The sequence below is a fragment of the Argiope bruennichi genome, chromosome 2, assembly GCF_947563725.1.
Source record: "Argiope bruennichi chromosome 2, qqArgBrue1.1, whole genome shotgun sequence".
In the NCBI taxonomy this organism is placed as follows: domain Eukaryota; kingdom Metazoa; phylum Arthropoda; class Arachnida; order Araneae; family Araneidae; genus Argiope; species Argiope bruennichi.
In genome coordinates, this window is record NC_079152.1 from 121,224,455 (window position 1) to 122,377,887 (window position 1,153,433).

Genomic DNA, 1,153,433 nt, shown 5'->3' on the forward strand with positions numbered 1-1,153,433 from the left:
AAAATAAAGTATTGTAACCGTAACAAAATTCGAACACGAGATTTTGACGAATCTCCACTCTTTAGCCCTATTTAAATCCAAAAAACACTTTTTTTTAAATTTCATCTAGTAGTCTGCTAATAGGATAACTCAAAAATGCCTTGAACCAGACGTCTGAAATATTTTATGTGATCTTTATCCCAAATTTATAGATTTCCATCAAATTTTTGTCGATCAAATCATATTTTTTTTTTTTTTTTTTTTTTCCATTCTCTAGAAATTTTTTTTTTTTCCCTTCGAGTTCTAGTGAATACGATTAAAATAAATTGTAAAGAATTAAATGAAATTTGTCGAACAGTTTCAGCATCTAAAATGTAGATTAATATCACATTTCGAATAAAACCTGATAAAGGGTTGGGCATATGTAGGCATATACATCGGAATGCAAGTAAACATGTTAACTCAAAAACGAAATGACTTGACAAATGAAATTTTGTATGCGATCTTGTGAGTGAAATTGTAGAATTATGTCAAATTTTGACTTCAATTGACGGAAAGAAAGATGTCCCAAATACATATCCGATTTTCTATACTACGAAGCATAAAATGCTCATGTATGGAATTTTGAAAATATATATCTGGGTATTTAAAGTGTTCACAGTTTTGCCAAAAGTATACAATTTTAAGCGGGGTGGGAAATTTACGATCCTATTTTCCCTCTTTTTTTTTAATTGTGATTTGTTTCTATAAGCCTTACCTACTCTTAAAGTTTGTCTAAAGATTTTAGAATCATTCCGTATAACGCAACTATGACAATTGATGTTCTATGTAAAAAAAATATATAATAATAATTGTATTTTTTTTATATCAATTTCTATCAAAAGAATAGGAAACAAAAAATATTGCAGCTATAGAATTTTGATCGTACAACAAAATTTATTTCTCATCTATGGGTTTTTTCCCCCTTCATTATAAAGTGTTTACAATTTGTCAATTTTCGGAACTTGGCATACGGCCACTCCTCCACTGCTGCAGCTAATGATTTTCCATTTCGTAGTTGTCTGATCAAATGCGACGCAGTCTTTGTCATCAGAATAAGAATTAGGTTCTCTATTATCCCAGTTGGTGTAATCCAGAGTTGATCCATCAGTCCAAATGAAAGAATCTAGGATGATAAAGGAAAGAATATTATAATTTTGTAAATTTTGATTTGAGTCTGAATATATATGCTAAAACACAAAGCATTGTTGGGATGATAGAGATAAGCTATAAATGAGGCGAAAAAAAGAAGCGTACTTTCTTCGAGTTGCTTGTATATTTTTACAAAAAAAAATCACTCCTAATAAAAATTATAGTACCTGATTATTATACAACCAAACATTCACGTATATTCTTATTTATATTGGCTTCGAAATAATACCTTAAAACCATTTAGAAAGTGCTTTATGCATCGACAATTAATACATTGTTATAATTTCGATTTCGTCATTATGATATTTTTCGGAATCTTTAGTCCGAAACACCAAAGCATAATGAAAACTATAGGCTTGATTTTTTTTTTAACAGTAATACATATACAAAAACATTTATTTAAAATCGTCATACAAGTGTATGAATATAAATCTTATAATAATAAAATATTGGTGTTCAATGGATAACTTGTTTTTGAATTTTAAAGTTAATATTTTTTGAAAAACAATATGCTGTGAAGTTAAAATTTTGAATAATTTTTAATTAATCAAAATTTTGATAGTATATTTGTTTTTGGGAAAACCCTTCTTAGTGAGCGTTTACTAAGAAGGGTAGTAAACGCTCACTAAGAAGGACGTACATGTGGATAATGATAGATACCATAATGATACACGTGGATATTATTCAAATATCAACATATATATAATATCCACATGTACCATATTATATATATCGCATCATCGATGACGCATTTTACAAATTTATTTCGGCCTATAAACATCACTATGTTAAAAACATCCTATTTTTAGCGTCATTTTAAAATTCTAAAAAGTATCTACTAATTGCCGTCAGCTTAATTGGTTTGTTCTGTTTTTTATTTTTAAAAGTTTGACTTTAATCATAACCATGATAATAGACGCACAAAACAGTCTTTATATTTTAATTATTTAATAAAATATAAAAAAATAGATAAATGATGGTGACAAATGAACGCAATCACTGAAAAAACGCATTTAAAATTTTCTTTGGGTTTATATAGCAATATGGAAGTTGTTTGTTTAGTTATATATTTTCAAATTAATTTTTATTTATTTATTCATTTACTAATTTTAACATTTCCTCAAAAAGTGTCCGCTTCTCTTGATAGATTTGGCCAAAGATTTAATGCAAATTTATAATTTTGGTATAAATGCATGGTAAATTTCAGCCATTCTGCGTCCCTGTTTATATTTTTGCGGTATTCGCACGCGCATGGTTAGAAAGACAGATAAATACAAATATAATTCCAATTTCAAACGGTCTGAAATATAAACATTCATAAAAATCTTAATACCAAATTTTTTCACACTCACAGAATATTCTTTCTACACAATTTGTACGTTAAAATTTTGTGATTTTCATTTTGCTCAGATTGTACACTCGATTATTTCAGCTCATAATATTTTTACTCTTTTTTAATAAGATTTTATCTTTTGAAAATTTCAAAAAAAAAAAAAAAAAAAAAATTAAATACCAACCAGATTGCGAATTTTTAAACAGATATGTTCTGGATTCCAATATCCTTTTTTTTTTTCTAAAATAAGATTTCTTTCTTAAAATTCTTTGCATCATTGATTTTATGTGCCATTTGAATGTACACTCAGGTTCATAAATTAAGGATAATTCAGAATCACACGGAAATCAAACTCTAAAGTAAAAATTTCATCTGTAGAATTATCACACACATCTTCAAGAAAAATATGTAAATCATAGGATGCCACTATATGACACTGACAGTACGTCACAATGACGAGAGTGTAAGAGAGGGATATATAAGGCAGGATGGCAACGAAGTAAAATTGTTCACAGGCATTCTATGAACCGTTCAGTGCCATACCTGAATAGTTATGACACAAGTGACACATACGGAAGATTTTTTTACGTGGACAGAATTATCAGCCGTCTGGAATATACGCGTACTCCGAGGAACTTGGAATCGCCCAAAATGTCATCTCTAGGCTTTGGAAACGATTCCAAGATGATGGAAATGTCACTAGACGTTGCAAAGATCCTCGTCGAGTTACAAAGCCGAATGACGACCGGTATTTAGTAGTAATTGCCAAAGGAAGTAGATGGAGCGCAGCATCAGATCTGTCTCATCAGCTGTCTTCAGCCACAGATATGATAGTTTCAAGGTAAACCGTGTATAGAGGTTTGGAATATATTGGTTTATATGCTCGCAGGCCTGTCAGATGTATTCTCCTCACAACAACTCACTGACGTCAGAAGTTAGCTTGGAGTACAGAACATGCAATGTGGACATCGTCACAGTGGGCATGCTTTTCGGCAAGTCTAGTTATAGCTTGCAGTCTTATTCACGTCGGACTTTCATATGGAGAACTCCAGGTACCCGTTACTACCAAGAGAACGTCATTGACGACATTGTCACACGGTAGTGTGGAATTGCTCGTTTGGAGTGAAATTATACTGGGCTCTAGAACAGATCTGCATGTTCAAATTGGAACTATGACAGGCCAAATTTTGGAATAACATGTACGTTTGTTTAGGGGTGCCATGTGAGCAGAATTTGTGTTTATGGATGACAATGCCCAACCTCACATTGCAAACATTGTAAACAAATTCATTCAATCTGAGGATATCGGCCATATGAAATAGCCAGTATTCTCACGTGACACGAATGGGATAGAGCATGTGTGGGACATACTACGTGTGTATCGGAACTTCAGAGAACATTTCTTGCTGAGTGGAGTAATCTTCCCTGAGATTAGCTCGATAATTTGATACTTAGCATGCCTAGGCGTTGTACGGACTTTATTTCATTGTCTGGGAGACATACAATGTATTAATCATCATAACAACCATGCAAAGTTAAGTTTTTGAAAGGGAGATATTTTTTTACAATTGCTCCAGGGAACAAAAATCGTAGTTTTTATGAATGGTATCATACATATCTTTTTTTCTTTATCGTTTGCTTAAAAAAATGGGCTTTACGAATAAGTCACGTTGGTTTTGATTGCGGACTTTAATTTGCCGGAACGTATTATCCTTAACTTATGGACATGAGTATATTTTAAAAATAATATGGTCAGAATTGTCAATTGTTTTTTGCGATAATTTATTTCTGGATATTATAGCTATATGTAATTTATTATACATCAATGAAGGATTGACTCATTAACACCAATTCCCAATGAAAGTAACATCTCTTTTATTTCCCCTATCGAGGAAAATAAGAATCGTCTCTCTTCAAAAGACATTCGAATCCTCGGGGTGTAACGCTTCCAAGATTTATCTTATTTCTAATCTTCATCTGATCTTTAATCTGCGGTTAATTAACATATATGGTTTCAATTATTTTATAGCTGTTTATATCCCTGCTCCCATCCAAAAAAAATATGGGTTTGAAATTAGATATGATTTTCCTCTAGTTGTCAGAATAAGACAAATCAAAAGTAGTTCTGTGGGTTGTGAAAATAGTTTTCAAAATATTATTCAGCTTCGAATTTCTATTTTGGAATTGAATTCATTGAAAGTGAACTGAAAGGTGCGAAAACACGTTTATTCGAGATAGGCGAAGTTTTAAAAAAAGGCACTATACATACCCAATGGCAGATATAAGCATTATGCGATCTTATGCAGTGTTTTTCTTTTGTGTAAATTTAGTTTTACATTTCTATCCTTTTTTAACTTATTCAACATTTTATTTACTTTTTAAGTTTAATGTCTTGCTTCAATAACTTTGTAAAAATTTTTTATGTTATTTTTTTTATTTTATTATGAATTATAACCGCTTGACATTCAAATTTGTACCCAATATTATTTAACCAGATGCTAGATGTTTATAAATATTGAAACAACAAAGTGACCTTATTGAAATAAATAAAAACCAAACCAATAAACTCTAAAAAGTACAAGTATCATATATGTTTTATAATTAATCAAATTTTTATTTTTTATAATGTATTTTGCAACTAAGCTAATAAGAATTTTTTTAATCGAGTTGCCTACGGCTTTCCATCAGCCCCCAGGTAGTTGCTTAGTCTGAAATTAGCCACTCATCATATTTGTCCAAGAGCTTTTGAAATGTGAATAACAATCTTGTAACTGCCAAAGTTTTACTTAATGCTATATTTCAAAATGTCACTACTTTCGATAGTATTAAATCGAGCATCGGTTAAATGTCATCGAAGAATTAAAATTAACTCCAGTGCCAAATGTTTAGGTTTTACTGTTAATTAATTTAATAAATACAAATGTGATTGATATTAAATGTGATGTGATCTTAAAGATTTTACAGAAGAAGAAATTACTACAAAGAATTATTGCAGTTTAGAATTAATTTCTGCAAAATGGAAAAGGAATAAAAAAAGAATACGATTGGCGGGAATATTAAAAAATTACAGCTGGAATCGAAAGTGATTGAGAACTAAAAACAATTCCGCTTCTAAGATTGTTTCTAAAAGGCAAAAGTTATTAAAGTTGATGCTTCACTATAATGCCGTTCATAATTAAATATTTATAAATTTACTGAAGAGACAGATCTGTCGAAGTGATATTCCTAAAGAATATTTGGCAACTCATTTATTCGCATGACTCCTGTTAGAAATTGTAAACACTGTTGCGAAATAATCTGATCCAGACTCTATTTACCGATGAGCCATAAAAACACTACAGTGTTCTCAAATTCTTTAAAACACTAGACAAGCGTTATATGTCAATATTCATCTTATATATACTCGTCGACTGATGGATCGTTGCTGGCTGAATTGTATTCCAGCATGTATTGCAGAAACTGCAAATAGCAAAAACAAATTCACACCTTTTTAATTTAGTATGTTCTTGCACTGATCTGCTCATTTTCCACCTCAAGCCCAATTGTACAAGAAATTCAAGTCATTCTGCTTCGCCAACCTTCTATTAAGTTAGGATGGGTAAAAGCACATGTAAGCCACAACGGAAACGAGGCCACAGATTCCTTAGCCAAACGGGACATTTCTACAGGTACGCCAATTCAATATCCAGCTCCTAGAAGTCACTTTAAAAGTTTTCTAAATAAATTGAACCTACGTCGATGGCAAGAAGAATGGGACAACGGCTCAACTGGCAAAAATAACTATCAAATCTTCTCCAAAGTCTCCTTTAACCCATCATCTTGGAACAGGCTTGACATTTTCTCTACAACTGGCCATGGCCCTTTCCCTTCGTATTTCAAGCGATTCAGTATTAAAGGATCGGATCAATGCGGCTGTGGTGAAAATAGGCGATCCCATTCATTATGCCACTAGTTGCCCTCTCACCACATCTTTCCATCTCAAAAATCCCACCCACGACCTAGAAAATATCTGGTGGATCAACGTTATGGAAAACAAGATGTACACGTTCAAAATTAGAAATCTTGTGCGGTTCTTACAAGACAACGAGGAATTGATCTCCCTAGACCCAAGCCCTGTATAAATTTTCGTCTCATATCTCAACCAAACTCTTCTCCAGAATATATTAACTTCAATAGATTTCCTCTACTCATACTCTCCACCGACCACCCCCTTCACCATCATAATATTATAGATAGTTACTTTCTCTGTGGACCGTATGTAAAATAAATATGTCCACGTATATCCTTTATATACGTGGGACAACAGGGAATCCTAGAGATTCCAAGTTCGGGGATATGCTGTGGCGAAAGAAAGAATGATCATGCATTCGGACAGGCAAACTTCCTCAAAATAAATTTCATTTAAAAATCAGCAGACATCTACAAATATGATGTGAAGACCACATAACAAAATTGATCCATCTAGCTAAAGAGGTTTTGAGTTATCATGTTCAAGCTCAAACAAGCATAACCCAAAAAATGAATTTTTCGAACTTCGGGAAGGCGTGAAACGTAAAAATTCGTAAAAATATCAAGGTCGATTTTTTTTTAACGATTACAATATTGTCTCTTTGTATGTTTGAAAAAATAAAAATAATACATAATTATTGAAATTAAAAAAACATATTAAATATTGAAATATTTATCTAATAATTTTTTTAATCGAACTAAACTCATTCCTTTCATTTCGATCTTTGGTTCTAACTCTTAAGACTGCTACAAATCGAAGGATTTAAGTCGAAGGAAAACAAAATTTTAAGTAGCAAATTACAAGTAGAGTTAAATTCATTATTTCGGAATTAAATATTTTACAAGGCCGCGGTGGCCTGATGGTAAGGTCTCGGCTCGTCAGCCGTAGGGTTTCAGGCTCGAGACCCGATTCCATTGAAGAACCGTCGTGTGAGGTGGTCGGTTGCATGTGAAATCCGTCAGGGCCAAACGTTCTCCGGAAACGGTGTGGTGCGGTGTGGAGAAGGGGGTGCCTGATCAGGTGTCGTCCCCGTCATCTGAACGCGTTCCAAAATTACGAGGTGCGTCCCGAAATAATCCTAGTGTTGCTTTACAACGGGACGTTAATATAATTAAACCAAACGAAACTCAATATTTTACAATATGAGATAGTATTATTTTTGTGGAATATTTTCTTGAACTAATTGTACGTGAATTTATTTATTTCAATCAGTTAAAATGAAATTTTAGTCCATTACAAAAATAAAGCTTGTTATGCAGTTAAAACTGTAAAATCTATTTCCAGAAAAAAAATTATAAATATTTTATTGTCACGTTACTAGATTTTGCAAGCATTTATTTTTCATATTTTATAAAATGAAATTCTTGTTTATTGCCTTTTAGATATTTTGGAATATTTATTAAGTCATTATTTGATAAATTATTCTGAAGATTTTTAATACCTAAATCTGATGGCTGAAAGTAAATTTAAGCCTATTTTGATCAAACTGATGATAGAACAAATCAAGATATAAAACTTATCGTTGTACGGTAGCTTCAGGGCTTACATTGAAAGTTGCTTTACAGATGATGAAAGCCTATTATCGCTTTTTCTTAAGGCTGACTTTAAATTTCAAAGTAGCTTAAAGTTATTTCCATTTCTATTTTCTTATGAAATTAATGGCAAAAATAAGGAGGTAGGCGTGTTTTATCTGTGTACATATAAACGTTATTGTATATGTAAATGTATACAAAAGGAAAATGTATCTTTATTAATTCCATTTAAAAGCAGATAAACTGTTTGAATAATAAGATTTTTATTTACCAGAATTCTTTATCTGGTTTTTTAAATGCAATTTTCTTAATATAAGATATAGGAATTTATGAAAAAAAATTATATAAATAACTTAAAGTTTTCAATAAATAATAGTTTAAAATAAAATATATCCTTTTCACTTTCTCTCTATTATATAATTTTTTTTTGTAAAAATTGCATTTTATTTGTCTTCTGATAGGTAGATAACGAGTCAACTGACCCATAACATTTCAAGTTTGTTTTACCAGTATTTTTTGAAATGTTTAATGAAAATTATTATTACGTTCGTTGTAAGTATTTATATTGAACTTGACGGTGAAATAGAGTTAAAAAAAGAAAAGTAAAGTAAAGTTTTAATTAACACCAAATTATCAGCAAATGATTTTAAAACAATATTATTTGTTAATTCCACTTTTAGGCGCACCATTTGTGGCAATATTAATAAATAGCTTTTCGGTTTGTTTACCTTTTTCGAGTAACGGAAATATTTCATCTCCAGACACATAGATGATATTTTGCATATAAAAATTTTGGCAACATAATTACAAATCTATCAAAATTGGGACCAAATCCATAAATAGATTTATCTATTCATGTGAATATGAATTCAAAAGTGCAATAAGCTAAATAAATGAAATTTGGTATGTTGTATTTACAATAAAATAACAAATCTGCACTGAATTTTGAACAAAGCCAGTCAAAAGGGAGAGGTCCAAAACGCGGGGGGGGGACCTTTCCGATGGTTATGTTGCTTAAAAAGTTGCAAATAAAAGTAGCTTTCTTATTATTTGCTTTCCATATATTTTTTTATTCTTTTTTCGAAAAGAACACAATCAAAACGCTCCTAATTTGGAAAAAAAAATTAAAGGAAATATTTAAAATGGAAGAATGAATTATTTGAACTTATTAGCGACATCAGTTGATGGCAGTTTCCGAGAAAGGGAGGAAAATCTTTAATGAACCAATTTATCAAATGAGACTAATTAAATTCGTTGTGCATCAAAATTGCCATCGGGATTGGTAAAATCAAAATTCTAATTTTAAAGATTAGAAATTAGAACGAAAATGACTAAAAATAACTTACTAAAAATAACAACTTTGTAAAACTGTCAGAAAAAAATATTCTTAATTTTGAGATTTTCTTTTGAGCGATATTTAAATTAGAACTCGACAAAGAGCATTCTCCAAATTGCTTCAAGTGTAATATGTTCTTTAGAGAAGCTAATCATAGAAGTACTAAGTACTTCTATTACAAGGGGGAAAAGGATATTAAATGGGCAGACAAAAATATACCATAGGACATAAAGTTAATCAGATGGATGATTAACGTATCCCGCTGCTATTTCAAAGTTAATTATTTCTCGTAGAAATCTATATAAAAAACCCATTGAATAATCTGATTTGAAAATTTCTTTTTAATTATCTTACTGGAAAATGATTCAGCTGATTGTAAAAATAAATTAGATAGATAGATATTCAAGACTAGTTTTCCAAACTCAAATTTCTCTCAAAAGGCCATTTTTTCCCATCTTATAAAAATAGCTTCTCTAAGCAATATCGCAGGAAGATTAGAATGAATTTCGTAAACAAAATAGTAATATTTCAGCTAATCAGACAACTCTTTTGAAATCTTTCATTAAATAATTTCAAATTTTCATTTTTTACTTCCTCGTATACGAAATACACAAAGAGAAGGTATTTTGATATTAAAATATTTCGACTCGGTATGTTGATAATTGTTCACATTTCCGAAACTTTTAGAATAAGGCCTGTCTGTCTGTATGAACACGATAATTCAAAATTCTTTTTTTTGAACGGTTTTTATTTGGCATGTAGTCTTAAAATTAAATTCAAGTCTGTCTTTCTGTTAAAATATAAACAGGCATGATAATTGCGAAATATAAGGAGCTACATGGATGAAATTCGGTACTCAGTTTTATCATTTAAAGTACTAAGCCGCATCAAATTTTGACTCAAATCTCTCTGCGGATTGGCTGGCTATCGGTGACTGCGGATTGCATGCTAAAATGGCAGTTAAAAAATGCACTGATTTAGAGTAATAAAACTTGGAACGTAATTTTGTTATTAAAATTGTAATTGTGTTATCAAATTTTGGTTTAATTCGATCGAAAAAAAATAAAATAAAAAAGGTATCCAAAATGCGTACCCGATTTTCTTCACTATATTAGGAAATGACGCATAACTCTCATTTTCGGGAGTGTGAAAATAAAAATCTGACCATTCGTGGCCTTACCTTCAAATAAAGTTTCCATTTATAATGGAATGATGGTGGATTAGCATCTTTATTAAGGAGCAGGTGAGAAAGTTTTGTGGAGACTACGCCCAATGTTTTAACCCTTTGACTGCATAATTTTTAAAAATCACCATTTAGATGCAATGTTTGCAAATAAGTTCAAATACTTTTCAAACAAAGTGAACTGATACTATATGTTACATGATAATAATATGATATCATAAAAATCTGTTATCGTAAAAATAAGCACTCAGAACTGCGAAAAATGTGGGGTGCAATCGAAAATGGACTGATTGCCTACCCATGGTAATCGCGGGAGAGCAGCTGAAGGGTTTACTTTAGAGTTAAGTATTATCAACTTTTGCTTTCATTATAGCAAAGGTAAATGTCTTACGCGGCATAGCATTATTTTTTTACAGGCCCTGATTATGTCAAACTTTAAATAGTGACATTATAGTTCTACCATTTTGACTTTGTAGTGCCACCAAGATCTGTAAGAGGCATTTGCATTCCTCTTTCAGACCGCCGTTGCATAATTGCATCAAATATTAATTCATCTTATTTCGAGAAATAATTATGCCATATTTTATGATAAAATCCATTATAACAAACGAAGCTCATTGTTTTCGAGATATAAATTAATGTAAAATGCTGATTAAATAACATAAGCAAATCGGCAGACTTTACAAATAAAAATATATTGCAAATATTCTTGATGTGAAAGTTGGGAAAAATCCTGCATAACATCCTCAAAAATAAATCTGTTTTGGAATATACTTAATTAATCTCCATAGAATTCATCGAAAATAATTTCAAATTTGCAATGAAGTGCTGAAACTACCACCGTACAATTCCTAGGCCAATAAGCTAAAAAAAAAAAAAAAAACTTGGCTTACTGCGGATTAGTATTTGAGAATTTAGAACTCGAAGGAAGGAGAAGAATTATCAGTACATCCGAATTAAATTTGGTCATTGAATATTTAAGACTTATTACTGTTTAGACCATGAATAAGCTATGATGAGCAAAACGATTTTCATCCGAAAATTCATTCAAAATAGAAAATCTAAAACTTAACAATTTAAAATAAAAGACATCGAGCAAATAAAATCATACTTACATCTTAATTCCTTTATATAGATTTATATGACAAATTTCCTTCACTTAGTTAATTGATTTTTTTTCTGAATTAACGCTTCGTATACAAATAGACGGACATACATACAAACATTACTTTTCGAATTCATGGCGGGCTAAATCATCAAAATTCGTTCGATATTTCGAGTTAGAATCGTTTAGCTTTTCATATGTTATACATTTCATATATTATAAAGTAAAATAAATAAATAAAGTGAAATATATTTGAATTAAACGATAGCAAAAGTTTCTGACGCCATAAAGAAGCACATCAAAACTTGGAAAAATTATAGAAAAACAAGTTATCTGATTTCAATTTTCCGTTTATGACGATTTTTAAATGAAAGTCAGAATTATAGCGATTACTGTAATAATCGATTGTAGTCGATTATTCTTAACATTTTCTTTCCTTTTCTTACAGCCGAAGTAGAACCAGTTCACGCAAGGCTTGTTTATAGCCAGAATATTATCTCCGTACCCATCTTTAAAGGAAAATAACTAGATTCTGTAAATATTTATGTCGCATAATATTTCTAAAAGAAGGTCATACAGGATTTCTTTTACAAAACACTTTTTTTTGTCGCAGCAAACAAATTTTCATGAATATTTTTTGCGGTTTTTGCAAAATTACAATGAGAATAAGTCACGTCATTTATGAGGAAAAAAATGTTAATCGATAAAAATTTATTTTAGTTAAAAAAAAATCAATAAACCCAGTTTTTGTCCATTAAATTAAAACAGCTATCATATATTTGGCAATCATTTATATTCAAAGAATCAACAGTAGAATTTAAAGAAAATAAAAATTAAGGAAACTTTACTTTTTTGTACAATGAATTCTTTGACCAGTGTAGAAATTTAAAAAATTTTTAAACTACTTATTATAATTTTTTTTGTTCACTCAAAAAATACAATAACGATTTTTTTTGTTTTCATTCTATGAAATTAAAAATAAAAGTTAATTAGATAGGCAATTAAATTATAAAGAGAAAGAAACGACATTATTTAAAAGCCATATTTAAAGGCGATGCCACTTTCAAAAATGAAGTCAATTCGCTTTCTTGGTTCATGACAAGCATAATTGCAGATGCCATCTGATATGTATCTTAACCTTGCTTTACACTGTGTTGTAACAAGACACGTTTCCCCACTTGCAATTGAAATAAATATTAAATTCATGCAGTATATTTCATATATATTTGCATCACAGGAACATGAACTAATCCCATTTTTATAATTATACTTAAAATTCAAGTAAAAGAATCGTAAATTTCTTAAAGCAAATAAAAGGTTGATCTGCGTGAATTAGTTTAAAGAAACAGATTTTTCATGAGGATTCTATATGAGGATATAAAATCAAATGAATGGAGGCTGACGACCTCTAATCTAACGAGCAGGGGATGATGACATTGTTACAATATTCTTCATCAGTCCGCATAATAGTAATTAAAATCAGAATAACTTTTCAATAAATTCTGCTTTTGTTATTGAGATCAATATTAAGGTTGTGACTGCGAGGAAAAGGCGATGTTTTTTTGCAAAAATTAGAATTTTTTAAAATTTAATATCCTTAATGCTTGAATGTATTTCTTTATTAGAAGAATTTGTTTCTAGAATTTTGTTTCTAAGTCTATTTTTTGAAAAGTTACATAAATTTTCATATTTGCCTTTACATACGTTTTGATGCAATTTTACACTTTTAGATGCTGTTTTCTCAAATTCTAATCTTTGATGGAATTTTCTAAAGAAAAACCTCATAAGTTAGAATTTAAAGCATATGTTTTTTGATCAAATTTGATCATTTCTTAATATTTTCTGAAGTTACTGAACTAGAGAATAAGTAATCTATTCATTTAAAAATATTTTATACTTGTTTTAATGTTTTATAGTGTGAAAAAAAATTGAACATTTCGTCTTATTTATCAGTCAAACTCCGATATAGAAATTCAGCTATTTTTTTAGTTCAGAAACTAAATAATGTATTTATTAAGCTATATGTAAATTTTTAAGCAAATAATTTGATACACCTAAAAACTAGAAGATTTTTGTTTTATACCTCTTTTTAGCCCTCTCCCCCCCAAAAAAAACATGCCTTTTCCCAATTTTTTTAAAACAATTGTCACTTACCTGATATATTTTTGTTTCTTAAATGTTTTTTTATGGGAATATTTAAAAATATAGCTTTTTTTCGAATGTTTTTCAAAAAATTCATTCCTAGCGTAGTCACATACCTTAAGTGTGGAGAATCGGTACAAAGAAATGATTAAGGAATACAAAAGGAAAAAAATTATTAATCTTACTTGAAACAATATGATGATAAGTCTAAGTAGAATCCTTTTACAACTATAATATATAATTTTACATTTAATTGCTTATGAATATTGCTAAAAAGAAGTGTTATTATTTGTATATGCAAATGTTCTTTATTTTGTTTTATTAAACTAACTTTTATAGTAAAAATCGAATCATTTTCCATCACAAATATTTCAAAAATTGTATTTTATTCACTTAGTTTCAGCAAAGTAATAGTTTCTGTATTTTAAATACATTATCAATGCATGAAGATTAAAAATATTTACGCATCTGAGCGCTGTATAATATTAATTAATATATTTAAAATAACTGCTTGTCAAAATTTTTTTTTTGACAAGTAGGAAAAAAAAAAAAAAATTCATCTATAAAATAAATTATTGTTTATAAAATAAATCTATAAAATACACTGTCTATAAAATAAATCTATAAAATACACTGTCTATAAAATAAATCTATAAAATGCACTGTCTATAAAATAAATCTATAAAATACATTGTCTATAAAATAAATGTTTTACTAAGATTTGATAGCTATTGATTTATACTTACTTTTATCAAAAGCTCTTATGAGCCCTAAGTGAACGTTATAGGATTCTCTCCATAAATACGCAACTAATGACTTCATTTGGTGATCAGAATTCACTCTAATCATCTTCATACCTGTTTAAAAAAATAAAAACTATACATTTTTTATACTTAAACGAACATCAAGCTTATTATACAGTACGAGAGATTTAATAAAGGTTATTTTAAAGCAATTTCTATTCTGGTAACTGTACTGGAAGTAAGTTATAACATAAGTGTTAATTTAAGTTTTGCACACTTATATGTATATCATTTAATCAACCAAAATACTGAGAAAAATATGATACTATATTCTTTTTTAAGTCGTTGTAAACTTTGAACGGATGGTACCTCCATCATCCGCGATATCTATTAGCCGTGTCCCTACTGCTTAGCTGCAGGTTGATTGGATTAGCAAACGAATTTCCTTTTGAACCTTCACTTCCCTCTCACGACTAATGCGGGAAAGTATTTTCATTAAGCACATAATTTTGACATTTATTGATTAAATATGGATTTATATCTGAATTGACTGTAATTATATTTATTTTTATGAATTATAAAGGCCAACAAGTTATTATGTATTTTTAAAAGTTATCAAACCAAAGTCTTCACCCACAGGATTATAAGAAATAAAAATGGTGAATTCTGATAGGTTACTAACTAATAATATTTATAATAGCAGCTTAAGCAGATGAGTAAAATAAGCTTTGATAACGAAGTCAATGTATTACTTGAGCAGGCAAAATCTAATTTATTTGAAATTCATATGCCTATCTAACTTGCAGAATTAAGTCTCAGAAAATATTTGAATACAGCTCCATCCTTACCAAAAAATTCCTGTTTTTTAATCATTTACGGATTAGTTCTATGCCTGATTAGAAATCAAAATAGTCTCCAAACAATATGTAAAACAAGATAATGCGTGATCAAAAAGAATTTGTGCACAAGTGGAAGGACGTAAATTCTTTTTGATCACGCAACAATTAACAATTTATAGATATAATCGACAAGAAACTTGTAACAATAAACTTTCATTATAAACTGTTCACAGTTTATAATGAATTTTCTAAATGCTAATTGCAGGATATCAGTTCAATGGCGGATAAGTAATATAACTCAAAGTTTGAGAATAGACCTTAATCCGCATTTGAGTGAGATATAGTATGTTATTGTTCTTTAATTTTTTTATATTTTCATAATTGTGGAGACATATAATAATACTGTAAAAGCGAAATGATGCCTGTGTTTTCATGAAATTTATTCAGCTGTGCAAACGCTATGAATTTCAGACTGGAGTGCTAGAAAAATATAGCATGCTCATAGACATCTAGCAACGTAAAGAAAGGCAGGCAGATAGAGCATTTATGAGAATTTTGAAAAAAATAAATTTTGTATGTTTCGTTTTATTACTGTGAAATGTTTGGTTATATAACTAAGCGTAATAAAGACAATTTTGCTTAATTAACTTGCGAACCTGAACTATTTTTTTTCTTTTGATTATACGGATATTGATAAATATGGACATATACAAATATTTAGGAACTTCATGAAACAATTTTTTTTTTCTGTTGAGTTAAAGCAACAAAAATTATTTTTTACCTTATACTTGTGTAACTTTTAACCTCGACCAGAAAACCCATGTCGACAAGCCCTCAGATTCTATTATTTTCTTAAAAATATGAACAAAATTTTATAAGATCTTTATATTGCCAATATCTTTTATCCCCAACAAACACAAAGCCTACAGCGATGAATAAAGTAATAGTGGATAGTTTTTTCCCCAACTTCTGTCACTGCATACTTAGTTTATATTGTCACGTAGATGAAGTGAATGTAGTAAGTCCAATAGAACTCAAGATCAACTGAAGAGTTTTATACCAATCTAACAGATTGGGAAACTACTTATATACAGTTCAAGAACCTTCTAGAATTTGAAGGTCCGCAGAAAAGAAGTCCCGCAGAAAATTAGGAATTTACATAAATAACATTAGAATAATTAACATAAATTTGCATATTTAACATAAGTCTGACATAAAGCAAATTGAAATTAAAAATCAATTTTTAACTGTTCGCCTCGCTTGTATTTGAACCCGAAACGTTCCGCTCCGCTATGAAATACGTCGTTCAGCCGACTGAGCCATCGGCGCTTGGTCGGAAAGAGCAATTTTCGCTACAATATTTAAAATGCAAGTTATAAGAAGTACTTATTTATATATAAATTTCAGTTATGAGAAACATGATATACATGATAGAAACATAAAAACTTAGCTTAATTCAAGTGATATCTGTTGAGAAACTCAAGTGATCATGCTATATCCAACTACTTTCTCTTTATATATTTGTCATAGGTTATAATCATATAATAGATTTCTTTTATCAGGCATAGTATCTGAAATCATGCCAGATAAAAAAAAGTAAGAGACGTTACATTCTTCTAATACAACTTTTTCATGAGACATCAAATGTAATGGTAATTTTATATCAATTACAGAGAATGACAAACTGAAAATTCAAAATTATTACATTCTGCCAACAGATGTCATATACAAAGATGGAATGTGAATTATATAAACAGTCTTACCAGTAAATTGTCTTTAATTTTATTTGTTCATTTTATCAAGTAAATACAAGAAAAGACTTGATAATTTTTCGGAGAAGTGTGAAAATTTTGCAAGAATTTATTGGTTAGTATATGTTATGATATGCTAATTTTTTATCATATTATCGGCACTCTTTTAAGAATTTATTTGTTTACTGAAGTGACTCTACAGTATTTTATAACTCGTGGGAAAATGTAACAAATTTCATATTTATTCACGTTTAACACATTCAATATTTTTTTATGTGTTTGACTAAAAACTTTATAAACTCTTGCTCCATTACGTATCTAACTTTTTTTAGTAACATTTATTTTAAAATTGACCCTTCTATTGTATAGACCTTTAATATATAGTGTCCCAGTAACTAATTCCAGTTCTTTCACATTTGATTTATCCGCATTTCATAAAATCTCGAACAATAAGATTTCCAGTGTAGGTGAAGAGTTCTTGGCCGCAGTTTCATCAAATATCTCATTTCATTCTTATCATCTGTGAGTTTCGGTTTGTGGTATTATGATATCACAAAACTGATTATTATGCATGAAGTTATCTTTCTGAATAAGAGATAGTGATAAGTAATTTTGTTAGGGATAAATTGCTTTAAAAGACTCAAATTTAATAAAACGAATACGTATCTAGACTGTTTTCTTTTAATGAATTTCAGAAGTAAATATTTTCCAACTGAACTTTTACCAATTAACATAACCGTCAGAAGAAAAGAAAAATGTATCAAAGTAATTCCAATTTTCGGTAGTAAAGTAAACCAGTTTTTAAAAGTGAAATTACTCGAATCAAATAAATAGCATTTGAAAGATTTATTTTTGATTTTAGATTTTATTCTGATTTTATGACAGTATTAGCCCCAAGTTGAAAGCAAATTAAAAATGTAATTTTGCATTTATTTATAGCGAAATCTAAAGCTATTCATCGTGATAATCTACAAAATGGGAAAAAATTTCACTGCGATGCTTTGAGCTCTTTTCATGCAGCTAAATAGGATAAAAGTGGGTTTAAATGAAGACAGATATAATTACATTTCCAATATATTTTTATTTTTTATTTTTTGCCGTTTTCCTACGAAAGAAAGAGTCAACAAAACAAAGTTGATAATCCGTATGAATATACCATGTACTGAAGCATCAAACTTACCTCTGGTGAGGCAATATCGCGAAGTTGCGTCCCAACTGAGTATGTGATTACGATTCTGGGCAACATGATAACAGAATTTATCTCCTATGTCAATCCAGGAAGATTCGCTGCTGGGACAGCTACCGATCGCTTCAGGAAATTTTGGAATGTTTTCTGGAAAACAAATCTTTTAAGAACTTGCAAGAGATGTTAAAGCTGATTTTTATTTTATTTTTTTAAATACTACCTATAATTGACAAAATGATGATGTCAATTATATGTTACTTTGATGTTAATTGAATTATAATCTGCAGATTTACTGTTTAAAAGTAAAAGAAAAATTCTAGACTATTTAAAAAAATTATTATTAAAGGTATATTTTTAAGATTCTTGAATACAAAAAAAAAATGACTTAATCCTTCTCGACTCGATTATTTATTATTTGTAATTAAAAATGTAAATACTGAAAAAAGAAATATTTCGTAAGAATTTTTTCGTTTATTACAGATTAATTATTTTCTTAATCAATTAATTAATCATTCAGTAATTATTAATATTCCTCTCGTGTTGCAATCCAAGCTTCAATAAACCTTTTCAGCACCATTAAGCAGAAACATACAGAAAAGCCCCTTACCTCGATGATACCAAACTAGCCCCCTTTGGCGTCCAGTTTGTTCGCATAGATTATTGATTCTTTAGGCTGTTAAATTATTAATGTGGGTGCATTTCTTTAAAAAAGTATTCCACTTTGAAAATTGACACTACTAAAACATGCGAATTCGATTAAAACAGCTTACTAAGGATTGAATGATTGGCAAAAATACGCGCTTGAATGTTTTCCATCCCGTAAAACATTGTTTCAGATAGTACATCAAATTGAATTAAAAATATTATTAAAGTAAAATCAAAATAAAATTGATGTAATTAAAAAAAGTAGTGTTTTTTAGTCTTAAGATAATACAAAAAGCATGCATGTTGTGACTTATGACACTTTTTAAGCCCTCTGACAGTTATCTGTCACCGATTTAAGCTGAGTGAGCGTCTGTTGTTTTTTCAGTAGAGCCAACTAGAGACAAGAGTACGGCTTAGCTACTTCACCGTTCACATTCGCTTGCACAACCACTTTTTACAGAGGGGCACATTCACACACCTCTCAGAGAGAACACAGAAGAAGAAGTACCATGCCCGAACCGGGACTCAAATCCGGAAAACCCAGATCACGGGGAAGACCCGCTACCCCTATGCCAGGTCGCCTGCTCACAAAAAACATTTTTATTAAATAATTTTTAAAAAAAAGATATGGGTATCATTTTCCATAGGCAAGTCATAACGATTACGGCTGGATGTAAGATTAATATACGTGTGCCAAAACTGAAATATTTTGGAGCGATTACACTCCAAATATAAATGTGACAATATTTTTATTGGAACTTTAAAAGCCTTTTGTTAGCATTTTTGGTATATACCCAGGACTGTAGACTTTTAGAGAGTTTTTGGATGATTGACACGATTTCCACACGCTTCGCGAGAAACGGTACGTTAATCTTAAGTCTTACCACGATTACTTATCTGGCAGCGGTTAAGCCTACTTTTACACTTCATTGAATTCTTTGTTTCAAGCCTATTTCTTGATTGCTTTTACGTTTTCTTTCCTCTGACTGAATGTCCTCTTTGATGATATGACGAACTATTCCCAGAACACTTCTAATAATATTTTGCAACTCCATTGATTAGCTAAATCAAGCGTTTGATTCAGTACAACTGTAAAAAAGTTCAGTGAATAAAGAAGTCTGAACTTGGTATGATGTTTTGTTTATATTTGGATGTTACCATTCGACAATTAGTAATAAGTTCGATTTCTGTGCCATATACGTTAGCGTTATATATATATATAGATGGTATTACAAGCTCGGTCTTAAAATAATAATAATTATAATTATAATTTTGGCTTTAAAGTTGGTTAATTGTGAAATATAACTAAAATGTGATTTGAAAAAATACATATGACAGGATGCACAGATAAAATATATTTAAAACGAACATAATGTTATTTACTACATAACCATTACCGATTTATGCATGAGTATGCCAATTTTAAATTAAATTTGGCGTGAGACTAAATGTTATGCTGATGTTTAAAATTTCAGTTTTCAACATTTACACTTTTGCACGGGTAAGAAATTGAAACTGCGTACGGCTAACAAGATTAGAAATAATGAGAGAAAAAGTCTTACAGGCGTATAAAATATCCATGCAATGGAGTGAATTTATTTTACATAATCACAGTGACAAAATTATTATAAGTGGATATGCCATCCAACATTTAACTAACCGTTTTCTTAGTTTGAGATATTGATATCACATTGTTCTTTCGTCTTGCAAGATCCGCTATGGATTCTAAAATATAATTGGGGTGACGCATTTATATCATTTAAGCTTGTATAACCTCACTTTATTTTGAAGAATTGAATGCTCTTGAAATAAATGAAAGTAAATTACAGCTAAACTGTAGAAGGCTGCTATTTTTTTAAAGATGATTTTCATGTAATTAGAAAAGGCAATGTATATTATTGACGTATTGCTGCGGCTTATTTTTATTTAATCTATCAACATGCCATTACATTTTGTGGATAATTTTCCTAAGTACGAATAATGCACGTATTTTATTATTTTTTAAATTTCAACATTATTTCTTACAGAAGAGAGAGCAAAATCTTTTCCTTATGATACAAAGTATTAAACATTTTCAAATAAGTATTCATACAGCATTTTTTTTAAAAAAAATCTAATAATGTTCGTACCGTTTGTTATTTCGCAAACAAAAGGCAGATTTCTTGAGCAGGATGTGGCATTCCATTTCAAATCGTCTGTTACATCCATTGATACACATAATTCCTGTTCCTGTGTCAACTGAGGTTGATTGTCCGCCCAGTTTGAATAATACAATGGTTGTTTATCAGTCCAGCTCAAATATCTGGTGCCCTAAATAAAAATATAGGAGTCAAAATATCAAAAAAAAAAAAAAAAAGGCTAGAAAATGTTTGAATTCCATTAACTAGAAATTTAAATACAAACCTGAGTAGTTTTCAACCCATTCCATACTGCTTTAAACTTCTTCTCGACGAAATTAAACAAGAAGGATTGTTCAAAACTGTCAACAATTGATACCAAGTGACCTCCAAGATTCTGACAAGTTTTGTCTGCATTTTGATGATTTTCAGGTTCTGAGATGAATTTGTAACATGAGTTTCTATAGCCCACAAAACCCTCACCGCATTTAGAAGGCTTCGGTGGTGGGACAGGGATTTCAGGATCTAGGGAGGTAAAATTGTGTCTATAAATACATAAAACAGTGATCATAGAAAAGGATTTCATATTTCAGATCAGAAATTAATTTCATTTGTATCAGTAGAAATGAGTTTCGTTTATTTCAAATTAGCGATTAAATCCATCAAATGTTTCTTTTTTTTCGCTTAAAATCTCTTAAATATAATATTTATAGTCAAAAGGTTAATAAAGGCTTTATTTTCTTTCTACAATTTTGTTTAAAAAAATTTTCAATTTTTATTCAACTAAAAACCATTTAAGAACAAAGACTTGTTTATAAGTTATGAAGCTATTTTGGATAATGTGCTGCTATAATAATAAATCCCTATTATATGTGTTGGTTTCCGTGTTTTGTATTTGTATCCCGTTTTTCGTTATTTTTTTATCTCAACTTTAAAATCCATTTTTTTAAATTAAAAAGTAGTTATATATATGTGTGTATATATAGTATGTAAGAAATCGGCAATACTTTAAATTAGAATTGATTCACGTTTATCAAACTCGCTCCTTATTTTCTTAATTTCTTCCCTTTCCTTTCGGCTTTTTTTGATGTAACTAATTTTTTTCCCAAGTTCACATTCTTCCACATATAAATTGCTTTATCAACAAAAATAGTTGCAAAATAATTCATCAAAAGTTCTTACTTTTCTTGGAAAGTCTGTCATCAAATTCTTTTTTTTTTTTAATAAATGAAAAACTATTGAAGAACAATTTAATTTAGTTATATTTCCTCAAAGCATTCTTTATGCAACCCAATTTAAACAAGCTCACAATGAAAGTTTTTGCTTTATCAATTTTCATTATTTGCTTTAATTAAGGGACCTTTGTATGCACTAATTTAAAGTTAGATATAGTTCCCTATTTTGCTTTAATTACCAAATATGAAAATTTTAAATTTCGTAAATAATTTAATTCTACTCTTGATTTCAAATTAAGAAAATAAATAACATTTTCTTTTACTGTTATTACTTCTATTTTTTTCTCGCAATAAATAAAAATACTTTATTTCTTCATTCTTATTCATTTTTTTAGTCAAATAAGTCAATTTAGTCAAATAAGTCAATTTAGACCAATAAATCAAAATAAGTCAATTCAATCTTATAATATTTTTTAAATAAAAAAACACTTTCAAATCAATTCTTTTTTTACATCAAATGAGTTTTTTTATCAATGCACATTTAAATAACACTTCAGTTTAAAACTTATCAAATTTCAGCAGCGCTTTTAAATTTCTCTATGTCAGCAGAAATCTAGAATTAAATAATATGCCATTGAGAATAACAAGATATTACAAAACCATGGCAAACAAAATGGTTAGTGTAGGCTCATGGAGTTTTTCAAATAGGATCAGTACATTTTGCCAGCGAAAAATGTTTGTACGATCGACATTTGAAATAAAATGAAAAAATTTTCATGAAATATGAAAAATGAAAGCTATGAACAGATCAATTACTATCTTTATATAACATCTCAGCTCGTCTTCAAAAAACTACATTTTGTGATTTCACTCAATACAAAGACAATCTGTACTTTAACCCTTTCTGCCGACTAGTATAAAATTACTGCGCGTTTATCCTGTTGTCGAAATCCGTTGGACTTTCTTGTTTTATCGTATCTATTTCACTCAGTGTCTCATCGTTTTATTCTAGATATTTGTTTCCTAAATTTTTGAATATTGTGAACTACTTTTCAGAAGCTGAATTTTTCATCTTTGATCCAGTGAAAGAAAAAGTACATGTCCTTTCTGAAAGAAATTTTATTCTAAAAAAAAAGTCTTTTAAGAAAAAGAAGAAAAAACCTTCTGTTATTAAAATTTAATAAATGTTGACATAAATGACAACGAACTGCTTCTTCGAAATTAATGCATGTGAAAAATGAACTGAATGTTCATAGCAAAAGGATTTTCTGACTAAGCGAGAGAGGTCTAAGCTGACTAAGGTTGGCTGATATTGTATAAATCTGATGTTTTATACTAGATAAGCAAAAGTATCAGATACATTAAACTGATACAGATTAAATTGTTGAGTAACAGCTTCTGGATTCAATTAAAACTCATTCATTTTCGATCGGATAATATTATATCAATCTGATGCAAAGTGTTAGATCGATATCGCTTAGTTTAGGCTCTGTCTAGTCGAAACTATTAGTATGCATGTTTTTTTAACTATATGCAATATATTTCAACCCCAGGCGCATTTAAAGGTGCACATGCCATTGTAAAATTCTCGCCTGCACCTGCATTAACTATATGAACAAAGCTCTCCTTTTCCTCTTCTCACCCACCCGTCAATCACTTCCAAAACTAGTCACTCGCTCAAATGCAGCGAACCAATACACACCAAATATCCAGTTTCGTTCCGACGGAAAAGAATCGGCTACCGGCAATATCAGGCACAATCAATTATCAGTATAAACCTGCCCTAATAAGCAAAACCGAGTATCAATTAAGCCCTAATGTAGGGTTTGCACTCCGCCAGCCATAATCCATCCAGTATAACTACGCATGCACAGAAACTGAACAGAAGGAAGTGCTTGTCCAAGCGAAATAAGAACTTGCTACTATCCGCTCTTTCAGCGCATGCGCAATCTTTCTTCTGCGCATGCGTGACTTACTAAAATCTTATAACTGGATAAGCCCACTTTAAAACTTACATGAGTTATTTGCGTAATATGCTGTTTTTTGCCGTGTTGCAACCATGTGGTTTAATGCAAGATTTTAAATCCACGGTAATTTTTCAAATTGTGGGGAAATGCATTAAAATCAAGAGTTTACCACGATTCACCAGTAAAAGATTCACAATTCACTAATGAATCGCGACTCACAGTTTCGGGGCCTTCTATACTCAAAAAAATTCAACGTTTTATCGCGCGGAATAATGCTGCAAGAATTGAAGAGTCACATTTATTTGTGAGCACCGTATATTTGATGCATCAGATTTACGTCAATAAAATAAAAATAATTGACATGAAAAAACATTTTCAGCAGCAACAACAAAAACAATTGCTTTTAGAGCTAATCCTGAATTGGAGCGTAATATTAAATTACTCCACCCGATATTACATATGACATCAATCATTGCTTGGGAAGGGAAAACTTCCTATTTCTAATTATGCTATCTCTTTCTAACTAAGCCTTGAATCAATTGATAGGCAGGCGTTGTCCACATTACTTTATTCCAGTCAAACAGGTAGTATACAAAAACAATTCGAATCTAATGTCCAGTCTCCCTAAAGTCAAATTCAACTAAAGGAAAAGGTTCAATATATTACAGGCAAAATGCAAAATTATTGCCAACGTATTGATTGAAAAAAAAATCAATTGACTATTAGTTTGTGAGCTTACTTTTTCTACACTAGCTTTCAGATAATTAACTATAATTTAATTTAAAAATAATAATATTTACCTAAATGGTGTATAAAATATTTTAATAAGTTAAAAAAATTTTAGGTTTATAAAATACTTTAGCATATTAATATAATAGTAGGATAGATGAAATAGTTTAGTATAGATTTCTTTTACAAATTATCTTTTCGTTTCCCCTGAAAAAATAACAAAAGTGACATTTCCATTCCATGGTTAATGATCTTAAAGATTACGCCTTTTTTCACCATTTTACTATTGAATGCAAACATATTCTAAATATTTTATTTTGTGCAATTATAATAAAAAAAAATCGCCCAAGCAGAATTATACAATAAAATGGAAATATTCCGCCTGAATTTTTAAAATATTCTTCCTATTGTTAGAGAATAATAAGGACTGACGTAGAGAAATATTGTCACATTTCATCTATTTTAAGAATAAAGAAAGATGCAGATTACATTTCAGTCAAACAAATCGGAAAGACACGCCCATGTCCATTCTTAAAATAGCCACTCGTTTTACGAAGAACTCGTTCCTGAATTACTCTATTTCTCTCGCTTGACAGAAAAACAAATTAAATATATAAGCAAAACTACCTTAAAAATGAAACTATAAAATTTGTTTCCTTTAAATTGAGAAGATCAATGCAGCTGTAATGCTTTTGAATAAAAAGGGACGTATTTTTAACTTAATAAAGTATATACTTTTATCATTTAAAGAGGGATATATTTTTAGAATAAAAGAAAAAGCTTTTTTTAGTTTTAGTTAATGAGAAATAGGTTATATTTATATTTTAGTGAATTATAATGAAGGAAATAGTTTTAGCTAATGAATAAAAAGGCTATATTTATATTTCAGTCAATTATATTTTTTCATTTAATGAAATACATATTTTTAAAATTAAAGGGACAGTTTTTTTAATGCGTTTTATGTATTAGTTTTTTTTTTAAATTTTAGATTTTATGTATTCAGATATTATTTATTTTAGATTTTATGTATTTAGATATTATTTATTTTTTATGTATTTAGTATTTATGTATTTAGATATATTTACTTTCATGAAAGCGAAATATAGAGAAAGTATTGAAACAAAGATTTGACACAAAACTGCACTTATAATCAAAAACTCCCATACTAAATTTGATGAATTTAAGTCATTGGGTTTTTTAATTCTCGCATTTACATGTTTTTGAAAGCACAGACAGACAGACAGTCAACCTTTTATTGGTTTTGGCTTAAAATTTTGCAAGTGTCTACACTATATATGTTAAATATGTGTACCGAATATTATCTATCTACTCTTTCCGCGTTGTAGTTATCGTGTTAACTTATATTTGAACAGACAGACAGACGGAAATTCTCTCAGCAGATTTTATTCAAAATTTTGAGAAATTTGAAAATTTGGTGTAAAGATCGTTTATAAAATTTCAGCTATCTATCCCAAAGTGTTTTTGAATTATCTTTGTCACAAACAAGTAGACAGACGGACATTTTTCACAAATGTGTTTTTGGATACAGGGAGGTCTAAAAGTAGAGATTCGTCAAAATCTCGACTTCGAATTTTTTGACGATTAATGTCCTTTCTCTATATACGTATACGAGAAATAATAATGAGTTTTTGAGTGACTCCCATTTTCATGCAACTATTTCTTCGCTGTTTAGAAAATCCATTTTAGTCAAACATAAGTTTTAAGAATGCCTTTTATAATTTTCATATTAAAGCTATTTAATTGTTTTACCAATCGTGCACTTTTGTCACTTTTAAAATTTCTTTCTTAGAAATTTCCACTTTTATTTAGCAGAATAAGCATCTTTCACTATGTACGAACAGTAAGTTCTCCTTAAACATTACTTTGCAAAATTGCAATTTCTTTTATTAATAAATTCAAATTTATTTCAAATTTTAATACTTTCAAAATCTTAATGCGGCCAGTTTTGTATCAAATGCATTTTTAATGATTTGCTTTGATGAGATTTCGATTTACTTGATGGGTTTATCAGTTTTTTTTCATTGTTTTAAAATTTATAGCATTAGATTCGTTGTTACATTTTTTTGAAGCATAGCAATATATTTAGCATTGCATTTTTTTTAACTAAAGATTTCTTGTCTCTTTATCTTAGTGATATCCCATTTTCTTTCCTTTTAATCTTTCAGGTTACAGTATCAAAGCTCAAAATCACCAAGTTTAAAACTTATCCCAAAACCATGCATATGTTTCATATTCTAGAATAGAAACTCCAAAAAATTCATTCGTATATGCGCCAAACGGTGAGGTAAAACATGTCATTTATCCAAAAGCAAAGAATTTAATAACTCAAGATTTTTACGGTGGGAAACTATATGCGGTTTGCTTTTCCTTTCATGCTTTTTTGCCCTTTTCGGTATAGTTTGTACAGACTAGTCTTTACTATAATACATACTATACTATAAATAGTATAACTCATATGTATATAATATCATATGCTTGATTCTGTCATCGTCGGAGCGATAATTTATAAAAGCAAAATTTTTAAGTTCAACCACCCGAGTCTTTCAAACCTCCACGTTTTCCTTTTATGTCTGCTCCTTTATTTATTCATTGCTCCATTCATTTATTTTATTTGTATTTATTTTTGGGATGCTGTCTTTAGCTTTCTTTGCAGCTAATATATAAAAAGTTTTTTTAAGTGGCTAGTCCTTTGAAGCTACTAAATTATATGTATATATTTTATTTTTTACTAGCCGCTTAAACCAACCGGTTCGTCAGTATTAATGCCAGCCAAAAGGTTCAATTAATATTTTATATAACTTTGTCTCATAATAGGTTTTTCAGCAAAATATTTTTAAGCTTCAAATTTTGATAGTCATATAATTCACTTATATTATTATTTAAGACTTAACCCGTTCTGTTCATTGTATTACCCATCTCTCTCAAATTTTATATTACCCATCTCTCTCTAATTTTATATCAGCGCTCGTAAAATTCTATTTTAAATTAAAGTGGAAATGATGAAATTGCAATTTATATAAAAACTTTTTTACGGAATCTAAGCATGTCTTTTTTTAAAAAATATGAGAACTGAAAGCAGAGTCGTTAAGGCACTGAAGTCTTATGTGGATTACAGAATAATTTTCATAATTTTTAATATCTCAAAGAATTATTCAACAAAAATTTCATGAATTGTTCGTAAAATTAATTTTTAGCTTTATTTTTGAAAGTATATAAATGTTGCCAATAACAATATTATATTTTTTCGATTTATAAATATACTTCAAAAAATTATGAAGTTTAAATTTTAGACAGTCCTTTGGTTTTATAGATTCTTATTCTGCAAACTATTCTTGATACTCCAACTTCTAAATAAGTAAATAAACGTTTCTATCTTCTGTGATCAAATTTGACAAATTTATAAAGCAATATATTGCAATTTTAGAACAATCAACATTTTCATAATCTATGCCAACTCACTCTTGAGAAATCATAGGAGATGACTGAATTCCTTGAGAGGTCGTTGAAATAATCTAAAATCTCCCGTTTTTATTGAATAGTGAAATTCAAATATTCATAAATCAGTCAGTTTTAGAGGTTGATTTAGTTTATAGGAGTGAAACACCTTTTATTTATAATATTGGTGTCTCAAGAATATTTTGTTAAATATGATTCACAGAGCAGAGGATATAGATAAAGATTAAACAATTATTAGAGTATTTATAGTTTCAAGTTATATATAATTTAATTATTTACTTCATTCAGACCATTTTACTAAATATACTCCTATTATTAGAAGTTTACAATTTAGCCGTTGAGCCATGAATTGAAAAAAATATATCTTAAACCATATTTAATTTATTTATTAAATTAATAATATAAATATTGTAAAAGATCATGGAAATCTTTTCTTTGCATATACTTTTTATAAAATATCGTATTTCATATTTATTTCATTTCATACAGACACGTGCTGAAAATTACATCACAATATATGTTTGTTGTTGTTGTTTCTTATGGCACTTGCCATGAACAAGCCCGCTGTTCGAAGACAGCCGATTTAAGCCTGAGGGGGGAGCGCCTCTTGTTTCTATAGTAGCGCCATCTAGGGCCAAGAGAACGCCTTAGCTGCACACACGTCACAACCCTTTTTACGGGGCGGACTTCATTCACGCATTTCATTCACTCAACCACAGATCGTAATTTAGACCTGAATCAGAGAACGATCACCCCTGATCCAGTACCCCCAGTGGCATTACTCTCGACATGAAGGACTTTATGGCCACGACAGATTTAACGCGCATCAGCCACCAAGCACGCACGGCCGGTGGGGTTCGAACTCGCAACCTAAGGGACACGAATCCGACGCTCTACCAACCAGGCTATCCCAGCCAGCCAAAAAAATATATTTAATTTGCAATAACAGTTGATTTATTTTTTAATTTGAGCTTTTGTCATTACAATGGCAACACGTTGATAAAAGCTAATAATTAGATAATTTTTTCCCATGCCGCGTAACGTGCTCGGGCAAGTTAAATTTTATTTTTATTTTGTACGAAATAAGTTGATAAAAAATATGATTAACTTATTTTTTTAAAAATTCATTTGAGATAGAAATTTAATTTGTTGGCTAAAACATTAGTGTCCTTAAAAAGATAATTTTTTTATCTTCAATATGATGAAAAAATCAATTTTATACTGTAATATTTTCAGAAGTTATAAAGGAAAAACTTTAGTCAAAATTTCGCTTAATTTTTAATTAATTGAAATTCTAAGTAGCTGTGGGTCGAACGGTCTGGTTTGTAAAGCGCCAACACACACACACACACACACACACACACACACACACACACACACACACACACACACACACACACACACACACACACACATTGAGCTTTATTATAAGTATAGATGAGCTCTTTATCAATAAAACACCACTTTTGGCACACACCTAATCATCATCAGAATACTATAATACAGAAAATATATGTATGTCTATCACTAGAACTCCTTCAAAGCATTAGACGGTCGCAAGAAAAGATTGTACGCTTCTTTCTAGGGTTTTTTTGCAGGTAAGGTGTGATAGAGTTTATTAAAGTAAATATATATGAATGAAAAAGAGTATCAATCTATTCCCAGTAAAATTGGGCATTAAATTCGTATAAGAAAATAAGAAAAGATGGCTCAAAAAACTACAACAATAAAAACAAGTGGAACTTCATTAAATGTCCAGAGAAAATATTTAAAAAAAAACTGAAGTCAGTAACAATTCAAAATTATTTTATAAGGGAGTTACGATTGATGAATCATAGTAATATGACATAATGTGTGTCTCTACGTATCTTAGAATTCAATTAAATGAATTTTCTCTACGGAATTTCCTATTACAGAATATTTAAAAAAAATTTGCTACTTTAAATATATCACATGTTTGTGATGATTCTTTTTTTATGTGGACGCTGAGATACACTCCGCAGTTTTCATTTTACTGTCAACTTCAATTGTCATTGACGACAGATAAAGGAAATATGTTGCCTAACCCACAACAACCCATTTTAATTAATAAGGTAATTGCTACAAAAATTAGTAAGAAAAACTAAGAACGAATATATCGGTAGCAAAAATGTAAGTACTGGGATTCTTAAATGAGACACAGTTCGTCTTTTTTTTAATTAAAAATTAACGTTCTGACAGATTTGGTTTAATTTATTTGATATCTTGTTTATTTACGCCATTTAAAATATTTTTCCAATTAGAAGTGAGTCAAATCTAATAATTTAAAAAGCAGTGATTGTAGCAAAATTATAAACTGTATCAAACAATTTTCCAAAAGTTTTTAAAAAATCATTTTTTTCAGTAAGTCATTGATAATTTTTAAATAATAATATAAAATTTAGTTTAACTTTATGAATGATAGTTTAAATATCGTTTGGAACTTCAGTGCTACATGGAATGAGAAAGCCCTGGTTTTGAGCAGGGAGTTTTAATATCCATAAACTGTTAAAAAAACAAATAATCAACTTTTGAACTCATTTTTTTAATTTGTAGGAAGCCTCAAAACAATTTTCAAATAAAAAAAAATATTAAGCTAAAGTAAATTTTATTTAAATGTTTATTTCTCTTACTTCTACTGTGGCCAAAGCCGTTTTAGATACTTTTGGACAGATCTAATCCTATTGCACTACTGGACAAGACAACAACAACATTTCTCTCATTTTCTGGCTACTTTAAATGTAGTTTATTAAAAATATCTTGGACACCGTCATGTTGTTTTATTATGCAATATTGCGCATGCGCAAAGAAAACAAGGTTTTTAATCAACAAGACATTATCATTTAATTAATTGTTCACTAAACGTCCACTAACATCTTTCTCATTCTTCATATCAGTTGCGAACGAAATGTGACGAAAAATTAATCACTAGTTTGAATTTCTATTGGTAACAAAAATTTAAGCACTTTCGTTTTATTTACATAAATAACGAAATCCCTCAGTACTCACGTGATGTGCATCAAGTGCATCTCTCTAATTAATTAATTTTTGAAATCCATTACCCATATTATATTTGCTACTTATAATATTATATCGCATCATAGCGTCAAACGAAATGTAGTTAGATAACATGAGAAGGATGTCATAAAATCAGATTACATGTGCTCCATGCCTTAATGCATTCAACCACGCGAGTTCACAACATTGAGTTTAGTTTCAAATGTAAAAAAGCGTTTTAATAAATAAATAGAGATCACTAGAATTATTAGGAAATTGTCTCATTTAATGTTATAAAAAATCATATTAAGTAACGATAAGAGATAATAAAGTTGTCAGTCTAATTTTTTATCACGTACATGTTACTAAAATATAAATGAAAAAAAATTTTCAAGTGTCAATGCTAAGCAATTTCAGGTTAAAGGTCCATGGAAAAGAAGAAGAAATAAAATTTCGATAGAGATAATTAAAATACCAGGTGGAAACTTTTCCTTTCTTTCTTTCAGAATTAAATAATTGTAAAACTGTATTGGCTTTTAGATAAAACGAATTTGAAATTTAATGTTATCAAACCAAGAATATTTTATGACCACAAAAATAGTTTTGAGTAAAACGTGACGCTACCTGTAGGTCGTTGACAGATATATCCTTTTTTGTCGATTTCGCAATAATCGGCAACCCACTCGCCTTTTGCAACTCCTTCGTAGTTCAAACAAGCGCAATATTTCTGAAATTGATTTAAAAATAGTCAAATTATTATCAAACACGTGACATGATAAAATTGAAATATGCATAAGAGGAAGAAGATATTTTCCGTAGCATCGGAAAAAAAAAAAAAAAAAAAAAAACTATAGACGAAAATTGTTTTTGTACATTATCATGAAGATACATTTGTTATTCTTATTTAATCTAAAAATAATTTAATTTAAAAAATTGTTATTGAAATATAATGAAAGTAAACATTGCTTTAAAATGAAGTCAAATAATATATATATTACCAACAAGCAATTTTTGAATCATTATAGAAAAAAATAATTAGATAAAAAAAATCGAATATTTGGTTGAAAAAATTAATTATTGTTTTTTAGAATGCACTAAATTAACTATTAAAATTAATTCTACATAAAAGAGTTAAATTTCGAAAAAATACGAATTGCAATAATTCGAGCTATCGAATTTGAGATTTGGTCACATGCTTCAAAAATAAATAAATAAATAAAAAGTTTCAAATAATACACAGAAACAGATGAACATATAATTTCATATATTCATTAAATATAACTAATAATAATGTCAATTTATATACAGACAAACTGTGAAGAAAAAAATTGAAATAAGAATATTTTTAATTAATAATAAAATTCTAAGGAAAAAATAATAAAGTTAAAAGTTTTGCACGATTTATTTTTGATATGCACGTGAACTAAATCAGATGTATTTGCATTTTTCCCTGCGTTTCAAGGAAAACCTACAATAATTTTCGCTATTCACTCTGGTTGCCTTTAACTAGGGAGCTATGCGAATGCCTTTAAAACACCGAATCAGCAATTTCTCAATATCGCAATCGTAATTAAAAATATCTCCAATTTTTGAAGTTATCCAAAGTTTGACAATTAATTTGATGCTCTCTTTCTATGATGTTTACAGTTTTTATGCAGATTTTCGTTATAATTCTTTCTCAAAATAATAATGGTCCGGAATCATAAAAATTCTAGATAATTAAACTGAAAGAAAGAAGAGTTTAAATCTCTTGTTTAAAACATCGTATATGAAAAAATTTGAGGCTTGTCTTCAACTAACTTGCGATCTTGCATAATGATTTTTACACTTCATAATTTACAGAATCAATCTAAAAACACGATAATTAAAAAAGATTTTTTATTGAAAATTTTGAATGAAAATTTTAAAAGAGGATTCAAAAGAGGTAAATAAAAAAATTGTAATGTTCATTTTTGATTTGTCACAAAACAGTTATTAGAATATTCCCATTGTTGTTACCGTTGCACGAAGTCCTTATATCCAGAAAATATACAATAAATTGACCAAAGAAGCGCATCATTGTGACCCATAATTTTCGTACATGAATATGAAATAGAAATAGTATATCATCGTATCGTATAAGGCAAAAATTTTTTAATATCGTATAAGGCAAATATTTTTTTATAAAAAAAACTGAGCTGCGATGATACAGTATTTACGTAGTAAGAGCTCAAAATTATCACTACATGTATCATAGGCGGCCGAACAAAGATCAACTGCGCGCGTACTATAGTGATATGTTTACGTAAGTGACCACTGTATATAGATAAGCGCTCATCTTCCAGTAGTAATTGGACATCAGAATTAAATTTCTTTTAGATGCTGCAATAGGAAAAACAGTACAAAAATCAGACGAGACAGAGACGGAGACAGAACAGATAAACATAGTGATCGTATAACTGAACTGTTACTATATTTCTATGATTCTAATAAATTTCATTTTCTTTGCCTCAAAATGTCTTTCTTTTTTCTATATTATTTTTTTAGAAGATAATATATTGCAGAGGCATAGTTAATTACATATTTTTTATTAACTAAGAACGAGGATTCTTACTTGCAATCTATACGAACGACACACGAAATGTTATTTTTGAATTGGTAACAAATAAAGTCACTGACACTTTCAGTTAGAAAATTCATCAGATTTAGCATCTTTTTTTAAAAGCATATTTAAAATGTAATTTTTTATACTTTTTGTGACACTTTATTCGACCCAATACGGAATTTTTTTATGATATTTAAATTTTACAAGAATTGATGAAGAAATTTTAACTCGCACCATATAATACGTGCACTTCTTTCTTTTTTTTAAAGTTCGGAACAATTTAATTTTTTTTTCCACTCATTTCCGCTGGTTGAATATAGATCCACAAATTGGAGGCATTTATTTAATTGCGAATCAATAATCATTTTATGATTTTTAGATTAGATACCGTTAACTATAATTAAACGTTTGTAGTTTGACATGTCAAATTAAACACAAATAAAGCCGGATTAGCTAAAATACAATGATTAATTTTTAAAAAAAATGCAATATTTCAATTTTTTTGTAATGTCTCAGGAAAACGGCTGCATCTCTAAATGTGTATTTGAGAAACGGTTCTTTATGACAAAATTACTTGCCAATTCAACTGTAAATTACTGTCACTATTAAACTGTAAATTATCTGGCTATCTCTAAATTGATTTAATTCCGAGAAAGAACAATAACTCCGATGAGACAAAAGAATAAGATAAATTTAACTTTTCGAATGAAAGCGCCGGTAAAATAAATGAGGAACTAGATTCACTGCTTAATCAGACACGTGCGTCATTCGATAATGGAAAAATGATTCTGTTAATCAGAAAAAAATGCATTTTAAAGTGGCAATGAATTCAAAATGAAATGAGTTCTTATGTTCGTGCGACACGGTCAGAACAGAAATGACAATTTACGACTGAAATTCTAATTAATACAGTAAATGAAATGAATCGAATATTTTGTTATTTGAGAGGAAATCGAACACGAATAATGAGTTTCTGCTGATTTAATCTTTTTCGAGTCGCAATTTTAAGAAAGATTTTTTTTTTTTTGTTGTTTGAGTGAAATAAAATATTTAAAGATTTATCCTGCGAATGAGAAGTTTATCTGATAATAATTAATATTGAACAATCCAGTTCGACTTGTAAAATTTTGTTTATTAAATAAAGAAAAAAAATGAGTCCAAGAAAAAAATATGTACCCAAACCTGAAAAATTTTGATGCAGCTCTGAATTTTAATTCGTCATGCCAAACGAAAACACTATGCAAAATTCTTGTTTTCATAAAAACATCAAGTGCAAAGTGAACTTGCTCAATCACTTGCAAACGATTTGCAAGCCAGTTTCGTTTTTAGCAATGGCTGCTCTTTTAAAATGATAATTTTATTACTTTTTCTGTTTAATGACGTTTTTAATAATTTGAGATTTTTTTTTGTTTAATGATGTAGATATGTAAAATAAGTAATGTTGAAAGATAAATTTTTTACGATATAATGAATATCTTTTTTTGTTTAATGATAAAAAATATTTTTAATGATTAATTATATAATCATTTAATATTTTTTATTTATTTACTTATATTTTATATTTTTTATTTAGATTTTAAAATTTTTAAAAAATTCCTTTTTTTGTTGATAAACAGAGACAGAATAGGTTTAGGAGCCAAAATTCAGAATCATTGGGAGTTTATTAGTTGATTTCAAAAACACAGCTAGATTAATTAAATTTATTATGAACCAGTTTAAAGATTAATTCAGAAAAAACTAGTTTTCATAATACAGGTTTTTTTTTTTTTTACCTTGAATATCAAATTGTTGAATGTCAGATTAAATTAATTGAAAGGGAGGGAAAAAAAGCAAAGTTCAAGAAAAAAGTTTATTTTCTTCGGAATAGTATAATATTTCCAGCATATCATTATCAAATCCTTAAATTTATTATTCCTAAAGAAAAATAGATACTTTTTTTGTAATAGGTTTCGTTATGAAAACATAAGTTACTTTTTAAATATAAATAGTATGCAGATGAGTTAGTATTTCCCCTACACGCAGACAGTTTCAAAATTTTTAAAAAGCAAATTCTCCAATTACCGTCTGATAGACAGTTACATAGGACATGCAAGAATAAATTGCATAAATGTCTAGAAACAAATTTTGCAAGTGCGTGTCTGATATTATCCCAATTATCATCTTTGAGTGCACTGAACCTCCTCAATTAATTATGAACTCTATTCACGCGAAGTCATTCATGTGTTGAACTACGTCTGATACGTTTCCAAAATAGAGTTTAAATAATTTATTCTGTCATTTATTAAAAGACAACTATAATTTTTGAACGATAGCCTTTCGCAATTTGTTTTGAGCTAGGTTTAAAACAGATCCCATCGAAATAAATTTCAACACATTTAATTATTTTTTAAATCATAAAACGACTATTAACTGATATATTTACAAATAAAAGCTACATATATTGTTTTTGAAATGTGGTCGTTTGAAGTCTGCTGAATCAAATTTTTTCATTTTTATGCTATGAATATAAGTTAAAAGCTTTCTTTCCTTTTTTCTAATTTTGGAATGTCTGCTTTCAGAAATCGCGTTCTAAAATTGAATTAATTATTTAATATCTCAATCTAACAATATAACAAAATTTCAGAATGAATTTAAAAAAAAATTTTTTCGTTTCAATTATTTTAATTTATAATGATGTCAAGCTGAGCTCATACCAAACTACGGAATGAAAACAATCCCTTACATTCGAAACTTTTCAATTTTTTTTTTCAGTTTCTGCTTTTATTACACTGAATCGATTTTTTTGATAATTGTTTTTGAATCAGAATCGACAAAACTAGAGTGAGAGAAGTTTAAGCAGGATATTATGATAAGAAGGTAAAACATCGAATTTTAAAATGAAAGTTTTAAATGTCTACTTGCTTAAGAATTTCAAATTAAAATGAGATTTAAAATAGTGAGAAAACTATTTACACTTGCAATAACATAGCCGATCTAAAATGCAAACAAATTATTATTTTTATTTTTAAATATTTTTATTTAATTTGACTAATTTTGTGAAGATGGAGTTTTATCATTGATTTTTTACTGACTTTCTGACTTGATATTTGTATTTTTATTTGCAAATTTTGCATGCTAGTATTTTTTCGATAAACAATATAGATATTTTAAGACCTTAATTATCAATTAATCTAACAATCAAATTAAAATCTTTTACCGTAACAAGAGTTTCACTTAATAATGGATTTGAGAAATTAGTTCGAAAGTCAAAAGAAAAGAATTTTAAAAAATTCCGCCCTTTAGTACACCAATAAAAATATGTTTTAAAAAGTTGTTTTTAATCAAATTTATTTCTCTATGTCACAGAAAATTTTACTCGAGATAACTCTATAAAAGTTTGTAGGATTGGATAATGGCTTTTTTGTATTTTATCGGCGCTAGAGCCAAATTGGTTACAAAAATTCAAATATAGGTTAATGTGCAAAATATTTTTGTTAGGATCTTTTAATAACTGACAGCACACGTTGGCAGCGCATATAAAACTGCAAACGATCGCATCATCAGTGATTATAATATGTTTTTACGCTTCTAAAACCTGTAAAAAAAGATTTTCATAAAAACTGAACTGTATTCTGCTCAAATGCAAAGTTTCTTTACTGAGAACATTAACCCAAAATATTTAAATTTTGGTCTGTTTAACTTGACACAATAATGAGGGTTTAATTTCAAATGTGCAATAGCAAATAATTTTCGCTTAAAAAGGCTAATAACATTAAATTATAAGTCATGCAGCACTAAGGCAGTTCAATCTTAACTAATATTTGGGGATGTTATTGATATTTGAGCCAAAACAATTGCATCATTAATTTATTAGTTGTGCTTTAACTTTTTTTCCTATTTATAATCCGAAAAGGAGTTTCTGTTACACAGCTGGCGACGTTTCAGTTCACTTGCATAACAAAAATAAATCGTATAGAGCTCTTAATTTTATTGTTTGTTACTTAGAACTTTATTATTCGTTAAAAATATTTTTATTTCAGTTCAATTTTTTCATCATTCTCTGTAAATAAATTGCTATTATTATTATTTATATTACATTAAAACAGTTTTCGTGTATCTCAAGAATCTACGTACAATTTATGTCTATAAATAACTGTAATCTTTTTTTTTTTAGAAATTTCAATTTTTTTATATAGCCTTTTTATTCTTAGGAAAAAAACTGAGCTTTCTTCTACCTTACATGTTCACCAGTAACAAAAGTATTTTAGAATACAATAGAATCTACGAAAATATTCTTCCTTAGATTTTCTCGTAAACTTCCCCACTTTCACTCTGTAAATTTCCTCACTGTGACAAATCATTCTAGAGAATTTAGTTCAGTTATATTTGCATTCTGTTGTAAAGAAATGAGAGTTAATTGGTGATAATTCTCATAAATTTTGGAAAGTTGTCAGATAAAGATGGCGTCACCTGATCCGGAAAAATTCTTTTCAAGTTTCTGCGCCACATTAGCGAGAGATTAAGTACATAAACATGTACAAAATTTCATTTATAAAGTTAATTGCGTTTATAAATTCTTACATTCACAAATACATATGAATAGATAGATGGATAGACATAGTATTTATTTCTATAATTCTATAGATAAAACTATTTACCAGATTTAATTTGTGTTAAGATTTGAATCATCATGTTCACATTTATCAGAAAATAGATTTGTCTCTGACAAATTTCACCCAAAATTTATACAGATTTGCTGAAAATGCACATGCCAAAATGGATTCAACGATTTGTTCTATATTTAATTATCGTATCTATGAGGTAATTTTCAATACTGTATTTATGAACTAGGAAATCTAAAACTTTATGATTTATCAAAATCTCGAAGGAGAATTTTTTGATAAGTTTTGTACTTATTATCTCCTTTTATATTTCGTATGCAAGAAAAATAAGAAGATAAGTCTATAAATATTAAAATGAAATCTACGATCGCAAATTTCAAGTTATCATGTGAGAACATTATTATTTTTTAAGTCATTATTTGTCTTAATTAATTTAAGTCATTAACCATGATAATTCTATCTTAGGATTGTTTGAAAAATATTATATCATCAGCATATTTTCTTAAATTCTTTCAGCATAATATACCCAATGACAAAATCAAAACATCCGATATCGAATTGTTAGCCACACATGGTGTTCGAAAGAATGTAAGCTATCGTAGGTAATCGATATCCTTGCTATTTATCATTCAGCGTCTGAAACTGACCAGGGTGATTTATTTTGCTTATTTGTATTTATTCAATAATTTGTTTTAGTGAGGAATGCGGAACGTGTTTTATAGATTAGTTAAATAATTGAATGAAATCATACGAAAGATTCCGTAATCAATCTTGTTGCAATGAAAAGGTACTTGGAATCTCAAAATAAATAAATAATGTAGTATTAAAAAAAACAAGCAAATAAATTAAAATATAGGTGAAGGAATAAAATTTTAGTTATCCTGTTCAGTTTACTATAGAGAAAAAACTAGTGGCGCTAAGTATACGAAATCACGATGGAGACTTCAGAATATAGAGAAAAGAATGACGCTAGAAACGAACTGTAGAAGAAAAAATGGGATCGATTCTAAATTAAACAGGATACTACCCCTTTTGTGTAAGAATTTTCGATTATTAATTTCTAGTAGAGTTAGTTAATTTCAATTAAATCTCTTAAATGTAATTTCGTATCTCTGATTCCGTTAAACTATCTAACGTTAAAACCTTGTCATTTTAATTATCTTACATATGATCTGTTTATAGTATACACGAGCTTTCCTAATGGAAACTAGTCCCATGATATTGCAGCGCTGCTAAAATTGCAATTCACGGTTCATCTCTCTTCTAACTTTTCCGCTATTGCTTATTAACTTTTTATTCGTGTTCTAAACTACATAGCTATTAAACAGAATTCTTTTTCTTTAGCTTTTGTCAATGGAAGGAAATCGCATGCTAAAATATTTGATTGAACATGGAAAGGACTGTTTTGGAACGGACCTCATAATTTTGAGTCGTGGTTAGATGACGAGGATGATACCTGAGCTGGCAAGACCCCCCCCCCTTTCAAACTTCCGCACCATACCAGAGGGAGGACATTTGCCCCGACGGATTTAATGTGCAGCAGATCTGCTTATACGACGGTTCTTCGGTAGAATCAGGCCTCGGACTTGAAACCCGTCTATCTCAAAGCTATCTCTACTATCAGGCCATCGCGGCCTTTGACTCTTTCAGAAAACATTGACTTGTTAAATTATTTGCATACAGTGACGTGTCTGATTGGTGCATCTAATTGAGGAATCTTAACTCTTTAAATCTATAGATAAAATAGCATTTAATTTAAAACACAAAAATTCCTCAAAGCACATAATGCATCTCAGTTGTCTCGTCTTTTTTGGCCGAAAGTAACAATAAATTGCTTGTAAGAGATGTGTTATCTGTTGGAAAGACAAATAAAATTATAGGGTTAATAATTTTATAATTAAAATTCCATATGAAAAAATCCAAATAAAATTCCATACGGTTTTTTAGGTTAATTATTAGAGATTAATATAAATAAACCATGTTATATTAATACAGCCTTGCATTTAAATCAAAAGTATTTAGACTTGGTCATGAACAATATAGTATTATATCTGCATCTGAACAGCGAGTGAAAAGAAACCAATATAGGAGGGTTAAATTTTCCATTTTGAAACTACACATATAGTTTAGTTTAGTTATAATAACGTCCTGTTTTAAAGCAACACTAGGGCTATTTTGGGACGGACCTCGTCATTTTGAACCATGGTCAGATGACGAGGACGACACCTGAGCTGGCACCCCCTTCTCCACACTACACCAGCGGGAAGAAGTTTGGCCCGGACGAATTTAGCATGCACCAGACCCGCTTACACGGCGGTTCTTCGGTGGAATCGTGTCTCGAAGCTGAAACCCTCCGGTTCCAAAGCCGAGACCTTACTACCAGACCACCGCGGCCTAACTGTACGAATAAAAATGATGATGAAGTAAAAAATCATGAATTGTGCTCAGATGATGAGGACGACAATCTAATCAGCAGCTCATTCTCCATACTTCTGTTGGCTAAAGTGACTTTGGAACTTCTAGGTAACAGTCTAATTCATTACCGACATATGAGGATAGATTACCATTCAAATGAAGTTGGCAGCAGTAATTTCTTGCAATCAGCCTGACCGCTGCAAACAATCCGTTTCTAAAACGCACATCTGTCTTCCAGTTTTTCGAAAAAAAATAATGCTACTTAAAAACTCAACCGAAAAACATAATTCATAATCTCTGATGTGTTTTCCTCAAACATACTATGCGCATTACATTGTTGATTCTTCATTTAGTAAACTATATAATACAAAACATGTATAAATGTATTATTCATAATTTTTATTTCATAAAAATAAAAGAATAGAACTTATCTAATAGATACAAATGCATTTATATGAATACTAATGCTATCTGTCTCACCCATGTGCCGGGAGGCGGATGCCCTCTTGCCCAATAGGTGAAATCTGTTCGGGATTGGTCCATCCATCCGAATACAAGATCATGCCCGATTTCATCCGATTGTATTTGATGCATTCCGATCCATGCCGAAGTACCGAGGTCGTATAGATGTTGTGTCAAGAAAGCTGTGTGAAAATAAGAAATTGAAGTTTTCTAATTAAAATAAATCTTCAGGCAACTGAAAAACAGTAAAACCTATTAGCACATTTTAAAAAATTTCACCGTATCAAAGGATAAATATTTATTGTGGTAACAAATTTAAGTTTATTTATTAGCCAGATTTCATCTTTTATGATGAAATCGTGGAAAAAAAAGATTTTTTTTTATTTAGGAATTATTGATTATTACGAATTAATATTTAATATTATTAATCATTTTTTATTAGGAATGACCATTCAATTGAGCAACATCAGAATTCTACAAAAGTAATGTTTTAGTCCTTTATATGGCTGCCTTTTTTTCTTTATGAATGCGAAGATTTTGGAAAGGAATCATATAAAGCCTTCAGATTCTGAGAAGCAATTTTGCTCCATGCTTTTTATATGGCTTCAATTAAACCATTGCGACTGTAATATGGCTTTCGTCGCAGTAAACCTCACGAAGCAAAAAATCAAAACATGTTCTATTATACTGAAGTCCGCAGAGAGAGGGGGGAACATTAAAACTTGAAAATGTGTGCAAGCAAACTATCGTTTCACGACAAAAGAAGTATTTTTTGGATAAAAGGAGATTGAAATTTCGGTTATATATTTTGTACATATAATATCAATGATACATTTTCTATTAAAAAGATTATATCGAGGATGCCACAGGTTGTAATTTTATCCCCCTTCCATACCATGAGAGGTAATACATGAATAACAATGTTATGGAATTCCTTCTTGCTTCCTTACATCATGGTATTAATAAGAAAACCTGTCCTGTCTTGTCCTGTCCATCCACATTGAATTCTTTTCATATGTGAAAATTGTATTTTTCCTCTCAGAAATTCAAAGCTTAAGTTATTTTGTGAAAAGAAACTACTGCTTCTTATGATGAAGCTGAAAATACAATTTGCATTTTATTTTCAATGGTTTAATCATTTTACAATTCTTATTCATTTTTCCTGTCAAACAAAGTTGTAACTTTAATCCTTTTGTTTGGTAAATACGAACGATTTCTTCCTTGTTAAAGCGAAATGCACTGCAATGCAATTAAATAAAAGAATGAACCAAACTTAATTTTAACTTATTCATAAATAACCACATAATTAAGTAAAAAATTTCTGCTTGAAATTTCTAGATCTACTGAATTTAAATTTGCGAGATTATTAATGTAACATGGTTTTTATTGCGTCATTTCATAAAACTGAAAAATGTGATTAAGATAAGTAAAGGGAAAATATTATTATCTTCATAAAAAATTCGAATTCGAGATTTTAACGAGTCCCCATGTTTTAGACTTTCCAGAATTCTCAAATTTGTAAAAGGGATAATTTATTGGTATGTGTATTCGCTTGAATGTGAAAAAGATAATTAAAAAAAGCAAAGACTTAGACAATTAAAAAATTTATGCTGTTTATTTTACTTGTATCAAATTTTGAATCCGTTTGGAGGAAAAGAAGTCAAAACCATTATATAGGTGAAATTTGGTATCCAGATTTACTATCAAAATTGTAAATATGTATTAAGTTTTAGACCAAAGCTGTCCAATGAGTGACCATTTGTTGATCAGTCTGTTCATATGTATATGAAGATGGCCACTCAAAAACACCACACCATACTTGAATAAAATTTACTACGGGACCGTTTGGTTAAAATTATATATCTGTGTCAAATTTTAGATCCGATCAAAATGTGTTTAAAGAAGAAGTGGTCCAGAATATATACTCAGTTTTCTCATTCAATTATGAAGGGTAAAAAGCATTATACTGTATCACTATATGGGGAAGTTGAGAAATACTCCAGCCTGCGGACTATTTTGATCTTCGAGGGTTTGCCGTCTTTCTCTCAATGTTATTTCATTACCTTCGCCATATGTTATAGGGCCGTAGAAGATAATATAAGGAAAATCTAATAAAACGCACTTGATTGTCTAAGCGTATTAGAAAGTTTACGGGAAAACATTTCCGTGAGCTTTCTTCTGCAAGCGTCAAGAAATTTGTCGGTTCCCTTGAACAGATAATTTCTATAAGTTATTAAGAGTAGTAAGTATCCCTGTGATTTTGTACTCCAAATTACCCAGTTACACCACAATCACCCATAGACATCTATCACAACTATAGATGATTGCGGTTGCACACAATTCAGAACTGCAATCCATTTCGGGCGCATAGCTGAAATTTAGGGGTGGAAGGTAATTCACGAACAAACGTTCGTATGAAAAGGATTATTCCATTCTGCTTTCTTGCACAAAAAAATTACCTCTCGTTTTGAGGCATTTCAACCCTCATACACACGTCTGCTCACAGATTAAAAGCCATTGTTCACACGAAGCCAACTATTGTTAGCAATGGTAGATAACGCCTACCTCAGGAATATCATGTGACCACAATGGAACAATGGCAAATAGCTGTCCCGATGAGATAACTATTTGCCATTGTCCCATTGTGGTCACGTGATATTTCTGAGGTAGGCGTTATCTACCATTGCTCGCAATAATTGGTCTCGTGTGAACGCTGCTTTAAATCTGTAGGTTGGGGTGAGAGGTCGTCAAATGCACTTACTTTGATGTGACATGAAAGTTTTGAAAGAAGGGTTTGTGGCTGAAAAATATTGCATCTAACTCAATATAGTGAATTGCTTTAGATCTCACACACACGTCTACATTTGCTAAGAGAGAGAAAATTGCGAAATAGAGCCAGGTCACTCAAAAATAATAAATATATAATGAACACGATTGTGTTAATGTCTCCTCAATATATACTAACTGATATCATGTGATGCTTATTTTGCAACCGTCTTCACTTGAGATACTGTAAGCGAGTCATACTGTCCTCATCATCTGATTATAGTTTAAAATTACCACATCCATCCGAAAAAAATTCGCATGTAGCATTAAATAGGGGATGTTATTCTTTATTTTAAAAAACTCTTTCTTTTATTCACAAAAGACAAAGTTTCAAGATGCGCATATTAGAAAAGAAACATACAGCAAATTTAAAATTTGATGCATGGTAATGTGTAATGTATAATTTTTTAGTGTACTCCCTTCAGTTTTTGAAGAAGAAAATCTCAACTGGCATTTCGTAAAATAATGTTTCGAAATAATACAGTTGAACTGTATTGTCACTATACTATTTAAATTTTACAAATACCATTTGTCATGAGGTCGAAAAATTCTTTGGTGAATCTAGAGTGATACGAAAACAAAACAAACTACGCTGTCTATTTTATGCCGTGTTATATATACAATATTCAGTTTCCATTCAGCAATATTCTTTGCGATTTTCTTTTATTATTTTTCTGTTTTTGATAAATTTCTGAACATCGTTCGATGAGGAGAATTTTTCCTTACCTTGTTCTTCCTTGCTGTGAATGGATACTAGGTCATGGTTTTCTCCGAGAGCCCAGCAGGCGTTTCGAGCTTGTTTGTACAGCAGTCTATCGGACTCGGCAGAACCAAAGTATCGGTAGCACTTTTCACCTGGTGGGAAAAAACAGAATGCATAAAAAGTGGAACATTGAGCGCAGTGTAAACATTACATGATAGGAATGGTATCAGGGAATGACAGTATTGTTTTGCGTCGCTTTTAGACAAATTATTATTTGAACAGATAGTGTCATTAAAGTTGGTTTATCATAAACAAATTTTACCCTCAGCTGCTCATCCGCGATTTCCGCGGATTGGTTATCAGTCCATTTTCTATAACATCCCACTTTTCCGCAGTTTTAGAGTGCTTATTTTTACGATTACAGATTTTTATATCATATTATTATCATGTACCATATAGTATCATTTCACTTTGTTTGAAAAATATTTGAATTTACTTGCAAACATCGTATCTAAATAGTGATTTTTAAAAAAATCACGCAGTCAGAGGGTTAATAAAATAAAGTTCATTGATAAAAGGGAGGAGGGCATTTCAAATAGAAAAAAAAATCTTTTAATAATTTTATTTAAATAAACACATTAAATATAAATTAGATAAGATCGTATCTCAAAGAGAAGTATCAATGAACAGGAAAAATCGTTACAATTTTATCAGTTCGCATAATGTATACCTTTTTCATGTAAAAGTTTATATTAACTTCTTGATCTACGAATTTACTTAACTTCCTAATTAGATGACACATCCTATATGGAGCATTCATATTTATTTAAAATCCTATGATGATTTAAGGGGCATTTGAGATATTGGAGCCTTCTTAAGCAGTATTTGACTTTTAAATTACTTAATACTTTCACTTCATTGCACATTTAAAATTAAAAATTCAGTAATCTGATACATATGTCAGGCACATTATTGCATATGTGGATGTTCATGTTAGAAGATTTGATGCTCCAGTTGCTAGAAAGAAACAGCTTATTAGTAAACTGAAGCAAAAGAAACGATTGAAATTTGCTTGATGTTATTTAAAAAAAGAATTTTGGGAGGCTGTGATTCTTATTGACGAAAGTAAAATAAATGTTTTGGTTCAAATTAAAAAAAAAAGTATGGAGTTATATCTAATTTTGAGCTTTAAACAAACAAAAAAATTTTTTTTTAGTTGAATAGGGCAGTGGTAGCCTACTTGTTTGAAATTGCATGAATGGTTTTGCAACAGGAAACCCAAAATTATTTAACAATATGCTTACTCAGAATATTTTTTTAAAGTATATGACAAAATGAATAAAAAAAAACGAATTTTGTCTAATTTTAAACTTTGCCAAAACACTGATCAAAAGCATAGTTCTATATTTTTAGATTATGGACTCTCAATCATTGCCCTATGATAAAAAAAATGCCAATCCAATGTTCCGATTTATTAATCTTATAGAGTATTAATGGGATAATGTGCGACAACTTTTGTATGGAAGTAATATTACAAGCAAAAATATTCCAAAAGAAAAACTAATTGAACCATGAGGAAATATTAAAATCCCAATATAAGTAAACAAATTAATTAGTTCAATGCCAAATATATTGAAAGAAGTAATAAAGAACAAGGATTGGCAATTAAAAAGCTAAAGTAATGATTTCAAGCCCTAAAAGTAAATTTATTAAATTTTATAGGTGTCCGAATACTTTTTAGACAGAAAATCTACTGTAGAAGTATTATAGCATTAATTATACTTTCAGAAAACTATTTCAGTTGCATATACGTTTTCATACCTTGTAGGATTTCAAGACAAAATTCGTTTTGCAATATATATATATATATATATATATTTACTTTACGAATAAAATGTTATCCATATTGATATCGGAATAATTTTTCGGATGAATGTACATTTTATAAGATAATATAGTTTTAATTCTTTGGCACGAAATTTTTACACTGTTATTTTTTATGTAATACTTGGTACTACTGACACGTGAGTCGTTTTTTATGAACACACAGACTACATAGAATACTGTTCATGTACATAGAATAATGTTACTGACATAGAATAATGTTCTATTACTGACATAGAATAATGTTCACGTGTTTCTCACTTATGCCTTTTTCCCACATATTTTTTATTTTGTTCTTCTCAATTATTCCTAAACATTTGAACAATAGAATATTTTATCTAACTCTTCAATAATAATAAAAAAAATAGTTAAATTTTGCAATGCGAGAAGTGTTATCATCTAAAAAGGTTTATTCACCCTGGATTTAAATGAGTTTTTTAGGTATTTAATAATGCTGTTTTTTTTTAATGTTATGCTTCTATTTCTGTTTGGACTTTAAAATGTTCCGATATGATCTAAAAAAAATTACATATCAAATGTTTAAAATATATTTTATTTAAATATTTATTCTAATTTAAAATTGAATAGGAATTTTTTTGGTTTACCACTTACGAAAAATAAAAAAAAAAATTGCTCAGATTTTTTTCTGGAATTCTTAAAAAAAAGTAAATCGGAAATTAAAATTCCTCATTGAAATAAATTTCATTATCTACTTATTTAACAAGCAGATTGTCACGTGACTTATTCGTGGTTTACGTCTAATATTTAATTATATGAACTCTTTAAAACATTTAAAATAAAACAAAATAAAAGGCATTTAATTAATGATCCAAATCACAAGCGAACGTATTAAGTAATTATGTCTATCCAGACCGTAAAACGAGAGAAAAAGTCCACATTTCTTTTAAGATAAAGGTCGTATTTCTTTCAAATCGCTGTTTTCTAATCAATTTAGGCTTAGGTCTCTTTTAACCCAAGAACAAAAGAAGGAAAAAATTGTTGAAACAATTTAATCTATTTATTTTAAAGCTACATAATAAAAAAATAATGTAAAAAGAATAAGTTAATGAAATAATGTTTAAATAACGTATTCTCGGAATATCGTTTTTAGTATTTTATTTTTCTATTAAATACGTAGAAAGATTTAAAATTCTCGCCAGTAACTGGAATTTAAGTTGCGTGTCTTTTTGTGAATCACAGAAATATTTACGAAATATATTCGAAAATAAATACTGAGTATTATAAAAAGCATAACTTTTAATTGTTTTATTATTACACGAAGGATCATACCTGCAACTACTTTTTTTCTTACTTGGTTTTTATTATTATTAATACTTAGAATATATTCTTAGCACTCATAATACATACTTAGAATATCTACTTTACATACTTAAAGCTTTTTTTTTTTTGTCAAAAGACGATTCTACGAGTGAGGATACCATCTGTTATACATTATTTATTTATTTTTAACCAAATAGTACCAACAGAAGAGATACGGGTCTCTAACATTATACCAGAATTCGAACGGTCGTCTGAGATATCAAACAGAAGACAGCCATCTTCATAGAAAAATTATATCCACTCTCTTCTAAAAGAAATGAGAATTTTATTGAATCACTTGATGTTGAATGCCGAAATTCTCACTACTTTGAATTATTGTTATATTCTTAGAAAATGAGATAAGGAAAAAAAAAAAAGATGAATATGTATGTTCTGTTCAATCTACAATATTATTCGACAGCTTTCTATTGGTCAAATCTGCAGTCTGATAAAGTAATCTGGCAGCGAACAATCAAGCCTTTCACATTACTATAGCTCTGACTTGGCGTCGAATGACAACTATTTGTAGTATTTTTTATAGCACCGGCATTATGAAGATACGTAAAAAATGCTTTATAATATTTTCGTCCAACTTTCAGTTTCTTATCTTATGTAAATTTAATCGAGTAACATTTAATAGTCAATCATCATATTACAGAACCAGATTCCTTGTACATGCCTGCACGGATTTGGTTATCTTTCAATAATTGATTGTAATCATTGTGTTAACTTATATTCGAACAGCCGGATAGACAGACTTCCTCTGAATGGAGTTTTCTCAAAATTTGATAAAAATCTACACATTTGGTATAAAGACCGCATACCAAATTTCAACCGTCTAGCTCAAAGCGTTTTTGAGTTATCTTTGTCACAGACAAATAGACAGCGATTTTCCAAAAATGTATTTTTTTTTAACTTAGGGAGGTCTAAAACGTGGAAATTCGTCAAAATCTAGAGTTAGAATTTTTTCGACAATTTCTGTACTTTCTCTATACTACGTATACCAGAAAGTAAAAATTATTTATCAGTCTCTCTCTCTCTCTTTACTTACATATCAGTCTCTCATATATATGCTTACTGGTGAGCAATCTGACTCTAAGATAAAATTATGGATAGTTTGGTTTGGTTATATTAACGTCCCGTTTGAAGCAACACTAGGGCTATTTTGAGACGGACCTCGTCATTTTGAACCACGGTCAGATGACGAGGACGGCACCTGAGCTGGCACCCCCCTCTCCACACCACACTAGCGGGAGGACGTTTGGTCATGACGGTTTTAACGTGCAACAGACCCCCTTACACGACGTTTCTTCGGTGGGATCGGGTCACGAACCTGAAATCCTCCGGTTCCGAAGCCGAGACCTTACCACCAGGCCACCGCGGCCCATAAAATTATGAGTAAAGTTAGTCATAGATGATGTTCTTGAAAATCACTCATAAGGCTAAACCCGATGTAGTATATGTGTTACCGCTAAAGTGCAGAAATCAGCTAATTTGCGCATTAACTGGGGTGATCAATTAAATTGCAGAAAAGTGTTTCACTTCTCAATTTACCTAGATAAATCATACATACCTACTAGGCACTCGTTAAAATGGAAATAATATCTATACTACTTTCTGAAAGCTTAAATTAAATGGTGTTTATTTATTTAAAAAAATTAATTAAAAGGCACTTCTTTTTCTAATTAAAAAAATTGTACAATCAACAAATTAGATGATGGAATCAATCATCAATGAATTTAAAAACCATACTACAAAGAATCAAATGGTATAACATATTATTACAATTATGGAAATGAATTTGCGAAACATAGGATAAAATAATGCTTATTTATTACTGCAATCTGAATATCGGTGATACTTTGAATTGCAGAGCAACGGGTTTTTGAGACAAGCACGTCTAATTGTGGTACATTTAGAATTGCAGTCACCTTTTTTGAGATCTTGCCCGGTACCGAGGGATTGTTTTATTGCCGTTTGACATAAAGATATTTCTACAGCACGGGCATCTTCTTTTGTTAAAAATTTCTCTTTACAACTACTGTATTCAGATCTCGTAGACAATTGTTTTAAAATATCCTTTTTAGCAACAAGTTTATAAAACCCATCCTTACCAACATTACCTAGTGAAACAAACTTTTGAACTCTAACGATATGGAAGCCGCTAATGTGCACATTACCAATTTAAAATGCAGAAGCCTCCTGATTTCGCACTTTATGAAAGCAAATCAGTTAATCTGTAGATTAGTTAGCTAATCTGTGCATTAATGGATTTCGAGCTTTAACAATAACATATATTTTACCGTACCAGGAATATTCATATAAAGCTAATTTAAAATAGATCTTTGACAATACCGCAGCAGAATTTTCATATCGTGAACATGTATAACACAGTTCACAATACTCTGACACAAATGAAAATTTCCTGCCCATATTTTTATCAGGTGAAAGCAGAATAACAGTGAATAAGATCTATATTTTCAAAATTTTATTCGAAACCTTTTAAATCTTGTACCGATTTAAAGTTAAAACAATGCGTATTTATCTCTTCATTGGTCAGCAAGCAAGATTAAACTAATTTTGTATGCATTTACTGATTTTTGAAATGTTTTATGAAAATTTGAGAACGTTATTTGGTTGTTTTGTTGAAAAAATATGTACGAACATAAGGAATAGTTTCTTGAATAGATGACATACCAAACTGAATCCAATTCTTGGGGCAGTTACCAACTTTAGGAGAAGGCGTTGTTACAGGTGGTACTGGAGTTGGAATGGCATTCTCAGATCTCTTGCACAATGGTGCATAGTGAAGAGAGCAGTCCTCTGGCCTCCATCCTCCTGCAATAGTAACACAGAAATATCTCAATTCGAAACTTCCTAATTTTTATTTTGTTTTAAAATTTTATAGAAGTTAATAAAAAGTTGTTCAGCTGTTAAAATTAATAGCTTCTCAGAAGAAAAAAAAACTGAACCATTTTTCTCCAACGAATAAACAATGAAAATCAATATGCACATCTTAAAAGAAAATTTTTCAGTGGAATTTATTTTTGAGAGTTTTTTTCTGTTAAGAAATATTATCATTTGTTAAAATACCGATTAGATCTCCTTTTTCTTTTCCGTAAACACTCGGAACCTTTAGAGCATTTTAAACTGCTCCTTGTAAGCATTTCACTAATATGACAATACGGATTTGGACTTTTTCTAGCAGCTGTGACAACTAAAATTTTACCGACCTGTAGTTCTGTGAGAGTCGCACCACGAGATATTTTAAGACATTTTTGGACTTCAATAAATAAAAAAAATTGTAACGTCTGAACAGAATATATAACATACAAATAATAAGCCGCATATCATTTCCAGTGAAAACTCAAACCACAAAACTTTTAATTAACCCAGAAAAAAGAAAAGAAAAATTTAGTTTGAAATTAATACTGTTGAGAAAAGTCGTTTGCATTTTTTTTTAATTACGATTTTATCATGTAGAATTTTCTTTATTGTGAAATGAAGAAAAATAGCTAATGACACTTTTAATTAGCTTATTTATCATAAAACCCATTTGTGAAAATAAAACATTGTACAAAATAGGGTCTCATACCTTAGAATTTTTATTTTTAACAAATATTTTATCGTTTGAAGCTTTCGTTATGAAAAAAATAATAGTTACTATTAAAAAATCTGTTCAGTTTTGTGACATTAAAATTATCTTAATCGGACGAAAAAATATTACGATTTAGAATTTTATGCCTTTGACTGTATAGTAAAATGATAAAGTAATTATAAATTTTTTTTAAGTTGTACATTTTTTACCATGTTTAATTTTAATTTTTATTTATTTATTGAGCCATACTAAATTTAGAAGAACATTTCTAACTATTCATATTTTTTCTTATAAAACAAAAATTACGCTAAATTAAATTATGATTAAAATATAATGAAAATTTTATGAGCTCATAATTTTATCCAGCAATGTATAAAGAAGCTCAAAAAAATATTTACGAAATTTTTTTCAAAAACTAAATTAAGTGGTAAGCTATTTGATTTTTAATAGAATTACTTATTTATTTCAAGAAAGAAATTATATATTTTCTGCATAATTATATAATTAATGGAATAACTTACTACGAAATGAAAAATTCTATTAATAGACGTTTTAATCATTTTTTCCACCCATTTCTAAATTCTAATACAACTAAAGAACTTTTTCTAGAACTTTTCTCTGATTACTAAAATTATTTGGACGACTTTTTATTTAAAACCAAACGCATTTCCTTAAGTGCTAGATAATCTAGCTATATCGCCCTATATTTGGTAAATTACATTATGGAATTAGCTATGAGAAAATTATTTAATCTTAAAAAAAGATTCTTGAATTAAAAAAATATTGACTAGCCTTGTTCTCCATTTTACCATTTTTCATTTTAATTTTAATTTCAAAAAATTCATAAAGCAATTAATATTAAAAGCATACAGAATTTTATCATTGATGTTGTAAGATATTTCAAAATAAAAGGTAAAAATATACAAATAGAAATATGAATAAACTTAAGTGAACTCAGGATTTTACCAAGTATTTAAAACTAGCAAAAGATTTATAACGGAAACTCTGCAATCCTTGTGATTGAGATAATTTAATATCTCTGGAACAAATTTTTATATTTATTATACATCAAAATACTCTTTTAATATTTAAAGTTAAGATTAAAACTTTTAAATTCAACAAATTGAACGAATCATTGTCGCCTGAAAATTAAAAAATAAATAAATAAAAATATTTCTTTTCAATATGTGTCGAAAACTGATTAAATATTAGTGCATACTTACTTTTACTTTGCATCAGTATGAAACATTTTTCATTCACATAGTATTCCTTTAGAACTTTTTTACTATAATCTACAGCTGTATCATCTGTCCACTGTTCGTTGTTTTTACCAGCAAGTATGTTCAGTCCGATCCAAAATCTACCTCCGAAGCGTCCTTCATCTGCCTAAAATGAAATGCCATTAAACAAAATAAAACTACTTTTGCTAAGTTTCACTTTGAATTGATTTCAAAAGTTTTTATTACTGTGTTTAGAAGAAATTCATTCTCTGCTTCTGAATGGATGGATGCTAAATGACCCCCTTGGGAGCGGCAGAAGTCCTCAGCATCGTAGAAGGAGACTCGATTCTTGTCTCTATACTGGAACAAATAGCAGTTACCCTGAAATTTTATCCATGAAGTTCCATTGCAGTACTCAAACTGCCTGTACCCATCTGCAAAATAGAAGAGTGTTTTAAAGAAGTTCATTCTAAATAGATGGTTATACTAAAACATGTATTCTATAAAAGTCATGTAATAATACATGCTTGTTATATAACGCATGCCTTGTAATACATCATGCAATGTTCTACAATACATGCAATATTATAATCACCATACAATACATCCTGTAATAATATTCAATACATGTATCGTTATAATTACCATGTAATACATCTTGTAATAGTATGCATGTAATGTTATACATACATGTATTGTAATAAATAATATAACGTTATACAATATATGAATTGTATAAAATCATCTACTGATGCATTACTTGCTAAAATACATCGTGTAATGATGTATTTCAGCAAGGGTAAGCTATCGAAATTTTGGAATCTTCTGTTAATATGTGCTATATATGTTCAAAGTTAAATATGTTGGTATACAAAGTTATAAATATTCCAATTCCCTCGAATCAGAGTGCAACAAAACTTTCCAGTAAGTATGCTATTATTAGATAGAAAGAAAGTATCGGGTTTTTATGTCATAGGATTATGATATAAAAAGAATGGAATCTTTCAATGTAATGACGCCTTCCATTGAAAGTTTGAATTATTCGGATATTTTAAGATTTGACTTCAATTATCTAGATCGAATCGAACTTGCCAAATATGTATTTTTGATGCCAATCGTTCGTTTTATTTAATTTGTCGAAACAGACGTTTATTCTAATTATCAAGAATGTGGCATTATTTGTAGTATACCATTAATAAATTTGGTATGCATTTTCCGAAATTATTAAAATGAAGTTATTAAGCATTGTAATCCCGAATTTTCAAAAATAGAGGACTTAAGTATCCATATTATTTTTATACATTTGTCTTCTTCTTCTTTTTTTTTTTTTTTTGATACTTTTTTGTTAATATATTGTATTATAAGTAATTTTATCATTTCTGATTTATTTATTTTTAAATAACCATTCTTTAGTTTGTTGCACTAAATTACGTCATGAATGCACAATATTCGTTTCAGAACTCTGTAATAAATTAAACAAAATAAGAAAATCAGATGTATGGACGCAAAAGATAGACTGAAAGATTTCAGAACAGGGGCATAAAATAAAAATGAGAAAAATCAAAAAATTTTGAAAATTTGGGGAATTAAAATACAGTTAAAAATTAATTTGAAATAGATATTATTACTAGCAAATATACGAATGATATGCCTTGGATTTCAGTTTGACCTTTGAGTTTTTCCAGTTTAATAAATGAAAAGCAGAAGCTTTCCAAACTATTCGAGGAAAAAATTAATCAGAAATCCTTCAATATTTTTTAAATCTGATTTTCTTCCTGAGTTCATATAAGAAAGTATGTTTACCCAATAGAACTAGTCTCCCTGAAACGTCCTCGCATTCTCTCTAATAAATGTACTTGTGTATTATTAGCGTATGTCATTGACGAAAATCAGTTACGAAAGAACTTATTAGAGTGCGATATTTGATATTCTTTTGGCGATTAATCGCTAGAATGCGGATAATACTACCAGAAAATCGAATGCATATTCTTCTTTCGATCGATGAAGACCAAAATTTGACGTAGAATTCTAATTATAGTCAAAAATCGCATACCAAATTTGATATACTTTAATCAATGCGTTTTTTGACTTATCGTATTTACATGCTTGTGAAAGTACGAACCGATAGATGGTCAACTCCTTGACGAATTTAGTTCCAAATTTGTTTTTATCAACACTTTATATGTTAAATATGTGTATCGAATTTTATTGTCTAGCTTTTTTCATTTTGTAGTTATTACGTTAAGTTATATACGAAGCACTAACTAGACAGACTTCCTCTTACAGGATTTCATTCAAAATTTGACAGAAATTTTCACATTTTGTGTAAGGACAATGTACCAAGTTTCAATCTTCTAGCTCAGAAGAATTTGTAATTATCATGTTCACAGACAGACAGATACAATTTTAAAAATGTGGTTTCCGAACTCAGAGGGATCTGAAACGCGTAGATTTACCAAAATCTCAAGCTCGAATTTTTGGCGAATTTTCAAATACAAGAAAGTAAAAAAGGAAAGAATCACTTATTAAAGTATAAGGAAAATTTAAGCAATGAAACTTTTTGTAGTTTTATATAGTTGAAACTGATGTCTGATTTTTAAAAAAAGCGAGTTCTGTTATATGATGATAGTGATCTTTTTCTATACTGAGATTGCAATGACTACGCTTGATCCGGCATCCCTTCTTTCTACATCTACATTCATGGGAAAATTTTTGCACAAGAATTCAGTTTTGAAGACTTCTAGAATTTTTTTCTGAAAACAGCTCAGTGAATACTACAGTCTGTGAAATAGTGACAAAACACAAGTTCTATGGTTCTTCTGAATGAGTGGTATGAAGATAAAGCTTTATGTCCCCTTTAAAGGCTGAATTCGATAATGTTGAGTAAAAACTATGCTTCAGGCGTATTTACAAATACGGATAAAAATAGCAATAGATTTTGAGGTTAGACCTCATAAATGCAAATTTACTGCACTGCCATCTAGGGGAAGGCAGCGGTAATCTCACGGTGATCTTAGTAGCGAGATCGGAGTATCGCAAATTAGATACTCGATGCAAAGAAAGATCAACTATATATGCGGACGTAGTACATTTAACATCCTTCAAAGTATTCTTTCGCTTGTGTTAAGAAAGATTGAAGAAATTTGCAGACTTAAGTATTGTTCTCGTCTTTTGACTATTGATGGAAATTGCGAATTCTGTCCCCACAGCGACCTTAAATTATATTGAAAACTGAGAGTTAATTTATCTTAAATAGCATAATTCAAGGTCATCATAAGTTAATATAGTTTATCCATAGAATTTACAGTAGCTTTTAATGATATAACCTCTCATTTGATATGCAAGTTGGTCATAAACTCTTTCCTAGTTTACAAAAATTTACTATCAAAACTATCGAATATAATAATGTAAAATTTTTATTGTGGGATAATCCCATAATAAAGCAAAATTAAAATTTTTTTGGTCCTTCAGAAAATGCAACAAATGCAGAAATAGTGATTTTTACAGTCCATTGTTACCAATGACGTCAGTGAAGGGAAAAGTTTAATGTATTTTTTTGTTTCCATGAATTCGAATTGGCCTTTACTGTTCAGTATGAATTTGGGGGTTGCATGAAGGAAAAAGAATTTGCAATGCCAGTTGAAGATATTGATACACTCAAAGTTAGATTACAGATGTTGTGTCCAATGTGACAGCCGATATGTTGGACAATACGTACTGAGAATTTGAACACTACTTCGACAATTTTCGAGCTACCAATGGTGCTCACGTTGAAATTAACTGACGTAAGTAGTTTTATTAAAAATTTTATAAACGTCTTTGCAATTTATCGAAACAACCAAATGCCAAATTATAATACATGTTTTAAAATACTTTTTATAATCATGAAAAGACTTTATGATAACCCTGCATAATTGCAGAGCATTTGATTTAGAAGAAATATTTAAATATCACGGAGAAGGTGCTTTTTTGCTTAACAAAGTTTCTATATGATAGAACATCATAATTTTTTCTTTTTAATATTCCAAAATGCAAAACATACAACTAATCTAGAAAAGCTCTTGGTTATGAATCCTCTATTCCGTTAACATAAATGGTTGACATATAATTAAAGTTCCAGTTAATCTCGATGAACTGGACTATTATGAGTATTTTAGACAATGATAGCATCATTTGGATAACATCCGATTCTAATTCATCCTCATAATGAGAGGAAAAACAAGTTGCTCAATGACAAATAACAACAATAAAAAAACACCTTGGGTAAGTAAGCTGAAAAAACTAAAGAAAAGAATTGATTAACCTATTTCGGAAAGATGGCGGATTCAATTTCCGGCTCTGGTCATTCCAGATAAACAACCATAGCGAGAGATAATAGGTGTATAAGCGGCATTTTTAGTTGGAGTTTCTTAAACAATAACAAGAAATTAACTCATACAATATTTTGTGCAGCTGTTATCTCAAAACATTGCAGAACAATTTACATTTTCTAATGCTTCGTATTTTCTCAATTAATTACTACGTTTAAATAGTTTGTTGAGCAAAGGAATAAAATTGGTTCGATTTTGGACTACAATTTACACGCATTTAGTTGAAATTTTCAAAAATAAATCTGAAATCCTTAAAATTCTAGCTGTTCGAAATGTCATGCCTACGTTCAATTAATCCAGTTACCATATTATAACGATATACATAGTCTCATCTAGATACTTTAAGTAATTCACAATCTGCAATTTCAACATTATATATTAACTATAATAAAACGTGACATATCGCACTAACATTTTTTAAGTCCATACAATTTGAAGTTCTTTGAACGAAATAAGTTACAGTGTGGTGGTCATTTTTGCTTGCAATCATCTTTCTGGAACTAATTCCAGTATTGAAGTAAATTGAGGACAAAAACAATTCTATCTTCAAAACTACGATGCATGGCAAAAAAAAGCATCAATGTGAGAAAAAAATATAAAATAATATTTAGTCATAAATATAAAATTGTTAGTCCAGCCGTATGGAAGAAAAAGAAAACTAACTATTTTACTTGTTTAAGTTGTTAGGTTCTCTATCCAAAAAAAGTCGATATGTTTCTTCCCGGATATCGGGCGGGATATGGGAACTGGGTTATTTACATCGCTTTTCTTTTTTTGCACTGAAATAAAATTCTATACAAAAAAATTATAGGTATTAAAAACACCTATAAAATGAGCTGCTGAACTTTAATCTTGCTTAAACACCACAGAGAAAAATTTTTAAAGCGTGGAAATTTTGAAAAAAATATTATTATTATTATTATTTTTAATTTGAGAGGAATTTTTTAAATTCTATTTTAAAAAATTAACTTGAATCTCAAATTTTAAGTTAAATTTGAAGTTGACAATTTGTTTCAATTATCAAGTCTGAATTTTTTGTCAAATGACTGTTACACTCGCAAACGTATTTAATGGTTTTTGAAAATCAATTGTCACAAATTCAAATTTAATTTTCACTCTTTTTTTGAAAATTGGCATTATAATACCACTTGAAATCATAGAAAATCGCTTTTAGAATATGATTATATTTCTATTCAGTGAATTTCAGTTAATACAGTGTTTCTCAACCTTTCAGTATTCGTGGCCCAGTTTTTAATCATAATTTTCATCGCGCCCCCCGATTACAATAAAATGTATACAACAATAATGCATATTGAGTATTTTGGATTCTGTTTTTAAATTATTTTTAACTAACTGCCAAAACAAGAGAAAAGGCGAGCCAACGTTGGCGAGAAACCACATCTTGCATTTTGGACAAGGGGGCGGTGAAGAGATGAAGCGAATGAAAGCGGAGAAAATTTAAATATTATATTTGAAAAGAAAGCCAAACAGTGAGATAACGTCAAAAGAATATGAAAGTAGGAAAATTCGGTAATGAAAGTTAACCTAGACGGGGTGAGCTAAATTTAGAAACTGGAAATACATTTTTTCGAATAATAAAAGTAATAAAACAGAAGCATGACAAAACAAAAGTGAAAAAAAAAAATAGCAGTGTTTGTGGAAGGGAATCCACACGATCGATGTCGTCTCGAGCATACACGGAGCAAATGTTTTCTGATAAGAAAAAGGAAAATGTTCGATAACGCGTTTCAATTCCAGCCAGTCTCATTCGAGTCGATCCTTTTATCGCTATCGAATCTATCGTAAATGTGTATGTTATATATGTTTCCGTGTTAATTGCAATTCACCATATTAAATATTCACGACAGCAGATTTATGCAGACTTATTAATAAATTTTTAAGCGGAAGTAAGCAAACATTAGACGATAGTCAAGCATCAACAAGTATACAGACGAGCGTGGTTCCGAAAATAAAATCAAGGAAATATTCTCAAGAATACTTAAATTTTGGGTTTACCAGTACTGAAGTAAATGAAGAAGAAAGACCCCTGTGTATCATCTGCTCAAAAATGTTGGTCGCAGACAGCATGAAACCTAATAAACTTAAACGACATTTGGAAACGCTTCATAGTGAGTACGTCAACAAACCCAGATAATTCTTCGAATTAAAATTAAAATCAAGAAAAAGCAAAAATCATTTTTTAAAGAAACTTTGTCTGTGAATAAAAAAGCTTTAATTGCATCTTACAAAGTTCATATAAAATAGCCAGATGTAAAAAACCTCACACCATTGGTGAAGAGCTTATTTTGCCAGCAGCAATTGAGATTGTAAAAACTATGTTTGGAGATAATTTTTCAAAGCAATTGCAGTCCATACCTCTTTCAAATGGTACTGTTGCTCGTCGAATTGGCGATATAGCTGAAGATGTACAGTGTCAGCTTTTCTCGAAGTTGCGTGACAAACTGTTTTCAATACAGCTTAACGAATCAACAGATAGTAATAAAGATGCTCATTTAATTGCCTATGTTCAAATTTGTGATAATATGTCAGTAGTAGAAAAATTACTTTTCTGCACATCAATAGAACTCAAAACAACAGCGCTCGCATTATTTGTTATTTTAAATGATTTTATGAACGAGGCAAACATAGAATGGAAAAATTGAGTCGGAATATGCACCGATGGTGCTCGTTCAATATCCGGAAGATTCCAAGGTATACAAGCACTTGTAAAATAAAATTCGCCTCAGTACACACATTGCATGATCCACAGAGAAGCTTTGGCTTCGAAAGAAATGAGTCCTGGTTTGAATATTGTGTTAACTACGGTTGTAACCGTTGTAAATTATATAAAAATGGAACCCTTGAAATCGAGAATCTTTTCCGCACTTTGTAAAGACATGGGTTCAGTACATTCAGCGTTACTATTTTATAGCGAGGCCTTACTATTTTATAGCGATTATTACTATTTTATAAATAAATACTATAATAATATTACGAATTTATATAATATTATTATTATATAGCGATTCATAGATGGTCATCACGTGGGAAATTTTTGCAATGTGTTTATGAATTAAGAGAAGAAATCGCCATTTTCCTAAAAGAAGAAAACAGACAGGAGGCCGAGAATTTTCGCGATGGTTTATTTGTGATGAAATTGAATTACTTAGTCGACATATTAGAGAAAATAAATAACTTGAATCTTCAACACCAAGGAGCAAATACACATATGTTGGATATGAGTGATAAAGTTAATGCTTTTTGTACAAAATTGGAATTGTGGAGCAGAAATTTAAAGCAAAAAAACCTTAAATGTTTGCAAATGTGGATGATTGTACTAAAACTTATAAGGCTGAAGAAGAACATGTAAAAGTTGTTTCGTAACAATTGAAAATCATTTAGCCATGCTGGCAAAGAATTTTAAAAAGTATTTTCATGCTGACGACAAACTGATAGCAAGTTACGAGTGGATTTAGGATCCATTTCATAAGACTCCCGAAGGACTCTCATTTGATGAGGAAGAAAAATTCATAGACTTCACGACAAGTGGCGAAACTAAAAGACAATTTAGTAATAAATCACTATTTGAATTTTGGGCAGGAGTAAGGATGATTTTTCTGCACTAAAAACAAGGACATTTCACATTCTATTACCATTCAACATCCTACTTTTGTGAAACTGGATTTTCTGCTGTGGCTTCTTTGAAGACAAAATATAGAAACAGAATTGAGAGTGGGTATCTCTAATATTAAGCCTTCCTTCGAAAAACTTTGCTCTGCAAGACTGGCCCAAGGAAGTCACTAATATTTTAGTTATTAAATTTGTTTTTAATTTAGTATGTTTTGATTAAGCACGTTTTGATTTGTAAGTTGTTTTACTTTAATAAGTTATTAAATAAGTCGAAATGTATTTTGTTTTCTTTGTGTATGTGTGCTTTCCTTATAGTCAGTTAATCAATTTTTTTTAAATAATATTTTCTCTTAGATATTCTGGCGCCCCTCTCTAGTGTGCTCGCGCCCCCCTAGGGGGCACGCCGCACACGTTGAGAATCGCTGAGTTAATAGGAAACTACGTGCAGACATTTTTCAACGACTCTCTTTTCTTCAACAAAATTGAATTTTTCAAAAATTAATTCAAATTTCGATCTGAAATTTTTACGAGTTATTTAACACCTGAAGTGGAATTTCAAAATTTTCGTATAAATTTTTAATATTTTAAAAATATTTTTTTCAAGCTTAAGCGTTTTAAAAATTTAATGCTGTATTTAAGGTATCTTAAAGTAGACGGTTCATTGTACGAGTCTTTTGAATACTTACAACTTTTTTAATTTAAACCTTTCCTCTCTGATTACTAGCATTTTATTTAATCCAAATAACAATATTACAACTTTCCTGCAGCTCCCCTAAACACAGAGGTCAATTTTTGATGCTCAACCTGACAACTTAAATGAAAAAAATTCATTTTTTTAAAACATTTTAATACTTTTCATGGTAATTCGATTGAACCATATTAAAAATCAATTATTACAGTAAAAACTGACGACTGGAGATAATACTTATATTTCCATGTTTCCTAATTAAATTTCTAGTGCAGTTACTAGTGCATTACATGTACAGTCATTTTAAATTACTGATGTGTTTATGTAAACTACTTATTTTTTTTAACTTGTATGTAAACTACTTATTTTTTTTAACTTGTATGTAAACTACTTATTTTTTTAACTTATATGTAAACTACTTATATTTTTGTTGTTGACTTTCTATGTAAGAATTTTCGAAATAAGATCATTCATTTTCTCTATCACCCTAGGCATGCTACAATTATTGTCACATGACAGAATATGATCAAGTTAAAATTAGATATCACATTGTAACAGTAACTTTCTTCGTTAGAATACAGTCATCTTACACATGGATATAGAAGATATTTATATGCAGAAAGTAATAATTTGCATATAAAAAATTAAATACGTTTCGAGCTACAAGTCCGAAATATTAAAGCACGATAATACTTTAGACTTCTATTCTCTATCTTAATTTTGTTTTAAAAATTTGTTCTTAATTACAAGGTAATCAAGAAGTAATAGGTGTTCAAAGCTTTGTAGCTTGTTATGTACTGGGAGAAATATAACAAACTTTTTGCCGCCATACACATTAAAGTATACGGTTTCGATTTATCAAGAAAAAAAAATTAGTACCAAAAAGGGGAAATCCTGGCGCTGCGATCCGAAATTTTATTATGTAATTTGCTTATACGGATACTTTGTGACATGACATCGAAGATAAAAAGAAAAGTTGCGGGAATTTAAGTCATTCTGCGATGTCACTACGTGAACGCACCTTATTAGTCAAGCTGTTTTATCAACAGGATGAAAATGCCAGTGCTGCCCTTGGTGAATACTGGCGGTTAAAACAGTTACGTAGAGGACCGATGACCATAACTAACTTACGAAGAATGGTTGAAAGATTTGAAACAACAGAAATTCTTGGTATCACGAGAATGTAAGACCGAAGACGTAAATGTATTAAGCAGAAACAAGTTGAAGTTGCAATTATCGTTATGGATCAGGCGATAGCTAATGAGCAGAGTACCAGCAGTGCGCGTACAATAGCACGACAAACACATATCATGTTCTCGACACGGTGCAGAAGATATTGCGTAAGATCCTGAAATTTTATCCGTATAAGATAACACCCATTAACTGATGACACTGATCCGAATCTTGGCAATTTTTGGTTGTGTGGCGATTCTGGTTCACTTAAAAGGCGACATGTATCAAGGATATGTTCCTGATATTCCTACTTTAAAAGATCAACGTTACATGTCAGACGAATAAATGCCGATATGCTGTGATCCACTGTCGAAAACTTCTGTACCGCATGCAATTATTGGAATATCAAGTTGGTGGTCAGCTTGAGACAAAATTGTAAGTTGCTATAATAAACATTTTTCATTTGTATTTGGTGTGTTGCTATTTACTGTTTCCATTGGCAGTTATGTATTCTTTTTCCACACATTATGTGTTTGCAGTGCCAGGATTTCCTCTATCGGCGTTTTTTGGTACTAATTTTTTTCTTGATAAATCGAAACCGCATACATTAATGCGTATGGCAGCAAAAATTTTGTTATATTTTTCCCAGTACATAAAACGCTGCAAGGCTCCGAACACCTCCTGTTATTTTTTGATCACCCTGTATATAACAGTGATAAAATACACATAACATATAATCTGATATCATCACAGAAAGAAATACAGAAACTAAAACTATAAAAAATATTTTTTGGAAAAATACTTAAAGTTGCTTTGAAAGCTTATTAAAATTAGAGAAAAAATATACAGAAATAAAGCTAATCTCATTAAATATCTAATTTTTGTAAATTTAAAAACAGTGTAATAATGGTTTCTACGCAATTATATGCTTCGAAGTTTTTAAGAAAAGGAAATTTTGATTGATTTTTTAATTAAAAATCTAATTAAAATTTAGAAAAGCATTTTCTTAATCATTTCTACCCAAAAACACGTGCTCTCTTAATACAGATACAACTTGCAGACATAGGGCAACAATTGTTGTATCTATATGAAGATTATTTTCATCAAACAGGGTCCAATTTATTGGTATAATACCAGCCTAATTATCATGCTAAACTAATAATATAAAAAGTAAATCAGTAACAATCATCAAAAGTTTAAACTTACTTGAGATAGGCAAGTAAAATGCGGATATCACAAAAAGTAGACACGTTAGAAGACCCATCTCTTCAGCAGCGAAATCGAAATGAGAAAGAGACAACTGTAAGATGTGAATTATCTTTTATAAGTTATCAAGGGACAATCGCAGGTGAAGATAAAACTTCAACGCATTGAATCTCCCACGCTTCAATTTATTGTATAAAAGTATTGAGTAATCAATTAAAGAGTTCAGAGCTTTTCTTCAATTCGTTTTCGACGCATTTTAAATTAATGCAATATAAATTAGTTATTTCCATGAAATGATGTATGTTATTTACAGTGGGATGCAGAATTTAAGTTTTCAAGGCCACGTGTTTAACTTTATAACACAATCTTTCTATTCTGCTCTTTTAAATTTTTGCAAACTGGAACTAAAATTTATATACTGAATGACTAGAATTAAAATATCCCAAATCGGAGCAATAAAGAGGGGTGAGAGTGGTAGTTACCTCTATAATAAGCATTTCAAAACAAAGAAGTGAATTATGTTAAAATTTCCAAAGCGACTGAAAAGATATAGATAAACAATTCGTTGCATAATTATTTTAGTATTATAGTCAAATGATCATTCAGTCATAGTCTTGATGCATGTTACACATGAATTACAAGTGATTTGCGAATACCAAGGTTTCTAACGGTAGTAAAAAACACCAAAATACCGATTTAATAAATGTAAATAATAAGAAGATATATAGTGAAAATGACAACATTTTTCCCGAATACCGATGTTCTTTTTCTTTTTTTTCGTAAATGAAGTCTACAAAGATAACGATTCGATCTTCATATTCTGATGAATCTTAATTTTCAGATTTCCTAAAACCGAAAAATGGTAGGGTTTTTTGGAGGGGGGGGGGTAGATTACGTTCGTTTCTTCATGCACATGCACACAATAACTTATAAAAACAAGTTGTACAAATGGAATTTGGCACACCTTTTTAGCAAATTTGAACATTTATATCAAATGTTGTTATAAAGTCCCCAATGTGAAGTTTGTTTGTCTATTCATGGGCATATGAGTGTATGATAACTCATACGAATAAAATGACGCATGTGATAGATGAAATATGGCATATGAAAATCGTAGTTCTGTATTCATATTTTGGATAATATCTATCGAAAAGTGAGCATATGTTTATCTATCTTTTGTATATAAACACAAAAAACAAAATAAATGAAATTTGGTATGTAGTCTTGATAAGAAAATACACAACTATATGAAGTTTGAACCCATCATATGAAGAGAGAGATCACAATTGCATATCCTGTTCTCTATTTTATCTACGAATCTAAACACAAAACGTGCGTATTATAGTAAATATACGAACAAACCGAGGAATAACATTTCAGTAGATCATTTTTTTTTTCTTCAACATGTGCCCTTAATAATGAAACTTCAACTCTAATCATTAGATATTTGAAAGAAGAAGCTGTAATTTCGAATTTCCAGTATTACACCACCAGTCACCACAAAAGCGCAACCTACATAACGGCGATAGAAACTTCACAGACAACACATTTTGTGAGGTTTCCACTTTTATATGTCGTTGAATAATTATTTGTTACACTTTAAATTATTAAGAAAGTGTTGCAGACTTCATTCGACTTGTTAATGGATTCTTCTGTAGTGAAACTAGCAATTTAAAATATGCATTCCATCAATTTCTACTAAATATTTTCAAATAAAATTAATTTCTGAAGGAAACAGCGTCTGCTAATTACACTAGATATTATTTTGATTTAGCGTAGCTTAGATATTGAAATCTTTGACAGTAGAGCAAGAATTTTCTCATTCTGGGACATCCTCCCCCCCCCACTCTTTATAATAGTGTATAAATATTTAGACTTTGTTTTTGATACTTTTTTTCTTCTTTTCAATGAAAATATTAAATTTTATCATTGTTTTACCAATTATGTTTCGTTAGAAAAGTATTAACAAAAGGAGAGGTACTTTTGTTTATCCTACGTTATTGTTTCCCAATTTTGTTCATCTGGTGAATGATATATTTGATAATTCTGTATTATCCGAATAATTACGTAATTATGGGCTCAGGATTGAAAACTAAAAACGTTATTACATACGCTCAGAATTTTGTTAAACTTAATTTGATGCAAAAGAGACTTATTAGCGATGGTCCTTTTATTACAATCTCATATATGAAGTATGCAAAGGAGAAAATATTATAATCGTCGAAAAATTCGAGTTCCGAGATTTTGGCGGGTGTCTGTCTTTCGTTCTGTGAGCATAATAATTCAAAAATTCTTTAAGCTAAATGGATGAAATTTTGTATGTAACTTTACATCAGATTAGTAGATTTTTTATTAAACATTTAAGGAAATCCGTTCTCGGAAAATCTGTCTAAGTACCAGAGAATGCAATAACCTAAAAATGTAAAGAAATAGATATTTGGCGTACAAATTTAGCCTCTAAATTGTAGAAGTTGTCAAATTCTGAATTTGGTTTATGTCAAGCGGTTGATCGTCGTCGATCCGTATTTTCGTATGTACGTAATTCAAAACGAAGCGATTTACATGAATAAAATTTAGTATGCTATTTTATTACTAAAATTGCAATTCTGCCTCAAATTTTAATTTTAATTGAACGAAAACAAAAGGCATCCAAAATGCCTGCTCGGTTTTCTTCGCTATACTATGAATCACATTACGCTCACTTGTGGGACTCTGAAAATAAAATTTTGAGTACTTGTAAGTTCATGGCTTTATCCAAACTTCATTATTTTTATGTAGAAGCAAAGACAGACAATGCACTTTTATTCGACAATATGCGAATAAGTTTCGAGAAGATCATTCCCTTTAGTTTTGGAATAGTTATCAAATGACGATATCAGTAAACCAGCGAGAGAGTATTTGTGGAGTTGGAAAACAAATCAGAACAGCTCATTATTTTCACTACATCATCTTTATAAACAGTGAAATGACAAGTATAATTGTCCACACTCTAAAACATTAAAGGATAGAATTGTTGGACTACACGGAATATCTATTCTAATTTTTAAATAAATAAACTATTCTTTATTGTTTGATCTACTCTAGTTTTGCAAGAAAATGTGATTTGCTTTTCAATCAAAAAAAGTTGTTTCTAATGGCCCTTGTCATAAACAAGCCCCTTGACTTTAGAAGTCAGTGATTTTACGCCATGGATATGTCTCTTGTTTCTCAGTAGCGCCAACTAGGGCCAAGAGTACGACTTAGCTACACCCACGTCACAACCCTTTTTACGGGGCGGACTTCATTCATTCATCCACAGATCGTAATTTAGACCTGAATCAGAGAACGATCACCCCTGAACCAGTACCCCCAGTGGTATTACTCTCGACATGGAGGACTTTGTGACCACGACAGATTTATACGCGCGCCAGCCACCACACAAGCCTATGAAATAAGTGAATAATATCATTTTGGGCATGTTTTATAATTACGTTACTGATAAGAAGTAGAATTTGTTCAAATTCACTAAAGTTTAAATGTTCCATCTAAATTTTGTTTCCTTCGCTGGTAAAATCTTGAAGCAGCTTTCAAAATCAAAAATCCATTTCCTGGGAACATCAGGCATGCTAAAATGTATTGAGATAAAGTCTCTTAAAGTGACGTTTGCAGATCTTCAAGAACCTATGGTGCATTTCCAATAATTCGATATAAATTTCCCTTTCTCCTTAAAATTTCCATTTTTTAGTGAATTTTCAAATAGCAATTAAAAGAGCAGTTTTATTCAGTATTAATCGCTTTCGAGCGATTAACTGGTTCGCTGGAAATATTGTTTCTATTTGATTTCAGATATAAATAGTTTAGATAAAATGTCATGTCCATGCTTCCACCATACTATATAACATTAAGGTCATGTTATTTTAATTGTCTTTGTTAAGTTCTGTTTATCGTATACATGAAGCTTTTTAATGGCAACAGTCCCTTAACATTATATTGCTAGTAAAAACGTAAATATTGGGTTCATCTACCTTCTAAATCTCGTAATATTGTAAGCAACTTTTTTTTTCTTCCTTTTTTTTAATCTCGTAAACAACACAGATAATAAACAGAAATCCTTCGTCTTTTACTTTTAAAAATGGGGGAAAAAAAACCCCACAGGATTAAGTATTTGATGAAACAATGAAAACGGTTTGAATTTCAAGGCGACAATGCAATCTATTATTGGAAATCTGGCACAAAATTAATTTTTTTTAAAAAAAATTGCCTAAATTTAGTAACAATTCGCACGACTATTAAATTGGTATCAATAAAAATATACTCTTTAAATTTTAAAATGGTATAATAATTAATTTCGTACAGTAATATTTTTGGAAGTTATTGTGGAAAAATGCCAAAATTTAGCTAATTTCTTAATTAATTAAAATTTTAAAAATTCTCCCTGATGCGCGATTTCCATCCTCCAAGGTATACATGCGCCACTATGTAGGTCAAAAGCTCTGACAATAGAGCACCAATACACACACATACATATTCATCTTTTTTATAAGTATAGATATTTTTCTCGCTTCTATATTTTTTTATTCATTATATGAAAATTTCTTTACAGATCTGAATTTTTTAAATCCCTTTCACATCACTTATTGCAAGGCTATTGCTAATTAAAGTTACTGTTCTTATTAATTTTTTTTCTTACAAACATTGAATCTTCTTAACATGCTTTTTAAAACATTTAAATTATGTTCAGTCATAAAAATCATAGCACAAACAATAAATTGAGCTTTATTTCCAAACAATAAGCATGAAAAACAATGCATTTGATTTTTTTAAAAATTGCTAACATAGTGCAGTTACATGAATGTGAGAAAGCTACAGCCAATTCATATATAATAATAGGAACAATAATAAAGAATCGGAAAGTATCAAAATATCACATACAGTTGAACAATGAATTAAATGTTATCAAAAAAGAAATTCTATATTATCATGAAAATTACAATTATGATAGTTGTACGTATACAAAATTTGCAGCATTCATGCATATATAAAATTACAAATGTTAACCTAAATATTACAAGTAATTTTTTGATATTAAATACTAAGTTATTTATAAGAAGGTTAAATTTATGCAATACATTTTACATATCGTAGAAATTTTTTTTAAAAGTAAACAGGAAATAATGTACAACGTAGCAGCAGAAACACTTCGCACATCAATTTAACAAGTGTCTTTATTTGCTCAGATTTCATAACACAAAGACATTACCCATGGAGTTTTGTAATTCAGACAGAAAGAGTCCACACCAATTACTGTGAAGATGGCAATGGCAATTTGACACAACATTCAGTTCCTGGATAAGCAGGGAGATTTAGTTCGTATTTAGCTGCTAAACTGGTAGGCACAAAACGACCACCAAGCCAATGGTATTTTCCCTTGAAAAGTTTGCTGCACTGTTTGGGGGCAGTTAAGGATATCAAGAATTCTGGTTGCAATCCTTCGTCATCGCCTTTCTCAACATCCCAACCTAAAACAGAAAGCAAGATCAAATTTTAATAAATTATATATCATTGAAAAATAAAACCATTTTGTAGAATATTGATTAATCATTTATTGAAAAGGTCGCTGTCTCGGCCATGCTCTTTATATACATAAATGATTATAACAAAGTAAGAGCTACAAGTGTCTGTTTGACAGAAGTTCTGCGAAACTGTGAACAATAGCGTCATGAAATTGGTATATATTATTCTGGAATCCATTTGTCCATAATTTTATCCAACAAGTCCATATTTTTTAACTTTCAAAATTAATTCATATTAAAGATTTTTTAATTAAATATCGACTATTTTGGCTGTTAGCAAAATTTTTGATCAACAGAAATAATTATTGCACGAAAATGAATAATATATCATTTTAAAGAGCAAGGCAATTATTTTGAATGAAACTCATAAAATTGCAATACAAATTTTTATTCAGTTTTTTAAAATTTGTTTTAAATACAATTTGAAACAATGCTTTCTATAATTATAATTAAATTAAAACCAATTTTCAGTTTCAACAATCCCATTTAATGTGTTTGTGCTAGTTCTAAAGTTATAATGAAAATGCCCTTTTTTTTTTTCGGACATTTGATAAATCTAAGGCAGAATTTTGACCTCGTTTTTATTATGAGACATTCAAGGCCATCAAGAACTAAATACCAAAGGGATAGGAAAAACGGAAAAATAAATAAAAACTTTTAACAGCCTGCCACACCACAGTAAACATTATTTCGTTTACCATTTGTTAAAATAATGTTAATCAAGAGCACAGCTATAGTATAAAATCTTCTTTCTTCCATTCATGTTCCTCATGTTGTAATATGCTTCACTAAGTTACTGGCAGATGAAGATATATTTTGCTTTGAAAAATATTTTAAAAATACTAACCTATTTACACACTAAAACACATACATATAATATACAATACACTAAAAATGTTAGATATATATATATTTTTCCTTGATGTTTTTAATGATTTTATAAACCTAACATATAATCAGCGCTTCTAAATCTCTGAAATTAATTAAGTGTAATAAATGTTTTGCAAAATATAGCTTTATCGTCCTCTTGTGTATGTCACAAGTAATAATAAAACCTCTTCTATTGTATTATAGAAAACATTGATTTAAAATTGGTTATGGGATTATATGGTTCAATAACAATATAATCCCATAAAGTCTTCTTTTACATTATTGTGTTGCCAGGATCTCAGCGCTGGGCAATTGCATCCCTAACATGTTACGATTTCGGAACGGGGTAGGTCTAGATTCAAAATCTAATTCTATAAAACATCCACAAGGAATAATATCCAATAAGTAAGCTTGATGCAAGTTATATACGACGTGAAAGTCAGACGTCAAACGAAACAGACACAGTGAACATTTTTTCAGCATACTCAAGAAATAAAGAAACAATATTGTCTTTGCAGTTGACTTAAATATAAATAATAAAAATAAATAATAATAAATATATATAATAAAAATTAGAAAAATTTGACAAGGTAATGAAAAAATTAAGAATATGAAAAACTTATGGCAATCAAATATTCATTTCGAAACTGTTGTCAGTTAATTGCAGCGTGCAATCTCAGTAGTAGGTTGTTTAAGGGACAGCTCTAAAATGATCTGAGCATGGTTCAAAATGTTTAAACTATTTATTTTACCTGCATAGCATAATGTAAAATGCCTTAGAAATTTGATAATTCTGAATTTTAAAATTCATTAAATAGCTTGTTATGATAATTACAAAATTTTTAGCATGCTAACCCTTTTTGAGAATTCTGAACTTAATTGCGTTTGCCGCCCCTTTTAAATTCGAATTAAATCGTAATGCATTCAATTTACATCCTTAACATGTTCTATCGTTACCATGAGTCACGTTTGCGATTCGAAAAATCTATGATTACCATGTCTTAACAATAATAGAAAATGAGTTAAGCAATTAGAAAGAAAGCTGAATCACAGGCGTTTCATGCGACAGTCAATGCGGGTTTTTTTAAACCCATGGTTTTAAGCAGAGCATTGTTACTGCAATGGTATAAAGATTTTTTTAAACATTAAAATTAATTGTAATGAATCGTGCAAATGCAATACGATTTACTAACCTGGACGTCCTAAAGACATTTTACTATATTAATTAATTTGATTGCTCGATCATTATAATCTTAGCAATTTTACTCCCTTTTTTTACAGCATAACAAAAACTTTCTTTTTTGTTACTGAAAATAAAGAACGCCAAATAATCCAGAAGAAATATAGCATAGTCTTATCTGGCTTGACAGCTATCGAAGCATATTAGAAAAGAAAGAAAAAAAGAAACAAAAAAGAAAAAGAAACAAGTACATACCCGAAGGAACATCCACACTACATACAGGGATGCTTAAATTCTTCAGTTTCTTCATGCAGTCTTCGAACTCCGGTCGCACTGGAGGTTTGAAACTGAAACCGAAAAGAGCATCCACAACCAAGTTGTAAGAATCATCAATGAGCTTCGTTTCTGGCAAGAATGATAAAAATGGTATGTCCATTTCTTGGCACTGAATGGTCAGGTTTTCATACAAAGGTTTATTTGTGCGTTTGGGATAGAAGATTGTTGGCTCGTAACCCTAAAAAAAAATTGTTTTTTATGTAAATTAACGTGCAAAATATTGGCTTTTAAATGAATTAAAATTTTAAAGAATACAAATATATAAGTATATAAATATAACATTCAGTTAGAATAAAATTACTAGAATAAATATTAGCATGGTTTGCTATGAAATTCAGTAGCAAGTTTATGTGTTTAAGCAAATTGATCAGATGTCCCATATTAGCAGAGAGATTTTAAATTCTGACACTCCGAGATTTTATTAAATGCGCATTTCTAGAGCAGAAGAAATAGTTTTAGAAATAACTATTTGAATGAAAATTTGAAATAACTATCTTGTTTAATTAGGAATGATATTTATTTTCTTTTCGATAGTGAATATATTCAATGAAATTGAATGATATATAAAGGAGAAGTATAAATAATATTTATTCTTTTTTTTTAACTTTCTTATTCACGTGCTTTAGGGTAGACAATATTTTTTTTTTTTGTTTTTCCGTTTTCAGCTAAACTAATAAAATTCTTGGCTGTCTGACTCGTGAGCATCCAACACACAACTGGCTATGTGAAAAACATGGATTTTCAAAGTTGGAACGTGGATGTTCAAAGCAATTAGTTGGCTAAGTCTTATTGTAATCGGATGAAGTTCACGCAGCGCATAACAAGCATTCATTTTTATATATTAGATATAATAATTGTACTATGCATATAACCATCGCAAGTGCAAGCAATAAATTGGCAAAGTTTTATCGTAATACGGCAGCACATAAAATACGAACAAACAAAAATTCGTTTTTATATATTAGATAATAATAACTAGATTTAATTTTTAAAGTGTAAAATACAAAAGTTAATGCCATATTTTCAATTTTCGCTGTGATTATAAAATAAACAGACAAATTAAATTAGTCAGCAGAGTCTAAATCTTAGATGCCATGCCGTGGATTTGAAGTAAATGTCTCAGATTGTCTCATTTTTTTTATAATCAATAATAACATATATTTAAAAAAGGTTTCAATATTTTTAAAATTTACTTTCTAAAGAATTCTTTTTCTCAACTTTACTAAACAAAGTATAGGGTGAACCTAATTTGGCTAATCAGCCATAATAAAAAATAACAAAAACAATATCAAAATGTATGATTTATAAATTTTTTCTATCTTTTTCTGAATTTAAAATATTTTTGAAATGGTTGATTATATCATTGTCATAATTTCTATTCTATTTATTTACTTTTAGAAAGGGCGGGGGAGGCATTTTTCTAACAATTCTCACATTTTTCCCCAATTCAATTGAGAATTTACATTTTTACAATTCTTACATTTTTCCCCAATTTCAATCAGTACTTCTAATCATTCGCCAATCTAATCAATTGCCAACTCGAGGTTCAGAAACTGACGCCCAGGAAACCTGGTTGCTCCAGTTTAAAACGCTTTCACTTTCCATCGAAATAAACCGATTTAAAAGGTGCATTTCCCACGTTTTCAAATACTGCCTTCGATCGAACGCTAAATATATCAGAGATTGCTAAGCAACGCTTTCTTTCATAATTGAGATCGAACTGTGAAAGAGGGCTACGGTTTGGGCGGGGTAAACAGCATTTCATTGCGCAATTTTCCTTCATATTCTTTCTTCAAATTGTTAATAATCATAATAAATAGTTCTATAATTGCAAATAAACATTGACATTCCATCCATGTTATGCAATTAAGAATACTACGATAAAAAAATAATAAAGAAATAATAAATTTTTTTTAGGGAGGGGTCCCTAAAAGGGTGAATCCTTTTGAGTGATATCCTTGATGTCAAAAAGTGATATCCTTTTTGTCCAGAGAAATAAAAAACGGATTATTTTATTCTCTTTCCCCGAGAACTGAAGCCATAACTTTGAAGTTTGCAGCAAATAACTTTAAAGCGTTTGCAGGTATTCAAAAACTTTTAGTCAAAAGCTGTTCACAATGATGAGGAAAAATTTTGGCTTATTTGAATTATTGTTCTATCGCCAACCGTAAGGGAGTTATGAGGAAATGAAATTTTCGGTCTCTTATTATTTCCTCTTTCCTTTCAGGTGAGTGACTCTTATCTATGAACTCGGCAGAGATTTTCATCCTCTCTATAGCACATTCCTGTCTTGCAATGTGAATATCTGCAGAAACCTTCCACGAAATCATGATATCAGACCCATTGCAACAAATTGATTTCCTATAAGGAAACTACTGATTACAATTACACATGTACTGGAAGACAACGTTTTAGTTTCGTTATAAAGATCATTTCCTGCAGGTCTGAGTACGCTTGTAAAATTTACATGAATTACAAGAAAATTATTTGTGGATTCTAAATCTTTATACAAACTGAAATATAAATTTCTATAAACCTTATAGAGAAATTTAATTGTCAAGTCACTTCGACAAGAAATATTTTTAAATCCACCAAATACAACAGTATCTAAATTTTTTAAAATAAAGTACAATTAATTTTGATTTTATAAACATTCATAATCAATTTTGTAAATGTATCGACACTTCTATGCAAAAGTTATCAATTTATTAGGAGCGCGGACTTAAAATCTACTGCAGTTTTCGGAATTCAAAAAGAAAATTATAGTGAGAATATTCCAATTTATCTTTAAAAATTGAATAATTTTAAATAATTTACTATAAGGTCCAAAAATAATAATTTGTTTTGAAAGATGAAAAATGTAAGCATTTTTACCCCCCCCCACCCGCAAAAAAAACCCGACTAGTTTTCTGATTCTGAAGCAAGATTTACATCTAGTCATAAAACTTTTTATACGATATAAATTCTAAAACTCGAAAGAAAAACAAGAAGAAAAAGAGCCTTTACAAGAATGTGTGAACAAGCTAAAGTGAACCTAAGTTCAATTTTTTTAAAAAGTTAGAAAAAGAAAATTTTACTACCTACAACATGAAGAATTTTACGGTCAAGCAGATAAATCAAGTTAGCCAAATTGTTAATTATGGTGGAAAAAGAAAAAAAAAAAAAAACTCATTGCACTTGATGTCTTATACTATAGATATTAAAATAAATCTCCAAAAAAACTGAACATTATATCGCGATCTATATAATGAGTTCTTTATTAAGCTCGTCTAAAGTTTTGAATTTAACATGTCTAACTTAATCCAAACCAACAAAACTCAGAAAATATCAAATATGACACACTTACGAATATTTTTAAATGTCTTGCGCACACTAGACCATCTCCTCCGTTGTTGCCAGGTCCACAACACACTAAAAGAGTTCCTTTTCTTTTCATTTCTTGCAAAGGATAAGTTTTGGCAATAGCGGTGGCCACGCTCAGACCTGCCAGCTCCATTAACTGGTCAACGCTAAATTTGTACTCATTGAATAGCTCTTGGTCAATATCGATAGCTTCCTGTTGGCTGCAAAGATCCAATAAAAGTAAGTGGCCATCAATTTAAAGTAGAAATATAATCTTAAAAAAAAGTGGAGGGGGGGATTCGAGAATTTGAAAATACAAAACAATATCAGATTTTTTTTTGTTAGCAAAAGCAAATTTTTAATTATCGGCACATAAGCAAAAAGAATACATATATATATGTAAACATATTTTAGCAGATGTGCGGCCGAAAAGAAGAAACTTTTGAAATTTTTAAAAGATTTATTTCATCCCGGGAAGCACAATTTGTGCAAGAAACAAACAATCATAAAAGTCTTCTACAAAAGCAAAAAGAGACAGAAATTTTCCCCATCAGTGATTTTACTATGAGATTTTGATAGGATTTCTTTGACACATGTAGTCTTAGGAAAGGGAATCTTGGTATCTTCAAAAGAATATTGTAAGCATTAGGAATTTTTATCCCTTCGCTCGGAGCGTGAGAAAATGCTGTGATCATCAGTTTTTTAGAATGCATCCAAAATTAATTAAATAAAAAGTGGGAATTGGATCAGGAAAAAAGGAGACAATTTTAGAATTAAGTTAACATGGTTTAATTTATGATACAAATTTGGATTTTCATTTAGATTTAAAAATATCATTACATATACATTTTATCTCAAACAGATGAAATATTAAGTTAAATACAGCCAATACTCCCGTCGAATAGTACCCGCAAGGCGGCTAGGTTATAAATACAACAGAATTAAAAAAAAAAATCTTGTTTTATGTCAACTCTAAGTTGAATATATACATTTAGAAGAATAAATATTTATTTCCTTAAATCATAAATTAGGAAATTAGTAAAACTGTTTTCAATTATTGATTTACATACAAATGAGTTCAGTTTACCACTCCATGTTTAGTTATGTGCATATAACCACGCATTATTTGTCAAGACAGAAACAAACAAACAAAAAATAATAATTTTCGTATTTGTGTACTGTTGAAATGTCCCATTTTGGAGGGATCAGGAAGATCAAAATAATTTAATAGTGATATGTATTTCAAATGTAGGTCGCATCAATTGATTGCGGTTCCTAATTTCGACATCTAGATGCAAAAGTTTCTGCATAATATCAAAAACGAGACAGCTTAACTGACATTCTAAAGTTGGGCTGCTTTCTAAATTCGCATTACATAATCGGTCTCTTTGCTATTATTGTTATTATCTTAGGTCACTCGAATTACATAAGGAGAAACTGTTTAAATGACAAATGTTTAGTCTTTCAGTACAAATGAATTACGCGCTACATTAGCGTTTCCTAAGATATTTCGTAATATTGAAAAGTAATTACGCCAAGCAAAAACAGCAGTTTTAAGATCTTTCCGATATTTGTCACTGCTGTATCCTTGTTCCAATATTCATGAAAAAAAAATTTTTTTTTTCAATTACACTTTTATCATTTTAACTAGTTTTGATTTTCTATACTGTTAAAAATTTAAATTAATGTAGTTTTGCTATAAAGGACATTTTTGTTGGCAGAAGCTATTTACCTAGAAAAATGGAAGCAGAACAAAAATAATCCAAATCTTTGAAGAAAAACGAAAGATGTTTGAAATTCGAGATGAAAGAACGTGACTGAAAACGATATATTTTTCTTCTTATTGCACGTTAATATGTTTAGAAGAACTTTTTCTTTTTATATAACATTAGTACCCGGAGTTGTTCGGAATGCAATTTTTTTAACGTAAAAAACTAATTTTGTATAAATTATTATAAAACACGCAATTCTTTTATAATATCCGCCACTAAATTGAGTGCCCTAAAGCCTTTGTTACTTGTAATCACATGAAGACGCAGATTATATCAGTTCTTTCTATTGGTTCTTTTAACCAATTTTATGAACCAATGTAAAGAAGGAAAAGTAGTTATTTAATTCTTAACTAAATAACTAGTTTAAAACAATTAAAAATTTCCAAAAGAAAGCAACAGAAATTTGAAAAAAAAAAAAAAATAGTGAAGTACATATGAACCTTACTGTTACCGTATTTAAACAATCGTCAGCAGTAAATTTTAAAAGAATTAATAATCATTGAAAACAAAAAGTGCACATAAAGAAATTGAGTATCACTGAAAAAAAAAAAGTTAGAATTTTAGGAATGTATGAAAATATTTTATATAAGTTAATTTGTTCCAAAGTTACTCCAAAAAAAAATCGATTTAATTGAATATTTAATTAATTTTTCAGCTTTGAATAATTTTTTGAAGAATCAATTAAATAAATAAATGTGCAAATTTCAGTACAAACGGACCATTTTTTTTACATGCTTAGCATAAATAACATTTTATATGTTTTTCATATTTAAAATATGAAATTATTAATTCACTATGCTCTTTCATTGACTAAATAAATATTTCAATAAAATAACTAGGTATTTTTTTAAATAAATGAATTATCAAAGTTATTTCAAAGAACTTCATGCACTTTAACGGAAATGCATACCGAATAAAGCTGCGAGAGTGAAAATTTCATTGTTTTACCTATGGCGGGTTCTTTACAAAGGAAATCCCTGCAATTAATTCTTATTTTCCCACTTACGTTCTCTTTGTTTACGTTTAAATTAGAAATAATCGAATAGCTCTAAGCGACTAGCAAGATTTGACGATAGGATTTGGACAACAAAGAAGACGCGAGGAATTTATGAGTTCATTAGATTGCATCGGCTCTTGCTAGGACTCGGATTGGTGCCAATTAAACAATAAATTCGACGGTCGCATCACGGCGTTCAAGAGGTATGACATTAGAAGAGGAATATAGGTATTTCAAGGATAAATGGTATGCTGATTTCGATAATAGACTATCTATAGCATCAACGTGTATTATTCTATTATAATTATCGCATTTAATTATTGATATACAAGTTTTTACTTTCTCAAATATGAAGTATAAAGAAAGTACAGTTAATTGCTAAAAAATTAGAATTCGAGATTTCGATCTCCACATTTTAGACCTCCTCAAATCAAAAAATACCTTTTAGGCATTTTGGACTGGCTCCATTCTTATTTATGCAAAAGGACTCTCTGTGTTCACTTTAACAATATTGTTTCTGTGTGATCTTTAAGGAACCAGAAAACTTTTCCAAATTCTAAATTTGATTACATTAAAAGGTTCGCTTTGTATAAATTTTATGCGACTTTTGACAGGATGTGTGGGGAGCCTGACGTTAATCATATGACTCCTAGGGTTTCTAAAGTGACTTGTCAACCTTTATCTACTTGACCTTACTACGCTTTTATTGACTTCCTTTTTTTAAATATTCGACTACAAACTAATGTTAACTACACATTCTGTGTTGGTATTGCATGTGTTTTACTTTTGGATTCCTGATAACTGTTTACATTTTTATTTATATATGGTTAAGAATTTTAGTAATTCTTCATTCCTTTCTTCGTTCTTTTTTTATGTGTGTTGTCATTTGCTTTATGGTTTCTGTTCCTAGTGTGTTTTTGATTAATGCATTCAGTAATGGAATGTATCTCTGTATTAATCAACTGTATCATTATTTAACTCAAATAAATAATGAATGTCTGTATGTGGACACGACATCTCAAAAATGTTTAGAGCTAAACGAATGAAATTTAGTATATGGACGTATGACCCTATATGTTGATTTCTATCAAATTTTGGGTAAAATCCATTCTCAAAAAGTAAGTCTGTCTAGCTGGATGTTCGACCAATAGATGCATTCAATAACTACAAAACGCTAAGGGCTAGATTGATAAAATTTGGTACATCAGGTTTACCACTTAAAATATAGATTCTTATCAAATTTTGAACGAAATCTGTCAAATGGTTAATCGTTCTGTATTTAGCATGCATGTGAATATAATAATTCATAAATGCAACGACTTAAACCAATAAAGTTCTGCACATTATCTTGTCACTATAACTGTAGTTCTGTGTCGAATTTTGGGTGCCAATCGATTGGCAAAAAAGGCGTCCACAATACATATTCAGCTTGCGAGATTCACGTAAAAGCTCCATATTTCGTAATAATAGTTCATCCATTTCTAGAGAAGTATTCGCGATCTTAGCCAAGGTTAACAATTTTATGCAAGGGAGGGGGGGGGCATAAAAATTTATAGGAGAGTATCTAAGAAAGTTTCAGGGAGATCATTCTCGCTGGTTTGTTATGACATTTCAAATAATTTAGGCGCTTTAAATGTATCGAATTGATTCATCATAAAAATTCCAAAGAAACTAAAATCCGGATTGCCTAAGTAGTCCAATCTCATTGCAATTTGGCATGGGAAAAAATTTAGCAATTTTATTACTTTAGGTTGATTAGTTGGTCATCCAAAACAGAATGTTATATTTGTTCCCAGATATCTAATCGGATAATTGAGGTAGGGAGAGTTGAAACGCCGTGTCTTCGCATTTAAGTAAAAGATTATTAAATTAAGGAGTAAAATTTAAGTAGAAAAAGCATATGTATTAAAAAAATGAGCCACAAAATGTTAAGATAATTTTTTAAAAAAAGGTAAAATTTGGAAAAATATTTTAAATGTTTTCTTATTTGGGCCAAATTTTCGGAATTCCGTTTAAGCACATGTGACATCGAAAGTAAAAATTTCCAATGAATATTAGTATTATCTTTCGAAGAACTCAATGTCGTAAAAAACAAGATCGTTGATAAATGCCCGAAATTATTTCGCTCTCTGTCCGAATTCGTGACAGGAAAGAAAAAATGAAAAATGTTACAACTATGCCATCTGACATTGTATAATAATAACAGTTATAATAATAATAATCAATTTCATTTTTTTTTCTGAAAATCATTTATTTTATCTTTGGAAATTGTAGAACAATACTTTTGAAAAAAGATATTCCCCACCGAGCTGCGAATTTAAACAGATTGAAAAATACTTATAAACATTTTTCATTAATCCAATATTAATTTTTTAAAGAAAATTAAAATTTCCGAAAAATAATCCAAATGTCGATTTCAAATTTTTATCAGATAGTTCTTTCAATATGTATTTAAACGGAATTCCAAAAACTGCGCTCAAATAAAAGAAAAATAATAATAAATAAAACAGATTTTTTTAAAAAGTGTTTTTTTAAATGTACGATTTTTTTAACACACACTTGATTGATTGAACTATTATAATATTTGATACTTATTTCATTGGAATTCTTAATAACAATAGCTTTACTTTTTGATTCATAGCCTTCTATTTATATATGGGAACCCGATATTTCAACGCCTCTCCCCTCGTTATCCGGGAGCAAATATGAAGGCTTGTTTGGGATGGACAATTCAACAACTTAAACCAATAAAAATGTTATGTATTTTCCCACAGTTTGATGCTCTTCTAATAATTTGACTGGATTAGAAGATACACTAGATTATCTCTAGTCTTTCACCTGCACAGATATTTTGTGGCTTTAAATTTGTCAACAGCAACGGCGAATGCTACTGCTATCTAGCGCAGAATATTTAAACTTTTTACAGAAAAGATATCGAGATATTATCAAAGATTTACATTTAATAACGGCAATACAGCGAAAGTCCAGGAGCGGGAAAAAATGAAAATAAAATGAATTTGGACCGTTAACAATACGAGAGCTACTGAGATTTGTGGATGAACCCCGAGGGAAATTTTGAAATTGGGCACGATAAAGAGAAATATATTATACCCACACACCCCCTTTCCCTTCTGAATTTCCACATCACAATAACAAGCAAATATAACCACCTGCCATATTTAACATGTACCAGGCCGCAGGAAAAAATGGATCGGGTTTGAAGCCAGTAATCTGAAGGTACTTATCTTATCGACTCTAAAGAAACATCACCGCGCCCAAACAAATTATAAAACATCGATAGTATTTCTTATGTACTCCAAAAACTGGAAGAAACCCATACATACATAAAATTATGAAGTGCCAACAAATATGTTTTTGCGGGAATGCTTTGCAATCGGAATTTTAAGAACTTGTCAGATGAACGTTAAATCCTGTAATGCGAAAAAATAATAAAATTTCTGAACAAAATTCTTATACAACCACCAATTTGTTTACGCAGCCAGTAATTATTTAATTAATGTTAGCAAGTTGATGAGAAAGCAGAAAGCAAGAGCACGCTTCACAAAGGCTAAATAAAATAGCCAAGGGATTTCAATACCAAGATAATCTCCACCACATAACAAAGATATTAAAGCTGGTTGCTTTGTAATATAAGAATTGGGAAACATTTTTAAACACTTTAAAGAGCTTTCGTTATGAGGGGCAATACAAATAACATTAATACGAGAGTGAATTAGATCGCGCAAAATCATATTTGGGGAAATAATTAGATCTAGTACTTTTTGTAATTAAAACTCTTAATCATAAAACATTAGCAATTTTTTTTTTATTATTTAGTAAATCAGAAAGAACATTCTCGTTTCGATTATCTCATCTATAATGGGGTTATTTATAATATAATAATTAAAAATTTAGCATTGGAATGATTTTCTATTTATTATGTTCCATAAAGAGTTATGACTCAAAATGTCATTTTTCATTATCTAAATAAAGATATTCTTAAGAATTTGTAATTTCTCTGTGAAGTTAATTTCATGCCAAGAGAGAGTTTTCTAAATAGTTATGGTGGACGCTGAATAAATGCCGGGTCAATAAATTTAAATCTTGGCGACGAAAATAAAAATTCCAGAAACTACTGGAATTTTGTCGAAATCACTACTAGCAACGAAAATACAATATCCTTCTAGAAAAGTTTTTTTTTTTTTTTTTTTTTTTTTTGCCATGTCGCGGAAACTATTAAAAAACTGAGAGACAGAAGTGTGCTCAAAGACATAGATAAGTAAATTTATTCTTCCGGGATTTGATCTCCAGCGAATTATCTCTGAAGGCTTTGTGCTTTCGCGGTTGTTTAATAGCTATTTGCTGCTTATTTATTGTAATGTTGTTGTTCTTGTACGCTTCATCCGTGTTTTATTACAATGTTCTTATATAAATAAAATGTTTTTATCCGTTAATGCATCTGATGAATTTTTCACCACACACCCACCGGAATAATTCTTCGTAACGATATGTAACCAGTGGGAGAATTTTCCCCGAAATTCTCACACTTACTCTCCAATAAAAGTCTTATCACTCAGATAAATTGTGAATTTTGATTAAGGCCACAATTTACATTGCAATGAAAAATAATAATGACGAAATATAGCATGTTTACTGAATCTATCGAGCGAATATGTGTTTTGGACTCCTTTTCTCTGACCGATTGAGAACAAAATTTCACATGGAACTACAATTGCAGTCACAAGGTCACATACGGAATTTTATTGATTTAAATAGTTGCATTTATGAATTTTTGCGTTTACATGCATGAGAAAAGTACAGATCGACAGACGGTCAATCCTTTGACAGATTTGGTTCAAAATTTGATAAATACTTACATTTTAGACGTTAAATCTGGATACTAAATTTTATCTATGTACTTTTTATATTTTGTTGTTATCGAGTTCACCTGAATTCGGATAGCCGCACCGACATATACTCTCCGGATTGGGATAATGGATTATAGATTTTCTACAAAATTTGATACAAAACTTCATATTTAATCTTGAGTCCATATATCAAATTTCACCGATCTAACTCAAAGCGGCTTTGAGTTACTCACTGACAGACATAATGCCAAAAAGGTATTTTTTAAACTCTGAAAGGTTTGAAACTAGGAGAATTGTCCAAATCCTGAGTTCAATTTTTTTTTTTTCAATACTTTCTGTACATTTCGTATACTTTAAAGTAAAAAGATAATGAGTTAAATTCTGTTGTTTAAATTTTAAATGAAATGTTTTAAATAAAGATTACCTTTTATCAAACAATGCTGAAGAGTTTAACAGAATCTCTCTCTAACAATTTTCTAGCAATAAAGAGTTGTATGGAATTTGCAGATTTTTCTATTATTATTAGGAGAAAAACTGGGGGAAATTTATTGACCAAAAAAATTATGCTGCCATAGGAACATAATTGAAAAACAATTCCAATAAAGAAAAGGCTCTCACAAAAAACTAAGCAAAAAAAAATAAACAAACATGAAAATGAATAAAAGCCATACTATGAGGAGTTTTTATTTTTATGCCGAGTTAAATAAATTTAAAATAAAAAAAATGTTTTCCCAAAAATGCGCAAGAAAAAACTGCAAACAATCATTGCTGCAAATTAACACGTGCGAACAATTTTATAGTGAGCAATTAAAACGAAAGAATAGAAACAGATGTTTGTTCTTTATTTCTACGGAGAGTTCCAATAGAACTTTAAACAATTTACTTTGTCCTCAAGTGCACAAAAATAATTTAAATAAAAATTGCAAAACTATTAGGAAATGTATCAATTAAATAGAATAATTTTAACATATTTAACTACATGCAATTAATTAGACATTTTATCAAATTTTACAACAATATTCTTAAAATGCTTTGACTTTAAATTTTCCATTAAAAAAATATGGGTCTGAAGTTACCTATGTTAAAATTTGAAAGCAGTTTCTTTAGTGAAAAAGTAAATGTTCGATTTTTGTTACTTTAATTCAAAAATACTTTTAAAAAAATTTATCATTATTTACCAGTTTCTATATATATTTTATTATAATTTTTAAATAATTCCTAATTTCGAGTCATAAAGATATGGTAAAGTGTTGCTTAAATCAAAAAGAATAATTTAGTTTGAATCTAAAATATTTTCATAGCCCATTTTTATGTATAAGTATTTCAAAACGTGGAAATTATTTTAACGGAATGATGTACAAAGCCAAATTTTTTAAATTAAATTTATCAAATTTTCTTTTAAACTTTGCATACCATATTTTTAAAATCGATTCAGACGATTTTTTTTTTTTTTTCAATACACACTAAACGCAACACCGTTAAAAATTTTCGCCGTAATAAACAAAATTTGAAAACATTGTAATTGCATAGAATGTTATAAATATAACTCGAACACCGAAATTTATATCTTAGGAATTGGAAACATTTTTTAAAGAAAACATGTATACTCTGTTTTCTTATATACAAAATAAATAAACATCGTTTTATCTTCAACGAACCATCAATTTCTTACTACACATGCAATTCTTTTAAAATTAAATAAAAATGATATAAGAAACAATTAAAAAAATAATTAGTCCATAATGTAAGAAAAAAAAGCATTTTATATTAAATATTTACAATTTTTTTCATTCAAAATATATGACAAATGAATATCGGCCGTCATCGGGGTGAAATTATAGCTAATTTAGTATATTATAAAAATTATATTTAAAATGTGACGGAAAAGTGATTTTTATGGCTCAAGTAAAAACAATAATTTCCATAAATAGAATTTTGTGAAATTCAAACAAATAAAAAAAGTCTTTGAGAATCGCATGATAATCCTTATGACAATGTATACGTCAAATCACTACTAAAAATTCTGTGAATCATAAAATTTTAAGCGTAACAACGTTTTTAGAATAATATAGGTATAAAATTCAAATTTTAGTTTTATTACACTTAGTGTCGTTTCTTAGTAAGACTTATTTTCGGATGAACCTTATAATTCTAATCAGCGGTCAGATGACGAGACCAACATCACCTCTTTTCCTAACATCAATAAAACACCAAAGACAGGGCCCCTTGTGCCAGTCGCTTCTATATCCCTCCTCCTTTTCTCTCTCTCTCTCTCTTTTTTTTTTTTTTTTGGCATAATCGGATTTTAAGCACAGAGCCCTCTAAATCCTAAGTCAAGACTTTAATACCAGACCATCGTGGCCCCAAAATCAAATAAAAAGAACGCTAATCATTAAATTATGCTAGCCGCTCTAAGAACCTGCCCTTCATCTTTTAAATTAATCAAAAGCATCAGATTTTAAAAGCCATTTGCTACAGAAGATTACTTCCGTACTTGGACTTTAACAAAAGGCGATCTTTGCTTTCAAAGACGGTTTTATCTTAGATTTATGACGTCATGAAATAATGAGATAAGAAATTCTTTTCCCCGTTTTCTCCAGCTAGGATCGATGCCTGGCGAAAACATCTGACAGACAACGCGATACACTTGTTCTGACAAGATGCTTTTGCGTCAACGTCGTTTCCAGGTCAAGAGCACCAAAAAACGGTATACATTGAAGAGTTCGATCAATGTGGGAATGAGATAAGAAATTCTTTTCCCCGTTTTCTCCCGGTAGGATCAAAGCATGGCGAAAACATCTGACAGACAAGCGATACACTTTCCCTGACAAGATGCTTTTGCGTCAGCGTCGTTGCCAGGTCAAGTGCACCAAAAAACGGTATCATCGAAGAGTTCGATCAATGTAGGAATTTCTTATTTAGAGAGCAGAGAAGGGGAAACGCATTTTAATATAGCTTATTAAAAATATGTATCATAAGTTTTCAAAAAAAATTCTTTCTTGACGATAGTCAACAAATTTAAACTAATTTTAAACAGAAGTAAATCTCATTTTAATATATGCAAGAAAACTCTGAACATCAATCTTTATAATTAATTATTAGTTTTTTTTACTAAGAATCCATAATATGCAGGTATATATATAATATCCATAGTATACCAAATATATAAATGTATATATATCCATAATATATCAAAAAGATTGGAACGCAGTTTAATTCTTTACTTGTAATAGATCAGTGGGCAATGTAAATTGAAAAATAATTCAAAATTAGTTACGAAATAAGACCGTGTTAATAAAATAATTTTCCCGTTAATTTTTTTAAAGTTACATTTTTTTTAAATTTTTATGCGTCCCCTCTAGACAAATTTGGTCAGTTAGAAAGTTTTAATTTTTTATGTAGCAATATCATTACAAAAACCCGCCTACTCATATCTTTAAAACTGAGTATGTTATACTTAATTGAAAATTGAACGCGTTGCATACGGACCATATACCAAAATAGAAATAAAAAAAATGTGACATGTTATAAAAATATAAAATGTATGATAATATTCACACTTTTTGCCTGTTTAGGGCAGATTCGCAACGCCGTCACATACTCTTAGAGAATTTTTTTATGTATTCAGACTACCATTTTTATTTGTAAAAATTAAAATACTAAATAATTATATGCAAGCAATTTATTTTCAAATTTATCATAATTTTCCAAAACGGCATTCTAACAAATTAACTGACAGACGATTTATTTTCTTTCATTTAACTGTAATTTAGCCGTTTCCAATATTATGTTAAAATACTTTTTTTTTAACTGCATAGTGAAATGCAGACGATTTCTTTTTCAATTTGCTTATTTATTTTCAGAATTATTTCTTTTCAGCACAATTTAACAAAACTTTTTTAGTACATGTCAAAATAAAGATTGGAAATCATTCAGCAATGTTTTGTTTCATATATTTGAATTAAGAACATAGTGAAATTGGTTGTATTTTTAACAAATGACAAGCAATTTGAATTTACTATGATTTATTCTATATGCAATAAAAATAATGCAGAAACTTTTGAGAAATGTGGACGGAGATACCCAAATTTGCCTGAAATTTCCCGAATATTTGTTTATCTTACTGATACGACAATTAAGAACAACCGGTTCATTTTATCTAAGAACTTGCTCTGGGAGAAAACAATTATATTCCGAAGACGACAAAAATTAAATTATTACATATTATATAAAAATTATAATATTACATATTTTTCTGCCAACCTCCGGAAACATTCGAAAAATAAGTGAAATAAAGTAACTTGTCTAAAGGTAATTTAAAAAGAGTAGCTTTTTGAAAATTAACGATAAAATTTTTTTATTAACGTGCTCTTATTTTGCAATTTACATTGCCCACTTATCTCTAAAGAATAAAAAATTAAACCGCGTTTCAATCTTTTGGGACATCCTGTATATAAAATATAAAGTGCAATTAATTTTAAATAGATATAGATAAATTTCAGTTTTAACATACAAGCGATAATTTTGATTATCAATACAAACAGGTGATAATTTTGTGCGTGATTATATTAAGCAAACGATTTTTTTAAAATCCTGAATGCATATAAAATGTATTGAATTACGAAAAATTATGAGATTTAAGCACACATTTTAACAAATAGACGATAATTTTCCAATGATGGTGATTCAAAAAATATTTAAATAGTTAATTTTATCAAACAAAATTCATAATTTAAAAGCTTTACTTATTTTACAATCAGACTTTTATCATACACATATCAGATTTAAATATGCTTATTTTAAACTTAAATTACAGTATATTATGTCACAAAATATATTGCAGATAAAAAATAATTCATAAATCAATACTACTAATAAAATTGATTGTGTGTGCGTGTGTGTTGGCACTCTACAGACCAGGCCATTCGACTTACAGTTTCGAAAATTGGCAGATATATACCTTGGAGGATGAGAATGTGCAGCTGGGAGCGATATTTTGAAATTTTAATTAGAATTTTATTTAATTAAAAATTATGCAAATTCTTAACGTTTTTCTATGATAATTTCCGAAAATATTATTGCACAAAAATAAATGTCATACTGTTTTAAAATTTAATTTTTTTTTTCTTTAATGATACCGAGATAATAGTCGAGCGATTTTTTTGTATTTTTTTAATAATTTTTTCGCATACTTTCCAACAATTGATTATATAGTTGTCCTGAAATTCATATCGCTCTGATTGCTTCATCCAATATTAAAACATACGATTTTCTGCTATTGCTGAAAGCTAAAGAAGGACGGTTCTGCTTAATATCTGCATAGTTTACAAAACGAATAAAAATAAGAGAAGCTCAATTATGTGAAATTCAGAAGATAGATGAACCGGACATTTACCTTTTTAATAGCACTATGATATTATGGGACTGGTCTCTATTTGAAAGATTCATATGAGCACTTAAGTATGATAATTAAATTAACACGGCTTTAATGTCTGATAATTTGGCAGAATCATGGGCATAAAGTTATATTTAAAAGATTTAAATAATGTTCAATATAAAACAGTAATACCGGAACCAGCTTGTCGGAAAAGTAGGTCCTTTTCATATTATAAACTAACCATCTCTGGAGATCAGTTGGTTCGCCAGAATTAAGGGCTTCTAAAATTTTTAATTTAATAAGTTATATAACTTTGTTTTAATGGCTTCCTCGACAAATATATAATTCATACTGTTATAATTATGTTACTAACTATATATATATATATATATATATATATTAACCTTACACCGTTTTGTTCTATTATGCATTTCCCTTATTTTTTTATAAGCTCCCTTAAAATTTGAACTTTAATTTGAAGTGGAAGTGATTAAACCTCAACTAAAACAAAAACATTTTTTTTTATTTGAGTACAAAAAATAGGATCGTTCAGCATTGAAGTTTTAAGTGCATTACAGAATATTTTTCATAAGGTATGTTGTATCTCATAGCATCATTCAATAAAAATTTATCTGGTCATAATATTTAATTTTCAGTTTTACTTTCAGAAGGATTTAAAAGATGTAAATAATAATATTATATTTTAACAATAATTCTACTTTTGAAAAAATTATGAAATTTAAATTTTACAGTCTTTCGACCTTATGGATTATATTCAGTACTATATTCTTGACATTCCAAGTTCTAAGTTCTTCAGTTTCAATTATTAGTTCTCAAAATGAATATTTAAACGATTTGTCTTTTCTAGATTAATATAGTTATTGAGAAATATTTTATAAAGTTTCCAAACAGAAACATTTGAGCTTGATCAAATCAAGTTCAATGTATAATCAATAGAAACTCAAAGCACAAATAACCACATTTAAAAACTATTTTTATTTTTTATTTTTAAGCGAGCCGCCTTTAAAATAACAAAACTTTCAAATACAAATTAAATCTTAAAAGAGTTGAACAGCACCGTATTAAAACATAGAAACACTCATTTGAAAACATATCCATGGTATAATATATTATGCAACAGAAAAATATTTAACTTATGCAAATTTCAATTTATAATCTTTTTTTCATTTCAGTTTATTATAGTAAAATACATTATGCGCAGAGAAATATTTAATTTCTGCGAGTTCAGTTTATATTTTTTTAATATTTCAGTTTATTATAATAAAATATATTATGCGGCAGAGAAATATTTAACCTATGCAATTTCAATTTATAAATGTGTTTTTTTTTATCATTTTAGTTTATCATAGTAAAATATATTATGCAGCTGAGAAACATTTAACTTAAGCAAGTTCAATTTATAAATGTTTTTTTTTACTTCTGTTAATCATTTCATTTGACAATTCAAACAAACATTAAAAAATATCAACATAAAAATTCCTTGTCAATATAATAAAGAGTCTTGCAATGATTCAAAAATCGAATTCAATCGGATTTAAATAGAAAAAAAACTACAATTGAAAAATTAAACTCTTAAGCAAGTCATAACACAGAAAAAGTTACAAATAATTCATTTCATTGCTGTAACAAAAAGTTTTATATTTGAATTCCATACATTACATCAAAAATCGAAAATACTATTTTGTGGCCTTATATGTCATGTTATTTAGATTTGCAATATTATGCTTGCCTCAATTTTGCAATGCAAAATAATTAATACATATAAATATTTAGATAAAATTATTTTATCCTAACTATCCAAAAAAATTTTTTTTTAATTGCAACTGAAAATCAATTTTTGAAAAGAAAACGCATAAAAAAGTTTATTCTAATAAAGTAAATTAAGTGCTATATATAAGTTCCATAAATGAACATAAATACAATTACCTTAAGTATTTGAAGTCTTCGGCAACAAAGCCCCTGTTAACATTTTCATTTATTTCCCGTTTCTTGCGAAAAGAGAACCTCGAAGATTTCTTGGGCGACGGCGTCGACGTCATTTTTAACTATCTCTATTTGACGGGTCTTCTCACAGAGAAAGGCACACAGCTTAGGGCTTCCTAAGATTTCGCAGCCCGAGCACGTTGCTTAGCGACTTAAAAAGCAGAAAGCAAACAAAAGAGTGGCAGGCACGCGACTGCGTCGTAGCCCCCCAACGGTTTCGGGATGGCAAATCAGTCTTCCAAAGCGACCAATTTTCGATGGAAGTGAGCATATCAAATCTGCGCTTGTTAAACGTGAGGCCATGCACTGTTTGAACACTCTGCGCATATTTTTGTACATTTTGGATGGAGAAAAAAAAGCCGCTATATGCTCTATGTACGGAGCAAATTATTTTTAGCCTGAATATTTTAAAGCGTAATTTTCTGGAGATAATGAATAATTTATCTTTACATGCCTGAGGACCTTTCTCAGGTTTTCCATCTAATTTTTTATACTGCAAGAAATAAGATATCTTCAAAGTTCAGAGAAATTAACTTTTAACTTAATAAAGTATTATTAAGTTATATTATGTAAAATTAGCGTTATAAAACAATAATATATTAGTGAAAGAAATTAAATTCACTGAAATAATTTCTTTTAGAATAAAAGTTTATCAAATCACAGGATATATATATGTATATATATTTGAGCAGTTGCGTGGCCGAATGGAAGAAACTTTAGAAATTATAAAACTTCTATCTATTTCACCATGGAAGGCATAATTTATGACAAAGAATAAGTGGTAAGAACGGCGGCAGTATATATCGCGACACAAGAGCAGAAGAGACTAAAATTTTTCCATTCAGTGGTTTTATTAAGAGATTTTGATAGGAATTTCTTTGGCATGTATAGTCTTAGGAAAGGGAAATTTAGGTATCTTTAAAACAATGTTGTAAACATCAAGGATTTTTATCCCTTCACTAGACAGTGAGAAAATACTAAAGTGAGCAATTTTATGGAGCGCGTGTAAAATTAATTAAATAAAAAGTGAGAATTGGATCAGGAAATACGAGACCATTTTAAAATAAAGTTAATATGGGCTACATTAAGATAAAAATTAAGAAATTAATTAGGATTTAAATCAGAATTTTAAAATATCATAGCATATATATATATATATATATATATATATATCAATAAACACGGAATTTTACAACTGTCATAATAGTTCAATACTTTCTTAAGAAAACTTCAATATAAAAAGAAGTTAGATTTAATCTGCGATCTGAGAGATTGAATTTCATTTTGAAGTTATACAAGGATACATCTCAGAATTTTTAGCCATAGTCAGATGACCAGAATGAATGAAATTAAATTTCTCTATACAAGCATTCAAATTATACTAAGGCGTTTGACTTATGAAAACTGATTTGATGTACAAAGGTCACATATAAGCGAATTTTAAGTAAATCAAGTCTCGAAACATTAACAACGTATAGGATATTCCATAATTCTTTTTACACGCCATGTTTTCGAAATTCTTCGGAGACATTATAAACTTAACAAATCCATAGATTTTGCAAATAAGCAAGCAGTCACTAAAATGTAAAAATTCCATAAACAAATATTCTAATTCATAAAAATAATTCATCTAGCCTTAGACAAGCGAAAACACTGGAAAAAAATCCAAACTTCCAAAGATAATAATATAGGAACTAAAACCGAGATAAAATATATCACATTACATGTGATTCTTAAGCCAGATCCTCACAAAAAGGTATCTTCCTCTTAGGCGAAAGAATCTCAACCAAACAAGATGATTTGTTTTAGAATAATTGAGAAACTTTTACTTATTAGACAATTTCTCACTCACGAAGATGCTCCCCAGAGGTGGAAAATGACGTTAAAAATAGCACACATTTCGAAAAAATGTGTATAAAACAAGAAAATGAGCACAAGGACCAAAACCACAATTGCAGAAATAAAAAAAAAAAAGACAAAATTATTCGAGTTTCAGACTTCAATAAAAACTGACTGTAGCCTTTCTAAATTTCCTCTTTTACGATAACTGTTCAATGAAGAATTCATTGAGTTTTATATTTTTTATGCAATTTTCTAAACTGCTCTGAAGATTCCAGAATTTTGTGAAAGAAAATTCATTTCTAAATAATTTATACTACCTTCAAATTTCGATTATAAAAAAAAACTCTTGTTAGGAGTCAAATAAAGTGTAAAACTGAAAGGATTCATACATTTTATAATAGATCTTTTTGTTTCAATGTTCAATACCAGATGATTCGTTAATTATAGAAAAGTAATTTCAAAGAACTAACAATCCCCTATGGGAAATGTACAGCCCGGAGCTCTCAAAAATAACTCAAATGCTACTTTGTGACAAAATATTTAACAACTATTCAAGAGAAGATAAATCTCTACTCACAATAAAAGTGAATGATTGTGTACGTTAGCTCTCTTCAAACCAGAACAGTTTGACCTAAAGCTACCAAAATGGGAGATATATACTTTGGAGCACGGGAATGAGAACTCCACGTCGTCTTTTATTTTAATAATTTTTATTAGAATCTTAATTAATTAAAAATTAAGTGAAATTTTGACCTTTCCTTGCAATATAATTTCGTAAATATTATAAAATTATTATTTTTTTTCATAATCTTAAAAATTTAAAAACTAACTTTTCGATAATGGTAATATTTCTGTCTTTGAATTTTTTTTACTAATTTTAATTAATTTTCAAAAAATATTTTAACATATTTTACAAAACGTGATTCAACTTTACTTATAATAAAGATGTATGCGAGTCTGTATTTACTTGTGTGTGTGTTGGCAGTCTGCAGGCCAGGCCGTTTGATTTAGTATTATCAACTTGTCACATACATACTTTATAGGGTGGAAAAAAAACCTTTGAAAGTTTTTTTTATATTTTGATTAGAATTTTAATTAAAAATTAAACAATTTGTTTGTTTTTTTTCGCGTAAAGTTCCAAAATTATTATAGTATAAAAATAATATTTGCATCTTAAAATTCAAAAAAATTATCTTTTCAGTGATACCTATCATTTTGTACTATAATTTATTTTTCACTTTTTAATTAAGAACCATAATATTTTAAGTACAATTCTTAAAAATGTATTGCCCCCCAAAAATTATAAAATTTAACCTGACGCCAGTGCGTTACATTAGAATGAAAAAATTTAGCTTTTATCAACGTGTTGCCATTATGTTGACAAAAGATCAAATTAAATTATTAGCAAGTTAATTCTCTCTGCAAACTAAACCTAGAAATGTTTAACTTTTAGCACGTGTTTGTAAGAAATATTAAAAAAACATAAAACGTAATATTTTCTAGAAAAAAAGTAAATGCAAGAAAAAAATTTGTGGCTTTTAAAACATCTATATAATAATTCAAGAATCCAGTGTTGATTATCGTAAAATTGGTTTAATTCATAGAATTTATATCGCAGAAGATTGAAATATTTTTATTTAAAAGTAATAATGTCAAGAATATTTTATTGAGTATGGTTCATAGGACCGATAGTCCGCATAAAACTTAACCTTCATAATATTTATTAACTGAAACAAAATAGATTATTAATACTTACGTTCATCAAAAGGATTAAATTGTTTTCAAAAAGATTATGTTACGTTAAATCCTTTTGAAAGTAAACTTGACTACAGTGAGTCAGCAAATTTATGACTCATCGTACAAAAACCCTGCACCTTTCAGAAATTGCATAAATTTTTAAAAATACTCTGTAGTAGGCATAAAACTTGAGCGCTGATTGATTCTATTTTCGGCACTTAAATATGTTTAAACAACATCTTTGCTTTCAGCAAAAAAAATTTTATCAGTTGAAGCTTAATCATTTCCTTTCCTAATTTAAGTCCAACATTTAAGGCAGATTATAAAAAGTAGGGAAATGCATAGCACATTGGAATTGTAAATGTTGTAAAGCTTCTAAAATGATATAAGTTATATTACTATCAAAGTTTGAAGTTTAAAAATATTTTGATGAAGAAGCCAAATTACATCAAATATTTAATTGAAAGTTTAGCGACCATTAATTAACAGCGAACCAATTGGTCACCAAAGGCGGCTAGTATAAAATAAAAATAAATTTAACCTGCACACAAGTAAAATTCTGTCCAATTGCTTACAGCAAATAGTTCATTCCCCCATGCCCCCAAAACAATAATATTTGTCTTCTAAATTGAAACACTCTGAAATCTTGAAGATCGTTTCAATGAAATGAAAATTTAGAAAGACTAACGAATTTTAAAATGTTTTTGCACTCGAAAATGTGAAACCATATTCAAAATAATGATCAAAGTTTATACAAACTAAAATATCAATTTTTTAATACTTCTACTCTTAACATTGTCAACAATTAAGAGGTAATCAATTAGTTTAATAATCATTATGTAACAAGATCATAGCAGTAGCAGACGATAAAATAATTATAAGTCAAAACACTACTTTCTTTTTCACGAAACAAGTTCTCTTTAAAGATTAGATGAAATCCGTTTATGCTCAGCTTTATTTTCATAGAAGAGATTATTTCGCTTTTAAAGCTTACGAAATTTACTTTATAAAAAATTTATATAGCATTTAGGTTTAGCAAATCCTTTAATGGTGCATTTCAGAGATAAGAATTTGTAAGTTTGGGAATTACGAATGTAAAATAATAAATAAGATTAACAGCTTTAGCATATCGTGTTTTTACAACATGAATAGGCTATTTTATAAGCAAGAAATATTTTTAATTGTTGAAAAATATTAGATTTTTATATCTAAAATTAAGAATCGACAACATTGTATCTTTTGGATACAATGTTGTTACAATACAATATAAAAGAAATTCGTTTTTCATAGAATTATACACTTTGTTCCAGATGACTTCATATGGAAAATTTTATTAAGAATACATAAACTCATTCGAATTTTTTTATCTACAGTTTCAAATGAATAAAAATGTTTACTAATGTAAAATTGCTAAAAGAAATAATAATAATAAATATAATTGCACCAATAGGCCAAAAAATTTCAATATTCATACGTAAAATTTCTCTGTATAAAAAAATTTTGATATACCTTTTGATATCAAAGTTTTTAAAGTATCTTATTTCATTTCCTCTACTAAAAAGGAAACTTCCAAAGCTGGCAAGAAATTCGGTTACAGTCAACATCATTAGACCATGAAATGTATAAAAGAATTTCCAAAAAAGAAAGAATGAACGCTTAAGAAATGTGAAACAAATGTATAATAAAAGCAATTTGTGATCTTAATTCTTTTTGAGGCTTATTATTTTTAACTTTTTGAACTTCGAAATTAGTGAATTTCGAAACTTTCTACTATTTCGAAATTGTAGATGTAACAAAAGAGGATTAAAATTTTAATTAATTCAAATATCGTTCATGAAATATGAAATTCACAGTATTTTTAGAAACTGCAACTATTTACGCTACAGATGAATGCCAGAGATGGTGCTTAAATAGTTTTACTCGGAACTCTCAAAGTATTTTTCTGCGAAACATACAATAGCTCAAAACGCAGCACGTACTTTTAATTTATTGAACTTAACTAATTAATTTGCTTAAAAAGAAAAATTTCAACTTTATTCTTTATGAGCGACAAAATTCGTGATACCTACATTCTTTCCTATTACAAATATGATACAGTCAGTCATACATTTTATGTTAGTCTTTCTTGTTCGTACATTACAAAATAAAATTGTTTTTTTGGAGGGGGGGGGGGTCCTATATAATGTTTATCAGTTTCTTTAAAAAATAAGAATTATACTATCCTATTTCAGCATTTAAGTCTTACGTAGAAGAATATTAGGCGTTAATTCATCTAGGCTCTCGGATGCCCTTTCACACAAGTGCAAAGCAGCCAAAACCGTCGAACAAATACCTGTGAATGCCTTCTTGCCACTACAGTTGACAAAAATATCCTTTAAAGTCAAAGTGAACAGCAGAAGCTACAATAGAAGATTTCTTGTGCTGGGAATCAATTAGTGGATAAAAGCTGAACGAAACCACTGATGTGTTTAAATTCGGATGGGACGAAAAACAGGACAGCTTTCCAGTATTCCATCGAACAAACCACAAAAGCTTCAATTTCCAGGTCTAGTTCCAGAAGCAGCCATATTGTTATTTGCGAATAGAAATATTTATGGCACAGCGAAAGAAGCAACACTTTTTAATAAAGGATCCACATAAACTTTTCCTGTATATTTGATATTACTAAGAAAAAGTATTTACGATTTGGAAATCGTAATGTCGTTATATATATATTGACATAATTTCAACACATAAACTAAACTTTATATATTTACAATAAAAATAGGTAAAGAAAATGTCACTCCATTACGAGTAATAGCTACATACGAAGATGCTTTTGTTATCCAATCCAATTGTTAGCCAACCCAAGAAAATGTTACATAAATGAGAGATGAATTACTTGATTTTCAATAATTTTATTAACAAGTTCACTGCCACGATTCCATTTTATGTCTAGATAGTAGATCAAATTATATAATAGGTGTAATCACAGGAAAGAGTCAAATGACATCAGCGTTAGTCAACGTGTTCATTAACTTATGCAACCCAGTCATCCAATTTCATGTTATGAAATATACTTAATTGGATCATGACAATGTTTCCAAATAAAACTTTTTATTCTTTCTTATTAGAAAAAGAAAGCGTTTTCGACAGTCCCGAGTAATAGCATAGTTATCAACATGAATTAAATTAGCAGGATTTTTTTTAAGAACTAATGCATGGAGAACTGCGTTAAAAAATTATATATATAGGGATATTATTATTATTATATAAGGGCAATATTCCTTTTTTTATATTACGGCATCGAAAAATATAATAAAAACTGCTATTATTAGTAATACGATATAATCATACATGAGATATTTCTTCGCAATTAATAGCTAAAAAATAAAGTAAATATATTCTTTGTTCACTTATGTCTTGTTGTCGTTTGATTCAGAGGAAACAAATACGACTTTATGAGGAAAAAGTTAAAATTGGCACATTTAAAGATTAAATTTATAATAATTTGTATTTAATATTAATGACAAACATTTCATCATCAAATTCAGCTTAACATTCTTGGTTTAGATTTTTTCAAATACACTGTATTTAACTAAAATATTCCTTAGAAGTATAAGGTCAATACTTAGTGTCACAGTGTGTGTATATGTGTGCGTACATGTGTTTACCCTAGTTAATCTTTAATTCACAATCTATATCCGTCTCTCTATTCGCCCATTTTGCCACCTCTCTGCTTTTGTTCATTAATTCCAAGGATAATACAGTTTGTCACAACAACTGCGTCCAAAATCCACACTTTTTATACGAGTATAACAGCGGTTATTAAGGAATATGCGAGAGAACGTCGGAGAGGCCACTCCTACTAGTTGATTCCTCATTTAACAAAATACACTGAGAAATTAAAATTATCGTCAAAAACAAATTTTTGAGGAGCCTCTCACCGAGTCCGAAAAAACTGTTTTTCGAATTTGCTAGTCGGTCTGTGAAAACTGTAATTCAAAAACGCAAAGAGCTCGACGAATAAAAATTGATAACATTTTCAAATCAAAACTCTCGAAATCTATTAAATTTTGCATAAAATTCATTAAGGAGAAATCTATCTTCTGTTTGTACATTTTACGATACCTTTGAGATGCAATGAAATTTCGCACATCGCTTTGTGACTAAAATTGTAAATCCGTTTCAAAATTAGGACAAAACCCATTCATAAATTAATCATCTATCGGTGTCTTTTTTTCCCTTGTGTATGTGAATGCGATAATACAAAACGAAAAGATTCAGATGAATGAAATTTAGTCTTGCAACAAACATGCATCGAATTTCGGACCCAATAGATCGCAAAAATAGAGTCCAATCTCTCCAATCAAATAAAATTTAAAAAAAAAAAGGGAAAGGATTTGCTTTACGTTTCTGGGCTTCCTCTATTTCACGTTGTGTCAGTATATTATGCAATGTGACTGTTACGTCAGTATGTGCCATGTGACTGTTACCCAACACTCTACGCACTCGTGAGTTTTGGCGCTATCTTCGTGATTTATCGCGGTGAAATATTCTTATAAAGAAGAACGAATAAAACGTGCCACTAAATAAACGTGCCAACCCTATTATAAGAGAAAGTCAAAGGAACCAGGGTTCGTAGTGAGAAACTGCTGCAAAAATTAAGTATTTTTAAGCACCTTAGCACCAAAAAACATTAAATTAAAAATTAAATAATGCAAACTGCGTATTTTCCATGCATAGTATTTTTTTTTTGTTTGTTTGTTTTATAATAACGCATAGTTTTGATTGAAAAAAATTCTTAAAAATTAATTTCAAATGCTCTTTTTGTAAATTTTTATATTTATTTTAGTACTTGCACAACATCTTCTATTGTAAAATTATGGTATCTTGGATTTGACAAAAACATAGAAATAATCATAAAAATGAAAGAAAAAAAAAACCCTATTAATACCAAAAAAATTAAGTCAACTTTTATAACATTAACAATGAAGATCTATGAGCTTTTTCAACATTTCTTAAAATTAAAATAAAATATCAGATAGATAAAACATTTCTGAAAATGTTGATAGTGATGTAGAAGCTCAGCATGGCCACGAATTTTATATAGGATTTTTATATAAGCAACAACAATTAAGTTCCAACATGGCTGGGATGGAAAGAGTCAATTTCTCCCTGCACTGATTCATTTTATTAAATAATTTTATTTGTAATCTTATTAGATAAGAACTAAAGCATTCTTATGGCTATCATCATACGATCGGCAAAACTGCCATGATACTGATGATAGAGCAATGCCATGTTCTAAATAAGTTTTTTTTAATTATTTTTAATAGAAAAAAAATAGCAGCGTTTACAAATGATCAGATTAAAAAGAAATTGTCTTATCGCCTCTTATTTCTCAAGAGTAGTAAAAGTCTTTTTTGAACGTTTAACGTTCCTAAAATTTAATAAAAATCGGCTTTTTAACATAGAAGCAAAAATTTTTACTTAAAAAAAATTTACACAAGAATCGTTATATATATTTTTATGAAGAAATCAAAATTCTTTAATAAGTCCTAGTTTTCATAAATAACTGAAACAAATTCAGAAAGTCAAAAAAAAAAAAAATCAGCTCTGTAGTTAGAAGCAAAACGGAAATAAATCAGCCAGAGCATCTCCCCAAAAACTTTCTTGCATATTGACAGGAAATGCCTTGTGAGGCATTGGTGTACAGCGGTTACGGAATATTAACATTAGGCGTGAATTAAATGTTTTTACTGATTCTATCGCGTAATCGTCGGCAAGTGTTTGGGGATTCATCTCTGGCATGCGATTGAAAGTATTCCTAAAAGCGAATTTGGGTTTCAGGCGCACTCTTCTCAATTGATTAAAACAAAAATTTGACTCAAAACTACACTTATAGTCACAAAATTACATACCAAATTTCCTATATTTAAGTCGCTATTTTTTTAGTTATCGCGTTTACATATTTCTGAAAGTACAGACGACATGCCCCTTGTTGGATTTGGCTCAAAAATTGGCAAATATTTATACAATAAGTACTGTGTACCAAATTTTAATCATGTAGCTTTCTTCACTTTGTAATATTCACTAATATATATTCAAACACTCGGACAGACAAACAGATTTCTCCAAAGCGAATGAAAATTTGATCGAAATCTACAAGTTTGGTGCAAAGACAGTATCCAAATTTTATCCATCTACCTCAAAGTGTTTCTGTGTTATCTTCGTCACAGACAGACATTCTCCGACAATGTGTTTTCGAATTCAAGGAGGTATGAAATATGTAAATTCATTAAAATTTCGAGTTCGAATTTGTTGACGATTGCAGTATTTTCTCAAAATTTTGTATACGAAAAAAGTAAAAATGCCAATTGAAACATTTTTTAAAAGGTCTTTCTTGAAGCCAGTGCGAGACAATATATCACATTGCTTCAAAATTTAACAAAACTGATGAAATGAATAATTTTATTCAATGAACATTCTTAAAAATTTTTTAAGTTTAAATACCCCCCCCCAAAAAAAGGCTTTTTTCCCCCCTTTCTTCTTCTACATTTTTAACGGCTGCGGAATAATGTCATTCAACGATTCGAAGAAGAAATATCATTTTGAATTTCATTACAATAAAAAGCTTTGTTATAAACTGTGTCCAAAACTAATTATTTTAGAGAAAGTATTTTTAAAAATAACATTTAACCAAACAAAATTTTTATTATTCAAAAATTATTTTTTTAACCTTTAAAACGGTGTTAAAATAATTGTTATGCAATAACATGCTTAGATGTTACGATGAAAACACATTAAAATTCCATTTTTAAAATTAAACTTCGAATCAAAAGTTTATGAAATCTGCTCTTCCTCTAATGCCCAAACAATAACTTCCCAAACTTTATGCTCCTAACTTGAATGGCTTGATGCTAAGCTTGTTCAGGACAAGACTTTATATATAAAAAAGGATAATACAAAGAAAAAAAAGTCATAATAAAATAATAGAACCTAAATCCTAAAGAAAAAAAAAATTGCAAAAACGTTTTTTTTTTTTTTTTTTTTTTTTTTTTAATATTTAAGTACCAGATCTAGCAGTTTCTTTTTTTCTGAATCGAAATAAATTTGGCAAGATTAGTCCAACAAATAAAAACGTTTAAATCAATAGGGACATTCAAAAAATACTGCGAAAGATATTCCGATTATTGAAAATTGAAGGCTTCAAGTCAAAATTTCATCATACTAGATTTTACGCGATTGACTAACGCAATTACATACCGCAATTGATTGCAATTCAATATAGTTTAGTAATTATATTCAATACAGTTGAATACCTGTAGTAGGTCGTTCAAGCGATTGCTCAAAAACGGCATATTAAGGAGAATGATGATCGAATTCTCATTAATATAGTAGATAATGTTAGTGCTTTTAAAGCCGCGCTCCATATGTTCGATATATCGTTTTGGCGCATCAAATTGATCCTGCTATTTTCATATTTTCCGTTGATCAGACCATATCGCATATTCTTCTTTAACAATACATAAAATTTTAAATATATACTTACCAGGCATAACTTAAATCAATTCTTCAACATCTAAAACATTAAAAATTGAAATTGGACTGTTTTTCGATTCACAATAAGTATGGCGTAGGACGCATTTCGTACTGCCTCTTCCAAATAACTATTCCAGTATTTTAATGAATGGCAATGCACATTGTTGAAGAAAAAGGGACAAAAAAAAAAAAAAAAAAAAAGAAGAAGAAAAGGGGGAGGAGGAAGAATCATTAAGCGTTATCTTGATATGCTCTGGAATCCTGGAATACTTCTTCAAATTTTTCCTTTATATATAGTATATATCCGGTAAACAAGCCTTTACGACCATGATTTCGAACTATCATATTCAGCTTGTGAGGAAACAAAAAGCTTTCTTCGTCTTCCCGAGAAAATTAAGCACTTTTAAGGTGCTTAAAATTGATTTTCAAATTTAAGCACTTTTCATGACGCTATGCACCCTGGGAAACACACTGCCCGTCTCACAGCTATATTTCTTCACCTAAAATAAGGAAATGTTATATATTACTGCAGTTTTCCCCCCTCCCGAAAACGAGCTGTATGTACTAAAATTTGAAAAATATTGAAGGATTTCGCAAAAAAAAAAAAAAAAAAAAAAAGAATAAATTTAATAATTGAGCAAGAAGTGTCTCTAGTCTCTATACTCTCAAGAACTCAACTACTGTGCTAAATTTTGCATCTGTGCACTTTTCGTAATGAAGATGTACATATTGAAGCTATTTGTCAATTTTTTATTACATTATAATACGAAAAAAAATGATACTTTTGCACATATTCTTTTTTATAATTTCCGAAATTTGCGCACAGAAATGATTTTTGCTGTTTTTAAATGTTGCAACATCATCTCTCGCATAACATATGTTGGAATGCGATGTCACACCTTAATTATAGTAAAATTATCATATTCATTTTAAAAAAGAAAAGACGATCATATCAAAACAGAGGATAGTAGAGAAATTATTTTTTCCCACGATTATTATTAATCAGATTGCAAATTACGAACAATTTCATGGTTTAACTTTTGCTTCCTTGTGTACTAAATATACAAAGAAAAAAAAAGTAAAATTCCTATTACCGAACTGGAAGGCGGTGGTATATTCCATATGTCCAGAGATATATGGAAAAAAAAATCATCATTATTTTCTTTTTCGATTTCATAAGAGAGGAAGGACATAATAAATTTCGATTTCATAAGGACAGAATGAAAGAGAGTATAAGAAGATGCAATTAAACTTAGCTTTCCTATGAGCAGTCAGATGCAATGATTACAAAATCAAAAAAAGATGCAAACATCTAGTTCGAAACATTGTTACACGATAATGCTCCGTCATTATTCATATCATTTTTTAAAAAAATTAATCAAATTTAAAAAAAAATTTAATTTTATCAAAAATAATGCACATGCCCATACACACAAAATGCATTTAATACTGTTGCATGCGAGTATATATAAATGCAGCAAATAAAGCAATGAATATATATTGTGAAATATTTTTAAATATAATATTTTTTAAGTTAAGAAAATTTTTATTAAAAAGTTGAAGGAGAATAAAATTAATATTATTGAAAAGAAAAAAATTTGAATTTTAAAATGGTGCAAAAATATTTTACGTATAATAATATACTTTGAGATTATTGAGAAGAAAAAAAAACGTTAACACTTTGATTAATTTTTCACTAAAACTATAATCAGAATTTTGAAAAACTCCTTCTTGACAAACACTAACTAGCCTTATAAATAACTATATGCCAATTTTGGTACATGTAAATCCAGTAGGACAGTAGACAGTACGACTTGCTACCGTCAGTCTTGCAGACAGCATCAGATAATTTACAGGTTGCGTTCAGCCACGACCTCCGTAATACAAGGCCTCACAACTAGTTTGTGACGTCACACAATTAGGATGATTGCCTGCCGTGAGCAGAATCCTGCTTTCTTCCTTGATGTGTAGGTATATTTTAAATTCACTTAAAAATAACTTACTATTCCTAATATTAAGACATGAATCTTGCATAAAATTCAAGATTTATTTTTTCCCGTGTGAATAAAAGAAACGGCATGATAGAAAATCTTAAAAGTCCTCTATAGCGTATTGACCATTTAATAACATTCAAACTTTCGAAGATGTGAATTTATTAGATATATACATTGAGGTATTGTTAGTTTTCTTGTTTTAATAGTTTTTTTTATTTTATTAAAAGCTGTTAAAAATTGTTTTATTTTTTCCTTGAAAATATTTTTTAAAGCTTGGAATTAAATTAATCATTAAGACTTTTTAAAGTTTAATGATTTTAAAGCTTTCAAATAAAACATTAATGTATTTAATATCAGATTTAAATTTTACACCAACTAATTCTGTTGATAAAAAAGAATTACTTTCACACCTTGTTTTTTCACATTAAGAATTGTTTTCATTTAATATATTAGTAATTCATACAATTTAATAAACTAGCTTTTATTACATCTGATTTCACATTTCAATGCACTTATACTTAATCTGAAGTAACAGTAAAGGATAACACAAATAAAAAATCACACACTATTTGATTCATAACATTTTATTTTCAGAGACAATAACAAAATACATTTTGTTTCTTAACTTTATTATAAATTTCACACAGACAAATGAAAATAATTATAATATTAAATAAAGTTAAAATACAAATTTATAAATAAAAGTTAATAACAATATTAAAAGAAACAATTGTGATAAAAGTCAATTAACAATTTATACTGATATTACTTGTTATGCTTGAAAATTTAATATTAAATATTTTTATCATCCCTCCTCTTTTTCAAGTTAGTAATTTTTAATTTTTTTTTCCTTTCTTTTTTCTGCTTTCTTTACAGCTAGGTTTTTTTTCTGAACTAAAGCTTTAGCTAAATTATCATTTTTTTTCTTAACATAATTATTTAAAAATATATTTGTGGAGCACCAAACTTTCCAGATAATGGAATTAAACTGATGACCTTCATCACATGCTCCACTATCACAGAATTCATTTTCTTCTAGAATAGAATATGTAAGGCAAGAAACTATTTTTCTTTGATCGTGAAGTTTTAGGAATTCAGACTCATATTCGTCGCATATTTTTTTAAATACTGTAAAATTATAGAGCACTGCATTTAAAATATGTTCTTGCGAGAAAGAAAGTTTACCCCCATTTTCTAAACCTATATGAGCATGCAATTCATATTGTTTTACAACTATATCTAACTTTTTTACATAATATTTTAGAACAAAATATAAATTTAATTTGCTACAATCTATAGTCATGATATATATAATAAAAAACTAAATAATAAAGTTTTAAATAATAAAGATAAAAATAATAAAGTTTTATTATTCATTAGATGATTTTAAACTTTTTTTATAAGAGTATAATAACAGTAAATCACTTAAGTACTTTGTAAGATTTTGGTGATAATTATTACATATTTCTAAAAAAAACTTACCTTTTATACTCCATTGGTACTTGAATAAGTACTGGTATTAAACGCTTCTCTAACAGTTAAAAACTGATTTTCTGGAAAATGTTTAGCACAGACCTACATATATGAAACAAATATTAGGCTTAAGTCAAATTTTAAAAAAATATATATGAAGTATAATTAAAAAGATACAGAAACAAAACATTTTAAATATTAAGAACAAATTAAAAAAAAGACTATGAGAAGTAACAATAAAAAAAAGAAATTTTTTATTTAGCTCAAGCAAACAATACCAAAGTAATTGGAAGCATAAGCAACTAAATGTAGAGAAAACAAAATGACAGAAATGGAAGTTATACATAATTTTAAATGTTTCACAGTTCAAGAGAATTAATTAACTAAAAATTGTACAAAAAAGAATGAAACTTACCTTACTATATTTAGTTGGCACGAAATTGTCCCGCTTTATTGCAGAGATCCATGCTCTTCTAGTGTTTTCATTTCTTGGAAACGAAAGTACTGAAATATTGGGGCTATTTTTCGTGTAATTACTTTTACAATTAGGAACACAGCACGCACTAGGCATCTTTATTACAATAAATTAAAATTAATATGAAAAAAAGATCAGAAAACTTTTAAATAAAACCAGTAACACAATACCCGCACTTCGCTACGCCAACATCTACCGTGACTAACCGCACTCTTTTACACCAGCTGCGTTTAGAATTTTCCTGAAAATTCATCCTAACTCGTGACGTCACGGGCTGAACGCGTTGGGAGTTGTGAGGCCTTGTATTACGGAGGTCGTGGTTCAGCTTAGTGCAGTGGCGATTTCGCTTTGATATCCTACCCGGCAAAGAAGAAAAAGACAAGGTTTGTTTCTAGAAAACCAGTAAAGAAAAGAAAAAAGAAGAAAAAAAACTTATATAATGCAAATAATTTTAAAGAACTTCCTGTAAAAGCGCCTTAATAGTTTTCCTTTCAAGTTGGCAAATGATCAAATTGTCAGAAAAAATGACGGTGGGACAGGCAATATAAAGACCATAAAATAAGCCTTCCGTTCAAAAAACACTTCTAAATTCAGCCTTTTAGGTTTATTTATTGACATAATCTTTGTTTATATACAATATTTATTTGTAATAGCAACAGCTTGGACTGAAGTGGCTGTCTAATGGAAACAGGTGAATGTCCAGAATGAAAGCACCCCCCCCCCCAGACAAATTCACACAATTTCCTTATTACAATTTAAAGTGTAAAAATCTAAACTTAACAATTTCTATCACATTTTATCCCGGCTGGAAAAATAACTAATATTTATCACTGTTATAAAATTAAGCGTTAAGTTTGTAATATGTGCCTTCTCAAGAGATGATTTTCGATGATTGAGAATGGATTTCCAAAAAATCATTTCTTAATAAATATCTACCAAATTTCAAGTTCCTGATGATCAAGCCTGGAAAGTTTTGGGAAGAGACAGGCAGAGAGTTGAATTTACATTTATATAAGGAACATAAAATAGGAATGAGAACATTCACAATTGCAGGATGGAAATAAAAATCAATCTTAAGAGGTTCATTTATATTCACATTTGAATGACCCAGAAGAAGTTTTCTTTATTCAAGAACCATGAGAAAAACTCCAGAACAAGATCTTTAGAACTAAGTTTTAACCCTTACTATTTAAATATACTTCTCCTTATACTCAGGTACCAGTCTAACCAACAATGTTAAGTTTAATATAAAAGCATATATTATGCAATATTCAACACAAGAGTTGATATATGCTCATATATTTCATAATCAAATTAGTAGTTAAAGAATTAAGAATAAAAATTGAATTATTTGCTATAAGAAAGTAAAATATAAAAACTGGAAGGGCAAGGAAAAGTTTTTAAGCACCAGGTAATAATACAGAGAAAGAACAGAAACTTGGAAAAATGACAAAAAGTTGCTTCGTTGGAAATCTTTCAAGTAAAAATGCCAAAGAAAGTTAAATGAAAGCAAATAAAAATCAAGTTGTTACATCGTTAATACAATGACAAGAAATAAATGGTAGCTAATTTAATTGATTTTTTAATTCTAAATATAAATCTTCAAAACTAAAAGCAATACATAATTACTATATAAATAACTATTTCAAAAGTAAAAGGAATAAATCTGGTTAGACTTTAATCGCCAAGTTTGCAACACTTTCACAGGATTCTTTACTGGATTAGGCATTAGCTATTCTTGAAGTCTCCAATTTAAAGTGCATGACAACAAAAGTGTTTTCCAAAAATCAATATTCAGTCTGATATTGTAAAATTTAGTTTGGCACAAAATACTCAAATGTAAGCAGGAGGGCAGAATTTTAGTGAATTCTGCAAAGGTGTGTATATATATATATATATATGAAGCACTTTGCAGGAAAACTCTTTATTTGATATATACAACCATACTTATTAGTTATTAGTCTTTTGGACTTATAACTTATTAGTCTTTTGGAAATGAATATGCAGTATCAACATTACTATTTAGAATGCAAATGATTTTCAAAAAATTTCAGAATTTAGAAAGAGAAAGGATTTGTTAGGAAAGAAATTATTTATTTTGTATTTGTTATTCTTTCGAAATTCCCTCAAAATATCACAAATTAAACTTGCTCTTGTGAAAAGTAATTAAAGTGTCCATTCTGAGAAAATGTTCTATTTTTACATTTGGAGTAGAATCTTTTAAGCATGAAATTTGATACAACATTTAATTATATTCAGAGTCAGGAAATGAATAAAGTTTTGAGATGAAGCAATCTTACCCCCCCCCCCCCCAAAAAAAAAATTGGCTATCTAATTAAAGCTTCACAAATCAAAGTTATTCCTAATTATAATTTCAATTGATTTAAAATAATAGATAATCATAGTTCATTTTATGCAATAAATAAGGCTATTAGATGTTCTTGATAATAAACTAAAAAATATATAAAAAGTAGTATTAATAATCACAATTAATTCTGGTTAATCAAAATGAATGAAACAAATTCAGGTAATAGAAACATGAAAGCATATTTAATCATTGTTATTAGAAACACTATAAAAACAAGTGCACATCCTTAGAAAGATTCAACATTTCCTTTTTCTCTAGGAATAAATTCTAATTTTCATTAATACCAAGCTGCCACTGAATAATGATTAAATTTTTTAAAAATTATGGTAACACAAAAACTTTTTTTATTCACATTCGCAACAATCTGTTGAGTAATAACCGTATGGAAACAACAATTCTATAACAATTTCCGTCAAATAAAAGAATTGAAGAAATTTAAAAGAGGAGAGGATATGTTCCTTAGGATAATTTACAATAAAGCGAAAGAAATGATGAAAAATAAAAAAAATCAACTATTAAAGCTATAAGAAAAATCTTAGGGAAAAAGCATGTATATGTACAATAACAGTACAACATTAATTGGAACTATTTCTTAAAAAAAGTAAAAAATAGTAACCTATTTTCTACTTATTTAAATAGATTAAAAGATGATTAATTATACCTCAAATACTTTACTGATGTAGACATTGTTCTAAAGTTGAAATAAATTAGATTCTTCAAAAAATATTTTGATTTTACGCTAAAAAAATGCCTATAACTTAAGCCAATTAAAAGTTTTAAATGCATTTACTAATTCAGTAAACTATGCCTTCATTTACAGTAAACAAATAGTTGAATTCAGCTCCATAAAATAATTTGAGCTCCGCGCAAAACCAAAACTTGGCTTTGTAAATCAAAACAAAAATTCCATATGACAGGTTACAGTGAAGGAAATATTATGGTGGCAAAAATTTATTTTTCAAATTCTTGTTCAAACTGAATTTATTCAAACATATCTGAAATTTTCAATATTGACATGAAATTTTCCATTTGTTCAGAAAATAATTATTCATATTATTGAAAGAAATTCAAAGAAGCTATCGTATACAGGTAATCTTTATTCTCTTCCATATTTCAGTGCGACATGATTTCAGCTAATATTCATGCAAAAAGTGCATCATTGAACTGAATTGAACTTAATATCCTAATTTCACTTGCAATTTTATTTGACAATTTGTTATTGTTAATGTTTATTGACAATTGAAATTTTCAACGGTACTTTAATTTTAAAAAACGTAAACGTTTTATAATATTATTTTTATTAGTGAAATAAAATGTCTAATATCGTCAGACCTGCCCCACCGAAACCTGTTCCTAAACCAGGTGTTTCTTTCGTTCTTTAATGAAGTTGCCTTTGTTTCAGTTTTAGTATATTATTAGTTAATACAATTTATAATAATATTAATTTAAAAAATCTGAAATTTTTTTTGATTAATAGAGACTAATTTTATTTCCAAATGAACAGTTCGTTGTGTGTTAAATTTCATCATAATATTATTTCCACTTTCATTTCAAATAATTAGATAATTTAGTTAAATCATAGAATAGTAGTTAATATTTTTACTAAATGAAACTCCATTTCAAATTGCTCATTTTCGATTTAAATTTTGAAAGAGAAGATGTCGATAAAGTTTTGACAAATTTACCTTTGTAGCATGTATTATTTTAATTGTCATAATCTGATGTCTTTAGCAGAAAGTATTTGAAAATAATATTACTTCCAATTATTTTAAGATTATGTTAACAAACTCACTAAAAATCTATAGAATTGAAATTTTGGTAAAAGGTAGGGTTTATACAAAAACCAACTTTTTAAAAAACCGATTTTCAAATTCAATATTTCCAAAAAAAAAAACCGGTTTTAGCCGATTTTCGAAATTTGTCAAAAAAATAGAATAGAGTAAAATATTTTATTTAATTTATATACAATAACAAAATCAATGTAAAAGTCAAAATATATTTAAAAAATTAAGGATTACATATACATATTACTTACACAAAATAACGAAAACTCAAACAAAAGTTTCACATAATATTTATATTATTTTCACTAATTTTAATTTCTCTTAAGAAAATAGGATTTTATAAAATATCCACTGAACGGTGCTTTGTTCTTATTTTGGACACAATATTGTCTGAAATCGAAATTACTCGTTCACTAGCTACTGAGCTTGGTTTGATAGTTTTCCTGGCATCAAATAACAAAAATAAGTTTTTTGTTTGAAAATTCAGCTTTCAGTGTCTTTGGATTTTTAAGTTTTTCTTCAGGGTCTTCAAGAAATGAATTGATTTTTCCATGGCTTCTTTTAAAAAAACATTACTCTGATGAGTAGTTTCTTCGATTTTCTCTTCATCAGAATCAGTTTCCACATAAGAATTAGGGAATATTCTAGACAATATCTTTCCAGATAACTTAATAATTTTGATTTTTGAAGCTAAAGAAAGTACAGTAGATTTCTTTGCTGAACTAGAAATGTTTTGTGGATTTTGCAAATACAGCAAACAAGTTGCTAATTCTCCTTGTCTTCTTTCTTAAATTCATTCTTCTAAAGCACATAACAATTTCAAACTTATTTCTGTTTTTAAATTATTTAGTTCATTTAACAGAAATTCAAAGATACCTTTTCTTGTTAATAAATTGGCATCTTGTCACCCTAAATCTTCAGCTGCTACACGAATCAGTCCCAACTGATAAAATTCAAAATATTTGTTGGTTTTTTTTGAAGAAGAGGGATATCATGGTGTTTTGGAAAACCGTTTTTCTTTATTTAAAAACTGGTTTTCAAATGTGACAAATTTACTTTAAAAAACCGGGTTTGAAAAACCGCCAAACCCTAGAAAAAGGTAATGATTATCAACTAAAAATGAATCTTACTATGAATTCATGATTATTGATTATTTAAACTAAGCCAATGATTAAATGAATTCACTAAGCACTGATTTTCATGATTTTTGTCAGATAAAAATATTCTTCTTTGTAAGATTTTATTTTTAATACCTTAAAGAAATGAATTAAAAAATGGTTACCAGGGTTTAGTCTGCTTTATCCAGGGATTCCCAGTCTTCTATTCCTAATACCAGACATCTGTCCTTAAATCATTTTCTCTGCATAAGAAGAATGCTGCTATATAAAATGATTTCTTTCAAAAGTATAACTTGAGATTTAATATTCCATACTTCATTATTTTATGTATGTATTTTAGGAATATATATTTATTTATATGTATGATAAATGAATAAAAAATGTAGAATGAGCCATAAAAATCTTTTTTTCTTTTTTTTTTTTTTTTTTTTCTTTCTATAACCTTATATTTTAGCCTGTTTGTTGTTTTAGCCTGCTTCAAAACATATATGTCTACATCTCTTTTTAGCACTGCTTCATGCTCTTTTACAATATGGTCTATTTTCAAGGGTTTCATATGTAACATGATCTATTTTTCATTTGCCTTTATTTTTTAATTGCTTTAAAAAGTATAATTTGAGGCATTTAAACTTGTAAGATATATTATTTATGTGTACAATAACTGAGAATCACAAAATGGACTATTTATGGAAATTTTTTGAACCATGTGATATAAATGGATTTTTAAAAAAAGATTAAATTATTGCATTTTGATTAAGAGTAATTTATTTCATAAATATACAGTAATAATCAAAATTCTGAAAACCTTTTGAAGTTAGTGCACTCTGGAAATTTCATGGCTTATAATAGCAGTAGTATTTGTATAAAAATCTTAAATCAATGTATCATTTTATGGATAATTTAACCAAGAATATAATGTATTAAATGTTTGATTATCATTATTTTTTTTAAATATAGTTAAATAATTTTTAAATAAGCATATTTTTCTTAAGTTGATAAGACATTTCATTTCTTAATTTGAATGTAATCAATAAAAATGAGTATTTAGACAGCCAAAAAGATGGAATCTTGTTATCAATAAAATTTAGTAATGACATTATTTAGGAATAGAGCAAAAGGTCGTTTTTAGACATTTTTTTTTGGTGACTTATCAGTTTTTATTACTATTTCATTTGTATAAATTATTTTGGAAGATAAAAACTATACAAATAGAGAAAGGCTACAATAAGTAATCATTTACAAATCAAAGCTGCTAACACATACTTCCAATTGTTTCATCATAAGCTCTGCTACTCAAATTTAATATAATTAGTTTTCAATTTTGTATATTCAGGAAATGTAATTTATTTATAACTCATTAAATTTCTTTATATACTTTCAGGTCAAGTTAAAGTTGTCAGAGCACTTTATCGTTATGTTGCTCAGCAGGTAAATATGATATTTTATATGTACTTAATATCATATAAGTTATCTAAAAGGTTTTTTTTTACACTTCAATTTGTTTATTTTTGGAAAATTCTTTCTTTATGTTCCATTTGTGCTTATACTACTTTAAATATTCTAAGTTGAAAATGTATAAATTATATTAGAGAAGAAGAATCTTAAAGCTTTAATATATGTTTATTTTTTACTCAAAAATTTTTTTCCATCAAATTTTTTGATTAAAAGTTAAGATATTTCACTAGGCGGATGAATTATCTTTTGAAGAAGGAGATAATTTGTACATCTTGGATATCAAAACTGATCCCAATTGGTGGAAGGCATCTTGCCATGGGAAAGTGGGCCTCATTCCTAGTAATTATGGTAATTATTTGTCTCATATTTTATATTTACTATAAAGAATATGATAATTAAAAAAACATAAAACCTTTAAATCATAAATTATATAAAAAATAGCTGAAATTAGTGAATTATAAATGAGTAAAAAAAATAGTTTTCATAAGGAGTTACTGTAAATAAAACAGCATGAACTTCAGTGAAATAAATATCAAGTTTTTAAATGAAGCCGAAATATTTTTTAATATTTTCTTATTGATTTCTTGTATTGATCATAAAATTATTTTGCTGAAATCAAAGCCTGGATTACTGATATATGCTTGAATGAAACTAAAATTGTTTTGTTATATTTTTCTTTATTGATTTTTAATTTATTAACAATTGTATTTGCATGAATCATATTTTGTAACAATTGTGTAAATTCCTTTATTTCTTTATTTATTGCCTCTGTTATCAATCTAAAATGATTATGTTTTTTGAATTACAAATATTGCATCGTTTTTCCAAATTCCCCCACCCTAACCATTCTGACTATATCATAATGATATTGACCCTAGGTATTAAAGAATTGGCTTTGGAACCTTGTTTCACCACGCATGCAGATCATATTTATGTTAAAACTATTTGTCTTTCATTTGCCTGCTAGTTTGATATGTATGAAGACAGATGGATCCTTGTCTTTTTTATCTTGAACTCAAAATTGCAAGTTTGATTTTGGGAAAATCTTGTGTAGAATATTAATAACTCAATAATTATAACAGTTTTGAACCATATGAATAATACTAATGTTAATCACAAAATCTCCATCTGAATTCTTTGATAAATTGTTGTATATAGAAAAATAGATTATTTTCAGTTGAGATTTGTTTAGGGAGGAGGAGTGAGAAAGTATAGTTTAGAAATGAAATTTTATTTTATTATTTTGTGGAATACTTTTCAATGAAAATATTTTTTTAAAAATTAAGATAAAAGTTTATTTAGATGTTGTAATTTATACTTCATAATATTCTTTGTCAAAAGAAATTCAATAAAAGTAAGATATAAAACAATCTTATTAATGTAAAAAAATCAGAACTCTTTTTTTTATTTTTATTTTAACTAATTTTTATCTTATAAGATTGAAAATTTGAAATAATGTAAATCATTGAAAACATGTGTGTATAAAATTTCAAAATCATTGCATGTAGAAATGTGTGAGAAATCGATTACAAAATTTCTTCAGTATAAAAATGTGATAAGTAGATTGTGTTAATTTAAGTGTTAAAAAATGTTACTTATTTTGAAAATACAAATTCAATATAATAGGATAAATTACACTATTACATGTAGAAAATGCCAATTGAGATTTTGAAATTAAAATACAGAAAAATAGTTTTATTTTATCTATAGAACTTAAGAATTCCTTTAAGGTTTATTATAATAACATCTTTCATATGTCATTAAAAATATTCATTATCTTTTTTCTTTTTTTTTCCTTTACAAAGTTTTGTTCTTTAATATATATATATATATATATGTATATAATATAGTTGAAGAAAACACAGAGGAAGTTCTCCATCCCTTACATGAAGCTGCCAAACGAGGAAATTTGACATTTTTGGAAGAATGTATAAATAATAAGGTAAGTTCATAACACCTACAATTTTAATTATTTGTGCTGTTTAAAAATCCCCTCTTCCATGCTTGATGTAAAATTTTATTAAACAATAGAAAAACAAATTATTTTAAGAACTGAGTCGTATATTTACTCTTAGAGAAAAAAAATTAGAAAACAGTTATTAATTTGAGTGTTGCTTAATAAATCAACCTATTTATAAGTCAGTGTTTTAAATGAAACTTAATATAAGTTGACATAATGGTAACGTAATTCTGTTGTAGAGATGCATCTCAGAATATATTAGTGTTCTTTGAAAAAGTGAATCAACATTTCAGGCATAATATTTAAACAAAACAAAATAATAATTATTCATTTTATATTTAGGTATCTGTAAATGGATTGGACAAAGCTGGTTGCACAGCTTTACATTGGGCTGCCCATGCAGGAAATGAAGAATGTGTGAAGCAGTTATTAAAAGTTCCTAATATAGAAATTAATGTTCAAGTAAGTTTTATTGCATACTTTCAGTTAATTCCCTAATACTTCTAAGTAGCATTTATTATTAAAAAATTCGTTTTGTTATATTGTAATAAAATTTTATTTATCTAATTTTTGTATTTATTAAACTTTTGTTATATAGAACAAACTTGGTGACACTCCTTTACATTCATGTGCTTGGAAAGGACACAGTGAAATTGTACAAATGCTTTTAGATAAAGGTAAAGACTTAATTTTTGTTATATAATATTGATGAATAAAGAAAACCTGTACTATGATAGTTATAAAACTTAGTAACTTAAGTATTGCATACAAGTCTATAATTTTTTTAAAAATTGTTATATTCTGTTAAAAAGTCATTTGCATATTTGAATTTGCAACTTGATAAAGTTTGAGAATTGTACTTATAAAATTATTTTGTTGGTTTAGCCAAATCATACACACTTGACACATTTTTATGGATTTCAGCATTTTTTAATTGAATTTTATTATTTTTGGAATAAATTAGATTTCTTTTATTAATAATCTTACAATATTTGTAATATTTCTAGCACTTGTATATTTGCATTAATTTTTAGTTCATTTAATCATACTATTTTTTTTTTTTTTTTATGTTTATCTGGGGCAATATTTGTCATTTTGTAAATTTGGGCTTTTTTTTTTTTTTTTTTTTTCCCACAGCTAAGTTATGTCTGATTCATATAGTCTACTCAGTATTTATTATTAAAAATTAGATTTTAATTGTATTTTATATAAGTTAATATTCTACAACTCTGAGTCTCAATACCGTTTTGGATTTATTATAAAATGATTCTAAAGTTTAAGACTTTTTAAAAAATATTTTTGAAAGTTTCTTTGCAAGTACCTATATAAATTGACTACATATTTTTTGTTTCCTGCTGCTGATATTTAATTTTTTTTTACTGCTAGACAAATATATATATATATATATATATATCTTAAAAATATGTTAATTTTGATTTTCAAATTTAAAAAAATGCTGCACAATTTTAAAAAATTAAAAAGGAACAAAACTATTAAAATAACCCAAATTATAAGAAAATGTTTTTTAGAAAAAAATATTGAAATTTGAGTTCAAATGCTGCAAAATCTAAAAAGTAAAAGACTACACACAACTTTTTCCAAGTAAAAAAAAACAAACTTAAGATTATAATATAGATTATAAGATTATAATATATATATATATATATATATATATATATATATATATATAGCCAAAAATGATTTTATTTTGGGCAATTGTCAAACACCTCTTAGGGAAAAAAATCCTTGCCTAAAGTTATCTTTGATAAAATCGTTGGTCTGGTTTGTTTTCCCCCTCTCTCATTTAAATTTCTATTTTATTTTACTAAACTATTTATATTCATTATAATCTTTATTTTTCTTCTCTGCTTGGAATAATTTGTGTTTGCATCTTATAGCTAATTCCATACTTATTTCTACAAAACATGCATTTAGACCATTCGTAAAAAAATTTCGCACCTGTACTTCTATTGTTTAAAAAAATCCTTTGGTTTTTTTAACCCTTTCAGGGACAGTGAATGCAAAAGAGAACACCAATTTTAAAATTTTCTATTATAAAAAAAACTATGGGCTTTAAAATTCCAAAAATTGCTGGGAGGTAGCATCTAGTCTCCTTTTAGATGGCAGCTTAAGCAATTTTCGTTTCTTTTATGTCATTAATTTTATGATAAAAATATCTTGGTTGCACCTCAAATTTCAGATTTTTTTTTAAAAAAAAACCTTTTTAAGAATGAAATTTTATCATAATCAATCACCCATTTTCCTACAATATTCATGAGGTTTTGAATCATAATTTTGTTTTATCTTCAAATTAATTTAAGAATTAACCAAATTGGCTGATTTGCCCATCTAAGATGTCTGTTTCTCCATTCTCCTCTCTTCTGAACCACTGCCTCTCTTCCTGTGAAAGAGGAAATTTGATATTTTGTATAGAAGGATGTGATGCTGATTCTGTGTTCTGGGGGGGGGGGGTTCATTTATCTTCGGATTCCAGAAAAAGAAACCCATTTTTGAAGCTAGAAAACATTTACATTTAAGATTTGTCTTTTTTTTTAGACTGTTACTTATGTTTGACCATTATTTTCTGTTTTATTTTATTTCTGTTACTTTTTTTATAATTCTTATTCAGCATGTAAAAATTCTATAGCGAAGGACTAAAAAAAAATTGTTCATATGCCCATCAATTGACACCCTCGAAAATTTCACTGTGCAGTATCAAAAAAGTGTACACAAAATTCTAACAATATGGAAAAAAATAATTTCTTATTATGTGTTAGATAAAAAGATACTTTTGCATGCTTTCATGCCAAATATTATTATTTTTTTTAATTTTGATCTTTTTTACACCTTATTAATTAATAAAATTACCACTTAATTAATAAAATTTAATTGTAAATATTTATTTTTAGCATTTTAATAAGAGAATTTTTATTCTTAGTTGAATTCAATTGCAAATTGTATTAAATTGTAATAATTTTTATTTTTATAAGATTTAGTTTTGCATATTTGTTGTAAATATATAATCTTTTGTATATTTAATACTTTAAATGTTTCAAATTACCTAGAAGATGAATAAAAGTGCCTATAGATCTAAAATATTCATAATTATTGCTGTTGTCATAAGTAATTTCTGCAATTATATCAAAAGATTTTCTTACACAGAGATTGCTCTAGACTGTCGGCGTCCTCGTTTGAGGATGCCACCCCCTGCAAAAGGAAGCAAGTTAAAAAAAAACAATTTGACTGCAAAATCCATGTGTATACAACCTATTAATCACATTGATTGTGTTTTTTCATTATATTTCAAAAACTTTAATGACCCACACTGGAAAGGGTTGAAAATTAAGATATGAACAAAAATGCAACATAGAAAAATGTCAATTTAAAGTTTTCATTCTTTCCACAGTAAGACATAAATTTCACAAAATAGTCTGCAACTTATATGAAACATTGATAAACTCATTTTAAACTACTTAACATTTTTAAAAAATACAAGAATTTGTAGCAATGAAATATCATACTTAAATAAATAAATGGAGAACAAAATTTCCTAAATCGTAATAGTTATATACCACAGAGTTCGGTTCTAGCACTGTTCTGCTATTAACATAAATTCACAACATGCACAAAAATATATACCCCATTTTAAAAAGAACATTTCATATGTAAAATAGTTGAAAATTGGAAGAATTCCATCTGCAAATTTATTTAAATAAACATCTTAAAAGATGTCAATAATATTTACATGTTGAAATTCTCTCTCTCTATATATATATATAATAAATTTTGGATACTATATCTTTTTAATGATAGACTTCGTTCTTTTCTCAAATTCCATTAATACTTTACTTCTAATAAATTGAGTAAAGAAATATTGAGAATAATACAAATGTATTTTAAGCCTCTAGTTTACTGATTACATTTCATTTCCCAAATCATTGACTCATCTGGTGACAAAGGGATTTTATCACCAGAAAATGATATAATACTGGTTCCTTTAAAATAAAGTTGTTGAAAGACCTATAGGAAATTATAATTTTTTGTTTGTTTGTTTTAAAAATGAAAAAGTCACTAAATTATTCATTGTTAATGTTGCATTCTAATATATCAGCTTGTTTTGAATTAATAAAGATCACATTTAGATTACTTAGCTAGTGTAATAATATATTGTGTAGATTTCTCCACATTATCAACTTCAATTGTCTCTGATGTAAAGTTAATAATTTGCATATCAGAATGACATCTTGATAATTTTTTTTAAAGAAAAATATTCTTTAGCCATTATTTTTTGTAATTCTACAGATATTTTATTGCCTGTGTTACTAAGCTTCATCCATATACTATTTTATTTTCTCATTGTTATAAATATAATGATTTTAAATATTTTTGCATTTAAATGCATTTTTAGTTTATTCATGAAATTCTTATGTGTAGGTGCTGACCCAACATTGAAGAATAATGAAAATAAAACTGCATTTGATATTACTAATGACTCTGCCTGTGCTGCTTTACTTAAAGAATACCTTATGACATGTAAGTAGTATGAATTTTTGTTACCTTAAATAAAGTTATAGAAGTGATAAAGTTGTATTCTTTATCGTTTCCATAACACTGTCTTACATTTACATAGTTCAAAACTTGGGAAAAATAACATTCAACATTGTATCCTAAAACATGATTTGAGAAAGTTAGGAACTCTCCAAATAATATATTAAAAGTTTTAGAATAAAGACCATTATATAGTATTATAATTTGGGAATTTTGCCTCTTATTCAGAATTATATATCGCAATAATTCAGGGAATGATAATGTATTGAAAATGAAGAAATTTAACAATTTTGAATTATAAAGGGAGTCTTGGATTTAGCTGAAAAGATAGAAGATATGTTTTAAAAGGTGGAGATATGTCAATGGTATAGATGTATGATATATATATATATATGATATAAGATAATGCCTATAAGATATGCCAGTAAAGACATTTCTATTTAAAAAGCCACTAAGTTAACATCATAAACATTAAACACCGATTTCAATTTATGAAGGCCTTAGAAAAAGTCAACAATATGAAGTTTATTATTAATATATGAGTTTATTATTATTATAATAAATAAAGAATCAAAGTCAATGCTGAAGAAGTTATTTAGGATTAACTTGTTTTGTCAAAAAAAAAATAATTAAAAAAACTGTTACTTGTATTTATTACAATTAAAACATTATTGTATGCATAATAAATTTAACACCTTTTAGCAAAGTTATAAGTACAATAGTGCTGAAATCTTTTTTTAAGGATATAAAAATATAGCATGTTTTAACTTTTGAAAGTCTAATTCTACATCTTGCTTTAATTCCAAGTAAGTATGTGGAATTCTTCAATTCCCTGCATTGATGCAGATTCAAAATCTCTTGAAATGCTAATGATGCATGTAAATGCTGTTTTGAACAAAAGGTTTGATTATTATTTTGTCTTTTTTAATATAAGACATAATTGGAGATCTTATTCTGATTTTGTGTATGCCTACACTTAGAGATTAGGATTTCAATATTTTTCTTTAATAATGCATTTTAACCTAAATTACTAAGAAATAAAATAGTTTGGTAGTTATTTGCAACATATTAAGTAGCCTGTGGCAATCATGTATATAAGTTTCACTCATATCTGTCCTTACCTCATTCTGTTTATGGGATAAAATTACTCATTAAGCATATCAGTTTTGTTTGTATCATTTCTATTTTATCATTTGTTTTGGAGCAAAATATTATCAAAAACTAAAGTTATTTTATCTTAACACTGATTAAATGCTAAAAGAATATGCCTTTTTTATAATGATTTGCTAAAACTCTATTTTATTTTTAGCACCACCTTTTGCAGCTGATGATTATGGAGACAGTGATGATTCCGAGTGATAATGACTTTCAAAACATTTTTTTTTATACATCATTGTTTGTAAAATATATATTTTTTGAAATATATTTTGTATTCAAATGAAGTTCATGTAATGAACTAGTCATTTATTAACAGAGCTTACATAATTATATTCAAGAGTTTTCTCATAAATTTTATCATTGCTTTATATTAAAACTAAGATTTACTCAAGCAGTTGCCTTTATTAATGAGCCATAGAACAATAATCTTTGGCTTATGGCTCATTTTATGCACAAAGATTCTTATTATCAGAGCTGTAACATAAAATTTCATTTTTTATATGCATCAAGACTTTTTTTAAAATCTTAAACAATATATCATTTTTAATAAAATGTTTTCAGGCATGCAAATTTTTTTTTTCAGTTTAGGCCAGGAAATAGCTTTATAAACTAATTGGATATTTATTTAAAGTAACTATCAAATAAACTTGTGAAATTATTTTACGATTCCTTTCTTTTATTGATCTTCAAACTATAAAAAATAATTTTATCTAAACGTATTTATGTACTTTGTTTCTTTCTAATGCAATGATGTATTAGATGAAATTGGCATTTTTTTCCTCTTTTGTATTAATATAAAGTATAGCTTATGTTATATATTTTAATTTTTAATACATAATTGTATTTTTATACATTTTAAACTTGTATATTAAAGAGTTAAAATTTATTTTATATGTCTCATATTTTTATCATATACTAATGTTGATAATGATTTAATAAATCAACATTTTATAATATATAAGCATTTCTTATGTTTCTATATGAGAAATAAATTTTTGAAATGGTTAAAATTGAAGTAATATAAACTTTTTTCCCCTCCTGATTAGAAATGTAGAATGGTGAAAATAAGATTCATGAAATTATGCGCACTTTTTATGTTTTAAAACCGTCCCCAAAAGCCAAAATTCTAAACTGACTAATTGCAATTCAATATTATTGCACACACAGTATGCAATCCATCTCAATCAGGTTAAAATACATTTTCAAACTTAAAAAATCTATTCTATTTTGTCAAGAATCCTTACCTGTTGATATAACATTTTTTATCGTTACTCACATATAAAATGTATCACTTGCCAATTATATCATAACTGATCATAAGGAGGAAAAAAAAAGATCTGATAACATAACACATAATTATACCTGAATCACTATTTTGTAGCTATATGCATTATCATTCAAAATAACTGATGTTGAAACAGTTTAGGGTCAAAATGCAAAATATGTACAAAATTTTATTCAATTTCAGTTTACTCCTGTTTGCTTTCTTTAGGGCGATCTTTTGTGTGTATTGTTTTTTCATTGTTCAATATTTAGTGGCAACAGATCTCCCAAAGAACTTGATCGAGCACAACGATAAGCATGCCTAGAAAACAATATAAATCAAACAGTAAAATACATTGTAGATAGTTTTATCATAAAATTATAAGTAATGAATTTATTTAAAGTTTTTGAATCCAAGACACTTGATATTATGCGTAATGAAATTTCTTTAGTATATCATTTCACCTTGATCCTTATTCATACCTATTGATTTTAATGTAAGAAAAAATGTACAGCATTACAAGTATTTTATAATAGATTCCCTACTCTTTTTATATCAAAAACCAAATTATTAATGGCGATTTTATTTGGAAGCAAAAAGGAGGGGGGGGGATGTAGAAAAATCTTCATTTTACTTTAAGCATAAACCTTTTCAGTATGAATAAATGTGCAATGAACTCTTTAATGAAGTCTCATTGTTCCACATAGAAACTTCATAATAAAGCAAAATAAGTTGAGAAAAAAGACACAGTCTTGCTAGTCCACTTTATTCATATATATAAAACTGAAGCAAGTCCTATTTCATCCAAGCTTATTGTAGAAACACATTTTTCATAAAATATTTTATACTTTTTGTAAATATTGAAACTCATCATCTGTAACATTTTCTTGAAATTGCTATTCCCTTTGTATTGTATGAAATGTTGTTAGCATTTCTCCTAGTAAAAGGTTTTTTAATATCTTATGCTGCAACTTTTTTCACAACACCGAAACTTTCCTAAATGAGAAGTTGCAAAACTTTGGAAAGAAAGGGGGGAAAAAACCCAGAAAAATGTCATTATGTAAACATTTTTTTATATATTGAGAAAATCTAACTTTGATAATATATAAACATGCTTAAAGTTTTGTGAATTTTTTTGAATTGAATAGAAACCCTCATTCTTTGTTTTCCAGAAATTAAATCATAAACATTATAATCAAGTATAGACTAAAATCACATCGACATATTTTCTGAACAGATGAATCAATGCATTATTTGATGTTCTAAAAATAAATTATTAAGTATTAAACTGCCATTTGATTTTGTATCATTTGAATATAGATTATCACAAATTTCTGCATCATTTTTATGAAATTTGAACTAACTTAATTTCAGTATTTGAGTGCTTTATAAATACTAAATATAAAGGCTCCTTTAAAAAAAAAAATCCACTAGTTATTCTCACAAAGCTTAACTGAATTACTAGATTCAAAAAACAATGACTAATATCATGTATCTTTATTTCTGGAATGCAATTTTTAACTATGTGAATCTGAATATTTGAATTTTGTTTTGTTACACTTTTAGAATAATTTTTGATTTGATGATATAATAAAAAATATTTTTTTTTGGATGCAGATATTCTGATTTCAAACAAAAACAAAACCACAAAAAAAATTATTTTTTAAGGTGCATTTGGTTAATATTATTGTATAATTAATTTTCAGCATTTGTAATATGTCTGTTCAATGTTATTGGCAAAACAATATGTAATTTTATTTTCAAGCAAGATTTTATTTGAATTTTTAATCACAATAATAAATAAGAACTTGGAAGAACTTCTGTTAATCGAGAGATGCATAAATTAAAACACAAGGTTTGTTCTAATACTACCTTTAAATCTAAATCACCATTTACACATTTTTTTTTTTTTTTTTAAATTTTACTCTGACATTTTTCAACCAATGCTTAAAATGAGGAATATATATATATCTTGTGAGAGCAAATAGATCAAGATTTGTTTACAAATTTATCAGATTTGAATTTTATTGTATAACAGTAATATGTATTTTAGTATGTTTGTAATTATTTGTCAAATTTAATGCCAAGTTGAAAAATGATAAATGAGCTGAATGTAAACAAATTATATTGTAAAATTGATAATGTCCCACTAACATTATTAATATGTAAAAATATTTCTGAACTACCTTATAAGTGAAATTTTTGAAATAAAAATGTTAGGTGATCGAAAAAGAACTATTTACACATGTCCTATTTTAAAATGTTAAGATGTGTTGATTGTTTTGAAATATACTAACAAAAAAAGCCAAAACATTGGAATTTTGCTTAATTAATTAAAACTATCATCAAAATTTTCAAAAAATTAATCCTATGAATTTTTACCATTAAAAGCATGTGTAAAATTTTATAGTTCTAGATTCAGCAACCTGCCTTTTAGAACGTCAATCAGCATACATTACAGTTTATTTTTATATTGCCTCTCATACATGAAAATAGTCTGGCATAAGTGAATATACCTAGAAATTTAATTTAATTTTTATAACTATAGATATGACAACTTTTATTTCATATCACTGTAAAAAGATGAGTTTTCATTCTTTGTAAAGAAATATAAATGCATCAGTGTTTTTTTAATTTTTCAAATAATTTTATATGGAAACTAACTCAAACAAGTGACAGAAAAAATAACCTCACCTGCCATGCTTAGCTTTTGTGATGATTAGTTCCTTTAAGTTTCCATCACTGCAACATGCACGGCAAATTACAAATCGAGATTTTTTCAAAACAGGCTGCACAATCCTAGGCCATGTGTTGCTGTCTATAGATAAATTTTTTTTAAAAACTTGTATGGAATAAAAAATAAAAATATTATAATTAAAGAAACAATTAAATAATAAAAATATCTAAAAAGAAAAGAAACATGAAATTGAAAAAAGATTGATATGCAAAATTAAAAATCAGATAATACAAAATGGTTCCAAGGCAGAAAATTAATTACTTTGGTATTCTTATTTTTTTATTTCTTTCGTACTTTATTGTTAACTATCTGATATACCAGGATAAAAATATTTTAAAGTAGTAAAAACACTTTAAACTTTTTATTTTTCATTGCACTATCATCTACTCTCATGTGCCCTCTATTGTGTAGTCTAATTCCTAAGTCAGTTAGTAAACTGCTCTTTTGTTTTTGCCTCCATGTTTTGAACCACCTATCAGGATTCTAATAATTACAAGTGAAAAAAATACTACAAAAAATTAGTATAGAAAAATATAACGTTTTGATATAAAAATGATGATTTAAGATAATATAAAAATTAGTTTCAGGATATAATATTTTTGGAAGTTATGGTAAAAAAAAAATAAAAAAAAATGTAAAAATTTTGCTTAGTTTTCAATCAAATTAAAATTTGAAGGAAAAAAATCAATCCAAGATGCATATTCCAGCCCTCAAAAATATATATATGGCAAGTTTGGTAGTTCTAGACAAAACAGTTTGGTCTGTAGAGAATCAACACACAAACACATTCTTTTTATTATTTTACTATGCCTAATTAAACTAAATTTTCAAGATTTAATATCATAATATTTTTATAGTCAAAAATATAAAATAAAATAAAAATAATAAAAAAAAAATAAACTAAATATAAAATCATTAAGTGACTAGTATAAAGGACAAGATATATGAAATAAATTATATCAAATATTAACAAACATAATTATTTTTCATACAAAAAATTCAACTAATTAAGGAATTAGTAGCCACCTTCAAAGACCATTATTTTAAAAGCATAGAAAGTATAGTTTTAAATTATACTTGCACAATAAATGTGAAATATATTGATTAGTTATTTGTCCTGTAAAGTATTGATATATATTGACAAAATCAGTCCAATAATAGAAGCTGAGAGCTTCTATCAGTGATCTTTGATGACTGCTTTTATATAGAATAGAAATGAAATGATATAGAATGGAAATTTTATGACTTTTAGGAATTTTTTCCATAAAGAATGTAAAGTGAAGAGGTGATTTTGTGATATTGTTTGAAAATAGAGACAGTGGGAAGCAGATAAGCACTGATATATTTAGGGATCCTAAATTTTTATATATAATAAAAATTGATAAAATAAGTTGAATTGTTAGGTCAGAGGACCAGTTCTTTGATTTTGCCAAGGTATAGATTATAATTAGAAATATTTTTTAAATAAAGATATATATGGAAAAGAAAATGCTGTTACCTGTTGGTCTAGAGCCTTTCTTTAAAACTACATATGAAATCCAATCTTTTTTTATAACTGCCCGCTTCAAAAGAAATAATATATATATGAAACAGTAGAAAAAAATGCTGTAAGATTTTACTGCTAACTATGTATTATGTATTGAATCTCACTAGCACAATAAGAAAATGTTAAAAAATCAAAGGAGTGTTTAAAATTACAAAACAATTTTAAAACTTTTACTTTGAATGCAAACATGCTTACAGAAATGAAGAGGGGGGGGGTAGGGAGATGATGTAAAATAATGAAATTTTTTTTTTTCAAAATAAGGTCAGAATATAGATTAAGGAGGGGAAAAAACCCCTTCATATTGTATAATATGTATCCATAAAAATATTACTTATATTTTTGAGATTTTATTAGTAAAAAAATTAATTCTTACATACAAATTTGGAAGCAGTTTTTCACATTCTATTCATTGATATTTTTAAAATTATCATAAAACAGTACAAAATACAATTACAGTATTTATGCAATATAGTTTTTCTAAAATAATAATTAATTTTAATAATTGTCTCTGTAATACTTCTCCCTTAGGTTATGTGGTTTTTATGTTCTTTAACCTTATCAACACTTTTATTTAGACATGTCAGTCTTCATCTGCTCTGATAATTTAGCCTTTTCCTCCAGGCGTCAACAAAATTTGTACATTTATTTCTGGATAATGCAATTGCTACACTATCAAATGAATAGATTTCATTTCTCTGTTTAATTAACTTGTTTCTATTCTAATTATTTATCATTTTACTCCCCTGTCCTATTTTTAGTTGTCCAATGTGAGTTTGATCAGATTGAAAAAGGAGAACAAGAATAGTAACTCTACGAACAATTTAGGAAACTGTAGACACCTTCTAATAACTTGAATGGAGACAAAGCTATTTCCTGTGTAGTAGTAGAAGGCTTTTCAATTCCCTTTATTCTGAGCTGAAATGATTCTGAAAATCTGGATAATTTATGATGCGAAATTGTGTTATTAAGCACAAAATCAATGAAAATGAAATAAAAAAATTATATTGAAATAAGAAAAATTATATTGACATAAAATAATTCATATTTTATAAATATTTCATAATTTATAAAATTCTTCATACATGTCTTGGAAATATATCCTCATATGGCACATAAAACCCACAAGGCTTTTTCTTTTCTTCTTTCATCAAAGGACAAGAGAATTCATGAGGACACTGCAAAAAGTATACATATAACAATGTAAATAATTAAATGAAGCAAATTATAATGATTTACTTCAGAGAATTTTTTCCCAACACCTTTAGAAAGTGCTGTATAGTGAAATGCTTTCTGAAAAAAGCATATATATAGTATAATTCTGGCAGTTGTGTGGCTGAAAGGGAGACACTTTTCAAATGAATTTCAATTAATTTTACCACGGGTGGCGTAACAAAGACAAAGATGGGATCAATGTTCGCAACAGAATAATGAAAGTATCAGTTTTTCCCTTTGAAGTTTTATTAGAGATTCCGATAGAGATTTATTTGACATGTGTCGACTTAGGAAAGGGAATCTTAGGTATCTTCGAAACACCTGAGTAGGCATCACGAATTTTATCTCTTCGGTGGTTGCGTGAAAAAACAAAGAAAATAGGAATTTTTAGACCATCATGTGTTGGGGAATAATATAATTAAAAAAAATGTGGGATTTGGATCAGGAAATCAAAAAATAAATAATTACGATAAAAATAGGAAATTAATTAGGATATATATATATATATATATATATATATATATATATATATATATATATATATATATATATATATATATATATATATATATATATATATATATATATATATATATATACACTAATTAATAATAAAAACTAAGTTAAAAGGAAAAAAATAGAATAAAAATTAAACCAAATAAAATAAGAATACGTCCTGAAGACTTTCTCAAGGTTCAAACTCAGGCAGGATTCAAAATAAGGGATTTTTTCTGTGACGAATCTGACCTTAGTCCAACAGTAGTGACCCCTCGTGACCCGAAAATCCCCTGAAATTAAGACCAACACCATTTTTTACAGAAATTTAAAAAACAAAAAAAATACAACCACTAATTAAGCAAAAAATACAATAACATAAAATAAACTATATAAGAACACTCATAACAAATTATTAAAACAAAAAAGAAAGAACTTACCAGCAGCAGGTAAAAAAATTTTACAAAAAGTGCCCCATCTTGTTTATTATTGTTCCCCACGTCTTTTATTGTCCCTGCTTATGCCATTCAAGGTAATAAATAATTGGAGGGTCTTAACGCCATCTATTGAGTTAGTTAATATGCAACGTAAAGTCTATTTTTATTTTAGGCAAAGGATTAAGACCAAATCCTATCTTTTTTTTTTATTAAAATATCATGGTATTAATCCTTTGCCTAAAATAAAAATAGACTTTTCATTTCATATTAACTAATTCAATAGAAGGCCCTAAGACCTTGAATAGCGGAAGCAGGAACAGTATAAGACGCGGGGAACAAGAATAAACAAGATGGGGCACTTCTTGTAAAAACTTTTTACCTGCTGTTGGTATGTTCTTTCTTTTTTGTTTTAATAATTGGTTATGAGAGTTCTTATATAGTTTATTTTATGTTATTGTATTGTTTGCTTAATTAGTGGTTGCATTTTTTGTTCTTTTCATTTCTGTAAAAAATGGTGTATTTCTTAGGTCTTAACTTCAGGGGATTTTCGGGTCACGAGGGGTCAATACTGTTGGACTGTCAGATTCCTCACAGAAAAAATCCCTTATTTTGAATCCCTGCCTGAGGGTGACCCTTGAGAAAGTCTTCAAGCCGGATTTTTATTTTATTTGGTTTAATTTTGATTCTATTTTTTTTTTTTTCCTTTTAACTTTGTTCTTATTACTAATTAGTCTAGATTCATCTGTGTTTTAGTAGTAGCTGCATTTGCGCTCTCTAAACACAATGGTGCTTTTTCTATTTTTTTTTTTTTTTTTTTTTTTTTTTTAGTTTTTAATTTTTTTTAGTTTGATTCCGAAATTATTTTTTAGTTTCGTTTCCGAAATATTTTAGTTTTGCTTATTTTTTGGATTATATACATATGTGTAAAAACATGTTAACTCTGGCTCGAAAAACAGGCCTCTACTAATCGGATTATATGTCAAATTAAATATCTCTCACGGGCCGTAGGGGAAAGCCCGGTTGAGATTAATGCTTAGAGATGGCTCATATTACAAGAATCACACACTAATTTAACATAAACGAATTTAATGAAGTGGACGAACGGGCGGGCCGTTTTACATCGATGAACGCTATTACAGTACTGAATACAGTTTTAATGGCGGGAATCAGATAGCTTCTTATTGGCTGCTGAGTGATGACGCGAAACTGTAATTTAAATGTACGTTCTATATATCTAAATTATTTTCTGGAATACTTGGAATTTCAATAAAAAGACCGCTTTTGTATATCAAACACAATTTTTAAATACTGAACAAAATGCTTCGAATAAATATATTTATAGCATTCAAAATGAAACTATTCACCTCGTTCATAAGAAAGAATATCAATTAATTGAGAGAAAAAAAAATGTTCCACAGTACACTTATACTGAATTATCGGATCGAATATCGTTTATACAAAAAGAAATACGCATTTATAAGCGATTCACATATTATTCTCATCTTCTATTCTACATATACATCTTCTAATATTAAACAAGAATTTTATTTAAAATTCAGTTTAGCTTTAGATTCGTAATATGAATATAGCCTCTAAATGGAAACTTTTAAGTGTAAAAAAGAAGTTTAGCTTAATAAAACTAACAGAAAAAGATAAAAATATACAAAAAATTTAATAATTGTTGGTGTCTGGTGTTTTATTTTACATCGACTTGATTGGAAAATAATTCACCCGTTTTACCTCTTGGCGATATTTTTGCCCTCACGGCAATAAGCTTGAAAGCTACAGATTTTTTTTTTTTTTTTTTTTAATTTTCATTTTGACATATATAAGTTTTGAATTTTCGGTAAATTTCTGTAGGGGAAAAAAAAGCATTTTCAGCTTATATTCGAAAAAATGTGGCATTTCTCCAGTCACCAGTTTTTTTTTCTTTCTTTTTTTTCCCTATTAAAAATCACGGTGAACTTTATGCCATAATGCTTTCATATTATATTATTTATCGATTAATCATGATTATCCAAAAGATATTATTTCTTGTGGTAGAATGATATTAGAAACTTTTTATTACATACTGGTAAAATAACGTGAGCTCCATTTCTATTCAACCCAACATCAGGCAACTGATTCTCGATCTAAGAAAGGAAGACAAAAAAAAATTATGCACAGTCTCATTAATCATATTTTTAAAAATCTAAAATTTATTAAAAGTTATCTCTGATATATAAATTATAAAGAATATCTGAAGGACAAAAAATTATCTCTGATATATAAATTATAAAGAATATCTGAAGGACAAAAAATTATCTCTGATATATAAATTATAAAGAATATCTGAAGGACAAAAAATTATCTCTGATATATAAATTATAAAGAATATCTGAAGGACAAAAAATTATCTCTGATATATAAATTATAAAGAATACCTGAAGGACATAGTCTCTTGCATCCAGCACAGAATAGAAACCAGCTAAATTACCATTTTCAATTATAACCTGAAAGTGAGCATTCAGACATTAGAAAACTATACAATTACATAACATGATCAGAAATATATTGTTGTCGCCCAGAAATTATAGAAAAAAATATTTATTGCTTTAAGAATTATTAGTTATTCAGATTATTAGTTTTGATGTCTATATTCAGATTATTAGTTTTGATGTCTATATTCAAATTATTAGTTTTGATGTCTATATTCAAATTATTAGTTTTGATGTCTATATTCAAATTATTAGTTTTGATGTCTATATTCAGATTATTAGTTTTGATGTCTATATTCAGATTATTAATTTTGATGTCTATCTTCTCTCCGTATCATTATTTTCCATTGATCATTAGACTTTCAGAATGATAAAGTAAGTACACAGCATTGAACTCTCAGAGTGGAAAAGTTAGTCAATTAGACAGCAAACGAAATTAGAACTTTAAAAAATAGTTTCAGAGTTTTGAACTGCAGCCTTAGTAGACAAGATATCACTAGTGGCATCTTGAATAAAAACTATCAATTTTCCTGTTAACTTTTTATGCTTTAATAAATAAATTTAACTAATGAATATTAAGAAATATTTAAAAGAAATTTATTGATATATTTACCAAGATATCATTTGTCTTTCGCCACAGTGTATCTATGGTGCGTACCCTATCTTCTACAGTTGGCAAATCCAGTAATGAAAATGCACTAACAACTAAATCATATTTTATCTGTAAGTAAATAATAAGTGAAAAATAATAAATAGACAACCACACCCACCAAAAAAAGCGATTTAATTAGAATTTAAAAAATAATCACTCATTCATACTAATACAAGCTTTTAAAATGCTTTTTCAGCAGCATTGTGAAGTATTATAAAAGGAAAACTTTATTTCAAGAGAAATATGAAGTAATTAATTAGGAAAAAAAATAACTTTCAATTTTATTTCTAAAAATATATTCACTTAAAATACAGTTTCAGTTACTTACGTTATCTGATGCTGGTAAAAATTGTCTGAAAAAAATATTTTTAATGCTGCTTTTTCCAGTGTTTTCATCTGAAAATAATTGTATCAATAAATAAAAAAATTCAAAATGAAATATAAATTCTTAAATTAGTTATTCCTTTAGATTTACCAATTAAAAGATCTTGTGCTATATCATTCATCGAAGATGATGAATCAACACAAAAGTATTCATTCAAACTTTGCTCCCAAACAGCACGTGAAGCCCTAAAATGAAAAATAGAAAACAATTTGGGTTGAAAATGAATTCATAAAAAGATTATGTGCATGTAGCTTTCATTATCATATTTTAAAATTAATAATGATCATAATTCATGAACTAATAAAAAAAAATCTAAAAAGTAACTGTTCTAGGGCAAACATCAGAAAATAGAAGTTATATACATTTCATTTATAACTTGATCTAATATGATAATTTTTATTTTGCACGCATGCATAATGTGTATATGTAAGAGAGAGAGTGTGGGTATTATTTTATAAATAAAAATGACAAACATCAATGTTCTAATCATTCCAAAGAGATCATCTTATCATATCAATGTAGGACTCAGGAATCACTACTATTTTAGAATCACGCACATTTAACTACATTTAGGAAGGACAATTACATTAATATAAAGGAAATGAACATTAAACAGATTACGTCGCAGAATTAATTCACATGTTAATATCGCAGTCACTGCATGGCAATATTCGTCGTTTCGTCAACTGCATTCATCGTCTCGCAGCTCTCGTCCAGACCTACGTCGCGTCTTTCGTTCAGAGACCCGTCTGATCTCACATGTTGCGTCTTTTGTTCAGACCCATTTGATCTGTCCTCCGTCTAACAAGCATCAACACCTGTTGGCCAGCAGATGGTGCTCATCATCAGGCATTCGTCACTACATCAATATTATTTTCCCTCCATCCTAGATGCTTTTCTAAACGTTCATCAATCGATTCATTTACACAAAGAATCCATTTTCTTTCATTTTTTTACAATATTTTATAGCAGGGCTTGGATTCATGTTTAATTCACTAAGAAAAATGTTAATCTAAATCATTGCTATTTTTTATACCTGTAAAGTGAAATCATATGAGCCATCTGTGTTTGTGGTTGTCACATCCTTACTCAAATATACACATTTTTGGAAAACTGTACAAGTGAAAGGCTTCTATAGATACTAAGATTATATGAATTTGAATTTATCTAAAAGCTTCCAATATGAGTAAAAATAAATGTCTGAAAATTAAAATGCTTAAATTCTGCATGAAAATTGAAATTTTTTTTTTTTTTATATTTACTAACTTTAAAAAAATCATTAATGAATGTAAAATCGTGAAAGTTCATATAATTTTTCTTTAAAAAGAATATTGACCTTATATTTCAAAATAATTCAATCTCTCTCTATATAATTTTAGTAAAAAGAACTAAATCTATTACAAAGCAACAAGTTGTATATGAATATTGTTTAAAAGCCTTGTTGTCTCAGAGTTCAATAGATTCATTAAAATCATTTAGAAGTTGGTAAAAAACATTTATTCCATACACTTTTATTTAAAAAGGCATTGTTACAATTAATAAAGCAATTTCCTTCATGTATTAATTTTTATATAATTAACTATGCATTACATCAAAAAGTATGCATAGTAATATTTTTTTATTTTATTTTACTCAATAAAATAGTTAAAATTAAAATTCCTGTATGCTAGTATTTATTTTAAAGACCCTTTTCTTTGGACATGTTTAGACCCAGAGAAGAAATTAAAGTTCCAAAAATTTGAGTGTTTTTTCATGGCAGACTAAGATGGACTTTATAAATAAGGGTGCTTGTGCTTAGGAACTGCAATACAACCATTTTTAGCTTAAAAAATAAGCACATTATTTATTAAATTTTCCATGCAATATCCAAATCCCTCAACAATTAATATTATTCATTTTAGATCTTCCAATGTTCCAAAAAAACACTGGAAATTAAGAATACCTTTGTTCATAGAGAAAAATTTTTAAAGGTTGTTATGATTTAATACAATATCGATTTCAGCTATTGTGCACATGAAAAGTACAACTGTTTTGCTGCACAGTTTATTAAGGTAAGATAGTGCAGCTGGAACTATAGCATCTCTTCCACAGAGATGATACAAGTGGCATTTTAAATAATTTTCTGCTAATCTAAAATTTAGATTTTTTTTAATAAAGGCTAATTATTAAAAATAAAATTTGAAATAACAGTGTACTATTAAATAATTTTTGTGTAAATTAAATAAATAAGGAAATGACATCCTTGCATATTTATTTACTTTAGTTCATGATAAGTTTTGATAATAAGTTCATGATTTTTTTAGCACAATTAAATAAAGCTTTGTAGATGGAAACAAGGAATTTAAGAAAAATAATCAAATCAATTTATTTTAAAGTCTAATTTTATTTAAAATTGATTAAATATTAGTATTGTATAGTTAATGATTTTGTGCTAAAACTTATCTATATGAAAGCAAAAATTTAATCATCATTTTTTATTAACTAATAATGAAATTATTCTAAATTAATTAGGAAAGGCAAAATTTAAGTCATACCAAAAAACATTGCTGCATGAGATAAGATAGACTATAATATCCTCATAACTGCAATACTATTAATATATTTAATATTATTTGTAATGTGATCTTAAAGCTAAAATTCAAATAATGTAATTTTAAATCAAATCCATATATTTTCACTTATATTTTAAAACATTCATTTTATGCAAATTATTAATAATTCTCAATGCCTCTCCAATAGATATTTCTTGCCGGGTTTTTTTATTCCTCCCTTTCCCTTTGAAAAAATTAATACAAAAAATTAGAGTTTAAAAGCATATAACATGTTTTTAATTTTTACTGTTGAAATGTGATAATTGTTCATATTAATTAGGGAAAGACTTTAAATTCTCCCTTGAACACATATTTTGAAATGAACAAAATTTTAAATGCACAGCAATGAATAATATATTCTTACCATATGGCAGAGCCTACTCCAGAACCAAAATCAAAAAATGATCTGGGTTGAAATAAAGGAAGCCTAGATTTAACCTAAAGCAATTTTGAAATTAATATTGTGCAAATTGTAACAAATTTGTGTATACAATTATTCATAAATATAAAAAGCAGATATGCAGAAACTTTAAATATATACTAAAATTACAATAATAACATATTGAAAAAGCTGGAAATTGATGATTAAAATCTTAAACTTTAAAAGAAATATCAAATACCTCAGAAAATACTTTATATATTGAAGCATAGTTTGCAGGTAGTCTTCCAGCTAAATACGCTAAACTTTGAAAATAATTGTACCTGAAAAAAAAATCGATATTAAAATTTATTTCAATTGACACAAACTATCGTACTTAAAAAAGAATAAATTATAAATATTTTTGCAAATAAGAGAAAATCAGTAAATCAATATATGTACTTAAAACCCAAAGAATTTTTCAGATTTCATTTCAAGGCTCAATAGGATGAATAATTAACTTTTCAACGGGGAGTACAGTGATAGAATGATGATTTTTATTGTGAATTAGATGATTTTCTCAAATCTATCGAGCAAAATGTGACAAAAGTAGTGTTTGAGAAATGATATTCATCTGAAAAAATATAGTCAATGAATACCAATCCTATAACATATGATAACTGCATAGCTAAAAACTAATAATTGAAATTTACGATGTTTACTGATATCAGTTTAAAGTAGCGACAATGAACTTTTTTGGAGAAATAGATCAAATTTTATTCACTATTTTTTAAACACTAGCCAATGGTCGCTAAGTCAACAGCTTCACTAGGAAAAAAGGTTGAGGATATGATATAAAAGGAAAAAAAATTGTAAAACAGCAAAATTTAAAAATTGATTTTTTTTTCTTCTCACTTTTAAAATCCTCTTAAAAATCAGTTTCCTTTTTGTTTGGAGCTTTTACTTTTGAACGGGAAAAAAATGATAATAAATAAAAGTTGGCATAAAAATTTTTATCCGCAAGATGATACAATGAATGACTGCACCATTTAACATAATCTCCAGTGATACCTGAGAATTTGAATGAACAAAGAATAAAGAAAGTACACACAAATATAAAACATTCTTTAACAATAAATATATATAGATGTGTATTCACAATAAAGTTATAAAACTATATTTAATGCTTATTTTCGGATAGTTTCTCTTAATATTAAGTTTATAATTTGTATTAAACTGTTAAGGGTCAGAAGTCCTCTCACAGCTACGATATAAAATATTTGGAGGAATGAGAGCTTAGGTGAAGCCCTTGTCTTCTGAGTATGATTTGAAGGCTTTTATTATTAATATTATGGCAATAATAATTTTCACACAAATAAAGATATTTCATATTTTCATTGTAGAATCGAAATATACTTCTAAATAAGTGCAATAAGTTAAAATTTACATATCTTTCATGGATGTCAGTGATTATGCATAATTAAATGAAGGAAATATAACACATATATTAGAAACACTTTTGAAAATATTACATTTTTTGGGGTAACTTTATAGTTACAGTCAGCAAAACAGATAAATCATTTTAGAAAAGTATTTCTTTTCATTGGCAGATACATTACAAAATTTCGTACAAACCTAGGATTTAAATGTGAAGTACACATATTAAATTTAACTCAGCTATCATATTTGTATTATAGTGACAACAAATACTGTGAAAAAATTTCTCTGACTTTTCCCTGATTAAACAAGCAATATTTATCTGACATACGGCAACTAATTACATTATTCTCCTGACTTTCCCCTTACTCAGACTTACTCAGACTTACTCAGAGTCTCTATATTGCCACAATGTACATTATTAAAAACACTTTTAAGAATTATTTAACATGAAAAATTTATATATTTATGAAATTTAATTTTTTTTAATGGAATGAACATGCTTAAACCTATTAAAACAGTATGTTATATTTCCTAAATACTGAAATACAGGAAATTTTAACAAAATACTTTGCTTCTAAAACAGCATAAGAAATCTAAGAAAATTATTACGACTTGCTCACAATTTTAAAACATTTCAACAAATAGTTAGAACTAAGTGCCAGAATAGCATGTTTAAGAGCTTATATATAAAAATAGCATGATTATATATACTTAATAATATATTTTAGTAAAGATTTAAACAAAAGAAACAGACAAAAAATTACTTCAAATATTGTTTCTTTAACAAATAATAAATTAATTGCTCTAATCAAAGCTTAAGCATTTATAAATTAATATAAAAGCATTTATTTACATTTATTATCACAAAATAAAGCTAGACATAATATACTAATTTACAAATGACTCCAATAACAAATAACAACTGCTTGCCTATTACACTTGAAATATATATAAAAAAATTACAAATAATACTTTTTAAACTCAAAATTGAAACATAAATTATTGAAATACTAATATAAACACTAGATTTAAAACAACCAGTACTTCTTAAAGTCAATTAAAAAGTTTTAAAAGTTTCTTTTGCGAAATTTTGAAGCCTGCAATTTCTTTCTTAAATCAAACTTTCTTTTTGAGTTAACTCTAGAATTATTTTCTTTCAATTCTTTAAACTGATAAATTTCTTCCCTTTTTATTTTTAAATTTTTGCTTAGTTCCTTTCCTTCCTTTGTATAATTTTTTATGCCCTTCATATTTTGCTTATAAATTCTTTGCACACAAAATCAATTATTATTATCTATCATATTATTTTGACTCTTCAAAATTACTTATTCCACCATTTGCTTGAAATGGTGCTATACCATTCTTGTTGTAATGAGGACATTTTCTTTTATATTCGTCTATAGACAATCTTTATTGACCGAAAATTCTCTCTTTACATTATTATTGCCATGGGAAAGTATTATCATTTCTAAAAATTACATAGTATCATTACAAAGTTGCAGCAGCAGGTTGAATTAAAATTATTAAACTCCTCTATTTTTTGAAAAATGAAAACTGATCTTACTATGCAAGTTTTCTTAAGATTGTCATTAACCACATTCATTAGCTTATTGCTTGCTCTTCTTATCATAATGAAATTCTAAAAAGTTGTCATACTTTTGAAAGAAAGCTGTATCGGGTTATTGGCTTATTCTTGCTACAATAGTTTTGACAACATGAGGCTTTGGATGTACAGAAATGATTGTGCAAAATTACCATACAAATTTATCTGACTTTCCCCTGATTTCTGGGTTTTGTCACAACTCTGTATTATTGTGCTCAAATACACAAAGACAGAAAAGCGCATTAAATTCAGAAATGTTTTTTTGGGGGGGGGCTGGGGAGGGGGGTTAAGGACATTTAAAATATAAGACATTCATCAACATTTTAAGATGAAATATTTTAATGATTAAAATATTTTCTCTATTTATATTTTTTTAAAAAGAGAGAATAACAATAAATACACAGGCTCTTCATATTAACTAAAATAATTCTACAATTCATAAATGAAAAAAACATCTAGAATTACGCATTTGTAAAAAGCAAAGAAAAAATGTACAATATACATTATATGCATTGACTGCTTTCTACTTACTCAATTGGTTTCCAACGTGCAAATTCACAACGAATGTTTCTTTTAGCTTTACTCAATTTTTCTTTAGTCATTTCATCTATACACAAAACATTGTTCCATAAAATCATATTGATAGTTTAATAATAATATTAAAAATTCAATCATATTTCCAAAATTAAAACATATTTTGCTTACTTAGAAAGGGAAACATGTTTCATATTTAATTATAATTAGCTCTTTAGACAATGTTTACAATGAATTCAGCTGAGAAAATAAATAGTGACTTGAGATGAAATTGATGTAAGCTTGAACATAATAAAGTATTATTAGGTGTATTAAAAGGATTTTCAAAACTTGTAAAAATATTTTTAAACTTTAAAAACTTTTTAAAACCTTAAAAAATATTTCACAATTAAATTTTTTATAGTTATATTGTATTATAAAAATTTTCACTTAAATTTAATAAATATTTGCATATTCTAAAAGTTGCATTCAACTTAAAATTTATTGAGTTAATGTGGAATCTGAAATGCATATTAAATAAAAAGATTATAAAGATTTAAGTAATTATAATTCCAAAATAAATTATAAAAACTTTGTTTTTGTTTAAAATAATTTATGTATTAAGCTGAAATTATATATTTGATTTTGTTCTAAGTTAGAAGGAAATGGAAATTTCAAAATTACCTGTAATTTTGAAATAATCTGTACGTCTATTTCAGTACGAAACATCTGATTTTATCTACTTAAGAACTCATAAATCTATAATTTTCACATATACACTCAATTTCTAAATTCTTGCATTATTTTTTGGTTACTTTAGGCTAAAAAATTGCTTGTAAAACTTATTGCATAATTAATGCAAATCCATTAGAGCACACAAAATTTTTTTTAATGCAATAGCAAATATTTAAGCCCAAAGTTTCAAATTTACAATTATTTGTTAAAACAACTACAAGCAATGCCAAAATTCATACTTAGTGACAATTAGAGTTCCACTATTAAAAAATTATTCATAAACAGCTTTGTGCATTCCAGACACTTCAATAATAAAATAACTGACTAATTTATTAGCAAGCCTATTTAAATCTCAAAATCATCTCTTTAAATAATAGACATTAATTATTTCTTAGAATAATGAAAATTATTACACAAGACAATAAAAAGTTAAATAAAAGGATTAATAAAATTTAAGATTTGCTTTCTTGGTTTGATTACAACTTTATACTAAATCTCAATGAAAAACACTCTCTGAATTGATGATTCCATTAGCTTCATAAAAAAAGTTCCATTTCAATCAAGAAAGTCACTGGATACAAATGAAAGTCACTTAAGTGTATCAAAATCATCCTTCCATCCATAAATTGTTCGGATACAATAAAGGTAATTGGAAAATTTAATAATTATTTATATGTTTAAGAGTTATGGCTTGTGCCCAGTATTTCCAACGCAAACATAGTTTTATGGAACTATTCAATAATTTTTTTAATGTATACTTAGGTATTCTTATTTGACCAATACTAAAGATAAATATATGTAAACCACTTATATGAGAGCATATATATCTTAATATACATTTATTAAGCAAATAAACAGAATGCACATCTTCCATTGTAATTTTCTAGCCATGCAAAATCTAGATGAATGCAAATGAAACAAACTGAGTGTACTGAGATGACTTAATATCTCATCATCTGTAGTTGAAAATATATAATTTATTTGCAAATCTTGTGCATTTTATAATCACTATCACTGGTTTTTTTTATAACAAAATTAAATTTAAAGATAATTAATTTTTTAATTGTAAATTTAATGTAGTGACTGAATCCAAGCAAATTTACATAATTGCAATAATTCATAAAATAATAATTGATTGTTAACAGTTATAATTGGTGCACTTAATATATATTTTAATAGTATAAATTTCTTTTAATAAATATTTTTTCTAATTTCATTTCAGCTGCAGAAAGCCAAGTAATCAAATACTTGGTATTCTGCAGAATAGAAGAATAAATTTATTCCCAGTTTGTGTAATAAATGAATTATATGCTATACCTATATTAGGTCCAAGAACCCTTTCTAATCTATAATTCACTTCATCTTCTTCCATTGGAAGTCTTCGAGAAGCAAGTAAAGATTTCAGTTCAGCTGCTTCGTGTAATACACGTTTCTCATTTTCATCTGTAAGAAAAAATTCCAAATAAAATCAACAAGAGTAGTGTACTTAAATCTTATTAACCATATACCATTAGTAAATAATAGTTATGGAAGAATCTATTAGAATGCTATCTTTGGTGATTTTTTGCTAGGATGTGATTAACACACAAACATTAAATGTGTATTTAGACATTTTTTTTCAGACTCTGAAATTAAAATCTGACATAGAACTAAAACTGTAATCACAGTTTATATATTGAAATAACTGCATTTCTGAGTTATTGCATTTACATAGTTTTGAAAGATGCGACCAAAAGATGATCAACCCCTTGACAGATTTTGTTTCAAACTTGACAAGTATATACATTTTGAATGTAATTTCATCCATTTATCCAACTTTCATTCATTTAACTCTCTCATCTTAAATTTAATGTGTTGATTTATATTCAGACAGATGGACAGACAGACTTCCTTTGAGAGGATTTCTTTCTAAGTTGGATAGAGATCTACAAATTTCCTGAAAAGATCCTATATCAAATTTACAATTACAAATTTACATATATAAATTTACATATCAAATTTATCTACATAGTTGAATGCCTTTTTAAGGCAGATGCAAATGTTTAAATGTTTTAACAGATAGACAGATATCAATGCAAAAATGTGTTTTGCAGACTCAGGAAGGTCTGAAACACATAAATTCATCAAAATCTCAAGTTTGAAAATTTTTAACAATTGTAATACTTTCTCTTTATATCACTTCACAAGTGATAAGTGAAAAAATAAATTTAAAGGAAAAATTTTATAGCTTTATTTGTTTGAATAAAATGTGAAAATAATTCATACTCATTTTCATTATTACTATTTTTTCCCCCATTTTAGGATAACATTTAACGTCAAGATATTAAACCAAATACAGAAACTTTTTTCTTTTTTTTAAAGCTATAATTTAAATTTGAATATACAATAAATGTGATAGATCAGTTTGAACTCAAAATATATTTAACAAGGAGTAGAAATGTTGAGAAGAGAAAAATCTTGACAAGGAGAGGCATGGAAAAAAGTTGCTTTAGTCACAGTATGACATTTAGTAATATATAAAAAAATATTAGCCTGAGAATTCATAATAAAAAGAAAAATGAAATGCTTTATTGCTACAAAAATATATACTTACTAGATACTAATCTATATACAGCATGAACTAAGTTAGCTGGTAATTGCAATGGAGGGGACTTTCTTACTCCTGGATGCTTGCGATGTTTCATGTCCCCAGAATCCAAAAGTGTCTGAACTTCAGGTAACAATTCTACAGAATGTTTAGATGAAAAATAACGCTAAAAGAGAAGAAAATAAAAATAATAAACTAAAACAACATTAAATCTATTAGTTAGATGATTATTAATTCAAGATTGATCAATGAAACTTATTAATTTAAATAAATAATTAACTGAAAACAAATTCAGGCAAATATTAAGTGGCAAAATTTTCTTTGTTTAAAATTCTTGAAATAAAAGTGTCACAAAATTTTTAACTAAATACTTTCTTAATCATAAAATTTATGAATATGCTTATAATTAAAAAAATCAATTTACATACTTACTAAATTAATATAATAAATGATAGGTTACACTGCAATTATATAGTTGAAAACATTTTATTTTTCTTCAAATAGGATGCATAGTGAGAAATTAAGTACTTTGAAGCATCTTAACCAAAAAAATTAAGTACCTTTTTACATTCATGAATATGTAAACCTAAGTGTTTTCTAAACCTAGGATGTTTACTATTATTTAATAATACATTTTTCATTGAAAGTTTTTTAAATAATTAATTTTAAACATGTATTTTAAATTTTTAATATTTATTTCTTCAACAACACAGCAATTTTAATATTTATTTATATTTACTGTCAAAGCTCACCATCTTCTATTGTAAAGCAAATTTTTAGTTTTGGAAAAATCTTAAAAATTATCATAAAAATAAAAAGGAAAAAAAAATTACCCTTACCGAAACGTTAAAACAAGGTTAACAAGTAAAAATCTGAGAACTTTTTCAACAATTCTTAAAATCAACAAATTACCAGTTAGTTAGGATGGGTTAGTTAGGATTTCTGAAATTATAGGTATTGATGTAGATGCACTGCATGATGAAACATTTTATATTTGATTTTTATATATGCAGCAACAAATAAAATTTAACATGATTGGGAAAGAAAGTATAAATTTCCTCCTGTGCTAATGCATTATTTTAACAATCTAGAAAATTTATTTGCAGCCTTATAAAGTTGAGAGCTAAAGCTTTCCAGGATAGCTACCATCTTAAGATTGATAAAACTGCCAGAAATCGATCATAGAACAGCATGTTCTATGATAAATTTCTTAGATGAAATTTTTTTAATAAAAAATATTTTTAGAACAAATTTTTAGATTTGATCTAAAAAATTTTAGATCAAATATAATTAGATGAAAATTAAATAAAAATTTAGATCCATTTTTTAGATCAATTTTTTTTAATAAAACAGGGCAACAGCATTTTGAAATGGTCAGACAATGAAAAAGTATTTTATCACTTCTTATTTCAAAAGTTTAGAAAAGGTTTTTTTTTTTTTTCCTTTAAAAAAAGTTTTATATTTTAAAAATTAAATCCAAATTTATGCTTTTTAACCTATATCCAAAAATAAATTAATACAACTTTCTTACTTTAGCTTTTAAAAAAAAATTTATAAAAAACCATAATTGTATATTTTACGAAAAAATGACATTGATTTCCCAATTGCTGTTTTTCATAAATAATGGAAACAAATCCCCAAAAATTAAAAGACACACGCCAGCTCTGTAGTTAGAAATAAAATAAAAATTTGAAATATGAGTTTCTTAAAAAGTAATTTATTAAGCTGCAAAAGATAATACATCACATTGCCTTGAAATTTAACAACATTTATCAATTCAAGAATATTATTCAATGAACTGCTTTAAAGTTTTATATTTTAAATTTAAGAAAAAGCATTTTTTTTTTTTTTTTTTATCATAGCACTAACATGACTCAACAATTTGGTGAAAAAATCGCACAGTTTTAAATTTCATTACAATAAAGATCATTGTTACAAATTGTTTCCAAAACTAATTTTCCAAAAATTACTAAAACCAAATATATATTTGGTTTTAGTAATATATATATATATATATATATATATATATATATTCAATAAAAAAAAATTTAATTAAAAAACCAGCTTTTTTAAAAAAACTTTGAAACAATGTAAAAATATTTTTTATTTGATAATATGCTTTGATATTAATTAGGCAGTATTGATATTGGAGACAGTTAAAAAACAAAAAATCACTATGAAAGAAATCATGATCATTGAAAACCTATGCCTTCAAGTTAAAATTTCATCATACTAGATTTTATACAATTGATTCATTTAATTACACACTAATTCTATATATGTAGAATAATAAAATTTCTTTAATGAGTTATTCAAGAGATTGCTCCAAAATTACATATTAATGAGACCAATTGTCAAATGAGTAGCAGAGTGAAAAGACTTCATTATAAGTGTTTTCAGAGCAGCTTCTCCCAATTTCGTTATATCCTTTTGGTGCACCAAATTCATATACAATGATGTATTCTTATTTTCTCCTCTTCAGATATTTTTTTAACACATAAAAATGTTAAAGGGACATTTATCAAGATTAACTAAAGCAAATTCTTCATCACCATTAAATTTCACTGATGTTTGAATGTTTTTCCTGCCAAAAAAATATATCATACTACATATTATATTCTGCCCCTTTGGAATATCCTTCCCAATAGCATAATAAACAATGCATACTGTTGAAAAGGAAAAAAGTCATTAAGGGTTGGCACCCCTCAAAAAGTTTTATTTGCACTTCTCAGGAACCTTTCAAGGGCCTCTTAAAAAAAATTAAGCACTTTTAAACTGCTTAAAGTGGTTTTCAAATTAAGGAACTTTTCAGGATGCTCTGCACTCTGTTAAGTAGCAAATAAAAGCAAAAACAATTTTTTTAAAAACTTATTTTGCTATTTTTTATTAACAGCTCTGCAGCTTTCTGTTTATTTTATTTTCTTTCATATATATGAACTATTTAATAAATAAAATATAATAAATGTTTTTACTTTTCAAAAATTTATGATTACAGCTTCTAGCAGATAAACAGACTGATACAAAATGGCATATCAACAAACATATGAGTAAATAAACAAACAATCGAATTATAAAAGTTACTGTATTTATTTTTAAAAATATAATTATGGTTAATGTATTATACTTGTTGTACCACAATACAGCATTAATATATATTAATTATTCATGAACCAGGGCAACATTCAAATAGTTGTGAAATAACCTAGCTTTTCTTACTTCATGAAAATGACAGACGGAATATTTGATCACACAGAACATTTGTTTCGCCCTGCTTGTTTCATAAACGAGATACATATTTCTAAGCACTTGCATGATAAATATGATGTTAATAAGCATTCATTACATTAAATTGTCTTCTAAAATCAACACTATTTATTTTTTATCCTCGTTTCATCTCACCACATATGAAGATATTAAGAAAATTAGTTATGTTTGTTACTTTCGAAAACCTTCAAATATCCGCAGTTCACTAAAATAACTTAAAAATAAATTATTTGGGAATGCAACAATGTAAGTTGTTACTGTAGGTTACAGGACATGTGACTTATATTGAAATATAAAGAGCATGGTACATATAAACAACAAAGCTTAATCTCCCTACGAAACATGTGTTTATGTGTAAACAAACAAGTTTTCAAACAAGCAACATTTTCAAATTATCAATTAGTTCACTTCACTTTGAACAGAATAAAAGGAAATATAATTTTTTTTAAATAAATAAGATATAGTGAAAACATAATGTAGGTCATAATTTTACCACTATAACTTATTTCCTAAATAATTTATTTAATTTTTTAAAAATCGTTGTAAAATAATTCCAGCACTTTATTTTTTCAGTTTAAATACTGTCGTACTACAACACTCTTTTACACTAGCAATTGAGCTCAATTGTATCAAAAATTAAGTTATTGAATAAAAGATAAAGAGAAAGAACCAAAAAAGAGCATTCCATATATAATAAACCCTCATGAGAACTAAATAAATCTAAAAATGATTAAAATCTATAAATTAATGGAGTACTAGTGCCTTGTATGCACCATCAAATACTTTTCTGCTTCAGGATAGGTGGAAAAAATCTCGTTAAGTTTAGCTTCTGTCGCTGATTGGCTGTTTCAGAAAAGCAATGAAAATTGAATTGCTTATTTCGTGTTGATAAATTTGATGCTTATTTTTATAAATAAAACGTATGTCTTAGCCGAATAATATCGATATTATCAAAAATGAATACTAGTGACTTCGATTGTCCTCAATATGTGTGTTTCGAAACTTTACAAAGAGAAATGAGAGGTATGTTTGGTAACCATAGTATAAAGGATGTCAAAGAATAGCTTTCTACTTAAAAATACTGTTTTCAGGCATAACGATATTCAATCACGTTAAATTTTTTTATTATTTTTCTTTGTTATAAGTATAAGGACGGCATTAAGCTAGCAGGAATTTAGTAACATGATTATTATTTTGCATCCCTATATTATTTATTTATAATATTAAGAAATATTCGGTTGAATTAAAACAATGTTTAATAATTATTTTTAGTAATTTATAAATGTTGCTTTCATGATATATGAAAAAAAAAATCTATAAAATATTGCTACTTTGAACTAATTGTCTTATTGAATATATATAATTCAATAGTACGATTTCTTTTTATTTCTGTTTCTATACTGTGCTATTATTGTCTGCACAGTCATTTCTCTCATTAATCTTTCTGTCTTTCTACAAGAGTACGCCTGACTTCTTAATTTGAATTTTAAAATGTTCCTGAGAAAACAGAAAACTTCAAGTTGTATACTTTTGAGCTAAATCAGGATCTTTCTCTTTCATTTTTAGTGAGAAGGTATCCAACATATATTTTAATGCTTTTTTTCTTATATAGATTTCTGATTATCATCCAGTAGGGAATATATTCACAGTTTAAAAATTACTATAATTATAGTTAAATTTATATTAGAATGGCAATTTGTTGGTAAAAAAATAAGAAGAAAAAAACTGCACAAAGTGTAAACTTTGGGTAAACAGATGCTTGTTTTTGTATAAGTGAGGACATTCTCATAGGATTGCAATGTTAATTGGATTTTGGTACTACATTTGGTTAATTTTGCCTGTCTTACCATTAGTTAAAAAGTACTTGTTTATATAATGTATGTATATTGTCTAACAGAATTAGTAAATAGTCAGCTATTGGTAGCAACTTTTTTATTTACTTTTACTCAAAGTTTTATTCAAATCGTTTTGTATTCATTTTTTTATTTGTACCTTGTATTTTATAATTATTTGTTCTATTGATAATAAAGTAAAAAGATACTCTAAATTAGTTGGATAATCTTTTTCTCATGCTTTATTACTACTAAAAAGTGTTTATAACATTTCTTTACTAATTGTTTTAAATATCAAACATAAAAATATCTTTTGAATCTACAAAATTTAAACTTTATATATGTAAATTGTCTTAAATGTCTTGTAACTCATAAAATTTTTAAACAATATGTTTATTAATCACTTTAAAATGTTGATTATATTTTTAAGTATGGAATAAATTACCAGTTGAAATATTTATCTATATTTCTTTGTAAAATTAAATTTATATTTAGGTAAATACATAAAAGTAAATTTTTAAAAATAGATACTGTTTCACAGGAGTAATTTATTTATTTCAGATTCATCAACATTATCAATGGATTCTTTAGATGAAGTGAATCAGTATGTATAAAAAAAAATTTACATGATTTTACACTAAAAGAAGTTTAAGTGCATGTTGTATAAAGTTTTCTACTTTAACTTGGTAATAAAAACTGAATTAATAAATATTATAGACAAGTTTTAATACATAAAAATATGCTTTTAAAGTGATGTACATAAACGCTTGATATAAATTTAATTTATGTATAAATGCTTTATTTATTAGCTCTTCTAAGAGCTAATAAATAAAGCATTTATAAATAAGCTTTTTGAATTATTCATTGTATAATTTAAATGCAGGTAATTCATGTTTCTTAAAATTCTCTAGGCATTCCTGAGATTTGATTGAATTTAAAAACAAATTGTTTGTTTTGTTTAAAAATTAATTTTTTAGACCTTAAGTCTGTTTGATTAAAATAATTAGATACTTAAAGAGTTATTCCCAATAGACAATTCATTTTAAACTTGGTGGTTTTTATTGAAAAATGCTCATAAAAATTAGTTTTTATCTATCAGAATAGCCAAATTGTGCTTCTTTGCTGAAATACCCTGTGTCAAAAATTTTAATGAATGAATTCTGATTTTCACAAGTTTTATAGTAAAAAATAATGCAGCATAATCATATTTGATTTGATTGTATATTACCTAGCAGTAATTAATAATCATACTTTATATGGTAAGTGATCAAGACTTTATTTCAGATGTTTATTTCTTTATTTTAGTCACCAAAATGATTCTTTGTTATCTGGTGATCTCTCACACTCAATTTCGGATACTCTTCTTTCTAATTATACTGAAAGCTCTAATTCTATGGACATCGGAGATAGCAACAGGTAAACTGTTTATATGTACTGTTTAACTGTTTAAAAAAAATTATCTAAAGTTTTAATTTGAAGTGTATGCTGAATCTTAAAAAGATACATTTGTTCTGTAATGTTCTGGTGTTTTTAGTGTGCTTATATATACCAAATTCTACTCTTTTTTTCTTTTTTTTCACCCTTTTAATTGTGTAATTTTTCTTTTTCCAATGACACAAATTAATGAAATAAAGTTGTAAAAATATTCTTAAAGTGCTTTTAACATAAGGTGACCATTTTTTTTTAACCTGAAACCAGGACAACATGAATTTTGACCAGTCACGCCCAAATTTTATAAATTTTTATCAAAAATTCACCCAACGGCCAACCTGTTTAACTAAGTAAATTTAAAAAAATTTTTAGATATCAAAAAATGTTGCGTTTATTTAAACACAAGAAATGTGAAAACTAAAATTTGATTTTACAATATAAAAATAAAACATAATAAACATAAAACAACATGATAAGCCATACCTAATATAATAACATAATAAAACATAAGGAGTTATTTAATTTTGTTTGTTTTTTTATATTTTTCTGAGGAATGAATTGCTTTTAACAAATTTTTGTTTTCCTGTATATTTTCATAGAATTCCATACAGGTTAACAATCAACAAGGATTGCGACACCTGACGATATCACATGGAATTATCAGGGTTGCCAGTTCTAATTTTATTATTTTTATTTTATTACTTCTTTTGTTTTAATGTTTTCTAATCTAAAACCAGTACTTTTCGTGTACTGGTTTTGTTTAATGACTAACCAGGACTTATGCCCTGAAAACCAGTACTGTACTGGTAAAATCAGTACGAATGGTCACCTTATTTTAACAGGATGTCTACTATTTGGAAATTTTTAACATTTTACTATATATATATATATATATATATATATATATTAGAATTGATCATAGTTTTACTGTAGTATGGGGGGTGATAATTTTTTTCAATTATTGTATGCTTTTTCTGAGAAATTTCTAGCTTGACAGTACAATTTCTGATTTTAAATTAAAGCCATAGTTTCAAGTTAACATCACCCATGTTTATGAAAAATGTGATTTCCTGCATAGGTATATAAATCCAAAGACACTGAACATTCTTGATTTATACATTTAATTAAGAACTATTTCTTTCTTTGATTCTCAGGAGAAAGACATCTGACCTGCAACCTCATACAAATTAATCAAGATGCATAACATCATTAAAAGTCCTTATATAAGGTTATTAAAAGTGCTTAATTCCTTTTTAATTCAAAACAATAGCAAGCTAGATATGCCTGATTATGGACTGTACTTTATTTACTGTATCGGATCTTTTAATGTTTAGCAGATTTAAATTAATGTTTACAGAAAAAGAAATTTCCCTTATAATTAGAAATTGCTGAATTTGAGTAGAAAGCTAGTATGCTTGTTCAACAAGCCAGAAATTTTTCTCTACTAATGAATCTAATGGGAAAATATTGAATGAATTGGAAGTGTTTGGAAAAATCTCTAAAAAGAAACAACCTTTTATTTACATGTTTAATAAAACTAGCATTATTTTTATATTCTAAATTTGTTTAGTTATATTCTAAACCGTTTTTCGGGGAACCATAATATTAATGAAGTAGAACTAGTAACATTTTTTTTAATATTACCAATTGTAGTGTTATTAAGTAATTTATGATATGTGATGAGTTTCTTTTAATAAGATTTTCATCCTTCATTTCTAAAGTCTAGAAGTCTCTCTTCCTTGTCTAAAAACAACAATTTCATTTATATTGCAGAATATATATGTTAAAATACTAAAGTTTTGTTTGGAAAATTCAGGGGTGTTTGTGCTCCGGGGAAACCCCGGAATTCCGGGGATTTTGAACTTTGATACCCGGAAATTCCGGAAATCGTCGTTCAAAAGGAAGTAGGAATAATAATGAATTATTTATTTTGATCTGGGTAATTTTGTTTGCTTTGAAAGCAGAAAACGCAAGGTCAGTGTGTGTGGTGAAAACTTTTCCTTTCTTTCTCCAAAGGCAGTGATAATGCGTGAAAAGGGGGAAAAAAACTTCTTTTTTGTTCTTTCCTTATTGCGAGTTATGACTCATTCCCCCGGTTCTCGGACATTTTCTTCTGGATTCTTTTCGGCAAGTAGGCGCGGCAGAAAAAAAAGGGAGAGACTTCGTTCGACCAGATGTGCGATCACGTGACCTGGGTTCAAAGGTCTTAATTTTGCAAAAAAAGTAATTCATTGAACTTTTATAATTAGGTCATTCAATACTTCATAATCGTAATTTTTCATTTCTCCCCCCCCCCCCCCCCCTTGTCCAAAATGTCGGTAGTAAGTCCGTAAAAGTTTCAGGGGATTTTTTGGGGTCCCACAAACACCCCTGAAAATTTTATTAAAAAATATTGAAAAACTGGGCAAAAGAAAAATTGCAGTTTAAGATATTCATTTAATTTTTTTTTTATTTTCCATTTTAATAATTATTTTTGTGTTTTGTAATTTTTTATAATCAGTTTTGAAGTTAAAAAAAAAGGTTTAAAATCAAGATTTCTCTTTCACCGTACCTTTCACTTGTAGCTTCTTGTAGTGCTTATGTTTTTCCAAATCTGTAAACAAAAATTTAATGCAATTTCTTTTGCAGTTTGCTCCATGACATTGGGTCAAATGAAAAAGAAAACTTCCATGTAAATCAATCCAAGAAAGTAATAATTAAAACGAAATCAAAAGCACCTAAAACAACCCAACCCAGACCTTTCCAATTTGAAACAGACAATCGTATAAAGAGTAAACCTACTAATACTGGCTCCAATTATGATGAAAAAGATTTTGCATCAAAGTTGAGACAGAATACAAATACCAGCAGCCAGTCAACTGTAAGTACTATGGTATGCATGATTAACTTCTTTTTTTTTCCCCCAAATTCAATTGAAGTATATTTTCAATGCATATTTTTATTCTAGAAAAATCGAGTGACTAAGGTAAAGCCATTCAATCTGACAGTGCCTTCAAAAAGAAAACTTGAAGAAGATACTGAGTATATTCCATTAGCTGAACAAATTTCAGCTTTTCACCAGAAAGTCCCTGAACGCTATCAAACAACTTCTCAAAAAGGTATTCTTTATTTTTTAAAGTGAAAACTGTAGAGTAGTTTATCGAATAAGGGGCATTATTTTCTATATGACACACTTGTTTTAGTATGTTTAATATCATTTCATTCGGTTTTTATAGACAAAAAAAAAAGTATTATAATGGCCAAAAAAATTGTTCTTGAGATTGACATATCTTTATGTTTAAAACCTCCATTACACAACTATTACTGATTCTTATATGCATAATGATAAGAATATATGTATATGTTTTACCTGTGCGTATATAAGTACAATAACTGAAAATTTAAATAAGCTAGATGAAAGTTGATGAATTGTTTTTACAACAAAAATCTGTATCTCTCATAATTTACCATTCCAGAAAATCTGTCTGTCTGCTACACAACAGGATAACTTAAACATGAATAGGGATAAATTTTAATACAATCATAAAATACAACAATAAATAAGATTATCAAATGAGGGATTATCTGTTCTTCAATGTGTATGAAAATACAAATCAGAATGACTTAGAAAAGTAAAATTTGGTGAGTCACAGAGATACAGATGGAAATTTAGAATATTCCATTTTTGCTTGCAGTATCTTAATAGGTAACAATGAACATATAATATACTGTGTGGGCAATAAGTCTTCAAGTCAGTTAGTCCTTATTTAAATTAGATGCCTTCATAGATAATTAAACCTTTTGTGGGTTAACTGTTTTTGCACGTATTTGTGTTTTTCTGTAAGAATAATTATAAATTATGTGTTGAAAATTTCAATTTTAAAAATAACTACCACTATATTACAAACAATAATAAAAAGACCATACATTTCTCTTTTATATATATTTCTTTATTCATCAATTTAGTCTGAAAATTGTCTTTATTGTTGATAAATTGTTTTAATATCATTGCACATATAATGGTATTAAAGCAATCTTTTTCATTTGACCAGGCAAGTTTTTCTTAATTTAAATTTTGTCATAATGCTGACTTTTATTTTTTTAAGAGTTTCAACCACAAGAGCACTGGGAACCACCTCCTCTTCAAGCCAGATCACCGAAATTGCAGGCTGTTAAACGTCAACGTGTAGTAACTGCTATCAGCCGTGAAGAACAGGAGCTAAAAGAAATTAAAGAGTAAAAAGAATATAAATCTTTTGTTTGTTGAGAAAAATTCGTTTACAATGTCTACTGCCACTAAACAAAAACAAAAAAGTAGGAAATTTTTATAATACAGTTAATTTTGAAATGACGGTTTTGGGTGATCAGGTGCTCAAATAATACTAGATGTTTTGCACTTATAGGGGGGTGTTATTTTTTCCTCCAATTATAAATAACATTTCTATTATTCAGGTTAAGGAGGGAAGGGGTTCTTCTAATCTAAAAATCAATGTTATTGAAAACTAAACTCAATTCGTATATCAGATATACTTTTAGTTTCAAAGTTTATCTTATGCTTCAAAGTAACATTAATTATTCTAAAATTGCTTTTGAGATTTGCTTATTAGAAGGTAGTGACTTGCAAGTATATATATATATACTGCATATTGCAGTTTTCATGACTTTAAATTACTTTTTTATAAAATAGGCTGCCATGTTTATTATTTTGCTAGTAGTTCAGTTTAAGATTAGTTAGTAGTTCATCTTGCCTTATCCACAAATTATCTCTGAAGAGTAATTCTGAATAGAGAATTAAAATTTGCTCTCATTAGGTTATACTGAATCATTTAGTATATTTTCTCTAAATCAGGGGTTTCTAGGCTTTTAAACATTAATTAGAATTTTCTTTAGCAACCTCTTTGTTTGCTGTGCGTGGAGGGGTTTTTTTTCCCCCCCATATACAAATGGCACATGTTCTTTCTTAAAAAGGTTTTGTATCAAAAAAGAAAGAAAAAATATGAAGAAAAATTAAATTTATTATTAAGTATAGTTTTGTAAAAAAAAAAAAAAAAAAAATCCTAATGAGCAGTTACATGAAGGTTTTAAGCCCTCATCAAATATTTGCTAATTATAGAAAGATATATGCCCATTCAGGATTTTATCACAATCCAAAGTTCGGAAACCCTTGCTCTAAACTTTTTTTTATGTACAAAAAATATGCAAGATACTATCATTATGCTTGTATAATGTTAGTTTAATAATGCTTATCCATCATGAAAAGTTTATTATAAAAATTGAATGACAGTAAATCCTTCTATATATCTTTTAGTGGGCTGACTTTAAAAAAGCATATAAATGAAAAAACAAATAACAGAAATTTTAAAACATCTTTCCTTGTTATAAATTTAATATTGCTAATGCAAATTCATTTGAAAGTTTATTAAAATAGTCTACTTAGAAATGAAAACAATTATTGAATTTAAGAAAAAAAAATATTTGCAATAGAGGGAGAAAAATTTTACCTTTATTTCATTTTTTGATTATTAACTGTACATTTGTTATTTTATGCACTTGCTGGTAGATATTTAGATATTTTTTTTAATTAATCATTATCTCACCTACTGATTCTCTAAGTATTAAATATGGTGTTATGAATTGATTTCTGTTCATTGAATGCTTTTTCACTTGATCTGACAAAACAAAATAAGTTTGAATATTTTCAATACAAACTATTGCATCTTTAAAAGATAGCGAAATAATTTCAATAATTTCAATTTCTTAATTGTGACTGAATAATTTGGTTTTGATTAAATGAACAATTATAATTAATTCTGAAGTCATAAAATTGATATTATAATTCACATACTCCTTGACAATGATCTATGTTCTCAGGAGATTCTAATATTTTTCAACATCAAACAATGTTTTGTGTTGTATAAATGAAGCATTTTATCATATCATTTGTTATAAATGAATTAGGTCTGTGATGAAATGACATATAAATGTAAATTATGTATACATATAAACAGAGTTGAACTATTCATTAATTTTATGGCATTTTAAGTTGAAAGAACTTGCCATTGTTAAGAATAAAGTTATTTTTCGAAACATTATATTGTAAATTTTATATGATTGTTTAATGTGCGAGTTCTTTTTATGAACAGAGTAGGTTAAAAGAGTTAGCTAATTATTCTACAAATTCTTCCATTTCCAAATTATTAATCTGAGTGATATTTGCAAATATTTTGATTATTATTATGTTATTTGAAATAACTTGCAAGTTAATTTTTTTTATTTGTTTAAATTTTGTACTTGATCTTATGCAATTTTCTGTTGAACTTTCCATTTTTGCATTGTGAAACTTGATATGAATCCATTGTTAAATCTTCTTATCTCTACTTATAACCTTGGTGTAATTTTGTTTATTATTCTTCTCTAATAGTTGATAGATTTTCTGCTGATTGAACCCATGATTGATCTTAGGATTTCTTATTTCCCTCTTAATGTATAAAGAAATTATCTCTGCTAAGAAAACTCTAAATAACTTTTTTTGAATTCATAAATCAACTCCTATTAAAAAATAAATCATTATACTAAAAATAATAACATGTTATATTTTTCTCTTATAGGTACGAATTTCATGCCCGACCTGTGGATCCTAAAATATACAAAGGTCCTTCAAAAGTTAAAGTTCAACCTAAAACTAAACTTGCAACAAAGGGAAAAAATATTCGTTTGAGAACTGCACAACGAGCAGCTTTGCAACGTCGTATGTCCTCTGAAAAAAAGTATGAATTTAAAGCTCGACCAGTTCCAAAGGACATTTTAAATGGCCCAACTGTAAGTGCTAAAGAAAATTTTTATGCTTATATCTGATATGAACCTCCCTTTTTAATAAACTAGTCACTTTTGTTTCAATTTGCTTTGAATTTTTAACTTGTAAACATGTGAATTGTTTATTTTTTAATAAATTTTTTTATATAAAAATATATGTATGAGGATGAATGTGTTTTTATGTATTTACTAAATTAATATTGTGGGACATCTATATTTGTATACAATTATATTTAAGCTTAATACATAGTGGCAACACTGTCAAATTAATTTTTTAAAAAAACTTTTACTAAATTGAATTTAATGTTCTTTGATTTTATATTCAGAATTTTAATTTCAAAAATGTGATCAAATCCTAAAAAGATAATTTTACACAATATGATGTTGAAAGTACAAAGCAGGAATTGTTAATTTGTAAATGAGAGAGGAAGAAAAAAAAGAACATATTATCATACTTTAATTGCATGCAATATTTTTTGTAAACTTGCATACAACGTCTTTTGAATTGATAGTTTGAAAATCAATTTATCTTAATTTCATCACTTCTTTTTATTTCAGAGTTTATAAATTTAACTCCTAACATTTGAAACTATAGTGAGGAGAACATTTAAGATTATATTTTTACATGTCAGGCATTTAACATCATAGCATGTTTACAAAAATGAGATCTGATCAAATTTTAAGATCAGTAGCAGAGTTATTTATTGTCAGTGTATAAATTATTTCTGGAAATAAATGCATCATAAAAGCTATTTTTAATTTATATATTTTTCCTGTTTCAAATAATTTTTATTCATTTTAATTAAATGATTCATGTATTTTAAGAATAAAATCGCGAATTATTTTATATTGAGATATTTTCTTTTTAGGGTCTGAAAGAGAAACCTGTTATTCCTATAACAGAAGCTAAAGCTCCAGCATTTCAAACAGATAATAGACTACAAAAAAGGAAAATAATGGAGCAAGAGAAAAAAGTAAATATTTATTTGTTTTAAAATAAATACATTAAAATTTCTCTTTTGTTCATTTTGATAAATACCTTCATTATTTTATGTCTTAAAAATGAATTTTTTTTCTCCCAATTCCTTAAAGCTGGCCATTGGTGGTGTAAATTTTTCCAACTTTATTTTTATTCCTAGTAACTTGCAATTATAAAATTGGATTAGTAGAGTTCTTGAATATTTTACTGAACTTAGAGCTCTGTAAAAATTGATTGTTCATTGGGACTTAGAAAAATAGTCGAAATGTGTATCCATTATTTTTTTAGAAAAGAAACTAAATCTGTTTTGTGGAATATTTTTGCTCAAGGAACCAACTGAAAAAGGGCATTGATACGAGAATATGGCCAATAATCAATCTTTCAAGAATCTTGTATTGAATATGGTATTTCTTCAAGTACCAACAATCACTGCTTGCATTTCCATCTTACTAACATAATTTTGATCTGCTTTTGGTATTATATCTATCTACAAACATAATTATTCCAACCCGGGACTTAAATAAAAAAAAATGTTAATTTCTGTGAAATTTAGATGAAATCTTAAGGGACCATCTGATCATAATCCAACAAATTTTTAAAATAAAATTTGGTATGTGAAATTTATTACTAGAATATAGATTAGTATTAAATTTTAGATTGAATTGGTTGAATCTGTTGTTCTGTATATAAATGCAATAACTCAAGAAAGCAATAAAACAGGTGAATAAAATTTGGGATGGAGCTATGTCAAATTTTGGACCCTGTTGAACTAAAGGGAGATTTTTTACATTTCTGTTCGTCTTTATACTACGATTCACAAAGTACTACACAGAAAAATTAAGAAGTGAATACTCCCATTGATTTAATTTGATAATTGCTTCTTATCTCACAGGTACAAGAGGAAGAAAAGGAACTCTTGCAGAAAAAAAATCTTTCAAAGCATCAGACATCTGTTGTAAAAGCACCTCCAGCACCATATATACCTAAACGTACTGAGGTACAGCCTTTTAGTTTTGATAAAGCTGACAGAGAGAGATTTTCAAGAAAAGAAAAGAAAATTCAAGAGGAATTAGAAGAACAGAGTAAAGTAAGTTTTTGCTACATCGGGGATGCTATTTCGGGATGGCATCTATTCTTAAAAATTATTTTACAGAATAAAATCTATCCTCTTGTTTTAATTCAATATAACATATTTTGTATTGGCAAAGATATAATTACTATAAATGTTATTTTCCTACAAAATGCTTACTTTCAGTAGCTCACATAAGTTTTAAAATATAGAGATAATTAAATTTGATTATTGACCTTTCTTTTTCCTGTGTAGCCTTTTGTTTTCCGTGCACAAATGATGCCTGTTCCAGAACCATCTGCTTTGCCAGCAGTTCCAAGAAGGCCACCAACTCAGCCTGAACCTTTTAAATTTGAGTTGGAGCACAGATGTGCAAAGCACGATAGCGTAAGTTTGATACTCTTAAATGTATTGTGATCAGAAATAGTTATTAGTTGCGTTAACAATTACTGCTAAAGTTGGGTGTTTTGACTATTTTTAAAATTGCAAATAAATCTTTGTTAAAAAGTTTTTTAAAACAAACTTTTATTAGTGCACTAAAAGTGACTATTTTGTCAAAAATATGGATGTCGAAGTATGAAATCATGAGGCATTGATAGAAATATTCTTATAGAGTTATTTTAATCTCATTTATAAAACTGATGGCCATGAAGTACTGTGAAGAAATTCTATTCAGCCTAATGTAATTAAATTTGTTTTGTAAGCTAGTCTGATCGTGAAATTTCAATTTGTGTAAAAGAAGGAAAAAAATGTTCCAATTTCTGCATCCAACTGTAATATGTTTGCCAAACAAGCTGTTGATTTTGTCATCTGATTAAATTATAGAAATCACATTTTCTCTTACAAGCTTATTTTACCATAGTCTATTCACTGTCTATATGGTTCACCATAGTCTATTTACAAAGTCTATATGGTTCAAACATATAGTTCAGTGAATAGACTTTTCAAGTGTTTTAAAGAATATGTTTTTTGGACTGTACGTTCTTGTGCACTTCAGTGTTCACTTGTCTGATTTGCAGTTTTAAATGGCTGGATTAACAATGTTTCCTTTTTAAATCTAATATTTCAGATTACCTTACTTTAAAAAAATCGCAAGAAGTGAGATCTGGACAACGTGATTGTAGTGAATAAAAAAATCTAGGATGTACCTGAAAAGAAATGCAAGACTAATTATCCATTTATCTGTAAAATGTATGCATTTTTCATGCAAATTACATTATTTCAAATATGGACAGTGTTGATTCAATAAACAAATGTATAAACAATGCCAAAATACAATTTCAGAAGAAATCGTGATTTCTGTAATTCTTTCAATCATTTAATTTGGCCAACTAACTAGTTCTAGATAAGTTATGAATAAATTGAAATCCCCAAAAAAGGTCATGCTTTGGATACATATGGCTGAACATATTTTCTTACAATTGAGTTTCAAATAACTTGCATTATTTTATAGCTAACAAGTACAATTTAGATTTTAATGAATGTTTAAGAATTTACTTATGATATTTATATTTCATAAATAATTATAAAACTTTTATGGAATTAAATTGATTAATTGCTAATTTATTGAGTTTTGTCAGCAAACACAATATTTTCAGAACTTTATTACATGAAAAAAGGAGGGGGAAAATAAATTGCAAAATTTGATGTATGTGAACAGAAAATGTTATAAGTAAAAGCATATAAAACAATCAGTAACAAATTCAGTTTGTTGCATTCTCAGCTGCATTATCTTATTTGTAATGCTCTTTGTGTTTATGATGACTCATTTTACAGAATTTTTATTTTAATTGATAAGCACTTATGAATATTTTAAAAACATACATATGTATTCTTTTGAAGTTTGGCATTTGGTAAATAAAATATTAATTTTATTATTAAAAGCTTAAAAAGCAAACTATAGTTATTTATATAAAAGTGTGAAAAGAAAGTCATATTATATGCCATTTTTATCCTACCCAGAAGGGAAACTAAAAAAATCCTGCAGATAATATTTTAATTGAATGACATTTACAAATGTTTTTTAACCATATTTCTTTCAAGATAGTAAATTAGTTTTGGGAGAAGGCACAATTGGGAAATTAGTATTGACTTTTCCCATCCATGTACTGTTTTAATCTTCCATTAGCATTGTTCAAGTTTATGAGTTTTTTTTCTTCCAATTAGTTGAGGCTATTTTTCAGTGAACTGGGGCTGATTAATTTTTTTCTTCAGTTACATTAAGCTAATCAGATTGTGAGTTAAAATGTGTGCTTTTCGTATAACATACTAATTGCTACTTTAGCAACTTTGTTTTGATGTGTAAAAGATATTTTGTATAGTTAAATCAATACAAATGTATCCATGCTTTTGTTTCTTTCTATCTATCAAATTTTAAAATTAATTGCATTTAATGAATCATTAGAATATAATATTGTTACAAATCTGTAATTTTGCTACCCGGCCCGAATAGTGTCATCGTAAGAAAGACAATTGTACGATCTGACCTGTGTGTGCTGAGCGGGTGCCGTGTCAATGAACTCAGAGGTTGGCGATTAACTTGGCGATCATTTGACGACTTGGCGTTGAATTTGGCGACTAAATGGATAATACCAGAAAGTTCGAGAAGCTTCACAATCCATCCAGTAATAACGAAGATACATTCAGATACACCCTGATTGGTCAGAAGATTCTAGCCCCGCCTCCCGGTACTATAAAAGACGGGAACTCTGAAACTGCGAAGAAGTGGTGTGGATCGTAAAAAGAGGTGTGTGGTGAGAGTCGGAGTCGCCGACACGTAGAGGTCTTGGAGGATTAGACAGCAAGAAAGGTGCTGAACTATAGCAATTAAATGTGCTGCGCTATTACAATTGATTAGCAGTATTTGTTGTAGAAGAAAAAATTTTGTAACAATATAAAGTATTTCTCATTAATTTCTCAATAATAAATACTTTTGACGTGACTGTTTTGTATTTTAATGATCAAATTGAAATAGGAATTTCTTGTATTCTTCATGTATAGCATATCTTTATTAAAATTATTTTTTGTGATTATTATATCCGTAAATGCATGGTAAATAATTTAAAAAGACATTGCAAGATTGCTAAGAGTTGTTGGAATTGATATGATTGTTTCTTAGGTAGTTTTAATTAAAATAAAGTTAAAATTGCAAGGTAAAAGTTTGATTTTATTATTTTCCCTTCAGTTACATGTTGAAGAACAGCAAATGTCTTTTAAAGCACAACCTGCTGTTGTTTTGAAGAAAAAACCTTTTGTACCTGAAAAGCCACCAAAACCAAATCTAGGTAAGTCACATTTCAATGTAAAGAATAACCCCTGAACTATTTTATATACATCTGCAATTGGTAATTGTTTAGATTTTGTAATTTTTTGCTGTTTCTATTAACTACACTCGCTGCTCCTACACAAAATGTCACCATTATTTATTCTTTAGTAAGTGATGTGGAACCACTTTTCTGCTATCATGAATTAATTAACAGTTCATAAAACCAGACAGAGTGAAAACTATCCGGATTAATTTTGTTCCATCAATTTTTAATTACATTTCTTAAAATCAAGACTTACTTTTTTATTATCAACCATTCTTGTAAACATTTTGATCTACATCCAGAATTTTTTCTAAAGCATGAATTATTTTTAGAAGTGTTGCTTTGTTGAATATCCATTCGCCTGGAGTAGTTGGATAAAATTCAGCAACCAACAACAAACTATCTGCTAACATCATTTCATATAACAAAAATTTCATTTTGTTTTAACAAATACAATTTCATTTAATAACCAGCTACAGATGTAGTTGAAAATATGATAGATCCGTTTTTGAATTGTCATTCTGAAAAAAGAAGTATTCTTTATTCAAATAGGACAAACAATATTTAAATCTAACTTGCCCATAATTCTCTTTTCATTTGAAAACACCATATCATTCCATTGGTGCGAGCTCATAAATATTTTGGGAAAAGATTTTAACACAAATCAATTTGGTTCTCAGAAAGTAGAGATTATTTTATTTTTTGCAACTTCTTATACACAACATCAGTTTTCTATATAATAAAACATTTTTGCTGGTACTTAAAAAATTTGCTTAAACTTTAATTTGTGAAGGTATTTTTTGCCAGCAGCTGGACCTCAGAATCTTTCTTTCTTGCTTTGCAGAAATTCTCTTTTTCTTTCACCTTTGTATGTGTGTGTCTGGTTTTCTAGCATAATTATCAAGATAAATGAGAAAGCAGTTAAACACAGCCTTCAATCTGCCAATTTTTTTGTGCAATTTTAATGCCACTGCAATGAAGATCTTTAAATCTAATATTTTGCCTTCAGTTTCTGATAAGAGTATCCCTTCAACATCAAATTAAAATACATAAAAATAGCAGTCTTGTACCCATAAAACTTGCATGTATTTCCAGGCTCAAAGAAAAAATGCTTTTTCTTCAGGTTGCCATAATTTTACATAACCCTGAAAGTCATTTGATTTTTTTTTTTTATCTTTTTTTCATGACTATCTGTTTTAGCAAATTAGTTATAAAAGAATAACAGTCAACAAATACCTCATTATTAGTTGGAAAAAGTAGTGAAGAAAGTATTTCTTCCTTGCTTGCTGCACATCCATCCATGTCCTATCTGACAAAACTATCAAATTGCAGCAAAATATTCCTAGGAAAAAACAAGGTCTCAAATTTCATCCACATCTGAATCTTGTACACAAAATGAAGTTACTCGTTGTGCCAATGTGACTGATGCTCAAAAGTAAATTATGAAAGGACAATTGAATGAAATGAAATGAAAAATCTGTAAAAAAAACAAAAGGCCAGTAATGTGTCCAAGTTATGCTACAAAAGATCCATTGACCATTAATGAAATGTTTGTTAAAATATGCTTATTTAGAATATTTAAATTAAAGTACTGGCTTTCCTCTTGTATATGTTGTCCTATGTACATACATTTAAATTTGTCTTAACAATTTATTTCTTAGTATGTTTGGAAAAATCATATGCCGTTAATTTCTTTCTTTTATAAATAATTTTAAAATGATTATAAAAGCCAGTAGGACTATAGTTCCAATAATTTTTTCTGTACATTGACTATTTATTTATTTATTGCATGGTTTTCCTTCTCTCTTTCGCTTTTTTGGTCTATCACATTACTGAATTAAGGAAACTTGTAATTTTAATAAAGTATTTTTATAATTTTTCATTCAAGAATCTTTGTAAGCATATATGTTTGCATTCTCATTCCTCCAAATTCATTTTGATCAAAATGTTATCTTTTAGCAGAAATTGAAGAATTCCACTTACATACTGAGAAACGAGCTTCAGAACGCCATCGTTTAGAAGAGATTAAAAAAGCTGAAGAACGTGAAAAAGAGAGGATTCTTCAGGAGCAAAAACGAATTCAAGAAGAACAAGAACGCATGGAACTAATGAAATTGAGGCAGGAACTGGTTCATAAGGCCAATCCAATTCCAGAATACAAACCCGTGGAGATAAAACCCAGTGATAAACCTTTGACCATTCCTATTTCTCCTGAATTCGAGACTGATAAGCGATTGAAAACGAAACACTGATTCTTATGATTTATTTTTGTTTATCAATCATATTTAAATGTATGTTTATTTAACTTTAAAGCTTTTAACATTTTTACCTTTTATTTGCTTAGCTGTAACATTTAGAGTATATTTTAATAAAAGATTATGGCTTAATGTTTCATTAAAATTTTTCTTACTTTTTTGTTATGCAAAAGTATTGTTGAAATAGTACTTGAATGTGTTTGAAATTTAATTTGCAATCATTTGGCACATAATTATTCCTTTATGAAATACAAAACATCAAAAGTGACATTCTAATCTATTAATAGAAGCTTAGTTACATTATCTTAAAATTACTGATTTGAATCTTGGTTCAACTAAAAAATTCCCATCAATCATTTTCTCATATTGATGTGCAATAAAAAGGAGCTTTCCACAAATTAACTGATGATTCTGGGAGATATAATTCTTGTATATAAGAGAATATATTTGCTGGAGAGGCAGATGAAAAGACAGATATTTATATTTGACATCTCTGCCATACCTAAAGAAAAATATTTTATTAAAATAATAATGCATTGAAACAAAGCAAAGGCTAGCAGTAAATTAAAATGAACAAAGCAGTGAAATGTACACAAAAAAATCTCTTAAAGAAATTTAATGGGAAGTTTTGTGAAAAATACTTGATGTTACTAAGTGAAAACTAAAAATTTAAATAGCTTAAATAAGAAATAAAGTAATTAATAGAAAGTCTAATATTAATTTAGAAGGTAGAAATGCTTCTGTGGAAAAGAAGAAAAAAAATACTGAAGTTCAACGGAAGATGTTATTTTTTTGTAGGTATGTACTGCTCATGTGCATGACAGATCTTCCATGGAATCAAATCTCGAAACTGATATTTTATCATGCCACAGTGTTAAGTGCAAAAGTAGTTCTGAATGATGTGAGACTTATTTGCCTGATTTTTTAAAAAATTTGACTTGCGATGGCTAAAGAGTTTTAAGGAAATGGCGATTCCAACCCACTGCTATCCCTCCTCCTTAGAAATGGATAGCCCGTATATGATTTATTTGGGACTTTCTTCCTCCTTATAACATTTCTCCCCTGCTTTAATTCAGATTCAAGGTACTTGAGCTGTCATAAGTAAATATGCACGAAGAATTGTAGTTGTGTATAAAGATATATATTTTTGTAGCGTTTTCCATTTGTGTGAGGAGGTACAAATGATGCAGAATACTTGGATTAAAATAATTTGCAATATAAAATCACAAACTTAATTATGTGGCGGAGTATACTTATATAATTCAATCTCAATACAAACACGAATTATGCAATAGTAAGAATCGCAAGCTTCATTAGACTTCGCCGAGTTCAAAAGCTCAGCTTACTCTGAAACTGAAGACCAAAAAAATGAAATGGTTGGAAAGTAATCTACATGACGAAGCCACTACTTCCTTCGGCATGATTAAACTGTTAGAACAGAAGTATTTTGTAGGATTGATGAAGGTATATACAATTTATATGATGAAGTTATGTCCTATTGCGAAGTGGCGTATACAGTGGCTCAAAAAATTGAGAGTACACCTTACTTTTACTTCATAAATCCGACTTTCAATATAAATAACACATTACCGGGAAGTGCAAGCACGTTTTTATTTTTACACATAACAAATGGTTTAATTTAGAGTAAAAATACGGAAAAATCAACAAAAAATTTCTAAATTGAAAATTTTCAGAAGCATTTTAAATAAGCATACGCAGAATTTTGCCTCAAAAAATTGAGAATACACCAATGAAATTTTTGCAATATCACGCATAGAAGCAAAGTGTCACTATTAAGTTGCATGTATTTTTGCTCTTATAATGACCTCTAAACGTCGTGGTACTGATTCGACCCATTTTTGGTGGTATCTGAAGATATTTTACCCCATTCTTCTGGCACCACTTGTTTTAAATGGGTTTTGCTCCTAATTTTGTGTCTTTGAACCCCTTTTTCGGGTATAGCCCACGAATATTCAATGGCATTAATGTCGGGGTACTGTGGTGGTGTGTGTAACTGCTATCTATAGTGAAAAAGACACCATATTTTAAAGTTGCGTGTATTCTGTTTGGGGTCGTTGTCTTACTGGAAAATGAAATTTCCATCTAAACCCGAATATTTAGCACTTTCCTTTAGATTGCTGCGAAGTATATCCAAGTAAACCGAATCATTTATACTGCAATCTATAAAAATTAAATTTCCTACTCCGGATGAAGCCATGTAACCTCAAATCATCACGGAGTCACCATCATGTTTAACTGTAGGATGTAATTTTTTTGGATACAAGGCAGTATTAGGCTTTCTCCATACAATACGATGGCTGTCACTGCCAAAAATGTTGAGTTTTCTTTCATTACTAAATATAGCTTTCTTCCAAAGGTTATTGATCTTCAATTGATAAGTTATTGCAAACTTCAAATGCTTTTTCTCAATTTGCAAGCTGATGAACGGGTTCTTTCTAACAATGCTACTTTTATATCCAGCTTGTTTAATGGCATTTAGCACAGTTTTGGCACTTACACTTCTGCCTATGATTTGAAAAGTTTCTGCAACAAGTTGGATGAACCATGTGGTAGCAGCAATCTAAAGGAAAGTGTTAAAAATTTGGATATAGATGGAAATTCCATTTCTAAGCAGGACAACGACCCCAAACTGAATGCACGTAACGTCAAAATATGATGTCTTTTTCATTGTAAATAACAGTTACACACACCACCACAATACCCTGGCATCAATGCCATTGAATATTCGTGGGAGATACTCGAAAAAGTGGTTCAAAAATACAAAATTAGAAAAAAAAAAAAAAAAAACCATTTAAAACAAGTGTTGCAAGAAGAATGGGGTAAAATATCTTCAGATACCACCAAAAATGGGTCGAATCGGTACCACGATGTTTAGAGGTCATTATAAGAGCAAAAAGACATGCAATTTAATAGTGACACTTTGTTTCTATGCGTGATATTGCAAAATTTCATTGGTGTATTCTCAATTTTTTGAGGCAAAATTCTGCGTATGTTTATTTAAAATGCTTCTGAAAATGTTCAATTTAGAAATTTTTCGTTGATTTTTGTTTATTTTTATTCTAAATTAAAGCATTTGTCATGTGTAAAAATAAAAACAAGTTTGCACTTCCCGTTAATGTGTTATTTATGTTGAAAGTCGCATTTATCAAGTAAAAGTAAGGTGTACTCTCAATTTTTTGAGCCACTGTATATATATATGTAGTATGGCAGTAAAGCAAAATTTTTGTTGACCAATGGCATAGCTTCTTTTCTCAAGGAGGCTGAGCTTTAAACTGTTGCCGCATCTCAAAAAGATGAGTTGAGAGAGAAGTAAGTTCAGCCAAACTGAAGACCAGAGTAGTTATCTACCTTTTAATGTCTGGCGGGACTAGAAATTAAGTTTTCTGGAAATTTCCCGTTGTCTCCAAACCTTGCATTTTCCAAAGAAGCATTTGGTTGCTAATTTAACAATTGTTGAAATATTGCTCCACTATTCGAAAGCTGCGCCTCCTGTGCAGTCATTTGAATATAAAATTGAGAATGCGTCTTCAAAGAATTGAACATAATGATATGGGCTTTGTAAACTGACGACTTTTGAATTGCCATGACATTATTTAACATAATAAGAATATGTAGGCATAACCTTATCAGTACAAGATGTACGATATTTCCACGTTGTTATTCGATATTCTGTATGCCATACAACATCGTGATGATATCTGAACAATATTTGGCATTAAGAGAATCCTTGGCTGCAGATCGAGCTACATAATCAAACTCGGTTCCTTTGATTTGGAATCATAGCTCATATTTATTTTATCTCATTAAGCTAATCGTTTCTCAATCAAAATTATGTACCTTTTCCAAATTTGCCTAAAAATCACGGATGTACAGGCTAGGGGAGATGTTCGGTCATCCAAACAAAAGATTATGTATTTGTCAGAAATTCGATAATTTATCCTGAAGACATTTTTTTCCCCGATAAACTTGGAGGATATTTTCCCGATGATAAAAAATATATTTTATTTTTTAAAAAAACGAATATTATTTTATTACCCCGGAAAATGGATTCTTTCATACCTAATTCGGTTAAATTTAGTTTTAATCTTATGTGTGAGGTGGTTTCTGTATAATCCAGTTACTGTGCTTACTATTATAATTATTCTCTTTTATTCAGGATTTTTTTTTCTGAGAATTTTTATAAAACTTGTATCGGTCAAAAAAAAAAAACTTTGTCTTTACAGAGTTTGAAATCCATTTTTGAGATGTGATATTATTAAATCTTTACTTGACACTGTTCAGGAACAACATGCAATCATTGGTTCTTATAAGTTATATATAATGCCAAATACTTTACATAGGTATTGAAGACATATCTTCGAATACAAATGTCTGCGTAATAATTAAGATAAATTTCTAAAAAGTCAATTAATTAATTTTAAAGAACACCTAAATGTATTACACTTATCCCACCTAGTATGTGCACCTGAAAATATTTTACTATAACTTTTCATCGATTAAATTGCTAATTGAAAAGTAAATGCATTATATACTGCATGATATTGTTACGTATTTATTCTTCCTTCGGGGTTCTTTTACCGATGTGTTGGTCGATGAAATAAACAGTCCTTTAGTAGAGAACAATGAAGACGTTTATTAAAGACGAGGACAACAAAGGCGACAAATATATACAGGCGAGACGAACGCAGGAAACACACAGCAGCATACTACAGCAAACAATAGCCCACAAATAGTAATCGGTAGCAATAGCAACTCCAGCACACAAAGCGGCGAGATAGAATTCAGCAGAAGGAGGCAATGCACGTAGCTTCACTCTACGGCCTCCAAACGTCTGCAAATCTCCACAGTCTCCTCGCTTAGCTGTATCTAACTGTCAACTATCTACTAAACGACTGGCTACTCCACACATGACTTGATGCTGCTTCTATAATAAACACCAGGATTCGGCACACAAATGAATTCAGCAAATGCTTGAGCTTCACACAACGCTTGCTCTTCGCTGGACTTATACATTTATTCGTCTTTGACTCGCTATGTGATTCTAAACTTTTTGGCGACTTTTTCCACAATGACGGCCTTTTATAGTTCCCGGAGCCGAGCAGAGAAGATTCGGGATATCCCGATATTTTATAGCACTTTTCGACGCTTTCACTTCGCTAGGATGAGCGATTAGTACATCGCGAATCAGAGCCCGCCTACTCTGTAAAGGGGCTTGGGTGCAAAAAACAATTTGGGGTCTTAAATTTTTTGTAAAGTAAAAAAAAAAAATTACAAACACGAACATATATTACTATTACATGTTTATTTAACGTGCAACTTTGTTTTTGCTAATAATTATTTCGGAAAAATTACATTTTCTTTTTTGATGCTCAATATAGCGAGCGCATTTAAGCGTTTTGCACACATGTTTGATCAAAGACAATTATTTACTACTATTATTTTGTTGAAAGAGCGCTCAGCACTCTTTGTAGTAACTGGTAACGCAAAGAAAAGTTTTAACACAATAACATTTAGAAATAATTCATTATAATTATTATTTTGTATGTATTACAGTGTATCCTGTGCGTTATTTACATCTCTTTTATTCGAAATCAAATCCATAGCATACCAATTTTCTGGATTAGATTTTCATCTACATCGCTGTTACAACACTTTACAAAGTTTTTAAAATAGTTAGTATGAAGTTTAGAAAGCGAATTTCGCAGTTTCTACATTTCCATTGCAATATTGTGTAATTTGCGTCAAACATTCTTTTCTAGCTGCCACTTGAATCGTAACTCCTGAAATTGAAGCAATTTCATTGTCAGAATTACATTGTAGACAAGAAAATAGATCTACTTGTGACTTCTTGAAATTTAAATTTTTCATTTTTTTTAATTTATTTATTTATTTATTTATTTTTTTTTTTTTCTTTTCCATGATATAAATGACCGTAAATCTACTTACCTTAGGTTTATAATACAGGGTGTTTATAAAGTCCCGGACCCATTTTGATGTTTAATGACTCATAAAATAATAAAGATATAAACAAACTTATGGCATTTATTGATGGAATAACTCATATATATTTCCTTTTCAGGTATGAATATTTTTACTTTTGTAAATATCGTCTGCGCGTGTGGTTAATTTCAGATAATTTCATTTTCCAGTCTAAATATCTGTACTTTTCTAAATATTGTCTGCTTATTAATTGCATTTTTCTCTCTTTTGTTTTTGTCAACTATTGCAATGTTATGTTTACTTTTGATGTGTTTGTTCTATGTAGTACTTTTGTATGTGATGTTTTATTCGAGCGGATATTAAGGAGAATGCATACACCACAAGAGAAAGCACAGATTTTATGGTGGTTCATAGAAATGAAATCTATAGTGCAAGCACAGAGAAATTTCAGAAGAATTTACCAAAAAGATCCTCCATCCAAAAACAGCACCTTGCGGTGGAAAAAGAATTTTCTAGAAATTGGAAGTATAGAAGATAAGAAACGTCCCAGACGTCCTTGCACAAGTGATTTTGATGTTGAGCGTGTCAGAGAGACATTTTTACACAATCCTAGAATATCTGTGAGATCAGCGGCAACAGAATTGGATATGCCAATTTCGACGGTCTACAAGGTTATTAAGAAAAAATTAAGACTGCATGCATACAAAGTTCAAATTGTTCAAGTTTTGGAACCGAACGATAGACCTAGGAGGATGGCCTTTGCAACAGATATGCTAAGGAGGATAGAAGATGCTGCTGATTTTCTGAAGAGCATAATGTTCTCCGATGAAGCATCCTTTCATGTTTCTGGCATTGTTAATCGCCATAAAGTGCGCAAATGGCTCTGTGGATGCCGACATGCTTGTCGCTACCTGGCGTGAAATTGACTATCGACTTGATATTCTCCGTGCGACGAAGGGGGCACACGTGGAAGTTCATTGACAAGGGTCATGAAACTTTTTGAGTCTATTTAACCATTTATGTTATTAATTTAAATCTATCTTTATTATTTTATGAGTTATTAAACATCAAAATGGGTCCAGGACTTTATAAACACCCTGTATGTTGCACACTTGCACTAGACTGTAATATATATGTAAACTTCGTATATTTCCAAGCCCGTCAATTTTTCCACTTAAATTTTTTCCTCTTTTCTTCCTATTCCACGATTATTGTTCAGAATATTATTTTAGTTCTTGATCATATTGGGACTCCCTCAGTCCCTGGCCTCTGATGCATAGCATCCGTCGCACCCCCTAAATGGCCGGCTCAGTCTCGAATAATCTGAATACACCCCTATTCGTAAATGTAAATATCTCCTGCTTCCATCTTTTCACTTATCCCTTTTTTAACGAAATAAACGGCTCTTAAGGTATGCGCAAAAGCGTGAGAGGGTTTCAGAATCCGGAAATGAACTATATTTGAGTTTTATTTTTATTTATGTGATTGCATTTTAAATTTATACATAATCGTTAAAATTATTTTATAATCTTTTTGTTCCAACGCTTGTATTTTTTAAAACAATGTTATTTTTTTTTATATATAAAAATGAAATGATTGTTACGTAGATAAGAAGGGCTCTCGTTGTTTCCTAGCAACCAATGTTTTCAGACCCACTAGAAATGGTAGGAAAAAATCTGTAACATTGCAACGCATTTCAAACGAGTTCGAATATTCCAAGCACCACTTAGTCACTCTCTTTTCAGTTGCAGGGAAAGGGATATCATAAAGTAGGTCTACGCCAATAAAAAATAAATTGCAGTTCGTAACATTTCAATGTATTTCTTGTTTCTCAGATCTTCCGGTAAAATTCGTGTTGTGACCCGTCATAGTTATGCCTCTATATAAACTTGCAAATGATGAAATCTATAAAAGGAATTGCTTTTGATTTTTGCTAGGAAAAGAAGTATTGTAAATTGGAGGTTTTGTAAGACAAAGGTAAACAGTTTTCAGGGAATAATGAAGGATCTTCTTTTTTCTTGTTAAATGTGGATGTGTTGCATGTGGATTTTTTCCCCCACATGCAATGCCCCACATTTTTCACCCACATATAAATTCATCGTAAATTCAGTCTAAAAGGTAACCTGCTATATCTGCGTCTCCAGTTTGACTAATAAAATGTGTATAATCTGTTTGAAATACGGCAGGTAAATTCAAGAAGTATTTCCAGAACCTTATTTTGCAGTCGAAATGTTCCTTCATATTCGGAGTATTAACCTTGCCAAGAAATAAAATATGTTGCAATTGTTCTGGAGGTAAATTTCAAATACATTTCTTTTCGCACTCTCTTTTTTTATATTTTTTCATTAAAAATTTTCTTTTTCATATTTCCAAAAAGAAGACTTAAATATTATTTAATAGGTTATTAATTTTTAAAAACACTATTAAAAATAACGTAGTTTTTTATTTGTTATTTTTTTAATTCAATAGTTTTGCTGTTTGTAATTATTGTACACATTTCAGATGACAAAACTTCTTTCAACAAAAACATTTTTGCATTCTGTTTATTTTTAACATAATGCACTTTTCATTATAAAATGTTTTTATTTGGAATTCCTTTTTTTTATTTTTGGAAATTACATACATTGGAACCTCGTTTAAAGAGCATAATTAGTTTTCAAAACTTGTTCATAATACTGAACACTCGTTAAATGAAACATTTTTTCTAATAAAAGTTTGTCTAAATTCGTAATTCTATTCCAGTCAAAATTTCCGTTTTGAAAAAGCCGTCTTTGACAGAACTTCAACATACTTCTTTGCTGAATCTCCCATTATTATTTTTTCTTTGATCTTCATTCTTATGATCTTTTATCAAATAAGTATAGTCCGATATGTTTCCTGATTGTGCAAAGAAACAATTTCGCAGAATGGTTGTATCCACAATTTATTTCAGCTCATTGTTTAAGTACCTTGAGAAACTTATAGTTAGTGTAAATTAAAGGGTACTTCCATGTTGGTTGGATTGCATCTCTGCTAATCTCTATTTTCTATCTCTACTAATAATGAGGGTGAATGTCTGTGTATGTGTTGGCACTCTATATGTCAGATCCTTTGACCCATATTTCGAACTATATACTTTAGAATGCAGGAATGTCCTACTCGAAGCATTTTTTAAAAATTGTAATTATAATTTTAAATAATTAAAAATTGTGGCGTTTCCAAATCAGTGTTTTTTTAAGATAACTTCCAAAAATATTATTGCACAGAAATTTTGTTGCACAAAATATTATTGCACAGAAATCTACACCATTCCAAAATAAAAAAAAAAGAAATTCTTTTTAATGATACTAGTTTAATAGTCGTATGAATTTTTCCTAAACTACAACATTTTTTTTTTACTAGAGGGTTCCGCCCCCTGCTCGCTTATGCTCGCTAACCCCCAGGAACTGCTAATGCAGTTTCTCTCGGATCGCTTCGTTCGCTCGCCTTCTACTACATCACTTTATTCTAGCAACAGATATATTCAGATTCAATTTATTCCAAAATATGATAAAACAATGAAAGAGTTAAAAAAAATGTAAAACAAAAATTACACTCGTAAAAATCCCCTGCATCAAAGTTCTTTGTAAACACAAATAACCTTTCATTTAAATAACTATATACATCCACCAAAGAAACAAATTTAAAAAAGAAAAATTCTGCTTTTCTCACAATTTTTCAAATTTGGGAATTATACCATAGAAACAAAATAAAAAAATTTGATATTTACAAAAAAAAAAAAAAAAAAAAAAAAAAAAAAAATGTGGTTTTCTCAAAATTGTTCAAATTTGGAAGCTACACTACATAAACAGAATACGAATTTGATATTTACAAAAAAAAAAAAAAAAAAAAAAAAAATGTCTGAAAGCAGCTAAATTCAAATTCAGTCCATTCCAAAATAAGATAAAAAAAATGAAAGAAATAAAAAAAAATGTAAGGCAAAAATTACACTCGAAAATTGAACCGGAGAAAATTTCTTCGTAAACACAAATAACTTCTCATTTAGGAACTATATATATCCATCACAGAAACAAATTCAAAAAAATTGTGCTTTTCTCAGGACAAAACGTGTGGTATATCTGACCATGAATCCTATAGCAATATGGTCCTGTTCCAGGAAGAGGTTTAATTTCAGCTTCCATTGAAGCAAAAGCTAAAGCAGAATTATATTATACGCTTCCGATAGTTTCTACCTTCGATTGAATCACTGATAACAAGTCTTTAAATATTTCCGATGAATTCAACACATGTTCCAAAACAATTTTTTTTTATCATGACATCTCGTGTATTCGCCATTTGAATTTACTTCTTTTTCCCAGTAACGTGCCTGGCAAAAAGAACAGAGTCCTGACATAGTCCCACAGCTATGCTCCTGAATTTCGGAAACTTCGCTCCGTACACATAAACGTTTAACCCTATCTCGTTCATTACGACTGGATCTTCTTATGAACGATTTTTGAACATTTTCATTCGACCTGTCTTCTCTTTTTCGACGATTTCGTTTTAAAATCGATACGGCACGACGTCAACTCATCGTAAAAAAAATTTCCGTTTTTTATCGTTAATTTTTTGTTAAAAAAATTTTTAAAGCCATACAAGAATAGCGTTCGCTTATCAATCCGCCTATTGATGTTCCCGGGCGAGGTCGAAGTGTTGCCAAACGGCGATTAACAAATTCTGCCTGATATTGCGTCCACATAAGCGTTATATATATATATATATATCGCAATTTCCAACAATAAATTACATTGTTGCGCTGAAATTCGAACCGTTTTCATTGTTCATAAAAATTAAATAAACAATGAGATTTTTTTCCATTGTTGAAAACTGGAGGAGAAGGATTCTGTTTAATATCCGCGTCCTTTAAAAGACGTCCAGAAATAAAATATAGAATATCGCAAAATTTAACAGGGATAACATAACATCGCAAAATTTATTAGAAGTCTAGTTATCTACTGAAATTTCACAGATGGCTCCAAGTGCTCAGATTAAAGTCGGAGTTATTGAGTGGAAACTGTAATCCATCTAGAAAAGGCAATTTTCCAGGTATTTTTTATTTATTATCAAAGGTCTGCAAGCAGATGCCTAAAGTAACAGTTACAGAAATATCCCATTTAGATCCCTATTAAAATTATTTTCGATCTTTTTCTAATTGCTGGGGAAAAATCCTGAAATTTATATAAAAAAAGTTTTATTAATTGCTTAATGTTCTCATTTCACATTTTAACAATTGCAGAAAATGACTGAAGGCCAGTTGTTTTGGTCCATCCAAGCGTCCTATCAAATGCATTAGAGGAAATTCCATAAGAATCACATCGGAAAATAGTCTGGCAATCTCTTTTTCAAAAAGGCATTTAACATCATCGTTACGTCCTCTATGGTTAGCAGTGCCCTCATATCCAATCCTGTTTAAATTTAGTTTATATTTTATACTTTAGATGGTATAAGCCAATGACAGAGTTTTGATATTCTGAGCTGATCTAGAAATTAGTAAAACGTACCCAAAATAGAGGAAAACGTAAGTTGAATAACATGAAATGTGTTCTTCAACTTTGCTTCTGGTTCATTTCTCATCTTTTCTGTTACAAAAGTTTTATTTTTCCAATCCGTCGAAGTGACTAACTCGAAAAACTGTCATTCCTTTCCTCAGAATTCGTTAATGTTAGGGTATGTAAAGTTAATTTTCAGTACTCTCTCTTCGAATTTTTTTCCACCGACTATTATTTGAAAACGTTCATTACTTTTTTTTCACAACTGAGATCACGAAGGGATACTGAACAAGGACGGGGACTGTTGATTCTGAACTCCTTATCTGTCGCACGATCTGTCAAATACTGGAACCTTTAGCCTTGTTTGAAAAGTGGAATATATTTGAATATTTGTAGCACAACAATGTCCATACAAGCTTCACATGTCTCTCCTGTCTTAAAGGTATGAAAGATCCCAGCATTCCCAGTTAAAAGTTCACTAGGGATTACATTTTCTAAGGTTAGTCTTTCACCTTTCTTACAGCAGTTTTTTGAATTTGTTAAATGCTTTAGAACAGCAGTGTTAATTGTGAATATTCTCTCGGATCTCTAATCGGTTATAAATCACTGTTCTAATAATGGAGCCTTACGTGGTTTCTCATATCTGCCTAATCTAAAATTAATAAATTTACATGCAAATTTAAGATTTTATTTATTTATTTATTTTTGAAAGTTTGAATTTTGTTCTGGAACAATGGAATGTATTTTCTGCTGAAAAAAGTTTTAAGTAACTTTAAAAGCTTTTTCTGTCCTATTTTTTATCATAATGTCTAATTAAACTCACTTCATCAGTAAGTAGATAAGAGGAAATTTAACAAACTAAGAGCCAACAAAACACTTTAAAAATTTAAATCCAATTCACAAAAAAATGCATCAGACACCAAGATGCAAGGAAGCATCAAACTCAAAAAAAATCAGAAGTTTTTAATAATTGATCGGCTAGCGTAATATTTACTAAACAATGGTTTCGTCAACGTTATCGGCAGACATCACGACATGCGCAGAACGGTTGAAAACTGAACAGAAGCGGTTTCTTTGGTACCTGACACGTGACCGTGAATTGACCCCATTGTTGAGTGCCAAATTTTCCAAGAAAACTTTTCCCCATTCATGTCACATGTTTCAGACGAGGCCTCTAGGCTCCAGGCAATTTCGTAAAACAATCCATAATTTCCAGGATGTACTGGTGGCTTATAGATGTTAAGGGAAAAGACCTAGCATGTCACAAACAATTCTCTTAAATGGAACACTCATATTATAACGTTGCAATCCTCTCCCCGTTTTCGAGCTCCACAGACATGGAATTCTTTATTCCATTTCTTGACGTCGACACATAAGGTTCCACTAAAATCTTTCTCTAATTTTGATTAATGTCTTCATCAAGCAGAAATGTCCTCCTCCAAGACTGTCGTGAAATAGGATTTCTAAATTGTGAGGAAATTCGCTATCATTAGTATTTTTTTTTCGTTGTCAATATCCCACAAGCAGTATAAAACTCCGTTTCTAAGATCAAAATGATTCCATAATGACCCATATTGTTTCATTGTTTCTGAGTTTATTTCTTATTAAGATGTCGACTTGCATTACATTTTTTTCCAATATCGATTTAATATTTGGATCATCCACCAAAATGTCCTTAAATTTTTCCAGGAGGCAAGGATTAGCTATCTAAAGTTTATTGTTTTAATGGAGATGTCGGCCATAGCAATGTATTTTCTCTTCACATTCGAATGTTATTTGCAGCTATAGCCACAGAACCTTCTTTTAATTGTATCTACATTGCCATGAATTTATCCTTTCTGATGTTGTATTTCAAAATAAAAATTTTTTTGTTTCTTGATCCATCATGCTACATGTTCCTCAGGCTCTTAGGAAACAAAGAAATCTCAAATCATATCAAGGATTTGAATTACACCTCTCTTTGAAGAATATTGATCACTAGAATTTGTGACTTTTTGATATTGGCAACATATTAATAGTTCGGAAAATATTCGTTACTTCTAGTCATCACTTCAGGCAGGCCGGTGTCCTGACCTAAGAGTTACGCATCTTCCCCATGATCTGGGCTTCCCGGGTTCGAAACCTGGTTCGGGCATGGTTGTTCTTTACCCTGTGAGGTGTGTGAAAGAGTCTCCTCCCTTGTAAAAAGGGGTTGTGCAAGCGAATGTGTGAGTGTCATCTTTATATGAGATAAAGTTAGACTTCTGCCCTCGGGTGCTCAGGGGTCCTTACTCTCAGAAGCTACTACACCCCTCTTTCCCTGATATCTTGGAGGTGGCTTGAATTGATGTTCAATTCAAGAGGGATAAGCAGCAGCAACAACTTCAGGCAGGCGTGGTTGGTCCACAGAATAAACTTCTTGCTGCACAGATGACCAGGAAAATGTTCTATTGATTTTACGATAACTGTTAGTTCCTTTCTAGTTACACAATAATTTCTCATGTTTTTCTCAATTTTTTTTAAATAGGCCATTATACCTGTTTTAGTCAAGCACTTTCAGTTTTCCAGTATCATCATTATAAGCATCGGTATCTAGAATAAATTGTTTGTGAGATTGACAATAAGCCAAAATTGGCCAACATTTATTTCAAATAATTGCATGATCTTTTAGATTTATTTGTCCAGTTATATTCTGCTCTTGTTTTAGTTTATATATTTAAAGATTTCGCTACAGCTAAGAAATTTTTTACATATCAATGTTAATAGATACACAGTCTTAAAAAATTGCGAAAAAAGCTATGAAGCATCGCATGAGTACCGTATTTTACTGCTATTATTTTCTCTGGGAAGGTTCTTAGACTTTCAGTAGATAAAATCCGAAACTTCTTATCTAAACAATCGTCCTTTTTTAGGGTCGAGCTTTAAATTAGCATCCTTCAATTTCCAGAAAACTTTGCAGAAATTACTGACAGGTTTTTCGAATGTTAAATTCCGTGATAATGATACTGTATCCAAATATAGCAGGCAGGCTTTCGTTGTCAATTCACATTGAATAACCTCCATTATTCTTTTAAAACTCGCAGAAGCAATACAAAAAGCAAAACTAACATCACTTTAAATTGCCATTGTCCGGCCATCCTTTCTTGTTCTTCGGGACGACTCCCAACTTGAAACGGTCGCTTTTCAGATCCTGCTTCAAAACCAACTTACTCTTTCTTGCATAACTTTATTAGCACATGATATTTTAAGATATTCCCACGATGTTTTTCGATGTAGGAATGACGAATATTTTACGAGCCGTTATTACGTAACCAATATCAAAAAGTCACAAATACCAGTACTTTGATCAATACTTTTCAAAGAGGGGTGTCATTCAAATCCTTGATACGATCTTGCTGGCGATATTTCGATTACAGGTTTTGGATCACTATAGAAAGTAACAATCGATACGATATCATTGAAATTAAACTGGAGCGGTGACTTCACTGGAAAGTAACAATCGATACGATCTGTCCAATGGAAGCTCTCGAACAAAACAGAAAAGGAGAAATCTGTGAATGGATTGAAAAGTGAACACACCGGTTATTAGAATTATCGTAACATTGAATTGCATATCACTGAAATTTATTGGAGCGGTGACTTCACTGGAAAGTGTGAAGTCACCGTTCCACTTCATGAGAGTAACCTTGACTTTCCGAAATTCACATTTGATGATGCCCTATTCAATACAAATCCTTTTTACATGCTTGTGACTTGAATTTGCATATACTCCGTTTACTGCTGGTGCCATCTATTGATACAATACAGAACTAAAGTAAACAATTTAAAGAAATCACATATATATTTAATTCAAATTTTTCAGAAAATGGTTTACTCCAATAAAGAAATTAAATAAATAGTTTTGAGAAAAAAAATCAAATTTAAGAAGTAAGCTGAAATAGATATATTAATTCAATCACACATTACTTAAATTAGTAAATTAAGTATTAATTATCTATCTATTACTTATAATAAAGCTCAATGTGTGTGTGTGTGTGTGTGTGTGTGTGTGTGTGTGTGTGTGTGTGTGTGTGTGTGTGTGTGTGTGTGTGTGTGTTGGCGCTCTACAGGCCAGGTCATTTCACCTACAGCTACCAAATTTGGTACATGTATACTTTAGAGGTCGGGAATGTGCACCTGGGGTCCCGATTATTTCAAACGATTCTGTTTATTTTCTTAATGTTTGATGCATTTAAAATGAAACATTGTTAATGAATCGATCTTTCAGATTCATTCTGAAGTACTTTTGAATTAAAATAACACAGAATAAAGGAAATTAAAAATTTTTAATCTGCATAGCGTTACCTCAATTGACGTAGAAAAATTCACGCATTTGCGTTACCGTAACTAGCGTTGAAAATTCACGCATGCTCATTGTGTTCTGATTGCTGACAATATTATCAACGGATGATTCTTGATTTAAATTATTTTTAGGTTAGTTGCATGCTTTTGTAATTAAATTGTATTTATGTTAGTTATATATTTTTTTTTTTTTGTATATACTTATAGTTTTAAGTACATCGTTTTTTAAGTAGTTTTTTAAACCTGTTTTCGACCGATTATTTTAAAAGATTCATTTTATTTTCTTAGTGTTTAATGCATTTAAAATGAAACATTGTTAATTAATCGATCTGTTCATGATGAATCTGAGAAAATTTTGTAGAAAACTTCTTGAGATATTATATAAATTAAGAAAGATATTCTTTAGTGCCCATAAGGTTTAGTTTAAATACTCAGCGACTCTGTTTTCAGTACTCATATTTTTAAAAAAATGCTTCGTTTCAGTAAAAAATTTCCTTATATTAATTGCAATTTAATCATTTTCACTTTAATTTAAAGCATAAATTCTACGGGAGCAAAAAGAAAATTAGAGAGACACATATTACGTTATGGTTGAAGGCCTTTATAGCACTATCAAAATTTGTAGCTTTAAAATATTTTGATGAAGAAGCTATTAAAATAGGAGTTACATAAAATATTTAATTATTAAAATTTTAACGAGCATTAAGATTGGTGAACCGGCTGGTCGCCAAAGGCTGCTAGTAATTAATAAATTTTTAATATTAAGTAATAATTTTTAATTAATAATATGATTGAAATAATAGATATTTGGAACAAATATTTAAAAATAACGTTAGCAAAATTATTTGTTATTCAAAAAATCGTGGATTATGCATCTCTAGTTCGATGTTCTGGATGCCAGCGAATATCAGGAAGATATCGTAACCAGGTTGTTCGGCATTTTGTGTTAATTCTAGGTGGCATAAAATGTTACACAATATTATACAATATTGTTAGATATTACATTATTTTATTAAATATTCAATAATATTATACAACGTCGCGAATATTGTTTAATATCGTTCAATATTGTACAATATACATGTGCTCCTGGGGATAGGGAAGGCATCGCTCGGATTGATTTGTCGCTCCCAATTAAACAAAATATTAACAAATATCTAAGCTTATATCTATACTCCAGTTGAATTAGATTATTTTCCAGAAAAAAATACACGAGAGCAATTTTATTGGCTTTAATTATTGAGTAATCATGTAAAACTGTCTTCTAAGTTTGTACCCGTAGATGTTACTGGATAAAGCGAACACAGGGTTTGTGTATTTGTGTGTTTAAATAAGAAAAGTAAACCTATTGATTTGAGAGACAAAATACACGTCTAAAAATTGCAGATATTATTAGAGATGCATAATTCACGATTTTTTGAATAAAAAATAATTTTGCTATTGTTATTTTTAAATATTTGTTCCAAATATCTGTTATTTCAATCATATTATAAAATTAAAATTTATTACTTAGTATTAAATATAAAATTTATTAATTGTAATTAATACTTAATTTATTAATTTAAGTAGCGTGTGATTGAATTAATTTACCAATTTCAGCTTACTTCTTACATTTGATTGTTTTCAAAACTATTTATTTAATTTCTTTATTGGAGTAAACCATTTTTCTGAAAAATTTGAATTAAATATATATGTCATATCTTTAAAATGTTTACTTTAGTTCTATATTCTACCAATAGATGGCACCAGCAGTAAACATAATATATGCAACGTCATGTCACAAGCAATTAAAAATCCTTTGTATGGCATAGTGCATCATCAAATGCGAATATCGGAAAATCAAGGTCACTTTCATGAAGTGGAGCGGCGACTTCACACTTTCCGGTGAAGTCACCGCTCCGATAAATTTCAGTGATATGCAATTCAATGATACGGTAATTCCAAGAATAACCGGTCCGTTCAATTTTCTACCCATTCACAGATTTCTCCTTTTCTGTTTTGTTATTGTTACTTTCTATCGTGATCCAAAACCTGTAATCGAAATATTTATTACCAGTAAGATCGTATCAAGGATTTGAATCACACCCCTCTTTGAAAAAGTATTGATAACTGGTATTTGTGACTTTATGAAATTGGTTACGTAATAACCGCTGGTAAAATATTCGTCATCCCTAGATATTATAAAGAACTCTGAAATGAGAACTGAAATGAAAAATAATGATAACTTAATTAGATCAGAAATAAATTTAAAATAAGTGAAAAATTGATGAAATATTTTTCTTTTTCAATTTCAGCGAACGTTTTGAAATTCCACTTCAATTTGTGTCTCATAGAAGGAAATATCTAGTAAAAATTTTAGAATGCAGGTTCGATCATTAAGATAAAAAGTTAAATTTTGATTTAATTTTCAGTGCCTTTTTAAAAAAAGGACCATTATAACACCATTTGAAATTGCCGAACAACTATTTTAGAATACCTTTTTTTCATCATTCTTATCTTAAAAGTTAGTTTTAGATAGTCAATTCAACAACTTAAGCCAATGAAATGGCTATTTCACACATTTAGATATTTTTAATGACAGTTCGACTGATATCCAGGAGAATTTTTTGGCAGAACTGCCACTTAAAAAATTCTTCAAAGAATTCAAACGTTGCAAGAAAAATGTTGGAATGTTCCATCCTAAAAATGATTGTTCAGGATTTCTCTGTGTTCATTTCATTACGTTATTTATTATTTTTCTATACGTTTTTGTTTTACTATAGTTAACTAATTCTCGAGGATTTCAAAGATTGCTTTGCAATTTTTCTTTTCACTTTAATGATGTTGATTCCACGAGCTTGAACTGCTAAGATATCGGCAAATCAGCAATTTTATTAGTCTCAACTATAAATAATGTACCATAAATTACTTCACGCTTTTACAAATAAGTAGAGATTTTTCTTTTGGCACCTTAGTATATATATATAACAGGCGCCTCAATCTCAGGAGACACCCGAGCACAAGTAGAATCTGATTGGTTTGTCAGATCACTGAATTGAAAACCGCCAAATTCGTTTTCCGCCAATTTTACATTAACCATTTTTTATCCGCGAAGCGGTAAACATTGTTTCGTATTGCAAGGATAAGGAATAAACATGTAATTCAAATGTGCGTTATGCGGCGCTGAAATTTATAAAAAACGCAGTTATTTTAAGCGCATTTTATATAAAAAAAAACAATTCATAGTATTTTCTTTTCAAATATAGAAATAAGAGCTTCTCCCGGTGAAGTTATTGCCTTAAGTTCCGAACACATATGTTAAAATGGATTCAGTGAGAGTTTTGTAGATCTGTGCATTTCATTTTTATTGAAAGACAACATTTATTAACCTAAACAACATTTATAAACCTAATAAACATACATAATAACAGTTCACAATATTTTCATTTCAAATATAGAAATGAGAGCACTTAGAAACATGTAGTAGACCCTGATTTCTTCTATATCAGCTTTATTATAAAACAGATGTGAGTGTAAAATTTTAATCAACTGAATTTCAAAACAAAATACTACACTACTGATATCTATTCCCAAATTAATTTCGCCAAAATACGCATCTACTTGCCAAAAAGGATAAACAGCCAACAGAAGATTTTCCATGACTTATAGTTTAAAGTCATGTGATCTGACAAACCAATCAGATTCGTCTTGTGCTCGGGTGTCTCCTGAGATTGAGGCGCCTGTATATATATATGTAATTAATTTTCCTAATGTCTTACGTTTTAAGTTGCACTAGAGGCTACGGACGGAAGAAGAATGCTGCCAGTGAAAGTTCAGTCAGTAGTTGTTGTTCAAAATGAAAATTGAGCAATTTTTCGAATTTATAAATAATCTCCTTGTAATTGAATTTCTATGTTGAGAAATTGACGTTACACACATTGTTTCTATATTTTATTACTTCTTCGTCATCCTTTAATTAAAATCACTCTTTAAAAAAAACCCTGTAGTATTTATTATATACCAGTCACTTCAGGGGACTAGTTGGTTCGCGGGAATATTTGATTTTATATACATCGTTTACGTTTAACTTCATGGCCATGATTCCGTCAAACTGTCTGACCTTAAAACCGTGTTATTTTAATTGTCTTAGTTGAGTTCTGGGTAAAAGTGAATTTTAGTGTGCACTCAGCTGCGCCAACAATGCCAAGTCGCCAATAAAGATGGCGGACAAAATAAACAAATATTTCCGCGGAACAGTTACGGTTCTCATTTGAGTGAGAATGCAGACGATTTTTTTAAAGCGCATACTGACAATTAAAAATTGCAAAAGAATAAATATTTTCTGTTCGTATTCACATTAAAAAAAAGGAAGAAGAAAATAACTTTTAATTATAAGCTTAACTTTCTTTATTTAATAAATTTTATTTATAATAAAGAACAACCAAACTTGTACCAAAATAAAATAAGAATAATTATTACAAGTATTCTCAACATCGTTATTATTTATTTAAATATTACGAATTTTGATCCAAATAAACGTAGTAATAAAAAACAAATTTAAAATCTTTAATCGATATTTTTTTAATATTTTTAATTTAACATTTCTCATAATGTAATTGTAATTTATGTACAACTCAACCATTGCAAAAAGTAAACAAAACAGCAGTACGGTTGCTATAAGAGGGATCCGATGGGTTGCAATATTGGCGACAAACAACTGGTGCACACTAATCTTCACTTAGGCCGAGTTCTGTTATCTTTCTGATAGAAATAGTTCAACAACAACACAGCGCTATTAAAAGCGTAAATGTGTTTTTCATAAATGTTCTAAATTTCGCGATTGTAACATCACTTTTCTCTTTGTCTTGTACACAGCAGAAATATTACATAGTATTCTTCTTCTTCAGCTTTCAACAATTGAACAAAATCAATAAAAACAATTTTTATTTCAAAGGAAAATTGTGATATGTTATTAAAAATTAGACAACAACAACAAAAAAAGCTTTTGTAAAAAATTCCTAAAATGCAATGGAAATTCATAGCTTTTAAATTGCTATCAAAGACGATTTTTCAAATTCTGAAATGATGTAAAACCCATTTTTGTGCCTTATTTCCGGAAGTTATCGCAAAAGAAAGGAGAAAATTCAGCTTAATTTTTAAATTAAAGTTATAAAAAAATGCAGTACACATTTCCATCCTCCAAGGTATATATGCGCCGGATTCGGCGCTGTAGGTCAAAGGTCAAACTATCTATAGAGCGTTAACACGCATACATTCATCTTCAATATTAGTGGAGATTAAAGTAAAACAAATCGATGCAACTGTTTTTTTCCTTTTGTTATTTTTCAAAAATTAATTATATGTAGCGCAAAGAACAGTTAATATCAAAGGAGTAAGCAAATTTTTTAAATTAAAAATTACTACTATAATGATCATAAAAAAATTAACCAAATCAGCCTATTTAACTCGTACGAGGAATGGCGGTCAGATTTGGAGTTAAATCAATTATTCATTTAGCTGATGAGGAGATAAATAATAGAGAATAAACATAAATTAAGATTTTCGTCGATTCTAATCTCACACTACAACATTTTATTTATTTGCATTTTACATTAAATATGCATTACACTCGGGCTCAGATTATCAAATAAATAAAGTAGGCAACTGCTTAGGGGCCCTGCAGATTTTTTAAAATATCATTTTAAAGATAATTCGATTTTGGGGTTTCATTTGATTTACAAGAACAATGTGCTTCAACTATTCAAATTAAATTCAATTATTGTATAAGATTTTTTATAGGTCAATGCTATGAATTTACTGATTGATTCACGTTAACAGATCTAGCAAACTTTGCATTAGAAGATTTAAATATCATATTTTGGTTAAAGTTGTGTCCAAATTTTGATTTATTTTTTAATAAGCGACATTGCTGGAATTAATCTTCTTGAAAGTAATATAAAATTAAATATTTTGTTGAGTTTCTCATTTCATTTTTTCAACCATAAGAACTGCGTATATAGAAACAACATCAATAATAATAATAATAATAAAGAAGGATCCTCCTAAACATGCTTATAGTTAGTTCCCTACCCCTTCACTGCAAGAGAGATAATTTTTTTTACACTTTTACTTTAATTACACCATATTTAAAATAATATTGCATTAAAGATTTAAGTTGTGCATTATTTTTATTTTGTGCTAAAAGTTTCAGTCTCTTCTTATAATTTGATACTCACTTTGCTACATATTTTTATTTATGGCTTTCAGGGTTCCATTTTCGACTTAGCTTAATATAAAAATTGCAACGATATATTTTACGTACTTACTTTAATTATGACCCTATTTCCAGACTCTTAACTATGGCCTTTTCAAAGTAATACTGAAAATTTTATAAATATTTAATTGCTATTTCTTCATACTGCAATTAGTATTTATCTGCTGTGCCCTAAGGAATGGTCTCGATGGGCCTTATGGGAAATCCGTCCCTAATCAATAGTAAATAGCATTTAAAGATGTTTAATTCACTGTTATTTTATTGCTATACAATATATTTAGCAACAAAAAAAATTACTTAAACATTTTAACATAGTAGTTAATAGCATTCTATTTTTTACTAAACCATTATTATATTGAAATATCGTAAATTATTTGTTTCTAAAAATTACAGACGCTTTTTATTTAATGTTATTATATTTAAAAGTGCAACAAATTTTCTAATAGTAATTATTATAATTCATTTACTTATTATGTAAAATATATCAGTTATTTTCAAAAAAATAATTTATATTTATTACATTCATAAAACAAAAATATATAACACATAAATGGTATCACTTAATAATTAATAAAGCATTTTAATTTTGGGGGGAACCTAGCACACAGTTACTTCTCAGTATTCCAGGTCGGTGTGCGGGTTTTAATATGTATTATTAAAATAGTTAAGTATTAAAATTAAACAATATTTTAATTAATTACGCTTTCTCTTACGTATCACGTTTTCTCTTGATTGTCTATTTTTAAATACAATTCCTATTCATACGAATTTTTACTATGTTTCCGTCAATTTTAAATTCGATAATTATACACAATGCAATTATTTTTACTGCCATAAGAGATAAAAAAAGAAGACAATCACACATAATCAACACAATACATGTATTTTGAACATTTTTTTCATTTCATGTGATGATGGCACTATATACAGCTAATATATACAGAAAGGGTGACAAGTTACAGATATAACTGATTTCACAATGATAATCTATATAAACAGTATTAATGAATATCTGAAATTTTAATAACTATAAGTTTAAAAAAATGTTTATGTAGGGATCATTCACAAAATGTTCTTACAAAATATTTTAAAAAGCACCAGTACATACATGAAAAGGAAAGTGTGTAATACATAGAATGGGATGAAGTATTAAAAAAGTAATGCTATTGATTTTCTATAAAACTATAAATTACTTCTTAAAATAGTTTCACAGCTTCAAAAATATATGTAGAATGAAATTAAAAAGCACACAAAGAGGAAGTCAGAGTATTTCTTTAAAATGAATGATCTGATTCAGGGCTGATTAAAAAATAAACAATAGCCTATGTGCCCCACAACTTTTGAAAATCCCCTCCCCCAACCTCAAGGATTTTTTTTTGCAGTATTTTCAAGGTATTTAGTTCTGTTTTCATTTGACATACAGGAACAATTTACTTGAAATAAGGTATATAATTTCAGAATAGTATAGGAGTTTTTCATGTCGACAAATTTACTTGCAGATTAATGTGCTAACACCTCACTTTTTTTTTTTCTGTCATTGATACTTTAACAACACTGCCAAATGTAGAATTAAAGTAGAAAAAAAATTTCAAGTTTGAAGTTTGTTTAAAATTGCCTTTAAATTTAAATAATTTTACTTGTTAGATACTGAATTCAACTTTTGAAGATGACTTGAAAGAAAGAGTGTTAATTGTTTACCGTTTATAAACAATTTATAAAGAGATTAAATTGAAATAAATAAAAAAAGACACCGGAATTCAGAAGATGAGATGAGGGGAAGGGAGGGAAAAATAAATGAATAAAGTGCATTGTCTAAAAGTCCCTGCAAGGGGTAATTAGAAGTTATCTGCATTACACATTTCAATATATCCAAAAAAATTTCTTTTAACTGCATATTTTAAAAATGCTAATAGAGCTATATATATATATATATATATATATATATATATATATATATATATATATATATATATATATATATAATGTTCTTGTTATATTTTTCTTTCTTATTGAAATCGTATTTAAAAAAAAAAATTATTTCCTTTTTTTTAATATGTTAATTCCTTTGGTTGTTTTAAAAAGGAATTTTATAACCTTTTCAGTTGCCAAGCAAAAATTGGCATAGGTAATTTATATTACTTCTATCCAAATTATTTATAAAGAATTATAAGAAAATATTATGAAACCTCTCTCAGAGGCTCATTCATCAATTCACAAAAGCAGTTCTTTAAAGACAGAAATTCTTAAAAATGGTTAATCGGAAAATTATCAGCTAGGTTATTAATGTATTCAAAGAAATGGATAGGGTGTTTAATGAAATGTTTTTTGTTAATTTTTTTTCCAAATTTGCATAAAGAGAAAATATATTAGTTTGAATAATTATTTATCAATAATTCAGTAATGCAAATGAGCTTAAAGATAATTACAGAACAGAAAATTGAGTACAAAACAATAGAGTAAATAAAGAAGTATAAATTATAAGTTTAAAGATTATTATTTTTTAAACATTGAATTCAAATTTAGAATGTATTCTTACTTTACATTTTTTTTTCTTTCATAGAATACCTACACACAAAAAAAGAAGCTTTTACAAATTTTAACAATTCACTTGTAAGTGATGATTCCTAATTTTGATTTCCATCTCACTAAAAAGCAAAAGAATACAATCAATCATTCTCATGTAGCTGATCAATGGGAAGTTAATTAATCTGCAAGTAATTTTGTTCTCCTATCCTACTTCAAAGCTGCATGGCATACTGCAACTTTCTTAATAGTAAGAATAACTTTAAAAAAAAAAAAAAAAGATCAACAAACTGTTTGCAGGAAGGTACAATATATCTTCCCCCTCTATAAATTTAAAAAAAAAAAAGCGTTTTCTAGTTTTTGAATCAAAACCTATATTTTGAGAAAATTACTAGAAATTCTGTCAATGCATAATATCTTACATTAACTGAAGAATAGCGACAACTACTGCTACAGACTTGGTGTCTAAATATTGTAAACGATCATGCACAATATGGTAAGATCAGCTACAATGCCAACAGCTTATACAAGGGGTTAGCGTTCATATCTTTAAAACGGCACAAGAGATGAAAAACGGCCAATTGCAAAATTGAAAAGCATTTACTATTTAGTATGAATATTTATTCAGTATGAATGTATTCAATATTTAGTATGAATATTTATTTTATTCAGCGCAAAAATGCTAAGAATAAAACGAGTAAAATGTGCATGTTTTTGGTTGCGGTTTTTTAAACATGTGCCATAATAACTTGCTTTTAAACAATAAATGTTGACCAGTTGCCCTATAGCAAGCAATTCAAATATCAAAAACAAAAGCATCTGTAAATAAACAATCATTTTGATTTATTTCTAACACTTTGCTGGCATGAGAGTATTGGAAATTGCAATCAAACAAATGCACATTTTACACGTCTTGTTTATAGCATTATTGTGCTCAATGTATTTTTTATGTATAAAATCGAAGACCCTCAACATTTTTGTAATAAACTTTCCTCCTTATATTTGACACTACTGTCAAAATAGGAATGAAATCCATACGACTCAGATAATGCAGACCAATCTCACTTGTAGTGCATGATCACTTTATTACTCCCGGACATTTTTAAGGAAATAGTTGTCACCCTTCTGAAGTTAATGTGGAGTAAAAAGACTGTAGTGGACGCTCTGTATGTTAAACAAAGTATAAAACCTGTCTGCAATATTAAAGTTCAAAAATTCTTTTTAAAAGGCGATTGAATATTTAGTCTTTTAAAGACGCATATATACGAAGATAAATGGCTCTAGAGTGAGTTGACCCTTGTAGAATTTGATTTCTAAAGAGACTTCTTGGAAATTATACAACACACAAAGTATATTTTGCATATTAAACTAGTTTGAAATCTTTTGTATAAAAATATAAAAGCTATTAAAGTAGAAAAATTACTAATTTATTTTAATGATTTATAAATTCAAACTCAACCTTAAGATCTTCAACAATTAGATAAATAAGCATTTTCCTAAAAAATTCCCAAATATTCACTTGATGCATATTAAAAATAATGTGATCTCTCAAAATAAAACATTTTAAGGGATAAGGATCAGGATACAAAATATGCTAAAAGATATAAAGGGGGCATTTAAGGTATAACTAAAATTTCAATGTTTGATATTTTTTTTTCAGAAAATACAATTCAAATCAAAAGCAGAATTCATTTGAAAAGGCATGTAGGTTTCATGATTAACATAAAAATATTCTCAAAAGCATTAGCAACAAGGTTAAGAAAGTCAGCTATTTACACAAATGTTCTGAAGTTTCATGTTCATACAGTTAATGAAAAACCTGGAAGCATTAGCAAAATTATTCAATGAATGAACCCTACAGATTCAAATAAAATACAATAAATAACACTTTTCACAAACAAATGTCTAGTAATTTAAACCATTTTATATAAAATTATTTTCATACAAAAACAAAATGAATTAAATGTACAAATGACATCATAATGTAAAAACTGTGTGTAACACAAAAAGTAGGAAAGTTCTTTTCAGATGACTAGTGCATTGATACGTTTAAAATTGAGGCATTTAAGATAAGATTTGGCTAAAAGAAATAAAAGCTAAGGAGAAAATAGATTAAATGAGGAAGAGTTTATTACATTTTTCCAAGAAGAAAACAATTAAATGTGGATAAGTTACAGAAAATTCCAAAAGATAGAAAAGAAAAAAACAAAATAATAATAATAAAAACAAACAGCAATGCACATTTTTGGCCATTCTAGTTCTTGTATGCTAAATGGCAAGACTACAGTATTGATACAAATACTATTAAAAATTAATAATGATGTACGCTTAAAAGAAAAGTGCTACATTAATTATTTTTCTTTCATTAAAAAAATGCAAAATTTTTCTCTCATGTACATTCAAACTTTAAAATATTACATTAATAAAACTTGTCACACTAATGGCATTTCTCATTACAATGGAAGTATGATGCACATAAGATGATTTTTTTCAGATTTTCTGTTTGCATTGAATACATTATTACATTTCCATAATAAATAAAAAAAGCTTGTAAAAATATATATGTTTAATAATAATATAATAAAATTAATTGATTTTTTTTTTGCTAACAAGAATCCTTAGACAGCAATAAAATTTATATAACAAGTTAAAAAAAAATTAATGAAATGTTTTTTTTTTTTTTTTGTTACTGTAATAATCACTACTTATATAATTACCCAGATATTTATTCCATTTGTTATCACTAACTGATTACTAAAAACAAGCAAATTTAAAAACAAATAAAAACTATTTAAATACGAATTATTAAAAAAAATGTAGTTTCTAATTTACCTTTCTGAATTCATCTTTCTTTGAAAAAAAGCCTTACTATTATGAACACAAATTCCATCATTTCTTTCAAAATCAACCAGCTGACTTGCAATCAAATGATGAAATAATGTTCAGAATTTTCACAAGCAACACATATCTCAATTTAAATACTCTATATACTGTTAGTAGTAAAAAAATATAAATAGAAAATAAATTTTATCTTTATAATAACTTGAGTTTTGTTATTCCTAAGTTAGAGCAACATGTCAAGTTTGCCTTCTTACAATTTTAATTCAAATGCGAATTTCACTTTTTTTTTTTCTGGCTTCATTGAGATTAGCAATTAATACAAAAGTCAGAATTAAAGTATGGAAAAGCACATTTATGTTTGTTTTGATAAAATTTGTAGCTGTTAAATTTTTATTTCCATAAATACACTGTGTTTTTTTACCGCTTGCTTTTGTTTCCAACTTCCTATTACAAATAAAATTTTTAGTTACTCAGTGACAGTTAGACTTTCAACATGTTAGAATTTCACTGAAAAACATCATAATTTGCTGGATTATAAATAAGAGTCTCAATTTTAGTGCACAAATAACAATAGTTCAGGCATTGATATTTTATATATTATTGTTTAAATAGTATGTTTTTTTTTTTTTTTTTTTTTTTTGGCAATCACACATTTTATCAATTCACACAATTTTATGGTCAATCAATTTGATGTAACACTCAACACACACACACACTAATACAATTTACAGAGACCACAAATGTATGAATTCTTAAATTTACATATTACAGTATATTTTGAATATATTGATGGAAGTACTATAACTGCCATATGCAGATCCTTATCATTAAATTAAAGAACAAAATCTAATAAAACTCTAATATAATTTTGTTATTATTACAAACTTAAAGTTAACTACTAGAAACTGGAACTTCCATTTTTCACTTGGGAGCAAAAAATTGAACTCACACTGTAAAGGATGCAAAGAAAGAATGTGAAGTGCTATTTCATGAAAACAAATAATTAGTGATCACAATAAAAAATTATGATATAAGTATTGTACATTTATATTCCTTATATAATATATTAATTTATAAACTGCTATATAATTATATTAAGAATAGAATCAATTCCTGAGTGTGGTAACTTTTATTCAGAAATAATTAATCAAACAACATATTTTCCTCACCATACTAAAAATAACCCATTTAAAAATTATTATTGAGAATTGGATATGATATTATTATTAAAATTTCAGCAATTTACCAAATTTAAATTGATAAAATAAGTTTTTGGTTAAAAACAAATTTAGGTAATTGTGAATAACACAATAAAATACCAACATGATTATACAAATAAAACTTTTAGTCAAAACAAAATATTTCGACAATAGAGCAGATTTGTTTTTTATTGGTCTAAAAAGAAAAATATTTTGATAAAAAAAAAGGAAGTAAAATTTCTTTTTTTCTCTTTCTACCAAGAATATTAAGAAATAAGCAGCAATATATTTCTAAAAAATTCTAGTCCTTCTATTAAAATAACTTACCAAAACTTTACAAAAATAACACATTTACTTTTAATATAATTTCTGTAACAAATTAATCTCTGCAGTTTTTTGAGCTAATAGATAAAAAGTATTGTTCTCTTAATTCATTAGAAATTTTGAAAAGACAAAAAAATTTAAAAGCATAATCTTGTATCATCGACAAATTTAATGTATATAAATAAAAATAAAAAAATAGAGAGAATATGAATTAATCAATTAAGTTTTACAATTATCTTTTTCATTCATTAAAATTTTCAAGATTTTCTCTGCTTTGTCTCTCTTTTTTGAAATTTTATATATTAAGAATTTACTTACATATTTAATAAAATAATTTTAAAAACTTGCTTCGTTCCTAATGCTATCAAAACAACAAATGCACTCCTTTATCAAATAATATTTGATAGTTTCTAATAAATAATCTTCAAATTGCAGCAATTATACCCAACAACTGAATTAATTTTGACAATACAGATGTTTGCAATTTTGTTTAAAAATTAATTTCATATAAATTTAAAATTTTATGCCCAGAATCAATTACAATAAGAATCAAATTTTTCATGACAGTTGCAATTGCAGTTGTTGCTAAATATTGTCCAATAAACAATCAAAACAAATTGTCAATCATTCAAATAGTACTTGACCAGGAGCTAGTCATTATAAGAGATATTCTTACTGATGATACACAGCACAATACAAAGCATAACTCTTAAATGATTGACAAAATGTTAACATAAAAAAACTATGATAGTATGACAGATGTTGAAATCAGAGGGAATGTACAAAATAGTTAGCTGACTAAAAGGAAAAACAGATTAAACTCCTGACTCTGATGATTTAAAAATAAAAGACGAGAGCTCAGATACATATAGCTAAGAAGACACAAGCCACATAGATTGACACACTCATATAAAATTCTGTTCCTACTGTTCTGGAATCACTGGATGACAGACACATACTGTACAAGGTCATAAATAATATGTATAGGATTGTATGCATACATATACTCATATATATACATATACATACAATGACAAGCACACATATACACAAGATCTGTACAGGTTTTGAAGTTAAAAGACCAAACACATATTTATGTAGTTTTCAGTTATTGAAGTTCCATGCATGCACCATACGACAGCACACATTTAATGTACAATCAACATGTGGTAGTTCGACAGGGTACATAAGGTACAAGTCCATTGGGTACACTTCCGTTTGAAGTACTACTCACTTTGCTACCTTTACTATCGTCCGAAGACGTTACAGACATGCCTTTGCTGCCATCATTGGAATGAACACTGTAAGCTCTGCTGTCCCCTCTTGCATTACCATCAAGAGAATTTTTTCCCCTCGTATAGTCTCTTTGGGTAATGCTCCTTGTGGGAGGGAAAAATGCAATTTCTGATTCAGCATCAGAATCCTCTCGTGAGTTTTGAGAGTCCATCCACTGAGTCCTCATAGGGGTTGAAGCAGTGGCTGAGTCAACGTCAGTCTCTTTGGCGCTCGTCTCCTGTCGTTGAGTGAAATAAAAGGACACTTCACGAAAATGATTTTGGTTGATATCTGGAAGCAGCATGTCTATGAGTTCTGTAAAAGTTGGTCGTGCCTTTGGATTTTTGGCCCAGCACAGCTCCATTATGGCATACCTGTTAGATATGATTATTAAATTTAATTTTTCTAAATGGTTATTTTAAGAAGATACTTGATTTTATTTAAATATGCATAAAAAGAATCACAAATAATAAAAATAATGGATGATTACTCAGTCATCAATATTATTATCAGCTATAAATGATTAACTACTAGATAAAAACATAATATTTTTTTTGTGAAAAAGTCAATAGGTTCACTTGTAATGCTTACGATGCATCAAGAGTTCAAATTTTCTCATAACATGTGCAAGTATTATTCAAAATATAACTCAGAAATATTAGTCCATTAATTATATACAAAGCAAGTTCTTAACTTAAAATGCAAATGATTGATCCTATCTGTAGTTTTCATTTTATTCATAAAAGGAATGTTTTTAGATAGATGACCTTAATATTTTTTCAATACCTATAAAATCCAATTAATTAGCTTTAATCACGGAAAATAAATCTATTAAGTATTTCTGTAAAGCATGTAACATTTGGGAAATTAATGAAATACAAATAAAACAATTTAAAACTATTACAAAAAATATTTTTAATATTGTAATATAAAGTAAAAAAAGGGGGATTGAAAAAAAGCTTTAAACTAAACTTTATATACAAAAATCGTTTTGTTTAATCTATGAACAATTAAGAGAAAAAATCCAGGATTTCTGAACATTTCATTAGGGGTTTCTTTGTCTTTTTTTTTTAACAAGTTATGATAAAACCAGTTTTAATGAAAAAGCTTTTGCAGTGATCTATAATGGTGTACTTACAATTTTGCTGGACAATTTTCAGGCTTTGACATTTTCCCACCAGAAATTACAAAATGGAGTACTTGTTCATTGGCTAATCCTTGGTATGGTTGGGATGCTAAAGTTGCCATTTCCCAAAGTACCACACCATAGGACCTTTAAAAAAGTAATAAATTATCAGCGTCATTTATGAAAAGCAATTAAATATATAAACTTATGTAGATTAAGAGTGATAAAAAAAAATCAGATCATAAACTTACTCAAAATATTCAATATTAAATGAAAAGTCAAGTAAAACTAGCACATAAATAAATACAATAGGATAATAACAATACATAATTTAAAACTGTATGCTGAGAGCCAAAACTGATAAATGCTGTAAATATCAAAAACTGTTTATATGAATCGCTATTTACATGCTCTTTTGAATTACTTGAAGAATTATTTGAAAGCACTGTTCGTGTGGCATTTTAGGATAAAATATGGCATTATATTTTTTTGGTGACTACAACATTCATCATTTTTAATCTCCAATTATTTATCTGATTTCTATCTTAAGATCCTCACACATTCAAATGATTAATTGAAAATATTCATTCACCTTTACGAAACAAAATGGCAGTTAACAATATTAGGTAATAATTATTTTCTAAATGACAGAAACTAAATAATAAGGTAGGTCATATAAATATACTACAGAATAATCATTTATAGGTCAAAAATTAAATTTGAATAAATAAATATAAACAAAAAAGATTGATATTCTGTAATTATAAATAGTATATAAATAGGAGCATCATTTTATTAACCGATTAAAATTCAAGTAGTAAAATCCACTGGTAAAATTTCACCTTAGATTATACAGCATTTTATTCTGACATTAAAAATTACCGAAATCTGTGCATTTTTTATTAAATGCACAGAATTGTATCTTCATACTATTGACTTTACTGGTGCACTGTGTATTTCTAGGATTTTACTTATTGTTTGATGCATAATTTAAAGTCATATTTACTTCAGTTATACAAAGGAAAAACCAATATAAAATAATATTGCTATAAGCTGGTAGAAATAGGAGGAAAAAAAAAAAAAAGCAATTTATTAACAGGGTGTTAAATTTAATTTAAAACTGAAATAATTATGCTAGCAAAACTGCTATTAAATATTAGTAAATTATGATTTATAATAAACAATAGCAATTTATTAACCATAATGCAGTCATAATTTTTTCTTTACACATTGACAGATTAAATCAGAAGAAAATAATGCATATGTTATTGTGAATGACTTATTCTGGCAAATGCCTGTTTCCAATAGACAGATTAAATCAGAAGAAAATAATGCATATGTTATTGTGAATGACTTATTCTGGCAAATGCCTGTTTCCAATAGACAGATTAAATCAGAAGAAAATAATGCATATGTTATTGTGAATGACTTATTCTGGTAAATGCCTGTTACCAATAGACAGATTAAATCAGAAGAAAATAATGCATATGTTATTGTGAATGACTTATTCTGGTAAATGCCCGTTTCCAATAAAAGTTAACATTGATGACAGATAGAATATTTTGTTACATATATCATTATTTTTCACTTAAATCAGTATCAAGAATTAACATATATTGATAATAAATGCTGAATAGAAATATTCTGTAACATAAAAACAAAAATGCAATTTTAAAAATCATACATTATAATTAAAGCATATTGGGATACATGTAAAAACTAAATAAGTAAGTAAATAAAAAAAAAAAGAATAAATAAATTTTTTACTAACATATATACAGTTATAGTTCTTTCCTTTCCAGTTTGTAATAAAAACATTTAAATTAGATGTTTTAACTTATACTACTAACTTTTTTTTTAATAAAATAACCATTGCAGAACTAGAATATTTAATATTATCTAAAAGTAAATGAAAGTGCAGAAATTAAGTTAAATGTGTGGACTGAAGAATTCTAGAATAATTTCTCAGGCATTAAAACAGAATTTGATAAGAATAAAAGAAAAAGTTGGAATTATTTCAGAGATAATAAACAATTTTTTAAAACATGATATTTAATGAGTATCTGAATTCCTAAAAAATAAATTTAAAAATTTATTTTAATTTTTAAAATTAATTTAAAGTAATTGAATTTTTGGATTTTTTTAAGATTAATTTTTTTAGATCTAGATTTAAAAAATATTTTACAAATTATTTCTTGAGTAAAATTTTTTTTTGAATTAAAATAACAATAATCAAAATAAAATAAATTTCATGTATCACATATTTTAAAGTTATAATTTTTAAAAGCAACTTAAAAACTTGATAGATGTTCGTCAAGTTATAATTCTGATGACATGAAAAAAAATATATTTATTTTGTAAATAATAAGTGGATAAGGATAAAGTAATAAATTCATCAGTACTTTAGAATTTAAAAAAAAAATTGCAAAATTTTCACATTTATGCTTTGATTATGCTATAAATATCCATTTTTATTAACAACATACAACAACTTTTGCACAAAGAAATTTTTAATCAAACTCATTAATAGAATAGCTTACCATATGTCAGATTGCGAACTAAATAATCCATCCTTTAAACATTCTGGTGCCATCCATCGCACAGGCAGTAAACCTTTACCACCTTTACGATAATAGTCAGTCTCGTAAATATCTCGAGTCATTCCAAAATCTCCTATTTTTACTGTTAAGTCATCAGAAACCATACAGTTTCTAGCTGCTAGATCCCTGTGCACAAATTTTTTTGCAGCAAGATAAGCCATACCATCGGCGATTTCAACTGCCATTTGCAAAATTTCACTCAATGTTGGTGGAGGTAAATGAGGTCCAGCAATGTTATCCTGCAAGAGAATATTAATGATAAAACTATTGCAAATTCTTTAAATTCTAAGATGATGAAATCACAAAGTTAACTCCACAATATATAATATCAATTAAGTAGTTTCAAGCAAATTTTGTATCAAATAGGAAACTAATTATATTTCATTCGTCATTTATACCTCGTTGTCTGGGCGACGAGATCGAAGATAAGCTTTTAGATCTCCTTTGCCCATTAACTCCATTATTACCAAAGTTGGATGGCCTTTGGAAACAACACCTAGCAATTTGACAACATGATGGCAGTTGAAAGCCCTGTAGAAGAAAGATTAAAAATAAATCTGAGATTGGGATAGAACAATAATTCAAATTTTTTTATGAAATGCTTATCTGAAGACAGAAACCTGTATCCTCTGTGGAAAGACAAAATTCGATCTTTAGATCAGTTACCAGCCAACACTTTTACTACATTTTAGAATTCAACCGCATAATTAAAATCAATAATACAGTTTCATATTACCAATACAAGTTTATGGAATTTAAATTTGTAGTAAAGAATACCATAAATTAATAAAATTTTCAGATTAATGATTCTTTGAAAAGTTGGAAATTCAGAGGTTTCTTGACAATACTTTAATGATGATTAATGGTCCTTAATAGTAACCTTAAAATGAGAGGTCAAAGAGGAAACCAATAAAGAAAGAGTTGCCAAAGAAAAAATGATGGTTATGAAAGGTAAGAAAAACCAACTTTCAGACTAAACAAACATTATATATACACAGAAATTATGCTAAAAGAGAAAAATACAAAGTTAATAACATTTTTTTATGTGTAAAAATGAAGAAACTAACATGTTTGATTGATTATTTTATTTTTACACAAGTAATACTTCAAAAAGGTTTCTTACAAGTACTAATTATTATTTCTATTTCATGAATAGTTAAATTGGACATCATTTTTCGAAATTCATAATTCTAAAAAAGAATTACTTTATGAAACATGATACCTAACTAAAACTGAAAAAATTATAAAACTTATTAATTATTTATATAATAAATTCACACTCAAAAAACACTAATGCAAATTATTACAAGGAAAATAAAATAATTTAATTTAAAATCAAAATTTGGCAAACTGACGCATAATAATTAACTTAGGCACAAGTGAAGAAGCAAGACATTTTGCATTACATCACACTTACTTCATCACAGATGCTTCTTGCAAAAATTCAATTCTTTCTCTCAGAGATGCAGATTCATTCACAGTCTAAGAAGGGAAAAAAAATTATCTTGAGCAAAAATCTACTAATCAAAATGTAAAAATAAATAAGGAAATAAAAATGCAGAAATTTAAATATACATAAAATAAGCAACTTTACCTTGACAGCACATTTCAAAATTTGTTTATCAGAAGTTTCATATTCCCCTCTGTACACCATACCAAATGATCCTTGTCCAAGCTCTTGAAGTAACTTGATTTTATCTCTAGGCACTTCCCATTCATCTGGTTCGTAAACTTCAAAGAACAAAGAAAAACATTTCAGTAACATACAAAAACCATATAATAAAATAAATTTAGTTATCAAAATGATAATAGAATTACTTTAATTTGAAGCAAAATATTATACTTCAAAACAATATGGTATACTATACATTTCTACTTCATAGCTTCTTCAGTACATGAGAATTTCCTAGATTTACATATTCACATAACTATAAATAATTAATTTTTATAGATGATTACTATCAACTTAAAAAAGTAATCAGAAACATTCATTTAATGTTTGAAATATATATATAAATGTTAAAGATGTTATTCACAGATAATGAAAATGAAGAAATAGATGAAACTTAAAAAAAAAAAAAAAAAAAACATTCAAAAATTTCATTATATAAAAGTATACAAAAAGGAAATGAAAAAAAAAAAAATCTGTAATACATAAATACTTTATATGCCAGTACTTGAATTTTACAGAACTTCTGTGAAAAAAATAATGAAAAAAATATGTACCTGCACTCATATACTCTGGATTCACAGAAGCATACAGCATTGTAGGTATGTCATTCAAATATCTAAAAAAACAAGATATATTTTAATAATTTATGTTTTTGTAATGAAAAGTAAACATAAATTTTGCGATTCTGACAAAACTTACTTTTTGCGATAGAAAACATAGAATGCAGCTCCAAGAATAATGATGCAGACTATAATAACAGCTACCACTAAAAATGCCAAGATCTCTGATCTTAAACCACCTAAAAACAACATTTATTTTGTGAAATAATACAATTAATGTATAAAAGTGTAATTATTCATATGTAAAACAATAAATATAAAATTACAAAATGTTAATAAATTGCATATGAGTAATATATATTCTTTTATGAAATAAGTTTTCACTTCTATTTCTAACTTCATATTTATTGATAAACATTATTCCTTTCTTTACAAATAAATGGTTAGTTATCAAAAAATGAAGTATACAATGCAATAGCATTAGCCATTTAATTCAATTTAAGCAGATACAATTATTTGAATGTTAGAAAATAATATTCTCAGAGAAATAAATATAGTTCAGTATTTAAAAGCAACATTTTTAAATTTTAAACAGTGCTTTAACACTAATATAACTTTAAAACAATGAAATATTACCTCTAGAATCTGGAATGACAAAATATAAAGGTGTTGTCCAATTGCCATTTCCAGCTAATGAGGTAGCCCTCAAACGCAAGGAATAATTTCCGGGTAGCAAGTCATATAGACTATATCCACTTCTTTTTTGATATTCTACTTGAGTTATACATACAGGTAGAGGTTTATACTAAAATAAAAAAATAATTATGAAAAAAAAAATTGGATTAGAAACTTACAGTTAGAGACATATAACTAGTTAAAAAAAATAATAGAGAGATTAGCTTACTTCGCTTGCTTCTGCAGATCTTATCTCTATGTGATAATTAACAATTAAACCATTATAATCTTTTGGCTCATCCCATTTAACAAACAAGATGCCACTGGTTAAATTTTCATTATTTATTACAATACTTGATACATCAATATCATCAGCACCACCTGTAAAATACATTTTAATATTCAAGAAAATTTGTGTTCACTAAACAAATCAGCAATATTTGTAGACAAATTAAAAAAAAACTGTTTTGAAAAATTGACAATACATTAAAAAAAAAAAAAAATTCTTCGAATTATACAAAATGATCAATATGTAATTAGTTTCAATTATTAGGCTCATTACATTTTAATCATTGCAATTTCTACATAACAATAAAATTGCATTCTTATTAAAAGCAGCTGAAAATTTTTTGTATGTTTCATAAAAGAAATGATTTAGTTTATCCAATACATTCAATTGAACTATTTAGACAAAATGAGTCAGAAGTAATGAAAAATAATAGAAATTTTTGTCAGACTGATAACTTACCTAATGGAAATGTCCTAACTGTGGTAATACTTTGTGAACTACATGGCTCATCATCCAATTCATCCTTATTTTGGCAAGCTCGTACCTAATCGAGTATTTACTTATTAATTTTTATAAGGAAATATAAAAAAAAATAATATAAATGTTAATAATGTGAATAACATTAGATTATAAATGTTAACTTTAAAAGTGAAATACTTTTTCATGTTTTTCACAATCAACATATAATCTTTTCGTTAAAAAAAAATCATGAAAAAAAATATGTTTGTTTGCTTTTTTTTTTTGTTTATAAAATCTAACTTTAAAGTAAAAAATTATTAAAAATTAGGGTAAATTTTGATTTATACAACACGTTTAGAATGAAACTGTTGTCTTTTATAAGCTATTTCATGACTTAAAAATCGTTTTTATTCAACTCATCTAATTAGATATACTGTTTTTCTTCATTGAGTTGAATTGTATTTATTTTATATAAATTTCATAGCTGTGAGGTCATGGCCAATAAGAATTGACTATGATATTATAAAACCAATTAGATTTAGCAACAAGTTTTTAACTATATATAAGTAGAGAGTAAATTTTTATAGGCAATTGATGCAATAGCAGTGGAGGATGAATAAATAGATAAAATAATGTTATTTTTATTATATTATGCTTTCTTACTTCAAGTTGAAATAAATTGTTTTTATCACTGATGCAGTACTCATTTTTGCAGCAAAAGTAAGCAATCACTCAATCTCTCTTCCAAGAGAAACAATACAAAAATCATACCTGTTTAATATAAATACACTAACAGGAATCAAACTAACAAATAAGTACTTAATTTCAATCAAAAAAAAATTATTTTCAGTTACATAATATTAAGTACTTTTTTTAAAAAAAATTCCTAAGCTCAACTATAAAATTTTTGAGAAAATTAAATTAGAAAGCCATTCTTGAAATGAAAATATATTTTAAAAAGATAAGAACTAGAAGAGAATGATTTCCACATACTTCAATAGTATATTCAGTAAAGTGATGGAGGTTTTTTACAGCAAGGAACATAGCATCACGGACTTCATAGTGAAAATATCCTTCCTCAAGTTCTGGAAGCAATGTTGTTGTTGCTTCAGTAACATTTTCCACAACAGGAGTAATTGACGATGTTCTTCCTGGTTTAGATGTGAATGTTTCATTTAGGAAATTAGATGATGTTGCATCTCGAACTGGAGAGGATGTTGGAATCACAGAAACATTTTTTGGAGTTTTAGGTGCATTGGGGCTGATGAGAAAAAAAAAAAAAAAAAAAGAACTGTTAAAAGGGAATATTTTTTATAACAATACATGTATTAGCAATCTTTTGAATGGAATTTCAGGTTAATTCTTAATTATGGATTTTTCAGGAAACATTTTCTAATTAGGAGAGTGGAAAAGTCTTTAAACAAAATGGAACACCCTACACTTTTCAACAAAACATTTTTTCAAATTTTTATCTAAATAATATATTAAAAGATATATGGAATTTTTTTGAATTTATAAATAATTTTGAATGATGCCATATATATTTTAACTTATCAGATTCTCCATAAAAAAATTTCATAACAAAAGGAATAAAATTCATATGAATTCATGGTATAAAATTTTAAGAATTAAAAACATATAACTCCATCCGGGCACATTTGGCTCAAACATTATAGCAACATTTTAATAATTTTTCTTCATTGATATTCTTAAAAACTTCCCTTCAAATTATTCAGTCAAACATACTGTTCTAATTGCTATTTTTTAAATTAAAATATATAAATAAAATACATTATTGCTAATGTGCAATGTATAATTACATGACTAAAACCTTACTTTTTTAAGTATACTTTATTATGAAGAAAATCTTCAAACTGTATTTGTGCTTCTGGGTCATCACCTATGTTTGGCAAAGGTTTTGTCTTGGAACACGAGCAGCAATTTTTTGATTCATTTTCTTTAGGCTTCTTCTTCTCCTCAAATGTCCACATATCACTAATTTCAGTACTTTTGTCCTGATTAGGTTTTTTAAAATCGGACATAACCAAAGCTAGAAGGGAAAAAAATTAGTAATCAGATTACAAAGTAAATTAGTACACAAACACTTTCTAAGAAGATTATGTCTTTAAAAGAAAAACTGTTAAAATAAACAATGATTTCAATTACAAAAGAATGGCAATATAACAATGAAGTAATATTTCATAAGTTTGAAATTCACATACCAAATTTCAAAAAGTGTAATAATTCATGGTAATATTTAAAAAAAAATAAGTAAATAAAACCATATAGAATCTTGACCCAAAAGAAACTAACAACTTTGAGGAATCTGTTCAAACTTCGGATAAAATGTAGTATTCGCAATTATAAAAACAAGGGATATAGGTTTCTTTCAAATATATGCATTACACTGAATTAGAAAGTTTGATTCACATAATGATGGCACATTTGTATATGCAATTTCTGTATGTTATCACAATGACAAGCATGCAGTTAATTGTTTACTTGAATGTATTTCCCCCATATGAACACACGACTGATGTGGAACTTATTTAATAGTTCTAAGAGTCATGAAATTATACAAAATTTTGAGTTGGTAGTTTATAGACACACAGTAAACATATATATATATATATATTAATAAGGTTTACAAAACTTGCTGAAAAATATACTACTGCATATAAGCACACACAATCTTGAATTCACGAACTTAAAATTTCTCTCTTTTTTTATTGCTATCTCTCTTATATTATTAACAAAGTTCTGAAAACATTTTTTGTCTCAAAGTCCTCCTTTTTGATAGGGCAAAATTTTAAGTATCTCATTCTTCTTTCAAAAATTTCGTTGAGACTCAAACTTTTTGAGGAAAATTATTTCATTACAGATAAATTAGAAAGATGAAAACAAATGAAATATCTTAAGAATCAACACTGTCCTAAGCAAGTTGCTTGGGATCACAACCTATATAAACTTTTCACCACTCTAAAATGTTAATGACTTAAAAAAAAAAAAAAAAAAAAAAAGGAATTTGCTCTGAGAATGAATATTGCTTTTGCCACGATTTTGGTACAGAACATAACCCTTTTAAGTAAGCATCATTTATGCAAAGATGTAATATTTAAAGATACTCACGCTCATTACAGTAATTCCTTTGGCTGATGAATTCAGAAGAATCTTTCTCACGAATTCCATCAATGACATAATGAGTGATGATTCCATTAGGATGCTTTGGACTATGCCATGTTATAATGATTTCATTATGAGATGATGCGTGTGCTTGAACATTTACGGGAGATGATGGTGCTACAAAAAGAATATGTTTCATGAATTCATATTGTATTTGTTCATTACATTATATCATATATTATTACTAAAGGTGTGCTGATTATGCATACTAAATGGAAAAAAGTTTCCACTAAATAAGCATAAATATTTAAGAAACTTACTAGATGGTTTAGTTGTAAAATAAATAATAGGACTTTGAGCTCCCACTAAAGCAGAAGCTATTGTGTAAGTTCGCATGTAGGCAGCATACATAGTAAATGGCTTCAAATGAGGTAACAATGTTATGATGCTTTCATCTTCATCATTAGCATCCACATCATCTATCTTCCACCTAAAATTTTTATGTGAATATTAAATGTGAAGAACAATTTTTGTACTAAAAACATGTCATCGAAAAGAAAAAAGTAGTTAGGTGAATAAAATTAATTAAAACCTACTCGTCAGCTCCACAGGCATCTCTTCCATCAAATATAGTAACATTCCTATCAGGACTGAGGAGAAAAAAAAAATATGTTATTAGTATTAACCAATACAATAAAAAAAAAAATTAAAAACAAATCAATTTATGTCATTTAAAATAAAATGAAGAAAATAATATGTAAACATACATTTAACATGAAAAATTATGCACAATTATTATTAACATTATGCACAATTTCAAGCATAAAAATGGCACAAGTAGACATTTACTTAAATGTAGACTTTATTCAAGAGCACCTCCATATTTAATAATAACAAGAAGTCAGGGTATGTATTTGAGGTGTCAAACATTATTTAAAAAATATATCAGAGCCATTTCTTCAAAACCATTATTATAATACTTAAAATATGCTTTTTTTTAAAACATTTTTTTTCCAGTGATTCCAAAAAACATTCTTTTGCTTGATTTTAATTTTCTTGAAGTAATTAATTTTTTTCAATGATTGCTTTAAAAAGCTTGTTCTCATTATAAGTTTAATATTTAAAACATTACAGAAATATATGCTCATATATATTTATGATTTTTGTATAATATTTCTTACTAAATTTTAAAAAAAAATCCTGATAAAAAATTAAAAAAAGAACACTTTTTGTGAAAAATTCTTAATTATGATATTAAATGAATAAAATGTAAAGACTAATTAAAAATTATGTAAAAAAATTAAGAATGAAAAAAAAAAATTCTACACAAATCACTTACGCTTCTCTGTAGTAAATTACATAACCAAGTAGAGAGCGAAAATCCATATCTTCGTGGGTTTTCCGAAAATTTTTCCAAGACAAACCAACAACATTAGCTTTGATTCCCCAAACTGTGAGATTCATGTCAACGATATTACCTGAATTTAAATATGAGGAATTAAAATCTTGAATATTTAATTTTCCTCATAAAATAATAATAATTAAAAAAAAATAGTGTTTCTAATACAAGATGCATCATTAGAAACATGATATAAAATAATACTTAATTTAAACAGAACATACAAACTTTCATTAAATAAGTAATGGGCATTTCTATGGAATAATAGCCTAAAAATGTGCCGACAGTATTTCCAGTTTAATAGATCATGATATTCTTAATCTATATAACAATAAATTTTTAAGAATCTTATTAAAGAGACACTCAAACTATAAAAACATTAATGTATATATGCAATAAACAGAGCAAAAGCTAAGATCATGAGTGAGGCAGAATCAATTCTTATTTTTTTTCTGGTATAGTAATGAGTGCATACCTATAGAATTACAATTTTTTAAAAACATGTTTGGAAGTTTAAAAAAAATTAATGATACAGATTTAATATAGAAAGATGAGCTTACAGGTTATAAAGAAAAGGTGAATAAAATCATAAGGTAAATAACACAATAATATAAAATTATTTAAAAATGACAAATTATAATGCAACTTTAATGGTAACAAATACTAACAGAATGCTGAGATCCTATTTTATTACATCATTCTTATACTATATAGCTATGCTCTTTATAAAAAATATGGTTTGTTGCTTCATTAAAAAAAAAATTAACTGATTTGAATAGGAATTTCAAGCTTACATGCCACTCTGTCACCATTTGAACTAGGAGAAACATCTCTCTCATCCCAGTCCTTTACTTCAGCATATTTTTTGAGTTCTTGAATTTTATTCGGGCACAATTTGGAGTTGAAATGAAAAAATACTTTTCCACCTTCAATGCGAAGTTTAGTTTTCCTACTTTCCCAGTTCCAAAGCTCTTGAAGATTTTGGTTGTCCAATACAAGGAGTGCATACCTATAGAATTACAACTTAAATCTTAGACATCAAAATACAAAATTACATATGAATACAGGAATAATAAAACAACATTTTTATTAATTCTTAAAACCTTTTTTTTGTAAATAAATGAATTGCATTTATTATAGCAGCATTGATATTATTCTATAAATAATTTCATTTGACACTAAATTTTGAACCATACACTTGACATCAATTCTGAAGCATAAAATTTTCTTTAGGAGATAATAGTATTAAACTATCAATATTTTAATACTGTTAACATTTTCATCTAAGATGTATAATTTTAAATTAAATAATTGCAAAAAAAATGAGGTGCATAGTATACATTAACTTGAATGCAAATAAATGAAATATGTATTTTGTAAAAATAAAATATTTAATATGTGTGGTGAGTATGTGCGTATATGTATGCAAACACTGATTCCACCACAACAGATTTCGTTACAGGAAAAATAATATATAAAATATGTTATTTCATAGAACATCTAAAATCTGAATAAACTCAAAGTTATCATTGCTATATTTACAGATTGACCCAATATAATCATTAACAGTTATTTTATTTGGTAGTCAATTTTTTCTAATTTTATTTTATTCCTCTTACACCAAGTAATTATTGCATTAAATTGATAGGTGATTAAAAATTTTTTGAGAAATAAATAAGAATGTATAAAATATAGAGGAACTTAAAATTTGATAAATTTGTACAGTGAATTTCATAATCATTAAAAACCAATACAACTTTACTAATCTACAGGTATCAGCTTTTTAATAAAAACATCATACAATTATCTCATAATTCACAAATTAAATGCTAACATGGCTTTATAAAGCCTTAATGCATTTGGAAGCAAATTTTTGCTTCAAGTTGCAAATCGAGAGAAATATGAGGCAAAATGAATTTTTATTTGTAGTAGTAGTAATAATAAAATGAGCTTGTAGAACAGCCATTTTCACATTTTTTTAGTTAAATACTTCTAATAAATAGTACAATCTATTCACCACACCAACAGTTCATTAAAAAATATTTCAAAGTAATGGATATAAAAAGTTTGATAAATATCTTCAATAAAATCATTGGCACTTATTCTGAATTTTAAATCACATATCTTATACAACTCTTAATGGTGAAATAATAAGAAATGTAGACATTATATAATAGCATACATAAAGGCTTTCATAATATTCGTAATTTTTTTTCTTCATGTAATACAGTTTTACATCCCCTCCCCACATCACAATAAGCATATACCCTCCAATTAGCTTTTAGATATTTTAGACATACTCAAAATAATTGAAGAAAATTCTGCAAAACTTACTCTTTCTTATCAAGCTGCTCTCCATGGATAACAGTTAAATCTCTTAAAAAATTCAAAGATACAAGAGGAAAGGATCGTGCTACTTTGAGATATCCTTTAATTTCTTGAATACTACTAAGACTTGCTTCCAGTTCTTTTATAATGTTATCTGCAAGTGATAAGACAGACAAGTGATTCAACCATTAATAATGAAAAAGAATCATTTTAAACAGAACACATGCTAAATATGGGGAAAACAAATGTAAACTAATTAGAATATCTATTTTCATGAGATGTCAAATTCTATATGAGAAATAGAATTTATATGAATAAAATTTTTTAACTGACAATATTTAAATCATATATTGAATATTAGGCACATTTAATTTCAAACTTAATAGTGTAAAAACCCATTAAAATATTCTTTTATTAATATTATTTATCTTAAATTAGCCAATGTTAAGTTCATTCTGAAATATTATCAAAATTCCGGATACAATTCAAAACTTTTTTATTTACTTATGTCTAGCATGCACTAAACAAAATTGGTGACTATAGTTTCAACATCAGCAATGAAGGGATAAACACCCACAGAAAGATACCTATGATTCCTTTTCCTAAATCTACATGTGTAAAAGAAATCATTATCAGATTCCCTTAGTAAAATCACTGAAGGGTAAAATTGTAGTCACTTTGATTCTGTATTGTGATGTAAACAGGCGTGATTTATCATCGCTTCTTTCCTGTATAAATTATGACTGTGCAAAATAAATTGAAGTTAATTTTAAAAGTTTCTTTTTTTTGGCCATGCATCTGCAAAATTATGTTTATATATATATATATATATATATATATATATATATATATATATATATATATATATATATATATATATATATATATATATATATATATATATGGACTAAAATGTTTAAAATGGCAGCATTAAAAAAATTGAATGTTGAATATTAGGCACATTTAATTGCAAACTTAGTGCTGGAAAAAACAGTATAATATTCTTTTATTAATAATATCATATTATATATATATATGTATATGACAACATATACAACATTATGCAAGAACTGCATAAATATTATTTCACTACAAGTTAACAATTTTTTTTTCAAATATTTTAAACAGAATTCAAAATCAAATTAATCTTGATGATAAAGAAAAATTAAAGTAGTAGTCAAAGAAAAATTAAAGTTAAGTAATATTGAAATTAGTAGTCAAGTTTCCTACCTCCTCCTTGAATCTGTATTTCTAGTGAACCATATATTTGTGTACAGCCTTTTAATTTCTGTGCCGATCCAACACTATCAATAACAGCCCCAGCACAAACTAAAATAGAATGCAAATTTAAATGATAAATTTAATATCAAAAGTATAGTCTTTCAGAATTAAACTATAAAAAATATTTGTACTAAAGGTGGTTTTTATTTAAAGAAATCTGAATGCTTTGTAGGAAATAAAGACCATAAAATAAGTCTACAAATAAAGTATTAAAATATCTTGTAAAAAATCATTACAATCTTAGAATTTAGTGAATTTTTTTAGTTTAATAACTGCATATTAATATAATTAATAAGCTATGTGAATATTAATGTTAAAAAAATATCATTTTCTGCATATCAATAGAAATGCTCCTTTACGTATCGAAACTCTATTAACTTGTATCTCTAAATACATTTTGATTATCCTAGCCTCTATCAATTTTCATCTCCATTAACTAAGCCATTATCAGGACATTAATTAGTGATTTTTTTTCCATTTTTAAAAAAATAAATATTACAGAAAGAATACAAAGAATGTTTTTAGAAATGAGTGTAAAAGTTGGTACTGATGTTAATTTTTATGATGTAATTAATGACTTGTAAAAGACTTTCACTGTCAGGAGGTTATATATTATGACTTAAAAAGTTATTTACAGAATGGAAGAAATACAATTCCATTCTTAAGAACCTTCTATAATTTTGTCAGCAAATCTCACACATTTATATGAAAAAAAAAAAAAAAAAAAAAAAATGGCATTGTAAATGTGTTGTTGAATAGGAGAAAACATTCTTCTGTTAACAGTTCAAAAGATAATTTATAAAAGAAGTTGGCTAATTAACAAAATAAATTTTTATACATAATAAACACATGCAAACTTATTCATTTTTAAAATTTCAAAAGGGGGTGTTGTGGTATTTGATAGAAAAGAATAGAATTTAAAATTCAATTTCTATTGTAATCATTTCAGTTGTCTGAGATGATTATGTCCTTCCAATGACATTGTAAAGTCAAGGTTCTGCTGTATTACTATTTGTAGATAGTTTATATAACTCTTAAGGTCTTATGCAATTAATTAATATTATTATCATTCAAGATCAAAATAATAAATTTCCAAGAAAGTAAAATGCACCAACAAGTTTTTTTAATAATAGAAATAATTAAGGAAAGAAAGGTAAATCTTACCAATAGGACAAAACAATACCTAAAAGTGATACAAAGGACAATGATTGCTTTTAACAGATTTCCATTCAACAGAATATTTAATTTTCATGCAAATTTTAAAAATAATTTGCTCTGAACACATATTCTATACAAGCATTATATAAATAAATGAAAGGAATCTATTAAAAGATATTAATAATTAGCTGGTATCGAATCACAATTAAAACTCTTCTCCTATATCAATGCTGAAATTTTTACCCTGGGCTTCAAACATTTTTTTATAAACATAAAAACATTTTTTCATGTAATTAATAATTTAAGACACTGACTTACTTTTCGGACATTGCCCTTTGCATGGTTTACATTCATGTTTGTTCCGTTCATTTTCTGCATAACCAACAGGGCACTGAGGTAGACATTCTCCTTTTACCGGTTTCCAATAAATTTCTTGGCTGTCTCGGGTAATGGAAAGTTTGTTCTGAATCCTCTTGCATTTCTCTGCTTCAATGCATCTTCGATCTAAATACTGTAAAAGGAAAAAAATGCAAAAAACATACACTTATACCTCTAAATAATAATTATGTGAGTCAATTTACATTAGATTAAGAAAAAGCAGAAAAAAAAGAACTAAAGGTTTATTTTATGCATTATACCAGTCAAAAATTAAAAATGAAAGTATGGAAAAAAATCTAAAAATATCAATTGCCCAGCTAAAATCCAACATACAATTATTTTTAAACTGCATGTTACTTGTTTGTCTTGTTAATTCTAGACTTGATTTGAAAGAAAAACAGAATAGGATATGGTGTAATAAAAACTGTTACTTCCTGAATGCTAGGAGATTGAGAAAAGATATTAAAATGCTTGAAAGTTTAAAGGGAGCCGAATAGATGATTTTAATTGAGAAGAGCTGGTGATTAAAGGGAATTTGCATAATGTTCGGTTGAGTAATTTTTAATTACTTCCAAAGATCCATTTTGAAGGCAGAAATTTTGTGCATTTTAATAAGATAAAGGTAATGTCATTAACTTCATTGCAATTATTCCATAAAGCTTGATAGTTAGGATGAATTTTGTAATAGCTTGGAGTAATGAACATTTTAATTATATGTGTAATGATTATATAACCCCTGTTTCGAGACTTAATCTGTGATGGGGATAATATGGGGTGTTTTCATATGAATCATGACAGTTGCTACATTTATAGTTCTCTGTTACAATTTTTATGGAGCACTTTTCATATCAGAGATAAAATCATCTAAAGAAATCCCATCTATAAATGATGCTAGATACCACCACCTTTGCAAGTGAATCTGTTTCTTCATTCATTGAGATACCTAATTAACTGAAAACTCACAATTTTTTTAAGGTATTTTTTTACACGAATTTTTGAAGCAAGTCGTCACATGATCTTGGGAGAATGGAAGGGGCTATTTCTCATTATTTTTAAGTGATGAAAGGACTGAATGATTATTTGAAAATATTACAATATCGTTGCCGAGGATTCTTAGACTATCTATGACATGACACAGTGCTAAATATTTCACCATGAAAACAGAATCTGAATAAGATATGAAAAGATTTGGATGATTGATAAACTTGTGATTACAGTAATGTGAATTCTAACCACCAATAGCTATGATGAAATGATTTCAAAATGTAATTCAGCAAAATCATTACAGCCAACATCAATTGCTCAGATTGAACTTCATTTTGAAAGAATTAAACCTGTTACAAAATGCAATTCTTCAGATACATAATTTCTTTTTATAAAGAAATCATATTCCAGATTATTAGCAATTAGCATCCTTATGCTATAAATGAAGATATTTAAACCAGTGCATGTGACAACATAGTAAATTATAATGAAACCAAATTTTTACATTAAAATCAACTTAATTGTTAAGAAGAGAAGAGAGAAAAAAATCAACATACTTTATAAGTACCAGGTGGACACTGACTTACACATGTTACATTATATACAACATGCCGGCATGCAACACATTCTTTGGATAAATGTCCACTACAGCCTCCAAGACATTCTGGATGGCAGCATTGATCTCTAGATGAGCATGTCAAATTTTGATACAGGCAGTTAGAACTACACACTAAAAAAAAAGAAATAAAAAAATACTTTTAATCTAAAAAGCTCTTAAATAATTGCAGAGCATTTAAGTTTCCTTCTTTTCTTTAAAAAATTATATAATAATAATAATAATAATAATAATAATTATATATATATATATATATATATATATATATATATATATATATAATAAACTTATATATATAATAAACTGATATAAAAAATAAATATATTTCAAACATCTTTTTTTTTTTTAAAGTAACGAAATTAAGAAGTCTAAACAATGATATAACATAATTAATAGTTAAATATTTAAATTGTTTAACAAAGAATGCTTTAACAGAAAAGTTGAAGAAATATTTTCACCTTTCTGGCATGCATGAGAATTCCAACATAGTTTCTGCTGCATTCGTGATTTGGAATTGCTACTCTTTGGACAATCACTGTCAGGGCACGTATTGGGACATTGAGCATATGCTTTATTATCTTTGATGAAATGTCCACCTCGACCAGCTTTGGCAATTATATCCCAGTCGATGGTTTCTACATAGCACAAATGTGGATTCTTTTCAATACGAACAGATCCTCGAAGAATTGTTGTTAAACTAAGTAGTCCAACATCCAGTATGGCACGCAATTCATATATGACAAGAGCATAGTTGTGAAACAGTACGTCTCCTCGTATTACTGCCAAGTTGGGGAAGAGTTTAGACAGTGACTGAAGACCTTGTACTCTATAGAGAAGAAGATAACCCGTAATTTCCTTAAGCTTCGGAAAAGTCATGTTTTCAAAGTCCTTGCTTTCCGCATTGTCAATTAGTAAAATTTGTACCGAGCCTTCCACTACAGAACAGTTCGTTAATTTGTTGAACATAGACACAGAATTCCGGATGTCAACATCTAGGCACACTAAAAAAACAAAATTCAAATTAAGAATTATATCACAAGGTTGATAAGATAAAAACTAAGTTATGTATGATTCATATCTTGATAATCAATCAAATACAATGTAAAATTCTGACACAGAAGCAGAAGAAATTAATTATGTTATCAAAAATATAGCTGATATTCTTTAATAATATTTAAATAAACTATGTATAAATGAATGAAATAACTTTCATTCTGTTTAATATCAATCTTAGGCGGAATAAAATAATAATAAACAATCTTTGTAAGGAAATATAAAAAACTGTTTAAATTTTATATAAAAAATAGTCTAAAAAATGTTATATATTTTGAATGCTGTAACACGCACAATTAATAATATGTATCAAAATTATCATAAATTAAATTAATTAATATAAATACATGTTCGAATTGCTGATAGTTATTTGTCCAGACTACTCAAATAAAACTGATGAATGAAATTGTCCATTCTACCAGAAGTATCATAATTTATTTTTAATCGTCATTCGATACAAGACAAAGTTTTTTCTTTTCTGTCCCTTTTTTTTTTTGTAATGAGAGTAGGTAAATATTATTTGTCACGATATTATATATATATATATGCACACTGAAAGAAAGAAACACTGACTGATTTAAAAAAGCATGGTAGTAAAGAAGTACAATTAATATTAAGTTCTATTTATCGAAAAGCACTCCTATATAGTTAGTCGCTGATTAAGTTCGCAAATTCTACTTTTAAATGAGGAGTATGATGACTGCCCGGATTATTACCTACTAGGAAAGAGAATGTTTCAATGCATTAAATTGCAAAAAAGTAACACAATCATATTAATTAAAACATAAAACCTTCAAAAGTTGATAAGATGTTTTATTTGTACTTATAAACAAGAACCCTTAAGATTGAATGCCTTTTACTGACTATTAATCTCCTTTAGTGAGCATATTGGTTATGCCTGATTTCAAATAAACTCTTAAGTATCAGAGAACAAAATGCCGCTTTATATTTACAAAGTATTTCTCGGCATCAAATTGTGATAGACATTAAAGGACTGGTTATTTTATAATCATATTTGTCTATTTATTGTATGCATGAGTACTTTAAGAGTCGCATGGTATCATAGTGCCATTGAAAATGTAACTGTCTGGATAAACACTAATCACTCTTCAAATTGCGCATTGTCTTTTAAGATAATATAACGTCATTCTCTGATTTCTCATTTAAGCTGTGCAGATAATAAGAAGAATCTTCCGTCCTTAGTTTTGAGCAATCATGAAATTAAATATTTGATAAATGGCTTCAATAAAAACGGACGGAATTTCATAGACACAATGACAATCATATAAAAAAATATATCATTTTTAAAAAAAGTCAAAATTCAAGGAGTAAACTGTACGTCAATTAAATTGGGATCATTAAAAGTATAATTTTTTAAATTTTAAAATAATATTAAAAATAGTTTTGCATAATTAAATTTTCAGTAGTACGGAAGTGCGAAACAATCTTGCTTGATTATCAATAATAATTTTTTAAAAATCACTCCGAAGTGCACATTTCCCCCTGCATTACACATGTACGTCAAATTTCGTAGTTTTAAATCAAAGTTTTCTTAGTTTTACATGTGAAAATCTCAGAAAATTGGCAGCATAACATTTTAAGTCTGGTTACAGAAGCCGCTTAGAATAAAGGTTTGACTAATTTTGAGGCTACAGTAAAAGAATCAAACAAAGGATATCACTTCAGACCATTAAAAAGTAGAAAGAAGGATTCAATAGGATGCTACATATGGGTATGCATATTGGATACTATCTCTAATTTTTATCAATTTTTAAACCCTTATGTATGGCAATATTTCTTACATATCATGATACAAAGAATTTTAATCTGCAGAATTTGAATTTTCCATCTGCACGCTTTTGTTGCACACCTTCAGCTGCACATACCAAAATAGAATAAAGCATTAGTTTGCATTATAGCAAGTCTTTAATAAGAGCAGGGAGTGTCTATGAATAAGGGAAATAACTGAAACGAACTTTCTTTCAAAATATACATCGTATATAACTAATATGTTTATGAAGGCGAACTTGCCGTCAAGAGAAGTCGTAGGTATTCGACTTCTTTTTTCTATAAAAGGTCATTACCGGAGATAGGTAACTCTTTGATAGATTTGTACGAATGTTTTGTTCCAAAAATATGCATGCACTTCCACAGGGTTAATGACAACACGTCATCGAATGCACCGTTGTTGAAGTTATGGTTTAACTTTCTGACATCATAACATAATGAACGATGATGCCCCGGGCAAGGAAAATCCATCCATGAAACAAAAGGCTAATAATCAATCGTTTTAAAGAAAATCAGCAGTAAAGATATTACAGAGCAATGAATTTTCCTGCGACGAAATTGAACTGATGGTATGTATACGTTTTTACTATGTAAATGGCAGCATGTTTTATACAATGCATCACTTCTCAATTTTGTTGAAGTTTAATTCAGTTTTTTGATATAATGTAATTGATAGTATTGCCCTAGCCAAGGACAGCGTATTTGCGAAACAAAGAGTTCCTTGCGACGGTTCTTGCTCCGACACTACTAATCTACAACAACATCCAATTTCATTCTATTAAAAATTATAATCATGTTTCAAAACAGCGTCTAGAACATCCAGACTAAATTCAAAATTTAGAATATCGTCTTCTTTAATGAAAAAGATGCTGCAAAAGTACTAAATAAAAGATGGGTAAGATTAAAAGCGCTTTAAATAATTAATTGTTCATGCTTTTCAAATAAATGCATTCAACGTTTTACTATGATTATTAGGGGCTTTAAAGAATATTTCAATGAAACAATTACACATTTCAAAACTTGCTCTAAAAAGATATATATATATATATATATATATATATATATATATATATATATATATATTAAAATTATTATTATTTGTTAAGATTAAGAAAAACTATTAAGTCAAAGTATTATAGAATCAGATTAAAAAGAATATACTCGGTGAAAAAAGGAAGAATGTTTTTAAAATGAACTACATTTTTAACTAAGACTTCTGAATCTTATTTTAGTTAATTCTTGTTTTATTTATGCAACCCATAGGAAATAGGGGGGGGGGGGAATCTATTACAACCATTTTTCAGAATCTACATAAATTAAAATAAAGGTAACGATTTTTTAAAAATACTAATGCTTATAATTTTAACGTTATTAGTCAGATGCCTTCGGAGTAACATGGTTTTCAAGTATATTCGAAATTTCTAGAAAAAAAAAAATTAAAGGCGATTCAAAACTTAAGTTCTATTATCGTAATATGAAAATGTTTTAATTTTCTTTCATCTAACTTTAATTTAGAGTAAATTTTAAAATTTACTCTAAATTACATAGCAGAGACAGGCGAATATAAATATGTTTATATCATCGCAATGAATATAAATCAAGTAACTAAAACAATGAAAAGTTTTGCTGTAAAATATATATAAAATATGTATTAAAATTTTATGAAATATAGAAAGAACTGTACAGAGATAAAATTAGTATTTTTAGAATAATGTATTTCGCTCCGGAATTGTGGAGGGAAAACAAAAAATTAAATTTTGATTTTAACAAAACAAAACAAAAAAAATCGAATAAGATTTTTCAAAAACTCCTAACTAAACTAAAATTAAAATAAGTATACAAATGGTAAATCAACGTACAAAAATTGTGAAAATATCAATAATGGACATTAGTTTTAACTCCCCCCCCCCTCCAAAAAAGTGTTTCAAATCGGAAGGTATAAAACTTATCTGGGGAGCTTTTCATCATCCCTCTGACATTGAAAAGACGGGGGTGGGGGAAGCAGCAGTTGTAAACAGGAAAATCTAATTATCTCTTAAACATTGATTAGTAGTTTACGAAAAGAATTTTAGCTCAACAAATTTAAATCGAAAAGTTCTTCAAATAAAGATGGATTTAGATGGATGAATTAGTTTTCTTTAGCATGTTTTATCTCGAATACACATTTGAAATTTAAAAGCCCTCAACATAAATTAAAAGTAAAATGCAAGTATAATTTTTATTTTCTTCTTCACAAATATCCTCAATTTTCCTGTTTTCTTCTCTCATTTTTTTTCTTTTTCTTTCTTTATAAGTCCTCACCGACTATGCCTTAATTCACAATTAGAATGATCATACTTAAAAAAAAAAAAAAAAAAAAAAAAAACAGACCATAAAAAACAATGCTTAAAATGATTAAACAGAACTTTTGGAAATTGAAATAAAACAATAAGATACAATGGGATTACATAGAATTCTTCCACCTACACTAAACGGCAAGCGAGACAGTAGAGATACGAGGGGGAAAAAAAAATCAAAAAATTTAGATAGTATCAAAATATTTATTGATTTTTACCACAGGTTCTCGCCCTTTCTCTCTTCGACGGGCAGACGGGCGATAAAGTTGTCGCGCTGGCGCGCCGACGTCATTGGCCCTGATTTTGTTTACAACTTCTTCGAAATGGTAACCTGTCTCTCTCTGGTAGCGAAATCCGACAAATTAAAAGTAGGTCAGTGGGCTCGTGCTTTTGGCGTAAGAAAAGAGAGAGTCCTTCGACTCTCTAGAAGTAATCTTACATTTCTATCGCAGAGAATTATTTCCGATAGGATGAAGTGCAAGATTTTCAAGGGAATGCCAGACAAACGCTGTCGCATTTTATCCAATCTATTTCGTAACAAGAGCGATGAGGGGAAAAGGCGCGCGATTCCTTTTAAAACTAAATTTTCTCACCTTTTACTAACATTTACCTATCATCATTTTTCCATTTATGAAAGGGACGGAAACACAATTGCAACACGTAGTTTCAAAATTGATTCATTTCTCAATTCCGATGTGAAAAGAATACGAAAGTACAATAGGAATATAATCCGTGTATTTATGTATATATATTCATTCTTCTTCATTTATATATTTTTTAAAAAATTCTTCATATGGTGATTTTTAGGCAATAAGGCTAATATCTTTAATTTAAAACCCTTCCTTTTTTTTTTTTTAAAAAAAAAGGGGGAAAACATTAATTAAAAAACCACTACTAAAACTCCAATCTTAAGTGATTAGATTTTTCAATTCAGCCGAAACATTCCAGAATTATTAAAAATAGAATAAGTATATAGCTAGGATTATATAAAGTTTTTAAAAATGTTTAATTAAAAAAGAGGCAAAATTGAATTTTTCTTTAAAATCTTCGTTACGAGTGCATAATGTTCTGACGGATAGCCCCGGACTGACTTTTTTTTTTGGGGGGGGGGGAGTTCGTTTTTTGCTTGATTGGTCAAAATCATTCATTATCAAAGTTGAACCAGATTGAATTTATCAAAGATATTGTTTCAGAGAAATTATTTTCAATTTTTACTTTACACAGTTATTCTAATATGATCAACGTGCGTGAAACAATCTAAAGTTGAGAAAACAAGTAAAAAAAAAAAAGACACTACTATTTATTAATTAAAGGAAAAACATAAAATGTTAATTTATGTGAGCAAAAATAAATTTTGAGTGAACAACAACAAAAAAAGAACCTGATATAATGTCATATGGGCAATAGGTTTATTGGTTGACTGAAGAATATGCAAATACTTTGAACATGCGACAAACATCTATGTCATGCAAGAGAATAACAAGTGAAGCAAGGCAATGTTATAAAATATATTAATATGCGTTATGCACACGGATTTATGTTTTTTCTTCCCCTGTAGAGCAAAGGATGCGAAATATAGAACACATGTAGACGATTTTTTTTACAAGTACAAATATAGTGGCTAAATTAGGAAAAGGCCGTTCAATCAAAGATGTTACCAGGAATCGCCCACAGTGCTACTTCTCAGTTGTGACGATTTTATGAGAAATAGATGTTATAGTTCTATTCGACAAGTCAAAGTTACTGCAATTAAGAATTATTATAAACCGATTATCAAAAAGAACTGCTGCCTAACTGCCATGAGATACAAACGAGCATGGGCACCTGAGTAACACATCAAAGTGTGCCCAGAAAGGTTAAACCACTTGTTCTGTTTGCTCATATATTAATTAGATATGTCATATAAAAAAAGTTAGGTAACAGTTGTCTAATTGGCATGAGATATAAATGAGCATAAAAATCTGAATAGTGTGCTCAGAAAGGTTAAAACCAAGTTGTTTTGTTTGCTCATGAATTAGTTAAAAGTGTTCCACTGCAACAAAGCATTTAAGCAAGGAAAAAAGCATGACATTTGGAACACAAGCAACAAAAGATACATAAATGACATCGTGAGCACTTTAATTAAACTGATCGGGTTTTATGTTCTGTTTGCATATGATAGTATATTCTGTTTATAATCCAATTCAAGATGATGTTTTCTTAAAAAAAAAAAAAAAAAAAAAAAAAAAGATACTTTACACATAAACAGCCTAAGCTTTTACTTTCAAATTCAAACATGAAGCTTGTTGCATTTCAAAATATTAAATAACTAGCACATAATATAAAATCTGTATAATTTTGTCAATAGAAAATTATGCGAATGCTGAAGTGATAATGCAACAGAAAATTTTCAGAACTTTCTCTCCAAATACGCACACTAAGCACACACACATTTTTATCTATGTTCAATCAGCTCGATAATGCTCTCCAAAACTGAATGTAAAATAAGATGCGCAATAAATAATCTGCAACATTCATGATTTTTTCTTTGTAATAAAAAATAAATTGATTTCTCATAAAAAATATTTCATCTGAATATTTAAAAAAAAAATCACCCAAGTACTTTTTTCTTCTCGAAAAGTAATATTCAACAAACAACAACAACAACAAAAGAATATGCAATAAAGCATTTATGTCTCAGTATAGGTAACATGAATCGAAATCAAAACTCTTAAACATCTGATGAGAGCGACTGACAAAAAGAAAAAACACCCAGAAAACAAAGAGAAACTTTGTCAGGGAGTGAAAAAAAAAGAAGAAAAAGAGCAGCGTTCTAAGCCGAGTCTGCTATGTTTGCAGTTCGAGCACCTCTAAATTCAGGGGGAGGGGGGGGAGAAGTTTTCCTTCAAATCAACTAATCAATTGTGTGCGTTACGTGTTTTCATGTTTTGCGGGATGAATCGTCTGAAACCTGCGTTTCTCTTGCTTGTTGGTTCATTTCGTGTATTTATTTCTACATTTTTTTTCTGTTCATCATAGAAATCTCAGAGTAACAAAGTAAGCAAAGATGATCGAAGTCTCAGAATGAAATAGTAAGAAAATTCGACAAAACTTTTAAAGATAAGTTTCAGAGGTGCAGCAGTTTTGCAGTCATAATAGATAAGCCATGACTGCATCTGGCTTGAAACCGGTGAGTACATCTGGTGTGGCATGAACTGTTTATTTATTCTTCCGCTACCATTCTGGAAATCAACCATTATAAAGGCAGTGGCTTTATCTCTACAAGCATAACGTTGAACAGGCGTTCTTGTTTTGGAAAGGGCACTATGGATCACATATTTACTGCGACATATTCTAGAGCTCCAAAAACAAAATTTTACAAAATAGTATTAAATACTGTTCCATCTTCTAGAATGGCAGGAAATATTAACATGCTAACTATCGTACAGAAAGTGATGGGGTGAAACGGAATGGTCTGCATAGTTTATGAAAAACAGAAATGATAATACGTAAATAATAAACATATAAATGGAAAAAATATATATATAAAAGGAAACGATGAAACTACGACACAATACATACAATCAAAATAATGGAAACATCACAAACGAATACAAGAATCTTTATTAATAAAGCACGGTCACGATATAATACAGTTTGGATTCGCTCGAGAGTCGAATCATACAAGTGCTGAATAGTGTTTAAAGGAATATTGTACCATTCTTTATGAATATATTGTGAAAGTTTCAAGATGGCGGTGGAGGGTATCGATTCTGGAATGAAGGCTCTAAAATTGATCATAACGATTCAATCATATTAAGGTTGGGCCAAGGTAGATGTTTCAGTTCATTTTCGTGTTAATCAAACCACGATTGGGTAAGCTGCGCTGCAAGAATAGAGCATCACCATCCTAGAAAATTTCATCCTTTGCAAGAAATAAAGTTTTCATCATAGGCTGGACCTGGTAAGTTAAAACTTCTTTATACGTCTCTCCGCTGATCTTTACTTTTAGGACTACGATTGGACTAGCAAAAACCACGACACGGTTATTCATTCCATAACAGATCTACCTGACAGTTGAAAGGAGATAATCATGATCATATGCTATTGCAAGTGTCTTCCAAACTTGTACCCCTTCCTAAAGTAGGGAAAAGTGTGAAAAATGATTCGTCTGACCATAAAACTTTCTTCTACTTAACCATCAACCAGGTTTTGTAGTTATAGCACCATTGCAGACAATGTTTGGCATTATAATCTGTGACAAATAGCTTCAGAATTGATGTTCTACAGTAAATGTTTGGTTTATGAAGGTGCCTTAAAGCTGTAATTATTGAAATTGGAGAATCCAGCTGCTGACTGAGGTCTGCGGTCTTTTTGACTGCTGCTGTTTTCTTTTCAGACATTACAATTCCCTTCTATACTCGTCGGTCTCTTTCATTCAACTTCTCTTTTCGTCAGCTATTTTGCTTTGCCGAGCTTGTCTTGCCGCGCTGTGTGTCTGGTGTCATGACTTTAGAAAACTTGCCTCTAGAAATTCCTGAAAGCTGGGAGGTTTTGATCAAAGTTGTTCCAATTTATCGGACTCCTACAATTTGGCTTTTCTGAAAGTCAGTGAGGTCTGGCATTTTACGCCTTTGACAAAGCCCAAGGACGTATGCAACTTCACTAAAACTACCTCCTATTAATATAATCAATACTTTTTATATCCAAAATAAACTGGTAGCTGAGATTATATTTGAATTCTTACGATGCGCCTTCTTAAATGTTACTTTCATTCACCAGTGTTTCCATTATTTTGATAACCACCGTAGAATGGGGCTACAATAACAGCATACAAATGAACTCGAAAATATTTAATATGCATGGCAAACCATCGCACTTGATGATGCGAGTGACGTAAGGATAAATCCTTACTCAAAAAAATAAATGGACGAAATTTTTTTAAGTATTTAAATGAGAAAAAAATTATTTAATCCTTCAAAATATGAGATAGAGTTACCACTTATATATCTTTTGTGACACTGAAATAAACACCGTATAAATGATATGATGCATAATCAAAATTTTAATACATTTTTATTACTGCAAATTAAATGGATATTAATGCAAATTCATTTGAAAGTAATAAAAGTTTTCATTAAGATAATATTGGTATATCACTGAATAATATTGAAAACAATAATAACATTTTCAAATTACATATTTATCATAAATGTAAAGCAAACCATACCTTTATGCTAATTATATATTTTCTAAGCACTTTTTCCAAGTTTTTACAAAGGAGCCCATTTTGTCTTTAAAGAAATATGGTAATAACAAGAAGAAAAAGGATGCTAACGCTCCCTGTTTTCAAGGGAAAATTTCCTTTTTAATAGAAACGGAGTACCGAAGACAGTGGAAGAAAATATGGAAATTCTAAAAAGGGTTTAATACTATATAACCGAAGCTTTGCATCGTATACACGAAGTAATTTATTATTACAATGGTCACCAATAAATCGGATATGTGATGATACAATTAATAAATAAGAAATATAAATGGCGTTTAAACGTATCTTTAGTATAGAAATATCAGGCTAAGCGGTCATAGAATAAGGGGAAAGGACCAGAACTTGTTTTTGCGTAATAGTTGAATTAACATTTACTTTAAAAAAAAAACAACCCTCAAACATTTTTTTAAAAATATACAACTAGATTGAATTGATACTGATTGCCAGATATTGAACATATTTACAATATAAAAAATTTAACATCTTGTATTGAAATTGAGCTTTGAATAAATAGTAAGAAAAAAATCAAATTTTAATATTTCAGAAATCATTTTCAAATTTCTCGCTAGTTTTGGAACTGAGGTGCTACTATAGTCTATACATTAATCACTACGTGGATACAACATAGGTAGCTGAAATGCAAACGATGCATGACAAGACTTAAAGTATCATTAAAACAAACAATGCACTAAAACTCCCTTCTATTAAGTCGCCACTTAGCGGTTAACCTTCATGTTTGAGTCATTATCAGTGACAAATAAAGTTACACAAATTTTAAGTAGTTAAAACAATGCAATTTCCAAACCGCAAAGGAATAAACGGTCATGAAGATATAATGGCATTTATATCGGTAAATATGTTTTTAATATTAATAACAAAAACAATTCTTGAACAGAACTTCATTACCCTTATCATTATTGGAATTGAAAAAGAGAAAAATAACTTTCAACCATTTTATCTTCATTCCTCCTAGACGAATGTCCGATAACACATTTATCCCTTTTTCCTATCGCTACGCAAAAGTAGCATCAATAATATGAAAAGGAGTAGATATGCTAATAACCGAAATTCATCAAAAGTATCAACAAGCGTATTATCAGGTATTTTTTTTTTATTTTACTTTTTCAACTGGCATTGCACATCCTAATTTCAAAGAATTAAATATAATACTTCATATATGGGAGGTACTTAAGCCAATCGCATACATACACACGTAAGGTAATAATACATATATATTTATAAGTCTGATATCGGAATAATAGAATGCCGACAGCTCACGTTACAACAATTCAATTATCATTCTCCTCATCCAGAGACAACAAAATAATTCAAAAGAATTTCGTTCTCAAATGAAATAATTAGGAGTCATTGTCTAATTAAAAAAAAAAAGGCCGCAGGAGGGGAGGGGGAGATTCATAGAAATTTATTTTTATTTTCATTACTTTATCGTATACGTAGTATAGAGAAAGTATAGTGACCGTAAAAAAATTCGAGCTCGAGATTTTGACGAATCCCCATGTCACCATTCGTTGGAAGTTGGAGAACATGGAAATTCGCCCATTCGTCTGTGACAAAGATAAAAACGCTTTGAGCCAGACGGTTGAAATCCGGTATACGGTATTTACATCAAATTAACATATTTCTATCAAATTTTGAGTAAAATCTGATCAGAGGAAGGCTGTTTCTCCGGCTGTTCATATAATTCAACACGATAACTACCAAACCAAGAGAGCTAGATAGATAACATTCGGTGCACAAATTTAACATTTATAGTGTAGATATCTATCAAATTTTGACACAAATCCAACAAGAAATAACCGTCTGTCGGTCTGTGCTTTCAGAAATATGCAAACGAGATTACTCAAAAACGCAATGTACTTAAAATATATCAAATTTGGTAGGGGATTTTGTGACTACAAGTGCAATTTTGTGTCAAATTTTGTTTTCAATCGGTTGATAAAAACGTGTCTAAAACACAAATCCCACTGCAGAAATTGATGCCCAAATACATGAATTGGCAAAAGTGAATAAATAAAAAAAAAAAAGTAATTTTGCTGCGTAATGCTTTTTTTGTTCTTAAGTAATCATTAAATGATTTGTATTAGGATAATAAAAATATTTTGTGTTTTATTTCACCCGAGTCCTTAATTTTGTGTGACTTACAATTAAAGACAATGAGAGGTAATATATCCCCCCCCTTAAAACAAAATCGGATACTATTAACCGCATGAGAGGGATTAATATCCATAAAACACACTTAGGATGACAAGACAGATTCAGTTGTGTTATTGTTGTGACTTATGGCACTTTACAAGCCCGCTGACAGTTATCTGTCAGCGATAAAAACTGAGTGAGGGTATCTTGTTTTTTCAGTAGCGCCAACTAGGGCCAAGAGTACGACTTAGCTACTCACGCGTGACAACCCTTTTTACGGGGCGGACATCATTCATGCATTTCATTCACTCCTCCACAGATCGTCATTTAGACCTGAATCGGAGAACGATCACCCCTGAACCAGTACCCCCAGTGGTATTACTCTCGATATGGAGGACTTTGTGACCTCCAGATTTATACGTGCGCCAGCCACCACAAACACGGAGGGCCTTCGGCCGGCGGGGTTCGAACTCACAACCTAAGGGATGCGAGTCCAACGCCCTACCAACCAAGCTATCCCGGCCCACAGATACTGTAAAAATAGTAAATTCATGCCAGATATTAAAATTTCGTAACTATTGTAAGCCAGTGCCATGTAAAGCGTTTTAAAAGAGAGAGAGTATAGGAGAAAGTTTTGGGAAGACTACTCCCTTTTTTGTTTTCAATCCGTAACTACGGAAATTTCGCCGGGGAAATGTTTGCACAATGATTATGAGGAATCTACTCATAAACAGAAAATTGATATAAAATCAATTAAAATTCTTTGAAAAACATTCCACCCCCCCAAAAAAAAAACTTTGCTTTTCTCTCATAAATTAAAAAAGTATATATAATTTTTTTGCATAAAAATGCTGATACGTCCTTTTATTTTTAGTCAATCAATTGCATGAAATTCGCAAAACTTAATAATTTTTTTATATATAATCGGTTAACAGAAACGTGTTTAAAACACAAATTCGGTTTTTGGATATTATCAAAAGCATGACAGGGATTAATCGCCAAAAAACTCACCAAGGATTATACGAAAGATTCAATTTAAATGCTAAATACATGCCAAAAGTCAATATTTCGTAACTATTGTAAGCCAGTGCCATGCAAGGCGTTTTCTGGTTTAACACCTTTATAGGAGAGTATGCGAGAAAGTTCTCGGGAGACTATTCCCGCTGGTTTCTTAATCCATACAACGGACATTTCACCGGGAGAAATGTTTTACACAATGATTATGAGAAACCTGCTCATAAGCAGAATATTGATATAAAATCAATTAAAATTCTTTCAATATCATTTTTCCAAGAAAATACCGTGTTTTTCTCGCATAACTTAATTTTTTTTTACAAAAAAAATGCTGATGCGTCCTTTCGGTTTGAAGTCAATCCATCACATAAGATTCGATTTTTTTTTAAATCTTTTTTTCGTGAATGGAATACTTGCAATATTTTATCGCATATCAAATCAAGAACCTTGAGTCATCCACTCCATCCATTTTTCATTTCTCTCCAATTCCGATAGCAGAAATAAACAAATACGCATCGTGAATAAGATTTAAATTATTTCTTTCAGCAAGGCGCGCACCAGCCCCTCTTTTCCAATGGCTTGTTTATTTACAAATCCCCACGTAATCAGTTCTACTGTGCCCAAAGAGTTGGAAGGCTACCAGAGCCTAAAAATAATCCGAACGGGGTCGCATAACTGGTCGTTTGTTTGTATTTTGGATTCTATCTTGCTCAGGTGAAGCCGAAAGGAGTACAATTCTAAAATTAATCGGGAATATCGCGAATGAGTAAGCTTTGGCACTGGAAATGAGAAACACGAGATTACCTGCCAGCCTGGAAAAACAGAGCGCAATATCACATGCCAGGAATTTCAAACATTGTTTATAAGTCGTTTAATTGCAACAAATCAATTAAGTTTTCCATACAATGGCAAGGTAAATGGATACATTGAAATGTACAAACTTAGAGGTTGATATAATCCAAGAAGATAATACAGGAACACTTATAAACGTATGCAATGTTGTAGGGTTTTAATTTAATTCGAAATAGGGATACACAGTTGAAAGAGAATGCATTTTCTAATCCAGAGGATTTTATATACAGTAAATCTCGCAAGTATAAGATTAATGAGCATACCAACGAGAATGGCCTAGTATCGAATATTCATTCAAATGATTTATTTTAGTGGTATAATATAAGAGCAATGATCTTATTTTTCAAGAGATTAGAAAACCATTTTTGGCATGCATATTATTAAATTTTTCAATAATAATATTTTATATGTTTATTTATTTTATTTCAATATAAATAATAATTAATTAAATAATATTAATAAGAAGAAATAACAATAAATAAATAAACAATCATACGTATTTATTTATTTATATTTACATCAATATTTTTAATATCAATATTTCAATTTCACTTAAAAAAATTAAAAAGCACGTAATGATTATTTCCCCATATTTGTTGTAATATTCCTTATAGAATAATCACTAATACATATTTATTTTCACTAATGCATATTTATTTTCTTTTTTTATCACAGGACATATTAAAAAATGCAATTCTCGTGATATTACAAAAAATGTGATTATCAAAGATAGAAATAAAAGTTACTGTCTTAATAATAACAATTAATCAAGGTTTTTATTTCATTTTAAAGAAATTTGCAAGAAAGTAATAATGTTTTCATTTCATTCCAAAATAGTCTGCTTTTTCGTTTACCGTGATATTTGATTCCACTTAACTCACAGTGAATCGACTTTAAATTGAGCTGCTTTTTAAATTTCTTTTTCTTTCGATTTTAAGTAACGCCATATCAAATACCATGATAAAAATGTTTTTAACCACTTAACTGTTTCATTTTCTTTACTATCCAATAAGATGTCACCTTCTATTTTGGGAATATTTTCTTATTTTGATTCAAATAGAAATCCATTAAATACATGACTTATCTGTGTATTCGAAGTAATTTTTAATATTGAATTATAATCGTTATGATTTTTTTTTTTTTTGCTTACAACTATCAAAATTCGATAAATCGATGCACGTATGGCACTCGGGCAAAACAGTTAAGGGGTTAAAAAAACTATCAAATGAATGGAGCGAGACTAGACTCAAGAAACACAATAAATAAGACAACCTACGCATTACTAAGCAAAAAAATCTTTAATTTCGTGCAGGAGAGGGGGAAAAAAAAAAAAAAAAAGAAAAAGAAAAGGGTGCATTTTTCTGTGATCGAACCTGACAAAATTATGAAGATTTAAATTTTTATTTTAAGGCAATCTACGTTGTATGTTGATTAACGGATTTTCTAGGCAACCACTGGAATATTCTGAAATTGTGATACTAATATTTCTGTCGGTTATAGTTGCAGAAGAGTCGAACATTTTATTCTTTTGCTCAAATCATACATGTGCCAAGATATTTTACTAAATATGACTAAAAGTACCAAAGGAATATATAAAAATTTGAACTTCGAAATCTTTTCTGAAGTATATTTATTGATTCAAACATTAAAAAATAATTCTTTGTGCCTAATTGGAAGTACATGCAATATCTGACGGTTTAGAAATAACAATATTTTAAAGGAAAATGACGGATTTTAGTTAACCCATGCCAACATATTTTATTAGATTATTATACAGCATATACTTTAAAATTTATTTTAAAAAATATTTTGCTTCTTATGAAAGATGACCTACACATTCTTCGTACACCACTAACATAAAAAAAGATGACAAAAGGCAATAATAATAATACTACATACAGAGCGCGAAATTATATAATTAAACTGGGATAAGATTTGCGCTACTTTCAATAACACAGTGCAATTGAACAGACAATTCGTCTTTATAATGATAAACAGTACATAATCATTAAACAGTGATTGTGCTAAAATTTATTTTAGAATTGCACATCGTTAACGTAAATAGAACTCTGTCATCAAGAAATCTAGAAATTCCAAATAAAGAGGTTCTATTTTAGAAATTCTACCCAAAAGCTTCTGTTTTGCCATTTCCATAAAAGTATTCTCTATTCAATATAAATTGGGATGCATAATAGACAATAATACCTTTTTCTAGATATCAAAACTCGGTAAAAATCTTCAAAAACGATCAGAACCAAAAATATTGTTATAAGACGAATAGAAAATAAGACTGTAAACAAATGATTAAATCTATCAATAAAGAACCCGATATAGTGTAACTCCAAACGAGGCAAATATTTTTCCAAAAATAAACAAAATACCAAAAAATTAATAATATTTTACGAAAAAAAACTTCAGAAGCAAAAAAAAAAAAAAAAAAAAAAAAAAAAAAAAAATCTTCCGTTCATTTCAAAAATAAGTTACATTATTACTATATTTTTATAAATTAATGTCCTTAGATTTCTCCAAATATGTTTATTAAAATAATCAGTAATGAAACAAAAAAAAAAAAAAAGAAACAAAATGAATGAAAGAAAAATAAGCTTTATTTAAGACTAGCCGTCTTTGGCGACCATTCGGTTCGCCAATCTTAATGTTCGTTTAAATTTTAATAATTAAATATTTTAAGCAATTCCTACTTTAATAGATTCTTCATCAAAATATTTTAAAACTTCAAATTTTGATAGTCATATAATTCACTCATAATATTATAAAGGCCTTCAGTCATAACGTAATATGTATCTCTCTAATTTTCTGTTACCCCTCGTAGAATTTATGCTTTAAATTAAAGTGGAAAGAATTAATCTCCAATTAATTTAATAATATTTTTTACTGAAACAAAGCATTTTTCTTATAATATGAGCATTTTTCTTATAATATAACTGAAACAAAGAATTTTCTTATAAATGGCCACAGATCTGCTATTAAAAACTTTAGTAAAAATGAGTCTTTTGATTATGAGCTACTACACTTCCAATGTCATAATTTTGATAACATTAATATTTACATTCTGGAAGATAATATTATTGATTTAAACAGAAGATTAGACTTGGAAAATATTTATATATGTATTTTAAAAATTTTGTTTCCTTATGGACTCAGTAGCAAATTAAATGGAGAAGGTTACGGGGATTTGGATAACATTTGTATTTATAACAAACTTAACATCTTTAGAGACTTTCTAGATAATGAAAACAAAAGTAAAAGATTTAAGAGAGGAAAAGGTAGAGGCGGCAATTCTGATATAGTAACTGAGGAATTTCAGAATTTGTGTAATTTGGAACATAATAATGATAATATTCTTAAAATTAAGAAATATCTATTTGGCTTTAGGAAAAATAAAATTAGATGGTTTATTAATAACAAATTTGAAGATTTAAAGTTTGAAAATTCATTCACTAAATTCATAATTCTAGATCTTATCAAATTCAAGCTTAATATAGGAAAACACGATTTACTATTTAAAATTAAAAGTAATTTAAATAAAGAATACTGTGTAGTGAGATTTTTGGATATTTGCTTCGAAAACCTAAAGTTACCTAAAGTTATGCACAACAATAAAGAATTTTTTCCTTTAAAGGATAATGCAATAGCTTCAATAGCATTTAGTTATTCAGCAACTTTAAGAAAAAGAATCTGTAACTATAATTACTAAAGCAAAAATTTAAATAAGATAGACAAGACAGACTGTAACTGTAACAAAGATATTTATAAAGATTATATAGATGCTGACAAAGGACATATTATAACAGAGAATTTGAAAATTATAGATTCTAACTCTTTAAGAGATTTAATGGAAAAGGGCACGAAATTTAAATTAAGAGAAAAAGCTAAGTTAGACCTAAAGAACGAGGAATTTATTTCAACAAAGCTTTGAAAAAAGAATTAAAAAATTTAAAAGAGAGGTTTATTATTACAGTAATAGATAAATCGGCAAATAATTTCGGTTTAATTTGTAAATATTATTATAAAGAACTTCTAACTAATGAATATAACTCTAATTCAACTTACAAAATTAATTAACACCGGGAAAAAAGAATTGGATAAAAGGATGCTAGCTTTCGCTAAACTAAAATCAAAACTTGCTCTTTAAAAAACTCACGCCCCAACTGGCGTGAGTTTTTCTACGCCAGTTGGGGTAACGCTATGCAGATTAGAAATTTTTAATTTCCTTTATTCTGTGTTATTTTAATTCAAAAGTACTTCAGAATGAATCTGAAAGATCGATTCATTAACAATGTTTAATTTTAAATGCATCAAAAATTAAAAAAATAAACAGAATCGTTTGAAATAATCGGCCGAAAAATGTTAACTCTAGCCTTATCACTGTTCGGAAAAAAAACTGAAGCCTTACTCATTTGGCGTTGGGGAAAACGAAAAGATTTTTTGGCGGGAAAGTTAGTTTTTAATTAATAATTAAAATTCTAATTATAAATACAAAAAAGGGACACCAGGTGCACATTCCCGACCTCTAAGGTATACATGTACCAAATTTGGTAGCTGTAGGTCAAATGGTCTTTTCTGTAGAGCGCCAACACACACACACACACACACATACACTCAGCTTTATATAAAAGTATAGATAAACTATATAATCTGCAAATGACTAAAACAGACATTAATTAAAAATGTAATAAAATTGTTTGTGTGCATGTAAGTGAATCATAATTATTTCGAAATAAAAAGCATTCTTTCACGAAGAATATTCACAAATTTATACATCTGCATAAAATAAATAGAGAATCTAGAGTTCAGTATGAATGGATGTTGAAAAAGCTCACCTGAAAAAGAAAATCTTCTTCAAACCTTTTTAGAATATATATAGCTGCAATAGTGGATCAATTTTTTTTATTACTATTAATAAAAGAATTGATTAAAGTAAACGATTCTGCAATAATCATAAATAACTTGAGACGAAAACCGCAACGGGAATTACGTAAAAAGTACTGTAATAAGGTCGACGCAACAAGCGGATTATGTTCTATGTTCAGAAAAAGAAAGTTCTTAAACTTATAAGAATCATTTAATCGGATTTGAATCAATTTGCAAAGATCTGAAAGAATTGTCATTAAAAGTTTAGAATTACAAAACAGATACGAAGGTCAATTTCACTGTAAGTCCTAATCCCAAATAAAACAATTCGGAATAACTTTCAAAACTTTGGGAACTTCAACAATTATTTTTGTAAATTTCGTATACGAAGAGGAAAAGTATTTAAAAAAATAAATTAATGCCTCGTTTTCATAACATAGAAATAACATACGTGATCATTAATTCCTATATATATCTTTTAACGTAATATTACTTCTGAGAAGTTAAGAAATTAACTGATTGGTAAATTCTGAAACTAGCAGAAGTCTCTTTTCAATGCACCAGCTTTGTGTTTAGCTTTATTATATAGCGAAAAGAATGCATGATACCCTGTTTGATATTTTTTTTGGATAAATTGAGAATAAAATCAGATAAATATCTACAATTATGGCGTAAAAATTACATAAAAAATCTTATCTATTAATATCGTTACATTTTAAAAATTTTGCTTCATTTCATCCACAAACACAAGAACACACAAATCGATCACGAGGCTAGAGAGGAAAATTTGATACAGACCTATAACTTTGTAGATCTCCATGCCAAATTTATCTATCGAACTTCTTGCGTTTTTAAACAATCAAGTTCACATAAAAATAGATAACAAATAGATTCATTCTATTCAAAATTACAAACAACTCTACAATTTTGAATACCAGGTATAAAGACAGCATGCAAATTTTCAACCGTCTATTGTTCATTGACAAATCTATACTTATAATAAAGCTCAATGCGTGTGTGTATTGGCGCTCTACAGACCAGACCGTTCGACCTACAGCTACCAAATTTGGCACATGCATACCTTGGAGGTCGGGAATGTTCACCTGGGATCCCTTTTTTTGAATTTTTAGTTAGAATTTTAATTATTAATTAAAAACTAACTTTTCTGCCAAAAAGTCTTTTCATTTCCCCACCCCAAATAAGTAAGGCCTCAGTTTTTCCCCCCCCCCTACACTAAGAGGATTGGCTTAACATATTTACGACCGATTATTTCAAAGGATTCTGTTTGTTTTCTTACTGTTTGATGCATTTAAAATTAAACATTGTTAATGAATCGATCTTTCAGATTCATTCTGAAGTACTTTTGAATTAAAAGAAAACATAATAAAGGGAACTAAAAATTTCTAATATGCGTAGCGTTATCCCAACTGGCGTAGAAAAATTCACGCATTTGCGTTACCATAATTGGCGTTGAAAATTCAGGCATGCGCATTGTGTTCTGATTGTTGACAACTCTATTATCAACGGATACGGATTTGGTTTTGAAGGCTTAACATGTTTCAAACCGATTATGTTTATTTTCTTAGTGTTTGATGCACTTAAAACTAAACATTGTTAATTAATTGATCTGTTCATGATGAATCTGAGAAAATTTTGTTGAAAACTTCTTGAGATATTACATAAATTAAGAAAGATATTCTTTAGTGCCCATAAGGTTTAGTTTAAATACTCAGCGACTCCGTTTTCAGTCCTCATATTTAAAAAAATGTTTCGTTTCAGTAAAAAATGTTCTCATATTAATTGCAATTTAACCACTTTTAATTTAAAGCCTAAATTCTACGGGAGCTAACAGAAAATTAGAGATATACATATTACGTTATGGCTGAAGGCCTTTATAATATTATGAATAAATTATATGACTATCAAAATTTGAAGCTTTAAAATATTTTGAAGAAGAAGCTATTAAAATAGGAAACGTGTAAAATATTTAATTATTAAAATTTTAACGAGTATTAAGAGTGGCGAACCGGCTGGTCGCCAAAGGCGGCTAGTGTAATAATAAAAATGTTTTTTTTTATAGACTCAGAGACGCGTAAACGTAGAAATTCTTATAAATCTCACGATGGAATTTTTTGATGAATACATTATTTCCACTTTTGTACATAAGAATACAAAAACTCGGGAAGAGAATGAAAAAATATGTCAGAACAAATGCTACTAGACATATTTAGAAATGTTCGCTTTTTCTAAATATATTTTCTACTGTTTTTTATAAATGGAAATAGCTAGAACGATTACAAAAATATGCAAGGAATTCATTAATTTGGCGAATAATTTATATTAATTTCAAGGCATTATTTAGATTATGCGTACTCAGAATCACTGAAAAAAGAAATTGCTAAAATGAGGTAATAAAATTTCATCATCTTTTAATATAAAAGTTCTGTTCAGTAGTAATAAAGAAAGGATAAAATCAAAATATTCACAGACACTTTTATATATATCCTTGAAAAAATTGAGATTGATACGAGCAATGAAATACGAACTAGCATTTGGGTGTTATCCTAATATTTGCAAAAGGACTTAACAGAGTATTAATTTATTTCGCTGCAGTTCAATAAAAACGCTTCGGAATTATCAATCCATGCAAAACAATTTTTTACACAAATAATTTAAATTAATTCCTATTATATGTAACTTCTTCTAATGCACCATTAGTGAATGTTTTGATACTGCGATGATATCTCGGGTCTCGAAAGCTTTGAAGCATGAAAAACAAGATTTATGAACTTGAATTATGCTTACAGACTTACGTATCCGAAGTTGTAGAAACAACATTAATACATAAGGAAGAGAATGGGGGGGGGGAAATGATCTACTGCTTTAATAAAAAGAAACTGAATTCTCCACGGACAAATTAAAAAAAAAATGACATTTTAATTCTGATAAATTATTTTCCCTTTAAGGTCCCCTAGTTTAAGTTACTGTATACTAATGAGCAAGGAAGAAGGCATTATCAATTACATTTTCAAAGGCAAAATCTCAGTGCAGGTATATTTTAAAATTAGACCAAAACCAAGCAGGTCTGTAGCAACGCCGCGAGGTACTAGGGGTAAGAGAAAAAAAAGAGGAAGATCGCCTCTTTTTCTCTCCCTAGTAATTCATAATTCACTTTATAGGGAATACTGTCTTTAAAAAGTCAAATTTACAGTGACAGAAAAATTAACTCTGTGTCAAAGGTATTGCAAATTATTTTGTTTTTAAAATGAACATGAAATAGTATTTATTATTCAAGTGAAAGTTCTTTTTTTGTTTATCTCAGGGTGTTCCAAAAATGGTATGAGCCTTCAAATCAATGGTGGATCTTCGGAACCACTCACAAAAAATGAGTGTGTGTGTGTTCCCAAAGAATAGTATCTATCTTCCATCATAAATATCCTGTCAACTCTTCTCCATAAACATTTAATAAAACATAATAATTTTTTTTCTTCATTTTCTATGCAAGATCGGCTTAAAAATTTGTGACAGATAAAGAGCGTCCATCGATTTTATATTAAGAACTTAATCACAAAATACTTTTATATAAGTTTAAATAACTACTAATCTGAGGTTCAGAAATGAATCAACATTAATTCCAAAGGGGGAAAAAATTGCAATGTTTGGCAATACAGGTACAGATGTGAACGGAAGCTTTCATTTTATTCTGCACCTATAACCAACTGCTGGACACTTGAGTAAGGGCCATCAATAAAATAAGCTCACTTGCAACTCCCACCCAAGAGTTCGGTCATCTATCATTTCCAATCGATTTCACAGACAGTGCATGTCCGGATGCCATTCTTCCAACCTCAATGAACCAGTTAAAACCGAATCCGCAGAATCGATGGAGGTGACGTTTTTGTCTATTACGCATTGTCACACGATCCTCTCCTGTACAGGCATTTTCTTAGCAACCAAGTAGACTGAATAAAATAATCCTCCTCAGAGAGTTCCGCACTGTCCACTGTATTATAATTCTTGGGCTACTTAGATAAGCGATTTATTATTAACGCTATTGGTAGCATAATTAATTTTTGTTTAGCTAATTTTAAGCAAGTCTGATTGTATATTTTATTGCATACCTTTTCGGCCCTGAATGTAAGCCCTAAACCAACTCGAAGCGTTAGGGTATACATTTTAAATTTAGGAATCCTTAATAACATGAGTACAGAGCTTCGATTATCCACAAAACTCCAGAAACATGTGTAGTAAATACAGCAACGTCGTGATGCTTCGGAATTCCGCGGTGTGACAAAGTGGTCACGAGCATCTCCACATCGTAATTTAGAATAGCAATTAAAATTAGTACGTTTAGGGAAAGATTAAAATCAGTCAAAACTAGACGAGTGTATACGTATGACGCGATTGTATCAATTTCTTGGCCATTCTTATATAGCGGTGGCAAAGTACAATGGTGGTGATGAAAGCCTTAACTTAGCAGAGTGTTATACATGTATTTAAAAGGTTAAACCCAAATCTTTAGCATTCCTGCATAAGGATAAAGAAAAATAATAAAGAAATTGTTTCGATAAAAATATTTAGTTAACTATATATGAAATACCATATAGTGATAAATATCATATACAAAGCAATGTCCAACCATGATTCAATTTTCCGAATGATTTCTGCTGTGCTTATTCCACAAATAATATCAATAAAACAATCAGCTAAAAATTAAGGCATTATTTTGCAAGTCTAATTTCTGATGCAATGGATTTCTTCATACAGAAATAAATAGGGGAGAGTAAAAGAAATTATTTAATTATAACTGTGGAAATATATCGTACAATTAATTTACCATATAAACATTTTATGTAAACATTGCCCTTTATTCGCTTTTTGATTGGTACCTGACCGATGGCATTTGAGGTTTGTTTTGCCAGTATTGTTTATATTTAATTAAAATTATTATTACGTCGTAGTAAGTAATTATACTGCATTTGATGGTGAAATGGTGAGAAAAAAGGAAAAATAAAGTTTTAATTAACACCAAATTAGTTTAAAACAATATTATTTGTTAATTCTACTTTTAGGCAGCCCGTTTGTGGCAACACTAATGAGTAATTTTTCTGTTATTTTTTTTCGAGTAAAAGAGATTTCTCGTCTCTTGGCTAGCAATCGTTAGAATACCTAAGCAATACATGTGTTAACCCTGCATAGTTTTTTAAAATAGTAATGGGCGTCTAGCAATATCAGAAGAAGGAAGGAAAAATGCGAAGAAAGGCCGAGTGAGAATCTGGCAATTTGAAAAGAAGAGGTGTAGAAGAGGTCTGAAAGTTGAGAGGTCTGAGAGAAAAGAAGAGGTCTGCTAAGTTGGCGGCAAAATGTGAAAAATGAATTCAATATTTAGATATTGGAAATACAAGCAAATAATGTTTTCATCGTCGGCATTGAGTTTTGAATCAAAAGTAGGTCAAACGGAAAATGTATGTTCTCATCATGGAAAGATTGAACAAATGGGCAATGGAGTTTAAAAACTTGCTAATTGGAACTGACGAAACGTCGCGTACAGAATTGGAAAACATTGGGGTTAGCGAACGAAAGTGAGTAGAATGCAAAGCCCCTTAGTTATTCAGAGTTAAAATTACAACAAAACTAGAGTTTTAAAATTTCATTGTTAACTTCTTATAAAAAGGGAAAGAAAATTTCATATAAAAGACATTTCAAAAGGAGTTAAAATGGATTTTTACACGCATTCTTCCGTATTTCTAAATTATTTTTCAGCGACACAGTCAGAAAAATGCTTACAATTTCTTACACAGCTTAAAAGGAGATTCTTTTAAAAATCAGAACAGGACCTAATTCATTAAAATTTCAAGTAACAAAAAAAAAAATCTGAGTGCCTTTTCAATTTCAAGTAAAAAAATAATCTGAATTTATATTCCAGCACTTCGAAAAGAAGCATATCTATAAATATAAGCAAAGCAAGCTATGAACTTATTGTAAGATTAATCAACATATTTGTAAAGGTAGAACAATTTCTGTGAGTCTCGCAGAAGGTCAAACCATACCATTCCTTCCAAATGGCGATTATCAACTAACTAGTCTAGAGGAGTAAAACTGGCAACTTAATGAATAACTGGAAATAAACTTCGAGACAATCTAAAAAAAATAAATAAATGAAAAAACAATATCTATAATGAAGAAAATTTTTTTGTAAGTACTGGAAAATTAACAGGGAAACAACTCAGTTACATTGAGATACAATTCGAAAATATCTAAGATTTTTTTTTATAATTACTATTATAATCTCCATTAACTCAAAAGATATACAGAAATAATAACTGCATTTGATATGTTAATAATTACAATATTTACATTCTTATTGATAATTCGATTTTTACAAGTCACTAATAATAAAATCACAATTGAAAAATGACTGTTTTAACTAATCTTCAACTAGTAATGGCTAATGTATAAACTTATTTACGAACAAAGACCATCAGCCAGTCGAGAACAACCCTTCATTAAGTTTCCAGGTAAACAAGCATAGCCCAAACGTCGCAGTGCACAAAACTCGAGGTTTGTTTTCCATTTCATTGCCGGATTAAATGAGGAAAGTTGAGGAATGCAGGAGACGAAAAAACTGGCTGCGACCGACATCGCTGGCACGCTGCCAGCAGTACGATCGAAGTAAACAAACTTACCGGAAAGTCGAAACGTTGTCGCAGACCGTATTAACTTGCCCGGTAGCGACTGTTGCGGGACGTTTTGATTTACAACTGAATGTCATTAAATTAGGAAAACAAAAGAAAATTTCCGGCAAATATAAAACGCAGAAATTTGGACATTTTGTTGATTTTGATTGGAGGAGGAAAAAAATTAATTCGATTTTGTTGACTGATAAAAATTACATATCAGGATTAAATCTCACGTAGTTATCCTTCCAGCAGTACCATAGTGAGAGTAGATGGCATTTAATGCAAAGTACTTGTAATGTTTCGGACACTTTTAGTTTAAAAAACACGAAATAAACATAAAACATTGTCTTCACAGAGTTCTCGCTCCTTCAAGAGTGATGTTTAGAATTCCTAGCCATTCTTTTACATCGTTAGGCTAATGCTTTCCATATCAATTCCCTTAATTTTTCCCCCTTCTATCTTTCTATAAAAATGCGTACAAAAAAGTTGAAAAAATACGATTCAAATGATAATTTTTAAATTCAATTTAGAAATCAATAAAAATTCAAATAAATTATGCAGCAAATTTATAGAGAGGGGGAAAAGGAAGAAGAAAGAAAATTGCATTAGAATGGTTATTGATGTCCATCGAAACTTCAAGCACAAAGGATTATAACCTAAAAATGTAACATCAAACAAAAATTGCCGTAACTATGTTTTTGAAATAACAAGCAAAAATCAAAGAAACAGTTTCACAGCCTGAATCACTGATCTGATTTTATAAGTTTTTATTTCATGTGAAAGCTTATGACGTCTAAATATGTTATAAATGTCGTCTGTCCACCAATCCCTAATTCTCATGACATATAAAAAAATATATTCTTTTTCTGCACATTTAAAATGGAAAGAGAGAGAGCGCGAGAGAAAAATCTTTAGACTAAATCACCGTACCTATTTCGTCAATTTTTATTTTATATTAGTTGTATCTGGCTGCTAAAGCTCAGTTATATTTCTCGAACAACCCTGTTGGAGGTGAGGGGGGGGGGGAGGACAGTCGGTCAATATGATTGTAAACAAAAAATGAATTTGATTTGGATGTGAGGGTTGCACGCGTCATTAATGTATAGATCCAGTGTCGATCGCTCCAATAGACTCAGAATTTAACATTCATTGCGGAAAGTGGTATGTGTAATGGCATTGATAATTTTCAATTACTGGAAAGGCGTTGAACCGGGAACATTTACCAACAACAAACGAAGAAAGAAGCATTGGAATGCCGGTGCACAGTCTGCTTATCGTGGTTTCTTTGTCCGGCTGTCCGATGACTCGCTCTTCCCATCTGTGTCACTCAAATGATTTTCCACTCACATTCATTTAATGTGTAATAAGTAAGTAATTCCGAATATAGCAAAGCTTTGCAATGGTTTAAATCATGACCAACATTTATAATTTTATTTATATAGATTTATTCATGTTGATAATTTTTAAACTTACTTAAGTATTAAAGTTTGATTAATTAATTCAAACAAAGGTTAATCGACACATCTCCATTCCAACTCAATGCGATCCATTTCAATACACTCGAACAAATTTATCTGGGGAGGTCAATTTCACGATATAATTTGAATTCAAATGAAAATCAAATGCAATTCCACCGCAATGTCATACGGAATAATTAAATCAAAATGAAATTAAATCAAGATCTATGAAAATTCAATTTCACAATGCAATCGGAAACCTTGAAATGAAATTGTAAAATATTAAGTATTGCGTGTGTTGCTCTTGCATTGAACAGATGTTCAAAAGGCATGTTTTTACCTGTCTTTGGTGTGGCATATATGTAATAGGTATATAAAAACATGCGCATATTCGAATGCAGCGCTGTATCAAAATTTCAAAGCAATCAATTAAGAATTTTCGAAGATTACAGATTTTGAACAAATGAACATTTACATTTTTATTTGTATACATAAAAACACACGAAATCGAGATCTGCCATCACTGATTGCCTAACTTACCCACCATTTTTGAAAGATACTGCAAAATATAACTGAGATAGAGACTGCCAAGTCAACAACTGGTCAAGTTTCGCAAATACATTTAAAATAATTCTGGAGACAAAATAAAACAATCACTCAGCCTCACGCAATAGGGCGATTTCGTTTCTCCCCATTTACCATTTATAAGAAAGCGTACGATCTCCGAACGTATCAACAATGACCGTCTATCTCACCACTAACTTTCAGTTTCAAAAGAATTCTCTTTATCTTATTTCACTACATTCTCTATGAAGAAAAATATCGATGTAATTCTTCAGCCTTAATCAAAATAAAATCCCGTCAATTTTTATTTTTTACACCTAGATGCGTCAGCAATTGTTATCTATTCCCCATTGCTCTTCATTTTGGTGAGATACCACAAACTAAAACATTGATTAAGCCTCCAGCGTCAAAAACTGAATCGATTTCACTAATTAATAACACCACTTAGAAGCATAACTAATTAATCAGAATTCTGCATATTTATTACGCAAATAATAAATATAAAATTAGTACTTTCATTTACTATGGTAAGATGTACTTCATCTAAGTTGTTAGAAAAGACTAAATTGAGGAAAGCAGTAACTGAAAAAAGATAAATAGAAAAGTCTTTTTGCAATCGGAATGAGAGTAATTCATTATGTGGTTATTACTCGAGATCAGGTAATCTGGTCTATTTTTTAAAACGATGTATTTTTATATTTAATCTATTGAGTGTAAAAATAAAAACCTTTTTAATTTATATATTTGTTTTTATATAACTATGTTCCATATGAGTGAATGCACACAAGAGATTTTTCTCAAATGTATGATAGAGAATACACAAAGAAATCCAATACGGGATTTGATACAATTGCAGATTAGCTATTTACAACACGGGTATTTATTCAGATTTGAAGAAGAAAATAGGTTCCATTATTAAGACATAACAAATGGAAGTTTAGTGAAAAAAGAATACAACACTTCAGAACTAGGTTAAAAACACTCAGCATTAACGGTGAAAATACGATAGAACATGAAAACCCAAAATATATTTTCTAGATCTTCGGTTAGCTTATATAACTAAGAGGCCACGTCGAAAAAACAGTGAAAATGAGTAATGTATTCTTGTTGTTTTAGAATACCACTTCCGCAACAGGAAATGAAACGCATATCAATATATTTGCAGCATATATTAATATGCATAAATTTTCCAATAAAAGAGATAAACATTTTAAAAATAAATAAGGCAATTTTAAAATAAGGCATTTACTGATATTTTCTTTTGGCTTGATCACGTCTAGTTATTTAACTACGATATATAGCTGTAAGAGATGAAACAATACCAAATTGGGATAATTATCACAGCTCTTTTGCGTTAAAAAAAATGCACTCAACTGAGATATATTTTAAAAAATTACATAATTAAAAGAAAAAATTAAGTGGTAATTAAAGCTACTGAATATCAGTAACAAACTAGATGGCGCTTTTCTCACGATCTAAATTGGCAAACAAAAACTGAGACTTGATTGAACACTTTTCTTCAAGAAATATATTTATTTATAGTTATTAGTTTTCATAAGTAAGCAAAACAAAGTACATGATATTAAAGAACTAGAGCTCTTTTATATAGCATAGACCAGAATATAGATCTAAGCGCATAATTCTGTAAAATTTTATTGATTAGTTCGTTAATTGGTCTTAAAAATGGACTAAAGTGAAAAAAAAAGTTTGAATATCTTTATCTTCACCAATAATTTTATTAAATTTTGTATTTATTTTTAATACATGAAACGAAATTTCTTTTTCAACAAGGAAAAAAAATTTCGGTAAAATCTAAAACTTTAACAAAACTTAAACGATACACAAATTCATCAATTTCAAACATCTAAACTGCAGGATGACAGCACAGTTATTTTACCATTAATAAAAAACTTATATATAAAAACTATTGAGAGTATTAAGAAGATAGCATATATCAAATTGAGATCAAGGACATGTCTTGGAATGCTTCTTGTTACAGTGTAATGTGAATGACTTAATAATTACTACGATTATTGAGAATTTCTCAAAAGGAAAAAAAAAAAAAAAAAAGAAGGAAAAATTAGAAAATAAATTTTTTTTTCAAATTAAAAAGTTTTCACACGATTTTTTTTTTTTTTAAATTTCTTTCGGGAATTGCAAGTATTTCTGCTATTTTTAACGTGTTATCAGTCAACTGTAGCAGGACGACTCGGGTCTTTCATTTGTAATCTTTTGACCTGATATAAAACATGTTGAAAATGTTAAACTATTTTCTTTAAAAATTTCGCTATTCCCGTACAGATCACGACCATGAGCCGTAAAAGCATTTAGACAATTTTTTACATCTTTCCTTTCAATTTGTTTCCACCGGATCAATACGCCCGAAAAGCTTCAATTCATATTCTTTTTTCCCCTTTCATAACCGAAAACCTATACCCCAGAAATCCCGCGTTTCCACAGAACACCTGCTCATCAAAATGAATACGTTAAGCGATGTAGGTTAAACCACGCAGACTTTTACATCCGTAACAGCACTAACTGGAAGGGGGAAAAAAAAAAAAAAAAAAAAAAAGAGGATAGGGTTGGGGGAAATGTGATTTTAAATATGAATTACAGTACACTCTCGATTATCCGCGGAATTGGGTGGAGCGGCCGCCGCGGATAACAAAAATCACGGATAATCCGAAAAACGCTAAAAACGGTATAGCAAAAGAGAAAACAGTCATTCCAACTTTGAAAAATCGTTTTATGTACAATAAAACGTAAAATAAACAGCAGGAAATGTTTAACTAACGTTTAATATTCTAGTATATCACTCAAAACTAACCTAAAATGCATTTTGTTAATGAAAACAGAAAAGTTCTTTGTACTTACGAGATGCGTCAAGGATACACAGATAAATTAATACATATGTACTGTTTTAATACTCTAATGTATTATGTAATTACAAAAGCATAACTGTAAAACTGCACCTTTTTGAAAAAATCAGTCAAAAAAAAAAAAAAAAAAAAAACTGTGCGGCAGGCGCGGATCAGCCGCCCGCGGATAATCGGGAGTCTACTGTATAATAGTTTCAAAAGAAATCGTTTCCCAAATGTTACTTTCAAAAGAACAGAAAATAAAAACATACAAGAACATGTAAAAGAAGAGCTTAGAGTTTCCGGGTATGTCAACAAGAAAAGCAGACCACTTAAGCTTTGAGAATTTCATTGGTTTCTAGAATTGAGATATTTATGGAAACACAAATTAGCCGACTAGGAAGGCGTGAAATTTTTACGTAATAATATATTTTACACACAGTACAGCTTCAGCATTTTTTCTAAGAAAACAATCAAAATGGAATAAATTTCAACCATTAGTTTATCATTAATTAAAAGTTACAATTTAAGATGATACCACTGCTTCATTTTTCATATTAATTAGGATAATAAATTTAATGGCATTTTATTTAAAGGGTTTATTAAATTAAGTTTTTTAAATTGACAAGGAGGAATAATATATTTAGTCTTTCATGAAACTCATTGTATATTATCATTCGCACTCTGATATGAAAATATCAATGCACAACCTGTACGAGATACACTTTTAGCTATTTTGAGAATAACAACTTCAAAGCATCACAAAAAATCAACTATATTATGAAATATAATATACGACATAATCTTTTTTATTTTCTAGTATACGTAGTAAAGTATATTAATCGATAAAAAATTCGAATTACCACGTTTTAGGCATCTCTGAATTCGAAAAACACATGTTAAGAAAATGCCCGTCTGCCTGTGACAGAGATAACTCAAAAACGCTTTGAGCTAGACGGTTGAAATTTGGTATAAGGTCTTTTCATCAAATTTGCAGATTTATCAAATTTTGAGTAAAATCCGTGCAGAGTCAAAAGTTCATCTATCCAGCTGTTCGAATAAAAGTTAACACGATAATTAGAAAACTAAGTAAGCTAGATAGATAACATTCGGTACACAGATTTAACATCTATAGCTTAGACACCTATCAAATTTTGTGCCAAATCCAGCAAGGGAGTGACCGTCTATCGGTCTGTACTTTCAGAAATATGTAAACGCGACTGCTCAAAAAAACGCAATGACTTAAATTTATCAAATTTGGTACGGGATTTTGTGACTACAACTGCAGTTTTGTGTCAAGTTTTGGTTTCGATCGGTGGATAAAAACGTGTTAAAACACAAATTCGACTTTTGGATACCATTAAACTCGCCAAGGGTGATACGAAAGATTTAGTCAAAATGCTAAATTCACGCCAAAAGTTAATATTTCGTAACTATTGTACGCCAATGGCATGTAAGACATTATCAGAAATGGCACTTTTATCAGAGAATATAAGAGAAAGTTTTGAGGAAACTACTCCTGCTGGTTTAAATATAATTTTAATTAAAGTTTTTACATGACCAGAAAAATTACGTCACTGATTGTTCAAATCAGTGCTATATTTAGTCTTTTCGAATTTGATTTTTTCTTGACTAATTTCGAAAACTAGTCCATACTGCCACTGCTATTTGCTGCATCCACTTTTTACCACCTTTTTAAACTTACGAGACAAGATTACAATATTGGTATAAAATAAGATAATACTGTAAAAACCAGTACCTTCATCTTCGTAAGAGCTGCTAACAGCTGCTATGGAACCCAGCGAGGGATTCATACTTTGATGAAATGACATCCGGGACGTGTCAGGATGGCCCTGTATCATGCAACACCATAGCCAGATACACGCGAACTTGAGCCACAGTGTTCGTCCCATTACTCCTTACAACTTCGTCAGACTAGATGGCATTACCAGGACCTCCATTCAGAAAGGTCCGAACACTCTGAAAGGAAAGAAAAAGAGACGTAAACAAATTTGAATCAACAGGTTTGGTTCGAATATTCACGAAAAGCTAAATGAAAGTCATGAAAAAACTATTACTTCAGGTGTAAATATTTTCCATTAAAAGAATGAATAGCAATTTAAATACTACAGAAAATTACCTATTTAAACCACAGCAATAAATTAGAAATGATATTACAAGAGGGTACAACTAAAGAACATCTTTTATTAAAAGGGAAAAACACGTTGAGATTGACAAGGTAGACGAATTTATAACCACGTAAATTTATATTACAGTCATTTTAAAAAAAAGAACAAAATCAATCTTGTGTTAACCCTTTCAAAGGCTTTTTTTTCTAGTGATGGTATATTAAAATATATATTGAGATTGGCTTAAGAAAAATTATTCATTTAGTTTATTATATAAATTTATTTTGATTGATTGATTAATTAATTTGGTTAATTAATAATTAAGTAACAAATCAAAACATTCCGTTTTGTGCGAGATAAGGAACTGAAGCATCTGCGTTTCTATCTAATTGAAAAATGTGTCAGAACTTATGCCAATCAACAAAACTTCATATAAAGATTGATGAATTTGGGGGGAAGAAGCATGCTTCCCATGGATCTAGAAAGGGTTAAAAGATTTTAAAATGACTTGTAAAACGGTTTGGATTTCGTTTCTGTATGCTTTCAGCAAATTTTTAAATAGTTGCGTTTTTGCAACGATCAGCATAGGGAGAAGGCAGCGAAGGGAAAGAAATTCAAAATGGAGATAATTAATAGAATTATCAATAAATCTTCATTCAAACTTTTTTTAGAACTGATTCTCTCCATAGTTTAGTACATGTAATGGTCAAAATTTAGTACATATAATTTTTATTGAACTGTAAAAGTTTAATAAGCTGCATTTTTTTTTTTTTTTTTTTTTTGGCTTTTAAAAGTGTTTTTTTTTAAATGTCAGACACACTTGGTTAAAACTTTAAAATACCATATAATAATATAAACAATACATAATAATAATATAAACATGTATATATAAATAATACTACAATTTAAAATACCATAAAATGTAAACAACTTTATATTACACAATTTTTTTTAACTCAATCAAATCCATCATTAATAATAAAAAAATACATAATAAGTACCCGAGATTTTCTATTTTTAGTAAATCTAGAGTGATAAAAACAATCTAGTTGTTATTCTGACTGATAAACATTTTGAATGAAATTAATGATAAATTTGTTATTCTGACTGATAAACATTTTGAATGTAATTCATGATAAATCGGCCATCCACGTGCTGAATATCTTCTGCAACAACGGCATCGACTTAGGAATATTAATTGATTCAATGCCAATTTTCAATAACGATTCGAATGTGCAGCCGATAATTTACCATTTGCGTCCGTAAACAGAACAGCTGAATTTTAGCATTCGATTAAACCAAACATAGGAATAAAAGAAGTAGAAAAAAAATTGAAAGCCTAATTTACAAAACACTTAAGAATCAAAAGAGGTGAAATCTTTATGAGGAGTCATATCTCTAATCAAGATTTTTATTTGCGGAATAACACGAACAACTTTCTCTATTTAAATCAGTAGATAAATTTTTAACTTCTCTGGTCGCGATTATCTTTCATCAACCAATTCAATCTGCTTGGTTTATTGTAGCGTCGCAAATATTTCACCTTAAATGCTGACCAGACAGTCAATGTAAACATGGTCTATGACCTAAGAAGTGCAAGTTAGGATTGATCCACTATCCACTCGTAATCTGTCTGAGATATTTTTAAAAAAAATAAATAAAAAATTCAACCAGATATTGATTATATTTATGTTTGGTACGATGATTTTTCTGAGATGTTTTTAGGGCTTAGTTACGTTAAGGATGAAAAAACACTCAGTTTTTCAAAAACCGTCAAATATCTGATTAAAGTGATAAGTTCATCAAAAAGATTTTTTTTCTGTTAAAAACATGAAAACTACATATTCTTTTAGAAGTAACCGTGAAATAGCAAACATTAAAATATATATATCAGCAATTCCAACACAGAATTTGGATTATCCAAGTTGACTAGGAGCGTAATGACTTAGAATAATATCAGAAACTCGGCTGATCGAGACTATGACTCCATCCTCCCCCTCAAAATAACTTCTTGATTATCAAAGTTCATTTTTTAGAATGAATTTCTACGAGCATTTGCAATGATGTCTTTATATCCATTCCGGTAGGCAGGGTCGATTTGGATTGTTTTCAAACCTTTGCACCGGGCAAATCTTTTCCATTAACAACGTAGAAAAAATTTTCTGAAAAATTCGAGGGCTTTGATTAAAAAAATTAAAAACACAGTCAGTGCTAGAAAAACAGATTTTCTGGCGCTGGCTCCATTAGCAGAGACATCAGTTGATAGAGATTCTGATAATCGAGTCTCTAATGAATTTACAAACGCGGATAAATAATAGAAATGTACAAATCATTTGACAAATGAGGTCAGAAAAACTATTTAATTAAAAAAAAAACACATTTAAAAATATCAGTCAAAATTTATGAAATGATAATAAAGAATAGTATAAGACATGAAAGAAATCGACGCTATTTTCAATGAAAAATGTGTTAAAAAGAAAAATGTTATTTTTATATTTGTACATTTCTTTATTATAATAAGACAGAAGTTGCATCAACCTTATAATTATCAACACCAGCTCAAAACCACTTTTATTCTTGTTCTGAGTTGCTTATTTTTTTTCCTATTAATACCTGTTTGCAGATTTCTTTCAATTTATTATTATTATTATTTCAGCCGTTTAAGATAACTATTTCGGCTATTCGGATATTTGAAAAAAATGATATCATAATTCGGCAATTATCCTAAACGTAAGGAAACGAATATACCCCACTCAATTCAAAAACAAAACGAATCATTACACGCTCAGACTACATACCTGTATGGATTAGATCAACATTTACGGAATCCAAAAAGTTTTTTTTTTTTTTTTTAATTTTATACCAAGTAAAGAATATAAATGGGAAATTTTTAACTTTGAATTGGAAAATACTAACTTTAGATTATTTGGAAAATGCAGGTTGTACTATATTTGTTATTTTTATTCATTTTTACTTAATTCGATTCGTTTAATTTTCTGTAAAGAAACAATTTAGCAATCGAAACTTCAGACTTTCTAGTGCACTAGAGTTCTGATACTTTGCACAGTTATTAGCTCTTCATAACAGTACAGTATTTAAATAATTTAAAAAAATCTTAATTATCGATTAACATATTAATTAAATAGGGATTAATTAAATAGCGCCACTTAATAATCATTTCGAACAATAATATGCAATATATAAAAGACTACAAAATCTTAAAAAAAGCTTTTGTTAGTGCAGTTAAATAATAATAATAATAATAATTTTTTTTTAGAAATGAAGCAATATTATAAAGATTGGTGTGGGGTCGTTAAGGGGTTCAGTAAAAAATCCGAATTAATGTAACAATTATTTATTTACAGGTTACATTATATGTAGACAAATTATATACAAAAGTTTGGAATAATTTTAAGATATGCATATAAAGGTAGGGATCAAAGCATGCAGCACATGCCGTCGCCTGACCTGAACTGAGTCATAGCACAAGGCTTCAGAGGGCGCTGTCTCTGACGTCATCACAATCAGTTATGGTTAGATTACAAGAGCGATTACATTGGTTTATTTACATTAATGCTCCTTTTTAAGCAGCATTTAGGATTTATTTTCGACGGATCTCGTAATTTTCACAACAGTCAGATGACAAGAAACATACTTGAGTTTGTACCCCACCTCTCTAAACTTTTGTTCCACACCAGCGTGAGGTCATTTGGTTGCAACGGATTTGATCCGCTTACCTGATCCGAATTTGATCCGGAACCTGATCCGCTTACATGGTGATTTGTTTTGGTGGAATCGGGTTTCTAACAAGGAATCCTTTGGTCCATGTATTTAGGGTAACCGAATCCGATTCCTCCATAATGTTCGGGTGCTTCGTAAAAATAGCTAACAGACACCACTTCTGGATGATTATTGTTTGGGGTAATATATAAAAGGTTAAAAAAATAATTTAAAAAATCCATAACAAAAAAAAATGCTTTCATCGCTGTAAAGAAAATGTAATTTTAAAAAATCAAAACAGAAATCGTAAAAGCTTTAGACGTATAAAACAATGCAAGATCATAAGAAAAATCCATAACACGATAATAAGTATTTTTTAATTAAAAATTAAAATACACTATAAATGTCATTCCAATACCAATTTTAAAAAAAAGATTTCCATCTCCAGAGTTTATCCTTTTAAAATTGATGAAAACGCATAATTTAAAAAAAAATCTAAACACAAAGGGTTTATATGCTTTTATTTTTGAGCGGAATTATATATCTGAAAGTTCTTTATTTCGTATCTTTTTTGAAGGTAATTCAAATTTGAGTTAGTTTCAAATAAAATGATAAATTTTCGGCTCAGATTTCAAAAGTAATCAATTTTAGCATATGTATTCATAAAACACAAATGTGTACATTCAAAAAATTGATTTTATAATGACATAATTCTATCAAAACAACACACACACACAAAAAAAAGAAGCCAAGATAGCCTTTTAATGTGGCAAGCAGATGGCGGCCAGAAATAATACTTCCAGGGACTGGAAAACAACCACTGAACGACGACGGGATGGGAGGGGCAGAGGAACAGAACGATGCGATTGGAGGAAACGATATTTACGAAGCCAACATCTCTCTGGTAAACAGGACACTTCATCATTCACTCTAACCTCTGGATAACTTAAAACAGGAGACACAGGGTGGAAGAGTTGAGAAGCTACTTTTTATGGTATATGGAAAGCTATAAGTCTTTTACGGAAATTGAAGACAAGCGAACGTGCGTTAAAATCGGCAGTGCCTATAAAAATTACAGCACTTTATTAACATATTTATTTTTATAAATAATAAATGAGATTATTTTTCATAATTTAACAGCAAAATGTTAACAGTGCAGTCTATACAATACCAGAACTCATTCACTGCCATTACGTTAAAACAGTAGAAGTTCAACTATTCGGTCCTTTATCAATTAGTGCAAGAAAATCGTTTTTTTTTTTTTTTTTTCCCCTTAAAATAAAGTTACAGAATTTTTCAAAAAAAATATATCAGTTAGCATTGAATCAGATTTTCGCAATAGGCTCAGAATTGTACGTACAGAATTAGTTAATTAGAGAGAGAGAGGGGGGGGAAACCCCATAGCTACATTCTAAAGTTTTTCAACTGTTAGGATCAACTGCCATGCATTTTCGTCAAAAGAAAAAAAAAAAAAAAAAAAAAAACGGAAAAAAAACGAAATTGTCGCATTTTTGAGTATAGTTCTTTTGAAAGCATTCTTGTAGAATTATTATTAAAATGCAAAAACTTCTATCAGCGAATCTTTTTAAAGTCATGGATATTTGATTTGGGCACAATATTATTGTATGTTAGTAAATGCCGTCTTATTTCTAATATTTCAAATCGGAAAATATTGTCGGCAGAAAAGGAATAGTGGTTTAAAACATAATCTCAATTAATCAAGTTTTTCGTTTTTTCGTTTCTTTTTTTGTTTGTTTGTTTTTTCCCTCTCATTTTTTTCCCCTACAATTTTCTCTTTAGTAGCATATGAGAAAACACAAAATGATATCTCTAAGCTGCAACTTGACACAATGAGGCCTTTAAAAAACATTAATAATTAATGCTCACATTTTCGAAACAAAAATTCTTATGATAAAATATTGTTTAAGCGACATAATTTGTCGGTCCTGATAAAATAGTTATGCTTAAATGAAATTATTTTTGTAAAACATATTTTGTTCTATCGTTTTAAACAAAACGAAAAAAAAAAAAAAAAAACACCCGCATTTTTATGGGTAATATTACGATAAGATCTTGATTGCGTAGTTTTCTTGTATAGGGCAGCAGTGAGTTAGAAATCTAGTACAAGATTAAATAGTGACTCCAAATTCTACGCGAATTAATAAAGTTTGAAATTCCGATATTACACACCATTTATTAAATCTAATGGCTGAAATCGAAATGCCAAATTAAATTTAAAAAGAACATTTAAAACTATTTCCATCAAATTATCATATGTTAAAAAATATGAATTTAATTTAACAGTATATGAGCCGTTTATTTAGAAAGTGGGGCAAGTCCATTTTTGAAAAAAATGGGAATAATTGCAGTTATAGATAAAAATTGTTATAATCTTTTTATGAGTAAAAAATTTTTAGTAAAAAAAAAATTTAGATTCTAGTAATTCGGAGATGAAGTTTTAGCTCTTAACAGTATTGAAAATCTGTTTATTTTGAAAGTCGTGCAAGTCCATCTTAGATTGAAATTATATTTGACCGAATGTATTACGGCAAAATTTAGCTCCGATTGCTCTATGGTGAAGCAAATGTCACCGTTTGACATCATGTCTGAAATCTAGGGTATTTCTATTTATCTATTTTTGATATTGAAAATCGGTGGTTGTACAGTATTTTATAAATAATAAAAAGTATATCTTAATTTTGTGTGTCGATAATAATGTTCACTTCCATCACCGATTACTCAGTCCAGTGACAACGAAATAAATATCATTGATCACAAATTTTTATTGTCAGGACATTCATTTCTACCGAATGATCGTGATTTTGGAGTGGAACTATCCAGTAACTATTCAATCCAGAAACCAGTTCCTTGCATATTCCCCAAGATTACTATAAAGTAATACAGAATTGTCGGAAACCTAATAAATTTTTAGTACATGAAATTCAACATGGAAATTCAACAAAATTGTTAACTAAACTTCGATAGAACGAAATTTTGAATTTAAAATTATCGATTTGTCAACACAACGAGGAAGGTAAATAATTCCAAGTAATTTCAGAAATATAAACTTATCTTTTATGTAAGAAAAAAAAAAAAGGAGATTTATTACATCTGAAAAATACAAGGATATGATGGATTTATTACCATTTATACTTCCCGTCCATCATGAAGATTTTAAAATGTTCCTGAATAAAATTCAATTTAATTATACCTGGGTATAAACTTAAAATGTATAATTTCATTGAAATTCTTAATAAAACTGAATTGTTTTTTGTTATGTTATATTTTCTACAAAAATATTCTTTGTTTTGTTTCACTTTTTATCAAATGATTAAATATTTATAAAAATTTGAATAGTATTTGGTTTTTATTATTAAAAAAAGGCTGATGCAACTGAAATATTTCCCAATAAAATGTACGTTTACAATAATTCATTAATTTTGAAAGTGAGGCAAGTCCATTTAGTTATAATAAAACTCTTTTTTTTTTTTTTTTTAATTAGCATTGTAAACGCTATTGGATTACAAGCTTACATTATCTGGTACCACAAAATATAAAAAATATATATCTATTAATACTTACGAATATTTTTAAATTTATTGAAACGTAAACCTTTAAATATCTCGCAATAACAAAAAATGAACTTGTCCCATTTTCAAAATAAACGGCTCATATCTTCCAAAACAGAAAAAATATTTAACAGCTATGAAGTTTAAAACAAAAGAAATGCATGCAATAAACACAGTATTCCATTAATAAAAGTTAAAATCACCCTTAATGAGATTTTCCAAGACAAGCTGAATGTCTTTTAATTTAATCAGTTAACTTGTTTTTAACGAGTATACTTGTCATAGAAAAAGTACAACATTTTGCGTTATGACGAGTTTATTCAATGATGATTATTATATTTATATAATAATTGTTTAATTATTATATTTATATAATATATATATGTTTGTGACAATTTAGATACGCATCTTCCGAAGAGGTAGAAACAGATATAAGAGATTTTTAATGTCACTATATCCTGCGATTTTAACATTCAATTCATAACTTCTTTATTTAGAGTACTTAAAATACTCATTACCCTAATGATATTGGTTAAAACACTCGGAGTGATTATATTTCATATTAGTTTGAAATCAATGTTTAGTATAATGGCGTGTTTTGTATTATCAAACGACATAACAATATTACGCTTATTCTCAGTTTAACCCTTTGGCTACATTTGACGTATCGGTACGTCATGCATTTGTTTGGGCAACGACGCGCATGACGTTCTGATACGTCATTGAAATTTACTGCTCTTACTTTGCTCCAAGTGCAAAATTTTTTTCAAATAAATGTGTACCAAAGGGTTAAAGAGTTAAACCGAAAATTGATTATTTACTGGGGTTTACGATAATAAATTTCATGACACATTTGAAAACTTACGCTTATTCTCAGTTTAACCCTTTGGCTACATTTGACGTATCGGTACGTCATGCATTTGTTTGGGCAACGACGCGCATGACGTTCTGATACGTCATTGAAATTTACTGCTCTTACTTTGCTCCAAGTCCAAAAATTTTTTCAAATAAATGTGTACCAAAGGGTTAAAGAGTTAAACCGAAAATTGATTATTTACTGGGGTTTACGATAATAAATTTCATGACACATTTGAAAACTTTGGATTCTCCAAAATGAAATTCCCTAAATGCTTCTGATAATATTATATATAAGAAATACTGAAGCACTGATTGAGAACATAGGGAGAAAAAAATTAAGTGGCAAGCTTTTCAATACCTTTCATACTGAGGGCTCTAATGATTACCTGATGCGGTTTTGCTTTTAGTTCCGCATCTGAGAGCACCATTTACAAGAATGCATTTAAATTTTAAGAAATAACTCAATCAATAAAATAATTTTCAATTCTTCAAGGTTCACTAACTTGCTAAAGTTTTCCGCAAAACCCATCCGCATAAATTTGTTGGATAAAATAACAAATTTATTACTGCGTGAGCGCACACTAACTGATATGGAGCTATTGCAACAAATAAAATTTATGATGCCGGATGAAGGGGGTTTCGAACGGCGGAAACGTGTTAGGGAAGAGAAGATATCTCTACAATTATTTCGCAAAACCCTGTGATCATTCAGCAGACTTGTCAGACTCAGATCAGTGATTCGGTGGGGGAAGACATCCAGTCAGTTACATCGTTTCCCACGGATAGGAAGTCTAGAGAAAACTGTTGCAGACGCGAAAGGTTAAGTGACCACCGAAGGAGGTGAAAAAACCTGTTCTCATGGCGTTACCACTATTCACACAAATAAAAGTTTTCAAAAGAAGAAGAGAGGAATTCAAAACGGATCAAAAGCTAGTTTGTCCAAGGCTTTCCTCCGCGCTTGCTGTTCTTTGGTGTGAAAAACAAAAGGAGTGAAAAAAAAAAAAAATGAAAGACCCCATACAGACGATGCACGATCGCACTTGAGTTCCTTGATACTAATAATAGCTCGACAAAAACTGACGGAAAATCACGCATGTGATATGAACATCTAAAATTAACAAGAAAAAGTCATAGGATGATTTTAAAATGAGCTGTTCTAACATTGGCTGTACACAAAACAGAAATCTTAACAAATATTTTAAAGATGTCACTGGAGCGACAATTTAATCAATAATATAGAACAACAAAAAGACTTATTTAAGATGTAGAATACATTTGAAAGATGGTTTAAAAGTTTGGAAACAAAACGCATGGACTACTGCATGGTTGTCATAAAAAATTAAAAATGCGAAAGACTAGCAAAAATAAATGGAATGATAAACGAGCTTATTATTTTTGCGATAAATTTCTCTAATAAAAAATAATCAGCAATAATCGTGATAAGGTTTGGTGTTTTGGTAATTTAGAAATTTGTATTGGACTTTTTAATTTGCATCTTTCATGTTTGTAAATAGGCAAATCGGAAATTGGTTTTGGCTTTCACTTCCCAATGTGATAGAGTTACTAGATTATGTACAATAGTATATATCTCAAAATAATACAGTTTATATTAATAGAAGGAGTTTGTGTGTGGTGTCCAGACGAATCAACTGCACTTAAACTAGAAATAGTTCGACACATGGTATCATGGTGACGCACATGGTATCATGGTGATTACCATGGTATAATGGTGACGCAATGTATTTTAACGCAATAAAATTTGTATACAGCGAATGATTTTTCGCACTTAGTCCTTTATTGTAAATCAGAATAATAATAGCAATAATAATAATAAAAAGAATCGATTCACCATTCGAAGGAACAAAGAATTGTTTTTCTTATGAATCTTTTAAATGAATTTTGAGAAAACATTTACAGTTTTCTTGAAAAACTAAGAAATTTAAACCCGATTTCCATCATCTGACATCCAAAATTCATGCCCCCCCCCCCCGAGATAATAAGTAACACTTCTCCCTAGATCAGAGACAGAATGGTGTCTAAAATGTCTATTTTTAAATCTATAGATTTTAATTGACCTCCAGATGAGTCCAGAGATTTTTTTTATGCTGATTCGCGGCAGAAAACTGGGATAGGGAGGGAGATTCCTTCTTTGCTGGACTTTTATTACCTTAGCGTGTCATATACTTTTCGATCTTGAATTGGCGAAAAGCCAAATGATAATAAAGCTTCAAGAATTATGTCACGGGCAAAGCCATGCGATTACAAACATTTTAATGCTTTCGGACTACAATCTCTAATAACAATAAAGATAAAATGTGTGAGCGTGAATTGGCACTCTACAGACCAACCAGACTGTTTGCCCTAAGCTACCAAATTTAGAACGTATATACCTTGGAAGGTAGAAATGTGCACATCGGGTTTTTTTTAAAGTTCAATTAGAATTTTAATGAATTAAAATTTAAGTTGAAATGGGTCTTTTTTCCGCGACAACTTCCGAAAATAATTTGTACAAAAATAAATTTTTCCTGCTTTAAAATTTTTTTAAAAAATGCCTTTTTTAATGATACTAATTTAATAGTAGAGCGAATTTTCGCTGAATATTGATTGGGAAAAATATTTTCTTGCCTAATTTTTAACAATAAATTACATTGTTGCCTTGAAGCTCAAACCATTTTCATTGTTACATCAACTATCTGATCGCATGATTTTCACCCAATTTTGAAAGCTACGGAAGAAGGAGTTTAATATTTGTGTAGTTTACGAGACAAATAAGAGAAAAAAAAAATGAAGTTGCAATACTGCGAAATTTATAAGATAGACGAATCTCATAATTTACAAGAGCGCCAAGATGTCATGAGACTTATCTCATTTAGAAAACTTCATGCATAAAGTGAGATATTATAGATATATAAGATATTTAAAAAAATACAAATTTAATGTCTGACAATTTCATTATATCATAGATATGAAGTTATATTTAAACGATTTAAATGAAATGACAGGTAACCGATATCCCCGAAGAACCGCTATCGTCAAATGCGCCTAATTTTTATTTCATAAAAGTGGGGAAAGAAAGCAGGGGAAAAGAACCGATTATAAGATTCTATAATAATTATAATATTGCATTATAAAACATTACCAAATGAAAAAAAAAATAAATATAATGTAAAATAATAAAATAAAGTTTATTACTTTCCTAATGACCAGATATTTTGATCCTATAATTTTAAATCTTTGAAATTAGCTCCTAAAATAGAGAGTCCACACTTTTCCCAATGTAATCTAAATTTTCAAGTCTCAAGAATTTTTCACATGAAGTCAGTCTTAAAAAATGCCAATATATAAGAATAGATAGCTTTTGAACAATAAAAAAATGGGAATAAAAAAAATCTGATTCACATGCTTAGATGGAGAAAATTAAACTCTTATTGATGTAACAAATATCAGCACGCTTTATAGAATTTTTTTTTTTTTTTTTTTTTAATGAAAGCTTCTGGAAGTCCTAAAAAAATGCCGGGATAAAAGGCCTGATTGGTAGAGCGTTGGATTCGTGTCCCTTTAGTTGCGAGTTCGAACCGCGCCGGCCGAAGATTCCCTGCGTGTTTGATGGCTGACGCGCGTATAAATCTGTCGTGGTCATGTCGAGAGTAATACCACTGGGGGTATTGGATCAGGGGTGATCGTTCTCTGATTCAGGTCTAAATTACGATCTGTGAATGAAGTCCGCCCCGTAAAAAGGGTTGTGACGTGTGTATAGTCAAGTCGTATTCTTGGCCCTAGTAAAAAAAAAAAAAAAAAAAAAAGAGGCGCTCCCCCTCAGGCTTCAATTGGCTGTCTTCGAACAGCGGGCTTGTCTGTGGCAGAAAAATGCAGAAAAAAACACAACCAGGAGCAAGGCCAGATTAAGTTTTCTGCGAGACGTTATGTTAAGCTATTTAAGAATGACTCAACATTCATTTTTAAGTGAAATCTTACTTGGAACTTTGGTAAATTTGTAAAATGAAATGATTGAATTAGATACATTCATAGATGATGATTTATGTTCCAAAATAATTTTTTTTTACGAATACACAGTAAAAACAACAATTAATGTGATTCAACAGGTGTATCATGAACACTGACAAAAGTATTTATGCAGCATTTATTTGAAACAGTTAATTTTAGATTTCTCACGCACCTAAAGAAAAACACAATTATTCTACAGCTGTTTTAAAATATTTATGGAAAATAGATAAAAGTGCTAAAAATAACTGCACCCGTTTTCATTCGCTTATATCTAGAGGTGGCAAAAATTAGGGGAATGCACTTATCGGATTTCCTTTCATAGTAAACAATAAAAGAAGCACAAAATGTAGTTTAAAATGACTTCCGTTTATATTCGTATCATTAAAATATATGAAAAAAAAAGAACCTGTTAAAAATACAATCACAAGTTCGGACCAACAATATAATTAGATAATGCCGACGAGACTGATAAATTAAAAAAGTTGGCTGAAGGGAATATTATCAATGTCAGAAAAGCATATCAAAATGCTTACAATAAATCTTGACATAAAATATCGCGTGCTTTTATGTTGTTTTTTATACTATTAACTGATGAAACAATTCTATACTAATCGCTCGTTATCTTTCGCTTAAACAAGACTTGGTTTCTGAAAAGCATCGCTGCTTTCGTCAAAGTAAAACAGCAACAAAAGAAAATCGGTAACAAAAGAGAAATCTATTTTTTGATGTTTATTAAAATCGATTCAGGAAAGTTCAACTATAACATCACGCAACCGCAATCAAACAAGCTGATAAAGGTTAGAGGATCTTTTATTCGAATAAACAAACTGCATAAGAATCGAAATTGAAAAACATCTTTTGCAATAGCGGATGCTGCAAATATTTTGACGAATATAAACCAGTCACGAGTGGCAGCAGCAGAGGAAAGACTGAAACAGCGTTTGATGTTAGAGAACAGCGTTTAACAAGAATAATTACATTACCATCGAACTTTTATTTCATTAAACTTTTCCATCTTTGTGTTTTTTTACTGGTTTCTTCAGATTAGTAATATCAATGATTTTCCATGGTTTATGTCTTTCCATTGTTTACAACACTAATTCTCTGGGTAGGTGTGTTTGAAAAGTGCAAAGCAAGATAATAAAATAAATGAATTTTCTTTTCAAATAAGAGTGAGTATTCTCCCCAAAACCTTCTTGCATGCTTTCTAATGAAGGTTTCCCAGAGAAAAGCCTTGCACTGATGTGCAAGTTACAAAATATTAACCTTTGGCGTGAATTCCGCATTATTACTGAAACTATCGTGTGATTTTTGGCGAGTTTTTTAACATTTAATCCCTGGCATGCAGTTATTAGTTTCCGTAAATCAAATTTGCATTTTAGACTGGTTTTTCTCAACCCATTGAAACAAACATTTGACATAAAACTGCCATTTTAGTCAAAAAATCCCATACCAAATATCATATATTTATATCATTGCGTTTTTGAATTACCGCGTTAAATGTTTCTGAAAGTGCAGACCGACAGACAGTCAACTCACAGTTGTATTTGGCTCAAAATTTATCAGGTATCTATAGATGTTAAATCTCTGTACAGAATTTTACCTATCTAGCTCTCCTCGTTTTGTAATTATCGTCTAACAGCTGGACAGACGAATTTCCTCTGAACAGATTTTACTCAAAATTTGATAGAAATCTGAAAATTTGGTGTGAAGACCGTAAGCCAAATTTCAATCATCTAGCTGAAAGCATTTTTGAGTTATCTTTGTCACAGATAGACGGATATTTTCCAAAAATGTGTTTTTCGAACTTAAAAAGGTCTAAAACGTAGAGATTAATCAAAATCTCAAGTTCGATTTTGACGATTACTGTAGTTTCTCTATATTAAAAGTCCGAAAAGGTAAAGAGAAAATATTTTGCTACGGTTTTCTACCGAATTGGCGAACTTTGAAACTTATGTCTCATGATTTCTTCCATAAAATTACATAATCGAATAAAGATTCCGATAATCTGAACTCTTGTCAATTCGAATTTTTCCGTTTTGTAAATAAATTAATAGAAAAGAACTAATCAAAACTTTTCTTTCAAATCTATTGTATAATTCCGATTTGCTATTTCAAATCTAAATCCCGTATTCCAAAGATATTATTTATATAGTCTTATCCCACAGATATTATTTATATTTTGTCTTCCTAGCATGCTGTAACGAGTTTTTACAATAAAATAATATAAAATTTTTGGTGCGTGGTTTAACGTTATTTTACAGCACTATATTATACTAATAAATATACTGTATTTAGTATTGATATTTCCCTTCTCTTGCTTGTATATCTGAAAGAGATTAATTATTTAATTAGATAATTTGGATAAAGAGATTATCTAAATTAATATATTTTGTGACAGAACATGCTTCAACTTACTTATAGAGCAAACATTCTTCGTGAGGATAAAAATTATAAGCTTAAATTTAACATCGGATAAACGATGCTAATTTATAATATAAATAACATCGGAATTTAACTATAATAACCAAAGATTGGTCTAGTTTCGATGATAACTGCTCCGATAAAAAATAATTCCTTAGATCCCTTTGATACTGCTTTAATCCTGTATAGATTTGAAACTTGCTCTAATTAATTATGTTTGCAATAATAATAATGAAAAAAAAATAGATTTTGCGATTTTTATCAAAAAATAGATAAATGAGATAAATATCAATTTCTGCAACCTTCGTTTCGTCGGAGGTATTCTGCAATCATAAATAATACACAATTCTTATTCCAGCTAGAATTTGCTAAAAATCTGTTCCACACAATTCCACTTCATTATTTCTGAATATTAATGAATAATGTCAGACCTATATTTCTCAGATTTCAAACGTCAAAACATTAATGCTGGTCTGACTATTTCGTTTTATTTTGGTAATCCACAACTTAATTAATCATTCAATATTTTCATCCGAGTTAACAAAGAGTTAGGTTGTAGAATTTAATTTTTAGAGCTAAATTCTACTGCTTCCAGCAGAACTAGATCTGACTTCAACAATCAAAGTAATATTTAATACAAAACTTCGATTAACGAATTAGGGTTATGTATCACATAGGCAATTTAAGCAGTGAGTGGCTACAGTAAATTGAATTTGTAGCAAGATGAAATATAACTCCCTACGTGCAGTAGCATCAACTGAAAAATTTATTACTACATGGGAAAGTAATCTATGACTTTTGAAATTGTACGTCATAAAAAGAAATAAGTAAATAATTTTTTTTTCAAACAAAACAAAACGTAATACTAAAAGTAAACGTTTCAGTAAATAGTTTAAAATTAATTGTCGCAAAAAATCTTGTAATTTTTTTCTTCTCATATATAAATAGTACAAAAAAAAAAAAAAAAACAGTAATTGCGAAAAAATTCGAATTCGAGATTTTGTCGAATCTACACGTTTTAGACTCATTTTTTGGAAATGTCTGTCCGTCTGTCTGTCTATGACAAAGATACTCAAAAAAAATTTTTTGATCTAGATGGTTGAAATTTGGTATACGGTCTTTATATCAATTCTGTAGATTTCTATCAAATTTTGAGCAAAATCCGCTCAGAGGAAGTCTGTCTGTCCGGCAGTTCGAATACAATTTAGCAGGATAACTACAAAAGGGAGAGAATTAGATAAAATTCGACACACAAAATTAACTCCTATAGTTCAGATATCTATCAAATTTTGAACCAAATAAAATAAGGGATTGACCGTATGTTGGCCTGTACTTTTAGATATACGTATAATCGTGATAACTCAGAGACGCAATGACTTAAACATATCAAATTTGGTATGTGATTTTATGACCACAAGTGCAGTTTTGTTTTAATTTGTTGAGGAAAAACCTGTCTAAAACACAAATTCTATTTTTGGATACTATTAACAGTATGCTAGGAATTAATCGCCAAATAACTCGCCAAGGTTGACATGATAAATTCAGTAAAAATTCTAAATCCACGCTAAAGGTTAATATTTCGTCAATATTGTGAAACAATGCTATGTAAGGCATCCTTTGGGATCTGAGTGTATGATATGAAGTTTTGGGAAGATCGCTTCCACTGGCTTCATTCAGATTCGTCGTCATTTGTAAGTAAATATAGCTCCGAAAATTTTCTTAAATTGAACAATTTCACTCACATTTAATATATTCCTATTTAACTTTTTAAACATTCTTTTTCCCCTTCATATTCTTGTTTGGGGATTAAGGTATTTTTTCGAATTTATTTATTGATGGGGATATTTCACCATTCACAACACAAAATAATAATAATAATAATATATTTTGGAAATATCGTCTGTTTGGGATAAAACGCCTTTCGTTCGTTTTGATGAAAGCCAACCGATTTAAAATTCTGAGACGATACGTGTTTATATATATATATATATATATATATAATGAAATCTGTTATATTTATATGGTAAATGAATAAATATTAATAAACACACACGAGAAATAATTTAGAAATGTTGCACTTTCTCTTGAGCGAACTTCTGATATCACAGAACAAAAACAATAAGTATATCAAAGAAAAAAAAATCGCTATAAAATCAAAATAACTGTGCGGCGTGCATAAACCTTAAAAAAACAGCAAGGTCGAGAAAGGTTTTAAAAAAAGTGCGTCCCGCCCATCAAATTCATCTCAACCGATCTGTGAATGAAGGCGACGTCGGCGGTGGGGTGCCGGAAACGAGTCGGTCGATGACTCCACCAGTGACCTTCGCCATGGCAGAACCTGAAAATTATTGAAAGCAGGACCGCACCACGATCGATTAAGATTTTCCAAAAAACAACTGGCCCTTACGGTCGGTCTTTCAAAACCGACCCGGACATAAAATATTGGCCCATCAGAACCTCCGGAACTTGAGTGATTCCGCAAGTGCAGCTGACAAGAGTCATCAACCCTCCATTTTTTTTTTTTTTTTTTTTTTTACTTTCGTTTTCTAGCAGCAGTTGCAGAGAACACGCATCCGATCAGACAAGTACGAGGGTTGCTCTTTACCACCCACAACAGGATGGTAAAATATATCATTAATTCTTGCTGTAAACCAAAGAGTGAATTCGTTCTAAGGAGATAAATCTTGCGTAAAATACGCTGGCAGAATTATTGAGAAAGACATATAACTACATACATTAAAAATCAATATTGCATTTTAATTAAATGTTTATTGTAGTCTGCTATAAAAACAGTTCGTGAAACTGTCGAACATTTTAATGCGTGTACCCTTACTAAAAACATCTGCAGTATGGACTGTCATGCCATTATTCTGCTATCCCGTATTTACCCAGTCGTGGAAAAATCACAACAAAAACTAATAACCGGTTGTAGGCTTTGCAACCACAGTGATAGCAGTTTGCTGAAGCCTGGCGATATCGGCACTTTTTAAGCATGCGATTATTAACAACCACTGTAAATTATGTAACGGACGACGTCATCGCGAAATCTCGGCACTAGTAAGGAAAAAATTTAATGCACAAAATTCAATATCTTTTTTTTTTATTTGACAGCTTCAAATAAACATATAACAATAACAACAGTAATAATAATTTATAGTCACAAAAAAGTGAAATGGAAGCTTCTTTATTCTTATTATTTTCCTTACATCCAAAATAAAAAAAGTGAAAAGAGTTTGACATAAATAAAAGCAATACATATAAAATCTGATTTAACGAAAACAAGACACTTATTAAATGGTATAAAATTTCAACATTTTAGCAATTCATATAAATTTTATTCCTACAAATGGACGTTATTTACCTCATCAATCAAAATATACTATTATGCTGCAAAATCAGCAACGGAATAATAAAGTTTTAGCGTAAAACTAGGATGAACTTCAGCGCTTCTGTTAACGTCGAAAGCGAAATAAGGAACACGCATAATGAAAACTTATTTACAAAGGATTCATTAAGGCAGCTCACAAGCCAAGGTTATTTTCCCAGACTCATTTTAAAGTAATCACCGCAACAGAAAAATAGCTGCGGTGATGAGCTTTTTAAAATGATTTGGTTTCCTAGTTTGTAATCCCTCAAGCACTATATCACACATGACAGAAAATCGGATGCAGCACAACCATCAATAATTCTTATTAACCCAGTTGATTTATCAACTGCGCATGCGAGATGGTTCTTGGCAAACAAATACCGCGTGGATTAGATGATACATATAGACTATGAGACAACTAAACCATTCTGACATTTCTGAAAATAAACAACTTTGTAACACAATACGAAAAATACTGGGTCCACAAGTGTTTCATTCAAAACAACAAAAGAAAATAATTTCGACTATAATAAGACAGCTGAAGAATATGATAATATATTGATTTGTTCGGAGATTCTTCTGGACATGCTCATAACCAGAATACAGCAAAACTTTTTAAAAAAATTAATATAGTATAAAACTATTAAATGTATTTCCAATTTGCAACGACGAGATATTTATTCCTTTCATACAAGCGAATAAAAACTCAAAGATTCTTAATATTCTTTACGTCCGTAACATTTCTTCGTATAAGATAACAGTGATTCCATTTTCGTTTGATATATTTTGAGACACAGTGTAAAGAAATATGAAATAAGGATCAATATCAAAAAGAATTTTAATTTTTTTAGTAGATAAAAAAAATGCTTTAAACGTAATAATCCCCCCCTTTAAATAATCAGAACGTTTCGGAAATGTTAATTAATCTGGAATTTAATAAAAAAAGGGATATTTTTTAGGAGGTTAAAAAAAATGCCGGTTTTTCACGCTTAATTCTATTTATTGCATCTCTGCGATTTCAGCACACTATTAGAGAATTTATTTTGAATAAAATTAAGTATAGAGTTTATTCTTACTAAGGTGGCGTACAGGAATAACGGGAATTAAAAACATTAAACCTGAATAAATTCTAGTTTTCAATTACAAAGAAATTATTAATAAAATATCCTTTTTTTTTTTTTTTTTCTTAAGCGTAAAGTTGAACTACTTTTTAAGGTTAAAAAATTCTTTTTTAAGTTTAAAAAAATCGTCTGCAGCTCTAATTACATTGTTTTTTTATCATTAAATATTTATTTAATTTCGTAAATTTGATGAAAACACTTAACCCACATAAAAATTTCGGATTTTTTTTTTTTCAAAGAAAAGTTTTTATTAAGGTCAAAGTCTAACACCGATTATTTCCGTGGCTCTTATCACTTGCTTAGCCAGCGAGCAGAACTGTCGAACAGTGGCGTACTTTTGCATTTTCATTTCAATTTGCACAGGTTTCGTGGACTGATTAATGTTGCAGACAAAGTGCAAACAACTCGTAAATGCCAGATCGCTTCGCAGACATGCGAACTCTTCCGAATTAGGCGGGAGAATGAATTTCAGACCTTTCTCCCACTTCTGAGGGATTTCTTATTACTACTGGCACTGTTTGGTTCGTGTAGTTGTGCAAATTAATAAAGAAGAAATACGTTGTTTATCGGTCATTATTTAGATTAATGTATTCTGAATCAAAATACATCATTAAATTTAATTTATTTTTCTTCTTTTCTTTTACACAGAATTCAAATGAAAAATTCAAGTAAACATGAAATCAACGTTTTATTAAAGGAAAGGAATATAATTTCAGATGATTTATTTAAAGCCAGAAGAATATTTTTGCAATCATATATCCATTAGCTGAAAATAATTTTCTTTATTAGTGCAGCTGTTAATTCAATTTTTTACATTTGAAATTTTTAATTTATCTCTACAACTAGCAAGCGATAAAAAGCATTTTAAAAATAATAATCTCTCACAAAAACTTCTCATTCATTTACTGAACAATGGAAGACAATCGTTAAAAAGTAACATAAATAAATAAATAAAAAATTAAAAAAAAGTTAAAGTAACTTTTTACAATGTTTTTAATTAAGACTAACTGCTAAAAATTGAAAAATAAATTAATTCATGCATGCGTTTTCAGAATAAAAGGTGGTTAAAAATTCTTCACACATCACCAATAGCTTGGAAATTGCAACAAGTGTTTATTTAATATCGAAATCAAGTTCTAACTTGGCAATATAGAATTGAAGGACATTTCTAAAACTGAACAAAAAACGTGCGAAATACTATTTTAAGTGACCGTCAATACATTTCATTTTAAACTTAGAAAAGAATTTCAATAAAAATTGAATTTCCAAAGCAATTTTAACAGCAAATCAGAGCATATTATATATATAAACTAGTTTTCCAAAAATTACGTTGCAGCCCAAATGAATATTATGACACATTAGAATACGAGTTACACATTAGAATAATGTGAAAGTTTAAATGTATGACTACAGTACTGTACTCTAGAATTTTGATTTAAGGAAAATACATTTAATATGAGAGAGTATAAATCCAGAAACTAAAACAATAAAAAAATCTTAAACAATATATGCATAAAAATATTTTTTTTTTAATTATTAAAAATAGAGAAAAATGGCATGCAAATAAATTAGCATAGCTGAAAAGCTTACTATTTTATTTTATTTTTTAATTTTAATGTGGCTTAAATTAAGGTGTAGTGTGAGCCAAATTTGATAGCTCTAGACCCAACCAGCTGCCTCTAGAGCATTTTGAACGATATTTCTCAGTATTCATGTCACAATTTTTAGATAGTATGTCAGCCTATAAACATTATCACGCTAACTCGTCAAATTACCTCAGTCTTTTAATAAATTTCTTTTTTTACTGCCACCCAAGTCTGGCATAGTTTACCATAAAAAAAGAGTTTCGGATAAGTTTTCTAGAAATTCAGTACCGGCTCACACATCAACATTCCAAAGAACACACTTTTAGATATCTAGTTAATTAAAATAATGACCTATTTATGAAATAAATCTTGGCGACATGATCTGAAACGAAACGAAGGGGGATAAAATAAACTAGTTTTGGTTCGCCTTTGCTTGTCTTCGGCGGCCGACTGTTTTTCCCTAAAAAGAGAACAAGGTAAACTTTCCAAAAGAGTAGAAGAAAAACTGCCATTGGAGAGACGATACAAGATAAAAGCACATCTACGTCTGGTGTAAAAAAAATATGTTACTTCGAGTAAAATGAATGCGCACAATGATTGCAGATAAAAGTGTCTGATTAGCACTAACAATTTTTTATTCTGCTGACTATCTTCGGTTTTTCGTTTCACGGATAAAGTCTTCCTAATAGCACTTTCGACACAGCGATATTTTTTTTCCCACTGAAAATAAGTAGATCGCACACGCAGCTAAACACTCCCTTGAATGAAAAATAAATAAATGTGATTTTATTAAACATCTATTTATTTATTAAAAATAAATAAATAAATGTTTCAAGCTCGATTCAAAATGCATTAATATGTTATTATAAACATTATTTTAAGAATTATTTTATTCTAACATTACTTTATTTAAAAAAAAAATTCTGAATAAATTATGCATAATTTTTTTAATTATTAAAATTAGAAAAAGATTGTAAAGAAATAAAACTATCACTGAAAAACAATATTATTAAATTTTAAGGTGGCGCAATTTTTTAAATAAAATTCTCCAAAATTATTGAGGAAAAAAAAAAGGCTAAAATCTAATTTTCAAATAAATTTTCATTAAAGGCATTATAATTTTGATTTATTTTTAATTAAAAATCCAATTAAAATTTCGTAAAAACCTTTCTTAACAAACATCTACTAAGCAAAAAGCAATTACGCGACAAATTTATTAGCTTTAGATTTTATAGCGTGTTTTGAACAATTTTAGGTAGATTCCTATAGGAAGACTACCTTTTGCAATGGTTCTAATGACAAGACTTCGGGTAAAGCTTTGCTAAAATTCGAATAGTATTTTCTGAACTGCACTATACTGATCTGATACAAAACATCTGATTTTGCAATAAAATTTAATCTTTGATTACGAAAGATATGAATCTTCATACTTTAACGAAATCTATTAGATTTCGGATTTCATTCGTTATCGAAGAAAATATATAAACCGACTTAAGCTATGAAATTGGATATTCAAGTCCGATGCATCATTTATTCTCTTTATTTACTGCTTTAAATACTGAATGAATAGATAATTATTTGAACTGAGATAATGAGACGTTTCTTATTGAGAAATGACGAAAGGGGGGGGGGAGGATTTAAAATATAGCAATAAATCTCGGAAAAGTTGATAATGGAAGCGAATCAACAAAAAATATAAACGAGTTGAAGTTCTTCAAACATTTAATCCTAACATGCCTATGACGCGAATGATTCAAGTTTTTCTCATTTTACATTCTCATTCGTAAAAAATGAAATGTACGCATGTAAGCAACAAATAACTTTAGCAATTGGAACAAAAATTACGAATTATTCCAATTTTGCAATAAATAAATAAAAATTTACTTTTTTTTTTTTAAATATAGTATTGAAAATTGTGAAATGACAAGAAACCACGACTTAAGAGTAAAAAGAATAATTCCTTCACATCGGCCAACTGCTATAAAAAAAAGAAAGAAAGAAAGGGCACTGTGTATTCAGAATCTCGACACATAAAAAGCATATCGTTGCAGCTGGTAACACCGAAAAGGAGAGGATGTGTGTGTGCATGTTTTCTTAACACCAATGGCATGTCATTATTTATTTATTTATTATTTTCTTCTCTTTATAAGCATCTCTTGGTGTATCAATGCTCCCCCCCCCCCTTAAACTTATGAGTAATCAGCCGAAAATGCTAGAATGGGCCATAAAGATGCGGTAGCTGTTTGCTCTTAGTAGAGGTGAGGACGGTTCACGTTATTTTATTTCATTATTCCATTTTTTATTATTTTTTTATTTTTATTGCACGTATATGAATGCGAATGGTCAGACTTCCTTCTACAAATCCAAGATGAATTATTCAAATTTCTAGCGCTTCAAACAAAAACCGTGATTGATTGCTTCTTCCTTACTACTATAAAATGTCCTTACATTTTATTGATTTATATTCTGAGTCAAATTAAAACTTAAAAACAATTGGTCTCCCCAATTTTTTCTCGCATACTCTCTGACAAAGGTATTATCTTGGAGAACACATTGCATACCATTGGCGTACAACAGTTACGAATTATTAGCCTTTAAAGTGAATTTAGCATTTTTACTGAATCTCTCGTGTCAAACTTGGCGAGTTATTTGGCGATTAATTCCTCACAGGGCGTTAACAGTGTCCGAAATTCGAATTTGTGCTTTAGATACGTTTTTCTCAACCGATTGAAACAAAATTGACTCAAAATTGAAATTGGATTTTTTGATGACTGCTATACTTTCTCTATACTGCGTGTACGAGGAAGTAATAAGAGTGGAATTCAACTGAGCGCTTGAAAAGACAACTTATTCCATAAGACGTAAATTGGAAAATAAGAACAATCACAAGATATTAAATAGGCGAGGAAGTAACTCCAATCTAAGTGGCTAGTCAAAGGATAATTTGAGAAACATTTAGTTTTCAAAATTAAGAAGCATTATACTTACAAAAAATGCTTTTGCCCTTATCCTGATTATAAGTTTTAAAGTCACATCAAACAAATATTCGTTCAATTCAACCCTGACTGTACTACAGTCGATAAGGAAACTCTTCTACAATGCATTACTGTATAACAGGTTCTACTGAGTTGCTGTCCACTCAGGAAATCGCAAGAATATTTATTCCAAGCAGGTAGTACTTTTCCTTTCCGACAACAGTTCTGTGAAATCGAGCAATCTTTTAAATCTAACCATACAGATTTCTAAAAGACATTAATTTTCATGTTTCAAAGAGCAGAAAAAATATTATATTATGTAATCCACAATTTTATCTGCAAATATGGAATATTAAAATATAATAATTGAAAAGAGAAATTAGGACAAAGCACTGTCTTTTAAAATCAGTTGTTAAGTATAAAATTGGAAATATCACTAAAATTTCACAACTTAAAAGGTAAAATGGGAAAAGGGTTATACATGAAAATGAATTAATGTACATGCAACAGTAAAATTATTTTAAATGAAGAAAATATTTTTTTTAAGATATAAAAATTTCAAATAAATCAGTGTCAATTCAACAAAGTTTTACATTTAATGAAATTTTTTGCGGGACCTTAGCTTTGAATGACAACTGTATGTTTTTTATTCTTTCGTAATATAGAAACATAATTTCTATATTACGAAAATTTTTAATTTATTAATATTTATTTATTCTCACAAGGTTTCATGACTTCTTATATATTGAAATCCCTATAAAACCTAACAATATCGATAGCGTGAACCGACGATTTCTATTACAGGAGGTAAAGAGCTATTTAATTTTATCCATGTTGATGAAGACATTGTAATTATTGAGTAGCCAAGACATATTGAAAAGTGTTAGGAAATATAGTGAAGATGATACAATGAGAAATAAAGGCGGTAATGCGAGAGTATTATTTTAAATCTTCTATAAAAGGAAATAGCAACATTATTTGAAATAATACGAAAGGGGAAACAAGAAAATAATGTAGATAATAAGTTTTAATCTTTGCAAAAATATTAACACTTTATGAAAAAGATGTTTTCAAATTAAATCTGAACTAAGAAATCGTATAGAAATTTTCAAGTTTATTATATGCGTTAAGGTCAACAATATTATATTACACATAGATATGAACTTGTTTTTTAAACTATCATTTTATACTTTTAAATGAAAATACAAACGAATAACTCGAAGTTTATATTAAGATTGTAAAACCAGGATTATATTAGCATTATTTAATATTTAAATATTTTTACAATGCCAATAACCTCTCGATGTAAAATAACAGAGATAAATGACAATCTATCTGAGCAACTGATAATATAGACAGTACAGACACAAGTAGAAAAATTGGTTGTTTTCTCGAAGTGTGCATATAAATTGAAATATTTTGACGACATCTCTTATTCAACATCTCTGCTATCAATTTGGGTATCTATCAGACAAAAGGAGTCTGGATTTACCGATGACAGCTAACAAACAGATGGACGCCAAAACAAAAAGGGTGAAGTTGCAGCCAGCCACCGTGAAGACTTTCGAAATCTCGGTATACGCGCTATGTGGTAAACGATTGACTGAACAGAAACTGTTTACGAAACCCGAAGTCAATTGGAAGCAACTGAGCCGAATGCCAATCAAACGCGATTCAAATTTTGAGATATTTTTCATACATTTAGTTATAAAACAACTCGTTCAACTTTAAAGAAGCTAATTTCGATAGTTTGAACTAAAATAAACTACTTCATTGACAGAATTCGCACCAGGAAAAGACATCTTTAGTAAAGATTTGATTAAAATAGTGCCTAACATATTATTGTAAAAAAAGTACATGTTGATGGAGAGGGGGGGGGGAGACCCAACCGTCAGCAGCATAAGTACAGGAGATATGCCACCAAATGAAAAATATCATTGTTTATCATTTCTTGTTCTATTATTAATTTATTGACGATTTATTACTATTATTTTTAGGGTTCCTTTCTGTTATTACGCTTTATTTTTCAAAATACCCGTTAACCTTTGATTCAACATGTATTGTAGTATATAAATAGATTACTACTTTTCTTTAATTTTTTCTTTGAGCACCCGAGGGCAGAAGTCTGACTTTAGCTCATATGAAGATGACGCTTGCACAATCCCTTTTTACAGGAGGGCTCTTTCACACATCTCACAGATCGAACACAGGGTAAAGAACAAAAATGCCAGAACCAGGACTCGAACCCGGGACGCCCTGATCACGGGGAAGACGCGCTACCCCTTGACCAGGAAGCCGACTTCATTGTATTATTTTCATAGTATGATTGAAAATACGTAATCCTTCCTCGAATAAAATCTGGTTTCATTGTCAATTTCATCATGTAGATACAAAATAAATTTCATATATTTATGCAACCTGTTTGAATAATTTAAACATTCCGTGTGAAGAGAATAGTGGTTACAAACGATTAGTATATAAATATGTAATATTTTACTTGTAAATGGATTTATTCAATGTATTATGTACCTATTTTCAAAATTGAACATGGATTAAAATGGCAGGGTATTAGTTCCATGAAATTTCCAGAAAATGAATACATCGTCTAAATCAAGGTTAAATTTAACACTAAAAAACGGAAATCAATAATAGGAATTAAAATCTTCTCAACAACATATAACCGAAAACTCTAGACAAGGAGTTGAATTAATGATGTAGTGCACAGGAGAAAGTGACCCCGCACCATAGTGCTGCTGATTAAAAGAACATAAAACACTAAAAAAATCGTTTTGGCATCCAATCAACGATTAGCTTTATCCGAAGATGTTGCCAAAGGAACATGAGGTCAACAGCCTAGGAAAACTTTCTTCTCTTAAAAAAGAACTTATACGAAGTTTTAATTTTATTGCATGCAATAAAATCAAGGAAGCCAAGTTTTTGGATAGGGATTTCTTGAAAAATATAATGTTACCTAAAATAATAATTTCTGTATTCAGTGTGAAATAAAATTTAAAAAAAAAAGCCTCCATTAGTAGTATTTCTTACTATTTTAATTCAAACACACATCGGATCTTGAACCGTTTATGCTGAACGCAGTATTTTTACTTGAAGAACAACTATTCATAAAGTAAATTAATAAATGAAATTCACATAATATACAATAATTTTAATGAGTTGGAAAATTGCCTCATAATTTGACCCCTGAAAAGATATTGAGTATTCATTGTTCTGTCAAGAATAAACATAATGTTAGTGGCGACTGGAAAACTTGACACATGCATAAAACGAATGGTTTCCATTGTATTAAAATTATCTGTCGTAGAATGACCTCTATACATGTGGATTGTTTTACTTCCCAACATTAAATATCCTTTTGTCACTTATTCCAAATCCTGAAAAAATTAATGAAAAAAATCCATTATTATCGGACTAATAAGTAAAGTACACTCCCGAGTATCCGGCCTAATGTGGTGGAAGGGTAGGCCGGAGTTCTATAAGTTCATTTCTTTGCCCACCACAACCAGAAGACAAAATTTTTATACCAAAACTCACTGTTATAGCACGGATTTTCTCACTTTTTATTGAGTACTAAACCCTCCATTTATTTTCAAGCCACGTAGAATGTGAACGCGGCCGCGACTCGGAAATGTGTAGCGTTAAAATAGAAGGCTCTGTACTGGTAGTTTATATATTGCACACACCCTTCAAGAATTTATTAGAGAAAAAGTAAATTAAAGGATATAAACGACTCACATTTTAACATAATTCTGTAATATCCAACTTAAATGCAGGAAACATTAGCAATGTTGCCAATGCAATGCCTTGTCTTTCTCATTTAATTGCGATGAAACAGAACTAGGCCGAATAGTACGGAAGCCGGATAGTATGGAAGGCGGATACTCGGGAGTACTGTATACTGTTTTCGCAGTATTGTCAACTAAAAAGTTTGATAAAAGATGAAGAAAATAAACCTCTGATTTGTAATTAACAGGCAAACACACAAATGCCATACCTCATGAAGTAATGGTATTTTTAACACTTTTTATTCTTTAGAATTTCATAGATACTTTCAAATTTTTAGCTTTTGTCAAGATTTCTTCGTCTAAGTAATTAATTCGAAAAGGGGAGCGTGGAGTTCATGGATAATTTTTATTCGTTATTTAAAGGAAATGGTTCAATTTTTATCTGTTATCAAGATTATTTATGTCAAAGCAATGAAGACCACAGTAAAGCGTATCGACTAGGAAAACAGAGAACGTAAGAAAGCATTTTGAAATTATACAGTCTCAGAAATCGAATGATCAGGGTTTAGGTTAGGCACATGTTAAAAAGTAAGGGAAAATAAAAGAGCTCGCAACACAAAACTTATAGCGAAGCCGCGAAAATTTGATTGATTAGAAATAAATTATTTTAAGGACACACACGCGTGAGTGCACACACACAATATTAATGTTTTTTGTTTGTTTGTTTGTTTTTCCCCGAGAACAAATGCAGTTATACAGAGAAGAAGCTGAGAAAAAAATATACATCAACACTTATTATTTACATTTATATACAGTGAAATGATAATAATAAAAAAGTCTTTTAAAGTAAAGAGTAAGTAAACCAAGAGAAAGTAAACTAAGAACATCTTTTTAAAAAATATGTATTATATTGTATTAAGTACTCTCCTTTCTTTTCAACAGAATAAAAATTCCTTACCCTTTATCAAAGAGACGCGCAATTAAAGAAAAAAAAAATGAGGTCGCAGTTTTAAATAAAATTCATGGAATAAGATATGAATGTCAATCACCAGTCGAAAATTTAGGACCTTTTTCTATCAATTATAATAATAATAAATATGATTACATATGCGAATTTTCCTTTTTATAAAGCCCCCCCCCCAAATTCATTCAAAACCAAGGGGAAAAAAATTTTTTTTTTTATAATAACTGCTGACGTATAATAAGCGCCAAGGGCGATCATTCGCCACACGGAGAAGATCCTAAAATCAATGAATGTCAGCCACATAACTGACAATGAGCGACCGTCATGCAATAAAGTAGGAAATGATAGCGGGTCCCCATGAGGGGCCCACCTGAAGTTCAATGAACCCGACGACATTCTTTTGTTTTCTGTTCCTACCTGATGTTTTCACACGAATCCAGACAATTTATTCGCTCGAAATCTGACAGTTACGCAACAATTCGGAAGCGCAACATTACATTCTTTTTGCACAAAATACCATTTTTCGACTTTTTTTTTTTTTTTTTTTGTATAGAATACACAAGATCATTTTATACATCATATCTTTCCAAACGACTTGATAGAGAAAAGCACTGAGAAAAACAATAGCGTAAAAACACTCGGGCAGCTCTACAGTGATAAAATACCATTTGTGTATTTATCTACCAAATAAACGCATCGTGAATTTTCCATTTATTTCTATTATGATTGTAAAATTTTTGAGAATACAAGTAATTATTATGAGTGATGGAGTGAAGTGGCCAATTAATGCCCTCACACTTGAAAAGCTCATGCAGAAGGTAATCATCCTCCCCCCTCCATCTCCCCTTTCCGAGAATAGGAAAGTTCTCAATTTTTTTTAAAAATAGTAAAATTTAAAAAATAGGCTTAAAAAACTATGTCTTTAGTTTTTTTTTTTTTTAAAGTTGTCAGTCTTTTTTGTTTTTTGTTGTTGTCTTTTTTACATTCATTTTCGATCCACTTAAGATATTACAAGGTCACTGACACACAATGGAATATTTACGCACTTTCGTTTTATTCCAATCATTTCTCAAGCCGTGAGCAATAAAAATTACTGAAATGCTACAAAATACACTTTTATGTTTTCCTCGTGTACGAAATATATATATATATATTCTTTTTATGTAAATTACATATCATTATCATATTAAAGACTATTTTTTAGTGGTAGTATGAAACTACATAGATATAAACACCTATGCTACACGCATGCTACAAAATAGGCAAACAAAGAAAAGTAAATACAAAAGCTTAAGAATTGTATATAATCTGCAAACATTTAATCTTACAAACACCAGATATCGAATTAAAAAGATCAGTTCTTTATGAAAATTGTAAAAATTTTATAAAATTTATATAACATGGATTTATCTATAATATTAAATTTGTCAAACACATTCGAAAAATATGCAATTATTTCTTAAAAGTTCTGGACAAAAATGTAAAGCGCACGCGCGCACACTCACACACACAGACGTAGATAATAATCCCACTAATATTACGAAAACATCTTTATATATATATAAAACGCTTACATGGACGCAAAATCAGGCCGAATTGGTTAACACACCGCCAAATGAGTAAGGCTTCAGTCCCCCCCCACACACACACAACTAACGAGGTTAGGCTTAACATGTGTTTGACCGATTATTTCAAACGATTCTGTTTATTTTCTTAGTGCATTGCGTTACCCCAACTGACGTAGAAAATTCGCGCAAGTGAGGTGTATTCTGATTGTTGACAACTGTATTTTCCTATATATATATATATATATATATATATATATATATATATATATATATATATATATATATATATATATATATAACGTTTACGTGGACGCAAAATCAGGCCGAATTTGTTAATCGCCGTTTATCAACAGATCGACCTCGCTCGGGAACATCAACACACGGTTTGATAAGATTTCAAGCAAACGCATCGGTTTCAAAAATTTTTAAACAAAAAAAAAAAAAATTGACGGTCAAAAAACGGACAAAATTTTATTTACGGTGAGTTTAAGTCGTGCTGTATCGAATTTAAAACGAAATCGTCGAAAAAGAGAAGACAGGTCCAATGAAAATACTCAAAAATCGTTTATAAGATTCAATCGTAATGAACGAGATAGTGTTAAACGTTTATGTGTACGGAGAGCAGTTTCCGAACTACAGGAGCATAGTTGTGGGACTGACTATGTCAGGACTCTGTTCTTTTTGCCAGGCACGTTACTGGGAAAAAGAAGCAAATTCAAGAGGCAAATATGAAATGTTGTCATGATAAAAAAATTGTTTTGGAACATCTGTTGAATCCACCAGAAATATTGAAAACTTGCTTATCAGTATTCAATCGAAGGAAGAAACTATCGGAAGCGTACAAGAGAATATAATTCTGCTTTAGCTTTTGTTTCTATGAGAGCTCTAATTAAACCTCCTTCTGGAACAGTCCTTCCGTTGGTGTGGTGTGGAGAGGGGGGTGCGAGCTCAGGTGTCGTCCTCGTCATTTGACCGTGGTTCAAAATTACGTGGTCCGTCCCAAAATAGCCCTAGTGTTGCTTTACAACGGGACGCTAATAAAAGACTAAAACCTACTCCTCCTGGAACAGAGCCATATTGCTGTAGGATTCATGGTTAGATATACCACATGGTTTCTCCTTTATACAATGATCAAAACAAATCACGTTATAGTCAGTGATATGTGTTTGATACCAGTGAAGCCACTGAAAAACGCATGGAGAGAAACGAAGGATGTTTGCTCTCTCTGATGGAAAGATTGGATTCTATGTTGAGAGCAATCAATCCGTTCATTGATTATTACCTGCAGATGCATTGTATAATTGAAGAAAATCCTGCTACAAATATCAGGATGGTTTTCATGGAGACTAGAAATTTAGATATACGTAGGTATAACCAACATATTAAAAAACAAAAATTGCAGTGATATTTGTTGGAGATAATAGCAAACCACCTACTAATCGAGAGATCTGTATTTATCCTGTAGGTGATAGCTGCAAAAATATTTCTAAATTAAACCAATGCTGTGATCATATGGTCTATCCCTTGCTATTTCTAAGAGGAGAATTAGGTTCAATTTTCGAGTGTACTTTTTGTCTTACATTTTTTTTTCTTTCATTGTTTTATTTTATTTCGGAATGGACTGAATTTGAACATAGCTGATTTCAGACAATTTATTTTTTTGTAAATCAAATTCTTATTGATTCTTCTAAATTATTCTTATTATTCTTCTATTCTTATTATTCTTTAATTTTTATTATTCTTTAATTCGTATTATTCTTTAATTCTTATTATTCTTCTATTCTTATTATTCTTTAATTCTTATTATTCTTCTAATTCTTTTTATTCTTCTAAATTGTTTCTCTAGTATAGCTTCCAAATTTGAACAATTGTAAGAAAAGCATTTTTTTTTTGTAAATATTTTTTTTTATTTAATTCTGTTTCTATGCTATAGTCCCGAAATTCGAAAAATTGTCAGAAAAGACGCATTTTTTTAAAAAATTCGTTTCCTTCGGGGATATAAATAGCAATTAAATGAAAGGTTATTTGTGTGTATGAAGAACTTTGATGCAGGTGATTTTTGCGAGTGTACTTTTTGCTATACATTTTTTATTTCTTTCATTGTTTTATCACATTTTGGAACACATTGAATCTGAATGTATCTGCAGCTAGACTAAAGTGGTTTAGTAGATGGCGAGTGGGCGAAGCGAGCTTGGATCGCGAAGTGATCGGAGAGGAACTGGATTAGCAGTTATTGAGGGTTGGCAAGCATACGCGAGCAGGGGGCGGAGCCTCTTAGTAACTGTTAATTCCTGATAGCAATTAAAATATATGAAATAAATGTAAAGGAAATTATAATATACACAATAGAAAATTAACTATATATAAAATAACAATATTATATAGAATATAATGAAATGAAGAGCTTATTTTGAAAGCACAGATTTTGATACACTCAAGTATTACCTTTAGATTAGAACATATTTCGAATTGTACACGGGGGAGAATAGGCAGCCTTCCTATAGGAAATCCACCTAATATTTATAATGTAAACAACAATCAGTGGGATAATTTCCATTATTTTTTGGTCACAAAAACCACATACTGGCGAAAGAACAGCAATATGTACTTCCGTTAGTCTCCAATATAAAAACTATTAGTAAATGTACTTTTTCTTCACTCAATTTTTAATGTTTCGTTTCAATAATCATCAACTATCAACTCATTTATCTATTTAATTTTCCAGCGTGTCGAATGTATATTTAGGGATCAAGAAAATTTTTTCAGCATACATATAAGAGCGGGAAAATAAAAATGGTCGCTTATAGAAAGGGTTAACGATCGTTACTCATAACTTAATTTTTAAATACGCTTTCGACATTGCTTTTTTTAAAGCAAGCCAGGCACTGGACTGGATTTGACGACTTCCGGAACATCACAGCAGATTTCGCCGAACAAAACATGTAATAAGTTTTGTCGGTTTGAGAAGCACCGGATGATTCTGTTCGAGAATGAAAATCAACTATACAGGGGGTGGGGGTGAAACACTGTTTCTCTTCGATGCAAAGACGAGCAAAACACACTTCATTGTTAAACGTCATTTTAAATTACACGCTCCAGCGTCAACCATAACAAACATCTTAGTTTTATTTCCAGTGCATTTTATTTATATCCAAGAATGCCCACGAAGAGCCAGAAAATTGGATCCATGCCAAAACACACAAATTGTACCTCCCTCCTTCTCCCGACCATTTTTCTCCCTTCCATGCATGCATTACTTTCCTTAAAATGTCTGTGAGTTCATAACACACATACTTTTCTTTACACAATGTATAAACATTAGTTTACAGCAATGTAACAGAGTAACTAATTCCTAACCAGAAAACGCGATCTATGCGAGAGCGGAACATTGAAAGAAAGATGGTGTTAAAAAATTTGGGGCTACGACGTTGAGTCTAGACAAGGTTTCTGAACTCTTTCAGGCCTGCAATTTTTTTTGGCAATTGCATTGATCTGAATGTGAAAAGACCGCGCTGTTCCAATAGGCTTGAAAATGACATATGGGTATCGAACCTTAACCGAAATTTAGGAGTGGTAATATAAGTCTTTTTTGCAACAACAGAGAAAGTCTTAATTTGAAACATTTTATTCCCAAAGATTTTTAATCCATTATCAGACTTCATTTCCCATTTATATGCGCATTAGGGCGGACGAAAGAGAATTTTAATTATAGATGGATATTTTCTCCATAATTAATAATTTTTAATAGTCAGAATCTTTTCGATAATTCTTTTCGGTCAAAAAAGATCATGAAGTTTCAAAACTTTCAAATGAAGAGATTAGCAGTGATGAAATAGGTATTCTGCGGCCTTAAATAACCCTCATTTTAAGTTAATTAATGATTCATTCAATTTGATAATTTCAACACATTATTAACTTACCAATCATGTTAATAACATATTTTTCAAAAAAAAAAAATTATTGCAATAAAATAGCAAACTTTTATGTATTTTATTTATTTAAATACGTATCACGAAAAAAGAGAGTAATAAAATTCTGCATTATTTTATTTATTTATTAATTCCTTCTCTTACAAAAATACATTTAATTACCATGATACATAAGGAAGTAATAAGCTTTAAACACCAAAAACTATCATTTTACAAGTCATGTAAAGTGAAATATAACAAACAATTAAATGAATAATTAATATTTCAATATATTATAAATAAATAATAAATTATACTCTAAAAATGAATTTATTAATTTAATGTAAATAATTCTACGCTCTATATTTCTTATATTCATAGAATTCGTATTTTTTTAAAAATATTTAATTATTTGGCAAATTTATTCATAAGCATTATTTAATCGTTCCCTTTTTAACTCAATTACATGCGGTCCCTTTTCAACTAAATGACTATAGGCAGCGGTCATTGTTTTGGATCACAGCGCTAAATTTCCCTATATTCATAGTTTTTTTTTTTTCTTTTTTTACAAACTTATACGTTTGGTGAATTTATTCATAATGCATTATTTAATCGGCCCTTTTTTAACTAAATGACTATACGCAAAAGCGCAGTTGAAAATTCGATATTATATAATTTACATTCCGAAAGTAAGATTTTTCAACAGCGAAGTAAACAGACAGAACTTAAAAATATAAATTTCACATCTTGATCAAACAAAATGTTTTAATCTTATTATATATCTGTACGCATTTCAAGCAAAAGATTTAAAATATATATAAACATATGAATAAAACTAACCTCAATTGTTTTCAAAGAACATAATATAGGATTTACTTGAAACACTAATCATAATTTTATTCAAATCTATTTATATGTATTCCAATACAAATCAAAACATTCCATCCACAAAGCAAAATCATGCAAAATTTCCTGTTTCGCGTTGTTAACATGTGTTATTTGAAGCCACATGAGCGTCTCTGCAGATCGAGTGGATAATACGTGAACGAAAAGATATAACTGATAAATACGCTCGATTCATAGTACTATGTCGAACTTAAAGATAATTCTGTAATTGTTCGAACCAACAAACCATGTCTGAATAAATGGCGGATAGGAGAAGATAATAAAACGGAGTACGCTGTCCGCCGATTTTTATGAATCGATAAGTTAACTATTCACAGAAAAGTGAGGTCCTCACATTTTATACGGATTATGATTTATTTTTTTTCGCGGAACAAGATGTGACTTCATATTTTCATCACGCGACTTTCGCCCGACATACCGCGTGAGAAACCTGTTCCCATTTCAGATGAAAACGAGATACACATTCTTGTTAACGGAGATTGAAAGAGACAAAATTTAAAGCATCCCGCTTAAATCTGGTAGGAACAACTTCATAATGATAATGATATACTCATCCCGTAAAAGAATCTGATGTAAAAATAGTTCGCGAGTAGCGTCTAGGTCTAAACATTTAATTTAAAAAGGAAATTATGCTTATGTAAAACGCAGAGGATACACTAAATTGATGTTCTGAATTTTAAACAAATACTTAATTAAAACCTTCCCTTTTTTAAAAATTGAAATGAGTTAAAATAAGGATAAACAACTTTCTATGTTGGTTAAATTATATTAGATCCCTTTTTTTGAAGCAGTATGACGTTATTTGGAATTGGATCTCATGATTTTATATCAAGGTCAATCATTTGAGATCTCCAAATTTTTAAACCACACCAATGGAATGGCATTTGATTCCCGAAGTTAAACTTAGTGTTCAGCAAAATCATATACACGACGGATCATCAGTGATATGAATTTTTTTTTTTAATCTAAAGCCTTCAGAGCTAAGAAAAATACCAACTCATTTCTTGTCTAAAATGAAACTTAAAAAAAAAAAAAAAAAAAAAAAGCAAGAGAAATTTGCATTTTACATTCCCCTCCCCTCAAAAAGGGGGAAAAAAAACGATAAAACAGAGATGTTTATATTTACTAAATAAATGGCCACCTTTTATTTTTATCATGATTCTATGACGTAAGATATAAAAGATATATTCTGAAATTATTTTATTATAAAATGTCTGTTGAGTTCTTTTTCCTTTATGAAAATCGCAATCTCTCAAATATGCTAATAGTCATCATTTAGTAAGGAAATAATATAAGATGAAAGAAATATAAAATATAAAAAATGAGTTGCTGTCACTTAATAATAAACAAATTTTTGAAACGTTTGTTTTCTAGAGTGTCAAAAAATTACGGGGAAAAAAATGTTTTTGCACATCGTAAAGGTGCTTTAAAAGTAAAGTAAAAAGAAAAGAAAAAAAAAAGTGGAAGTTATGATATTATAAAATACCGTAACTCACATTTCACAATTCATCAAACAAAAGAAAAAGCTCTCTGATCTCAGGTCATTCATTTTCTCACTAAATGCCTTCTAGAGAATTCTTGCGAAAGGGGGGGGGTAATCTGAAGATTAGGTTAATCAATATTATACTGAATTCAATATTTCAATATGAAGATTATGTTAAGATTTTTCAAGGTAGTTTTAACTTTCATTTAGCTTGAGTCGGTATTTAGGATGGATATATCGTTAAAAATACATAATGCTGTGCAAAAAGAAGAATATCCATTAGTGTGTACACAAATAGTAAATCACAGTGGACCGATAAGATTCTTAAAATATTTGTTTTGATATTTTCCTTTCGATGAAAAAGAAATTTTTTAAATTTCAGCAAAAAAAATCTGTCATTTAGACAGTACATAAATATCCGAGAATCCAAATTCCATTAAAAAGTTTCATTAAACAGACAGATGGATCATTACAAACGGATCAAAATATTCTTCGATAAAAAGAAAGGGAATGGAAATTACATACCGATATGTAACGAATTTGTGGATACCGCCAACAGATGAACAAACAAAAAGGTGTATGAGTCCATACAAAAAGCTAACCGTAAAGAACAGAATTTAAAGGAATTTGATCCGAAAAGTTAAAATGAAACTTGAGTTCGAGCTCAATTTTCCACGAAAAAAAATTCGTCGTAAAAAAGATAAATGATTTACAAAGAGCTTAATAGCTCTATTTTATGGATAGATAATGAACATGTGAAGAGAACCAGCAAAGGTATTAAAAAAAAAAAATGTACTCATTCCAATTAAAAACATCAAACGACATTCCAAAGGGAAATTAATAATAAAATATAAAGAAATAAACCAATTACAACAATTCTATTTTAAAACAAAATGTTATTAAAAAAAGTTGTTTTAAAAAATGAACAGGAACTTCTTTAATGCAACTACTTTAAAATAAAGCAAAACATTGCTTCCCAGAATAAACAGCTTTTCTAAATTTCATTTATTCTTTTAAAAACAATAAAAGTTACATTGAATAAATACTTTATTTTTTAATCAAGGAGCAACAATATTTATTTCAAAAACATTTTAAAAAAGAACATAACAAAAATAATTTTTAGATATACTCTGCTTAAAAATTTAAACTATTTCAGTTTATCAACACAAAATTTCGTTATCCAAATATCACCTCCCCCATAATGCGCATTTAAAGAAGTATTGGGTAAAAAATCCACTCGTAAAAAATGACAAAAATTTTATATTTTCGACCAAATGGAAGGATGATTTTGAACAGCAAAAGTGATGCCCAACATAATGAACATCTGAGACAATAGAATAGTGCTTTCTATTATCAAAAGATATTAACACATGATTTAATACGTGAAGTTCACCCTTAATTAATAAAATCATTTGGAGGGGGCGGGGGGCGGGAGAAAGAACTATATCAAGGTTGTGACTTTCGAATGAGTTTTCAACATAACTTCATTGAAGCATGATGGCACTCCGGCAACAATTGGGACACGACTTTTTAACTTAGTTTGTTTACAACCTGATAAAATTATTGGGAGATAAATTTAAAATGCATACAAATTCTACAAAATTTTTAAATTTTTATGAATTTATACAGAATAGGTTTCTTAAAATATATTACGGGCATTTCAAAATATGTTTAACGGACACATAATGAATGCTATAGAACTTCTATAATCATTAAAATTGTAACACTGGCAAGGTGTTTCCATTTGCATAGGCGAAAATGAAAGAAAAGAGGTTCTTTTGTTTGTAAATGCACAAAGCAGAAAGCGATATATAAGAAATGCATTTTCATGAACAAAAAGACTGAAAACAAGTTTTACACACTTTGAGCACATTGCGTAGATTCGAAAGCGGCGCAAATTTGGAATTAAAAATTAGTAATATTATAGGCTATTTTTCTGTTACAATTAATGTATATTAAGAATATTATAGAGAACGTGAAACTAAAATCAACAATTTAAGAGTCAAAGATATTGTTAATTAAATTTATTACAAAAATTATAATAACAAAATTAAAACATAGAATTTTTAATAAAAAATAACTATGGCTCCATAAATAGCTTCTGAATAAGATTATAATAAATGAACCAATACATAAGACAGGCCTTTAGACTTAAGAAAAAGAGACAGTCAGTAATCTGCCAAAAAATATCCGAATTCAGACGCTGCTGCAACACTAGCAATGTCCTGCTCGACAATGTGAAACGAGAAAAGTAGCTGCCGCCAATAAAGAAGTGACGTCACTTCCTGTTATTCAAGGAAGGCATTAAACTATTTGAAATGGCAGCGTAACATCCGATCTCAAATGCATCTCCTTAAATTCTCCAAGTTCCACGAATACTTTCTTTCGTGGCCAACGTTGCCTCTAGTTCCGCATCTTTCACAAAAATTGTGCTATAAATATGTAGTTGTTATTTCTTGAAACTCTCTAAGTAAACAAGTGCATCTTTTAAAAAGTATCAGGTAAATAATTTTCCCCACACAAAGTTATTGTTAAAAATGCTAAGAAGAAAAAAAATATATCCATCTCTCTATAAACAAAGAAGGTAAACAATTGTCCAGAAAAATTTGAATGAATATAGTCTGGCTTGGAAAAGGTCGGCCAAGAATTCGATGTATATCACTTCAATCGGTATGATCACTTCCCATTAATTGAGTTACGATACTTAAATAATAAAACATTTCAACTTCCAGTATACACAAGCAAATGACTGAGTATAAAAATGTTCGACCACAGACACTTATCTCAAGGTTTTAAAATAGAACTAAATGGAACATGATTTAATTCAATTTCTCTTTTTTATTTCTTTATCTTACACTAATTGCAATAAAAATTAACGAAGAAAAACAAATGGACCGCTTAAATTACAATTAAGAGTAAAATATTTCGGGCGTTCACTCGAGATATAAATACAGGAAATAATAATTTATTTGGGACGAGCCCAGCGTACAGAAATCTTATTCCGACAAATAAATTTACGACAATTTTATTCAAATTTTTCAAAGAATTGATGAAAAGGCTGAGAAAAGTTTCAAAGTCCACGAATTATATTATCAATCATATAAACAAGACTGGTATCAAAATCTTGCTGCCATAAATCATTGGATCCGGACAAATTAATTACAGCCGGAATTAACAGCAATGCGATTTTATGATTATAACTTAAAAGGGGTTAAAAAGCGTCACTTTTAAATGAAATTTTGAGGCAATGAAGAAGGAATGCGATTGATTCCTCGGGTCTTGTCAGATTATTATTGGATACTTCATTTTTATTAAAAACGTGAAGACTAAGAATCTTCCAAGTACAGAAAAAAAAAAAAAAAAGAGGAAATTAGCTCATTATTTAATAAATAGTCTCATATGTTTCTCAAAAAAAAAAAAAAAAAAAAAAAAAAAAACCTTGCTTTTAAAATAAAAATAAAAAACAGGTAATAAATTCTTGTGTTTATGTTCTTAATCCAAGATATAATAATTTAGAATCGCCGGCTCTTATTATTGTATGGCTATATCTTCATTCAGATAATCAACTCATTGCAACAATTTACAACTGGTGGGCTGGGGTGGGGTGTCTTTAAAAATAGAAAGCATCCAATCATTCGAAATAATTAAGTGAATGTTTCAGACTATCGTCCATTCCACATGAAAATCGCAGTTTATTTATAAAGTTTTTATTTTTAAAATTTTTTTGATTTGATAATGTAAAGTAAAAAAAAAAAATCAATGCCTCTATAAATTACCACTGCTGAAAAGACAGTCTTACAAACATTTACTATACATTTCCATAAATAATATATATTTCTAAGGTTGATAAAAAATGAATCACGTACTTCTTTTTAAAATTCAATATAAAGTAATTCAATAATTTCAGCTGCTTTGCTGTAGGATTAAAATAGCTACCAAAAAAATTATGGACCAAAAATATTTAAAAGTTTCCCATCCAGTTTTATTATTGTTTTAATAATTTAGCCACATTTAAAAAAATAAGAGTTTAATACCAGGAAAATAATGACAGTCAACAATGAAATAAATAAGAAAGCAGTGAAGCATTTAACTCAGATTCTTTGGGAGTGGCTAAAAAGCAGAAAGACCTTGCTCTAGAAACGCAAAAAAGACATGACGCAGCGTCGTGCATCCAATTTTATCACAAACAAGTACTAACGCTAATACCAAAACGAATAAAGATTACGGAATAAAAATATTCGTATTCTTTGATATATTTGAAAGAATTTAATTACCTGAGGGTTTGCACCCACTAACAAATCTAAAAGTTATAATCCAATATAAAATCAAAATGATGACGGGTGCAGTGAATATACAAGTGAAGATTATACTATTAAGTAAATGTTTTGGAACTTCTACAATCGAGTAATCGTCAAAAATTTACTAAAAGGAAAACGCACCTTCACAACTTCTCCCCCCTCCCCCAGTGTTTTCCAAAGAGTATTATTTTAAAATGAAGAGAAATCACATATATTTAATGAATAACTCTAACAATTGCATATTATCCTGGCTCAACAGGTTTATTATTTATTCGTGCGGCGTAAATTTATCAAGTTTTGTGTTCTATCAATTGAACATACAGTATCATAGATTTTGTTTCGGAATTTACATTTCAGGCTTTTAACATAATTTAATTTGAGTAAATACAAAATTCATACTTGAGTTTTAAGAAAACAGGATTTAAAAACTTAAATTAAAAAAGAGAGAGAGAGAGAATGACCTTTAGTTATTCATTTGGGGCTACATTATAAATGAAATCACGATCTTATTCTGATTGTTTTTTTGTTTTTTTAAATCCCTGACAAATTTTTACATAAAGCAATAAACTCATAAATAAAGTATTAATTAAAATTAATGTAAAAATTCTTTTTTATAAATTTGGCTGATTAAATTTTAATAAAATGTTGCAATTAATTTTTCTTTTTTCCATTATATTTCCATATTTAAATTTAATCTTTACTTTTGAAAAATAAAATAACAGCTTGAATTGCAAAATATAATTTAAAATTAGATTATATGATAAAAATAATCTAAGAAGCTTTTAGATTGGCATAATCTTTGTCTACTTTTCGTGTCAAAAACAAAAGCGATAGTCCCCCCTTCCCATAGTAAAGAAGTTCCGAATGTATTTTTTTTTTCTCCCCAAAGCTTCGATTTTCAGAATATTAAAGACAAATTCTGGAGATCTATTAAGCCTGTCTATCATTTTATTTAAATGATGACTTTCAAATAATATACCTAGATATTTTTTTTCTAAAAGTATTCTATTAATTAAGTCATCATTGTCTGACATATTTGTTATTTAAAGTTAGCAAATCTAGAATACATTCATGATTACGAATAACAGATTAATTTTTCGAGATACATACAATGTATACTTTCTTGATTTTTAATTCAGTTTAAATATCTTTAAAATCTGAAGTTTGTTAAAGTGATGATGATTATTCCAAAATGAATGTAACGAATATCTCGTTTAAGCAGAAAAAAGTTGGCATTTTCGAAATTTAAACTCTATTTATTGATTTAATAATATAACAAGAACATAGCAAACGACAATGAAGAAATGCAGACAGTAAGAGCAACATCAGCAGTTAATAGTTTGTATCAATACAAGCTATTAACTTCACAAGAATTATAAATACTTCTTTCTATAAAAATGAGAGTTATTAATGGCAATAATAAAACTATGATAATATATTTCAAGAAAAGCAAGTTTAATTTATTTGACATATATTTATGCACATATATTTAAAGAAGCAAGCACCACAGCGTCATTTTACTTTTGTATTTTTCTAACAGTTGGAAAAATGACTGGATATTTCATACGATGACTTAGTCATAGCAATATGAGAGGAATTAAGATTAAAACTGACTTCAAGCTAAGTGCAAGAGAACTATTTGGTTAACAACAGCCCAGTGTTTATGATTTAGGTTCAGCAATAATATTTAAATGATATTTTATCAGTGATAAAACATATTTTTTTAGCGTCATTGCTGTAAACATCTTTCAAAATCTACATACTTCTGAAAATAACTTAAAAATTTAAATTAACAGTGCGAAATAAAACTATGTTTCAAAGGAAATAAATGAAAAAATTAACTCTCATAGATCAATACAATGTCAATTGCGGATGAGATACGCAAAATCACAGGCTTTAATTGCTGAATAATAATTATAGTCTCCATCATTTACGTTTAGTTTATGAGAACATTTCTGGTTCTTATCTGACAGTTTCGGACTAACTAACTTAATCAAAAATCTTTTGAAATACAATGAAAATAATTCAAAAATAAACGTGTTTTGCTATAAAAAATTTTAAAGACGTGCTCTGATTTTATATACATCTCATGAGAACACACACAGGAAACTTTTAATCTGAGGTATCGTTTTGACTTCTTAGTAATATATATTTTAAAACGACTTCGCATTTCATACTGTATCTTCCTACTTCGAACCTTCCGGCTTCTCAGAATTCATTTTTCATCATATCAATAACAAAAATTACACATGTGCTCTCGCAATTCACCCTGAAGACCCCGCGATGGACATAAATGAAAGTTTATGTCGACCCAACTCAATTACTAAACGAACTATGCTCTTGAAATCGCAGACGGACAGACAAATTCAGCAGATAAACAAATCTCCGAAGGATTTTCGCCAAGAAGTAAACAACAGTGTTTGGAACGAGTTAAGTCGCATCGCAGAGGCCGAGTGTGAAAAAGCTCGAGGCTGCTGTTTGCGATTCATTCCGCGTTTTGCTTTCGAAAAAGCCAAAGGCTAGAAAACCAGTTTAAGTAAATTTCGGGTACGCAGGTGGGCAGAGAAATGTTTAGCGAAAAGATTCTCTTAACAAGAAGCTAGATCATTTCCATTCAAGATTAGGATCGAGGGGTTGCACAAAGAGAAAGACTGTATTTAAATTTATAATCCTCATCTCTCGTTAGCGTACAAAGCACAACTCGCCAAATGTCTTATTCACTTTCGTTACAAAATAGCAGAACCGTTTCACGTAATAATTTCCTCTTTTTTTAAGTTGTTCAATACTCGAAGACATGCCGAAAGCTTTTATAAAGGGATTAAATGTTGGCTTGACTACAACGGTCTATTTTTGATGGAGTTATGAAACACGGAAGCTTTCTCACGTTATTTTCAACTTAGCACTTTTTTTCATGTGTTTGTTCCATAAACTGTCAGAACAATGTGTTGTTTATTTTGTGTATCGTATTCATTTACATTTGACGCTAATTTTATATTTTTATTATAATTGTTTAAAAGTAAAAAATCACGAACTTTTTCTATGAAAAATAATACTTAACTAACTCTAGAAATTCCTTAACTGCACAAATATTTACACTACGAAAATATTATTACATTCTGAGACATTATACTATTCTAAACTATAAACAGTGCTTTCTAAATGAATATCGTTAAAATAAAGTATGAAAGTTTGAAATATCGTTAAAAAAAAGTATGAAAGTTTGAAATATCGTTAAAAAAAAGTATGAAAGTTTGAAATATCGTTAAAAAAAAGTATGAAAGTTTGAAATATCGTTAAAAAAAAGTATGAAAGTTTGAAATATCGTTAAAAAAAGTATGAAAGTTTGAAATATCATTAAAAAAAAGTAAAAACTGTTAAAGAATTTGAAGTGTTTTAACTCAACTTTCTTATTCCATTCATGCTCATTATTCTTATATTTTAATAAAATAGCATTAAACAAGTTAAAATATAAAGATATGAGGAAAAAAAAAATCTAACAAGGCAATATTTTTATTAAAAACTTGTATTCGCCTACAGTGAATCGTGCTTTACTTGGCGAATTAAAAAAGCTGCAAAATATATAACTGGTGGTGTTAAGTTGAAATTTGTTCCAAATTCAAGGTGAGGGAACCCTCTTCCTCCACAAGAATTGAAACTAAAATTTCAAAGTATAAACTAACATTTCGATTACATATATATTTAATGCACGTCGGTCTCACATATCAAAAGATACTTAGAAACAAAACGACCCTATTGCTACCATTTTACTTAGAAATACAAATAAAATATTAAAAATATCTTGAGAACATTGGCATTTTTACATTATTCCTGATTACGTCAGTATAAAAATTAAGTTTCAAGCAATTTTTTTAAATCAAAGTTCTAAAAAAATCTTGATACAATTTGACTGTAAAGAAATATGTCTATCGAACTGTTTTCAGAATATATCGCCCCACTACAACAGTTACGGACAATGGGTTAACAAACAAAGCAATTCAGAGAGATTCGCTTCGGTTATCTACAATTTTGTATTGTGAGAGACATGCACCTCAATATCTATAAAAAGTTTGAGACAGAATTTATAGTTATTCCTGAAAGTTATTTGTATCTAAATACCAGAAATGGAAATTTAATTAGAGCGCAATGATTGATTTAATGAGTCATTAGCCATTTCATCATTTTGTTTATTCATTTCAAATATAGTTTCGCATATCACAGGCTTTATATGGGTACTCTTTCTTTTTTCTTTAATATCTCAGACGGACAGATGTTGTAACCAATGCAGAACAATCCCGTCTAGAGAAAATTAATTAATTTTAATTGTTTACAAAAAAGATCATTTCGTTTCGTTCAAAAAGTATATGCGTAGATAAAAAAAGAAATGTCGTAAGCATTAGGGGTAATCAAGGGGGGTGGGGTGAGGAGAGAGGGAATACAATAATGACATATATCGAAAGACCTTAACACCTTCTACGTTCGTTTGACGTAATTATTCTTCAGTGTTACGAAACACCTGGAGAAAAGCTCGTCGTGCATGTGTAGTTAGTTTATCTCCAGAATCACCTGCGCAAATGCGGAAATCCCACTGCCATCTAAACACACGTAAAACATATAATCCGGAGAACATATCTCGCAAATTTTAAGCAAAATTAATGCTAACAAATTTTTATGCCTTTTAGAAAGCAACTTACATTACTAATTAAGATTCCCTGGCGACTATAATTAAAGCTCGGTCAATGATTGCAATAAATAAATTAATAGGAAGTAGAACAAAAAAGAAAGGGAATGGTAAAGGTCTTGATGAAAGTTTCTACTATTTATGGGAAAGTTGCCATTACACAAGTCGTAAATATTTCATTAAAAAAAATATTTAATGTATAAATATTCACGATTTATAAAGCAACTTTTAAAAAGATAAAACAAAAGTTTAGATCCCTAGCTGATAAAATTTCGCACGCAAATTTCATTCATCGATAATTTCCTCCTGGATCACATCCACAAATGATTGCCATTTGCAATCCTTAATCACAAAACGAATTGGGGATATTTCGTAAGCAAAGGTTGCAGGTATTATTGAAGCTAAAATATACATTTAAAATGCTGCAAAATAATATATTTTATAATGAATGAACTTAACACGCTTAGATCGTTTAGAATTCAAATTTGAGAACTTCTTTAAAAAATGTTTTTCAGCATGAGTTAACTTTATTTTTAAAGATGGTGGTAAAACAAAAATTCAAAGATAGAGGAAATATATTTATTTCTCCCATACAGACATATTTATTAACAAATAAAATATAGTATCTCGATGTTCGGTAATAAGCAGTTATATTTCGCTAGATAATTTTATTTTGAAATAAAATTATAATCTGGAGGAGAAACAAAACATAGAAATAAGCCAATGGATAAATAAATCTTCGAAAGATGTGTAATCATTTGTTGCTTTACCCGTTTCTTCAAAAAAATTATTTTCGTATAGCAATTTAAAAGCTAAGAAACATTATGACACTCAGTATTAACCCTTAACGGTAGTAAATCATTCGCAAGTAAAAACGTGTCAACTATGCCATGTATAAAAATCTAACGTCCGATAAGGATTAATACTTTCGAAATCCAAGAGAAATGTGCAGATGATATCAAGTTTAATGAAAATATGTTTCAAGAAAACGTGAAAAGACGAAAACAGAAAAAACAAATAAGCAGTCGAATAATAAATTGACCGTAAATAAATCTTTTCTGAATTGCAATATTTATTCCGCAGAAAACAGGAGAGGGGTCTCTTGTTATTATACAACTGAGAATTAAGTGCGAAATCAACACAAATAACATTATATACACATTATTTATATAGTCAATATTCACTTTCAAAACATATCAAATTAAATTATATCAACTTAAATCTTCACATATTATTTTTAATGACAATCTTAATATTTTTATGCATATAGACAAATGAAATCCTTTGCAAAATTTCAGCGCTTTAGGTCACTGACAGATGATACCTGTGGCTGTATAAATTTGTATTGGCAGGATTATCCACCTTTTTCAATATTTTCCGTATGGTATATTCGTGATTTTTCAATTTTTTTTTTTTCTTTCAAACTGTTTGCAATTAGACATACAAAAATCCTAGGATTTAAGACACATGAATTCAAAAATGTATTTCTTTTATCGAGAGAGGTCGACTTAGACGAACGTCCATTCCATGTTTTTGACATACCAGATTTCGATGAACTGTGTAATTATTGACAACTCTTTGGATGGAGGAATGAGTTCTCCCACAATATTGCCAATTTCATCAAAAGTTTTGTTTCCGCAGCTTAACTTTAAGATAATCTTCCTTTCCGTCAAAATATTTTTTTTTTTTTTTTTGTCTTCCTAAATCCCCGACAATGCAGCATTTTAAATTTACTTATCTAAATTAATATATGCAAGAAATCTGAAATGTAACTTGGGAATATCCTTTTATTATATATAACTGTCCTTGTAATCCTTAATTCATATCTTTTCTAAAAATAATGTGAGTTATATTTCTGAAATCGATACTTTGCTATACGTTTACTTATCTATTATATTATATATATATATATATATATATATATATATACGCGAGTGTATAAATAAGCTTTTTTCATATAAGAGCGAAGTCGATATTTTCTCCGTTTTCCATTCAAGTGATGATTATTTATATAGTATTGGTTAGCAAAACGTAAAAATAGATTGTAATTATTTCATATCTTGATACTTGTTGTCTATCGCCGCCAAACGAATAATTAACTACCGCTCCTTAGGGAGAGACCCCGTCTAAATGGAATATCCCCCAGGGGCTGAGGATGCATTTAACGTTTTAAGGAGCGTTAACGCTCGCTCGCCAGTCGAGCTGAGATTATTTTCACAAGGAAATTTCAGATATCCGAGAGAAAGGAAGAAACCACTCAATCCGTCTACAATCGTTAGTTGATAATCGATGCTCAATTTGAAATCTACAATTTCACTCCCGATCTTGATGTAATTGTAAATATGCTTTTCAAAACAAGAGAAAAAAAAATCACGGTCAACTTTCTCAAGTCCACAACTTATTAAAAATTAACCAAGATATTTGGCGCTTTCCCGTGTCATATTACTTAACAAAACTGATTATTATTTAACAAAAATAATTTTCACACCATTTAAAAATTTTTTTAAAAAAATTCTTTTTGATATATTAAATATCTGATATCAATTTAATTCTTGCAAAATTTTTCTCTAATAAATTTTTAAATATGTATTTTTATAATATACAATACACTTTTCGATGCTTTTATAAAAATAAGACCAATTTCATTATTTAATTGAATTGTTTCAATGCTTTTTTTTTTCAGTATCAAACTTATGGTTAACATTTTTTTTTTTTTTTTTTTTTTTTGGTATATTATGTACATTTGTTTCGAAGTGTAGATTTCCACTTACCTGCAGTTTGATGCTATATATTTTTTAATATACAATTTTCAATTTTAGTCCGTTGAATAAATTTTAATTCAATTCATAAATTTTGAATAGTGAACTACTTTTTTGCTATAGTTGTTAATTACAGATATACTTTCCGACATCGCAATAATTATAATTGCTTTTTCCCTCCAAAGCATTATAGTTTATAAAAAAAATGAAAAACGAATTCTTTCTAAATGATATTTTTAATACTTTGCTAGATATCATTTGTGTTTTTCTCACGCTTTTTTTTTCGTATTTAATTACAGATATGCTCATTTCTAAACCTATTCTCTTTCATTTTTTTTTAATGCTCAGGATCTCAAAAGGGATTTACTTCCATATGTTTCTGCAAATTTTTCTCTCACCACTCTATAAGTAAGCAAGTAAGTAAGTAAATAAATAAATAAATAAAACGAGGAAGCAAAATTGATAAATAAAAAATAAAATATGTTTTGATCTATACGTTCGTTGAAGGATCGTTTGAAACAAAAAAAAATTACACAAGTACCACAAATGTTGATCATGTGAACTAGTAGTGTGCGAATGGCTCACAAATGATTAGTCAACTACTCTACACAGAAAAATAAACAAATAAAAGAACTTCTACGATCAATAATAATCATTATGTAACGAAGATGGAATAAACAGTTGCAACAACACACGATATTTCGATATGAAGATAAATAAATTCACAAAACAAAAGCTTAAAAAATTCTTGAAAGTCCTGAAAAGCCAAGAAAATGTATTTAATGGGGTAGAACTCTTATAAATAAAAAAATACAATTTTTTTAAAAAAATTTTTAACAGCTTTCATTAGTGCATTAAAAATAAAAAAAATTTTAATCAAAAATTTGGAAGTCAGAACAAAAATCGAAAGGCGTAAACAGAACATTTTAATTAAAGTAAAATCATAATCTTATTTCAATCTTAATTTAATGAACACTTTAAGATTATTTATTTCTAATGATATTCACTGGGGCATAATAGTCTTCTATAATTTTCTGCTCCTACACTTTACAATTCTTTTGTTTCGACCTCCAGAATTTTAATTTTTTGATTAACGGGGGGGGGGGGGAATCTCTCTGTTTTAAAACATTTATTTAAAAAAAAATCTATTTTATAATATTCAATCTTTATTTCTTATGATATTCATTGTAGTTATACTAAGAAAAAAAAAATTTAAATATTTAAGCCTTATCTTGAGAATCGAATTAAATCACATAGAAGCGACAATGATATATGCAAATCACTGTATCAAATCAGCGGCTTTCTTCAAATCTGCATTCATATTCTAAATAGTCAATATAAAATTTCATAGAAAAAAATTTAGACTATTTTCTATTAATAGTCTAAATTTAAGAAAAGACATTATAATTTGTATATAATATTTATATATTTAATCATCTACTAGAATAATAAATATTCAAATTCGCTTTAGCTTAAAATTTATTCTTACAATAAATTTTCTTATCATTTCTTATTACTTATCTTGAAAATTCTTATCATTTCATTATATTCTTAATTTCGTACATAAATAAGATTTACATCAGAAATACGATTTTAAACACAAAACAAATTCTGATAGAAATACTTTTTAAAAAAAACTGGAATTTTAATTACATTTATAATATATTTTGATTTTTAAGGAATTTTCAGAATGTTTCCATCGTGTCTTAATTTAATTAAAATTTCCAGATTTCTAATATTTTTTTATTACAATTATAGCATATTAAATAAAAGCACAGTGAAAACTTTTCGGATTTATTAGTTCCAGCTTTTTTTTTCAATGTATTTTGTAATTCATAGTAATAAATATCACAGAATCTAAATGTTAATGTTTTTCAAATTAGACCCTAGACAGCATCACCTTTGTCAAATCAATTGCAAGCTAAAATAATATAATTGACAGTTAAAGTGTTCTAAAGTTGTTAGAGTATTCTATTGTCATTGGGATCCAATAACTATAAAATTTCAGAGCTCTAATACAAGAGTAAGTGTGAAAATTAATTAACAGTTCCAATCTTCGAAATATGAAAGATGCGAAGTTAAGCGAAAGTGTTTTAAAACTAGCCGTGTTACTAAAAGTAATGTTTGATGACGCAGACGAAGAAAGGCGCAGAGCACTGACGGTAACTAAAAAGAAAGAAAGAAAATGCTTCGTCTAGACGCGACAACTCCAGAGATGCGCTGACCGAAATTTCAGCAATAGTAAAGATCGTGTGAATTCGCAAACGAGTACTTAATGCAGTTTGGATGGTATGAGAGGAACAGCAGAACAAACTATGGGAACGGTAGTAAAATTGAACAAACGGAGACACTACTCAAGAGCATCAGCAGGGAATAAAATCGAGGAATATAATAACCGCCTGAAGGACAAGCGAACAAAGATATAGGAAAATACAAAACACTACATCACGGAAATTAAAATATTAAGATCACTCCCTATTCCCATTTTTTTTCTTCCGTTTTTGATAATATATTTTCATTCGTTGAAATAAAATGAAAATAAAAGATAAGGAAACTAAAACCAGTAACAGAGCCAAATTCATAATAGAATTATTTACAAATTATAAATTTGAAATTTTAGATGACTGACTAGATTACCAAGACAGACATTTTGAGTGCCTGACTTATTAATATTATATAGATAATTAATCTTCATAATCGATTTGACATGTTAGATTCATATTCTGTTTCGAAGTTATTCAATTTCTATTAGAAACGACTATATCAGCTGTGGACACCAAATTTTTTATCATGGACATCGAATAGTACTGCTAGATTTCTTATCAAAAGAGTATTTAATGTAACAAACATTCGATGAGCAATCAAGACTGTCAAATCAAAATGGAGTAATCTCCATGAAACTATATTTTCTAATAAAGTATTATACCCCACCCCCGCAAAAAAATATGGACTCCTGAATAAGGATGAAAATGTTTTGCATGGCATTGGCGACCAATAATTACGATATACAGACCTTTGACGTAAACCTAACATTCCCACTGAATCTATAGTATGAATATGTATTTTAGACACCTTTTCCCCATCGATTTGTAAACAAAATTTGACACAGAACAACAGCTACAGTCACAGGATCACAAACCGAATTTCATTAATATAAGTCATTGGGTTGCATGAGAAAGTGCAAATCGACAAACGGTCAACCTTTTGACAGATTTCATTCAAAATTTGATCCATATCTACATTTTAGATGCTAAAACTGTATACTAAATTTTATTTATCTAGCACTTTACGCTTTGAAGTTATCTGCATCACTTGTTTTAAACAGCCAAATAGACAGATTTCGTTCAAAATTTGACAAAAATCCACAAATATGGTTTAAAAAAAAATGCGTCAGGCTGAAAGGTCCACAGACAGATGGACATAATACCAACACGTGTTTTTCGAAGCCAGGGAGGTCTAAAACGTGAAGATTCGTCAAAATCTTTTCGAATTTTTTTTTTAACGATTACGATATTTTCTCTTGTATACTTCGTATACGAGAGAGTAAAAAGACGTGGTTTTCTATTTTTTATTTTTAAAAACCGAAAACTACAATATTTAGGCATATTGTCAAAGCCACAACTAATTAGGGTAAGCTATCATGAACTGAAGACAATCTGTCAAAAAATAATGTTTACATATTCACCGCATAGTTTTCTTTAATTCTTCGCTTGTTCTTTTCTTAAATATTTATTATAGAACGATGAATGATAACGTGTATGCCAATCAGTATTCTGAATCAACCACATCTCTCATCTAAGAGATAATCATGTCAGCAATGACAGAAAAACAGACACACGCAAATCACCGAAAAAGAAAGAGGGAGGCGAAAAAAAAAAGATAATGCGTAGAAGTCGGTTATCAGTCAAAATAGAAGAATTTAGGTGGAATAAATTTCTGCCCAAAACGATCGAGGCAGTTAAAACTAGAAGAAAAGAGTAGGCGGCATGCTAAAGCATCTGAAATTGCATATCATTAAGGAGTTTTAATATTCTTAACATTAAACGTCTCGAAATGCCATTGGTTCACTGAAACTGTTTGTGGAAAATAATTATTTGACCGGTCATGACAGATTTGGAATTCTTTAGAATAAATCCAACCAAACAAACAAGTGTAAACAACACTAGGTTCCTGTTCCTAAATATTCTTCATTGCCTACATAAATAAATATAACAAATTCTTTAAAAAAAAGATAAAATTTCTAGTTTGCCTGCATATTTTAATTTATTTTGAAGCAAAAATTAAGTCATAATTATTACTTTTCAAGCACGTAAAATTATTCTAGAATTCTAAAGTATTCTAAAATTATTGGAAAGCATGGTGAAAATTATTTTATACACATAAATATTATTTGACTTAAAAAAAGAAAAACAGGTTAATAAACAGCCTACTCTATTCATCCTTTTGATACATTCTGGAATTTGGAATCCCAGAAAAGGAGAAAATAAACAATAGAAGAAGAAATTAAAAATGCATCGATAGGTAATAAAATCATTCAACGTAAGACTATTATACAGTATCTGTATGCACTATGTAACTTTGCAACGATGTAAGTAAGAAGTACGATAAATTGTCTTCAAAAAACAAAATAAGTCGCACTTTTTTACTGGAAATTAAGTTCATTTTTTTAAAATCGAAATATTAAAACTTAATTCCCCCATTTAAACTTCAGAAATTAATCGTTGTTTCAATTATATCTAGCTTCAATTCCTTAAAATCGATTGTTTCCTGAGTGTTACACCAGAAGAAAATTGCCCTTTTTCAGAAAACCGCTTTTACCCTTAAAAGAAATCTGAGCAAAGAGCCAATGAAATGAGTTAAAGAGAAATTTAAAATTTTAAAGAGGCAAAATTAAATGATAATCACAGAGGACAAATAACGATATCTGATAATATAAATTAAATTTCACTTCTTAGAAACAAAAAGGATTTAGAAAGTATTTAATAAAATTGAAAACGCTCACCATTTAAAAATGCATATTAAACTGATTAACTATATCTGACATATTTTTCATATCACAGTTTCCCCCTCAAATGAATCAGATCTCTAACCCAACATATGTTGATTTGAACGCTCGTGGACAACAACAAAAAATTGGCATTGATTAAAAATAAATAAAATATGCAACACCAATCAAATAACAGAAGAAGAAATAATTCGTGTCACTGACGGCATACAACTATTTTTAACCTTGTAAATATAATTCTTTATATGTAATTAAAAGGCCCAGCTGCATCAAGATAATCAAAGCAGTTCCTTTTCTATCGCGTTTTTCTCAGACAGATGGCTGAAAACAAATTTTCACGTTAAGTTTTTCAATTAACTGAATTTAAAATCCTTGCTTTCTTAGTTTCCAAAACTGCAACTGGGGAAACTGAAATGAAATTGTATACATCAATCAGCAAGCAGTGCTTGGGAACTTATCAGAAGTTGACACTCATCCAGTCAGAATGGCAAGTGAACAATCACTGATGTCCGCTACTTAGTTCTCAAGTATAAATTTCGAAAAGCCAACAAGAGGCATCATTGTTATTGACAAGTATCGCTTTCTCCCCTCTCCAACATTTATTCGCCTTTTTTTTTTTTTTTTTTTCATTGTGCAAGGACTTTGACCTAAGCTCGCAAACAAACAAATAAATTCCCCGTATCAAAATTTCCTTCCGCGGTCGAACGCCAAAAATAAAAGAAAAAGCTCTGCACAGGCAGTTAACAATAAGAAAAGAAACAGAAGGAGAGGATAGGCAGCCGGTTTGCAACGAAAATGATTAATAATCTTTTCGTTATGATGGTTCGACGGTTAAAGACTAATAAAACAGAAATTCGCTGGCTTATTTTTCTACGCGTCTGAGTTTCATGAATTTCAAGCTGTGGAACTTGCTTTCAGCAGTTCAAACATGTGACTTATTAAAGGCTTCGTCCTCTTTAACTACACCGCAAAACAAACCGACGAAACCAATTATTCGATCTGTATATGCTCAAAATAAATAAATAAAAATCTCACGTACATTCCTAGGTCACTTGAATTGTTTTTGAAAAATAAATAAAATAAAATAAAATAAATATGAATAAATGAATAATAAGTAAATAAAAAATATTTTTAAAAAATCCCAGGAATTCATTTTTAACTGATATAAAATTTGTATTAATAACGTAAAGAAAATAAAACAACTTCAATATCACTATTCTAAAACCTTACAAAGGACCTAATCTCACCACCAACAACAACACAAAAACAAAAGCATAACTCAAATTCTGCGAAGTGTATTATATTTCTATGCGAAATGTATTATTTCTATTAATGTATAAAAATAGCATAAAAAAAGGTCAGTCAAGAAACATATTTCATGGTTTCCATAATTTACATGCCAATCATTTGGCCTTCCCTAATTTCGAGTATGTTTTATAATAAACGCAATTCAAAGTGTATCATACTACTGAATATAAATTGTGAAAAAAAAATTTAATAGAATGATGCATTTCAAAGTACATTATTTAAAGATCTCCCTTATTTTTTTTTAAATGAATATTCCCGTTACGAATAAATATAAAGTGGATACTAATAAACAGTCTGTAATTCTATGTAAGAATTATATTTTTTAGAATAAATTGTTACTGAAACCACGAAAATTGTTAAAGACACCTGAAACCTAACAAATCATATGTAAGAATCATATTCCATCCGAACTAAAATTCGACCTAATTTTAATGAAATGTTTTTAAAATCAAAATAATTTTGATAATTATTCTCGTTCATTTCGACGGACTTGTGAGAAATATTATTTAAGTCACATTATGTAATGGTCATTGTGACTCAACATTTACTCCCTATAATAGAAGGATAATAAACGAGGCATAATATTTAATATTAAATTAATGTATAAATATTATGCCCCGTTTATTATGCATCTATCATTAAAATATCTATATTCTATTATCTGTATTTTTGCATATATATTATGCCGGGGGGGGCACAAGGTGCAGGCTAAAATACAGAGAAAATATTTAGGACATTTTAAGTTAAGCAGAAATAATTTTAATTAATAAATTAAAAACAAAAATCTTTGTAGCAAAGAATAATGCAAAATTATTTTCAGAAAATAATATTGCAAATACGATAATTTTTTTAAAAAAATAATTAAGAATAGCAATTTATCCTTCCTTCCCCAAAAATTATTACTATTATTATAAATATAATGACAGAATTCACACAAAGAACAAGAATTAAAATATCGATATCTTCAAAGAATGCAAATAATTCTTTAAAATATACATTACAAAACAAACAATATAATATCCTCCCCCCCCCCCTCTGACATAGTTGTAAAATTCGTCCCACTCTTCGATGCATAAATGAATTCACACGTGTCGACACAGAACAACGATTAAAATAGCATATTATATACACAATAAAATATAGAAATTTAGCATCCAAGCGCTGAAAAAACAAAAAGAAAATCTTTTCTTTCCAAACAAAAATCGGAAAACTCTATCCATTTTATCAACATCTTCTTGCCTTATTTCTTGTAAACAACACGTGTATGCATAGATAGGCGAACAGATACGGGAGCTATGTTTTCTCTCTCCCCTATTGCATTTTTCGCTGATAAGACAAAAATCCAATATTCGCAGAAACATAAAAAAAGAAAAAAAGAAACTCTTATCTAGAGTGTTTTCAAGCCAATCCTAAGAGGATATATTTACACATTGCGGATGTTCAATCAAGCCGTAAAGAATCGGCCCGAATTAGAATTTATGGATAGTCTTCAAAACAGATTTTAATTGGCTAGAATACCAAGACATTACTAAAAATATATAAGCATGTTTTACCACTATATATATTAAATTATTAATATAGCTTACTATATTTGCTCATTAAAATATATCAGCACCTTAGGCACTGAAATTTACGGAAGAAACAGTATATTTTTCAAAATTTTAACATATCACAACATTTATAAAATACAATTGTTATATAATAAATATATAAACTAGAAGAGTTGTATAGTATTAATTTATTTATTATTTATAATATATCAGTAATTTTATGTATATCAATATTTCATACAAAAAATATACACTTCAAGTATAAAAATTTTAATGACGAATATATTAACTTTATTTAATTGATAAAATCAACTAATATTAAACAAAAAAAAATGCTCGAAGATTCCATTACAGATACAAAAATATTGCAAGATTCATTTTTCAGAAAATACAAACATTTAAGCTTAATAAAAACTAGTTGCCTTTGGCGACCAGCTGGTGAATTGGGATTAATGTTGGCTAAAATTTTCAACTAAACATTTAATATAACTTGGTCCCTTAATAGCTTTTTCAATAAAATATTTTTGAGCTTCATATAACTCGTACTATTACAGAAACTTTAACCCATTTTGTTCATTTTATTAAACACATTGCTAATTTTCTGACAGCTTCCGTAAAATTTGAATAAATTACAGTGGTAGTGGCTTCAATTAACACGAAAATATACTTTGGTGAAATCAAACATGTTTTATTTAAGAAAATATGAGAACAGAATCATTCGACATTGAAGTCTTACGCACAACAGAGTATAATTTTCATAATTTAAGCAGTATTTCAAAGAATTATTCAATAAAAATTTCTTTGATTCATCATAAAATTCAGTTTATAGCTTTATTTTCAAAAGGATTTAAAGTAAGTAATAATATTTCATTTCTGACAATATGAAGTTTTATACAGTCTTTTGGTCTCAAGAAATCATATTATGCAACATATTCTCGAAACCCCAACTTTAAAATTTAAAAACTTCTAGATTCTACGATCAAATCTGATTAATTATGAATTTTAGTGTATTACAATTTTTTAAAAAATCAACATTTTCAGAATCCGCCAATTAAGAATCTTAGAGAAACTCCAGGCGCTTATTGGGACCATCTTGAAGCAAGATTCTGCAAGACGGTCGATGAAGTAATCTAAAACTGCAATATTCAAATTTCCAGAACTACTTCAGTTTTAGTCATAACAGAGTGCCTTTATACCTTTATTTTTAAATAAAACTATTCGATTTGGCGACCAGCTAGTTGTCTGAGAATACTGGTTGTATTTAATTTTGTTTAAATCGCGAAAATATAACTTCATGTCTATGATTCTGCTAAATCATCAGACATTAAAGTCATGTTATTTTAATTGTCTCCAACATATATTCTGCTTATTGTATATTTATATATGCTCTGTATATTACATTTCTATTACAGACAGTCTCGTGACATCATGGCGCTATTAAAACCGTAAATATCCGTCTCATTTATCTTCATAATTTCTCTATATTGTAACCTTATCTTTTTATGCGTCTCGGAAACTGCACAGATATTAAATAGCAACTTTATTCTTTAGCTTTTAGCAATCACTATCACTAATTAGTGAAAGCGGTTTGAACTTCAGGACAACAATAAAAAAATCTACAATTGAAAATCAAGCAAGAAAAAAAAAATGCTTTTTTTTTAAAAAAAAAAATTTAAAAATGTAACAAAAATCAGCACAACTATTAAATTAATATCATAAAAAGAAAATTTTTTAAATTTTGAAACGGTGTAAAATTTACTTTTTTGTAATAATATTTTCGAAAGTTATCGAGAGAAAATGCCAAAAAGTTTAAATAATTAAAATTTTAAAAAAAATTGCTCAGAAGTACACATTTCCAGCTAGATATGCATGTGCCAAATTTTGTAACTGTCAGTCAAACGCTTTGGTTTGTTTGACCGCCAACATTCACACACTTGCAGACACATATTCATGTTTATTAGTAGTATAGATTTATGTTAAAAATTGACCAACTTGAACACCTAGCTACTTTGAGATATTAAAGGATTTATTCATGTGTAAATTACTTTTGCTCAACAAACCAGATGTATACGAAATTAAAAAGACATTAAACATATTTAATTTGATTTATTGGGAAAATTTTGATAGGTACGATGCAATTTCGGTACCACGTACAAAACGCATTCCAAAAATTGTTGCTTGACTTAGTAAAACAATTCACAAATTGTTTGGAAGAAAAACTGTTATTTATATATGCATATTTTGCAACTATATGTTTATACAATATTTTTGAGAATACCTTTTTTTTTTTCCCCTGTATATAAAGGTCAACTACTATATTCGGCTCTATGAAATCTGCTTGGAAATGCAGTCGTTTGTTTGAACAAAATTTTCTTTTGCACATTAAAATGTCCTGAATGGAATGTAGCGAATTAAGCATTAACTAAAAATTAATATTATCGTCAAAGTTTTAATTTCAGGAAAAAGAAAGAAACTTTCATTCATTACCAAACAGTTTTAAGGTATCTTTTTCACTGCACCAAGGAACTAAAAATTTGAAGAAAGAAAGAGTGAGGGATTGTTCTGTTTATTAAATATATCAAAATTACGAAAAACATAAGGAAATTTTAATGATCTTATTTAACGTCTATATAAAACATTTCAAAATTCAGAACAGAAAATAATAATAAAAATTATTTTAAATGAAACGAATTTAAAATAGCGATGTCATTATCAAAAATAATAGTATTGGAAGCTCTCATTAAACATTATCAAAATAATTTAACATTTTAAACACTTTTTCTACATGTATATATTTTTCATTATACTAAAAATGTCTCATAAAATAAAAAAAAAATTAAAGTATCTTCAATTTTTTTAATTTAAATCTTTATTAATTATTTGATGTCTGTTGTATTCATACTTAACGTGTTCAAACTTAAGTGTTTTTAATAGAAATTCTAATTGTATTAGAAACATTTAAGTATTAAGCAATTCCATACGTTTTCTCTGTTATAAATACGTAAATCCCAATATAACGAAAATAATTTTATCATAAGAATTAAACTTTTATAGAAAGCAAATCAATAGAATCATAGAAAAATAATCAATGAAAGCATTAAAATCAAACAAACACTTTAGATATATGTTTAACACTAATAACTTAACAATTAAAAATGATTCCTCTTTGTATTCAACATCATTTTTATCTTACTTATCTTTATTTTCATTAATATTTAAAATGACAAAAGTAAACAATTATAAAATTAGCTTGTTTTACTATAAAAGAAGAACTTAATATCTCCGAAAGAAAAGTAATAAATCATCACAAAACATTTTTTTTTTTTTTTTTTTTTTACGGTCACGTTACGCAAGGATGTACATTTTCACAAACAATTCTATTGTTTCCCGAGGAAATTCGTACCAAGAGCAGATAAGCAAACAGAAGAAAAAAAGAAAGAAAAAAAAGTCACACGGAATATCAAGTAATACAAAAGAAAATGTAGTCATTCCATTCTTTTGCAGTTTTCTTACAATGCAGCACAAATTATTTGTTAAGGCATCCATTTTCTGCAACACTTCTTTTAGGGCAAACTATTCTTTAAATTCATGAAATATTGTTATAATATTTTTATGCATATAAAAAGAGGGTAAATATCAGCTAATAAAGTACAACGCATGTCCGTCATCTGGTCCTCGATGGAGTGCCAAACGACGGACAGATGCAAGGACAGTTTTTTTATTTTAATTAATTAAAGAAATTAAATTTAATTTCATGTGACCCCACTAGCGGTGTTCATAAATATACTGAACAGGACAAATCCAAAACTGTTACAATAATAACTCTTAAGACTAGCACAATTTGAATTTAAAAAATATTTTAGAAATCAAATATCAGTTATGAATATCACCTTTTGCATAAAAGATTCAATTGAAATTAAACAGAATCAATATTCCTAGCAAACATGAGGTCAACAATGGCCAGGTATTATTTAATAAAAACTATAATGCAAAGAACATTTATCGTTGTTAAAAAAAGAATTTATAAATATTTAGAATAGAGTAAATTCACACTAATATGATGCATATCAAATGCACCGTGCTAATATAATTTAATAATTCGTATTAATAAAGAAATCAGATCATTATTAGAAACTAATAAATTCTGTTTAAATTGATCAAAATCTCTAGGTTTCGTATATTTTTGTATCAAATAATATTTCCAGGGATTTAGGTTATATATATATAATACAATTTTTAAAATTTGAGGTAACTTAATATCAAATATTCTATATGAGAGGAAATTGATTTGATCGATAAACAATGAATCTAAAATTTTAAATTCGTTAAAAGCGTAAATCATCGTCTTATAATGTTCTTGGCTAAAAACAAGCGGCCGAGAAAACAAAATTAACTTTTTAATATTTACCTCGTTTTACATTTATTTTTAATCAAAACCCCGTTCTTTTGAAAAGTGACTTTTTTTTTTTTTTTTTTTTTTAAATCTACTTATTCAAAATACAAATGGAAACGATGAATAAATTCCATTAGAAAAATAAGAAAAGAAGAGGGGGGGGGACCAACAAATGAATAAAAACGTCTGCGAAAATTTTATAAAATTGCAATGGATAAATTTAAAAAAACAAAAACAATTTCATTTAATATCTGATACAAGAATATTAAAAGATAGCGTATAAAGCACACCATTAATAAAATTTAATATTTTTCCAATTCCAATGACATTAGGAAATTAAAACCAATGATAAAAGAACATTAATTTTATTCGTAATATTAAAACATTGTTCATTATAAAGAAGAAGAAAAAAACAGCTTCATAAAACTACAATGAATCTATTTTTTATTTAAGAATTTAAAAAAAAAAATGAAGTATTTTGAGAAAATCATTCAATGAATTTAATCTTTTATTTGCTTATGATGTTTTTCATCACATAAATTATAAGATAAAGACAAAAGAGAAGAACTTTTTTCAGTGGGATAGCTGCAAAAATAGCATCAGTAAATACGATGGAAAAAATTCATAAGCTTAATTATATCTTACAATATCTAGATAAAATTTGGTATTCCATTTATTTCTGGTATTTATACCTCTTACACAATAAATAATTTTAGTTATCTTTCCATGTGATTCCACAACATTAAAATATCATTAATCAATCTGCAGAACTAATGGTGGTCTAATATAATTTCAAAATCGTTTGGTGACATGGAAAATTCCAGTTTCTTTTTCTTTAAAACGCTAATTTTTTAAAAATTGAAAAATTACGAACAGACGAAAAAAATTAAATATCGGAAGTAATATCACTTCATTTACTTAATGTCTTTTAGGGAAAATGGCACAAATTATTGAAAGAATGAATATGAATGTTTGTCCTAAGAGCCGATTTCACATAATCTTATACATTAATTCTTTGAGATTACAGCAAGAATACTGTCAACTTTTTGAAATGTAGAAGTTAATTAGATATTAACCGAAATTTTGCCGTTTTTCTGTAGCAAATTATTTTACAAGAAATATTTTAATATCAACATTCAAAATTTTATCTTTTTAGTGATAATAAATTCTTTTATGTGCAATTTTTTCACCAATTGTTATTAATTGTTTTAATATTAATATAGGCGATTTTGAAATACAATAACAATAAAACTGATTATCAGCTTTATCTGTCGTTTCTACTTCATATCTTTTAAAAATGTTTTATTGATTTAAAGTAGCAAGTGAATGGTGCCAAGAAGAACTGATATTCTCTCCATCTTCAAGCGATTACAAGTAATCAAAATACAAGGGCAGTCAATCAAGTGGTGAAATGTAATAAAAGATATGTGTATTATAATAATTTATACGACAAAATTAGTTTTTACGTTAAACATATTACATAAAAACTTTTTTTTTCTTTTTTAATTCCGTGCAACGCCGGGCATATCAACTAGTGCGTTAAAAATTGTTTCGAAGACCTAAAAGTTAATAACTTATAAATAGTGAAAACTTAATAAGGTCTCCCAAAAATAAAGTGCCTCAAACAAATAAAAAAAACGATAATAAAATTATATTTCGTTATATACTTAAGGTGTCCAAAGTGAATGGCAAGAAAAAGAGTCTCATTTATTGAATACACAAAAGTATGTAAATAAGTTAATGACAACTCAAGAATTTGAGAATGTTTATTATGCTTTATTAAAGTTTAATTATTACAAAATTAATTCGAAATTCATCCCTCACACTTTAAATAGAAACTGAATTATCGCATAACCTTTAAAAGATAATAATAATAAAATGCGGAATTATTAAACGGGACGATAATGATATATAAGATCATGAGTTCAAAAACGGCAAAACCGAAAAAGTTTAGGTAACTTTGAAAATTGTTCGTGACAGAACATAAACTGTTCTTGGAATCAGCTTTATCTTTTAATATGACAATGACCCCAATCGCATGTCATGGATTGTCAAGTTATTGCAGCCATACAAAAGACAACAGCGACTTCATTCACCTGCAGTTTCCTGACTACACAGACCATTTGTGAAAGGAACAAGTCGTCTGCTCAAAAGTAACGACATGATGAGTAAAGAGAAGTGCGAGATTATACAAAATATCTAAACCACGTTTAAACAAATAAATATCTATCAAATTCTATGATAGAACTTCTATAAAAAAGCTAGAAATTCCAAAAATTGGTAACTTATGTTAAAAATGTATTGGTATGGTATTCATTATTTTAAACGCATGCAAATAAGACACTTTTATTTAGAATAAAGTCAGCCTCAATTTAAAAAAATATTTATTTCAGTATTTTAATTAAATTTATATAAAACTGTACAGCAGAAGTAAATAATAATTTTTGCCGATTTTAAAATTTCTATGCCATTTGCGTTATCCTGACTAGTATAAAAGTGTTAATAGTTAGCTGTAGGTAGAAAAAAAAAAAAAAAAAAACATTATCAAATACAAAAAGAGAGAGAGAGAGATACACTGAGTACTCGAGTCCCGCTTGTCTCTTTTATTAATTTTTTTTCCTCGAATGTACAGAAGTATGTACTATGTTGATTGTTTTTAGATTTTTATTCAAACATAACTTTTCTACATTATGTAAAGATGATTTCTTCATAAGAAAAATTTGATACAGACTCGTGAATTTGACGTTAAAACCTGAAACCAAATTTCACATCTCTTACTACTTTAATTTCCGAATTAACATGCTTAGATACACACAGACACAATTATTGAAGAGGAGGAGGGAAGGAGGGGATTTGTTAAACCGTGAAAATCCAATTTGAATGCATTTACTAATATATACTTTAAGAAGCTGTATTCATTCACATAACCTACATTTATACCCTAAATCAGTGCTGCAGCCTTTCAACTAAAAATAAGACCATATAGAAAAATATTGGGGTAGTAAAAATTTAGAAACTCTTTTTTGACTTCTCGAAATTTATAAGTAAAATTTGCCGAAAAATATCATTTTTAATTTTTTTAAAAATTCAAATTTATCTACAATAATTATCATAATTTTTTATCAATAATTATTTTTTCGCTTTTCTTTTATCAGTTATTTTATATTTCATCTCAGGAAAAAGTTTTCCGTATTGGAAAATCGTATAGAATACAATTTCTTACATCATCGGCAACACTTTTCTTATTTACAGTTTAGACCTCTTTGGAAAATGCGTATCTAAATTGTCATAAACATATATATTATATAATAAATAATTATTATATAAATATAATAATTGCCATTGAATAAATTCATCATAACGCAAAATTATGTACTTTTTCCATGAGGAGTATACTCGTCAAAAACAGTTAACTAGTTAAGTCTCAGAAAAACCAGCATATTGTAAATACGCATACTCAACTGAAGAAATTAAAGGAAATCATAATATTCAGAGAAAAGGGGAAATTTCCACATTTTTTTTCTCCTCCCTCCCCCTTGTCGGCTGAAAGCATCATAATATTGGATTGTTGACGTATTTAATGTTACACGCCAAAAACAAAAAAGATATAGGTGTTAAATGTATTAATTAGAGAACGTTTGAATGCTGCTCCAGTTCAACAATCCTTATATATGAGTCGCGCATGATTAGAAAACATTTTTTAAATTACATTTCCGATTCCATATTATGACTTTAAAATAAATCGACATATTTACATGTATATGAATAAATAAATGAAATAAGAAAAATTATTTTCTATTAAATATTTACTACTGATAGTCAGGTTATTTTTGCAATTTCAAAGAAACGGGACCATGATTTTTTAAAATAAAAGAGAAACATTAAATTTAATCACAAAAGGGAAGGAGATTTAGCTTATCAAGGAAGCAAAAATTTAATTTGTTAGAAACTTCATTCTAAAATTATTACAGATCAGTTTTATCTTCATATCTTCATCATTCGCTAAAATAATACACATTTGTAGATTCCTGAATTAGTCTTTAAAGCATTAACGACGTACAAAGGAATAAAAGGAAATAAACACAAAATGAAAAATAAATTAATCAAATATCAAATAAACTTAAAATTTCAGAACTGAATATTAAATCTTCTAACAAAACACTTTTCTCGTACTATTTCGAATACGTGTTTTTCTTGGGTGGGAGACAAGGAGAAAAAAAAATGCAAAATAATAAATAATAATAATAATAATAAAATTACAAATTGATGATCAACAAAACCACAGACCGCTTAGAAGCTATATCGGACTAATCGCAAATTTATACGGATATGTATAGATAATATAAATAGAAATATTATATTTATAGAAAATATAATTTTTAGATACACAGTCATAATTTCATTTATCGCATAAATATAAAATAATTTTTTAATACTTCTTAGTTCTTTTAGAATTTGATAATAAATTATATTGGACCATTTTCTTTTTTTCTTGGCTGTTCTAAAATAATACCTTTGGTTTAGATTACCTTTAAAATAATGAACATTTTTGCGACCCTCGAAATATTCCGGGTGGCCAATGTTTTTAAAAATTCACAAGGACAATTTCTTCTGCAATGTCATTATAAAACGGGATACTTCAATTACAATGAATCTTAAACTTGTTACAAAATTCGTTCCCAATAATTATCGTTTACCAACATGAATGTGTTACGAAATTCTTAACACTATTATGCATTATTAATTAATTATTATTCTTTTTCAATATTGTTATGCATTTTGCTAAGTTTTAATTTGTAAAACGTTTCGTTTGAAAGTTATCAGATATCTGTTCTGGTTCACGATTTCATATCGTGATTACATGATGTAGAGATAATGCCAGCTAACGATCAATTCTTCAAACTTACATTTCAATGTGAGACTATTTGGTCCTCCGACGGTAGGGCTAACGTGCATTTTAAGCCCATATACATGGCGACTTAGGTTGAAACTGAGTCTCGAACTCGCGATCCCCCTATATTGAAGCTGAGACTCTACCACTAGACAGTGTTACCGTAACACATTGAGTATTGCATAAAAATATCTAAAACATACGCCAGGGACAACATATTTATAAATAATTCGTCCATTATTTAAATTATTATAACTACAGATCATACTGCACTTTAGGAAACGATATTAAAGCGTGAAAACGAGAAAACTCGTGAGCGACCTTTAACAGATGGAGCATGAAACACGAGAAAACTCGTGAGTAGTTGATAAAAATAAAATTCATTTATTTCTCCTCCGAACTAGTTAAACATAACATATATCTCCTACATAACTAGTTAAAATTTCATTCTTAGCTTGTAATTGTGCAATGAAAGTATAACATTCAAGTGTAAACACACACACTGTGAGAGAGAGAGAGAAATGTATGTTAATTAATTCAACAGTGACATTTATTTAAATACATTAAATTTAAAATCATTAATAAGATGGCTTGCAAAACAATTAAATGCGAGTATAACAAAAAAAAATAACAGCAAAAAATCTTTAAATAGTTTTATAGTGCAAATAAAATAACAGCGACAAAATAACAATTTTCAGAAACAAATCCATAAAAAGAAGAAAGCTGCATGTCAATAAATAATAAAGCTAACTGCTTTGAAAATACCGTTAAAGACGACAAATAAAGCGACAGTACCCGCTTCAAAGCAGTTCTCAGTCTGGATATTTTTGATTTCCATGCTGTCAAAATTTTATTTCTTTCACAGGTTTCTCCAGTAACCAGCATTTTATTGCCGACTATAAGAATAATACTGGTCTACAATTATTATTTTTTTTCTATCTTTATGAGGAGAAAGTGTACAACCACCTCAGCAATAAAGAAAACAATGCTAACAAATTTTAAGCATATATATAACTTTATAACGAGTTTCTATTCCTTCCATATCCGATTTCTGAAGGAAAGTTTTAGTTATTACAACAAAAATGTAAGTTAAAAAAAAGTTATTTTTATTGGCTTTACTGATCTTATCAATCAAGTATTTTCGGCTGGGTAAAGAATCAATGAAAAACACATTCAAGCGCAGTTAAAAAAATAAAATAGTTTTCCCCCTTCTTTTCTTTTGCATTAAGTTTAATCCCAAGATTAATTAATTTCTGTTTAAAAATGAGCGGAAATAAATAATTTATCTTAGGGAATACTTAGAAAATAAAGAGGGGAAACACAATTAGTTATGCAAATATTCCATTAAAACACAGATACAGGTCCTCCCCCCCCTCATCTGCTTACACTGGCATCACTTTCATTATATATAACACTTGGCATCAGGCTTTCATTATATAATTTTTTTTCTATTTATATAAAGAATATTAAAAATCATTACACCTCAAAAAATGATAAATAAAATATGTTATATAATTTTGATTAATTAATTTTCGAGGATTCCAAGCAAGTATAAAACTCATTACAAGAAACTCATATAAAACGTTCTTTTATTAAATCCTTTAAAACAGTTGTTAAAAATACAGTAAAGCTTTTATTTTTAATCAAGATTTTTTTTATTACAATCTTCTTTGTTACAATCTAGTTTATTATTTCCAGTCAAGGGAAAAAAATATCACCATTACCAGCAATACAGTAATATAATATTATTTTTTAAATATTAAGTAATATTACGTGCTAGCAAGTATTTTAATCATCGTCATCGATTGGTAAACATGCGAAGTACCTATAAAAACGACAATGGTTTTGGATTTAACCAATTTACTATTACTTAATTGTTATCATTTTGAAAGTTTTCCATTTAGTATTATTGAGTTATTCAGTGTATAAAGACCCCAATCATGGAACGCCCCAAATTACATTTTGGACATTCATTACTTTTTTTTGTTTGATTTGAAGAAATCTGCTGTCGAAGCCCATCGGACACTTTTAGAAACGTATGGTGATGCTGCTCCGTCATATCCCAATTGTCGGTTTTGGTTTCAACGATTTAAAAGTGGTGATTTCGATGTCAATGACAAAGAACGACCTGGAGGACCAAAAAATTCGAAGACAATCCACTGCAAGACTTATTGGAACGAAAAAGGGGGAAAGGTTGTAGAAAATGATGGAAAATATTATGATTAATATATATTGTACTAATTTTTCTCAATAAATGCCTTTTTAAAGTGAAAAATGATCAAAACACATGCAACCTAATATAATATTTTTTATAATGCTGAATTTTTTTTCATTTCATTCATTGGTTTTTAGCAACACATGATAAGATCATTTTAAACAATCTGGTGATTAAATTGTTGATTTACAATTTGTAAGCATTTATTATCAACAAACTGAATGATTGTAAAATAAATATATACGCGTGTGTATGTATATATACCGTATGCTCAAATGAAGTGCGCATAGCGTAACAACCAATCAAAAGTCATGTTCGACCAATAAGCTACGCAACTGTAGATCTGCAAAATAAGTAAATGTTGCTTTTGAAGCAAATGATTAAAATACGAGTAACACAACTATGATTTACACAACCTGCAATGAAAATCACTGCTACTCGCATCAAACACATCAACGGAATTTCATACGTCATTTAGTCTTGGTATTTTAGTCAAATAAAGCATTAAACGCACATGACATTTCATTCCAGGTCCATGACCATTAAGATATTGCCACTTTTGGAAGCTTAATTGATAAATGAGATTTATTTTGAGCAATACGCAAGCAAAAGAATAGAGTATTAATACTTTCACAGTTAGACAAATAATTATTTCACATATTTTTCATCTCGACAACATTACGGAATTCCAGAATTTCTGAAATAGGACGTCATCTACTAGAGTTTTGTAAGGATTTCTTATAAAGAGCTTGAATCTGTCGTCTTGCGATGAACTCTTCATGAAATTTATAGAAAATGGATTCAGAGAATTCTCAATTACGCACTCTCAGCCGAATATGTCAGTGACATAATGACTGTAATAAATGAAGATAGCTACATTTAGCTCTTCCTGGTTAAAATAGAGCATAGACGATTAGATTGCCTTCGAATCACTTCACAAGTAAATTCCTGAGTATCACAAATTGTAGCTTGACGTCACCAGATGTTGAAACGGGTTCAATTCGTCCTCAAAAATGATTTCCAATTTATCGTCTACACGCGTTATTGCAGTTCATACATTAAATTAATATATCCACCATGAGAATATTTTGAAACGCATGTCCATATTATTTTTGAAATTTCAATGAGTAAACAATGGTTCAATCAACAGATGAACTCAAATAAGCAGATTTAATCCTTAAATACATACTGTTACCAATTGTCTACATCCAGTTCCACTTAATTTTATTCAAAACCTGGTTGTGTCGGACTCCAAACGCACATTCATAACCATAGACAATAAATTATATGTGAATGAAAAAAGTTGGCATTACTTTTGGCAGGTAAGTTATATCGGTGTTTTTTTTTTTTTTTTTTTTTTTTTTTTTAAACGTTTGAATGTGGAGGGTAATGAAATTCGGTATGTTACATGAAGAGATAGTTTCTATTGTCGAGTTCCCTATAAAGGAGTGACCCATCTAATTATTAAAAATCACTTTTCATCTGTTGTCAGGTAAGCTATCAATATCTGATGTTGTATTTGAAAATTATATTAGATACAATCTAAATTTTTTGGAAATACTATATTTTGCCAAAAGTCTACATACATTTTTTTTCTAAATAAATATACCATAATATTATCTGGATTTTTTAATTTAATTTTTACTTAACTTATGACTATTTTCCTATAATAAACGATTTTTTTTAAATTCAAAACAAATAATCGTGCATTTAAGGGTTAAGGACTTCGCTTAAAGATCTTTGTAATAACATATTATTTAGGTTCAATAAGTAGACATTCAGTCTTTACAAATAAGCGTAAATCAGTAATGCCCTTTTACAAATCTACAATTACAATCTGCTTAATTACTTTATTCCAAAATGTTTCTTTTGCAATACAATATAACAATTGGGGCGTTCTCTATTTAAATAAATCATTTACAAAAGTAAATTATATATATATATATATATATATATATATTGCTTATAGTGCCCTTTACATTACCAATATCTAGCAAAACAAGTTAATCGAACTGATATCTCGCGGTTACCAATCGGGCAAATGTTGGTCTTTCACACAAAAACAATAAAAAAAATTTCCATTACCTTCATTGCTCGTCTACCAGAATTTGGTACTCATTTCCCAGCAGTCAATACTACGTTGGCGGTATTTAATTTTACACGTTCAAAGATAGGTCAATCGACTTGAGTTGTTGATACTGGTATTCGATAACTAATTCAATCGAAACAGCTCCTGTAGCGTCGTAGTTGTTAGTTAAATGTAACTGGAAATGACATTAAACTTATAACTCAGACCGTTGACATACACTCTGTTACGTTGTTGCGTCTTTCCTTCTCCAGCAAAATGTATAATAAATTCCAAAACTAAATTGGCACACTTGAATTGGATCAAGCATGTGTCCAAACTAATTCTACTGTTCTAAACACTCGCTTTTACAGCCAAGTGTCCCGACAATGAACGCATTAAAATGTGCAGTCTATTTCCAGAATGACTTAGAATTTTAAAATAAAGTATAACTGAAATAGCTAACATTTTTTTTTAAAAAATGCATCGTAGAACATTCAAAGTTGAAGATCATTACAATATTCTCAAAAAACTCATTAATATAACCATCATCTTTCAAAATCATTAAAAAATTTAATTGATAACATAAACATAACTCACACGTAGTAAAATTATGAAATAATTCAACTGTGTGGCAGAAGATTATTTTTTTAGCCATCTTCGTACCTTTGAAATTCAATTAAGTAGGATTCTATATCTGTTAGCATCCCAAGAAAATTTTGACATCTGTGCGGAAATTCATCTATTGCAGAACCTCAATTATTATTAGTTAAATAAATAAAAGAATTTGATAATCTTTTTATGCTTTCAAATAAGCAAAAACAACATATATATCGGTTTACTACTCAATTTATAAGCCAAAAAATTCGCAAATCCCTCGTCAAAAATGTATTTCCATCACCAAGAAAAACAACCTCGACATATGATTAAATGACAATGCTTTATATAATTTATATATTACGGCATTATAATAGTTAAAAGTTCAAAATGAAGTTTTATTGCCAAGTTCCTTTATATATTTTCAAACTTTAAACATATATGCACAATAAAATTAATAGCACCTTTTATTTTAATGAAATGCGCAATCAAACGGTTACGAATTTTTCTTTCAGAATTAATTAATGTTAATAAATAATTTTTTTAAATGATTAACAGAAAGCCAGGAGAAAAATTCCTCTAAAAAATAACATAGTATGGGGAAAATAATCAGCCCTTATTGGCTTTAATTCCATTTTAATGAATTCTGTATTATACGCTCAAAAATATCAACCAGTTTATGCTCGAAGTTTAAGAGCTTTATTGCTGTACACGTGTTTGACATTTGATGACATCGCACATATTAATAAACACCATGTATGTCCCCAATCAAGAGAAAGATTATAAATACGCACTATCATTTTTGCACTGCTGAGTTAACGAAGTAAAAAATACGCAAATAAAGCTGGGAAATCTGGATACAACTATGCAATAAGAAATATTACTGAATTAAATTAACCAGAAATTATTAAATTAAAAACTATTAATATGACGATCAAACATCTAATAACCGAACTTATTCGGTATTTGTTAATCAAATTGTACTTGAAACGGTTCTAGCTTACAAATTTTATGTACTTAGAAAAGTTAACCCAATACTGATTGATTCCTAATTGTATAAAAATATAAATATGACTTAGATAAATACAAGTCATAGCTGCCGAGCAAGCGCGCACTTTGTATAATTTAAATTTAGACAATTTTCGAATTTACCAGGAATGAATGTAAAAGGAAAAATTTTTATTTGGTTATGGACTATTTTAAAATTCATTTCATAAATGAGCAAGACTGAAAAGATGTAAAACGTTAAAAAAAAAAAAAAAAAAAAAAAAAAAAAAAAAAACTTGACAATAAGCATATCTTTACTTATAAATTTAAGACTCTACTTATTTATTTAAAAAATAGAAACACCCTTCCCTCTTTATTTTCAGAATAACTCCAAAAAAGGAAGATTATATAATTTTCATGAAAGAAAAATTTAACGTTACTGAAATAATTCTCAGCAAATTCTTTAACATAAAAAAAAAAATTCTTAAGTTTGATTCAGCAGAAGATAAAACGGACATAAATTCTTTAACGATAATACCATTTATCTTTCGCTTGAAAAAATTGCGGAAATAGTACTCAATAGCCAAAACACGTGACAGTATAAGAATAAGAATTTTTATATTTGCCATTACAGAAACAGTTAATAGTTATTTTATTTTCTCGTTTAATTTTTCAAAACGATTTCACAATAAAGCAATTTTACTTTATAAAATATTACATACTAAAGCGGCGAATTATTATATTAATATCGCAGATTTATAAATCATCTTCAAAATCTGGAATCTAAGTTTGTGAAAAAATCCAAAAACAGAGTATCTTCTGAATATTAAGTTGGAAATTTAATCAAGCATACTCAATAGTTCCAATTCATGATCACGTGACATACGTCAAATAAAAGACGCAAATGTTGAAATCTGTTGTACATTTTATTAAAGGGGAAAAAAAAAAAAAAAAAAAAAAAAAGAAGAAGAAGATTCCGTAACTATAAAAGACAGTTTGCCGCGAAGGACTCCAATGTCACGTGAATTGAATTCTATATGGTTACATATACATTTGAAATAATTTCATGCTACGTTAACTTTTTCCAGCCAGAATAGTAAGTCGTACTATGTATAAAATGTATGGAAGAATGATACGGTTTTATTTTTAACTAATAAGGACAAACTATTCAACAACAAAAAATATTTACTAATTTCAAGAAAAAATGAAAAGTGTACGTAAATTTGCATGGATTCACCAAACAAATTCAATCCATCAAAAATTCGTTACCTGAAATATTTGCACACGACACACACAAACAGAAGACATACCTTTTCTTCTCAACTACACAACTGTTGTTCTACTTTCGGTAGATGCCCGACTTCAAACAATCTGTTCTATTTTAGAAATCTTTTTCTATCACAGAACTTTAAAAATGATACGCATTATGTGGCCATGTCAACACACGCACATCGACACACTTCCACCAGGAGGTTTTTCTTACAGTCCTTTGTGAGCAGTATAACACAGTTTTCTTTTCCGTTGTCGACAACGCCATCCCTTTGATTCAGAAACATCCCCTGCCTTGGCCTCTGGTGGGAATTGAGGGCACATCCCCAAAGAGGGCCTCCTCCCAGTAATTCAGGACATATCCCCTTGACGACCGGGCATGTTACCCATGAATGCACCAAAGACAATGGCAGCGTCTTCCTATTTTTTCTCACCGTTTTCGTTTTTTCTCACCGTTTCCTTTTGAATCATAACACGGAAGCTGCAAAAGTAGTTACACTTCCAATACCCCCCCCCCCACACACACACTTATATACTTCAAACAAATATCCAAAAAAGGTATAAATTCCTTACAAGGATATACATTTCATTGGGGTTGATATTTTACAACGCAATTAAACACTTGATCGACGACAATATAATTTTCTTTATCACAATTCTGAAATAATAATTTCCAGCCAATTTTATGCTACATCGATCTTAGAATTTAGAGTTAGCTTCAGGAAATGTTCATTAGGTCTTTATGGTCACTTCCGTTCATTACGAAAAATAAACAAACAAAAAACATATGGGCATAACATGAAATCTTTTTGAAGTATTTCCCATATATGATTGCAAGAGAATATGAATTTTAATAAAGCTATAATCAAATTAATTGTAATTTCTTTAGGGTCACAGCAAGTTAGAAATATTTAGATAGGAAAGCGCAAAAAATCTCAAATATCTCAGCGTTTAAATTCTAAGAAACAACCTCGACAATCGATGTATTAATAAAAAGAAATCTATACATGAAATAAGGTTATTTTCTTTACATTTTTAATTAGAAAATTCTATGTTTTTTTATTCATTCGTACGTTGAACTCCAATTACAATACGAACTAGACTGATCTAGACGAACTAGTAGGTTGATTCAAACTTGACTAGTAGGCCACACAAACCGAATTATTGAAAAATGAAGTTCTTAATCTTGGATTATACAATATAAATTTTTGATGTTTAATTAAATTTGCTATAAATGTCTCAAAATCTTCAAAATTAAAATACACCTAAATGAATAGAATAAATGGTAGATGACTTTTACCATGGTTCATGCCAATTCAAATGAATTTAAAACACTCTTTGAAAATGTTTAAATGCAACTAAAAGAACTTTGATATATCCCAGAAAACATATTCGAAGACCACTAAAGGAAAAAAATTTGGAAGTTCTTTTGCATATTTAGTTAATCTAAAACTTTTACAATAAACAAATAACGGGAGTTGCACTTATTTATTAGACCGAGCACAAGCAATTATTACCAGAGGTCAAACAAAAGAAAATCGAAAGCATATCGACATTGAGTGGAGGAAGAAAGGGGAAGGAATCTGTCATTCCTTTCATCTTCTCTTTGTTTGGAAAAAAATGCAATGGAAATTACATTCTTTATTTTGTTACTTTATTAATAAAAGTTACAATATCATTTCCAATCTAAAATGAGATTTGAATCTGAAGTCTTTTAAACTACATAAAAACGATTAGCAACAACAAAGTTATAAAGACCTAATTTTTTTTTTTTTTCGCTTGCCATTTTGATAAAGAGGATTGAACTTTAAAAAAAATGAAAACAAAAGTGATTGAATAATTATTACAATTCTATTATACTCTGCATAGTTTCAGTTCTAATATTATTTGTTTCTTTCTAATCTTTGTAGTAACATATATTAGAGATGTAAAATTCCCGCGTTTTATTGCTTAGAATATAAAGCCATTGCAAGAGATTTATAACTGCAATATACTCTTTTGAATTGATAATAAAGGATTCATATTTATAATTTTAAACTGAGAAGTTCAAATAATTTTTTAAGATATCAGTTGGCACATGTTTATTATCAAATTATCTTTTCCAAACATTAAAAACAATTTTAACCAGCCTCAACCACTGATAAGATAGTTTAGCACCACTTCTCAAGTAAAAATTACTAGAACATTTAATTTACATTTACACAATACAAGAACAATATAACAAAATATAGCAACAATTTTTTTATAATAGTTTTCTAATAAGGCATATTCTCTGCTTTCAGAGAAAGCTGAAATTCTTAAAAATGTATTTTAGCAGTCTTAAAGAGTTTCATTAGTAGTAATCCTAATTTTAGAAAATGCAAGTAACAATATTTGAAGAGAACTTGAACAACTTGAAGAGAACTTGATTGAAAACTTAGATACACAAATAAAGTGATGGAAATTTGAAAATGTAATATCAAAAGGTTTGACAGCTATTTCTAAAATTAATAATTATCTAAAAGAATAGAAATACTTATAAAAAAAGTAATATAAATAAATTGTTCTATTTTTTAAATGGATTTTTTCTCATGCTAAATTGTAATAAAACGTATAGCAATAAAACTTTATATGAAAATAAAAATATGATTTCATAGAAGAATCTGGCAACAGTACTAAGAAATGCTTGTAATTTTCCACTTTGTCACATATCAGACTTGTTTAAAAAATTTCTTAAATTAATAAGAGCACCTTTTGAATATTATACTTTTTATAGTATTTTTATAAGGTTTTATTATTATTATTACTATGATGGTCTTTCGAATTTATTTTGTTAAGATAACAAAAGCACTTACTGTTAATGATTTCATGACCCCGAAATTAATTTAAGTAACTACAATACTAGCAATATAGATTTAAATAAAGATAAATACTTGACCAAATATTCATGAAATCAATTGTATTATTACTAAAAATAATATTCGTATGCTTGATTTTAAAAATGAAGGTAATATTATTATTACTCAAAAGAACAATAATTAAATATAGGCATATATACATGTTATATTCAAAATGTAAGTTCACAAATACTTAATCCTGATAAAAAATTTGATTATAAAAATTTAAATAAAATATTTTCTTCAAACTTTTCAATAAAAATTTAAAATGACAGAAAATACAAGAAATATAAGGATATTAATCAGGTATAAATTTTGATAATGACCCATTTTTATAAGATATCTGCTTATTATAAATTGAAAAAAAAAAAAAAAAAAACTCCTTAAGAATCATATCCATGCACTGCATAATAACATTTTTTTTTAGTTTGTCAGCGAAAGAGCTTATTTGTATAATTCAAAGCTTCTTTTAAGAATAGTAAACAAATGCATTTTCCATTATCATGCAAATTTCATTTTATATTAAAACACTGTATCTAAATTCATTGATATGTAAAATATTTAAAAAAAAGAATTAATGTTTAAAAATAATAAACTTAATTTATGAAGAATTATCTCATAAAGAAACAAATTTATCATTTAATAATGGTTTTATTATCAAATATTTGAATATAAGTAGTTGTTTAAGAGAAATTCTGAATACATATAAAAAAAATAGAGTGAAAAATATTTTAGCAATCTTTATCTAAGGAATATATAGTTCATATGGTAAACAATAGAATCTTAAATCTGATTTAAGCACCTGATTAAATTTTCATGCTGTTTAACCAAACATTTAAATTTCACATAGCAAACATTTATATAGTGTAACACAATGAAAATGGAGTTCTATCTAATAAAATGTTTCAGGATCAGATTTTCTTAAAATTTCTTTCTAGTTTACAGAATTTCAGCTTTGTTGCATTTTTCGTTGAAAAATCTTTACACTCTTGACTACAGTGAATAAAGTAATAATATGTTAATTAATTGAAGAATGAAATCAAATACTCAGACTTTTATGCTCAAAGTTAACAATTCATTATTGAAAATATATGCAATCATATCTACAATAAGAATAAAATATTAACAAAATAATAGTATCTCTCTACTTAAATTGAATAAAACTTTTTTAATCAAAATGTTATCTTTAGCTTATTACAACCTACTAATATGAAAGACTATGATAAAAGTAATAACAGAAAAGAATGAAAAGACGATTTCAGAAAAGAAAAAGTTTCAGTATTTTCAACATTAATTTATTTAATTCATAAGTGAATCAAAAATTTCACTGAAAAACATTTGAAACAGTTAATACGACTTTAAAAAATTTCAATCTCCAGCATATAAAATAAATTTTAATGATATTTATAAATATATATTTAGTTATACACATCATACAATGATCTGGAAAACTTTTAGCCAACATTAATTATCATTTAGTTACACATGTTAATAGATTAGCACCAAATACAATAAAATTAATTAAAATTTTAAGTAATTTAAAAGCCCAAACTTCAAGGCTCCTTACAATACATCTTCCCAAACTATATTGACAAAAAAAGAACTTAATTCCAAACTTTCCTATATATAAAATTAAGCAAAATAATTCTTCTTGGCCTTTCTGTTTCGGTTGTGATCAGACTTTACGACAACATAATGAAAGATATTTTTCTCAAATCCAGTTTACATGTCTATTAAGAGAATCAATCTACTTTTGAAAAACAATTTAGAGTTTTAAAGGTTGTTTTAGGTTTTATTTCTAGTGCTTGCCATTAAATCACTCAGTACCAATTAGCAAATAATTAATATTTTAGAATAGTTCAACTTCTATACTATTATTCTAAATTTAAATATTACTTTTAAATTAAAATGAATTCTTTAAGATATTACTGTTATTTGAAGAAACAAGATATAAAATGAATTCTTTAAGACATTACTGTTATTTGAAGAAACAAGGTATAAAATAAAATCTTTTTTAAAATAAGGGGAGTGGTACATTATGATAAAAGAGAAGTTATTTTTCCTATTAGAGAAATTTGAAGTTTAATGAAATAATAGTGATATAAACATAAAAATTAATGAATTATATAATATCAGAATTTAAGATATATTAAGTCCAATGTGCATATTCCTATTTCAACTTATCATTCTACATTAAACATTTATTTATAAATGAACAGATACAAATTCATAGTATAACAACAATTATTCTAATTTCTTCCAATTAAAAAACAGAGAAAGAATTTCAGAAATGTAACTTTTTTGTTTTGAAGTGAAGAGCAATAACTATTTTTCACATTTTTGTTTTACACAGATAAAAACATATTTCATATTAAAATATAGTTTGCGAGTTACAAGATATTTATTAGATCTGCATGATAATTTAAGTGCAGGACTTCTTTTACCATGTCAGTTTTATCTAATATATAAAATTCTCGTGTCACAGTTTTCGTTGCCATACTCCTCCGAAACGGCTTGACCGATTTTGATGAAATTTTTTGTGCTTATCCGGTATCTATGAGAATCGGCCAACATCTATTTTTCATCCCCCTAAATGTTAGGGGTAGTCAATTATTAATTAAAAACTAACTTTCCCGCCAAAAAAATCTTCCATTTTCATACCGCCAACTTTTCCGCCAAAAAATCTTCAATTTTCCCCAACGCCAAATGATTTAGGCTTTAGTTCTTTTTTTCTCCCAACAGTAATGAGGCTAGGGTTAAGATTTTTCGGCGGATTATTTCAAACGATTCTGTTTATTTTCTTAATGTTTTATGCATTTAAAATTAAACATTGTTAATTAATCCATGTTTCAGATTCATTCTGAAGTACTTTTGAATTAAAATAGCACAGAATAAAGGAAATTAAAAATGTCTAATCTTCATAGCGTTACCCCAACTGGCGTAGAAAAATTCACGCATTTGCTTTACGTAAAAGGCGAAGAAAATTCACGCATGCGCACTGTGTTCTGATCGTTGGCATGGCAACCATTATCAACGGACGATTTAAATTACTTTTAGGTTAGTTGTATGCTTTTGTAAGTAAATTGTATTTATGTTATATATTTTTTGTATATGCTTATAGTTTTAAGTACATCGTTTTTTAAGTAGTTTTTTTTAACCTGTTTACAATGATTTAAATTATTTTTAGGTTAGTTGCATGCTTTTGTAATTAAATTGTATTTATGTTAGTTATATATATATTTTTTATATATGCTTATAGTTTTAAGTACGTCGTTTTTTAAGTAGTTTTTTTTAACCTGTTTTCAATGATTTAAATTATTTTTAGGTTAGTTGCATGCTTTTGTAATTAAATTGTATTTATGTTAGTTATATATATATTTTTATATATGCTTATAGTTTTAAGTACATCGTTTTTTAAGTAGTTTTTTTAAACCTGTTTTCGACAGATTATTTTAAACGATTCATTTTATTTTCTGAGTGTTTGATGCATTTAAAATGAAACATTGTTAATGAATCGATCCATTCATGATGAATCTGAGAAAATTTTGTTGACAAATGCTTGAGATATTACATAAATTAAGAAAGATATTCTTTAGTGCCCATAAAGTTTAAACGCTCAGTGACTCTATTATCAGTAATCATATTATTAAAAAAATGCTTTGTTTCAGTAAAAAATATTGTTATATTAATTGCAGATTAATCCTTTACACTTTAATTTAAAGCATAAATTCTACGAGGGGTAACAGAAAATTAGAGAGATACATATCACGTTATGACTGAAGGCCTTTATAATATTATGAGTGAATTATATGACTATCAAAATTTGAAGTTTTAAAATATTTTGCTGAAGAAGTTGGAATTGCATAAAATATTTAATTATTAAAATTTTAACGAACACTAAGATTGGCGAACCGGCTGGTCGCCAAAGGCGGCTAGTTTCTTTTAAAAAATTTGTTAAAATCTCAAATCTGATAAATAAACAAACAAAACACCACTTGTTATAATTAAACTAATTTTCATTTTAAATCCCTACTTTATGTTACAGGTTAACTATTTTACTAAATAATTTTCATTCACAAATATTGAACAGCATAAAGAAAAAGGCTTGGTGATAAAATGGCCTATTCTCGACTCTTCCGCATAATGCCCCTTTGAGTAGCAAATCATATTTAAAGAAATCTTTCACTTAAAAAGCAATTCGAGATGGAATGGAAAACATTACTGACAAATATTAAATATATAATATTTAGAAATAATACAAAATCTAAAAAAAAAAAAAAAACTCTAAAAAATTATTGATAAATATTACAATATACCAATTATTATTGATGATTTTGAAGTATAACCATAATACTTCAAAAACATCAACAGAAGAAAAAAAATAAAGGAATATATAATGATATATAAAGAAATAACACTAGTTTTAGCAACTGATTTAAGAATTACCAAAATTACATCATTTTATGCAACACAGTCTTTTTATTTAATAAGAATTCCATTTGATTAATATTCTTCATCAATTTTATCATCAATAAGTTTCAAAATCTTGAATAACTATCTTACAAAAAAGACATTTTCCAGAATCCCACTCTCCATCTTTTATTTCAAATAATTATTGCAATAAGTGGTAAAATTTTTTTTCACAAAATATAGGAAATTTCATGTCAAAGGCATTTTTAAGGAATTCAACATTACATAGATATTAATATATTTGTAAAACATAATAGAGAGTTAATTTGTAAACATAATAGAGAGATAATATAATGTTATCTTCAAAGTGCATGCAAAAGGCATCTTAAAATATTTTTACCCCTGAAATTACTTTACCAAATAATGCCTTTTATCAAATCTAGTACAAATGGTGGGAGATAAATAACATTTTTGGATAGAGTAAAAAAATTATTCAAATATACTCAAAATTTCTAGAGTGGTGGTGGTGGCAGGGTGGGGATGAGGGCAAGTTTCATCATTCATTTCAATCTCATTAGAAAAACTCGTTTCAAATTATAAAAAGGCCAGTAGTGGAGGGGGTTGAAGAATCCAAGACATACAACAAGAAAAATAGAATTTTATATCGAGTTAAATTTTTTTAAACTATATTTTACGAATAATTTTTTTTCCTATTCATTTTTTAAATTTTAATTATTAAGTGCTACTTAATAAGATATTTTAAAAACAACACTAATATATTCTTTACCAGAAAAAAATTCTATCATATAATTTATCTTCAGAATACAATTATCTTAATATTGCGAAACGAAGTTTATGTTTTTGTAGATTATTAATCTCAGAACTTTTAAAATTATTGTTTCTTTCGGGACATAACAATCTACCGCCTGAACATCGGCAAACAATGTAAGATATTTATTGCAACATAACGATTTCAAGATAAAACTACAGCATGGAGAAACAAATAGATTCCAATGATAATTAGAGAGCGAATTCAGAAAATGCAGGTAACACATCCCTGTAGAACAATTATAATTTCTAAACAAATCTCGCTGATGCCACTAACAACAAAAATTAACATATTTCAAAGTTTGCATCACAATCAATGATAGAAAGTAAATACTAAGAAAAACATAATAATAACAAGTAAATAACAAAACAGTGTTTTAAATGGTAACTTACTGTGAGTAATGCGATGACTATGAAAGGTAATCATTCAAATAAAACCAATTTAAATAAAATCCATGGTACTGGCCTATTAACACTAGTACGTCATTAAGAAAAAACTTGATCAGTCAATTTTCGAATGATTCACAACACACCGCGCAACAACACCTACAAATAATCGACGACACTAAACGGCAATCCACAGGAACACAATCTCCGTATAATGGAAGACGCGGCATTTTCTTCTGAAAATCACACACAATCAACGTCGCTGATCACGACATTAGCACAAAGATCCATACTTAAATTCCCCAGGACCAATGTTTTTGACCCGGACAATTGGGTATGTTAAACGAAAGTACTTAACTGACTACGCGCTTCTGGTTAACATAGTCGCCAAAACGTACGACTTCGAAATCAATCATTTACGCACATATCGCAGAGTGTAAACAACCAACGACGCTCATTGGCTGCGCTACCATGGCCGATCCCATTCACTAGACCTAGTCTACAGTAGGGATGACAGCAATAGCTTCAAAGATGCGCTGGAGAAAATGCTCCTCTGTTCTCGCGGTAAGGATTTGCGTAAAAATACAAAAATATTTTTTGATGTAAATCAATTTTTGAAATTTTTTATTTACGTATCTTTTTAAGTATTGCGTATTTTCCGTAAGAAATTAATATTAGAGTAAGCATCAGAAATACAGATTTTGTAGTTAGTCTTTATAAATTTTTTTTCTAGAAAAACTTTTTTGGGTGGTTTTAATTAATGTTATTTCAAAAAAGAAAAAACTTTTTTTTTATTTTAATATTATTTTGTAATTATTGTTTTTCTGTGGAAAAATTAAAATCGACGAAAAATAAATGATGAATAAAATTTTCCTAAAAGAAGTTTCCCGCAAGACATAACTTTTTTTGTAAACTTCAGTCATTCTTAGAAAACATTATTCTTTTTAAAACTTTAAATAAAAGTAATAAACGACGAAATTTCGTAAATTAATTTAAATAATGAGAAGAAAAACTTCAAAATTAATAAGTTAACATTTTCAATACAATTTAGAGATTATTTTTTTTTCCTTGCAAATGCAAACATTTATCAGTAGTATTTCATTTAAAATGATTTTTAAAAAATAAGAATCTAAGAAAAAAATATTTTTCTATCATTTCAATTAAATTGAACGGTTTTGCAAATTTTATTTATGCAAAAAAAAAAAAAATAGGTAATGAATTTTGAAAATGATTTACAATTATTTTAGAAAATTTTGCATAAATATCATTTTAGATTTTAATTTCTAATTCTGTCTAATCTTCAATATAAAAGGTATGCAGTCTATTCATTGAAAGAAACTGTTTAAAAATTATTAAATATTTGAAATTTTAATGTTTTGGCTGAAAAGGAATTTCAAAAATTATTTGAAAAAAGCTAAAGAGTCTTAAATTATGTTTTGTAATATGAAAGAAGGTCGTACATCCCTCTCCAAGTTTCATGAATGAATATCTGTTCATAGTATTTGCAGCAGTTCTTTCACAGCAAATATTTTCCATTCAGTTTTATTTTATTTCGTTTCTTTTTCTATGTGCATTTGCGAATGAATGAATGCCTGGAAATTGTTCTTGAATCGAATTTGAACTAATAAAGAGTATTCCTTCAAAAATATTATATTTTTATTTCTTGCAAAAAAAATAATTAATTTTTACATTATATTTTAATTCTATATTTGATGACATCTTTTAATAAAAAAAATGGTTTGTAATTGTAAAAATGTTTGTAAATTTTTTCTAAAGATACAACAATTTCTTTGAAATAGAAGATAGATTAATTTTACTTTTTAACTCTATACATAGAGAAAAAAAAATTGCTTCTGGTAAAAATTTCATCTTGTAACAAAAGCAATAATCATTGAATGTTTATGAAAATAATTCAATATTTAAAAGCGAAACAGCTTTTAAACCATCTTAAAAATATCCAGGAAAATATTTGTCCAAAGGTTACTACTGATCAATGGTATTATTAAAGAATACATGAATACCAATTACTTGTTCTCTTCCGTTTTGATGGCAGACATATTCAAGCATAAAAAACAGCGTAGCTCATAAATAGGTAAATGTATTCGGAAAATAAATATTGTGAAATCATTCACTTCTCTAAAAATATGTATGTAATAAAAATTCATAGCATCATTGTAATTTTAATCATAAGATAATATTTTTATAATTGTAAATACTTCTTTTTTTGTAACGAGTCATCACTTAAAGCTTAAATAATAAAATAAGATGTTTGTTCAACTTAATTACTATTTTTTAGCTATAATTTTAGTTTTTGCTTATTTCACATAAAACATTTCTTTTAATTAAAAATTGTTGTTTTGTTTCATTATTTTTATAATTTTTTAATAAATCATCATTTTTTTTTATTATGTAAATTTTAAGAACAAAGAACGGCAGCGTCATCGAAAGGTGAACCGAAGAATGAGTTTTATACCTTATTCAACACCATTGCGATATTTATTTTAGAAATATTTCGATTTGGAACTAAAATTTCTTCATTCAAAGTGATTTATTTGTTAAGGAATGTATAATAATTGGCACAACTACCTGAAAAAAGTCAATTAACTATGGAACCTGTGGCAACAATGCCACATCATTATCTTATTTGTTTTAATAATATTAAAACTCATTTTATTCTCACCTTACAGGGATTTACAACCAAGACCAGGGACGTATCATTAAATAGGCAATGTATACAATTTTTTAGATTCTCCACAATTTTAGGGGCCACGAGACCATGATTTTTTAAAGATATTTTGAAAATTATTTAAATTTATGCTTTTATTTAACCGTAAAGGCCGTGCAATCGAACTTATTCAAATTAAATCAAGTATTGCTAAAATTAATTTTGTGCCATTATTCTAAAAAAATATTCTAAATCAATTACTACTTGCTAGTTTTATATAATTTTTTTAATCTAAAAAATTTTCGTTCCTATTATTGAATATTATTTACATTTTTTAAAGAAAAGCTTTACCATTTTTTGACTATTTTGTTTAAATTTCCGAAATTTTAAAAAAAGAGGTATACAGAAGGCAACTTTTTAGAAATTGTTCTGCCTTGAAGCTAAATTTGACTGAAAATTACTTATCGATTAAAAACTTTTGCTTTGAAAGTTTTAAGAAAAAAGAGAACTCAAGGATTTGAATTAGTTTAGGATCCCCGGTAGTCCTAGGCATGGCCAGTTTTAAATAAATTAGACAAATGGATCCCATTTGGGCCAATCATCTAAGAGTACTGTTACAAGAAGATTGTTTACTCTCGATTTCTGTATAGTGATATAATCGGTTCGACAGACAGAGCTTGCTTTGTTGTATTGACATTAGGTTGAAACTGAATTTTAGAATTTAAAGAAAAGAAACTTTAAAAGAAAGTTCTGCATAGAAAAGGAAAACACTATTCTATAGAAAATATCTGAACACTCTCGGATTTATGCAATTTTTTTTTTTTTTTTTTTTTTTTTCGAATTACTCCAGAAAAGCTGTACGAATTGCACATGAATTTAGACCCAATAAAAGATATATATGAATTCACACTTATTAGTAAAGATTCGAAGACATTTTGTTAGCCGACCAGAAATTGTATTTATATATATATATATATAAATGCAATACTAAAAGGCGTTTTTGTAATATATATATATAGTCCGTAGGAAAAATTTTTCATTTTTGTTATTTTACATTTATTTTTAGTGTAACAATGATATTAAGCAAGGATAAAAAATTTTAAAAAAATAGAAGGAAAAGATACTTTAAACAAAAAAGAGGCAAGAAATTAAAACGTTTGCTGCAAATGACGCAATTAGAATTTAAAGGATGTAAAATAATTTACAGGAATATTGTAAAGACCAAAAGACCCCCCCCCCCTACTCTGAAATGGAGTAACAATTCAATTTAAGTTGCTGAAATAATTTTTTTATATTTTGCTTTAAATAGCTGATATTCTTTGTCAGAATTGAAAATGAGAAGAAAGCAGTTTTTGCAATAGGAACCGTTTTTGGAATTACAATGATCTAAATGTTATTTACTGGGCAACAAGTTAGCAACAGGAATTATAAAAAAAAAAAAAAAAAAAAAAAAAAAAAAACAGTATTCTACCTCGCAGATTCATAATAAATAAATAAAAACATGAATTTTTTCATAATGTTACTAAATAAAAAATTAAAATTTAAAAAATTCCATTAACATGTAAGTAACAAAAAAAGAAAAAAGAAAAGAAAATTCGAATTTGAGATTTCGATTAATTTACAAATTTCAGATTTCCATGAATCAGAAAAATAAACTTTGGTATTAAGTCTGGGAACACGATATTTCAAAAGCGCTTTTGAACTAGACAGATGAAATTTGGTATATGGCCTTTATACCAAATTTGTAGATTTTAATCGTGTCTTGAACGAAATCTATGAAAGGGAGTCTGTTTGCCCGGCAGTTCAAGTAAAGGCGAACTCAATAAATATAAAATATAGCACACTATATTGATAAAATTTGTTACTCAGATTTAGCATCATTAAATAGATGGTAACCAGATCCGTCAATGGTTTGACCGCCTATCAGTATGTGTTTTTGCCTTCTGTAAAGGCGGTAATTCAAAAATGTAACAAAAAAAATGAGCATTCGCTCATCAATTTAGCATCTAAATACCAAATCTGTGAAAGGGTTGATTATTTGTCAGCCTGTACTTTCTCATACATGTAATTCAAAACCAGAATGACTCAAAAAATTGAAATTTAGCATGCGATCTAGAGACAACAATTACAGGTGGTAATCAAAATAATGGAAACACCTTAGATTTATAAAGAATCCTGTAGGGGCAGTATGGTGTAGGACCACCTTTGGCATGTAATACAGCTTGGAATCGCCTAGGAATAGATTCATTCAAGTGGTGAATAGTGTTTAGAGGAAAATTGTACCATTCTTCCTGGAGATATTGTGAAAGTTCTCGGAGAGATGCCGGTGGAGGATATCGATTCCGTATTGAACGCTCTAAAATAAACCATAACGGTTCAATTATACTGAGGTCAGGTGACTGTACTGGCTAAGGCAGATTAACTTCATCCTCGTGTTCATCAAACCATGATTGGACAAGTCTTGCAGCATGGATAGGTGCATTATCATACGGGAAAACTCCATCTCTTGCAGGAAGCAAAAATTGCAGCATAGGATGGACCTGGTCAGCTAAAATTTCTCTGTATTTCTCCCCAGAGATCCTGCCTTTCAGGGTTACGATTGGTCCAGCAGTCGGTCAAAATTAGTTATTTTGATCGTTTTTGTTTTAAATTAGATATTTAAATAATGATATAAAATGTTTGAAAATAGTAATGGGATTAGAATGGTTTAATTTTAATCCTAACAATTTTTTGGGATGAGAAACTATTTTTAAAATTTTTTTCGAACTTTAGTAAGTTGTGTTAGACGTTGAAAAATTATTTATTTAGAACGACAGTTGTTTATTTCCTTCGCCGGTAAGATGCCGGATTCCTTACGGCAATCGTCCAAAAAAATATAACGCACTGAGCATGAAAAAAAAAATCCATTATAAAATAGCAACACAAAATATGAAATAGAAAATTTTTCTATATTAAATTTTAAAATGAAGGTTTTGGGTACATTGAATTATTATTACGACTGCCTATGTTCAAAAATTCAGGCCTGTGCGCATGATAAATTTGCTTGAACACCAAAGGAACCCACACACTCCCTTTTACAACTATAGATATCAAATTACATGATCTTTTAATTCTAAATTAAAAGATTAGTTGTTAATTAAAAGTGTTGGTAAAAACATTTCGAATAATATAATTTTTTGTGACCCAAGAACGAAGAATACCGCATTGTGTTTCCGTTCAGTTTATTCGAGAAATAGTAAGTAATATTTATTTATTGCATTAGAGCGTTTAGGGTATCAATAAAGTTGCCATTTTATTTTCCATAAAAATGTTCTAAGCATTCTTTTTAAAATTTTATGATTTCTTGCAGTTTCTGTTAGATTGCTCGAAAATGAACAGTTTGCTCAATGATTACATCTTGAAGTGAGATGATTTTAAAGTTATCGCTCAAATTTAAAAATATTGCGGCATTATAATTTTTGTGAAATTGTGAAAAGTTAATTTAATCAAAATAATTAAACAAATTTATTGAAAAAATATTGACAAGAATGAAAATAAATTTTATAGAATAAAACTTAAATTTAATAAAGATCAATTTATGAATACGATGATTACAAACGTTTTTAAAACTGTCGAAAAGTATATGGGGAAAAATCTAGTTCCCTTGCTTGTATAAAAATTGTAATACAGTAGACTCCCGATTATCCGCTGGCGGATTATCCGCGCCTGCCGCACAAAGTTTTTTTTTTTTTTTTTGACTGATTTTTTCAAAAAGGTGCAGTTTTACAGTTATGCTTTTGTAATTACATAATACATTACAGTATTAAAACAGTACATATGTATTAATTTTTCTGTGCATCCTTGACGCCTCTCGTAAATACAAAGCACTTTTCTGTTTTCATTAACAAAATGCATTTTAGGTTAGTTTTGAGTGATATACTAAAATATTAAGTGTTAGTTAAACATTTCCTGCTGTTTATTTTACGTTTTATTGTACATAAAACGATTTTTCAAAGTTGGAATGACTGTTTTCTTTTTTGCTATACCCGTTTTTATCTTTTTTCGGATTATCCGCGATTTTTGTTATCCGCGGCGGCAGCGCCACCCAATTCCGCGGATAATCGGGAGTGTACTGTAATTGATTTGAAAAAAAAAATGTAAGATGGATAATTGAAATCTTGTCATTTCATATGCAAATCTTCAGAAACTGTGCTATCGAAAAAAATGTATTCAGTACAACAATATTCGAACAACAAATTCTCATCACAAATAATTTCAAAAATCCCCTTTATAATATTTTTAATGCTATTTTCCATTAATATAATTTATATCTATTATTTCCTATATTTTCTAATGTACGTAATGTATTTTCTAATGCTCAATTATGAAAACAAATAATTTATATATTTTTATTTACTACCTCACTAGCTAGTGTTTGGCAACAAACTTATATAATGTCAGTTCATATGATTAATTTCAATTAGATTATTTCTACATTCAGAAATTAGGACTTGATTAGCTACTAGCCGTTGTAGAAACGGTTTCACCTATGTTCATCAGTATTATTTGAAAGTAAGAAAAAGTAAAATACGTATGGTTTTATTTCATACAATATTTGTATTCAGAACCTTAAGAAGTTTTAAGATCATTAATCGTAATTAATCACTGATCTTAAGATTTCTTAAGATCTGAGATTAAGATTTCGAAGAAGATCTTAAGACTGAAATTTCGATTATAAATAAATAAAGTATTTATAAATAAATTTATGAAGACTGCCAAAAAATATATAATTGACCATTGGAGAGGAGTGTGTTTTCTAGGTTCCTAAGGCTTTTCTTAAAAGATTAAATTTCACTTTAAGAGATTAACAATGTCAAAAGAAGGCTGCTGGTTTTAATTAATAGTCCCTTGTTTCAATATTTGATGTAATAACACTTGTAGATATTTTAATATAAATTGCCACTAAAAAAGAATTCCAGCAGTTACAAATTCAGGTAATGAGCAAATAAATTATTTTTACACAGTAAAATGCAATGTGCTCACTGAAAAATTTAACGGGCGTATAAATAAACATACATTTATATGCATAAAAGCGTTAAAGTAAGGGGCTCAGAACTCACTGTTATTACATATTATCAGTTAAAACAGTCAAATGTAAACAATAATATTGCATAACAAATGCAATATTTGAAAAGTTTTTGACTGCTTCATTAAGCATTTTTGTAGTTGTACTTAATTTAACGCTTCGCTTAGCTAATTAAGGCGATATAAAATATTATAAGAAATTCCCGGGTATTTGCTTAGCATGTCGCTAAAACTCCATTCAGTTAGAGTAAAGTGTACATATGAGAAATCAAGATGATAGAAATATGTGTCAAAAGAACTTTAATTAAGCGTGAAAATCGGCTTAACTCACATTAGATGGATGACCGCTATTACCTGCTGATGGGAACTGATGTTCGTATCTTCCAAAATCATTATTTAAAAAAAAAAAGTATTATCTTAAGGCATTATCTTAAAATTCATACATTATTTGCATTATCATAAAATTTTAAAAATTACCTTTTTTATGATATTAGTTTTTTTATCGAATCATTTCTTTTCGTTTATTATATACAGGGTGATCAAATAATAACAGGAGGTGTTCGAAGGCCTGAAGCGTGTTATGAACTGGACGAAATGTAACAAAATTTGGCCACCATACACATTAAAGTATGTGGTTTCTATTTAACAAGAAAAAAAAAATTTAGTACAAAAAAAGCCGATAAGGAAAATGTTGGCCCTGCGGTCGAAAACTTTATTATGTAATTTGCTTATACGGGTACTTTGTGACATGACATCGAAGAAAAAAGGAATGGTTGCGGAAACTTAAGTCATTCTGCGATGTCACTACGTGAAGGTGCCTTATTAGTCAAGCTTTTTTGCTACTCTTCGTGAATAGCGGCTGTTAAAACAGTTACGTAGAGGATCGATGACCATAACTAAATTACAAAGAATAGTTGAAAGATTTGAAAGAACAGGAATTCTTGGTGTACCGAGAATTAAGAGGCCGAGGACATAAAGGTATCAAGCAGGAACAAGTTGAAGAAGTTGCAACTGCCGTTATGGACCAGGCGGTAGCTAATAAGCAGGGTACCAGCAGTGCATGTTCAATATCACGACAAACAGATATCCCGTTCTTGATGGTGCAGAAGATATTGCGAAAGATCCTGAAATTTTATCCGTATAAGATATCACCCATTAACTGATGACACTGATCTGAATCTTGGCAATTTCTGGTTGTGGGGCGTTCTGGTTCACTTGAAAGACGTTGTGTATCATGGACATGTTCCTGACATTCTTACTTTAAAAGATCAAATAACTTTACATGCCAGACGAATAAATGCCACTGTCGAAACCCTCGTGTACCGCATACAATTATTGGAGCATCAAGTTGGTAGTCAGCTTGAGAAAAATTTGTAAATTGCTATAATAAACGTTTTTTATTGATATTTGGTGTGTTGCTATTCACTGTTTCCATTGGCAGTTATGTATTCTTTTTCCCACACATTATGCGCTTGTAGCGCCAGCATTTCCCCTATCGGAGTTTTTTGGTACTAATTTTTTTTTTTTTTGATAAAGAGAAACCGTATACTTTAATGTGCATGGTGGCCACATTTTGTTATATTTCGTCCAGTGCATAACACTCTACAAGGCTCCGAACACCTCCTGTTATTTCTTGATCACCCTGTATATATATATATATATATATATATATATATATATATATATATATATATATATATATATATATATACTTTGATTTCAGCCAAAACAATGCTATGTTTATGTTATGAAATGAAACAATGTTTTGAAATTCAAACTCTTCGTCAAAATGCTCACTCGCGTGAATCGTGTGCTTTTGCAAATGTTAAGATTAAGATTAAAAAATTGCTTCTGTTGGACATTACCTAGGAAGAAGGATTTTCACTTCCGCTTTTATTTTGTAGTATACACATTTTTTAATTTGCATTTCAGTAATTTGTCGCAAATACTTGAATTAAATTCATGTTTTTCATTCGTAAAAATTGCATTTCATATTGTTTTATTGTTTAAGAAGTCGATAATCTAGACGAACAAACTGGTCGCTAAAAGTGGGCCAATATTAATACTGTAGATATCTTCCTTAACAATTGAGAAGCTCATTGAAAATATTTTTGGATGTGTTTATTTAATTATTTTTTGGAGATATTTTTGACTTGATGCAGTGTTTTATGATATGCGCTCATATCCGTTCTATATCAGGAAACTTGATATTAAATCTTTCTATAATGTTTAATCAAATAATCAAAACCCGTACTAATTTTGAGCCTGATGATATGACAACAGGAACAGGCACACTCCCATACACATACACATATGCACAAAATAATCTGATATTACGAGGTTGAAGAAAGATCAAAAATTTGTATGAAAGGAAATATCTGTTGACACATTTTAAAACGCATGACTTTGAAATTGATGTGAAAAAAATGTGTAAAACTGGCAAGCTAATTAAATGAAATGTAGTTTCATTCAATTAACTAATAATGAGAAAATAAATCAGTAAAAAAAAAGACATATGATATACCAATTAGGGGAACTAAATCTTAAAAGTGCTAAATATGAGATAAAATTAAGCTAAATATTTAAAAAAAAAAAATACTCACAAAAATTAAAAAGTGCAGTGCTTAATGTCAATTACTGCAATTGCACATTCAAAGTATTGCCTTTATTCTATATAATAAAAGTAAAAATAAAAATGTTTGAAGGAAAAGGTTGAATTTTTACATTGATAATGGGACGAGTGAAAGTTGTGTCAAACAGTGAAAGAAGTTTAATATTTCATGAATAATAAAAAATGAAATTAATACCAATTACATTCAAATTAACTATACAAATTTATTAAAAATAAATAATACATATATGATAATAAAATTGATATTACTGAAAAACTGATTTTTGAAATTTTAAGATGGCATAGAAACCAATTTTTTTACCATAATACATTCTGATGTTAAGGCGGAAAAATGAAAAATATTTTTATCCTCATTTCACCCCTTTTAGGGGGACATTGAAATTGTTTTTAATAGTGTAATTAATTCTACCAAATGTTAAAGAACTACTAACGTCCGTAAATTAAGGAACTAATGTAACTTAACTATATGTTCTAAATTCCGTTCGAATCCATCTAAAGTTTTTTTTTTTTTTTTTTTTTTTTTGTCGTGTGATTGTTTTTTAAGCCAGATTTTTGCGCTGTAGCTTCTGAGGGTAAAGACCCCTCAGCATAAGAGGGCCGAAGTCTGACTTCTAGCTCAAATGAAGATAGCACACACACACTCGCTTGCACAACCCCTTTTTACAGGGGGCTCATTCACGCACCTCACAGAGAAAACAAAAGGAAGAGAACAACCATGCCCGAACCCGGAACGTCTAGATCACGGGGAAGACGCGCTACCCTTAGGCCAGGACGCCGGCCCATCTAAAGGTGATATGTATAAAGTTCAAGCAAACAAACGGACATTAAATTTTATATGTATAGATAGAGAAAAGTAACAGAAGTATCTGTCTGGTTTATTTATTTTTTTAAAATTTCATTTAAGTTTATGATCATCAGGAATTTCTCTTAAAATTTTAGTTTTATTATATGGTTAATGTTAAATTAAAAATAGAAAATGGTATTGTTATTCTATATATGAACAATTCGCCTTATACCGGAGTTTATGACAGTAATTGCTATGTCCTTTAACTATACATCACCTTGCGTCTCTTTCACGCCGTTTACATCGAGATATCTATTTTTCTTTAAAGTTCGCAAAGAATCCGAAATTTAAAACAACTCGGCGCTCATACTGAAAGACAAGAAATTATTTTATTTAGTTTAAACATATCTTTAAACCAGCGGGAGTAGTCTACCCAAAACTTTCTCGCATATTCTCTAATAAAGATGTTGTCCGAGAGAATGCTTTGAATGACATTGGCGTACAATAATTCCCAAATATTAACCTTTGGCGTGAAGTTAGCATTATTACTGAACCTATCGTGTAATCCTTGGCACATTTTTGGCGATTAATCCGTCGAATGCGGGTATTAATATCCAAAAATCGAATTTGTATTTTAGATGCTTACTCCTCAAGCGATTGAAATAAAATTTTGACGCAAAACTACAATTGTAGTCAAAAAATCCCTTACCAAATTTGATATATTTCAGTCATTACGTTTTTGAATTATTGCGTTTACATATTTCTAAAATTATAGAGGGATAGATGGTCAATCTTCTGCTGGTTTTGGTTCAAAATTAACCCTATGCCAACGAGTAAACGCCATAGTATCAAGTCGATAATTCGCCAAGTATTAAGCAATAAATTCAGTAAAAATGCTTAATTCATGCAAAAGATTAATATTCGCAAAAATATTAAAATTCTATCATTTTTTCGGATTTTTGAGAAATTACATTAGCATGTTTCTGAAAATGCCGATGGATAGACGGCCAACACTTTGTTGAATTTGGCTCAAAATTGATGCCCATGCTATAGATCTTAAATCTGTGCACCGAATTTGATCAAACTTACTTTTTTCGTTTTCTAGTTATCGTGTTCAATTATATTCGAACTGCCAGACAGATGGACTTCCTCTGAACGGATTTTACTCAAAATTTTATAGAAATCTACAAATTTGGTATACAGACTGTATACCAAATTTCATCCGTTTAGCTCAGGTCTTTTTTGAGTTACCTTTATCACAGACAGACATTTTCTAAAAATGTGTTGTTCGAACTCAAAAAAGTCTAAAACATAAAGATTTGTCTACATCTCGAGTTCAAATTTTTTGACGATTATAATATTTTCTCTATACTACATATACGAGAAACTAAAAATCTATCAGAAAGTAGTAATTAAAGGGATTATTGAAACGTGTTGAACACCAATAAATTATATATATATATATAGAGAGAGAGAGAGAGAGAGAGAAAGAAAGAAAATATTTGCCTCCTCGTAGATTTTGAAACAAGACTCTTGCCACAACGAACCAAAATAAAAAAGAAAGAAAGAAAGAAAACCAAATTAAAAATTTAATATCATGTCGGATAAACAACGAGTCACCGAAAGAACAGCAGTCAAAACATTAAAAAACATTTTAGTGTTGCTGAGTGTTAATATTTCACTTTTATACTTCCGAGTTTTAATTAGAACACAATCTTAACTTTCGACTTGTATGCAAGGAATGTTAAAATGAAACACAAAATTTTTTAGTTGAGAAATAAGTAATTTAAAAATGTTTCATATTTTAAAAGTTTTGAAACAGGCAGAAGAAAACATTTTATGAATATAATGAAATGAAACAAGAATTATTCACACAAATAAAATAACTAAGCTTTTAAAGCAAAGAATAGTCATATTGCATTTCATTTTAGTTGAAAAGCGTATATTACCCGTCAACAAAATTCTAGTTCATGGTTTTTGGCTTTAAACCATCTAAAAGTGAACCTTTTTCGCTGAAATTGCCATATAATATGTATTTTGATACATAAATCAATAATAATTCAAACAGCAAAAAGTAGTTGAATTTAACGAATTTATAATTTAATTCAAAATAAACAAAATTTCTATGATTGATGAAAGTATGAACAATTACATTTTACTACCTGACAGCAAGCGTTTTGGCATCAATAATAGTTTGACACCTACAAGGCATAAAAGCAAGGAGAGTTTGGATGATAAAGAGAGGTATCTTCCTTCCTTTTCCCTCAAGTTGGGAGAATTTTTCATCCGCATTTCTTGCAGTTATTTCTTTTTTGCAATCGACGATGTTTCAGCTTGGCCCACACCCCTTCCATAATATTAAGGTCCAGGAATTGGCTTGCACAATCAAGAAGGATCACATAGCTGTTCTGTGACGGATGTGCTTACTTAAGTGTTTTGGATCATTATCTTGATGGCAAATAAAGAAAGCCACAACCTAGAGAAATTCGTGTATACGGACGCATAGAGTTCTCAAGAATGTCTTCATACTTAAACTGAACAATTATTCCCTGAGATATTTACGCCAAGGAGATATCTTAACCTTCCTGGTAGACCTGTACTAAGGCTAGAGATGCATCCCCAAATCATGTCATTTCCATCGTCATGATTCAATGTTAGAATTTGGTACACGGGGTAGGATCGTGTGGCTTGGAATCAAAGAATCCACTATACCACATCTGCACCAAACAACATGAATTTGTTTTCATCACTTCAAAAGACATCTTCCCGCTCTTCTTCAGCCAGTCTTCGTCCATTACACTCGCGCCTTGAGTTTCTTCGTAGAGATAATCAGTTTCTTGACGGGGCGTCTTCTATTCAGTTTAACTGCTTGATAATCCGAATAGAGGGTCTTGAGTTTTGGAGGCTCACAAATCTCACGTGCAATGTCTACAGTCGTCAGTGGGAATTGACACGTGGGAGACGTGGGAGGGGATTGACACGTGAGAGACGTGGGGAGGGGATTGACACGTGAGAGACGTGTAATGTTTCTGTCAAAAAGGTGAGATGTAGAACGACGATGTTCTGATTTCTGAACATTCGGCCCTCCTTCCTGATCATCCCATCTATACCAGAACTTCGATATTCCACTCTCCGATGTGTTGAATTGCTTTCTAAATTCGCGAAGAGACCGTGAGCTTGTCCATTAACTATGGTTTCCTGATGCTGAATGATCAGATTACTAATGCCACCGCAAAAATCCATTATCAGCAAGAATAATGAAAATTTAACTAAACAAAACGCGCACATAAAAACATCCTAAAATAAAACTAATAAATAAAAAGACATCACACCAAATGTAATGAAATTTCAAATTTTCCAAAACTTTGTTCATTATTACTGTAGTTGATGTAACTGGGTGTACGGTACTTCCGAAAATGCACGATAGTCATAGATTCGATTCAGAAGTTTAAAATAATTCTTACCAACACTGAAAGACAATATGTTCAAGAAACAAGAGTTTGATACTTTTTTGAACTGTATTAGATCTATAAAAGAAGTGAAAATCTATCTTACAGAAATCCAAATTATTGAATAGATTTTCTTCAAAATTTGATCATAAATTCTATAAGCATAAGGATAATTTTCTAATGATTGAAATTTTCTTAATAGTTGGTTAAATAATTTTTCATTTAAATAAAATCTGTGTTCTAAATAGAAGAAAAGGATTTTATCTTTAGTGTTGTCTTCCTGTTTAATGAAAATGTTATAGTTATTTTAAATCATTTTATTTATTTATTTCTGAGTTTAGTCAAATTTTGTAACATTCCTTTAAAAATTATTAATAGTGTATATAAAATAACAACCTTGTGTGGTTTAGAAAGATAATTCTGTAACATACGTAATTTCTTTTTAAAATTCCGAGTTAAAAAAAATTGTTTAATGAAATCTATATTTTTGTTTTAATTAAGAGCAGGCATTAAGATGACTTTTTATTTTTTAATATTTTATAAAATATTATATACATATAGATATACATTTTATCAATTATTATATACATATTAAATATATATATATTTAAAAACATATGAAAATGTTTTCATGTCAAGTTATGCTGGATGTCTATTGAATGAATTGAAAATGGGAAAAAAACGACGTAAGAAATTTATATATATTTCACTGTTTTAAGAATAATAAATTAAGATAATTAAAGTTAAATAATCTTCTATTCATTGTAATGTCTTGATCTAGACTGATCAAATAACGAAGCAAAATTTCCAGACAATTCTTTATTTTACAGCCCTATATATACAAAAGAACAACTTGTTCTAATCTTGGTTAAATAAATAGTTATTTACACCTGTAGTAGGAGACGCAACAGTCGAAGTCGAAGGTTTCTCTTGAAACTTAGTTCTCCATCAATATGAAGAAACAACACCACAGGGACCTAACATGTTGTTAGTCAACACAACCACTCCAGGGGTAGTTCTCGGACTCCGAACTCGTGGGCCTAGTTCAACAGTCTGCCTACAATTCGTTTGTTCTCCTCTCCCTAAAAAAATATCCGCACTTTATTTCGGCGGCAATCTCCGCCTCTTAATTTACATTGGTCATTTGAGCTCTCTTTCGGCCAATCGGGGTTCAGCAATATGCTCCCTCAGCGGCACCAGTAGGTCGTGGGAAGGTCCTTTTAGTGATGCACCTTTCATAACTGATTATTCTGGAATACGGAGTTACCATAGTCCTTTTACAATGATAAACATTTAGCATCCAGATGTTTGGACACCCCTTTCTCTTTGATGGTACTATCAATATCTCTTGGACGAGGAATTCCCACATGTGGTCTTTCACAGTAGTCGCCAATGAACAGATACGAAATCACCCAGGGGAAAAGATCCAACATCTGGCTATCTCGAGGAGTTTAGTAATTAACAGCGACGATGCAGCTGGCTGTAAATGTCTTATCAGTACTGGGAAACAGGGAATGTTACATCATAAAATATTTTACAAACTATGTATACTAACTCTAAAATGCAGTGACAGTTATATGTTGTTTTAAATTGACAGTTTTAAAAAAAATAAATATCATTTTACCTAAATTAAATATAGAAAAACTCTGTAATGAAATTATTTGTGAAAACAATTAAATTTATTTTAATTAAAATAATGAAAACTATTGATACAAATTATACTTAAAAATAAATTTCAATAATTTGTCAAATCAAAATTAGGAAGCAAATCAAATTGGTATAGTTTGAAAGAACATTTCCTTTCTTTTTTGTCACCAGAAAGTCATTTGGTCAGTCGAAATATCGGTTGATATTTATTTAATTGAAAATACAATTCAATGCAATTTGAAAACATTACTCCGAGGTGCAAATTTTTCCTTTTCTAAAGTATAATTTTGGTAGCTCTAGATTCTAGTCTTTTTTATAGAGCAGATTATTATATTATTGAAGGAAATTATTTTATTCCTGTGAATCAAAATTCTGTATAAAAAATGAAAATCGTTTGCTTGTAGGTAATAAGAAGAAAATATAATTTGTAAAGGGAAGAATTAAATTTGTTGAGCATCATCTGTGTATTACAACATCTGGTGACATTAACAAGTTTTTATACAAATTATCTGTATTTCATATTTTCCTTTATTAAATTAATTTAATATTTTTGTGACGAAAGAGCGACTTGTGTAAATCAATCATATATCAAATATGCAAGAAGATAAATTAAAATTTAAATACTGTTTTTCAAAAACTGAATTTGCTATTAAGCATAACATAATTGCAACCATGCACAGTTAAATAATAATTGAAAATATAAGGATTCGGCGGATGTCTTAAGTTATTTTACGACTGCTTTATGAGTATATGTATATGAGCGTTGAAATTTAAAGTAAGTTTGGTGGAGAGAAAAAATACTATGCATTTACGGTCTAGTGCTAAACATTTTTTTTTCAGGCGAGAAAATGTGATTATTTTATTTGTAAGATAAGATATTAAGTGAAGCTTTCAAAATATTTTAACAATTCTTGCAGTTCAGAATCTGTATCAAAATATTAAACTTGGTTATTTTTTGAAACCATAACATTTTCAACTGTAATATAATAACTAAGATTTCAGTTGATGATTTAGACTTTTTTCTTTCTCTTTCTTTTAATACCAATCTATTCCAAAAGTATTTGGATATATTAAAGAAATTTATTTAAATTTGCTACATTTCTATTCCAAATGAATATTTTGATGAAAAAGAAATCTCTATTTCTTTTTCAACCAATGCAATAAATAAATAATAATTCATTAGTTTAGTTTTTAAAAATAAATTTTGAACAAGGTGCATGAGTTACGAATTGCTTTCTGCACTAAAAGACGTATAATTCGAAACTATTCTCATTTATATTTTATACCATTTACATTGTTGTAGAAGCGTATACCTAAATAAAATGGCGCCCGGGGCAAGTATCAAAACGAAGTCCCATATGTTATGTCTGAGTGGGAGTTGAATTTACTCCTAAATAATTATATATACATTTTTTTTAATGTTATGATCTAGCAATTAGCCAATGCGTTTTAATTACTCAAACAAAATAATTTTAATCCTACCCAGTTACGCCACCGCATTATTGTTTTAATTGGAAAAGAATAATTGCATTTTGCGAGTAGCAATTTTCATATCAGTTGATTTATCGAGAGAACCTTAGTCTATGTGTCTATGTTATCGTGTTAATAAAAATAAAAGGTAAAATTCTTCTTTGAAATTAATATCCAAGAAGATTTTTTTTTTGTTTTCTGTATACGAAGTATAAAAAGAAAAATGTGATCGTCAAAAAATTCGAATTCGAGATTTCGGCTAATTTCAACTTTTCAGACCACCATGAGTCTGAAAAGCACATACATACATTTTTGGAATTATGTCTGTCTATATATGAACACAAAAACTTCAAACTTATTTGAACTAAATAGACGAAATTTGGTGTGTGGTCTTACCATCAACTTCATAGATTTCTATCGAATTTTGAATGAAATCCATTAAGATTAAGTCTGTCTGTCCGGTTGCCCGAAAAGATCTAGATCAATAAAAGTTGGTACACTAATTTACCATCTAAAATGCAAATTCATATCAAATTTGGAATCAAAGTTGCCTAGGGGTGGATGCCTGTCGATCTGTACTCTCAAATATATAACGACGATAATTTAAAAACGCAATGGTTTAAATAAATGAAATTTAACGTGTAAATGTGTGAGAAAAATTGTATTTCTATGCCAAATTTGGTTTGAATTGGTCGAAAAATAAGCTTCGAAAATACATATTGAATATTCTGGTATTTGGTATTCTGTGTGAGGGATTAATCGCCAAAGATAGCGCATTAACTTTAATAGAAACACAAATTCCAATCAAAGATCGATATTTTATAACAATTATTCATCTGTGCCATGCAGTTAATATGCAGGTGTCAATTTTCTTTACTGTATTACGAAGCATTCAATTCTTATGTGTGAAAATAAAAATCTGTGCACTTGTAGCGTTCTCGGCTTTGCCCAAATTCCAAAATTAAATATGTGGTATTTGTATCAAAATTTATGTCTTGGTAATATGGTCTACTCTGTTTTTTTTCCTTTTTTCCTTCTTTTCTTTTCTTTTCTTTTTTCTTTTTTTTTCTGAAATTTTAATGTTTAAGGTTTAAATAGATATTTTTTTAAAAAAAGTTCTGCACAAAATATATCGACATTAAAAAAAAAGTATCCAAAATCATCACCAAAAAACATCAGATTTTGAAATAATGAAAAAAAAAGAGAGAGAGATAGGGACGAACCATCTGAGGGACAAGCGACTTTTAGTATATTGAGAGGACTTTTATGCAAGGTAATTGAAGAACACTGTCTGTTTTAAAATACGGAAGAACTTTCTACGCTTTTTTACCCCACCAGTCTGTTTCGATTTTATACAAATAGGGGTGAGATGAGGCCCTCTTCAAGAGTTACGGCCAAGATAGGGAAGAACGGGGTGGGGGTGGGGGTGGGAATTCTGCGTACAGCTGTTTTCAGCAGTAAAAAACGCGGAAAATGGTTTTAGATTATGTGCCTAAATGTTTGAAGCAAGCCATATCATTTTCTATTGTATCGTTTTTTTAGAGTATTCTCTGATATTAAAAGGAATCGACATTTTCCTTATAATTCCGAGCCTCCAGCCTTTAAGATAAGACGCTTTTTATAAGCAAAGGTGGGGGGGGGGAAACATTATTACTGTAAGACCCCAATTTTTCAATAAAATAGGCAATTTTTTGCGTCAATTTAACGAATTTTAATTGAAACAAAATCTATTGCATGAATAAATCTTCTGTGATTCAATTTCGCGCAATATTGGTGCGCGGTATTACCCTATAGAAATTCTGTAATCTAATAGATACTTTGTTTATTTTACAGATGCCACGAAATTATATAAGAAATATAAATAAATATCTGGGAGCAAGGCTCGCTCAACTAAAAGCATCCACTGAAGCAATTTTACAGGGCGGCTGAAAAACCAGAGAAAATTGGGAGATCTTTTGGAATCCTGAATCCACCTCATGCGAGACAAATTTCTACAATCAAATCTTTTGGAAAATCTTTTTAGATGGATACTGGTTTTTCCCAATTTCCCGAGAACTAGAGTTCGTTAAACACACTCTGAAGCTTGGTAAGCTGTTCTGTAACTGTTGTGATAATGACTGTTGTGAGTGTGCATTCAAAAGTCACAAAAATATTGGATCGAAAAGGAACGAAACAATTCTTCGTCTTAGGACCTAGGGAAAGTGTTGATAATGCCACAGAGTTTTGTTCTTATAATGTTGCAAGTATCTAAGTTTTGAGCATGAATCTTATGAGTTCAGTTACTCAATTTGCTCAAATGGAACTCATAATGACTGTTGTGAGTGTGAAAGCTTTGTAAATTTTCATTTTGTTATCATAAATTCATTTACTAATGCTCGTTATTTTAATAATTTATTCCTTATTCTCGTGAAATGCGCGAATTTTCAATCAAATTGGAGTTTATTTGCATTTAGGGTATATTCATTAAAAAAAGAAAAAAGAAACAGAGTTTTTACTTCTAACTCAATTCACAAAATTTCAGCTCCAAGCCACATGGATTGTATTCCCACTTAGTCCGTGGAATTTTCTGCCATAAGGAGTAATCCAATGCAAATAAATTATTTAGAAAATTGATTAAAAAACAAACAAACAGGACCAAAGAATTGCTCTCACTTCACACTTAATGGATAATGGTTGCACTTAATAAATAATTGAAACTGGTTAGTGAAAAATCATTGCTCATCCAAATTTATTACATTAATCATTGCTTGTAGTGATCACGAATGCAAAGATCAATCGATTTGCATTGAATGAAATAGCAAAGGATAGATCTATCACATCTAAATATTTAAAAACTTCGCTTATAGTGATCCATTTGGATGTCTCTGCGGTTCGGCATGGAGGTTTTGTTAAGATCAATAAAGAGAATAGCCTTGATTCATTGCAAAGCAAGCAGACTATTTCAAAGAAGATTATGAGGCCTGGTTTAACATGAATGTTAATTGAGAGATAACAAATAAACTACAGAAGGAATAATTTTTTTGTGGATCGAAGAGTTGACGGCATATAGCATGAGGGCAATGAAATACAGAGAAGCCAGAAGAGAAATCACCATCAACCTACTGAAATCTGCACGCCCTTCGGCACTTAAGAAAACCAGTCCAATATCTTACTGAATCTTTTACTGAGCATTATTCATATGAAAGGTTTATCCAACGAATATCTGATAATAACCTCTTAACCAGCTGGAATAGTCTCCCTAAAATTTTTTCGCATGCTTTTTAATAAATATGACAAGCGAGAGAACGCCCTGCAAGAAATTTGCGTGCAATAGTTAAGAAATAACTTATGACGGGATTTTAGCAGGTTTGTGGAATCTATCATGTCCTCCTCGGCGAGTTATTTGGCGATTAATCTCTGGCATGAGTGAATAGTATCCAAAATCAAATGTGTGTTTCATACACATTTCTTTCAATCGATCGAAACCGAGATTTGATACAAAACTGCACTTGTAGTCACAAAATCTCATATTTAATTTGATATACTTAAGTCGTGGCTTTTTTTTAATTATCCTGTTTGCATATTTCTGAAAGCATAGACCAACAGGCGGTCAACCCCTCACTGAATTTGGTTTAAACTTTGATATAAGTGTCTATACTATCAAAGTTTAAACCAAATCTACATACAGTCGGATACATACACAGATTTGCATCAACACTATAGATGTTAAATTTGGTTACCGCATCTTATCTATCTGTCTCTTCGCTTTGTCGTTAGCGTGTTAATGTATATTCGAACAATCAGACATGAACTTCCTCTAAACAGAATTTATTCAAATTTTGATAGAAATCTGAAAATTTGGCGTAGAGACCTTATACCAAATTTCAACAGTCAAGTTCAAAGCATTTTTGAGTTACCATTGTCACAGACGGATAGCAGATAGGCATTTTCTGAAAATGTGTTTTTCTAACTCAAAGAGGCCTACAAAGTGGAGATTCGTCAAAATTTCGAGTTCAAATTTTTTGACGATTACTATAGTTTCTCTATATTACGTACACTAGAAAGTAAAAAATATAAAAAATAGATATGTAAGTTTTTTTTTTATTTTACTTCCTGTATATTGTCTTGATTTTTCTGATTCGAATTTAAAGGAATAAATAATACGAATGATGTTTTGTGGTCTCTTTTTCTCTATCTTTTTATATCAGATTTAAAGTATGTTAAATATGTTGGTTATTCGGATGTAATGATCCCTTTCGATCCCTATGGCTCGTTATAAACTGTGCATATAATGTGCAATTTAAATAGGCAAAAAAAAAAAAGACAAAAAAAAATTAAAGCAGCCACAAAGCAATGAATGACAAACTTAAACGCATTGCATTTTTGCCACTAATAATATTTAATTTGATATACTATTGATAAATCATTTCCTAATCTCTTACTTCACACCGAAAGAATGGCGACAAAAGTAGTTTTCATTGAAACATCTGTAACATATTTCAGTTTTATTCCTTAACTAGCAAAGTTTTGAAAGGTATTACTTACAGAATATTCTATTTATTCAACAATGTCCATTGTTCATTAAAGGATGTTGCAGAAATTTGCATAAATTTTACATAAAAATATTTTTGCTACATTTACAAGTTTGGCATTTCGAAGCTACTAAAACAATGCGCGAATTTGCTATGTTGCGATACTCGTTTCTAATGATTGCACAGTAAGAGAGATGATTATCAATGTTTTCCGTATTCTTTTATGCAGATGTCATTTATTAAAATATGAAACATATCCATCAGATTTTAAAAAGCAAAAAGTTTCACTGCTATTCTTCCTTTCAATCTGTTCTATTATTTTAAATCGTAATCTGTCTTATTATTTTTTTTAAGATCCTATATTTATCTTATATTTATCCTATACTGTTTTACTAAATTTGCCTTCACCGTCTAAGATGAAATAATGGCCATTTCTAAAGTTGTATTATTTTAGATGGTATCCTATGAACTAAAAACACTATCAAAGACGATAATCATATCTCTCTACTTTCTCGCATATGAAAGAGATATGATCCAAAAAAAAAAGTATTGCAATAATCACTAAAGGGAAAAAAAAGAAAAAAAAAAAAAAATCGCATTCAGATTTTGATTAATCTCCACGTTTTGGATATCTCTGATTCCGAAAAATACATTTTTGAACTTCTGTCGATAACTCCAAAATGTTTTGAGCAAAACTGATGAAATTCGCCTCATGGATTTTACACAAGATTTGTAGATTTATATAAAATTTCGAACGAAATCCATTTGAAGGAAGTCTGTCTGTCTGTTCGACAGATATAATAACATTATAATTATAATAATTATAATGTTATAATTAGTATAACATTATATATTATAATTAATATAACATTATATATTATAATTAATATAACATTATAATTTCAAAATGTAAAGTGATAAATAAATAAAATTTGATGTTCAGTGTTTGATATTTGAAGTCTACTTCCGTATCAAATTTGTATATTCACATGTATGTAAATGCAATAATTCGAAATCGCAATGATTTAGATTAATGAACTTTGGTATGCGATCGTGCTAATAAAATTATAATTTGGTGTCATATTTTGATCCCAGTAGTTTTTTTAAGAAAAGGACTTCAAAATGTAAACATTATTTTTCTCCCACAATTCTAAGAAACACAGAATTGTTATGTGTGGTACTTTGAAAATAAAAATCTGAGCACTTGTAAACTCACGATTTTATTCAAAGTCCGCAATTTTTATATTGGGGAGAGGGATAAAAGCTTTTTAGAGGGTTTGCCAGAAAATTTCGGGTAGACTACTTCCGCTAGATTTATCTTATAGTTGCAAAAATAATCAATTGTAAAATCTTATTGGAATACCTTTATTGTAAGTTTATAGTAAAAGTTTCATTACAGTCATTTCTTATAAGTACAAAATAATTAAAAATTTATCATCAGGTTTTGTAAATATGTAACTTTAAAAATATATAAATTATACTCTTCAATAATGATTAAGTTAAGAAATAGTGTAGTTAAGAAAACGAAGTTAGCAGAGTAATTGGCAACTCAAATTCTTTCCTTTCCGTTTGTTTGGTGTTTCAAATGGCGAGTTCCTGCCAACTCATTGTGCATCTTCGAAATGACAGCGGGAACTGACTTATAGGCCAAGCTTTCATAGATATACTGCTTCTTATTCATCCTCCTACAAATCGAAAGTACAAATCAACAGTTGCTATGAATATTCCCTTATTCCAAATGAGTAACCTGAATGCCCAATAGTTTTCTAAGTGAACAATAGTTTTTCTGCAATAGAACGAACACATAAATCCACAAAATGATATTTAAGATAAATTTATTGAATTCATCGTACGATCCTTGGCGAAGTTTTTAGCCAATGATCCTTCATATGCTGTTAATAGTACCCGAAAATCGAATTGGTGCTTTAGGTGGCTTTTTCCAGCCGATTAAATTCAAAATTTGACATAGAACTATAATTATAGCTAGAGTGCCACATACCAAGTATCTTATACTTAAGTTATTGCGTCTTTGAGTTGCCGCGTTTACAATCTTGTGAAAATACAGACCGACAGTTCCTTAAATAGTTATGTTCCAAATTTGAAACATATGTATACTTTATTGTTAAATATATGTTCTAACTTTCATCCATATAGCTCAGTTCATTGTATAATTATCTTGTTAATTTATATTCTGACAATAGGACAGACAGACTGAATGGGTTTTGCTCAAAATTTGATAGATATTGACAAATGTGGTGTAAAGACCACATATCAAATTTCATCTGTCTAGCTCAAAGCGCTTTTGAGTTATCGTATTCGCATACAGACAGACATGCTACTAGAAATATAAACATGGAGATTTATTTAAAATCTCAAAATAAATTCTTTTGGCTTTTACAGTACTTTCTCTATACTTTCTATACGTGAAAGCAAAAGAATACTCGCTGTCCAGTTATTTAAAAAAAAAAATTAATTTTTATTTACTTAGTTTACCTACTCCCTTCTTATATTATCCAAAGCTTTCGATTTTTAAGCTGTGTAATAGAAATTTCATCGCTTATGAAAACTTTTATACATTTTGCCCCTTTTAATAAGAAAAAAATTAGTTAATCCTCATGTTATTCTGTAATTTATAGTAATTTTTATAGTAATTTTGTATATTATTTTCTTGTAATGATGGTTTCTTATTTATTTTAAAACGCTACAGTAATTAAATTTGTCTAAGACTTCTGAAATAAAAGAAAACGTTTTCTCTCATAAAGGAGGGAACTATTTTGGCGTCACAGTCACGTGACAAAAATAATTGTGAAAGCCATCCAAATATATAAATAAATATTATATGAAACAGTACACAAGCATTTGTCATTGGCATTTAATCGGAAAGTGCCACGCTGTTCCAAGAATAGAGATGTAAAATAATGTCACTGACATGTTACGCTGTATATTTTACACAGTTTAAAAAAAATACAAAACAGTTCAATAAAAACAAAAAACATGGGAAGGTTGCTGCATCATTTTTATATTATTATAATGCACGAGAAAAGATTATTATCATATAAAAATGTGTTTCAGATTACGATTTAAAAACTATGTTATTAAAAACATGAATTCCGAAAATTCGGAAAGAAGTTTTAATGCCTGTGCTATATTATGTTCTTTTTGATATTGTAAAAATAAATGCTTTAATCAATGAATGTTATAATGTAAATATCGTAAAATATAAATGTTTTTCCCTTCTTACTGTGTACATATTTATTAACTAACCTATAAAAAGTGATCCAATTAATGGTTAAAATATAATAAACCAAATATATAATACATTAATAAATAAGAATAAAATTTAGATAAAAGTAATTATAATAAAGCTTATGTCAGCCGATGATGTAAACGGAAAATCAATAATACAGAACCACAATAAAAACAGCTGTAAATGAATTTTGCAAAATTTAAGAACTGTTTTTTCTCCTTACTAAAGAATTTGCTTACATTTCTAATGTAAAAATTATAATTATATCTGCTAATAAAATATAAAACATATAATCGTCCTTAACAGGTTATAACTACCTATCTCAACTTTCCAAGTTTAATTGAGCAAGAAATATTATTTAAGCAAATTTATTTTTTAATATTACACATTTTTAAAATGGATTAAAAAGTAAAAAACAGTTTCTCTTAGTCTCATATAAGTTCATAATACCATTCAGAGTGTCTTGAAAATTTATGATTGTGAATTTTAAAAATTGTCATCTAGTTTTAAGCCATTTTTAAAGTTCCTAATTCATCCGGAAGTTCATTTAAAATTGATTGCAAAATTTGTACCAAATAACTAAATATAGACAAAAAAGAGAGTTCTTAAAAAGGTGTTAAAAGACCGAATTTATTGTAACCGATATCAAATATTTCTGATTTTGTTTTTCATTTCCAACATGAACATCATGTCTTATTTTCTTAATAAATGCCATAAATATCCTTTACTGTTTATGATAAATTCATTTTTATTAGTCTTATTAAAGTTTGAAAAATAATTTATGTAGTATTATTTATTAAGCACCTATATTAACAATTATTTCAAATTGCAAAATTATTCCCTCTAGTATCATGAGAAAATGGATGTTAAATTTTAATTAGTGTGACGCATTATCACATATGAATTAACTATCGAATAAAGATTTATAGAAAATAAAATAAATTGAGTTTATTTCTTCCAGAAGATAAAGATGTCAGAGCAGAATTTTGATTCAAAACAGATGGGCGAAATAGTTTCTTGAGTGGTTTTCGTTTCTCACACCTGTTTTTCACATCGTTTAAGTTCCGTAAAATCGAATAGCAGGAAAGCACGTTTTTCAAAACAACAGCGTGGAAGTGTTAAAATGCTCTTTTTTATGAGACAACAATTACGTGCGTAACTTAGAGAGTGTTTTCATTTTCCACAGCAAAAAGCATGATTTTGAGGGAAAAAAAATCCTCATGGAATACAAAAGAACACTGCAGACAGTTGAGGTTATGAGTAAACAGTAGAAGAAGGTACAATTATGCAGATTGGGCTCACACAAAAAGGCAAATATATATATATGTATTTCTTGCTGTTACAGTATCAAAAGTAGATTTGGAGCGTTTCTCGGAAGAAATGAAATAAAAATGTTCTACACGTTCAAATGTTAAAAAAGAAAACATGCGATGAATTTAAATGATTGTTACAGGCGAGGACTAAGCAAATAAATAAGAAAATAAAAGAAACATATCTTCATTAAGATCAATGGAATGCATGGAGTATTCTTTGCGAATCGCTATTTCCAGAGAAAGTGTTTTATATGGTGCCAAAGAAGGCTTTCCGTCATTTCGTGACATAAATCTTATTTAAAGTAATTTTGTAAACTTACAGTTATGTTATTGATTCTACAGATTAAATGTAACTGTTAAGCATTGACTTTACAGATATTAAGCCACTTTAAAGTACAATAACAAAAACAAGAAAACATTATCTTGCATATTTTCGTGGTTTTTTTGGTTTTTTTTTAATGCGTGGCCTTAATTTCTTTGCAATGCTGGCAAATTTTTAAACTAGATTAAAAAAATGTTTTAATGATAATGTTTATTGGCTAGTATATGTGCAAATTGCAACATGCGTGATAAAAATAAATCTTTTCTAAAGGTCTATGGGTTAATCATAGGACTTAGAAATACTGGGATTTCTCAAAATTTTAACTGGATTTTTTATTAAAAAGAAATTAAACTGTTTAATTAAAAATTTATTTAGGGATTTAACTAATTTTTGTTTAATTACAATTTTATTAAAATAAATTCTTTATTAAAAAGAAATTAAGTTTTTCTTTGGAACATATTATAGAACGAAATCATTTCTGCACCAACTTAAAATTCAAAAAGAAATCAAATTGTTTAATTAAGCATGCATTAATAAATTTAACTAATTTTTATTTAATTAAAATTGATTTTAATAAATTTTTAAATGAAAGGAAATTAAATTTTTCTTCGGAACCTGTTAATGCACTAAATCATTTCTGCACCAGTTTTGAAATTCAAAAAATGGGTTCTTCAGGGATAACCTTTGCTATGCAATAATTTTCTCTAATTTTAATAAATTTTTAAAATACTTTACAATAATATTTTTTTATTATTTTATTTACTGTATTTATACTCACACACAGCATTGTGATACTTGATATATTTTTGTGAGCATCTAATATTGTTATTATAATATATTATGAGCAAATTTTAAAAAAATAAAGATAAACAAATCAAGCTTAATATATCCTCATACTATGATGTTAAATTACAAGTTCAAATTCTCTTTTTTTGCATACAAGACGGTGAATTTTATGTTTAGCTTCGTAGTATAGTGAAGGGAAACGAATGAGCATTTTGGACGTTTTCCTATAAGATAATGAAGCAAAAATTTTGATATAAATTTGGTATCAGTGCCAAATTTATTGATCTTGCTTATTGTGTTTTGAGTTGGCATGTTTACATACAAATACAAATACAAACAAATAGATAGTATGACATTCAACGGGTTTGGCTCAAAACTGGACATGGATGTAAAATTTCATTCTGAAGATCTTTATCAAATATGTTTCCTTACAAAAACTGAAATAATATTGTGTTTTTGAGTCCCTGAAAGTACAGATCTACGGACGATCAACCTCTTGTTGGATTTGACTGACAATTTGATATGTATATACAATATTGTTGTTAAATCTGTGTACCGATTTTTCTCTCCCTTTTCTCTTTTAGTTTTGTTGTTATCGTGTTAACTTATATTGAAACAGCCGGTCAGACAGACTTCCTCGGATAAGAATTCGCTCAAAACTTGATAGAAATCTACAGATTTGATGTAAAGACCGTATACGAAATCTCCTCCATCTTGCTCAAATTGTTTTTGTCACGGAGAGACAGATAGACGGACAGACAGATATTTTCTAAAAATGTGTTTTTCGATCTCAGGGAGGTCTGAAATGAGGGGATTCGTTGAAATCTCGAGTTCGAATTTTTTTTTGACGATTAAAAGAATTTTCGAATTTATTGACGATCACTATTTCTACAAGAAGTAAAAACTGACCGCTAGATTCTATTAAGAATAATGATGGTCTGGGAAATGCTTCTTCTGGTATTTTTTTTTTTCTTTTTACTGTCACGTATACAAAGCATAGTCGGTTCAGTTCTATACCATGTACCAGGTAATTGCACCAGTAGAGAGATGGATTGAAGTTTCATTGTAGGAGCCAAGATCTGGCATTGAAGTCGAAGTCAACTAATATTTTAAGTCAACTATTATTTTAATTATTTAATTTTCATAATGCAGAAAGCTCTCTCCAACGTTGCATTTACGTTGATCAAATGGACAGATAAAATTCGATACACAAAATTAACATCTATTATCTATAAGCCTATCGAATTTTTAGACAATTCCAATGAGGGATTGACCATCTGTTGCTCTGTACTTATAAAAACATGTAAACGCGATAACTCAAAAAACTCAGTGACTTAAATATTTCAAATTTGGTACGTGATTTTGTGAGAGCAAGTTTAATTTTTTGTATATTTTTGTTACAGTCGGTTGGGGAAAATAGGGCTAAAACACAAATTTGATTTTCAGGTACTATTAACAGCATATCAGGGATTAATCGCCAAATCCCTCGCCAATTTTCACGCGATGCTAATTCACGCCAAAGGTTAAGATTTCGTAACTATTGTACGCCAATGCTATACAAGGCGTTCTCTGGGATAACACCCTTATTAGATAGTATGCGAGAAAGTTTTGTTGAGACAACTCCCACTGGTTATATTCATGGATTTCAGGGACTAATTATATTTTTTATAGCCAAAGGTAAAATTATTTTGCTTGACAAAAATATCATTTATAATTCTCAGAAAAATCAAACACACTGCAATTTAGTTGATCCCAACTGTTCCAAAAATAAACCACTGCCACATTTCATATTCTCCTCAAATTATAAAAATTCTCAACATCTTCTGAATAAACATCAAACGCATTCTCAATTGAATTATAATAACACAGGTCCTATTGATCTAAATCACCGTCATCAGTAAATTTCAAGTGTTAATCAATGACTGCTGATCACATTTCCTTAATAGAATTTGTTGAGTGGTCTTTGGAATATTAAGCCAAAAGACCGTACTTTTTATTGACTTCCAATCTAATACTTTTTATAGTTGCTTTAAATTCATTATTTGTCCATTAGCCTTTCCAGTAGTTCTTTTTGTTATGTGATGCATTTGAAAAAATAATAAAAAGATATTGGGGATAAAAAAATTATTAAGTTGTACCTCTACTATGGCGGTATGGCCCCGATTTTGATTACGCCGATAGAATAATACAAGCTAGACCTTTTATTAACATTAAAATGTTTATGAGTTGGCACGTGATCTACAAGATTAGCATTTAAAACGCTTTACAGAGAAGATCACTAGACCTAAATCTAGATAATATGGCAGATAGTTATTTTGTTACTAGTAGATACTCATTAAGGAATGACATTTCAACATTTAAATGAGTTTTCAATTAAAAATTACACTTAAGGGTTTCTTCTCATTTTGTATGATAGCCTTTTTTATTCTACTTTAAAATAAAAAAAAGAAACATTTCAGTGGAACCAATTTTTTTCGGTTTCGGAAACATTTTTTTTTTTGAATTTTCAGGAATTAAAAAAATATTTTTAAAGATATTTTACAATAATTCTTTTTATTGTTTTAGTCTATAGTTTTATATTCATGTGCGATTAATTTTTTATGTTCATATTATTGCTGCTATATAACGGAGGCCAAATTAAAAAAGTAATAGAATAAAAAGAAATACGGAACAAGTATGCTATCATCATATTATGGTGTTTTAAGCTCGAAGCTTGTATTTCTTTTATAGATTTAAGATTCGAAATGCTTTCAAGCCTTTAAGGGTTGAACATTACTAAAAAAAAGAGCCTCGGACTAAATTGCTTTTCAAAATTCAGATTTTACTCAATTTAATCCTTACTTCCGTTCTTTATGATCGGTAACAGAATGGGAAATTATTCCTTCAAATAACAGTGTATATTTTTTCAAAAATTTGGTTTGGATTTAAAGGTATGGTAAAGAATAAAAAAAGTGGAGTTATCTTTTATCGGGATTTGTTGTTGACATGACTGCAGTAGCACAATCCAAAACTGTTTGCAAAACACAGATATAATTGTTTACGCAATACCTTACAAAAACAACAACAACAACAACGAAAAACAAATAAAGCAACTTTTTTTAAATTTTTTTATTTTCTCGTATACGAAGTATTGCAAGCAATACCCCGACCTAGCCAGAGGTCATGCAGGGAACCTGATGGGTCCGCTGATGAGCAACCCCACCTAGCACGAACCCCACCCCATTTGCAAACAATAAAGAATCCTCTTGAGAAAACGCATATTGGAACAGAAATATATATATATATATATATATATATATATATATATATATATATATATATATATATATATATATATATATATATATATATAATTTCACATTACATATTAAATTTTGATACATAAAAAGTGCATAAAATACATTAAATGTACGTTAACTTTTTACTTCAGGTGAGAACTAAAATCAAGAGCTTTGAGGAAATGTCCGGAATAGAAGATTTAATGGCTGGAATTTTTATGAGTTCATCGATGTCAATATACATCCGATTTCTTGGTCTGTGTTTTCGCCATAGTGCACAGGCTTTGATAACGTGATTTATGATGATTAACGTGATGATTTTATTTTCCTTCTTCGGTGCCACACTTACAAGTCGAACTTTGGTCAAAGAAACGACTTTGAAGTACAGAAAAATACACTTGTCCAGCGTATGCTTAATTACTAAAATAAAAAAATCACCCTCAATTCGGTTAACAGAAATGTTTTTAAAATGTTGATAGATTGTTACCCTCTTGATGGGATTATTCCATCTCTGCTGCCAATACTTAATTATTAGTTTTTTGGTCTCATTTCTGAATTGGATTTTGGTTTCATGGGAAGATATTTCTTGCATTTCTAAATTTAAAACGGGAAAGTATAGTAATCATAAAAAAATTCGAACTCAAGATTTTGACGAATCTTCACGTTGAGTTCTAAAAATATATTTTGAAAAATGTCCGTCTGTTTGTCTGTGACAAATAGAACTCAGAAACCCTTTCAGCTAGACTGTTAAAATTTCGATTACGGTTTTAACACCAAATTTGCAGATTTCTATCAAATTTTGCGTAGAATCTGTTCAGAAAAAGTCTGTCTGTCCGGTTGTTGAAATAAGTTAATACGATTACTGCAAAACGAAGAGAGCTCGAAAAATAGGATTCGGTATACAGATTTAACATCTACAGTGAGTCAATATCCTATCAAATTTTGATCGAAATCCAACAACAAGTGACTGTCTGTCGGTCTGTACTTTCAGAAACATGTAAACGTTATACTTAAAAAACGCAAAGACTTAAATATATCGGGTATGTGATTGTGACTACAAATGTCAAATTCTTATTTCAATCCATTGGGAAAAGCAGGTCTAAAACATAGATTCAATTTTCAGATACTATTAACTGTATGCATCACTAAAACCCTCGCCAAGGATGACAAGATGGATTCAGCAAAAGCGCTACATTCACGCCCTATGTTTATATTCGTAACTATTGTACGCCAATACTATGTAAGGAGTACTCTGACATGCCAAGTTTATTAAAGAGTATACGAAAATGTTTTTGGGAGACCATCTCTGCTGGTTAAGATTAATTATATTATATGTAGTCTGCCGTGCACGAGATTTAATTTTACCTTCCAAATTTCTCATATTTATATGCAAATTGCAATAATGAATTCGATATCCATTTGAGTTTTGATTTACAATTGTATTACAATGTGTAAATCTTCTTCATATCCTCTCTTTTTTCAACCAAAATGCATGAATTATTTCACAACTTTTTCATTTTTAAAAATTTTTTATACTATTTTCTTTAATCGAAAAGTTTGTAGATCGAATCAGAAATATTTAACAGCGTACTAAATATTTCTGATCCATACTTTCGTAACAAGGTTCGATTTCATGTGATATCAAAATCACTTAATAGACAGAACTGCACATACATTATAACATATTTTTACACTTCTATTATGCTGTGCTATGACGGTGCATTTTTTTTTCTTTACTTTTACAAGATGTGAAATTTATTCTAAAATGAAATCTCATTTAAATTCTTAAGTAAGCATTTAATACTAACCATGCGAGCATCAATAGATTCCATCTTCCCAAGACTGATTAATGTCAAGGAAATGGTTATCTTTACGTCCTCTATGTAATAATAAAAAAAAAAAAGAAAGAAATTGGAGCAAACTCGTGTACACCGGACACGTGACAAATGCTCCGTATCTATTGTGTAGATGTTCGACAAAATTAAATTTCAGTTTTGCTATTTGAATAAATACGAATAAATTTATTTTTTCCACATTTAGGTTTTTGGAGGTGATAAATTTTAATTCCATTATTCTTCAACTTAGCAGACGATGCAATTAATTATTTTCAGCGTCACCGTTTTCTATAATTTTCATTACTATCACGTATAAGCGGTAAAAACTAACTCATATCGCTCGAAAAAACAAAACAAAGTAAGTAAAAACTTTATGCATATGACTTTGATAACACGTGAAGTGACTGAAAGTATCGGAAATTATTCAAAAGTATTTGGTATCCTTTTGTGGTATTTGATTAATTAAGGATGAACTGATTTGAACTCAACAGCAAGAGAAAAGTCATTGCACTCATGGATATTTCAAATAAATTCATGAAATAAGTTCTACAAAGTTACCAAATACAAAAAGATACATTTTAAACTTAAATGATAAATGAGTATGAGTGATGAGGTTAAGAATGATCAGTTTAAGTTAAAATGATAAATTATTTTTTCCGGGCGAAGAACATTATTACATTTGGCATGTTCTTACTTTCTTTCTTTTAAAAAAAAAATAAGGATTCAAAATCTTGTCATATAGCCAGGAAATGAGCTTGCCGACCAGCACAGTTAAGTGCAGGTTATATTTTACCCTAAGATACTTGCACTTTTTCTGAAGGAGTGAGAGAAGATGTATCGAATTTAGGAGTCAAATTTGCTCTCAGATAAATTTGGACTATCCGGCAAAAGATGGATTGATTTTGATCTGTTAATAGAAACTAAAATATTTTTGTTGTCTTTGAGGATGAAAAAATATTCTTATTTGCTCATGATAGCACCTTAAAAATTTCCGATCAAAGCTTCGACAGAAAAGGTTGAACAGCATTCACAATAGGAAAGACGTGTGAACAAACGTCAAAATGTTTGTAGATGAAAATAGGTGATGCATGATTAGATGTTTGTGATAAATCTCAACTTTTAAATTCTTTTGGAAATTATTTATCGTTGCCTGTAGTTCATGTTGTTCGAAACATTGACTTGGCTGGCAAAGTTTTTGCCATGAACCATCTAAAGATATGAGCACTATTTTTTTTTCTTTTTTTGTAGACAGTGCGAAATTCAAGCAAAATAGCAACAACGCTAATATTCATTGTGCTGACATATGGTACTTAATTAAAGCTCTTAATATTCTATATCATCTCTCAGACGTATTTCGAAGGGTTTTTTTCAATGAATGAAAGACACATCAGTTGTAAACAACAGTTGTTCCATCTGGGAAGATCCGATGAGGAATTCTAAATCACCATATAGGACCATTATTTCTGTCCGGATGTTACATTGAATATCACCTCTGGCTGCCTTGATAATCTATCAATAGCTACAAGGCAATAGGCATACTTTGATGAAAAGGTAGTGACTTTTAATATCAATATTGAAATGGAAAATCATTAGTTTAGCACATTAAAGTTCTCCAAAAGTAAAGGCACTTGGCGAGCAATTTTTCATTTATGACTATAAATATAAAAACTTGTAAAAGTTGTAATGTTTTGCTTCACCAAAGCCCAAAGCTAAGGCCAAACGAAATGACTATATACGAGTCATGACTATATAAGATCCAAAGTCGTGAGTATGTACTTTGAAGTTCATACGAAGATGAGCGTGTAAATTTCATTAAAAAACGTAAAGACGTAAAAACGTGGGATGTAAAGGCGAATGATCTGTGTAGAAACATAATATCACAACTTTTATATCCATATTCAGAACTATCATTTTTCTCAACGACTCTTGAAATAAAAAATGAAACTCCTTGTCGTGTTGTTGATTACGAATAATCACCGAGGAAGAGCATATCTTTTAGATGTGAGAAAGAGCTACAGATTTCTTCTTTACGCTAATAATCCTAATATCTATTGTAAACTGCGTTAAGCAGTGCTCACACGAGGCCAACTACAGTAGACTCCCGATTATCCGCGGGCGGGTTATCCCGCTCCGCGGATAACCCGCACAAAGTTTTTTTTTTTTTTTTTTTTTTTTGCTTCCAAGCAAAGAGAAAATGCTTCCAAAGCAAGAAGCAAACACAAATGACTGATTTCTTCAAAAAAGTGTAGTTTTACAGCTATGCTTTTGTAATTACATAATACATTACAGTATTAAAACAGTACATACGTATTAATTTTTCTGTATATCCTTGACGCCTCTCGTAAGCAGAAAGCACTTTTCTATTTTCATTAACAAAATGCATTTTAGGTTAGTTTTGAGTGATATACTAAAATATTAAGCGTTAGTTAAACATTTCCTGCTGTTTATTTTACGTTTTATTGTACATAAAAGGATTTTTCAAAATTGGAATGACTTTTACTTTTGCTAAACCCGTTTTTATCTTTTTTCGAATTATCCGCGATTTTTGTTATCCGCGGCGGCCGCGCCACCCAATTCCGCGGATAATCGGGAGTGTACTGTACTGCGCGAAATGGAAAGCCATGCTTACTTGCGGTAGATCACGTGAGCACAATGGGACAATGGTAAATAATTGTTTCGATGAGACAAACATTTGCCATGTCCCATTGATGTGATGATGCTTTAAGCTTAACTTTATGAACTTGAGTCTGACGTAGAGAGAGTTTTCAATTTTTTTTTGTAAAAATGGTAGGATTAAGGTAAGCTAAAATAGTGAATTTATTTCCTTCGAGTAATTAGCGAAACTATTTTATGGATTAACAAATAGTTAACAATTTCCAGTTGTATGGAATGTATTTTTGTTCTGCGGTGCTGAAATTGCAATAATAATTTTAATTATAAGAATCAATTAATCCAATAATCGTAATACACTTATTTATTTGTATTTTTACACTGTTGCTTCTTATGACACTTGCCACGGACAAGCCCGCTGTTCGAAGACAGCCGATTTAAGCCTGAGGGGGAGCGCGTCTTGTTATTACCGTAGAGTAAACTAGGGCCAAGAGTACGACTTAACTACACACACGTCACTACCCTTTTTACGGGACTGCATTCACGCATCCGCAGATCGTAATTTAGACCTGAATCAGAAAATGATCACCCCTGATCCAGTACCCCCAGTGGTATTACTCGCGACATGGAGGACTTAGTGACTCCGACAGATTTATACGCGCTTTAGCCACCAAGCACGCGTGGAACCTTCGGCCGGCGGGGTTCGAACTCGCAACCTAATGGACGCGAATCCAACGCTCTACCAACTAGGCTATCCCGGCCAATTTTTACACCTCTACCGTCATCTCAATAACCAAATAGAAGCCATTTTCTCAATGGAATGTTCCTCTTTTTTTTAGAATCTTTTTTGTATCAACATTAGCAAAAAATCCTCAATCTTGCTGATAAGAGAAAGTCAACTTTGATATATATATATATATATATATATATATATATATATATATATATATATATATATATATATATATATATATATATATATATATATATATATATATATATATATATATATATATATATATATACATATATATATACATATATATATATATATATATATATATATATATATATATATATATATATATATATATATATATATATATATATATATATATATATATATATACAAAAGTATTAGAATCAAGTTAATAGGAAAAACAAAAAATCAAATAAAAATTAAACCAAAAAAATTATTAAAAATATAAAAAAAGAATCCGGCCTGAAGACTTTTTCAAGGGTCACCCTCAGGCAGGGATTCAAAGAAAGGGATTTTTTCTGTGAGGAAATACAGACATTGTCTAATAATGATTCCTCATGACCCGAATATATATATATATATATAACATAAATAATAAAGGAATAGTTTGACAACAGCTTCGCCCTAGACATACAATAAATTAATTAAAACTCAGAATTTAAAGCGAATAATAATAGATGCAAACACGATTAAAGTATTTATAAATATTTATAATATTTCCATAATAAATATGAACAACTAATTTACTAGATGATTTCTTTATTTTTTTTAATAATTACAATTAAATGTAGCAATATTTAACGATAAAGATTATTATTTTTCATTCTTTTATAAAAATCAACCCTAATTAAGATTATCAACCGATCGTATTGTTATCTAACATTCCTTTGTTATTTATATCACCTACACAATAAAGGGGAACAAATAATCCGAGTTCACGATTTCTTAATTTTTTTTAATAAATTCTACTTCAAATGGAGCACCAATTAATGATACAAAAATCATTAATTTTCCTTCTTCTATATAATACAAATAAAATAGAATCTCTAATTAAGATAATTTATTGATTTAATTCATAAGATTAATTTTGTTATCAAAAGACTGATAACAGAGATATTTATTTTTCGTGTGACATATAAAAAATCTTTATTTAAAAATTTCCCTATAAACAACACCTAAACAACACAATGAGAGTCATTATCAGAAACTTTAGAAAACACAACCTATTCTTTATAACTTCGATAACTTCAAATCGTAGACACGAAAACACGTTTTTCGATACCCCCTAGGATCTTTGTTATCGTTGGATATTTTGATAAGAAACTTATCTATGTGTGTCATATTTACTTGAATTTATTCAAGTAATGCACGTAATCTGAAGTATTTTTTGGTAACTTATTTTCACGAGGAGATCGGTGCAATAAGTCATACTGTTTGTCAGTTTTAATCTTTTTAAAATTCTGCTGTAATAAGTATACTTTTTTATCATATATCCCAGTGAAATATTTACTTTTGTTCCAACCGTTGTTATCGCCTTACCTCACAAATGTTTATCAAAATGAGCATAATAAGACAAATACATTTTAGTTTTCATAAAAAGTTCATTGATGTTTACATAAACTAAATGTTATGACTCGGAACTCTACTTTCGTTTTAGAATTAGTTTATTTCACAACTGATAGAGAGTAATTTGATCATAATTTACAGATGTTGCTGACAGAAATGGATCAGACTGTTTCCAGATGAAGTTCAGTCACAAAGGTGAATATATAATTATTTTTCTTAATTTAAATGCAACGCAATTCAACATAACTCAAACTGGTTTGCCAGATTCGAGATTGAAATGCAATGCAAAAAAGAAATAAAAACAAACGATACAATGCAATATTCTGAAATAAAAACAAACGAGAAATGTATAACTTATTAAATGTGGTAACGCTAATCATTTCGTCGTGTATTTCATTTATCATCTTGAGAATACATGATGTTGTTTTGATTTGGGCTTTTTGAAGCCTCAAAATGCACGAGAAGAAAACGCGATTTATCGCTTTTGAGGCATCCATTTTTTGCTTTTAGAGTTATTAGAAAATGATAAAGATAGTTGTCACAATTGGCGACTTATCGTCAACAAAATGTTACAACTTAACCCGAATGTCCGCCAGTTACCCAATTCTTCTGTCTGTCCAATAACGGATAGGGTGGTAAGAAGTTATCGCCCGAAGAAGCACAGAGAAGAGAATGGGGAAAAAAATAGCGTGGGAAGGTATCGAAAACTATATATATATATATATATATATATATATATATATATATATATATATATATATATATATATATATATATATATATTTCAAATATCGACGCATGCGTAATCTGATAGTCACATGATTGTTTAAAACCGGTTTAAACTAATTTTTCATGAAAAAAAATTTTTTTTTGGCCTGGAAAAAAATTTTTAGAACTCGATTGATTTTGAGATGATCGAAAATCGTCCCTTTTCTAAATGCTGGTGATTGCGAAATATGAGCTGTGTGAGAACACGATGTTTTCTGTCGGATTGACACCACGTGATAAAAAATAACGTTTCCACATAATAACTTGAAATTTACGAATGCACATTTCAATTTTTATTATTTTTAAAATCATACTAATTATATTTCACATTATAAGAACAAAAAGGGAGTGAGAAAAGAATATAAAATACCTGATATTTACAAAATAATTCGGAAATGTAATAATTTATAAATATAAATTACTTGCTTCAATGCTAATTAAAAAAAAGAAGAAAGAGGTGTTTCATTTTTATTTCCATATTTTCATTTTCGCTAACTCATATTCAGGAAATCCCTCGATACTACATTGCTGATTCAGTGATGACTTAGCTCTTTTTAAGTGGCCCCCAAGGTCTTCTGATATTATGGTTTGCGATTTCTTTCTTTGGGATTACGTTACAGATACCGAGTTCATACTGCCTTTTACATTCCCACTGAATGAGCTCCAGAACCATATTACCAGCGCTTTTGTGAAAATAGACTATGATATGTCCTTTATGCCTCTAAGGAAAACAGGATTACCACACAGAATGCGTACTGGAAAAAAGACAAATTGCACATTTATAAGCTTTGAAAAAATTTAAATATCTTCGTTATTTAATTGGACATTTCTCATTCTCATTGTCATAATTTTTTTTAAATTATAATGAATTTATATGACAATTTGTAATTATCCTGCATTTCAAGACCTATAATTCAAATCTTATTTCAAATATTAGTATCCTTTGGCTACAAGTTGGTCCACCGGGAATAATAATTATATTTATTAGCAGGTTAATCTTTTAGATATATTTTTATGTCTATGATTCTGCCAGATTGTGAGGCTTTACAGCCGTGTTATTTTAATTATCTTAATCGTTTTACATATGTAGTATTTACTTTGTAAAGGAACTTTTCTAACCGAGACCTGTTACAAAATATTATAGGGTTATTAAAAAAGCAAATGCCCCGTTAATCTGTCTACTAAATTTCGCTGTACTTTTACTTCATTTTACTTCATCTTGACAATTATACAAATATTAAACAGAATCCTTCTTTAGTTTTAAATAATGAAAAAAAATCACAAGATTAAATATTTGAGAAAACAATAAAATTAAGGCAACGATATTGAAAATCGTGCAAATTTTTTTTTTAATCGCTAAAATTCACGAAAAATTTTCATGATTATAAAATTGGAATAATTAAAAAGCCCTTTTTTTAATTTTGAAAAAGTGTAAAATGAATTTTATACAATAATACTTTTGGTGTTATCGTGGAAAAACACAAAATTCAACTCCATTTTCAATTATTAAAAATAATGAAAAACTCTTCGATATACGCATTTCCACACTTCAAGGTATATACATATATATATATATATATATATATATGCGAAATTTCATAGTTATAAGTGAACAAATCTGCCTTGTAGAGCGCCAACTCACATACTCACACATCTTTATTATTAGCCGAAATTTTCGGAAATATTATGACCATCGGAAAATTTGACTTTCAGATTTTAATGAATTATAAGCTTTTTTTTAATCCGAAAACTGTTTTTGGAGCTATGTCTTCCTACAAACAGGACAACTTCAAACTCTATCAAGCTAAAAAGTGGCAATCTGGTATATCATCTTAACAAAACCAAACCAAACAAACAAAAAAAGGTTAGATGTGTGTTAAATTTTAAAAGAAATCTTTCAACGTAAAGTTTGTCTGTTTATCTGTTTATCCAGGGGTGAGGGCATCTCGTAATTGAGGATGAGAAGTTTCCGGCATGGTGGTTGGTTCTCACCACTCTGGTGGGTTCAGAAAAAATTGGGAGTGACTTCCTTCCACAGATGACAGGACGCATTTGCCAAGGGAAGGGCTGTACCGTGGCCGGTGATGGCCCTTAGGACTTAACCACAGTTTCCGCCAGTGTTCTGTTACGGCGGTCCGGTCATTCAGATTTTTCCGTGTGCCTTCCAGCTGGTCGGAGTAGCCAGTTTGTGGTTGTGGTGTATGTTTGCCCCTGCGAGTGCACGTGAACATGATAATTCGAAATTGCACAACTACATGGATAAAATTCACCATATGATTTATTTTGCCATATGAAATTGTGGGAATGTAGCGAATTTTCGGCATTAGTTCATCATTATTGACTGTATAGCAGCACATCTATTCATATCTATGCGAAACAAAAAAGTGCATGTTTATTAAAATAATCTGGATTTAATGTCTAGAACAATTTTAAATAGGGTTAAAGATAGATTGTTCAAAGAATTATGAACGTTTTTGTTATGTTTTGTTCGTTTCAATCCCATATTAAAAACAATCAATATTGCCGGCAATATAGCTGAACACTAAAGGCGGCTAATTTTGTAATATGATAGTGATTTTGCTACATTATATTTTAGTAAATTGAGAATGCCAAAACTTAATTGTTATTTGTAAATAATTTTACTAAATGACCTTAAATACGAATTGTTTGAGTTAAATGGTTAAGTTATTAGTTCGATTACCAATCTGTTGAATGTGATAGCAAGAAATAATTTTGTTTATGGTATTGAAGCCGCTTTTGGAATTTCTTCTACAATATTAAAAAACTACAATGGATTTAATTATTTTAGGATCCTATGCAGTCTACTTTATGTAGCTTCTCTTCTAATAAGAAGGTCAATTCTGGTGCATGTTTCAACATAGTTTTAATATATTAAAGATTTATTTTTGGTTAATATTTTTCATTTTATTAATTTTGTGAATATATATTTGTTTTTATTTATTTTATAAGACTTCAGACTGCCAGGCATCCACATTGGTTCTCACTATTATTGAAACAGATATTCGGTTTTATGAATATTCTAATAACTTAATGATCATAATGAAACCTATCGGAATCTGACGAATTATATTTGATAAATTGATAAAATGCCTATATTATTCTAATATTTTATCATTCAAAAATTTGTATGTTTTGCAAAAACTATTTGACAACTAAAAAAAATAATTAAAAATTGGCCTTGCGGCTGTAGCCTGTTGTCTAGTTGGAAAACCACCACTGCTAAAAGAGATCTTATGATTGATTAATTGATTGCTACTTATCTCTTTTTACTTTCTCGTATGCAATAGTCAAAAATTTCGAACTCGATGTTGTGACGAATCTTCACGCTTCAGACTTTCCTGAATTCGAAAAATACACATTTGTATGATTCCGTCTGCTTGTCTGTGACCAATATAACTTAAAAATGCTTTGAGTTAGGCTTAAGAAATTTAGCATATGCTCTTTGCATGAAATTTGTAGATTTGTATCAAATTTTGTGTAAAATCCTTTCAGAGGAAGTCTGTCTGTCCATTTAATCGAACCTGACACCATAATTACAAATCGAAGAGAGCTTGATGGATAACATTCTGTACATAGCTTTAACATCTGTGGTGTAGATGCTTATTAAAGTTTGAGCCAAATCCAAAAAAGGGTTGACCATCTGTCGTTCTGTACTTTCCAAATTATGTAAACACGATAGTTCAAAAACGCTATGACTTCAAAATAAATTTGGTTTGGGATTTTGTAATTACAAGTGTAATTTTGTATTAAATATTTGCTTCAATCATTTGGGGAAAACGAGTCTAAAACACAAATTCTGTTTTCGGATACTATTAACAGTATGCCAGGAATTAATCTCCAAAAATCTCGCCAAGAATCATACAATGGGTTCCGAAAAAATGTTAAATTCATGCCAAAGGCTAATATTTCATGACTATTGCACTGCATTGGCATGCAAGGCATTCTTAGGGATTATGTATTTATTAGAGAGTAATTCGAGATAAAGGTTTGAGGGGACCATCCCTTCTGATTTTGTTTGATGTTTTCAGTCAACGTATTGCTATGAAATGCAAAAAATGTATTCAAACACTCCTTTCTCAGCTCGAAATATTTTGGTTAGCCTCGCCATTTTCGCTGGCCTGCGTGGCGTCAGTGGTGTATTAAGTAAATGAGAATCACGAATTGAAACAAACAGCATCCGTTTTGCGATATCAATGAAAAATGCCACAAGATTTCGTTGCGGAAATATTCATCTCGGCCGTTTTCCTTATCATCCATCATCCTGGATAGGAAACTGCAAATTTTGACGTTACTTCCTGGTCATCGCTTTTGGCGCATCATTTGGAGGGGAATTAAGTGCTTTTCAAAGTATTTAGTTACCTATAATTATATTTTGTTTTCTGTAACAAATCTTCCGTTTAAGATTCGAGCCATGATGCGTATTTTCAAAGATGGAACACATTTTATAGATGAGCTAAGTAATTATAGGTAAAATTGAGAATGAGTTTCCCTCAACTTTTTCGTATATTTTCATAGCTTAAAAACTTTATTGTTTAATTAAATGGCGCTATGAAGCAAATTGAGTACATTGTGTCTCTCTTCCAACTGGTTTACAGATTTAGTTCAAAGCTTGATAATCTAAAATTCCAGTGTCAAGACAATATAAAAAAATTTCATCTATCTAGCTTTCTGTATTTTTACAAGGGTTGGAAATTCAATCGAATCGTAATGTAACATTATAAGCACCAGTTTGTAATACCTAAAGTCCTTTGATGTTGTCTTCAGCGTTTTGCATAACTTGTCACCAATGACGTCAAATTAATGAAATATCTGAATCAATACCGATTCTATTGATGTTTCGAATGTGATGATATACTGACTTAAGAAATGTCTGAAGCAGTTCGGTAACCGATGCCATAAAGTGGTTCTTCTCAGAATCAAATTATTGTCAGACGGGATCAGATAGGGATAAGGACAAATCCAACTTCAGCAAGGGGGAAAAAACACTTTTGTAACAGACTGATACAAAACAGAGATTCTTAAATCAAGATTCCGAAATGTCAAAAAAATTGAACTGTTTCTGATTTTCCATTAATTTGACGTCGCTGGTGACAAGTTATATAAAATGTCAATGACAACATCAAGGGGCTGTAGGTAACACTAACTAATGCTTGTAATGTATCGGATGTATAGGGTGTTCATTAATTATTGTCGGGGTTTCCGTACCTCATAACTTTCGAATAAAAAATATTACGCAAAAAACCGATTACGTATTCGTAAATTACAACTCAAAGAATTTTATTCATGACATTAAAGTGTAAAGCTTGCACAAGTTGCACTTTGTAGGCATTCAGCTGAAGGCGATTATGTATTCGTAAATTCGCGGAACAAATTTTGACTTTTGATAATCGTGCGGGTTCTCCGAGCCCCATATTCTGCAGTTATGTTTATTCACTTTTTCTGACGCATGAAAAGTGGATTCGTCACTGAAGAACCATTTCCGAAGGTAATTTTCATCATCCTCAATTCGAGTCAAAATTCGTTCAGCGAATTTACGAATACATAATCGCCTTCAGCTGAATGCCTACAAAGTGCAAATTGTGCAAGCTTTACACTTTAATATCGTTAATAAAATTCTTTGAGTTGTAATTTACGAATATGTAATCGTTTTTTGCGTAATATTTTTTATTCGAAAGTTATGAGGTACGGAAACCCCGACAATAATTAATGAGCACCCTATATTATATCGCGGCGTTATTGAATTTCCTACCCTTGAAAAACAAAAAATAAATTAGTAGCCGTGGTCTCCCTAAAACATTCTCGTATCTCTGTATTAAATCCTAGAGAATGCCTTGTATGGTATTGGCATACGGTAGCCATGAAATATTAACCTTTGGCGTGAATTGGGCCATTTTATTGAATCTATCGTCTCATCCTTGGCGAGTTATTTGACGATTAATCCCTGGTGAGCGTTTAAAAGTATCCGAAAATTTCATTTGTGTTTTAGACCCATTCTTCCCAATTGATTGAAACCAAAATTGGAGTCAAAACTACATTTGTAATCATAAAATCCCATACCTAATTTGGTATGAATTTTTAAGCTATCTCTTTTACATGCTTCTGAAAGTACAGACCGTCAGCCGATAACCCTTTGTTGAAATTGGCTCAGGCTTTAACTGGTGTCTGCAGTACAGACGTTAAATCTTTGTACCAAATGTTATCCATGTAGCTCTTTTCGCTTTGCAGTTATGTTGTTAACTTATGTTCGAACAACTAGACAGATAGACTTCCTCTGAAAGGAATTTCCTCAAAATTTGATAGAAATCTACAGATTTGGAGTTAAGGCCATTTACTTTATTTCATCCATTTAGCTCAAAGTTTTTTTGAGTTATCTTTGTCACAGCCAGACAGACGGACATTTTCCAAAAATGGGTTTTTAGAACTCAGGAAGATCTAAAATGTAGAAATACGTCAAAATATCAAGTGCGAATTTTTTAGCGATTGGAGTTTTTTCTCTATACTTCGTATACGAGAAAGTAAAAACTAAAAAATACAGAAAGCTAGGTATATGAAATTTTGTATATTGTATTGGCACTGGAATTTTAGATTATAAAACTTTGAACTAAATCTGTCAACCGGAAGGAAAAGAATCACAATGTACTCAATTTTCTTCATTGCGTTAATCAATAAAGTTTCAAGTTTTGAAATTATACGAAGACGTTGAGGGAAGAGTATTGCTGTTCCCTCAATAATCAATTGACTCATCTACGAAATGTGTTCTATCTTTGAAAATATGCATGATTGTTCGAATCCTAAATGGAAGATTTGCTACAGAAAATATAATTATAGATAACTAAATATTTTCAAAAACAACCGGTTGATAGATTTAGATACATTTTGGTTCTCTATTTTAGATGTTAGATCTGTGTATCAAATTCTATATATCTAGCTCCTTGCGTTTTGTAGTTATCATGTTCATCTCTACTCGTACCACCAGCCAGACAGACTTTCTGTAAAACGGAGTTGGTTCAAAATTTGATTTAAATCTACAAATTTGGTTTTAAGGTCGTATATCATATTTCATCCTTCTCGTTTAAATTGTTTTTAAATTATCGCGTTCACCGGCAATGAGACATTTTTCAAAAATGTGTTTTTCAGGTTCAGAAGTTTGTGCCAAAAGCTCGATGTCGAATGTTTGGAAGACTACAATGCTTTTTCATTGCATACTTCGTATACTAGAAAATTCGTGAGTGAATGAATTAAATTTAATTAAATGTAATTATTTGTAAAATTTTAAAGAAATGTTTGCTCAAACAAAGCTATTTCTGAGCTGTTACAGGACCTTACTGTAAAAGTGATTGTAATGATTGGATTTTGAAGCGTTAGGAAATAAACGTTCATAGATGGCGCTAGACAACTAGCGCGAGTGTAATTAAAAGAGTGATGTCTTTCGAATGTTTGCTCTTGGAGAAGAAGGAGTTACTGAACAGAGTAACTCGAACGAATCTGCAATAAATTTGTTGTTAAGTTTTCTATTTGCCTTTTTATTCAAAGCACTCACGAACCAGCCACGACAGTGATGTATCTAATTTCGTTTTTTTTAATTCATCCAATTCCTCGATCATATTTTTATGAAATGTATAAAACTTTGGTCTTATATTTAAATATTTAATTCACCCTATAGTGTAGGACACCGCGAATATTTGAGAGCATGGACGCCTAAAAAAACGTTTTTTTTTTTAAAAAAATTATCTTTATTACAAATTGACAAGCATTTTCAAAAAAACATGTTCTTTGAAACTCAAGAAGCTCTAAAATTTGAAGATTCATAAACATCTCGTATTTGAATTCTTTGATGATTACAATACTTTTTACTTATGTCAGAAAGTAAAAAGGATGTTTTATTGAGATCATTTTATATTCGATCAATATTTTTGTAATTACTTTTTGTTTTAACTTCTGTCTTAATTGCACATTTCTTTCTCTTTTGATAAATAATTTGGCTCTTTATTTTTATAGGTGTCATATCTTAATATTAAACAGTTAACGTATTATGTCAATAAGTTTTCTTTTCCCGATATTTAATTCAGTTTTCTTTTGATAGTTTTAGTAATTTATTCGCTTCAGTTTTCAATTAAGAATTCTGTCATTTTAAATTGTTTTCCTTTTCTTTCCTTCTTCATTTCCAAAACGTATTACAATCTGCTACTTGAGAAATTATTCTTTTTTTTTTCTTTCAAAACTTGATTTTTTTATTCCCTAGTTGTAAAACTGATCCCTTTTTTAATTAGTTTTTGAATTAAATTTATTTGTATGATATTTTATTTTATTTTGATGGTTGTATTATCGTTTGATTGCTTTTTACGAAGGGGGATCTTGTAGCATTAAACTCTTATTGAATTTTAATATCAGGTTCTTAAATACTGTTCTTTTTTCGTTATTCGATTTTAGATTCTTTCGAATTTTATTTTTCGTTATGATCTGTGGAACCATGCGGGTGTTTTAACGCAAAAATATAGAGAAGTCATTTAATTATACTATCTTTAATTAATTTTGTAAATAACTAGTTATTTTATACTTTTAGATTTTTAATTTGATGTTGGTTATTTTTATAAGATATTTTTAATTAAGATATCATTAATTTTTAAATAACTTTAATTAGTTTTAGAATAAATATTCTCATTTATTTTTTTACATTTCGTACTCCAGTTTATAAGGATTTACATTATTGCAGCTGAACATGAAAAGAATTTAACGAAAGTTGAAATAAATATATTTGTAGGGATGAAGATAAATCGACTTTGGCTATCAATCGGCTGGCAGGGAATATTGGTTGTGTTCAATTTCAATTAAATCTCTTAAAGATTAAGAAAGTTCATGATTTTCTAAACAATGTTTAATTAGCAAATTGTAATGAGCTTCAAAATTATGTTTTTCATTAGACTTAAGCTTTTTTATTGTATTTATAAACGTTCCTGAAAGAGCCAAATTCCATGACATCAAAGTGCCATTAAAGACGTAGTTATTCAGGTAATCTATCATTTAATTGTGAATTGAGTTTGGCCTTACTATAACTACGCTTTCTAATTCCTCCTGTAAACTAACCAGTTAAAAAACATAATATTTTTTTTTCTCCTTTAGATTATGCCATTGAAAAAATATCAAAGATTAAATATTTAAAGAAAGAAAAAAAAAATGGTTTGAATTTCATTACAGTAATGAGAATTATTATTGAATATTCAAATTCCTAATTAATTATTTTCCTAAAATGTACCCAAAAAATTTTAGAAAAAAAATTGCTTGATAATTAAATTGATGTCATTAAAAAAGTATTTTTTTTTCAAATATTTGAATTTATTTTTGTGGTGTAATATTTTCAACAGTTATTTCGGAAAAAAAAGGCTAGTATTTCACTGAATTTTTAATAAATTGAAATTTAAATAAAATTTTAAAAACTTCACCTTGGCGCATATTTTAACTGTGGAACTTATACTTGAACCAAATTTGGTACCTCTGAGTTAAACGGTATGGTACCTAAAGTGCCAAATGACGAACTTTCGCCTTATTCGATAATAAAGGCAAATGTTTGTCTGTTAGAGCTCTATATTTTTACATCTTTCATTAAAATGCATTTTATCTTTATTAATGTGGTGATAAAATGAACTAAAAAATAAAATATTCTCTCAGGTTTTATTTCGAGGGAAAAGATCGAAGCTCTTTTTTGCATTGTACGTGAAATCACATTATGATATATAAGGACGGACAGACAGACAGAATGACCTCTGATGGATTTCGTAAAAGTTTTATACAGAACAACAGTTTTGATGTTAGGTACCTTGTACCGAATTTCATTCTTTTGGCTGGTTCAGTTTTTATTTATATACACCGGGACAGATAAACATAATTACCAGTTATTCCTTTTTTTGGCTGGCAAAAAACTTTAAAGTGTGGAAATTCTACAAAATCTTGAGGTCGAATATTTTGGTAACCAAAATACTTTCTTTCTGTATACTTCGAATTCGAGGAAAAGGGTTGATTATTGAGCTATGATATTAAATTTATCTATAGATAAGCTGAGAGCTTTTCAGTTTGAATGCATTTACTGATGCTATCTAGGACATTGTATTTTTTAAAACTTCCTACATTTTATTCTAAATTGATAACACATGATATGATCCATGAACAACTGTATTTGATATTCTCTACGCTTCTTTTAAAGTCAAAGATTCTGCTAGAAGGTTGATCAGTCAGTGCATGACAATTCCATTAATGACGAAGCAAGAGTTGAAACTTTCATAGGTTTTATTTTCACACATATATGGACACGGACATTTCTAAGCTACCACACAAACACATCACAACACAAAAGACGGGAGAGAGAGTATGTACAAGTCGCCGCGTCGGCGTCTCGAATACATCTGATTAGCGGAACAGAATTTCCCCTTTTCCCCACCGGAGGGAGTCAAAACTCTAACAAAGGTCTTAAACAGGAAGAAGCAAAATAATATTGGGGATGCTGAATTTTTAAACCACCTACTTTCAGATTTTTTTTCTTTTTGCATTTTTAAATAAAAATTGTTGAAAAAATCTTTCTTACTAAATAGAGGGTTTTACCACGTGCTCGCTTTCGCTCGCCAACCCCGAAGTTGTCCTGGAATCATGCATGTCCTCAGGTTAGTAGGTATCCTGAACGATTAAATCCCTTCCTCCAAACAAACAGAAGTAAATGGAAACAAACTGCTTTAAAAATGTCGCGAACAAAAAAGCTCGATTCCAAATAAAAGAAGAAAGATTTTAGCATTAGTTAAAATTCAGAAGAAAGTTTGAATTTTTACGGCAGGAATAAAAAATTAAAGCATGATTTTTTTAAAAAAAATTTAAACAAATAAAAATAAAATCTTTCTTAAAACCATTAAGTCCTTCCTTTGCATTTTTTTTTCATTTGATATAGCTGGACGTCACATTACTATTTAAAATCAATGCGAGGTTAACACATGTATTGCTTAGGTATTCGGAAGATTGTTAGCCGAGAGACGAAAAATTTCCATTGCTTGGGAAAGTTATTCATTAATGTTGTCACAAACGGAAGGTCTAAAAATAGAATTAACAAATAATATTGTTTTAAACTCATTTGCTATTACTTTGGTGTTAAAGCTTTTCTCTTCCTTTTTTTGCCACCATAACACCGTCAAGTGCAATTTAAATACTTACTACACGGTAATAAAAATTTTCATTAAGTATTTCGAACGATACTGGCAAAACAAACGTCAAATGTCATGGATCATCTGACTCGGTATCTATCACTCACAAGGCGAATAAACGCAATTTTTAAATAAAATTTTTATATAATAGTCTGATAAAATTTTATTGAAATTTATCTACAATAGTTTTTAAAATTTTTTTAAACGTATAACAATATTGTTACTTTCCTTTATTATTTTCTTTTAAATTCGATAGTACTTTCTGCAGTGATGAAATGCTTAAATTATAATTTCTGACTTCAATGCGTTCTGCTTGCTTATAATATTTATTTTAGTTAGTGAAAAGTCCCATTTAAAGAAAAACAACAACAACAATATAAATAAACATTCTCAGCTGATGAAAACAAAGACAAAGGGAAAATCAATATTCAGAGCAATGCCTGAGAAGACAACAAATAAGGAAAATTCCCCGAATTAACCTTGGATGTTTCCATTAATATTCGATTAAAAAGGAAAAAATCGAAAAATGAGATTGCGAAGGATTTAGATATTTCATGTAAAAAATAGGTAAATAAATAAATTAAGGCTTGAATTTGAAAAAAAAAAAAGTTGGAGTGCTGCAGTCTCGCAGTTCTATAAGCCAACTGCCCTGATCAAGGCACATAATTCGCTGTTTATATTGGGAAAAATGAATGTTATTATAATTTTTAATAATGGGTTTTTATTAGAAAAAGTGATTTGGATATTTTGGAAATATAATTGACATCTGGTCATTAATCAATGAAATTTTTCATTTAAAGCTAAATTCTGTGTAAATAATTATATCATTTGTGTATCACCGAGGGATAATCGTATATTGACTAGTCTGACGTGCCCTGAGATTCGCTGATAAAATCTAAATGACCGGACTGCCGCGATAGCATTGGCGGGAACTAACGTTGAGTTTTGAAGGCCATTACCGTCCACGGTACAATCCTTCCCGTGGGAAGCTCGTCTCCTTATCGGTAGGGACTAGTCAGCCCCATTTCTGTACCCACCCGGGTGGCGAGAACCAACCACCATGACAGAAGCTTCTCAACCTCATATCTGACGTGCCTCCCCCTCGTAAGACCTACTGAGGAACAGGAACTTTAAAAACTAGTAGGGAAATAAATTCAAGAAAAATATTTCTTTTTGTAACAAACTCAAATTGAATTTGTTTTAAAGAAAAAGTTTACATTTTTCTCCATAAGGCTAAAAAAATATATTTTTAAAGAAATATGTTTTATAAAAAAGTTTATAAATAATATAAAATGAGCAATAACTGAAATATCACTCGATTTTCAGCAAAAACTCGTCGTGTAACAATCCCACCTTTTAAGAATATCACTTTCTTAAGATTTGATTTCAGAAATCTGTTACATAACTAACATAATATTAAATTAAAAGAAATTTCTATTAATTTGTGTTTTCTCATATAACGTAATCGCTATTTTTCGGGCATTATAAAATAACATTTGACTTACGTTTATCAATTTCTTTTCTTAAACTGGTAATTACTGATATAATAATATTAGTCTTCAAACAGTGCAACAGTTTTTCTTACTTTATAGTTTCGGTTAAGACTTTCGGTTTCCTTTCTTCTTCTTTCTCCTTTTATCTTTAAGAAAGATAAAAGGATTTTTCACATGGATTCCTTTATATATAATTTAAAGGTATCAATAAGTATTAATATTTGTATACATAATTAATATCATAAGTATAAAATATATATAACATCATAATTAATATAATAACAAGTATATAATATATATATCTTAATGTATATCATAAGTATTAAAATGTATATTCCCGACGGAAAAGTAAGATCTATCATAATGTTCCAGATTGCTTTTTATATAAACCGAGCCAATTCAAAAGATTAAAAAAGATTTTAACATTAAACTAGAGCGACAACTTTTAATAAATTTGTGCAGATTTTTAAAAGTGCATTTGATGATGATACTGATATTGACGCTTAGATCTCGCAAGCACTTAAACAGGCCTCCCTTTTATTGGAAGCTGAGGCAACTAAGATGTATCTTGTCGTTCATCAGTATAAAACCAAATATATGACATGTACCAGTTTTAATGATCCATCTTTTGAAATAAGAGAATATTAATTTGAAACTATGAATAGCTCCAAATGTTTGGGCTCTGAAACGAACTCTGTGAATGACATAATGCCAGAGGTTCGCAATGAAGTCGCATCAGCTATTAGATGTTTTTTTGAAATACACAAATATTTGAAATGTAACTTCATCAACGGAAAAACTAAATTACTCATTTACAGAGCTTTGATTCGTCCCTTTTTTTACAAATGCCGTTGAAATATGGCAATTACTGAGAAATACAAAGAAACTCTTGATATATTTAAAAAGAGGTATTTTAAGAGGAATATTTGGTGGAAAGAAAAGTGATAATTATTGGAGAAGAACCAGCTCGGAATTTAAAGAGCAAAATATTATTAAATTTACAGATATACAAAGGATTAAGCGGGCAGAACATTTGATAAGGTTTGATGACAATCAAACATCTAGAAAGATCTTTTTGACTAAACCCTTTGGTACCCTATGGAACAAGATTTGAAAACTATTAAAATGACATTGACATTGGAAAACTTTTACCAAGAGCAGGACGGTATGGAATAGAATTCTAAGGAAGGGCAGGGCATATAAAGAGCTTTTGTGCCAGTGGAGAAGAAGCGCTACCACAAAATAAGTCACAGCTCAAATAATCAGTTCTACGAGAAATTAAAGGAATTCAAACCGATATTTGGTAGAAGGAGTTCTGCTTGTTTGTTGCTTATCCCCTTTGGATTGAACACCATTTCAGACCAAGTCTAAAAGATCGGGAAAAGAGAGGAGTGCAGTAGCTTCTGTGGGTTAAGACCCCTGAGCATCAGAGGGTAGACTTTAGCTCATATGAAGAAGACAATCAAGTACTTGCTTGCGCAACTTCTTTCTACAAGGGGGCTCTTTCACACACCTCACAGATAGAACACAGAGTAAAGAACGACCATACCGGAAACAAGTCTCGAACCCGGGATGCCCAGGTCACGTGAAAGAGGCGCTACCTCTAGGCCAGGACGTCGGCAGTGGCTTTGCACGCATGAAATTTGTCAAAAGCTATGCATCATTCTTATGAAGATATTAACGGTGCACTGAATACATATTGCAGTTTTTAACATGATAATGTTTATAGGCTGATCAGCTTTTTCCAAATTGCGACATATGATATCTGAGATGGAAGTGATATTCTTATTAGTATGTTTTCATAAAGAAAGGTTCTGCAAAATTTTAACTAATTTTTTTAAATTAAAAATGAATCAATCATTTTTTTTTTGTTTCGCCTCAATGACTTTGAAGCACATTGTAGTACATAAGAAATTTTTACATCATTTTAATAGCCAAAGAAAGCTTTTTAGGAATATCTTACAATTTTTAATCTAATTTTCGTAAGTTTACAAAAATATTTTAAAGATATTTTCGCAATAGCGTCCTTTATACCTTCACCTATAATTGCAATTATACATACCCGGTGTACAAAGGAACGAAATACACTTTTTTTATATGCAAGCTATCTTCGCTATATTATTAAAAGTAAACTGTAGAAACAAAATAAACTTTAAAAAACATAATTTAACTGTAATGTTCAGACTAGAAATGAAGATGTCCTTTAATTCTACACTTTCTCATATGCTGTAAAGAATTTGACTCGAGAATTTCCAGGGGTGGATGGCGGCATTGTATTGGTGTAGATCAGGGGTGTGATGACATCACGCCGTAGTTCGTTGACCAGACGGAGATTTTTTTTCGGCGGGAGTCAGCGAGGTGTTGTGCTATGTGATGCTGTGTTGTGTTAGGTGGTGTTGAAAGTAAAAGGCCTTGATGCTTTGTGATGGTGTTCTATCTTGAGGATTAAGATAATGGTCGTGAGAATGGATTTGCAAATATTGTAATGTATGAATTTCCTGTTGTTTATATGTTATCAATGTTTTTATGTTATGTGTTTTATGTTGTGAGTATTGTCTGACTGTGATGTTATAAATAAATAAATTTAAAAGACAAATTTAGCCTATTCACTCGGCTGTATTTTCATGACATCACAATGCGAAGTATAGAGAAAGTATTGTGATCGTCCAAAAATTCGAATTCGAGATTTTGACGAGTCTCCACGTTTTAGAACTCCTTGAGTTCGAAAAACTCGTTTTTGGAAAATGTTCGTCTGTCTATGATAAAGATAACTCAAAAACGCTTTGAACTAGGTGGAAGAAATTTGATATATGGTTTTTACATGAAATTTGTAGTATCTATTTAATTTTGAGAAAAATCCGTTCAGTGGAAGTCTGTCTGACCGACAGTTCGAATATAAATTAACACGATAGCAAGGAAACGAAGAGAACTAGATGAATAAAATTCGACACACTGATTTAACATCTATAGTGTAGATACTTATCAGATTTTGAAACAAATCCAACAAAAAAATCGACCTTTTGTTAATCTCTACTTTAAGAAATATGTAAATACGAGAACTCAAAACGCACTGATTTAAATGTATCAAATTGGTGTGTGGTTTTGTGACTACAAGTGTAGCTCTATGTCAAATTTTTGCTTCACTCGGCTTGATAAAACGCTTCTGAAACACAAATTCGATTTTCGGATACTATTATCCGTGTTCCAGGAATTAACCGCCAAAACACTCGCCAAGAGTCTCACAATAGATTCAGAAAAAAAGCTAAATTCACGCAAAGATTGTATGCCAATACATGCAAAGTATTCTTTGGGAAAACGTCTTTATCAGTGAATATATAAATAAGTTTTGGGAAGACCATTTCTGCTGGTTTCTGCATCATTATGATAAAATATGACCCAATTTTGACATAATAATGAAATGAATAACGAACTCCTCAAAATTTATTTTGAGTTGTGGCTAATTTTGTAAAATAATTTAATGCTCCAAATACTTTTATGAAGTGCGGAAAAATTATTCTCCAAAATAATTTATTACATTTCTGTACTGAGAAATCTGTTGTGCAACAGACTGAAATTATTTCGAATTAGTATTACATATTAAGTAGATTGAAAGAGAATTTTCAATGATGAATCCGAATTCCATAAAAGGGCATTTAGTTCCTTTCCTACAACTGCAATCAATTAATTTAAAGTAGTTTCAAAAACATTCCAAAAGAGTCTTAGTTAAAGGTCTTCACCAGGTATTATTTATTGTATTCATAACACAAACAATGCTGCATTTTCAAGGTTAAATTTATTTTTTCTACTCTTTGCGCAATCATGATGTTTGCTTCTTTTACATAAAACAATTTTTTAACTTTCCCTACTGTCTATAAAACAATAAGAGCACCCTTTGCAACTACAAAAATGGAGTTCTCAACCAGTAATCGTATGCTTATTCATATTTCTCAACCTCATGCTAAGTCACTCAAAATAATATCTACAGAATAAGCTTATTCGAGAGATGAACTGGAAAGTTCCACAGACAAATCTATCGTGTCTTTTTCTTGCTCATTTTATGGTAATAGAGGAGGCGCATAAAGTTAATAGACTGAACACTCCGATCTCAGACATTTCGATTTTCTCTCCTGGCTTGTTGAAATTGTGTCTTTTCACCGCCCGTGAGACATCCGTCCAGACGCATTATCATACGAACAAGTAAAATGGGAAACCTGATACTTCCTAAAGGTTATCCGCCAAATTAATTTATCAGGGATTTTTTTTTATTTATTTAAAGTGGCGGTGTACATTTCATAATGATATTTCTCGGAGTGAAATTTCCTTCGTACTCCAGAAGATGATAAAAGGAATTACATGAAAATGATTTTTTGAGATTTTTTTTATCTAAGCGTTAAAGCAGCATTTTAATGTCTGCACTAACTGAACTATGGAATATTAACATAAAAATATCATTAGAAGTAAAATACGACAGTGGGAAATTAAATTTGGAAATCTTAAAGACAATTTAAAATAAAATACGACAATATTAATTCGGTAGAGGAAAAAAAAAATATGAACTGCTTCTTTCGACTTTTTTATATAATTACGCAATTATTGAGCGTTTTATGTTTAGCTTGTAGATCAGTGAAAAGAATCGTGTGCATTCAGGTTCTCTTCCTTTTGATCGATTGGATCGGAAATTTTATATAAGTATATCTACAATTCTTGGTAAATTATTTATCATTAAAACCCCTGAGAAATTCTCCAAAACAGCAAATCCTCGCCAATTTGGCGATTGGCTGCTCAGCAGCAGCAATCTTGGCGTAATCGGGAAATCACCAAGTAAATCAGAGATTGAACCTATTTTGACGAAATCGTGGGATCATATGTATAATGGTTTTTGGCGATCTTGGTGTGACCTGAAAATCGCCAAGGAAACCCCGGAAACAATCATCTTGGTATCTTATGTATAATGGAGCTTGGCGATCTTGGCATAATCTGAAATTTCCAAGTCAATACAAGAGCTGTAAAAATAACAAAAGTAAAGAAGCTGGAGTGATCTTCCCAAAATTTTCTGGTATACTCTGTAATAAAGGTGTTATCCAAGAGAACGCCTTGCATAACACTGGCGTACAATAGTTAAGAAATATTAACTTTTGCCGTGAATATAGTGTTTTTACTGAATCCACCGTATAATCCTTGGCAAGTTATTTGTTGATTAATACCTGGCATGCAGTTAATAGCATCCAAAAATCGAATTTGTATTTTACACGAGTTTTTTTGGTCCAGTTGAAACAAAAATTTGACACTGAACTATAATCGCAGTAACAAAATTTTATACCAAATTTGGTACATTTAAGTCGTTGCGTCTTTGAGCTATCACTTTTACATGTTCCAGAAAGAACAGACCAACAGACAATCAATTCTTTTTTCGATTTGACTCTAAATTTGACAGTTGTCTCTACTATAGGTGATGATTCGTATTTTATCGAATCGAATTTCATGTATCTAGCTCTCTTCATTTTGTAATTATCATGTTAAATTATATTCGAACAGTCGGACAGATAGACATCCTCTGAGCGGATTTTGCTCAAAACTTGATAGGAGTCTATAAATTTGTCATAAAGAATTCACCGAAAGAAAAGAAAGATGTCACCGAATTCATCCATCTGGCTCAAAGCGGTTTTGAGTTATCTTTGTCACAGACAGTTAGACGGTCAGACATTTTCCAAAAATATGTTTTTCAAACTCAGAGAGGTCTGAAATGTGGAGATTTCGTCAAAATCTCGAGTTTGAGTTTTTTGACGATTGTTCTGACGAGAAAATAAAAAAAAAAATGCTTAATTCTTGTAATAAAAACATATTTCAGTTGTATTTAGCTAGTTGTGTTTTTCAATAATTATTTTCCGTGTGCACACGGTAGAAAAGCTTCCCATAAACGGATTATGCTCGCATTTAACGTTCTGAAATTCTGTCATAAAGATACCCTACTAAATCGTATTTATTTAAACTGATTTGCTTTTTAATTATCATGTTCACAGAAAGATAGACATAATTTCAAAAATGATCATGTCGGATCCAAGGAAGTCAAAAACGTGAAGTTTTTTCAAAATTTTGAGATGAAGTTTTGTGTCAATTACTGTACACTCTTTTTGTCTAGTTCGTATATGAGAAAATAATGAGTTATCTATAATGCCAAGTCTCTGTGGTGGTAAATATTTGGCATTAGGCGAAGAGAATACTGCAAAAAATTCTAAAAATTATCTATAAGTGAAAAAAGGCAACTGATCGTTGATGTAACCATAATTTAACAATAATCACGATTCCGTTATAGTTGTGATGCAAATGTGTACAAACTGCAAATGGAGTAGATGCGCAATAAGTATTAAGATTTCAGTCGCACAAAAATGTGGATTATGCTAATTCAAACGCCTTTGGCGGTTCGAAGGTGAAAATGGTTCTGTTAAATTTAGATTAAATGTTTTATACGCAGCTTGTTGTTTATGATTCTCTCAACAAAGGAGGTAAAGCTTCGATAATGGAGTCTCAACCCATCATAATGCGATTAAAAACATAACTGTTTGAATAATCTATTTCAAAGTGCATTGGTAATTGCATTCATTGGGTAATCTATTTGATGCATTTTAGATGTTATTTTCCATTTTAATTCCTCATGTAAAGGACTTAGAATAATTAGCAGAATTTATTTCCCTTGGCCTTAATAATGAAAGAAGATGATGTGATGAAATATTTGATGAAACAATGAAAATGGTTTGAATTTCATTGCAATAGTTAAATCTAATATTAAACATCCTAAAAAAGAGATTTCAAAAAATATCAAAAATTAAGTAATAATTGTAAGGCAATTCAATTGGTATTATTAAAAAAAAGAGTCTTTTTAAAATTTTAAAATGCTGTATAAATCAAATTTATGCTGTATTATTTTCTGAGACTATGGCGAAAAACATCAAACTTTCGCTTACTTTTTAATCAATCAAAATTTTAAAAGGTGTCCCAAAATTAACGCAAGATTTGAATTTGCCACCATTCGTGCAGTTAAGTGTTCAAAACCCGATTAAAAAACAATTTGACAGCTTATAGTTTAGGGTTATTAAAAATGGCGCGTTACATGATAGAACAATGTGTTAATGCAAGATTTGAAGTAATAAAAAACACATCTTTTTCTCCTTGAATTGTTATATTTTTATTGAACCTTAAAATACACGGGATAGGACTATACATGGAATAACACATTTTGCAAATGGCCTCCACGGCTTTGCTGGCACATGCGCACTCTTTTGTCGAAATTGTCCATTACCATTATACATAAATCTGGCTAAATTTCGTTGATACAGCGTTGAATTTTTTCCTTTAATGCTCGCGTGCCTGTGGGCTTGTTGGCATAGAACTTTGACTTCAAATAACCCCGTAAAAAGAAATCTAATGGCATTAAATCACACGATCTAGGAAGCTAATTCTCAAATTTTCGAACTGTGGCCGCCAGACTTTCATTATTTTTGAAATATTTTTCAACAACGAAAACACGTTGTTCCATCGTGTAATGCTCCATTTTAATTAACCCTAAGCTTTCAGCTGTGAAATAGTTTTTTAATAGTGTTGCCAACACTTCACTGTACAAGTGGTGGCAAATTCAAATCTTGAGTTAATTTTGGGACTTTCATTAAAATTTTGAAACAATCATTTCAAGGTGCATATATTCACATCTTAAAATGTATTGTTATAAACGTGTAATTTTGCTTTCCCGCACGAATAGTGTCATCATAAGAAAGACTGAATTACAATCTTTCGAGGCTGCCGGATGCCAAGCCAGTGATCCCAGAGCTCGGCAACAAACTTGGTAACCATTTGGCGACTTGAAAACGAATTTGACGACTTTCGCGTCAAAATAGATAATGCTCGAAACTTCGAGAATTTTAACGATCAGTCCATTAGGAGCCGAGATACGCCTGATTGGTCTAGAAGATTTTAGGCCCGACACCCGGGAACTATAAAAGGCCGGCACTCTCAAGCTGCGGGTGTCGTCAAGAGTCGTCGTCGTGAATTGATTTGTAATCGGAGTAGCCGACAAGTAACGAGTCTTCGAGAGGATAGCGAAGAAACAGCGGAGTGCCAACGTTGCGTGGAGCGAGTGCTGAACTGCTGTGTGCCGAATTCTGCTATCTACTGTGGAAGCAGCGTCGTATCTTTTGTGTAGTAGCCAGTTGTGGGAAGAAGTGAGTCGACAGCTAAAGCGAGAAGAGACAGTGAGAAGTTCAGCCGTTGGAGAGACCATAGAGCGACCTCCGAGGATCCCCATTCCTATTGGATTCTGTCTGGCCGCTTCGTGTGCTGTGTACGATTACCACATGTGGGCTACTGTCTGCTGTAGTGTGCTACTGTGTTCGTCTTGGTTGTAAATATTTGTTGTCTGTGTACTCGTCGTCTTTGTATTAGTGCCTTCGTGTAAAAAAATCGTCGTTGTTTTCTACTGAGGCTTGCTGATTGCGTTCTCTTCACAATACACCCACTATCAAGTGAAACCGACGGTGAGGAAAAACCGTAACAGTATCAATGCCGAATTCGGTTGCCCTAGGTCTAATTATCCTAAAATGCGTCGAAACACACAATCATTATCACACTGTTTTATAATGAACATTATTTATAGAACTCTAAGACTTCGTTCACGCGGTTTAGTAGTTCGCGGTAAACTCATGAAAAGTAAATTATTTTTCGAAAGGATTACTCTTAGAACTCGTTTATCGATCTCATTATATCTTTCGACGAACGTTTGCTTGGATGAAAGCGGTTATGTTGTTGGTTCAGTTAACTCGCTGTTAAAGCTATTGAGGAAACTTCTATCAATAACTAAACAGTCATTACAATGTTTGCGTAGTTTTTATCATTAAGCTATCATTTAAAAGAGAACTGAAACCAGGAAAGCGAAGCTACGAAAACAGTGTAACGTGGCACTAATGATCAATAAAGGAAAGTTTATGTTCAGGTATCAGATGTTTTTCTGGAGTACTGGCCGCTGTGCTAGAAGATCCGTCAAAAATCATGTTCTGTATCTATGCAAGAAAGAGCAAAATACACTTACATTTTTATAGCACAGTTTTTGAATTTTATAATAAACACTTGAGAGGTTTCAGGAATATTATTGATACAGAATTTCTACTTAATGTGATTATTTCAGGACTTAAGAATTTTGATAATATTAACCGAATTGGATAAAATCCATTAAACATGTCAAAAGAAAAGAAAATGAAGGAAAAAAAAAACGATATTTGCTATCGAAAATTTTAAGTTTTCATGTGAGAACATTATTTTTTTTTAATTCGCGTCGAATCAATCCGACAGAAATATATTGTTCTTGTCAGACAAACATGTCATGTTCTCACATTCTTCATATTACGCAATCACCAACATTTAGAAAAGAGATAATTTTTGACCATTTAAAATCAATCGAGTTCTGAATTTTTTTTCCTCGAGGCCAGGATTTTTTTCTTAAAAAAAAACTAGTTTAAACCGGTTTGAAACAATCAAGTGACGATGGTAATTTTCCCTCTCAAAATCGTTTTCAGCTCCAAAACTTTTTTTTACCAGCTAGAAAAACTGAAAATTAATATATACATATATATCGCTATTTCGCGTTCATTCCCATTTTTTTCAATGTGTTTACTTCGGATGATAACTTCTTACGATCCATGTCCTTTATTGGCCCTAACAGGAGAATCGGGTACCTGGCCGACATTCGCGCCAATTTATAACTTTTTCTTGGCGATAAGTCGCCAAATGTCACAACCTTCTTTATCATTTTCTAATAAATCTAAACGAAAACTTAAAAAGTCTCAAAAGGGATAAATCGCCAATTTTTAGCCCGTTCTTTTTGTGGCTTCAAAAACCTCAATTCAAAACAACACCATGTTCTCACTTGATAAAATAATCTGTGATGATGTTCTGAGAGTATCTATAATTTATACTAAAAATAATTAAAGAATTCCTTAATTACTGCTTATAGACATTTTTTAACAGCCAACTTGAGTATTTTTCGCACTCTTATTGTTTTCTAAAATTTGCGAGTCGACGTCCTGGCATTGGGGTAGCGCGTCTTCCCCTTAATCTGGGCGTCCCGGTTCGGGCGTGGTTGTTCTTTTTCTGTATTCTGTCTGTGAGTTGTATGAATGTGCCCCCCTGTAAAAATGGGTTTTGCAAGCGAATGTGATGCTTTAAGTAGCTAAGTTGTACATTTGGCCCTATTTGGCGGTACTGAAAAAGCAAGAGACGCTTAAATCGCTGACAGTTATCTGTCAGCGGGCTTGTAAAAGGTCATAAGTTACAATACAAAATTTGTAGAATGAAGCTGCAAATCGAGTTTCAAATTACCAAATACTTGATTCATTTCGGAATTCATTAAGCTTTTTCCAAAACTTTCACCCCCTTTGGAATTATCAAAAGTTAATGATGATCAAGTTGTGGTTTCAATCGCAAAAATATTACAATTTTTCAAAATTTTATCAAGAAGAAGCTATGAAATTTGCAATTGCGCTACAGCGTTATGATTATTTGTTTTTAGTAAACTTTCATACCTATTAAGAATATCAGTTTTGTCTTTTATTCCCAAATCAGTTATTTTTTTTCTTTCTTTAATCTTTAAATGCCCTAAGTTTTAAATTTGATATCGAACTTTCAAATCAAATTGTACACTTGCATTTGGTATGTTTTTAATATTTGGCTGTATGTACCATTGTACATGGCTGTATGTACCATTACCATTGCATAATATTCTTTTGAACAAAAGTTAAAAAAGTAAAAATCAGCTGTCAAAATTGTTCAAATAATAAGACATTTTGTATCCCAGCCGTATTGAACGAGTGACATATTTTTAAAAAAAGTTTAGCTGAATAAATCTTTGACGCATTTCATTTTTCCGAAAAATAAAAATACTTTTGAGGTAGGAGAGTACCTTTTTTACTATAATTTAATTATTTGTGGCAAGGGCCTGTTTTGTTTGAAGAAAAATTTTTGTGAGTACAAATTTTTGTGAGTACAAATTTTGATATTTCAGGCTAAAATATTCTAACGTATATATTGTGATTTTTAAAATTATTTTTCCTTTTATCTGGCTACTACAAATAGCATATTGATATTTTAAAAAATAATTTGGTTTAAATCCATTTTGTTTTTATAATTCAATGGTAGGGAACAATGATTTATAATTGTTTTTCAAACCAGATCTGACATCGTAACTGTCCATTTAACTGATACAAAGAGTTTTAATCCATATAAAGGTATGTGAGTCCCATCCCAAGGGGAAAATAACTCTCCAGATATTTTTCTTACAAATGGAGCTAATAATTCCATTACAGTCCATGAGGGAAAATGGAGGATCTATCAGTTATCTGCTTCAAATTTGATAGCATTAAATAAACAGATTAAATCTAATAACATTAAGCGGTTAATGATCACACAAAATGAATAATGAGTGTTTTTGTCGAATATTTTCATAATATAAAGCAAATAATAACATTAACCGTGATCACAGTAATTACTTAACAATGGCGTCAACAGTAATTACTTAATTACTACTCAAGATTTCGGGTAAACGACATTTTTAGTCACACTATTTTGCGCACATACTTAAAGATTACTTGGGTTCCCCACTCTAGGCCTTGGCAACATACTCTCGACTGTGGGGGAAATATAAAATTTCTAGGTTCGAATTTCTAATTTAAGAGATTAAATCTTAATAGGTTAACAACCTAAAGATTTTTTGATATTTTGCACTTAATAGTTCCTATTCTTTGATTTAATACGTAGAGCAAGTTGTCTTAAAATTAACTGGTATAAATCAGAATTCTATTACTTAAAAAAATCAAATGATTTTAAGTAAATAATTTTCATGGAGCAAGATACAGCAAGTAACGGAAGATCAACTTGCATAAAAATAACTATATATATATATTTGAAAATATTTTTAGCAATGTTTTTTTTCCCGGAAATATTTTTGTTATAAATAGTTCCGAAACGTTTTGTTATAATAGAAGCATTTTTAATAATATAGTGACGTCATGGGACTTGATTACAGTAGGGAAACACATGTTCTCAATAAACACAATAGATGTAATAATGTCGATATTATTTAAATAGCACATAATGAATTTTTAAAGTAACATATTTATAATACTACGGCAATTTGATGGTTAAAAATACTTTTTCAGTCGAATGATCCATCATATATAAGAAATTTAATCGAACTTAAATGCAACCTATTTTCTTGATGAGCCAGCTAATCGCCAAGAGTGGCTATTTCACCTTACTTATTCATGATTACCAACCGATTTAGAGTTATAATTTTTAAGTAAGATTATAATTACATTTTCTATTTTATTTATATTTTTTGTTTGAAATATATATATATTTTTTAAAGTGATGAATCTCCATCCAACCTTTGCATTAAAAACCATTTATTTTTGAAAATGGCTAAACCTGAAGAATATGATGTAGTTGCCAAACTATAATTTTTAAGGCGATAAACTGCCAAATATGGTAACCTAATTTTATATTTTACTTGAGTTTATATTTTATTTGGGGAGTTTTCTACTATTTCCTACTACGTGGCATAAGTTGGCGAAACATCTCTATCGTGTTCTTTAATTTCACCTTGAAAATACCATATCTCAGGTAGTAATTCACAACCTGTGTGATTTATTTCTTTTAAGGGGCGCGAAAACACATAGATCTTAAATACCGCCCCCCTTCGAATATCTTGTGCATTTCCACATTATGACGGGTTTTGCGATTAGTTTGGTCATGATGGTTTCATATCACAATCGCAAGCCTGATCTCACGAAAGATTTCCTTGCATGCTAGGGTGAGATATGCTAAACTGATCAGCAGTTAGGTCGCCTTTGTCATCTGATCATGGTTCAAAATTATGAAGTTGATATCAAAATAGCCTTGTGTAGTTTTAAAATAGGATGCTAATATATCTAAACTAAACTTGAATCCAGATCTTGTAATAGATCTACAATTTCGGATCTACGAATAATATCGACTTTCTGCGTCAAGTGGGTGGAGGGGGGTGAAGGGGTCATGGGAAAAACTTAGGAAAATGTATTACAGTCTGAAAGAAATGTTACTATAAGGTTGATTGTATATGAGAATATTAATCGGACGATATAGGAACATTGATCGAAACTGGTAAATTAACCAATTTATTCAATTCTTTAACCAGTTAGGTAAAAAAATTAAATAAATACGTTAATTTTTATAATCGATCTTTTTGTGGTCTTACACATCTAAACGCAAAAAAAATGCAAAGCAAAGCTTCATCTATGAACAATGAATTCGCCGATACTGTTTAGTTTAGTTATAATAACGTCCCGTTTGAAGCAATACTAGGGCTATTTGGGGACGGACTTCGTAATTTTGAACCGCGGTCAGATGACGAGGACGACACCTGAGCTGGCACCCTCCTCACCACACCACACCAGTGGGAGGACGTTTGGTCAGGACGGATTTAACGGGCAACAGACCCCCTTACACGACGGTTCTTCGGTGGAATCGGGTCTCGAGCCTGAAACCCTCCGGTTCCGAAACCGGGGTCCTTACCAGCAGGCCACCGCGGCCTCGCCGATAGGGACTCTCGTGTAAAGTCACTGTTGGGAACACTATACAGTCGAGTCAAAATGGCGTGTTTCTATATGTCATGTTATATGTTTTATATATTATCAAAGAAGTTATAATACTCTTTCTTTCTCTCCAATTGATTGATTGATGATGATGCAACCAATTGATTTTTCGGACATATTAGTTATATTTAATTTTAATTAAATCATTTAGATACAAATCTTTGTTCATTATTCCGTCAAATTTTCAGACTTTAAAGCCTTGTTATTTTAATTAGTATTTATCTGTTAATTATGTGCACAAACCTTTCTAATGCAGATCAGTCCTATAATGTCACAGAGCTATTAAAAACGTAAATTTGTGGTTAATCTATTTTCTAAATTTGGCATTACTGTATGTTTTTATTCCGAATTTTAACTACATAGATATTTAGCTCAATTTTTCTTCTTTTGCTTTCAAAAACGGAAGAAAACCACACGATTAAACATTTAAAGAAACAATGAAAACGGTTCGGATTTCAGGGCAGCAGTGTTATCTGTTATTAGAAATTAGAAAAAAAATATTTTTAAACAATTTCCAAAATTCAAGAAACGTGTGCACCACGACTGTTAAGTTAATACCATTAAAAAGATATATTTTTTAATTTTAAGAAGATGTAAAATTTTTTGTGTGCTTAATACTTTCCGAAATTAATGCGCAAAAGAGCAGAAATTTCTTTTAATTTGTAATTAATTAAAATTTTAACCAAAATTTCAAAAATCTCGCTCCAAGGTGCACATGATCGCATTTTAAGTATATCTGGGCAAAATTTGGTAACTGTAACCACACGGTCTGAATCACGGTCACGGACGAACACACACACGCGCGCACGCACACACAGACTTAAAGTAAAGCATGAAGTAATTATTTACATTGGAAATTTCTTTTTATTTCACACGAAATTAATTAACTAAAGTTTTAAATATTAGCCCTAATTTTGCGTTTAAAGTAAAGTCATACATCGTAAAACGGTTACGTCGTAAAAAGTTATTAAGTCTTATTCTTGGTCGATTTGTTGCTTTTTATTGGCACTCCTAGAGCCCCACCCTCGAGACAACTTCAGCATTAAAGATTATATTTTTGAAGACGACCTTCCCCTCTATAGACAAAATTTTAGCTTGCAACCGCTTTTGTATGTGTTCATGAGTCATCCTATTTTTTTTCTCACACACATGATTAGACAATATCACGAAAGAAATAATTGTAGTGACAGATCAATAATATCGATGATAAAATATATTTCGTAACGCAACGTACGATGATGAAATAAATTTCGTTCACCTATATTGTAGCACATTTGAGCTATCATATTCACGTGAGCAGAGTCGGCCTCCTCTATAAAGGAGTGTAAGAAGCCATTTGAGGCCCTAATTTTTTTTGTGAAGTAAAAAAAATATGTATACAAACACGATTATATGTTATAAATACATGTTTATTTAAAGCGTGTTTTTGGTTTTGCTAATACATCAATTGCTTCAGAAAAATTACAATTTTTTGCCATTTTTTTTCGATGCTTAATATTGTAAGTGCATTTAAGCGTTCTGAACATATGCTTGACCGAAGATAATTCTTCATTAATTTTAATTTGCTGAAAGAACGCTCAGTACTTGCTATAGTAACTGGTAACGTAAAGAAGAGCTTTAACACAGTTAATACATTTAGAAATAGCTGTTTATCATTATTATTTAGTATGTATTGCAATATGTCTGGTGCGTTATTTACATCTCTTTCATTCAAAATCATGTTCCGTAGCAAACAAATTTCCTGGATTAGGTTTTCGTCTACATCTTTGTTATAAAATTTTACAAAGTTTTTGGAACGTTTCTCGAATTTATGTTTTTCTAAGGTTTTTATACCAGTAATTTGAAATCTTATATAATATTTGGTATACTTTTAAATCTATCTTATATTTGTACAATAACAGTATTAATTATAGTGTTAAAAAATATCACTTAAATTCCTCTAATGGATTTTTTTTATAAATTCATCTCCTCTTAATTCGGAATATAATCTTTTCCTCTTTCGAATTCGTTTTGCAGGAAAATGTTCTGAAATGTTCAAATCATGGGCTAGCACTTTTGCTTCGTCTAAAAATGTGTTAAATTTTGTTCTTAAATTTTGGATTTCAGTTTTAATTTTATTGACTAAATTGAAAGAGGAATTGTTTTTGCTTGAAATAGTTTATTGATAGTGTTAAGTTTGGACAATATTGCAAACCATACAATTAAACATAAAATAAATGGCATTTTTTGTATTGCATCCAATAAACTTTTAGCATCGGATACCTCTGTACTATCGTTACTTACATCAATAAATTCTTTTAAGGCATTACAAGTTTGCTCAAACGGTGTATACAATGCTTTAACCGAATCTATTTTGGCTTCCCAATGAGTGTCACATAATGGTTTAAGAGTAATGCTTAAATGCTTTCATAGAATTTCCCATCTTTTTGTAGATGTAGAAAATAAACAATATAAGCGTTGCAACATCCCCCAAAACTGTTACAATGTATACTGCTGGAAACGGCATCACAAATTAATAAATTAAAGGAGTGTGATAGGCAAGGTACATAAATTGCATGCGGATTCAGAGAAAGAATTCTAGATTATATGCCTTTATATTTCCCTTTCATGTTGCTACCGTTGTGGTAAGCTTGCCCTCTATAATTCATAATATCTAAATCAAGCTCGTTTAATCTTTCTAATAGAGTTTTTGCTAGTCCTCCTCCTGTCACATCAGTTACTTCATAAACCGTATACATGACTCATTTATAGTTAACTTTTTCTCTTCAAAATTTACATACCTAATAATGATTGAAGTTTGTTCCGTATGGGAAATATCAGGAGTACAATACATTTGGATACGATAATACATGGCTGCTTTTATATCGCGTTTCATTTTGTAAAGGACTTCATTTTCTAACGCAGAAATAATCTGTTCTTGTAACCCATGTGCTAAACGATGCACAATTCTATTTTTAGAATTTATTATTTTGTTTATATGATCCGTTAGCACAGGATCGTATTTACTTAATAATTCGATAAAACCTAAAAAATTTCAATTATTAGGCGTACCTATTATTTCGTCGGTTCCTTGAAGTGGAAGAATATTACACGCTAAAAATAGAATCACATCTACAATTCTTTGAAATAGTAATTTGAGCCGTGCCGTTTCCTTACTTATATTAACTAGATTTATTTTATCAATACTCGAACATAAATTTAATCGTTTTAGTAATTATTTCCAAGCAATAAACGAATTAAAATGACAATTAGAACTCTCATGATCTTGGATTACAGTTGACAACTTTCTCCAGTTATTATAGCCATCTATAAATCGTGTAATTTGGTCATTTTCTCTTCTTTTGGAAAACAGTATACAACAAAAACAAAATACGGACTCTTGCGTTTTTGAATAAATGAACCAGCTGCGAAGTTGGGTTTCACCATTTGGCATTTTTTTAAAAGTAGTACGTAGAGGAAAATATCTACCTTCATCATTTTTAGCAAAAACTTCTTTGTGTTGTACAGGATCGATTTTAACTCAAAATATTCTAAATTTATCGGTTAAAATACTTGACCGTAAACCAGGATCATTTATAATCTCTTGATCGTATTTGTTATTGTCATTTTCGTCATTATTTTCTGATTCGGTCATATTTGTATAAACACACGGTTCTTCATCGCTTCAACATTTTCATTGCAAGGACTGTGTGCTTTGCACGGAACTTTCTTCCCTAGTTGAAGTTTGAATTGTGACTTTTAAAGTGGAAGCAATTTCTTTGTAGTCAAGAAAACAGATCTACTTGTGACTTCTTGAACTTTAGTGTTTCTTCTTTTTTCTTCCCTGATAAATTTTCTTTTTTGACACCCAAGGGGATATATCCTTGGGCGGGACATGGTTATATCTAACAGTATTCAGCAGTTTATAGAATGAATTATCAAATCACTATATACTATATTATACGCTATTATCTAGTAAGTGAGGTAAGTGACTGTAAATATACTTACCGTATATTAAAAATATTTTGCACCCTTGCACTAGACTATAATATATAGTTTAAACTTCGTATATTTCCAAATCCGTGGACTGCTCCATTTAAACTTCTTCCTTAATTGTTTTCATTCTGGTCTTGGCCGGCGAAGCAGTAAAGCAATGTGTAATGTTAGGAGTTGATCGTTTTATTTATCTTCGTTTTGCTTTTTGTTTTAACAACTTAATATAAACAAACATACACAGATATGCGCATAAAAAATATTACATTAGATTTAGAAAAAAATATATAGCTGATGATTTACAAGTCCATTTGAACCCAGCCTTAGCCTCGACTTCTGGCCTCCGCTAGCACACAGAAGTCGCTCCACTCTGTCTTAACATGTCTGAAGGGGATTTCTTTATTCATAAATCAACTCCCCCCCTCCCTTATAAGTTTCACTGCGATAATTGTCTAATAACGACGTCAGTCGAATCTCAGCCAGTCACGTGGAAAAAAAATGTGTATACTTTCAGTACATGTAAACGCTATTATTGTTCAGAACACTATTTTAATTCTTAATCACGGTGGGGCCCCCTCAGTCTCGAGGCCCTAGTGTATAGCACCCACCGCACCCCCCAGATGGCCGACCCTGAATGGGAGCGAAACAGAGTGACATTATCTTCACAGATTTCGTACTAATACAGATCTGATATATACCAAATTTCGTAAGTCTAGCTTTTTCTAATTTCGAGTTATCATATTCACAGAAGGTATAATTTCAGAAGGGAACTGTGGGATTAAGATAGAGAACGAAACGAAGAGATTCCTCAGAATCAAGATGGTGAATTTTTTTTAACGATTAAAGTACTTTTTCTAAGAAAAAGTGAAAACAGATATTTTTATAAAATGTAGTATTGAAATCAACTAACGAAAGAAACGTTTCTTTAATATAAGAGTAAAATATTTGCCTTAAAAATAATCAATAATTTCGTGAAATACTAAAAAGTCGTGAGTAAAGTAATGCAGCTTCTAAATTTATAGCTATATGTATTCAAAAGAATTTGTTAAAAACACCAAAAGAACGTTTCAAAGAAATAAAATCCATAAAGGACGATCAAGAAGTACTACACAGGAATTTCATACTCAAATAAATGAAATATTTAAAAAAATCCACCCAAAACAATTTATTTCCTTTTCCAGTGAAGCCATATATGATCAATGATTTTAAATAACAGCCATTTTTATGACTAAATAATAAAAATAAAATTTCTCCTGGAAAGAAGACATTTAATTAACAAATCATTCTTAAGGATTCTATTTATTATCATTTTTTTAAATGTTGAATTATATTAAATTGCTCAAGCACAGTGCTTATAAAAGTAGCTTAAAACGTTAATAAACTCAATTATTCACTTGAAAACTGAAAAGTTCTATCAAAAAATTCAAGCTCATGTTTTTTTTAAGGATTTTGATTTCTCAAAATTCATTGGAAAGTTCATATTCATTTACTTTCCAATCACAATGAGTTTTATCGAATTTAAATCAAAAGTCACCATAAATTATTGAAAATAATTTTAGAAGTATTAAATAGAGCTAAAAAAGTTACCATAAATTATTGAAAAATAATTATAGCAGTATTAAATAGTACTAAAAATAGTCACCATAACTTATTGAAAAATAATTATAGCAGTATTAAATAGTACTAAAAATAGTCACCATAACTTATTGAAAAATAATTATAGCAGTATTAAATAGTACTAAAAATAGTCACCATAAATTATTGAAAAATAATTATAGCAGTATTAAATAGTACTAAAAATAGTCACCATAACTTATTGAAAAATAATTATAGCAGTATTAAATAGTACTAAAAATAGTCACCATAAATTATTGAAAAATAATTACAGCAGTATAAAATAGTACTAAAAAGTTCACACCACTCTAAATGTTTAAAATATTGTTTTCTAAAATTAAGAAGATAGTATTTCCTAGTTTGAAGTATTAATTGGAAGTTTATTTTATTAAAGAGTAATTTGGAAGTTTTCCTGTATTAACTTCCAAATATGTAATTGTAAACAATTTGATTTTTATATCATTTTAAATTGCAAAAAAATTCTTTTAGATTATACCAATTTAGTTGACATGCAATTTTTTTTTTGCGAATTTTAAAAACTTTTGAGACATAAAAGTAAATTTTTTTTATTAATAAACAAATTTAAGAATTTTTTAAATATTAAAAATATATTTGAAAAATATAAAAAAAATTATTTTTTAGGCACGATTTGCAATAATAAATCTCATTGTTGCAATGAAACTCAAACCGTTTTCACAGCTTCATCAAATATTTTATCTCCTAATTTTCTTCTATTATTGAAAGCTGAGGAATAGAAATTTTGCTGATTATCTGAAAAGTTTATATAAGGAAGCAGAAAATGGAATCAAATTTCTTTCAAAGAAATCTTACAGTTTGAAATATATTATCCTGACACTTACGTTTCTAGTGGCAATATCATCAGAAACTTTTAAGAATTAACTGCATCAGAATCTTTTTAAAATCCTTATAACCTTGTTGGGAAATTTATGATCTTCAAAGTATACATAATTTAAATTAAACGCAAATAATATTTCTGACGAATTCAGCTGGTTGCCAAAAGTAGTAAATAAAAGAATTTTTAAAAAAATTGAAATATGCTATCTCAAATTTCAAGTTATCATGTGAGAACATTTTTAAGTCGTTTGATACCAATCCGACAGAAAAAAAGCATGTTCTTACATGACTCCTATTTCGCAACATTTAGAAAAGCGTTGGTTTTTAACCATCTCAAAATTAATCGAGTTCTAAAATTTTTTTCTCGGGGCCATTTTATTTTCTGTGCTTCTTCGGGCGATAAATTCTTACGACCCTGCCCTTTATTAGCTAGACAGGAGAATCGAGTTCAAGGAGGAGGAGTATAGAATTTTTCGTAGTTTATCTTTTAAAAAAATGAAGTTAATATTTAATGAAGTATATCTTAATCTATAAAAATAAAGCCCCCTCCCCCCAAAAAAAAACACGTATCATTGGTCCAGTTAAGGAAATTGATTACACAGACTGTGTACTGGTTTCCCAAACTGTATCGCTGAATTCTTTCAGTACAATTAAGGCAAAAACTATTTTTTGATTTTCAATTTATATCAAGAAACATTTTTTCTTTTGCCTCACATATGACGTAAAACTATGCGACTCTAAATTTTGTTCTTAATCTTGCTCTTTTTTAATCAACAAATGATGCGTTCATGTCTTTTTATTATTTTTATCTTGTTCTATTTCCAATTTATAAGGATTCTAATTCTAATTATTAATTATAATTGGAATTTCCTTTAGTTCAAGATAATTATCCCATTGATTTAAACCTTCCAATTTTAGCAACTGCTTGTGAATTCAATAGCAGCAACATTTAAGTATAACCTCTAATGTTATCTTTAAACTAGTTTAGCAAAATTATTACACCAAATTGTAGCCAAACAATTCACAATTTGAGGCTATAATAATATATTTTGCTATTTACTCTAAAACGATATCAGAATTATCAGTCTTTAAAAAAATATTTAATTGATAATATTAAAACAGGTGCATTTATTTTCTAATTCAAACTCTCAACACATTACGATTTACAACATTATAACATAATTTTTTCATTTTTATGTTCTAACTATTTCATAACATTGAACTTATGATAGCGGTCGAAGTGATGGATGAAGTTTACCATATCTCCTCTACGTTACGGAGATTATAACTTATCCCCTACAATGAGACTGAACATACAATTCCCAACATCGCTAGGGTAATTTAATTATTTGTACATTCCGTCTCGAGTTTGGCATGTCTCCTTTAGAAATTGGAAACATGCCGTTTGTATTTAGAGATGCATTTCGAAATAATTATTCACTAAAGTCTTCCTTTGCGTTTACGTGATATTATTGCGAATATGTGATGTTGCTTCCCTGCGCATTAAGACTTCTGGTAAGGAAGATAGTTTTACAGATAGATTTAGCGAATGTTGAATGGATGCCAGGTCAAACACCTCCGGTCTTAATGACGATTTGACAACAAATTTGGCGACAAAATCGAAGATTCCAGAAAGAACAAGAATCTGGGTGATATATTCATTAGGATTCGAATTTCAGCAATTGTTCTAAAATGTTTTTCTTTGCTCTATCGCGGTAACTATAAAAAAACAGAGCCAGAGCGAAGTAATCGATAGTGAGTAGTAAGAATATCAAATGAGTTGAGAAATGTGAGTAGTTGAGCGAAGTCTCTCTCCTGTGATTTCTATCTGAGTGCTTTGCATTGTTACGATTGTTTAAATCAATTTACAGCTTATGTGCTACTATTTATTGTGAGTGCTGTTGTATGTATGCTTGTTGGTGTTATTTGTGCATAGTTATTTGTTATTGAGCTATTGGATGTTTTCGCCGTACACACACACCAAATGTATTTTGGATTGTTTCCATAACAATATGCTAAATATGATATGCATGCCATGATCATTAGATTTGTTTAATTTTGGAATCCATTGAGAATACTGCAAGAGAAAATAAGACGTGTCTTCATTGTGCCATATGATATGGCGTAATGATGGGTGTCAGATAACATACGCATTTTGATGTTTCTACATGTTAGAATTTTATCATTGAAATTGATCCTATAATTGAATGCTTCTTAGCAGTGTATTATATCAAATTAGGATAAATATTAGCTAGCATGTTACGAATTTGTTTTAGCTTTTAGTTGATATAAAATTTAATATGATTTTTATTTTAGAAAATTTATTTTTGAATAAAAGCGGAAATAATAAATATTTGATTAGGATTTTGTCTTATATATATATATATATATATATATATATATATATATATATATATATATATATATATATATATATATATATATATATATATATATATATATATATATATATATATATATATATATATATATATATATATATATAATTCTTTCTTGTCTGTATAAAATAAATTAAAGGCGGTTCTAGATTCTAATCCGAAATATTGAAAAGGATAATTCTTTAATCTTGATTCTTCTGTCTTGTCTTCATCTAACTTGAATAAATCAACCATTGCATTCTGTAGTTAATAAAGTTTACATCGAGGAATTTAATTAAAGACAACCATCCTAAAAACTTTATCACATTGAAAAAGATCTAACACTTTATGTTTTGAAATATAAATATTAAGGCATTTATAAACTTAAAAAAAAAAAAAAAAATATTTATTTTTACGTAGTTACGCAACGTTACAGTAATATTCGCAATGACCTAGTCACAAGCTATGCACTCGATTGCATAAAGACTAATTAATTTTTTTAAACTGTGTTTAAAATTAATTTTGATATTTTAGCAAAATCTAAGAACAAATTGCATTGAAATAGGTATTAATCACTCAAATTATCACTTAACTGTTTTAAAGGGCGGCAAAATTGAATTTTGAATTATGTTAAAAATTGTGCAAAAGCTGTGTCTGGGCAATAATATATTCCGAAATTATTCAGGAAAAACATTAGAATTTCAGTTAATTTTTAATCAAGTAAAATTTTGAGAAAAACATTTTTAATGAGCTAAAAATAAGCTACACAAAAAGTAACTATTTGTCAAATTTGATCATTGTAAAGCGTTTTGAGCAATTCTTAAACACGCATCATCTAATTCACAGAACATATGTCAGCCCCAAAACAACATCATGCTAAAATGAAAAGCTAGATTGCTTATATGTAGAAAAGACAACACCAACTCGTCAACTATTTCCTTTAAATAGATATTTTTGTAATTCAAACTATATATTACATCCTGATGACATTAAAAAACCATAAGAAGAAAAATGCCATGATGTCATAATTGAAATGGGATGAGAATGGGATTTTTGGCAATAAAGGCCGTTATTCCCTAATGACAAAAGAATTCATTCAATAGATGCTAAAAAACTTCAGAGACTGGAGAAGGATTCGAAGATACTGCTTATTAGAAACAGCTTTTTGAATAAGCGTTTTGAATGAAGAACAAGAATGAAGATCAATATTAAGTTATGCAAAAAGATTTGACCTATGGGTTGCGTATCTGAAACAAAATAAGATGATATGTTCAATGTTATTTTCATGATTACAATCGTGGCAGTGAGGATAATTGTGTAGACCAAATCTATTCAACAGAGCTGGAGTTAAAACCATCCGAGTTAAAAAACGTGCAGTTATGATATCCTCTCTCCTGTTTTTGAGCCATGGATTAAGGGAAACCATGGTGGGAACATCGCCAATAGATTCTTGATATTTGCTATTTTTAAAAATGTGATCCGTTTTTTTGTAGTGAGGTTTCCGGATAATGAGAAATTCAATCCTCGGAAGCAATCCATTCCAGCAACCGGTTCGACTCCGTGACAATTTTTGCGAGTAGGTCCGTCTTTTCATTCTAATATATCTGTGAATGTCCTGGAGTCCACACCAAGCATATTACCCGATTTAATTTTCCTCTAGCTTGAATTTTGCCAGCTAATCTATGAATGACTTTTGGAGATTTGATTGTAAGGTATTTTAAATCTTAGGGCCGAATAGCTGTCTGTCAACAAAAGCAGATTTTTTCCTGTAACCGAAAGCTCATCCAGAGCTCGACAAAGTGCCAAAGCTTCCGCTGTAAAAATGGAATTGATGGGGTGAATTCTATAGACGAAGGATTGGTTACAAGAGATACTCGCAATAGAAGTGAAATATTGAGATTTGGATGCATCCGTTGCGATAATAAAACAATCGTGAAATTGCTTGCATACAGTTTCTTCAAAGAGATTCTTGATCATGTAACTAGGAAGGGCTTTATTTTGAAAACTAAAGTCTGAAAGATGAATTTCACAAAAATTGTTTTGGGAGACAATGGGGTCTAGTAGAGCAATAATATAATTTTTCGTAGCATTCAGGTTCGCAAATAAATTTTCAATCATAATTTCGTCTTTTTTAACTAATTTGATTCCAGGATTGGTATTATGATGATAGATAGGTGAATGAGTGCCATTGGCAAGTCGTCTGAGAAAGGATTGCACAGCTAATCTTTAAATTTTTTCCGATAGCATTTCCTGACCAGCGATTTTCATTAGAACAATATTTGGAGTTCATTTTGGCAGTCCAAGTGCTATTGTAAGCGCTATAGTTTGTATCGAATTGCAGGCTTTGTATTCAGTTTCGGAGAATTTATTGATTATTGAGCTGCTGTAATAAAATGAACTTAGGATGCCATTATTGGTTATGTTTACGAGATCCGTTATTCTAGGACCGTAAGTTTTATACGCAATAGATTTTAAAGCATTCATTTTTCTAAGTGCTTTATCTCGAATATTTTTAAATAAAACCCCATTTTCATTTGTTTTCGAAAAATTGATGCCTAAGTATTTAATACATTATTTACAAGGGAGAGGGAAACCAGCATATGTAAATTCGAGGGGTCGATTGCAATTTCTTTTTTGATAGGTCAGCAATGGAGCATTTCCTCTGTGCTGATTTTAAGTCTTCAATAACTGCACCAATTGTGGACGTTTTCCATAGTTTCTGAAGCTTCTTTGAAATGTAATCTAAAGATGTATGAGTACAAAACATAAATATGTCATCAGCGAAAATTGAGCATTCCACGTCAACCTCATGCGTTTCAAAGAAATCTGCAAGGAAAATTACAAAGAGTATGGCTGAGACAACACTACCTTGAGGCAAACCTTTCAGAAGAATTTTTCTCCTAGAAAGAGAATTTCTCCAACGAACTTGAAAAGTTCCGTTTTGGAGAAAGTTGTGTATGACTTTTGAAATTTTGCCTTTGATACCAAGCTGAAGGCACTTTATCATAAGACCCTCAATATAAACAGAGTCCTATGCATTTTTAATATCTAGACTAATTCTGATAAAGTATTTCTTTAGACTATGAGCTACCGTAATAGCTGTATGTATTTTATACACTGCAATCTGATTGTCCCTGAGAGGATAGAAACCATTCATAAAAGGAGGAATTTTTCTCTTAGTCATTAAATAATGGGTAATACGCTGTATCAGAATTCTTTTAAAAGTTTTTGAGAAAACAGAGGTGAGAGCTATTAGTCTATATGAAGTGATTTTTGTTTTGTCCTTGTTAGGTTTAGGAACTGGGACAATGATTGAATGTTTCCATTCCTCCGGATTAAAAGATGTCGTAAGATTCTCCTAAAAGACGGATGTGATGTTTATTAGATATGTGTTGCTGAGATTCCTAAACCAATACCATCAGCACCAGGTGTGGAATTCCGTGCTTATTTATAGCATATCTGACTTCTTGTTGGTGAATAGGAGTAGGAAGACAAGAAATGTGGTCTTCGCTATAGTCAAGTGGAATCGGCTCATGCTCAATGCTACTGTCAGCAAAAAGATTGCTTTGCTGAAATGGATTTGCGACAAAACGATTGTTATGCTGAATGAGTTTTGAAATATTCAATTCCTGGTTTGAATGATTGTAAAACTTGTTGAGTATCGAGTTTCGCTTATATTTTCTATAAGATATTCGTTTCGATATTTTTTATAAGAACATTTATTATGACAGCTGTCACGTAACTAGATTTCTTTGATTGCAGATTCGCCTCGCCTCAGCAGTTGTGATTTTGTTTCAACATTTGAGCTCTAAAATGTCTTTCTCCTTGATATGAAAAGGGCATTCTCTCGAATTGGCCGAATGGTCGCCTTCTCAATTGATACATTTCTGTGGGGATTGACAAATGCCTGCATGAATGTCGCCAAACAGATGACAAATCTTTGGTTTTTCGCATACCCTTGACGGGTGCATGAAACTAAAGCAATTTGTGCACTTCCTTGACTTATAAATAAATGATTGTATTTTTTGATTTGTGAACCAACTCTTTATTTCTACCGGCAAACGTGTTCCAAGTTTCGTTATGAGAACGGGTGATGTCTCCCGGGAGTCATTCTGTTTTATAAATCGCCTCATCTCAACAATTTCAAATTCGTTATTTTTTGTTAACTCTTCAGCAATTTCTAGCAATGGGACTTTTGTTTGGATATCATAGAGTAAAAATCGGGAGGTTATATTTTCCCATATAATATCCGTTCGCAACTGGAATGTTTATTATGTTGTCTAAATTAAATAATTGGGCTGCACAAACAGGTCCTGGGTTGTAAACAGGATTTTTCCCTTGCGTGTAAATATCATATTTTGTTTGCTTGCATGATACTTTATTTTTTCTTTTATGAAAGATTGTAGGGTAAATGGGTTTATTTGGAGAATTCGTAATTTAGAGTCCGCATTTTATATTGCAATATTAATTTCTTCATATTCATTTTGCCCAAGACGTAAAACCAGTTCATTTGTGGATTTCCCACTCTTGAAGATTGCATGATTGCATGATGTTTACAGAATAGCAAATATCATTTTCTTCTACTACAGTAACCTTCGTATGGCTCAGTTTTACTAAGTTTTGAAACAGTAGAATAAAAAAAAAAAAAAAAAAAAAAAAAAAGGAGAAAAATGGACAGGTTACACCTGACTTCAATGCATTATATCACACACCAGTTGAAAACAGATCTTCTAATAAAATAAAGGAAGAAGGAGCAAAATCTTTTGCTTCAAAAACAACAGCAAAAAATTATTCAAAATTCAAATGTCGTTTTCGTTTCAACGTCAACAACCAACAATCAAGAAGAAAAATATTGACTTTGACTAATTCATTTAAACACCCATTGCCAACATTTTTGTTTCTCTCCAATGAAATGTTAATAAATCTCAAAATAACTAGTTGCAGAGAGCGTGTTCTTTTCATTTTAAATTGTTTTAAAGGGTAAATAACGTTAAAGCAAATAATAATAATAATAATTAAAAAGCAATTTTAAATAGAATAAATTATTTTATCAGTTATTTTCAGACCATTTTCCATTTAGCTTATCAAATTTTATTAGGATATAGAAAATATGAAATTGAAATTAAGGTGTCAAAATAAGCTTTCAATAATTGAAATAATTGTTAACTTACGTTTCTAAATTAGAATTTTTAGAATTATACCGTATTCTTTTAACTAAGGACACATAACCTGGTTTATATAGAATTTAATACACTGATTTTGATTACAGATTAGATCACTTGATTCGTTTTACAATATCAGCTTAATAAATAGTGTAAACATTTTAATAGCACAAATGTATATTTAAGAAATATTTTGTCTAAAGGCTATCGGCTTTAGGCTGGGTCAACACAATTTTCATTTGTATTATTTGCTTTTACTTTCTAAAATATCGAAAAGAAATTTTACCAATAATGTGATGAAAGCTCACATTAAATGCATTGTCTTGTGCTGGTCATTTCTTCTCTTTTCTCTTTTTTTCTTTCTTTTTTCTTTTTGCCGTTAATACGGTGTATATCCAGTCACTAACTTCCACTTTAAATTTTTTCGATGAAAATGTTGCGTTTGAGATTTTACGCATGCGCACTCATTTTTCTGACTATTGACAAACAATAGAAGTCATTTTCAGAACGTTGAATATTGCGTTGGCTGATTATCAAGCGTTAAAATATTTTTAAAAATTAATTATCCCGCCGCATGCGATTTAGGATAGAAATATGAATCCAATTTCAATTCACAGACAAATTTATGAAATTTTGGGAAAAAACGCGATGAATGAGTCGATGGTAAAGAAGTGGGTCTGAAGTTTCATTGAAGGTCTTGAAAATGTTCACGATGAAGAACGAAGTGGGCGGCAGTCTCTGATTGATGATGATTTTCTTGCAGAGGTCGAGGATTAAGGAAAACAGTAGATTCGCTTTTAAGACACTGTCAATGCATCTTTCCCAAATTTCCTATTCATTTCTTTGTAACTGCAGGAAATATGTTCCCATGACGAGGACATACAAAAGTTCATATCCCGCTATTGCTAAATGCTTCAAGAACAGTGGAAAATATATTTAAAAATAATCTAAGCATTATGCAATATATTTTTAGAATATCTTTTCTTTTTTTAAAATTGCTTGAAGGAATTTATTTTCTAGATACCCATGTATGAGATTGATTAAGATGAACAATAAACTATTTCTTGAGATTCTGATTGTTACAATATCAGTGAAAGAACGTCTATAGAGAGAATTAAAACTATTATAGAGGTAATGACATTCTTAGAAAGTAACGTTATTTCCATTCCATGCATTAAAATTTTTCTTGCACAATCAATGGCTATCACATGATAGTGACTTCACTGATAGTATTTACTAAAAACAGTAAATACTAGTAAATACCGATTTCAAAAAACAGTAAATACTGATAAATGCCTCGCACTTTATCAGTATTTACTATTTTTTGAAATCGAATGTAAAAAAGAACGGGAAAGAGTTTCTAGAAATAATGTTATTAGTACATAAAAACCTTTTTATAGAAAGCTGAAAGTTGTGTGGTCTTTCTAAAATTATTACACCATATGAACTAAGATAAGATTAGAAAAGTTTAGATTAACATTTTTGGGAAATGAAGAGAGAATACGTGTTTATTGTTACCTTCAAGACATCTAAAAAGTCTAGCATCTTTTCAGTATTCCTTATTTTTTCATCATGGATTTGTTATTTTACTGAACAATGTGATACATGATCTCATGCAGAAATAAAAGACAAGAAAGAAAAGCCTGTTTCCGAATTCAATTATCAATTCGGTAAATTAATTTTATAACTTTGCTCGCTAATTTAACACATTGTTGACCGGTTACCAATTTACTCTTTATCAGTTTGCTTTCATTTCACATCAGTCGCACAGACGGGAAGCAATCGTGTATAGTCAGTTGCAACTGAGCTGCACTCAAATGAGTAGTTAAGCCAAATCTCCTTTTGGTGTTTTGCGAATGCCCTGAACGTTTCGTACTTTTGTAGTTATTTATCACCGATTTTCTGCTTGTGCGTTGCCCTTTAATGCAATTATGTTCTTGTATATGCTTCATGGGTGTTTTGTTGCCCATGTTTTTGTGTAGAATGAAGCGTTACTATTTTTACTGAGTCTGTTGCTCAAACTGGGGGGGGGGGTGTCTTGGACATAAGGATGTGTAACTACCGAGTATAGTGGTTGGTTTTTGCCACCTTGATGGGTATATAAATAATTTGGGGTTTGCTACCTCCCGTCGATGACGGGACGTACTTCCTACAGGAAAGGTAGTGCCGTGGCCGGTGATGACACTAAGGGCTTAATGTAATTCCCTCCAGTGTTGCAGTCGTGGCGGTCCGGTCATTCAGAATTTTCTGTGTGCCTTCGGGTGGGTCGAAGTAGACAGTTAACAGTACTGAGCCTGGTGGTGTTACTGAGCACCTGCCGAATTTTGAATTTTTCGGTAACAGTTTATTCTCCTAGAACGCATTGGTCCAACTGCAGTAGTATGAAACAAAAGCGCATTTTTTGATCACGAGTTTACTTGAAGCCGATCAGCAACATTTGGCATGGCGACACGAGTTAACTCGAAAACGGACAATTATAATTTAACTTAAACCTTCAGGTATAAAATTTATCCTAAATAATATACCTAAAAAATCTCATAATATGCAAAAAAAGCCCCTCTAGAAAATAAATAAACAAACCGAAACAAAAGGCAACCATAAATTGATCTTTTAGTATTATTTCTTATAATAAAAAGGAAGCAAATAAGAAGATAATACCACAAGAACAACACTCCCAAATTGTCCGAATTCTTTCCCTTACAAAACATTGTTGCCCAAAACAGAACCTTATTGCAACAGTAAGATCAAATTTTTCTGGATTTAGCGTTGTAATCTAGAGTGCTTGTCTATGTTGCATAGGTGATCAGAGAACAACAACTTCATTAGTGGGGCATTTTCCCAAATAAGAATTAACTTAGAAGAACAAAGTTAGAAATTACCAAAAGAAAGTTCGCTTGTGTGTTTTGCCCTGATAACGCTTATATGCAGGCCGACTGTCTGTGAATGTTAATGCATGTTCAAAAACCATTCAAATCATTATCTATAAAATAGATTAATGCATCTAGATCTACCAAATGCAGCACGTAGTTAGTTCTTGAGTAGTAATTTCTCATTAAAAAAATAGATTTTTAACGTTTTTAATAAGATTTTTATTGAAAAATATTATTGAATGTTTACCTTCAATAACTTCAGGCTATAAAATTTCATAAAAATACTTTTTATAAAAAACTTTTCTGTGATACCATTTTTTTCTGTGCAAATTGTTACCTCTGATTCTAATAAATTAAAAAAAATGGTTTTAAGTATATTCTACTGCGGTACTTTTCATTGCTTTAATAACTTAATTTATACATTATGCGAAGGTTCTTTTTTTGAATTTATAGCTGCTGTATAATCTTTGCTTATAATAAAATGAATGTATGTTAATGTTGGCCCAAGAGATACCAAACTTGACACATATACACTTTGGAGGTGGGAATGTGTATCTCAGGATAATAATGTTTTTTTTTTTGAAATTTCAGTTATAATTTTAATTAATTAAAATGGATGCGGAATTTTGCCGGGTTTTTTTTTGGCGATAATTTCCAAAAATATTTCAGTGTAAAAATAATTTTTACATCGTCTTAAAATTTAAAAAGTTATCTCTTCAATGATACCATTACCATACCATACCTTTAATTTACCATTCCTATTTTTAATCAATTTTAAAAACATATTTAAAGTATATTTTTCAACAATTTATTTCGCACAAAATAAAAATAAAATTTAACTTGCACGAGCACATTATTTGTGCATATGAAAAAATATACCTTTTATCAACTTGTCATCATGTTGGCAGAAGTTCAAATAAAAAAAAATTAGCTCTTACTGTGAGCTAATTCTGAAAAAGTATGATTTTTAGCGCGAGTCTGTATGAAATGAAGAAAATAATAAATGCGACATTTTTTTAATGAGCACAAGAAAAGGTTTTCTGTTACCTTTTAAGCTATCTATTTTATTAATTCAATAATAAAATTTATTGAATAATAAAATAATCGGACAAGACAACATGCGGAATAGACAACATGCGGAGAATCTTTCATGACAACATGCGGAAGACAACATTTTGTATATCAACATATTCGTTCAACTTTCTCGTATATTCTTTAATAATGGTGTTATCCAGGAGAAAGCCTTGCAGCACATTGGCGTACTAAAGTTACGAAATATTAGTCTTTGGCGTGAATTCAGCATTTTTACTGAATCTATCGTGTGATCCTTGACGAGTTATTTGGCGATTAATCCAACAGAGATGAGAAAAAATTGGAGAGATACATAGTACAATCAATGGAACTAAATAAATTTTTTGAAATAGTTTGAATTGTATGGCTATCAAAGCTGAAAAATATTTTGCTGGAAAGCTATGAAGAGACCAAGTTACATGAAATATTTAATTGAAAATTTTACCAGGCATTAATCCCAGCGAATCAGCTGGCTTCGAAAGGCGGCTAATTGAGATAAATTTTGAAAAGAAAATATATACTATAAAAAAAATCAAGCCTTAATCGTATCATCATATGATGCTATGGACGCGAGAATCGTTTCAAAAAACGTTTCGTATCTTTTTCTATCATATGGAAGAATAATTTTATTTATATTTATTTATATTAGGAACTATTTATTTATATTCTAATGATATTTTCCAGTCTTATATCCAATTAGAAATCCCATTAGAAAATGCAACAGGACTATTCTTCTACTAAATTTTTGTATGCTTACACAAGATTTTGCGTTTTTATGTAGCTTCTTACAGGAACGAGAATTGAGAATTCATTTTAGATTTCCGTATAATGACCAAAATTTGATAAAATTTGAAATTTAGAGTTCAAGATCATGCACAAAATTTCATTTAGAATAGTTAAATGAATTTTAGTTTTTTCTGTTTCGCTACACCCGAATAAGCAAACAAGCAGACAGAATTTGAAACATAATTGGACAAAAAAATCTACAGATTTAATGTAAAGAACTGAGGCATCTGATGTGCTGCAGCTTTGAATTATGATATTTATATAAGCATGAACAGAGCGACTGATTGATTGCCGGCCTTTGGCTGATTTTGTCTAAAATTTGATTCAAATCTTAAATTCTAATTGTAGAACACTAGACGATTTCTTCTTTTTTACAGGCTGCCTATTTTGGGAGAAGTTGTTATAGTTTTGCTAATTACCTTATAAGCCTTAAAAGCTTTTAAAACTTTTTGAGGTATGATTTTGAGGCAGAAAAACACTGATGTTAAAAGAAAAATTCACCGGGATTTTCTTATAAAAATCAAAATTTTTTGTAGTGTTATATTAATATCTTTTTCAATAACGGCAAACCACTCATCACCATCTTTTTTTTTTTTTTTTTTTTTTTTTTACTTTCTCGTATACGTAGTATAGAGAAAGTATAGTAATCGTCAAAAAAATTCAAACTCGATAATTTGAGGAATCCCCACGTTTTAGATCTCCCTGTGTTCGAAAAATACATTTTTGAAAAATGTCTGTCTGTGATCAAAATGACGCATAAAAAAACCTTGTGCTTTACATAAAATTTTTAGATTTCTGTCTAATTTTGAATAAAATCTGATCTGAGGAAGTCTGTCTGTCCGGCAGTTCGAATATATGTTAACACGATAACTACAAAACGAAGAGAGCTAGATAGTTGCGATTTTGTATACAGATTTAAAAATTATAGAATAGACATCTGTCAAAGTTTGAGACAATATCATCAAGGTGTTACTAATTTGTTGGATAAATGAGATAACTCAAAAACGCCATGAATTAAATATATCAAATTTTGTATAAGATTTTGTCACTTTAATTGTAATTTTGTGCCAAATTTTTTATTTCAATCGTTTGGAAAAACGCGTCTAAAACGAAAATTCGATTTTTAGATACTATTAATGGTATGCCAAGGATTAATCGCCAAATAACTCGCCAAAGATGACACGATAGATTCGCAAAAAATGCTGAATATACGCCAAAAACTAATATTTCGGAACTATTGTTCATCAGTGTCATGTTCTCTGGTATGACAAGTTTATTAGAATGTATGCGAGATGTTCCGATGATCCACTGTTTACTTTTCATGAACGTTGTACAGTTTTACAAATAGTCTTAAGACACTCATTCGAAGATAAGTCCATCGATAATCAATAACAGATTGAATAAAGAAGCGTAACAAAATACTACGCCAAATTGAATCTCTTAATTTGAATTGTTTGTTTGTTTGTTTCGTTTTAAATTTTTTGCTCACTGTAGGACGTCTGGTGACTAAAATGTCAACCTTTTCTTGGATGTGGGGGTGGGGGGACCTGCATGAGCAAAAAAGCTTTCTCTTGATTCCAAAATACGAAAATAAGTATGTAATGATATTAATACGAATTAAACTTAATCTCAGAAAAAAATATTTTCTGCGTTTAACACTAGAGCTATCTGGACCTTCATTTTGACTGCTTTCAAACTTCATGCTTAAGAATTATGTATTTAATAATTTATGTATTGTTCTAGATCTTTACGACGACTTTTAATGAAATATAAGAACACTTACATATTCCTATTCAATTTCCACCCAGCCATTTTAAGTTCCATAATCAGTATGACTTATAACTATTTATAACAAGATACGTTAAAATGACGGTATTTGCATTTTCAAATTTATAATATATTATGGATCATCTATGCAATGATAATAGACATATTTATACATCGCTTTCAGAAATTTCCTGGAAAAATTTTAATTTCATTTTTCATATGAAATTATATTGATTGATCCAAAGTGTTCGGCAGCCGTTATAATGGGATCTATTTTAATCCGATTATGATTCAGTTTAGAACTAAAATCTCTAACAAGTAAATGTAATAAAGAGGCAATCATTATCAAACTATTTTTCTTGCGTTTATTTATAATTAATGAATTATTATATTAAATGTTCTTTTTGTAAAATTATATTCTTTTATTTATATAAACTAAGCAAAAAGTTACAATGAAAGCCACGTGATCAAAAACCAGTCAATTTGAAGGGTGTAGTAAAACTATAGTTTGCCCACGGATTCTGAAACCCTCCGCGGTATTGCGCAGGCGTTAGGATGGGTTTAGTTCAATAAAATAGGAGTGAGGGAAAAGACGGAGATGTTTACATTTAACAATAAAGGGAATTCTGAAAATGTGCTCATCCTTCCGCTTCTTACCCCTTAATAAGATAGAATCGTCGAAAAGTGGTCGTCTCAGAATAATGAAACGAACAGTAGGTATATAATTAATATCGATAGTTCTAGTGTTAAATGAGGCTTTAAAAGTTGTACTAGAGTATTCATTTTCCTTCCCGGATAGATGAACTTATATTCTAAGTTAACCTAACTTTAATTAAAACTATTGACTGATTAAAAGAGCTTTCATTTAATCTGAACTTTAGATAGCATTAATGATCACTTACCATATCCAGTTCCGCTCCATCGGGGAATATGAAGCCTGTTAAATTCCAATTTTGTAATTCTCCAATCTAGAAACGAGATCTTATCATTATATCAATATAACTTAGACGCGTTAATCAAAACGATTATTACACTTTTTTTAACTAAAATACAATGCAGCAATCTGAAAAAATTAGATGTTACAAATTTTTTTGTTGATCCAAGCGTTGTTTCTTATAGACGTCTAATCCGCGTTTATGTGCTTTTGCCTTGGAAGTAAAAAAAAAATAAAATAAAATAAAAGTAGATTAAAATAAGAAGAAATTATTTTAAAATAAAAGTTCTTTTAACTTCCGACAAAGTGACCGTCCATTTCGGAACTCACTTCACACCTTAGATAAAAGTGAGCTTATTAAAGATTCCGGCACACAATCTTAACTTAAATGAAATGACAAATGCAGCCGGTAATGCGTTTAACTTTATGAGTATCATTAAACCAGTTACGCATGAATCAACATTCGTGTTCTCTCTTCAGGAAGCTTTTATTCTAATCGAAATGAAAGCCAGCACGCCGTTCCATCGATCTTATTATTGCGTTATCATTTCTATTAGCCTGAATCAAAAAGGAAATGTAAAAAAGAACGGCGCTAGAATGGAAACGGACATTGATACGGCGTGCCATCAATTTCAAAGCTTTCCATTTAAGTGCAAATAAAATTTGCGTAATCTTCTTAGAGAAAGTCGACACGCTCCTGATAATGCAAAGTTTCCAATTTTTCTGGTTTATATAGCCAAATGACTGGCTTTAATGATTGTTAGCAATCAGTGATTTTAGTTTAATGGTAATACCTTGAGAGTTAACAATAAAGATTAATTCGTTCCATGCGTATAGAGTGCTTTAAATAAATTATTTATCCTTTTAAGAGAAGATGGAACAAATAGAAAATTGCATTCTTTTTAGCATTGTTTGTTAAGATGAAAACTATTATCCGTGCCATTTATCAGTAGCGAGAACAAAATAAACTCATCATATCGCTTTCATTTTTATAAGTGCTGTGTTTATTCAGTTAAAAATTATTTTTCTCTAGCAAAAAAAAAAAAAAAGTATTGCGGTTTATTATTAAACTTGCAAAAAGTTAACCAATTTTTGCACTTTTATCAGAAGCGTGTAAAAAAATAAAATAATAAATTCTTCATATCGCATTCATTTTTATATGCGCTGTTTATTCAGCTGAAAATTATTTTTCTCTCGCAATTAATGATTGCGGTTTGTCATTAAATTTGCAAAAAGTTAACCAATATTTACATTTTTATCAAAAGCGTTAAAAAAAAAAATCATATCCCATTCATTTTTATAAGTGCTGTGTGTTTATTCAGTTGACAATTATTTTTCCCTCGCAATAAATGACTGAAATTTATCATTTGCAAAAAGTTAACCGATATTTACATTTTTATTAGGAGTGTTTTTACAGTGTCATTTATCAGAAGCGTGAAAAAAATAAACTCACTAGATTGCATTCATTTTTATAAGTGTTGTGGTTGTTGAGTTGAAAATTATTATTGCGAAAACCACTACCGTTGGTTTCTCTTTGTTTTCGATAATAATAGACCTACTTTTGTTACCGTCATTTAGATAAACATATGTTTCATCAAGGGTTACAATATATTTTCATTTCTTTCCTGTTAAATAGTTTTTATATGCGATTGTATAAACTATTCTGCATTGAATTACATGTTACAGTGAGCATTATGTTTTTAGATGGTTTAAATTGCAAATATTGGTTTGTTATTTTATTTATTGCAGCAAAAGATGTTAGTGCCGGCGTCCTGGCCTAGGGGAAGCGCGTCTTCCCCGTGATATAGGCGTTCCGGGTTCGAGTCCTGGTTCTGGCATGGTTGTTCTCTTCCTTGTGTTTTCTCTGTGAGGTGCGTGAATGAGCCCCACCCCTCCCTGTAAAAAGGGGTTGTGCAGGCGAGTGTGTGTGTGTGTGCTATCTTCATTTGAGCTAGAAGTCAGACTTCTGCCCTCGGGTGCTCAGGGGTCTTTATCCTCAGAAGCTATTGCGCAAAAATTTGGATAAATTAATCTCAGGCAAAAAAAAAAAAAAAAAGATGTGCCTACTGAAAGACTACTGCGTGGAACGGATTTTCATTTGTTACAAGCAATTTCGCTTCAGAAATGATTGAAACAGTACCTTTTACAGGTATTTGGAGTCTTTTTACGAAATACAAATAATGATTGACGATTTTTCCCTTTCTTATTAATGATGTTGCTTATTTTCCACTTAGAAATTTTATACCAAGCATTTCAGAACGGTTTTTGAATTATGGAAGGGGAGTATTTTTTTTTCAAAAAATATAAAAACACATCCTTCGATCTACAGTCTGTTTACACGCGACATTTCGGAAAAAAAATAGATTTCCGAGTAGCAGACGATATTTCTTGTTTCAAATAATAAATTGTTCCCAGAAAGTTTTATTCCAAAACAAAAATTTTCATTTCATTAAAAGCCTTTAAATTCTTTAGCGAAGTCGTTTTAAAATGCGTAAATACCTATCGTATAAAATATGAATTGCAAAAACTTTTTGTTGCAGAAATCGTAATTGGTAGTCGTGTTTGATCAACATTGTTGTGTTTCATCAATATTCAGTTTAAGAGAAGAGAAGAGAAAGGAATGTTTTCGAATATTAAATTTCATATAATGATTTTCCGTTGACCAATTTTCAATATTCATTAAGTGCAAATAGCTATTTAGTGTGAAGTGAGAGCAATTTTTTGTTTAATCAATTTATTTTTAAAAAAGTAATCTGTTTTCTAAAATGTTCATTCTCCCTTTATTAGTCTCTGTGGTGGGTAATTAAAACTGGAAGAGGAATACCGAGCATGGGGTTTTGAGCTGAAAATTTGTGAATAGGAAGAAAAAGCACGATTAAACATAAATGTAAATATTAAATCCAATTTTATCGAAAATTCTTGTATTTTTACTACAATAAAATAAAAATTAGTTTTATAATGAACGTTATTAAGGAAGATATTAATTAATAATCGTATTTTTAATTCAGTAAACGAACGCCTAAGTTAAAATTCACGCTGCTTTCACATCCAGTATATTCTTTATAAATTCCACTAGAGCAAATGCAGTAATAGAACCCACTAATTTTATAAGTTTAGGTTCTATTAATTTTAAAAATTAGGTTTTTTTGTAATTTTAAAAGCTTAGGTTCCTGCAGCATTAAAAGCACAAATCATTGTGGCGTGTTTAATTTGCATTCTAAGACGCAGAATTGTTCCTGTTTATGTTTCAATAATTTCAAAGACATCTGAACCATTATTATTTGGTTTCATCTATCCATTAGGTTCGTTTTTCGATTAATTTGTACTTCACAAAAACTGCCTTAACAGTTCTAAGGTAGATTTTGGCTACCTCTCATTTAAAGTCCCCGATGCTCTTTATGCTTGCCAATTAAAGCTATTTGTTTAATAATAGGACAGAGTGTGCTTAAAATAAATCAAAAAATTCGAACGTTCTATTTTTGTGGCTAAAACGCGAACGTGCCATTATTGAAATCTATTTGAGTTGGCTGGGTTTAGCAAAATTGTATATTGACTTTCGAATGCCTATAAAATAGCCTGGCTAGCTTCAGAGTGTCTTGTCCTTGTGAAACTGGGAAAACCGACACCCTTCTAAAGATAATTTTGCGAAAGATTAGATTATAGAAATTTTTCTCATATAAAGCGAATTCAGGGTTCTAAAGGATCTCCCAACTTTCTTTGATTTTTCGGTCTCACTACAAAACAGTTTTGGTAAGGAGTAATAGCGAGCACTAGTTATTATATTGTTCGAAATTTAACCACAAAGAATTCAACAAATATTGTTTCAATTAAAATGCGTTAAATTGATCCAAAAAATAATCTATTGTATTGAAAAATACAGTGCCATAATATATATATATATATATATATATATATATATTAGAACATAGGAAGGTTTATTTTAACACATATCCTTTCTATTATTTAGGCAGATGTAGCAAAACCATTTTTTAATGGCTTTTTTTTTCTTTTTTCTTTCCATTCTTTAATGGCTTTTCTTTTCTTTTTTTTCTACAGAAAACAGCCGCGCCAGGAATTGCCCATTTCGCGGTATTACGTTGTTTTATCCTATATGAGAATCATTCAGGTTGCACTTTATGTTGGTCTGATATCTAAGATGATATATAGGAGCCATTGTTATAGACAATCATCTTTGAAGCACGCAAAAGTGAACATCTATCCATTTGCGACGTTTACACAACATCTATCCATTTGCAACGTTTACACATTGGGTGATTACTTCCGCAACGATGATAATTGTTATTTATATGCAAAGCTATAAAAGTATAGTTCAATTAAAACCGTTTATGATAAAGTTACCATAAAATTGTTTGGAATAATAGAGACAAAATTTCTATTTCGGCCGAGATTAAGTCACGATCTGGCATTTCTACTTGATATCGCAATGTTTGCTTTTGCAGCAAAATTGTTCATACAATTAAATAAAAATAATAAGTTTCTACATAAAAATTTTAAGTTTCTACATAACTTTTCAACTCCGAATTGAAAGAAGCTGGTGTTAAGTATAAGGGATCCATATTTCACTAGAATAGAATCTAAATTATATTCGTTTCCATAGATCATTTTCTCCTTAAAATTATCGATTTCGGTACAATAATACTTCAATAATCGATTTGCTCAAATTACAGCGAGCGAAATCGTGGCTATAATGGAATATTCATTTTTTAGTTCTTAAATTTTTACACCAAATATGAATAGAAAATCTTATTTGATTCATTTGTAAATTAGATTTCAAGTTACGCTGCATTAGTAAGCGCTTAAATTACTCATTTAGATCCCCAGCCCAGATAGCTCACATTTTCAGATACAAAGTAACAAATGCCCTTTGCTCCGATTTTAGTTTTCTGGATAATTGCCAGAGAACAGTAAAAGTGATAATAGAGCGTGGAATCATAACGTTTTTCATTCACAATGATACATAATATCGGGAAACTGAAATTTTTTTCTTTTATAATTTCATACTTTTTTTCTATTTAAAGCATATCAGCAGATTAGTTTAAGAGAACGTTTACAGTAGAAGTAGACACACTAAAAAAAGACACATTTTTAAAACAACTTTTTTTTTTTTTGCTTAAAACAAACAATAGCTTGAAGCTCACTTTATACAGCTAATGGGTTTCCAAATCAGAATAATGTATGCTCTATTATTTTCATAAGAGAAGTATCTCAAAACTTAGAATTTGTATTGTACCATCAATACGTTTTTCTACTTCGTACAGTGATTTATATTTTTTTCTAATAGCTTTTCTATTGAGAAATCAAAATTTTGTTTCTGTTGCATAAAATATAGGGTGATTCATAAAGAAGTATATACTTTTCAGATGCTGTAAAACAGTAACCGTCAAAGACACGAATCACCTTAGCAAATCAACACTCTTAGTGTCTCACCCTTGCCAGAAGTCACATAGGCAGAAGCATGTATGTCATGCGACTAGTCAGTCGAAATGGCGGCGCCTGCAGTGGCGAAGGCCTTTTGTATTCTTCAATTGAGCAAAACGGAATCCGAAACTGTTGTGCAGCTGCATTTTTGATCACAATTCGGACAAGAAGTTCCAATCAGAAAATCTATCTATCAATGATATGAAAATTTTTAAAACTACGGGCTGTTTGTGCAAAGGCTTAAGTACTGGATGACTTCTTCTTCTTGCGTACAGCCGACCACCTCGCCACCACTGAACGTAGCAGTATCGACAGGATTTGTTGTGGCCGACTGCTATCTTGAGCATTGTCCATCCTTGCATTGACCGATTTGTCAAACTGACATTCTCTTAGAGGTAATTAGCCACAAAGTGGTCAATTACTGTCCTGCTTCCTTATCTACAAACTCTCAAATAGTTGGTAAAAAACTGACAATTTTTGACATCATGTCCTTCAGAGTTTTAAGATTACCTGGTACCGTCAGTAGTGTACCTAAGTCATCATTTATAATTTTCAGATTTTTTCTTAACTCCGAGATTTCAATACATTCCTTTAAATAGTGGTAAACAGTACCGATTCCTCCACAAATGCATTTATTGTCCTGCATTCTTCCAAATCTTTGGAAATATGCAGGAAATCTCCCATGTCCTGATATAATTTGAATTATCAGTCGATAGTATCTTCTTATTTTTATTTCTGGATTAGGAATAAAATCGAAAGTTACTCTTCCGTTTTTGGACATATACCATCTGTCAAACAATTGCAGCTTTATTTCTTCTCTTAGTTCCCATTTTAAGACACCATTTGATTTGGGGACAACCATATCAACACCCTCTTTCTGTGCCGCCAACTTTGCATATTGATCCGCCTTTTCATTACCATAGATCCCAATATGGGCCTTAACCCAATTCAACTCTATCCACTTGTTAGTTTTTACCCTTTTTATCAGTACTGGATGACTGACTGTACCGCAAGAAGTTGTTATTCAACGAAATCCGGAAAAATCAACTCAGAAGATGAGTCATAAAGTGTAGATTTCTCAGTTCACTATCTGGAGAATTTTGAGAAAGAAGCTGAAAATGATTTAAAGGAAGTGCAGGTGTTGCAAAATCTAAATGACTTTTGTTAAGAATTCAGTTAACCACGTGGTTTTCTTGGACGGAGCTAGCTGCCAATCATATAAATACTACGCTATCTCACTCTTGATTTTAGTTTTTTTTTTTCCCAGTAGAAGCGAACTTGACTTGTGTACTTTTTCTTCTTGCGTACAGTCGACCACCCCGCCACCACTGAAGTAGCAATATCGACAGGATTTTGACTTGTGTACTAGGGGGAGTGTGAGCTCGGCTCTCTCCCGAGAAATTTTATGTGTAGTTTTCTATGCATACTACACTTTGCCTTAATCATGTGCCTTTTGTTGTTGATGTCACCAATAAACCCCATTAAAGACAACATGTGTCTTCAAGTCATTTCACCTATGCAACAATCTTCACTATCAAATAAATTATTGTGTAACCGAGAAAAACTATAATTTTTTCAACTTTAACAAAAAAAAGTGCTTTGAATTTTGTGCCGATACACATCGTTTTGAAAAAGATGGTTTTGCCCATCACTTAGTTTTTATTGATGAGGCAACATTTTATGTCAATGGGAAAGTATACAAGTGCAACACATGCGAGATTCCCAAATTCCTAGTGCAACACATGCGAGATTCCTCTAAGGTAAATTTGGTCTGTGCAATGTCCAGAAAAAAAGACCCAGAAAGAAAGGGGTCACAAATAGAGCATCTGCGACTGTTTCTAACAAAACTTAAAATAACCCCATATAATTCTGTTACAGGTGACATATAATATCGTACATAGTGCATGGAAACTGTATACTTCTTTATGAATCACCCTGTATGTATGTCACATTGAAATATTTTTAATCAAGTATTAAATTATCTTTTTAAAAACGCGGAAATATTTGGAAAATTAAAAAAAAAGTGTGGGTGACGCATTAAATATAATGTCTAGTTCTAGAAATCCCTCTCCACAAATTAGACATATCAGTAATAATTCATGTATAATGAAAGGCAAAATCAAAAGCATCGAGATATCCTTAAGCTAATTTAAATAAATCTTGCAAATTTTAAGAAAACAGAATGCTTAAAAAATAGCTTTATTAGTGCTATAAAATAAGTAGTACAAATATATATTAAAAAATGTGGTAATATTTCAAGGTTTTTTTTTTCCTTTTAATTCCCATTCATTTGACATGAAATATTTTCTTCGATGCATGATTCGGTTAGATTGTTTTAGTTTCATTAGTGTTTAGTTTAGTAGCTCAATTCTCAGTTTAGCCACGGCATGAGCGTCGTGATTCTTACGTATTTTAGTATGTCATATCTGCGAAAAACATGCTTAAAATGTAATGTTTAGTTTAGTTACACACGGGTGTCTTGATGCTTACGTATTTTATATTTGAATAAAACACGCTTAAAAAATATTTCTCTACAGAACGCAATATCATACAATTCTATAATATATATTATAGCGTCACTCAGAACTAACTTCGTGGCTATGGAGATGACAACGCCCGTCGCACAAATGTGGCCTCACATGTCGCACGACATTCCCCTCTAGGAAATGCTATCGTTGTGCACATGTACGCGACGTGGCACGCAATGTTTTAATTTAAATAAAATTCATTGGGGCTATATATGCATGATCTGCGTATCCTCTAAAACAAAAGTGGCCGAAATCAACTAAATTTTGGGCACTTTTTATACAAGACATGAAAAAGAATACTGCCGACTATTCTAAGTTTAAAAATTAATTAAATATTCAATTAAATAGAAATTATCCAAAATGTCACCTTTTTTTCAATAACTTTAATAAAAATTATTCCAAAAAAATGGTTTTAAACCCTTTTAAACTTTCAAATTTTACCATTTCAATGTTATCGATTTCATTTCCACACAATATTTCTTTGAATTGTTATTAATTAAAAAAAATTAAACGCATTAAAATTTATGTTAACTATGAACTACTCTACCATTGTTCTTTAAAATTTCAGTTTTATTTTAATCTTTTTACCTGGCTTTCGTTGTTGCAAACTAGTGATTTGACAATGCTTAAAAGCAGGAACCCTGACTTGAAGCAGACATAAGTTAATCTTTGAAATGGAGGAAATAAAATTAAAACTCTTGTGAGCAAATTAAATAGTTGTTTGATGACAGTAGCGGTTACAGTCTTGGAAAAATCCATCAATATTTTGCCTTTTATCTACAGAAATTCCTATGGAAATTATTCCAAAACTTTTAAACCATATTGAAATGAAAAAATTCTGACTTTTCAACGATACCAATTTCATTTTTATGAAAATTTTCTTTCAATTTTTATTATTTATTTAGAATATTTAATGCAGATGATTTTGAAATAAATATTCCTTTATAAAATTTGATAAGATATGATGAGGGTTTTTTTTGTTTTTGTTTTTTGCACATTTCTAATAAAAATGTAAATATCGGCTAACTTTTAGAAAACTTAATGATTTTTAAAAGGAATATTTATAAATATTCCTTTGCTGAACAACGTTAAGACTTTGAACAATTTTAACACAGTTTTTTTATTTCTATTTTATTCTAATACATATTGCTTGAAAAGGACCTTAACATTATTATATTTTATTCAAAATTGTTTCTAAGGTAAAAATAGTATAAATGACAAGATTTTAATCTCGGATAACACCGGGTATATTAACTAGTTTAATATTAAGTGCTTTGCATTCTATAGCTTGAAGTCATGCTTAGAGTATTGTCATAACTGAAATACATTATGTACTTTCTGTCATCATTATACTTTATGAAGATAGGTATATGGACTAAGAATTATAATTTTACAACATATACATAAAAGATAGAAAAGGAATTTCCACATATAATATTTAATTTTATCTTTGAAATTAATGAAAAGGAACAAAAATAAGAAATTTCAAGATAAGAATACAAATTGACAATTCATTAAGCAATAATAAAAAATGAAATAAAAAAACATAAGAAAAATCCATTATTTACCAGATTTTTTGAATCAAAATAAAAAGTATATATTCCGACTTTTACTTCATATGGATGAAAATTAACAAAAGTCAAATAAAATTGTAATGATGTAGAAGGAAATAGAAAGCTAACAATTTTTTTTAAAGTGCAAATTGTTCAATAAATAATTTAAAATATTAAGAAGTTTTACGCATTCACTTTAAGAATAAAACATTTTTATATGTCTATTTTCTGTAGCAAATAAAAGTATTTAATGAACAACCAATTTTTTTATTTACTTTCGAAAATAACCTTTTTTTTAAGGTTACAAAATGTTTGTGCTTCTATCGCCAAAGTCAAATTATAATGTAAAAATTTTAGGAAACCCCTTTATTGTTCTATTATTTTATATTGCTCCTCATTCAAGTGTTGAATTTTATCTGTTTTCTAGACTAAATCGGAGTTATTCCCGGGATTTAGCAAAAGACGCTTTGCATTCTATAGCTTGAAGTCTTGAGTTAACTTTTCCGAATAGGAAAATTCACTTTTGAGTAATATTATCATAATTATTTCCAAAATCAAGTTATAATTTTAAAATTTCTGTCATATGCCTTTATTATTTTATTACTTAAAATATTTTTTTATAAAATATATTATTATAAAATAGCATATTTATTATTATATATTAATATTAATTTATAATTTATTCTTAAACATTTTTATAATTATAAACTTATATTTATTTATATATAAGTTTAAAATTTTATTGAATTGAGTCAAAGTTATTTCCGATTGAATTGATTCAAAATTATTATTTCGCTATTTAAAAATAATTTTAATTAGTTCAATATTTTATTGCATTAATTCAAATAAATTTTTTTTTTGAAATTTTAAATAAAAAAAATGAAATATAAAAAAAACCGTTTCTTGGAATTTTTTTTTCTTCCGAATAGCAGAATTGTTTAAAGAAGTTTATTCCAGTGATCTTAAGCATATCAGAAAATACCATCTGTGTAAATACTCGATTTAAAATATATGGAAAATATTTTCGAAACCTGACCTTCTAGTCCAAGCGAGTACTAAAATTTCTAAACTTTTTCAACAGGCTATTTAATAATAATTAAAAAAGTTTAAAGAAATGTGAGAAGAAATAGAAAGAAAAAGCCGTATGCCACTGTATAATCAGCAGTTTGGCATTAAAAATGAAACATATTTTTCATTTACACAATTGAGGTGGTGAATTTGACCCAACTGGAGAAAATGAGTATAAATATTTTTCAGTAGTAGTCTCGCGAGTGGAGAAAGTCTTACAGCACGATTAAAAGCAAGTCATTCTTTTAAGTACTTAAAAACACTTCAAATGCATAATGTTATCATATAAAAAATGCTGATGTTGTATTTTTCTCCAAGTAGTAATAAGTTTGAAAATTTGATTTGAAATATTTTGATTGTGCCTCAGTGCAAATAATAAAGAGCTTAAACTTTTCACTTCCGGGCCATTCTCGAATCGAAAAAATTATCAAGCATTGTCCAGTGGTCAAATGGGTTAGAGTATAACATCAGGCAGCAATCATAAAAGGAAGACTATTGGTTCTATCCTTTACTTGTTCCAGAACCTCTGAAAATAATTATGCGTCTGTAGATAGTTGACTCATCATTCAGATAAGATAACTCTGAACTAACTAACTTTATTTACAATAGATATTTATATATACAACATAAATGATTAAAAAACAGCGGTAAAGCGCAAAGTATAAAACAATACGATTTTGTTGCAAATAGTGGTAAGAATGCTATGCATTAAAAATAGTGGTAAGAATGTTGTGCAGCCACTTGCCTTTTAGCAACGAATGGCTCGTGACATCTAATTGGTAGCTTAAAATTTCCTTGCTTTTCCGCCAAACAAAGCACAAATATAAATTAGTTTTGCTTGAATATCCTCAAGTAAAGCGATCATACACTGAAGTTGAAATATGCTGCAAATATGGCTCATTGGCGGTAAATTCCAGATTGCATTTTCAATCATTTATTTTCATTATAATAAGATTGCATAAAACTATATACATCATCTTCATTAAAAAAAAATTACTATGAGCGCAAATTAGGAAGCGCTACTCCGGCGCCTTCCATCCAATCGCTTTTGTAGCCTGCCACACAATTAACACCATATTTGTATTTCTTTAAAAGATTATCAGTAGCGCCATCTAGAGAATCTCTCTAAAAGACACGCAATTACGTCATCGGAAGGAGCAAAAATCTGAAGACAAACCAAATTTCCCCCTCAAGATTGGCTCCCTACTAAAACATTCCAATATTGGTTTGGCTATCATACTTGCACAGATGCATAGAAGGTACCTGTTGTGTGTGAGAGAGAGAGAAAGAAAGAGAGTAACATAATTTTGCGGATGCGTAGCTGAAAAGAAGACACTTTTGGAATAAATTTCAATTTATTTTTCGACAGTAGGGTGTAATTTGTATGTACAAGGGGAGGGGCAAAGATTTTTTTAAAAAAAACCCGCGTTTGTTTTTATTGTCACACAAAGGCAAAGTGTTTGAAGTTTTCCCTTAATGCTTTTACTAAGAGATTCTGATAGGGATTTCCATTCCTTACCCGGAGCCTGAGAAATTGCAATAGTCAGCAATTTTTTGAAAGTGTATGTTAGAAATAATTAAATAAAAGAGTGGAAATTGTATCTGGAAATAAGAGAAAATTCCAGAATAAAGTAATATGGGCTAATTTAAGAAAAAAAAATAAGAACATTAATTAAGATTTAAATTAAATCAACAGTCTCATTATATGTACATATTGTTACAAATCTGTAATTTTGCTACCCGGCACGAATAGTACCATCGGGGGAAAAACCGTTGTAAGATCTGTCCTGTGCGTGCTGAGCGGGTGCCGCGTCAATGACCTCAGAGCTTGGCGACCATTCGGTGACTTGGCGAGTTTGGAGACTAAATGGATAATTCTGGAAAGTTCGAGAACTTTTACGATCCATCCACTAAGACCCGAGATACACCCAGGTACACCCTGATTGGTCTGGAAGATTCTAGCCCCGCCAGACAGATAAAAGACAGGCACTCTGAAGCTCCAGGGAAGTCGTGTGTGAGAGTAATCAGAGTGGCCGACAAGTAAAAGGATTTGGGAGGATTAGATAGCAAGCAAGCTGCTGAACTAGCGATTAAATCCGCTGCGTTACTGATTGGCGGTATTTGTAGAAGATAAATTTTGCAACATTTGGTTTCAGGAGTGGGGTGTGAGAGTAGTCGGAGTCGCCGACAAGTAACAGAATTAGAGGATGAGACAGCAAGCAAACTGCTGAACTAGCGATTAAATGCGCTGCGTTATTACGATTGATTGACGGTATCAGTAGAAGAAAATTTTGAAACAATATATATACTTAGAGTAAAGAAGGTTTTCTCAAAACAACATATAATTAAATATATCTGGACACTTTCAGATTTACAAAGATTTCCTCATGTGTCTAGAAAGGATGATCTAATTATCCTTGAATTTCTATCAGTAAAGAATATACTTGAATTCATGTTTATCTATGAAAGTTCGACCAAGAGGGCATTTAAGGACGAAATTGACGAAAATGATTTGGATTTGCATCGTTTCATACAAAGCCACTAATATCTTGCAAATTTCGCCAATGGTTCTGTTTCATGTGCATAATATTTGTATACATTTTCGTAAAAATAGTGCACCTATTCGGAAAAATAAAAAGATTTTCACTTGTTTTTTGTTTATAAAATACAGGTTTTCTCTCAAATTATATGAAACTTAATACGAGGCAATACGCCACTGTGGCATTATATTAAAATTTACATTAAATAGTTTGAATATTGGAAGAAATATGAACATATAATTTTTAAATGAGCATTTTTCCTTCCCTAAATTCGAAGTGAAATATACAGAAAAACTAACATAAAAATTCCAGTTGAATTTCTTTAAAGTATAGAAAGATATATGCATTAAGACAAACTGAGACTTCAGTAGCTTTCTAAGAGAATCTAAATGTCGAGATTTTTGCACCTACGAATATCCTTTAATCATGAATTTTTGAATAATTATATTAAATTATATAAAGGTTAGAATTTTGTTCATTACTCAAGCATAATAAATTAAGTACATAATTTAAATAGAAATAAACTATTCAATTCAATTCTTAATGCATTATAAATAATTATAAATGTTATTGTATTATTCATATTATTTGCATAAACATTATCCTTATATAAAATTAAATTTATTATGTCCTTAGAAGCATAAAGACACCTTCATGTTTTGCTTAATGTGTCATTTATTAATATGAAACGAGGCCACTTTTTCAGCTGCAACTGTTATTACTCTAGTAGGGAAACTATCCATTTAGTTTCTGGACTGTTTCTGAAAGAATTGCACGCCATTCTTCTAAAAGATTACTCTTTAAATTCTGTCGCTGCATTGGGTGTTGTAAGTTAATCCAAACGTGTTAATACTTGATTATTTCATATATATTCTATGAGACTAAGATCTGAAGACTGACCAGTTTAAATCCTCAACATCCATTACAGTTAAATCAGCTATCCATACCTTGTGTTTTGTCTACGATCATGTTGAAATAAGATTGAACTTTTTACGAATTGTAACATAAATGTGCCTGGGGATTTTTGATTATATATTTCGTATCAAGTTACACAGTGTTATAATTCCAATGTTTAAGCAAATAATGTGGTTAAGTTAATAATATTTATCGTTATTTATAACGCTTAATTTATTATAATTTAATTTAACTCTTAATTTATAAATATATATCAATAATTAGCATCTATTTTAACCTTTACACAATTTAATATTATTAAGAAAACACTCATCCATTAGCTATTCATACAGATCAACTGAAGTTAATTTTTTTGTAAAGCAGATACCTTTCCGAATTTTCACGTTTCTTATTTCACTTCGAAATTATTAAGGAAAACGCATGCCATTTTTTTGCACTGCACTAAGAAAAGTTATTTATTATGGTTGTTGGAGTATGTTGATAAAAACCGGCATTTTGAATTAAGAAGTATGCACTTTGAAGTCTCGAAAATAATAATCGTTCGTGGAGTACACGGTCTTGCTCAAGGTCTGCAATCTTTATGGTACAGGTATAACACCTTTATTAGAGAATATCCAAGAACGTTTCAGAAAAATCACTCACAATGGTTTCATTTCCCTATCAGAAATCTCCTCGTGCGATTGTCTCGTACAATATACTCAATGCAATTCCTTTTGTATTTAATTCCGTCATATTAGGGAAAAGGATGAATCCAATGTATTGCCGCATTGAAAAGAGGCAGTCGACTTTCCATGACCGAATGGTCTTAGCACTGACCTCATAATCAAGAGATTGTGAGTTCGAATCTCGCTAGAGACAATGCGATTCACAGTCTGTGTAAATATTTCATTACTTGATTTTATGTTTTCCTTTATTTCATGTTCCAGAAAATTCTGGATATTTCTTTAGTTTACCAGACAAGTGTTCTGGACTTTTCTTACTGTCTCCAGAAAAGTATTCTGGAACGTTCCCTGCTAGTATAAAAGCAGAAGATTTGGCAGTCTCTGTGTTCTGAGTTGAGTTAATAAATTGGTTTTGCTCTACTTCTTGTGTGTGTCATTGAGTTCTATACCATAGTATCTACGTGACAATTCAAATATATACTTTGACTCATTAATCGATTGGATCGAAAATTTGATGTAGCTTTATAATTTCAGTGTTAAACAGTATACCAATTGCATTTTTCTTGCTTGTTCCATTTTTATTGGGTTTACGTATGCAAGGATCATTGGATTGACAGACAGCTGACTGATTTTATCCAACATTAGATACGAATCTATAATTTTAATTATAAAAATTATACGCCAAATTTCATCAACCTAGTTATTTGCTAATTTGAGTTGGAGTGTTCACAGATATGCAGGTCCCCAGGACAAACGTACTTCAAATTGAATTCGTGCCTTATGACGGTACATCATTTTTCATCTGGTTTGCTTGTTACGTCTTTCAGAAACAGACAGAGAATATTCCACAAATGCTATTTCCGGATTAACGGAGTTTTTAAAAGTAAATATTTATCACCTTGACATCTAAGTTTTTTCCCCATTAAGATTTTTCTCTTTGTGCTCGTCTAGTACGAAAAAGTAAAATACCAAGAAGAGACAAGAAAAAAGTATATTTGTTATTTTTCAACAATCCTTATATAATCCTTTTGGAACATTATCAGATTTAAGATGTTCCATGAACTACAAGGGTAAAGTAATCAATTTAAAATGAATTATGCATTTGATAATCCTAAGTATTGAAGAGATACAATAAAGATATTTTCTATATAACAATGAGAAACCTTTTACAAAATTTCTCTAGGATAATATTTTTAAGAATCGTCTGAAAATGAAAAGAAATGAAATGCTACATTGAAGAACTAAAACATGTCTGGAGGACATCGCAAAAGTATAAAAAGCATTGTGAATAATGAACTAAAAAAATAAATATAAGTATTTGCAAGCATCTTTTCATAGAAATTTCCTTATCATAAAGCATTACAGCAGAAGGCGAGCCTTTACGGTAACATACTGCTAACTTCAGCGGAAAGAATGTTAACAATACGCTGGTGAGCAGTCTGGGCGGACTTTTATTTCGAGGATAACGATGGCGGGAGACAAGGAAGAAATGGCTTTCGACAGATAAAATGATTCATGCGTCTTCGCTTGCCTTCATGCCATTCTCATCTTTTAGCCAAGCAATTTATGTTTCAGTGTATAAACCCACGCTTTTCTTTCTTTTGAAGGTGGAAGGTCTTTACACGACTCTGCTGAAATTGGACTATTTTCATTTTTATAACGACGGAAGTTTGGAATCTAGTTTTCTTCACTTCTAGAGTTTAGAAATTCTATATAAATGTATGTATGATCCGGATGACAATATTGTAGAGTCTCGATTATCCGGACCTCTACCCAGCTAATCTCTTTAATGGAGCTGGCATTTAAAAAAAATCGAACCGCTTTTCTCCCCTCTTTCTTCTTTTTTTAAATGCTTTTCCGTATATGAACTATACAAAAAGAAAGTATTATAATGGTAGAAAAATTAGGTGTCGAGATGTTGAGATCTCCATCTTTCAAATTTTCCGAGCCAGAAAAACGCATTTTTGGTATTATGTCTGTGAGCACGATAATTCAAAAACGCATTGAGCTAGAGCAGTGAAATTTGTTAATAGTGTTAACACGAAATTTGTAGATTTTTAACAAATTTTGGACAAAATTCGGCATAGGAAAATCTGTTGATATTTTCCGTGCTTGTGAACACAAACAATCCAAAAATACAAACAATATGATTAGAATGTGGCATACAGATTTAGCAACGCGATTGTACTGTGTTTTAAACTTTGGACAAAACTTATCAAAAAAGGTACCATATGTCAGTTCATGTATTCGCGTGTATGTGAAGGCGGTAACTTAAAAAAGACTTAATTAATGGAATTGAGCATGCATTGAGCAATTAATGGAATTGAGCAATTAATTAATTAATGGAATTGAGCAATGCATTGAGCAATTAATGGAATTGAGCAATTTTTTATATCTGTGTCAAAGTTCGGATTTTATTATTAAAATGAAAAAATAAATCCAAAATGCATATTCAATTCTTATTATTCTATTCCTACTAGTTAGTTCACACTCTCCTTATATATATTTATATATCTTGTTTAAATTTTCAATCGTTAATAAAATACTTTTTATTCATCCACTCAAGTTCAAATACATTTTTTTAAAACTTGTAGTGGATGGCACTTGATGTTAATACAGTTTTTTCAAATATTAATCCATTAATTATTCAATTTAATTAATTTTTAATACTTTAAATAGAGTTTTAGCAGATTGCACTGAGAATTGAAATCAACAGTCAGTAGCTCAATCGGTAAAATGCAAGGATTCTGTATTCTGTATTTTTCACGTGAAGGTGAAGAATGCGAGTTCAATTCTTGCGAAAGTAGGTATTGGCTTAATTTTTTTTTAATATTACTTGTTTTATTTATAAATAATGAAAGATCCCAAACGTCCTTTCAACGAGACTTCAGCGATTGCCCAATCACTGAAAAATTTTATCTGCTTTTACTTACATGTAACTAACCGATTGAATATCCTTGGAGCGTACTTTCTTCGTTAAAAGCATTCAATTAGACGAGTTTGAGGGACAAGTAAGTTTTCTGAGAACTCTGAAAGAATGCTGAGACTACATTTGCTTAATAACCGTAAATAAAGCGGTGTCCTCTTTTGAACATCATTCCCTTACAATTATTTTCAGATCTTTGAGAGAGAAAAATTGTGCTTTCTGATATTGATTTATTTATTGAAAATGATTGTAGGAACTAAACCGATATATTACGAAGCATAAAATGTGCGATGCTACTTTCCTATGAACCTGCGTCTACTATATTTTCAGGAGATGCACAGGCGGTGAAAAGGAGACAGAAGATCCCAGGTAGTTTAAATACAGGAGAAAGTCGAGGGGAGAACATTTCCAATGGTTTAATAAAGCATTTGGATATTTAAAAGTTGGAATTAAAATCGATTTGTATATTTATTATCCAGAGCTGCTTTTTCCAAACACAAGGAATTATTTAGAAAAATTATAGCTGCCATTAAACAACACTTCAACTAGACACCTTCGACGACCAGCTGTTCTTTAAAATCTTTATACTTAAAGTAATTGGCAATCCTTTAGATTATGAATCTTTGATCCAACATTTGACGGTTTAAGTAGGTCAGTTAATGAAGGCAAATTGCTGCAGGAGTGTTAATGTTCTCCTGTTCTAATTAATTCAATAAATGAGTAATAATAACTAGCTGCTTGATCTTTACAAACGTATAGAGTGTTATGAAGTGCGAGATTTCCTTTGACCCGGACGTAAAGGACCGGCAACCACCAAAACATCTTCCAACGAGAATGTTCGATACTTGATATTGGAAGCTCAACGGTCGGAGTCCCGCCATATGGCGCTTTAAACAATCTAATGCTCAATGTTGGAAATTATTCTTTGCACCATAAAGCGCAGCCATTAGATTCTCACGGATGCACTGCATTAGCTTAATGTTATCGGTTGGACGTGTATGTGTGTGTGTGTGTGTTGGGGGGGGGTGTTCTCATTTTCTTCCGAACAAACCACATGACATCCCCTGCCCCTGAAAATTCACCAGGAAGGCCAATTATTCTTCCATATAATGGAAAAAAGTCCAGATTTCCACTTCAGGTAGTACCTAAATGCTCCTAGATCACTTTGACCAACAGAACTGTCACACTTTTTTTGATCGCCAAGCCATGACCTATGAACTAGCTTAATTAAACTAGATCAGGTAGGATAAGTCAGAGCAGTAATAGTTTTTGATGATTACGAGAGACATCTAGTGATGAACTTGAAATATAATGAATTCTAAAAAAAGGAATACAAATAATAATAACTTTAAAAGATCACACTTTTATCATATGCTAAATTGCAGAAAATTATTTTTCTTAAAAAAAATTGATTTTTTTTGAAAATTAAAATTTTATAACTGAAATTAATTTTTGCAAATATAGATTCTTCAATTTATGACTCATGATTTAAATAAATTAAAGAAATTAATTTTATCATTTCCTATATAAATTAAATTATTCATAAATTAAATAGTTGTATTTATCTTCAAAATTATGGTAACAGTAAAATTTATATTCTGGTTTTGACCATTGAATATTTTGTGAATTTACCTGGTATAGATTGTAACAATATTTTGTCAGTATTTGGATGAAATAAACTTTTTTCCCTTTATGAAAACTATGACCTTATCTTACTCCAAGAATACGCAAGGCCACAAATTTGGCATGTTTAGGGAAGAAGAATAGTAATCTCATCAAGATGGAGATTTTTCTTCTTTCTAATAGAAAATAAATGGGCCTGTCTAGACGGCCTGTTATTCTATTAAAACTATCCGAATCAGATATTAGTCTATAAATAAGATCTGATTATCACATATTAACTAAATAATGTTAAAATAGAAAAACTCATACACTAGCAAAATGCTTACAAAATAAAAAATATATTATTTGCAATAACTTTAGATGTTTATATATATTAACATTAGAAGTTGTGTTCCCTTACAGTGGAATCCTCTTTATCCTTAACGTTCGTGGACTTTTAAATAGATACTAATCATTAAAAACAGATTGAAACAAATAATGACCGACTAGCAGAAAAAAATGCAATGCAAAATACAAAATAAAAAGAAATGCTGAAAGAAAATATTAGCAATATGAATTTCGTCTGTTAGAGGAAAATATAATTGTTCAGCATAAATACTATTTATTCATAATTAAGTTTTATTCGCTCACTAATAAATTAGTAATTTTAAATATAAAAAAAAGCACTGATAAATTGCTTCACTCAAAAGAGACGTTGGGATTGGTGCACCCGATAATGACGCAGATAAAAGGGCGGGATATTTTAACTCCGCCCAGAGTTATAGACGTCGGTGGATGATTATACAGGCGGATGATTGCGACCTGAGGAGCCTCTTTTGATGGAGTTCTAACGGCTTAAACGATAGCACTGAATTTTTCTGAAATTCACTAAATCTTATCAAGATTCTTTTCTTATCTTTTTATTTGGTAATACACGAAACATAATATGTACACCAAATGGTCAATACCAACAAGCAGAGAGCATCCATTGAAAAACAATGCACCCAAATGTTATATGACATATATTGCGACATCCGGAATCCCATCTATAAGTATTATCGGTAATACCTGTATTACTGAAATATCTGTAAGTATTTCGGTAATTGGTACAAATGTGCTGTGTAATTTGTGATGAAAATTTAATTCATATTAATTCTTTGTGCATTAGTTATTCAAAGTGGATAAACATTTTGAATTGCCTGTTAGACTCAGGACTGTAATTACTATAACTCAGAAGTACTAACTCATTACTAACAATTTAATAAACAATTAAGAATGCAAAATAAGTTGCAGATTTTATTGTATAACTAATCCATGCACTGGATAAACAATTTAAGCCTAATTTAAGAGCTCTTTTATATTCCAAATTAAATAAAAATGTATAGTTTATAGTATATCTGGCAGAAGTAAAATATTTCAATAAATAATTTCATTTCTCCTCTTTCTTAAAAATGCTTCCCCAGATGTACAGTCGTAGTATGTCTCACTAAAAGTGGTCTAGATTGAATAGCTCATTCGCCTATTTTGGCAAAATGTTATTTCTTGGAAGTGTTTTTCATGACTTTCTTGATCGCAGTTCCTACAATTTCAGGTAAAAGATATTTGCCCCACATTATACTTTCTAAGATGAAAGTTTTTAAAATTCTCTGAAGCTTACTCTGCATCGCCGTATCCGTGCATGAAATGGGTAAGACATGCTCGTTTCAATATTCCCCAGAAATGCTATCATATTCTTCAGTGGTACAGTCTAATCTGATGAGATAGGTTGTACTGGTAGAAGAAATACAGATGTCAAAAATAACAACAACAACAAAAAAAAAAGAACACCTCTATATAAAAATGACAGGTTTACTCCAAACAACAATCGGATTAAAAAAGTTAATTGACATTAATTTACTTATTACATTTATTTAAGAGTTAATTACATTAATTTACATTAACAGTTAATTTACTTCGTTAATCAGATTGTTAGCAACATAGTAGTAATTGCCATAACTACTATAAGATATTACTAATATTGCTATTAATTAACATAATTAATTAACTACTATCTCGAAATTTTTCCATTACACTTAACTTTTTTTTTTTCTTTTTTCTTTTGCTGAATCAATTTGTCGTCGTAATTTCATGAAATTTATAGTATTTTGACAATTTCGAAATTTTTGAAAAACATTTCAAACAATGTTAAATAAGTCGCATGTACTTTCGGCGATATTTCTGAAATTATTATATATTTTTCAAATTTTTTTTCGCTAATTTAAAATAAGGTATGTTATTTCATAAAAAAAACGAAAAAAAAAAATGATACAGATCATACAAATTTAATATTTTATGAATTTTTAAAGATGAACGTAGAAAAAAAAGCGAATTGTAACATAGTAAAATTTTTGCCTGGGAACAAATCTTACATGTTAAAAATCTTGCATGTTGTCTGCATATTAAATGCCGGATTTAAAAAATTGTGCACATACCCCAAATAGTTTTCAAAATATTCATAAAAATCGTAAAATTTGCATAGTCGATTTGCAACGTACCCTTTTTGATTGACCGTGTATTTAACTTATTTGTATTGATAGATCGACTCTTCACGAAGCATGGACTTTAACAATCATTATAATATCGCATTTAATTATCAAATCAGACGATTTTATTTTAACACAAATTTTGGTTTCTTTAAAAATGCTATATTCTTCTTCCACTCAGATGATATAAAATTTGATTGTAGGGCAGTTTTACTGAAGGAATTTTTTAAATTAATTTTTACTCTTTATCGGCAGTTATCGTTTGCAAGTAAACGAAATAGATATCCAAGATCATTTTATAAATTAATTGATGGTAAAATAAAGAAACTAATTCGCACTTATTATTTATGTACTCAGTGACTTATTGTTGAGCATTTATTCATAAATTTTCTTAATTAGGAGGAGTATGTTTTCAAAATATCCTTAAAATTCTTTCTTCAGAATTAGAAAATATTCTCCTCTTTGCAATTCCGTTCATGAATAAACATGGTTCCTAACTTCTAGCTCAAGAAATTGTAGCATAACAATGAGCTTGACTCAATTCATTTGCATTTATTTGTCTTGATTACATCAACCTTTGCATAGTAGAAAGAATGCCCATCTCTCTGTCATTCCTACAATAGCTCTTTATAATACTATTTTTTTTTTATATATGTTTCAATGAGTTGTTTTCGCAAGCTTCATCCCGCAGTTTACAGACAACATGGCGGTCTATAATATGAACATAACATAAATATAAATATTAAAAAAGACTTAAAAGTATCATGCACATGCATAACATAAATATATGTATAAAACATAATATGACATAAATATGAACATAACATAAGTCAGCCATCTGACTCTCCGACCCGCCACGAAGGCACACGGAACCATAAAACTGAATGACCGGACCGCCGCAACAGCAACACTGGCGGGAACTGTGGTTGAGTTCTAATGGCCATCACCGGTCACGGTACAACCCTCCCCGAAGGAAGGAAGTTCCGTCATCGATGGAAGGAGTCAGATCCCCCACCTATTTGTGTACCCTCCTGGGTGGCAAGATCCAACCACCATGCCGGAAGCATCTCATCCTCATTTCGAGGTGCCGCCCCCGGGGGTTTGAACATAACATAAATATGAAATATAGATATTAAAAAAGACTTAAAAGTATCATTAAGTCCATCAAGAATTTTCAGCGACCTCACGATTTTAAACTCTACAATTTTTCCTATGCTATAAAGTATACTTCTAGTAAGCTTCGTTAATTGCATTCCATCCAGTATACAGTTTAAATCCTTCTCTTTAGCTAATCGAATCAAAAGTTTGATAAAGAATGTTTTAATTAATATAATTATCTTCTAATAGAGTTGGAATATTGAAATTTGACTCCGAAGCCTCTACAAAATTTCATTTATTTTTCCTTTTCAATTCATCCTTTCAATTTAATCCTTTTTTAAATTTATTTTGTTCGCACACATTTTAGTGGTAAGAGAGACTTCTTTTAGACGACTTCATTTAAAACTTCATTGAAATTAATGTGCTTGATGTAAAAAAAACAACAGAAGAACACATTTCATTTTTCTAATACTTCTATCTTAGCTGTTCGTAGACAGAAAGATGCAATTCAAATATGCCTTTTTTTCGAACGCAGTGTTTTCAGAAATGTAAAAGATTCGCTGAAATCTAATGATAAATTTCTTTGAAGATTACAGCTCTTTTCCCTGTTGGATTCGCTTATAAACAAGTGAAAAATATTTATCCCAAACATTGTTTAATCAGTATAAATATTACCCTCACGCATTAAGTGATACCAGGTAACCAGAATTTCATCCTGCAAAATAAATTTCACATCCATAATACCTCCGTAATTTCAAATTTTATAATAATAGTATTAATCTTTAAAATATTTAATATTTGCTTCGAACATGAAATTATTAATTATTTTATATAAAAATCATCCGTGTAACATTTTTACTACAATAAAGTACTCCTTTGAAATTTAATAAACTTCTATGCGATTAACAATCGTTTCCGCTTGAAAATAAAAATATCTCCTTTTTATAAACGCCGATAATTTCATTAGTTTAAAATAGTATATTTACTGTATTCGCATCTCATCAATCAGTGGTTTAAAAAAAAAGAGGGTTAAAAAGCTTATTTCATTTGCCATAAAAATTAAGATGCCTGTTTATTTTTTAAGGCGGGAAATGGTTTCATCTGAAGTAGGACAAAAATTGTAAAATTCTAGACGTCGATTGGATAGCTGTCAATGTAAATGTATTAACAATCCATGGACGAACTGTGCTGTATGGAGATAATTTTTAAGTTGAAATATTCTTTATGTTGGTCATTTTTTGGATTGATGAGTTTTGAACTGATTGTTTACATGAGGGTCATTTGAGATGTGAGTTTTATTTTAATTTTTGGTATTTTTCCATTTCTCTGAGATATCTTCAAATCTCTCTAAGATATCAACAAATTTCAATGCCATCTTTATAAAATTGAAGTTGCAATTATTGGCCAATCAAAATGAACAAATATGATTAGCAAGATTCTTTCATCGGCGGATCTACTAATAGATAAATTTTGACTATGAATAGTTCTTCTATATTGATTAAATGTGCATTACTGAAATAAATGTTTTCATCTAAATTTGCTTTTATTTTCCCTAAATTTTAGAATAAGCATATCTCTGCAATATTTTGGAGTTAGAAATATGAAACTTTGTGTGGTATAGATAGATGAATGAAAAAGAAACATTTTACTAACTGATAGTTTTGCCCTATGAGCGATGTATAAAAAATATTCCTTTAAACTTTTTACTATCAATCTCCACAGAAGAGAAAATGCTTTCATGAAATAAATTTTCCACATTATTTAATGAAGTTTTGGAAATAAAAAGTATTCAAATATTCTATGGATTCTAAATTCTTGAAAAGAAGAATATGACCTGAAAATCTGTATATATAAAATGCTAACATACGTGGAACATAAATCGAGCTTATTATTATTTAATAGCCGAATGGCAACAGTCAAATATAAGCAAAACATGATACGAATTTCAGACTGTTTCATTTTCTGAACATTTTTGAAGCTGTACTGAATCAAACGCTTCGTTTAGACAATTAATGGTGCTGCAAAATATTATTAGATACGTTATGGAGAGAGTTCACCACGTTACCACATTGTCAAAGGAAAGAATATTTAGAAAAAAAAAATCAAGGGTAAAATCCTAGGTGGGCCCACCTCTTGGCGACTTATTTGAAATCTCGCCAAATTGACTACTAATTGAATATTTGAAAATTGAATATTCCATTAAAAAACGATACTTGAAGGCAAGAAATAATAATAAATATAATAATAATAATATAATAAATATATAAATATAATAAAAAATAAAATAAAATAAAAAAAATCTGTTTAGGTTTACTAATAAAATAAAATAATAAATAATAATAAAATAATAAATAAATAAAAATAAAAAATAAAATAAATATAATAAAAAATAAAATAAATATAATAAAAAATAAAATAAATATAATAAAAAATAAAATAAATATAATAAAAAATAAAATAAAAAAAAATCCTTGTAGGTTGCCACATTGGCGATGTTGTCGCCACTCGTTTGGCGAGAATTCAAAAAGACGCCATGAGGTGGGCTGTGCTAGGATCCACCCAAATCAAGAAATAGGCTTCAAACAAAAAGTTCAATCAAGTGCAAAAATAAGCTTAACCATTGCCAATTAAGTAATCGTGGTAAGTACCATTTTTCGCCAAGCACGTCAAAATGGTGCCAATCCTCAAAAAGTACTAAAAGTCTGCAATTCTGTTTGTACACCAGAAATGCTAACAAACGGCTTTTAAAGTTGCAATAAAAAATTGTCACATTTATATTTGGTCAGAAATCGCTCCAAAATGTTTCAATTTTGGCGCACGTTTTGGTACTTAAGTTTAGCCGTACTGGTTATGACTTGACTACGGAAATCGATACTCATATCTTTTAAAACAATTATCCTATAAAAATGCTTTTTGTATTATTTTAAGACTAAAAAAAATTACCTTTTTACTTATATAAATTTCATTTTCTTACAATTTTTCATTTAACTTAAAAAATATATTTAATTCACTACACTATCTGAAACAATGTTTTTAAATGCTATGATAGAATTCAAACTCTCCATCAAATCATTCAGGCATGTACTTTTGCCAATCATTAAATCAGCATTAGGATAATCATTTTCGCTTTTATTTCGTAATATATACGGTTTGTAATTTGAAGTAAACTACTTTAATTGAATTCATGTATTTAAATCTTATAAAATTACAAGGTGAAATATTTTTTTAAAGAAATGCATCTCATATTAATAACTAACAGCCTAAAAACTCAATAATCTTGGCGAACAACTAGTCGCCAAAGACGACTGGTAAAATTTAAAAAGTCTGATCTCCTTTGCAAAGAGAATGTAGGAAAGAAAGGCGAAATGAGAAGGTCAGAGCGTTAGATATCTCGAGCACATTACCATGTAATGAGGCTAAAAACAAAAAAATATAGTCAAAAATACCTTTTAACTTGATTATAAATCAGCAACAAATTAAGCTCAAGCTTTTATAATACTATGAAAAAAAAAATTAACTAGTCAGTACAATACGTCAATCTTACGTACCAAAAATAACTCCCAACGTACCTTGGAGGTCTTCGTTGTCATTAGAAGTCATTGTCTGACTGAAAATGAAATCTGTGTTTGCCCTGGTTTAAATTCAAAAAGAAGTAATGCATTGATCATTAACAGGGTCATTTCTATGGATTCCTTACAAGAATAAAATACAAATAATAGTATGCTACAAAATGCAGATCTGATTTCCAATTACTAAAGTGAAAACAGTGCTTAAGTTTGTTTAAAAAAAAAAAAAAAACTCGGAAGAATAGCATTGTTTTTCAGATATTTCGTGAAAAAAAATTGTTAAATTATTATAATTAAATTGATCGTCGCTTCTAAACTAAATTTGCTTCAATTTTCGTTAGTATGTACGCTCATGGCAATTTCAAAATTTTGAAGAAAAACTTGCAAAAAAGAAGAAAAGAAAAATCGTCATTCTTACCTAGCACACGTTTATGCGCTTATTATTGTATGCTAACTTAGGGATATTGCAAATAAAGTAATAACGGACGAAAGATATGCTATACGGAGAGTGAAAATCTCTGTTGAATTCTTCGGTGAACCATCCTGATCCGAGGGGGGTGGGATAGTAAAGGATGATATTCCCATTTCTCTATAACTTCCACATGATTCTTTTCATTTTAATGAAAACTTTTGATTCAAAATTTTTTCGATAGCTGCAATTCTTTAGAAGTTTTGGGATGAAAAGGAATCGTCAGCTCTTATTTACAATGACCTTTTAATCCATGCATGAGACATAATCTGTTCGAAGATTCTCAACACTAGATTTCTCTTTCAGTCTTTCTCCATCCTCATAAATCCAGATTTTTTAATTTGCTTTCCAACCATCTTTGGCGACCAGCTGGTTCGCCGGGCATAGTGAATATTTTTAATCCCGACTAAATCTCTGATGCATAATATGATATTCATGTTTACACTATCAAAGTATTTTTAAGCATCAAATAGTGGCATAGGTTGAATTCGAGTTAGTTTAATAGCCTTACACCTGTTTGTCATGTACACTTTCTAACGGAATAGACTCCCATGATATCATAGTGCAATTAAAACTTAAATGTCTAAATAATCTATTTCAAACTGCACGTTGTCTTTTGTAATTTCATTTTCCGATTCTGCAAACTGCGCAGATAAAAAACAGATTTTTTTTCTTTCTTAGCTTTCAACAATGGAAGATTACTGTGCGATTAAATATGAGATGAAGTGAAGAAAACTGTTTGAATTTCATTGCAACAATAAAATCTATTTTTAAAAATTGCACAATTTAAAAAAAAAATGATCAGGAAATTTTGCATGACAGTAAATTCAGGAAAAAATCAGGAAAATTTTGCATGACAGTAAACGCGCAATTTTTTGAATTTTGAAACAGAGTAAAAATGAATTTTACCCAATAATATTTTCACAATTATTGCGGGAAATAATACAAATCTTACTTGATTTTACATTCTCATATACATAATAGATAAAGTAATTCTTAAAATTTGGCAAATATTCACATTTTAAACATACCTGAGTAGGAAAAATGCATTTTAGGAAAATGTCTGTCTGTGACAAGATAACTCAAAAACGCTTTCAGCTAGACGAATGAAATTTGGTATGCGGTGTTTGCACCAAATTTGTAGATTTCTATCAAATTATGAGCAAAATCCGTTTTGAATAAGTCTGTCTGTCCTGCTGTTTGAATATATATGAACAAGATAACTACAAAACGAACAGAGATAAGTAGATAAAATTCGATACACAAATTTAACACCCATAGTGCAGCCATCGATCAAATAAATATTCGTCCAAATCCAACAACGGATTTACCGTCTGTCTGTCTGTACTTTCAGAAGCATGTAAACGCTATAACTCAAAAACACAATGAAATATATGAAATTTAATTCGAGATTTTAAGATTACAGCCCCAGTTATGTACCAAATTTTTGTCTCAATCGATTGGGGAAAACTCAAAATTCGATTCCAAATTCAATTTTTGGGTTCTATTAACCGCATGTCAAGGATTAAAAAACTCGCTAAGGATTACAGGATAAGTTCAGTAAAAATCCCAAATTCATTCCAAAGGTTCATGTATTTTGTAATTCATATATTTTGTAATTTCTCTCTTTTAACTGTTAAATTTTAAAGCTTATTTAAGCCATGGGTCACTTTTGCTGTGCAAGCTTAGAAAAAGCTTCTAATCCTTAGAAGCTTTTCCTGTATCATTTTACAGCCATGCACAATAAACATATTCTATTTATATCCATTTTAAATCATTTTAAAATTTCGTAACTTGGAGCAGTCAGTGATTTTAAAGTTAATATTTCATAGTTTGGCTTAGTCATTGTATTTAACTTGTTATTAAGCTTTATTTAAACTGATATAACTGTTGTTGTTGTTGCTAATCTCCATGGTCTGACTTAGTCAGACCAAATCCAAAAATCCGTTGACAAGAAGAAAGTCAAAAACGAGGAAGGAAGAAGAAAAAATTTCTCCCCAAAAAAGTCCTAAAATGTCTAGAATATGTTCAGCAGAGGCCTGATGTTAGCAGCATTTCGGGCAAAGAGGGTAAACTTTTTCACCCTGAGAAAAGAAAAGACATTTAAGGTGGCCACTGGCAAGGCGCGACAGGCAAGTGTTGGTTTTTCTGTCACAAGGAAGAATTAAGGACTGCCCCGGCTTATTGGCTCTATACCAATCATGAGTAGGGGGAACCATCCAATTCTTCTTATTTAGGAATTTCGCCTGAGAGAACAGTTCTAAGTATGTGAGCTCAGCAGAAGATGAAGTCGCTAGGCTGTTTCCTTTCTTTGCAAGCCTGTCTGCTATTTTGTTACCAAGTAGATTCGCATGAGATGGGATCCACTGGAAATGAATATCATGTTGAAGTGAAATCAGCTTCAACTTCTGAAGAATAGACAAACTTGCTTTATCTCCAACATAGGCCCAATTGTTAAATGTTCCATTGAGCTGCGGCTATCAGTAAGAATCCAAAGGTTCTTATAATTCTTTTCGTGTAAAATTGTCTTAAGTCTCTCATCGATTGCTAGAAGTTCCTTCTAAAAACGGAACAGAAGTCTGGATTTCGCTGACATAAAGAAAAACAAGACTGAGGAGTTACAATATAGATGCCACTACCTGCAGAATTGTCGATTTTGCTGCCATCAGTATAAAATTTAATGTCACATTTAGGGATTTTATTAATGACACTGATATAACTGCATTATATTTTGCTACTTCTCTATTTTAATTTCGAATATGTTGTACGTGCTAGGCTGTAAGCTTGGCGTGAATTTTTTCTTGGCAATACAAGTATATATTGGCCGATTAATAACTGTGTAATTATTTTAATGCAAATAAAGTTCCTTATTATTTCAAATATGTAGCGCCTTTTTTCTCGATAAATATTCGAATTCGAAATTCGAGCAGTATTAAATTTTAATGAAATAGTGAAACTAAAACGTATGTTTTATTGAAAATGTTATTACTTTTATTAATGTTCAGGTAATAATTGCATATTCTTATAAATTTTGGTTAAGGTCTGAAAAGAAACTAGTGGATATTGTAAAGATAAGAAAATATTAAAAAGACAAATACTATCTTTACAGATAAAAATTTTGTCTGAATGTCAGCATTTATTAATAACTTACTGTATGTACACCCACCAAAATCACCGTTTTGGTAAATATTTCCAATTTTTTTATTATTTTGTAATGAAGTCAACACATTTAAGATTCAAAAAATGTTTTACTTTTGTTTCTGCATTAGTTAGAAGCAAGTTACTGGCAAAATTGGTAACTAGAAGTGAAATTTTTTAAACTGATACTAAGCCATAGAAATATTAAAAATGTGTCTAAATAGCAGTTTAAGTTGTTATGTTAAAGAGTTGTCAAAATGTTATTCCAGTTTATTTTATTTTATTTCACAATTACCTTTTTATATTACAATGGGTGCCTCCATTTTGCAAAGCAATTTTTGCACGGCATGTTTACCATACAGGACAATTTTCTTTAACAGTGTTTTGTCAGTGTTTTCAAGTCTTTAAAAAATTTTAAAGTTAGGTCATTTTTATCATTTGTTTTTATCGCTTTTTTTATTTGTTTGAGATAATGATAGAAAATATTTGAACATTTAATGCAAAATTAAAAGACGTTTTTAGGTAAATAAAAGAATCAAAAGTTTTACTTCAAGAAGAAAAATCACTTTTAATTATTGTAAAAAAAGTAAAAAAGTAAGCATGATATAATTCAACAAACTATTGATGTTATGAAAAAGAAACTATTATTTTCAAAACCACAGGGCTTAGTTTTTAAAGAAAGATAATCTCAAAACAAGAACAGAAAGAAAAAAAAAACTTTTACAGGAAATGTTATGCCGATCGAGAAGCAAAAGGTTGCGCGACAGTTGTTGAGTATGCTACGATTTGCGTATGGCGCCAAAAAAGGTATTCTTACTCTAAGATTCACCACAAGTCACGTGACTCATTTTGGGTACGCTTGTTTCGCCCTCCATTTATATCTCAGATCCATGATTTATAGTTTGTATTAGAAAAACGAAAAGAAGTCAGAAGAACGACAGGTAACTCTAAAAAAAATCGCATTCATATTTGGAAGGATACCGTTGGCAGTCTTTTGCCAGAGGAATTATCGGCCCTCTCCGTAGGCGACTGGCAGATGGATTACTCATCGTCGGAGTTGCAAACAATGTTTCAAAGGAATTTTCTGGCAGAATGACTCTTTGAAAATGATATAATTTTTACAGCTGTGTCAAAGAGACAGTTTATCGGGGAGTAAACAAGTCGGAAATAGTATCGCTGCTGGCAACTGCCTGCGAAAAAGAACACAAAAACGTCAGTGTCAACAGCAATGAGGTGCCAGATATTCTTGGTGTTTTGGCTCGTAAAATATTCACGTGTGTTTAGTTATCGATTTTGTTTCTCAGGGAGACTTTTAGGGGAGGTGGGTTAAGATTCTATAGGAAGCAAAAGGATTTAAAAAAAAACAGGTAGTATTCGAATCAGGCATCTAGTTAATATTTCAGTTAGCAAAATGAGCGCATTTGTAATGAGTTATGATATTTTTGAATAAAGTCGATTTCAGTCGATTCATTGTTTGCTGTTAAAGTTTAGCCAGCTGAATCATATGTAACATAATTTTTACTTTCTCGTATAGAGAAAGTTTAATAATCGTCAAAGGATTTGAACTCGAGATTTTGATGAATCTGCGCGTTTTAGATCTCCCTGATTCGAAAAATACATTTTTGGAAAATGTCCGTCCGTCTGTCTGCATGTCTGTCTGTGGCAATGATAAATCAAAAACGCTTTGAGCTAGGCGGTTGAAATTTGGTATTCGATCTTTACATCAAATGTGTTGAATTTTTTAAATCACATTTCGAATAAAGTCTGTTCAGGAAAAGTCTGTCTATCCGGTTGTTCGAATATAAGTTAAAGCGAAAATTACAAACCGAAAAGGGCTAGATGGCTAAAATTTACAGATTTAACATCCATAGTCTTGATATCTATAAAAGTTTCATTCAAATCCTACAAAAGATTGGCCGTGTGCCAGTCTATATTTCAGAAACATGTGAGCGCTATAACTCAAAAGCTCAATGACTTAAATATATCAAATAGTGCAGTCTTGTGTCAAATTTTTATTTCAATCGGGGAGTGTGTGTGTGTGGGGGGGGGGGGAGAACACATCTCAAACCCAAATTCGACCTTCAGATGATATTAACCGCATGTCAGGGATTAATCGCAAATGAATCGCCAAGAATGCATGACAATTTCAATAAAAATGGCAAATTCACGCCAAAAAATATATTTTGCAACTATTGTAAAGCCATGTAAGGCTTTATCTGGCCTGACAAGTTTATAAGAAGGTAGGCGAGATATTTTGAAGTCCACTCCCGCTGCTTTTAAAAGTTTATAAAAAGAATCCATTCGTTTTAATATGAAGTATAACCTATACTTTAAAAAATTAGTGTAAATTCTGTGAAAATGATGATTAATTGATGAATGATTTGGTTATGATAAGAATATTATATCTGAAGTAAATGATTGAATTAAATGAGATCATAGCTATTAAATTCAGCACGATAATGTTTACAGGCTGTCATGCATGTTGAAAAACATCTTGTAAAATGTTCTAAAAGGCAGATCGTTCAAGCTACTAAATTCAGTACTTAATTACTTCTTGAATAGCAGATAATACTAAAAAGTTGATACTTAAAAATTTTAATTAAAAATGTATCAAACTTTTAATTAATTATTATTTTCATTAATTTAGGGAAACATATTGTCACTCAAAAATCAGTTTTACATCAATTTAAAATTCATAAAAGTTTTTTTTTAATCATACCAAGTTTATTTCCGTACAATTCTTCTCTCAAATTATAAACCATTTTCAAAAATAAATTTGAATTTATTAAAAAAAAATATTTTGCATTACTTTTTATTGGGTTTTTACTGATACGCGTGCAAGAATATGATTTCTTTTTTCAGACACAGTGACGTTGTTGTAAAGGCGAGTTCGCAAATTGTACAGACTAAGTCTATGGCAAAAGATACCGACATGCTCTGATTGGTTTAAGCCTTGGCATCCTTTTGGCAATGTTTTGCCAAAAGGATGCCATACCGAAATATATTATTATAAAAATAAATTAAATATGTAAATTTGTCCCCCTCCCCTATTTTTTACGGTTTACATGTAATATTAATCTGGAACTCATATACAGCAGAAAAGATCAAATGCTGAAACCAAAATTCAGGAAATATAAAAATTACAATTTATTAAAAATATTTTTGTGTGTGTTTCTTCTTAATATTATTTTGATATAACTAAAAAAATTAGCTACGAAATCACATATTCCGTTAAAGCTTACATATTTATACGTTTTGGGCACTAAGCAATCATCTTCCCATATGCAGTTGATGGGAAAGTAACAAACGTTCAGCAACAAGTTTCAATGACTGCACTAATTATCTAATAAAGGAACGAAAATCATAGAAAAATAAGAATTATTTAATTGCTGCCTCATATGTTGAGTAATTACTTTCATATAGTTTTTATACTTCTGTGCATAAACAACATTAGTTACTTGTATTACTAATATTATTAGTAATATTTATTATTAATAATTAGTATTAGTAGTATTACTAGTAACATTTAGAGAAAACAATTAAATTAATAAAAATTAGATCGTGTTGATATTCACTCGTATCTTCCATAAAACTAATGAAAAGTACAAGGTTTGAGTTAAATAATCGAAATCTACACTATTATGAGTGCAAAACATTGCCAAAAAGATGCCAAGGCTTAAACCAATCAGAGCATGTCGGTATCTTTTGCCATAGACTTAGTCTGCACAATTTGCGAACTCGCGTTGTAAAGAGGCAAATTTGAAAATGTAACGCCGAAATTTTTACCATGCTACCTTATTTCGGATAAGCGGTTCTGATCTCCTCTAATATTTTTTATTGTAGATATTTTAAGGAGAAAAAAAAAGAATTGTTCACCTATAATTTCCCAATTAATTTGAAAACCCTTTATTGAATTAACATGCAGTTTATCTAGCATTTTCCATATTCTAATAGCTTTGATTGCCAACCTCGAAGTGGTACAGCATTAAATATCTTAAATTTTGTGGTGCTATTTTAATATTTTTAGGTCAACTTTGCTACAATTTTCTCTGTAAGATTCAAGATAAATTCCATTTCAACGTGTGTCACAGGGTGTCACATTACAAATTATATTGTCTTATTTTCGTGTAAATAAAAGATTTAATCAACCGCAGCAATCAGACTATAGATGAAATTCTGAACTATAAACATATCAGTGTTCGGAATGTCTGATGATTGTTTGTCTTTGTAATACTCTCTATTCGAATAAGGTCTGATTTTGTGATTTTGTCGGTTTGAACATATTAACGATTTAAGTCTCAATCTCGCCATGTTGGGCGAATATATATATATATATATATATATATATATATATATATATATATATATATATATATATATATATATATATATATATATATATACAAAAGTATTAAAATCAATTTAATAGGAAAATCAAATAAACCAAATAAAAAAAGAATCCGGCCTGAAGACTTTTTCAAGGGTCACCCTCAGGCAAGGATTCTAAAAAAGGGATTTTTTCTGTGAGGGAATGCAGACAAAAAGTCTAATAAGGATTCCTCGTGACCCGAAAATCCCCTGAAATTAGGTCTAAGAGATATACCATTTTAACAGAAAGGACAATACAAAACAACAAATTAGAAGAAAATAACCACTAATAAGTAAAAATACAATAACAAAAAACACTAAAGCACTAAAACCACTAAAGCAAAAACAAAAAGGAAAGCACATACAAACAGCAGGCAAGGAAATTTTAAGCTATCGATTGTGATTCACGCTTTTTAACGTTTGCTTTGTGTTTATATATATATATATATATATATATATATATATATACACTGTTGCAAAAAATTCCATCCCGTAATTGTACAAAAAACAATCCAACAGACTCAATAATGGATAAAGAGGCTTTGTTCTATACGAAAACATGAATACGCAATAGCAAAACACAGACGAAGCATGTTCACAAATAGCACTTGCAGTAAATAGCAACACACAAGCAGTAAATAGATATTAAATAACTGCAACAACCATAATGTGCTCAAAGTGGAGATTAACACTCCAAAGAGAGACGCTCACGTACTCACTTGAACTCCATTCAACTAACTCTTGTCTCGATTCCTCTTTTTACAGCTTCCATGAGATGGCATCGAATACTCTAGAGCAAACGCTGGAACTCGAGTCTTAATGGAGCTATCGCCAAGATTCTCGAATATCTTGGGTCCTACATTTTTTATTACTTAAGTCACCAAATGCTCAAAAAAGTGGAGGTCGTTAATGTGGCACCCAGTGAGCACCTTCTAGAGCTATTTGTAAAACTCTATTTCATAACAGGAAAGTAAAGGCACAAGAAGCAATATTATTGCATCAATACATTCAGTTGGCAATTTGTTGTGATAAGTGTTAGCATTTTTGATTATATACCATATTTTAATTATTTTTATTTAATTAAGGTGTTTTATTCTTTTCGTTTGTTCAAAGAAAGCAAATATTTTATTAAAGAATGAATAATAATTTTAAAACTGTAATAAAGCAAAATTTTAATAATGCTTAAATTAAATGAAACGCAAGAACACGTTAAATAAAAAATAAATGTAATAAATGAATGTAAGCACGTTAAGTAAAAAATGGAAAAATATAAGATTTCTTTCAAATAAATTACATATTCATTAAATACAGTCATGCTGTATATGACAATTCATATGTTTGCTATCGAATTGACGTAATTTCCTTTATAATGCTTGGCAGTTTAATTAATTTAGCGTCAATTTGATCTTACATAAGTGTTAATTTGGAATATAATTCTTATTTAAGAATTTTGGTATCTCATAATTTTGAGTCGTGGTAAGGTGATGAAGAGAAAATTTGACTTCTCAACCATATAGTCAAATTTCACCGTAATACAACAATTTCTTGAATTTTACTTCATTGAGAATGGACCTATATTATTTTGAGCAAAGTAATCTAGTACCTCAGTTTTCCTTCCAAAATTCTTAACTGTACTATCTTTGTAAATCGTTTTTTAAAGAGTGGTTACAATATATGGACAAAATGAGTCGAACATTGTTTGAATTTTTTTACTCCTGTTTTGAGCCTATTACCATATTCACTTCCATGAATTGCTCCTGAGATTCACACTGTTTATCTAATTAGTTCACTCCTTTTCTACTGTATTTTACTAAAATGCTTAATTCTGTGAGTGTAAAAATAGCTGGATTGAAGAAAGAGCCAATCAGAAAGTTAATCCAGGCATAACATATTCATTTTTTCAATTACTAAGGCTTTCAGAAGCATATGCTTCACTGAATTCATGTGTTAAAAGATGATTTATGTAGTTTCAGAACATACTTTTTATTTCAGAGCATCTTACAGAAGAAATTACAAACTAATCAACGATATAATTTTATTATCACAAGGCGAAATATTTGTTGACAGTGAGAATGATTTTATTGTGATTGTGTTCAGTTCTGTTTTGAAGCAACAAGAACTATATACTCTTTTGAAAAGCTATTGTGTAAAGGACGTTGAAAATCTGAAACGTTGTCAGAAGACAAAGACGTTGTCGGATCCGGACTTCTGTTCAAATTTACTGTGCCGTATCAGTGAAAAGGTTATTTTACTTTGGATGATTGGCGCTTAGAAGAAATATACATCAAGATCGACAGTGGCAGTGACAGCTCAGTGCATTATACCGTGATTTAATAGTATTCAAAAATACCCGAAATGATAATATAAAACAAAAATAATAAATTTATTATACAAAATGTTTTATATTTCCTTCAAAATATTCTCCTCCGACTGCAATTCATTTCTGTCAATGTTTTTTCCCAATCATTGAAGAACGCCTTAAGTTAGTCTTTATGAAACCTCTTCGGAATTCGTAGCGAATTTTCTTCTATCCCATTAATATACTCAAAACGGCAGTCACGAAGAGAGAATAACAAACATGGAAAATAAAAAAAGTAACATGGTGCTATATCTGGTGAATACGGAGTTTATTTATCCGTATTTGCAAAATGTTTGATTAAAAGCTCACGAATGATAATAATACTGTGAGAAGGAGTATTATAGTGGAGCAAAACCCATCAGTGTTCCCTACCCATTTCCGATCCTCTTCGATGAATCACTCCATACAAACAGCAGAAACACTAAAATAATAAACTTTCTTGACGATCTGTTCAGTTGATAGGAAATAATAATACGTACATTAAGGTAATAAAAGAAAACAATCAACATTACCTTGAATTTTGAGAAAACTCAAAGTAGTCTTTTGATATCGCTTTAGCTTTCAAGCGTCGTCCACTTCATTGCTGAGCTTTTCTGCATTGAAAGCCTATACCTAAATTTCATCGCTGGGAATAATGCGTCTTAGAAGAGAATCACATTTCTCAAGCCACTTGAGTCGGATGTTTTTAGAATATTTCGAGATACTAGGTTTCACAACACTAAATGATGTTTTAAAATTGCTTGATAGGAGCTAAATGATATACGTGTTACGTAAGCATGTTGCCCCGCCTCTCACTTGTAACGCCCTCTAGCGGTATATATAAAAAACCGTCAGTCTTTGTAACATCATCGACCAAGCAGCATCGCCGAAAGGCAAGGCTCAAACCAACTCCCGAAAGCGGAGAAACAATAAAATCTTAAAAATACAAAAAAGGTCCGTCATCATTATCGAACCTCTCCATTCTGGTCCTAGCGATCCGGAGACGAATTAGCGTAACTATGGAGAAAAATAAAACTCAAAAAGCCAAAGAGTTAAATAGAATCCGTGGAAGGATGAAGGCGAAACTAACAAGTGTTAAAAAGTTTGTTGAAAATAGTTCAACGGTTGAAGAAGAAAATAAATTTATAATCAGCTGTCAACAAAAGCTGGCAATTGTGGAAGAAATAAAAAATGAAATAGAAATTTTATTCAAGGATTATTTAGAAATCGACGAAGATGAAACGTTAAGCCAGAAGTGCGATCAAGAAATGTTGGATATCGAAGAAGAAAGAAACGAATTAGAGGTAAGTTTGAAATGCTTACTCTCTAATTATAATGTTAACGAAAATGTAATCCATAATATAAATGATCAAAATTCAAATTTGAAAGCCTATATCAATCATATTGAATTAAAAACGAAACTTCCAGAAATTCCCTTACCGCTGTTTTACGGAAAAATGGAAGAATTCAGTAATTTCAAAAATCAATTTATGTGTCTAATAAACGATAATACCGAATTAACGAATGATCAAAAGTTATTTTATTTAAAAGCTGCCCTCCGTGGTGAAGCTAAATTTATAGAAACAAGTGACGATACATTTGAGTCACTGTTTGCAGCTCTCGAAGAACGCTTTGAAAATAAGCGAGCAGTTGTTGATATTCACATTCGAAATATGCTAAAACTAGAAAAATTAAATTTTGAGTCCGCAAAAGGCTTACGAAATATCCCAGACACAATAAATAAAAGTCTAAGAGGTTTAAAAGGTTTGAATTTAGAATGTAATGACTTAACAAGTGCTATATTAGTAAATATAATATTAGAAAGACTTGACAAAGAGAGTAGAAAGGCATATGAAATGTCCATCCAATCAAAACAAATACCTTCATTGAAGGAGCTCTTGCAATTTTTAGAATCAAGAGCGATGGTACTCGATCAATTAGGGAAATACCCTACAAGTAACAAATTCCACAAGGAATTTCAAGGCTCAATAAATAAGCCGAAAAACTTTCTTCATGATGCGAATAAACTAAGTAATGTAAAGCCATGTATTTTATGTAAATTTGAACATCCTTTACAAAGATGCTCTGAATTTTTAAAATTGAGTGTTACTAAAAGAATCGAGCTTTTAGAAAAATACAACATTTGTAAGAACTGTTTGAAATTGCATAAGCCACCCTGCAAATCCACATTCCTCTGCCGGAGGTGTCAAAAATCAGGCCATAATTCTTTGATACATCTGGATACCCGCCGTGCAGAGGTAACGCCCCCAGACGCGGGGGAGCAACTTTATGTAAACAATGAACCGTCTGGCTCGTCCAGGTTCCCCCAAAAACTGACCCCTGAGGCTGAGTCAGCGCTTGCAAGTAACTCGAAACTATCTTCAAACCTTCTATGCACCGCGCAGTTATTTATTGAAGACGCATTTGGTCAAAAAATAAAAATAAAAGCCCTGTTGGATTCAGGGAGTTCGGTGAACATAATAACTTCAGATTTGGCCAATTCTTTAGATTTGAAGCGGGAAAAGGTTAATGCATCCATCTCTGGTATTAACGGAGGAGAATTCTTCGTTAAAAATAAATTAACCACTACCATTTTTAATGAAGACAATGATTTTTCCAGAACTGTATCATTTTTAATTATGCCTAAAATTACGCATTTAACTCCTTCTAAAGAAATTGATATCTCAAAAGTTAACTTCCCAAGTGAGATAAAACTTGCGGATGATACTTTTCATATTCCTAGTAAAATTAATGCATTACTCGGATGTGAGTTGTTCTTTGATTTATTGAAGGCAGAAAAATTTAGATCATATGATAATTCACTCTTCTTACAAAATAGTGTGTTTGGATATTTAGTAACGGGAACAATCAACGGCAGAAATTCTCATTTCTTTTCTGGATTAATTTTTAAAAATGATAATCTGGAGAATTCTGTTAAAAATTTCTTTAACTTAGAATCTTTTCCTGGTGATAATACAGATGATTCAGTCGAATCAAAAACATATGAACAAACTTACAGTGAGGAACATTTTCTTTCCACTCATAAGAGGGATAGTACCGGAAGGTATGTTGTTAAATTACCAATAGTTGAAGAAAAACGTTCTACACTAGGCGATTCAAGAGAAATGGCGGAAAGACGTTTAAATTTACTTTGGAAAAGATTAGATAAAAATAAAACAATGGCAATACAATACAAGGCTTTCATGGATGAATATTTCCAGTTGAATCATATGGAAAAAATTTTAGATTCTCCTGAAATTGCCAACAGTGAATATTATATTCCTCATCATGCTGTGTTTCGCCCAGAAAGCACATCAACACCCCTGCGTGTCGTTTTTGATGCATCTGCAAATTCTAGCAGTGGAGTTTCACTTAATTCCATTTTATTGAACGGCGGAACAATTCAACAGGAGCTATTTTGCATCATCTTGAGATTCCGAACATATCAATTTGCATTTAGTGCAGATATAAAGAAAATGTATCGCCAAATTTTGGTCGCAGAAGCAGATAGAGACCTGCAAAAAATTCTGTGGAAACCTAATAAATTTGCTCCTGTGGAAACATACAGACTACGGACTGTGACATATGGAACAAAATGTGCTCCATTTTTAGCCACCAGAACACTCAAGGCATTAGCTGAGAAAGAAAAAAGTGAATTTCCTCAAGCATCTGCAGCACTTCTTACTGATGTTTATGTTGACGACATTTTAACTGGTTCAAATAACTTATCAGAAACCAAGGCTTTACAACAGCAGTTAATAGAACTTTTAAGTAAAGGAGGCATGCAACTTCACAAATGGGTTTCAAACCATCCTGAATTATTAGGGAACAATCAAAACTTAAATTTTGAATTTCCAGACTTAACAGTTAAAACGCTCGGAATGCAGTGGCGTCCCACATCAGACATTTTCACGTTTGAAGTGACTGTCAGTTTGAACAACAATTACTCAAAGCGGGAAGTCCTTTCAGTCATAGCAAGACTGTTTGATCCTTTGGGTCTTATCAGCCCAATTATAACCAGCGCCAAGATATTTCTTCAGAGACTTTGGCAACAAAGGCTAAATTGGAATGACACAATTCCACAAAACGATTTGAATGACTGGTTAAAATTCTTAAAAGACTTACCGGCAGTGAACCAGTTAAAAATTCAAAGATGTGTTATAATCGAGAATCCCACCACCATAGACCTACATTGCTTCTGTGATGCCTCAAATAAGGCCTACGGTGCAGTCATCTATGTGTGCTCAAAAAATAAATCCGGTGAAGTAAAAACAAGTCTTTTGTGCAGCAAATCGCGAGTGTGTCCAATCAAGGAATCAACAATACCTCGTCTGGAGCTGTCAGCAGCACTACTTTTGGCACGACTTGCATCAAAGGTGATTTCGATCTTACCAGTGACATTAAATCACGTCTATATGTGGTCAGATTCCACAATCACCTTAGCCTGGATAAAAACTCCCCCAGAAAAATTGAAACCATTTGTTTCCAATCGTCTTAGAAAAATTAACAGTTTGTGTCCAGATTATGACTGGAGACATATTAAATCTATAGACAATCCAGCAGACTTAATCTCCAGGGGAACGTCTGCAACAAATTTGATAAACAGTCAAATTTGGTTCAATGGACCCCAATTTCTACAGTCTGAAATTCCCCATAAAAGGGATGCTGTAAATTGTAATGCAAATAATGATTTTCTGAAAGAAGTTAAAACTCATTGTGAATTGATTTTACTAACTAATATTTCTAATGATTTCATTTGTGATATTTTAAATTTAAGTAACAACTATACTAAAATTTGCCGAATTTTAAGTTATCTTTTCAGATTTATTAATAATTTGAAGTGTTCTGCTGAACGCAAAAAGGGTAAGATAACAATAAAGGAAATTCAAACAGCATCCAACTTCATGGTAAGCAAGGTGCAATCTTCTGAATTTTCAGAGGAAATTAAAGATTTGTCAAAGGGTATTCATATTAAACAAAGTAAGATTAAAAATTTAGCACCATTTCTAGATGAGGATAATATTCTTCGTGTAGGTGGTCGTTTGCAAAAATCTACATTAACTCAAAATGAAAAGCATCCTAAGCTTCTTCCTGCTCATCATAGACTTACAAAAATAATTATGGAATCTTTTCACAAACGGTATTTACATGTAGGTCCCCAAACCTTACTCCATCTTGTCAGACAGGAATTTTGGCCAGTTGGAGGAAGAAATTTGGCTAGAAAAATAGTAAATGAATGCATTGTTTGCTTCAAAAATAAACCAGTAAGTTGCAATCGATTATTAGGAAATCTGCCAGCGGAAAGAGTAACTCCTAGCCCACCATTTTTAAATTGTGGTATCGATTTTTGTGGACCATTCTTAATTAAATATAAAGGCCAACGAAAAGGTATTTTTCAAAAGATTTATATTGCAGTTTTCATTTGTTTTTCAACTAAAGCCATACATTTGGAATTAGTTACCGATCTAACGTCTAATGCTTTAATTGCAACTTTAAAACGCTTCTTTGCCCGACGCGGTAAATGTGCATGTATATATTCGGATAACGCAGGAAATTTTGTTGGAACAAATTCAGAATTAAAAAGATTGAAAAAATTAATGAGTAATCCTGATGATACTTTAAATAATTATCTAACTACAGAAAGTATTGATTGGAAATTTATTCCCCCAAGGTCTCCTAACTTTGGAGGCTTGTGGGAATCAGGTGTCAAATCTTTTAAATTTCATTTAAAGAGAGCAGTAGGTTCTATAAAACTGACATTTGAAGAATTTTTAACATTAACTGCAGAAATCGAAGGTATTCTAAATAGTAGACCTATTGTACCTTTATCTACGGATCCTAATGATTATACAGCTTTGACTCCGGGACATTTCTTAATTGGCCGTCCAATAACTTCAATTACTGAACCACAATTAATTGAAAAATCAGATAATTATTTGTCAAAATGGCAAAAATTAACTAAATTAGTACAACAAGTTTGGAAAAATTGGAAACGTGATTATTTGAATAATTTACATTTTAGAAACAAATGGCAGTTTGCTAAGAATAATGTAAATCTTAATGATATGGTTGTAATCAAAGATCCAGATTTGCCTCCATATAAATGGAGACTGGGTAGAATTCAAGAATTAATAAAAGGTTCTGATGGTTTAGTCAGAGTTGTTGTAATAAGAGTTTCGAATGGTGTTATTAAAAGAGGTATTAGTCAAATATGTTTACTTCCAAAAAATTAATTGGATTTATATGTGTATATGATTGTAAATAATATATAGAGACTTTAACTCATTTGTATAAATGTGTATATATAAGAATTATTTCAGTACTATTTTGTGTAAATTTATATTTAAGAATTATTTTAGTATTTTTTATTTGTTTTTACATTTATTCATTTTTTATAATAATTCTGTCGAATTTATTGTAATGTGTGAAATTCATATAGTGTCTGAATATTGAAATTGTACAATTTCAAGGCGGGAGTATGTTACGTAAGCATGTTGCCCCGCCTCTCACTTGTAACGCCCTCTAGCGGTATATATAAAAAACCGTCAGTCTTTGTAACATCATCGACCAAGCAGCATCGCCGAAAGGCAAGGCTCAAACCAACTCCCGAAAGCGGAGAAACAATAAAATCTTAAAAATACAAAAAAGGTCCGTCATCATTATCGAACCTCTCCAATACGAACATGTACAATAACGACTCTTGTTGTCAAGAATCACCAATTTATCTGAAAATACCGATAACTATATTATTTATTAATAGAAATGAATTATTTATCAGATAACGGAATATCTATCATTTTTATTTTTTTACCAATCAAAATCTGTGGTTTTTGACAAAAGTTCGGCATTAAAAGCTTTTTGCGTTTGTAGCAGAATTAAAGTAGCGGCATTAAAAGCTCAGTCCGCTTGTATCAGAAATGTATTTGATAATGGCATAAATGTCATATATGGGCATATATGTCTATATCATATATGTATATGATATAAGCATAAATGTCGGTTGAAGTGAAGATTAGTGCGGCCCCCGAGTTTGTCGCCAACATGGCAACCCAACGGAACATTTTTCTAGCAACCTTAATGCTGTTTTGTTTACTACTTTTTACAATGGTTGAGTTGAACATGAACTACAACTATTTTATGAAAAATGTTAAATTAAAAATAAATTAAGATTTATTTTTGTTAAATTAAATGTTAAATTAAAAATAAAATTAAAGATTTTAATTTTGTTCTTTACTATAGTTAAAAGTTTTTTATAAGTAATAAAACACTGCAATTTTATTTTTAATGTGAATACGAACAGAAAATATTTATTCTTTTGAAATTTTTAATTGTCAGTATGCGCTTTAAAAAATCGTCTGACTTCTTACTTAAGAAATCGTCTGAATTCTTACTTAACGAAATCGTCTGCATTCTTTCTTTAAAAATCTTCTGCAATGGAATTCTTTGCAGTTCTCGTAACTCTTTTGGTGTTCTAAATTTGTTGCATCGGTAATTATGCAAGAATGGATGTCTGGTCAATGGGATAGCGGTAAATATTTTGAATTTGCAGACTGGATGAAGGGTGAGTGGAATATATATATATATATATATATATATATATATATATATATATATATATATATATATATATATATATATATATATATATATATATATATATATATATATATATATATATATATATATATATATATATATATATATATATTAACTCTAATTTCAATTTAATTAATTTTCAAGTGTTTATCTTAATTTAGCCCATAGTAACTTCATTCTAAAATATTCTCTTATTTCGTGATCCAATACCACTGCCTCTACTTAATTAATTCAAGAGAAGCTTTATTAAATTGCTGAATCAGCTAAAATATAACTTTCCCACACTGCGCGTGAATAGGCAAAATACCGCTGATGAGGCAAATTCTTTTTTAAAATCTCCCTGTGTTTCCCCTGCCTTTTTCGCGCGTGTAACGAAAATCCCTATCGAAATCTCGTAATATATTAGTACTATGAAGAAATGTTTTCCCTATCAAAATCATAGGTAATATAAGACCAGGGATAAAATGTCAAGAGCTTTTTCCTCATTCCTTTTCTGTGTCGTTCTGTTTGCTCATCGCTTGTACATATGCCTGCTTCTTCAAAAGGAAATAAAACGACGTCACGAAATTAAAAGTATCTTCACTGTCTTCAAACTGCATTCTGCTTCACATAAAATGCTCTTACATATATATATATATATATATATATATATATGAGTTGATGAAGGCAGGAAAGGATGTTTTTATGTACTCTTCCTGTTATCCACACTGTCCTTATGTTCAATGTGCTAGCGAAGCTACTAGGTTCCCGCTCCCGTCGCTAGCGAAGCCGTAGGATGTTTCTTTTTAAGTTAAAAAATTCTGCCCGGTGCCTTCTTCAGATGCCGAAAGGCATCGCCTGCTCTAAATTTTGCTCGTTGCACAACAGACTGGGGCAGCCGGTTTGAAAAACTTTAAATTCTAATAAACTCTTTAATTGGCGTACTGTTTGAATAAAATCCAATAGTCAATATGTAACGACAAACATTTATCTATACTTATATAAAGCTCAATGTGTGTGTGTGTGTGTGTATGTGTGTGTGTTGGCGCTCTACAGGCTAGGCCATTTGACCTACAGCTACCAAATTTTCTACATGTATACCTTAGAGGTCGGGAATGTGCACCTAGGGTCCTTTTTTTTGAATTTTGAATTAGAATTTTAATTATTAATTAAAAACTAACTTTTCCGCCAAAATATCTTCATTTTCCCCACCGCCAAAGGAGTAAGGCTTCAGTTTTTTTCCCCCAACAGTAATGAGGCTAGGGTTAACATTTTTCGGCAGATTATTTCAAACGATTCTGTTTATTTTCTTAATGTTTTATGCATTTAAAATTAAACATTGTTAATGAATCGATCTTTCAGATTCATTCTAAAGTACTTTTGAATTAAAATAACACAGAATAAAGGAAATTAAAAATGTCTAATCTGCATAGCGTTACCCCAACTGGCGTAGAAAAATTCATGTACTTGCGTTAACCGTAACTGGCGTTGAAAATCCACGCATTTGCGTTACCGTAACTGGCGTTGAAAATTCACGCATGCGCACTGTGTTCTGATTGTTGAAAATATTATCAACGGATGATTCTTGATTTAAATTATTTTTAGGTTAGTTGCATGCTTTTGCAATTAAATTGTATTGATGTTAGTTATAAATTTTTTTTATATGCTTATAGTTTTAAGTACATCGTTTTTTAAGTAGTTTTTTTTAAACCTGCTTTCGACCGATTATTTTAAACGATTCATTTTATTTTCTTAGTGTTTGATGCATTTAAAATTAAACATTGTTAATGAATCGATCTGTTCATGATGAATCTGAGAAATTTTTTTTGACAAATTCTTGAGATATTACATAAATTAAAAAAAGATATTCTTTAGTGCCCATAAAGTTTAAACTCTCAGTGACTCTGTTTTTAGTTATAATATTACAAAAAAATACTTTGTTTCGCTAAAAAATATTATTATATTAATTGTAGATTAATCATGTACACTTTAATTTAAAGCATAAATTCTAGGAGGGGTAACAGAAAATTAGAGAGATACATATCGCGTTATGACTGAAGGCCTTTATAATATTATAGTATATAATTTATAATATTCAAAATTTGAAGTTTTAAAATATTTTGATGAAGAATCTATTAAAGTAGGAATTGCGTAAAATATTTAATTATTAAAATTTTAACGAACATTAAGATTGGCGAACCCGCTGGTCGCCAAAGGCGGCTAGTTTTGAATAATTCACAGTATAACACAGTATGAAGTAGGATAATCATGATATCTTAAGCTTATGGTAAATATCGTAGCTAAATACTAAGATAATTTTTGCGATAATTTTTTCAATATCGATCCATGGGTTGTACAGTGAAAAATCCAACAGGCTCAAATATAAATAAAAATGCTTTATTATACTAGAAAACGCAATCACAAAAGAAAATATGCCGAAGCATACACAAAACAGCACATTAAAACTAGCAATAAAATTAGAAAATTAAAATTAGCAATAAAATTCAGTAAATTAGCAATAAATAAAGGTAATAAAACCAAGCGTTCAGAAAGAATTTCAGTAGGAGAGAGACTTCAAATGACTAATCACACCTCTCGATTCGTCTGCTAAACACAATAAATACTCCACTGACTGCAGCTCTGTTCTCGGTGCAACTTGAATTTTAATAAAGCTATCGCTAAGATTCTTGTACTTTTCGGTATTTTCGATTTTATCATTAAAGCTACCAAATTCGTCTTGAATGATCGCCAAGTTTGTTTCCAAGTCCGTCGGTCATTGACTCGGGATCCATTCAACATTCGTTAGGGCTATTTGTAAAACCACCTTCCTTACTAGGAGAGTGATTGCGCAGCAAAGCCATATTAGAATATGTTTGAATCTTTTATAATTTGGTTCCAATTTTTGGTACTTTTTTAATAAGGGAAGAACCATGGCATTGCATTCATTTTTTAAATTAAGAAACTACTATTTTTAATTTGTAATAATGAGTTTCTTTAACTTCTATATTAATTAGTGTTTTATTGAAATTAAAAATCTGATTACTTTTTTCAGGATTTACATAACGTATTATTTTCTTTAACAGAATAATACTCTAAATCCTAGAACTTAATGATTTCATAACTATTATAAATTTATGCAAAATAAAATGTAAAGCCGTTTTTCATCTTAGATTTTCGTCTTAATTTTCACAGAGGATGTTAAGACAATATGTGTATATGAAAATTCATAATTTAATTGAGATTTCTTCTATGTTCTAGTCAGTGTTCTATTAGTCAGGGAACTGTTAAAAAGAAAAAATATATATATAAATAAAATTTGATCGTGTATGTATTCTTTACACACATCTACAGTTTGAAGCTACGTCTTGATGAATTTCGTGCATGTACTCTTCAGAGAAAAAAAAAGCCATGCACCGTTTTAAAAGTTCAAAATTAAAATACAAAGGAATTAAAAATCTTTCTATAAATATTTTTCTTTTCTTTTTAGATTTCTTTCTACGAATATTTTTCTTGTGATTTTTTTTTCTAAAAATATTTTTTTCCCGAAAATTCACTTCCACTTAAAATTAAAAATATATTTTCTTTTTGTAATATATTTTTAAATTTGATATTATAAAATTTTTCCGTATAATTCATAACTGTAAATTATTTCTCTTATTTTAAAAAAATAAATTTAATTCTATACAAATTTTCTGGCAATTTTTTTTTAATGTTGTAATGAGATTCGTTTTAATTTCATCGTTTATTCAAATTATTTAGTCGTGATTTGAACTGTTAAAATTAAGATGGAAAAAAAATGCTTTTTTTAGGTATTAATTTCATATTTGGGTTTTAATTTTGGTTTTTATTTCGTAGTATACATATTTTTAAAATGCACGAGCTCTGTTTGTAGTATATTGTACTATTTGAATTTGAAGCCTTTGATATAATAAAATTCATAATTTTCTCTCACATCAATTCATAAGGTGATATTTTAGCCGTTTATGCATAACAAATTAATAATTTTATAGCCCGGAAAGTCAATATTTCTTATGAGCAGTCACATGCCAAAATCAGTCGTTTCATCAATGAAATAATAATAATTAATACCTTATTTCATACTAGCCGCCATTTGCCAGCCGGTTCGCCAGCATTACTGCTCGCTAAAATTTTCAATTAATATTGTATATAATTTGGTGTCATGTTATGTTTTTCGGCAAAATATTTTTATGCCTCAAATTTTGATAGTCATATAATTCACTTATTTTATTATATAGACCTTAAACCATTTTGTTCGTTGTTCTACGCGTCTTTCTCTAATTTTCTATCAGCTCCAGTAAAATTGAATTTTAAATTAAAGCTGAATTGATGAAATTGCAATTAATATAAAGATATTTTTAACTGTATCAAACATGTCTTTTTTTAAATGAAAAGTATGAGAATTTAAAACAGCATTTAAGTCTTGTGTGCACTACAGAATAATTTTCATAATTTATGTAATTTCTCAAGAATTATTCAACAAAAAATTCACGTATTCATTATAAAATTCAATTTTTAGTTTTTCTTTCAAAAAGATTTAAATGATGTCAGTAAAAATATTTCATTTTTTTTCGGTTTATAAATAAATATGCTTAAAAAGTTATGAAGTTTAAATTATAGACAGTTTTTAGTTTTAAGGAATCATATTATTATTGACATTCCAACTTTTGAATAAAGAATAAACATTTCTAACTTCTGCAATCAAATTTGACAGGTTTAGTTAATTTTAAATATCGCAATATTAGAACAATCAACATTTTCATGATATAAACTAATCGCTCTTAAAAATCCCTGGGAGCTGATTGCCTTTTTGGAGACGGTCGGCAAAGTTATCTAAAATCACCAGTTTCTATACAATGGTGATATTCAATAAAATCACTATTCTATAAAAGCGGACGGTCAGCTTTATTGATTTAATTAATTGGAGTGAAACTCTTTTTTTATTTAAGACTAGCCGCCTTTGGCGACCAGCCGGTTCGCCAATCTTAATGTTCGTTAAAATTGTAATAATTAAATATTTTATGCAATTTCTACTTTAATAGCTTCTTCATCAAAATATTTTAAAACTTCAAATTTTGATTGTCATATAATACATTCATAATATTATAAAGGCCTTCAGTCATTACGTAATATGTATCTCTCTCATTTTCTGTTAGCACCCGTAGAATTTATGCTTTAAATAAAAGTGGAAAGAATTAATCTTCAATTAATATAATAATATTTTTTACTGAAACAAAGCATTTTTTTTAATAATCTGATTACTGAAAATAGAGTCATTCAGCGTTTAAACTTTATGGGCACTAAAGAATATCTTTTTTTAATTTATGTAATATCTCAAGAGTTTCTCAACAAAATTTTCTTAGATTTATTATGAGCAGATCGATTAATTAACAATGTTTAAATTTAAATGCATCAAACACTAAGAAAATAAAACGAATCGTTTAAAATAAACGGTTGAAAACAGGTTTTAAAAAAACTACTTAAAAAACGATGTACTTAAAACTATAAGCATGTACAAAAAATATATAACTAACATAAATACAATTTACTTACAAAAGTATGCAACTAACCCAAAAATAATTTAAATCATCCATTGATAACGGTTGTCATGGCAACAATCAGAACAGAATGCGCATGCGTGAAATTTCTTCGCCAGTTACGTAACGCAAATACGTGATTTTTTCTACGCCAGTTGGGGTAACGCTATGCGGATTAGAAATTTTTAATTTCCTTTATTCTGTTTTATTTTAATTCAAAAGTACTTCAGAATGAATCTGAAAGATCGATTAATTAACAATGTTTAATTTTAAAAGCATCAAACATTAAGAAAATAAACAGCATCGATTGAAATAATCCGCCGAAAAATTTTAACCCTAGCCTCATTACTGTTGGGAGAAAAAAAAAACTGAAGCCTTTCTCATTTGGCGATGGGGAAAATGGAAGATTTTTTTGGCGGAAAAGTTGGCGGTGGGGAAAATGGAAGATTTTTTTGGCGGGAAAGTTAGTTTTTAATTAATAATTAAAATTCTAATTAAAAATTCAAAAAAAGGAACCCCAGGTGCACATTCCCAACCTCCAAGGTATACATGTACCAAATTTTGTAGCTGTAGGTCAAACGATCTGGCCTGTAGACGGCCAACACTCACACACACACACATTGAGCTTTATTATGAGTATAGATATTAGAGTCTCAAGAATATTTTATTAAATATGATTGACATAGCAGAGAATGTAAAAATTCGTAATTCGTAAGCATTTATTGATTCAATTTACAAAAAATATAATTATTTATTTCATTTAGACCATTTTGTTAGCAGATGTATGTCTATTACTAAAGGCTTACAAATCAGTTGTTGGGTTCTGATTAGAATAGATATTTTGTACATTTTATACCATATTTGTCTTAAATAAAACTGTTACATTGAATTAGTAATAAAGGTATTGTAAAAGATCATTAAAAACATTTCCTCGTATTTATTTTTTAGAAAATACTATATTTTATTTCATACAGAGGCATGCTAAAATTTACTCCTTTTTATGTTTAATTTACAATGATAGTTAACTTATTTATTTTTTAATTTGAGCTTTTATCAATATGATGGCAATGCGTTGATAAAAGTTAATTTTTCCCCATTAACATGCAACGTGCTCGTGCAGCTTAAATTTTATTTTTATTTTGCGCAAAACAAATTATTTAAAAATATTTTTTTTAAAAAAATTCATTAAAAATAGAAATTTAATTTATGCATCAAAACATTATTATCATTGAAAGGATTATTTTTTGAACTTCAATATAATGTAAAAATCAATTTTGTGCTGTAATATTTTCGGAAAAACCGCAAAATTTCGGTTAATTGTTAATTAATTAAAATTAAAATTCAAAATTTAAAAAAATCGTTCGGAGGTGCACATTTCAGACCTCCAAGATGTATGTACATATGAAAAATTTGACAGCTGTAGGTCAAACGTTCTCGCCTGTACAGTGCTAAAACACATACGTACATTGAGCTTTATTATAAGTATAGATTATACGATAGAATACCTCTTCCAATCTTGTATAGTAATTTTATGCTAAAGAAAACAGTCCGATACCGGGTAAATTACTAATTTATACTTATAAAAAGAAGTGTCTGAGTTCGCTGTATCCAGAAAAATTTATTTACATTCATAAAATTTCTCATACAGGCAGACTAAGTGCTGAGTCAACGCATTCCAAAGTTCAAATTTTAAAATTGTATTAAAAAATATTCAATGTTTTATTTTAGTTTCGAATGATTTTTCTCACATATTTGCATGTAATGTCATCTCTAATAATTGTAGGGAAAAATTAATCACCGCCGACTCACAACCTTTATTCTAAAGAAATTTATTTTGCATTGTTTGCATTTTTAACGAGATTCTCATAATTTTGGGGAAAAAAATTCAGAATTAATCATTTTTTTTCCGGAAATTTTTAAGAATTAAAACTGAAAAATGCTGCATCCTAATTCCACTACCGCTTTCTCTACTTTTTAGGTCATCGTTCGGATATTTCTCTCTAATTTAAAATAAGAATAGTTCAAACTATTTTTCTCATTGATTTTTAATTAATTATTTTTCTTGATAAATTCAAAGATTTCCTTCAATGATTTACCGAGAAATAGGGATCGGTTTTTTTTTCTCTTTCAATGATTTGGAAAGGAGGCAGAAACTTTTATGCAATTTAAATTCTAGTAGAACTTTGTAGCAAACTTTTCTAATTTCATTTTCTTTCTATCTTTCTTAACGCGTCGTCATTTTTTAATTATTTATTTCGTTTCACTAGATGATGCCAGTTTCACGAAGAATCACAAATGAATATATATATATATACTTTGCTTTCATAGAATTATTTTATTTATTATTGTTTGAATTCTGCGAATTCGCCATGTCTCGGTCATTGCCGAGTGGGATCTAGTAATTTAAAATATTGAATAGTTAATGGAAAGAATAAAGAAGGGGTTAATATTTTTTAAATTCATGTCATTAATTTCTTCTCATCAATAATAAGCTTTTAAATAAAACCCCACAAAATTAAAGCACAAAAAAAGCTCTTACTCTAGTAAGCAAACGATTTACTTTGTCAAATGCATTTGAAACCGTAAAGAGTATTTATTCTTTCTTCGATTTTTGTGTGTGTGTTCTTCTGCAATATTTAAAACCAAAAATGTGTGTTTACTGTGAAAAGAGTGCAATAAGCTCAATAACGGATAAAATTAAGCGAATACTTATTAACTAAATACAGCAGAAATGTTAAAGAACAGCGTTGGCGGCAAACAGCAGCACACTAACTGCAAATCGCTGTTAAGTTCAGCGAGTTGTTCCAGAGATTCACTCAGTCACTTTTTCTAGACGCGACTATTCAAAACTGAACTCCTAAGAGGTCTGCTTCTTGGCTTTTTATAGTTTCCTTGGCAGGCAAAGAAGCTTCTAAAATAATCTTCACCAACCAAGTCCTAATGGAATTATCGCCAAGATTCTGGATTTTCAATTGTGATTATAAAATCATTTATCGAATTTCATTTTTCTAGCAAGTTGTGTCGTTGATTCATTGTGTTTACAAATCTACTGATAGAAGTTAATCCTTTTTAGAATCCATCATTTATTTAGATCTTAGAATTATTTTTAAGATCCTTTATTTAGATTTATTAGATTTTAGGATTAAGATATTTGATTCATTTTTATGCCCAAAATAAGATATATATCAATAATTTTGACAGTAAATTTTTTTGCGAAACTTCATTAATCTTATTTTTTTTTTCCATGCTATTCGTGTACCCAGTGACATTTCTTGTAAACGTATATCGTCCAAATCTTCAGATTTAATGTAAAAACCTCATATCAAATTTTATGCGTATTTTGGAATTCTTTTCCCAGCTATTCAAAACCAGAATTTGATACCTAACTGCAATTATAATCAAAAGATCATACTCCAAATTTGATACATTTAAGTCACTGTATTTTGAAGTTACTGCCTTTATATACGTACGAAAGTACAGACCGACAAACAGTCAACCCCTTGACAGATTTAGTTTTCACACTTGATAGGCATTTACACTTTTATACACTGGAGCAATAATTCACAAATGATATTTTCCATTTTACATGAATTACAGATTTGCGGACTCGAATTATTTATAATGTTTTTCTTATCCTGGTGTTCACATATTTTTATGCATTCTCAACTAAGTCCTAATTTTCATCCTTTACAATACACATTATCAAAATTGGTTGCAATGCATTAACTGATATTCTTTCATTCCGTCTATAGATATCAAAACGACTATGTCACAAAGTAAAATAGAATTGGCGACTTGGCATCCCTTGGCGAATTTATGGATTTCAGTCATACAAAATTTTAAATGCATGTCTTTCTACAATTTATGACCTTTTACTAGCGATGATATGCTTTAGCTTCAATTTTTATTAATATTCATGTATTTATGCTTTTGTTGTTGTAGGATACTAAATGAGCTACCTCCCGCATTTTTTGATAACTTTTAAGTCTCTCAAGGTTGTAAAGAAGGTTGTTGAAGTTCTGTTATGATTTTATTATGATTGATTTCAAGGTTTTTCGTATGGAAGTTAATACCTCGAACGATTATGAAAAAAATACAATTGATAAGAAGCAATTTCGAATAAGATTAAGATATTTGGATTTTTTTGATAAATTCGGATGGCATTTTAAGATTTTTTACTGCTCAGATCAAGTTTAAAGAGATGACTACATGATGATTCTTCAGAATTTCGATGTCTGTTATTATTTATTTACTAATATATTATCACGAATACGTTTAGTCAAAAAAAATATAATTGCTCATTTATATTTTGATTAGAAGAAATTATTTAAGTTTTATTGAAGCTGTCGTGCGATCCTTGGCAATTGTTTTGGCGATTAATCCCTGACATGCGGTCAAAAATATCCAAAAATCGAATTTGGGCTTCAGATGCGTTCTTCGCAACTAATTCTAACAGAAATTTGACAAAATAACTGCACTTAAAGTCGCAAAAATCGCATACTAAATTAGAAATATCTAAGTCAATGAATTTTTGAATTATCGCGTTTATACGTTTCTGAAAGCGCAGACCTATAGACGGTCAACCTTTTGTTGGATTTCGCTTAACATATGGTACGTGTCTATACTACAGATGTTAATTCTATGTACCGAATTTCATCAATCTAGCTCTCTTCACTTTATATTAATCATGCTAACTTATTTCAAACAGCCGGGCAAACAGACTTCTATCACAGCGGATTTTAAATTTGATAGAAATCTACAAATTTGGTATAAGGATCGATACAAAATTTCATCCATATAGATCAAAGCACTTTTGAGTTATCTTTGTCACAGATAGACATACAAATAGACGGGAATTTCCCCAAAATGCGTTTTTCAAACTCATGGAGGTCTAAAACGTGGAGATGCGTCAAAATCTCTCATTCAAATTTTTTGACGATTACAATACTTTTTCTATACTATGTATACGAGAAAATAAAAAAAAAATAGTTCGTTTTTATATCAGTCACGCGGCGACAGGCGTGGCAAATAGTAAACCTCCATTCAGGTCTTCCATCTCCGTTATCAGTCTCGTGAAAAAGTAGAATAAACAGCCTTGACCTCGGCCTCAAATGATAAAGGCGGATACAATAATGAATCATGGGTAGACTAATACAGTTCAAGATTCAGGTACTGAGGCAATCGGCTTTTAATTGATATCGTAATAACTAAATTTCTCAATCCAGTAAACACGTAATCTCTCTCTATCTCTATCTATCTATCTTTATCTGTATCTATATAGATATATATAATTAAAAATCCATTGTTTTGTTTCAGTCTCATACAATTCTATCCTTTGATGGATTCGAATGAAATTTTGTAGCCTTTTCTCATAGCCTAGAAGGATTAATTGAGCTATTAAAAAGGTTCTACCCCGCCTTCCCCCAAAGAAAGGGGTGAAATGTGAGTTAAAAGAATTTTTTATTCCGCCGCAGTTTCTAAACATATCACCACACAAGCATTTTTCTCCAACAGACAGATACTTTTCAAAATTGTGCTTTTCATCCTCAGGGAGGCCTAAAACATAAAGTTTATCAAAATTTCGAGTTCAAAGTTCTCGAGTTTGACGATTACTTTACTTTCCCTATACAACGTATACCAGAAAGTGAAAAGTATTTGATTGTAGTAATGCATTATTTGTAAAAAATAAGTGATATTATTAAATTATCGTTGCGTTTCTTGATTGAACAATAATTTATTCGATAGTGAAGATTGTGTTCTGGAGTGATATGACTTGAAGACACATGTTGTCTTTTCTGGGGTTTATTGGTAACAATAACAACAAAAGGCACGTGAATATGCCTTAGTGTAGAAAGCCTAGAGAACTACACATAAAACTCTCTCGGAAAGAGCCGGGATCCGAGAGCCGAGATAACATTCCCTCTAGTACAGGAGTCCAGTTCGCTTCTGCTAGAAAAAAAAAATATACTAAACAACAACAGGGAGACCACGTGACACATGATTGGCGGCTAGTTCCGCCCAGGGAGATCACGTGGTCAACTGAATTCTCAACAGATATCATTAAGCATTTTCTCGTTTTTTTCTTTTGCGCATATTTTAATAAATTCCAGTGCCAACGAAATAATATAATATGTGTTTTCACCTTTTTAAATTAATGTCATTAAATGAAGTTACTGTGTAGATATCTCTGCATTCCAACAGACAGACAGACGTTTTCCAAAAATGCGTTTTCCGAACTTAGGGAGATCTAAAACGTAAAGATTTGTCAAAATCTCAAGTCCGAATTTTTTGACAATTACTCTACTTTCTTTATATTTCATACGCGAGCAAGTAAAAAAGGAAAGAAGATTTCAAAGATTTAACATATGAGGAAGTAAGTGAACATTTCATTTATCAGTTCCATAAAAGTGTATACATACTAAATCCACACTTGCTGCAGATTAATCGCGTTTATTGTTCAGTTCGCTCGCTGGGATTAATGATTGCTGAGAATTTAAATTAAATACTTTCTGTAACTTGGTCTTTATGGCTCCCTCGGTATATTTTTAAACTTCAAATTTTGATATACATATATCTCATGCCATTTTGGAAGCTTTACGCCATTCTCTTCATTGTACTATACATTTCCCCGATTTTCTGTTAATATCCTTATGCACGCAATTATTCGTACTTCATAGAGAAGAATAGCTGTTTTTAAAAATGTATACACTTTTAATCATTGCTTAGTTCTAACGTTAAACCTTATTGGTAAGCATAATAAAATTTCAAAATTTTTATTGAAAGCCTGCCTTATATTAAAAACTTCTGAACATGGTGCAATAAACTGTTTCTGTTGTTGTTTCAGCACTTGCCATGGACAAGCACGCTGACGAAGTCAGCGATTTTAAGCCGATGGAGCGTCTCTTGTTTTAGTAGCGCCAACTAGAGCCAAGAGTACGCCTTAGCTACTCACGCATCACATTCGTTTGCACAATCCCTTTTTACAGGGGGGCACATTCACGCATCTCACAGATAGAACAGGTGAAGAACAACTATGCCCGAACCGGGACTCGAACCCAGGACGCCCACATCACGGGGAAGAAGCGCTACCCCAATGCCAGGACGCCGGCTAAACTGTTTCTTAATATCTTGATCAGGAACAAAGAAAAAAATCCAATATGAAATATTAACAACAATGGAAATGATTTGAGTTTAGTTGCAACAATAAAATGTATTATTGAAAAAAAATGCTTAAATTATTTCATAAAAACTAAATAAAAATAAGGAAAAAAAAATCATAACCAAAAATTTGGTATCATTAAAAAGATATTGTATTAAATTTTTAAAATGATGTAAAAATATTATTTATTTATTTATTTTCAAAAGTTATTGCGGAAAAAAGCGAAAATTTGGTTTTAGTGTTAATTAACTAAAAACTAAAAAAATATCTCAGAGATGCACTTTTCCATTCTCCAAAGTATATATATATGTCAGATTTAACAATTTAAGTCAACTAATGAGTATCATCACACTCATCCACTCACACACACACACACACACACACACACACACACACACAAATTCATCCTAATTATTAATGCTTTCTTTGACAACAAATTTTTACAATTTTTTCGACATAGTGGGAATTTTTCTTAATTTTACCAGACACATTGCGGAATTTACTATGCACTTATAAATAGATTTTCCCAGGACGCTGTTAGGCATTAAACCATGGTACCGCAGGCACCAATATATTTTAACTTAGATCTGAACTGGGTTCAAAACCTAATATTCACAAGAGTACATAGTAGCAGGTAAAGCCGAATTCAGTTGCATTAATGCTACTTGGACCTAGTTTATTATATTTTCAAACAGATTACAAATTTTCTCTTTTGTCGTTTTATGTCTGTTTTATAATATTTAGTATAAATTTAAAAACCTGTTTTTGTAATATGAAAATGCGTCATTGGGTTTTGTTTATTGGATACAAGCCTGCATTATCTATTTATAAATATTTAAATTAAATATTTTTCACACATTTAAATATATTCTCACATACAAAATTCTTCTAATGAGCCTAGAAAGAAAAATGGTAAAATGTTATTTTTAAAAAAGTTGCTGACTTTTACAAGTGATGCATGTGACTGTAATTGAAAAATTTACAATTTGACCATCGAATCCTATTTCTGCGTTTTCTTTGAGTGCGAGAGTTAAATTTAATATAGTCCCATATAAGGAAATAGAATTCCCTGATTTCAGAATAAATTTAACTGTGGTGTGAAAAAATCCTTTCCTTTGAAACGCGTACAGCCAGAATATCAATCTAAGCAGAAAAAAAAATTCCTGTACAGAATTTGACAGCGTATTTATAATCTATTTACTCAACGGACAACGGATAGTTAAAGATCCGACGAAAATTTGAGAGGGTCTTCAATACACTTCTCTTTCTGTACTGCTAGTTGTGGCCATCCATCACTCAGATCCCCTTCCACCCCACTTCTACTGTCGGTCCGACTGTAACTGCACGATGCTTGTGAAAATAAATACACTACGTGTCATCGTGTAAACTGCAAGAATCAAATTCTGCCCTTAAAAAATTACCGTAATTATATTTAGTTTGTTTTTTTAGAACTGCCACAATCCTCATAGAAAAAGATTAATATTATTTTCTATCCTTTAACCAGTACCGACAGAATGAAACTTTTTCCCTGTCTAACCCTTTGAATGAATTGCATAGTTGCAAAGTTAAAAATCTCAGGTCTCACCAAAACGGTTTTAGCCCATTATTTATAGCTCTTGTGATCTTGAAATAACTGGTTCTTAAACGCTGTCTGCATATTTGCGGTTTGTGTGCCGGGTAGTGTAATTGTTCCTGATCCTAAACAATGAATAAGGAATTCTCGAAAATACGCAAGCAGACATTTTAAAAATAAAGTTATGAAACGTAATATGTAGATAACACAAATTTACTTGTGTGTCAAGTACATGAATTCATTCAAAATCAGTAATACAGAAATTTACAACTTTGTTTAAAGTTTAAAATTCAAAATTTTGCTTAAAAAGTTAAAGTTTTTAAAAGTTAGTTAATAATTACAAAAGAATCACATTATTCAAAAATATTATTCATAATTAATTTTTTTAAATAAAAACTGTTAACATAATAAGAAACATAAGGATTTTTTTAAAAATCTTCTAAGATCAAGAGCAATGAAATCATACATGAAACCATACATGAAACATGAAACCATACTCACATGATAAATGAAAATCATGATGTGTACAAAAGCCAGCTTGAAAGTGTTTCCTTAAAACTTTCTCTCTCTTTACTCTTTGATAAAGTTGTTACCCAAGTTTATTTCCGGATTGAAACACATTGTTCTATTTTTCACGGTTTGATATGGGAAAAATTATTTCGCTTAACTTGTTTTCGTTTAAGAGTAAGATTCGCATACGAATTATAACCAAGCGAGGTTTCACTTTAGCTTGTTTCGGATAAGAAAGCTTAAATAGTTAGAGAAAGGATTAAAAATGTAGCTTTTTTTCTATAAGAAAAATAGTAATTAAATTGCAAAAAAAAAAAAAAAAAAATGCCAATAATTTCTACTTTGCAAATAACACTAAGATATCTTCAGAAGAGAGAAAATACTGAAAACAAGCCGCAAAGTATGGTTAAATAACAGAAAAAGGAAAATCACCATAGGAAACCCCAATCTCATATCTATTTTAAGTGTAAAAGTTACTTATAATTGGTTACATAATTACTTACATCCTGAAACAGATAGTTGATGTCTCACAAAGAAAGAAAGCGGTTTTAATTCTAAATTTTCTAGAAAAATGCCTTTCATAACTTCAACCAACCAACCAAAATGGTTGTATGTTGCAAGAAAAGGCTCCGGTGTTTTCGAATTGAGTGATATCTGCAGATGATTGCAAGCTGAACGCATGTGAAAATTATGGAAGAACTCACACGTAGAATAAAGGATCATAAAATAAAAACCACCTTATGACACGGAGTGATGTTCTGTCATAATCAGAAGATTCAACTCTGTTAATATTATTGAAAACCACATTTGTTAAATACAGTAAGAATAAGTTTAGTTTAGTTATATTAACGTCCCGTTTGAAGCAACACTAGGGCTATTTTGGGACGGACCTCGTCATTTTGAGCCGCGGTCAGATGACGGGGACGACACCTGAGCTGGCACCCCTCTCTCCACACCACACCAGCGGGAGGACATTTGGCCAGGACGGATTTAACGTGCAACAGACCCCCTTACACGACGGTTCTTCGTTGGAATCAGGTCTCGAACCTGAAATACTCCTGTTCCGAAGCCGAGACCTTATCACCAGGCCACCGCGGCCCCTACAGTAAGAATAAATATGCATACCTGAATATAATGAACTGTTTATAATTTGATTGACCTAGAGTTATTCTGAAATAAAACTCTGCAAAATGTTAACGAATAGAAGCATATGTCGGATTTCATTCGCGAATTGCTTTACATCTTGGTAAAAGCCAACCCCGGACACCAACCACAGTCTTCAGGTTTAAACCAAATCGAACATACCTGAGACGATTCGAAAAAAAAAGATTCTTCAAAATATCAATTTCTAATACAACACAATTGTTTGATGCCTATATACATCATAACAGAAAATTGATAGAAATGACTAAAAAAACTACAACTAGTGATTTCTATTCTAGCAAGGTTATCTAAAATCACAGAAGCTAATAAAAGATCAATCTTTCTTTAAAATTGGCGAATTATATTCAGAATATAAATCAATGTAGTCTTTTGTTGACAAATATAACACTGAAATACGTTTTTGTTTAATAAACAAAACAGTTTACTTTTGAATGAATTTTTACATTAATTGTTACATATCAAATAAATACATTTGCCAAATCAAACGGAATTTTCCTTTCTTTTTAAAAAGTTTTCAATATTTTTTTAATTTTATGAATACTATACGACTAAGTGCATATCAAAAAATTCTTTCTTCGGATGCTTACCACTTCTCTACTTGCTATACAAAAATTATCTCTATTTGCTATCAAATATAAAGTATTCCCATTTCCATCGGTTTTAAATATTTTAAACATTTATTATTCTCCTTGTGAAACTAAGGCGATTCTTGTATTAAATGGTAAGAAATAAAAAAAGAGAAAAATACCATTTACTCATTCCCTTTGAAGATTTCAGTCTCGATTGTCTTTCCTCACTGCTAAAACTTTCGATCTAAACTGGACTCCTAAAAAACATGACTATTATCAGTTTAAAAATATATCTTCAGCAGCTGATCTCTACTATCTAGTCACAACATTCTGCATTCGTGACTGACATGTGATATTCACAATATTTTTTGTTCATGTTCTACATAACTCACATGCTAGATAAAACCCCAGTGCCATGATTTACACTGAAATTTTCTTCAAGGTAATATTGCTCAGTAATGGGTCCTTATCTGGTTCGTAATCTACATGGAATATGAACAAATTCTCCACAACATTTTTGTTTCTAGAGAATTTTTAAACGACCACGCCCTAATCAGCCATTTTTCCGAATTTTTGTTCTATTTTCGAAGAGTGATGAATTTGTGACTGTTAGTTTTAGAAAGCTTAGTAATTTAGTGTCGCATGGAATAAGCTTCCAGTCATGGAAACTATTCCACATGTGAATTTAGTGGAAAGTACCTGGAAAACCGAGCTCAAGACATTTCAAGGCTCAAGGCTCTATGTTTTTTTGTTTGTTTTTTTGTAAAATTGTAAATAAAATCCTAATCTATGGCTCTTATAAAATTAAACGCGAAATCTGATTCAACTGCAAATGCAGAATCAGACCTGAGAAGCATGCATGGAAATCCGCAGCACTAACCACTACACCATTTCTGATGTAAAAATTGTGTAAATTCATGTCAATATTTAGTTATAAATTTTTGTGTATAAAATTGCGTTTTTCCAGGAAAGGCACCTATATAGATAAACTTAAAAAGTAAAACCTCATCTAAATATCAAATTTCATCCTAATCGTTCTAATCATTTCTGAGACACGTGAAAATTTTTTTTTATATATATGTTACAGTGAAAACCTGAAATCAGTCAAAACGCAAATTAACTAGAGAGAATGCGAATTCACTAGGGAAAACGCGTTCTAACTGGCAGCGCCTGAAAAAAACCCGAATAACAGCGCTAAGTAGAATGGGTTTTCTCTACTTATTTCCTATTTTGTCCGGTTCAAACCGGACGAATCTAGATTCCTTGTTCGTGAAATATTCAAAAGAAAGTGCAATTGTCCAATTTTATTCTTGTTGGAACATGTTTCTACTGGTTAATTAATTTACGATGAGCAAAGAAATTGTTAATGCTTCCTGCTGTAAAAATTGAAAAAATAGATTGCTTGAACAATTACAATTGTTACAGAAAAAACAGAATAATTTAAATGTGATGACCCGTAATGAATACAAAACTCTTTTATCTGAGGTTGAAGAAGTAAAATCTGCCATTAGCAAGACTTCTTTTCAGTACCGCAGATTAAAAAGGTGTAACATTCTTGAAATCAGTGGAATAAAAAAGTCGATTTCTGCAAATGAGCCCATCAAATATTATTTACCAGTTGAAGAAATTTTTGATGTCATCGAAAGTGCACATGTGGCCATGTGCATAAGACATGGTGGTAGAGACAGACATAAAATTGAAACTTCAAGAAAATATGCTAACATAATCACTGAGATTATACAAATTTTTTTATGAATGTATAAAATATGTCAACAGAAAAAAAATGAAAAAAAAACCAGTTTGGTTTCTAAATCTATCATTTACTCAGAAATGAATAGTCGCTGCCAAGTGGATTTGATTGACATGCAATCTCAAGCAGATAATGAATTTAAGTTTATTATTAAGGACCATTTAACGAAATTTGTATTACTACGACCACTTCAGAGCAAATGAACGGAAGAGATTGCGTTGCAAGTACGTCATATATCTTCTTGATATTTGGGGCTCCTTGTATACTGCAATCTGATAATAGAAGAGAGTTTGTAAATTCAGTTATAGAGCAGTTACGTACGTAAAACTATAAAGTGGTCCTATTGTCTTCATTTTGTACAATTCATGAAAAACATAACTTTACATTCAGGAATTAAACAATCATCATACAAAGCTATGTTTGGGATTGAACCAATAGTTGGAATGACAACCTCAACTTTGCCATCAGATATTATAAAAACTATCTAAGACGAGGATGAGCTTCAGAAAACTTTCGAGGATATGAATGCAAAAGAACAAGAAACTGAACAAGCACAATCAGGGGAGCATATGCTTGCTAAGAAGTCGACCAACATTTTCCTAATTAGAAAGAAAGCCAAAGAAGATTTAATAAAGCAAGCCAAATGAATGAAAAAGATCTCTGATGCAATACATCCTGAGGTTGATATTGGAGGTAGTGTCGTTGTTCCCCTTCCAGATGTTGATCGAGCAAAAGCTTATTTGCGAAATCTCATCGTTGTAGTGCTTGAAAAAAATAAAGATGGCCTCTATAAAATTGGTACGAAAGATGGAGTTCTGAACGAACTATATTCGAGGTAAGAAATGATATCTAAACTTAATTAGTTCAGTATTTATTCAATAAATATAATTTATATTAACTTTAAATTTTATAAGTATTTATACAGTAGATTATATCTATCCAGCGTGCAAGTTTGATACAAAAGTTTAACATATTCCTGATTTTTAGATCTGAATTCGATGTATCGCAGCAAATTTTCTTGACTAAAGAACAAGTACCGAATCAGGAAATTTCTCTGAGAACAGCAGCAAGAAAAGGAGCTGTAGGAACTGGGCAAGGGTTCATCCACTGTTCTTATAAAAATCACTGTTCTTTAAAGAGATATTTCTGTCCTCTTTGCAATTCTAAGAGCCACAGTAGTTTGCCTTGTCGAAATAAATAATCTGCAATAGCGGTACTGCTTTAAACAATATCCAAAGAAAGTATTTATTTCTTCAATGATAGGATTTTTCCTCAAATACTATTTTCCAAAGTATAATTTAATTTTATAATTTTGGATAGATGCAAATAATTTTGTCTAACCAATCAGTCAAAACACAAAAAATGTTTATTCCTAGCGCTGTTATTGAAAACTCATTTTTCCTTGTTAATTCGGGTTTTTCCTGGTGTTGCCAGTTAGAACGCGTTTTCACTAGTGAATTCGCATTCTCTCTAGTTAATTTGCGTTTTGACTGATTTCGGGTTTTCACTGTAACATATATAAGAATTGCTCGTTTAAAGTTATAAGATTCGAAAAGAGGGGTTAATTTTGAAAGTAAAATAAGATAATAAATGTAGAACATAATGAGAAGATGTATGATGTATAATGTAGAACATATCGATAAGAAAATATCGATACAAAAATCATATTTTCAACTACTAAAGCAATGAAAAATATAAATTTATAATATATGTGAATCTATAATGATAATGCAAACTTGGAGGGAGGGCGTACATTTCACTATAATAAACAGGTATTAACAGTGGCAGATTTAAGCATTTTATGACCCTAGGCGGAGCATATTATTTGGCCCTCTTCCCAATCAAATGTTTAATTAAATTTTAAATTTCAACACATTGTTAGTTTAATAAGCTTATTTATAATTTATCAATGATTTAGATTAATTATTTTTATTTTCGTAACTACTTGAAAATGTGTCTTTTTATTTATTATAACTCATATGATTGCACATTCGTTTGTACGCAATAATATCTAAGTAGATTGGAACCTGCCCAATAGTTCTTGGCAGAATCTTAATATTGTCTAAATGTCGCATCCTAATATGTAAGTTTTACAAATTTATTTCTTTTGCAACTAAACAAATACTATTTTTTTCATCCATGTAGCCTTAGATATAGTGACCTAGTGAGAAATATGACATTATTTATTGTATATGGATTGAAGTGAAACGATGAAGTATAAGTGCAAGTACAAGAGAAATAAAGTATGTTGCTGTTTCTTACAGTACTTGTCATGGACAAGCCCGCTGTTATAAAGACAGCGATTTAAGTCGGGGGGGGGGAGGAGTTTCTCTTATTTTTATAGCAGCGCCAACTAGGGCCAAGAGTACGACTTTGCTACTCACGCATCACTCATTCGCTTGCATAACCCCTTTTTACAGGAGAGCACATTCACACATCTCACAGACAGAACAGATGAAGAACAACCCTGCCAGAATCGGGACTCGAACCCGGTACGCCCAGATCACGGGGAAGACGCGCTACCCCTATGCCAATACGCCGGCACTCCCGTTAGTTTTATTGCCAAACGCAATACTTCTAATATAATAATAATATGCATAGAAGGATTTAGAAAATAAAAAGAATCAAGTAAATTTGCTATATGTATAAATGCTTTTGTAATTGGATACAGTGAAGGATAATGACAAATTGATAAAAAAAAATTAATTAAAGTAACAAAAATGTTAAAGTTTAATATTATTAAGATTTTCTTTTCTGTTTCTTCTTATTTCATAGCAGATGTTTGTTCCAAATTCTTTAAAGGCGGGAAATTCTTTCTTCGCCATTTTGTTTCAATTCTCATTTTTTTAAAAATTATGATGTCTGAAACACGAAAATAGCATGAGCAGCACGAATGAAATTTAGTAGACGATTTTTTTTCCCTCTAAAATGCTTATCTGCTATTGTTTTACAATCTACATCATTTTGAAATATTGCTTGGGAACAAAAACTCTAAAATACATCAGGATTATTTATTTAAATGATCCGCAAATTTCGTTCAAAATTCTTTTACGGGCTGAATGTTTGTTGGCACATCTTTCGTGTGCATATAAATGCGATCATTTAACCCTTTAATTCCGTAATTTTCTCTGTCTTCAAATAGGGGGTTGCTATGGTCTCGTGTAATTTCTTGACTGTAGGGCCAGAGGATCTAGATTCGAAGCGCGGTTCTATTGAATATCCATTATATCTGTGTGCCTAATAAATTTAATATCGTGGGCCAAACAAACCTTCTCCCATTGACTTGGTGTAGAGGGCTCAAGAGGGGGGATGGTGCCAGTTCAGGTTCATCATATGACTGCTGTTCAAAATTACGAATTCCATCCCAAAACAGCCATCATGCTGCTTTGAAAATCGAAGTTCAATAAAACCAGCAGGAATGGTCTCCCGAAAACCTTCTCGCATACCCTCTAATAAACTTGGCATGCCAGAGAACGCCTTACATGGTATTGGCGTACAGTAGTTACGAAATATTAAATGTTGACGTTTTCATATCTCATTTTGTGCAAACTTTATATGACACATCGAATGGCCAAATTTTTATGACCACTTCCTCAATACAATGTTGGATACCCTTTTGCTCTTCATACTGCATGCATTAGTCTTGACATGGAATCTATGAGATGTTGGTAGATGGTATGAGGAATTTGAGACTCTATTGGATGAACTGCACTTTCCAATTCCTTCAGAACTGATGATACTAGATCCAACTGTCTAGGCGAACTGTTATATCAGCCCACATATTTTCAACTAAATTGATTGTGCATGTCAATGAAGCTAAGTAAAGTCTCCATCACGTTCTTCGAACCATCTTCAGACAGCGCTTTATGGCAGGGCACATTGTCCTAGTGGAACTATCCATCACCTGAAGGGTAGACCGTTATTCCACTTGATTTGCAATGAAACTTATATATCCTTAGGCATTCAGATATTGTTCCAGAGAAATCAAAGGACCCATACAATGTCAAAACCATTCCCCAAACAATAATATTGTCTTCACCAGCTTGAAATATTGTGGCAATGCAATTGGGGCTATGCTTTCGTGACGTTTTCTCCATATTCGTATGCTGCCATCTGTATAGTGTAGTTGAAAACACGATTCGTCGGGCGATATGACCTTGACCTTTTTTTTTAGTCATCTTCTACCCAATCCTTATGCTCTTTTGCGAACTGGAGATGTCTGCTCTTGTTAAAGGCAATTAATAGAGGGTTTCAAGTATGCAATGTGCAGCGAACAATTCGTTCAGAGATCTTTGCAGTTGCGTCTTGATGGAGATTCCCCGCAATTTGACGTACTGTAGTTCTTCTGTTGGACTGGACTATTCTGGTAAGTCCCCTTTCCGATCGAACAATCAGTAGCCTGTGATGACTACAAACTTGACCATTACCTCAAGTTCAGACCGTGTTTACTGCTTAAAGTCCATTTTCTTCACAATTGGAGCCGTTTTGAAGTTACTGAGTTCCAGCACTTTGACCGCTAACAATTATCCCGGATTCTAATTCAGTTAAATTATATTTTTTGCCCATTTCTTTGCAATTAACACAATGCGATCGATGTTTCACTTGTCATGAATTCCTTTATTATAGATATTTCTACTTCGAGCGGCAACAACATGAAATTATGACCGATCTGTGTTTAAGTGCTAGGTGGTCATAATAATTTGGCCACCTTATTCCATTCGAACATTGTTTGTTACGACAAGTCGTTTATATCCATTTCATTTAAGTATTCAATGTCAAATAGAACTTTAGAAATTGTCCTTTTTGCGTTTTATTCCCCGTGCTCTTTTGTGAAAACAGTGGTGTATTTCCGATTAAGTTGACTAAGTAATTGTTTAGCTAATGGGGGCTGATATTACGATCTTGTTGCCGAATAAATTTGTAAAAATGCAACGAATGAATTACTTATGAAATATATAAGGATAGTAGAAGTACTTTGTCAAGGTATAATTGTTTAGATAACTATTTATTTCATTAAGACCCCCTAGTTATTTCAATATTTCTGAACATCAGATAAAATAATATTGAGTTTAAACGCGAATGTTAAGTAATCATGAGTATAATAGAATAAAAAATAACAAATTTATTTATTATAGATTAATTTAGGGTATTAACAAATAAGGTTATTCTAAATGAAATTATCGATCAATTGAATAAGTTAAAAATGTAGAAAGATGTGAGATTAAATTGATCAAAAAGAGAGGCCAACCAATCCGTAATATACCAACGAATAAAATACTAACACATAATATTCCATAGTTAAATTTATAAAAAGCAGGATTAATATAAAGGACGAATTTGTCGTTTCAATCTTCAAAAATAAGCGTTTTCAGGTTTTTATTTTAATCACCCCATTCTCGGATTATCTTTTCAATTACTTTCAGACTAAGTTTTGAAAAACACATTAACAGCTTAAGAAGTTGTTTACGGGAGAACTCTAGAAAACCGAACAAAGATGAGCAAATTGTTGATTCTTCCTCTCGTTGTCTGGGATCTGAGGTCAGTCGCCCACACAACGGCTTTTATCGCTGATTTTTGTTTGATTCTTATCGACTGCATTTTTATTATTTTCTTCGCAGAACGGAGTTCAAACTCACAAATAAATTCGTTTCCCCCCCCTCGCTCTTTCATTAAGCAGCTTTCTCAAGAATCTACTCAAATGTGGAAAGATGGACTCGGATCGACCCTTGGAATGAGGCGGTTTATCTCTTTCTGTTCGCCGGAGAGCGTTGATCTGCCGTCGAAAACTCACAAAAACATCCGCAGCAGCAGCAGATGGATAAGAAGTGACATAACTGCCGCTCGATAAATAAACTGTGAAATAAAAGCTACTTTAAATTGGAGTTCTCGGAGAGTCACAAGATAATACTTGTTTGCAGCTGCCGGCGATAAACATGCGGCCACTTTTTGTTGTTGTTATCCTCCCTTTTATGTTTACGTTTCTGTTAACCGTTAAATGCTAATTGCTTAAAAGTTATATATTGCGCTGATTGTTTTTATTAAGTTGCCGCCGTGATTAGAGAATTTATCGTACTTACAGGACTGTTTGAAATTGTTTTTAGAGTACACTATTATTTAGCTTGACTTCTTTCATGTATGTCAAAATGGAATTTTGAAATTGATTTTAAAATTATAATTTTCATAGGTTGGAATGCAACATGTAAATTAAGTCATGTGACATGGTTAATGAAAAAGTCGTTCCAACAGGCCAGATCGTTGGATCTACAGGTAGATCCAACGATTACTGACGCGATCTACACCCGATCATAAATAATATAAGATTTGTATTAATTGTAATTATTTAATAAAAAGTAACTAAAATAAAAAAAATGTTTTGTTGACCTACGCAGGAATTGACTTAATTTTTTTATATGTATATTACTTGTTTTATTAAAAATAACTATAGATAATTTATTTTTTATGATTAAAATAGATGTAACAGAATTAAGTTATAACAGAAACTTATTTTTGAAAATGTACAAAGATCTTTCAAAAGCGTAATATCGTACTTACCGAAATTTCATACTTATTACCATGACTTTTTCTCTCCCTTTTTAAGTTTTTATTAAGCATCTTTTTCCCAATAAAAAATTCCGTTTAAAGTCTATCTATACTTATAATAAAGCTCAATGTGTGTTTTTGTGTGTATTGGCGCTCTACAGGCAAGACCCTTTGATCTACAGTACGAAATTCGGCGTGTGTGTACCTTGGAAATCGGGAATGTGCGCCTTGGAGCAATTTTTTTTAATTTTTAATTAGAATTTTGATTAATTAAAAATTAAGCAAAATTTCGATCTCAATTTTTTCCGCTATAAGTTCCGAAAGTATTATAGCACAAAAATGATTTTTATATCAAATTGAAGCCCAAAAAATTATTTTTTTAATGATACCAACGTTTATACCTACAAATTTAAATTTCTATTTTTAATGAATTTTTAAATAAATATTTTAATTATATTTTTCAATAGTTTATTTTCTATAAAATAAAATTTAATTTGAATGAGCACGTTTCGCGAGCGTGGGAAAAAATTAGCTTTTATCAACGAGTTACCATCACATTGACAGAAGCTCAAATTAAAAAATAAATCAACTATTATTGCAAATTAAATATATAAAAGTGCGATTTTCAGCACGTGTCTGTATTAAATGAAAAAAAAAGTGAAATATGATATATTCCTATTCTAATAAGTAAGTGCCAGGAAAAACTTTCTATGACTTTTGACAATATCTGTATTATTAATTGAGTAAAATTGTTTAATTTAAGAGAAACATAGTTTAGTATATATATAGGATAATCTCTCTAATCAACGCCCATCAGCTAATTTGGGGCATGCATCTGCTAACAAAATGATCTAAATGAACTAAATAATTATATTTTATGTAACTTGAACCAATAAATGATCTGATGAATTACGAATTTAAAATTTTTACATAGGTACTCTGCCCTTTGAATCACATTTAACAAAATATTCTTGAGACACCAATATTTTAAATAAAAATTGTTGAATTCCAATCAATTAAATCAATCAATCACTAAAACTGACTAATTTATGATATTTGAAAATCCCTCTTCTATAAAAACTGGCGATTTTAAACCACTTCAGCGATCGTCTCAAAGAAGATACATCAGTCTTCTGCCAGGGTTTCTCGACAGCGATTGGCCTATGATTATGAAAATGTGGATTTCTATTCTCTAAAATTGATATATAAAAACTTCATCAATGGATCAGATTTGATCGCAGAAGGTAGAAGCGCTTATTTATTTATTTAAAAGTTGAAGTGTCAAAATTATTTTGCAGATTATGATTCCTTAGGACCAAAGGACTGTGTAAAATTTATACTTTTTCTAATAAACTAATATTTTTTTTTCATAAATACATTTATTGACTGAAATAAATTAAAATATTTTTATTTACATCATTTAAATATTTTGAAAGTAAAACTATAAACTGAACTTTATGATGAATAACAGAAATTTTTATTGAATAATTCTTTAATTATTCTTCAGTGCATATACAACTTCAATGCCGAACGATTCTGCTTTCAATTTTCATATTAAAAAAATAGGTCGATTTCAGTAAAAAATGGTTTTATATTAGTTGCAGTTTTACATTTTTACTTTATTTTAAAGTCGCAATTTTATATGTCCTGGCAGAAAATTAGTAGATAGAAAATTAAGTAGTACAATGAACAGAACTGTTTAAGGTCTACATTATTGTATGACTGAATTATGTAACAATCAAAATCTGAAGCTTAAAAATATTTTGCAGAAAAACCTATTATGAGAGCAAGTTACATAAAATATTTCATTTTAAATGTTAGCCAACATTTATACTGGCGAACTGGCTGGTCGCCAAAGGCGGCAAGTATTCAATAAAAAAAATCTAAAGCTAAATTAATTTAAAATAAAAATCTCGCTTTAATTTTGGAATGGGATTGACAAAATATAGGTTAAAATAAAGTAGTTTTCCGGCAAGAGTTAATACATATTTCTCTTAAATGATGTTCGGTCTTCTGGGGATTTCTAATGCAACAAGAATCGGTGAAATATTTTCTCTCTGCTTCATTCATTTTATAAGCCAAATGAATTATCGATTTTAACTACAAAAGTATACAATTATATGTCAACATTTTAATCAATATACGGAAATATTCGATTGAAAATTCTAAATTACCGAAAAAATTAAACTCATATAAATTTTTAGTATAAAGTTATATGAGTTTATAAGGGTTCAAGTATATTTCCAATAGCTGATTAATAATCGCTATTGGAACAAGAATTCTATTATGGTTTGCGTTTCAGCATATCAAACAATGGAAAAATATCACTGAAATTTATCTGTAACGTTAAAATCAATACAGAATACCACTAACAGGACATATTAAATATACATTTATTGCCATATACTGAAATATTGTACCCGAAAAAGAATTAAGTATTTCAGCAAAATTTTGTACCGTCGCACCGAGTTAAATCAAGACAGACTTGGCAGCTTGCCAGTTTTTCAAATTTGACTAAGCAGGATATTTGGCCACCTTTTCCGCCCGATCTAAATCCTTTATACTATTGCTGCTTATTTTAGAGGCAAAAATAAGCAGACCACTAAGCAACATAAATCTGTAGACTATTTCCATATCACGTGAAAGGACGAGATTATCTATCAGAATGTTTCAATGATGCAATCGAATCAAAATGTTTCAGTATTGCAATCGAATAGTAGCGTAAGAGATTATGTTTGGTTACCGATACTGATGGTGGTAAATTTCAATGCACACTTTCATTCATGATGTTATCATGCTAATGTATTTATCATTTGCTGTTTTATATATGTAAAATAAATATAAAATAGCAAATTATTTGCAACAGTGTCTAATATCTACCTTTGTTTATGAGTTATTGTATAAAATGATCATTCGTTATGCAAATAATAGACAATAGATTTATTGAATCCATTTTGAGAGCCTATTATGTGAAGGTATATAAATATAAGTTCATATTATCACATAAAACTTTTGCTTAAAAATTGTCAGAGAAGTGAAATTATGATCCTTTCATTCTAATAGACCGTAGAAAATAATGTTAACAAGCCATTGTAAAACTACACATACAGAATTTTCATTCGCTTTGAATGATTCTATTGTGCTAATAATATAAATGGTTATTCAAGAGAAAAGGGTAGATTTAAATTATTTATTACTACAATAGATAGGGACAAATCTACAAGATATCTATTATAGGATAGAAGGGAGTTTTATTCCATGTATTTAATGCGAGTTCCATTCATTATGCGACAAACGTCAAATTAAAGCACATTTCTTGCCACATATGTGATATCTGATCCTTAATGTTATTGAATTCACTACAGTAACAATTCGATCTTGCGGAATAGCAGATATGGGTTTCAAGAGAATGTCATATTATGAATTGGGAAATTCCAAGCCTTTGCTTCCTGTGCTTCTCCATTTCCTATGGATAGTTTCGAATGCTTTTAAGGTAATGGGACTATGTTCGGGATGAATTTTGCGATAAAAGTTAGAAAATTGTTATATTTTTGAATATTTGCATAAGAAAGATTGAATAAAACATCTATGAACTCAAATTATACCAGTTAAGTGGCAAAAGTATTTTTTAATTGAAAAAAGGGCTTTTTTGTTGGCTCAAAAGAGGTATAAAGAAAGAACTTCTAGTTTAGAGGTTTATCAAATGATTTGCTTAAAATTTTGCAGATAGCTTAAGAAATATATTATCTAATTCCTGAACAAAAAAATAAGAGGTATTTCAATCCATTCGTAAAATATTTGGCATTCGATGGATAAATAACAAAAAAAAAAAAAAAAAAATTCACATTGTGAAGCACTAAAACAACTATAAAATATTTCTAAATAAATAGATTACTTATTCTCGAGTTCGGAAACTACATATCATATTGAGAAATTTTTATACCAAATTTGAACAAAAAATATGCATTAAATTTTAATTTATTAGGTTTTACGTAAAAAAAAATCAATCTTATTTTATATTTGAGAAAATAGCATCAAAACATGTGAAATAGCCTTAAAAGGTTTGTAAATGCAAATGTAAAAATCAATGTAACTTCTCAAAAAATAGACAGAAATAAAATTCTAACGATTTTATAAACAAGCCTGTTCAAACATTAAGAATATTAAATTTTAAAAAAATCATAATCTCCCCCCCCCCAAATCGAATTTTTAACGTAGTTACCAACCTTAAAATTTTTATTTGACATGCGAGGTTATCCGTGCTTTCCTCTTTGCATATGTAATCCTACGAATATTCAGCGCCATCTGTAAATCTATAGATAACAAAGCAATTATTTGTAGAATTTAAATGAAATAAAGACTTTATTTCTTAAGACTTCAACAATGGATTCACTTTTTGAATTCTGCAGCACACAAGACGATTTATCTTTAAGTATCGCCATTACCTCATAAACAAACAATAGAGACACTTTTATCAGGATAATATAAATACAGAAATTAAAACTTTAAACTTTCCTCCTAATTATCGGGTTCAAATTTTTATAATTATTACGATACTTCCTTTACTTGAATAGAAATTTTATATTGAAAAGAAGAAAAAAAAGAACAATAACTGCAGACAATTTATGGTTAATAATAGATGAAATGAAATAAACGAATTTTAAATAACGAAATTTTTAATAAACGAACAATTTAATGAAATAAACGAAAATTACCAAATTATCATAACTCTGTATTATCTAATCTCTGCAAAATTATGATTTATTTATCACATTTTTTTCTCACAATTATTATTTATTGAACGACATTAATTTACATTTTAAGACCATTTCAAATTTTACATTTTAAGAACAACTATAATTTAGTTCAAATAGATATGTTGCAAATACATTTATTTAAATTTTTCTTGCTATAATCAATTCATGGAATAATCAAATCCCTTTTTTTTACATATTGGCATAAGTGTTTTAAGTTAAGCGGATTTCTTTTTATTATTAGGAAGTACTTTCTATGTTTGGAATTCGTTTTATTTTTAAAAATAGATTTTGAAAATTCTGTCTAGTAAAAATAAAATATATTAATCTTTAATTCCATCTCGACAAACGATATTTTATTTCACCTACTCTTAATACTCATCTTAATTAATGCCAGGAAAGTTTAAATAAAATAAATTAACTTTTGATCGATCAAGCGAAACTCTCTGATTTCAACAAGTAATGGGAATGCAAAATTCGAAATACTATTATCTGTTTTCACCAGATTTTGTGAGTTCATTTTATTCTTTCTGTGCTTGTTTTGAGTGATTTATAAGGAAGAAAAAACTGAAGTAAAGAAAAAAAATTACATTAAATGATTAAAGCAAGTAAATCAGTAGAAAATGCCATTAGTAAATCAGCGAAAAAAATAGTAGAATAAAGTACTTTTTTAAAAAATAGTAGTATTCCTCTTTAAATATTACTGATTGCAATAGGAACAAGAGTCTGTTATTTCCTCTAATTTTGCCAAAGAAGTGGAATTTTTGTTTTGCTTGTCTTTCATTCCAAATAATACTAATTTTTAATAATGTAACAGGAAGAAAAAAAATAGTATTTTTTAAATGTCATGAATTAAAATTTTTGATATAACAATACTTTTTTTTACGATTTTTGTATTACAGAAAAAAGGTAAACGAATGGTTTCTAAGAATTATCGCCTTTTTTATTTTTATTTTTTTATTTTTACATGATGGAAGAGAAATTTTAGCAATCGTTAAAATATTTGATCTCGAGGTTTTGAATAATGAACACATCACACAATTGAAAAATGATTTATGTATTCCAAAGAAAAAACTTTTTTTATTATTATTATTATTACCCATCGGTCAGTCGGCTATATTCAAAGGAATTTCTTCTAAGAAAGGATTCTCATTCTGTCTATCCGTCCCCATGTATGTGATGATAATTTAAAAGCGCAGTGAACCCGTTGGATGAAATTTGATATAAAACGGCTCGCTAAATTGTTTGTAGACTTACGAATCTTAATAAAATGCTGTTCCATCTAGTATTAAAAATTAATGTTTTGCAACGAGAATTTTTTTTAGTAATATCTATAATTGATTCTTAAAAAAAAACTTCCTTGAACGTTCTAAATTTCAACAAAATTCGTTTCATTCGTCTTTGTACAAAAACATTTTGATAAATAAAAAATCAAAGGGAAATAAAAAGTTATTTCTCTTTGTCTATAAAACCTTCATACACTTTACAGAAATTTATATATATTAATAAATATTGTGATATTTTGGTCAATTATTATTTATAGGATATTCTACAGCATGTTTTTAAACATCTGATCATAGTGTCATAACTTTGTTTGTTATTCCTGCGTTCGATTTTCATATCATTGTTATGTCTTCGACCAGTCTAACCACCAGTTTTCTCCATATATATTTTATCTACATATATAAAACGCTTAAGTGGACGCAAAATCGGGCCGAATTTGTTAATGGTCGTTTGGCAACACTTCGACCTCGACCGGGAACATCAACACGCAGTTTAATAAGATTTCAAACTAACGCTATTTAAACAAAAAATAAACGGTCAAAATTTTTTACGATGAGTTTAAGTTGTGCCGTATCGATTTTAAAACGAAATCGTTGAAAAAAGAGAAGACAGGTGGAATGAAAATGTTTAGGAATCGTTCATAAGAAGATCAAGTCGTAATGAACGAAATAGGGTTGTATCAAATTCTTATTTCGTTTCTGTAATGTAGCTTCCAAATTTGAACAATTGTGAGAAAATCACATTTTTTTTAGTTTGTTTTTTTGTAAATATAAATTTTTTATTCTGTTTCTATGGTGTAGCCCCCAAATTTGAAAAAGTGTGAAAAAAGCACAAGTTTTTAAAAATTTGTTTTTTTGGTGGATGTATATATAGTTATTTAAATAAAGGGTTATTTGTGTTTACAAAGAACTTTGATGCAGGGGATTTTTGCGAGTGTACTTTTTGCTTTTCATTATTTCTTTCTTTCATTGTTTTATCATATTTTGGAATAAATTGAATCTGAATATATCTGTTGCTAGAATAAAGTGATGTAGTAGATGCCTAGCTAGCGAGCGAAGTGATCCGAGAACTGCATTAGCAGTTCCTGAGGGCTGGCGAGCAGGAGGCGGAGCCCCCTAGTTAAATTTAAATCTGTCTACTGAGATGTATCTTTAAATTTTGTGGATAGTTATAGAAATAGTTAGTTTGTTTGTTCCCTAAGAGCTCTAACTCGCCCAGATCGCCGCGTCCAACAGGGGCCTGACTCAGGCGCTTTGAGGCGTTTAGGTGAATTTAAGGGGTGAAAGGTATTTCTCGCCATATGTTCCATATGGGGGGTCCACTAACCTTGACTTTGATTGACGAGCGGCTTTTCAAGTCTGTTATGCTTGCGAAGGAAACGGACACGTTCGAAAGTAACTAAGGGAATGAAACATAATTTATCAGTTAAAAAGAACTAAATTCAATCATTGGATTTTTTTAAACATTTTATTACGATTGCCATAAATTTTTCACTGTTTTATGCATGAGATATCAAAATTTTTAATATTTTTTTCAATTAAATAATCTATTTTATTCCTCTATACATAGTTTTATTGACACTGATTATTCAAATATTTTTTCGAAATCTGTTTCCTCATGTTTTCTTTTCTGATACCTTATTTAATTACAAATCAATTTTTCTAAATTTATTGCATTATCAAAAAACTTTAATTAGATATTAAATAAATATTTCAGCAATTACTGTTTCTTTCTTCACCTCTTTACAATTAGCACAATTTAGAAAAAAAATATGGTGACTGTTAATAAAAATCAATTGTTGTATAAAATTTAGAAATAAAGTAAAATTTGATGCATTCAGTTTCAATTTTGAAGGAACTTCCGTGAAAATAATTGAAAAATCATGAACCGATTGATAAATGTCAACATACGTGTGAAAAGTACAAATAATCTTAACATATTTATTACCTTATTGGTCAAAACTTCTCAGTTTTATACAAATACAAAAATCTTGCTGTCTAGAATAAAATTTATTGTGTTATAATTATGAAATTAAATAGAAAATACTAATTTTAATTCAGAGTCTAATTTGAAGTGCTGTAAAAATTCTACATGTAGTAGATTTTTTTATGAGAATAAATGAAATGATCATCTGAGAAACGGATAACGATAATTTTTTTTCGGTGAAATATCACCAGAGCAGCCCCTCCCCCAATTATGCACTTTATATATATATATATATATATATATATATAAATTATAATCAAGTTAATAGGAAAATCAAATAAACCAAATAAAAAAAGAATCCGGCCTGAAGACTTTTTCAAGGGTCACCCTCAGGCAGGGATTCAAAAAGAGGGATTTTTTCTGTGAGGGAATGCAGACAAGAAAGTCTAATAATGATTCCTCGTGACATGAAAATCCCCTGAAATTAGGCCTAAGAGATATAATAACCACTAATAAGTAAAAATACAATAACAAAATAACAATAAACACTTAAACCATTAAAGAAAAACAAAAAGGAAAGTATATACCAGCAGCAGCAAGGAAATTTTAAGCATCGATTGTGATTCCCGCTTTTTAAAAACAGAAAGCTAACGTATTAAAAGTAAATAATAATTGTAGTCTCCCAGTGCCATCTATTGAGTAATCTAATATGCAAGGAAAGTTCTATTTTTATTTTAGGTAAAGGATTAATCCCAAACCATACCTCGTTTAATTAAAAAGTTGACATTACAGTAATTTTTAGGAAATTCCTTTTTAATTAAATTTTTAACGAGGTTATTTGATGCTTCACTATAGGAATTTTTGTTATTGCAAACCCTTTTGATCCTGTTAACTTGTGAGAAAATTAGATTTTTGAAAATTTTAGAGTTTAGATTGGAATGATAGTTACATAGTTTTGTAATTTTAAAGTTGAATTCATCCCTTTTATCGTATATACCAACTATTGTTTTATCTTTAGCAATTTCGATTTTTAAATCCAGAAAGGTAGCCTCAAGTTGATTTTTATTTGTTTCTGTTAGAATTAAATCTTTTGGATAGCACTTAGTAACAATATTAGTATTGTCGAAGTTTATCAAAAGTAGGTCATCAATATAACTCCACCCGTTTATTAAATTATATTTAATTATTTTTTTCTCATAGTAATGTAGGAAAATATTAGCTAAAGCACTTGAAAAAGCTGTTCCCATTGGAATTCCCTTAACCTATTTATAAAAATTAATACCATTAAAAACGTAATTTTCAGTAATATTAAAATTACATAACTCTAGTCAGTTATTTTTAGGAATGACATTTTCATTTAAATATTCGTCATATATAAAAGTGCAGACCTTTATTAATTTTTCATGAGGTAGATTGGTGTATAAATTTTCGACATCATAAGTATTAAGTTTATTAATGTTGTTATCTTTAAGAAAATCCACAACTTCTTTGTTACTATTTATTATTAAGTTATCTTCATCTTTGATTTTGTCCGGGATAATTTTGAAGTATTTCAAGAAATGTTTGCCCGTATAGTAATTATAACTAACTGCCAGTGCTACAAATCACGAATCTGAATTTTAATGGATTTTTATGAAATTTAACTGTTGGGAATAAATAAGGATAGTTTAGAGAGCAAGTCTTAATTTTGGGTTTTTTTGCGAAAGCTAGCATTCTTTTATCTAATTCCTTTTTCCCGGTGTTCTTTAACATATAAGTTGCGTTAGAGTTATATTCATTAATTAAAAGTTCTTCATAATAATATTTACAAATTAAACAGAAATTATTTGTTGATTTATCTATTACTGTAATAACAAATTTTTCTTTTAAATTTTTTATTTCGTTTTTTAATATTTTACTAAAATAAATTTAATGTTTTACTATAATAATTCGTTAACATTATCTTCTAGAATATAGATACTTATATTATTAAAGTTATGGTTTTGAAAATGCTCCAGTTCAAAATCAGTAGTCCTATTTTTTATGAAATATTTAATGTCGGATCTGTGATTGTTAATTCTTAAATTCAGCTCGGTGCTAGTTTGGCCAATATATTTTAAATAACATTCTGAACAATTTAAAAGATAAATCAAGTTTTTGTTTTTACAGAATGCTTGTAATTTTGAGTTTTCATTATTGATCTATCTGTTCCTTATCTGCTAATGGACATGTCTTACACTTTCCGTTTCCACAAATTTTATATTTTTTTGTATTTTTAAGATTTTTATAACAAAACGATTGTGTCAGTAATTTTTTCTCCGTGAATGTCCCTGACACAAAGTTATCCACAGTACCCCTTGGTAGAGCGCGCGACGGGCCATGCGCTATGATCAATTTCCTATTATCTTTGCGCACTCTCTAGCATTTGCGCTCTCTAAATACTAAGAAGTTTTTCCTCTTCCTTTTTTGGTTTTAGTTTGAATAAGAAATAATTTTTAGTTGTGGTTCCGAAACTATTTTCTTTCGTTTTCATTTTGGTTTCATTTTCAAAATAGTTTTTGCTTTAGATTGGTTACTATGTATATATGTATATATATATATATATATATATATATATATATAAGTTTTTCAGGGAATTAAGTATACAATACAGAAAGGAAGAGATTTTTACAAACTGTATTCTATATTACTGCTGATATTTGGTAATTAGAGATGTTTTAAATTTTATATTGGTAAAATAATAAATTTTAAAGACATATTTTTTAAAATCTTTTCATTAGATTCCTTTCAGTTTTTCGAGCCATCAACACCTATTTAATATTGCACTATATTTACAAAATTTGTAAAAATATTTTGGGTAAGATAAAAAGCAAATAAAAGCATGTCTCATTTTACTTTAATAAATAAATTTAAATTTTTTATTAATAATTATAAAATTAAAAAAAGCTTGAATTTTCAAGATTTTTGTTGCTAAAATGGTTTCCCATTCTTTGAAGATTTCATGATAATTTTCATATTCTTTTTAAAGGTTTAAAAAATAATTTAAAAAAAAAACAATAATTCTAAAATAAAAACTTAAAATCCCAACTTTATTTTTATACTGATATGTTTTCATACCTCATAAGTAAGAAAATACACTTTTGAAAACAAAATATCTGAAGGAAATGCGAGGATAATAATGCTTTATGTTTAAATAATTTTTCCTTATATTATTTTTAAAATTTACTCTTAATTCTATAGCAAAAATAAAATGCAAAAAAAAAAAAAATCGTCGAAACACGTGTCAGTGTAAAATCAGTAACAACAAATTAAATAAACCATTCCTTCAAATCGCAAATAACAACCACATGGGGATAAAAGCTGACTACGCACTTCAATTATAGCTCAGTAGGTGTCCCCCTCCTGTAATCTCTCTGAAGGCAAAGACGATTTCAATCTGTTTTCGCCCTCAAAAAATGGCTCAGGACTTTGAGGCACTGGAATTCTCAAGCTAGCCGGGCACACCGAGTTAGTAAACAGTAATTTTAGAATACCAGATATGCTCTCGAAGATAGATAAAGACTTTGAAGGCAGGGTGCGTATGACATTTTAAAATGATAAATAAATTTCACAGATTTAAACAGAAAAAAAGCTAAAATCTAAATGATTTTTAAAATGTCACCAAAATGCAGAAATAAAGGAAAAATTATAAAGATTTTTTCAAAAATTTTTTTTTTTCTGTGGATCTTTTTTTTTTTTTTTTTTTTTTGTAAAGTATTTTGTCTTGACATTTATGAATTTTCCTTTTAAAGAATGAAATAAAAAAAGATTATTTTTTTTTAATGGAGATGATGTGAAAAATTACTGTACTTCATATTCGAACTTCATTACAGGCTACATCGCTTTTTAGGGGGATTTTAAAACTGTATTAACATTTTTTTTGGCGAGGCACAATATAGTTTTACCGACAGACTTGTTAATCGGAATCAGTTTTTGAATTATAACTGTTATCCAATTGAATACTCAACATATATTGTGTATGTGCACACGACAATTCAGAAACGCAGAAATGCATAAACGAAATTTGGTACATTATCTTTATGTCGAAACTGCAGACTTCAAATAAATTTTGGAGAAAGTATGATAAAGAAAAAAGATGTAAAATGAATGATTTATTGACTTCATTATCATAAAACCTAAACGCAAAACTTGCTGAAATTTATAAGATAAAGTCGTGACTAGATACTCCTGTTAATTATGTAACTACATCTGCCAAAAGGACAAAAAATTACCAAGATCTAAAATAGTTGAAATAATGAGAAAGCCGATGAAATACTAAAAGTTTAATAATGAGCATGCATTTAGCCTTGGCACCTACACTTTCGTCTGTTATTGTCAAAGGTGAGAATGCCCGACCTTTTAATCATATTAATACGAATTCGACCTTTTGACAAAGTATATTTCCTTAAAATGGGAACTGGAAAAACAACAGAATGGTTATTATTGAAAATAATTTACTTATACATTCCGTGAGTGGTTGTTTTACCAAATTCGCTTATTAATAATGACAAAAAGAAGTTTTTTTTAAGACTTTAAAAATAACCCCAATCACCTCCAAGTACAGCGGAATTCTTGCTTAACAAGCATCATTCGTTCTCAAATCTTATTTTTAATGCGAAACGCCCATTAAACAAAATAATTTTTCCCTATAAGAATTAATGTAAAATAAGACAATGCGTTCCATCCCTCCAAAATACACAAATTTTTAATAATATAATTTATTATTTATAATGCATGTTTTTTTTTTTTTTTTTTCGGCAAGAAAGTTTTTTGAAGATTTTCGCAACGCTCCCAAATTTGATGAAAATAAGACACATTATCGTTAAATGAGTTTGTAGCGAACATAGCTACCTCCCATTACGGTGATCCTTCTCAACGCACGATGCAATAATTTCCCACACTTTCAATATTTCTTTCATTTCACTGGAAAGTTGTAGCTTTAATGAGGCAATTATTTATAATGGCCAGGGGAATATTACTACTGATATTTTCTTCTTTTTACTATTTTTTTTCTTTTTATCATCAGATATACAAACCTTATTCTACTCAATTATATTCCATGTGCTAGACAATGAATGATGCCAGCAGGGAAATCACTTGAAGTTTCTCTGTAGGAGTTAAGATCTGGTATTGAAGTCCAAGTCAACTAACGTTTTAGACTTTCATAATGCAGAAAGCTCTCTCTACCGCTGCATTTGAAACGCTCAATGCAGAAGCTTTCTCCAACGCTGCTGTCACGTTGATGCTCTACTTGATTATTATCTTTGTTTTTTAATATTTTGTAAGTTCCGAATGGCAATTGTAATAAAAATGGAATAATGTTATGGTATTTTGAGAATGGCTTTTGAGTAGAGTTTCTTACTTTGATAATCTTAATAAGCATGATTTACGCCATAAATATATATTTCTGAGTGAAAATTTGGGAAGTTAAACAAAGAGAGTATATATTTGAACTATAAAAAACGTTTGTGTTAATGTGGAAGAAGAGAAGTTTCATCCATTTTATGACTACACAAAACATCGAGTTTTAATATACTTCTAGTTCGTAAAGTACAAAGTACGAAACGGAACAGCTGCATCTATTTTAACTGATAAAATAGATTACATTCAGTTTTAGAACACCCATAATACAACTTCTGGCGACAGAATCTTGGTACTTATTTTTAATTTAGATCGAATTTCCCTTGTGTTTCTATAAGCAACAAATAAAAATTATTATGTATCAAAATTCCTTTACTTACCTTGATGAAACATTTTCTTACTTCTCTGCAACTGATAATTTCACTGCAGACCAGAAGGAGTAGTCTTTCCAAAACTTTCTCGCATACTCTATAATAAACTCGTCATGCCAGAAAAGCCTTACATGGCATTGGCGTACAATAGTTACGAATAGTTTTAATTTGGCTGGAATTTAGCATTTTTTACTAAATTTATCATGTCATGTTTGGCGAATAATCCCTGTCATGCGGTTAACAATATCCAGAAATCACATTTGTGTTTTAGACACGTTTTTACCAACCAACTGATACAAAAATTTGGCACAAAACACACTTTCAGTCACAAAATCCCATATTCAGTTTAATTGATTTCAGTCATAGCGTTTGACGGTCACAGCGCTTACAAGTTTCTGAAAGTATAGACGAACAAACAATAAACCTGTAGTTGGTTTTGGCAGGCGTTTACACTATAGATGTTAAATCTATGTTGAATTTTATCTATCTAGCTCTCTTCGTTTTGTAATAATCGTGTTAAATTGTATTCGAATACCTCGACAGACGGACTTTCTCTGAACAGATTTTATTGAACAATTGACAGAAATTTGTAAAGTGGGTGTAAAGACTGTATACAAAATTTCACCCGTTTAGCTCAAAGCACTTTTGAGTTATCGTTGTCACAGACAAATGGATATTTTCCAAAAAATATTTTTCGAACAACGGGAGGTTCCATCTAAAACGTCGAAATTCGTCAAAATCTCGAATACAATTTTTTTAAATATTACTACACTTTCTCTATTCTATGTACACCAGAAATTAAAAAAGGTTGCTTGTAAGGAGAAAAGTTAGGCAGAAGTAGCGTTTAATGATGAGAATAAATTGAAGAATTTCTGGTGACCTTTCGTTATTCACAATCGTTTCCAACCACCTGGTTGCAATCAGGGATCTATTGCATGTATTGAATCTATTGCATGGCAGGTCCAATCGTTTTTTGATAATTTTTTACTTTCTCATGTACAAAGTACAGAGAAAATAATACCATTATCAAAAAAAAAAAAAAAAAAAAAATCGAGCTCGAGTTTTTCACGAATTTCCACGTTTTTGACTTTCTTGAGTTTGAAAAACATTTGGAAAATGTCCATCTGTCTGTCTGCAGCAAAGATAACTCAAAAACTCTTTGAGCTGGATGGATAAAATTAGTATACTGTCTTGATTCGAAATGTCTAGACTTTTATCAAATTTTGAGCGAGATTACTTCAGAGGATGTCTGCCTGTTTGCTGTTTGAATATAAGTTAACATGATGATTACAAAGTGGAGAGATCTAGTAGATATCAATTTGATCTATCTAGATTTCACATTTATAGTGTGGACATTTATCAAATTTTAAGCCAGATCTAACAAGGGGTTAGCCTATCTGTCGATCTATATCTTCAGAATCATGTAAATGCCATAACTCAAAATCGCAGTGACTTTAATATGTCAAATTTGTTTTGAGATTCTGTGGCTAGAAATGTAGTTTTGAGTGAAATTTTTGTCGCTTGGGAAGAACAAGTTTAAAACTCAAACAAGATTTTCGGATATTTTTAATCGCTTGCCAGATTAATCGCCAAAATGCTCCCCAAGGATCACACGATGGATTTAGTAAAAATGCTAAGTTCTTGGAAAGGTTAATATTTCGGAACTATAGCACACTAATGCTATGCAAGGCGTTCTCTGGGAGAACACATTTATTAGAAAGTATGAGAGAAAGGGATATCACTCCTGCTGGTGATTCTTAATAACCATAGCATGCCATAATGATAATAAAAAGGAATATTATCTATAAAAAATTGAAATTGCAATATAGCTAATAGGAGAAATCGGTGGGATTACACCGCATAAATGAAAGATTATTTTATTCGATATTGCATACAACATAAAAGTTTAATTAAGAAGACTATTTAGTTTAATAGATTCTTACATATTAGATAAATGCACAAAAAAGGTTATAAGCATTTTTAGCATTTATATAGAAGGAATTTTAAAATGGTGACAAAGTGACGTGCTTGCCCTGGTACCACGTTAATAAAAACCAGTGTTAACACGTTACTTACAATTCAGATGCATGGTACCAGGATAAACACATCGTGAAATTTGGGGTGATTTCGCTGTACCCTAGGAGACATGACACCATCCTCTGGTAAGCTTTAAACAGTGAACTTTATTTAAAATTCGAGGTAATAAACTCCAATTAAACAACTATGATTGTAGATTTTTTTTATAAATATAGCAAGAAACTAAATGTTTCTCATAACTTGAATATAAACAGTGAGGGATATTGCGACAAAGGCTGTTATCCTATAGGAGCGAAAAAGTTATAATTAATGGATATCAAAATACTGAGGGCTTGAATAAAGATGCTTAGAGGATGTTTGCTTGCGAGAGCTTGAGACAAAAGAAAGGCAAAAGAAATGTTCGCCTGTTCAATGTTAAGTTGTTTCCAGAGCGCTTCTCTGTAGACTGTATATTTTGAACATTTTAAGAAGATGTGGGAAATGTCGTTGTCTTCGTTACATTTGATGCACAAGGGGTTGTCTGAGATATTGAACCTGTGAAGAAGACTTGGACTAAAGATCATTTTACAAATCACCCGTGCAATAAGTTTATCTTGAAAGCTACTTCTAGTCCAATGAGTGATTGTGCTGATGTCTGGGAAATCTCCAATCAAAGATAGGTATTTGTTCATGTGATAATTATTTGAGACGATTTCGGTAGAGTGTTCGCAGATTGAAGATCATATCCTCCGGGGAGAGCCAGTCTATAAATGGCGTGGATTCCTTGACTGCTTTTGTAAGAGCGCCTACTTTTTCGTCCCATACGATACCAGAGTGGCCAGGAACCCATAAAAGAGAGATTTTTTTATTCAGATTTTTCCTTGTGTAAATTTTTGAGGCTAAATGTTGAATAATTTTAGATGAATGGAAATTGATGTTTTTAAGTGTTATGAAAGAAGAATAAATGTCCGAAAGTATCAGGTTTCAGAAATCAGTCTGAAAGAATCAGAAGAATGTTTTTTATATTCCCTAAGCCTGATATATTTATTTCAGGATAGATTACATTTTTTATAGTCCACAGAAAAATTATTTTTCTTGATTAAAAGTCGCATTTATAATTTTCACCAAAATCAAGCACATCGCAATTTGTATAGGACCATTTGCCCGCCTTTCTTCCGTGTCATACTCTCAACAAATTATACAAATTTCAGCATCTTTGGAAAAACATCAAACGCATCGTCACTTGAATTATAATCACAGAAGTCCTTTTTTTATCTAAATCACCATCAACAGTATAAGATATTTCAAGCATCAATCAAAGACTGCAGCATTTCTCAGAGTGATCGTTGGAATATTAAGCCTTAAGGCCGTACTTTTTATTGACATTTTTAAAATAATTGACAGGGTGTGGGGGGGTTGCCCCATGATCGCTTCTGCTTGCCAACCCCGATATTGTCCATTACTGTACGCGGTGTTCTTCAGTTCCAGTTAGCGAGTTTCTTTAACTCCACTGACCATCCATTCTTTCAATGCTAGAAGCTTAATCTTTCCATGATGAGAACATACATCGACTACAGTAGACTCCCGATTATCCGCGCCTGCCGCACTAAGTATTTTTTTTTTTTTTTTTTTTTGCTTCCAAGCAAAGAAAAAATGCTTCCAAAGCAAGAAGCAAACACAAATGACTGATTTATTCAAAAAGGTTTAGTTTTACAGTTATGCTTTTGTAATTACATAATACATTACAGTATTAAAACAGTACATATGTATTAATTTTTCTGTGTATCCTTGACGCCTCTCGTAAGTACAAAGCACTTTTCTGTTTTATTAACCAAATGCATTTTAGGTTAGTTTTGAGTGATATACTAAAATATTAAGCGTTAGTTAAACATTTCCTGCTGTTTATTTTGCGTTTCATTGTACATAAAAAGATTTTTCAAGCCGGCGTCCTGGCATAGGGGTAGCGCGTCTTCCCCGTGATCTGGGCGTCCCGGGTTCGAGTCCTGGTTCGGGCATGGTTGTTCTTCTGTTGTTCTATCTGTGAGATGTGTGAATGTGCCCTCCTGTAAAAAGGGGTTTGCAAGCGAATGAGTGATGCGTGAGTGGCAAAGTCGTACTCTTGGCCCTGGTTGGCGCTGCTATAAAAAATAAGAGACGTTCCCCCTCAGGCTTAAATCGCTGTCTTCGTAACAGTGGGCTTGTCAGTGGCAAGTGCCATAAGAAACAAACAAACAGATTTTTGAAAGTTGGAATGACTGTTTTCTCTTTTGTTATACCCGTCTTTAGCTTTTTTCGGATTATCCGCGGTGGCCGCGCCACCCAATTCCGCGGATAATCGGGAGTGTACTGTACTTCCAATTCAAAACTTAAATAAGAATTTTATTTCCTCATGTCTCCAATACCTAAATATTGAATCCATTTTTCATATTTTGCCGCCAACTTAGCAGTTTCACTATCATATTTCCTTTTCAAATCAGAGGCGGCGGCAGAGATTTGCCGACGGGGGGTACAAGAGGACAAGCACAATATTTTTAATTTGGCTTCAAAACCACTCATAATAATTGATTTTGCATTTAGTTAAAGAAAATCACGTTTTCTTTAGTTTCTCTTTTGTTCAAATGCTGATCCTTTCTTTCAATATTAAAACTTTACAAAGGTATTTGTAAAGAAATGTTCTCAGTTTCTTTTACTGGCCATCAAAAAATTGTCAATATTTGAATTTATTACTTTAGAAGACTCTTGGGGGTCACGGTAACCTGGTGGTAAGCTGTCGGCTTCGAAACTGGAGGGCCTCAGGTTCAGGACCCGTTTCCACAGAAGAAGCGCCGTGTAAGCGGGCGTGGTGCAATCTTAATCCTTGGTGGGAAAGCGTCCTCCCGCTGGTGTGATGTGAATGCTTAGAGAGGAAGGTGCCAGCTCAGGTATCGTCCTCGTTATCTTACCGCAGCTCTAAATTACGAGTTCCGTCTCTAGTGTTGCTCTAGTGTAAAATAACCCTAGTGTTGCTTTAAAACGGGACGTTAATATAATAAACCAAATTAAAACTATGAGGCTTTTACGACTTAATTTCACTGAGATCTAATTTTAGAAAAAAATATGTTATATTGCATTCTAGAATGTAGTATATAGATAGAAACACAGATTGCGTCATGCTAAATGAACAAACGGATGCCCTAATTTATTTTATATCAGAAGTTATATAAAATGAATATTGAAACAAAACGTTTTATAAAGGAAACTTTTTTAGAAACATATAATAAATAAAAAATATTTAATGTTTTCGCCAAATATCGATTTTTTAGCATACTTCCCAGATAAAATATTTGTTAAATAAGGATTGCAACAAGAGCAGGAATTCAGAGGTGTTTCGATTCCGAGGAGAATAAGTGTGCGTGCTCAACAAAAATTTATTTTAGTTCGGATACGAACTATATAGAAAGCGGAAAAGATATAATGATGTTTCTTAAGAAGGCTGGAGAAAATATTTTGTAAATATATGTACAAACTTAGTATTTTATGTAATATATGAAAAATGCTCTTATGAAAAATGGACTGCTTAAAAATTAGACTCCATGTATGTATTTTTTAATATATATTTATGCTTAAAAAAACCAATGCATAAGTGCATAAGCACTTTTTTTTAATTCGAAATAATTGCAAGCTAATATTACTCCCAAAAAATGAGTTTTATCTCCTTAGTTGCATGCATTGATTTTTCTTAACCCCTTCGTATAAATGACGAGTCTGACTCGCGTATGGAATTACTAAATTTTTAATTTTTAATCTGCAATTAAGTGAAAGTATTAAGTAATTTAAAATGAAAAAATCACTTAAAAACACATCATTACCTCAAATGTCCTTATATTATTTTAGGGATTAAAATAAAGATAATTGTCCCAAATAAGATCTGCCATCTAATAAAGAAGTTAAGTAAATTCTTAGGTCAAGTGGTTAATATGTTATTTATAAATATTTTATGAATCATTATTTTAATCATCAAAACATCTTTATTCAAAGCCTATTAAAATTTTGAATCATCTGAAATTATATAATTTTTACCGCGAATAGTAATTGAAAGAAAAAACGATGCATTCCCCAATAACATAGTCATAATATTGATAGCAGAGTCTGAAGAATTTAGGTAGTAATTTATTTAACAAATTTAGTGCATACTTGGATAAACTTTTTTAATGGAGCTATAAAGCTATCATACCACAAAAATTTTTTGTTGTCAATTGTAATCGATAATATTTCTTTAGTGTAATAACTGTACACTAAAAAATTAGATTGCAAAAGAAAACAGATATTTTACTGTTAAATAAACTTAATTTACAATTATACAATTTATTTACTCCATGATTTGTAATGAATTCACATAATTACAGCAGGGAAACTTTTCTTATCATGCTGTAATGATTCAGCTTCTTCCCTGCTTGACCATGGTGACGTTTCTTTTCCCACGCTCCATAATTAGCATCCAGACAGCAGTATCAGCAATGGCGACGCCCTACCGCAGTGTAAGTGCTTCCAGAAGTGCCAGGTGATCAACACCTTTAAAGTAAGGACATATGGGCAATTAGTGCGAGTCAAGATAAGGGACCCCACCTGCATTGTATTTGAAACAGATGTAAACCTGCATTCTTTACATTGTGGAGGGTGGCTCCCCAACGGATTCCCACGGTCGACGGTAGACCAGTGAAGTTGTTGCTGAACGACTATTGGATAACCGGGAAAATGGTCCGATGTGAATGAGGGTGGGAACAGGATAAAAGTGCGAGGAGATTGGAAGAGAGGGGAGAATCATGGACACTGAGGCAGAGAGCGGAGTGTCCGACTAGAATTCCACCCGAAAAGATTCGGTGGATCCCTGGAGCTACGCCTGTTTGCGAGAACGCTAAGAGTCGGCGAGCAGTTTCCTTGGAAGGTTTCTCCGAAATTATTCGAGGAACTATCCTTGTTGTGTCAAACAAGAATCATTTAACCTAGAACTCATTTAACCTAGATGATGAACTGTAATTTTATGTAAATAAAGCTGTAAATAAAGAATTTGATCATAACGCTACCTTTTATTGGATCGAGACTTTACAATGCATAAGCCCAAGAGTGTCAAAAGAAAAAAAGTTTTATAAAATTTAGTTTAACTATTAACTAGATTTTAACCAGAGAATTCGCATAGTGAAATGAATTAAATAAATCTACCAATTCGTTACCGAGAAAGTAATAATTAGATGAATAAGACGACGATTAATTTTTGAACTTGAATTTGAATGATGAATTATGGAAAACGACTCTATCGTCCTATTCATAAATAATATAAAAGCTTTAATTTCTCTAATAATTCCACTGGCAGGTAATCGAAGTGCTCGATGAAAATAAATTTTTTCCCATAATCTATGATAAAATCTTAACCGAAGGGAAAAAGATTAGTCGAGGAAAATGTGACTTCTTATTCACTTGCCAGCTTATTGATTATTCTTCTAAATATAATACAAAGTATATGCTGAATGAACATTATAATATTTAAATCAGATGACTCAGAATTTACACTTAACGTCGTCGACATCCATCGCATTGAACTCTTGGTCGACCAATCAAAACTTTTTGGCAAAATGTGATATATTTTATGTCTTCTTCACATGTCACCTTGTCGGTTATATTGTCAAAAGTAGTGAAAATTAAAAGCTTGATGAACTGCATTTGAATCAAATGTCTGAAAATCTGCAGGTATAGTCTTTCACATCCATCACTTTCAGTTCACAGTCGACCGCCTTAAAATTGTCTGCAGAATGCGATATCTTATTCAGTCGGAAATATTGCCAGAACAAGTACAAATTATAAGTTAAATGAACGACATTTCAATCAAATGTCTGAAAATCTGCAGACTTAACGTCTTCGACACTCACCGCATTCAGTTCATAGTCGGCCGATCAAAAATCGCCAACAAAATGAGCCTGTCACCTTGTCGATATCTTATTCACTTGTTAGCTTGTCGGTTATATGTCATAAGTAGTACAAATTGTAAGCTGAATGAACGACATTTGAATCAAATGTCTGAAAATCTGCAGGTATAGTCTTTGACATCCATCACTTTCAGTTCACAGTCGGCCGCCTTAAAATTGTCGGCAAAATGCGATATCTTATTCAGTTGGAAATATTGCCAGAACAAGTAAAAATTATAAGTTAAATGAACGACATTTGAATCAAATGTCTGAAAATCTGCAGACTTAACGTCTTCGACACTCACCGCATTCAGTTCATAGTCGGCCGATAAAAAATCGCCAACAAAATGAGCCTGTCACCTTGTCGATATCTTATTCACTTGTTAGCTTGTCGGTTATATGTCATAAGTAGTACAAATTGTAAGCTGAATGAACGACATTTGAATCAAATGTCTGAAAATCTGCAGGTATAGTCTTTGACATCCATCACTTTCAGTTCACAGTCGGCCGCCTTAAAATTGTCGGCAAAATGCGATATCTTATTCAGTTGGAAATATTGCCAGAACAAGTAAAAATTATAAGTTAAATGAACGACATTTGAATCAAATGTCTGAAAATCTGCAGACTTAACGTCTTCGACACTCACCGCATTCAGTTCATAGTCGGCCGATAAAAAATCGCCAACAAAATGAGCCTGTCACCTTGTCGATATCTTATTCACTTGTTAGCTTGTCGGTTATATGTCATAAGTAGTACAAATTGTAAGCTGAATGAACGACATTTGAATCAAATGTCTGAAAATCTGCAGGTATAGTCTTTGATATCCATCACTTTCAGTTCACAGTCGGCCGCCTTAAAATTGTCGGCAAAATGCGATATCTTATTCAGTTGGAAATATTGCCAGAACAAGTAAAAATTATAAGTTAAATGAACGACATTTGAATCAAATGTCTGAAAATCTGCAGACTTAACGTCTTCGACACTCACCGCATTCAGTTCATAGTCGGCCGATAAAAAATCGCCAACAAAATGAGCCTATCACCTTGTCGATATCTTATTCACTTGTTAGCTTGTCGGTTATATGTCATAAGTAGTACAAATTGTAAGCTGAATGAACGACATTTGAATCAAATGTCTGAAAATCTGCAGGTATAGTCTTTGACATCCATCACTTTCAGTTCACAGTCGGCCGCCTTAAAATTGTCGGCAAAATGCGATATCTTATTCAGTTGGAAATATTGCCAGAACAAGTAAAAATTATAAGTTAAATGAACGACATTTGAATCAAATGTCTGAAAATCTGCAGACTTAACGTCTTCGACACTCACCGCATTCAGTTCATAGTCGGCCGATAAAAAATCGCCAACAAAATGAGCCTGTCACCTTGTCGATATCTTATTCACTTGTTAGCTTGTCGGTTATATGTCATAAGTAGTACAAATTGTAAGCTGAATGAACGACATTTGAATCAAATGTCTGAAAATCTGCAGGTATAGTCTTTGACATCCATCACTTTCAGTTCACAGTCGGCCGCCTTAAAATTGTCGGCAAAATGCGATATCTTATTCAGTTGGAAATATTGCCAGAACAAGTAAAAATTATAAGTTAAATGAACGACATTTGAATCAAATGTCTGAAAATCTGCAGACTTAACGTCTTCGACACTCACCGCATTCAGTTCATAGTCGGCCGATAAAAAATCGCCAACAAAATGAGCCTGTCACCTTGTCGATATCTTATTCACTTGTTAGCTTGTCGGTTATATGTCATAAGTAGTACAAATTGTAAGCTGAATGAACGACATTTGAATCAAATGTCTGAAAATCTGCAGGTATAGTCTTTGACATCCATCACTTTCAGTTCACAGTCGGCCGCCTTAAAATTGTCGGCAAAATGCGATATCTTATTCAGTTGGAAATATTGCCAGAACAAGTAAAAATTATAAGTTAAATGAACGACATTTGAATCAAATGTCTGAAAATCTGCAGACTTAACGTCTTCGACACTCACCGCATTCAGTTCATAGTCGGCCGATAAAAAATCGCCAACAAAATGAGCCTGTCACCTTGTCGATATCTTATTCACTTGTTAGCTTGTCGGTTATATGTCATAAGTAGTACAAATTGTAAGCTGAATGAACGACATTTGAATCAAATGTCTGAAAATCTGCAGGTATAGTCTTTGACATCCATCACTTTCAGTTCACAGTCGGCCGCTTTAAAATTGTCGGCAAAATGCGATATCTTATTCAGTTGGAAATATTGCCAGAACAAGTAAAAATTATAAGTTAAATGAACGACATTTGAATCAAATGTCTGAAAATCTGCAGACTTAACGTCTTCGACACTCACCGCATTCAGTTCATAGTCGGCCGATAAAAAATCGCCAACAAAATGAGCCTGTCACCTTGTCGATATCTTATTCACTTGTTAGCTTGTCGGTTATATGTCATAAGTAGTACAAATTGTAAGCTGAATGAACGACATTTGAATCAAATGTCTGAAAATCTGCAGGTATAGTCTTTGACATCCATCACTTTCAGTTCACAGTCGGCCGCCTTAAAATTGTCGGCAAAATGCGATATCTTATTCAGTTGGAAATATTGCCAGAACAAGTAAAAATTATAAGTTAAATGAACGACATTTGAATCAAATGTCTGATAATCTGCAGATTTAACGTCTTCGACACTCACCGCATTCAGTTCATAGTCGGCCGATCAAAAATCGCCAACAAAATGAGCCTGTCACCTTGTCGATATCTTATTCACTTGTTAGCTTGTCGGTTATATGTCATAAGTAGTACAAATTGTAAGCTGAATGAACGACAATTGAATCAGATGTCTGAAAATCTGCGAAGTTAACATCTTCGACATCCATTGCAGTCAGTTCTTAGTTGGTCTATAAAAAATTGTCCGCAAAAGGCATCATATTATCGACCTACCACTCTATCGATTATTTTGCCAAATGTAGTCAAAACACCTTAATCGTTACTTGGATATTTCGACTGTTTACAACATATTAACTTCAAGGCGGTTTTTAAATAATCATATTCGATAATTCACCTCTCTCTGCAATTGTCCTGAAGTGGTGAACACTTTTACCGACGAAACTCTGAATTTCCTTGCCGACGGGGGGGGGGAGGCAAGACGCTGCTGACAGGGGGTGCAATTGCCCCCCTGCTACCGCCACCTCTGTTTCAAATTGCCAGATTCCAGCTCGGTATTTCTTCACATTTTTTTTCATCTGATATTACTGGAAACCCCATTACTATTTTTAAAAACAGTACAAGGCTAACACATGCATTGCTTAGATATTCAGAAGATTGCTAGCCGAAAAACAAAAAATTTTCTTTGCTCGAAAAAGATAAACAAACCAGAAAATTATTCATTAGTGTTGCTGTTAATGGTGTTTCTAAAAGTAGAATTAACAAATAATATTGTTTTATATTCATTTGCTGTTAATTTGAAATTAATTAAAGCTTTACATTTCCTATCACCATTTCACAGTTAAGTGCAATATAAATATTTACTATGACGTAATAATAATTTTCATTAAATATTTCAAACAATAATGGCGAAACAAACCTTAAATGTCTTGGGCCATGTGATTCGATATCTACCAATCACAAAGTGAATAAAACCAAAATTTATATTATTTTTTATATATATATAATACAGAGTTCTGAGTACGTTATTTATCCGTTTAACCTTTTCAGTAATTCGTTTTATTATGTACTGCATCTGAAAAGTTAATAAAAAGATATATTAAGTTGTTCTTCAAATACTGGTACAACCCCGAAATTGATAGCGTTATTATCCCGGTAAAATAATACATGCTGAGCCTTATATTAACATGATAATGATTATAATCTGGCACTTGGCCTACACAGTAGCGGATTTTGACAATATGAGACCACAGGCGCTGAAATCTTTTGCGGCCCCTCCTTAGTAAATTATATTGATGACTAGAAATGAGTGTGAATTCAACTTATTTGAGCTTTTAACTTTACTTTCATGCTTGTTTTCTATTATCGCCATATAATTTGAAGGCGATTTTAAAAAATTATTTAAGTTATTTATAGCTTATATTTCTCCTCATTTATACAAAGAATATATTTCTTATCGACACAATTTATGTATTATGTCATTTTTAAGTACTTTTCCGCCACTGAATATTTTATTTCATATGTGTATGTTAGTGTGCAAACCGGTGATATAAAGCAACAAACGTGGAGTTTCCTTAGTGTTTTTTATTCTTCATAATCTCAAAAAAAATTTCAATTTCAAAAAGAATTCCAGAAAAATTTCAAAATGTTTCTCAATTTTTATATATTATCAACACTCTTTGTCCAAGCCTTAATACGAGTAGTGTAAGAATAGGAACCCACTCATGAGAGTTTTGTGCTTCGTAATATATTGAAGGAAACGAAATATATGTTATAAATGCCTCTCTTTCAACTGATTGAAATCAAAATTTAACACGGAACTACGGTTTTGATATAAAGATCACATATAAAATTTCATTTATCTTAGTCATTGTGTTTTTTAGATTGTAGTGTTTATAATTTAATTATGATTATACGCATTCAAAAGTACAGATGAATAAACGGTAAATGCTTGGGCGCATTTAATTAAAAATTCGATAGTGTCTAGGTTTTACAAAAATTTATTCATACAGCTATTTACGTTTTGTAGTTATCCTATTCATTTTTAATCGGACAGACTGCATGTTAATAGAAATCTACAAATCTGATGTACAGACCACACAAGAAATTTCATTCGTCTAGCTTAAGGCGTTTTTGAGATATTGCGTTCACAGAGATAGAGACAGACATTATTCCTAAACTGTTCTGTATGGACTCAGGACAGTCTAAAATGCTGAAATTTGTCAAAATCTCGAATTTTTTTACTATTACAATACTTTCTCTTTGCATACCTCGTTATAAGTATATACGTCGAGTTTGAATTCCTAAATCATTAATTTTTCTGTGTTATAATAAATTTTATCATAAACAAAAGATATCAAATTTTATATTCTTCTTGAACTTCGAGCTGAAATAAGCATTATGAACTTTCTATGAACCGAAAACTGAATGGCATATTCTATATTCTAGCATATTTTCTGTTAAAGAAAGTAAAGTTAAATAAACATTTTTGAAAGAAGATAATAGAAATATCAATGTCTAATAATAAAAGAAATTATTTAAACTTTAATGTGAGGTATAGAAACACGTATTGAGTTACATTAAAGCTATACTTTCTAGATACTATGTTTCTAGCAGGATGGAAAAAACTGCACTATAGTATCAGAATTCGAGAATTGATGTAAATTATTACTACTATAGTGAGTGTGTTGTGATTTTCTAATGAACTGCCGGTTTTAAATATAATATTTTTAATCTACACAAACACAGCTACACTACAAAATTTACAAACACACATAGACAATTAGGTTAAAGAAAACAGTATGGTGGAGGGATTCCACCGTTTCCAGCCGAAAGCATTCGGTGTTAGCGCAAGGGTAGCGCCTAGGGAGAAAAGTCGACCTCAGGATGCAGGTCTCGCATTCAACTGCTTGTCTTCTGTAAAACGTCACAAGGGGGCGCTCTCTGCACAAGGGGAAAAAGAGGTGCTACACTACTCAAAATTAATCCATTTCATTGGAAACGCAAAAGACTGAAAGATGCTTTATAAAATACTAGTCGACTTCGACTTTTAGCTGTTCTCTCACCTTATTAATAGTAAAAATTTAGCCATCTCAATTAAATTTGGTTTGACCTAAATGAAAACATACCTGATTTGACAAGAAATGAAAATATTTTAAAACATTCTTGCATTATAAATATAGAGTTGATTTACTATAATGCAAAAAGGCGGAAATAATTGATGAATACAATTGTCGTAGTAAGAGGCGATATAATTTTTATTTTACGATAGCTCTCAAAATGGAGCCTTAGAAAAAACAGGCTATCATTGGTGGTTTATCTATGTATTATGAGTTTTCATATGAAATAGAAATCGGCGACATCTTACCAGAGGTTGAGGATGTGTGACTGGTTAATTTTTTTTTATCATTTAAAAATTTAGACTGTTGATTTAATAATATATCTGTTGCCATACTTATACATTAGAAACACCCTGAATACTGTGACTTTCAAAACTATTTAGAGGTTTGTTCTTTTACATTGCATTTCCGTCAATATTTATTCCCCCAAAGCTTCATTTGGTTGTTTTTTTAAAAAAGAAAAGTAAAAAAAGAAAATTCTGTATTCAGACCGAAGAAGATAATGTGAACTAGGAAATTTGCTCCTGACTTAGCTCTGCTATATTCGCCGAAATAAATTTTGAGGCCCTTATGAATCTAGAGACACGAGGCAATCGCCTCCCCCGCATGTGCAGAAAACCGCCACTGAGCCTGCATGATTAACAAAATCCTTCATAACGCCTCTATAGGGCAGATAGCTGGATCAGAGGCACCAATTTTCAAATAGTTATTTTATGGATTCTCACTAAGAAATATTTTTTCAATATTTAAATGAATTTTCAATTCGAAATTAAGAATTTCTTCTCATTTTGCACAAATATCATTTCTATACTTCTTTAAAATTTGAAAAAGTAGGTTTTCAATGGGACCAATTTTTTTAAGCAAATTTCTTTTCTAATTATTGTGCCGTAACATCAGCATTGGCAAAGTTTAATATTTCGTTAAAAAAATAGAATTAATAAAAAAAATGTTCAAATTAACTTCCAAAAATTAGTGTCGCTGCAAAGCTAATTTTTGGAATTTTAAGTTGGAGTAAAAAAAAAATTATATGGTGGTTTGTTGTGAAGTTATGGCGGAAAAAGAATTCTTTTATCCCACATTGCACACCTTCTTTAGAGCGATGTAGAAAACTTTTAATAGCTCAATTCATTTTTCTAAGCTCTAAGAAACATGATCAAAATTTGTTTGAATCCATCAAGGGGTAGGATTGTATGAGGTTCAGTCAAGCCATTGGATTTTAAATTATATATTGATATATATTGAAAGATGGCATGTTTGCGGGACTGAGAAATAGTTTATGCGATATCAGTTCAGAGTCGACTATCGTAGTAACACCCAGTACCTGAATTTTGAACTATATTAATCTAGCCTTGATTCATTATTGTAGCCGTCTTTATCGTTTGAGGCCGATGTCAAGGCTGTTTATTCTACTTTTCACGAGACCGATAACGAAGATGGGTGACCTGAATGGACGTTTACTATTTGCCGCGCCTGCCCCAGACCTTCATGGCTGATATAGAAATCAACACGTTACTTTTTACTTTCTCGTATACGTAATAAAGTATAATATTCTTCAAAAAAATTTGACGAATCTCCCCGTTTTAGACCTCCCCACGTTCGAAGAACACATTTTTGGAAAATGTCTGTCTGTTTCTCTAACCGTGACAAAGATAATTCTTCAATCTAAATGGATGAAATTTGACATATAGTCTTTATACCAAATATGTAGATTTCTGTCAAATTTTAAGCAAAATCCGCTCAGAGTAAGTCTGTCTTTCCGGCTAACCGAATACAGTTTAACTCGATAACTACAAAACGGAAAGAGCTAGGTAGATAAAATTTGATGCACAGAATTAAAATCTTTAGTGTAGAAAGTTATAATAGTTTTGAGTCAAATCCAATAAGCAATGAGCGTCTATTGGCCTGTAATTTTAGAAATATGCAAACGTGTTCACTCAAAAAACGGAAATAAATGCATGAAATTCGGTTTGTGATTTTGTGACTACAATTGTAATTTTGTGTCAGATCTTTATTTCCATCTGTAGGTAAAAACGCGTCCAAAACAAAAATTCGATTTTTGGATATTATTAATCGCATGCCCGGGATTAATCGCCAAAAAACTCGTCAAGGATAACACAATAAATACAGTAAAAATGCCAAATTCACGCCAAAGGCTAAATTTTGCAATTATTATACGTCAAGGTTATCCAAGGCGTTCTCTGGGATAACACCTTTCTGTGAGAAAATTTTGGATAGATCACTTCCGATGGTTTTTTATTCGATTTGCGCATCATGACCAGATTTGGCTTTTGAACCAAAAACCAAAATATATTAACCTAAAATATCCTAATGTGCTTGTACGTTTCGCTTTTTCATGTGCTTATACGATAAATAGTACTAAATTTAATAAACATCAGAACCATAGATCTATTAAAACACCTTGTAGAGTAATTTCCTACCATTCCAATATATCTTTGTAAACTTAATGTCAAAGAAAATAAAAAAATGTAGTATGATGGAATAAATTGCGTTTTTTAGAACGCTTTTAATCACCCTCCTGAGTTTATGAATTAACTCTTTGTTTAAGAGTTCGGAAATTTTCCTGGTAGGGTATCAATTATAGGCCAACTATCACAAAAGTATCCGCTTCCTGAATTTTGTTTGTTTAATTTCAGTAGATCATGAAAACACCTTATCGTTCGAAACCAATGTCAAGGCTGTTTATCCTGTTTATGATAAGAGATTTGAATGACAATTTATCATTTACCACACCTGTTGTCGGAATGCATTATTAGTATCAAAGTCAACAAGTTGTTTTTTTTTTTACATTTTCTTTTACTGTTTCTTAAATAGTATTAAAATGATTAAATGTCTAAAACATGGATTCATCAAAATCCCTTCGTTTTGCCATAATTTTTGACAATTGCAATACTTTCTTCCAGTACTTAATATAAGAGTTACTAAAATAAGAGAAATAAAAGAGATAAAATAAAAGAGTTACTTGATAAAACATAATCGATTTTTGAAAAACTATTACGTTTACGCACTTTATAACTAACTATTTTATTTATGAGACTGGAAATTTTCATTATTACGATTGCCATTAAATATGAGTAGCACTTGATGCTTAAATTTTTGATTAGATTAGCTATAATAAAAAAAAATATTTCACCCATTTCCACACTTTATAAATTAACTGCTTCCTTATGAGATGGGATATTTCACTACTAGGACAAACAAAGACCATCTATGACTGTACTATCTGGTACCTGAATTCTGGAATCGTATTTATCTAGCTTCAGGGAAACATGAAAGTACCTTAACGTTTGAAGCCGATGTCAAGGCTGTTTATTCTGCATTTGATAAGAGATCTGAATAGAAATTTGTCATTTGCCATATCTGCCGTTAAAGAGCGTTATTGGTATCAGAAGCAAGCGTGCTAATAGTCTGTGTAGTATTTAAGCGCTATAAAAGTTTCGTATTATCCGGGGCAGTTGGATAATGCGAAATTATCTTTTTAACATTTGCATTGAATTTGTTTCAAGTTCGAATTGAATGTTCTGCGTTTTGCTCATATATAAATTTATATAGAGAAAATGGTCTCCCTACAATTTGTCTCGTACTTTCTTTACGTTTTATTATTATCTCGTGCACGTATGCTCAGTCAAAAAGATCTTTCAATGGATTTCTTTCCAAATTTTGTATAGAGCTACGAATTTGGTGTAAAGGCCATATATCATATTTCATCTACCAAATTAGCTCAAATTGTTTAAAGTCATCGTGTTCTCAGACAGATGTGATTCTAAAAATGTGTCAGGAAACTCTGACATTGGTTTAAATTCCGAAGACGAATTTATTGAAGGTTACTATCTTTCACTCAATATACGAGAAAGGAATAATTAAAATTTATAAGTAATTTCTACTCTACAAGAATTCCCTTTATTGATTGTATTTTCTATGGATTTATTACAAATATCCTGAAATATCAGGAAAATTTTAATATTATTTTCATAACAATTAATTTGATTGTCATTTTTATTAATTAAAAACTTTGTTTCCAGATACAGGAATGATTTTATCTTTAGTGTTACCGTTCATATTGAATGCAAATTTATAATATAGATATATCGGATTTATGAGCGGATAACATAAACACAATACACATCGGATTGGATTAGGATTTATTTTTTTACATGCATGTTGGCATTCCATTTGACTGATCAAGATCAAATTAATCATAAAAATAATTTTATACCGAGCTTCGAGTACACCTATTAGAAGCTTGCATTAAAAATATTAATTACATTTTAATGTAAAATATTTCCTTGTATTAATAAATTTTAAATAGAAATAAAATGGAATGTAAATTAGACAAGATTTGAAGCTGTTTTGTCTTTCAAAGAAAAATAGAAAAGTAGTTCATTGCCCTCAATCATGATGTTGTGATAAAAACCACAATTGGAAAAAAACATTTTAATTGAAAATTAATTAAAAATTTTATAGCAAAACAGAATTTTTGGCTTTGTTTTAATAAGTCAAGGTGTCATGAAAACACATTGAATAAACTTAATTTTTTAAAATTTTATAGCAAAACAGAATTCTTGACTTTATTTTAATAAGTCAAGGTTTTATGAAAACACATTTAATAAGTTTAATTTTTTTAAAAATTGCTTCTGAAAAAAATTGTGTCATATTTCACTACATATAAAACAGCGCTGCCTTAATATACCCAATCACCTTGCAGAAAAGCATGTTATTTTTTCAATTCTTTTTGATGAAAAAACTTTATAATCTGCCATTTATTTATTAACTCTTCTTTAAATTTATAATTTGCATCTTTTAATTAAATTATAATTTGCATTTTTGCAAAATTTTTTTCTTCCTACATGTCAGCATTTTGCAGCTCAGAAAATTTGTCATTTTGCTGGAAAGCATTTAATTGAAAATCAAAATTTTTACAGCAAAACAGTTTTTTATACGATAGGCTTATACTTCTCCTATCCCACCCCCTGCTCACTAGGTTCACCAACCCTCAAGAATCACGCTATAAATCATTTGATATAATCAAATAAGCACAGCTCATTTGTTCCCTCGCTTATAGTTAAGCAATTCTGTTAGTAATAAGAAATTATGAATACATTTATTAGTAAACTTAAATATAAATTATTTTAAATCGTATGAATTGCTAACATTAATTCTCCATCAATTATTAAAAATTAAATAATTGATTTCTAAAATCAGATTTTTATGGTAGCAGAGAGATATATACATGTAAATGTTAGAAAATAAAAATATATAAATCTAAGGTATTTAAAGATTAAAATTTTACTTGTTTTCACATGTTTTTATAACATGCATTCATCAAAATTGGTCTATATAATATCAATAATATTGAAATAAAAGCCGAGGACGGCTATTATTTATAAGGCTAATTAAGTCAAGTCAGTAGTGAAATTTGATATACTACATCTTAAAAAGAATTCCTACTATGATTATTACTATATTTTAAATTGCATCCAAGAATAATAACAGAGTAATTAGCTATAGTACAAAATAGCGAGATTAATTGGCAATGCTCCTGTAGTTCAGAAACTCCGTTTCGTTCACAAAATGCCTCTATTTCGCTCATTCCATTCATTTCGTTCTGATCTTCTTTTGAGTCAAAACTTTTTTCATTCTCCCAAATTTATCATTTTCGAAGATTTTGATTTATAATCGAAACTGCTTAACTTAAAATCTTAAACTCATTTTTTTTCCCTCTTCAAATAAAATAGCGTTATCTCAGATTTTGCCAAGACAAGCATGTAAATAATCTAAACGTGATAGCTTTTGCCAAATTACGATTTACAAATTTGGCTTCATTTTGCGTGCGTATAAGCGATATGTATAGACTAATTAGTAATAAATACCAAGTTAAAAGGAAAAAATAGAATCAAAATTAAACTAAATAACGAAATTAAACTTCGTATTTATTACAAATTAGTCTAGATTCATCTGTGTTTTAGTAGTAGCTGCATTTGCACTCTATAAATATAATGGAGCTTTTTCAGTTATTATTCAGTTCAGTTATTCAGTTATATATATATATATATATATATAATGATTGAAAGATTGTGCATTGATTTCAGTACCTTTTTAGTACATCAGAACCAATTACATTTGGTAAAAACTAATTAAATAAGTTATTATACTTTTATTTAAAAAGTAAATTCTTAAAAAAAATACGAAAAATTTGCTTGAATTTAATTTATTTATTGTTATACAAAATATAAGAATTTTAATCCCAGTGAGTTTATTGGAACATACTTTCATAAAGTCTGTTCTCGTGAAATCTCATCATAAGATAAGCATAAATGAATACATAGCTTTAATATCTCTTAGCATATTGACTCGTACTCATCTTCCTCCAAGATGAGAAGTACATTTAAAAATTAAATGGACATGGTATATTTGATTTTAACCAAACGAATTCAGAATTAATTCAGTTATGAATCATAATATGCTTTTCATTTCATATTAAAGCTTAAAATGATGTAAAATTTATAAAATGTACTTAATCAATTATCGAAGATAGTTAATTATCATAAAAATATACTACAAGGAATATAATTTTGAAAATAAAAAAAAAAGATGCAGATTAAGAAAATGAAATCTTTTTAAAAAAATCGAATTTTACATTTAAAAATGAAATTATCCCTCCATCCACCTTTAGCTGTCCGATTTATCTCTTTCTTCCCGGTCTCCTCGAAATTTTCTCAAAAACTCACTCATTTATGCCTTTGAATATTATTAATCATATATCATTTGCAAGCACTAAACAGGAAAGAGCTTATGCGTGCCATCTTAGGATTTTTTTTTTTTGCTGATTCATTGCCAGAATGCGGTTATTACAAAAGACCCAAATGTGTATTTAAAATTTTTTTGTCAACTGTTAAACCAAAACTACATACAGTGCTATAATTGTAATCGTAAAATCGGATTCTTAATTTCGTATATATAAGTCAATGCGTTTTTGAGTTATCGCCGGCTTTACTTGCTTGTGAAAGTACAGACCGACAGACGGCCAACCCCATGACGGACTTGGCTTCAAATTTGATATTGATATGCATTAAAGATATTAAATCTGCATATCTTCATGTATACCATCTGTACAGATCCCTTCGTTTGACAATTATCGTGTTAACTTTCATTCGGACAGGATTCCATTCAAAAATTGATAGAAATCGTATACCAAATCGCATCCTGCTAACTATTTTTGAATTATTGTATTCACAGACAAACAGACATAATAAAAAAAAATGCTTTTCAAACTAAAGGAGATCTAAAACGTGGAGATTCATCAAATATCCTGTTTGAATTCTTGACGTTTACAATATTTTATCTTGGTTTACTCCGCATACAAGAAAGTAAAAATCACAAACTCAAATTCAGTTTAGATCATTTAACTGGTGTCTTTAGTATGGCAATCGACGTGTGATTTCAGATGCTAAATTGAGTATGCCCTTATGTTTCCTAAAATAAAATGAAAAATTAAATCGCTGTATTTGATTTTGTTTTCTGGTTTCTTCAGCGTAATTTTGTACAGATCGCGCAGTACAATTATAATACATGCACAATTAAAATGAGATGCAAGCCGAAAATAATTAATTCGCAGATTTACCAAAAGCAGATAATTAACATACTTTGAAAATATCAGTATGAAAAGAATTCAGAAAAATTCTTACTTTAGCCAGATTCTTAGTAACTACGATGCTTTAAAGCTCCACAGCCCAAAAATTTTGATAAATATAAGAATTTATAAGGTAAAGCATTGGGGAAATTCCACAATATTATCGGAGAGCAAGCTTTGAATAATCAACCTGAACATTGGACTTCTGGCTGGATGGAAATGGAAGCGAAAATAAATCCTTATTGAAATTTTAACTTGCCAAGAGCTATGTCATTCTGATTGATGAAAAACTCTTGACCGAAAAATAACAACTAAACAGTACTTAACCGACACCGGCAACGACAATGGTTTGTTTTTCTCACTTTACTTTTTTTTAAATTTATTTTTAGTGGCTGTTCGAAATTAAAAGTGTTACAAAAAACATTTATCTTGAAATTTTAATTTTTGATTTTTAAAAAAAAGCTAAGTAAACTATAATTAGCCTACAATTTTTAATTTGAAATCCACATATAATGATTTTTGTATTTGAAGCATATTAATTAGCCAGTATATGGTATAAATACCTTGCAGTTTTATCAATAGAAGATTATGTGAATGTTGAAGTGATAATTCAGCACACAAAAGAATTAGGGAATCTATTCCTTCATATACCTTCAACTTCACACAGTCAGCTTGATAATGATTGCGCAAAAATGAAAAATAAAATGTCCAATATGTTATATGCAATTTTCATTTTTAACCTGTAATAATTAATAATAACTCATCCTTCATAAGAATTTTCATCTGATTAACAATTCAGATAATTACCTATGTACCTTTTTTCGAAGAGTGACCTCTCAAAAAAGAAAATGAATATTCAATAAAGTAAATATGATGATACATCAGAAAACAAGTGTATTCCTTTTACAAAACTAATATTGCAAGAAGAATAAAAGAGAGGAAGTATTAATTTATTTTATGTTTTCCTAATACTTCGTTGTTCGTTTTGAAAATGTTGTTCGTTTTTTTTAGTTTTAACTAATAAAAAGATTATAAAGTTTTTTCCCTGAGAAACTTTATAGTTACATTGTTTTTAATAATGTACAACTATACTTTATAATCCATAACAAACCACAACGTTCGCTGGTAGCTGGTTACTTATACTATTAAATTGATTATTCTGTCTTACATTTGTACAAAGGTAACAATGATCACCTGGTTGCGTATGAGTTTGACAATTCTTAGACGATTTTTCGTTCATTTATTTGATTTTTTTTTCATGCACGTGAAGCTGGAATGTCATAACTGATTTTTTTATATTCAACTATTAATGTGCTAAAGTTTCAAAATTTTGTACAATTACTTGTATATTCTTGATGGCAGAAAGCTATTTTAATATTTTCAGACTATAATTATCAGTTAATCGATTTATACAATTAAATTTTGATTTCAAACCTGTGGCGTCACATAGTAGTTAACCTGAAAAAATGATTTTAAGGTTTATTAAATAATTTGAACACACATCATACTGATGACATTAATTTTTAAATGTCGATGAATTTTTAATTAAATTTTATCAAAAAAAGTATTATTTTAAGCAATAGATGCAGACTAAGCATGGAGTACTCTGTGGATAGTAGTGACGCTGATAGATAATATTTACAATGATAAATTATAAATTTAAAATTAAAGATTATTATCTGGTGCACTAATTATTTTTTAAAAAAGAATTAGAATGAAAATATCCATTTTTTATTATACTAATATAAAAGTTTATTTTTATTAAATTTATGCTCGTTACTGAAAACAAATGCCAAAAAAGTGCTAATCCTTAAAATTGCTTTATCCCTAATGCAAAAAAAAAGTGCAAGTAAAAAGTAACTTTTTCAAATTTGAAAACATTTTTTTGTCAACGCCACGATAGTTTTTTGGAATATGATTTCTTTTAGAATTTAAGATGTGAATTGAAAAATAACGAGCCAATTAAAATGTTTTTACGCGAACTTGTAAGCGTTTATTTTTGGGAATTGAATAAATTCAAATTGTTAAATTCAGGTACTTAATTAGGATTTTCTTTGACAGTGGGCGAAAAACCAATTCTTTCGACAAAAATACTTATTATTATAAAAAGTATGAATCTGAATTAAATGGCATTCAGCCAGATTTATCCAGTTGTTTGTCATTTCTGTTGACGTACAGTTTTCACTATTTAACCTTGGAGCCCATCCCAACAAAATAACAAAATCAGTGAACTTTTTTTTCGCAAGTAAATACCTCCTTAAAAAACACTGTTAGAGGGCAAATTTTTTTTCAAGGACAGATTCTTATTTCGGACTTAAAAATACAAAAAAAAAAAAAATTATGCATAACAAAAGAATTTTTTTTGTGGGTGAAATATAATTTATTTTATATTTTCAATAATAAATTATATATACCATTTTATTTCAGACTTTTACACAGTAAAGTTCAGATTATTCTCAAAATTTAATAGCTTGCAATTACAAATAAACGATTGCTCCCAATAATCCGCAAAATGGCTAAAAAAAGACCCAAATTAGTATAAAAATGCTTTTGAATTTTTTTTTTCTTTACAGAATCTGCCAACATTTTAGATTCTTGTATACATAGTATAAATAAAGTATTGTAATCGCAAAAAAAAAAAAAAAAAAAAAAAAAAAAATCGAACTTGATTTTAACAAATCTCCGGGTTTTAGGCCTCTCCGAGCTCGTAAACCACATTTTTGAAAAATATCCATCTGTCTGTCTGTGACAAAGATAATTCAAAAACTCTTTCAGCTAGAAATTTGAAATTTGGTATACTGTCTTAACACTAAATTTACAGATTTAAATCAAAATTTCGACAAGATCTGTTCAGAGGAAGTCCATCTGTCTGGCTGTTCGAATATAAGTTAACACGCTAATTGTATAGCGAAGAGACCTAGATAAATAAGATTCGGTACACATATTTAGCATCTATAGTGGAGACATTTATCAAATTTTAAACCAAATCTAACATGAAATTGACCATCTGTTGGTCCGTACTTTCAGAAACATGTCGCAATAATTAAAAATATATCAAATTTGGTACTGGACTTTGTGACTACAAGCGCAGTTTTATGTCAAAATTTGACATAAAACTGTGGTCAATCATAACGATCTAAAACACAAATTCGTTTTCTGAATACTGTTAATCGCATGCCAGGGATTAATCGCCAAATAACTCCAAGATTCAGTAAAAATGTTAAACTCACGCCAAAAATTAATATTTCGAGAGTATATTATATTAGAGAGTACGCGATAAAGTTTTGGGGAGACCACGCCCACTGGTTTATTTCAAAACGTATCTTTTTATTTTATTTTTTAATTTACTTTTGAAGCCTTTTTTTTTTTCAACAACATATTGTTACGAAATATTCTAACTTCATATCCCTTCAGATACTGAGCAAAAAATTAGTTAAAGGAGCACCATGCATAATCCAGAATGCAGGTAATTTTCCGGTGAATTTTTTGCGAGTTTATTGTATTTATGAATTGGAAGTAATAAATTGACTCTTCCTTTAAAGAAACTTTCGTCTTAAGTTTCGCTAGTCATAGTTAGTCCAATCGAATTGCACATGGGCATGGTAAAAATATACATATGTACAGAATCAAATAGATAATAATTTTATTGATTTAAATTGTTGATTTGGCTATTCAAAACAAATCTCGAAATTTGCACCCGGATATGTTATCAGATAAAAGTTATGTTATCGAATAAAAATTTCGAAATCGATAGTCATATTTCATAATTCAAAACTTGCTGTTAGTGAGAAATGAGATATGGGAGAGGTACTAGGTAGATATGTGAGGAAATAACTCCATATGTGAAAAAGTAAGTAATCTCAGTTTATGACAATGCGATGTTGGATACCACGCAAGTTACCTTTTTTTCGAAATTGCTACGTCAGGAAAGTTATTGCATTTGCAAATAATGAAAGAGGACCCTTTTCTTACAGATTTCTAACGAAATATCCAATGATTTAAAAAGTTAAGCTATTAAAAGTTAAATTGAATTGTGTAGCGGTTATATAATTCTATTACTTTCTCATTTGAGACAACAGATGGCGTTACCTTATTAACGTCAAGGTATATTTCCCATGGTCCTTCTTGGGAATCATTATTAGATTGTATTCTAATTGAGTGTTGTGTATTTTCGTATGCGTGTTTGTTTTGTTCTGTGAAATGTGCAACTTAGAAAGTAATTAAATAACTTTTCCTGAAACTCATTTATTATTTTTAGCTACCCCATAATGACGTTATAAAGATTCTCCTCTTTCTATAATTGTATTTTATAGAATTAAACTATAAATGTACATCTTAGAATCCTTTGCTTTAGAAAAATGTTTAAAGTTTTAAATTTTATTTTTTTGATTATTTGATTCTCAATTTTTCGAGAATCAATTTAAATAAATATATCTCTTAAAACGCATTTCTCACAATTCACAAAAAAATACATTAAAAATAAATTTAATTCAACATATCTCTTTGAATTCTAGATATGCTATCACCTCAAATGGCAACACTAATTTACATTTTCACTGATATCGACGGCGGTTATCAAAATAGTTTTTTTTTTTTATGTCTGGTTCTTTATCTTTATTTTCTCACACATCTAAAAGTGTAACTGAAACCTTATCTGTGTACATTTTTGCAATTTTAATCTTGTTTAGAAATACATTTATTTGGAATCTTCAAAAGGGACTGTTTTTACTGGTTTCAAGTGTTTTTCCTAACCGCAAGATTTATCTATATTATTTATCCATACTAGAGATGCAAAGCAAAATGATTCTTACGACTTCTGTGATTACACGCTTTAGCTCTCAGATTGCAATGTTTCAGTGTTTTTAATGTTCTTGGATGAGTTGTTTCTGTCCAGTTTCTAACATCGAAGAAAATATACACAATGCCATACAAAGATTGTGCATAGTTTAAAATAGATTCTTTTAAAAAAAAATTTTAAGTATGTGCAGTAGAAAGAATTTTTAAAACCAGCGATGTGGTGTCTCCAAAACTTTCTCGCATAATCTCTCATAAAGGTGAAATCCCTGACAACACTTCGCATGGTATTGGCGTACAATAGCTACGAAATATTAACTTTTGACGTGAATTTAGCATTTGACTAAAACTTTCGTGTCATCCTTTGTTTTTAAATCTAAATTCTTCAGGAAACCGAAATGACAAATATTAATTTAGTCTCTTGGAATTGCCATGGTTTTCAAGCTCATAAAGAGGATATCAAATCTATTATTAACAAATATCAACCTGTTTGCTTGGGGATACAAGAAACATATTTAACTCCACGTGTCTCTCCCAATCTTAAAAACTATGTTCTTCAAAGAAAAGATAATGAACAAAATTCTAGAGCATCTGGAGGAGTTGCATCTTTAACGTTAAGTCATTTGCCAAGTAATGAAGTTATTTTAGACACAAATTTACAGGCAATTGCTGTCCAAATTCAGTTAAAAATTCTAACAACAATTTGCTATTTATATCTGCCCCCAAATGAACATATTGAACAACGACATTTGGATCAATTAATAGAACAGTTGCCAGAACCTTTTTTTCTCCTAGGTGATTTAAACGGACATAATCATATCTGGAATAATGATGATATCAATACTAGAGGAAGGCAAATAGAAAAACTGATTGATGATCATTGTCTCTGTATACTTAATGACAATAATCCCACTCACTTTCATCAAGCTAGCAAAACATTCCACACGATTGATCTTGCACTTTGTTCTCCTTCCCTTGCACCCTACTGGAAATTTTCCGTGGACTCAAATTTATACAACAGCGATCACTTTCCTATTGTACTGACGTACATGCACAATGATTTTTTATTTCCTAAAAGACCTGTGAGATATAATGTTAGTAAAGCAAACTGGCCATTGTTCAATTCAATATGTCAACTTACACCAGATATGATTGATGATACTTCTATTGATTTGGCAGTCAAGCTTGTAACCGAACATATAATTGCAGCAGCAGATCTCAGTATTCCCAAAACATCGGGGAAAATACCAAAGCTATGCAAACCGTGGTGGAATGACAAATGTGAAAACTGTAAAAGAGCACTAGACAAAGCATGGAATGCCTTCAGGAGATACCCTACCACCCAAAATCTCATTAAATTTAAAAAAGCAAAATCTGAATTTCGTAGAATCCGACGCATTAGTCAGGAGCAATCCTTTCATTCGTATGTCAATTCCATTAGAGGACAAATACCTTCTAAAATCATGTGGGACAAAATAAAAAAGATTTTTGGCTGTTACTCAAATTCAGATAAAATATCCTTTTTAAAATTGAACGGACGAGTAATTTCTAATGCAAAAGAAATTGCTAATCTAATTGGACAAACTCTTTCTAACATATCGAGTGAAGAATTTTATCCAGAAGATTTTATTGCTTTTAAAAAACAGACAGAGAAACAAACATTAGATTTTCTACCTTCATATGGGGAGGAATATAATGCTACTTTTAAATTTCATGAATTGAAAAATGCATTAAAAAAATCCCATTCTACATCGCCGGGACCTGATAGAATACATTATGATATGCTGAAACATCTAGGTGATTCGTCATTGCGGGTACTCTTAACTTTATTTAACAGAATTTGGATAGAAAGAGTCTTCCCAACCAATTGGCAAAAAGCAATAATAATTCCTATTCTCAAACCTGGGAAAGATCGGCAAGATCCCTCTAACTACAGACCAATAGCCCTTACTAGTTGCCTCAGTAAACTAATGGAACGTATGGTAAGTCACAGACTGATGTACGTCTTAGAAGAGAAAAACTGGATTTCCCCTTTCCAAAGCGGTTTTCGCAAAAAGAGAAGTACATTAGATAATTTACTAAAATTGGAGACTGCTATCAGAGAAGCTTTTGTAAGCAAAAAACATCTTGTATCTATTTTCTTTGATATGGATAAAGCCTACGACCGTACCTGGCGTTATGGCATTTTGAAAGATTTATTTAACTTTGATTTAAAAGGGAATCTACCAATTTTTGTACAAAACTTTTTGAGAACAAGGATCTTTCAAATTCGTGTTGGTGATATTTTATCAGATACTTTCATTCAGCATGAAGGTGTTCCTCAAGGTAGCGTACTAAGTGTTTTACTGTTTATAATTAAGATAAATGGGATTGTTTCGAAAATCTCACCATTTGTACACACTTCACTTTATGTCGATGACATCCAGATCCATTGTGCTAATGAAAGTTTGGATTTCATTCAAAAACATTTACAAACATCCATAAACAATATGATAGACTGGGCTTTGAAAAATGGGTTTGTTTTTTCTCCTCAGAAAACAGTTAGCGTTCACTTCTGCAAGCGACGTGGCCTTCATACAGATCCAGAGCTCCGACTGAATGAGTCGGTCATTCCCACAGTTAGTGAGAAAAAGTTTCTCGGCGTGATATTAGATAACAAACTAACATTTCGCTCTCATATTCAAAACTTGAAAAGAAAATGCCTTCAAACGTTAAATATTATAAAAGTCCTATCAAACACCTCTTGGGGAGCAGATAGAGCCTCTTTGATGAAGATATATAAATCACTGATACGCTCAAAGCTTGACTACGGGGCACCCATTTATGGCTCAGCTGCCAAATCTACCTTGAAATTGTTAGACTCAGTGCATAATCAAGGACTTCGTATAGTTACAGGAGCTTTTAGAACATCGCCAATTCAAAGTTTACAAGTTATAAGTGGTGAGCTCTCCTTAGAACTCAGGCGGAAACGACTTTGTTTATCCTATTTTTATAAAATTAAAAGTGTCAAAAACCATCCACTGTGCAACAAGGTTCTCCATCCTATATACGGATCATTATTCTCTAGGAGATTGTCTTTTACACCAACTTTTGGATTCCGTATAGGAGAGATTTTACGAACATTCAAAACCGAAGACTTCCCGATTGTTGTAAATATTAGTGGTCCACCTCCATGGCAGGAGTCGTCTTTCAGTTTTGTAGATGATTTTATGCACTTCCTGAAACCATCAACATCAGACGTGATGTTTCAGAAATTTTTTTATGAACACAGACAACAGTATCATTTTTTTCAACCTGTTTATACAGATGGTTCGAAATGTGGTAATAATGTTGGCTCAGCAGCAGTTTTTCGTAATGTAGTAATATCCGAAAGACTTCACCCTTTCTGTTCTGTTTTTACATCCGAACTTTATGCAATATATCTTAGCCTTCAAAAAATTGCAACCTTATCCCCTTCTAAATTTATTATATATACTGATTCTAAAAGTAGTATTGCAGCTTTTAAGAATGTATCATCGGAAAGTCATCCCTTAGTTCTAAATAGTTTGCACATATATAATTTGCTAAAAAATAATTTCGCAATTAAATTCTGTTGGATTCCTGCGCATGTTGGAATTTGGGGAAATGAAAAAGCTGACAAGGCAGCAAAAAGCTCAACCCTGCTGAAGGAAAATTTTGTTCCATTATTCGATGCATTACAAGCAATAAAAATAATTCAAAGTAAATTCTGGCAAGCTACGTGGGAAAAGCTATCTACAAATAAACTTTTTCAAATACAGCCATCTGTCAAGGGTTTCAAAAGTAAAATTCTGACTAGAAAGAAAGATGTCATTATCACGAGACTTCGAATAGGCCACACCTATTTGACCCAAAAACATCTTTTACACTCTGATCCTGCACCACTTTGTGATAAATGCAATTCTGTTTTAACGGTTCAGCATATTCTGTGTGAATGCCAAATTTTTAGTACACAACGACAAGTCCATTTTGGAGCAACTGTTTTCAACTTAAATGACATTTTAGGAGATAACCCTCTTCCAAATATTTTTACTTTTTTAAAAGATATTCAAATTTTACATCAGATTTAATTGTTTCTTTTTCTTAAAATGCTTTAATTTTTAACACGAAAGCCATATTTTAACAAATGTTTGGCGCAGAATGATCAAATCTGGTCCTTGCGCCATAAAAACCAACCAACCTTAGCATTTGACTAAATCTTTTGTGTCATCCTTGGTGAGATTTTGGGCGATAAATCCGTAGAAGGCGGTTAATAGTGTTCAAAAACCGATTTGTGTTTTAGACACGTTTTTCTCAACCGATTGAAATAAAAAATTGGAACAAAACTGAACTTGCAATTACAAAATAACTGCAAAATTCCACATATTTATGCCATATTTATCGCGTTGAGTTAGCATTTTGAGTTATCACGTTTACATGCTTCTGAAAGCACAGACCGACAGACGGTCAATTTATCGTTGGTTTTGGCTCAAAACGTGAAAAGTGTCTACAATATAGATGCTAAATCTGTGTGCCAAATTTTATTTATCTTGCTCATTTCGTTTTCCAGTTATCATGTTAAATTATATTCGAACAGCCGGAGAAACTGACTTCTTCTGGGCATATTTTACTCAATATTTGATAGAAATCTGCAAATTTGATGTACTTCACAATCCGTTAGCCGGGCGCAAGCGAAAAATCGCCAAATAATGTTGAATTCCGCCAAATTCGCGTTTGGTTCACAATTGGCGACATTTTTGCCCGGTTAACTGGAAAGTACCGAAGATTGTATACTAAATTTCATCCTACTAGATCAAAACGTTTTTGATTTATCTTTGTCACAGACAGACATAATGTCAAAAATGTGTTTTTCGAACTCAAGAGAAGTTTAAAACGTGGAGATTCGTAAAAATCCCAAGTTCGAATTTTTTGTCGATTACTATACTTTTTCTATACTACGTATATAAGAAAGTAAAAACAGTTATGTAGCTGGAAATATCATCTTTTTTTAAAGACATTAAATTTAAATTACATATTTATGAGATATTCCTGTTTGATCTATGACTTCACTAAAAGAAAAAGATAGGAAAGATTTCAGAGTCCGAAGTCCGAATGAAACATTTTTGTAGCTAAGTCTGCAGGTCTGTCTATCGTCAACCATAATAATTCAAAATCGACACATGTTAGATAAAATAAATTTTATATATGACTTTCATACCTACATTGAATATCTCTATCTAATTTATTGTGTAAACCATCACAGAGAATTTTATCTCTATATTCAGAAGCGTGCATATGAATTCAATGAAAGAAAACAATGGAACCCAATCCGAAAATCGAATTTGTGTTTTAGACGCGTTTCTTCTAACCTACTGAAACAAAGATTTGGCATGAAACTACACTAAACCCAAAATCATGCACAAATTTGATATATTTAGGTCATTACGATTTTGAGTTTTAAACAATCATATTCGATATCCTCTACAACAATTCTGAAGTGGTGAACACTTTTGCCGACAAAACTCTCAATCTCTGGCACGGGGGGAGGGCAAGAGGCTGCCGACTACCGCCCCTCTGGGATCGGTATTCAAACTATATGTTATTGCCAAGGAAACATTCCTAAATGTTTGCAAAATTTTACAGAAAATGTGTATGTTTATTGAACACATTTAAACGAAAAAAATACGTACTTCCGCGAATTCTATTTTAAAACCCTTTAATGGAAATTTCCTGTAGAGCGGAATTTCACATATACCATTTGATATTTTTCTAATTAAAGGCTTAATTCTATTTTTAGGAGTTCTTGAAAGTGATGTTATTAAAACGCTTTAAGTAGAAATCAAAAACAAGTTTTTATCTCTTCAGAACATGTTGACAAGACATTACTGAAAGCGGTTATTTTTTTTTTCTCCTTCTGTTTAATGTCAGATGAAAGGAAATTTTTTAATAATGAATTATTTTATGGATTTATTTTTAAATTAATTGTTCAATTAATTAATATCAAAACAAAAGATATAGAAAATTGTATGCAGTATGAATATACTTTTTTTCCTATATTTTTAAATTTAAATATATTTTATGATTATTTTCTATCTGTTTATTTTGAGTGGGTACTAATTATCTTTTGTGAAAGCTGTCGAATAGCCACAAAAGATTTTTAATATTTCTAATAATAGGAATAAAGATAGCTATAAAAATATTTTTCTATCCTTTATTGAAAATTGCGTTTACGTAGGGCATTTAATATAGGCAGACATCAGAGTGAACTATTATCAAAATAAAAGGGTAAAGGGCATGCTTTAGATTTTTAGATTTTTAGCATTTGTTAGATTTTAGTATTCTTTAGATTTTTAGTATTTGTTATACAAAATAATTCATTTTTCATTTACTCTAAAATCAGTTTTTAAAAAACCTTTAAAAACAGCTTCAATTCAAAATAATTCGTATTGTGGCTAAATTTTTCTTTGAGGAAGGGCAACTAGTAGCAGTACTTATTTCAATATACATTTGTCATAAAACATATTGAATTTTAAAGGAATTGCAACAACCGGTATGTTGAAATTGAAAAACTGAGAAAATTGAAACCGATTTATAGAAAATTGATTTTTTATTGATGGCGCTTCATATAGGTTAACAATGTCCCTGTATGTGAAATTCACCATCATATAATTGTCTATAGTGTCTATCAGAAGTCTAAGGTGAACATGCAAAGAGCAGACAAGCCCAATAATGCCGTGGTATCCTAAGATTTGATTCAAATATTCAAGTTTATGATGTGGTGTCTATTCCACCGTATGACCATAATTTTACTGAAACTAATCGGTTCCTTTTCCTAAAAATTATGAGTATTTTTCTGACAAATACTCCTTATTTTTTTATTCACCAGAGCAGACAAAAAAGTGACTAAATGCTCAGAAAGACGATTTCTACTTTGAAAAGATTACTGAAGTTTTCTTATAAAAGCTTCAATCAATTGGGCGATAATGTGAACACACTGGCATCTTTCTTGCCTTCCATATGTATTTGATGTATAAAGATATTATTTTTCAATTTTTTTATTGACAATGTAACGTTTTATTTATCGATTTACATACAACGGTCTGAAATTTTTACGACATAAATGGTGGATTATAAAATTAATGCAATATTTATGATGGCATTTTTTTATGAACTATAGATTAGAAGTTATTCTACAAGATTTGGCGTCTATTAGTAGGCTACATAAATTATAAAACTGATATTTTTTATTCATATGAGTCACATGTTTTGTAATAGATAAGCTTTAAATACGTAAGCGAATTTCACTTACAACTTTAGACTAATATTTTGAGGATCATTTTTATTAAAAATATTCATCATCAAATAGTTCAGTCAAACTGGAATATATATATATATATATATATATATATATATATATATATATATATATATATATATATATATATATATATATATATATATATATAATAGCAATTTTACTGTTTTAAATTGTTAGGTTGAACTTATACAACTGTACCAAAACAAACCACTATGTTTGCTCCCAAATTCCAGAATTGGGGGAGAGGAGGAAGATGGGACATTTTTTTTCCCATTTAGATAAAAGGTTATTAATCAGTGAAGAAACTTTCAAAAAGCCTATAAAATGATCATTAAACGCGAAGTAACTTTAATTAAATCAGAAATAATTTTTTTTAAAAAAAGCTTAAATTTACAAAATACATTTTAATATTTTAAAATCTTAAAATTGAAATTTAAAATCTGAAAATCTTTAAAATCTTAAAATTCTTTGTTTCTACTTAATTACGTGATAGAAAGAAATGCCAGGCAAAAATTTCAAATATGTTACTTCTATTTCTAATATTTGTTTTAAAAAATTAACTTTGTCAAAAAAAGCAGGTCGACAAAAAAAATTCAATCGAAAAATAAATCCTTTGCTAAAAATGCCGTTCTACGATTTCATACATTATTATAATGGGCGATTTTTCAGAAGAAATTTGTGAAAAATTGAATTTAAAGACTGTTACAATTTTTTCTCTAAAATCATTAAATGTTGGCGAGCGAAAAAGTGTTTGGCTTAATCCATAAAAAATGCATTCAGCCATAATAATTGACACAAAATGTCAAATTTAATTTTCACCCTTTTTTCTGAAAATCGATCATTTTAATATCATTTGAAGTCGTTGAACAGGATTTGTTTCGCTTCGTAAATTCAGACAGATGGAATATACTTCGACATTTTTCGACGACTTTTTTTTTCTATGTAGTGTTGTATTTTGAAATAATTATATAAATATCAATCTAAAATTTTCATTACTGCTTACACGAACTTGAGAGGAATTTCAAATATTTCTCAAATCGAAGAATTACAAACATTTTTCTAAATTTACTTTATTTGACCAAATTAAACTATTAATTTTTGGCAGCTCATTTTATAGATCTTTTAGCCCTTATAGTTTTTCTATTTAAATCTTATCTCTCACATTAATAGTCTTTTAATTATCAACTTGCGATGGAAAGACGTGCCATGCACTTCGAGATGCCTTTATTGCAAAATCACGTATGTCACATTGCGCAAGTCAAAAAACAATTGTTATAGAAATAAAAATGATCTTGGCTGAAGTTGTTTACCGGAGCCCAGTCTTAGGGCAAAAATTAATTCATTTAGAAAATATAAATCTTGTTCCGAATTCTATAAGGTATCGGATACTTTGTGTGGCCTCGCTGCGGGTTACACGGGACTGTTCTGGCACGCGCAGTTGTTAATTTCTTGTCACCCGAAGTGATTAAACACGAAAAATCAATTTTTCATTTCCCAGCTCTCTCTATCTTACTCAATCCGAGTCAAGGATAAATATAGTTGTTGTTTTTTTATGACTAATTCCACAACTTAAAATTGATGTCATGCGCTTTATCTATATTTTAACACTTTTTATGAAAAATAGACTGATTTATAGAGTTCAAATAAATTGCTTAACATAAAAGTGTTTGTAACATTTATCATGTTTGACATATATTGTCTGTTCAAATATACCAATCGTTCATAAAATAACTTAAGTTGATTTGAGTTTCATTGAAAAAAGAATCTGAATTGTACTCAGATTTTGTGTACGTATTTTTCTGACCATAAAATTTCGATTTATAAAAAAAGGTTCATAATCATATGTAAATGGAGTTGTTCCGCTAATTCCCTTGTTAACTAACTGGCCAAGGGACAAGAATAACCGAAATCACAAATTCCGTTTTAAATTTTAATTTTGATATCATTGATAACAGCGGTTCAATAAATTACTCTCAGACTTGTGAATCAGAAATATCTGCAATCTACCATATCTGGAAATGGTAAAGCTAATCCTCGTATTGAGTAAAAGGTTTAGAAGGTTCCGGGACAATATTTTACAGACAAGTCTATAATTAGCAGTACATCTTGCAAGTGGTCACTGCGTTTCCCAGGGTCTATTCTTTATAAGGAAAGACGAGGAGGAAGATCAGAGATTGACCACTTTGTGGCAGGGGGCCAACTGCTCCAAGAAGGATGCTAGTTCAGTGAATTGGCTGGTGTTATGGCTGGGTTACGTTGAAGGCAGCAGTTGGTCACAACAAATCCTGTCGACAAAATTTACTTGAGAAAACAAATCTTGGCGAATCACTTGAACAACAATACTTCGTGCTTCTTCTACAGATATTAATTATATCGTGCGAATCATCTGATGAGAAAATGTTTTGAATTCTTTCCCCAGTGGCTCGATAATCCCGAAATCTGAATCATGAGGCAAATTGCTATGTTATCTAAACAAAATTTTCATTTCAAATTGACTCATTTATATATATATATATATATATTTACACTCGCATATACAGGATGCAGCAAAGATTGAAATGCAAGACAGGTTGCGACATGCGTCAGGCCCTACGCAGTTAAATAAATTAACTATAGAAAAAAAAAATTTCGATTCCTAGTAAAAGTTTTCATCAAGCGATACTGATCATTATTGTTAAATATATTATGAATATGAACCAATGGGAAAGGTCTCCTTAAAATCGTCTCGCATACTCTCTTAAAAAATGTGTCATCCTCTACCCTCATTAAAAAAATTGTTAAAATCTTGAGTAAAGCAGAGAATGTTTTATATATCAGTGACGTACAATAGTTACTAAATATTAAACTTCGGCATGAATTCAGCATTTTTAATGAATCTCTCGTGTTATTCTGGGCGAGTTTCTGGTGATTAATTCCTGAGAAATTAATAGTATCCGAACATCTGATTTGTATTTTAGATGCGTTTTTCTGAACCGAATGAATCTAAAATTTGATAAAGGACTGCATTTGTAGTGACAAAATGCCATGCCAAATTTGACATATTCAAGTTGTTGCATTTTTGAGTCATCGCTTTACTGCTTTTGAGACTAACATGTGATGAGCCCTTTGTTGTATTTACCTCAAAATTTGAAAGGTGTCTATATTATAGATGTTAAATCAGCGTACCAAATTTTATCCATTTGCTCTCTTCATTTCGTATGGATCGAGTTAACTTTTATTCGAGCAACTGGATAGACAGATTTTCTCTTAATGGATTTTGCTCAAAATTGGATAGAAATCTTGAAAATTGGTGTGACGGCCATATATCAAATTCCATCCGTCTGATTCAAAGCGTTTTTGAGTTATCTTTGTCATAGGTAAGTAGGCAGACAAATGGATGGACAGGCAGACATAATGTTTCAAATGTATTTTTCGAACTTAGAGAAGTCTAAAACGAGGAGATTCGTCAAAATCACGAATTCCAATTTTATGTCGATGACAGTATTTCCTTCTATAAGAAGACGAACTCACGTTATTGTTTTTTCCTCTATAAGAAGAAGAATTTCTTCGGATACTAGAAAGAAAAATTCAGATTATATCCAATGCTTTGACGCTAAAATTAAAAATAAAAAAAAAATAAAAAATTGAAGTTTATCGATTTGATCGTGAATAAGTCATATACTGAAATGCCAAAAATAATACATTTATTACGCTCTTTTAAAGATTTGAGTATTAAAAGCTTTATGTCATTTCTTTTCATCATGGAATGCCATTTTTCTTCTTGAACTACATTTAGCTCTTTACTGTTATGTAACTTCATGGAAAAGAACATATAATTTTGACTTAAATTTCATTTTGAAAATTTTAGGAGTCCATAAGATTTACTCGCTATATGAACACAAAAGATTTACAAGACCCATAACTCTTTGATTTGTTTCAAAATGAAGGCAATACACAAATTAACAAAGTTTATAGACCTCACATATCAGCATGAACTAAAGCTTAAAAATTAAAACCTCTGACATTGTTAAACATGCTTAATATCTTATGTACCGCATAGAGTCTTGATTTATCATGCTCTCTATTTTATGGGGATTTCTCAAAACAGTAAGTACTTCCATGCCACAGCACATTGGATGCAAACTTCCGATGACTTTTACAATCTTTTTTGCCGAAAACTCTAGGAAAAGAGAGAGCAGGTGTTTACGCAACATGAAACGAAGTAACGGACCGCAGTAACTAATTAGCTGCAGGAGGGAAGGGGATATAAAATCTTTACAACCGCCTCTTCACTGCGCTTGCATTAATGGCAGTTTGTCACAAAACATCGGGCTGAGCCAGCTGTTTGTTTAGATTGAGGGAATGTTTTTTTGGAATATATATATACCCGCGGGTTTTTTTTTCTGTCTCTTTTTTAATTCTTGCTTTGTTAAAGGCAATGTTTTAAATGCCTGTCATGTTTAGACCTCGTTAAATAATCACATTGTCGAAAATGGAAGGCATTTACATAAAATATGCATAATACTGCATAGTTGTAGAATTGAAACATTGTTAAGATAAGACTTAGAATTCTTTTTCACCAAGAAAACGAGCCTTTGGCATACTAAATTATGACAACAATAAAAATATGCAGCTTGCTGTTATACATTATTACTTCCTGTAGAATCATTCTTTATAAATAATCATCAAATTCTTTTGGCTGCTATTTTAAGCTCCAAGTTTGCATTTTTTGTCTTATTTTTTTTAAAATGGTAACTAAATAAAGGTATCTAAAATGTTATCGCCGAATTTTGTTTGTTTTTGTATTTTTTTTCTGACGCAAGAGCCATTAATCTGGCTATATCGTACCAGGCGCAGTGTTAAAGTTATAATATATTAAGCGGACGTTACCACTGTAATGTCATAAGTCACATGATAGAATAATTAATTAAATATGAATATTGTTTATATAAGGGAATGTAATTTTAGGAAATTAAAAATGCAAAGATGTGAACATGTGGTGTTTCCCAAAGCAATTTACAGTAATGGCTGAAAAAATACATATTCTGAGAAGATATGGTCGATACATATAATGTAACTGCACTACTGTAAACGCATCGCAATTAAAGAACAAATGCAGATGAATAAATTTGTGTGTAACAGTATCATCATTTTAGATTGTTTAAGAAGACCAGAGTTGTATTATAAGCCTGACAGCATGAAGCTTATTGTCTAAGTCCTGTTATAGTTGCCATTTTGAATAAATTTGAAGGTTCTTTTTAATAAATCACACATTAAAAAGGATGGCAAAGTTTTTTGTGTATTTTCCCCCCTTGTCTACTTGTTTATTACCAGTTATTTATGAATAATGAAAAGAGGCTGAAGGAATATTACACTAAAACCACAAACAAATTTGTCAAGGAAAGTCTAGAAAATTAAAATACAGAGAATGATTATGGTGATGAAGTGTTTTTCAGAAACTGTAAAACTCGTTAAAAAAATCTATATAATAAAATACGTTTGGAATGCTGTCAGAAATTTAATCCAAAAAAAAAAATGAGCTGGAAAGCAATCTCTACTGAGAAAAAATGAATAGTGATATTTAAAAATATACACAATTAAAGAAATTTTTCTATAAAAGAAACAAACTGTGTGTATCAAATGACGATCCATCTGTATGGATGGAAATGAAATTATAAAAAGATACTGTTTGTGTTCAGTGAATATTTTCCCGTAAATAATATCTGTTCAGTTAAAGCCATTCCATCGCTATATTTAAATTTCCAGAAGATGACTCATAATGTAATTCTAGACTTTTCAAAGGAAAAAAAACACTATTTATTTGTGGGGCCGTATTATGTATGTAAAACAAAAGGCGATAAAATGTTACCTAATCTTATAAAAAATACTGATGTTGCCTTTCATCTTGCAATCGGATTAAAAAAAAAAGACTGAATCACAATTTTTAAATGACGAAGTAATTCTTAAATAATATGGTAAAAAAATCTTCTTTTTTTTTTTTTTAATACTTGAATCGCCACTTAAAGTAACTGACCGTATGAATCGCACGTGCTTCACTTTTTTATACGTAGCTCAGCAACGATTTGCATTGGCCAAATAAATCAGTAATCTATATCTAAACTTATAATAAAGCTCAATGTGTGTGTGTGTGTGTGTGTGTTGGCGCTCTACAGGCCAGACCATTCAACCTACAGCTACCAAATTTGGCACGTGTATACCTTGGAGGCCGGGAATGTGCATCTGGGGGTTATTTTTTCGAATTTTTAATTAGAATTTTATTTATTTAAAAATTAAGCGAAATTTTGGCGTGTTTCTGCTATAACTTCCGAAAATATTACCGCACAAAAAAGATTTATACATGAAGTTAAAGATCAAAAATTTATCTTTTAAATGATACCAATGTTTTAACCTTAAAATTAAATTTCTATTTTAATGAGTTTTTAAATAAATATTTTAACTATATTTTTCAACAATTTTTTTCGTACAAAATAAAAATAAAATTTAAGCTGCATGAGCACGTTTCGCATTCATGAGGAAATATTAGCTTTTTTCAAAGTGTTGCCATTACATTGATTAAAGCTCCAATTAAAAATAAATTAAATCTTTTTGGAAATGAAATCTGCAAAATTATAATTTTCGGCACGTGTCTGTAGGAAATGAAACAAATATGAAATATTATTTTTTCTAAAAAATAAATTCAAGAAAAATTATTTTATGATCTTTTACACTCTCTATATTATTAATCCAATAAATCAGTTTTATTTTAAGGCAAGTTTTGTTTAATATGAACAGGATATCCATTCAAATCAGGGCCACACAGCTAATTTGTAAACCTTTAGTAAGACACAGATCTGCTAAAATGGTCTAAATTGAAAATGATTATATTTTATGTAACTTGATTCAATAAATGCTCTAATAAATAACGAATTTTTGATTTTACATAAAGCTTCTGCTCTGGAAATCACGAATAACAAAATGTTCTTGAAACACTAATATTTTAAATAAAAAGAGTTAATTTCCAATCAACTAAATCAATCACTTAAACTGACTGATTTATGAAAATTTGAATATCACTATTCAATAAAAAAAGGATAATTTTAGATTTTCCATCGATCGTTTCAAAGAAAATACGCCAATCAGCGCGCAGGTTTCTCAAGATTAATTGGCCTAAGATTATGAAAATGTTGAATTTTTCTAAATTTTTAACATTCAAAACTTTATAAATAAGTCTTAGTTGATCGTGTAAAATAGAAACATTCATTCATTTATTTAAAATTTGGTGTGTCCAGAATATTTCTCAGAATATGATACCTTACTGCATTAAATTTAGACTTAATAATTTTTGAAATATATTTATAGGCCGGAACAAAATATTATTATTGATTTCATTTCAATCCTTTTGAAAACAAAACTAAAAACTGAATTTTATGCTGAATCTGAGAAATTTTTGTTGAATTATTGTTTGAGATATTACATAAATTATGAAAAATATTTTGTAGTTCACATAAGACTTAAATACCGAGCGATTCTGTTTGCAATACTCATATTCAATAATAATAATAATAAATAAATAACAATAAAGATGATAAATAAAATAAAACGCTTGGTTTTATTAAAAAATATCTTTATATTAATTGCAATTTCATCATTTCCACTTTAAATTAAAGTTGTTTTACCGGAAATGACAGCAAATTAGGAAAATATATATAGTAAATTGAACGAAACGATCTAAACAACAGTATAAGTTTGGTATGACTATCAAAATTTGAAGATTAAAAATGTTTTGTTTGAGAATCTATTAAGAGACCAGTTACTTAAAATATTTAATTGAAAACTGTAGAGAGCGGTAATACTGGCTGACCGGCTGGTCGCCAAAGGCGGCTAGTAGCTAATAAAACGTGACTCACTGATCGAAATAAACTTACAGCTCTTTTGTTTAGGGCATGTTTTATTATCCTTTTTTTTTCTTTCAAATATGGTTTATAGCTACTTGCTTTATTGTTTGATAATGAATCGTTAAATAGTTGCTCGCATTCATTCTTAGAATCTTAGAATTGATCATCCTCTTCCTTGATTTGTAAAATGTCATTTAAATATGGAAATGTTTTTATTACTACTTCTAACTAACTATATTCATTTAATATATATATATATATATATATATATATATATATATATATATATATATATATATATATATATATATATATATATATATATATATATATATATATATATATATATATATATATATATATATATATATATATATATATATATATATATATAATTATATATTGAACTGAAATGTATGGTTATGGAAAATCTCAAGGTACTACTTTGATTTTTACTGTGTTGCTAATAGGATATAATTATGAATAAGAACAAACAAGTTTGTGTTTTAAATTACATATGCTTCGCTCGTTCTGCGGTGCTGTTTTGATCTTTGGAAACCATATGAAAACATATTTATTTCACATTCATAAATATTATTTTTGACAGATTTTGTAAAAATTAATATTTCAATGTGATTTTTTTTTTATGCATAATAAGTCAGTTGCTTCTTTTAGTTCAACTGGCCTAAATAATATATTATATCGTGGAGTTTATTTTGTTAAATATAATGCAGCTTCATAACACCTTTTCCCCCCATAATTCCCTTAGACATAGCCTACGCTAAATAATGAATGGTGCTGCGCTGAATAATGAAATTTTTGGAGAACGCCTTTTCTTACTGAGTAAACTATATATTTAAAATATTAAGGAAAAACCAGAGAACCAGTAATCCAGTGCCAACCAGTTTTCTAGGGGTTTTCCCCCCCCTGATTTTTTTAGTTGGAATAAAATGGCATTAAAATATGTCATCAAACTTCGTTTATCCCCCCTCCCCCTCAAATTTCCATTTTCGATAGAAACCGCAAAATGAAATCTCAACACATCACTCTGCTTCAAGAATTGGACAGATTTCGCCATTTAATTCCCGCACTTTACATGCATTTATAACTAATCACAATATGATATGTTTATCGTACAGGTATAACTGTACAATAAACATGTGCATTTATTTACTTTATTTGTCCGTAGTTCACGAATAAAGTAAATATTGGTCCATTCACGAAAAAACACGTATTGATTGACATTTCTAAATTAATGCTATTAATATGATGGATGAACAACTGGGATGTTGAAGGTGCATAGAAATTACTACAAGATTAAAATTTAATTTAGTAGTTATAGTAACCTTATAAAATTCATAAGCATAATCAGTCGACTAACTCTCTAAACTATAGTAATATTGAGTGGTTTAACATGTTTACTGTACAGGTGTTAGGTGAGAAAAAAGTGGTAGCTATATATCGAAAATGGTACCAAACAATATTATTTACTGTGAAAATGGCTTCATTATTGATGTTATATTATTTAAATGATAATTATATTTGAGGTAAAAGCAAATAGCTACTTTTTGAGATAGTAAAGCCATCTATATCTTCACTTTTTCATTGCTGCCTTTGAGTTTTTATTGCATCCATTTAATAAAATTGTATGATATTTGCAAGTAATATAGAGATCATTAACCTATTGTGTTGGAATGAAGATCGTTATGATCCGTGCAGTGGAAGCAAGAGGACCCATGATTTCGGGAATATGTCTTTAAGGATCATATTTCACACAAAACACGGAGACAAGACAAGGCATTCATTCGCGCATACATTAACAGAACAGCATTTTATCTCATCATTTAAAATCGCAATGCATTATGGGATGCGTTCCTAATCAGGCATCGCCATCTATTATCTAAAAAAGAAGACAGAGTAATAGAACTGCTACAAATAAATATCTTTTATAACGTATAAATATCACAGAAAATAGTTCCTGATTTTAAATATTTTTTAATTTTTCAAATGAAGTGCGTTACACCTAAAGTTCTTTCCTCCTTTCATTCTTCTTGAATGCCTTTCGTTTGAATAAATTTCTCTGATTATTTAGAAACAAAAAATTCTTAAGTTTAAAAAATTCCCATTAAAAAATTAAATGATTTCTACTTATGATAATAAAATCAGAAATTTTTCTGTAAACCGTATCTCTTGAAATAATGTCGAGAAAAATTGTTGTTCAATGCCAAACGTCTATATTTTGCCAAACATCTATGTCTGGATATCTGTAAAAGTCTGTCTGTATTTACTGTAGCGGCATCAGTGAATAATTATATTGTTTGTTTTTGTAATTTAAAGAAACCTGTAAATTACCATTTTTACGTTAATTTACATAAACAGTCCATTAAAAAGATATATTAGTAGTTCGAAGGGCTTATAGTACCTTTTCCGAGTTTAAGAGAAATAATGATGAACTTTCATAAGGCAGCGGATTAATGTTCGTTGTTCGTTGCAGATTCTATTATAGAGATGGAGTGAATTATTTTGCGATTCAGTAGCTAGAGGTTGTAGCATAATCATAACTATGCAATTTACTCCCTGTATAACTAATATTATCAATACCAGACACTGGTTTCTAAATTTTATTTGAGCAGAATTGAAATTCTTTGTGAATAAAATTGATATTGCTAGAAAGAACATACCTAGGAACAAAATTAAGTTCCTATCTCTCTGTTTTTATCTTGTGATGTCAGAAATTCAAAATTATTCCTAAAATCGTCTAGTATTATGACAGTGGTACTTGCATTAATTTTAAAATGTAATAATTTGGCTTTTTTGACTATAATTTCAAATGGAATTGGATGTAACTTTTTTTTTCTCACTTCATGCTACATTTCATGGGTAAAGAAGAAGAAGCGAAAACGTCATTCTAAAGATAGATTTCTGCCATTAATTTTTTTTAACCGTATAGCTCAGAATTCTGATTTGAATTATTGTATTGATAATTGTAGGATGTCTTCTGAATAAATATCGAAGTTTCTTGTATCATTTATAAAATTTTTGATATTCATCATTTCACACAAGTTTATTTTAATTCTTATTTGCAATGTTTATATTGGAAGAAAAATAAAATTTTACGTTCGAATTTTTTTCGATAATTGCAATATTTTCTCTTCTTTTACGATAAAGTAAAAACTTGTTTTGTATGTCTGATTTATTGAAAATCAAATGAAATTAACCAACAGAATATCTTGAGTAATTTCGTTGAGTTACGAGTTCGTATATAGACAAGTTAATTCCATCTCATATCTATTCAAATAAAATGTTGGATTCTTAATAGGTCTTTCTAACAATAACATGCTATTTGTAAAGAAATATCGTGAACAGTCTCCATTATTCGTAACGAAATAATGCAAATAGAATGAGCAGATTGTTAAAAAAACGTTGAAGGAAGAATTGGAAAAAATTCCATTCATTCCGTTACTCTATTCTTATTTTTTTATTGTTGAATAGAACGTGAAACTATATAAATGTAAGCAGTGAATGAAATGTCAATATTTGATGAAATTAATTAGATAAAAACAAAAGCGAGAGATCTCTTTTAAAATCAGATAAGCTATGTCCGTTCAAAAGGACTTTAGAAGAGAATGTGGGCGTAATCTTCTTTGTGAAGATTATAAAGTATTCATTCATTGAGATTACATAGTTTATCCTTTCCATTTTATAATTTATTTTTTTATTATTTAGCTTAACTGCACTTATATCTTAATCAACTTGTTGATCATTTATTTTACTAACTTTGTGAAAATGTGTTTTCGTTTATTTTTTCATTCGTATAGTAAAAAAAACAATAATTAAATAATAAAATTCTAACAAAATTAAACATAATTATAGATTTTCTTACATACATATAAAAGTATTTAAGTATTATGATAGTTTATAAAGAAATAATAAATTCAGAGCAAATGTAGCGTTAAAAATAATTATTTTTCAGGACCAGTCAGATGTAATATAATGTCAGTTAAAGAATAATTAATACATATTATAAAAATGTAATTATTTATATTTTTATTAACGAATTTAATAAATCTGTATGTAGACAGAATTTAGTCTAATATTTCATAATTTAAAAATTTTATTTCTTATAAATTTATTTCTTTGATAACTATACTATTTATTACAATTTTAATTGGCTTATCGTGACTTCTCCTTTAGTCCATAAGTCCTAGGTAACTATCAAGTCCGTTTAATCGAAAATCTGCTACTGGCTCCATACTCTTTTGGAATTAATTTCTTTTGTTGGGATTATATAAAAAGACTAAGTATGTGACATTGAAACCTTGGAATTAAGGATAGTAAATAGTGTGCGTAATGTTGCAAAATAAAGATGGACACTTGGAAAGAATTAGGAGACCACCTTGGCATTTTTTGAACTAAAAAAAGGAATGCATTGAAATTTACTGAAATAATTGATCTTATTACAAACTCAATTATCAAGTTCATAGTTTGCAAATGTAAATGTATATAAAGATGTTGGTTTGAGCGCAACATATTCTTGTAATTAAGAAAAATCATTGTGCTTTTTTCGTTCAATGCATTATTAAAACGCACTTTGTCATTATATTCATTGCATATATTCATATCATAAAATATAAACACATTAATACTAAAAAATGATAGCAATCGTACAACTCTTACATTAAAAGACTTAAAGAATATAATTACACCTCTATTATCTCTATTTTTTATGTACTTGAAATATAAAATTTGTAAACGAAATACGAAAGCTACAAAAAATTTATATTTCATACTTTATAATTAATTAAAATTTGAGTCAATCCCATGTTGGAATTTTTAAATTTCCTTTTCGGAATAAGATGGAGAAAGAAAAATAACTGCCATACAAATAATTGCAATATCTTGCCAAATATGCGCTTTTATTCCACAATCTTTTAACCTAACTATTGTCTGCACTTTGTTACTGGAATTCCACGGTTCATAGAGACATCCTTTTCGGAAATACCTTTCTAAATCCTGTCTTAGGTGTAAATACCGCATCAAATATTACAGGCATCTTAGACTCGTAGACATAACCATCGCCATTTTTATTTTATTTTTTTCATCCTCTTCTTACCGTCCCACATACTTCCACAAGCGCGAACAATATAAGTGGATAAATAAAAGCATGATTCTCGAATGCAGATAGAATTCAAATATTTGTTCAGTCTGTCAGTCAGTCCCGTAAACAACAGTAGCGAGGCCTCCAAGTTAACGGTTGAATATTAAAGAGAAGGCAAAACGAAAAAAAAAAAAAAAAAGTAACAGACGCGAGTCTAGCTATTATCAGGAATAGGCAGCAGCGAAACTCGTTTTTCCGAACGACCGCTGTTTACGAAAACCGTTCCGACCTACATCTAATTTAAATATTCGGAAACGACAACACCATCGACCTCTTTCGTTCATCATTAAGGGAAGAGAAACAGGTTCCTTTCCTCCCCTCCTCCCGGCCGGCAACACGAACAAATGTTTTTAAAAACAAAATTTTCGGTATTTCCCACTGAATAATGTATAAACTACATTTCAATTAAATAAAATGAGTATATTCTATTTTTATATAGTAGAAAAGGCCAAGGGGAAATTTTCATTCATTGTATTCTTGCAGACGTAGAATTTGATAAGAAATGTAAAATATTTATCATAATGAATATCTCGGCTACTCAATTATAGAATCGCTATTTGTGGTAAGAGGTTTTTTCAAACAAAATTTAATTGGAAATATGTAAAGAAATATCTTATCAAAATTCGATAAATAATTGAAAGAAAGAGCAACTCATCTATGAAAAAAATTTACCGAATAAGAATGGATTCTGTTTCTTGTAACAAATATCTAATTCTGTTAAATTGTTTCTTTTTAATTTAAGAGAGAACAAAAAAAACAAAAACAGATTCTAATAAAGTATGGTGATGATAATAATAATAATAAAAATTGACAATGAGATTTTGACGCATCCCCGTGTTTCAGGCTTCTCTAGGTGATATTTTTTTTTTCATTCTCTGTTTTTTTTACTTTCTTATATACGAAGTATGAAGAAAATATAGTAATCGTCAAAAAATTCGAACTCAAGATTCTGACGCATCTCCATGTTTTAGACCTGCTTGAGTTCGTAAAACACATTTTTGGAAAATGTCTGAAACACGCTTCGAACTTGATGGGTGAAATTTATATACAAGTTTCAAACCAAACTTGTAGATTTCCATCAAATTTTGAGCCCAATCCGTTTAGAAAAAGTCTGTCCGGCTGCACAAATATAAGTTATCATGATAACTATAAAACGAAAGGAGCTAGATAGATAAAATTCGGTACACAGATTTAACATCTTTAGTAAAGACGCCTATCAAATTTTGAGAGCTATCAAACAAAGAGTTGACCGTCTGTCGATCTGTCCTTTCAGAAACATGTAAACGTGATAACTCGAAAACGGAATGACTTAAACATCAAATTTGGCACGGTATTTTTGTGACTTTAAATGCAATTGAATATCAAATTTTTATTTCAATATATTAGGAAGAACGTGTCTGAAAAGAAATTCAATTTTAGGATAATTTTGACCGCATTCCAGGAATAAATCGCCAAGCTTAATAAATTCACTCCAAAAATTAATATTTCGTTACTGTTATTCGCCAATGATATGCAAAGCGTTCACTAGAATAGCATCTTTATTAGAGATTATGCTAGAAAATTTTTGGGCAGACCACTACCGTTAGTTTTATTGCCAAACGCAATACTTATAATATAATAATAATATGCATAGAAGGATTGAGAAAATAAAAAGAATCAAGAAACAAGTAAATTTGTTATATGTATAAATAAATGCTTTATGTAATTGGATAAGGTCACGTGAAGGAGAATGGCAAATTGATAAAAAAAATGAATCAGAGTAACAAAAAAGTTCAACATTATTAAGATTTTCTTTTCTGCTTCTTCTTATTTCATAGCAGATGATTGTTCCAAATTCTTTAAAGGCGGGAAATTCTTTCTTTACCATTTTGTTTCAATTCTCATTTTTCTTTTTAATTTTGATGTCCGAAACACAAAAATAGCATGAGCAAGCAGCACGAATGAAATTTAGTACACGATTTTTTTTCTCTAAAATGCTTATCTGCAATTGTTTCACGATCTACATCATTTTGAAATATTGCTTGGGTACAAAAACTATAAAATACAAGAACATCAGGATTATTTATTTAAATGATCGACAAAAATCGTTCAAAATTCTTTTACGGGCTGAATGTTTGTTGGCACACCTTTCGTGTGCATATAAATGCGATCATTTAACCCTTTAATTGTGTAATTTTCTCTGTCTTCAAATAGGGGTTGCTATGGTCTCGTGAAATTTCTTGACTGTAGGGCCGAAGGATCTAGATTCGAAACGCGGTTCTGTTGAATATCCATTATATCTATGTGCCTGGAGCATACTAAATTTAATGTCGTGGGCCAAACAAACCTTCTCCCATTGACGAGATGTTGAGGCCTTAAGAGGAAAGGGAGGATGGTACCAGTTCAGGTTCATCATATGATTGCAGTTCAGAATTACGAGTTCCATCCCAAAACAGCCACCATGCTGCTTTGAAAATCGAAGTTCAATAAAACCAGCAGGAATGGTCTCCCCAAAACCTTCTCGCATACCCTCTAATAAACTTATCATGCCAGAGAACGCCTTATATAGCATTGGCGTACAATAGTTACGAAATATTAAATTTTGACGTGAATTTTGCATTTTTACTGAATCTATTGTGTCCTCTTTGGCGAGTGTTTTGGTGGTTAATCCCTGGCGTTCGGTTAATAGTATATGAAAATCAAATTTGTGTTTTAGACACATTTTTCTCAACCGATTGAAACAAACATTTGACGCAAAATTGCACTTATAGTCACAAAACCTCACACCAGATATGACATATTTAAGTCGTTGCGTTTTTGAATGATCGCGTTTAAATGTTTCTGAAAGTACAGACCGACAAACAGTCGATCCCTTGCTGGATTTATCTCAAACTCCAACAGGTGTCAGCAGTTAAATCTGAGTGCCGAATTTTATTTATCTAACTCTCTTCGTTTTGTTATTATCACGTTAACTTACATTCGAACAGCCGGCCAGACTCATTTCCTCAGAACATATTTTACTCAAAATTTGTTAGAAATCTGAAAATTTTGTGTAAAGACCGTTTACCAAATTTCAACCGTTTAGCTCAAAGTGTTTTTGAGTTATGTTTGTCACAGACAGGCAGACGGACATTTTCTAAAAATGCGTTTTTCTAACTCAGGGAGGACTGAAACGTAGAGATTCGTAAAAATTTCGACTTCGAATTGTTTGACGGTCTATACTACATATCCGAGAAAGTTAAAAAAAATATTTATTATCTAATAAGATGGCAGTTTTTGTTTTGAGAATATGTTTCTGCATTGCTTCACCCCAAAATCCACAGAGTATTTGAAATGTTTAAGGAACAAAGCTGTTTTTGTTTCGAGTTATACTGTCTATGAATTGCTTAGTTTTATAGAAGCTTTAAAATGATATAATTTAATGCGTTAATGGTGCTCAAATATCAGTATTAAGATTTAAAAGTACATCCAGGTGGATAATTTAAATTTAGCCTATGGTATTATCATTGTAACTGTAGTTTTGTATCAAATTTCATATTGAATAATTGAACAAAAAACGCAATGCCTCAAAATTCATTCTCATTGTTCAACGAATCTGAATCTGAAACTTCTCATTTTATAGGAAAGAAGAAGATTCTTCGATTAAGATAATATACCAGCAGAATTATTACATCATCATAGTTAGTGCCCAACCGAAACTGGTAGTGTAATATTGCGAACAGGTGCTTTATTTCAGCTATTAAATTTATAAAAACAAAAGATATTTCATAAATTTTGATTCAAGATTAATTAATTGATATGTTTAAAAATGTTTTTACTTATTTACTTTTTTATGTATTGTATTTTTAAACACTTTTTTCAGTTTTTTCACTAATCGCAATATTTTTTATAAATAAAAAAAAAATAAAAAAATCTGAAACTATACGGAGGGGTAAGTTGTAACATATTAGAAATTGCGAGATTTATGTTCACTTATGTTTGATTCGTGAAGTTAGATTTTCTGCTTTTAATGCTAGCACGCGTTATGAAGAATACGGCCTCCCTCAGAGGATTCGCATCCTCCCCCCCCCCTCCAAAAAGAATCGAGCAGAGGCCCATTTATTAAAAAATAAAACTTTCCTGAATCACCCAACTGGATAAAGAAGCAGGGAAAACGAATATAATTACATAATTAATAAGAAATGAAAACAAGAAGATAGGATAAGAAGAAGAGAAAGATCTAGAAAAACAAAATCCAAAAGAGAAAACAAGTGTAAAAAGAGTGAAGTAGAGGATTTAGAACGTGTATACAGATTCTGAAAATAAAGAAGCAATGACAGGATAATTTTGAGAAGACCACATAAATCTGAAAAGTGACTAGATGATGAGGACTTGGACTGGTGCTCCCTCTCCTTCACGCCAGCGGTAGAAGATGTTCAGACTCCACATATAACATAAAAGAAGCTGCTTAGAAGGTGATTTTTTGACGAATTTAGGTCTCTAACCAGGAACACTCTGGCTCCGAAGCCTAGACATTACAAACAAGCTGCCACGGCCAACAATTCTGAAGAAAATGGGCATTGCTTAATTTGCAGAATGTGGGTACAAAATGTGTGAGATGTGAAGCAATCTATCGTGTGCTTGCATTAATTGCGATTCTTATGCAGACTAATTTTTATGCTGATTGGTTAGATAATTTTATCTTTATAGTTCTTTAAACCACCTGATATCCTTTATTATCAGAATGTCAAGCGACAATAATTGCCAATACCTTATGTGCTTTAATCAATTAAAGTAAAGAGAAAATATTTTTATTCTTATTGCTGCAACTTGCCCCTCGCCTGTTACAACTTGCCCGGGGAAGTTATAACAGTTACGAACATTTGTAAGAATATTTGTGGCACTAAAATCTCCAAAATTGCTGAATGTTTTTTATACATACTATGAATGAATTATTAAACTATCAATGAAAGAAGTTACAATGAAGGAAATTCAAGCACATTTAAAATTGTAATGATTTTTGAAAAAAATATTTATAACTAACCTCGGTTTCGTCTAATTATTCCTTTATTTGAGCTCAGGTAGACGAGCAATAAATTTCCTGTAAATGGAATTCGTCCAAAATTGATAGAAATTTACAAATTTGGTGTAAAATCTAAATTCTAAATTTCATCTAGGTCAACGCTTTTTTAAGTTATAGTGTTCACATACACAGAGATTTAATTCCACTAATGTGGTTTTCGGGCTCAAAAATGTCAAAAAGGGGAAAATTCGGCAGAATCTCTTCTTTCCAATTTCCGTGGTGAAGGTATGATTTGCTATTTATGCAAGTTTCATGTCAAAGTTCATTTGATTGATGCATTTTTAAGCAATTGCACTCATGTACATTTTAATAAGTAACTCGACAGATAGTCCACTCTTTGACGCATGATGATTCTAAACAGACGATAAAATTAAAAATTTGATAGAATTTCAAACAAATAATTCATTTCTATTCGCGTATCACACAGACGAACATTATTACAAAAATAATTTGTCACGTGGACAAACAGATACACTTGTGTACTCCTTGGCGAATAGGTTCAAATCGTAGATATTCATAGAAATCTCCAAATCGTTTTTTTTAACGAAGACATAATTTTCTCTTCCTGTACACTTCCTTTATGAGAGTGCAAAAAATATCTGCCCAATAACCTCATTTAATTACCTTAATTTAAAAAAATGAAAACACATATTATTACGGTGGCATAGGAACTCAATTAAAATGTGTGTAAAAGACAAAAACGGAGAAATGCTTAATGATACAGCTATAATTTTTTTTTAAAAAAAATGAATTACTTCAGTCAAATACTTTCTAATCTTAAATGCTGCAATTTAAATCACAGTTTTTTTCTGTTTATTTCATGTGCAAACGCAAACGTTACTCCAAATCCAATGCTCAAAATTTATTTTGCTTAGAGAATAATTCATACATATTATTCTTCCCTTATTCAATCCTCACGGTGTTTTCGCAACATTATAAAAACATTTTACGTGCTTGCACCACATTAAACATTTTTATGTGAATCACTTCAGCAAAATTTTCTTATCAAAACTGATTTAACAGCATATTATGAGCTATTTCGACTTAAGGAAAAGACATTTGTTGCCATTTAAAAATTTTCGATAGATATTTCTAATATAAAAATGTTTTTGGAATCTCTGCCAGTAACTGCCGAATATTTAATTATATTAAAACACTAAATGTTTTAACCAAAATATAAAATGTAACAAAAATAGTTAGTTGTGTTATTATTTCTTATCAAATATTTTATTCTTTCAATATTCCAGTTGAACGAAGTAATAGCGGCATGATGAGTATGAAATCACACACACACACAAAAAAAAAAGATCCGGCCACCGCATTCAATGATTGAGATAAAGATTGGATGAAAAAATTAACATTATCATTGTATCAGACATTTTTTTTCTGTTGGTTAAAATATAAAAAAAAAATATGTAAAAGTGCTGATTTTATTAGAGCAGTAGTAAATTTAAATAAAGCATGTTTTGAAGTAACTATAAGTAACTTCCTCAGATGTTATCTAACGTTACCTTCATGATTTGTATCGGATCTCATAGAATTCTTTCCAACTTTCTTAAGTTTGAAGTCATTTAGTTCAAATAAACTATCTAAAATTCATTCTAGATTATTTCAAAGGGAGATTTTTTTAATAATAATGTTTACGACTATTTTTAGTTCCACGCATGTGAAGTATAGAGAAGAATTACAATCATCAAAATATTTGAATTCAAGATTCTGAGGAATCTCCACATTTTATACATTTCTGAATTCGAAAAATACCTTGTTGGCATTAGGCCTTTTTGTCCGATGATGATGAAATTTATTTTAGGAACATTTATTTAGGATGAAGACAGATGAAATTTATTTTAGGAACTTTCGGCCAAATTTGTAAATTGCTGTCAAATTTTAAACGAAAGCCTTCTAAAGAAAGTCTGGCTTTTCAAATACAAATACAGATAAAACTTAGTGTACTGATTAGCATCTAAAATGTATATTTTTATTAAACTTTGAACTAAATCTGTCAAAGGTTTGCCCGTCTGTACTTTCACGCAATAATTCCTAAAAGCAAAAACTAAATGAATGAAATTCAGTATGTGATTGCGTGACTACAACTATAGCTCCGTGTCCATATGTGATAATAATTGGGAAAACAAAAAACTCCAAAATACATATTCTCGTGATAGATTCGTAAAAATGCTAGATTCACACCAAAAATTTATATTTTGTTATTAAAATATAAATTTTTTATATATAAGGTTATTATTTATTATTATTATATCTTGTAAGGTATTTGTGGCCTTACCTGAAGTCCCCAATTTTACGCGGACAGAGAAGGGTAATGCTTTTATTGGAGAGTACGTGAGAGAATTTTGAGGTGACCCCATGCTGGTTTATTAAAATATTTATATATTGTATTGCAATGAAAACGTGCAGGAAATAAAATGCGTCAATTATCGTCCTAAAGCATTAGAGTAAAATTTCAGGAACTAAAATTGAAATGTATTGCTGCAAAATGTATTGAAAAGTTGGAAATAGAATATCTATACTTATATATAAAGCTCAATGTGTGTGTGTTGGCGCTCCACAGAAAAGACCATTTGACCTGCAGCTACCAAATTTGGTACGTGTATACCTTGGAGGTCGGAAATGTGCGCCTGGGGTAGCTTTTATTGAAATTTTAATTATTAATTAAAAGCTAACTTTCCCGCCAAAAAAATCTTCCATTTTCCCCACCGCCAAATGAGTAAGGCTTCAGATTTTTTTTCTCCCAACAGCAATGAGGCTAGGGTTAACATTTTTCAGCCGATTATTTCAAACGATTCTGTTTATTTTCTTAATGTTTTTTGCATTTAAAATTAAACATTGTTAATGAATCGATCTTTCAGATTCATTCTGAAGTACTTTTGAATTAAAACAAAACAGATTAAAGGAAATTAAAAATTTCTAATCTACATAGCGTTACCCCAACTGGCGTAGAAAAATTCACACATTTGCGTTACCGTAACTGGAGTTGAAAATTCACGCATGCGCATTGTATTCTGATTGTTTACATTTCAACGGACGCGGACTTGATTTAAATTATTTTTAGGTTAGTAGTATGCTTTTGTAATTAAATTGTATTTATATTAGTTTAAGTTCATCGTTTTTTAAGTAATTTTTTAAACCTGTTTTCGACCGATTATTTTAAACGATTCTGTTTATTTTCTTAATGTTTGATGCATTTAAAATTAAACATTGTTAATAAATCGACCTGTTCATGATGAATCTGAGAAAATTTTGTTGACAAATTCTTGAGATGTAACATAAATTAAGAAAGATATTCTTTAGTGCCCATTAGGTTTAAATGCTCAGTGACTCTGTTTTCAGTAATCATATTACAAAAAAAAAAAAAATGCTTTGTTTCAGTAAAAAATATTATTATATTAATTGCAGATTAATCCTTTCCACTTTAATTTAAAGCATAAATTCTACGGGAGCTAACAGAAAATTGGATAGATACAGATTACGTTATGACTGAAGGCCTTTATAATAAATATTCTGAGTGAATTGAAATTTGAAGCTTTAAAATATTTTAATGAAGAAGCTATTAAAGTAGGAATTACATAAAATAGTTAATTATTAAAATTTTAACGAGCATTAAGATTGGCGAACCGGCTGGTCGCCAAAGGCGGCTAGTATGGAATAAAAAAGTTTTTAATATATGAAAATAAGATTTTAAATATGAAAAAAAAACATATATTTTTTAATTTCTGACTTTTTACGCAAATTACAATTAAATATTCACTTTTCAGTGTTCCATATCAAATTTGGGTTTCAATCGATGGGGAAATAAGCGTTAAAATACATATTCGCATGACAGATTTTATAAAAATGCTAGATTCATGCCAAAGATCTATATTTCGTAATTATTTGTCATCATTACCATGTAAGGTATTCGTGGCCTTACCGATCCACAATGTTATACAAAGGGATAAGACTTTTTATCATGTGAGTACATGATGTTGTTTTGGTTAGGGGGTTTTGAAGCTCGAAATCATGTAAGCAATGAATATTTTGAAGCTCGAAATCGCAGAGGCAATGAATAAAACATAAATGGCAAGTTTCATCATCATCTGTTAATCGCATATATGTTTTTTACCTGCTCTTAACAGTATTGCATTATTATTATGTATGCTTCTTTGAAAGCAGATGCGTTTTTAAAAGGTTGACCTGCTTTTACCAATATTGCTTTATTATTACGTATGCTTCTTTGACAGCAGATGCGTTTTTACGAGGCTGACGTAGAACTGTGACATCATAGCCTATTATTTCATCTCAAAATCGATCGAGCTCCAAAACTTTGTTTGCCAGCTAGAAACATGGAAAATAAAAGTTTTTAAAAATTATATATATATATATATATATATATATATATATATATATATATATATATATATATAGAGAGAGAGAGAGAGAGAGAGAGAGAGAGAGAGAGAGAGAGAGATGGAAGGACCGATAGAGAAGTCTCGTGATTGTTTCAAGCCGGTTTAAATTGGTTAATGACTTATATTAATTGAGACACATGATAACTTGAAATTTGAGATTATAGATTTCATTATAATTTTCTCCAGTTTTTTTTTTTTTTTTTTTCATCATAGAATAGTTCCGAACTTGGAATCTAGGTAATCCCTGCCAGGTAAAATTTTTACTGGAGAACATGCAAGAAAATTTCGGGAGATTATTCCCCCTGCTTCAAAAAGTAATTATTGATTATTTAATACATTATTATGGATGTATCATGGTATGGAGGCTAATTTTAGTGCACTTAGAAAAGACAGCATAGAAAATAAATGAATACTTTCTAAGTACAGACACAAAACAATAATAGAACGTAAATGCACTGAATGTAGAAACATACGGATATGCATGATATCGGATTTTATACAAGATTTAACCTAAATATGTAATTCTTTGCCACTTCTCTAGAAAATACTGTATTGAATAAATTCTACGTATGCTCATTTTTTATGCGCAGTGTCATATTTAGAACTTATTAGATGGACGCACTCTCAGTTAAATAATTCGTCTCTGGACGTTTCCTCCAGGTACAGAGAAGGTAAGCTAGTAGTAAGTCTTGATATTAGTACCGGATGTTTCTTAATTCGAGAGCCGATTCCACTAAAGATTCGTCATGTATATATGCCTTGTGCACATGAAATCTGACACTGTGGACCAGATATCATTGCGTTGGTGTGGTGCTGAAAATTAGAGAGGGAGTGTCAGCTCAGGTGTCACCCCCTCTCCGATGCGGATAAAAATTACGAAATCTGTCCCCAAATAGCATCCGTGTTGCTTCCAAACAGGACGTTTATATAATTAAATCAAACCATACCCTAACGTTACCTCATAGCAGGAGAAATCAAATTTTACTATTTTCGATATTGACTGCCTGAAGAGTTCCGGCGTTATCGAGAATACTAATCACCTTGCTGAAGATATTGTTGTAATCAAATTAATTAATCTAATATTAATTATACTGTATACAACAACAGTACCCTCAGTCTTTTATATATATATATATATATATATATATATATATATATATATATATATATATATATATATATAAAATCTCCACAATCAACTCTAGATTCGGCAATGGGATTTATAAACATTAGCAAGATTCCTTAACGTTACGTCATATTCATTTGACAAAGAGAATGAAGACAGAAAATTGATTGTGTCATTGAACGGATTATATCTGAAACTGATTGTTTCAATCACTGATTTAACAGAAAGCTATATTGGTAAACTTATTTTATCGAAAACTGATTGTATCAGATAACTGAGTTTGTAAAAAATTAACTATCCTACTGGACTGATTTTGTAAAAAGTGAACAATTTCAATCAGTTAATTTTATTAAAAAAAAATATCTGCCATAATTAACTGATTTTATCGATTAAGAACTATCTCAATAGATTTATTTCATAAAAAATGATTTTATAAGTATACTTATTTTATTAGAAAATAATTATCTCATCAATGCATAATTGCATTGATAACAATAATAATAATAATATATAAAAAGGAAAAAAAAATGAGAATGCTGCCTCTGTAGTTTTTGTAGAAAAAAACTGTTGGTTCAAAATGACAGAAAATTCATCCCGTGCAATTAAATGTCATCCTTATCAAATGACTACATCTAAACTTGAACATTGGATATTTATTTAAAATAAATCAGTTAATCTGGATATGACGATCCGTAAACTATCCCTTTTAAATATAAAGAAATAAATTTGGTACTCCAAAAGTATTCCTCAAAATATATATGACATTTAAATCAAAATAGAACAGTCATATTTATTTTGGAAGATGAATTTATGGAAAATCTTTTCATTTAATTTTCAACATCAAATCATTCCGTTGAAAAGATAGAGGAAAAATGAAACTCTAAACCTTCTTTTGATTGAATATTTCAAATAAAAAAGGAGAAGCAGAGAAAATGAGTTACAAAAAGAAAAAATAATTGCTTTTTAGGAATTTTTTTTTCATTATATTGCTGGAATTCTCCATTCAATACAAAATATGTAGAAAAAGTAATTTTCTTACAAAATGCTTTCTTTTTTAAAATATTGAAAGGAAACTAAAAACTATTTTCAGAAGAAAATTCTTTTGAATGGAGAAATGTTATTTCGATTTGCTCACAGAATTTTATTTAATGGCATCAGCAAAAGAGAAGAAACATGATAAAATTGTAAAAATATTAAAGCAACTGAAGACTTTCCCAGTAAGGTATTTAAAAATTACCGCCAATATAAGCCTTTCATAAGATAGATATTTTGTTAAAGAATATTTAATTCAGGGAACTTTATGTTGATTATTGTAGATTTTATTTCAATTTAGCACTTAGTTTATTTTGATTTATTTAAGTGATTACAATGAAAGCATCAATAATTTTTCAAATCTCGATCGCTATAGAAAATAATACAAGAAATAATAAAGATTTAAAGTTACAAAATTGCCGATTGAAATTAGAAAAATGTTATTTTATCTAAAATGCCGAAGAATTAAAAATAATTTTAAAAATTTTGCATAGGGAAGTTTCTCTGAAAATTTTAATGATGCCACCCTTGTTCAGTAGTTGTTTATAGAAAATAAAAAGTTCAGTCAATTTCAATCAAGTATGGTGAAAGCAGACTTTTTCCAAACAGGGTTAAAGAATCACTAAATAGAAAATGAGAATTTTTTTTTAATTTTGTATATTTCCCGGTGGCAATTTTCAACCAAAATTCGATAGAAACCTCAGTTTTTATTTACCGCATTCATACAGATTTTCCTTACCATTCTTGATAATTATAAATAAGATCTTCCTTTATTTTTGCTTTCTCGTATAGGAATATAGAGATAAAATATTGTAATAGTTACAAAATTCAAACTCGAAGTTTGGAACGAACCTCCATTTTTCAGAACACTTTGAGTCCTAAATACACATTTTTGGAATAACAATTGTGTGTCTAGCTGCCAACACTCTAGCTCAAAAATACTTTAAACTAGACGGATGAAATTTGGTATCTGAACTGTTAAAATCAAATTGTTAGATTTCCATCAAAATGTAAACAAAATACAATCAATGAGAGTCTGTCTGTCAGGCTATCCGAAAACAAATTAATTACAAAACGAAAAGAACTACATGTATGCAATTTGGTGCACAGATTTAAAATCTGAAGTACACATGCGTATCAATCTTTCAACCAAATTTATCGAAGAGTCAGTGTTCAGTCCTTCTGTACTTTCGAATCTATGCAAAAACAATATTCCTGAAAAAGAATAACCTAAATAAATAAAATTTGCTATATGGTCATATAACTGTATTTATAGTTTTATGTTAAATTCTGGTTTCAATCTGTCTGAATAAAGTGTCCAATACACATATTCGATTTTCTAGTGCCCGCGTATTAAACACAAGGCAACAATTCATCGCTGAAATAAAAAGAAATCGCCAAAGATTGCACACTAGATGAATGCCGCAGATCAACATTTCATAACACACGCAATTCATGGAATTAATATACAGGTACGGTTTTCTTTACTATATAATGGAGCACACAAGTCTCATGTGTGAGAGTCTGAAAATAAAAATCTGAGAATTCGTAACAATCAGATTTTACCCAAGATCCACAAGGATGCAGGAAGATAATGATAACACCTGCATTAAAGATAATGGTAACACCTGCATTAAAGACTATGCGAGAAAGTTTGGGGGAGAGCGTCCCCGTCGGATTGTATTTTTCAATAATTGTAATATTTTCGGCCAATTACTGCCAATTACCAATTTGAATTACTATGTGCATTATCAGAAATAAATGATACATTATCAGAAATAAATCGATATGTATATTATATATATTATCAGTAATAAATAAAAAAGCATCAGGGGTTAGTTGCCCGATGTGAAAGTTTGAAGATTGAGTGACTTTGATCTTAATGGTTGCTATTGTTCTTTAAAATTGTTCTTTTCTAGTACCGGGCCCATTCTTTATATTTCAAGTCCAAGTAAGCGATTCAGAATAAGACATTTTTAAGGGCACTAAATTAAGGACACCACATCTTGTGGATTGAGCTAATTGATACTACGAGAACCAACTTTCGGCTAGAATTTCCTTTTTAATCAATGGAATTTGTTTTACTATCATCCTGCATATCTAACTCATTATAGTAGTTGGAATTCGATTTGGTCACTCACTAACCCCGAAATCTCATATTATTTTATCACTTGCTTAAAGAGATAAACCCCACCATGCCTGGGTATCCGGGTTAGTTTGAATGACTGCCTTCAAACAGCATAAACTAAAAAACAAGGGTGAGATTGTAACGGTCATCACCGGCCACAGACTAACTCTTCCTATTAAAAGTGCCCTCATCTGAGAGGAGATAGCTGAGTTCAGTTCATTTGCTATATACATCAAGGAAGTATAAACTTTATTACTTATACAATTATTTCTTATTCATTAATCGTGGTGACTAGAGTGTATATGATTTTTTTATTATATGTAATCGCTTTTGTAATGGAATAAACCCGTCCATTGATATCCGGGGTAATTTGAATGACCGGCTCCGCGACAGCATAAGTTAAAAGAAATAAAAGTATGACTATAACGATCATCAGCGGCCACAATTATTGTTTGTCAATGAATTCTACAACCTTTGGCGCTTTTGCGCATGCGTTAAGATGGGTTTAATTCGTCAAAATTGGGTTGAGAGGAAAGATGAAACGAGCAGATGCTTACATTTAAGAATAAAGTTAACTCGGATTATTTGCAGACTGACTTAAAATAAAGCGGTCAGAAACGACACGATACTCACATACACGTGCAAAGAAAATTGAACAAAAAAAGTATCTAATAGGGCGAAAATAAAGGTCAAAGAAGGACGAAGAATTCCGAAATACGTTCATCCTTCCGCTTCTCACTCCTTAATGAGATAGAATCGTCAGAAAGTGGCTGTCTCAAGATATTGAAAAGAACAGTAGTTCTTCCTGTGAAAAGTACGTTTCGTCATCGGAGAAGAGATAGCTCAGTTCCACTCAATTGCTATATTCATAATAAAAATAAAAACTTTATTACTTATACAATGACTTCTTATTCACTAATCGGGCTGACACATGGTATGATATAACTATTTTTGTATAAAGAGCCAATCTTCAGTTATTGTAGCGGAGTTCTGGTGTCTGCTGTTACTAGTACTATTCATAAAGTTGAAACGGCCGGTGTGATGGCATAGGGTTAGCGCGTCTTCCCCGTGATCTGGGTGTCGTGGGTTCGAATCCCGGTTCGGGCGTGGTTGTTCTTCATCTGTTCTGTGAGATGTGTGAATGTGTCCTCCCCTGTAAAAAAGGGTTGCGCAAGCGAATGTAATACGTGAGTAGTTAAAACGTACTCTCGGCCCTAGTTGGCGCTACTAAAAAACAAGTGACGCTCCCTTGGCTTAAAATCGCTGACTTCGTCAGCAAACTTGTCCATGGAAAGTGCCATTAGAAACAACAACAAAAACTTGAAACTGTTCAAAACCAAGCTCTCTGTATTATTACGGGATCTGTAAGAACCACTTCTATTCTAGCAATGCAGTGCTTAACTCAAAACCCACCAATAAGAAACATAAATGAAAGAAATGCAGTCCTTTAAAAAAAGCTGATTCGCCTCCCCAACAATACTTTTGAGAGGGATTACGACATCAACACAGAGAGAAATCTCAAATCTCAAAAGGGGTTTATGCAATATACTTATTCTGCAGCCACTGATATGAATGTCCACCTCAACTTCTCTGTAGGCTTGTTTGTCCTTTGGGGTATGGAGAAATCTCGGTGTGTTTGAAGCTGGATATGCAGATTAATAAGAGTCATATGGGCGAACAACAGGTTCGTGCCTTTGCTCTATCTACCATTGAAAATAAATATCCTAGAGACACTTGGTTGCATGTCAACATAGATGGATCAATGCTTAACGATGAAGACGGAGCGGGAGTCGGTGTGGCTTGTGATCTTTTTTCATACTATGCACCAATAGGAGCTCATTCCACCCATTACGATGTCAAAATCGAGGCTATTTATATCGCATTAAAGCAACTAGCTATCCGCCCCTCGTCATTTTGCAGAGCGGTTATTTCGTCAGACTCCCTGTCTGCTCTTCAATCTCTTGCAAATAGACAATGCACAGATAATACCCGTATAAAGGAGTGCAGAGAACTCTCAACGTCAATGTCTGTTCCTTTCCAATGGATCCCAGCTCACTACGGGAATCCTGAGAACGAAGCTACCGACTTTTTCGCCAAAAAGGGGCCAAGAGTCGTCCAGAGACCTTTGAAAAGCCTTTCATTTCATTCAGTCAAACTCCTGATAAAAAGAAAATAAGCCTCCAGAATAAAGCAGAGAAAACTGTGTGACTCTGCAGGTAAACCATGGGCTTCACTGCTTGAGGATATACAGTTGATACCAGTTTGCAACTGTGACACTTTTCCGCCTTACTACAGGCCATGACTGTTTGCCGGCATACTTGCATTGGCCTGAGCTTTGTGACTCCCTTTTGTCCTCTGTGCAGACAGCATCACATTTTTTATGCTATTCATTTTGACTCGTGCTCTGCACTTGCGTTTTTAAACAGCAAAGTTTAGAAATATTAGAAGGCTAGAGATCTAATGGCGTCATAGCCAATTTTCTGGGCATTTGTAATAAATAAATAAATTTTTGTATAAAAACATACACAGACACTTTTGGAGCTCAATTTTGGTATAAAGATTTATGAACCAAATTCCATACTCCTGGATTGCTGTTGACTTATAGTGCTAACAAGAAGACAAGTATAAGTAAGAAATGCAGACAAGTATAAGTAAGAAATGCAGACAAGTATAAGTAAGAAACGCAGACAAGTATAAGTAAAAGAAAATTAATTTGAAGAATACTAAAGATTTGTCAAACTTTCAATTGTTAATTTTTGAAAATGACAGTATTTTTTTCATTATATGCTTCATAAATGAAGAAGAAAGAAACTAAAACGACAGATGCACCAACTATTTGAAGTCCTCAAGTAACGTTTAGCTTTTTCTTGGCACTATAAAAATCAGTTAAAAGCTGTGAGAATTTCTAATCAGGTACCTATTAATAATAAAAAAGGGACTTCCTCCTCATATCATTAAATATGAGTAAATAAAAGTTTCTTAAAACATAAATTTATTTAAAGAATTTTAGAAGTGTGTTCCACTACTGATTTAATATGCCAAATGTGAGAACCTAAATCTATTTTATTTATTTAAACTGACGTGGGAGCAAAATTTGTTTTGTCAAAATTGATTTCAGAAAGCTTGAAAAAAAAGGAAAAAGAAAAATTACCCTTAATAAATATTTTATAAGATTCAATAGCAACTAAAAGCCCTGAAGTCTTACGACTTCTAATTGGATACTGCTGGGCATTTTTCACAAGCAACGGCTAGACGGGTCCAATCAAATTTATTTTTATTTAACCCTTCTTATCCTGTTTACAGTCTTTAACCGAGTCACGTTCTCCGTCGTTGCTATAGCAACCAAAAAAAAATAAAGCTTATTTGTTAAAGCGCCGAAAATGTTTTAGATTTTCTTCAACTTGTTTGTTGATTTTTTTGTTGTTGTTGTTTTAATTCTGTCTGATGGAATAAGCTAATTATTCGGTGTATACAGCCGCTAAAAATTAGAAAATGTTTTTTTACCTTCTTTTTCAGTGTTTAGAGTTTTAATAAACAGAAATAGAACCAATTTAATGTATGACGTGTTTTTGAGAGTATATTTTGTTTTTGAATATGCGAATTGTTTATCTTTTTTTACTATTAAAAAGATTTTAAATATGTTCTTATTTTTTAAGTGTTGCAAAGGAAAACAAGATTGCCTTTTCAACGGACTTTTAAAAAATAAACGAAATGGAATTATTTATTTTTTTAAACAAAAGCCTTTAAAAAAATTAATATTTTAGAAAACGGAAATAAATTTATGTTAAAAAAATCTGAGCATCTGCAACACTTGCTAAAACTTCACTAATAAAAGTAAAGTATAAAGAATATGATTGTGAATTTTTTAAAAATTAGTAGTTTTTTTTAAAACCATTTAAGAAAAATACATATTTTATCAAATAGATATTATTTGGGCAATATGACCGAGCAGGTCTCTCGTACACCAATCTTGGGGATCCCATGTGATAAAATATTAGGACGATTATGCTATTTTACATAGAAAAATATCACTAACCACTTTCGAAAACAAGCTGTTTGTTTACAATCTAGATATATAAAATAATTGGTAAAAATCAAAGAACCAATCCCATAAACACAACCACTGTACTATTTAGCCCCTTTTTTTTCGTATAAAGTTAATGACACTTATAGTGTCTCACAAAAGTGATGGGACACTTGTGCTTTACAAAAGGAAACTGTAATAAAATAAATAAATAAACATGTACAAAATTTTTTTGGGTGTGTTTCATATTTAAAGTTAGTAACAATTATTACATAACATACATTTTGTCAAAATATTAAAATATTAATTTAATAAAAATACAATTGTTTAGAACGGAGCAAAAAATGGCTCACATAAGTGATGGGACACTTACTTTTCCATCAAATATTTATCAAAAAATTTTACTTTTTAAAAGGTTTTTATATTTTGTTGGATTTCCTTTTGCTTTTAAAACATGATTTAATCTTCTTGGGATGGATTCAACTAATTTGTTTGTGATTTCTGGGGTGATTTTACCCCATTCTTCTTGAAGCACCGATTTTAATTGTTGTTTTGAAGAAATGGTGTGTTTACGAATTCTTGATTCCAATTCTTGCCAAATATTCTCTATTGGATTTAAGTCTGGAGATTGTGGTGGTGTTTTTATTATTTCAGGATAGTTATACAGCAGCCAGAGTCTAATGTTCAAAGCAGTGTGCTTAGGGCCATTGTCCTGGTAGAATTTAAAATCGTTATGAAGGTTCAATTTTCGTGCTGAAGATTTCAAATTTTGCTTTAAAATGTCAATATACTTGTACTGATCCATGTCAATAAAAACAAGATTACCAACTCCAGCGGATGACATACACCTCCATACCATAACTCCTCCTCCACCATGTTTTACTGTTGGCACCAAGTTCTGTTTGCGAAATTCTTCCCTGGGTTTTCTCCACACCAATATTCTAATGTCAGAACCAAATATATTAAATTTACTCTCATGAGCAAATATAACTTTATTCCAATAATCAGAATTCTTATTTATGTTGGATTTTGCGAAAGCTAGTCTGAGTTTTCTATTCTTTTCACTTACGAAGAATCTTTTCCTGGCTACTCTACCATGATATCCAGCAGATCGAATTACCCTTCTAATAGTCTCAGGATTAACAATTATTCCATATAATGCTTGTAAATCAGCAGCAACTTTAGGAGCACTCTTTCTTGGATTTTTTTAATATTTCGAACGATAATTCGCTTTATTCCATTGGATAGCTTTGATGGTCGGCCAGGTCTTCTTTTATCCTGAATAATATGACTCTTTTTATATCGTTTAATGATATTGAAAACTGTTGAATGACTCAATTAACTGTTTCAGCAGTTTTTCTAATAAATTTTCCGCTTTCAATATGCAAATTAATAATTAATTTTCGAACTTCAGGCGAAGTTTCTTTTCGTTTAGCATTCATGGCTGCACAGAGCTAAAAAACACAAAAATTCCAAAACAAACTGGAGAGAAATACTGCAGACGATTTTATAAATTATTGCCAATTGCTTTTGAGTAAAAATAAAACCACCAAAAATATTTTTATTGCTTATTTCAGACTATTTTTGTTGCATATCTAATGGTGTCCCATCACTTATGTGAGCTATTACTTGCTCCGTTCTAAACAATTGTATTTTTATTAAATTAATATTTTAATATTTTGACAAAATGTACGTTATGTAATAATTGTTACTAAATTTAAGTATGAAAAACACCCACAAAAAATTTTACATGTTTTTTAATTTATTTTATTACAATTTCCTTTTGTAAAGCACAAGTGTCCCATCACTTTTGTGAGACACTGTAGATACTTCATCAGAGATCTACTCTAGGTCACGTTCATTTTTGAGAGAAATCTCAAAAATACTATTTTAGTGAACATTCTCCGAGAGGAAAATGTGTCACCTGAGTTCTCCAATGGTAAACATCAAATAAAACACAGTACATTCCCAACTATCCGGTTTCCGTTCTATCCAGCCTAGTTTTCTTTATCGTAACTAATTGAAGGAGGCAAGAGATTGCATTGGCAACATTGCCACGGCATTAGAAGCGGGCGCCTGCTAAGTTCCTTCTACGGGTCGAGTTCAAAATACAAGTTGTGACTGGAAAAGAACAGCGTTCTGCTCGTTGTTCATTTTGGTACGTACTTCATGGTACATACAGGATTTGTAAATCGTTCTTTGGGTAGGCCTAATGTTTTTTTTATAGTTATACCTCAGTAAGTGAATGGAATTCATGTTAAAATGTGAACAGTTTATATTCTTTAACTTACTTTTCTCTAATAAATTCTTGCAGTACAGTATATAAATTACCAGTACAAAGCTTTCTATTTTAACTCGACACGTTACCGGTAACTGCTTTTATGTTTCACCGGGCCGCGGCTGCGTTTGCATTCTACGTGGCTTGAGATAAATGCTGGACTTAATAAAAAGAGAGAAAAGGCGTATTGTAACACTGAGCTTTGATATAAAAATTTTGTCTTCTGGTATTGGTGAGCAAAGAAATTTCATAGAACTCCGGCCTATCCGGGTTTTTTTGTTATCCGGCCTGTCCTTTCGCCACATTGGGCCGGAAACCCGGTTACTGTATCTAATTTACCGATTTCGTCAATTTTGAAAGTTTGAAAGTTCATGACCCCTAAATACGTCACCGAAGATTGTCTGTTATCCCCACCTCCACCTTAAATATAGCAAGATTAAATTTAAACGCCACCCCTTCACCCACTCAAATTTCAGTAACTGATTGCCAGTTTTCATTAATTTTCGACTGTATTTAAATTCATAAAATTAAAAAAAACAGAAAGTTTACAAAGTTATTGAAATAAAAAAAAACTAAATAACATATGTATAGATCAATTCAATTCAAGTGCTTAGAAAAGTATTCAAAATGCTTAGAAATGTGAAACTAAATTGAATAAAAAGGGAGTGAAACAAATTCCCCATGGCATGCTAGATGCAAGGTTTTGCATAATGATCTCAAAATGAAACTTTTAGACCATATCAGACATACTTTATTCAATTATTTAAAAAAAAATGTCTCATATTCATAACTAACGTCTTTGAAAATTTCCTTGTTTGTGCTTCTATTATCTCCTGGAATATTCCCATTTTGGAACGATTATTAAATGATTTCCTATCGGTTCAAAAATGACATGTTGTTACTTAATTGGCTTGCAAACCTCAATTACCTTTTTAATTTTTCTATATTATCCCATCTTACTCAAAACAATGAACTAATTATTTGTAATTATCCATCAACATTTTCCCCAAATAAAAGAACATTTTAATTTCGGCATCATAGCTTCTCTGATGATGAACTTCTCTTTCACTGATTTAAGGCCTTTTCTTTTATAAGCAAAATTAAATTTCTTTCATTGTTTTCTTAAATAAAAATATAAACTGTATTTAAATTCATCATCAGTAGCTTTGACTCCGTTGCACCAAAATGTATTTTATATCGTTGGAGTGTGTGGGAAAATAAATCTAGTACATAAAAAATTATTAAAAATCCATTGAAAAATATTTTTAGTGTACTTAAAATATATATCTATTTCCTCTCATTTTATTGAAAAAATCATTAAATAAAAGAAAAAATTGTTTTATTAAAAAGCTTATTATTTTAGGGAGTGTAGAAGTGATTTTTGTGCAATACTATGCTTTAGAAAAGGTTACAATTTTGACTAATTTTTGCCTAAAAAAATCTAAGCCAAATTTTTTATTTATTTTTTAACCAAAATACAATTATATGCCAAATTTGATAGCTTTAGATCAAACGGCCTGTTATGCAACAGGTTTCGAAAAATTTATCATGCACATTACCGCACTCAGTACACAGTTAATATGCCCGACAATAAATATTATTTAAAATGAGGTTGTCAAAATTTTAGCTGAATTGAATAACGTTACATCTTGCCTCATTAGCCTTCAAATATTAACAAAAGCCATGTCTCCAAAAATGGAGATTTTTCCGTTATAAAACTAAACTTATTTATTCCCCGATTTCCCGATAATTTTCAGTACTATGGGGAGTATTCCTTCCCTCAATTTTCACTCCTTCAATTCATTTGGCAAACTTATTTATCAACAAATTTAGACAGTGGATGATATCTGAAGTTTTCGGTAATCCGATTTAAAAATCGGATTTTTATTAAGATTAAAAAAATCGGATTTTAATTAAAATTTTAAAAAATGTTAAAAATTGTTAAGATTAAAAATTGTTCAATGTTAAAAAATGTTAGTATGATAAAAATTACTTTTTAACTTTATTTCTGTCATTCATAGCATTCAAACATGCAGAAACAGGGCTTCAATATAAACTTTTTAAATTTATATATTTTAAAATATTTTTTCCTTACTTTGAAGAATTTTTAAGTAATAATGCATTCAGAACTGTCATCCTCTTTCCTATGTCTGAAAAGGGTATAATTTCTCTACAGAATGGTAATAGTTTTCTGATTTGATGCTTGTCTCATTAAATTAAGGACAGCAAAGTACCACACAATGGACAAGTTTCAGGCAGTTTGCTTTGCACTGAACATGGAGTTAAATTAGAACAAGAGTTGCTGCAAGGTCCGTGATCTGGCAATGTCTCCTTTTTTTCTAATATAGCAACATTTGAAGGATTATATGGCTGAACCTGAACAATTTCACACCGAATGGAGAAACCTGAAAAAATCCAGACAGCGCTAGCCCAAAATTGGCAATTAGAGAGGGGCAAATTTCTCTCTCTCTCTCTTTCTTTTTTATATTTTTGTGTCACGATGTAGACTGTCGCATCTTCTTGTCATTTCATACATATAATAATACCTCTTAATTTAATCTAAATCCTAATTTTTTTTTCTTAGCTCATGTTAACTAATTCTAAAATGTTCTCTTATTTTCTGATTCAATTTCCTCTTTTTATTTAATAATTTCTAACACGCACTCAACAGAATTGCTGACTTTGTGGTTCCCACATCGAGTGCAAAGAGATGAAAATCCTTAACACCTACACATTTTTTTTTTTTTTAAGATAGCTAAGATTTCCTAGTGTAAGTCGGCACGTGGCAAAGATATCTCTAACAGAATCTAATTGTATAATCAATAAGAGGATAAATTTCTCTCTCTCTCTCTCTCTCTTTTGTTCTTTTGTCACGATGTAGACTACCGCATCTTCTTATCATTTCTTTCCTATACATATGTCTCCAGTCTAAAATAAATTGAAATTAACTCCGAAAGTTTCTTCGTTTTGGCCACGCATCAGTAAAATTATATATATATATAATATGGGGGAAAGACAACGACCAGCATTAATGCATTAATATGATAATATATTTACTAAGATTACAAGGACAAAACATTACTAAGCCAACATAAAACATATAAAAAAAATACATGAGCGTGAGCGGTACGTTTTACCGTCTCACCGTCAAGCTCTCGTCTGCCAATTAGGATGGGAAAGCATCATGTGATCATGTGATGTGATCAACATGGCGCTTTCCAGGATATGAGATCTGTTTGCAGCTCCCACATAGGCCATCATGACAGGACAGGCGACCTCGCCTTAAGGTATTCAGTACATTGAAGTAAACATTATAAAACAAACAGTTAATACAGAAAAAATAATAAGATACAAAATTGAAATAGTTACAAGATAAAACAAACAAAAGAGTCATACCATCCATGGCAGCATAAGTATATAGCATTGCAATAGCTTGCACTGGAAATATCAAATAACTAACTAAAAATAAAAATAATATTAGTGTTGAACATATAAAGATATAATAACACAAAATAAGAAGAGAAAAAAAATGAAAGTCTTCTATCGTCCAAATACACACACAAAAAAAAGAAAAAGAATTGTCTTTTTTTCTTTTTTTTTAAGTAGTGTTCCGTTTTTTCTTTTGAAAAACAATTCAAGTGATATGTTCTATATTGCTGAACCATTGTTTCATATATTCTGCACAAGTTGAAGTTTTCGGTGGTCCATCGAAGAAATCACACTTTTCAACATCACATGTGTCGTTTGCTTTAATTTTAATCATAATGGTCCGAGAAATTTTTGTTTCAATTTGAGACCAGGACCAAATTGAGTGTACTTGATTGTGACGAGATCATTTTATTGAAATTTTTGAACTTGTTTGCGACGCAGATTGTAAGTATGGCGATTTTCTTCTTGGATTGTGCAGATCTCTTCGTTGATGATCTCAAGAACTTTTATTTCATTTTGGTTCCAAACAGAATTTCGAATGGAGTAGAATTGATACTTAGTTGAAATGTAGAATTAATTGTTTGCTGACCGGCAGTAAGAAGGCTATACCATCTTTCAGGATTTTGACTACGAAATAGAACATCGAACTGGTTCTAAGATGACTCATGTCGACGCTCTTAGCCGAAGCCCATGCTGCATGATCATTCAAGACTTTGTCAGTCTTTAAATTTTCAAAGCTCAACACACACATGAGCATATTACAGCTATAAAAGCATTATTTCAAACTCTCGTCTGCCAATTATGGCGGGAAAGCATCATGTGATCAGTGAAGCAACATGGCGCCATACAGGATATAAGATCTGTTAGCAGTTCCGACATCTCTATATATATATATATATATATATATATATATATATATATTGATTTTCGATTGAAAAAATCAAATTTAAAACACCTGTAAATGTTCTCGAACAGATATTTAATTTTCTCCCAGAGAAAATGAAAAATTGCGTTAGCCCAGAAAAGAATTCATAAGGACTCCGAAGAAGAATTGTGTTTGATATTTTTAGATTGTTGAATTTGTTTCAAAAATCATTATCTTTCAGAACACTGAATGCCATACAATTTGTCAGAGAGATCCTAAAAGTATTTTTGTCTAAAAATGTTCGTTTCCAAGGATGAATTTTCTTTAAGCGACTACGTGATAGATATCATAAATTTAATGAGAAAAAAAGGGTTTTTTTTACATGTAACCTATGGGGCAAAAATGCTTCCGGAGTGAATTGAAATTTCGTCATTACTTATTGGCCATTTGGCAACTTTTTAGGAGCTCCCGTTAAAGAATTTCAGATATTGAAATATACGACTTCTTTAGCGCTCATTATTTCATTATGTCTTTCATCTCTGCTTATTTACATTATTAACGGATTGGAATAACGGACGTATATATGTAAATTAATAAACATAAATAAAAAAGTCCTTTTGGCAAATTGGATGGTAACGGTAGATTCCCTTTCGTCTAATTTAAGATTTGTAAGGTTTGCAAAATTTAGAAAAGAATGATTAATCTATTACCTTGATAATAATAATAAAACTTAAACATATTGATTAAATGAAAAATGTGAGACAGTTTAAGGTTGAAGGATTATATTTTATCTTTGATTAGCATGTTTCAATCCAACTTCATATTGTTAGTTGTTTTTTTTCCTTATACACGAAATATAGCACACGAAGAAAATAACGTATTCATCAAAAAATTCAATTTCTAAATTTTAATGAATTTTGATATTTCAAACCTCCCCGATTTCCATACAAGATATGCCATTCAAACATCACTCTCTTTTTTATATATGTATTCGATTATCAAATGACGAGGCAGTATCTCAGATTCCTTATAAATTCAAAACATATTATTAGGTATCATTATTTGTTGTAGAATTTATCGGACTTGAAATGTTGCTGAATTTATTGAAATGTTTTACTTATTTCAGAATTTATCGGATTTGAAATGTTGCTGAATTTATTGAAATGTTTTACTTATTTCAGAATTTATCAGACATGAAATGTTCTAAAATTTATTGAAATGTTCCATTTGTTGCAAAGTTTATGGAACTTGAAATGTTGTTGAATTTATTGAAATGCTTCACTTCTTGTAAAATTTGTTAAACTTGCTTCTTAATAGACTTGCAAATCTGAATGACATTTTTTAATTTTTCTAAATTATTTCGAACATACTCAAATCCTGTTCTACTAGAAACAATAAACTCCTAATTATTTTGGATTAATCATCAACATTTTTCCCAATAAAAGAACCTTTTATCCTTGGCATCTGATTGGATATAATGTTCTCGGAATTTCAAACTTTTCTTTTTAAAAATTCGACGCAATTTGCAAAATATAAAAATATTTATGCCTCCCATTTTGCCCATTATTTTCATTCTCCGACATAGCAGCATGAATCATCTATGTTACCCGAGTGATCGAATTGATTTGATTTTTTTCCTCTTTATTCCAGGATTTCTTTAATTTTGAGGAAATGCGAAAGCGGCAGTTGATAGGAGGAATATGAACACCATTTCGCTAAAGAGGTAAACACCTATCTCTACTATAAATATTACCGCTAAAGTGCGAAAATCAGTTAATCTGCAGATTAGCTAGCTAATTTGCACATTAACTAGGGTTATCAGTTAAACTGCTGAAAATGGTTTGATTTCTCAAATTACCTACGTAATCTGTGAATTACCTATATTATCTATACATACATACTAGACAGTCGTTAATCTTAACATTACCTATTAGGCACTCTTTAAAGTGAAAATAAGATATTTACTGGAACAACAGCAATGTTTCTGTACACTGAAATTAAATGTTGTTTATTTATTTTTTGATATCAAAGAATCAAGTTAATGCAGTCGCACAATCAACTCATCAGTTGATAGAATCAATCACCAATCAATTGAAAAAATTTCAATACAAAGAATAAAACGGTTTGAAATATATTTCCAATTAAGGAAATTGACATAATTTTATTTATTTATCTTTCGACATCTAAAGAATCATGTTTACACAGGGAGTCCCACAAGGTATATAGCCTCTGTCTGATTCGGATAGAATACGTCAAGACGAGTATTTTGATACATAACATGTGGGGTCCCCGAATATAGCGTCATAGTCTAATTAAGGCTTCTGTCATGAAAACTTCAAGAAATGAGAACAAAACCAAATGAAAATAAATGTTTATTGAGAACTTTTAATACATTAGATTTTTGACATGTCGGCCATTCGAACAATTAAAATGGTGAAGTTTGGAATCGAAGTTCTCAATTGTTTTCTGAAAAACATCTGTTCCAATTTTCTTGACCTCGGTTTCAATTGCTGCTCTCAAGTCATTCAATATTGAGGGCTGGATGAAATACACTGCGTCTTTCAGACGTCCCTATAAAAAAATCGCATGGGTTGAGATCCGGGGAGGAAGGTGACCATTCTCTACCATTATTTGTTTCGTAATGGAATCCATTTCGATCAGTTTATCGTGAAAATATTCAGCAAAGAGATCGAAGTTTCGAGAGTGCGGTGAGGTCTAGCACTATCTTGCATAAAGAAATAATCGTTTATGATGTCTATGCCATGCAAGAATGGGATGTCACTGTCATTCAATGACTTTCACTCTCTGAATATTAGGTTCTGTTCTTCCCCGCATCTCTTTTTTCCCTTCACATTTTCGCTAACACAATGTTCAACAGAGTGCCGGTTTTCTAAAATCTTTTGTACATTCTTTCAATCGTCGTACCATTTATGCTGTGGTGTTTGACGAATTTTTTCACCACACTGTAATATGATTGCAATTCGTGATAAGTCATCACCATGAAAATACGTTCATTCGAGTATTTTCTCATTTCAGAACCACAACGAATATGAAATTTACACAGAAATTTTTAGCGAATAACACGTGACACATTCTCATCACACATGTTTTCTAGCCTTATATGTCGCTTCAGGAATGTGCTTATTCACTTGCAGACATGCTTTTCCTCTCATTGGTTGCCACGAATTTGCATAATCAGGAAAGCTTCCATGTTGGGCAATCGTCGTGTGCATCGTAATTTGGAATACAAACGGTCGGTTTCATAAGTAACGTTTTTTTGTGTAATAAGACAATGGCGCTATATTCGGGGACCCCACATGTTGTATATTAAAATGCTCGTCTTGACGTGTTCTATCCGAATCTGTAAAAATTAGACGCTACCTACTTGTGGGACACCCTGTACAATAAAGCAAACAACAATGTTGATGGAATCAAGCATTAACGAATTGAAAAGCTGTAATAAAATTATGCATACTTATTTGTGCAATCTAAATTTTGGTGACACTTTGAATTGCATAGCAATTAGTTTTTGCGACAAACATACCTATTTGTGGTATATCTATTAGGTCACATTTTAGATTTGCAGTCGCATTTTTTGATACCCTGCCAGGGAAGAAATAGGGAAAGGAAATGAGAAAAACATACTTTTAAACTTTGGCGATACGGAAGCCGCTAATGTTCACATAATTTAGTAAAAATGCAGAAAACTATCGATTTCGCACTTTAACGGAACAAATCATTTAATTTGCAGACTAGCTAGGTAATCTGCACATTAACGGCTTTCGAGCTTTAACGGTAACATACATATAAATTAAAAATTTTCTTTCATTGAATCATTATCTCTTTTCTGAAAGCTCCGTATATATCTTCATTTTAAAAAGATAAGAGAATCTGCCTTTTTAATTTTAGAAAGAAACTCCATGCTGTTAGCGCTTTCAGAACGAAATACAATTGCTTTCTATACACTACATCTTCTTTGCTTTGCATTTTCAAGTACACAAACCTTCTTATCTGGTAACTCAATATTCAAAAAGAATCTTCTTCTTTATCTTTGAGACAAGAAAAAGCATACATGTAAATGAGGAAGAAAGAAAACTTTCCTATTGTGATCTGAAATACGGTTATCTTACAAATACTACTAGGAGCGGTGTCTTGTTTAGTTTTAAATTTCTCTTTTCCTGTTCTCAAAACATTAAAAGTAAAATGATAAAAGCTTTCCCTCTTTCAATCCTTTTAAGAAATTAAATATTTCTCTGTACTAATATAAAATTCAGGTAGGTGGATTATGACTAGATTGTGGAGGTAAATTTTTAGACTAATGTAAATAAGAACGCTTCATTCATTCTGCATTTTTTAAAGGATTACAGACTTATCTTCTTTGTTTTGTTTGAAGATGGGGAAAGATAGAATTGCAAATGATTTGTTGAACACTTCATGTAAGATTGTCAAATTAACATCTTTCCACAGTCTTGCTTTCAAGGAAAAGTGTTATTAATAAATTTTTCGTAATTATTACTGAATAAGTGTAATATCTTCTTTTTTTAAAATTCAGATAAAGAAAATATAATCTATGCGCTTTCAAAATAATGTCATGGAGATCTATTTATCTGACCAATTCTCCCGAATGTTAGTATAAAAAAGGCAAATTTTAATTTTTTCTGCAAAAAATAATAATAATTTATCCTATACAAACGTTATGAAAAGCAAATCTATATACTGGTGAAAAGCAAATTTCACATGAAAATGCAGGGATAATATATCCATTTTTACTAAATAAATCAAGCAAACTTTTCTTCCATACTAATTAATTTATAAACCCGCGGGAGAGGTTTATAAATGACTTTCCAAACTTCCCAATCTTTCAAAATGACCCCAAACTTTTTCGCATACTCTGTAATAAATTTGTCACGGAGAAGACACCTTACATGGACGTCATAGGGACAGAATAGCTTCGAAATGTGAGCTTTTGGCGTAAATTTAGCATTTTTACTGAATATATCCTGTTATCTTTGGCGAATTATTTGGTGATTAATCCCTGGGAAGCGGTTAATAGTATCCGGAAATCGAATTTGTGTTTTAGGCCCGTTGTTTTCAATTGATTGAAAGAAAACATGTACCACAAATCTGCATTTATAGTCATAAAATCTCATACCTAATTTGATATATTAAATCATTTTATTTTTGAATTATCGCGTTTATATGTTTCTGAAAATACAGATTGACAGAAAGTCAGCCCGTAGTTGGATTTGGATCAACATTTCAAATAGATGGTAAATCTGTGTACCGAATTTCATCTTTCTAGCTCACTTCGTTTAGTAATTATCGTACTGGAATTGCCGGAGAGATGGACATCCTCTGAATAAATTTTACTCAAAAGTTGCTACAAACCTGTATATTTGGTGTAAAGACATTGTACTAAATTTCAATAGTGTAGCTCAAAGCGGTTTTGGGTTAACTTTGTCACAGACAGATAGACTGACAGACGGACATTTTCCAAAAATGTGTTTTTTGAACTCAGGGAGATCTAAAACGTGGAGATTCTTAAAAATTTCGACTTCGAATTTTTCGACGATTCACTATACTGCGCATACGAGAAAGTAAAAATGAGACATACACTCTTTTCGGTTATCTTTCGGGAATAAGTTTGTATACTAAAAAGGCGTTAGCAACGTAACTGAAATAACAATGTTAAAACTACTCTAAACGTCGCTTATGTACTCTCGATTGATGTTATCATTCGCTTTATATTATTAAATATCTAGGAGTCTGAACCGACGTGTTCAAATGTACAAAAAAATATTCATTTATTACGACCACTACATCGTTTAATATGAAATTTGAGACAGATAATTTAACGATTCTTCATTTTCAACCAGCATTAATAATTGAAGTTCGTGGAATTTCTTGCTCTGTCAGTACGAAAACATCTGGCAGCCATTTTTTCCATGGGAAAATTCGTATTATTTTGTCTGGATTCGGTTTAAATGAACGACTAGACCACCAGGTCTGGCCTGAAATCTATTGAACATCAATAAACTAATGCTGTCTGTGGTTGAATTATCAAAACAAAATTAATGTCATACATCTGACTCTTCGACCCGCCTGAAGGTTCACGGATAAAAATACTAAATGACCGGACCGCCGCAACAGCAACACTGGCGGGAACTGTGGTTGAGTCCTAAGGGCCATCACTAGCCACGGTACAACCCTTCTCGAAGGAAGTATGTCCCGTCATCGATGGAAGGAGTCAGATCCCCCACCTATTTGTGTACCCTCCAGAGTGGCGAGATACAACCACCATACCGGAAGCATCTCATCCTCATTTCGAGATGCCCCCCGGGTGTTTAAATAAAATGGATAAAAAAGAACTGATGTGAGTGTTAAAAACAAAATTGAAATTCTTAACAGATATGATAGTTTACTAAAAATGAATCATCCGAAAATTCACAACCTGTTCTTTGTAAGAGTTTGAAAATTTGAGAGCTTCCTGTGATCAAGACCAAGCAATAAACGCTGATGATTGAGACGCAAGTGAATATTTTGAAGAAAACTCTTCAACAAACTCAATAGATATGTGTCTTTTCCTTTTCACTAGATACGATTAAAATATAGTTTATATTATTTAATTCTGTTATTGTTATCAATGGGTTAAATTTACCAAAATTCTTCTGTCCCAAAATCATCACATTAACGCCAATAAACAATCATTTAAATCCGCAGAAAATTTCATGTGAGATTTATTCATTTCGTCTTCGAAAATTTATAAAGTATGTGGATTTTAACAAAAAGATTCTCAACAAAATAAATAACAACAATGAATGTTTTATTGATTGATTGATTATTTATTTATCGAATGAATTCATCTTTTATATTTTTGGAAAAATTAAATACGAATAATTGTTTTCCGAAATTATACTTATATTTTGTACTGACTTTCTGATGATCGTGGAGTCAGTAAGATGCTTTAAAAACACAAAGAGGTATCGTTAAAATTTTCGCAATTACAAAAACGCGCCGAAATGTACTAAAATAAATCATCTTATTATAGTCAGAGTAAGATTCAGAACTCACCCTATATATAAATTGCAATTGGCGATGCAATTTATGTTATTAGCATACATTTAAACGTGATCATTTAATTGATTCCGCTGAAACTATATTGTCAAAGCAAATGAAACAGCAGAAAGTATTTAATGTCAGATATTCATTAAATAACTTTATAAATCTATTTATATGATGAATTGTGTTTTACTTTTACTGTTAAAGCAAAATGTACATATAGTCAGTTTCATTTACATCAAGGAAACAAACAAACAAAATAAATTCCCACTGTAATGTGGGTTCAGGTTTAAGTGGCTCAATAAAAGGAAGGGAAAAAGCTCAATTTTATAAAAACGCATATTTATTTTGGAAATACAGTATAAAAAGGTGTATATATATATATATTGCAGGAGAATGACTTAACAATATTTATTTATTTTTTAGCTATATATTGGGTGCAACTTTATATTATTACTCGGCTTTATTTTCACAACTACCTGCCATAGACAATCACTTATGTATTGCCATTTAACCACTTATAAAAACCTGTCAAATGAAGTGATGTTACAATATTTTCGAGAAAAAAAAACTAGCAAGAGGGGTCTGCCCGAAACTCTTTCACATATTCTCTTACGAATGTGCTTACAAACTCATTGTATGCCGTAGGCGAACAATAGTAACGAAAGAGCCAATCATTATATGATCTTTGACGATTACTCGCTAGAATGATACTAATACACAACGACCAGAAAACCGAAGGTGCATTTTCATACCTTTTTTTCAGATCGATTAAAATCAAAATTTTACCCGTAATTTCAATTGCAGTCCCAATATCACCTAAAAAAATCTTAATTTTAATCATTGTGTTTCTGAATTAATGCTTTTACAGGCTGGTAAATGTACAAACCGACAAATCCTTGTCAGATTCGGTTTAAAATGGAATCATTATTTGCAATTTAGATGTTCTATCTGTGTACCAATTTATTTCCATCTAACTTTCTCCATTCTGTAGTCATCGTGTTGAATTATATTCGGGCATATGGGAAAGCAGACTTCTTTGAATGGAGTCCGTCCCAAATTTGATAGATATCTCTAAATTTGGTATAAAGTCCACATACCAAATTTCATCCGTCAACTTCAAAGCGTTTTGGAATTTGCTTGTTTACAGATAGACACGCATTTTTTTCAAAATGCATTTTTCGCCATCAGATACATCTGAAGCGAAGCGATTCGTCAAAGTCTTGAGTTCTAACTTTTTGATAATTTTAATACCTTTTCTTTGCATACTCTATAAATGAGAAAATAAAAATCAATTCTATTAAGAACTATGAAATCTAAATTTTTATATGGTCCCTTTTTCCTACATTTATATTTAGTAAAAATTTACACATATCCAAATGAGTATAATATGAAAAGTTTTGACTCCTGTTAGACAAGAATCGTTGCATATATTTCATCTTAACATTTTACCTGACTTAGGTTATTTGTAACTGCGAATATGTAGTTGCGATACCATTCTAATTTTTATATCGATTTGCATATGCATTATATCATCTTCTGATCGTTTGAATTCTGTTTCCCCGTGAGATTTTTCTTCATTTTCAGGAGATTAATGAACGACTTAATTTTGTCGTTATTTTTATTCTCATATAAATAATGCGGTCTAACATCGAAATTCTCATAAACTGAATATATTCAAATTTTAATATGAAATATTTCTGTCAAATTTTATCTTGTATTCGTTAGGATACATATATAAATATAGGAAACAGAAGATCATATAAAAATTTAGATTTTATATTATATCAATATGTATAATAGTGTTCATTGGAAGCACGTGTCTATGATAAACGGTTATAAAAATAAATGGCAGGTAAAGATAATACTTTACAGCATATATATTTTGTCAAACTAAATCAATTGAATATACATTTAAGTATTAAGTTTTCTTAAATCTTTGATTACGGTTTTTTTTAAATCTTTTTTTCTTGATTTTTTTTATATAAATGGAATGAATAGATTCTAAATAAGACAAATGTGTTCGATTTTTTTTTTCAAATGATTTTTAAACCAGAAACTGAGCATCATTTTCAAATGATCCCCCCAAAAATTAAACTATTTATACTAACAACGATTTAAACTAGTTTTAGAAAATTAATGGAATGTATAAGTTCCATTAGGAGTCAAAGAGTTAAATAATTTCATAACACTATAGAATGAAGTGAAGGTAAAAGCATGGTTCTTATATGAAAAGCTATTGGGAATTGTTTCTTTTCTTTTCTTTTTGACTCTAACACACTGACTTTAAATGCAGGTTTGGCAAACTCGAACTATTTTTAGCATTTCAAACTCTCGCACAAAAGAATTTCAAAAGTACAATGATAAAAAATTTCGATGTAGTTATGGGCTATCTTTGCGATGGCATTTACAAAATAAATGGATTATATAAATATTAATTTTTTCTATTTAACTCAAATCATATTAGTAATAGTATTAAAAGATAATTAATGATATTGAGATATATAAATAATTTTAAATAATCATTTCTAATACACTGATCAATAATAACAAAGTCAGGAATTGAATTAATTTTAAGATAACATCCAGTTTAACTTCTCACTTTGATTTTTTAACTCTCGTCAGATATCACTCAGAAAGAAGCGTCTGGAATATACGCCTCAACCAAATATCTCAAAAAGTCAAGGTCTTCATTTACTAGAGAAAGATACGAGTCTATCATGAAAATAGGGTTAATTGGTCTTTAAAAATCCTGGTAATAAGCTTTTAGAAGGCATAAAGGAAAACAAGATTTTCTTTGCCTTCCGTTGAAGAAAAAAAATTCCAATTCCCGCCACAAATTATTTTTTCAATAAATAATAACAAATTATATTGTTTTTTTAGTTTTAAGTACAATGTAAAATGAAACAAAATGTTCCTTAAATAATAAAAATGATGAAGAGTTAATTTTTTTCCTTTAGTGAAATAAAATAAGATAGCAAACAAAATCAAAAGTTGGTACATTAAAGCAAATATAAATATTTTGCGATCTCTATAATTTTTGAAGTCATAATTGGGGGAAAATAATTTTCATGCCATCTGAAAAATAAAACATCCGTTCAACGAAATTATTTTGATTTTCCTGTTATTTTTTTTCTCTAATTTCAAATAATATTTATTTTAATTTAATTTTCTTTTATTATTTTAATTATCTTTTATTTGAATATAGAATTTCAAGAAAATAATGCTTTTAAATATTTAAATAAAGTTACTATCTGTTTATTAGCTCAATATCACTGCTTCATGCGATTATTTTATAAAAATAAAGTCGCATGTCAATTTATAAAAATAAAGTCAGAGGTTATATCGTAATTAGTTCGATGTTATTTTTGGAGATGTTTTTTCTCATTATTTTGTTATTTGATAAACTGCTTTCATATTTGTTTTCTTTTACTTTTTTTTCCTGCTTTTGTCTGTTTTTGTTTTCCGTCTATTTTTTGTTAAATATAAAAGGAATTGTGTGGATAAATAATTAAAAAAATTTTAAACTATATAATTAGCTAGCATGTAAGTAAATAACATAAAATTTTCCTTAGCTTAGCTGGCAACATGTATTTTAAAAATATCTTTGCTTATATAAGGCTTTATTTTTCAACTTCGCAATATAATGAAAAATTTCAGGAAGTTCTTCTATAATCAATAATTCTTTTTTGTTCATGAATTTGCTCCAAAACTAAATGCGCAAACTATTATTTTGACGTAAAAAAAATGGCAAATTTCATCCATTTGGCTCGTTTCCACTTATTATTCCCATATATATGGAAAATCAAATAGATATAATTTCACAAGTTTTTTTTCTCCATGGGTTCGGTCTGCAACTGTCCAATGGTAAAGGCTGTCGCTTTTTAAATCTGGCATTATGCGTCAAATCTTCTCTTACTGATGTCATATCAAATTTTAGTGAAACTGTGATCGCCTAATAACCACTGGTGTCGTCTTCGCCATTTGAACAAAATTATTAGGTTCATCTACAAATACTCCTTGAGTTGCTATAAAAGGGAAAAATTAATGTAACTAAATAAAATAAAATTCTCTTTGATTCAGGAATATCTGTTGTATTAAAATTCATCAAAATCTCATGTTTGGATGTCTTGATGCCTAAATTACTTTCTCTATGTATATTTTGTAAAGTTGAAAAATTCTTGCCGATTAATTTCCCTTAAAAACGCATCACATAAATATAATTAAATAATGATAACCTAATGTTATAATAATAATAATGATAACCTAAATAATTAAATAATGATAACCTAATGAATCTAATATGGTTAACGAAAGAATCTTCAATTCACTCGTACAAAATTAAAATATTGAGAATAATAAATATTTTTTTACTACTTATGAAATTTTAATAGTTTACACACTATGCAAGGTTAAAATACTCAACTTGCTAATGATGCTAATGATAATCAAAATAAGACAATGAATATTTCAGAGCAAATGTTTCCTCTTCTGATTGTAATTAGTCTATATAATCCTGTGTCATCTCTTTTATCAGAACATTTTCATGTTTTTGCAAAAGGCAAATGTTTTGTTTTCAAACCTACACAAACAATTTTTTCCGATCTCACACAAACAGAACAGAACGCCGTCTCATACCCCCGTATCCGTGACCATTCTGGTCACTGAACGGTTTGGTAGGCATGTTACGGGAATTTTATTTAATTAACAACATATTTACAGTAGGAAAACGAAACAAAAATAACTATTTACAAAATTTACAATTATATAAGAAATTATATTATGATGAGACCGTTTATATAATTTTTTCCAACTTAGAAATATAATGCAGATTGAGAGATAAAATTTGTAAAAATATATATATAATCTGTGTTCACATTTTTTATGTTATAGTAGATCAGGATGAAGTTAAAAAAAAAATCAGATGGAAAATGATTTGAGAAATGGAAATGAAGACAATCTCTGTTTGATTGAAATGTGTGACAGGAGACTGCAGTGCCTGTTTTTTCCCTTAGTCTTTTTTGGTATGAGACTTGATGTTGAGTGCTATGGAGGCGAGAATAGGTCTCTATTTCCACTTATAAATTTAATTATACTGTGGATCTTTTGTCTGGAAAGGAAGTTGCCGGCGACTCTTTTCAGCCATTCCTGTTCATGGCTTGGTGATGGCTTTTTCATATGCCAGGAGATTGTAAGGATGCATTCCGTAGCATAATGAAGTGCGGTGCCTATCCCACCACAACTGCACTGGTCACTCTCAGACAGGTTGAACCTTTTGAGGTAGGCAGGAAAAGGGCCGTGTTCTGAGAAGAAAATAATTTCCTCTCTGTTCCAGTTAGTGGGATTAAGGTTGACTGAAGGTAAGATATTAAAAATTTTTCTGCCAGTGTTACCATTGCTCCAATATCCTTGCCATTCCTCAAGCATGTTTTTCCGGAGGAGGGCTTTTATATGTGGTTTTGGTATCTTTGTTTGCATGTAGAATTGCCCATTTTGCGTTGCGTCCTTTGCCAGTTGATCTGCTTTTTCGTTGCCTATATTGCCCGCGTGTGCTTTAACCCATGAAATTTTTATTGTGGGTTTTGAAAGCAGGACACCAAAAATGTCTCTTGCTTTTTGGTTTGTGCTCTTTGGATTTGAAGATGCCATGATACTAGCTCTATTGTCAACATGTATTTTAAAAGTATTGTTGTTAGAAAACTGAGATGTATATTTTACTGCTTCATGAAGTGCAGTGAGTTCAGCTTGGAAAACGGTATTATTGTCATTCAATTTGGCAGACCAGTGGTAGGACCAGGAATCATTGAACAGAACACAAAACGCAGCTCCAACTCCATGTTCTGTTTTTGAGCCATCTGTGAAGATATTGATATTATTTATTTGAGATAAATTTATTCCTTCATCTTCCAATGAAATTTGGTTGGGATTGAGATGCTGTGAAGGGTGAGTAGACCAACCAGTTGCTTTCTTCTCTAGATCTTCTGGTTGTATCTCTGTTATATTATGAGGAAGAGGGATTCTTAGGCGATATATTGTCGTTAGTCTGGCTTCAAACTGTAATTGCAGGTGCAGGGGTGGAATGCCGAGAATGGTTTGTAGCGCTGCTGTTGGAGTTGTGCGGTAAGCACCTGAAATGTAGAGAAGAAATGGTCTCTGAATGGTGGAGAGCTTCCTCTTCATTCTATATGTTGGGTTTAGACACCACGCTGATGAACCATGGGCGAGCATTCTCTCAACTACTGTCTTGTAAAGAACTCTTTTGTGTTTCTGAGAGATTCCCCATGTGCTTCCAGCGATTCTTTTGAGGTTTTGGTGCATTTTAATGGCCTTTTCTCCTTGTTTTTCTATGTGTTCTAGCCAGTTTAATTGGTCATCAATGTGGACTCCTAGATATTTAATAGATTTATTTCTCTTAATGATGTCTCCATTCCACATGATTCTGGGACCTCTCGCCATTTTGCTGAATAAAATATGGGTTGTTTTTTCAGTGGAGATGGAAAGTTTATTATTTGAGCACCAGGAATTAAATTTGGCTATTGCAAGTTCAGTTTCTCTTTCCAGGCTATTTTTTGTGTCCGCTTCGATAACCAGTACAAAATCATCTGCAAAGGCTTGGATGTGTACATTTTCTGGCCAGACCTGCTTGAGAATTTCGTTGGCTACGAGATTCCAGAGAGCGGGACCACTGCATGATCCTTGAGGGCAGCCTTGTTTCTAATCTTTCATGGCCCTACCTTCTGGAGTCATTAGGGTCACTTTCCTGTTTTGGAGAAGACTGTGAAAGAGGCGATTGATGTTTAAAGGACAGGGACTTTCATCCAGACTTTTGAGAATTTCTTTGTGTTGCAAGTTGTCAAAGGCTCCTTTTATATCAATAGAGAGCACTAAGACATGCTTGCCCTCTCTTCTTGCAGCTTGAATTTTGTTTATCAGCTCATGGATGGCTGTGTCTACAGATTTACCCTCCCTAAACCCATGTTGACGCTCGCTGAGGCTATTAGTGGTCTCAAGATGATAAGTTAACCTTTGGGTCATTAATTTCTCTAGCACCTTCCCGATTGTTGGCAGGAGAGAAATGGGTCGATATGAAGATGCCAGTCTCTGATCTTTTCCTTGTTTTTGGAATAATATAATATTTCCTATTTTCAAGGAATCTGGGAAGCAACTTAATTCTAGGCACTTATTAAAGAGAGTTGGGAAGATATTATGAAAGCGCTTGTGTATAATTTTAAGAAGGAGGTTGTCAATTCCATCAATACCGGGAGCTTTACCTGACGGAAGGTTGTCTATAATCATAGAAATTTCTTGGGGGGAAAATGGAGGGTCAAGTGGCTGCGTTGAAGTGTTTAAATTATAGTTAGTTGAAATAGCAGGAGATGGGAAAATCTGGTCCAAGATGGTTTGCGCTGCTTCCTTCAGACTTCCTTTTGGGTCACTGTTCATCAGGTATGGAATTTGAGATGGGAAAACAGATTTCCGGAAGGCGGCTTTGTAATGCTTTCCATATGGGTTGGAGGCTGAACTGCAGAAATTTCTCCAGCCCGTGTTTTTTGCTTTTTTAATATGTTTTTTGTACTCTGTTTTTTCTTTCTTGAAGATCTGGTATCTCCACTGCTTTTCAATTTCTGGTGCCCTCTGTGCTCTCTTTCTTAGTGCTCTTACTTTCTTTTTATTAATTTCCAATTTTTCTGTCCACCAGTTTGGTTTCGTTAACAAAAGCTGTTTTTTGATCTTAAAGGTTTTGTTGCAGGCATTAATAATAGAGTTTTGAAGAACTATTGTAGCGTCATTTAGCTCTCTGGAATTTCTTGCTGTTGCTATTTTATTTTCTAGATAATAAATATCTTTACCAAGTATATTGAGAAATCTAGGATGATTCCCATGGCGTGTCTTGTATCTTTTGTAGAACTGGTTAGCTATAGTGGATGCTATTGTTGTTTGTATATATCTATGGTCACTTAATGAAATATCATCCAGAACCTCCCAGTTAATGGAAGAGTCTATAATTGATTGGGAACATAATGTCAGATCTGGCCAGCCAATGCTGTTATTTCTTTGGAAAGTTGGTGGAGCATCTGATTTATTTAAGATGTATAAATTATTTGCTAAGATAAAATCCAAGACTTCATTGCCTCTGTTGTCATTGGATCTGTACCCCCAAAGGGTGTTGTGCCCATTGAGATCAGCGCCGATGATAATCTTTTCCTCCGGGAGGCTGGTAATGATCTCTTGGATTTCTTGGAGAGTTGTGCTGACATCTTGTGCTGGTGAGGAGTAGGCAGAAATTATTGTGATGGGATAGGAGGATGTTTGAATTTTTACAGCTACCACGTTCACTTTTGTTGCCAATAGAGCAGGTTTTATTTGGGCTGACGGGATGAGAATTGCAGCTTTCTGGTTAGTGGAACTAAACGTTTTCCATGAATTTGGAATTCCACGGATTTCGTTGTTATAGTGGTATTGTTCTTGCACTAGGATGATATCCGGTTTAATCGTGCTTGCTGTCAAATGAAGCTGGTTGGTGGATGCTTTGGCTCTAGCTAAATTTATTTGGAGTATTTTTAGTGGGTCTTGAGTAGAGGCTGTCGCGATGTTAAAGGGAAAGGAAGAATTTTCAAAATTAATACTGTCCATACTAATAATAGTCCCTTGATTTTTTATAAGCTGCTACCTCTTTTTGGTAGCAGGGGCATTGATTGTCGATGGCTTTGTGCCGCACGTTGAAGTTAGTACCTCTCAATCTGTTGCTCTCGTAGCAGTTAATGCAGTTGGAATCTTCACTTCTGCAGCTTCTGCTGTGGTGTCTATAACCACAACAACCACAAAAAGGCGTAGTGAACTTGCATTCTTTTCTCACACAAACAAACATTTTTATGCCAATTATTTCATAACGAATGTTTATTATAAGAATATTTTGAATCTTATGTTTATTATTTTTATTTCCCATTGTTTTATATTAAATCATAACTATGTTGATAGTTTATTTAATAATTTATTATTATCATGTCAGAATATCTTTTTGTTTCTTTCCTTTCTTTTAGTTTGAGGGTTTTGAAGCCACAAAATACACGGGCAGAAAATTAGCGATTTATCGCTTTTGAGGCTTGAATTTTTCGCTTTTAGAGTTATTAGAAAATGATGAAGAAGATTGTAACATTTGGCGACTTATCGCCAACAAGAAGTTACAATTTAGCGCGAATGTCCGTCATGTCTTCGATTTTAAAATTAAAAAAAAAAAAAAAAACCAAAGCTTTTTTCAAAAGTTGACGATTGCGCGATACACCAGTCACATAGTCATTCCAAACCAGCTTAAACTGGATTTTTCAAAAAAAAAAAAAAAAAAAAAAAAATCTGACTTTGAGATAAAGTTTTGGGGCTTGAACGATTTTGAGATTTTCAGTGGATCTACTTGGTAACGAAATAGCAGACAGGCTTGCAAAGAAAGGAAGCAGCCTAGCGACTTCATCTTCTGCTGAGCTCACATAGAACTTTTCTGTCAGGCGAAATTCCTAAATAAGAAGAATTGGATGGTTCCCCCAACTCATGATTGGTATAGAGCCAATAAGCCGGGCAAGTCCTTAATTCTTCCTTGTGATAGAAAAACCAACACTTGCCTGTCGCGCCTTGCCAGTGGCCACCTTAAATGTCTTTTCTTTTCTCAGGGTGAAAAAGTTTACCCTCTTTGCCCGAAATGCTGCCAACATGAGGCCTCTGCTGAACATATTCTAGACTGTTTATGACTTCATTGGGGAAAAATTTATTCTTCTCCCTTCCTCGTGTTTGACTTTCTTCTTGTCAACGGATTTTTGGATTTGGTCTGACTAAGTCAGACCATGGAGATTAACAACAACAACAACGATTTTGAGATGAAAAAACACCATCGTTTTCTAAATGTCGACGCATGCGAAATCTGATAATCACGTTGTTTAAAACCGGCTTAAACAGCTTTTTTGCGAAAAAAAAAAAATTATAACTCGATTGATTTTGAGATGGTTAAAAAACCATCACTTTTCTAAATGTTGGAGATTATAAAATTGTAAGATTGTCAATCATATGACAACATGATGCTTTTCTGTCGGACTAATAAAAACTAAATAAAATAATGTGACTAAATAAAAATAATGTTCTAACATGATAACTTGAAATTTGCGATAGCAGATTTCCTTTTTTTTATATGCAAATAAGCTTAACAAAATTAACATATCGATTGAAGTAAAAATATTCGATAGAACAGTTTCACGGAAGTAATGAAAGAATTTATTTTATTCCTAAATTGATAATTTTGGTGAGTCAATTTTTTTTAATATTTACGGACAATGCAGGCAAGCATGCTGTAGACTAACCTCCCCAAATAAAGACTATAAGTTCAGTTTCTATAGAAAATATTTACCTATTAGGAGTTGCTCTTATAAACTCTCATAAATCAATCCTTTCTCTTACAGTCTTAACATTGACTAGCAATTTTAAAATAAATGTTTTGCAGAGTTTCACAATTTGTTTTTTTTTTTAATTAGCCTAAAAGATTTCCAATAAAAGAAATCTCTATTCATTTCCACCCGTTTCATGATATAAGCTTTATTTATTGAATTTTTTATAGGGCCAAATGGCAAAAATTTCCGTAATAGGGCAATCAGAAGTCCAAAAATCGAAACATATATATATGTCAGTGGCGGCTCCCCCCGATTTATGTTCATTGTTCTAGCCCTAATGACTTCTGTTCTACTTTAGGAGATTAATTTTTAGATATTTTCAGTGTGTTTTTAAAGGTCAGAGGCTGGAATGTCTGCTCTAATAATAAAAATTCTCTAGCTTTCATTTCACAAATTTTTATCACTGCAGTGTCTATAAAGGTTCATGCAAAATTAAATATCAAATATAGAAAATAAGGATAATATTTAAAATGGATATCAATACAAAATGTGAATTTGAATTTCTGAATAAGGAAGAAAAAAATTAATGCAATATAAATAAAAACGCAAATTTGGAAAATATTTCTTGTATTCTTATACTAGGTTTAAAGCATTAATTTCGATGAAAGTTTGCATTTTTATTTTTTACAGTTTCACAAAAATAGGTAAGTTTCTGTTTCCATTGATATCTTTATTTTGTCTCTATGTCAATTGGAAGCCAAATTATAGCAAACTCTTGACATGTAGGTGATATTTATTTATATGCATTTAAAAAATTTAAATGCATTTTCTAATGAACGAGTTTTTTTTCATAATTTTACTATGCGAGTATCCTCATATTTCAAAAAACAATCAAGATATCTTAATGAAATTTTTAATTAGGGCTCGTTATGTTATGCAGAATGTAATGAATTATGAGTTTTATGCTAAATGCTCTAGGCGTGGATTTATGATTGTTTACCCTTTATTTACCGAAGGTACTTTAAATCCGTCTGACATCTACACAATATTACTATTTTTTCAAACAGTATTTGGAAGAATAGTATTGGAAACAAAAAATGTTTTTCCAATAAAAAGCAGATGATATCCTCTATAAAATAACATTAAAAATCTTTTATAATTAATTTAATTAATTTTAAAAGTTTTTTTTCTTCCTGCTTTTATTCTGTACTAAAACTTAGATAATGGTTCAAAAATAAACTTGAAAAATTAAAGGTAAAGTTTGGTAAATAAAGGGTTAATGCAAATATTGTTGAAAGAATTTTCCGAAATTGTTCCACAATTTCATAGATAATTTCATATATTACACAGAAAAAATTTATTTTTGAATATATTTCTTAGGTAATAGTTAGTACACTCTAAGATATGTTGCATATGTAATGTTACAAAGAAAAATGAAAAATCGTGACATTTTTTTTGTCTGGAACAATTCTAATTTTTGTAATAAATACTAAAATTTACATCAAAATATGCATTTTCTTCAAAAACTATTTATATATTTGAATAATTACACTTTTATTCATCATTTTATCCTTATATTAATAAAATAAAATCCTATACGTATATATAACAGGTATCAAAACCAGTTTTTATTAATTTATTAAACAGAAGAATTTTTTATTTTAATTATTTTCTATTTTTTTTTTTAAATTTTGAGATCAATTGTTTCTCTAATTCATCACCAGATACTTCGTTACAATGAAATCAGAATCTAATTAATTAAAAACTGATTATTAGATTCTGAACATTTTCAAATAGTGTACGCTTATCAACAATAATATTGTATTCTCAGAAAAATGCAAAATTTGAAAACTTTAGCACATATGAAAAAAAAAAAAAATGAAAAATCGATTACAAAGTTTATTTTTACAAACATAAAACTAGTCAATGTAAATTTTAAAAAAGCACCCAAAGTAAGACAAAAACATGAGAATAAAATATAAAATCGATGAACAATTACAAAAGTATAAAATAACAGAAAAATATCAACAAAAAAAAATGACCAAATCTTGAAAAACTATCTTTTATATTATCATTTACATACATATAAAACACTAATGTATTTGGCACAAAAATCGCTCTTATTACTTCTTGCCGGATGATCACAATCAGATGTAAACAAATTATTATACAAACATTTTAAACTGCTTTATTAAACATTCTTATTACTGCACTTATATTAATACTTCGCTCATTATTGAAATTTCAAAATATTATTAGAAATGCTCTGGAGACGGCTCGCCGCGTTTACCAAAACTTAATTAGTCAGAAGAAATAAGCTGTCAAAAGCTAGGCGTCAAACAGATAGTTTAATTGAGCAGAAAAATATCTTAACCATCGCCAGATGAGTCATTGCTATGACGTAACTACGTAAATGGATGACCATATCTTTCAAAACTGTTATCTCACAAAAATAGTTTTTGCATTATCTTAAAACTCAAAATGTTACCTTTTTAATAACATCAATTTTATTTCTGTACAATCGATCTTTATTTTTAATAGTTTTTTTAAATATTAATAATTTTTGCTAATGTTAAAACTAAGATTTAAAAAAAGTTACTAAATTTTGGATATCAATTCCGAAATAAGACTTTTTTTTAAATTTTATTTCGAATTATATACATTCTGATTGTCATCTTCATTAATTTGAAGTATATTGCTTCAATTAAATTCGTGTTTTTCAGTCATATCAAATAACAATCAAATATCAAATAACAAGTCATATCAATAACAAAAATCAATGGCTAGGTTAGGCGAGCTGGCTGGTCACCAAAGGCAGGTAGCATGCCAACAAGGCTCGTGAAAGAAAGAACATTAGTACAACAAAACAAAGCTCGAAAAATCTATAAAAAGCGATGAATATGAAAGAACAAGAATTTTTCTTCATCAGTAGTAAATGCATAACGTAATGCACGAACTAAGATTCTTTTTTTTTTTTTTTTTTTTGTACTGATAATTTAACGAAAGGTTTCCATATTGTGTATATAATTATATGTTTAATAAATTATTTCTAATTCTGGTGCCTTATTTTGAAGTTCTTCATATGATCCATTCAGCTTCCATATTTTAGTCTTTTTATTAAATAATTAATTCAACGTGAAATACCAAATGGGATATTTTTCAACATAAATCCCAAATTAATGATCCTTTTTCATCTCGAAATTTGATTTATTGATGCAGACGTAATGGTAGCATATACTTTTCTTTCAATTCGATGATTAAAGTAAATGCCAATTTTTTGTTGATTGAAAAAAAAAAATGAGACTGTGTATAAGATATACTCATATATATCATCACCATGGAAACAAACATTTCCCACTTCGCAAAAATTCAGATACTCTTTTTTCCTAATGTGTTAAAAATGAACTCATCTTTTGTTTTATATGACACAATAAGCAAGCTTTAAATGGAAAATACCCATCTACTACTGCATTTCATATATTTTATTTATACTTGCTTTCATTTCATATATTTTATTTCTTACTAATCGCCTTTGGCGACCAACCGGTTCACCAATCTTAATGTTCATTAAAATTATAATAATTAAATATTTTATGTAATTCCTACTTTAATTCCTCTTCATCAAAATATTTTAAAACTTCAAATGTTGATAGTCATATAATATTATAAATGCCTTCAGTCATAATATAATATGTATCTCTCTAATTTTCTGTTAGCTCCCGTAGAATTTATGCTTTAAATTAAAATGAAAATGATTAATCTGCAATTAAAATAATAATATTTTTTACTGAAACAAAGCATTTTTTTAATAATATGATTACTGAAAACAGAGTCACTGAGCATTTAAAACTTATGAGCAACAAAGAATATCTTTCTTAATTTATGTATTATCTCAAGAATTTGTCACCAAACTTTTCTCAGATTCATCATGAGCAGATCGATTAATTAATAATGTTTAATTTTAAATGCATCAAACACTAAGAAAATAAACAGAATCGTTTAAAATAATCGATCGAAAGCAGGCTAAAAAAAACTACTTAAAAAACGATTATACTTAAAACTATAAGCATATACAAAAAATATATAACTAACATCAATACAATTTAATTACAAAAGCACACAACTAATCTAAAAATAATTTAAATCAAGTCCGCATCCGTTGATAATAGTTGTCAACAATCAGAACACAATGTGCATGCGTGAATTTTCAACACCAGTTATGGTAACGCAAATGCGTGAATTTTTCTACGCCAGTTGGGGTAACGCTATGCAGATTACAAATTTTTAATTTCCTTTATTCTGTTTTATTTTAATTCAAAACTACTTCAGAATGAATCAGATCGATTAATTAACAATATTTCATTTTAAATGCATCAAACATTAAAAAAATAAACAGAATCGTTTGAAATAATCGGTCGAGAAATGTTAAGCCTGCCTCATTAGCGTGGGGAAAAAAACTGCTCTTACTCATTTGGCGGTTGGGAAACAAAGATTTTTTTGGGCGGGAAAGTAAGTTTTTAATTAATAATTAAAGTTCTAATTAAAAATTCAAAAAAAGGGACCCCAAATGCACATTCCCGGCCTCCAAGGTATACATGTACCAAATTTGGTAGCTGTAGGTCAAATGGCCTGGCCTGTAGAGTGCCAAGACACATACACACACACACATATTGAGCTTTATTTAAGTACAGATAAGTTTGACCTGCAAATGGTAGCTAATGTTCTCGAATTGTTCTATTTTAAGCCGCATTATCAAAATAAAAAACAATTATTTAAAAATTTCTTACATTAATTTTCTCGACCCCAACTACAAAAAAAGTTGAAATCTGCTATCACAAATTTCAAGTTCTCATGTGAGAACATTATTATTTTTTAAATAATTGTTTGTCTTAATTATTTGAAGTCATTAATCAGTTTAAACCGGTTTGAAACAATTACGTGACTATCAGATTTCGCATGCGACAATATTTAGAGAAACGATGCCGCCCCTCCCCCCGAAAATCCGGTTTCAACTGGTTTGGAATCGTCAAGTGACTATTGTTTTGCGCAATCGTTAATTTTTAAAAAAGCTTCTTCTCTGTGCTTCTTCGAACTAACTTCTTACGACCCTACGTTAATTTCTTACGACACTACCCTTTATTGGCCACACAGGAGAATCGGGTACATGGCGGACATTCGTGCCAAGTTATAACTTTTTTGGCGATAAGTCGCTAAATGAGACAACCTTCTTTATCGGTTTCTAATATCCTTAAAAGCGAAAAATTGAGGCCTCAAAAGCGATAAAAAGCCAATTTTCTGCTCGTGTACTTTGTGGCTTCGAAACCTCAAACCAAAACAGCATCATCTTCTCCCATGTTACAATTCAAACACGTTTTTCAAATGAATTAAAAGTAAAACATAATTTTATTTCTCGTTATGTTAGAAAAGTGTGTTAGAATTTTTAAAATACAATTTTAAAAATTAAAATTAGTATAAGTTTTTACTAATAATATAAAAGAAATATTTATGGGAATAAAAGCATGAAAACTTAAAACGTTGACAAGAATTCTCTAAGTTGGAAATAATTATAAAATATTTTTAATTTTTGGCGAAGGTTTTATTATATTCTTTTCTTTTAGCATTCATTGTAGTTGAATTCCCACCCTGTATTGCTTTCAACATCTCATACTGTTATGATTTTATTTTGATCTCCAGATTTTTTATTAAATTTTTTTCATTATCTTTATTTTATTATCTTTGTTTTTCCATTATCTTTATTATTAATAGTCAGTCACCTTTCGTGACCAGCTGGTTCCTTGGGAATACTGATTGCGTTTAATTCCAATTAATTTTATCAGGCGTATCGTGATATACCTATTTACTTCAACAAAATACACTTAAACTTCAAACTGTGGCATATATTTACTTGCTTGCTGTTTATTTTGTGCACGAATCTAGACCCAAATCACTTGACATCATATTTGCATAAAAAACACAACCATCCATAACATCTAACATCTAATGGTACTTTGATGAATGTAACTTCACTTTCTTATTCTCCATGTATAATACACATTTAATTCTAAAATTAAAATAATTGAATAAATAATAAATATTAAGATTAATTATATAGTAAATATTAGTAAAATTATAATTAATTATATAATAATATTAGTAAATTATATAGTATTATTAGTAAAATAATAAATATTTTACTTGAATTTAATTAGCACATCTTACAAAGTATTATCGGAATTGAAACATCCTAATATAAAATTTTAAACATGGTATTTTTTAAAGATATTTCACTAGAACTGGGGTGAAATAAATTTTAAAAAATTTATTTTGTGATATCATAAGAGAATATAAAAATAAACAGAATCTTCTTTCAAAACAGAAGAATGAAAGAACAGAATCTTCTCTCAAAACAGAAGAATGAAAGAACAGAATCTTCTCTCAAAACAGAAGAATGAAAGAACAGAATCTTCTCTCAAAACAGAAGAATGAAAGAACAGAATCTTCTTTCATTAGTTTTCAACAATGAAAGAAAACGAAGAGATTGAATATTTGAAAACGTTTCAAATTTCGTTAATAACAATGAAAAGTATTACTGCAACTATGCACAAAAATAATTTAAAAAAGATTCAAATTTAGTTAAAACTTTTCGTAACTGTATTGAGTATCAAAGTGAAAACTTACTTTTTTCTTTTTTTTAATGAGCGCTTAATTTGATTCATGAGCTGCGTGATTTTTTTAAAATGATGCAAAATTCATTTTTCCTAATCAAAAGTTATCAATGAGAAATGTAAAAATATTCCTCAACTTTTACTCAATTTAAATTTAAAAAAAAACCATTAAGGGGTGCACTTTTCTACCTTTCAAATTATATCTGTACCACACTTAATAACTGCAAATCCAACTGTCTAACCTATTGATCTTCAAAGGACACAAACATATTCAATTAAATTATCTGTAGGAATTAAATTAAATTATTATTTTTTATATGAGGTATTTTTATTTTATTTTTTAATCTGTATTTTATAATTCATCGTTATAAATATTATTAATGTTGTGCATTTTCTTATCAAATTCAGGCGCCTCTTATAACAAATAGAAATTTAATTTTATGACTATTTTAATGCACAACTGTACAAAATTTCAGATTCTAACACGTCGCGGTAAGGAAGCTAATAAAAATGTGAGAAGTAAATTTTATTTTCACAAACATGAAATAAATAAAAGCATTTAATTATGACCTTCCCATATCAAAAACATGGCATGATAATCTCAGAGATTGAAAATTGGAATGATTTAAAACTTTTCCACCTAGAGAATCACAAATATAATGATGACACTTGAAAAAATCGAATATTTATTTTTATTTTATCATATTAGAGATCTTAATGATCCACGTCGATTTCTCCTATTTCCTGCAATATTCTTGCATGTCACGGAATCGTTTGCGAATATAATTATAGTTTTTTAATGCACTGCTGCAAAATCTATCTCTCATATTTCTTTCTCATAGGGTTCTTTTTATTATTTTCTGGTATACGAAGTATATAAAAAGAACATACTGTAACGGTCAAAAAATTTAAGATATAGATTTTATCATATCTTCACGTTTTAGACTTCCGAAATTCGAAAACTACATTTTTTGAATTTATTCCTGTCTGTCTGTTTGTGAGCAAATTAACTCAAAAACGATTTTTGCTAGACAGATGAAATTAGATATTAATTTCACACCAAATTTGTAAATTTCTATCAAATTTTAAATGAAATCCATTCAGAGGAAATATGTCCGAATTTAAGTTAATAGGGCTTTATGAATAAAATAATAGTTAAGAGAGCTATATGAATAAAATTTGATATATAGAATCAACATCTAAAGCGTAGATATACATCAAATTTGGAATTAAATCGTGAAATAATTGGCCATCTAGTCGGTCTGTACTTTTACAAGCATGTAAATTCCATAATTCAAAAATGCATGAAGTTCGGTATGCTATCGTGTGACTACAATTGTAGTTTGTTTCAAATTTCAGTTTTAATCACTTAAAAATCGCCAGTGCCAAAAATCAAATTCTAATATACTATTATTCGCCAATAATATACTGTTAATATTGCGCAAGTACATTTATTAGAAATAATACGAGAATATTTCAGGGAGACCCATCTCGCTGGTTTTACCAATAATGACTTTAAAAATATAAATTCTAACATAAAAGTTTTGTTTTTCAGAAGAAATTCAGAACCAAAAGATTAAAAAAATCTTTCATAAGAAATTTTTTATTTCATTGATCTATAAATAAAATTTCAAAAAAAAAAAAATACGATTTCAATGATGCGTTTAAATTTTGACAACATATTTGTTTGACAACCTTTCTGTTTGGTTCAGCCAAAAGATCTTATCTTACCCTTGGAGATGTGAGTAAGCAACTCCGTTACTGTTTTTTTCTGCGAATTTCTCATGTCCTTTCTTTGAGAACACAAAAACAGGAAGTCGTTTGAGGACAGGAAGACCGAAAGATACACACACAGAGAAAGCTTTAAAAAAGTGTACTTAATTTGGCCGTTCGCGCTATGACCTTTGACATTTAAACTCAGCAAACATGTATTTTCAAAATGTTAGTTCTAAAAAGCAAAATTCTTAAGAATGGGCGAAATGCTATTGTTTAAGAAAACATCAAAAATTGCAGAGATTAAAATTTATTTTGAAAATACAAGACGTTAATTAGGAAAACTGTTTAATGATTTGAATTTGTTTCGTTTTATTTTCCTCTTTCTTTTTTTCTTTTTCAAGTTTCTGTTAGTTCAACTCTTTTCGCTTTTTTTCCCCTCTGAAAAAAAAGAAAGAAGTAACAGAAAAGAAATCCGACCTGCTTGCCCAAAATATTGTATCTTGAAAATATTTTAGGCTTGATTTCTCTGTCTTTGTCTCACTTTATTACGTCAATCATCGCGTTTTTGAATGATTTTTTTCATCAGTTAATTTACTGAAAGAATGTCAGTCTAAAATCATTATGTTATAAACAATAAAAGTTTTTTTAACAGTCATTATGTTATAAAGAGTAAAAGTTTTTTAACAGTTATTATGTTATAAACAGTAAAAGTTTTTTTAACAGTCAATGTTTAAAAAAGAGTTTTTAAGTGTGCGGATTGAATCTAGAAAATCCATGTTTTTCGCATGTATACTGGATGCTTACGAGTCGGACAGCCAAAAAATTTATTTGTTTCTGCTGAAGACGAAAAAATTAAAACAAATATTGTTTATCCTAAAGTATTTGAATAATAAAGTAAAAAAAATGGAGTAAATATTATTTGTACTTCTCCTTCATTTATCATTCAATTTCAATGAATGTATTCATTACCGATAAGAAAATAAATATCATTCTTTCTATCTTTCCTAATAAAACAGGACAGCTATTTTAAATTTCAAACGATATTTCCAAGATTATTTCTTCTACGGCAGCAACGCATCGGGTACCAGCTAGTATTGATAATTACTGGTTATTGTTAATGATAATTGAACGTAACATAATGCGGTTAACCAATAGGGTTTTTTTAATTTAATTTCTTCGTAGCCACTTTATTAAAAATTGCTGTCATTTTCCTTTTAATTCAGAAGAATCATAAAAAAAGGAACATTTCATTCTGAGTATATTTTAAAATAATTTAGTTAAACTAAAATATTACTTCATTGTATTTCGTCCATTCAAGTCAAAAGTCTTGAGCCTATCTATATTGAACAGAGTAGATAGAAGTAATCTGCCATAAGTTGTAGGTATATATTATCTTCGTGTTAGAATATTTGTTTATAAAATTTTTTAATGAAAACATGGGAAATATGAAACATTCTATTTATTGTTATGTTGCATTTTGAATTGCTGCATCCAATTATATTCCTTTATGCAACAAAAAAATTTTTATTCGTAATTCTTAGAAAATGATGGTAATTGTGTATTTTTACTTTTTTTTTCCTATTTCATGTATTATGATGCTGCTACATAATGTATTTAAGATGCATTAATTACCTTTATTTATTTATTTTTATCAAACTTTTGTATTTTTTGATATAATGCTTTTCTTGATTTTATTGACTTTTTTAAAACCTATATTCTGTCAAATGATTTCATCCGTTAAATGATTTCTTAAGAGTTAAAAAGAAAAACAAAAAAAAAGTTTTTCCCTGTTTTCAGTTCGAATAACAACATGTTTTCCACAGATTGCTTTTGTTCCTCTATAGTCAGATGTCCATCAAAATAGGTGTCAAAACATGTCATGTCTTTTATTGTTGGATAAGGGTGTATTGCACAACTTCCTGTATGTCGTCAAGAAAAGTTTTTAATCTTTAAAAACACGTATTTATCCCAAGGATGATGCAGTCAGATTCTCAGATGTATGATTGAAGAATCAATCTGTTAAAAACGCGGATGAACGCTGGAAATCATATATAAACCAAATGATCGGTATGCACTTATACAAAGCTCTGTAATATGGAGTGAATTAATTCCCTTTATGTTATAAATGTACAGCAAATCTAACTGCGATATGTTTAAAAATCCAATTTCAGATTGCAGTGATTTTTAATTTTTAATTTCTTAATTTTAAGCGAACATTTTTCAATAATTTCGTAGAATTTAAGAATTCTGCTACAAAACGCATAAAAAATTTTAAAATAAAATGAGGGTTGTTAATCTGCTTGTATCTTGTATTTAAATTGTTCCATTTCGAGATGAAATCTATGAACATGCAAATATACAAATTGCTATTGCAGAAAGAGGACAGACATATAGTAGAAAGAGAAATAAACGCTATAGGAGAAAGAGGACAGACACATAGGAGAAAGAGAACAACATACAAGTACACAATTCGCCATTGGAGAAAGAGGATACATAGGAGAAAGAGAACAATATGCAAGTACACAAATCGCTATAGTAGAAAGAGAACAACATGCAAGTACACAAATTGCTATAGTAGAAAGAGAACAACATACAAGCACACAAAACACCATAGGAGAAAGAGGACACATAGGAGAAAGAGAACAACATGCAAGTACACAAATCGCCATTGGAGAAAGAAGATACATAGGAGAAAGAGGATACATAAGAGAAAGAGAACAACATGCAAGTACACAAATCGCCATTGGAGAAAGAGGATACATAAGAGAAAGGGAACAACATGCAAGTACACATATCGTTATAGTAGAAAGAGAACAACATGCAAGTACACAAACACCATAGGAGAAAGAGGATACATAAGTGAAAAAGAACAACATGTAAGTACACAAATCGCTCTTGGAGAAAGATGATACATAGAAGAGACCAACATACAAATACGCAAATCGCCATAGGAGAAAAAGGAAAGAACACCTCTGAAGGATCGCAACATAAACTAACCTTGTACTGCGATCACCATCGAGATATTTTAAAATAGTAATGTACAGAGGATATCAGAAATGAAAACGTGTAATATTCAGACAAATAAAATGAGTAAGCAACTGAAGTAACGTGAAATGCATTTAAATGAAATTCCCAATCATGGGTTACGTTTCGGTAACCTTGTTTAGATAGCGATCTTGAAAACATTCCGTTCTTTTCCTCCAATTTGATGTTAGGCATATATTTGGAATCCGAAACCTTTGTGCTTCGTTATAACAGCCACGTGTACTGCGAAGAAAAAAGTCAATATTTTGTCGAGTTGTCGAAACGCAGTTTTCTCAATGTTAATCGAGGCATTCAGAACTAATTAGTATTTTCTGCGCATGAAGCGAAACTCGAATTTCCTAACACTAATTACGGAAGAAGTGCGAAGAATTTTAAGTAAATTTATTGTAAATTTCAGTGATTGCTCTAGTAGATCGATAAATAGTCAGTAATTTTCTTTTAAAGCGGGCTGTTATTTAAATAATAATTAACACGACTGAAATTCTTGAATGTTATATTTTAATTGCTATGCAGAGCATATATTTCCTGCAACTTTCTAATTGTTTGCAAAAAAAGTGTCTTTCACTATATTTTATAATACTGAAAGTGGTTATTAATATTGCAAAAATTATATTGCAAATTAATATTGCAAATATTGCAGTTATGCAAAAAGGTCGTAATTATTTATATTTAGTTAAAATGATAATTAGATAGTTAATTGTTTACATCTCAAACGCCTTCTTAGGGAGTAATTTTCCAGACAGTGGAGTGTTTTTGCTAATATTTACACGTCGCAAAGAAACGTTGTGTTTCTCTTGCTTCGAATGGCCCGAAGTACCTGGGAGCAGAGTCTGGGAATCAGATCACGTGTTCAAAATATTTATTTTTTATCCGATCTCTTTCCCTCTCTCATTTTGCTTTTTCTTTCTCTCATTACGTAATGTTTATATTCTATTTTTGCTTTTCATATTTCGAGGAATTTTTCCCATCTAACTATTATACTTTATATACAGGAAGGCAATTAAAAGCCTGAGCCCCCTCCTAAATTTTTGCAGGGCGAAAGCTATAGTCTTAAAAGTAGTGTCTAGAATTAGTAGCTAGCTATGCTTTACGCAAGATCGTTTACAATGTCAATGAACGGTATAACTAAAGTTCATAGTTTCTATTTCAAAAGCAATACGAGGTACCGAAGAAAATTTGTTACGAATTTATAAATCATCATCATTTGTTAGAAAAAAAAAGATATATCTTGCCAGCTGCTCTACCTACCTATTCAAATTAATGCCGTGAAATGTGCTCATGAAACGCGCATATTTAGCTGAAATTTGAAAGATTTTGAAATGGAATTTTCGTTTTCTATTTTTCAATACAAATGTGGGTGAGGTGGATTTAAATCATAGGCTCCCAAAGTGGTCCAGATGGACCCCCAGGGCTCCATAGGAGACCACACGGGGGTCCACGTAGACGTGAAAAGAAAACAGGGGTTCACAAGTTGTAAGTGGGGGTCCACGAAAAATTTTCTGGTTTTCATAATAAAGAACAAAAATTTTGGCTTGGATTTACCTATCAACGTAGGCAGGTAGCATCATTCACTAGGTAGGTACTCAAAAATATTCGAGACTCAGTTCAAACACAGAATTGAATAGAACAATAGATAATAGTATAAGTGTTTAATAATAGGACATAGTTTTATTAATAATAGTTTTCTAATAATAATTATTAATGATAGTTTTATAATAATAGTTTAATAAATAGGACACAAGAAAATGTGCTACTTTTTTTTCCTTCTTAACACCCCCAATTTAGGGTGATATTTTTTAGGAGTTTTGGGAATACAGTAGAAATGTAGCAGCAGGGGTCTACTGAAAATAGTAAAACTTTGAAAGTGGTCCACGAGAAAAAAAGTTTGGGAACTTCTGATTTAAATGCATCAGTCCACTTGGATAGCTTAATCATTTTATTTCTTGATTAACAAAGATGACTATGATGATTGATGATTTTTACAAGTGAAAATTCACTGATGAAGAAGGAATTTATATTACATGAAGAAGAAATGTGATATTATTCAAAATGATTTTTTCCTCCTATACGTGATATACTGGACATTTGCAAAGCAATCCTTCTACGCAAGAATTGATGTTGCAATTCTTTTATAGGATTATCGCTTTTCGAGCTCCGGTCCACCCTTCTGGACTGTCGTCTCTGAACTAACTATGGCTGCTAACCATCATCTAAAGAACGTAGAGCGCCCTCTCGTGGAGCGAAATGACCACATACAGGTGAAATAATAAACCTTTCGAGCATCATTTAAAAAATTAGTTAAATTTATTTTACTTTTCGTATTTAATAATTAAATCTGGTCTCTTATTGTAATATTTTTTAAAAATTTTTTTTAATGCAAGTTGATATAATATATCTTTTAAATGCTTAACTTTCCGATCTTTGATTAAATTTATATTTTACTTTATATATATGTATAAAAACATATATTTTTGAGCAGTTTCGTGGCTGAAGAGAGAGAAAGCACTTTCAATTGTTAAACTTTTTTTTTATTCCATCCCATTTTCCTTTTATTCTATCTCGGGAGGCATAATTTATGTACAAGCAAGAAGCGACGAGGCACGTAAATCTACATCACAACACAAGAGCGAAAAGTGAAAAGAGTGACAGAAATATTTTTCCAGATGATTATATACCATGAGATTCTGATAGGGATTTCTTTAGACATATCTATTTAGGTAAGGGAATTATAGGTATCATAAAAGAATTTGTTTAGCTGTACAGATTTTTATCCATTCACTCGGGCCGTGAGAACCGCTGATTTAACCATTTTTACAGAGCTTCTGGCGCATTAATTAAATAAAAAAGGTGAAATGGGATGAAAAAGTAAGAGAACATTTTAGAATGAAGGTAATATGGGCTAAATTAAGCTAAAAATTACGAAATTAATTAGCATTTCAATTGGATATATAATATATATATATATATATATATATATATATATATATATATATATATATATATATATATATATATATATAAGGACATGCGAGTTATCTAAAATATTATGTTACGATATTTTGAATAAGGGCTCAAATTTCCTTTCATTTATTTTCCCTTCATTGTTTTTATGTTGCTTTTATATGCTTTTTTTTTTTCCTTTCTTTTCTTTTTGACCAACTGCATATAACCTGACATTCGTTTCCTTCATTTGCGTATGAATAAGAGCTATTAAGTTTTGTGCACTTGCTTGGCATTTTTAACACTCAATGGCAGTATATTTTCAGAGTTTAACTAGCGTTTCATTAATTAATTTCATTAAAATTTCATTCCATACGAGTGATGCATTTGGTAGTAAATTTAAGAAAAATTAATTTCAAGACGAAATAATATTTATAATAACGAATTATAAATTTAAGAATAAAAAGTCGAAAAGATTATAATCGATTGAATTAATTAAATTTTTTTCATATTAGTGGCTTTATCTCATCTTGAATATCATAAAAAATTGTTCCAAAAAGTCAAATTATTTATAATAATGAATCAGCAGTTAAAAACTAAATAGTTGGAAACAAATGAAATTAAAACATTTTTATTGCTGGTACTTATCTTAGAAATCAGTTATTTTTTGAATGTTAGTGTTGTTATCAGTATTTGTTTCTATTATATCATCAACATTGATTTAATTGAGATACCAAGGTAAAAGGGCATTTAATAAAATTTAATGATTTTTTTTTTTTTACTACTGCAAAAGAAATGGAATTGGATTATTGTGAGAACATTACTTTTTGAAGTCACGTGGTATCAATCCGACTGAAAAACATCGTGTTGTCACATGACTCATATTTCAAAATCACCAACATTTAGAAAAGCGGTGGTTTTAACTATCTCAAAATCAATCGCGTTCTAATTTTTTTTCCCTCGAAGGCCAGAATTTTTTTCGTTAAAAAGCAATTTAAAGCGATTTGAAAAAGTCGCGTGACTATCAGATTATGCATGCGTCGATATTTAGAAAACGATGGGGGGGGGGGGTCCCATCTAAAAACTCTACGAGCTCCAAAACTTTTTCTCGGTACCAAATTTGTGCGTGAAAATCCGGTTAATAACCTATAACCTAACCTAAGTTTCTAATAATCCTAAAAGCGAAAAATTGATGCTTCAAAAATGATAAATTGCCGATTTTCTGGCTTTATATATTGTGGCTTCAAAACCTCAAACCAAAAAAACATTATGTTCTCATATGATAGAAAAATAATTGTTTTCACGAGATGAAAAAAATACGTGCTATTTATGGAAACGATGTTATAGTTTAATGAATAGCACACACAAATGTCTTGTGAAATTCAAACTGATGAATTTCACTTTGTTTAAACACGAAGATCCTACGGTATGTTACCCATGGTTGATAACGACCATATTAAAGTGTTGATCACAAATAATCAACATATTAGCATTCTTTAAGAAATGCCCTACCATTCACAACAGAAAGATTCGAGTTGTTGAATTCAATCCTTTATATGAGCATCTGATGTGATTTAGCTTCAGAAGTTATCTTAATGTTTTGGTGCCTCACAAATTAAACAAAAACATTTAATGGGTCGTCTTTCTAAATTCGATTTATTCCTCATATACAAGAAAAACGGATGAAGATTGTCGATGACAAATTAATCATCTACAGTAATAATGAGCAAAAGTGGTCATGTTTTTAATTGAGGGAGACGCCAATAATCGATATCTACTCACAAAAAATTTTGTTTTGCTATCAGAGAAATTCATTGCATATCAGGAGCTGTTTCTACCTAACCTTTTAACGCTTAATCAAACTATTTGTATCAGTTCGATTAAATATAGAAATCGCTAGGACAATCTGTAGCCTCAGAAATAAGCCAATCACAAAGGAATAGCCATTTATCAGAAAACAATTATCACTGCCCACCTGGAAGAAATTGATTTAGCTTGGATAGGATGTCTAATCCCATTTTGCATATAAGAAGACCATACTTGGCACCTTCTGACTATCATAAGATTACTTTTTGTAAATTTCGCTGAATGGAATAGCATTAGTTTTCAGAAAGAATGTAAATAGCATTTTGAGAAAAAATTAAGGAATTTTTTTATAAGAATATCTTAATGAAACTGCTAAAAGATGTAAATTCATTCTCAGCAACAGTGATGTCCCATAAATTTTTAATCTACTCCTTAATACAGTTATTAATCTCTCCTCCACCAGTAAAAAAATTATGAATATTAGACAAGCCCATGAACGCAAAGAGTGCTTTGAATTTTGCTTTCATAGTTCCGTACACGAGAGTTTTATACTCCGTAATATAATAAAGAAAAAATTTTTGTCGACCGATGAAAACCAAAATTTGACGCTTACCTACAATTTTAATCACAAAATCACATACCAAATTCCATTTATCTAAAGCACTGCGTTTTTGTGTTATTACATTTGTATACATACGAATGCACAGATTGACAGACGGTCAATTCATTGGCTGATTTTATTCGAAATTTTATACAATTCTACACTTTCAACGATTATACAAAATTGTATCTACCTGTTTCTTTAAGTCTTGTAGTTATTATGTTCACTTACTCTCAGACAGATAGACATACTTTTTGTCTCTGAATATATTTCGTTCAAAATTCTATAAATTCTTATAATTCTACAAATTAGGAAAATATCACAAACCAAATTTTATCTGTTTAGCTCAAAGCTTTTTTTTATGCTATCATGTCCAGAGTCTGACATTGGGAGTGGAAGACAAAAGTGATTCCGAAAATGTATTTATTTTGGGGGGAAGGAGGTACAATATGGATATTAAATCTGTGTGTCGAATTTTATTTATCTAGTTCTCTTCATTTTGTAGTTACTGTGTAAACTTATATTCGAGCAGACGGACAAACAGATTTTTCCTGAGTGGATTTAGCTCAAACTATGACAGGTCTATAAATTTGGTGTAAATACCATATACCGAATCTCATTCGTCTAACTCAAAGTGTTTTTGAGTTATCTTTGTCACAATAGACAGACATTTCCCAAACATGTGTTTTTCGAACGCAGGGAAGTCAAAAATATGAAGATTCGTCCAAATCTCCACATTTACGATTACAATACTTTATCTTTGTGTATTTGATTTTGATTCATCAAATATTAAATTGCATGATTCTTTTTCATTGCTGAAAGCTAAAGAATAGTTATGTTTATTATTTCTGCAGATTACATAAGTAATAAGAAGGTGAAGTGAAAGCATGGTGAAAAACGATGTTAGAACTGAAAGATAGATTAGAACTGAAAGATACCGGGCAGCTTACTGGCCTTATGGGACTTAATTCTATTAATAATGTTCTTTATGCAAACAGAGAGTACGACTTTAAAATTATTAAAATAAAAAAGCTCTAATATCTATCACAATTTGATGCTTTTAAAAATTTGTTTAGAAGAAAGCATGAATGAAATGAAAGTTATTCCATAAGAGATAAAATTTAAATTAGAAATTAGACACAGCTAATATTTGCAGCAAATAATCTGGTTGCTAAAGGTGTCTAGTTATTGCATAAGTTTTTTTTGCTTATACAAAAATATTTCTTTTTCAGATTTATCCTAAAAATTCGTTGAGGTTTCCAAAATACCTATAAGAAACAATCCAAGGCATTATATTTCTTTCAGTTTTAAAAAGAAAACGTGGAAATTCGAAATGCACATACTAATTAGCATAATTAGCACAGAAAAATATCAAAATAAAACATAAGATAGATGCATAAATGTATAGAAATATGTTGCCATTATCAGATTCTAAAACCCTTCCCGCTTTTGCACCTGCGCCAGGATATGTTTATTTTGTTAAAATAGGGGTAAAAGGAAAAATGACAGGAGGGGATGTTTACATTTAAAAATAAGGTGGATTATACGCGGACTTAGGAGGCGTAAAAACTGCGGATAACTCGTAATATTGTCGAGAAAATATACTAATTATTCACAATAAAATACGGCAGAGCAATTTTTATTTACTGTGAAGGATCTAAACATAAAATTATAATGGATGAATGAAAGATCTCTTTTCTTAAAATTTGGTAATTCACACTTTTAAATAGTAATAATTTTTCTGATTAAAACTCTTTTTTATTTGTTACTGAATTTTTTTATAACATTTTGAGATTAGCAACGGTAGATAATCTCAGTCACGCTTAGTGATATTATATAAAATATATTTTGTGCCGGCTCTGAAAGTTTTTTTCCCTTCTTGTACAAGCCATATAAGCAATTAATACGCAATTTTGAGTTACTATAAAATAGAATTATCATCAACGGCACGACATGTACATGTGGTAAAAAGCAGAACGAAAAAGTATCTAATGGGGCAGAAATCAAGGTCAAAGAATGAAGAACTCATCCTTTCGCATCTCACCCCTTGGCCAGATAGAATCGTCGAAAAGTAATAGTATAGGGATACTGAAACGGACAATGGTTAACAACGAGATTACATCAATAATAATGGAATAGAAGCGTAACAAATTATGACATGTATCAAATCAGCCTTCAAAGATGTTATTCGTCGGAAATTATTGTTATTGTCTCAAATTAACATGTCATTAACTTTGACTTCAACGCCTATCGCGTTGGTAGAACTATTTCCCGGTGTTTGTGTACAATCTAATTTATTGCTAAAATCACGCCCTTGTTTCTCCATCGAACTTCACTTTGTTTTTTATATATAAAAGGAAAAAAAATTAAAAACTCGAATTGTTCACTTTTTTCCTTAAGGACAACAAAAATATCACTACACGCCTCTCACCTGAGTGACTTATTCACTCATTAAAATCACTTATTTGTCATATTTATGAAGTGGCTCATTTTAAGAGCATGCGTTAACGACTTGAACTGTTTAGTCTACACATATGAAAACCTCATTAAAACTTCTTTCAATTACAACGGAGTCCTGTTCCTCCTTCATAAATATAAAAGCAGCTGAATATTTTTTTTTATCTCCAGGGAACTTGAGAAAACTTAACATACGCATTTCGTACGCTCAAGGAATAACAAAATAGATATTTGGGTTAACCAGACTCATTCATCTAAGCTGAATCTTAGATACGACAAAAATATATATATATATATAATCCATATCTTTCAGCACACAATGCTGCGAAATTTTTATGGCTAATTATTTTTAAAAACAAAAGAAATGAGGAAGCAAATCTAGCTTTCCAGATATATTTTTTGTGAAAAGAAAAAGTTGTTTCAGTTATCTCTCTTCCTCGGTGATGACATCTATTTTAATGCCTGTGCGATTTTTTTTTCTAATTGCATTCTTTATTCATGATTCCGAAGAAAAGCTGTTTCTGGAAGTTCATCCATCGATTGAAACTTAGTAGGTTATTCTTATATTAAAAACCTTATATTATAAATTCTTATATTGTGAAATCGTGTTTTTTTGGAGAAAATATTTAGATTTGAATCACATGTGAATATTTTTCAATCTTACCAACATATGAACTGGTCATTTAGATTTTTAAAGAAAATCATGAATGCACTTAGTTTAACATGTTATTTTATTAATTTACACAATAATTGTCGTGTTGCTATTGGATGTGAGCCGAACCTATTCGTATGCGTATAATGTCCTATAGCGCCATCTCACAAAATTTTGAGGTACCAGTAGGTTTCATCCTATGACAACAATGCAAGTACGAGAAAAAGTTACGAGATGGCGCTATATGACATTGTCATCATGAGAGCAAATAGAAAAAGCCTCTAATAGTTAGCTATTAAAAATGATTTGTGTGCGTGTGTGTGTGTGTGTAAAATCGCGTTTCTTTAGGAAAGGCGCCTATATAGATGAACTTAAAAAGCAGAACATTATCTAAATATAAAATTTGATCCAAATCGTTAGAACTGTTTCGGAGATACAAGCAATAAATTCATATGTATACAAGAACTGTTCTTTTAAAGTCATAAGATAAGCAAAATCTAATTCAATTGCAAAAACGAAATCGAACATGAGAAAAATGCATGGGAGTCCGAAGTCTACACCACTATTCCATCTCTGATACGTTTGTGGTGAACCTTATAAAGCAGATAACAGCTACGAGACACGAGTAATTACTTTTGTCTTGTGGTCTTGTTACTCGGCTGCAAACCACAAGGTCCCAGGTTTTATTCTACCCAATTCACCATCCACATTGGTGACCCTGGCTCTGAACAAAACAACCTTCAACCTTAACCTTCATACAGCTGTTATGGCGCCTAAACTTAAAAAGCAAAACTTTATCTAACTGTAAAATTTGATACAAATCGTCAGAGCCGTTGACGAGATACGCGAAATAAATAAATTTATATACATACAAGAACTGCTAGCTTAAAATGAGAAGATGTCACATATTGTATGTAATTCATTTGTGAGAAGTTTTTTCTATTCAGTTTGTTCACGGTAAATTAAAATTGCATTAATCTAGACAAATGATGGCATACTGTTTTATTATTAGAAATCTGTATCATATTTCAAATAATTGCGTAAGGTGACTGACAACCTGTTATTTGAATTCGTGTGCATTCGTAAATTCAGTAATTCAAAAATGGCATCAAACTAGATAGAAGCATTTTAGTCCATGATTTTTAAACAAATATATATATACAGTGGTGGCCAAAATTGTGGACACTTTTGAAAATTTTAATGTTTTCTAACTTTGTATGCTTATAGAAAATGTAACGTTTCACAAAATGGAAACACTTACATATCATTTTAAAGGGCATTTAATGCTGATGTCAATATCAAAAGCAAAATTCAAATATTTTCAATACAAAAAAAGTTGAGAGGCAATAATTATCGAGATACATTGGATGCTCATGACTGCAGTGAGTTACCAGTAGGGATTGCAATACCGAACCAAAATTTCAATACCGGTATTCGGTATTTTTTAGATCTTAATACCGGGATATCGGTATTAGACATTTTAGGAAAAAAAAGAAAACGCGGGTGTTTCTTTGTTTTATTTACCAGTTTTATTAGAGAATGTAAATATCACAAAAATAATTTGTAACTTATAAATCATAACAGTATATAAAGAATCACAAAAAAATAAAGGAACATCTTTTTTTATTTTTTTAAGAAAACACAGGTGTTTGTTTTATTTGCCAGTTTTGTTAGAGAGCGTAAATATCACATATATAATTTGTAACTTATAAATTATAACAGTATATAATCACAAAAAAGTAAAGGAACATCTTATTTATTTAAATCACAAAAAAGTATAAATATCACTATTCAGTCTGTGGTACTATTACAAATTTTTGAAATGTGATCTTAAAAAAACATAATGCATCAATTGTACTGGATATAGCTGATTTCTGTAATGTATTTTGGTTCGTTGAATTTTTTTTTATTTATCGCTAATTCTAATCTTTGTTCAAGAGACAATTCCTTTTCACTATCGACAGTAGTGACATCATAATCTCCGATAATTGAACCGAATTCTTCTGAATGTGGATAAGTTTGTGGGTAAAAAATTTTAAGACAATTTACTCTAAACTTAATCAGATTTGAATTGGTTATTTTCTTTTCTTTTTCATTTTCATTTTTAAAATTATTATATTTATGTAAATACCATAAGACATTTTCTATTTCGCTATGCCTTTCTTCTGTGCGATTTTTCAATATAATATATAATTCTTCAGATAGTGATGTGTGCTGTTCTTTCAGTGACTTCAACATGAAATTTATTGTTGCATTAGCTGTTAATAAATTAGAATCTTTCAGACATAATGCCTCAATAGTCAGTTTTATTGGAAGTAGAGCTGATATAGTTCTGGATATTAAGTTGAATTCACTATCTGAAAAAATAATTTACAAGTTTAAGTCCATTATTGCTTTTTGGATTGGATTTCTCAGTTTCAAAAATCGTTCCATCATTAGGAGTAAACTGTTCCAACGTGTTTTAGAATCTAATATTAACATATATTCTGCTTTATTTTCAGTTAGTATATATTTTAGTAATATATCCCTTTTTTTATAGGGGACGTTTAAATATCTTAACAATTTTTCGGACTCTTGATAGGTTAATATTTCATCCTCATTAGCAATATCTTCTTCAACAATTACATTGTCATTATCTTCATTGTAAATATCACTCTCACACTTACTCTCTTCTAAGTTGGAATCCGAAGTTTCTATATCCACAGTATTTGGATTCTTCTGTTCTTTATTTTTTTGGTTTAATAAATCTATTACTCCTAATTGAATTCCATGTGCATAGCACAACTGCTGAGATGCACCAATCAATTTTCCAACTTTTTTCATAATTGTTGCTCCATCAGTTGTTATGGATACAATATTTTCTTTCAGGGATAATCCCTGTTTCACTAATTTAGATTTAAGCAATTAATTAAGCCATTCATTAGCTAATTAATTTCGCCCGTTAGGGAGACATAAAAACAAAAAGGTATACTATTTTGCTATGTTCGCGATTTCTGAACATATGGTGGAGACAATTTTAAAAATTTCTATTAAATACCGAAAAACCGGTATTTAAACTTGTGAATACCGGTATTACAAAATTGTACAAATGGCTCAAAATACCGGTATTCGGTTTCCCGGTATACCGGTATTGCAATCCCTAGTTACCAGTGCTTAGTAAAGTAGCCTTTATTTTTTATTACAGCTTCACACTGATGTTTCATTGAGCTGACGACAGTTTTAAGCTCTTTCTTCGTTGTTGCGGGATGCCAAGAAACAATTATAGACTCAATTAATCCTCTTTTATTTGATGAACGCTTCATATATATAAGAGTTTTCAAACGGTACCACAAGTTCTCAATAATTTTGAGTTTATTACTGTTTCCTGGCCATGATAACAATTCAATTATCTTTGTACTAAATCACGCTTTCGATATTTTTGCTGTATGGCACGGAGCTGAATCCTGCTGAAAAATAAATGATGAATTGTTGGAAAAGAGATCACTGATCGAAGGTGCAAATTTTGGCTCTAGAATAGTGTCAATGTATTTTCTTGCATTTAATGTCCCATCGATAACATGAAAGAGACCAAAACCGTCTGCTGACATGCATGACGAAATCATAACCCTAACTGAGTTCTTCATAGTTGCCTGAATGCACTCAGGATGTAGCTCTTCGCCTATTCTATGTCTTACCTATTTACGCCATCGCTACCAAATAAAAATATCTTTGTTTCATCACTCCGTATAACTTGTAACCACTGATCATCTGGCCAATTAATGTGTTCTTTTGTCCACTGTAATATTTTTATACGCTGCTGTAAAATTTTTCGTTGAATTCTACCTCTTTGTCTAACATCTAATAATCTTCTCCTGATTGTTCTTGAGCTGACATAAATGCCAGCATCATTGAATTCACTTCTGGTGGCCGCTGAAGATACTGAAGATTCTTCGATCATGGAGACATAGTCTTTTTATTCTTCTCTCATGAACAGGTGGTGTACCTTTTTCAGCCATTTCCTGCTTTGTTTTTTATTGAGTTTGTCTCCTAATATCGTAAACAAAACTTTCGGACGTCACATGTAGTTACTGAACCACCCACTTGTTTTGCAATTTCAGCATTGGAAAGATCACATTCATGTAACACAATAAGCTTAGTTCCCGTTCTATGTGTCCAATCTATTCTTTTATTTGATGGCATTGCTTCATGACTAAATATTAGAACTATTTACAACAATTAATACTAAATATTAAAAAGCTTAACAAAATTTCTTACTTGTGATTTCATTACATAAAAAACTATCTTTCTTCTATAGAAAAAAGCACAATAATGACCCTTTCCAACTTTAAATATGATGTCATCTTCTTCTGGCAGTTATTAACATTTTATTAGTTCCCAGAATAAGAACAGTGATTGGTCTGGAAAATTAGAAATTCCAATCCACTTCATCACTGTGTTTGTTATTCAGATTAAAGTAAAAATAACTTTTCTTGTATCGAAAATATTTGAATTTTGCTTTTTGTATTGAAATCAGCATTAATTTTCTTTGAAATGATATGTAAGAGTTTGCATTTTGTGAAATGTAACATTTTCTATAAGCATACAAAGTTAGAAAACATAACGATTTTCAAAATTGTGGACACGTTTGAAATCGTTATGTTTTCTACGCACTAAAATGTTCAATTCACAAAATGCAAACACTTGCATATCATTTTAAAGAGAATTTAATGCTGATTTCAATACAAAAAGCAAAATTCAAATATTTGCAATACAATAAAAGTAATTTTTACTTTAATCTGAATAACAACCACAGTGATGAAGTGGATTGTAATGTCTCACTTTCCTGGAAAATCATTGTTCTTGTTCTGGGAACCAATCAAATGTTATTAACTGTTGGCAGAAGCTGGCATCATGTTTAAAGTTGGAGCAAGTCATTATTGTGCTTTTTCTGTGGAAGGAAATGTTATTAAATTCATGTTCATGTTATTAAATTGCAAGTTAGAATTTTTGTTAAAATTTTTAATATACAGTTGGAATTTTTGTAAATATTTCTAATATTTGGTCAAAAAGGAATGAAATTAAATAAAATAATATATTGCGCACCTAGAAAGAGGACTAAGATTAGTGTTACATGACAGTTGTTTCGCGTTCCTGAACGATAACTTCTAACTGATTTCTAACAAATTCCTCTTCAAAGTCTGGGGAACCCTTAATCTTCCCTCAAACGTTTATTATTCTATCAGCAAGGGTAGTTTCTATCCCTAAGTGGTAAGGTAACTTAGTCAAATCTATCTTCCTAAATTTCGCTAAGCAGGCCATTTTCTCTCTCTTTCTCTCTTTTTAAATATAATTGGAAATTCAACAATTGTCTATGAAACTAAATTGATACTAACAGTTTCATAGTAAAACATACAACTAAAATATAGTTAAATCTAAATTTTTATACGTTAATTTTGCATACTTAAATTTACTTTCTTCAACTAGACAAAAATAGTGCAATTAAAAAAAATCACTATCAATCTTCCTCCAAATTTGCATGATAATATTCTACTATTAATTTCAATTCAGTTAAATACAATAAATAATTTCTCAATAAAATTTTGCTTAAACTCGATACTAATATCACTTACAAAATTACCCTTAGCCTCGTGAACCTTTGAACCTAGTACTTAAATACACAGTACAATCAAACAATTTTGCAAAGCTCAGCAATGATCAATAAATACACAGTTTATCTACAAATCCAAATTTACATCTTAAATTTAATTACGCTTGAGTGCTTAAGAATTTTCTAAATTTTTTAGAAATAATTTTATTATTTTTTTCTAAAACCTGATAATTGCCTCTGGGATTAGAAAATAAGCAAGCTTACAGTTTTATAGACGGCTCGGCGTTCTATTGGCTTCCTTGGTTCTGGTTTTTTAGCAAATAGCTCGATGATCTGGGCCTGTCCCTTAAGCTGGTTCCGCAGGCAATTAAGAGTTTTCTCGGACTAGAAATCCTCTGGGTCCGTAATGTAAGTCCAATTATCTAATGATAGATACTGTGCCAAGTTCGTTCTTATCCTTTACCGCTGCCACCAATTAATATAAGGTTAAAGAACGATTAAATAAGAGAATAGATTAACAAAACAATTCTTTTATTTACAACATGTACAAAAACAGAACAACTTTTTTTCTCATCTAGATTAATATTATTTACAAAAATAACATAACAGTTGAAAGTTTAATCATGGAGTAATTCCTCAATCAAATCGAAGAATAAGACATAAAAAAAAAGGCTAACCGACTATTAGCTCAAAACGGCTACTCCAAGATCCGATTCGTAAACTCACCAATCTTTATTGCGTGGATTCTAAACAGAAACACAAATCACTTGGAGCTTCTGAAAAATCAGCAGGAACAACTTCTTCGGACACCGATGTCTCTCTGAATCCCAATACGACGCCTTTCACTGCTTTCCTTTCTCTGATCTGGCAAAAAATACCGCATTTTACATCCGTCAGATCTTCGCTTCTGATTTTCTTATTGGCGAAGTTGAATTCCCAATCACCCAATATCTGCTTAGCAATGCCTCCTCGTTGGTCTCCAGTCGATCGTGGGAATGTTTGTTAGTTACCCATTTTTGCAGCTGAGCCCTCCCGAACACTTGTTAATTATAATCAATTCACAACTAATACCAGCTGAAGCCCATCTGAGTTCGACATTTAAGGACAACAGTTGCTGGTGATTGATCGTTTCTTGAAGATTTGAGAAGTACCTTCATAAGGGAAAAAAGTTTAACATCTGGTTGTTTTGATATTCTTCTCCCTTGATGGATCTATTTGAAACGACGAGACGCACATCTGTGCCATTCGTTTTTAACTATTTGTGGGAAAACGGGTGACGTTACATCTCACCAGAATACCAATTACCATGTGAAGAAAAAGGGGAAGCTTTACAACTCCTCCTTCCTTACAGGAAGGGTTTTTTCTGGATTTTAACGAGAAAAAAATCATACTTTTCTGAAATAAACTTGTTCATACTACTGATAGAGACATAATCACAACATTTAAAATTTTATTTTCCTGATTACTATCTATAAAAGTCAAGATAATAATAATTAAAAAACGCATTTATACACTTCTTACGGTATGGCAACTCTCCGCCTCACCTGCTAAATAAGATATCATTTCGTTACACCTTTTTACAGAATACAAAATTTTTTTAACTACTTAATTAATTTGCACCCTCAGTTTTAATTTCACTGCGGCCAAGAGCATCAGCCTTTAAATGTTTTTTTCTTCCTGTATTTTGTTTCACCTTATATTGGAAAGGTTGTAATTCGAAAGACCATCGCATCAAACGTGCATTCGATTCGGAATTTGAATTCAACCAGACCAAAGAATTATGGTCAGTTTCACATATAAATTCTTGACCAGCTAAATAGTATTTGAGTTTTTTTGTCTCTTAAATAATGGCTGCACATTCTCTTTCCATTGCTCTATATTTGCTTTGAGCGTTCGCAAATTTTTTACTTAAATACAGAATGGGATGTTCTTCTCCCTTTGAATCACATCACGATCCCTATTCCGATATCCGAAGCATCCGTCTGAAGGATAAATTCCTTTTTACAGTCAGGAGCGTACAATATTGGCTTTTTGGTCAGGCTGTGCTTTAACTCTTCAAAATCCTGATTACATTCGTCTGTCCAAGTATTTTTTTCTTTTTTAACCTTCCCTTTTAAAACATTTGTTAAGAGGGTTGCAATGAAAGAAAAATCTTTTAGGTAGTGAGCTTAATATATTGCTAAACTCAGAAAAGCTTAATTTTATTAATGGGAGTAGGAAAATCTAAGACTACCTTTATTTTGGCTTTCGCGTGAGTTCGTACTGCTCCTCCTACGATATGTCCCAAATATTTAGTGTGATTTTGGGCAAATTTGCATTTAAAGGCTTAATAGTTAAATTTGCGTCGCCTACACGTTTTAAGACTTCCCCTATGTGTTTCAAGTGATCGGATAATGTCGTGGCTATTTACCAAGAATAATTACTTAAATACTTACTTAAGGGAATTTGCCATTACCCATTTGCTAAATCAATTACCGTAATGAACTTTGCGGCGGACACTCTTTCGACGCGCTCTTCGATATTCGGTGACGGGAAATATTGAAATAAATGTCAAGCGTCCACGATAAACGTCTTAGGGCTTTGAGGAACTGGAATTCTCAGATCTGCCGAGTTCTTACAATTATTATTAATTTTCTTAATAGCGTAATTCATTTTCCCGGCAATATAGAGTTATCTTTGGAGCTTCCTGCCCTCTTAAGTACTTTATTCAATTGATCAAGCGGATTGAAGAAAAAGGGGCACTCGACATAAACGTACTTCCAAATTGAATTTGTTGTCGATGAATTAATTTGTGATTATAATTCCCTCTTTAGGTTGAGAGCAACTTTCAGATGGACGTTAACGTTTGCGTGGTTCGTAGAGCGCCGCTTAAATCACTAGCAGTTTAGATGTTATAAGCACTTACTAATGCAATTCAATAATTGAGTAAATCAAAATTTTCATCTGACCTTTAATTTTCAATAAATAAGTTATTCATTAATCGAAAGCCACAATTCAAGTCTTTACTACCAACAATTCAAGTCTTTCGTAATTTCTTTAATTTCTGAGAGATAAAAAGTTGCGAGTTCATGGGACTCAATTTATGTTGTTAAGTTTTCTTAGAAATATTTCATTATAATTATATTAGAATGCATAAAAATACATTTCATATTACATTTAATTAATATTTTTTTCCATAGGTCTAAAATTTGTTTTGACCCTTATGAGAATGATTGAATGAATTTGAAACATGTTGCAATTTATTGCTTTCATATCCGATCTCTCCACTAAAGTTAGTCTTTGATCGTGATGATAATGCCTCTTTACCGAACGTTTTAAAACCGCATAATTTGATTTAAAATAAAGTTTTAAAATTATTTAGGAAGTTAACAATTAACGAAATCGATGATTGTGAATTGACAATTTGGCCATTCCACGCGTACGCAGCAAGTACGAAACAATTAGCGCGCGAGTATTTTATTCGATCAACTGTCCTTAATAATTAGTTCTATTAATTTACCTCCAGGTCTTGAAACCAATTTTAAGAACACGATTCTTATGATGACATTGTACGATAAATTTTTTAATGAGAATTGGATTAAAGTAATTTTTATTCCTTTTTATTATCTTTTAGTTTAGAAATATTTATTTTATATCATATTCAAAAGACATTTAAAATCGATTTCTCAATAGAATAATTTGCCTTTTCTTCATTTGCATTGTTTGGCTAATCTTATTTGCACCCTCATTTTAGAAAATGATAATAAATATTACTTAAATTTATAAATAAATTACTTTTTAAAAATTAGTTTGCCTTGATTTATGAATTCTTCGTAATTAGGGTTGCGTGTATTTTGTTGTGCCTCCAATTATTGCAAAGTTTTAGAAAAATAATTTTATTTACAATTTAACGGAAGAAATTAAATATTTGATTTTTACTGCGAGCTTCACCGAGGCAGTGCGCGAGAGAGTTCCGAAGAGAAGGACAGAGAATAGCTTTTTTAGAAGCATACCCGGATGATGAGCGGTACGGCAATTACGTCACACACAGCCTCGACGGAGCCTGTAGTTTACAGATATCTGATATGATTTATGATAGATATATATGATTTATAATTGGTATATATGATTTGTGATAGGTATTCATAACGCAGTCCTTAATAAATGACTCCATTTGCAACGTCTTTTCTTCTTCATTTAATTACGATAAAAGAAAACTAGGTCAGATAGTACAGAAGTCGGATAGTCGCGAACTGGATACTCGGGAGTATACTGTATAGAGCTAAAAAAAACAAAATAAGAAAGAGCAAAACACTTTCTTATTATTCAAAACTTAACAATAGTACTTAATAGATAAAAAATACGCGTGAGTAAACAGCCTTGTTACAATTATGTTACATGCAAGATTTCATTTATTTAAATAGGTTTTTTTTTGTAATCTTTTTTCTATACATTTGGAAATACAAATCAATAGATGGTAAACGCTCTGATGAATTTGGCTCAGAATTTCTGTGAATTGATGAATTTCTGCACTTTAGAGCTAAAACTGCGAATCAAATTTGATTTCTCCGAGTCATTGCATTTTTGAATTATCATGTGCATTTGCATGCACGAGAAAATATAAACCGTCAGCCATTCTGCGAATTTGACTCAAAATCTGATTAGGTCTGCATTTTAGATGCTAAAACTGTGAACCAATTTTGCCGTCTAACTCTTTGTATTCCGTATTCATTTGTATGGTAATATTATCATCTTCGTTTGCATTCTAGCAGGTTGAAAAACAAAAGTTCCTATAAATGTATTTAATTCAAAATTTGATAGAAATTGACAAATTTAATTTTTAAATCACATATCAAAGCATACCTCTCATACCTAATTCAAAGCATTTTTACTTTATCGTGTTCACAGACAGACTACAATAATTCCAAAAATGTATTTTTCGAACTCATGGAAATCTAAAACGTAAAAATTTGTCAAAATCTCAAATTTACATTTCTTTTGAGAATTACAGAAATTTTTGTATTTTTCCTATAGAAGAAAAGAAAGTCACCGGATCATTCATTTAAAAGTAAGTAATGAATCGCAGGTTTATCAGAAATAGCATAGCTCAATCAAGTAGCCTTTCAATCGCCTAATTAAAAAGTCGCTTTATTTGGATAGTTAATTTGTGATTTTCATAGAAATTCAAATCAAAGCAATTATTTAATACTCGTTATGATATTTTGATTAGTAGAAGAAAGCATCAATGTAAAAAAAAAAAAAAAAAAAAAATCTATGTCCCATTCTGTGCTGTATACAACCTGTCGTAATCGCCTAATTATATTTTTGACTTTGGTTTTCAAAAAATGAATGTCGATTCTTTTGTTTTTCGCAAAGTATGTCTGAGTTGTTTCTTTTTTATATAAAATTTATTAAAATTCTGATAATCTGCTTTCCTCCATTTAGTTTTCTTTTTCGAAATCATTATTCATTGCGGATTTTAATTGTTTTTTAATAATTTTGAGAATTGTAAAGAATGGAATAAACTTAGATAGAAGTTCGTTAAGGTCGAATTCTTTGGTTTGCTCTGAAAATTCGAAAGTCAATACTATTGCTAATGTTTCAATACAAAGGCAGTTTATAATAAGTTAGCCGGAGTTTAATCGTTTGAAAATTTCTTGCTTACTTATTAATTTTCAGTTTTATCAGGTTCTTTCTGGTAATTTCTAATTTTATCAAATTCCATAAGTTTTTAATTTTATTTTTTATATCCTTAGCAGAATACTTTAAGGGGAAGTAAATTAAATACGCTATTGATTTAAATTAAAATGTGAGATCTCCAAAAGCAAATCGATATTATTTGTTATAAATTGATTGATTTAAGATAAAGATTCAAAACCATCGTCGTATGCATGGAGTAATGAAAAATTATACAATAAAAGTCAGCATTTAGAATTTCGAACAAACATTTCATTAAAAAAATGTTTGTTGATAAAATTATTTCAGCAAAAAAACCACTAATCATAATTTTAAAATTTTAGTAATGAAGCAATTTTTGATTAACAATCAGCATTAAAATGTATTGCATTTTTTTACTTATCATCGGATATTTTTTCCTTTGCATTTTTTTTTCTATAACTTATTTTATAAAAATTAAATAAATTTTAGTTCATTCATTAAAAAAAAATCAATTGACATAGAATCCTTGGTAATTTATGAAGGATTTTTGTTATTAAAAAACTGAGATAATTTTAAAAATAGTGAAATTTAACAAGAGAAAAAGATTATTTTTTTTTCAAAATCTAGAAAATGACAGAAAAAAACATGTCATTTCATTCCAAGTACGGTCAGCAGGAACTCATTTCTTATACGTGCGTGCTGGTTGATTTTATATAAAATTATTTCTTTAGATTACGCAAGTATCCCATAATAGGCTAAAAATGATTAGGAGTTTTTAAGATCGCTCACTAAATAATTATATTATGTAAGTAAAAGATTTATTTTTAAATAGAGTTAATTACCTTTCTTTTCTTTTATAACCTGCAAATTTTAAGAAACTGGCATTTATTTAATGAAACATGCATACATTTTTAAATAACATATTACATTTATTGAAAACTGTAAAATAAAAATAATTACAAATTTTGATTTTTTTCGTATTCATATTTTAAAAATATCATAAACAATTACATGAATTATTTAAGATTTCACGTTTCTGTACACTTTTACTGTGCTGTGCACTTTATTGTACATTTTTACTGCACACTTAAAGTGAGCTACAATAAAAACCAGCGGGAGTGATCTCTTCGGAATTTCCTTGCATACATCAGAAAATTAGTTGAGTATTTTGGATTCCTTTTCCCGAGCAATTGATACCAAAATTTGATGCAGCACTACAGGTGATGTCACAAAATCACATAATAAATTTCTTATCATTTAATTTAAATCATTTTCATGAATATCATCGTAATTCCATTTAAATTTTTAAATTTTTGACTTTTTGCGTTTATATCTTGTAAAAATACAGAAGGTCAAGCCCGTGACAGATTTGATTTCAAATTTGATATATATTTACATTTTAGATGTTAAATCTACAGTACAGTTCTAGGGACGGGTACCATTTGGCGATTTTCCGCCAAATTTTTATCGCCAAGCCTCGCGGACGCTGTAGTCTTCAGAATTTTATTTCTCAATATTATGACTATTTTCAAGAGAAGCTGGCGACTTTATCTTTAAAGTTTGGCGCCATATTTGGCGATACCCGTCCCTAGGATTTAGCCAAATCTACGTTACAAAATTTTATCCATCTAAAACAAATTTGTAGACATTTTTTTTTTGTAGTTACCGCCTTACCTTATATTCGGACAGCTAGCCAGACATATTTTTTCTGAATGGTTTTCACTTAAAATTTGACAGAAATCTACAAATTTAGAGTAGAGACCATATGCCACCATCCGTCTAACTCAGAGCATTTTTTGTTATTGCACTCACAGACTGACACACAGAAATATTCCAAAAGTGTGTTTTTCGGTTTCAGGGTGGTTTAAAACGTAGAAATTCATCGACTATTTTGAATTTTTTTGATTATTACTTTTTTTCTGTATTCTTTGTCGATGAGACAGTATAAATTAAAGGACTATTTTCTATGCATTCCTATTAATATTAAAAGTCTATATTGATACTGCGAGTAAAATTTTTAGATGCTTGTACGGTACTTTTTCCACATGCTAACCAGACGAAAATACTTGTTATTATTAAACCACTGGCAAGGAAATAATCTGATAAGATTTACAGTTAACTATTTAAAGGGCCATTTTTTTCTACTCATATTATGTTAAAATATTTTTAGGCTTGAAATTAGAATAAGAAAAGGGATTCATTTTGCTAATTAGATAAATTTAATTTGATTAATTAATAATTAAATAACAAATCGAGACACATCATTTTGTCTGAGATAAAGAACTGAAGAATCTGAGTTTCGGACTTATTAAAAAAATTTGTCAGAACATAAATTTGCCAACCTACATAATTTCATACAAAGATTGATTGATAAATTTGGTGGGAAGCATACTTCCCACGGGCCTAGAAAGGGTTAAATAATATTCTCTTGATGCGAAGAAGAATCTGGGATACAAAAAAAATTATTAAAAAGACAAATTAACATAAAAAGACCACAATTTAAATATCTTAATTGCTAATAAAGGCATTTAAAGTCATTCTTAGTCAGTGATGATATCATACTTTCCTTCTTGTAGAAGCTTTGTAATCTTCATTATTCGTGCCGTTTTTTTATTTATTTATTTTATTTTATTTATTTATTTATTTATTTCGCGCATTATTTAGGTACTAGGTTGAAAAATGTTCTACACTGGAACTGATGAAATGAAATATTTTTATTTTTGAGCAGGCAGTAACATTGTAGTTTGGATCGCCTTTGTTTTCACAAACACAACGCTCGTGAGAATATACGCCTAACTTGTCGAGGCAGGTCGCAAAGCTTCGAAGCGGCTGAAAAGTTTATATTTTTACCTATAAATTTTGTATAATTTTATATTTTAAGTAATATAATTTTTTTGTATTAAGCTAAAAATTATGTTTGATTCCAGGTTTTAAAATTTTATAAACTTTGTTTTTAGAAAGAGAAATATGTTTTCTTTAAAATATATTAGCACACCAGCTATTTCTTTTATTATTAATTTAAATTAAAAATAGAAGAAAAAATTAGAATTATTTTAGAAAAATTTAAAAATTATTAAAGATTTAAAAGCTGTAAAAATTAAAAATATTAATTAATCATTAATAAAAATTTAATTTCGAGGATTTGGGTGCGTGCTTGCTGCCTCGTCTCTCAGCTCAGACACTCTCATTCATTATACCACAAGGTTGCGCTGTTCTTACTGATATAGTGTGCTTGTGTCTGTATTCTTTTTATAGTTTCGATTTAAGTTTCGCCTTTCAAGAATTGCGGAAGAATGGAAAGGCTTTTGTATGCGAATTTTTAGTTAGAGCCTTCTATTTTCTCACTCTCACTCTCTATCTCTCTGTTTTTTAATGACATGAAAGGAGAATTTTTTTTTCTCAAAACTTCCTAAATGTGTAGATTATTTCTTCTTTTCCTCGAGCTAAATTCATTCTTTTTTTTCAAATCTAAAATTTCTTTGTCATGTTTTTGGCTCTAATGAATATTGATTATATTCATTCATGCTGCTGACATCAGAAAATTTTAATATTTTTCTACTAATTAATTTTAAAATGCATGTTAATTAACTTGGGGATATATATATATATATAAATGAATATTTGTCATAAGTTTCATTTAAGTGCTTTCTATATGTTTATTTTCTATATGTTATACATCATCTTTGAAAATCAAAGATACTTCAGTAATTCAGAATGATCAAAGTTAACAACAATGCAATCAAAAACAAAGAAGAAACTATTCCAAAATGTCTTTTATTTATAAAAGAAACGTTAATGTTTTTAGAATGTTCAAGAGCTAGCTTTCTAAAATAAACTTTGAAAAAATTAATAAAACAACTTTTTAATTATTTTCATTCCTGCGTTTATACACACACAGATGGAATTAAATAAATTTCTTTCTGCATGTGTTGTCATTGTTTTATAATTAAGAATAAATTTTTAAATATAATATTAAGACAGAAAAAGAACATCTCATTACCATGGCCACATTAGATATTTCACATCAGAAATTTAAATCTTTTAAAAAATTCGTTACCTCATAAATAAAAAAGTATTTAAAAAATGTTTTTAGCCTTCTCACCTTATTTTATAGGCCACGGCAGCCAAATAAGAAAATCGCAATTTCGGTGTAGAAATGTTTCATCTTTGTAAACTGTTCATTAAGAATTAAATATGACCCTCGTGCAGATTAAATCTATTCTTGCTGGGTAAGTGTCTTGTTTGATGTGGTGCAGAAGCTTGGCAAGAGGTTACCAGCTCAAGTTCGACCTTATCATCTGAGCGAAATTCAAAATTGCAAATAACATAATTTAAACTAAAATAATTTACTTTATACATGATTAATTATTGCATTTATTTATTCCCTTGTTGATATTCCATCCTTATAATTATTAATATAAGGAAAGTAATGCTTCATACTAAAAACTTTACACTTTACTTAAATTACTTACTTAATTATATACTTTCATACTTTACATTATTTACTTATTAAGGTTCATCGAAGATATTTCAAAACGCAAAATATTGACATAATATTTTTACTTTCTCGCAAGCGAAATATCCAGAGAGAAAGTATTGTAATCGTTAAAAAAAAAAAAAAAAATACTAACTCGAAATGTTGACGAACCTCCATTTTAGATCTCCCCGATTCGGAAAACACATTTTTGGAATAGAGCCAAATTCTCAGTGAGCTAGACAACTCAAAAACATTTTGAAGGATGCGAAGGAAATTTTTGACCTTCTCGTCAAATCTTTAGATTTCTGTCAAATTTTGAACGAAATGCATTGACTGAAAGTTTGTCTGTTCAAAACGCAAAGAGCCTAATTAAATATATTTTGGTACACAAATTTAATGCCTAGATCCGTATCAAATTTTGAACCAAAACTTTAGATTTCAATCAAATTTTGAACGAAATGCATTGACTGAAAGGTTGTCTGTTCAAAACGCAAAGAGCCTAATTAAATATATTTTGGTACGCAAATTTAATGCCTAGATCCGTATCAAATTTTGAACCAAAACTTTAGATTTCAATCAAATTTTGAACGAAATGCATTGATTGAAAGTTTGTCTGTTCAAAACGCAAAGAGCCTAATTAAATAGAATTTGGTACACAAATTTAATGCCTAGATCCGTATCAAATTTTCAACCAAAACTTTAGATTTCAATCAAATTTTGAACGAAATGCATTGACTGAAAGGTTGTCTGTTCAAAACGCAAAGAGCCTAATTAAATAGAATTTGGTACACAAATTTAATGCCTAGATCCGTATCAAATTTTGAACCAAAACTTTAGATTTCAATCAAATTTTGAACGAAATGCATTGACTGAAAGTTTGTCTGTTCAAAACGCAAAGAGCCTAATTAAATAGAATTTGGTACACAAATTTAATGCCTAGATCCGTATCAAATTTTGAACCAAAACTTTAGATTTCAATCAAATTTTGAACGAAATGCATTGACTGAAAGGTTGTCTGTTCAAAACGCAAAGAGCCTAATTAAATAGAATTTGGTACACAAATTTAATGCCTAGATCCGTATCAAATTTTGAACCAAAACTTTAGATTTCAATCAAATTTTGAACGAAATGCATTGACTGAAAGTTTGTCTGTTCAAAACGCAAAGAGCCTAATTAAATAGAATTTGGTACACAAATTTAATGCCTAGATCCGTATCAAATTTTGAACCAAAACTTTAGATTTCAATCAAATTTTGAACGAAATGCATTGACTGAAAGGTTGTCTGTTCAAAACGCAAAGAGCCTAATTAAATATATTTTGGTACGCAAATTTAATGCCTAGATCCGTATCAAATTTTGAACCAAAACTTTAGATTTCAATCAAATTTTGAACGAAATGCATTGACTGAAAGGTTGTCTGTTCAAAACGCAAAGAGCCTAATTAAATATATTTTGGTACACAAATTTAATGCCTAGATCCGTATCAAATTTTGAACCAAAACTTTAGATTTCAATCAAATTTTGAACGAAATGCATTGACTGAAAGTTTGTCTGTTCAAAACTCAAAGAGCCTAATTAAATAGAATTTGGTACACAAATTTAATGCCTAGATCCGTATCAAATTTTGAACCAAAACTTTAGATTTCAATCAAATTTTGAACGAAATGCATTGACTGAAAGGTTGTCTGTTGAAAACGCAAAGAGCCTAATTAAATATATTTTGGTACGCAAATTTAATGCCTAGATCCGTATCAAATTTTGAACCAAAACTTTAGATTTCAATCAAATTTTGAACGAAATGCATTGACTGAAAGTTTGTCTGTTCAAAACGCAAAGAGCTAGTTAAATAGAATTTGGAACACATATTTAATGCCTAGATCTGTATCACATTTTGAACCAAATCCGTCTATAGATGGACAGTCTATTGAACTGAACATTCGCACGCACGTAAACACGATTACTCAAAAACGCAATGCTTTTAATGAATAAAATTTGATATGGAATATTGTCATTGAAATTATAATTTTGTGTCGAATTTCGGTTTCATTTAGTTGGAAAAAAAAAAGGTATCTGAAATGCATATTGGAGCACCTAACTATTTGGCTGTTGTTAGGTGTCTACGCTATAGATGATAAATTTGTACACCGAATTTTATCCATCTGGCTCTCTTCATTTTGTAATTTCGCGTTAACTTATATTCGAATAGCCAGACAGACTGACTCAAAGACTGGAGGCCAACTGCCTCGAAGAGGATATAAGTTTGCTGAATCAGCCTAGCAGCAGTCGGCCACAACAATTCCTGTCGATACTGCTTCGTTCAGTGTTCGGCTGCACATAAGAAAGAAAGAAAGATTTCCTCTGAACAGATTTAGCTCAAAATTTGATAGAATTTAGTGCTAAGACCGTATGCCAAATTTCATCCTCTAGCCCAAAGCATTTTAAATTATGTTTGTCACAGACAGACAGAGAGATATAATTCCAAAAATATATTTTTTGGATTCAAGGAAATTTGAAAGATGAAGATTCATCAAAATCTCGAGTTCGACTTTTTCACGATTGCAATCCTTTCTCTATACAATACTTCTCTATTGGTTTTGGCTAAAATTTTGACAGATGTATACAATACAGATGTACCTAAACGCATCTGTTTAGCTCTCTTCGTTTCGTTTCGTTATATTAACGCCCCGTTTGAAGCAACGCTAGGGCTATTTTAAGAGGGACCTCGTAATTTTGAACCGTGGTCAGATGACGAGGACGACACCTGAGCTGGCACCCCCCTCTCCACACCACACCAGCGGGAGGACGTTTGGTCAGGACGGATTTAACGTGCAATAGACACCCTTACACGACGGTTCTTCGGTGGAATCGGGTCACGAACCTGGAACCTTACGGCTCCGAAGCCGAGACCTTGCCACCGCGGCCCTTTCTCTTCGTTTCGTAGTTATTATGTTAACTTATATTCGAACAGACGAGCCGAAGAACTTCCTTTGCTCAAAATTTGATAGAAATCTGCAAATCTGCTGTAAAGTTGGTATACCAAATTTCATCCGTCTAGATCAAAGTTTTTTTTAGTCATCTCGGTCACAAACAGACAGACGGACGGATATTTTCAAAAATGTCTTTTACGAATTCAGGGAGGTTTAGAAGATTTTTTTACGATTACAATACTTTCTCTGAATTATGTGTACTAAGAGAAACGTGCCTTACGAGAATATCTTACTATGTATACAAAGAAAGAAAAAACATGTCTTATACTGAAATCAACTCAACATGAAAAAAGTAAGCCGAATATTCATATCTTGATTCATTAAAACAGGAAAAAGACGTGCCTGGATGAAATTTCACTAGCAACAATGAAAACGATTTGAATTTTACTTTAACACTGAAATACTTAGTTGCAATCTACGCTTTAAAAAACTGATTAAAAACGGAAGATTTTTGAGTTTTAGGATGATGCGAAATTTATTTTTATATAGTAATACTTTCGGGAGTTATTGGGAGAAAATGCTAAGATTTCGCTTAATTTGTAATTAATTAAAATTTTAAAGAAAATTTTTTGAAGGTGCATATTTCATTTTCCAAAGCATGTATACCAAGTTAGTCCAACACTCTCTGGCCTCTAGAGTGCCAAAACAAATATGCACACACATTAATCTTTATTAATAGTAGAGATATACTAGAAAATCGCAAGAATTTTTTTCACATATTTTCAAAAATATATATTTCATTGCTCTTAAACTGTTTAGTACTTACAAAAAAGATTAATAAATTCAATTTACAAAACTGCTGAAAAGAATTAAACCCATTTCCCGGTACATATCGTACTTTAAATTCTTAATTTGCATTTTAAAGACGTGCCACCTGATGCCCGATACTATTAAGTTAAAGCAATTAATTTCACGAATCAAGAAAAGAAAAAAAAAAGGTCAAATAAAATTACAATCCATTTATTTTTCAATGAAAATTACTTTTTCCTCTGAGGGCATTGGATAAGGTAAAAAGTCCACAATAAAAAAATATCTTTCTGTTTTTAACATATTAAATTACTCTTAACTCTTATCATTTATTTCTTTTCTCTTAGGAAAATGCAGTTCACGTTCTTTGATATGAACTGCAGAAAGAAAGCGCACGTGTTGAGAAAATTTATTTAATGAAAATCTTTTTTTCGGAAGCAATAATTGTTATCAAAATGGAAATGCGTAGGTTTTAGCTTCCTAATCAATTAAATGTAGGAAATAGAAAGTTTAAGTGGAAGTTATTTTATAAAACGTTTGTTTTCCAACATTTTTTTTTCTTTATCCATTTGTATGTATTTTTATTCATTTGTTTGTACATATTTTTCCTTTATCCATTTGCATGCTTAAATAAACATCTTCGTTCTTTATCTTACTGTTCCATAAGAAAACAATTACTGTTTACAAAATTTATTTAAATTTTGCTCTATTTCTAATTGCAACTTTTCATTTAAAATCTGTTCCTTAAATTACAGCATTCAGTAAATCAAGCAATTAATCAACAAAGATTTAAGAATTAGTTTAAATTTTATTTAAGGATTTTGAATATTATGAACTCGGAATTTTCAGTGGGGCCCATTCAGAAAACTATTTTCCATAATTTAATTCATACGTTAAACGTAAGTTAATAATCATATGCTTTTAATCCATAAATTATTTTAGGGATTTAATTTTTTTTAAATATTAGGCTCAGCTATGTTCTAAAAACTATTTTTTTTTAATTGGATTTCACTCCGTTTTATGTTTTTAATTTTCCGTTGAATTGTTGGAGAAAAAAAATCAGGCTAAATGATATTTTACAACATAAAATTATTTATAAAATAATAATAAACTAATAAAATTATTATTATTAAATATCTTTTATTTTTAACAATAATTTATATTATGTTTATTTATTAATTTATTATTTATTTAATTATAATTAATTAATAATTAATAGTATAATTAATTTTAAAAATAGTTTATTTTTATTCTTTTTATTGATTAATTATATTATTTATTATTAATTATAACTTTTGTATTAAGCATTAATTATATTTATTATAACTAAATAATAATTAATATTATAAATATAATTTAAAATATTTATTATATTTATAATAATTTTTTATATTTATTATTAATTATATTTACTATTATTATAACTTTTATGTTATTTTTTTTTCTGAATTTCCATTGCTTCATTTGTAATTTGCTATTTTTACAATATTTGTCAATGTGCACATGAACTACTTTGCTAGAATATATCTCTTCTGAGAATATATTTTATGTATTCAAAACATATATTTAGATAATGTTAGTTTTTAATCTTTTTCTTTCTTTCTTTTTTCTTTTTTTTTTTTTCAAAAACATAGAAGAACGCTTCTTTTTTTCAAAATTTTAATGAACCCCTCTTTGTGTAGCAGAGTTCCTAGTGTCTGTTCCGTGTTGCAGAACAATTCAAAATGTTCTACTTAATTCTAAATATCTTATCCTTGTTTGTTTGTTTTTTCTTTTAACCATACATCTATTAGTATTTATTACGGCCAATCACGTCTATTAGAATGATTTAACTTAACTGCTCGTTCGTGAAATATACATTGCTCAAGTTGGCGCCTACATGTAAATTAGTGTTTATGTTGAATTTTGCTTTTTGTTTTGCAGCCTACTAAATTCTCTTAAGAGAGCATAGCGCTTTTAAATGTCCCGTTTCTGCAAAAAAAAAAAAAAAAAAAAAAATCATGACATCAGCTTCAATTTGTATGTAACAATGAGTATGTATGAAAAAAAAGAACCCTTAGGAATTAATACGGACGAATCATTCTAAAAACTGGAATTGTTGAGCTTGAAAAGTTTTAGAAAAATGTAGAAATGAAAGAAAGAAGAAGAAATATAGAAAACTACAAAGAGTGTTCTCCATTGACTTTATCATATATTTATCTCCCAAAGGGGGGGGGGAGGACATCTTAGATATGAAGCTCCCAGTATGGTGGTCGGTTTTCGCCACCTACATAAATTGTGTGGGGTTGGCTACCCCCTACCAATGACGGGACGTGCCTCCCATTGGAAGGATTGTACGGTGGTCGGCGATGGCTCTTAGGACTGAACTTTAGTTACCTCCAATGCTGTCGATTCATTTTTACTTTCTCGCATGCGTAGAGGAAGTAATCGTCAAAAAATTCGGGCTCGAGATTTTGATAACTTCACGTTTTGCATCTCCCTGAATTCAAAAAATACATATATGGAAAATATCCGTCTGTCTGTCTGTGACAAAGATAACTCAAAAACGATTTGATCTAGATAGCTGAAATTTTGTATACGGTCTTAACACCAAATTTGCAGATTGCTATCTAATTTTCAGTAAAATATCTTCAGAGGAAGTCCGTCTGTCCGGCTGTTCGAATATAAGTTAATATGATAAATATAAACAGAGAGAGCTAGATACATAAAAATCAGTACACAGATTTAACATTTATAGTGCAGACACTTGTCAAATTTTGCGCAGAATCCAACAATGGGTTGACTGTCTGTCGGTCTGTGCTTTCAGAAACATGTAAACACGGTAATTCAAAAATGCAATGACTTAAATATATCGAATTTGTCAAGTGATTTTGTAACTAAAAGCACAGTTTTGTGTCAATTTTTTGTTTCAGTTGGTCTATTTGCATTTTTGTATCTAAAATACATATTCGATTTTTGGATACTATTAACCCTTTGGGTACATTTAACGTATCAGAAAGTTCCGTATTTGTTTGAATTTAGGTTTATTTTCTTTTCTTTCTTTTTTTTTTTTTTGTAATTATAATTAGCTTAAGTTATTCTTTATCATATAGCAGTATACATTCTGAAAAATAAGAAATAAATGAATTCTTACTTAAAAGCTACTGCCTTCATATGTACAAAAAATTAAATGTTTTTCAAATACACAAGTCGTTTCAAATAAATGTGTTGTCAAAGGGTTAATGCGTGCTAGAGATTAATTTCCTAATAACTAGCCAGAAATGACATGACAGATTCGGTAAAAATTTCAAGAAACTCATTTAAAAAAAGTTTATTAGAAGGTATGCCAGAAAATTTTTTGGGAACCATTTCCGCTTATTAGTTTGTTTGTTTTTTTCCTCGTAGTTCCTTTTCATCATTATATAACTCATTGTGGATAATACGACAAACAATAATTTCTGATTAAAAAACTAATTAATTGCAGATTTTAATTTTTTAATATAAATTATTTTTGAAAACAGATTTTAATTTATGTTTCAAGAAATTAAAATCTTGAGATTCTCCACAATTTTTGCCGTTAAAATATAGCACCACCAATCCAATTCAAATTTTTAACCCACTGTTTTATTTCAAACATCACGTTCTGCACCGAACACAAGCCTCTTCTCTTGTCTGCCGTACCTACCATAACACTGAGCATTCGTGTTTTTATTGCGCAAGCCTGACACTTTTTCCCCCTCGAATGAATGCAGCCACTTTAAAGCACAAATCGATTTTGCTGAACGTCTCAAAAACAAGCTTCATCCGAGCGTATAAACCGATCTTATTTCTCCATTTCCTTCTCCTCCTCCTCTTTGCGAAGTTTTATTTTCTGCAGCCGATTCTGCCTTTTTAATATTGCTTTTTCCCTCCCACCCACCTACCTCATTCTCCGTTTTTCTTTATCTCCTCGTGCTGCCTCGGAGTTGGACGTAAACATGTTTACGAAAAGCTGCTATGAAACCGCCCTCGCCTTATGACGTCAGACATGGAAGGGAAGGGGAAATACGGCTTCACGTGATTTGCATTGTTCCTTTTCCTGCCTTTCTCACAGGACCCCAAAAGAAGGGAACGTATAGCAGACTACTTTTCGCGGGTGCCTGCCGTGAGGTGACTGAAATAGAACATTTCTTTTCCCTTTGTCTCAGCTCCTTGTTCGTAATCGTCTGCAAACGCGCTCGATTCCATTCAACACTTTGGAATTTCAGGCGCTGAAGCTGAATGGCTGCTTTGCTCAAATTATCTATTGCAGAAGATTTCAAATTAAAATTCAATTTTACAAAAACTTTCCGATTCTAAGTTTTCAGCTTTCTTTTTTATTGCTTGTTTGAATTTTTAACGTTTGTAAACATTTGATGAAACTGATCGTAAAAAAAAAAAAAAAAAGTTAATGCAAGTTTTTATAACGTCGGCAAAATATCGTTTACTTTTTCAATAAAATTTCAATGCACTAATTCAAAGAATGTTCTGATTAAATCTTTGGTTTTACTGAAGTGATCTGATTCCTCAATTTTATTCCGTGTTGCTCCAAAATTCAGGGATGCTGGTTAAGGGAGATATTGGACAAAAACTTTAAAATATGGGAATAAATAAGTAAAATGAAATAAATTAAAACATGGTAAACAATAAAATAATTTATATTTCTGAAAGCAAGAAGATATAAAGAACCATCTACCTTTTGCTTTTATTTCATTTCTTTCCTAGAATAGGCTTATTCCTATATTAAATAAAATTCTTTGTACAGTAAAAGCAGGAAAGAAAAGTTTTTTTACCAGATCGAAACTTTTTGAAAAATTAGATTAAGTTATTGGTTTTGCTTAGTTAGATCATTGTTTTAGATTAAACTATTTATTGATAGTGATTTTAAAAATTTAAAAACACTTCAAAGAAAAAAACCTACATACATAAATGTGTGTGTGTGTGTGTGTGTGTGTGTGTGTGTGTGTGTGTGTGTGTGTGTGTGTGTGTGTGTGTGTGCATGCGTGCGTGCGTATTTTAGTAAAAGCTTTTATTTGGGACCCCTACTAGGCATTAGCAGAGAGATAAAATTTAAGAAATATATACAAATAAATAATAAAATAATAAAATTTTGAAAAAAATGAAAAAATGTATTTTCAATTAAATAATGAATTTTTAAAAGGTAGGAAAAAATGATGAAATATAAACAATTATATTTATTATGATTATCCTTCGGTCTATACATCCATGCAAAGGCTATTAAATAATATTGATTAGATTCTATAAAAGTTTTTTTTTTTAAATTTAAATCTAGCTAATCTTCTTTTATAAAAATAAATTATTTTCTAATAAATAGAAAAATAGGTCACTTCCTTCATATTCGGAAACATTTTTCAATCCGAAAAGAAATCAAAAATCAGAATTGTTCCAATTTCACAGGACCGTATGGTTATTTAAGAAAATTGTGCGGTTTTTTTATGGAATATTTACTTTAAATTCAACTTTTCTATGTTTTAAAATTAAACCTATTTCATCGTCTTCAGCATGAGTTATTTACTCAGAAGAAAATTTCTGGATAACCTAAGACAATAAATTCGAAATTCAAAAAATTCAGTTTAGTTCAGTTTAGTTTTTTATTAACGACCCGTTCTAAAGCAACACTAGGGCTATTTGGATTTAGATTGGCAATTCCATATACCGAAATTATAGCTAAAAAATTTGATTTTTTTTTATTGAAATCATATAAAAAAAGTAGCTTAAAAATGGGGGATGGTTTATTTTAAAAATTAAAGCAGGAAATTAAAATAAATGGACACACAATTTCTACTAATAATAAAGATACATGTGTGCGCGTGCTGGCACTCTACCGGCCAGATCATTACACCTAGAACTCACAAATCTAGTACAGATTTACTTTGGGAGGTGAAAATGTAAAAGGTGTTAATTTTTAATTAATTAAAAAGTATTTTATTTAATTAAAAATTAAGCTGAATTTTGACGCTTTTCCTGCCATAACTTTCGAATATATTATTGCACAAAAATAAATTTTACACCGTTTCAATTTTTTTGAAAAAATGCTTCTTTTGATGATAACCAATTTTATAGCTATTTTTCCAGAATTCTGGCAATTTTTAAAAAATATATTTTCTTGAATTTTTAGCAACAGATTATTTTGCTATCCAAACTGTTTTCGTTGTTTTGTTTCAACTCTTTCATCAGATATTTATTCACGTGATTTTCTTCCATTGTTGGAATCTAATAAAGGATTCTTTTTAATATTTGCACAGTCAACAAAACATTAAAAAAATGCAGTTGCAATACCGCAAAATTTAGAGGATGCGTATACAGATTAAGTCTACATTTTTAAAAGAACTTTAATAAGATCAATATGCATAATAAATAGAACAATTAAAATAACACGGTTTTAATATCGGATGATTTTAGGGGAATCACGGACATGAAGTTACATCTAAACGATTTAACTGGCATTAAATATTATTAATATCCTCAGCGAACCAGCTGGTCACCTAAGGTGGCTATTAGTCCAATAATTTAATTTCTTTCTCTTTATTCATATGCGCATCGAAATGAAAGCGAGGCCTCTGATCCTTTCTTTCTTTTCGCCTAACAACGTCACCTCTTAGCAGCTGGATAATTATTTCTTGAACCGTGACATTTTAAAGTGAGATATCAGCCTTTTGTTTTGCATGAATCGCTTTTGTGCAGAAAATAAGCCGCATAGAAACAGCTGTTTCTGTTTGAAAACGGCGAGGTGAAACTGCAATGTTTACGTTATTCTCACTCTCTGTCTCTTCAAGATACGTAGATCTTATTATGATTTGGCGATGATTTCATTATTGGAATTCATTTATTGTGTGAATCAGTATCACAATCGAGATAGTGTTCAGCAAATGATGAACATCCTTTTAGGAGAAGCGTTTTCTTATGATGCGGCGTTTTAATTATTCACTAAATACCTTCCAAAACAGTTCATATTCACAGATTTGTTAACTTAACTTTCGGCACCTGATGTGTGATGTCATTGCCGTCGTAGATGTAGAAATGTTTTGGCGCCTGCCAAATTGTACTAACGGCGTGAGGATGGCGTTCGTTTACTCAGGATAGAGGAAATTTGCGCTTTTCCATAACAAAACAAATATTGCAAATAAGCTTAAAAGCGCTTCAAATTATGCAAGATGTTCTTAACAAGTAAGTTCACCAAGTACCAGAATATACTGAACTTAAACTATTTGTCCCGAATCTATCAGGAATTTGAATATGACTAAGACTTTACTTTTAAGTAAATAGTTTATTAAAAAAAGTATTAATCCTAATTAAGCTTCTTTGAGTCGATTCTTCACATTATGGACTTTTCAGTCTATTAAACGATTAATATGAATTTAATATCTCACTAAAAAAGATTAATCCTAATTAACTGTCTTTGAGATGGGTTATTTCTTCAGAATTATTGTATTTTTAGGCTGATTATAATTAATATTATATTTTGATTATAATTAATATATCAAATGTGCTTTAAAAAATCACATTTTTTTTCTATGCGACTGGAAAACATGAATGTAATTGAATAAGTTTACTAAAAATTTATGCAAAATACAAATTAAAAAGTGTATGTACAAAATAAAAGCAGAACTGAAAATCCTTGTAAGGAGTCAATATTCAAGAAAAATAATTTTATTATTATAATTTTAACACTGACAAAAGTGCACAACTGAATGTTTTGATGGATAAGTTTGGATTTCATCTTAACATTAAAAACTTTATTACAGATTGTTATTAGCTTAAATTAAAATAACATTAAAAATAAAGAAAAATTTGTACCGAAATGATATTAATATCATCAAGAAAGTAATTTTTTATATAAAGTAAAAATCAATTTTGTGAGATATTAATCTTGCTTGACATGAGCATCAGTTGCCAGGTAAGTAATTTGGCAATAGTGAAGCCTATTTTCACTCTTGGTTAAATTTCTATTTGAAGCCTATTTTTATCATCTTGATTTCATTTACATCTTCTTTCCTTTGGCTGAATGAAGTTTTTCTTGACAAATCGAGCCCTTTCTCGAGAATTTCTAATTACATTTTGCAGCTCCATTAATTATAACCTGTGTAAATAAAATAGGTGTTTCAAGATCACATGATTTTCCTACTCTCCACACTTTCCCCTACTTCGTTACCATGGTTCCGTCAATTCTTGCTTTTCCCCCACTCTTTCAGTTAGAAATTGGAATGGAAACAAAAAGCCGAATACTCTGGCTACTGTCTAAAACCTCATATGTTACCGAAATAAACTAATATCATGATGATTTTCTAAGATGTTTATAAGGGCATTGTAAATATTTTAACAGGATTATTTTTGACCTTAAAAATTAAAACGTTATTGTAAACAAACAATTTCATTTAATCGTTAAATTTTTGAGGTATTTTCTTCAGTAAATTAAAAATAAACTACTGAAATGTTTTACTTTGAAATCTTAAAATAACGAAAGGTATTTGGTTTTGTAAATTAAACATATTTTTTTATCACTCACTTAAAAAAATTGTAAATATTACAATTAGAAATCTACATATAATCTTTACAGACATTAATTATCTATAAAAAATCTAAACATTTAAACATGGAAAAATAGGTTCAATAAATGAAGAATTAATTACTTTATTATGCAAAAATAGGATCTCGATTTTTTTTTAAGGAAGTTTAATAAAGATAAAAATCATTTTAACAACTATACACTTTTAATAGCGCACACATTTAATAAATTCCAATATTTAAAAAATAAATATATATACTTTCAAATATAGTTATCATTATCAGCGTAAATTTTTGCATGTTTCATTTTGAAAGAATAAATGGATTATAAACACAAAAATTTCTCATTTAAAAGTTCTTAACTTTAAAATCTTCATCTTCGATTCCGATGTAACGGCTTTCACTTTCATCTTATTTTTTTGCAAGAAATTCACACATAATTTCAAAGGACTAAAGATTCTAAAGGATTTATTCCGACATAGTTTAAAGGGGGCTTAATAATGTTTGGTGAGGTTAAGGAATTCGTAGAATATACAATTGTTCAAATGAACAATTGTAGATTTTAGTTTAGTTTAGTTATATTAACGTCCCGTTGTAAAGCAACACGAGGGCTATTTTGGGACGGACCTCGTAATTTTGAACCGCGGTCAGATGACGAGGACGACACCTGAGCTGGCACCCCCCCTCTCCACACCAGCAGGAGGACGTTTGGCATGACGGATTTAACGTACAACAGACCCCCTTTCACGACGGTTCTTCGGTGGAATCGGGTCTCGAACCTGAAACCCTACGGCTCACAAGCCGAGACCTTACCACCAGACCACCGCGGCCATGAACAATTGTAGAATGTAGAATTACAAATGTTCTGAGAACCATGTGTTTTCTTGTAACTTTGAGGGTAAAATATAACCCAAGTTTAAGAATTTTATTTTCCGAGGAAAATCCTATCTTTCGAAAAACAGAAATTTTCCAGAATCAATACCATCTTTTTTACTTTCTCTTTTAGGTAGTATTCAATGGGAAAGTATTGTAATCGGCAAACAATTCGAACTCGATATTTTTATGAAATTCTAAGTATCAGAGCACCGTAAAACACACTTTTGAAAATATATCTGTCTATTAAAATGATAGCTAAAAAACTGCTTTAATCTAGGCGGATACAATTTAGTACATGGTCTTTACAACAAATTTCTAGATTTCTAATAAAGCTTGAGCTACATCCGTTCTGAGGAAGTCTGTCTGTCCGATTGTTCGAATATAATTTAACGCGATAACTACAAAATAAAGAGAGCTATGTGGATAAAATTCGGTACACAGATTTGCCATCTATAGTGTAGATAACTGTCAAATTTCGAGCCAACTCTAACAAGGAATCGACCATCCGTCGGTCTGTACTTTCAGAAATATATTAACGCGATGATTAAAAAAAACGCTTTGACTTAAATACATCAAATTTTGTATGGTATTTTGTGCCTACAAGTGCGGTTTTGTGTCAAATTTTGGTTTTAGTCGGTTGATAAAAACGCATTGAAAGTCTGTCTGTCCAGCTGTCTGAGTACAAGTGATCACGATAACTACAGAAAGAGAAACGCTAAACAGATAAAAATTAATGCGCCATTTTGACATCTATCTTGCAGATAAGTATAAAATTTAGAACGAAATCCGTCACGGAGTTTAACAATCTGTCAGTCTGTGTACGTTTAAGTCATTTAAACGTCGGCACTAAGCATTTAAACGCTAGGCATATGCCATTAGGCATTTAAACGCCGTAATTCAAAAAAATACAATGACTTAAATATATGAAATTTGATTACGTAATCTTGTGACTACAGTTATAGTTATAAATGAAGTTTTTGCTTTAATTCTATTTTTAAAAAAACTGCATCGAAAATACTCATTCGGTTTTATTAGTGGTTGTTTAACCACATCCCAGGAAGTAATCGTCAAAGACCACATGCTAAAAGGTTCTTTCGTAAGTATTGTTCACAAATACTGTGCAGTTAATATCATATTAGTATATTTAAATACTTATTAGAAAGTATATGTTCTGGTTTCTACTAATTCTGGGAAGTAATTAAAACTTTAAAACGAATTTCAGAAGTTACTATTTTTAGAATACGCAATCAATAATACTGGTGTCCCTAAGTTAGGAGTCAAGCAAAAAATGCGGATTTCTATACTCAAATATAAGTTTTGATTTGGAAAGAGAAGCTGTCATAATTCCAGCTATGAGAAATGCATATTACTGATTGGTTGATAACTATTCATATAGTTATATAGCTTAAATCATATAATATGTACTCGAGTTAGGCAAAATGATAAAAGTTGAAATGGGCAATTCTCAAAAGATATTTTGGGCATTCGTTATGCTTATAATTGATGTTTTTTCTCTCACAAAGAAAATAATATGAATCTATTTAGATAATTTTAACCACAAAATGAATGCGGAGAGTTAGAAGAAAATCATTCATCTATAGATGTTTTGAATGAATTTTCAAACGTAATGCGATTTTCGTAAACAAGTTAGATACATTCCATTGAATAATAACAACTAAAAGGAGAAATATGAATGATTTCTAAAACACTCCAACTCGGTAGTGGATTTCTGACTAGGCAAAGTAAACAGTTGCCTAGGGTCGCTGGATTGAAGGGGCAAGGACTCAGGTAAGTAAATTAAAAAATTAGTTTAGTCTTGTTTGGAAAGAGGCTACCAGCTCAAGTCTAATTCTCGTCATCTGAACACGTTTCAAAAATACGATACCCTTCCCTATAAAGCCTTAGTGCTACTTTAAGAACACGGCATTAATGTATCTAAATTAAACTGCAGAAACCATAGCTGATATTTTCTCATTTTTGGCCCTATATTTTCTGTATATTACAAATTTTTTATTTTTCGCTCTTTATTTTTGCGTTAAGTATTTTCATGTATTGAGATAAAACGGTTGTGTTGCACTTGCGCTCAGTAAATTTCCCCCAACCTCGTTAAAAGGTATCTTTTTCGCTCAAGCCTTAAAAATAGCTACCACATTATAAACTTTATCTTTGCATTTAAGATTTGGCGATTTTACAATGTACGCCAAATGGTAATCAAATCAATATGAGAGTGAGAAAGATACTCCTTGTCTCTAATAACGAAGTGAAACTTCCTTGAGAAAAATGCTGATGACCCTTATCACGTTTCAGACGAGTGTTGAAAATAATAAATATAAAGTGTGAGAAATTTGCTTTAAAAATGTATTTATTAGAAAGGAACACGTGTATATTTTTCCCACACGGAAGACATCTATAAAAATTATAATTCTGATGTGCACAATACAAATTTAATCTAATAAAATGAATTATAATTTTTATTTTTATGAGGATTAAATCTTTATATCTCTTACGGTTTAACTTTATTTAACAAAATAACAAACAAAAAAACAAAAAAAAAACAGAAAGAGCTTTAAATTCAAATTTAAATGGATATCAATAATGTTTAGTTCTTTCTATATGTGTGTATGCTTTTATGTAAATACATTCCACAAGCTGATGCTTGAAATGAGCTAATGTATTTTTTACATTAAAGCTGTTCAAATAAGTTGCTTGTTTTTTTCTTTGCAAAATAATAAGCGTTTTGGCTAAAATAAATCATAGGAATCATATTAATAATTTTAAAAACAGCTGCTGTTAATTCTCAGGAGAAAAAAAAACATATTTTCAATAAGAAAATGTTGATAATTACTGAAATTCTTTCAAATCTGAAATATATTACTTCATATTCTAGCTTATTTACTGTGAGATTTAACTATACATAAGCCAATGTACCGCAAACGACATTTGTTGCTGTTTCTTATGGCATTTGCCATGGACAAGCTCGCTGCTACAAAGACAGCGATTTTAAGCCGGTGGGGGAGCGTCTCTTGTTTTTTTATATAGTAGCGCCATCTAGGGCCAAGAGAACGACTTAGCTACACACACGTCACAACGCTTTTTAAGGGGCGGACTTCATTCACTCATCCACAGATCGTAATTTAGACCTGAATCAGAGAACGATCACCCCTGATCCAGTACCCCCAGTGGTATTACTCTCGAAATGGAGGACTTTGTGACCACGACAGATTAATACGCGCGTCAGCCACCAACCACGCGGGGAATCTTCGGCCAGCGGAGTTCGAGCTTGCAACCTAAGGGACGCGAATCCAACGCTCTACCAACCAGGTTATTCTGGTCCAAACGACATTTAAAAGCAACATCTAAACGTGCTACATTAAAACACTTTATTCTCAGATACAGTATCATGAGCTTAAGTTTTATTCGCAAGTAATGTAGTAGGAAATTTCTGCCTATTTTCTTAAAAGCGCTGCCAATGATCTATTACTAATTTTCAATTTGTCTTAAATCTATGCATGAAAGAAAGCTAGAAATAAAATATATTGTTACGAATCTGTGATGCGGCTTCCCAGCATAGTTGGTTCCATAGGAGGTCACAGAGCTTGGCGACAAATTTGGCGACTTTGACGCCAAAATAGATTATAACCGAAACATCGACAATTTTCCCGATCCGTCCAGTAGGAACCGAGTTACGCCTCAAACGTTCCTGATTGGTTGAGAGGCTTCTAGCCCCACCTCCTGAGACCTATAAAAGGAGCAGCCTGCAGCTGCCGAGTCGTCGTGGACCAGTGGAGTTGAAGAGTAGTTGGAATCGACGATAAAGAACTGGCCTTGCAGAGATAAGCGAAGCAGCGACGGAGTGAAGATGGTGCTGAACTAAGCTGTGCGCTACTGTCTGCAGTAGACTCTTGTTATATGCTGTTGTTGCTGCACGTCTCGGCTGAAGAAAATCGTCTTCTATGCAGTATATAGTTGTCGTTTTTGTGCTGTCCTGTGTGTCTTCGTGTAAATAAACGTCGTTGTTTCTATTTTCTACTGTCGCCTGCTGATTGAGCGTTCTCCACACCATATAACTTCCACTATCCAAACGAACCCCGGAAATTTCGTAACAATATTACTTTATATTTTATTCGTCCATTTTCTTTTTTCACCCCTGAATTTCTTGCCAAAAGTATAGATTCATATACATTGGACCTTTATCGTAATCAAAATTGAAATTACAATGGTAAATATTTAGCCTTAAGTTAAAAACTAATTTCACAACTATGTAAGCATGGTTTCTGAAGTCACCATTTATTTTTCTTCTAAAAATGCATTAAGTCGTTGCACTTAGAAACAAGTTTTTTTTTTTTTTTAATTTTTTTTTTTAATTTTTTTTTTTAAATATTGCATCTAAACATAATTTGAATTACAAAATTTCATTAAATAAGATAGGCAATTGTACAAAAATTGCAAAAATTAAATTTTTATATATCCATCATAATTTCAAGTGTGAATTAGTATATATTTTTTCTTATTTTCATCAATACAAAATTTCACATTTCTATCTAGAAAATTTGCAAGAGATATGCTTAGTTTTAAATTTCGAAGGACTGGCCACAAAGGTGGGAGAAAGCCTTTATTTCAGAATGCAACTAGTACACAAGCCAATCATTGTGACTTGAAAAAAAAAAAAATTGATAATCACGCATGACGTTGTTCACTTTCACTGTTCGCAGTTGCACCATCGTATTTATAAAGAAGGGAAGAGAAACTTGAAGAACTGAACATTTAAACCATCTGAAAGACTAACTGGAATACTCAGCAAGAATTTTTTTTTCCCGCAAAATCAAAACTTTTTTTTCTGAAAAATGTTATTTGGAGAAACGAATGTTGCTTTGATCTAGATAGAAACATTAAATTTAAAAATTGTCACGTTTGGAAAAGTGAAGACAATTCTTCGTGCAAGAAATTCCTCATCACTCGCAGTTTTCTGTTCAACTGCCGTTTTTAGAAGTTCTTGAGTTGGTCTCATTTTCTACAAAAGTATATTGTATGGTAACGATAGATTCGGTTAATTTTTATTGGGATTATATTTGAACTAAGAAATGAATTAACTTTATCTGTGGATATTTGATAAATCTTTGCAGACTAATTCAAAAAGCCAGTCCTCATGTCACATGAATTCAATCACATATGCCCAAGTGTTATTAAGGTAATGCAATTCTGTATAGGTGTTGAAGGTGTTAATTTGGAATCAATTTTTAAGCACTTTAATTAATAGAAAATTTTTTTAAAAAATGTAATGAAAGTTAGTAATTGTATGTTTTAGCAAAGAAAAGATTTAAACCGCTTGAAATTAAGCAACAAAACCTGTTATATCCTTTGAGAGTAAATTTTATTGACCACAGTTTAGTACATATTATAGTATAATTTTATTCAAATACTTTAAAGATAAGGTTAAGTTATTCTTTTTTTGGGGGGGGGATAATTCCTCCAAAAAGGGCTTAAATTGGAATTAAAATTACTTTCTGAATTTGAAGAGGTCTACCGTAGCTCTCAGAAAGCAGTTATAAACATTATCATTAATTGAAATTGGAAAAGACTAAAGTAAAAAGATAATAATTAATATAAAAAGACACCAAACAATATAAAAGTTAAGGCGGTGTTCTTTTATATCTTGAGGAACAAACGAATAAAAAAGGAAATGCTACCGTTCATAAAATATCAAATTTGAGTTCAGATTTTATATGCTGATATGGACTTGAAAATCAAAACCTATTTTCCATTATTGAGCTTAAAAAAAATTAGTGTTGTAATTTGTAGAATCATTTTCTTTAATTGAACCGATGAAGCAATTTTAATAGGCTATGTTTTATTCTACACTAGCCACCTTTGGCGACCAGCCGGTTCACCAATCTTAATGTTCGTTAAAATTTTAATAATTAAATATTTTATGCAATTCCTACTTTAATAGCTTCTTCATCAAAATATTTTAAAACTTCAAATTTTGATTGTCATATAATTCATTCATAATATTATAAAGGCCTTCAGTCATAACGTAATATGTATCTCTCTAATTTTTTGTTAGCACCCGTAGAATTTATGCTTTAAATTAAAGTGGAAAGAATTAATCTTCAATTAATATAATAATATTTTTTTACTGAAACAAAGCATTTTTTTTATAATCTGATTACTGAAAATAGAGTCACTGAGCGTTCAAACTTTATGGGCACTAAACAATATCTTTTTTAATTTATGTAATATCTCAAGAATTTGTCAACAAAATTTTCTTAGATTCATTATGAGCAGATCGATTAATTAACAATGTTTAATTTTAAATGCATCAGACATTAAGAAAATAAACAGAATCGTTTGAAATAATCCGCCGAAAAATGTTAACCCTAGCCTCATTACTGTTGGGAGAAAAAAAAACTGAAGCCTTACTCATTTGGCGGTGGGGAAAATGGAAGAATTTTTTGGCGGAAAAATTGGCGGTGGGGAAAAAAGAATTTTTTTGGGGGGAAAGTTAGTTTTTAATTAATAATTAAAATTTCAAAAAAGGGACCCCAGGTGCACATTCCCGACCTCTAAGGTATACATGTACCAAATTTGATAGCTGTATGTCAAATGACCTGGCCTGTAGAGCGCCAACACACACACACACACGCACACATACACACATTGAGCTTTATATATAAGTATAGATTAAAGCGTATTTCTCAGAAAGTTTATACCATTTTTAAAGGCAAATAAACTACTGTTTATTTGCCTTTATAATTATTATTGTTATGTTATAATTATTACTGTTTATTGCCTATTATAAAATCTACTGTTTTTCCTTATTGAAATTATTTTTCTGTCAGTTTTCATTAAAAACTATTTTGGTGATTCAAATATGACAAACTTTAATTATTTCTGCTATTTTGAAAATACTCCTATTAAAGTAAGAATATCAAACTAATTTTTTTTTCTTAACTAATAAATATAATTAAGAAGGAAACAAAATCTATAAATAATAATTGTGTGGAACGCACTAATCATTCCATTTACTGGCCACTTGCATTAGATTTTTTTTGTTGTTAATTTATATAGTTGTATCACTGAAACCTGAATTTGAAGTCAAAACTTATGTCTTGTCGTAGCCTAAAAATTCAATTCCCTTTGTATTAGATATCCTATTCTATCCAAAATATAGTATTCAAATTTCGTATGTGAAAATGTCCTCTTTAGACATGTATTTTCTTTATCTTTTTTTGTAAAAGATAATTATCGATCAGATATAAGACATTTCTCTGTATAAAAGCAGTATTGATTTTGTAAATAGAATTTACATGATTTAAAATACTTTTTAAAAGAATATTTAACAAAAAGGTGTGTTGAAATAAGCAAAGGTGGGTTTGTTTCTAAATAATGTATTGAAAGCAAAAGGCAAAAGAATTCTTGAAATTTATTATTTATTTAACAAAACTGGCAGATAATTAACAGAATCCCATAATCAAATTAATCCACTTAGCCAAAATTTTTACAAAAAAAAAATGCAGACAAAATTGCATCGGTTTCTGAATTATATGTATATTAAAAAATACAGTTATAAAAATATCCAGAGGGAGAAAAGCAACGAAAACATTCTTATTGTGTTTTCGAATTTTTTTTTCTGGCCCTGCACTTGAAAATAATATTTGTGATTTTTATTTATTTTTATATTTCCACCTTTATTTAATTTCCAAAATGAATATTTTTTAGCTTTCATTCCTTTGGAGTAATATTTTCCCAGGATGCTGGGCATTTTACTTCTGCAATTCCATTATCACCAATTAGCCCAACCGGAGATGCAGCTAAATATGCAAAATTGGGTTTACGAATAAACCGCAACATTGGATATTCAAACTCTTTTACAAAAGTTTACTAATTTTGTTTCCAGGTGTGCGATAGTATTCGCTGAAACAAGGATTGTGAAATGTGTGTGGATTGTGAAAACGCAGATAACCGACCACAGGTGTGTGGAACTTTCGCTCAGTTACCCCTCTAGATGGACGCCAAGTTTTCCTGCCGAAGGTCCAAATCCCAGTACACCTACAATGCAAGCGCAAAAGACACCTTTTAATAAGGTAGGAGATAATTTATTGAGCGCAAGTTCCCCATTCCCGATAAAACTATCAAAAATTACCTTTTCTTACAAAAGTATTTCCTCGATTTATAAACTCCAATGAGATTTTATTTTTTTGAAATTTCAAGAATGAATAATAAATAAATTCAAAATGCAATTCAATATTTTTTTTATTAAGAATACAATACATTATTTATTATTATACAATATATTATACATTTCTATTAAATTTAGTAAATAACTTTCCATGAATACAGAATAAATCAATTCAAAACCTGATTTCTGTTATGTTATTTGAAACCTTTGTCTCATTGTTGTGAATATTTTTCAATCAAAAATATTTTATTTCCTGATATGTATCTTAAGGGATTTTTAAGCTTTTTATTTTCTTATTAAATCTTTTACAGCATGTAAATGCTAAAATCTCGCATCAAAATTTGTTTTTGTAAATATATTCTGCAAAGTTTCGGAATTTGATTCTTTTCTTTCATTTGTTTACAATTCGGAGAATTTCGAGTTCAGACGATTTTTGGCATCATTTTCAGACTTATTTTTTGGGCATCTGAATTACGTTTGATGCAATGTTTCAATTCAAAACTTCATTCTTTCAAAAAATTCCAGATAAATTTGTATGCTTCAGTCTTATTTGTAGACGTTTTTATACGTGATATTACAGTTAGCATCAATGTTTTTAGAATTCTATAGAATTTTCAAGTAAAATTTATTTTGATCATGTTTTCTTTAAATTTCGCTAAATTTACAAAGAAAAATATTCCAATAATGTGACAACAATTTTAAGCTTTTCAGACCTTAAAGATTTTATAAATCTTGGTCTAGATAACAATTGGTTATCTAGACGATTCTGATGCTAAAAATGTAAATTTTTCTGTTTATTCAGCATTCTGGGTCTAAAATTATTGATGATTACATAGGATAGAAAATTAATGATTGATCGGAGTGGCACATAATTAGTGAATTACAGAAATACCAGGGAATTACAAAATAGTCCCTTCATTTTTAAATGGCAAATTTAATAATTCCTGATTTTGTAGTTATGATTAATTTCAAATTTTGACATTTCCTATTTAGGTAACTGCTGACGAAACTTGCAAAATTCCTATAAATACAAAAATTATTTTTACGCACCTTTCCTTTCCAAAAACTAAACAGCTCAGCGACGGTTCAGTTTATTTTGAGCCATAGCTAAGCCGACTTGCACACAAAAAAACTGCACTTTATATTTAATTTCAGAGAGGAACAACAAGCATGCATCTAAATGCAAAAATAAAACCTTTTCAAACTACTGAATGTTAAGAATAATGCGCAATTAAATAAATACAATGATGGCACCACACATTTAATTGTGTGTGCATTATTTGTGCAAGCATAAAGTGAGTGCGTATGAGTGGAAGCAGATGGTGCAACTTATTCAAGATGGTACGAAGTTATAAAAGTGATGTATGGTTTAATGTTTCATACGTATCAACAACTATAACGTATAGACCAATTGGGAAATTTTATTCGTCTGTCTCATTATATTAGTGTGTTCGAAAACACGGAAAGGAAATAGTACACAATGGTTTCTTGTGTACTAAAATGCGTAATAAACCAATATAATAACTCCATTTTGAAAAATTGCATCATTATAAGTTTATAATGTTGTAATTCGCCAAAATGGAGGAGCAGATTTTTTTTTTTTTACTCTTACACATTTTTTCTATCAATATTTCATACACGAAAGAATAAAAGCAGCCATTAATTTTTTAACCTTCCATTGGGCGCAACTAATCTGTGAGATGAAGTCACATTAATTGAGTACTCATATATACTCAAATACTCATACTAAATATACTCAAATGTAAGTGAAAAGTAATATGTTTTTTTAACATACATTCAAAAATTGCATTAATTGAGTACATTAATCTCTTAGATGAATTGCGCCCGATCGTGTTAGGATTTGCATTGCGCCCGACGGAAGGTTAAATGTCTCATTCAAGTTTTCAACATTAGATTTATCGTATAATAAAACGGAAAAATCTATGAATTATTATTAATTTTTCATTTTTTGTTGTGCTCTTACTTAGACTTCATTAGTTGCGATTATTATATGTTTCATATTAGGCTCGGAATCCCTTATACCACAAACACTTTTCTTTCCGTAGAATGTTTATATCTTAAATTTTTACAATGAAGTGTATAAAATATATTAATATCTATATGTATTATTTTAATTTCACAACGTTGTAGAAGCGTGAAACATATTTTTTTACAAATTGATTTAATTTCAAATATTGCCTTTTTCAGAGCCCGTCATAAAAAATAGAAAATGAAAAGTTGGTTTAGTCGCGACGGTTTTAGACAATAATTTACAATTTCTGAAGGAAACGACCACCATCTTAAATTCCTTTTGCATCTTACAGTTAAAAGGGGATCAAACTTAAAATTTATAAATAAAAGACACGGAAAACAAACTTCCAACGTTTGGCGATCTGAGAGATACGAATCGTGAATTTCGATCTTGATCATTGACCAGTGAAGGCGAAACATCGTTACTATCGCTCCTCACAAATCTCTGAAGATAGTTAAGACATCGCGTGGCCATTTCGAACTGATTTTCAGGTGTATAATACACTCATGTCTATAAATTAAGGATAATGCAAGTTCAGGAAAAGAAAGAATCGGAAGCAAAACAAACGTGACTTATTTGTAAAGCCTATTTATTAAACAAAAGGTAAAGAGCAAAAAAAGATGCTATATGTTTGATATCATTAATAAAAATTGCGACTTTTTGCTCCCTGAAGCAAATTACAAAAAAAAAAAAAAACTATTTACAAAAACCAATTTTACATGGTTGGTATGATGATTAATACATAGTATGTCTCCTAGACGATGCAATAACATTTCGTAGAATATCTAGGCATGCTGAGTATGAAATTAACGATCTGATCTTGGTGAATACTACACCACTCATCAAGCAATGCTCTCCGAAGTTCCTTTAGACAGGTAGGAGGTGGTTGACGGGCTGCAACTCGTCGGCCAATCATGTCCCACACATGCTCTACTGGATTCAAGTCCGGTGAGAATAATGGTCAGTCCATACAGGTGATATCCTCCAATCGAAAGCATTCGTTTACGATATTTGTACGGTGAGGAAGGGCGTTGTCATCCATAAACACGAATTCTGCGCCCATGGCGCCCCGAAACAAACGTGCATGTTGTTACAGAATGAAGTCCCGATAGATTTGGCTTGTCAGGGTTCCAATTTGAACACGCAGGTCAGTTCTGGAATCCAGAATAATTCCTCCCCAAACGAGCAATCCTGCACCACTGTAACGGTGTCGTTCCATGACGTTCTCTTGGTGGTAACGGGTACCTGGAGCTTTCCATATGAAAGTCCGGTGAGAATCAGACTGCAAGCTAATCCTGGACTCGTCGGAAAACATCACACAAGCCCACTGTTGCGGTGTCCACAATGCATTCTCTCTACTCGAGGCTAACCACAGGCGACAGTGAGTTGCAGTAAGTGGAACATATCTGACTGGCCTACGAGCATATAGACCAATCTGCCCTAAGCGTCTGTACACGGTCTGCCTTGAAACTGTCGTTCCAGTGGTTAAAGAGAGCTGACGAGACAGGTCTGATGCTGTGGTTCGTATGTTTCTTTTGGCAGTAACTGCCAAATACCGGTCCTCATTCGGCGTTGTAACTCGGGGGCGACCTCTGCTGTAACGTCTACTCACATTATCATCATCTTGGAATCGTTTCTAAAGCCTGGAAACGACCCTCTGAGCGATTCCAAGTTCCTCGTATACTTCCAGCTGGGTACACCCACATTCCTGACGGCCGATAATTCTACCACGTAAAAAAATCATCCATATGCTTCCTTTGTGTCATAATTATGTGGTTAATACATTGAAAGGCTTATAAAGCGCTTGCGAACCATTTTACTTCTTTGCCTTATACATCACTCTCTCACACTCTCGTCATTGCGACGTACTATCGGTGTCATCTGGTGGCTTCCTGCAATTTGCATATGATTTTTGAAGATATGTGTTGTCATTTTACGGATGATATATGTATTTTAGAATTCGATTTCCCCGTGACTCTGAATTATACTTAATTTATGGACATGATTGTATTATGCTATTAATATTTTTAAAACTTTTAAACATTAAATCTATTTAAATCAGGGTGGTTAAGAATTCAAAACAAATGTGAAAATATCAATAATAACACTTTAAAACGTTTTTGAATAGATAAAATGATACTGTGTTTATTTATTTATTTCATGTATAGGTGGATATTTGAAACACGCAGAGGGAAATAGTATATGGCCTCATTATTTTTCTATTTGCAATTAAAATAAATATTTAAAAAACTATTTCGTTTAATACATCGAATAAAATTCATTGCTGAATATGTCGATTTTTCTTATTAGTCTTTGATTATTCGGTTGCACGCGAAAATAAATCAAATGTGTGGAAATAATTCACAAAACGATCGTAAATCGATCTAATCATTCATCGTTTTCTAGCAATTAATTTTTTAAAACTTTCAGCTATAAAGAGCCGTAGAATATTTTTTTTATAATTCCTAATATGCATTGTGGCTCGAAAATGTAAAACAATATTTCGGTTTTCTCCGGAAATGGGCCTTTTTGGATGCAGTATCTGTATTGTTTTCAGACAAAATCTACTTAGATCCCAAATTTTAGTGATACCATTTATTTGTTACGATATGATCAAAATGGCTTCCTAAAAGAAACACAAAACAATAAATCGATGCCTTTTTTGAATATTTGCTTGAATTACTTATCATTTTTAAATGTACGAGTTTCAAATATTTGCTGGTTTAATGAAAGCTTCATTTCTAAACAGTTATCGACTATTATTCTGCTTTGGTGACTGTTGGTTCGCCAAGCATATTATTTATATTTAATTTCATTTACATATATCTTCCATTTACTTAATCGTTTATTTAATCGTTTACATATAGAATCATTCGTTTCATCTCTTTCTTTTATCGTTTATATATAGAATATCATATATGTCCATGACTCCGTCAAATTATCAAACATTAAAGCTGTGTTATTTGTATGCCATGTTCATTATGTATATGATCCTTTCTAACAAAGACTAGACCATGCCATTATACCACTATTAAAAATTCATTGTGCGGTTCGTCCATCATCTAAATTTCGCTGTATTATTTCACTTTTTTATTCGTCTTGTAAACTACACAGATACTGAATGCCTTTTTTCTTAATCTTTTAGCAATGAAAGAATATCATACGATTAAATTTTTTATAAAACAAAACTGTTTGAATTCCAGGACAACAAAGTAATCTGTTGTTGGAAATTAGGCAAAGAAATATACCTTGTAGCAGTGGCATTACTCTTATCTTCACTTTTGGATACTAGATGGCGATGCCTTATTAGGCCATCCCATATGTCATCCCATAGTGCATTGCGATTATAATTAGAATGAGATGTGATGCTGAACTGTGAAGCAGCGCGCGTGAATGTCTTGTGTTTGTGCTTGTTTAGTGTGTGAATGTGATTATTAAAAGAAATGTTCCTAAAAACATTCGTCCTGTTGCTTCCTGCATGGATCATAATAATCTACATACCACCAAAACCTTAAAAATTTGAAAAATTCTGGAAAAATTGCTATTAAATAGATATGATTAAAATAATAATTTTTTAATATAAGATACTTCAAAACGAACTTTAACATCATTAAACTAAAAGTAGACTTATAAACAAGTCATTATTAGGCTATCATATTGAAATTGTCATTATATTAAATTATAAATATGAATTGTCCTATTATTCTCTCAATTGTTCAATTTAACTTTTTTGGATTAGATGTAAATCTAGATAAATGAATAAAAACAAGAACAAATTTTTAAAAAAATCATTGATCATTAATGGCATTATTACTGATCAATGAAAATTTTAAAATGTGGATGCATGTAAAGTTTAATGTATGGTTAAAAATTATATTTGAAAAAATGCAGTCAAAGTATTGCAGTCGTCACACATTTTGAACTGGGGATTTTGATGAATCATCGAGATTGAGATCTTTTGAATTCAAAAATATATTCCTGGAACTATGTCCTTGTGTCCATTTGTACTTTTGGCAGTTTTCTCTCTCAAAAAATTAGTAGACGAGGTGAAATAAGTATACGATTTTGGTACAATAGACTTCTAACAAATTTTGAATAAAATCCACCTCCAAGCAGCATGTCTGATCATGTTTATGTGCACTGGACACTCTCGAAAATAGATTGTGCTATCAAAATCGCGACAAGTCTATTGGGTAAAGCTGCGTTACTTTGCATCAAAATTAGAGATTCTTATATAAATCGGGATGAAAAATTTTGGATTTTTTTCTCCATTTTTGTCCAAAAGTCTGCCTGCTTGTCTGCCTATCTGTCTGTCTGTATCAGGTCAAAGTAACTCAAAAATGCAAAAAGTCAAATGGGTGAAATTTGATTTATAATTTAGAAGTAGAACTGTCAGAAGAAAGTATGCAATTTAGTGACCTTCTGTTGGTATGTCTGCACATGATGACTCACAAACACGACAAACTAAATGAATGAAATTTGTTAAATGGTCTGGATTCAATATTGATTTTAGCTTTTGTCGCAAATCGTCAATTGGAAAAGGTACAAATTATTTATGTGATTATTTTTATAAACTATGAAATGCAAAATGAGTTATACAGCTTAAATAGACTAAAAATCAAAATCAGAAGGTAATTTCCCAGGCTTCTTTTTTAAAATGTAGAATGAATTCAAAAAATAAATTACACATCGCGATTCATGAAAGTATAATTTATTATTATTATTATCATCATTAATATTGCATTATTATTATTATCATCATCAATATTGCATTATTATTATTATTATCATCAATATTGCATTATTATTATTATTATTATTATCAATATTACATTATTATTATTATTATTATTATTATTATTATTATCATCAATATTGCATTATTATTATTATTATCATCATCAATATTGCATTATTATTATTATTATCATCATCATCATCAATATTGCATTATTATTGTTATTATCATCATCATCATCAATATTGCATTATTATTATTATTATTAAAAATATGGTTAATAGTCATTGTTATGCTTAGGTGTTTTTCAAATCTAACTCCTTTTGATGTGATTTATGAGACACTCAAATGTGTATGAACAAACGTTTTATTTCGCCTTTCACCTTTTCTTTCATTTCCTTCGTTTTCGCTCATTTCTTCGAACAAATAATGCCATAAATTTTATTTGCAATTTATAAATCAATTCTCAATAAAATAAAACAGTCAAGTTTAAATTTTCATGGCTGTTTCTTATTTTGCAGATTATTTGCACTCACGGTTTTACCCTAAGTTTTCTCTTCTTTTACATCAAAATAATTGTTTAAACTAGCTGCATAAACAAGTTGTTGAAGAAAGAAACTATGAATAGGCTCTGAAGGTCAACGTAATGCTTTAAATAGCAAAAGCTCTGAAACAATAAAAGGTTGTTGTATCTCTTCGCGCCATTAACTTTTCTCTTTGTCAGAAAGCGTCAAGATAGATATTGAATTATTACAATTATTTATTATTAATTACATATTATTTTTTCTTTCCAGTATAAGAAGCACAGAGAAAGTGTTTCTATCATCAGATAAATTCGAATTCAAGATTTTGACGAATCTTCACACTTCAGACCCTTGTGAGAACGAAAAACATATTTTTGACATTATGTCTGTCTGTGAACACCTTAATCACAAACGTTTTGTGTTAAACGAATGAAATTTCATATATAGACATTTGATCAAGTTAGTGAATTCCATCATGTATCAAATTTTGAACAAAATCTATCCAAAGGAAGACTATCTATTTTGGGTTTCAAATATAAATGAACTAGATAAATTCAAAACGTAAAGAGCTAAGTAGATAAAATTTGGTACACAGGTTTGACATTTAAAATGTAGATTTCTAATTTAAAGTGGAAATTTAGTATATAAACTTTAGATCAAATTACTAAATTCCGTCATGTATCAAATTTTGAACACCTTAATCACAAACGTTTTGTGTTAAACGGATGAAATTTCATATATAGACATTTGATCGAGTTAGTGAATTCCATCATGTATCAAATTTTGAACAAAATCTATCCAAAGGAAGACTATCTATTTTGGGTTTCAAATATAAATGAACTAGATAAATTCAAAACGTAAAGAGCTAAGTAGATAAAATTTGGTACACAGGTTTGACATTTAAAATGTAGATTTCTAATTTAAAGTGGAAATTTAGTATATAAACTTTAGATAAAATTACTAAATTCCGTCATGTATCAAATTTTGAACAAAATCAAGTGAAAGGTAGAATGTAGACTATCTATTTTGGGTTTCAAATTTAAATGAACTCGATAACTTCAAAACGAAAATAGCTAATTTGATAAAATTTGTTGCAAAAATTTAGCATCTAAAATGTAGATTCTTATCAAGCTTTGAACCAAATCAGTTAAAGGGTTGTCTGTCTATGGCTCTGTATTTTCGTATGCATGCAAGCGCAAGATCTCATTAAATCAATCACTGAAATTTGGTTTGTTATCTTTTCGCTACAACTGTAGTTCCATATCAAATTTTGGTTACAGTCGATCGTGAAAAGGTGTCCAAAATATATATTCGCTCAATATATTCAGTAAAATTCGCGCCAAATATCTATATATTGCAACTAATTTTCGCCAATGCCAACAAGCATTTGCAGCCTTACCTTTACAGCCTTCAAAATTTTATGCAAATAGAGAAAGATAAGATTTTTGCTGGAGAATATGTGAGAAATTTTTAAAGAATCCGCTGATTCATTTATGAAAAAAACGCTCGTATATGACTTTTCATCATATTCCATAGATTGGACAAAACACCTTTTATCAAGAACAGATTAATAAATAAGCACCTACACAGGGGATCCATCTTTCAAGACGACCCAAAAGCCGGAGATTTTTTGTGGTGTTTTCTGAGTAATTTCATTTCTTGCTCTCATTTAATTTACAAGTGCCATGTTCTCGAGATTATTCAAATAAAGTTAAATATTGTTTAAAATTTGTATCATTATTCTAGAAATATTCCTAAGTAATTATATTTTGCCGAATTTGACTTTATTGTTTTAAAGCTCTATAAGGATATGTAACTTTAAAATTTTAAAAAATGCGTTTCCTTATAATTAAATAGTATTTGAATAAAGTTAAAAAAAATTGTCATTTTTTAAACATTTTATTTAAAATTAATTATTTTTAAATTTGAATTTTGAATTTTCTATATGCGAGCTACTAAATTATTTCTCTTGAAAAGGATCCATGATTAAAATTTTTGTTTCCTCAGTTCGCCATATTTTGATATATATGCCGCTTGTATAAAAATTATAATTAAAGACAATTAAAAAAATATCTGCTTTCGTAAATTGAGAAAAAGAAGGGGGGAGGGTTCCGAGACGGGCATTGTCTAAGAGTCTTCTTGAAGGATTGATTCTGCCCTACTTTCTACTTAGGATTAACTATTTCAAAATAAATAATTTCAAATATATTCATTTTGTTAATGTAGTGTACCAATGGATTAGAAAAATTAAATTTATCGATTATAAAAGATTTTAAATCAATCATTATAATCGTCTCATCCTCAAGAATTACATGAATCTCCTTATTTTAAACTTCTCTAAATCCAGTACGATTCCTTTTTTTTTTTTTTTTTTTTAGAATTCCGTTTGTCTTTTTTGTTGATTCTTCTGTCTAAGGAAAATTTACTGATTAAAATAGGTATACGGCGGTTCAATAAAAATTTTATTCTGCCAAATTTTGATCGAAATTTAGGACAGCGAATTTCACTTGCTTATCCGTCCATAAATGCACACTTGATTACAAAACTGCTTTTAACTAGATGGATGAAATCTGGTTCATTATAATGTTATTTATAATTGGGTATTTGAATCTGAATTTGAATCAAATCCACCTATTTGTTGACTGTCTACAAATCACCCTATCTCATGGTGATTTTTGATGCATTGCTTTAAAATTGTAGATACATGACTCATTTTGGACTGAAAGTATTGAGTTTCGATAGTTGCTGAGAATAAGCCTAAAGTTAAAGTAGCTGCTATTTGAAACATGTCACGTTAATCTATAACGCATAGATGGAAAATTTTGTATAAAATCAAATACATATCTACGATTCTTGTAATAAAACCATTGGCTAAATTTTATCTATTTTCGATATTGTGTTCATATGCTACAGACAAAAATCAGGTAGACTTCCTTCATTCAGATTTCTAACAAAATTTATTTTTCGATTTGATTCAGTATTTTTTGATTTTATTGAGAAAATTTGATAGTAAATTTCATTCGATTTTGATTCGTATTCGTTTCAATTATCCAACATTTATACAAGATTAATTATTCATTGGTAACAATTTAGTTTTAAAATAAATTGTCGAAGATTCTAAAACTGATGTTGCTTTAGATGTGAGATAGCATATTTTGAAGGGAGAAGCGTTAAGATTATTTTCCTAAAAAAATTATTACCCTACTACAAAATGGTGTGCTCTTATAAAATAGATGATGTAAAATCATTCACATTTACGAATTATCCAGAAAATTTATCTTTTAAGAAACATTACTTTTGATAAGAATCTCACTTTTTTCACATAAACTCTAAAACTTTAGAGCTTTTGTAAACTCAAAATGCAGCGCATGATTTGCAAATGAAACTTGCGATTATGAAGTGCTAAAATGAAATAGAAGGTATTATAAACAAATAAAAAAACATAATCCGCACAATTGTAGGATAAACATAACTTTTGGAATGTTTTTTATCATACTTTCCGACATTTTTGTCTGTTACCAAATTAAAAATATTCAAATAAAAAAAATTTTCCTTATTCTTCTTTTGATTAACAGAACAAAAACGTAAATTTTCAGCCTATTTAAAATTCGATAATAGAAAAAAAATAGATTTCTTTCGCCTTATCTAAATAAATAAAAATTGCTTAGAGTCATTCCGGAAAGTAGTGATGAGGCCATTAGAAAAATTTTGCATTAAAAATTCTCAATAAATCGTATGGATCCTTAACAAGGCTTAGAAAATTATATGAATCGATATTGGATTAATAAATCTTTAACTGTGTATAGTGATCTAAAAGTTCGCATAAAATTAAACAAATTGAAAATCATTTGTGGTGCTGCCACCTAGTGGCAGACTTTAGAAGTATGAAATCATCAAGAAGGAGAATATAATAAAAGAAATTGATGAGCTTAGTTAATCGCGTTTTTCTTGCTTTTCTGGTCAGCGAAAAAGTTTATCGTAATCTTATCTACAGTGGCATTATCTGGTGTATATGTTACACGATCATATTAATTAATTAATTATGAAATTCTTATATATATAAGAATATAATATATATATAAGAATTTCATAATATACCTTACTTTTGTTACGCTGATACATAAAAACAGATCTTAAAATAATTTTAGACGCAATCACTTACATACCAAATTCTAAAAATAATAAAATACATTTCGCTTACTTTATAATTAATATTTCAAAATAATCGCTCATATTGCAATTCATCTCTTCCAAATTATATAAGTGTCATGTTTAGTGATTCTGTGTCAAACGTTTGGTTTTTACAGTGACAATACACACAGAGATACTCATTTGTTTTTATTAGTAGTAGAAATAGAGATTAAAAGTATTTATATATTAATTCTTCCTCTAGTTTTCAAAAATACAAAAGTAAAATAGATATACAAGGGAAGACATATACAATAACTAAACAAATTTCCCGGAAAGTACGGTGAATCTCAAAACGAGGTTGAAAGAAAAACTATCTCACATTCTTTATACTAAATAAGCAGTTTTGCTAGTTAATTTTTTTTTCCTACTAATAAATTGCACACTTTTAGTGATTATTTTTTAATCAGGTTTAATGTCAGGCCTTAGTATGTAGCTTTCAAAATGATGAGCTGTCGCTCTCAAAGGGTTGAGAAAGGCACTCGTTCTTACAAGAATAATATCTATTTGACTCTCCATCTGAATATCTTGAAATAATTTGGCTTTAAATTACATACAAACGTTCAGAAGTTATATCCTTTGTATTGTGTTGTGCCTCTCATAAATTACAAAAGCATTCTACGCTCGATATCACAGACTACAAAACAATTAAAAACGTTTTCGCCATCCAAATATCACCAGGAAAAGAGATATTTTCAATCGCTGAGCGTTACCTGCAAACTTTGTTAAATTTTGAAAAACTAGCCGCCTTTTGCTACCAACTTTTTCGCTTGTATTATTGATTCCGTGGGCTATTAAATGATTAATATGGGATGTATTTTTTTTTAAATTTTCATCTAGTTATTTGATATATGACTGAAAAACATGAATTTAATTGAATAAATCTGCGATAGTTATTATGAATGCAAACTGGAAAGTGTAAAAGCTAAGAAATAAAAGTGGAGGTGAAAAATCCTACTTCATTGCCCAGAAGAAAAAAATTTTTACCTTAATTTTAACCCTAGAAAAAGCCCGCAATTGACTGTTTTAATAGAGGATTTTGAATTTTTTTCATAATATTTCACACAAGATTACAGACAAAAATAAAGAAAAAATTGTTTTTAAATAAATTTTATACCATTAGAAAAGCAAATTTTTTAAGTTTTAAGATAATGAAAAAACTATGTTTGTGATGTAATAGTTTTGGAAGATATGGTCCTCAATTTCCTTAGCCAAAACATAATGATTACCCATCTGCCGATGATTGAACTACTATTTGCACCAATCAAATTTTTTGCTTCATGGTAATTTCTTTATTTCTTTCACACCTTCTCCGCTCTAATTGAATTCAGATTTTGGTGGTCTGGCCAACACGCTCTAGAGCATAATACTTTCTAATAATATTTTGTAGTTCCATTAATCAAAGAAGCGTTAAATTAAGTACAGCTGTAAAAGCTTTCACCAAAAGATTTTCTTTTGTATAGAAATTTGTTCACATTTGAGTTTTGCCATCCCGCAATAAGAAATAGAGCGATTTTTTTTTACCACACACGCTAACATTTTATATATAGAGACTTGACATCTTTAGGGAGCAGCTGGTTCACCAAAGATATTGGTCAGATTTAATTTCATTTAAAGCGTTTAGATATAACTTCAAGTTCATGATTTCGTCAAATTGTCAGTCTTCCGAGTTATTTTAACTGTCTTACAGAAAAGCAGAGCCTCTTACAGCTTAGCAGAAAAATATTTTAAAGAAATCGCTAAAATTAAAACAAAAAAAAAAATGTGCATTGTAGCACCAGAACTGTAATGCGTCGCTGGATGGGATGACAGATCTCTGCCTTAAGCGTACATTCTGGCAACCCATTCAGCTTGTGAATTGCACGCACGGCTCAGTTTTGTTTTAGGTAAAAAGACGGTCGTCTGTACCTTTACGGAAAGGATTCAACCTGAATCTAGAAATCTTGATCAACCTGATCAATTTGAAAATATACTGCCTCGCATGGAATGTACAATACCAGATACATCCCGTATCTCTCAGATAAGTTCATTAGTTGTTGTTTTTTCGATAAGTTCATTAGTTTGTTTTCTGTATGATCGTGTATTCTCTTAACAGGAAATCAATTGCTAGAATTGTGAATTTATGCTTTAATTATTTTATAAGTGCATAAATTTTTATTTTAAGGAAAAATCTAATTTTGAACGAATCAAATGTTTTAAAATTTTGTACTTCGCATGCAATGCAATTACTTTCGTTTCTGACATTGGTATGTTCATTTGTTCTCTTAACAGGAAATGAATTAGTAGTACTGTGAATTTATGCTTTGATTATTTTGTAAGTTCATATATTGTTATTTTAAGAGAAAAAAACTAATTTTGAAAGAAGCAAATGTTTCAAAAAAAATTGTATTTCATATGCAATGCAATTGCTTTCGTTTCTAACATTACAAGATGGTGGATGTTCCGATATTCCACTAGAAATTTTGTAACTTTCTGTTTAATTTGAGGATTAAACTGTTGCCATTATAAATGCTATATTTTTTCTGTTTACAAACATTGGAATTTTGAGATTCAGCAAACTTTTCAGCAAACATACAAAAGGGCCGGAAAGTTCCTGGACGGACTTCACTTATGAAATAAGGAATTATTTTCATAGCTGGATAACCGGCCTAGAAATAAAGACTTTCGAAGATTTGATAGACTTGATGGTCACCGATCAACTAAAACGTAGAGTACCTCCAGAGGTGCGGGAACACTTCCTCAACGAATGGACGCACCTTACAGCGTCCAAAGAACTGGCAGAGAAACTGGAAAACTACGAAATGGTTCGTCAAAACCTAAGGAAGGAGCCGATCAACCGATTCACCGATCAACTAAAACGTAGAGTACCTCCAGAGGTGCGGGAACACTTCCTCAACGAATGGACGCACCTTACAGCGTCCAAAGAACTGGCACAGAAACTGGACAACTACGAAATGGTTCGTCAAAACCTAAGGAAGGAGCCATCGTCTACTGCCAAGAAGTAGCCTATCAGCAAAAACAAGATAAATTTCCAAACCAGAAAACAAGACATCAGGAGATAGCTGGAAACCAAGAAACGAGACCTGCAATCTATTATTATGGATGTTTTCAACCTGAATACATCAAAGCTAAATGTCCCACCTGCTCTCCAACAGAACAAAGAGATAGATTGGCTCTCAACTTTCTGACTCTCCAAGCAATCAGTTCTCCGTTGGCTCTGCTAGATGTAAACATTGCAGGATTGAATATTCGAGCCTATGCTGACACCGGCGCTTCAAAAACAGTTGCTGGAGAACTTCTGTATTCTTGTTTGTTAAAGCAAGGTGTGACCTTCCGGCCAACTAGCATCACAATGACATTGGTGAATGGTTGTCGAACCAAAGAAGTAGCTTTCACCGCCCCGGTGACGTTTAAAACTGAAAAGAAAGTTCTTACATTGGACCTTCCAGCTCTGCCAAAAGCAAAAGGAAACAGAACCTTGCTCGGGACCGACTTTCTTGGAAAGGCTGGAATAGTATTTGACCCGAAGCATAAAAACTGGCACTTTTATGGAGATCAAACGAGGAAGATCCCTTTTCGAAAAGATATACCAGTTACCCTCCTACGCCTTGTAGAAACTGTACTAGACCCTGAGTTTCCCTTATCAGTCGATGCTACAAGAGACGAGATCTAACCAGATGGCTGTCAAGAACCTGATGCCTCGCCTAACGACTTGTCTACAACTCAGATTAGTGAAGTTGTTCAATTACAGAACTGTCGTCTTAGAGAAGTGGAAGAAGAAGGCTTGACCAAGCCTCAACTGTCCCGTTTGAACCAATTGTTGATGAAATACTAGGATACCTTTAATCCAGAGGGAGAACCCACGTCGTACATGGAACATCGAATCGATACAGGAAATGCGCCTCCAGTTGCAACAACACTTTATCGCATGTCACCTGCTCGACAAGAGATATTTAAAAAAGAACTCAAATATCTCCTTGACTCTGGAATTATAGAAGAATGTGACTCCCCATATGCTTCATCAGTGGTGTCTTATGCACCTGGGGACCAAGTATGGGTAACTACTCATCAGAAGAGCAACAAAGCAAATAAAAAAACTACAAAGTTTACACCACGATATGATGGACCTTACATCGTAACGACCCAACTCTCCTTGACTCCTTATGAAGTTGCAGACCCCAACAACCCAAATGTCCCACTTGGAACATACCATTCATCAGCTTTCCGCCCATGCCTTGAGTCTCACGCCAACAGTCAACCTGTACATCCTCTGCGTAGAAGAGGTCACCTCAAAAATAATTGAACTTCTCTTGCTGGCTCCTTGTCGGGACGACAGCGAAGCCAGAGGGGGAGTCTGTTAGCACCAGAACTGTAATGCGTCTGTGGATGGGATGACAGATCTCTGCCTTAAGCGTTCATTCTGGCAACCCTGACACCGAAAAAAGAGCATTTCCGGAGTTTTTCTTCAGTCTCTGTGCGGTTCCCTTGCTTGCACGTGAGGAACCCAAGTTTACTTAAAGAATGTATTTTTTATAGAATTGGTTAATTAAAATTTCTTTTAAATTTACCTGTAGCATGAAATTTACATTGGTATTATTAAGAAGACAATTTTTAAATTTCAAATCGTTGTAAAATTCCTTTTTATGCATTAATATTTTCGGAAGTTGAATTTCATCGCAATATTTAAAAACAATATTACGCTTGAATCTTATTTTAATTAAGTTTTGATATTAGATTATTAAAATTAAGGGGGGCATCATACGGATATGGAAATGATATCATTAAAAAAGGAATTTTTTTGAGTCTTAAGATAATACGAAGACTATTTTTATAAGACGAAAGCTTTTGAACATATGAATAGCAGTCTCTATAGGCAAGTCATAATTATTATCTATTAGGTGATAGTTAAATCTATTTTTGCGTTTGTTCAGTTTCCTATTAGAAGCATATCTATTTTTTTTTATATATATTATTCCCTAGGACAGAATATACTTCTTGTTGACACTACGAACTACTCTCCAAAACATTTCTAATAAGATTTTGCAGCTCCAGTAATTCATTAAGTGAAGCTCTCAATTCAGTGCAGCTGTAAAACCATTCGTTGTAGCAACCTGTAATTTTTATGATGGTTTGTTTACAATTAACAATTGCCATTTTGCAATAATTAATAAGAGCTACTTTTGAGCCGCGTTCCTTGACATTATATATATATATATATATATATATATATATATATATATATATATATATATATATATATATATATATATATATATATATATATATATCCATAAAAACACCATTGCATTTAGAGAGCGCAAATGCAGCTACTACTAAAACACAGGTGAATCTAGACAAGTAGTAATAAAAACCAAGTTAATAGGAAAAAAAGAATCAAAATTAAACCAAATAAAATAAGAATCCAGCCTGAAGACTTCCTCAAGGGTCACCCTCAGTCAAGGATTCAAAATAAGAGATTTTTTCTTATGAGGAATCCAGACTTTTGTCCAACAGTATTGACCTGAAAGTCCTCTGAAATTAAGCCTAAGAGATACACCGTTTTTACAGAAAAGAAGCCGGAGTCCTGCCATAGGGATAGCGCGTCTTCCCCGTGATCTGGGCGTTCCGGGTTCGAGTCCCGGTTTGGGCATGGTTGTTCTATCTGTGAGATGATTGCATGTGCCCTCCTGTAAAAAGAGTTTGTGCGAACGAATGAGTGATGCGTGAGTAGCAAAGTCGTACTCTTGGCCCTAGTTGGCGCGACTAAAAAAACAAGAGACGCTCCCCCTCCGGCTTAAATCGCTGTCTTCGTAACAGCGGGCTTGTCCGTGGCAAGTGCCATAAGAAACAACAAAAGAAAAGAAACAAAACAATAAATTAAAAGAATACGACCACTATTAAGCAAAAATGCAATAACATACAATAACCATATAATAACTCTCATAACCAAGTATGAAAACAAAAAGGAAAGTACACATCAGCAGTAGGCAAAAATTTTTTTTACTTAAGGTGTCCCATTTTTATTTCTCGCACCCTAAACTGTTTTTGCTAACGCCATTCAAGGTAAAAATAATTGGAGGGTCTCAGCACCATCTATTGAATTATTTAATGTGCAACGGAAAGTATATTTTTGTTTTAGGTAAAGGATTAATCCCAAATCATCTCTTTTTTTTTATTAAAATATTAATATTGCAGTAGTTTCTGGGAAATTCATTATTAGTTAAATTTTGATGAGATTATTTAATGCTTCAATATAGGAAATTTTATTATTACAAACTCTTTTAATCCTGTTAAATTGTAAGAAAAATGAATTTTTGAAAATTGTAGAGTTTAGATTAGAATGATAATTACAAAGTTTCGTTATTTTAAAGTTGAATTCATCCCTTTTATCTTAGATACCAACTATTGTTTTATCGTTAGTTATTTCGATTTTTAAATCCAGAAAGGTAGCCTCAAGTTGATTTTTATTTGTTTCTGTTAGAATTAAATCTTTTGGATAGCAATTAGTCACAATATTAGTATTTTCTAAGTTTATCAAAAGTAAGTCATCAATATACCTGCAAACGTTTATTAAATTATATTTCATTATTTTTTTCTCATAGTGATGTAGGAAAATATTAGCTAAAGTGCTTGAGAAAGCTGTTCCCATTGGAATGCCCTTTACTTGTTTATAAAAATTAATTCCATTAAAAAAGTAATTTTTGGTAATATTAAAATTACATTATTCTAGCCAGTTATTTTTAGGAATAACACCTTCATTTAAATATTCGTCATATAAAAAAAGTACAGACATTTATTAATTTTTCATGAGGCAAATTGGTGTATCAATTTTAGAAATCAAAAGTATTAAGTTTATTAATGTTGTTATCTTTAAGAAAATCTACTACTTCTTTGTTACTATTAATTATAAAGTTATCTTCATCTTTTATTTTGTCCAGGATAATTTTTAAGTATTTAAAGAAATGTTTTCCCGTATAGTAATTATATTCTCAATCTAGGCCCCTTCTCAACCTACCAGCCCTAGGTGTCATTTTTGTCGGAAATCCGATAATACTCATTGCAAAAATAAATAATTAGAGCGGGCATTAATTTCCATAATGTCATCAAAATTGAACATAAAGAGAGGAAATAATAATTTTTGAAGCAGAACTTATTCCCAAAACGACACTTGCTCATTTCTAATGATTCCTCCTTTTCATTCAATGAATTTTTACTGGGAGATATTGCATTAAATTTTAATGAATGTGAAGTTTAATAGAAAATGTGACAAGTCTTCGTCTTTGCATTTTATTTGAAATCTAATAGAATTCTTTAAAAAAAAATCATTCCTTCATAAATAAAATTTCCGCAGATGTTCTGAAAGTATAACAAACAGAAGGTATTCTATAACAAAAGGAAGCCTTTTATAATCAAAAAGTCTCTGCTAAAAGAAAAATTAGTTCTTATTATTTTCAATATTATTTTTTTTTTACTCTGCATCATATACAAAGTATTTCGCAACATTTAATTTTCTTCGTGTTATCCTTGATAAGCCTTTTTATTGCATTACCAAAAAAAAGGGCAAAAGTTCATACATTTATCTTTTTTTGTTATTTACTTTTATTATTTTCCACAGCTCAGGGAGAAAAACATTTTTAGGACATCAACAGAATTTTCGATGCACTTTTTATGTAATAAGAAAAATTTGCTTTCGGAGATACGAAATTCAATCGCTCCAGGCAATATACGAAGGTGAGATCAGATGAGTAGCAGCATCAAATGTTTGTTTACCTCTTTTCACAGCTAACTCATCTTCGCTATATTTTCTTTTTTTTTTCTGTTAAGTCAATACTTTTTAACCATTTTTTTATAGTAGATTAGATGAGTGAACTCTCCAGTTTCCAGGCATCTGTGTGAAGTCGTCGTGTTTCCCATTTTTTAAGGTTGTAACTCGATCACTTTGTTTACGCTAATAATTAGACTGGACGTATCAGATGCCTTATTTTTCTCTCCACTTGTGCGGGCTGATAAACAACTTTATTTTTACCTTTCCATTTATTTTGTTTTTGTTTTTCTGAAACAAGTACCAAAAAGTCTTTAGGGAATTATATTCGAGTGTTCTCGAAACATTCAATCTTCGATTTATCTTAATTTTTGAAACGGGTTCTAAAATGTTTAAATTATTACAAGAAAGCAATTTTCTTTTTAAATCTTTCTCTCAGTAAAAAGTTTGGCTATCTGTCGGTCTGTTCTTTCACGAACATATAAATGCGATAGCTAAAAACGGCTATGATTTAAATATGTGAAATTTAGTATGTGATTTTCTGACTGCAGTTGTGGTTCTAAGTCAAATTTTCGTTTCAATCCGTCAGGGAAAATTTTATTCTCAGAATTGGAGATATGTATCAAATTTTGCTTCGTAAAGATATTTGATACATATCAAATATCTCTAATAAGATACCCCTCTCTAGTACGCTTTGACCTATCTATTCTTATATATATTGTCGTAAAAACTCAAAAACCAAACAAGACAGATGAGTGAATCTAAACATACTAGAAAATAATGTGTCTCTAAATAGGTTGTTATCCTGTAAACAATATAACAATATCTTATATATGCAATGTGTGTGTGTGTGTGTGTGTGTGTGTGTGTGTGTGTGTGTGTGTGTGTGTGTGTGTGTGTGTGTGTGTGTGTGTGTGTGTGTGTGGCATAATTTCAACAGTAATGTGGCCGAAAGGAAGAGTCTTTTTGAATGAACTTCAATTTATTTTACCACGGAAAACATAATTTTTGTACAGGAAAAAAGCATAGGTTTGCACCAGAAGACAAGAACTAAAGCTGTGCGATTTTTCCCTTTAATGGTTTCATAACGGAATTCCGGTGGGGATTTATTTGATTCGTGTCGACTCAGGAAAAGGAATCTAAGGTTTCTTTAAAATACCTGAATAGGCACCAGGGACTTTTAACTTCCCTCGTGGTCTGAGAAAAAGAAGCTAATTTTTAGAGCTTGTGTTGACAATAATTAAATAAAAAAAGTGGAATTTGAATCAGAAAATAAGAGAAAGTTTTAGAATGAAGTTAACATGGGGGCTAATTTAAGATTAAAATAGAAAATTAAATTAAAGTAAAAAATATCAATAACACCAGAAACGTTAGAAGCTTTGTTTTCTTGAAATGGTGTCTTCTCAATTCACATTGTTCACAAACACTCAAATCAAAACTGATTATTGAGATCGGAATAAAAGCAAAAGCGATGTTCAACCAAAAAAAAATTGCAATGCTAAATACAAAGAGATCTCATAAAACGAATGCTGACAAAAAAAATACTAGCAATAACCTTCTATTTAATCTATGGAGGGATATAATCATCATAAATATAAAATAATTAAAATTGCAAATCTCAGCTACTCGACATTTGCTATTTATTTATGCTTAAATTTATTCACATGCTGATAAATCAGCCAATTTAAACGTAAGAAAAGATCTTGGGATTTCGTATCCGATAACACAAAGACCAATTTTTAACACCACTTAGCATTTCAGATAGCAATGGGCAATTACACACTATCTACCAATAAGTATTTGAATATCCATGCAAATGAGGATATCTGCAGTCCTGATCTACATCACGCTTTCTGTACTTAAATATCGCGTAGGAAACAGCATTGACATTCGCAGCATAGCATGCAACATGCTACTAAATTTAGAGCTGTCTGACTTAGAGAAAGGCGTAATTGCCCGATATCATAGAAATGGCCGAGTCTTGATGGACATATCTAGTGAGTTAAACATTCCAAAATCGACAGTGACTTTCGTGATTAAGAAGTGCAAGGTGAGTGGTGCTTGTCGGAATGTGCTGCGACCCGGTAGATGCACAAAACTAAGAGATAGAGACCGACGAGTGCTGTCCAAAGAAATTTGGAAAATCCGCGCCAAACCGATGGCGCTCATACTCCAGAAGTTCCAACAAGCATCCGGGACTGTTGTTTTGATAAATACCATTGGCAAGGAAACACATGCTGCATCTCATAAGCCTTTGATTACAAAATCAAACCACGCTGCTTGGTTGAAGTGATGCAAGGCATGTCGAAATTGGACCGCACATGAGTGAAACAGGTTCTCTGGAGTGATGAATCAAGGTGAAATCTCTATCAGTCGGATGGCAGAATCTGAGTTTGGCGTATGCATGGAGAATGTATTTTACCAGAATGCATTCTGCGTACAGTAAAGTTTAGTGGCGGTGGAATTATGGTCTGGAGATGTTTTTTAGAGTATGGACTGGAACACTTGATCCCAATTCACGGTAAGCTCAGTGCCAACTCCTACTCCACTATTCTAGGCAACAATGTGCTTCCTACACTGTGGTAATTTTAGGGTTGGATCATTGTTATTTCCAGGATGACAACGCCACTTGTCATGTTACGAAGGGTGCAGCAACCGTCCAAAATCGGTGAAAGAGCTTACATGTATCTTCTCCAAGCCAAGTTGAAGAAAATATCACTGTCCATTATCCAAATAGTGGAAAACATGCGCCAGAAGTCTAAAGCTTTTATTGCCTCAGATGGAGGCTCTACCAACTATTGAATATGAATAAATTCTGTTTATCTCTTTTATCACAGGTGACCAGTTACTTATTGGTAGATAAAGTATATACAGGTGACCTTCACATCAAAACTGTACATCCTTTTTTTGGACGTACAATTTCAATTTAGATTAAATTCGTCAAAGAACAAGCGGCTTATTTAACCGTTTAGCACAATATTTCAGAGTAGCAACAAGTTAGATACATGAAATTTCAAGTATGGTTTTAATGTCAAGATTTTTTGTCTACATCAAATTTTGAATCAAACTGGTGTAAGAGAAGAAACCCAAAATACATCGTATGGTGGAAATATATTAAAAGGTTGATTAAAGAACATTTTATCAAGCTTATTTTTCTCTCAGATGAATCCTTTTTAATTTTAGATCAAAACCAATATTGTTATGAATTTGTAATATTGCCTCCCAGCGCTTTACGTCTCTTTGTAAGAAAGACAGTTTTGCGGATAGCTTTAACGGATCTTGAATGGTTTCTAGTTCACTGATCCGGGTCTTCGCGACAAATTTGGCCACTTTAGCGGCAAAATAAAAAGTTTTTGAAACTCTTGGAATTTTGGCGATGTATCAATTAGGAGAGAAGATAAGATAATTTTCTACAATATTCATTACCCATGAAAAATATTGAGAGCCATAACTGCCAATTTGAATTGAGTACCCAGTTAGTAGTTGAATTCAGTACCAGTATAAGTCTATCGAGAATAGCCGACGATTCGAGAGGCTTGAGTAGCCATGAGGTCTCTCTCCTGCGAGTTTTAGCTGAGAGCTTTATGCTCTTACAATTGTTTATTACTGATTTACTAATGGTGTGCTGCTGTTTATTTACGAGTACTATTTTTTTGTATACGATCCAGCTCTTTTTAGATGTCTAGTAAACGTATTTCCATGTAAAATAAAGCGTCATTGTTGAGCATGTTGGGTTATTTCATATTATATTCACTGCAGCGGACCTTGATTTTCGGATTAATTTTCTGTAACAATATATTTTTCTCTGAATTCATTATAGCTACATTGCATCTAACATGAATTCAGTTTAATGAAGAGGACAAAACATTGCTCCGCATATCTTGAATACCAATGTGCTTTCAAGGAAAATTAAAACAGTCGTTACTAAACTATCACCTTGCTAAAAAAATTGTCATAATAATACTTGCGAGTCCTTTCACTCTAAGAAGTAATAACCGTAAGTGAAGAAGAAACAAAAACATTAAATATTACCGTTTAACGTAAGTGCTCGAAATTCCACATTTTCAGGAAACAATTTTCAAATAGAAGTTTCTCAATCACTTACTTAGTCTCAATAGATGGAAGGAAGTTATTTATAATATTTTCTTTAACTTAACTTTGTTTGAAGCAATGAAATGAAAGTTTAGCTTCTCTCTCGTTTATTACAAAAAAGTGCAGTATGTTGCTAAGATAGCCGCCAAATGTGCATCACCTTTTCATTAGCTTTGCTTGACTCTTCAATCTTTGTCTCTGTAACTACGATTAAAGTATAAAAGACATGTTAATCAGGACAAAAGAAATGGAAAGAATTTGCAACTAACTAAGCCAAGAATTGAACTTTTTAGTGATTTTTTTTTCAGAATAAAGCTGATATTATATTAATAAATAAAATTTTTTATTCAAAATGAAATAAAATCAGAATTTTTTTAAAGAATTAATGTGTAGTAAAATCGAAGGGCGAACTTCTATAAAAATTACTCACAAGTTCAAGCGGCGTATATTAATTAGCTCTAAATATTTTCTGGGTTTGACTTTAAATGCAAAATAGCTGTGTTCCTATTTACGACGATAAAACATTTAGCTTACATTAATCGTTCAAATTTGCAGATAAACTTCTATATATAAGATTCCTTTTTTTAAAAAAAAAATGTTTCTTAATATATGATTTATTACTAATATAATTTTTTTTACATTCGATTCAATCTCAATTTCTAACAGTATTACAGCCATGATGTGCGTGTATTTTAATTACATTTAATTTAATAAATTAGCAAAGTTCTTTTTTCATTCTTGGAACCTGCAATTCGTAAGCTTCGAAATTATCTGCGTTGCAAAGGTTTCTCAAGTGTATAAAACATATCTCCAAAATGAGTGTCTTTTAATTTTTTATAACATCAAATATTCAAGTGTAAATTGTAAAATTTTTTCATTGCAGCAGAATCAAATGAACATGTCCTGTTCGGTTTGACGGATCTGGTCAGCAGCATGCAATTTCGTGAGCTGCCATCCTATTCCTTTCCAGTTAATAACAGAACGCAAATTCCATTACGAGATTGACTTATTATTTATTTTGTTCAAATACTGAAGAAAAATCTGAAAAATAAATAGATAAAATAAAATAAAGCTAAGAAACAAATGAAAAACGAGTGAAAATAGATATATAAAGAAACTTGTCAGACTGGTCAGAATATTTATCAGAGACTGAAAAGGGCTACATTCTTTGCTTCCTGACAAATGAGATTGTGAAATTTCATAAAACAATAATATCTTTTATTTCTCATTTTCACATCTATTTTGATCCCCTCGTATTTCTTCGCCCGATACTGATTTCCATCCTCAAATTGCTTATTTACATGATTGACAAATTTTGTCTCTTGTATTTACGCAAAATTCGAGTAATAAATCATCAGAAAAAGGATTTCTTCTTGAAATACCAGTGGCGTAGCTAGGAATATAGGCTCTTGGTACACTATATGAGCTTTTTGCCTCCAATCATCGTTGGTGGTTTAGTAACAATTAGAAGACGCTCCCAGATAAAAATTTTTCATCTCATCATATTTCGCTTAAAAAATATAATATAAATGTACTAAAGTTTTATCCTGATGGCATTCTTTAAAACTGATACCTGGAACATCTATGCCTCACTTACCCCTTTCGATTGTTACACCACTGCAACACCAAAAGGAATTCGTTCTAAAACTGAAAATTTGTATTTTTTTATCATATTTTTGTTTACTTCCTTCGTTGCTACGTTGCCATTACTTAACTCTTAAAAATTGTATGATAATACGGGAAGAATGCATTTTTCACTTTTAGAACAAACCTTGTTTCAAGTCACGGAAAGCTCATATTTTTAATCTCAAATATCTTCTAATTGGACATTTTGGTCGATTTTCCTTTATTCTTTGATTATCTTTGTAACTTCCTATTTCACCTCTAGGGAAGCTGTAATCTATCGTACTAAATTCACCATAACCACTTTATTATAGGTGCGCGTTACTTCTCTGGATATACGAGATTCGTTTGAGTCTAAAAAAACTTAAAATGACTTTGCCGATCTCCCTGTATATAAATGTAAAACTTTCCTCCACCGACTTTCGATAGATGATTGCAGTGGTAAGTACTAGTCAAAATAGATAGATTAAAAATGTCACACAGTAAGCTTGAGCATCTGTCAACATAATGATTGAACCAAATTAGTGAAATTGCGTTAGCATCAAAAATTTATTCTCGTTCAAAGGTGGATAGTTTACTAGCCAAATTCTTCATATGCTAGAAGCTTTGATTTTTCTGCTTCCATATAAAGAAAACTATGACTGAGGCACATCGAACGCTGTTAAGTACTTAAGGTAAGTTTGATCTTACTAAAGGAATATGTCGTAAATGATTTCAACACTTCAGGCTGAAAGTTCACGGTGCCAAGACGATGTTCTGTATTTGATGGGACAGTTCGTTGTGATCTATTCTGAGCTGTTGAAACCGAGTGAAACCATCACAGGGGATCGGTATCGAATGCAAATGATGCATTTACTCTGAGCAGTATCAAGAAAAATACTATAAAGTTATTCTCGGGCCTGATGATGCTTGGTCACATGTTTCAAGAACTGTTAAAAATACTTGGGAACGCTAAAATGGGAGGTCTTATCCCACCCTCCGTACTCTCCTGACATTGATCCTTCCGACTATCATTAATTTCGATCGATGACACATGTACTGGCCGTTCAGCATTTCCGTTTCGTATGATAAAGTCCTTAAATTCGTGGATAGCATGAAAAGGCCCTTAGATTTTTCGAGATAGCATCTGAGAATTGCCAAAAAGAGGGGGAAGTAGCAGCTAGCGGAGAGTATTTTTAATTATTTAAAACAAAGTCTCAAATTTAGGGGTGAACGTTGTACACTTAACACAAGAATATAAAAGCAATAATATAAATTATGCATTTAACGACGCTAATCACCATCAATTTATATCGATTTATGTTGATAAATGCCTAAGTTATTATATTGTTTTCTTTATATTGTAAAGTATAATATTCTGCCATCTATTGAAGGCAAAAATAAGTACATTTTTAGAAAGAGTTTTCCGCTTCGATTCCGAAAACTTTCTATCTTTAAAAAAATAATTAATGAAAAATGTATTCGATTTTCGACACGGCAAGAATATTAATAATTCACTGGAAGCGTAGCAAAAAATTTACCTGGGAATCAATTCAGAAACTATTAAACTTTCTCAAATTTTTCTGTTAAGGCAAAATTTCGAAAGATTACAGATTTACAGAGAACTGTTTTCCGTGAACTGCTTGATGAATGTTTTTTCATGAAATATATCAAACTCAAAAAGCAGTAAATGGTTTCTTAAAAATAAATCTTCTTCTTAAAATAATTTATTATTGCATATGTTTCCTTAATTTATTCCGATAACAAATCATGATTTCGAATGAAGAATCTCTCTTTTATTGCAGGTCACTTTACAAACCAGAAAATATAAAGAATTAAATTAACAAAAAGAGCTATTTAGAATTAAATTTAGCAACTGCGTACTTACGTATGGAATAAAACTACTTAAACCATGCTCCGTTATCATAATCTAAAAGCTATATTTGAAATCTGAGTAGGCTAATGGTTTAAAATGTCGGCCGACTAATAATAAGTTTTAGAGTTCTAAACTTCGCATAATGATAAATGGCTTAGACGAGCGAGTGTAGATTTATTGCGAGATGAAACGAAAATGATTGAACCTTAATTTGTTTTTCTATTCTCTAATTGGTGAATTTCAGATTTTCAATATAGCATAATTTTATTCAGTTTAGTATTATATAAAATTTTACAATATTGTATATATTATAAAGTTTCCTACATTTTACATAGTTTCAATATTAAGAAAAAATATTATATAATATTTCTTTTGCAAATATTATGCCATTATACAATATTATGCATTACTTGGGTTACAAATGGGAATGTTTTCGCTAGAATATATGCCAACAAAATGTTTTCGTATAATTAGTAAATTAATGGATTTAGTAAGCAATGCAATGTTTAGTGCGCCAGCAGTAGCCATTTAACCCAAAGTGTTCCTAGTCTTAACATGATTAAATGGACAATAAAATTTATGTAAAGGGATTATTTTTATTTAAATTGCTCCTCTATCTTTATTTACATTAAATCGCTTTTTATTTCTCACACTAATCAAGTATTATGTACAATTGTGCTCGAAAAAAGTTTCACGGGATGAGATGGAGTCGTGAGTAAAGATAAAATTTCAAACAACTCTATTATAGATCAACATGACATACATTTATGTCCTTCCTTTCATTATTCTTCTGTTATCTCTGAGATACTGAGATAAGGACTGGCTTCGATAGAAAATAGGGGTTCTCAACGATATGACGGCAATAAAGATACACGAGTGCATCCATTTCCAATGCTGTATGTTACATTGGGGTCAGTTGCCTAACGTAAATGCACTTTGATCTTGATTAGAGTTTTATATCAATATTAAAAAATTAAACAATATAAAATTTATTAATCAACAAATTTATTAAATTTGATCCCGTGGCTATTGTAGATAGTGAGAACCGAACTCGCAACGTTTGGGTTCGTAGCCGAGTAACATGACCACTGGACAAAAGTGATCACTCTTGTCCAGGACCTGTTATCTGGCTTATAAAGCTTCAACACATTACACCCCCTTCAATGAGTTGGAGGCGAGACAAACGATATTTTGTCCTGTTTTTAGCGGTGATATTGGCTGTTGCGCCTCACCCATTTTTATTGGCTGATTATTTATCAGCTTTTGATTTATTTATTGGCTGATTATTTATCAGCTTGATTTATTTACTGGCTGATTATTTATAGGCTTTGATTTTATTTATTGGCTGATTATTTATCAACTTGATTTTTGTATTGGCTGACTAGTTATCAGCTTGATTTTATCTTTATTGATTGCTCATGTCTTTTTACAATTAGAAAAGGTCCATAATAATGTAGTTCCAAATGCTTCCGAATTCTGTCAACGTGTAGGAAGACATTTGTACTATGGTCCAAGTCTTTATAAATGAAAACAGATTTAGAAGATTTTCGGCGAGATTCTAATGGTTTTAACTGTTCCATCTGTTTCTGTAGGTCTTTTGCAAACGTATCGATATCACGGCTATTTTTAGGTTTTTCGAAAAACTCTCCCGGCAACCTGATAGGTTGTCCATAAACCATTTGGACAATGGTGAAATTCGTATCTCCCCCCAAAGCAGCTCTTAGTCCCAACAATACTGTAGGTAAAGTTTGAGTCCATTTAATGGAATTATGCGCTCTTATTGCTTTCAATTTTTCCATTGCATTGTGGATGGTAAGCTGTTGTTGTACTTATATGGAAACCACATATAATGCCGATATTTGTAAAAAGATCAGACCTAAATTGACTACCTTGATCGGTGATAACACGATAATGCATTCCGAAACGTGAAATCCAATGATTTTAAAATTCTCGAGCCACATTTTCGGCGCTCACATTTGCTAAAGACATGACTTCTATCCAACATGTGAATCGGTCGATACAAGTCAGATAGTTAGTTTTACCTTCAGAAGTATTTAACGGGCCTATGATGTCAATATGAATAATAGTAAATTTATCATCTACTTCCTTGTAATTGGTAAATTGCGAATGCGTATGCCTCTTAATTTTATTCTTTTGGAAGTGGATACAAGACTTTGTCCATTGGGTGATATCTTTCCGAATGTTGAACCATATAAACCTGGAAGATATTTAACTGCAGATTTCACACCAGGATGTGCTATGCCATGATTTTGTGAAAAACTTGCATTCGAAATTCTTGAGGTAAAATTTGGACGAATTTTTGTAGTTGAAATATCGCACCAAAGTAACTTTACTGAATCCAGAGGATATTGTTGGAAAATCAAAGATGGTTTCGAGCGTAGCTCGTTAAGATATTGATTATCAATTTGTGCTTCTGCAATTTTATCGTAATCTATTTCAGATATAGCTTCTATCCTGGCTAATGAATCTACGACAATATTTTCTTTTCCACCAACGTAACGAATATCCGTTGAAACTTCCGAGATGTATTGTAAATGACGTAACTGTCTAGAAGAAGCTTTTTCGTTTTTTTGTTGAAAAGCAAACGTCAAAGGTTTTTGATCGGTGTAGACTATAATTTGTCTTCCTTCAAGAATTGTTGATTGAAAGTTATATTCTTAACAGTTCCCTGTTTTTAAATACTATATCCTTTCTGAGCATTAGATAACTTCTTAGAAAAGAAGGCTAAGGCTTTCCAACTGCCTCTTTCAATCTGTTGCAGCACGGATCCAACAGCGAAATCTGAAGCATCACTGAAGAGAGCTAACGTTGAGTCACGATTTGGAAAACTTAATAATGTAGCATTCGCTAGATCTTTTTTGCATTGCTCAACATTTTTCTTTTGTTTCATCGGTCCACGGAATTTTACATTTATCCTTTTTCTTGGAACCCTTTAAATACTCATGAAGGATTGCTTGATTTTTGGCGGCATCTTTGATGTATCGCCTATAGAAATTAATGAGATCAAGGAAGGTACACAATTCATGAATAGTTTCCGGTAACCTATAATTCAATATGGCATTTACTCTTTCAGGAAGAGGTTGAAAACCTTTAGGAGTAATCAGGTATCTTAAAAATTCTAACTGATTCATTTAAAAAATCGACTTTCCAAGATTTATACCAAGTCCATATTTATTTAAACGAACGAAAACTATTTTTAAGTGCTCTGAATGCTTATCTTCTGTTGAAGAAGCTACTAAATCTACGAAGCTACTCATCTACGTATGCAAAAACAAAGTCCAATCCAAAAAACATTTCATTGATAAAATATTGAAACGTAGATGGGGCGTTCCTTAACTCAAGGCTCATAACGTTAAATTCGTATAAGTCGAATGGCGTTATGATAGCTGTTTTTTCTTTATCTTCTTCAGCTATTGGGATTTGAAAATACGCCTTAAATAGGTCAATTTTGAGAATATTTGTTTGTTTTTTTGAGATGTGATGAAAGTCCTCGATTTGTGGAACAGGATAATGATCGGGAATCGTTTGTGCTTTTAAGCGCCTATGGTCATAAACTTCCATCCTTTTTTCTAACTAAATGGACTGGCCCATGGAGATTTTGAAGGTCTAATTATATCATTATCTAGCATAAATTTGAACTCCTGTTTGGCTAATGTTAATTTATTTGTATCTAACTGTCGAGTTTTTGAAAACACAGAGGGGGGGGGCTTTTGTAGCTATATGTTGTTTTACGTTATGTTTCGAGTTAGAAATTAAAAGATTTGGTTTGGTTAAATTCGGATATTGTAACAACAATTCCACATGTTTTGAACTTTTATCAGTCTTGCTTATGCAATCGGCACTTGTTATGCAAGTAATATGGCTTCGAATTGATAAATTTGTAACATCATCTATTAATTTTCTGTTATGCATATCAATGAGTACTTTATATTTGGTTCAAAATTCTGCGCCTAAGATCGCTCGATCCACTTTAGCGATTACAAAAAGAAACTGGAATGATCGACGGAAATCTAAATCCAAAGTTAAAATTTTGGAACTAAACGTGGGTATTATTGTTCCATTTGCAGCATACAATTTAACCCTTAACTGTGGAGGTGAAATTTTAGGACTTAACTGGGGAGGTGCGGTCTACGAGACCGCATTTCATTTAGACTCAAATTAAATGTTCTAATGAATGTATTAGTATGAAATACTGCCAATATATTTTGCAGATATTTTTCTTGATATATAGATATGTTTTAGAAATTTTTCAAAATATATTGTCATTGAAAAAAGTAAATGCATTGGAACATACATTTTCTTCTCAAATTACATGTTACAATAAATAATATTCTTGAAAAAGCATATTACTTTTTACTTTTTAAATCATATTTATTTTTACAGTATATGAAGGTATATAGAAGACAATATAATGTAAAATTCAACAATTATATGAAAAATAAAAAAATTGATAATGGGTAAAATTAGCCTTTTTTTTATCGGCTTGTGTGACTTTCATAGCACGGTTTTCTAACGCATTTTAAACATACAGATTAAGAACTAGTATAAAAATCAACCTATAAATTCTGTATCTATATCTCTTGGTATATTAATATATTTTATAAATTTTTCAAAATACATTATCACTAAAAAAATTGATTATGTTTGAACTTACATATCAAAATCAGTTCAATGCAAACTTTCATCGAAAAACTCTTCTGTATAGTTATCATTATCACTAAAATCACTTTCTGCTTCATTTAAAAGTGTCTGGAGCACTGCTTCATAATAGGATCAGTAAACTGGATGATATTTCGGGGTCCAAGTTTTAGCGCCATCTGCTAAGCCTTGTTTATCACTGGGACACTAACAGGGAGCTACGGTCTTAGAGACCGCGCTCGAAGAAATAACTGAATTATTTTAAAAAGCATCCGCTGAAATCGGTTGAAAAAGTGCACGTGTATTGAAGGTTACAAAACAGGAATTACAGGGTCAATCCATTCAATTGAGCTAAAAATAGAATAGGGGTGATAGAAAATCCATCGCTAGTGGTCTCACAGACCGCAGGTCTCCAGTTAAGGGTTAAAGGAATTACATACTTTATGGTTTGGTGTGGCAGGGATAATGGAAAGATCAGCACCACTGTCCACAAGAAAGTGTAAACCGGTTGTTTTATCAGTAAAGGCCTTATCACACGGGCAAATACCGCCTACACTTTTGTGGACAGTTTTCCGTTTATACCCGCAGGCCACCGGTCAAGCAGTAGATGACATCGTGGACTGTTTTCAACTGGCTTGAAAGTGTAGACGATAGTGACGGAAAGATTGTTTACAAACGAAATTCAACCAATCGTGCAGGGCTTTGGTAGTGACGTAATTGCCAAGAATGGCACGATTGACGCCAATCTGAAACTAATTTGTAAACACATTTCCGAATCACTCCTTAAAAGACGGCAAAAAATGTTATATGGTCGTGTGATAAAAAATGGGTTTTGATCGACTTTATTCATGAAAAGCCGGCTATTTGGAAACCACTGAATATTCATTATTAAAGAAAAATGTTACACGAAGAAATTCGTACAGTAATTTTCGGAAGACGAAGAGATATTGACACCCGTAGATAGTCATCAAAACCAAGAAAATTTATTTTCAGAATTAAAAAAAAAATATTAATGTTTATGTGAACTGTCTTCTTTTTGTGAACTGTATTTGATCAGATTAAATCTTTAATTTTTTTTACAATAATGGTAGAATTTTGAATTTCTAAAATATGTAATTAACATCTTCCATACAGTAAAAAAATTATTTCATTCCTATGCTGTTGTGAAAGTTAATAAGGATCAATTCATTTTCTTACCGCTGAAATATTGCTCAGCACATTATATAGTACATTTGGGGGAATAGCAGAATATGAATGATTCTGTTATTCTTTAATGTTTTAATTAATAAATAATAGTGAAGTTTTTATTTTAAAAATTAATTGCACATCCAACTCACAAAATCGCTTTTTTAGCACATTTCTGTGTTAACCCTTTAAAAGGCCATTTTTTTCCTAGTCATATTAAGTTAAAATATTTTTAAGCTTGAAATTAGAATAAGAAAAGGGATTCATTGAGCTTAATAGATAAATTTAGTTTGATTAATTAATTAATTTGGTTAATGAATAATTAAGTGACAAACCAAGACACATCATTTTGTGTGAGATAAAGAACTGAAGCATTTAAGTTTCTGTCTTTCTAAAAAATTTGTCAGAACTTATGCCAACCTACATAATTTCATAGAAAGATTGATAAATTTGGTGGGAAGCATACTTCCCACGGCCTTAGAAAGGGTTAAATTTAATTTTCACTATTTAATCTATAAAATACCAATACAGATACATTATGCAACTATTAGATTTTTTTTGTACGTAAACTTGTCGTTATTACTGAAAAATTAACAAAATTGATGGAACAGCATTATATTCCAGGATATAATGTACTGAATGTATGAATAGGAATGCCACAAACAAAATGAATAAACTACAGATATTCACCAAACAGAAAAAGTGAATAAAGAGAGATAAATTAGCTATAAAGTACACCTGTGTTTTAGGTTTACCATACAACAAATCCCCACGTGACGTCACTACACACATTTTTCTGTGCGCCTTTGTCCACGAAGGTGTAGATGGAATTTGGCCGTCTGATAATGCCTTAAGAAATAAAGGGTAATCATGTCCGGGTCACCAGTGTGGCTATTGGAGATAGCGAGGACCGAACACGCAGCGTTTGGGTTCGTAGCCGAGTAACATGATCACTAGACAAAAGTGATTACTCCTGTCCAGGATCTGTTATCTGTTTTATAAATCCTACAGAAATTTGCATTGCTTTGAAGAATAATTAAAAGTGCAAATGCTTCTAAATATCCAATTATATCAAATATCTCTCTTAAGCTAATTTGCTGTATGATAGATCATTTATGTGACACATTTTTCACTTTCATTTACAGACGGGTTTTTTTTTAATGCAAAGAAAAAGAAAAGAAAAAAGAAATTTTATAGCATTTGAAGGTAAGCCAGATTGCTCCCTCTTATAAACTTTCAAGTATCCTGAAATGAAGTGAAGAAGTGGTCGTCTCAATTCCTCGCATGGTTTTGTTTTGAAAATGTGCCTCGCTATTTTACACTCAGTGTAACAACTGTGTTTCATAAATTTAAGCTATTGACTCATTTCAGAATCAAGAACTAGTTGTAGCACATCTTGAATGAGATTAAACTGTTGTAAGAATCTTTTTGGATACCCATCTGATTTATTTATAAGACTTTTTCCATATATCTATTCTGGAATGTTTAGAATTGCTTGTAAAATACGTGATGGAGCGGATGCATACGCACAAAAATGTTGCATTCCTTCCTCCATATTAAAAGACACTTCTATAAAAGCATTTGATGTTGTTATCGTGAACTGTGGAATTTATAATTACATTTGTCGAGTTTTCCCACTTCCTGTTACAGACCTAGAAAATTGTATTACTGTTGAAAGCATAGTATCATTCAGCTCCTCAAGTGAAGCAAAACCCTGGAGGGCGAGAACCAGAACTTTGTTATTCCCTGACGATATTAGCGTTATCAAAACAACATCTTTTGAAAAGTTGCAAGTTAAATTAGTTTTCGAAGATGAGGCACAGAAGCTCGTAGCTAATATTGAATCTTACCAAAAAATTATTTTGACTTTATTACAACACCTTATTATTAAAAAGAATTCGATAATTGATTGTAGAAGTCAAATCTTTGCAGACCTTTACCATATTCACAGCATTATCATATCTGAAACTTTTCATGATGCAGAAGATTGTGGCCGAATTACTAAATCATCATCAATTGAAATTATTGAATCGGATACACTGGAACAACTAAATTTGCTTAAAGATTTTGTAAATATGGAACTTGGTGGTATGAATACTGCAGCTTCACTTTTGGATATATATTTAATTCAGAATAAATATAAAAGTGTTATTGTTTTAGGACCCTCTGGATCGGGAAAAAGTACCTTAATTAAATCATTCTGTAAAAAGAAAAAATCGTTTTTAGTATTGATTGATGGTATGAAAGACTGTAATCTTACATTTGATAAATGTAATGAATATGTGAAACAGCTATCCCAGTCATCATTTTCATTTCCTGGTCATCCTACTATTCTGTTTATTGATCATATTGATGAGTTAGCATCATCCAATACAAAGAAAAGAAAACAGCTTATTAATTTAGTTTATTTACTTAAACATTTAGAGAAAACTAATATTTTAGTTGTTGCTGCTGCAGTGCAAAAAGAGTTAATACATCCTTCTATTGCAAATTTCTTTAAAAGACAAGTAAGAATATTTTACAAATTATATAAGATTATCAAAGCAATATGAAAACATAAGTATTTCAATTATTAATTATAAAATTTAAAATTTTTATACAAATAATTTTTTTTTAATTTTTATAATGCACATCAATAATGTTAAGCATAAAAATGGTACAAAAATAAACTTTGAATTTTAAGTAACATCATGTAATTTGCTATTTTTATACTTAATTTTCCTTTGACATTTTAATATTAAAGTTGTTTTTATTCATTTGTATCTTCTAAAATGAATGAAGATTTCTTACCATTTGAAATACTTTTCTGTCATTGTTCTTTTATCATCCTATATTCATTAAATAAAAACTAAAAAAAAAAAAAAAAAAAATCTTGTAACCTTAGGCAAATGAAAGTATTTAGAATGTTTGTATGTCTGACTCTTCGATATTAATTTAAGAATACATATTAAAAGTAATAATTATATTTACTACTATCATGCTATCAATTTTTCTGTTGCTTACTCATTGTTGTACATGAAAAAATTAGTGCAGATCTATGCACTATTTAAAATTGAAAAGAGCTTTACCAAAAATAATCAGTGTTAATCAAATATACAAAGTACTAAATAAAGTCGTAAAGGAAAACATTGACTTACCCTAATGTTGCAGCATTATATGCTTAGAAATTTTCATAATCTTTATTGATAAAAAAATACTTAAACTTATATGATTAAAAACTAGTTAATTCAATGAAATGTTCAAATTTATTGAGCTATTGTAAAAAGAAGTCAAACTTGCTGTATGTTTTTTTGTGAAACTAACCATATTTGATGTATATTTTATAGGTTTTATTAGGAATACCAACTTTTGATCAACGAAAAGAAATCTTAACTGTCTTGACAAAATCAACTGCCTCTGATAAACTGCAATTTGACAAAATAGCAGGACTGACTCCTGGTTTTGTTGCAAGTGATCTTGTACAGTTGACCCAAGAGGCACTTAAAATTAAGACAGATGGTTTTAACATCCAAGTAATTTTACCATAATTTTTTTTTTTTTTTACATATATATTAATATGTTTAAGTATTTTAAATAAAAATGAAGCCCATGCTATATCAATGTGCTGCAAGTTTTACATTATGTAATGATGATTTCTGCATATCTCAAATAATCTATTAATTAGTTGTTAAACAATTCTTATAATATTTTTGATTTAATGAAATGATTTTTAATGTAGACATTTTAACTAAGAAATAACTAATTTTCAATTAATAATGTAACCAAGAATTTTTTTAAAAATAATTTTTCACATTTATTTTTACAAGTTTCTTTTTCCTTATTTAAAATTTTCTAGACAATTGCAATTGAAAATTTAAAAGAAAAAAAATCTATTGAAAGCAGTTAATTAAAATAAGTACATATTAGGGCAACTGTTCATTCGCCATCTAGTAGTACTAATTAAATAATATAAAATAATTGAAAACACATTATTATGAATTATATTTATACAATAAGAAAATATCAAAAGAGAATTTTTATTTTCTAATTTTATCTCATTAAATTATTTATCAAATCTGTCTACAAAACAATCTTAAGAAATTGAAATTATATATTTAAAGATAAGACTCACTATTTTTTAAAATGTTTTTCTTCTAAATGCTATGTCATATAGCTTAACTCTTTTTTGATAATTCATGTACATTATAAAAAGAACATATTTAAGTCTTCTAAAATTACATGACCTGAATGTCTATCGTATTTTAAAATTCAAAAATATTTAATTTGTTGAGGGAATTATGAATGTTAATTTATGCATAAAAGTTATAATTAAAAGTAATCATTATACCCAGTGCACCAAGCAGTCATCAAGAGTAAATATTATATAATGAAATAATTTTAATGTACCATATGAAAAAAAGAATCCATTTTAAGTGTGAAGCATTAAATCTAAGAAAAATTTTAGGAAATGTTATTGGATAAACATATATTTTGAGAAACATTTCATAAAAATAAAAATTAACATTATTTTCCATTAATTCTTTAATTTTTGGAATGGAATAATGGAATGAATGGTTTTTCTTTTCCCACTCCATATATACGTGCATGAATTTTTTATATTTTAATATATGCAATGGCAAACTTGAAAATTTTATATTTGGAACCCTTAGAAAAAGAGCTTATCGTTATCACTAATTATAAAATAATTTCATTTGCTATAGACTTATTTACATTTTATAATATTATTGATATTCACATATACTGTATTTAGCATTTACTAGCTGTCTTTGGCAACCAGCTGTTTTGCTAAGATTGATGCTTACTAAAATGTTGAATTAAATTTTATGTAGCTTGCTCTTAAAGCAAAATATTTATAAAAGCTAAATTTTGATAATGCATCACATACATTTTATAGAAACATTGCATTGTTTTGTTCATTGTGCCGTATGCCTTCCTAATTTTCTATCATCTTGTTTAATGAATAAATTTTAATTTGAAATGGAAATGAATTGTGCTGCATTATCAGATAATTTATTGCTGGAACTGTCACTACTAATAATAAACTAGTCTGTGCACTTATGTGTGTTGATACTGCTGAGGCCAAATCATTTGATCTAGAACTAACAAAGTAGGTGCATTAAAATTTTAATCAATTGAAAATGAAGGCAGATTTTGGCACTTTTCTGCCATAACTCCTTAAAATATTATCATACAAAAATTATTTTCACATAACATAACTTTAAAATTTAAAAAATTATCTTTCTAGTGATACCAATTTATTTTTGTGTAATTTTTTTAATTTTGATAATTTTTAAACAATTTTGTACATTACTTTCGAACAATGTATTTCATTATTACAGTGAAATTCAAACCATTTGCATTGTTTCATAAAATATTTAATTGCTTGATTTTTCATTATTAAAAGCAAAGAAAAAAAATTAAACATTTTTTGTAAAAATGAGAAAATGAAGTTACAGGTAAAAGATTGATGAACCAGGCAGTGATAACTGTCTGGTTCTTCAATAATAAAGCTCAATGTGTGTGTGTTGGCGCTCTACAGGCCAGACTGTTCGACCTATAGCTACCAAATTTGACATGTGTATATCTTGAAGGCCGGAAATGTTCGCCTCAGAGTGACTTAAAAAAAATTTTGTAATTAGAATTTTAATTAATTAAAAACTAAGCAAAATTTCAGTGTTTTTTTGCCATAACTTCCAAAATATTACAGCGGCAAATTGATTTTTGCATCAAGTTAAAGCTCAAAAATTATCTTTTAAATGAGACCAATGCTTTAACCTTTATATTAAGTTTCGATTTTTAACGAATTTTTAAATAAGTAATTTAACCATATTTTTCAACAATATATTTCGCACAAAATAAAAATAAAATTTAATCTGCGTGAGCACATTAATGAGAAAAAATTAGCTTTTATGAGTGTATTGTCATCACATTAACAAAAGTTCAAATTAAAAAATAAATCTATTATTTAAAATTAAATGTATAAAAGTGTAATTTTCAGCACGTATCTGTATGAAATGAAAAAAATTTGAAATATGATATTTTCTAAAAAGTAAATGGAGGAAAAGTTTTCTATGATTTTTTACAATATCTGTATTATTAATTCAATAAAACAGTTTAATTTAAGGCAAACAAGGTTTAATATATATATATATAGCATAATCACTCTTTTCAGCATCTGTCAGCTAACTTGGGTCATACATCGGTTAACAAAGTGGTCTAAATGAACTAAATAATTATATTTTATCTAACTTGAGTCAATGAATTTTAAATTTTTACATAAGTCTTCTGCCCTTTGAATCATATTTAACAAAATATTCTTGAGACATCAATATTTTAAATAAAAACTGTCGAACTCCAATCAACTAAATCAAACACTGACTAATTTATGAAATTTGAATATAACTCTTCTATAAAAACTAGCGATTTTAGACCACTTTATCGACCGTCTCAAAGAAGATACGCCAGTCTTCTGATAGGATTTTTCAAACTTGATTAGCCTGTGATTTTGAAAAGTTTGATTGTTCTAAAATTGATATATAAAAACTATAAATCGGTCAGATTTGATCGCAGAAGATAGAAACGTTTTTTTATTTCTTTAAAAGTTGAAGTGTAAAGAATATTTTGCAGAATATAATTCCTTAGAACAAAAGTTTAAACTTCATAATTTTATCATAACTACATTTATTGACTGAAATAAAAAAAAATATTTTTAATTACATCGTTTAAATATTTTGAAAGTAAAACTAAAAACTGAATTTTATGATGAACCAGAGAAATTTTTGTTGAATAATTCTTTAAGATTATCTAAATTACGAAAATTATTCTGCAGTACATAAATAACTTCAGCGCCAAATGACTCTGCTTTCAATTTCCATATTTAAAAAAAAAGACATGATTGGTTTCAGTAAAAAAAATTTATATTAATTGCAGTTTAACATTTCCACTCTAATGTAAAGTTGAAATTTTATGGGCGCTGACAGAAAATTGGAGAAGTAACAAAATTGTTTAAGGCATACATTGACTGAATTATATAACTATCAAAATATGAAGCTTAAAAATATTTTCCAGAAAAAGCTATTAAGAGACCAAGTTACGTTAATTTAAAATTTTAACGATAATACTGGCGAACCGTCTAGTCGCCAAAGGCATGTAGTAAATAAAATAAGTGTAAAGCTATTAATAATGCAGCTCTAATGTCTATTACAACCTGATGTTTAAAAGTACTTTTTTTGAAGGAATTATGAATTTAAAAAAGTTATTAAGATATTTAGTTGAAATTAAACACAGCCAATATTTCCAGTGAACTAACTAGTCACCATAATCATTAGCTTAAAAATCGATGCTTTTAAAAAAGAATTTCATCAATACTTGCTTGTAAATATAATAAAATTTCCAGAAATGTATTAAAAGCATAATTTTAACAAAAATGTATTTATCACAGAAAATAAACTTTGTCTTCATACTTTCATCATCAATGGAAGAAAAATTCAAAATGAAATATTTGTAGCAGCAATAAAAATATTTGAATTTCTTTTCATCAGTGAAATATGTTGTTGTAAAATAAGCTTAAAAATATTTAAAAAATGGACAAGAAATTGTACAGCATTTAAATTAATATCATTAAAAGCATTTGTTTATTTATTTATTTTTGAATTTTATAATGGTGAAAACTTATTTTTGTCCTTTAATATTTTTGCCCTGTTTTTTTTACTATTAAACATTATATTAACTAGTAAAGGATTACAGTTACTTTATTAATTTAGGGTATAATTTAATTTTATATTATTTAACATAGCATTAATTTTATTAATACATTTACTTATTTATGTCAATCCTGTAGGCTTAGGCATATGCTAGTGTAATTGTAAACTCCTGTCTCTCCAAGGTTCCTGACATTTTTTCTGGTTCTATCAACTTATTTTTATGCACTCATTTACTTCATTATTATCTGCTTTCTTTGCTTCATTATTGCTTAAAATATATTTAGTCAGCTCTCAAAGTTAACAACTGCATTAAATTGTTCATATACTTTAATTGATAAGCAAGTACTATCTACTTTTATTTTGAACTAATATTTCAATCTCCTATACCTATTTCTATTTTACTTTGATATAGTTATATAAGTTGTGTGTGCATGTTGAAATATTGTATAAAGAAATTAATTTTTCTTTGTAAATTAGAATAAGGAAGTTAGAGAAAAAAGTAATAAGAATTAATATTAAAAATACATGTTTCTAATTCCCACTAAATTACAATGCATATTCTAAAATATGAAGTTTCAAATTTTTCATGAAAATATACTTAAATTTATGTTATATCATTCTGGAAATGATAGTACTCTATTAAAGGGACCTCAAACGAAAGCTTACCATAATTTAAGAATAACTCTGATCACAAAATCTTAGTAATGAATGTTGGCATTACAGAATATCATCAACATACAGACTTGAAAAGACTTGTTCTCCTTTAAAGCGACTATAACATGCTTTGTGAAAGTTAATTTTTTTTTTCCTATTTGTTTATACAATCCTGTGGTTTTATTAAAAAGAAAATATTTTTTCAGAGAGATGATAATAAATGTTCAACTAATCCTATTTTAACAACTGAAGATTTTGAGAAAGCGCTTCTTTCTGTATCACCTTCTGTATTGAAAACATCTGAATGGAGTATGAAAGTCAAGCCTGTCTATTGGAAAGATATTGGTGGAATGTTTAAAATCAAAGAACGATTGCAGTTGGTATGGATAAAAAGTGATTTTTTTTGTCAATTTTCTATTTAATAATAAAAATTTTATTATTATTTTATATGAAAAATGTATTTTACTCTAACCTGATAAGATTTTATAGGTCTTAAAACTTTACTGGTCCATTTACATTGAATTGCCTGCATATTTAGGCTTAAAATATATAAAATACATTTTTTTTAAAAAAATTTAAATTATGTAGACAAGCCTTTACTGAGATTGTAGTTTCTAATTTTGGTTGATAATCAAAATAATTGCTTTTTCTTTTAAGAAATTTAACTGGCAAATATTTGTATATTCCTTCACTATTAGTCTGAAATTCTTCATATGAATAAAATGTGTGAAATGAAACTTTATTCTGTCAAGAACAAAATCTTCAAATCATTATTTCCTCCTTTTTTTACTATTAAAATTCTCAAATTATTTACATTATTATACTTTTTTTTTATCCTCAACTTGAACATGATTTTTTTAATATCCAATTTTATGCTAGATAATGCTGCTTACAGAATTTAATTGCTTCTTGATTGATTTAATAAACTGAAGTATTGTTTCTTTTTCAGAAAACATTTTAAATTTCATTCCAGCTACTAAAGAAATAGTTATTTACATGACTTAGAAGAAAGAGCTTGATGCTAAAACTAATTAAGATAACTGGATATGTAGGATTTTAACATTATATGTTTTATCGCCATCTATTAGTATACCAGGTTGAGCAAGATACTGACTGTTTTTGAATGACATTGCCAATAGATGCAAAAACAAAGTTTACTTAATTCTTTTGAGGTAATAATACATTGAAATCATATATCTTTGTAAACTTTAAGTTAGTGAGTTTCAGTCCCTACTTATAGTAAAAATATAAATTATGAAAAATTCAACTTAAGTGACATATCTTAATTTTTAAAAAAATGATATGCAACAAAGTTAATGAAGAAAATGAGAAGAATGGCCAATATATTTCTATATAAATTTTTGGTTTACTTTTAAAAAAATATATCTATGCATCATTTTTTGATTTGATGAAAACTGATATGAAATATTACCAATTTTTTTACCTGTAATTGATACTGGTTTAGTGGCTAAGATGACTAGGGGCTTATTTCTATTATAAATTTTTTTACTATGAAATAACAACCACATTGTTTAATTTTCTTCATATCTGGCATAAATGTCCCTTGTAATCATAAAAAAAATGTATAAGTAATAACTTTTTTTATTTTGTTTCAAGATAGTGTTTATTTTAATACTAAACCTACCGACATTTCACTGATATATTGGAACTGCCATTAGAAAACAGCTATTTGACCACTCATGGTAGGTTTAGTGTTAATGGTTACAATGTTTTGCCATCTTTTAAAGCATCTGAGTCATTAATAATATTATTTTGGTTATGGTGAGATATTTAATGGTAATTTTGTTAATACTGAAAAAAGCAGATATCTTTTTATTAATGTTAACTAAAGATCATAAGTATGATACATGAAATATTTCTTGTACTTTTTTTGAAGTATTCAACTTCAAAAAGAATAGAACAATCCATTGAAGCAAGCTTACTTTCAGTCATCAAGAAATTTATCTGTTAAAGTTCAAAGTGGTAAAGTTATTAAAGAAACTGTTTTTCATAAGCATTCTCTGCAAATTTTTCATCGATCACTAAAGTATTTGGTTATTTATTAATTAAGATTCTTTGGCATTAGGGGATGACAGCCTTTGCTGTTAAAAATACCAATTTATCGATTTCAGTTTTAATGATAATAATAACATTAAATGTTAGTATTACCTTGCCAATGCTCTGTGACAAATTGGTTTAGAATTAAAATTTCTATATAATATGAATATGCAGTATTGTACTTAGATTGTAAATATAGTTTTGTAAAATAATGCATATATGGCACAAAGAAAGTGTTCTCTTAGACGACTAATTATTATCCTCAAAAATCAATGCTGTTTCCACAACAATTGGCTAAATCTTTCAAAAAACTTTTTTTGGGGATGCAAAGTCTGTTGTTAACAAAATTATTTGTGTTCTTTATAAATTTAATGAAATATGAATTTCAAGTTTTATGAATTAATGAAAGGTCTTTTATTTGTGGAGTTGTATTTCATTGGGGAAGAATGGGACAGCAAATGGTAGGATGTGAACACATGAAGAAAAAGGATATTATAAAGTTTTAAAAAATGGTACTTAAAATAAAAGTAAGGGAAAAAATATTATTTTTATATAAAAACAACAACAAAAATGGCCACTTTTAATAATGATAAAATATATAGCAAACTTTTAGTACATGAATCTCAATATTTTGATGCTAATTTTTGATGGTTAATTGGAATGTTTAAGCAATTTGATTTATACAAATATGGGAAGTTGAGTCTTAGTTTTTTAAAAAATTGGAAACCTTTGAATTTAATAGACTTTGATATTTCCTTTTTATTATTTGAATAGGAATTTAAATTAAAATAAAATGTCTCTTGTCTACTTTTTTTATACATTTTTTTCAAGAACATAAAAATTTCTTATCTTTCTTGTAATACTTACAGTAAGAAGTATTATTTCTATCCAGAATTTGCTCAGTTAGACAGTCTAACTATTTTCCCACATGTTTTGAATTTTTTCACTTGTGATTTATTTGAAAGGTCATATTCTTTTTGCCTTCCTCTCTTTCTTTATCCTGTGATTTAAAACATCTTTTAGTCAATTTTAAAGAATAGATCAAGGATATATAATGGTTAATTTTTAGTGTTGGTTATGTTTTATTTTTTTAATACATAGTTCAATTATATTTTAATAATTTATCTTTTTTTTTAGAGTAAAATAAACCATGTATACTGATTAAGAAATTATAATTATATGTTAATAGTTATATTTTGATTATATGTTTAAAATCATGAGATTTTTAATTAATGTATTTGCATTTTAAAAGATGCTGAAAAAGTAAATAAAACTTAGATACAATTTTTGAATGCTTTGTCAGTGCCATTAGTAAAATTTTTATTTAATAAGGGAAATAATATTATTAATAAAAGAAACATGCCACAAAAATAATTTTAGAGATTATGAAATATTTCATAAAACAGTGCCAAAGATTTAATATCAAAAATTTGAAACCTTTATATAAGATTTAAAATATTTTCCTATAAAATTAATTAATGTTAGAATAATAGAGTAGTACTAGACAATAAACAAATACTTTGATTTTATATAAAAACATTATACAACTGAAAGTAAGCCCCTTTTATGAAATAACCTGTTCAGTGACTGCTTACCATTGCAAGTACAGCTGAAAACTGATGATATTTTTGAATACATAGATTTTAAATAAAATTTACATTGAATTGCATTTGAATCTGAAAATTAGTTTAAGAGCATGGGCATCTTAACATGGAATAAAAAAAATTAAGGTAGTACAGTTTTAAATCAGTTCATAAACAGGTAAAGCCTTTCATTAAATGATGTTTATAAAAAAAATGAAGTGATATCTTTGTTTAGCTCATCAAAATTTGTAAACAGTAGATGGAGATATGAGGATATATATATATATATATATATATATATATATATATATATATATATATATATATATATATATATATATATATATATATATATATATATATATATATATATATCAATGTGTGTGAATTTTTTTCTTTTTTGCTTATTAAATTATATGAACACTTTTGTCAAATGATTTTTTTAATCATAAAAAAGCATGCTTTGTATTCTTAGCAAATTTAAGTTATTTATTTCCTTGAAACATTCTGAAAACTCTGTCTATTCCTAAAATAAAAACTGAAGCAATAGGACACTTTCTTCTTAAGCATTCATACATCTCCCGAAGAACCAAAAATGTCATGACGTTTAAGTAAAGTTTCAATGAAATGTTCATAATTTCAAAGACACATCCCTTGACATATAGACATGAGTACATGAAAACAAAGAACTACTCCTTGCTTTTGGTTAATAAAAGAGCGAATGGATAGTCTGCAGGGTTTTAAGGATACCATCAATCTTAAAAATTTGCTGTATGACTTTATTTTAATTTTGAGCCAAGCATTTATTTAATCATAAATTTAAATATGTTAAAAGTCAATGATAAATCTCTTAATTAGGTAGCAGCAGGAATTTTGATATCAGCAATAAAAAATAATTATTTAAAAATGGCATTAAAAATCCTAAGTTAAATTATTTAAATATCCAATTAATACAATATGAAAGATTAGAAAATATAAATCAAACCAAAATCATCGATGAATGTGTCCCATATTAATGCTATAAAATATTAGAATTAAGATAAACATATAAATATGTAACAATAAAGATGTAAAATAAGATGTTTGTTAACAATGAAGATTTTTTATATACTTATATTGTATAATTTATGTTTATAAGTAATATGTTTAAATAATTTATATTTTGTATTCTCCAAATATATTACATTTACTTAATTGAATAACACTTTTCGTATGCTATAAATTAAACTGCTTGTTTTTATATCAATTAAAGGATTTTAAAAAATATAAAATGTTTATAAGTATTTTATTATATTAATTTAAATACTAAGAATATTATTGTATTTTTGCTTTGATTAAATAAATAGATATAATTTGCATAATATAAAGTAGAATAGTAAAAAATTTCTTGCTGTACAATTAAAATTAATCATTATATGATTAGAAGTAGTGCTCAAAATCATATTTTGACAAAACACGAATTTGAACAACTTTTTTTCTCTTTGGGGCATACAATTGCTCTAGCCTGGAATGATTAATTTGTCGAGATAGTTCTGAACAGTCTAAGAGACTTTATTACCCAATGATTGTGTTGCTAATAAAATTCAACTATAGAAAAATATCTGTTGTAATTGAAATACTTCTTATGAAATATTAAAACATTCTTTCAATTTTGAATTTCATTGAATACAAGAAGATAGTAATTAATTTGAAGACATTCTTCTTATGAAATATTAAAAAATTCTTTCACTTTTGAATTTTATTGAATACTGGAAGATAGTATTTAATTTCAAGACTTTCAATTTCAAATCTTTCATAGCTTTGGGGGGGGGGGGTATAGCAAGTATCATCTGTTCAATTATATTTTTAGTAAAAAGAATGTTTTATGTGATTGCAATTGCAGATACATTTAATAACTTACAATGTTTAGTTACTGCTTGAATCTTTCATTACTATTCTTTTGCATATTTTGTTAAAAGGCTCTAAGATACATAAATATTTTATCTTAGAAAACTGCTTTATTTTTGAAGCAGGGTCTTTCTCTCAACTTTTTTTGGTATATTTTTTCAATATTGTGTGATTTGTGTTTAACTTTCTATCAAGATCAATTTAATTATCACATTTGGATCGACCACAGACTATGTCAAAAATTTTGTAAATCAGATTTTTGTTAGAACATTCTTGATTTTATCTAGATTAGTTTTTGAGCTTTTATTTTCATGTATGCAAACAGGTAGTCTCCACATTGATAGATTTAGTGCATATACATACCGGGTTACAAATTTGATATAAAGATCATGTGCTAAAATTCACCCAATTCTAATTTTTGTTTATGATCTATTTATGCACATGCAGATAGAAAAGCAGTCAACTCTTTTTAGGATTTATGGTTGTATTTAAGAATGTGATGCAGTCACCAAAGGTTTTTTTTTTTTTTTTTTTTTTGGCAATCTGGACAAGTATTATTATAGATTTCAGGCAAGTGTTTGGATAATTACCATCATTTTCACATGCTTAGAGACAAACTGTACCATATTCTTAAGTCTTATCAAATTTAATTTGAAAATTGATACAGATCTTCAATTTCGATGGTAAAGTTAAATGTTAAATTTCTTTTATTTACAATTTTTTTCCATTATGCCATTCTTTTTAAGTAAGTTGGATAAATAAATATTCTTAGGGTTGATCTCAATACAATATGCTAAAATTCAATGAAAATCTATAATTTTTGTATAAAGAACAACAAATAAAACTTTTTATTTTCAATCTTTTTTTTTTTTTTTTAGTTATTGTGTTCATAAATAAACATTATAGTAAAAAGGAGAATTTTGGTTTTGGGCAAGTCTAAAATATGAAGATTTAACAAAACATTGAGATCAAATTTCATTAATGATTAGAATATTTTCACTTCGTTTACTTCATAGACCTGAAAGTAACAAAAAATTTTATAATATTTTGCAGACACCTTAAATTTGCCATATTTTTTATTCTAAAAATTTAAATGAATAGACTGTGTTATCAAATTTGGAGCTTTCTAGCTGCTTGTTTAAAATTTGAGAGAAATTTATTCTATTTATGATGATGAGTTTATTTATTATTGATTTAACTATTCAGAAAAAAGTACAAAAAATAAAAAAAAATTAATATGTAAGTAATATACACTAATCTGTAAATTTGTATGAAATATTTAAACATTTATTTGAATGAGGTGCAATTCTGATGTTTGTTCTGTGTTATTTAACTTTACTTATTAAGAACAAAAGCCTTACTAAATTATAAATTAATTTAGATATAGCTTTTTTAGTTTGACACTTCATTTTTTGAAATTTGGTTTTTATTTTAATGGACATCTTCTGATGAAGCAACATGCACATTTAAATAAATGAATGATCAAGCAACATGCACATTTAAATAAATATTCTTAGGGTTGATTTCAATACAGTCTCAATACAGTATGCTAAAATTCAATACAAATCTGTAATTTTTGTATAAAGAACAACAAATAAAACTCTTATTTTCAATCTTTTTTTTTTAGTTATTGTGTTCATAAATTTCAGCATGTACATTCACAAATGTACATGCTGAAATTTATTTTTCATAATACTGGTTAATATTTAAATTATTATTTTCTTTTGTTCTCTGGCATAAAAATTATTTTTTATTCAACTAATAATTTATTTTACTTTATTTTTCATAACCATAATTTTTTTTCAATCCCCTTCGCACACCCCTTCAAGAGCATTGAAATGCCTTTACGCCATCCAGAGTTATTTAAGAAAGTTGATCTTCACTGTCCAAGGGGTGTGCTCTTATTTGGCCCACCTGGATGTTGCAAAACAACTCTAGCTAGAGGACTAGCCACTGAGTGCAATGCTAATTTTTTTGCTGCAAATCCATCCCAGATATACTCATCATATGTTGGAGAATCTGAAAAAAATATCACACAGGTATGTTCATTTTTTTATGCCATTTATGATTCTAATGTTAAGAATTTTAGTGAATTAAAAAAATAATTTGGCTTTTATTTTTAACACTGAAAAGTTTCCAATAATTTATGAGGATTTTAAAATTATCTTTATTACCTCTAAATAGTTACAATAGTGATTTAGAATATATTTCTTTAATGATTTAAAAGGAAGCTTAAAGCAATATACTAGGTGTTCGAAATAGGTATTAATATTTTTCGATATTGTCCAAATTATTGTTTGACCATTGAATTAGAAATTGAATATCCTTGACTATTTAAATATGTAAGCAAGTTACCCATGATTTTTAATGCATAAATCTTCTAGTCAATAACTACTGAGCTAGTTATTGAAAATATGTTGTTGAACATTATTTATTGACTTACTTAACAAAATCATGGATTTTTATGTTGCAATTAATGAAGGAAAGAATTTTTTCTATAAAATATATTTTAAATGAAATATTTTTTTTAAATATTGGAAATGATAAAATGAGAGAAATTCATATTTTTCTGTGAAAATCTAAATATAAATTGTACGGTGTGTGATAATTAATATAAGAAAAAATATTAATTTTTTTTATAATTGAATTTATTTTTCATGTTTTGAACTTAAATCTTTCATTACATTTTTTTAATATAAATATATAATTTAAGTGTTTGGCTTTCTATTTATAAAATTTTATTATACCTTTGTATTTACTCACTATTTATCATACTTATCAGATTAAAAATATTTATTGCTTTGAATTTCGCAAAAATTTTGAAACATTTTTCCCCTTACATGTAGGATAAGTATTAAACAGCAGTAGTTTATTTTTGAATAGATAATTACTTGTCAAAAATCATATTGTTGGATATTTATCACTATTTGGAAATTACTTTTGTGAATCTCAGATGAATAATTTTTATTGAATTTTTTTTTTTAAGTTCTGTATATATTTTGACTGAATTAAATGACATTTTCTAGCTCTTTTATCAAGCAAGACTGAGTTCTCCAAGCATTATTTTCTTAGATGAGCTGGATAGCTTGGTCGGTTTTCGTGATTTTGGATCTAAACAACAAGGAGTGGCAGAAAAAGTCTTATCTACATTATTGAATGAAATGGATGGACTAGGTAATTTGAATACTGTATAACTTCTATTATGAAGAGATATAAATCGGTGACTTAAGGATTTAGGTATGCTTTTTTATTGTCAATGAAATAAGTTGCCAACTTTTTCCTATATTTCAAAATTTTTATCTTTAACAAAAGATTGGAAATTTACTTTGGGGATGAGAGATTATTGTATAGAACTGAAAGAAAAAATAGAGCTTTGTGTGTATCAGAAACTAATAAAGTGCTCATGTATTGTAATAAAGTTATATAATGCAATTATGGAATGAATTTGGCAATTTCTCTAAAAATATTTCTTTATATTTTTAAATAGTATTAATTTTTTTCTCTTCAGTTCCTATGTTTTTCAAGGTTTATTTATATTTTATGTTATCTACCATTTTCTAATTTAAAATGGTCTTTCGAGCATTAATCATTGGTTAGTGGTCTCAATTTGTTATTGGTTAAGACCATTATTTACAGTGATCTTAACCATTATAAATTTATAATAGCGAGTGATTTCCAAGCACATTTTATTGCATCATTCAAAAAGCATTGATTTATAATAAACATTTTACAGAGGCTAGGAGATATATTTAATTATTGAAACCAGTCAAATTTAACGGAGCCTTTTATTTTATGATTTTATATTCATTATAAATAAAAATATCAAATTTATATCTAAAGTATTTTTAATACAACATTTATTTTAATAGGTGCTAAAACACACTTTGGTGTGAATCTTAATCCAGAAACTTTTCAAAATAGTGATTCTGATGAAGAAAATGTAAGTTTATTTTTAAATAATTATTTTTGATATTTTTAAACAATCAAAATACTGCATCAAAAAAGATAATTAGTGTTTTTGATACAAACACATAACTTTGCAATTCTAAAATTCTAGATTTCGGAACATATGTTTTTCATTAAATATAATTTTTTAAAAATCCCATTTGACTGAATAGCATTTGTTTCAATTAATAAATACTAAATTCTAAGTAACATTAATTTTTTAATGATGATCATACATGGGTTGTTAGCACTTAACACTAGAATTTCTGAAATTTCTTTTATTTCAAATTCCTTTATAAATTAAAACGTTATACAGTAATATTTGTGGCATATGAAAATGTAATTGATTTTACACTTTGGCTTGTAATTACAATTTCAAGGTGCAAGACAAATTATCAAACTCATTACCATTCAAAATTAATAAAAATTCTCAAATTTAATTTTTATTAAAGTTTTTAAAATCAACTAACTTTGAAATGACTTATATCCCCCAAGTTCAATCATGAGTCAATAATACTTAAATTGAAATTAGACATTTATAGTCATAAGAATTCACTATTAAAAATTACATTTGAACTTTTTTCTAATAAAAATAAGATATATAAGAAGAAAAATTAATTATAGCTGAAAAAACAATAAAATGGCAGAAAATTATATTAATTTGAAACTATTGAATTCATTGTTGTGATAGACTTGATATTTGGTTATGAATTTAATTCTAATTCATTACCAATTATCAAATCAGCAGCAATGCATATTTTTTATTAATATTATCAATTTTAATATATATTGCATATATATTTTTCAGCCAAAATGTTGATAAATCATTTTATTATTTACTATTCAAATCAATTAAGATTATTATTATATTTTACTATAATTATTTTTGATATTTTTAAATAATTTTTATAGAATCAAGATATTGTTGCAAAATGTTGATTAGTATTTAGTACATAACTCTGAAATTTTAAAATATATTTTTTATTATTCTAATGTTATTGTTTTAACCAAGATGTAGATAAATCATTTTAGTATTTAATATTCAACTTAATCAAAATATCTTATTAGAATATGAAATAAATACTTAGCAAGTAGTTTCACATAATATATTAATGCAGAATATTTCATTAATATTATTGTGAATAACTGAGACTTAACAGTTAAAGAAAATGGATAACATGTGGAAAATGGATACATGAAATAAGTATATTTAAATATTATATGATTCAAATTTCGTTTTTGATATGTATGAAGTGGAGTTGGGAGTTCATAAAGCATTATTTCCTCTTATTAATATTTTGGGTTGTGGGAGAAGTGCTATAATATGCACAAAATTAAAATATGATAAATCATTTTCATCAATATGAAATATTCTCCTGCTACAGTCATTGGTTTTCATTCACATAATTTGAATTTCATCCATTTATTTTGTTTTGGATTATTTTTGCATTTGTGTATTTTTATTTTTCAATTTCATTCAATAAATTTTACCATAATATAAACACCTTCATACATTTTGCCTGCAGATATCTTCTCCGAAACCATAACATTAAGTTTTTAATTATTAGAATCAATAGATACTTTACTCTCTGAAAAAATATATCTGTTTGTAAAAATGCTAAATGTGTGGTTCTCTTTTTTGTTTTTTAAATATTTAAGTAAATGTTTTCATAGGAATGCATTTACAAAATCCATTTCGCTTGCAATAACAATAGACAGATTTTTTTTTTTTTTTTTTTTTTTTGAAAAATTGCTATACAATATCAAATATTTGGTTTTAAAATATGACTTAATGATTTTCTGAGAATCTTGTACAAATAGAAAGTGTGTAAACAAATAGATTTTTTTTCCCTCACAGTATTATGTGCTCAGAGTATTAAAGGGGGGGGGGTTGTATGAAACATTAAGTCTTCGAGTTTGAGAAAATGAGAGTATGAGATTGATCAAATAAGCCCATATTGCTATGGGACTGTGGCAATGGTTACACAAGAATATACAAAAAAAGAAGAAAAATCTTCATTTACTCACCCATATGCAAGAAACTTATATGAAAAAAGTTTGTGTTTCTTCAAGAAATTAAACTGTATACTTTTTGGAAAAATGAACATGCAATTTTAACCCACGTGTGAATTTTGGGAATATGCAATTTAAAGCAAAAAGAAAAGTTAGCTTATATAATTTTTAACTTGAATAACATTTCAAATACATTTTAAAACTCTATCGAGTATTTAAATATAAAATTTCTATGAAATATCGTTTTAATATTAAATTTATAACAGTCTTGATATGGGGGGGGGGAATATCCACCTTGAAGTAAGTAAACAGATTCTAGCTGCTATTGCCATTCTCAACCGAAGGAAATAAAATAAGAGAAAATAGTTATTTGAATTGTTTAAACATTTAACTGAGCTTGTACTACTATCTTTTAGCAGAACTGAAAATCTAATTTAGAAAAAATATTGTAAAGAACAGATTAGGTACAAAGTAAAATATTTCTATTGATTTACTGAAAGGGAAGAAAAAAATTCTTTAATTAATTTTTATCATAAATCTCATTCCTGAAGGTTTATATAAATAATAATTTTTTTTTATTTTAAAAAGTTAAATTAGATTTTAAAAAAAAACAAAATTACATTAAAACTGAAAGCAACAGCACTCTTGGCAGAATTTGCTTTATTGCAAAAATTTATATCTCTAAAAATTTTATTAATTTTAAATTCAAGAAGTATGTAATATATTGTTTAAATGAAACTTGGAATATTAATTCATGCTTGAATTTCACTCTCTTTCTTTGAAAAAATAATTATTAATAAACAAATATATTTACTGTAATATTCTAGAACGTTTTATGAAAATAATTCCAAATTATTATTTTGCCTGTATTCAAGCTACGTAATTTGAGCCCTCAAAGCAACTACACTATCCCCCCCCCTTTTTCCTGTTGAGGTCAGAAGCAACTAATTCTTATCTATTTACATATTATCTTAAAATAGTGATGTGTAAAAAAAAAATCGTGATTTCTATTTCAATTGCTTTTCAAAAAGTGCAATTTAATTCAATTTAAATTTCATTTCTAAGAAATTTAAATTATTCAATCAAAATAATTAGGTGTTTGAAGGATTAAAATAAAATTAAGACATAGATAAATTTTTTAATGTATATTTGATAAATGTTTAATATTTTTACTGGATAAATTCTTTTCCATAATCAAATTTAAAAAAAAAATGTTTTTAACTAAAAACTATGTTTTATTTAATAATGAATGATAATATTTTGTAATTCAGATTTCTCTATTTAAAAAAAACTGTCTGTTTTCTAAGATAAAAACTAAACTCCATTATTTTAATTATTACAGTTTGTAAAAAAACAATAATAAAAAATTAACCAATGAGAAACAAATTCAGATCTCTACAAAGTAGTTCACATAATAATGATCATTTTTAGGATATGTCAAGTAAGAAGCAGTCATATGATGAAGTGATAGTTGTTGCTGCAACAAATAGACCAGATTGTATTGATGATGCTTTACTACGACCTGGCCGTTTTGACATTATTTTGTATGTTCCTGCACCAAATTGTGAAGTAAGTATAAATTGTATAAGAATTTTCAAACAATACTTACCGAAACCAGATTTTTTATATCACATTTGGAAACTTAATCAGAATTATATGCATATAGTGATAGCATCTTAAATTAAAATAATTGTCAAATTTTAAAATAAAATTTTAGAAAATGAGAATTAAAAAAACAAAAAGGTATGTAATTATAGCATTTAGCTGAACATTTAAAATGAAGCAAAATTTATTAAAAATATTTTGCATCTTTCATTAAATGAATTTATTTAATGAATAATGTAAAAAAAATATTATTTTGAAGATCAAAATTTAGTAAGCATTCATTACTTATTTATAATCAGTACTATTTAATTGATAAACATGAAGTTTCTCCCTTGAGAATAAGCTTCCATTTTTTATGAGAACATAAAATTTTGTCTTTAATAATGAAATGACTTAGTCAAATATTTTTCTACTCTTATTATTTCCCGTCTTTCTATATTTGTTTCTTATCACCAGCGTTATGAAATATTATTCTATCATTATTAGAGAAAGGTTTTAAAAATTGGTAGTTGGAACTAAGCAAAAAATAATATTGATACTACTACATAGTTCTTCATTAATGACGTTTGAAATGATATTGCACTAAAACAATTTTATACCATCTTAAAATGCAAAAAATTATGTTACCAATCATTTTAAAATTCTGTATAGCATTTAAACAAACTTTTACTAATTTTTAAACAATATATTGTTTACAACAGTGTCATAAAATTATGACAAATTCCCATTGTTGACAAATTCTCAAAATGCTATTTTCTCTTAGCAGTTAAGTGTGGAAAGTTGAATTAAAGGTACATGGAATCAACCATGGATTTTTATTCCAGAGTGAAAAACAAATATTCTGTATCATCATGCTTTTCATTGAGCATAATGATACAATGTACCAATATCCAAGGCGGTTTTATCCACTAAAGTAATTAGATTGTAGCCTAGTGGCACCATTGTTTCAAGGATAACTATACTAATTTTAATTTTGAATCTAAAAATTTTTTAATTAATTAAAATGAACTTTGACTTCCTTACATTTATTTTTTCTATATATTTTTTGGTATTACTAATGTTAAATATCAAAATTTATTTTAAATATTTAGTGCTGAATTAATACTTTTATTGAATTCATTTAAAATTACTGATACATTGAGTGTAACAATTAATAAATTTAAAATATGTTTTTATGCAAAATTAAATACAAATTTAAGCTTTTGTATTAAACTAATTAAGAATGTCAGACTTTAATTTTTATTACTAACACAGTTTTTGGTATACAATATCTCTTTTTAATGTATTCTTATTTATAACATACAGATACTTTAATCTGATATTAATTACACTATAGAATCTGAATATATTCTTTCATTTATATGCCTATTATTTAATGCAAATGTAAAATTCTTATGTAACTTCTAGATTATAAAATTATTCAGACAAGTTTATTATTATTATTTCTGTTTAAGATTGAAATTCTTTTGTTATTCATACAAATATATTTTATCTGGATGAATACACAGAATTTGTATGTTTTAGTAATTAAAATGATTTTCATATCAATTGTAACCTTTTAGGAGAGACAATCAATATTAGAGACACTGACAAATGGTATGCCTTTGAAAGAAATTAATTTGAAAAATTTAGCAGATAAAACTGAACATTACACTGGAGCAGATTTAAAACATCTATGCAATATGGTAAGTAATATTAATATTGAAGACTTTAATATAGAATTTTACGACAGCTGAAATTTGTTTTCTTATTTATTGCTATATAATGTAAAGATTACTGGGCTCAGGTATTTCTATTTTATAATGCATCTTTAAATTTCAGTTATTTAATAGTGGTTGCATTTCCAGTATGATTATATTTATGAACTATATGATAACATATATTTATGATGCATTATACTATCTTCATTGTACTTGTTTTCATATACTTTTTCTCACAGTTATATCAACCACTGCCCCAATTATGCATATTCGTATCTACTTAAAAAAACTACAGTAATTTCTAAAATGTGTTTTTTCCTTACTCTATTTATCTAAAGTTAATTATCTTCAGTATTTGTGTATCAGAACAACTATAATTTAAAATACAAATCTGAAATGTAATTGTTTTTAAAATGTCCAAATTTGCTCCATCATGTAAATTTAAATGCCTTGAAGATTTTTTAATCATATGAAATGAAGATTTTTAAATCATATGAAATATGTCACAAATTTTAGTTATTATTACCTTGTGATACAACTTGTCTATTAATAACACTATATATATCGAATTCAATGAAATTTCATATTTTAATTTTTGACCAAACCAAACAAAAAAAAAACCCTCAGAATTCTTATAAGAGGTATATCTCATTGTTATCTTGAGAAAGATAGACATTATGTACTGTTTCACTTTTTTTTTTCTTCAAATTTCTTTATTTTGCAATACATAAGTTTACTTTTTTCTTTGATTATTTGATGAGTTTCCTACGGTCATTATTAAACACAGAATATAAATGCTCAGTTAGAAAAAGTTAGTAATTCATAAAAGGTAATGTTTAGTACTTTTATCTGTATATATTGCAAGTTGAATAATTTATTTCAAATTTCAAGCAGTAAAGTAGAGGACAGGGAATTTCATTGTTAATTTTTGAAGATAGTGTTAATGTCATTTATTATGGATAATAGTGAATGCAGAAGGTCTGCATCATTTTAAATCATTGATCATCATCAAGATATATTGAAGAGTTAAAAAAAAAACAAAAAAAAACACGATTTTTGTACATGAAAATATCCTTAATATTATGCTGAAGGTCAAAGATGAGATACTGTGACTAAAAAAGATAAAAATATAGCCATAGTAGCAAAAAGAAATTAATATTTTACACCTAATCAAACAACTACAATCAGGCAAACATTACAAACTCTTAAAGGTCTACCAGAAATTTTCTTTATAATCCTTATATTATTTCTCTTTTTTTTATACTTTTTTTTTCCCTCTAGGGAAATTCTTTTTAGGTGTGATGCTTTTAAGTAAATAAACTACCTTTTTTTTCTCATTCTATGACAAAATTTCTTAAATTTTTTTTCTTTCTGCCGTATCCCTTTTCTAGATAGAAAAATAAGGGGGAGGGGGATTTCATTGGAAAAAATTTGCACTGATCACAAAGCTGTAAAATCAAATATTGAATTAACACAGTTTTGCAATTTAAAACCAACTACTATTTTGTGGATTTCAAATATATTACTCCAAACTTCATAAAAAAAAATTCTATGCAAAATTATACTTCAATAAGTTACTTAATACATTGCTTTTACATCAATAATTTTACAGCAATTTATATTTACAAATAAGTAATTAATATTTAAAAAGATGTTTTATATGTCACCCCCCCCTCCCCAAAAAAATAAAGTTATAGTTTGAGCTTATTTTAGAGTTGGCTTCTGATTGTAAATCTACTATTAAAATCCATTATTTAGCAAAATTTTAAGTAATTTTTTAAGTGAATTATTTTACTTGCAATCCACAATTAAAGAAGTCTTCTTTAATTGTGGATTGATATTCACAGGTTGTAACCTTGAATAATATCAATATTACAATCTGTAGTATTGATAGATCATGAACAGTGCTGAAGTAAATTTTCAAGCAGCACTTTGCCGCTTTTCATATTAATGATGTAAAAGTTTATAGATTGTTTTCTAGAGAGAATGATTGCACTTTTCTTTTTCTTTTTTCAATATTAAAATGATGTATATATCTATATAAAACACTAATTTTAAAGATTTGATTATACAATGAGGCCAATGTCCTTACTGTCCAGATGAATAATCTCTACATTTGTCGCATATATCTTTTGAAATGCAGTTCATAGTTCTTTTACACAAGTATGCATTGAAAATCTCTGGAGAAAAGCAATTGTATTATTAAATGCTTTAATTAATTTTCTTGTAATTTACAGACAAACTTATATGGCAATTGTGATCACTCAAGAATATATATGTATAAGGATATACCAAATGAAAATACATCTGGAACCACCGAATGAGAAGGCATAGTTTATTTTTAAAAATAACCACAAAAATTACTCATGCATTTGTCTCATTGATTCTCAAATGGTGGGTACCTTATTCGTAAATTTTTTTGTTGAAATTGAAATCAATTTCAAACAATGTCCATACTTTCCCATCTGGGTAAAAAAAGCTGCCTTTCAATGCTGTTTTCAACAAAAATGTGAACTTTTAAAAATGGCGGAATTAAATTTAAGTTATTACATTTAAAGTAATGGTGGATGTTCTAATACAGTCCACCAAAACTTTATCAACTTATTTAATATGGAAGTAGCCATAATTGTCATGGATCAAAATTTTAGAGGATGTAGGTACTACTGGACACAACTCGGTGACTGAAAGTGTTCTGTATATGTTTCTTTATTCACTGATATAATTCTTGAAATTCAATTCTTGCTACTAAAAGACAAACAACATAATTATGCAAACATGAAAAAAATGGTAACTGATTGCTTTCTGGGTGATATTGTTTGATGACTACCAGTGGAAATTATATATTTTCATGCAATTATTCAGGGCAAGTTCATTCTCCAATACAGACTATCTTTCTAATCTCTCTATCTCTACACATCATTTTCATTACACTTATACATAAATATATTAATTTTAACCCATGTTTTGTTTTCATTTGATTCATCCTTAACCACAGAATTTAATAATTTTTTTTTCATTTTTAAAATAAAATTTCAGTGTTAGATTAAATGTAAAATATTTATGTATTCCTACTGCATGTGATGCATTATAAAAGTATATTTTTTAACTTAGTTGATAGAATATATCTGACTTTTGTTTTATATTTTTATAGGCAGCTATGAACGCTCTGAGAGAAAATATACAGAATGCAGAATATATAACAGAAGAACATTTTTTGAAAGCTTTAGAACATATCAAACCATCTGTATCAAAAGAGCAAATACAAATGTATGAACAATTAGCTATAAAATATGGTCCCATAATTTCAGAATAAATTATGAAATTTAATTTACTGTTTGTTAATACTATAACAAAGAATGTTTATAAACAGTAAAAACTTAAAATTCATTCCAATGCTGAAGCAGCCTTTAAATTAAAGTGTTAATTATGTATAGATAAAGAAATGTCATCCTTTAGATTGGGTTTTATATCTGAAGAACAAATTAGTTTTGGGCATCTGGGAAAAAATCAATGTGTAGCAGTGACTGATAAGTTATTATCAATAAATATAAATTTGTGTATAAATAGTCATTATTAATGGAAACGAGATTTTTTCTTTCTCTCAAACAATAAATGTATTTGTAAAATAAATCAAACACCGATAATGAAAGTCATAATCACAACATATTTAATTTACTTCCGTTTTCTGCATTAACAACACTAACACATCTATATACAGTAAATGCAGTTTTAACATAATAGATAAGATGAAAAAATAGATTAAAATTTGCACACAATGGTGGTTCTAAAATATGAGATGGGATTTACACACACATCTGCCACTGGCTGCAAAGTAAACATGCCTTCACAGTCTACTACAAATGAGGGAGAAAAGAACTAAATGAAAAATGAGATTCATTCAAAACTTTTGGTTTCTAGCTGATGTAAAAACGAAACGTTAAAATTATTTCTTAAAAAATATTGCCAGTGGCTAGAGAGGAATGGTGAAATGTTCAGCATTCACGAGCATTATTACACCATCGCTTTGCAGGCAGTTCTGATGCTCCAATGTCACACTGCTTTTCAGTCTGCTTCTCTCTTTCAAGCAGCAGAAATTTCAGTTGATATAAGCAGTTCCTTAAGTCTGTTAGTAACACTAACTTGCTACCGGGTAAAATGGAAAAATTATGCTTGGCAAATGCTTCTTGCTGTAAACTGAAAAAGAAAATGGTTTCAGTGAAAAATTCAATTTATATTTAATGTCTGTAAAAACCTAGATACATCACTAAGATATACTTAAATATTTATCATTAACTTTTGAAAGTAGCAATTAGGTAGTCAAAAAATACAAGTAATTGGAACAAATTGATAAAATAATTAGTAAAACAGCTGAAAAGGATAAATATGTTCAAACATTTTCTGAATATATTTATCCCTTTATATTTAAACTGATAGTTAAATAAAATAGAGAAATAAAAGTTAATTAAAAAATATCACAATCTTAATTCTTTTTGCTTTAAGATTTTATACATACCACATCAACCTTCAAATACGGTTTCCAGTAGAAATTTAAAATAAAAATTTATTAAGGTGGTTCAGAAATCTTAATTAATTACAATATCAATTTCAAAATTCATAAAGTTATGATAACCTAAAAGAAAGAAGCACAAGTTATAAGTAAAGGAACTATCATTTAACTTCTATTACATACTAAGAAACAACAGTATTGTTAAATAAACTATGTGTGGACTTAAAACAATAATACACAATAAATTATTCGAAATTTTAAAAAGAATAATAAATAAATTTTAAACTGAGAAAATATAGAATTAAACTAAATATAAAAATTAGCTTATAAATGTCCTTATAAAAAGGCTAAGGTGAAAGAAAAGGGAGGGGGTAATGTGGTACCAACAGAGAAATATACAGGGTGTCTCAAAAACCTTAATCGCGGCTTTTATTCCTTAAATATTAATAGTAGACATATAGTGTAAATTACAACGTTGCGTAAAAAAAGCAAAATGCCGTTGCAAAATGTTATGAAATCGGTTAAAATTTTCAAAGAAATAAACTTCAAAAAATACAAAATTTAAATTTTTATATGGACTCTACAAAAAATTCCCACTGAGTAAAATGTGTCCCATTCTCTAATAAGGTCATGAACAAAATTTCAGAATTTTATCATGAAAACTCTCAAAGATATGTTAAAACAAAGTTGGTGAAGGGTAAATCACAAATTAAAATGCAAATGTTTACAGCTTCAGTGCAGATGACGTGACACAGGAATGCATTATAAGAAAATTAAATATGTTTCATTTCTTTATTTTTAAATACAAATTTTAAAATCTATGTTTCCTGAAAAATACTTTAAAATTTTATATCATGATTTACAGAATATAACTTAAAAATAGCACAGTCAGTGAACTTGTAAAAAATCTTATGTAATCTTTCCTTTAAGTTATTATTTCTATAAATTTTTAATGCCTTTGAACAAATAAATTGTAAAATTATTATTATTATTTTTTTTTTGTTAATTTGTGTAGGACCCCTAAAACATGAACATCCTATATTATTTTTTTCTCTTTGCGAACTCATATCCAGGCATCGAAAAGTGGTTTAAGTCAGCATTTATGTAGTTTCATATCTTTGGGACTTTTTGTGATGAAATTTCGTACATGACCTTATTAAAGGATGTGGCACATTTTACTCATTGGGGAATTTTTTTTGTACGTGGTCCGTATAAAAATTTAAATTTTGTTATTTTTTTTTTTAAGTTTAATCCCCTGAAAACTTTAATTGATTTCATAGCAATTTGCACCTTTTTTATGCATCTTTGTAATTTACAGTATATGTCTATGATCAATATTTCAGGAATAAAAGCCGTGGTCAAGATTTTTGAGACACCCTGTATACAATTTCATGTCATGCTTAAAAAATATTTAGTAATAATTTTATTCTAGATTTTCTTTCAGCTACTTTTTTCAAGAAACAAAATGTATGTTCTATGAAACTATGTTCAGATAAATTGGTGTTCATTAGATATGGATAATTAATTTGCCTTTGAAAATATTTAATGTGCATATACATTATGCAATCATTCTAAATAAATTAATACGATTTCTTCTTAATTTTGCAAAAATATATGCTTTTGTTGTGTGTGTGTGTTTGTGATTTATTCCATAACAATTTCAAAGTGATAGATAGATTGAAATTCCAAGATAATTATTATTTATACAGTTTTTTTAGAGAATAAATTTACTAAGTAAATTATAGGCTAGGTTTATTATCTTTAATTAATTAGAAAAATCTTTAACATTTAAAAAATATATATCTTTTTGATATTTATTTAGGAGATTTAATTAAATCAATAAAACACATATTTTTCCTCTTAATAAAATCCATTCTTTGATTTTGTCTTAGGAAGAATAAACTTTTAATTTAACACGAGAATTCTACAACACACTGACATTATTAAAAAAAATGCATTAAAGAAAGATTGCATCCTAAATTAATGCTTTTCCTAGTCAGACAGTCTTTCTCTGTCCAGGATACATTATCAACAAAGTAATCACAATATATGCATAAAACATGCACATTTTCATTTAAGGTTTCATAGATTTCAAAAGTATGCACTGATATTAATTTGCTACCCTTTATTTTTATTCAAACTTCATGATCTATTACTTCCTAATAAAATTCTAATTTTCTTAATTATTAACAGAGGTGTGTTTTATTCAGTGGGTTTTAGCCCAGGTGCATCAGTAATCCAAGAGCACCTAAAAATTTATTATACTATTATTTTAATTTCGAAAAATTATTATAAATCAAAACCTTTAATATGAAAAAATTAGTGATGATTTTAAACGTATTAAAAACAAAAATATTATTAAGGTTTATAACCAGATCGCTATTGATCTTATAATAATACATAAGCATGCATATAAATCCAAAATATATTTATACAGAAACGATTGGTGTGAAAATCTTAGCCTATCCACTTAACAGAAGTTACCTACATTATCTAATAGATAGCCGAAGGCTGATACCTAATATAATAAATGATAATATATAATAGATAAACTACTTTAGATTTATTTATACATGATATTATGAAATGTTTTATCAAAGATTACAGCTTTTTAAAATTTTTAACCATCAGGGTGCTCACATTTACTAAGCAATCTTAATTGTTGAAAAGGTAACGGTTCTGTATTAAAGTAACTTCTTCATAAACTCTATTCTCTCATTTTTCCCCCTCCAATGTAAAACATGAAAGTAATGTTTCATTTTCAGATAAACAATTTAAAGAATTTCTAGACTGATTTCATCATAAATAATATTCGGGGAATGCTAAGATATTGTGACATACATTCAAATTGTCCAGTTCATGTCATGTCATGTCACAGTCAAGTGTTAAACATCACTGGATGTATCATTTACTTTTATGTTCATCTTACAAATCTGTTTTGATATTAAGTCATTATTCCTCCAACAAGACAATTAATGGATTTCAAAATCAACCCAACATTCTTACTATAAGACAGCATGAACAAATAGCAATACTTACGGATCAAAGTGTTGTTTTCTATGTATAATTTAGCTATACTTATATGACAATATGATATACCAAAGTACTGCAAATGACCCACAAAACAAATTATTAATATATAAACGCATGATTTTGCTTTTACTAATTTTCTTTAATTTCATTATAGCCTTTCATTATATTTACTTTAGAATCTTTTTATTAAATTAGTGATAATTTTTTCATCGTTATTAATTGTGTTCTTTCCTTCCAGCAGTTATACAAAATCTGAAACTTTAGATTTACTGTTTTATTAAAATGATATCCCAATAAACTTTTTCATTTATTTTTATTGTATTTAATTTTAAAAGCAATCTATAAAACTATAAAAGAATTTCAGTAACTCAAAATTCAACACAATTTATATATACATTTAATGATGAATCAAGTCTGATTCATTTAAAATTAAACACATCTTTAGTATTTGAAACAAAATTCTTTAAAACCTTTAAAAAAAAAAAAAAAAAAAGCATCTCTTCCTAAAACTCCACAGAGCTGCCAGTCTTTGAATGAACAAACTATGTCTTCAATATACTCAGCATCCACAAATAAGCAAGATATTTGTAATTTGAACCAGTGCATATTATATAAATAATGTTTCGAAGTATTGTGCAAAAATTTAATATGTAGATCATGTATGTAAAATAAAAATGTAGATTCTCTTCCAAAAATTAAACACTGTAAAAGCCTGAACACTACAATTGATGTTCTTAATGACATAAAAAAATATGCAAGTTTCTAATGCAGCTTTTAAGATTGATATAGCAGTTTATTAGATCTAAAAAATAATTAATAAAAAGTTAATCCTAAGAAACATATCTGACATAAAAAATTTTCTTAGATAAATAATAAATATTAAACTAGCACAAGAATTTACCATATACATACAAAGATTCTTGGAAAACATAAGTATTTTGACTGTTCTTTTATTTGCAGAATTTTTTTTAAAATGAATTCTGATATTTGAATAATGTGAAGGAATTTTATGAGTGTAATATTGAAATATGAAGTTTTAGCTAAAGATTTTGTTAATTACCATATTCCACATTTCTATTTTCTAGCCAGATACTTGTTTTATTACAGTCAGATAAGGATAATTTGAATTAAACTTTAATTTGAATTTTTCTCTATCTTAAATTCCCTATTTACAATATGTTAAAATATTATTCTGCTTGCAGATTCTTTCTGAAACGTTACAGATTTTGGTTGACTCCAAGTTTGTTTTGATTTTTACAGCATTTATAATTTTCAACTACAGTAATCTATTAAACTGAAAATTTACAATGATTTTAACGAGTATTGCTAATTTTAAATTTTTATAAACAATTAAATTAAAAATTATTGTACAAATATCATTCTGATAACATGCTGCAAAAAATTATAAGATAGGGTAAAATAATTTTCTAAAGCACAAAATTATTAATTTGGCTATTTCCTATAAAGAAAACATTTTTCAGCACTACATTTTTGAATATGCAGAGTGTATTGTTTTGCATAGCATGGTTTTATTATAATATAATACCACATTATTTTGTGTTAAAAGAGCATTGAATGCATATTATAAATATATATATAATAAAAATGAATAATTTATCACAAATTTATATCTATTATTAAACTAAAGCTATCTTAGCAATTTGTAAATTTGGTATAATGGGTAGAAATCTGATCCCACTGAAGAATTATCAAGTATGGGGTTTGCAGACTATTTATTTTTGTCATCGAAGTTTAAACTTATGAAATTTACCCTTATATAGCTTTAAAATATGACTAATCTTATTAAACTAAACAGAACACAAAATCTATAACTAAGTTAATAAATATAAAGAAATATTCATTAAATAATTATTTAATTTGATGTAATATTTTCTTCATTATTGCTCAGTTTTGAGAAATTTTTTATAATGTTATTATATATAAATTTAATTTCTGATGTGCAAGTATAATTGGTTTTAATTTTAAGATTACAAATAATTGTTTACAAATAATGATGCTTACAAATAATTTGTAATAACTGGTTGGATATTATTGATTGAAATACATATTTTCATAAATTTTACACTTAATTTTCTTGTAAAAAAAACCAATAATGCATTGTTTTCTTAATAAAACCCATATAATAGATACAATGCAATTCTTACCATTATAAACTGTTAACTGTTTGGTTAATTTATTAGATTTATATTCTGCATTGTTTAATGATTTGTTGATTAAAAATTAAAATTATTCAGAAATTCTAAAATCAACAACAAAAAAAATTCAAGAAATAAAGAACATCACTGCAATTTGTACAAAATGTTTGTACAGATATTTCATCAGAAGGTTTAATATCAAAAATTCAACAACAAGTTTTATACTAATAACATTTAAGAACTGTGATGCAGAAAAATATTTATACCTCTACTAGAAATAAGCAATAAGAAAATTTCCGTTCACAGAAAGACAATTATGTTCAAACTATGATGAACAGGAATTATTTGAAATGATGAGAGAGTTTCTACTCCAAACAAATTTTTTTCCCCTCATCAGAATCATGTTATCAATATTAAGTTAAGTTGTCAGTTGATTTCTCAAATGAAAAATTCTAGTTACTATTGATATTTTTCATTTTAATCACAAAGTGCACAATACAGCTAATGGAAAGATATTACTGAAGGAATAGGAGTTATTTGCTCTAATGAAAACTGTACTAATGCAACTATTTCTGAATTCATACAAGTATTCGGTATATATATATATATATATATATTTAAATCCAGTGCAAGTTTAAATTTAAGCAAGTTCTGTTGACTTCAGCTGTCTAAGAAGGTATACTTTTTATACTATTTTAATACAGATCCTGCTTTTAATAGGTTTTGCAGAAGCCAACTGTACCCAGTAGTTCATGTTCAATATATGTAGTTAAAAGTTATCCATAGAAGATAAATCCTTAGTCACAGAAGAAACATGAACCTAAAATGGGAAACAGCTTTATTTCACTGCTTAGGTTATCAGCAAAATCGATATTCCATGAAGTAAACTAAGAAAATTTTGAATTTCTTTGAAACCTTTCAGTATATAGAAAAATTTATTAAAATGACATTTTGAGATTCAAAATTCCAACAAACTCAGTTCACAAATGAATGAGGTGACTTTTGAATAAACTAAAATTGTTTATGACATTCAGTGAAATCATTGATTGCTCAAAAATATCAAATGTTGAAAATATAAATTCTTATCTTATTTCCTTGAGAAATTACTTTTCATAACTCATTTTTTAAATAAAATGATTTTTATGTAATGAATACATTACATGCAAAAATACTTTGCAAATTACTGATAAAAGATTTAAGTATTTTCGGCTAACTTTAAACTATAAACACAAAGGCTACAAGTAATTTTAGTTTCATGATAATTTTAAATTAAATTTGCTTTCAATATCTATAATTACAGTTTTATGAAAGAAAATATTTTAGATTAACAAACTGTAACAGGTTATACAATACAATAATAAGCCTGCATTTCAAGCTTTACAGTAAACTATTAAGAGAGAATATTAGACATCTACCAATTATAAAAGCAGCATAAACAAAACATGAATTAACACACTGGAGTCTTATCTACTCATTACACTACTGGCTAAACCTACTGGCATTTCATCGATACATTTGAACTGCCATTAGAAAATGGTCTTTTGACTGCTTGCAGTAGGTTTAGTTTTAACCAAGTGATAATTTAAATCCAGCAATAAATATAGTTGCATAGTGTGCCTAACAAATAAAATTTGAATCTATTTAAGAGTTGCTAATGTCAAAATTTTGGAAAGACGGATATATATATATATATAAAGAATCAAACAAAATGCTACATAAATCAGCTGCAAATAATAAAATACCACAAAAAGAAATGTAGCAAAAACCAGCAAAGCATTCCTTTTCACTCAAAATTTATTTCTTTATGGCAACAACTTTTAAAAATATATTTCTGGTTAACATTTTAAAATGCACATGAATTGTATCATTTTATATAATAAACCTATTGCAATTTTTAAAAAAATACTGAAATTTTTACAGTCTTTAATGGCAAGTTAAAAAGGTATCATATTTTTTAGAGATTTCATTAATGCAGAATGCTTAATATAATTGTGATGTTGTTGCTTATGGCACTTGTCATAGACAAGCCCGCTGATGAAGCCAGAGAGTTTAAGTGTCTCTTGTTTCAGTAGCGCCATCTAGGGCCGAGAGAACCTCTTAGCTATCCATGAAGCTTCTTTTTATGGGGCAGACTTCATTCACAGATCATAATTTAGACCTGAATCAGAGAATGATCACCTCTGATCCAGTACCCCCAGTAATATTATCTCAACTTGGAGTACTTTGTAGCTACGACAGATTTATACTTGCACCAGCCACCATGTACATGGCAAGTCTTCAGTCGGTGGGGTTCAAACTCGCAACACAAGGGATGCCAATCAAATGCCCTACCAATCAGGCTACCACGACCTCTAATGTGATTGTAACCATTTGATTTGACAAAATCATGCAAAAGTCACTGATTTTTAAAAATACATATCTTATCATTTCATATGATTTAAAAAAATTAAGAACTCACCTGGTACATTCATACAGATGGAGTCTAAATACAGTTTCTAGCATTATTTGGCAGGACTGTACAGAAGTGCCTCTAAGGAACTTATTAACCACATCTGATATAGGAACCGCTAGATGGGAGTTGTACTTCAACGGTTCAACATTGATCGCCAGCACATATCGTGAGTCTACTTGTACAAGGCGGGTTATATGAGGCTGGTAAGCATAAGTGGACAAGTGTGAGCTTCTTGGACTACTTGACAATGCTGTTCTCATTTCAGGAGATGGAGGAGGACTACAAAGGTCCACTAGTCCATTTGGAGTTAGTCTTGTTCCATACATATCTGAGAAACCTGGTATAGTAGCACAATCCAGCAGGGACAACGGCTGAAGTGGGGACGACTGTGGTGGAGTTGGATAATGAGGTGGAGGTCCAGGGCCGGCCAGTAGCCTTGGGCTTCCACCATGGGGGTGCAGTAATCTTTCATCTCGGCACATAGATCCATGGCTTAGATCATAGTTTTCTCTTATAACTCCAAGAGAATTGCTATTGCTTCGTACAATATTAGAGGAACCAGCCCCATTAATAGCTATGTTGGATGATAGTGTGGTAGGGCACCATGCATCATTTTCACTTAATCTTCTTGATAAGTTTTCGGGACCCTCAGATGATTGAACAGTTGTTCTACTTTCTTCATCATGTAACCAATCTGGTTCTAATATTCTTGCTAACCAAGGAGGAACAGATGCATTTGAAGGTGTGGGTACATATGGAAATAACGAAGAAGCAGTTTTTGGCACCACATCTTGATCTGCAGGAACAGAAGACACTCGTGGGCTCCCTAATCTTACAAGAGGTGGAGGAGGAGGAAATGTTCTTGATTTCCGTGATGTGAATGAAGACAAACTCCCATCAGATTTTCTGTATCTTTCATATTCTAAAACTGAAGGAGTTTGAATATGACTATTATAATGATTATAATTTACAGGATATGGATAATTACATGATGACGATGTGGCTAAGAAGTTCTCTAATGATACAGGGAATAAACCAGTTTTATCACTGCCTTGAAGCAAGTTCAGTCCATTTGCAGATTCATTTCTTACATGAGCAGCTCTAGAAAGAGAATTATTGATATCCAGAAACTTATTCAACCCCATAAAGGAGTTCAGCATACTTTCCTTATCCTGAAATTCATTAAATTTTTTCCTGAGCTTTTTCGAATCCTCAACAGAATCGGTGGAAGATTGTTTAACTGGTTCAGGTACCCATTGTAAAGTTCTAGGATGTAGAAAACTTTCCCATTCCTCTTTAGAAGAAAACTGGATATCTGGCCAATTGGACACCTCTTTAAAATGGACACCACCTAATGCAATTTCAAGATCTTCAACATTACATAAAGGCATATTGATTTCAACTTTTTTCAGATCAACTGCTGCAAAACAGCTCAAAAATCTGAAGTAGGCAAGGTCCCAATTTGTGATGCTTTCACTACTACTTACAGTAGGTGTAGCTCCATCACAATATATTGTATTTAAAGAAACATACTTTTTTGTACCCTTTTTAACAAAAGGAATTTTATAATTTAAGAAAAATCCACATTTATCACTTATTGTGGAGTTGGAGCCTTGGGCATACAACTTTGTACGACAAAATTCCAAGAACTCAAAAAGTTCAAAAGCATCTTTAAGGCGAACCACATAGTCTTTTGTTGAAAAATCATTATAGCCAAACTGATAATCACAATGAACACTATTTATTTCATTGAGCAGCTTTGCTTCATTTACTGTTATATAGTAACTATTGATATTTGTACAGCTAAAAACTGCAGCAGGAAAAATATCTGGAAAATATCCAAAAACTATTTTGCTCTCAAACATTCTCACAGCTATAAATTTTTCTTCACCACGCATAATTATTGGTAAATGTACAGGGCCAATGGTCGTCCATCCAAACGCTCCACATATACTAGAGTAATCAATTGGTGGAGGATCCGGTTTGGATGGATTTGGCTTCTCAGGTGGTGATGGCTTACGAGTTATTTGAACTGTTGGTTTTGTAGCAGTAGCTACCTTTTCAGCCTGTGAAGTTGCAACTGTAATAGTAATATTTCGAGATTGCAATCCAGATAGCTGAGGATCACTGACAATAAATTTGTTGATTTCTGTAGAGCTCTGTTCTTTAATACTTTCGTCATCTTCTTTTTCTTGTTTGATTTTTATCCCGCTTTTTTCTTGAGTAGACAAATCAACAGCGGGTGTAGAAAGAGCCATATTACTTCCATTCTACCTCATATAATTGGGTAGCTTTTGAAGTTTTATTGAATTCAATGAAAGAGCAGAGAGTAACATTTTCATCTACAAGTGTGTTTATTCCTAGAAAGAAAGAATAAAATTAAAAATACTACAAGAAATTCATGACAGCCAAGTTAAGAAAATTATTCACATACAATTACAATCTTTTTATAAAAAATCTTATTCGACTAATGGTTCTGATTTTAACAATTTGCACTTGAAAAGTGATGAGATGCATTATTATATATATCTAAGTATAAGGACTCTTTATAGTGCTTAGAAATCTCTTATATAGTGCTTAGAAATAGTTGCTTTTTTATAATTTCTAAAAAATAATATGAAAGTTTTTGTTCTGACAAAAGCATCCTGCAAAATGGCAGTCAGACTGAATATAAGAGTGCTAAGGGTTAAAAACCGTGGAAATTCCATGACTTTGACAACTTTTGTAAGAATCAGACATGCTTCTTATTACATTCTGAGATGAATTATTAATTTATAAATTTATCAAGCATCCTAGAAGCTAAAAGAATATACATAAAAGAATTAAATATATACATTCTTCAGAATGGAAATTTAAATATTATTATTCCAAGGCAATTTAAACATAAATCTTCTTTTTCATTTAATTCTTATATATATATGCACACACACACTACTTATTCAAGGGGGAAAAAAATCCGAAGAATGTATTTGCCATTATTAAAAATACATTAATGAATAGTGATATTTTAAGAGAAAGAAGCACCAAGAACAAAAAATTGTATTACTTTAAAATGTAATTAAGTAATCTATAGATGAACTTTAAATATATAGTGAAATATCTGTAAAATATATATAGTAAATATTCTGAAATGTCTTGCTTTAATCCTTGATTTGTTAGTCGCAATCACTTTCATCTTTAAATTATCACAAAGTATCTAGTGAGTATAAAATCTGTTCTATGTTCATTCATTCTGTTCATTTGATCTTGATATTTTTTCCTATTTATAAATAAATAATGCAAAACGTTTAAAAAATTTAAATTATAATGCATTAAAAACAAATGAAGGCTACATAAGTATCTATTAGATCTTGTAGCTAATAGAATATATAACACATATACTTATAAAGTCCTATAATTTAAATTTAAAAAAAAAAAAAAAAAACCTATTTGGAAAATGATATTTTTGGGGAATTTAAATCAGTAGTGCAAACATATCCAACAATTCTAAATATTCATAAAGATAAATTCATATATACAAACTAAAATACAAATGATTTTATTGTTTTATTTATCTGGTAAAACTCTAAAATACTTCAATATTAAAAAAAAAAAAATAAGTAAATAAAATAATAATTCAATTAAGGATTGATTGAATTATTATTTCTTCTTCAAAAAGTTCTTTTTAAAAAGTTAATGGCTCTAATTCCATATTTAGAAGATAAAATAAGCATTCCCAGTTTAGTTTTCTGTATTTAAATATATATACTAAATTTAAATATATGGCTTAAATATAGACAAATATAGTCATTATACAAGTTCAAAATTGCATATTTTTATATATAAAATTTTAATAATGAAGCTTCAAATAAAAATTTAAAATTTTATAATTTCATATTGCATTGTATTAAATACAGTAAAAAAGGAAACATCGACAGAGTTTATTAAGCTTATACTCTTGAAGATACAACAAGTGTAATATTATGAATGAGATAATAATTCTTTCAGAATTGAAATGCCATTATTATTAATCAACAGAATTTTTCAAATATTGATTTTAAATTTATCAACGAATAGAGATAAGATTTAAATAACAGTTTAATAAAATTGCACTAACCATGAAATATTTTCATAGCTAGTTTCAATGAAATGGAGCACCAATAACTAATTAAAATAATAATTATATAATAAAACCATCACAAATATTATATATCTGTCAGATTATGCCTTCATTTTATTAGCTTACTACAAAATTTAATTTTTAACCTGTGTATATATTTTTGTTTTAAATTTTGATTTTTAATATGATAATTAAGATTTACATAAGAAATAAAATTAACATTAATTACAATTTAAATTTATTAATTATCAATATAAAACAATAAGAAATTAATTATAGTTACTAAATCAAATAATAGTCAGTAAGAAAACTATTCAGATACAGAAAATGCCTTATTTCTTTTCTGAATCGTGAAGCTTTCATTAGCACGAAGCATTTCATTTCATGAGAATAAAACCTTTTGATTTCAACAAAAGATGTTACAAAACAATACATACCATGTAATAATTAAACTCAAAACATTAAACGACACAAATTAATTTTCAAGACAAAAATGTTTTTGTAACAATTAATAGATTATAGAAATGCAATTCAAAACTTTTAAAAATAAATTGAAAATTGTTTTAGATTCAGCTGCATGTGAATTTTAAAAAATAATGTTAATAAAAACAAATACTTAACTAGAAGTCAAGAAAATAAAGTCGATAATAAATTTAATAATATTTTTTATTTGCTTTTAAGAAAGGGAGGGGTAAGTCTAATGTTTATAAAAATCAAATAAAAAATAACATTTAAGAAATAAAATATTTAGCACATAATTTTTACTTTGGTACGTATCTAAATGCAAGAACAATATAAGTTCCTTTTATTTCATACAGAAATCATTACAGAATTTCATAACTATTAATATTTCATAACTTTTTGGTGGTATGCCAGTCTATGCAAAGTAATTCTTTATTTGTATTTCATTTCCCTTCATAAGAATTGAAATAATAACTAATAATAAAGTTTATTATTTGCATTAATCAATCATCATAAAAAAATAAGTAAGAATATATTATTTAACCATTAAAATACTATTCATTACTGCAAAAAAAATAATAATTTCAAAAATACTTTAGAAAAAATACGGTCATTTGCAGAAAGTAAATAATAAAGTTCGAATTAGAAGCACCACTGTTTTTTTAATTACTTTCAGATTTAAAAATATAAAAATAAATTACAAACTTTTTGTGTATTTTCTTTATCTATCAGAATATGAATAGCAATAAAGGATTGTTATTGATACTATTGAATTAAAAAATTAAATCAAATTATGATTATAAAACAATAAACAAAAATACTATTGATATCGAATCATATTTATTAGTAAACAAATAGTAACATCGGCAAAAGAAAAACTCGCTGTTGTCAAAGTTTACATCCACGTACTACATACGTACGTCATCTGTCAAATGTACGCAAAACAAAATATATCAATAAGATTTTTATATTAATGAACAAATATATCCAGAAATATGCACTTGAGTGTCTTCAAAAACTAACTCTAATGTTGACAAACATCGATCACTGCCAACAGCAACAAACAATGTGACCTTTAAAAAAAATGTAAATATTATAAAGGCTAATGATCTGCAAACTTCATAACACTTGCCTTTGATACATTGTTTCATTTAATCCAAGCTTGCACTTCCGGAAATAGGAGATGCACGAAAAAAAGACGATTTTATCCAGATGCTCATCACATTTTCCAGGCGTGGACATTAATATACAAGTCATACACAGCATCCTAAATATCGCTGTTAACTAATACATCATCCAACTCCAGCTATAAGTTCGCTTGCTATGACAAGGGAAGGAGCATTCCATCTTTATCCCTAGGGGTAGGAAGGTGGATAACTTTTACGGCGAGCGGAACAAGAACCGGCATCGTACTCCTATTGGACTAGGTCTATTTTGACGGAGGGGTGAAAGGTATACATCTCTAATTGCATTTTCGTATCGTAGGCGTGAGCGAACGCGAAGCGAAAATAATGAGTTCCAAAAACAAATAAAATTATCATGATAAATAAAACAAGCAAATAAAATCCGAGACAGCGATGTGACCCACATTTTAACTCCCCAGGTCAAATTGATACACGCTCGTACTTTTTTTTTGTTATTATTTTTACTGAAATTACGAAATATGTTCAACTATTTTTGGAGGAAAATATATCTGCAAAATAATTCTTTTTTTTTTTTTTTTAAAGACGTTGTTTACTTTTTCTCATAGATTTCAAAAGAATGAAAAGACACTATTTTCTTCTTTCATAAAAACACAATTTGGTGAACAAAAATATGACAAGAAAATGGGGGGGGGGAGAATAAAATACTGAAAGATGTAAAGAATAAAGCTATATACTGCATTAAGCAAACTGCAAGCTTGCGATCAATAAATTATTAAGATTTTAGAATTGCAGATCTAACAAATAAAGCAACTTATTAAAAAAAAAAAAAAAAAAAAAAAAAAAAAACGACAAAACTGATAACGTGAGTATTTTTTTCCAACTCTAACGATTTAACAAAATTTTGCTTTAGTAATACCACTCAAAATGATAAATTCTGAAATTTGATTTAAATATTAACGTAGTGATTTTCAACAAAAGATAATTAAAAATATAGTTTGGTGCATTCGAAGAAAATTATATATTAAAGTATCTGATCTAATAACAGTTGTTTTGAACTTGAACAAGTAATAGCTATCAGAATAAGAGGAGAAGCGGTGTCACTGATCCTTCACTGTTTGCTTTCATCCTACTTTTTTATCATCCTTTTTTGCATAATTTTTTTAAAAAATTATTTCTTGAACAAATTGAAATCGGGCTCTCTTTTCTCCTCTCTATTTACATTCTATTCTCCTGCACCTCAATCAACAAAACTTAAAATTAGAATCACATACTGCATTTAAGTAAGTCAAGTAAATTTAGAGAAAATTATCTTCCATTAACTTAATAATTTAAATTTCTTACAGGGGCATTTTAAAATTTCAATATGAATATTTTATAATCATACACATAATGGAAATTTAAAAAAATTCCAAAAATATATGCACAAAACCATTTAATTAAAATTTTTATATGGACATAATAAAAAAATGATAAAATGTGTTGATTATAAAAAAAATAACAAAGTTCAGAAATACTGTTATTTTTAAATTTGAGGTTAAAAAATTCTTATAAATATAATTTTGTTAGAAAGTGTAAATATTATATTTATTATAATGTTAATATAATAATATTAATGTTATTATATTAACTATTAATATAATATTATATTAACTATTAATATAATTTTATATAATATTATATTATTAATGTTAATATAATATTATTAATGTTATTATTAGAAAGTGTTAATATTATATTTATTATAATGTGTTTTATATTTATTATAATGTTAATCTGTAAGCAAAAATAGAGAATGTGCAATACCATTTAGCCGAAATCTTCATTCTTAGATGTCACCAATTGGGCAAATCGTTGAAATATTCTTTCTTCAAGCCAAGCTCTGATTTTTGTTTTAATTAATGTATTTACTATGAAAATATTCGCTAGAAGAATTTAGGAAATAACATGCCTGGTAGGATAATACTTCAGGAAAAGACGAATAATGCATTGACAAGCTAATAATACTTTAGTTGAGAATGAAGAATGCTGTGACAAACTATGGCTTCATATTCTCTTATCTAAAGTAGATAAAATATCATCTGGTGTTTTAAGATGATAACATAAGGACAGTACTCTTTTATTGTAATTTTTTTATACAGATCTGAAATCTGATTATTAAAAGCAAAATAATTCACACCTTCCAATCCTCTAAAAAGATTTAGTCTTTTGTTGGGTTACTGAAATTAAATGCTCAGCGAAACATACCCATTACTTAGCAAAGGCGATTTATTGATATGAATGTATTTAGGATATCTTTTGGTATATTGCATTTGATGTCAGAATGCAATAAACTAGAATTTTTTTTTCTTTATCTCTTTCAGTATTGATACAAAAATATTGCTAGATTTAGGAAACTCAAGAACATAAATTACGCGCTTTATAATTTTTTTTTTTTTTTTTTTTTTGTAAAATAGGGGGAGTTAGTTATGAATGTATGATGTCAATGATATTTATAAAAATGGCAACATAATATTTTTTTTAATTAGAATTCAGTAGATTTTTTTAAAAATTATCAATACTGGTTTAAAATATCAAATAGGGAACACGGAATGCCTACCACTTTTAAATCATGCAGACGAAAGTTACTCTAAAAAGGCAGGAATAAACAGTGCGAAAAAGCACGGCTTAACGATGTGTATTTGTACCATTGTTGCTAAATTGGCAATTTATCACAATAATTATGGTATTTTAATTTTTCATTTAAATTAAATTTTAAATAATGTATTTAACGTAAATTTAGTATACTATGTAAGCCATCGTGTAAAAAAAAAAAAAAAAAAAACCTAATACTTTAAATAATAAGCGGAAAGTTTCCTATTAATTAAAAAAAGGATTCTGACAACAAGAATAATATAATGGGATGACAGCGGCAATTCTTTAAAAAATCATCTATTTTTATTACATTCACAAAAACACAATAAGAAACACAGGAACACATACACGTTTGTAACATTAATTTTTAATAACAATAAAAACTATTAAAAAAGTTTTTATTCTTATTATTAAAAGGGGTATAGGGACGCATGATCCCTTTTCTGAGTCACAGTTTTAATTAATTTGTTACAATTCATACCTTCCAAACATAGGTGGCGCTGTTATTGGTATAAGCACAATATTATTATATATATAAAAATAATTATATAATAATAATATTGTGCTTATATATATATATACTTCTATTAGTTACTTTTTGGTTAGTAGGTGTTCACTAAGAAAGATTTAACTGAAAATTTTATTTAATGCATTAATTAATTAAAAATTAACAGAAAATGTAACATTTTTTCTCTATAATTTCAGAGAATATTAACGAATAAACATAACATACATTTAAGAATTAAAAAATATGACTTTCGGTCATACCAATATTGTTTCTGTGCACCCCAAGGGTTTAAATAAATTTTTCACAAAATGTAAACACAATGTAATTTTTATTGCTGAAACTGTATTTGGTTGGATTTTATTGTTTCATTAAAAATTTTCACTCGCGTGTTTTTGCTAATGTTAACGTTAAAATGCTTTCGTTGACCTTTAATTTCAAAGTAGAATTTTCACTTTCGCTTTTATTAAAATGCTATATATATATTTTTTGACCGACACTTTTTCGGTAAATTAATGATGTAAAAATTGGTAAGAACATAATGTCTATAGCTGATCCAATCAAGCCAGCAAAAGACAAAACAGCCGGACCGAGACTAGAAATTAAAAAGCTACGATGGATTAGAGGTTTAAAAACTTTTTTTTTCAGAGAGTTCCCACAATTTTAATTAGCACTAAATTTAATGTTCAGTTTAAAAACTCTAAATAGAAAATCGACGAATAAAGCTTCAAATGAAGAAGCAGCGCGGAAAACTGTGAAATTAATAAATTTTCCTGCTTGAAAATTGTTTTCATTCTTGCAAATGAAACTAAATACAAAGGAGACATTTACTAATAAAAATAGCTAATTATTGTTGCAAATTTTAAACATTATGATTTAATACATAGAAATTTGAATTTGAATGTCAAATATAAATTTTGAAATCAAAAATTTATATGTGGTTTTAATTAAGAAACTCAATAATGGACGGGGGGGGGGGGTAGTTATGAAGCACCATTAGCTAGCTACCTCAGTCAATGATTTAACTACTCAGAAGACGTTCACACTTGTTTACCTCAAATTTAATATGAAAGGAAATATATATATATATATATATAAAAGTATTAGAATCAAGTTAAAAGGAAAAACAAAAATCAAATAAAAATTAAACCAAAAAAATTATTAAAAAAATTAAAAAAGAATCCGGCCTGAAGACTTTTTCAAGGGTCACCCTCAGGCAGGGATTCAAATAAAGGGATTTTTTCTGTGAGGACATACAGACATTAAGTCTAATAATGATTCCTCGTGACCCGAAAATCCCCCGAAATTATGCTCAAGAGATATACCATTTTAACAGAAAGGAAATATAAAATAACAAATTAGAAAAAAACCACAAAGTAAAAATACAATGAAAACAATAACAATAAAAACAAAAACAGCATTAAAATTAAAATTAAAATTAAAAACGAAAAGCCAGAACATACCTTCCAACAGTGAATGAAACTTTAAACAATCGATTGTTATTTCCTGTTTTTGAAAGTTAACGGTAAATTATGTAAACAGAGGTAGGCACCCAGCGCCATCTATTGAGTGATCCAATATGCAAGTAAATTTCTATTTTTATTTAAGCCAAAAGATTAATCCCAAACCATACCTTGTTTAATTAAAAAATTGACATTACAGTAATTTCTAGGAAAATCATTTTTAATTAAATTTTTAAGGAGGATATTTGATGCTTCAATATAAGAATTTTTATTATTGCAAACCCTTTTGATCCTGTTAACTTGTGAGAAAATTAGATTTTTGAAAATTTTAGAGTTTAGATTGGAATGGTAGTTACATAGTTTTGTTATTTTAAAGTTGAAATCATCCCTTTTATCGTAAATACCAACTATTGTTTTATCATTAGCAATTTCGATTTTTAAATCCAGAAAGGTAGCCTCAAGTTGATTTATATTTGTATCTTTTAGAATTAAATCTTTTGGATAGCAATTAGTAATAATATTAGTATTGTCGAAGTTAATCAAAAGTAGGTCATCAATATATCTCCACCCGTTTATTAAATTATATTTAATTATTTTTTTCTCATAGTAATGCAGGAAAATATTAGCTAAAGCACTTGAGAAAGCTGTCCCCATTGGAATGCCCTTGACTTGTTTATAAAAATTAATACCATTAAACACGTAATTTTCAGTAATATTAAAATTACATAACTCAAGCCAGTTATTTTTAGGAATGATATTTTCATTTAAATATTCGTCATATATAAAAGTGCAGACCTTTATTAATTTTTCATGAGGTAGATTAGTGTATAAATTTTCGAAATCAAAAGTATTAAGTTTGTTAATGTTGTTATCTTTAAGAAAATCTAATACTTCTTTGTTACTAGAAATAATAAAGTTGTCTTCATTTTTTATTTTGTCCAGGATAATTTTTAAGTATTTAAAGAAATGTTTACCCGTGTAGTAATTATAACTACCAGTGCTACAGGTTACGAATCTGAATTTTAATGGATTTTTATGAAATTTACCTGTTGGGAATAAATAAGGATAGTTAAGAGAGCAAGTCTTAGTTTTGGTTTTTTTTGCAAAAGCTAGCATTCTTTTATCTAATTCCTTTTTTCCGGTGTTCTTTAACATATAAGTTGCATTAGAGTTATATTCATTAATTAAAAGTTCTTTATAATAATATTTACAAATTAAACAGAAATTATTTGCTGATTTATCTATTACTGTAATAACAAATTTTTCTTTTAAATTTTTTATTTCATTTTTTAATGTTTTACCAAAATAAATCCCACGTTCTTTAGATCTGTCAAAATCAGTATTCAATTTTATTTTAATTTCCTTTAAAATTCTCACTTTCCATTCCCCGAAACCTTCCGCAGGCCAGTGGTATTTTCTAGATAATTTGGCAATAAAAACATCCAAATCATTACCAATAGAAATCAAAATTTTGTTATGGTTTATTTTTTCTCTTAATCTAAATTTTGTTCCTCTTCCCATCAAATCTCTTAAAGAGTTGGATTCAATAATTTTTAAATTACCTGTAATAATATGACCTTTATCAATATCTATAAAATCTTTATATTTTTCCTTGTTACAGTAACAATCTGTTTTATTTATTTTATCTAAATTTTTGCTATAGTAATTATAATTACAAATTTTTTTCTTTAAAGTTGAAGTGTAACTAAACGCTATTGATACATTAGTTTTATCTGCAAGAGGAAAAAATATATTATTATTATGTATAATTTTGGGTAATTTTAGATATTCGAAGTAAATATCCAAGAATTTAATCACGCAGTATTCTTTGTAAACATTATTTTTATTATTAAAAAGTAAATCGTTTTTTCCAATGTTAAGTTTACATTTAATAAGATCTAGAATAATACATTTAGTGTACGAATTTTTAAACTCTAATTCCCCGAATTTATTATTTAAAAACCATTTCATTTTATTATTTCTAAGACCAAAAATGTATTTCCTAATTCTGTGAATGTTTTCACTATTGTGTTCCAGATTACAGTAATTTTGAAATTCCTCAAATATAATTTGAAAATTGCCTCCTTTCCCTTTACCTCTTTTAAATCTTTTAGAAAAGTTATCTTTATTAAGAAAATTTTTAAAAATGTTAAATTTGTTATAAATGCAATTATTGTTTAAATCTGCATAACCTTCCCCATTTAATTTACTATTGAGACCATAAGGAAATAAAGTTTTCAGGTTGCAAATATAAATGTTTTCCAGATCTAATCTTTTGTTTAATTCGTTAATATTGTCTTCTAGAATGTAGATATTAATATTGTTAAAGTTATGGTTTTGAAAATGCTCCAGTTCGAAGTCAGTGGTCCTATTTTTTATGAAGTTTTTTATATCGGATCTGTGATTGTTAATTCTTAAATTAAGCTCGGTGCTAGTTTGGCCAATATATTTTAAATTACATTCTGAACAATTAAGGAGATAAATCAAATTTTTGTTTTTACAGAATGTTTGTAATTTTGAGTTTTCATTTTTGATCTGTTCCTTATCTGCCAAAGGACATGTCCTACACTTTCCGTTTCCACAAATTTTATATTTTTTTGTATTTTTAAGATTTTTTAAACAAAACAATTGTGTCAGTAATTTTTTCTCCGTGAATGCTCCTGACACAAAGCTATCCACAGTGCCCCTTGGTAGAGCGCGCGACGGGCCATGCGCTATGATAAATTCGTTATTAACTTTTTGCATAGTTTAATTTATTTATTAAAATGAAAATATATCTCCTAAACGCCAAAAACAAGGAATTCTCGAAAAAGTAAAATCAGGAAAAATGATCTGAAAATTCTTAAATTTTTTTAGGCAATACACCAAAAAACCTATTGAACCCCCCACCACCACCAAAAAAAAACTATTAAAAATATTTTATTTAAAAATTTTGCAGTTCGTGGAACAGCGCACCTGCAGCTAAATTCCAACCAAATGCAAGAACGAGTAACCAATCTAAAGTAAATAAAAATAGAAATTTACTTGCATATTGGATCACTCAATAGATGGCGCTGGGTGCCTACCTCTGTTTACATAATTTACCGTTAACTTTCAAAAACAGGAAATAACAATCGATTGTTTAAAGTTTCATTCACTGTTGGAAGGTATGTTCTGGCTTTTCGTTTTTAATTTTAATTTTAATTTTAATGCTGTTTTTGTTTTTATTGTTATTGTTTTCATTGTATTTTTACTTTGTGGTTTTTTTCTAATTTGTTATTTTATATTTCCTTTCTGTTAAAATGGTATATCTCTTGAGCATAATTTCGGGGGATTTTCGGGTCACGAGGAATCATTATTAGACTTAATGTCTGTATGTCCTCACAGAAAAAATCCCTTTATTTGAATCCCTGCCTGAGGGTGACCCTTGAAAAAGTCTTCAGGCCGGATTCTTTTTTAATTTTTTTAATAATTTTTTTGGTTTAATTTTTATTTGATTTTTGTTTTTCCTTTTAACTTGATTCTAATACTTTTGTATAAATTCATCTGTGTTTTAGAAGTAGCTGCAATTGCGCTCTCTAAATACTATGAAGTTACTTTTTGGTTTTAGTTTAAATAGGTAATAAATTTTAGTTGCGATTTCGAAACTGTTTTGTTTCGTTTTCATTTTAGTTTCGTTTTCAAACTTTTTCTTACTTTAGATTGGTTACTATATATATATATATATATATATATATATATATATATATATATATATATATATATATATATATATATAAAATCGAGACAAAGATTTTCCGGAATGTACAAGAAGAACGCTTTTTAAGGGATCCAGAAACAAAATCCTAAATCCAATTTATGATATTTTTGATTTTTGTAAATTTTAGCTAAATTAACAACATTCTTTTCAGTTGTTAAAAGATTAATCATTTCTTCATTTTTTTTTTCCAGATACTCCATCTTTTTATAGATTCTGAACATGTTATAAAACAATTTCAGGGGCCATTCTCCGTAAGTCGGTTATTGTCTATTTTTTAATATTAACTTTGAAATAGAAATTAAATTCCTTTTTTTTTTCGATATGAGTTAATAACATTCAGAAAACAAAGCATTTATTTAACATATAAGTTGTACTACCTGTGGCTCAGCCAGTGTTTATTGGCTATTTATGGAAGAAAGAAAAATGCACATAATTTACATCGCATAGTTTTTGAATCCTTACTTTCAATATCTTATGAGGATTTAGGATCATTAATTATAATTAAAGCCTAATTAAAAAAAATACTAAAACTAGTAAAAACGACATCGATTTTCCACCATAGAGCATGAAACATATAATTGTGGTCAGCGAATAAGATTGAAAATTTCTAGGTTGATATCAACAACTATAAGGAATTGCCCTTCATTTTTATTAATCGCTATTGCAGACGAAAATGAGTAATTGAAATGAATGAATGAAAAATGAATTAAATGAAAATAAAATGATATTTATAATAGACTAATATTATACGTGTCATTACAAACTCAAGATAAAAAAAAAGTATTAAAAACACATATGATACACAATCCAACAAACAAAAAGTGTTTAAATAAAGAGCTAAATTCTATCAAACAGTAACAAAAATTAAGGCACATTTCAAAATGCAATAACTAAATATATAATTACTTCAAGCGGAGTATAAAAAATGCTTATAATGGGAAATAAAAACAGAAGTGGAAACATTCCAAGAAAGCATTCAGCTTTAACATTAGCAAAAGTAGCACGAGCGATATATGTGTTTAAATTGAAAAGCAGATTCACTGCTTTAACAACAAAAATTGCTACAAACTGTTTTAAAATTAATTAAAAATTAAAGAAATAAATGTATGGAAATGAAACAGGTTTCAGGGACTTCTTTTTTTTTTATGTGTTTTCAAATGGTATAAAAAGCATTCTTGTGCAATGATATGTTTCCAAATTCGGCGGGAAAACGTTAGAAATTACTCATTTCCATTTCACCCCTTTTAGTGGGGTGTAGTAACTTTTCAACAGTGAAGTTACTTCTTTTAAGCGTTAAGGAACATGTGTAACATTTTCATTAGTATCTGTAAAGGAGTAGCATAAAGTTTGAATTAACAAACAATTCAATCTCCATAAATTAACACTATTTTATATACAAATAACGTCATTTAAATAACACTTAACAATTTTCATGCATTTTTATTGAAAAGCTAATAATGGCTCATATAGTACATACATTACTTTATGAAATACTATCTCCTGTTTGGTATCTTTGAAGTCCCATTACTGAATCTTCAAATCGAATTTCTATCTTTGAAATCACATCACTGAATCTTCAAATCGATTTTATTTCAAGCTAATTTATCTAATCAGTTATTTAGATGGTTTTTCAATTTAAAGGACAAAATATTGGTTTTTTTTTTTTTTTTTTTTTTTTTTTTTAAGGATAGCAAATAAAAAGGTATTGAGATATTTTATTTCAGTGTAATTTTTGGTAAGTGTAGAATATTAACTTTAAAATTTCAGATGTTCAGTTTCCTGAAAAATTTTTTTATCTGCAATAAAATTTATTAAAAATAACAGGAATACTTTAATTTTTTTAAAAAATGGTAAGCATGCATAATAAATAAATAAATGCAAATTATTTTAGTAGCAATTATTAAATCTGGAAATATTACGATGCAAATATCTTCCAAAATAATTTGAGAAGAGGTATCAGTAAGTGAAATATTACATAACTAAACAAATGTTCACTGGTGTTGTCCTGGACAGATTCGAGTATTTCAGTAAACAAGAATGCTTTCAAACTACGATAATTATCATATTTCCAACGATAGATAAAGCAAATAAAATTAACTGTCGGTGCAAAAGTGCTCAACTGTTGGAAGGGGAGGAGGGGAGAGGCTATCAAAACGACAAAAGAGCCGTGTTTTTCACACGCTGACAAACAATTCAACAAAGAAATCAATATTCGTTTGTATGCACAGCAGACTCTTTTCCAATAAGCAAACACTTTGTCCACAGTAAATGCTTTTTCTTCCTTTCTTGTTTCTTATAATGGAATGTATCATCAAACAACTCGCTGCACTTACAAAAAAAATATTAAGTAAACAAATAGCACTGAAAATGAAAATATTCTTTCGTATTCCTTCTGAAATAATTCATTGTTCAGTCAATCTCATTATTTCTGCTACTATAAAAATAGTTTATTTCGTTTTACTTTAGCAATAAAAAATACTGTAATATTATTTTTTTTAAATGAGATTTTTTTTTTTTTTTTTTTTTTTTAGATACCACTAAAACAAAAAAACATATTTTTACAGTTAAGGTAGGATGAAGCTAAACACAGCCACTAACTTGTAAAAAGAAACATGCATTTTATACTATGTTAAGTAGAAATCAAATTTAAATAATTTTCTGTCTGTATGCAGTTTTATATTGTTTAGCCATAGGTTCCTTAAACTATAGGTCGAGTAACCATTTCCTTTATAGAAATTTTATGCTTCCTTTTTTCTTTTTTTTTCAGATGCCTCATTCCGTGGTAAAAATATTTAGGAAAATTATCTCGATTCAAAACATTTCATTGGAATCTGCTGAACAACTATTTTAATTTAATCCCTTTTCATTTATCATTAATTAATATAATGTTTTATTTCCCCTAAAATTTCGAGATAATGATAAACTTTTTCAATGAAAATGGAATTGAATTTCACCCCAACCCCCGCGCACAGAAAATGAGCTGCGAGGGAGAAAAATTGCAGGTAATCTAATATCATAAGAATTAAAAACAACTATTTCTGGTTTCAAATTTGGAAATGGGTGAAATTAAATACGCACAAAACTAAGAAGAAAGGGGGAAAAAATCGATAACCACATCTATACTTTTTTTTTCTTTTTTCCTCTTATAAAATTCTTAAAGTAAACATGTTATACAGCAAGTTTCTTTTTAATATTTTCTAGTTATTCAATTGTTTTGTTTTGTTTTTTTAATGAAAGATGTTTATTTCAATGAACATTTTAGCAGTCATGGTGAAAAATAGCTTTCTCTGATTAGGCGTATAAATTTTTTTTTTAATACTACGGAGATCAGATTCATAAATGAATTTGAAATTTTCGATGATAATCAATGCAATAAAGAAGAAATGTAGCACCAAAATAAATCAAGAATCAAATACTTAAATAGGCAAATCCATTTATAACAAATATTATATAAAATAAAATCTTACTAGCGCTAAAACTTAAGTTCATATTAAAAATATTAAAACAGATTGTTCTCTTAAAAAAGAGGACGATTTTAGCGACAAGGATTTTTATTATCTTTCGCAATTTAAACAAATTAAACAACAGCTTTACTATTTCAAATTAAAAAGGAAAAACTATAATGGTACTCAAAATTATAAAAATATGCACATTTTATGAAATATTCAAATAGAAACATAATTTAATTATTGATTGTTTTCTTTTAATCAAAGCATTAGTATTATATTATTGAATATATTATAAAATGGTTGTAATAGGAACCTGTAACAAAATGTTATCAACGGGAAAAAAAACTCTCTTTTAAGAATTAAATCCAGTTATCAAGTAAAACGAACAAATATTTTGATGCCAGCTTAAATCAACGTAAATATTTTGAGATTCTATAATAGATTTTTTTTTATACAAAGCTTTACATAAAGTCAAAACCCCATTTCCCCAACATAGTTGCATTATAAATAATTTTATGTTCCATCGACTAAAGTTTACGACTTTATATAACAAATTCTATTCCATTAGTGCAATTGACAAAAGTTATCTCAAAATTCAGGATTGGTTCCCATTTGCATAACGTAGAATTAATAAAGGAAATATTGTTTTACGGCTTTAATAAATACAAAATAAATATCTTGTGGTTACGATAATCTTTGATAACTTACGATAAGATAATCATCAAATAAATTATGCCTTTACTACTACTATTACAAAAACGTAGTAATTTGAAAAATCTTTCTACTATAGCTATAAAACTCTATTTATAATTCCATGCAGTGAGTAGAAAGTTCAATGAACAAAAAATGAATTACTAATCATCTCATTTTTTATTCAAGACATGTTTCTTTGCAAAAATAAAGAAAACGATTACAAGAAGGAAAAAAAATGAATAAATAAATGCTTAGCGGCTTCGTATGAAAAGGAAGCATAGAAATACAAGCAAACATCAGTTCGATATCGTGGGCTAAAGAAAAGCGATAATTCATTTATTTGTCTAGACGGGTATTAAAGGACGAGAGGTGAATAAAGGGAAGTAAAATTTCATTAATAGCATAATGTTTTATTTTATTGAACTAGATCGTTCTGTTATTTTCACTATCTGCTTCAGAGGTGTGGTCTGTTCAAAGGGCGTTAACTTACATTCATACGAAAATTTCCCAAAAGTTAAAGTAACGTTAAGTGGTTACAAACAAAACTTAATTTCACAGATTAATAGGAGACAGAGTTGTTCGTTTGACCATTTCAATCTGTGTTCGCAATTGACAAAATTGACAATCAACTGAAAAAATTTGGAAGTTTGTGAATTTAGTACAAAGATATCCATCACAATGCTTAGTTTAAATTATTGCTTTTGGAAATAAATGTTATTGTGGTGAATAAAATTATTATTATTATTATTTATTGATATCACCACTGAAAAATAAATAACACGAAAATCGTTTTTTGCTTCATAATTTTTTTTGGTACTCTTAAGAAATGATATCAGTGTATGCCAAGACAGACTAATAATCATATTTTGCGTATAAACTGGGGTTTTTTTCGGTCCTAACCAGAAATGAGTCAGAGGTTTAAATATGGAACTGTGCCATGTTGTAACTTTGACCACTGTGATGTGTCATTTCTTTGACCAGGTCAAAAGCACAACTTTATTTAGTGGGAAATGGCATATTTGAATAAAGATTTTATTAAATTGTGAGATAGTTGATTATTTTTATGTGTCATCTCTAACTGCCTTTTCATCACACAGGATTTTCATATCAATTTGAAAACTCATTGTAATAATAGACAATATCTGTGGGTGCAGAGAGCACATTTTTCTCGTACCTTTATAGATAAGAAATTTATTTTTAAAGGGATGATGAATTAAAATACTACTGAGTTTTAAGAATAACTCATTGTATAATTTAATATACGGAATTTTGCAATGTCTTAATGTTAAAAGGTTTAATCTGTAAATTAACAAAAAAAAAAAAAAAAAATGTTAAATGTATTGGACCCTATCCAGTTAGAGATGATTCTACCACAAAAAATTTGAAAAGCAAGAATTTATATAAGTAGATACCTTTTGACATTTAGGACTTGAAAATCAAATATTGCCATTGAAAAACACCAGAAAGAATGGTCTCCGAAAACTTTCCTGCATGCATTATAATAAAAGTATTATCATCCTTTATCTCGCATAAATATTGTGGATCTTGGGCAAGGCCACGGCCATATGAGTGCAGAGATTTCTATTTTCAAGATTCCACAAAAGAGCACTTTTGTGCTTAGTAGTATAGTCAACAAAACAGACTGTGTATTTTAGCTATTTTTACAGAATGACTGATCCCAAAATTTGATACAAGGTCACAATTTTCGTAAAAAGATTGCATATCAAATTTCATTTAGCTAAGCTGCTGTGCTTTTGAATTATTGTGTTTACACGTAAGCGAATTTAAAGATCGATTGAGGTCAATACCTTGATGAATTTGCTTTAAAACTGATACAGATTTCTACGGCATCAATTAATTTACTACAGAATTGTATTGTACCAAACTTTATCGATCAAGCTATTTATATTTTATGATTATCGTTTTCAAATGCACACTCTGCTTAAGAATGGATTTCATTCAAAATTTGATAAAAAAAATTACAATTTTATTGTTAAGACAACATACCAAATTTCAACCACTTAACTTTAAGAGTTTTAGATATACTGAGTTCACAGATAGACAGACATAATACCAAAAATAAGTTTTTTGGACTCAAAAAGTTGGAAATTTGGAGATTTATTAAAATTTCTGATACATTTTTTAATTTTTTTATGATAACAATATTTTTCTTTTTGAATGAGAGAAAGTAACAAAAGTCGATCTATCATGAATTACCAACAAAAATGGAAAGAAAAAAAAATTGCTGCGAGACTACTGCAGATTTTCATTCATTAAATAGTAAAAATAATTACTATATTTTAAGAGGGACGAATTTAATTATTAAATAGAAAAGTACGAATTATACAGTTATTTTATTATTTGAAACAATTAAATGCATATTTGTTTTTCAGGTCAAAGGTACAATACTATGTTGTACCAATGACAATAAAAAAATAAATTTAGAAAACCGTTTAAAAGTGCAACATTCTCTTCCACATTTCTCACAAAAAAAATTTTATACGAAATTGCGGCAATTAAAGAGCAACTACAATATGCAATGTCATATTTCTTTACGAGTCAAAATTTAGAAGAGACACAAAGACGCGAAACAACCAAATTACTATGAAAGTTAGCGTAACTGAAATACGTGCATTAGTATTAGCTTGCTCACTCCCAACAAAAAGAGTCTTTTTAATAAAAGAATCAAATAAGTGACGCTACAATGCACTTCAAGTGAAATGCACAATCTTTAAAATCGCTTTTCTTTCTATTTTTTAAATATTGAATTTCACTTAGCATTCATATACAATTGCCCAACAATTAATTAATGTTTTGCAACCGGAAGCTTTTCAAAACAATTGCTTTAAAATTCCTTTGTCTACATTCCTAAATGGTACTTCCATATTTTCAATAACATAAAAACGCACAGGTGATTACAACATGGGAAGAAAGCAACAGACAATTAATGAAGGGCTATTCCTAATCTACTACGCAGAATTATAAAAATAATAGTTGCGAGAGCGTAATTTGTCTCATTTCGAATAAAATTTTTATTGCTATTTTTGTTTTTGAAATATAAAATGTATCTAAGATTTCCTTTCACATGTAATTGAAACATATTTACAGTCCGAAAAAATGAATTTTAGTAATTCTGCCAATTTACTAAGTGTAAAAATTAAACTTGTAAATTTCATTCAAAAATAATTTTTAACAGAAATTAGAAGCATTTTAGAAATAAAGCAAATATTTCTCCATAATCTGCAATTTTTATCATATCATCTGTTATTTCATTAATGTTTATAGAAATCTGTGAAATAAATGAAAAATCCTTGTAACTAATTCACATTCACAATTTACATTCAAAGTTAGTAGGAATTTATGATGAGGTGAAATTCAAGTGTATCATGATTTAGAATCATTCTATATTAGATTTCAATTAAGTTCATTTTTATATATAGAAAAAAAAATCTTATTTCTAATTTCATTCATTTATTTAAAACCTGTTCAAACAACTAGTTGGTTTAAACTTTCTTCAACAATTAGCAAAAACGTATGGTATAAACACCGTACTTAGCAAGCTAACCGCACAATCATTTGATCCAATAAATGAAAAAAAAAAAAAAAAAAATACGTGTATCTTTGTGATTTCCATATTTCAAATACAATGGATAACCATTTCAATCATATGCATTTTAGTAACTTTTTCGTTGAAATTAGGTCTTTAGAACCTTACAAACCTCAGAATCACATAATCGATAATCTGAATTTATTTTTTTAAATCTTAATTAGAAACCGCAACCATTCCTACGAGTGCTATTTCAGTGGATTCCCAAAAGGGGGGAATGTTAAATTGTAAACAAAAATAAATCTTTAAACATTTTGCGGTGCTTTATTCATTTATATATTTTTGTTGTTAAAACCAAACATTTTTTGATACAAGTAAAAAAGCGAAACTATTTAGACATTAAGATATATATTTTTTTGGAAAAACAACATATTAAAGCAGAGTCGTGGCCGAAGACAGAAAAGGCACTTTGAATTTTTAACTTCGTTTCATTTCTATTCCGGGAGGCATGACTTTTTGTACAAGCAGAAGCGAAGAGCACAACACAGAACGAAATGAGGGAAAGCTAATGAAAATTTTATCCCTGTGAACTGGGAGATTTTAATAGGGATTTCCTACACGTGTCGACCACAGACAAGGAAATTATAGGGATCTTTTAAAAGATTGTACTAGGCTTGCCATTCTTTATCTCTTCACTCGGAGCGTGTGAAAGTGCAATTTTAAGCATTTTCACAGCGCCTCTGTTGAATTAATTAAATAGAGAAAGTGTAATGGGATCAGGAAATAAGAGAATATTTAAGAATGAAGTTAATATGGGCTAAATGAAGCTAAAAATTAGAAACTTAATAAAGTTTAAATTAGATTTAAAAATATCATTAAACACGCACAGCACGCACGCACACACATATATATATGTTCGAATTTTAAATGCAGCTAATTACAATTTTCAATGTCCAGCTGCCGGAAACAAGCTTATTTTGCTGAAGTGTAATTTCAATTTTACAAATTGAACATAAAAATTCAAAAAAATATCAAATTCAAATATTATAAATAATTAATCTAACTAAAAACCAGATTAGAATATGACTAGAAAAATAATTACATTTCATACTTTTGCTCAAACAAAAAATCTCGTTTTTGGTCCAAAAAATACATATGAAATCGCCGAAATGATATTATCGAGACAAAGAAGCGCGTGACGTAAAAAAGTAAAAAGAACTAAAAAAGAATCACTTGTTGGTCGCCTCGGAGAATTTAAGGACGAAAAGTATACAATTATTCCACATACTAATCCTCCGTTGCAAGCGCGATAAAAAAGCCACGGTGTTTACGAGCAAGAAGAATCATACATAAATGTATGAATGCTGCGTTCATGAATAAAAAATATGGGTCTCTCACATGCTAAGTGATGCCTCATGGAAATTTAATGGAAAATTTCTAGAATTTCTACTACCGAGTGAGTTGCTTTTAACTATGAGTGCTGACCGAGGTCAATGCTCTTTTCGCATATTTATTAATAATTGACACATTTTCATTTTCTAGAAAAACATGTCAGTAATTAGAACAATATTAATTTGAGAATCCGGTCAATCTGAAGCAAAACCGAAAATCGGAGAGAGGACAAAGTGAGAATGAAATATACATTTGCAATGGATTGCAATTCCTAAATATTTTGGATGCTTCTTTATCAAATACAGATATTGCAGAAAATGGGTAATATCAAAGAAAAAAAATATTCGTATAATCAAAATAAACTACATAAAATTTCCATATTCAATACAAAGAGGCTTACATTTGTATGTATTCTCTTAGTGTAATCTTCAGTAGGTGATTTCGGTGTCGTTAGATGCTTAAAAACTTTTTTTCAAAAATGTGTTTGATGCTTTGAATGCACTTTTAGGCCAGATGAAAGAGTTTGTGTTAAATATATGAAGGGAAAATTCGTTTATACCAAACACTCAGTTGTTATAGAGAAAAGCGTTTTCTAAGCAACGTTCATATATATATATATATATATATATATATATATATATATATATATATATATATATTACACACACACACAGGGTGTTGCCAAATTCGACCGACAAATTCAGAGGGGTGATAGTAGGCATCAGGAGGATAAAGAGTCACCATACAACATGGGGTCCCAAACGACGTTTAATTGGTGAAAATCGCAAAAATATAGAGAGTCGGAGAACTGTTGGAAACAATAAAAAATTAATAAAAAATAACAAATGGTGTTTCATCTATGATTTTTTTTAAGTGAAAGCACTTTCTTAATTTTTTTTTTTTTTTTCATGCTGGTAAATTGCGGGTTTGATGATCTAGAGGTAGTAAATTACTGAAAACGAAAAAGTCGTTTAGAACCCATATTTGCAAAGATATTAAAACTTGAAGAAAAATAAAAGCTTGAAAATGTAAGGAATTTTATAGTCTATAATTTGATATAAGCGTGCAGTGTGAGAACTGGGGAGTTTCAAAGATATTCAATAAAAACTAAAATGGGAACCAGAAAACATCGCTGCAACATCAATACCGATGTTCGAAGAGACCGTTGTCAAATTCGGAAGACAAATTCAGAGCCAGGATAGTAGGCATTAAGTAGATGAAAAATTTCCAGAAAACATAGGGTCGCAGGTTGCGTTTATTCAGTGAAAATCTCAAAAACAGACGTCAAAAAGATAATGAATCTGGCGAAGAAAATGGTCCTATGAATGCGAGGATTAAGTACAAGGTAATCGAGAAGAAGCCTCGTATGTAAATTTTTCAAGCGTTCGAGAAAAATAAAAGCAGCAAGTTAGTATTTATTAATGAGCATTGTAGAATTGATGGCCGTTATACTTCATTCGCAAACAACTGCGATTTCATGAATGTAACTAAAATGTGCTAGTGCTCTAACCTAGATGACTCTGCCCAGATGTTAATATCAAACTTGTGTTGTACGTTTGACCAGATAGTGATGTGGGGATTTTCGAATGATCAAATATTCACATTTTGCGAGTTAAAGACACCTTATCTCGTAAGCTGGCTTCATCTAAAACTCTAGTAGAAAAGTGTGCATCTTCCTGTGTGGCATCAAGCATCGAGAGTGCGAACTCCACCCGATTTCATTGAAAAACGTTACCTGCGACCCTATGTTTTCTGGTAATTTTTCTTCTACTTAATGCCTATCATCCTTGATTTGAATTTGTCTTTCGAATTTGACAACGCCCTCTGCGAACATCGGTACTGATGTTGCAACGATGTTTTCTGGTTCAGATTTTAGTTTTCTTTGAATATCTTTAAAACTCCCCAGTTTTCACACTACACGCTTATATCAAATTATAGACTATAAAATTCCTTACATTTTCAAGCTTTTATTTTTCTTCAAGTTTTAATATTTTTGAAAATATGAGTTCTAAACGACTTTTTCGTTTTCAGTAATTTACTACCCCTACATCATCAAATCCGCAATTTACTAGCATGAAAAAGAAAAAAAAAAAGAATGTGCTTTCACTTAAAAAAAATTATAGTTGAAACACTATTTGTTTTTTTTTTATTATTATTAATTTTTTACTGTTTCCAACAGTTCTCCGACTCTCTATATTCTTGTGATTTTCACCCCCTAAACGTCTTTTACGACCCCAAGTTGTATGGTGATTCTTTATCCTCTTGATGCCTACTATCACACCTCTGAATTTTGTTGGTCGAATTCGGCAACACCCTGTATATATATAGAAACAGTTGAGCGTTACTAAGCGCAAGCATATCAAATAAAAGTCATAAGTAAATGCAATCAATCACTCTAGTAGCCATTTATTTCTTGATATAAATAAAACGAAACTAATTTATCAGATAAAATATATTAGCTAGTTTCATTGTAGTTACGTTTCAAAAAATGCCAAAGAGAAAGTAAATGCGTGTCAGTTGTTTAACATCAGGTCATGCCAAGATGCAATTTTTTTTATCCTTACGAGGCATATTATACTATTTACACGCAGTGTTAGTTCTTGCAATTTCAAAATGAAGGAACTGGCACCTTGTAACTTGAAGGTAAGATCAGAACAATTCATCATCAATTGGAAGATTTAACAATATCGAAACCTAAAATCTTTGAGTCAAATCAATAAATTAAACTACAGTAGAGTTTTAAAATAAAATTAATCTTAAGATTAATTGATGTCAGGAGTGGAATTCATAAAAGGCAAATCTTTCAATAGTTCACTACGTGATAACGCTTTTGAATAGATAAACAGAAAGATGGCATAGTGAAATGCAGGTATAACTTAATATGTTAGTTCACTTTGGGATCCATGACTTACCTACTATTTTTTCCCCGGAATCTATAGGAGGAAAAGAGGGATAACGTAAAGTGATATGTTCTAAAAAGCTCCCCTCACCCAGAATAGAAATTTCTCATATCGAATATCGGGTCAATCTAGTAATTAGCACAAAAATTTAGGACAGTATAAATGAAAAAAAAAAATTGCAAATTAAATTTCAAAATTAAGTAATAGGAAAAGAAAATTTCTTTTCTTTATAACAATAAATTTTCAAAGACGACATTCATTTGAGAACTATTCATCAAAAGACACAATAACATTTTTACTAATCCATTTCTGAATTAATCAAAGGATATATTTAATGATGAAAAACGAATTAAAAGGATTCAATCTATCAAATTTCTCATATCGATTTCCCGCTTCAGAAGACAGAAAGAATTCTAAATCCCAAAAGGCACAACATAGATATAAAATTTTAGAATTTCTGATAATAGAAGGCATCAAGTTTCACTAATTCCTATAAACATTTTGTTTTCAAAACAGAAATTAATATATTCTGATATATTGTTTTTTTAAAGGAAGTAGATTGTAAAAGCATTACATTCTTGGATTTTTATTACAGAGTAAGTTTTTCTTTTCTTTGATGAAACCGCATTCATGTTAACTTTTTGGATGATGCAATATTAATCCAATAATTGGTAAATATCTATCTTCGCAAGATCTTGCTTTCACCACAATATATTATTGTCAACTGTTTAGGGGAGAAACGAAATACATTTTCGGTAAATGGAAAAACAAGTCGCATGATGACGAAACAGGTGTAGTGAATTCCAGATAATCTGAAAATTTTTTTCTCCGAAAAGGCTTTACAATTCAAATTAACAAAATTTTTATTTAAAAACAATAAGGAAAATAGCATTAGAAAGAAATTCAAACTATATTATCACCAAAAACAAAGCTTGAATGTCATATTTTTGCAATTCATTAACAATTAAAAGACAGTTAAAGAAAGCCTACCAGCATATTTCCTTGATTAGTTGCAGAACACTCTTTGATACATCATCCACTTTAAGAAAACAATTAGGAACTGCTGTGCTTCTTATAACATTAGATGCCTCTATTCATCTCCTTTCCAATCAATAATTTAATAATCGTCCCTTCCCTTTGAACCTGCAGAAAAAGTTATACATATTTTTTGAAATAGAAAAACTAATTCCACGCATGCAATTAGTCCCATGCAATTAACAGTATATTGCATTATTATTAGAATTTCGCATCATAATTCTACAATAATTCTATAGAAAATACTGAAATGTCTTAAATAGTTGAAAAGAACAGATGAAATATATTAACAAATTAATTGAATTTATAATTTCCATTTTAATGAATATATTTCTAATGAAATGAATTTACTTGCTTTTTTTTAATATCTCTGTTACGTAGAACCTGCCAGTGCGAACAGGTAGTATTCAAGAACATCATTAATGGAAACTACAAACAGAGAACAAATAATAACAATTACGCAACTGAAACAAAAAAAAAAAGTATCTTAAAAGGTTGATTTTCAATTCATTTTAAATGACAAAAGCTAAGTATTTAAATATTATTCACATCTAATTTAAATAAAATTAAATCAGTTATAAAGTAATGGCACTGAGCTTGAAGCAGTTTTGGTAAAAAAAGTTTTTAAAAAAGCGTCACTAACAGGAAATGAAAGGTTTGCGATATATAAATAATATTCTCGAAACCTTTTATTTAAGGAAGCCTAACCATTTCTTTAAAAAAATTCCAAATCTTACAGAGAAAATTATTTTTAAAAAATAAATTCAATAAAAAAAATAAACGTTTCAATGACATTTTGCTATAAAATGCATAAAACCTAAATTCCTGCATAATTTTTCACATTGTTAAAATAATAAAATTCCGAAAATAATTCATAAAGTTTGCGCATATTATTTCATAATAAATTAATGAGTACAGACAAAGGAATGTTTAAATTGAAAAGGGTACTCAAGTAACGCAATTAATTTTATGACTTGATTTTATTTTTGATAAAATTGCGTTATACATGCGTTAAAATATCGAACAACCAGCAAAATTAATCAGGATTTAAAGGCAAATTTAATATTAATGATAATGCATTATATTGATGCACACATTATAAAACAAGTATCCTCTTTTTAGTAATCTACAACTTGTTTTAAATTTTTAAAAGTTTCACTGAAGATTACTTTTATATAATATTACATGAAATTAAGTAGTATTATACAAAGACATCGATTTTTTAACCCTCTCAATTGAAATTTAAATAAAAACTAATAAAATGTTTTAAAATTTTTTGATTGTTTTTCTTATTTTAAAATATGCTTATTAAAACAGCTAAACTTAATAGCAAAACAATTTAAAGGATACAAATTTAATAGCTCTAACACAAAATGCTATAATGATCATTCAAATTTTGGGACAATTTCCTTCAACTAAAATAAAATAAAAAAATAATAAGATTATACTGTTTTCTATGAGCCTTTTTGATTTCATACAGCTTATTTTTAAGATCCTGTAATTGCAAGAAAATGTAAAACCTTTACTCTGTAATTTATGATTGCATTTAATAAGGGGAGGAAAGAGACAATCATCATTCAAAAGATTAAAAACAATGTTGAGAAAGGAAAAGCAAGAAAAATTAAAGAAATAATGTCAGTCTTTACTCAAATTTGTCGCAGTAAAATGGCCAATAAAAAAATTTTAAACGACTTTCATTCAGAAAATATATAATTTCTTGTTTTGGCATGATAAAAAGTGCCGAATTAAAAAGGATTCTTGCCATGTTAAAAAGAATATAAATTTAAGACAACAAAAATACAATGATAAAATACTTTAGTTTAGAATTTTTAGACGTGTACTGAAAAAGTTGTGCGCGCATATAGATCTTCTGTCGATTCCAAATTTAACTAGCATACATTGTTAAAGCAAATCTCGATAAAAAAATTACTGACATAAAGCAGAATTAAATGCAAGTGTAACTAAATAAATAAATATTATTACATTATTTTTATTACTACACAAAAAGTAGTAAAATTATTTACTTTGGAGTTACGATACTATCCAAAATTTTGCTACATTATAAACACTATGTTCAAATCATATGAGAAGGTAACAAACCTGGTAGCATTAAAATTATTACAGGAATAAATATAATGTAACTGCTAATTGGTCATGTATGAGAGACAGTCCAAGAAAATCTACCCATACCATAAGAAAGTATACCAGCACTAAATTGAAATATGAAGATAAAGAACCTGGGACAATTTTCTTCGTGGTTTTCTATTATTTTCCTTAATTCAGCTGTATTTTAAGAAATTTCATTATAAAACAACACATCTTATATGATTTCAAAACAGAAATTATAAGTTTGTACAGCGGCTAAACAAAGTCAGTTTTTTCCTTGCTGTGTTAAAAAGGATATAAATTTAAGACAACAAAAGTACAATAAAGTAATATGCTTATGCTTTATTAATTGATTTTTCTAGCATATCAATTCATACAAGAAACTTCTAATCCTAGGTGCAGGAAGATAAAATTTTGAAGCTACATGAATTTCTTTTCTTTGATTGATATTTTCATGCATAATGGATAAGAAAAGTTTTTCGAAAAGCATGAGGTAGAAATGAATTTCTTTCAAAGATGCATAAGTGAAATTAAAGGGAGTAAAACAGACTTAAAAAGGTCATTTTTTTTTAAATGAAAAACTCACTTTTTAGGATCTTTCTTATTTTAAAAAATAATATGTCTACTAATTTCTGATTTATTTGTGGAACAGAATATCCAATTATTAATTAATTAAATGTTTTCTATTTCATGTCCACAACTGTATTGAATTTGAAAAATATTCTGTCGGTAGTTTCAAGTGAGAAATTAGTTGAATTATCTAACTCATTTTGTTAGGAAGTTAAAAGATGCAACAGACAGTTCTATCATTTTCAGAAATTAGTTAAAATTATTCAACCAATTAAATATTTTAATTTCAAAACGGGATACAAAAAAGACGGAAAAAAGAAAATTTCTTGAACAGTAGATATATACTTAAAATTATTTTCATTGAGCTTTTGTGAGATTTTGAGATATATACTATTTATACACTAATTTTTACCTAATTTCATATATGAAATATACATACTGTAAGAATTCCTTTCAATTATTCAAATATTTATTACTATGCCTTGATTTATACAAATTACAATCTATTTTTATCTAATTCTGAATATTCGCCATTTAATGCTCATAAACTTTTTAAATCTATTGTTCATTGAGGACAAATTCTTTTCGCTACTATTATTTGCACAATTTTTATTCGGATTTAAACATGAACATCAATAACAATATTTCTTTTAAAAATTCTGAAGTATACATAGTGTAAATAACGCAGCACTCAACACAACGTTCCAACTTTTAAAAATGAGGTGTTTCAGAATTTTTGAATTTTCAAATAGCAAACTATTCTTTAGTTCAAGCTAATTAAAATCTCTCATGTGAAAGAAGACTTATTCTCCAATATCAACAACGTTAAAAAAAATATATTGATTACACCAAGAGATGAAAAAAGTTCCGTATTCTTGGTGAATTCTTTTCTTATTTCATAAAAAGCATTTAAATTACAATTTTAAAAAATTCCAAGGATAAATTGTTAATTCAACTGCTTACATATTATTATTATGTTTATATTTAAAAGTAATTCTTACATTATACAAACCCTTTATTATATCTTACTTCTTTCATATATTATAAAAACAAGCACTGTTTTTATTATTTATTTTATTAGCTTGAGAGATTTTTTATTAATTCATGGAAATATACACAGGTTAATAAAGTTACGAATACTTATTGACTGGTTACGTAATCATAGCTTTTATATTTGTATAAAACTAGTCGTCTTTGGCAATTAGTCTGTTCGCCGGAATAATGACTTTTTAGCAGTTAAATTATTAGTATGGTGTCGTGGCTGGTTCGTGAGTGCTTTGAAAAAAATTAGGCAAATAGAAAACTTAACAAATTTATTGCAGATTCGTTCGAGTTACTCTGCTCAGTAACTCCTTCTCCTCCAAGAGCAAACACTCGAATGACCTCACTCTTTGAATTACACTCGCGCTAGTTGCCTAGCGCCATCTATGAACGTTTATTTTCTAACGCTTCAAAGTCCAATCACTACATATGGAATAAGTTTTGTTAATTCATCTTTTTATTTGATATGACTGAAAAATATGATTTCAATTGAATTAGTTTACTGAAATTTAAAAAGTGCACATACAAAAGCGAAAATTATATATTTTATAACGCAGTTAACGACTCTCAAAATTATGCCATAGCACGTTTTGATGAATGAGCTTGAATACCAACAAAAACAATGTTACATATAGTGCATCAAGTTGATATAAAAATATTCTTAAAATTAGGGGGAGAACTGTAGGAAATAGAATTAATATCATCAGATAAGTAATTTTTTAATCTTAAGATAATACAGAGATCATTTTTGCAAGATAATTGTTTTAAAAGATATGAATTTCCATAGGCAAGGCATAACGATTAAACATTTGGCGGCATTTAAGTCTGCTTTTGCGCTGGTTTAAAATTATCATTTGAAGTCTGTTTTTTTTATATTTAATTTAATTTAATTTATTTCATTAATATATTTTATCCACTGACTCAATAGACATTTTGGTGACACGGTGAACCCTAAAACATTTCTAATAATATTTTTCAGCTCTATTCGAAGCGTTCAATTCAATCATGCAGTCTGAAATTCATACGATAGTTAGTTGTCAATTGACCGTTGCAAATCGATAATAAATACTAAGAGCGATTTTTGTACCACGTATGTTAGCGTTTTAATATATATAGATGCTATTTTATAGTCAACACAAAAGCAGTTCGTTATTCTGAAGAGAGTTTTCGTAATTCAACTAATTCATAATTCAATATAATTTTTGTCATTAATTAAAATAAGCATAATATTTCTGAAACAATGAATATGTGTTTGCATGATACTTTTTTTATTACTGAACTCAACATTAAATTATCGAAAGATGAAAAACACATATTAGAATTTCATCTAAAAGAATTGCATAAAACAAATGTGCAAAAGGTAATTTCAAATTTATATAATCAAAGTTGGCTATCATTGGTACATATGAAAATAGTAGAGGTTTCTTTATCAGCGATTGTAGCAAGATCAATGCTTGTTGGCATAGTAAACTTTTGTCTTGAATTGTTATTTCATTAATTTAGGCAATCGCTTTAAATATTCATTATGAATCAATAATTTAACACCATTACTATTTTAATGGCATTCATTTTTGCGTAAATATGCTAAAGATGTTTAATATACCGAATTTAGTTTACGATATCAGCAGCCAATGTAATATATCTATCTATATGCAGTAAAGAAATTTTCTGCGGAATTTTTACCTTGAAAGCAGTTGTATATTATTTGCTCTCTATATTACGAAAGAAAATTTCTATATAAGAAATCTTTCTGATTTCCCTCCTCCTGGAACATTGCACGATTAGCAAACTCAAGCAAAATTAACTAAATCAAATGCTGTAAAGAAAAAAGAGGGGGGTGCATCTAAAAGACACAGGAGCTATTGAAATCGGTGTAAAATTTAACCACGCTGCCATGATTTCTGAATATTTTACGAAATATGATATATTGTAAAATGTTAACAACGACAATGTAGTGAGTGATGAAATTGAAGACGAAGAAGTAATTAAAAAACCTTTCAAGAAAAGTTTTAACAATAATACAAAAGAGATTACAGTTTCAAGAATATGCTACAAATAATTTGTTTGCATCTTTGAAAAAACGTGAACATTTTCATGAAAAAGATGTTCTTTATAATAAACCTGTACTAAATAGGGTGACAGACTTTTTTTTTATAATTAAGAATATGTATCAATAAAGTGGATAAGCATGTTTAAGTCTCTTTTCTTTATCATTCTCGATCTTGCAACCTTATTTCTATTACAACAAATTTCTATTCCGCGAATTTTTTTATAACATGTTTTTAACTGGAATGATGAGACTTCATTAAATAGAGACTCGATTGAATATCTGTTAAATGCAGCTGGTTAATTCAATTTTTTCAACTATCAAAAAGTAGGCTTTAAAAATAGAACATTTCCTAAGGAAAGTTTCGAAATCTGTCCTTCTGTCTGTATTCAGGAATTTTTTTTCTTTCAAGATTTCTCACACATAAAAACATTGAAATACGTATTCGTGAACACTACTTATGAGATCAATACAAATAAGAAAATTTTTTAATACATACAAAAAAAAAAAAAAAAACACGAAATGACAAAACTTAAAAAAAAAAAAAAAAATGCCGAATTAAATATTATTTGAAATGCGTTTTGGGATCATATAACTATAGCGGAATTTATTTATTTTTTATTTGCTACAATATATAATCTTAATTTTTTTTTTAAATCTAAGTTTACTTAATAAAACCCTCGAAATCGGCTTTCTGTAAACACACATCGCGAATTTATATTTTACTATGAGAAGGGGGGGGGGGGGACAAAGAAATTTTCTATATAGGGAGATATTGCAGAGCACAAATACTTCAAAATTCCATCTTAATTAAGTAAAGAAATAAGAAGCCTTAGAGTTATCCAATATTCGAGCGAGAAGCCAGACTTGTACACGTCTTAATAAAGCACTCGATGCGGGTGAGAGATTTTCATATGAAAGTTTGCGAAACGCGGAGGAATGACCTACCGCCATTCACTCGCCTCTTTTTTTTATATTTGTATATACATTCGTTTTCGACACAAGGGCGAAAATAAATATTAACTCAATGTAATGAAGGCAGGATTCTGTTCTGAATCGTATTCTTTCACAAACAAATTAAATTTAAATTCTACTTTATCTATATATTGACTGAAATGAGCATACAACATGTTTGCAATTAAACTTATCTTATTTAAACAATCTATAATATAATCTAGTTGTCAAACCACTGACAACTAGGTAATGCAAAAAATGGATTATAATCGATTTAATGAAGCTTCGAAAGAAGAAGTTCGTTCAAGAATTAAATCTGACACAGTATGTAATTAATATATAAATATAGGGGAGTCGGAGGGATTTACATAAGATTTACATAAGATTTATATTATATATATATATATATATATATATATATATATATATATATATAAAATCTAGTTGTGTATGTCTAGTGTATATATATATATATATATATATATATATATATATATATATATATATATATATATATATATATATATATATATATATATATATATATATATACATAAACGCACACGCACACACATACATACATACATACATATAAACTGCTTTTACATTTTTAAGAATATGCCAATCTTTACACTGAAGAATATAATTTTTATTTCATAATAAAAAAAAATAAAGAATGCAATCGCTACAGACGAAATTATATTAAAATTTTGCTGAATACGCACAGGAGAAAAGAAAGAATTCTTTTTTATATGAAAATATCCCATAACATGAAAGCTGACAGATAATTAATACCAATATACTAAATACTGAAATTTCAAAACTGCACGTCTCGCTTTTCAAAAGGCTTTAGAAACAAATATAATTTGTCAAGATTATAACGATTAAACATGTTTTTGAAAATAAAAATAAAAAATAATAAAGTGAAGGATGGAAACAAAATTTTAATTTTTTTTTTTTTTTTTTTTTTTTTAGCAATGGATGAAAGAAAATCGTTTTCAAATTATCATTAAAACTCAATGATAATTTGACGATCAAACGTCTTTACCATAATCTAGTTAAAATGAATGAAATTATCAAGTAGCCAAATCAAAAATGTACTTTAGAATTGGATTTTTTAAATGTAATCTTTAAATTGCATTAACAGAGCAGAGCAAAATGACTGCTGCTACAATTTTTTAATGATTTTGCCAATAAAATACAAATATTGTTGATCGTCCTTCAATGGCATCATCTGATAGCTTGTATTCCATTGCACTGTTTTGATTTTTGCTACTTTAATTTCGTTGAGATACAAACGACTAAATATAGTGTAGGAACATATATGTTTCCTACTTTTTTCTAAAAGAGAAATTTTATTCATCTCAATTTATTCAAAAAATTAAGCAATCAAAGCTTAATTGAATATAAAGGAAGAAAAAAAACAATCTCATCATAAAATTTATTTAAAATAATAAATACATCAAATAATAATACGCTAAAAAGATCACAACTTTCAAAATAATAAGTTAATAATTTATCTCTACTACTATGCTGTTGCAAAGGAGTGTACATATTTCCTTCGCATCCAAATTTTAAAAAAAATGTATCGGAGAACAGGATTAAACTGAATTAAATTAAACTATATTACTATTACTGGGAAAGGATTACCTGGTTTTGAGTTGTATTAATTACTCAACCAATTGAAAATTATTAGTTAATGATAGTATCAAGTACATATAAATAATACAGATAAAGAATATCAAGTACATATAAATGATACAGATTGAATAGCGGATATTTGGCATTAGGTTTTGAACGAATGATACTGATGGGTAATCTCGTCGACATCATTCGTTTTCATTCAAGTGCCACTATATCAATCTGATACAAAGCATTACGCCGATATACTCTAGTTCGCCATCCTGCTTCGGCGATGCTATGAGCATGCAAATGAGCACTAAAAAATTATAATTCTACCCACGCCATAACTGTCCTTTACCCAATGTAACGGTACGTATGCCAATGAAAAATCTCCGCTTTCTCTTATACTATTTATAACAGCAAAAAAGCCTTTCCTTTCCTCGTCTCAAGTCAACCTATCAATCCTGTCAAAACCAAGAAAACCGGCATATTGACCGCAACACCTTTCCTGAAGAAGCATAATTCTAAATTAGAAATTTTATTCGTATCAGTATCAGCCACCAATCTAAGGTTTGGTGATACTATATGAAGAAGCAGGAGTAATATTGTATCACATGGGTAAAAAAAAGTATCGGATCGTTTCTGTATCACGTATTCTGTATTTGCCCTTCTGTTTCGGTGACACCATTTGTTACTATTACCTGGAATAAAAGTATTTTAATAACATTTATTCATCTTCCTTTTTAGTAAGGCTTATTAAATATACAAGAGTGATAAGATTTTCGATGAATAAATAAATGTATTTTGCTTTAAACGATTTCTTGATTCGAGCTAAATAAGTAATTCAACAGAATTATTAAAAGTAAATTAATTGAAAATAAAAATAAAGCGAACATGAATAAAATTTTCAACATGTGACGATTTAAAAAATGTACGTAAAAAGAAAATATTTCTATTTTTATAACTAAAAATATAAATAGTTTCCTAGTAAACGCAGGATGAAATACTTAAAAATAAAAATTAAACTATTTCTATCGATTCTTTAAGATATATTAAAGTTCTGATCATAACTTTAATATCTGCTGGAGGAGCTGATTTATCTAATATAAGAAAAATTAAATTTTAAATAAATTCCTTGATATGCCAAAAAAAAAAAAATTCAAATAATCACTACTTCAGTAATAATTTTGCTTCACTTTTATAATTTTGTTTCTTGAAATTAACAATTTTATTTCTTTAAAAAAATCATAAATATACAAAATTCGAAGCAAAATAGAATTAAATTGTCCTAGAAAAGAAAAAAAATCATTAATTTTATTAAAAAAATGTTTTTATAATATAAAAAGCAAAAATTCTAAAAATGCTAAAAAAAATATCATAATCCATTAACAAATGCATATAATCTTCAGCGAGATGTTCACATCCATAATTTGTCTTGAACTAATTTCAAGAGTTTTCAGACGTTGAACAATTTTCAAAAGAAATCAAGGTAAATGCAAGAATTCTGAAATAGTTCTATATATTGATTACAATATAGTGAACTACGTTCGATAATTCTTACGATTACGTTATGCCGTAATTTCTTTATAACATTCTTTATTTTTATTTTATTTTTTTTATTTAAAAAGATATTTCCTGTCTCTTACTACACTAATAAAACAACGTTTAGAGCAATTTTATTTTTATCATTTCCCTCCTTTTAGTTTTTAATATTTTATAATTCATGACTGCATATATTATGAAACATAAAAATTAATATTTCTCAAATTAATTTCTATATGATACTACTTCCGTCAAAACAATTTTTTAAGCTAAATTAAGAAATATGTTAAAGATTTAAAGAGCTCTAAAATTATTAAAATATTTTATTGTCATCAGAAACAAATAAATATATAAATTTTATACCCTAATACATAGGAAATATATGCACCACATTATAATCCCTTTTCAAAACAGTATATTATAAAGAAGGCTGCAAAATAAAAGGAATTTTATCTACGGTATTTCATATCACTGCTATAAAAATTCTATTGGAAAAATATTATGCCAGGAAAAAATTCTAAAGGAAGTCTGTACATCTTCAAATATTCTTTACGACTTTTCAAAAAGAATGAGCACGAATAATACTTTTTATTTCATACCATTTACTATTTTTTTAAATGATCGAAGATTTCCTTTTTTTTATATCTCGCATTTCTTAAGTGAATAATGATTTTAAATATATTTGATGTGCTGATTTCATATATAGAAACAGAGTTTTTCAATCAAATTTAGTATAGTTAAATTATAAAATATTTAAAAACTTTAAGAACAAATTATTCCTCAAACAGAAGAATCACATGAAATAGAAGTGGGAGATGTGAGGCTATATTAGTATTTGTTCTCACACAGAAAATTCCGTAACAAGTAAAAATCTTTATCTTCTCTATGACATAGATAGGAAATGGCATGCAAATTATTTTTCATGACACAGTCATGGAATAGAAAAAGTTTACAGCATCAATGGGTACTCTCAGTGAAATGAAAGATGATGAAGTATTTCCTTGTCTCAACAAAGGGGCCCATTAGAAATTTCCCATCTAGTTGTGCTTACGGATAGAAGAATTAAATAGTACAAGATAATGTTCATAATCTTAATAGAAAGAACATGATGGATGTATTAAAAATTATTAATTCTGAGTAAGAAGTCGGACAAGACAGAAGCATGTTGCATCCGCTAATATAAAGTTAGAGTAAATGAAACACCTTCTTCTTCTATTCTCAAACAGTTCTTGATTAGGATGATCTTACTTTGCACACAAAGAACAAAACAAAGCTAAATTGCATGGAATAATTAAGAAAAAATTAAGACGAATTTTTTTAAGGTCGCTTAATCGAAGCTCATAAATGAGCCTAATTTTGTGAATTCTGTGAGTGAGACAGAGCAGAAACGTGGATCTCATTTGTTGCTGTTGTAAAGAATTTTCTAACCAACTACAAAGCTAAAAATTATTTTGACTTGCTTTAACAATAGGCGTAACAGTTCTAGAAATCTTGGTTGTAATATAAAACATTCATTATTCTCGCAGCAATTCAGGGAGACTTTCTAAAAATCTTGACGATACTAATGAACAATTATGAATAAACAAAGGTAAACGATTTAACGAAGACATACAGACAATGGAGGACCAATACCAGAGATACTCATTTGATGGAAAACCATTGTTGCAGTTAGAAGGGGGGGGGGGGGGGTAAACGAAGATCATCGAAGAATATCAAACAAAAGAACTTTCAAAATTTAATAAAATAACTATTCTCTTTGTTTTTATTTGGCTCTTATTTTTAATTAAACTACTGTAAGTAGTTTACAGGAATTTTGTGTTTTTTCTTAATTAATAAAAATTCTTTACAAAAATTATTAATTTTTTTAAAATTTAATGTCCTTAAGCAAAATTATTCGGGTCATTTTCCTAAAAACCTTAGGGCTATTAATGAAGCACAATTTCACAAGGACACAAAGAACATGAAGAACCAAAAATAGAGCACATAAAATGCTGATCTGATTGCAAATTACTGTAAAAGTTTGCTAAAATACATAAAAAAAGTTCACTCAAGAATATTAAACCGAAAAAAATTTCGGAGAATGAAAAAAAAAAAAAAAAAAAAAGGGTATTTTTTTGTTTTTATTTGCTTTTTATTAATTAAACTAATGTAGATTAAATAATTTTATATATTAAAGAAAAGAATTTTTAATTGATCTCTTAAATAACAACATAGCCTCATGTGCAAAACAGCCACATTTGTTGTCAGCACATCAAATGCACATAAAATCAATTTTTAAAAAATCACTAGTAACAAAATGTGTGTTGGCGTGTGTTATATTTATATTTAGCGATTATTTTAAAAAAGATAATAGTTATACTTGAATCATACACATACTGAGAAATAGCGAGGAAGACGGTATTTTTACGGTATCGCGGCATTTTTTTTTCTGTTTAACATCTACATCGAAAGCTAATTTATTGCATTCTAAATGCACTATTATTTAAATGAGGTTATTTCATTAATTTTAAAATAAAGCTCCTAACTTTTCATGTAAAATACATGCCTAATCCATATTTCAAACTTATCAGAAAACCATTTTTATAATGAATAATGAATTAAAGATTGTGCAATAAAACCTAATTGAATTATAAAAATTCTATTTTGAACATTTATAAAAGTTCCCTTCTAAAACTTGATTTTTAAACATTTTTAATACATAATAAAATGTTAAAGTATATAATGATTCAGCTAACAGACTGTTTATCAGTACAAAATTACGACAAAACTGAAAACTTTACTGGCAAAAAAAAAAAAAAAAAAAAAAAAAATGCATGCAATTTTAAAAAGCATTATATTACTAACTAGAAAATTTTATAGTAAATAATAAAACACTAGCTCACTCTTTATATATTTAAAATAATTGCCAAATCCAAGGAACCAATTGCCCTACAACCACTACCCAATTTCATCGATTTTTATTTCATATGAAAGTTAATGATACTAAGCTCGTTACGGTCCGTTCTGTGCACTCTACCACTATTTATTTTTGAGATAAATCTCAAGAGCATTATTTTATTCCCTATGGGGGAAAACTTCGACATCCCTTCAACAGTTTCCTAACAACAACTATATATAAAATCTTGTTTACCGATTTTATCAATTTTTATTTTACATGAAAACTCAAGACACTTCTAGATACGTCATCAAGAGTCATCTACCCCTTTTGCTTCCTTTTTCGAGTTATTGCAAATTAAAACATAGAGTTCCCAACCTCAACAACAGATCAATTTTGGCAGTTCATTTAGCAATACAGCCAATCAACCAGAGTTGTTCTATCATTATTATGCAAACATAATTTAAAATAGGAATTTGTTCTGTGCTTTTGTTCTGTTGTATTTAAATCAAAATTGACCGACATGCTATTTTAATGTAATTAATATGGTCACCAAAAGCAACCTACTATTAATAAGATTAATTTAGTCAAGTTAGCCAATTTTGAAAAAATCTACATTTTTCACAACAAAAGAAAGAAGATAATTTTAAATTATAATTGTAAATAATGATAGGTCATCGTCATTGTCTTGTTATTCTTCAAAATGGCGATTAATTGGCGACGATAATTGGTGAAATCGGTCGAATTATTGAGGTCGAAGCTCTGCCAAATTTATTTGGCAAATTTTTTCGAAAAGAAAAGGAGGAGACTTAAGCTACTGCTGATGATGTACCTGGGGTCTATGAGTTTTCACATGGAACGAAAATTAGCGAAATCGGACAAATGGTTGGGACTAGGTCACTGGTTAATCGGTTTTTATTATTACTTTAAATACATGGATTTTCTTGTTTAAATTATATTTTGTAGGCAGTTCGCTGATCGTTTAAGTATAAATTACCAATGTCACAAGAAGTCAATGATATTAGCAGATTTATTGAATAATTTAAAGAAATATCTTCACTTTGCATCGATAAATGTATTGTGTCTAAATGATCATGAATTACGTCTTATATAAAATAGATTTTAACGATTTTCAACTTTTGAATAATTACTGTAAAATCGAACGCGCGGAATGTTGAAAAGTTGAATAGAAGAATAGTTGAGACAACGAACTCATCTAGTTGAAAATGCGCAAAATTAAAAAATTATTGACGAAAAACACCTAGAGCTTCTATTGCTATAAGTAAATAAAATTTCAAAAAATCAGATAAAATTAGAAAAATAAGATTAATTAATCAAGGCCTAAAAATTGATTCGAAAGTAACAATATTCCCAACCAACACAAATATATGATTCTCGTATTCATATTTAGCTGCTGTCGATTTTAAGGCATTTCACAGGCTTTCCCAAACCGTCAATTCTATTATAGCATACGAATTTTTCATTCAAAATATAATAATGAAAACGTATTTTGGAAATTTAATTGCAAATGCTTTAAAAAAAACATTAAACTCAAATCACATTAACTCTAATATATAAAAATAAAACGCTGTCGCTTTATATATATAAATGTCAGCAGCGCAAACTTCTGCATTAAGATAAGAAATAGGATTATAAAACACGGTTCAAAATAGCTTTCTTGAAATATTACTTTTCGGGGGGGGGGATCTCTTGTTAAAAATAAATTGGGAAAAAAAACTTTCTTAAAAGAGAGCCTCATAATATTAGATAAACAAATTCTAATGACAATTTATCTATTACAGAAAAAACATATGCTCAAATCAGCATACATGAAAGTGCTAATATTTATATAATCCTATCAGCTGCTATTCCTCGATAGGTACATAAAAATTCGAATAAATCGACAGCTCGGAGAAGAAGGCGATAATTCATGCTCTATATATAAATAAATTGCAATACAGTACACTCCCGATTATCCGCGGAATTGGGTGGCGCGGCCGCCGCGGATAACAAAAATCGCGGATAATCCGAAAAAAGCTAAAAACGGGTATAGCAAAAAAGAAAACAGTCATTCCAACTTTGAAAAATTGTTTTATGTGCAATAAAACGTAAAATAAACAGCAGGAAATGTTTAACTAACGCTTAATATTTTAGTATATCACTCAAAACTAACCTAAAATGCATTTTGTTAATGAAAACAGAAAAGTGCTTTGTATTTACGAGAGGCGTCAAGGATACACAGAAAAAATAATACATATGTACTGTTTTAATACTGTAGTGTATTATGTAATTACAAAAGCATAACTGTAAAACTGCACCTTTTTGAAAAAATCAGTCAAAAAAAAAAAAAAAAAAAAAAACTTTGTGCGGAAGGCGCGGATAATCCGCCCACGGATAATCGGGAGTCTACTGTATAAATAAATTCAATCGTTTCCAACATTTTGTATGGTTGCTCTTCATACTTCCCAAGAGAAGGTTGCAGTTCGATACACATTAAAGGCATTCCTCTCGCAAAACTAATCTTTGCTTCACAAAGAAAGGTAGACAATCGGTTTTTTTTACGGTTTGTTTCAAAAAGAAGGTAAAGAGACTATCTTTTCAGAAGAATCCATTCCAGTGCTTACCATCATCATTTCAACCAATTTCGGCCGTGACACAAATCCGCATCATTCAACGACCAATTGTGAAATGTACAATAAAAAAAGGTCATGCCATCCTTCCGTTGTTTCCCCTTGTAAGGTATCCACGTACTTATACACGATATTTTTAAAACAATTTATTTTGATTTTTAACGAGCCTACTATTTCACAATATGTCAAGGTCTCCGAAAAAAGAACGGCGTGGCTTCTAAATTTAGATTAGAAACGGTAAACCGAAGAGAAAGAGTAATTCTCCTAAATAACTGTAACGGATACTATTTGAATTAGATAATATAAGATTTATTTACCATGTGTCAGATGTTTTAATCGATCTTTTATAAAACATAATTCATTTGTTTAAAAAATAGCATTGTAGTTGGAAAAAAAATTACGAACAGTATTTTATAAAAACAACATTAAAAAAAGAGATTTACTTTAGTACATCATCATAAAATAGAATTCACAAGAAAAAATCGTAGAAGCAAGTGATGATAATAAAATCATCTTTTCAATTAACAGGTTGTTTCCATAATTTAAAATAGTAATTCTATTATCAATGGTGTTTCGAATGTAAAAAAATCGTTTTTGGAGGAAAAAAAACAAACATTTACTACTACAATAAATTTACTACAGCTATATATACATCTTAAATGTGAGTTACTCACATATTTGCAAGATAAATCACCTCATAGCATTATTATCACTAAGAAACATACGAAACAATAAATTTTTTCTTATGAATCACTAAATTGTGTTCAGTTCACATTAATTTATTCATTAGTTTAAAATATCAGCAGAAATTTATTTGCAAACATATTCTGAGATGCTAAGCAATCATTCAAATTTTCAAAAAGTTGAAAGACTACTTAATTAAATTTCTACATGCAATATTATTTCTTTTCAATCATTTAAAACAATCTGATAAAACCCAGGTCATTATTAAAAATATTTAAATTAATTTTAGCAACTATCTTTTTTGTCAAAAATTTATTTATTACACTTAAATGCATAGAAAGGGAATTTCTCCTTTTATTAATTAAAAACATAATTTATTTCCATTTAATGAACTTAACATTACAGATTTGTCTTTCCTTTCTAGCTGCGGCGCATAAATATGGTACTCGAAGAAACACAAAAAAGAAATAGTATGAAATAATAGGCTGTGGCAGATTATACTAATTCGGTTCTGCATATTTGCATGCATGCTGTGATAAAACGACTATCAATCCTTTCCCGCTGACAGAAATATTTGAAATTCAAATGAGAATCTTCTACATACGTCGTACCAAACATCTATGAAGATTGCGTAAATACAGGCATTCCATTTAAATACGTAGAAAAGAGGAAATCTCAAAAAAGGTAAGAACTTAAATTAAAAGAAACCATCAAATGATTTTCAAAAAAAAAAAAAAATGACTACATTTTATTTATCTTGTAACGCCAGCACGATTACGGTTACAAGATGAATAAACGCCAGTATACTCAAAACAATATCAATCTGATGGAAGAAGCAGATTTTTATTAGAAAATGAATTACGTGCATTATAAGCAGAAATATTAAATAAATTTATTATTGGAATTAAATCAGGCAAATTTGAAGTCTAAAAAATAATTTTTTATATTTTATTTTCAAATTTTGTAAATAAATCTCAAAAATTCCTGCCTTTTAATATTATACTGCCTGAAATTCTAAATAATCTATTAGGTAAATACGGATAGATATTATTCAGTTTTCCCAAATATTAAAAAAACACATAACCATACATGTATAAACATATGTTGTAAAGGTAATTTATTTATGAAAAGTATGAAAAGTTTACTTATCCAATTATAAAGATACAATTACAAATTAGATTGGTCATGAATTAGATCAGTACGTATGGAAGTGTAATGCTGACTTAATTTTGAAAAATTCTGTATTCAATCCTTAGTGATTTTATAGCAATGTACTTCATAGAAATTATTTTATTTACTTTCTAAAATATGTCCTTTTAATATAATACAGATGAATAATTAGAGATTGAATCTTCTATAAATGCACAAAAATTTGAATCTTTAACTGTGTAAGAATATTACATTTTAAGTTCAACGGCAGAGTATTTCATTATTTTATCATGCTTTTATGATTTGTGCGTATAAAAAATTGAACATAAATACTAGGCATATTATTTTAATAATTATTTATTTTTTATTTAGTAATACTCTTTTAATGCAAATTTTCAAATTATAATTCAAAAACATTCTTTGGTTTATTAGAAAGGAGAGAAAGAAATACTCGAGAAATGTTAGCGACAATTTAATGATTATAGCAACTTTCAAATTTCTTAAACAATTCAACCCCTCTTCTTAAAAGTACGTCCGTAACATTTTAAACATATGCCCAGAAAAGGAGACCGGATGTCAATAAATAATCAACCAAATGCAAAGTTGTTTGGTCTAGAATACGTGAAAATCAAGAGCAAAATCAGGATGTGTTACACCATGACGCCACTTAACGTTCTGAAAATTCGTATGTTGATTATTACAACACTACTGTATCGAAGACTAAACAGCATATAACGAAAAAGATCAACACATATGTTGTTACTCAGTGCACTCTCAAAAATTTCAAGTCATGAGAAAAAGTTATGACAAAAGGGTTCTTGAGCTTTCTTCAGTTTTTCTTTGCCTGGAGTGCCAAATAATACTTTAAAATAATATTTTCAGTTTTTTTCTTGAAAAAATAATGCACATTTTATTTCTTTACTGAAATATTCGAAATATAAGTTATTCAACGTACTTTCTCCACATATTACTTCTGTTCTTGTTACAATTTCACCTAATATCAAAAAGAAGGGGGAAAAAACCCGAGACATGGGGGGGATCGCAAAAGTTATCAAATTCAGCACAAATGTGTAATATGAAGTTTTATTATATCAAGTGGGGAAAAAAGAAGACGCAAATATTCAAATAAAAATTAAAATAATATATATTTTAAAGTTAAACCATTTTTTTAAATCAATGAATATATTTTTAAATAATCTAATCAATAATAATAAAATAAATCCGTTGTCCTTTAAATAATCTAACCAATAATAATAAAATAAATCCGTTGTCCTTTAAATAATCTAATCAATAATAATAAAATAAATCCGTTGTCCTTTAAATAATCTAATCTTTTAAATAATCTTGCTCTAATCGAGGAACCATATTTTCTATAGATGACCGGAGTGAGTCTGCCGGAATATTAAGAACCTAGCGCCGAATGGTGTCTTTCCGATCTGGTCGATATGATGGCCTTTGACGGCAGATATTGTCCTTCAAATAACCCCACAACCAAAAGTCGCAAGGGGTGAAGTCCGGCGACGAGGCCATGCTATTGGGAAATGACGGCTGATAACTCGTGCTTCTGTGAAATGCTGCATTAACAATTGCTTTACACGACGATCAATATAAGGTGGTACACCATCCTGCATGAAAATGATGTCTTGAAGGCATCCACACTGTAGAAGAGTTGGCATTACAAAATCCCTCAGCATATCATGGTACCGTTGTCCTGTGATGGAACAAGTTTGGATTCCATTTGAAGTTATCTCTTCAAAGAAATACGATCCAATGATAAAGGTAGCTATAAAACCACGCCATACTGTCACTTTTTTAGGATGCAAGGGTTATTCCTGGATAACATGAGGGTTTTTCTCTGCCCAAATTCGACAGTTGCGGAAGTCAACTTGACCATTGAGGCAAAAGTGGGCCTTCATCACTCCACAGAATGTTCCATGGCCAAACTGTGTCAACCACCATTCGAGCAAGGAATTGAAGTGCAGAAATTTAACGAACCTCTAAGTCTTCGTCCTGCAACAGGTGCACAGACTTGATTTTGTATGGATAAAAATGCAAAATCTGTCGCATGATTTTTCGTACAGTTGAATACGGTATACCCAGAACACGGGAAACAACTGGCAAACTCACACTATTATGCGGCGACTGACTGCTGGCTTCAACGAGAGCGGTCACAACATTTTCAACGCTGAAAGACGGTTTTTTTTTTTGTCCTTAACTTGGAAAAGTTGCCCAGTTTTTTAAAATTTCTGCACCATCCTGCGTAGGGCACCTGGAGACATTGGACCTCTTCGTATCTGCTTCATATGACGAAATTCCTTTAGAGCTGCAAAAGTTTTGTTGTTTCTGGTAGAACAATTTCACCAGTAGCGCTTTTTCTTGCAACGTATGAATGACGAACAGAGAAGAAACTAATATTCGGGCAGAATCCGCCTTCTTGTTACCCAAAGAAAAATGGTAATAGACAAGCGCGCTAACGCAAATCATGTTTCACATTTTCAATATATGCAAATAAAGGCCATTTGTGTTAAAGCGCCATCTACTGGTGAATTTTTATACTAATTTTCTTTAATTAATGAATGTAAAGCGATTCATTTGAATAACCTGTAGTTCAAATTTTATCTTGTTTGGACCAATAGAATGCATTTTAGAACTCTCTGAAGTGGGTAACTTATTTCTTGCTAACTCTGTATATGCAGAATTATTAATCATATTAATCTTAATTTTTTACAAACAGTGCAGTAAAAATCAGTATCCGTTTATTATTTTTCGGTGATATTTGCAGTTTATTATCACTATATATAACTGTCCAGCGCCGTCCGTCTATAAAGCTGAGCCAAGTTAAAAAAAAAAAAAGAAAAGATATATCCTGCCAATGTGGTCTGCGTCATAATACGGATGTGTAAATCCTAACTTCTGTTTCGTCCTCAAGGGAAACGACCAGTTTCTTTTTAATGCATAAACTGACTGATTTATCTATGAGCGAATGCGTTAAATAAGAATTAAATAAAAATAGTTATGGGGATGTAAACTTTCCATTCTATTTACATTTTTATGCGAAGATCAATGGGCTAATTATATTCTCACTTCAAGGCCAAGACGAAGTTATTGCTATATATTCTTCCAGCTTTTAATTTTTATTTTGCATTTGACAATGCATCTGACAAATGACCCATAAGGGTCATTATTTGTTTCCAATCGATTTTAGCGATTAATTTTGATTTGAGTATTCATGAACACTATGATATATGAAGAAGAAATCTTTTGTAATGAAACAAAGGTCAGCAAGACAGACAATTGCACGATAGAGGATGAGCCAAATGACATCTAATCAGATCTAAGATATTACCATAAGAACCCGTCTGATGGGCACATCCTCCAGTACTATAGAAGAAGAATAGGAACATTTTAATTATAGTTGCCTCTAAGTAATCAAACAAGTGTGAGATTAGAGAATAAAGCATTTTTACCGTACAGGTTATTAAAAAAAATATTATTATATTACATAAAGTAAACATTATGAAAACAGCCTTTAGTTTGCATTACGCCAAGATCATTGACATCGATATGCAAGGCTTTTTTTTTTTTTAATTTTTTTTTTTTTTTTTTTTTTTTTTTTTTCGTTTCACACTTGCCCTTCTGTAAAGACAGTAAGTACTACTAGATGGACTTAGCTTGGCGAAGTGCCTGATTACAAAGGAACCACTGCACTGTTATCTAACATAGTTCAGCAATTTTCGAATACTTTTAATGATTTATTTTCCAAATCATATTTTAAATCATGACTCAGAGTTAAAATGTAAAGCACATTTTTTAAAGAGTTATAAGACTTTATTAATGCACATTTAAGGGTTTGAATTTATCTGATTAAAGAAGTAATAACGATTTGGTAAATGGAAAAGAAATAAACAGTCAAGACATCGGTGCTCTGTTACTTCCATAGTGATATGAAAAAGCAAAATAAAAAAATTTAACAAAACTTTTTAATCTTACTCAAGTCATTCAAAACTGAGTAATTCGAAACGGGACTTCTGGTTATGGCAAGAAGCGATTTATTTATTTAAAAACAAACAATACTTCATAAGGGACTTCTCAAAAATTAAAATAGATTCCCATAATGCTGTTTAATTTTATTATACAAAATTTCATAGAATCAATTTGCATGGTATATTTTCAATATTTCAATAGTCATAAATAAATAGCATTTGATGCTTGATTCATTACATTAAAAAAAATCGTATTTAAGAGAATGTGTAAACATGAACAACCTGAAAGGATACATTAATTACAGTGTTTAAATCTAACTAGGATCTAGAAACATCAAATCTGAAAAGACACCAAATAATATTTTCCTCCATAATTTTATCTTAATATTTATTTTTAAATTTCTAATTATTTTTAAAAACAAAGCCGAAGAAAACACTTGGACTAGACTGAAAAAAAAAAAAGTGAACCGCTTTATGATATTGCTTCCTATACAAAGATTTTAAAATTACAAAGACGTCTCATTTCCAGGCATGTACATCGTTTTGTCAAGCGCAGTGAATGTGTATCCGCTTCGATAGTAGACAACAGACAATTTTAAAAGTGGTTTTCACAATTACTAAGCAATATAAAATTTCTGCAAAATAATATTTATTACATTCATATTGAACCAGACACATCAAAAACTATTTGTAACAAATAAATAGTTTTCAACTATGTTTATATCAGATCATCGAATTCTCAACAATAAAATCACACAAATATGGTGAAATTTTATATATGCAGACAATGCAATTGGACTGCTGTCTCAATAATCCAAGCATCATTCATTACAAATTACAATAAATTATAAATGAACAGAACAAAAAAATGAAGGGAAAAAAATTGAAAGCATAAAAAAAAATCTAAGAAATGTTTGCATTTTATATCGTTTAAAATAAGTTTGTTCAGTTTAATAAATTACATTTTTAACTTAAAAAAAGTCAAGTAAAAAGTAAGTTCACACACACACAAAAAGAAAAAGCTATACATAATTTCCAATCATTTATCTCTGAACAACAAACTTCTTTAGAATGCATAGTTCACAACATTCAAAATTTAGTTTTCTTGATAAATCAATGCATAAAATAACATTACATTTGGCAGCTATCTAGTCACATGAAGACTGATAATCATACACATTAACTGTATTATCTATAACTCTTTTACTTCAATAAATTTCAGATTTAAAAGAAAACATTTGAAAACTTGTAACAAATTTCAATCTTTTATGCCTTATAAAACATGGAGTAAAAAATCCTTTCAATCAATATTTGAAATTTTTTTAAGGATATATCAATTAGGTTGCATATCTAAGAAACATGTTAATGCGCATGAATCAATTCTAAAAAAGCAGGTACTAAAATAAAAGGTTCAAGAAATACAAAAGAAGGCATAGGTCAAGCCGATCTTTTTTGTATCTGCATTGTTACGAATCAGTCATCCTGAACAGGATGTTCTGTTCGGTTTTATACTTCCATTGTAACTAAAACTTCATGAAGAATTCGAATATCGCCAATGAAAATGAAAGAATTTTTAACTTGCACAGAACAATGCAAATTTTTACCAGAAAAAATAAGCATTTAGATTTCGGAAATTTAATGATAGTAAGCTCAAAAATAACTTATATAGATCAGTACTGAAAACACGTTCTACAAAAGAAAAGAAAACTCAAAGAAATGAATGAGAACGAGGAATTGCAAATGAAATTTAAACATACAGACAGAAACAAAAATTCGAATATACAAGAAATAACACAAACGGGAAAATTCAGACGCTGGAACAGTGAGCTAATGAATAACTATCAGTACGTGGTATGTGAATTACACCTACATTTATTTTTAATGACGAAAAAGAAAATTAACAAAATCAATAAAATTCCGATCGGAAGTCAAAAGAAAAAAGATAATTAAATGGAAAAAGTGTTTACCGTGAGCTGGAACGTTGCCAAAATTTCGAAATAAGAAATTAAAAAAGTAATTTTTTATTCTGATAGGTAAGCTGGACAAATTCAGATAAATGAACTTTAATAATGAATTACTTTCAAAAGGTAGGGAGATTTTTAAACGAACTGCATACAGAAAATATTCATGAATGTATTGGTGATTAAGGCGGTATAACCGTGCTGGCCTTTTTCTAATAAGAATTTCAACTTAAAACATTTTTTTTTCAATGAACACCCCCTTTCCAATCATTACTCACGTTATCTATTAATATCTTAATGATTTTTATTTTATTTTTTTTGTAATGAACCATTTAATCTCATTTTAGCTTTCAGGAAAATTTTACATGCTAAAAAAAGTAATATACTTTTCCCTCGAATTTTTCCACCATTAATCAATGAATTATACAAACGTCTGAAAATAAGAAATATTTGTAATCATAATATTAGATTAGATTTTCTCGGTAGTAATAATGTTTTATTGAACCACCACCTTATTAAATTTTAATGATATTTAATAGTCTTACTGGTATAAATTTTAAAAACATATTATAACAAATTAAAAAATTAATGTATTTATAAATTGCAAATTAATATCTGCAGTCCCTCCTTTTTGTAAAAAAATGACATTTGAAGTTTAATTATATTTTTCAATTTAAATCTAATATGATTTATTAGTATGCTATAAATTATGTAATCTATATGATATAAATTATAAATCTAATATGATTTATTAGTAAACTATGCTGAAACCATAACAATTATAAAATATTATCAGCTTTTATTACGAATGTAACAGGAACAATATTATGTCAAAAAAAATCTATTTGTCAAAAAAAAAAATAATCATAATAGTAATAATAAATTTTCCTTCACTTTTCAAGTACATCATCCTAAACGAAATGACTTTACACAGTCCATGCTATTTGTTCCTGTGACATAAACAGTGCCCTTAAGGAATCTTTCTAAAACTATAAAATGAATTATTCTATAAATCATGAATGTAAAATAATGTATTAAATCAGTAGAACGTTTATGCAGAAAACGGCTATTGGATCTTAAATCTCCATTAAGGATACTATAGTTTTGAAGATAAAATTAAATATCAATTAAAGGCTAAATGGATTATCAATAATGAAATGATAATTAATGAATCCTTTGATTTATCCATTATCACTTAATGCTTAAAATTAGGTTTAATTTATTTTAAATTATGCAAATACAATTCGAGAGCTTTTCATAACTACAAATTAATAATAATAATACAAAAAATACATCTAATTTTCCAAGGCAGATAACTTTAAGGTGTAGCTAATATTTTTATAAGACATAAGCAACTTCGTTTTTTTAATTAGGTAATTAATATTTTTTAATTGCTGATTAAAATATTTCAGAAATAAAATTATAAATCATCCATTATTTATTTCATAACTAGATTTTTCTCTTGCATAATTTTATTAAAAATAAAACTTAAAAATACATCGAACCTATATACATTAAAATTAGGAATTCCTGTAAGGTCAATTAAATATAACATAATATCTTAAAATTTTTCTCGCTTCGAGGATTCTTAGAAATTTTTTGTACTTCAAATGAAAATTATACAAATACGATAGATTATGATTAATAATTATTGTGATGGGAAGTAAATGTTTCTTGGTAGGCCCTAAAAGAAAAGACAGCGTTTTGTTCCCCTTCCTATTAGCTAAAAAAAAAGATAAGAATATTGATAAAGATTATTTTTTCTTCCTTTTACAGTATGGACGTTAGAGAAATAAATGTTTGATATGATGGAAATTATGGATAAATAGAAATGAAGAATTAAACTAATTAAATTAGATCGAAAATAAAATTTTTATAGCATGATTCCTGTAAGATATACATGCATGAAATGGAAAGGCCAAAACTATTAATAGAACTTAAAAGAATAACACTAAGAAAACCGATAAGAGATTAAGGAAGTATTTAAAATCTTATACTACATAATTTACATTCATCTTATACAAAATTTAATTTGATACATGTAAATTATTAAAATGCTAAACTAATTATATTGAAAGGCTTTATTCATAAAAAAATTTTAACTAAACAACTGAAGTTTCTTTAACCCATGAATAAATGTACTGCTTCAAAATAATTATTTTAAATTATTTTTCCTGTAATTTTTACATTCATTTGCAAGGATTTACAAAACTGCTGTTGGAAAAAACTGTCGGCATACTAGAAGGCGAAAAGAATTTTCTTTTGCCCAAAGAAAAAATTTTACTCCATCCACTTTCACATTTTCTACTTTAATTTCATAAGGGTTAGAGCTACGAGGGGGAAAGAAGGTTGGAGAAAATGCGATTAATTAGACTTTTCCAACAAGTTATCTCAGAATTAGATCAAAAATTAGTCTGAAGTAACTAAAAATCATTTTTCAATTTTCAGCTTACAAGCATTATAAATACCAATTAAATTTTCAATCAAAAAGTTTTTTGTTATGATAAATTTATAAATGGGTGTTCCTGCCATTTTCTAAAAGATAAAAGCATAGTAACATGAAAACAGACACTATATTAAAATTACTATGCACAAAATTAAAAAAAAAAAAAAAAAATCCTGACTTTCCATAAAAAGAATCAATTATAAAACTTTTTTATTGTTAGCATTAATACACTCCTCTTTTCATTAAAAAAAAAAAAAAAAAAAACTTACATTTCGAGCCATTAATGTTTTTTGACATTTAAAAACAAAAAAAAATTCCAAATTATCTAGGGAACTGGCTGAAATATCCGCGAGATGATAAAGACATGAACATTTTTATATATCATCACGAATAAGCATGAAAATTTTTTAAAGTTTTATTTATAGCCGAATTTATACGAATAATTGTAACTTAATAAATCGTAAATTTCAGTACTTGCAAGTCTTTGGTTCATTTTATTACAAAACTAGCCGCCTTTAGCAACCAGCCGGTCCGCCAATCTTAATGCTCGTAAAAATTTTAATAATTAAATATTTTATGTAACTCCTATTTTGATAGTCATATAATTCATTCACAATATTATAAAAGCCTTCATCCATAACGTAATATGTATCTCTCTAATTTTCTGTTAGCTCCCGTAGAATTTATGCTTTAAATTAAAGTGGAAATGATTAAATTGCAATTAATATAAGAACATTTTTTATTGAAACGAAGCATCTTTTTAATATGATTACTGAAAACAAAATCGCTGAGTATTTAAACCTTATGCGCACTAAAGAACATTTTTCTTAATTTATGTAATACCTCAAAAAGTTTTCTACAAAATTTTCTCAGATTCATCATGAACAAATCAATTAATTAACAATGTTTAGTTTTAAATGCATCAAAGAAAATAAAGAGTCGTTTGAAATAATCGGTCGGAAACATGTTAAGCCTACCCGTTAAGTCCGTACCCGTTGAGTTGTCAACAATCAGAACACAATGCGCATGCGTGAATTTTCAACGCCAATTATGGTAACGCAAATGAGTTAATTTTCTGCGCCAGTTGGGGTAACGCTAAGCAGATTAGAAATTTTTAATTTCCTTTATTCTGTTTTATTTTAATTCAAAAGTACTTCAGAATGAATCTGAAAGATGAATTAATTAACAATGTTTAATTTTAAATGCATCAAACAATAAGAAAATAAACAGAATCGTTTGAAATAATCGGCCGAAAATATGTTAAGCCTATTCTCGTTAGCGTCGGGGAAAAAACTGAAGCCTTACTCATTTGGCGGTGGGGAATTGAAAAGATTTTTTTGGGAGGAAAGTTAGTTTTCAATTAATAATTAAAATTCTTATTAAAAATTCAAAAAAAGGAACCCCTGGTGCACATAACCCGACCTCCAAGGTATGCATGTGCCAAATTTGGTAGCTGTAGGTCTAATGATCTGGCATGCAGAGCGCCAACACACACACGCACGCACACACATTGAGCTTTATATAAGTAGAGATAGATAATTGGTTTTTAACCGTTAGTACTAAAGCGGCTCTTTCTTTTTTTGAGGCTCATTTTTTTAAAAAAACATTTTCGAATTAATGTCGTAGATAATTGAGGGTTAACAGTACTTATACTAAAAAGTTCATAAAAGATATTTTTCTTAAATATGTATTTCACTGCCCTCACCCCTCCCAAAAAAAACCCTAAATAAAATTTAAAAAAAAACGTTAGACCTGAATTTATGTATAAATGTAGCTAAACAATTTTAGTTAAAAGAAAAATTTAATTTCGGTCGACATGAATTCAATTAAAAGTTGAGAATACTCAAACAATATAAAATATATTAAAAGGATTAAGATAATCACTAAAATCAAGGGTGATTTTATAATTTAAAATAGTATGTTTATTAAAAATATAATACAAAAGATTCACTAAGCCTCAAAGATAAAAATAAACAACAGGAACGAAGCACAAAAATTTATAAATTACCTACCTTTTAACAGCTGCCAGTGGGAATAAAATTTGCATAACCAAATCAAATAAACTTAATAAAATCATACTTTACAATATGAACTCATCTTCATTGATAATTAACAGTGATAATTACATTAATAAAAAGTCAACTGTCACAATTAACTGAGAAATACTGCAGTTTTCGAATTACATTTGCTTTACAATTCAATTTTTAGGGGGGAAAAACCAGTTTTTCACATAATATTTTCAGCTTTGAAAAAAAAAAAAAAAGTAGATTATACAATTCTTCAGCACTATTCATTCAAGGTAATTTAACAATGATGTTGGTTAAAGTTAAAAAGATAAATTTCTTTAATGCATAGCGCTTAATTACAAAACAAATACTTTATTTACAAAAGCAGCTTTTTTAAGAATACTTTTAAAACGTTCAAATACATTTTACTAACATTTTAATAAATAAAGTAATAATATTTAAAAAATAAATTTTAAAATTTATAATATTTTTTAATTTACTTTTTTTTCTATTTGGAAAATATTTTTTAAATATAAATATAGATTTTTTTATTTGTAAACTCATACTAAATTTTCCGAATTCGATATTGCATTACTGTACTAAAACCTCCCATAATCTGTAACGTTTTAGGTACCTGTAAGGCTAATAGGATTTATAGTCCTTGGATTGACAGGTAGCCTGCAAAGTACACATCACCTATCGACTAAAGAACTCAACTTTCAGTTACAATGAAGATTAGACATAAAAACTTTGCATTTTAATTCACGGTGTTAAAAAAATAAAGTTTTCCGTCATAAAATGCTAATTTAAATAAAATAAATATATTTTTCAACAAAACCAAGAATTTTCAAAGCATCTTCAGTTTAAATTCATTCGGATACTAATTTATTCATTTAAAATAAATTTTAAAATTAAATATTTACAGAAATTAGATCCCATTGCAAAGATCAAATTACAATGTATACGACAACCATTTGCAGTATTAAATCGGGGAAATTTAAATATGTTTTAAATTAGCAATAATAAAAGCTTTTCATTCCAAAATATAAAAGGAAATCAAAATATTGTCTTAACAAAGTAGTCATTTAAAGTCTGAAATTTGCATTTTATGTTTTAATTGGTTAGCAGCAAGTTTTTTTTTTCTTTTCCCCAACCCAAAAAAGTTGAGATTACTCATAAATATAATATAAGGAGACAGGAAATATATTTCAGTGTTTATCATAAACTGAAAACTAACAAAAAATGTTTTTAAAAAAAATGTATCTATCAACATTTTATAATAAGTATAAATAATATACAAAAAACACCAATTCAACTTGTGCAAAAAACTTGTAAGGTCATCAAAAGACAAATACAATAATTCCAAAAAAAAAAAAAAAAAAGTTAATATCTTGCATACCCAGAATTGCTTTTAATGATCTTGAATACTCAAACCTGTATGGATATTAATTTCTAACACATTAAGAAATAGTTTTTCATCGTTAATCTTCAATCATGGATCACAGTTCTGTAAACGTATTTATAAAACAAATGCATCTCATTGAGATAAATACATCTTTTTAACATCCCATAAATTCTCAACAGATCACGATTCTGGAATGTTTATTAACATAATATGGTTCAATGCGAAATATTCTTTAGATTTTCAAAATATAGCATTAAAAAGAAATAAAAACTTTTTATTTATCAAAATTTATTTTGGATGTTGCCACTGTTAGTAGATGAAAATATTATAGACAATTTAAGTTTTTTTATTTATTTGCCTTTGATTGGTTACTCGTAATATTAAATTAATTTTAGTATCGATCTTTAAAAATTAATAGCTAATGATAAAAAAAATTAAATGTTAATGACTTTAAAAATGATTTGATGTAATTGATCTTAAAAAATAATTCCATCCTGAGTAATAGTACATCAACTAATGTGAAATAAATTTAAATTAACAAAAGGCAAAACATAAAATGCGAAAGAAGGAAGGGAAAATTATCAAATACTGAAGAAAACATTAATAATAAGAAATTTAAGAATTAATATTCAAACTGCAAATATTATATTTTGCAGGGCGAATGAGTGACAAGGATAAACATAAAATAATTCATATATCAACTATTATAGCAATTGGTAGGTAAAATTTATTTCCAATTATTTGAATAAGTATCTTTTGAGCTTTTATAACATTTTTAATTAATTAGTTTTCTTGATTTTTGCTCTTATATATTCATCTGTAAGAATTTATTACGAACATGACGATCCCAGATTCAAAAAATAAGAATAACAAAAGGGAAATAAGAGCTATGAACAGACATAGTTATTTAAGATATGATATTTATTCCCCTAATTTGAACAACCTTTCCATCTACAATAATTAAGAAGGGTTGAAAACTTTTAACTCTGTCCTCAACATTTCCTTCCCCTTTGAGTTGAATGACACATTATGAACTCTCCCGAGACCTTCCTCCTCTCTACAATATATTCCTTGCTGGGTCAAACCCAACATGGGTTCACAACATAACACGAGCAAAACTTTGTACACACACTATATTACTTTTGAACGAAAAGTAGTTTTCGGTTTGCTTTTGATCGAAATAATTTATTGGTATTGATAAATTTGGACAGTATTGCAAACCATACTATTAAACATAAAATAAATGACAGTTCTGATACTGAATCCCTCAGACTTATAGCTTCGGGAGCGGAATTTGCACCAAAAAATTCTTTCAGGATATTACAAATCTGTTCAAACTATGTGTACACTTTTATAGCTAATCTGTTTTGGCTTCCCAAAGACTGTCACATACTGGTTTAAGAGTAATGTTTCTGCAGAATTTTCCGGCTTTGTGAAGTAGCAGAAAATAAGCAAAATAAACGTTGCAATATATATATATAAATTACAATACGCGTTATTGGAAATGGCATCACAAATTAAGAAATAAAAAAAATATGTAATTGGGAAGGCATATAAATTGCATTAGGGTTGAAAGCAATTATTGTAGATTGTAGACCTTATATTTTCCTTTCATGTTGTTACCGTTGTCGTATGCCTAGTCTCTATAATTCATAATATCTAAATCCAGTTTACTTCAACTTTTCAGTAGAATTTTTCCTAGTCCTTCTCCAGTCACATCAGTTATTTCTATAAACCCCGTAAATGACTCATTTATAGTTAATCTTTTTCTTCAAAATATGTTTACCTAATAATGTCTGAAATTTGTTCCTTATAGGAAATATCAAGACTACATTTAGGTACTACAGTACGTGGATGCTTTTATACCGTCTTTAATTTTATTAATTCATTTCCTAATGAATAATAAATAATTAAATGCAGAAATAATTTGTTATTGTGATCTATGTGTTATATGATGCACAATTTTATTTTTTGCATTCTTTATTCTGTTTATATGATCCATTGGCGCAGAATCGTATTTACTTACTAATTCCATTAAATAAATAAAAAATTCTATTATTAGGGGCAGGGACGGCCATCTGGGGGGGTGCGGCGGATGCTATGCAACGGGGCCTTGCGACAGAGGGGGGTCCCACCGTGCTTAAGAATTAAAATAGTGTTCTAAAGAATAATAGCGTTTACACGCACTGAAAGTATACAAGTTTGGTTCCATGTGGTGGCTGAGCGTCCACTGACGCTGTAATTAGGCAATGATCGCAGTGATACCTATAAAAAACGGGGTGAGGGGGCGGAGTTGATTTATGAATAAAGAAATCCCCTTCAGACATGGTAAGCAGAGCGGCGAAACTTCTGGGCGCTAGCGGCGACCAGAAATCGAGGCTGAGACTGGGTTCAAATGGACTTGTAAATCATCAGCTATACAGGGTGTTTCATAAATGATGGGAGTAACTTTAAGGGGTGATAGTACACATCAAGACGAGTAATAGTAAATAGGAAACCAAGTGTCCCAAACGTCTTCCGAAGGAGATAGGCGCCATCAAAGTTTAGGGCCCTAAATTTCAAATGATGATAAAAAACGGAAAAATGGATCGATTCATTCGCGGTTTTCGCTAAAATAATTCTTTAAATTAGTATTTTCTTAAAAAAAAGTTTTAAAGACAAAGTTTAAAAAATGCCGATAGAGGAAGCTCTAGACTTTGGAGTACCGAACAACTACTTTTTACCAGTATTTTTTTTTATTTTGTTAAATGTTTACTAAAGCTTAGACTTTAACTTAAATTTTGAGCGCAAAATTGAAACCATCGGGAGCGGTTAAGTGGCGCAAATTTAACCGCGTTCAGGGGGTTAAATTTTAAACTTTTGTATCTAATGAGCAAAATAATAAATGATGAAGCAAACTTTAATAGGTGTTAAAAAAACACCAAAACAAACAACATTCATCAAAGAAATCTTAGTCGTAATTTTAACCCGAAAGTGATAGAGGGCGCTGAAAGAAATTTCGTTTTAAGAGACAAAAAAGAAAACAAAGAACATTTACGTTATAAAAAAAAAAAGTTTAATTATAAATGATTACAATAGCTGTTCGAAACACTGACCATTAGAGGCGATGCATGCGGTACAACGGCGAAGGCATTCACGAACCCTCTGAAACACGCCAGGAGTATCGCGCACCTCCCCTGCAGTGGCCGAAAGTCTGGCGACGAGTTCTGCAGATTCGATAGGAGTCTCATACATAAGACTCTTCAGGTGCTCCCACAAAAAGTACAAATGTTTTATCATTGGGCAACCGCCTGTTGTGAAACTTTTATCCGTACAATCGTCGCGCCTCTGCACTATTCCCATTTGCAGTTCCGTAGATGAAGTGCATATCAGCCTTTTCTTGATTAGTGAAGGGCAACATCTTTCGTTACGTTTCTACCGTGATTTACACTTGCACACTCGGGTCAGTGGCTTTTATCTTAATTCAGTGGCTTTTATCTTAATTCAAATCATGCATTTTCTAATGAAAGTTGACTGTTTTGGTGTTTTACTAACACCTATTAAAGTTTGCTTCATCATTTATTATTTTGCTCATTAGATACAAGCGTTTAAAATTTAACCCCCTGAACGCGGTTAAATTTGCGCCACTTTACCGCTCCCGATGGTTTCAATTTTGCGCTCAAAATTTAAGTTAAAGTCTAAGCTTTAGTAAACATTTAACAAAATTTAAAAAAATACTGGTAAAAAGTAGTTGTTCGGTATTCCAAAGTCTAGAGCGCCCTCTATCGGCATTTTTTAAACTTTGTCTTTAAAACTTTTTTTTAAGAAAATACTAATTTAAAGAATTATTTTAGCGAAAACCGCAAATGAATCGATCCATTTTTCCGTTTTTTATCATCATTTGAAATTTAGGGCCCTAAACTTTGATGGCGCCTATCTCCTTCGGAAGACGTTTGGGACACTTGGTTTCCTATTTACTATTACTCGTCTTGATGTGTACTATCACCCCTTAAAGTTACTCCCATCATTTATGAAACACCCTGTATATTTTTTTTTCTGCATCTAACGTAATATTTTTTATGGGTGAATCTAACATTATTATATATATTTGTTTATATTAAGTTGCTCAAACAAAAAGTTAAAAGAAGATAAATTAAAAATCAACTCTTAGCAATGCACATTACTTTATTGTTTCACCGGATGAAAAGAATTAAAAGAGAAATTTAAATGTAGCAGTCGGCGGATTTGGATATATACGAAGTTCATAGTATATATTAAAAGTCTTGAGGAAGTGTGCAAAATGTTGTTAATATAAGTAGATTTACAATCACTTAGCTCACCTACTAGGTAATAGATTATAGCATATATTAGCATATAATAGCATATAGTATATAATAGCATATAGCATATATTAGCATATAGCATATATTAGCACAATAATTTGATAATTCATTCTATAAACTGCTTAATACTGTTATATATAACCATGTTCACCCCAAGGAAATATCCCTCTGGGTGTCAAATAGAAATTTATCAGAAAAGAAAAAAGAAGAGAAGCTAAACTTCAAGAAGTCACAAGTAGATCTGTTTTTTTGGATACAAAGTAATTCTGGCAAAGAAATTGCTTCGACTTCAGAAATTACAATTCAAACTTCAACTGTGGATGAAAGTTCCGCGCAAAGTACACAGTCCAGCAATAAAAATGCTGAAACGGTGAAATTTGTTGAAGAATCGTGTGTTTATACAAATGTGACCGAATCAGACAAAAATGACAATAACAAATATGATCAAGAGAGTATAAATGATCCCGATTTTTGGCCAAGTGTTATAACTGATAACTTTAGAATGTTTTGTGTTAAAATCGGACCTATACCACAATAAGGGAGTTTTTGTTAAAAATGCTGAAGGTAGATCATTTTCCACTACGTACTACTTTTAAAAAATGCCAAATGGCGAAACTCAATTTCACAGCTGGTTAATTTATTCAAAGATGCAAGACTGTATTTTGTTTTTGTTGTATACTGTTTTCCAAAAGAATACGAAATGACCAAACTACACGATTTATAGGTGGCTATAATAACTGGAGAAAGCTGCCAACTGTAATCCAAGATCATGAACGCTCAAGTTGTCATTTTAATTCGTTTATTGTTTGGAAAGAATTATTAAACGACTAAATTTATGTTTGACTGTTGATAAAACAGATCAAGTTTAATATAAGCAAAAAAAACGTGACACAAATTACTATTTCAGAGAATTGTACATGTGGTTCTATTTTTAGCGTGTAATGTAGATGTGATTCTATTTTTAGCGTATAATGTAAATGTGATTATATTTTTAGCGTGTAATAATCGTCCACTTCGAGGAACCCACGAAATAATAGATACGGCTAAAAATGGAAAAAAATTTTAGGTTTTATCGAATTATTAAGTAAATACGATCCTGTGCTAATGGATCATATAAACAAAACACAAAATTCTAAAAATAGAATTGTGCATCATTTAGCACACAGGTCACAAGAAAAAATTATTTCTGCGACAAATTGAAATAAATCCCCAACAGAGCCATTTTCAGAAAATCTTTTGGAAAAAGGGCCCAAATGAACCAGTTCAAATTTATAAATTGAAAACGGTCACTTATGGAACAACACTCGCATGTTACCTGTCCACGCGAGCTCTAAAGCAACTTGCAATGGATGAGAAAGACAAGATGTTCTGCAAGATGTTTACTTGGATGACATCTTAACTGGATGCTCCAGTCTCCCTGAACTTGAACTGTTAAAAACTGAACTTATTCTTCTTTTTAAAAGTGCAGGAAGGAGCTTGCACAAATGGTACTTCTCACATGCAAATAGTGAATTTCCTGACTTAAATTTCGAAAAGTTATCTGATGAAACTGTAAGAACTTTGGGTGTTTTGTGGAATAGTTCTTCAGACACTATTTGTTTCAAAGTTTCTCTTCCTCCTACCTATTTGATCTCCACGAAGAGAGATGCCCTCTCTCAGATAACTCGCCTATTTGACCCTCTTGGTCTTTTAAGACCTGTAATAAGCAAAGCCAATTTCTTCATGCAAAAATTATGGCTACTTAAATTAGAATGGCATGAGAAACTACCTATAGCAGTTTCCAACGAATGGACTTCATTTGTCCAATCCTTACCGGATTTAGAAAAACTTAGAATTCCAAGATTTGCCCTATTAAAGCATCCTGAAAGAATTGCACTTCTTGGATTCGCCGATGCCTCCGAAAAGGGATTTGCAGCTGTAATATATGTTTCTGTTCACGCCAAGAATGGTAACAAAAACTGTCACCTTCTTTGTAGTAAATCAAGGGTAGCACCGCTCAAGACTCTATCCATTCCCCGGTTGGAGCTTTCGTCCTGTCTCCTGCTGTCCAAGCTTTTAAACAAAGTTGTGGCTGCACTCAAGACTGATCTTCAGGAAATAACTTTGTATTCTGATTCCACAATTGTCTTAAGTTGGATAAGGACTTCACCTCACCATCTCAAGACATTTGTCCCTAATAGAGTGGCAAAAATACAAGAATTAACTAAAAACTTATCGTGGCAACATATGTCGTCTGAAAATAACCCAGCCGACCTCCTTTCCAGAGGTATGAATGCCCAGAATTGGTCAAGAGTGAACTGTGGTGGAAGGGTACCAATCCTTCAAAGTTTGTAATGCTGAACATTCACACAACTGTACTGAGGATATTAAGAAGGAATTTAAAACTTCTATAAATAAAACTCTGCTGCTATCAGTTGAAATTGATTTATTTCATAAGATTGTTTCTGTAACTAATAACTGTTGTAAATTAATTCGTATTCTTAGTTATATTTTCAGATACATCAAAAATGCCAAGTCAACAAGTGACATAGGCATCACTGGGCCTTTAACTCACAAAGAGCTTACTGGAGAAGAGATATGGTTATGAAATACCATTCAAAAAATTGAATTTCCTAGTGAATTAAAAAATTTATTCAAAGCTGAACCTGTACCTTGTAATAGCAAACTTGCTTCTTTAAATTGTTTATTGATGAAAATAATATTATTTGTGTTGGAGGTAGATTACAAAACTCCACTTCGTCTTTCAATGAAAAATATCCTGTAGTCTTACCAAGTAAGAATGCTATAACTTTAATGATTATATGATATTATTATACTAAATACTTTCATGTTGGTTCAACAATTTGCTACACCATGTTTGTCGTAAATATTGGTCACTTAATGGTAGAAATATAACACGCCAAATTGTTCACGATTGTATAATTTGCTTTAAAAATAAACCTGTGTTGTCAAATCAATTAAAGGGTAATTCGCCTAAAGAAAGGGTAACTCCCACTTTTCCTTTTAACAACTGTGGGGTATATTTCTGTGGTCCATTCCTGGTAAAATACAAAAACCAGCGTAAAGGATACTGAATAAAATTAATGTCTCCATATTTGTATACATGGTTACGAAAACGATCCATTTGGAATTTGTGTCCTATCTTACTTCCCAAGTATTCATTACCTAAATAATTTACAAGAAAGGAGCAAATGGAAATATAACAAAAATAATGTTGAAATATGCACTTTCGTTTTAGTTAAAAATGAATCCCTTACAGGTACCAAATGGATCACAGGTAGAATTACAGACGTTTTTTTCTGGGAAAGAAAATAAAAATTAGAGTTGTGAATGTTAAACTTCCTGATAGAAAAATAATTAAAAGAAATATCTGGGATGTTTGTATTTTATCTACTGTATAAACAAAAAATGTGCTAATATATATTAATGTGTACATATATATATTAATGTTTTTGCATTTACTTGTTAATTTTTTTTTGCTTATATTTCATTTGATTTAACAGGTATTATTCTATTTATGTTCTCAAATTTGTATTCATTTATCTGTTGAAATTTGTATTTCAACGGGGGCCGGGATGTTCGTACCACCTGCCACTTCCTGTTTCAATGTATGTTATTGCCCCCTATATCCTGTTAGAAAATACTTCACTTTACCAGTTTTATTCATACAGAGTAGACGTACTTTTACTTTGCTTGTAATTGTTGATTGTTTAATATGAGTGTTAATAGTAATAAATTCATTTTTTTATAATTAATATGGATTAAGTCCACTTATCTCAAATTGTTCACTATCGACGAATTTATTACTTCCTGGCATACCGCCAGAGTTAGGCCTACCGCCATAACAGTATGGTTTGAAATATTGTCCAAAATTAGCACTATCAATAAACTATTTCAAGCAAAAGCAATTGTTCTTGACTCGGCTTTCAATTTAGTCAATAAAATTAAAGCTGAAATCCAAAATTTACAAACAAAATTTAACACATTCTTAGACGAAGCAAAAGTGCTAGCCCATAATTTGAACATTTCAGAACATTTTCCTGTAAAACGAATTCGAATAAAGAGAAGATTATATTCCAAATTAGCAGAAGACGAAGTCATAAAAAACCCGGTAGAGGAGTTTAGCTGTTATCTTTTTAACACTGTAATTGATACTGTTATTGTACAAATAGAAGATAGATTTAAAAGTATATCAATTATTATTTCTCATTTCCAATTAATCACAGATATAAAAATTTTAGAAAAACATGAATTAGAGAAATCTTCAAAAAGTTTTATAACAAAGATGTAGATAAAAACCTAATCCAGGAAATTTGTTTGCTACGGGATTTGATTTTGAATGAAAGAGATGTAAATAACACACAAGACATATTGCAATACATACTAAATAATAATTATAATGAGTTATTTCTCAATATATTAACTGTGTTAAAACTTTTCTTTACGTTGACGTACGTTTCTTTCGTTACGTCTCTTTTAGCAAATTAAAATTAATAAAGAATTATCTTCGATTAGGCATGTGTTCAGAACGCTTAAATGCACTTGCTGTATTAAGCATCGAAAAAGAAATTGCAAAAAATTGTAATTTTTCTGAAGTAACTGATGTATTAGCAAAAACAAAATCACACATTAAATAAACAAGCATTAATAATATGTGTTCGTGTTTTTTTTTTTTTTTTTTTTTTTTTACTTCAGAAAAAAAATTAGGGCCCCCAAATGGTTTCGTGCACCCGGGCCCCTTCATAGAGAAGGCCGGCACTGATTAGGGGTACCTATTATTCCTTGGATTCCTCGAAGTGGAAAATTATTACATGCTAAAATTAGAATCAATCACATTTTTTGAAATAGTTAAGTCTTCTCGTTTCTTTATTTATAGTAACCTGATTTCTTTTATCAATAGTCGAACATAAATTTAGTCGTTTTAGTAATTCTTTCCAAACAATAAACGAATTTAAGGGTCAATAGAACGCTTATGAACTTGAATAACATTTGATAGCTATCTACCGTTATTATAATCCCTAATAAATCGCGTAGATTGTTCATTTCCACGTCTTTTCGAAAATAGTCTATACTTATATAAAGCTCAATGTGTGTGTGTGTGTGTGTGTGTGTGTGTGTGTGTGTGTGTGTGTGTGTGTGTGTGTGTGTGTGTGTGTGTGTGTGTGTGTGTGTGTGTGTGTATTTGTGTGTGTGTTGGCGCTCTACAGGGCAGATCGTTCGACCTAGAGCTACAAAATTTGGCACATGCATGCCTTAGAGGTCGGGAATGTGCCCCTGCGGTCCCTTTTTCTGAATTTTTAATTAGAATTTTAATTATTAATTAAAAAATAACTTTCCTGCCAAAAACTCTTTTCAATTCTCCACCGCCAAATGAGTAAGGTTTCAGTCTTTTCCCCACGCTAACGAGGATAGGCTTAACATATTTTCGACCGATTATTTCAAACGATTCTGTTTATTTTCTTAGTGTTTGGTGCATTTAAAATTAAACATTGTTGATTAATCAATCTTTCAGATTCATTCTGAAGTACTTTTGAATTAAAATAGAACTGAATAAAGGAAATTAAAAATTTCTAATCTGCGTAGCGTTACCCCAACTGGCACAGAAAATTCACTCATTTGCGTTACCATAATTGGCGTTGAAAATGCACGCATGCGCATTGTGTTCTGATTGCTGACAACTCTATTTTCAACGAATACGGACTTGGTTTTGAAGGCTTGGCATGTTTTCGACCGATTATTTCAAACGATTATGTTTATTTTCTTAGAGTTTCATGCATTTAAAACTAAACATTGTTAATTAATTGATCTGTTCATGATGAATCTGAGAAAATTTTATAGGAAACTTCTTGAGATGTTACATAAATTAAGAAAGATTTTCTTTAGTGCCCATAAGGATTAAATACTCAGCGACTCTGTTTTCAGTGCTCATATTAAAAAAAAAAAAATGCTTCGTTTCCGTAAAAAATGTTCTTATATTAATTGCAATTTAACCATTTTTCCACTTTACTTCAAAGCATAAATTCTACGGGAGCTAACAGAAAATTAGTGAGATACATATTACGTTATGGCTGAAGGCCTTTATAATATGAATGAATTATATGACTATCAAAATTTGTAGCTTTAAAATATTTTGATAAAGAAGCTATTAAAATAGGAGTTACATAAAATATTTAATTAATAAAATTTTAACGAGCATTGAGATTGGCGCACCGATTGGTTGTCAAAGGCGGCTAGTATACAATAAAAACAAAATACAGAGTCGCGTTTTTTGAATACATTAACCATCTGAGAAGCTAAGTTTCACAATTTCGCATTTAATTATTATTTTTATTTTATTCATTTTTTTATTTATTAATTTTTTTTAATAATACGTAATGGGAAATGATCTTCAGGATTCTTCGCAAAACATCTTTTGGGTTATACAGGTTCGGTTTTAACACTTGATGAAGTATGTTATCGTCATTTTCATCGTTATTTTCTGATTCGATCATATTTGTATAAATATAAACCATACAGTGGTAGTGGGACAGATGCGTACAACCATTTGCGTACGGATCATAAAACTGTCAATCAGTTGTCTCGTTTACAATGCGGTTGTGTTACTGATAAGGGCCAGTTCTAGAAGAGGTTACAACATCTTAAACGTTATCTAAAAGTGTCATATTTGGCGAGAGTTAGCCTGATGTTTGACACAATTTCGAATACTTAACGATACGTTCATTAATATAATTTCATGCGTTTTAATACTACAGGAGTAATTTCCACTTTGCTTTTTATGAAAGATGGATTGCTTTTCCATGTATTTATTTAAAAATGTAAGATAAAAACATTGAGGAATGATATTTCTGCTCATATAAATAGTGTACCCTCTTCAAAATAATAATCATTTTTTCTAGATTTCAGATATAAATGCATTATTTTACATCAATATAACGTTTTGCATTAAACGAAAAAGTTTGCGTTTCATTAATTTTTGATTTATTTCTTCTTCATTCGTTTATTTAATTCAATAATTTCGGACATTAAAATATGTTATTTAAATATAGGCACTTAAAAAAGTTGTTTCTTAAATTTAAAGTACAATTAAATGAGGTTAGTGGTATTGGAATGATTTGTAAAGAGGGAAAACTTGCAAAAGAAATTCTTGAAATTCCGTAAGTAGTAAGAAAAGCTTCCAATTACGGATGTTAAGTTTTCACGCTATATCAATTTTTAAAAAATCAGTTTCCAGAGTAGAAAGCCATTACAAATTTAAAATTTTCTGTTTGTCATCGTAGATATAATTTAAATATTGTTACATTTTTTTAAAAATCTGTACTCTGATAAAGATAAATTATTTGTTCATTGTATGACTTTGCGTTTTGTATATGAAATATTGTAAGTATACGGTGTATAAAATAAGCAACTTACTAAATCAGAAGTATATTAATATTTTGCTAACTGATCATTTGTATCTGCGAAAATTTGTAGGAGATATTAGCTGAATTCAAATTTAATTTTCTTCTAGTTGCACTATTTATTAAACCATAATACAAATCTACTGTTAAAAAATAAAATAGAATTAAGAAAAAGGACTTTTACATTAATATATGTAGTATATGTTCTTCAGTAACTTTAATTTTATTGAAGATCGTTCTTATATTTACAATAAATCATTAAAAATAGTTTTGAATGAAGTTCTGGTAATACACTCTTCAACAATATACATCTACACCTTAATTAAAATGTTTACTGATTAGCTATGCGTTTTATCCATATTTTAATCAATATAATTATTTCTTATTTCAGATGAATTTATAGCCGTTTTAAACCTTCCAGGGGCCCTGAGATAATGCAAATCTCAAAGCCCTTTTTCTCTCCAAATTTTTTAATTGATTTTAATTTAATTTTTATTCAGCAATTTTAAGTAGTAAATTTTGAAAACTGAAGTCGCAATATTATGTCCCTTTCTAAAAAGTCCATTTCAATATTGTACAAATAAAAAAAGTGCACAGTCAAAACGTAAAATTAATTTTAAGCAAAATATCGAAAACAAAAGAACTTTATATAACACTCTAAACAATATTGTAAAAGGAGGAAATATGAAATATATTTTTTTAAACTGTAAAGATCCAAATTTTTTAGAATTATAAAACAGCATAACGAATAACTTGTAAATGGTAATTAGGAATATAACTAGAATAAAATTCTAAAATTAATTTAATAAATACTTGATTATGACTTGAATAAATTGACTGCAGGGCCGTCGGTCATAAATGAAAGTATAAAACTAAATACCTTTCTACAACTACTAAAAATTATCAAGAGCTGAGGGTAGTTTTCTTTGTTGCTTTTTTTAACTAATCACTCTTTGTTAAGATTTGTCATTTAATCAGACTCGTCATATTTAAATACTTTTTCATCCAATTAGAATATTATGTTAACTTACCTGCATATGCATTTTGCGATTAATATTTATCATAAGTATTCTTTATAAGCTTCTTATGCATTCTACTTTCAAAATTTACATCATCAATGGAAAAATAAGAGAATACAGCGTTTAAAAATTATCTAAATTTGTAACAATGTCACAAAAGATAAAAGAAATCATACTAAGAATATTTTAAAATAATATTCAATACATTACGATATTATAAAAATCAAATAAATAGTAAATTCGGGAAAAGTTTAAAAAATGCTTTCTTACGTATTATTATTCCATTTTCAGTTGTAATGTTCCATTAAAATATCCCGAATTTTATTTTTAATTCATAAAATAAAATAAGGACTGATTTAGGAACTTAAATAACAAAATACCTGATAACATACGCGCGCGCATACACACACACACACACACACACACACACACACACACACACACACACACACACACACACACACACACACACACACACACACACACACACACAAAGGAGGGGGGAGGGGAGGGAATGGAAAAAATTGAATTTAAACACGGAAGCATATACTTTAAATTTCACAGGTATTTCCAAATTTTTCGTTTAAAATTATTCAAAAATTAAAGTGTGGAATATTCAGACTTTAATCTAGAAGTTTTAATTAACAAAATAAGATTTTCTTCCAAGAATAAAAGTGAATGTATATATATGCGTCTATCAATCTATTTAAAATATCGACCATTGGATGTAGAGATACTAAATTTAACACACGTATGTTTGGGAGAAAGAAATGTGCAATTCTGTGCATTTAAAAGTATTAATACAAAAAATAATATTATCTCTAATGTAAATTATCTTAAAATTTTTTAAACAACATTCATTTTATTGGTTTATCAGTACTTGCGTATTTTTATTCTGTAAAAAGAATACAGGTTTTAGATAGCATGTATGTTTTATAGTCAAGATCTTCCGTTTATATTTACGTATGAAAAGATAAAGTTTTCATATAAACGAGAAAACTAGATTTTTAAATATAAGATAAAATGTATTTTTATAACTATATCAGGCTTCTTAAGTTATTTATTTCATGTGTATATGAATTATTTATTTGATTACCAGATTTATCAAAAGTTTTGAACAAATTTAATTTCAAATAGTAGCAAATTTATCAACTGTTAAATTCTCTTATTGACTTGTGTGTTATTAATTAGCTGAAATGCACATTTAAATAATCCACTTATCTTAAAACAATTGGAATCGCTTCTGATGGTAATAGTTAAGTTCAGGTGTTCCTGTTCCAGATTTTCTTTTAAACTTTATTTATTTTCATTTGAGAACTATATTTAGCATACTTTGACTGTGAATGAATAATGCAGAGAATGGATATGATTTGGAAGTAAAAACTATTTTTTACTGTAAATTTTTAGAAAGTTATCAAATAATTCTCTTATTTTTTGATAAATTAAAATTCTAATTAAAAATTTAAAAAATCACTTTCCTACCCTCCAAAATATATATTTGCCAAATTTGATAGGCAGACGGCCTGGTGTGTACAGAGCCAGCATATACACATAGAGACAAAAGTTTTTTCCCTGTGTTTAAGCATCAAAATTTAGTTAAAATACCAATACATTTTCTCGCCAAATACTCTTGCCAACAGATAACATATGTTTTAGCAAACCTAGACTAATTACTCCCTACCCCCTTTTTTCAAAGAGCTACGCGTGATTTATTGGCTTTTTTATGAGCTGTACGGAAATGGTTGTACGCATCTGTCATACAACCATATACAGTTCTTTGACGAATTTCAGTTTTTGCATTTCCTTTATTAGATTGTGTAGTTTATGCGGAGCTTTTTTCTCCAGTTAAATTGTAACTTCTGAAGTCGAAGCAATTTCAATGTCAGAAAAATTTCGTAGACAAGAAAACATATCTACTAGTAACTTCTTGAAAATGAACGTTTCTTTTTTTTTTTTTTTTTTTTTTTTACAGCCAGAAGGATATGTTCTTGACATGAATATGATTAGATCTAACAATATTAAATATTTTATAGTATGAATTTTCAAAAACTATATGCAGTCTTACTTAATAGGTGAGGTAAATTATTGCTTTAGGTTTGTAATATGTTATACACTTGCATTAGACAATTATATATTCCTCTATTTCCAAACCCAACGATTTTTAAAGTTAAATTGCTTCTTTCCATTCCGCAATTAGAGTTCAGAATAATATTTTAGTTCTTGATCATTTTGGGGTCTCTCAATTCCGGGGCCCTGGTGAATAGTATGCGCCCCCCCCCCCCAAAAAAAGGGCCGGCCCTGGCATTGGTTAAACTTCCTAAAAGGAAATTATCTAAAGAGCGAATCGTTTCACAAAAAACTTTCATAATTGAAGCAAACACAATTCCGTTTGATATCAGAGTAAATAATGAATATCAAATTTTGACAGAATATTTACATTATATAGATTTACATCAACCTTCTTCAGAGCATATTCACAAAAGAATGATGTAAAATATTTAATTAATAAAAAATAAATAATAAAATAAATTCAATAGCGCATGTGATTTTCATTCATTTTGCTTCTGTCAACTTCTTCAATATAGCAAGGAAATATACTTCAAAAATACATCATGATTTAGAGAATTTCATTCACATCATACAAATAAAAACGTTTCACTAAATTAATTTTTATCTTTCATTAATTAATACTTCTTTGCCCAGATTTTTTCCCCCAATATTTCATGTACCATTTCGCAAAAGTGAACATGTTTCCATTTAGAGATAAGACAGCGAAATACTTCTGTAGTTAAAATAAGGTTACAAAAGTAAAAAAAAAAAAAAATTAAGAAGCCTTGACCTGTAGCATTACAACAGTATTCAAAAACACAGAAAAGATATTTCCTTTTTATTTGTCTGTTATTATTAAAAATACATTTTTTTTATAATTGAAGGAGGATATTGACAGGTTGAAATTTAGGGGGGGGGGGGGTGAAGCGGAAGAAAATAAAAATTATTTTTTCAATTAATTTAAACAAAACATTTAATTAGCAGAATTAATCACAGATAAAGAAGGAAGAATGCGCTCTACTTTTATCAGTTAATTATGAAACTCTGTTCTGTAATTCTTTCTTCACCCTACTTTTTTTAATGAAAAACAACAGAAAAAAAAATCATTTTAATTAGATCATAAAATTTTACCTTCTCCTGGCTTAACATTAATTAAAGAGAGGCATTGAAGCAGTAAACGATAAAAAATATAATTAATGGCACTGGATGAATCTAAATTTAGTCAGAAAACTAATTTCATGCTTCTAAAAAAAATTTAATTTAATTTTTTTTAAAAAAAGAACTTTTGTTAATAATAGTAATAAAATTTTTATTGCAGTCAGTTTAAAAAAAATCATATTTTCTCTTCGTATCCATTCACTTTCCCAACATTTTTACTTAATCAAATCTTTACATCTTGCTTTTTTCTCCCAAAATATTCTACATAAATGAAACACAGTTTTACAAAATAAATCGCTAACAATAATCAATACCAAAAATGTATAACAATCTGTCGCTGTAAATGTCAGCTCGCTCACTGATTAAGTTCGTCTCAAACAAAAATAAAAAAAAAATTATAATTAAAAATTAAAACTTTAGCGTGTCAGATTTTTAGTTTCAGCGTGTTTTTGTAAAATGACAATGAGCAGATTATTGCATTTTTCAGCTCACATACAATTTTTAACAGATTTTATTTAAATTTCACGTACTTACCATAAGCTTGACAATTTTTGTGCCAAAAATAAAATGGGACAAAGAAATCACATAATGCTGAATTTATTGTATAGAAATGGAAAATGAGATTTAAATTAAAACAATTTGCTATTGAAATATAGTAAATAAGATGAAAATACTACAATTTACAAGAGACACTCCAAAAGCTCCGTGGTAATCAATAGGTAAAAGAAAGAAAAAGCAAACTATGCATAAAATTCTAAAAAAGTAAATCAACAAGCGCCATAGTCAGTCTTCATAATGCAAATCAATATATAATGCCAAAACTATTTATGTAAAAAATAATTAACATTAAACATTTTTTAAAAATTCAGGAATTCAAATTTTCAAAAATTTGTTGCTTCATTAGAAAAATACTAATTATTTTCCATGATAATTTTTAAAAAAAAGGTGATTTATCTATGATCTTCATACAAAATAAATTTAATATTAAAACCGATTTTACAAAGTTAGCTGAAGAACAAAAATACATCAAGCCGACAATTGAGCAGTTTATTTTGAAAGTGGCCAAATCCATTTTTGAAAAAAATGAGGATAATGGTAGTTAAAGATAAAACTTGTTATGATCTTTTTATGAGTAAACAATTTATAGTAAAAAAAATCATATTCATATTCATCATATTGAAATTATATTTGAACGAATGTATTACGGGAAAATTTAGCTACGGTTGCTGGCTGTATGGTAAAACAAATGTAGACGTTTGACATCATGTCTGAAATCTAGGGTGAAATCTTCTATCTATCTATCTTTGATATTGAAAATCGGTGGTTGTACAGTATTTCATAAATAATAAAAAGTATATCTTAATTTTGTGTTTGGATAATAACATGTTTACTTCCAACACCGATTGTTCAATCCAGTGACAATGAAATAAATATCAATGATCATAAATTTGTATTGTCAGGACATTCATTTTCACCGACCGATTGTGATTTTGGAGTGGTAGAAATGGCAATCCGGTAAACCAGTTCCTTGTATATTCCCCAGGATTACTATAAAGTAATATGAAATAATCGAAAACATAATAAATTTTTAGTACATGAAATGAAACGCGGAAATTTATTTTCAACCCAACCTCTGGAGAAAGCGGTTTTAGAAAAATACCGATGGTGAAACCGTGAACTGGTTACCTATAAGCTGGATCTGATTTACAATGGGATGCATCATACAAAATGTTCTACAAAACTTCGATAGAACGAGATGCCGAATTTAAAATTATCGATTTGTCACCACAATGGGGAAGACCAAGTAATTTCAGAAATATAAAATAAATCTTTTATGTATGAAAAATTTATTACATCTGAAATTACAAAGACACGATGGGTTCATTACTCCCGTTCATCATGAACATTTTAAAATGCTAAATCCTGAGTACAATTTAATTTAATTGTACCTACGCATAAAGTGAAAATGTATCATTTCAATAAAGTTCTTAATAACACTGACTTTTTTTGTTATGTTATATTTTTTACAAGAACATTCTTTGTTTTGTTTCACTTTTTATCAGATGATTAAATATTTATAAAAATTTGAATAGTATTTTGTTTTTATTATTAAAAAAAAGGCTGATGCAACTGAAATATTTCCCAGTTAAATGAATGTTTACAATAATTCCTTAATTTTGAAAGTATCGTAAGTCCATTTAGTTATAATGAAACTCTTATATATATATATTTTAATCAACAATGTAAACACTGTTGGATTATAAATTTACATTATCTGGTACCACAAAATACAAAAAATAATACTTCCCAACATTTTTAAATTTATTGAAATGCAAACATTTAAATATCTCGCAACAACAAAAAATGGACTTTTCCCATTCTCAAAATAAACAGCTCAATTCAATTAGTCAGCAAATGTTACCAAAGCCACATCTTATTTATTCTTCAATGCTCTTACTATAGAAACCTCAAAGCAACCTCAAGCAAAATATATGAATACAGGATGACGAAAAACAGATTTTAAACACTTGAAGGAAAATAAGTTATATGAAAATTTCAGAAGAACTAAGATATAATTTCCTCTTTTATCTTAAATATACATTCAGAATTAAAACTTATTAAAATCATACGAGTAGAAATAGGGTATGGGGAGGATTTAAAACTCATAAAAATTAATACTCATTTTTAATCAGTTTAACCAGAATCGGAAACCACGCTACATCAAAGAACAGCGTAAAATATCAGATTCTGAAAATTACAGAAAGGCTATCTATCAAATGAAGAAATTGGAACTTTGTAGATAAGGTAGCTTAAAATTACATAAAATAACATATTTTTAAAGCAATTTAAATTTTGTGTAAAAAATCGTGTAAAGATTTTTGCAAGAACAAACAAAAAGAAAGTACATAAATAAAATGTTATGCTCATTCATTCATACCCAAATTTAATGCGCAGAATTCTACTCAATTACAATTAATGACTGTAAACTGATAAGGAAAATACAATACTTTCTAATTATCGTCGAAATTGACTTTTTAAAGATGATCTCATTGAATGAACACGACAAAATTACAATTTTATAACATATAAACAAAAGTTTTAAATCAAAAAAAAAAAAAAAAAAAAAAAAAAACTTAGGAAATGGTATCCTTGAAGCTTTCTCGCATAAGACCTAATAAGGGTGTTATTCCTCCACATACCGTAAACAACTGTGGATCATGGACAAGGTTGTGAACGCCACAAGTGCTTATATTATATATATTGCATGTACATTTCTGAGTTATCGCAATTTACATGAATGAGAATGTACAAATCGTTAAATGACCAACCTTTTAAAGAATATATTTCAAAAATTGAAATAGATCAGCACTTCAGATCTTAAATCTGTATACATATCCAACTCTTCACATTTTGCAGTTATCGTTTCTCTTGTATTCAAACAAATTTCGAGACCAGAATTCTTCAAAATTTGAAAGGGGCCTACAAATGTAATGTAAAAATTATATATTAAATTTCAAACGCCCGGTTCAAAAGAATTTTGGAATTATCGTGGTCCCAGGTAGAAAATTTTTTTAAATGTGTCTTTCCAACTCAGAGAGTTCTGAAAACAGGATATTACCAGAATATCGAGTTCAAATTCTTTGGCGATAACAATATTCCTTCTTTGGATACTTTGTATAAGAAAAAGTAGTTAAAAAATATTTTTTTATCCCAAATTATTGCTAATACGAGTAAATAATGGTTGATGAGCAATTTTCTAAAAATATTTTCTTTAGTTTCTTCATAGTTTTTTTTTTTTTTTTTCCCCACAAATGCCGTGTCGCTGCATTAAGCAAAAAAGTTGATTTTATTAAAATTTCTTCTGGAACACTAATTGACAATCCTTCATAATACGATTTCTCTGAGGTATTTATTTTTTTAACCACTAACCAAGGACAAACGCACAGTTTAATATTTTTTTTTTTTTCAAATGTGTTGCGCATGGTTAAAGATTGACAAAATAAAAGTAAGTTTTAGAAGGATAAAAATTAATTTTTTCGAAGCGAATATTACTCACCTGGAAGGCAAAAGTCCATTTAAAAAAAAAAAGACTGGCGAGCAAACTTTTTTTAATTCAATATTTGCTTATACTTTAAATCTCAAAGTGGAATGTGTGTGGGGGGAGGGGGCATTTTATTAAATTAAAGTACATTTTTACAAAATAAGAATAACTAGCCGTCTTCGGCGACCACTTATTCGCTCATTATCTATACATTTAAATTAAATGGTAAAACAAACAAAATAAAAAACCTATTATCCAGTTTAAAACATTTTTTTGGCTCGGGTTTTGAATATTTTAATTTTTTTTATAAAATTTAAAGTTACTAACGGATTGTATATCAGATCAAAGGTACGCGTCTCGCAACCACAGTCCATTTCAGAGACATATTTCAAAAGCATTATTTTAATGTGCATTTTCAGAGGAGGAAAAACAAACAAATTTTAAGAGTGTTCGACAGTTAAAAGCATTATATAAAACATTTAATGTGTACTGATTTTACTCTTACGAAAGCTCACGACGCCAAAACACGTCATAAAGTGTCGTCTCCACCTACCAAGTCAATTTTGAGAGATATTACTAAATAAAACATATACAAGGTTCATAACATCAACAAATTGGGCTGATTTCGCACTTTTCGTCCCAATTAAAACCAATTTAATTTATATCAGCCAGCTTGCTGAATTACATCGTATTACAATAAAAGCATAGTTACAATAATATACATAAAAACTGCACAATATTGATAGAGTGTTTTAATGGTTAGTTACATTTCAAAATGCAATATTTTCAAGTTGAAGGCGGAAATCGGCGAAATTTTTCTAGTTGAAAAGTTACTTATTTTTAATTTGCAATATCTTTTAAAATATAGGGGAAATGGGTAGGCGACCAATCACGATGTGTCAAGGCATCATGAATGTTCAAATGAAACAAAAACTTTCGATATCAGTGCAATAGCTGTGGCTGGGAACTGACGAAATTTTTTTTCGTAGAAAATATACATTGAAGCAGTACTTTTTCGATATTTGACAAAAAAACGAAAATGGCAGAAAGTAGGGTATGGCAGGCAATCCTAGATGGCACATCTGGGGATTATGATCTTTTATTAGAAATAAAATTTTCAGAAGTCAGTTCACTGGCTTTGACTTGTGAACTATGTTGCAAGATTACCTAACAGAGAATGCATAAAGGAGTTTCATTTTTATTTATGTTCCTAAAAAATGGTGGGAGGAGAAGAATAATAGGCGACTTGAAGACATATCTCGAGGTCATCCGCTTTCTTTAAAATCAAAATAATCGAAATCGACACCGTGGTTTTCACTGACGAATGTCATACTTCATCGTATCGTATATCATGAGATTCCGTTTTTTCGATTTCTCTTGAAAAATGGGTGACGAAGGCGGGCTTTCAATGATATATCTATGAGTTAAAAGCTTTCAGATGAAACAAAAAATTGGAGAAATGGATCCAATAACTGGGACTGGACGATTGATCTATTGGTTTTCTTATTATTTTAAATATTTAGATGAACTAAAAACTCTATTCGTTGCGGAAAAAGTAGTTGCCATTCTAATGGGGAACAATAATATTTGTAAATGATAATTTTAAAACTCCTTAAATTTATTTTTATAGCAATTATAAGATACATTAAAGTCAAGCGAATAAATAACATGAGATCGCACTTTTTTTTTTTATTCCACAAAAAATAAGCACTTTTTCAAAAAAAAAAAATGACTATCTATTAAAAATTATATTAAGTTTTCACATTAAAAACCGTACCTAAGATGTTAATCTACCTAAACTGGCGGCAGTAATGAGATTGATAAATAGACAAAACGGAGGAAATCTAAAAATATGACACGAAGCAACGTATGAAGGAAAAACATGCAAAAAGAATGAATTAAATAATCAATGCACAAAAATTAAAACCCACAGCCCAAACAGCTTTTATAATCATTTCAAAATATTTATAAAAAATTAACATAATAAGATTTTTCCGAAGACATTTTAAAAAGTTCATTGTCAGGACAAATTTATTTGTATGTATATAGGCATACATGTAAATTATTAGAATATTATATACACAGTAAGATATTTTAGAAAACATTTCTTTAATGATCAATGAACCTTTGCGATATATCTGGGACATACTACTGATTTTTATTATGCAGGTTTTTCATTGGTACTATTCATTTAGCATTCCATAATTTACATTTGGGCATCAGTCACACTGGTACAACGAGTAACTTCATTTTGCGTACAAGATTCCGACTTGGAAGAAATATTTGAAATCTTGGATCTCATTTTTCCCCCCGATGAATATTTATCTGTAATTTAACAACTTTGTCAAATAGGATGTGGAGGAACGTGCCGCAAGTAAGGAAGATCTACTTCCTCTACGCGGCAGAAAATTCCTGCCGTGAGATAAATTGCAATTTTTTTCTGCTACAAAAAAAAAAAAAAAAAAAAAAAAAAAAAAAAAAAGCGGAAAAAGATAAAAAGTACACACACGTGCGCACACACACAAAAAAATACAGCAGATATGTGGAAGAATCACATTCCTGATAAGAAATGGACAATAAATATAAATTGCATTGTAGTATTTTAGATAATGCACAAATCAACGACAGAAAACCAAAAAATTGGGTGTCCAATAGAAGTAAATGAAGAATTTTTTGATAAATAGTATCTGTATTAACAATATATTTACATAAAGAAAAAATCCCTATCAAGTTATTTTTTATCTTCATCAAACACATCAAAATTATTAATTTCGAAAAATCAAAATATGCATATATTACTTTATATAATATTAATATTATATCTAAAAGTAGATTCTTATCAGCACAGATTTAATACAGAAATAAAACTAAATTGAAATTCGAAAACTGATTGGATAAGTATTATGCAAATCTTTCCTCTAACTTTAACAACATACTCATAATTTAACTATAACAATTGTATTGACAAGTGTTTTTTTTTTGTTATATTATGTTTGATGGCACCAAAGATAAAAGAAATTTCCATATCTGCGTCTCTGGAAGACAGAAAACTAACATCTGGTCTTCTCGGTAGACAAAACAATAAAGACATACTTTTCACATTCATGTATGTCAAGGACATGCAGAAGTACTTTAACTACTCTTTATTGCGTATGAAGAATCAAGTTCTACTAAACTTTTTCTGAAATGATACACTTTATCAGTCTCTTCCCTATTCCTTAATAAATTTAACAGCAAGAAAAATCAATTATTCATTTTTCTCCGTGTAACCGTATCAGTTTTATGAATACAATGCTTTCAACTTCAGTTTATTAATCAAAGTTCTAGATACAAAAGAAAGAATGAATGCTCTGTTCCTAATTGAATTCTTTGTTTATTGTCGGATTTCCTTCCTCATAGTAACTTGATATCAAATGTCTTATTAATCACGGGTTCTTGATGAATAATTTGAAACAGTGTCTTTCTATACACTTCTTAAAATTTATTTGCACTATAATATAATGTTTCGACTATAATGAAATTTAAAAGTAAATTTTTACCTAAGTATTTACTTATTAATTTTATAATTTATTAATTTTGAAGGTTTCATCTCTTTTTAATTGTTTTCCCTCATTTGAGTAACCAATTTGAAAAAAAGAAAAAAGAAAAAAACTAAATAACAATTTATTTTCAATTAAAATGTTATAAAAAAATCTATTTCACTCCATAAAAAAATATCATTATACAGGCAGTCAAAATGTTAAAAAGAAACCCAGTCAAATAGGAAAAGTAAAAAGAAAAAGAAAAACTAAACAGTATATATATATATATATATATATATATATATATATATATATATATATATATATATATATATATATATATATATATATACTTTGGCCTTTTCTCTCATCGATTATGTTAATGGCTTTATTAAATAATTTAATCATAATAAATGACTACATGGTTGAAAAATTTAATTTCAAAGTAAAATCAATTTTATCACTTCAATTTAATAAAATAGTGCCTATGTTTTTTTAGCAATATACTACATCTAGGAGTAAATTAAATTTTTTCGCAACTTTAGATACTGATTTTTAATGAATAAATAGAATTTCATTGTTATAATTGCATTCTAAATGCCAATAAAAAATAATAAATTTTCTCTATTAAATATACTTCGTGGCTTCGAAAATTCAAATTTAAAATTAGATAGTGCAGATTTTATCACTCAGATAACAGTAATGAGTTACGTATGTATCTCATGCACATATATTTATATACATGTCAACGCATAAATTATGCATTAAGAAAAATATAAGAGCATTTAAAATTTCTACAAACACGTTTAAAATTCTATACATGTAATTATTTATATGCAGAAAAGAGTTTGTTACTTTATTAAATAAAAAGCAATTATAATTTAATAATTATAAAAACGACAGATGAGACTGTATATAATAATGGATACAGTTACGTATGATAAATGTTGAATACTTTTTTAAATATATAAGTTACATTTTGCCATTGATCAGTTGGTTGGTTGACTTTTTTGGAGCAAAACCCAGTTTTGACACTGCTCCACTGTATGTGTGTTTAAAAAATAAAACAAGTGCATTTAAGCGCAACAAAATAAAATTCTTGCTCTTAAATATTAAAACACTTCAGAAGGGTTTTTTATTCGACAAATCTTGTACAATCACAGACAAGAGTTGAAAAACTAAATTCAATGTTGATTAAAGAATGGGCATACAATTAAAATGTGAAATAAACGCTCAGTCAGAAGTATGAATAAGTGCGAGATAATACTTATTAATTATAAAAGGATTCATTTATCTTATCTCATTACCTCATTTTATCTTATAATCAGAAAATGTTTTCAAACATTCTCATTTTATTCGAACAGATACAACACACACACGGGTAAAAGGCGATATCTCCCAAATAGCAAAAAGTGCATTATTCAGTAGTAAAAACTGACGAGGAAACACCCAGATAACTGAAGATGTCAGCACCAAAAAATCTTGAGAAACATGGACAGAATGACAGAAGGAACGTTGTAAGAAAATAACTAACGCAATTACAGAAAAGCGGTTTCTTTTTTCTTTTTTCCCTAATGTCCAGAAATAAAAATTGCGGTATATCCAAAGGAGGAGAAACCATTTTTGCAAAATAGTCACAGCGTTTCGGATAATCGAGAAAAACCATTTTCACACTTTATTGCTTTTAAAATGATTGTTCAGACCTGAGATTTCTCAGCATTGAATGGATCAGAGCAGAAATATGAGGCAAGAAAGGTAATATTTCAAGCAGAATATAAAATTGAGATTCCACTGAGTTTTTAAATTTATATTTAAAAAAGTTGTTCGAACTTTAAAGGTAATATTTACTTATATTTTCTTAACATACATGATTTAAAGTTTTTTAAAAAATAATAAAAAATGCACGTCCAGCGGAAGCTTAAAAGTACCAACTCAGCAAATATTTTAATCATTCTTTGACCTCATACATCTGTTGCATTTAGTTATTTTTATTAAATGAAAACCATAAGTTTTGGAAGAAAGTTCACTGAAAAAAAAAAGTCTGTATCGAGTTCATTTCTAAGACTTTAAATATGTACCAATTTAATCTCTTCAAATTTCTTAAAGCAGAAATATACAAAAAGTGTTATTCGCAGTCAATAATCAGTGTAATGTAATCAAATCTTCTCATCTACCAACAATGGATACTATTCAGAATCAACTATGGACCAGAAAACTGTTATTCAGATAACTTTTGTTTTTCAAATTAAAAAAAAAAAATAAGAAAGACTCAATGACAGCTAGTTAAAGAGCAGTACACACACATGATGTTAATTCTCCATTATATTTTAAAACTACTTAAAAGTATAAAAAATGCGGCATCAAAAACTGTTTACTACAATTGACATTAAAAAAAAATTACAATTCACTTTACTGAACTATTAAAATTCTTAATCTTTTTCAAATATATCAATTACTTGAATCGAAATGTGTTAAAATATTAAGATGAGTGACAATGCCTGTAAATCATCAGTTCCATACTCTTTATTTGCAAATGTATTTCATTCGGAATTTTTATTACAAGTGATGAAATTTGTCACTCAAATTTGTCCTTTTGTCGGTAGAATATTATAAATCACTACAACAAAAAAAAAAAAAAAAAAAAAGGCACACGAATTGAATATATTACGTCCGACAGACGATATATATATATTTTTTTAATAAAAATTTACTTATACTACATATATATATATATATATATATATATATATATATATATATATATATATATATATATACACAAATCGCCGCTAAATAAGAAACGATCAATTTTAAGTGCATCATCAATTGAAAAAAATTCATGTTTCATAATTTTCTTAAAATTTAAAGTGAATTTATTCAAATCCTTTGAATAAATTTTTGATTTAAAAAAAAATTTATATAATTTTTACAATGTAATTTACAAAGCATGCAGAAAACAATAGTTACAGCAAAATTGTTAATTATTTAGGTTTTGTCTTAAACTAAAGAAGATAACGTCAAGGTTCAGAAAATGGGGTCAGAAGGCCAAAAATGCAATGGGATGTAATTACGATGACTGAGCGACAGGATTATGAAAGAGAATGATAGACCAAATAAATAGTGCGAACAATAGACGTTTCTATTAGGCAATGCGTCCACTTTGTTTCCGAGGTAGAGGTACAAATTCAGAACAAGGCTTTAAATTGCTGAAAAGCGACGGCAGTTCATCAGCAAATGACAAATACGAAACTTCAAAAATAACGAACACGTAAGCATTTTTAAATAACATATAACGTACAAAAACTACTTGAAATCAATTGTACTCTACGAGAAAAGCCAGCATTCGCATATTCCATTACTTTTTAAGCTTGCATGTCATAGAAATGAGGTAAAAATGAAATTAAAAGACTAAAATCTTAAAAAATATATACATTTCGACATACAGAAATATCGAAATTTTTAGATTAAACGAAATTTATTTAGGCAGCCCTGTAGGCAAACGCATTAAAATATTATTGTAATTATTAATTCATAATCAAAAATCACAGCAAACTAAGCAAATGAAAACATTCACAAAACAATAAGTCATAGAGATCCTGTGGTAGCAATTACTAAAAAAAATATTAAATTACTGAATCCATTTTAATTAGGCAAAGATTTTATTAATGTAGTAATCAAACAAAAACTTAGAAAATACAGTTACGAGGTAAGTTATAATAAATATATCACAAAGATAAAAAGTTTATAGTAAATGAACACTAACCCATTATAATATATTTTTGACGAGCCAAATTTCTAAATGTGGTTAGAATGATGTAAATAATGAGTTCAGCAATAATTAATGAGCGTTTAAAAAATTATTTATTTACTTATTTTAATTTCTAGTCGTGTATAAAAACATATTCTTTTTAAGCGCAAAATTGTAAGGCTAATACATTAAGTCAAAACTCTTTTTTTTTTTTTAACACAACAGAAATCTTGTAAATAACTTCAGCGATCACAAAATCTCAATAAAATGCAAAAGCAAAAGGTATCGAAAATGCTGAATTTTACCCACATAGTATTCTATTTTATTCATCTGAAAAACACAACAGTTAATAATTAAAAAAAAAATCAAAATCTGAAAACAATGTTTTATTTCAAATATAAAATAGTTTTGACATGTTTTATTTAATTGTTTATTTTTAAATCTTAAAAAAAAAAAAAAACAGATTATAACCCAAATTCATGGCTTGATATCAGTTTGGTTATGCATATCTTGAGTGATTAAACAGAAATAAATATTCTAAAAAAATTTAGAATATTTCAGAAAAACATTAGCTATTGTTATTTGTCTTTATATCGTGAAGTAGTACAGCCCATTTATCAAAATATAATGTAAAATTACAGCTCTATACACAATATATTTATAATCAAAACTAAATAATTCAATACTGGTTAATTGAGCTGTCTATAAGGGTGCTAGGTAAGATATATCATCGTAATATAAAAGTATTTAAAATAGCTTTGAAAATAAGAAAAAAATTTGTTATGGAATATATTTATTGTATTATTAAGTTGTAAAACTGTGTTTTTTATAGTCTAAATCTAAATAAATTACGGCTTTCAACTGAAACTTCATCTCAACTTTTTCTTCTCTCTCACTTTTGTTTTAACTCGAAATTGTTTTATTCCTCGTCATAGTTTCCAATGATGATATTACTTAACTTCTGTAAGTTAAGTAATAATAATTCGATAATTTTTCAAACACTTGCTGCAAATATTAAATTTAAAAAAAAAATTTAATTTCAGTGACATGATTACGTACTGTAAGTTTAAAATCGAAATGGAATAGCAATTTTGAATTTATTTGATAGATAAACCGTCTTCAGTAAAGCTATAACGGAATGGCGGCATTCTTAATATTGAACCATGATTGCGTGTAGGAATTGCAATACCGGGATACCGAATACCGGTATTTTGAGCCATTTGTACAATTTTGTAATACCGGTATTCACAAGTTTAAATACCATTTTTTCGGTATTTACTAGACATTTTTGAAATTGTCTCCACTATATGTTCAGGGATCACCAATATAGCAAAATAGTATACGTATTAATTTTTATGTCTCCTTAACGGGTGAAATTAATTAGCTAATTAATGGCTTAAATCTAAATTAGCGAAACATCGATTATCTCTGAAGATATTGTACCCATAACAACTGATGGAGAAACCGTCATGAAAAAAGTTGGAAGTTGATTGGTGCAAATCAGCAATTGTGCTATGCCTATGGAATTCAATTAGGAGTAATAGATGTATTATACCAAATAATAATAATAATAATAAATAAAGAACAGAGGAATCCAAATACTGTGGATATAGAAACTTCGGATTCCAACTTTGAAGAGAGTAAGAGTGATATTGACAATGAAGATAATAATAATGTAATTGTTGAAGAAGATATTGCTAATGAGGATGAAATATTAACCCAATAAGAATTGCTTCCTATAATTTATAAAGTTCGAAAAATTGTTAAGATATTTAAACGTTCCCCTATAAAAAATGACATATTACTAAAATATATACTAACTGAAAATAAAACAGAATATATGTTAATATTAGATTCTAAAACACGTTGGAACCGTTTACTCCTAATGATGGAACGATTTTTGAAACTGAGAAATCTAATCCAACCAATAATCGACTAAAACCTGTAAATTAATTTTTCATATGGTGAATTCAACTTAATATCGAGAACTTCATCAGCTCTACTTCCAATAAAACTGAATATTGAGACATAATGTCGGTGAGATTCTAATTTATTAACAGCTAATGCAACAATAAATTTCATGTTGCAGTCGCTGAAAGAACAGCACACATCACTATTTGAAGAATTATGTATTTTATTGAAAAATCGCACAGAAGAAAGGCATACCGAAATAGAAAACGTCTTATGGTATTTAGATAATTATAATGATTTTAAAAATGGAAATGAAAAACAAGATAAGAAAATAACCAATTCAAAACTGATTAAGTTTATAGTAAATTTTCTTAAAATTTTTTATCCACAAACCTATCCACCAGAAGAATTCGGTTCAGTTATCGAAAATTATGATGACACTAATGTCGTCAACACTAATAGTGAAAAGGAATTGTCTCTTGAACAAAAATTAGAATTAGCGATAAATAAAAAAAAAATTCAACGAACCAAAATACAATACAGAAATCAGTTATATCCAAAACCATCCGACGAGAAATGGATTTATTTGAAGATGAGGGATTTAGAGGTAAATACTTGGAAAAAATATATCGCGGTATACAGTACCACCAACTAGCGTAGATGCCAAAAGAGAGTTTTCGACAGCTGGTAATTTTTTCACAAAATTACGTTTCAGGCTTAATGACAGTACAATTGATGCATTATGTTTTTTAAAATCACATTTCAAAAATTTGTAATACCACCACAGACCGAATAGTGATATTTACACTTTTTTGTGATTTAAATAAGATGTTCCTTTACTTTCTTTGTGATTCTTTATATACTGTTATAATTTATAACTTACAATTTTTTTTTTTGTGATATTTACACTCTCTAATAAAACTGGGAAATAAAACAAAGAAACACCTGTGTTTTCTTTCTAAAATATCTAATACCGGTATCAAAACCGGTATCCCGGTATTAAGATCTAAAAAATACCGAATACCAGTATTGAAATTTTGTTCCGATATTGCAATCCCTAATTGCGAGATACTTGAAACGAGTGGAATATTAAACAATAAAAATCATCCATAAAACAGCTGTGTTCTCGGTATTAAAAAGAACGCATATGAAATCTACAGAGAAACAAATAGTCTTGTCACAGAATTTCAAAGCAGAAATGAGAAAGACATTTGTTGAAACTTCATGATGTAGGAAATCTGTTAGTGGTATTGCAAACAGATAATACATCATTTTGGGCACTGAATTTGCTAAATTATTACAAACGGCACAAAGAAGCGCTAGCATGATTCAGAAACGTGTGGGCGTAAACAAAAAGTAAATGTAAATCAAGAACAAAGATCCAAGAATAGGGGGAAAGAGAGATTGTTACCTTTTATTTATTTTTTACAAAAAAGTCGGCTTGCTTAATTTTATTTGGAAATAAAATAGCAATCAATGTTATTATGAGCATGAAAATTCCGTGTGATTCGAGACATCGATCAGAATTCAGATGATGAGTAATTTCTATTAAGCTAATTGTTAATGCTTTGTTGAAATTGGATGAAAAATCTGAGATCCAATAAGTTTGAAGTTCGAATTTAAATCTTCCTTTCTGGAAGTTCTTACAACGCGAAAATAATGGTTCAAAAATGTCTCAGAAATTAGAAGAAAATCCCGTTCAAGATTAATTCAACAAGAACAAAAGCTATGGATCAAGATAAATATTTCATAAACCAAAACATTATCACAAATGTTCACCAACAGACTTTGCTCCGCTTTAATATGGCCGCTAACTTCGTGGATCCTTAATTTAAACAGAAGGAAAATGCAAACATAATGAATCAATAGAACAATTTGAAACTAAGCAAATCAAGAGGCAAAGCTGAATGTTAAAATTACAATTACAATTCACAGCTAATTGTTTTTAAAAACAAGATGATCCTTAAATGTCTCCCTGAATACAAATATATATATATATATATATATATATATATATATATATATATATATATATATATATATATATATATATATATATATATATATATATATTTACAATATATATATATATATATTGTAAACAACTATTACAATTTGGAATATGGTAGTTTCAATATGTTGTAAAGACGTTTATAAAGTTTATAAGTTATTCTTTGTAAGATAAACTTCAGGTTGCTTTCATGTTCGTTCATAAATAATAAAGAAAAGATATTTATGGATATTTTTTATAATTCAAATATCGATGAGGTACAACGGATTCAATTAAGAAGTGTTCAATTTTCAGGATCTTCTGATAATTATAAAACCGTCACTATAAATAATCATACACAGACGAATCACACTATTATAAACATCTTTCTAATAGTCGGAATAGCCTACTCTTACAGTCAAAGCAGCAGTTAAGCGGCGGAACTTGAACTCAATGTATGCTTGGAATGTGGCAACAGAAATCTGTGACCATGAGAACAGCAGAGTATCACGTGAAGATTCTGAAGTGGAGGGTCTTTCTAACTACCTCCTACCGAGATATTTCCATAGATTTTCACAGAGATTAAAATTTGAAGAATTTGGAGGTCAAGGTTGCAACTGCAACTGTTCCACGTGTTCCTCAAACCATGCACGGTCAATTTTGGAAACATGGCAATAAAGGCATGCAGTTAAACTACGCCATCATTCGCAGTATACACAGTTAAGGATAAACCTGATAATAAGTACGCAGAGCTATTGGCGGTGGCGTCCTCAGGAATTAATGAATCTAAAACATGCCCTACATCATCATACAATCTACTTCATCTTGTTGACACTCAACAATGGTATTTTTGTTTCTTTTTTCATGTCTCTCTGCGAATAGGCTAACGCTTATCGATCCTAGGCAGTAGAAAACGAGAATCATCTGTAAAAGTAGTCTTTTTCCAGTATTCCAAAGTCCAATGTTTCTACTGTAATGTAAATGCACGATGTTTCTTCCAATACATACTTTTCAATCTGAGTACTAAAATCAGGCGTCTGCAGCAAATGACATTACGCAATAAATTGCGTTGAGCAGTTGTTCTGGATAGCTTCCTGGTGCACTGCTGATTCATTTTATCTGTCAATGCATCAACGGTAACGCGTCGATTAGTCTCAACCAAGCGCTGAAAGCGACGCTTGCCATTAATGCCCATTTTGCCCCAAAATTTGCCCACCTGGATTCAAGATTGTGAATCGCATACAATCTTGATTATTCCATTTATTGTATATATTCACTATGGTACTAAGTGAACCTTTACGAAAGCTGCTATTTCAGAAACGCTGCCACCGCATACTCGGCCCAATGGACATGCCATATTTAAAGTCTTAAATTGCGTGATTTACCTATTCGACAACTACTACAACGGGAATGCCTACTCTGAAATCACCTTTATATGCCTTCCAACAAACAAGTTTATCAGTCTTATCTGTGATTGACCGCAATTGTGTTTACATCAACAAGCGTGATAGTCATAACATTATGACTCGATAGTGCATATACTCTCGTCACAATGCATTTAAAAAAAAAGAATGTTAAATCAAAATTTCAAATATGAAAAATTACATGCAGATCTAAGTAAAGCGATATCAAAGATTAATCTTCATTTTTGAGTTATTATTTTATCTTATGAGTAGAAAGCAGTTAATAAAAGAAAATAAATATTTAATGAATGAATATATTTAACTTCCTATGATAAAAATACATTCATTACACGAAAATTTAATCGCATTAAGAATTATTTAATTAAAATCAGGCAATATCGACTAGTCCCGAAATCGTATAACTAATGTGTTTTCATGTTTGCCATTTGTAAACAATTTCTATTATATCGTTCAAACTGTGCATAATATGAGGTATCGTAGAAGATTCCACATTAATACTATTGTGTATCATCAGACTTTGATAATTTAAAAGACGAGTCATTGACTACCTCAGAAAGCAGTTAATTAGAATTATTACTATTATTATTACCTTAACATAAAAATCAATGGAAAAAGAAACAACAAAAAATTTAAGCTTCACCCTAGAGCAATAGATTTTAAATATTTCAAATTTCTTCTCGCCATAATTTAAACAATTTGGGATATTTTCTTTTTCGTTTTAATAATATTTTTTATAAAGTTTACTAATATTTACTGTACAAATTATTAATGTCATAAAACTGCCAGTGATGCAATGATCTATTGAAAAAATAACTATCTTTAAATTGCGTCTTACTAAACATTTTTTTTTTCTTCTTTCAATTGTTTCTTTTAGTTATTCGAATTGAAGCTTGCAAAAGATATTTTCTGACAAGCAATATCGAAATTATCCAGACATATGTGCTATAAAATGAATTATAACCTTTTTCAGATATATATATATACTTACTATTTTTTTCACAAACATTAACTCTATATTTTGACATTTACATTTGAACAAGCAATTTTTTTTTGTAAGAAAGCACATATTATAGATCGCCTTTAATGATGGAGATATGCGTCATGGCAATTGTCCCCTGGCATCTTTCTTTTCATTCGTTAGTTTTACCCTACAAATTAAACAGACTAACGTAGCATAGCAAACCTCCAAATAAATAAAAAAGGGGGGGGGGATGAAAAAGATGAGTTTTCATATTATGGCTCAAGCTGGGTCGGTCGAGCATAATTTATGACAGTCGTAAATTCAACATGACAGCCTAAAAACGCCCTTAAATGCCACTACCAATACCGATTCGCGGAACACCATTCCAAATGATTGGACGCTACAGCAAGATATATGTAATGCACCAGAAAAAAGGATTAGATTATTGTATCTCACCCTAAAAGAAAGAGAATATTAAAAAAAAAATTTAAGTAGATTTCAGCTATTCTTCATTTTTAATACATATTATTACTTTTCAATGAGATCTACAATTTTATTCAAGATTAATACCTTAGAAAATAGAAGTATTCTTACTTCCGGAATTTAATAAAAATAACATTTATTCTGTAACTTTAACAAAAAGGTTTTATTATTATTATTATTATTTATTATGAATGTATCGCACCACTTTCTTATCATAAAATATTTATTTTACATAATGACAGTTTCATTAATGGTAACTATATAATCGTTTCTGAAAATGAATTACGCACAATTCGCATGACATTCAAACACATTAAAATGTGGTAACTTAAAAATCAATTGATAATTTCTGCATAATTAACTTATCCAGAAGGATTAGCATCAAACGTGGATTTGGAGAATTTAGATTTTTTTTCAGACATTTCGATACAGCTTGATTTTATCGTGCTTCTATTGAGTATTCAACGAATTGGGCTAGAGCGTATGACAGGACTAGTGTATGATTAAAATGTTGAATATAATATATAGACTTTCAATTCATCATATGTTTTGTTTAGAATGGGTTCTTTCCCAAGTCGATCTGAACAGCCATAAGAACGCTAATGGTATTGCCAAACCTTGCCGAAACCATTTCTTGTTGAATGTCTTTTTTACTTCCTTTACCACTATTCATCAAAAATATCGAGATTAATTGTGGGCCAATCTCACTTTTCATCACTGGCATTTTAGGAAAAGCATTGCTGAAGCCATTCACTTCAGAAGTAACAAGGATTAGCAGATGATTTTTTTTTTTTTTCGTTTTTACCCGCGGTGACATCAACTGTCAAACCAATGAACACAAAACTATATCATAACTACATGCAGTGTAAAACCGATTATTCTTCTCACATGCGTATTACTATGTATGCATATATATATATATATATATATATATGAGCATTCTTTTAGTTGAAGCAGAATGCAGTTTGAAGACAGTGAAGAGACTTTTGATTTCGTGACGTCGTTTTAATTCATTTTGGAGAAGCAGGTATATGTACAAGCGATGAGAACACACAACACAGAACGACACAGAGATAATGAGGAAAAAGCTCTAGAACATTTTATCCCTGGTCTTATATAACCTGAGATTTTGATAGGGAAAATATTTCTTTACAGTGCTAATATATTATTAAGATTTCAATAGGGATTTTCGCTACACGCGTCGACGAGGTAAGGGAAAACACAGGGATCTTTTAAAAAAGAATTTGTCTCGTCAGCGGTATTATGTCCCTTCACTCGGAGTGTGGGAAAGTTAAGCTTTTAGCCGATTCAGCAATTTTACAAAGCTCTCTTGTATTAATTAAGTGGAGAAAGTGGAATTGGATCACGAAATAAGAGAATATTTTAGAATGAAGTTACCATGGGCTAAATTAAGATAAAATATTTTAATTTAGCCATAGTAAAATATTCTCTTATTTCCTGATCTAATTCCACTTTCGGTTTAATTAATAACTTTGTAAAAATAATGCGCCATTACTACGTATCAAATGAAAGTGATACTTTCGTTGCGTGGCCGGAAATCCCCTGTTATAAAGGCTAGTGATCTTTTGTTTAGCGCTTTCTCTTACTTCTGCTTTTGTGTCGCGCTGTGGCCGAAGTGCTTTGTCCGCGTTTCTGCTTGTAAATAATTATGCTTTCACGAAATGGATATTAAAATTCATTTAAAAATATAACATGTCACTTCAACGTCTTTGGACTTGCATTCTGCTTCAACCAAAATAATATATATATATATATATATATATATATATATATATATATATATATATATATATATATACTTTATATCCGTGTTTTCAATAAATTCTTTGTATATCTAGTGAAAATTCATGGTAACTTTCGGTTTCAAACACGAAGTATTATTAAGCAGCGCATTTTCTTATATTAAACTACAATAATATAAAAATCCATATTATTATATGATACAGATTATATAATAAATATTAAACTAATATATGGCTATAAAGAAAGGAATTAGCAATGGAATGTATTAATATGACATTACTGTAAAAAAAAAAAACAATGTAAAAATTTATTAAAACATAATTTTCAAAAGAGAAGAAAAAAAATTTTTAAAAATAATTTTGTTGATTAGATAGTATTTAAGAGCACACTAATTTTAATGTAATACGTAAATAAATCTATAATGCACTTAATACATTAATTTTATAAAAATACATGAAATAAACTTAATACTATTATAGAATACAATACAATGCTTGTATTAACAAAATTCTGGATAATTTTTCCATTATAAAATAAATGCATTCAAATATTTTCGTTACAGTGCACACACAAAAAAAAAAGTCATGACAAATAAATGCTAAACAAAACAACAAATGAGCACGTGCGCAACCCACTATCAAATATGCCACTGTTATTTAAAAAAAAAAAAAAAAAACTTTTATCGTAATTAATAATGGCTGATAAATCTCTAATAATTAATAACGGCTGATAAATAATTAATGCTGGTTGATAAATCTCTTGGTGTTAAATTCAAATGAACAGCAACGACAACACTACAGCTGCCTTTTATAAACATGGATCAAATCGCACGAAAATGTATATAACATTTTACAGAATACCTAGATATCTTACAGAATTCTAAAAATTGTCCGGCCATGTATAAAATTACTAATATTTCATGCATTACCTAATGAAAATGACAAACAAGTAAAATATGAAATACGTCTACGGTTCTTTTCAAAAATCGAAATAAAACTAAATGTAATTCGATTTTTTATTTATTTATTTTTTCCTTTCTTGATGTAATAAGCAAGTTAATATTTTATTTTGATTTCTTTAATAAGAAAGGCATAAATTTTGTTTTGTATTTTGAATATAAGTTTTTAGTACCACTTTTTCACTATTTTTTAAAATATAGTCAAACATCAATTAACCTTTCACCTTTCAAGCACCTTTCATAACGAATGATTCGCATAACGAGGAAAATAAAATTTAAACAAGTAATATAAAAAAAAAATTTAATTCAATTCCTACTTAGGTCAACAAAGAAAAAAAAAATTTCTAGTTATTTTTTATTAAACAACTATCAAAAACATTATTAAGTATCAAAAAAATTATTGATTTTCGCAAGAATTGAATTTGCATTCTTCACCTTCACGTGAAAAAAACTGAAATCCTTGCATTTTACCGATTGAGCTACTGCCTGTTGATTTCAATTTTCATTACAAACTGCTAAAACTCTATTTAAAGTATTAAAAATTAATTAAATTGATAATTAATATTTGAAAAAACTGTATTAACATCAAATGTCATCCACTACAAGTTTACAAAAAAATGTATTTGAACTTGAATGGATGAATAAAAAGTATTTTATTAATTTGAATAAGATTTATAAATATATACAGGGAGAGTGTGAATTAATAGAAATTGAAAAAGCGATTCGCAGAATGAGTGGCGAGGAGATACGTGACATCAAAATCTGAATTGGTATGTTTCAGTCAGAGTTGTGAGCTCGTTTGAAGAGAGCCCTTGTATATATACCTGGTTGTTTTGGCCGGATAATGCTATCGAATGCAACTCTGAGGAGTTTGAGCAAGCATCATAGGACTTTAATCGACGGGACTGTGTCTATAATCAAGATTATTGAGCTAGAAATTTTATACCAATTATATCGATGAGCTGGTGGGAAAATATAGTCAGAACTTATATCGAAGAACTTGAGTTGCAATCTGTACCACAGCAAAAAGATGCGGAGAAGATGGAATAATAAATGCAATAGAGCAACAACCTTCCAGTGAAATAAGGGAGATGCTGAAAGCATGGGAAATTATCGCACCTTATATGAGAGGCATCGGCCTAATAAGATAGCAGTTGTAAGCGCGATATATTCATCCAACGATAATCCTGTGTCTATTTTCCACCATATTTTGAAATAATATTCACCATATAAGCGTAGATAAAAAACAAATATTCCTGTAAATAAAAGCACACATTAGAAATAAAAAATTACATTATGAATTTGAGTATTTCTTTTTGGAATGGAACACAATGTCCTATTTTTACATGAATTCCTACAGAAAAAAAATGTTTCTCATCACGAATAAGATACAGGAAAGGATTATGCTCGTGGAGCGAGGTTTCACTGTAACAGTTCTATTTTTGAGGAATAAACATCTTTTAAATAGCAGTTTTATCATGACTTCTTTTTGCGAAAATAGCAATTATTCTATAGAATGCCCAGGTGTTATATACAATGCCTGAAGAAAAGATACAATAATTCTTATATTTCATACTTTGCTTCAAACTGTTAGGATTTTTATTAAATGCTCAAGTATTTTATACAAAAACCGCGTTTCATATATTGCCAATAAAATATAAAGCAACCTGCAAAATACAATCATTCGATTAATTTCACATGATGCAAAAATGAAATGGCGTATTTGTTTTTTGTTTTTTTTTAAATAAATCCTTAATATCTGAACTTTAATGGAAGCACAGATGTAATTTGAATAGAATAACCTAGTTTTTCTTCTGTCTCAGTTTCACATAGAAACTGCTTTTTTTCCCAAGCTTTAGTTTTTCAAAAGACCAATTAAATTCAGATTCATTCATTCATTCAATATATATAAAGTCGTAATTAGCCATGCGAGGCATTTAGTTTAAAGCATTTAATATTAAAAGGTTTAATTTCGAAAACACACTTAGAAAAAAGATAATTCATTTTCTCATAAATTTCAATTTCTACCAAACATATTTTTCATCAAAGATAAAATCTTAAATAATTATGCATTTTGACTACATTTTGAACTGCATTCCCAATCTCCTATAAATTTTAATACTTAAAAAAAAAAGTCAGAAATGCAAGATATGTTGTTAGTTTACAACATAAATTTATTTCATTAGATTCATGGAAATACAAATTAACTCAGATAGAAATTTCTGAATAAAGTGCAACAATCATTAAATTTGTAAATACGTTTATTAATTTATAGTCTCAGCACAACGCCTCTAAGAAGCTTGATGGGCTTCAAACATCGAAGGACAGTACAAAGATCCATAGGGCTTTTGCTCGTATTACAATGGGTAAAGTCGTCATCTAAAGCACGAGATATGTACGTAGCTTACGTTTCTGATAATATAAACAGAAAACAAGCCCTCCAATATACAGTAGACTCCCGATTATCCGCGGGCGGGTTATCCGCGCCGGCCGCACAAAGTTTTTTTTTTTTTTTTTTACTTTTTCCTCACCTTTTTTCTTCAAAAAGGTACAGTTTTACAGTTATGCTTTTGTAATTACATAATACATTATAGTATTAAAACAGTACATATGTATTAATTTTTCTGTGTATCCTTGACGCCTCTCGTAAGTACAAAGCACTTTTCTGTTTTCAGTAATAAAATGCATTTTAGGTTAGTTTTGAGTGATATACTAAAATAATAAGCGTTAAACATTTCCTGCTGTTTATTTTACATTTTATTGTACATAAAACGATTTTTCAAAGTTGGAATGACTGTTTTCTCTTTTGCTATACCCGTTTTTAGCTTGTTTTGGATTATCCGCGATTTTTGTAATCCGCGGATAATCGGGAGTGTACTGTATGTATATTGGAAATGTTGAGTATAATCCACCAGCATTTGGAATAAATGATATGCTCCTTTAACATTTTATTGTTACAGTGGGCAATACTTTTATGTATGAATAAACACACAAATAAAAAAAAATTAAGATCAAATTATTTATATAAAATTTCAAGAACGTCTGTTTTTTTTTAATAAAATGTAATATATAATATGTAAATGCCAAACCCTATTCATTCAATTTCTCACTAAAAATCGGACAGTTTTAAATTTACATTATTAAAAAAAAGATTTATTCGAAATTGGAATTGTTTATTCAGACTGATTTCCTCACAAAAATTTCCACCAATAAAAATAACTAAAAACTATAGTACGAAACAAACCTTCATACTTTGTCGAAACTCGGAATACAATTTCTCTGGAACTGTTCCATACGTTTAACCATATTTCCACAATTTGTCTGGAAACTGCTTCACAAATTTTGTTGCAATATTATGTGTTGTTTCAGAAACATTCAAGGGCTTTTCTTTCTTTATTTATTTATTTTTTTACAAACATAAACTAAATTTTTTTTTAAAGAGATGAAGTCACTGGAACGTACAATACAATTGGATTTAAATTATACTTTCTAGATGTTGCTGATTAATTTAACAACGATCAAAATATGCAAAGATCACTTTAGTTGTATGAAATAATTCTTAACATTATTATGAAACAAAGAATAAAATTCTGTATAAATAATAAATTTCGTAACAATGCAGATTCCTGAAGTTAACCTTTCAGCCGTTACAAATAATAAATGAAGCAGTCTTCGATTAAATGGTGCTGCCGACTGCTGCAAGTTAATCGACAGAAAATCATAAATCCAAAAATAAAGTCTTCTTCTTTCTTCATTAAGAAGGAAGAAAATCAATAGTCATTTTACATCAGAGGCCCAATAAAGCGCACCATCTTAGATTTTGTCATATTTTATTCATGATAAAAGTAATTACGTAAAGACACGAAATATACAATAGCAAACGCGATGATGAAACATGGATTCATATTCTGATCAAAATCATCGTTACAGTAATATCGCATCAAGTACATATCATTCGCTCACTTTAAATTCATAAAACTTTAATTCGTTTTATTGATAGAAATAATTTTTAATACTGTAGTTCATTTTTTACTGTTTAAACTTTAATATCACTAATATTTATTTTTTATTAAATTTGTTTATTTCATGTATTATATTTTTTTTTCTAAATTTTGTTATAATTGTTTGAAGATTTCATGCATTTTAAATTCTAATTTACCACGCTAAATTCTGTTTTAGATTTTGTTGATATTGTGAAAGACAAGGTGAGTCTGAACGCCTCTAAGTTATCTATCAACTTGACTTGTTTTGTCCGAGCGGGCTTTCACCCGCTTATGTGTAAATTACCCGCATATCCGCCTTATTCTTTATCTTGGATACTATATGCATAAAATAAATAAAAAATATACATAAGTGATGTGTTTTTTACATTACAGATTATAAAATCATTGAGGTTTTATTCAGTAATACTTATTTCTATCTTCAATCAAAAATAAAAATTAATAAATAAAAAGAAAAATTATGAAATAAAGAATGGAAATTGGCTCTATCCTTTACATATTTCGGTAAATTTAAATAAAATGTTTTGGAATGCAGACAAAAAAAAAACTAGTATTGCGATAAGATTACAAAATAGAAAGAAATTAATAAAGAATTTTTACTCTCTTTTCAAATTCCATTACAAAACAAAAAGGGGGGGGGAGATTTTGTAGTTGCTTCTTTCTGTCCAGAAAATTTCAAAATGAAAGAAGCAGCATAGTTTATAGTTTATTTCAACTTAAATAAAAATTATCTATCCACTCCCGTTTTCAAACAGTTTTTGGCCAGTTTCAAACAGCTTTTTTTTTTTTTAATGAAAGGAAACTTTTCGAAATTTTTTATGATTGTTTTACGTTTTCTACTTACCGCTTTTTCCCTTATAGTTTGTTGTTTGAATAATAAAAAATATTTTCCATCCATGAATTTTATTTTCAAAATATAACATTCATTTGTCAAAAATTATATGACCTTAATTAATTTTAATATGCATAAAAATTCTATAAATATATACCGCTTTCGGAATCCACAAACCGTTGATAAATTGAATTGAAATGAAATGAAAAACTGTTTCCACATTGCATGAGTTTGGAAATACAGTAACAATTAATGCTCGGGAAATGTCATAATCTAAATCTTTTAATAGACATTTAGCAGACAATTCCTTTTCAGACATTTTATAACTGCTACTGTTTTTATTTAATTAAAATATTAAAAAGTAAAAGCAAACGATATTTTCTTTGACAAACATATTTTATTAATATTATTTCGTTTATTTTTTGTATAATAGTTGATGATCAATTGTAAACCTTTTGGAATCTGGCAATGTTTGTAAGATATGCTGTTAAGTTCAAAGAATAAACAAGCCGATGGAATTCTAAATTGCTTGGAGTTAGTTTTAAGAATTTAAGATGCTCTGCAAGCTATAGTTTGAAGCTTAAGAAAATGGGTAGTTTTCTTGAAAGCATGCAAAATTGTGGTGACAACCGGACGTGACTGAAGAGAAAGGTCAGTAAATTAAACTTTCGTTTTCAATTATGGAAGATCTGATGAAAAGACGTAGTCCAGTCAGGTCGAATTTTACGAAACGTTATAATGCAGTAATAACGGCGTTGAATGAAGAAAAATTGCATCATGATGATATTGAAATAAAACTTTGTTCTTTAGAAAGAGATGCTACTAATTTGGCAGAATTTGACGACAGCGTATGTAAAGTATTAGTAGCTGCTAAATCTGAAGAATATGAAGAAGAGTACAAAAAATAGAAGATTATCGCGAAAAATTAGATGCTGTACGAATTGGCGTAAAGACATGTTTAGAAAAACTTTCTTCGATATCCGAAGCGTCAGAATCAGTTAATGTAGAGAAAACTAAATTAAAATTTCCCGAAATAGAATGAATAGGTGAAGTTAAAGATTGGCTTAGCTTTTGGAGCCAATTTGCCAGAATTCACGAGGACGTTACCATCGTCGATGAAATAAAATTTCAATATCTCATAAAGAGTACAATAATAGGCAGTAGAGCACGGGAATAGTTGATAGTTATCCGCCAACTGCAAAAAATCACGCTAAAGTTGTTGACAGCCTCAAGGCTAGATTTGGCCGTGAAGAACTTCTTGTTGAATAATAGGTTAGAGAACTACTTTCATTAGTAGCAAACAATGCTGTTAATATGAATTTGGAACTAAATATAATACAACTCTACGATAAACTGGAATCATATTTAAGGTCACTGGAATCTATTGGCGTAACTACTGAAAAATATGCTGCTATGCTTTTCTCGCTAGTGGAATCTTGCATTCCTGAAAATTTATTGAGAGATTGGGTACGAAATCCAGTGAAAAATAAAGTAGATGATACAAATTCTTATGGCGATAAATTGTCGCAATTGCAATCGTTTCTCCGAACGTAAATTGAAGGGGAAGAGAGGATTTTGATGGCAAAATCAGGCTTCAATTCCACAGAAACTCAGAGGAACGGTAAAAAATATCGAGAATTCGAAACTCCTGTTCCCACGGCTAATGATTTGGTTCATGAAGCGAAATCTTTGAAATCTTGTCCATTTTGTTGAAAAGTCCATAATTCTCAAGACTGTTTCAAAGCACAAAAAATGTCCTTTGAAGAAAAACAAGACATTTTAAAGAAGAATAAGGCCTGCTTTGCCTGTTTAAAGGTTGGACACGTTTCTAGAAAATGTAAATCCAGTGTTCAATGTATGTTTTGTCAGCGAAGACATTGGACAGTTATGTGTCCTGAAAAGTTCAATAACGCCAAACCTAACAGAATGTTCCTAACTAGAATGTCCCAGCACTGATGGAAATATAGTGTTATCAATTCAAAGCGAAAAAGAAATTCTTTTGCAAACACTTTTAGTATTAATTGACACGAGCGGAAGAAGCAAAGTGATAAGAGCATTATTCGATACAGGATCGCTAAGATTATATGTTTTGAAGTCTACTATTAATCAAATGAAAATAACCATAGAACGAAGCCAAAATTTAACGCATGTAGTATTTGGCGGCGCTAGTTCCAAGAAGAAGCATAATTGTTATGAACTGTCAGCGAGCAATTTGAAGAAAAATTATTCTTGAAGATACAAGTTTTGGATCAGGATATTATTTGTGGTTATATTCCAAGCATACAAAAGGGTCCATGGGGGTCAAGGAGCTACAGAATAAAGGTATCCAATTCACTGATGTTGGAAAAAGCTCGATGCTTATAGAGTTGTTGATAGGAGCTGAATATGTTGGAAATCTCCTCACAGGAAATATATGTCCCTTGTTATCTTGTTTGATTGCTGTCGAAACCTATTTGGGCTGGAGATTAATGGGAAAAGCAAATGCTGTTTTCAACAAAAACTCCTCTATATCTCTTTTTTATTCAAAGTAATGACATTTCAGACCTGTGGAGACTAGAAACTCTAAGTATAATGGACCCTCGTGAGACTGATAATTCATAAAGCTTTTAATTATTTTTCCAGAAATGTAAAAATTGACGAGGATGGAAGATACGAGGTCAAGCTTCCCTGGATGTGCAGTCAAGATGAACTACCTACAAGTAGAGACATTGCTGGGAAAAGGCTCGTTTCTTCTAGCATGAAGTTGTTAAACGGCAATCAACTCGAATTTTATGATGCTGTCTTCGAAGAGTGGAAGAAAGAAGGTATTATAGAAGATTTTGATGAGGGTCCTGGTCACTAACTACCTCATCGGGGAGTATTTAAGAATGATTCCACCACCAAAGTGCGGCCAGTTTTTGACGCTTCATGCAAGTCAAGAGGTAATCTCACATTGAATGATTGTTTGATGAAAGGTCCAAATTTTATAGAGTTGATACCTTCAGTACTTATGAAATTTCGGGAGAAAACTTTCGGTGTTGTATCAGACATCAAAAAGGCGTTACTTCAAATATCTGTTGCTGAAGAAGATAGAAAAACTTGAAATTTCTGTGGTGGAAGAATCAGAGCTGAGATGCGTCTTAAGTTTATCAGCATGCCAGAGTAGTTTTTGGCCTGAATTGCAGTCCCTTTCTGTTGAGTACTATCATCTACCATCATTTGGACCAGTATTTATCTACTCATTACCATGATACTGCTGCGAAGTTAAAGAACTCATTTTATGTCTACAATTGTGTAACATCTGTAAATTCAGAGCAGGAATTGTAACACTTTATTGAAGATTCAACAAAGCTGATGGCACAAGCCAAGTTTGACCTTAGAGGTTGGGAATTCACAGGAAATGCAATTGCATTAAAAGATCCCAAACCAACTCCTGTTTTAGGACTTTAGTACGAAAAATAAGAAGTTGTGCTTTTTTTGTGACAATTCTTTACTGGAAATGCCTCCCGATACAATTACTAGACGTATGATTTTATCTTATGCCAATAGAGTTTTTGATCCGATTGGTTTTACTTGATCCAGTCTCTTTGCAACCTAAAATATTATTACAAGACAGTTGGCGATAAGAAAAAAGCTGGGATTCAGAAGTATCAACGAATATGAAGGAAAAATTTCTAAAATGGATAGAAGATATTAAAATGTTACATCTTGTGAAAATTCCGAGGAAAAGTTTTAGCAGCAATGTTTCTTCCTTTAGCTTTCATGGACTATGCCATGCTAGCGGCATTTCATATGCAGCAGTTGTATTCATCCGATGCCAATCAGTCCATGGAACCTCTGTACAATTACTTGCTGGTAAATCTAGAGTACCACCATTAAAATCCATTACTATATCGAGACTGGAACTGCTTGCCTGTTGCACTGGTGCAAGACTCTCAAAATTTGTCAAAGAGAGTTAAAATATTGTAAATGTGAAAACACATTTTTGGATTGACTCTACCACAGCTCTTCAATGGATCAGACGAGACGAACCTTGGAGCGTTTTTGTTCGCAATCCAGTGAATGAAATTCGGAAGCTGTGAAATATAGACGACTGAAGACATGTTCCAAGACCATTAAACCCCGTCGATTTGCCCTCTCGTGTATGCTCCGTTTTGAAGCTTCTGAGTTCTAAATGGTGGGAGGGACCCAAATGGTTACTCTTACGTGAGGACTTGTGGCCAGAATCGAATCACCATTTTAATGAAGAGATTATCTCTGTAGAAAATTGTGGCAAATCAATTAGTCTTGTAAACAACTCTCCTGTTACTGCAAGTCTTTTCCCTCGGTTTTCCAGCTACGCCAAAATCATTAAAATTTTGGTTTAGATTTCAAGATTTCAGCATAATTCTAAGACCGAAAAGGAATGCAGAAAAGAGGGATGTTTGACTACATCTGAAATAAATGAAGCAGAAAAAAGGATTATTAGAATGATTCAAGAAGAGTCTTTCACAGAAGAATCAGTAAGAGGTTTGAAGACCCTCAATGTCTTTAAAGATGAGGAGGGTATTTTAAGGATTAAAACAAAATTAACTAAGAAGGACGACTTGCGAAATTTTAGATACCCCATTCTTCTTCCTGGGAAACATAGGTTAGTAGAGCTTCTTGTCAGAGAGGCTCATATGGAAAACTCTCACGCTGGAGTGCAGATTCTATTATCAAAATTGCGAGAAAATTTCTGGATTATAAATGGAAGGAGAACCGTTTATAGATAAATTAAGAAATGCTTAAGATGCAAGAGATACAATTCCAGGAACATACAGATCCAACGTATCGGTTTGCCTCAGGACAGAGTAGAAGAATCAGCTGCATTTGAAGTGAGCGGCGTAGATTTAGATGGACCACTTACGCTTAAGGAAGGTGAAAAATGTTCGATAGTTCTTTTCACCTGTGCAGCGTACCGAGCAATACACCTAGAACTGACACTGTCACTTGATACTAGATCCTTCCTCCTTTGCCTTCGGCGGTTCATAGCCAGACGAGGCCGACCAAAGTTTATTTACAGCGATAAAGGCACTAACTTCGTAGGCGCTGAAAATTTGCAGCGAAAACTGGATTGGGATGTGATCGAAAGAGAAGCTTCTATTCAAAGAATAACATGGAAATTCATACCACCCTTTGCACCCTGGTGGGGTGGGTTTTGGGAACGGCTTGTACAAATGGTGAATAAACTTCTTAGACGTGTTTTAGGGAATGCCTGATTATAGTATGTAGAGTTAGTTACTATCTCATGTGATTGTGAAGCGGGCATTAACTCCAGACCTCTAACGTACTTAGATCCCAATGACCTCATTCCGCTCATTCCACCAATGTTTATACAAGATATTCCGACGGTGGGAGTGCCCGATTTAGATAAACTCGACATTACCGATGTTAAAAGGCGTTTGAAATATCGACTGAATCTTAGACAACATTTAAGAAACAGATTTTGTCGTGAATATTTAGGCATATTATTACAAACATGGAAGAAAAGCAATTATTATGAAGTAAAACCTGGAGAAGTTGTCTTAATTGAGGATGATTCAAAGAAAAGATTAATGAGGCCAATGGCTAAAATTCTTGAGGTTTATCCAGGTACGGATAAAAAAGTTAGAGTAGTGCGATTGAAAACACCAAGCGGTGAGATTGCACGTCCTGTTCGTTGGATTTATCCTCTTGATATAAAGTGTACAGAAGATGAAAGTCCTCTTAGTGAAAAACCTCTTACAACAAGAAGAGGTAGAACTGCAAAAGTGCCTTCAAGAATTTTGAGGACTTCAACAATGCAAATTACTTTGTATCCAATGCACCTTATTTGCTGTTTGATTATTAACGAATAATCAAAGGTGGGAGTGTTGGGTAAATATCATAATCTAAATCTGTTAATAAGACATTTAGCAGACGATTTCTTTTCAGACATTTTATAACTGCTACTAATTTCATTTCAGTTAAAATATAATTAAAAAGTAAAAGCAAACGATTTTTTCTTTGATAAACATATTTTATTAATATTATTTCGTTTATTTTTTGTATAATAGCTGATGATCAATTGTAAACCTTTAGGAATCTGGCAATGTTTGTAAAATATGCTGTTTAGTTGAAAGAATAAACAAGCCGATGGAATTCTAAATTGCTTGGAGAATTATTTTAGTTTTAAGAATTTAAGATGCTCTGCAGGCTATAGCGCGAAGCTTAAGAAAACGGGTAGTTTTCTAGAAAGCACGCAAAAATTAATATCTTTTAATTACAATGTCAATTAATATAATGATCGTTCCATTTGTGAAATTCACTCCTTCAATACAAGTAAATTTAAAACTGCAATAAAAAAGAATTTTTTTTTTTTTTTAATTATAAGATGGCTAAAAAAAGTAAATTCTTCTCAGAAAAAGATCAAACCATGCTAAAGTACTTACCAGTAATTCATAATGCAATTTGCTTTACAATATACGCATCTTATCCAAACTTGCGACTGACAGCATAAATTTCAACTTGAATGAATTTTCATCTTTAGGATGAATTTAGGGAACAATTTTATAGTTATTTTAACGATAAAAACATAGTCCGGCAATTTGTCCCAGTAGTCTAAAAAAAAAAAAGAAAGAAATACATCCGTTACATGAAAGTAGATTGTAAAACATTAACTAGTAGCTTTTTAGGAAAATATTAATATGAAGGGAAAAAAAACTAATGATAAGAAAAACGTATTGCTTAGTGTGGTATTATCATAAATTGATGGAAAATTCATTTATGGGTTCTTGTTTATCGTTCATCTAAATTTCCCATTAGAAAAAAAACATTTATGTACAAAAGATGGATGCACTGTTATGAATATTAAAATTGAAATCACTGGAAAGCTACATCAAAATATTTAAAAAATATCTTATTCTCTATTCGCAAGTTTTTCTTACAATAAAGCGATGATATTCCGCAATTCAAATTGTAGCATTACAAAATATATCACTACATAAATGATGAGGTTCTTTGCAGCGGTATAAAAAAAATCCATGAAGCATTTCCCTGGGCTTATTTAAGGTTTCAGTTATAAATGTAATAATTAAATATTAACCATTAATTCCTACTTAAATCAAACATCACAGAAAAAAAAAACTCCTGCACAAAGCAGAAAGTTATTTGCACATTACTCAGTCATTTACTGTAAAGTAATAATTTTCCAGTTTAACGAAAGCAATTTTTTTTTTAATATGCTAAACTGAAAAGATGTGTTGAGCTATCGTTATTAAAATGAATATCTAACTTCAATAAACGTCAAAAAGCTTACTATCACCGCGTCAATTAATCATAGTTTTAAAAAAAATTGTCTCAACAAACCGAACGTATCCTATTTACAAAACAAGGCATAATTTTCCTTTGCACATATTTGTTTATCATTTGAGCTTTCTTATTAAATAAATATAGAGATTTAATTAGTGGCCATTACCATTCCACTGTTATACTTATTATATATATATATATATATATATATATATATATATATATATAATACTAACATGTGTGGCACGGAAATCGTTCTTTTTACTTATTATTGAATGGTAACAGTCAAAAGTAAATAAATAATAGTAGGAATTTCAGATTGCGTTATGAACACTTTCCAAGCTGCATTGAATTCACCACTTCGAAAACAAGGTTGCAAAACATTTTTAGAAACTTTTTCGTAAGGATTCACCGTGTTAGCAAAAAGTATATTCAGTCAGAGAAAAGAAGATATAAAAGAAATCAACATTCTTTAAACAGATGGTTTAATCGAGTGCAAAAAATGGGCTTAACCATCGCCAGATAGATAATCGCAATAAATATCTATAGAATTTCATGTTCATATCTTTCAAAATAGTTACCTGACAAAAATAATTTTTTTAGTATCTAAAGACTCAAAAATGACCCTTCTAGAGATACCGTTTCCATTTCCTACAGTTTTTCCTTTAATTCTAATAATATTTTAAAATTCAGTTTGATACATAATCTGCAAGATTTTCAAATGCTACGATGGAATTCAAACTCATCTATCAAAATATTCAATCGCGTGCTTTTACCAATCATTAATTCCTAGTAGGATTTTCACTTTTGCTTTTATTTCGCAATATGTACATTTTTCAAATTTGTAGTAAACTAATTCAACCGAATTCATGTTTAACAAGATGAATTTTTTTTTAATGCATCTCATATTGATCATTTAACAGCCTGAAAAGTCAATAATCAAGGTGAACAAATTGGTCGCCAAAAGCGGCTAGTCTTATTAAATTTAATCTGCTAGCACCACTAATGTATAATCAAAATTTAATTACAATCAATTGATTAATTAACATCTGAAAACACTATAGTACTATAGTGGATATTTACAGAATTACAGATATATACAGAATTTCAGAATTCTAACAATCAGGAGATAGATGGATATCAATTACAAAATTCCATCTATACAAACACGAAACAAGTTAAAGTTAAATAAAGATGATGATAATAATAAATAAATAATATAAGATTTGAATAAGATGATTTCACCCTCAACATTATAATGAGCATTTGAAAATTCTTATTAAATTAACTTGGCAAGATAATTTTCATATAATAAAGATAAGAACTTAAAAATTGATTAAATTCTTATGACGATAAGAATTTAAAAATGAGTTATTTTAATATTCAATTAATCCCACACACGTTTCGTTATTTTTTACTTCCTAATCATGCTGCTAAAATTCAAATTATAAACCTTTACAAAACACTCCAGAATTCATTCACAAAAGTTTTATTTCGCATTACAAAGAGAACAAATGAAACGGAAAATGTCTCCAACATTGCAAAAAATACTACAGCTAATAACGTCTCTTTCATTCAATGTAGTGTATTCTACTTTGTTCCATTCTATGGTATGATCGCATGATGGCCATGGCACGATCACATGGACGATAACCATTAGCAACCAGGCATCTAATGAACAGTTCTACATTACCCATGCTAAGTTTATATCCTTGATGCATCTGCATAATATAAGCATTCGGAATACCTCCACATGAAAATGCCTTAAGGCTGCATTTAGGTGATGCCTGCTGTTACGATGACGTCAAATAAACCAGATCTAACATAAATGGAATTTCGCTATTTAGAATGGAAGAGTATGAATTTTCGAATTACCATAGAAATGTGCTAATGTTACTTGAAGATTAATCAATTATACGGCTGAAAACGCAAGTACGTACTCACTGTTTATGCTTTTCACTGAAATATATAATTAAACAGCATGTGTCAGATTTTTTTTTTCCCCTCTCTCTCTCTCTCTTTCTCTCCTTTACTGTTGCGTCACTGAACCTTAGGAATTTTGAAAGACTAAATATTTCCAAAGGTTTAAGGTTTTCAGATTTTCTTGATAATCATAACAAATAGCTTATAAATGTGAACGAAAAGTTTGATTAGTTATCAACTAAATTTTGAAAGAGTTACTAAAAGTTATTCAGTTCGGATAGTAGAGAAGAAAGCAAAAAGTTTTGATCGGTCGGAAAATGGATGGATTGACTTACGATATATAAGAATTTACTATATGCCTGGCATATATTGCGCATCTTGCACTGCCGAGAACAATTCCTTTGCTATTGGAAATTGTTTTTTAAATGATTTTCATGGGTAATATAATTTCAATTCATACATTATGTCGACTAAATTGTATCTTTTTTTTTTATTATATAAAATATTTATTTACCGTGTGTAAGCATGTGTGCTTGCAAAATAAGACAGGGTGTTACTCCTTTGATCAATTGTATCTTTGACCACTTTAGATTGTGTTGCAACTGGTGACAAAATTTGAAAGTTTGTGTGTTTAGAACAAAGAACAATCACCAACTGCTCAATTAACTGGATGCTGTTTGAAAGAAATGCTCATATTGCTGATTAAGGATATTTACCTGATTTCACCCCACTGAAGATTTAATATTATAAAAATTACTTTTTGCCGCATAGTATTTTTTTATACTATTCAGAAATACTATTAGTTCATGCATATTATAGATAGACTTATAATCGTACTTTGTGCCAATTCTGGGTTTTCTATACCTAATCAAAAATGTTATAAGGTAAAACTTTACTATGTTGTATTATGCCTTTGACCACCGAGATGTGTTGTTCCTTTAACTAGTGGAAAGCACAATATATTTAAAAAAAAACTAGGATACTTGATCCAAAACAATTTTCTCTAACTGTGAGATAGAGATGGCATATATAAATTGTCAACCATTTTGACCTTTGAATCCAACTTTGGTGGGATTGAAAGGGATTTTCTTTTCAGTCGGAAAAATCACTGTAATGGTGGGTAGTTAAATACGTTTTGGCCCTTTCCCCTTTTCATTTCTCTTAGATTGGAAGTTTAATTCTGAAGGAAAGATGAATGAAGCATTTTTAAACTTTACGAATATATCAATCTGCAATTTGATATACAAAATTATGCTACGTCTTAGGAGTTTTAATCTTGAGATTATTCACAAAAAATCAAGTAAGAGAAACTTCACCTTAGCAACATGGGAATATCTGAGACCCTAGCTACTTAAGATTACTTGATTTTACTGAAAAAATTCCCAAAATAAAAATTTATATAAACAGATATATTTTAATATTTACTTCTATTACTTAAGCAATGCGTTTGCTACATACGCTTGAAATTGTCAATATTAAACAACAGCGAGAGCGGTATCTCCTAAACAATTTTGCATATTCCATAAAAAGAGTGTTAATATTTCCTTCATTCCGCATAAAAATTGTGGATCTCGGGCAAGGCCGTAAACGTGATGAGATGCAGAGATTTTTATTTTCAGAATTACTCACATGAGCATTTTACACTTTATTATATATGCAAAGAAAAACAAGAATGCATTTTGGGGTCCCCCCCCCCCCCCCTCTTCAACGATTAAGGCCAAAACTTGATCTAGAAGTACAATTTTAGAAGCAAGATCGCGTACTTAATTTCACTTATGTCAGCCATTTCGTTTTCAAATATCGTGTTTACATGCAAGTAAATGTACAAACCGAAAGATAGTCAACTTGTTGACAGATTTGATTCAAAACTTAACACAAATGTACACTTCAAATGTTAAAACTGTATACCAAATTTTATTGCTGAAACTATTTGTATGTTGGAATTACCGTATTCATTTGCACTCGAACAGGCAGACAAATTTCCCAAGAATGGATTTCGTTCAAAATCCGATAGAAATCTTTATAAATAAAGACCACATACCAAATTTCATTCATTTCACTCAACGCTTTTGAATTATTTTGATCAACAGATATAATTCTAAAAATATGTTTTCCGGACCAAGGAGAATCTGAAATGAGGAGATTTATCATAGTTCAAGTTTGAATTTTTAGACGATTACCATACTTTTTTCAATTGTGGAAAGTAAAAAATGTGAATCTATCATGAATTATGAATAAAAGTGAGACTAACATTAGGTTTTTGATGAAGATAAATTCTCATATAGAAAACAGATTTTTTTCAAATTATAAAATTAATGGAAATTTTAATTGTTCATTAAATAGCAAAATAATGAATATATATAAAGGGAGGAATTTTATAGTGAGGAATGAATTACATAATAATCTTATGGTCTTATATGATTTAAGTCTAATGTTTTCATACGTCGAAATCAAAAGTTCGACACGATGTTGTACCACTGACCACCACATAAAAACACGGTTGAAAAACTTTAGCATTTAAAATGTACGTAATAAAGGCAAACTAAGCAGATTTCAAGTCAATATTCGATATTAATAAAAAAAACTTTTTTATAAATGAAACCAATATTAATAACAAAAATCGATCAATAGTACAATACTCTTCCCTATGCATTTTTATTTATATTAGTCGTTTGTGCTCATATAATTTAAACTGATATTTTTAGAATCTTAACAGCATTCAGTTAATTCTACCTAAATAATTTACTAAAATACTTTATTATAATTTTTATAGTTATTAAATATGCAGAGCAGTATTATGGAATAACTTTTACACCCATAATAGCATAGTCCTAAGCATGAGGTAATATTAACATTTTCTGAATTTTTACGGTTGTACTATTAATAGTTCAAGGTTATGAAGTGGGATTTCGAAAATTTCATTGAAATTTTCATTTTTATTTAGATTGCTCAAACACCGAAAAAATTAATTTTTTTTTTCATTCAAAAATCTACACAAAACTCAAACAAGTCAAACCTCAGCATAAGATATTACAAGACAAACCTCGTACGCACTGCGAAATGCAGAGCATTTATAATGGATAACGTGTGCAGTTACTTTTGTCATGTGATTGAACTCTTTAATTTCTAACAGCCCACGCTTTGATTTCTGGACATGAAACTCAATGACTTATAAATAGGGAAAAGGAGAAATAAAGTCTTAAATAAACGAAGTAAGAATACTAATAAAACATATTAATAAAAGCGAGATTGTATATTATGATTTAAACACTGACAGAAATTTTTATATTTATTTACGGGCAGAAAACAGTTTTCTGAGTAACTTAGAAATCATTTTACGGACAAACGTCTTATTTCATGGTTAGCTTACCTCCAAGGTTACTGAAGATTGTCGCTAAAGCTGGCAATCTTTCATTGCCTTGAAAGAAACTTATAAGCCATTTGATAATTTTCTCTATACCAACGATACATACAGATAAATTTCTGTACTTCAGCGGGATTTTAAAATTTCCAACTACTACTCGACTTCAGTGAATACTAAATCTATGATTTCGAAAATAAAGTGAAAACTTGTTTTTCGAATTTTAATCCATGACTAGTGATTCCTAATACATACATCATTACAATATCTTATATCGAGGGCATGACAGTCTTTTGCATAATGCAAAGAAAATAAGATTTTAAATACGTATTGCACCTATTAGGGGTATACAATAAATTAGGTGTTCTTTAAAGTATTTTCTTCAAATTAAATAAACCTTTTTTCTAAAAAACTATCATTTTCAGTCTCTATCAATTCCTTACACAATTATATGTATTCTATTTCTTCAAATTGTTCTTTCATTTAAAAATAAAATAAAAAGGTCATTGCATACAATTCACGGTATGAAATTTTAAGATGAAAACTAGAAAAGACGAAAGTAAAACATGTACGTAAACTCTGTTGTTGTTTTGTTACAAATTTGACTTCCCTTCAAAGTTTTACTATTATATATTATTTTATTTCCAGCGTTTAGCATTTATTCCTTCCGCTTTAGAATCTGACATAGGAAAATTTAGTTTCCAAGCGACCATAAAAGATTATGTGCAGAAAACGAAAATTCACCCAATCAACAAGTGGAAGAAGGAGGGATGGGATGTAAATTACAGGAAATTGGACACAATGACATGTCGGGGGGGGGGCACACGTCTAGATGACGTCGTAGACCTAATATCCGTTCTAAAAGACAAGCTATTTTAGGCGAGGGAATTACAATAAGGTCTCCTCCTATCGAGGAAAACACTGGTCAAAATAGGAAATGACACACCAAGAACAAGCGAGTTCAAAACAACTGACGAGCACGTATAAGTAGATACAAATACTCTTAGATTTATTTCAGTCCGTAACAGAAATATTTCTTTGCTCAAAATAAGCATTTAATTAGTGTCACAAAAGTTATTTTAAAAAATGGCTCAAATAATGTAATTTACTCCAAATATAATTTCTAGTTAAAAAACGGTAAAATGAAGCTTATTCTCAAATTTTTACATAAAACAACTCCCTTGCAAAAATACCACATTGCTTTACAATTTATGAAAAATCTAAAGAACAATTAAACAATTACATTAAAGAATTTGACACTGCATTTTGGCATAATGTATTATTCTGAATATTGCAGTAATACGAGGGGTGATCCAAAAACAAAGTTTATAAGGCAAAGGAAAAATGCTTTCTTAACAATAAACACAAGATACAAATGGTAATTAAGAGACATATGTGGCGGTCACTTCTTTACATAATCACCAAACCTGTTGAGGCATTTACCACACCGCTGGACCAATTTGCTTAACTCGTCTTGGTAATAATAAGGTCCCTGGCTATTGAGCCAGTTCTCGGCACTTCTTTGAGCTTCACCGTCTTATATGAACTTTGTTTCGGATAAGTGTTTCTTCAATGCCGGGAAAAGGAAATAGTCAATGGGAGCCAAATCAGGGCTGTATGGGGGGGGGGGCTCCAGGCCTCTCACCTAAACGTTTCCAGCAATCTTTCTGCCCACTTCAAAAGATCGCCACCATTTCGCCACCTGTTGTCTACTCATTGCTTAGCCCCCGTACACTTCAACAAATTCTCTGTGAATGTCCGACGGAGACACATTCTTGGCCCATGTAAATTGTATCACGGCTCACAGCTCTGTGCGAGACCACTTTTCTAGACGTCTTGCCATTACTGTGGCTGTTTCAGGTCTCAGTACTGACACTACCTGCCGAACGACCGGTCTAAGACAACTAGCGCCATGTGTCTCCACTCTGGGTAACATTATTCTCACAATTTCTACTTTACAAATACTGCTGCTTGTAAACTTGTTTTTGGATCACCCCCCGTATATTATTAATAATTCTACCCTATAGCAATCTTTGGCAATGAATATTAATGCATTTAAGAACATCTATACTTATAATAAAACTCAATGTGTGCGCGTGTGTGTGTTGGCGCTTTGCAGACCAGACTGTTTAACCTACAGCTGCCAAATTTGGTACATGTATATCTTAGAGGTCGGGAATGTGCACCTGGAGTCCCTTTTTTTGAATTTTTAATTAGAATTTTAATTATTAATTAGAAACTAACTTTCCCGCCAAAAAAATCTTCACTTTCCCATCGCCAAATGAGTAAGGCTTCAGTTTTTTTCCCACGCTAATGAGGCTAGGCTTTACATTTTTCGACCGATTATTTCAAACGATTCTGTTTATTTTCTTAATGTTTGATGCATTTAAAATTAAACATTGTTAATTAATCGATCTGCTCATAATGAATCGAGAAAATTTTGTTGACAAATTCTTGAGATATTACATAAATTGAGATATCACATATTACATAAATTAAGAAAGATATTCTTTAGTGCCCGTAAGGTTTAAATGTTCAGTGACTCTGTTTTCAGTAATCACATTATAAAAAAAAATGCTTTGTTTCAGTAAAAAATACTATATTAATTGCAGATTAATCATTTAAACTTTAGTTTAAAGCATAAATTCTACGGAAGCTAACTAAAAATTGGAGAGATACATATTAGTTATGACTGAAGGCCTTTATAATATTATGAGTCAATTATATGACTATCAAAATTTGAGGTTTTAAAATATTTTGATGAAGAAGCTATTAAAGTAGTAGTTACATAAAATATTTAATTATTAAAATTTTAACGAGCATTAAGATTGGCAAACCGGCTGGTCGCCAAAGACGGCTAGAATTAATAAAATTATAAATTCGAAATATTATATTTAACTAAAAAATAAAGCATCGTGGAAGTATTTGTTTATATAGATCAATCGTAAGATTTTAACTAATACGTGATACATGGTAAAAACATACCCAATATTCAGAAAAAGTTTCGCTTCACTTCACCATATAAATAAGCACGAAGTTTCAGATAAAAGTGAATACAAAAAGTTCAAATATAACACAACTTGAAAAATAGAATCATAAATGGAAATAAAATATTTTAATAGATATTTAACAGACTTAAATTTATAACTCAAATATCTAACAAATTTTTATTAATATGAATTTATACAGTAAATGGGTCTGAGATACAAAGTAAAGGAAATCCTAAAATTTTAATGTTCAAGTGGAGATCAACGTAGAAGCCTAAGATCAATATGATGCAGCTCTTTCTTCTTTAAGTATTACCGTAAATTTCATTAATATTATCCATTAAAATTTCATTAATATTATCCATTAAAAATCATTTAACAAACTTTAGAAGTATTATAATAATTTTATACAATTGAAAAAAAGGAGCTTTAATAAGGCAGCTAAGGAAGTTCATGTTAAAGGTTCATTTAAATAAATAATTTCTTCGTCACTTTTAAAAAGAAAAATTATTAGTAAATTTAAATTTCTAAATATCCGTATTATTTTAAATGTAAAATGTAAACAAGCCAAATGGATAAAGTTAGGCATTTGAATTTATCACTAAAATTTTAGTTAGAAGCAAACATTTGACAAAATCCAATCAAAGGTTTTGATTTCCCGTCGGTCTATATATCCATGCACATACGAAGGCAAAACGGAAGCAAAACTTTGTCTAATTTGGCACTAAATCCATCAAAAGGTAGACGCATATGAACACAAGCTAGATCAAAGAAAATTAGTATATTTACCTACCACTAAAACAGTAGATCTGTATTAAAATTTGGACCCAATCAGCAAACGGTAAGAGAATCAAAATGTATAATCGATTCGCTTTATGTATTACGAAGCTAATTAGAAATGTATCATACTGTAAAAGTATAAGAAAGTCAGGAGAAATTATCAGATGCATTTATCGGGAATCTGCCATAATGTTTTATAAAACAATAGTGCGTGCGTGCGTGTGTGTGTGTGTGTGTGTGTGTGTGTGTGTGTGTGTGTGTGTGTGTGTGTGTGTGTGTGTGTGTGTGTGTGTGTGTGTGTGTGTGTGTGTGTGTGTGTGTGTGTGTGTGTGTGTGTGTGTGTGTGTGTGTGTGTTAAAAAATAATTTCCATGAATTTCTACATTTTGAAAGAATTTAATTATGGATATAATTCTACAAAACAAAAATTTTAAAACTATCTTTTGTATAATATTGTTTCTGTGACGCAGATGTAAGCAATAACTAGAATCCGCTGATGATACAGGAAAACTATACGCCAAATACTAGCAGTTTGGAGCTTGTAATTTAGAAAACGAGGAAAACCTAGTAACTAATCAGTTTCCAGAGCCCAGCCTTCCATCTATTTCCTTGAAAGCCTAATGAGATTTTTGTCAACACCAACATAAAATGACGTCACAGGTAATACATTTCCAAAATGACATGCCGAGCAACTCAGAGCAGTGACATTTTAAATTACGACCAGCAAAGCGAAGATGCCTTTTCAGGTCACACTTCGCAATTCGCATCAATATTTTAGATTTATGTTCCGCTGCATCAACTTCGGAAGTAATATTTTCCCATTTTCTTTTTTTCTTTTTAATGTCTGCATTTTTGATGAAATCCATAACCGAGTGTGGAATTTATATCACACAGTAAGTCAGCGAATAACTTGAGCGGTCATTAACCAAGATATAAAAATTAGATTATCATAATTCAGTCTTCTTTACGATTATAATTAAAAATATTTTTATTATGGAAATCCCAATATTATTAAAAGCTATTATAACGTTTAGCTGATTAGTTAAAGTAGCAACTCTTAATCTTGATAAGTTTAATAAACCCAATCATATTAAATAATAAATCTGATAAGGCATATCTAAGCCAAAACAAATAAATGTTTCTAATGAAAAAATGTTTATAACAAGATTTATAAAAATATGCACAGAAATTGTTCAATATTTCATTAGAATTTACTAAGTGAAATATTTAAGCCAACTAAAAAGCAAGAAGACATAAATATATTCACAAACAAATGCAACAACCAACACATATAAGTACTTCACAAACAATTGCATTAAGAAAGATATCGCCACAATTGTCAAAATACTATAGTTGATCATCAAATGATGTAAAACGACTTTCAAACTCAGCTTGCAACTTACAGGTAACTAATTATTCACACATAAACTTCTCTAAGACTTTCAGTCGATTATCTTTTAACTCGATGTCGCGGGCTCGTAAAATCGAAATATTTGTTAATACCAATCATCAAATAAAAAAAAAAGAAACTTAATAATTGTTCAAGCTGAAAAATTCTGAAATCTTTATACATTTCTTCAGTAACAAAATTTCGGTTAAAAATTTATTAATTTTCTCCGTTTGATCTGAACTGATTTTTTTTTTTTCCCCTGGAGCAAGATCCTCGAATTGGATAAGTTGCCCCGAAAACTGAAAATGTACTTTAGAATTAGATGAACTAATAGTTAAAGAGGAATAAAAGCAATAAATCAACAGCACTGCAATGAAACGATTTTTTTTTTTAAAGCCAGAGCTATAAAAATATTACAAAAAAACCCTAACAATATGAAAAAACACCATTTCCTTCTAATACATGAAGAGATTATAACTTCTTCCCATTTAAAATAAGATTTATGATCCAGTACAAAGTTGAATTCACCAACATTAATCTTACCTAAAAGACTAGCCAATAAGGATTATTTTCTTTATTTTGCTGAGTGCACTTGCATTTCTAAGAAGAAAGGAAGTTGAACATTTAGAAAAAAGGTAATTTCTATTGTCCAATGTTTAAAACCGCGTTATTAATTACGTAGGCATGAGGAATGTGAGCTAGCCTACTGATACCCCTAGAAGAAAAATAACAGTTCAGATGATAGTAAACAAGATTTATTGCTCTATAAATATCGTTAATTGATGTGAAATTTTTATTTTACTATCACATCTAATTTTTATTTCGAAATCTCTTCAATTTATTGTTTTTCTTTCATTCCACTCAGAAATTGTATTTATAATTTAATTTTATAATAAAAAATTTTCTTTAAAACAATTTTCTTTAATAAAACATTAACTTTACAACTTATTAACCTTAATTTGATTTAAGGCGAATGAGAACATTTTACAGGTAGAATAAATGTTGAATTATTATTTTTTATTTTTAAATAATCACATAATCAGTGATTTCCTCAAAATTGAAAATAAAACAATAAATTATCAATTGATTTGTCATTAATGAGTATATCACTCTTTCGAAAATGAAGGTGAATATGTGTGAATGAAGGGGGAATCTATATGTCTGGTGGCACTATATAAATGAGACCGTTTTCCCTAGCTTTACTTGATTGGAAACGAATAAACTTTGGAGGATGGAATATACATCTGGAAAAGATACTTTGAACTTTTAATAAGAATTTAAATTAATTAAAAATAAAGCACTATTAATTGTTTTTCCATCTTAAGTAGAGAAAATGTTATTGCACAAAAGTAATCTATGCTTACAATAAAGCTCAATGTGTGTGCGTGCGCGAGCGTGTGTGTGTTGGCGTTCTACAGGCCAGACCGCTCGACCTACACCTACCAAATTTAGCACATGCATACCTTGGAGGTCAGTTCCCTTTTTTTTTTTTGAATTTTTAATTAGAATTTTAATTATTAATTAAAAATTAACTTTCCCACCAAAAAGATCGTTTCATTTCCCCACCGCCAAATGAGTAAGGCTTCATTTCTTTCCCCCCACGCTAAAGAGTTAACAAATTTTCGGTCGATTATTTCAAACGATTCTGTTTATTTTCTTAACGTTTGATGCATTTAAAATTAAACATTGTTAATTAATCGATCTTTCAGATTCATTGTGAAGTACTTTTGAATTAAAATAAAACAGAATAAAGAAAATTAAAAATTTCTAATCTACATACCGTTACCCCAATTGGCGTTTAAAATTCAAGCATGCGCATTGTGTTCTGATTGTTGACAATTATTTTCAATGGATACGAACTTGGTTTTGAAGGCTTAACATGTTTTCGACAGATTATTTCAAACGATTCTGTTTATTTTCTTAGTGTTTGATGCATTTAAAACTAAACATTCTTAATTAATCGATCTGTTCATGATGAATCTGAGAAAATTTTGTTGAAAACTTCTTGAGATATTATATAAATTAAGAAAGATATTCTTTAGTGCACATAAGGTTTAAATACTCAACGACTCAGTTTTCAGTACTCATATTTAAAAAAAAAAATGTTTCGTTTCAGTAAAAAAAAAAAAAAAAAAAAATGTTCTTATATTAATTGCACTTTAATAATTTCCACTTTAACTTAAAGCATAAATTCTACTGGAGCTAACAGAAAATTAGAGAGATACATATTACGTTACGGCTGAAGGCCTTTATAATATTATGAGTGAATTGTATGACTATCAAAATTTGAAGCTTTAAAATATTTTGATGAGGAAGCTATTAAATTAAGAGTTTCATAAAATATTTAATTATTAAAATTTTAAAGCATTAAGATTGGCGAACCGGCTGGTCGCCAAAGGCGACAAGTTTATTATAAACTTTTAAAATTCAGACACTGTCTTGTTAATTATACTAATCAAGTTACCGTACAATTTGTTCCACATTTTGGTAATATTGAAAAAAAGTGTTTGTTTTTCAACAAGATATTTCATTGCTTCAGAGAAATTCAAACCACATTTATTGTTTCATCAAACATTTAAGCATTGTTGAAAGTTGAGGAAGAAAGATTACATTTATAATTTGTAGTTTATCAATCAGAAACTGAAAATCCAACACAACTACATGCAATTGGAAGATGGATTACCAGGTGAATTATATTTTTAATGACATTATGATGTTACTGGATTCAATGTTTATTAATGTCTACGAACACAGTAAAAATAACAGATAAAAGCTATAAATCAGTAAGTCTTTAATATGAAAATTTTAAATTGTCATAGGCATTAATTGAAGACTTAACTGAAATCAAACACAAACAAAAAAAATATTAATTAAAGATTTAATTAAAAACGAACAGGTGTTTTTCTTTAAAAAATTGCGTAGTCTATTATCGATTTTTTTTTATTCTAGAGTTATTAAATTGAAAATTATATAGGTTATTTTTCTACTGCAATTTGAAAATATTAATAAGAATATAAACAATAAACTACTGTATCTAAAAGGCTCAACTACTACATCGTTTTGTCATACTAGATTATGCTTGATATTTCAACCAGATTAAGAACTTTTTGATCCAGTTCGTACTAGTTCTCGATATGTCTATCACTGTTTTGTCTCAGAGATTTACTTTTGTTCTAAGTGAATTCTTCAGTTTTCAGCTGATGGTATTTATTCTAAAACGATTAGATTAGATTTAGCATGGTGTTGTGGAGTGACAACAGTAATTGGTTTAAATTCAAGAAACAAAGCATTTTAGCACTTTAATTCGATAAATAAATATTCCAGTAACTTAATTTTATATGCCTTTATTACTTTTGACAAGTGGAAAGAAATAATGCTGCCCTCAATGGATAAAATTTCGAATAAGTAGATTTCAAACCCTCTTAAATATAATAATAACAGTATTATAATTGCATAGTAAAAACGAGGGGTGATCCAAAAAAAAGTTAACAAGGCAAAGAAAAAAATGATTTATCAACATTGGATACAGGGTACAAATGGTAATTAAGAGACATATGTGGTGGTCACTTCTCTACATAATCACCAAACCTGTTGAGTCATTTATCACTCCGCTGGTCAAATTTGTTTAACACGTCTTGGTAATCAGGGCAGCCGTGTGGGTATTAGGCGCCCTTGTTCAAATTGGAATTTGGCGCCCCTTTCTGTTGCACTCTTATAAAGTGCTGCAAATTATATGTGAAATACTTTTTTATAGTATTCAAAATTTGACTTTCGAACTGAAAAGCTTTAAAATTATAATATTAAAACACGTTTGTCTTACTGTTTTTTTTTTATTATTCTTTCATAAATTTTAAAAACAAAACAATGATAAAACATTTTTTAAGTAAAATATAAAAATTAGAAAATCTATTCAAATATTGATTATACTAGCTTTAACAGCTACAAACGCTCGTATCAATGCTTTTATGTTTAATTTATCCAAAATTTCGCTCTCTATGGATATAATTGACAAGTCCGACAATCTCACCTGCGCCATGGTAGATCGCATGTAGTTTTTTAAAATTTTAAGTTTTTAAAAACTTCGTTCTCCAGTAGCCACCGAAACTGGCAGGGTTAAAGAAATCCGTAAAGCTATTGCAATATTTGGAAATGTATCGGTAAGATTGTTTTCATAAATATAATTCAAAACATCAATAGGTGACATGTCCTCTTTGGTAAAACATCGCAAAGATTTTATTTCTTCGAACAAATTTAATACATCAATGTCCTTTTCATTAACATTTTTAACATTTCATTAACATTTAAACCTGTTTCGACTTTGTGGAAAATCAGTATCCACCCCCAAATCATCAGCAACGATACTTGCATTGGCAATTGCATGTTCATACACTTCATCTGATCTACGATTATTTAGTTCTGATATAAGATTTTGTAAATTGTCAGTCACGATTTGAAAATCACATTTAGAATTTTGCATTATTTTATTTACCAGATTTACTAAATTTAAAATATCGTGCCAGATGTTAATGGAACAAATGAATTTAAACGAGGAAACCTTCTGAATCAAACTTTTTGCTTGAGTTCTTGATTCCATGTTTCTTGTTTGATCTTCTTGAATATTTATTAACGCTCTCAAAATTCCCTTCAAATCGTTTTTCAATGGTCTTGAAGCTTGAATTCTACTTTTCCATCTGGTGTTGGAGAGTGGCTTTAAAGTTAGATTTTCAACATACTGTTGCAAAATAGACCAACGTTTAACGGATGAAGAAAAGTAGTTGTAAAGCCCCTGCATTACTCCGAAGAAATTAACTGTTTCGAAGGAAATTTTAGCTGCATCATTTACAACTAAATTTAGAAAATGAGCAGAGCAAGGGATATAGAGTGCCCTCAAATTATTTTCAATAATTTTTTGTTGCAATCCTTTGTACTTTCTTCTCATATTAGCACCATTATCGTAAGACTGGCCTCGTAAATCTGATAAATTTAGTTCCAATGATTTTAAATGTCCATTTATGAATTCAAACAGACCCTGTCCATTAGTCTCGTCGTCGAAATCCTAAAAAAATGTTCTTTAATTTAGGCTTTATTGGTTTTCTCGTTCTTATAAACAAATCGAATTACAACAGTCAACTGTTCGGTATGACTTACATCAGGTGCAGTATCCAGAATTCGTGAATAATATTTTGATGATTTAATCATATGTAATAAATGCTTTTTAATTCCTTCTGAAATAATGCTTACATGGGAAGCAAAAAACTGCGTTTCGAGAATTTGAATATACTAAATAATTTCTAAATACTTTTTCTCCATTCAGTTAAGTTCTATTATTGAACGATTCTGAAAACTTTCTGCCAGAATTATCTCTCGGAAAATGTTTGGTTATCAAGCGAGGAGGGCCATTTTCAATTAAATAATCTCTAATTTTTATAGAAATTGTATCAGGCCAGGTAGCTGGATCGTTTAATTCAAAGTCAAAATCTTCGTTTTGAGATATTACGTTATTACCAGGCAAATTTTCTACGTCAACATCTAAGTTTTCTATTGGTACAATCGTAGTTTCTTCTTGGTCATATTCTGATGAATTTACATTTTCAGATAAATTTTCATTATGAAATTCCAAACCAGATGTTGATGTTGATGATCCTGGTTCAATTGCTGGTCCGTCTAATCCTATTGTGTTTCTGAGATATTTATTTAGAGATTCCGCCAGTTTCTGATTAGCTTCCTCTCGTTGCAATTTCCTTTTTCTATTTTGTGCTCCAGACTTTGTCTTTTTTTGTTAAGCATGTAAGCATTTTGTAAATAAGCCTGTTTCTAAAAAAATATTTATTGCGCTAAATAAAAAAAATTAATTTTCATTCCATATACAAAATGCATCATATGATTTTCTCTCAATATACTATTAGAAAGCCGAAAGCCCATTTATGTCCTTTGCTACTAAATAAATATTCAGATAAAGAAACTAATTTGACTGAAAATTTAGAAACATATTTTTTTTTAACGGAAAATTTATTTCTGAGAATTTAGTGTGAAATTTTTTCATCTTTCTGCTGATTCAAAATATTTAAGTAAATTAAACCAATATTGATACAAATTACTAAAAAGCATTTGTTATAAGCAAATGAAATATTGAAAACGTCTCAGGTACATAATAATTATAAACTTTTAATGAAAAAGAGCTATAATCATTAGTATTTTTTTTTTTAGATTTTTTTCCGATTATTTAAAAATTGTAATTATATATCAGAAATAGATAAATCAAATTCTGCCCAATTAAGTGTAAGATTTATCTGTGTTTTATACAGATAAATAAAAAGTTGCTTTTTGAATTATTTTGTTAATTTGAAAGATAAAAGTTTTTCTTAATGAATTGTTTCCTTTATGAATCTTTACTGCTATGAAAGTAATATTAATAATATATTCAGATTGTTCACTTACATCTAAATAATAATCCTACTTTTTGGAGCAATTATAAACAAAAAAAAAAGATGTGAAAATTATTAATCACAGTACTTTGCTTGCGAAGCAATTCACAGAATGTACACAATTTATGAGCAACGACTAGTACGTATATGATTAAAAATAAGGGCATTCCCTGTTAGTTCAAGGGCATACAAGGGCGTAGCGGTAGCGCCGCTACGATCATTCCAAAAAAAAAAAAGCAAACTAAACAACGACGTTGAGCCGCAACAGCTTCATAGCACATAAAAAATAAATAGATGCCGATACAAAACATTCCCAATTCCTGTAGTTACATGTTACAAATTCTTAGATTTTTTACACGTATGGTAGCGCAAACTCCACACGGAATGTGTTTTTATTGTTCGCATCGGCAATCAAATTTTGTTTTACACAAACGAAAACAACCCGCAGAATCGAAAATAAAAGTAATATAAAATTAAAATTAAATCTCGTTTTATTGCTTAGAAAATATAAAACATGCAAAATTGTAAGCGTATAATTAACAACTTTTATTTAAGTAACATCAAATTAAAAAACTATAAGTACTATAAATTTTGACGCCCCCTTGGCCCAGGCGCCCTTGTGCGGTGAACAATTTTGCCACCCCCACGCGGCGGCCCTGTTGGTAATAATCAAGTCCCTGGCTAATGAGCTAGTTCTCGGCACCTTTTTGAACATCACCGTCTTATATGAACCTTGTTTCGGATAAGTGTCTCTTCAATGTCGGGAAAAGGAAATAGTCACAGGAAGCCAAATCAGGGCTGTAGGGGGGGGAGGGCTCCAGAACTCCCACCAAAACGTTTATAGCAATCTCTTTGCCCGTTTCAAAAGAATGCCACCATTTCGCCACCTGTTGTCTACTCATTGCTTCGCGTGCACACTTCCGAGATTTGTCTATAAATGTCCGATGGGGGCACATTTTTGGCCCATAGAAATCGTATCACGGTTCGCACCTCTGTGCGAGACCACGTCTCGAGACATCTTGCCATTACTGTCGCTGTTTCAGGTCTCAGTACTAATACTATCTGCTCAAACGACCGGTCTAACAAGGGGAGGCACGGGGTTGAAATCTGAGATCGGGATGATTTTTGTTATAATGATAGTATCCATTTAGAATGTCCATATCCTTGCATCGAAATTTTGAATAAAAATTACAAGGAAAAAGTGAAATAGGACAGAAATTAATAAAAATCACAACACAAAAAATTGTTTAAAATAAGATTTAATTCCGATACCATTGTGAAGCAAATAATAATAATGAAGTTAACGAAAATTTCAAAAATTTGGAAGCAAAAAAAGGACAATTATTCAATTTCCTGAAGTTCAAAAATAAAATATTTGTACAAAAAAAAATATCCTCGGGTCATCAAGTTGATATTTATAACGAGTGATTTCACAAAGATTATTCAAAGAACCAACTGATAAATCGATAAAATTTAAATTTAGAAAACAGCATTATCGAATTTGCGGTTTGGGTGAGGGATTTAAAGAATATACAGAGAGTTGTAAATCTCAAACGGCACAACTGCTTTAAAAACCTCTATCAAAAATCTACAATTTGAAACGATTCAGTTGGATAGTCTTAGGGCAATTACAAAATTTCACTTATTCTTTTACATATATAAATATTTCCTTGTTTTTGAAGTTCATTATTCATTTGTTGTATGTAATCTGCAATACTTCTAACATATCTCTGACATTGTAACTAAATAATTTCCAAATAATTGGTGAATATATTCACAGTTCACTGGCGAAGAAGAAAAAAAATTGCTAAAATATAAATTCGTTATTTTTGAAACATTTTTAAATCACTTACCTTAATTAGGAATAAATTACAATCCGAGATACGAAAAGTTAAAAAGAAATTCACGAACTAAAAATTTTATTGCAATATTGCCATAAAAAAGGTTTTTATGTTGAAAAAGGTTTTTTACTGTCAATTATCTAAAAGCAGAAAAATTCCCATTACCAACTGTTCTACAAATATGTTCATTAATTGACTTTAATATAAATAAAAATCATTCCGGTTATGGGTGTATTATGTTCCACATCTCTTTCCCAACAACTCCGCAGAATTCAACCAATTTTTTTACACTAATTATTTTACGATAAGAAAAAGAATAATGTAGACTTTTCAAAATGCAAGAATTAATTAATTATTCAATTTAGTAGAAATTAATTAAAATGTGTCCTTTTTTCCGTAATAATCTCGCATGTATTTACAGTGGAAAAAAATACCTTCACACCATTTTAAAATTAAAAAATTTATTTTTTTAATGGCACTGCTTTATTTCTGTACTGTTTTTTCTTTGATTATTAAAAAAAAATTTAAAAATTTTAACGAGCACGATTTTGAAATACGGAAAATACACCATTGCTCGGGAATGGTACTTTTCTAACCGATACTTTGAACTATTTTGCCCTTATTCCTTTAAATTTAAATTTGCCGTTAAAATAGTGATTTAACTGTTCTTAAAGCTAGATTAAGTCAATCACTCAGATGAAGCCATGAAAAATAAGGTTTTGCGAGCAAATGGAGTATATTTCTTCAGACTTTGAGAAATTAAGCTTCCCTAAACTTGAAAGGACATTTACTGCAGAATAAATGTTTTTACACCATCCTAATTTAAAATTTTACCTTATCGATATTGCCAAATTCGATCCTGTGCAAATCATCCTACAATTATTATTAAGTTTTAAAAAAAATTTAACGCAGACGTGTTAAGAAAATTTAGAAGTATCACTTCTCTACGTATCACTGTCACATTAAGATATTATATCACTTTTTTTAAAAAAAATTTCTCTTTTATTTTAACACACACATTAAGAAATTTTATTGTTGATTTCAAAATAATGACTTAATAAAGCCTAAAAGAAAGCATAAGTTTAGATACGATAAATTGATACGAAGACTACAAAAGTAAAGTTTTAAAATGCAAAGAAATATTTTTTAACTGAATATATACGAAGAGCTGTTACCAAAATATATTAATAAAATTTTAAAACAAAACTTAGAGACGATTAAGACTTTGTACCCGAAAAAAATCATTGATTTCATTATTTTTCTGCGTTTTATTAATGAAAAATTAACAACTAAATTGATTGTTTCAACATTTCTATAAAACCATTCTTATACTCCAATACTTATGGACAAATTTTGAAATATTAATAAATTAGAGAAAAATTAATTATCAGTGGTTTTTAAAAATCGTTACATTCAAATTATTGCCTAATTTTAATTCTAAAGAAAACATTTTTGAAAATAAAAAGATTTAGCATATTAAAATATTTTAAACAACAGTACTTTGTATTTTAAAAATATTACACAGGAAAGCGTTTTAATCCAGAACAACGACGGGTATATTAACTAGTTTTGGAAAAAAAATAGTGCATACCTCAAGAACGAAATGAACCACCCCCAAGGAGATTGCTTTTACCCCACGATGGGCAGGGGCAGCAAAAGAATGGATTTTCTTTTTACCATTCGTTGTTCATGCGGACATGGGCTTTTTTGTCCGCTAAAAACCGGTTTCTATAATAGCTTTTCCTTGCATTTAAACATCTCACCGAACAACAAACAGGTAAAGGATTCATGAACTCAAATTTCGGCAGAAGCGTATAATTCCGAAAACCTGAAAATGATATTGGCGTATTTTCTCCCGCTAGGGTCAGAAATATACTAAAATTAATAAAATCGGAATGCAGTGTTGCCAGGATGTTTATTTAAAACCGGAATCTTTTCATCATTTCCCGCTAATAGTAAACTTATAAGAATCTATGAAATGTACCTTTTTTTTTCATGTAATTTAAATTATTTTTCGTTTTTCTCTAACGTGGCTAATACGGAAGGATGAAAAAAAAAAGTCAAAATTTCAACAAATAGTTTTTAAAAAAAAAAGAAATAGAATACTTTTTTTGTTTTTATTAAAAAGTTTTTAAAAGTTAAACCGTATTTCAATGTTAAAAAAAAATATTCAGTAGCATAAAAGAAAAGAATGAATAAAGGTTACTAAAAAAATAAGCAACATAAATATATTAACCACAAAAGAATATTTTAAAAAAAAATTATATTTCCCAGTTTGTGCTGGAATGTTACCTTTCCTAATATTTTTCAAAAAGTACTGAATAGATTTGTGTCAATGCCAACCAAAGATAAGATCCACTGACACTCAGTACCATACTATACCATCAGAAATGGATAAAAGACAATTTTCTAAGTCAAATTATTTTTTAGCCGTGCTTCTTAGAATCGCTACTTATAAAATATTTTGCTCTTAAAACACATTCTAAACCAAATGAATTATCTTTTTAAATGAACATCGTCAGTAATGTTAGGTTAAAAAAAAAAGCAACGAATGGCATAGTGACGATGCAAGCAAAGGACTGACACTGCTCCGAGGAGACAAAATTTTAATGTGTTTGTGTCATTATTAGAAACCGCGTATGAACAGGGACGAAGAAACAACACGCTTCGGGCTTTATTTACCTCGCTTAGCTACCCACAACGACTGAAACGAAAATTAAACATTAAAAATATTAGAGGCTAATTTAATTAATTTAAGCCAAAATTCAGTACAACATTTTCCACAGGCAGAATATGCAATCCAACTTCATTAACTAAATATATTCGGTGGGATTTTCCCCTGTTTCCCCCCTCCTCCTTCTTATAGAGTATCTTTGTTTATATAACCGAATCGCAAATTTGGCATCTAGACCTCCCTTAATTTCAATTTATTCGGTTTATCAATAGAAATGTTCATATGATTACTTTTGTATTCATATTTCTTGGATAAATTTATAACTAAAAATAATGAAATTTTGAAATTAAAATATAAATATCCAAATTTTAAAAAAACCTTTACAAGTGGGCACGCGCATGCGTGTGAATTTTATGCGTAATTTACAATGAATTTTTTTAGCGAAAATTAAATTAATTAGGCTGCAATACTAATTCATCTATAAATATCCAAAAAATGTATTTGACAGAAATTCTTCCATTTCACTCTGCTGCAAATACTCGTTTTCGTTTTAAACAACAAAACTTCGCAGGGGAAGCAGATTTCAAATCAATTTCTAATTATTATTATTTTAATGAAATGATATTATTCAAAAGGTAGGAAAATAATAAGACGTAAGAACTGAACTAAGATTCTTATTCAGATGAAACGGATATTGTTTTTTTTTCTTTAAAGATAAAAAAAAAAAATATTATTTTGATTTCCGAAATAAAAGTCTGAATTCCGAGGATGGTAGCAAAAACAGCTACATTGCATAACATTTTTTAAAAATTCTTTCATAACTTTCCTAGAAGACAGAAGATCAAAATTTCATAAGATGAAAATTACATTCCAACTAGTTAAAAAAAAAATTTTTTTCTTTTTTTTTTGCAGAACATTTCTAAAAATAATTTCTTCTAATATGTCTCAGTCTTCTCAAGCAAATAAAACACGCCTGTTCATGCGTTACTTCGTTAACAAAGTAAGATTAGAAATTGAAATATTTCATATTCATTCATACATACACGTGCATACACACAAAAACGCATACACTAACTCTCGAAGAATATGAGGCACATCTAGCAACAGCAAGGAAGGAACACAGCGGGGAACTCCAATAATGAAATGAGTGAAGCAGGGAGACTCGCAGTAATTATTATTAGAGCTGAGGATCTAAGAGGGAGGAAGGAGCAGCTCCCTTCTTCCACAGTAATCGATTTTGCAAATGAAGAGACAAAGACAGTTTTGCGATGCTTGTTAGTAAAGAGCGGAGGGAAGTCGAGACTGACTACAAGCCTTATTATAAAATAATTATCCTCAAAAGAACTTTTTAAATCGTTATTTAAATATTGAAGAATCTGTAATGTGTTTGAGATAGATTCGTAGAATAGCTAATGCTTTATAAATAATTAAAGAATTACGATGTTTAGAGTTTTAAACCATTTTTCAGCAATTTCGCTAGCGATTTTTTTGGGAAACATTTAATGATGGTTAATCTGCCTTTACTAAAATTTCTGAAAAATCAAAGACATCAAATTTTTTTTTAAAAAAATGCTTTAAAGAAAATTTAGAAAATATAAAAAAAAAATTTCTCTAATTTCCTAAAAGTAATTTATAACAACTGCCTTAAGTCTTTGAAAACGCTTGTTTTTCATACAAATCAAACAAGCATTTGCGGATTAGATTACAATAACACAAATAATATATTTTTATGAAACGCTCACGCCTTTTTAAAAGAATACCAAATTCAAGAAGAAAAAATGCATTTGTATTAAATTAAAACTAAAAAAGTGCGAAATTTTAGAACTTTCTTTATATTTGAGAAAATTTTTGTCATTAAGACTTATTATTGTAAATACAAAATGCATTAATAATGGAAATGCATTTAAATACAAAAAAATCGATTATTAATAAAGAAACGTCAAAAGTTTACGACTTACAAAAACTTAAAAACATTTTCTATAACCCCCAAAAATTATGTTTCAGTGTGATAAATTTAATATTTTTTTAATACTCTGTAAAACTTCAAAAAATAAAAAGAAATAAAAATATGTGAATTAAAAACTGGGAGCAATAATAAAAAAAAATTTAAAAGGGATCAATTTAACAATCGTTTGCAATTTAGTAATCGTTTAAAAACATTTTTAAATCTAATCAAAAATTTATTTAAATTGGCTTCTTAGTTTTAAATTTCTATATAAAAAACAAAAAAAATCAATTTAATAAACGAACAATCATCAAAATAGAAAAAAATCAAAAATAACTTGTAAAGCGTTGCAAAATAATTCAAACTTATTCAAGCAAAACAGTTTTGTATCCATCAACAAAGTGTTTTGGGGAAAAGGCAGATTTCCCTGACAGCTTCTACTTTCACCTGTCTATAAAGATACTTTCATTAATTACATTTATATTTAATTTTTAAAGCAATTTTTAGGAAACAAATATGCGATTAGAAAAATTATAAGCAACTATAAAAATAACAATTTGCAAAACTATGAATTAATTACGCTACTTTTTAAAAATAATTCTAATTTATTCACCTGAAAAATATTTAGTATATGTTTTTAATAAAACTGACTAGAATTAAAGCGATATCATACAGCAAAACTTTCGGACTTCAGCGTTCTTCCATTAATTTTTGCCATAATTAATTACAGACTTGATTTTTTTTTAAATCAGTCTTTTCACAGCAGCTCATCTAGGTAAAAAAAAACTGTTCTAAATAAATTGAGTCAAAATTTAAAAAAATATAATGTAAGTATAATTTAAAAAGAAGCGTGCGAAAAGAAAATTCGTTTGCAAACATTTTCATTCATTAATTTATTTATTATAATATCTTTTTAATCTGATTTAAAAGATCGTTTTGCATATGCATTTATTATAAAAATAACTAAAATAACTATTTAAATAAAAAAAATTACTATATCAGGCTTTTAAAATGGACTAAAAAACATAAAATATTGTCGAGAAAATTTGTGATTAGGAATTATTTAACAATCACAAATTTTCAGGACACTCTGTAGGGGGCTGGGAGAAATTATTTCATTCCTTTTAGCTCATTTAAAAAATATATTATATTAAAATATTGAAATAATTATTTTCTGCCTTTTAGTCTTCTGTATACGAAAGTAAAATTGATTTTAAATTAACTTCCCCATAGATATGGCTTCATCTATAGGTAATAGAAGTTGCTAAGTCGATTGCAAAATACCAAACATACAAACAGACAGAATGCAAGTTAATATTACACTGCCGTACGATTTTGAATTATGTTTAAAACTTCTAGCTCATTGGGAAGTTAGTTTAAAATCGACTGCAAAATTTAGATCGAACAAACAGACAGAATAGAAAGTGAGTTAAGAAAAACTTTATAATAAAAAAGGATTGTATGATTTATTAAGTATGTAAATTGGCATGAATATCCGCTTATTATGGAATTACAGAAATACCAACTTCAGATTTTTCCTCTTGCAGTATATCTGTTTATACAGGTGATTATAAAATAAACAAGATAATTTTTTAAAAATCTTTGCGAATATATGGCCCCCTAGTAAGAATACTGTATGAGGGAAAGAAATAAAAGTTTTGATTGCAAGTGTTATATGGAATGTGCTCAAGAATGATACGAAAAACAGTAGTCCAGCTCTCATTTTTACATTCACTGGGACAAAAATTTTGAAATTTTCTTATAATAACACCTACTTTTTTTTGTATACAAATGTAGAAATGTGAACTTCTGAATACAATACTTTAAATGAAATTGGAACACAATTTTTAACTGGAAAAATGACAATGCTCGGCATAAATAGAAAATAAATACTTTTTTTTTTTTTTTTTTTTTTTGTAATTAAGGTCACAATCCATATTGTGTCTTCGACTTCAGAACCAGATTTTTATCCTTTCGAACTAAATCCTCTTTGAAATAATAATAATAACTACGAAAAAATGCAGATTTCCAAATAGAACACTGTCAAGGACAATGGCATGTCTAGAACATTGTCATTGCCGAACGCGAGAGAAAAGGTATTCAAATCAGAATATAAAGTTTTACATCCTTGCTTTTTGACTTGAAAAACACGCCATTTAATATGAAACAGCCCGGCGAAATAATAAAGCTATATTACTAGAATGGGGAAAAAAAATCACAGATTCTTACGTGTCTACTTTTTAAAAACTGCCGGTTACGACGAGGCTGGTGTTCAATGCCATTTGTACAAAATTTGATATGCGGATCTGAAGAAACTGATTGCACATGACGAATTTCCGTTTCTGTTGCCATTGTTGCAGAAGTGCACCAGAATATAGACAAAAATCGCATTGCAAATAGGCATTCACGCATTCCACTCAATTCTGCACGCAGATGTTGCGTAAAGTTGTTTTTTCCTCCAGATTTTGCACTCGGTTCATATATCTCGATACCGATTTCAGCGTATTGAGATGCTGCAAGCGGTTCACTACCAATTAGAGTTGGATTTTACTAACGAATTCCTCATTAGGTATGATATAGATTAACAGCTGGCCTTTACACATTCTATTGACGGACGGGGCACATTATTCTTGACTGGTAACGTTTATTCGAAAAATTGCGCACACTAAGAAAATTCAAATCCCATGATGAGGTCACACTTCCGTTACACAACGCAAAAGTAAATGCGTGGTGCGAGAAAATAAGCATCTTCATCTTTGGACTTAAAATTTTTGAAGAGATTACTGTCCATAGTCTACGAATTAGTACAACAAACGTTCCTTATGATTCAATGTTAACTAATTACACCATTCGCGATTTACATCAACGAAACTTTCTATCTGATGTTGTGTAGATAGATGCAAGACAGTGCTTCTTACATGAAAGATCTTCTGTCAAACCTTATTTAATGCATCACTTTGGTGACAGAATTATCACCACCATTTCATGTTCCCAATAACCCCCAAGCTCACCTGCTCTTACTCTAATCAATTGCTGGCTGGGTATACCTAAATTCCAAAGTTCTCCCATCAAAACCGCAAAATGTAAAAGATCCGAAAGATAACATCCATTGTAATATTCAACAGATTCCACTTCACATGGTATGTGCTGCATCATCTACCGCATACATGCATCACTGTGCGTAAGGGCGGATATGTCATTTGTGAAATTAAAAATGTTTTACTATTGCTTCTGTCTTTTATTAGTTGTATTCGCTTTTTTTCCCCACCCTTCTCTTTCATTCCGATCTAATAATCTAGTCTCACTATTAGTCAAGCTAAAAAAGATTATTCCATTTTAAATATTTTCACTGTAACAGTTATGTTTTCAATAGAAAAAAACAGGGTTTGCCATTTAAAAAATCCTCATTTTGTAGTTGTGTTTAATGTCATTCCTCGGCGATAATGCATAATAACTGCAACCAAAATTGTATTCCCTTCCATCAAATGGTACATTAACTAGAAAGCCGTCATATATCGGCAAAGTATTTTTTACAATCTTTTTGTATAATTATTATACAATTAGTAGCTTTCGGCAACCAGATGTTCGCCACTTATATTAAAGATATTAATTCAGTAATGCCAACTAACTTTGAAAAATTACATCTTATCACACAAAATGAAAAAAAAAACTATTTAAACTGCACAATACACAGAATATCTGATTGGTTAACTATGGAGGAATCGGCAATGCACAAGGAAACCCCAAAAAGCACTGCGATTAAAACTAGGGGCTTATTTTTGTTGTACTTCATTGTTATTATTTGTTCTATCAATAACTTAATAAATATATAGCATAAAACCTACATTCTATTATGTATATTACAATTTCTCTTATGTATATTACAATATACATAATTAATAGAGATTTGATTGATGATTTATTTTACAGAGAATTAGCTGGTGAAATCAACGTAAAAAACAATCTTTAGAATACAAAAAGGCAAGACTGTAATGGCCACAGCTTTAAATCCCCATTTAGTATTACCATATTTTTTTTATTTCTCTCCTTAAAACATAAGGAGATTAAATCAAACACAAAATTATATATCCAAAAACGAATTTGTGGAAGAAAACTACAAATAAAAGTTTGTAAAAAAAGAAATATGTTGCAAAAACTGCATATTCTTAAATAGTAGGTATAGTGAAAAATATGGCGTAAAGAGTCAGAAGCCGTATTAGTGAAGCAAATCTTAGAGAAGTAGATATTGTGAGAAAAAGGATAAATTATGCTTACAACAATATTAACTTCACTATCCCAGCTGGTTAATAATATTTGTGATTCTTGTTTTACAGCGCAGACTTCAGAAGCATCGGTCTCATTCTTAAATTCAGCAGCCTCTTATGAAGACAGCTCTATTAATCTTAAGCTAGAGAAAGTTAAAGGTATACATATATAATCTTAATCACACAAAATGAGAAAAATGAATTGTTGGCCCAAGAAAGGGTCAAAGAAGATTTTTACTTGGCTGCAATAAATGACTATATGTCAAAGAATCCAAAGTTGTTGGGTTCTGCTGATTTACAGGAAACCTTACTTTGGATATAAAAAATAAGCTGGATTAATTTTTAGAAATTTAAATTTGAAAGTTGAAGTTCTGGAATTGAAAAGACATATGGGTATTCTTAGATGATGACATAGCTGATAACTCTTATATTTTGTTTCGATTTACTATCCACCAATTATGGAGGAGCAATTAATTGATTCTTCAGTTATTTTAGTGAAATATCCAGATAGAAATATTGACATTGGGAGAGACTTTAAAGCTAACTCGCAGATTTGAGCTCTGATCATCCAGGTAATATATTAATTGATCTGGTAATAAATATGGCTTCATTATTATTAACTCTGCAGATTCTAGACCAACCTTCGAATGCTCACAAAGAGAACAAAGTGAATTCATTGATCTAAGGATTATAAGGAATGTACCAATGGAAGATATCGTTTCTTGGAAAATTGACAATAAAGAGAATTTTAGTGACCATAATAATATGAATTTGAAATGGCATTTGGGAAAGAAGAAACATTCTGGAAAAATAGAAATTCGAAAATACTAATCGGCTGATTTTCAGGGCTCCGAATTCTCTTTGTAAGCGATTTCATAGTCTTAAAATCTGACATTTAGAAAATTTTGTTATGCAGATTCTGGAAGAAATTGTCCAAATTTATCAATAGTCATTAAAGGAAAAGAAACAAATCAAGGAAGAGTGTCATTTGGTAGAACAGTAATTTAGAAATAGCGCGCAGCAGAGATAGAAAGTATAAAAGAAAGTTTCAGAAAACATATGAAGTAGAAGAGGCAAATTGAATATATTGATTTTTAAGAAGGAACTCGGTAAGTTCAAATTCCATTGTGCAGAAGTTTCTTTTAGGGAGAGTTTCTTGATAAAATCACAAAAATTAATCATTTTATGACATAATGGTTGATAAGGGAATGACATGAGACTTAGTAAGAGTAATTAAAGATGATGGAATAGAAACAGAAAATTTAACAGAATCAAGAAGGTATATTTTGAGAAACCAGTTCTCATTTTTGGATGCGGATTCTGATGGGCCTTCGGAATTAAATCCAAGTGATTGTATATTTCATCTTATTATGGAGATATTGATCAAATCGATTTTCGTAAGGATAAGAAAGATATAAAGCTTGGATCTCATAGTCGTTTCCTTAGATAATGTAAATGAAAATTTATGTACATAAAAAATTTATTTCTAAAAATTTTGAATTAATTTTTAATGAAAGAATATTTTTCTACTGTTTGGAAAAGAGTTAGTAGGTTCTAATACCCAAGAAGAGAACGAACCTCAAGGTTTTAAACAATTATAGGTCTATTTGCTTGCTACCGGTTTGAGGGAAGCTTCTTGATAAAATTTTGCATAAACATTGGTTTTCCGAGTGCATCGAGGCTTCATAGATATCAATATGATTTTAGAAAACATTAAAGTATTGCTATAGCTCGGTAAAAAGTTATCTCGATAGTAAATGAAAATTTTAGAAATAAGCAATTAACCATTCTCCCCCCCCCCTAAAAGTATGTCAAATTCTTTTACCACGATCAGATGGAAGGATATCATACAGATTCTTATAGAAGAAAATGTACCCAATTATTTGGTAAATATGATTCGAAGTTTCTTGACCAATAGAAACATGATTGATGAAGAAAATGATATCGAATTTGAGAATAAACGATGTTGGAGTTCTTCTGGAACCTTGTTTGGAACCAATACTTTGATTTTTGATCGCAGACAGGCTCCTAGGGGAGACAAAGATTGGATAATGAACACAAGGTCATTATGTTTGCGGATAACATTGCTATACTGAAAGCTGAATCAGCAGCTTATAGATTTACTGAATCTAAAGAATAGCCGAATCTAAGGAATATTTTTGGACAAGTGGAAACTGGGCAATTAGATATAGCCTTCAAATTAACTTGAGTGAATCATTGTTTATTACCTTTCGAAAAAAGGTTTAAAAAAACACCATTAAATCTGTAATAATTCAGTAAGAGAGTAAAAAAACTAAAAAAAAATGTTACAGAGATAAAATATCTTGGTTTGGTTACAGATTTTAAACTTTTTGAACAAAAGATCTGGATTTTGTTAAAGAAAAAGTTAATAAAGTGCAAAATAAGATATGCAAATATAGTTTAGTATTATGTATCATATTATAAAACAATAATATATCAATATCTTATTGAGCTGCATAATGAGAGCCGATTATCAAATAGATTAAGTAAGCAATTGTCTAAGGGCCTCCGAGATTTTTTACGAGATTCTCAATTTTTCGCTTTCTCTGATTCATTATTATCATATTAAACATATCATATTAAAATCAAATAGTGTCTAAATTTTAGAATATTATTTTGAAAACTTTTTTTCCCCTCCATTACCATTTTTTTTTTTTTTTAAGTCGCTTGCAGACCAGTATCTTCGCAGTTGGCTGATTTATTCCAAATAACAGCCTTGATATGTTTTGAATATAACTTTTAGAATGCATTGAAAAAAAGTTTGATAATGTTTTATAGTTTTGTTTAAAAAATTAAAATTAAATTTTTGATTTCATTTTTTACACGCGAAATATTGAAACCAACTCTGTGAAAGTCACCCTTAATTCAATATTTTTTATTTCCATTTAACATAATATGTGCTATTTAAAAAAATGATTACATTGAGGTTAAATTAAAATCATTAAAAAATTATATGGTTTTTAAATTTGATTGAGGAAAGACGGAAGGGAGAGGGTTGTTGCGTAAGGGTCTCTACTAAGTTTAATCTGGTTTCAAAGTACCTATTCAAAGTAACTGTGTCTTGGCATGCTATAAATTCAATCAATGCTTTCAAACAAAATCTTTTTACAGTATTTTTTACGAACAAATTATTATCCAACAACTTGTAATTTTTCTTGCAGGGGAATTTTAAAATGTCCTATTATAGAGATTTCTTGAATTAACTTGAATCTAATATTTTTATTACTTTCCCATTGACAATTTTAAAATTAAATTAGCAGCAGCTTGCAAAATTACTGAAGCCATCCATGCATCGCGCGAATTAAAAACTTGTAAAATTGATATTTTGCTGTTTTCCTTTTTATCATTTCACTGAATGCAGGAACACTAAAAACATGAAACTGAAACCTTACAACAGTGATTTTCTTTAAAAGAAAAAAAAAAAAAACTTTCTCGGCCTTTTGTTTTCGATCATTTTTGTTCATTATGTAAACCACTGACGTACAATTTAGGCGAAGCCATAGTTGCACTATTTAATAACAGCTCTCTCTCTCTCTCTCACCCTAGCATTTCTCAAAGTTTTAAAATTTTGTACTATATATATAAAAAAAATCAAAAATGCTTGCACTATAAAAACTGTATTTTCCAATTAAAATGTCAATGCATTCTTAATCTAAAGGAATAAAACAATTTAAACTTAATTACATTCTAAAATGTATAAATTTTGAAACTTAAATAATGAAATAATGATTTTTTAATAAATAGAGAGTAGTAAAGTCAGATAACAAATATTAAGATTTATTATAATGATTAATGCAACGAATAAAGTCTTCTTAGTGTAACCAGTTTTGATATATCATTAACATATATATCGAAATTCATCTTCATTTATTTCAATCACAAAACAGGTTCAAACCGCAAAAGTATTCTGTATTCTTAATTAAGCGAAAGATTGAAAAAACAATTTCGCAAAAATAAGAAGACATTAAAAATTTAATTGCTTTCTATAAAATATGCTTATATTCACCTTTTCTTTTAGAACCAAAATTTGAATCATTTTCTTAAATTCATTAATGAAATTTCTGACACACGAAATATCCAAAAACTGATCTTTCTCAAAATGAAATATCATCAACCACAATGTTCAAAAAAAAAAAAAAAAAATTCTTATTCAACTCTAATTTTCGAAATTTTCAAAGAAGTAGTCACCTCAGATTCGTAATTAACATTTGACTATTGCTGTTGCCGTTATAACGCGTCTAGCGTGTTTAAGTGAAACTTCTGCAAGGCGGTCATACGCGTTTCAAGCTTTCTTCTACATTTAAAAACTTTTAAACATTTTAAAACGCTTTGTAATTTTTTGCTTGTTCTAATGCGGCAAAAAACAAAGGAAAAACAGAAAATTTCGCAGACAGGAGAGGACGGCGAAAGAGTTAAAGAGGGATAAAAATGGGAAATAAAATATTTATATAAATAATTAAGATTAAAGTTAAAAGCTAAGTCATTTTATGCCCATTTCGAACAATTTAAATTTTTAAAGTTAAATTTATATACCTAAAATAATGTTATATACCGTTCGTGGTAAATGTATCATAGTCTGAGAGCTCTCGCTATGAAATCTTCACTCATTTTCTAATGCAGTATATTTCAAACAAAAAATGTTCAAAATTTAGTTAATGTCAAAAATTTTTCTAAAACCTATCTTATTAAGAAGAGACATTTTATGCATCTAACAAATCATAAGTTCAACTAATTCATAGACAGCAACAATTGCTGAGCAATACAAAAACTTTAAACTGATGTGCTGCTAATCAAGCTGCTACAATTCATTTTTGAACTTGCCCATTTTTCTTCGTGGTAAGTTATCGACATTTTAAGGATAAAGATGAACCCTTCCCCGTCGCTGTGTTTTGTTGGGAACTGTGGTCTTTGTAGATGCATGCTTTGCAGCCCTGGCAGAACTAGGCTGGGTTCAGTAAGCTGGATCTGAATAAATAGCGGGAATTATTTTCAGGCTATTTTATAGAAGAAAAAAAAAAAAAGTAAGTGAATTTAAAGCTATCCGATGACCCAATACATTTCCTATTTTTGACTGCTTGCCAGGATTGAAAAAAAAATGTCATGCAATTACCCTGATTTTTTATTTAAAAAAAAATGCATTTTTAAAAGAAGTAATTAAATTTTTAACAAGCAGGTTTTTAAAGGCAAAAATGTAAGTATCCTCACATTATTGAAACTTGCTAAAAGATCATCTGAAAAACCAAACAACACACGACTCTAGGTAAGAATGAAATATCTCTCAGTATCTCAGCCAGACTGACACATAAGTGACCACATGCTCCTTTAACAAGCACATCCGGCTTTTCGATGTAGTCATGTCGACTCTGTAAAAAAAATAATGAAAAAGTGTCCAAAATAGCCATTTTTTTTAAGCTATCAGTAAACAGTTCCTTTAGTGACTTCTATGTATATTATGAATTTATCCAATATCAATTCCTCCCTCTACATCGTCTTCAATAGTATTCTGAAGTCCAAAACGCTTGCCCGATTCATTCATTTCAGACCATTAAATTGATAAAAATTTTCTTTGATGACGGTGAAGAGGTTATCCGTCTTCCCCTAATCGAAATCAATTAACAGCGAGGAAGGAAACGGAATTTTACGAAGCGTACAGACAGACACTCAGTAGATCGAAAGGCAAAAGTTTATTAATCTTATTTTCAACTCTACACTAGAGTTGCAAATAAAATTCAAGCTGTGGAAGAGAAGTGCACAGCATATTTTCTTCGTAGACGAATTTTTGCGGATCACCATAACAATGGCATTTATTCGTTCAACTGAGAAGTTTAAAATGGGGAGGAAAAAAGAAAAGTTTCGAAGACATCAGACCAAACCCAGCATAATCGGGTTTGCTGTGAGTTATCGGTTGAAGGAAGAGCAGAGATTGGTAGCTAAGAACCGTACAGAGAAAGGGATTAGAATAGTATTAGTCTCGAATGCTGTACTTATATTCTAATATTATTTGAAATTTATTAATTGAGATATTTTTTGTTTGTTAGTTTAACTTGCAGACATTTTATCATTTCTTTTAAAAAATAATTATTCTTTTTGCATCATTTACTTCAACAGTAAGTATTTCACCTAGCGTTTAAGAGATTCAAATATTAGAATTTGATTGTGATTAATTTTCGCAACATTAGCATCTGGCATCTGAAATTAAGAATGTATTGATCTAGAAAGTTTTAGGTATTTTGGAAACTTTATAAGATATCTAAAGGCAGTTAAGGATAAGTTTTATAAAAATTTATATAAGTTTATATGCTTATTCGATTATGAATATGAACAATTAGAAGCTTCAAATAAGAATTATATGGAAACAAATAGAAGCTCTAGTTCAATGTCACTGCATATACAGCATTCAATTTGCAGCATTTCTTCTTTGATAACGCTCTATTATTACATGCAAATAAGGCAGGCATATCACTGAAATGATGAAATTTTCAGTTATTTTCATTACTTGCAAAAACAACCTGGAATAACAAGCGTTTTCTTTCTGTTAACCAGAGTCAGATTATTAAATAAGCAAAGTAGGCAACTGCAACTTTGGGGGTGGGGGGAGCACGAAGCCTCAAGTCCTTTTGCAATATTTTTAGAGCAGTATAATTTTGTACTTTTATGGAATTTGCGAAGGCCGGGCAATCGAACTTATTCAACTTAATATCAAATGCTGTTTAAATTTTAGAACATTATGACATTATTTTAACAGTATTCCTAATTATCTTTTGTAAAGTTACCTCATAATTAAATAAAAAATTATAATTACGTTATGTATAAAATTACGTTTACATTTTAATTTTGCATTTTTTATGCTATATACTGAAACCAAATCTCCTGAAAGTGATCCGCAATTTAATGTTTTACTATTTAATTTTCGCAAATTTGCTATTTAAAGCTGCTTGCAAAGAAAAATTAAAATATATCTGGACCTTGGAAATTGAGAAGAAACTTCTATTCGGGGAGACCATATAATGTCATATGTTACATATAAACACAATAGTAGTGAACACTGGAGCAATCAATTTTACGTGCGTGCGTGCGTGTATTGGAGCTCTATGAATTAGCGTATGGATACTTTGGAGAATGTGCACCTCGGAATAATTTTTTGCACTTTAACTAATTGAAAATAAAACGAAATTTTGGCATTCCTCACATTATAATTTCCCAAAAACACTGAAGTACAAAAATTATTTTTAATCATTTCAAATTTTAAAAAATAATCCTTTCATTAATGCCAAATTTTTGATTGAATAAATATTTGTTTCTATGCTCAATAAAGTTTTATTAAAAGATTTTAAATGTATTTTCGAAGAAGAATAGTAAGAACTCTGGACGAATATTAAGAGTATCACAAACAATAATTCAAAAACAAAAATTCTGGAAGAATACCGAAGTTATAAATATAAATCCCTATTAAAGCTTTCTTGTGTGTAAGAAAAACAAGCTCACAGTAATAAATATAACTAACATTTGAAGAAAAAAGAGCAACAATCTAACTCCAGCGACAAACATCCATCCAAGAACTATTGAGTCAATCTCCATCTTAGTAGTCAAATGTCGAGTTCACATTTGATTCCAGCTTCCAGTATTCCAGAATTGATTCCAGCTTTAAATATATTTATATCAATCTCCACTAATGTCGAGAGGAGAAAGGAAGGTCGTATTATCAAATATTTAATATAAAAGTTAATGTTATTAAAATTTCTAACATCTTGTGATATTCTAATTATTTTTAAATTTTGATTTGTGAGATTATTTTAGTATGAAATCGAAAAAGAGTATTAAGTTTGCAGGTTTATTGTCTGTTCAAACAACCAATAATAATTTTAAATATAATAAAACTAATTACAGCAACCTAACACAATAAACTCAATGCAGATAAAAGAAAAATTTTGAAAAAGAAAAAGAGATGCATTAAGACTCATTTTACCAGAAAAGAAAATAATTTACAAGTGATTTTAAAGTAAATTAATAAAAGACAGAAATAACTGTGAAAATAAAAGAAGCTCTTTGTAATATTTATAAGAATTTTGCAACAATACTTTGCCAACTTCGCTGCAAAAATTTTCAAGCAGCATTTAAGGCAATTCTATGAATTAATAGAAAAACACGAAAGAAATTTATTTAATATTTATAGCACAAAAATGCTGCAGAATAAAACAGATTAAATATTCATGATTATTAAAGATCATGCATTCGAAAAGTTCTTTTTGGGATTAAAAATTTATTCTGGAAGAAAAGCTAATTAGCAGAAATAGGATAAGAAATTCTCAACTGAGAAGACATCCAAGCTTTGAGAAATATTCTTTTTAGGAAACTTCTCAAAAATTCAGCTTCTTAACTTTCATTAAAGTCATTATAAAGATAATTATGCAAATAGGATTTTTTTAAAAAAAGTCCAGATAATTATTTTATAAGGTAGAAAATACTTTCGAGATTATCACCTTTTTTTTTTTTTTTTTTTTTGTTCAAAATTATTGAAAATGAATAATAACTTTTTTAGGGCTTCTGATTTCTTACTTTGATAAATATCATTTTACAACATCATGTTACTTTTAATATGTTCTCTCAGCTACGTTTGCTTAGAATTTTTCTGAATCGTAATTCATCGGTGTATATATATATACAGTGTGAGAAATTATTTTTATAATGGTGACTTTTGATAGACCACAAAATGGCCAAGACTTTTCATAGTTCACATCTTTTATCTATTTTCATAGTTCAAAAAATTCATTGCATTTCCTTCATTGCATCGTTGCATAAATATATATATCATTTCAAAAAAATATTCATAAAGAGTAACTGGATTAATATTTTTTTTATATATTTAATATGTAATCGTTAAAATTAATCGTGTCTACGATCAGGGATGGTGGAAGCTGGCTTCAAAAAGACGGCAATCCGAAAATCGTAAGGCGTTAATTTATAAATCAAGTGACTTTTTCAATGCTTCTCAGTTATTTTATGAATTAACAAATTTTTGCTGGGTCATATTAGCTACAATTCCTAGTTGCCCGAATTCTATTCTCATTACTCTCGCCAGTCCTGTGAATTCTAGATTATTTTAAAACTTTTATCTAACTTGATTTGCTTCACGTTTATAATGATGAAATTTTATTATTTATTTTAGATTCGCTTCTGAGGTGATAGAAAATTAAACTTTTGTGCATTTGCATATTCACAATGACAATATACTATTTTAATATTTTCAATTTCCAGTTAATCCTTATTTAAATTAAATTTTCATCCCGTGCCAGAAGTACCATCAGACAGCGCGTTTCAATAACAACAGATCTCAAGGATGAAACGTCAAAAATAACTATAACAAATATCTTCTACTATTTAATGCACTAATAAAAGCACGTTAAAAAACTTTTTTTTATAAAGTCATTAAATATATTTTGAAGTACTGTTTTTAATCTAACAATCAAGATTAATATAATAATTTTAATATCTTTACAAACTTTATACTGGATACCAATAATTTCACCAACTTTATAATGCATAGATTCAATTCGCTGATTAGAAAAATATTTCTAATTTTTTTTAACTATAAATGTGTAGAAATTAAATGTATTTTTACATATTTAGTAATAAATATGTAAGCTAAAATATGATGATTTGAAAATAAATAATTAAATATAACACATTTTATTGAATTGCTATCGAAAAATACAGTACTAAAATTTTACTTCTGAGTTCATTAGCTTACCTTTGAACTTTATATATACAAATAGATATAAATATGGATATTGAAATCAAAGTATTCAACGAAAAAATATTCTGAACAGAATAAGGAGGAGGTCTAAATATTTGATATATAAAATCTTCCGATTCCCAATCCATGAATTGCTTTGCGCAGAAAACTGCGTAAAAAATTTCAATAAAGGACAATCCGAATATTTGGTATATTCATAATTAATAAGTTAAAAATATCTTTGAAGTATACAAACATAAAGAGTTTCTTTGGTTATCCCCTCCATTCTTTTCCTCAAATTCTCAGCAAAAAAAAAAAAAAAAATTAAATTTAAAAAAATAATTAAAATTTAAAAAAATTAATTTATTAATTTATTCTGAAATTTACAAGCATGATAATATATTAAAATAATTATAAAATACCATTAAAAATAAAATTACATCAAGAAACTGTATTACTAAAGATTAAGTAGTTTATCGTAATTCGATCTAAGATTTAGTAGTACGTCGTTTTGAAGTGGCCCTCTGAATGGCGTACTAAAGAATTTTTAAAGTATTTCTTTGAATAATTCTTTCAAACTAAGCTTTGAACTTTTATTAAACATTAATTATTGCTCTATTTATTTTCACCAATTTGAGGATTGCTAAAAAAAAATGTCAGACAGAAGTGTAAATTATAATGGCAAAAATTTATATATATATTGGTAAAATACAAAAATCAGCTTCTACCCAATATCACAAAACTTAACGACAAGATAGATTTCTCATGTTTCCTGAGAGTACTATAAAGGAAACAAACCAGTATTCAATTAACAGCTAGGCAATCAACTATCTGTCAATATAAAACATTCCTACATTAATATGACTACTATCATATCATTCAAATATCTTAAAAGTCACACAATATTCATCAAATCAGCGGATAGCATCAGCTTCCACAAACGTAAATAATGTCCAAACAATTTTTCTAGATTTCACTAACGTAAGATACCAAAACGTGGTGATTCACGCGTGACGGCAGCGGTGCGATTCACAGCATTCAAAATTCCGATCACACTTCTGCTTTCCTCACTATAATTTCCCAAAGGCATCATTTCCGGAATAGAGAACCGTTTAACATAATCTAGTTTCGGGCCCCGCACATAACCTTATTTATATTAAATACCGGCATATTTTCTTCCTCAATAAGGGAGCCTGCGGGATGAAGAAGAAAAACCAATCTATTGGAACCAGGTCATATCTCAGTGGTTGGTGAAGCCATTCAATAGCGTCATGAGCATTCAACGCTAATAAGGAAAATGCTAATTCAGCTCAAAACTATCAAGCGAGCAAAAATGTTTTTGATATTTTAATAGTAGGCGTTATAATAAGAAAATATCAGAAAATAATTTTTCACACCGATATAATTTTTATATAATTTTAACGAGAGTTCTATTTTAAGAAAACGTTAAATTTTTTCTCGTTAAATCTTCATATAATTTTAATGAAAGAGAAAATGAGAGAATATTTTTTTCATACCTAGATTGTTAAGTTACAGGTCGACATAAATAACATTTTAACTTCTAAATGACGTTTAGAACAGAACTAGCAATTTAAAAGGGCGTCGACTATTCAGAAATGAAAAATGAATTTTCACTGTTTTTCTTGTAATGAAACAAAAATAAAAATTTGGCCTGAAATCTGATTAATCGAAGTACAGGTCTAAGTAATTTGCTAAAAAAAGAATAAGAAAGAAAGAAAAGAAAACTTGTAAATGCTTGATTTGATATAATGAAGTGGTTCCTATTCTAGATATATATTTTTTTCGTAAATCAATGAGGTTTTCCCATTACTTTATTATAATATATTTAATTAGGAAAAGAGATAATATCTTTCAAAAATAAAATTTATTAGCTCTCTGAGTATATTTGAAATTCGTCATATGTTTGTTTTGTTAAAATCCACATTGACGAATTTGTTTTAAAAATTTAATTCACTGCTTTCACATAATATTCTAAGCGAATATTATGCAATTATAAACATTCAAACATCTATTCCAAAAGAAAATTTTATTCAAACAAATCAATATCAAAGGACTAATATAATATGATTGGGCATATAACAAATGCTGATTAAAATTCTTTAAAATACAGGAAATATAATATCTCGAATTTAAATTTTTTAAAAAATCCTTAACTAGTAAAAATTTACTTTTTTAAAAGATATGCATTTTAAACCTTGAGAACCCTTTTTGTAGTACTAATTGATTTGGTTCACAAATTGCCGCTATACATCAATCATAACGCCTCAAAAAAACACGCATGTTACAAATGTTAGATTATAAATAATAGATTAAAAAAAATTTTAAATTTACAATTAAAATCTATTATTAAAATTACTACTATTTTAAAATAGTATAATTACTAATTATACTATTTTAAAATTACTTGGTCATAAGTATCAATTTCAGCATGCTTAAACTAAGACATTTTGAAATTTTGTACAATTTAAGGTATACTAGCCGCCTTTGGTGACCAGCTATTTCACCACCATACTAATGGAATTAAATTTGGTCATACCAGCTACATCTTTGGCGAAATTAATCTTATCAAATAGAAGACAATATTATTTTAAATTATGCTTACACAATAAATATAAGGAAATCAGATTTTTTTAGTAATGGTATGTAAGTAGCAAAATTAAACAGAGAATAAACTTAGTGAAATCGGAGATTGGAGACTGTACCAAGATTTAATTTTGCAATATCTCTTGAAAATGGAGGGGGTGAAGGCAGATGAATACTAATGGCGTATCTAGGAGTCATAAACTTGCATCAAAAATAAAACTTGGTGAAATCAGATCAGTGGCTGGAGCTGTAAGACTGGTTCTTTAATTTGCAAATTATCTTACATATAAAGATAAGAACTTACTTTTAAATAACAACTTACTGATTAAAAAAAATCCTCATTATTGTAAATTGTAAAAAAAAAATTCAAGCGTCAATAGCAAATATCTCAAAGAATAATTCATCCCTTTTTTTTTTCAATGAGTCGTTTTTATTACTATTGTTATTACTATTCTTTTTTTTATATTATTCTTTGCAAAAAAAACCAGTGGCGAAATCAGAATGTTGTCAGAAAAATGTCATACAAAAAATAAAAGTAGAAAAATTATTCACTGATGTTTTCAAGTTTATTCATTCTCGCCTCTTTTCATTGTTGTTTTGCAATTCATCGGTTTCTCTTCAGTTCTTTTTAAGCAACAAATTTATTTTTTTCTTTCCCCTAAAAAGCTATTGATATTTTAGAATTTTTCTTTATTCTCATTATTTCTCATGACTTTGTTTTTAACATTTATTTCAAATTAGAAGAAAAAAAATCCTTTACATTTATTTATTTTTAATTTGACAGTAAGCATGATATGAGAAATGAAATTTGGCATTCTCTTATCACATCGCAAATAGAAAAAGAAAAAAAAAATGATTTTCAAGCAACAATTCCATATAAATGCTCAAATTCACAGATTTTTTTCAAAGGCCTATTTAAAATGACTACTTCAAATATTATACAAGAATTTAAAATAAAGCTATAGGAAAGAAAATAGACAGAATATTAAAAACAAAGAAAATTGAAATTATTTAAGTTTCATCTCAAATAAGTTCTTTTTTAAGCTTCTTAAACTAATATCCATAACTTCTAAAAAAAAAAAAAACCAGCAAATATTTCTTTTTTTCGGGAATAAAATCATTAAAAACTTTTAACAATTCTGGTAGCAGTTTCTCTGAAATTTTTAACAAGCATTAGGCAATGAATAAAAGAAACATTCAAATTTCGTTTACACCTTTGTTTACAATTACAGTTATTTGTAACAAGTTACAATATAAAGTTAATCCAAATTCAAACGCATAGTTACACCCTATAAACCCATGATATTTCTATAAAGTTGCGAAACAGCACTCTAGCTCATAACGAATGTTGTAAGTTAAAAACGTGGTTGTAAAACTTCGAGAAGTGAAATATTTTTATTAATAGGAAAATAATTATCTTATGGAATACAAGTATATAAAAAATTCAACATTCGAATATGAATGGACCCCAAATAAGAAACTGGACTGCATCGTTTAGACTAGTAATAATCTCCTACATAGATAAACTTTATGACCTTTGCATTATGAAGCTCCATACATTCAGATTTCCGAAAATAGCCTTCATTAATATTAAAATATAATGAATTACAAAAATAATAATAATAATACCGCTTAAAACGTGTACATCGATAAAGTGTTTTGTTATACATGTGTATACTTCGTATATTAAGTTTTTTTTTAAAAAAAACCTTGGGATTAACAGTTTTATCATATTTTAAAAGATCTTTTCAAATTGCTGTTTTTTTATATTTCTAAATATATTTAATTTTAGCATTTGATGAAGCCATAAGCACTGAGCTAAATGGTGGAATCAAAAGCATCATAAAGCGTAACACCTTCTTATGCCCTTGTTTCACATAAAGCATGATTCAGCAATCTGTGCACTTCTTAACATATTTGTTCAGTTGGACTTCTTTCAAAAATAAGAAAACACTGCAAGTGATGTTATTTCAAATCTAAGATTTCAAATAACTAACTTATAAAAATTACCGCCAATCCTTCTGCATTTTTTTTTTTTTTTTTTTTTTTTTTTTGTTTCTCATTAAGAATTACTATCAAAGCTACATTTTATAAAAAAAAATTTTTTAAAAAATTATTCTAATACTTTTAACTTGAATTAACATTAATAGTGACTCTTAGATTATTGTTGGGACGCTCACTACAATATGCAGCTGTTTATAAGGAAATAATAAAGATATGTGTGCGTGCGTGTGTGTTGGGACTCAACAGGCCAGACCGTTTGACTTGGTAACACACTTGGCACATATGTACCTTGAAGGTGAAAATGAAATTTTAATTCATTAAAAATTAATCTGAATTTTATTGTTTTCTGCGATAACTACCGAAAATATTATTATAAAAAAATAAATTTTACACTGTTTCAAAAATTAAAAATTACAAAAAAAAAAATCTTTTTAGAGATATTAATTTATAAGCTGGGCGAATAACTGCAAAATTTTAGCGTTTTTTTTTTTTTTTTGTCTTATTCCGAACAACAGATTATATTAGTGCCCTGAAATTCAGACGGTTTTCATCAACTATTTGACAGCGTGATCTTTCACTGTTGAAAGTTAAAGAAGGATTTCTTTAATATCTATGTTACGAGACGGATGAAAATATGAATTTACAATGTCGAAATTTATAACATAGATGAACCACATATTTACATTTTTAATAGCACCATGAAGTCGTGGAACTGCTCTCCATTAGAAAAGTTTCATGTATACAAACAGCAGAACTTACGTAAGACAAATTAAAGTAGAGAATCTTTAATGCAATAATAATAATAATAATAAAGAAATAAAAAATGATAATCTAAAAAACGAAATTATTGGGAGCTATTATACTATTTTTCACCTTTGACAAACATGCAATAACGAGAACTGTTTTGTTATTCTCTACAAAGTGCATAAATGTGTTCCAACATCATAAAATTGAGGGATAAGGGACCTTAATTTTATTTATTAAAACAAATTTTAGTTTCCACAAAATGTATTTTTACATAATTTAATTCCTATTTCAAAACAAAGAAATTATTCAAGAAAACATAAAATGAAAAATTTTGCTTTTCAAATAATGATTTAATTGAAGATTTGGTCAATAATTTTAGGAATGAGTATTTTCAGCTTCACCACACATATGTAAAATATACATTATATAATTTCACAATCAATATATACATGTACGGTAAATGCGATTAATCCGGCGATTATTCATAATTACCACAAAACTTATTGTTCATTATAATTAACCATCAGTTTATTATATTTGTTGTTACTAATTTATTAAATTCTTGTTAGCATATAATAATTCAAAATTTGCTGAATAAAATTTGTTTTCTTCTTTTTTCCCTACTTGACGTTGTTCTCACAAATAATATAATTTAAATAGCAGAAGATTTAATTTCATAGTAATTTAACTGAAGAAGAGTAAAAATCGCGCCGCAATATCTAATATCAAGAAAATGCCACAAAACTACCTTATTATAAACTTATCTCAGTCAATTACCCAAAAGTAAAGATATTGTTAATAAGATGTTCAGATATTGTTAATAAGATGACGTGACAATAAATATTTTAACGTACTGATCCAATTACTGTTCTACTCACATGTTACTGACCCAAGATTTATTTTTCATGAGTCGGATAAACGGCACAACGATCAATTTCATTATATTTAGATTTACATCTATATTAAAAATAAGAGGTTCGATTCGATTAATTTTAGTTTAGAAGTTTTCAATTAAAATTTTCTTTTCTGTCTTATGGTGGCATGCACCGCAAATTCCTAAAATAACAGTGCTTCGAATTAGAACAATAAATTGAGAGACACAAATTCTCAACCACATATTTCCCAAAAAAAAGTAACTAAAAATAAACAAATAAAATATAATACATGATCCTAAGAACATAGAAGATTCATTACCGGCTATCAATATTTATAAGGAAATCGCCTTCATAAATACGGGAAGGTTTCCACCTTGATTTTATCCCCGTATGTTTATATAATATGAGGCGTATTATATTTAATTTTATATGGAAAAATTCAGCATCATTTTGGGGGTTTTTTCCGTTGACTGACTGCAATCAAAAATCTAATATGGATGAATTTTGGTATCAAATTAAAATGAAGTAAAGGTTAGAAATTTCATCTATCTAGCTTTTTATATTTTACAAAAATAAATGACATCAATCTCATACAGGATGAAATATCTACAATTTTGATGTGACGATCATAAACAAAAATTCAGCCATCTATTTTGTTGCATTTTTTTATTTTCTCGTATATCGATTAAAAGAATATTATTTGCCTTTTGCCAAATAAATTTTGTGAAATATTTTACCTAACATAATTGATGAGGTTCCTATCTGTTTCATTAAGACCATCTTGTTACTTTCTCTATATGCAATGAAGAGAAAATATTCGAACATAAAATTCGAACTCGAGATTTTGACGAATCATCACATAATAGAATACCCTGAGTTCGTTAAACTTTGAGTAAAATCTGTTCAGAGGAAGTCCGGTTGTTCAGATATACGTTAACATAACTACAAAGCGAAAAAAGCAAGATAGATAAAATTCGGTACACAAATTTAACATCCATAGTGTAAACACCAGTCAAAGTTTGAGCCAAATCCGACAACAAGTTGAATATCTGTCATTCTTTACTTTCTGAAACATGTAAAGCGATACTTCAAAAGCGCTCACTTAAATACATCAAATTTGGTATGAGATTTTGCGACTACATATCAAATTTGTCAAATACCAGTGCGGTTTTGTGTCAGACTTTTTTTCTAATTGATTGAGAAAAAAAGTGTCTTCGATTTTTGGTTACTATTACAAATTCGATTTTTGGATGCAATTAACGCATGCCAGGGATTAATCGACAAATAATAACTCGACAAGGATAAAACGATAGATTCAGTAAAAATACTAAATTCACGCCAAAAGTTAATATTTTGTAACTATTGTAAGTCAACTCCATATAAGGGGTTCTCTGTCATGACAAATTTATTAGAGTATGAGAGAAAATTGTGGAGAGACCACTCCCGCTAGTTACTCATCGTGTTCATAGCCGGATGAACAAAATTATAAAAATTATTCTTTCGGAATCGGGAAGATGTAAAACACTTAGATGTATTAAAATCTTGATATTGATAATTACTATTAAGATTGCTAAATCGTTTCTCTGCATGCTTCGTAGTTGCAAAATAAATAAATAAATTATAGAGGTTTGATTAAATTAAGCTAACAGAAGAATTTGGTTCCCAGGAAAGAAACTGAAAATGGCGGCATGGAAAATGTTTGCTAAGAGACAAACATTAAATACAATTTCCATGCGTCAATTCAATTAAAAAAAATATATGAAAATAATTCAGGGTGCGCAAGCGCAGTTCCGCGAACCAAAGTTCAAAATCCATGAAGGTTATTTTAAATCTTATATGCATTTCACCGGAATAGTAAAATCCTAATATAATAAAATTCAAAAAACTGTTTTCCACCAACGTAGAAAAAATTCGAGTTACAATTTTCAACATAAAGAAAACATTTCTGAAAGCAAATAAAATATTAAAAAAAAAAATTATAAATGCGCCATTATCAATAGAACACATGCGTAATATTCTAGGTCGAATAAATGATGCATAACGTTTGTTGTTTTTATTATCCTTTTCTTTCATTAACAATTAACTGAAGGTCAGCAATGCGCCATTTAGGGATATTTTTTTTTATCCCTTCCATCTACACAACCAGGTCAAACGACTAAAAATAACACAGACGATAAAGATTGGCAATTTTCCAAATATAACGGTAGTTTATTTATTTATTTATTTGCTGGCAAATTTAAATCACTAATGGCATCATCCATTCCGGTGCCAAATCAGCACTCTACAATTTAGTTAGAAAATTTCACCCGACTTAAGAGAAATTCGTTATTATTTTAAAAACAAGAAAAAAGTATGAAGATAAAACAAAAGTTGAGATTCCTAACGTTTAATAATATGGGTAAAAAAAAAATCTGACAGGTCTGGAAAGAAAGACGGCACTTTATCTCCTATTGTTACTAAAAATATCGGCATTCCATTTACGATGTTTACCATTACGGAAATGTGGCAACATTAAGTAAACCAAATACTTAAGTAACATTTTTCGCCAAGTAAATGTCAGGATTAATTCGTGCTATTTTATCTAAAATAAATAAAATTAATATAAATAAACAGGAAATTTATCATTGTTTTGTACGCTACGGTACATACCTTCTTAAAAACTGCCTGCTCACAAATGCTATGAAAAACCAGAAAGGTTTCATTACAATTAATCAAATAGTTAATTTTCATCAATTAATATCTGTGTATTCATGCACAAAAAAATATTAATTGTTAAAGAATGAAAAAATAATTATTAAAAAACGAAAATATTAGATATTTTAAAACAATTTACTTATTTGTCTTTGAATTTCCACTAGTGATGTGCAATTGTGATAGCAATTTTCCAATAGTGATGTAAATTTTGAATTTTTAATTTGTCAATATCAACACTTATGTAATAATTAGCTTTCGGGGGTTTTGAAAAATAATTTGGCACCGTATAATAAGTTTTGCTCATAAATACAAACATAAGATTTGAAGATTTCGTGATTAATAATTAAATAATTACTCTCTTTTTATTAAGAAAAAACGTGAAAATATTTCATCTCGAACTATGCCGGGTGTATTAGTTAGTCAGTAATAAATTCAGAAATAAAAGATCTTTTTAAAAAGCATTTTACGCAAAGTAGTTTTATTAGTATAACATTTCATTTTTGAAATTACATGAGTAATTTCAAATTTCATTCACTTAGTTATATTCGCGTTCCATTTTAAAGCAACATAAGGATTATTTTGGAACGGATCTGGTAGTTTTGAGCAGCAATTAGACGATAAAAAAAAAAAAAAAAAAAAAAAAAAAACCTTAGCCCGCACACTTTTTCCAAATTTCCACTCTACACAGAGGGAAGACATTTGACTCACGGCATTAAAGCTAACATGCACCGTTTCGGATCTTCAACGGAATCCGGTTTCGAACTTGGAGCACTTTGACAATGAAACCTAATCACTCAGCTATTGTGGCCATTACCTATTTTGGAGGAGATTTGAAATTTTTAACCACGGTCAGGTGATGAGGACAACGGTCGATTCACCAAAACATAAAAAGTAACAGCTATCGAAAGTATTTATATTAAATAAAATCAATATCTTCTCTCTCTTTCTCTGTATGTGTATATATAGAGAGAGAAATTAGAAATTGGTTTTATTATATAAAACCAATCTTTAATGCTAAGAATCTTCTTCAACAGTAAATAAAAAAGAACTACCAACAACGTATCATTAAATTTATCGAGTCCTCATTTCTATTCATGACAATATTATGACTTGCTTTAATTTCAAGATATTTTATTCTTATATACGTTCAGACTAATTTCGACAAATGATTATTGTGGCTTTAAGCCTTCTTGAATACAAAGAATTTTTTTAAAATGGAAAGGAACATTTGGCAGGCAATCATCTGCACCCATAACATCGTATCTGAGAGGTGATGTACAAAAAAATATTTTTTAAAAATCCTTTTCAAGAGAAACTTGGCTACATTCCTCTGAACATCTAAAGAAAATAAGAAAACACTCGCACAATCATCACGTCAGTATTACATAGAAGTATTTAAGACAAGCACTTCACAGACGGACTTCTTCAGTCAAAAAATATTAAATTGAAGTGATTAATTAAAAACATCTAAACTGTCATTTATATCTATTGTAGCATTTAATCTAGCACGAGCATAGAATTCTCGTGAAAATTAAGACTGTAACAATGACAATAACCACAGATTTATCACTTCGTCCTGAAATCAATTTAGCATTCCGGTGTTTTAAAATTGTGATAATACATTCATATATATCACCAGCTGTTATCCCTGTAAAAGTGCCACTGTTGTTTGTTATGAAAATGCAGTATGCAAGGAGTGATTCCATTGTTGCATAGCATTTCGTTATAAATACAACAAAGACCGTCTAGACTAAAACAGTTTTACAGCTGGTATGGGACATTCATAGAAATTGATCGCAGATGCAAAAGAAAAAGAACCGATTGTCCATGCACACCAGATGAAGAATTTTCAGTGTACATCAACACTGTTTTTGAATGTAATCACAGAAAATCCACAAGCAGAGGAAGAAGAGAATATATATTATAAATGGCAACTAAAAGGGTCCCCCCCCCTAGTCACCATCAGTGACTTTCCAAATGTAAACTGCATCCCACAAAGTATTATTTTTTCGTCCTTTCATATTTTCTTTCAAAGGGATATATACGCAGCAGCCTTTTGTTTCTATAACGTTCCTTAAGACTGACGCCCTAAACATCTATATCCCTTAGTAGCTATGCTTCTGAAGCAAAATGTTCGGAATTTCGTGACAAACTGAAGGGCATGAGCTTAAAAACCTATGTCTGCTACTAAGCAAGATCAAATTTTACAGCAATGAATTCAATAACCGGGGATCGTTTACTTCATATGTGGCAAGAAATGAGTTTTCGATTCGATGCTTACCGTATAACAAATGGTAGTAATATTGAACTAAAAAAAATTGAATTTTCTTCTCTCTAATGATGTATTATTTATGTCTATTGTCGTTCATTAAAAATAAATATTTTAAATCTCCCCCTTTTTTGAGAAACACTGCAGATCGATTTAATAAGAAAATGAAATCGAAAGAAAAATAAACATACCAATAAGTATGTGATAAAAAAAAACAAGATGATTTTAGCATGTTTACAACAATGCTAAATTTAGTGATCATAAATCATGTTTCACAGCAGTACAAACTATAGGGAAAAAAGAAAAGAATTTTCATTTCATAATTTCATAAATGAAAAATTTTCAATATACGCAAAATAGCTCTTTGTCTCTTCTAAAACTTATAAGCTAACACTCAATCATTCTACGGTATAACTCTATACAAAAATTATAGATAATCCATAAATACCTCCAAGCATTCTACAGATTCTTAGTTGAATTAGGACATATATATACTGCTGTTTCTTAGTAGAACAGCATATCCGCTAAACGGTAGATGTTTCTATATATATATATATATATATATATATATATATATATAAACTCATGCGTATTGTGACGACGCAGTGTCAAGTTACTGAGTTTTAACGAGCTCTACAAGTTGTATTTGTGCTAATTTTTAGTAATTACTATACTAATAATTACTAAATACTAATACTAATTATTACTAAATACTAATACTAATTATTACTAAATACTAATTTTTATTATTCCATTAGTTGTTTCTTTTATATGTATATTTGCATAAATGTTAATATATACTACTGTTATGTTACTACTACTATGATGCTCAAATCTTATTCTGCCGCAAACGGAGAGTTACATATTTTGTTGCAATTTTTTTCGTCAGGAGAAGCGAGTTGCTATTTAATAAATAATTGTTTATTGCTCAACTTCTTACATCCATGACCCTGTTTACTTATACTCAATAAATTAGATAATTGAGAAAACAAAACAGTTAAGGAATTATGAATGGAAGCAGGATTTTTCCCCCCTTCTAAATAATAGAAAAAAAATTATTTTTTAATCCAATAATTATTTAATAGCAAATTTATTATCAGATTGAGAAACAATAATACTAAACTCTGGACAAAGTTTATTATGACAAAATTAAAAACAATAATCAAAATCGTTTGAAAACTCAAAACGGAGTAGAATTTCCATGAAAACGCAACATCTAATGCAAAGCTGTAACGAAGGGAAACAAGGACACAAAATTTGAATACTACTTCCACGAATGATTAGCCATGGTCCCAAGTTAATGAAGAAAACCTGGTGGCTTTAATTTTTAAAATTGCAAATGCATAATTTACGAATAACGGGACGAAGAGCAGCTCGGGAATGGTTATCATTCCCATCATTAGGAGGAACCCTCGCTGCCATCCCCATAAGCATATTCTCAATGATTAATGGGGGGAACTGCCAAAGCATATACCCAGGGAATTGAACATTAAAATTTCACACACAACACATAAATCTCTCATGCAATTTTAAAGGAAATGCGCATTGCAGGTGTGTTAAGAAACACACAAAAGACATGCGTCGGAAAATTTTCAGTTCGAGCTGCCTTTTGATAAGATTTATCTCTTACTTCCATTAATAGTAAACGGATTTTATCATGAACTGTTAGAAAATAAGATAATGCAACTCTTTCTTAATCCCATTATAAAACTCAAGAAAAACGAGAAAAAAAATACTGTTTTTATTGTTTTTGCCTTATTTTCATCATTTTTAGTTCTTTTCGGAAGAGCTATTAAAACATTTTTTTTTTTTTTTGTTTCGAAAAACAGTTTCTTTTTCACGAAACTAATAAACAAGACAATTTTACTCTCTGATATTAGCTAGGTTTCAATAACTTCTAGAAATACTAGTAATCAGCCAGTTGGAATTTTAAATGAGATGCAATAATGGACAGTAACTACCTCATAGAAACCGTTACATGAAAATCTCATTATGTCCTAATTATTTTGCAATTTTCGCTCCAACTTTTTTTTTTTGTTACAACACGCATTGTTTTTGTGTTCTAAAAAGTAGAAAAACAAAAGTAGATATTAATATAGTACGGCCAAGTCTTTAAAAAAAATTTATAACAGAAATTTTAATGGTTACCAGATATTTAAACATTGGAAACTGTATATCATACAGCTTTTACTTTCTGAATTAAATGTTTAGCATTTCAAGCCGACAGAAAACTCAACATCAAGCATTTCAACAAAGAACAGCTTTTCACAGGTAGCCTAGAAAAAAATTAGAGCATGAACTAAAAACAAGCAATTCGGACAAAACAAGTGCGATCAATGAATTCAAATGCTATCCAATAGGAAATCGAACAGAAAGATAAAGTAAATGAACACTCGGTTTTATATCATAAAGCATGTACTACACAGGTATAGGACAAAATAATAGGAAAACCTGTGAAAAAAACGAAAATTTTAATTAGTAAAGGGTTGAGCCACCTTTGGTCTGAATGACAGCTTGCATTCGACGTGGGATTGAAAAATAAAGGTCTTAAACAAAGTTCATCGGAATTCGCACCTATTTCTCTTACAGGGCCGTCTCGAGTTCAGATAATGTGAATGGAGGAGGAAACCGAGCATGGACTTTGTTCTCTAAAAAACTCCTGTTCTCTAAAAACTTGTTATCTAAATATTAAGATCAGGGGACTGAGGACACCAGGTTAGACGTTCCACTTCATCATCATGCTCATATAACCAGATTTAAACTCAGCGAGACATGTGAACATGGGCGTTGTCATCTTGGAACACTGGTCGTTCTCCCGGAAAGAGAGTCTGAAGTATAAGTGCGAGAATACTTCGATAATGGTCGCCTGTGATTATCTCCCCTCAAGACAACGAGAGACCCCAATCCACGGGAAGATATCGCGCCCCACACCATCACAGAACCCCCTCCATGTTTCACGGTTGGAACCAGGCAGTCAACATGAAATGCTCCTGCCGGTGTTCGCCAGACGAACACACATCCGGTGGTCTGAAATAATGTAAATGAGGATTCATCAGACCAGATGACTTGTTCCCATTGCAGTTGTATCCAGTTTGGTTGGTCTCAGCACCATTGTAGTCTCTTCATAGCATTCCGCGCCGAAACTAACAGTTTTGGAATAGCTACTCTGCCATAAATGTTTGCAGCGTGCAATTCTCCTTTAATAGTTTTCATGGATACGGGGTTCTGAAAGGTGGTATTCATCTCGGACGTTATCTACGGCAGTGTAGTCTTGCGATTTCGGACGACTATCCTCTTCAACATCCGTCTATCACGGTCCTTCCACTTCGACTTTCGCCCACTGCTGTGCTTCGCAGAAGACGCCTTACCAGGTTTGTATAGACTGTCATAACCCTTGACTCAGTGATCCTTAAAACAGCCACAAGATTGGCTGTTTTGGACACGGACGCTCCAGCAGGCGAGCTCCAATTATCATGCCTTTTTTCATGTTCGAGAGGTCGGACATAATCACGCTTTGCTAGGTACAGAATTTTCTTATACAACTCTCACACTGCCAAATGCTTTCGCCGCTGCTAGATGGCACACTGTTGCGACACAAGCGGCCTTTTATTGGACGGTCGAAGGACGACTCATTTTTAAATGGATGTTCCTATTATTTTGTCCAATACCTCTATCATATGATACTTGTTTTTATCATAAAGAATGTTCAATGAGAAAAGTATTGCTGCATGTCAGTTTATATATCTATATCGTTTATACAGCAAAATTACGCTTGAATGAGGAGAGTTAGAGTTAGGAAAGAAATGTCTACCTATGAGAAATCTGATTTAACTTGAAATGGGAAATTTCATGTCAAAAACAATAACAGTTGAACAAATAAAAAGGCAACTTATAAAAAAACAGACCGTCACCGATTTAGAAAAAAATAAATGATCCTTTATAAATTTCGATAACTTAATGAACGAATGGTGATCGCTTCGAATATATAAAATCGACATGAAATAATACAAGAATTTTTTTACGTTATTCTCCTACATGACATTTTATTATGTTGTACACATTTCTTATTTCTTTAGTAATAAAACAGTTTTACGATTTAGTTTTCATTCTTCTTAAAGTATTACACTCTTTCACTTATTCCATATCGTATACCTTGATGGTCGAATACTAGCCGAGTTTTTTCTATCATAATACAAATCGAATGGTATTATGATAGAAAAAACACATAATAATTTGATTTGTTTAAGTTGAGTTAGCTATTCAAAATAAGTCTCTAGGTTTACAACGGATATGTTACCGGATAAGAATGGCAGGAATAGATGGAATTTTCACATTTAAATAAAAAAAAATTATTAATCTGGAAGATAAGGCTTAAATTAAAAACTTGTAGGAATTTTTTAAAAAAATGTATAAAATAAGATGTAGAATGTTGTGATTGTTTAATTAGTATGAGAGTAAATTTTGGAAATTTTATTTTTATTTATTTTTCAAATTCGAATTTGAAAAAAAAAAATATTTTTTATCTTTAGTGCAATTTTTGAACTTCATTTTGTTTATTAAACACACAGAGGGGAATAATTAAATATTTCAGATCAGTACATACATTTTTTTTAAATTTAATTTTGGCTGAAAGAAACAGAGTAGTCAAAAAGTATGTAAGTATTTTTTCTATCAGTTAGAATCTGAAGAATTAGAAATAAAAAAAGAAAGGAAAAGAAATCGTATTTTGAAAATTTTATTCTAGAATTTTAAATGGTGTGTTATAATAGCCGATTTTCACAAAAAAAATAAAAATTAAATTTTTAAAAAAAAAAGGTTTATTTTTTATCGATTGACTTACAAAAGGCATTAAAAAGTAGTTTTAATGTTTTTTTGGAAACTTATCTGTCATTAAAAAATGAATTCAATTAATAATTCGATTTATCAATTAATAACTGAGAAAAAAATTTAATTTCAAATTTAACCGCTTTAAAAAAATCGATCATTCTGAAAATTTTGAAATCATAGAATAACGCTAAGCAAAATAAGGGCAGTGCCTATGCTTCTGAGGGGGGGGGGGAGTAATTTGCATTACTTTGTTCAAATCCTTTTTTCTTTCCCGCTATTTTTTACTTTAACGTGATTTTTCTCAAACCGGAAAAATGAAGCTTTTACGCAGGATTTCACAAAAACTACATATGCTATTCATTTAAAATTTCATACACATGCACAAAATAAGTTCCTTTGTGACTTATACATCGATTTTCAGAAAAATTATTCATAGAAAAATTTTATTTGAAATTTAATTAAATTTTTTAAAAAATTTCAATTTTTTTAATAATTACATTTTTTAAATATTTTTTCAAAAAGTTTTATAACACAAAAGTAACAATTTAAGCTAACTAAAGACAGTTATTATGATTCTAGAGCTTTATAACTTTATGCATATTTTTTTTTTTTTTTTTTTTTTTTTTACAATTTTTCAATTTTAATGTCATTTTTCTCAAAAATAAATAAATAAATAAAGCTTGTGCGCTGGATCTCAAAAACTACTTATTCTATTAATTTGAAATTTTATGCACATGCACGAAATAAGTTTTTTAATGATTTATATATGAATTTTTATTCACAGAAAGAACTTTACATAAAATTTAATTAGATTTTTTTTCTTAAAATTTCAATTTTTAAAAAATAAATGCATTTTAATAACATTTTATCAAAAATTTTATTAAAAGTAAGTACAACTTCAAAAGTGAACATTTTCCTGAGTTAATATAAACTTCGTAAATTTTGACCAATTTTTAAATTCAGAATCCTGCGCGCAGCAAAATACTGATGTTTAACATTTTGAAAAAAATATTCAATTTATATTTCTTTATAACTTGTTTAATGTTGTTAAAAATAATGTAGTTGTATATGAATATTGCGATTAAATTTTCTAATTTCACATTTATTTCATTTGTAGATAAAATGAGTTGGGAAAAGGATAGTTCTTTGTTTCCATGGGTAATTGTTAAGAGTCCTGAGACCGTTTAATTATCATCTGACATTAATGGGTTTTTTTTATTTAAATGCAAAAAACCGGTATTTCAATTTTTACCCTCCTTCATTTTTTATCCAGTCACATACCCGGATAATAATTTAGAGACCTGCTTTGTATAGTTCATTTAAACGAATAAAACTGCTGAGAAATTCTTTTTCTACATTTTTATATTTTTCATAACAATCTAACTGGATTGCATAGCGGTACACATTTCAGTAGGTGTAATCACGTTAATAATGTATACAAAGAGTTATTTTATACAAAATTTATGGCGTTCTGCACTTTTAAAATTCATTTTCTGTCGCTATCTGCAATAGTTTTCAAGATAAAAAAAATAATAATAATAATAATTTCGAATATACTATTCAAAATTGATAATGTTCTGCACTTTTAAAATCGAATCCCTCTTTCCATATGACATAGTAATCATAGATTTAAAAAAAAAAAAAACTTATTTCCATTATTGGTCGCAAGGGTCCGCGATTAATGTCAGATAATAGTGCATGGCACATAATAACTCCTTCCACATAATTCACCTTTATTAAAATTTCAATTGTTGGCTTGCATTTTTTTAATGTTATTTCTTTGTAAAAGGGTATAACTGTAGCGAATCTGACAAATATTAGAAGAAAAGAGACTTATAATTTGATTCAATAGACAGATCCTGAGCACATGTTTAATAAAAATAAATGTGGAGGCTAAGACTTCGGTCCAGATGGACAAATGCTTCGCTCTGATCAAACTGATATTATGCTAAATTAACAATATGAACACTGTGAAAAGTAATTTGATGTCATATATTAAAACATAACCCTTACATATAAAGAAAGAGAATGTGGGAGCATGGTGGTCTGAAAGATAGACTGCATAACCTAGAGCTACGGCAACCTAGAAATTTGGCAAAAACATATTTTGAAAGGTGAGAATGAGTGTCCCAGGGTTTAATCTTAATAAATTAAAAATTAAACGAAATTGTGAAGTTTTCCCTTGACAATTTCAGAAAATATTACACCACAAATATCATTCATACAGTATTTGAAAATTCAAAAGGTATCTTTTAAAATAATACAAAACATTGTTGTAAAGAAATTCAAATAATTTTCATACCAATTGAAAATTTTGTATTCTAAATTTGTTTTATATATATTTATAACCCAGGTTTAATTATTTGCCTCTCCACCCCCTTTTTATAGGTTTTGAATAAGTTTCATCTTAAAGCTTTGTTTTAATCGTTATTCTTTAGTTTTAATTTTATAGCAAACTATAGTTTTAATTTCAAAACCAAGCAATGATGAAAATCTTTAGAAGTTTGTATATTTCTAAACATTACTGATCTTTCTACTGACATAGTATAATTGAATGCGTAAAATATATCATTATTCTTTAAACTCGAAACTATTTCTCCTTAATTAAGTGCATTAAATTTTTTTACTGGAGTAGCAAACAAAAATTCAACATTTCTTCAGATATAATAAGTTATTAAACATACTACACAAAAAAACTCCACTAAATTATCTCATTTATCTATCATCTTTATATCTTATCATCCTTATATCTTAATGAGCATGTTCCGATTCTGTAAACAAATTGTCGGGTTACTTGAAATTTAATCAATTTCTCGTTTACGATTTAAGTTCAAATTTAAGTGAAGACGGAGAAATTTGAGCAGTTGTATAGCACAATAATTAGAACAAGATTCCTCAAATAGTGCAAGCTATTTGTCTATAAATATTTCAAATTTAAAAAGATTTTAATGAGGGCATGCATTAAGGTTACATATGAGATTTCCTTGAAATTTTATGCGCGATCCGCCTTACCAGCCCATCGCCAAATGCGATTGGTAATACGTCATATTACAATTCATAATAATGCAGAAAATGTTTCTCAGAGAGAAGAATTCGATAACTTTTATTCCAAGAAATAAATTAAAGAAGGCAATATAATAATTAATAAAGGATTCAAATTTGAAATTTCAGAACTGATTAATTCAGGCATTGAAATCCAGAATTATATTAATCTAATTTTTTTTTTTTTAAATTTAGCTTTACTGGTTTACGATGCTTTTTAAATGCATAAAATTCAAAGTAAAATCTTTTAAACTGAGGTGAAATAATAGAATAGATCAGAATATAAGCGGCTTCGAAAAGAATAACGTATTATTTAATTTAAAAAATCTGTGTGAAAATTTTTCTCTGCACACACAAAAAAATTCTAAAATGAATTTCCGTCATTTCTTTGTTTCCGTTCTGTGTTCTTACGTTTCTCAAGGTATGAAGGACAGCTTCAAGAGGAAAGTTATACGATTACTTTGCTTTATTAATCAGAATTCATTCATAGTTATTAAATTTTTATCCTTCAATTTCTACGATTTTAAATATATTTGAGTTATAACGGCTAAATATGCATTCCCGTCAAGGCTATAAAAAATTAGTTTAAAAAAATAAAACATTTTCATGTGATTTATTCATTCATATTCTTTAAGTACACTGTGAAAGCAGATTAAAGATTGAAATAGTCTAAATCTTTCAAAATGCCAGGCAGCATTTTTTTAATGTACATAAAAAGGAAAAATAAGGCTCACCAAAATAATTTTAGCAAAACGATCATTTTTTTTTTTATCGGAAAATTAGATTCTTTCAATAATAGAGTAAAATTGAAAAAATTTATAAAGGAAAACAGGCAGAATTTCACCACTTTGAAAAACTATATAATTTTACGGCGTATAAACGCTTGGAATTTAACCTGATTTCATTCATTTCACTATCTAATAAAACGGATTTCAAATCTCACACATTCGGAAGACCACAACACATTTGAAATTCAGTTTTCTCCACAGTAAATGATGAAGACTGGACTGTGAATAAAACTACATGTTGTGGTGATCCAGAGTCCTTTTGTACGCATCCCCTCTTTTTCGCTAAAAATTTTCCCTCCGCACACGGTCCATGCTCGGGATTTCATTAGGGGCACCGGGCAACGTCATTTCGGATTTTATTGATCGCCGTCACATGGCTTGGCAGTTAAATTTATATTATTACTTGAAAATCGATGCCCAGCTCCGCAGTCGGCTATACAACGTTTCAACTTAGGAGGGGGAAAAGAATCGGGAAAAATAGTTTTTAGAATAATATTCTATTTTCGGAATTCGATGCCAAGAGCACGGTCACAGTTTCACGGGCATGCGCCAAGTATATGACATCCGCAATATTCGATTTATAGGAAATATAGTTTGCATTTAATATGCGGAATAAATCTGTTCAGGAATGTCCAGTATTTAAGGATATTATAAAAGAAGAATCATTTGTGCGTTACATTACGAAAGCAGCGACAATTTTCATTTCAAAAATGCAAATAATTAATCATGCCTCTGAAGAATGAAATGTTTTGTTTTTTCTGAGAATCTTTCTTCAGAAAAAGAGAGTTCACATACAACAATCAGGGGCAAATTTCAAAAGAACTTATACAACTAATTAAACTGAACTTTAATTTTCTAGATAAATGAATGCTATTTGGTAAAGATGAACTGAAATATTATGCAATATACTAAACCAGAACCGATGTCTTTCTATTTATAGACATCGATTTGTTAAGACACTTCTGATACCTTTATCTGATGATTTATTAGAAGCCTCTGTACAAACAATGGCATTTCAAGTCATTATGGGATACAATATATATCGTATTCGCATTAAATAATACGAAACTATTTTTTGATGTTTACTATTCGAACAAAGGTAATTCTAATCTTTTTTTAAAATTATCTTATGTAAATGCCATTTTTATTCTTTCTTTATTATAATCTTCTGAAATTAATTGAAATAAAAATAAGTATAAATTAAATTGCTTCAAAGCAGGAAAAAAATTTTCATGGAAATACGTCTAATTCATACAGGTAATCCAAACAAATAATTCAGTACTCGAAAGTATCATCACTTTCCAAACTAATGGGTACTTAATCATAATAATGGACTACAATATTTTTCACATAATTTCTATACATAACTGCTATAATTACGTAACAAACACATTATCGCAATATTTTAAACATATATTTAAAGATACAATCGTTCTTCCTTAATTTTATGTAGAGTTCGTAAAGAAACCTAGAAAATAGAATTTTTTGATAATCATTATTGTGAAAGTGCGATAATAAATCACGAAAATTTAAAGAGAAAAAAAAAACATTTATTTTATAATGCAAATTTTTTTTACCGTGAAATATTGTTAATAAGGTATTTTAACAAATTGTCCCATAATTTTGTTTCAAAATTTCAATTACAGTAACAACTATTCTATAAATATTAACACCATGTAAAAATAATACGTAATTTCAAGTGGAAAGTTTTTCAGAACTTTCTAGGGGAGAAAACCGAAAAATTAAATGCTATGCTTTCTAAAATTTGTAATATAATTTTTCCTTTTCACTATAAGCCATTTCAGGAAGAAATGACAGAAAATACATAAGTAATACGTCAGGTACTATTGCAGTCATAGAAGATACTTTGAATGAAAGAAATGAAGATACTCTGAAATTTGGTTGATATTAAATTATACAGTCGGAATTTTGCTATTCTCTGCGATTATGAATTAAAAACAGCACTGAAGTCATAATTATTAATTTCATATTCTTCCTCTATATTACATAGCTGCAAAAACCATACAGAAAGGGACAACATCTTTTACAACAGTTACATGGTGATAAGACAAATTTAAAAACACTTTATCAAGATTTTGAGTTAGCATGTACGAACTTCTAATATTTTTTTCCTGTTATTGAAGAAAAATTCTAACCACTACCTATAGAAACAACCTGAAATAACAATATTTATAAAACCAACTAGTATTAGACAAACTTTATGAATTTTTAGAAAATAAAAAATATTTTCAATTACTGTTAGAGACTCAAAAAAAAAAAAATCTGAGGCAATAAAAATGCATGTAAATAAAACGACTAAGTGGTGCATCGTTCTTGAATGGTGAGTGACAGGCACAATCTAAGTGCAAAGGATTAAGTCCGTATGCTTTTGAGTTATCACATTTACATGCTAGAGATCAAGTTTACATTGATGTGTTTTGTTTAAAATTTGCCACACATCTACAATTAAATACTAAATTTATGTGCCAAATTTTGTCTGCTCAGCTTTTTGAGTTACGGTAGTTATTGTATTCACTTGTACTCGGACAACCAGCCAGACCTTCTGTTCGTTAAAAAAAGCATAAGGATTTCATTCAAAATTTAACAGAAATCTGCAAATTTGGCGTGAAATCCGTATACCAAATTTTATCCGTTTAGTTCAAAGGATTTTAGATATCGTGTTTATAGACAAGCAGAACAGACGGGTAGAAATAATTCCAAAAAGGTGTTTTTCAGAGCCAGGGTCTGAAATGCACAGATTCAGCAGAATCTCGAATCCGAATTTTCGATGATTATAATACTTTTTTCTTTATATAATTCGTTCAGGAAAAAATATAAATCGCTCACAAACTTAATAAAATTTGCTTTTATTACACAAAGCGTAAAATTAATAAGAATAAAACACCATAACCTATGGAATTCTATCCCACTTTTCGATTTTTTTTTTTTTTTTTCACGCGTTTAGTTTCTGTTTAATCGCTTTCTACATTGGAGGGAAAAAAGTTTTTGAAAATTGATTTTCAAGAATTAAATATTAACTTGAAACTAATGTAGCTTCCCTTACGCAAGTTACATATCATTATTATTCAAGAGAAATTCCGAGAAATCTTCCCCCAACCCTGTAATACAAAGAATATAGAAAGAACTCTTAAAACAGATAATTATCAAAACAGACATTTTTATAAATCAAATAGATGATATCCAATTTTTGATACAAAAACACAAAACTAAGGAAATTTTATACAGTTTAATTTTGTTATATTAAAGACCCGTTTGGAAGCAACACTAGGGCTACTTTGGGGCAGACCTCATAATTTTGAACGATGCAAACGACACTTGAGTTGGCAACTCTCTCTCCAATCTTTAATAACACAACAAAAGAAGGATGTTTAGACAACGACATGAAATTTAGCGTGCACTAAGACGGCATACACAATGAACCTTAGCGTGCACTAAGACGGCATACACAATGAACCTTTAGTGAAATTAAGTTTCGAACCAAGAACCCTTCGAGACTTTATCAAAGGACTAGATTACAGTGCCCTTAATGCCATATATCCAGATCAAAGTTATCATTAACATTTATGGGAAAATAATTATTTCAAAATCATTTTTAATCATGAAATACACACATAAATACTATTGTGAGAACTTTTATTGTTACATTCAAGGCTTTATTCAAAATTAATGGGATAATACATTTTGAAAGGACTTATGTTAAGTCAACAACACAAGAGTCAAAGCACTTTTCATATAAATTATCATAGTATTCTCAATTACTTAATACGTTAATTGAAGTTAAATCGTTTAGTAATGTATTATCTATAAAAGGGATTTGATATATTTTACTAAAATAAAAATAATTTATTTCTAATGGCCTTAAAAACTTTTATGCAACGATATCTTTTAAAACGTTTTATGTAACATACATCTTGAGCTGTATGTTTGTGGTCCATTACAATAATGATATCAATACTTTGAAACAATAAACAGATAACACGGTTTTTTGCACTGTAAACATTCGGCCTTGAAATTTCGATAGCTACAATCATGATTATGAAATTGCTCTTAAAATAAACTAATTGCTCGAAAAGTCAAATATCGCAGAAATGGGTAATGTGAATTAACATAACGCTGATTTATTCCAACAATCAGAAGGAAAAAAATGGAAATGTCAGAGACAATAAAATATTTTACTATTCCATTTTCTACGCTGCAAGTACTTGTTGTTTCACGCTGTGTCCATTACATATGATAAACAAATTTTTAAAAAAAATTAATTTTAATTCCAATAAGTAATTATATATTAAATTGGAAAAATAAGCACTTTTTTTTCCTTCAAAAATCTGATTTGACTTACTGCTCAAAAATTAACCAATGCGACAACAATAATTCGGCACGGTACCAATAATTCATCAATTTGTATTTATTTCGTTTAAGCGAATTCGGATTTTGAAGTGGCTGGGAAATTTTGATTTCAAGAAATCGGCAACAAGTAATATATCCTTTTTGTGTCTTCAGGTTTATATTGATCCGATTTAGAATGATCATATAAGTGATTTTGGCGGTGATTATATAAGCAATGATAATATAATTGATAAGCTATGATTGGTAATGAATATGTCGATAATTATATAAGCGAAGATAATCAGTAATTATATAAGCCGTTTTCAAATAGGCGCCTATTAGGCTAAGCATGATATCGAAAGGCTGCTATCGACACCAGGTCTAAATTTATTATTAGCCAAAAAAAAAAAAAAAAGTCTTAGAAAGTTTTCATTTATATCCACATAATATCTATTAACATACAAACCATATATCTGATGTAATTTAGTCTGCGTATCTCGTTTATTAGAGGGTTGTTGATACCGTATATAATTTGTTGCTGATCTTTTCGAAATCAAACTTTCAAAGCTTTTGTGGCACACAAAATTTAAAAACTAACAATATTCGCGCAGTTATCCGAAACGAATTTTTTTCGGCCCGCCTAGTATCATATTCCAAAGGTTCCATACATTTATATCAAAATTCCATTTACTGGAAATGTTAAATAATTTTATTTGTATATTATGCATTATCTAAAATATTTTTTTACTTTATTTAATGTAAATTGAATTTACAGAAAATGCAGAAGTAAACTTACAAGAAACAGGACTATGAGCAGTTCGAAAAAAGTGCCAATTAGAGGTAAATTATAATTTTTACATTCTTATAATATAGTATGCAATCTAAAATTAAACTGCTACCAAGAAAGAATGTCAACGCTTATATGCATGTCTGACATGGAAGTTATAAACTATTCCATACAGCCATTTTCCCAAATGTTAAATTCAACACACGATTGAAAAGATATAAAAAGAAACAAATTAATGAATGCCACTTAAATTACCAAAAATTAAATAAGGCGAATTATTTTCCATTTTGTTCGATTATCCGCATTATTAATGGAAATACCAAAAGAAGAATCAAGTCTCTGATTTTTTATAATCACCAGCCATCTTTGGTAACTAGTTCGTTCACCAAGAATACTGGCTGTGCTTATTTTAATTGAATCTCTGACACATAAGGTTCATTATTATCCCAAGAAAATACTTTTAAACATCAAATTGTGACAGACATTAAAGCTCTATTAATTTAATACCTTTACACTTGTACTTTATGTTTATTGCATACATAAATCATCATAATGGAGCTCGTTCCAATGACAATACAGCGTTCTTAAAAACGTAACTGTCTAGAAAGACTATCTTTTGACTGCATGTTGCCTTTCGCGATATTGTAGCTTCACTTTCTTATTCCTCAAGTATAAATATTAAATAAAATTTCCGCCCTAGATTTCAACGGCGGAATAAATATACGCCATTAAATATTTTATGAACAATAATATCGATTTTAGTTTCAGTCTATTAATGAAATCTACTGTTAAAAAAATGTTTTTTTTTTTTTGGGGGGGGGGGGGGAACCCTTCTAAAATGAAGAAAAAAATGTCGAAAAATTTGCACGGCAAATAAACGGGTATCACTAAAAGACTTTTTTTAAATTGTTAAATGCCATAATAATTAGTTTTGTGCAATAATATCTTCAGAAGTTATCGCCAAAAAAAACCACACTTAATCTGTTAATTAAAATTTCAAGCAAATAGCCTCGACGTGAATATTCTCATCCTCTAAAATATATTCTGTGCCAAATTTGTCCGCTTTAGGTCAAACGGTCTTCCCTATATAGTGCCAACACAACAATGTACACACACATTCTCCTTTATTAGTACTAGAGATAAAATCTTTATAGCTTATCTGAATCCTAAATCAAATCAGTTTCTATCAATTAACATAACTAACGATATCTTGAAATAATCGTAAAGGCTCAGCTTGGTCACAATAAAATTACAATTCAAACTTTTTATTGAAACATGATGATTAAAAAAAAGTATTACGGTCATCAATGATGCAAGAAATTTTCACAATTCACGCTATTTTCAATCAGATAATGAAAATTTATTTTAATAGCTTTTGCTACAGATGAGTAAGAAATAAACAAAGTTCTTTTTTTTTTTTTACTTTTTTGTATATATATAATACAGAGAAAGAACTGTAATCATCAAAAAATTCGAAATCGAGATTTTGACGAATCTCTATATTTCGTGCATCCCCCATTCGTTCGAAAAACACATTTTTGGAAAATGTCCGTCTGGCTGTGACAAATATAGCTAAAAAGCTCTTTCAACAAAACAGATGAAATTTAGTATACGGTCTTTACACCAAATTTATAGATTTCTATCAGATTTTAAGTTAAATAGGTTCAGAAAAAAAAATCATCAATCAAATTAATAAATTGATATCATTGAAAAAATAATTTTTTGAATTTTAAGATGATATAAAAATTATTTTTGTGCTTAAATATTTTAGGAAGTTATCGCGAAAACGCTTCAGCTTAATTATATTTTTTAAAAAACGAATCAGCTTAGTTAAAAATTCAAAAAAAAATCGATCCCAGGTATACATTCCCATCCTCCAAGGTATATATGTGCCAAATTTGGAAATAGTACATGAAAATATATGGACTGTAGAGTGTCAACACATTTACACTTTCATTTTTATTGTTTGTAGAAATTCAATACACATACACATTCATTTTATTGATTGTAGAAATTCAATACACCTATCTCAATAACGAACTACTTCTATCGCTGTTGTAATATTCAGGAAATTAAAGTCACAGAAGTTGGCAATACACTGATTTAGAAATAGTAGGTGCTCTCCAATTTTCGCAGCGATTGTAATAAAGAAAGAAGCAAATGACGTAGGAAAAGGAGAGATAACTTACTGTCGCAAACTTGCAGTTTGCAGATACGGAAGCCTTCCACACTTCTGAGCATGTGCCAATATACTTGATTTCGCCAAAATAAGATAAGATGAGAGATGATGGAGGAGGAGTTTATTTTTTTAACAAGTAAAATATTGAAACTTTTATAAAGTTTAAAATGAAGATACATTAGCGCAATTAAAAATGAAATTGAAAATCAATTTCAATTGAAAAGAGAAAGGCGATTTGAGGAAAACAAATGATTTTGAAAAAAAAAAAAAAAAAAAGAGGGACAAGTAATTTTGTGCAATCACAACCGAGTTGAGATTCACGGACTCAGATATGTCCTGTGTGATTAAATTGGCAGATATGCAAAAATTCTTACGATAAACAAAAATTATTTCAGATAAGTTTGGGATTTTCACAGAAGAACAAACTAGTCATACAGCTCTTGTACATTTTTAGCGTGGTTCTTAAAATAAGAATCTTCATAAATTTTAAAATAAGGAATTTCTAAAAATCTTATGCTGCATTACTAATAGCAATTCCCCGCCTTCTTTTGAAAACGAAATGAAATATGAAAGTGTGCAAATAATTATTTTGCATTATTAAAATATACAATTTCACTTGCAAAGAAAAAAAAATTAAGTTCTATAAGGTACAGGGCAATGACTCTATTTGGCATCTTTATAAAAAAAAAACTGGATAACATGTAAATTTCATTTAGTTCAAACATCAGGTGGTTACTGGAAAGCTCGCAAAAAAATGTAAGTGGAAAATCTATTTTTTCGATTTTCCATACAATGGTCATCAGCTGATCTTAAAAGTGACTTTAATAGATTTTTTTAAAGTATGCGAAATTGTTGATTAAAGAAATGAGAAAATCAAAATAAAATCAATATAGTTTAGAATTCTGGACTCTTCTTCCACCTAAAACACATCATCTTATTTAAATGATTGTTTGTTTTTTAATTGCCTATTGGAATAATTTCTTTTAATTGGAATTTAATATTGCCTATTTGGAGTTTTGCTGTATTGTTTATATATAGCAATACTGCAAATAACTAAAATGTAATTTCCAGAAAATCCAGATGGGCTGGTTAAACGAAGTTCTATATTTTAATCACATTCTTGTCATATGTTAATTGAAATTCATAGAAATATATGTTCGTCCTAAACAGCCAAGGAAATGCTGGTATATATCTACTAATTCTTTAATGAATACTAAACTTGTATTTAAATATAATAAGGCATAATCTACAAAATGTATGCTGAAAAATTTTTTTAAAAAAAGAACAATGATGGTAAAAGTAGAAATTGCACCATCTAAAAAGAAATCAGTAGTCTTCATACAAAATAAAATACACTGAAAAAACAAATTAAGTAATTACAACAAGTTCCACTCAAGTTTGGTGAAAAATTTAATTTAATTAAATACTGGATTTTTATCTTCAATAACTTCAAAACAGAATAACATGAATAATAAAAGTTTCTTCTCTTCCCACAATTTTTTTTTTATTTTTTCTAAGGAAGATTAATTTTATGTTTTACTAGCACTGCCATGGCTAGATACAAAATGCCCATTTTATGCTTTTTCATCGGATAAACAACTAAAATTTAGCTATGTACATTTGATTTTGGCATATTTTTATAATATTTTAACATGTAGAACTGTAAATATATTTAATTTCCAAGAAAATAGACTTTTCTCCCTTCTCTTAATTCACAATGCTATCATTATTTTGTATTATTTTCTTGCAATAATAGATATAGATATTAATATTTCTTGGTGTAATAAAATTAATTTATCACAAATTTTGTTACATAATTTTTATGTGACAATTTACTGAAGATGGTAACATCTAAATTTCCTACTTTAATTATCTAGTCAATAATTCTCAACTCCGTTTGTAGGCTATACATTTAATTTTACATTTAGTTCATACTAATGATTTTACATTTAGTTCATACTTTAGTTATGAGCTAATGATATGAACTAGATGTAAAACAAATCAAATCAATCAATCAGATACAACATTAAAATGGGTCAAAATAATTTCATAGTCATTATGATGAAAGCTAACTGTTACTAATTGTGATATCAAATAATCAACTGGCATACAATATCAATGATCTCCTTGGGCTTCTTTTATGGAGTTAAATTTCATGAAATTAAATTCAAATGGACATATTATTTCATGACTGAAACCACATCCAACTTATTGCATTGTTTGCTCATAACATATGCACCAGATGAGACTATTCTTTCAATAAGTGCTCTTTTTGTGAAAGGTATAAAATACTTTATAGCTTAAATACTGAGAATTTTAAAAACAAAATTTTGCAACTTTTATTTCCAATTTGTTTTTGTTTGTTTTATAATCATTACCAACAATACTTTATGCACTTTCAAATGGATTGCATATCATATCTAGACAAATGCATGCAATATAATTTCTTAGTAGAATCATATTTTCCAAGCTGGAATTTGAACTTTGTTATAATCAATAACTGCTTTTCAGTATTAACTGTTTCTCCTCTTTTTATTAAAACTGATTTTTAAAAAAATAAACATATTCTACAAATAATCAATTTTCCTCTCAACCAGCTCTATGCTTATAGCTTTTGATATGAAGAATATTCTATAGTATATGCTATTCAGCTGCTATAGCATATTCCGAAAATAATAAATTTTCTTCAAATCAGTGGTTATATTATAGCAGGTTATTTTCAAAATGAAAGTGAAGTTTTTAAATTTCCACTGATAATTTCTTTATATTATGAATCATGAAAGGGAGTGTGTCAACAAAGCAATGCATAATTTTGTCACAGAATGTTTTTATTTTTCAGGCAGATTTAATTTATTCAAATGGTACAGACTGATCAGAAATGGCCCCTTGAGTCATAAAAAAAGAATCAATTTTTGAAAAATTAGATGAAATTTCTATATAAGATTGAAAGTACAGAGCTTCATTAAATAAAAGAATAAATAATAATGTTAAAGCCTATTTGAAACAAATCAAACCATTGGATGTTTAAAAATAATTTTGAAAGATTCAATGTTTTATTAATATTATTTAAAAATTTTAATATTAACTTGTCGCTAAATACTATAACTAACAAAAACAAAATAAGATATATAACATTATATTTATTCTATACAAAAGTACAACTTATTTTGTTTATGTATTAGCCACTGGGTATACTATTGATACTTATTTTCAGATAAAGATTACAGTTATTTTATATATTACAGCTTATTTCAAAGAAGAAATAGAGCATCAAAACTAAACGAGTATATCAGGCATATGAACATAGATTTCTACTAGAGTCATAATCATTCATATGTTATTAAAAGTTTATCTAATGCACAAAACAGAAGTAAAGGCGCCTTTGAATAAGACTGCTAAAAAGACAGCAATGGTATTAATTATATATAAACTAAGCTCTGGTTAACTAATAAAAAAAATTCAGATTATATTTTAATTATACATAAAATAGCAATTAGTGAGAAAAAAACTTCATATTATTATGAAAAATAATGCTTAAAAATGCATATTTCAACTGTAGTGTGAAAAATTTGATTTAAGAATTAGAAGTTGGGAAAGTAAATATATTTTATTAGTAACAAGATAGAAGTTAATTAAGTTCAGTTTGGTTCATTATTAAAATATTTTAATACTTATGATAGGTATACAGTATGTATAGACAACAACATTATTTTATGGAAACAACTTATTATTAACTGTAATTTAATATGAATAAAGCATTAGATTTGACAATTAATAGAAAACTTTCAAGACTAGAATTGCTGCTTTATTTCTAAAATAAAAATAAAAAAGAAAATACACTTTTAAGTGTTAAAGAACTACATTATTAAACATGAAGTCCTTGACTCTTTTTAAACAATACCTCATATAACTTCTTAATAAATTTTTATAAGAATTAGAATTGCATGACTTTACTTATATGTATATATGAATATATATATGTGTATGAAATAGATATCCTTCATAGCTTTTAGATTTTGATTTAAGAGATTCCAAAAATACTTCTTAGCAATATATAAAAATATTTTGTCTCATTGTTGACAAATGAATGATCATTTAGTAATATAGGTCAAAAACAATAAGATAAACAAGAAATTCCAAAAATAATAAAAACAGCGCTTTCCAAAAATATAAATCAGAACCAAAAGAAAGGCAACTGCGCATTATTATTACTATTAGCTAAATATTTTTTTTTTAATTTTAAAATAACAATTACGAATTGAAATTATTTTACTTACGGTTTTGTAAATCTTATATTTCTTAAAGAAACAGAAGTCTCTGATAATATATAAACTTATAAATTTATTCTTTATAAACAAAATAAAAAATCCACGCTTTCGAAGAGAGAGACATGTGAATACTAAATAAATATTTCAATTTTTACATTGGAAGAATGAGGGTACACGATGCAAATAGGGGTCGCAACATACTTCGAACAAACGCGAAACAGAAAATGAAAATAAAAAGAAATTCGAACAATCCAAACATTAAGTTTAGTTGTTCCTTCCTCCTTCTCACGTGTACACAAAAGTAAAACAGTAAAGCGTATAATATATTTAAAACATCTCTGGCAAAGCCTGAATTTTCATGCAGTAATGTTTTATTTCAACGATTAAACGCGTTCTTCAATTTTACATGTAAAATTAATTTCCAATGGTGTTCTTGACACGAATATATTTATTTTCTTAATTAACAATAATACTGTAGAATGCATTCATAAACCTATGATCCCAAGCTGTGATAATAATATGTATCCTTAGTTCAAGACATGAAGGTTATTGTTACTAGTTTAGGATAATTATCTGTTTTTAAATTTAAACAGATATTAGATGAGCAGTGCAATTTACTCAAAATTATCGTCATTGATTAATGCGATGTAATCTCTTTAATATATAAATTGACTTAATATTGAGAGACAGTCTTTGTTTGCAGCTACAGACATTTTAATCAGTTTTGTGAATGAGAAATTTCTCGCTAGAGCATCTAATCAACTTAAAATCATTCTTGTATGTATATTAATAACCCAAAAGCACCCCAATATTGTAAACATTTAGGAAATATTGAATAGAATTGTGAATACTGAGGAATTGCGAAGATTACGTGAACAAAGTGCACAATATAGACAATATTCAAAAGACACTGAATGTGAGAGGTGCATGATAATCTTATCGAAGCAAGCACACAATTACCATAATCAACAATTGAAGTTCAAGACCTTGTCAGATCAGTCGACAAAATGCCACTGGCAAGACAAAAGGTACTGGGATTGAAACTTAAAGCAAATGTAAAAAAGGAATGTAATGTAGCAAATTTAGATTAAAAAGTCATCAAGAGATACGTTAAAAAAAATCAATTTCAATTCATGGTCGAATAGGTAATTAGAATTCATATTACGAATATTTATAGCATTGGAAACTAATCTGGAGAAGTTATATTACAAAAATTTTAAAAAGTTCAATTTAAATAATTTTGGCGGTAGGCGATGTGCTAGGATAAAACCTGGGACCTTGTGATTAGCAGTCCAGTAACTAAACCATTATACCAAAACCATCGTTCGGGTAGAAGAGTTGTTAACTGGCTTATATGCTATTCACCACATATTCTTCAGAAGTTCTGGACAAATGAGTGAGAAATTATTAGAGAATATGCTTTTAAGAATGTGTGCCATTGCTTTCCTGCTCAATTTATCTCTTTTTAACTCTTTAAAGGGCCATTTTTTTCTAGTCATATTATGTTAAAATATTTTTAGGCTTGAAATTAGAATAAGAAAAGGGATTCATTTAGCTTATTAGATAAATTTAATTTGATTGATTAATTAATTTGGTTAATCAATAATTAAGTCACAAGCCAAGACACATCATTTTGTGGGAGATAAAGAAATGAAGCATCTAAGTTTCTGTCTTTCTAAAAAAATTTGTCAGAACTTATACCAACCTACATAATTTCATATAAAGATTGATAAATTTGGTGGGAAGCATACTTCCCACGACCTTAGAAAGGGTCAAGAAGAGAATTTTACAAATATTCTTAATGGATCTTGACAACAAGAAAGAAGCTTCTCGAAAATGCAGTAATCTTGGTGATATCTGCATTAAATTAGAAATCTGAAAATCCTAGAAAATTCTGTACCCTATCTTAAGAATTATATAAATGACCAATCTGAAAAATTCTCTCTTTGGAGTGTTGATTGCTGAATGAGGTACCTACTACACTCGGAGCGCTATTGTGCTACTTCGGTTGATTAATAGAATTTTGCTGTCTGCTTGTGTTGCGAATTTCTTCTAGTTTTGTTCTTTGAGAATACCCAGGTTATGTTTTCATTACCGACATTTCATGTTTTTTTTTTTAGTGTAAAGAGCCACTTTACATTATCTAGTGTGGCAAATTGGGAGGAGCGAGGATAGAACCTGGGACCATATGGTTAGCAGTCCAGTAACATGACCATGATACAAAAGCAATTGCTCGAGTAGCGTAGCTGTTAACTGGCTTATAAGCTATTCACTACACTCTCCCTCCAGTGAGTCGGAGGTGAGACGAACGATATGGCTGTTGAGTGGTGATGTATTAGCTGTTGATTCTAATGCGCCTGTACCCATTTGAGCAGCGCCACGCGTTAAGGCGAGAGTGTGAGGGTGAGTGGTTGCTGCGTCAAGTGAGTCTGATGACTTTGGTTTTACTGCATCAAGTGAATCTGGCGACTTTGGTTTGCTGTGAGTATATGGTGCCACAACAGCTGTATGAAAGTTGAAGGTTCATCGTCCGAGGTCACCAATATGACGGATTGAGATGCGCGAGGATAAAACCTGGGACCTTGTGGTTCGCAGTCCAGTAACATGACCATGATACAAAAGCATTTACTCGTGCAGCGTAGTTGTTAAATGGCTTATAAGCTATTCATTACACTAGCATGCCGGGCTTTCATTGTATACCCATTGGACAATTTTTCCGTAACCCACACTGAAGTATTCGAATATAAATATTGTTTTTTGTGAGTAGATGAGTAATGAATATTATTCTTCGATTCGGAAGGTGTGAACTGAGGATTTACATTCTCACCAAAAATGAATAAAATTGAATAAGGTTAAAAATTATTTCTGTACAGAATTCTGTTTGATTATAATTGAGCTCAAAGTAACTTATAATTCATTTGATTTCAGAATTATTTTTCTGTGCGACGATATGGGGCTTCAGGCAAATGCTCAATATAAGGCCCTTAGAAAATTAAACCCAAAGGATCGTAGCTAGTGTGTATAGGAGTTTTAAAATTATTGTCCCATGCCATTTCGCTAGTCCTACCACTTTCACCTTATGCAGTTGCCTTGTGTTATAGTAGGGGTACTTCATCAGATTATATAGCGTTCCAGTGATATAATAGATACCAGTTAGAAACAAATTTTATAGAATTAATGAGCAAAAGATATAGAAAATGGTAATTTTTTATCTCCCAAACCAAGATTTTAGAAGATTCTCAAATTTTAGTATGGCTCAAAAACAAACAATCAAGAATTAATTTTACTATTTAATGTCTTCATATTTGATCGAAATCCTATATAAGTATGTTCCTAGAAAAATTCTAAAGTAATAAAAATATAATAGTAAAACACCGGAGTATATTTCTTTGATAACCCCCGAAATCACAAATTGTAAAGCTGATATCTTATACAAACACATCTAGCGGCTTGTGATATTTTTCTCGCACAATATTTGTTTTCCGGAGATGCGAATGCGTTCTTCCCATTTTATGCCTTCGACTTTCCAAATGTCCTCTTATATAGATTCAATCAAATTAGGGGGTGTATTAATCAATTAGAAGGATTGGTGTATAGACCAGATGAGGGTTGGGTATAAATGCTCCGATGCCATTGTGATGAAGCATTTATGCCTTTATGTAAACAACTGACACAATACGATGAAGCATTATACATTTTGTTTTTTTGAAAAGACAATATAATGTGGGAGCGCTAAAAAAGTTATATCAAACCCGATACCATTTATCTTCGATACACTACTGATTTGGATCCATCCTTTACAATCCTAAAAACCTTCACAAGAAAATTTCAGGAAAACGTTTCTACGATGACGATTAGAATGATGTCTATAAAAGATTTTTTTTATCTTTCTTTTTCTAAAACAAGAGAATTTGCTGAAAATTATTTAAAAAAATAAATTAATTTCTTTATAACAGAATGAGAGCGTTTATTTTATTTACAAATGCAAATGATATATTTTCAAAGTAACATTGCTTACAATAAAAACACATTCTTCGGCAATTTGAAAAATATTTCAAACATTTTTATGATCTTAATAAAGGTTCAGATTTCATTTAGGTATTTAATATTATTCCCAATTCACAAGAGCATAGAATCAACTTTTCGATAATTTTCTAGTAATAATATTCAAAAGCAAAGATCGTTTTATCAGTGAAATCTTTGTTGATATTTGTTTGCATCGGTTAGTTTAGTGAACCGCTACTATTGGAAACAATGGAGCATGATATTAATTTTTGCAGAAATTTTCTATTTATTTGTATATTCCAAAAAGGCATCGAGCAGTACTCGATGACTTCTTAGATATCGAGTAATCGACTTTTACAGTAAATAACATTTTATATAAGTTTATTTATTTACGGCAACAAGTATATTTAAGGTCCATTTACAGTCATTTTAAATTAACTTCACAAAAGTAGATACTATTTATAAAAATCAAAATTAATGAAGACTTTTTTCTTCTTTTATAATCAAAATATTTTTTTTAATAGAAAACATTTGCATTTTGTTTTATTTTGCCTAAAAACAAAAAGTCATATTTTATCGGGGACAAGAAATTGATGTTCATGTTTTAAATAATTTCCCACGAAATAAACCTAAATCAGTTTATTTTTCCATTTCATTTCTTCAAAGGCATACATTTAGTGACACTGAAATCAGATAAATGACAAGCTATAGAAAAATTCATTTAATTGCAATTCGGCATTCCCATTGCATTATCAAGTTAATAACGCTGAAAAAGTGGCAATGTAATTTACATGAAAAAAAGTATTTTTAAAGATTTATGTTTATTTGCAGAATGATTTAAACAAGCTAATTCATAAGTTTTAACAAAAAAAAAAAAAAAAAAAAAAACTTTTTGAATAGCAGATTGATTTGCACTCTATGACACCTTTAAATTTTCTCCTCTGTGGAGAAATTTGTACTTCTAATACTGTTGAAATTTCAATAATTTTTATGTTAAATTAGCTCAAATAAGGCTCTAATTCTGTCGAAATTAATTATTAAATATAACTACCACCTCATGAAAGAAATATAATTTGATTGAATCAAATAAAAGTCATGAGCTAATAATAGGATCTATAATACACCAAGTATATATATCTATACACTAGGAATACTACTTAATGCTCATATAGAAAAAAAAAAAAAAAAATCACAAATCCATTTAATAGGAAAAATATAAAAATGCCTATTATTTCAAGTATTTAATATGAATTTATATTACTTAGCTTGTAATATACTTAGATAGCTGAAATGCAACAAAGTATATATATATTTCTTTGTTACAATTTTTATCTTAAAGATATTTGTCTACTATTGTTTTGCCGAACTGTCTTAGACATTTAGAATATGAAATAGTTCATTTCTGCATTAATAAGAGATTTCTTTCAACTAAAGAATTTGTATATGAAATCATACATTGCACAATATTTATTCAAATGTTAAATATATTTTTAATAAGAATTTTTTTTAATAATAATCACAAAGAAATAACTATTTTCAAACACTTGAGCAGCTAAAATAAATAAAAAAATATAACTTAAATTAAATTTGACAAAAATAATATAACTTTTAGTAAGTAAATAAAAAAAAAAGATGCTGAACATAAAAATATAAGGCATAATTAAAAATGTAATAATTCAATTTTATTCTGGTTAAAATTAAATATATTACAAATTGCATTTTAACTAGGAAAGGTAATAATCTGAGTTCATTAACAAATAAATTTACTTGTTTAGAGGAATATATAGGCTATTAATTATAATAAAATCTCATTATTATTGGTAAAATAATAGAAAATTTAAGGTAAAATAATAAAGACTAACAAAATGTAAGTCTGATTTCATTAAAATTCTGAAGATTTAGAGTAGAAATGCGACACATGTAGAAATATTTTTAACATGGTTGAAATTTCAAATTAAAGAGACAACATTTCCCATTTCATAAAGTTTCTTTTAAACTGAATACTGTAAAACAGAAGTAACTCATGAGATATGCTTTTAATGTTGTTTCTAGTAATTACAAAAAGTGGTTGACCTTTCTAAAGTCTTTTCATTAAATAAAAATTTAATTTTCTTATAATTGCTGTTTTTTTTATTATAAATTTAATTCAAAAATTGATATTTGTGAGAAAACTAAGACAATAATATAAACCATTACATACATGTAGACCTTTATTTTAATATCAAACTTGAATAAAAAGATTCTTGTTACAGAATTTCACAAAGGTGGTAATTTACAAAAAGAAAATAGCACCAAACGCTTCAATCATAAAATTCCATTTTTAATTATTTTTTAATGGATGATTTTGTAGATAAATATGATGCAATAATTTTTGTCAGCTTCCAGAACTATTCAGAAATTCATCCCAGGTAAATTTTTTAAAAAGATGTGAATAATACCAAATTAATCTCTGTTTTTTAATGCACACAGCAACATCTAAAAAAATCCACATAACATTTATAATAAATGATCTAAAAACTGAAAAAACAAATTAAAATAAAAAGGCATTAACTTTGTGAATGACAATTTTTGTAAGGAAAAGTGGGGGGGGGGGGCAACCAATATATAATAAGCATTTAAAAACCAACACATATTGCAAAGTCAAAACAAAAGGATAATATTTCAGATAAAAGAAAAACAAACAAACATTGTATTTGCATTCATATTGTAAAAGGAACTACATATACCATAGAGCTGAGATCAGCTCTATGATATATACTATCACTAGACAAAAAGGATTTGAAACTGATAAATACAGGAAGACATTGGAAATGAATAAAATGATTATGTTCATGATTCATGCTCATCATTCATGTTCATGAATTATTTAAAGTTAATTAAAAAATATAAATACAGAATAAGATTCTACAAAGAAAGGATATTAATTCACATATAGAATGATGTATATACATAGTTTTCTACATATTTTTTCAATGCACTACATTTTTTTTTAAATCCCTACAGGAAATACAGAAAAGTTAAAAGTTATTAACACTTTATAAACAATAAAAGTTTCTAAAAAAATTCAATATTTGAAAAATATAAAAGATATTCATTTAGTTATCTGATTTCTGAGTTCTTTTACTTATCTGAGAGAATAGCATGAAATACTTCTTCAAATTAACTATTTTAATTTTAAGAGCTTTTAACCTTCCAGTATTTAAAATGATCACACATAATAGATAGGTACATCTAATTGCTTGCAATAATTCTCCTTTGCACTCACAGCTCTGCCTTAAGATTCACTTTTAAATATAACAATCACAAAAATACTCTCTTTAATAAATAACAAATATACAAGAAGCAACAGCAGCCTTGACATACTGGCTTAAATATTTCTTTGCTTACAGGAATGTATTACTAATAACAATAGTTAAACATTCTTTATACATCAATTTAACAGAAAATTACATATAATACAAAATTTATATTAGAAAAATAAATATAATTCATTTTCAAACGAACTGTTTATATTTTTTTTATTCCTTCACATGCCTGTAATCCAACAGGATTTGTAATCACAATTTTAAATTAAAATGGATAAAGCAATTACATAGTACTCAACATTGAATTAAAATATAAATTGAAAAAATATTTATACTGTACTCAAAAACTAGTTCACTGCGTATTAGCATAAATATATATTGTCAATACTTACAATATACGTAACTGAGCCTTAGCTTCCACATAAATAAACAGATTCTTAATAGTAATAAAATATTATAAAAATGTACCCATTCAATAACAAAAATAAATTTAAGAATATTTTGCAAATTGGCTCATAAATAAAAGATTTAAATTAAAATTACTAAACAAATAACTACCTGCTTACTGTCAAGGGAATATTTTATTCAAATTCATTTTGATACTTCAGTTTAATTAATGTAATATTGCTAAAACATTTCATTCTTTTCACAACAATAATGTTTCTATGAACAAATTAAATACAAAATGATTCTAGGCAACAAATTTAAATGAAAATCTTTGGCACATATTAATTTTTGGTATGTTTTTGATTTTGAAAGCAACTTGATGTTGACTAGCTTTCTACATGTCATCAATAAATATTATGTGAATTTATAAAAAAATAATAAGATTCTGCAATAATATTTCTAATTTTTAAGCACCTATTATGCATGAAAAATATTTCAATCAATAATTGGTAATATCATTCAAGAAACTGACTTTTACCATGTATAACAAAACAAACTACTATTAAGTCAATTCTGAACCCTAAACCTATTTTAGGAAAGAAATTTAACAAAAAGCTTTTGTGAAAAAGAAAAAAAAAAAGAAAGAAAAAAGACTCATATTTTTGAGATCAGTTTTTTTTTCAGACTTCGACTTGGAATGCCCTGTTTAAATTTAATGTAATAACAGCATATATGATCACTTAACCATAAAAAAAGTGAATAAATATGCAAAAAATTTATTTTTGCATAAAAATGAAAATGACTAAAAAATTTAGACTTCAGTAGACAATAGTACTTTTCACAATTCAACATATTTGAAATTAGCCACTTTTGTGACTAGTTGGTTAAGAACTACTAAACATTTCAATTAAATGATCTTAATGGCTTGATCAGCAAAATATTTTAATATACTTATTAATTTAATATACTTATATACACATAACTCATATTTCCTATACTATAAAATTGGCTAAACTTACATAATTTATTAAAAATTATTTGTGAATGCTATTTTACATATTTTAAATCATAGAGTGAGCCAAATTTACAACTTGATAAAGTTATTCTAACATATTATAAAAGATAGCTGCATGCAACATAATTAGGTCACCCAAAATCACAGTAATTAAAAACAATAAACAGTATTAACATCAAATCAAAAAAAATCAAATATTTTTCTTACTTTAATGTTCTATCCAATTTTATTTTAAAGATTTTTAAAAAACACAATAAATTAGTTATAAAATTATTAATTTTAGAAATTAAATAAAGTTTTACTTATGAAGAGTGAAGTTAAACTCTTATTGAAACTAAGTAAAAATCTAAATTAGATACATTTCTATCACTACCAATTAACTACATTTCAAAAATAAAATACAAAAATAGAATATGAGATTTATTTATGATTAATTAAGAGCTATTATATTTGTAAATAAATTTCTGATTATAAGGATCTATAACTTCTAAAAATGATTGCAAAATAATTTATTCGGGATAAGCAAAGAAGTTTAATTTCAAACAAACATTTAGTCATCCAAATATTCCTCTGTCTCTGTATAACTGATCTTTAAGCATGATGTAGAAGGCACATAGTGATAAGAAGTCCAATCCCAAGGAGCAACTGGCGCAAATGGAAATACAGAAGTAATTATTGAACAGCCATCTTGAATTAAACAGGAATCTATCACATCAGCAGATATAGTATAATCATCAGATGCAACCCTTCGATGCCTTGAAGGTGGTTTGGATTGCTTCGACCGTGAATTAATCTTTTTCTCTAGAGCTTGAATTTCATTGCAGATTTTTAAATTTGTTAAAAACAACACAGGAGGTCCACCACCGAGAATATGAGCTAAAGGTATCCATCTTAGATAACACTGATGCCAAAGCTTTAGGGATTTCATAAATGGGTCAATTCGCAGAAGGTTTTCTTCATCTTCATTCCATACAATAGGAGCAATATCAGTTGTCTTTTTCAGAACCAAAGGTCGAGCTTGAGACTGAGCAGTGTCTTTCATACAGCTGAAAGATTTTGGCCTTTCCATTTTGTTGGTTTTTCGATTTGGAGAGGATACTCTGTACTTGTTGAGAATGTAAAGAGGATTACAAAAGAGTCTAAGATCATTTTTTGAAAACTGTCTTGACCATATCCAAACACTGCGAAGTGAAAAACTATTGTTGTGAGCACTGGTTACGATTGCTTCATTACGATTTTTATGACTGCTAAACAGAAAAGTATCAAATAAACTGATGCGGCAACTATCCCATAAAGTTGTCAGATAGGTCTCAGAAAATTCAAAAACAGCAGGACATTGTTCAGTAAGTTGCCAAACACAATCCAAAAATAGGAGGAAAACAGGTGACTAAAGATAAAAAAAAATTATATTCTGCCATGAAAAAATAACCAGCAAAATGGTCCAAATGATTTTTACAAAATATGAGTAAAGTAACAAATACATAATATAGAGTGATTCGTAGTTAATGGGATAAAAAATACAGTATAATATAAATTCTTTAATTGATTTAGCAACCCAAAACAAATACAAGACAATCATACAAATTTTATCTGGCAACAGCAAAAATTCTCCCAGTAGTGAAATCACTGCTAAATGTCGATAAAAAGCATTCAATGTCATCATTATCAGAATGGTACCATACACGTAGGAGAAAGCATTTTGTTTTGGAATATGACAAAACATTGATTAATGTCCAAAGATATTTTTTCATGACATTTTGTAAAAAACAACAGCATTGTCATAACAACTAACAGTGGGCGCAGTAATTTTAAAACCTGGACTGCTTATGAATGAAAACGAGATTAGAATAAACACCCCCAGAACAGAAGTAGCTGTGTGGGTGAAGAACTTAATGTGTCTCAAACAACAGTGTGGTGTGTGTTACAGAGACATTGACAATTCATGCCATTCACACTTTACATAGTATATGCTTTAATACCTTTCATCAAACCATTGCGTAATGATTTTTGTGCGGATTTGCAACATAAGCCGGAAATGGAAACTTTTGCAAAATAGTATATTTATGGATGAAACCATCTTCCAGTGATGTGGCAAAGTTAATCGTCGATTTTGGAGCACAGTAAATTGACATAGAATAATGGAACATCAGCGTCAGATGAACGTTTATTGCATTACAAGTTGTGTTTTTGGAACTTTTTTCTCTGTGGATACTAGAATAACTGATTTATTTGCTATCAGGCTGTAGTGAGAAACTTCTGCAAGAATTATGCACTTTTTAAGCAACTTAGCCAAAAAAAATTTAAGCAAATTTTTACATTTATGTGCATGGAAAACTGTATACTTTCTAAGCATAGAATGTTTTTTGTTTTATAATAATGCATTGTTTTTATTGGTAAAAATGTTTAAATGTGTAAAAATTAATTAAATGTTTTTTTTTAATTTAATGCTTACATTTGCAACATTGCACAAGCACAATGTTTTCCACTGTAAAAAAAAAATCGATTTTGACAGAAGCATAACAATGAAATTATATAATATATCTTAATATATATAAATTTCGTGTCACGTTGTTTGTCCGCGATGGACTCCTAAACTACTTAACCGATTTCAATCAAATTTGCACACCACATGCAGTTTGATCTAACTTAAAAGATAGGATAGCCTTTTTTTTGAATTTTTAATTAGAATTATAATTATCAATCAAAAACTAACTTTCCCACCAAAAAAATCTTTTCATTCTTCCCATCGCCAAATGAGTACGGCTTCAGTTCAACAGTCATGAAGCTAGGCTTAAGATTTTTTGGCTGATTATTTGAAACGATTCTATTTATTTTCTTAATGTTTGATGCATTTAAAATTAAACATTGTTAATGAATCGATCTTTCAGATTCATTCTGAAGTACTTTCGAATTAAAATAAAACAAAATAAAGGAAATTAAAAATTTCTAATCTGCACAGCGTTACCCAAACTGGAGTAGAAAATTCGCGCATTTGCTTTAGCATAATTGGCGTTGAAAATTCACGCATGCGCATTGTTTTCTTATTGTTGACAAATATTTTCAACGGATGCGGATTTGGTTTTGATGGTTTAATATGTTTCCGACAGATTATTTCAAACGATTCTGTTTATTTTTTTAGTGTTTGATGCATTTGAAACTAAACATTGTTAATTAAACGATCTGTTTATGATGAATCTGAGAAAATTTTGTTGAAAACTTCTTGAGATATTATATAAATTAAGAAAAATATTCTTTAGTGGCCATAAGGTTTAAATACTCAGCGACTCTGTTTTCAGTACTCATATTTAAAAAAAAAAATGCTTTGTTTCAGTAAAAAAAATATTATTATATTTATTGCAGTTTAATCATTTCCACTTTAATTTAAAGCATAAATTCTACGGGAGCTAACAGAAAATGAGAGAGATACATATTACGTTATGGCTGAAGGCCTTTATAATAATATGAGTGAATTATATGACTATTAAAATTTGAAGTTTTAAAATATTTTAATGAAGAAGCAATTAAAATGGGAGTTCCATAAAATATTTAATTATTAAAATTTTAACGTGCATTAAGATTGGCGAACCAGCTGGTCACCAAAGGCGGCTAGTATATATATATATATATATATACATACCAAAAAAGTATGTCAACTTTGACAAGATTAGCAATAAAAATTTGGGATCTTTTTCAACATTTCTTGAAATTAACAAATTACTAATTAATTTAAATGGATACATCATTTCTAAAAATGTCAACATTGATACAGAAGCATATGATGACCCAAAGTTTTGTATTTGACCTTTATACATATATGCAGCAACAAATAAAATCCAACATGGCTTGGATGGAAAGGATAAATTTTCTCCTATGCTATCTTACAATAATTAGCATTTTAGAAGCAGGATAAAATTATTTGCAGCCATACAACATTTTTTACTTTAGCTTTCAAAAAATTAAAGAAAAATGTATTTATATACTTCATGAGAAAATGAAAATAATTTCACAATTCCTAGTTTTCAAAAGTAATGGAAACAAATGCATGAAGTTAAAAAGACACCATCTCGGTAGTTAGAAACAAATTGAAAATAAAAAAAAAATTGATTTGACATTTTTTTTTCTATGAGGTTTTACAAAGTCTTCATGCCAAGACTAGAACATACAGAAACTGATACAGTGAATACAGCAGCTAATATGTTGGACTCAATAACATTAAGATATGCTATAAATGTGACAAAAACTGGAGTATTGCATTGAAATTTCCCATGTCATTGGAGAGGCACACATACAGAAACTTGGATAATTACAGTTTTATAGTAAATTTTATTATCAAAATAAATTAATTTGAGCAATCACAGGTATACACTATTTTTGTCCCATTCAATATGAATAACCCTATACAGTTGTTTACTAAAACAGATCTACAAATAGTTAATAAGATTTGAAAAACTAACAATTCTATTAAAACTGTAAAATATAATAACAGATAAGTAACTGATAACCATTACTGTAACTAGCAGACAGAATTAGAGGAAAAGTATATTCAACTGTAGGACCTCTCTCAGACCTCTATTTTCAGTAGGTCGATCAACTGAGGACCAAGCAAGCTTGGGAACTAAACACTAGGGGTTCCGCGTTAGGCTGACTACCTAACTGGAACATATGTCTTGCACCCCAGGGCCCTTGGTCAAGAAAGCAGATATGGGCACTGTAGGCCTTGGTCCACATGCACTGTTCGTGCCACTGAGTTTAGTTATATTCAACTCAACTTGTATAACAAATTTTCAATAAGCTGTTGAATAATTGGCTAAGAATAACTGGCTAATATCTATCTGCCTAAAATATTACACATGAAAGCAGTTCATGCAAATATAAATTTATTATCTTTCATAGGTTAAGTTTTCTTCCATTTTCAGACAATTACATTAAAGTAGCAGCATAAAATGAATAATGAGTAGAATATAACTAAGGCCACTGTTTGAAAAAAAATTTTTTTTCTTCTGAATAAATATACTTTTAAGCTTATATGACAACTCATGCAAATAAATGGAATGGTTTCAACATGCAATCATTCAGCATAATTGGTCTAATGTTTTTCAGTGATATTTCACAATCAAAATTGACGAATTCCCATTTCTATAGCTAACAAAAACCTTTAATATTTCTTCCTTTTCTTTATCTTAAAATGTTTATCTCTTACTTAATTCCCTCATGTGGTCAATCTACATTATTTCATCAGTACAGATCAAAATCAAAGACTCCTTACTTTGAATACATAAGCTAAGACACAAGAATGTTCATCATAGCGCTAGAATGTTTTTCTGAAGTTAAAAAAGTTCTTTAAAGCTCATTTCAGATGCTGTAGCTACTGTGCACAGTGGAATTCTAAAACTTCTACCTCAGATGAACACTCAGATTACCAATTTTGGAAATCAAATTAAACAATAGCCTAAAGCAAATTTGTGTCTAAAAAAATTATGATTCATTTATTTGATTGTATCAACCTTATCTGCAATATAATTTTAATATATCATAATTTTATATATAATATTCACATCAGAATTCCTGAGAAAAATTATTCTCTTTAAAGTATTTTTAATTATAAAAATATCTACAATAAACTGAAGATAATTTAATTTAAAATATTATCAATAAGGAAGGAAGATTTCTAAATTAAGATAGAAAAAATAGAGGAAAAGGCAGAATATAGAAGATAAATAGAACATAGCTTCAAAGAAATGTTAATTCAAATACCTCTTCAGATTCAGATCCACTCACTAAATGATGGCGTTCTGTAAAAGGATGACCCAAAGCAACCCATTCTTTTTGAATTAATAGCTCAAAGCCATTTGTTGTTCTATATAAAGGATCTAACATAATCTGTACCAAACATGATAAAACAGCACTCAAATCTCTTCCTTCATGTTCTGAAGAGTAAAAGTAAGAAAATATTTAAAAATGAAAAAAAGATTATGCATAAAGACATTAGACAAATGATTTCACATAAACCATGCACATTTTCTATTAAACAAACATCAAAGCATTCACTCATATAATGAAAAAATTACACAATACATTAAATATATATTATTTTAACAACATAAATTGCAGACATAAATGAAATTCATAAAAAAAACATTTAAATAATTAAGATATTCTTTCAAAAAATTTACACACTGTTAAAACTATCCAGCTTTAAAAGTCAGTTGAGTTTACCTGAAAAAATAACTGTAGTATTTTCTAGTAAAGAGTTTGCAGCTTCTAAGGCTGTATTAAGACAAGAAGAAACATAAATTAGCCATTTTGCTGACTCCAAATGACTTAAATAATTATGTTCTGTCTCCCAGAACTCTTGAGCTGTACCTAAAAGATGGAAATTCAAATTATATATACACATGCATGTATATGTTATGAAATAGAAACCAAAAAGCACAGCTATATATTAGTTACTGAACACATAGATGGATAATTTAATAGTACTCAATAGTGTGATTAAAAATATATAATTTTCCATATAAAATTAATATTTTATGGAAAAAATAACAGAATAACAAAGAAAATTTCACTTTAGAGCACTCCACAAAAAAATAAGAAATTAACATGATTATATGTTTGTGTGTAGTACAATATGACAGACTCATGGCCAAAAATAGGTCTTTTTAAATGAATAATTTATTTTACCGTGGGAGGTATAATCAATACATCCTATCTTTGTCTTGATACATAATTAGTAAATGGACAAAGGCAGGATGCATTCATTTGCATCAGAAGACAAGAATGAAAATGACAGAATTTTCCCCTTTTTATTAGATTCGTTAGGGATTTCTTTGACATATGACGACTTAAGAATCTTTGAAATAACTGCATAGGCACCAAGGATTTTTATGCCTTCACTTTTATCAAGGGAAACAAAGAAAAAGCAATTTTTAGAATGTCTGTTGGCAATAATTAAATAAAAAAAAATGGAATTTGGACCAGGAAGATTTTAGAATAAAGTCATATGGACTAATGTAAAAAATTAATTAGAATTTAAATTAGATATGTATGAAGATATATCATTATAGACACATATTATCTCTCTCTTTCTATATATCAAAACAGTACAGTAACTAAAAGCATAATGGATTACAAATAAATTGATTTCAACTTACTAGGCATGCATAAACTTTTCAATTTCAAAAAACTATTTTGAACATCTTTATAAGTTGGACACACATCATCCAAATTGAAATTACGAACAGGTAATTGACGAGGACTGGCTCTACTTATTGCGTCAATCATGCTATAAAATGAATCAAGGAAGGAAAAAATTCAGAAAAAAAAAAAATCTACTTATTATATAAAGCCCACAACTTGATAATCTCAACAACCAAATAGAATATCACAATAAATTTTAAATAAAATTAAAAAATTTCATGATTTTAAAAGTAATAAAAGTATAAGTAAAATCATTCCAGTATACATAAATGATGTATCAATTGAAAAAAAAAAATCTGTGTAAAATATGAATTGCAATCTTACTTTTCAGATAAATATTCCAAACACTTTAAACAATGCATTTTCTTCTTTTTATAAATAACTGATCTTTTTATTAATAACTGAAATAAATTTTCATCCTTTGAATTAAAAACTTGCAATGTATTTGTAATTGGTGCTTGAATCAGCAAATATTATATTTGTTCACAACATTAAAAAAAGGCACAAAGAAAATAATGAACATTAACTTACACATCTTTTTGAAGACTATCAGAAATATTTGTATCCAAAGCAGCCATACGAACAATTGAAGCTCCAGTTGACGTGCCCCAAGTCCATGTCTGCGATTTTATGAAAGAAAGAAAAATTCATTTTTTAAATAGTTATTATAATATTATAGAATGAAAGCAAAATTTTATATGAAATAAGAATTTATTAGACTATTTGTTTTAATAACACTGAAAGTCATAAAATTTCTTTAAATTCATCATATAAATAGAATGGAAAAATGCAATGACATATTTAAATTTATGATATATTTTGATATAATACAATATCATAATTCACTCACACACACACACAAAACACAATCGATATGATAAAATTCACTATATAAAATATTTACTTTATATAAGAATAAAGAATGAATGAGTAATGAATAATATTAAAAAAACCCTGGAGAAATATAATATACCTAAGTTAATTATAGATAATTTTGAATTTCAAAGGAAAAATTCATTCAAGTTCTAAAATACAAATATATTTACAATAGAGTCATAATGTCTAACGTTATTTTAAGTTATATAGTTTTTTAACTGGTTAAAAATCATAAATCTTATGATTCTAATTAATTGAATAATCACATAATTCTTTTCTTTACTGTCAAATGGGTGTTTGACAATTTGTTGTTTTTGTTTCTAATGGCCCTTGCCATAAACAAGCCCACTGACTTTTAAGAAGTCATTTGTGGTTTTAAGCCAAGGGTGCTCGTTTTCTCAGGAGCACCATCTAGGGCCAAGAGTACGACTTAGCTACACACACGTCACAACCCTTTTTATGGGCAGACTTCATTCATGCATTTCATTCACTCATCCACAGATCTTAATTTAGACCTGAATCAGAGAACGATCACCCCTGATCTAGCCTCTCCAGTGGTATTACTCTTGACATGGAGGACTGTGACCATAACAGATTTATAAGCACGGCAATCACCACACATGCGGGGAGTCTTCGGGTGGCGGGGTTCGAATTCACAACCCAAGGGATGCGAATCCAATGCCCTACCAACCAGGCTATCCAGGCAATTTATAGTGCAGTAAAGAAAGTGAAATACATTACATTCATGGAGATGGACGATTCTAAGGATATTTAATTGCTGAAATAAGAAATATTATTACAAGTATTCAAAATTCCTTATCAACTTTCAAATTTCTGGATGTCAAGATGTTGAAAAATCATTCATGAATAGTATGACATAATAAAGAATGAAATAGTTCAGCTGTTTAAAAGTGATAAGTGCGTTTGGAGAACAAACAAAAGAAAGAAAATCAGTGATGTAGAAATGACCAATCAGGATGAACTGTTGCAGTCCAATTACATTGTAATGAAATATATCAAAATGTAGAAGAAAAAAAATGCATAGCAGAAATTTTATTGTTAAAATTGTTGAGTTGACTATCAAAAATAACTGATATGCAACTATATTCCTAATTACAGCGGGAGTTGAATCCTCATAATTTAATGTTTACATAAAAAGCTATTGTTTTAAGAAAAAAAATTAAAAGGTTGTAGCCATTAAAAAGACTTATAAGTTATTTAACATTATAATAACTTAATTAAATCAAAAGTAAAATTTTTTTTTTAAAGTCTGAATTATTTTTTGGAAAATTAATTCTTCAACCTTGTTGAAAAAAAAAAAAAATAAATAAATAAATAAATAAAATAAAGACAGAATCTGAAAACTACTTATTAATATTTTTCTATCAGTGTATTTTGCAGATTTTTTTTATTTTTAAACCTTATTCCAAAAGTGCTGTTTTATGATTTTAAGTGGCTGTATAATAATCAATTGTCAAAAAAGTTGTGAAAATTAAATATAAAAAAAAAAGTCTTACTTTGTGATGATTTATACTTGATGAACATTAACTAATAATGTTAGTAGATGTCATGGAACAATTGAAAATGAATTCGTGTTTAATAATTGAAACAAAATATTAATTTCTCTCTTAATTTTCGTTACCTTTTCTTTTGAATCGACCATTACAATACCAACTGAACCACAGAACAATACTATTAGAAAAGACTCTTTCTTCTGCCAATGAATTCAGACTGATAGGAAAGTATTTATAAGCAATTTTTTGACTACTTATTTGCTCCAACAGTCAAATATTTTTTTTAATCATCCAGATATAGATGTGTGGAGTTTCTATCAGTTATTATCTTCTAAGTAACACATACTTAAGTGAAATTTCAAAAAGTTTGATAAAATAAAACTATGAAAAATATTTTTCCAAATTAACATTTAAAAAAATTTTCCTGGCTTAATTAAGATATAATGTTTGACATTTCATTTTATAGATCATTTTAATACTAATAACTTTTTAATTAAACCTTTTCCTCTCAGATTACTAGTTTTTTTTATATTATAATTTAACTATAATATATAACGATATATAAAACGATATTTAACTTCTGGCACCCCCCCCCCCTTTCCTATCCAGCAACAAATCCAAGAGCAAACTTAAAACACTTTACGCTAATAAATTGCTGTTACATATTTTTTCTGTGTCAAAGTTCAACCTGACTATACAAAATCAGTCTTGTAACACACTGAAAGTGAGAGGAAGCATAGGCATTAGGCTTTTTATAACATAGTATTATATAGTAGCTAAAATCATCAATTCTCATAAAAATTATCACAAATTTTTGAAAATATTAAGTTTATTTTCATAGCTTAATTTTAATGATCTGCATTTATCAAGGCTGGTTAAGACGATTTTTTTTTTTGTGTGTGTGTGTGTGTGTTAGCTACATAAGCATATTATTTATAATGACTAGTTTAGATTCTTATTTGTTATATATATATATATAGATTCTTTTCACCCTGAAATGCAGTATACTGTAAAAGAACATTAAATTCCATAGATAGCATACAATAATTAACAAGGTGTTCCTTCATTCCTTTCCCCAATTATCTAACATTTCCATTTATCCAACCTCCTCAACAATCCTCCTTTTAGATAACTGTGATTCTGCTATATATACCAATAAACTCTATTTAAGTGTACTGAAATTTTATTTTTGGGGAAAACTGAATATTCACATTAATTTCATAGCATTTTTAAATGGTAAATAGACCTTTGAGAATAAATTTTGAGAAAATCATGCAAAGGAAATAGATAAAAACAGCATATTATGAAAATGACTTTCATGAAGAAACTTACAGGAACTCTATGCCCAGCAAAATGAGGAGCAGTTTTATTCAGGTTCATGTCTAGCAGTATTGAAGGCACCACAAAACATTCTGGAAGACTGAAAAAAAAAAATAATAAACAAAACAGATTACTTTGAAATTTTACTAAACTTTTTATGCAACTTGCACCACATGAAAATGCACTAAAAATTACAAATCATAAGAAAATTTTAAAGAAAGATTATGAGTCTATAATTAAAGAGTATATTTAAAAAAATTTAAAAAATTATGTCCAATTGATATCATATGATAAAATCAGTGAGAATAATCTTCCAAAACCTTCTCGTATAGTCTTAAATATATTTGTAAAAAATTCTACTGTATTCTAATAAATACACTTGTATATTATTAACCATATGACTTTAGCAAAAAATAATTATGATAAACCCTATTGGTGTATGACTTTTGACAATGGATTGTAGGGATGTGTCAATAGACAATAATCAGAACACTAAATATATATTTTAGATGCTTTTTTCCAACCAATTAAAACCAAAATTTGACACAGATATACAATTAGTCACAAAATCATGCATTAAATTTTATATATTTGTTATTGTGTTTATGAATTACTGCCTTCACATGCTTCTGAAACAGGTTTTACATGCTTCTGAAAGTATCATTTCACATGTATGTAACATGTGAACACAGTTTTCATGCTTATATGCATTTATTGATCCAATTCTCTTTATTTTGTAATCATCTTATACAAATTATATTCAGACAGACAGCCAGCCAGCCAGACAAACTTTCTCTAAATGGACTACATTCAAAATTTGACAGAAATCTATAATACCAACCATACTAAATTTCGTTAGCCTAGCTTAAAGCATTTCTCAGTTATCTTGATAAACAACTAAGTATAATTCCAAAAATATGCTTTTCAGACTCAGAGAAGTCTAAAACATGGAGTTCATTCGAATATTGAATTAAATTTTTTAAATTGCCATATTTACTATTGTACATTATATAAAAGAATGTAAAAAATTAACAGATAAATAATGCAAAGGAATGCACCTTTATATAATACATTATCAAATAAACATTTCAATTTTATTTTCCAGTGTTAGAAAGCATTAAAATTCATATATGATTTTCATCAAAATTATTAATTTACTTTATCATTATCAATTCATATCCCATAGTAATTTATATATATACTTTTTAATTACCAGAAGTATAGAGAAATAAGTTTAGTGTAGAATAACTAAATTTAGAATTATAGTTAGAATTATTAACATTTGTCACAAAATTTTTCAAGAATATAGATCATTGCTGAAATGAATCTCAAATTTAAATTGCTGCTACTAAAATTTCATACTGGTCTTTTTCCCCATTGATATGTAGGTTTTAGTAAAAGGCATGCTTTTAATACTTTTTAAATTTATATTTTGTAGTAATTAATTTTTAAAAAAAAGTCTAGAATCAAGTAAAGGTAGAAGACTTTTAAAACACTTTTTTTCCCTCCCTGAGAAATAATTAGATGCAGAAAAATGTAATTAGGGAAATGCAAAGAACCATGAATAGGATGATTTAACGCTTTTGAAATAATGTAAATTATATGTTTACAAAAATTTGAATTTAAAAACATTTTGCTGATGAAACAATTGAAATTTTTAATAACCATTAATCACAGCTAACCAACTGGTTGTCAAAGGTAGCTTGTAATTAAATAAAAACAGAATAAAGTGAAAAAAACATTTTGAATTATTTCAAGCAAATTGAAATAATTCTAATTAAAAATTTGCAAATATAAATATATTACAGAACAAAATGAAAGAAAAATGGAGATACTAAAATCTAATTTTTTACCTTTCACATAAAAAAAATTTTTCATTAGCTAAAGTAACTCTCCACCCAGGGCACTTGCATCTCTCCAGTTCAGCCTCCCAATCACAAGGCCGAGTAAAAAGAAGGGAATGGTTTTCACTTTCCTCTGAAACTAATACAAAAACAAGTTATTAAAACATTTATATTACATATCATATAAAGTATATTTTACATGGAGAAACACTAGTAAATATTTTAACAACTTAAGTAAAAAATGTTAAAAACTTAAAATTATTTAACTAAACCAATATATGTTTACCACAATATATTGGCTTAAATAAATACATGCAAATTTAAGGACAAAGTAAATCTAATGATTTTGCAAGTGTATATTTGAATAAAGACAAATCTCATTTTCAAATCCATCAAATACATATACAAATAATTCTAAAGTAATAAAAAATTGTGATTGTCAAAATGATTATTGTCAATGTTTTTTTAAATGCTAATGTTTTCCATATTTTTACAAGATCAGGTATGATTATTGAACATAAATACACCAAGAGTTAAATACTATTGAAATATTAATGAAAGTTTAGTATTACAATTATAGGGGATGAAAATAGATAACCCTGGTAATATTTGAGATATAAACTATTACATTTACATACACGTGATATTAACTACAATGAAATGAATAGAAAGTTGAATATTTTACCCATGTTATGGCATTATAGAAAAAATACTGTTATAATTTTTGATGTTAATCATTTTATATTTTCTACAATTAATTATTAAAATGTAACAGAATCCACTATTCAAGAAAAAATAGAGTTAATAATTCAACACATTTGCAGTTGAAATTATATATAAACACACTTAAAAATGCTTTAAAAATAATTTTAAAACAAATATATTTTAAACATCTATTAAAAAATTGCTCTTTTTTGCAATTATTTTATTGGCATTATTTAATTTCTTCTTTTGTTTAACTATGCTGCTGTATGTATGCTATCAACTTACATGGAGAAACTTGCTTGTAATCAAAGGCAAACAAGAGATTGATTCTTGGTACAAAAGCATGATGAATAATAGTATTTATCACCTACAGAAACAAACAAGATATTTATTGATGAAAACTGCAAATATGATTTTTAAAAAATGCTAAACATTCAGAAATGATTTTATTTTTTTTTTCAATTCTATCACTATAACTGTGTCAGAGTATAAAGTTCTTTACAACTTTTATCTAACATGTAAGTTTTTTTTAATTTCTGAAAAGAGAACATTTAAATCAGATAATATTACAACTAAAATATTTTTTTTAGAATCTTCTGAAGTTATATTTATGAAGTTTTAAATGTGTTATATTAAATACAGAAGTTAACATGGTAAAACAGGAAATTATCAAAACTGCAACTACAGCTATTTCCTTTTGAGTTACAGAAAAAAGTATTTACTAAGATTATATACATTAGAAATAATATAAGATGTTGACTTAGAAATTTTACAGTTAAAATACTCAATTGAACATATTGAGGGAATTTTAGATTGTAGGTTATAAATCTATAAATGTTTCAAATATGAAACATTACACTGATAAGTGTAACACTTGAAGTATTAATAAAATTTATATGAAGCATGATTAAAAAAGGTGATATTTCATGAAGGTTCTTTACCATTTTTTAAAAATCTCTTTAAAATCTTGGATACATCTTATTTGATTGCTTAAAGTTTCAAAATCAAAAACTTTTATGATCTCCTCTTTCAAAATCTCTATACCTCTAAGTATTTAGTGAAATTATAAAAACATTGATTTGTTAATTGAAAACAAGCTAAACAATTATTCAAGACCAATAAAGGTCAGGAGAGCAGGTAATAAATACTTTCAAGAAATGTAAATATATAATTGTCTGCTGAAAAAAATGTTTAATAATATATCTAGGAAAAGTCAGATGGCTATATTTATGAGCAATGAATTTTAATTTTTATAAAATTTTTAATACAGTTTTTACTCATTTTGAATTATTATTTTTTATAATAAAATCAAATCAAATCTGAATTATTTCTGAAAACATTTGAAAAATATTTTAACTTGGGATGTCTTTTTTTTTTTTTTTTATCTCTGTATATTTTGGGGACAGGGTATATGAAAACATTTTACAGAATTTTATTTAAAAATGTTACACTTACAGATCTTTGGTGCTGAGGAGAAAATTTAAAGCTATATGTATAAATTCGAAAGTCCTGTAAAAGAAAAAGTATTAAACCTTTGTTTTTTAAAAATAATTAATACTATACAAGATAATTATTCTTCAACAGTATTAACATTCATCATAAATTATAATGTCATGTTAGATTTCTTATTTCACGACAATATTTAATAAGCATTTAAACAATGCTCAACATATTTTAGTAAAGGGTAAGTATAGGAGTACAGTTTTCACTTTCATCCTAGGTGCTGCTTTGTGTAGATATGCCTCTGGTTTTATATATTAGTATTAACTTGAATTTTAGAAACTATAATACGATAGATTGCCTAAATGATCTTTTACAAAACTACTTCAGTTGGATCAATTAAATTACTACAATAATACAGATGAGAATGGAAGAGGCGAAAAGAAAGCAATTTAAGTTAAACATATAATGAAGTTTGACCAAATTGCCAGGCATATTGAAGTTTCCTTCTTTTAATTTTAAAGTATGATATTATAAAAATCATGCCTCATTTAATTAGTAGATGTTTCATACAGATACAATTATAATTCAACAATGATATGAATCTTAAAATATTACTTATTTGTAAAATTCTTTTAATGATAAATATAAAATTATTGATGATATTTAAATTTAGTTCTTATGGTAAAGTTCCCCAAAAAATTTTTTAAAAAGTCTGGATATTTTGCACTTTAACTTTATAGAATTATTATTATATATATATATATATATATATATATATAAACAATGTTTATAAAAATATAAACATTGGTCATGCAAAACAAAATACAAATTACCATTATTCTTTGTGCAAAAGATTAATTACTTATAAAATAATAGAAGAGATTTAAATATTATACCTTTTCTTCTTAATATAAAAACACTTTAAATTTAGGAGTACAGGAATTAATAAATTCTGGCATTTTCATATTAATCTAACACTTGTCAAAAAAATTCTGAGCATTCTATTAAAATCCTTTCAGAAAAAGTTTGAAGCTTTTGAAGAATAGAAAATTATGCGGTTTCAATGATATAAATTTAAACTTACTTTACAGTGGACTTCTATTATTTCAATATTTGAACTTGCACATGAAACTGGGAGCTTCTTTCTCTTACCATTGTTTACTATAAAAGTTATGAGAAGATTCCATATAAATTTCAATACAATTATAATTAGAAAGTAGAATCAAAGATAATGATACAAAGATCATATATGTAAGATTAAAAAAAAAAAAAAATCAGAAATATACATCAATTGAGAGAGAGATTTCTCCTCAATATTTACCATGGTAAACAGAATCAATGTTGATAAGGCAAATGTCATTTTCTCCAAGTAAGGCATTTTTTTGATGCTGTAAAATAAAAGCAAATTTTTACAAAATAGTTTTTTTTTTCCATTAAAAAATAATTTATATTATAAATATATATGAAATATCAACTAACCAAATTGGAAGGAAAAGTTTCAGCAGTCACAAAGCTCACTTTAAAATTTGTACATATTAAAAGACCAGATATTCCTTTATTCAATTCACTTAATGTATTGAACTTCAGAACATTTTCAGCTTGAGAAATAATAACTTCTCCAGGTAAAAGAGTTGGCTCAGGATATGGAGTTCCTTTAGCATAAAAATCTTCTTCCTGAATTAAAACAAATTATATATTAATGGTTTAACTTTTCTCTAAATATAAACTATTTTTTTATCCAATTGCAAAGAAATTTTCTACAAATTATAACATTAATCAGATAACAAAATATTAAATTTATTTCTCTAAATTAAGAAAGATTTACCTGGTCATTTTCTGAAGAATATTTGAAAAATAGCCATTTCATATTATAAAAAATATCATTCAATATGGATTTCTTATATATAACATCTAATTGTATTCCTCATAAAGTATAAAACATAATTAATAATTAAATCAACAGCTTATTAGGACATCAAAATTTTCTAGAACATATAATGCATACTTTTAAGTTCAATGACAAATTAGGTGGATTAATATTGAATTAAGTGAATAATCATCAGATCCAGAGCTTTAATTCTTAGATATAATAAAGTAAAAAAGTTTGGTTCCTGACTATCTATAATAAATAGATTAATCTACGATGGTTCAGCTTTATGTATGGAATCCATTTTCAATGAGTGCAGACTAATCTCTAAATGTAACAGCAATATTTATCTTGCAATATTATAAATTTGGTAATATTTATCAATATAAATAAGATTAAAATTTCTGCTATGTTTTTCACTAGGTAGTAAAAAATATTACAACTATCGACTGATTTTCCTACTAATCAATATATTTCATCTTATGCCTCGCCCTTTTCTCCTCCTCACAGACATGAAAACGATTTAATAACTCTTCTGAAGAACCTTTTTGCTTATTATAAATTTTATTTAAAATTTCTTTATTTATAATTAAAAAAAACTTACAATAGGATTCAAGATTATTTTTATAAACAGGAAATAAATGGATTCAAACAATGACAAAAAGTAAAACATAATTCAAAGTTGAGAATGAAACAAATAGCAAAGTAAATACACTACAAAATTAAATAATTAAAAAGGGCACTCACCTAGAGTAAACTGATACATATAATTTCATTTAAAGATTCAAGTTGCATAATTAGTTAGCTTACTGTATTAACCTGTATTTATGTTACTGCTTAACCTGTATTATATTACTGTTTAACCTGCATTTACTGTTCTTATATTGCACAATATAGTCATCTTGGATAAATTATTATGTTTATTGTATTGATTTAATGCACTGATTGCATTTTTTTATTTGTTAAATACAGGCTAATGAAGTACCTTAGTTAAGTTTAAAAATTATAATTAGTTTTAATGCTACTTTAAACACCATTCTGTCCATTTACCTTTCACTATGTAAATCTCTTCAATATATATATATATATTAATTGAGAAATATATTCATTAATTAAGAGCGAAACCAGAAACACTTTTTTTTTTTTTTAATTTTCATGTGAAAATATTTCATAGAATTTGCAATAGATTAACCACATTCCTTTCAAAGTTATGTTTTGTCACTTTTTTTCTTCGAGATAGTCACCACTTATTTTTCACACTATCCAATAAGTTCATTCTTGATGTTTTTTTTGTAACTAAAACTGGAATTTAAGACCAGATTTCTGACTAGCAGATTATACAACAGCTCAAGCACTAGGGATGCAAAAAAAGATTTACGAGTCTCATAGTAAAATTATTGGTACTTTTCCATTATACCGGTGCAGGCGATAAAGTTGCCAATAATGAAGCAACCAATGCCAAACGGAATATTGCTGCTGGTAACCTTTTGCTTGGTGTGATTTGATCCGGCAACAATGTGTTGTCGCCAAAAAGTCTACTTGGCGAGATTTGCGCTGGTATAATAAAAAAGTACCAAATTATTAAATTTGCAAAATTCTTTTAATTACATCATATTAAGAACAAGGACAATTATGTTTGCCAAAGTGTTAACATTATCCTATGCCTTTCATTATATTTTTTGGATTATTACTGTATTTATAAGCCCCAAGTGTGCTTAAATAACAATGTATAGAAATGTGGATGCTGCACAATCAAATATTAGTAAAAAAAAAAAAAAAGTCAAAACAAATATTTTAAAATATTAATAAAATAAAAAATTAACTTAAAACAAATCATTAGTATAATGTTAAATTAAAAATGCACTAAAATATGAAATTAATTTGCCTAGTTTTTTTTTTTTTTTTAAGACATATTATACACTGTTCAAGGATGTAATATATCTAAAACCATCAATATTACAAATCAAATTTAAGAATATATTTTTATAATCTAATACTCTTTCTATAAAATATTGTCTTTCTATATAATATATAACTTTCTATATAATACTCTAATATTGTAAACACAATTTTGTAGATACATTGTTGAAAAGATGTAAGTTTTAGAATAAAATTTAATTATTTCGCCATGAGTCCTATGAGGATAACATAAGGAAGAGTGATAAGATGTGTCATTCTACATCACATTACAAGAGCAAAAGTGACAATTTTTTCCTTTAATGATTTTATTAAAGCATTCTGATAGCAATTTCTTTGATATGTATCGACTTAAGAAAGGGAATCTCCAATATCTTTGAAGTTATGTCAAAGACATTCGAGATTTTCAACTTTATGCTGAAAACATGGGAAGCTGCAATGATTAACAACTTTTTCGAGTGTGGCTAATTTAAAATAATGTAGGAAAAATGTAGGCTAATTTAAAATAAAAATTAGGAAATTAATTAGGATTTAAATGAAATAAATATGATAAAAAAAGATATATATATATATTCACCTAAACATTACTCATATTATAATAGCACATTATTTTTAGCATAAATAGCCATAAAAAATTGTTACAAAAAAATTAATTCGCTGATATACATTCAAATTTTATAAGAAATTAAAGGATTGCATCGAATTACATAGAATTCTATAGGTTATTTTCAAAAGAATTCACAATAATGTTAATGAAACATTAGAATTTATAACAAATGATATTAATTAATTAAATTTATTTTGTGATAAATATCTAAGAATTCATAATATTTGTTATAAATATGAAAACTAAATATACAATAAAGCAAAACATGCTTATTCTCAATGCTATTATTCTAAAACTTATCCAAATCTATAAAAAAAAAATCTCCTTTAAAATTTTACAAATAGAATAAAAATCAATAAAAACTAGGGTGTACGATTTAAACGCAAAAGCATTAACCAAATTAAAAGAAACAACAGGCAAAAATTAAAATCGATAAAATTAACTTAATAGTATATCTCCATTGAGGTATTTTGAACATAGCTGATACTAAATAAAGAATAATGTTTTTTTTAATTATTCAAAAAAATTAGAAACAATTTTTTTTAGAATATTTTTTATTTATTATATTCTAGTGAAATACAGTTAAATTCACTTCAAATTTTTAGTGATTATTAATTTAACAGAAAGTCAAGTAATAAGCAATTTCAAAGAAAACTACCTCGTCTTTAAATTTTGATTCTTGAGAAAAATCAGCAGGATCTGACTTTCCTCCTCCTTCTTCAGGATCTAAATTAACATATGATTTGAAAGTTTTCACTGAGTTTGATCTGGGCTTTAAATTTAAATCCTTTAACCAATTGGCTGTCATGATTAATTTTATGAATAAATTAATTAAAATTTAATCATATTTAACAAGTTTATGAGCAAATGCTAGCAATTCTAGCATATTGCTACGAAATAGTACATTTAATTTTGTAAATATGAATGAATAAACCTATATGAAGTCATAGGCGTATCTCTGATCAAATCACATCACATCACCTGTAAGATCAATCGTGAAAGAAAACCATTAATTCGATTTCGATTTGAAGTTGTAGTACATAATTTTGAGATATATTTAAAAAAAAAAAAAGAGGAAGAATGTATAAAACTAATTTCAAATTTATGACATGCAAATTTAATTAAGAATAATATAACTGATTATTTTTTATGTTGTCAAATATACTGTCATGTATAAATTAAATACATCTCGAGAAGTATAGATATAGTACAAAAATATTAAAATGTTTCAATAATGAATATTATCTGAAATTACTTAAATATATGTTTCATGATTTAGATTAAAATCAAAATTTATTTTTAATTATTCCTTTAATTAAAAATTCATTTCCCTGCAAAGCTTATGCTGTATTTATGAAATTTAGAATTTGCAGCGCCGTTTATGTTTAGTTTAGAAACTGTTTTCTTTCTTTTTCTAAGTTTTGTTTATGAGAGAATACTCTACTTGATGTGTCTTTGAATCTTGAATTTATTTGTGGTGGTCTTTGGTTGTCTTGATCTGCTCGCTGTGTTGTGTTGAATTAGAGAAGAATAAAAAAAATTTTGATGGAAACTTCGCTTAGTAATTGCAAATGAAATGGAATGTCCCCATCTCAATAATCAAATTAAAATCGTTAAAACGGTGAAGAAAGATTCGTCATCAGAATGGCTGTGTTCTTGTAAGTATTTTTAAACGCAATATTTACAAAAATGTTAAATTTATACATGTGTGATAATTATTCTATACAATATCTATATTTCTTTTCGTTCATGTCACATGGGCTTTGATAGATCCCAAAGTCTTAAAAATTTTATTGTTATATCTCGTCTTTTTAATATTTCATTTGTTGAGATAATTATTGTCGGCTTTTATATTTTAAAGTATTTTTAATAAAAATTGATACTTATTATCATGTAATTTGTAGAAGTCTTTTATTAAGATTAAAATTTTAATTGATGAATTCTCATCTGTGATGTAAAATTATTTTAAAAATTTATATCATTATTATTATACTCATATAATTTTCTGATTGTGACAGTTTTTTTTTCTTCTCATAGTGAATTCCGAGTTCCTTTGTCTAAATTTTATAAAATTGCAGTAGCTATAAAAAAAATGAACTAAGATTTTATTTCCCACAATTTTTAATTACTAATTAATTCTATTTCTGCTGGAGCTGAAAAAAAAAAGAAAAGAATGTTTTATAACGATCTTGCGGTCTCTCAATTTAATCCTGTCAATGTGTATTCTTTCTTTTTAAAAAAAAAAAAAAAAATAGATGGTATTGACGAGTTTAAGGATCATTCTCTCCCTCTCTCTCTTTTTTTCCTTCCATTATATACTGATTTTAAAATGTGTAGATCTTTGCTATGTTAGAAGTACTTTTATTTCACATTTTTTTTGAATTTTTCCAATTTTCTCAAGAAAAGTAATATTATGTTAAATAGTATTATGCATATTTTTATAGTTATTCAGAAGGGGGGGATGTAGTTTTATATGCAATCTGCAACTTTTATGGACTGAAAATTTAGATTTGAAAAATGTTTCTTAGCAGATGTCTCATACTGTTGTGATATAAGCTTCTAATTTTTTTTTTATATACTGTCATAATTTCTATTATTGAAATATTTTTTATATGCACTGCTTGGTTATTATAAATTATTTAAGAAACATTGATACAGAATCAAATTGTAGAACAGATTATTTAATTAGAAACAATTCAGATTTTATTTATTATTTTTCAGAAATATGAAACAGCATATAAACAATGAGAAACAACAACAACAACAAAAAACTGAAATATCTTTAATTAACTGCATGAATTGTATAAAGGTATAAAGTGTCATATTTTTAAGTACACTTTAAAAATATATTTAATTCTACTGTGATACTTTGTAATTTTTTCACACTTAATTTCTTTGAGAGAGAAACTGTTGGTAGTTTTCTGTTACAAGAACTTTTCTTTTTAGAGAGGGCATCTTTTATTTTAAAAATTGTAGAATTGCTTAGTTTTCAAACCAACTGAATTATATAATGTACATTTTGATAAGATGAAAGCTGCTACTATAATTAGTAATAAATAAATAATTAATCTTTTGTGACTGTCTTAAGTTGATATTTATTCCAAGAATTCTTATTTTATATTTAACTGATAAATTTCATTTACTGATTTATTTTTTATTTAGATAATTTTTTTAAATTTATAATTTTTTTTTATTTTATAAATTTTTATATAATACCATGTATTAGAAATTATTTTGGAATGATTGTAATAATTAAAAACAATTTGATGAGGAACCTATACTTGTAACATAAAGCTAAAAAGGCAAATATGCAATTTACAAATGGTATTTCAAATTTCATTAAAAAATTATCTGTATGCTTTGGCACATTTTAAAATCCACGAAGCCAAAGAATTGAACCCAAAAATATTAAATAAATCTTTATTATGGAAACATGATTTATTTAAACTCAAAATTCCAAAGGTGCATTGTGTTTGTATGCAACATCTTTAAAGATTCTTATATATATATATATCTCAAAACAATTTGAGATTAAATAAGAAAATTCAGTTATTTCATATAAATATTTTTACTAAGATAATTATTCTTAAATTTGATTTATTTTATAAAAAAAATATAAGATGGACAACAACAATAAAGGGGGGAAAATATTCTTTATTATTTAGGTATATTATACCAAATTCAAAACTCTCTCATTTGAATACTTTATGCATGAAATCTTCATGACATATTGCTTCCATAAACTGAAGCATATCAAATATCTACTGGTATAAAATATGCATTAATGGGAAAAATTTTGACTTCAACTATTGATATCTATACTGAGATTCTAATATAGTTTTTTAATAATCAAAGTAACATGATTTTAAATGTTTATAAATTTCACGTTTCTATGGAAAGTAATTATCTTAATGAACTATATTTGAAACATAATTTTTATTTTTTAACATTTTTTATTCATTAAATGTTTCTATTTTTATGATTCCAAAATTCTTTGGACTAAGATAATTTTTAAAAGGAAGAAAACTACTTTTTATCAAAGACTAAATAAATCTTCTTTCAGTTATACAAATTCTTTTTAATTAATACTCCAAATGTTTTAGATTTTGATTTGATACAATATGCAGCTTCTGCATATTTATTATGTATTAAGTTTTTCTTAACAGAAGAAATATTATGGATTAATAATCAAATATGCATAAAGAGTTTTACTTAAAAAAAATATTCTTCATTTCAAATTGCAGAGTGTAATCTAACTTCAAAATAACAATAATTGTTATTAATAAAAAAATATATACAAAAAGGAAAAGATAAAAAGAAAGAAATATAAACTACTGTAGCAGTGCTAAAATTTAGTTAATTTTTGCTTTTTTTTTTTTTTTTTTTTTTGAGATGGGTGAAATCTATATGATGTTTTACAGATTTTGTTATTTTTTCACTTTTTTTTTTAATAATATATATGTATAAATAAATAATTCCTTATTTTTAAAGTAAATATAAAAAAAATTATATTAAACAGCTTGTTAGGAAATAATTATTCTTTCAAAAATAAGTACTAGTAATTACTGCAAAAATAACTTTACTTTTTACTGAGCAAAAAAAAAAAAAAAAAAAAAAAAAAAACAATGTGATTTAATATTTTAAATGTTTTTAACTTTTTTCTACTAATTTATATTAATCAAAGAAATGATTGTCATCATTTTTCAATAATCTTATTTAATGTTACAGATGCAGTTTTTCCCTCTCCCCCCCCTTTTCTTTTCTTTTTAATTAGTTGTGTCAAATTTTCTTTATTCTAGGAAAAGTTTTGTTAACCTGAAATAATTAAAGGAGTTATTTTAAATTTTAAGTTGTACCTTTCCCCTCCCGACCTGAAAGTCATTAATAAATTAATGGATGAAAAAATACTGTAGTAAAGGTTCATTTTTTTTTTTTTTTTTTTGTCTTGGGTTATTGTATCTGCCTAGGGTTCTTTCTTTTGTATTCTATTTGACCTGTTGCAAATATTTAGAAAAAGAAGAAACAAGAAGTGATTCTGATTTGTGAAAATGTATATCTATCTTTAGAAACGCCTTTTTTGCGTAGAAATACTTCTTAAAAAATGATCAATTGTTTATTATTTATATCTGCTGAAAAGGGATGTATGTAATGAAATCACAATCATGTTTAATGATTTCTAATCCTTTTTACTTATTTTTAATGGCATTACTGGTATAAGTTATATATGTATCTCTTCCAGGCCCTTCTCCTTTCTTGTAATTGATTTATTTATCTTTAAGAAATTGGAAACAGTTGAGCAGTTTTGTGCATTTCATTTTCAGATTGATAGCCACGAAACTATATATATATATATATATATATATATGAGTGTGTGTGTGTATGTATGTATGTATGTATAATTTATATTTGGAATAATTATTTTGTTACAATAATTTGCTGATCAATGTTAATTTTGGAAAATTAAGGTTTTACATATTTTATTAGAATGTAGTGAGAAAAATGTTAAAAAGTTTATATTTTTTATGCCTTTGAAATGAAAAAACTATTTTACAACTAATTGCATGTTTCATGCAGTTTTATTAATTGTTAAATTGCTCAAAACTCATAAATATAAAAATGTTTGTTAATTCTAATATCTTTAATCATTTTTTTTTTTATTATTACAAATCTAAGAAATTAAAATGTGATTTTTTTTTTACGTCTTTTAAATTCATATAGTGTTTTTTTGTGTGTGTTTTTTTTGGGGGGGGGGTTTGTTTTTAAGGTCCTCCTTTCTATCAAACCATAAATAAATCTGCTGAAAATCACAGGGATGTAGGTTATTAACTTTTTTCACTATACAACCATTATTTTGTTTAAATTGTGGAACTTTTATTCATTGGAATGTAAATTTTATTTTTTGCTCTAAAACTTAATTTCCTGTAGTCAAAAATACTCATTAAATAATAATAATAATAATAAATCAAACATGTATTTCCAAGAAAAAAATTAAATAATCTTATTGTAAGCAGCATTTTATTATATTTTTACTTTAAAGTTTTTTGATAACTTTTGTTTTAAATGTTTCACAGCATTTAAATAAAACTGTTAAATTATATTTACAGCTTGCCAAACGAATAAAAGTCCATGGATTTGCATTCATTGTGGAGTTGTGAATTGTGGAAGGTAATTGTTTTCATTGAATATATAAAATTTGTGGCAACATTAGAAAGTAGACTTTTTTGAAGTGTTAGAAGTAACATTTTGATCATTTCTTTTAAGTGCTGTGTAATGTCCTTTGTATAAAAATTAAAATAATAGTCCATATCTGAAAAGTATTTATATAGAGAAATGTTAAATGCCGGCATGACTTTGGTTTCAATGAATTATACTCCATAAACTTTATAAATATTTCTTTTTAATCTCTAATATTTTTTTCTCTCTCTCTTTCTGGGAATATACATTACTGAAAATTGGGAAGAAGGTTTTTTTTTTTTTTTTTTTTTTTTTGTAAAATGTTTAAACATGAATCTTGGATATTTATGGAATTCATTTTTTAGATATGTCAATGGACATGCTAAAGCACACTTTGAGGAGAATTCTGATCATATGATCTGTATGGATTGTGATAATTTTGCTGCTTATTGGTGAGTACTTTTAGTAATTATTCAAAAAATTACTGTTACCATTAACATTGTTTTCATTTTGGCATAATAAAATTTTAATTCCTTGTTTTAAGTGCATTTTTGTTTATCATTATTTCAAGTTAAATGTTCTCAGTGTTATTTTATTGAGATAATATATACTCCTTTTCAGTTATGTATGTGATGACTTTGTAGTTAATAACACTAAAGAACTGAACTCTTTACGTGAACGATTTCAATCTTCAAATGAGTAAGTTTTATGATTTGTTTATAATAATAATAATTCTTTTTTTACGTTAAAAAAATTAAACATTTTAAGATTGATAAAAAAAATTCATTATTGTATATTCTTATAAACACATTTCCTTATTAATTATTTTTTTTTCAATTTCGTCTTTTTAATAATAACTTCTATAATGGTGTCGTATAGATCAGAATGTGCTAAACCTGTGAAAAGACAAAGTATAATAGTTGAAGAAGAAGAGAACAAAAGGTGTAAAAGACATAAAAAGGTAATAAATGAAAAACATTATTTCATAATGACCCAATTTGCAATTAAATTCATTATTTATCCATGAAATTATATTAATATGATTCTTAATTATTGATTTTGGTTATATTTGCGAAGATTTTAAAATATATTGCTGTGAAAAGATTTTGAAGTTTAACACTTATTTACAGTTGATAGAATTTAAAGAATAATGATAAATAAACTTATAATAAAATATTTATTTTGTTAGTTTTATTAAAATTAAATATAAAATGGATTTTTTGAATTAAGTGTTTACTCTTAGAATATTTTGAAAATATTTTGTTTATTAGAAATAAGTGTGTACCTAGTAACTTTTTTTATATTTTCTGCAGTTTGTTACCATTTTTTGATTTTTTTTTCTTTCTTTAGGGTGTAAATAAAAAAAGCTATTGCAAGGCTCGAGTCTCTGGTCTTAGAAATTTAGGAAACACTTGTTTTATGAATGCTGTTTTACAGTCTTTAAGGTAAGTTTTAATGTCCATTAAATTATTTTAATATTTTTACTGCCATTTAGAATCGTTTTTAGGCATGATTTCATTTTGAAATTGTAATAAATTATATTAATTTTCACTTTATTTCATATATGTTTTTTTAAAATTATAATACATTATATATATTTAATTTAACTTTAATTCAGTTTTTTTTGTGTTATTTAATATATTCTTTTGAATATTTAAATAAATCTCAGCAATCAAATTTTAATGCTTTTTGTATATATTTGAATAATTTTATGTATAGATTATATTACTTGCATTGCTTAAATAGGATGCAGTAATGGGATAGTATAAATTATAGCTTATAAAATTATTTTATCATGCCAGAATTTTTTTTCAATTATTTTAACTCTATTATTCAAAATTTGATATTGGTGTGAGAAAGTCTTCTATCACCTTTAAATTGTTTCAATGATAATTTTCCTTTCATTGTCTTTCTAGCAACATCCAACAGTTTTCTTGTTATTTCAAGGAATTACCATCCTTAGAGTACAAAAATCATAAAAATGGAAAGAAAAATAATCATATCAAGAAGGATAACAGTGGTGCTGAAATGTAAGAATTATTAAAATATATTTCTTCGTTTTCAGAATACTTTGGACCATCTTAAGATCAAATAAAATGCTTATCTTATAGAAATGAAAATGAATTATGTTTATGATATTTGATAGGAAGAAATATACTGCATTTGGGCAAAACTATTTATTAAAGTTTAAGATATTTCAGTTGAATATATTTTTTTAAAAATTGATACTTAATTATTGTTTAAATAATTTCTAAAATAAGGAAAGAAAAACTCTTAGAAATTTGTAAAAAGTATTTCTGACATTTCCTAATTTTATTATTAGTATAATGTTTCCTGCAGCATATTTGACAATTCTAAATATATTTTATAAATAATACATACATAATAGTACAATAATACATAAATAGTACAATAATACTGAGGTACATAATATTTATAAATGTACCTCAGAATTTATAAATTATTGAGTGCCAAAATTAGCTGCTGCACTTATAAAATTAAAACTTTGTTTATTGATAATTTTTATACTGCATTATTTCCTTTTCATTAGTCATAAATGGTGAGATAAATGTTTTTTTTTTTTTTTCTCTCTTTCTTCTGTTATGTTTTGAATGTCTCAAAAAAAATATGCAACTAGATTTGGAATTGACAAGGAAATATTTTAAATTATAGAATTAAAATTGTAATTGGATTTATACAACAATACGATGATGGTTTTTGCCATAAGTGCATATTTACTTTTTTTACCAAAATTTTGTTTTATTTTATTTGCATAAAAATGTACTAAATGCTTTATTTTTAGCATTTCCGTTTCAAATTTATTGCATTAAATTTTATATTTATCTTTGTACTAGAAAATCTGACAATTAAATCTGTTCTTGATTATTTAAGGAAATTTAACTGTTTTGTTTTCAATTTTATTGATATTTTTGAAATTTTTTTAAAGGCTTTTGGCAGAGGAATTAAGAAAAACTCTTATTTCTCTAAGACAAGGAAGTAAAAGTGCTATTTCACCAGAGTCACTTTTTGCTGTAATTTGGAAAGTTGTCCCTAGATTTAGGTGAGTTATTTGTGCATAACAAAGCATTAATGATATTGCAAAGTTATTCTTATTGTATCAGATTTTTGAATGAAGGAATTTACTACTGAGATAATGTTGTTAGCAGTTTAAAAATTCAATTTATGCTTTAATTTGTTTTTAATATTTTTCTTATTTATAGTTTTTGATATACTTTTATGTCTTTCATATTTTATAATTTCAAACTAAACATCTTAATCATAATTTAATTTCTGTGGTACTATCAATTGCATTTGTATCCTTACAGTTAGTAATTTGAATATTTATTTTTATTATTATTATTATTGGAAGCGCTAGCTGTTTTTGAAAGCATTTTTTTAAAAATCAGAATTTTAGTTTATTAATATACATTTTCTTTTCTCATTAAGAATTCTGTATTTTTTAATGCATATTCTGAATGCTATTTATATTTTGAAGGCATTTTAGGCTCATTTTATGCACTAGTTATTTAAGTAATACATCATATGTTGAGTTTTATATTTATAATAATGTTGTCTACCAATCTAAAAATCTTACTAGACCACTTTCTTCCTGTAGAGGATATCAGCAACAAGATGCTCACGAATTTTTAAGATATATGCTAGACAGGCTTCATATGGAACTCCTTAATATTTTACCTTATCCAAAAGATAACAATGCATTTTTTATTGGAGCTAAGGGAAAAGCTACAATAGTAACAACAATATTTGGTGGTATTTTACAAAATGAAGTGACTTGTTTGGTGTGTGGCACAGAATCCAAGAAACATGATCCCTTCTTAGGTATTTAAAAAAATATATAATTCTATGTTTCTTTATTTCTTTTTGTTTGTTTATTTGCATAAAGTTATTTGAATAAATTGTATTTTTATTCTTGCTAAATATTTTTTATTTATTAAAATATTTTATCTATTCAATAACTGCTTCAAAGAAAAAAGGAAAAGCAGTGAGATGTTATTTGCTGATTGAAGTGGTTCAAGAGGAATGAATCCACTGAGAGGCAGTCAAGTTAATGATAATTTTTCTCATCCGACAAGTAATTTATCAAAAACTTCATAAGCAGAATTGAATAATTTAAATTCTTTATACTCCAGATCTTAAATTAGATGCCTTGATTCCTATTAAAAATTCTTGCTTCTAAGAACAAACAATCAAAATTAATATAGCTGTAGTCCATACCAAATCGATATTAAAAATTGAACGACAGAAGATATTAGGAAATTTATACTATCCATTATTTTTTTAAATATTATTCTTCAAACAATTCCAAATATGATTTTTTTTTTTTCATATGTGCTATTGAATTTATTTTCATTTTCAACAGATCTTGTGTAAATCTAATATCAAAAGAATAACTGCTCTTTCCAAATAAAATATTTATTGATTGTTTATAAAGTGTGAAAGGTTTATTTTTAGATTTTCTGTGTAAAACTTTCTTGAATGACTTACCGGTTTTATTTTATTCTAATTGTAAAATAGCATAACTACATTTTGTATAATAATTGAGGTGCGATTTCTATTCTATCAGAGAAGTGTTTAATTTCCAGTATGTTGCTCTGAGTGAAATTTGTACTTTTTTTTACACAAATGATTTATGATTAGATTCTTAGATTTTTCATTCACAATTATTTTGCAGTGAGTTATAAAAGATTGATAGAAAAGTTCTAAAATAATATTGCATCAGAAAAAATAATTAAAAAAATATTAATTAAAAAAATATTAATTAAAAAAATTTTTAGTTATTACAGAATATAAAAATTATTATATATTTAATTTAGCTTATTTATTGTTAATTAAAGCATGGAAATTGTTTATCCTTGTTTGGGACTGATTAGCAATGATAGCTTAAACTGGTTTTCCTTACTTTTAGAGAATGATAATCTCTGAATTAATTAAAGAATGCAGTTAAATACATTTAAATTGTTGTGAATTCAGGGAACGCATTAATGAAATTTAATACCAAATTAAATAGGATTATTAAGAAAGTGCCACATATGCATATTAAATCTTATTATTATTATTTTTTTTTTTCAGATCTTTCTTTAGACATTCCACAGCATGCTGTAATGAAGCCTGTTTCAAATAAATCAAAAGATGATGATCTACCTAGCATCCAGTTATTAGGCAAGTTTTTTTTTCCCCTAATTGTTTTGGTATGAAATGGAAACTTAATAGATTCTTTTATCAAGTTTGATGTATGTAACTTCCAATGAATGCATGTTTGTAATATTGTTGCCAGGGTTTTAAAAATTTGCTTTGTATGTACTGAAGCTTCATGACATCATGTGATGATACTGGTCAGCATATCTGCCTCCTATCTAACATTCTTGGTCTGGTTTTTGTCTCCACCTTCGTTCTGCTCTTTCTTCTCTTATGATTCCCATCCTTTTCTGCTACATGTTCAATTATTTTGTTATGAAAGAAACAAAATTCTTTGCAACCACTTAAAGCTTGAACTTTTTTTCTTTTATAAATCTATTACATATTTTTATTTCATAATTAAAATTTTGGATTTAAATTCATATTTTTAAAATTTCATTTATTTTGAGATTTCTGTTTAATTGGGGGTACTAAATATCTGCTGTGTTTCAGCAAAATTTAAGGAATCTTTTACAAGTTGAATAATTTTTTTCAATTATCCAAATAAGGAATATTTTTTATAGACATGTAAACATGTAGTAATAATTTTGCTCTTATATAAAATTGTAATTTTTTAATTTGAGTAATTTATTTTTAGATTGCCTAAGTAGTTTTACTGAATTAGAAGAATTAGCCGATAGTGAGTTATATCTTTGTCATAGTTGCAAATGTAAACAAAGGTCAACAAAAAGGTTTTGGATTCGACGCTTGCCTAATGTAAGTATGACTATTTTCTTATATACTTTTATTATTTATTGTAAGTTTTTTTTCTTTTCATATCATAATAGGAAATCATCCTTTAAAAACATTTTAAGACATCAGTTGTTGGAATTGAAACATTTAGTTGTAGAAATAAAGAAACTTTTTTTGCTAATTTACGTATTCTCTTTCCTCAGGTTCTATGCTTACATCTGAAAAGATTTAGATGGAATAATTTCTTTAGAACGAAATTAGACAACTATATTGATTTTCCTGTCCAAGGCCTAGATATGAATAAATTCATTCTTGTTAATAGGGTGAGTGAAAATTTTAGAAGCATTTAAAATTGTATGCTAGATTAATATGAAAAAAACTAAAATGATATTAAATAAAAGAAACTAAAATGATATTTAATTTGATATTCTTTGATTCTATGATAATTAGACGTAAGGGTTCTGATGTAATATACTGCTAAATATTTTTTCTGTCTGTTTCTTTTTTCATATGTAGCATTAATTATAGAACTTTATACTGTTTTTAATAATCCTTTAACTCTGCATTTTAAATTTGTATAAATTCTAGAAATTTAATTCATAGAACTTTTATTTATTTTTAGAATGTGAAATTACATTTATTTCAATGCTTATATGTAGATTTAGTTCAAATACAATGAATTTTCTTAAATGTATAAATTATTATAACTTGCTTTTGCTTATCCTTTATTTTTTTACTGCATTTTAATTATATTTTACAGATATTTTATGTAAAGAATATATCTGTAAAAATATATAAATCCCTCAAATTTTGTTTTAAAATGTTGATATAAATTTCTTTTTTCTTTTTTTCTTTTCCTTTAAAAAAATGACAATGCCTTCATTGTATTGACATGCAATTTTTTTATTGGACCCAATTCACATCTCAGCTCTTGTATTTAGTAGGTCATGATGCTGAAATATCTATTCCATTTTAGGAGAATGCATATACTAAGAAATATCAGCATACAGTATTACCTACTTGATTGTTTCTCTTTTTTATTATTATATAACAATTTGCTTTAGATCTGTGTTGTCTTACTAATTCAATTAAGAATCTATAAAACACTTGAAGTGTGTGGGTTATATGTAATTTTTGTGTCAAATTTTAATGGCTTTGAATTATTTAATGCTAACTTATAAGTATGAGATGTGATAATTTGATTCCCATATAATACACAGACTTGGCAGTTAAAGGGTTTAATATCTTCAAAAATTGCTAATTCACTTTTTTATATTTCTTAGTAATTGGATATAGTTGTATTGCATTGTCAGATTGCTAAATATGGGTACTTTAAAAATGATTTTATCTGATAAACTGTGTGGTCACAATGTCTTTCTTTAATTGCAAACTATCATTATTTGCTTATGATTGTTTTGATATACTGCAAAGGATCTTTATAAAGTTTTTATAAAACCACTTGCATCAATAAATTTCAGTGTGAGCACCTTTGGTAATTCAAAGGATGTTAAAGCAGTATTCTATTTCTGGTAAAAGTATTTTCCTACATTTTGAATATCATACTAGAAATAGCTTCTGTGATCCTAATTTTGAGAATATTTATATCCAACTACCATTGCAAACATTTCATCTTTTATATAATCCTAAAAATGGCATTGAACAGTTTTGAATCTAATATATTTTAAAAAGTTATAAATTCTCACTTTGTATACAATCCCTCAATCATATTTAGTAAAATATTCTTGATACTGTTACATATAAAAATAATTTTTTTTTCTTTTGTAACTATAATTGATCAAGTTATAAAACTTTGAAAAATCACTACTTTAGATGCTAATTTTTAGGTCTCACAGAAATCTAAATGGATTGTTTGCAGATTGAAATTGTGTATTGTTGCATTATTTTTTCGAATAAAAATGTGGCCTCCATTTCTATAATTCAGTGGATCCTCCCCCCCCCCCCACCCATTATGTATTTTAGAGTATCAGCAAATTTTTTCTAAATATGATTGATAGAACCTGGGAATACAATTATTGATGCAAACAACATAAAATATAATTATTTCCATCGTTTAAGGCATTTTTCCAATTAGAACTGTAAGTCTATCTTTAGCGGTTTAGAAATTAGCTACTGAGCCACAATAAAAGATGACACCTAGTATGCATATTTATATAATAGAGGTTGTCCTCAAAAAGTTTTTTGTCCTGAAAAATTTTCTGTATTCTGAATGTAAAAATTGTCCTTAAATTGCATCTTTTATTTCTTGAAACTCCTAACATTTGTATGCAGAACTTACTGATCATCAACCTGCAAAAACTAGTAAGATATAAAGTGTACATAGTTTTTTCCCCCTTACCATTAATTTAAATTTAAAAGTTTAGTTTTTCAAGTTAAAAAAACTTTAGACATTTTTTTTAAAAAGCCGAGATAACATTCTCAGACTTGGGATTATTTTCATCTTGATACCTTGAAAGTTTTAGTCAGAAATGTACATCCTTGTAAATTTGCTTATATCTGCAGTTGGCGGTATCTTTATCAACTACCTATCCATAATAGAGATGAAGAAAATAAGCAAGAAAATTATTTAAAAAATAGTAAGTAACCCAGACTATTTTAAAACTATGACTAAATTGAATGCTTATAGCAAAACAAAAACAACTATTAAATAGACAAAATTTAGAAATGTAAGCTTAAGCTAAAATGAAGTGGCAGATTGTAGCAACAGACAATTCAACAGATATATCATGTGCCATAAAACGGTTCTTAATAAACATCATCTGCATGTTGAGACAGTACCTTTCTTTCTACATTTCTTGTCAATTCACATATTAGGCACCACCAAAAATTAACTCATGGCCGATAGTTTGAGAATCCTTCTTCTAGTATATTTAACAACAACAACAAAAAAAAGCTTATTTTTATATTGTGCAATGTTGATTTAAAAAGAAAATGAATTGGAAATTCAATATTTTATAATTTTCTTACTTTTTCAGCATGAAACTAGAGGAACATCTAATGGTAGTACTCTGTATGATTTAGCTGCTGTGATAGTCCACCATGGCTCAGGGTTGGTTTCATATATTTTGTATTAATATTTATTATAATATCTATATTCTTTGTTCATCCTTTTTTTGAAACTGAGTTAATGTATAATAATTTCATTATCTTTAAATTACATTTTAAGATCAGATTATTGTCTTAATGAGCAGAGTTTGATGCTTTGGTAATTTTTAAAGAAGAATTGAACATGGCAGAAAACAATCTAATGAATGAATTACGTAGGTAGAATTTGAGTGTTGTGTGAGCATTTTTGAAAAATGAAAAATATTGATTTTGGATCATAATCCTTTTGAAATCATATTAATGTTAATGAAACTGCACATTAGAAATTATTTAATGATTATTTTAATTAACGACTAGCATGATTATTGGAATGAAAAAAAAATGTGAATTCTCATACTTAAAAAGAAGGAAATATTAAAAATCTGACAAAAAATGTTAATAAAGATAAATATTTTAATATATTTTCCTCTTTCCTAATTCAATATTGAATTACAATATAACATTTTTTTTTTTTTTTTTTTTTTTTTTTTACAGTGCTGGATCAGGCCATTATACAGCCTATGCAACTCATGATGGTAATAATTTTGATTAGAACATTGTCAGTTTATAAATTAATGCAAAATGTTATTTTTTGCCTATTTAAATGTACATTACTGTATGTGTATGATTTATTTATTAATAATAAAAATACTCTTAAAAATTAATAGTTTCATGTTATTATACTTCATCTGGTTCCTTTAATAATAAGTAAGAAACTTCTTTCTATTTATACAGTTTGGTTTTACTTGTTTCATTTTTGTAAAGGTGGAATTTAGTAATTGCTTTTTCATTCATTTCCTAATGTGCTTTAGCTGTGAAATTTTGTATGTTTATATATTATTGATGATACTATAAAATATTAACATTTCCAGAATTGTATTATTCTTTAATTGCTAAATTTAACTAAATTTTATCCCATACCAGTGCTACGACTTGGTAGTGAATATGAATAAAAAATGATTACCTGATATAATAATAATAAATTATGTTATAAAAATTATTAAGTTGAAAATAAAAAAAAAGTTTAGTAATAAAATTTTTCTGGAGAATTGTTTTTATATTTTCATATGTATTTTTTTATAGTTGAGAACAAATTCCCAATTTATTAGTAAACTTGTTTTTGTGTATAAGTGACTACTTTAATTTTATCTTGTATTTGATTATACATTATGTTTTTTGTAGGATGTTGGCATCATTTTAATGACAGTTCTGTGACTGTGACTGATGTGAATACTGTTGCCAGCTGCAAGGCTTACATTCTGTTCTACATTCGTAGAGAGCTGAATTTGACACCTTTCAGTGTCTAGAGCCATCCCATTTTTTTTTTTTTTCTTATGCGATAGACTCCTGGTGTATAAAAACATTATTCTACTGATGTTTGTGGATACATCAAGAAAGCCTTTTTTAAATGGAGTTAATAAAAGTAATCCATGAGTGCGACTGGTTTAAACATCAAGAATATGGGAAATGATTGCTGCCTGTATATCAATGATGGGAAAAGTAAAACACATACCATGATTGTCTTTACAGTTCTTAAGTATTGAAAGTGCTAAATATTGTTAGCATACCTGGAATTGTGTGTCAAAAGATGTGTTTAAGAAAATAAGCTTTCCCCTTTTCCTCCCTTGCCTTGCTAATGAAACCAATAATCTTCTGTACCTGCAGGCTATCTTGAATAGTGTACATTTAAACAAAAACTGACATGGATACTTCTCTCTGTCATTAAGTTATTGAAATTTGTGATGAAGAATGTCGTGCATGTTTTGTTAAATGATATTTTGGGCCGGTATTAGTAAGATTTATTAGACTTGCTATGGATATGCCACTTATTAAGTTTTACAACAGTTAACAAGAAATATTTGGCAATATTTCTCATTATTTTAAACCTTTAATTCAAACCTTAAAAATGAAAAAAAAAAAATCACATTTAAAGTTAAAATTTTTAAATAAAAGCAGAAACATACTAATGTTTTAAAAGTAAAAATTTTATCTCTTCCCAAATATTTTAATTCAAATCTTAATATAATTTCTTTTAGTATTCTGAGTGAAATAAAATTATCAGTGTCATATGAAAGCACTTTAAATTTAGATTTCAAAAAATGTCAATCAGTTCCATATCTGACGAATTTATTACTTTAAATCATATATTTATTATAAATTTAAAAAGCATTTAAATTTTTGTCTTCTTTTGTAATTTTTTCTAATGAGATGCAAGGTGTATTGTTTGATTTAGTGAAAACTAAAACAAAATTTTATTATATGCATTTATTGATACATTTTTAAGCGCATTTTCGACAGGACTATTTTCATATGGTTCTATCAAATATGTATATATGTTTGTTTCCTTCCATGTGTATGTTCTGCTATAATTTATGTGTACCTCAAGTAAAATGGAGAATTATTCTTGCATGAACCTGAGTCTTCCTGTGTACAAATATTTCCTTGAAACAGCAAATGGCAGCATTGAAACTACATATTTTTTTATTAAATTCATCTAAGTTAAATGATGATTATCTGACCATTTTTCTTTTCATTTGTAAGGCATTAAAACTATATGTGTTTTCATAAGGTATTCATTTGTACTTAAAATGGCATTTTGTTTTTGAAATAAAAACAATAATTGAATAAATCTGAAAATTACAGAAGAAGGTGACATTCTGTACAATTTAAACATGAAAAAATTTTCTTTTTTGTGGTTGTGAAAATAATCAAAAGGTCTTATTAACACATATTAAATGTATTATTTATTTTGTTACATATTTCTGGAAATATTATTTTTTTAGACCAAATTTTATTTTTAGAGCATGAACTTCATTGTTTTATTTGTATTTTTATTACAGTTGTAAGTTTTTGACCTTTAATGAAAAAAATATAAACCGTAATATTTTCATGCAGTGAAATATAGTGCATTTAAGCTGTCTTAACTCATTCCATCGATCTTATTGGTGATTTTTTTCTTAAAAAAGAATTGATGTCGCATTTGCATTCCATTTACTTTTTGGGTTAAAACAGAATTTCATGCTGTATATCAACTGTTTTGATAGAGAAGTTTATAATTATTATTTGTAGTTATTTTTGTGAAGCATTATGCAAGCATTACTTATAAAAGTTTAAGATATAAATTTCAATAAAAAGTTTAATTTTGCAAATATATTAAGAGGAATGTCAGATAATCAATTTTACACTTAGTGAATGTACTTTTCATATTTGTGTGTCTGTGCTTATTTGTAGCATTGTAACATGCATGTTTCATTTTTTAAATAAACCATGCTGATATGTTAAAAAGTTTCAATAAAAATGTTGAATTAAAAGTTACTTATGTCCTTTCTGAGTTTGCCCTCCTGTAATAGCATGACATTTTATGACCAATTGGCTTTCAGGATCAATAGTATGATTGATATAGAAACTCAGGCTTTGCAAAAATATGTGTATAAAGAAAAAAAATTTAAAAAAAGGAATTATTTTTCATATAAAAATAAATAGTACAAAACCTAAGTGTGATAAATATTGTATTAAAAATAACCTATATCTAGTTTTTTCCTGTCTATGTTTTTAAATATTGCAGCATGTAAATACATAAATATTGCATGTTTCACAGTTTATTTTAGAAATTGTAATTTCAAAATATACATTTAAAATAGATATAATGTACTCAATAAATTTTCAGTGTTACTAATTTCAAACAATGGCATTTCGAATGAATTACTAAATAAATGGAATTAAAATTAATGCATTAAAAAATTTAAACTTTTCAAAATACTAAATGCTATTAATATAAAATAATATCAATAGTTAATAATCATGGAATCTGGAAAAATAAATTTATTTGTATTAAAACCAAAGGGGTGGGAAATTGTTATCATAAAATCTTTAGGAAAGTTTTAAACAACTAATTTAGTTTTTTTCTTTTTTAAAATCAATAAATTGGAACTGCAACTATATTTTTTCTTATTATATTCAATAGGCAATTTAATTACAAAATTTGCAATAAATATATATTTTTTTCATGCAGTAAGGAACCTTGATATTCATAAAGGTATAAATATTTACTGTTGTTTAAATGCTTTAAGTAAGAATGAAATATTTTTCTTTAAAACAATAATATTAGTATATGTAAACAAAACAGTCCCTTTAATTAGAAAATTGAATTCTTTAAAATTGAGACTGATAGATAAAGAAACATTTATATTTCATTCTGCTTATTTCATAATATAATGGGAATGATTTTTCAGTATGCAATTAATTGTTGTTTTTATCAGATAATGAAAAAAATTTCCCAGTCATATATTCTTAAGATAAATATTATATCTATAAATCGTGTAAAAACTTGTTTCTGGAAATTGAGTTTTAGCATTCACTATTTTAGAAATTGAAAAATTAATAGCGAAAAATTATTTAATCGGTTGATAGATTCAAAAGCACAAACAGAATTAGAGATTTATTTAAATAGTACAATCTTAATTTACAGTATTAGTTTTTTCCCCCTTCTAAAATCTTAATTTCTCCACGAATTTTAATTAACTCTTATAAATTAACATTTATTTAAAATTAGGTTATTTAAATAAATGATTTATTTATGTGCATTTTGTTTGTACTTAATCTGATTGTTTTTCACAATCATCATTAACTTAATTCTAATAGCAGGCAAAAGTATTTTGAATTTTTGAAATTTTTTGAATCATGAAAATTTTTGTTTAAATTTATATTTAGTAAGTACAAAGAAAAATATCCAATTTATTTTAAGACAATATTTTTTATTCTTTAAAAAAAATATTGTATATACTGTTATTCATTTAAGTGATGAATTGTATTCATTTTCTTATGTACACACAGCAACATATTTTTTGTTATGATTTTTACTCTTGCACAGTTTTAAAAGTGTATGTATGTGTGTGTATATTTATAAAAAAACATTCATGCAAATGATTAACTTTTGAATAGGCATGTATGTAATGTAATGTTCTTAAATTGTTGACTTTAATTTTCCATAAAATGTGGCATAATGAAGTTGAAAAGCCCGATTTCTATTTCTTGCAAATCATTAAACGAGTTTTTTAATGAAAAAAAATTATATTTTTATCAATAGTAATGTAAGTAGTTGTTCTCATTTTTTACTGATTAGAGGTCTGTAATTCTTTATGCATACTTGGTTTTTACACAAACATATATTTCAGTAATACATAAATATCATTTAAGAGTTTTTTTTTTCAAAATTGAAACTAATTTCACCTAAGAAAATCTAAATATTTCTCATTTTTAAAAAAGCTCAATCACATAATGACCATATTGCTATTTGAAGATAGTTTTTAGCTCAAATTAAAAATTTAGATGAAATATTTTAAAGACATTACAATAGTAACAGTAATCTTTTTTAGAATTTTTCTTCATTAATTTTTAAGCAAGAAATGGTTTTGTGATTCTCATTGTTTGTAACACTAGTCAAGCAGTTTTAAATATTTTTTTCTCATTTATACACAATTAAGACCCCGAAGAGTATTTTAGTGAATTTATTGTAGGGACAAATTAAAATTTTATTTATTCTAAAAGTGAAAAAAAAAAAATGTTTTTAATACTTTGGTTATATGCAGCTCATATTACATCAGTAAAATGTATTTTATTTGAAAATCTGAACAATTAAAAATATTTATTTATCAAACAGAATACAGTACTATAACAAGTGTACAGTGATTAGATAAGAATTTATACCAATTAAAAGTTTTAAATTTATTAAACTTTATTATTAAATTTGTTTAAAGTAACATACTAATTTTTAAAATAGTAGGTGAGAGATCCAAAACTGTACATTGTAAAAAATTAAAACTTAAATTGTTAATTTACCACTGAAGTAGATTTTGAGTTGTATAAAGATTGATATAAAGATTTTTTTTTTTTTTACAATATTAACATTAAAATATTTTTCTATTTAAAAAAAATTTCAATAGTATAATGATAATTTATATAATTTCTCCCATTGTAACCTTAATAATTATGTATATTTTTAAAAAAATCATGTACTATCTACTGTTCTATAAATGCCAAATTTAGGTAACTACAGATTGTAAAATATATTTGATGTATTAATTATCAAAGAAATTTTGTGAATTGTATTGCACATTAATTATGTGATATTGTTTCTGTACTAAGGCCAAGTAAAATTTGAATTAGAACAAAATGTATAAACAGAAATAAACTATTTTTTTCCTGCTGTTTAAAATATAATTTACTGGATTATTACATTTGATAAATATTTCACTTCAATAATTCAAACAGTAATGAAATTATAAAATATTAATTTTTTTTCCTGCATTAGTTGCCATCTAACGAATTTGATTCAGTTACAATGTTTTCAATTTATTTTAGAAAAATTTATTAAGATAATTTGTGCATTTATTAAAACTATGGTTTTATTAATATTAAATTACAATTTTTTAAAGTATTTTATTAAGATATATAAGATGAATAATATTTAATTATTCAGACCTCTTTTTAATCATTTACTTTATTAAAGTTTTTTTTTTCTATATATATTTTCAAAAGAGTTAAATATTTGTTTTGGCATGCTTTCATTACAGATATTTTATCTATAAATATAAAGCTTTTATTTAACTGTTATTGTGCATGATGTTTTGTCACAGATAATTACCTTTTGTAAAGTTGTTACATTTACCAAAGAAAATAGAATTTATACATAAACAACTATTAAAACCCAATCAAAAGTAGTTAAACAAGTAAATGCTCAGTGTATTTTTCCTCAGATATATAATGTAGCAGATTTAATTTTAATTGGAATTAAAGATTCCATAAAAAAATTTAATTGCAGAATTAGGAAGAAAAAAAAATCAGACATTTTAAAAATCATTATATATAATAGTTACACTTCACAATTATAATTTAAATGCAATTTTAAACAAATATTTATATTCTTATTATCCTTCCTTATAATATTTATTCATTTGAAGAGTAATTTTATTTAATTTGTCTATCTCTCAATATCAAAAAAAAAAAAAAAAAAAAAAAAAAAAAAAAATGTTGAAAAGAATGAACACATAACAGTATACAAAATTATAAAACTTTTCATAAACTTCATAATATTTGAGTTAGATATAAAGTATGATTTTGATTATCAATTTAAATATTCACTGCTATCTACAATGCTGGGTGGAGTTAAAAATTAATATGCTGGTTTTAGATCTGTGTCATTAGTGGATGCTTACTATCCACTTCTGTTTTGGTGTCAAACAACCTACAAGTTTTTTTTTTTGTTTTGTTTTAAGAAATTCATAACATATTGTGCAAAAAAAAAAAAAAAAAAAAAAAAAAACAAGCATGAATAAATACCAAAGGTCAACAAGCTGAAGGCTGATGTATTATATTCTCCCTTCATAGACCAAACTGGAGGATATTACTAATATTTTCTTTCAGTATTTTTTTATTTTGTATTCTGCATTGCATTTTTTTTTCTTTTTCTTTAGTGAATCACTATTTGCTTCAATTAGGGTGCGTAACATCATAAAAAGTGCTTAAATTTGAAAACCATTTTTAAGCACCTTTAAAAGTGCTTAATTTTTAAGGTCTTTAATTTTCTCTTGAAGACGAAGAAAGCTTTTGTTTCCCTCAAATTGAATATGCTAATTCGAAATCATGGTCGTAATGGATTGTTAATCGGATATATCAGAAAAGAAAACCAACAAAAGGGTAGAATTCTAAGAAGTATTCCAAGGGTTCCAACATATATTAAAATAATACTTAATGATTTTTTTTCCTTTTTGATACAATATCTTTTTAGTCTGATCAATTATGAACACTGCTATCATTTTCTATTAAAAAATCATTTAAAAAACTTACTTAGAACATGAGATTGTTCTATCATCAATTTCATAACAGTCTGGCCAGTCGTATGATGTAGCCATAGGAATGCTTTAGTTTTTAGCTTTATAAGATTCAAATAAAATTACTTAATAGAATGAGTACTTCTTACTTGATTACTTAAAACACTTTCTATCCCAGTCATGTTCAATTTCAATTGTAGTTGTTTCTATAAAATCAAATACAAAATTTGTTGTCATGCTGAGCTTCTGTATCACTATCAACATTTTCAGAAATGTTGAACCTATCGGATATTTTATTTTAAGAAATGTTGAAAAAGCTCACAGATCTTTATTGTTAATCTTATATAAATGGCTTAATTTTTTTGGTATTAATAGTTTTTTTTTTATTTTTATAATTATTTTATGTTTTTGTCAAGTGCAAAAGGGTATAATTTTACTATAGAAGATCCTGTGCAAGTCAGAAATAAATATAAGCATTTAAAATTAATTGTTAAGAATTTTTTTTTCATTAAAAACTATGCATTATTATAAAACAGAAAAAATACTATATTTAGAAAATACACAGTTTACGTAAACATACTTATACAAAAGTACTTAATTTTTGGGGCTAAGGTGTTTAGAAAGTGCTTAAAAATACTTAATTTTTGCAGCAGTTTATCACTGCGCACCTTGTCAATACAGTTTTAGTGATTCATTTTGATTTGAGTGTCTGTGACCACTGTGTATATAAAGGATCCCAGTGAAATTAAACAGAATTTCTGTTATTATATATTTACATCTAAAGTGTACTGCAAACAACAATTTATTTTATTTTATTTATAGATATCTAAGATAGATAAGGCACTATTTCCAATCAACACATCTTTAAAAACTATGCAATTCTAAAACTTTTTTGTGAAGATTATATACCAAATTTTAATCTAACTCATTATATTTTTAAATTAATGTTCTAAATATAAAATCATAGAAATTTGAGCTTTTGGGGGAAATGAGAGCTTAGGAAAATCTAAAATATTAATCAAAATCTTGTCGTCAGACATTGATGACAATTATAAAAATTTCTTTTTGTGTGCTTGGTATATAAGAAAGGAAATAAATAAATTAAGTTTAACATTTTAATCTCTTTCATTTTTTAAAGTTATAAATCAAATATAAATAAAAAATGAAGTAAGTTGTATTATTATTCCATTTCAATGAAGTTCTTGAAATCATTATAAATTTTCTGAAAGATCAGTACTTTTCTCTCGACTATCTTTAAAAAGCTAATAATTAAACATCAAAGACATGAAAAAAAATTTTTGGTTTCAGGTTTTATTATATATAAAATAGAATATAATTGTTAAAGAATATAATTGTTATTTTTTTTGTTTCAATGATAATTGAAATGTCATCTCAAATCTAAATCCTAACTGAGATGAGACATGGATGCCTATATATACATTTTTGATTTATAAATTAGTCTAATTTTTTATGAATACACTAGTTGATATATTTGGTATTGCCAGAATTAAAATCATTTCATGTACAATGTTTTTAATATAAAATTCTTTTTGTATAAAATATTATAAGATACAAATCCATTTTTAAAACATATGTATTGAAATAAGGGAGAAAAATTTAAAAAATAGCAGTAGTGGTTAAGTTCAAATTCTTAATGTTGTATAACAAAGGGTATAAATTTCTTTATTTTAAAATCATCTGCATTAAAATTTCTAAAGAATTAATGAAAAATTGCCCCAAATGAAATTGATATAATTGAAAAGATAAAATTATTAATTTTATGATAGTGAAATTACTTAGTTTAATTACAATGAAAGGAAGGAAAAATACCGGTTAATTTCTCAAAGCCTGAAACAGCTGCTGTCTATGGATGCCTGTTTCATTTGCTTGCAAGATCTTTATACTTCTTGCCTCCAGTGATTGACCTATGCTTATTTTTACAAACTATTAAAATAATATTTTGAAGTATATGAAAACCTGGACAAAAAGATCATATTAAAATGAAAAAAAAATAAAAAACAAAAAATAGCAGAATAATTCAGGTTTAACATTAATTTTTAAAAAAATGAATAACAATTGTAAGAAATATTGTACAGATATAAAGTTGATATACAGGCCAGACCATTTGACCTGGATCTACTGAAATAGGTAGAAAGATTCTTTGAAGGATAAAAATGCATGTTTTGACGCAATTAAAAAACATATGATTACAACTTTAATTAATCCAAAATTAATCAAGATTTTGGCATTTTTCTATACAAACTTCAAAAATATTATTTTACAAAAATAATTTTGAGAAAAGTATTAAATATATAATTTTTAATAATATCAATGTATTACTTATGTAATCTTTCTGCATTCTGACTATTTTTCAAAAAACCATCTCTATAGCTGCTATAAATATTTGCAGGATTTTCTTCTGTTTGTGAAAATTAAAGAAAAATTATGTTTCTTATCTATGAAATTTATATGAGAAATAAAAAAAATGAAGTTATAATATTACAAAAGATGATGTGCAGATTGAAAACAGATTATTTGAAGAGCTCTATTTTAAATAGCACTAAAATGTCATGGATCTCACCCCATTAAGAAAATATATTTATGGAACAAATAGATTAAGTACAAGACTATTAATCTATCAAAATTTTATGCTTTTTCGAGTGAATAACAAGTATCAAAGTAATGCATAAGATGGAAATTATTATTATTATTATATTAATGGAAATTTAAAATAATCAATATTTTCAACAAACCCAATGATTACCTAGTAAATAGTAAAATTTCCAAGGTAATTTATCATTATAAGGTTAAAGTCTAATTTTAAAAATAATGATTAAAAAATTTAATGTGAAAATAACAAACTGGTAATTCCTTGACTAAAAATCTGCACATAATTTTCAATTTTATCAACCAACCATCATGAAGCATTTGATGAAGACGTTTGTATTCTATAAATTGTTTTTATTCTTCCTATCTTTTAATTTATATTTCATTTTATCTTATCAAAATTTTTATAAAATAGTCAAATTATAATTCATTTATTTTAAAATTCAGTAAATAATTTATTGAGGATAAAAAGCTTTGTGTGATTTACATATATCATTTATAGATACCAAAATACACAATTTGAAGAGTAAAATTTCTCAGAAATAAACAAACAAAAGAGAATCAAATAATTAATATGGATGCAATAGATATAAAACAGAAAATTGCAATGCCTTAAATTAATTTTTTATATAATAATCATTAAAATATAAAATGGATATATTTTGCATTCATTAAAAAATTCTTATTTCATTTACATCACATTAAAAATAAAATATTTTAAAAATAAATAAAAAATCACATAAGTCAAATAAATACTTAAAAAAATTTCATGCTAAAATATTTAGTATAAATATCAAATTTCCATTCCCACAAATCTTCATTAAAAATTCATTTCCTTAGTTTCTTCATTATTAAAATAGTTTTTGAATAAATAAATAAAATATCTGGCCATGCTGCATTTCAAAACGTATAGATTTGGGGATTTCAGCTAAAGATATATAGACAATTATAAATTATCAAATAAATCTTCATCACTTTCATCATCGTCTATAATTATCTTTTCGCTGGATGGATTACAGTTCAAAGTTGAATCGTTTTCATTTTCTTTTTTAGAAGCAAGTATTTTTCTATTGCGAATTCTGTTTTGATTAGAAGGTAAAATAGGCTTATCATCATCAAGGAACAAAAAAGAGTTATCTTTTGTCACTGAAGGCCCTGGTTTATCTTTTTCTTCAAGTTCATCTGTATCATCAGAATCACTAATTAAAGGTACAGACTTTTTTGGTTTTTTGTTTAGAAATTCCGCATTACTTGAAAGAGAATTTTGTTTATTTATTTGTTGCAATTCTCTTATTTTTCTTTTCTTTTCATTCAAAATCAAAACAAACTTGGAGTACATCTCTTTTTCCAACTTTTCTTTCATTTCTGTTGCAAGCTTAAGCTGTTTCAGAGATTCAAAAGTTTGATTTTGTGCCCTATCAACTTTTTCATTCAATTCCTGGACTTCATTACTCATCAAGCGCATTTCTAGAGACAGCATTTCCAAAATTTCAGCCATCGTAATAGCAAAATTTTCCTTTTTTACATCCAAGTTGCCAAGACTAATTATCGTTTGTTCTTCATCTATACTTTTCCACTGAAATTTATAAATGTCATCTTGTTTATCTAAACAGTAAAGAAAATTGGAATTATTTGCGGTATTTTCGATAAGTGCTTTAATTACTTTTTGAGTAAATTCATCATATGTTAAGCGGATTCTAGCAGCTTGACTTCTGAGTTCAATGTCATTTGAATAACCCACGTAAGCTTCATTGCATTTTAAGTTTAAAATTTTCACACATAATTTATTATTTAATTCATAATCAACCATAAGAAAAACATCATCTCCATTTCGAAGACGTATCTTGGACAAAGCTTTCTGATGAAGCATATTAAATTTTTTTTAAGTCCACTAAACATTTTCCAGTAAAAGATAATTTAAAAACATTATTCAGAAATTTAAACCCATGCACAAATGTTTACTTCCCCCCTTTCAAGTTGATATAACAACTGAGATTGAGTAATTCTAAGTTGTAGTCATTTAGATTTTTTTAAAAAAAATATTATCAAGTAAACATTATACATCAGAATTCGTATAATAAATCACTATATTTTCTGGATAAATTAATTTGTAATTTCAGTGATGAAACATTATCATTATGCAATTATTTGCTTTGTATATTTGGTAATTATAATTCTGACCAAATAATGTTTATTATTATTTAACTGTCACCATGATGCTGAGGTTACCATAGTAACTAAACGATACAATCATTCCATATTCGTTCTCGCGTTAGAAATAAACTCATTTATAGTTTCATCGTTTGTTCGATTCTTAAATAACTTATTGACAGATTATTACTTATAACCTAAAAAGTCAAATATTTTAGAAAATTGTTCCGCTTAAAAATGATGATTATTAATTTTTATTTATTTAATCATTATTTTTACTTGGCTTGAATATTCATTTGAGTTAAAAATATTGAATATTTTATCAATTATTAATTTTATTACATTCTTTTTCTGCGTAGCATAGAGATAATTATACTTAAAATTTTCAGAAAATATATTTTGGTGAGTAGAAATGCTTTATTCATTCTAAATTTTTTTATTTGGGGGGGGGGTGCTGAATCTGCTCTAAAAACAGCTTTTTCAAAAAATATTTGATAGAATTTCTTACTTAATTTAATTTTCTATTAGTTACCAGGTGCAACATTTAAAGAAAATATGCCTGCTTTGCTGAGAAACATATTAAATGTTGCCTCCAATTTCCAACAGGTATTTATTCAAATAATATAAAACAGTATTTTTATATTTATGTCATAGTACTTTGTTTGCACTTTTTTGCTATTGAAAGTTGAACTAAACTTTTTGCGCTTTTAAGTCATTTAAGAAAAATTTCGTTATTTTCCTCCTTCAGTTATACCTATCAAATTATTTAAATATAAAATGAATAATAACAAACATAATTTTGTTTAAGATAATTAAAGAAGTAATTCTCTGAAGTATAATTTATCAATTTTTGCATTATAATGCAAAAATTGTTTTCATACACCATTATTGGTATTTATTGAAAGGTGATTTTTGATGTATAATTTTGACTTATGAAGTTTTCTTTGTTTTCAGGCATTGATAGAATTAAAAAAGAACAAAATTGCAGAAAATTTTGAAAATGAATTCTCAGAAGTGTTGGAAGTTTTGAAAAAAGCTGCCCATTCACGAAAACAATTATTAAACAAATGCCAAGAGCTAACAAGTGAAATTTCTTTGAAGGAGAAAGCAATCTTTGAAATTGAAAAAAAATGTGAAGAAGTTGAGAAGTTAAATGAAGAGTTAAGAGAAGTAGGAATTTTCTTATATACCTTTAATTGTAGAATTTAACTTATATTTTTCCAATGTTAGAGTTGATTTTACTATTTTTTGTGTTTTTAGTAGCATTTAACTTCCTTTCTTACGCAGAAATGTATCTTTCATGACTGATTGAAGTTTCTATTAATTTTTAAATTTTTAATCTGATGAATCTTTCAGTCTGATTGTTATAATGAATAATTTATCTTCTTTTTAGGAACTTATTAAGACTAGTAAGTGTATTGAAAGGCTGGGAGAAAATGAGGTACAATCTAAGGAAAAAATTTTGGAGCTTGAATCTAAATTATTTAATTTAGAAAATGAGCAAGATTCTACTATACCAGAAAAGTAAGATGAACCAATATTGAGAAATAACTAGATCATTTGTTATGTTATTTTAAACTTTTGTTTACTTCTTAATATACCGATTCTAATATAACTTTCTTCTTTCGTTCTATATCAAAAAACTTAAAATCATGTAATAATAATTATTAATAAGAAAATAATGAACTATATTTAGAGATTGAACTTAACAGTGTGCCCTTGGTGCACTAGACTTTACTTGCCATTGGTTAGCATATTTAGATTGTAGCTATGACCAACGTAACATCTTTTTTTCTTTTTTTGCAATAAGTTGTTAATTGTAATAAATATGATATCTTCAGCAAATTTTTATGGCATTAAATTGCTAGCATATGATTCATACAAAAGCACCTTACAAGTTGTTAAAAAGCTTTCTTTTTTTTAAAGAAAATCAATGCTATGAATAAATCATAAACATAAATAAATTTTCATTTATTATATTTATAATGTATCAAATATAAACTTAAATAGTTATATAAAACTTAAATATTATCAAAAAATGTTACAACAAATTCCAGCTTATATATATATATATATATATATATATATATATATATATATATATATATATATATATATATATATATATATATATATATATATATATATATATATATATATATATATATATATATATATATATATATATTTTGTTTTATAACTTGTGATTTGGTTGCATAACTGAGGCAAACAAGTACTTGAAACTTTTCAATCGCTACACTCACTCAGTTTTAAAAAGTATGTCTGCCTTTTTTTGAATCAATGTAAAATATCAATATTTTTTTTTCTTTCTGATATGTACAGTTGTTTTGTTTATATAATTTTTTATAATCTTAAAATTAAGAAGTATGGGAAAAAGTACTCAGAAAATTAGATTTTAGAACTGCTTTGTAAAATTATTAAAGTAATTCTCTCTATTTTTACCTTCATGTATTTTTAATATTATTTCATTCTTTTAGAGAAAAGGCATTCGAACTTGAAGCTGAGAGAGAAAGGAAGTTATTAAATTCTAGAATTTTCCAATTAGAAAGTGATTTAAAGATAAAAGAGACTACTGAAATGGAAATAAAATCTAAATTACTTGAAACGATGGAAGCAATGGAAAAGGTAAATGTATTTTAGAATTATATAAAGAGTTTAAACTAATTATTTACTTGAAATTGTAATGAGTAATCAAATTTTTATGTTATATTATATTTCGGACTGGTAGAAAGAGCGCAAAAAATAAATGGGAAAAGTATCAGAACTACTTAAGTTTGATGCTGAAACTATGTTGATAAATATAAATAAAGTAAAAGACTTTCCATCATTTTTTTAGCTGCGCACTTTCTCTATTGTTAAAAAAAAAGCTTTCATTTTTTTGTATATCACTATATTTTCAGACATTCATGGGTTTGGTATTTTTCTATGTATTCTCTAAGTTATATTTTCTATATCTATATTTCTTTTAGTTGAATTTTAATATTGAAATCTAAGTATTAATTATTTGATTGAATACAATTAATTAAGTTTTTATTTCCATTGGAAAATCATTAATTTCATAGTTTATTCCATTCATCTATTTATTAAACCGTGAAATGTTATTTTAAAATGATGTTTGAATACAATAAAAAAAATTCCTCTTGGAAAGTTGGAAGAGAAAGGTAGATTCCTTTACATCTGTGTTACTATCTGGCAATATAAATTGTTGATGTTAGAAACAGTCAAAATTAGGGCGTGAAAATCACTTTTCAGCCCCTAACTTCCAAGATACTGCAATTATCGAAAAACACTAAATACAAAAGTCATAATGAGGCACTAATTTGACCAATTGAATTTATTTTTCTATATTCAATATTAAGAAAGTTATAGCGAACAAAAAATTTCAACTCCCCATTATTTCCATAAGAGAAATAATAAATGGGCCATTTACGAACTCGTTCGAGATTTTGAAATCTCTAATAATGTATTCCAAGCCAATTAAAATCCGAACAAAACTACAAAATTACTCTAGTTATCCTGTTTACATGGTCAAAGCGTTACACACACACACACACACACACACACACACACACACACACACACACACACACACACACACACACACACACACACACACACACACACACACACACACACACACACACACACACACACACAAAATTTTGAACGAAGGGTGGTTTTGGGTTCTAGGGACCATGATCGGTGAAGAACTGAAGGAAATTTTTTTGAAGTCTTTTCATGAGAACCATTGAAATAGGTATTTTTCCTATAAGAATCTATCTTAAAATGGGTTATATTTAAAACTCTGAAACTTAGATTTCGTGCCAAAAATATAGTTTGCTTGTTTTAAAAGGTTATAAAGCATTTAAGTTATTGCATAAAAATTATTGATTGTAAGCTAAATCTGACCAGGTATAACTAGCCATATTTGCATACTACTCATTTTTTACAACCATCCGGTTTACTAGAAATATGATTGTGTTTAATTTCATTAAAGTCACTTTGAATATCTAGATATTCATGATTATCTAAACAAAAGGTTTTAAAAATTAAATTGTGACAGGCTATAAAGCCACTTATTTTAATCGCCTTAAATCTGTTCGTTTTATTATAGTAAACAAACCATCTAAATAATATATATATATAATTTTTATAAACTATTTATTATAAACTATCTTAAAGGAGACAAGATCTTGACATCGTAGTGTTATTAAAAATATAATTATATTTTTGTCGAACCTTTACGTACTGTAATTTCACTTTCTTGTTCTTAATGGAATGATATTATATATCCCATGATATTATATATCATTAAAAATACATGTGTCAGGATTATTTATTTTACAGTGCATATTATCTTTTGTGGTAATATAATTTCATTTTCTGATATCTCATTTTAATTATATACATAATTAGTAAAATCTTTCCTCCTTAATTTTCAACAATGGAAGAAAATCATACAATTAATTATTTGATGAAATTATAAAACCGATTTGAATTTCATTCCAGTAACAAAATTTATTGTAGAAAATTTCACAAAAAGGTTTTTTAACTGTTTAAATTCTAAAAAAATTGATCCCAATTTAACTGGAGTAATTAAGAAGACGATTTTGACATTTAAAAATGGTGCAAAAATTAGTTATTTGCTTTAAGATTTTCTAGTGTCATCGTAAAAAAATGCTGAAATCACACTCAATTTTTAGTTTTTAAGTAACATTTTGATAAAATTCTTAAGTAACATATAAGCAGGCACTTTTTTTTATTAATAGCAGATTATCAAAAAGGCAAAGTAGACAACAACCTAAGTGCTCCTTTGGACTAGAGATATTTTTAGTATTTTCAGGATTATCCAATTTTGTGCTTTAAGTTAATTTACAATTTACTCGAATGTATTCAAATTAAAGTATTTTTTTTTTAAATTTCAGAGTATTACATTCAGGATTATACCATCTATTTAAATTCATTTACACGCTATTGCCCTCTCCCCCATCTTTTTGTCCCTCCCGGTTTGGTTGCTGGAATGACTTACGATTTAGACCCCTTGACAGATTTTGCATTTTACTGTTTAAAACATATTAAAACGATTTATAATTTTTTAAAAAAAATATTTAATTTTAGACTACCGTTAAAATAAATTTTTCATAAACGGTATGTCCCAAAACAGAGGTGCAAGTTTTATTTCCTTAAATATTGCAATTAGACATATACTTCCGATTATGAAGCTGCATCAAACAAGGAATACTAGAATATATGAAAGTACTTTGGCTTCTGAAGAAGCTGATAACAGAAAGTTACATATAATAAGTTGCATATATAAGTTTATATCCCTATTAGGTCTAAAGATTTTTTGTGTAAATGTAACCTTCGATATGTATGTTTCTCTATACTTTAAATTTTTGTTTTCAGCTTGAAGAAAACATGGAAGCTTTGAGAGTGAGATTAAAACAAGAACTTGCAAGAAGTCAAAATATTGTGCAAGACAGGCATTCGACAGAAAAAGAAGTTCGGGAGAAAGAAAACAGAATCATAGATTTGGAAAATACTGTCACCAACTTAAAGCAAAAGCTAGAGGAAACAGGGAAGAAAATCAACTCGTATGAAGTAATGAAATGCTTCACAGAATTAAATAATAGTTTAGGCATATATATAACTTGTATCGAATTCCTGCTTTGTAAAATTTAAATAATGTAATATCTTAACTTTGATAAATTCATATATCTTCGGCAATATTCAGCATACGTTGTATATAATCAATTGATTTTATACATTTATTTTCATACATGTTTAGCAATATATCGAAATTAATGGAAAACTTAAATGATAGCTAACTTTAAAAGAAATGAGGATAGACTTTATATTTATAATTTTACATGTATATTTTATTATCATATGAACCACGGCAGTTTCAAAATTCAATTTTTAAGTGAAACATGTTCTAATATTAAAAATGTGGAAGCTCCTTTTTTTTCTATGAAAAAAATAGCATTAGTAGTTAATTGGTAAAAATGAAATGTATATTGTAAAATGATGAAAAAATGAAAATGTTGTAAAATGATTCAAGTGTTTATTTCAATTATTAACATTTTTATTGCTCAAGAAAATATATATAATGTGCAATAGATAAATCAACATTTTTCTGTTGTTACAGTTCAATAGAATAAAAATGAATGCTTAAATATTTTTAAAAATTCTCATTTGTGTTGATGATCATCAAGTCCATAAAAATGATTTAATAGTTTTTTTTCCTCCTTGAATTCTTTTCAAAATAATTGTTTCATTTTTTACAGCTTTTTAGATTATTAGGAATATTGCAAGTTATTATCAACCATTTTCATCATATTCTTTTTTATGTAAATCATTACATTAGTAAATAGGCATAGTTCATATACAAAGCGATGATAAAACTGACGTCCATTTACATCGCGATACACGTGCAAAAGAGACAGAAATTTGTCCTTCCGATCTTTTTACTATGAAATTTTGATAAGGATTTCTTTGACACGTGTAGACTTAGGAAAGGGAAATTTAGGATTCTTTAAAAGAATGTTGCAAGCATTAGGGATTTTTATCCCTTCGCTCTGAGAGTAAGAAACTGCTGAATTCAGCAGTTTTATAGAGCGCGTATAGAGTTAATTAAATAAAAAAAAAATAGGAACTGGATCAGGAAATAAAAAGAAAATTTCAGAATGAAGTTAATATGGGATACATTAAGATAAAAATTAGGAAATTAATTAAAATTTAAATTAGATATATATAATGTGTAAGCATATAATTTTTGAAGCAGAAAGTCAGTTTCGAAGACAGTGAAGACGCTTTGCATTTTTAAATTCGCTTTAATCCCTTCCGGGAAGGCATAATTTATTTACAAGAGGCGCGGGCAAAGCACGTCCGCTCACAGCAACAGATTAGGTAAGAGAAGACAGAAATAAATTATCCCAGGTCTTATATAACAGGAGATATCGATAGGGAAAATATTTTTTTCGCAGTGCTAATATACTATTAAGATTCTGATAGGGATCTTCGACATATGTCAATCACAAGCAAGGGAAACACAGGGATCTTTTAAAAAAGAATTTGTTTAGATCAACAATTTTTATCCTTTTACTCGGAACGTGAGAACCGCTGACTAAAGCATTTTACAAAGCTTCTCTTGAATTAATTAAATAGAAAAAGTGGAATGGGATCAGGAAATAAGAGAATATTTTAGAATGACTTTGATATGGGCTAAATTACAATGGAACTTTGGGAATTAATTTGGAATTGAAATTAGAGTTTAAAATTGAGTTTAGAGTTAAAACACACACACACACACATATATATATACCCAAGATCAAGATTTCTTTTATTAAATATGAATAAAGTGCTATATAAATATGTACATTGCGACATTTTTCAACATTTCATTTATCTACTTAAACGACATTAAATAAAAGTATTTACTTCTTTTAAAACATTTTTTAACTGGAAGTATGTACTTTTTTCTAATAATATAAAAAATAGATATTTACCAAATTAAAATGATCATCCTGTAAGTATGTATATAGAAGCTCATTCATAACTTGTTTAGTTTTAGTTGGGAATTTTCTCTAAATTTAGCTGATATAGTATCTATTTTATTCTCATGCAGAATCTGTAGCTTGAGAACAAGAAATATGAGCAACTCAGAAGTTAAAGTGAAGTATATATATATATATATTATAATAATAATAAAACTCATCTGGCTGTTATATTTTTATTACAGAATAGAGTAGCCAATCATCAGCAAAAACTTATTTCTTTGCAAAAATTGTACCACAGAACTCAAGAACAAGCTAGAATACAAGTGGAAGAATTCAGAGTTGTTTATGCAGAAAGGGATAAATTGAATTTGTTATTAGATGTAAGTAATATTTTACGATTTTTCATTAATTTTAACATTTTGAATGAAACCCTTTTATGTTTTTAATAGCTAAAAATGAACAGAAGTAATTATAATTTATTATAATTTTTAATACAAATCTTTGTGCCTGATGTATATATATACATCATTATATTATATTTATATATTTCTATTTGGACTAATAATTAAAGAAAATTCGCGTATTTATGTGCATGTTGGTGGTCTACAAGGAATTAATTGGCCTACAGTTATCCTAGAGTGACAAAATTTGACACAAATATATTTTGCATAGGGTTTTGAATAGAGTTGCCAACACTTTACTACACGAAGAGTGGCAAATCCAAATCTTGCGTTAATTTTGAGCCACCCTTTATCTTTCCTTTTGTCTTTTTTTAAAAACAATCAAGTACGTTTAATATATTAATTCGTTTTTAAATATATATTTCCAATTTTCTTTAAGGGAATACATTTTTTCGACAAGAAATAAGATTTTACTATTTCATTTTTTTTTTGTTTGTTCATGGTAGTTAATGAATAATAAGATGTAAATATTAATACTTTTTAACATATTTTTATTAATAGATTTTTTAATTAATTTATTATTCAATAGATTATTAAACAAAATATCATTAAGCTTTCAGCATTTTATAGAAAAGAAGATTAGAATCTACATGGGAATATTTTTGTAATGATGGAATTAAAAAATGCTGTAATGGTAAAGTCATTATTTTTAATATTTAATGGAATAATAATGCTCCTTTTGTATTAAAAAATGTATCCATTATTGCAATATAAAAACTGTCTCATTATTTATTTTTTTCTCTTCTTTTTTTTTAAATTTTATTTTAGAGAAAAGATGAAGACATGAAATCTTTGAATGCAAAATTAGTTGATGCAATAAATGATAAAGAGTCAACTCTGCAAAGGTATTTGAATGCTCAAAATCAAAAGCAAAGTTCTGATGCTAAATGTGAAAATTTAGAAAAGCAGATACTTGAGAATGATAAAGGTGAATTTTAAACATTATATTTTGTAATATGTTTTGAAAGTTGTTTCAATATTTTTGCTAACAGGCTGTATAAAATTTGATAATATAGCATGGAAGTTTTCAGACCTTTTGTATTTTTTAAGAATAATTTTATCATGTCCATTCTGTTTTACTTCATCTTTTTATATATATATTTTTAAAAACTTCTTTTTTTTAAAATGTAGTTTTGTTTTTTATTTTTACTTGGATAACTAGTTTTCTGTTCCTTAATCTTTGAAATTTTTTTTTGTTTCAATTTGATGACATGTGATTTAATTTTTTCTTTTCTACTATATCTATGCACTTAGTATTTTATTTAATTGCACAATATTTACAAACTGTTTTATTTAATAGTATGGCCTCTGCAGTAAATATTTGTATTGAATTCTACAGCATAAAAAATTCCAAGGCAAGTAATAATGTATTAGTAGTTAGTTTATTTAGTTAAGTGATTTTTATATTTAAAAGTATATTAATATAAAAAAGTAAACACATAAAATTTTTTGCCAGAAAAATTTTGTCCAAAAATATAAATATCCTTTAAAAGATGTATGATATGAAACTCGTTTAATATTAGGACAATAAACTTATTTTGCATATATAATGTAAACAATTTTGGAAGTAATTTATATACAAATATTTTTTTTATTCTGGTTAGAATTTTAACTCTTTGTAGGCAAAAAGATTTATTTGTATTGTAAAAAGTCAATGTAAATACAACTGTTTATGAAAATCAATAATAATTTTAATTAAAAAAATATGAACGAATATTTAAATCTTTAATTATTTCATGATAAGTCTGAATATTGAAAATATATATTATAACCCAGAATCAAAATTAAATAAAATCTTTAATATAACCATAATTTTTTTATCAGCAAATTTACATGTAACAAGTAAAAAAAAAAAATTTATGTGATCTTTACCAATCAATACCTATAAAGCTGTTATGTAATATTTTATATGAATTTAAAATTCCTTGGACGAACTTTGAAAGTATATCATTTATTTACAACCGTGTCATTTTTTGGTAAAAACATATGTTCACTGATGAAATATACTACCACTAGACGAATATAACAAAATACTGCGTTTGAGCTGTAACAAAAATTAAAGAAGTCTACAATACACCTGGAATGTAATACGCTATACGCTTTAAAATGAACTCGGTAACAAAGTTTGCCAATGACACACTATGTAGATCAAGGAAATATATATATATATATAAATTCATAAATTTTTTTGAAGGAAATAGTATTTTATCAAGGTTGTTTACAAATGAAACTTTTTTTTTCAAACTGAAAAAAATAAGGTGTCAAATAGATTTTGTTAATAATTAATATCTGATTGTTTCATATATATCTACTAATAGCAGCAGTATTTTTAAAAATTAAAAATAATGATATATGTAGGTATAATTAAATTTAACTTTTCATAAAAGTTTACAACGTAAAAAAAAAAGAAGGGAAAAAAAAAAAAGAAAAGGTAATAATAACATTTATTCATTGTGCGTAAATTTTAGTGCCATGAATGATATATTTGTATTTCGAATAGAAACATCTGTTTGAACCACAAATTAATTATGTTTTCTTCTTCTTTACATTCTACAGTTATTATGAGACTCAAGATGCAACAGGCACAACATGATACAGAAGTATTGTCTTTAATTAAGGAGAAAGAATTATTGGCAAAAGTATGAATATTCTTATTACTAGTTAAGAAATTGTGAATTTATATTTATTGATTGATAATATAAAAATTTTATAGCTTTTTTGAACATTTTTAATACTATAATTTTAAAGCGGAGAATTTGTTATTCTAGAATTATATTTATACGGAAATTCAGCTACAATCCCACTTCTGACATCAAATGTTATGGAACTTCTTTCACTAACTCCGTAAAGTCAACGGGTTCGCTTTGTAGTGAGTGTATAACGCAATCAACAACAAGAAGCGATGACTTTTATTCACACGAAGACAGGAATACACAGCAGCACACTTAGAATAAACAGTAACCCACAAATAATAATGGGTGGCTAACAGCAACCACAACACACAAAGCGGTCAAACAGAACTCAGCAGGAGGAGGGAATCTACATGACTATTCCCTTCGGTCTCTACAAACGACTACAATTCTCCACTGTCTCCTTGCTTTAGCTGTATTCAACTGCCGACTCACTACTACACGACTGGCAACTCCACACACGACACGATGCTGCTTCTATAATAAACTCCAGGATAAAAATCAGGAGTTCCACACAGCGCTAGCGCTTCTCTGGACTGATTCTACTAATTCGAGGTTGACTCGCTATGCGACTCTAAACCACTCGACGACTGACTTCGGCTTGGATTGCCGGCCTTTCGCAGTTTCGGGATCAGAGCAGAGAATGTTCTCGAACAATCAAACATATCAACTTCTGTTGGCCCTATCGCCAAAATTCTTGAAGATTCAAGTATCATCCATTTTGTCGCCAAATTCGTAGTCAAGCCAGTGTGTCATTGATCCTTCATCCGATCAACATCCAATAGAGCTGATCGTAAAACAGTTTTTCCAACGATGGAACTAACTGTGCTGGGAAGCAACATTATAGATTCGTAACAATATATTTTAAACCAACTACCGTTACGGTTTGCTTATATTTTTATAATCAGTTATTCTTGTTTAATTAGAATATATATATTATAAAACTCTTAATGAAAAAAAAAGGATTTATATTGAGGCCCCATTTTGACGCTACCTGTAATATATTAATACATAATTTATTTATCAAGGCTTCTGACAAACCTGTTAGTACATAATATTTTCATACATTTTAATAGATATAAAATTTTAACACGTTTTAAATATTGTTTGCTGGTATGAAAAAAACTGAAACAATTATGTCGTTTTCAGTGATAAGTTATCTATAAAGTAAATGTACTAGGTGATAGCTTTAATTAATATTCTTTTTTAAGAGCATTAATTAAAATCACTAACCTGTCTTTATAATATGCCATATTTTTTGTTTGTTTCTTTTCATTAGAATATCCTAAAGATGGAATCAATTATTGAGAAACATTCAAATGATTTCAAAACGAATGAGAAAGAAAGAATCGCTTTGCATCAAGATCTAAAGAAAGCAGAGCAACAGATTGAGAAGCAAAATCGAGTGATAACTTGCCTAGAGGGACTGAAAACACAATTGTTAAGTGATATTAAAGATTTAACAACTAAGGTACGTAATTATTTTCTAAAGAAGTTAAACAATTGTAAGTATTCCTTTATAACTGCATATGTAAATGTATAACATAAGGTATATCTATGTTTTATTGATCTTAAAATTTAAAAAGTATATATATATATACAAAAGATATTAAGATTTATATACTATTTATATTCAGAAAAGATTATAAATAATTTTTATATATTCTGTGTTAAAGGAAAGATAAAAATTTCATAAAATATTAATAAAAGAAAAAAAAATAAGACATTTAACAATTCATTAAGTCTTTAAAGTCTTAAAATCTTTAGTCTTTAAGTCTTTTTTTAAGTCTACTTTTAAATCTTTAATTACTTAAAAATCAAGTTTTCAAAGTAAATAAGGCACTATTTAATTCATTTATAAAATGAGTATTTTTTTTAAACGGAGATTTTGAAAGCTATTGTCATTTAATTAGAGTCATTAGACATTTTTATAAAATTAAGAAAGAAAGAAAAAAAAAACCTTTAAGCAATCGTTCTTTTTTTTTTTTTTTTTTTTTTTTTTTTGTGGTTTGGTGGAGATAAAAGCGCGTAAGTTATCGTCTTTTTTAAAAAAGGAAATTTATGTACTTTGGGTAAAAAAACGTCTTTACATTCATAATATTAAAAGCAATATAAAACAATTCCTGATATACAAAGAGAATAAAACTTTTAAATTATGCACTTCATAAATAGCAATTAAAGTTCAAAGCTATGTCTAGAAACATCATCGAATTTTGTAAAATGTCAACATTGGCAAGACTGTTTAAATTTGATGCGATTTTGAAAAGTTATCTCTCAATATAAATTGTATTATTTTTGCTATATCTCTAGTAAAAACGATACTACTTTTTGTAAGGAATGTATTCACATTTAAACTTGATGATTTTTATTTAGACGCACTTCTTTGAGAAAAATTTGCTTTTTAAAAATAATGAATTGAAAATCTCATTATTAATGCAATAATATTAGTATTGCTAAACATTTCTTAGAATGGTTCAAGTTTGTAGAAATGAATTTTCAATTGCATTTTATGAAAGAGACTAATGGCAACTGTTCTAAGTGTACTCGGAAATTTCCATTTTTATTAAAAGTGGTTCTGTTATATAGATTTGATATTTTTGTACTACTTTTATTATTAATTAGTTTTTTTATGATCACAATGGTATTAAGATAACCATTTTTATTTTTATAAATAGCTTGTCAATGTACATAAGGATATGGAATTCTAAGATTTGCTGTTATAATTTTTTTTCTTTACAATTTCCTATTAAATTTTGAAGTATTAAATGGCAGTTTAAAATTTTAAAATTAACCTTATTTTTATAGATTGAAAACCTCAACAGTGAAATGTGTGCCCATGAAGATAAAAAAGCATCAATGGAAGCCAAAGTAATCGAATTAACAAGCAAGCTTACTCAACAAAAAGATATTTCTGGTGGAGCAATTGCAGACAGAAAAGTATTTTGTCATCAATATAAAGAAATGAAAGTATGATCATCCATTATATAGAAAAAGAATTCATAATCATTTAATATACACATTCTATTTGCCAATTCTTACGCTTCTTCTTCTTCTTTTTTAATTTCAGGAAAACAGAGATCAGTTGAAGCAAAAGATAGCTGTCCTGGATGGTTATGTGAATGAATTAAATGAATCTCAGATTTCTCAAGCTGAAGAAATTACTGTTTGGAAGAAAAAATGGCAATCTCTAGATTTACAAAATAAAAACCTAGTAACAAAGTTATCAAAAGAAGAAGCAGACCATTCTGCCTTAAAGATTAATCATAAGCAACTGGAAGAGCAAATTCAGAGTTATTTGCAAACCATTGTCACAAAAGAGAAAGAAATCAAAATCTTGCAATCAAAATTAAATTATGTAAGTTTAATTAATATTGTAAATATAATTTGCTTATAGCTTATAGAAAAAAAGAATTGGTTAATTGACTATCTATATTTATCCACATATATATATAAGGTAACCGGCGATATGTACGGGCGAAATCAATCATCCAGAATTCGCGAAATTGTGTGTAGGACTTCATAGTGGGATAGAAATTTGTTTCAGAGGGGGGAAAATGATCAAATTATGTCACTAGCAGAGGATACCAAATCCAGGAATGACACATTTAGTCAAACGTTGACCATTTGTACAAATTTTAAACAGTTTCGCAATGGGAAAGTATTGAAAACACCTATGCAATTTATACAATTTTAGATACTTTTGCATACAATACAATTACTAAAGTTTTACATACTTTACGATTTTTACACACTTGTACAATTTTAACAGCAACAAATAATGAAACATAAGAAAATTACAGTACAACACTTTCCGCACGATCATTTTCAGATACATGTGAAATCACGAGATGGCACGTTCTACAACTGCCCGAAGCACAGAATGTAAAATGGTGTTTTTAAAATCAGGAAAATTTTTTGGATAGTCACTACTTACCAGATAGTTCAAATTCTCCCTCCATCAAACATCGCATTGTTTAGGACCTGGAAAGGTAGCAAACACATGTAAAACAAGATGCCGGGAATTTTTTTCGGTTTTATAACAATTAACGCGTGATATCGGATACGTTTACATGTTTTCTACGAGCGTTCTTGATACAACGTATTTGGTGGGACCTGAGTAACAGATTCTCATCCCTTCATACAGTCCCTCATACATTTTCATGATTTACTAGTTTCTCCTATAGGCTAATATGAAACAGGGCCTTTTAATTATGGATACCCTGTTTATAACACACACACACATAGAGAAGGAAGAAAGATAACAATAATACAGCGTGCAAGACATTTTACACTGAATATTGGGGGGAAAAAAACTGTTTTATGAGAAGAGTATAGAATTTGCTAATTTATTTTAATGATTGTACATTTTTGATGCCTTAAGGAATTTTTCAACCTTCTTTGGCTCAAATTATTATTTGTTAGTAGAAAAAAATTGAAATTTTTTTTAATTAGAAATACTTTATATTTTGAGATTTCTTTTATTTATTGCATGTTAATTATGAATTATTCATTTGAATTCAAATCATATTGCCATCTAGGCTTCATCAAACCCCCTCCAGTCCGAATGCTTCTTATTTAAATGTTAAATATTCGGCTTCTAAAACATCCATCCACTTTCATGTGAATGATCTTATTATTATTTTCAAAAACAAAAACAATTTACTGATGATATTTGTAATCGCTTTAATAAAAATACACCAACCTAAACTACTTTAGTAAATTTACAATACTTTTATACAAATGATAGTAATTGATTATAATTTCTAAAGAATGTGATTTTTTTTCAGGTTTCAGAAGAATGTATGTTATTACGTTCTCAAATCCAGCAACAAAAGAAAGAATTAATATCTCTTGAAGAAAAATTAAACCATTCGGAAATTGCTGTAGCTAGGGAACAAGAATCTTACAATACGCTGAAAAATGGCACTAAGTTGCTTCATTTGGAAATTTTACGTTTAACCGGAGAGAAAAATTCTTTGATGTGTAAAGTGAATGATTTAGAAAAACTGAAGCAAAGTTTCACTTATGCAAAACAGGAACTTCATCATGAAAGGTACAAAAATTCTGCACTTGAGAGAGCAATGCAACACCCACTTAATGTTCATAGATGGAGGTTGCTGAAGGTAAGATTTTTTATAAACATAAATTATCCATCATTATATACTATTAAAAAAAATTAAAGGATGATCCATTTTGGGACACATATTGTAGAGGAGAATCATTTTTAGTGATTCATATAATATTATTCACAAATATGGTAAGGTATAAGAAGGAAGTAGCGGGAGTCGTCTCCCCATACTCTCTAATAAAAGTGTTATCCCAGAGAACGCCTTGCGTAGTATTGGCGAAAAATTGTTACGAAATATTAACTTTTGGAGCGAATTTGTCATTTTTACTGAAAATATCGTGTCATCTTTGGTGAGATATTTGGCGATTAATCCCTGGATGCGTTAATAATATTCAAAAATTGAATTTGTGTTTAAGACACTGTTCACGCGAATGTCGCTTAACGCCAAACTTGGCAATCTAAATTACGGCAACCCCTTTACCTGCCTTTCCGGTCGAGTCTTTCAGGGGTTCATTAGAACGTTGACCCGCATTGGCTCCCCAGCCCCCGCAGAAGCTGTAAACAACTTCAGTTTGTAAGGCTTAACAAAGCCAACTACAATCAGCCATGTATTACATGATCTACTCACCGCAAAAGGAGTGTATATAGTGTAAATAAAGAAGTTTAAGCAAAAGTACAATCCACTGCTCACTTCGAATCACCAGACACGTTTCTCTCAACTGATTGAAACTAAAATGTGACACAGAACTTGTATTGTAGTCACAAAATTCCATGCCAATTTTTATTAATTTCAATCATGGCATTTTTGAACGATCATGTTTACATGTTTCTGAAAGTACAGACCGACAGACCGTCAATTTCTTGTCGGATTTGACTCAAAATTTGATAGATATCTACGTTATAGATGTTAAATTTACCGAATTTTATCGATCTAGCCGTCTTGGTTTTATTATGGTTACTTCGAGTTATTTGGTTACCATGGAGTGATTTTATTTGAATTTTTAATTAAGCTAATTCTGGCTTTTTTTCTTTTTTTTTTTTGCAATTGCATCCTAAAATATTAAAGCTCAAAAATAATTTTCATATCATCTTAAAATTCAAAAAATTATTTTTTCAACGATATCAAATTAATAGTCTTGTTAAATCTTATCGAATTTGGAATTTTTAAAAAAACATTTCTTTGCTATATTTAACACTACATTACATCAATTATTGCATAACCGATGTTGCAGGACGTCACTCCAAATTTGGTGTTTTATACTTTGTATTATATCTGGAAGTGTTTATTTCGAGAACAATAATTTAGCTCTTTTTTTAATAATTAACTGATTCTGAAATGGATCTAGAACATTGGTAACATTTGAATGTTAAGGTGTGTTTCAAATTTTTAGGGACACCATATAAAAACATAAAATCGGAATAATTTTTACCTAATATCTGTAAAAACTTCTTTGAAAAACATGAAAAATTAAATATAATAAAAAAATCTAAAGTAATTAAATAAATATCAATGCTAATAAAAGAAGAAAATAGAAAAAAATGCCAAATTTGTGTTTCAAATTTTTAGGGACAGCTAGATGAGATGGTATATAAATTCAAGTTAAATCTTTATTATTGCTCATTTTTATTTACTACCAGTTGTTTTAATAACTTAAAAAGCTTATATTGAAAACGTCCACGTTAGTACTTAATTTATGCCGAAGAAATATGGCTAAAGGTAAATGGTTATCAGATCTTGAAAAAGGCCAAATAAAAGCTTATTACAACGAAAAAAAGTCTTTGAGAAATATTGCAGCTCTCATAAAACGTTCAAAACGTGCTGTGGAAAATTATGTGAAGCAGTTAAATGGGAAATCAACTGAAATTCAAAAGCGAGGACCTAAGCCAAAGCTCGATTCACGTACCCGCAGGAGAATTATTCAGCAATGTGTAAATGGAAAATCACCAGTACGAAAAGTAACAAAAGAATTGAAACTGGGATGTTCTTACACTACTGTTTGGAGGTCAATCAAGAGCAATAAAAACATGAAATATGCGAAAAAGGCTTGCAAACCACCACTTGCCAAACAACACAAATTATAACGTTTATCCTGGGCAAAGGAATACATGCATTTCAAAGATGAGTGGATAGAAGTCATGTTCAGCGACGAGAAGAAGTTTAATCTAGATGGGCCAGACGGTTGGAGATATTACTGGCATGATCTAAGAAAAGAACCAGAGATTTTCTCCAAAAGGCAAATGGGCGGTGGATCTGTTATGATTTGGAGAGCTTTTAGCTTCAATGGTACATGCTAACTGGCATTTGTGAATGAAAGAATGAATTCTGATCGATACCAAGAAATGTTACAAACACATTTACTAATTGCAGGACCTGAAATATGTGGACCAAATTGGACTTTTCAACAGGATAATGCATCTATCCTCAGCTCAAAATCAACAAAAAAGTGGTTTAGAGATAACAATGTGAAAGTTATGGATTGGCCAGCTAGAAGCCCCGATCTAAACCCCATTGAAAATCTATGGGGTCTTTTGGCAAGAACAGTTTATGAAGGAGAGCGCCAATTTGATTCGAAAATGCAACTTCAACAAACAATAATGGATGCTTGGTATTCTCTGGATCCAACACTTCTTCAGAACCTAATATATTCCATGCCAAACAGAATATATGATGTCATCAGAAAAAATGGTGCTAATATTGAATGGTAAAAAAGTTTAATTTGAAATTTTGAAGCTTTTAATTCCACTGTCCCTAAAAATTTGAAACACAAAATTTGTGCTACTCTTTTGTTTAGTTATTTCAAAGTTGAAATTTATTTGTTTAATCTTTATTTGTTTAATCTAAATTATCTTACAATATTTATTTTTGTTATTTATCTAACTTTTTTCAGAAATAAATGTCAAATATTTATTATTTACGCTTTTATTTTCATTTTTATTGGTGTCCCTAAAAATTTGAAACACACCTTAACACAGGGAAGCGCGTTTATGAAAACATTTTAAACTCAGTTATTGATTCCAGCAAAAGTTAACTTAGATAATACATTTCTTGTAGTTCTATTTAAAACTATCAGTTTTAATATGGTTTGTTTTAATACTGTCTGTTTTAATATTATTTTTTTTGTGATTATTCCTTGGCATGCGATTAATAGTAACCGAAAATCGAATTTGTGTTCAGATGCGTTTTTCTCATCCGATTGAAACAACTGACAAAACTACAATTAGTCATAGCTGGACAGACAAACTTTGTCTGAACAAATTTTATTCAAAATTTTATAGAAACCTGTAAATTTGGTGTAAAGACCATATACCATATTTAAATCGTCTGAGTTATCTTTGACATAGACAGACAAACGAACACTTCCCAAATATGTGTTTTTTGAACTCAGAGAAGTCTGAAACGTGGATATTCATTAAAATCTCGAGTTCGAATTTCTGGACGATTACATTACTTTCTCTATACTACGTATGCGAGAAAGTAAGAAAGAGCCCACTCATAAATAAAGTTACATTTTATTTAGCTTTTAGCTCCGAAATTATAAATACACATGGTCAGATAATAACTTTGAACATGCATGAAGCATTGAGTCTATTGGAATATTAATGTGCTAGAGACTACATGAGGTCTAAGAATTTTACTTTTGTATCTCTGAACCATCAATATTTATTTCTAATAATGTGGACGTTGGTGCGCCATTTAAGACTTACTGGTAAAGGCTATCATTTTACCTCTTCTAAATATGATACTTACACTAACGCGGGATTTTACAATCTCACTTTCCTCAAAACTGATAACGCGTCTATTGTCAATATGAACTATAAAATAGGACTTGTCCGAGAAAAGAGTAATTCTTTACCCCCCCCCTCTCCAATTAATATGTTCTGCCTACTTGTCAATGGCAGTAGGATTGCTTGTATTTAAACTTGCAACGTAGAGTCGATTTTAGCTGAGCTGCTGTTAAAGAATAGCTTTCATATTTGGGTTTTTTCTCGTGATCGGTATTAAATATCGATCCTCATGATATTTCGATACTCTTCTATGATCTGAGCCTGGCTTTCGGTATGCTTTTTCCGTTTCTAGAACATGGTACCAGAGATAGAAAATCGCAATTTTCGGAACTCCTGCTTTTACGAATTATGCTCGGTTCCTTTCTAAGCAATTCTCTAGGTTTTTGATTCTGTTAAATGATTTGTTTGGACCTCTCTTACTGATAAAAAGTAGTCAACGCATGTCGACAATTTCTTCTCGCATTTTGTCATTAAGTATTGATGAAAATCAAATTCCATTTTCGACCAATAATGAGTTGATTTAAATAACAGACAAATTTACATATTCCGACATTTACAAATGCGGACATTTTGCAGTTTTATTTCTTCTTTCATTTTCTGAAAAGACAAATTTAATTACAACATTATTTCATAAGAAATTTGAAAAATCCTTTATCTGTTTCAGTAATACATTAGTAAAGTTTATACATGCATGTGTATTTAATGAACGTCGTTAATATAAAGGCAAACTATTAAAAAAATTAAGTCAGTCTCTAAATCATTTGCACTCTCTATAATTTATATTGACAATGTATTAAATTTTTTTTAATGTGTCATTAAAAATTTTTGTACAGAAAAAAAAAAAATAGTCACGCTGTAGTTAATTGAACCGCAATTTTTTTACAGTCAGTCCATATATTTACATTACAGAAATACATTCTACATTTTATACTGGGTTTTGTTATTTCTTGCAGTTTCATCAGCCTTCCACTTCTAATCAGAAATTGGCCTTTATCTTTGATTAGTAATCAGTTTTTCACGGAACAATAGAAAATGCAGTTGAGGAACTTAAAAAACAATCTTTAGCATTAAAGTCTGAAGTATCAAATAATAAATATTTTTCCTTCGTTTTTTAAACTTTGATTTTTTTTTCTTAGGCTATTTCATACAAATCTATTTTATTTTGATTGTACTCAGTTTTCAATCTTTTAAAAAATGAATAGATTTTTTTTTCATATGCAATAATTAAATGATGCCATTCATATTTTTAGGGCACTGATCCAGAAAAATATGAGCTAATTGAAAATTTCCAAACAGTACAGAAACAACTTCTCAAAAAGAGCATTGAAGTAGAAAAGAAAGATAAAAAAATGACAAATATGGTTAAACTTGTGGATCATTTCAAAAACATGAGTTCAAGGAAAAAATATTTTGAAGAAAAATATACTGAAAAGGTGAATTACACTCAGTTGCTGAAAGAAAAGAATGAGAAAATAAAAGTATGTATTTAAAAAAAGTCTTAATTTTTTTAAATTACAACACTTAATAATAAATTTATTTTCGTTTTTGAGTTTAATCAAATGAAGCATTGAATTATTACATATTCTGTTATTAAAATAATCATTATAATTTCTTTCATTCGTTATAGCCGAACCAATAGCAAATGTATGAATACAATGTATACACAGTCTTGGAAAGTTAAGGTATAATCTATTTTTTAACACTCCGTAGTAAATGAATAGGAATAAAGGTAACAAATATGATTTATATGAATACTTCCAAATCTACAATTTTAACATTATCACTGGAATTATTGTTCTCCCAAATGAGTCGCTTATCCAATTCGTTCAGAGGGCGGCCGATCGAAATGAAATGAGTTTAATATAGGGATTAGAAAACGAAGATTTTTTTTTTTTTTTGCCATATAATTTCGTTTATTGCATAAATTAGCAAGACTCAAGCATCGATCTAAATGAAATATTACGCAAAAGAAAAAAATAAGGGTACTGAATTTAATTTAGAATTTAAAATTACATAAACACAACTATTGCTGAATTCGTCAAACCGATATAGACAGAAATAAAAATAAATAATAAACTGTATGACATAAAAAAAATAGTTTGATACAATCGATTCTACCGCGTATCCACAAATAGAAGATGCTACTGCTAAAAAGGCTTAATGACTCACAGACTCCAAGATCAGTTTCCTTTCAGAGTTACTACTGGTGGCCCAAGCATTTCAAAACCCCGCAGAATAATAGCTCCCTAGCACTTTTATCCTGAAAAATGATCATTTTAGATCATTTCTCTGCGATAAGAAAGCAAAAATCATAACTACGATATGACAAAGACATCTTCACTATCAAGAATTGCATACAAGATCCCTTGTGTGTGTCGCTCTTAACCCATGACAGAGAAGTGCTCATCTACATTGGGCAAGAGCGCATGTTTGTTTCTTGGACCAGATAGCAATAAGCCTCTGTGCTACTCTTCAAAGTTAATCATAGATTTATTCTGGACAGTGATTCAGGCCATGTGCTAGAGAAAACAAAGAATAGATATCATTAATCTAATAGTGTTGAAAGTCTACTGAAAGAAATAGAGAAGGTGGAATCATGCTTTGGTTTGGAATCTCTCTAGGTGGTCACAATGATCTTCTTGGAAGAATTTTCACCCCTGGGAAATACAGAAGTCCTCGCTCGTTATGTCGGACCATATGACAGTGTAATTCATTCTGGACCTTACCAAGCTAGTCCTATTTAGGAATATTTTGGATAGACTGACCAACCCAATCTCTGGATTTTTATTCGGTATGAATATCCATGAGACTACTTAGAAAGATGAGCGGATGCTTCAAGTGTTCCTCCGAGTCGTTAAATGAACTTGAATAAGTATTACTCTAAGAAAGGTCTGAACCTCTCATTTTGGTGTTGGATAGTTTATTTGAAAATATAAAAATCAACGCCACCAATGCTTAAGCGACATGAAGCATGGGCAGAATACATCTATTGTTAAAACTCATTTATCTATTTTTTGAAACTAATATAAATATTTTTATTTTTTTCTATAATTCTGTACTTTTGTTTTAAAAAACATAATACAGTAAAAATGAAATGTAATGTCGTTTAAAGCATCAAAGTTATGTCTTCTGTTCAGCTAAAATAAGTAATTACTGAAAACAATATGTAGTGCATAATAAATTTGAATCAGTATAGATATTTTCAATACCAAACTCAAAAAGATGCAATAATTTAATTGTAAATTATACTTGATGGGAAAATCATTTAAAATACAATAAATAGCTGTTAAATGAAAAATTTCCTATTATCACATTCATTTACTTACTAATTATGCACTCCCATATAGATTATACATTAACTTTTGGAGAGCAGTTAATATATAAAATATATATTATCATAGCATCTATTCAAATTTTGTTACGTGGGTCACACTATATTAAAGAATCTTTTTTAAAACTTCAAAAATTTTAAGTTATTTGAAGACTTTTGCAGTAATAATTCATACATAAAATACATTTTCAATAATTTTCTAAATTATTATTCATTTTGATCATTCACAGAAAATTTTAACATAAAACGAATAACAAGATTAATCATAATTTTTTTTAGTATATATTTTTTAGAAATACTGCATTAATAAATTCTATGCATGAAAAGTAATGCGACATATAAGTCAAATTTTGCATTACAATTACTTTTGTGAAATACAAAAATGTACCTTTATGGATTTAACTTCATACTTTTTTTTTTTTTTGTCATTGTATATACTTGTTGAATTACTGGTCTTTTTTGAACTAAACTAAGCTAACCAAGAATCATTAAAAGGAATTAGTTAGATTCATTCATAGATTATTATTATTTTTTTTTATAATTCAAAGAAAAAAACTAAAGTAGAATAAAATATAAATTAATTTCCCAGATACAAAAATCCCATTATTGATATTTTTTTAAAAACTACTAAACAAAACCATCAACTAATATGGCTATATATACGATTATGTTTTTATATTTATATAACATAATTTTGGCAGATGTATGGCCGGAAAGATGCTTTTGGAATAAATTTCAATTTATTTTTTTCATGGTAGGTCATAATTTGTATATGGAGAAGAATGTGGTGGAAGAAGGTGGTATTTGGATCAGGAAATAAGAGAAAATTCTAGAATAAAACAATATGGGTTAATTTAAGATAAAAAATAGCAAATTGAATAAGATTTAAATTATGTTATGAGATATCATTAAATATATATAATGTCTGCTTTCAGAAATGGAAAATTTGCATACTTTTGTACATGCACTAGGTGGTTATAATTTCAACAAAAAAGGCCGAGAAGAGAAACGGAGAAGTTTATTTTTTACAAAGGAAAAAAAAAAAATTCTAATTCAAGTAAAATAGCACAGAAAAAAAGAAAATGAAAATTAACACCAGAAAAGAATAACTAACAGAAAAACACCGAACAAAAAACTCTAGAAAAGTATTTTTCTTACTTAAAGCATATCACTCATTTGCAGAATAAAATTGTTCAAAAGTGATTTCTGAAACGATCAGTAGTTATATGTTTTTTTTTTTTTTTTTTTTTTTTTTTTTTTACAAAAGTAACTTAGGATCTTCAAATTTCCTACCACAACTAATCAAATTAATATTAGTGTAATTTTAAACATGAAGAATTGTTTGAATATAAAGATGGCTAATTAGACTTTTAACATAAAATTGCATTATTGACTTTTTTAATTTTTATTTCTAGGCTTTATCATTTGAAATAAATATGAATGAAACATATATGTCTAGTTATCAAGCAGAAATATCGCGTTTGAAAGAGGAAGTAAGGAAAATGAAACTAAAGCAATTCTTTCGAGAGAAACGAAAAATTGCCCCAGCTCTGGTAAGATATTACTGATTGTATTTATAAGATGCCTTATTTTTTTGTAAATATATTCAATTTGCAATATTTATGAATTTAAAAACTCTTTTTTGTAATTTCTTTTCAGGTAGATAAATCACAATAATCGATTTATTACAGAGAAATTTACTTATCAATTTTTATGGAATTTTATGAATTTTACATGATTTGTAATGATATTTTAAATGGAAAACTGCTAAAAGGCCAAATTATTGATATTCAAATGTTGACTACTTTATTAGCTAATGAACCATTGTTCTAGTTTATCAATTTTATACTTTTCTAAATTTTTATATAGACTTATACATCTTGCATTATTTCATACTGGTTCTTTTTTTTTTTTTTCATTCATAAGAATTAAAAGTAATCTTAAATCAAATCAGACTGTTTCTCTTTCAAATAAAGTTTAAGAAAATAGATGGATTATAGTTAAGAAATAAGAGACACTGTAGTTCTAGTTACATAAATAGTAAATATGAAAAGAAAAAAAAAAGTTAATATTTACTTATTTTATTTTAAACTTAAGAAAAAACTGAATTTCAAATATGCAAATTAACATTTTAAACTAACTGCTCACTGATTTGAAAAATATATTTAAGAACTTCTTATTTATCCAGTTTAAAGTAAATTTCATAAAATATGATTGTTCATGATGCAATAATCATATCATTTTTTTTAAATTGTAAAAATAGCATTTTTTAAAAAAATCTAATACTTAAAAAATCAATATTTCCATCACAATAATTAGAAATATTAATCTTTTAAACTCATTTCATAATATCTTGACTTTAATTCTATTGTTTAATACTGGACTGCTAAAGTGACAATTTCTGGAAATAATCCTACAAAAAGAATTGCCATACTGCCCCCCTCCAAAAGTATATTTTTAATGTAGAGCTGATGCTTTGCTTGGTATATTCATTTTTTTCTGTAAAAAAAGGATGCAACAAAGAAATCATGATTAGTTCAAAAAGGTCCAAAGACCCACAGTGATTGGTAGTAGAGTCTTGATTCTGGGTCAGAGGGTTCCAGATTCGAAACCCGAAAGATAATTGGTAATTTTCAATAATCTTACAATACAAGATTTTTTAATGCTTCTTAAATATTTTAGGTTTACAGTACAGATATTCATATATTTGTACTGTAAACCTAAAATATTAATATATTTCATAGATTTTTTTTCAGATATCAATTTAACAGCAGGCTATAAAATTCCTCAAAAATTAATGCTTAGTACAAAGAAATCTCCTTTTAAAATTCCACTAAGCTAGTATTAGAATTTTATGCTGTTAGTTGATTTATTTTATACTGCTATACACATTTTAAATTTTCCAGAGAGAATTAACAAAATAACACTCAAGTTAGTATACAATGTTCCTTATTTACAACCAGTTTTATGGATATAGTCATACAAAAGTCATTCTTCAAAAAATAGAAAATGATTAACAGTCAATTACCTTAATTTTCAATAAAAATACAAAACCTTTCAACGGATCACCTCATTAGTGGTTATAAATTTTGCTGCAAGAATTCCTCCCGCCCCTTGAGGAGGAAATGTTCGAATTTTTTCCCCCCCATATTATGACTGCATCCTTTAGAGTATTAACTTATAATGAATGCATTACCTTTATTTTGTGAATTCCTGTTGAAATATTTAATATGATTGCTAAAATAAAAAGGCATTAAATTTTAAAATTCCGAATTTTCCTCATAAAAATGGCACAGTTTTTATAATTTGTTTTAATTTTTATAACAATATTAGAGGTTGACACACACACTCACAACAAAAAATAGATTTAAATATAAAAACTTCGTTTGTTAAACTCATTTAAAAATTACACAAGTGATAGTTTGAACAGATGTTATTATGTCAAATCATTACCAGATAATAGAATAATATTTGAATTGGTATTCTTTTCTCTAAACATTCACATTAGAAGACATTTGACACTAATAGATTTAATGGTTCACACACATGGAGAATTTTTAATGACACTGGCTATTAACTTATGATCTGGTCTCTAAATACAAAAGTATATGTTCACAAAAATGGTCTTCCTTCTGAACATGAGCAGAGAACAATAAAAATAGTTTAAAATAACTAATTTTTTTACTGAGATTTATGCCTTCTCTTTCAACAATTCAAAGATATTTGGGAGGAAGCAAACACATACCGATATGTTTAGAATAAAAATGGAAATAACACAGTTTTAAAAGCATTCCTTATGGCTCTATAAAGGCTATTGATGATATTACTATGTTTAAAGTCTAATATTTTCTTTATACCATCTTAGATTTGAGATATGCCAATTTTTAAAATGCTACAATCAGATATGACTACAGAGTGACCTACACTTGATTTAAAGTTCATTGAATAAATTTTGTAAACTTATATTTAATAAATAATATAAAAAATGATAAAAAATAAAAACAAGTCTTTAATTTTATAAAAATCATTTACAAGTAATATAACATTAAATTTAAAAGTCCTAAGTTTCCATGTCACTTTCTGAATCACTGGATTGGCTTTCTTCTTCTAGTGAACTTTGTACAACCTGAAATATAATATGTATAACATATATTCTATAATCAAGGTCTTAAAAATTTATTAAATGTTCCATACAAGATTCTAATTGAAAATAATTAAGACATATATTCAGTTGAACATTACCAGTATTTTATAAACATGATTAATATTCCCTCATATTAGGATAAAAACAAAATTTATTCATACATACTATTTTGAATAAAGTGTTAAAGTTGAAAATACTGATCTGATCAAGGAACATACAAGTATTTATTTTGTTTCATGGCAATTAAAATTTTAAGAATTGCAAATTAATTGTAATTAAAGTTACTTTATCAAAATATATTTCACAAGATGACATTAACAATGCAATGCACCATCTATTCATTTGAATTTCTCTGATGATACAAAGCAATTAGTTTAAGGTCTATAAACAGATTAGGTGTGAGAATATTACAAGCTGTTCTTGCAAGAATAAAATACGGCAATAACTTACTTCTTCATCTGAATTATTTCCAGAAATATCTATATCATCATTTTCACTTTCATCAGATGATTCTGAAATATAATAAATGTGGTGAATTATGAAAATAAGTTTAAGAACATTCACTGCATTTCACTTTAAAGCACATTCCAATACTGATCACGATTATATAACATATAATATTTTCTGGTTATGATAAGTATTTTTCAGAATTTTAAGAGGAAATGCATAAATATCTTAAGACAAGATTTCTGAAACAATGAATTACAACTTCAAGAAGGAGCAACGAACAGTAACACTGGTTCATATTACAATTCTGGATTGAATTGCAGGTTGTAAATGTTTAAAACCAATTTTTTTTTAAATTAAAAAAATTAACTTTGAAATTTTTTTTGCACCTATAAAGGAGTTGCAGGAAAAGAAAAACACTTATACAGTAATGATGCAATGCAAATCATATTCAAGACTTTTTCTTAGTTTGTTATAAAGAAATTTGTTATACGCAGCATGTAGATCTTTACCTGATTCATATTCTACTAAAGGCTGTGATGATGGATCTACTGAGTCTGATGTGTTTGAATCAACCTGCAAGAAGTATACAGTGTGAAAATTAAGATTCAAATATAATTAATAAATCTTCAAAGAGTAACATTCGAATTATGTAAATACTTATTAGATTGATGCTTGAAAAATACACTTTTATATATTTAAAATACTATAATTCATCAAGATAAATTATAACACTGAATGGTAAGTCTGTACCCATTTTTTCATGTAAATCAATGTTTTCATTTAAAAACATGTTCATATTTATTTTATTCTGTGAATTAAATAGAAAATTTAAATATGATATAAAATAACTGTTTTTCAATATTAACTTGTATCTTTAAAAAAATTCACAATGTGCAAAAACTATTTAATTTGCCATAAAATAATTAAAATTATTATTTTAGCATGAAAATAAATACAAAAACAATGATTTTTTTTATTCATTCACACATTTCTTTTGATCATTTTAGATAAATAATATAAAAATAATTTAGTCATTTTACATAAATTCAAATAAAATCATCTTAAAGGTTCTCCAATTAGATTAACATTAACACATCAAAAAAGTACTTAAATGGTAAAAGAAAAATATGAAATTAAATATTATTCACCTGTGAAAGTAAAACATTTAAACCTCCTTGCAACAGTCTCATTTTTGAGAAATTTTCAATTCTAGCTTCAATGAGTTGGCTAACTGGACCTAAATATTCATCTATGTCTTTGCACTGAAAAATATAACAAAACAATTTATATTGAGAAACTTAAATCATTTGACAGCTATACAAAATTTCTAATTTTTAAAGTATACATAGTGTTACGAATTCTGTAAATTGGTGTAATTTGTCTTATGATAATGAATGTTATATGTATCCCATTGTATTTCAATAGCAAGTCGCCAAATTGGCGAGATATTGGCTCATTGGCGATGTTTTAGGCAACTAATTTTTTTCGCCAAATTTGGCGACATTTCGCCAAGTTTGGCGACGGAAGTTGGAAACCTTGGCGACAGAGAGAATTTTCTAGAGGGATCCTGATTTCTTGAATTCTCTCCAAGGTTCTGGATTTTTCTAATATGACATAACTTCCTGTTAGTGACGTCACTTCCGGCAGAGAGCATATAAAAACAAGCACGAAAGATTAGGAGTTGTATTGGAGCCTTGGACAGCAAGCAAGCTGTAGGCTGGTGACTGAGCTATTGAATGCGCAGTGTTATTCTTGTAGTCTTCGTTAAATAAATAGCTTTATTTATTTTTTTAAAAGGATTCTGCTTATTGAATTTACTCTAAGCACATCGCAGGAAATTCGTAACAAATTGGCGTCAGAAGTGGGATCGAATAGTGAAGATAAAGGAAAATGGCTGATCTTCATCGAGAATCTCTGTCGAAACTCACTGTGGCCGCATTGAAAGACGAACTGTCGGCGAGGAATTTGCCCACATCAGGACTGAAAGATGACTTGATCGAACGTCTTCGAGAAGCTCTTGAAAGAGAGCAAAGTTCTGGTGGTATATCCGACAACGTTGGTGAAACGAATGAGCAGAGTAAGAAAGCTGCGGAAGAAAAGCAGAAGGAAGAATCCGCATTGGAAGACAAATTAACGCAACTTTTGTCATTCATGACAGAAATGAAAGCTGGACAAGTTGAAATGAAAACAGAAATGAAAGCAGGACAAGTCGAAATGGAAGCAGGACAAGCAGAAATGAAATCTGAGATGAAGGAAATTAATAACGCCGTGAAGGTAGCCAATGCTAAAGTAGAGGAATTTGAAGGAAGATTAGAAGAAATGGAAAAGAAATTTGAGAAATTGAAGCAAGAAATGGAAGTTCAAGTTACTGAAGAATCAAGAGAGTCCTATGAAACTCCTCAAGAATTTGGATTGGCTGCTGCAAATCAATCTCAAAATGCTCGATATATGCCTGTTGTCAACAGACCCTGTATGAAATTACTGCCGTATGACGGACAAACATCTTGGCAGGTGTATAAGACGCAGTTCGCCATTGTCGCAGAAGCTAATGGCTGGGATCCAATTACCAAAGCTCGCCAATTGGCTTCTTCTCTCCAAGCCGAAGCTGCAGATATACTGAGGACCATTCCCGATAATGAACAGTTAAATTTTGATGCTCTTTCAAGTGCCCTAGAGTTGCGTTTTGGCGAGAAATGCCTGAAGGATTATAGCCGACTTCAGTTAAAGACTCGCCAACAAAAACCCAACGAAACCCTTCAAGAGCTCGCAACGGACATTGAAAAGCTGTCCCACCTCGCCTTCTCCGATTGTCCTACTGAAGTAAGAGAGACTTTAGCTGTGCAGTATTTCGTCGATGGCGTCAGAGACGTAGAAATACAAAAGGCACTACGAATGGCGGAAACTAAGGATCTGAAGTCCGCTTTAGTCTACGCGATCAAGTTTGAAGCGGCACAACAAGCATCGAGAAGGGATCGTCACTTTATCAGAGGTGCGGAGGTGAAACGAGATGAGGACCCTTTACTTAAAGTTATGACACAACTGTTAGAGGAGTTCCGGGGGATGAAGCAGAGGTCTGGAGAGGAGACAGGCAAATTTAAAAGAAACAACGCCCGTTGCTGGAAATGTGGAGCAGAAGGCCATCTCCAAAGGCAATGCCAGGCTCGCCAAGATCAACGGCCTAGGAGCCTGTCGAGGAATAATACTCAGGAAAACTAGGTAGTGGCGGTCTCGCGGGGCGGAGGTTGCCAGAGAATGAAAAGCCCCATTTTGAAGTGTTACAAATTTCATCAAGCAGCGAGAATGGACTGTTTATTGAAGCGAATGTAAATGGATTTCCGTGTCGAATGGTCGTTGACACAGGGGCCAATGTCACCATTTTGCGCCAAGATTTAGCACAACAACTTGGCGTAAAAATTCTTCGGACACCGCCCTGCGTTACCCTTCAGACCGTGAAAGGGGATAAAATCCCCATTATTGGCAAGATGCATATAACAATTAAGTTTGGAAATGTGTTATATGGCCATACCGTGTTTGTAGCCGAAATCACCGCCATTTTTATACTCGGTTTGGACTTCTTAACAAAACATAATTTTGTAATTGACTTTGAGAATAATGTGCTACGCTCAAATTCGGAAGATGTAGCGTTATTCCAGTTAGGAGCTGTTGAAAGAGAACCGTGTCATCGAATAACTTGTAAAAGTGATATTACTATTCCAGCTCGAATTGAGATGCTTGTAAGAGGGGCCGCTGAGAAAAGTCAAAACTTTCGACATGGTCTAACTGAATTTCCGGACTCTGAAAATTTTCCAAAAGGTGTATTGGTTGCTTCCGCACTGGTAGATCTTTCGAAGGAAACTGTACCAGTCAGAGTTGTTAATCTAACTGGTAATCCTAAAACAATCAGGAAAGGCGACGTATTAGCAACATGTGCTCCAGTCACCTGTATACAGAAACATCCCGAAATCATGTCGAAAAAGCCTTCTAAAGAACTCGAACTGAATCTGTTGAAGCCCACTGAATTGAATGAGGAACAGAAAAGTGTAGCATGGATGCTTATTGACGAATACGAGGAACTGTTTTCCTGTACATCTGGTGACCTCGGGAGAACGAAATTGGCTCAACATCGAATTGAAACTGGGAATCACTCTCCTATTAAACAGAATCCCCGAAGACTACCAATTGCTAAGACAACAGAAGTTAAAGATCTACTAAGGGACATGCAGGAACGAGATGTCATCGAGCCTTCGTCGAGTCCCTGGGCTTCTCCCATCGTGTTAGCCCGAAAGAAAGATGGATCTACGAGATTTTGTGTAGACTATCGACGGCTCAATGATGTCACAAAAAAGGACAGTTATCCACTTCCACGAATCGATGACACGTTAGACATTCTTAGCGGAAACAAGTGGTTCTCTACCTTGGATTTGAAAAGCGGTTATTGGCAAATAGAGATACATCCTGAAGACCGTGAAAAGACAGCATTCACGACAGGAGGACAAGGACTTTGGCAATTTAAGGTCATGCCGTTTGGTCTCTGTAATGCACCAGCTACCTTCGAACGCCTCATGGAGACAGTGTTGAACGGACTCACTCCTGAAGCTTGCCTTGTTTATTTAGACGACATCATCATTGTAGGGAAAAGGTTCGAGGAACACCTCAGCAACCTAAGGAGAGTATTTGAAAAATTGAAAGAGGCCAAATTGAAGCTAAACCCCTCCAAATGCAACTTATTCCGTCACGAGGTGAATTATCTGGGTCACATAATTTCTGCTGATGGTGTTAGAACTGATCCACAGAAAGTGTCAGCTGTAAAAGACTGGAGGCGCCCTAATGTGCATGAGCTTAGAAGTTTCCTCGGTCTGTGCACATATTACAGAAGATTTGTTAAAGGATTTTCTTCAATCGCGAGACCTCTCCACAGGCTGACTGAAAACAAACAGAAGTTCTTGTGGACAGACGAATGCGAGGAAGCATTTAATAGCTTGAAGGCGGCTCTAACATCGTCTCCCATTCTAGTTTATCCGGATCCCGAAAAGCAATTCATTCTTGACACGGACGCAAGCCATAAAAGTGTCGGAGCAGTTTTATCCCAAGAAATTAACGGCCAAGAACATGTCATCGCATACTGGAGCAAGTGTCTTTCAAAGCCTGAAAGAAATTACTGCGTCACCAGAAAAGAATTACTGGCCATTGTAAAAGCTGTTGAGAACTTTCATAGTTATCTTTACGGTCGGAAGTTTCTGCTCCGAACGGATCATGCGTCCCTGAAATGGCTTTTAAATTTTAAGAACACCGAAGGCCAGATAGCTAGATGGATTCAGAAACTTGAAGAGTACGATTTCGAGATCAAACATCGCAAGGGGTCCCTTCATGGTAATGCTGACGCCTTATCAAGACGACCATGCTCGAATGCTTGTTCTTACTGCACTACAGTCGAGAAGAAATATGACATGATAACACCTGTCATTCGTCAAATAAAGGATTCGGTATCGACACAAATAGACCGTTGGAGAGATAAAGAAGTCAGAGAAGCTCAACTTACGGATCCCGACATAAAACCTATCTTGGAACTTCTTGAATCATCTAGCACTAGACCCAGTTGGCAAGATATCTCCAGCTATCGTCCGGATAGCAAACGCTATTGGGCTCTCTGGGATTCACTCCATATTCGTAATGGTGTATTATACAGAAAATGGGAGTCTGAGGATGGCAAAACATCAAAATGGCAATTAGTACTCCCACGATCAAGAATACCGGAAGTGTTGGAACAATTACACAGTAGTCCAACCGGAGGTCATTTTGGAATATTGAAGACCATCCAAAAGGTTCGGGAGCGGTTTTTCTGGAGCAAAGTAAGAGATGACGTAGAAAGATGGTGCAAGTCCTGCGATGCATGTGGGGCCCGAAAAGGACCCAAAACACGATGCCGTGGAAAATTACGGCGCTATAATGTAGGGGCACCATTTGAAAGAATCGCGTTGGACATCTTAGGGCCTCTCCCACGTTCAAATGATGGCTACAAATACATCTTAGTTGTCAAGGATTATTTTACCAAGTGGCCCGAGGCTTACCCGATCGCTGATCAAGAAGCTACAACAGTTGCCGAAGTATTACTGCAGAACTGGATTTCTCGCTATGGGACGCCCCTTCAGATGCACTCTGATCAAGGCAGAAATTTCACTTCTGCTGTATTCAAGGCACTTTGTGTCCTTCTTAAGATTGATAAGACACAAACTACCCCCTTACATCCCCAGTCAGACGGCATGGTTGAGAGATTTAATAGAACGATCTTAAACCATCTCTCTATCCACGTTTCCATGAATCAACAAGACTGGGATCGGAAGCTTCCTATGTTCCTGCTTGCCTATCGAAGTGCCGTCCATGAAACCACTGGATTCACTCCCTCCCAGATGCTCTTCGGTCGTGAACTCCGTCTGCCCTGTGATCTCCTGTTTGGGCGCCCTCCTGATGTGCCTTCTTCTCCTGAAGAATATGTCCATGAACTACAGGAACGTTTAGAAAGTGTGCACGAGTTCGCCCGTAATCGGATCGACATCGCAACGGAAAAGATGAAGACCAGGTACGACACGAGAGCTACAGGACATGAATTTCACGAAGGTGACAAGGTTTGGTTTTGGAACCCGATTCGACGAAAAGGACTTTCTCCAAAGTTACAGACAAATTGGGACGGTCCATATACAGTCCTAAAAAGACTAAATGACGTTGTGATTCGTATCCAAAAATCTAAGAACTCAAGGCCTAGGGTAGTGCATTGTGATCGGCTGGCCCCTTATTTTTGTAACTCTAGGGACGAAACTAGCTGATCGAAAGAGCCACTTATATGCTTGTATGTAACTGTGTACTGTCGACCATTGTATATACTTGTAAATAATTTTTACCTATTCAAGGATTGTACTGCCCGGGACGTGCAGTCCTTGAGAGGGGGGCAATGTTACGAATTCTGTAAATTGGTGTAATTTGTCTTATGATAATGAATGTTATATGTATCCCATTGTATTTCAATAGCAAGTCGCCAAATTGGCGAGATATTGGCTCATTGGCGATGTTTTAGGCAACTAATTTTTTTCGCCAAATTTGGCGACATTTCGCCAAGTTTGGCGACGGAAGTTGGAAACCTTGGCGACAGAGAGAATTTTCTAGAGGGATCCTGATTTCTTGAATTCTCTCCAAGGTTCTGGATTTTTCTAATATGACATAATTCCTGTTAGTGACGTCACTTCCGGCAGAGAGCATATAAAAACAAGCACGAAAGATTAGGAGTTGTATTGGAGCCTTGGACAGCAAGCAAGCTGTAGGCTGGTGACTGAGCTATTGAATGCGCAGTGTTATTCTTGTAGTCTTCGTTAAATAAATAGCTTTATTTATTTTTTTAAAAAGGATTCTGCTTATTGAATTTACTCTAAGCACATCGCAGGAAATTCGTAACAATAGTTTATTTCAAAAAAGTTCATTTGACAAGTTCCATACAATTTCATAATTAAAGTTTAAAACAATTTTGTGCTACTAATAAATTTATAGCAAAATGCAGACACTAGTACATTATTCACTAAATCTACCATGCAACAGGAATCAGTACTTTATACTTTATTTGGACTGAAGAGAAGAAGTTGCTTACTATTGCATGTCAATAGATAAATTAATAATTAATTAAACTGCGTATTGTATATTATATATATATAGGCCTATAATTTTTAAATTTAAAAATATATTTTTTGGTTTATCAGGCATACCTTACTTCCTTCTTTTTTATAAATAAAACAGGTTTTCATGGGATGCAAACATTCAGAAAAAAAAAAATCAATCAGTATCTCAAATAATTTTTTAATTATATAAATGGGAAGAAAAAATAAAGGCATATAATAAAGATATTTAAATCCCAGATTCTGCTTTAGTCCAAAATCCCTTTAATCTACAAAAACATATAGTATAACAATTTCACAATATGAAGTTAAATGGAAATAATTTATTTAAAGCCATATTGCACAAAATAAAATTCCATGACTTACAGACATCAAGTAAGGCAAATGAATTGTGAGTAAACCAGTTAACCACCTTAAACATGGATGATTTCTAAAAAAAAAAAAAAAAAAAAAAAAAAAAATTGAAATCTCGCATTTTGAAACAAGTATATAATGAATATAAAACAATACAATATAATCAATATTTGTGACAAAACTCTATGTTAATTAAAATAATGATCTATAGTCATACCTAGGCTCCTGCTTGTTTAGTCTTTCATATAGTTCTTTCAATACTAGTAAGATAGATTGTATAGGAAGTCGTTTAACAGTATTCTGAATTACAACTGTATCTCCACATTGCAAGACAGTCTAAAAAATATGTTCATATGTTTAACAAATTATTACAAATTAATTACATGCAACAAATATAAATGCATTCTTATATGACCATTATAACTTATCAACAATAACCAATATATCATTTATCAATATAAAATCCTTTTTACATATCTCTAGCACTTTTGCAACATGATTTACCTAAAAATATCAAATCATCTACCAAAAGAATAAAAAAGTTATACACTTGGATTTCGTCCTTTATTTATTATTATTTTGAAAATTGTGTTAAAATTGCAACTTGTGTTTTATAGGTTTGAGAATAATTGTAAAAATAACTTTATTTTCCAATGCTATATTCAAAAATTCATATCATTAAACACGATTTTAAAAAACTTTAAAATAGCAAAACATCATTCATTCTACTTAACATTTTTTTTATCGGATATTGAAAGCAATCACTGCAAAATAGTCAAATTAATATTTCTTGAAGAAATCACAGCAAGCTTTGTAAAATTGCAAATTAAAGGTTTCAAAATTTGTTTGAAATGACTTTTCAGTATCTATAAGTTTCTATTTATTAAAAGGAGGATAACAAAATTTTATTTACTGTCAAGATTAGTAGGATGATATTAAAGTATGTAAATTTAATTTTCTTCTTTGATTGATTCTAATTACTTTTACTTTGCACATTCATGGACAGTATGGTTTTAGCAATAAAATATTTGAAATGAAATATTTTTCCAATCCAGAAATACAAATTATGAATATACCTTTCAACTAAAAAAACAAAAACAAAAGGAAATGTGATATTTTTTAGTTGTCACACCCGCTAGGATATTGTTCTGTAAATATTTTGAAAGAAAAGTAATTTTAACTCAGATGATAAAAATATATTTCTAGTTCTGTCTTGTGAATGTGTGAGTGTTGTCAGAAACACAAAACTTTTATCATAAGGATCATCATTTTATCATAATATATCTAGGAAAATAAATTCATTTTAAAAATTTGTAGTTTTATTATTTAAACCTTATCAGCAAAAACACGATAAACTATATCACTGATTTAGACTAAATCTTATAGTTTCCTTCAGCTTTTAGACATAAAAATGAGATTTTTGAAACTCAATACTTAAAAAAATTTCAAGTTATATTTTTGAAATTTCATAATTTATTTATGGTACTTTACTTAAAATGTCAAAATTTCACAGCTGCTAGGAATTCCTTTTTGTTAAATGAATTTGAATAGAACTTGCTTAATAACAGAATGTTTATTAATTATTAATAGAATTATTAACTTAATAAAAAACTTTTTATTTCATTATTTCTTTTAATCATTAGATAGACAATGGCACAGTTCCATTTGAAAATATATTTTTTCTTTGTTGTTATAAAAGCATTAATAATCTTTAGCTTGAACAATTTAATCATTTTTTTAAAATCGTATCTATTTGCTTTTTAACAGAAAAAAAAGTTTATAAAAAAACATGAAAATATCCAAAACTAAGCACAGGCTGAAACAAATTTAAAAATACTTTCTAAAATTTACATATTTATTCATTTTACAAAATTAAGTTAGAATTTTAAGTAAAAGCAGGGCAAATTGAATATTATGAAAAGTTTTAAATTATGTACTACTAAATAAACTGAAAGAATATTCCAAATCAATAACAAAAACTTACATTTAACATATTATTATCTTTACTTTGAAGCCCTTGTAAAAGAAGATGCACCATACTGTCAGATTTGATGGCTGGTTCTTCAGCTAGATTTTTAGGAGTTGTACTGAGATCTAGAGCCTTCAAGCGTTCTTCCATAGGTAGCTAATATAAAAGAGAAATAACTGGGTAACACTTGATTATTTCATGCAAAATTTTTGTTACTATTTTTACTATTTTTCAGCTATTCTGAAGCATCATCTAAATTATCTAATATTCCATACTTGAATTTAATACTTCGCATTCTCATCACCCATACTTCATTATAAAAATCATTAAGGAATTGTGATTCTTACAGTGTCAAAAAGACCATTAAATTGTAATAAATTGTTTTCTTGATAATCTTTTAACAGCATCAAGTGATAAAATTTTGCAATTAAGAGTTCATGTCTGCACAGATATGAAAATAATGACTAGTGAGAAAGTGTCTTTTGTAGAATTTAATAATTTTAATTGCATTATGAAACACAGTATGTAATTATAAAGGAAATTCGATTTTGCAACTATTATTGCCTGATGAATTACACAATGAGTGAAAGCTATATATTTTTTTTGGCAATCGGTTTATTTTTTATAAACACATATTAATCAATATAAAATGAAATAATAAAAAAGTATAAAAAGTCAAATAACAAAATATAAAAAAAAAAATTGATTAACTTCTTCCACATCAGACTGTATTATATCAAAGTATACTTTCAATATCACACTGAGTAGGAATACTTATTGGTGAAAGAATACTGCTCTGTTTGTAATCATAAATCTTAAATTTTGGCAAGAAATCTAGATATCCTATCAATCAGATGAGTTTTTGAGAGAGAGGCAAATTATAGAGCATTTAAGATGTACAAATGTCAATATTTATTTTAGATACATAAGTTTGTAATTAGAACTATCCTATGATAGACACCCTCTCACTTTCACAGATGTTGCCAATAAATTCAATAATCAAATTTTAATATTTATTTGGTTTATCTCCTATTTTATGAGGGAGCATTCAAAATCATTTTTTTTCTCTAAAGAAAGTTATTTCTTTTTTTGCAATGACAAACAATATTCCATCACATAGTGAATTCTGTGGAAATCTTCCTCTTAGGAATGTTATCGCTTTCTGCTCATCTTTTGCTGTCTAAGCATCAGAAATGTTTCTTATATCCCTAGTTAGATGTTGAATCACTTGAAGAATATGTCATTTCATTTTTCATAGAAGTGACAACCGTTAACTTTGTCCTTGCCTTAATATTGCTGATTTTGTTTATTCTGGGTCAATGGGAAAGTCTGGAAAACTTTAAATGATGAGTCAACCAAATGTAAAAAATCCACACAAATATATAAAGAAGTTTGAAAATATGTATAATAAATTTCAAGAAAATGTATTGATTTTCATTTTAATAATCTAAATAAGAACACCATATTGCAAAATGACATTTTTAGAAAATACATCCAAAATCTTTGCATGGTTATTAGATATTATTCAGACAGACAGGCATAAAGTAAAAATAAATAGCATTATAAATGTTAAGTTATAAATAAAAGTCCTTAAAATATGTCAAAAAAAGGAGGGAAGGCATTAAGACTAGGAATTTAAAAATAATACACAAATTATGTTTTCATATATAAGTTAACAAATGAACAAAGAGAAAAATATATTACTTCTCTGATATCAACATTTTTCTGTTTTCTTTTCTTTGATGCACTTTCTGTAAAAGTCACATCAGTCATATGGCCAGGAGCAAGCATTTTGACATTATTAGGTTTTTCTGCGTGTTTTATCTAAAGCAAATAAATAAATAATTAATGAATTAATTAATATAATTCAATAGAAAAAGTTAATTTTTTGCAAGTGGTCCAAATTTTTTTATTTTAAATGTAGTAAATATGTCAAAAATGAATACACAAGGACAATGAATAGCAGCTAAGTATGTAAATAATGAATTGGATACAATGTTAATGTACACTTGAAATTTAAAAAGCATATCATCCACAAAGTGCTTTTAGTGCAAGATTTTTAAGTACTTTGATCTAAAAATTTTAAAGCAGGGAATCCTTTAACAACAATTTGATAACAAGATATTAAAACATTCTTGAGTAAATACAGTAACTGTTAAATTGCTGCAATGAATTTAGAATTCTTTTGTTGATATCACAATAAATCTGAAATCTGCAAATGATGCTTGAAAAGTTTCAAAATGTGAAAGTATCTTTAAAGAAATAGTTAAGTACAAGTAAAAATATGCATGTATAAAATATTAATTAAAAATAAACAATAGTACACTTAACTAAAAAAAAACAAAAAAAAAAACAGCTACAATATTCCAAACTTATATACCTTAAAATTAAAAATATAATTACCCTTGAAATTGAATCTTCTATTGAAATGGTCGATGAAAATGATAGATTTCGAATTAAAATGAGGTCTTTAGATACATCCAAGATATTCTGAAATATTAACAAAGATATCAAATTATATCCACTTTCCTAAAATATATTCTTGTGTCACTTATGAAAAAATAAAATATATCACTAGTAAAGTTCAAAACTTACTATTCTTTCAAACACTGGCTTTATGAAACTTCCATAAGTAATAAGACAAGAATCTAACCCTTCAGAAATATTAGCCGCTAATATTGGGATAAGATATGGCTTTGAAGATGAGTTGTTAGCTTTTGAAGCTATCTGTATTGTAAATTTAGGAGACAAGGGCTTTTTCATTGACCTTTAATGAAGGGAAAAAATTGTAAAATATTAAAATAAAATAGAGAATGGACAGCATCATTTATCAATGTACAAGAGATAGAAAGGCAGGAAAAGAATTTCAAGATACAATATATTTAAAATGTTATGTCTAACCTTACCCATTCAGTGTGTGTTCAAACAAATGAAAATGGCCATCTTTTGTGACAACAGACATCCTCAAAGGCTGAACAAAAAGAAAAGTTATGAATACACAAATAAAAAAAAAAGTATTAGTTTTATTAGAAATACAATTAAACTTTCTTTTTTCCAGATTTTAATGGTAGTTTAAAAATCATCAAATAGTAAAAATATTTTGTACTTATTCATATTACTATTTAACAAAGTCAAAAATGCTTTATAAAAACAATAAAATTTAGAGTCAATAATTTATTTATCTTTTCAGAAGTGGGTAGTAATTATATCTAATATTACTCAAAAAGTATCAAAATCACATATTTTTTTAAAATATTGTATACTTTCAAAACAAAATGCTTAACAAATTTTGATGCAGTATAAGAAGAGTAAATAAATAAATAAAAAAATTAATAGCTATAATTTTGTAATGTTATTGAATTTTGTACATTGTTTCATTTTCTGTAACTAAGCATATTATTTTCTAAAATATTTAATATCTCCAAATCTAGACATAAAAGATAAGGAATTGGTCTCTTGATGCAAGATTAGGATAAATTCTGAATTGTTACAAAGTTTTCACAATTTTTTAAACTGTACAATGGAGTATTTAAGAACATAGTTTCTTTATATATTAAGTCATAATAATAATAATAAAAAAACAAACTTTGATTTTTCATTTTTTTTTTATATTTATGGTTAAGATAGCATTAAGAAGAAGCAATCAGAGATGAACATTTCTTGCAACTCATCCTTTATATATATATATATAGACACACACACACACACACACACACACACACACACACAAACAAACAAACAAACAAACAAAAAAAGAATCTGGCTTGAAGACTTTTTCAAAGGTCACCCTCAGGCAGAGATTCAAAAAAAAAAAAAAAAAAAAAAAATTTTCTGTGAGGGGATGCAGACAAGAAAGTCTAATAATGATTCCTCCTGATCCGAAAATCCCCTGAAATTAGGCCTAAGAGATATACTATTTTAATAGAAAGGACAATGCAAAACAACAAATTAGGAAAAAAAAAACTACTAATAAGTAAAAATACAATAACAAAATATTTCTTACTTTAGATTGGTTATATATATTGCTATTTTCTCTCCATAATATACACTGGATGTATAAAATATACTATAACTCTTTTAACTCTTTTTGCAATATATAGGATAAGCAAACAAAAATCCTCTAAGATATTCAGTTAATAATCAAATGAATTCAGTTGTAGAGTCATTTACAAAACTAAATGACTCTATTTGCTATATATATGTAATATTATTTGTTGTGAAGCATGATGCAGTTTGAAGACAATGAAGATACTTTTAATTTCGTGACGTCGTTTTATTTCATTTTGAGGTCTTAAATAACCTATGATTTTGATAGGGAAAATATTTCTTTACAGTGCCAATGTATTATGAGATTTCGATAGGGATTTTCATTACACGGTACAAGGTAGGGGTGGACAAGGTAGGGGAAACACAGGGAGATTTTAAAAAAGAATTTGCTTGATCAGCGGTATGTTATCTCTTCACGCGTAGTGTGGGAAAGTTAGATTTTAGCTGATTCAACAAAGCTTCTCTTGAATTAATTAAGTAGACAGTGGAATTGGATCACGAAATAAGAGAATATTTTAGAATAATGTTACTATGGGCTAAATTAAGATAAAATCTGGAAAATTAATTAAATTGAATATATATATATATATATATATATATATATATATATATATATATATATGAACATGTTTTAATTCAGCCAGGAATTTACAGGATCAGTTGAAGTATAACAATTTTTCTTTTAGATTACAGTTCAAATATTAAGTGAGATGACAGAAAATTAGGGAAGTGCATAGCACAATGAACAAGTTGAATAGCTTTGAAAATATTAAAAGCTTATCAACTTTGCAAAAACCTTATCAAAACACTTTGTTGAAGGAATTGTTGCAACTAAATTAAGAAGAAGAAGAAAAAAAAAAGTAACAAAATAATACTTATAACCCAGTTGGTTGCCAAAGGTGGTTAATATGATATTTAATTCCATGTAAGGTAATACAATCAAAATGCAAAAGACATTTCAATAATTTATACTTTTAAAACAATTTTTGTAACAAATAATCAAATGGATTTTAAATAACTTTACCCCTTTCTTTCTCAGAAGTATATCAATATTTCCTGGTTCACTAGTCGAAACAAAAGATGAGATAATTCCTTTGGTATTGTTTTCATTCAATTGCCTAAAATTAGGTAATCATTCAATAAAATATTTCAATACAATTTAAAGAAATAAAACAAATATTTACTTCTCAAATTAAAAAGTTTAAGACAATCCTTTTAATAAAACTGAAGTGCTCAGTAAATATAACATTACACTAATACATAAATAGCAGATAATATTTTCTCTTTTTGGCTTATAGTTATTTTCAAAACAATTAATCAAAATTCTTTTAGTTTCTGAACATATCAATATTAGAGATTTCAAAAAAGACAACCACATTTATAGGCATTTTCTTGTTGGCTATCCCTCAATGGTAAACATTAACTATATTTTACAGTCTCTTATTTTAAAAATGTCATTAATCTCTATTTGAACAAGACTTTCAACATTTTTACTACAAGATAATACTGAATTGAAAACCCTTTGGAGACATGTATATCATATATGCATCAGCCAATTGATGCATTGATTCATTGCTGCTTTTGTTAATCTACTAGATGAGTATATTATATTTGCTTTCTCAATTGTACATGTTAAATTAGAATTTTTTTTATGAAGATTCATGTGTCAACTCAAGTTAATTTAACCGAATCTTTAGATTATTAACCTTTTCAATTTTGGTGATTTGTTTACATACACAAGTAGAAAATATAGAGCACATACAACTCAAAAGGTGCAAAGCTGTGGATTCACATGATATAAATATTGGACAATTCTTGCTGCCCCCCCCCCTTTTGAGGAGAGGAGAGCAGAACTATTGTCTAGAGAATTCCAATTTGCTTCTTTTGATAACAATTTTTCTTTTTTTGACAGGTTAAGAATTAAGTTAAAATTATAATGAATAAATAGATGAAGAATGCACTTGAATGATAAACGAGTAATTATTCTGATAATCAAAACTTTCTAGATTTAAGCAACAATAGTAGTTTGGATACTGAAATTTTGTGAGCAATTGCATTGAAAGCTTACATGGGACTTTATCCATGCTTTAAAGACTATCACACATTTCCTCTCTCTCTGACTAAGTTCTCTATAATATTTACATAATATATTTCATATTTATTTTGTTTAAAGTATATATAGATAAAAGTTATGCACAATGTTTAATCAAAATAACCCAAATATTTTAGTTTTAAATGTCAATTAAAAAAAAATCAGAATGTCTTGGTTTTCTACATTTATGATCAAAATTTTTGCTAATTATAATAGCAGAAAAAAAAATTATTTTAAATGAATTTTTTCAAAAGTTAGGTTTAGCAATATGAAATACCCTATTCTCCATGACTATTACCCTGCAATAATGTATTATTCCCAAGAACAGTTACACTGATATGAACAGTCATATGATGTCATGGGAAGAGGGTTTACATGGTATATTTAACATGAAAAAAGTTAAACAGTATTCCAGAAATATTTTAATAAAAAAAAAAAAAAAAAAAAAACAGCTTTTACAAAAGCCAGGTTTTGAATAAAATGACAAATGAGCCAAGTTTTGAATAAATGACTTGTCTAGAAAGCATTAATTTTTTTTTCTCAATTTCACAGGATGATACTGCTTAATATAAAAACAACATGCATCAATATGTTCAATGTTATGAATGCCACCAATGATCTGCGTGCAAAAATGTTAAGAATTTCAAGAATTTGAATAAATATCAATACTTATAAATTTTCCATTATTACAATGATGTAAAGAAATTATTGCAGTATAAAATTCATAAAAGTAGTTTCATTTATACATAAAATTAAAAATCTATTGTTCATGCATATTGCATTGTTAGCATTGAAGCACTCCACAAAACAAAAGATTGAACCAATACAGTCACTAAAAGATGCCACAATTTCTTTATACAGTTTTTTGCAGTTGTCTTCTTTAGTTGTTTTGAAATTTTTCACAGCATATTTAGCAAATTCATCACAAAATTTTAACCTTTCACAATATTGCTTTTAATTTTGTTGCGGTTTTCTCAACCAGCTTTAATGTGAAGAATGCAAATCTCAAATGAATTATCACATTTTGTTATGCTCAATGCCATTGATCTCCATCAAACAAATTAATAAAAATAAGATTAAATACAATTCATTTATCTGTTGTATATAATATTTCAACATTATATGTACAGCATAATAAAGAACTCAGTGCAGAACCACAGGTAACTCTGTAAAACTTGCATTCAATATGGTAAATAAATAAAATAAAGAAATTTAGTTCCAGCATGAGAAATAAACAATTTACTCAAAATATAACTAATCAAGTTACACATGAATAGTTGCAATTTTATGCAGACCACTTTTTAATCGATTTCTGAAGCTGATATATTTCTGATATTTTCTCATTTACATTAACAAATGAAATCTAAAATTAAAGTTTTTAATTACTTAATTTGTTAAGACAGTGTCAAGTATCAGCAAGGGGGGTGGCATATATACCCAATCAAACAATCTAATTTAAATGTTGGCTTATCAATATCATCACAAAAACTGACTTTCAGAGTAGTAGGGGAAAAAAAAAAAACTTTTTATGAATTTAATGTTATTTTTTGGATATAAGATGTTCATATGAAAACAAATAAAATCTACATAGAAATTCACAGAATCAAAAAAATTAAAAATGGTAATTGATATTTTCATTTATTAAATTATTTTTCTACCTTTTAAAGAGCAGAAATAACACTAAAATGTTTATTAAAACCAGCACAATAATATCTATTAATTATATATAAACAAAATTTTGATGAAGAAGAAAATGAGCAAAATCTTCTATTTACCATGCATTTATCACCCTATCCCCAATAGCAGCAGATAAAAAGTGTTCGCCTAGTGATTTGTCTCGTGTAGGTATTAAGAGAAGACGGTGTATTTCGGTTGAATGACCTCCAAAACTCTACAAAAGAATTATAAATCACAACTGAATTATACTAAAATAAACATATGAAACATTTATTTTCAACAATATAGGTAACAATGGATTGAATTATTTACCTTAATGACACTCTTTTGTTTTATATCCCAAAGTTGTATAGAATTACTAGCAGAAAGTAAACGGTTTTCATCGATAACACATATGGAATATACAGCAAATTTATCTGCTTTCCATTTACTATAAAAAAGATAAAGAAAATATTTAGCATAAAGAAATATTGTATTTTGAGAAGGCAATAGAAATTTAAAAAAAAAAAAAAGTGTCTGGAACTATAAAAAATAATTACAGTATATTGATACTTTTAATAATAAAAATTAGAAAGCATAAATATGTATCTTAAAATAAAGTCTAATTGAAAGACAAGACCTATTATGAATTTTTCAGATACTTATAATATAAACCACACTCCAAATGTATAGTTAAGTTAATAACATAAAATAGATAAATGCATTTATATATCTACTGTGATAAATGATGATGGTGTTGAATTATGTGTTGAAAATTATTTATTTAAATATTAATATTTAAAATAAATTATTTTAATAAAGTAGAAGAATATGTGAACTAGATTGTAATATTTGAGGAAATACAATAACTTCTCAAAATAAATTATAATGTCTACTATGATAAATGATGATGGTGTTGAAAATTATTTATTTAAATATTAATATTAATATTTAAAATAAATGATTTTAATAAAGTAGAAGAATAGGTGAATTAGATTGTAATATTTGAGGAAATACAATAACTTCTCAAAATAATAATGTATCTTTCAGAATAAAAATTAATATAAGAAAACATAAGATCACTTAACTATAGTTCCTGACTTTTTATAAGATTTGATTAATTAATAGTTTTTTAAAAAAGCCGATAAACAAGAAGAATGAAAGATTATCATACACAAAGCATTTTCTCTTAACTTATTTAACTACTAAATACTAAAAATATAGCTAAATTAGATAGTTTTAAATTGAAAACTATAAATTTTGGTAGGGAATACTGAATAAGGAACATGATAATCCTAGAATTATAGATTCTGGGAAATAGCTCAGTTCACGCACACACAAAAAAATTCCATATCATAAATCAAAATTAACAATTTTTCACTAGAGGCAAGGTGTAGATAAATTCTTCAACATCTGAAATTAGGACTGATTAAACATTCTTTACAGGCATCAAACGAGAGTTTCAAATGGCACTAAGCCACATTTTAATATTTTGATTAACAAACACATTGAAATTCTTTCAAATAAAGATTTAAATTTTCATATACTTACGATTTTATTTTCCCAGAACTGATATCCCACTGAATAATATGCTGATCACTGGAACAGGTGAATAAAGAATTTGTGACATAATGCCAATAAATATCATTCACAGCCCCAGTATGGCCATTTGCCTATAAAAGTATTAAATTAAAAATTAAGTTGTTAAGTCTACTGAAGTTAATAAAATATTTTATATTACATTGCATACTCAGAAAAAAGAATGAAAATGGAATTTCCAAAGCGCCATTCCTATTTAACAAATGATAAAAGTAGAATTAAGATAACAATGGGTAATTAAGATAACTTGGGTAAATTTTTAAAAAAATGAAGAAAAAAGAGGAAACAACAAGAAAAGGTTTACATTCGGTCAATGCCATAAAACTTTTTCTGCACCTAAATTGAAAGGTACAACAATTTATAACTATTGATTAAATGTAAATTTACTTACTTAGAAACACTTTATGCAAATTAATGTTTATGAAGGAAATTAATCTCTTCAGGATGAACGACAATATATGTGTGTGCACTAGATTTCCTATAAGGTCAAACACAACATCGTTGCATTATAGTGGAACTTAATCAACAGGACAATTAACAAATGGATGCTCAGGATTTGGAATGAAATGTTTTTATTAGGTGGATTATAAGTTCATGTTTCTTTTAAAAGACAGGTGTCATGTATTAGAATTTCTCCCTCCAACATCAAATAGCAGTTATGAATCACTGGATTTCCCAAGTATAAATATGTGTGAAGTGACTATTCATAATTGTTCCTCTCATTTGGGAAGGAATGCTATGGAATATATTCCAATAAGGATTTATACCAATAATTTAGTGTTAATTTGTGTACTTGCAATTATAGTAATATGTACTAAATTTTTAAATTTTAATAATATATAAGAAGTATTTTAATTAATGATTATAATTGAAAATAAGATATCTATTATACATTTAAAAATGATTTATTTTTATATAAGCGTTTTTAAAACGTTATTATACATTTATAGGAAATATAATGCATATAAAGCTTAGTAGGAGAAAATACTCCAGCCCATATGGCACTTAACAGGTCTCACTGTGTACAACATTTCTTTCCAGACTCATCTATTCTGAAGTATGTGGGGTTATAATATATAGACTTCACAACTGAAAAATACCTATGGCAGAATATACATAACATATAAACTGATTTTAAAAAGCAGATTCCATAAAATCCTACAAATTAAAAAAATTAATATAACTACTACTTATTATACTTATTAATTAACTACAGGTTTTTTTTTCTTTACTAAATAAAGAGAGAAATTAAAAGCAGCATTTAAGCAATTCAAATAACAAGTATAAGAAAAATATAACACGAAATATTCAAATATGAATTTCAAAAAATTGGTTCTCAACATATTAAACAGATTATAAGTATAAAACATACAAGTAAAGAATAAAGCTCAGCATTTGTGAAACTATACAAAAGGATGTCTCCAGTCAAAGTGCCCATGGCAATCAATTGAAGGTCTCCAATAACTGCTAGTGATTCATTTTTAGACTTCTTTGGTAAATTCTGAAAGAAAAGTCAGACAATTAAATAAATCAAATGGATATAAATAAAAACAGTACAAAAAATTTAATAGAAAACATAGTATGAATTTATATAATTATTTGCCATCCTGTTTAGATGGAACAAGATTTTAATTATAATCATGTTTAAAATATATTTTGTCACCTAATTTTCTGAACAGCATCATGATTATTTCCAGATAATGGACTTTCTAAATCCACCAAAAGAATATTTTAGATATATGTCTATTATATATGTTTTCAAACGTCAAATTGTAAAATATTGTTGGAGATGCATCAAACTTCACGCAAAATTATTTTTGTCCTAGATAGTTCCAAACATATTCAGAATTTCAAAATTATAAACTTTATTTGCAAATTAAATTATATTATCATAATTTTATTTACTAGAATAAATTGTATAGTAAAACTTCCCACTGTTCTTTCTAATGGTATTAGTATATTTCTTATTGCTAATATATTAATTTATAAAAAAATTGCACAATCAAAAATGACCATCATTTTAAAATTCTCTAATTACAGAACAACATAGCAATCTAAGTAAACAGCGTAGAAAGTATATAAATATCCAAAATCATAATCAGAAAATCATTTTGGAATAGCCATAATAAATTGAATAATTTTTTAATGTTATTCAAAAATGATAAAATATTATGCTAATGAATGTGACTGTTTTTGAAAGTGAAACAGAGTTAAAAAATTTTGCACAGTAAGCCAAAATAAATTTTGAAAACATAGCATTTTTTCTTTCAGACCCACCTATTGTGTGCCCATGGTGAGAACACTTCGAACCAAATGTCTTTGTTTATAACTATCGGTATAGAGACAGGTTTCGGTAGGGAAGACCCATTTCAAATAAAAGGAATCAGAAGAAAGTCTGGCAGTTATTTCTTTTTTGGCATCAATTTGAAGTGATAAAAAAGCTATTGATCATTTGTCTTTTCACTTTAGACATACATGCACATGTCTTTATATTTGCTTAGCTTACTTCTTTTATACTTTATTAGCCTTTTCTCCAGTTAATATTAATTGCATTTCATTAAATATTAATTCAGTCGGATCAGAATTACTGTACGGTCACCCTTGGCGCGATTTTTTTAGATTGGCGATAAATCTTTCTATATGGCAATCCCCATCCGACCCGACAACTAATTATAATAGGGTAATTGCATTAACCCTATTGGTCAACTGAATATAGCCGCCATTATTTAATTTTCATTCGACCACGTTGCACATGTGCTTTTTTAATCTTCAGCTCCCGCGTTCTTTTTGTGATGGCTGCTGCATGGGGAATGTCTGAGGTAGGTACGAAAATGTTTGGTGAGAATGATGTTATGTGGTATGATGAGAATGTTAATTTAAGGTATTTGTATGGACTAGATAAAGGTAAAGAAACGTTTGAATTTTGTATGAAAGCGGGTTTGATTGCGAATAAATATGAGTGTTGTAAGTGTAGCAAGGACATGAAATTGGTTGAAAGGCATGATATAAGTGATAGTTTTGAGTGGAGGTGTAAATCTAAGGTGAAAGGACAAATGCATGACGTCAAAAGGAGTGTGAGAAAGGGTTCTTTTTTTTTAATTGAGTAGAATGGCATTGAATGAGATTTTAGTTCAGGTATATTTGTGGGTGACTCAAAGTAAGGTTGATTTTAATATGAAAGAAAGTAAATGTTCTTCTAAGACTGTGTGATTATTGTTCTTATTGCTGTGAGGTTTGTGTGGTAGAGATGATTGAAAGTAGTATGAAAGTGGGTGGAAGCGGCGTGACTGTTGAGATAAATGAAAGTAAATTTGGAAAACGTAAATTTAATTGGGGAAAACGTGTGGAAGGTAAATGGGTGCTTGGGGGAGTTGAGCGCGAGACGGGCAAATGTTTTATGAAAGTTGTAGATGATAGGACGACTGATTCTTTGTTAAGTGTTATAAATGAGTACATTCTTCCGGGTTCGATAATAATTTCAGACTGCTGGAAGAGCTACGATTGCCTTTCTAATGAAGGCTTCGTGCATCTGAAGGTTAACCATAGTGTTAATTTCAAAGACCCGGATAAAGGTGCCCACACTAATACCATAGAAGGAACGTGGGGGGCAGTAAAACGTGCTATACCAGCAAGCAAAGCCAAAACACAACTCGATTATTATTTAGCCGAGTATGTGTGGCGTAAAAAGAACAAGCACATGTGCAAGAAATTCATGGCATTTATTGACTCTATCATTCGTATTTACCCTCCTCAAAGAGCCGGAAGACGGAGCATTGTCATCAAAGTAGAGACAGAGTGAGGTGGAAGGTAGTGAGGGGGGAGAGCGATATCGGCAAATAGGAGAGGTATGTTTATTGTTCATTATTAACGATTTCAGCGATTTGGCCGCCATTTCATTTTTTTCCGCAGGCAACATTTTCACTACGCTGTTTTCTTTAAATCTCGTTTATACAAAAAATATCCATTTTGGCGAGATTTTGAAAAAGTCGCCAAGAGTGACCGTACAGTAAATTTTTACCAAAAAATAATACTATGGCACAAGGCAAATTTTAAATTTCAGTACCTTCATTCTATTGAATGATAAGATTGTGGATATCAATAACAAATGTAAAGTTTTAAAATTTTCAAGCTTTTCATTCGTGTTACGGTACAAATGGGCTAAAATAAAGCATTAAAATAAAAATTAAAAGATAATTGTGGGATTTTAAAAGCACAACCACGTGTTCCGATATACAAAACTGTACATTCTTTTATATCAACAAATTTAAAGAAAAACACTATTAAAATAACAAAATTTGTATCATTTTTATATACAAACAGAGAAATTTACCGAAATAGTGCGAGAAGGTCCCCATGTAAGTGTAGTACATGTTGCCGTCAAATGCGAACTTGGAATGAACTCTTGTTTTAAAGTCCCTGTAGATGTCTCCCATATTTTTAAACATCCATCAGGACTTGAATATGCGAGATATTCTCCTTGATGAGAGAATGCTATAATGTTCCGATATAAACTCATTTTAGCAACTAAAATTTTCTATACATGCAATACTAAGTTCATTTGCTTCCCATGTGCCAACTGCCGACACATTTGTTGATGTTGTTATTAAATCTGTTGCCAGTTGTGTAGTTGCTTCTGAATAGAAATAATATATAAGTTGATTACGATGAAATGAAGAAATAATAAAATTTATATGCAGTCCCTTACAGTAAGAAATTACAGTAATTAAAACACTTAATATTTGAGGCAAAAAGAATAAAAGTATGATTCTAAGAATAATTTATATTTTTAAGAAAAACTTCTTGGGCTTACATTAAAAGAAAGATTTAAAGATATCATACATAGAACCAGTGTAACAGCACAATGAATCAATATTTTTTAATTCTGTAATAATAATAATTATTATATATATTTAAGAAAAATTTCGGATATATTCTTAAATAACTATAACCTGTTTTTGTTTGAGCATAGCGTCAAAAAACGTCTATTTGATTTTATTCCCAAAAGGCGCTATATATTGAGCATATCACGATTGTTTATTCATACTCACGACTCATAATTATTATCATCTAGCCGCCATTGGCGAATAATTTCAATTAAATCTCTTATGTATAACATCATAACAAATAATTTCTGTGATTCGGATGAGAAACTCTTTTCAAGCATCAAATTATCTTACATATGCTATGTTCAATGTATATGAGTTTTTCTAATACACACCAGCCCTATGATTCGTATTATTAATAGCGAAAACGTCCGATTCATTCGTCTTCCAACTTTCACAATACTGCACCTTACTTTTTCTTTTATTCGTCATGTAAACTACACATATTTTAAACAGCTTTTTTTTTTTTTTTTTTTTTTTTTTTGGTTAGGAGTGGGGGAAATAATAGCCACAGGAGAACACCAACCTTCCAAAGAAATAAGGCAGATTGTTGAGACTCTACCTGAATTTCATTTCATTCAGTCGTTTCTCCGCTGATAAGATTCAAAGATGTGGGATCGTAATGTGAAATAATCCACTCGTTATTAATCTGACTCCATTTTATTATCTCTCTAACTATATACAATTCTATTTACATGCTATATATAATTTTAAAAATGCTTGCTTTTTTAGTTGCCATATACAAAAACATACATTGGTTTCGCGCGCAGTTAATTCTGATTTTAGAGTTGTAAAAGCAAGTTATAGCTCTAGTATGATTAAAGTTAAAATTAGTTTTTAGCCAAAGGCGCTCGTAACACAGATACTAAAATCATAGGAAATTACTGAACCGTATTTTGAGAAGCATCACCTAATGTTGAAGTAATGCTGTGATACATATTCGCCCAATTTGAAGTAGATAAAAACAGTCTTGTACCGGGCGCGACTTAGCCTAATTCGGGCTCGGGGCAAAAACCTCTGTTTGAGCCCCCCTCTGCCTCACTACTACAGTAATGAAGAACGTTCATTAAAGAAGGAAACGTAAAATAAACTTTCTATTCGATTTGGGGGGCCCTGGGCAACTGCCCCTGCCTTAGTCAGGTCCTGGTCTGGTAAACAAACAAACGTGCCTCTTTACTAATAATAAAGATGAAAGTGAGTGTTGGCGCTTTAAAAGTCAGATTACCAAACAAACCAGACTTACAACTACCAAACTTTATACATATATACTTTTGGGGGTAGGGATGTACAGCTCGGAGAGATATTTTTGAAATTTTTGTTAATTAAAAAGTAAGAGAAATTATAGCAATTTCTTCCGAAAATTTTATAATAAAAAATAATTTTTACAACATTTTGAAATTCAAAAAATTATCTTTTCAACAACATCAATTTTTTTTCTATTTTTAATTAATCTAATAAAACATTTTAAGCTTATTAACAGCAATATATATTTCATGCTGAAATAAAACTCCCGCCGCTGGCATTTTCACTATTAATATTTTATCCTGCATTTTTTCCATTGTTGTGATCAAGATTGACTTATTCTTCCATCTTGAGAAATTTGCAGTATAAGGCATGCTTTTAATAATTTTTTTTTTAAAAAAATATTTTGTTGTAATTAGATTTAAATTCAAAATTAGGCAAAGGTGGAGAAATTTTAAAGTGCTTCCAATTCAAAGTACTTCTCTTTTTCATGTGACATAATTGAGTTTACAAAAATGTAGACTAAAAAATTAATGAAATGCAAAAAAACAAATGTGAATGCCGGCAAATCAACTGGTCGTCAAAGGCGGCTAGTTATAAATAACGAATTATATAATTATAAATTTGTTAGAGTGTTTGTTTTTGGCACTGAATGCATTGTCTTGTTTAACATGGATTGCTACGGAAAAAAAATTACTTTTCCATAATGAGTGTTTTACATTACGAGTAAGATTTGGGAATGAATTATACTCATTACGTCACGTTCTGATGTATTTTATAACAGTAATTTTCAATGTTTGACCTATTGGATTTTTATAAGCTTAGTGCTGCTATAAATTTGTTTCTCGATTAGCACATTATTTTTAACACTAAGTTTTCAGAAAATAGACAAATAAATTTTCAAAATTATCAAGATTTCATACCTTATTTGAATAAAAATGGATCTCTACAAATATTTTCTTATATTATATATGCCTAGATACTATCACATAATTTTCTGGATAGGAGATGCTTTTCTGGATGGATGTTATTGAATAAAGTATAGCCACTTCACACAACATTGCTTTGAAAATTACAATTCTTTCAAAGTCAAAAATTTGAAAATAGTGAGCATGCTGCCTGCACGTATGAAGGTTAAAAAAAATTAATGCAATTTTATAAGTCAGAATTATACTCATATACAAAAGTGGATTTTACCTGGGCATCACAGCATGTTATAATATCTATGCCTATGATTAAATTTATATTTACATACAAAAATGATGAACAAATAAGACAACATATTTAGATTTCACAGTGGCATTTCCCCCAGAAGTAGAATAATAATAATAATAAAAAAATTACTACCCCAAATCACAAATTTATCTATTAAAAACATTATTGAATATTCATTAAAAAAACAAAAAAAAAACAATGACTTTGAAAAAGTTGAGTTGAACCATATACTAAAATGTTTTCAATTTTTTGAAATTCATGTAAAGATAAAATTAATTTTATTTCTCAAAATCAATCTGGTTTTTAAAAAAACAAGCATTAAAATATTTGAGACAGATATGCAGAAGAGAGTAATTTTATTGCTTAAAATTACATTTCTATCATGTAAACTATGGAATTTATATACAGAGATGAATCCATGATACATGAGATTTGTATAGTTGAGGCTGACATCTGAAAGTTCATATGAAGGTGACTTGAATGCTGGAATCTAAAACAGAACAATGAGATTTAAATATTTAAGTCCAATAAATAAAAAGTTGATTTTAAAACTCTTGTAGCATTATTGAAACAGTTTAATCCAGCAACACATATAAACAGAATAAAATATAAGATGGATAACTTTGTGATGGTTTGACTTTTTTTTTTTTTTTAATAATAGTTTTTAAATAGCCTCAACTGATATAGTGATTTCAACAGAGATGTTATTCTATTGGTAATATCTTATAATATGAAGTCTCACCCTAAAAGTTACAATTCTTTTTTTTTTTATAATCATTACAGTAGTATGGTCTTAGCATTTATCAAATAACATATTCCAAATTTACCAATAGACCATGCTTTAATATTTACCTGTATAAACTGAATACTATTCACATTGCAGGACATGCTATCAGCATTATTCAATTGATAAAAAGAAGTAGGCAGACTTTATTTAGTTATTTGAACATCAAACTTACATAGCAAAAAAAAAAAAAAAAAAAGAAAAAAGCTTTTACTATTAAAATTTTAAGTAATAATAAATAGAATTTCAATGCAGCTCTTAAAGAATTATATTGTAGGAAGCAATTACATAAAAGTGCTCCAATATTGCAACTGGCTTTGCATAATATGATGGAGAAAGTTGAAATTACTGGACAACTGAAGAAGAAAATGAGTTAAGCCTGTTTGTATGGATGATACAGCCACAGATGTTGTGGAAGCTAGCAGTAATTCTTCCAATGTAATATGAAAGTAACATGCATTTTCAGTGATTTTACTTCAGTTGTATGAACAATCATGCAACAGATTTTGAAGCTTGATTTTAAAAGGAGTCAGCGATTGCAAAGGTTTGTAAAACTTTTCCACTAGTCTTTTTTTGCTTGAAAGACAACTGATAGCATTTGATCATGGAACATTGTGAGGATTGCCAAGGCTTATTTTTGCTTCAATGCCCAAAGTTAAAATCTCACAGTTATTGTGCATGGACAAAGTAAAATCCATATATAATCTATAAATTTTGTACATTGTTATATTGATTTATGATAAAATTCATTCAAATGCCATAATTTTTTAAAGTTGAAACTGCAACAGGAATCTAAACAATTCAATTTACACATAACAATGGCAAGATTTAATGAAGGGTTTTGCAATCCCAGAATTTCATAGAATCCCATTAATGGAAACTTATAATGGATTATTCAAACATATGGTATATCTTCCTACATTAATCATTTTGTATAATAACTGTTAAATCAAACTTTCACAGTCAATCATAATTTTTCAGCAGTATTGTATCCTTGTTCGCCTAGCTTCACTTCATATAATTTCTGGTTTCTTGAGGATAAAGATATATTGCACAAGGCTTACATGTGAATTAGGTATGAAGGATAGATTCATATTCTGAATATTCCAAGAGATTGATTAAAATATGATTTTGCAACAAGCAAGAATGCTATTGAAATTAAGGGGAACATTTAAGCAAAAGACATTATATCCAAAATTATAGTTTTTAGATGGAGTCAATTCGCATTTGATTTTGAGTTGTTAGGGGGGGGGGGGAAATATTTAATAGGTATCAAATATTTGTCGAAAGTTTATAAATATTTTGATAAACTTATAATATGAAATTATTAAATGGAAATTCTAATTAATAATTTCATATTATAAACAAGCATTTATAAAATTATAGTAATATGGATTTTAATTTAGTTAAAAGTTTTTAGTTATTACAAACATTCATAATCCATTTCAACAGTCCATTAAACATACTTTATGAACCAACTACTTTCCTTTGAATACCAATGATACCTAACATTTATGCATGTTATAACTGTGGAAACTAGAAGATATTCTTTTTACCTGGCTGTTCTCTTTTTTATAATAAAAAAGAATATTATATGCATTAATAGCAATACAAATTCTAGTTTGATTTAAGGGACACAATGCATTATAGAATCTATTGGAAGAGATCTTAAATCCTTTTGCTGACATTGTATTTAAAGCAAATTCTAATTTAGCCCTACTACATTTCACTAAATAATTACAATAATAAACATGTATTTGATGTCAATAGTTTATTAATCAATTTCTACATAATTTTTTGAACACATGCACACCCATACATAAGATTGCATATAAATATTTCATATGCAAAATCTTTAAAATAATATTATAATTTTTCAAACAGTAATATGTAAAACAATGCTCATTTATATACATTATTCATAATAGCTTCTTTTTCTTAAAAAGATATATATCAGTAATAAAGAAACTAGATAAAAAAATTATATAGCCGAAAACTTTTAAAACTGATAACAATTGTATATTATTACCTCAATAGTTTTATGTTATAGATATTCAAGTTAAATCTGTGTAATATTTTTTAGATAACTGATTCATGATTTTTGAGCATATTAATTTCTAAAAACTTGCTTTTAACATCACAATGATTTTGTAAAAATAATAATAATATAAAATTATTTTTTTATAAATAACTCAGTATATAATTTTTTTTTGTTCAAAATACTTTTATTTTAGAAGATAAATGCCTAATTTTCCTTCCAACAATTAAAAAAATCCAACAATTTTCGATATATAAATATAAGTATTATACAATAAGTTCTTAAGTGAATAGAGTGAAGAAAGGAAATTCTTTAATAGTTAAAACAATAAACCTGATTAAAAAATGCTTTTTTTTTTCATTCAGACAAATAGTACACAAACAGTAGTTTCATTAAAAACTTGAGTAGCTGCTCCATACAATACTATTAGTTTTGCGTGCATGTGTGCAACCCCCCCCTGCCACAAAATTTTTCATTTTTTTTGTGTGTGTAAACTAAGAGTTTTTTTTTCTATCTTCCCTTTTTTTTAAAAAAGAAATGTGATATTAATAAATCAATTAATTTGTTATAAATTTGATTCATTACAATTCAACTTTTTAATGATATGATTTAATAATTCATTTCTACTGAATTAAGTTTTTCTTTTTTCCAGTATTTTTAATTACATAATTTCCAATGTATCATTAAATAATCAAAATAATTTTTCATGAAGATTTTAATACTGCAAACCAAGTGTTTTATCATCATTCAGAGCAGCTCAGTGTGGACAGAAAGTTGATGGCTATTCCATAATTCATCAACAATTTTGTTAAATTTTAAAAATGTTAACTTAAAAATTTCAACTTTTGCAATTTAAGTAGATTTTGGTACATTTTACAAAACATGACATGAGCATAATATTGATACAAATGATTTAAGAATAGATTCGGATATGTGAAACACACGAAAGTTGCTGTAATATAAAACTCGAATAAAATCACCCGATTCTTCAATCCATTGTCTAATACATTATTCATTTACTACAATATTATGTAACTTATAAAATAAAGTTTTGATACAAAAACATTTAGAGATTGAGTTTTGTTTTGCAGCAACCATATGTTAGATGAATACACAGTCAAGTGATGTTTGCAATTTATAAAAAAATGCAGGTACTAAAATATACATTTTAAAGAGAATGTAATCATTTATAATATTATATAATTCATACTAACATAGTATTATTTATTTCTTTACAGTCTTGTTCTGCTTCTTTGGAGGACTCCACCGCAAAAGACTGACATCGACAGTAATTCTCGGTTTTCTACAATGGAAACTCCGCAGTTGTTCTTCCACCAGCTTTGGTGTAACACAAATAACATGCTGTCCTTTCCAATATTGTACCATGTTCAAGCTTTGAAGAGTACTTATAATATCACCTTGAGTGATACTTGTCATTTGACTAGAGTTTTTAAAAAAAGCATTAGGGTGTAAAGTTTAATGCAAAATAAACATATAACTGAAACATTAAGGTTACATAAAATAGGTTAAAAAAAAAAAATTGTTAAAAATTTCCCCCTCATTAAAAAAAAACAAAAAAACATAAAACATTAGAGAAAATGAATTTCTTTTTAGGTCATGCAATTAGGTCTGACAAATTTTTATTAACAACAATGAAGTTTTTTTCTTTTTCAAACTAATAAATTTATTTTATTTTCCAATTATATTTAATTTTAAAATAACGAGAATTTAGTTTCAAATAATAAAATATTTCAATTCACTATCAAGAATTACTGCAAGGATAAGAAGAAATAAATAAAGGTTTCCAGTATTTATAATAAATATTATAAAACATTGAAAACTGTTAGAAATTATCTAACTAAACTTGATTTTACATTATATGATTGTTACAAGAGAGTATAAAAGTGTAAAGAAAGTTATCAATGCATACACAGCATCAATGTAACATTTTGACATTTAACATTTGAAAATTAAAGGGGGGGGGGGGAACTATTTTTACTATATGAATCCAAAAAATCTCAACACATCTAATATCAATAGAAAAATATGAAATAATATCAAGCAATCCTCAATGAACCTATACAACATACCTTAATTCTTTTACAGACAAAGCTCCCCTATAATCTTTTAAAATTTCTAATATGACCCATGACCAATAACTTCTATAACTCAGCTTTCCTAAATCTGATAACGGCTTTTCAGGTGAACCTATGCTATGTTCTTTTTTTGATAGTTCATAACCTGCAAAACAGAAAATTTTGATTAAACTTAATCATATTTTTAAAAGCAAACAAACATTGTTATACAGTTTACAGCTAATGCATGTTGTTTTGTTATCTAGATATATGAGTTATAAATGATAACATAGGTAATTACTTGCTAAATTAATTTCATATAGAATGATTAATGATAAATTATTGGGAACAGGATAATAAGTGTCAGGAATAAAGTGAAATCATACAAAACTAATTGTAAAAACAATAAATCATTAAAGTTTTTAAAACAAGGAGAAAAATAGAAAGGAAAATTCCAAACTAATATTAAATGATTTAGTATCAAACTTTTATTAAATATGATAAATATATCTTCAGTTCATTTTTACAGGACTATTAAAAGATCAAATTGTGCTATTTGCTATTGAAGATTCTAAGCCATAAGTCAGTATTTATCCTCAGCTGCTAAAAAGATTTTCTTTTCTTTTTACAATTTAATGACTCACAGAGGAACCACATATTATGATCTGATTCCTCGCAGCTGTATCTCATCATTTATAATTCTCCTCAAAGAAAAAATAACTTCAATTAGATGCAATAACCTCTTTTTAACACATGATGACATAACTATTTTTAAAAATAGATCTCACAATTCTTAACAATGATCTCAAGGCAATATCAGAATCGACACTTCATTGTCAAAGCTCCATAAGGATGTAGATCCAACAACCAGGTTTAATTCTACTAAGCCTGCCTGTGTAAAAGTGGACACTTAAAACAAAGCACATGCAAGAAAGTAAGTAGCATACCAATCATAAGTTTTTGAATTGTTCAGTATTTCTTCATACAATATTTGCTATTAAAAAATTGCAACTATGAAATACATCAGTTTAGAAAACAAGTGAAAATATTATAGCAAGGTTCTATAATTGTGATATGTATATTACTAATGATACATTATATGGCCCTTGCTGAAAAAACTTTACACAAAAGTTTTAAACGAACATAAAATGAGGCACTTTTTAATATTTTGTCTTAATCTTTAGTATTTATATAAATAACCCATAGATATCTGCTTATCTCCTGTACTGAATCAGCATTTATGCTGGTGGTCACATTGATCATTTACATTCAAGACTCTTGGTAACTAATTTCTGAAAATGTAGAAAAGGAAAGTAAGATAAAAGACCCATTTTTTATCCTGGACACTACACAAGAGGTTATTTCATGAATGAGTACAAAAATGTGCAAATTTCCATTCAAGAGAAGAAATATATATATATATCATAGTAAAATGGTTCAGCCAAGCTTTGAAATAAAAAATAAATATAAACACAATTGTGATATAAATCTTATTAATTCTTGCAACAAATGAAGACAATAAAATACATATCAAAATTAGCTACAGCAAAACAGGCATATTTGTTATATTAATCTTTATAAATAATAAATCTTAATATTAAAATTATGTATAACTGTATATGGTATATTTCATTACAATGGAAAAGATTTCTTTATGAATTGAATAAGTTTTATAGTTTGGTTATAAACATTCATTTTAGGATGCATTGATTTTTGCTTGAGAAATGTTTTGATGATGATTAATACATACATTTTTAATTCTTATTCATGTGGTATAGATTTAGAAGTTTAAAGGTGCAACTGAAATTGAATTTCATTGTAGAAATTTTCCTTTTAGAATGGGTTTACCAAGCAATATATTTAATGTTTACTGGCATATATAAACAAAAAATCTGTGGTGAAATTGGATCTTGAGCCAAGATCTCAGAGTCAAAACATAATAAACAGAAGAGGGGAGAATCTGACATTTAAAGATAATAATTCCTTCAAATATCAGTTTTCTTTTCTATTTTGTAACACACAGATGGCTCCATGCAAACATTTTCAGATTCAATTAAAATAAATGAATTAAAACTGTTTCACTATAGGCAGTGAAATAAAAAATAAGCTTATAATTTTTACTTAAACATATTCACAGCTCCCCTACTCTAAACTGTTTAAGGGCTTGAAGAGTTTAACCTTTAAGGGCTTAAGAGTTACCCCTTTTGAATATGCCCATTACTGTTAGCTAGGAAATGCCATGGCATTTAACTTGTAAATGTTCAGAAAGAAATGTGATATTTTTGGTGCTTCATACAATAATAAAAATTAAAAAAAAATATTATAGTTCACAAAATACCTTCTTTCCTGTTATATGCATAAATGATAATGGTAAGATGATTATATAAAAAGCCTTTGTATTTAAAATGTTGTATTTTTTATGAACAGGAAGACAAATATAACTGCAAAAAGGACAAAGAAAAAAAAAAAAAAAAAAAAAAAAAAAAAAAAAAAAAAAACGCTGTTCAAAATTATTTTTTTTTCTCTCACACACAAATGAGTCTCTGACTCAAATACCAAAATACTCTCATAATATCAATGCTTTAGAAAAGTTATACATACTGAAGGCAATAAGAAATTTTCCAAATCCTTTTCTTTGATAAGGAGGCAGCGTAAGAATGCAAGCGACATTATTCCCATCAGGTGATTCTTTCTCTTTTGAGAAATAACCAACAAGATGGGCACCATGTTTGTCACATTCAGTTAGGACATAAAACAAGAATGGCTCTACATCAAAATACAGAGTCTTGTGATCTAAAAACAGCTTAGCCATCAAACATAGATTTTGGCAATACAGCTGGAAAAGAAAAAGGGAGCAAAAGCATTATAAAGATGATACAGGTTTATATTTTTGCCTTGCATTTATAAGAAGTTATAGATAACAAAATTAATAAGATTATGCATTTTTTTAATGCATCTAAAAGTAATATTGGTGATAATAACTTTGCTCATTCAATATACTATTATTCAAAGTGAAAAGGAATGTATGTAAAACAAAGTTAAAATATGACTTTCATACTTTGAGTGATAATACATCAGAGTTTATAATGAATTGTCATATCATTACTCATGTTATCAAAACACAGTTTAACACTTTAATAACAGAATATAGCTCTTTAACTAAATGTCCATGTATTATAAAAATAACAATATGTTGGAATGCTAAATAATGCATATTGCCACATCCTCTTAGAATGTGGCACTGCAAAAAATTATCCTTTTTTGTTTGTTTGCATAATACCATTCATTTTCTATTATAATATTTTAATCTCAATATGGTAAATTGTTTTAAAAGAAAACAACAAACTTCCATGTAATTAATAAACTGATGAGGGGACAAAATTGGAAAAAGTTGCACCCATCAAATATTTCACATTTAATAATAATTTTATCACAAAAATATTAATTAAAAGGATGATTGTCATTTATTAAAATCAGAACTGAAACCTGACAAAGGAAAAATTATTTTAATGATACAATTGTTCTAATTAATCACTACAACAGTAACAAATGATGTATTTAAAGCAAAACATACTCAAGATGTTTAAGTCAAATAATCACATATATTAAATTCCAATATTATATAAATTTCTGAGAAAAACATCGATAGTTGTAATAATAAAAAGATTTTCATATTTTTTTGAAAAAAAAAAAAAAATATGGACTAAATGTATTAATTTTACCACTGATCTAAAAAATACATTTTGACCATTCTAAACTATTATGATTTAAATACAATATTTTCTTACAGGGTATAATAAATCAATACTTAAATATACATTAAACACATAACACCAAATTAAAATTTCATAAGCAGTGAAACTTCTGTTTTTTTTAGATTCCAGTTTAATTAATATTGGTTCTGAATCTGTAATTTCAAAAACATGAGTGCTTGCTTTACTATTAGTAAGAAACCATAAACAGATGAATACAACACAGGTTGTAATAGAGTTAGTGTTGTAGGAAACTGATAAAGTATTCCAGTAGTTATTGCTATTGTTTTTTGTTAATATTTTTTTGCGCACACGTTTGTGTTTTTTACTCTGTCAGATTTTTTTTCTCAACAATGCAACAAACTATTTTTTTTAAAAAAACTTACTGTTTTATTTATTCAATAATGCTTTACTCCCTCTTTTTTTTTTTTTTTTTTTTTTTTTTTTTAAATAACTAAGATATGACAAGGCAATTAGTTTATTGATTACATAATTTCTTCCATTATCTTAAAATACAATCTAGAATGAAATATATTGAAACAATATATTTCATATAATTTCCCAGAATATAATTCAGCAATAAAATAGAGTGATTAGCTTCATGTAACTCATTAGATGTGAAATTGCCTACAACTTGTAGATTGAGCATTAACACAATTTATGAATATTTTAGTATAAATTTTAGAATTCTTAAAAAATTTTTAGAGCATAAATAAACAATAAATAATATTGTGAGTTAAAATGGCAATTCTTAGATAAAACTACTGTAGACATGATTTAAGCCACAGACAAGCAGATTAGCAATTCAATGCTTTGCCAAATGAGTTACTGAGATTGCTACTAAGATTTCTCTAAGGAACAATAAATTTCTTCTGCAATTTCAATATATGATATAGGGTATTTTAAATATAAAGAGGTACTTCCCCCCTTTTTTTGTCTGATGCAAGCAATCTTTGTTAATCTTAGAACACTAAGACTACTATAAACTTAAAAAAAAAACAACATATTTCTCATTATCTAATGACCTAAATAAAATTGTAAGCTTCAATTATTCCTTTATTTGGTACCATTTAATTGTTTCATTCATTTGGTGCCAATTATATTATCAATAAGAAAAATTTTATTACCTTATGATCTTTACCATCAACTTCATACACAGATAATGTTCCTTTACGATATATCTCCTTACCAGGTGGCTGTCTCCAAGTACATTCCCCCTGAAAGCAAAATAAATTTCACCAATTATATTGAGGAAAAAATAATAAATTTTCTGATTTATTTATAAAATAAGTAATATAATTTATACTAATCATTATTTTAATTTCAATAACTTAACTGTTTTCATGTTTTAAAATCAAAATTCAACATATTTTATTTTTGAAATTCAACATATTTCATTTATATATTTTTAAGAATTTTACAAAATAAATGTTTTGTACTTTTTAAAAGAAAAGAAATTTTGGATAAACCTCATAGTTTTGAATTATGTTGTTTAGAAAGGCAAAAGGAATTCAACGAGGAAAAAATATATAAAAATGTTATTTTAGGCAAATAATAATAATAATAATATTTAAAATCTATTACTTGATGATATCTGTAAGTTTTTTCAAGTCTCATATATTTTAAGCAGTATTCACAAATCCACAACTTCTGTTGTTTCCCATACTCATCAGGATAAGGAGAAAAATACCAGGCATCAATTTCATATTTTCCAAACTGTATTCTGTCAATATATTTCACTTTTGTTATCTGAAATAAAAAAAAAATATACACCATTTTTAAAAGGTAAAAACTTAAATAACTTTCAAAATTATATGTATATATATATATAATATAATAGATCAGAGATTCCCAATCAAAAGTAATCAAGCCCCTAAGGGACAAGATATTTGGGATATGTAAAAGTAATGTGGTAACAGTAAAAACACAAAACATAAGAGATTAAAATGAAAGTAATAGTTATAGAAACTTGCTTTCCTCAAGTTCATGCAAAAAATTGAAATAAAAGCAAATCCACAAGCCTTTATGGTAGTAATGAGGGGAAAAAATATCAAGAAAAAAATGACAATGCAACAAAATTTTAATATAAGATGTGCCAAAATGAAAAGAAGATTAAAGTTATATACAAAGAAAATTTAATTACAATATTGTAATTACAGTTTATACGGAACAGTACAACTATAAATAATTGAAATCAATGTTCAAATATTGATACCATTGCATAAAAAGAGAATGCATGGCTTCAGAACAGAAACTTCTAGATCCAGATATTTTGGTACCTCTTATGCACAGACTCTCACATAACCAAGCTTTTTGTGGATTATGCAATGCACAAATCAAACCTTTGTTTATCAACATTTTAACAGCAATTTAATGTGCTGTGATCTGATAATTCTGCCAAGCTGCTGGAAAAAGAGCTCTTGCACAGCTGAAATTGTGGCATGGTTGGTCAGAAAGTGTGCCTGCTGAAGTCGTGGCAAGTCTTTGATGTTTATGTATTTCACCTAATAATGCTAACACAATTGGAATACAGTGTATTGTGTGAAACATTGCTTTCCGAATACCTTGTTTACCCTGTGATAAATTTTTAAACAATATTTTCCTTATGCATGAAGAAATCAGAAAAATTGCTGTTTATGCTGATTTGAAAGAATCCATCACACAATGAACCACAGAAATAACTCTCCAGAAATGAGAAAATGGATGCAAAACCGTTAATCATGCATGTGCAACTGGGAATACCACTACACCATCTATTGGTTAACTCAATGGGATTTGATATAATCTACCAACAGCAAAGACTTCTTTTACATTTCAGTACATTAATATTAATCACAAGCAATAAACATGTGTAAAGAACATATCTGCTTCATGCACATATTAATATAAAAAATATTGCAGCAAACTTAACACAGGATCATTGTCAAGACTATATTTGCCTTCATATCAACTTTTTGTATAAAATTCAACTCCACAAAACAAGTTAACAGAATTCAATTAAAATAACTGGTTATCATGATTTAATAAGAAATTAATGCAAAGAATTTTTATTTTTTTGAAAGGGGACAAACACTATTATATAAATGGAATAAAAAGTAAAAGTTAATTGATTTGCTTGATTCATAAGCTAACAAAAGCCCTTAACATTATTATTATTGTTATTAAATACTGAATGAAGGAATTTGGGAGGTATATGAAAGAAGAGGATGTTCAAAAACAAAATGATTATTCAAAATGCTGACAAAGTTTTGAATTTACTATGATATAAAAATAAATGAAATTTCTTAAAGAAGAGGAGATATCTCTTCCCAATACTAAATAAAAATACTTACTGAATAAACTTTACTGAATTTTTTTTTATAAATCGAAATGATTCTTAATCAAATTAATTTATAAAAAATACTTCTGATAAAATTCTTAATTAAAACAAGCTGGAGAAAGGGGAAAAACTTACAGCTTCATGCTCTTTTTCCAAAGCTGCTGTAGTAGGATCCATCTCAGCATAAGTCTTCAAAGTAAAGAAATATATACTTTAATAACTTATCAACAACAAACAATTGCTAAATAAAATTCAAATATACATATAAATTTGAAGAGTGCATTATTGTAAAATCTATTAAGTTTCAAGTTAATAATGATTTTTGATATATAATAAGAGGACAACATTGTTCAGATAAAATTAAATTTACTTCATGGGTTTTACAAGATAAGTAAGTTCATTTATTTTGTGTTCCATTAATCTGAGCAAGAAATAATAATAATAATGAGCATTTAATTTAAAAGTAAAAAAAAAGAAAAAAGAAGTAATACATGACTTTTTATAAGAACAGGAAAATAAATAAATAGATAAATAAAGCAAGAAAGACTTGCCTGCTCTAAATGCATGAATTTAATATAAGAAATACAAGCATCTTTTCACAAATATTTATTATATTTAATAATAGATGACCCTGCTTAAGTTTAGAAAATGTGTCATTAATTTTAAAATGAAATTTCTGACTGGGACTTTTTATGGTACATAACATTCAAAATGCTCCATGCAATTCAACTTATTTATAAGGCTTGGAAACTTTTAAATACTGAAGATGACAACAAATATGCAGAATAAGTTTAAGCAATATTCAACATCCCTGACTGTTTAGCTATTGGAGGAAAAATTTAAATTCTAAACATTATGTTTAAATTTTGCAAAAATTTAAAAGGCAACTTTTAGGCACACAGATAAAATGTTTAAAAGAAATTTTAAAACAATAATTTTGCACTCTTGTACCATATCTGAATAATTTTACTATGGAAACTAAAATTGAAAAAAACTAAATTTAAAATAAGGGAAAAAAAAAAAAAAAGGTACCTTTTGAACATGATTGATTTCATCATGTTTGCGTTTTTGGTTTCGAGTGATTTTTCTGTCTGGTTGATCATGATTTGTTGTATTATGATTGTGCTTTATTTCTCTGTTTGGGTAAGAATAATCAAATCGATCACTCTCTACCCATTCATCAAGCCTGCGATTACCTGCAAGAACAAGAATTTCTGTTATATACAAAAAATCTTATATAGCTTGAAAGCAGCCTAGTTTATTTAAATTGATAAATGAAACAGTGAAATCCTAATAATATATAAAGGAGAAAAAAGTAAAACTGATATACTGAAGTATAATAAAACTGGAAAAAAAAGGGAAATTTTTTGGAAAAATTGTGAAAAATTAATGTAGTTTTGATTGCTTTATAACTTTTAATACAAAAGAAAATTACATCATAATTCAGAAAATTTCATAACATTAGATGTTTATTATAAAATAATTTACTTATATCCATTATGATGAATATAGCCTTCACATTTTCCAAAGTAAATATGAATACTATGATTCTTGCTATGATACCATAATAATACTTTAATACCATAATGCATAGTACATACTTTCTGAATGAAATAAAATAATAATTTACTTACATCCTTCATAATGAACATAATATTCATATTTTCCAAATTCTTGCTCATTTGGACGAACTTGAATAATTTCAGCAGGATCTATTGAATAGTAAGTAATGCATTAAAATATTAAGGATATTATACAATGCATTATTTTATAGAAGAAACAAAGGCAATTCTTTAGCCATACAAAAACAGAGTCACTAAAGAAATCAACTACAATGATAATAGAATACTGGTGATGCATGATTTGAAAGTTTCAATTTCCTTTCATTTTAAAAAGGTGATTGGCGGCATTAAAATATATAGGCATTATATACATTTCTATAATTCTCTTACTATTATGCAAGAGAAAACCAGAAAGCTTTTTATTAATAGTGACTGTTTCAATAGTAGATAATTAGACAAAAATGCAAATCATTCATATACTTTTTAAAGGGATAAATAACCTGTTTGAAGATTGATAGAGTATTTAAAAAAATGTTCCAAGTAATACACATAAGCAATCGCAAAACCAATATCTTTAATCTTATCAAAACATAGAGAGCGTACAAAAATATTTAATCTTCATTAGATATTAGATTTTTACACATGCCACAACTGACAAAGCTCTGTTGTTACATGAAAAGTGACATAAAACATTAAGAATTAATATCGAACAGATTAAAAGTTGTAAATCGCCAATAGGATTGTAAATAGCTATATTTTAAGCAAACACATCATTCTTAAGTAATTGGATGTCTTCAGAAAAAATTCCTTTTTTTACTTCATATGGAATATTTTCAAAGAAAGTGTTCTATAATCTTTCGGGATCTATTGCATTAAATTTATGAAGTTTCTAACTAATTTAAAGTAATATTTATTAATCTTTTCAATCAATTTTGGGATTGCATATGGCATAAAAATCTTTTATTCTATTTGATTTCGTTTAAATCCATAAAGGTATAATCTATAACACTAATTTTATAAAATGACTATCTTCTTTGTGAAGCTGTATTAAACTGTATTAGATATCAAAAAAGTTTTCTTTTCCTCTTGAAACAAATGAAGGTTTTTTTTAGGGGAGGAGGGTTTCTTAAGTAAGGAAAATGAAAAACATCAGCACATTCTTCCCAAACTAAAGGGATTCTGATTGAGGTAATAAGTACAAAGTAATGAAATTACTCCACTCATTTATGACAAAAACAGTGTCTTTTTAATCAATATTTCACTCTTTCCACCACACTATGTTTGTCACCTTTTTTTCATATGGGTATGTTTAGCGGATAGGATTGATTTCTTTTAGAAACGAAAACTTTTTTAACTGAAACATGTATATGAAAATCATTTTAGTATTCACATTTTAAGCATTGTAATTATTGTTTGCAACATTAAATATTAAATTTTCAGTAAGCCGATTAGAATTATTTATCCCCATGTGTAAATAGAGTTACTTTATCAGCTCCTTGCCTGATTGTATCTTCATCTCAGATAATATATCAAGTTTTGGCAATGATTGCATCGTACTATCAGAGGCGGCGGCAGAGATTTGCCGACGGGGAGGCAAGACAAAGCCAACAGGGGGCAAGCACGATATCTCTCAGTTGGCTTTAAAATAACTCATAATAATTAATTTTACATTTAATTAAAGAAAATCAAGTATTAATTAGCTTCTTTTTTATTCAGATCCTGATCCTTTCTTTCATTGTTAAAACTTTACAAAGGAATTAGTAAAAAAAAGTTTCTTTTAATGACCATCAAAAAATTGTCAATATTTGAGTCTATTTCTTTATGAGACTGTTGAGGTTTAATTTCTCTGAGGTCTAAAATTAGAAAAAAATATGTTATATTCCTTTCTAGATTGCTGAAAATAGATAGAAACACAGATTGCGTCAGAGTGACCTGTCATGCCAAATGAACAAATGCATGCTTGTATTTTATATCAGAAGCTATATATATATATATATATATATAAAGTTCAAAAAACGTTTTATAAAAGAAACTTTTCAGAAACCTAAAATAATAAATAAAAAATAGATTCGATGTTTTAACCAAAAATCGATTTTTCAGCGTAGTTCCCCCTATCTAAAATATTTTTTAAATCAGGATTGCAGCAACGAGCAGGAATTCAGATGTGTTTAGAATCCGAGGAAAATAAGTGCGCAACAAAAATACAACAAATTACATTTAATACAACAAAAAATTTAATGCAGTTCTGACACGATCAATATAAAATGTGGGAAAGATATAATGATGTTGTTTCTTAAGAATACTGGAGAAAATATTTTGTAAATATATGTACAAACTTACTATTTGATGTAAGACATGAAAAATATTCTTATGAAAAATGGACTGCTAAAACATTAGATCCCCCATGTATTTATTTTTCAAAATATATTTAGGCTTAAAAAAACCAGTGAATTTTACTAAGAAACAATTAGATCTTGAATATGAATTCCCCTATCTTCATTTTTAGGCATGTGTTCTTATGGTTAAGTACTTTTTTATTTTAAAGTTACTGCAAGCTAATATTCCTCGCAAAAAGTGAGTTTTATCCCCTCAATTGCATGCATTGGTTTTTCTTAACCCCTTCGTATACAATGACGAGTCTGATTCGGTATGGAATTACTAAATTTTTAACTTTAAATCTGCAATTAAGGGAAAGTATTAAGTAATTTAAAATGCAAATATCACTTGAAGACGCATCATTACCTCAAATGCCCTTATTCTACGAATTAAAATAACAATAATTATCCCACATAATATCTGCCATCTAATTAGAAAGTTAAGTAAATTCGTATGTCAAGGGATTAATGTGTTATATATGAATATTCCATGAATAACAATTTCAATCTCCTTTTATCAAGACATCTTTATATAAACTCTATTAAAAATTTAGAAACATCTGAAATCATATAGTTTTTGCTGCAAATAGTAATTGAAAGAAAAAAAAATTGGTTCCCAGATTGCATAGTCATAATATTGAATGCAAAGTTTGAATAATTTAGGAAGTAATTTATTTAACAAATTTAGTGCATACTTGATTAAACTCTTTTAGTGTAGCTAAAAAGCTACCATGCCACAAATATTTTTTTTTGTTATCAGTTGTAGTCGGTAATACCTCTTTAGTGTAATGATTGTAGCTTGATAAATTAGATTGCGAAAGAAAACAGATATTTTACTGTAAATAAACTTAATTTCAAATTGTACAATTTACTTACTTCAGTAATTTATAATGAAGCCACATAATTTCGCTACAGTAAAGTAACTTTTTTTTTAGCATGCATATGCACAATTTAGTTTAACCATTAACTAGATTTTAGTCAAGCAATTCTCATAGTGAAATGAATAAAATAAATTTACCAATTCGTTATCGAGGAAGTAACAATTAGATGAATAAGATGACGATTAACCTTAGAAATTGAATTTGAATGATGAATTATGGAAAACAACTCTATCGTTCTATTCATTATAATATAAAAGCTTCAATTTCTCAAATAATTCCACTGGCAGGTAATCGAAGTGTTCGATGAAAATAATTTTTTCCCCATAATCTATGATAAAATCTTAGCCGAATGGAAAAAGATTAGTCGAGAAAAATGTGACATCTTATTCACTTGCCAGCTTATTGATTATTCTGCTAAATATAATATAAAGTATATGCTGAATGAACCTTATAACATTTAAATCAGATGACTGAGAATTTGGATTTAATATCGTCGACATCCATCACATCACGTCGACGGGGGGGGGGGGGGCAAGATGCTGCCGACAGGGGGGCAATTGCCCTCCTGCTATTGTTGCCTCTGCGTACTATTTAACGTCCTGTGTGAAGAAATTCTTCAAATCTCATACTGGAAGAGCTATTTTTGCAAAAAAGACATTAAATATTCAATGAGTTTATATTGACTACGGCAAATATGTTACAATTTACATTTTTACAACTTTAATAAATTATAAAAGGATAATTATTCATAAATCTTCACTTTTATGATTTGATGCAAAATCAAAATTATACGATATACAAAAAATGGGATAAAATTATAATAATCTAAAATTCATCATTTTTGAAGTTATCTATTTTTGAAGTACAGATTTGAGGAGATAGTTTTTATTCATTACTGCAAATAGCTAGGCATAGAATAATATTTATGCTGTTAATTATCTTTATAAACAACATAACAAAATATATGCATCAAAACATATTCAACTGATTTTTTAAAAATCCAGATTTCAAATTTAAACACTTAGAAAAATTCTTCCAAACGAAAACCAAGTCATTATTTCTCAGCTATCAAATTTTGAGACTGATAACACCAAAAAAAAAAACTTCTTTAAACAAATTTCTTTAATACTATTTAATAAGATATTTAAGATCTGGAGACAAGCTTCCTCACTGCATGGGTTATTAAAAAATTCACAGGTTTTATTTTTAGTAATATTTATAGCAGTATGTATTCTGAACCAAATGCGACTGGCAAATTTTATTATTACTTGCATGCAATTGATGAATATAGTTAAATTATAATTATAAAAATATAACTATGAGAAGCAAAATATTCACACATAATCTTTGGTAATTTTTATTTATAATTAATTTCTGGTATGTGACAATTATGCAAATATGGTACATTGGGATTATCCTGTCGACCATTTCCGCCAAACCCAATATTATCGTCCTGAGGTAGCTTCATGAAGGTATCCTTTGGCAAATTTTAACGAGCGTTGACAGGCTAGCGGGATAATCCTAAAGTACCGCAAATATTTATATTTGATCATATATAACAATTTTGATAAATTTACATAGAAACTGTAAAATATGATTTAAATCAATATTGTGTTTTTTCAACAACTTAATTTTGGAAGTGAGAACAAAATCAAAAGAATTTAGTAAAAATATATACAGCTATGTCATTTTATATTTAGATCTGATAGCTAAAAACAATTAAAAAACAAATAACTTTAAAATCTGAAAAAACTTACTGCATTAATGCATATTATTTTCTTACAATTCAAACTTCAATCAGGTTGATATTTTTGTTCATGAAGAAATAAATATGTAACATTTAAAAAAATGTACATAATTGAAGAAATTCTTGATGACACCGAATTTAATTATAATCCATAGATCCGAGAAAAAGTAAAATAGAATTCTTAAGAGTTAAAAATGAAAATTCCTTTTTAATATACAGAAATTTTCCTTCAGTTCAATCTTCTTACTCTAGATGACAACAGTATTGTTGTCATCATTTTGATATATGACAAACCATGTGCTTGTATAACGAGATTTGAATGTAGAAGTGTGAACGAATATAATCATATTTAGATTTTAGAGAGTTGCAATTTGGGCAAATTCTGATTTTCAAGAGTGTATAGAGAATGTATTACTTACGCCAAGTATCATCAGATCGCTTAACAAGGTAATGTTCCCCAATTTTCAAAGGAAGTTCACCATTTTCATTTGGCTTACGATTATTTGATGGTCCAGAGTTGACAGCATTTGTACTTTCTTGTTTTAAATCTCCCTCGCATACTTCCATTTACGCCACTGTCTTTATAATATGATAAATGATCACTGCTTATTTAAATTTTCACACAAACAGTTTTTGAAATGATGATGTTTGCAAAGAATTATGCAGTTATACAAAATAATAATAAGAAAATAAAATCGTAGCTTGCGCAATTGTTTTCAAATTTCAATAACAGTCCAAATTTTGATAACCACAGTTACAGTTAATTTCATTTATTAAGCAATATTTTTTTAAAATTCATTTTCAATTATATTGTTGGCCGAGTAAAAGTAATATAAAAAAAAAGGAGGTATTGTGTTTTTCTTTTAAAATTTCATCTCTGTATCAGAAAAAATAATCATTAAATGTGCATGATTTATGGCATACTGACGATGTATGCGATTCATTTTTATCTCACTTTCATTTCAATTATTTTTTTCTCTCTCGGTATATCTTATTTTTTTATCTGTTTTGTATTTTGGTAAAAATTGTTTTTGCTTACAAATACGTGCTGCACTTGATAGAATATTAATCTTGTTAGATAAAAACAAGATTTTTTACTTTCCAGGTAGGGAAGCAGCAGTGAATCATATCATTTTCATAAGACGAGGGAGGAACTTTCTGCAGTTCTTTAGTCATTGTTCCAATATTGCGGCATCTGGGAAAATTGGCTAAGGATGACGAATATTTTACTAGCGTTTATTACGTAACCAATAACAAAAAGTCACAAACTGATCAATACTTTTCAAAAAGGAGTGTGATTCATATCCTTGATATGATCTTACTGGTGATATTTCGATTAAAGGTCGTGGATCCCGATAGAAAGTAACAATCGATACGATCTATCCAATGGAAGTTCTCAAACAAGAATTCAATCATGCAATCTGTGAATGGGTTGAAAAGTGAAGGGAGCGGTTATTCTTAAAATTATCGTATCATTGAATCGCATATCACTGCAAGCGGAGCTATCGCAGGAAAGTTTTCTTAATGGTGAAGTCACCGCTTCTCTTGACTTTCCGATATTCGTATTAGACAATTCGTTATCCCATGAATATAATTTCTAATTGTTTGTGACATGACTCTCTAGTAACATACATTCCTTTCACTTTGCAGGCGCCATCTATTGGTAGAATATAGAACTAAAGCGAACATTTTAAAGAAATGATTTTTTTTTTTTTAAATTGAATTTTTTAGAAAATGGTTTACTCCAATATATAAATTGAATAATTGGTTTTGAAAAAAAATTTAAATTAAAAAGTAAGCTAAAATAGATAAAATAATTCAATCACACGTTACTTAAATTAAATATTAATTACAATTAATAAATTTTATATTTAATAATAATTAATAATTTTTAATTAATAATATGATGGAAATAACAGATATTTGGAACGAATATTTAAAGATAACAATAGCAAAATTATTTGTTATTCAAAAAATCGTGGATTATGCATCTCTATTTTCAAAGAGGGGTGTGATTCATATCCTTCATACAATCTTATTGCTGATATTCGATAATAGGTCTTGGATCACGATAGAAAATAACAATCGATACGATCTGTCCAATGGAAGTTCTCGAACAAGAGTTCAATCTAGAGATGCTTAATCCACGATTTTTTGAATAACAAATAATTTTTATATTGCTATTTTTAAATATTTGTTCCAAATATATGTTATTTCAATCATATTATTAATTAAAAATTATTAATTAGTATTCAATATAAAATTTATTAATTGTGAATTATACTTAATTTACTATTTTAAATAACGATGATTGAATTAATTTATCTATTTAAGCTTACTTTTTAATTTTAATTTTTTTCAAATATATTTATTTAATTTATTTGTTGGAATAAAACATTTTCTAAAAAGTTGAATTTAAAAAAAAAGTAATTTCTTTAAAATCTTGACTTTAGTTCTATATTCTTCCAATAGATGGCGCCTGCAGAGTGAACAATTAGAGTCATGTCGCAAGCAATAAGAAATGATCTTTATGGGATAGCCTAATTCTCAAATGTGAATATCGATAAATCAAGCAGAGCGGTTATCATTAATCGGAACGGTGACTTCACACTTATGAACACTTTCCTGTGATAGCTCCACTTTCAGTGATATAATTCAACGATACGATAATTCCAAGAATAACCGGTCCGTTCACTTTTCAACCCCTTCACAGATTTCTGTTTTTTTCCTTTATTCCCGTTAAGGACAATACATACCTGAGAAAACAAGAGAAGAATGTTTTGTGTTTCTGTCTTTTTCTTTCCTCCCCTGGGAGGGTCGGGGATCAGCCGATACCCTTTCTTTTCTATTAGTGATGGCGGCTGATGCCGCATAATGTCAACAGGAGGAGTCGTTCCTTTGCGGTTTTAGGTTGAAGGAAATCCGCGACTCTTTTTATTCCTTAACACTTACAACATATTCGCCTTTGCAGACTTTAAGATTTTACATTAATATCGTACATAAAATTGAAATCGACTGATTCCTTCGATATCTTTTTATTACATTCATCTAAGAATGATCGATCATATATTAATTTTTAAGCCTTATGAATAAAATATTTTTATTTTTCAGTGCCCAAGGTAAAAATGTCAACAGTGAGGAAACTTGAGATTTATTTTACTTGAAGTTGGAGTTCTTGACATTTCTATCTCATTTCTGGTGTTTTTGGTGACGAAGCATTGACGAAGCATTTATCGAAGCATTTATCATGAGGTTTCATGGTACATTAACCAGAGAATGATCAATTTTATATTAATAAAATGAAAAGAATTTTTTTTTAAAGTTGATTATTTTCCTCATATTTTTTTGGATGTGATTTCATAGATCGTTGTAAAAGAAACCATTCATAACCAGTATATAATTAGAAAGAATCATTAGATGAATGGAGTATTTTAAGCATAATTAATTTTATATTCCTCTTATAGGCTTTTGGTATTCTTAAAAAATGTTTTGAAAAAAATAAAATTTTTTAAAATTCTAAGATGTATGTTTTAAATCTAATTTTTAAGGATGGGTGATGTAATATATTTATGCATTGCTCTGAAATGCGATTCCTTTAAAATTGAATTTCTCCATTTCCGATATTGTTTAACATTTGCTACATTGTTTACTTCTTTTAAATGTCACAAGCGGACAAAGATATTGCTTTCCCCTTCTGAAGATTTTCCACCCAGTAGGAGTGCTAATTAATTCCCTGCCACCCGAAAGCAGTGTCAGTGTTGCTTATCGTATCGAATTTTCGCTATGCAAGAAGAATAGGTCCTTCTTTTTTTTTCGATTTTTGAGAAAATTTGAAATTGTCTTGTAGTTTCAAACCGTAGCAAATCTATGTGGGAATTGCTAATCGTTTTATAGTTGTTTCATATAACACTGTAGAAAACTTAAGTAAAAAAACAACAAAAAAAACATGTTTATAATTTTTATTTTGATAAGAGTCTAGTTGTCACTAATTAAATGTGTCCGGTCCTTTGAATTTTTTTAAATGTTTAAAATTATGAAAACATTTTTATTATATTGAATTATAAAATTATTTCTCGAAATTAGGGAGAAAAATTTAATTCTTGAACCAAAAAAAAATATGTATATATTTGTATAATTTTTATATGGGGTGAATTTATTTTTTGTTCTGCTATTACAATATTTTTTTTGTGTGTGTATGTGTGTGTGTGTGTGTGCATTTTTAAAAATAAGTAGAACTGATTTGATTTCATAGTATCCAAAAAATAGTATTGTTAGAATATTTTATAACCATTAATGAATTATAATATTAATTATTTACTCTTAATTTTGATTAATTTTTACTATACCACATTTCTTCATAGTATTCACTAAAATGTTGCGAATACTACGTTTGCTTCACTATAAAAATAAGTACCGTATTAAAATTTCAATACGGTACTTATTTTTAATTTAACGTACTTAAAATTTTAATTTACTGTATTAAAATTTTTCAATTTTATCATTAATAGTCTTATTCTATTATTTTATTCTGTAAGTTTTCTGTAGAAGGACCTAGGATTTGAACTTTTTTCATCATTTTTCTATGGTTTAAATTTATTGCTGCATTGTCATTAAAAGAATGTATATATTTTTTTGTGTACATAAAAATAAAGAAGAGACTACGAAAGAAGAAGAAAAATATTTTATTGTAATTTGATTTTACAATAAAATAATAACTAAGTAAGGATATTATACTGTGTACAACTGCATTAAAATTCAAATTATAGCAAATGGTACTACACAATAAACAACAAATTTAATAATATTATTAATATCACGACTTGGAATGAAGTTTTCAAGCAAATAAAAAAATCCCTAGTGTCCATCCAAATTTCATGTTGTGTCATTTAAACACATTTTTTTTAAGGAATGCTTTATTAACTTTCTTTTTTGCATAAAATCCTATAGTCTCCAGCGATCTAGCATTTTATTAATTTTTTTTTTTTTTTTTTTTTTTTTTTTTACATTAAGTCAGCTAAGTTATATTTTAAAAACCTTTTTAATTTAAATATACAATAATCACAATCAAAATTAGTGAATCAAATATATTCGCCAGAGGTTTTCAAAAGAGATTCTTAAAAAATTATCAATTTAAAATTTGGGGAACAATAAAATAAAATTATCCTGATGACAATTATTTTTATTTAAAACAAAAACTTGAAAAGATTTAAGAAGGCTCGAAAAAAAAAAAAAAAAAACCCTGCAAATATTAGAAAGAGTAATTAAGAAAAAGCATATTCAAGTCTCCATATGTGTTTAGAAATTGCCCATTTAAATTAAAGATATTGATCCTCCTTTTCATATAGTGTTTTTTCTCAGAAGTCGAGTCATAAAAGGTGGTAAAAGGCCGAGTAAATTCGAGAAGAGGGTGAATAAAGGACGGACCTCCCAAGTACAAAACATCTGCTGATTTTCCGTAAACCTTTTACGGAATGTAACCCTCTTAAAAAACAAAGTGTAAAGTATCTGGATGAAATTTAATTTGAAATACTACTTTTCTAATGCTTTAACGTTTTAAATCTTAATTCTTATCAAAAACTGTAGAAAATTGATTTAAAAAAAAGTTTTTTTCTTCTTCTAACATTTAAGAAGGCACCAATTCTCCAAAAATGAAATTAATTTGATTTAAAGATTAATTTCAGTTCTTCTCCTAAACAATCTCATTTGCAAACAATAATTTAGTGCGGAAATGTTGACACACATAAGAAAACTAAAAATTACACACACATACATGCGTTCACAAAAAAAAAAAAAAAAAAAAAAAAAAAAAAAAAAAAAAGAGTTGTCATATTTAAATTAGAATTTTTTATTTAGATTATAATATATATATATATATATATATATATATATATATATATATATATATATATATATATATATATATATATATATATATATATATATATATATATATATATATATATATATATATATATATATGTATATATATATATATATATATATATATATATATATATATATATATATATATATATATATATATATATATATATATATATATATATATATATATATATATATATATATATATATATATATATATATATTTGAGGTATATATATATATATATACCTCAAAAACCTTGAACCTTGCTTTTATTCCTGAAGTATTGATCGAAGACATATACTGTAAATTACAAAGTTGCGTAAAAAAAAAGGTGCAAATTGCTATGAAATCAATTAAAGTTTTCAGAGGATTAAACTTTAAAAAATACAAAATTTAAATTTTTATACGGACCCCGTACAAAAAATTTCCAAATGAGTAAAATGTACCCCATCCTCTAATAAGGTAACGTACAAAATTTCAGAATTTTATCATGAAAACTCCCAAAGATATGTTAAAATGAAGTTGGCGAAGGGTCAATCACAAATTAAAATGCAAATTTTACAGCTTCAGTGCAGATGACGCGACACAGGAATTCATCATAAGAAAATAAAATATGCTTTATATCTTTAATTTTAAATACAAATTTTAAAATCAAATTCTTTATAAATCTAAGGTGTTTCCATTATTTTGATAACCATCTGTATTTAATGTTTTTTAGTTATGACAATGTGGTGCTGTTTTCTGCCAACAAATGCGACTAAAAGAGATTTTCCATGAGGTGATAGTTTCTACATTTCATAACTTATTACAAATAAGAAAAATGGTTCAGATAAAAATTTATTTACTTAAAATGAACAGTAAAATTAATGGTATTGGATAAAAAAAATGAATAGGAATATGCGTTTACTGCTAAAAAATCATTTATTGATAATTCATTGAGACAAAATGATACATTAACACAAATTTATTTTTTTAGAAACATGTTGATTTTTTTCAATAAGATCTTGATATCGGTTCTTCTGGATTATTCGTTTATTGCACACACATACAAAAATACATATATAGAAAAGATGAATGAAAGATCACAAAGCATTTTTAATTCAGTTTCATAAGAACACTTCTACACCCTCAAGAGCTTGCAGGGGAAAGAAATGTGAGTAATTGGAATGAAGAAAGAAGAGATGCAGGGAAGCAATCACAAAGATCTTCATCCGTACCTAGATATTGTAGAATTCCTGCCAGTTATACATTTTTCTAATAATTCTGAAACTAAGCACACAAAGCATAAATATACATAAATAATGGAATTATATCGTATACTTCCAAAGCCAGATATGTAAGGCAAAGTAAATTAGAATTGAAGCTAAATATCATTAAGATTCAGAAAGACGCGAGTTGAATTTCTACTGCTTTATAAGAAAATATCTGCCAGTGGCGTTTGAAAAGATGAGGAAGTGCAACAAATTTTGAAATTCAAATTTCTTGTAGATCACAATATTTTACGAGAAAGTAATAAGCCAAGTGATGAGAAATTTCTTTTACAAATGGATATTCGTGAAACTTCAGTCTTTGAATAGTTTTACTGAAATATAAAAAAAGACTGGATGCTAAATATTCCTTCATATTCATAAATTAAATACATATCATGAATTTCAAAGAAATAGGCACCATAAAAAACAGATAATATTATTACGTTTTTCATCATTAATAGCATCATCTTTAGACTTCTAAAATCATGTAATTAAACTGAGCACAGAACAAAAAGCATCGAATATTGTTATGGTTTATTTATCTTGCAGATATGTCACTACTTTTGCTCCAAAGGCGTCTGTCCTTACATGAAGAAACTATCTGTGAGATCCTTTTGCGAAAATTCCCCCATTTTTACAAAAGAAAACCAAAACGCTATGTAAGTGATATGAGGCATTGTAGTCTAACCGAAATTTGACATTACTGTCAATTCCACAATTGTTCCTCTGAGCAAGCCAATAAAATTCCAAACAAACTACCAGATGGATTGGAACTTTGAATTCAACCTAATTCCACATCAACAGATAATATATATTATCGGAGCAGTTTTCCAATTTGCAATTACTAGAACAGTGAATAGTTTCTATAAAAAATATTCTAAAAAATTAGCAGATAGCTGCCCTCGGAAAGTGCAGTCCTGGTTACAGTGGTTACAGCAAAGGATAAGGCCAACTCATATTAAAAGAAGACGCATCTTCGGAGTAAAAGCAGCTTTCCAATTTGATATTACTAGAACAATGAACAGTTTCTATAGAAATATTCCAAAACATTAGAAATAGTGTAACGTAAAAAAAAAAAAAAAAAATGCGATTTATTATTTTTACAGAACTGCAGTTATTAATGCGTTTCTTAATTTAAAAATATGGGGTATTTAGTCTGTTTTAGAATTTAGTATAACTGTTCAAAGATTCAAGTTTGCATATATCAATTTGTGGAAAACTATTACTTATATATAATAGATGAATAAACTTTATTTTCACATGAATAAATTTTATTTTCACATTAAATTATCTAGTTATATTTATCATTTCAAATAATATTTAAAGGAATAATAAACAGCGTACGTTTCAAATATCATTTAGCCATTTCAATGATAAAGAATTTAGAAATGATTATCAATATCTATGTGACATGACATGTCACGTAAAAACAGATGGAACGGAAGATATTTTTCGAAGTTTATAAACATATTGAACGGAACAATTCAGTATTTCACAAAGAGTTTTCTTAAAATTTTAACTTAGATTAAGAGAAATAAATTGAGAAGATTAAGAAAAATGAATTGAATTAATTAAATTTCAAAGTCAAAAGATCTGGTATTATTTAAGTTTTTCGAAATAATCACGTGGTTTCCAGGACTAAAAACAAAACCAAAGAAAAACTTTTTAGAAATAAGATCATTTTTAATACACTTGATTAATTGTAATGCAACCATTGGTTTTTGAAAGTCATTATTGTTTCTATTAAGCTTTGTGAAGGAAATTTTGAACTCACTAGTTATTAAGGTTATTAGAAAATAGCCGCTTCCGTCAACCAAATGGTTCGAGGATTAATTGTCGATTAATTAAATATTTTGATCTTGGTCTTGGGAAATTTGATTTTAATGGCTTCTTCAGCAAAATATTTTTAATCTTCAAATTTTGATAGGTATATAGTTCATACAATTTTAGAAAATTTCTAAATAGTATGGATTTTCCTTATTTTCTATCAACTGCACTAAAATTAATAAAAAATGTATAAACTTTGCTATCTTTAGCCTTTCGACAATATAACCTAATTTCTAACCTAAAACAATATAAAATTTGACCTTTTTCTTCATGTTTATAATATTTTAAATGTAAATGTAAATACTTTTGCAGACTCTTTCCACAATTAACTAATTATAATGCTTGCTTTCTTGAAATCTATTTTGGCAAGAATGATCTGTGTAAATAACAGGGTAATAATTTGTATAATGAAACAAAAGGAAAAAAGTATCTATGAATTTAAACTTCAGTCAATAACTGTAATTGCTTCCAAAATTCTTAAGTTTTTGTATACCCGTTCGGGATACATTTAATATTAGCTAAGAATTCTTGTGATTCTTGTTAAAAATGTGTATAAAATGTTCTTTTATAATGATTACATATGGAAAAAAAAAATGTTTTTACGACATAAATTGCTATAATTGAATAGATAATTTTTTTGAATATTAAGTTGATATAAAAATCATTTTTATATTATAATAGTTTTGAAAGTTATTGCGGAAAAAAATTTAATTTTTCATTAATTTAAATTTTTAAAATATTGCTCCAAATTGTACAACAACAATGTTATAGAGGTTTATTGCAGTTCATTGACCACCGGTTGGGGCCTTCAGCTGCATGTTTGGGAAGGTTTTGACTTGAGATGAGTGAAATTCCATGGAGTGCAGAAAGATAAGTACATTGTCGAAAGCAGAAGCAGAAATTAATTAATTTTTGTAAAATGATTAAAAAATTAATAAAAGCATGAAAAGATTTACTTTAGAAATGATAAATTAAGTGATACACGTTAGGAAGAGTGTCTAAAAATTAATTTACCGTGGCTTTTGGAGACTAACGAAAGCATAACTTAGGCTAAGATCGAACCTTAGGAGAAAAGCTAGAAGTACGGCGACGAACAAAAGCACTAGACAGAATTAGGAGTATTTAACAAAACAAGCTAAAGAAGAAATGGACGGATAGGGCATGGTTACGGCACTTGCGGAGGAGGAGTAAATGTTCGTCTGAAGAGAACCGCTCTGCGTCGCTTTTTATTTTCAAGAAGTGAACCATCATAAAAAGGAATTTTTCTAATAGAAGGATTTTTAATATTTGTAAGATTATCAAAGAAGTTTTTCGAGAGTTCAATGATAAAATCTTTGACTTTGGGGAATTTCGAGGGCTTGTTTAATCTCGACATTACACATAAACCATCTAGAATTAGCAATCATTCTTACGGTTTTATTTTCCATGATTTCTTTTTTTTAATATTGTGCCAAATTGTACATCTGTACCTTCCAAAGTATATATATGCGGTGTCCGGAGCGTCATCCTGGCGGCGCTCGAGTCATCACTAAACTCAGCCAATAAGAAGCCGTCTGATTCCCACCTGCAGAACTCTGTAAACTTCAGTCATGTAAAAGCAGCCGTCGATGTAAAATGGCCCAGCCGTTTATCAAGTACTTTATTAAATGAAATTGTTATGATAATAGAGTGTGATTCTTGAAATATTATCCATCTCCAAGTATTAATCTCAACTGGGCTTTCCCCTAGGGCCGTGAGAGATATTTGAGTAAACCGATTAGTAGAGGCTATTTTTCGAGCCATTTTAGAGTTGCATGTCTCTACACACACATACACACACACACACACACACACACACACACACACACACACACACACACACACACACACACACACACACACACACACACACACACACACACACACACACACACATATTCTTATTTTGGTAGTCCTAGATCAAAAGGTCATCGTTATTATTAGTAGCGATCATCCCTAACTTCCCTATAGCGATCACTTATTTTGTCGGAGTTATTGATTGCTAAAAATTTTAATTATATCTTTTGTGTAAATAGATCTTAATAATTTTATCAATAAAATTTACAGATATTTCAAATTTGATAGACATAAAGCTCATACTATTTCAAAAGCCCGAGATCATTCTCTTCAATGGACTATGCATTCTTCCAATTTTCGTTCCATATTCTAACACTTACACCCCTGGGGGGGCCTCAAAAGTGTGGATGAGAAAATTCTAGCATGGTGGTGGTTTTCGCACCCTGTTGGGTGAAAAAATGGTGCGGTATGGCCACTCCCTATCGATGGCGGGACATGCTTAATACGGAAGAAGCTGTATCATGACCGGAGATGACAGTTGGAACTCAACCATACATCTCGACAATGCTGTCCTTTCAATTAGATTTTACCAAATCCTTTCGGGTGGGCCAGAATAGGCTTTCATGGTTATGCAATTATATCACAGAAGCGATCAGCAGGATGTAATTCAAAATGACTCAAATTTCCACTCTCCAAAATATATATTTAAAATGCTTGGTTGCGACCTCACATATAAAGCGAAAATACAACACTCACATTCATCTTTATTATTAGCATAGTCACTTTAATTCGCCTGGGATATTGGTTATATTTGATTTCAGATAAATCGTTTAGATGTAATTTAATGTCCATAATTCCTTTAAATTGTCTTAAAATAGCGCCATCTTATTTTAATTGTCTTACTCTTCTGTTTATTGGGTACATGAACTTTTCAAATAGAGATCAGCCCATGACATCATGGAAGTACTAAAATAAATGTAATTGTTCCTCTATAAATTTCGTGGTATTGTAATTTCACTATTTTATATGTCTCCTAATCTACTATCTACAAAATACTTAGCTAACGTTCAACAATTGATCGTTATTGATCGATTATATTTACCGATCAAATTGATGATGAAGCAATAAAAACACTTTGAACTTCAGGGCAACAACGTAATCTATTATTGGAAATTGGGTGGAAAGTATTTTTAAAAAAATTGTCAAAATTCAGCTAACGTTTCCATGCCTATTTAATTGGTAAGATACAGAGAATTATTTAAATTTTGAAACGATGTGAAAAAAAATCTGTGCAGTAATGTTTTTGGAAGTTATAGTGAAAAAAAATACCAAAATTTTCGCTTAATTTTTTTTATTAATTAAAATGAAAAAAAAAAATCATTATATTTGGCATATGTATCACCAAGGTATAAATTTGACGAATTTGGTAAATGCTGACAAATAGTCTGGTCTGTAGAGCGCCACATCGAAACACGCACTCACGCCTGCACTTACACATACATTCATCTTTATTATTAGTATGGATAATCATTAAGCCTGTTAAATAAGCATTGTTGAAACTTAACAACAGATATCATGGATTGTTTCACGAAAAACATATGTCTCTTAGGAAATAAATTCGATATTTTTATTGTGTATTCGACCAATCAGTAACAGACTGAAAGATTCTTGTACGATTATTACCAATTGGAAAGTCGAAGATATTCCCTTTTGGGAAAAAGAGATATATGAAATAAAAAGATACGCAATTTCAATCAAATGGGAAGAGATTTCTTTAAAAAAAGGACAGCCTCAATCCTCAAAGAGTTCTCTTGTACGTTTGTTGTCAAAAAGAATTTACTGGGCCTTTTCAAATATGTTATTCTTTATTCCAAAATGTGTCAGACATATCTCATCGAGATAATAAATAAATTATATAGTTATCATATCAAAGCAGCTGTGCAATTAAGAGTTTTTCAAAAACGAAAAACTAGACAATGTGCAAAATAAGTATTCGAATGTTTCTAAAATTTAGTTTAAAGAATAATTTCTATTAAACGTTTTTTTAAATAGAAAATAAATTCAATTTAAACAAGCATTCTGATGAGAACTAATATAAAGTAAAAAATAAAAACACACATTTACACTTTGCTATAAAGATTGTCGACTGAAAACATTGATTTAAATATACACTCAGGTTAAAATCATACGCTGAAAAAAAATCCTTTCTTTTGACATCGTAATTTTTTGAAAATACATCTTTAAAATTTTCAACATTTCTCTGAATAAAAATTTCAATAAGATTTAAAAAAGTTTTCTTTTGATGTGATAGCTTCCTGTAATATTCTTTTTTATAGAGCTCATTTTTTTCCCATGAAGGAGCTGAATGCAAAAATGAATTATTTTTGTTTTCAAATTCTTCTCAAGATAAAACTTTAATTGAAGGAAATAAATCATCGCAACAATGAAATTTTTATGAAGAATTTCTGTTATATTAAGTTTCAAATATTATCTTGTTTTGTTTCTTAGAACATTTTCTTTTTCCGGAAGATAAATTTTAGAATTGATCGTAAAATATTGTATGTGGATGTTTTTCCATAACGTTTGCAATTTCGTTTCTCAAAAACTTCAGATAAAAAGAGAAGAAACTTTAGGCCATTTTTATTCATAGAAAGCATTTACCGTCTTGAAAAAAAATGCATTGAGATTATATGTATTCAGTGTAAAAAATTAGATTGGTCCAATCTTTGAATAAAAAGCTTTATAAAAGAAGAAAAATTTTAAAATCCCGTTCATATCGATAAATTTACTTCTTGATAAATTTTTAAGAGGCTTTAGAATTGTTCTTTTTCATAATTTAGTGTCATCTCGAAATAAACTCCTTAGGAAATCACACATCAAAATGAAAAGCAAAATCCAACTAACAATATTAGACGCCACTTCGTGATAGTTATTTCTCCATTTTCTTTTCTTTTCAATCACTCGAAACAGGTGGATGTATATATTAGACTTTCTTAGTTATAAATATTTTTAGATTTCAGTATTGCACTTCAAATATTTATAAATTTCAATAAATGATCCTAGATGGCGCCTAATGACAAGAATCTTTCTTCATTGCTTTCATTTTCATCTTCCGAAATATATTGGTACTTATTACACGATTATATATATTATTACAGTACATGATAAAAAATAACAGACAAAATAATATACTTTCGGAAATATTACATTTTTCCGAATTTCCGAGGAAAAAATGTATGACCTGTCTTTGAATTTAAATCATGTGAAACTTATACTTAAAGTCATATTTTTCCGCGAAGATATGGCCAGGATTTAGGAGAATTACCAAAAATTAATGAGAAAAGAGTATTTAGGCTCACCCCATTTCACAGGTAGCAGATAGAGATTTGAAACTGCCAAAACTTTTTTTTTGTCTTGTCCTTTCATTTGTCTTCAGCAATATTGTAATGTAATTTTATAAAAACAGCACCTAATTTCGAAAAAATATTAATTTGTTTATAAAAATCTCACATTTTTCCGCCCATATTTTGTTTATAAAAATATGCCTCAATAAAACTGTAAGAAACTCACAAAATTTCTAACGAAACTTTATAATACAAGTAATATATTAAAATACGAAGACAATTCTTTCTAGACAGTGTAGCATTGCATTTGCATTCCGAACAGTTTTGTACTTTGTGTATTCAACAGTTTTATCAGCTATTATTATGAAGTAATTCTATTTTTGCTTTGGAATTACGATAATCGCATTATGTGAAAGATTTTCAGCTTGTCTGTAGAAGGTATTTTTTGATTCTAGAAAACACAATAACTGTTGGACGGCTTAAACGATTTCAGTGGCATAATTCTCTCTAAATATTAAGGAATTCGGTTGGCCTCTTTCGTACCTAGTTTAATCTGAATCAGAAACATCCAAAAACTGATGGTTAGCATTCCTTAGTAGCCGCCATTCCAAAACAAAAAGGGCCGGCACTTCTTATTAATGATTGCATTATAAAACAAAACTCAAAAGTTTCCGGATACTTTTAATTACATTGTAAATCAAGTTAAAGTTAAAAGTCGATTGTCTTTGTGAATAATAATAAGAAATATAATAAAGTTGTATGTTCTTTTTAATGCCTAATCTACCGAAATTTATGTTATGTAATCAGTTAAAATGTAATATTATATTCATAATTTTTTTAAATAAAATGAAGCATAATTAATCTATATTCAAGATTAAAGGATATCAATTTACGAAGAAATATTTAAAACCGATATATATTTAAAAGAAATATTTAAACCGATTATTGTAAAACCGGTAATCATAATAGTATTCAAAAATTATTAACCAAAAATACTAATATCTTCCGAAATATTAAGAAATATCTGCTAAAAATGTTAACAAAATGTAAGGAATAAGAAAAAGAATCACTTATATATTTAAAAATCTAGATTTCCTAAATGCAAGAATGTGTTATTGCAAAATGATATTAAAAAAGTTTTTATTCAATTAGTTCAAATTACTTTTTTAAAACTATACAACAAATATATTTCATATAAAGTTTCAACTATAAAATAAAACTAGGTATTTATTTTCAGCTTATGCTAATATGTATTGATTTTCACAAGAAGGCAGACACAGAAAAAAATCTCTATATAATTTTGATAAACACATAATTAATAAATTAAATAATAATAAAGATAATCCTTTCTTAAATTTCTTTTAAGCATAGCTACATACGGATTTTATTCAACTGCTATACAAGGGTCATTTTTTACTTTTTATTTCTTTTCTTTAATTAACTAATTTATGTTTTTAAAGAGTATTATAATAAAAATCCCGATTTCTTAATTTTTTTAAATTTTTTTTTTACAAAACGTTTTAATTTTTTGTTAAAGTTTTGCACATTTTGAAAAACTCAGAGGAGTTCTAAAATGTAAAATGCAGAACTGAATATTTATTTGAGCTAGCTCTTTCCAACAATTCTTTAAATTTTTTTTATTTTTTAAGCAGTTTTTAGATAATAATGAATGGAAAATAAAATCATGTCAACATTGAAGGAAAAAATCTTCAAAAATAGTATCTTCTAATTAATAAATAAGTTATTCAAATTTTCATTGTAGAGATATGCTTTAAAAAAGCATCATGAAATTAGTTTTGATCTCTATCTTTCCATTCAAGCTTATTTCAAATATAACTGAAAAAAAAACCTGATAGGTCTGTTAAATAAATTTTAATTCGATAAAAAAAATGAAAATTTTATCATAATTCATTGGGGTTTTTTAAGAACATAAATTAAAATGGCTAGATTAAAAATAAACTTCCTACAAGAAAATAAACTGTACACATTTTAAAGAACTTGCAGAAATAAATATCTTCTTACCAATGAATTGAGCATAACTTTCAGAAAACAAAAATAATGAGTTTTTAAAAATAGTTAATGCTGTTTACCGAATAGCAATTTTTTAAAAAGAGTAACTACTGTATCCCTCATTATTAGAAAAATGATTCTTTAGGAAAATTAGATAATTATAATTATAATTAGATAAACGCGAGTTTTTTCTAATAAATTTCTGGTAATCTCCTCTCAAGACGAATAATAAAATTGGATATATTATATCAAAAATTTTTGATAATATAAAAATTAGCTACCATATTTGGATGTAAACAAAACATGTTATTTTTAGAATAAACCTCTATTAAGATTTTCACTATATAATAAATAATTCATAACTCACATGTATGTTGGCAAATTCTTCTAGACTCAGAGAATGCATACATTTTTCACACTTTCTATATGGTTTGCGACGTTATGTCATTTGCAAATTTTTTCCCTCTTGATATTTACAAAGAATGCTTTGAGTTTGAGTGTGCAATATTGGAATAATATTGGTCCTGAATTGAAACATAATAGGATTGAGATTTACATAATAATGAGGGCATGTAATATGAGAACATTTGAACGCCTTATGCTGAACGCATTTGTTCGATAGTTGCTTTTCATGATTCTCACTCTTTTATTCTATTTAACGTTTTTAATGAAGAATATATCTCTCTAATTATTATTATTAAGTTCTTTAGCAGAAGAGGAAATGAAATGAAGCACTACAATTTTTAAAATCTTCAAGAAGAAAAGAATATAAAGTACTTTTTGAGCTGAAATTCACCTTTTCAATTTTTCCACTTTTAAAAAGAATCGTATTTAATTAAAAATAACGAAAATTAATCATTTGAAATTGACGCATGATTCTTCCACAATTGAGAATAGCAGAAAAAAATTTCATTCCTTATTTTTATTCTTAGTTATTGTGGGGGAGGGCAACGACCAGCATTAATATGAAAATATATTTATTATAATTAAAGGACAAAACAATACTATACTAACACAAAGCGCATAAAGATACATGAGCGTGAGCTGTACATCTTACAGACTCACTACCTAACTTTCGTCTTCCAATAATGGCGGGAAGGCATCACATGATTAATGCGTGACGCAAGATGGCCAGCATGGCGCCATACAGGATACGGGATCTGTCAGCAGTTCCCACATTATTTTATTTTCAAATATATTTAAACTTCAAATGTTTTTCAAATTGCCTCGCAGGACAATAAAGAGGCATCTGACCATCAACTTCCAGCGGATGCGAGCATTTGCTTAGAGGGTGAACATTTTCAAACTCAAGCAACAGTGAAATCACTGTGTTGAAATGAATATGACTGTTGTGAAGTCTCCAAATGTAACGATAAACGCCCATTTTACTTTGAAGATGCTTTTTTAATGAAAGCTGCAGTCAAATATTAATTAATTTTTTTCTGAGTGCAAGGGAGAAGTGGCACTTGCGCTTAGTCTCATATGCGCTCACTCGTTAATTAGCGCTATTTGCGCTTACATTGTAGATTTACTGGAGCTTAATTACCTTTTACAGGTAAACTTGGCTTGCATCTGGAAAGGTTATAGAAAATGCGGATTTCTGGTCTGACAAAAGATGATTCATGTCCTTTCTAAGCAAAAAACATCTGTTCCCCCAATATGAAACTGGTAATCAACCTTTAAGAACGAGAGAAATATCCTTGAAATTTTATCTTTTGATACGGTCGGTGTTCAGTGTGCCTGTTTTACTTACACCTTTGCTTCAGTTTGGTTTAAATATGAATAATAGTATTGAAATTTTTAAAACGCGAAAAGAAAAGCATCATCTGTGTACAATGGATATCAATATCGACAATATTATAGTAGCCTTAAGAATATAGTTACATGGCGTTGCTTTAAATAAAAGTCCAAAAAACGCAAAGGGTTTTTGAGAACAAAATACAGTAGTGTTCTCACTTAAATTACTCAGTCTTTGAAGGTGGATAAAGTTATGATTGATACCAAGAAATATGTAATAACAAATATTAAAAGGGGAGTTCATCAGAACGCTGAATATGTCTCATAAATATAAATGTTGGGCAGTCGTACACCACTGAACGTCTTCGATGCGGGTACTGTCAATGCACTTCTCTATAGAGATGAGATCCTTGAAGCCTATATGAGGTTGTTCTAGGGTGCTTTTGGCCCAGACTTCATGTTTATGGACGATAACGTGCTTCCACACAGAGCCCAGATCTTTGATGATTTTCTTGAGGAAGAGGATATTCGACGTATGGACTGGCCCTCGAGGTCTCCGGTTATCAATCCTTTTCCCGAGATAAATGCTATATCTCTGATTCATAATGTAACACTTTTTTTTGGCCCAGACTTTATATTTACGGACGATATCCACACAGAGCCCAGATCGTTGATGATTTTCCTAAGGAAGAGGATATTCGACGTATGGACTGGTCCTCGAGGTATCCAGATCAAAATCCTATTGAGCATGTTTGGGATGATCTCGGAAGAGCCATTGCACAGCGTAACCCCCCTCCTAATGCCCTCCAAGAGTTAAAAGCCGCACTTTTGGAAGAATAGTCTTTGTTGCCACAAGCATTTATTGACACCCTCATAAACAGTATGAAAGCTCGTGGTGAAGCCTGTATAGGAGTGCACGGTGGTCACACTCCATATTAGACAGGTTTTTCCCGAGATAAATGCTTTAACTCGGGAAATAATAGATAAAGGCTTTATTCAGAATGTACCACTTTTTGATATACCGTGTATCTTAGTCCCCAATTAAAATATTTTCCATGTTGTTATGTGTCTATTTTCTTTCTTCCGTTGTAGTGTACCTCTGTGCCAAATTTCGTGGCAACACAATGAATAGTTCTTCCTTTTTCTCAGATTTTATGTTTGTGACCTTAATTTTGGACATGAGTGTATCTATATATATATATATATATATATTTTCCTGGCAAACATTTTAGTTTTTCTTGAATATCTTAAAACCTCCTCAATTTTCACACAACAGACTTATATCAAATTAAGGAGTATAAAATTTCTTATATTTTCAAGCTTTTATTTTTCTTAAAGTTTTAATATTTTTTCAGATAAGTGTTCTAAACTACTTTTTCGTTTTCAATAATTTACGACCCCCTGGTTCATCAAATCGGCATGTTACTTACATGAAAAATAGCATTTAAGAATGTTTTTTCACAAAAAAAAAAATTCATAGTTGAAACCCTTTTTGTTATTTTTTTTATAAATTTTTTACAGTTTCCAAAAGTTCGCCGACTCCTTATATTTTCGCGATTTTTACCCCCTAACATTGTTTGGGACCCCATGTTGTATGGTGATTCTTTATCCTTTTGATGCCTTCTATTACCCTTCTGAATTTGTCGGTCAAATTCGGCAGCACCCTGTATATATATATATATAGCGAAAATGACGCGTGTTTATTGAAATGTTTAGGAGAGTGGTTTCGTTTCTTAGCATCATCAAATTGACTTTCTTGTTTTCGGGTTTTTTTTTTGCTTACTTGAGTTTTTCAAAGAATTTTCAACCTTTGATAAAGGCGAAGGGTCTGAAAGTAAACCAAGAAGAGGTATTTGTTGTTCAGAAATAGTACTTGAAGAGACAGAGTCTGAAATGATATAATGAAAATACCGGTAGACTGTCACATATTACCTTTGATAGGTAAGGAATTCTCCTTTGTAGGCTGGAGTGGTCTAAAAGCCCAACAGTTTGTACGTGCTTAAATAGAAATAACATCATCCTCTGTCAAAATAGCAGGTATTCTGGCAAAAGATATTTCAGTTTGAATATCTGTAGGTATGGTAGAAGTTTTAGGGTAAACGAATAAGATTTATAATTTGTTGAAGCTCTAATAATAACTCATTTACAGGCGTTTTTGGTAGATTTTGATCTTGAAAGGTTTTAGAAAAAGCTGGATGATTGCCACTATGCACTTTGGAAATGATGCTGGACATAGTTTTTTATCATCCCCGATTTCAGAACATTGAGCTTATAGCTGTTGATCGCGGTAGCTTTGTACTGTGTGACTAAATTGTTGCTATTTATAGTACGTAATGTGTTTGGAATAAAAGACCGAATTTAGCAATTGTAATACGTAATTTTAATTGATTTAGAAATAAAAGGCTGATTCAATATTAATTTAAGATTCATTACATGGATAAGATTTCCATCTCGTTTAATTTGGATTCTTTCCATCGCTTTGTCATTTTGGGATTTGAGTGCTCCTAATATGGAAAATTCGGAATCTTTAGGCAAATTCCTTGTGAAATAATGCTATTAAAACATTGAGAGAATTGTGCGAAGATACTAACACTTCATAACGTCCAAAGATTCTTGATTGCATAATTTTGTTAGCCTAATCAGTAGATGAAACTTCAACAAGATCACTAGAAAAATATTTCGCGATAAGCTTCTATTCACCAACCGAAACGTATCGAGAATTACTTTGTGAATTAAAATAGGGGATATAGTTCTCAGAGAATCATTAGGAGCTCTAACGATAAAAAAAAACGAAAAAATTTAGTTATTGATAGAAAAAGTAAGCATGAAAGTACGATAAGAATGCGGATTCCGACGGCAGCGCCTATATCTAAGCCCATCAGGGGAAAGCAATTGCAGGCTCTGGGACTATGTATACATGCATATATATATATATATATATATATATATATATATATATATATATATATATATATATATATATATATATATATATATATATATATATGTGTGTGTGTGTGTGTGTGTGTGTGTGTGTGTGTGTGTGTGTGTGTGTGGGTGGGTGGGTGGGTGTGTGTGTGTGTCTATAGCAGATTTTCTATGCAGTATATTAATATTCAATCATTCAATTTTGCTTTTAATCAATGAAATAAAAGAACAGTATAACCTGTCTAATACACAAGAAAAGAAGTAATTATTTTGAAATAAAAAAAAGGCAAGCAACTGGAATCTTAAAATATTATAAATCAGTAACTACTTCGTTTATTAAAAAATTAATTTCCTGAAAATATAAAGTTAAAATGAAATTCCTTTTGTACATTCCAAGATTTAAAGAGTTAAATTCGTAGTTTCAACCAACCTTTAGAAATTTATTTTAATTCCTATTAATTTTCATATCCAAAACAATCGCTGTGTAGGTTTTTATTTGATTTTTTTTTATATAAATGATTATAAATTTGGAAAATGTTTTGTTTAGTATGTTAAATAATTATACAGTAGAAAATTTCACTATTAAATATTTAATTTAATAGTGTCTGTTACAAAATCAGTGAATTACCATTTCTGAAGAAAAAAATGAAATGAAATTGGGATATAAAGGTACTTCTAGAGTTCAGACAAGGACAAAACTGCAAAAGATCAACATGTTTACTGAGTAGGGAAAAAATTATACATTAACGCTACGGATAATGGAAACGGGACAATTAAAACAAACGAAATTAAAAGAAAAGAAAAGCATCGTCGAGGTTTTATCCATTTGGACCCGCATTTAGGTATGGTATGGTATGGTTTAGGTTTTTTGGCACAATGTCCAATTTAGTTCAAGCCGCACCATTTACAAAGATTTTTAAACAGTTCCATTATAAAAATTGTAAATGAAACAAGGATACATTGTAAAACGTGAAAAGTTAAGAAGTTACGATTTATAACGATTTAACACAAGAATAAAAATAAATCTCACATTTTAAATGCTATGAGAAAAATCAACGGCCTTTAAAAAGTCAAAAAGTTTTAACTGATGTTTCTCACCTAGCAGGTTCTGTGAATTTAAAACTGGCGGATGAAAGCAAGTTAAACGATCAGAAGTAAAATTAGGACATTGAGTATGAATTTGTGCAATAGAATTGACCACTTCAGAGTTCGTACAATGAGGGGCCCATTAACCAAACAGCAAATGTCTATGTGTATACCTTGTGTGTCCAATGCGCAGACGAATTAATTTTACATCTGCGCATCGGTTCGGTAAAACTGACCACATATTTATTTTTGGTTGAATAGCATATAATTTGTTATCAACTTTCGTGTCCCAAACTTCTTGCCACTTTTCATAGATATATAGTTTGATATATCCTGAAACATCACAAAAATGAAGACGGAAATTGAAAGGTTCTGAAGCTAATTTTGAAGCTTGATCTGCATGCTCATTGCTATGGATTCCAACATGACTAGGCACCCAGCAGAAAATTACGTCGAAATCTTCGTAGTTGTTTAATGATTTATGCAACAATCGGATGACAAGGATAATCAAAATTTTGTAATTGTTTCAAAACGCTCATGTTGTCGGTGTATATGCAAAATTTTCGAGTGTCAAATGAAGAAATACTTTGCAGTTCATATAAAATAGCAGTTGCTTCTGCCGTGTATACTGAACAGTATTTGGGGAGAGTATAGTTGTAAGAAGTGTTTTCTAAAATAACACACCGAAACTGACATGATTCGTCGTTTTTGAAACATCCGAAAAGATTATTTTATAGTTATTGTACCGGGCACAATGCTCAAGGAATAGTCACTGAAGTGAATGTGCATCAATATGATATTTTTTAAAACCAATGAATGGGTTTATATGAGAAATGGATGGTATATTCCAGGGAGGAAAGTAGAAATGATCAATAGATAATATTCTCACTTCAGAAAGTTGTGTGTCAGAAACGAAATATTTCATGCGTTCATAAAATGGACGGATAGCCGTCGGACGAGCATTATAAAGTCGCTCTAAGAATTGACTGAAAGTGGTGTAAATTAAATAATGTTTAGGTGTGGATGAAATTTTAAAATAATATTGCAATGATAAATTCTGGCAACGCAGAGGAAGTGGAAGTTGATGGCACGTCACATATAAGCATTTCACTGGAGATGTGCAGAAAGCTCCAGAACAAATCCTCAGAGTAAAATGATGGTTTGTATCTAGTTTTTTTCAAAGCAGAAATGCTGGTAGAACCATATGCTATACAACCGTAGTCTATCTGAGATAAAGCTTCATAATGTCCTATCAGCCCCCCTCCCTCAAAATGTGTTGGAGAGAACCTTTCGAATATTTAACATTTTTTCACATTTTTTCGTATAAATGAGATGTGAGGACCAAAAGAGAGTTTTCTATCGAAAATTATCCCGAGAAAACGAACTTCTGTTACATATATAAAATTCAGGTTCAGGGTGAAGACTGCGTTTTCTGCAAAAGTGGACGCATCAACTTTTACTTGATGAAACTGTGTATCCTTTCTGATCACACCATTTGACCAGAATATTCACAGCAGTTTGCAACTGCCTTTCAATCAGTCTCATGTTTGATCCCTGGAAAGAAATTTGCAAATCATCAACATATAATGTGCCTAAAATTAATGAAGGAAGTATTAAAATTTTTTTAGAAATGTGAATGATAAAAAGGGTAACACTTAATACGCTACACTGAGGAACACCTTCCATTTGAATAAAAGATTCAGATAACGTTGATCCAACACGGATCTTAAAAACACGACGAGATAAAATTTTTTTTAATAAAAAGCGGTAATTGACCACGAAACCCAACATGATGTCAAACCTGCGCATTCCCTTTATCCTGCCACTAGCAACTCTACACCGACTTTTAATAGACTATAGGCGTTTACCTTTTCATATAGCAATATAAGAGAAATCTTCCACAATAATAGAAGAATTGTCTTCTTTGATTGTTTCCTGGGGACAGAAATTTGTAAAGTCGCATGCGTCTGTTTCTTTTTTCATTGCCTAGCTTTTCGCCATTACAGCAATTAAATTAGGAGTTTTCCTTTCATTGTTGAATTAATCCTGTGTTCTAGTCCTATAAGAAAAAGTTGCTATCGAAGTTTGTGTCTATAATGGCTGTTTTCTTGACGATTCTCTGAAATTCTGGAATTCGAAGTTCAGTTTTCCCTTGGGGGAAAAAAAAACATTCTTATCTTAAGCGGTTGCTTAATCTGAGCAGTTCTTCTCTTAAAATCTTCAGAATGTATGCAATTCCTACTCACTAAACCAATGGATTTTCCGATATCCTTTAAAATTGACATCCATGTCTTATTTATAATAGTTTTACTCATGTACGAACAAAAAAGAGTGACTAGCATTTCCATGTATTTTACAAACAGGCAAACTGTGCGCAATTAAGCTTTATATTTTCCGACGAAAGACAGCGCTTCTTACGTTAATGATTTCTGGCATTCAAAATTGTCGTTTTGCCAGTTCGCAGAGCAGCGAAATCTCCATCTAACTTTCTAGTTAATACCGATATCAATCATTCTTTTTTTACTTTCCATTTAGGAAGAGATCTTTTATTTCGGGTGGTACACGTGATTAAATTTAATTCATGATCGTAAACTTTTTTTGTAATTTCAAAGTCCTTAAAACTGACGTCATCCAATTAATCTTCCAAATAAATCTGAAGTTCAAAAAATAAATATTTTCAAAACACTCCTAATTTTCTCCGTTATGTAGAACTTTCCATGTGTCAATGAATGCATTTTTTCATCTTACACCGTTCCCAAAAACTCTTTTAATATGAATATATTCCTTTATTTTCTCCTCTAGCTCTTTTATTATTATTTATGCGTCAAGCGGCACTATTGTGAAGAATTGTGAAACACATTTTCTTTTTCCGTTCTCTACTCTGCAAGCGTAGTGCTTAAACATAATTAATTCATTCAATTTTGCCCTTGATGAACCTACGCTATTAGATTACGCGACATTGTGATTCGCATCCTTTCTAACTCAAACTCTTGCTCTTTCCAAGCTTAGCTTGAGATTCTAATTATGTTTTTAATTCTTAGGCTTCGCGGCACGCGTCTTTCTAATTGAGCAACTTCGGTCTCACGTTGTTATCTGACAACCTCGAAGATTTCTGATAAATCTCTTTTCTTGAAGCAGAATGATTTCTGAATATTTTTGCGAAAGTCTATTATTAGAGTTAGTTATCGTCCCCATTTCGTAAAAAACACCATCAAATTTATCTAACGGTTTATAGCTATGAAATTCATATTTCAAGCTAAATAATAAATTAGAAATAATATCGTAAATACAATAGAACACAATTATAAATACACTAATAAAGAATTCTTTTGATTAATTAATATTTATTTTCAAAATCTCTAATAAATAAATATTTCTTTGCACTGATGAGCATTTGAACGCTGTACAACCTAGAATATAATTAAAACCAATGACATTTTTATTTTTACGAACCTCAACCTTTTTATATGAAAAGAACATATAATATTTCAAAATTTAAAAAAAAAATGTAAATAGAACTTCTAAACACAAGAATTTTCAGAAGTATGATCTTCACAGTAATATTTTAAGAGTATAATCCTAAATCCATATTAATTCTGTACTTATTCCAGTTTTTTTAAAAAATATTGTTACGAAATTTTCGGGTTCGTTTGGATAGTGGGAGGTATATGGTGTGGAGAACGCTCAATCAGCAGGCGGCAGTAGAAAATAAAACAACGATGTTTATTTACACGAAGACACACAGGACAGCACATAGACGACAACTATATACAGCACAAAAGACGATTATTTTCAGCCGAGACGTGCAGCATACAACACACAGCATACAACACAGCAGCATACAACAAGTCTCTACTGTATACAGTAACGCACAGCTTAGTTCAGCACTAGCTTCACTCCGTCGCTGCTCCGCTTATCTCTGGAAGGCCAGTTCTTTACCGTCGATCCCGACTACTCCTGGCAGCCGCGGCCGTCTCCTTTTATAGGTCTCAGGGGGCGGGGCTAGGAGCCTCTCAACCAATCAGGAACGTTCGAGGCGTATCTCGGTTCCTACTGGATGGATCAGGAAAATTCTCGATGTTTCGGGTATAATCTATTTTCCCGCCAAAGTCGTCAAATTCGTTGCCAAGTCGCCAAATGGTCGCCAAGTTTGTCGCGAAGCTCCGGGACCTCCGACGCGACACACGGACTCCGTCCAATACAGATGACTGTAAAACCTTCTTTCCGATGGTGGAACCAACTATGCTGGGAAGCAGCATTACAGATTCGTAACAATATATTTAAATAAAATATTTAGATTTTCATTGATTATACGATATATGCCAACAGTGGCGTTAAGCCAGAATAAGACCCATTAACAATGAATACAAAGAATTTAGAGGTGAAGGAATATTCCTTCATTAAAAGGCATAAAGAAATGCTCTGATGTAATAAAAATGCTGTAAAAAGACACAAACAGCATAGCCTACATCGCATGTTACACAAAACAACAAAGTTTGAAGAAAATAAAATGAAAATAAAGCTATGAGGAAGTAAATAAAATAAGGATAAATAAACTAAATTAAAAAAAAAAAATTAGAAATGGAAAAGAAAAACTAGGAATATTCATAAACTAGCATGGCTTGCAAATAGAATTCAATTCTAAATTTGGGACAATAAGTCTGATTGACGCTCAAGCACCTACGCCATCAGTCTCTGGATTCAATTTCTCAGTGTTTTCAGTCTCATGTGTTCCAGTAGTTGACTAAAACATATGTAGTTTATGCCACCATTGATATTTTCACCACATCATCCGTAGCAGGCTTTAAAGTTGAAAAGAAGTAGGCATTTTGGACAAAAGTCCCGATTTGTAACTGCTTGAGTAATGAATCAGTTATCTATGTACCTGGAAATTTTAACTTCATTAAATATTTCATAAGTAAATCTCTCTTTTTTTCAAGATCCCAAAGTTTCTAACTTCCATTTTTTAATAATTTGTTAAAAATTTAGTCTTGAAAATTTTTCTTGGAATTTTCAAATAAATATTTATATTAAACAGAATAGAGGCTTTTTTTTGCAGATTTACCTGCTGCCTCATTGTCTGCTTCTTTATATGTGCTTTAATCAATTGCAAAGAGTTGGAGCAATCCAGCAGCTCCGAGTTTCTACAACTAGATTATTTTTTAATTTGAATTATTGCAAATCACTGAGATTGTCGATAAATATATGAAAGCGTTTATTTTTCCTATTCTCTAGTTTCTGTTTTATTACTTGTTTTAATACAATGAATTCTGCCTGAAAACCGAACAGAGATTGGTAAGGCAATAAAGGTGTTTTTGCGATTTATTTATCTCAAAAAATAGAAGGTCATTCCAACCTGAACACTTAATTTGTAGTCATCCATGAAAAGGACCAAATCAAGTTCTGATTATCTCTATCCCGTCTCACAGCTCTAATATTTGCTGGATGAATTCAAACTGGTATATACATTTTTATTTTTATGAAATCAAAATGTTTCAATGTTATCTTTTGCCTTAAACATTGGTGATTCCATTTCACAATAAAGTCTATTGGTTATACTCCAATTGACTTTGAATTGATGCTGTTTTGGATTGCCGAAGGTGATGTGGCCATTCTAGCTTCTGTATTGTTAAAAGTACTGCTCTTTCCAGTTCTCTGGATACTTGTGATTTTCTGAACTTTAAATATAGTTCCAATACACCAAGCAGAAGCAGCATAAATCAGGATTCTCTGAAGATCTCTCTTGTAAAGCCCTTTACAATCTTTACCCCAGAGCCTTTTTCGAATTTTGACTATTGTTAATCTATTAAAAATTTCGAACACTTTTCAACCATTATAAATATTGTATGCCATGAGTCTGTCATATAGTATAAATCTTAATATTTTAAATTTAATGTGCAAGTTTTATTGATTTATTATTGAAAGAACATTATGGAGGACGAAGTAGTTTTCCTTTTTTCCCCCAAATGTGATAAGTTTCGTCTTTTAATGCACAAATCCTGCTTTTGCATACTTACTCCAATTGTCCAAATTTTTAAGTGCAATTTAAGGTTAGTTTAGTTTTTATCATATGTCTCCCTGACGCAAGCACAAGTAAATACATATCACCCGTATGTGCCAGGGTCTTTGTATCGTTAAGAAATTCCAATTGCAAGGCATAATTTATAACCAGCAGACACAATAAAAATCCGAAATTGTAGCCCTGTGCACAGCCTATTATATATTAATGGAGATATTTCTTATCTCTATAGGAGAAAGAAACAGGTCTTTCATCCAATAATTGAAAATGATTTTGGGGGATATTTCACTTTTTTTTTTAATTTTGAAGAACAATGGGCTAGCACACCCTATTAAATGCACATTTTACTTGATGTGAAATTATTATACTATGTTTACTGCGTTGTATTGTTATTGAGATCCAATTTTGAGGAGAATAATTGCTTTTTGTGCATTTCTGCCAAGAATGAAATCAAATTGGTAATTACTTATTTACTTTGTTTCCAGAAGATGAAAAAAACATTCTCTGTGTGTTTAACTTATTCAGAATGTACAGTAATACATTTAACATGTAAATTGAACGAAATACCGTTGGATCTATATTAGTTTTATTTTTGTTGTTAAAAAGATCTAAATCTACTGTTTTCCATTTTTTTTAAAGTGTCCTTTTTCAAAATATTTATAATAAATTGCTGCAAGAAATGACTTATTAGTTTTGAAAGTTTCCTAATGATATCATATAACTTCATTAAGCTCTGGTGTGTTTTTATTATTAACACTACTAAGTCAACTACTGCTTCAAATCGTTTTTAAATTAAATAAAATGATTTAACACAAATTTATTTTTAAAAATATGCCCTCAGAGATAGAGAAAATCAGGGTTAATGTAGCGAAAGACTGTTTGAATTTTCATGAAAGTTTCAGGTTTATCGTGAAAATGTCTTTCACTTTCATGCATATTAATGTCCTTGAATTCATTAATTTTTGAAGAGTTTGCTTTCAATTTTGTTGATCTACGCGTTGTTGCACCCGACTCTGTCTAAGGTTCAGATATTGGATGCCATCGGTAGGAAATGGGCTGCGTCCATACTAGCTGTTCTAGTGAAGAAAATTCAAAAACTCTTATGGTGAAGCGAAGAAAAGGGTTCCAGATTCGGAGATCAAAGTGCTTTTTTGAAGAGTCTAGTCAAAACCTTAGTTTTCTGGGTGCAGTGGTTTCCTTTCGCTATCGCCATTTTAAAATATGTTTATTATGTAATGCCATGACCAAGATGACTGTGATATATGACTGAGCAATTGCAAAAGATTTTTAACAAGTTCTATTTTCTCGAATCTTTATTTAACAGCTAATCTCTACTGCTAATAAAAATGAAAGTGTGTGTGTTGGCGCTCTACAAGTCAGACCATTTGACTTACAGCCCCTAAATCTGGTACATGTATACATTGGAGTGTGGACATTTGCACCTCGAAGCGAATTAAAAAAATTTTAATTTTAAATAATTAAAAATTAATTTGAATTTTAACGTTTTCTTCCTCAATAACTTTCAAAAATATGATAGAACAAACAAAAATTTTACCCCTTTTCAAAATTTAAAAAGTATATTTTTAGTGGCACCAATCTAAGAGTCATGTGAATTTTTGCCCAGTTTTGGAAATTTAAAAAAAATTATCCAATCTTTAATAAAAGATTACATTGTTGTCCTGAAGTTCAATATATTCCCAACGTTTCATCAATTATTTGATACCGTGATTTTCTGCCATTGTTGAGAGCTTAAAATTAGGATTTTATTTAATATCTGTGTACTTTATAAGGCGAATAAAAAAAAAAATTGAAACTACAATATCGTACCTTTAGATGATGGATGAAATGGACAGTTATGTTTTTAACAACGCTATGATGTTATGGGGCTGTCTTTATTTCAAAGGTTCATGTACATAATAAACATAACTAAAACAATTAAAATAATACAGCTTTAATATCAGACAATTTTTTAGAATAATGAGCACGGTGAGTGGTATATGGGTACCTTTATAGGACAGTAACATTTCAGTACTGTAATAATAATAATAATTAATTCCATATTACTTTTGATATGAAAGCATATAAAAACGCATATAAAATCACCGGAGAATGTTTATATAGTTTATTCAAGTTCTTTTTTAAAAAAAGTATTCTTTTAAAACCAAAACAGGAAACATGAATTCTGGCATACGTTTCTTATATGCTTTAGCATAAAAAATGACATTGGAAAGAATTACTTATTATTATTTTTCATTACAAACATCCGGAATTTAAAAGTTCTATAAGTGTAATAACGTCCCTTATTTTTTAAGAGATTTTAATTGAATTAAGTTTTTTTAATGTATTTAAAACTTTTTAAGATTTTAATAACAATAAGAGGTTTTAACGACTTAAATTCATTGAATAAATGTGAAAAATATAAGCATTTCTCCTCTATGTAGAAAATATGCAAATTTTTTCTTAAAAAAATCAAAATATCGAAATCGAAGATAAAAATTAAAATAAAAAAGAATTAAAGCATAAATTCAAATAAATTAATCATTTCTTTCTTTTCCATCACTTTTTTCCCACAGTTTTTCCTTCTTTCATCTATAAATTGGCCGCGGCGACCTGACAGTAAGGTCTCGGCTTCGGAACCGGAGAGTTTTAGGTTCGTGACCCGATTCCACCGAAGAACCGTCGTGTAAGGAGGTCTGGTGCACGATCAATCCGTCGGAGCCAAAAGTCCCCCCAAATGGTGTGATGTGGAAGCTTTTAGAGAGGATGCGAACTCAGGTGTCATCCTCTTTATCTGACCTCGGCTGAAAATTACGAGGTCCATCTCAAAACAGCCCTAATGTTTCTTTAAAAAAGTGGAACGTTAATGTAACTAAACTTCATATATAAATTGTAATCCAGATAATTTATTGACTTGTTAAATTTCTTTTTTGGTTATTTAATTTTTTTTACTATTACATTAGTCAGGTAGAAAAAATGCAAAATCGTTATCTTCCTCAATCAATTCTACACTTATTTTTAATAAACGTTAAGGATGAAAATCTATCGAATTTTAGCTAAAAGACTTTCACCTTTAAGGATTAAAATACTTCGTTCTTTTAAATTCAGAAGTCTTCGTCATTACGATTAGTTTGTTTTGCGTTTTGCACCATTTCATTACAGTCAGTCATAACTTCTAATTTTCTAAATAGTACAAAATTAAGGAAAGAATTTGGTACATTTCGACGGACGCGGACAATTCAAACGGGATAATGCGCCTCCTCACACGTTTACAGTTACAAGTTACAGGAGTAGTTCGAGGCTCACTCTTCTGAATTTAGTTCCCTCTTTTGGCCACCTAATTCTCCAAACATGAGCATTATCGAGCATATATGGGATGCTTTGCAACGTGCAGTTCTTAAGAGATCTCCAACCCCTCACTTCCATGATTTTGTGGACAGCCCTGCAGGAATCATGATGTGAACTATCTCTACAATATCTTCATAAGTTAATTCAATCCATGCCACTCCGTTTTGAGGCACTTCTGCGTGCCCGTGGGAGCTCTACACGATATAAGTTGGTGTATTAGTTTTTCCGGTTTTTCAGTGTAATTCGGAAACATTAATATATTTATCCAGTCTAAGGAGAAATCTTGAAGTTATTATTAACATGAAAAGTGGGAAACACAGATCAGCCTTCTCAAATGGTCCTTAATAAGTATTTTAAAAGATATTTCAAGGAAAACAGATGGAAATCTGATGGGGCTAGTTTTTCATTTTCACCAAGGCGATTATCAGGATAGTTAAAGATATTCCAACGTCACAATCATTGCGAAGATAAAAAAAAAAGAAGTGGGTATTAATCTCTAATTAAAAATTTCAAATCTCTGTTGATTTTTTCCTCAATCTCCAGTAAGAATTTGACCTACTATTAAATTGGTATTATTAAAAAATCATTTTTTTAAAAATTTTCAAACAGTGTAGTAATATTTTCAGACGTCATCATAGAGAAATTAATTAAATTAATTATTCATTTAAATGAATTAAGATATTTGTTAAAATTTAAAAAAAATTGTCCTAATGTGCACATTTTTACCCTTTGAAAGTATCACACACACACACACACACACACACACACACACACACACACACACACACACACACACACACACACACACACACACACACACACACACACACACACACAATCTTTATTATTAGCAGAGATTACACGAAACGAGCATGAAAATTTTCTTTTGGTAAGTCATATAAGGAATTAATAAATTAGTAATCCTTAATAGATCACATCAAAGAGCTGATTCTTTTAAACAGCGGCATAATACTGTTAGACTGTTAGGGGATAATTTTCGAACGTCTCATGACAATCAGGTAGACATACGAAATGCGCCACAAAGCGATTCATGCACTTGCATATTTGATTAAAAAGTTCTAACTGTTTCAAAGTCAATGAGGATTATAGAAGAAAGTAGAAAGAATGTAAATTAGAAGTTAGAGGATTGGTGTTTTTTTCACTTTTGGTGGTGACTTTTTGACTTACCGTATATATTCATTGGCCCAATCTATATTCCAGCCTGTGCGCGAAGGTTTAAATGAGCACTTATGACGGTATGCTATGGGGATTGAAATATGCTAACAGGAAATTTAGTTAAGAGCAGTATAACCCTTCAGTACATCACATATATTAATTGAAATTCGTAGAATGTTAATAGATTCCACAGAAAAAAAAATCTTGAAATATGAGAAGTAAAAATTAATAACATTGAATAAGAAAAAATAAATAAAATTTCCATTCATTACATATGAAAATTTGATAAAAGCAATGAAAATGGTTTAAATTTCATCGTACCAATGAAAAGTATTGTGCCAAATATTGTATAAAATTATATTATTAAACTATCAAATACGAAGAAAAAAATTTATGGAATCGATTAAATGAACTCATTCAAAAGATAAATGCTTGAATTTCAAAAGTTATAAAACTTATTTTCGGAGAAAAATAATTACTTACATTGCCGATAGAAAACGAAAACATTTCTTTTTATTTTTAACAGATAATTAATTAGTAATTATCTTGATAAAAAAGGAAATATTTATCATAATTTTTAATCATTAAAATTCTAATTAAAGTTTCTAAAAAAATTAGTCTTAGGAACTATCGTCCATAATATATCTTTTTTAAACTTGGTTGTCTAAGATCCAAAGATCTGCGTTTTAGGTTCTAATTGTTAACATTTGATAGAACATTGGTTTTTAATAATATGAGTGATGGAGATCAAGGTATTTATTTTTCAGCATTCAAAAATGTTACAAACTTTTAATTTACTTTCTGGAATTCATTCATTTAATGCATGACAGAAGATTTCATGGTTAGTTCGCCTGCTGTATGCGTTCAAATTATTTTTAATCGTTAAGCTGGATTGATTTTACATTTAAATACGGCGAACCTGAAAACTATTCATTTTAAAAGAAACTCAATTTTAACATTTTAATGCGTTCAATATCGTAATTTTAATCCTCTTTGAAACCAACGTCCATTTGCCCTTCCTTTCATGCTTCCTTTCATCGTAATGCTAGAATGAAAGAGAATAAAAACATGTTTACTCGGGCGAAATATGCATTAAGGCGCACTTTGCTCCTCCTCGCTGCCGTTCCCGGTCAAAATTCGGTTGCTAGGTAACGCTTCCCTCCACTCTTCCTCTCCGTTTTAGAGCAGGGAGATGGAAACTTGTTGAGTCTAGATTACATTATCTTTTCGCTCTCCACTTTCCTCCTCCCTTCTCCTCTTCGCACTATTTGGTCAATATTTTCGGTTTCGGTATCTTTATTGATTGCTCTTAGAGTTAAAACGGTCTTAGAGCCTTTGATTTCACCGCCCTCCCTCTTAATGTTGGGTGTTTTGTTCTCAGGTTTCTGCCATTTCTGAGCCATTACCGGCGTCAGTATTTCTAAAGAATGCATTACAAATTGTTAGAAGTTAATGAAATCTTTCATAATGAATTTATTTATCTGCTAAGAGCATTTCTTCATTAACCTGGCCGCGGGTTTTGTATGATTCTTATTGCTCATCTCACCGAAGCCCCCTTGCTTTTTTTTTCCGACTAAACCACATTTTATAAGGCAACTATTTATTATTCAGAGAGAGTTTGTAATTACTGTGCTTGAAGGAGCATGATTTTGATTTGAGTTTTTCAATTTTCCGTTCAGTATTGCAGATGTCTTATTTGAGATTAGTATAGTTATTTAAAGAAAATAGGGCATTGAAATCTGTTATAGTTTCGGATTCACTCATTTTCATGACGAAAGTGTTATTATTGTTCAGTGAGATTAAATGTTTCTAGGGAAGTTGCTTCAAAAAGATTTATTGTCAATTTTTTAGCAATAATAAAATGATAAATTATGTCAAATGCACCTTATTGATCACAAACATTTTCAAAAATTGATCAGTATGTTAATCTGACTTGCGCTGATTCCAAAAAGGGAAGAGCTTTTGATTTCAAGCAATTATGTAAAGAGTTGCATTTTTTAGAATATAAAAGCAGAAACGTGGCTTGTTTTTACACCGTGCTGCAAATCGGACTTCGAATAACTTTAAAAGATGACACTTCTTATTTCTGTTTATATTATAAGGAAAGATAGATCTCAGCTCAAAAAGTACTAGAAATCCTTTTTATGCGTTAAAGAAACCCTTACTAAATACCTGACAGGGTCAAATTTTTTCGCCGCAGTGCTAATCTATCGTTAAGCACTGTCCCTTCTCAGATGCTGTTTTATTCTAAGTAAATAGCATTTTTTGTGTCTGTGCAAGTGATAGGTTTATTCTTTAGAGTAGGTTTTTAGAATAAACACATGCAAATCAAGTCTAAAACATAATCAAGTTTCGTTATTTCAAATATAAGATTCGAATCTTCTAAGAAATTACTTGTCTTATTCGAATTTCAAACTGATTGGTGTATTAAATTGGAATTTTTTATTATTTGCCTTCCAAATAAATAAAATAAAACAAAGAGTAATTTTTTTAGCACTTAAATTCTTTATTGCTTTGTTTCTGCTGCTGATTCAGAGAAAATATTTAAATTACGAGGCATCGTCTATTTCAGGAACATACTGTTTTATTGGTTCATTTAAGATTCCACAGATTGCTTGATGTGTGTATTGTATGATCAATTATTTCTATGAACTGTAGTTTGTTTAAATAGTTTAGTTTTAGTTTATAAGTTTAAGTAGTCATAATTCGATTATGCATGGGATGGACGGATAAAAGATTGAAATAAGAAACAAATCAGATATTTTCCCAAAGAACTGCGTAAATCTAACACTCCCGTGAAATTATAATTGAATTTTGTAATTTCCTTAACAGATATTTGCTTTTCAAAATAATTGAGAAATTGTTTGTACTATGCAAAATAATGCAATTTAAGTTTTATCAGTTTACAGAAGCTAAGCTGTTAAACTACTTTTGATGATGCATACTTTAGGAAACTTTTCGAAGTATTTAAAGATGTCGTAATTAGGGTTGCGTGTATTTTTTGTGACTCCAATTATTGGGACGCTTTAGAAAAATAATTTTATTTACATTTTAACTAAAGAAATTAAACATTTGATTTTTACTAGGAGCTTCATCAAAGTAGTGCTTGAGAGAGCTCAGAAGAGAAAGGAAAGAGAATAGATTTTTTAGAAGCTTCATGCCTAATACCCGAATGATGAGAGGAGCGTCAATTACGTCACACACAGCCTCCACGGAGTCTGTAGTTTACAGATATCTGACATGATTTATGATAGGTGTATAGGATTTATGATAAGCATTCACTACAAAGTATCCCCCCAGTGACGAAGGGAACGAAAATTACTTGGAAGTGAATGCAATCATAAGAATTATTACAATATAATAGAAAAATGAATAACAATATATTGAACAAGAAGCATAAAATATAAAAATGTTTTAAATTTCCTCGCTTAGTCGCTAAGGAAAATGAACAACTCTGCCATACCTGGTTATTTTTCTATTTTTAGAATTATCATTTTATTGTAAATTTCCGTTTTGGCAAAGCTACTTTTGGTGGTATTTCCTAAATTTCATTGGTAGGTTTACATCTGTCTATGGTGACAGTTACATTTTTACCATTTATTTCTATTACAAAATTTTTATCTGTCAGAGATTTGACCAAGTCCAGAATAAGGAGTTAGTGGTGGTTTAACTTTGTCATTTCTGAGGAATATGTGACTGCATGAAGTTAAGGATGGATTTACGAAAAATTTAGAATGTCCATGAAGAACAGGATTTGTTAGATTTAGTTTTTTCATTATTGAAACTAAATTTGTCACATAAGGGGGTGTTACAGTTGCATTCACAACAGAATCATCATTCAAAAGATCAGATGGTAAACGCATTGTAGTACCATATACGAGTTGAGAACTAGTATCATTGAGATCTTTTTTAACAGCAGTACGCTAACCTGGCAAAACTATAGGCAAAGTTTCTGTCCACTTTATATTTTCGTAAGATGTCTATGTAGTCTTTCTATCATACCATTTGATTGTGGATGGTATACATTTGAATGTATTTCCTAAATATTTGTGAATTCAAGAAAAAGCGTGGATTCAAAATTTCGACCTTGGTATGTAGTGATTATTATTGGTGTTCCAAATCTGGATATCCAACCATGCGCAGGTGCTCGTGCAGTGGTCTGTCATATTAATTGTTGGAATCACTTCAAACCATTTGGTGAATCTATCTATAATCTTGAGACAATACTGATAGCTTTCAGAAATGGAAAGGGGTCCTATGAAATCTAGATGAATGTGAGAAAATCAAGCATCCGGTTCGGCAAAGGTGCTAAGAGGAGCTTTGGTGTGCTGAAAAACCTTAGCACGTTGGCATTTGATACATGCACGAACTCGATCTCTTAAATCTTATTTCATTTTTGGTCATATGAATGTTTTGGAAAATAATTTGAGGTAGCTGATGTACGAGCATGAGATAAAAAATTGACATTTTCAAAAATTATTTGACTAAAAACCTTTGGAAGGAAAGGTCTGTGTTGGGATTGAGGCATATCACAAATTAGACGGATATCTTCCAGGAGAAAAATGTTTTTGTAATTTTAAAGATGTGTGTGACTGTAATAATTACTGCATATCAGAGTCATTCAATTGCTCTTGAGCAATTTTTTTATAGTCCAATTTTGATGGAGTTGTGATTGAATCGATTTCTATTCCCAAAAGAGCATCAGCAATTATGTTATATCTTCCGTTCACATGGCGAATATCAGTTGAAAATTGTGATATGTAGTCGAAATGTCTGAGCTGACGTGGAGTACATTTTTCAGGTTTTTTGTTTGAATGCAAAAATTAGGGGCCTCTAATCTGTGTAAAGTGAGAAATTTCGACCCTCAAGCATATGACGAAAATTTTTTTTATCTATGCATAAATAGCATACAATTCCCGATCATATGTGGACCAGTTTCTCTGACTTTTATTGAGTCTCATTGACAAAAAGGCAATTGGTTCCCATTTATCATTGCACAATTGCATCAAATAGCTTCCAATTGCTACATCTTATGCATTCGACCAAAGAATTCAGCACCAGGAATGGGGTATTTTAATAAGGTAGCATTAGCAAGAGCCTGCTTGGCCAAAGTAAATGCTTTATCTGCTTCATGAGACCAGTGAAGATGATTTTCTGGTTTTTTAGAAGGACGAGAGGGTTTCTTTTTATTTTTGTGACCTTTTAAGAATTTATTCAAAGTATCTAAAATATGAGCAGCTTTAAGAATAAATCTCTCATAAAAATTATACATGCCCAATATTCTACGCAACTGAGTTAAAGTTTGTGGTCCGGTAGAAAGAAATATGATGGGAGGGGAAGCAAAAGCGCGCGCGGATATTTTCTACTTGAGGAGTGCGCTGTTTCCGGTTTGATTCCACAGCTATCCGGTTAGTAGCGCCCCCTCTTTCCAGGTTGCAGACTTCGCATCCATCCTGTTTTGAGCATGGTATTTCCGGTTTCGCTTTTAAATGTCTTTATTCTGCTCCTTATTTTCCCGCCTCACTCTACGGTGGCATTGCGATCGTCGCTTGGCAACCATGGCCTAGCAGCGGCGCTCAGATCAGACGCTGACGGAAAGCTTGGGGCCACGTAGAGACTGGTATGTAATTTTTGGCCCCAATAAACAAGAATTACCTTATGCATAAAATTCTTATACCTGCCTCATTCGTGGCTGGAGTAAATTATTGCTTTTTCATACAATAGGATGAGTCAGAGAACCTTTTGATTCATTCATATTGACCACACATACTGAATCTTAATATAGGGAAGAAATTTTGTATTAAAATGGCTGCCAGCATTTTCGAAATCTCTGTGCTTATGGATAATTTCGGGAATCTTATCCATGGCCTTCTCATAACAATTCTGTGCTGATGAAATGCGTGTTGATAAAATTACGGACTTTTAGCTTTATAAGATATTGGTCCTCTATTCATAAGCATATAATTCTCAAACACAAGTTGCTTCCTTACTTACGGCGCACTTGTTTTTTTCAGAGATTACATTTGCATTTGGAAGCGTTAGATTTCTTACTAATACGGTTTTGTCTTCTCCTCCTATCCATATCTTTCTTTTTAGAACTTTTGCTTCATTGTTTATTGTTTCTAAAATATTTCAATCCAGTCTGGTTACTGATTTCTTACAACGTTTCTTGGATAGCATCTTGGATCAAAAGCGATGAATTTAAAGGTCTTCGTGAATCAATATTAGGCCAAAAGTTTAGAGACATTGTATTTTCTAAATATTAGTGGCAAGCACAAATTCCTGATTAATTGCAGCTTTAACAGCCCTTTTCTTCTTGTAATTTACAATCCCACCTGTTAAATGACTTAAGATTGTAGAAAAATTAGTTACTCCTGCAGCTGCATTCCTGCATGATGATGCTATTATATTAATTGGTGCTTCTCTTGCAATTGCTTTTGTAGAAGGGTAAGAATGATGGCGAAAGGCGAAACCTGCTACTGATAAAAAGAATAGCAAAGAATTGTACTGATGCTGTTTTTTCTGATATATACGTGTTTTTAAAGAGTGAAAAGTCAGCTGAATAAGATAGGCAGACGAAGACATAATGCCAAAATTGTTTTTTCCTATCTGAAACGCTGAGACTCGTCAAACTTTTAATTTTGCCCCAGGGAGGGCCTATTTGATTTTAGAAGCTGATCTTGCATTCGGTATGAATGCCAGTTATTACGCTGAAATATTCTCTACACTGTCAATTTTGGAATGCTGAACTCTGAACTGGCTATTTGTAATCTAGCAAAAAGGTAACCTGAAAAATAGGGCAAAATGTCAATTTTTTTCAACAGATATATAACCATTCTCTCCAATTCTCTCAGGTTGAAGTAAGGATCCTGCAATTTTTAACCACTAAATCACACAAACTACTAAAAGTTTGGTACTGGAAACGACATTGTATTCTTCTATAACTAGGGATGTATTACAATTACAGTACACTCCCGATTATCCGCGGAATTGGGTGGCGCGGCCGCCACGGATAACAAAAATCGCGGATAATCCGAAAAAAGCTGAAAACGGGTATAGCAAAAGAGAAAACAGTCATTCCAACTGTTTCGTTTTATGTACAATAAAACGTAAAATAAACAGCAGGGAATGTTTAACTAAAGCTTAATATTTTTAGTATATTACTCAAAACTAACCTAAAATGCATTTTGTTAATGAAAACAGGAAAGTGCTTTGTACTTACGAGAGGCGTCAAGGATACACAGAAAAATTAATATATATGTACTGTTTTAATGCTGTAATGTATTATGTAATTACAAAAGCATAACTGTAAAACTACACCTTTTTGAAGAAATCAGTCATTTGTGTTTGCTTTTTGCTTTGGAAGCATTTTCTCTTTGCTTGAAAGCAAAAAAAAAAAAAAAAAACTGGCAGGCGCGGATAATCCGCTCCGCGGATAACCCGCCAGCGGATAATCGGGAGTCTACTGTACATACAAAATAAATCATTATCATATCTGAAAGTTCCTTATTGTCTTGCATATATATATCATTCTTTATAGAAACCGCACAAGTTCTAAAAAAATTATTTTCATGCTGACTATTCCAAGTCTTTAAGATGTCTTAAATGTTCAGTTTCTCAAATTTATCTTTCCTTCTTTATAAACATGATGGAGCAAACGCCAATCAGTGAAAGTGAACAAAGTCATGCGCGATTATCAAATTTTTTTTGGAGCCACAATGATTGGCTTGTGTACTAGTTGCATTCTGAAATAAAGGCTTTCTCCCACCTTTGTGGCCAGTCCTTCGAAATTTAAAACTAAGCATATCTCTTCAAATTTTCTAGATAGAAATGTGAAATTTTGTACGTATAGATGAAAATAAGAGAAAAATTATACTAATTCACACTTGAAATTATGGTGGATGTATAAAAATTTAATTTTTGCACTTATCTCTCTCTACAGAAGCTAAAGTATTTTCATAGAATTGCCTGCCTTATTTAATGAAATTTTGTAATTGGAAGTCGGTCTAGACGCAATATTTAAAAACAAATAATCTTGTTCCTAAAAAAATGATTTCAGAAACACATAATTGTGAAATTAGTCTTAATTTTAAGACATAATATTTAAATATTTACTAGAGTAATTTCAATTTTGATTACTATAAAAGCTCAGTCTATATGAATCTATACTTTTGACAAGAAATCCAGGGGGTAAAAAGAAGAAAAAGAACGAATAAAATATAAAGTTATATATTTTTTTTTCTAGTTTTCTCTAGGACAAATTGAAAATTAGTATTAAATCATTGGTAGCGATTTTAAGAAAATAGACAGAACAGAACGCCGTCTCATACCCCCGTATCCGGTTTGGTGGGCAAGTTACGGGAATTTTATTTAATTAGCAAAATATTTGCAGTAGGAAAACGAAGCAAAAATAACTATTTACAGAATTTACAGTTATATAAGAAATTATATTATGATGAGACCGTTTACATAATTTTTCAATTTAGAAATATAATTTGTAGTAATTAACTTAGAAATATAATGCAGATTGAGAAATAAAATTTGTAAAAATATACATATAATCTGTGTTCACATTTTTTATGTTATAGTAGATCAGGATGCAGTTAAAAAAAAATCAGATGGAAAATTATTTGAGAAATGGAAATGAAGGCAATCTCTGTTTGATTGAAATGTGTGACAGGAGACTGCGGTGCTTGTTTTTTTCCTTTAGTCTTTTTTGGTATGAGACTTGATGTTGAGAGCTATGGAGGTAAGAATATGTCTGTATTTTCACTTATAAATTTGATTATACTGTGGATTTTTTTTGCCTGGAAAGGAAGTTGCTGGCGACTCTTTTCAGCCATTCCTGTTCATGGCTTGGTGATGGTTTTTTCATATGCCAGGAGAGACAGCAATTTGCTAATACATTACCTGCGGATTAAACATTAGCTCATGATAATGTAACTGAGAATTAAGCGTTTTTATGTAGTAGGTATAGATGTTGCATTTACATGTGGATTTCTGGTACATTGGATTATGTATAGTTGAATTTGTTAATATATTAGCTAAAAAATGAGGTAATATGTTTCAGATTTGAAGGAATTTCAGTAATTATCAAAATTTTTTTTCATTGAAAATATGTTTTCACCCCTGAGAAGTAACCAGCAGTTATTTTTAAAATTACTAATATGATTTCTATCTTATTTATTTTAGCCCAAATACTTATTATTTTGAAAAAAATTGTGAAATTAATGCAACTTATGATAATAACTTGAACATTAGCACATTTCAAGTATCATTTTTAGGAATATACATACATACGTGTTGAAAGAACTAAATATTATTGATATCCATTTAAACTTGAATTTAAAGTACTTTCTGTGAATTTTATTTCAATCTGTTGAATAAGGTTAAACTGTAAGAGATATAAAGATTAAATTTTCATAAAACTGTAAATTCTACTTCACTTTCATATTTCACTTCATATTCACTTTTTCTTCACTGATGTGCATTATGCACATCAGAATTATAAATTTTATAAACGTATTCTGTGTGGGAAAATCATAATGGTGTTCCTTTATAATAAATTTTTAAAAGCAAATTTTTCACATTTTATTTATTATTTTCAACACTCGTCTGAAACGCGGTAAGGGTCATCAGAATTTTTCTCACTGAAGTTTTGTTTCGTTATCAGAGACATGGAGTATCATTCTCACTCTGACAGTGATTGATTACCATATGGCGTACATTGTAAAATCACCAAATCTTACATTCAAAAATAAAGGTTATAATGTGGCAACCGTTTAAAAACTTGAGAGCATCTGACACTATTTAAGGTGCAAGTGCAGATGTCACTAATTAATGAGCAAGCGCAAATGCGGCTGAGCGCATCTGACACGCAACCGTTTTTTTCAGGAATCCGTCCTCTAAGAATCTTTTTAAATGCAGTATTTACTTCTTCCCCATAATTTCTTTTAATCGGCTCAATCCAACAGTATTTACTAAATATATCAATAACTGTTAATAAATAGTTAACACGAGCATTATATTTACTAAATGGTTTGATAAATAATAAATCTTATTCGGACTGGCAATTGACATGAGATATAAATTCCTCTTCTTTCAAATGTACGATTAATAAGTTTATTTCTAGTATAAAAAATCTTGCGAATTTAAAAATTCTTTAATTTCTTTTTGACTAAAACCAGTTCTTTTCAATTGATTTTTTCCACAATAGTCTGTTTCCGTATTATAATAAGATTTTTCTATGATTCTAAGCATTGGTTTGGTTTTATGGCGCAAAAGCCATTTTCGGCCATGCTGCATCAGACACTTGTTCAAAAATTCATTTTGCTATCCCCCCCCCAAAAAAAAACATGCACAAAAAATGATATCAAATAAGTTTTCAAAATCCAATATTTGCGAGAATAAAAATATATTTAGGTTGGGATTCTTACCCAACAAGTCTTTTAAAATTACTTTATTGCCACCAAAACGGATCCATTTAAATTGGTCGAAACTGTGACAGTCCACAAGTATTTTTTTTATGGATAAAGGCAATGATAATGTGAAAATATAAGATTAGGGTTCTGAGTTAAGTAAATATTTGGGAGTCAATCTGGAGTGTCCAGTTCTAAGTCGATGTAATATAACCGATTTTATTCGGTTTAAGTCATAATATTTAAAGGGTTTTTCTGAAGGATGAATTTCATATAACTTATTATGAGTTTGTTCGTTCCACATACTCTGCCATTTTTTTCAATCTATTTCTTATTGTTTGAAGGGCATCACTTAGAAGGTCAAAATGTTCGCAAATGTTGCAAAATGTTCGCGAAATATTGCAGCTAGGCATTTGGTCTTTAGTATTAAAAAACGATTCTTTTCAGAACCGCAATGAACAAAAATTCCTTTTATCATTGGTCTATTATTTTTAGAAACAGATTCTTTAATATCTTTTGTTTCTCTATGAGATTTACATCTTAAAACAATACAATTTTGATTTTCCCAATCAAAACAATTTTTTATAGCTTTTATGACAGGTTTAATTATAGCTCTAACTTTCTTTTGATTTCTCCTGAAGGATAAAAACCATTTGATGGATTTTCAATTGCATCCAAGTCATCAAGTAATTCTTGATCAGCAATATATCTCTCTTTTGCATCTTTTGTTTCACTATACTCGATATCAGATTTTTTACAAGATTTATCTACTCGATTTTTACAAGGGTCACATATATATAAACGCTTTTCTAATTTCGTAAATGGTCGCTCCACAATATTGATAGCCAGAAATATGCCTTTAGCTAGAATTGAATTTGTAACTGATAATAAAACCACCTTTCACAGTTCGAGTTATTACAGGATCATTAATTTCTTTAAAAGTTTGATTTTTTCTTTTTGCGCACCATGTATTTATCCGGAATTTTCTACACAATATGACTATCTTTCGAACAGAATTTGAAAGAATATAAATAATGTTTTCCCAATAAAAAGCAATAGATATAATCTAAAAATAACATTAAAACTCGTTTATTATTCATTAAATTCATCAATTTTTTTAATTAATTAAAAAAATTGTTCTTTTTCCTGCGTTTATTCTGTACCAAAACGCCACTAATGGTTCAAAAATAAATTATAAAAATTGATGGTAAAGTAATTCTTAAGGGTAAAAAGGTTAAGGTGTTAAATATTCTAAAATTAGGGTTTTGATTTACCAACTGAGTAACTAAATAAAACAGAAGAAATAATAAAGAAAGCAAAAAAAAAAAAAAAAAAAAGGAAGATATCCTTACAAACGGGCAAAAGGAAATGCAAGTAGTCATAAAAAATCTTGTTGATAACAAGAAAGCAGATTATAACTTGAAAATGATAAGAAAATACATAAAAGTGAGTGTTTTAAAGTTACGAACATATGTTGGAAAAGGTTAAAACAGTTTCAGAGCTTTAACAGATAATATCTGTAAAGGAAATCAATCTAAAAATATTACATTCAAGTCATAATATTCTTAGATAGATTATTAAACGAAGGAACCATGACAAAAAATCAAGTAAAACAATATTAAAATAAATTTTTGCTGTAATAAATGAGTTATATTCAAAATAAGATTAATTCAAGTGAAGGACAGAAAAATAAATTAAAATCAACACTTCGAAAAAATGAAGAAATTTCATTACATATTAATAAATAGAGTACCAAAAATTATGCAATATTTTTAACTCATACACAATTAAATCAAATATAACAAGGAAAAGAATGAAAGTGAATAAAACTCAATTAAAGAAAAATGCTGGATTTCTGTCCTTTCTTATTCCAATTTTTACAAGCTGAGGACTTAGAGAAGCTAGTGGAGCAGATGAATGGGGAGCTAAAAAAATTATATAAAATTTCATGTTTAGGAACTAAAGGTTCGCCTAAAAGAGACTCATGGAAAGCTAATGTATAAAAATTAGAAAATTCCAACAAATTGAATGAGTAAACTATAAAATTAAGAAACAGGATTTTGAGGTGCTTTTATATCAAGTTTATTATCTAAACAAACGAAAAAATTTGAAATGGTGAGCAGATTATGGGGCTACCTATAGGAAACTAAAATACACTATAGAAATTCACAAATATCATATAAAATATTAGAAAACACATCATTTTTGAAATCAAAAACCTAAATTTTTTTTAAAATAAGTTTTCCAATTTCATTCATTTATTTAAAAACAGCTTTTATAAAGCTCATGATCTATTCACACATTTTTTAGCTCTGTACCATAATTTCCATCGTCTATAAACCTTATTAAATTCTGCACCACAAAGTCTCAATTTCATCATAATTCTACAATCAGTTATTTTTTCTATACGTTTAAACTACAAATTCAGAAATTAGTTTGATTTGATGTCTAAAAGTTTCACTCCAAGTAATCAATTTATCGAGAATTTCGATTGTATTTTTACTCATATTTTGATATATCTAGGAATTAAAGTCATATCTAATTTTCTAATATTATCTAAAAAAGTTATCGCTTAAAGTCTGATATTGTGAAATGGACAGTCAACGCACTTTGATGATTCGTTGATATTTAGAAATGATATCCCAGTCTAGTAAATTCTTCCTTATCTGATATAAACTTTTCTCCTAATATTGGATAAGATGAAATGTTTTGCCAATTGATTCTATCATTAAATTCTAAAATGAAATTTTCTGATAATTTCTGTTATCTTGAAATTAATCCCAATCCTGTTTATATTTTAATTCTCTGATCCATCTTTCAGTTAGACTAGGATTTCTAGAAACTACGCTCCAATCGACTGTACTCTTTTATTAGGACAAAAATTCACGCAATTTTTTCAATATATATAAAGGGTTTTTATAAGCTTCACAATGTAATTTTTCTCCATGTTGTCCATTACTATAAATAAAGAAATAGCATCGTTTTGTTTTCTTTCAGTAAAACGTAATACTTAATCTCTCCCATTTATAACTCTACGCAAAATCACTTTATCATTGAGTTTTAATTCTATACTAGGATTTGGTTCATTACGAATATAAGAAGTATATGGCTTATTAAGAATATTATAATCATGAAGAAATAAGAAGTATCAAACTTTAAATGTATTGCAATTTTCATTTACATATCTGCTGATAACTTTAAATTTTTATCTAGTAATTCTTAACTCATCAGACTGAAATTTACTTTTCAAATTCTGAACTTCCAAAAGTATGAAAATATCCTTTTACAGTAGTCCAAAAATCCTGACATTCTACATAATGATCTCTCGTTAAAAGGTTATCAAGTTTTTTATCATTTATTTTTTGTTTTGTTTTATCAGCATATTGTTTAGGAACTGCATCAGATTTATCTTGAGGATTTCGAAGATGATTTATTGGAAAACTTTTCAATCATAAATTCTTTCACTTAAGACCAAAGCAACTTTTTATAAATATTGTTTATTGACAACATTCATATCATGAATTGGATCTTTAACATTTCCAATAATGCTTCCTCTCGCATCGAAATCCTGATATTCTGAAGGAAAAAGATTTCATTTTTGTAATTCAACCATTTTAGATTTTAAATCTATTTTAATCAAATCAACATATGATTTAGTAGCTGAACCGTTTTTATTTATTGAATCTTGCATATTTTTAAATTTTTTCTTTACCATACTATAATTTTCATTATTTGTTAACTTAAAACCAATTCCTGGATATCTAGTAGCTTTTATTTTATCATCAAAAATTGGATAATAAGTAGTCTTTTATAGAGGATAAAATTATAGTTTTGGTCTTCTTTTCTACTTAATATAATTACATTTTTACACATATTAAAAAAAAAGAGATTTCTTTCTTTCTTTCAAAATAAAATATATAATCTTTTTGAACATTATTTTTCAATCCCCAATTGAATTGTCATGTTCTCTTTTTCTAAAGAATTAAAATTTTTATGATGTGATCAATCGAAACAAGATAATTGGATATAATTCTCCAAATTGTGTATAATTAATAATACAACCAGCTTCTGTATTAATAATAGTTAAACTAGTTTTTAAAAGGGATGTATATAGTTGATTATAAACTTTTTCAGGGAATTTTCTTTTATAATGCATATAGAAATATTCTTGGTCATTTCTGATTATTCAACACTCAATCATATTTAAATGATCAAATACTAAATTATTTTTAGCATACGCTTCATCTCTATTGATATATTGAGGAGTTTGTTTGTTTAGTTTGGTTATATTAACGTCCCGTTTGAAGCAACACTAGGGCTATTTTGGGACGGACCTCGTAATTTTGAACCGTGGTCAGATGACGAGAACGACACCTGAGCTGGCACCCCCCCTCTCCACACCACACCAGCGGGAGGACGTTTGGTCAGGACGGATTTAACGTGAAACAGACTCCCTTACACGACGGTTCTTCGGTGGAATCGGGTCTTGAATCAGAAACCCTCCGGTTCCGAAGCCGAGACCTTACCACCCGGCCCCCGATATATTGAGGAATGATATAAACCACTGAAACTTCATCTGATTCGGTTTGAATTGGAATGATCTTTAGAAACTTTAAACTGAACGTTGAAATTATCAATTCTGTAGTGATCCTACTTTATTCCAATCCTTGAATCTAAAATTTTCAATTCTTTAAATATTACTGGTGCTGAGTTTTTAAATTCAATATATGATAAGAATTAAGTTATATATTCAACATTTACTTTAAAATTAAGATTGGCAACATCTGTTACTAACATATTCGTACTTTGATTTCTTTGAAATTCTATTCTCACACGAAAACTTGATAATACTTTTCTATATTTTTAAAAAATATCAAATATATAGTTCAGTGGAATCCATATATGTGTTTTTTTTTTTTTTTTTTTTTTTTTTTTACCATTTTTGGCAGAAAGATATTTTTTTCAAATCCTTCATTATATTTATCATGTATTTTTAATTTGTTAAAAAATTCTGTTATATTAGACTGATCTGTTAAAGTTCCACCATATTTTAATTTATTTCGATATGCTGTCTTGATTGTATCCGAATAAAAACATATTTTCATCTTTTGAAGAGGCATATTCTTTTTTTTAAATGAATATGTCTTAAAACTTGATTGAAAATCAACAATAATTATTATTGGATTCATTTGTGTTATACTACCAATAATTAGTTTTTAGCTTTGATTAAATCGCCTCCATTCACTAATTCAATGTCTTCAGTTGAGATTGGATCACCATTATTTTTCACAATTTTTAATTGTAGTTGCAAATATCCTTCATCTTCACCACGAATATCAAACTTATAATCAGCATCTTCTGAAGGATTATAACTTATATTTTATCTTTCTACTTCTATATATTCAAAATTTTCAATTTTATTATTTTCATCGAAGAATCGAAGATATCATAAAACACAGAATAACATTTATTGACGAACACGAACACAAAGCTACATCGTTCTACGTTACATCTCTCTAATTAGGCATTACAAATTCTGAATCACAAAGTAATAAAAAAGAAGAAAGTTCAACAGAAACTGCGCATGCGCCGGTTTCTTGATCACTACAGCTGGAATAGGGGAAAGGCGTCTGCTTATTCGTCTGCTAGGACGGAACAATCTGCTTATTCGTTCATTTAGAAAAAAATTAGACTGCAATAAGTTGCAAATCTAAGTTGCAAAGTTGCAATTCTCATCTTCACTATCCATAGCGATGAAATTATATTTTTATTCTTCCTTGATTTCAGTCTGTCAATTCATTATTTTTATTTGCAATTCGTAAATTAAAAAAAAAATTAAAAAGTAAAAAAATTTGCTGTTTATGGTAAAGTTTGAAAATTAACAGAACATTGTAAAATATTTTAAATCAAGAAATTATTATTTTGTTTGAATTATTTTTGGTGAATGTAGAAAATTTATATCTTGTTAAAGTGTTTATAAAATATTTTTCTGTGTCCAGTGTTAATTTATAATAATTGTCAAATATTTTTCTGAACTTTTCCATTTAGTATTATAATCTACTGTTAAAAAAGGTTTGGTATATATGATGTATTCTACGTTTCCCGATTTGAGAAATTACTTTTTTTTGCAATTTTGTTTGATGTAGGAACATTTTTTTTTATCAGATGTGAATATTGCAATTTTTCTGTTGATGAAACATGTACACGCATTAAGTTGATAATAAAAACAAACTCGCCACTTTGGCAACAAGCAGTTCGCCTATTGTAATAATAATAATAGCCGCCTTTTGAGACTAACTCTCATATTTTCAATTAATTATTGTACGTAACTTCTCTTAATAGCTACTATTTTCGAGATTTAAATTTTGATAATTATATAACTCTTACTATTATAGAAGTTTTACTATTTAAGTTCATTGCAATATGTATCTCTTTAATTTTCTATCAACTGCAGCAAATTTGAATTTTAAATTTACGCGGAAGTATTGGAACTTCAATAAATACAAAAACATTTTTCTGAAACCAATTTTTTTTTTTTTAAATATGACTACAGAGATTCGAATACTTTAGTATTAAATTGGTGCACAGAATATTTTTTTTAATTATTTGTGCAATACATCAAAGATTTATTCAGTGAAAAAAAAACTAATTAATCAGAAAATTCAGTTTTCAGTTTTACCTTCATAAGTATTTAAATGCGGTTAATAATATCTTATTTTATTTAAAGTAATAAGTGTACTTTAAAAACAATTATGGAACATACATATTTATTTATATTATATTATACAGTTCGTCGATCCTATGAAAACTTATTCAGTAAAATTATCTTGACGATCTAATTCAATTAAATCTGACCGAGTTATAAAGCCTTGAATGACATAGTTTTAGGACAATGAACTTCTTTAATTTAAGGTCAATCAGCTTTGGGGGAACCCTTTGCGCTGATTGGGGTCGGGATCTCTGAGTCAGTCAATGAAGTAATCTAAAATCGTGCGTTTTTATAGAATAGAGACAATAAAATTTTCATAACTTATTCAGTTTTAGTTGCTAAAGAGTGGGATTTTTTATAATTTAAGACATGTGTGTCTTAAGAATATTTTATTAATCATGACTCACAGAACACAAGATATGTGTGAAAATTTAAAGTTCGTAACTCATCAGAACACTTATTGATTCAAACTACATAAGGTATAAACTTTTTCCTTGCACTTATAGTACTAGAAAATATCATATAAACTGCTAGAAAAATTGTTAAAATATCTTTTAAAAATTCCTTAAAAATAGAAACTTAACTTAGTAGTTAAAATATTGATATAATTGAGAAGATAATTTTTCTTTTAAGTAGATATAAGAATCATTCTGTGTTTAATATTTTACGAAAGTCATCTAGGAGAAACGAAACAATTTCACTTAATTTTTAATCAAAATTTTATTTAAAATTTCAAAAACTTGATCCGAGGTGCATATTTCCATTTTCCAACCTATGTGTTAAGTTCGGTAATTCTAGGTCAAGCAGACTGGTCTGTAGAGCACTAAGACTCATATGTGCGCACACACATACTCTCTCTTTATTATAATTAAAAATTAAAAATTTTATTAATTTATTTCTCAATAAAAAAAATTTACAATGTCTTTCCAAAGTTTGCATGTGTGAGCATACAAATGCTCTGATAATTCTCAAATACACTTACAAAATTCCCAATTCCTCTACCACTTCTCCTGAATCTTCTGCTATTATCCACGATCTAAAGAAATCTAAAAAAATGTTACATTTTATATAAATGCATTCATCATCTGGTCTCCATATGCCTCGACGTTCATTTTATTATTAAATCGGTATCGAAATACAGTTCTGAGGTTACAAGTATAAATACTTTTTGCATCTTATCTTCCATTTAAATAAGCAATATTTCATTCAAATTTAAAATCCTTACGTTATCGAAGCTATGTAGTTAGAAATGGAGAAGTTCATTGATATAAGAATCTCTTTTCTTAAAGTTTTTAATAGTCTATCTATAACCGTTCATTCATTTACTAAATTTTGTGCAGATTTTTTTTTTACTTCTGATATTTGTATTTAATGCTATTTTACAACAGATGAAATAGTTTGACTAGAAAGTTTCAAATTAATTTTTACACATAATGCTGAATTCGAAACATATTCTAAGTTTTAAATGCAGATATCTATCAGGTATAAAAAAGCAACTAGTGTGTCAAATGATATTCAGCTTCTTGCAAAATAGCTCTTACATCCTATTTTTGTCTAGTAGAGAGAGAGAGAGAGAGAGAGAGAGAGAGAGAGAGAGAGAGAGAGAGAGAGAGAGAGAGAGAGAGAGAGAGAGAGAGAGAGAGAGAGAGAGAGAGAGAGAGAGAGAGAGTGAGAGAGAGACGAAGGCAACGACCGTCCATTTCGATGCTGAGAGGAATAACGGAAAAATCACTTGAAATGCAATATTTTTTTCTATTTTATTTAATTTTTCACTTTATAAGAAAGATATTAGCTTTATACAATATCGGGAAGACTTTCCCCGCAGGTGTAATATCGCAATCATATGCATTTATATGTTGTCGATGTGCAAATATAAATTTTACTGTCGAATATTATTCTAAAATTTCTAATTTTATTTTAGCGTACTGGTCTATGATTGATCATAGTAATTTTTATATACGGATATGGATCGACTGAAGAGTATTTTCATAAGCCCTTTAGCACGCACGAATTGGTTAACTACTTCTATTTCCTAAATGATTTGCATAATTTTGGTAATAATAAATTTTGTTTAATAAATCATAAAAATTAGTATCCTTTGAATACTGAAATTCTATATGGTTCTTACACAATTATATTAAAATGTTTCATTTTCTTATCATTAGCATTTTATCTTCGTTCGAAGAGCTGAACCTGGAGTAATGAAGGTAAGTAGCGATAGAGACATAATACATTAGGATTTTTTTGTCTCTAGTTGCGATCGCAGGCTTTCTAAGTTATAACAGCGCCTTGGGTACGGTTATATTCGGTCACCATTTTCTCATGTTTTTCTTTAAACAAATGGGAGGTCCCTCTAAAATTTTCTCCCATTCTCTCCAATAAATGTAGAGTATTATTAACAGCATGCCATTGGCGAGCAGAAGTTATGAAGAAGCCTATTAACTTAGGAATTAATTAAGGAATTAACTCTAGGAATTAATCGTTGAGATTTGATTAATATACATATAAGAATATCGAATTTGTATTTCGAATGTCTCATTTCCCAACTGATTGGAATTGATATAGAACTACAATGTTGTCAAAAAATAATATTTTAAATTTTTATATATTAAATTCATTTGTTTTTCTGCAATCCCGTTTACATGCTTGTGGAAATACGGACCGATAGATGGTCAATCCTAGACGGAGTAGGTTCCAAATGCAATTCAGGTCTTTACTTTGTATGTTAAATCTGTGTAATTAATTTTATGCATATAGCTCTCTTCGTTTTGTAATTATTATGTTAACCGTAGAACAGTATAGACACACTTCTGAATATATTTCGTTCATAATTTGATTAAAAAAATAACAGATTTGGAGTAGAAACTGTATATAAAATTTCGTCCGTCAAACTCAAAGAATGTTTGAGTTGTGTTCACAGACAGGAATAATTCCAAAAATGTAATTGGATTTCAAATCAACAGATGGTCAATACTTTGATTGATTTGATTCAGAATTCGACACGGATCCACACTTTAGAGGCTAAAACTGTGCAATAAATTTGAAATATTATGTTTTATACCTATCGTGTTCATTTGGACAAAATGAATTCCTGAGCATTGATTTCATAAATGTGAAAGAAATCTACATTTTTAGTGTAAAGACCACATATCATATTTTATCCGTTCTGCTTTAAATTTCTCTTGAGTTTATCGTTTTCATAGACAGACATAAATCCAAAAATATGTTTTTTCTGATGCAGGGTGGTTTGAAATTTTGTTCGGTTTAGTTAGTCATATTTACGTTCCATTTTTAAAGCAACTTTAGGGCTAATTTTAGACGGAACTTTTAATTTTGAACTGCGTTCAGATAACGAGGATGAAACCTGAGCTAGCGCCAACCTCTCCAAATTTCTGCACCGTTCCGATGGGAGGATGTTTAAGTCTTACGAATATAGCGTGGACCAAATTCGCATACACGGCAACTCTTCGATGGAATCAGGTTTCAAACCTATAACCCTGCGATCCCGAAACTTTACCCCCAGGGCACCGCGGACATATATAAGACATGGTAAATGCGAAAAAAAATCGTCAATTTGACTTTCAATTCTTTTTGCATGTATTTTCCATACATGAGAAAACAGTGTTGTCTCTTTGGTATTTCCAAAGAACGATGCATATATACCTACTTTGTCTCTCGGACGAATGGAAACTCTGCCACCTCCCCTTGGAGGGTGTTATTTTCCTCATTGGTTTTACTGCCGCAGCTTCTTTATCAAGAGTGGTCTTGGTGGAAGCCCTTCCTTCTAAACCCGAGAAGGAATTATCATAAGCTCAGAAGTTGTTATGAGCAAGTGAGAGGGAGCTCATTGGTGCCATTGATTGTCTATTATGGTTACTTATGAACCTCATCGGAATAAGTTTCCAATTGCAGATTCAGTTAAAATTTTGTCGAGGCATCCTTAGGCGAATTATTTCAAATTCTACGATTTAGTTTTTGGACCCTATGGAGCAGAAAAGAACGAAAAAGAAAAAAAAAGCAATTTGGAGTTTGATAGATGATGTTCGAGAATAGGAACTGTGATGTTACTTGAAATGGTTACGCTGATACTAAACACTAGAAGGAAATTATTTGCTTAATTAAACATGGCAACATCACATGGCAATTCTATTTTCGATATTATTGCAAAAAGTACGTGAGTTACAACTTGATTAAGTCCGGTACTGGAACTTGAGCTGGATTATTGAGCTTACCCGCTCAATAATCGTTTAAGGAAGACAGACGTAACTGTCTGTTCTTTTATACTTTCTCATATATGCGAATGTATTATAATTGTAAAAAAATTAGATCATGATATTTTGATGAATCTTCAAGTTTCTGGTCTCCTTGAATTCGAAAAATTCATATTTAGCATTATATATATTTCAGATTATTTGAGAATTCAAAAACGCAATGTTCTATTTGAAAGAAATGAAATTTGGTATGCGATCTTTATAGCAAGTTTGTAGATTTCTTTCAAATTTTGGACAAAAATCCGTTGAAGGGAAAATTGTCCGTCGATGATATGTAAATAAAATACCTCAAAAAACGTACACCTAGGTAGATGAAATTTGGTACATTATTTAATTGTCAAAAAGTTAGTTCCGTAATGAATTCTGGAAACAAATTTTTCAAAGTGGTGACAATATATTGTATGTATGTCAAAAGGATAACTAAAAAAAGTAAGGGCTTAGATAAATGAAATTTTTCATACCATTTTGCCACTAAAATTGTGGATCTTTATTAAAATTTGGAATCAGTTAGCTGCAAAGTAAACATCGGAAATCAACACTCTCTTTTTTAGTATTCTACTAAGCACGAAACGCTATGTTTTGAGTTACAATATGCAGTAGTTAAAAGGAAGGTGGATTATTCTCTTGGGGTCTTGTAGTCAGTCACCTTGAAGGGTTTCTCCATACTCATACGCCCATGATAATTACATTGGATGTGAACTTTAATAAGGAGAATCGAGAAGAAGATGCTATACTACTTAAGTATATCAAAAAGTAAAGGGAGAATACTTTATCTGTTTTTTTTTCTGGAATTTTTTCTGATTTTTCTGTACAGCGAGTTGATAGAAATGCTTGATTAAGTTTAATGTATTCAATAAGGCTCAGATTATAACACTTTATCATGCCTCACATTGTAATTTGGATAATTCCTTTTTTTGTTTGAGATCTTATTCCGAAGATGGAGACTTCATGTTCGAGAGTAAGTTCTTCAAAATATTGGCTTCGTCAACCTTCCCATTATCGTTCTAGGCCATATTACTATTATTTTGTAATTACTACCTGCATGGTCCTCATACGAACTTCTCTGATAGCTATGCATGATCAATAACTGTGTTCCGCAGAGAAAGGACGATGAAAGACCTTTCCAGGGGCGTTTCCTTCTGGATATCTGGAAATATTTCAAGATGACATCGTACCAGGTGGATTCAATCAGATCTCTTTATAAAATGAATGAATAATTTTATATAATCCATAGAACGTACGTTGAAGGTTCTTGTAACATTTTAAATTAATTTTAGTTAATACCTAGAACAAACTAGGGAGGATTCTGTCGAAAAATTTCTAGGTACATGCAAACGATACTAATCTGATACTGAAATGTTTTTATCTTTCTTTGTATATCTGCAACCTCATTCTTCAAAATCCCATGTTCAAATGTTCCACACTCAAAGTATTGAAAACTGACTAGAAATCCATTCTTATCCTTTTAAGGCTGTGGCAATTATTTTGACTGGTAGAAAAAATAATGCTATAATGAGAGTCACTATTCAAAGTTATAATGCGACTGGAATTTTATTTTCAATCTTAATATTTTTACAGATGTATATTTCTTACAGTATCAGTAATGAAACGAGTCAATATATTTAAAAAGCACTTATTTTCAGTATCAATTCTCACACTTCCTTCCAAACCAAACGTTGGAGTCAGAAATACTGTTCCAATTAGTGTTCAGAGTTTAGTCAGAAATACTGTCTCATAGAGTTCATGTGAAAGAAGGGGGAAGAAGGGAATGATAAGCAACATCAACTGAAGGACCTTCAACTTCTAGAAAAATATCAAGCAAAGTTGTAGAGGAACCAATTCCAAAAAGCCAGGAATTGGAAGAAAGTTTCTTCCGATTCCTGGCTTCCAATTATGATGGATATTTTGTTTATGTGTGAGCTGATTTCGACGACAGCATTAATGATAAAGATACGGACGCTTACTGTTCAATTCGTTAAGGATTTTTCTAAAGCGATTATCATGAAGAAACCTGGCTAAAATGTGCAAGACGTATGAAATGATCTCATAAAAAGGCGATAAAGGAAGATTACAGAAAACAAAAAGCTATGTGTAGAATTTTTTTTAAATTCTCTTATCTTGATGTTGCATTTATTAAAAGTTTTAACAAAATGAAATTTCTTTCATTACTAAAGCTGCAAAAAAAATCCTATAATTCTTTTAACTTTCTTCGTATTCTTATTTTTATGTTTAATAAAGAAAGTATGATCATAACGTAAATTAAATTTTATTGCAATCCATTTTAGAGTTGACGATATTAGAAAAAAGTTTTAGTGGGGAGTTCGAGGTAGCAAAAACAATTTTTTACCTTAAAACCATGTATTGAAGTTTTAATTCAATTTATTTTTAGATAATAGGCTGGGCATTATTGGGTGCGAGCATGCATTTTTATCATTTTTTTTTTTTTTACTTTAAGAAAGCCTTTATTGAGAGAAATTGGTAAAATATATATTAATGAAACTATTTTCCATCATTTTCTATAACTTTTTTCCCATTTCGTCCAACAAGTCTTGCAACGGATTGCCTTTGAATTTTTTTGGTCTTCCAGGTCATTCTTTGTCATTCACATCGAAATCATCAATCTTAAAGCGTTGAAACCAAAACAGACAATTGGTATTAAACGGAGCAGCACCCCCATAAGTTTCTAGAAGTTTCTGATGGGCTTCTGCAGCAGATTTCTTTAAATAATAATAATAAAAAAAGCAATGAATGTCGGAAATGCAATTTGGAGCATCCCACGATTTGTGTCTTTATACACTGAATAACTCACTAAAACCTAATGGAAAACTTTCAAAATGATAACAATGAAATAATATTAAATTGGTAAAAGCCAAAACCATTGTCGTTTGTATTGGTACTTGATGTTTATCAATATATATTGTTGATAAATATACATGCAAGCATGTAATAGAATAGGGATATTTTTTAAATAAAACGTTTATTAATCCTTTGATTAAAATCATTGAGTAAATGGGCAACATTGGTCCATTACCCTAACCTATCTTATTTCCTAATGCTATTTTTTTCTGTTACGTCTATGTATGTGTGAACGAATAACATAACATAAGCTAATATAATGGATTAGAGACCCTTAAGACGTTTTTCTTTTATGTAGGAAAGAGATCTTTTAAAGGTTTCTGAAGAATTTACTATACAACCTAAACTAATATTGATAAAATTATTCAATAGAGTTATTACAAATTTCCGTAAGTGGTATGGAATGAAAGCATTATTTGGAATATCATAATCTTATAGGGTTTGAAATGTTTCCCTAATGATGGCAATTGCCTTATATAGAATACAGGAACCATGAATCACTTTAAGGCAAATGTTTTGGCCTTAATTGTTCGCACCCTCTGATCTGAGCGATGAGATTTATCTGAACTACGTAAGGTAACTCCTACGTCAGTACTTGGCGAAATATCCTACGTCACTTCGATTATCCTACGTCACTTCGATTATCCTACGTCACTTCGATTATCCTACGTCAGTACTTGGCGAAATATTCTACGTCACTACGATTTTCCTACGTCAGTACTTGGCGAAACTTTTCGATCATGTTTCTCAATAGTTGCGCTGCTCAGTGAGCTTCAGCATGATGGGGATTGCATTCATTTTACCAATGAAACAGGGCAGTATCTAAACATTAAATTGGAACTGCATTGGAACTGGCGTGATGATTCTGTCTATTTGTCAGACCTTATTAAGCTAAATATTTTCTTTTATCCATCTTAGACTACTTCCCCATGTATGCATTTCGGGAGGAATATAAAAGAAATATATGAAGCCTCATGGAATAAGTTGTAGATTTAATTATGTTCGGAGATACCGGAAATATAGCTTCTTTGTTCAGTAGAATGTTTCCTTTGTTATTGAGGATAATGTTTATTTTAACTTTAGATCGATTCATTCCATGGCATCTGCAGCGTCTTTACAAAAGAGAATACGAATATTTCTTTGGAAATAAGATTAAAAACGTTGTCTTTTATTTAACGTTTATTAACAATTTCATTTTTTATTAATAAATTTGACAAAATAAAACGATATTTTATAATGTATTGAGAAACTGTCTTGTGTAGTGTTATTTTGTAAAGTTTTAAACCAAACGAGAATGAGGCGACTTCTGAGTTGACACCTCTTCAACAAGCCCCATTACCATAATAAAGAGAGGAAGTTTGACTCAACGGATTCAAATGTAAGCATAGCAAAGACTCTCATTGGATGCGATCGTCTCATAGACTGAAACTCCAAAATGAAGAAAATGACTCAACAATTATTAAACGATTTTTGCCGTTTTGTTAGCCTATAAGTGGCTGTCAGTATATTCAGGAACAATTCTTGTTTTGAGGTAACCAGTTTCAGTAATTAAAAATTCTTAAAATTCTTAAATTGAAAAAATAGTGTATAATGTTTATTTGAATATATTTTTGGTTATTAGACCAGCCACCTTTGTCGACCATCTTGTACGTCGGAATACACTGTGCTTTTCTGGTTGTTAAATTTTAAATATGGAATGTATACATATAGAAACAACATAGTTGTTATTTGATAGGAAAATGGAAATTCGATGGTAATTGAATTTTGTGCAAAGATAAAGTACATTTAAACGTCTGTTTCCGAAATAAGATCTTGAGAATTAAGATAAAAATTCACCGTGATTGAATCTAATGCCAAATATGGTAGCATTAATACTTAGAAAAAGAATTGAGTTTCGCAATGGTATCATGTTTTTAATTCTAAACAAAATATCGTTTACTCAATTTTTTCAGATTATGAATTGTTTGAAGAGCAAAAGTTCCTTTTCCTTTTGCGTACTCAATATATCTAAAAGAAATGAAATCGAATCAATAATATTTCCGCAATAATGACATATCTGCATTTGTGTAATGAAATGGTAAAGCTAGAACGCAAATGGCGATTACCGCATTAAAAGAAGTAGAAAAATATTTCCTTATAAAAACCATTTTAAATGAAACATTTGAACGACTAAAAAATTCTTAGAACGAACTAAAACAGTACTTAAATATTCACAAATTAAAATATCAAAGGCAAAAGCTAAATGAATTTAAAAAGTAATAAATTAAAACACAGATGCATATCATATCGTCCCGTGAGACAATAATCATGCTCAAAAAAACCTGCTGCTAGCAAGAAAGAAATGAAATTGATGTTACTGAAAAACTATTTTTTTAATTCAAGGTAATATTAAATTTTTATTATGGAATGTTATTATCAAATAATATTGCGGACAAATACCAACCTCTTGTCAATTTTTGATTGACTAAAATAATAATCGAATTTTTGATTTCGAAAAGTTGAAAATTTCTTTTGTTTTGAAGGGCAAACAAGCCAAATTTCATCAAGTGTGTTGAAAAACTGAAGTAAGTTAATTTAATTTTTCAAAGGAAAACTTTTGATAATAATTTGATTGGCATTTGATAGGAAATAATTTTTTATTGAAAAAAAATTTGAAAAAAAATCAGCAAATTTTCTTTGAATTATTTATTTTATTTATATTTAAAATTGCTCCGCCCACTTTTAAACGAGTTACAAAGCAGAGTTTAAAATAACTTTGTAAAAAAAAGATTAAAATAGCAAGTCAAACTGAACGTCACCAAACAAAAATTCATTAATACCTGCACAGCATTACAAATATGAGTACGATTGTCCATATATTAAAATAAAATTCCATAAGAAACACCGAATTTATTTCATTAAGATCAGAAAGAATGTTAAAGCAAAAGAAACGAAGATATATACTAATTTCGGTTCTGACTTCAATGCCTGAAACCTCGTTGTTGCTATTGAATCAAAGCCAAGCTGTTAACCCCCAACGATGAACAACCCCAAATGATTTTAGATTCCCTCCAGACTGGATTTCATAAGCCCTCAGTTGCCTCCATTTAATTCCATGTTTTAGTCATTCCTCCCCTACTCCCTTTTGTTAATGCCACGCGCTGTATTCTTTTTTCCCCTGGAGAGCTTCTCTTCCTGTTTCTCTCTGCCCTGATGTCCGTTTTCTGCAAGAGCTTCCGCGATTGAATGTTTTGCGTTTCTTCCAACCCCCAACTTAATAGAGCATTAGCCATCGAATCATTTCCATTTCTCCTTCAAAATGGGAGACTGAAGTTTCCAGAACATCGTTTCCCAACAGTTTTTAACACTCCTTTGCACATGGCTTCATATACTTTTATAAACATTCTCCTCTTCAAGTACGTTTTGTCGCACAATTCTTTGCATCCTCTCCTGTTCTTTGCGGTTTAATCTTACAGAATAATGTGCCCCCCCCTGGTTTGTTAATCCACCAATCCGTGCCAAAACCGAATCACTTTAGAGGATTTAATCTCCAGAAAACGTTTATCGGTATGAATCGGAGACTAATTTTACAAGCGTGTTAAATGCTTTTAGTTTAACTAGTTCTTTCTCAGAATGGTGATTTTTTTCTTAGTGATTTATTCTATAGCAATGCTCTAGATAAATTAATATTTTATATACACTTTATAATCTCGCATTGGTTGCAATTCTTGTTTCGATGCTTCATGTAGCTTATATCTAGAATTGCGAATTTCGTGGACATATTTCTAACTTGATCTCTCATCCTTTCCAACATGAAGACAAAAATTAATTTCAAAAGATAAAGATCTCCACGTATGAAATAGATATATTGCTGATATTGATTAAAGTGTGCTTATAAGGCGAATCCACTGATAGATAATAAAAAATGATTTCGTGTTTGTGTATCTAGGTATAATGACTTTCGGGGTTCTACAAGATGATATAAAAACAAGATAATAAAATAATTGGCAATACATTGTTTCTTATAATTAATCATGTATAATAGAAGTTGTTTTATTCCTATTTGAATACGCGAGCCAAGGTTATGATATTTTAGCTATACGTGCACAATTCCTGTAATAAATCGGAAATTTCGGATCAAAGAGCAGAAGAAACTTTTCCAGCATGATGCATTTCATATGTTCTTTGCTGCAGTTTATTTCAAATGAGGCTCATTAAAAAATTAAACACTTCACACAAATTACCGTAATTACGTTCTTAAACGCCAATTACCATATGCAAATCATAGCGATTACTTATCTGGTGACAGTTAAGTCTATTTTCGATAACACTTTCCGTTTGATGCCTATTTCCATTGTCTTGATTTCTCTTATATCATCTTATTTTCAGATTTAATGGAGTTTTCGGAGGTGCTCTCTCTCGATCATTTCTAACAATATTTTGTTGCTCGATCAATTCTCTAACCGAAGAGTTAAATTATATGCATATTTGAAGATGGAAATTTGAAATGCTCGTAGAATGGCTTACATACATATAAATGTTGCTATACAACAAAAAATAAGAACGATTTTTCTGCCTTGATTGGCTTTTTATATACATAGATTATATTATGCACAGTAAATATGTTAAAATATTATTCAAAGTATTATTATTTACGTCAAGTTAAAGTCCCTGTAATACGCAATGTAATACCTTTTCTTTTTTTCAACACTGTCCTTCATTTCTACTAGTCTTTTCAAAATCTCTGGATTGCAAAAATGGCCGGAAGACGCAAAGACTAATGTATTGTATAAAAAATAAATGAAGATATAAGTAGTATATGGGTTCCCTTATATCACACTAAACTAATGGGTATTTGCAATGAAAAATACTATTTAATAATTCACTTTAATAGCATTTTTCAAACTAAACCATATAAAAAAACTTATTAATAATGTAAGAATATTTATGCGTTGTTTTATATGCTCTTTCTACATGTTTTAGTTTCAAAAGATGATATTAATGTGAATTATTTAATAGTATTTATCATTTAAAATACCCATAATTTTAATGTCTTCTATGAGTATCCATATGCCACTATGTTCCAAGATTTAAGTACAATAATTTTTTTTAAAAAAAATTGAAAAATATAAATTTTTTAAAGATATTAAAGATTTCAAATACAATATAGTAATTAAAATAAAATTAAAATATTTTCGAATTATAAAGATTTTTAAGGATTTTTGAGATTTTACCCTTTCTAGGGCCGTGGGAAGTATGCTTCCCACCAAATTTATCAATTTTTGTATGAAATTATGTAGGTTGGCATAAGTTCTGACAAATTTTTTTAGTAAGTCAGAAACTTAGATGCTTCAGTTCTTTATCTCAGACAAAATGATGTGTCTTGATTTGTTACTTAATTATTAATTAACCAAATTAATTAATTAATAAAATTAAATTTATCTAATAAGATAAATGAATCCCTTTTCTTATTCTAATTTCAAGCCTAAAAATATTTTAACATAATAGGACTAGAAAAAAATGACCCTTTAAAGGGTTAAAAACATTTGAGGGTCATTAAAAAGTTTAAAAACAAATACGTCTCTTTAAATAGACGTGATTATTTTTTATGAAAATAAAAAATAAAAATCAAAGATAAAAAGAATGATATAATTTTTAAGGCTCATAATCTATTCAAAGACTCCTTACTTGTACACCATAATTTCAAACATTCTTTTCACTTTATAAAATTCTACATCAGAAAGTCTTAGTTTCCTCAAACCTCTACAATCGGTTATTTTCTCTAGTTTAATTACAAAATCAGAAGTATCCTGATATTCAAAAATTTCATTCTAGTCAATCGATTTATTGAGACTTTCGATTGTATTTTCATTCGTATTTTGATATATAAAATCTAAAGTCATATTCAATTTTCCAACAATTTTTAAAATCACTGAATGTCTGATGTTGTGAAATAGCATCCTAATTGACTTTACAACCACGCATTAAAAATAATTTTTCAGAATTTTTAGAAATGATATCCCAATATAGTAATTTTTACATTTTTAATTACACATTTTTCTGAAAATTTTTGATAAGCTAAAATGTTTTGCTAGTTACTTTAAATTCCAAAATGAAATTTTTTGAGAATTTGTGATACCTAGAAATTAAATTCCAATCCTCTTTGTCTTTGAAATTTCGATTTAAACTTTCAGTTAGGATTTTAAGAAGCTTCATTCCAGTTCACTTCATTATTCATTTAGTAAATAAATTTTTAAAGCGAATACTTACATAACTTTTTTAATGAAAAAAAAAAGAGTTATTTAAGTTGAAATATGATGATTCGATATATAAATAGAAAAAGTACCATTTCATTTCCAATATTTTAAAAAAATATTATCTGATTTTTGATGGACCCACATCAGTTCCAGAGCAGGAACAGCAGTATACCAGTTGATTAGAATCTTTTTAAGAGAAATTCATTTTATAATGATTGTCGGGATATTTTTGATCATTTCTGATAATTCAGCATTCAATCATAATTAAATTATTTTTAGGATACATTTCATCTCTATCTATCAATATATTGAGGAATAATATAAGCAGCTGAAATTTCGTCCGATTTGATTGGAAATGGAAACTTTAAATTGAACACTGAATTTATCAATTTTATAATGATCCCAATTTATTCCAATTCATGATTCTAAAACTTTTAATCCTTTTAATCTTACAGATGCTGAATTTTTTACTTCACCATTTTATCTCTCTTGCCAATTACATAAACTAGAATATTGAATGGCTTCATTCTTTCTTAGCTTTCAATGTTCGAAGAAAAGCACGCAGTCAGATAGTTCATGAAAACAGCCTCAATTTCAAGATAATAATGTTTTAATCAATTGTTCGAAACCAGGCAAAATTTTTTTTTTCGAAAATTGCCAAAATACTACGAAAATTCGAAACACTATTAATTTGGTATCATTAAAAATACACTATTTAGAATAATGAAGCGGATTGAAATGTATTTTTTTCTAACGATATTTTATGTAGTTATCGCAGGAAAACTCCAAAATTCAATTTAATTTTTTAATTTAAAATTCTAATTCAAATCTCAAAAAGTCGGCCCAATGTGAATATTTCCATTTTTCTAGGTATATATATATATATATATATATATATATATATATATATATATATATATATATATATATATATATATATATATATATATATATATATATATATATATATATATATATATATATATATATATATATATATATATATATATATATATATATATATATATCAAATTTGGCATCTGTAGATTAAACGGTCTGACTTGTAGAGACAACAACACACAAACATACATTCATCTTTATTATTAGTATTGACTAGCCAATAGTAGAAAATAATAAACCGATATCCAAATACGCAAACGGTCTGACTTGTAGAGACAACAACACACACACATACATTCATCGTTATTATTAGTATTGACTAGCCAATAGTAGCCAATAATAAACCGATATCCAAATACGCAATATCTAACTTAAATGTTTGCGATTATTTCCTTATCTATATTAATTTTAGAGATAAATTCAGATGTGTCTAGCGTCATTAAGAATCCGTTAAAATTAATAATATCAATATTGAGTTGAACGTTCAAAAAATTTGTATAATTGAATAAAGCATTAAAAAAAGTTCAAGAATTTATCTAATTTATTTTGATGAAGCATATATAGAGCAATATTTATTTTTTCATGCACACATGGAAAAATATAATAAATTTGGTCAGATTTAAAAACAATACATTTTTGTATATTCAAGCCTTTCTTAATTTCATATATTTTAAATATTTCTGGAAGTTTTGTAAAAGAATTCAGAAATAAATAAATAAGAATTTGAAAGAAAATAGAATATTTTGAATTTTAGACAAATATATCGAATTTTATTCAGGATTTTCCCTCTTATGATTATAATATTTGATAATAATAACTGTTTTTTTAATTTTTAAAAATATATTGATTTAATTTTCTGTTTATTATCAAATAATAAATTTTCAATTTAACCTTATGTTTGCAACTGTTGCTTTTTTCTAGCATGAACGAAGTTATCCATCTAAGATTATCAAGTGCGTAATATTCTTGCACTCTGATAACATCGTTGAATACTTATGGGCAAAAGAGTCATTAGAATATACATTCAGAGCATATGTATATTACAAAGTTTAATTCCTATCTTATCAATGCAGGGTAGCAATGTATATATAAACAAATCGCTTTGGTCAATTTGCTAAGCGCTATATCTGATAATGGGAATGGATCTGAAATTTCTTTTGAAAATATTATGCCTTTCAAATTTTGCAATATATTGTACACTATTATTGACACGGCATAAAAAATGGTAATAGATAATAGGTATGGCTTCTGTAATCACAATATTGTCAAAATTATTCTACAACTAGCTGCCTTTGGCGACCAGGCGGTTCGCCAATCTTAATGTTCATTCAAATTTTAATAATTAAATAGGTTGAACCGGAGTTTAACCCCCTTCTTCGCCCAGTTGCGATAACGCGCCAAAGCTGACAATCTTTATTATGCACTATAATTGAATATCTGCTCCTTTGCTTTTGAACATTTCGCAAGGCCGTTGTTTGCGATTTTTAAAAATTGTGCCACGCAGGGGTTAAACTCCGGTCGTACCATTAAATATTTTACGCAATTCCAACTTTAATAGATTCTTCATCAAAATATTTTAAAACTTCAAATTTTGATAGTCATATAATTCACTCATAATATTATAAAAGCCTTCAGTCATAACGTAATATGTATCTCTCTAATTTTCTGTTACCTCTCGTAGAATTTATGTTTTAAATTAAAGTGTAAATGATTAATCTGCAATTAATATAATAATATTTTTTTACTGAAACAAAGCATTTTTTTAATAATATGATTACTGATAACAGAGTCACTGAGCGTTTAAACTTTATGGGCACTAAAGAATATATTTCTTAATTTATGTAATATCTCAAGAATTTGTCAACAAAATTTTCTCAGATTCATCATGAACACATCGATTAATGAACAATGTTTCATTTTAAATGCATCAAACACTAAGAAAATAAAATGAATCGTTTAAAATAATCGGTCGAAAACAGGTTTAAAAAAACTACTTAAAAAACGATGTACTTAAAACTATAAGCATATACAAAAAATATATAACTAACATAAATACAATTTACTTACAAAAGCATGCAACTAACCTAAAAATAATTTAAATCACTGAAAACAGGTTAAAAAAAACTACTTAAAAAACGATGTACTTAAAACTATAAGCATATACAAAAAATATATAACTAACATAAATACGATTTACTTACAAAAGCATGCAACTAACCTAAAAATAATTTAAATCACTGAAAACAGGTTAAAAACACTACTTAAAAAACGATGTACTTAAAACTATAAGCATATTCAAAAAATATATAACTAACATAAATACAATTTAATTACAAAAGCATGCAACTAACCTAAAAATAATTTAAATCACTGAAAACAGGTTAAAAAAAACTACTTAAAAACGATGTACTTAAAACTATAAGCATATACAAAAAAATATATAACTAACATAAATACGATTTACTTACAAAAGCATGCAACTAACCTAAAAATAATTTAAATCATCCGTTGATATGGTTGTCATGACAACAATTAGAACAATGCGCATGCGTGAATTTTCTTCGCCAGTTGGGTAACGCAAATGCGTGAATTTTTCTACGCCAGTTGGGGTAACGCTATGCAGATTATACATTTTTAATTTCCTTTATTCTGTGTTATTTTAATTCAAAAGTACTTCAGAATGAATCTGAAACATGGATTAATGAACAATGTTTAATTTTAAATGCATCCAACATTAAGAAAATAAACAGAATCGTTTGAAATAATCCGCCGAAAAATATTAACCCTAGCCTTATTACTGTTGGGAGAAAAAAAAAAAACTGAAGCCTTACTCCTTTGGCGATGGAGAAAATGGAAGACTTTTTTTTGGTGGAAAAGTTGGCGGTGGGGAAAATGGAAGATTTTTTTGGCGGGAAAGTTAGTTTTTAATTAATAATTAAAATTCTAATTAAAAATTCAAAAAAAGGGACCCCAGGTGCACATTCCCGACCTCTAAGATATACATGTACAAAATTTGATAGCTGTATGTCAAATGACCTGCCCTATAGAGCGCCAACACACACACACACACACACACACACACACACACACACACACACACACACACACACACACACACACATTGAGCTTTATTATAAGCATAGATATTATACTCCACTTCTGACAGATAGATCAACTTTTTCTGTCGGAGGTCTTCAAGCTGAATTCACACCCGGATGACTATAAAAAACACGGACATTTTACTATTTTGTAACGTCAAATTGCTATTAACCTATTTATATGATTTACGGTTATGTAATATAATTCTGACAGCGAATGTTACTTCAAAATCTTTTTTACACTTTGGTTATTAAGAAATTTTTCTTCTTTTCTTCTTCTTTTTTTGATATATAGTTCAATTCAGCCGTTCATTGAATAGAGGTTCTTTCCCAAACTCTTGGTTTTAAACTGTGTGTAATTTATGTAAATTTATATATTTCTAGTCAGTGGAACTTTTTTTGTTACTAATATTTACAAACTAGCGTATTGATATAATTTCAGTATATTTATCGCAGTCTTTTTACTTGTTGCGTAATTTCAGGAAATCCATAAGTATTGAAGAAATAAGTGTAGCAAATCGTATAAAAATAACAAACATTTATTGACAAAGCTTTGTATTCAAATTATACAAATAAAAATTGAAATAATAAAATATCTCAATAATAAGTCTTGAAAGTTTGGTCAAAGCTTAATGATTTCATGGCTTATTTCATCTGAAATATAGATGTTTAAAATGCCTATGTCGCAATTAAAAATCAAAGAATCATTTAAAAATCTTTTTTCACTATTAATATAGCAAATGAAACACATTTAACATTCAATTATATTTATGTATATTTAAAATATTTCATTAAAATGCAACAATATGTAGCTTTTTATACACAAAAAATAAAAATCTGCTTTATTGTATAAGAAATATAATAAATATACGACAGGATAAATAATATAAAATTAAATATTCATAAATGTATATATGTCGTTCCAAACAATTTCCAGTGCAATCAACCATTAATTTAGATAAGTAATTTAATCTCAATAGCTATAATTATACAACTAATTGTAAGCTAGTTCAAATACTGGGTCAGAAAGATAGTATTATACAAGAAAATTTTCAGATAATACAAATCACAATAACAACTCAAGATTATGAAAGTTTGGTGTATGTTTTAGTATGAACATTGATATTTAAAATATTTGTGATACTCATAAAAATCAATGAACCGAAGATCATTTTTATTTACTAATATAATTACTGAAAAAAATTTATCATTAAATTATATTTACTTGCATTGACAACATTTTAACAACATGCAACTCTAAGTAGCGTTTCATTCACAAGCTTAACGAAATGAGAACGACTGGGCTACATATGAAAGCTATAAATATAATAAATAATACATAGGAAATATTCTTAGATGCATATAGAATGTTTTGAAGCATTTGTCAACATAATCAATCAGTAATTCAATATCTTCTAGATGGCTTTAGTTATAAAACAAGTTTTAAATTATTTTAAATTAAGAAAAGAGTAAAAAAACTTCAGAATTTTAAGTTCCTCCAAATTCATTTTATGAACAAGTTTGTAATAATTGTTCACTATTGTTAAGAATATTGCTATACTGTTATTTTAATTACCTTACACATTATTAAGAATTATACACAATCAAATGAATAAATTTTTACAAAATGATCTTGATATGTTAAAAATCTGATAGTTAATCTGAGGAAGCATAGATCTCGATTTCTGAAAACGCTGCAGTCCACGTTTCCACGGAAATGTATCAGTAATGAAAACTCGAATATTGCTTCGCAATATCAATTTACATTTGTTCGTTGTCTTTTGTTCTATGGTGAGAACAATTTTCCAAAATATTACCATGCTAATTGAATATTTCGAATGAAAAATTGACTCAGAATTGCTTAAAACAATTGTTGTAAATTTACCAGCAAAATAAATCTGCAGTTAAGATATTATGAATTTTTTTAAAAAAACTTTTCTTTTATTCAGATGATCTTGCTGACAACTTTAACATTCTTTAGTTAATTGAATTTACTTCCATAATTTTTTTTTTATTAAATAACATTTCAAGTAACTCTGAATTACAAGTCGTCACTGATAATTGTTTTAGGACAACCTGTATAAAAAACATAAAATATTACAAAATTTCAAAAATAACTAAATACAAAAATGAATGAAAACGATAATAATTGAAAAAAATGTATTGCCAAATATTAAAAACTAAAATGGCAAAAAACATAACATTTATTTCTGTACTACATTCATGATTTTTCGTTTAGCATTCAAAATACTTCAAAGTTACAACAACATAGAAAAACTATTTTAATGAATGACTTTAACGGTAAAATAGTTGTAACGGAGACATTTAGAGTTATGACTATAGTGCATTTCTAAACAGGCATTGCCACCATTTTAACCTTAAAAATTGTTCTTTTATAGTTTAAGAAAAGAAAATATATATATATAGTTTAATAGTTATAGTTTACTTTTATAGTTAAAGAAAATCAAAAGTTCAATTTTATATTATTGTATTCCAATAAAAAATGTATACTATTTATTTTTTTTAAACAGTAACAAAATAGCGTTACATATTTTATTCATTGAAGAAACAAGTAATTAAGTGGAGGCTTTATTCAATGGAAAAGAATCTTAGCACAATTTCACACAACTATTTTCTAAGGTTATTTCTGAAAATGTGATATTTAATTTCATGAAATGGAAACACATTTGCCAAGCCATAAGGCGTTTATTGAACAATAAAATTATTAAATCCATTCAGAAATTGTATATTCTTTCATGCAAAGACTAATATTGAAGATTAAGATGGATAATTTATCAAAAGTGTCAATAATTGGGTGGATAGTTGACTGAATAATGTACGTACATTGTTGTCTGCATCATAATATGAATAAAGCAACTATTGAAAAGCATCTTAAGTTTCAAATGCTGAAATAAATATATTTTAAGAAAGGCTAGTTTAACTCAGTTGTCTCCAAAAATTTTATATGAATTTTTAAAAAGTACAAAGAAATTCTGTTATTTTTAAATGAATTTAAATTTTTAAAACAGTGTATAAATTTTTTTTAAAGAAAAAAAATAAAAAGGTTGAAATTTTTACATTAGTTCAGCTTCAGATTAAAATATGCTTTCCGGAACTCTTCATTGACAACCATCAATAAAAGATTTATATCCTGGAATTAAAAAGAATTACAATTTTAGAAAATAAATTATGTATTATACAATTATACAATGCATGCTTTAATCTTAAAGGAAACAAATTCATTATTTGCAAGCCTTACTGTACAGAACAAAATTCTCTAGTAATTCCAATTAGAAATTTATAATTAATACGTAATAAGGAACAATAAAATCCGTTCAAATTAAATTAATTTTGAAATTGTCAGCAGTAAATTTATGAAATTGCACCGGATTATATGACCACATCGAATTTTATAGAATGGCTGTTACAATAAAAATTATCTCAATCGATATTTTCAGGGCTACAATATGAAACCTATTATTAAATAAATAATTGAAATGTAATGAAAATATTTTGATAAAACAAGAATTCTTGAAAGAATGTTAAGCGACACTAGAAAAGTCACGTGATTTTTTAATAGCAGTAACAATAATAAATTTGTTGAAAAAAAAGTCTTCTTAAAACAGAATTCTTTGAGGATGAAAGAATATAAAAGCAAAATAATAAAATCACTAGAATTTCATTAATTTTTTAGATAGTTTTAGTACATTGAAATATTTTTAAAATACAAAAAATAATAGATAAATAATTTGAAAAGTGCAGGGAGAAATTATACAATAGGGCCCAAATTTAAAAGCAAACTGAGTGAAGTGAAACAAATGGAATTTTTAATGTAATTCATGTGCAGACACGCTGAATCGAATGTTCCTTGAGAGGAATGTTGAAACCATCATTCTTGGCATTCCGAAGTAATTTTAATAGTTACAATATGGAGTCTAATGATAGAGCAGAAAGATGCTATTTAAACAAACGTTCAACTGACTTTTCTTTTCTTTCCGCCACAGAATATCCCCGAACTTGGTATCTCTGGGATTCTTTAGTTTGAATGAATATACGTGAAAAGATATATTTAGAATAAAAAAATGTTTAAGTTTACATACAGTACACAGATTAATAACTATACACAATACAGTAATGGAAAAGGAAGAGTTTGATGGGGATTATGAGTTCAGAAATTTTAATGAAAATTTTTCATAGAGAAGGGCTTGATTGTGGAAGGAGACAAAAATTTATTCAGGATTTGGGTCTGGGGGAATTAGTTCTTCGTTACCTTGTAGAAACCACACAAGCTTTCCAATTTTTGATTTTGGATATCTTGTTTCCCATAGTGTTGATCCACCAGATTCTTTCGAGATCGTGGGTGAATTTGTTAAAATGAAAAGATGTGGTGAGAGAACAGCTAGTGTCATAATGAAGTGGATCGCCCACTACACCGCAGCCACAGTAATTTGACCCTTTAATATGAAATCGCTTGAAGTACGAATGGAAAGGTCCATGGTCTGTTGCAAAGATTATATATAGCCTGTTACAAAATTCTGGGTTAAAGGAGACTTTGGGGATAGTTTCAGAAATATTTCTGCTAGTTATGCCATCGTTCCATTCTTCTTACCATTGCTGTATGTTCAATGAATTCAATATACTTTTAAGAGGACTTTTCGGAGATGGATATTGAACTGAGGTAACTGTAGAAATGATCTGTTTGGTTAAGGAATCTGCAGCATCGTTGCCGTTATGGCCCACATGTGCCCACACGTTCAATTGACTGAGAAGTTGTATTGATGACTATTAAGAAGCTTCCCGGATTGATTGAAAAGGTAAACCAATGGCAAGAAAGATGAGTAACATCACGATGGCAAGCTATTTAAGCTGTAGACAGTCCAAAAGAGGGCATTTTCAATAGCAACCAATAGAACTGCTCTGTTTAAACACCATCTCTAAGCCGGCCAATCTGCATCTTTGCTTATAAGATCTACGAAGAACTCTCACTTACTCAAGACTCTACCCAGTTCAACAGTTCATGACACTCTACAAAATCAATGTTAGTATTCAGTCATTGTAAAGAAGGAGATAGTCCTTTGATCCGGCAAAGGGTACTCTGATAAGTTTAACGTGAACAAAAAGGGTATTTTTGCTGGATTCCAGTTCTGATATGCGGACAGAGCAGATGTATGTTCTAGAGTTCCTGCTAGAACGATTGACCTGATATCTCAAATCTACTCCCATCCATTTGCTCTCTTTTCCAACGATACTTTTTTGGCAAACCGCACTTGCTACTAATGGACAATACATTAAAGTCTCCATTTATTTGGTGATTTTTTTCCATATTTTCGACGTTTCCGGACTTTGTTTCTTCCCACTCCAAACATAATTGGGCGAAAAGATAACCGACAACATAGAATAAGAATAGTCTGTTCAGACAGAGTATCACCCTATTATTACAAATATCCTAATTTCAGTAGACCCAGCTCAATAAATTCTGAACTTTCAACTAAATCCATATTTTCCTCAATTCCTGCAGAAATAAACGTATCTTTGAAATACATATACCACTAATTCATAATGCACTGAAAAAACGCAAAGAATCTTCTCAATAAATCACATACAGCCTCTTCAAAGTTTGCTTCAACTTCATATAAACCATCTTTAAACGCTGCTAATACTACTAATACAATCCCAGGAACCCTCTCGTCATCGACTCCTGAATGCAGACATTGATTGAAGAATTACTCCCATCTCTCCAGATAAAGCTCTAAAGGGAAAATGATCAATTGCCCTGTGATGTTTGGCCACCATTGACGACGTCTCCGGAAACGATTGGCGAGATTCGCCGCCGCTGTTGGGGTTATTGTTTTTTAAAATAGAAATGGTTAGATGAGCTTGTGTGGCGGAGGGAGAATGATGGTTGTGCTTTTGATGTGAATTTAAATAGATATTTCTAAAGAAAAGTCTGGGTGCTTTTATTTTGCATGTTTAAAGAAAAGTCTGGGTGCTGGGTGCGTTTTATTTGAGATATTTGTTTTTCTTCAAGAAGTATAACACACTCGTGTCATTACAACACGCTCTCTTTCGAGAACCAGAGCTTAGTAAAGTGTAGTTGCTAGTTAGAATTTTGACTTAAAAAATGTTTAAGAATGTTAGAAAAGAAGATTTAGTGCTTGGACTGAATGGTATTGGAGAAGTAGCGATGATTGACATGAAACTATTTGGGGAAAATTTCTGTAAAATGTGTAAAGATCGTGAAGTACCGAGAAGAAAGCTGACAGAATCCCAATTACACCTGTGCTTAGACCTGAATTAACATTTCGAATGGTAAATATTGGCATAATTGGACCTATTGAACCTACTTCAGCAAGAAAATTTAAATATGTATTATGTTTAATGAACCAACAATGCCGATGGCCTGAAACAATACCATTGAGAAGTTTAACAGCAAAATCTACGTGCGACGCCTTATTAGAAATTTTCATGAGAACCGGCATTCCGAATATTATTGTTAGTGACCAGGGAACTAATTTTATATCAAAACTCACCTAAGAATTCCAGAAAAGATTAAGATCCCATTCCAAATTTTTGTGTCCTGGTAATTCAGCTAGTAATGGTTTGGTTGAAAGATATACCAAGGTTTCGAAACAGATGTTACATCATGTAATAGAACTAAACCATCAAATTGGGATAAGCACATTCCATTTCTTCTATCCGCTTACCGTAAGGTTCCAAACTGTACAACTGGAGTTTCATCGTATTAAAGAAAACCGTTCACCAAAAGTAAAAGGGGACAGCGAGAAGTTTATAATATGAGTAACGAAGAGCCATAGGTATCGAAGAAACTCTTTTATTAGATGTGCAATATTTCATAAAAAGTATTTTTCAAGAAGTATTAATCAGCATTTTAACCAGCAGTATTTATATCATTCACCAGCAGTATTAACCAAGAATAATAACCATTCATACAACACTAGATGGTCTGCCTGGAATTCCTTGGGATTAAATTCCTTTTATATATATAATACTTTTAACGTTAAACTGTTTTAGCGTAAAATGTCCTAATATGCAAAATTCTTTTGTCATTTATTTGAGTTTAAACCAGGATATCAATTGCAATAGATGATTTCTCTAATTGGCTTTTTTTTATCCATAAGCTATTAATGTTTTTTTATACCACTATTGCAAGTTTCTTTTTTAACAAATTTTGATGTATAAGAAAAATTACCTTTATTTGACTGTTGGCTTAAGCTAAGCTTTAAGTGTGGACAGATCATTACTTTGAGATTAATTAAGGCAATGGCATATGATGAATTGAAATGAAAGAAGAATTACAAAAAATAGTGGTAGAGTAGTTCAAAGTGTTACAAAAAATATTGTTAGCTTCTAATTAATTGAATATTTAATTATTTTTTGTTTTTAAATATTTGACATTATTTTTTCATATGTTATATAATAGGTATGCAAAACTTTGGTTGGGTTTGACCCAGATGTTTAGAATATGTGGAACATAAATACATACATACATAGTAACATAGACTTATATTTATACCATTATTAAAATAAGTGATAATAAATAAATATTAAATAAGTATTTATACCGTTATTAAAATAAATGATATGAGGACTTTTTTTACTTATATGGTTCCATTTTGTGCTGGTAAAACTTCCGGATTTTCCGGTATCTCATTTACCCTATAACAGAACGAAATAAGTATGCATAGTTAAATCATTTTTAATTTAATACAATATATATCTGAATAGAACATATTTATAATGTCTGACATCTTTATGTCAGCAAGACATTGCAATAATAGAGAGAAAAACTTTTAAAAATGAGATAATAAAGTTTGTGCTTAAATTACGCTTTGAATCAGTTTAAGTCTTTCAGTCAGTACTGAATAATTAAAAGCTATAGTTTACTTTTTATTCAGCTCATTACAATAACATATTCTTACTGAGAAGCAATGATTCTTACTTTATAAGCATTTTCCCATAAGTTAACAATTAAAAAATATTTCTTAGTTAAAATATTCAGAGCTCATATCTTTGCTCAAAGGTTATTTAATTTCAGACACACTGAAATTTTGTTTAGAAAAAATGAAAGAAATGAGGGGTTTTAACGAATGATTCCCATTTTATAGAATAAGAATTATTTCTGTTAATTCAAGTTTTTTAAATAATCCCATCAATAATGAGTATATATGAGTCTTAGCTACCATTCCATTTTAAATTTAGGGATGAAAAATATGACACACAATCAGAGTCGGTACTAGTTGGGGAGGGAAGCTTATTTGTCCCCCTACGTCGGCGAGAGAGTCAAGAGTTTAGTAAGTAAAATTTTTACAACTTTGGCACAATTATAGAGAACGGAAATTTAAGGAATGTAATAACGTAAAAATGATCTTAAATCTAATTTATTGTATACAATCGAAATATCCAAATAGCAGTTTTAGTCTGCAGAATGATTGCAAGTGATAAAATAATCGACTGTGTGACAAATCAATAAGCTGCCGCATTTTGCTGATAGCTTTTTGGCCTATCTATGAAGAAATCCATGTGATGGATGTTGCCAAAATCAAGCCCGCAGAGGTTTAGATATCTGATTCAAATGTCTTTTATTCAGAGTATTATTCGCATTATATTTATCGGAATAACTGACAATGTGATAGTAAATAAATTTTTACCAGCATCTCTTTGCTTTTTGATAGAAATATTATCGGGATTTATATAAAAATTAAATTATTCTTTTCATCCGTTATTTCGATGATTTGTAGGTAGAATCATTAGAAAAACGGAAGCATTTATATTATAAATCATATAAATGCTTCATAAATGTTTCAGCACTTATGTTCAGTCGATATGATTATTTCCCCTTTATGCAGAATTCACTGAATAGTTCTAAAAAGAATCGTAATCTTCATAATCCAGTTGTTACTTCCTGGGCAATAAATTTACAGGTTTTCTAATCTATACTACTATTATAAATGTGAAAGTTTGGATGGATGGATGATTGTTAGTCAATCATGCCAGAACGGCTGAACGGAATTGGATGACATTTAGCACTGGAATAGATTATAGTTTGGAATAGGACATAGGCTACTATTTATTCTTGTTAATTGAGTGGTTAATTTTTTATTAATTAAAAAATAACTTTCCTGCCAAAAATCTTCATTTTCCCAACGCCAAATGAGTAAGGCTTCAGTTGTTTTTCTTTCCCACTCTAAAGAGTTTTCGATCGATTATTTCAAATGATTCTGCTCATTTTCTTAGTGTTTGATGCATTTAAAATTAAAAATCGTTAATTAGTCTATCTTTCAGATTCATTCTGAAGTACTTTTGAATTAAAATAAAACAGAAAAAAAGGAAATTAAAAATTTCCAATTTGCATTGCGTTTCCCAAACTGGCGTAGAAAATTCACGCATTTGCGTTACTCCAACTGGCATTGAAAATTCACGCATGCGCAGTGTGTTCTGATTGATTATGATTACTTCTCAATCTCTATGATTACTTCCCAAGTAGCGTCAAGTCTACGAAACGATTCTGCATCGAGTAGTAGTGGGAAGGAGGGACTATTCTTTGTTGACGCACCAGGGGCTACGGGTAAGACGTTTGTGTTGAATCTCTGCAAACCCAACTCCGCAAGGACCGCGATATAGCTTTGGCTGTAGCTTCCTGAGGCATTGCTGCAACTTTGCTTAACGGTGGCTGGATCGTACATTCCGTTTTCAAATTGCCTCTTAATCTTGCAAGCGATAGGACCTTTATCGAAATCAAAATTAAAGCTGCAATAATAAGTATTTAAATATTAGATCGTAAGATAAAACTAATTTCACAGCAATGCAAGCATGGTTTCTGAATTCCTTTTTTTTTAAAAAAAAGAATTAGGTGGTTGCACTTAGGGTCAAGTTTTTTTTTTTTTAAATACTGCATCTAGACATACTTCCAATTACAAAATTTCATTAAATAAGGTAGGCAATATTAAGAAAATTGCAAAAATTAAATTTTTAGTCGTCGTCTATTATAATTTCAAGTGTGGATCAGTATATTTTTTCTCTTATTTTCATTTATGCGTACAAAATTTCACACTTCTATCTAGAAAATTTGCAAGAGATAAGCTTAGTTTTAAATTTCGAAGGACTGGCCACAAATGTGACAGAAAGCATTTATTTCAGAATGCAATTAGTACATCATCCAATCATTGTGGATTGAAAAAAAAAATTGATAATCAGGCATGGAGTTGTTCACTTTCACTGTTCGCAGTTGCACTATCGTATTTATAAAGAAGGGAAGAGAAACTTGAAGAACTGAACATTTAAGATATCTGTTAACTTTTATTGTACGGCAGTTGTACCACTGTATTTATAAAGAAGGGAAGAAAAACTAGAAGAACTGAACATTTAAGATACCTGAGAGACATACTGGAATGATCAGCAAGAAAAGAAAATTTTTTTTAAATCGAAATTGTGCAGTTTCTAAGAGAATAATTTTATATACATATATATATTAAAGACAACAAGAAACTGGTTATGATGAGGATTTATTTTGTATGTAATCGTAGTGCTTCCCTAGTTCTAGAAAAATACAATGTCGTTTTCAATTCCCAACATTTTAATAGGCTGTGTGATTTATAAAAAATTATAAGATCCTTACTTCAACAGGAGATGAAGTGTCATATATGTAATGAAAAAGACTGACATTTTGCTTTATTTTTTAGGTTATCCTTTTGCTAGATTAGAAGTATATTCATTTTAAATTGCGTCTATTATAACACCATCCATTCATTCGTTTAGCGGCAACTGTTATCTGGACGAAGTTGATGCAAAGCTAAATTATCTGTTTTTCAAGAATGCTTTCACAGTATTACGCTGAAGACATACACGAGCTGAAGAATTGCAAATTAATACAACCAAATCGGGAAACATTGAAGTTAGTAGTGGGAGTGCATAAAAGGAAAAAAATCCATGGGAAATTATTTCATCAAAGTTAATTGTTTGAATATGATGCAAAATAATAATTTTCAAGATTCTGCTGTCAAATATAAGTTTTTCTTCTTTTTTTCTGAATTGCAAAGGTTTTATAAAAAATAAATATATGATTTATTTTTTGTCTTCATATTTTCTCTCGCTTCAACAATGCCTTATTATTAATTCATTTTGTATAATCCAGAAAACTAGATTATGCCTCTTTAATTAAAATAATTAATTTTTAAAAAAAATGCTCACTTTTTAAAGTATCCTACTACATTTTCAATTATGTATATTTTTATGTCAAACTGTATTAGTTAATTCGCTAAAATATATTATATAAAATTGTTCTTGAGTTTGAGGATATATATATATATAGATATGTTATCATTCGGCGTTGTAACTCAGGTATTGTACTGTAACTTTGCAGACATTTTTATCATCTTAGAATCGTTGCCAAAGCAAACAAATTACTCTTCGGGCAATTTAAAGTTCTTCGGATACTTCTGTCCTAGTACAGCCACTTTCTAGATGACCGATATTTCTACCACATGAAAAATCATCCACATGCGTCCACTATATCATAATTATTCGATTATGGTTCTGAGTGGCTTACGAAACGCTTGTGAACAATTTTACTTCCTTGTCACCATTTCTTATATACCCCTCTCTTACACTCTCATCATTGTGACACACTATCGGTGTCATCTGTCGATTTCTGTAATTTCCATATTATTCTATAAGATGTGTGTCATAACTCTTCAGAAATTACAAGTTTCCGTGTGATTTTTACTAAGTTTACTTTCCGTGTGATTCTGAATTATATATATATATATATATATATATATATATATATATATATATATATATATATATATTGGAACAAACTTTAATGAGAGGTAAGGGACATCACAAGGATTCGGATTTTTCATAGCAAGCCATGGTGGGAAACGTCGTGGAAAAGTATGCTGACAGGTGCAAGAAAGGAAATTACACAAGATTGAGAATATCTGAAATATTTATTGGTCAAAGATATTACATGTGCTACGATAGACGGTATGTGAAAAAGTCACAAAAGATGTTCAATGTTTCCACCATTGCGTTACAACGTCGGGCCGTTAATTAGCGGACTCGCTCAAATACTCCTGGATTTTGATTGATATCCGCAGCTGTACAGACGATTCTTGCAACCAGATCCATTTCGGAATCTACGGGTCTCATGCCATGAGGATTCTCGAAAGCCCAGGAATGCGCGTTGTGGTATTTGAACACACCATCTCGCCTGAAGTACGCCTCATCCGTAAATAAAAAGTCGGATAGGAAATGTGCTTCTTGGAGACATTGGTAGAGAAATCACAGTGTAAAACGCACATTCGGAGGATGATCTGTGTGAAGCAGTGACGATACACTTTGAAGATGGTATGGGTGTAAGCCTTCATGATGTGTTCATCACGCAAAACAAAATGAACTCTACCCCGAAATCATGCAACTCCAATAGCAACGCTGGTGCTCGGGTTTCACCATCGAAAGGTATCCAACACATTTTATTCCATTCTGGGATTTCTAATTACTCGTGGCCAGCCCTCACTATGCCAATTATCTCGTAACGATCCATATTCACGCAAACTGTAATGCAAATTAGTAAACTTTCTGTGGGTACCTTCCGCAATACAATCTTTCTCCTGCTCGTGCATTTCTTTCTGCCAGTCCATAAATCAATTACATATTTGCCAGTTCGGTGTGCGTAAAACATTCCATACGTCTCTGCGGGCGATGACAGTTAAACGATTGCGGCAATGGAGGTCTGTTTCACCCAAGGCTCTTGTGAACAATCCTTTCTAGTGCAGAACGAAGACGTTTCCGACCATGGGTTGCTATACAAACCTTGTCATGTTCTCTATCTTCTCTTAAAGTTTGTACCAATAATCCAGGGACTTCCTGTATATATTACACACACACACACACATGTACTAGGGTTTGACGGTTTTTCAAACCCGGTTTAAAAAAACATTTTTTTAAATTAATTTGTCACATTTGAAAACCGGTTTTTAAATTAAGAAAACCGGTTTTCCGGAATACCTGGATATTCCTCTTCTTCAATAAAAAATGAATTTTATTGGTTGGGACAGATTCGTCTAGCAGCTGAAGGCTTAGGGCAACGAGATGCCAATTTATTAACAAGTGAAGGTATATTTGGATTTCTGTCAAATGAATTAAAAAAATTTAAACACTGAAATAAGTGTGAAATTATTATATGCTTTAGAAGATCGAATTCAAGAAAGAAGACAAGTAGAATTAGCAACTCTTTTTCTGTATTTGGAAAATCCACAAAACATTTCTAGTTCAGCGAAGAAGTCTAGTGCACTTTTTCTTTAGCTTCAAAAACCGAAATTATTAAGTTATCTGGAAAGATATTGCCAAGAATATTTCCAAATTCTTACGTGGAAAATGATTCTGATGAAGAGTAAATCGAAGAAACTACTCATCAGAGTAATGCTTTTTTAAAAGAAGCTATAAAAAAATCCATTCATAAGTTTCTTGAAGACCTGAAGAAAAACTTACAAATCCAAAGACACTGAAAACTGAATTTTCAATCGAATTCTATCGAAAGATTTCACAAAACATTTAAAAGACTCTTGAATGCTTTATGTCTTGAGGCAGGGAATGATTGGGAAAAAATCTTCCGGCAACTTTGTTAGCATTACGTACCGTTACACATGAGAGTACGCAGCCCCACAGAACTAGAAACCCTAAGAAACTGACTTCTTAGTAGTCAAATACATGTTCGAATTGATAAATAGGATGAAGAGATGTCAAGAGTTAGCCGTTGAAAGAATGACGGAGGTTCAGATGAAACGAAAGAATTGGTAGGAAAAAATCGCAGTATGTCGAAAACTTCGGGAAGGTGATCAGATTTTGGTTCTCGCAACCCCTGAACTGAATAAAATGGGGGTACAATGGACTGGCCTGGTATAATCGCAAGTCAACTTTCGGACATAAATTACATCGCAAAAATTCCATTCTAAAAGGACAAAACTCAAATATATCAGGTAAACTGTTAAAATCGTATCACCAAAGACCCGTACAGATAAATCTTGTTATTAATGGAGATAAAGAAATTCACGAATAGGAATCAGAATGTGTGGGGAATCCGTATCCGATCTCTGATCCAATGTGTATGATTTTGAGGGGATAATTATAGATAGCGCTCTAGACGAAAGACTCGGTTCATTAGATATCGACGACTTGTGAAAATTGTTAGGGCTTAAGTTATCAAAGGGTTAGGTATTAAAATGAGCGAGTTTGTAGAAAACGACCTAGAATTAATTCATTGTAAACCAGATAAGTTGAAACCGTACCGCACTACTCAGCGCCAGACTGAGATTCTTAATTCTGAAATTAGAAGAATGTTGGATTTAAAAATTATTGAAATTGGTCAATCCGATTACACTTCATCGATAATTTTAGTGTATGCTCCGGGAAAAGACCCTCCTGTATAGAACAGAAGTTTGAGCTCTATTGTGCGAACTCAATATTTCCCGTTATCATATATCGGAAAACGTGAACTACTAGCAAATACTAGCAAATTCCCCTTAGTTAACAAGCACAACGTTATGCCACGTTTGTAACAAATTTCGGAACCTATATTCCGTTAAGAATGTCTTTTGGTTTAGTCAACACCCCGTATTTCTTTTGTAAGCTCATGTCGCCGGTGTTAGAGAACTGTGAAAGCTTCGCCTTTCCGTGTTTAGATGACGTTGCGATCTATTAGCAGGATTGAAAAGATCACTTGAAACACATAAAGAAAGTCTTAAAACGTGTAGGCTAAGCAAATTTAATTATTTAGCCGTAAAAATGCAAATTTGCACAAACCCACACTAAATATTTGGGACATATCGTAAGAAGGGGAATACGAACTCACGCAGAAGCCAAAATCAAGACAGTCTTATATATTCTTATTTCCGCTATAAAAACGCAAATTAGAGCTTTTCTGGGTTTGGTGGGACATTAAGCTCACTATGTAAAGAACTTTTCAGTAATTGCAGTCCCAAATGTTTTAAACGGGAAAATTAAAAGAGAAAAAAAATACTTGGACAGACGAATGTAATCAGGCTTTTGAAGAGTTAAAGCGCAGACTGGCCAAAAAGCCAATATTGTACGCTCCTGACTATAAAAAGGAATTTATCTTTCAGAAAGAAAGAAAACAGAGATTGCTAATGCTATAGCGATTAAAAAATTTCTAAGAATCTTCCTATAATTTTTACTACAATTAATTAATTGCTGTAATTTTTATTTTCTTGTATACGTAGTATGAAGAAAGTATTGTAATAGCGAAAAAAAAAAAAAATTCGAGCACGAGATTTTGACAAATTTTCATCTTTCAGATTTCCCTGAATATGAAAAATATATTTTGGTAATTATATTTGTTTGTCTGTCTGTGACAAAGATAACTTAAAAACGCCTTGAGCTAGACTATTGAAATTTAGTATGCGGTCTTTGTGCTAAATTTGCAGATTTCTATCAATTTTCAGTAAAATCTGCTCTGAGGAAATCCGTCGATCCAGCTGTTAGAAGATATGTTACCACGATAACTACAAAACGAAGAGAGGTAGATATATAACATTCAGCACGCAGATTTAATATCTATAGCCTATACACTTGTCAAATTTTGAGCCAAATCCAAGTACGGGTTGACTGTCTGTCGGTCTGTGCTTTCAGAAACATGTGAAAGCAATCATTTAAAAACGCAATGACATAAATATATCCGATTTAGTATGGGATTTTGTGACTACAAGTGCAGTTGTGTGTCGAATCTTTGTTTTAATCGGTCGAGAAAAATGTGTCTGAAATGCAAATTCGATTTACGGATATTATTAACCGCATGCTGGGGAATAATCGCCAAAAACCTCGCCAAGGATGAATGACACGATCGAATCAATAAAAATACTAAATGCACGCTAAAAGTTAATATTTCGTAGGTACTGTACGCCAATGCCATGTAGTTTGACATGGCATTCTCAGTTTATTAGAGATTATGTCAAAAAGGTTTTGGGAAGACCACTTCTGCTAGTTAAGTTAGTTAAACAAAAGGTTCAGATCTTCTTACTTGTATATTGCATGAAACGAGATAAATAGATAGAGAGAGATAGAGAGTGAGAGAGAGAAAATAGAAGGCTCTAACTAAAAATTCGCATACAAAAGCCTTTCCATCCAACGCAATCGAAACTATAAAAAGAATACAGGCACAAGCACACTGTATCAGTAAGAACAGCGCAACCTTGTGGTATAATGAATGAGAGTGTCTGAGCTGAGAGACGAGGCAGCAAGCACGCACCCAAATCCTCGAAATTAAATTTTTATTAATGATTAATTAATATTTTTAATTTTTACAGCTTATAAATCTTTAAAAAGTGAATTTCTAATTTTTTATTCTATTTTTAATTTAAATTAATAATAAAAGAAATAGCTGGTGTGCTAATATACTTTAAAGAAAACATATTTCTCTTTTTAAAAACAAAATGCATAAAATTTTAAAAAATTAAAATTTTTGGCTTAGTACAAGAAAATTACATTACTTAAAATATAAAACTATACAAAATTTATAGGTAAAAATATAAACTTTTCAGCCGCTTCGACGCTTTGCGACCTGCCTCGACAAGTTAGGCGTATATTCTCACGAGCGTTGTGTTTGTGAAAACAAAGGCGATCCAAACTACAATGTTACTGCCTGCTCTAAAATAAAAATATTTCATTTCATCAGTCCCAGTGTAGAAAATTTTTCAACCTAGTACCTAAATAATGCGCGAAATAAATAAATAAATAAAATAAAATAAATAAATAAAAAAACGGCACGAATAATGAAGATTACGAAGCTTCTACAAGAAGGAAAGTATGATATCATCACTGACTAAGAATGACTTTAAATGCCTTCATTAGCAATTAAGATATTTAAATTGTAGTCCTTTTCGGTATACTTTTTATGTTAATTTGTCTTTTTAATAATTTTTTTTGTATCCCAGATTCTTCTTCGCATCGAGAGAATATTATTTAACTGTAAATCTTATCAAATTATTTCCTTGCCAGTGGTTTACTAATAACAAGTATTTTCGTCTGGTAAGCATGTGGAAAAAGTACCGTACAAGCATCTAAAAATTTTACTCGCAATATCAATATAGACTTTTAATATTAATAGGAATAGGAAAATAGTCCTTTAATTTATACTGTCTCATAAATGAGGAATACAGAAAAAAAAGTAATGTAATAATCAAAAAATTCAAAATTCGAAATAGTTGATAAACTGCCAAGTTTTAAACCACCTTGAAACCGAAAAACACACTTTTGGAATATTTCTGTGCATCAGTCTGTGAGTGCAATAACAAAAAATTCTCTAAGTTAGACGGATGGTGGCATATGGTCTCTACTCTAAATTTGTAGATTTCTGTCAAATTTTAAGTGAAAACCATTCAGAAAAAATATGTCTGGCTGGCTGTCCGAATATAAGGTAAGGCGGTAACTACAAAAAAAATGTCTACAAATTTGTTTTAGATGGATAAAATTTTGTAACGTAGATTTGGCTAAATCCTAGGGACGGGTACCGCCAAATTTGGCGCCAAACTTTAAAGATAAAGTCGCCAGCGTCTCTTGAAAATAGTCATAATATTAAGAAATTAAATTCTGAAGACTACAGAGTCCGTGAGGCTTGGCGAGAAAAATTTGGCTGAAAATCGCCAAATGGCACCCGTCCCTAGAACTGTACCGTAGGTTTAACATCTAAAATGTAAATATATATCAAATTTGAAATCAAATCTGTCAAGGGCTTGACCGTCTGTTGGTCTATATTTTTACAAGATATAAACGCATCAAGTCAAACATTTTAAAATTTAAATGAAATTAGGACGATTTTGATGAAAATTATTTAAATTAAATGATAAGAAATTTATTATGTGATTTTGTGACATCACCTGTAGTGCTGCATCAAATTTTGGTATCAACTGCTAGGGAAAAGGAATCCAAAATACTCAATGAATTTTCTGATGTATGCAAGGAAATTCCGAAGAGATCACTCCCGCTGGTTTTTATTGTAGCTCACTTTAAGTGTGCAGTAAAAATGTACAATAAAGTGCACAGCACAGTAAAAGTGTACAGCAACGTGAAATCTTAAATTATTCATGTAATTGTTTATGATATTTTTAAAATATAAATACGGAAAAATCAAAATTTGCAATTATTTTTATTATACAGTTTTCAATAAATGTAATATGTCATTTAAAAATGTATGCATGTTTCATTAAATAAATGACAGTTTCTTAAAATTTGCAGGTTATAAAAGAAAAGTAAGGCAATTAACTCTGTCTAAAAATAAAATCCTTTACTTACATAATATAATTATTTAGTGAGCAATCTTAAAAAATCATAATCTTTTTTAACCTATCGTGGGATATTTGCGTAATCTAAAAAATAATTTTATATAAAATCAACCAGCACGCATGTATAAGAAATGAGTTCCTATTGACCGTACTTGGAATGAAATGACATGTTTTTTTTTCTGTCATTTTGAAAAAAAAAAAAGTTTTCTCTTGTTAAATTTCACTATTTTTAAAATTATCTCAGTTTTTCAATAATGAAATTCCTTCATAAATTACGAAGGATTCTATGTCAATTGATTTCCTTTTAATGAATGAACTAAAATTTATTTAATTTTTATAAAATAAGTTATAGAAAAAAAATGCAATACATTTTAATGCTGATTGTTAATCAAACAATGCTTCATTACTATAATTTTAAAATTATGATTAATGGTTATTTTGCTGAAATAATTTTATCAACAAACATTTTTTTAATGAAACGTTTGTTCGAAATTCCAAATGCTGACTTTCATTGTATAATTTTTCATTACTCCATGCATACGACGATGGTTTTGAATCTTTATCTTAAATCAATCAATTTATAACAAATACTATCGATTTGCTTTTGGAGATCTCGCATTTTCATTTAAATCAATAGCGTATTTAATTTACTTTCCCTTAAAGTATTCTGCTAAAGATATAAAAAATAATATTAAAAACTTATAGAATTTGATAAAATTAGAAATTACCAGAAAGAACCTGATAAAACTGAAAATTAATAAGTAAGCAAGAAATGTTCAAACGATTAAACTCCGGCTAACTTATTATAAACTGCCTTTGTATTGAAACATTAGCAATAATATTGACTTTCGAATTTTCAGAGCAAACCAAAGAATTCGACCTTAACGAACTTCTGTCTAAGTTTATTCCATTCTTTACAATTCTCAAAATTATTAAAAAACAATTAAAATCCCCAATGAATAATGATTTCGAAAAAGAAAACTAAATGGAGGAAAGCAGCTTATCAGAATTTTAATAAATTTTATATAAAAAAGAAACAATTCAGACATACTTTGCGAAAAACAAAAGAATCGACATTCATTTTTTTGAAAACCACAGTCAAAAATATAATTAGGCGATTACGACAGGTTGTATACAGCACAGAGTGGGACATAGATTTTTTTTTTTTACATTGATGCTTTGTTTCACTAATCAAAATATCATAACGAGTATTAAATAATTGCTTTGATTTGAATTTCTATGAAAATCACAAATTAAGTATCCAAATAAAGCGACTTTTTAATTAGGCGATTGAAAGGCTACTTGATTGAGCTATGCTATTTCTGATAAACCTGCGATTCATTACCTACTTTTAAATGAATGATCCGGTGACTTTCTTTTCTTCTATATGAAAGATACAAAAATTTCTGTAATTCTCAAAAGAAGTTTAAATTTGAGATTTTGATAAATTTTTACGTTTTAGATTTCCACGAGTTCGAAAAACACATTTTTGGAACTATGTCGGTCGGTCTGTGAACACGATAAAGTAAAAGTGCTTTGAGTTAGGTATGAGAGGTATGCTTTTGTATGTGATTTCTACATCAAATTTGTCAATTTCTATCGAATTTTGAATGAAATACATTTACAAGAAATTCTGTTTTTCAACCTGCTAGAATGCAAACGAAGATGATAATCTTACAATACAAATAAATACGGAATACAAAGAGTTAGACGGCAAAATTGGTTCATAGTTTTAGCATCTAAAATGTAGACCTCATCAGATTTTGAGTCAAATTCGCAGAATGGCTGACGGTTTATATTTTCGCTTGCATGCAAATGCATATGATAATTCAAAAATGCAATGACTCGGAGAAATCAAATTTGACTATCCGAAGAAATCAATTCGCGACTATCCGAAGTTTTAGCTCTAAAGTGCAGAAATTCATCAATTCACAGAAATTCTGAGCCAAATTCATCAGAGCGTTTACCGTCTATTGATTTGCATTTCCAAATGTATAGAAAGGAGATTACAAAAAAAATAAATAAAAAAAAACCTATTTAAATAAATGAAATCTTGTATGTAACATAATTGTAACAAGGCTGTTTACTCACGCGTATTTTTTATCTATTAAGTTCTATTGTTAAGTTTTGAATAATAAGAAAGTGTTTTGCTCTTTCTTATTTTGTTTTGTTTTATTTTATTTGCGCTGTATACAGTATACTCCCGAGTATCCAGTTCGCGACTATCCGACTTCTGTACTATCCGACCTAGTTTTCTTTTATCGTAATTAAACGAAGATGAAAAGGCATTGCAAATGGAGTCATTTATTAAGGACTGCGTTATGAATAGCTATCATAAATCATATATACCAATTATAAATCATATATATCTATCATAAATCATATCAGATATCTGTGAACTACAGGCTCCGTTGAGGCTGTGTGTGACGTAAATGTCGTACCGCTCATCATCCGGGTATGCTTCTAAAAAAGTTATTCTCTGTCCTTCTCTTCGGAACTCTCTCGCGCACTGCCTCGGTGAAGCTCGCAGTAAAAATCAAATTTTTAATTTCTTTCGTTAAATTGTAAATAAAATTATTTTTCTAAAACTTTGCAATAATTGGAGGCACAACAAAATACACGCAACCCTAATTACGATGAATTCATAAATCAAGGCAAACTAATTTTTAAAAAGTAATTTATTTATAAATTTAAGTAATATTTATTATCATTTTCTAAGATGATGGTGCAAATAAGATTAGCCACACAATGCAAATGAAGAAAAGGCAAATTATTTTATTGAGAAATCGATTTTAAATGTCTTTTGAATATGATATAAAATAAATATTTCTAAACTAAAAGATAATAAAAAGGAATAAAAATTACTTTAATCCAATTCTCATTAAAAGATTTATCATATTATGTCATCATAACAATCGAGTTCTTAAAATCGGCTTCAAGTCTTGGAGGTAAATTAATAGAACTAATTATTAAGGACAGTTGATCGAATAAAATACTCGCGCGCTAATTGTTTCGTACTTGCTGCGCACGCGTGGAATGGCCAAATTGTCATTTCACAATCACCGATTTCGTTAATTGTTAACTTCGTAAATAATTTTAAAACTTTATTTTAAATCAAATTATGCGGTTTTAAAACGTTCGGTAAAGAGGCATTATAATCACGATCAAAGTCTAACTTTAGTGGAGAGATCGGATATGAAAGCAATAAATTGCAACATGTTTTAAATTCATTCAATCATTCTCATAAGGGCCAAAGCAAATTTTAGACCTATGGAAAAAAATATTAATTAAATGTATTTTTATGCATTCTAACATAATTTTAATGAAATATTTCTAAGAAAACTTAACAACATAAATTGAGTCCCATGAACTCGCAACTATTTATCTCTCAGGATTTAAAGAAATTACGAAAGACTTGAATTGTTGGTAGTAAACAACGACCCATTTCGATTAATGAATAACTTATTTATTGAAAATTAAGGGTCAGATGAAAATTTTGATTAACTCAATTATTGAATTGCATCAGTAAGTGCTTATAACATCTAAACTGCTAGTGATTTAAGCGGCGCTCTACGCACCACGCAAACGTTAACGTCCACCTGAAAGTTGCTCTCAACCTAAAGAGAGAATTGTAATCACAAATTAATTCATCGACAACAAATTCAATTTGGAAGTACGTTTATGTCGAGTGCCCCTTTTTCTTCAATCCGCTTGATCAATTGAATATAGTGCTTAAGAGGGCAGGGAGCTCCAAAGATAATTCTATATTGCCGGGAAAATGTATTACTCTATTAAGAAAATTAATAATAATTGTAAGAACCTGGCAAATCTGAGAATTCCAGGTCCTCAAAGCCCTAAGACGTTTATCGTGGGCACTAGACGTTTATTTCAATATTTTACGTCACTGAATATCGAAGAGCGCGTCGAAAGAGTGTCCGCCGTAAAGTTCATTACGGTTATTGACTTAGCAAAAGGGCAAATTCCCTTAAGTAAGTATTTAAGTACTTATTCTTAGTAAACAGGCACAAGATTATCCGATCACTTGAAACACATAGAGGAAGTCTTAAAACGTGTAGGCGACGCAAATTTAACTATTAAGCCTTTAAATGCAAATTTGCCCAAAATCACATTAAATATTTGGGACATATCGTAGGAGGGGAAGTACGAACTCACGCAGAAGCCAAAATAAAGGTAGTCTTAGATTTTCCTACACCCATTAATAAAATAAAGCTTTTCTGAGTTTAGCAATATATTAAGCTCACTACCTAAAAGAATTTTCTTTCATTGCAACCCTCTTAACAAATGTTTTAAAAGGGAAGGTTAAAAAAGAAAAAAAAAAAATACTTGGACAGACGAATGTAATCAGGATTTTGAAGAGTTAAAGCACAGCCTGACCAAAAAGCCAATATTGTACGCTCCTGATTGTAAAAAGGAATTTATCCTTGACGGATGTTTCGGATATCGGAATGGGGATAGTGATGTCTCAACGCGACTCGAAAGGTGAAGAACATCCCATTCTGAATTTGAGTAAAAAATTGGGAAACGCTGAAAGCAAATGCAGTACAACGGAAAGAGAGTGTGCAGCCATTATTTACGAGACAAAAAACTCAAATACTATTTAGATGGTCAAGACTTTATAATTAAAACTAACAATAATCCTTTGGTATGGTTGAATTCAAATGACAGATGAATGAACGTTTGATGCGATGGTCTTTCGAATTGCGACCTTTACAATATAAGGTGAAGCAAAATTCAGGGAAAAAAAACATTTAAAGGTTGATGCTCTTGGCCGCAGTGAAATTAAAACTGAGGGTGCAAATTAATTAAGTAGTTAAAATTTTTTTTTATTCGGTAAAAAGATGTAACGAAATGATATCTTATTTAGCAGGTGAGGCGGAGAGTTGCCATACCGTAAGAAGTGTATAAATGGGTTTTTTAATTATTATTATCGTAACTTGTATAGATAGTAATCAGGAAGATAAAATTTTAAATTTTGTGATTATGTCTCTATCAGTAGTATGAACAAGTTTATTTCAGAAAAGTATGATTTTTTTCTCGTTAGAACCAAGAAAAAATCCTTTTCTGCAAGTGTGGGGGAGTTGTAACGTTCCCCGTTTTCCACACCTGATAACTGGTATTTCAGGTCAGCTGTTTCAACACAGCCAGATGGGGGATCCTCTTCTCCAGTAGGGTCATTGCGCCTGGTCCTTAATTGTGTCCATATAAGGAACCACACGTGCGTGTTTCATCGTTTCAGATAAAAAGTCCTATCTTCAAAGGGAAGAATGTCAAACCATTCCGATTTTAAACTTTTTTTTTCATTGTGAAGGGACTAAAATGAACATATGTACGGGAAGGGTCAGCTACAAGGATGGATCATTAATGGACATTCCAACTACAGACTGGAGACCATTGAGGAAAGATTGCTGAACATCTATTGGGTGACAGAGAGCTTAAGTGCTCCAATGTAAAAGTGAGAGGCGGAGATTTGACAGAATATAAAATGCGAGGTTTTTAGAAGAAAAGAGGGAGAGCAGTCAGAGTCGTTTTGAAAAGAAGTCAGAGAAGCTTCGTGGGATTCGGACTTCTGAGTTAAGATCCACTCTGAAGTTAAGACCCTGAGTTAAGATCCACTCGATGAAGATCGGTGGAGCTACCCCTGGAGTAGCCGGTTTTTCTTATGATGTTATTTCTCTGAATTGATAGAGGAACTATTCATGATTAACTTTCAACTGTTACTGTAACTTTCAACTGTAACTGTTTCAACTGTAAATTTTATCAATCATATTAACCTAGATTAGAACGAGTTTTTCTTGTGTACATATGATGTTGTAAATAAAGGAATTGTCTATAATGCTACTTTCTTATTTTCTCAGGATCGAGTCATTACAGTATGTACAGGTGGTTATCAAAATAATGGAAACACCTGTGAATAAAACTGACATTTGTGAATGCGCTTCGTAAGCATTAAAATATAATAATAAACACCATTTTTTTAATAAATTGCAATGTATATATTCTGGTAGAATGTGTTAGTTTTATTAAAGTTCAGAAATTCTTGAATTTTTTCGAAAGCGTAAAATGTCGGATCTCACTGATTTTCAAAGAGCCCAAATTGTAGGAGCCCGTCTAGCTGGATCAAGTGTGACCGAAACATTTCATCTTTTAAGGTTTTGAAGCGGATTGTAATGTCTAAAAAGCGAACAACTGCAGCAAAAGTGAACGAAAAGCTCAATCCCCATCTGGATTCTCCAGTGTCAGTGATTAGAGTTAGAAGGCACCTTCATAAACAGAACATTTATGGCAGAGCAGCAATTTCCAAGCCACTTGTTACAGATGTTAATGGTAAATGTTGTCTACAGTGGTAACATATACTACCACACTCATAAAATCTGGTCGATCGATAAGTGGAAAAAAGTGAAATGGTCTTTCGGATCGTCTTTCACACCTTTTTCTACAACAGGACGGGTACACGTTTGAAGGACACCTGCACAAGCATACGATCGTGATTGTCTCCTTCCAACTGTCAAGCATGGAGGTGGATCTATCAAAAAATGGGCAGCCAAGTCGTGGTTTTCTGTTGGACCAATCGTAACGCTGAAAGGAAGGATCACTGGGCAGGTGCATAGAGAAATTTTAGCTGGACAGGTTCATCCTATGTAGTAAACTTTATTTCCTGCACGAGATGGAATTTTTCAGGATGATAATGCACCTATCCATACAGCGAGACTTGTCCAATCATGGTTTGATGAACACGAGGATTAAATTAAACATCTGCCTTGGCCGCACAGTCACCCCACCTCAATCTAATTGAATCGTTATGGTCTATTTTTGAGTGTTCGATACGGAATCGGTATCTTCCACTGGCACCTCTTCCAGAACTTTCACAATATCTCCAGGAAGAATGATACCATATTCCTCTAAACACTATTCAACACTTGTATGAATCGATTCCTAGGCAAATCCAAGCTGTATTACATGTCAAAAGTGGTCCTACACCATACTAATAGAGGATTCTTTATAAATCTAAGGTGTTTCCATTATTTTGATAACCACCTATATATGTATGTGTGTGTATAACTAACTAGGATTTTTTCTTGCCTGTTAAATTCAAAATTCTGTAGTGAGTGGCAAATCCACATAACAAAGAAAAGCAGAAGAATGGTCGCAGTCACCAAATAGGCAGTAAAAAGAGCAGCTTCAACTGAAAAGGGAAAGATTTACACAAATCACTTATCGTAATCACAGACTTCAAGTACTAAAATGTATGTACAATTTTACTTTTTCGTATATGAAGTATACAGAGAGAAAAATACTGCAATATTCTAAAAATATGAACTCGAGATTTTGACGAATATCTATGTTTCAGAAATACCCGAGTCAGAAAAAAACGCATTTCTGGAATTATGCCTGTCTGTCTATGAACGCAATAACTCAAAAACTTTTTGAGCTAGACGGATGAAAACTGGTATACGATCTCTGCTTAAAATTTGTAATTTTATTTTATCAAATTTTGTATCGAATGTATTAAAATTAAGTCTGTACATCCGTCTGTCGGAGTATATATAAGTACGATAACTACGAAACAAAGTAAGCTAGCTGGATAAAACAACAAAAACCATTATGGGGTTGGCCGCTTGTCATTCCGTACTTTCCCAAGAATGTTAATGGACGTATTTTCAGAGGGATGATAATTCTAAAACGCAATGACCTAAAACATATAAAATTTGGCTTGTGATGTGTGATTTTCATTCTATTAATTTTTACAAGTACAAGAATAGTATTTTACTCTCCACATCTGCGATTTTCTTAATGTATAAACTAAATATTACAAAAATAATGTACAATATATAGTCCTTAATAATATAGCCATGACCTTTTTTTAATATTTTAAAAATACATTAAAAATCTTTGGAAGCATGCAGTTTCTAAATGTATTAAAGAACTGAACTGCAATTTCATAACTTCATTAATACAACAAAAGACATATACACTCAATTGAAATGCATACCTCGCAGCCGTAGAGCCTAAATAAATATTTAAAAAATGCAAGAGCTTTGATGAAATTTTTGAAAAAAAAATCTCCATGCATTTAGTAAGAAAATATGTTACAAATTTTGGCAATAAGAGAGAGAGAGAGAGAGAGAGAGAGAGAGAGAGAGAGAGAGAGAGAGAGAGAGAGAGAGAGAGAGAGAGAGAGAGAGAGAGAGAGAGAGAGAGAGAGAGAGAGAGAGAGAGAGAGAGAGAGAGAGAGAGAGAGAGAGAGAGAGAGAGAGAGAGAGAGAGAGAGAGAGAGAAGGAATTCTTTGTAAAACAAACAAACAAAAAATGTAGTTTTATGAGAAAAAAAGTTTTAAAAAAATCGCTGATGTATACCATATTATTTTAGTTTGATTACATTTAAAGTAAATTTGATTATTAAAATTCACAATCAAATACACGTAAAAAATCAAATGCCTACCTTTGTTTAAAGGAAAGTCATTTGCCTTGATGTCGGGTTGCAAGACTTGATTTTCTGTAAAAGAGAAATAAATAATTGAATTTGAAGTTCCAGAAAGAGATTCCTCAGTCTTAAATAATTTAATTAAAACTTTTGTAAAAAGTGAAAAATATTTTAAAGTTAAAAAAAATGTCTAATATCTAACATATTTTTTAATAAAGGTTATGAATTTTTTCTTTTGGTTCCCGAGGGTATATAGTGCATGGATTATTGTATTCCAAAATACATCTGTTCTGTTATTTTAACTCATTATTATGAAATTTGTTCTTTTCTTCAGCAAATTTTTTTGTTTTCTTATTTCCTAGTATACTTTCACTTCCTGTTAAAACTAATTTCCAATTCCAAACTAAATTTATTATTTCATCTTGAACAGTGGGTGAAAAATATTAATTAACTACTACTAATAATAATACTAATTTTACTAATGTTTTTAGTTCCTTTAAATTAAAATAATAAAAACTAATGAATTCAAACAATTGTTTTAAAAAAATACCACAATTTGGATCTCTAATCATTTTACAGTAGACTCCCGATTATCCGCGGTGCGGATTATCCGCGCCTGCCGCACAAAGTTTTTTTTTTTTTTTTTGTCTGATTTTTTCAAAAACGTGCAGTTTTACAGTTATGTTTTTGTAATTACATAATACATTACAATATTAAAACAGTACATATGTATTAATTTTTCTGTGTATCCTTGACGCCTCTCGTAAGTACAAAGCACTTTTCTGTTTTCATTAACAAAATGCATATTAGGTTAGTTTTGAGTGATATACTAAAATATTAAGCGTTAGTTAAACATTTCCTGCTGTTTATTTTACGTTTTATTGTACATAAAACGATTTTTCAAAGTTGGAATGACTGTTTTCTTTTTTGCTATACCCGTTTTTTGCTTTTTTCGGATTATCCGCGATTTTTGTTATCCGCGGCTGCCGCGCCACCCAATTCCGCGGATAATCGGGAGTGTACTGTATTTGAACTTCTATAAACAGCTTTGACACAGAGTACAAAAGTACTCTCAATATTATTTTCAATATTTCATACCATTTTTCCCTTTTAATTGAATTAACCGCATAATTATCAATTGCATTTCCTGATTTTAATTTTTTTCCACTATTTACCATTTCAGATATGAATTTAGATGTTTCGGAGAATTTTGGTGTTGGAGAAGAACTGGATGAAGATGCCTCCAATCATGAAATCTTTCATTTCAGTTCAAAAAAAAAATGCGATTTGTGCCAAAAAATATGCAAGGAAAGCAAACTTTTTTTTGATTAATGGTATCTATTTTCATTTAATAATTTTTCATATAACTTGTTTAATATGCTATTAATACTTACATTTTTCACCCTTAATCATCTGCTTTTGCCAGTAAATGAATAAAATGGAAATATAAACTTCAATTTATATATATAATTATCCATGAACTACATTTTGGTATCTCTTTCCAAATGGCCCTGTACAAGTGCACCTGTCAAGTTACAGCATTGGTGGTTTAATTATTATATTATGATTGTTTTATTATTACATTATGTCTCATTCTTCGGTTGAGTTTTGTCTTAATTTCCTTTGTGTAGAGGCGTGAACGAAATACATTTCCGTATCCTTGAATAATTATATTTTATAGTGAGAACGGTTGTTTAAAAGAAAACTCTTAGATAGTTTTGTCATCATCTTGGCTAAAAACTCTTCGTTAAATTAAAAACAACCCTTTGTTATATAGCCACCCCAACTTAATTATAAAAACGGTTCTTGATATTTTTTTTTACTTTTTAAAATACGTTTAAAAAGTGCAAAATGTAAGCACTGATACCGATAAAGATTTTTAGATTAATAATAGATTATCTCTGAACATCGAAACACCTTTCAAACGGCACTCACTCACTTTCACTATCAGACTTTTTCGTCAAGTCTCTGCAAGATATGGACTCTTTCAAGCTCTCTGTCGTTCGAAGTAATAAATCTATCATCGTTCTACTTTGAGCACTTGCCTTCCGATTTTTCAACAGCCAGTTTGCACTTTCTAGCAGCTGAAGAGTTTTACTCTAGAATATTTACATTTCTCAGCGTTTCGCTTATTGAATTTTTTCGAGAAATTTCTTTATTACACAAAAATTTAAATTTATTTTATAATTTAACTTTAGAGAATAACCTTTTTTAAAAATAATGTTTCATATTATGCATCCAGACTTTTAAGTTTGGTTGTAGACCATTAAAATAAAAATTGGCATTGATATCCATTGCAAAAATATTATTATTTTTCTATTATATTATGTTAATATAGAAAATGTTCTATATTATATAAATTAAAATATTATTACATTATTTTTCATCTAATTTTCAATAAGCTCTTAGAATATTAATTAAAAAAATGCAAAAATTTAAAACTACGTCATATAATATAATGCAAAAATTATTTTTACCCGTCAAAGTAATTTAGTTAAAGACGAGATAATGTTGTAACTCTTCATTCATTAAATACCGACATAACAAAATTTATTAAAAAAAAAGAAACAGAAAAAAAGAAAGGAAATATCACTTTTTGATGCATATTTCGAAAATAATATTTTCAGCATTCAGCTAAAAAATATGCTATAATTATCTTTAGTATTACATCTTTTCTGTATAAACTACTGTGAATTTTCTTTAAAGCTGACAATTTGATTATTAAAATTTAATTGGAATTTCTGATAGCAATACTAAGAGTATATTTTTATAACTTTAATTAAATTTTTAAAGAAGTTTTCCTATTATTTTTTTAAAATTTCGCTTTCTTGTATTGCATTAAATGATAGAAAAAGAATTTTTTGCAGATATACATTCACAAAACATTCTAATCTTGGAACTTATGTTTACCATTCTTTTAAAATATTATAGCTTTTAAAATTTTACCAAATCAAGGGAATACGTCATACATTATGTTGGCAAAATTTTATTTCTATGAAAGCAATTCAATACATGAGATAACATGTTTTAAAAGTTTCATTTAAAATTGAAACACAAATGTTTATTAAAAAAATTCGGAAAATCATTATTGATTGAAATATGTTTCAAAGATGCATGCCTTCAGCTTTCAGCCTAAAAATATTACTTTAATTCATCTTAATCATTATTTTTTTAGTGTAAATCTTTATGTTCTTTGACTTTTTACTCTGAATTTCTGATTTTAAAATATTATTTGAAGTTTTCTAAAACATGTGCAAAGTTTTGCTAATAAGCAAATCGTTTTTATATATTTGAAATAAAAGTTGGGACAAATATCTACATCAAAAATATCCTTATTTTTAGTCTTATTTTTATCAGATTTTTCAAATGATATTAAAGTATTCTTTTGGCAATTGTAATTCATTCGCCATATCTCACGCATGTCCGTAACTGGCTTTCATCACCATTATTTGTTAGCAATCTGTTTCTATCATTAAACGGTGAAGATTTCTCAAATTCTGCATATTTTTTCTGTTTTAAAGAATTTTGTTACATATATTCGTGTAAAGCAATTTAAAATAATCTCCTACTTCAGATCCAAAAGGCAAACTATGTTTAGAGTCTCCGCAAAATTTCTGATGCTTCATGATATCAATCCAGAGATACTCGGAGCATGCTGTCTAAAAAGGATTAAAATAGCTTGAGGAATTATTTGTTGAATCCTCATTCGTCATCCATCGATCCTCGACAGTTTAATCTCTTGATTCTTTGTTCAAAAGAAATGAAAGATTATCTAATATATCTTTATATGACTGACCATCATAGATTTTTGTCGGATTACCATCACTTTGACCAGAAGCAAGTAAAATTGCTTTTATATTTTCTTTAGTGAATTCACGCCTTTTTTTACTCATAATGAAAAATAGTAACTAAATGCAAAAATTAGTTAACGCGAAAAATGATGAAAAATACGTAAATTATAGAGAAACAATTAAGAGACATTTTTAGAATGGTGCTTGAACAAGGAACTCAAATTTTTAACTAAATGATCAAATATAGATTTTACGAGAGAAACCGCCGGCGTCGCGGCTTAGGTGATCGCGTCTTCCTCGTGATCTGGGCGTCCCGGGATCGATTCCTGGTTTGGGCATGATTGTTCTGTTCTCTAACTGTGAGGTGTGTGATTGTGCTTCACTGTAAAAAGGGGGTTGTGACGCATGAAGAAGCTAAGTCGTACTCCTGGCCCTAGCTGAAGCTACTGAAAAAACAAGTGACGCTCACTCAGCTTAAATCGCTGACAAATCTGTCAGCGGGCATGTAAAGCGCCATAAGTAACAACAACATGATTGAAAGCATTCAATTTGGAACTTTCGATTTATATGAGCTACCTCACTCTATGGAGAGAAGAAAAGGAAAACGCTGCAATTTTAAGCTTTTTTAGGTCTTTCAATGTTATTTGAAAGTAGTAATTTCCACTCATCACCAAAAATTCCCACAGCCCTCTGATGACGGAATAAGATGCTGACAATTCAAAATGACTTGCTTTCACTATAACAAGATTTACTCTACATTTGTGAGAAAATTGTTTGTCAAATTGACTGCAATGATAATCCAAAAATTTGCTTTTATAGTATCACAATGGCCTTAATATTGCAAAGAATATGTGATATTTATAGGGAATAAAAAGGAAAAGAACGTGTCCCTATCTTTAGATATCATTCCTCTTTAAAACAGCAGCCCAGTGAGAAAAATTTCTTGTAGTAAATAGACATAAAATATTTCTTACTTGGGCTAACATCACACGGAAATAGAAACCAAAATCCTTTGAAAACATAAAAAAAAAAAAAAAAACGATTTAGTGAATATTTCCCATCCTCTACCGTCTTAAGGCACAAGGGAGTGAGCTGTGAAAAAGCCGCTATCGTCAGAGATAATTAGATCTCCTCCCACAATGTTTAACACTGTAGCCGTTATTCATACCGATCTCGTCTCCAAAGAGATCAGGTGACCCAAATCGACCCTCACGGGTGTTAAGTCGAGATTCGTTCTATTGATGGCTATTATATTCGGAATACTTTGGAGTATGGAACCGTGTCTGGAAAAAAAAATGTTTTCTGAAATTTTAATAAGAATTTTAATTGATTTAAAATAGCAAGATTTTCGCTCTTGAAAATATTGCAAAAAGCTAATTTTACACTGTTTTAAGATTTCTTTTTCTTTTTCGTAATACCTACTAAATTGGTTTTTTTTTTTTTTTTTTTGGAATTTTTAAATATATACCAAAAATATTTCTTTGCAGATATTTTTTCAACAATATTCAAACTTTATTCATTTTTTGGCGAAATATTTGCTAATATTTATTCTTGTGATTTTTTTCGATTATTTAAAGTTGAAGAAAAAAGAATATGCAGTTGTCTGTGCAATTTACGTGAGAGATGAGAATGTGAAATCACATAAAAGCAAAAGTCATCATGAAATATGAAATAGATTATCCGGTCATTTACGAATTAAAAAGCATTATGATGTTATGGAAGTCAACTCCAGTTGGAAAATCTATTTACACAAGAAAAGACGAGATACCAGGATGTAATGAAATAATATAAATTTAATGTTTCTTTACAACTAAATGCTTAAAAATACTTTATCGAGAATCAAGTTTACTTAAGGATTCAATTGAAATTAAGCATAACCAATATTCTTAAAGAAAAGGGTAGTCGAAAAAGGCTGCAAGTTTACTGATAAAAAAAATTCGTTATATTATTGTCATAAAACTTTCACTTAAGATTTCGTCATTCTTCAGTATATGCAAAAATCTTATAAACCTTTAATTTTAACAAAGATTAGTTATTTCATCAGATTATTTCTTAATGGTGGAGTATGTGCTCAAAAGATTTATGCAGGTAATGAAAGAATAATTTAATAAAGCACAAGAGCGGAATGCTTATGCACAAGCAAATAAGCAGAGTTTTAAAACCCATATAACATCTTTTTTATTAAAAAACACAATTAAGCAAGATATACCGAAGTTCAATACCGAATACCAGTATTGAACGCTTGGTTCGATATTGCAATCCCCACTCATATCGTGTGAATTAATTTAAGACTAAATATAAATATTATTTAGGTTAAATTTCTTAGCATCTTAGAAAAATTACAGACATTACAAACGATTTCAAAATCGACCGAAAGTTAATATTTTTCTTAAAGTATCAGTAATTTCTAAGAAATATCGTAAAATGTAATCAAGCGTGATAGAAAACACCCCATATATAGCTGAACAGAATGATTTAAACTATCTAAAATATTTTTTGTTCAACTTGAGTCCTTTGTTTGTTTAGAAGCACCATTTTGGTTTATAAAATATAATATTAAAATCTGATAAAAGGCATTAAATCTAAAATTTTAGATTTTGAGCCTTCATCATCATCTCTAATCAAGGGTTTACATTCCGATAAAAGTCACTAATTCTTTGAATTTTTATTGCTTAGAAAAATAGATGATTACAATACATTAAATCCTATAGTCTTATATCTACAGGCAAAAGCATACTTCATCGTCATCTCTAATTGCATTTTGATAAAAGTCACTGATTCCTCGAATTTTCATTGCTTAGAAAAAGATATTGAGCTGCTTAGAAAAAGATATGATCACAATACATTAAATACTATAGTCCTAGTCACTTATAGTTTTTCAGCCTGTTTCCACTCCATATATATTAGTGAATTACCTCGGAATGGTATGATAGTTCCTCTTGGAAGCATTTAGAAGTAACTGAGGACCAAATGACAGGAAGAGAATGATGGTACAGTGGGAAACGCCACACAAAATCTGGGATTATTCAATTTTTTTCCAGACTGTAATTGGTGACTGGACATTGAATGCTCAAATTTCTTAAGGACCAGAAGCTCTAAAGAAACAAGATCTGTGGGAAATTCATCTAATGGATATTGGTGAGCAGAGTTGAAACCAAAATGCAACAGCTTCATTCATTTTATTTGATTTCAATTATATATACTGAAATTTTCTAGCAAAAATTTCCGAGCATGGAGTGAAGCAGTGTGATAATATACATAGAGCTACTGAATCACAGGAAAAAAAAATTCATTGTTAAGAAAATTTTAAACCTTTCTCAAACATTTCATTCATAACAAAACAATGGATTCTAAAGGCAATGAAATCATGTTTCTCATACAGTCATTCATGGATTCAATCAAAAATATATTCTATAATCGATAACGTTTAAAAAACTTTAATATTTACGCATTTTTATATTTCTTATTCTTGTTTATTTTCTTCTTCTAATCTCTGAGCAGAAGTATAGTGATCTGTCTCCGTAAGATAAAAAGGAACAGGCGCAGTTTACACTCTAAGAATGGAGATACGACTTGTTGTCCTTGATATAAAACAAAAAGGGTAAAATATCACAAAACTTTCATTCTTACCAAGTTCAGGGAACTTATAAATATCTAAATCCTTCGAACCAGTTTTACACCCTTTGGGTAAACTAGATCGATACAGAATATTAAAAAAGTATATAAATCCGGAGTCAAGCCAGGAAAATAGTTTGGAGAATTAGTTCAGACGCATTATAACAATAAAGAGGTAAGCTGTTCTCTGCTATAGCATCCGGAATGAACTTTAAGTCTCTGAGACGCACAACATCGGGTACTGTGGCTGACGCATAATAGTCCTCATTACGAGGACTGTTATTCGCACATGAGCCAACTCCTCATAAAAGCAAGACCCACCCCGTCATGATCTAGAGAATACAACCTTCCTGAAATGCTTCTCACCCCCCAAATCTAAGGTGTCCTTCAGCTGGAGTTAATATTATAAAACTATTACTGAAATTACTATCTGGACCGTTTTTGTAATAATTCTTTGTTACATAGATTTGATAAATAGATTAAGAAGAAATTTTAAAGTAAATATCTTTTACAATAAAATGATCTAGTACATCATATAAAAATATATAAATTAACGTAAAATGTTTTTTTAAATATTTTTACAAACACTTCACTGCACAATTGGTGGAGAATTCAAATCTTGCGTTAATTTTGAGACACCCATTATAATTATTGCCATATTTTTATGTCCAAATTTTGTTAAGGAATAACTTATAATTATAAAATTGAATCAAAAAGGAAATATAAAGAAATTATTTCCAATATTTTATTTCTGTTTCGAAAGAAGTCACAGAAACTAATTTAAATATAGTAGGTGAAAGTCATTATATTCATTAAAAAATACTTTTGTTGGAGTTTTGTAGCTTTATAGAACTTTCTATTAATTATTTAATTTTATTAATCTGCTTGAAAATCATCAGTAAAATCAATAAAGAAAATTATAAAAAAGTTTTTACAACTTTTCATAATAGCTCAGAAGTTTCAATTGACAATATTTCAAAACTACAATTTGGGACTTCGAGCTTTCTTCTGAACGACGACTACTTCATGTCTGAATAGATAATTAATGAAAAATAAAACGATTTATCATATTTTCTGTTAAAAACCTTTAGGAATGGGCGAACCTTTAAAACCTTAAAACCGTTAAAAACCTTTAGGAATGAATAGATTGAAAAGTACATAATGTATATAAATTTATATACTTAACTTGAAAATATGTTTGTCTGTTTGTTTGTTTGTTTGTTTATTTGAATTTTATACAATTCCACACCCGTTGACGGATTCAAACGACATTTAGAGCACATTTTCTTAAAAATTAGAAGGATTATCTTTAATATTAAAAAATTTCTATGATCTTTTAAAAAGAATAAATTGGGGATTTAAAGTATTTAATTTTTCCAACATAACTTCTTGCCGTACTATTTTTTTGAATTTTAATCCATTTTCAAAATTAATACAAATATTATTTTTTATCAATTCCATTTTTGTTAAAATATTCAACATTTTTCACTACCTCCCTTCATTTTTCACTTATACAAGATGCCTCCCAAAAAGTGGAACAAGCATTCATTTACATATTGTGCTTAAATGCATATTTCCAAATACAAAACTTTATTAAATAAGATGGGCAATTGTATGAAAACAATTTTGTTCTTTTTGGGGCTGATAATAAAAATGTTTTTAAAAACTCATATGGACACCATTGTGTAAAAGGGTCAATTAGTATAATGTTTCTCTTATATTCATCTATGCACACACGAAGTTTCATTTTTCTATGTACAAAATTTGCTGAGATATTTTTATATTTATATTGTAGAGCAACTGATCACAAATTTAGATGGAAAGATTTATTTCAGAGATGAAATTTATTCAATATAAAAAAAATGACTTACATAAATAGTTGTCTAATTATCTAGTCATCACCGCTTCAAAGAAATTTTCTAATCACACATTGTGTTGTTCACTTTGATTCGTCGACAGTTGCAAATTCGAGAAAAAGAGAAGAGAAGATAAATCTGAGAAACTGGGCATTTATGATATAACAGAGAAATATTAGAATGCTGAGCACGAAAATAAAATTCTTTGCTAGCATTAGTGTATTTTTTTTAAAGGAATGACGAATTTCAGTAATAAGGAATAATTGATATACTGACAATTTATGCTGTAAGTAGTTGCAATGCATGCTTAGTTGTAGTACAAAGTCATTTTTCGAATTCTGGCATATTTCTAGGAACGGTTTAGCGATTACAAACTTTACGATCCCTATTTTCCCGGATAAGAGCAGGAAGCATAAGAAGTTATGCATGCGAAGCAAAAACTAACATTTTGACTTATTTTTCGAATTAAAATCATGCTATGAACGAACAGTAAGTCCAAAGCTTAGTACAACAGTATACTCTAAAAACAACAGTATAGAGAATATTTTAACGTAATAAAGAGTATCCATGAAATATTCCTGCAACCCATGGACTGACACAATAGATACATAGAAAATTGCACAATCGATGCCTAAAATTTCACAGTTGGGTCTTACACCAGATAAAATCCAAACCTGTTTTCTGAGAAATGTGATTTTCATAGACAGATATCGCTTTAATCGGGAAAGACACATTCGTCTTCAAAACCATCTCTTTTGGAATGGACAAAATTGATTTTCGTTCAGAGGCAATTTCCTTGACGTGTGGTAAAGCATTTCTAGAAACTCCATTTTGTCATATAGTATACTGAATAGTTGCCGAATATCCAGCTGCATGTAGAAGAGATATACACAGGTGAAGTCGTGGGTATAGTGGCTAATAAATAATAAATTTTTTGCAGGAAGATACAAATCGTTGATAGATATAACTCACACAATATCTATCAACAATTTGGAATCAACACATATCAGATTATAAGCGATGTAATTAACTTATTTATGTTTTTAACTTTTTACTTATTTTTTTAATATATTGTTACGGATCACCCGGTTCACTTGTAGTGGGTGTATGGTGAGAAAACACAATCAGCAGGCCTCAGTAGGAAACAAAAATGATGTTTATTTACACGAAGAACACGAGAACACAGACGAGAAAAATACAAAGGCGACAACTATAAACAGCCGAGACGAACACACAGCAGCACACTACAGTAAATAGTAGTCCACAAGTAATAATCGATCACAGCACACAAAGCGGCCAGACAGAATCCAGCAGGAAAGGGGATCCTCGGATCTTCGTTCCACGATCTCTCCAAACTGCTGAAGTTCTCTCTGTCTCCTCGCATTAGCTGTATCCAACTGCCGACCCACTACCACACGACTGGCTACTCCACACACGACACGACTCTGCTTCCTCAGTAGACAACAGGACTCGGCACACAGCTGATTCCATCAATAGCTAGGGCTCCACACAACACTGGCACTCCGCCGTTGCTTCGCTTTCTCTCGAAGACTCGTTACTTGTCTACGATTCCGATCTGGTTCACTGCAGCTTGAAACTGCCTGTCTTTTATAGCTCCCTGGAGGCGGGCCGAGAATCTTCTAGGCCAATCAGGCGCATCTCGGTTCCTAATGGACGGATCGTTAAAATTCTCGAAGTCCCCAGTATTGTCTGTCGCCTATGTCACCAAATTCGTCGCCAAGTCGCCAAATGGTCGCCAAGTTTGTCACCATGCTCTTGGATCACTGGCTCGGCACCCAAGCAGAATCCAATACAGATGATTGTAAATCCGTCTTTCTGGTGATAGAACTAACCGTGCTGAACAACTTTACAGGCTTGTAACAATATCTTATTTAACTTGTTCACGTTCCTATATGTTAATTATCGCACCAACAAAGTTTATTTTTCCTAATTTGCATTTTATTATCAAAACACTTATATTATATCATGTTTTTGAATCATTCAATTTCATTGGATCAAATCCATATGTACGGATTTTTTTTTTTTTGAATTCGAAAAAAATTATTACAAAGCAAAATTATTACATTTTACTATAGAGGAGTCTGTATTCAGTAAAAAAATTCAGATTACATTATTTTTTTGAACAAAGACCAATCAGAAAATGCCTAAATACTTTTTAATCTGTCCTCCCCCCCCCCCAAAAAAAAAATCCATAAAAAACCCTAGAAACAACATTTGCGAGCCGCAATATGCGTGACTTGAGAAACCGAACACGCGTTTTCATCACTTTCTTCTGAATAACGATCATACAAAAATCGATAACGATCATTTTTAAATGTAAATAAAGGAATTAAAATGTTTACTTGAAAAAAAGAAATCACTTTTTATTATTGCAGAAAAAGAAGCAAAAAAGTAAACCTGATTTAAAGCAAAAAACTCCGTTTTTTTTGTTATGAAAAGAATTTTCTCTAATAATCTCTAAACAAGGGTTTAAACTTTTTTTTAAAGAAATGTTATGTCAATCAAGCGCCGGGAAGAAAGGTGTTGAGATTTGCAGAAACAAACTGTTTCCTTTTCTCCTAATTAAGCTTTTAAAAAGTAAAATGATCAGACATCTAAATTCAGATCAACTTCCTTCTATTTTTTTATGTTGACTCTGATTTTTTTATATGTTGCCACTTTCAAAAAGTGAGAGTACTACAATACTCGACAGGATAAGACAATGTTTCAGGCCAGCTTTTACCAGTTTGGTTATCAATCCTTCCACCTTTTGATTAATGACACTTAAATTAATGAAAACAATTATGAAGCTATTAAAGTTAAATAGTTAAAAATTCAATTATTGATATTTAATCTTTAAAGTTACATAATTAGAGTTCAAGCAATAAATCTGGATGGGAGTTTAATTTTTCTTCCAGATCTAGTCATGATAGTTCTGAACTTCTGGGACAACTCTGGAACAGAATTGTTCATCGTTGATTCAAAAATTATATTTTCCTTTTCAAGTGTTTCAGTTTCATTTTTCTTATCTGACTCTATAGGTGAAGGTATTTCGAGGGGGAATATTTTCTTTATTGGTCGAACTAATTCTCCGGAAGCGGTTTTGACACGAACAACGCGAATGTTGCCTTCTTTACCTGGCTATATCTCTGTCACTTTGGCTAGAGGCCGTTGCACTTTGCGCTTGTTGTCACATTTGACGAGAACTATATCCCCAATTTTAATCTGTCTGGAAATTAACATTGTTGATGGACGTAGAACCAATAAGCTGAGATATTCCAATCTAAACCTTCTTCTCAGAAGTTCCCGCACACTTTGAAAATGTCTAAGTCTCTTGTTGAAATCAATTCGATCTAGGTGATCCAAGTCAGATACACCAAACTCTGGAATTTCACCTAAAAACAAAGACGGTGTCAAAGGAATGAGATCGTCAGAATCCTCTGTCACATATGTAAGGGGTTTGGAATTCACAGTTGATTCGCAGTCGCACAACACACTCATTGACTCTTCGTAGTTTAAAGACGCCTGGCCCAAGATATGACGCAAAAGTTTCTTAATCATTTGCACTAGTCGTTCCCAAAAACCGCGCCACCATGCTGTTCCTGGTGGACTAAACTTCCAGTCTATCTTAAGTATGGCAGCTTCTCTTCCAATGATATTCCAATCAATTGACTCAAAGGAATTGTTGGATCCGACAAAATTACTACCATTGTCGCTGTAAATTACTGATGGCCGCCCCCTAACAGCAATAAATCTTCTAAATCCAAGTAAAAATCCCTGAGTAGAGAGGATCAAAATCAGTTCCAAATAAACCGTTCTGTAAACAGCACAAGTGAAAAGTTTGATCCAGGCTTTACTCTTGTTCTTCAAAACTAGTGGGTCGGCTAAATCTACTCCCACAATTTCGAAACTCTTACCATCTCTAACTCTATTTTCGGGTAGAGTAGCTGGCACTGTCTGCAATCCTTTAGCTTCATGCCTTCTGCATCAAACACATCGAGATAAATTTCCTCGGATAGTTGATCTGCTTTTGATCTTTCTCGAAGCTTGGAGATTAATACATGTATCCGGGCATGATAAAAAGATAGATGTTTATGAAGTATCTTCTCCAACTTCTCCACAACTGCATGTTTCTTCGAAAGCAATATGAGAGAAATAAAATTGTGATGGTCCTTTCTTTTAGTTAATCTGGTCTTAACACGCAAAATGTCTTCCTTATCTTTGAACACACTAAGTGAATTCAGCTTCTTTATATGTTCTGAAGAAACTGAATCATGTTGAATAATCTTTACGATAGATTTCTCTGCTATTTTTAGCTCATTGACCTTTAACTCGCAGTCTTCTCTTTCTTCATTTGTCTTCTGGCAATTTCCTATAAATATGTGTATCCAACCCATCATTCTTAGTATTTTCGTGTACTTTGCAAGGTATTTAAAGACTCATGAAGAAAAATTATCAACATGGCTTAATGACGTCATTACTTCTCTACGTTTTTCTTTGTTAGCCTCCACTTTGTCATCGATTGACGCAGAATGAGGTAATTTTTCTTCCGACAATGCCAGCCAATGAGGACCCACCCCTCCCACCATCTGGATTTAATTAGTTTCTTCACTGAGCATCCTCTTGATGGCATGTTGGCTGGATTTTTATTTTGTACCAGGTATATGGTGTCAATTTCTAAAGTCTGTCAGGTTCATAATTTCTGAAACTCTGTTATTCAAAAAAGTTCCCCAAGCTTCAACATTCTTTATTCAGAAGAGTGCTGTCAAAGAGTTGGTCCAGTAATACTGTTTTGAAATTAAGACCTTGAGGTTCTTCTTAATGAATGAACCAAATCTCTCTCCAATAAGAAAAGCAAGCAATTCAAGTCTTGGTACAGTTGTTTTCTTCAATGGAACTACTCTGGCTTTAGCTTGTAATAATGTCACTTTGACTTCATCTGATTTTTATCTTCTTAAAAACACTATACTCGCATAAGATCCCTGTGAAGCATCGGAAAATGTATGGAGGCTAAAAGACTGCCGATCGGTCAGAGTAACTTACCTAGGAATCTTTACTGATGCTAACAAGGGCAATTCCTTAACCCATTTCAAGGATTTTCTTTTGATTTCCTCAGTCAGCTGTACATCCCAGCTCAATTTAGTTTTCCAACTATTTTGCAAGTATATCTTTGGTCGAAGCATGAAAGGACAGCTAAAATCGATTGTGTCGAAGATTCTCTGTGCAATGGATAACACCTTTTGTCTGGTCACTATGATGTCATCTATGTCGACATTAGGTATGTCACAAAACAGTGAATCTTCAAACTTATCCCACATAAGACCAAGAACATTTAGTGGTTCACTTATTGTCGATTTCGCATTTCTCTTCATTGTCTGCTCCCACCCTCTCAAGTCGAAGTTATCACTTGCCATCAATCGAGTTGACTTTGTAATAAAATCTTCTGCTTCTTCATTCGAATTGACTGAAGTGACACAGTTATCAACATAAAATGAAGATTTCCATTTTGAAGTTGTTTCTTTTAGAGAAATATCACACTGATTCAAATGCGAATTGTTCGCTGCACCAAATAAAAATGGATTGCATTTTAGTCCATTTGTTCTCTTATTTGCTTTTGTTCAGAGTCTTTCCACCACAGGAATCTCAGAAAAGCACGATCATTTTTTTGAATAGAATTTTCATCTTTTGCGAGACAGCCATTAAGGGAAAGAAACTTCTTCTGCTGACACGAAGCGTCAATAACTGGTCTTATGGATGCTGTAGAGTTGTCTTTGAATATCGGCCTGCGTTGAGGGTAATGACTGAGCATACTTTTTTTCTCTTCTGGTACTTCTTCTATTATTCCGGATTTAACCCATTCTTCGAACATTGCATTGTAAGATACTATTTTATCTTTCATCATGAGTTTCTTTTTCGTGGAAATTAGTCTTTTTTTCGCTACTTCTCTGTTACTGCGTAATTTGTCTTTCTCATTGATCCAAGGTAAAGAGACTTCATATCTATCCTCTATCCTTTTTAGGGTCTTGTGAAAATGATTTCATACTGCTTCTTGTAATTCCACATCACTTCTATTTTATCTGGAATTTTTAATTCCCAATGCCTCTAGTCTCCACAAGTTTTCTATTTCGCTACTGTGAATCAACATGGACAACGGAGGACATAGACACATTACTTTCTGAAGTGTAATAATTTATTCTCCCCATAACTGTCCATCCGAGCAAATATTCCACAGCAACCAATCCGTTTTCTAATTTGTGAACTTTTCCCAAGGTTAAATGTTTTCTTATGGCCCAAGAATAATTCATTCGCAGTAGGCATGGGATCCTCATTTTTGGAATTTTTTATCCCTTCTAACTTCGTTTCGTGCACCAAAATCAAATTTAAACCCAACTTTTACCAGAGAAATTTTCTGCTCTCCCTCAACTTCATTTCTCAAAAATAACAACAATTGCTTTAATTTTTCGGAATAAGTGTTTTCTTCTGTCATTATTGATGCATGATTTCTCAGCCAAACTCTTAATAACTCCTCTGGAGTACACGATTCAACGAGTGGAATTAACATGGCATCGTATTTGTCGCTTGTCATTCCAAATGATTCCAACGAACGCAAATAGGATTCTAATTTAAGTCATTTTTTGAGACACATTGGACTTTTTTCTTTGCTCAGTTACTTTTTTAATAATTAGACTTTACAATTCTCGGATATAAAATTCAACTAAAAGCTCTTCCCGTCCGAATCTATTTTTCAAGCTTTCTATTACTTTGTGATAATTTTCCGCGTAAGCTATTTACAATACCATGTGGTCTTGTACAAGGTATGGTAGCTTAGATCAAGTAGTGAAATTTATCTTCATTCTGAATTTCTTTATCATCATGAATTCGTTGGAATTGCCTCCAAAATGACAACCAATCCTTAATGTCCCCACCGAATTGTTTTAATACTATTTCCGGCACCTTGAGTTTTCGTTTGTTTAAGTTTGGATACACACTGAAAACGGATTGCTCAATTTGGCGGGAAAATAACATTTCAACTTTAATTAAATCTCATTTTTCTTTGTATTCTTTGATGCTTTTCCACTCGCTGTTAAACTACACTTCAGAAGAATATTCTGAATCTAAAATTTGAATATCATTAAGAACGAAATTCGTCCGACAAATGTCTAAAGTTGACAATTTTGATCTTACAAATTCTTCGTCCGGGTTTTCTTTATCTGTTTCAAATTTAATTCCATCACATATTCTCGTAAAAGACGTTCTAATAGGTTTCGTCTCTGAATAAGTGCTTCCATTTCCATAAACTTAGACAAAACACGAAAGCAAAATGTAATAGATCAGCTGACCTTCAACGGTCTAAACATCCTTTACTAAAAGATAAATAAATTGTCTGAGCTGTATTTTTCCTTCTTATTTTCATAAAATCACGTACCGAGGTTACCAATGTTGAGATTTGCAGAAACAAACTGTTTTCCTTTCTCTTAATAAAGTTTTCAAAAAGTAAAATGATTAGACATCTAAACTGAGAGAAACTTCCTTCTATTCTTTTATTTTGACTCTGAATTTTTTTACATGTTGCCACTTTAAAAAAAAAATGAAAGTATTACAATGCGCGACAGGATAAGACAATGTTTCAGGCCTGCTTTTACCAGTTCAGTCTCTGTTTTACAAAAGGTGTTTCGCGTTTGTTTTAGAGTATGCCAAGTTTTGCGATATGTCGCCAAATAATATATTCTTACTCTAAGCTTCATCACAAGTCACGTGACGTTGCATGCGTTCGTTTCGAGTTGAAATGACGAGCTAGTGTCCGCCATTTATATCCCAATTCATTGGTCTTGTACGCAAAAGTGTTAGAATCGATATTTCCAAATGTGTTGATAGATATAAAACTAAAGTATAAAATATCCACAATAAAAGTGACTTACAAAACAATGATCAACCGGATTCTTAATTACCTTATATTTGTTTTGATGATAGAAAAGATTACATTTTAATTATAGAAAAATTTGAAGTAAAACAATTTCCTCGAACAATGGATAAAGTTATTTTATCACCCTGTTTCAATTTACATTTGGCATATGTCTTCAGATCTACCTAATTTATTGATAAAGTCTTGTATCTTTTTACAAGGACTTTCACTTCGTTGTCGTTAGTCGTGGTGGTGCTAATATTAATATTAGTCAGAAAAAAACTATCCGTCAACTGCGATATCTATATTGGACGACCACTACAATTGATTGCCTATCAAATTGTTTTCATTACCTCTACTTTTAATACCTGAGGAATTTACCTTTCTGTAGCCGTTTTCAGCACTTAAATGGCAAAAGCTATAGTACATAAGGGGATAGGCATCTCAGGTATTGGGGGAAGTAAAATTTCTTTAATTTAATTTCAAACTAATGGACAAAAATTAATTTAATGCTTAAAGAAAGGTAATTAAGAATCCAATAGTTTATTCAATTATGATAAATAATTGACTGCACATATTAATTTTTTGTAAGGTTTCAGGACAGTGAGAATTATGCGGCAGAACGATACGCAAAGCTATAGTACATAAGGGGATAGGCATCTCAGGTATTGGGGGAAGTAAAATTTCTTTAATTTAATTTCAAACTAACGGACAAAAATTAATTTAATGCTTAAAGAAAGGTAATTAAGAATCCAATAGTTTATTCAATTATGATAAATAATTGACTGCACATATTAATTTTTTGTAAGGTTTCAGGACAGTGAGAATTATGCGGCAGAACGATAAGCAAAGCTATAGTACATAAGGGGATAGGCATCTCAGGTATTGGGGGAAGTAAAATTTCTTTAATTTAATTTCAAACTAATGGACAAAAATTAATTTAATGCTTAAAGAAAGGTAATTAAGAATCCAATAGTTTATTCAATTATGATAAATAATTCACTGCACATATTAATTTTTTGTAAGGTTTCAGGACAGTGAGAATTATGCGGCAGAACGATAAGCAAAGCTATAGTACATAAGGGGATAGGCATCTCAGGTATTGGGTGAAGTAAAATTTCTTTAATTTAATTTCAAACTAATGGGCAAAAATTAATTTAATGCTTAAAGAAAGGTAATTAAGAATCCAATAGTTTATTCAATTATGATAAATAATTGACTGCACATATTAATTTTTTGTAAGGTTTCAGGACAGTGAGAATTATGCGGCAGAACGATAAGCAAAGCTATAGTACATAAGGGGATAGGCATCTCAGGTATTGGGTGAAGTAAAATTTCTTTAATTTAATTTCAAACTAATGGGCAAAAATTAATTTAATGTTTAAAGAAAGATAATTAAGAATCCAATAGTTTATTCAATTATGATAAATAATTGACTGCAAATATTAATTTTTTGTAAGGTTTCAGGACAGTGAGAATTGTGCGGCAGAACGATAAGCAGTAACAGAGAAAGGGCGTAGTCTGAAATCAAACATACACACAAACTCTATAAACAGATTTATATTATTAATATTTAAACTTATTATAAAATAGATAATAGCCGAATCAAATGAAAATAATTATTACTTATAATTTAATTTGACTATTGAATGGTATTTTACACTAATTGAATAAAACGTATGCTAACCAAATTGTCGCTATGTAAAATGAAATCAATTGAATCAAATGCTAAAGAAATTTTCAAAATGAATTTTGGATTGTTCACCAAGGTATAACAATTCAATTATTAGAAATAAATTTCGTAAAGTAAATAGATATTTGAATGTAACTTAAAATTTATGCATTTGAATACTGTTTGTTAATTTAATTGAAAAAATTTCAATTGAATTGTATTTATGAGAGAAAGTTTTTTGTGATAAATTTCTGTATGTAATTTTTTTTTGTGTTAAAGTTTGCATGACTGTAAAATTTGAAAATACTTTAAAATTATAAAACTTTGTGAGCAAAATTCTGGAAAAATTTTAATAAACATATTTTGTAATCTTAAAACTTCATTTATGCAACGTGTTTTAAAGGATGCTTAATCAGAAAATCTATGCCACAAACATAAAAACATATTTAAACGTTCAATATTAAAATATATTAAAGCTTATAGTTCTTAAAATTTGCAAAAATTGACGAAATATTACATTATTTCTTATTTAAATTTTAAAGGTCTTGAATTACCCGAAGATACTTTCTAAATAGACAATAATAATAATTTCTTATGCAACGGTTTTTGCATTAGAGATTAGAAAAAGGAATACTTAAGCAAAATTGAAAAAAAAAAAATATTAAGAGAAAGTAAAATTCTCATTTTTGCAATCATTTGGATGTTTTTCATAATCGGGAAATAACTATCATATTTGAATAATTTTTTCCGCCAGCTGCTTATCCCTCAATTTCCGCTGGTTGGCAATAAGTCCATATTCTATTCCATACCGCATTTTTAGCACTTTAGAGTGGTTATTTTTACTATTACAGATTTTTATTATATCGTATTATTATTGTTTAACATATAGTATCAGTTCATATTGTTTGAAAAATATTTGAACTTATTTGCAAACATCGCATCTAAATAGTGATTTTAAAGAATTAGGTTAAGTATGGATTAATCGAAACTTTTTCGTTCAAAATGCAATCATAAACTTGAATTCTGCTTCACCCAAATGCATATCCTCGTAGAAACTTCTTTCCTCTGTAAAACGAATGCATTGATATAAAATGAGTGTATAAATGCCTCATGAATTTTTTATGATAAGAATATCTATTATGGGTCTAATAAATTTATTTTAGATCTTTAGCGAACTTAAAAAAATTCGGACTTGAAAAGGAAATAATTATTCAACTGAATCAGTAGATTCTCATTAAGGAGAATAAAAATGCTTGCTTTTTGGATAATACGTTCTTTTAAATTCAGTAAAAAAAATGCTTACATTTTCTATGGAATTCAAACGTATCATTTAAATTGTGAAAAGTTTTGTTTTCAATTTTCAAAATTGTTCTTGACTTTTTGACAACACATTCATCTAAAGAGTCAAGTAAAATGTAATTTAAAATGCTGAAATTGAACAATATTCAAACGAACACAAGATATGAACTTCCGCATTCATTCATTTATATTGTTCAATTCATGAAACTGTTACAAAAATGCATGCTGCAAACAAATGGATTAATAAAAGTTGTAGACAAAAATGTGTCTCAGAATAAAAAAAAACTCCTTCATATAATATTTAATAACAATAAATCGTAATTCAATTACTATTTTTATTTTCATTAAATGTTTATTTGAATAACGCACAGTGTATTATTTCTGCTTTCAATTCAAAATGAAAATCGCATTATACATAAAACATATTAGAGCATGTTAACAAATTAGAAAATATGAAAATATATTTGCTTTTTTTTATGTCGGCAATGTTTAGCTCTTGAGTCGGCATTTTTCCTTCACCATTCCAAAAGTGCAGTGCTCATTTTTCCTTGATGCATATTGTTATTATTTAAAATAAAGAATACATCTTCAGACAACATTTATGAAATTATTGCTAGTCCTTTATAATTTTTTTTATTTAAAAATATAAAAAAATATTATCGTTTTTTTTGTAAATAATATGATAATATGAATTATAATATTAAGGAATATTAAGCATCTTACCGTTTGATAATACAGGCAGGATGCGGCAAAGAATGCTCCATAGAATTGCCGATAGTTTTAAGCCTCCCATGATCTCAGTTGACAGACTTAAAATGAGCGAGATTCTTCTCTGCGAAAACAACTTGTAGAGTGGGAGGAGTTAGTTGTTTGCGTGTGGATCAAAATATCCCTTCTCCAATGGCAACTGAGTTGAAGGAAAGTGAATCAACAACTGCCGAAAAATCATTTGTTTCTATTCTTAATACAGGGTTGAAACAGAGCAATATTATTTCTGATCAGCTACATCAGATGATCGATTTTAATCAAACACTGTAAGAAAAATCAAGCATTCCAAATATAAATAATCAAATAATTTAAATGAAAATAAACCTTTAACAAGGGTAAGGTAGAAATTTTGATATGAAGAAAACATGAGCTTCTTACATCGGTCTATTCTGCCAAAAACTTCTTAAATGATATCTTTTCTTTCAGTGCTTAAATTTCAAGGAGATAAATGAAATAATTTTTATATTTGTAGGAATGATTGTAGCGGAAAGGTTATAAGTAACTGAAATCTAAAAATTCTGATCTGTGTAAAAAATTAAATTTAAATTGGAATTTTAAGCTTTTAATTGTGCTGATTGAAAATATAATGAACTCAGTCATTCGCGAGCAATGATATTTATCATAGAAAATCTTTAAAATACAACAATATCAGGTACTTTAAGAAAAAGGGAAAAAAAATCTTTCTAACTTTAAAAAAAATGTATTTTTCTAAACTGTATTTAAAAAATAAAATATCCCGTAATAAAATAATCATACAAAAATTCACATTCCTAAAAAGCAGTGAATTATTTCATCTTGCAACACATGTCCCGATGTTATGATGTTTTAAAGGACTAAGTGTTTCATTTACTCAGTTAATAAATCTCGTTAAGTGTAAAAGTTTTTCTACAAATTTTTTATAATGAAAATGTATAAAACTTATTTAATAAATGTGAAATTATTAAAGGAATTTAAAATTATTAATTTTAAAGCGAAACGAGAAACAAATGTCGTTTATTACATTGATATTTAGTAAAATATCAATTATTAGTTAATGTTACATAATATATCAGTGTACAGAAATTTTAATGCTATAATTGCCTTATTATATTGCTGTCTATTAATACACTCATATTACTTTTAATTGTTAAACTATTATCTATTTTATAGAAAATTATAATATAAATTATAAAATGCCCATTATTATGCTAAATAACAGAACTTTTTTTCTTTCTAGGGAAGTTAGGAGTAAGAGTAAGAAAAAGAGACTTTTCGATCCTGAACTTTGAATATCAATAAAAAAAGTGTTTTTATAAAAAAAAAAGTAGCTCCTAAAATGTCCTAATTTTTAAAAAAATTTAATTACAGTACATTAGTTTTTATACAGATACTGTAATCGATATTTTTGGTCGTCTTGCGAAACTACTGTTAATATAGATTTTAGTCTATTTGAAGTAAATAAAATAAAACGAATGTGATAATTTAGCTAACTATTTAGAATTTTTAAAAAGATTCAGAATATTTTATTAGAAATTCAAATCAAATCATAGATCTGCGAATGACTTCAACAGTAAGGTGAAAACCGTAAATACAGTACAACCAGCGACAACTGATGCAAATGAAGCGCTGCATGAATTACATGAGTAGATAGAAATTTTAGAGGAAATATTCAAAATAAATAGAATAATTTTAATTCTGTAGGAAATTTAAGAGGGAGGTGCTATTTTTCAAAATCACTAAAAGTTGAAAAACCATTGCTACATTTGATGGCAAATAAAATTAATGAGTAGTTTTGAAAATGAATTAATGATTTTTTTTTGTGAATAATGCACCTCTTGGATAAAGGAAAGCTATATTATTTATGCTTCAGTTTAAAAGGAAGTGAATTAAAATTTAAAACGATACTTCTCTTCTCTTTAAATCACTTAATGAGTCACTTGAAAATAAGAAATTAATCATTACTGCTCACATGAGAGAAATGATTAATTGTGTGTAACGATTCAATAATGCTAATATACTAAATCTTTAACAAATACAAATACGCATTGAATCTGCTAAAGATTTAAGATGTTTTAGGGGCATTATAAAAAAACATTAAAAGTTCTTTAAGCTTTAGCATAAAAGAAAAGGAATCAGATATTAGTTCCCAAAACTAAATCATGGCTTGAATTCAAAAGTCAATCTAGAAAACTTGTTGAAACCTCACTAGGAAGATCAAAGGGAAAAAAACTGTTCTCGAATACTTAAATCGCTATTTAAGTGTAAAATTAAATGGAAAGGCAACTGTTCCCCAAATATATCTGTCTTTATTAACTTGGAGCTCTCCCTTAGAACCCCAACTCCAAAAAAAAAAAAAAAAAAAAAAAAAAAAGAAAAAAAAATGTTATTTGCACAAGGGTTACCACATTTTATTCTGTTGTCGAGTCCTCCTTTGCTCTCACTGAATCGAAACACTTCAAAATACGTTGATGTGTGATCAATACTCAGTCCCTAATGGCTACTCTAACAGTCGCTGCCGTATCAACATTATTGTTAAGAGGCGGTAGTCGGTCTTCGCCTGACGCTTGCAGCTGAAGAGCAACTTTTATGCAGAACAAAGCGGCGAGCAAAGAGTGGTGATGACGACTGTCACGGTGATTGTTCCGACATTGCGTCCCCGAAGGAAGGGAGGACTAATCTCTTCAGGTATAGGAGGCTGTTCAGGTTTGAGAGAATGGTTACTGAGGTAGTTGGATGGTGATTAAGACATCTGACGGCTAAAGCAGTCCTAGACTTTTGTTAGCAGTCCGTATTATTGCTCTTTTTTGTGCTGGAGATGCGCTGAGTAGTAGTTTCAGTAAGTGATAATGCTTCTTTATATTCTTCATTTTATCGGTAAATATATCCAATAAAATCCATTGGAATCAGGGAACACGCTCTCTCTGACCCTAAAATGTTCTCTTTTTGTAAGCATCCATAAAGTATGCTGCCTTATTTCCGTATACTTGTGTTGCGAAACACTGGATTTGACCCACGTCACGATTGTTTTTAAATAATATTATATATTGTGCATTCAGACTTATGTCTCACATCACTTTATTTCGGTTAAATAGATTCTGCAAAATCAGAATCACACTGATTCTAGAGTGGTGTGCTGTAATAGTGAACAATTCCGCATAATCTTGGGAAAGTTGATCCATCTGATCATCAAATACATATAGATTTCCGCTTTCGACTTTTTCTGGAAAACCTTGAACAAATTTCATTTCTTTTTCTTCAGCAAACCATGTCTGAAAAACTTTATAGCACCAGATAATATTTTAAAATTCAAAGTCATATGCTTTATGTGCAATCATTTGTCGCACCAGCGAGTTTTTACCCGACTGCGATGCTCCCACACATAATAAACACGAAGGATGTTTGTTTGAATATTGTTCACATACTTTCTGAAATTCCTTCTCAGTCAGTTGAACTCCTAAAAAGCTTGCTGATAAATATGTTGAATTTACGTTAAAAAAATATCGTATGTCGTGAATATTTGCTCCCTGTTTTAAACATTCATGAAAAAATAATTTCCATCCTATATGTATCGAACAAAAGCAAGTTTTATTATTAATTTTAATTTCGTTGTCAGCCGTCTCAATGTGGTTTGATATTATAAAAATTAATTCTGCTGTAGCTAGAAATATTAAAACAAGCAAGCTCAACTTTTTTCCATCCATTTCCCGTGTATACTGAGTGACTAAATGACGATTTCGATCGATAAATTTCTTTATATTCTTTTTTCCTTCAGATGTTCCCTCATTATAAACAAATGCTTTTTTCACCTTGGAAAAAAAATGGAATGCGCATTTTCCCTTCTTCGCAAACTTGTACTTAACTTTTCCTCCCGACCTGAATACACCTGCTATAACGGATAATTTTTTTCCGTCACTTCAATGGTACCAAGGTTCGTATCTGCATACTCTCTTGAATGCTTTTTCTCAGCAAACTTCATTTGCAGCGTGCATCATTTCAGATCTGTAATTTATCTGAAGGTTCTTTTTCTTGTTGTACCTCTTTTTTTTTGAGTGGGAATAGAACTTATAACCTTGCAAAAACATTGCTCACTCATTTTAATCGCCGCTGTTCAATTGAATGAGCCAGCAATACTTCTTTCACTCATTATTTTTCATGATTTTATTCTTGATTTTTACTTATTTCTTATTATAATCTAGAGACATTTACTGTAATTATAATGTTATTCTTAATTTTTAATTCTGTAAATGAGATAAAAAAAAATTTCAATTAGGCGAATATTTCAGCTTATTTGAAAGGTACTTTTTATCTGAGAGCCATCATCTCATGAAAGGTACTTTTTATATGAGAGCCATCATCTTTATACTACTGATGTTTATCGGAAAAATAAAGAATGTGTCGGTATCATTACATCTCATTCATCGTGAACAGAGCACTTCAGTGGAAAATTTCTTTTATAAACAGTCAAAGAATCTTTCCAATTTTGAACTAACAACACGGGGAAATAGAAACTAAACTCTTTCAAAACACAAAATACACGCCAACTACCTATTTAGTGACTTAAGGCACAGGGGTATCTGTTGTGAAAAGGCCGCGATTGTCGGAGATAATATGGACCTCCTCGAGTGCTTAGTACAGTAACCTCTTTTAATACCCATGTCCCCTAAAACGTCAAGCAGGCGCCCGAAACCGACTTACATGGAACTGAGAGAGATATAATAAGGGAGAAAAACAACTGAACAAAATCTTGCTCTCCTATTTCAGAGGCAACTCTTTGAAAACGACATTAGTTTAGTAGAAAAACCGTATTCTTACTTTGATTGCAAAGATATTGCTATGGCCCCTCTAATATGCAAATGCCTATTTCTATCAACCCATTAAATTTCTTTATTACAAGAACGTAATACAAGGACGTCAGTGTGGAGACAACGGTACTAAGGTTCAAGAAAAATGTAATTAAAAAAGATAGAAATATTGCTTTAAATACCATTATTTAAAAATTTAAAGATATTTGAACCAAAAATTATCATCAAATATTGCAATAATTTAGTATGGGAATGCAATGTTTAGATTTAGCTCAAGCACAAATATTTTTGTTCTATATAACGATAGATATTTGGAGAAAATGGAAGTTTTTGGAGAAAACTGAAATTCTAATTTAATTGAAGTTCATTTTTAAGGAATTGATGTCTTATAAAAAAAAGAAAATTCTTAGCATTATGACATGGAAAATAACAATTTTTTTTTTTACGAAGTTTTCATTCATATAGCAAGGCATTTTTTTCACGGATAAAGCCGTGGGAAAATTTGGAAGTAACTGTTTAAATTGAAGTTTTACTAAGCATTTTTTCTCGCTTCTGAGAAGTGAGTTAAATTTGTAACAATGTATTACCCATAAAATTTCCACCGACCAAAAGCGTCGTATTAGCAAACATTCCATCGCCAACAAGATGTTAGCAAAATAGAAATCGAAGTGAATCCAAGTAACAAAAAGAAAGAAGAAAATACCAATAAAAGAATATAAGCAATCTATTGCTTAAAGCAAATATTTAAAGTAAGAGCTCAGAGATACCAAAGATGGAATAAGCATTTTAGGGACTATGGTGCGGGAGCTAATGATCCGCTGTAAGTATCACTCATAATTGGAAAATTTGGACTTGTCCTTTATAACGTTTTAAAATTTCGTAATTCCGCATATTTTTATTCAAAGTTTAACATAACATAATTACATAGGTTTATTTATCTATAATTTATGTATATAATAGTTACTGGAATTATTGGTGAATAATTGCTTTTTATAATTATTCCAGTTATTAAATTTTTATTACCTCATTAATTCTTTTATATAATCTTTGTTGATAATTAATATGCATAGAGTTCAATAAAGAAATTTATGAAATTTTTATCTGCAATTTGAAATTATGATTATTTACTTCGGTATTTTTGATATAAATTAAAATTCATTGCATAAAAAGAATAATTTGATTTTTTCTACCGAATTTATTTTGTTACAATTATCAGATAAATAGTTTTTATATTCAACAAATTATAAAGTTCAAAGTGATAATTGATCATCCTTGTTATAAAACAAATGGATGCTTTGCATTCGACTGAGCTTTGATAAGAACCCACAAAAAACATAAATTTTCTCCAGACAAAGGAATAAATACTACTGTCAGGTTATTAACCTTAGTTTTGCAACAGTTAACTAATTCAGCTTTTAGAACTGAATAAAAGTTTTTGGTGGAATAGATATTTTTTTTTTCAAATTCAAGATAGTCTTGTTAATGACCTTATGGATATTCAATTTCATTTTTGGTACGTTGAATATTTACATTTTTTATCCTATAGAATTTTTAAAAATATTTTTCTCAAGACAAAAGTAATTTGTCAATAACATGTTGTTATTGACAACATGTTATTATAGCACAACAACATGTTATTTGTCAATAACATGTTGTTGTGCTATTAATGTTATTACAATTAACGGAAGCACAAAATGGTGTAAAAGAAAATATTTAATTAAAGAAGGAAATGAGTAAAAAAGGATGGAAAAAATTTAAGCACACACACACACACACACACACACACACACACACACACACACACACACACACACACACACACACACACACACACACATATATATATATATATATACAATATGCATTTGTAAACAAATAAAGTAATAAAAGTGCAACGCTTTGGTGGCAAAAAGAGAAATAGGAGTGGAAAAAACAGTGCAATTAAAACATATAAAGTGAGGCTAATTCAGATCAATTTTTAATATTAGATTCTTAAAATGCAAGATAAACAAGCTATTTCTATTGTAAAATTAAGCCTCTACAAAACTAAATCATTTTTGCTTCCCGGCAAGCATCCATCTCCACACTGGAGTTCTAGAAATATAACTTGGTTACGTTCTGGCAATAAAGCGGCATTCAAACATTCACAGATCAGAGATTATTATTATTATTATTTGCGTATGGGAAATCAGAAGAAAAAAAAATCTTCAGCTCAACTTTAACTGGGCAGAATTTCAGATATATTTACATTTTATGAAGGTTATTATTTTTTAATGATAACTAGAAAACAATTTCATAGGATATTTACTTTAATTTTAAGCCTTTAAGGTTCATCTATTTAATTTTTTTTATTTCTAATAATAAGGCAAGAGAATATAAGATCAAAGGTTTATAAAATTATTACATGAGGGAGATGACAAAATTTTTTTAAGGATAATTAGGAAAAAATGTATTATCCGTGCAATTATCTGAAACATTCTAACATAATAGCTTCACCAATCCAGACTTGGCTATCTGCAGCCGCGGATTAATGACTAGGTGTACTAGGCGCGGGTAGGGGTTGAAAGAGGGCGCAGAAATAAAGCCTTTTTTAAATTTTCGCTATCGTTTTTTTTTGTCTTAATCATTCTTATTTTATCTGGTAAGCCAATACCCTCAATAACAGCAACGCTGATTCTAGCGAAAAAAGAAAAATGTCCGACAAAACCGGAAGTTGGTGATTGATATAAAGGATTTCACTCAAAATTTAATCCCTTCAATAATGATTCTTTTGTGTCTTTGCTAATAAAATGTATTATTAAAATAATAATATCGTTTTTTAAATTTATTTTACATCTAATAAACTTTCTGGATTTCTCTCTGTACTTCCTTTCGGTGAAACTTATTTCTTCTGTGTTTTACTTGGCTCTATTTATTCATTCATTTTATACTTTTTTTAAAGAGAAAGTGAGGATAGTATTTTTTTCCCCTACAAACAAGGTTGCAATACAGAGCATTTGCAGTCTGCATAGCATGGTGATACAAGTTGAATATCTATTCAACTTGTATGTTGAGGTCATTCATTTGGGGTCTGATTTCATAAATGTGACGTATTTTTCATTTTTGTGTGAAATTTTTTTTTTGTTCCACATAGTTGTTGTTTATAGAATCATAAAAATAAGTTTCATTTAATATATCAATGTAGATTTGGATAATATTTGGCAAAATATATTCCATGGAATTACTTTTCTCTACTTTCTCACTAAACTCCATAAAAGAAAAAAAAAAAAAAAAATCGAAATCAATTTTCTAAAAATTATAAATATATTCATGTATACAAATTTAACACCATAGTCACTATTTTATAAATTGATTGAAAATAATAATTTCGCTGTTGCCATTTAAATTCAACGTAAAATTTTGGATAACAGGGAATACACAACATTTGATTTTCATTTTTTTCTTGATAATGATTGTGTGATAATTATAGATTACTGAAGTGTTTCCATAGATTTAAGAGGAATATCTTGATAATTCCAAAGAAAATAAAGTACTAAATCCATGAAGTATATTTCTTTTGATTCCTATTCAAGAGTATAAATGATCACATTTGGAAGATAAAATATTGCATTTTTAAAAAGAAGTAGAACTAGATATTAAAATTGTGTAAATCAAATTTAAGACAATGCATCAAACATGGCAGGAAACCTCTCGGAAGTTCATATACGAATTAGAGAACATAGCCCAAATACTATTGTCATTTCTTCAGGGCTTTCTTTTGTTCGTTCTTTAAATTAAGTTGGCAACTTTACTGCAGAGAGCTGTAATGCAACAGTTCAATAATTTATGCTTCTATAAAAATTATTTGTCTTTTTTGCTGCATTCATTTATCATTAGAAAATATTGAATACAAATATTTAAAATTGGGAAAATTTTCTAACAATTAAAGCACTATCTGACACAAAAGGGTCGGCGAGGGACGTTGCTGTGCCCTCGTTAAAAGTTTGTTTAAACAAAATATTAAAAGCCTTATCAAAATTAAAAGCATCAGAATGAGAATAAAAATCTGCTGCATCTAAAGCTGTGCATTTACTTAAGAAAAGGTTTCAGTATGAAACGGCACACATGACAATAATTTGAAACACCATTTTGTAGAGAAAAGATTAAGCAATTGAAAGCATATGATTTTAAATAATTTCCGTATTAAAACTATTAGAAAACTTTATTAAGGAATTTTGAAATGAATTTTCAAAAGTAGAAGAACAAGGCAATTTCATAACTTTCGTCACTTTTGACAGCGTATTTCAAGAATGGAAAAGCAATTTTTATAATAATCATAACTAAAAATTATTCTAATTATTATAAATGTATTAGAGTATTATATTATTTACTAATTGAAAAGAGGAAAGGTTTGAAATTTACATCCTTATATAACAGAACACTATTTTATTCATCACGTTCTATTGAAATGATTGTTTGGTTCAAATGTTAAATATGTTTGGTACAAGATTTTAGGTATCTAAAAAGTATTAGTTTGTTATCATTAATTGAATAAGCTTGTTTCACTTTCTTTTTGGTAATAATATAAGTAAATAAAAATAATATCAAATATTTTATGGATTTCTTTTTCTAAATATTTTTGTACATAATTTCATGCCCTTTTAAATTATTAAAAAAGGGAAAAATAAAAGGATTTATAATAGATTGTAGCATATTAAGGGGGGGGGGGAAAGGAACATACACATCAGTTATACTGGTATAAAGATTTAAATCTTGCAATTCTTGTTTTTATCATTATTATTGTATCGCATTTTAGTATTTATAATTAAACTAATTATTATTTTTATCTTTATTACTCTCTGAATATAATTTTCATTTATTCCGCAATTATAATAGAACTGATTTTTCTAGGAAAAAGGCTTTTTTTATACAATGAATAATAGCTTTTTTCGATTATACTTAGTATTAAAATTTATATATAAATATAAATTTCAAGAATTCATTTAATGATTTCAAAATTTATTAATTATTAACAATGAATAATTAAGCTGATCATTTAGGTAATTGAATTAAAACAATAAACTAGCTATAAATGAAATTCTTTTTAATCGAAAAAGTCATTATGAATTAAAATATGCGAAAGTTATTTAAAATATTAGAAATCCAAATTTATTAGTTCATATGTATAATTCTTTCTGAGGTTACCTCTAGCGCTAGGGGCCACCAAAATGGTTGATCCATACAGACTCCTTATCGATTCGTACAGACTAACCTGAGTGCAAAAAATAGCAACATAACAGAACTCAGCTGACAATAACGGGGGTGAAAAAAGACACACCTGAATTTAGAGTTGCATTTTGCAAAACAAACACCTCTGCATCTGTCGTATTTATCATTGCATCACAAAACTGGCGTCGTTAGAAATGAACAAGAGAGTATGTTTATTTTAAATTAAACAATCAAGTTAATTAATTAGTATCTCAACATTTTTCTATTATTGTAATAGAGATTTTCAATAATCAGAAACAGCATCGCTTTTCTATATATCTTTCAGATATTTTTCCGAAATTCCGAAAAATTCTTGAAATAAAACAAATTTTGTTTGATCAAAACTCCACCTAAATGAAGCCAATATTCTTGGGACAGTTTATTATTGATGCAAATATCAAATGAGTTCAGCAAAATTTTAATTGCATCAATACTATAAGTAGATGTATAATATAAAAAAAATGTTAAAGCTTTCATAATAGTACTTTAAATTTGGGAAATAAAGTTTGATTTCGGGATAGAAATTTAACGTATTTGGGTGGAGAAGTTACAAGTGTCTACTTTTTCTTCACTTCACTTAAAATTAAATAATTGAAACCAAGTAAAGAATTTTTTTGTTCTTTTTTTTACACATACGAAGTATATAAGACAAAAGACATCGAGATTCTAACGAATCTTCAAGATTTTGATTCAACCGATTCCAATAAAATTTGTCCTTGGAAATACGTTCGTCTATCGGGAAGCACTTTAAATGAAAAAAAAGGAACTAGTTATAGGGATGAAATCTTTTATGTGGTGTTTACATTAAAATCATAGATTTTAATCAATATTTTGGACGAAATTGCCTGAGAGAAATCTGTGTCTCCTCATCCATGCGAGCGCATTAAAATAATAAATAAATGGATTAGAAGAGTGAGATTTCGTGCATAGTTTTATCACTAGACTTTTAGGTCTTTGACAAATGTGGAACCAGTTCTATCAAATGGTTGAGTGTGTGCATGCTCATGTGTATTCAAAGGCAATTGTGCAAATACACTATATCCTAGATATTTATTGAAATTCTGCATGCAGTTTCGACACTAAAATCGCTCTTCTGCTTTGAATTTTTTTGTCCAGTCAGTCGAATAGCATTTATAAAGTATACCTGATTTTTTTCCTAATTGAAATGGCTTAGTGGAAATGCATTTTGACTTTATATTTAAAAATCATAGAATTTAAACTTATGAGCTGGCTGAAAAATCCTAATGGAGTATTTGATACTTTCAAACCTTTTAACATGCTAACATTTATAATTTGGCTTGCTGTTTAAAAATTGGACAATATGCAAAGCGAAAATCATTCACGGAAAGAAAAGGAACGAAAGTAGAAATATATAAAGATATCATGCCATATGGACAATATTTTTCCCTCTAAATTGCATAATATAACTATTCTTATTCACATAGCGCTCAGGATCATAAAGTCATCACCAACAAAGAAAACAAAACGAATCGTTATAAACATATTATCATGCTATCGACTTTCAAATCAAAAATTCGATTTTTTTTCTTAGAAAACGGCATCACAATGTAAGGAATAAGTGCTTGGATCGAGGAATTGCATTATTTGTTTATTATCGTTTTTAATTTTTTTTCCTGGACATAATTCCAAGAGGAGTTTCTATTCCTTAGCTGACAATTTTTCAATCCTCTGCTCCCCTCTCGTGCATATCTAAAATAAATTATTTGGAACTCTATATTACACATTAAAAATATCCTTACTCCAACCACGTGTTTTTTTTCATACTTTGTCTGCAAGCAAACTGTAATTCTTATTGCTTGTATTAAATTAAAAGTATTTTCGAGTATTTCAAGGATTTCCCCATTGTCCACATACCATTTCAATAATAAACTACAAAAATATAATAATTCTAAGGGAAGGATAATCTGAAAATGTCCACTACCTTATTAAACGAGTGCTTATTTTTAAGATTAAAAATACAAACTATATAACTAATTTCTTCGTTATATGCCAATTACACTTCTGAATTTTAAGACAAGTATTCGGATTTTCTTAGAATTTTAATTTTTTTAATTGAAAATGATAATTGCTGGAAAAGAAAAAAAGTAGTACAAATACAATTAGAAAAATTCTTCTACAATTTAATGAGCTAATTAATTAGCTTTTTGCAATTTCACAAAAATCGAATGCCTTTTAAAAAGTATTTTTTAAAAATTGCAACGTTTAATTAATAATTTTATTCCAACCAAATAAAAAAAAATGCTTCGAATGGCAGCGCTGTAATGTGCTTGTGGAGTACCGTATTCTCAGAGATCTACCTCCTGTACAGCAAAAATCTTTTAGCCTTGTGAGCAGATTTATTTTAAGCTTCAAGATATAATAGTAAAAATATTTGTCTATTCTTAAACAAATATTAAAAGATCATATTGGTCTGTAAAAAATAAAAAATGTATTGTTTGTATTTTAAACATATTTAAAGAAACCCAAATGCATATAATAACTATTTATAATAAAAGATAAGAATTTATAATTTTTTTCAATTGCATTGGGAAAAACTATCATCTGTATTTTTAATTAACACTGAAACCAAGTTCTAATCTATTACGCTTATGAATATTTAAATTATATTATACACAGGAATAAAAGCGAATATACCACCCGATTTTTAAAATGCGTTAAGATTATAAAGATTTTTCAATGTAGTTTACTTTCTGTAATATGTTAGATATCAAGTCAGAGGACCTGTAGATTAACAAAATATTTAAATCAAGGAGTTTCAATAAAAAATAATTCATTTAAATATCAAAATTTATGTTTATTGTGCAAAATATACAAAATTGTACAAAAAATTATTCTACATGTAATAAATATTAAAAAAATACGATTCAAAATATATCATCGTATTTTACGCTATGGCAAGGTGATTGACATCTGTTTGGTATGACTGACTTTTCTTTTAAACTTCCTGTCAATAAATGTTAAATAAATTTGTCCTGGAAAAACATAAAATTATAAGAGCTAAATACATAAAGTCAACTGTATCATTTTAATTATCTTTGAAAATGGTTGGTAAAAGGATAAATTGAAATAAGACAACACTTTGACTATAAATCAGAATTTATTGTTTCATTTGAATTAGAATGACAATGAGCGAGACTCGGTTGTTCTTTCAGAAACCTTCTCATTTTGTTATTCAACAAATAAGTATCTTTATTTCAGTTCACCAATTTCGCAAAGAAATTCGACGTTGATTAAAACGAAATTTTCTGAAATATTTTAGAATCATTATAATAAACAGAAAATTATTTTAATAAAATTACATATCGTCGGCAATTATAGAGTATTCTTTCGAAAGAAATATTTGTTACTGTGTTTTAATAATAAATTAAATGAATAGAAAAACAGAACCCATCAAATGTAAAAATTTTCGAAACAATGTATTTTAATATAATATTTGCCCTGATCTCAAAGAATTTGAAAAGGAAAAAGGAATGAAAATTTGAAGAATAATTCTGCTTTAAATATGGTTAATAGGGTCTATTGTCTAGGAGAAACTGTTTAAAAATGTAGCGATCGCAGGGTAATTGTATGTATATCATCTTGTTTTCTAGAGACTCATTTTTTTTGACGAAATACGTAAATCTGACTTTATAATTTTATATTTTATTGCTGATATCAATAATACTCAAATCTGACTGCATTAATTTTTATATCATATTTCTGATATTAATAATTATTCTCAGTTAAAAAAACACACAATTACGATCAGCCAAATAACAGCAGTGATCATATAATTTTTTGTTAAATCGCATATTATGTGAAATATAGTTAAAACAGATTAACTAATTCGCCTCCTATTAAAAAAAAGTAAATAAATAAAAAATAAAAATAGAAAGCTTTTAAATGGAAGAGAATGGAATTTAGCATAACTTGTTATATTTGATGATTACCATATTTGGTATCAATTTTTTAAGCCTATGATTTTTACAAATTTATCTTTTCTCGCTTTATTCCGTATAATAATTTGTTTATTTTAAAAGTTAGTTTCAATGGTCAGCATTTTCATTGTATAACAAAATTTTAACTAAATCTTTTCGACAGTATTTAATCACGTTTAAAGAAGCTACAAGTCGAATAATTCCAAATAATGTTGTCATTTTAAATGAATATATTTTAGTATCTCTTTTATTGTGTATTTAAAAATGTACACACTTTAGAACAAGATGTAAAAATTTACATAATTCAAGACACATATTTGCAAAATATGATTTCACTTATACATAGTGCTGCATTCAACATTTTTATTTGATTTCAGCAACTAAATCTTAACAATGTAAAATATATTGTTAACGCTTATACTTTCTTTTTCAGAAAAAAAAAGAAGAAAGGAGCAGATGAGGCGTCTTCAGATATTATCCTTTAAATTTTAGTTACTGGTAACATAATCTTCTAAATTCAATATTATGCTCTATAACCAAATAAAAACTTTCTACACTTATAAATTTGTGAACTTAGATTTTTTTCAGAAAACCATAACATTTATTGGGATGCTAATTTTATAACTACGAATTGAATCAGAAAAAAATGCTCTCAAGAAAATGTTTTGAGATTGTAGTTCATTGATTCAATCAGTGAAGAAATTCCCTCGAGTTATTTTTATCATTTCCATTATTTTTTTTAAAAAAAATAACGAAACTATTGCTGAAAGCTTTTAATGCCATCATTTGAATAATTTGAACTTCTTTACCACAACATTTAAGAATAAACGAAGAGTAATATCTCAGCATAAAAATTCTGTATGCGTGATAATTATACTGAATAATAAAATTTTTCATCTACTTCATAGTTTAGATACGGTAACCTTAAATTATTATCTTTTTATATCATTGCAGTTTTTCAGGCAAAAATGTCCACACTGAACATAATTAACCGAATTCAATAGAATAATATCCCGTGTCAAAGTCAAAAGAATCTTTCAAAACATAGTTAAAATAGTCACCTGAGAGATGTAGTTGAAATAAATTGTGGATACATAAATGGTTATTTTACTTATTCAAGTTGTTCATCTTAATCTCGAATAACCTCAGATCAGCCAGATAACTCAACTAAGCTTGAAACTGTATGTTCTTGTTTTAAATGAGTTTTTGTTTGATAAATATGATATTATTTTTTTAAATCAGCAAGAAAAACAACGTATTTTAAAATATTTAAAATGAAGCATCTTTTTATTCTTTAATTCAGAATCAATATGCTTAATTTATTTATTCAAAAATTGAACTAAGACGATCAAAATTATTCTTTCATGGATAATCATATTCATTTGTTTAATCTAACAATAAAATATCTCTGGATGGCCTTCAAGAGGAAATGAATTTCTTTCCTCCTAATTTGCCGCACGTGAGAAGAAATTGAAAGTAATCTGATTTTTAGAATGAAAGACAAATTTCTGGCGTTGAAACTAAATATAGTTCATTTTCAAATAGCATTGTCTGTCCATTGAATGCTTGAGTGTTTTGGAAAAGGGAGAAGACTTAATGAGATTTATTGTCCTTTCTTTACTTATAGTCTTTGCCTTTCCTGCTGTTAATTACAGCGGATTATCAGAAGTCGTGCACGAGCCAGGCAAGTGAAGCCGAATTCTCTCGGCAGAACAAAGACTCAAGACAAAATCATTAGGAAAAAATAAAGAGAAACAATAAAAGAAATAACAAACAATACACGCATTAAATAATTTGAATTTTACTTTCAGAGGAAGGCTTTAAGTGGAATGATTATTTGAAAAGATGATTTTGTTGGTTTAATTGCCAGGGATTACTTTAAAAAAATGATTTTTTTCAGAAAATATTTCGGAACTAGTAGGAAAAGGATTATTATGTTCCGCAATTATGAAATAGAAATCGGGTAGCAGATATTCTTTTAAAGAAATGTTTTATTTTACAATATATTAAATTTAACTTGCATTTAATACAAAATTATATTTTTAAAAATCTGATACACAGTTACAGTTTTGCAATTTTTTTTTGTTGTTTTTCTTGAATCATTTTTTATCTATAGTATTGAGTCTATCTATCTGAGCTGGCACCCCCCTCTCCAAACTTCCACACCACACCACGTCAGGGACGTTTTGGCTCCGACGGATTTAACGTGCACCAGACCCGCTTACACGATGGTTCTTCTGTGGAATCGGGTCGGAGACCTGAAGAAAACAGTAAGGTGGAGATATTAAGGCAAAACGGTTATCTTAACCAAGAAAATGCTCTAACAAAAAAATTATAGGTATGCATTGAATGTGATTAAAATTTCGAATTATTAAATGAAATGAACAGTCTTTCCATTCTCAAGTTTTATTGAAGGGATTTCCTCCCTTAGAAAGAATAGATTCTTTTCTGAATGAACTTCCATGTTGCTTGGATTTTCAATATCTAGCGGAAAAATTATTCACTGCAGAGTTGTTATTTGGCTGGTGTTCTGAATTCTCCTACTCGATGACAACAAGTCATTCAGACCTTTTAGATAAGAGGAATGACAAGGAGAAGGTGAAATGTCTCAACAAAATGGAGAAGGGTAGAATAATGACTAATAGACAATGTCAAAATACCTAAGTCACAGATATTCATGGCCTCTCACGAGTGGGTAAGAATTACGGAACTACAGGAAAATTTTTTCGTAGAGAAGTATACAAATAAAAATGAATTTTTTCAACCAGTGGCCATTTTCGTGTTTTTGGAAATAGGGAAATGTGTTTTATTGTCGACAAAAACAACAGGACCCCCCCCCCCCCCCGCTTTTTTGAAAATTAAAATTTATGTTGTATTTTTACTTTTATTTTATTATTTCTTTAATATCCATCTCGGGAAAGCAATTTATATACAAGCACATGCAGCGTGGCACAAAAGCAGAAGTATGAAAAAAGTGAAAAGGGATGAACAAATGATCACTATTCTTATATAACATAGGATTTTTGTCCATGCGCCAATTCAATACAAGTGCTGACCTTTAACACCTTTTCAAGGGTATCGATGTATCACTTTCATTTGAAGCGTAGTTCTGATGGCACATTATTTTTACAAAGGGATTAATTAAACCGAAAGTGGAATTGGATCACGAAATAAGAGAATATTTTAGAATGAAGTTAGTATGGGCAAAATTAAGATAAAGTTTTGGAAATTAATTTGGATTAAATCAAGAGTTTAAAATATCATTACATATATATGTGTGTGTGTGTGTGTGTTATATACATGATTCAATGGTGTAGACCAGTTTTAAAAGAGACATAGTATATAAATTGTCAATTAAAGGTATATTCTCTGCTCAAATGAGAAATAAAAGCTATAGATGCATTAGTAATTGCCTAAAAATTTTGTAACGATATGAGAAAATAAGCTTGAAAATAAAATTAAAATCTCAAATAAGTTAAGTCTGTGCTACGTTCTTGCCAAGATTAGAGTTTACCAAGGAGGGGCTTCAAAATATTTCAGCGCCTTTAGTCTCATATTTCCAAAATCTGCCACTGATTTTAAATAAAAAGGAAAAGTTTGCTAATTTTAAGAAAAAAAAAAAAAAACAGTTTTCTTATATTTATCAAAATTAAGATAATATGCCAATACATTTTCTCATAAAAAATTCTTGTCCTCAGCTAATGCGTTTCGCAAATCTAAACTAATCACTCTTTAAGCCATATTTTCTATGAACTATGGATAATGGATATGGACTTGTATGACCATTACGGAAATGTCCTGTAAGAAAAAGTCCCGATGCATTTCATATATACTGCAAAAAGTGGGGAGAGCTGAATTATCACAAAGAAAAACTAACAAAAATATCCGATACAATATCTTGTACACATGGGAAGTAAGCACACGGAAAATTTTGTCTATGCGCCTAGAGACTAATAATAATTTATAACATACTACTTTCTATAAATTTTATGCTGTATATCATTTTGTATTTTTATTAAATAAGTAAGTTTAAATTTCTACAAAACATAGAAAATGCAGAAAATTTTAAGTTCCTTAGTTCCTTTTTTTACCATCTAAAAAATGGTGATATCAGAACATTGTAAGAATAAAAAAAATTGCAGTCATAGCTTTCAAAATGAACAACCACGTAGTCAGGGAAACTAATTCCTTTTTTCCATATAGATGAGTCAAATTTCAATTTCAGAGATAGTTGTTATTTTTCCCGGATTCACAGCTATTGAAGATGCGCGAGTTTGCTGTAACTGCGTGAGAGAATAGAATAAATTGCTCAGGCAGAAATAGCAACATTCAATCTGCGGAACCATCGTGGTGGTAGTCACACGTGAGTTTTTTTAATGGTTTGTTTAATATCTTTGAAATTGTGAGCATATTCTGAGTAGATTAACTTTTTCTAAAACAAGGATCTGCTCAAAATCTATAGACAATATAGATTGGATATATATTCTACAAAGTCAACTGCTTTTGCTATTATGGCTCATCTGCTATAAGGATTTTTATTTATCTTTTTCTTAGAAACACTTTCAAAAAACTTCGAAATGTTTATTGAGCTGAACTGTGTAAAGAAAAACATAGCAAGCATGCTGTTATTGATCAAGAAGATTTGGCAGATAAAATATCACTAAGTCATGTCAAATTAATGTAATGACCAATTTTAGAATTGAAGAATTAAGTATATATTTTCATGAAAAGTATAATGTATAGGTAAAAGGAGATAAAAATTTTGATGCATATGAAAATCACATTAAATAAAATGTGTGCATATGCATTATATACGTAAAAACTTGATTTGAATCATAGATAATAGTTACAAAACGCTGCCAAATTTCAATATTGGAGCAAAAAATATCCTTCAGGTTTTCAGAAATAACTGTCTGCGCATTAACGTTTAAGTTTTTATTGATAGAAAAGCAATAACATCACCGGACATGATCGAATTTTCTATTAATACATACGCACACTTAAGAATTTGCAATAATAATCAAATGACCGAAAAATAATCAAAGTACAATAATGTGGGATAATATACACAACTTCATTCGAAGAAATATTCCTTCAAGACGTAAAAAAAATTCAAAAACTTCCAAAAGGAAAGCATGTCGATCAGCTGAATTTTTAAGATGGTCTTTTAGCCTAATAACATTGAATTCCTAAAGATATATACAGCATCCATAAAAAAGTATTAATTATTTAAAACATTTTCGACCGATTTGCATGAAATATGTACAGAAATAAAAACAATTCTTTTCTTTTTGTAATTAGGTTAAATTTTGAGCTTAAAACTTAAAATGAACACAATTTTATTGCAATAAAACGTTCTTCACTATATAGTGATCAGCAATCTACAGTAGTCTGAGATAAAGCCAGATCACAAAAAACCATTTACCTTTCGATACACGAATAATTTTGATAGTTAATAAAAAGTGAACCATCATTACTCTCTTTTAATGAAGATGTATTGTTTTTCAATAGTATGTAATGTGATTTGACATAATGAGCAGGAATCGTTTCGAAATAATTTTCTCTAATAACATTCCTTTTAAAGAGAGGAATTTGCCTTTTTCGAGTAACTTGAGAGGTAACGATGGCTTCATATAATGAAATGGATACTCAGTTTGAAAATAAGTGAAATGGAAACTTCGAGCTGTAACTTCAATAACTTGAGGCTCATACCCTAAAAGATGGCATAATTACTTTTCGAACAAAAACTTTGCGGTTTCTTCGGTTTTAACTTTAACTTTATAAGTGGTAGAATTGGATAGAGATATATTTTTCGAGGAATATAATTTACATTCATTGCTCTTTGTCCTCCCCACCCCTTCGATTGTAGCATTAAAGAATTCCAATCTCCCTACAGCCTCCTCTTCTGCAATTCCCCGTCCTGAAATCCCTCATGAACATAAGAGGTTTATCATCTCTCCCCTTCTCTTTCTCCATTCCAAAGGATTCCCAATGTTCACCACCCCTTTAGGACTCTCTTTTTTCCTTTCTGTTGACAGAATTCAAAGAAGTGAAGCGAAATGCAAATGGTAATTCGCCAAATGAATATATTGAAAAACTTTAATTTTGATGTCAGAGTAGTGAGGAAGTGTGTAAGCGTGAACAGTCTCGTTGGTTCTTTATGTTAAGCATTAAGAATTATTTTTTAGTAATAGCGAGATGCTGTTCTCAATAAAGTGTTTATGAATATTAAAAGACTCTGATGGGTTTTTTTCTCTTCATGGAACTTACATTCCACGCCTACCCTTTTTCATCATTCCAATATTTTTTTTAATTTGCTTTTGATATAAAAAAACCAGTCCTACCTGCATACTATAAATTCTTCAAAGAACAAATATACCAGGTATGCTTCAAAGTAAAAAAAAAAAAAATAGTTGTGCGTTTTATCAGTATATTGAAAAGGGAGTTGTGGAATCTAACAACAATGCAGAATCGGCAACATCTTAATATATATAGATATATTGGGATGTTGCCGATTTTGCTTTATATATATAATGAACATATATATGTATATATATATATATATGTGTGTGTGTGTGTGTGTGTGTGTGTGTGTGTTACTATGTATAACATCCAAGAGGAAAAATTAGTTTTAAACTTAAGTTTAACCTCCACCTGATTTACAATAGATTTAGAAATCATAAAAAATAGCAACGAAGTAATTTTTTTGTAACATACGAGCAGAAATATTTAGACTGTTGAAAAGGTAAAAATATGATGTGTTCATGGCAAAACCATTCACTAAAAATATACAATAGAAAAGCCGTTTTTAAATTTAAAAATATACAAATAAGTCATTGCAGCCACTGTTCCATACTTTATCAAATATGTATAATCTCATATGAAAATAAAATTCAGCTTGCTTCATAATATTTCTTTGTAAATTATATTGGATGTTTTTCCTCCTGGTGCCAAGACTTAAAGATTTTGCTTGGATGTAACTCTAGAAAGTGCTACATAAAGTTTTTCATGGACTTCAAAGTACTAAAACTTTTCCCAATAAATGCTCTACAAAATGTACAAATATTTCCAATATCAGTTGATTATTTTGGGCATAATGAGTTTTGAATTGCTGTTTAAAACAGACGTAAGCAAAAAAAAAAAAGTGTCGCATAGGCATACCACAACTCTTGCTATTTGTGCACGTGCGGATAAGTGCAACGAGGAGATACTGCTGTTTTAACGCATGCGCCAATCTTAGTAGGAAAATAATTATAAAACTCCTTTTTTTATTTTGATATAAATTCAATATACTAAAACGTTCCCCAATAAATGTTCTACGAAATGGTACAAATATCTCCAATATCAGTTAAGTATTTCTCGAGTTAGTTCAATTAGATCAGTTAAGTATTAAAGAACATTAACCACAGTCTTTCTTTCTTCTAATGATTTTCTACTTTCTTCTAATCCAAAAAAGGTCCAAAATTTTTATTTGCTTTTTTTTGTAATCAAATTGGGATGTTGTTGAAATTGCATTGTTGTTAGATTTAATAACTCTCAAGTTTTTTCAATATACTGATAAAACATACAGATTTTTTTAATATGCTTTTTTATTTCGTTCACACCTGTTTTGCGCCCGAAGTAAAAAAGCAGATGTTTGAAGAATTTATAATACGCAGATGGAACGATCCTGTTTTTCTTACTTCGTCTTATTTTTATGTCAGTAGATGTGGGCTCTCTGAGCAGATATTTTTTTTCTTCCTGGATTGGACAATGATCACTCGCTTGCTTTGATTGGTAATGATGATGCAAGATGATCCCAGAGATGTCTGATTGGACTCTTTTAAATGTGGATAGTGGTTTAAGTTGCTTTTATGAGTTTGGTATTATAAGTATTACTTAAAAATTTCCTAGCTTGACTAAACATTGATTAGAATTTCAAGAGCTCTGGATATAGTGAATATGGTTTCCCCGATAAAATGTAATTCTAGCTAAATTTTTGTATAAATTAATTTTAGGTTCTTTTTTATGTATATATCTTAAATCATATACTATGCTTTTTATGCAAAAACAATCTATTTTATTGTGCGCATTCTTTTTTTAGGCGAATAATATTTATTTTATTACGTTACATTTTCAAAGTCTTTTTGGTACTTATTTATTTTTTTAAAATTATGAAGCGTTTAGAAGCACACGTGTAAGCGTCTCCCTGCATTTATGTTAGGGAAGTTTTAATATGATTCATTTGCATATATGTTGTTACGAATCTGTGATGCGATTTTCCAGCATAGTTGGTTCCATGGGAGATCCCAGAGCATGGCGACAAACTTGTCAACCATTTGGCGACTTGGCGACGAATTTGGCGACTTTGGTGCCAAAATAGATTATACCCGAAACATCGAGAATTTTCCCGATCCGTCTAGTAGGAACCAAGTTACGCCTCGAACGTTTCTGATTGGTTGAGAGGCTTCTAGCCCCGCCTCCTGATGCCCATAAAAGGAAGCAGTCCTGCCGCTGCCGAGTAGTTGTGAACCGGTCGTGAATTGAGTAGTAGTCGAGAGTCGTCGGGATCGACGGGGAAGAACGAGTCTTCCAGAGAGAGTAGCTGTGGACCAGTGGTGAATTGAGTAGTCGGAAGCGACGGTTGAAGAACTCGTCTTCCAGGGACTAGCGGAGTAGAGCTGCTGTGTATACTGTTGTATGCTGCACGTCTCGGCTGAAGATAATCGTCTTCTGTGCTGTATATAGTTGTCGTCTTTTTGCTGTCCTGTGTGTCTTCGTGTAAATAAACGTCGTTGTTTTATTTTCTACTGCCGCCAGCTGATTGAGTGTTCTCCACACCATATTACTTCCACTATCCAAACGAACCCCGGAAATTTCGTAACAATATTGAAGATGTACTTATTTTGAACATCTTTTCTCCATTTTATTATTTTTATGCAAAAATTGTAAAAAAATGAGGCTGAGTTTGATATTCTCTACAACGCTTCTGATGAAGAGATGAGATTTTTTTTCTTTACTTTGTTTCATGTACATTATAAACCTTTTTTCGTAAACAAATCAACATTTAAATTATAATTCTTTTCAGTAGGTATTGAGTGAATCGACGAAAGAATATTGAGAAAATCCATTTACTAAGAATACAAATGCAAAATTAAGTGATATCGAAAATAATGTAAGATATTAAAAACTTTATTTATTTCTATATATGCCGTTTTTGCACAGTCTGAATGATTTTTAAATGCGAATTAAGATTTTTATTTGAAGCACTTTCAATAAGTAAATAAACATCCATGTTTTTCAAGGAAATTTTTGGATAAGTCGTGTCTAGATGCTTAGCCATATGAAGTAATTGGTGCGTTTTTTAACTAGTTAGACTATAAACTCATCTTTTATTTTTTTGTATCTGTATAACTACTATTCTCTTCCCCTACCCCCACCTTTCTTTTTTTTCTTTAGATTCTTACTGAATTATTGCAGTTATTTTTAGAAAACCCATTTTTTGAAAATAAAAGAAAAGAGGATATTTTTTTTTTAGTTTTAAATAGTATTTTTTTATGTATCATATCTAAGGTATTTCTGACTTTAAAAATATTCTTTTATTTTTTTAACGTTTTAAATACTACTGGTCCAACAATTGGTCACTGGACATTGCTCTCGAAATCGTTGTGAATAAAGATGTGTTATGTTTTTGATTACTAAACTTTTTTTGTTTGTTCTTCACAGATTTTTTAAATACATTTTCTTAGCCCGCAGCAGCTGTTTTCATCTTCGGAAAAAGTATAAATGATATCAGAGCAAAGAAATACATTTCTTATCTCTGATCGACACAGATCGGTTATCGGTCGAGACCAAATGTGCAGTAATTCTTGATAATTCCCATTTTATTATGTCTCTTATTTGTAATTCTTCTTTTTAGAATCACTTTCACTTTGGCACTTATAATATATTGCTTTTTACAAATTATTTTTGTAACTGCATCAGGTATCCCTTTACTTCACTTGCATATCGAGATTTCCCTGCAGTTTATTTTTTATATCATATATTCCCCGATAACGATTGTAACAAAATAAATAAAATGCATGAACAAAGTAAGAACAGTACCCTAAGAAACTTCTGGGTCATTCGAATAACGTGATACATATAACAAAAAAATTTTTTTGGTTTTTTTTTTAATAATCGTCTTTGTTAACATCCTATATGTCTCTACGGAAAACATTTCCCCAGCTTTATATAAGCTACATCCTAAATATTTACGTTTCATTCTATGGCAATTTTGAAATTTTCAATAACAATACCTTTTTGACAGTGAATTGTTAATTCTTTGGCAAAAAGTGTTGTTATGATTTTTTTTTCGCAAAATTGATTTTTTCCCCTCAAAAATTATTAGGAAGTCATTTGTATTACGTTCGAGTGCATACGTGTCATCGCTTGATTTCAATTATGCATCACGTGAGTTCTTTTTTTTTAAAAAAAATAATGTCCGCAGTTAACTGGTTAAAACAAACACAACAGTCATCATTTGTTCCATCAATCGTCTCCAGAAATCATTTATTACAATTCCGAATGATGGCATGTGCTGCGTAAAAGTTATTCTTTTAACCATTATGGAAACTGAAAATAGCGAGCATTTACCACATTTGAGGAAGAAGAACTGAAATTTCCTTTTAAGACATGCCTTAGCTGTTCATGAGCAAACAAGAGTTAATGCTGAAACATGCGCATTCTTCTAAATTTTTATATTTGAGGAGTATTCAATAATTAAAATATTCATATTTTCATTTACAGAAACAAACCAGTTAAAATAGAAAACCTCCCACACTTTATGATTGTGCAATTATCTGTACATTTCAATTGTGTACATTCGGAGAAAAACAAAGGATCCATCTAGCACTATTGTGACATTGCTCATCGTGCAATCATAAAAAAGTATCATTCAAAAAAAAAAAAAAAAGTGCGCATTCTTAAAAATTTCATAAGGGGCAGTCTGTATATTAAAAAAAAGAGCTAATTTAAGTATTTCCAAATCAAAACCCCATTTTTTGCTTATCAAATTTTAAAACAACATCAAAAGTTCTCCCTAGAAACCAGATTTTATTACTTTAGATCTATTCTTTTCGAAAGTATGAATTTTCGAAGTTTTAATTTTTTAATGCTAAAAAAAAAAAAAAAAAAATCGAATTTCTCTTTAGATCTTAAAAATAATAAAGTTATGGATATAAACTCTTTTTTTTATAAAAAAATATAATATATTCTACACAGTTCGAATTCATTAAAAAGTAATTCTTTATATGCGAAAAAATGTCAAGTTAGAGTATAAAGGAAAGTTTATAGAACAACATATAAGTCGATGCTCATTTTTTTCGTTATTTTGTTATTTTGCCTCTAAAACGAAGTACTTCGAATCGCATTCAGAAAATGTCGATAGTATTTTATTTGGCATTCAAATACAACTGATCATGGATTTTGTGAATTAAATATCATATTATACGCTATTGTATTGTAAGAATATACATACAGATAGATAAAATTTCGTTAGAGGCAAAATATATGAAATCAATATATATATATATATATATATATATATATATATATATATATATATATGTAATGATATTTTAAACTCTGAATTTAATCGAAATTAATTTCCAAGATTTTATCTTAATTTCACCCATCGTAACTTCATTCTAAAATATTCTCTTATTTCGTGATCCAATTCCACTTTCATCAGTAGTACGTATCAAGAGAATGTGATATCTTCGGTTGCCCTTGAAAAGGTGTCAAAGGTCTTCACGTGTATTGCCTGACCAGAAATCCTATGTTATATAAGACTAGTGATCATTTGTTCGTCAAAGAATTAATTTGCTGTAATTGCAATTTTTATAATATTTTATATAGTCATAAATGGAATTAAAAAAATGAAGCATTAAATCGTTAAGAGATAACATATTTTGTATTAATTTTTTCGACGCAAAATACATCTCACATTTATTCCTTACCCATTGCGAAAATCAAAATATTATTATAATATCAATATTTCTTGAAGTACCTGTTGACTGATATTTCAAATTACAATTATTTTTATAAAATTAAGCAGATTTTTCTTTAAATGAGAGGCAGAAGCGGATCAAATAAGATTTTAAACCGACAAATTTTGAATTACTTGAATGTTGAAACGAATAACTTGTTCGCGGAAGTTTTGTAAGAATTTCTCTTGATATGACAAAATAACTCCTAAAAATTATTAAAAATTTCGAATTAAACTCATTTTATACTTTTAAAAAGAATTATACTTACAAAGAAGACAAAAGACGATGAAGACTTTTTTTATAAAATTTTGCGGTCATTTTTTTTATCCGAGTTATATGAACAGTCGCGATGTGTGAGATAATTCTTCTTAAGTTCATTGCATTTTCATAAAGAATGCAAAGATTACATATATATTTCACAAAAATAACGCATTCAAATATAAATATCTGGTTTTTAAACTGGACATTTCTTAATGACATCCTAAAGAATATTTGCTCTTGTAATTATAGAAATATGATGATTTTTCCCTATAACGATATCTGTTTTCATATTTCTGTTCATATTAGATGCATCAAAATGTGAGAAAGATAATAGTTTAAAAAGTGCAACAGTACTGAAAAAAAAAAGATATAGAGAATAAATAAAATACTCAGAATGATGTTCTGAGATTTTTTGTTCCATATCTGCTACTAATATATTTCTTATATACGTGTCTTCATATGCTGAAGTCTTTCGCAATCAAAAAGTATTGGTACAGATCATTAAGTCCCCAGTAAAGCGTGGAAGAAGACTGGTTAACATTCATTCGTGTATAAAATGCCCTATTCTTTTATATGCTTGTAGAAAGCGGCTTAACATTTCATCTCTAAGAGTATTAAGCAAATATGATATGAATAGTGCATACGGATAACGAAATGCGAGAATAAAGTACAAAAAGAATTAAAAAATCAATTAATTTTTATTCTCCCTGTATCGAAAATATATTAATTTTAACACGAAAGTTAATTTTAATACGAAATTCTTTTAAACAATGAGAAAAATATTCAATTTTATTTTTTCGCTCGTTCAACAGAACATTCCATTTTGATGTTTTACTTTTGACTTTCAATGCTTTTGAATATTTCATTGCTGGTAAAAAAAAAAAAAAAATCGAGCTTCGCGCAGAAATGTTTACTGTAAATATTTTGTGGTGCTTAAAATAACAACGAATTTTAACACGAAGATTTAAACTTTAAAGATGCTTTGAAAACATCGCTAAAATAAAGATTACTATTTTCGACTTAAAGAAAATATGTACATCTAAATATGGAAATAACACGTTAACAGAAAATGTTAAATATCTTCCAATGCAATGACCAAAAAGTGTACACTGAGTAATTTTTCTATGCGAAATGTATTCATGACATTAAAAAAAGGGTATTGAAATAGGATATTTCATTGTACGAACATTTTAGGCACATTATTTTTTCCCATAATTTCTTTCGTTGCTTTAAATGGTATTGATATTTCTTGGCTTTAAATGACATTTTTTTATATTCATATATGTTGATCAGCAGCAGAATAAAGTTAAGTAGCACTTCTTTTTCCCGCAACTATTCATTTTATGATTGTTTTTATTTTTTTCCTTTTTCCCAGGGAAAATGCTTTTACTTCCCCTCCCTTAATATAGATTGCTTACAAAAAGACCTAAAAGGAGTAGGAGAATCGCCATTCGCATAAACATTTGTCATTACGAAATCGTTAAGTGCAAAAAAAAAACAACAACAACAACAACAACAAAAAACAGATTCTATAGATGAAATTAGTATTGAGGTGAAGACTGTAGCCCTTAGGACCACATTGAAAATCAGAATAATTCTTTCTCTTTGTCATGTTTGTCTAAATCCTTCAAAGGAAATCCATATGCTGTGATTAGTAGGATAGGACCCGTTCTTTGTACTGCTTGATATTCAAATAATAAAGGAATAATTAAAGGTTTGTTTAAAACGTTGCAGCAAATGGCGGGTGCTGTGGCAAGAGAAAAAAATATCGTGATGGACAAATAACCATTTCAGCCGTCGAAAGTTTTCATGGAGAAACTGTGACAAACTGTGATAATTTTCACGTTAAATTTCATATGACAGCCGAAACAATTGAAAAAAAAATATGTTTCTGAGCAGGTTCATCAAATTAAAGGTTTGTGGCTATGTGTTAAATATTTTTTTTTTATTTAATAAAAAGTAGATTTTCTGCTAATTAAAAAATATTGTCAATATTTAGCTCCATTATCTTTTTGCTCTTAGTTTCACTAATATCCTAAAAAGTTAAAAAAAATATTAACATTACGATGTATTATTTTTTTAAATTTTTTTTACAGCTGTAATAGTATTTAAAATGCTTCAGAGCTATGAAAAAGAGAATTTTGCCCAAGAAAGAAAGATCGATATGCAGAAGAAACCAAAGCTTTAAGGAATATGTGTTGAACAATCAATCAGCTGTGTTTTTTAAGGAAAGTTGAAGTAAAATCAATCAACGGCAAACTAATATTCTAAGATTTTAACACAGACAACTCTTCGAGAGAACATGCAGTGCATTTCAGTATTGCCCATTATTCCGATGATACAGAATGTATCTCTGATGGTATCTCTGTGCAATGTATCTCTGTGCAAAACGCTAAAAGTGTATAGCTATTGTCCATACTATGAAGTATTTCGCCGGTTTCTTCTATAATTGTTAGAAAATGGCCAGTGTCCAAACGCTGTGCCGAATGGGGTGAAATTAGTCTCCCATCCAGGTTGCAACATTCAACTCAGTTTTAATGTTGCAACCATTTCCTGAAATTCCTGAATAGATTCCAGAAATTTCCTTCTGATGCCTTTTTCCAAATACTCTAAAATTTTTGGTATAGAAGAGATCCTCAGGAACTCACCATTTTTAGATGGGTACCAGTGTAATCCTGAAATTCTTAGAGATCTTTACATACTCCGTTTAACCTCCCCTTTGCCTAATGATTAGCAATACATAAGAACTATTCAATGAAACAAGTTTTTTCAAATTAAAATTAAATCGTAATTTAATGCACAGTTTTTTATCTTTGAATTTTACCGAAAGAAGTTATGTATGAAAAATCTGAGAAAGGATGGCGCATAAAATTTCAAATGCACTACAGCGGAAAAAATTAACACTGTCAGGTAGTAAGGGTTAAATTTAAAACGATGAAAATCTTGGTACTATTTTTGCAGAAGATGGTCTTTTTATTTACTCGTAATATAATCACATCTAATTAGTGATCTTTTTAAGAAGCTTCTCGAATCCAACCAGTGCATTGAGTAAAAATAATGGCAATTTAGATTTAATAAAAAATAAAGTGCTGATATTGACATGATTGTTTGAAATCAAAATCTCTTTTATTGCGGTATTGCATTATTACAGTCATTTGATCAAAAACCCGGTTCATTTTTGAAAATTTTGTTAAAAAATGCATTTTATTCAAGGCGGCATTCTAATATTGCTAAATACCTATCAGTAAAAATTCCAACAAAGATCTTTTCTAAAATATCATAATCGGATTCACCAGTTACATTGTCGCTATGAGCGCCAGTGAGTCTTAAACTTTAAAGATTATACAGCACGACATGCAAAGAAAAAAAAAGAGAGAGAGAGAGAGAACGAAGAAGAACATAGACAAATTTCAATCTGGACATTCAGGGGCTAAAGAATAGACCAATAACCTTTGCAAGAAAGCTATCGAACTTGTACAAACAAGCTGAGTAGAAATTATCCTTAAAGAATATACTAATTTCAAATAAGACACCATCCTTAGTCGAATATTGAGAGCAAAATCATGTCCTTTTAAGTACATATTGCAAACTCTCTTTGAGCAATAAATAAA

General features: G+C 29.2%; 15 protein-coding genes and 1 long non-coding RNA gene across 24 annotated transcripts; 8 read left to right on the forward strand and 8 right to left on the reverse strand.

The window, feature by feature from the left end:
• Positions 1 to 895: 895 nt before the first annotated feature.
• On the reverse strand, positions 896 to 64,242 carry LOC129959246 (macrophage mannose receptor 1-like). The gene is made up of 12 exons (XM_056072071.1): positions 64,135 to 64,242; positions 53,314 to 53,501; positions 53,071 to 53,233; positions 50,947 to 51,087; positions 45,069 to 45,197; positions 41,535 to 41,698; positions 32,079 to 32,181; positions 21,378 to 21,616; positions 21,104 to 21,284; positions 18,324 to 18,476; positions 14,557 to 14,667; positions 896 to 1,144 (listed from the first exon to the last, which is right to left on the reverse strand). Exons 1-12 carry the CDS (start codon positions 64,190 to 64,192, stop codon positions 960 to 962), a joined length of 1,815 nt encoding a protein of 604 aa, XP_055928046.1. The 5' UTR covers positions 64,193 to 64,242; the 3' UTR covers positions 896 to 959.
• Positions 64,243 to 69,010: 4,768 nt separating this feature from the next.
• On the reverse strand, positions 69,011 to 108,727 carry LOC129959254 (NAD(P)H-hydrate epimerase-like). 2 transcript variants are annotated; one of them, XM_056072087.1, is made up of 4 exons: positions 90,376 to 90,528; positions 75,419 to 75,635; positions 71,992 to 72,250; positions 69,011 to 69,632 (listed from the first exon to the last, which is right to left on the reverse strand). In XM_056072087.1, exons 1-4 carry the CDS (start codon positions 90,486 to 90,488, stop codon positions 69,415 to 69,417), a joined length of 807 nt encoding a protein of 268 aa, XP_055928062.1. In that variant the 5' UTR covers positions 90,489 to 90,528; the 3' UTR covers positions 69,011 to 69,414. The 2 variants fall into 2 exon arrangements, with proteins under 2 accessions (XP_055928062.1, XP_055928054.1); XM_056072079.1 differs by lacking the exon at positions 90,376 to 90,528 and adding an exon at positions 108,507 to 108,727 and having other exon boundaries at positions 69,025 to 69,632.
• A 294-nt stretch (positions 108,728 to 109,021) lies between these two features.
• On the forward strand, positions 109,022 to 120,571 carry LOC129960127 (osteoclast-stimulating factor 1-like). Its single transcript, XM_056073285.1, has 8 exons — positions 109,022 to 109,207; positions 112,129 to 112,175; positions 112,433 to 112,550; positions 114,053 to 114,144; positions 114,505 to 114,624; positions 114,761 to 114,839; positions 118,597 to 118,695; positions 120,020 to 120,571. The coding sequence occupies exons 1-8, from the start codon at positions 109,159 to 109,161 to the stop codon at positions 120,067 to 120,069; spliced, it is 654 nt and encodes a 217-aa protein (XP_055929260.1). The 5' UTR covers positions 109,022 to 109,158; the 3' UTR covers positions 120,070 to 120,571.
• Positions 120,572 to 121,377: 806 nt separating this feature from the next.
• Positions 121,378 to 144,547, reverse strand: LOC129960124 (methyltransferase-like protein 17, mitochondrial). Its single transcript, XM_056073269.1, has 15 exons — positions 144,117 to 144,547; positions 140,907 to 141,066; positions 139,631 to 139,756; positions 137,597 to 137,672; positions 134,285 to 134,366; positions 134,029 to 134,102; positions 131,164 to 131,258; positions 131,017 to 131,084; positions 130,650 to 130,757; positions 129,983 to 130,051; positions 129,632 to 129,691; positions 126,498 to 126,590; positions 125,368 to 125,431; positions 123,827 to 123,950; positions 121,378 to 121,453 (listed from the first exon to the last, which is right to left on the reverse strand). The coding sequence occupies exons 1-15, from the start codon at positions 144,234 to 144,236 to the stop codon at positions 121,387 to 121,389; spliced, it is 1,386 nt and encodes a 461-aa protein (XP_055929244.1). The 5' UTR covers positions 144,237 to 144,547; the 3' UTR covers positions 121,378 to 121,386.
• A 468-nt stretch (positions 144,548 to 145,015) lies between these two features.
• On the forward strand, positions 145,016 to 161,962 carry LOC129960343 (targeting protein for Xklp2-like). Of its 3 annotated transcripts, none has more exons than XM_056073721.1 (12): positions 145,016 to 145,187; positions 146,558 to 146,600; positions 147,302 to 147,412; positions 150,056 to 150,299; positions 150,375 to 150,525; positions 151,513 to 151,642; positions 154,015 to 154,225; positions 155,089 to 155,193; positions 156,091 to 156,285; positions 156,523 to 156,654; positions 159,452 to 159,551; positions 161,535 to 161,962. In XM_056073721.1, the coding sequence occupies exons 1-12, from the start codon at positions 145,121 to 145,123 to the stop codon at positions 161,825 to 161,827; spliced, it is 1,782 nt and encodes a 593-aa protein (XP_055929696.1). In that variant the 5' UTR covers positions 145,016 to 145,120; the 3' UTR covers positions 161,828 to 161,962. The 3 variants fall into 3 exon arrangements, with proteins under 3 accessions (XP_055929696.1, XP_055929703.1, XP_055929712.1); XM_056073728.1 differs by having other exon boundaries at positions 161,538 to 161,962; XM_056073737.1 differs by having other exon boundaries at positions 150,056 to 150,287.
• Positions 161,963 to 190,722: 28,760 nt separating this feature from the next.
• On the reverse strand, positions 190,723 to 324,776 carry LOC129955414 (insulin-like peptide receptor). Of its 2 annotated transcripts, none has more exons than XM_056068221.1 (25): positions 324,406 to 324,776; positions 243,317 to 243,537; positions 211,140 to 211,682; positions 210,623 to 210,795; positions 209,022 to 209,214; positions 207,495 to 207,593; positions 206,271 to 206,418; positions 204,731 to 204,945; positions 203,877 to 204,015; positions 203,134 to 203,187; positions 202,858 to 203,027; positions 202,544 to 202,714; positions 201,251 to 201,464; positions 200,408 to 200,675; positions 199,415 to 199,499; positions 198,896 to 199,047; positions 198,628 to 198,796; positions 198,131 to 198,230; positions 197,986 to 198,047; positions 197,354 to 197,490; positions 197,177 to 197,241; positions 196,158 to 196,290; positions 195,700 to 195,998; positions 193,172 to 193,306; positions 190,723 to 192,407 (listed from the first exon to the last, which is right to left on the reverse strand). In XM_056068221.1, exons 2-25 carry the CDS (start codon positions 243,468 to 243,470, stop codon positions 191,918 to 191,920), a joined length of 4,368 nt encoding a protein of 1,455 aa, XP_055924196.1. In that variant the 5' UTR covers positions 243,471 to 243,537; positions 324,406 to 324,776; the 3' UTR covers positions 190,723 to 191,917. The 2 variants fall into 2 exon arrangements, with proteins under 2 accessions (XP_055924196.1, XP_055924198.1); XM_056068223.1 differs by lacking the exon at positions 324,406 to 324,776 and adding an exon at positions 315,940 to 316,148.
• Positions 324,777 to 324,779: 3 nt separating this feature from the next.
• LOC129955512 (uncharacterized) lies at positions 324,780 to 344,482 on the forward strand. The gene is made up of 2 exons (XR_008782681.1): positions 324,780 to 324,963; positions 343,944 to 344,482. It is a non-coding gene; the product is annotated as an uncharacterized LOC129955512 (long non-coding RNA).
• A 17,997-nt stretch (positions 344,483 to 362,479) lies between these two features.
• Positions 362,480 to 698,033, forward strand: LOC129955476 (ribosome biogenesis protein SPATA5L1-like). 3 transcript variants are annotated; one of them, XM_056068229.1, is made up of 10 exons: positions 362,480 to 362,533; positions 638,619 to 638,805; positions 674,885 to 675,070; positions 680,122 to 680,295; positions 687,273 to 687,482; positions 688,470 to 688,617; positions 689,313 to 689,383; positions 692,833 to 692,970; positions 694,569 to 694,691; positions 697,858 to 698,033. In XM_056068229.1, the coding sequence occupies exons 2-10, from the start codon at positions 638,776 to 638,778 to the stop codon at positions 698,017 to 698,019; spliced, it is 1,242 nt and encodes a 413-aa protein (XP_055924204.1). In that variant the 5' UTR covers positions 362,480 to 362,533; positions 638,619 to 638,775; the 3' UTR covers positions 698,020 to 698,033. The 3 variants fall into 3 exon arrangements, with proteins under 3 accessions (XP_055924204.1, XP_055924203.1, XP_055924202.1); XM_056068228.1 differs by lacking the exon at positions 362,480 to 362,533 and adding an exon at positions 628,456 to 628,507; XM_056068227.1 differs by lacking the exons at positions 362,480 to 362,533; positions 638,619 to 638,805 and adding an exon at positions 672,836 to 674,065.
• Positions 555,629 to 556,156, forward strand: LOC129962316 (uncharacterized). The gene has a single exon (XM_056076062.1). It carries the CDS (start codon positions 555,629 to 555,631, stop codon positions 556,154 to 556,156), a length of 528 nt encoding a protein of 175 aa, XP_055932037.1.
• Positions 698,034 to 698,356: 323 nt separating the features above from the next.
• Positions 698,357 to 880,777, reverse strand: LOC129955440 (uncharacterized). 3 transcript variants are annotated; one of them, XM_056068224.1, is made up of 5 exons: positions 880,570 to 880,777; positions 810,927 to 811,095; positions 733,870 to 734,022; positions 706,861 to 709,214; positions 698,357 to 698,900 (listed from the first exon to the last, which is right to left on the reverse strand). In XM_056068224.1, the coding sequence occupies exons 4-5, from the start codon at positions 709,110 to 709,112 to the stop codon at positions 698,699 to 698,701; spliced, it is 2,454 nt and encodes an 817-aa protein (XP_055924199.1). In that variant the 5' UTR covers positions 709,113 to 709,214; positions 733,870 to 734,022; positions 810,927 to 811,095; positions 880,570 to 880,777; the 3' UTR covers positions 698,357 to 698,698. The 3 variants fall into 3 exon arrangements, with proteins under 3 accessions (XP_055924199.1, XP_055924201.1, XP_055924200.1); XM_056068226.1 differs by lacking the exon at positions 733,870 to 734,022; XM_056068225.1 differs by lacking the exons at positions 733,870 to 734,022; positions 810,927 to 811,095; positions 880,570 to 880,777 and adding an exon at positions 712,548 to 712,797.
• Positions 808,237 to 809,735, forward strand: LOC129962317 (uncharacterized). Its single transcript, XM_056076063.1, has 3 exons — positions 808,237 to 808,350; positions 808,863 to 809,125; positions 809,288 to 809,735. Exons 1-3 carry the CDS (start codon positions 808,237 to 808,239, stop codon positions 809,733 to 809,735), a joined length of 825 nt encoding a protein of 274 aa, XP_055932038.1.
• A 5,986-nt stretch (positions 880,778 to 886,763) lies between the features above and the next one.
• LOC129957256 (myotubularin-related protein 10-A-like) lies at positions 886,764 to 909,571 on the reverse strand. Its single transcript, XM_056069513.1, has 13 exons — positions 909,221 to 909,571; positions 905,651 to 905,845; positions 905,493 to 905,559; positions 905,256 to 905,332; positions 904,184 to 904,237; positions 903,014 to 903,095; positions 902,033 to 902,162; positions 900,192 to 900,279; positions 897,001 to 897,089; positions 896,424 to 896,554; positions 895,489 to 895,635; positions 895,027 to 895,199; positions 886,764 to 890,659 (listed from the first exon to the last, which is right to left on the reverse strand). The coding sequence occupies exons 1-13, from the start codon at positions 909,368 to 909,370 to the stop codon at positions 889,823 to 889,825; spliced, it is 2,220 nt and encodes a 739-aa protein (XP_055925488.1). The 5' UTR covers positions 909,371 to 909,571; the 3' UTR covers positions 886,764 to 889,822.
• Positions 909,572 to 910,029: 458 nt separating this feature from the next.
• LOC129961848 (ubiquitin carboxyl-terminal hydrolase 3-like) lies at positions 910,030 to 927,309 on the forward strand. Its single transcript, XM_056075439.1, has 15 exons — positions 910,030 to 910,220; positions 914,667 to 914,727; positions 915,102 to 915,188; positions 915,358 to 915,435; positions 915,616 to 915,697; positions 916,087 to 916,181; positions 916,653 to 916,766; positions 917,684 to 917,797; positions 918,353 to 918,576; positions 919,828 to 919,917; positions 920,531 to 920,649; positions 920,829 to 920,948; positions 923,619 to 923,692; positions 924,223 to 924,263; positions 924,910 to 927,309. The coding sequence occupies exons 1-15, from the start codon at positions 910,139 to 910,141 to the stop codon at positions 925,032 to 925,034; spliced, it is 1,506 nt and encodes a 501-aa protein (XP_055931414.1). The 5' UTR covers positions 910,030 to 910,138; the 3' UTR covers positions 925,035 to 927,309.
• Positions 927,310 to 936,869: 9,560 nt separating this feature from the next.
• On the forward strand, positions 936,870 to 960,942 carry LOC129962319 (cilia- and flagella-associated protein 58-like). Its single transcript, XM_056076064.1, has 15 exons — positions 936,870 to 936,920; positions 937,269 to 937,484; positions 937,708 to 937,838; positions 938,813 to 938,960; positions 941,742 to 941,936; positions 944,077 to 944,214; positions 945,064 to 945,223; positions 946,852 to 946,934; positions 948,265 to 948,456; positions 949,791 to 949,952; positions 950,053 to 950,340; positions 951,773 to 952,108; positions 957,090 to 957,317; positions 960,586 to 960,723; positions 960,830 to 960,942. Exons 1-15 carry the CDS (start codon positions 936,870 to 936,872, stop codon positions 960,845 to 960,847), a joined length of 2,484 nt encoding a protein of 827 aa, XP_055932039.1. The 3' UTR covers positions 960,848 to 960,942.
• A 2,217-nt stretch (positions 960,943 to 963,159) lies between these two features.
• LOC129958703 (WD repeat-containing protein 43-like) lies at positions 963,160 to 987,735 on the reverse strand. Its single transcript, XM_056071355.1, has 17 exons — positions 987,470 to 987,735; positions 984,512 to 984,640; positions 983,092 to 983,213; positions 981,874 to 981,991; positions 981,660 to 981,775; positions 978,817 to 978,910; positions 976,652 to 976,716; positions 976,341 to 976,512; positions 976,149 to 976,235; positions 975,450 to 975,569; positions 973,761 to 973,901; positions 971,994 to 972,112; positions 971,789 to 971,852; positions 964,913 to 965,026; positions 964,274 to 964,337; positions 963,765 to 963,826; positions 963,160 to 963,296 (listed from the first exon to the last, which is right to left on the reverse strand). Exons 1-17 carry the CDS (start codon positions 987,653 to 987,655, stop codon positions 963,231 to 963,233), a joined length of 1,839 nt encoding a protein of 612 aa, XP_055927330.1. The 5' UTR covers positions 987,656 to 987,735; the 3' UTR covers positions 963,160 to 963,230.
• Positions 987,736 to 990,824: 3,089 nt separating this feature from the next.
• On the reverse strand, positions 990,825 to 1,009,759 carry LOC129961639 (histone acetyltransferase KAT8-like). The gene is made up of 10 exons (XM_056075164.1): positions 1,009,432 to 1,009,759; positions 1,004,082 to 1,004,159; positions 1,003,480 to 1,003,643; positions 1,002,583 to 1,002,636; positions 1,000,713 to 1,000,877; positions 1,000,256 to 1,000,345; positions 997,978 to 998,212; positions 995,392 to 995,542; positions 994,516 to 994,742; positions 990,825 to 990,969 (listed from the first exon to the last, which is right to left on the reverse strand). The coding sequence occupies exons 1-9, from the start codon at positions 1,009,577 to 1,009,579 to the stop codon at positions 994,526 to 994,528; spliced, it is 1,302 nt and encodes a 433-aa protein (XP_055931139.1). The 5' UTR covers positions 1,009,580 to 1,009,759; the 3' UTR covers positions 990,825 to 990,969; positions 994,516 to 994,525.
• Positions 1,009,760 to 1,153,433: the final 143,674 nt, after the last annotated feature.

Excerpts from the sequence above, each read along its gene's own strand:
- LOC129959246 (XM_056072071.1), bottom strand. The coding sequence starts at position 64,192 with ATGGGTCTTCTAACGTGTCTACTTTTTGTGATATCCGCATTTTACTTG. Across the intron at positions 18,477-21,103 it reads TGTTTGCGAAATAACAAACG|AAAACATTCCAAAATTTCCT; the intron begins GTACGAACATTA and ends TTTGTTTTCCAG. Across the intron at positions 14,668-18,323 it reads GCGATATTGCCTCACCAGAG|GTATGAAGATGATTAGAGTG; the intron begins GTAAGTTTGATG and ends TTTTTTAAACAG.
- LOC129959254 (XM_056072079.1), bottom strand. The coding sequence starts at position 108,631 with ATGCATTTAAAACTTTTAATTGGCTTAAGTTATAGGCATTTTTTTAGC. Across the intron at positions 75,636-108,506 it reads ACATCAGTAAAGTATTTGAG|CCAACAGGAAGCTATCGATA; the intron begins GTATAATTAATC and ends GGATCTTTGCAG. Across the intron at positions 72,251-75,418 it reads CAAGACATTTAAAAATATTC|GGTTACGAGCCAACAATCTT; the intron begins GTAAGTGTGTCA and ends ATTTTTTTTTAG.
- LOC129960127 (XM_056073285.1), top strand. The coding sequence starts at position 109,159 with ATGTCTAATATCGTCAGACCTGCCCCACCGAAACCTGTTCCTAAACCA. Across the intron at positions 109,208-112,128 it reads GAAACCTGTTCCTAAACCAG|GTCAAGTTAAAGTTGTCAGA; the intron begins GTGTTTCTTTCG and ends ATATACTTTCAG. Across the intron at positions 114,145-114,504 it reads AAGAATGTATAAATAATAAG|GTATCTGTAAATGGATTGGA; the intron begins GTAAGTTCATAA and ends TTTTATATTTAG.
- LOC129960124 (XM_056073269.1), bottom strand. The coding sequence starts at position 144,236 with ATGCTTATTAACATCATATTTATCATGCAAGTGCTTAGAAATATGTAT. Across the intron at positions 130,052-130,649 it reads GAAAGACAAATGATATCTTG|GTTATAATTGAAAATGGTAA; the intron begins GTAAATATATCA and ends GCTCACTTTCAG. Across the intron at positions 125,432-126,497 it reads AGGATATATTTCCAAGACAT|CGGGCAGTTATAAAAAAAGA; the intron begins GTATGAAGAATT and ends TTTCTTTTGAAG.
- LOC129960343 (XM_056073721.1), top strand. The coding sequence starts at position 145,121 with ATGAATACTAGTGACTTCGATTGTCCTCAATATGTGTGTTTCGAAACT. Across the intron at positions 147,413-150,055 it reads GACATCGGAGATAGCAACAG|TTTGCTCCATGACATTGGGT; the intron begins GTAAACTGTTTA and ends TTTCTTTTGCAG. Across the intron at positions 159,552-161,534 it reads GCCACCAAAACCAAATCTAG|CAGAAATTGAAGAATTCCAC; the intron begins GTAAGTCACATT and ends GTTATCTTTTAG.
- LOC129955414 (XM_056068221.1), bottom strand. The coding sequence starts at position 243,470 with ATGGGACGAACACTGTGGCTCAAGTTCGCGTGTATCTGGCTATGGTGT. Across the intron at positions 198,231-198,627 it reads TGTCATTCCAGATTCTAGAG|GTGGTTTAAGATCAGAGATC; the intron begins GTAATATTTCAT and ends TGTTGTTTTTAG. Across the intron at positions 197,491-197,985 it reads TCCAGAGTATATGAGTGCAG|TTTACGAACCAGATGAATGG; the intron begins GTACATATTTTT and ends TGTTCTTTGAAG.
- LOC129962316 (XM_056076062.1), top strand. The coding sequence starts at position 555,629 with ATGCAGATTAATAAGAGTCATATGGGCGAACAACAGGTTCGTGCCTTT.
- LOC129955476 (XM_056068227.1), top strand. The coding sequence starts at position 672,959 with ATGAGATTAAACTGTTGTAAGAATCTTTTTGGATACCCATCTGATTTA. Across the intron at positions 675,071-680,121 it reads CAGATGGTTTTAACATCCAA|AGAGATGATAATAAATGTTC; the intron begins GTAATTTTACCA and ends ATATTTTTTCAG. Across the intron at positions 694,692-697,857 it reads TAAAACATCTATGCAATATG|GCAGCTATGAACGCTCTGAG; the intron begins GTAAGTAATATT and ends ATATTTTTATAG.
- LOC129955440 (XM_056068226.1), bottom strand. The coding sequence starts at position 709,112 with ATGGCTCTTTCTACACCCGCTGTTGATTTGTCTACTCAAGAAAAAAGC. Across the intron at positions 698,901-706,860 it reads CATCTGTATGAATGTACCAG|TTTACAGCAAGAAGCATTTG; the intron begins GTGAGTTCTTAA and ends TTTCTTTTTCAG.
- LOC129962317 (XM_056076063.1), top strand. The coding sequence starts at position 808,237 with ATGTTTCTTCCTTTAGCTTTCATGGACTATGCCATGCTAGCGGCATTT. Across the intron at positions 808,351-808,862 it reads CTCTGTACAATTACTTGCTG|ATTTCAAGATTTCAGCATAA; the intron begins GTAAATCTAGAG and ends ATTTTGGTTTAG. Across the intron at positions 809,126-809,287 it reads CTTCTTCCTGGGAAACATAG|GAACATACAGATCCAACGTA; the intron begins GTTAGTAGAGCT and ends ATACAATTCCAG.
- LOC129957256 (XM_056069513.1), bottom strand. The coding sequence starts at position 909,370 with ATGACAGCCAATTGGTTAAAGGATTTAAATTTAAAGCCCAGATCAAAC. Across the intron at positions 903,096-904,183 it reads CTCCTCAGCACCAAAGATCT|GTGATAAATACTATTATTCA; the intron begins GTAAGTGTAACA and ends TTGTTTCTGTAG. Across the intron at positions 897,090-900,191 it reads TTGCTGGGCATAGAGTTCCT|ACATGGACTTGGGGCACGTC; the intron begins GTAAGTTTCTTC and ends ATAAAATCGCAG.
- LOC129961848 (XM_056075439.1), top strand. The coding sequence starts at position 910,139 with ATGGAATGTCCCCATCTCAATAATCAAATTAAAATCGTTAAAACGGTG. Across the intron at positions 916,182-916,652 it reads GCTGTTTTACAGTCTTTAAG|CAACATCCAACAGTTTTCTT; the intron begins GTAAGTTTTAAT and ends TTGTCTTTCTAG. Across the intron at positions 923,693-924,222 it reads ATAGTCCACCATGGCTCAGG|TGCTGGATCAGGCCATTATA; the intron begins GTTGGTTTCATA and ends TTTTTTTTACAG.
- LOC129962319 (XM_056076064.1), top strand. The coding sequence starts at position 936,870 with ATGCCTGCTTTGCTGAGAAACATATTAAATGTTGCCTCCAATTTCCAA. Across the intron at positions 936,921-937,268 it reads TTGCCTCCAATTTCCAACAG|GCATTGATAGAATTAAAAAA; the intron begins GTATTTATTCAA and ends CTTTGTTTTCAG. Across the intron at positions 949,953-950,052 it reads ATCAATATAAAGAAATGAAA|GAAAACAGAGATCAGTTGAA; the intron begins GTATGATCATCC and ends TTTTAATTTCAG.
- LOC129958703 (XM_056071355.1), bottom strand. The coding sequence starts at position 987,655 with ATGAGTTTATATCGGAACATTATAGCATTCTCTCATCAAGGAGAATAT. Across the intron at positions 972,113-973,760 it reads AAGATAATAATATGTTAAAT|ACTGTCTTGCAATGTGGAGA; the intron begins GTAAGTTTTTGT and ends CATATTTTTTAG. Across the intron at positions 963,827-964,273 it reads TTTAGTAGAATATGAATCAG|AATCATCTGATGAAAGTGAA; the intron begins GTAAAGATCTAC and ends ATTATATTTCAG.
- LOC129961639 (XM_056075164.1), bottom strand. The coding sequence starts at position 1,009,579 with ATGGAAGTATGCGAGGGAGATTTAAAACAAGAAAGTACAAATGCTGTC. Across the intron at positions 1,003,644-1,004,081 it reads TTATGTTCATTATGAAGGAT|GTAATCGCAGGCTTGATGAA; the intron begins GTAAGTAAATTA and ends TTGTTCTTGCAG. Across the intron at positions 1,002,637-1,003,479 it reads AAATCAATCATGTTCAAAAG|ACTTATGCTGAGATGGATCC; the intron begins GTACCTTTTTTT and ends TTTACTTTGAAG.